Below are 1,047,939 nucleotides of genomic sequence, written 5' to 3'. Positions count from 1 at the left end.
AAGATCTTCCATGGAGGTGGAGGCATAAGACATCGGCATAAGATTCTATGTAGGGCTGGCACTAAAAAGCTTTCCCGTCGCTGGCATTGTCCTCCCAGCGCTATCGCATTGCATATGTATGAAAGAACCCAAACAAAACATATTCCATATCCCATTACAAGAAAAAGCAAGATGGAATCAATCAGCCAACAAGGATATCGTCGAAAGATGTGCCGAGCGCAACCGATAGAAGTTACGGTAAACAACTACCTGCAGTTTCTTGTTTCCCATTTCCATCACATTCCCATCAAAGACAAAGAAGGATGAATCGGGTGGTCGGGCGTGGCAGTAGAACTATGACTATGAACCTTCGTGTTTTAACAGACTCAGTTGGTACACTGGTTAAGTTATCGGACTGGGAAGTCAAAATAAGAATGTTGCGTTGGGTTCGATTCTCACTTTATTTTTCTATTGTGGGGTAAATTGTCAAATAGGATGAAAATCTCATAAAATGTGTTTCTTGTTTAGCTTGAATGTAAACGCTCCTTATTTCAAACTCATAATTAAGTTGTTTTGGTTCAAAACAGCACTTTAGTGGCAGCCCTCAACTTTGAGTTCGGCTGGACAGGCAATCTCAAAACTCAGTTCTGATAAATACGCATACTCGAAACTCCATTCCGAGGGCCAAATAAAAGGAAGATTTTTTTTTTGTAATCGGATGTTGCTGTTCCGGTACATGGCATCGCAATTACAGAGCGGTGGAAAGTTTTGAAACTCCCGGTCAAAACTAGAAAGGGAACTTCTGGATGTTACTTTCCACGGGAAGTTAATAACATCCGGTCAATCCAAGCCGCTCACCATATGATGACAATGACGGACACAATTTTACGCTGACAACGAAGGACATTCCATTATTACGTTCCTCCACAGTCTTTCGGTAATTGTTCCGGAACAAAGAGAGTTGCCAGTAGTGCTTTTTTTAAACGAACACACACATATAGGATCTCAGTGAAACTTCATGTTTCTTTGAAGAGATCTAATTTACTTAACTCTAAGGCGTACATCTTTCAAGGATATTATGGCTAACATCTTACTAATGCTAAAACCACCAGACCACAGAAAGGGTACTATGTGTGCCGTGATCGGGATTCGATCTCATGGACTCTGGCTTAGAAGACAGGAACGCTATCCTCTAGGCCACGTCCGGCGGTCAATGCTTTTTCAATCATATCATCATTGGTACAGACACTTTTCAGCGAAACGAATTTGAACTTGATGGGCACATCACCCCGACCAGTGGCTTCGTAAAATTTTTGGTCAGGAAGCCTCCCAAAATCAGATTTCGCGATTTTTGAACCAGACCACATCGGGTTTTTGACGCGGGTGTTCAAAATTAATTTTCGCCTCGCGGCTCCTATCACCTGTAACTTTTTTGAAACAAAACGAATCGTAATGAAATTTTGAGCACTGATAGAGGAAACATTTCCGATCAAAGTACTGTCAAAACATTCCAGATCCGACAACTAGGAACGCTATGGTATAATAAACAGGGCGTCCAGATTTTGGATGATCTATGCTTTAGCATACAATGAAGATGCAGAAGCCAAACTTATAGATTTTATTAAAAACAAGTGGTCTGATAAAATAAACTATAAAATGGTGAATTTATTAATATCAATAGTAGTAGAATGTAATATTTTAGTTGTAAGAATATTATTCAGTTTTAAGAAAAGACCCTTATGAACACTTAGGGTTTAAAAAGCCTCTAATAAAATTAAAAAAAAAATGTTCTTCAGGGCAACCAGAACCAGATTTCGGTGTACTTTGCACTTAAAGAGATTCGTGATCAGACTTCTACGGATAGTAAAACGATGCATTTGTTTTTTTTTTTTGGAAGTCCGGATTTTGCCAGGTTTTGAGATGAAATTTGTCGGATTTGCTCAACCCGGATACGTACTGGAAGTATTCTGGCAACCTAAATAGGAGTAACGAGAATATAGTTATAACGCCACAAACATAGCATTCTTTTTTTCATGAAAAGATACTAGCAAGTCTGACAGAGATCCCGTCCAATATTCAAAAGTATTGTTTTATAAAGAAAGTTATTTTCGTAGGTGATGGAAAGAGTTAGAGAAACATGAGGTATCAAAAAACGAAAGAACATAACACTTAAAATTCGTGAAAAAAAAACCCTTAATTTTTCCTGATTTTAGAGGTAAAAGCTCATTTTTGCAGTGTTCGGCATCGCTAATTGAAAAATTAGCGGCGCTAATTAAATCGCTAACTCATTCAAATTTAGCGATCGCTAATTAAAACCGCTAAATGAGCGGAAAAATGTATCGCTTCAAGCTTAAAGCGCTAATCGCTAACTGTTGATAAACAATAACGTAAACAGGATGGCAATAGCATGGATTATGGTTGCATCTCAATTCGTTTGCTCAAATACTTTACAAACATAGTGCAGATTGTTTTTTGTGCCCAGTCTGTTGAAAAATCTTAAACCAGGTTTCACTTTTTTTTCAAACTTTCAAAATAGTAATGCCAAATTCTCATGATAGGAGCATTGCCAAACGTGTATCTAAAAAACTAAATGAAATAAATATGCAAATTCATTCTATGGTGATACTATCTTATTTTTATTTTACCAGATTTGAAATACTTGTAAAAATACTGCTTTGTGAAATGTAAATATCTCATCCACTTAAAAAAAGTTGTAAAAAGCGGATTTTCCCAGCATTTATTATTCGAGACTTGAAGTGAGAGATAGTAATCTGAGATCTAAAAAAACTTAGAACTTTGGAAAAGCTTTTGAAAATCCATCGATTAACCTAAAAAGCACATTTCAACAAATCACCGCATGTGGACGACCATGCTAAAGTCATGTAAAATATTGATCAAGTAGGCCGATTACTGTACTTTTGAAAGCAAAAAACAGTATCTAAAAATTGACTTTCTAGCTTTGAATTATATAAATGATGTTTAAAATAGTTTAATACTGTTTAACAATATTTATTGAATTGTTTGTCTGAGAATGTTGAGAAAAGAAGTACTTAAAGAGAAAAAAAGCTAATCTGTATGAGGCACTTCTGCCCAGAGACCATTCGAAGTGACCGTTTTCACTTGGAGCGCATTTTGGTGTAAGAATGATGCCCGATGTCTCCTTTACTTGTCAAATAACAAAAAGTCTACTTCTATCAGTAATAATTTGTGAATTTGAAACAAGTAAATGGAAGTTAGCGTTCTTCATTTAGCGGAACCAAAAATAGCGGAACTTTTTAATTCGCTAGCTCAATCAAAATTTAGCGGCAAAATTAAACCGCTAACATAAAGTTATCGGACTAACTAGCGATTAGCGAATTAGCGTTTTTGTGCCGAACACTGCATTTTTGAATGCTTGTTTGTGAAAAATCTATCTAAAACTAATGTTAAATTTATATATCAATATAAAGCCAATAACTTGAACAACAAAATCCACTCAAAAAATTATCCGAACTCGTCCGAACTCTTAAGGTTATAACTTACTGAAAAAAGGCATTATTTTGGATATTTTGTAGTATATCTCCTTTCTTAGTTGAAATATGTATGTATGTAGTGTTCCACAAAATTGTGTGTTTCAACAATTTAAACAATTTTCTTATATATACCAAGTTTGTAAATCGTATGCTTAAAGAGATATTAATTAAAAACTCAAAATTACTTGTTAAAATGGTCGTTTTTTTAAAATGCTCGTAACTTTTATGATTTTCATGCGATCTTGATGGTGTCTTCAACAAAGTTGCTTAAAATAATAAGATCTATAACTTTTGTCAAGACATCAAGTCTCTAAACTAATTTTTTCAAGAAATAATTTTTTTATCTCCCTTCCAGGTGGAAAAATCACTTTTTTCTTTCAAGAATTTGATAGATCATCAAAAAATATGAAAATGTTGCGAAGACATCAAATGTCTACCGTTTACCGTTTGTCCGCAAATAATTTTGATCGCTTATATTAGGTGCATTTACCCCTGTGTGCACCGGCAGGACATAAACCTGCAATCTCCGCTTCAGTATATCTCGTATGCAGAGATGCCATTGTGCCTGATTTTTCAGACATTGCCTAAATTTTCAGGCATTGCCTGATTTTTCGAGGCTCTGCCTGACAACCTGATAAGCCATTGAATTTCCCTGATTTTTGAAAATATGCCTGATTTTTGTGAATGTCATGAAAAATGAGTAGTGAAGAATTGGAGTAGCTAGGTACCATAGCTGAAGTGAAAAAGTGAAAATGAGGCTGAATCAAAGCAATCGAAACATTCCCGTTAATTTTTATTTAAAAGAGATTTAAATGGAATGTTTCGATTGCTTGATGCAATAGAATTATTCAACCAAGTAGGCTCACAACACATATTAGAGTGAAACTGTGGTGCGATGACCAAAAAAGGTCATCACTTTGAGCGAAGTTTCCGTTACTTCAACGTAGCCTGATTTTGCCTGATTTTCATTTCGCCAGTTCCCTGATTTAAAAAAAAATGTTGGCAACCCTGCCCGCATGTGATCTTTCCTAGGGTGTGTATATATTCAGGAGGTGTTACCGAATTTCGAATTCCCGATTCAGCCATTTTGACTATGTAGGCAATGCAAGTATGCGGAACTCATGAAGTTTATTGACCAACAAACCACCGAAAAGCTGAGCAAAAAATAAACAAACTCATTGAGAGCCCCGCTCACTCCTCGCCTACTTACTGTGAAAGTCGGAGAACCTAGTGTATCAAAAGACCTTGAACTTTCCCACTATTGATCTCTCTTGTTTCTCTAACCCCACTCATCGACTCGGGATTTTAGCCGAGCGAGCACATGGTCGATTGCTTCGGGTTTGCAGCAACTTACGGTCAGATGAAGAAGCAGTCTGACCGTACACTGAATCTCGAAAATACCCAAACTTGAGAACTTTTCCCGCCAACCCGAATGAAACTCCCTCCCTACAGGTTTGGCTATTGAAGGCATAACCCAAAGTTAAGCTCTTAAAGGAGAACTTATCCCCCAAAATCTGATACCGCAATAAAATGGAAATCAAAATAAAAAAAATACTGCAGGTACGGGAATCACACCCATACCTGCAATGGCTCTGCGATTTCCATCTCAGGATGCTAACCGCTCGACCACCGGAGAGTTGTTGACAGAGACAGCTACATCATCGTATATGCGAGACTTTCTGCGAATGAAGCGGGAATAAAAGTTATCCAAAAAAAAAAAACAGTTCTTCGCTTTGAACTTACCCCTTAAACCTAATAGAGAATTCGTTTTCAAGCGGTGGTGCACCGGTGCACTACCGGTAGTGCACTTTTTATCGTTTTCATGCTCGTTTTCACGATAAGTAGTGCACTGGTAGTGCACCATAAAGTTGACGGTGGAACACTCTGAAAATATTTGGTGTTGCTTGCGCTCTCACCAATACTATCATGAATTTTGAAAACACGTGCTTCCCGATGTAAACAAATATCAGCTGGTTGGTTTATTTCTATACCGCAAAAATTGCGTTCGAGCTGTTTTTTTCTCTTTTCATCCCCAAGAACGGAAACTTGTTCCGGATTCAATACCAGTGTCGTTTCCAACAGAGGCGGAGAATTTCACCTGGATGGCACGTTCCAAAGCAAACAACGCTCCCAAGAAGAAATGTGTCCAGAAGGCTTGCTGCAATCGGTTCCAGGCGATGCCGAAAAAGAGCAGCAAATCAGAGTGCAATAAGGCCAACCCAAAAATCTAGTGGAATCGCCCAAACCGAAAAGTATTCTTGTTCGGGAGGGTCCTATAAGTTGGTCTTCACAGAAAGAAGCGTTCAGCTGCATTGAAGCTACTCTGCTACCAGCCAGCTTCGAGCTGTGCCTTAGGGTGACGATGCTCGGTTGCGCCAAGTCCCGGATTCCCACCCGTTGCCCTTCAAAAACGGTAGTTCGATACTAAACCCGCATTGGGAGCTTAAATTTCGTTAGTTTCGGTCTGTTAGCAAAATTTTCTTCCCCGACTTCCGCGATCCGAGTTCCAAGATTTTTTTTTTTGTAATCTTAAATGGAAATAGGTACTCGAACGAAGGATTTGCGAGAAATAAACGTTCAAAATACCGGAACCTTCAAGCTGGGGTAACTGCAGTCTAGCAGCAGCAAACATAGACCGCCCAGAATCAGCCGGTATTGCAGTTCATCAGAGCCAGAGGCGAATCTACTAAGCAAAATAAATCTGAAATCTTAACAATTCAACATAATACATAAATTCATGCTAAAATTTTCATATTGTTTAAAAGACAATTATCAACTAAAGTAAATTTCATTTCAATTTTCGAAGTAAAACGAAAACAAAATACCAGCTGTAATGGATTTTTGACAGCTTGATGTTTTTTGTTGACACTGCCGATTTCACGCACACCTACAAAGGTGAGTGCAAAACTCGATTCATGCTCGTTTTCAGCGTGGATGGTGCAAAACTTTCGGGTGGTGAAAACGAATACGGTATAAATCTGCCACGATGGAGGTAACAGAATCAGATGCGCTTACAACAAAAACCCCAAAAAAAAAACAGTTCTCCGCTTGAAGGAGAAGTTTGGCGTATTGGCAAGCTGTGATTTTTTCACAAACTTAAGTTGTCTATCTTGAACTTAGGTTTGGCGAGTGGCAGTTCTCAAGTTTGGGTATTTTCGATTTTCAATGTAAGTTGCGGCAAACCCGAGGGTGGGTCGATGGGTGGGGTTAGAGAAACAAGATAGATCTATAGCGGGAAAGATCACATGCGGGCATGCGTGATATACATAGTGTTTCGATAGAAGGTCCAGCAGTTGATCGGCAGAGCTCGATTGCTCGTGTTCGCCGGTTTCATCGCGTTCACCGTGGTGAAATTGGCTAACGCGCCGTTGTACTGAAACGGAGATTGCAGGTTCAAGTCCTGCCAGTGAGCCGTTGTATCTTTTTCGAAAATTTCATGATATTTAAGGCTTATGTTCTTTCATTCTTTGATACCTCATGTTTCTCTAATTCTTTCCATCACCTACGAAAATGTGATTATTTTCAGGTACAAAGATGAACCAAGCGATTTCATAACATCGGTGTTGAAAGAAAGTTATTGATATTAGACCGTTAAAATGTTCAAATGAAATGATTCTTTATCATTTCCATAAATGAATTAGAGTTTTATGAAATTCAGAGTCACCAGATGCAGTTGTTTTGCAAACATTAAACTAAAATTCGCTGGAGCTCTCCCGAAAAGAGGGAAAGCACCCCCATTTTTGTCATTTTTATCATTTTTGTCATTTTTGTCATTTTTGTCATTTTTGTCATTTTTGTCATGTTTGTCATTTTTGTCATTTTTGTCATTTTTGTCATTTTTGTCATTTTTGTCATTTTTGTCATTTTTGTCATTTTTGTCATTTTTGTCATTTTTGTCATTTTTGTCATTTTTGTCATTTTTGTCATTTTTATCATTTTTATCATTTTTGTCATTTTTGTCATTTTTGTCATTTTTGTCATTTTTGTCATTTTTGTCATTTTTGTCATTTTTGTCATTTTTGTCATTTTTGTCATTTTTGTCATTTTTGTCATTTTTGTCATTTTTGTCATTTTTGAAATTGGTATAAGGCTACATTTTACTCTCCTGTTGATGGCATTTTACCACCAAAAACGAAGTATCGAACCAATTTTCAATGTTTAGCAGAGCACCTTCTACGCTTTCTGAGATATTCACAAATGAAAATTACTTTTTTTGGAGGACAAAGCAAAATTTTTAATAATGGGGGCTTTTATTCGGAGGGGGGTGGTCCAGTTCACAAAAATCTATGGATTTTTTTTTATTTACATTAAAAAAAAAGTCATCATACTGATTTAGGGTCAAATCGGATAAGTTTGATACATTTTAATAATCACTTGGTATGGAATGACCTATTTTATTTGTGTCTTATAAATTTCTACTAAGAATAGTAGTTTGCCAATATTTTATGAACATCCAATAAAAATAATGAGTTCCTGTTTATTCCATGAAGATAAAGGTGGTATTTTCAAATGAAAAGATTTCTTTCTGGAGTTCAAAAACGGATATCTATACAGGTCAACAAAAATTTAGAAGCTTTAGAGTTTCTACATGCAACGACTTATTTCCGCAAAAAACGAAAACATTCAGAAGAATTAGCGAAACAATTCGATTGTATCACACCGGGTGGGGAGATGAGGACACACGCGAATCAGAATATATTCACGCGCAGTTTACCGCGCATGATTCACCAAATGCTTTTAGCGCCTCACTAAAACAATATGTAGCTGATACATCATTCATCTCGACGCCATCGCCGCCGAATAGTCTATTTAGTCATCAATTTGGCAACGTTTGATTGGCTTAAGCTCGAGAGGCTGGCCAACGTGTGATCAATCATCATTGTTTTATGGTGTGATTTTTTTTTCTTCGACTTGTTGTTTACTGTAGAAGCTAAAGATAAAAATGTTGTTTGCTAAACGTTTGATTGATCTGCAGCATCACCAGTCGAACATAAAATTTATTAGTTTGAGATAATTTCCAGTTGCTTCCTTCTTCAAGGGGAATAGATTTGACGAAATATTTAACGGTGCAAAAATTGAATCATGAATTTCAATAAACAAGGCGGATGTGTTTAGTAAACGCGACGCATGTAAACGAGTAAAAAAGCGTGAAAAGGGTTTGAGAAAGAGACGGAGAAGCCTTCTCCTTCTCAACTCATCACAGCAGTTCAATCAAGCTCAAATGAAGGGCGTCATCGACAAGCGTGTCACGACAATTAAAGCTCGGGCAAGGATCAAGGTGTTCTATATCCGTTTCCGTTACCCTTGGAGATGTTCACGAGTTTCATTGAACGACTAAATGCTTCTCCTAGTAAGATGGATAAGATTGATGATGTTCCAGTTGATCTTGAGGTGGCATTTATAGAACTCTACCATTAGGTAATTGACAGGAGTGTAAAAATGATTGGGATCGCTTACAGAAACTCGTCGCTTATAAAAACGGAAACATTACTCCCATGCTAACTACAAATAGGAGGAAATTCTTAATTGAAGCTGCCTTTTTGTCGATTCAAAATCGTTCTAAAATACAATTTATTTTAGTCACAAAAAAATAAGGAAACACATACATCTCATGAGGATCTAACTAGAATTGCAGATTAAGAAACCCAGAATATTTTAGGCTGAAGTGATCGAAGAAGTTTTTTTCTATAATTTAAAAAATAGAAAAAAAAATACAAAATATTCAATTCAAAAAACAAATTGCACTAAGGTGAAATATTCTAATATTGAAATTCAACTTTGTCATAGGAGAAAGAAAGGTAATGGTGAGTTGATTTTTAAAGACAGTTTCTCTAAACAAGTGTTTTTTATTTCTTATTCAGTTAAAAATCTAAAAGTCAATAAATTAAATCTTTGAGGAAAGTAAAAATGAAATATTTTTATTTTTTAAGAAGAGAAATCACCGTGAATTTGTTATATGCATTTAATTTGTGGCTTTATCGGTGAGGGTTAAAGAGTTGAAATGAAAGTTGGATAGAATATCAGAAGAAAATTCTAAGGTGGTGAAAAGAGCGAAGAGCATTTGAAATAGAAGCTTGACCACAAAGGGGGACAAAGAATTTAGTATGTGGTCAAGCTTCTATTTCAAATGCTCTTCGCTCTTTTCATCACCTTAGAATTTTCTTCTGATATTCTATCCGTCTTTCATTTCAACTCTTTAACCCTCACCGATAAAGCCGCAAATTAATTTTAGTAAAAATGAAAAATAAATTGAAATAAGAGAAGGTTTATGAATGTCCTGCAAACATGAAATCGTATAAGAAATGATAACTTAAGTCGTTTATAATCGTTTTGCGAATCGCAATTCCTACTGCGTAGTGGGAAAATCGTATAAAATGACGTCTGAAATCAGTTTAAATCAGATATGAAAGAAAGTCCGCAATATTTGTAAATTTTGAAAAGATTTTGCTCCCGCACTTGCTACAACTGAGAAAATCATCGTCATGTTCTGCAACCAGCTGTGCATCTAGATGGCTAAAAATCAGATGAGAATTATGAAATGTTGACCAATGAGAGAACTAGAAAATATTGTCGCTGGCAATGATTTGAGGCTTTGAGAGCATAATCCTGCGCTCTCTTGCATTCTTCCAATAAGTACTAATAAGGTGTCGGATATCGCGCAATAAGTGTAGTTTTCGTCGCTTAAAAAAATGAAATTTATGAATGTACATATATTGCTTCCAATTTGGTAGGTAAATGCTGCTTCTTTAATTTTCATACGATCTTTCTATAATGTATATGGAACGTATATCAAAACAGCATAAAAATATAGCTGCAAAAATGTTTGCTGGGTGCCCATATCTGGCAGGTGGAATGCATTTGTTCAAAAAATATTAAACCCATTTAAAATTTATACTTTTTATCATTGGTACACTTCATTTAAACTCATATAATAATCTAATGGTGAGAATAGATGGCATCCCTAATCAGGGCCGTAGAAAGAACTGCTTCATAGGGGGGTTTTGGTGACAAAATTAATCCTAGAACATTTTTGCTTGAAAAAATGCATAGATAAAGATTAGTAAAAAAAGGGATACTAAGAGCATCTCATTATTCGGGTTTAACTTCATTTATATTAATCATTACATTTGAAAATAAGTCCAAAAAGTGTTCAGTTTTTTAAGCCTTAAGAAATGAATGAGGGATCTTAAAAGCTTTATTTGAAAAAAAAAACTAGTTTGGGGTTTAAATAAGATTTATGTTTCATTCTTGTAAACTCGATACATTCAGATTTTAGTATATATTTTTTCTAAATATCTCCAAATATATTGGAGACCCCAATATAAATAATGTTAAACAACAAACCAAAAAAATATATCTCCTGAACCCGAAGATGAAGTTATTTTATTAACAATAAATTATCATTTGCTTTTTATTTCATTTTTGAAATCCTGTGAAAAATATAAACTTAGGTTTTTCAAGATATGTACGCGATTTTGAAAATGAGTTCAGACCTTATTTTATAACAGTGGTTTTAACCCGTTTTGCGTTTTGTTTTGAACAATTTTGAATTTAAATTGTGAATCTGGATTTTGCATTTTGAACATAAATACAAGTTTTGAATTTCTATCCTATAATATAGATTTCTGAATTGTATAAAGTCCTTAAAAAATCCCAATAATTATGAAAAGAACAGACAGAATTCTTATTCAGAAATTTCTTAAATATTTGAATTTTGAATCTTTAATTTTCTATATGAATTTTTACTTCAATTACTTATTCGCAGTTCAACTATTAAATCAGACTAAAAAAAAACCGAATGATTAAACACTGATATTTCATTTCTGGATCACTATTATGGAATTTTTTGAAGTTTCAATTCGGAATAAGATTTAAGAGTAAAAATTTCAAATAAAAATTTGAAAAAATGGTTTGTTATTTTAAATATTTTTTATTATTCCGGAATGATAAGTTTCGAACATATAAAAAGGATCTTATTTTAGTTTTAAAAGCAAAACGAAGATTCGGATCAGGATTTAGACCCAATGATGAACTAAACTGAAAACTAAGAATTATAAACTGAACACAGATTCCACAATCCGGTCAGAGGCAAAAAATTTAGATTCAGAAAAAAAAATGGAACCAGAACATCGAAAATTTATCAAACCTAATCTAACCAGATTTTTATCCTCACTAATCCGTGCAAGGAAAATCTGGACTATTTAATTTGAAAACTTTGCAAAATCCGGGCATTCGATTTCAAAGTTTACAACCCAAAATCTGGACAACATCCAGGCAAATTTAGGAATTCTCAATAAAAATCTGGAAGAAAAAAAACTCAAAAAGTAGTTTGTTTCCATCGAAACCCATCGACCAATATATTTGGATAAACTTTGTTTAAAAAAATTGTTTTGGACGCAATATTCAAAATTGCTATCATGCAATTTAGATTTAGCTTTGATTTTGCAAATAAGTAAGAACATTCGGGCTAAATCCGGGAAATCAGGAAAGCTTAGTGAGTCTTATCTTATCGAAAATTTTGATATTGGAGACTAAGGGCTGTACCCATAATTCATTTACCAACTTATTTTGTGAATAACTTTTGATAGCGTTTTTCGGAGGAGAGTTGGGCGTTTTTCGTGCTCCGTGAAAATTTTCCAAAATGATGTTTCAAATAGCCAAAAATTCGTTAAATTGTACTTAGACATTATAAATGAATTGCAATGCATATAATTAAAGTGGCATTAGCAAGTTAAGGTGTGACTTTTCAACTACAGTTGTGCAAAAATGCAAAAGTAAATTCTGATGATTCGATGAAGCCAGACCTGGAACAACGCCCTGCGAGCCTATCTTGGAAATTCCAATCCAAGACTAACGTAGACCTTCGAAATAACTGCCGATGGATTTTCAGCTAAGTGTTTTCTATAATTTCTACCCATTTGATTTGATTTCTCATGTTTTCGACAAATTTCTCTTAACAAAATTTAGCAGTAATATGACTCTAAACAAGTTACGAAAAATTTCATAAGCGATGTTTTCCCGATGAAATTGTGTGTAATTGTAAATTTTTAAATTATGTATTTAGGCATTCCCACATTAAACTGCTTGATTATGCATATCAAATAATCATAAATAATTTCAGAAACTGGATGTTAGCTAGGTAGAATTGTAACTTTTTTGCGTGAAAATATTCTTTAAGATTCATGAGGACAGAGAACCTTCATGAAAATTTTTCTCTTTTTAGCTATCAGAATTACATTTCAGGATATTATTTCTGTCATGTTCCTTTTAAATAAATAGCAATTTAGAATTTTATTTCGGAATATAAAGGATGCATTTTATCCAGATATTTTTTCAAACATGTTTTTAAAATCGAAAAATCAGCATCTTTTTTTCTTATCAAATAATTTTGACATTTTTTTCTTTTAATTTTCATGCATCTAGTTTTAATGTTCGACATCTTTTTCATTATCTTATAAATGTAAAATTCAACTAAATGTGTTTTTTACAATTTCTTTCACATTGTTGTCGTTTTTAAAAACAATGATTTTATAGAGATTTTAATAAGGGAAATAGCTAGCTTGTGAGAAATTTTGATGATTGCTTTTCTAAATATTTGAGTGTTCATAATTGTTTTTGGATTTTCAAATTGATAACACACCGTAGTCCGTAGGTATCAATAGGAAATTTCTCAGGAAACGTCTAAGAGCATAGGAGGTGTAGGTAAAACGGAGATCGCACCATATTCCAAAAATGGCTCCTGATTCAAACCTCTCCCTTACTAACACAACCCTTCCTGAGATACATGAATTCGCAGACGTATAGACGGTTTCTATAGCTGGTGATATTGACTAATCATTGTTTCAGAGTTTTTCAAAACAAGCTTTTTAAGAAAACTGGAAAAACAGATTTATGGTTGATCCTAAAAAGTATCTTACTAACAATCCTTATTTCATTCCTCTTTGACTACTAGGACGTGTCCGGCGCCGTTATTGATCATATTTTAAAGGGAGAGCATGAGTTTTGTACATTGAGAATGAATTGCTAATCCCAAGCTGCATTCTTTTGGCCATTGCACAAAATTGATGGCCTCGATCAATCACGGAGTAGCAACCATTGGCGATGTGGAACTCGTTCTACTTAGCCACGCTAGCGATCATGGAGCTCGAAATGTATGCTATATGTTTTTTGTTTTAAATAATCAAAAAATTATAATATTAGGATAACAATGTTAGAGAAGCATTTCGGGTTCAATGATTTAAGGTGGATATTATTATAGGTAGTATTATAGGTGGAAAGATCAAAGCTAGAGCGCTTTGGGTAGAAGAAATTGAATAGTTGGTGAAAATGTGAGCAGGGCTTTTGTTTTGTGAACAGCTTTTGAACTACTTGCGTGATTCTTTGCCGCGCGCCGTTTCAATGTTGATAGGAAGCGATGAAGTAGAATTGTGCACCTGAGATAAGATTTCGGGGTTTTGGTCTTAGTTCTGAGTCAAGATTGTTGCTCTTGATTAACTTTCGTCGTTCATCATAATTTTATTATGAATTTAAAATTTTAGAGTTTAGAGCTGTACATTTTGGTTGACATTTTTGGACCCTCATGGGGGAGGGGGGGTTAAACTCCCAAAACACCTCCCGTTCCTACGGCCATGTCCTTAATTATGATTTATGCAAAACATTGTGTGATACTTTAACCTGGCTTTGTATCGCAGCGTTAATGTAATTACACCACAAGAATCGGTATGAAATTGCCTTGCGAAAACCCTGCTTTAATATAATCAATGTTAGAAAATCTGAGAAATAGCAAATTGTCAAAAAGTTTGAAAACCAGCTATCTTTGAAAATTCGTCAAAAATTCTGTGTTTCTTATTTTGACAATCTAAAGATGATAAAACGTGCCAAACTACGTCAACTTTCCAATCCTATTTTCAAAATTTATCTGGTGTGAATTTTACAATTTTAACGGGTTTTTTGATAAAAAGTGCGGTTTTCGCACCACTTTTTTTACTTTTTTTGTGGTCATGATCTTAAAAAATTTCAAACAAATATATTCTTATAGCAACGTATAGTCTCTAACTTCGGCGTTTTTAGCACTAAGTGAACAATTTTTAGCATTTCACAGCTGATCCATAGCGTTTTTTTTCCGTAGCATGATATTGAGGATTTTTTTTTCTTAGACGTTTCCTTAACTTAACTTATCGGTTTTGTAGTTAAATATTGCCTGGGAAACATATGAGGCCCTTAGAGCCAAAGGGGTATAAGTGCATAAAAGCTGATTTCGAGAAAAAAGCACTTGAACTTCGTTGTGTTCCAGTAAAATCCAAAGATATTTTTTATGAAGTTTTTTCATGTGAATGACTTTCTTAAATAAAAACAAAGCATTCTACAACATTTTCCCAAAAAACAACGATTATTTGACGTTTATTGAGGCGACACATAAAGCATGGATCACTCCAAATCTGGACGCGTTAAAACGGGCCTATCTCGGAGCTACGTAAACGAAATAAAAATGTTTTGTAATCAAAATGTAGGGTTTTTAATGCACTTCAACGGAAAAATAAGAAAAAAAATATTTCGATGTTTTTTTGATGTAATTTTGAACTTTTCGTCTAGAACCACTCATCAAAGTTTGAACACCCTATACACTGACCTCAGCGGCCATTTTGTTCCACAATCTCTTCATCTCTGTTGCTTTCCGAGTCGTCCTACCATTCTTCTTCATCTTCTGCTTGACAATTGCCCAAAATTTTTCGATAGAGCGGAATTGAGGGCAGTTGGGTGGGTTGATGTCCTTTTCGACAAAATCCACCCGATGCATGGGCCGATATCACCATAATATCTCTTTGCGGTAGTGGCAGCTTGCCAAATCTGGCGAAAACTTTACTGGCTTTTTGTGAGATCTAATGTACGAAAAAAAAAACGTTTTTTAAGGCACTCCTCCTTATACATTTCGGAGTCCATGGTCTTGTTTTTCACAAAAACCGGGGGTTTTCGTCCGCAGCTGCAAATACTTTGCCAGATCAAATACTTTCATGCCAACTTATCAGCAAAAACGAATTTGAACTTGGCGGGGACATCACCCCGACCAGTGCAGTGCACCACTGCAGTGGCTTTACATAATTTTTGGTTAGAAAGCTGCCCAAAATCCATCTTCACGTACGTTTCGTCATCCATGAGGATGCATCCGTCGAAATTCGTTGGAATCTTCTTGTATAACTTGCGGGCACGTCCTTTGGCTACTAAATTCTGCTTCAATGTCCGGTTTGGTTGCTTACTGGTCCGATAGGATCGTATTCCTTCGCGTAGACGAATTCTGCTGACGGTGCACCGGTCGGCGTTGAATTTCTTGGCAATGTCATAGTCCGACCAAGGGGGGTACATAGAAGGTGATACGATCTCTCAAATTTCAGAACCAGCCATGTTGATTGCTTCGTTGCGTTTGTTTACCTTTAATCCATAGGATAGTTGAGATCTAAGCTTGCCTTCCCTTTTTAGCACACTGCTCATTTGTTAACAAAGATAACGAGCATCACTCCACTTCACCGCGCCCTCCACGCCTACTTACTGTAAAAGTCAGAGAACCTAGTAATTCAATGACCTTGAGTCCGACTACCCTGTGTTTTCCTTGATCGTTCTCAACACCTTCAAATGCAGTTTCTGATCCTTAATTCCACTATGACGCTTGGTATGAACCTGCCGATCTATAGTACGCATCTCACGGAAACGTTTGAGAACGCTACACACGGTTGATTTGACCATTTTTAACGATTTCGCGATTTTTGAACCCGACCACGTCGGGTTTTTGACGTGGTTGTTCAAAATTTATTTTCATCTCGCGGCTTCCATCACGTGTAACTTTTTCGAAACAAAACGAATCGTAATGATTTTCAGCACTGGTAGAAGAAACATTCCTCTACAAAATGCTGCCAAAAAATTCCAGATCCGACAACTAGGAGCACTATGGTAAAATAAATAGTGCGTCCAGATTCTTGGTGATCCATGCTTTACTTTTTGATTTCGGCACTTACACCCCTTTGGCTCCTAACACATGCACTTATTATACCCCTTTGCCACCAAATAAACTCACTTATACCCCTTTGCCACCAACAAATTTTCACATCCAGGTTTTTTTATCTTGTTGATATGGGTAAGAAACCATAAATATTTATTGCTACAAGAGTCAATTAGTTTTTGTATAAATATATTTTTTGTTGTTTTGATGAGAAATATACTCTGGTACAGTAGGTTAGGAGATTTCTTGGCTGAAGATCGACCAACTTCTAGTAAATCTCTCAAAACAACTTTTTTTCATCAGGATTAATTTATAATAATTTGTGAAGGTATTTTCCACTAAATTCCAATCACCACATATTTTGTACGTCTTTGCCTAATCAATTGGGAATTGGAATGGGACTTGCGGTCACTCTGAGTTGGTTTTTTACAGTAAATTAACGATAGGCGCTTCAATATTAACCCAATTATCTCGTACAAATACATTTTTTGTACTTTATAACCCTTTAATCCGTGACACACTCCAAATATCCAGAAATCAGGAATTTGTGATCCGCTCATTGGTTATTTAAATAGAAAAAAAAATTAAATATATTAATTTTATTTTCTACTAGAATTATCACTAAGTGCAATCAGATGAATCACAGTGGATGGTAAATTTTTAAACATCATCAGCTATTCAAAAGAAAAGTAAATTACATTTATTTTAAATTTTTGGTCCCGATGAAAAAAACATTGCTTTCTTGAAATCAAGTTAGGGTTGGAGGCAAAGGCGTATAAGTTAAGGTTGCCAGAATTTTTTCCATTCCCATCCGGGCCTAGTAATTCCGGGCATTTTTTCAAAATCCGGGCATGGATTTCAGTTTTTCAAATCCAAAAACCGGGCAAAAACCGGGCAATTTCAGGTGTTTTTATATATAAAAGCAAAGAAAAAAGGCAAAAAAAAAATGAAATTAATATTTTATTAATGCAACTGCAGACTTCCAAAAACTTTTTGGAACACATAAATATTTAAAGGTTTATGAAAGTAAATCAGCGAAATTATTTGAAACAACCGTTGAAAATTTTGCTGAAACTTATTCAAAAACTTTGATTTTTTTTTGTATCTTTGTGATTGAAAAAATCCGGGCAATATCTGGACTTTTTTCACGATATCCGGGCAACCGGGCCGGACCGAACTTTCTCGAAATTTTGCATCAAATATCCGGGCAATCTGGCAAGCTTAGTATAAGTACATCAGATTTATGGACTTTGGAGGTAAAGGGGTATAAGTGCAGCACTTATACTTCTTTGGCTCCAAACAAAAAGGAAATTTCAGCAGGATTTTTTCAACGAGATCTAAACATAACAAAATAGTGAAATAAAATTATGATTAAAATAGCATATGATGATTGACAGTCAAGGATTCGTTCTAGATGGTTATCTAGATTTTTTTCCATTTTGTCACTTATACCCCTTTGGCTCCAAGGGCCTCATATTTGAGTTACACTAAGAGATTTCCAGAAATATGAATCTTGTAAATATCGGTTGAGAAACAAGGAGATAATTTTTTAGGGTTAAATTTGCCAAAGGCGCATTTAGTTTGTAGGATTGGAAAGTCAACTGTTTTGACTACATTTTATTTTGGAAGAATCAAAATCAGATAAAAGTAACGAGCAGAATCTGAATAAGGGTCAAAATCAGTCTTAAGATCATGAATCAAGATCAAGAATAGAGCAAAGAAATGGATCAGAATCAGTATCGGATGTAGAATGAGCGACGCAATCATAGTTGAGATCAAGGTCAGTATCAGGATTAAGCTCAGTATCTAAATCAAACGCAGTATTCGGATCAGAATAAGAATCATTGTAAGGTTTTACAGACCCGAATTATCCAGGTGACTAAAAGGTCTCCAATGAATTACAATAATAACAATTACCAGGTTTTGGACACGTATGATCAGGATAAGAATAAGGATTGGAGTGTGCATCAGAATCAGAAAAAAAAAATCAAAATCAATATCAGATTCACAATCAGGATAAGAATAAGAATCAGGATAAGGATGATTTAAAAGCTGTGGATCAGGATTAAGGTGGAGATCAGCTTCAGAATCAGTATTATGGTCAGGATTTGGATCTGTATTTAGATCTAAATCTAGAAAAGTCAAGGATTATGATCTGAGGATCTAGTTCAGGATAAAACTGATATGATAAAGATCTAGATCTAAATCTTCAGAATCAGAATAGCAATCAGAATCAAGTTTTTTTTCTTCGTCTGGGATAGAATTAGGATATGTCTGCCAGGATCAAAATCAAGATCAGCATCAGAATCAGAATCAGATTTTTAATAAGGATTAAAACCTGGATCAGGATGAGGATCAGGATCTGGATCATGATCCGTATCAGCATTCGAATCTTTAAATGGATAATTCATGTTAATCAAAGGTTCCCCACTATTTACCAAAAGAAATGAATCCCTTCGATTTATGAAATCAAGATGAACTTTTCGGAAATAAATTCCATTCCAAACCGAACTTTTGCCGAGTAAAAATATGGGAATACAGTGTTAATTATGTTGTTAACTTGTCATATGTAATTGTCTTGGAATTTGTTGTTGAAAACTTTTGAACAGCTGCTTCAAATTTACACTAACAATATTTTTTTCTCTTTTTGGGATTTTCTACAAATCAAGAACTTTTTTTGACCACTAAAATTTTCAATATCTTTTGGCAAGTTATGATGAGTTGATGACCCAACATATTTTTTGCTGGTTAGGTCATATAAATGCAAATGTAATAAAATTTCTCATTAAATAAATAAGAATAATTCCACAAAGAGAAAATGTCTAAATCAACACAAATCCTTGTCTTGAAAAGTGTTTACTTAATCCGTTGTCATAGACACTTACATGTGCCTGACCCCTTATTATCATTGTAACTTTCTGAAAATGTGTCCATAACCATGAGAATCATCTCCAGTTAAAAGCATTTTGCTTAGAGTGCACTCGTCAATTCGTTTGACCTTGTATACTGATGCTCAAAAAACTCCTACCAATAATCAAATATTATGCTGCAAACGATCATGCAAATACAAAACTGCCAGGCGTATCAGCTTCATTTCCATTTATTCAGCATGTTTCGTTGCCGTCAACGAAGATCGATTATGCTACACGCCATAATTGAAAGTGTTGGCCCACAAAAAATAGCCGATTAACACCATATCGTTCGTTTGTGCAGTGACTTCGATTCGAAAAACCGGCAATCGATCGATCGCTTTTAAGCCGTGCGTCGTCGTATCGTTAAAATTTGACCGCATTTAGTATGGCAATCCGGCAAAATATGCTTGCTAGGCCCAACCAATGAAGACGATGCTGCTGTCTCTGAAAATGATGTTGATGATGCGGATAAAGATGGGTTTCGGATCGTTTTGAACATTTTTTTTCTATAAACCTCACTCACAAATTTTCATTCATTTGTTTGTCTGCCTACATCGAGATGATGCCGGACAAAATTGCCTATGATCGAACCTTGACCGCTGCCGAATGTTTGCTGCTGTCACCAATTTTGGAATCACGTCACGTAACCTAGGTCAAACTTGTCGTTTCGGGGGATTTGAAGTGGATTATCTATAAGGGGTTCAGCGCATGAGATCGCGTTGTGCTGGTGCTGGAAGCGAGTTTGATGATTGTTGTTTTGTTAAAAAAAATACAATTTTGTGGAAGAATGACCTTAATTTAACGGGTTAAATTCCTATTAAAGTGGAAAGAAAAACATTAGAAATAATTCTTCAAAAAATACTCAAAAAACGAATTGATGAAGTTTTATAAAAAGTTAATCTGTTTTGTTTGTTTTGTTTGTTTTGTTTGTTTTGTTTGTTTTGTTTGTTTTGTTTGTTTTGTTTGTTTTGTTTGTTTTGTTTGTTTTGTTTGTTTTGTTTGTTTTGTTTGTTTTGTTTGTTTTGTTTGTTTTGTTTGTTTTGTTTGTTTTGTTTGTTTTGTTTGTTTTGTTTGTTTTGTTTGTTTTGTTTGTTTTGTTTGTTTTGTTTGTTTTGTTTGTTTTGTTTGTTTTGTTTGTTTTGTTTGTTTTGTTTGTTTTGTTTGTTTTGTTTGTTTTGTTTGTTTTGTTTGTTTTGTTTGTTTTGTTTGTTTTGTTTGTTTTGTTTGTTTTGTTTGTTTTGTTTGTTTTGTTTGTTTTGTTTGTTTTGTTTGTTTTGTTTGTTTTGTTTGTTTTGTTTGTTTTGTTTGTTTTGTTTGTTTTGTTTGTTTTGTTTGTTTTGTTTGTTTTGTTTGTTTTGTTTGTTTTGTTTGTTTTGTTTGTTTTGTTTGTTTTGTTTGTTTTGTTTGTTTTGTTTGTTTTGTTTGTTTTGTTTGTTTTGTTTGTTTTGTTTGTTTTGTTTGTTTTGTTTGTTTTGTTTGTTTTGTTTGTTTTGTTTGTTTTGTTTGTTTTGTTTGTTTTGTTTGTTTTGTTTGTTTTGTTTGTTTTGTTTGTTTTGTTTGTTTTGTTTGTTTTGTTTGTTTTGTTTGTTTTGTTTGTTTTGTTTGTTTTGTTTGTTTTGTTTGTTTTGTTTGTTTTGTTTGTTTTGTTTGTTTTGTTTGTTTTGTTTGTTTTGTTTGTTTTGTTTGTTTTGTTTGTTTTGTTTGTTTTGTTTGTTTTGTTTGTTTTGTTTGTTTTGTTTGTTTTGTTTGTTTTGTTTGTTTTGTTTGTTTTGTTTGTTTTGTTTGTTTTGTTTGTTTTGTTTGTTTTGTTTGTTTTGTTTGTTTTGTTTGTTTTGTTTGTTTTGTTTGTTTTGTTTGTTTTGTTTGTTTTGTTTGTTTTGTTTGTTTTGTTTGTTTTGTTTGTTTTGTTTGTTTTGTTTGTTTTGTTTGTTTTGTTTGTTTTGTTTGTTTTGTTTGTTTTGTTTGTTTTGTTTGTTTTGTTTGTTTTGTTTGTTTTGTTTGTTTTGTTTGTTTTGTTTGTTTTGTTTGTTTTGTTTGTTTTGTTTGTTTTGTTTGTTTTGTTTGTTTTGTTTGTTTTGTTTGTTTTGTTTGTTTTGTTTGTTTTGTTTGTTTTGTTTGTTTTGTTTGTTTTGTTTGTTTTGTTTGTTTTGTTTGTTTTGTTTGTTTTGTTTGTTTTGTTTGTTTTGTTTGTTTTGTTTGTTTTGTTTGTTTTGTTTGTTTTGTTTGTTTTGTTTGTTTTGTTTGTTTTGTTTGTTTTGTTTGTTTTGTTTGTTTTGTTTGTTTTGTTTGTTTTGTTTGTTTTGTTTGTTTTGTTTGTTTTGTTTGTTTTGTTTGTTTTGTTTGTTTTGTTTGTTTTGTTTGTTTTGTTTGTTTTGTTTGTTTTGTTTGTTTTGTTTGTTTTGTTTGTTTTGTTTGTTTTGTTTGTTTTGTTTGTTTTGTTTGTTTTGTTTGTTTTGTTTGTTTTGTTTGTTTTGTTTGTTTTGTTTGTTTTGTTTGTTTTGTTTGTTTTGTTTGTTTTGTTTGTTTTGTTTGTTTTGTTTGTTTTGTTTGTTTTGTTTGTTTTGTTTGTTTTGTTTGTTTTGTTTGTTTTGTTTGTTTTGTTTGTTTTGTTTGTTTTGTTTGTTTTGTTTGTTTTGTTTGTTTTGTTTGTTTTGTTTGTTTTGTTTGTTTTGTTTGTTTTGTTTGTTTTGTTTGTTTTGTTTGTTTTGTTTGTTTTGTTTGTTTTGTTTGTTTTGTTTGTTTTGTTTGTTTTGTTTGTTTTGTTTGTTTTGTTTGTTTTGTTTGTTTTGTTTGTTTTGTTTGTTTTGTTTGTTTTGTTTGTTTTGTTTGTTTTGTTTGTTTTGTTTGTTTTGTTTGTTTTGTTTGTTTTGTTTGTTTTGTTTGTTTTGTTTGTTTTGTTTGTTTTGTTTGTTTTGTTTGTTTTGTTTGTTTTGTTTGTTTTGTTTGTTTTGTTTGTTTTGTTTGTTTTGTTTGTTTTGTTTGTTTTGTTTGTTTTGTTTGTTTTGTTTGTTTTGTTTGTTTTGTTTGTTTTGTTTGTTTTGTTTGTTTTGTTTGTTTTGTTTGTTTTGTTTGTTTTGTTTGTTTTGTTTGTTTTGTTTGTTTTGTTTGTTTTGTTTGTTTTGTTTGTTTTGTTTGTTTTGTTTGTTTTGTTTGTTTTGTTTGTTTTGTTTGTTTTGTTTGTTTTGTTTGTTTTGTTTGTTTTGTTTGTTTTGTTTGTTTTGTTTGTTTTGTTTGTTTTGTTTGTTTTGTTTGTTTTGTTTGTTTTGTTTGTTTTGTTTGTTTTGTTTGTTTTGTTTGTTTTGTTTGTTTTGTTTGTTTTGTTTGTTTTGTTTGTTTTGTTTGTTTTGTTTGTTTTGTTTGTTTTGTTTGTTTTGTTTGTTTTGTTTGTTTTGTTTGTTTTGTTTGTTTTGTTTGTTTTGTTTGTTTTGTTTGTTTTGTTTGTTTTGTTTGTTTTGTTTGTTTTGTTTGTTTTGTTTGTTTTGTTTGTTTTGTTTGTTTTGTTTGTTTTGTTTGTTTTGTTTGTTTTGTTTGTTTTGTTTGTTTTGTTTGTTTTGTTTGTTTTGTTTGTTTTGTTTGTTTTGTTTGTTTTGTTTGTTTTGTTTGTTTTGTTTGTTTTGTTTGTTTTGTTTGTTTTGTTTGTTTTGTTTGTTTTGTTTGTTTTGTTTGTTTTGTTTGTTTTGTTTGTTTTGTTTGTTTTGTTTGTTTTGTTTGTTTTGTTTGTTTTGTTTGTTTTGTTTGTTTTGTTTGTTTTGTTTGTTTTGTTTGTTTTGTTTGTTTTGTTTGTTTTGTTTGTTTTGTTTGTTTTGTTTGTTTTGTTTGTTTTGTTTGTTTTGTTTGTTTTGTTTGTTTTGTTTGTTTTGTTTGTTTTGTTTGTTTTGTTTGTTTTGTTTGTTTTGTTTGTTTTGTTTGTTTTGTTTGTTTTGTTTGTTTTGTTTGTTTTGTTTGTTTTGTTTGTTTTGTTTGTTTTGTTTGTTTTGTTTGTTTTGTTTGTTTTGTTTGTTTTGTTTGTTTTGTTTGTTTTGTTTGTTTTGTTTGTTTTGTTTGTTTTGTTTGTTTTGTTTGTTTTGTTTGTTTTGTTTGTTTTGTTTGTTTTGTTTGTTTTGTTTGTTTTGTTTGTTTTGTTTGTTTTGTTTGTTTTGTTTGTTTTGTTTGTTTTGTTTGTTTTGTTTGTTTTGTTTGTTTTGTTTGTTTTGTTTGTTTTGTTTGTTTTGTTTGTTTTGTTTGTTTTGTTTGTTTTGTTTGTTTTGTTTGTTTTGTTTGTTTTGTTTGTTTTGTTTGTTTTGTTTGTTTTGTTTGTTTTGTTTGTTTTGTTTGTTTTGTTTGTTTTGTTTGTTTTGTTTGTTTTGTTTGTTTTGTTTGTTTTGTTTGTTTTGTTTGTTTTGTTTGTTTTGTTTGTTTTGTTTGTTTTGTTTGTTTTGTTTGTTTTGTTTGTTTTGTTTGTTTTGTTTGTTTTGTTTGTTTTGTTTGTTTTGTTTGTTTTGTTTGTTTTGTTTGTTTTGTTTGTTTTGTTTGTTTTGTTTGTTTTGTTTGTTTTGTTTGTTTTGTTTGTTTTGTTTGTTTTGTTTGTTTTGTTTGTTTTGTTTGTTTTGTTTGTTTTGTTTGTTTTGTTTGTTTTGTTTGTTTTGTTTGTTTTGTTTGTTTTGTTTGTTTTGTTTGTTTTGTTTGTTTTGTTTGTTTTGTTTGTTTTGTTTGTTTTGTTTGTTTTGTTTGTTTTGTTTGTTTTGTTTGTTTTGTTTGTTTTGTTTGTTTTGTTTGTTTTGTTTGTTTTGTTTGTTTTGTTTGTTTTGTTTGTTTTGTTTGTTTTGTTTGTTTTGTTTGTTTTGTTTGTTTTGTTTGTTTTGTTTGTTTTGTTTGTTTTGTTTGTTTTGTTTGTTTTGTTTGTTTTGTTTGTTTTGTTTGTTTTGTTTGTTTTGTTTGTTTTGTTTCGCTTTATTTTGTATTCTGTTCTGTAAAACTGTCGTTAAATCGAAACGACTAGAATCGATTATCTGAAAGGCCAGCAATACTATTTCTTAATTACTTGTACAGACTAGAACAGTGGTTTTCAAAGTGGTCCGTACCGCCCCCTTGGGGGCGGTGAAGACCTTCAAGGGGGCGGTGAGAACGATTTTGATTTTTGGGGGGCGGTGAAAAGGCTCAGGGGGGCGGTGAGATGATATCTTAACTTTTTTTTTTTCATATGTATATATCTGTACAGATAACTCGAATTTGCAATCAAAAATGCAAATTTGTTTTTATTCAGTGTATTGTCATTGAATGAAATCAGCAACACTGCAATGATGAATGAATTTTGTTCCATAATGATGACTGTTGGAAGGAAGAAGTAAGATATACATCGAGCTTCCTTTACCTATATTTCGGCTTCTGGTTCGCTTCTTGCAGAAGTGGGAAAGCAATATACATCTCAATTTCCGTGAAGAGAGAGTGAGCATAGTTTTACTTTTTTGTCAATCATTGAGGACATACAAATACAGATCTAATATGCAATATTCATGCGTTCAGTTGCGTTGAGTTGAAATAAAAGGTGCCATTTTATGAAAGCGTGAAGTGAAGTGAACGACTTTATTTTCTCTGTGGAGGCTCTTAGCATCGTTTGATTACATATTTTATGACAGGTGAGTTATATAAGGTGTTTGAACGAATTGGAAATACAATGTATTTTATTTCATAGAGAAATAATGGCAGAATCAAAAAAGAAATGTCGTCAATACCATGTGGAATATTTAAAATTCGGATTCATTCCATCGCCTCGAAACCAGCAGCTGCCGATGTGTTTGATATGTCAACGTACATTATCAAATGAAGCAATGAAACCATCACGTTTGGAAGAGCATTTCACGAAAATGCATCCTGATAAAAAGAACAACGATTTGAAATACTTCATCAATCTTCGTGACAACTTCAACAGGAAACCAAATCTTTCAGGTATGTTATTACATTTTCTAGTTTTGTCATTTAAAGAATGTTTCTAAGTGCAGTACATATTTTTAGAAATGTTCTCAATTTCTTCTCAAAAGAATACTGATGGAATTCGAGCATCATACAATATTTCACTTATGATTGCCCAGTCAGGGAAACCTCATACAATTGGTGAAGATCTGATCTTACCAGCTGTAGGAGAAGTTTTGAAAACAGTACTTCGTCAGCCTGCTTCCGAAATTCTTAAAAAAATTCCTCTGAGTGATAACACGGTTCAAAGACGAATCGATGATATGGCCAACGATGTGGAAAGGTCGTTGTGTGATTTTCTGCGGAAAACACGTTTTTCCGTTCAGTTTGACGAATCGACGTTGCCGGGAAATGAATCTTTACTTTTAGCTTATGTCCGTTTTCCAAAAGGTGACCAGCTGCTCCAAGAGATGCTTTTTGCCAAGTGTCTCGATACCGACACCAAGGGTGAAACGATTTTTCAAGTCATTCGTGATTTTTTTGAGGATAAGGAAATTCCTTTCCAAAATATCTTATCGATTGCTACTGACGGGGCTCCAGCAATGGTCGGTCGTCATCAAGGATTAATTGCACATTTCAAAACAGTGAATCCCAATTTAATAGCTATCCACTGCGTAATTCATCGTCAACATCTGGTGGCAAAAAATTTAAGTGAAGGATTGCATCAATCGATGCAGGTGGCTATTAATGCGATCAATAAAATTAAACGTAGTGCATTAAATACCAGATTATTTGCTGAGTTCTGTAGTGATGCCGGAGAAGATTTCACGCGACTATTGATGCACACCGAAATACGCTGGTTATCAAAAGGAAATTCTTTAAAACGTCTTTATTCACTTTTTGACTCAGTTGTGGAATTTTTGCAGAACAAAGACAGTCTATTGAGCAAAAATTTAAAAGAAAGTAAAGTAGATATCGCATACTTAACCGATATTTACGAGAAATTCAACGAAAATAACCTAAAACTACAAGGAGATGATACAAATTTGATAAAAACAAAAACAGTTGTTACGGCGTTTTTGAACAAACTTGTGCTCTACAAACAAAATCTGGGCCGCAGGGAATTCACCCAGTTTGATCATTTGGCATCGTTTTCTCAAACAAAGAGAGTTGAGGATGAAAAACTCTTCTTATACTGCGAACATCTTAGAATTCTTCAAGAAGATTTGAAAAAACGGTTCAACGACATACTCAACCTAAGTATTCCTGCTTGGATTTTTGATCCGTTCAAATACGAAGGACATATGGAAGTGGCATTGCAAGAATCAATTGCCGAATTAATAGCAGATGAAGAATTGAAACCAAAATTTGATAGAGGGTATCAGAGTTTTTGGCTACAGGAATCAGTTCGGGAAAAATATCCATTGCTCTGGAAAACGGTAGAGTTGTATTTCATTGCATTTCCTTCATCCTACCTCGTAGAGCGTGGTTTCAGTATTGTAACTGATCTACTCACGAAGAAACGGAACAGACTCTTAATATCACAGAGAGGAGATCTTAGACTACGACTTACTCAACTAAAACCGGATCTATATAGGTTGATCAGTGCAGTTCAAGCTCACCCGTCTCATTAACATGTATCTATGTACCAAGAGTAAAATAAAATGTTACTTTATATGTTGTTTTAACCCCAAAAATTTCTATTGAACCGAAAATTCCTCAGGGGGGCAGTGAGGTTATAAAAGTTGAAAAAGGGGGCGGTAGGTGAAAAAAGTTTGAAAACCACTGGACTAGAATATTCCGTCTGCACTTTCGTTAAATCAAAAAAGAAAACAAATCAAAATAAGAATTTACCGAGTGCATCTTGCAATTCCAACAACGGTGCAACTTGAATCATCCGCGTAATGATTTATTCGTCAAGATGACCACCATTTGCAAATCTCCATTGAAATTTCCTCAATCAGAACTCATGTCGAAAGGCCGTCCATCCATCGTCGTCGTTTTGTTTCGTCGAGTGAGTAGGTAATCTTTCATTTTCTGCTGATGCCTCTACTCTGCTGAGAAGTGGAGTCGCCTATCATTAGACTTGATTGTTTCAGTAAGGTTTTGACCTCCAAAAATTCAGTTTCGAGCAAATATGGCAGGAGGTGGAGCAACGAATTAATATTGGCCATTTGCCGGTAACGATGGATTTGAGCCATAATTTATGACGTTTGTATGCGGTGTAGATTCGAGAGATAATTAATAAGCGAGCTATCATTGGCAACAAAGTGTGTACGGGGTACGGCCTGGATGCAAAAGTGAGCCGCCGGCCTTTCTCTGACCAAACGTCTCAGTCAGAAATTGGCATGGAGCTTGAAAAATGGCCTAATCACTTAGAACCTTCACTGTCCAGTCATGTTCGGATTTAACAAAGGTGTTAGATAGCTCATTAGGCAGACAGCCATAAGGATCTAACACCTTCTTTGAATGTTTGTCGATAATTACTCAATCGTTGTGAAAATGTGAAAAGGATTAATTGACTGTTAATTTCGTTCTCGTGCTGATGCGAGGTTATTCGTTACACGTTTAAGCAAGACTAATGTCTCACTATTAATTTGTTCATCAACTGTCTCTAGGAACGATCCTACAATCAGAAAAATGACGCGAATGAATCCTTCAGTGAACACTTACTTCAATAAGAGGATGTTGCTGTTCACAAGAGCGTCTTTTGAAAATAGGAAATGTCACGTCTAATAAAAATAATTGAAAACTTTTAATTTATTTTCTGGCTAATTTGTTTGACATAACATTGTGTACAGGGCCGCATTAAGCCATCGTGGGGCCCGGAGACCTCTATGAATATTTTTTTTCCTATGCCATCTCAGAGAACACATAATATTTTAAACACAGAGAGGCACTGTAAACAGTTCGTAATATTGCCTTCAAATAACCAATATGTCGGATTTCTTCAAACAATAGATAGTTGTTAATCTATCACGTGCAAACATTGCGAAAGAGTTAATCAACTAATCGAAAATGAAAATGCTTATTATTTTTCAATTTGATTCTTCAATATTGGAAGTTAATAGTATTAGAACATGATGTATTTTCAAACTTTCGAGTGTCGTTAGGAAAAAAACAGGAGCGTAGCACAGTGTATAGGATTTTGTTTTTCACATCATTACACTAGTCAAAAGTGTATCCTGCTCATATCCTTTTCTCCCAAACCTCCAACCTTAAATTATTTTGCTAGGATGCAGAGGTAACCTCGGTCCAAAAGCATAAAATTGATCTTTCATCCCTTTCTTCCTTTTCCAATCTATCCATTGACTACTAGGACGTGGCCGGCGCCGTTATTGATGTTCAAAGAGAGAGCATCTGTTTTGTGCATTGACGATGAGCTGCTAATCCCAAGCACCATTCTTTTGACCTTTGGACAAAACTGATGGCCTCGGTCAATCACGGAGTAGCAACCATTGGCGATGTGGAATTCGTTCTACTGAGCCACGCCTGCGACAATGGAGTTCGAAATGCTTTAGATGAAATGTCTAAGCAATAATGGAATCACTAAATGATATATAAATAAACCTTACTATTGAGGTAGAAATTTATGATAAAGTATTTCGGGTTCCATAGTTCAAGGTGGATGTGAGTAGTCAATCCAGCTAAGCTAAGCTAAGCTAATCGAAAATGAAAATGCTTATTAGAGCTGTAAAATGCTGTAAAAATTCGCAATTTTTTATCAACTCTATCACAATCCACAAAATAAATCGAATTCAAACTTCATGGAGATACAGACAGTTTTAAATTGAAATTCAAATCCTAACATCGGGTTTTATTCAGAACCACAATTCAAAATCTCAAATTGAAATCGTAATATTAAATTACAAATGAAATTCAAATACAAAATCGAGAATCAAAGTTGTAATCAGAGCAAAATTTATAGTTAAAAACAATTGTTTACTCCATTTCATATCTTTTACCCTCATCCGCATTATATTTCATAACCCTAATCAGCACTAGAAGTGTCAATTTGACACCACAAGCTCAAATCGTTATAACTTTTGGCGTGTTAAACCGATTTAAACAAAACTTACTTCAAAAGAAACCTTGTAATGTCAGTAAAATATGTTTAGAACATTATATACAGCTAAAGTTACAAGTTTTCTCGTTATTCAGCATGAAAGAAAAAAAACCGAAAAAACATGCCTCACGAAAACTGCTGTAGTTCATATGTTACACGTCCAAAAAAATATTTGCCTTATGCATATGAAAGCTGAAGTTAATGCCTACATCATGAATACAAAAAATATTTTTTAAAGTTTTTTTCAATGAAATGGTCACAAAAAGTTCAAAAAAGTAGTTTAAAAAACCTACTTTTCATTCGATTGCTAGTAAATACTGTTTGAGCAATGGTAGAGTTTTAGAAAAAAAATATGACAGCAAACTTTATTAAAATTCTAACATTTTGCTGTCTTTAAATTTTTTATGCAACAAAAATTGAAATTACTGGAATTTTTCAAAGTTCACTACTTTGCGTAATTTTTTTACAAAATGAAATTTCATCTCTTTTTGTGGTCCACCGTCAGGTTGTACCCGGATTTTCAGTGCTTTCACTTTGTTTGGAACAAATCACGCTGTGAGATTTCACAAAAATATGAAAATTATAAACGTAAAATCATTCCTGAATTTCTAGAACTACAAGCACCGCGTCCAGCAAAACGTGTTTGTTTGCTCTCCGAGTAGGTTCGGTGGGTGGTGATTTGGACAGAGAGCGAAGCCGACAGACGAAATAACGATGCGTGACGTGCATTTCTTGGTTGTAAATATTCTATTGCTAGTTAGATTTTTAATAAAGTTTGTTGTCATATTTTTTTCTAAAACTCTACCATCGCTCAAACAGTATTTACTAGCAATCGAATAAAAAGTAGGTTTTTAAGACCACTTTTTTGAACTTTTTGTGACCATTTCATTAAAAAAAAAATTAAAAAAAATATTTCTTGCCTTCATGATGTAGGAATTAACTTCAGCTTTCATATGCATAAGGTAAATATTTTTTTGGACGTGTAACATATGAACTACAGCAGTTTTCGTGAGGCATGTTTTTTCGGATTTTTTTTCTTTCATGCTGAATAACGAGAAAACTTGTAACTTTAGCTGTATATAATGTTGTAAACATATTTTACTTACATGACAAGGTTTCTATTGATATAAGTTTTATATGAAGTTCATAATAATTCAAACGACTTAAATAGATTTTACTTTTGTGGTGTCAAAATGACACTCAAAGTCGGAAAAGGGAGTTTTTTTGTCCAGGCTTCCAGGGTTCGTCCATAAAAAAAAGTAAAGATGCAATATTGAAGAACTTTTGAATTCATTTAGGGTCCTCGAGGAAATTTTTGTATTTTGAAGCTTCTGAAAAAAGTTACAAGCATTCAAACTTGCAATGGTGTCAAAATGACACCCTAATGCGGATGAGGGTTAAAACACACAAAAAAATCGTGTTCATGTAATGTGGTGAAACTTTTAAAATATTACATTATTCAATTAGATTCAATCTTAGATTAAAATTACAATAAAAATTTCATGGCGGATCTCAGTTTTGCCGATTGATCCTTTTCAATCAACAACAGTTAGTTACCTTTATTTTCAAAATTTCAAAAAAAAAGGTGTAGTGTGTATACATCAACGCAAATTTCAATAATGATCTAAAAACTAACATTAATTTTGCATTATTCTTTCTAATATTTATGCTTATAAAGTGAGCTTTCCAGATTGCCTGGTTTTAATAATTTTATTTCCAACAAAGCCCGATTAAATTTTCAATTTAAAGGAATTTTAATTAATTTTACACTTTACTCACTTTTTCATATTTCTGCAAATTTTCATTCAAAAACTGATAATTTTTTTTTTTTTCAAATTAAGACAAATTTAAGAACATTTTTAATCAAACGCTAATCATCACTCGTTAAAGCCGTTACATTTTTTTAAATAAGGAAAAAATACTTTCTTATCAGAACATAATGCTTGATTCGCTGCTTGGATTTTTCCAAATGTTATGTTGAAAAATTCGAGATCAAATGCTCAGATATTGCCAGGTATTGTGAACATTTGAGCTTGTTTGTTCAGCCACAAAATGCGAGAAAATTTTGGGAATACTTGCTCTAGCGGCCCCCTTAATTGATTTTAGAGTGTAACTATTCGGATTATTATTTCAAGGCCTCTTACATGTTCTTTTATACTTTTAATTCCGATATTAATTTTCTTTCGTGATTTTCTAGAACTTAAATCAGTATGGTTTTTACTTTCCTCCTGAGCTGGGGACCCAGAGCAATTACCTCCATTTCCCAAAAGTTACTTGCTACTACCCATTTCATATTAGTTTCTTGCTACTCGATATCCACTACTTGCTAATCGAAACTAGCTACTAGCAACTTGCCAATCGGAACTCGCTATTTGCTATTCAATTCTCTCAACTCCAAGAATCCAATAACTGTTAAGTGTTATGTTCTTGTAATTTAAAAGTTATCTTACTTTCTTCAAAATGCTTTTCGCTATTTGCGACTGCCTACTCGCTACAAAATATTCACAACTCACAACTAACTACTCGCTTCTTGCTACTTACTACTCAAACTCGCTACTTGCGAATCGCTATATTGTCGCTGAATCCCCAAACCGGAGTTTTCGTCAACATCAGCGCTGGCGACATTCATTGACGACTTTTCATTTTAACCAGTCATCTGTCAAATATCTTCCAAGTGTCGGAACCGAACAATAGGAAGGGTTGCCGAGGTGTTCGCTGAATTGATATGACAGTTTTCATCGTCGCTGGTTAGCAAGGTTGCCAATCATCAGCCTGAAAATTTCGGTTTTCAACTGCATTGATAATAAGTCTTCACTACTCACTACTCAGTACTCGCTACTTAAAACTCGCTACTCAATACTCGCCATTTGCTATTAGCTATTTGCTATACTCCCTTTTCGCTACTCGCTACTGACTACTCAATACTTGCTTATTGCTACTTGCTACTCGCTACTTGCTACTCGCTACTAGCTACTCAATACTCGCTACTCAAATTCACTACTCAAACTCGCTACTCCAACTTACTACTCGCTACTCAATCTCGTTTCTAAATCTCGCTACTTGAAACTCATTTTTCGCTGGATTTAACATACATATGTGTGGGCTCATCAAATGCTCAACCAGTGTTTACCTTCGTTTTATCAATAGTGACAGTGTATCTGGAAGCATATAGTAAAAATAATTAACGGGAGGTAATGCTACACAAGATCTAACATCTGGTCGCAGGGGCCACTCCCCAACAAAAAAAAACTATAAGCAACTCGCTACTCGATATATGCTACTAAAACTCGCTACTCAAATTCGCTACTCAAATTTGCTTCTCAAACTCGCTAACCAAACTCTTGCTACTCAAACTCATTACTCAAACTCGTTACTCAAATTCGCTACTCAAACTCGCTACTCGCACCCGCTACTCAAACTCATTACAAAAACTCTCTACTCAAACTCTCTTTGCTCAAATTCACTACTCAAACTCGCTACTCAATCTCGATACTCGAACTCGCTACTCAAACTCACAACTCAAACTCGCTACTCCAACTCTCGCTACTAAAACTCGCTACCTAAACTTTCGCTACTCAACTTGCTACTCAAACCCGCTATTCAAAATCGCTACTCAAATCAAACTGAAAATCAAACTCTTGCTACCAAAACTCGTTACTCAAAGTCTCTACTCAAACATGCTACTCAAACTCGCTACTTAAACTCTTGCTTCTTAAACTTTCGCTGCTCAAGCTCGCTACTCATACTTTCGCTACTCAAACTTGCTACTCAAACTCGCTACTTAAACTCGCTACTCAAACTTGCTTCTCAAATTCGCTACTCAAACTCGCTGCCTAAACCCGCTTCTTATGCTCGTTACTTTAACTCTCGCTACTTAAACTCACTATTCAAACTCGCTACTCAAAATCTCGTTACTCAAACTCTGGATACTGAAACTTGCTACTCAAACTCGCTACCTAAATTAGTTTCTCAAACTCGCTACTTTATATCGCAACTAAAACTCTCGCTACTAAGATTCTCGCTACTCAAACTCGTTACTCAAATTTGCTACCTAAACTTGCTTCTCAAGCTCGCCTCCAAAGCTCTCGCTACTCAAACTCACTACTCAAATTCTGTACTCAACATTTCGTTACTCATACTCTCGCTACTCAAACTTGCTGCTCAAATTCGCTACCTAAACTCGCTTCTCAAACTTTCTACTCAAACGCGCTATTCAAACTGGCTACTCACACTCTCTACTCAAACTCGCTATTAAAACTCGCTATTAAAACTCGCTATTAAAACTCGCTATTAAAACTCGCTACTCAAATTTCAATTAATGAGTAGCATGTAGCGAAGAACGAATAGCAATTAGCAAGCAATGAGTAGTGAGTAGCGAGACGCAACAAAATGATAAAAAGTTATCAGTTTTCAGAGTATTAACCCTCTAGTGCCCAACCCCGCCTTTAGACGGGGTATACTAAATCTAGCGTAAGCTTTCATTACGTCGTATGGAACAAAATGGGGACAGTGGGGATTTTCGAGCCAAAAAAGGTACCCAATTCAGGTAAGATCGTCTCGCTTTTTAAAACAACCATTCTTTATGTAAAAATTCACGAGGAATCAAATGGTCTACACCGCTTTCTGATAAAATGACTCCAAACGTCTCATTTTGCCCGATTTCTCCTATTTTTTTGGGTGTAAAGTTATAATTTTGATTGTACCAATCTACCTTCCAAAAAAGTCATATATATCATACATATTTATGTAAAACTGTCGGCTGAATCGATTGTTGTCAACTTCTCGTCAACTTCATGCTAAGCGGTGTACATCATTCGATTCAGCAATGAACTTTACACTTGTTTCAATAATTTTTGTGCATTTTCTGATGCATTGTCATTTGTCATAATGATTTTTTTAACATATCGCTCGATTTGAGGGGAAATCGGTGTGATTGCGGCTATTCTCGTAAGCTGAGCACTAAGCGGTGTACACTAGACCGCTGCAAAAAATGACTTTTTGCTCCCATATGTTTTTTCTATTCCTTTTGGGGCACCAAGCAACAGTGTAAAATTTGAGATGATTTGGTTGATTCCTGAGTTAGCGCAAGGCGTTTTAATTTTGTATGAAAATTTGTATGGAAGAAGAAATTTTTGCCCATTAAATCATCCAGAAAATTCAAATAAGCTTGAAATAAAATCAGTCTTTAATTTTTGGTTTTGACTATTCATAAGCTTCACTTTTTGCTTACATGACAAGCAGCTAAAAATTTCATGAAAAAAATTATAACCATTTCCAAATAAAAAATCTGAATCCTTTGAAAAGTATTCAAAAAATGACAGACTTAACTTGCTAGAGCTGGTAATAATTGCTTGAAATGATTTTGCAAAGGCTTTATAAATCAATAAATTCTCTGGCAATGCAAAACAGTTTTTTGAATTTTTTTATTTCCATCCTACTGTTACACAGCTTTCAAACAAGTAGTCAAAACGATATAATTAAATAAACGAATTTTGAAAACAAAAATTTTATATAACATTGAATATCTTTTCTGGGGTACAATTTAGATTGGTGCTTTGTTCACATCAAATGTAATGCAAGAATTAAGGAACATTTTTTATCCAAAGTTATAATTTTTGGGACTTTCAGAACATCCCTGGCGATTTTCGAAAGAAAAATTTTGTTTTCCCATACAAATTCCCATACAAAATTAAAACTCGTTGCGCTAATTCATGACAAAATGGATCGCTTCTAAAATTTTTATTGCTATTTCTGGCAGCAAAACCAACCAAAAAAAGTTATGGGAGGTGTAAAAATTTAAGAATTTGGAATTTTCATACAAAGCTTGCAGCGGTCTAGTGTACACCACTCGATTCAGCGACAAATTTTACACTTAATCACTTGGTTTTTGCATTTGGTATGTGAATTGGTCGATTGTTACAGTACAATTTATGCACAAATTAAAAAAAGCTAGGGGAAGTTGGAGATATTTAGCCGTTTCTATTAATTGCAGTGCAAAAAAGCGACATGATTAGCTAGAGGATGAATAAATCTACCAAAAATGATCACTCATAATGAAAATTTGTTGGATTACACTTTGTTTGACTGCATTTCTTTGACAAATTTCTTATGTTTAGGGGTAAAGAGGCAAAATGAGCCACTTGTCGTAGTTGAAACAAAAATTGGAGTACACCAATCGATTCAGCCGACATTTTTACATAAATACGTATGGTTTATATGACTTTTTTGTTGCAAAGTAGATTGCTACAAGCGGAATTATACCTTAACACTCCAAAAAATTCGGGAATTCGGGAAAAATGAGGCGTTCAGAGTATTTTAATCAGAAAGCGGTGTTGACCACTCGATTACTCGTGTTTTTTTTTTTTGCTTAAGAAATGATAGTTTTTCCGAATTTAGAACAGTTTAGACGATCGTCACAGAAATAGGTACCTTTTTTTGATCAAAAATTCCCACTGTGCGACGTCATGAAAGCTCACGCGAGAAATTGGCATAAAACTGTGGTGATATAGTGTAAAGCTGGTTAAAATAGTTGATCAAATACGGGTTAAAATAAGAATTGTCCTTTACTCCAGAATAATTGAATTCTTGTTTCTAAGCGTGTACTGTTGTACGTTTGTGTTATAAGTTTAACGTGCATTATTAATAACTCGACTTAGTGTTAGTGTACGTACAAAGATTAAATATGCTGTAAATATTCTAATTATTAATTCATAATTGTACTGGTATAGAATAAATTAAAAAAATGGTAATATGACACACATGAGTTGATTGGATGGTGTTGGTTAAAGAAGTCGGTTGATGTTGAGAGTGACATGCTTGAAGTCCTCATTCTCGAAACTATTCTTGTCGAAGAATGTCGCGTCTCGACAATTTCGTTGGTTATCCGAAATGAAAGTTCGCACTGCGAAGGAGCAGTCACCACAAAAACCAAAGCCAATCGAAATTTTTGCTTACTTTGGGAACATCCATAAATAACGACGACCAAAGACAACTGATTCTACCCGAAGGCAGCCTGGCGGAGAAATTAGAAAACGACCGAACAAAGGAGAAAAAAGTGATACCATTTTTAAAACAGTGTAAACTATTTAACGAGATTTAAATGTAAATCCAAAACAAATTTCTCGAGGGTGAAAACTGCAGGTTAATCCCTCGTTAAATAAATCGTACAAAAAAAAAAAAAATAAATAAATAAATAAATAAATAAATAAATAAATAAATAAATAAATAAATAAATAAATAAATAAATAAATAAATAAATAAATAAATAAATAAATAAATAAATAAATAACGTAGCATTTGAGGGGGAGGGGGGGAGTTTGACTTTGTGTGACGATGCGTGACGAAAGGGGGGGTAGGGGTTCAAGTAAAGCTACGTAGCTTTAATTAAATATCGAAAAAAAAATCAAAATTGAGCAAAATTATGCCTTATTCAATCCAGTCTGAACGTGTACCTTTTGACTCCTACTACCCGACTGTTTCCAAGCGTATCAAGGAGCGCATGCAAGAAATGCAATTTATATTTTGCTTCAAATGTTCTCCAATAGTAGCATAGCAAAATCTACAAGGCCCCAGCCTCGAATAGAAAGATTCGTCCAAAGCGAATTGTAGGCAAAAGAGGACACGAAGTGCTGGTCATCACTGCGGAGGACGATAGAGAGTGGGTGGAGGCTGCTGAAATCGCAGATGCAATTATTCCAGCCGAACAGACGATGGAGGAAAGCTGCCCAACAATTTCATTGGAATCCCTAATGGAGATAATTTGAACCGACGCAACTGATTGAATACTTACTAGCTATCCTGTTTGTTGAAAGATAGGCCGATGACATAGTGAGTGCGATGCGATGCGAATTGGCGGAAAATTTACGGACGCAGCCTATGCGAACTCGAGCGGCGGAACAAATTGACATCTCCTTCGCCGCGTTGAGTATGTCAGGTTTAAGCGATTCACATACATTTTCATCAAATGTGGTTCACCGCATTGAATCGCATTCACCGCATCGCATCGCATCGTATTCACTATGTCATCGGCCATAGCTTGATTTTTTTTTTGACTGATTGATATGCTTTTTTAAACTTCCATTTATAACTTCTTTCCTTTTTTTGTTATTTTTTGTATTATTCTTGCTGATTCTTGCTGATAATAAAAGTAAAAATTAAAAACCGATTTTAAAAAATGGGGGGGGGGGGTATTAAAGCTACGTTATTATTTAGGGGGGGTCTATGACTTTGTGACGAAATGCTACGAGGGGGGAGGGGGGCGTATAAAAACTCAAAAAAAAGCTACGTCATTTATGGATGTTCCCTTTTAGTGTAGAATTTTTCCAAATTGTAATCTAGCAATTCATATAATTGAAAACTGTTTGACAAGCAGTTGCAAAAACTACAGCTAAGAGAAGCTTTCAAACATGAGAAAACTGGAAATTGGCCTCTTTTTCGAAAAATCATCTATTTAGTAGCTTCAGAAACCTTGTTCCATGTATTTTTCGATCTAAAAAACAGTTGGCTTTAAGAGTTGCGCCAATCAGGATTGATTTTTTGAGAAAAAAAAATCCTTTGCTGGGAAGGAGAGATGAAACATAAGCCCTGCCTAACGGCGAATAAATAAAAAATAAAATGAAAATATGCACAATATTCACTTTTCATATAAGTTGAAATATCTCAGTTCTTTTTGTGGAACGATATTAACAAAAATATTTAAAAATATAGCTATGAATCAGTGTTAATAAGTTTTAAAACTTAGGAAAACAATTGTTGAAGTGTGAAAACTTCAACCGAAAAAGTACTGAAAGTCAAGTTTCTTAACCCCTGTAGTTATGCAATTTTTTTGAAAATTTGCCGAAAGTTGTTTGTAATCATAAAACTTTGCATCTGTGTTTGTTTCAGTGATAAACAATTTGTGATCTAGATGGTTAAATTGCATGGGCTATTTTTTCTAGCTAGTTAATTTTCAACTGCTTCCTCCTATCCAGTTTTTTTTTTTCAAACAATGTACGTTAACAAAGTTTCATCTTTCATGTAGAAGGTAAGTCTTGAGAATATTCAATTGAAGTGTTTTTATCAATTCTAGTATCAGCTTTGTTAAAGTGTTGCCCCTAGTGAATTCAGTTTGGAAAAGAATAACGCATAATTTATGTTTCCTTTGAAAATCTTCCTTTATATTTTTTAAAACGACATTTCCTGTGGCCCAATCAACTCACTGATTTGTAATTCCCCATCAGAAAGAAGTTGGCACGTGAAGCAGATAAGTCAGGTCCAATCAAACAAAAGGAGCAGGGTGAAACAAGCTAACGACTCATCTTTCTCCCAATGCTTAGTTATGAGTAAACTTATTCGCCAGAAACAGACCTGAAATTTCAACAAACTAGAAAAGACCTGCCAAATTTTTTCCGCTAAAGTGCCACCATAAAAAGTAGCACTTTATGATTCTTGTGCCACGAAACAACACGCGATTCCAGGTATTTGTGTTAGGTTTTTTTTCGTTTTGCTCCCTCGAATTTTGCTCCCATCAAAATTTGCTTAATTTTTCTCCATATAAAAAATTAGTAACCCCAAACCATATGGCTGGGCAATTCTCAGCTGGGTGAATCATTGGGCAACAACACCTTTTGGTGGGAAATTTGATCGGTTGATGAATCGAGAATGGCTGACTATCTCTACGACGACATGTTGACTGGTTCGGTGGGAAAGCTAATTCCATCATTATGAACATGTTAGACAAATAAATTTATGCCACCACGGTTCAATCTTTATTTTGACATAAAGTGTGGTTTTGCTTCGGGGGAGTGGCCGTTTTTTTCGCGGGTAAGCTAAGATTCGACGATCCACCAGATGGGTTTCACATTTCAACACTATTTAGTGCCAGGAATGGTGATAATTATGGTGATTTACCGAAAATTGACACTGGCGCCATGAAAATTGGGCATTAGGAAAAAGTTGATATGCAGAAGTACATCTGCTTAAGGAATTAAATGATCTATGATCTCACATTTCGATAGTTAGTCTCTTTAATTTTAGACTATGAGCTTCAATAGCTTAAAATGTAAATTTGAATTTGAAAAAAACATCTTGAAGCATATGAGACTAAATTATAATTTCCAGTATAGGTAGTGAGAAGCATAACACACCACTATTAAGAGCAATCGTTTGACCTTTTTTGAAGGCTCGCGTTCAAGCACATCTATTTGCATATCATACCACTCCTAACTATTACGATTGATTCCGCGCAGATTCTCAGCATTTCATGAATAACTTTAATTATGAAGTTGAACCTCCGGTTGATCTTCCAGCGCAGATCGTTCTAACATTTCATCAAATCCGATCAACTGCAATTATCCACTCTATGAGAGCATATTTATGGGTCGTACCCCAGCCGATCATCTCCGAACAAGATGCGGAAGTGGCCCATCTAATCAAGCCACCTCGCCAAACCGTCAAGGGAGATGCCCCTAGGGCTGACAGCTTCGGGTCAAGCCTTGACGATTGAGCCATTCCAAGTTCTCTAAGGTCCTACAGTTCGAATCCAGTCTCGAAAACAATGCGCATTCGATCGTCTGCTAACTATCTGCTAAAAGATCGGCCCAATAGTAGGTTCGGTTTGTTTAGATTCCGCTCACTAATGTGTGCGACCTCATCCATCAAATTAATCGCTGCTGGTGTGCAAATTATGAGCATCTTTCATCGCATCTCATCATCTCGGCGTCAATCCGCCTCTTGGAGAATCCTCTGGCCCAAACAAGCAGGCAAACGAACAAACACGATGATTAGTGCCGATGTTGTTGCGTATGTCTTCTTAAAAGTTAGCCCCGCCGGCGATCCTCTTCCGAGTTCGAGTTTCGGGTTGCTCCTTGACACTTTTGATCCGAACGTGTTAAATTGTGTTTATAATTCAATCAACGATTATAGCTTATTTATCCTTAACATTAGCGATACCCCGGTGATGCTGGCTTAAGTTTGTACTAAATTAGTAGTTTTAATATCTAATGATCCAATCTAGGAGCTGATAGAAGAAAACATGGAAATTTTAATGCGATGAATCTCTTGATTGAATGGAAATCAACCTGAAGGTGAAAAGTACAAGTCAAAGGTCAGAATACCTTCTGACCATGATCGATTTGAAACTGTATTACAGAGAATTTATGGCCACTGGCACAAAGTCTCATAAATTGTGAAATGTCCTATCAAACAAATCGAGGTAACAGTCATTCTGGATGCATGCGGATGCACTTTACTTAACAAACTTAGTTTTCAGTTGAAATCTCTTAAAACCTTCAAAATTGATAAAATTCAATTGGGCAGAACTTCCTAATACTCAATAATCGTTTAAAAATGACGCTACGCCTCGTCAAAATGAGGTTAATTTTTCTATTCGTGTAGGACCAATAAGCGTAACTGAGTTGGCCTTGTGTGACAAAACGGCGTAATTAGTTTTTTCGTGTAGGACCAAAAGAAAACATATTAAAGGGTGTCCACGATGAAATTGCCACACTATCCGCTCTTTCGAAGCTGCGCTGCTGCCATCTGGGGTAGTACGATGTAGCGTGAGCAACATTCTGGGTGAACGATAAATTATAGACAACTTTACATTGCTTCGAGTTAAGTTTTCATAAATCCAAATGATTTAAAAAAAAACACTCCTTTGAAAAATTGGAGTTTGTTTTAAAGTAAATTTAAATAAATTAGCCTGGTAGGAGAGTCAATTCTATCTGATAATTCCATTTTAAAAAAGTCAGTCGGTCAGAGAAAACTAACATGGGGCCGTTCAGATACCACCTGGACAACTTAGGGGGGAGGAGGGGGTATGAAAATGTCCACGGAGAGGGGGGTAGGGGTTTGGGTAGTGTCCACGTGGACATACTTACTTTCAAAACATTTTCTCAAGGTGAATAAATATTAAGATGTTTTAATCAAAATCTTAAAATTGCAAAGCTTTCCAGTTTAAGTTTAAGCAACTAGTAGCCACTTGAAAGCAAGCTATAAATATGATAATTTTGAAATTAATAATAATTATAATTATTACAAATTAGATTTAAAAAAAAACAATTTCAAATCTGTCCACGTGGACATACGGGGAGGGAGGCAGGGGTTTGCCAAATGTCCACGGAGGGGGAGGAGGGGGTCAAAAATCTCATTTTTTTCTGTCCATGTGGTATCTGAACGGCCCCTATGTGAATCAATCTTTTCGTCCATTTTCTTAACTTTTAATTTTTGCCAATAATCAATATGTTTTATCATATCTTCATATTAAACTTTATGCGATTCTCGTTGGTCTATATAAAAGAACGATTTTCTCGTTGTTACTTTAAACTATAACTATTGGATTTGGTTTAGTTGTTTCATTTAATAAATACGTTATATAAAAATTTAAATAGTTTCAGCCTAAGACAGTATAAAATGTTAAGTTTTAATTTAAAATTTTCTACGGATAGTGGTTGTATAAATATAATTTTCAATAAAATTTTCCAAAAAAAAATGAGATCATGAGGTCCGATAAAAATACAAAACATTTTATAACCCTTGAACGATGGCAATTGAAAAGCATTTAAGTAAACTTGAATTGTGTAGTAATCCAAGGATATAATTTTTTTCATGTCAACCACCATCAAATATAAAAATCCGCTTTCCAGCTTGAAAATTATTACGCCTGATTGTATGCAGCTGCAGAAGGAAACCTAATAGAAAATAGCAAAAATTTATGTTTTTTCGAATAAAAAATTCTACCTTACCAATTGTTGGGTCTTTCCCAAATTTTAAAGGAACGTTAATTGACTACTCTTTTAACAAACTGCAATTGAAAATGTGCATTTGGCTCGAGTTTTCATTCAAAAATATGTGAAACACTCAGAATAGTTTTTGGAGAAGTAAAAAATTGACCTTTTTTGATGTCGATTTGCGATGCTTCACGGTACATACACATTTTCTCCTATAGCTCAAAATAATCTCTGAACCTTCTACTCCAAATCTGTATCCGTCATTTTCTGAAAATCCTAACCAAATCAAAGAAAATAATGATTTATTAGAAGCTAGTATTTCCACCCGTTTGTTTACATTTTCTTGCACGCACACGAGCTGTCAAAAATTAGCTTCGAAATCGCGAATTAGAGAATTCGTTTTCGTTTGGTAGTGCACCGGTGCACTATCGGTAGTGCACTTTTGCTGTTTTCATGCTCGTTTTCACGATGAGTGGTCCACTGGTAGTGCACCATGAAGTGGACGGTGAAACACTCTGAAAATATTTGATGTTGCTGGTGCTCTCACCGATACTATCATGAATTTTGACAGGACGTGCTTCCCGATGTAAACAAATATCAGCTGGTCTTGTTTATTTCTATACCGCAAAATTGCGTTCTAGCTATTTCCACATTGTTTTTTTCTTAATTTACGGAAATTTGTTCCGGATTCTTTACTAGTGCCGTTTCCAGCAGAGGCGGAAAATTTTACCCGGAAAGCACGTTTCTAGTTCACAAAAGAAGATAGATAGGGAAATATGAAAATAAATAGAATTATAGACGAAGATCAATAGCTTTTAGGAAAAGGAAAGGAAAAAGGAAACATGTAGTCCAAGTCTATGACAGCCAACACATCTCTCACTGGTACATGGGGTGGTTTTCCTCGGGCCCGAAGGGTGTCTATCAAATTCGTTCTAGCGACAAGATGGACCTCGCACGACCAAACAATATGCTCGATGTCGTGGTAACCTTGGCCGCAACTACACAAATTGCTGCTAGCAATATTAAAACGATAGAGTACCGCGTCTAAGGAACAATGATTGGACATGAGAAGGGAAAATATACGAATAAAATCTAGACTCAGGTCCAATCTCTTAAACCATGGTTTAAGGCTTACCCTTGTGATAATCGAGTGCAGCCACCGACCCAACTCATCCTCGTCCCATAAGTCACCCGTTTTCATCTTCAAGCAAAAATGGAGCATGCGAATCGGACGCTCCCAAGAAGAAATGTGCCCAGGAGGCATTCTGCAATTGGTTGCAGGAGATGCCGAAGAAGAGCAGCAAATTCGAGTGCAAAAGGTGCAACCCAAAGATCTGGCGGAATCGTCCAAACCGAAGAGTTCTCTTGCTCGGGCGGGTCTCATAAGTTGGTCTCGCGCAGCGAGAAGTGTTAAGCTGCTTCGAAGCTACTCTGCTACAAGCCAGCTCCGAGCGTTGAAGCCCCCGAGTGCGTGAAAATCGTGAAAGAACTGTGCTTTACGGTGACGATGCTCGGTTGCGCCAAGTCCCGGATTCCAACTCTTTGCCCTTCAAATAAGGTAGTTCGAGACTGCACCCGCCTTGGGGGCTTGAATTTCGTTCGTTTTCGGTCTGGTATCAAACTTTTCCCCGATTTCCGCGATACTCGAATGAAAAAGATGAGATTTGCGAGGAATAAACGTCACTCTCAAGACAAAATATCGGAACCATCAAGCTGGGATAACTGCAGTCCAGCAGCAGCAAACATAGACCGCCCAGAATCAGCCGGTATTGCAGTTATTATCATCAGGGCCAGAGGCGAATCTACCAAGCAAGCTTCTCTAATAAAATAAATCTGATTTTTTTCAAATTTAACATAATACAAAAATTCATGCTAAAATTTTCATATTATTTACAAGACAATGATCAACTAAAGTAAATTTGATTTCAATTTTCAAAATTAAACGAAAACAAATACCAGCTGTAATGCATTTTTGACAGCTTGATATTTTCTGTTGACACTGCCGATTTCACGCACACCAACAAAGGTGAGGGAAAAACTCGATTCATGCTCGTTTTCAGCATGGATGGTGCAACACTTTCGGGTGGTGAAAACGAATACGATATATGAAATTGCTCTAACTTATTAAACGGTGGGTAGAATTAATTGAAAATTCGGGTAGATTTAGTTCATAGTGCATTGTTTACATCCTGCAAGTTTTAAAGTCCTGTGATCAAAACTAGTGAAAATTGAGTCGAAATAACAGTAAGTGCGTGATAAAATCTTGCGCATTCATCACGAGAACAAGGATCTCTCGTCTCGTCCCATCGCTAAAACGTTGGGAATCGAGAATTCCACGGTGTCGCGAGTGATAGCGTGGTTCGAGGAACGATTGGCCACCGATCGGAAGCCCAGAAGTGAAGGAAAAAGTATTCCGTAAAACACCAAAAATCACAACCGCGTAGTTGGGACCTTCAACCGAAACCCGAACCCCTCCAGAAGGCCAAAACTAAGGCTGGGCTTCGAACGTTCAAGGTACAAAAGGCTCCTATTCGCGTCGAGAAGCAGAATAATTCCGCCAAAACCCGTGCCAGGAAGTTGTATCTCAACATGCTGACGAAGTTGAATGCTGCATCATGAACGACGAAACATATGTGAAGGCCGACTTCAAACAGATTCCCGGCAAGCTGTTTTTCAGGGCCAAGGATAAGTTCAGCGTTCCGGAGCATGTCCGCACTCAGAAGATGTCTAAATTTTCGAATAAATTCCTGGTTTTAATACTGTCAGAGGGACCTCGACCAAAGAGCAATCCCCCCAGTTCTTGGTCTAGAGCCACGAGAACTGATCCAGGGTGGGCACTACATCGGTCTCTTTTTAGGCGACTTTACTGGCTCTCGACGGCAGCGGAGACCTCTGAGGGCGGTCTTGTGCAAAACAGGGACTTTCACTGGACAGCAGAAAAACAACGGTCTTCTAATTTGGTAAATATATTGTTACAAACCTGTGTCAGTGTGTGGTGTGGTGTGAAGGCCGGCTGGTACGACGGAACTAGGCCTGATTTCGTGGGATGGCTGGATCGTAGATTGGCAATCTGGCGACTACGAACAGGTGGTTTGGCCTGGTACGTTTTGTTGCTGAACTAGTGGTTGGTGATTGGAGGTATGATAGGAGAATGTGGTTTAGGCGACCAGGTGATTTGACTTGGCCGGCTTGGATGCACGATTTTGGATGGCTTGAATGCTCTGTCCACGGATGGTAGAACCTGCCGCTGGTTCAACCTGCGGTGAGCTGCACCTACGGTTGACCGGAATAACGTTCGGCTGGATGGTTCGAGACAAAGCTGGTTGCTCAGTGTGGCGGACCAACCAATCCTTGGTGCTTCCTAGTGGAAGCTGCACCTCAGACAGCCTGGCCTAACCTTACTTTGCTCTGGCTATCAGAAAAGGGAATAAAATGGGCCCTAGGACAAACAGGTCTTAGAATTACGTCTAAAGGGATAACACTCGCTTTAAGCTACCTGATTTTTGCTCAATTCACAATATAAATCTTTTTAACGCACTTTAAATTAGAAAACTGTGATGTGGTGGCGATGTGCACAGTTCTGCGTTCTACAGCGGAAAGGACGTGTATCAATCACATATCAGCCTGCTGTCCCTTATATTTTCCTTTCATACAAATCTATTTCCGTTTTTCCTTGCTCATGTCCAACCTTTACCAATAAAAAGGCCTATTAACTTGTTCCTTGTAATGTATGATGTTGCTGTGAGTCTGTTGTTGAAATGTGTTTTGCTTTTAAATTGACCGTTGGGAGTCCCTCGCTAGCTAGTGTCGCGCACGCCTCTGACGTGGCAACGCACCTTACTCACACAACTGCAACTAAGAGTTAGGCCTTCCTATAGATACAAACATTTCATCCATTGTTAAGCTAACCGCGTGTTGAAAAGTTCTGCGTTAACAATCGTCACATTCGATAAATTTCTGCAATTTATAAGTCCGTTCACAGCTAAAATAATAATCATTCTTAGTGATATACGTCACACTATTTCGGTAAGGAATCATTTAAATTACTTAATTTGTAAAGATAATCATATAAAGGAAAATTATAGGAAACTGCTGTTTATTTGGTGCCGAATAATTCGGTGATTGCCGGTGGTTGAAAAATAATTGGCTAGGAGATTGAAAGGTATCTTTGATTTATTTAAACTATTATTACTCAAATATCTAACTGCAGAATTCAAACCAACATAAACAGGCATCTCGAAAATTAACTTAAACTCCAAGTGTTGGAAAACTCCGGGATCTAAATATTAGGAGCTCATAAACGTAAGCCATTTTTTTATATAAAATCTATATCAACCACAAATTAATTATTATAAAACACTTGCAGGAAAATTTTAATTTTGCAATAAAACGAATTAAAATATCGGACATCGCTCTTTCTATGTTGCAAACGCAACAGCTAGTTTTATTTTATTATTTCAATTAATTTCTTTTCATCCAAATATCTAGTGAATTAAGCTATACTACATGACACATTTATCGAAACAGGAATACACCTAGGTTTTTTTACGCGGTTTTTTTTACACGGATTTTTTTTACACGGCTTTTTTTACACGGTTTTCGGGAATAAACATGGTTTTTTTTACACGGTTTTCGCGAATTAACACGGTTTTCACGGTAACAGTCCTTTTCAAAGGAAAACATTTAGAATCTTTTTGAAGTTGGGAAAATCTTAGCTCTGAGACTTAGAACGTGAAACAAAAGACCCCTGAGACCTGAGACCTGAGACATTAGACATGAGACATGAGACCTGAGACCTGAGACCTGAGACCTGAGACCTGAGACCTGAGACCTGAGACATGAGACATGAGACCTGAGACATGAGACATGAGACAAAGTACTGGGTGATTATGAAGCAGCACCTTTTCAAACGACCAAAGGTAGTGAAGACAGTCAAGGAACTGAAGAAAGTATGGTTTTACTTATTTTTATTCTTCTACTTCTTCCGTTCTCCACCGTTCTCCAATTTCTCGGACACCCCACGTTCCCCAGGTCACGCTCCACTTGGTCTAACCATCTCGCTCGTTGCGCCCCCGCTTGTCTTGTTCCTACCGGATTCGTAGCGAACACCTGTTTTGCAGGACAGTCGTCCGGCATTCTCGCAACATGTCCCGCCCAGCGTATCCGGCCAGCCTTCACCACCTTCTGGATACTGGTTTAGCCGTAAAGTCGCGTGAGCTCGTGGTTCATCCTTCGCCTCCACACTCCGTTCTCCTGCACGCCACCAAAGATGGTTCTTAACATTCTTCGCTCGAATACTACGAGTGTACGCAGGTCCTCCTCGAGCAATATCCATGTCTCGTGCCCGTAGAGAACAACCCGTCTAATGAGCGTCATATACAAGTTACACTTCGTGCGAGGGCTAAGTCTTCTCGACCGCAGTTGCTTGTGGAGCCCATAGTAGGCACGACTTCCGCTGATAATTCGCCTCCGGATCTCACGGCTGGTGTCATTGTCTGCGGTCACCAGTGAGCCGAGATAGACAAAGTCTTCGACTATCTCCAGCTCGTCGCCGTCGATCGTGACCATGATATTACTGGACAAGCGGGTTCGGTCGGCCTCGGATCCGCAGGCCAGCATGTAGTTCGTCTTGGACGTATTAATCATCAACCCAATCCTTCCTGCTTCGCGATTCAGTTTGCGGTAGATGTCTTCCACCGCCGCAGATGATCTGCCGACTATATCAATGTCATCGGCAAAGCAGATAAGTTGACTGGATCTGTTGAAAATCGTGCCCCGCATTTCGCCCACCGCTCGTCGAATAACACCTTCTAGCGCCACGTTGAACATCATGCAGGATAGACCATCACCTTGTCGAAGCCCCCTGCGCGATTCGAATGAACTCGACAATTCACCCGAAATCCGCGCACAGCACTGCGTTCCATCCATCGTCGCCTTGATCAGTCTGATCAGCTTCCCGAAAAAGCCGTTCCCGTCCATGATTTTCCATAGCTCGTCATGGTCGATCGTGTCGTATGCGGCTTTGAAGTCGATGAATAGATGGTGCGTAGGGACTTGGTGTTAACGGCATTTTTGGAGAATTTGCCGTAATGTGAAAATCTGGTCCGTCGCTGACCGTCCCTCCATGAAGCCAGCCTGATAACTTTCCACGAATCTGTTTGCTTGTGGCGTTAGGAGGCGGAGTAAGATTCGGGACAACACTTTGTAGGCGGCATTGAGGACAGTGATCGCTCAGTAGTTCTCACAGTCCAATTTGTCGCCCTTCTTGTAGATGGGGCATATTACCCCCTCCTTCCATTCCTCCAGCTGTTCTATGTCCCGGATCCGGACTATCAACCGGTGTTGGCAATCAATCAACTTGTCCAGGCCCATTTTGATGAGTTCCGCTGCGCTGCCATCCTTTCCAGTCAATTTGTTGCTATTCAGCTGGCGGATGGCTTCACTCATCTTTAGGAGTGGCTGTTCTACGTCGTTGGCTACGCCGGCGATGTACCTTCCTCCACCATCTTGGTCCCCTGCATGTGCGTCGTTCAGGTGTTCATCGAAGTGCTGCTTTCACTCTTTGATCTCCTCACGATTGTCCGTCAGGATGCCTCCATCTTAAAACCGGCACATTTCGGCTTGCGGCCTCTGCGGGATGCTTTGAGCTTCTAATAGAATTTTCGTGTTTCCTGGGAACGGTGCAGCTTCTCCAGCTCCTCGAGCTCCTCCTCCTCCAGGCGGCGCTTTTCTCCTGGAAATTCGGACTCGCTGCTACTTCCGCTGTCGGTGATTTTCCACGTTTCGACGAGTGCTTCTTTGTACTACCGCCGCCCTCGCGGCAGTTCGACCACCACCCTCCTACACGCCTCGGAACCAGTCGTTCCGTCGAGTTCGTTCTACATGCCCAATGACGTTTTCCGCAACGCTGTTGATAGTTGTCTTGATGGTATCCCAACAGTCCTCGAGAAGGGCTTCGTAAAGATCGCCCTCTGCCGGCCGCGCTTCTTTGAGTGATTGCGCGTAGTCTGCCACGTTCTCAGGTCGGGTTCCATCAGTCGTGCGATATTTAACCGAGGCGGGCGTCGGTTTCGTATGTTGTTCACTACGGAGAGTTTTGGGCGCATCTTCACCATCACCAGATAGTGGTCTGACTCGATGCTGGCGCTTCGACAGGATCTGATCGTGGACGTGGTCGATCTGTGTTTGCGTTTGGTTCGGTCTCGAGGTGTACTTGTGTGGGAAATGGTGCTTGAAAAAGGTGTTTTGTACGCCCATTCATTTGGATACGGCGAAATCTATGAGTCTTAGGCCGTTATCGTTGGTTAGTTGGTGCGCGCTGAACCTTCCAATTATCGGTTTGAATTCCTCCTCCTGGCTGTCTGAGCCTTAAAATCTCCGATGATGATCTTGATATCATGTTTTAGGCAGCGTTTCTATTCACGTTCCAGTTGCGGGAAGAATTCATCTTTGCCGTCACCAAAACTGCCGAGGTGAGGGCTGTTCACGTTGATAATGTTGATGTTGAAGAAGCGACCCTTGATTCTCAACCGGCACATTTATGGGATCGTCCATCACCCCATCACGCGCTTTCTCATCTTCCCCATTACTATAAAAGCTGTTCCATGCTCGTGTGTGTTGTCTCAGCCTTGGTACACGACCATCTGGCTACGTTCGTACAGCGGAGCCCCTCCAGCATACCTCCTGCAGCGCTACGATGTTGAATTTGCGCCTCTTCAATTCGTTGAAGAGCACGTGGATACTGTCCATGAAATTTAGAGATCGGTAGTTCCAATTTTCCAATCGCTAGTTCCTTTTCGTCGCGTGGGTTTTTGCCGATTGCATCCGAAATTTCTTGCTCATTACTCGTTGTTGGTTTTTTTCAGTCATGGGCTCGCAAAGTCCGCAGCTAACCCCACTATCCCACTATGTTTTGGGTCCCGAACATCCCCAGGACGTTGTTGCACTCCGCACGCCGCCCCTAACATAGATAACAGACGCGTACAGAACTCCCTATCTCAGTCTGCAGGGGTTGGATACCCGATCTCCGCTAAGGTTGCACGCCCCCGGCTAGCACCACGGGGAGGTTGGGAATCGAAGTTGTAAGACAAGAGGTGATATGACCACTACCAAAAGGTTGGGTGTTTGGGGTCTCGAGTTTTTTTATTTTTTTCCTGTATTTGATTATGATCCAAGAAGTTAATAAAAACTGTTGACGATCCTAAGACAGTGTTACAGAGTTTTTTGTATACCATTCGCCAGCCCATTCTTATTTCATTTTTGCATTAGTTGAAGATAAAGGGTATGTTCGGGACGGGCTTATGGGTTTGCGGGTTGTCGGGATGCACGAACGGGATTCCTTGATCACTTGAATTGCGGGACGGGCAGATGATCACACTTCCAGCGGGAACCAACACGAGTCGGGAGCACCAAGTATGGGAAAATGGTATCTCACGGGTAAATGTCCACTTTGACGTACGAGTGATGGTAAATCCACTATTGGATCGTCCACGGAATGCTTAAAACGCACTTGTGCCGTTTTCGGGGCTAAATACACGGGTTAAATTACTTATTTTGAAGTATTTCTCGGGAGCGAATTAAAACGCGTGATCGTCCTCTGACATCTTGCTTGTATTCTATCTTAATGATGATCGTTAGGTAGTACAAATTGATGATGGTGGCACGGAAGTAAAAAGGAAAGCACAAAAACGCAAATTCTAATTTTATAGCAAAGTAAACTACAGTCATAGCTCGATTTGATACCTAACATACCGGCCACCTTTGAAATGAAGATATTTCAAACTAATTGAATCTCCTACTTAACACACTGCTAGGCTTAGAACTCCTTCAGGTACTCGTCGCGCTGTCTGGATTTCTCGGTCAATATTGTTGCAACAGCTATTTACGCACCAAAAAGTGCGCGGGCGAAGCGGTTGCAGATCATTGATTGCTTGACATCGTATGGTACATCGGAAAGCCTCAGCCGGCCACCAACGCGAATCAGGCCTTCGGAATCGAGAAAGGGTGAAAGTAAACGAAGTTGAGATTTTGCTCGGACTGGCTGCCCCTTTCTCAATGCTTGAAGTTCTTCGGGAAAAACGTCAGCTTGAACGAGCTTTGTTAGAGAAAGCTTTGCTCGTTGGAGCTCACACACGGTGGGGACTGAATCGGGAACGGGCTGCTTTCGGGGATGGGCATTGTTGAAACAACGCAAACAGTAGGCAACTTTGCGCAGCAGCTCTTGATACGACGAAAACTTATCGAACATGTTGTGCGGCGCAACCACAGCACTCAGAATGGTCGTCGTTTTTTGTTCGATTTCTTCGGGGGAAGTACAACGGGTAGGGACTGTTTTCACCAAGTTGATACGGGATCGGAAAACCAAGTGAGAACGAATAGTTTGTTGTCCACTACCAATGTTTCTCTTTGTCAGGGGTTGATCACTCGGGGAAACGTTGACGTCGAATCGGAAAATATCGGCTTCGGGCTCCCAGCATATGCCGAGAGTTTTGATCGGCTCCTCAGGGTCGAATTTCAGCGATGATTGTGTGCCCAGTAGCTCTGATGGAACATTGGCAAGAACTTTCAGTGAGTTTGAGCACCACTTACGGAAACAAAATCCACCACGAAGCATCAATTGATCGAGCTCAGTGCGGAGAGCGACGGTGGCCTCGACGCTGCTGGCGCCCGCAATCAAATCATCCACATACACACTTTTCCGCACAGCAGCGGAGGCTTTCGGGAACTGACGGCCTTCACCTTCCACCAACTGCAACAAAGTTCTTGTAGCCAAAAACGAAGACGGGGCGAGACCGTAGGTGACGGTGCGGAGCTCGTACGATCGGACGGGTTCGTCGGGATTGAAGCGCCACAGAATGCGCTGAAAGCATCGGTCCGATGGGTGCACCACAATTTGGCGATAAATTTTGGCTATGTCCGCCACCAACGCTATCGGGTAATTTCGGAATCGGATGATGATCGTCAGCAGCTCGTCTTGCACGACTGGGCCAACAAGAAGAGAGTCGTTCAGCGAATGACCGGTGCTGGTTTTGGCTGAGCCGTCGAACATGACTCGCACTTTCGTCGTCGAACTGGACTCCTTCACGACGGGGTGGTGAGGGAGATAGCATGATTTCACGTTTTCTGATTCTGGGGGAACCAGATCCATATGGCCAAGATCGATGTATTCTCTCATGAAGTCGTGATACTGACTCTTGAGATCGGCGTCCTTCTCCAGTCTCCACTCGAGCCAGGCAAACCGACGGAGAGCAGCACCTTTGGATTCTCCCACCATCTGCTCGAATTCGGGGTGCTTCGGGACGCGCACAATGTAGCGCCCAGAAGAGTCACGATCAGTTGTATATCGGTAGTAGTTCTCGCAGTTCTGCTCATCGATAGAATAGTCTGATCCACCAACATCCTCTATCTTCCAAAACCGGGAAAGTAGTTCTTCTACGGGAACAACTGTCGCCACATGACAAGTTGCCGTAGAATTTTGATTGGCTTCTTCGGCTTTCATGTCGCACTTTCCAGTTGCCAGCCAACCGAACACTGTTTCGGCCAGCAAAGGACCATTTGCTGCAAGCTGGAGACGACCAGGCTTCAGATAAGCGTAGAAATGAGCAGCGCCAATTATCATGTCGATCTTTCGCGGTGTGCTAAAATCCGAGTCAGCGAGAGCGATGTTTTTTGGGATGTTCCATTGGGCAACCGAGAAGGGAATTGCGGGGGCGTCACTGGTTACCTTCCGAAAGACGAGGAAATCGAGCATCTCGGAGAAATCGCTCACCCGAGATCTTATTTCGGCTTGCACTCCAAACTTCGCACTCGTTGCGGTACCATCTACACCTCGCACGTCGATGTTAACCACCTTACGGGACAAACGCAGTTGCTGACACAGTCTCTCGCTGATGACGTTCGGTTGAGAACCTGTGTCCAGCAAGGCACGGGCTATATGTTGATGACCATAGGCGTCGACGACGATTAGCACTACTGTGGGTAGCAGCACACTCTCACGGGATGGTCTTATGACGGGATTCGATGACACAGTAGGTTGCGGGGTGATTGCGACGGCAAGTGAATTGACATTCTCGGGGCGGGACGGGGGATCAGCAGCAGCACGGGTGGATTCAGCTTGACCGAAGTGAATCATCGAATGGTGGCGCATGGAGCAATGCTTGCAAGAAAATTTCGACGGGCACGATCGGGCGAAATGATCACTTCGGAAGCAGTTGGCACACAGTTTCTTTTCGGTCACTATTTTCGTCCGGCCTTTCGGGTCCAAGCTGTTGAAAACGGGGCAGTTGTAGATGCTGTGCCTTTCCAGGGCACATCGGGTAGCTTTTCGGGAAACCTTCGGAAACAGCATTCGAACTCAAGCGCGATCCTGGTTTGCGCTGAGGAAAATTTTGAGCGACGGGTTTCGACTGGCTGGACGTTGGCCGATTGATCATGATCGTCTCCATGATTCGGGTTCTCTTTTGCAGAAATTCGATCATGTTGTTGTAGGTTGGATGGGGATCACCGGCAATGGATTCCTCCCAGGCGGTGAGCGATGCGTCATCCAGCTTATCCTCCAAAAACTCCATAAGAATCGAGCTAAAATAGATCACGGGTTCTCCGAGTTGCTCCAGAATCTTCGTGTGCCTCTGGAATTCGTCGACGAATCGATGAAGCGCATCCACCGAGTTGTTCGGGATTTTGGGATACTTGAGCAGGGCTCGGATGTGCTTTTTTCGCAGAAGAGTCGTATTCGAATAACGCGTTACCAATGCCTCCCACGCAACAGAGTAGTTGTTGGCGGTGATGGTAATCGACTGGATTAAATTAGCTGCCTCGCCCTTGAGGGCAGCGCGAAGGTAGTGAAATTTCTGGACGCAAGAAATTTCCGTCGACGAATGAATCATCGACACAAACGTGTCGTGGAACGTCAGCCACTGATTGAAATCGCCATCAAATTCGGGTAGCGTGATCGTCGGGAGTTTAATGTTCGCAAGATGGGCGGGGGCGGATGTTTCATTTGCAGCATAGGACGTCGATGCGGTGGGCCCAAACGATTCCGGGATCTTGGAAGCTAGACCAGCTTTGACCCGGAAATAAATAGATTCGGTTTTGCTTCGGATCTCCAAATTTTTAGTGCCCGCATCCTCCTCTTCGTCAAGCTCCTCGCAGTCCGCCTGCACTTCGTCGAACGATTCCCACAGTTTCTCGAGACGCTCCAAGCGGTATCGCACTTCGCCTTGGTGTTGGTCCTCGACGTATTGATGCAGGAACTGTTCCATACGGTTGATTCCGGCAATGGTATTCGCCCTTTTCAGCTTCCTGGACTTCAGCTTCTTGTCGTCAACCATTCTGCCGACGGTTATCCGGTTGCAGGAAAGTTGAATCGGAGCTGGTCAACTAGAAGGGTCGAAAAAAGACCAAGAAGTACCGCAAAAGAGGATGGTATTGGATTGGAGAGGTACTCACCTGGTACCTCTTCAAATGAGGCCTTTGGTTTCAATAAAATTATCCGGAACAAACGGCAAAAGTATTTCGCCAACCTCAATTGTGAGGTTATGATGATGACACGCGGTTTCGCAGCGGGACGGGTCGTGATTCTTTTCGGGACGGGTCGTGATCCTGGTCACGGCACCAATGTTCGGGACGGGCTTATGGGTTTGCGGGTTGTCGGGATGCACGAACGGGATTCCTTGATCACTTGAATTGCGGGACGGGCAGATGATCACACTTCCAGCGGGAACCAACACGAGTCGGGAGCACCAAGTATGGGAAAATGGTATCTCACGGGTAAATGTCCACTTTGACGTACGAGTGATGGTAAATCCACTATTGGATCGTCCACGGAATGCTTAAAACGCACTTGTGCCGTTTTCGGGGCTAAATACACGGGTTAAATTACTTATTTTGAAGTATTTCTCGGGAGCGAATTAAAACGCGTGATCGTCCTCTGACATCTTGCTTGTATTCTATCTTAATGATGATCGTTAGGTAGTACAAATTGATGATGGTGGCACGGAAGTAAAAAGGAAAGCACAAAAACGCAAATTCTAATTTTATAGCAAAGTAAACTACAGTCATAGCTCGATTTGATACCTAACAGGTATTCGGATCAAAAAGTGGTCAAACTAAATTGTGTTATACATATGTTTCGTCATCTAGCTGGCCCTTGGAGAAAATATTATGATTACCAAATCTAATACTACATATACACTGAACTATAAATCCTAAAACAATTTATATTTTAGAGGGCTCGCCCTAGTTTCAGATTTCCATAACTTTGAACTTTTGATTATGGTTTACTGATTTGAGCAAAACTTTGAATTTTTGGACTCAGGATGCTACTAAGTATTATAAAAATTGATACAAAAACTGTAAATGAAAGTCATTTTTTTAGAACCATTTAATAATAATAAGAATCCCTGAGCCCAAAAGTTATCTATTAATCAAAACTGACAAAAAAAAACAACAGAGATCACCGCCTAGTCGTATCTTGAAAACTTCTTAACAATCCATATTGTCTGAGTAATATCGTCATTAGAACCAAGTGCAATAGGATTGAAATACTCTTCACTCAAGTTCCACTGTTGAATAAACACTATCAATGGAAGAATGAATTATCGTCTACCACAATTGAACTTCATCAAAAGATCCGATCTATAGTGAGACATCCAGTTCGTACTAAGTTGAATATGGCGCTAAGTAGGAAAGGTGTGCCCAAGCCGCGTGCCAGAAAAGTAGACAACCGACACTACTCCGACATTCATTCATCCACTTCCAAAAGCAATCTTAATTAAGGAAGTTAAACTCGGGGCAGTCGGGCAGTAAAAGATTTAGATTCGATTAGGTGTCGGATTGTGCTGGAACCGGACGACTGACCAACAGCCGGCTTTTGTCCGATTTACGAATGGTAACCAACTTGCCGAATGCACCTAGGCATTGCAAACATACAGACTTAGCAGAATGAGCGAAGATATGCGCTGTGAAATGAAAGGTGTCAGTAATGCAACCCAGATAAGATCACTTTTGAGTTATGGGTTTAGATCATAAAAAGGTAACTCGGTAACTATAAGTTCGATTTCCTGCTGTTGTGCTGTCTTCTAAGGGTTTCGTTTTTTTGTCCTTTCCGCTCGGATCTTATGTTGTTGCATTGGTGCAGTGATGCAACAGAACAATGTGATAATCTCATTGCTTCTTCTGTTGTTTTTGACAAACTTTCTAGGTCATTTTTCGTTGAACTTCGCCATGCTTTCATCTGCCAGAAAAGTTCTTCAACCTGTTCCGAAATATTTCTAAAAATATGAAACCAGCCGATCGAACGGCGAGTTTTATTGATTTTCTATAAATTTATCTTCCGCACAGATGATGTCATGTTTTGGGGCCAAAAAGCAGCAGGTTTTTTTCCACTCCTCTCAGCAGCAATTCTTTTCTCTAAATCACCCCGTTTTCTAGACCTTGGCTGAGTGTTGACTTTTGTTGGAGTTTGTTCCTTCCTCCGAGCCGCCGTCCCCTCATCATCCTACTGAGCTGAGCAGAGTTGGATGGGACACAGGAAGGACCGGGTAATGGCTGGAACTGGCTGAAGTGTCTGGCCTGGTCAGTTCATTCGCATCCAATCCAACGAACGGGCTAGGCATCAAAAGCAATAGTATAGAAGCGGTTTGTGGATTTTTCGGGGACTTGCGGAACTTTCGTGTGAAATCTGACAACTCACACGCATGGTATGAAGCTCAATATGATGCAGTTGGTTGGCATACGTGGTGAGTCTTGAAGAAAGGTAACTTTAACTGTACGAGTGAAACTTGCGGAAATAAGATGTTACCTTCCCCTGTCGATATGGTAGATCGCTATTTCGCAGAACGAGATTACCTTAGGAGTAATTCCTAGACGCCATCAGACTGTTGAGTCTGCGTAGGAGGGCGTATTCGTTGAGAATGATCCAAATCGTAACGCTAAGTCTCGTCTCTCGTGCTTGGGCTGTTATAGGTACGAGTCCTGAAAAAGTGACACTCGATTGATCCACAACGGGCATCATGAGTACACCCATAGATCACGATCTTCTAAAATCACGGCATTTAGATATTCGTACATAATTGGCAAAGGATTCGTACACTATTGGCCTTATGAAGCTTTGCGCCTTACTGGCATAGTCATTGTGCAGCCAACGTTCATATAGCTATTGAACAATCACAGCATCAGATAGCCGAAATTAAACAAACCAATGAAAGTATCGAGGCTAATCAATACTTTCTGGCAGCTTAATTTGACAGTCTAAAAAAACGGTTCGAAAATTTCAGACAGGAATAAGCTTTGCTGAGATCCGAGTTGAGGACAGGAATTTAGTAGGTAGTGTTTTAAAAGTAAACTAAATAATAAGAATTTTTCGACAAAAAACGGGTGCATGAAAATTTGAAGGTTGAAGATATCGGTACCTGTTGTCGTGGTTCGATTAAAACTGTAAGTCTTCGGGACGAATTGACATCGTTTGGGAAAGAGCTTCTCAAAGAATCGAAGCAGGTTCAGGACGAACTGGGTTTCAAATACGTTTGTCCGGGACAAGACGGAAAAGTACTTTTCAAGAAAGATAATGGAACGAAGGTGGAGAAAATTGGGCCCAAAATGGAATTACTACTTATTTTAGTGCCTCAAATGGCACGACTTTTGAAAATGTTATGAGCTCCAGCCTAATATTCATGCATGGGATCGCTCAATGCTCAATCGCTACTTGAAGTTTGTACGGGATTTTGAGACATTTTGTTCGGGAGGAACATGAAAATCCAGTTTTTCATCAATAACTTTGAACCCCTTCCGCCGATTTTTTTTGAATACGGTTTTTCCTGAATCCTAAACTATGACAAATATTTAATCCGAAAACTGCATTTGGATTCGAGTTAAGATAAAAAAGTTATTAAGCTTCAAAAATGGTTCTAGTGAAGTAGACGGATGCATCCTCCCTCATGGATGATGAAACGTACGTGAAGATGAATTTTGCGCAGCTTCCTGGCCATAAAAATTATAAAGCCACAGCACTGGTCGGGGTGATGTCCCCGGCAAGTTCAAATTCGTGTTGCCCATAAGTTTTCAAGAAAGTGTTTGATCTGGCAAGGTATTAGCAGCTGCGGACGAAAAACCCCAGTTTTTGTGTCAAACAAGACCATGGACTTCAAGATGTACAAGGAGGAATGCCTGAAAAATCGTATTTTCCGTACATTAGATCTCACATAGAACTAGTAAAGTTTTCGCCAGATTTGGCAAGCTGTCACTACAGCAAAGAGTTACGACAGTGGTATCAGCACTGGTATCGGGGCAACGGGGTGGATTTTGTCGAAAAGGACATCAACCCACCCAACTGCCCTCAAATCCGCCCTAGGGATGAAGAGATGGTGAAATAAAATGGCCGCTGAGGTCTGCGAAAAGGGTGTCCAAACTGAAAGATGAAAAACTCGAAATTTCATCAAAACCACATCGGAGTATTTTTTTTATTATTTTTCTTTAAAGTGCAATAAAAAACCTACATTTAGAGTACAAAACTTTTTTGTTTCGTTTACAAAGCTCCGTGACAGACCCGTTTTAATGCGCCCAAATTTAAGATGAACGATGCTTTATGCTCCGAGACTCTTCAATCTAGGGTCCTAGATCTAACTATATTCTCGGATATCAGTGACCTCGTATACCTTACTAATTTCATCAGTAAGTATGCGAAAAAGCATCTGCTTCCAGGAGCTTGAAAAACTTGTACGAAATGATCTACTCAATGAGAAATATGAAGCAAATGTAAGCAGTGTGAACCACTGCCCACCCCACGAACGACTAAATAAAATTATTTAATTGTATAAGAGTTTGAAAAAAGAATGTTTATCAGTTTATGAAATTTGAGGGAAGGGTCAAGGGGTTTGTTCTTGGATCACGATCGATATTTGGAAGTGGATGAACATGAAGGACAAAATTCTTGGTAAATTCAAACGGAATCAAAATAGTTCCAGACCTTAACCCCTCAACAAAACTCAATATGTTTCCGCCCTGCGAGTACACAAAAAGTCATTTTGCTTGTTAAAGATCTCGATTCCAGTAAAAGTGTGGGTGACGAAGGAATCTCGGTCCATTTTATCAAGCGACATTTCCGTATTTTCTCGGATTTAGTGAGAGAAGAGACGTTGTTAACGAAGGCCTGTCAACCGGAAGATTTCCAGATTGCCTTGAAACTGCCAGAGTTGTACCGACTCATAAACAGGGCCTGTCTGTCAGTTTCTTGTAAACTCTCCAAAAAATGTTTCTCTTCTTCTGAACGATTTCTTCCGATAAAATAATACATGAGTTTCAATACGGATTTTGCTTTCGATCAAGCTCTACAACCGCAATCTCAGATTTATTTGCTAAAATTCATCACGTAATTGAGGAAAAAAAGAAAAATGGCCTTCTTTTTCTGGATCTCAATGAGGAATTTGACACTATTGACCACGCGATTCTTTTGAGAAAACTAGAATAAGTTAACACGTTTTTGGTTCAAAGCATGTGGTTTAAGATACTATCCTTATTAGATCACCTTTTCCTTTTTGCGCCAGGTGAGTTCTACACCTATTTTGGCGAAGAAAAATACAGGCCTCTAGAATACTGTTTGTGAAGGAAAAGACCAAGCTGGCTCGAGAATTCGCGAGCTGGGATTTATTTAGTAGATTTCGCGACTTGGTCGTATCGACTAGTTCCAGACTCCGTCAGAGGACATTAGAAGCTCCCAATTCACTAAGTGAAGTCTTTGACTAAATTGTGATTCTTGGACTAGATACCTCAATTTAAACAGACCTCTTTTTATCTAGCCGCAAGGTAGAGTGCAGTTCTCAAAAGTGCATTTTGAGGTAGGTGGTAACCTCGTTGGGTTGAGAGGGAAACTTGACCCGCCAAATTTATATTCCTGCTCATCAGCCACAGGCTCAACGCACACTTACTCTACATCCGCCAAGACGACGGACGCCGAGTCAGTTGCGGGCCAAAAAAGATTCCAACATCCCCAAGGCAATCACTAACGACACCGCTAGCCATATTTGGAACGGTGTTCTGGATTCGCAAGCGCTGTTAGTGGCCAACAACAAGCCAGTCGGTTACTAAGCAAAAATTGATCTAGCCATCTGTGGTAGCTACCTGCATAGCCCGTCAACTAGCCTCCATCAACTGGGAGATCGGTAGGTAGCTTCAAGGATGCGGCTAAACTGGCGAGGTTAAAGTTTTCACCAAAACCCCGCCAAATAGGGAATAGGGTTTGAAGAGGGATAAAAGTAGTCAGGCCAAACAGTACTATGTAAAATTCACACTACACACAGAACAAAATACAATAAAAACATGATTATAATAAGTTCGTGAGCCCATTTGTGATGATGAGAAAATTGGGGTAAACGGAAAAGGAGTCACACTTTGTTCGTTGTTTGCAATTGATTGCGATTTTTTGTTTCTTTTATTGCGGAGATTGGCCGCGAATCCAATCAGAATCCTTCTTTTCCGGTTCAAGTAGAGAGTTGGGTTTCGTCCAGCTTGCTTGCTTTGTAGCGAATAGTTAACTCACCTTCCACGAATTGTCTCAGGGCACCTTTCGACTTCAGGCGGCCCTCAGAGGTCGAATCCCCTTCTAGAGTCCCTTCCCAAAGTTCCCAAAATAGGAAAACAAAAGGAACTTGCGACCTACTCTCATCAGCCGGGTAAACTAGGAAATGGTAGTAATTTGGGTCCCTTGTTGTTCCTAATCTACGATAATGATCTGCACAACCTCTCCAACGACCAACATGGATTTATGCCTCAACGCTCAACTACAACTAACTTACTAACCTTTACCTCGTTTGTGCATGAAAGTTTTGCAAAGAAATCCCAAACTGATGCCATCTATACCGATCTGTCTGCCGCATTCGACAAGGTGAACCATGATATTGCCATCGGAAAGCTCGCGCGTTTAGAATTTTGTGGATATCTTATTGGCTGGTTCCGCAGTTACCTTACTGGACGTAAATTGACAATTCGTACGGGTAACTTTTTCCAGGCAGTTCTCAGCTTCATCAGGCGTTCCTCAGGGAAGTCATTTAGGGCCGTTAGTATTCCTAATCTATTTCAATGACGTGCTGCAACTCCTCAATGGGCCAAAATTGGCGTATGCCGACGACTTGAAACTGTACTACTCTATCATTGGCTCCGAAGATGTGAACTTCCTGCCGAACCAGTTTAATCGCCTACCTTTAAACCGTAGTAAATGTGTAGTAATATCATTTCCCGCAAACGAAGCCCGTTCTCAGCCGTTTATTTCCTTGGAAACGATGCAATCTCTCGAGCTCAACACGTGAAAGATTTTGGTGTGATCCTCGACGCGCGGCTGGATTTTAAGAATCACACCAACTATATCGTTGACAAAGCCTCTAGAAGCCTGAGTCTTCTTTTCTGCATGACGAAGGACTTTAAGGACATCTACTGCCTGAAGAGTCTTTACTGCAGTCTGGTTCGATCGATCCTCGAATATGCTTCTGCGGTTTGGTGCCCATATTATCAAAACGGTTCTAATCGCATCGAAGCCATCCAACGACGTTTTATGAGGTATGCCCTTCGAAACTTAAACTGGCAAGACACGCTGCAAGCCCGCAGGACCGCCACTCGTACGTCTTTCGTCGCTGATCTGCTTTCATCAAGAATCGACTCTCCCGCACTTTAGGAAGTTTTTCCACTTAGCGTCCGACCTCGTGGTTTGAAGAATCGGGATCTTCAGCTCTTCGTTCCTGTTAGACTGAACAATTACGGGGCAAACTCTGCAATAATTGGCGTCATCAAGACTTTTAACCGCTTCTCAGAGCATTTTGATTTTGACGTTTCGAAGGTTGTATTCCGAAGAAGAATTCTTAGTGTACAAAGTTCAGTGTAGATTTGTATTTGTAGTTAGTCTCTTAATTATTAAATATCATTTGGATCAATATATGATCTGTTGATTTAATAATAAATAATAAATAAATAAACCTAAGCCTTTATGAAAAATCACTGTTATTTGCCGATGATACCTGTCTACTTTACAATGGAGAAAATCTCAATGTAATGATTCAGCACAAAACTGAAGACATGAAACTCTTTAAGGAATACTTAAGCGAGAACATGTTGTTTCTTAATCTATCTAAATCGAAACACATGTTTTTAACGCCTTTCCGAATTGTTGATGCAGGAAAATGCAATCTAATTGTCGATCCCGAGAAGATTGAACGAGTAGCCGAATACACTCATCTTGGACTGACCATCGATTCAGTGCTAAAATGGACACACCACATACAAAAATTAAAAAGTGAAGTTACCTCGGCAAGTGGCCTGTTTTGAAAAATCAATAGCTTTATACCTGTTAAGCAATTCTCCATTACATATGTACCATGTGCTTCTCCAAACCAAGCTCAAATACCTAATATTTATCGGGGAAGCCGCTACCCGTACAAAACTCAAACCTCTACAGACAGACCTAGATTGTATCGTACTATGAATCTGTATGTCGAAGCAGACAAATCTGCTTAGTGAATCAACGCTCACAAGCAGCATCAATAATCCACAACCACCTGCCAAATCCACCTGCACATCGCAACCAAAATTACGAGCGCCTTGATCACAGGTATTCGTTGAGAAATCAAAGTATCCTGTATGTAAGCCAACCTACCACTGAATTCGGAAAAAAGCCTTCACTTACTATGGTAAGGTTTACTACAACCGACAGGTAGTCGCCCTTATCAAGAAACACACGAGAACTATTTTGAAAACGTTCATGCAGCTAATTTATCGACAAAATGGCAATAAGAGCACACGATAGGCATTTCTGGGATGTTTTTTTCACCTCCCAAACTTAGCAAAAAAAATTCATCCATCAATTCAATAAATTTAAGCAATAGGGAAACATTGTATTAAACATACGAAGATAAAAAGTCCATTTATGTATTTTTTGGTTTTAAGATAAAAATATTGTCCTCTGAAGCAGAACAAATCTTTTCTTAAAAGTCGCACAATCTCAGCTCTGCCCAAAGTAATAATAAACTATACTCCAGACCATGCGTTCCCAAACCACCGATTCGGAGATGCTGCCGTGGCTAACGATATGGGAATATAAAACCATAAAAAAGTTTATCAGCGCAATTTGCATAATTCTTTTTACCATTCGAGTTTTTTTTTGCTGCTGTCGTTTTGTTAGTTTTTTTTTCCGCTGCCGGAGAACAACTATCCTCCACAAACGGTAAGCCATATGCGATTTTTTTTCGGATTTTTGAAGAGATTTTCAACCTGGCACTCACAACACCACACCGATCGCCGCATTCATATGTGGGGACACCGATTTGTGAGAAGCGCAGAAAAAAAAACGCTCGAATAGAATGTTTGAAATGGAGATGAAAGAAACCTGCTTTTTTGGGGATGTTTTTTAAACTTTTGTGCAAAATCAGCTGAACTCGGTGCTAAAAGTTGTTCTTATTTTTGGTCGATGGTGGCGCGTGGAATCCAACTTTTCAACGTGTTTGAAAATTGTGAGCTCCTATAAAATCGAAACTCAATCAACACTAAATGAGATAATCAATGTCGTACAAAGTTTGCTGTTATTCAACAATTTTATTTTATAATCATGATTCAATCTTCAAGTTCTGGATTTTTCTCGATTGGGATTGGGAGCACCTCATCGGAGCCGGAATCTGCTAGACACTCTCCGTCGTAAGCGACCTGAATCCATGGATCTGAGCTACAGAAGATCATACACCGATTGCCGTAGGTTCTTCCGTTAGTTCCACAAACAGGCATATAGATGGCGGGACATGCTGGGCACACGTAACGAGAGTTGGCGTACCCAAAAAGGGCACACAGAACTAACGAAAGGAGGAACAAAATTCTCATTTCAACAAAGTTAAGTTGATTTCCAAATGAACTCAAAATTGGCACTGAATTGAGCAATGTCGAGCTTCATACTTTTATCAGTGATTTGCATAGACTACAGATTCGATTGTCTGTTTGCAAACAAAGATAACAGAAATCATTTACATACCTTTATTGAATTTTAGGGATTACCTAATTGAACTGATAACTCTCGAAGTCCCTATCACATGCCTGGGTGACAAAGTAACTAAATGGGCGTAATTGGTCTACCAAATCAATAAAGTCTTTATCGACAAATAACTGAAGCAACTTACCAGTAACTAAAGCAATATGATTGTTCAGAAAAATATCGTGTGAACGGAGGGACGAGCTTTTAGTGCAAATTTAAATTTTGAAAACCTCAAGAAAAAGCTCTTAACACATTACGGACCAAATACCAGATATCTCGTTTTTTCACTTGCCACAATTGTGCTAGACATGAGTATTTAATTTAAATAACATTAATTTGATAATCGAACTGTATTCTACAAAATTGAACGTATCACTTTCGGTAACTCAAACTTACTAAATTTATAGAATTTAGTTCATTGGTATCTGAAATCAAGAATGCCGAATGTTGGTGGTTCCGGGCTATGATTTATTCGCCGGCCTTAATGTGTTAACATTGTTTCAATATCAATTTTGATACTGTGTGTGCCGTATGTTGAGAATTTTGAATGAAGTCTCTCAAGGTGTGATTAGATTCTAGGCCAAAATTATTTCTTTTTTAATAATTATATCGAGCAGGGATCGAAAATCTTCATCCAGTGCAAAATACAGATATTCAAAAAGGTAACTTTTTTCACACCTTTCAAATCGAATTTAATAGAAAACTATTCCAAATCTCAGAAACTATTTTGTGTGTTTACTAGAAAGAAGATTTTAAGCATTTACAGTCTTCTGGTCTTTACCCCCTTAAATATAAATTTTATTTATTTTTTTACAACCTTTTCCCAATTAGGGTATTTCGGAAGAATACCTGCTAAGAGAAATGACTGAGTAAAATCCAAACACAATGCAACAAGTCCTTCCTACTTCAGTCTACTATTTATATTATATGTCAAAAGAAGTTATTTTTTAATGTAAAATCTATGAAAATTTCGATGTTTAACAAACGCTTCTCGATGCACCGATTTCAAACAATTGATGTTAAATGCCCCAGTGTAAGCAAATGATGCTCCGAAACATGGGATTCAAATGACTCGAAATCAATACAATGCCCACTGGGAAAACAAATTTATTCTGTTAAAAATATATTTGGAAAAAAGTGAAAAATGTGTTATTCTTCAAGTTTATCTACACATAAAAATAAATTATTTTTCCCCTTTCAATGGAAAAAATGAAAAATTGACCATTTGTTCGGTTTCACAAATTTTTCTGCTGTTATTGGGGACAAATTGAGTGAAGTGAAGTGATTTCTGTGATTCATTATTTACATTATTTAAAACAAATGATTGATGATTTAATAACGTATTCACAGGATTGATAAAAAACATTTGCTTCTTTAATTCATCCTGAATTACTCTTCTATTTGAGATCAATTTAAATTTATGTTTAAAAAATTAAAACTGAGACTAGATTCTCTCTATTCCGAACGACATTAACCATGTGGGGTGGGAGGGGTTCGAAATTCAAATTTAGCTAGAAATGATGACAATACAAAAAAATGCTCAAGAAATCCGGTTAGTCAAAAAGAAAAAATATTCATAATTATGCAGTGTTCGGCACAAAAACGCTAATCCGCTAATCGCTAGTTAGACCGATAACTTTTTGTTAGCGGTTTAATTTTGCTGGTAAATTTTGATTGAGCTAGAGAATTTAAAAAATCCGCTATTTTCTGGTTCTGCTTAATGAAGAACGCTAACTTCCATTAACTTGTTTCAAATTCACAAATTATTACTGATAGAAGTAGGCTTTTTGTCATTTGACAAGTAATGGAGACATCGGGCATCATTCTTACACCAATATGCGCTCCAAGTGAAAATGGTCACTTCGAATGGTCATCATTTATATAATTCAAAGTAAGAAGGTCAATTTCTAGATACTGTTTTTTGATTGCAAAAGTACAGTAAACGGCCTACTTGATCAATATTTTACATGACTTTAGCATGGTCGTCCACATGCGGTGATTTGTTGAAATGTGCTTTTTAGGTTAATCGATGGATTTTCAAAAGCTTTTCCAAATTTCTAAGTTTTTTTTAGATCTCACATTACTATCTCACACGGCAAGTCTCGAATAATAAATGCTGAAAAAATCCGATTTTTACAACTTGTTTTAAGTGGATGAGATATTTACTTTTCACAAAGCAGTTTTTACAAGTATTTCAAATCAGGTAAAATAAAAATAAGATAGTATCACCATGGAATGAATTTGCATTTTTATTTCATTTAGTTTTTTAGATACACGTTTGGCAATGCTCCTATCATGAAAATTTTGCATTACTATTTTGAAAGTTTAAAAAAAAAAAGTGAAACCTGGTTAAAGATTTTTCAACAGACTGGGCACAATAAACAATCTGCACTATATTTGTAAAGTATTTGAGCAAACGAATTGAGATGCAACCATAATCCATGCTGTTGCCATCCTGTTTACGTTATTGTTTATCAACAGTTAGCGATTAGCGCTTTAAGCTTGAAGCGATATCTTTTTCCGCTCATTTAGCGGTTTTAATTAGCGATCGCTAAATTTGAATGAGTTAGCGATTTAATTAGCGCCGCTAATTTTTCAATTAGCGATGCCGAACACTGTAATTATGTCATTTCACATTTTGTTGTAAATATTGGAAAAACGATGCACTTAAAAAGCATTGCAGTTTTGCTTTGAATTTGCCACTTGTAATCACTTTTGAAACTTTTCATAGGTGAACTAAAAGATTATTTGAAATAATAAAAAAAATTGAAAAGTTTATAAACTTTCATGGATGTTATGGCTAGCATCTTACAAATGCAAAAACCACCAGTACACAGAAAGAATACTATGTATGGCTTGACTGAGATTCGATCTCATGACCCCTGGCGTAGAAGACTTGAACGCTTTCCTCTAAGCCACGGTAGGCGGCATTAAAATTTCAAGCGCTGAATATTTTTTGCAGCTAATTGGACAAGAACAAAAGATAGAAACTGTATTTTTTTATTAAAATTTAAAACCTTTTTTTCAGAAAACAAAAATTCAAAATTTTGAAAACAAAGATAAATTTATTATGAAGTACCTCAAAAAATTTCAAAAGCGTACTTAGATATGTGGTCATTTTATTTGAAAATTTATAAAAAAAAATCCAAAATATTTAAGAAATTTATTTGAAAATATAGTCAAATTATGAAAATCAAAAAGATAAGTTTTTTAGAGTAATTTTTTCTCCATAAAAATTTAATTCATAGAATTCATTTGATAACTAAAGAAAACAGCATTTTTGTGCCTATGTTAACTTGGTAGATTTTTAATTTCCTGAACTCTAATTTTTACACAGATTTCATCTTTCGCCATTAGTTTTGGTGATATAGAGTTTAGAAGTTTAAAAATAAATAAGTGTTGACGATTATCAATCATTGATGATCGAAGTTAGTTCATAATAATAATAACTAACAATAATAATAACTACATGAAAGAAAAAAAAATGGTTCTGAATTTGTTTATTATAATATATTTGATTAAGATAAAATATTTTTATCATGATGATGACAAATAATTAAAAAAAAAGATAATCCTACATTTTTTTAAATTGGAAAGATATCATAACAAGTGTTGCTGACATTACTGAATAATGTTTTAAAAAAGCCTGCAAAATGATTCAATTTTTGGTTTTAAAAATATCAAAAACTCAATTTTGGTTGAATTTTGTTTAAAAATTCGCTGAAGTTTCCTTATTAAACAGAACGGGCAAAAGTAAACATATATAATAATTGTCTAACTTTACTCTAAATTGATAGTTACATCAATAGCTTAATTAATTTTTTTTATGTTTTAAAGTTTTGTATAAAAGTTCCGAAGTATCTCAAACTGTTTTTGCATATTTTATAGGTTTTAAAAAAAAACACAAAAGCTGATAGAAAAAAAAGTTATTGAATATTTGGATTTAATTAATTTCATGTAAATTAGGTCTAAAGTTCTTTTCACCTCAGGAAAATGTGAGCTTTATGGCCTCGTGTAATTTATCAAAACAGTTTTTGAATATTGAGTTGAGCATTTAGAAGAACAAGAAATAAAATTGAAGCTTAAAATTGTTTCTTGAAGGATATTTATAATTAGCAGAAAATTGATAATAACGTTTTTTAGTAATCAAAGTGACTAATTATAAAATAAGGTTGTAGTTTATTTTATCTAATTTTGTTGACTATCGTAAGTATTAAACGCCTGTCACATTGCTATCAATTTATTGACATGCCAAATAATAATTCGATGAATGAATTTTGAAAGAAAAATGATTCAAGTTCTGAATTTGGTTGGTTCCATAAAACCCATTCTAAATACAACCCTTTTTTGTGTCAAGATTGATATCTAAATACAGATGGTCTAACTGAATTACAAACTGAGATTTACAATTTAAAATAAGTATCGATTTGGAAATGTCTAATGAAATGTCTTAGGCCTTGAGCGATTTTGGACTAAATTTCGTCGGAGGCAAGCTAAATTTCCGACATGTTCACTACCTCATGTTCAAGAGCTCAACATCCCATTACAACGATAAAATTCCTTTCTTGAACTGAAAATTTTACTTGGTAAAAATCTTGGTTTAAACCCTAAACAAAACACCTCCCCCCTCCCCCTCCCAGCCTCACACGGCCTTGAGTCTTAATTTTGTTTTTTTGTTATTTTAAATGAGTCTATCAGAAAAGGTTAAATTGTCAAAAATGAAAAAAACTGCTATGTACTGGGATTTAAACTCGTGATCTCCAAAGCCCCAAGTAACAATTTTATCTTTATGCCAGCTTGTGCAACTTAGAGCTCGCTTAAAACTCAAATCCACTGTGAAAGCAAATTAATATTCAGCGCTAGATTTGTGATATTGTTCCCCCTAATTAATCACCCAAGCAAATGAATAATATACCGAATTGTTTGATAACTTATCTGGAAAATGATCGTCATCTTCATATCTGATGCATCTAATCTCCTGCCACCAGAGATTTTTGGTGAAGTGTGTATGAAACAGTATAAAAATAAGCGCCCCTCGAGGAAAATCCAATCTAACGAAATTTCAGGCATGAATTTTCAATCAACATTATTTGCGGAAAAAAGTTGATTTCAATTAACGAAAAGAAAATTATTTCCTAACTAATACTGGAAGAAGACTGTGTATAATCACGAACTTGTCATGGCAATTGTGGCATCCTAGAATATGCCTCTGCTCTCACGATGAAAGAGAGTATCGTGTAACGAAGTATGTAAACGAAGGTGAGCAATCGCTAGCACAACTGACCTCTATCATATCTAGGTAGTCATCAGGTCAATTGGGCGGCAGTCTGGATTTGGACCTCAATAGGGTCCAGAACCGGGACTCCACAAGAATCATTAAGATATTTGTGAAAACATGTTGTTTTCAGTCATTGAAGTTGGGCATCTAGCCAAATGGCGTCAAACTACTGATAGTTTTAAGCAAGTTACAAAAAATGATTCTCAGCTTTATCCTAGTTCAACCAGTACTCTCCTTTTCTCTAACAACAGGTTTTATCGAAGTTTGTTCTCAGTTTCTCCTTCTCAGTCTCTCTCTCGCTCCTTCTCTCTCTCCAATAAACTTTATTGGAGTTTTATCAAGACTAATTCACAACTTTGTTTGGTCTTTCTCTCGAAAGGAAACGAAAACACTTCATCGTTGATTGAAACCATTTTCTCTGTTTTATCGGGGCTTACAATTACATTTTGGAGTGCCGGTAACAAAACTTTGAAGAAAACAGAGAAGCATGTGTTCAATTCTTCGAAATGTGTTATTGGCGAAATTACAGACGCTACACGGCTCCTGTACAAGGTTGCCGAAATCACAGAAAAATTTCACAGACTTTTGAGCAAATTTTCATCACAGAATCTGTGTCACAAAACATAGAATTTTTAAAATTTTCACAGATTTCACAGAATTTCTAAATTTTTAATGGATTTCCGAAATTATATTTATTTTGGAAAGTATCAAATTTAGATTTCTTACTTTGAATCAGAAAACTATGATAAGATTGGTAATGGTAATTGATTTTACCAAATAAAATGTGAAAAAGACCCAATTTTTTATGAAATTTCTATGAAATTCACCTTGCTCCTGTAGGTAATTCGTTGTTCTTAAAAGTCGTAGATGGCAGGTTCAAATCCTATGCAGTGCAGTCATAACTTTTTCTACATTTTCCAAATTAATCATTTCGCTTGAACTTCTATGAAAAACAATCCTTTCCCGATAAAATAATTTCCAATGGATAGATTCTCAATTAACATTTTATAAAGAGTACAGATCTCGTTTGATTTCGGAAACATCCGATTTAGGCATATGTGCGAAATTCGAGCAGTTTTTTTTATAAATAATATTAATTAGTATTTTCCTCTTTTACAGGACCCATATGATTAAGACAAACACGACGTTCGTTAATTTTGATTAAATATAGAAAAAATCTTAAAAGAAAACGAAAAACATAAAAATTTCATAAAAACCCAAAACAAAAACAAATAAAATACTAGAAATGACAAAAAATATCTTAAAAAATGATTAAATGACGAAAATTATGAATATGATAAAAAAAAAACAAACATTCTAAACATAACAAAAAAAAGGTTCACAATGAAGCTAAAATAAGGTGAAAAAAAATACTTCAAATTGATGACAATGGTTTGTTTAAGTAAAAGATAAGTGAGAAATTTGATGAAAAAACCGTTCGAATTTGACACGTTCCGATTTTGGCAACACAAAGTTTTCGAGCAATAAACAAAAGGGGCCTGTATTTAAAAATGGAATTGGCTGTAAATTGATAAAATTTTCAGTGAAACTACCCAGCAATTTACATGTGCAAAATTTTGTGACGATCTGTCAAGCGATTTTTAAGATTGCATCCAATTAAGACGTGTATCGACTTTAATTTTTGGGGGCGGCACGGCACGTGCGCTGTCTATATTTCACACTATGAACCATTCCTTTACAAATCAGGGATTTTCTGTATGACCTTTTCTACTTCAAGGAGTTTGTCTTTCGAATTAACTCATTTTTTTCTTTTTATCGAAGTTATGAGAAGTTTAGCAGATTGTCCAACTGCAAAAAAAGAACATCGCTGAGTTATAAGCACTTCTCAACTTTTTTCTCGATGACACGATTCCAAATCCAATCAAAATAAGGATAGGTTAACTTTGTAAGACTTATGGAAGTGCCTGGGAAGAAAAACGGTTGTGTTTAAAGTCTGTTTCACATAGAATCTGGTCGGATAAAATAGATCATTTCTCCGCAAAGAAATAACGTACAACAAAAGTAAAAATGTCATTTTGTAGGGTTTTTATTGCACTTTAAGGAAAAAACTACATAAAAATCATTCCTCATCATGAATTTTCGAACTTTTTTTATGATACCACCCATCATTTTCGGCACAGTACTGCTGGTAACCTCATTCGCCATCTTGTTCCGCCACTTTTCCATTTTAATGGGTTTTTTCTTGGTTCTGCCACATTTTTTCTGTTTGCCTTTAACTATTGCCCAATATTTCTCCTTATACCACTTAACCACATTCCGGCTGTAGTGGCAGCTTTCCAGGTCCGACCAGAACTTCACCGGACCTTTGTGGGACCGAATGAATGGCAAAACTCTCTTCTGGAGACATTCTTCTTTGTAAACATTTCCATTCATTATGTCCCCAGTGATGAAAATCTTAGTCTTCTTCCCACAACTACAGATCCTTTGCCAAATCATCAACTTACGAGCAAATTTATCTGCGAAAACAAACTTGAATCTACCGGGTATTTGTCCAAAATCCATTTTGACGTAAGTTTTGTCGTCCATCAAAATGCATCCGTTATACTTGGTCAACACTTTCTCGTACAACTTCCTTGCCCTGGTTTTGGCAACCAGGTTTTGTTTCAGCATCCTGTTGGGGTGTTTGCTTGCATGATACGACCGCAAGCCTTCTCTCAAACAAATTCGTCGAGCTGTACTGTAGTTCGTCTTGAACTGTTTCGCCAAATCACGCAAGGAAATTCCAGGATTATTGTAAACTGATCGAATTACCTTTGCTCGCAGCTTCCGGTCACATGTTTCACTTTTACGCCTCGTTTGTTTTGCTCGATCCACCGTTAGGGTCTCCCGGTAACGTTGCAGTCGATTTTGAATATTTCAGGACTTAAGTAAACAAACCATCTGTATCAAAACACTGTCAATAGATTCACGATGTGACAACTAGGGGCGCTGCAGTAAATGAAAAGATGCGACCAGATTCTATGTGAAACAGACTTTAGAGGAGTTCTTCCTTGTATTTTCGGCCGTTCAATGTGTTGTGGCCATGAAAAGCCATTGGTGGACTGTGGGTGCGGCGCTTGGTAAAACGACCACTGGTGGGACTCACTCCCCCTGCGGGAGCGAGCCTCTCCTAGACACTGGCTGTCTCACCAGTGGAGTCAAGTCCTCGGACTGTACCTGGAGGCCAAGGCCGCGTCGATGTGAGCGCTTGGGAAAACAACCACTGATGGTCCGCTCCCCTTGTGGGTTTGGACCTTAAGAGACAACCACGCATGGTTGTCCCATCAGTGGAGGCAGGTCCTCTTGACGCTGCCTGGCGGCCAAGGCTCGGGGGGATCTCGATCGCCTGGTTGACCGAGATCCGAACTCTTTCAGATGAAGGGGCTCTTAAAAGAGCCGTTTGTGGACCCGGGAGCAAGGCGACGGAACGAAGCAGCGAAGAAGCACAAGACACTCTTTCTTTACATTTTTATACTATTATTTCTCTTCACTTATTTCTATTATTTACAAATTAGGTATATACACTTTTCTTCTTCCGTCCCATCTCGACGGTCTGGCGGTTTGATAGCGACTGACTTCTAGGCGCATAAAGAATGCGCCCGTAAATAGGCTGATGAGCAAGCACATAACCACGTGCTCACGCCAGATGGAACCGCCTAGAACTTTCCACGTGCTTTCAGTGAGAGCAACTGTCTTGCTCTCTCGGTGCGGTGTTCTCGCGTCTATTCTCAGTCCGCTTGTCGGACTGAACACAATGTGACAATCGTTATCTACCACTTACTGATTTGCAGCTTCCACGGATTGCCAGCCATATCAAATTTTGCAACTTTTTCCTCCGTTTTTCCCGAAAAACTGAGATAAACTCAAATTTGGCAAATAACATATCGATGAATTGTTTCCTATGCCTTGTATAGTGCAAGTTGATGGAGAGTTCCGAATGGACCTTTTTGAGTAGAGTTCATATAATTATTTACATGACCGGGTCATTTATTTTGATTGAGTTGAACTCCATGGTTTGACGTGCCAAAATCAGTCGACCAATATAAGTAATACTGAATGGATCGTGACTTTTTTCAATGTTTTCCAACGTTACAAAGTTGGCATTTTCAACACTCCACTGTTCGCGAATTTCGAGTTAAGGATTAAAACCCACAGATTAAATGCTCTCGAAATAGAGCACGAGACGAGCTACATTTTTTTCAAATAGCGAAAAGGAATGTTGAATGTTCAGCACAATCTCTAAATTAACGCCAACTTCAACTCGTGAAGCGCTATGCAAAGAAATGATTTGATTATGCAACTATTTTGCAAGCAATGGAAGGTACCTGGACTCAGTCCACGAAAGTAGATCGCTTTTCTGCAAATTTCCTTGGTCAGCCATTTGTGGAGCGTTCCGTTGATAGATTACATGATTAGCTGCTATGTTCTGGAGCATGAGTTCAAATTTAAGAAACAGCATTGTAGATCTTGTGATCCTTTTCAGTTTTTTCTCAACCTGGAAGTTGAAATAATCTGTACCGTGGTTGTAAGATTTGACAGGGACATTTTTCTTTCTTTTAAACTCGAGTGAAACTTTTCGCCATCGTGATGTTAGGCAAAAACCATAACAATCCCCGGCTAAACGATAGCAATATATTTCCTAAGTCAATTCATTCAACTTCTTCTCTGTTTTTTTTTTGTCATATGATAGGGCTTATGTGAAAACTTTAGAGTTTTCATACCATTTCTAAAATTTTATTCACAAAATTCCACCCTCTAACAATCAAAAACTAAAAATAGCTCCAGACCAACATCTGATTTTCGTTAAACAAGTTAATGTCAGGAAAACTGCAACATAAGGAACAGAACCATATTCGAACAAATCTAAATACAAAGTCACGCTTAGCCGCCAGATTAATGATTATTTATTTTATTTCCCATGTTCTGTTCTGCTAAGAGACGACCGCTCAACCTGCGCCGGCTTCTTAAGCGAGGTGCAAAACATCAGCTTGGAAAATTTCGTTCATTCTGTGCTGCTGTTGCTACTTTTTCAGTTGCTGTTGCTGGAGATCAATGAAAGCAGCAACGCGAAAAAGGGACTTGACGCTAAAAGTGACTAATTGATAATAGCAGATTTTCTAATGGAATTAACAAGAAGTGGGAAGGGGATTATCGAGCACCGCGATCTCAATTTATGCTCAGCATTAGCTTGATTCATTTAATTTCGCCACTTGGTTTTTATGCTATGGGAGTAATATAGGTGAGATTATCGCGTTTCGACTTTTAATGTTTTTAAAGATTTTTATTTATTTGCCGGCTATATTCAATATCCGAATAATTCTATTTAAAAATAAATGGTAGAAGTTTAATAAGACAGGAGTATCCGGTTTGAGACCATTTTTAATGCATGAAGTTTACTTTTGTTGATCACCTCAATGTATCAATTCAATTATTAGGCATTCTATTTGATGTAAATCTACGGAGGTCTTCAGATATATGTACGTACCGTAAAACGGGATAACTTTCATCAACAATAATTTTTTGCACATTATCATCAATAACTCAGTCTATAGTTTGAATTTTTAATAACGGTTTCTACGTTTGAACCCTATTACTGAGAATCAAATAGGCAAAATTTGGTTTGTATTTGAATTTTGTTTTCTGTTAGTAAAAAATGTTATTTCAATATTTTAAAATATCTATTTTTTCAAGGCTCACAAACAAACAGTTCTTCTGATGATACAAAAAAAAATTTAGAAGCAAACGGGTTGTTGAATGTAAAAGAACTACTTTTTTTCTTTGCATATGTATAGTAATAGTGCTATTTTTATAGTCATTTAGTGATAAAATTTTATATTTAAAAAATAAGGACATTTTTCATGAGTAAGTCCGTATTGGACAAATGAATAGGAACCCTATCAAATGGTTAACTTTAATGAAAAATGAAAATGGAAATAGTGGGAGGACCTAGAGGAATGTGTGAAGTTAAAATTTCATTTGTATTTTGCAGCTCAAACTATTTAGCAGTTATTTTAATTTTTGCCTCTAAATGTTTGCACCATAAAAGTTATTTCTTCGATTATAAATGTTTAAAAAAAAAGGATAAAAAGCAAGGTCAAATTGATAAATAAGCATTTGTAACTATTATGAAGCTGTTTTTACTTCCATCTGTACCGTTGAGACGTCAACACGTACGCCGGAACATCGTATCGTTGCTGTGTACCTGCAGGAACATTTTAAATTATTTATTTTATTCTTACCTGTTTTTCAATCAGTACTTTTCAGTGCAAAAATTATTTTCATTTTCTTTTATTCATATTTTTCTCTTTTCTTTCCAGCATGGGGAAGTCATCGGCTGGCTCAAGAGCCAGAAGAAAACGGATTGCCGAACCTAATTCAGGTCCATCGCCCAAAAAAGTTGAAATTTCCAATTCATTCGATGTCCTTCATAACATCGGTGATGAGGAAATATTCATATTTAATTCTGATAAGAGTACTAAGAAACCTTCTTCTTCTTCTTATACTCTTAAAAACGAAAAGATTCCACCAATAACGGTCACGATTCCTGACTTCAATGCCTTTCGAAAAGAAATCGTCACTTCCGTCAAGGATGTGAAGATTTCTTTTCAGATCGGTCGAAGGGGAACTGCTCGTATATTGGCGGAATCTTTCAATGATTTTCAAAAAATTTTAAATTATTTAAATAATAAAAAACATCAATTTTTAACTTACGACACTAGAAGTGATCGTCCTTTTAAAGTTGTACTTCGTGGTCTCACCGGCGATCAGACACCGGATGACATCACAACTGAATTAAATTCTTTGTTAGGTTTTTCTCCAATTCAAGTAATTCGAATGAGGAAAAGAACCAACACGAATAATATCAGTAGTGTTGGTTTTGCTTCTGAGCTTTATTTGATCCATTTAAAAAAGGATCAGGTTAATAATTTGCAAATTCTTGAAAAGGCTCGTCTTATGTTTCATTGTTGAGTCAAATTCGAACCTTTTCGAAAATCTTCAACCAACTTCCTTCAAAATATTACGCAATTTCGTCGTTGTCAAGCTTTTTGTCGCGGCACTAAAAATGGTAGAATGAATGCCAGATGCATGCTTTGCGGCTCATTCGATCATGGAAAATCTAAATGCCTTTTTGGTGGTGATAAACCACAAACAGAATTTTTTAAGTGTGCGAATTGCGCAGGTAATCATTCCTCGAATTCCATAAACTGTCCCGTTAGGGCAAAAATTATTGCTTCTAGGAAAAATACCAAAGTTTCCAGAAAAGTTTCTTCTCCTCCTTCCTCTTTTTCGTCTTCACACGTCAGACCGGCAAACAATCTGCCCGTTTGCGGTCAGCCTCGGCCTACATTGGAATCACGGCTTGGTAATGCTCGAAGTGGTTTTAATGTTACCTGTGCTGATTCTGCACCACAGACTCGTCGTTTATCGTACTCAGAGGTGGTTGAAAATGGGTTGCCCTCTCCAGGCATAACTAATAAAAATGGGAAAAAAACCAAGTCTCAACGTTCATGCGAAGGCTTGGGAAAGTCCCCGAAATTCATATACATGTTCTTCTCCTTCATTCTCTGATCCGAACAATTTTGTTGATTTGGGTGAGATTACTGAGGAAAAATTAAAATTTTTGCATCAAAATTTAATGGAAATGATGCAGCTTATGTTGAAAGCAAATTCAATGTTTGAAGCTTTCCAAACTTCTATTAATTATGCTAACAAAATTATTATGACTTTACGATCAATTCTAATTAATCCATGAGGGCATGGATCCAAATAGATGTTTATTATTATGAATTTGAACGCTAGATCTTTGCTGGCTAACCAAGATGAATTCTTTTTATTTTTGAAAACTCAAAACATACATATTGGTGCCATCACTGAAACTTTTGTAAAGCCAGACAATAACTTGAAAAGTAATGCTTTCTTTAAAATTTTACGAAATGATCGACTTGATCGACAAGGTGGGGGTTTAGCTATTGTCATCAATAGTCGTCTCAAATTTAGACTTCTTCCTTCTTTCAATACAAAATTCTTAGAAACAATTGGAATTGAATTAGAAACGTCTATGGGGGAAATTATAATTATTGCCGCATATTTTCCTTTTCATTGTAGCTGTGCACAGAAAAATTTTTTGAAGGGAGATTTACAAAAACTCACCAGAAATAAATCTAAATATTTTATTATTGGTGACTTTAATGTAAAACACCGATCTTGGAATAATATTTCATCCAATTCTAATAGGAATATTTTATTTAATGACTGCTATTCAAGTTATTATACTGTTGAATATCCTAATGGGCATAGGGGGAAGTTGTCTACTACCGGACACTTAAGGATTTTAAGCAATAACTTCAAAAATATTTTTTTGTAAATATTGGTTCCTCTACTGATTTGAAGAGTATCAATATTATGATCACTAAACAATATTAGAAAAAAATTAATTTACAACATATTCATGTGGTAAGAGAAATCATTTTATGTTAGTTTTCACTCATTTCCAAAAGTGTCGTCTATGGCCGGACACTACGAATTTCATCCCCAAAGTTGTCACCAATGGCACATAAACGTAGCAAAATGACTGAAATCACTTGCTTAGGTCTTGTGAGTACGTGTTTTCCAATATTGAACATTCTATGAAGCCATTCATAATAGTTTTTTTGACAAACCAGAATGTACATTTGTTTCGAAAAAAAAACTAGAGTGAAATTGTCTATGACCGGACAGCAAAATTTAAAGTTTATCAGAGGACCAAAATAGTTTGGTTATTGAATCCGTATCTTCAGCGAACCATTTGAGGGTGCTATAGAGATAAAATAATGAAAGTTTCAAGTTGAAATCATTTATAATTTTGAATATTTTCTTGTCCGGTCATAGACAACAATATGGTGTCCGGTCATAGAGAAATCGCCTTTTTTTTATTTTCCTAATATTTTCTTTGAGCTTCCGATTTGTTATCTTACACCTGCTGAAGTCGAAAGATAACCAACCAACGATGACGTTTATGTGCAATTCACATTTGACAAGCCGTAAAAATTGTTCACAATATAAATGTAAAGTTTGGACGATCCTCGCCGAACTACTAGGCGAAAGCTTTCAAAGCCTATAATTGGTTTACCTTTTCAGATTGGATTACCATATTTCTAACACCATATTTGGCTTCTATTTACTTTATTTTCATTTTTTTAAAACATTTTTAGGATATTGCGTTTTCGAAAAATCAATGCTGTCCGGCCATAGGAGGTGTCCGGTCATAGACGACTTCCCCCTACTTGTTTTTCTTCAATTAGAAATCCCTCCACAATTGATTTGGTTCTAACGGATTTAGGCGAGCATTGTAGTCAATTAGTTACTCATGCGGACCTCGATTCAGACCACCTTCCAGTAACTTTTTCTTTATCCCAAAGTCCCATTGAAAACCCTTTAAAATCAACTTTTAACTTTCAAAAAGCTGACTGGGAGCGATATAGGAATTTAATTGAACGTAATTTAGATGTAAACGTTCCACTGAATTTAATAAATATTGCCTCTATCGGTTCGTATTTTCCTATGTTTAACGTTTCTCCAACAAGTGCTTCGCTTACAAGAATCCCTACGCCTCCGTATCCTTTGTCTCTTAAATTGTAGAATCCATTGAAACCTTTTATCTTGTATTTTTCCTGTGATTTTTTCAACCATACTTCCTGCATTGCTACAATTGATATTTCCTTCTCCTCTAGATATTTTTGTAATTCTGCCCTTTTTTCCATCGGTCGTAAGCTATGTACATTATGTTGGAGAATTATGAGATCCTTACACTGCACTGTGAGTCTCGTCGATTCTAGCTACATTCGGAGAAATTACCCACTTATATTCTAATTCTTCTGTGATCTGTTGGAAGTCGTTGCTGATGCTTATTAAGAGGGAGTCCATATTTATGCCTGATGGATCTGTTTGGATTCCATTGGCAATTTTCTTCTGCAGTTCCTTAAGTGTAGCTAACCATTCCGATGATCTCAGCTCTGTTAGGAAGAGCTTCCTTATTTTGGATACAAATTTCTAGAATTCCGTGGCTGAGTATGGATTCATCTCTAGTATCTGAATTCTTTCGTTCCTTTGCGATTGAGTCTGTATTCTTCTTATTTCTTTCATCTGTGGTTTATTCTTGGATAAGACGCGATGAGATAAGCTGCTGGTCTTGGGGGAGTATGAGGACGAAAAAATACATTCGCTTTCTTGTATTTCTTCATCTACCGGTAAGTCCTGGAACCTGTTAGTTAATTTTGGGAACTCTTCTTCGGCTTCTGAGTAAGGGATTTGTCTCGATTTCATTTTATGTAAGATTTCTATTCTTCTTTTTCGTTCTGGACATTCCTTGTTTTCTGAGCTATGTTCTTGCTTGCAATTGACGCATTTATTCGCATTTTGGCAGGATTCGTCGTGGTGTCTTCCGCTGCATATTCTGCATCTCACCGGTGTATTGCAGTTTTTGGCAGCGTGCCCATACCTCCAGCAGTTTTTACATTGCCGTAGGGGGAAAATGTAGAGCTCGCATCGGAATGGACATCCAAATATTTTGACCATCCTGGGTATTTGATTTCCTGCCACCGTTATTTTTAAATTTTCTGTGTTTTCCAGATCTTTTTGAGTTTTCTTCTTCATTCTCTCTACTTTGGTGATAGGCGAATCTGTTATCGTATTCTTTAGTAACTCCTGCTCTCCAAAGTCAATTGGTACACCTCTAACAAAAATTAGGTTGATTTTGTCCAGCTTCTTGGTTGTCCGGTTCTACCTTGTACCTAAACTTTCCCAATTTCCTAATATTCTGGAATTCTTTGAATCCTTTAATTTGCAGCATTTTCCCAACGTCTATTACGCGTCTTGGTATTTCCAATTCCTGGTCGATAGCCTCCAAATAAACGTAATTAGTATGCAAAAATTCCATTCCTACATTACCTGACACATTCGAGGTCTTGTTGCTCTTATTGGTATTTCCGTTTTTTTGTATTATTTGCCGCCATCTTGGTGTCCATTAGTTCTTTCCTCACTTGTGATCTTGTTGTGATTTTCGTTTGATTATATTTCGCTTTTTCCAGTCCCGACGGGACCGGATTTTTGTTGGTAGTCATAGCCGGTGTTTTAATTGTTCTTTTAAACTTCTATTGCTTGATAAATTTTTGGTATTCCACGTTTAATTTAACTTTTCAAATTATCAATCCGATTCCTAACAATATGGTGTCTGCACGCTAAAACCGTTTTTTTTTTTCAGATCAATGATTGCTGATGACAGGTGATGATGATAAACGCGGTACAAATGTTTACATCATCACAAGGTTAGGCGGGTTTACTCGAATTGGGTTTGTGGTGACACAACAGAGTTGCCAGATATTCTGGGTAAGAATATCAAAGTGAGAAATGAGTACTTTCCCGGTTAGGGAATATAAGAAGTGGAAAGTGGCAATTAGCTATCGCTAATTAATATGGTTGTATTCTAATGACCTCACTGACGAAACTGAATAAAGATAACTCTATTCCACCACTGAATCCCGCGTTTTCATCAGTTATTTACCGTCTCAACTTGTTTGTTTTGATCCCTCTAAGGCCAAAACTTTTTGTAGCATCAAGCCTATCAATCTATATAATAGTTTGAAAATGCCTGACGCGGGTTTCACGAGTTGAAAATAAATTTCAATGTATGCTGATAAGGGTGGCCCAAAACTGCATTATCTTTGGGATTCTGGAGGCTCAACCTTCAAATAATAGCTGAGGGTCTTAAAACGAACTTTTTTATGACGGCGACTAAGAAAAAGATGGTTATAGGTTGCGGTGGTACGATTTTTAGAAAAAGACGATTTTTACTAATGAAATTCTCAGATCTTGAATAGGAATCAAAAGTGTGTCTTTCATATTTTTTAAAATTTCCTTTATGATATATTTGAACTTAAAATAAGTTGGTACTTTTTTGGACTCCCAATTTGTATGTATGATTTTTGAAAATACGCATTTTTATCACTTTTTGTAAAAAAAATATAAAATCCACAAACAAGTGTACAAGCTAATCCACACTTATGAGTGATAATCATGAACCTTTTCAAAATTCATGTTGGTTATAAAATGGACAATGGTTGAAAATTTGATAAATGGCTTAACAAATGCTACCCAACGAAGCTTCCTCTGTTTTGCAGTCTCATTACGAATGGTATCGTGATTACATTAGGATTAATTTTCCAATGGTTAACCCAAAATAAAACGTAAACATTCGCGTAACATCACCGCACATGTAAATTAGTGCGAGCTGGGTACGAGTCACATAATCGCGCAAGTTGGGTAGAGCTCTTGAGGTGGCTGCCTACCGTGAGCATTCAACAGTTTAGCGTCACCTTCGTAACACGCAAATCATGGTCCAGTGCCTGTGAGTAACCTATATTTTATTCATTTATGGAACTCTTCTCCTCCTTTTGCATGCATTTCTTGAAGTGGATTTTGTTTTGTTGCTGTCACTTTTTTGTACCAAACAAATCGAAATATTGTACACATGCAGGAATGACTGTAAGCAACTCCATACACAGCAAATTTTTTTTGTGCTGGAAACCAGCAAAATTTTGCTGGTTTTTGTCCCGCTGACTTTCCAGATAAATTTCCAGCACTTTCAATTGATGAAAAAAACAGCAAACGTTAATGCTGGTTTCCAGCAATTCAAATTGCTGGAAAATCAGCAATCCAAATTGCTGGGAACCAGCTATTTCTTTCAACACAACCAGCAGTATTTAGTATGAAATTTATATTTCAATTCAAAATTAAAGTTTAATATTGGCTGTGCATATAATAAGCAATAAGAACAATTATTTTCTCCCATTTTCAATAAGGGATTAGTTTATTTTCCAAAAAAACTTTTTTTTTACAACTTTCAAACACCGGCTCTGGGGTGGCCGCTTTGTGCAAAATGTTGATCATCCGTCACCTGTAAAAATAGTTTTGATTAGTATCTTCTATGGAATATCTACCTGTACAATAAAAACTTACCCTTGACTTGATGCCTGGTTGCTAGAATATAGAGGAAAATAAAATAATTATATTAATTTAACCTAAATTCGTAAAATAGAATCTCACCTTACTTCGGCGTACGAAACAAAAACAAACTCCAAATTGACAACTCGATTGCTGATTTTCCAGCAAACTAGATCAATTGCTGGAAAGTCCAGCAATTTGAAAACCGATTGCTGATTTTTCAGCAAAAATGACAAGCACATAACCGAATGCTGAAAAATCCAGCAATTCGAAAACCGATTGCTGGTTTCCAGCAAAAATTCGGATTGCTGAACGTTTCCAGCAATTTTTTTTGCGGGAAATCGAGGCAAAAATTTACAGTGTAGACTTTGGATATATGTACACAGCAATTTTTTTTTGCTGGAAACCAGCAAAATTTTGCTGGTTTTTGTCCCGCTGACTTTCCAGCAAAATTTCCAGCAATTTAAATTGCTGGAAAAAACAGCAAACGTTAATGCTGGTTTCCAGCAATTCAAATTGCTGGAAAATCAGTAATCCAGATTGCTGGAAACCAGCTATTTCTTTCAACACAACCGGCAGTATTTAGTATGAAATTTATATTCAATTCAAAATTAAAGTTTAATATTGGCTGTGCATATAATAAGCAATAAATACAATTATTTTCTCCCATTTTCAATAAGGGATTAATTTATTTTCCAAAAAAAAACTTTTTTTTCACAACTTTCACACCGGCTCTGGGGTGGCCGCTTTGTGCCAAAATGTTGATCATCCGCCACCTGTAAAAATAGTTTTGATGAGTATCTTCTATGGAATATCTACCTGTACAATAAAAACTTACCCTTGACTTGATGCCTGGTTGCTAGAATATAGAGGAAAATAAAATAATTATATTAATTTAACCTTAATTCGTAAAATAGAATCTCACCTTACTTCAGCGTACGAAACAAAAACAAACTCCAAATTGACAACTCGATTGCTGATTTTCCAGCAAACTAGGTCAATTGCTGGAAAGTCCAGCAATTTGAAAACCGATTGCTGATTTTTCAGCAAAAATGACAAGCACATAACCGAATGCTGAAAAATCCAGCAATTCGAAAACCGATTGCTGGTTTCCAGCAAAAATTTGGATTGCTGAACGTTTCCAGCATTTTTTTTTGCTGGAAATCGAGGCAAAAATTTACAGTGTATATTTAGTAAGAAATTTTAAACTTGATAATTATCTTCCGTCTTACTGTAGATTCTTACGTATTCTACTCTAAACGAATCGAAACTGTGCCGATGGTTATATTTTTAGGATCAATCCTCTCTGTAAAGTTCTGAGCAAAACAAAAATAAACGAAACGTGCATACGCTTATTTGTGCCTAATTTATAGATAGCACCAAACATGCAGGTGATATCAAAATCTATCGGGTCGGTTTGCATAAGGTTAGAATCTTAGTTATTCCAATTCACCCGACAAGAAGGAAGCCATTGAAGATGCAAATCTGAAGTTATGAATTATTAACGATCTCTGACGGTGAGTTGCTGTTACCAGAAAAACATGGCATCAAACAGTGATACGGTTTTGGTACAGATTGGGGGTTAACGATTCTATCTGTAACGAAAACAAACAAACTTGTATGGTCAATAAATATACAAAAAAATTGCCAAGAATATATATTTCACAATTGTATGTTGAAACGATGTTGATCTTTTTGCAATTTTAAACCGCATCAGTGTCGTGATTTTACGATTCTTACAAATTTTACTTCAGAAATTCACTCGGACACGTCTGTCACTCATAGTATAGATCAATGCATGATTTTGTTTTTTTTTTGCCTTGTGTTGCCAAAATTACAAACGTTTTGACATAGAAATTTGTTTTATTTTACTTATCTTCAGTGTTGCCAAATACAACTATTATATATTTTATTTTTATTAATTTTATTTATTTTCTGCATATTCTTCATCTCATCTCTACATTTCTGCAGTTTTTTTTTCTAAAACAAGGCTTTATTTACCAAATATTCTTCATCTTTATTCTACATTCCATTCTAAGCATAAGCTGTTGTTTATTTTTTCAATATCGTTCCTCTTAATTCTACTATCAATTCATTGCAGAGGTTTTTTAAATGTATAAAATTTTATTTATATTCTGCAAAACTCATCTCATCTCTACATTCCTTCTCAATAGAAACCCAGAATTATTTACCGATTTGCGATTGTCTCTACAACAATTTTTTTTTTAATATCCTTCATCTCAATTCTACATTCCATTCTTAACAAAAGCTTTTCCAATCTGTGTTTTTTCCTGTCGCTCTGTCTTCGTTTACAATGCAGATCAATCCGAAAACATTTTTAGCAACAGCCTTCCCAAACTGTGCTGTTCCCAGCAAACATAAAATCACATTAGAAGCGATAGCTCAAATCGTTAACAATGTTAATATGAATCGCAATTCCTACCAAATATGTAAACGATCGTAAAAATGGTGACTATAGGTCGGTATAAATCGGATGTGATAAAAATCCGCTATGTTTGCAAATTTGGTCTTCCGCGCGGGATTCAAATGAGAAAAAAAACCTTGCTATTCTCTCAGCGATATGCAGTGCAACCAGATTGCTAACAATCAGATAGTTCATTTGAAAAAATTGTCCAATAAGAGAAAGAGCAAATATTGCAGTGATTGAAATCCTCACCAATTTTCTCATCAGAGGCATTCAAAATACACACTTTGAGGCCTCGCATAGCTATACAGGAAACGATACATATACATTCATTCAAACCTCCCCCCATGAGGAGGATCTGCTCTGAGAGACACTATCCGTTTGCTGCCCCGAACGAACCCTCTCAACGTTCGGTTGCTACATGATGCATGAAGAAGACGAGGCACACATACTCATTTACGTTGTTGAATTTGAATAACTCGAGCCGACCGCAAAGGTTGAGGCAACAACAAAAACAACCGAACTTATTGCGTTGCACGGCCCGCAACGTATGGTGAGAGAGGGGGGAAGAAAAAGAAATGAAAAAACTAGCTGCCTGCGTGCGGTTGCTGTGCAATAATAGCAATAGCAGAAAAACCTCGGGTATTCGATCCAGGCACAAACGAAGAGACTCGGGTTTGCTCTGCCTTTTGAATTCGGTTCCCTCAAGGTTGTGACAGGAGATGAGTGAGAGCCATTCGTTTGGTTTTTTGGATTCGCTGCCTCGAATGTATATTGCTTCATGAAGGCGGCCATGTTGAGAGCGCATACATCATCGGTTTTGTCGTTTTCGCTGCCTCAAAGCAACCTTTGCTTCCGAGTAAAGCGTTGAGCGAGAGATGGTTGATCAACTCATGCTCAGCAAAATTCAATCACTGAAATATTGTCGCTGGCAACGGTTTGCATGCATTGCACCAAAAGAGCTAAAAGTGGAACTTTTTTCCTAGCGCCTCTGTCTTTCATCTAATCTCTTAAGTGTCTTCAGAACATTTGCTTCTTCAAGCATGTTTCATAACTTGAAAGTATCAAATGTTAGTCAAAATCCACTATAAAAAAATTAAAAATTCTAACTTTTTTATTTCAATAGATAGAGCTTCAAGTTATACCACAAAGTTGTAGAATATGTGAAAATAGGAAACTTTGTTGAAAACACTACAACTCTATCTCTTTTTGGAGCAGAGTTATAAAGGTTTTATTTTTAAAGTTATTTAAAAGTTAGTTTTTTAAACTTAACTATAGTTAGATGAGGATTAACATTAACAAAATGTTCTAAAAACTTGTTAGGGCATCCAAATCACACGTTTTGCACAAGATTTCAACATTCTACGACGTTTCCTAGCCAACTTATTGCTGCACGTTGAAGCTTGAACTAAGTGCAACAAATTGGTGTTGGCGCCATTTGTCTCCACGCGCTCATATTTGAACAATACAAGCATATATTTGTTGTGTTTTGCGTGTTTCCATACAAAAATTATTTTCAACTGCCTCCTACCTTCGTTCTGCGTAACATCTGCCTAGAGCTGCGTAGCAAGGAAATCAGTTTTTGTATGGAAACACGCAAAACACATCAAATATATGCATATTGTGTTCAAATATGAGTGCGTGGAGACAAATGGCGCTCTCTCGCATACTTTTAGGATATACGAATCGTCCAATTTATATAATTCTTATCACTTAAGCCAGAAGCTAAAAATATGTATGTAATTGCCTCCACTGTGGTAGGTAAATGCTGGTTTTTCGAGTTTAATGCGATGATTCTATAATGTAGGGGAAAAGTTCATATAATGCCCCATGTAGCTAATACGCGCCACTCTTGTTTTCAAGAAACTGTAACATTTTGAGACTGTGAAATACTACAAATTTGTTAAGAGCATTAAATCTGATTTGCCATGGCAAGTATGATTTTTCCATAAAATTTCCCTGAATTTCACAATTTAGTTTTTTCTTCATCTCAATGTATATTTCAAGACACTTTCAATCAGGCGTCATTAAGCGAAGAAAAATGAATAAGAAAATATTTTATGATACATCGGTAGAGAATAATCTAAATTATGATTTGATATTAAAAAATCACACTTAACTCGCTAAAATATACTTCTTATGGGTATGTTTCATTACGGCCCTTGTGCTCGTTATAATGCGCCACTCCCTTCCAAAATTGTGCTGCTGGTTTCGAACCCAAAGGCGAAGGTTTGGCTTGCTCCGAGGTTCGAATTTGAAGATTCCGGCAATTGAAGACCGGCAGATCTCCGGCGAAGGTCATGGTATCCTTCGCTGGCCTACGATGCGATGGATCTATCCCAACTCTGCAGGCGCACTATATGTCCGAACCCCAGAGCCGTAGAATAGCTCAGGCTGAGCAACCGTAGTCATCCAAAGCTCTACACCGTTGCTAACACCTGGCCACGGGGTCACACGGATGGCAGTGACCGAGTACAATCGATTCGAGAAGAACCAGCAATGTCGCCTAAGGTCGTTCCCCCCCAATAGGGTAGAAATTTCACTCATTACACTACTACAGGTACGTGCCTTTTTCAAAATTTCTCTTAATTGTTGAAAATTCGATTGGCTACCCGCATACTCAAAAACTGTATCTCAAACAGTCTAAACAATACATCTACTGCTCCAGAAAAAGTGATCGTCTCTATAAATGTTGCTATTTTATTGAACTTTACTGCGATAATGATAAGAACGTAACAAGAACGTTCATGTGAAAAAGTGATGATATCTGAAAAGGTGTACCAATGCAATGGTTTGGACGATATACCGCGGTATACTTCAATTTTATCACTAATCGTCAAAATGATCAGCAACCGTTACCCGCAGCGTTCATCCTTATGTCAAACTTCACGTCAAAAATGATCGAAAAGCAGGTCAGAGGTGCCAAATTTTAATGTAAGCAAGTATTTGACAATTTTGTATTACTAACTTTTTATTTAGTCAATTTTTATCATTTTACTGAAGAGATTTAAAACAAGAAGCAACGTGTTGTGAGTGAAATTTTGAATTTAGTGTCAGTGTAATTCCAATCCAGTAATAACCTGCAAAACTGAGCATTTGTCAGCAAAATTACTTATTAATACAGCAATACAGCACTATAAAATTCTGAAAACTTGAACTTCTTGAAGTCTTGCCACAGTTTTACTAAGTATGAATTAACGAATTACTGGGGAAGAAATCGGATGGGCTATTTGTTTATGTAATCTATAAACATTTTACTATAGTTCTATAATTCATAATCAATAATTCGTTAGAAATATAAATAATGTTATGAATTTATTTGTTATTTCCTATTGACTGTTTGTAAATAAGTAATAGTTTTTAATATCAGAAATGATTTTTTTCTAAAACTGTAATAACATTTTTATTTAACACAAAGAAATAAAAAAATCTAAATTTTGAAACATCCTAATATTTGGCACCACTGACTGTTTGATGTCGTTCGCGTGTTGTTTTTTTTTCGTTGTGTTGTTTTTGTTTTGCATCTCGCCGGGAATCCTGTGACAAAAATGGATCGGAAGACTACGAAGGTCGTCATTCCGAAAGTTAGAAAGGTTCCAGCATTTCAGCAGCTCAACACCTCAACTACGGGGCCAGGAGGCTCTCAAAAGCATCGAAACTTCCGGCAAGGGCAGCGGCGATCCCGGGAAAATTTCACCACCAAGGCTGCCGTGGGAACATCGATTGCTGTTTGTAACAGATAGGTGAATTGAGTTTTAAAAAATTTCAACAATACCTGGCCGCAGTTAGCAGAACTGAAAAGAGAAAAGTTACAGAATATTGAGAATAGAGATGTACCGAATAGTGGTATTCGGCGAACGGCCGAATACCGAATATTGACCTTCTCAACTATTCGGCCAAACGAATATTCGGTCGAATATTCTATTGAGTTTTTAATAAAAAAAAACAACTTAAGCGATTATTTCAATGCTTCCTATTTCTACCTTATTAATACCCCTCATGTTTTTTAGTCGATAATTTTCAACCAGATGATATTATCGGATGATGTATTACCAGATATTTTTTAAGTAAGGGTCTTTTAGATTTTAAAAGTGTCATCAATCACTGAAAAGATATTAGATGACTCATCGCTGCTATGGCGTTTATCACCAAAGAGATTGCGTTCCTGTGAAATCTGGGATAAAACGCTTCGAAACAGATTCCAAGCTTTTTGAAATTGCTTCTCTGATATAAATTAAATGAAGGTCGAATTTGAGCAAGATATTTTCAAAATAGTTGTTGAAAAAATAGATGATCTTTAACTTTAAGCAAACAATACTTTCAACCACACGTATCCACACGGTCAGGACGATTTTTGAAAAAAAAAAAACTAAAAAGAGCAAAATTTACGTATATTTTGAAATTAAAAAAAAATCATAATTGAACACAAAATTTTCAAATTTTAAAGAGGAATTTGAGTTTTTCATTTGATTTTTCAAATAATTTGAATAAACCCGAGCAAAACTCGGGAGGTTTTAAACAATATCTGGACATCCCGGCCAGATTTGACTTATCTGGATTATTTTCTGGATTATGGGCAAGCCGGAAAATATCCAGAAAATCTGGAATAAACTATAATCAAAGTGTAATACGATACCGTTCAGCATTCTCCTGCAAGATCTTCAGTGAAAGATACGCAGATACACCTTGGATGTTTTACTGAAACCATGTTTTTCCTTTTTTTTAGGAATTTAACCCATTAAGGTCATTTTTCCTCGTAAATAACTGCTGGAACCATAACTTTTCAATGATTGTGTAGCTTTTACATTACAGTTACTTTTGGATATTTTATAAATTATCCAAAAAAAAAAATGAAAAATTTACAAGTCTGTAGTAGATATTCGGCTCATTCGGCCTATTCGGCCGAATATTTAGCTCAACTATTCGATGAGCCGAATATTCGGCTTAACGGTTTTTCGGCGGTATTCGGCGCCGAATATTCGGCCGACCGAATATTCGGTACATCTCTAATTGAGAACTTATTTTATTTTTTGCTTTTTCCAGGTTATGTTCCTCCATGTTCCAGTTCCTCCATATAAGTGCTTTAACAGTTTTTAACAATTACATAACCTAACAACATATTCAAAATACAATCAATTCAGAATTTACGATTCAAGCTATGTTTTTAATTGTTTCTATAATCGTTTGCTTAACGTTTTTTACGCCTCATCGAATCATCGTTTGACTATTTAAGAAATCGTTTGGTTACAATTCTTATTTATGCGGGAAGCCAAATGAAAATAGATAACTAGAAGCAGAAGCCATAAAAATCTGCCCTTCCTAAGGCAATTCCGCTTTTTTTCGCCGGAAGTCCAAATCAAAACAAACAATCAGCATTAACAGCCTTAAAAATCTGCACTTCCTAAGCTAAGATTGCCAGATTGCCTGGTTTAATTCGGGATTGCCCGGATTTATGATACAAAATTTAGAAAAAGTCCTTTATAATAATAATAGCAAGTTTTATAATAATAATCATGAAGGGTTTTTCGGAAGCCTTAAATACGATTTAAAATCTGCTGTAGAGTGCTTTCAAAAAAAATTTCTCGATTTATATTGAGTAACTCCTAAACTTTGACCAAATATTTGACCCGTAAATTGCCCGGTTTGTGATTGTGCCGTTTTTCTACCAGAGACTGAAGCAGAAACACTTATTTTGGTAGCAGCCGCCCTAAAAATCTGTGTCTTTCTACCGGAGGCCGAAGTAAAATAACTTTTTTTCGTAGCAGCCTTAAAAATCTGCGCTCCATCAGCCAATCTGTCTTTCTACCGGAAGCCGAATCAGAATTCCAAATTTTTCGTAACAGCAGTCTTGAAAATCTGCGCTCTCTGTGCAATAATGATAAATTAAAAACAGTCAAACGAACTAACCTGAACAGGTACAATGAAGAATTCATTCATGAAATTTAGGGGTTAGTAAAAAATATCATTTTATTTGTTTGGACGTTTTTCTGAACACTTTAAACATTTGTTCTTCATATGAAAAAAAATCGATGTCTTTTCATTTTTAAGTTTTGAAATTCATCTCGCTTTCAAAGCCAGAGGGAAACAAGTGTTTCGAGAAAAAAAAACAAAATGCGTATTTGCTGCGCGATTTTTCATATATTTTTCGAAATGTTGTGGGTTTTCGTTCTGTGAAAACGTCGTGGAAATACATATGATCTTTTAGAACTTATCTATGTGGTAGTGTAGTGTTGGAATTTAAAGAATTTCTGAAATCTGAACTTAAAAAAAAGATTTTAGAATATATGAGTTTTAATGGTTGATCGCTCATTGTACAAATTGAAACTTATTTCCTTACCGTGTACTGCCTTAGGTAATGTTTATTAGTTTTTCGTGTAGTGTAAGTGTATTGATGATCAATAACTCGAAAATCCGTATTGGTGAATCCGTAACGATTGATCTGCTTACACGCATATAGCGAAACATAAAGAGATTTGAATTAAGCTTCATAGATGTAGGAGTTAGTCTATAAACTAGTTTCAGAGAAGACAGTTGTGTCCGAGATAAAGCCTGGGTAAACGAAGGGAACGGAACCTCCTCCAGGTACCACAATCTATTCAAATAAAAAAAATGCACAAAATTGCTACAAAATGTCTACTGCCATAGGAATCGACATATTCTCAATGAGTTTTGTATGACTACATTTTCAAAAAGAACAATAAGAATGGTTCCGTGGGCTATCAGGCTTTTCCAGAGAAATAATTTCATACATGTCGGGAATTCCCAGGAATGAAAATATGATTCCGGGCATCGGGAATTCCCAAATTTTTCAAATTCTTTGATAAACATACCACGGTGCTTTTATGGAAGATGTTTAAAAGAAAAAATACAGTAACTCTAATTTTTTCAGAAATGAAAAATTTAGCCTTTTCTGAATAATTTTCAGGCAAAATTAAAATATTTGGTCGGTGAGTCCTCATACGTTTTGTTTTTTTGAAGATTTGTAGTCCATATTTAGAAATTATTACCTGTAAATTTATTCCAATGCAATGGAATAGTAACTTTTTTCATGGAAAACTTATTTTTTAATTTTGACTGAAATATTTTGTCATTCTGAAACAGTAAGAAATTTTAACGCCTGGAAAGATAAGTGATTTGGACTTCCTGAAAAACTTATTTTTATATGAACATTTTATTTTAAATTTTATTGTTTGGAATATCCTTGTTATTATTGGTGTTATCCAAATGTAACATGAATTTATATTTATATGTGTGTATCTTGGAGAACTAATTCTGGTTAAAAAAAATGTTATGATACATGAATAAGAACAGTCCTACACCATTTGATTGGTTTCCAACAAAATACTAAAAATCTTTTTTTTTAAATTGTTCTTTGCAATATTTCCACAATATTTGCAGGCTCTGATGCATATGGGTACGCACTTTTGAAAACAAAAATTTAATTTTTGATGATGTCACTCGTTTACGGCATTTTTAAAATAAATTTAAAGATAAATATTAGATTTAAACATATCTAAGAAGACCAGTTTTCAAGAAAATTTTGTTAAAAGTTAAAGCACTTGAACGGAAATCTGCTTATCTTCCGCTACATAACATCTATTTTAAATTTCTTTTTCTCATATTGATGGTGAATAAATTTTCTATTAATCATTTGAACTTCACTTTTGCTTAAGAATTGAAGTACTGCTGATATTTTCATATTCATGATCAACAAAACGATGAAAAACGATTTTTTTCTAGAGAAATTTCTATTTTATCGACGGTTTTGGACCTGATTTATGTTTTTTTTTGTTTTTATGAATTTCTATGGTTTATTCAAATCAATGATTTCTATACTTTTTTCCATAATTGGAATACAATTGTAGAAGTTATGATTGTTTTACTGTAACATAAATGCTTCATTATGGTTCTATTTAATAGTAAAGAGACCTTCAGTGTTCAGTAGAATAATTAAAATAAGTAAGGGATGAACAAAATATGATGAATTCGACGCGCTGCAGGCTTGTTTGCTATCGATAATCTGCAATTCACTTTTGCCAACAATACTGATAATTTTTGTACATGTAAGATCGACAAAAACATTGAAATGCATTTTTTTAGAAAAATTCCAAATTTATCACAGTTTTAGACTAGATTCATCCATTAAATAAATTTATTTCCAAAAAACTGTAAAATTTTATTTAAGACAAGGAATTTAAGAGATGATTTAAATAATATAGTGGGTTGAAAATCGTGGAAGCTAAGATTATTTAATCTTAACAGTAATGCTAACTCTTTGAATAAAATGGAAGAATCACAGAGTGCAGCAGGGTTACAAAACTTGGGCTAGAAAATAATAAAAATAAAAAGGTTAAAGCAAACTCCAGGCTTATAATGATAATCGTATCAAAAGACAGAAACAAGCAAAATTTAAGCTAGATTGAACTGCTGTAGCGATATGCATTGAGTCTGAAGTGCGCTTGGAATTTTGAGACATTTAACTCAGGAGAAGTATAAAAACGGATTTCTCATCAAAGATGTCTTTTAACGTATCGTTAATTTTCCAAAATTCATTATCGTAATATTTTTTTCAAAGCTTAAATTAAGGCAAACGTTTCTACTCTTGATCGCATTACGATAAGAGTTATCATAAAAAAGTTATAGCGGTTCCTAGTATTTCCTTATTTTCTTAATCATTGAGCTTTTTTTCAATAAAATATGGATTCAAATGGATTCATATTATTTTAGATACTTCTAATAATTTCAGATAATTTGACCCTCTCAGGCTACTGACAGGATTTGCCAGCCAATTTTTAATTTTTTTTTAGGATACAAGATACTTTTTAAGCATTTTTTATGTTAAACAGCTCTGTAACTAGTTTAAAAAAATTTGAAAATTTTTCAAAGTTTTTGATGACATTGTTGAGTTTAATTTAAAGGTATTAAAAGTTAAAACTAAGAAAATTAGCTCCTCTGAAATTATAAAACACTAAAAATATATTTATTTTTTAAAGATTTCAAATAGAAAATTTTCAAAAAAATATTTTGTATGGGGGGTCACCGACAAAATATTTTAATTTTCGGTGAAAATGAATCGGAAGAAGCTCTACTTTCTACCCATGCAAAAATTAGCGTTACTGTATTTTTTTTCTTTAAGTCCTTCTACGAAACACACCGTGATACATATACGAACAAAGAAAAAGTTTATGAGACAGTTAAAAAAATGTAGGTATTTGAAGTTTTAATACATTCCGATTTAAAAAACATTTTAGTAATCATAAGCCAACTCGCCGTTGTTTATGGAAGAACCGTGTCAACATAACTTTGAGGTGGCCGTAGATTGATTCATTTTTATGACCATTTAACAACCATTCCGGTTTTTGTAGAAAATGTAAAGCATCGGGAGAGGAAGCATTTCAGCCATAAAAAGTTCCACCATAAATGGTCCGAGTTCTGTTCTAGGTTGGTTGCAAGAGCGCACGAGCCGATTGACCGGGTTATGAGATTGGATTTATGAATGCCAAACGGGCTGCATTTTTTATTGAAATATATTCAGATATTTTATTGTGTAGAAGAGTTTATCAAAATTAAAATTAACAGTCTTTAAACTGTGTTAATTGGATAGCTTCATGGCCTTTCAAAGATAAAGTAAAATTTATAGATTCGATTGAAAGAAGGATCCACTACCGAAGCTTGCTAAGTCCGCCTTCTGTTCCCCGAGCCATTTGAACAGTTTGAACAGATTTTCATTCTCGGAAACTGGTCCATGGAACTCGGTATTTCTCACCAGTGCAGCAAATTCTCCGAAATGCCTCTCGCCGGAAGCTAGAGCTGAGAAACAACAGGCCTGAATCATTTTGTCTTCCTGTTTAAGGTGCTTGCAAACATCCCGAGCTGTGTGGAACGCTTCCATGGCTTCCATGAGGCGTCCACTCTTGAAGTGAATCTCTCCGGAAAGCAGCTGTAGCTCGGCATAACATTCGCAAATTCGATTACCGGCCGTCAATTTGTCCACCTGGTGTAATAGGTAGTTGCATTCACGTGGTTCCTCCAGACTGCAAAAAGAAGGAAAATTTATATTAGAAATCGCACCGATTACGGCTTAGCTATGTTGAGATTAAGAAATATTACGTATTGAGTTCAAATTCTATGCGTTTTAAAGACAAATGATTTGAACCTGTTAAAAGTGTGGGATCAAAAAGTACCTTTGATACGCCGCCGCCATTCGAATGCTAATTTTACAAACTTTTTCTGCAGCATAAGTGGATTTGGCTCGCTTCAACGCCTGTTTGTAATGACTCAGCGCTTCATGGTACTTCTGTTGATCCAACATCAAATCACCATAGTTCAGAAACGATTCACATAGCACGGGCTCCAGATTTGCTGAAATAATGTTAAAAATATAGAAATTATAAATGTTTTGATTTGTTTTCCTTACATTTGACGGCAGCTTCGTGGCTCAGAATGGTGTACTTTTCAAACAGCTCATCATTAATTTTCTTGATCCGGTTTCGTTCCCGGGTATAGACTTCATAAAGCAATTGATAGATAACGTTGATAAGAATTTCGCTACCGAAAACACCTCGCGAACCGCTTACGACCCAAGTTTGATCGCTCGTGTATTCTACGGCAGATTCGAGCAATTCAATCGCTTCCATATTCTTGAATTCGGCAGCCAGGAACGAGGCATAGTAATACGCGGTCAGACTTTCCGCTCTAGTTCGCTGCAAACAACAATCCCGGCATCGGTCCACAGCGATGAGGAAGAATTGCCTCGATATCCAACGTCTGTGAGAATCATCCTGCAGAGATCGTGCAATAGAAAGCAAAGACTCAATTTCCTCTTCATAGCGTTCGGCGATTTTGTGCTCTTCGGCTGAGCGCAGCTGTTCCGTTAAAGCATTTAGCAAAGGTTTTGAATTCTTCAGGCGCTTCCCTTCAATAACCGGGTCCGAAGTTTCTGGCACATTGTCATGTTCATATTCGATTAGCTGCAGCAATAGGAATGCAGCATTTGTGCATCCCGATTCGTACAGTTCGCTGGCCAAAGCTTCGTAGTAAGGGATTCTAGCTCGACGAACATCCTGGAAAGTGAGCTGTGGAACTTTCTTCCTGAGACGTAACTTGATGGCCGGTAGGTGACCGATGATGGCCGTCGTGAGACCAGGACGAACTAAGCTGACAGTACTCATTTTTTTCAGGAATTTGTTTACTTCTATCCATGTGTCGCAGCTACTTTGATGAATTTGAAAATTGCAGAAAAATGTACAGAAACACTTCTTCAAAATCACAGGATGATAATTGTTGAAGTAGTTGATAACGGTTAGTTCAAATTTCGATGTACCATCCAAATATATTTCAGCAGTCTTTTTCCATGTTTACTGATGAGTTTGCAGTTTAGCCGCTAGGTGGTGTAGAGGAGAACGTTGTAAAGAGATAGAAAGATTAGGGCACGCTTTTGAAACGTGGTCAGACGTGCGTGGTTGAATTGTTGACTTCTTTAATGATTTCCTGAAAATTAGATATTCAACAATTGTAAGTAAACAATAATTAATGGAAATATAAAAAGCAACATATACTTACCCGAATCATACTTACCAAAATTGTAGCAATAACAGCGAGTTGGAAATTAGATGTTGGAAAAAGAATTAGAAAATTGAGCCACACAAATAACACACGACGTATTACAGGACACGACACTTAACGTTTTTACTAACGGAAAAAGAAATTAAATTTACCTTTATTGTCGACCAGTTTCGGGCTCGATGTTGCCCATCTACAGGACGATGTCCGACTGACTAGATGAAGGAAAAACACTAATACATGTTCATACAATCCAATAGTATTCGTCGAAGGGTGGTCGGGTTGTTGAAAATTTGGTTTGAGCAGGTTGAAAAGCGGTGATATGATTGGAGCGTCATCCTCGTTCATAAGTGGCCTTTCCGATGTGGTGATATACATGGATTCCCATGCGTTTAAATGTGACGCTTTGCGTACACATTTTTTGAACTTGACCTTTTCCCAATCTATGTGATGATTAAGTTCTGACGCGTGGGCAGCTACACTTGATTCGTTGCTCCTGCTGTTATCTACTGCGTTTTTGTGCTCTTTGATTCTGGTTCTAAATTTCCGTCTGGTTTGCCCAATATAGACGGCCGGGCAGTTTTGACATGGAATCTCATAAATTCCAGATCTCTCTTCCGGTAGCACTTTGTCTTTTAGAGAAACCAGTCGATCTTTTAAAGTGTTTGAACTTTTGTAAGCCACTTTCAGACCATGTTTAGAGAGAATCTTACGGATACTATTTGTCAGTGGTGGGTGGTACGGCAGGCTGACTCTTTGGGATTCATCTCTTTCTGGTTTGAATGTGGTTGCGTTGCTACGGAGCTTTTTTTTTCGTGTTTTCGGAGGATCTTGCTGAAGAATTCTTTATCGTATCCGTTTAATTCACCAGCCTGCAAATTTTTTTGCTTTTCTAGTTCGAATTCATGGCTTTCCATTGGTATGTTGTACAGACGGTGGGCCATCGAATGAAAGGTAGCTTGCTTTTGCGCTCCAAAATGGTTTGAATCAACCGTAATATAGCGATCTGTTGACGTGGGTTTACGATAAATTCCGAATTTCACTGTGTTATCTTCTTTTCTAGAAATTAACAGGTCAAGGAATGGAAGTTTCCCATCAACTTCTTTTTCGACGGTAAATTTAATCGAACTATGCTGGTTGTTCAAAACCTCAAGCGTTTACGGGAGATAACGTTCCTTTACGGTGGCGAAGATATCATCAACATAACGCCACCAAACACGAGGGAAAAGTTTCTCCCGTTTTTCGAGATCTGTTTCGAAGTCACTCATGAAAAGTCCCTCGTGTTTGGTGGCGTTATGTTGATGATATCTTCGCCACCGTAAAGGAACGTTATCTCCCGTAAACGCTTGAGGTTTTGAACAACCAGCATAGTTCGATTAAATTTACCGTCGAAAAAGAAGTTGATGGGAAACTTCCATTCCTTGACTCGTTAATTTCTAGAAAAGAAGATAACACAGTGAAATTCGGAATTTATCGTAAACCCACGTCAACAGATCGCTATATTACGGTTGATTCAAACCACTTTGGAGCGCAAAAGCAAGCTACCTTTCATTCGATGGCCCACCGTCTGTACAACATACCAATGGAAAGCCATGAATTCGAACTAGAAAAGCAAAAAATTTTGCAGGCTGGTGAATTAAACGGATACGATAAAGCATTCTTCAGCAAAATCCTCCGAAAACACGAAAAAAAAAAGCTCCGTAGCAACGCAACCACATTCAAACCAGAAAGAGATGAATCTCAAAGAGTCAGCCTGCCGTACCACCCACCACTGACAAATAGTATCCGTAAGATTCTCTCTAAACATGGTCTGAAAGTGGCTTACAAAAGTTCAAACACTTTAAAAGATCGACTGGTTTCTCTAAAAGACAAAGTGCTACCGGAAGAGAGATCTGGAATTTATGAGATTCCATGTCAAAACTGCCCGGCCGTCTATATTGGGCAAACCAGACGGAAATTTAGAACCAGAATCAAAGAGCACAAAAACGCAGTAGATAACAGCAGGAGCAACGAATCAAGTGTAGCTGCCCACGCGTCAGAACTTAATCATCACATAGATTGGGAAAAGGTCAAGTTCAAAAAATGTGTACGCAAAGCGTCACATTTAAACGCATGGGAATCCATGTATATCACCACATCGGAAAGGCCACTTATGAACGAGGATGACGCTCCAATCATATCACCGCTTTTCAACCTGCTCAAACCAAATTTTCAACAACCCGACCACCCTTCGACGAATACTATTGGATTGTATGAACATGTATTAGTGTTTTTCCTTCATCTAGTCAGTCGGACATCGTCCTGTAGATGGGCAACATCGAGCCCGAAACCGGTCGACAATAAAGGTAAATTTAATTTCTTTTTCCGTTAGTAAAAACGTTAAGTGTCGTGTCCTGTAATACGTCGTGTGTTATTTGTGTAGCATTAGTTTTTACGTTTAGCACAACCAGTAAAATGAGTGGAAAATTGAGGATACGGAATTTGTAAGTTAATGATCAATAATGTAACGAAATCGAAATTGTTACTAATCAAATATTATAGCATTTAGCAAAAGTTACACACAATCAACAGTGTTCTACGCTCAAAAGATTCGATCGAAATTCTTTTTCAACTGTAATGGATGAAAATAAGTTTTCAAGATTTAAATAATCCTGTAAAAAATTGGATACCGTAAAACGTAGTGAACCTGCATATAAGAGAAGCGACGTCTGATCCCTCTGAAAATAAAATATGTGGCAACACCGCTGAAAGCTTGGACAAAAAATCCTCAGCACTGTTTTCTGGCCCAATGTTCAAGCTCTAAAGTGAACGCTCAGTAAACCCAACAAAACAACATTGAATTTGATGCCCGAAGGATCGCGATCGACAGTATGAATGACTTGAATTTAGTAAACAATCAGATAGTTTTCTAACTAGTAACACGATCTACCAAAGCAGTGAAGAAAAATGCACCTAATCATAAATTCATATGACGAGCTTTAAAATTATCTGTTTGAACTACAACAACAATCGCAATACTTTTCTTGGTTGAGTTTTTAATTAGAAAGCTAAAAGGTCTACGACAAAAGCTCGGATCGATTGGAACTGGTTTTGACAGTTCTTTTGTAGCGATTGGAATTTTCTGTTTCAGACGCCCGCTTCTCTTACATGTAGGTTCACTAGTAAAACGGGGTAACTAACTTTGATTACCGGGGTAACTTTGACCATCAATAAATTTTTCCGCATTATCATCAATAACTTAGTCTATAGTTTGAATTTTTTTTCTACGTTTGAAAGCCTATTAATTGAGTATCAAACAGACGAAATTTGGTTTGTATTTGGAACTGTTTTCTGTAAGTAAAAATGTAATTTCAAAATCTAAAATATCTTTTTTTTCCAAGGCTTCCAAACAAACAGCTCTCCTGATGATACCAAAAAGTATTTAGAAGCAAACGTGTGGTTGAATGTGAAAGAACAACTTTTATTCTTTGTAGTTATAGTGCTATTTTTATAGTCTTTTAGTGATAAATTTTTGATATTTTAAAAAATAAGGACATTTTCCAAGAGTTAGCCCGTATTGGACAAATGGTTAGGAAGCCTAATTAATGATTAACTTTGAAGAAAAAATGAAAATGGAAATAGTGGGAGGACCTAGAGGAATGTGTAAAGTTAAAATTTCATTTGTATTTTGTAGCTCAAACTATTTAGCAGATATTTGAATTTTTACCCCTAAATGTATGCACCATAATAGTTCTTTTTTCGATTATAAATGTTTTAAAAGAAAAGGTTGAAAAGCAAGGTAAAATTGATAAATTAGCATTTGTAAATATTATGAAGGTGTTTTGTATCCTTTATGATCAAGAAACCTCGTTAAAATTTTTTAATCAAATTTAAAGTGCTCTAATAAATTTCTGCAACCATGTTTTATGTTCGTTGGAGTCCAGTACTGATTTTAAAAATATGAATCATGCCACATTCCCCTTCACAGAAAAAATAACCGAAAAATATTGAAAAAGTGATCAATATTACCCCGGATTACGGTACGTCAGTTTGATATCCCACTAACCTTAAGCCATTGAAGTTGAAAAGTGTTGCATGTTCTCCAATTGACGGTACATTTGAACTAGTAAGAACTGAACTAACGCCCGTATCGAATGTTTCAACATATTGGTCGACTATTTTTCCGACCGGTTTTTTAAAAACGAGAATTCAAAAGAGGTTTCAAAACTTCCACCGCGATTTTCACGATAGTTGTTAAGTAGCTCATACTACCTAATCAAACCAAACTTCAAATTTCTATTATTTGACTGAGACGACTCATCAAAACGTTTGGTTGAAAAAGAAATATTAAATTCGAAATTTAATCTCGTTTAAAAATTTAAAAAAAACATACATTTGTAAGTCTTTCAAAATTAAAATTCTTTGAAAAAAGGGCTCTAAATTTACGACCAGGCTTCAACGTATCTGTTTCAATTCAAAGATCAGTTTTTGGACAGGTGAGATTCTTCAACTAAGAAAATTTGATAGAATAAATAATGAAATTCAATACTTTGCAGATTTTTCCTCCTTGTAGATGCAAAAAAAAATTATAATTTTGGCCCTAATAATTTTTGATTCTGTGATTTTGTTAACTTAACTGAAAATTCATGTTAAATATTTAAAAAAAATGGAAAGTTTTAAAATTTGGTTCACACTATTCAGCTGACATGTTCATAATAAGGATATTTTCATGAATTTAGGTTATAAATAGAAATTTTCAAAATAATAATAAACAAAAGATTTGTGATGTTAGTTGATATGTGAAATTCAACAACACCGTCACTGGAATTTATTCAACATTTGTGTGCTTTTGGCATGATGCTATATACTTTTGTACTTCAAATATTTGGAAATACTCAAAGTCTTGCAAAATAATTTAAAAAGTGCAAACAAATTAATACTTGGAAATACTGCTTCGGTCGATAAGCTTTTATAACAACTTATAAAAATGCTGTGATTTAGTTTTTAATTCGTATTGAATTTTTTTTTTGGTTTATTCAATTCATGAAGTAATATTATTCATTTTAAATAGACCAAAGAACAACAAAAAATGATCAGCAGGTCAGCTTTTCTTAGATCTTCAGTCGATGATCGATCGATCAAATCGATTTCGTGTTGAAATGGATTTGAAATCCGCGAGAAAACCGCTAGATCCGGTTTCGGTAATTTAATTTGACTTCAGTTAGTGTTTTTAAAATAAAATAAAAAACGTGATGTTTTGGACGATTAATGAAAATTAAGACTATTATCTTGATCTTTGATGCTTCAAAAACCGCGTGAACCAAACAATATCATATAAAGCTTTAATTATTGTTTGTTGTTTATAAAAAAAAAAACGATCTGACGTAAATGTCTCAATGGTTTACTTAATCTAGGTCTATCTAAACATACATTCAAAGCTTTCTTATTTGTTAGTTCTTAATTGGTCACTTATGCTGGATTCGATCAAGCATTCAAAGGTTGCAATTGAGACATTAAAGTCAAAGAGAGCATAGTTGCGTAAGAAGCTTACCTTTGCAGAACGCAGGGGGTCATTGCTTCCATAGCGCGTGTTTCTTAATTCCATCGATAGCCAGTCACGATTTCGCACTGTTCTTTCTGGAGCATAAATATGACAGCGCGAGAGTATCCAAGAACAATCGATTTAGTTTTTGAGAATTTTCGCCACAAACAGTGATTGGCCAATAACATGGCGATTCGACAGCATGTGGAGGCCAAGCAAAGCGCAGCGTTGTGCATAAGGTGGCAGATTTCGAGGAGTATCCCACGGTAGATCACGCAGAGCATAACGTACGAATTTTCGTTCAACCCCTTCGAAACGCGCCACCCATGTAGTTTCGAACGGCTACCACACCAGATTTGCAGGTTCTAATATTGAACGAACCAGGCAGCAATATAGAGCTCGTAGACAAACAGGATCTGTAAACTCTTTACTCAGACGTATGACAAACCCCAGAATTCGGTTGGCCTTTTCAAGTGTAGCACAGTAGTGTTCCTTGAATGTCATATGACTATCCAAAACAACGCCAAGTTTCTTTATTTGATTAACACGTTGTAGAAGTTCACCCTGGACATTATAGTCGTACAAAAATGGTACAAGTCGTACAGCACTTAAAAACGCTTAAGGCCAGTAGGTTCACAGCACACCATGGTGGTACCAGTTCACTACTGTATCGAGGAATTGCTGTAGTTTCTGACAATCTGCCAAACTGTTAACGTTCAGAAAAAAATTCAAATCGTCCGCGTACATAAGTACTCCGCATCCAAAAAGCAGCATGTTAATATCATTGTAGAACAGGTTGAACAATAAAGGGCCCAAATTACTTCCTTGTGGTCCTCCTGAAGTCGGAATGAAATCTGAAGATTCGGATGTTCCGATTTTAACAGCAAGACGACGATTTGTTAAATAGCTTCTGATCCACGCACAAAATCTCTCAGATACTTTAAGCTTTAGTGTTTTAGCTTTAAAAGTAAACGCCTTTAAAAGAGTCAAACGCCACAGTGATGTCCATGTAAATTGCGTCGACTGGTTTGCCACAATCCTTATACTGCCAGATTAGACGTTACCGAACGTTTCGGAAAAAAAACCGTGTTGATTGTCCAAAATCCAGTTCCTGCAGGCTGAAAACATAACATCGTTGACAATCCTCTCTAGGACCTTCGAGCAGGCAGCTAGTGATGTGACACCACGGGCTGGGCTCATGGAAGATCTTTGCAGGTGGCAGGGAACCGATGTTGTTGTAAGGACAGATTGAAACACAGTAACAACGCAGGTTTCAGTGGTGGAACAGAGTTATCTTTATTCAGGTGTTATCGTCAAGTCACTCAAATATAACTTATTACATTATTGTCTCATTTTTGTCTCCTTATATCCCCTAACCCGGAAACTACTCAGTTATCAGTGAGATAGAATGAGATTATTACTCATTATCATCTGCCAACACTGCAGTGCAACTGCTAACCACAATATGAGTATGCATCGGGTTGCGTGTACGGTGATGACATTTGTACCGTGTGCGTCTCGCTAACTTTCAGCTACTCAATTCAGGTTTCGCGACAATTGAGTCGGGGTAACTCAGAATGCGCGAATCATTCCAAAGAGAATAACTACCGGTTTTTCTTAGTGGATTGGTAAAATTTAATATAAAAGGATAGAGAAAAGTGAGATTAGCCGATTTTACTAAAAAAATGTATAAATATTTAGCACCAAAATTTATTTTTTCAGAAATAAAATTTACGTAATAGAATCAATTTATGTAATTTTTTCCGGCACTGTTTGTCGTCTCCAGAGTCCATTCTGCCATACTGAATTGAGTTTGTGATGGGATCTAAAAATAAATTACGAATTTATAAATCCTCGAATTTTGAGAACTTTAAGTTAATTTTTTTTTAATTACCTTTTATTTTCCAATGCACCTCCGAGAATGGTTTTTCTGACAAATTCCACCTCTGCACCCTGTAATAGCATTTAAATGGTATGAATATTGCCAATTGCTCAATAAAAACGCATACCGTCAACTGGGGCCACATGCAACATTTTTTAACTTCAATGGCATCTAAAATTGTAATGCTTTCAGATAATCATACCTCTTGTACATCAAAAGTTTTAAGGTTGATGGGACACCAAACTGACGTAGTCAGAAAAATTATTGGTTTTACCAGTTATTTTTAAATTTACAAAACCATGCAAGTACAACTGTGTTCGATGTTTACTCTTGGGCTTGAACTCGCGGAGATCGGTTCAGGAGACAACAGACTTGCCAGCTGAGCTATATCACAAGCCCAACAAACTCTGTAATTAATGAAAAATCAAATGAAAACGTTTGAAAATATAAATTTTTTGATACATTTGGGATGTCATAACGCCTAAAGCACTAATTGCAGTAATTTTTGGTTTTGTTCGAATTAAATTTACATTTTTTCCGTCAAAAATATTTTTAAGAGAAAAATGTTAATCTGCTGCATACATTTAGGGGTAAAAAATACTACAAAATATTCTATTATCTTAAATTATGTGAATAAATCTTAGGATGGATGAAATTTTAATGTAAACAAATGCATTATGCAAAACAATCATATCCCAGCATATTTATGATATTAAGTTCTGATTTGCATTTTGTTACATTGTGCCCCAGTCAGCTAACTAAATTAAAAAAAAAATATTTAAAAAAATTTGTTGACTGTCCGAAAAATATTTATACACCAACAGTGTTGGTATTGGATAATGAAAGCAATATAAAGTTTGCAGGTGATGGTGATATCACTAAGCCAATCCGTCATACGAGGTAGAGTTTTTTACAACGTCGAAAAATGTAAAAAATTGTACATTTATTGCTCAATTTTTTAAACTTGTTATGAGTATCAGAAACTTTTAAAAACTCTTTCACGACGTTAAAAACCATGTCATTATCAATTTGTTATCTTTCAATAATAACTTTATTACAGTATATTGAAATTAATGAGTGTTGTGGTATACAAATGTTGCATCTAACCCTGCTTTTGCATGATGCCCCGTTTGACGGTATTTAATTTTTCAGGTTTCGACGTCGATTGGTTGACTATTGTCGCGAAAGTCTTGTTTAAACTGATCGACATTTACTCAGTTGTCGCCATCATGCAATTGAATTCGCTGAGTCCCAAATTTCACGTCTTCTCAGTAGTCGTTACTCTGATGTTCTGAGTACAATAAGATCAGCAGCCGCCTGCTTCATGCATAAGGCGACCTCTAAGTAAAATCTAAACGGGCGCTGGGTATTTCAAAAATATAACTAAGTTATAACGCTATAGCGAGATCATCACGCACTGCCTGGCCTCACTGTTTTTTAAAATTTCGCGTTTCCTGTTTTGATTCCTTATTTTCCTATTCTACACGCTGAGGAAGCAAAGCAAACATTTGGGTCCTCATTTAATTCTCATTCACACGTTTTTACCAAAGTTCTCAGCTCAATTTTGGGATAAAAAATTTAAAAAGAAAATTAGATGTTTCAACTATCAAATAATGAAAAATCAATCATTTTGTTTGTTAATCCAGCTGGAATAAATGGACTTAAACTAAAAAGTTGAAGCTCCGTTTTTAGTTTTAAGCTCCGCCTACACAGTGTTCCGGCGTGATCAAGGTCCTCACAACAGTACTAAATCCACCGGCGGGGGAGTTCTGATCACCATCCGATCCGATCTTTCGGCCACTCCAATCGACGACGAATCATGGAACGATCAGGAATTAGTGTGGATCCGTATCGATCTGGGTACTCGAAATCTCTTCGTTGGGGTTCTATACTTACCTCCTGATCGTGCCAAAAGCTCCGACAAATTAACAGCGTCGAGAATGAGAATTGCTCGATCTCTGTTTTGTTAACGACGGATCTCAATTGGCTACGGTTCAACTAGCTCCTGCGCCTCTGGTTAAGCTTGTTCCTCACCACCCGGCATTGTGACTCCTATAAAGAAGCTGGCATCCTTTTTTCTCGATTTCAAGAACGCCGATTTTGTCGCTATTTCACAAACGCTTGACGCCATCGACTGGAATTCTGAACTCGAATCTTCCGATCCAACGCCGCTGCTATGAAGTTCTCCCATATCATCAACTACATCATCGATCGTCACGCATCAAAACGCTCAGCAGCCACTGACCTACGTGCTCCCTGGGTCACGAAAGAGTTGCGACAAATGAAAGCAATCAAGAACAAAGCCCTCCGCTACTACTTGAGGCACAAGTCTCTCCACGCCAAAAACCAATATCGCAAACTTAACGCAGCTTATAAAAAAGTATGCACGCGATGTTACCAGGGCTACCTTATCCGGATTCAGCGTGGTTTTAAAACTAGACCCAAATCGTTTTGGCAGTACATTGTTTATTGTTTATTGTTTATTGTTTATTGTTTATTGTTTATTGTTTATTGTTTATTGTTTATAAAAAAAACCATCTGACGTAAATGTCTTAATGGTTTACTTAATCTAGGTCTATCTTGACATACATTCAAAGTTTTCTTATTAGTTAGTTCTTAATTGGTCACTTATGCTGGATTCGATCAAGCGTTTAAAGGTTGCAGTTGAGATATTAAAGTCAAAGAGAGCATAATTGCGTAAGAAGCTTACTTTTGCAGAACGCAGGGGGTCATTGCTACCATAGCGCGTATTTCTTGATTCCAGTGATAGCCAGTCACGATTTCGCAGGGTTCTTTCTGGAGCATAAATATGACTGCGCGAAAGTATCCAAGTACAATCGATTTCGTTTTTGAGAATTTTCGCCACAAACAGTGATTGGCTAATATCATGGCGATTCGACAGCGTGTGGAGGCCAAGCAAAGCGCAGCGTTGTGCATAAGGTGGCAGATTTCGAGGATTATCCCACGGTAGATCACGCAGAGCATAACGTACGAATTTTCGTTGAACCGCTTCATTAAGGACCATTACTACATTAAGGACCAACGGATAGAATTGGGCTTACCGTTCTACATGTTTTTGGAAGACAAGTCGGCAACCTCGGACCTTTATATCTGTAACCTCTTCGCTGACAAATTCCGTAGTACTTTTGACTCTGGTTCAATATCCACGGACCAGCTGACTATTGCGGCTAGTAACGTCCCACGTCAGAGCACTTCCTTTCATCACATCGTAATTGATGACGATACTATCTTGAAGGCGACTGCTAAGCTGAAATCCAGTGTTTCTGCAGGTCCGGATGGCATTCCAGCGACTTTCCTAAAACGATATATATATCACATATGCTGACTCCTATAAAACGAATCTTCCAAGCATCGCTCACGGAATCCATGTTCCCTTCCATTTGGAAAGAGGCTTACATGTTACCGGTCTACAAAAAAGGTGACAGGACGAACGTTAACAATTATCGCGGTATTTCTGCCCTATGTGCGATCGCCAAACTGTTTGAGCTGGTTGTATTAGATCCATTTTTCTCGTATTGCAATTTTTATTTCTCTAACGAACAACATGGATTCATGCCCAAGCGTTCTACGACAACAAACTTGTTGACGTTCACATCTTCCGTGCAAGACAGCTTTGCCAAAGGATCTCAAACCGACGTAATCTACACCGACCTGACCGCAGTTTTCGACAAGGTAAACCACAAAATAGCCACAACCAAACTAGATCGTATCGGTATTTGCGGCTCTTCACTGAAATGGTTCCTTAGCTACCTGGTAGGATGGAAACTTATTGTACGATCAGGTGAACCATTTTCCAATCAATTCCTTCCTCTTCTGGAGTACCTCAAGGGAGCCACCTAGGACCCATAATATTCCTGATTTACTTCAACGACATTCTGCTGCTTCTCGATGGACCAAAACTGGCGTATGCCGACGACTTGAAATTGTTTCAACCCATCAACAGCCCCGAAGATGTCAACGTCTTGCAGAGCCAGCTTAACATCTTCGCCGCCTGGTGTGATGTCAAGTACCTTCCCTTGAATCGCAACAAATGTACGGTAATTTCGTTTTCACGCAAGCGGCAACCGCTATCGCCTGATTATTTTCTGGGACATGAGGCAGTTGCACAAGTTGAGCATGTGAAAGACCTTGGTGTAATCCTGGACAAACGGCTGGATTTCAAGATCAACACAAACTACATCGTCGATAAAGCTTCAAGATGCCTGGGTCTTTCATTCCGAATGACAAAAGACTTTAAGGATATTTATTGTCTCAAAAGTCTTTACTGCAGCTTGGTTCGATGGTCTCTCGAATATGCCTCGGCTGTATGATGCCCCTACTATCAAAATGGCGACTACCCAGCTACGAAAGCCGCTGCCGCCTTATCGACATCGACACGCTGCAGGCCCGTCGGACCGCTACACGGGTCTCTATTGTCGCCGATCTGCTTTCGTCGAGAACCGACTGCCTCGCACTGCTAGAAGCACTTCAACTAAGCGTACGATCTCGAGGCTTGAGGAATCGTGATCTTCAGCTCTTTGCTCCTCTTCGACAGAATAACTACGGAGCTAATACAGCGCTTATTGGTGCAATAAGGACGTTTAACCGCTTCTCCGATCATTTTGATTTTGACGTTTCGAGGGAATTATTTCGAAGAAGAATCCTTAGTGCTTTAAGTATAAATAAGGCTATGATCCGGGCACTTTATTTCGGTGATAGCTACGTTAATAGAGCTTGGATATGCAAAACTTTAGCAGAGTTGTGTTGGTTATGAAAAATACTACCTTGTCTATTTTTGCCAGATTTTTAAGTTAACGTGCATTTGAGATATTTACGATGCAAAAAGACATGGTAAAAATAATTTTGCACAAATATGCGCCTTTTAAGCATTTTGTGCCACAAAAATTCTTCATTGTCGACTTGAAAACTCATAAACTGTTGATTTTTTTCTGATTCTTTTTTGGACCAAATGGTTAAGAAGCATAAGGAGCCACTCTAGGATCCACACGAAGTTCAAACCAACCATCGGAGTGCAACCCTTGATATGGTAAAAAGTCTATGGTTATTGGGGATTATTGAATGCAGACTCCTTAAATAATGCAAATAATCCATTTCCGACAGGCAAAAAGTGTTGCCTGACTAGTAGACACCAAGTAAATAACTAATAACGATCAGTTTCAAAGTTCTGGTGGATAAAAAAAATTAATGTTAAAACCGGATTTAAGAGATCAAATTCTTCGAGATGCCTACTCATGAAAAGGTTCCAACCAGATTCCAACTGCTTTTTCCAGGTGAGTTTGTGTAAAACATCATGAGTTTGCAAAGGTTTTGCTTCTGTGGTAAAAATAATAGATCAATGACTCAAAAAAGTGTGCAAAGATAAAAATGAGATTTTATGAAAAAGTAAGAATATTTCTTGAAATCATTAATAAATAACTTTTTTTTATATTTTTAGATTAAATGTCATATCAACACCTTCATTTCCTCCATAGAAAGTTTTTCGATCAAATGAATAGTTTTTAAAATACACACGTTTGTAACTGCCCGGATACTAAATGATCATAGCCTTTGTATAAAGTAAATGCAGTGTAATTGTAGTTTGTCTTTAATTTTTAACCTATCATTTGGACCAATATGTGATCTGGTGATGAAAATAAACAAATAACAATTCACATTGACCACACTAACTGGACACTTGGTTTTGTTTTTTGGCGCTGCTCGAAAATTAACGAGAATTCAATTTTCATGCTCGAATTGCTACCGCGCAATGTCGACGATAGGAGGTTTCTGTTTCTAGCCAAAAACTGAGAGGAATTTTGTTTTAAGTCTCATGTCAATGTGATTAGTGGTTAAACTATCTGACGTTATTTTTATTCCTCGAAAAAATCATATCGTAAAAATTTATAATAGTTCAGCCTTCTCTTTCGGAATATTCAACGGAAAATTTTCCTATATTGGATTCTTCTGTCCCGTGTTGTCGTACAAGTATGTGCATTTGGTTACAGCTTCCGGTCAAAATAACACAAGCAAATTCCGGACAATCGATTCGGCACATTCGAATTGTTTAGAAGATTCCACATTTGAACATTCGATGGGATTTTTTTGTTTCAAGTAAAGGCACTTTTCCAGAATATTCAATGCAAAGTGGGTTGGTCCAGAACAAATGTATTGAAGAAGGGTTTTGAAAACATGTTGAAACATTTTAATAAACAAACCTCTTTTTCGATTTTTTTAAGAATTTTCAATTTTTTGTTCATTTCTAAAGAGATAAACATGAGAAACGAAAATATGCGCTAAATTTAATTCACAAAATTGAACTTGGGTTTTTGCTATCCTTAAACTGAGTTTTGAGTTAAATTTCTTGACCGTGCAGCTACACGAAAAATTTCCCCGCACCCCATTTCTCGTTCGTGAAATTTTGTAAACAGGACGTGCGAACTGTCACCACAAAAGGTGAATCAACCCATTAAATAAATAAATTAAATAAAAATAATAAAAAATAAGGTTTTTTAAAAAAATTATGTAAAAAACGACTTACTTATTTTTATATGATTCTTTAAATTAAATTTTTTGCACCAGCTAATTTAAAAGTTGGAGATGTTTTATACTATTAAAAATCCTGTATAAAATAAATAATAATTTTTTTAACTCAAATTACGAATAAAATTTGCAATAAAATTTCCAATCTTGTCTAGGCATTGATAATTATTACAAACTTTTTTGGCTTTAAACGATTCACCAAAGTTTTTTTTATCAGATACAAATCAACTGAATACTTGAGAGTTTTTCATCGTTTCATTTATAGGCTCCTCAAAGATCAAACAAATCTTGCTCTGAAAGACCAAAAAAGCTAAATAGCATTAATTCAGAGCACCACAATCAGGCATCGATCGGAGGCTAATATTGGGGATAAAGTATTGCCCGAAGCACATTTCCACCCACAACAAACCTAGTCGCTGAAGTACACAGTCACCAAACTCCAATCTGGGGCCTCCCGGTTTCGGTAACATTTGCGCATATCATCCGGAACAACAAAGGTCTCCCGGATTCAAACTGTCTGTTTTGGCAGTATATTTTACCCTTTTATGCAAAAACTGCCACAAGATATGTTACGAGCAAAAGTTCGCCGGATCTTTTGATGGAGGAAGTCGTTTTTGGTCTGTGGGTATCCGTAACGAAAATTCATCCCGAAGCCTACCGGAGAATGTTGCTGCATATTGCACTTTCACTCTCGGAGGGGTCCGTATCTTGAGTCTACCCCTAGTAGGTACCAAGATGTCGATGCGGTTGACAACTTAACAAGCGAAGGGCCTCAAGTTGTTACCTCGAAAGAGCCTTTACATGACCGTAAAAGCTGCAATAAAATTAGTCAAATTATTGATCCATTTTAGATAGGGGCATTGCTCATTGGAAAGGCAAATAAATCACCCTGCTAAGTATGGGATTTACAGGGGTGTTTAAGATAGAGAGCTGCCTGAAAAATTCCATCAGCTCTACAATATCCGGTTTATGTTGGGAGAGCAGGTGAATGTGAGCCATTTATCAATTTAACGCTTTCAAGCATTATATTTGGGAAACAATAATAAAACATTTCAAAATAATAAATACAATTTTTTTCACTTTGGAATCATTCTAGCGTACCGTAAACTGGGGGAACTTTGATCACTTTTTTCATTCATTTTTTAATATTTTGGAAGGGGTTAGTTTTTCGTAATACCTAAAAGCTTCAAAACCCTTACTGAGGTGAGGAGTATTAAACATGATCATTGATTGCAGTAAATTCAAACGACATTGGTGGTTATAATTAAATGTTTGTTACAAAACCGGATTTTGAGTTTCGGGGTAACTTTGATAACAATGCACAGTGGTCCAGAAATGAAATTTAGCGGGAAACAATTATTTGTGCTCTTGCCTTAGGTTTAAGACATTTAGTGTCCAAGACAAAGTTGTACAACATCACAAGGCGCTACTTTTGAATGAAACATTTTTAGGGTGGTTCATAAAACTCCTTAGATACGAAAATTAGTTTTTTACTGTAAGGAGATAGTGCTGTACTATGTTCAGCAATTATGTAGAACAACATAATTGATGAAACTTTGCAGAAGACTTTGAATGTCTATCTATTAACGTTTAGGTTTTATGATGATTTTTCGTGTACAAGTTAGGGTGGTCCTACAAAAACAAGTTTTTGTGTTATAACTTTGTTGGGTATCAACTTATCAAAATCATGTGTTGGACAAGTATTTAGCAAATTATTATGCGCACCTTTTGTAGTAAACAGATTTCTAATATCTGCTTTTGATTCGCAGTTATCATGAATTTTGTGTTCAAAAATTGCCGTTTTGTATGAGCCATAACTTCAAAAGGAGCAAACCAAAAAATTCAAACTTTAATTCGTTTGAAAGAACATTTTAAAATCTAAATTATATAAAAAAAACTGGAGAGGTGTTTTTTATTTAAAGCTCTTTATTTACATTTGAGCTTGACCAAAATTGTCATTTTTCATATAACAAAATATATCACTTTTGCTCTGCGACATGGAATTCTTCTTTGCTTTTGCACCCTTAGTCAATATTTCTGAATTTTTATTCCACTACAAAAGCAGAGTTTCCTATTCATAACCTTTTATAAAATTTTTTGAAAGACTAACATAGCCAGAGGGGCACAAATGAAAAAAAAAATGAGGATTCTTGATTATTATTGTATAGAACCATAAACTGAAAACAATGAATTATTAACTACCCAACAAGAAAGTCTTGAATTGTATTTTTCTTAGAAGGAGTTATTTTTCACTTTTGGCCTTTTGACTGTGAAAGCCAGTTTTTGTTTCTCCGGTGATCATTTTGATCAAACCCAAGTAAACCACACAGTTTTCAGTTTAAGAGTTTCGATTATTCGTGATGAACGTTCAAAGGAAAGTTATAGTCGTGGCTGAATGGGTCTAGTGAAAAAGATGTGGTTGAAGTTCTGTTAAAAATGGATCCAAAGCTTTCGAAATTAACATTGAAAAAGAAATTAATTAATTAAATTATTTTGGTGGATCATACAGTGGAAAGGTTGTTAAAATATTTACAATATGATTCTACATTTCCGGAAAAAATGCTTCAACTGATTTCCAAATGGGGAGCATATGGTAGCTCAAACCACAGCAGGTATAAATTTACTTTGAACGAACCTTTATCTTTTGATCTTCAAATTATTTAAATATAGATTTAATCAATCATTCATTGACGAAATGATGAAAGAGACATGCGTGAATACAGCGATTCACACATTTTCGCGGTTTTTCTTGTTCCGTTACGTCTCGTAGATAAATCTAATGGGATTCAAAACGTTATCTGGAGTAACGATTGTCCATCCTCAGTGAGTTTGTGCAGATCTATAAGGCTAATTTTTGCTAAGGAAAGTGCAGATCTAACAAGATTCGTTGGAAATGTTCATGAAGATCGCAGAGTCAGGAAAACCAATATAGAAGTGAATGAACGACGTCAAAGTCTTCGAAACATACTAAAAGAACAACTGAACTTATGTATTGATGAGCCTAGGGTCACCGGTGGGAATTCCAATACACGAAATATTGCCAGGAAATTCTTCGAGAAAAGGATTGAAGTTGCAGATATTACGGGACTGAATGTTCAGCTTTTGGAAAAATTTTACGTGATTTTAACCATTATCAACAGTAGCTCGTTTGAAGGGTATGCTGAAGAAACTCGGGTGCTTTATAACAATTTATATAGCTGGTATCCCGTTTCTCCAACCGTACACAAATTGTTAGTGCATGGAGCAGCAGTCATAAAACATCATATTTCACCCATAGGCATGTATTCGGAAGAAGCTGGTGAAACAAGAAACAGAAGTTTACGAAGATTTCGAGGAAACCACTCCAGAAAGTTCGATCGTGTGGTTAGTCTGGAGGATGATTTTAAAAGACTCCTCCTGACATCAGATCCGCACTTCTCACTATCCAATAGAAAATGTATGAAATATTCAAAAATCAGCCTTCCTAAATGCAGCCGTCATTTGATCTGTGACCCCTAACGCGTTTTTTTTATTAGTTTCATTATTGCTAGAATATAAGTGTTTCTTTTTTGTTTTCTATGATTTTTTTATTGATTTCTCAAATAAACTTTTTTTCCGTTTTTCCGTTTCTGTTAACTTTAATGATGATATGAATGTTACGATGGTACGGTTGGTGGTACGGTTATTCCTCACGCAGCCAAAAGTAGCCAAAAATAATATAGAAAGGTTATATGAAAAATGGTAATTTTGGTCAAGTTCAAATGTAAATAAAAAGCTTTAAATAAAAAACACCTCTCCAGTTTTTTGATATAATGTAGATTTTAAAATGTTTTTCCAAACGAATTAAAGTTTGAATTTTTTGGTTTGCTCCATTTGAAGTTATGGCTCATACGAAACGGTCATTTTTGAACACAAAATTAATGATAACTGCGAATCAAAAGCAGATATTAGAAATCTGTTTACTACAAAAGGTACGCATAATGATTTGCTAAATACTTGTCCAACACATGATTTTGATAAGTTGATACCCAACAAAGTTATAACACAAAAACTTGTTTTTGTAGGACCACCCTAACTTGTACACGAAAAATCATCATAAAACCTAAATGTTAATAGATAGACATTCAAAGTCTTCTGCAAAGTTTCATCAATTATGTTGTTCTACATAATTGCTGAACATAATACAGCACTATCTTCTTACAGTAAAAAACTAATTTTCGTATCTAAGGAGTTTTATGAACCACCCTAAAAATGTTTCATTCAAAAGTAGCGCCTTGTGATGTTGTACAACTTTGTCTTGGACACTAAATGTCTTAAACCAAAGGCAAGAGCGCAAATAACTGTTTCCCGCTAAATTTCATTTCTGGACCACTGTGCAATGGTTTTTATGTATCTCAAAATTTTCAAATTTATTGTTTTGATGCCATTAAGCACAGATGGCTCAAAACATCGATAACAATAATTTTTTATTTGGACTCAAATGAATTTTTCAACGTTTTCTTTCATAAATAAACATACTCAAGGGATGGGCAATTTTGCTGCATACATTTAGGGGCAAAAATTATAAACATTTCTCAATATTTTTTGGCCTCAAAAACAAATAAAATTTTGCCTTCATGCAATTCCCTAAGTCCTCGTACTGTTCCCATGTTCTTTTTTTCTTCAAACTTAACCATATGATAGGGTTTTTAGCCATTTTTTCTATACGGGCTTTTTCATGGAAATGACTGTTTTTTTTTTTCAATATCCAAAAATTATCATCAATTGACCATAAAAATAACACTTAAACTTAACCTAAACCAAGAAAAAAGTTGAACTTTCACATTAAACAATCCATTTGCTCCTAAACGCTTATATTTGATCAGGAGAGATGTTTGTTTGTGAGCCTTCAAAAAACCAGATATTTCAAGATTTTAAAATTATATTTTACCTCATATAAAAAATCTCCTAATAAAAACCAAACTTTGCTTATTTGAAACTCAGTTTACAAGCTTTCAAACGTAGTGAACAGTTTTCAGATATTTTAACTTCAAACTTAGTTAATAATGATTATGTGGGAAAATTTCATGTTGTTCAAAGTTACCCCGCTGATCAAAGTTCCCCCAGTTTACGGTACTTCAAATGGTTTCAGTTTTCATTAAAATGTCAACTAGATTTTTAAAATCCCATCAAGTTTTAATTGCCATTTCGTTTCGAAAGTATTTCAATCACAGGGGGTAATTTCCCCTCTTATTATTAACAATTATTGCTAAACCCACACAATTTGTCAGGCTCACAGCTTAGCCAAAGTGGATTCCATTAAGAACCAATCATGTCAAGAAAACTAATCGATCTGTTCATACTCTTAGCAGAAACTGCAACATGAGTTTAATGACACATATGCGCACCGAAACAAAACAGCATAGACTCATTTCTTCCTTTGCTGGCTCGAATTTCTTCCAGCATCGAAAGGAGCCAACGAACGTTATGATTTGCCTCGAGGAATTTCCTCCCCGCCGCGTTTTTCTAAGCCAGTCAACCGCCAAACGAATTTCATCGACCGGTGACAAAACAGAAAAAGGCAGCATAGACAGAAACCCCCTTTTAGTTAATGATTAGAATCAGCGCTCGATCTATTAACTAGGGTATAATGTTGATCGATTTGCTTCGAGACAAATCATATTTTTATTTACGAAATATCTCAAGAATGGACCAGCTGCACTGCTGATCGAAAGATCGAACGATCGTTGCTGGTGGTTTACTGCCTTTTGCTTTGCTACGATTATTATGTCACGGCGCGGCGTTGATGGCGTACTACCGAGGCATTTTGATCTTAATTTGAAGAATTGAGACATCTGAATGCCATGATAGTGGATCGATAAGTTGGATCAGATTATTTTTTCAAATTTATTTTTTCGTTTTGATGTTCCGTAAATTTCCTTTGGAAGTCATCACAGAAGGCAACGTAACACAAAGGAACAAAGTTTACAATTTTCTGAGGTGCAAAGAATTTAAGAGCTTATTTTCTTTAATTTGGGGGCGCTGATTTCTAATATGTAATAAGTTTTTCCTATAAGCTCTTGTTTTCTATATAACTTTTGAAAAACAGGAAAAAATTAATTTAATAAATGTGTGAACTTCAGAACATAACAGAGATTTTGAAAAAAAAAATCGATTCAATGGTCAACTTCCTCGCAGACCGAAAGTAAACCGCTACAAAAAATGAAAAAAAAAATTGAGTTCAGCGAAAAAAATTAAAGAAGTTTTCTTTGAGTAATTTTTCCTTTATCCTGAAAAAAATGAGACTTTTGAGAAAATTTTAAACCAAATGGAATCTTTGATAAATCTTAAAGCATAAATAAAATCGTTTTGCAGTTTTCAACAAACTTTTTGAATGAGTTTAAGTCTTCGATATCAAATACTCGAAGAAATTCTTTAATGATGTCATAAATAGTTGTAATGTTATCTTTTAAATTGATGGATTTAATTTTTTTACAGCGTTGTATCGCTGAAACAAGAATATCTAGGCAAGGTCTGAATCCTTGATTGAATGACGGATAATAAATGGATTCAAAATCAGTTTTAAATTTTTATACAGGAGTTTAGCAGTTATCAAAGATTGATATTGCTCAAAATTGGTTTAATTGAAATTTTCCAGTTGCTATTTGTCAGTTGCACAAAAAGGTGTAAATAATACCCATGCATACGGATTACATATTTTTGGTAAACATTGTACTAGGTGTCTTTTTAGAATAGTTTCAAAAAAGACGGTGGGTCTAGAATTAGGTTGCCAAATTGCCCGGTTTCATTCGGGTTTGCTCGGATATTTAATTCAATATTTGACAAAAGTCCGGCCCGGCCCGGTATTCCAGATTTCATTGCAAAAGCCTGGATTTTGCCCGGATTCATTCACCTTGTTTGATAAAACAAACATAAAAAAAAAATTGTGTTGAAATTTTACTATGTAAGCGTCCAAAACGAAATTTTTGAGCAAATTTCATAGAAATAATCATGAATTGTTTTTTGAAAGCCTAAAATATAATTTAAAATGTTCTGATGAGTCCTGATGGAAAAAAAAATATTTTTTTCTTCATTTGAGTTGAGTAATTCCAGGGTTTTGAACAAATTTGCCCGGAGTTTCAGTCGATTATTTGAAATAAAATTCCCGGATTTTGCTTGATTTTTGGATGAAATATCGCAGATTAAAATATGAAATATCCTGATACACGCTAAAAAAATTCTGGCAGCCTGAGTCTAGAATAAGCTGGCCAGATTGCCGTTGAATGCAAATATATATAAAAAAAAATAAAAACTCATCTCCAGTTTTTGGTTTGGTTTAGCAAGTTATGTAAATATGGCAAAAAAGCAGGGCTTTTTTTCAAGATTTTCGGCTAACCGGCCAGGTTCCATCTTTCCTAACATTAACATAGAGTATTCGGACGTGCCCGGATAAAACCGCGAAACGGTAATCTGGCAATTTATTTATTTTATTTACATAGTATTCCGTCTTACGACATAACTTGACGAACATAATTCCTAAAATTCACTCGGTTCATAGCAACCGTTCTCCAATTTCTCGGGCACCCTACGTTCACCAGATCACGCTCCACTTGGTCTAACCACCTCGCTCGTTGCGCCCCTGCTCGTCTTGTTCCTACCGGATTCGTAGCGAACACCTGTTTTGCAGGACAGTCGTCCTGCATTCTCGCAACATGTCCTGCCCAGCGTATCCGGCCAGCCTTAACCACCTTCTGGATACTGGGTTCGCCGTAGAGTCGCGCGAGCTCGTGGTTCATCCTTCGCCTCCACACTCCGTTCTCCTGTATGCCGCCAAAGATGGTTCTTAACACTCGTCGCTCGAATACTCCGAGTGTACGCAGGTCCTCCTCGAGCAATATCCATGTCTCGTGCCCGTAGAGAACAACCGGTCTAATAAGCGTCATATACAGGTTACACTTAATCTGGCAAGCATAGTCTAGAACAGGGATGAGCAACCAGCGGCCCGCGAAACTTATCTCAAATTTATTTTTTGCTCGATTTATTTCTACGATAGATTGTTAATATCGTAAAATAGCAGTTCCTACTAAACCAAAAACTTGATATGCACGTCACTTATTTCAGATGCATTTGTACCATTATCATCCAGACTGTTGACTTTTTTTGTAGGATTGAAACTTTTTAATAGGCATAGATGCAATATTATTCGTTGGAAAAACGTAATATTAAGTCTTTATTTTTCGTTTCTAGCAAAGTTAAAATAGTATGATGGAGTGAAATATTTTTATTCTTGATAAATTACAGAGCTAAGGTATGTTTTCAAATAAAGACTAGGTTAACGATTATAGATTTCTTATCGACACACAAAGACTCAAAGAAATTCTGATTTGTATATATGTCTGTGTGGCTTGGCCTTCGAATTGCTTCTAGGGCTACCACGGCCGATGGTTCGTCGAGGGAAGGCATCCAACCTTCAGAGACCTACAATTGTTGGCAATCCACTCCGCTTGCAATAGTCTCTTCAGGTAATCCCCAGATGCATTCCCTCTGAAATATTTAGTACGTTTAGTTATTTATACAATGAAACACATCTTACCTATCGGCAACTTTGGGGATTCGAACCCAAAAGTTTTCTTGCCGATACTGGGAATCGAACCCAGTACGCCTGGGTTACCAGACTCGCGCCACTAGACCACATCAGCGCTTAAGACTCAAAGAAATTCTGATTTCTCGACAAAAACAATATCTGTAATTCTGTGATTTAATCCAAAAAGTTTGTAACGATTACACAGGGGAACTGCATTTTTGGCGCCTATGTTTCAATAATTGATTTTGTAAGATTTTGACGTCCTGAATTCAGATCATTTCGCAGATTTCGTCTATCACTTCTAGTTTTGGGGATATGGCGTGTGGAAACTTTTAAATTGATCAGTTTTAGGTAAAATCTATCTTTAACGTCTCGTTGGTCGATTGTTTAGCTTGATGACACGGTAACTGCATCTGTGATGCTATTTTCAGAAATTTCATAGTCAAATCATGTCTAACATTGATTAAATTGAGTAATTTTTCTTCAAAAGTCATAAAATTTTCATGATTCAGCCTTAGAAAAGATAGGCTGAAAGTATCTAAATAAAATTAATAAAATTTATGATCTCTGTAAAAAAAATTCTAGAATAAAAAATGTAAACTGCGTCGAATCTTGTCTTAGCAAAATGCAAACATTTTATTTAAAAGAAAGAACCAGTTGTGGCTGTATTTTTGGATTTGAAACGTGCCATTGAAACAATTTCTAGACCGTTAATATTGGAAACGTTGAAACAATTTGAAATTTGCGGTAATGTGTTCAAGTGGTTTGACTGTTACTTATGTAGAAGAACTCAAAAAATATATTTTAATAATTGTATATCAAGTCTTTTGTGTAACTCTCTTGGTGTACCTAAAGGAAGTGTGCTTGGGCCAGTGTTCCGAATATCACTCATTTTCAATGAATGTTTCTGATTGCACTTCGCACCTGAACGTACAACGGTCGGGTTTCGTTATTGATTGCTACTGGACCTACCCGATCATCGATCGTTCAATTCATCGCTAAATACAGATCACCTCGTACGATGCTTGCTGTCAAAACAGGGGAGCACCATCATCAAATTGGAATCTCACCAATGCGCAATGCATATGGCGAATCTTGTTGGTCTTCGATCAGGAGTGAATGGATCAGGCAGTGAGTGAGTGATACATGAAGCCGATCATTAGCGTATTTTGTTTGATTTGATATATAGCAAATTAATAAATTTATTTGTTGTTATAACGTTTTTTAACATCAGTATGATCAAAATCAAATTGAAGTTGTGTTTGTGAGGGAAAGATGTTCACTTTCGCCATGTTTTTAAATTTTTACAAGTTCTCTTATTAAACTGTCGTCCGTCACGTTAAAACTACTGAGAATTTATGGTGTCCCGCACAACTGTTTGATTTTTCTCGTCCTGCAAAAAATAATTTTGAATTTCATATAATTCAGGCAGATACTGAGTGAGCTACATTCAGAATGGATCAGTTTGTATCTCACTCATCTCCGATATGCGATGTTTGCTAAACCGATGATTCTGAATGATGCGACTCGGTTTGCATAGCTGATAGGAGCGCTGATCGAGATTGCATACCAGCCAGGCGAAGCAGTTGCGAGAGGCGCTATCCCATTATACAATCTGAATGTTTCCAACAGGAAACGCATCCTGAGTGTTTGTTTTGATTGATTTTCGGAAGACTGGCTTGGGCCCATTTTGTTTACAATGTACATTAACGATATAAGACGAGTTTTACGATTTTGTGATATAAATCTTTTTGCGGACGATACTGTTTTATTTGTTGCCGAACGGGATTTTCTAAGTGCTTTGTCGCATCTGAACGAAGATTTGCATTTTCTTGACAAATAACTTAAATTTAAAAAATTGAAATTGAATATAACTAAAACAAAATACATGATAATAACAACTCGATTTGACAATTTTGATGGTCATGTCAACCTGAATGGTGAGCGTTATATCGTATTTGTTTTCTCCCCCGATCAGTTTTCCACCGTACCCGACAAAAACAAACACAAATCGTCGCCAGTGTATTGCTACCTCACTCACTCGCACACTCTCTCGCAACACTGGCAAAATTATCGGTGGGCCACCGTCCGTAAGCAGAACTCCGACAGGTCAAAACCAGTGCAACACCGTCCGAATAAACAAACAGTTTGACAGCACCTAGTGGTGCACCAGTGCAACACTAGTGCAACACTCGGCATAAACAAATACGGTATTAGAGAAATAAAGTATGTTGGAGTAACAATTGATGATAAATTAATGTTCAAGAATCATATTATCATTGTTATTAAAAAAAATTTGCTAAAGAATATGGAATTCTGTGTCGATTGAAAAAGGACCTAATAATAGCAAGTAAAATCCAGTAGTACAAATCTATCATTGCACCACACATTGATTTTTGTTCATCAATACTGTTTTTAGCTTATGAAACACAAATGTCACGATTTCAGCGCTTGCAGAATAAAATAATGCGTCTGATTTTAAAATGTAGTCGATATACTTCCTCTGGATTTCTATTGGACGCTCTGCAGTGGTTATCTGTCAAACAGAGAACTAAATATTTAACAATGGAGTTCATTTATAAAATAGTTAATAATCATTTGCCATCGTATTTAAGTAACCGTATATTTAGAGGATATGATATCCTTAGATACAATACTAGAAATGCTTCGGAGATGAGAACACCCACTTTTTTTCTAAGTGCATCTCAAAATTCATTGTATTTTAAAGGTATTAGTGAATATAATTCGTTACCACGGGAAATTAAATGTGCTCAAACTTTGGCACATAAAAAGAAGAGTAGTTTAAAATAGATAATAAAGGAAGATTGTAAGTAACATTTGGCGAATTTCGTAAAAGATTATACACACTAAGATTGCATTTATCCTGCTCGGGACCATGATTCTCCATATCACAGGAAAACTACTCAATTCAAACAAAGTTCGAATGGGAACTCACCCGAAAGTCAGGACGCTTCATCTCTCCTGAAATCTGAGACAAACTTGCTACGAGAGCACAGGGACTCATAGTATCCCCGTGAATTCAGGACAGTGTTCGTTGGAAACACGGGAGGCCCAACTCTTGTCAAATTTTCTTTCTCTTTCCCGCCTGTATGAAAAAAACAACAGATTTGTTTTCTGTTGCTTTCACCAACCGTCGCTTTCAAAACCGCGAAACATTTTTTTTGCAGTTTCCGTTTGTTGGTTGACACTCGTGCAGAGTTAAAGTTTTGTTCCGCAGTAGTTTCCTATGAAAAATTGGGGAAGTAAAAATTTAAGTGAGGCCAGCGGATCAAAATCAGATCCGTGCTTTCGTGCGATCTGTATCAAGTTCCAGCTCTTTCGAAAATCTTGAATAGAAGCTTCACACGACTGGTAGGCTGATTCGGTCGGGGCCAAATTCCTTCGCCCCGGATCTTGGGCCATGGTTGATTGATTCAGCATAACTCAGTTGCTGACATGGACTTGAAACTCGAGGATTCGCCAGTGTCGCATCGGTAGGTTTATTACCATCTGGCGTTTTGGTAAATATTGTAACAATTTGTTTTGTTTATTTACAGGAGAACAATCCCACCGGTGTGTTGTGTTGTGAAAGTTGAAAGTTTAAAAGTGTCCACAATTTAAAAAAAAAAAGAATTATTAAAAAATATAAAATGGTTTAAATATTTGGAAATAAATAACAATTGTTTGGATTAACTTAGTGTTCTTTTCATTCAAACAGTGCAACGGAATTAATTTTAATAACAAAAAATTAAAGGGGGAAAGGATTCCTTAATTCACTACAAATCTCAGGAGAATGTTGTTTCGAGCTCCCAGAAATGTTTCGAAACTTCCTGAAAATTACATGAAAACATCGTTCAGAGTCTACAGGTGATTTTGACAATTGTTTTCCTGAGCTGTTTTTCTGTCCTGAAATCGTCCTGTAATTTCAGCTGTTGAAAATACAGGACGAAATCGTCCCAACCACAGGAGAAAAGATTAAGTGTGTAGTTAAAAAACAAGCAAATCATTGTTTTCGTCCGATGATGATGATGATGAGATTTGCTTTTATTTTTAAATTTGTGGCCTTCTGCCGTCAGTAGAGTAGCGTAAAAGATAAAGTCTACATGCACACTAAGATTGCATTTATCTCGCTCGGGACCATGAATCTCCGTGTCACGGGAAAGCTGTTCAATTTAAACGAAGTTCAAAAGGGAACTCACCCGAATCTCAGGACGCTTCATCTTTCCTGAAATCCGAGACAAACTTGCTACGAGAGCACAGAAACTAAACGTATCCCCGTGAATGCAGGACAGTGTTCTCCAGAATCACGAAGACCCAATTCTTGTCAAATTTTCTTTCTCTTGCTCTCCTGTATACGGGTTTTTTTTCTCTCTTTTCCACATGTGCATGATAATTAAAACCGCCAAACGTTTCAACTTGTCATTTTTCATATTGTTAAAAATTTTTTTGCGGTATTCTTTCGCCCCGGTTTGGGAGCTTTGGTCTATCCATTAAGATAGCTGAGATGGACATGGACTCGGAGCGCAAGGATTTATATTCCATGGCTCGAAAGGCGCATCGGTAAGTTTCTTTGCCATTCAGCGTTTGGGTAGTGAAAATAATGTAAATCTTTTCTTTTTCTACTTACAGAAAAAAATGTATGGTGTTACGCATGTGAAGAATGGTGAAATGTGCAAAAAAGGTGAAATGTTCAAAAGAAGAAAAAGTTGTTTGAAATTTATTGAACTTGTTTAAACAACAACGTGTTTCACTTTTTAAACATTGCATTGAAACTTATTTCAAAATAAAATAGTTGAACCAGGGGAAAGGGTAGCAGAATTCACTACAAATCACAGTAGGAAACCTTTTCGAGCTCACAGAAAAGTCAAAAGTCCCTGCAAGTCACAGGGACGTTTCAAACATACAGGCGAATTTGACAGTTGTTTTCTTGAGCTGTTTTGTTGTCCTGAAATCGTCCTGTAATTTCAGCTGTTGAAAATACAGGACGAAATCTTCCCGACCACAGGAGAAAAGATTAAGTGTGTGTATGTTTGAGCTACGCGCGGATATAAAATTAGATTGTCATCAATTTTTTGTACTAAATATGCATTGCTAGCATAATACAGAAATCAGTCCGTTTTATTTGCATACTGGTTCTGAAACAACAATATATAAATTATCTTAAAGATTATTCGATCAGCTCAAACCTGTATAGCGGAATGAGGTGGGACCATCATCATCATCCTCATCATCAGCATCATCATCATCAGCATCATCATCATCATCATCATCATCAACGGTAACATTGACAAATCTGGTTACAAATCCGCGAAATTAAGAATTTTCAATTATTTTGAAACTTTAATTAATATCTCAATGCAATAATTTCATATGAAACTTCAAATTAAAAAAGAAAGAATACCGCAAAAAAATTGAGGCTTCGCGACAAAATTGAAATAAATGGTGAAAAAACTTCTCGAAAATTGACAGAGAACAAAATCGCTCTGAATAAGCTCCATGAAACTTATAAATGGAAGTGATGACAAAAAATACCATCGCATCAGTTCGAAAGAAAAAGCGTTTTTCTCAGAAAACGGTTCAAATCTTTTTACGAACCATAGAAAATTTCGTTTTTAATAAATAAAAGGAAAGCAAAAAATGCTGGCAAAATTTTGCTGGTTTTTTTTTAATTTTATTAATGACCTTTTATTGCTGGTTTTTGTCCCGCTGACTTTCCAGCAATTTAAATTGCTGGAAAAAACAGCTAACGTTAATGCTGGTTTCCAGGAATTTAAATTACTGGAAAATCAGCAATGCTCATTGCAGGAAACTAGCTACTTTAACTATTTTATTTATATTTCAATTCAAAATAAATTTTGAATACTGGCTGTGCATACAACAAGCAATAAAAACAATTATTTTCACCCATTTTTCATTAAGGTTATATTTATTTTCAGGAACACGATATTTTTTATTTAATACTCTAACACCGGCTATGGGGTGGCAACTTTGTGCCAAAGTGTTGATCACCTGTAAAAATAGTTTTGATTAGTATTTATCTTTTTTAGATTATCTACCTGTCCAATAATAACTCACCCTTGAATTGATATCTGGTTGCTGGGAATTGAAGAAAAATAAAAATAATTATATTAATCTAACCAAAATTCGTAAAATAGAGTCTCACCTTGCTTCAGCGTACGAGAACAAACAGACTCCAATTTGACAACTCGATTGCTGATTTTCCAGAAAACTAGGATCAATTGCTGGAAAATCCAACAATTTAAAAACCGATTGCTGATTTTCCAGCAAAAATGACAACAACACAACCGAATGCAGAAAAATCCAGCAATTAGAAAACCGATTGCTGGAATTCGTTTTATTTTTCCTTCTTCAGTTTTGTTTTTGAATAACATTTGTCGTTATAAAAAATTACGTAAGCTCTGCAAACAATTTTTACCTAAATTTTGGTTTTAATGCGGTACTCCGAAAGAATTTGAAATTAAAAGTGGCCCGTTGCTTCGAAAGGTTGCTCACCCCTGGTATAGAATATTAAAAACAATAAAAATTTTGTGGGCGGTATCATTAAACCAATCCCTCATACTGGGTTTACTTTTTGACGGCATCGAAAAATTTAAAAAAATTTAAAATCAAAAACTTTAAAAAAACTATTTCAAGATGTGAAAAACTATATCATCTACAATTTGTTATTATTAAATGTTAACTTTATGACCATTTATTCAAATAAAAGTTGAATAAGTGTCGTGGTACACAAATGTTGTATCTAACCCTGCGGTTGCATGGCATTTTTAAGGCTTCTTTTTAATGAAAAAAATATAGCACCAATTTACCTTTAATTCCTGTATAAAAAGTAATAAATATATCATTTCTGTTGATATTATACAATTAAAGATTGGCAGAATGGCCAATTCATGGGTTGATATGATCTAAATGTCTACATTCGAACCGCGAGCACATGAACCAGGTCGCAATGAATGAGCTGCCTTTGAGAAATAAAAATGCCGCCTCATCGAAGGTGTCGGCCGGCTAATAACTAAGATATTTTTCAATTTCTTCTATTCAGCCGAAGAACGATCGGCTGAACGCATTCCTTGGTGCAAGCTTGCGTAAATCGCCAATCCAACTAAACCCGGCCAGCAGCTGCTGATTAATCGTGAAAGTAAAATCTCGCCCATTTTGGCTTAATAAAATTGTTTCGTGTGCTGACACTTTATCTGATCAGCTCGATCCATGGACTAACTTACGCGCGTATCCTTCTAGGCGTTCGGTCCTGTGGGTTGTTTTTTCTCTCAAGCTCAGCTTAGACGTACCTACCTTAATGAAATTTAAATCGCGCTTTGCTAGCGAAATTTATGTGAGCTCTCTCTCAGGCTCAGGCAGGTAAGACTGACTGGCTGGCTGGTTGCGTTCGTCTGAATTTGATACTCCAGCCAGCCAGCCAGCATGCATCGGTAAGTCGTCGTTTGGCAATTTGCCTACAGCCCTAGATTTTTACGATGACGGCGACCAACTTTTCGGAGCAAGGTGCTGCACAAACAGCAAAACCGACCTAAATGCGTGGGAAAGGATTGGATTGGATTGGTGCGCCTCGATCTGGTCCTATCAGGCTTACTTAGTGTGAATCTGCGAGGGAGTGGCGAGGGTGATGTAACAACATTGATACCTATCGGTCATTTGCGAAGCTCGTGAGAGAATTTCTCTGAAGTAAGCTTGGGGCAGAGTTTTCTTAACTTCGTTAAAGTGGAATTTATTTTATACAGTCTTTTTACTCTAAAGTTCTTGAAAGTTAAAGTAACAATATTTATACCAACGCATATTTATACCAATCTCGAATTCGATTCCAATCTAAATCGAAATTAATATAAACATGCGTTGGTATAAATATTGTTACATTAATTTATCAGCCTTATCGGTGAAAAGTGATGTCTTTTTTAGCAGGGACTTCTCAAGATTATGAAATTTTATAGATGGACTAGCTGACCAGGTGTGCTTTGCTACACCTTTCAAAATCAAATTATATTTTATTAAATTATTCAAATTTCTATTGTTTTACTGGCATTATTTTAAATCAAATTATAACATAATTCATAAGCAACCGCTATAAAATGAGAGCTGCAGCTGGAGTTTCGAATTGCAACACAAAGATAACTTAAACTAATATTCTGAATCTTGCTCTATAAATTTGTGTTAAAGATCTGATAATTTTAATCTGTCTGAGGGGTCTCAAATTAATCGTACGCAAACAATCTCACTTATAAAATATGGTTGTTTTCGCTTGATATGTTCTGGATTTATGCTAAAAAACTGATAAGAGAGACCTCGTCCCCTGTCCTTCCCTTCACCCCCTGTTGAATGGAGATCGTGATCTTTTATAATCATACCCGTTTTTTTTCGTTCCCAAAAAACCTCCTACTTATGTCAAATAAAGTTCCATTGGTTGATAAGTTTTTAAGCTTTACCACAAAATGTATATGGCCCCTCCTCCTTTTTTCCCCTCTCTACACTGTGAAGCGTAAGAGTCTATAACAATCTTAGAAACATATCTCGTAACCAAGTACCTTTCCATGCCATATTTATTTCCATTTGTTGGTTTCGTTTGCATAAATTGAGAACTTTTGCTAACAAAATTGTATTGGGCTCAGCTCCCTCCTCATATGTACCTACACACTGAAAGGAGGATGGTGTGTCAGACAATCATAGAATTATACCAAAATGATTTTCCATGTTAAGTTTTGTCCATTTCTCGGATTTCATAAAAAAAAATTAAATGTAAGCTTTCTCTTCCCTTCCTTTATTCCCAATCCTATCATCCTACTGCAAGAAAGGAATTGTTCCACATAGAAAAAGTATTTTTCGTACTCAAATACTTTCGATGCCAAATTTAGTTTCATTTGCTCAGTTAATTCTCGAGTTGTGCAAAAAAATTGTATGGAAGCCCCCCTTTCCCTCTTTATATCTTTCCGATTAAAAAAGTTGGGGCTCCAATTTATCATAGAAACATTTCTCGTATCCAAATACCCTCACATGCCAAATATGGTTCAATTTGCTCGATCAACTCTCCAGTTATACTGAAAACTGTAAGGGAGACCTCTCCTCCTCTTTTCCATTCACCACTTTGAAGGAGTGAGGAATACCAAATATTCATAGAAGCATTTCTCGTACCCAAATATCGTTTCATGCAAAATTTGGTTCCATTTGCTGTTGTAGTTCTTGAGTTATGCAGTTATGCAGTTATGCAGTCCCCGCTGGAAGAAAGAAGGGGTCTCAAACAATCATTAGAACATGTTACGTACCCAAATACCCGCCCATGCCAAATTTGGTTCCATTTGCTTAATTAGTTTTCGAGTTATGTAAAAAATTATAAATGATTATCTATATCTCCCTACTGGAATAAGGGAGGGGTCTCAAATAATTATTTAAATATATTTCGTATCCAAATACCTTCCCGTGCCAAATTTGTTCAAGTAACAATTTTAGTGTTATACTAATCTGCAAGCTCACTATGAAACTTCGCTATTAAAACAACGTTTAGTTATAAAAACCACAATAAAACATCAATAAAACATTTACAAGAGCAAAAAGGCCCACCTACAGGAGGTTCTGAAGTATAGATTGCAAGTACCTTAAACAACCTTGAGGGTTTCGTCAAATTTTAGTTTGAGTGAACAATTTTCTGCGTAAAAAATATTCTTATTTTATCGAAAACAAAATAACATGGTTCTATTCGGTCAAAAATCAAGACTGATATATATTTGATAAATTTATCTGACAAAATGATGATATTTTTCAGCTTATTACTGTAAGAAAATCTAGCGCTTCAAAATTTATCGATAGATTTTTTGTAAAACTGGCCCATAAACATATAACAAATTTAGACAAAAAAAAAATCTGATACTTTTGATCACCGTATTCAAATCCCCTGTGTCAGTATTTTATATAAATTTTGTAGGCACTTTTCGTCAAGTATTTCATGATAAATAACTTTTGATGTATGTAAAAATATTCGATTCAAAAATGTTCCAAGAATTTAATTTTCCATTAAAAATGGCGATTCATTCGAAATATCAATTTGTCTTACAGAAAACATTTATGAGTCCAGTTGCTCTCAATTTTGCACCTTATAAGACCAAATGAATTTCTCAGAGCATGACTTGTCTCAAATAACAGCGCAAAACAACCAAAAACAAACTAAACAAAACTAAACAAAACATAAAAAATTATTGGAGCGATTCTGCTGGGAGTTTTTGGACACAAAATACGACAGTTTTTGTCTGCCGAACCCGATTTGTTGTTCAGGTAACAGGTAGTGCTAAACTTTATATATTTAACAAACAGGAACTAAATTTTTATGTTTTAGGTGTTCCGGAATACAATTAAGCTGGTTCGCTGGTGGAAAAAGAAAAGCAGCGGATGATAAGCCAAATGCAGTGCAACCGGCTGGGAGGACAACTTCTGAGTGCCACCCAACGTGACCCAGCCGTTTCATCAGATTTTGTTAGCCAATGGTCATCAGGAACGAAAACCGAAAGGCGTCCGAAAATCTCTCAACGCCTCCGGCTAACAATTACTACGCAGTGCCAAATTTTGAAACGGGCAAAGATGAGTTACGGTGTTAAAAACAAGGTCAGGTTATTTGTGGGCAGTGCTTTGCTCAAATTAGCATGTACTAGATTGCAATGAGGTTTTTATTAAATAAAAATTATGGATAGTAAAATACGTAATGTTTATTTTTCCCTTTGATTTACTTGAACTTCAAAAATTTCTTTTAGTGAGAAATAAATCCTTTCAGTATATACTGAACGAATCATAAGAGACTGTGATTGAAATCTTTGCACCATGTCCACCTATTGCCGGAAATGACCGGATTTTCTTTTGTGTTTAAAGCTATTTTTGTCTAGGACCAGCGTTTTCCAACTGGTTTAAAACAGGAAAAGGTAGAGCACGAAGAGACGAAAACTTAACTTTTTGTTTGTTTACATCACAAACACATCCGATCAGCTGCTAGTTCACGTGCTTGACGTTTTGGGGGTTTTGACATTTTGGCATTTGACAGCGTTTTATAGCGAGGTTTTGAAACGGCTTTATAGCGTCTTTCAAAACCATTATAATACAGGGAGGATAAAATATTCCTGAATTTGACTTGGATTTAGTGCACAGATTTTATAATCGTCGTGTAGATACCCTGGAGATAGTGGTCTTGTCGAAATACGCTTCACAGCTATCAATTCTTTGTCAATTCCCTAATAAAACGTCCATATTTCCGTATAAAACCATCAGGAGTTAAAAATGTTGCTTGGGTAATATTCATAGATATATTCCTCGTTCCCAAATTCCACCCCATGCCAAATTTCATTCCATTTGCTTGAAGGGTTCTCGAGTTATGCAAAAAATTGTCTTTTGTTTGGAAGGCCCCTCCTCCCCTTCATGAGAGAGGGAGGGGTCTCAAACCATGATAGGAACCTTTCCCTACCTCCAATACCCCCACCTACCTGCCAAGTTTCACGCAAATCGGTTCAGTAATTTCCGAGTCCATAGGGAACAAACCTACAGACAGACAGAAATTCATTTTTATATACATACTATTTGATTCCGTACGAACTTCGTTTCGCTTTAAATCATTGGTACGTCAAAATGAATTTAGAAAATGAATTCGAAACATTCTTTCGACAATTTTGGGGAAAAAATTCAACAGTGTTTAAAGTCGCTACTATTACTATTACTTGAAATTCAAATTGAACGGTTTATTGGCTTTTTATTGAAATTTATGTTAGAGTGTTTTCTTCTCGATCGGTTGCAAAATCTAGACATTATGGCAGGAACATGTACACGACTCTTTTGATTGACCTTCACACTTAAATTGGTATCAATTAACTGCCTCCAACAAAATTATTGCACAAAATCAGTATTTTCAATGAAACCCTCTTTTTCTGTCCCATGGCCCGAAATTCGATAATTGAAACCAATTTTACGTTCCTCAAAACTCCCTTGTGCCATTTTTTCTTTTCAAATTAGGGGAGAGGCGGGCTATATGCGCATATTAAGGAAAGCACTCATTTTCTCCCATATTCCAATAGATAGGAGTCTGAAAACTATATACACATGAGCGGACATCTGTTTTACATACGTTAGAGCAGTTTTTCTGTTAAAATCTCTTACAGATTTTGTGAAAATAATTTTTTAATAAAAGAAGTCAAAATAGGCGATTTCCGAAACTGGCGGGTTAAATGCGCATATTTATGTTTTTAGCTATATTTCATTAACACTTGCAATATTTTGATATTATTTAATTGAAAACGGTAGAAACGGATGTTAAGCATACGTCAAGGCTGAAATTTTGGTGAAATTTTTTGCATCATTAGTTCTTTTGCATGAAATATAGTTAGGTATGCCATATGGCCATATTTCATGGTAATATTTTGTTCATATCGTATTTTTATCGGATCAGTATGAAGTTATTCTTTTTTCGCTGTAAGATCGTGATTTGAGCGTAGATTTGATGTTTCTATGATAACAAGTATAAAATTTATAAGACTAATCTATTTTTCTTGATATAGGCATTTAACCTGCCTTGTTATGGGTATTCAGAACCTGTCTCTCATTCCAATATCTTATTATTTACAACTTTGCCAAAAGCTTCAATTTGTTGAATTTCCGATTTCCAGATGAATAAGAAAGAAAAACCATTAAAACTTTTGTTCACAGGATCTGTACGCACGATAATTAAAGTTCAATATATTTTAACAAAACTGACAAAAATCTTGTTTGAATTTTTAATTTTTTTTTACTTTAAATAACAATCAAATTTTTTCATGCCATATTTTAATAGAGTATTACCCTCAAACTACACTGATTAGATACGTTGAATCTCCAGCCATATCGTCAATCGGCTGTATGCGCATATTACCCAACATGCGCATTTAGGAACACTTCCCCCTATATGTAAAATAACGTCAGGAACTTGAAAACAGTGATCAGTGAATATAGACGCCCCTTTCGCCGACCCTTGACACGGAACATGCTACCTGGAGTCAATTGCTTATAGTTTATAACCCTCATCTGGACATTTTCATCTCAATCCGATGCATGATCACGACAATATCGCGAAAACAGTGAGCAACTAACATGGACGGCCTTTTTTTGACCACGATTCAAAACTTGACACCTTAAATCAATTATCTTTTCTGTTAAACTCCCATGTGCCAATTTTCATTACAATCCTATGCTCAATCAAGAGAATATCGTAAAAACAGTGAACAGATAATAACCCCTTTTGCCGACCCCTGAGTCAAGATTTGAAACCTGAAAGCAAAAGAGCGTCCCTCAAAACTCCTATGCGGAAATTTTCATCTCAATCCAATGTAGAATAACGTCAAAATCGCAAAAACATTAAAGTTGGGTATGGATGACTCCTTCAGCCGACTTCTGATCCGCAATTCGAAACTTGAAATCGATTGCTCGTCTTTCAAAACACTCATGTGCAAATTTTCATCACAATCCGGTGTATAATAACACCAATATCGCAAAAACATTAATCAGTGAATATGGACGACCCCTTTGGCCGACCCCTGACCCTAAATTTGATAACTGTAATCGATTGCTCGTCTGTCAAAACACTCATGTGCAAATTTTCATCACAATCCGACGGAAAATAACGTCAATAACGTGAAAACAATATTTGTCTTGTATGGACGACCCCCTTCAGAAGGGGTCGTCCAAAAATCTAAAAACATTTTTCATCATTCCTGGTCCTAACGAGCATCCATGCCAAATTTCAGATCTCTAGCTTTTAAGACGGCTGAGTATATAGAGGGCAAACATACAGAGAATTGCTTTATATATATATATATATATATATATATATATATATATATATATATATATATATATATATATATATATATATATATATATATATATATATATATATATATATATATATATATATATATATATATATATATATATATATATATATATATATATATATATATATATATATATATATATATATATATATATATATATATATATATATATATATATATATATATATATATATATATATATATATATATATATATATATATATATATATATATATATATATATATATATATATATATAGATAGATATAGATAGAACGTTAGATGAAAAGAAAGATGGTGAAAATAAGCGGGTAGAATTTATTTGGCAGCATTATCATCACATACCTATCAAATTTTTGTTCCGCACGGGCCAACTACTATGAAGTGGTAGGTACATACAGATAGAGTTGCATCTACCACCACACATAGTAGGCCAAGTGTGGTTCGCCCCACAAGCGGAAAAACTTGCAGTGCGAACTAGAACTTCGTTGTTCGTTACAAAATTTTTAGAATTCGACCTATCGGAAGAATGGGAGAGAGCGCAAGATTTTACTCTCATAGCCTTCAAATCGTTGCCAGCGACAACATTTTTCCATTCTGTCATTGGTCAATATTACTCAATTCCAATCTAATTTTCAGCCATCTGGATACACTGCTTGTTCCAGAAAGAACATGAAGATGGTTATCTCACTTGAAGCCTACGTGGGAGCAAACTCATTTCAAAATTTACAAACATGGCGAACTTTCTATCATATCCGATTTAAACTGAATTGCGATTCGCAACACCATTGTAAACGACTTTCATTCATTCGATTTCATGTTTGCTGGGTAAAAAAAAATCAAATTCACGCTGATGTGGACAATTAAGAAAACAGGACGGAGAGAAGTTGAGTCACCCTAGTAAGTAAAATCCTATTAAGTAAAACAAGAATTATATTACACAACACCTTTTACTGTTATACTCACAAATTACAGTACCCTAAAGAAGGCGAAATACATTACGCCGAAACGTCGGATAAAATAGGAAAACGCTGTTTTTCTTAAATAATTTGACTGAAAGCCAATTTTTTTTTCAATATTTATAAAAAGTGATACGGTCAAAATTTGGTCAAGGGAGAACGTGTGTAAATCCGTAAAATCGTTTATTTAAAAAATCAAATTAAAATTTATTTTTCAAGTTTAATTAGTATAAAATTCAGGAAAAATATTCAGTTAGGCTTCCACTTTTCCAAATCCGAATTACCGGGCCTTACGCTTAACCCCTGCCACATTTTGTACAGCCACCTTGTCCACCAAAGCCAGTTTGCCTTGAACTGCTGCTTGTCCTTAGCAGTTTTTTTGGTCTTCTTTAGGTTCCACTTGACAATAGCCCAGTATTTCTCAATTGGGCGGAGCTCTGGCGTGTTGGGAGGGTTCTTGTCCTCGGGAACCACCTGTACGTTGTTGGCGGCGTACCACTCCATGGCCTTTTTACCGAAATGGCAAGATGCCAAATCCGACCAAAACAGTACGGAACAACCGTGTTTCTTCAGGAAAGGCAGCAGACGTTTATTCAAATACTCTTTCACGTAAATTTCTTGGTCGACAGTCCCGTAAGCTATGAAAATGCTGCTTTTCAAGCCACAGGTACAGATGACTTGCCAAACCAGATATTTCTTTGCGAACTTTGACAGTTTCATGTGCTTGAAAATATGTGCTACCTTTCCACTACCTTGTGCCGTATAAAACTCCTGTCCCGGAAGCTGCTTGTAGTCGGCTTTGACGTAGGTTTCGTCGTCCATTACCACGCAGTCAAACTTCGTCAGCATCGTCGTGTACAGCCTCCGGGATCGCGCTTTGGCCGTCGTATTTTGTTTATCATCGCGATTTGGAGTCTCTACCTTAAGTCGATAGTCCGACTCGTTTTTTGGCTCGATGCACGGTTGTAGACGATACACCCAGCTTATTTGCGGCATCTCGGAGAGAGAGGTTAGGGTTTCGCTTGAAACTACCGGCAACTCATCCCCCACACAACACGTGGGGGGGGCATCAAGCAACACTTTTCAACTTCAATGGCATTTAAAAACTTAATGTCCACAGATAATCATACCGCTAGAACATCAAAAATTTTAAGGTTGATTGGACACCAAATTTACGTAGTCAGAAAAATAATGTCTTTACCAACTATTTTTTAATTTACAAAACATGCGGTTTTCACCCTACTTAAACAAAAGGGGTAAGTTGCAATGAACTTTGTTTTAAATGAAAAATCAAATGAAACCGATTAAAAATTTATAGTTTTGTATATGTTGGTGATGTCATAACGTATAAAGCACCAATTGCAGTCATTTTTGGTTTTGTTTCATTTTTTTTTATTATTATAGTCGTTTTAACATTTTTATGTCATTCGCGACTTATATCAACGATGCAGTTGGCGGACAGTCATTGAAAAACTTATCCGGTACAACTGTGATCGATGTTTACTCTTGGGCTCGAACTGAAGATCGGCTCAGGAAGCAACTGACTTGCCAACTGAGCTATATCACAAGCCCTTGGGTTTTGTTTGAATTAAATTTAAAAAAAAATTCAGCCAAAAAATGTTTTTAAAGAAAAAGCTTACATTTAGGGGTAAAAAATACCACAAAAAATTCTACTAAGTAGCTGAAAGCATTAAGTCAAATTAATGTTTGCATTTATGAAATTTTGAAATTAACAAACGCGTGATGCAAAACAATCATATTTCAGCATATGTAAACGAGATTTCAAAGGTTAATCATTGATTTGCATTTTGATGTATTTTAGTCTAGACTGGTAAATGAATAATAAAAACATATATTTTAAAAAAAATTAGTGATTGTACGATAAATATTTTTACCCCGACAGTGTTGGTATAGGATAATAAAAACAATATAAAGTTTGTATGTGATATTATTAAGCCAATCCGTGGTACACAACACTTGTTTAAAACATTTATTTCCTTTATTGATCTTTGAACTTGTCAATCACTTGCACTCGCCCTGGTGGGCCAATTTGGCGCCCTTGGCGCTCATGAAACATTCGTTATCGTAGGTAACGCCATCGGTTCCACACACCGGTTGATAGTTAGCCGGACAGAACAGTTGAGCGCTGGAGTATCCAATTAGGGCACAGATCAGCAGCGACAGAAGGAACAGGAATTTCATTTTTGATGTTTTTGATTCAGAATAATGTTAACTCTCGGAAGACTTTTCTTTGACTAACGCTCGAGTTGTACTATTGCTGGAATAAAATAGACTAAATTCAAGTTCTAATCAGCGATTTGATGACCTGTTTGACCTAACTGTTTTGAATTTCGAAAAATCCTAGCCGAAAAACCTTATCAATATTTGGTAAGCGTTCGTTAAAGTTGATTAACGTATTCATAAACAACAAGTTAGAAACTGAATAATTAAAAAACTAAACTCTCATATTTTTCTACTAAATTCAATTTTTATTTTAAATAATTACAAACTAAAAAATATCCCATCCGAAACACTCACCACATGTGGCCACCGATGGCCAATTTTTTAATTATTCAATCAATTCATAAATTTCCAATTAGTCGCTCGTAAATCGGCTTGCGTGCTCGAGAAACAAAACCCTCCCTCCTAAGTTGCTTATTTAATACCCGCTGCGCGTAAAGCGTCATTCGATTTTTGGGTGGTCTCGCGATTCATTCTTAAATCTTAGAAGAAATTGCGAACCCGCGAGATGTTCTAAAACCGCAGATCACAGCTGAGCTTTTCGTAGTTTCGAAGCCTGAGTGAGGTCGAAGAACCAAAGCCCCAGAACGCCAGCCAGGTCTTCTGTCTGAAATCAAGCTGTGCGCGGCCACTGTGAGCACAAAAGAATCGATTACCATTCGCCCTGATGAGCTTTCAATTGGCTGGAAATATATGGATTATCACCGCTTAGTGGGTTCTATAAAACCATTCTTTATGACTCAGCGATGAAAGAAGCCCTGGGAGAAGAACTTTATCAGCGATGGCTTAGCAGCAGAAGTCTTTTGCCATCACAGGAATTGTCCACCGGTTTCCCACTGGTAAAATGGCAATGCCCTCGGGTCCGGCGGACTAAAAGGGAACAACATCACGTAGGAGGATCGAGTGAGAGGGCTTCAATTTTGGTTCGGCAAAATGATCGCGCTCCAGAATGAAAAGATAATACCAGGAAATCATTTCTCGGCCGCGCTTTGAAAGTTCCGTGACAAAGAGTCGTTAAGAAAGTTGGTACCCAAGTTCGGTCCTCCAGCCAGAAGCACACCTGACTGGAATTCAGAGAGAGAGTTCATTCTGAAGATCTTTCCGAAAGGATAAGTACCCTTACTTAATGCTCTATGTTTTCAAAATATCGAAAGGCCAATACAGCTGGTTTAATTTTTGTCTTTACTTTTTAAATTAAAATATGATCAAATATTCATAAAAGTTTAAATTCCAAGAAAGCTTACATTTGTCACATACAACATCATGAAAATGTGATTCCTGAAAAATGTTCTTATTTGGAACCGTGAGTCGCGAGATATTTTGCGTGCGAGGTCATAATTCAAGTGTCACGTCCTGCCGCGCGAAGTAGATTGGATTAATGTGTGCAGACGGTTCCATTGACCTGGCGACGACGAGGACCCAAGAAAGAACAAAACATTTGAATGGAGCTGAGAAGTTGTAATAATTTATTTTTATGTCCCGAGTGGGCAATAATGATATTTCCCAGCAGCCCACATGGTCCAGATTATGATACATTGTGAAGAGGAGAAAGGTCAGTGAATGTGTTAAGAATAAACTCATCGCTCTTTCCAGGGATCTCAGATAAGAAAACTCCAAAATTGTAAGGAAGCTTGTTATTACGTGGACAAACTTACAATCACTTGATTTTTGCTAAGAACCAGACCAGACCAGACGCGTTCCTAGAATTCGCTTTGTTTCCTGAAGTCTGACCATTAAAATACCTAACTTAAAATTTTGAATTTGGTTCATGTTATAACAAATTTAGCCGATTATCCTCCATATACCAGCACATGAGGTCACTTGTGTGGGCCATCCCGAGATGGCCGAACAGAAAATCAAAATCAAAAAAATGACCACATGTGCATCTGCCGAAACTGGAGAAGGAGCCTGTCCGCAACAAACGAAGCGCAGACATTGCATCTGACCATCACATCGTTTTTGGAGAGATACGACAGAGAGTTGCGCGTGTCCAGCGGCGAGAGGAGGAAGTCGGATGTCGTTACGACGTCCGCCGTTTGGAGAGTCCAGAGGTGAAAAGGGCATACGTTGAACAGCTAGAATCCCGAGCCTCGGAGCTGCCGACAGACGGAACAGTCGAAGAACAGTGGTGTGGAATCAAGAATGCCTTTATTACGACGAGCTATGGTACTCTCGGTAAAGTTCGTGGAAGACGAAGTGAATGGATGTCGGATGAAACCTGGAGAGGATGATCGATGATCGGAGAAAGGCGAAAGTCGGAATTGAGCAGGCATGTACCGGGTCAGCCAAAGCAGCCGCCCGCTTACGATATGCAGAGCTGGAAAAGGCAGTTAAACGAGCTTGTAGACGAGACAAGAGAGCCTGGACAAACTCCCTAGCCAAAGAGGGAGAAAGAGCCGCCGCCAATGGAGATATCCGATTACTTTATGACATTTCTCGCCGCCTTAGTGGTGCTAAGACTAATGCTAGAATGCCGCTAAAAGACCGAGCAGGTCAGTGACCGATCTTCGAATAACTCTTTCGAGTAACGAATAGCGATGGCCAACAGAACCCGCAGCTCGAAGCGCCAACAGTAAGTCGTATAAATGGCGTCAACTCGGAAGCGCTCTCATTGGCTGAAATAAAGCATGGATATTCTTAAATCTGAACGCACTGTTTATTACACCATAGCGCTCCTAGTTGTCGGATCTGGAATGTTTTGACGGTACTTTGTTTGGAAATGTTTCCTCTATCAGTGCTGAAAATTTCATTACGATTCGTTTTGTTCCAAAAAAGTTACACGTGATGGAAGCCGCGAGACGAAAATTAATTTTGAACGCCCACGTCAAAAACCCGACGTGGTCGGGTTAAAAAAACGCGAAATCTGTGAGATGCATACTATCGATCAGCAGGTTCATACCAAGCGTTATAGTGGACCTAAGGATCGAAAACTGCATTTGAAGGTGTTGACCCAGGGCAGTCGGACTATGACATCGCAAAGAAATTCAATGCCGATCGGTGCACCGTCAAAAGGATTCGTCTGCCCGAAGGAATACGATCTTATCGGGCCAGTAAGCAACCAAACCGGACATTTAAGATGAATGTAGAAGCCAAAGGACGGGCTCGGAAGTTATATATAGATTTTGGGCGGCTTCCTGGCCAAAAATTTCTCAAAGTCACTGGTCGGGGTGAAGTGCCCCCGTGATAAGTTTGCAAGAAAGTGTTTGATCTGACAAGGTATTTGCAGCTGCGGACGAAAAACCCTGGTTTTTGTGAAAAACAAGACCATGGACTTCGAAATGTACATGGAGGAGTGCCTGAAAATCGTTTTTTTTTCGTACATTAGATCTCACAAAGGACCAGTAAAGTTTTCGCCAGATTTGGAAGCTGCCACTACAGCAAAGAGGTGTTACAGTGGTGTCGAGCCAACGGGTGGATTTTGTCGAGAAGGACATCAACCCACCCAACTGCCCTCAATTCCGCCCTATCGAAGAATATTGGGCAATTGTCAAGCAGAAGATGAAGAAGAATGGTAGGACGACTCGGGATGCAACAGAGATGAAGAGATTGTGGAACGAAATGGCCGCAGAGGTCAGCGAATAGGGTGTCCAAACTACTTATGATGAGTAGTACTCGACGAAAAGTTCGAAATTTCATCAAAACAACACCGGACATTTTTTTTTATTTTTCCTTCAAAATCCAATACAAATCCTACATTTTGAGTACAAAACATTTTTATTTCGTTTACATAGCTCAAAGATAGATTTAAGATGATCCCTGCTTTATGTGATGTTCACTTAGGGGCCATTCAAATATTACGTAACGCAATTTTCGAGCATTTTCGACTCCCCCTCACCTCTACGTAAAACAATCGTCTCAGAATTTCTAAGCGAAATTCAGAAACCGTAACAAACTGCTATATCCCCTCCCCCCCATAAAAGCGTTACGTAATATTTGAATGGTCCCTTAGCCTTAAATGGCTCATTTACGAAAATCTATGTGAAAGAACAAAGGTTCCTAATAGGGCGCGTGTGAATCCAAATGCTATCAATTGTCAGAAAGAGAAGTTTTTTTTGCGATGGAGAAGCTGTATTTTCGTAAGTAGTAAAAATATCATTCTTTGGTTGTTTTTTTATATTTTGCCATTTCAACAGAATGCGGAATTGAAGCAGCTGGGACGACCGCTGTATGAAGCCAAATTAAATACATTTTTTTCGAAGACTTTGTGGAGTGAAGAAATGTAAAGTGAATTAGAATTGTGGATATTTAAGTGTAACTAAAAGAATATTCAGGTAAATAAAATCTTTTCTCGAAGTATTTTTTTTATGCGAAATACAACACAATGCGTTCATACTTTGATTAAATCTAAGTGAGAAGTATGAAGTACATCGAATTCTTAATCACATCCGTTATGTTATATACAATACTCACGACATAACTTGACGAACATAATTCCTAAAATTCACTCGGTCCATGGCAACCGTTCTCCAATTTCTCGGGCACCCCACGTTCGCCAGATCACGCTCCACTTGGTCTAACCACCTCGCTCGTTCCACACTCCGTTCTCCTGTACGCCGTCAAAGATGGTTCTTAATACTCGTCGCTCGAATACTCCGAGTGTACGCAGGTCCTCCTCGAGCAATATCCATGTCTCGTGCCCGTAGAGAACAACCGGTCTAATGAGCGTCATATACAGGTTACACTTCGTGCGAGGGCTAAGTCTTCTCGACCGCAGTTGCTTGTTGAGTCCATAGTAGGCACGACTTCCGCTGATAATTCTCCTCCGAATCTCTCGGCTGGTGTCATTGTCTGCGGTCACCAGTGGGCCGAGATAGATAAAGTCTTCGACTATCTCCAGCTCGTCGCCGTCGATCGTGATCTTGTTATTACTGGACAAGCGGGTTCGGTCGGTCTCGGATCCGCAGGCCAGCATGTACTTCGTCTTGGACGTATTAATCATCAACCCAATCCTTCCTGCTTCGCGTTTCAGTTTGCGGTAGATCTCCTCCACCGCCGCAGATGATCTGCCGTCTATATCAATGTCATCGGCAAAACAGATAAGTTGACTGGATCTGTTGAAAATCGTGCCCCGCATTTCGCCCACCGCTCGTCGAATAACACCTTCTAGCGTCACTTTGAACATCATGCAGGGTAGACCATCACCTTGTCGAAGTCCCCTGCGCGATTCGAATCAACTCGACAATTCACCCGAAATCCGCACACAGCACTGCGTTCATATCCGATCTACTTTATTTTCACGGACGCTTCACCATATCACACATATAAAAATTAGTTGAATTCTTCTTGCTGCACGAGTTCTGTTTTTTTTCCTGAAATTCATGTACATTTCACGTGATTTTCATGGTGGCAAATTCACGTTGCGTTCAAGTCAAAAGTTTTTTCGATGTGATCATTTTTGCACTTAAGGGGCGTCCTTTTATTACGTAACACTCTTAGGAGGGGGAGGGGGTGAGCCCGAGCGTTATAAATTGTCACATAGGAGAGAAGGGAACGATGTTCATTTTTTTCCTTTTAAAATTTTCATTTTCACTCAAACTACTTTTATGTTAAATACCATCATAATTTTTTTTAACAGATCCTAAATGATGAACAGAGTCATCTTAAAAGTTAGAAACTTCAACTAGATTGAAGCTGGCTTATATAAGCTTCACTTCCAAATATTTTGCGGGAGACTTCCTTAAGATCAAAACTGCATTATTGTGAAAAAACCGTTGTAAAACCGAATATAATGAGTGAAATTTTCGTGGAAAAATTAAAACTTTTACATCAAAATTTAATGCAAATTCTATTCTATTCTAAAAGGTGTCCACGAATAATTTTTTTTTCATCCGATTGCCATCAAATTTGCAATTGATAAGCTTGCAAATAAGCCAATCCGATCTGCAATAACTTGTAAGACTACTAATTTAGGGCCAAAACAAATTTGCATATTTTTTTTAACGGTCGGACTATTGGGTGAAAATCATTAGAAAAGCATGAAACTTTGGTTAAAGTTCTAAAGAAGTAAGTCTTCAAAATATTTCTAAATATCCATAAGGTGTTTTGCAGGAGCTCTGTGAAATTAAATTTTTATCCCTCGAAAATTCTCAGATATTTTGAATTGTTAAGTGTAATGTTGTTAAATTGTGAAAATTGTGAGACGAAATAGTGACGGAACATGTGTGCTAATATTAACGTAGACAATCTCTTAAAGATAAAAGCGAGAGGAGGCTGTGAACCCTGTTTCCAGGGGAACGCGTTTTTTGTTGACAGTTTTTTAAAATTCGATTTTGAGGTGTTAGAAATAGTTTTTTCAAGAAATAATTTTGTTGGGTTGTGAGTAAAGTGTATTTGAAAGTGAAAAGAATGGAGTCAAACATTGAGTCATCAACGCTTGAAGAGTAGACGGAAAGATACGAAAGCAAAATAGCTGATTTACAGAAACCCAAATGTAATATTCTTTATTCTAATTCTTATTGCGGTGAGTATAATGTTGGTAAGTTTCGTAATGTCCTAATTCCTTAACAATTCCTTAACAATATCAATATTCCATAAATACTTCCCAAATGACATAAATTCATATTTAGGTCTTTCCTTATTCAAAATATTATATGAAGCGTTTGGTAGGGATCTCCACGCTTCATTACGCCCCTGTATCCTGTATCTTTCGCGGTTTTCATCACATGGTTGGCCTGGCCGTAGTAATATCTGCAGTGCATAGCAATATGTAACAGGTAATACGCTGAAAAGAAAAATGAAAGACTCAAGTCTTCCATTTTCCAGGATGCCTACATGTTTTGGCCATGTTGATGTAAGAAGAAGAAGAAGAAGAAGAAGAAAATATTTCTAAATATCCATAAAGCAAGTTTAACTTATTAGCTTCCAAATCAGCTTACCAGATAAACAATACGTTGTTTGATAACAGAGATACGCGTAAAATAAAAATACACGTTTTAGAAGACTGATCCCAAACTTTTGGCCGTTACACTATACTGCAGAGTGATCTGCAGAGGATGACTTAAGTAGCTATTTACACAGAATTAAACAAATGTATTTTGATAAGTTTTAAAAAATGACTCGAATGCAACTCGAATTTGGAAATTTGGTCCACCCCACCCTGAGATGATGGGGTTTGAATTTTAAGTTCAGTTTTTGAAAAATGTTTCAACTTTAAGCTAAATTTAAGTCATATAAACCCAATATCATCGTTTTTTCCAATACATACGAAGAAGGGTTTGCTCAAGATCTCTTGAATGAAATCAAAAGAATTTCAATATGTAATAACATGACTTAGATATGGCCGATCAAAATTTTCATGGTTTTGAGGGGGTGATCCCAAACTTTTAGTCAGCAGTAGTGTACTTCTAAAATGTTGCTACTGATTTTGGCTCACCCCAGTAGTGCTATCAAATACGGAACTGTCTTGAACACACTGAACCCAATTTCTTTTATTTTAACTAGCCTAATTCCATAATGTTACTACGCTGATTCGCTGCTCAAATTTAATTTATCGACGAAGAATCCCTTCCATCACATAAGTTCGATTTTATCTGAATCATAACAACAAATTCTTAAAATATTCTCACGCCAAGCTTTATGACTCCTTCTACGCATCACTTATCCCTTATTTGTTTGGGATAAATTAGCAACGTTCTAATAGGAAAACATATCTGTCCGTTCGATCGTTCCTCGAAGCCATAAAATTTAGCTACAGCATCACCAGTATTTCATCTTTAAAATTTACAATTTACTACCGGTCCGCTGGTAACTGAAACGTGATTCTCCCGTTGAAGCTGTAAAAGAGGGCGAGACAGGTTTGTCCACTTTGCCCTTTTTGGTGACGGGTTTTTTTTATTAGGGGAGAGGCGGGTAATATGCGCATATTAAGGAAAACACTCATTTTCTCCCATATTCCGATAGATAGGAGCCTGAAAACTATATGCACATGAGCGGACATTTGTTTTCTATACGTAAGCGCAATTTTTCTGTTAAAATCTCTTACAGTTTTTGTGAAAATAATTTTATAATAAAAGAATTTAAAACAGCCGATTTCCGAAACCGGCGGGCTAAATGCGCATATTTATGTTTTAAGCTATATTTCATTTACACTCGCAATATTTTGAAATTATTTAATTGAAAATGGTAGAAACGGATGTTAGGCATACGTCAAGGCTGAAATTTTGGTGCAATTTTTTACATCACTCATTCTTTGCATGAAACATAGTTAAGTATGCCATATGGCCATATTTCATGGTAATATTTTGTTCATATTGTATTTTTATCGGATCAGTATGAAGTTCTTCTTTTTTCGCTGAAAGATCGTGATTTGAGCGTAGATTTAATGTTTAAATGATAGGAAGTAAAAAATTTATAAGAATAATCTATTTTTCTTGATATAGGCATTTAACCTGCCTTGATATGGGCATTCAGAACCTGTCTCGTATTCCAATATCTTATCATCTACAACTTTGCCAAAAGCTTCAATTTGTTGAATTTCCGATTTTTAGATGATTAAGAAAGAAAAACCAATAAAATTTTTGTTTACAGAATCTGTACGCACGATAATTAAAATTCAATATATCAAAACTGACAAAAATCTTGTTTGAATTTTTAATTTTTTTCGACGTCATATAACAATTTAATTTTTTCATGCCATGTGTTAAAAGCGTACTACCCTCAAACTGCACTGATTAGATATGATGAATCTCTAGCCATATCGTCAATCGGCTGTATGCGCATATTACCTAACATGCGCATTTAGGAACACTTCCCCCTATAAATATTTCTTTTTCTACTTTTTTTACGACCAATCATAGGGAAATTTCCACCAGTCCAGCAGTCAATTCGTCTCGAGTCAGTTTCGAATTGGCAACGATAGATTCTGCTGTGTCGGCAAGAATAAATCGCACATCAGAGAACTATATTATTTGTTGCTTGGTGGTTTGGCAATAAAATTATAAAACCCTTCGCGGGACGCATTCTTGATTTATGGGCCCCTCGGATCAAAAGGTAATCCTGCGGAACGGAAATACCCGAGCGTTGATGGAACCTCGCCCTACGGAAACAGTTTCAAGTTCTTATACACTCTGACATTCTTTTCTTGGAAAAATAAGAGAGTCCAATTTTGGTAAGATTTATGAAAACCAATCAAAAAGATTAATTTCGAAATGCTTATTCAAGATTCAGAATTGCAATTCAAGGTCAGATTTGGAGATCGAATTCAACATTCAAAATTATTTCCACTGATCCAAGGTTCATAGGAATTGCCACATGCCCTGGAGGCTTTCTTAGTAATCATCCATGACTTCTGTGATAGTTTTATACTTTTTCGTTGATAACCATTGTTAGCACATTGCTTCACCTGTTAAGATTTAATCGAAAAATTTGACCATGCTGGTCCAATGCTTGTTAAAGTGATTTGTTCCACTGTTCGGCTAGTTGGAGTGGTGTGAAATTTTAATTACTTGTAACAAGCTATTCTACACTTGAGTCTCGAAGTTGGGCGTCGGCGACGAACATTAGGAACTTTGGGCGGCTCGCTTCCAAGATTGATGAATGGCTCTTGCGTTCAGGCAATGAACAAAACTCCATTCGTTCTGGGGTGGCACTCGAAGGGTATGAAAAAACCGCCAAGAATCGCATCAAGAAATGATATCACACTCCACATATGTATACCCAGTGGCTTAAGATACCAATATGTTTGGCTCAATTTAGCGAGCGTGTTTACCCATGATTCAATCCGGCTCACTAAATATAATTTATTTTAGTTGCATGTTTGTTTTGCCATTTTTTTCCTACATAGAGAAGGTAGAATTGGCTACTCCAGTGACTGGTCATGTGCAATTCTAATTGCATACGGCTAGCAAATTGGTTTCATGCCTAGTGTAAAATGAGGTTTTTCGCTTGACAGTTAGTTACATTTAAAGATTGTTGTGCTATTAACAAATTATTTAAAAATGAAAAGAAATTCCTTGTTCACATTTTGGGTAAGTGTTTACGTTACTCGTTTCATATATGGTGTTTCATTGTGTCTTAAGCACGATTTCAAATTAACAGTATAAACAAACACAATTAGGAGCAAATTAAATTTTTATTTAAGTTTTAACTCTTCTGTAATATTGTGGAATATGGGATTCGTGGTAAACTGGCTGAACGGGAGACAACACTTCTTCGCTCACGGGCCTTTCGCTTACGACTGAAGTCCGATGCGGACTTTTTAAAATAAGAATTAAAGGGAATCTTTCGATGGCTTTGATTCAGCCACATTTTCACTGGTAGGACCTAATCCAGTTCCTTACTACCCGATTTGCATCAATTCGTAAAAATCAGGCAAAATCAGGCATATTTTCAAAAAACAGGCAAAATCAATGGCTTATCAGGTTGTTAGGCTGAGCCTCGATAAATCAGGCAAATCTTGAAAAATCACACATTCCCAAGCAAACAAAAGTCTCGTTAAAAAGGTCAAACACAGCTTAATCAATGTGCTGAAGTTCGTTTTATTCAGCCCAAAATTTAAGTTCTCATTGAAACTTTGAAGTTCCATTACAGATTTCAACGGCCTTCTATTCAGCCCACAAGTAAACGTTTAATCAGCAAACACAACAAAATAATTCTCCTCTCCTTTCTTACTTTGGTCACCACCAGCACATGTGGTGTTGCCGATTTCTCGGCATCCATCTTTATTCCTCCCATCACCTCCATCAGTTGATCTTACTTAATTGCTTTGTTTTTAACTTTGTTCGATACACGCCAGCACGCACGCCAGTTCTGCTACACAATTATTTGATTCGCTTACTCAAGCAATCAAACAACTTAATGGAAAAAATTAGTCCTGGTACCATATTTGAACCCGATCCTCCGAGATGATAGCCAAACACGCTGCCACGACGCCACGCCTAGATGTTGGCTTATTGGCGCAGCTAAAATTCAATGTGGTTATAAGCTTCCTAGAATACCCGCAAGGGCAGCCAGCGGCCAGCAGCAAAGACGCATGTTGATTATTACTAAGAAACATTACGAAACGGCGTATAAATCAATCATCCGTTAAAATAATATCGGTTTAAAAAAAAAGGAATACCATGTTTATAACTGTTAAGCATAAAATTATACAAATTCTTGAGTTTACCTTGATATTTAATTAATGAATTGCTTCAACTGTCTTTGAATGTGTGTAAATTCGTGGTAAGTAAATAAAGTTGGAAAAAATTTAATTAAGTCAAAACATTTACTCTTTTCAAAAACAATCATTTGCGAGTTAGCTGTAAGTTGTTCTGAGTTGAAGTTTCAATATAAATTTATACATCTCCAAAAAATGATTTATTTATTATATGCCCTTTTGTGATGTTCGTTCACATTTCATATTCATGAAATGGCGGACATGTCTCAAAAAAGGCTATTTGAGGAACTTTTTGGAACTTCGAGTCCATAGAAGGCTATTTGAGACCCAATTTATAACTTTTATTCTGAATGATGCGGTTGACATGTCATAAAAAAAGCTATTTGAGGAACTTTTTGGAGCTTGAAGTTCACAGAAGGCTATTTGGGACCTAATTTGTAACTTTTAACTGTGTGGGTGTGATTGACATGTCACAAAAAAGGCTATTTGAGGAACTTCTTGGAACTTGAAGTCTACAGAAGACTATTTGAAACCTAATTTGTAACTTTTATACTGTGTGGATGCGATTGACACGTCACAAAAAAGGCTATTTGAGGAACTTCTTGGAACTTGAAGTTCACAGAAGGCTATTTGAGACCTAATTTGTAACTTTTAACTGTGTGGGTGCGGTTGGCATGTCACAAAAAAAGCTATTCGAGGGACTTTTTGGAACTTCAAGTCCATAGAAGGCTATTTGAGGAACCTTTTGTAACTTTCATGCTCACATTCGAGAAAATTCGGTACAAATTTCCTTTGGAACCTTTGTTCAGCGAAATTCGAACTTTGAAGGCACGAGTTTAAGAAGATATGAGACTTTTGGTTGCTTGGGATTGGCATCTCTGCAGCTGAGCGCACTGAGAGAGGGAGAGCATGTATCACACGAAACGGGAACCGTTGAACGGCTCCCCGTTTTAGTTCTTCTGAGGAATTACACGATAGTAATAATCCACTACACAAGTATTGTATGTGGTTCCCCCACCGATAGCAAGAGTCTGTCTATGTAGGGTAACGGACTTATTTTGGACCGGGTACATATTTTGGACCACATTGCAGCTTTTTTCCAATCTTTCGCTCATAAATCAAGCTAATCATGAAAATTTTGAAGAAAAATAGTTAAAGCTACTTCTTATGATTCTAATCACATCTAAGTTTCCATTTAAATAGGCTGATAAGCGATAGAAAATCGAAAACAAAGTTTTGATTTTTCACAGTTGGGCTAAATCAAGCCCTTTTCAGGAGGATGTGTCATTATTGGAGTCTACTTTGAAGAAGTTTTCTGCCTAGCTGTGATGAATTTAACAACTACAAACATGTTCACAACTAAGATAAAACACTTGAAAACTAGTTAGCAAGCTCGAAGAACCAAACAAACTTGTTTTTATCGTAATTTGACCCATGTCGAAAATAGGTCCAACTTAATTCCTTAGGTACTTATTTTGGACCACCCAACATAACCTGAGTAATTAACTCGCTGTTAAATGTTCAAGAACGTAATAAAACGTTGTACACCGATATGAAAAGAATTATGCACACTATTATAATCGCTTATTATAAATAAAATTTTGTCTTTTTGGCAATATTTTATTTAATCAACTCGCTAAAGCCCAAACCCAAACCCAAGTCCAGAACATGAAAAATTCTAGATTTTTATGCTCCATGAACAATTATTGACAGTTCAGCCTTAGTAACAGCCAGTTACAACCATACAGGATCGATTTTTGAGAAAAAAAAAACTTGGGTAGGTCAAAGAGTCGAAATATATACCCCGTCTAAAGGAGGGGTTGGGAAAAAACTGTGTAACTGTGTTTAATATTTATAACAGTTGAATTATCTCCGTTGATAGTAGAATAATTTCAACAAATAATATATTCAACTCTAGCTACGAGATAGTCTTAACGTGATTCAAATCTTAAGAAAAAATGGTTGAAATATGTAAAAATTACAATCGAAAAAGTACTCAAATCTATTTTTTCAGCCCCTGTGGTTATGCAATCTATGAAAAAAAACTGTTGATGAATTTACTTCAACAATAATTTATTTTCGTTGGACCAAAGGTTTTTCAAAGATAAAACTGAACTTTTGCGAATTTTTAAACAAAAAAATCTGGTTTAAGATGGTTAAAAAGATCGCATAATTTTCGCATATTTTTATCATTTTTGAATCTATGTATTCTACAGAAATGAAGCCAAACCAAATCCACTAAGGTTTTGGAAATCAAAATGCATCAATTGATGTCGCGGAGTTGATGATGTCAGACTTTATTACCTTATCATTGGGTCACCTGAAGGAGATTTGCGTTAGTAGAAAAACAGATGGTTGAAGTATGAAATATTTTTGGGGGACCTTTCGGAGGTAGAAATTAGTCGACTGATCTTTACGGTTGTCAGTTTATTACCCTCTACTATGTACAATGGGAAGCCAGATTGGCGATCAAGAACAAAGCGTGTTCGATCAAAAGAACGATCGAGTGTCGTGTGTAAGTAGTGTGTGTGTGTGTGTGGTAACGATCGTTCGATCGGATGATGATTGGTCGCACCCAAAATAATTTTCACTTAAAAAATAAGTGACATCTGTATAGTAAATTCTCGCCATACGTTATTTCATTTGAATTATAAGTGATGGGTCAAGTGAAGTCACTTAAGTGACCGGTCAAGTGAATTACACTATGACGTTCGAGTGAAATTTATCTGAATTTCTAAGTAAGTTTCTAGTTAATTATTTCTCGCGTTTTTAAATAAAAGAACATTTATTGAACACCACTTCGATTTCAAATACTTACATTACGCTTTCGCCATAAATTTATTGATTGGAAAATTCCATCGTAATCCCAAGGCAGATCGGTTACTGCGGATAGTGCGACTTCTAAATCTTCCCTGCTGCAAACCAGAAAATCTGTGCCGTTCAACCCACAAGCTGAAAAATGATAACACATTTAAATAACTTTTTCTTACATCACGTTTAACACAAACTACCGCCAAAATCGCCTAATAAGGAATTGGGAAAATCCAAATCCAGCATAAGCTTTAAACGCTGCTCTTTAGAATTTGCCATTTTGAACTCTGAAAATAAACACAATTACAACCTGACATTCACTTGAAATTCAAGTGATGGCGAAGTGAATATTTTTCCTCACTTCAAATTCAAGTGACGATTTAAGTGAATGTGGATGAATCCACTTGAAATTTAAGTGACTGCCAAGTGAAATGTATATGTCGCACTTGAATGGAAGAAAATCACTGGATCCTTGTTTTTAAGTGAAAAATCATGTGTATTTTAAGAGTGAATTTGGGTTCAGTGGGGAAATGTATGTGAATCGCGTAAACCTGACATAGTGAAACCAATGCGAATTTGCGATCAGACGCGGCGAACCTGTTTTGTGTTTGCAATCGCTTTACACGCTAAGAAAATTTCAATCACCGTGGCCAATTCAATTCTTTCGATTTATTACACAGCAAAAAATTTCTAAAAGTATACGGAATCTAAAAAACGGGTGATCTATTTTTTCTTGAGTGTAATTGCAAAAAGATGTAATTTTAAACTCCTTTTGATGTAATATTAGACTTTTTTCGAAAATAGGATAGAAATAAACTGTTTTGATGTAATTTTACATTGCGTCATGCAAAAATCAACCGTTCAATGAAATTTATGTCACAAACAGTGTAAAGTTTGATCTGTTTGATTTAAAATTGAATGCAAATATTTAACTTCTGCCTTTTTATATTTCGTTAGTTTGCGCACAAAGTAAACAAGTCGAAAAATTATTCGGAAACGAGTCGATCAAAGGCGTAGCTACCTACAGCAGCACTTCTAGAGTCTTTTAAAGTCGTAAGTATACGTGAAATGAAGAATGCGGTTGAAACTGACTAGTTTTTTCTCCATTACAGCAAGGTCAGATTTTTTCGCAGAGGCTGATATCCGGACAGTTATTATCCGGAGAAACTTTTGTCAGATCAATTCAAGTGTCCAAGTGCTGACCGAAAGATCATGATGTTCCGGAACCATTCGAGGATACTGATGACGCTGAACTGTAAAAACATCCCCGTGCTGGGAATCATCGGATGCAACAACAATTCCAGCTTGACGCTTTCCGTGATGGTGTTTTAATTTTCAGTTTTGTAAATAAATGTAAATTAAAAATAATACATGTGGGCGTATTCATTCGAAGACAAAAGCAAAAACCTGAATATTTAGCAAAAATATAAATATTCACGATAATAAATTTAAAAAATTACATCCCTGTGTATTTTTACACGACAGCTTTTGTGATTCGATCTCGTGCATTGATTTCAATCTAAATTTACACGCCTCAAAAATTACATCCTGGATAAAAATAAACCGTGATAGAATTTTACATCGAAATCGATGTTCCGTTTTCGTGCATCGTTTTCGATCTAAATTTACACGAATTTTTCTTGCTGTGTAGGTAAGTTTGAATAACAAAAATAAAATCTGTTGAAAAGTTTTTTTTTCAATACATTTTTTATTTTAGTTGCTATCTGTTATTTAAGAAAAAGAGACTGGTTTTCCCAGGCCAATAAAACCGCCATCATCAGCAGAATTAACGAAAGGGGAACAATATGATTTCTGTACATGTTCCCTGCAGTGTTCATGGTGCTGATATTTAGCTTTTCTCGGCTTGCTTCGATAGTAGGATTTACCGAACATGAATGAGGATCTTATAGTAAAGATAAGTATTTATTCACTTTATCTTATCAAATGTAGCCTCTGAATATGCGCTAATGGGTGATTATACGTTTAAATTTTTCGGAAAAAACCTTTCGAGCTCTTAACAGACCTCGGAAGGTTTTATGTTCTTCTAATATTTTCTGTCTCTCTTTTTCATTTTCAAGAGCGAGTAAAGGCGCTTTATCCTTGGTCGATGACCTGAAATGATTGTACACAGAAATCCAAAACATCTCAACAATCAAAAATTGAACTTAGAAATTGGGGGAAACGATGGGGAAACGTTTCTCCTGTACCTGTTTCAGATAGCGGTATAGTGTCGAAGAATTTTTTGTTTCATATACTGTTTTTTGGAATAAGCAAATTATTTTATTTAGCTGCCAAATACATGAAATAATCCAAATACATCGTATGATTTAAGTTTAGCAGCTTTGAGATGACCATTGATCAAAATTTCGCTTATTGAAAAAAATGTGTTATTTAAAACAACTATTAGAAAAAAAAGGGATTATTGGCCCTATTACATAAGACGAGTCGAGTAACTCGACTCGACTCAAGTCGCTGTCGAGTCGAGCGAAATGTCGTATCACGGTAGTCGAGTGAAACAGCTGAGTCACGAACCTTCAAGCAGTCGACTCAGTCGAGCAACTCGACTGAAATTCGACTCAACTCGACTACTGTAATACCAAAATGGCTCACTCGAGTAAAATGACTCGTGACTCGTCTTATGTAATAAGGCCCTATTAGTCAGCTTTTTTGTGTTTGCCATATCGTTTCCTAGTCACAGGCAATAGTGATAAAACCTGGAAAATCTAAATCAATCAAATTAAATATACTTAAAACTACCTTATTAAGATCTTACTACACTTCTCCCCTAACTCCTCCAACCCGTAACGTAAATCATTATAAGTAAAATAATTTTTTTGCTTTCTGAGGAAAACCGTAACAAGTTTTGAGAAAATCGAAAAGATTAAGAAAAATGAGCGTACAAATCATGAAACGGATTTGCGATCAAAAGCGGTCACTATGTCATAGATCGCAATTCGCTTTGCATTTCGCTAATTCGCTTTTCCGTAACAATTCGCTTCGCTTTGCATTGCATCGCATTCACTATGTCATCGGCCTTACATATTGAATGCTTTGCAGATCCAACAACGGCCAGGCCAACCATGTGATAAACACCGCAAAAGTACGGCATCAAAGGGAACAATGAAGCGTGGAGTTCCTTGCCAAACGCTTCATATGATTTTTAATACATTTATGATTGCACAGTAGGTTGTTTAAACGGTAAAATTATAAATGTTGACAAATGTTGATTGATGACACCAGGAATCCTTTTCCAATTAAGATGTAATTTCTTGTAGACTTTAGCAATCTTCTGCCAACAAAATAACTATAGCTTCTTCAAGGTGATATTATTTAATTTGTCCAGCGAATCTTTCATAATACTCGTTTTCCAGGTTTTCTTTATTCAATTTTAATTTTTTTTAACTTTCGCTGCACAACGAACTTCATCAAAATGTTCTTATGTAACTTCAACTCGTAACTTTCGCACAAAAGGTTTCTCGAGAGTTATCTTAACACTTAATTTGGTTGTTAAAAATTCGATATTTCCCACTAAATTAATATAAAATATGCGGAGCCAAAACAAACGCGTGATGTCAATTTAGCATACGCCTACTTTTTTTTAAACAACAACACACAGCGGAAATCAGATGTTTAAACGTCATCCGGAATGAGCAGGGTTGTATAAAAATCTTACTTTGAAATCATTAAACATTGTTTACTAACACTTATTCATTTATAAGAACTGCAAAGCCGGAAAAAATCACTCTAATTTTTATACCTCGACTTTATGATTCCGACTTACTTAACACACATAATCACGCTTCCTTAAATTTGTGTATTTCGGGTAGGGTCAATGAAAATGAGAAAATATTGATTCATACCATTAGATATTATTATCCGCTCACAACTTAATTACCAATAAAATCAGTTTAGTTGTTCAAAAGGACTCCCTTTCCAAATCATTACTAATTATGATAAAATAAGGATAAAAAACACCCAGCACGCACGATCATGTAACAACAATAAGTCATTAATCAAACTTCATCGGACTCGCGACTTCGGACAATTAATATTTTCTCATTCAGAACTGTATCACCTCGGCTAGAACCAGACGTAACCTTTGACCAATTGGCCAGGTTCAGATCGTGCCGATCGACTCGATCAGATAGCAAGGTACACATACACTGCCTCATTGATTGCTAACCGATCACCGGTCATGTTTTCCCTATTAGCAAATATCCTACAATCGGGGCTCAATGCATCCGTGAAGCCTACAAAATCCACCAACCGGCTCTCATGAAGAAGACTTTGTGTCGCCATCACGGCCAGGGTCAGATGTCGCACGGGCTCTCCGAAGAATGATGAATTGTCCTCCACGCGACAACGACGTTGCTGCTGCGTCATGTCGCCTAAACGTGCGGCTTAATCACCAATGTCCTCATCAGAGCCTATGTTCAGGAACCATTCATTATATTCAATAAAATGTGGATCCTTTATAGATGCAGAGATACATGTCCGGCCATTCCATATTGATTTCTTCATTTCCCACTTTGCTCTACGATTTCATTCCTTCTCCTGTTCTTTCCTTCCTTCCGATGCCTGCAATGTCTAAGAGACCGAAACTCTCCAAAACCCGGCACTACACAATAGGTCAGTAATGTGATTGCCATGTTCGATAAATCATTCTTCGGGTCTACCCCTACACCGTTTTTGAACTTGATCTTGACTTTGACTTGCGATCGCTCTCTGATGGAGACAGACAACGACGACGACTTTGCCTACATTCTAGCCCGCGGTGTGATGAAAGATGTAAATTTATACATAAAAGAAAAGCGTTTTAGAAATAATATTTCTAAATTTCAATTAAGTGAAATATTTTTGCATTAATGGATATAAGACGAATGTGTTAACATTTTTCTGTAGCATAAAATAAAATATGAAGAAAATTTTGTTACCTTGACACTCCGTCTACTACAAACGAAATCGACTCTTGTTTACAGTGTTTTTGAAAAAAACCAAAATAAAACCGATAGACGATGCGAAATCGAACTTTTTTTTTGTATTTTAGTTTGCAATGCAGTTTGAATCCACGCCACTCCACAGTATTTGACGGAAAAGTGTACCTCTGCACAAATCTTGATATCAACCAAACACGCACTAATTTCATTGTCAAGGACCAATCGAAGACAAAATTTGGAGCAGAGGACAACCTCATTTTAAAACACTCAATCTAGGAACATTTCTATTTGGGTATATTGCTGGCTGCGCCAAAATATCACTGCGACTGTTTCGATTGCCCCGACCTGTTAGGTTAAATGTCCAAATAGTACATTGAATGTGTTGCGATTCAAGCTAACTGCGGTCAAACATTTGTTCGTTCAATGGGCAATACCTTTTTGTAGATTAGTGGCAAAACATTCATATAGGTACGAGAGCACTGCCCAACAAGCGCTCGAATAAGTGTCGTGAAGTTCAAGATCTCCATTGAATGTGCGTGCGGGCGCTCGTTAGGATGGAGAAATCCAAAAAAAAATAGTCACCAGCTGATCTGTGGTCTGTGGTGGGTCGATATTGACCAAGGTCTAGGTCTAACGTGAGCTAATTCTCACCGGCTTTATTAGCTGCTACCGACCATTAATGGGCTTTTTCAGATGAAACGATCTATGTTTTACAGCCGTTTTGAATTGGGCATTGATAAACTTACTTAAGGTCACTAATATGGTACTTGGAATATTCAAATTTCTGTACACATTGGAAAACCCAAAAAATGATTAACAACTTACTATGTACCTCTAGTTGTTAACCTTTATTTCTACACGAAAAAATGTTGTAGAAAATAACCTAAATAATAAAAAATAAAATAAAATAAAATAAAATAAAATAAATAAAGAATAAAACTCCACTCATGAGAAATGAAACTATTATTTAAGTAGAAAAGCAATAACACTTTTTCAAGATGTATTGGTGGAATAAACCAGCTCTCGATAACACCCATATCTGGAAGGTTAGAACCCTCTAGAAACTTTCGAATAAAAAAACCTTGATCTTTATTACCAATTAAGACTCAAAATCAGACCAAACACTGTGCACCAAATTCTGTTTTAAAAGTAGTTCGATACCAACTATTTTAGAACTTGTAGGGGAAAAAACCCATGCCATCTATATTCAGGAATTACGCTGATGTGTAGCTTAAAACAGTGAAAGACTAACAAGGAAAACGAAGAAAAGCATAATTTGTGGCCACAGGTCAACGTATTTTCTGAAAATTAAGGACATGGGCCATTTTACCCCGTTGGTGCGTCGAGCAGGCGGTAGACAAACATGGTCGTTTTTAAGGTTCCCAAAACTGAAAAATGTTGGTGAAACAACCAGCATAATATCACGAACACTACAAGCGGCAAATAGGACTATAGATCTTCGGTGGTGTGATGTTTCGGAATAATTATTTACACACCCTTCAAGGTAGACCCTTTGTTGTGCTTGATTCTTTTCAGAAGCATGTATCTTATCTTTTCCATGATCTTATTTTTTCATCCCTGAATTTTTCGATGCAAGATCATGCTAACGGATACTGGTTTCGTGACTATTAAAATTATGATCAACAGACCCTTTTCCAAACTCTCAATAATATGAATTGGAACTTTTTCTTCACTATAGATGATTCTGATATGCTAGTGGAAATATTTAACTCATATTTACTCTCGCTGTTTGATACTTATTTCCCCTTGAAATTTAAATAACAGCGAAAAAATGCATGCACACAAAATTTTCGAGGCCGGAATTTAGCAAAATTTTGCTCAAATTTGACCAGCTAGAAACTTAGCAATCAATTTAGCAATTTTTTCAAACTAAAATTTTAGCAAAATGGTCAAAAGTGTCCGGACTTAATTTTTACTAATTTTTCAGTAAAAAACCATTGTTTGCTAAAATCATAGCACAAATTTATTTTCTCTTGAAATTACTAGATTTTCAGTAAAATTGAGATTTCAATCTTATCGTTGGTTTTCTACAATGGAAATTGGTTTGTGATTTTTAAAGGAAAATACGGGATAGTTTAATTGGTTTTAAATTTATTTTTAACTGCGTCACCCACATCATTGCGAACATCCGAATTCGGGACTTGAGCAATAATTACTGTTTCATCCGGTATCAGGAGGGTGTTTGCGGTCGGCCAGGAAAACTGAAAATTGAATGTAAGAATCACATTTAAACTTTTTTGATACGGACTGTTTCAGATAATTCAGATTGATTCAAATGAAACTTTGCATGCAGATCTATTAGCTTAAATAATCAGGATTGCTTATAGTAACTTCATGTGTTACTGATTTTTGGAAAACATTAACGAACGCGTTAAGAAATAAACGGCAAAAACAAAATTCTTAAAACATTTTCTAAGATGAATAACATTCAATTCACATGTACCTATTATGGATTCAGATTTCTCAGCTATTTTTACATACGAAAATTCGTACTTTACAACGGAAACAGAAAAAGGAAATGACTGTTCATGTAAAACTTTTTCACAGGAAATATTATTATTTCTTAAGTGCAAGTTCAACCAACTCAGGAATATGGACTTGCCTCAAATAAGTAAAGAAGACAGAAACATTAAACATGTATAGATGATTATTTTTTAATTTCAACGTTCGTCGAAATGAATGAAAACATTCACAGAGTAAGATTGTACATTTGTTTCTATTACTTACCAATCATTTGACAGAGGTCGCTGGCGAAGCAGCCTTTGTGGGCTCGTCAACGGTGCTTGGGGCCTCTTAGCACTCCCATTGGCGGTCGCTTGAAGTCTCGCTCCACCAAAAGTTCGGTACTTCAGGCCGTATTTTGGAACGGTGACACTGATTCCACCGAGGCCGGTTACTTCCAACCATTTCGGCAGACTGTTCGAAATATTCTTCATGGTATTTACGGCTTGGCGGGCGTCCAATTCAAATTTTGTGCTGAATCTCTGAATGAAAATAAGCTGAAAGAAATGAAAAAAAAAAATCAATTTGGAATTACGTATCACAATATTTCGATACGTACATATTTCGATTTTTTCTTTTAAGGTTCTGAAATCAAAATACCTCTAAAATAATATATCGAAAACAAGCCCACTCACCAGCTTTGAATAGTCTATTCGGCCTGGAGTTCAACTGGGTGGACTCCACCAAAAGGTCATAGTCAAGGAAGAACATCTTATGAAGACTACGCCGTGATCACTACGGCATTGGAAGATGCTGCTCCAGCTCCCGCGATCAAAAACCAAATTTCACACTGGAAAATATAAGATAAAACTAATTATCGGTAAGATTTAGGTTAGGAGGATTCCAGAAACCAATAATTTTTTTGTTTACGGAACTGGTGCTGCTTGCATTCTAAAAAAACAACTTACCTCTACTTGTATATCCGGACCCGGACTCGCTATCGGAAGACATTACCAATCTAGCACTGCCTTTTTGCACGTTCCTACGGCCATAGTTCGTAGCCCCAAAAATGCAAAAGAATTTGCATCGAAGTTCTGCAGAAGAAAACAAACAGAAAAACAATTTTTAAATTACATATATCTGTTCCTTCTGGAAAAATTAATCTGAAACAGCGCGAAGAACGGTTCGCAATGCTTTGTTCGAATTCGGATCTGAAATTATCAATTGGTTGCATCCTGGATTAGCCGGTCCTGAACACACAAAAATCGTGCGCAATCTCCTTTTTGCAATTGCACTGCGTTGGACATTTCATTAGTAAGCTTTGTCATCGAATTCAAAAGGAAAGCAGTGGAAAGTTATTTTTGTTGTTTTGGATCAGCTGTTCCGGAAGGCAACCAATTAAAAATTTGTGTTCTGAACTCGAACAGAGCACTTACGAAGAGATTTTCATGTGCAGGCCACTTTAAACAATCATTCACTTACCTTTTTTCATATTTTTCTAGAACTGAACTAAAAAATGACGTGCAGCGAACTCCCGATGCAAAAACAACATCGCCATTTTGGGCAAACTGATTTGACACTGCTGAAATTGAGCAAATTACGAGCGTGGTTCGTGTCCATGCTACTGTAATGAACTAAAATAAATAGCAAAGAGTTTTTTTTACTCAAATTCAGTAAAATTTACGGAAATTTCGTAAAGTGCTAACTCATCAGTAAAAAAATATTTTTGCTAACGGAAAGTAACAGCGAAATTTTGCTAAGTGGAGCCCCGAAAGTTTGGTGTGTGGTTTAAGCGTGATATTGAAATAGCAATAAGCAACAGATTTAGCATACAGAAACAGTCTAAATAAGCTGAAGGCGTATCAAAATTCAAACGATTACTCAACAGGGTAAACACACTGACAACAAACGCAAAAATCAAGCATGATAAACTGAAATTGAATACTAATTTCCCCTGTAAAAAGTTATTGAAGAATTTGAAAAGTTTTGGCTTGAACGATTCAAAGAAATCGCCAGTTTATACAGACTTTTCTGCAACTGCAGTGAATTATTATTTTTGTTCAAATTTTTCATCCACTAATAATAACGAAGAAATTTACATTCCCCATGCTTCATCTGGTTCCCACTTCAGATCTGTTCATAAATACGAAATTATTAATGCAGTTGTATCCAACGCTACCCGATTGGATAACATTCAAACCAGATTGGTGAAAATAGATCTTTCTTGTATGCCCCCGATCTTAAGCCATCCTTTTAATTCTATTAGGTATCAGAACTTCTAAATTTCCCTTCCAGTGGAAAAAAAAGTTAAAGTCGTACCAATCCCGAAAAAATCAAACAATCTCGATATTACCAATTTTAAGCCAATTACCGTGAACGGCCCTAATTCTGCGCAGTTAAGGATTTTTCAAATGTTTTATGTTATAAAAAATTTTACTTTCAATGAATATCCTCAAAATTTTGTGTACAGTTGGGCTAACTAACAAACTTAACGGCAAAAATAATCAGAGCTCGATTTTGGAACAAAAATGTGGATTATTTACAACATTTGGGAAAAATGCCAGTGGCCCTTATTCTTCGCACTATTTTCTATTTGTTCCTAATTCTGCGCATATGTCCCATATTCTGCGCACCCAAATAAAACCAATATACCACTCCGTACTGATAAGACCAACATTTAATTTACTTAAAATGTATTAAAAAGCATGTTTAACGCTATTGCAAATTGCAAAATATGAAAAAGGGCCAATTCAAGCCTTGGATCTTTGAAGCTTATGTGACACTTTATTTCACTATTTCTTACAGATGCTTTTTTCCTGCAGCTCGCTTACCAAATATTTGTTGACCGATCATGTTGTTCGCCGGATCTGATCAAACTAACTTGTTTCGTTGGTGTGCAGTGCAGACTATTCCGACATACAGAAGCAGTTCCGGCGGGTAACGAAATCGCCCCAGCTGGGGGAACTACGCGCTGCTTCATTTGGCTTACTATCAGTCAGTATCAGTTAGTCAACGAGTGCGAGTAAGCGGGTGAATCGAGGAAGCTTCGCGTAGTTCCCCCAGCTGGGACGATTCCGCGGCCCGCCGGAACCGCTTGTGTATGTCGGAACAGTCTGTACAGTTGGAACTGAACGATAAACACGCGAACACAATAGAGAACGGATATCATGATTTTCTATTTTTTGTCAACAAAACATGTAGATTCGAAGGGATTCCTAAGAAACTCCCAACAACTTTACGGATACCCTGTCTTCATAAAACTTATTAGAAAACTGTAATTAAACGTCTCCACTCCCTGCATTCTTAAACATCAGTTCTCTCCGGTGCTTTTAATTCTGCGCATTAGGAACATAAGTAAACAAATGGTGTCAAATTCTGCGCATTGCTTTAATCATTGTTTTGATTTGAAAAACCATTTTTATCTAAAATTTTTTTGGCAGTCATGTTCAGAATGATTTTATCTTTCACGTAAAGGCATTTCCAATGAGAAAATTCTGTTTAAAACGGTTTCATTTGATCTTTTTGTTTTCCTAACGCTTAAGCTGTACTGCTAACGCCGGTCATTTTTCAACGTTTGCTTCCTACATTTATTTTGATTTATTCAATTTCTCGCGAACAATGCATCAGTTTTCAAAACAATTGGAAGCATTTTGAAGATAAACAGTAACTGAAGAGATTCAGCTTTTTTCATGAATATTTTGTTCATCACATCTTGAAATATTTCTGTTTGAATATGAAAATGCGCAGAGTTTGGGACTGCGCAGAATTAGGGCCGTTCACGGTAGTTTATTGAGCTCCGATTCGAAAATTTTCAAAAATTAATCAAGCATCAAATTTCTGATTATGTTAATCAACATAGATTATCATGTAACAATCAATCAGGTTTTAGAGCGAATCATAATGCTAAAACTATTTTGATGAAAGTTCACAATGACATCGCAATCTCTCTTGATAAAAAAAGGATTAGCTTTTGATAGGGTGTGCCATAAGAAGCTGATCGAAAAATTGATATCAAAATTTACATTTTCTGGATTTGCAGCTAAAATCATTCAATCATACCTTCAAGGGCGGGTCCAATCAGTTTTATTAGATGTTTCTCGATTTTAACTCCTATTGAGTCCGGCGTACCTCAAGGAACGATTTTGGGGACAATGCTGTTTTCTCTCTTTATCAATGATCTGCCATCTATTTTAAAAAACTGTAGCATTCAGATGTTTGCTGATGATGTACAAAGGTATTTCTATTCTAACGATTCGTTATCAATCGAAGCTGTTGGTGATAAAATAAATTACGACTTAGAACAAATCAATCAATGGTCTATTCAGAATTTTCTACCTGTTAACTTCAGTAGATCCAATAGAAATATTGATAACCCTACGCTTAATCTGGCGAATTCTGAGATAGTTTTCACCGATTATGCTGAAAATCATGGCATCATTTTTGACCGGGAATTGTTATGAAACAGGCAAGTCAATAAACAGTGTGGCAAAATTTATGGATCTTTGAAACAGTTAAATCTCACCACCAGGAACCTTGATGTTGAAACTAAATAAAAAAATTCAAAAGCTGTATCCGTTATTTATTTATGGTGATTTTATTTATTAAAATTGTTCAGTCCATGGACAGACTCCGAGTTGCACTGAACTCATGCGTTCGTTACGTTTACAACTTGTCTAGATATTTCAGGGTATTTCAGGGTAAATAGAGTATTTCATAAGTTTTGTCGTTCATCGGAAATCATCTGCCCCATAGCCTCTGTACCGGCTATACAGCTTATGAGCTCTGAATTAGCAAAAAATTGTTGTTTGAGGTTAGGTTTTAATGACTCATTACTAGGCAACACTTTCAGCTTATCACAGAAAAATTTTTATGGACATTTCAGCGATCTACCCTTAGTGTTTCGCTTATTGAAAATTAAAAATGCTGGTATGAGACTTGACTTCCCTGATGACCCTTAACCGTAGCTGCCGATCATGTGCTTCACTCCAATTGTTGATTTGAACTTTGTGGACATTTTTGACAGTGTTTGCATACTTTTCCACCACTCACACACAGTTATTCTTTGAATATTCAACAGTTTTGTTAGCTCGTTGCTTGTTAGCTTGTTTTGTTTTGTCAATTTGATAATGATGGATTTGGAAGGAAACTGTGCTACATTATTTTTTTACTTTTTCTTTTGCATCGTAAATGTCTCAAAAAAGCGTTAATTGAAAATTTTGGAAAAAAATAGGTCGGATAGTACTTTTTACTGGCAACAAAATACTGTCAAAATTTTGAATGTCTGATTATTGGCAAACGAACTATTAGCAAAATAAAAGTCCCATTTCTAAAAGAACTAAGCTTTACGATTTTTTATTCAGGAGGTTATTAATCCAATTGTTAAAAATGCATGTCTCAAATGGTTCCGTTTTAGCCGGAAGAAAATTGCGGAGCATGAACGCCGGTGCATACAACCGAATGAGCTATAGCACTTGAAGCGTTAAAAACAACAGCTTCTTCATAACTGCTCTCGTACTACAGGTTCTTCACAGCAAACATTTTTGTAGCTATATTCTTATGCTGTTTTGTTATACAGTCCATATACATACATTATAGAATGATCGTATGCAAGTTGAAAAAACAGCATTTACCTACCAAAGTTGCAATATATGTACATACATAAATTTAATTTCTTTCTAAAGCGAAGAAAACTACACCAGTTGGGCGTTATCCGACACCTTATTCGTACATACCGGAATAGGGATGAATCATCCAACAGGATGAAAATCTCAGGAGAAGAAAAGTACATACCGGAAGAATGCAAGAGAGCGCAAGATTTCAGACAATATTTTCCAGTTCTCTCATTGGTCAATATCACATAATTCCCATTAGATTTTTAACTAAATCATTTCAAAATTTTTAACCATAGCGGACTTTCTTTCATATCCGATTAAAATTGACTTCAACGACATTTTATATGAACTTTTCACTACGCAGTTGGAATTGCGATTCGCAACACCATTGTAAACGATTTTAACTACCATTTCTAATACGATTTCATGTTTGCTGGGTTATTTACACCATTTTACGTGAAGAATTGTAATAAAAAAACATACTATTTCTACTTGTTGCGTACTATTTATAAGTTGAAAATTATCGTTAAATTTTATGAAGAGATTAGTAACCGAAATTTGTGTTTGTTACTTTAATTTATCGGCCTTATCGGTGAAAAGTGATGTCCTTTTTAATAGGGACATCTTAAGATTTTTTATAGATGGATAGAACTTTAGATGATATGAAAGATGGTGAAAATGAGTAGGTAGAATTTTATTGAGAAGCATTATCATCGTATATCAAATGCAAGTGCACGGACAGCTTATCTTTTAAAAACTTATCCTCATTCCTCTTCCCTCCCCAAATCCTGACCTTGAGTCATCCCTCTCCCTCATATTTGATTTATATACCTAACTGACCCTTGACCCGTAAAACTTGTAAAAGTAAGCTGCTTAATAAAAAAAAAGTTGTCTCCGCACGGGCCAACTACCAGAAGTGGTAGATACAGATAGAGTTGCATCTACCACCACACATAAGTAGGCATTAACGTATGTAATCGTACCGTTTCGCAATCAAACTCCAGCTGATAACAAAGTGAGAAGACATCGTTAGATGCGTTTCTGACTTAAAGGGAGCTTATCTGAGCGATCACTTATTATCTTTTTGTTCGTTCGCACTGCAAGTTTTCCCGCTTGTGGGGCGAACCACGCTTGGCCTACTAATGTGTCGACTCATATCCAATCGATTAAACCAGGGCTTAAAGCTTACCCTTGGGATAATCGATTGGAGCCATCGACCCAACTCATCCTTAATATGTAATCTTAAGATGTCTCTACTAAAAAGGACATCACTTTTCACCGATGAGGCCGATAAATTAAAGTAATTATCTTTAAAATTAATATCTGAATCGAAATTGAACAATATTAAAAAATATAGAAAAAAAAATAGATTCTGAATAAAAGGCAAATACATAAAAAGGAGACATATAATACAAGTATGAATCGTTTAATTAATCGTTCCTTAAACTCGACTTTTTTGCCAAGAATCGTGAAATCTGTGAACAAAAAAAGCGTTTTAATATATGACAAATACTAACAGGGAAACCTTATTTTTATACCTTTTTAATATTTTTCATATTCATCAAGATCATCTTCAAAATGATCATTGGCTATAGCACCAGGTTAACGGCCAGCTTATTTTGCTTGAGGAAGTGGTATGGGGTTTTCCGTTATTGGTCCCGGTATAACGTAAAGATCCCCAAACGGTTTCATTCCAACTTCAACCAATCCTCTTCTACATCGTAATTATAACTGACAATCGCCGGTTCACTCAAGTTATATCCGAAACACAGGATATCTCGAAATTTTTTTTGCTCTTTCAACATATTTCTGGTCGACTTTTCAAAATGGTCATCAAGTTTATTTAGAGCGCGGAACAAGCATTGTGCCATTTCGATTACCTTGATAGGAACTTTCCGCTGAATTCCAGCTATGAAGGTGGCCCAGTCATGAAGTGTCTCAATGTTTATCGATAATTTTCTTTCCGCTCGCTCTATAGTACCATGAACACAATCAACCTCCATGTGACTGTATTTGCCAGTTCAAGTCCTTCAGCAAGCAGGATGCTATTTCCTGTGACCCACGTTTGGCTTCGGACTCGTCTCAGAGTTAGGCCACTGGGAAGTAGCACTTTTTGTTGGTCGTAAGTTACAGTCCTTATTTTGTTAGAGTGTGTTGCTAACAAAAAATGCTGTCTTTTACTCTCGTACACCCTAGCAGCTAAGCCTGATGTAGCTCAAGTTGTTGTATGGAGCCCTTGTAGCGTGGTTGAGGTTTATTTTGAACTCGTCGCGTAACAGTTTGAATTTCCGGAAGAGTTCCTATAGAAGTTGGAATTGCGGCTCTATCGTTCCTCTCAACAACATATAACTCATACATGTTCGTTATATTAAGATCACTACTCAGGTACACTTTCGTAGCTTTCTCCCTGGCGTAGTGAGAGTCATATGTCGGAAAGAAACGAATATGATCTTCGATTGAAGATATTTCTGATTCCGTCAAACTTTTCGTGTTGCCATTGTTCATCTTCTGGTCATCTTTTGCCATGCCTTCGTTGGAAATCAGTTTCTTAGCTAGATGCTGATTTTTTTCCGCCGAAATATCCAATGTGTTTTGGAACATTTTTTTACAAACTCCTGCTTTCCGTTACTATTTGGAAGTTGATAGATATAAATGTATGATCGACGTGGTTCATAAACCTGAAAAGAAAAAAAAGCAGCGTTATTAAAAAAAAATTGTGTACATGTTATCATTAAGATAAAAAGTAACTAATTTAGCAAACTAACTACAGTTTTAGTTTTATGAGAAAATTCAAAAATTGATCACCGATATTTATGTTTGTTACTTAATTTATCGGCCTTATTGGCGAAAATTGATGTCCTTTTTAGTAAGGACATCTTAAGATTATGAGATATTTATAGACAGATAGAAAGTGAGAAGAAATGAAAGATGGTGAAAATGAGCGGGTAGAATTTATTTAGGAGGATGTTCTTACTACAAAGGACATCAATTTTCATCGATAAGGCCGAGAAATTAAGTAGAAAACAAGCCACGTGATTGAATCATTACATAATTATACACTAAGAAACAATTAAAAAGGAATTTACACATAAACTTTGATTTGTTTTTGAAATATTTTCAATTACCATTATTTCTAGCAGCTTTTTTATAGTCATATGACTAGCGATGAATTGATATTGTCAAAGCCTTTTCAGCTCAAGAAAAAATTTAAGATTCGAAGCTCGAGATTCGTAGATATATTTTCCTTTGCAACGAAGGCGAGTGCAGTTGCAAGGTTCTTTTATTGCTCTTTTCCACTGTTTTGAGTGTATTCTAAACTTTTTAACTTTTATCATTTCCCAAGCAGTCGTTTTCACAGACTCACTAGACGATGTTTTGTAAGTGTTTTGCTATGTAAGTGAAATTAAAATCTGAGTCCATTATCAATTAATCAGCTGCCTTCATCACCACTAGAATCACTTGTTACTGAAGCTTCCCGAATAGAAAAACATTGTGAAAAGACCATGAATTTCATTTTCACACAATCATGAATTTTATGGTTAAAACTATGCGAATCGTGGTATATGAAACCTTGAAAACACTGTTAAATTCATAGTTTTCGACAGTGAAGTTAATGGTTTCAACCAAATTCACCATGAAAAAAGGGGGTTGTTAAGCAACTTAACAATGAAAAAATTAACTTTTTTCCATACATTTGAAAACACAAAAAAAAATGAAGTTTATGGTTATTACATCTTCCAGTTCTGTTCGAGAAAACTGTAACATTCATCGTTTTTCATAGAATTTTTATGGTTTTAACGATGATGAAGAACGACGAACTTCAATGTTTATCCATAATATGTAAAAAGCTCCCGTGACCGTGAAATTTCATGGTTGGAATAAGTTTTTTTAGATTTCTTTCCTCAAAAATTATTAAAAAAAGACATTTTTGTACTTTCTTACAATATTTTTATTTTTTTAAACTGTTTCCTAAAACACTATGCTGATACACACTCACCTAAACATTTTTTTTCTATTTTGCACGGCGTTTTTGCGGGGCTCCTTCGGCGCAACCACGGCTCCGGCACATCTCCATCTAATCCATCTTTTCCAGCTCCGGGATGGTTTCGTCCAAAACCAGTCGTGGGTTCTCGTATCACCTGGTTGCATAACTTGCTCAAAACTGGATCCCCATCGAAAAGATCTTCATTTTCATCTGCCGGAAGCGCACGTAATCGGTGCCGTTGTTGTTCTCCATGGAGCCCCGCAGTCGGATTTTCCTTTTCATTTGGATTCTTCATTCGGGTCTTTCCTTTTTCCTTTTGGTCGATCTGCCTCTGGAAACAAAAATTTCAAATGAATTTCTTATTATTTAAGTCTTATAAGCACAATAAATATACTCACTGTTACCACCGGAATTTTGACCACCTTAATTTCATAAGTCAGCTGCAAGAAACGCGAAACCATCCGACAAAATGGCGCGCGGTGATGAAAAATTTTTTCTACACGAAAATTAATGAAAGTGTGAAAAGAGCTAAAGTTTACCATCATTCGGATTTTAATTTTACCATGAAAAACACTGTAACGTTAAAGTTCACAAGAATAACACTGTAATACGGTGATTCCCTTTTATTTAGAAACGATAAAATATCATGAACTAACTTTATATTTCACGGTTACCTTAAAGACTATGGTGATTTCAAAGTATTAACTGCTCGACTTGGATTAAGAAATAAGGATGATATTAATCGTTACATTGAAAAACATTTTTCGGTTATATTAATACCATGGTCTTGGCTATTCGGGTTCATTCATGAGGGTTCTTTTTAAAGAAGGTTCAACATATTTCCTGATGCTTAATTGGTTGAGACCAAGTGAAACGTAATCTTTATCGTCATAATCATCATTCGTTTCATCAAACGAAACCGTGTCTTTAAAAAATCCCTATTAACGTTCAAGCCTCAAATTTAAGGGCTCGTTCGTTTGATGTGATAATTCCGGAGTTACACAATGGTTTGGGTTCGAAAAATTTAGTTCATCCGTTTCATCAACCGAAACCGTGTCTTGAAAATTTCCCGATGATAGTAGCCGCGTACGTTTGATGGTCAAATCTAAGGGCTCGTTCGTTCGATGAGATATCTCCGAAGGAAAACAATGGTTGGGGGTCGAATCAATACACGAAAAGATAAATCTGTGTTACTCTGTGAAATACTGGCAGTTGCTTTAAAATCCTCTGTATACACTAAGATTGCAATTATTTCGCTCGGGACCATGATCCTCTAAATTACAGGAAAACAGCTTAAAACAAAACTTGAACTGTCAAAGCAGTCTAGCAGTGGGGAAAGAAACACAAATCACTACACATTCATAAAATCACGCCTCAAAACAAGACCAAAATAAATTTGTGGCATTTTTTCCTACTTGATTGCTTTTTTCTTCTAACTTTACTGCAGCTTCTTCTTTTTTCTACTTCACTACTTCTTCTTCTGACTAGCGCTAGTACTTACTTTGTTCTTATTGTTCTACTTCACTTTTTAATGAACAGCGACCAACGACGTCATCAGATGACCGAAGCAGGCTCGGACACCACTGACAGCAGTCGATCCGAAGGATGATTCCAGCTCCAGCTAGCAGCGATTCCGCAAACAGTTTGGCCGGAACAAATTTCAAATCCTTCTTTTGTCACTCGGAGTTTGAACATCGCAAGGGGGGCAATAAAAAATAATACGAAAAACAAATAAATTGCACGAAATCTTGTATGCAACAAAGTTCTATAGAATATCATTGCACAAAACCTAAAAAATCAGTAATTTTTTATCGAAAAATTCAATAAATACAAGAATACAGAAGGTGAAATAACTTCCATCTTCCAAAATTTGTTTAATTCATCTTGTAATTTTTTGATATTTTTTTCGAAATTTATCTTAAATACTTCAAACTTTATTTATTTCCCCCTTCGGGTTTTTGGGAATTTCGAAGGGGGGTGACAAAAGAAGAAATTGATATTTGTTCCAGCCTTTCTACTCCCAATAAAAACCCTTAAAATATAACACTCAATCAGAAAAATCGTTCTTTCAACTCACCTTAACTGTTACTCAATTAGGGATCTGTGAGTACTAATTCGTTGGCCGCCTGATTGAACCTCTCGGGGTGTAATTAGACAAACAAACACCGTTCATTTATGGATGACGACTCTCCAGTCTAAGTGGCCTCAGGGTATCACGTCGAATGTTGTTGGCTCCCCTACGTTCGGGCGGAACCTGCGCTGAGTTTACAGTCGGCTTTTTCGGGATTTCTTTCTCGAGTTTTGTTTCAATTCTGACTTCCGAAATTCGATGAATCCAGTGGCGGGTTCTGGCGGGTCCAGAATCAGGAAGCAGCAGAACGCACCGAAAAGAAAACTACGATGGCGACACGAGTTAAAGTGGTTGTTAATAAAACGTGTGATGGCGACCAACAAGCAAAACTTTTCTCTCACCTTCTCTCGGTTTGTTCGGTTGTTAACCAGGGGTGTCAGGTGTCCTGATTTTTCAGGATTTGTCCTGATTTTCGAGATGCCGTCCTGATTTTTCAAAAACGCTTGAATTGTCCTGATTTTTAAAAACATACCTTTTAAATGCCCTGATTGGTCCTGATTTTTAAAAAATATCTAAACTATAACTAAATTTAATTTGTAATGGTGAAAAAATCAAACAAATCTTTAATAAAATAGTTTAACCGGTTTTACCGATGATAATCTTTGGTTCAAATTATATCTAAATAGTGTTTTTCGATATTGACTTCAGGCCAGCCAAAGTTCTTCTTGCTTTAGTTGCATAATTTGAGGCGTCTTTAGCACCTGTTCTTCGCCTTTAGTTATGCAATATAAGCAGAGCTGCATGTTATTTTCGTCAATTTATTGGTGTCCTGAAAAATCCTAATTTTTTTCTTCGCGGTGTTCTGATTTTTGTCAAAACCATCTGGCACCCCTGTTGTTAACTGACAACAGGTGGGTACACGCAGAGAATAATTTAGCAAGAAATCTTAAACATAAACTCAAATGCTTGTGTTTTTGTATTCGTATTTTCAGTTTTCGATCCCTTTGGTTTTTTTCTAACGAACTTGTACCGTGGGGAGAAATCCAGCAAAAGTAATCATAAAAACTGCCCATTTATGCAAGTGCAAGTGAGAAGTATGTGATACGTAAGTTTATAGGATTTCAACTGCATTGACAATAAATTTATAATTTTAAAAAGGTTTTTTCGTCTCTTTTTCGGTTTCCCCAGATACCGCCACAATAAGGCCGGAACAAATTTGAAATCCTTCTTTTGTCACTCGGCGTCGGAACATCGTGATAAAAATAATTCGAAAAACATATAAATTGGAATAAATTGTACGAAAGCTTGTATGCAACAAAATTGCATACTATGTCATTGCACAAAACCTACATATAATTCAAGTAATTTCAAATCGAAAAATTCAATAAACTCATGAATTCAAAAGGTGAAAGAACTCCCATATTCAAAAATTTATATTTTGGTCTTTTAATCTTTCAGATATTTGATTAAGCTGCTCAAAGTCGTTTGTGCCAACCCGAATACGAAAATATTGTAACATAACAGTTCCTGTTGTAGTTATAAAACGATTAGAAACAGCGTAAAAAAACTTTTAGAAAATGATATCTGAAACCATAAAAAACATTGCACTTATCTTGAATTCCAAAACGACGGTCTGTTGAATATGGCGTTAAGTTATGTTACTGTTTAAAACTGTTAAAACTTCTGTATGGAAACACTGTTCTGCGAACAGTTGCGATAACGTTCCAAAACCACTCATGAATAACGTATTTTTTGCATCGAACTGTTTTTGTTACAGTTTTTTTAATAGTTCTCTTGTATCTGAACATTTACAGTAATAGTTGTAAAACGATTCGATATAACGTTCTTGCGTACCCTATCCTGAATCGTATACGGCAGGCATGTCAAACTGGGGGTTCGCGGGCCGCATGCGGCCCGCCTTCTAGGTCAATGCGGCCCGCGTAGCCCCGTCTTAAATTGTCACAAAAAAACACCACTGATTTTAATGTGAAATATTACTGCAAAACAAACTAAAGCTGAATGTACCGATTTAAATGATTTTGGCTGCGGCCCTCTACGTCATACATTTTTTTTAATGCGGCCCGCACACCTAAACGAGTTTGACATGCCTGGTATACGGGAATGGAGCACGCACACATACAGACAAAAATTCTCATTTTTGTGAAAAATAAAAAAATGACGATTTTTAGATTTTATAAATTTTTATTTTATTAACTTCAATTATGTGCATGCACTATACTATCGACCTCATTTGCTTATATTTAAAAAAAACATAATTACCCATCAACTATCAACCAACACTGTGGCTGAAACAGTGGTGGATGGAAAAAAGATCCTCCTGGAGCGGCGGGTACCAATTGCCATCTTTATACCCTCTCGACTCGGACTGGGTATCTTCTTATCCTTCACCAGGACGAGGTCTCATTTCCGACACACGTTGGATCAGCTGCTGCTGCTGGATCCCGAAGTCAGGATTGCTCCTTCCCGCATGAAATTTCTCCTCTAGCTCCTCCAGCGGATATGTTTCTGAAATAAAAATAAAACCTTTTTAAAATTTGTTGATGTTAATATTTGTATGTGGAATTTACCTGTTGCAAACCTTGCTGGTGTCTTTTTTCCTGTCTGTCCTGATATCGCGGCTACCGATTGCCTCCAGTCGACAGCCAAACGGAGGAAACTTGCTGCACACGGGACTTCTTGGGAGAACGCGCGCGGAAAACGTTTGTTGTTTTTTTATGCTGTCGACAGGGATGCCAACTAGACTGACTTATCAATATTGTACTATTGTAATAATATGATATAAAAATTTGAAAATAAAAAAGAGTAATGGTGGCTTTTAGAAACAAATAAATTTCAAGAACATAGAGTTTAAATAAGTATTATTGAAAACTAATTAAACAAAACAGCAATGAGCTCTACATATTTGGTTTAATTTTTATTTTATCTTTTTATCGCCTCATGAGATGAATAACATGATGCTCGGAAAGATCAAACCTTAAAAATCTTTGTTCGTTAAAAAGGTTAAAATATATGGATGTGTGAATTTGGCATATTTGAGAAACAAAAAGTTTTGTAAGGCAAGCGATGTATTAAACTTAACTAAAAGCTCATTGTGAATGGCATAGTGTGTAAAATCTAGAACAATGGCTGATATGAATAAAGCTCTAGTAATTGCTTTTGCTATTTTTGAGCAGTTTTGTAAGTCAAATACTTCGCATGGCATGCATATTTTCAATCCAGAACTGGTTGAAAGTAAATGTTCTAATCTACTTTTTCATATCTAGTTGAGCATTCAACAATAGCAAATTTTACCATTCAAAAGTTCGAGCTAAGTAAAAGCTGTCGAAGCAATTGCTATTTTCTTATTCATACCACCTAATATCACAAGCTCCTGTTGGTATCTTTATAAGAAATTGTAGCTTTGTATCTAACATTTCACCACCGTCAATTATAATGCTGCTTAGTATCGACTCAATATTCAAAATTTTATTTATTTTTGGTCCAAAAGATTTTTTCATAAATTGGTGCTGAGTATATTTTTTTCAAATCATCTGGCATCTCTGACCCGCAATTCGGTCATTTTTTACGTGAGTTTGACAGACGTCATGAACGCTTTGCGTTATGGTTCGAGAACAGTTTTACGACTTTTGAAAAATTGAAGTAAATCGTTAAACCATTCATTCACCTTTCCAGATACCATCACTTATTCACAATGACGTTAATTTATAAGCTCTTATCGTTGTCGAAGTAAAGTTTAAAATAATAGCTACGTTTACAGAGACAATCACTTTTTCTGGAGCCGTAGATGTATCGTAGTGACTATTTGAAATATAGTTTTTTAGTATGCGGGAAAGGATTCAATTCTTATTTAAGTAAAATGGCTTCATTAGATTATTAGATAACAAAATAGTGATGACATAGTTTCTCACATCTTGAGATAGTTTTTTTTTTAATTTTTGATTCTCATAGAAAATTTAAATAATGGAGCAATAGATGTACAAATTTTTACATTTTTCAATGCCGTAAAAAACTTTACCCAGTATGACGGATTAGCTCAATGATATCACCTTCATCACTTCATATTACTTTTGTTATCCTATACCAGGCATGTCAAACTGGGGGTTTGCGGGCCGCGTAGCCCCGTCTTAAATTGTCACAAAAAACACTGATTTTTATGTAAAGTATTACTGTAAAAAACTAAAGTTGAATGTAACGTTTTCAACTGAATGCAAATGTTTCTCGATGTTCAAATTTCCTTTAAAAAAACACGCGTAACATTGTTGCTCTGAACCACAGTTTGAGGTGATTCCCGCTTCCGTGTAAGATTGTGACATATTGTGATATTTTTTTAAATTGAAGATATACGTAAGCATAATTTTTTTTTTTTTTTAATTTATTCTACTACTGGCTTAACCTCTAATACATAGCCGGCCAAGTGTTAATTACTTGAAAGATAATGTTTTTACATATCTATGTTACAATCTATGAAAAAATCCGCTATACTTTTATACAATTTGAAATCTTTGGTTTTGAGTATTAATTGAAGGTCAGGAGCTATTCGTTTTTCTAGTAGAATTTTCCAAACAGGCCATCTTCTATCTCCCTAATTTGGGCAGCTGAATAGATAATGGTCCGGATTTGCGTTATTTGCGCCACAATCGCAGCTCGCGTTTGCGATGATACGGTTACGATGTAGGTGTGCTGGCAATCGTGAGTGATTGCTGATGAGTTTCGATAATATGACTATTTGTCTCCTTGTTAATTCTGTGTTTTGGAACCATGGTTGCAAAGACACTTCTTTTAGAATACTATGACAAAAGCGGCCTTTGGTTCCAGAGTCCCATCGGCATTGCCACAGTTGTCTCGAACGTGATTGGCACGGAAATGAACTATCGTTCGAAGTTAAGGTATAGTCGTCCGCAGTCCCTTCGGTGCAAGCTTTTTTGGCTTCCTGGTCAGCTGATTCATTAAGAGGGATTCCTCTGTGCGATGGCACCCACATGAAGACAACTTCTGATCCTTTGCATGCGATTGTTATTGTCGTTTTTTTTTAATTTCATACCATGCCAACGGGTTTTTGGCAGAGGGTCTAGTGCACGCAAGACTTTTCAAGCTGCTCATGCTGTCCGAAATTATTAGGAATTTCCCGACAGGTTGCTCCTCAATAATTTGTACTGCTTTCCTTATCGCTAAGAGTTCCGCCATGTACACCGATGATGCATGCGGGAGTTTTATTTTCGCAAATGCAATGTTGCTGTTGTTCACAACAGAGAAACCTACTCCCAGAATATCCTTGGAACCGTCGGTAGCCATTATAGTCCATTCATTGTACTTTTCTTGCATAATATTTGATACTATTTCAGCAGCCGATGTTTCGTGAGGTTGTGCTATTTTCGATACCACAGAAAAGTCTATGGACAGATCACTTCTACCGACAGCTAGCGGGAACAGAAAGCACGGGATGTTCTCCAGTGTATTCTGTAACGGAATAAAATGGTTAAGTTGGTTTAAAGCGATACGAATACCAGTATTTGAAGATCCTGAATCCAAGGTTGGTTGTACGAAACGTTGATGCCACTTCTTGAGATGAGAACGTCTGTTGACAAATCGGATTGCTGCTGTTTCTCTCCTGATGCTGAGGGGACACAATCCAGCTAAGACTTCTAGTGATCCGGTATGTGTAGTTTTAGTTGACCCTAAACATACACGGATACATGCCCACTGAATTTTGTCCAACGCCATAGAGTCCATTTGGTGTAGTTGCGTCATGAAGATAGAACCATACTCCAGTAAGCATAAATTTCAACATTATTCATTGTAAAAAAGCACATCCTAAATAATCAAAAAATTTCCGTGATTAAATTTGTAGCTCTGATTAATTTTATTTCAGTGACCACTTGTCCAACGTTCATTTAATTTTGTAGTAGGTAAGTGTGTTGGTTGCAACGTAATTGAACAAAAAACATATCCCACCGCTGGACTCTTCTTATTGTCTCAAACCTATCCGAATACGTGAGTATAAACAGCAAACATTTTTAATAACACTAGTTAACAATATTTTTATTCGTAAATTGAGCGTCTTTTTTAATACCATATTAGTCACTTAATTAAAAAAAAATAAATCCGTAAAATCTGATAAGAGCAGTTTTTGAAATACTGTAAAATGAAAAAAATAATTGTGTTTTTTTTTAAATATCTTTAGCTACTGTTCATTAAATTATCTTTTTCTATAATCTGACCAATAAACTGCTGTTCGCAGATATTTTTTTGACTTCTATTCGGATTCAGAGCTCGATTTTAAATTTGAAACTTGACGTCAATAAATGAAGTTCAGTTTTTTGTAAACAATTGCTATCACATCATATGAGGCCCTCAGAGCCGAAGGGGTAGAAGTGCACAAAAGCTACTTTCGAAATAGCACGCTTCAAAGTATCATTGTAGTGCGATTTTCTATATATAGGGGAGAATGAGGATACTTGATCCCTGGGGATACTTGATTCCTTAGCTATATCTCGAAACTGGAATGTCTTACAAAGATCAAATGTTCTAGAAAAATGTGCCAAAATGAGCGAAATAACAATGCTTGTAGTTTAAAAAATTTAAACAAAATAATTGTTTGAGTAATTGAACTTTGTTTGAAAAATTTCACAAAATGTAACTTGAAGATCTTTTTTCATCACTTTAAAATGTTCCTTACATGGGAAAATTATGAAAAAAATATTTGTTCCAATGTATCAATCGTTCCAGCGTAGAATGAACTTCATAATGCCATATTTTCAAAGCAATGTAAAACTCTCAACTTTTTTCAGAAAAAGTTTTCTAAAATGTTGATTATGGGTATAATTGATCCCCTAGAGTCGGGTACAATTGATCCCCCTTCCAAACGGCATATTCTTCTTCAGAATTGATCGTTATGATTGCTGATCACGAAATTACTAATATTTATCCAAAAACTAATATTTATCAAACAATTGTCTAAAGAAAAGACCAAAAATAATTAATTTTCTCCTAATTATTAAAAATAGCGCCTTTAAGTATGCAATGTTATTAGCGTTGAGACAAAGTTATAGAATTTTCTTCTTATGTCTGCTATAAATTGTGAAATGAGAACAAACATGTCCAAAATAGTAAATTTACATTCTTTCTTGGGGTTTTGTTTGATTTTTATACAAGGATTAGGGCTTCCTGAATAAAAGATCAAGTCTCCTTCAATAGGGGATCAAGTCTCCCCTAACTTCAGAAAAATCGCAATTTTTTTACTCCCAAGAAAATGCTTCTTGTTCATCAACGGGTTCAAGTATCGTTCTAATTTTTGGAGCATAGAAACTTGAAGTTACAAGCTGTCAGAAAATGTAAAAGACGGCGAGTTGCTAAATTTTTCCAAAAAGATATGGTGAAAATAAGAAAAGGGGATCAAGTATCACCACTCTCCCCTACTGTTTGGGAAGTTGTGTTTGTCCGTTCAAAAAAGTATGAAGATAAAATTATAAAAATCTGAACTAAGCACTGAATCAAGATTTTAATACAACTAATATTGGTGCAAAACTGCTTGCGAAAATATGGGAAAGGGAGATTTGCTCATTTTCAATGTATTGTTCACCAAGAAGCATTATGCGCAAAGCAATTAAAGTTCCAAAATGTGCTTAAACCAGTTTCAGATACTATAAATTTTATCCGTTCCCATGGCTTGAATCATCGCCAATTTTCGACATTTTTGGAAGAAATTTTACATGAATTCGATTGTGTTCCCTACTACACAGTAGTACGCTGGCTTTCCTGCCACAAAATATTAAAAAGATTTTGCTACGAGAGGAAATATTATTATTTTTAGAAATGGCAGGTGAACCTGTTGGACATTCTCAAGCAGACGAATTGGTTCAGGATTTGGCATTTGCCGTTGATCTAACTGGCCACCTGCAAGATTTGAACTTAAAACTTCAAGGAAAAGAAACAAATATCATAACTGCTTGTGATGATGTAAAAAACTTTCAAGTGAAGTTACGGTTATGGATCAACCAAATTTCCAAAGAAAACCTTGTGCACTTCTCTACGTGCCAAGAACTGAAAAGATCTAATGAGGCTGCATCATTTGGTAAATACATACTTCACCTAGAATCGTAACTAGCTACAAAAACTTCTCACCGTTCGAGATTATCTTATACAAATTTATCATCAATAATGAAAGCGTCAGTGACAAATTAACTTCAACCTGATATTTATAAACTAGTATAAACATTAAAATATAAGAATGTTAAAGATTTAAAGCTTTGATAAAAGTTTAACGCAAAATTTCATTCCAAGTTAACTTTTAACTATATTCCATTGTATTGTATCTAATCTTTGCGAAACTAATATATTATGTTCTCTAACTGATTTTAGCTGCGGCCCTCTACGTCATAGAAAATGTTTAATGCGGCCCGCGCACCCAAACGAGTTAGACATGCCTGTCCTATACCAACACTGTTTGTTGAAAATATTTCATTCGGACAATAACCAATTTTTTTTTAATCAATATTTTTATAATTATGTTACAAGTCTGGGCTAAAATGCATCAACATGCAAAACAAAGATTCGCTTTTTAAATCTAGTTTCCATATGCTGGAATATAGTTGTATTGCATAACGCGTTTGTTAATTTCAAAATTTCATCCATCCATAATACACGAATTTTTATGATTTCAGTTAGTAGAACTTTTTTTTAGTCTGTTTTTACCCCTAAATGTATGCAGCGCCCTTGTGCTTTTTCTTTAAAAACATTTTTTGTCAGAAAAAAATGTAAAATTTAATTCAAATAAAACCAAAATTACTACAATTACTCATTCTTTGTTCCAAAATTTTTTCATTCATTACTTTGCTAACAGGTTCAATTTGTTGATTTTTGAGGTTTCAGCTGAATATCTCTCTCGTGAAGAACTCTGAATGCGTGAGCATGGTGTGTCCAATTCTAACTTTTTCAGCTAATTCGTCAGCTTTACTTTTTCCATCAATACCTACATATATGACCCGGGATCCAATACAGGGTTCCTTTAAGTTTGTGTAGATTTTCTTCAATTTCTTACACCCATGGATGAAGAGATTTTCCAGACCCCACTGCCGCCAATTTCAGCTAAATTAGGAAGCAAAACTATTAGCATTTTTTTAGAGATTCTGTACGTATAATTTTTAATGTTATTTTGAAAACAAATTTTGGCAGAAAATCGACTATCTGGGATTCTGGGACGATTTTGGGCACGTCCGGACGCTCTTAAATCAAGTGCGATTGATCTGAAATTTTTAATCAAGGGGGTTTTTTGCCTAATCTACGAAATGTATTGACCGGGTTTCGAAATTCGAGAATCCTTTTCGCTGCTACTTTAATGTGCATATTACCCGATATACGCATTTTAGAACACTTATCCCTGCCCTTAAATTGTTGCTCCAGTCCAGAATCTCTTACGATCAATTAAAGTTATCTTTTTTGAAATTGAAAGTCTAATCTACCATTAACATGAACTTACTGGCAGTTTATTTTTCTCATTAGACACAAAATTAACGACGTTCCCATAGATTCTTGAACGAAAATTCCACTTAAGGTATCTCGAATGCGAACCGGCCGGCTCGACCGTTGTCGCAAAAGTTGTCTCCTCCGCCTTACCCAGCAAAAATGAAAGAAATGAAACCATGCTTAAAAAACAGGGCTCCGTGTTGTTGGTAGTAATTTGTTTCAAAGGTTTCCGCGCCATCAAAACGGGGGAGATTACTTTTCTTGAGAAATATAAATAAATACTTACCTACTGGAAATTGAAGTTACGTAACGCTCCGGACTCACACGGTCCAATATTGTGGGTCGGTGTCAGGTATCGCGAGATGTAAAGCTGCCTGAGAGACATTATCCGAGACGTTCGCTTTTCCCAATAATGGATCATGGCTAGGGCAAAAGTAAAAACATGTGACCATTTGGCGTTCGGCTTGTTAGGGCACCATGCAAAAATGTTGGCTGCCTGCCAGGAATCGCCCGGAGTCTCTTTCGGGTTCAGTGAACAGGATGCAAGAAGGTAGGTATGTTGAAATGAAGTGAGTATACCCTGGTGCGGTATGCGAAAATAAACTTTATGCAGATTGAGGGTAAAGTTCCAGACTTACCTATGTACTTGCACTGACTAATTGCGAGCACGAGCTCAGATCGTATAATGTGTGGTATCTATTACATTGTGAGTGACGTATATAGGCTCTTAGGTGAATTGAAGTTTCAAGCGGACTTGAATTAAAGCCTCATCCTCGACTGTTTTCTTCCTTTATTGTTTGCCTGAAAAAAAAAACCGTTAAAATTAACAAAGAATGTCAAAGAATCAATTTAATTAAATCAGATTTTAGCTTTATTAGAGGTCTGGCGACGTATAGAACGCGCTTTAGCTTTTTATGAAATTAATGCTACAGTCCTAACGAAGTTTTGCTGACCATAATAAAGCTCAAATTGTTATTTGGGATGTCGGATCAATATGGAATGTCGCTAGTGAATTTGTCGGCGGTGCTGATATTGATGAGAACTCCGGTTTGGGTATTCAGCGACAATAGAAGGACTTTCATAATCGTGAAAAGGGGGATGGTTTGAAAATGAGGTCATTCTCAAAATTTTGAGGATTTCTATATAGATTATGGCGAGTCATCCGGAAAAATTTGGGGAACAACATTTTTTTGCTGTGAACATTTGACATGGAATGGTATACGTATTTACCAGTGTTTATGTCGTTTAATGTTGCTTCCCATAAAATTTTTAACAAGGTAAAGAAATGAACTGAGGTACTGAGTCAGCAAAAACCAACAAGAAAAAATTACCTAATCCGCTCCAGGATGTAAGCCCATAGATATCCCGCGCCAAATAGCGATTATCGCCAGCCTTAAGATAATGCTCGACCAATGTTAGTTAGTAGCCGATGGTTATATCCGCAAACAAACAAATCATTTCGAAATGGAATAAAACGCCCTAGAGTGTTCCGTTGCAATACACACACACTCTTTCTCTAGCTATTTATTTATCTGCAAGTATCTTTCTGGGGAGGCATTTGGGCACCTCAAGCGTCCAATCAGACCTGTTGCCCAGACGCCAAATGCAATGATATATCGGGGTCATAAAGAGGTGGAAATGAATTGCGGTTCGGGTGTGCAATTTTCCACAATATTGTGGTGTCATGGAGCTCCTAATTCGATGGCTTTTTCCCGGGCTGGGCTCGTGCGCGCCAGATTGAACAACTTTCTTGGATATCATAAATATTTTGAGGGCGAACGTTGGACACGTGCCGTGCCATTGACGTCGCTTGGTGTAAGCAATTGGGGAGGGCCTTTTTCCAAAGTATATTTGCGGCTTTACTTTGTGATCGCACTTATATTTTTTCAAAAAACATGCGATTTTCACTATATTTAGAAAAAGGGGTATTTTTTCCTTTTTTTAACATAAAGACATTGCATACATTCAGGAGTGAAAAAATACTACAAAAATTCTACTAGCTGAAATCATAAAAATAAATGTGTTGTTGGATGAAATTTCAATGTTGATAAATGCGTGATGCAAAACAATCATTTCCGAACATACGGAAAAGAAATTTACAAGGTGTCTCTGATTTGCATTTTGTTGAATCTTACCCCACGCAGGTAACTGAATTTAAAAAATATTAATTAAATTAAATTAAAAAATTGGTGATTGTTCGAAAAATATGTTTACACCAACTGTGTTGGAATAGGATCATTAAACCAGTAAAAAGTTTGTAATGAAATCATTAAGCTAATCCGACTGGGTAAAGTTTTTTTACGGCACTGAAAAATGTTAAAATTTGTACATTTGTTGATGGATTTTTTAAATTTTGAATGAAAAACTTTAAAATACTAACTTAAAATATGGAAAATTATGTCATCATCATTTAATATTCATTAAAAGATAACTCGATTACGTTATATAAAATTAAAAATTATATCAGAGCTGTGGTATACAAATGTTGCATCTAACCCCGCCGTTGCATGGTGCCCCGTTTGACGGTACTTTTTTTAAAGATTGTGTGTGTTCGTTTAAAAAAAATTAATTGTCTTATTTGGTGCATCTGCTTATCAAATATTCTATTCCTACGAAATACCCGGACCATGACAATTGTCAGATATTATTTCTTTTGAGAAAAATCTAAAGATCCCCTGCGCAAATTGTCTAAGCTTGCCAGAAGGTTTTTTGAAAAAGCAGGACATTTTGAGAAAAAGCGGGATATAGCCGAAAAAGCGGGACATTTTGAAATGTGTTTAAAAAAGCCATGATATGCATATTTGTATGTTTTTTGTAGATATTCTGGGGCATAAAAGTGTGGGAACTTGAAAATAAAATTAAAACAAAAATCGACATTTGAGGCATAGCTCAGTTGGTAGAACCCCTGCTTTCCGATTCAACGTTCCTGATCTTAAAACCAACAGTAAATATCGAAGAATGTTAAAGGTTTTCAATGCTTTCCCGCAAAGGCATCGTTGGATAAAAATAGAGCAAATGACTCAGAGTACAACAACGTTGATTGAAATAAAACAAAAGTTAATCATTATGACCAAATGATCCGAATTGCAAGCGATCTTATGTTTTTAAAAATCTAAAGATTTCCACAATACTTGCTTTTGAATGTCAATACAAAAAAATGTTTCGATGAAGCATTTCATTATATTTGTTAGCATAATTAGGTAGATTAATTTGTTTTACCTACTGTAAAAGTCACATAAATTTCGTTTTACGATTGAGAATATTTAAAAAAAAAACTGTAGAAATTCATATCCCAATCAAATGAATTCACTTACGTGCAAAGTTGAGTCAGAGTCAGTAGGTCATTATTTTAGATGTTTTTCACTAGGGTTTCACACGAGCTTACGATGTCTTACTAGGGGGGTAGGGGGGTTTTCCACAAATCTTACGTAAGAAATGTTATATTGATAATTCGTCACAGCCATACAAAACCATAGTACTAAAGTTTTGTTGTTTCTCACCACTTTTTTGTTTGTTATTTTTGATGTTATGTTATTCATTTTTCATGCCTTTGAATTATTAAAAAAATGTTGGTTCTATAAAACTTATAGAGATCCAATTCAAACCCACATGTCACCAAAAACAATAAATCACATTATTAAAAAAAGATCGTCGCTTTTCGCTTTAATTGAAAAATTTATAGAAAAATAAAGGAAAAAGGCGCGTTGTGACACTACGATTTGAATCCATAATATTTCGAATGACTTAATTAAGAAAAAATCTTTAAAAATCAATATGAGGGGCTGTAGATAATGAATTTCTAGACAGTTTTTTCAGTGATATGCACTACCAACTCGAAAATTTCCAAAATAGTGCTTACGTAATTAGTGAACGGCCCTTACCCAAAATAAAATCTTTTTGGAATATTTTTTAAGTTTACTGAAAAGTTACGAATTTCGCCACGCAGCAGAAATAGGAAGTTGCCATCGAGGAGCTTCTCGACAGTCGACACACAACTTTTTCTAAAGGCTAGGTTGCTATCTAAAGGGTTAATCAACGTTTATATTTATGTCATACTTATTTTAAAAAATGTTATAATTAATAAAAGAAAATGCTTTTAAGACTGATTTGCTCATTTTCACCAGGTTTGATAATATGAAAACCACATTTTTTAAGTTAAATTGCGTATCACATAATAAAATGGAGCTTGGCAAATAAAACTTGAAAAATATTACAACAATTGAAATATTTTTAAATAACATACAGTTTTGAACACAACTTTAAAAGCAAGATCTTAGTCCATAAAGTTTAATGGATTGATATCTGCCATGAGTTCGACAAATGGAACCCATTTTTATTACATTCTTAAGGAATGCAACCTTTTATATATTTCATTCCAAAGTAAAACAATCAGAATCTCCTGATGATGGTGAAGAACTTAATTACTAGGTAATTTGTTTTTTATAAAACCTTTTGGAGTGGTACGGTTTTTACAAACTTCTAGTAAAGTCTCTTCTTGAAAAATAAATAACTTTGTTTCTAGGGGAGAATGGGGATACTTGAACTCTTTTTGTTATTTTCATCATTACTTTTTGGAAATTATTTTCAGATTGTCGTCTTTGGCATTTTCTGACAGCATGTAATTTCAAGTTTATATACTGCAAAAGTTAGATAGATACATGAACCCGTAGATGAACTAGAAGCGTTTTCGTGGGACTAAAGTGATATTTTGAAAGTTTAAGGAGACTTTACCCTTTATTGAAGGAGACTTGAACCTTTAATCGGGGTGCCCCAAGCTTTGACAAAAATCATGCAAAATCTAAAGATAAAAGTTTCATTGACTGTTTTTGGCCATATTACATTTTATTTCACAAATTATAAGTGTCAGACAAAGAGAATTCTTGAAAGTTTGTCTACTACTCTATATTCCTTGCTTACTTTAAGGCGCAATTTTCAATTTTTAAGCTACAATCAGGACCAGGTCCTTTTTATCAGGAAATTATTGCATCAGTATAAGTCCTTGGATAATTATTAATAATTTCGTGCTTAGCAATGATCATCATCCATTCAGAAGTAAAATATATCTTTTTGGACTCGAGGGGTCAAGGGAACTCATAACATATATTTTGGAAAACTTTTTCTTAAAAAATTGAGAGTGTTCTATTGCTTAAAAAATATGGCATTAAGAAGTTCACATTCTTCTACATTTTTGCATCAGCTCACGTCAAATCCCAGAGCCACCAAAATTTTCACAGTTGTTAAAGGGCCCTAAAGAAACACAAAAACCTTTTAACGCTTGTTTTTGCCTAATACAAGCCAGTCTTAGGTAATTTCGAAATCTGGCATCTAAATTAGAATTTAGATTTTTACGATTTCTTTTGTCTGCAAAGATTCACAAGGCAACAAAATTTAAATTTTTCAGAAGTGCAAAGAACTTAAGAACTGATTAAGGTTTATTTTGGGGCGTTGAATATTACAAAATTTTGTAAATTGAAGGTTGTAATTCTATGATCAACTTACCTGAAGATTGCGAGTAATTTTGAGAAAAAAGTTATTCTTTTTGTAAATTTTTCCCAATTCAAAATAGATCTTAGATATTTCTTAAACCATAAGTCCAGTCGCTTTGCAGTCTGCAACAAAGTTCTTGAATGAGTTAATACCTTCAATATCAAATACTCAATGACATTCTTCAGTGGGGTGCGAAATAGTAGTAATGGTATCTTTAAAAGTTTTGCAAAATGTATTTTTTTTAAAGCGATGTATCTCTGAACAAAAATATCTAGATAAAAACTAAAACGATGGATTGAATTGAGGTAAATAAATTTTTTGATAGTTTTTTTGATTCATCAGTTATCAATGATCGATTTCACTCAAAATTGGTCAATTTCAAGTTTCCTTCACACCATATCACTAAAACAAGAGCTGATAGACAAAATCAGACAAATGATTCGAATTCAGGATGTCAAAATCTTTCAAAAACAGTTATTGAAACCAGTGTTCCGAAAATCACTCATTTTCAATAAACGTTCCTGATTGCGCTTCGCAACTGAACGTACAGCGATCCGGTTTTGTTATCGATTGCTACTGGACCCATCCGATCATCGTTCGTTCTATTCATCGCTAAAATACAGATCATCTCGCACGATGCTTGCTGTCAAAACAGTGCAGCACCATCATCAAATTGGAATCTCGCCATTGAGGGATGCATACGGCGAATCATGTTGGGCCAGGATCAGGTGGTTCAGGCAGTGAGCGAGTGATACATGTAACCGATCATTAGCAAATGCTGTTTGATTTTAAACATAGCCAATTAATCAATTCATTTGATTAGTTGTGTTGTGATGGAAAGATGGTCACTTCCGACGTCTTTTCAATTACTAATCAGCCAGGTAGATACTGAGTGAGTGACATTCAGAATGGATCAGTTGGTATCTCACTCATCTCCGATATGCGATGTTTGCAAACCCGATGATTCTGAATGATGGGACTCGGTTGGCATTGCTGAGTAGAGCGCTGATCGAGATTGCATACCAGTCGGGCGAAGCAGTTGCGAGAGGCGCTATACCATTATACAATCAGAATGTATCCAACAGGAAACGCATTCTGAGTGTTTATTTTGATTGATTTTCGGAACATTGATTGAAACATAAGCACCAAGAATGCTTAAGGCATGAAGCAAAATAAATTTGAACGAATTTTAAGTTTCGCCTTACTACAATAAAATGCCAAAAACTAATGGTTTTTCAGCAATCACAATCAGCATTGTTTTAAAAATAATTTGAAAAATTTACTTAGGCAGGCGGTAGGCTCGAAAATTTAGCAAAAGAGACTGTGAGTGAAAAAAGAGTTTGGCTAGTGAAGTAGACAATGTGCAACTCGAGACCCCATACACCCAACCCTCGGGTAGTGGTCATATCACCTCTTGTCTGCAACTCCGATTCTCTACCTCCCCGTGGTACTAGCTGGGGTGCGAGCAACCTTAGCGGAGATCGGGTACCCAACCCCGGTGGATGCTTTGGTCGCATGCAGAATGAGTTAGGGGGCTTCGTACGCGTCTGTTCTCCATGTTAGGGGCGGCGTACGGAGTGCAACAGCGTCCTGGTGGTGTTCGGGACCCAAAACAGCAACATCACGACGGTCCTCCTGCGAGATAGTGGGGTTAGCTGCGGGCCTTGCGAGCCTGTGACTACTAAAAAAACATAAGCAACGAATAACGAACAACAAATTTCGGATGGAAATCGGCAAAGACCCACGCGACGAAAAGGGACTAGCGATTGGAAACTTGGAACATGGAACTGCCGATCTCTAAATTTTGTGGGCAGTACCCACGTGCTCTCCAACGAATTGAAGAGCCGCAAATTCGACATCGTAGCGTTGCAGGAGGTATGCTGGAAGGGCTCCACGGTACGAACGTATCCAGATGGTCGTGCCATCTACCAGAGCTGCGGCAACACACACGAGCTTGGAACAGCTTTTATAGTGATGGGAAAGATGCAAAAGCGCGTGATCGGGTGGTGGCCGATCAACTCACGAATGTGCCGGTTGAGAATCAAGGGCCGGTTCTTCAACATCAGCATCATCAACGTGCACAGCCCTCACCTCGGAAGTACCGGTGACGACAAAGACGAATTTTACGCGCAGCTGGAGCGTGAATACGACCGTTGCCCAAAACATGATATCAAGATCGTCATCGGGGATTTCAATGCTCAGGTCGGCCAGGAGGAGGAATTTAAACCGACAATTGGAAGGTTCAGCGCGCACCAGCTGACCAACGAAAACGGCCTCAGACTTATTGATTTCGCCGCCTCCAAACGAATGGCCGTACGTAGTACCTTTTTTCAGCACCGCCTCCCACACAAGTACACCTGGAGATCACCGTACCAAACGCAATCACAAATCGACCACGTTTTGATCGACAGCCGGCACTTTTCGGACATCATCGACGTCAGATCCTGTCGGGGCGCCAACATCGAGTCGGACCATTATCTGGTGATGGGGAAGATGCGCCCAAAACTCTCCGTAGTGAACAACAAGCGAAACCGGCGCCCGCCTCGGTTAAACATCGCGCGACTGAAGCAACCTGAGGTCGTGGCAGACTACGCGCAATCGGTCGAAGCAGCGCTGCCGGCAGAGGGCGAGCTTGACGAAGCCCCTCTCGAGGACTGTTGGGATACCATCAAAACAGCCATCAACAGTGCGGCGGAGAACGTAATCGGTTATGTGGAGCGATCTCGACGGAACGACTGGTTCGACGAGGAGTGTAGGAGGGTGATGGACGAAGAAAATGCCGCGCGGGCGGCAGTAGTGCAAAGAGGCACCCGTCGAAATGTGGAAAATCACCGACAGCGGAAGAGGCAGCGAGTTCGACTTTTCCAGGAGAAAAAGCGCCGCCTGGAGGAGGAGGAGCTCCAGGAGCTGGAGCAGCTGCATCGTTCCCAAGAAACACGAAAGTTCTATCAGAAACTCAACGCATCCCGCAAAGGCTTTGTGCCGCAAGCCGAAATGTGCCGGGATAAGGACGGGGGTATCCTGACGGACAATCGTGAGGTGATCAAAAGGTGGAAGCAGCACTTCGATGAACACCTGAACGGCGCACATGCAGGAGATCAAGACGGTGGGGGAAGGTACATCGCCGGCGTAGCCAACGACGAAGAGGAGCCACTCCCAACGATGAGTGAAGTTAAGGAAGCCATTCGCCAGCTGAATAGAAACAAGTCGGCTGGGAAGGATGGCATCGCAGCTGAACTCATCAAAATGGGCCCGGACAGGTTGGCCGATTGCCTACATCGGTTGATAATCCGGATCTGGGACATAGAACAGCTACCGGAGGAGTGGAAGGAGGGGGTAATATGCCCCATCTACAAGAAGGGCGACAAATTGGACTGTGAGAACTACCGAGCGATCACTGTCCTCAATGCCGCCTACAAAGTGTTGTCCCGAATCCTACTCCGCCGCCTAACGCCACAAGCAAACAGATTCGTGGGAAGTCATCAGGCCGGCTTCATGGAGGGACGGTCTACGACGGACCAGATATTCACATTGCGGCAAATCTTCCAAAAATGCCGTGAACACCAAGTCCCTACGCATCATCTATTCATCGACTTCAAAGCCGCATACGACACGATCGACCGTAACGAGCTATGGAAAATCATGGACGAGAACGGCTTTTCCGGGAAGCTGATCAGACTGATCAAGGGGACGATGGATGGAACGCAGTGCTGTGTGCGGATTTCGGGTGAATTGTCGAGTTCATTCGAATCGCGCAGGGGGCTTCGACAAGGTGATGGTCTATCCTGCATGATGTTCAACGTGGCGCTAGAAGGTGCTATTCGACGAGCGGTGGGCGAAATGCGGGGCACGATTTTCAACAGATCCAGTCAACTTATCTGCTTTGCCGATGACATTGATATAGTCGGCAGATCATCTGCGGCGGTGGAGGAGATCTACCGCAAACTGAAACGCGAAGCAGGAAGGATTGGGTTGATGATTAATACGTCCAAGACGAAGTACATGCTGGCCTGCGGATCCGAGACCGACCGAACCCGCTTGTCCAGTAATAACAAGGTCACGATCGACGGCGACGAGCTGGAGATAGTCGAAGACTTTGTCTATCTCGGCTCACTGGTGATCGCAGACAATGACACCAGCCGTGAGATTCGGAGGCGGATTATCAGCGGAAGTCGTGCCTACTATGGACTCCACAAGCAACTGCGGTCGAGAAGACTTAGCCCTCGCACGAAGTGTAACCTGTATATGACGCTCATTAGACCGGTTGTTCTCTACGGGCACGAGACATGGATATTGCTCGAGGAGGACCTGTGTACACTCGGAGTATTCATGTTGGACATGTTGCGAGAATGCCGGACGACTGTCCTGCAAAACAGGTGTTCGCTACGAATCCGGTAGGAACAAGACGAGCGGGGGCGCAACGAGCGAGGTGGTTAGACCAAGTGGAGCGTGATCTGGCGAACGTGGGGTGCCCGAGAAATTGGAGAACGGTTGCTATGAACCGAGTGAATTTTAGGAATTATGTTCGTCAAGTTATGTCGTGAGACGGAATACTATGTAAATAAAAAAAAATAAAATAAGAGTGAAAAAAAAGTTTGAAAACCACTGCTCCAAATCATATTGATTTGGCACCGAAACACTTTGGGACCGAAATTAGCTACAGTGTTGCGAACGGGAGAACAGAATAATAATGAAAATCTATCTTTTCATCCTACACCAATATCAACATTGTTTGTAGTGGTAAACTAAACGAGAGAGAATATAAGCATAACTTTTAACCTGAGTGTTTTTACGCTCTCCTGAACAAAGCTTATATCTCCCGAAAGCTCTTTTATATCTCTTTCGGTGGTCTAAATTCCCATCGGCTAGTGTCAATCTCTATCCCTATACTACCACTATTGAGCGGTGAGTTTTCACTCAAACACATATTAATGTAGGAATTAAAAACGTATCAAAAGTGCAAAAGTTTAAATATTTTGGAGAAAAATTCCGAAATGGATTGAAATTTTAAAAAAATAGTGCATTGAACCATTGTAGAAAACTAGTCCAAATAGAACGTTTTACCATTTTTCCAAGAGAAATGAATAGAATATAAAAATTATGTTAATTTTTTCAGCAATTTTGATTGAAAGATTCATGTAACGTCTTCCCGCATTTGATCAGAAACATTATCCTTCTCGTCTTTGACTGTTTTTTCCTCTTCCTAACTTCCCGCTTCATTATTGCCCAATACTGCTCCACCGGGCGCAGCTCCGGACAGATTAGCGGATTCATGTGCTTTTGAACAAAATAGACAGAATTGGCCTCATACCACTCCAGGACAATTTTCGAATAGTGGCATGATGCCATATCTGGCCAAAATAGCTATTTACTGTGCCCTTTGTTATGGAAGGCTTACTCCTCAGTCCGCAAGAGCAGATGGACTGCCTGAAAAACTTCAACCCGGAATAAGTTTAAAATCGGCTTTTATATACTTTTCGTCATCCAAGACACATCAGCTATATTTTGTCAGCATCTTCTCGTAGAGAATCCGTGCCCTAGTTTTAGCCACCGATTGTTGCCGCTTATCGCGGTTTGGGAAGTTCTGTACCTTGTATGTATGTAGTCCAGCTCACTTCTTTGCGTTCTGGAAGTAGCTCTGCGACATGCCGATCTTTTAAGCCAAATCACGGCTTGAGACTTTAGGATTTTCTTTAATAATCCGCCCTGTGCGACAGGTCAAGATATTCCAGGTAGGGGGACAATAAAAAATAATGCAAAAAACCAATAAATAGGAATAAATTGCACGAAATCTTGTATGCAACAATATTGCATACTATATCATTGCACAAAAGCTGCAAATCAAGTTCTTTTGTTATCGAAATTCTTATCTTTCAAAAATTTGTTTATTGGTCTTGTTAACTTTCGGATACTTGAATTTTTTTTTCGAAATTTACATAAAATACTTCAAACTTTATTTATTTCCCTCTTCGGGTTTTTGAAAATTTCGAAGAGAGGGTGACAAAAGTAGAATTGATATTTGTTCCAGCCTTATTGAAAAAGAATAATAAAATTGTGAACAAGATTTATGAGAAAACGTACAAACATAAGTTGTGATATTTGAGTAGAATATTTGTTTGACTTAAAATCATGAAAAAAAATTAATAAAAAAGATTGCTGTAAACAATAATTTGGATGAGAAATTCAGCAAAACCACGACCAAATCTTTCGCACACCCATGCTTCAGGGTTCGCATTATTGCAAGGTAAACTCAATATAATCCGCCGACTGAAAGGTGTTACTGGACTTATGCTTTTTTTCACATTAAACAAGATAAGCCCTTTCACTGGTCAATTGTTCCGGAAAATGTATTTACTACTGAGCTAGACCTTCGCAAGATGGTTTCCATAAAAAAAAAATCCATGTGTCTTAACCTTAAAAAATATTTCGATAGTGCATAAAATTAGATATATTATATCATCAGAAATATATAGTTTTTTTTTTATCAGGTAGTTGATTTATGTGGAATATCCAACTTTTTTTCGGATTTTCAACCAACTCAACCATTCATAAATAAACGTCTAATAAACAACATCTGCGATACGCGAACAGTATGCTCCAATTCTATTATTCGCCTTGAACAACAGTACGTTTATTTGAATTCTCTAGGGTAACGACTCTTTTCACAGTCTCGTGATTACCCATAGGATGGAGGCAGTTTTAAACCACTTTAAAACCCAGATAGGCGCAAGCACCCTACTTCCTATCTCAGAAAGCCCATACGACCCAGGCGTAATAGATAGCCATATTTTAGTTTATTGAATTTTTTTATGCTCTCCTTTCAAGCTGCCATGCGGAAACAAAAGTCCAGCCAGACTATACGTTCCGAGTGGCTCGAATGGACCCCGGAATTGAAACCGGAGATCGTTTTAAAAGAATTGCAGCGCCTGAACAGCACAGACTTTCCTAATGTAACTGACAGTGCGGGATTGTGTCATAATAGTTAGCAATTAATCTTTCTTTTGAAAGTTCCGCCAGAATAAGGAAAGAAATGTACAGAAAAAGTCGAAAGTAAAATTAATTGTTAAATGAACAGTCAGATTAATTAATTTGAAAAAAAGTGAACATTCACCCTTATTCTCGTTTTCGATCGAACGACATTCGTTCGAAAGTTTCCCCAATTCGCATTCTTGTTTTCGTTCGAACGTGTTAGAACAGTTCGATCTTTCGAACATCGTTCGTTCGAACGAATTGTTGGATTCTCGTTTTCGATCGAAAGTATTTTTACTACCGCCTGACAAACGCGAGTCAAATGCTGCGAATAGCGAGCGTTTGAATGAAAAACTTTTAAATGTTGCGAACATATTTTGTGTGAAATTAACAGGAATTCGGAGGAAAAATAAAGGAAGCTCGAAACTAATCAGAGTGAAATTCCAATCCAGATTTGAGCCAATTGTCGCGAGAATGTTTTATTTTAATTTAAGGTAGAAGGTTTGAATTTTGTTTTTTTTTTCGGGATACATTTTTCGATTTTTTTTTACATCCAAATGACGAAATATTCTAGATTAAGATAAATTTTTATTTCCGCATAATCGTAACATGTCGTCAATATTGTGATTTTCCACAACCGGCTGGTATTTATCAATCGGCTTCGACTCGTTTCTCATCTTACCAATACCCAAAATATTCCCTGCTGGTTTCCCGTGCTGTTGATGGTTTTTTTTGGCGATCAGGTCCGTTGAGTTGAAAATTGTCCTTTTTCCTTCGTCACCGGGTCGTTTGCTACGACAAAATTTCACAAATCACAAAAGCATGACTTCTGTTTACTTTCAATTGGCTGGCGAGAAACGTCACCCGGGCTTCGAAATTTCTAACTCGATCGGGTAACACCAACTTCGAACGTATCGCGTTCGAACGAAAACAAGAATAACCTTTTCGAATTCGTTCGAAAGTATTCGTTCGATCAAAACTCATATACGCCGTAAACAAGAATAAGGGTGATTGACTTCTTATTTTTGTGTTTGCGTTCAACCAGAGACGTATTGCGTATGGTTCGGTTTCTTAAAACGCAACTTCCCCCATTACGATTACGTTGTTTCACGAACCTTAGAACACAATCTTGCACAACACAAGATCGTGCCAGGAGATGGCGTAACAGATTAGCGTCGTTTTATTTCTGTTGCAGTATATTGGGCTACCCATCATTTCATTGACAAACAGGTACACTTACTCTCCAACTAGATAGGGCTCCACCTCGTGCGCCACAATTATTGCCGTACACCTACTCAAACGAATTACAGTCCTACCTACAATTTTACTTCAATTTCAAAGCCGGTAGCCTGCCTGCCTGGTAGAGGAAAAAAAACCGCAACACTCAATTCACGCGATCAATGTCGCCAAGCCCGAAAAATCTGCGCAAGCGTGACGGAAAAATGAGCTCGCAGTCACAACTTTGGCTTTTATTTTTTCTCCAATTCAAATTGGCGCGGCGCCATAATTAACATTTACATGTCGCATGATAGTATATGTATGTTTGTATGATTCCCGATCATGGCTTAAGCTAGACGTTTAAAACTCCAATCGTGTCGGATCTCGCAATGGGAGCCTTTACCTATTATATTGGAGTGTTTATGTGCACTACTGACTCAATTCTTTCCCTCTTAATTGAATAACCGTTTATGAGTTATGCCATCGTTATGTTACGGATGGAATGCGATCCCGACTCAACCGATGCCCTGTTATTGATCACGGTTTTGTTAATTATGGTGTAAAGGGAATATAAAGTTGTGTTTAACTCATAAAATTCAACTTGTGACGACCTTCACATTACTGCCCGTATTGCATAACTCGTAAGCCATTTTAAGTTTATGAACTCACTCAAGGGTCAAGGGGAAGATTCAATATTTCAATTCAGTATTCAAATTACAGTCAAAATCAGATTTATAGTAAAAAAAATCGAACATTAAAAAACTCTGCCTCAAGATGATACCTAACACATTGTGGACCAAATACGACGCGATTTTTCTACATAAGGGTTGTCCACGATGAAATCGCCACACTATGAAATTGCTCTAACTTTTAACCGTTGCACAATGGGGAAAAAAGTGTACAAACCGCGAAGAAATTCAATATCTTTCGTGCTACATGACCCAAATCTATGGAAGTATACTTTCCTTTTGTGAAAATTTCCGGAGAATCGATTGGACATAGTTTCAAACGCCGCACAAGCTTACGAAAGGAGATATAGTGCCTTTTTAACCCCTAATTCCCCTATATTTTGTAAACATTCCAGAAAAACACTGATTCGAACCAGAGAATTTTGAACGAAAACAGACCTATCGTGTGTAATTTTTTCTGAGGAATCGAATGAAGGCTGTTCTGGCCTCCGCACGCTTCAGAAAATGGAGTTATGGCTGTTTTTACCCTCAACTCCCCTATATTTTTCAATTATTTCAGAAAAAAGCAAATTCGAACTTGAAAATTTTGAACCAAATGGGTTGTATTTTAAGTGATTTTTTCCGAGAAATCGAATGAATGCTGTTTGAGCCCCCGCACGCTTTGGAAAATGGAGTTATGGCTGTTTTACCCTAAATTCCCCTCAATTTTTCAAATTGTTAAGAAAAAGCATATTCGGACTTGAAAATTTTGAATCTTTTGGGACGTATCTTGTGTATTTTTTTCCGAGGAATCCAATAAAGGCTGTTTGAGCCACCGCACGCTTCGGAAAATGAAGTTATGGCTGTTTTTACCCTCAATTCCCCTACATTTTTCAATAATTTAAGAAAAAAGCATGTTCGGACTTGAAAAATTTGAACCAAATGGAACGTATCCTATGTGATTTTTTCCGAGGAATCCAACGAAGCCTATTTGGAGTTATGGCTGCGAAATCGTTGAAAAATGTAGGGAAATCGAGGGTAAAAACAGCCATAACTCACTATTTCAAAGCGTGCAGTGGCTCAAACAGGCTTCATTGGATTCCTCGGAAAAAATTGCATAAGATAAGTCTCGTTTAGTTCAAAATTTTCAAGTCCGATCATGGTTTTTCTGAACTTTTTTAAAAAATGAAAGGGAATTGAGGGTAAAACAGCCATAATTCCTGTTTCCGATGTGTGCGGTGTGTCAAACAGGCTTCGTTGCATTCCCCGAAAAAAATCACACATGATACGTTCCATTTGGTTCAAAATTTTCGAGTCCGAACATGCTTTTTCTGAGCTATTTGAAAAATGTAGGTAAATTGAGGGTAAAACAGCCATAACTTCTGTTTCCAATCCGTGCGGTGTGGCTCAAATAGGCTTCGTTGGATTCCTTGGAAAAAATTACATAAGATACAACCCATTTGGTTCAAAATTTTCAAGTCCGAACATGATTTTTTCTTAAACCATTGCAAACTGTAGGGGAATTGAGGGTAAAAACAGCCATAACTCCATTTTCCAAAGCGTGCGGTGGCTTAAACAGGCTCCATTGGATTCCTCGGAAAAATTCACACAAGATACGTCTCAAAAGATTCAAAATTTTCAAGTCCGAACATGCGTCTTCTTAACAATTTGAAAAATGTAGGGGAATTGAAAGTAAAACAGCCATAACTTCATTTTCCGAAGCGTGCGGCGGCTCAAACAGCTTTCATTCGATTCCTCCACTCCACAAAATACTTTACTTTTGGTTCATAATTATCTGGTCTCAACATGCTTTTTTTGAGCTATTTCAAAAATGTTGGGCAATTGAGGGTAAAACAGCCATAACTCCTGTTCCTTTTCCGTGCGGTGGCTCAAATAGGCTTCGTTGGATTCCTCGGAAAAAATCACATAGGATTCATTCCATTTGGTTCAAATTTTTCAAGTCCGAACATGCTTTTTTCTTAAATTATTGAAAAATGTAGGGGAATTGAGGGTAAAAACAGCCATAACTTCATTTTCCGAAGCGTGCGGTGGCTCAAACAGCCTTTATTGGATTCCTCGCAAAAAAAAATACACAAGATACGTCCCAAAAGATTCAAAATTTTAAAGTCCGAACATGCTTTTTCTTAACAATTTGAAAAATTGAGGGGAATTTAGGGTAAAACAGCCATAACTCCATTTTCCAAAGCGTGCGGGGGCTCAAACAGCATTCATTCGATTTCTCGCAAAAAATCACACAAGATACTACCCATTTGGTTCAAAATTTTCAAGTTCGAATTTGCTATTTCCTGAAATAATCAAAAAATATAGGGGAATTGAGGGTAAAAACAGCCATAACTCCATTTTCTGAAGCGTGCGGTGGCCAGAACAGCCTTCATTCGATTCCTCAGAAAAAATTACACACGATAGGTCTGTTTTCGTTCAAAATTCTCTGGTTCGAATCAGTGTTTTTCTGGAATGTTTACAAAATATAGGGGAATTAGGGGTTAAAAAGGCACTATATCTCCTTTCGTAAGCTTGTACGGAGTTTGAAACTATGTCCAATCGATTCTTCGAAAATTTTCACAAAAGGAAAGTATATTTCCATAGATTTTGGTCATGTAGCACGAAAGATATTGAATTTCTTCGCGGTTTGTACACTTTTTTCCCCATTGTGCGTTTGGTAGAATTTAATGAAAATTTGTGTGGATTTAGTTCATAGTGCATTGTTTATGTCCTACAAGCTTTGAAGTCCTGTGATCAAGACTCGCGGAAATGGAGTCGAAAAAACAGCTCGTTCGTAATAAAATGTTGCACATTCATCACGAGAACAATGAGCTCTCGTTCCATCGCAAAAACGTTGGGAATTGCGAATTCCACGGTGTCGCGAGTGATTAAGTGGTTCTAGGAAGGATTGATAACCGATCGGAAACCTAGAAGTGAAGGAAGAAGTATTACGTACAACACCAAAAATCACAACCGCGTAGTTAGGGCCTTCAACCGAAAGCCTCCGTTCGGGATGTGGCTAAGAAGCTGCACCTTAGCCGAAGTTTTGTCCAGAAGGCCAAAACTAAGGCTGGGATTCGAACGTTGAGAAGATCAAGTCCGCCAAAACCCGTGCTAGGAAGTTGTACTTCAACATGCTGACGAATTTTTAATACTGCATCATGGACGACGAAACATGTGTGAAGGCCGACTTCAAACTGTTTTTCACGACCAATGATAATTTCAGCGTTCCTTAGCATGTCCGCACTCAGAAGATGTCAAAATTCGCGAATAAATTTCTGGTTTGACAAGCCATCTGCGTATGCGGGAAGCGGAGTGACCAAGGACACGATGAACGGACAGGTGTACATGAAAGAGTGCCTCCAGAAGCGGCGGCTTCCTCTCCTGAAGGCCCACAACGTCCAAACAATCCAAGCAACCAAAAGTCGCATTTTTTCTTAAAGATGGAACTCACGGTAGCTTCAGGTAACTCTTGTCACGTAAAAGTTACTCAGGAACTTTCATCGCCCTTTGTGAAGGTTAACTTATCGATAACTTTCAAGAAGGTCCATAACGTTCGCTTTACACTTTCTATCGCACCGTTAAGGTACTTCTAGGTGTTTTAAAGAACCTAAGCGGGAATTCTAAACGACATGTCAAAAATGTCTGTCAATTTCTTGTCATGGTATTTGTTTTGTTTATATCAGCACTGATATTCACAAATGGAATTCAAGAATTTTTCAAATTTTTCTTCTCAATGTTAAGATATTCGAATAAATCTTTGATGATGAGAATTTTTGTTATCGTTTATTAAATTAATGAAAGTTCTTTAAACGAAATAAGGTACAACATATCGACCAACCCATTCAATTATCTCAAATGACATTAAGTTTACAAACTAATTATTACAGTGGCAATGAACCATTGCGTGATTGGTCGAAAGGCCGGTGAGTTTCATTGCAACCTAGAGTGCAGCAGTTCAATTCTCTAGGCGTAAGTAGCTTTTGTAATCAAAACAATATAATTAAAATTTATGAGATAGACCATGATAGACCGGCAACATAGCAATCTGTCAACTGGTTGTCAGAGCAATCTGTCAACCAGATTTTTTTTCAGTATGTACGTAGAAATTTTTTGACATTCTCTTAGAAGCTGAATAGCATTCTCTACAGCCACCTAAACAAACTTGAAAGTAGCTTTAAGAACTTAAATTTTAGGCGGACTAGCATTCTCTTTAGACAGAAACGAGAGCTGATTAAGCTATGAAACCTTTTTAAGGGAATTTTGGTTTGGCCTCATGCCACTAGTCCAAGGACGCGCTGAAGTGGTATGCGGACAATAAGGTCTGTTGTGTTGTGAGCCTACTTGGTTGAATGATTTAACTGAATCAAAGCAATCAAAAGATTTGAGTTATGAGGTTTCCAAAACTATGAATTTTGTAAAAATTGTTTAAGAAACAAGAGAGATATAGCGGTTTGTAAACTGCAAGCCAGCCAAGAAGTTGATCTGTTTTGTTGCATAAATGAAGGCGTTATTTCGCCTTCATTTATGCAATCGCGGTGTCCTTGCGGTGACCTGATTTTTTTTACGAAACCGCCTGGCTCCTCTACTCCGGCCGCCACATTTGAGAGTTATTTTTGCAAGAAAAAAAAAAGAGAGCAGCAAACAGCAGTGGGCATGATAGCCAAAAGTACAGATTTATCTTAAATTTGCCGATTTTTTCATTATTTTTTGGTACAAATTCTGTCCGCACAGAAGACAGATTTTAAGGATTTGGTTAAAATTTGGATAGATTTCATTTTTAAAATATAGACCACAAAAAAGCGTTTTGAAATATTTAGAAAATAAAAACAATGTCGATTGTACATTTCAACAAGAAAAACACAGAATTCAGATTCATATGAAAGGCGTCAATTATGAAAAATAAATAACAACACAGCTTCCGGATTCTAACACATCTTTTAGGTAATCATTCAATTTTGATTATCGAAAAGTTGAAAGAACAGAAGTGGTATAAACAGTCAAACATTTTTCTAATTAGAAAGATATTAATGTCTTCCAGTGATGATCTTTTTTGTAGTTGGTGCATATTTCGGTGCAGATTTTTTGCCTGTAGAATTTTTTCAGCGATAAGAGTAAAGATTCGAATGAGGCAACGCTGACAGCGGATTTTTTATTTTTATTTTTCGTATTTACGATGAGAATCTTAATAAATTTTTTCTCCGTTCACACTAGGGTGCTCTTCTCCAAAATTCTCTTTCTCTTCTTCAGATGGTAGAGCCGAAAGAGATGTCAATGTTCCTGATTTTTCAGGATTTGCCTGAATTTTCGAGGCTCAGCCTGACAACCTGATAAGCCATTGGATTTCCCTGATTTTTGAAAATAAGCCTGAGTTTTCACGATTTATACGAATGTAATGGAAAATGGGTAGAAAGGAACTGCATTAGATACCATTGCTGAAGTGAAAATGTGAATCGACGAGCTAAAAAAAAGGTCATCACTTAAAGCAACATTTTCGTTATTTTGAGGTATGTTGATTTTCATTCACCAGTCCTTGATTTTTGAAAAAACAAATGCAGGCAACCCTGCTTGCCGTCCGAGTCGCTTACAGCTCGTGTTAACTCTTTTTTTTTTTGTTTAGATTATAGTCGTTTTACCATCTTTATGGCATTCGCGACTTTATCAACGTTACAGTTGGCGGATCGTTATTGAAAAACTTATCCGGTACAACTGTGTTCGATGTTTACTCTTGGGCTCGAACTCGCGGACATCGGCTCAGGAGACAACAGACTTGCCAACTGAGCTATATCGAAAGCCCCAATCGTGTTAACTCGAATAACGAGGGGAGCACGATAAGCAAAAAAGGATTGCACTCGGAATCCGTGTTGTTATCTCTCGGCTCTTTGTTGTTTGGGAGGAGACGACAAACCATGAATGTTGGTATTGCGATTAAAGCTATCTAAAAGAGAACTTATATGCGAAAAATAGGCGCTCCTTCAATTGACACTCTATCCAGCCTCTTCATTTCTTCCTTCGTAAAAAATATCTCACCAATAGAGATATAGCGTGGCACATAACAACTGAAGAGATGGTAAGGTGTCGGACAGCGAACTCGGAGGACTGGAGTTCAATTCTCAGTAGGGGATTTTATTCTTCATTAACTCAAATTACTTAAAATCGGTTATATAGCTTTTTGTAGAGAAATTAAATCGTTGGAATCTTGTCATTATGGATATATCTCGCCTCCACTTTTTTAGCTATATGCTTATTTGTTCCTGCGATATACCTGTTTAAATGTTTGATGAAATTAGTGTTAGAACATTGAGGACCGCGAAAATATCTAAACCGAAAAACAACCAAATTCGGCATTCTATATCTCAAAAACCTTTGCATAAAATTCAATGATTTTTTATCTTTGAGTTACCGAAAGTGTTGTTTTAAATTTTGTAAAATATAGTTTCATTGAAAAATTAATACCATTTGAGTTATTCTTCTAAGTACATCTCACTCGACATGAGCAAAAAAAACCGAGATATCTCGTATTTGGTGTACGCAGGTCTCCCTCGAGCAATATCCATGTCTCGTACCTATAGAGAACAACCGGTCTAATCAACGTTATGTACAGGTTACACTTCGAGCAAGGTGTCTCTTTTCAACCGCAGTAACTTGTGGAGTCCGCAGTAGGCACGATTTCCGCTGATAATCCGCCTCCGGATCTCACGGCTGGTGTCATTGTCTGCGGTCACCAGTGAACCTAGATAGACAAAGTCTTCGGCTCGTTGCCATCGATCGTGATCTTATTATTACTGGACAAGCGGGTTCGGTCGGTCTCGGATCCGCAGGCCAGCATGTACTTCGTCTTGGGCGTATTAATCATCAACCCAATCCTTCCTGCTTCGCGTTTCAGTTTGCGGTAGATCTCCTCCACCGCCGCAGATGATCTGCCGACTATATCAATGTCATCGGCAAAGCAGATAAGTTGACTGAATCTGTTGAAAATTTTGCCCCGCATTTCGCCCACCGCTCGTCGAATAACACCTTCTAGCGCCACGTTGAACATCATACAGGACAGACCATGTCGAAGCCCCCTACATGATTCGACAATTCACCCGAAATCCGCACACAGCACAGCGTTCCAGCCATCGTCGCCTTTATCAGTCTGGTCAGCTTCCCGGAAAAGCCGTTCTCGTCCATGATTTTCCATAGCTCGTCACGGTTGATCGTGTCGTATGCGGCTTCAAAGTCGATGAATAGATGGTGCGTAGGGACTTGGGGTTCACGGCATTTTTGGAGGATTTGCCTTAGTGTGAAGATCTGGTCCGTCGTGGGCCGCCCCTCCATGAAGCCTGCTTAATGAATTCCCACGAATCTGTTTGCTTGTTGCGTTAGGTGGCGAAATATGATTCGGGACAACATTTTGTACACACTTAATCTTTTCTCCTGTGGTCGGGACGATTTTGTTCTGTATTTTCATTTGAAATTACAGTACGATTTCAGGACAGAAAAACAGCTCATGAAAACAACTGTCAAATTCACTTTCGTGTTTCCTGGGAATGATGCTGCTGATCCAGCTCTTCGAGCTCCTCCTCCTCAAGGCGGCGCTTTTTCTCCTCGAAAATTCGAATTCACTGCTTCTTCCGCTGTCGGTGATTTTCCACGTTTTGACGACGGGTGCTTCTTTGCACTACTGCCGCACGCGCGGCGTTCTCTTCGCCCATCACCCTCCTACTCCCTCATATCTGCTTTAATCGTAAATCAAGATTTAGTGAAGTTTTCGTTTATCAATGGCACAAAAATTCAAAATGCAATCCGGAGAAAGAAGACAGATACAGCCACCATTTGACTATTTGTTTCTCATGTGTAATTAAAAAGTGTCCTGAAAATATCTGCTAAAATAACTCCATAGTGATACTCGGGTTTTACACAAGAAGGGAGCTTGTACTAAGAAATCTGATGTAAATATTTTATGATGTCACAATAGAGAGGTCTTCTGATCTGGTCAGTAGTAAAATTGTGATCGTTTATATTGACTTACTGGCTCAAAAACCTTCCAAATCTCATGTCGAGAGCACCGTCTATAAATCAGTAAGTACCTACCTACAGTTTTACTCCTGCAGCACAATAACATTAATTGTCGAATTCAACCCACGCTGGGAAAAAGTGACAGGCTCATTTCTTTAACCTTCACCCGCACGCATGATGGATGACAATCGCGCGCTAATCGCAGTCGTCGTCCAAACATTTGCACCAAAAATGTTCCAGAAATCGGTTCAGCTCCGTGCGTCGCCAGTTGGGTGGTCTTGGAAAGAAATATCCCATCAGGCGGCAACTTTTTCAACAGTGGTAATGTGACGCAACAGTCCCGAAAGTGGGTAAATATTTCTTTTTAAAAACCTGTGGTCTCGCTGCCTGTACAGAATCTGTTATTAACAACCGCGCGAACCAAATGTGTAGGGTATAGGCCGTTCCTAATTTGATGCAAATAGGGTTGAATCTATAATTGAAAATGTGACCGAGCTCCTTCAGTTGAAGTGGCAACCTCGCCGCCCATTCGTCGAAAGGTATTGAAAATCAATTGGACACGTTGTTCGACACACACTTTCGAGACCGGAGGGACACAATTTGGTTGGTGGTTAGTAGCAGCATGTGTAAAATGGTGGCCGCAGCACGTGACTAAGTATGTCTCGGCTCTGTCTAGTAAGGCACTTGCCAATGGAAAGGATCGTTCATGTGGACACTGGTCAATGGTTGATCAGCCCACGAGACCGCGGCGGCGGTGTGTGAGAAGAAATTGACTGACTGGACCGCCAATCGGTAGGTATCGCGGTCTTATCTCCACGGGGCAATCGTGACCGGTCACTGCACAGATAGAAATGACCTACTGCCGGCTGCCTGCTAACAGTTTGCGACCTGTTTCTACTACAGCAAACTGCTGTGCTTGATCTTTTTTATGAATGGATTATCTGATTTATGTGTAGCTCCTAATGAGATAACAACACCTTTTTCCAAAACCAATCACCTGGAGAAAATTGAAAGTGTGATCGTTGAGTGCGCCATCGCTATCGGCTAAGCTTCCAATTCTGCGATTCGTAATCCTTTTTACCATTTGTGAACCAAAAAATGTTTTTCATAGCATTTTCGAGGTGAACATAACCTGACTCGGGTTATAAGTGCAGGCTTGAAGATTGCTAGGGATTCCCATTGTCTCTCTTCCGTGTCTCTAGATGTGTGGTGCCCAAATATATCATCAGTTACATATTGTACACACATTGATTCCGTTATGAATTGAGCATAGCAAACACGATGAATCGACGTGTCTCGAGAGAGTTTATCGTGTACATGTATATAGACGCCAATATTGAGCGATGCCTCACACACACTAGATGCCATCAGGTGTATGACATTCGTATCAGCGAATCTATGCTCATACGCGTACCGACATTTGGTCGGATAAGTCAGTGCCTCGTGCCTCGTGCTAAGGGTGACTTTCCTTGCAGTAAAATACGATTGCACATTTGGCGACCGAAGCAGGACGTTTTTTTCGAAAAGCAAAGGAAGTCACCCTTTCACGAGGAGCAGTGAAAAGTGGTGTTAATGTTCCGGAGTTCTGAAGATTACATATTTGTAAGTATGAGCAAAAAAAATGAATTCAGGTACGAGTTCGAAAGCGTGCTGAGAGTCCGCTATAATTTTGAAAATTCCAAGCGCGTTGAGAGTCCGCTTGCGAACAGAAAAAATGGCGTGTTGGGAGTCCGCCGAAGTTTTAGTTGAAACAAGGCGCGCTGAGAGTCCGCTTGCAAAATAGAAGTATACAAGTGTCCACTTATTAGGAAAAGCGTCCACTGGAAAATTCCAAGTGCGTTGAGAGTCTACTTGTGAATTAAAGGAAAGGGAAGATGGCGTGCTGGGAGTCCGCCGTAGTGTTGGTTGAAACTAGCAAGCGCGTTGAGAGTCCGCTAGCAAAAGTATACAAGTATGTTGAGAGTCCACTTGTTTTGAAAAAATGTTCAAGTAGTTTGCCGTTAAAATAATAGAAAATTTCCAAACGCGTTGAGAGTCCGTTTGTGAGTAAAAAAAAAAAGATTTTAAGACTGGTATGTTTGAAGTCGACTCTTCAACAATAAAAAAAAACGTACCGAGATTCAACTGAAATTAAAACTGAACTGCCAATTGCGTTGAATGGCCGCTAACGGAAGAGCAGGATGAGAGTTACGGGTTCATATGCAAAATAGAAAGCTTTGGGCGGCAGGTCGCTGAAATGAAATTTCAAAATGTCGAGCGAGTCGAAAATCCACTTGCTAGGAAAAACAAGCTTAGACTCTCCGGAAAATGGAAAGTGAATATAGGATAGGAGAATACAAGCGCATGTTGAGCGTGCGTTAGCATTATGGAAAACATTTTTGAGAGTTTGATGAATGAAGTTAGTACGTTGGAACTCTGCTTGCAAAACAAAACGAATTGAAAAAAGAGCGTGCTCAGTCGAAAATTGAATGCATGAGTTTATGCAAGACTAGAATAAACCCATAAATAAAATTATGAAAAAGATAGAAATAAGCTTGATGATTATCTGTTACAGAAAGATAATTTCTACTATTTACCTTCTAAGAATTTTTTTTTGGTTTTATTACAAAAAGGGAAGAGTTTGTTGAGAAGCGAAAAGTTAACTTGATAAGTAAATATTTTGAGAAACTTGTTTAGGCATTTTGATGCATGTTAAGACTGACAAGCAGCTTTTGTAAAAAAAAATGGTTCAGAGAGAAACAAGTCCAACATAATCTGAAAATAGAAAAATTAACAAAAAGGAAGTCAGACTATGTTGCACGTCGAAAAGACATTTTTGAAAGGTAATGTCTGGTAAAGACGTGAACATCACCCACCACTTACTGAACCGTTAAGAAATGCATATTAGAGTTCAGCAGTATCTTTGAATTGAGCAAGTTTGAATGTATACAGATCTATTATATAAACAGGTTACAAGAAACACGATTATGATTGAACACTCAAGTTTCACAGCAGTATTGTGGGTTTGGTCCCGTCTTAAAATTTGACAGTGGAATGATATAGCTATACTTGTTCTATTTTGATTGCCTTTCCAGTAACAAGTTTCAATGGCACAGAAGGCATATAAATTATTGAAGTTTTTCCACATTATCTGATAGAAGAACAAACCCAAACCTTTCATTAAACCAGTTATTCAATAAAAAAAAAAAAATAAAAAAAACAATACTGTTTCGAGAAAAAAAAATTAATAAAGGTTGCATGTTGTCTGTGAGATAGCCTGCAAATTCATAATCGAACAGTGGCTTAACTATTAGCAGCTCAAAAAACGGAATGAAAGAGATTTATGATGAAAATGAGTATTCGAGGAAATACATCCATTTTACATATTTGCTCATGTATGCGATTCAGAAGAGCAACAATAACTGCAAATCTCTCAGCACAACCAATGACCAGCACGCATACAAATCCGAGAAGTTTTCGGATCGTTTCCCTCTCCCCAAAACGAGGAAGTTCTGATGAGAAGATTAAATATTTCACACATAATGAAGCTTATAGGACTGTAGTTGTGAGGAACAGTCGATCGTTGAATAAGAATGGCAGCGTTTTAAAAATTAAAAATTAAAAAAAATACATGTGACAAATCCGATTTTCTCGAACTTTTAGTTACATTTTTATCGCCGGTTCTGTACTCAATGATTTGTTTTAAATGCAACGTGTGATGACGCAGCAACATAAAAAAAATATCTCAACAATGTTTATGAAACTTGCTTGCTGCTTAATAAAAAAGATATCTGGAAATATGTTCAAGGAAAGAAATCCGTAGATCTATGAACTAGAACATATGTTTTCCGGTCTTAGCCATGGTTACCGCAAAAACGTCGGAATTATCAAAATAACTACAGATTTATTGTTTTGTTGAATTTTTCATTTTATTTGGCCTGAGGAGAGAATCTTCACCTTGTCAGAGTATAGATTAGATAGTGGAACACTGTTCGCAATATCTCGTCAGTAGTTTGAATGATAAACGCATTTACACACACAATACTACTCAGCTGGTGTGCGCGATGCAAATTTTCTCCTTTCCTTTGCGCAGCAGCCATTGGTTGGATTGAATATAACGTCGTGTGCCGGAATGGCATTTGGTTGGCTTAATGTATGGGTGCGGATGAACAGCCTTGAAGGGTGAACCTTTCGGGGGCGCAAGAATGGTGTAGTGCCAAATTTTAATGTTACCTAGGAAAGTACATAAAAAAAACACTCTTTTAAAAGACAGATTGCAGGTCAGGTGATGCGAGCGTCCATAAGAATGAAATGCGATCTAATGAGTCATTTTTTAAATTTGTCTAAGCCTCTGATTTTTCACATCCGATATGCGTTGATAGAGGATATATTGCGACGAATTCTGAATCATGACAGCTGAGGAGGAGTTTAAATGATTAATGTTTACTCTGTTGCCCAGCGAAAGAAACGCCAACCACTCAGCTACAATTTGAAATAAATGTATATATTTCACTCAAAACATAAGAAAGGATGAAAACAGAAACCAACATTTTCAGCTATTTGAAATCCGCATTTACTAACAAATCTGATCATTAAACTATGCCTTTTAGCGCCGAGCGCAAGGAGTTCGCTTTGGATGATGCTACCACAGACAAATGCTGAAAACGAATTTCAAGTCTGGGAAGGGGAAACTATCAAAAACATAAGTTAATGTAGTGGTGTACAAATAAAACTTTAATATGATCGTTGAAACCGACACACATGTCGACAACGATAGATAAAATACAGAGGAATAATATGAGCTTTGCAACGAGCCTGAGGCATGCACAGATTTTAATAAGAAAGTCCGGATTTTGTACATACGGTGATAGATACGTAGCAACGCGCGATAGTCTAGTTGTGAATTCAAAATATTAAGCATGGTCTCATAATAGTTAAAAAAAAAACTTTTTACTAACTACGAGACATGCAAAGGGGAGGAAACACCAAGCCGAATCCGTGCATTTGCAGAGCTTTACATAATGACTATAAAAAGGAAACGAAACTAGGTTATAGAGGTATTTACATAGTTAAAAAAAATGTTGCAAAAAGATTAATGAGAGGAGAGAAAATGAAAACATAGTAATAATCTTCAGAATTTTACTCAAATTTATTGGTTATACGAAATGGTTTCTATTTCTCAAAAACATTGTTTTCAAAAGACATGTTGTAGCTAGCAAAACGAAAAGGTAGCCATAATCAAAGATACCGTCACTTCAAGATAAAGAAGTGGGCTTTGCCGCGAACATTAATTCTTCTATACGAACTTTCGATGTTCGCAACGCCACCTTAAGAGTTCGGGCAACAAGATTCATGCACCTAGCCATGGTAACCAATGTGTGCCTTGGAAAAACAAATCTGCTTTAAAAGTATATCTGTTGGAAGTGAGTACTTCAAAGCCATCTACAATGCTTTAAAAGGTAAAAATGTATTTTGGTTGACCTTTTGGACGAATTATTAACCATATATTGCCAATCGAAAAAAAAATTGATTTGAATTTGAATTAAACCGAAACTCTGCTTTTCAAATTTTACTCTGTTCGAGAAGAAAATCAGCTCAATTGGGAATCTTTTTGTTCATAAAAACAAGTATGTTGAAATTGATACCAACAGTGCGAAACAACGGTTGCTTTGATAATTTTGTATGTTATTTGACGTTGAAGTTGTTGAATACTCAAACCATTGACCCCCATGGAGGGTGTACAAGCTATTTTAGTCGCCTGTTATGATACCCCTTCTCAGAAGGGAGCAGCACTGAGCGTATAGAAAGAATTTTCGACAAGTAACATGGGTCTGCCATAATGCTTGGCGAGTATCGGTTGAATTCGCTTAACAAAAAGCTCGTTTAGCTGACTAGTGATCAGCGAAAAATGAGAATTCATAGACATTTATGGCAACTCGCAAATCCTAGTTACAATTATCTGGAAACACTCCACTTCTACAACGTCATGAAGAATGCAATAATTGTTGAGAGGAACTTTCCTGCGTGAACGGAAATTTGAAGGCATTGACGTGTGACGTGCAAAGGTTTTCGGCACTAATCAACAAAAGTTATAACAAATTATCCATTTTTACTAAGTAGCATATATCGACAATAAGCTATTCTACCATTTTGAAAAGTTATTTTGAAACCAACACCTTTTACGATAAACATCAATAGATCGACAACGATATGTCAATGTTCGACATTATGGCGAGTGTACATAGAACTAAAAAAATCGAGTAACGCTTAGTTTTGAAAGGGAGAAATAAAAATAAAGCTGATAATACAACGCAATCAACATAACACGAAAAGGAAGAAAGCAGTGCACGCCTCCTACTGATGAAGTTTTCAGTTTTCTACAGACCTTACGTGTTCCAAAAAAAATAAATATTTAGATAGGAAAAACATGAATAAAGAAGAACTTTAAACAAAATTTAAGGATTTTTTTTCTTTGTTTTTTTTAACTGTGTAGAGGGGAGATGTGTGGTGCCCAAATATATCATCAGTTACATATTGTACACACATTGATTCCGTTATGAATTGAGCATAGCAAACACGATGAATCGAGGTGTCTCGAGAGAGTTTATCGTGTACATGTATATAGACGCCAATATTGAGCGATGCCTCACACACACTAGATGCCATCAGGTGTATGACATTCGTATCAGCGAATCTATGCTCATACGCGTACCGACATTTGGTCGGATAAGTCAGTGCCTCGTGCCTCGTGCTAAGGGTGACTTTCCTTGCAGTAAAATACGATTGCACACTAGATATTTATTGTCAATTTTTCATGCGTATGCCCTGAACTTCCAACTCATTTTTCAAGAGCTCTTTGAATTGAAACCATTGTAAGACTTCAGTTATCTACAATGAAAAACATAATTGTTTAAAAAAACAATAGATTGGTTAGTTATAAAAAAAATTTTACCTATACTCTAAACCAACAAACCTGAAATCGTATCAGACTTAAGTCGTTTACAATGGTGCTGCGAATCGCAAATCCAACTGCATAGTGAAAAGATCGTATACAATGTCGTTTGAAGTCAGTTTAAACCGGATATGATAGAAAGTCTGCCATGTTTGTAAATTTTCAAATGATTCATCTCCCGCGCGAGCTTCTATAGGGAAATCATCGTTATGTTCTCTCTGCAACCAGCAGTGCATCCAAATGGCTAAAAATTAGATTGGATGAGAAACCTGGAAAATATTGTCGCTGTCAACGATTTGAAAAGCTATGAGAGCTCATCATAACTGACAACAGTGACAACCCGTGCAGGATATGAGAAGGCAATGCAAATCTTGCCGTGCTTAAAAAATGTCCAAACTTGATTCCAACTACCGTAGGATGAAATGATGGGAATAGAAATAGACCAAGAAAAATGATTATGATCACATGGGAGAACTATTCCCTTCATTCCGATAGACATCGACACTCAACCAGTATAATATTCATACGCCAGGTTGGTCTCCTGTAGTAGAATGTTAAAACATGGGCCCCGGAGAGGCGCAAGATGTGGCTTCAAGTCCTACCGGGATACAAGGCAATTTTTTTTTTTTCGCATGTTTTTCAACATCGATTTTCTCTTATCTAGTCCCTGAAATTTCATCTAAGTTGTATTCAATTCCCTACAAAAAATATGAGAGCAAAATCTTTGCTTTCTTGGTGCCGGAATTACCCAATTGGTGCAATTGGGCAAATTGGGAAAGAAAAAAAATATTTATTTATGTATGTATATAACCTCCACTTTGGTAGGTAAATGCTGTTTTTTCAACTTGTGTACGATCATTCTGTAAAGTATATTACAGAACACGACACTTAACGATCTTACTTAACGAAAAAAAGGGTTTTAAATAACCTTTTTTGTCGACCGGTTTCGGGCTCGATGTTGCCCATCTACAGGACGATGTCCGACTGATTACTTGAAGACAATTAACGTAACCATTTGCTACTCTGCTGATGTATTTTTCAAAAGGGCGTGGCATCATGCGAACTTTTGGTCGATCAGATTGAAAAGTGGGAATATAATCGGCGGGTCATCTGCGTTCATCAACGGTTTCTCGGCAGTGCTGATGAACATATACTCCCAAGCTTTAAGGTGTCTAGGTTTGCGTACGCATTTTTTAAATTTTACTTTTTCCCAGTAAATGAAAAATGGTCAAATTCTGTTGTGTGGGCGGCCACGCTCGATTCGTTGATCCTTATGTTTTCAACGGCATTCTTATGCTCTTTGAGCCGAACTTAAATTTACGGTGGGTTTGGCCGAAGTAAATCGATGGACAGCTCTTGTGATATTTTCCATTTGCTGTCCTTGTTGCCTGTCCTTTCTTGACTGAATCAGACGGTTACCAGATCCCGCAACACCAAAAAGAGTACATTGAGATCATTTACCCAAAACGTCAGGAAAACGATATAACTCCGGTTTTCTGAGCTCCCAGCCATCAGGTTAATACAAGATCTATTTAATTATCGAGCTTTGTTCCCGGATCGTGTGTAAAACAGAAGGAAACAGATGTACATATTTCGGATTATCGGAGTTAGCCCTCACTACCACAAATAAGCGTGGTTCTACTGTAATTGGAAACTGAGATATTTTTTCATTCAATCAAATTCTGTCAATTTTTTGAGGTTAAGCAAAAGTTGGATGATTCGAAGAGATAGCAGTATTTAGATGTAATGCTGACAAACAACAAAAAAAAACATTATAAAACAATTCATTTCAAAAAGAGCTTCTTTTATTGACGCGTACATTTACTTTACAATCATTATTTGAGATTAGACACGAATGTCATAACGCTGGTAAAGTGTCAAAAATAAAACCTAAAAAATTTGAGATTTGTGCGCATTTAAGCATATTACCTAAATTGTGTACATATTGATTACTGTTTGCATCCTCAAAGGCGCTTATCGCGCTGACTTATTACGACTAGAAATGCATGTTAATGAAAACAAAATGTTAAAGTAATTTGTTGTAAGTCGTATTCCTTTCGTAGTTTAAGCATAAGAAGTGAAACAACCTCATAAAATGGAAGAAGTACGTAGGTTTTTCAGATCAAATGTCTTTCAACGGAAAAAAGAGTACATTTGGTTATATTTCACAAAAAGAAGAGTACGCCTATTTTTCGACTGAAAAAGAGTACATGTACTCTTAAAAGAGTACGTATGGTAACTAGGGTGGCCTAACCGGTTTTACCGAAACCAGTAAAACCGTCCATTCTCCAATATCGGAAATACCGGCTATTGAGACGGTAAAAAAACCGGTATTTCCGGTAAATTTTTCATTATTATTTTGCATTAAAATAAGATTGACACAGCTGAATGTTTTGTTATACCAAACATGTATGAGTGCAAATACTCAAATTTTGTTCAATCAGCTTTAACATTTAAGATCAATAAAACTTACTGCAAGGTTTATGTGAGATTTGATTATTTTTAAACTTGTCAATGTAACTTTTTGGATTTAAGCTATGGTGGCGTTAAGAAGAGCATTGACAAGATGCCATCTCTCTCTTAGAAGATATTTTTTCATGAAACTTTACACATTTCAGTTCAGTTATCGAACTAACGCCCTACAACATATAAAAACTGTTCAAGTGTACAATGACTGAAGAAAGATACAGCTACAAGAAATTAAATATTGCTTCACAATAATTACTGTATTTTTCATTGAAAAACTGTAATTTGGTCAAAAAATGCCAAAATGTCTTATCTTTAAACAGGCCAAGTTTATCAAAATCGTTCTAAGCGGTGCCGGGCTTTCACAAATTTAAATTTTAAAACCAAAACATTAGAAGCTTCCTACTTCGATTAAAAACATTAAATGTTTCAACAGAGTCAGCAGTCAAACACATGTTCAAATGTTTGTAAGGAATTTATCTATCAATATTTTCTAGGTGATTGATGACATTCTGTTGTTTTTATTTTTAATGCTGTTGAAGTATTTTCTTTTTCCAGACAAAGCAGTGCCATACACGGCTGACCCACTCGTACTTATTCGAGAAAACATCCAGACCTGTGTGTGATTGCTGTGGCGTATATTTGACTGTGCAACACATCCTTATTGAATGCAAAATACATGAAAAAGTAAGACGTGAATGCGGAATTGATAGAAGTTGCCCTTTCCAACAATGAACAGGAAGAAAAAAAGTTGCTTTGTTTCATTTCCAAATCAGGATTCTCAAAAAAATTGTAAAATAGGTTAAGTTAGTTAATAAAGTTACAAGACACGAACGCCACTAACGTGGTAAAGTGTCTATAATTAGAGGAAAAAAAAAGACAAAGCAGTAACAAAGTTTTCATAAATTTGATACAGTATTAGAATAAAAAAAACTTATGGATTAGATCCGAACAACTATATTTATTGCTGAATTTTGACTGGATATTGAACATATTTTTATTCCTTTTCGTTCGTTTTAATGTTAGAAAAGCAAACTGAATGCGATCTCGACCTAGGTTGCGGGGAAAACATTCGTATTTTGGACAACAAAAATCTGAAATTCTGTGAGTCAATTTTATCACAGAGTTTTGAGTTTTGCCTAATCATATTACGTGATTTTTTTTACCGTAAAATCTTTTTGTATATCAAAATATTGATGTTTTGTATATTATTTTCATGAAAGACGTTTTAAAACTTTTACTAAATCTGTAATAAATTTCTGTTCTTAAATCTGAATACTGTATTACAGAGTACAGGACAAAAATTCGTTGAAAATTATATGAAACTTCTATAATTTCTGCAACCTCACAGCGAAATTATAATAATGAAGTGACGATGGTAATTATTATGATTATCATGAGAATGATGATAGATTTATGAAAAAAGGACGATTCAAAGACACAATACCATATTTTTCAATCAAAAATGTTGCAAAATCTTTAGCGTAATAAATTCTGAGCATTTTATGACATTACTACTGCAGTTAGACGAAGTTTTTCATGAATTCGATATGTATTGAAAAATACCGGTTTTACCGGTTTTATCGGTTTTATAAATTGCAAATACCGAAATACCGAATTTGAAAAAAACCGGTAAATCCGACCACCCTAATGGTAACCCTATGAATCATACTCTTGAGAGATCCCAATATTTATATTGCTGATCCACTCTTTTTTTCTATTTCTGCGATAGCTGATTTGGGCTCCCGTAGGGTACCACTGTAAAAAAAAATTACAGTATTCAAGAAAAAAATAAGCATTGTTCTACATAAGGATTATTTATCGACTGAAATTAAATCGGATGAACAAGCGGAAAACATTGAAAAATGTTTTATTAAAAAGTTTTCAAACAAACATGTATACCAAATATTATTATCAGATTATAAAACAAAAAATTGTGTTTGCCTTGAGATTGGTCAATCAGCGGTCAAAATCACGGAAAAACGAATAATAAAAAAACCTGTTTGCGATGGGATCAATCAGCGGACAAATTCACGAAAAAAAAAATGAAAACCTGTAGTTGTTTAAATAAGTTTAGAGTTCGACGACACGGTAGCGATCATTCATTGAATGTTGGATCTCGTGCTATGTTTAGCAGTCGGAGTTATCCGTCTAAAGTTTAACTGAAAAGCGGTTAGCGTGTAGAAAACCGTCAGATTTTATACTGATTTGACAGATCGCACAAATTTCGCAGTTATGAGTGCACAGTCCAATTGTTTGCGATGCGAATAGTATGATTTCCTATAATAGATTATTCACCGTACACAACTCCTTTTTTTAACTTCTCATATACGATTTGTTACATTTTAACGACAACATAATTGAATTCGACCAGCATATAAAGTATCAAAGACGCATTTATCGTATCAAAAATCTTCGTCATGCCAAATTCGTTTATTCTCAGGCTATGGAAAAATGTGTTTTCATTAATGTAGATTGTTTTTTGTTTTGTCTGGGATTTTAACGCTCGTAATTAATTCAATCTCAATGAATACTACGAATAATAATATTTCATTCCGATGACTTCATGTTTTGTTCTCTCTTGAAAAATAATGATTTGAAGATTGATTCAAGAATTTACTTCTTAACTTTTCAATGAAATTAGTGAGTTAGAGTGATTTTTTTTAACTGTGTTTACTGCTCCGGTTAGCCTACCGCACGGAAGGCTACCGTCGCGCGATTAGAAATTTTCCCAGTAACCGCAATACTTAATGAAATAGGCAGAGCTAAACGAAAAACGTTGTTTATTCAAAGATGGCTAACGTAAAAGTGAAGTATAATATTGAAGCCTGCTACGATTTGTGTATTATATCTAGAGAAGTTTCCGTTGGTCGGTTGCACTAGGGTTCACCTAACAATACTATCGTTTACCTTGCCTTTGCAGCTCATGGATTGCTATGATGTGGGATTATCTTCCATCAGGATACCACAGCTCTTACATGGAATTTCGTAAATTCCGGATTTCTCCCCTTTGAGTGAAACCAGCCGATCCTTCAAAATATTCCCACTTTTGTACGCAGTTTTTGATCCATGTCGTAGAAGAATCTTGTTATACCATTAGTTAGTTTCGGATAAAATGGTAGACCTTCTATGCTTTATTCGGACGTGTTTGCAAAGAATTTTTCAAACCAAATCATTGTCATATCCGTTCACAATCCCGGTTTCGTATATTTTCAGCTTTTCCTCTTCAAACTCGGGCTTCTCCTTCGGAATATGATACAACCGGTGTTCCATAGAGTGGAAGGCGGCTTGTTCTTGAGCCCCAAAATGATTCGAGTCGACTTTTAAAAGGTACATCGAAGCAAGCGCAAACGGATTTCTTTTTTTCCGGGATTTTCATCCTCATAACATGATGAACATAATTCCTTAATTCCATAATTTACTCGGTCCGTGGCAACCGTTCTCCAATTTCTCGGGCATCCCATATTCGCCAGATCATGCTCCCCTTAGTCTAACCACCTCGGTCTCGTTCCTACCGGATTCGTAGCGAACTTCTGTTTTGCAGGACAGTCGTCCGGCATTCTTGCATCATGTCCTGCCCAGCGTATCCGGCCAGCCTTCACCACCTTCTGGATATTGGGTTCCACGCAGAGTCGCGCGAGCTCATGGTTCATCCTTCGCATCCACACTCCGTTTTCCTGCACGCTGCCAAAGATGGTTCTTAACATGTGTCATGTACAGGTTACACTTCGTATGCGGGATAATTCTTCTCGACCGCAGTCGCTTGTGGGGTATATAATAGGCACAACTTCCGCAGATCATTCATTGCCGGATCTCACGGCTGGTGTCATTGTCTGAGGTCACCAGTGAGCCGAGATAGATAAAGTCACTTCGTCTTGGACGTATTAATCATTAAGCCAATCCTTCTTGCTTCGCGTTTCAGATTGCGGTAGATCTCCTCCACCGCCGCAGATTATCTGCCGAATATATCAACGTCGTTGACAAAGCAGGATCTGTTGAAAATCGTTCCCCGTATTTCGTCCACCGCCTGTCGAATAACACTTTCTAGCGCCACGTTGAACATCATGCAGAATAGACCATCGCCTTAGGTAGGTTTGCGTGATTCGAATGAACTCGACAATTCATCCGAAATCCTCACACATTTCTGCGTTTCATCCATCGTCGCCTTGATCAGTCAGGTCAGCTTCCCGTAAAAGCCGTTCTCATCCATGATTTTCCATAGCTCGTCACGGTACCGTCTTGGTCTCCTGCATGTGCGCCGTTCAAGTATTCACCTTTTGCTACCACCTTTTGATCACAGCACGATTATCCATCAGGATGCCTCCGTCCTTATCCCAACACATTTCGGCGGAAAAATTCGGACTCACTGTCTTTTCCGCTGTCGATGATTTTCCACGTTTTGACGGGTGCTTCTTTGCACTACTGCCGCCCGCGCGGCGTTCTCTTCGTCCATCCCCCTCCTAATATCCTCGTCGAACCAGTCGTTCCGTCGAATTCGTTCCACATACCCGGGTTGTTGTAGCTGTTGGTCCTTCTGTTGGGTCGGTTCGATCGGTGCAGGGAATTTTTTAGGGTGCTGTTTTACCTTCTGTTGGTTGAAGATATCATTGTGAATTTTTAATTACTTCTGCGAAGCTGGTGTTATTCGGTGTTAGGATTATTCTGCGAGCGGCATGTGTGTTGTGATGTTCTGCTCGGTTTTTATTTTCAGCAAGGCAGTTTCATATGCGTAAACAGGGCAGTTTCTATCAAGCGGAGAGTGGTTTGATTTGCAGGTTGCACAAAACTTCGAATTGGCGGTGCAAGTTTAGCTGCTGTGGATGCCAGAGCAAACTATAAACGCCTTTTCTGAAAACCTTTAGTTTTTCGGGTGCCCACATTGCAAACAATTTCTGCAGATGAGTGGATGTGGATAATAGTGAGCGCTTGGTCTAGCGGATAGGCGCGAGTCTGGTAACCCAGGCGTACGGGGTTCGATTCCCGGTATCGGCAAGAAAAAGTTGCCGACAGGTAAGATGTGTTTAATTGAATTTCAATAAATATTTCAGAGGGAATGCATCTGAGGATAACCTGAAGATACTATTCCAAGCGGAGTGGATTGCCAACCATTGTAGGTTTCTGAAGGTTGGATGCTTCGACGAACCATCGGCCGTGGAAGCCCTAGAAGCAATTCGAAGGCCAAGCCACAGTGACATAGGGTGGACCTTGCGAGCGATGGGGGACCATACATACATACATACATACATGAGTGGTTGTGGATAATAGAGTCTTGTCCTTAAACGAATAAAACCGAAATTTATATGTTCCAGCACAACAGTCGAGTTTTTAGTTAGAATGCCTTCTACCTCATTGCATCTTACCACAAATTTTCGACTGTTTAACTCTGGATGGCGACCCATTTCGATCGGTGTGCCTTCGAGAAGTGTAGCGAGGGTAAATATTTTTCGGGCTTGTTCTTCACATAGTACCTACCCACTTTCTATTTCCCCGCTTTCTCTTCGATCGATCGATCTGACGAACGGATTTATCGGTAGTTCGAAACATTTTTTCGCTTTGAAAAACATGTAATACAGCCTACCATGTACACCTTGAGGATCCATCCAATCCGGAACGGTCCTATCCGGGTGATCTCCTGGGGAAGGATTATCCCGCTGAAAACTCACTTGTTAAAGTTTCTCTCTTCGAAAAGTAGCAATAGCCTTTCACTTGTGGTACACGAGAGTGCGTTGAAGGCTGAGGACAAACTGAGTTTAATCATTTCTTAAGTTTTATTTTTTATAAAATACTTTTATTTCAGATCCTAATCAGTGTACACGAATTGCAGTTAAGAAATTTTAAATGTCCTATGTGTACGGTATATCAGATTGTTCCTTTTTGTGAATGTGAAATGTTTGTGTTTGGTTATTACATACTTAAAACATCACTTATTAAATCAGAATTCTTACATCTATATTTGAAAAAGTCGACGGAATGTATAAAAAATTGTATGCAGTTCTCAATTATTCAACATGCAGAAAACATTTGTAGGAGATCATTGAACCTATGCTTTTTTCTTATGATAGTTCTGACCTGATTATTAATCCTAATAACACCATAATACTGTAATCAAGGCACTCAAATGATAAAAGTTTTCCAATCGTGATTAAAATACCGTTATAACTTCATTATCATTCTCCATTCGGTCCGATACCGAATATCATAAATTGTGAGTCGTTTCTTCGTTGGCAGTCGAATCCGTGACCATGGTTTCCCGATTTTCATAAGCCCAGAACTTATGGAACTCGACCAGTATCGATACCACCGTTTCACCGTGCCCACTGTTGATTAAATCCTTCAACGTTATTTTGCTGGGATCGGCCGGATTAACCATATCAAAGATTTCATCCTTCACATCGGCGAAATTTACTGGTTCCGCTCGATGAGCTGAGATCTCATCCTGAATCCCCTTAAAGAAGTAGTTGAGGGTGAAAGCCGTCAGGTAACCTTTGTGTTCGACATCTAGAATGCGGAACAAGTAGTGTAAACTCTGAGGTTCCGAGCGATTTTCCAGGGCAAGTACAAAATCCAGATAAGTTTTGTAGTCCATTTCGCCGTCATAGGTTAGACATTCAGCAAAAACTCGATCTAAGAAAATGGGAGTCAATGTTCCTGAACCGTAACCAATGAGTTCTTTTTTGCTCAGCATTCCGTTGTGATCCTTGTCAAGATTGAGATAGTGGCCGTAGACGCTTAGAGCTGAAGGAGCCGAGAACCAGTTCATTTCCTGAGCGTCTTTAGGAATCTCTTCGTCGCGTAGCTCCAGTAAATCATCCAAAAAGCTGCAGGTCAGAATATCTCGGATACGAATTCGTCCAGTTCTCAAGGGATCCAGGAAAAAGAAAAACTTTCTTACTGTGGTACAAACGTAGAAACTGTGGAAAGATTTTTCCAGACCTTCCAGCTGGGGGAATGTGGGAATCAATTCCAGAATGTAAGACTCCAAATCCGACTCGCTGAGGTACCCTTGGCCGGTGTAGTCGTACAAAGATAAGCCGATACGTGTTTGTTGCAACCAGACTTTCCTCATGGCGTAATTGAACAGAGACATAACGCTAATTTTTCCCGGGTAGCTACTGAAAACTACCAGCCGAGCAAAGGTGGACGCCGTGAGGTAGCGCTTAAATTTATCTCCTGCTATCGACGCCACTTTGCAGTAATTTTCGTAGTTGATGTACTGCTCTTCGCCCATCAACGGAGGTGAGTGGTGCTTTTCCAGCAGACTCCATAGCAGTTTGAGTTCGTTGTTATCCAGCAGTTCCTTGCTACGCTTCTGCAAGAACAAGGTACGTGCTTCCTCGCGAAGTTTCTGAGCTAGCCCTTCGGAGTTTTTCGGCAGCTCGAAATGAAACTGCGGGATGAATCGGTACGAGCTAGAACGTTTGGACTTTTCGATACAAGTCTTAATCCGGGAGGCTGAGGAATTCAGCTCATCCCTGTACTTCTGAAACAGCAAATCCTCGATCTCATCATCGGTTTTTGCAGGGTGCTCCGCTCGTATTGCTGCAATACACAATTTTTGTTATTTGGTCGTTTAAAAAAAAATTCTAACTTACGATGTTCTGCTGCCTTTTCCAAATTTTTAAGTAGTTTTTCGCGGAATTTATTCATAACTTTAAGTTTTTTCGGAAGCTGGATAGGTTCGAGTTGTTTTGTACCGAGTAATTATTGGGGAAAATTGGAACTAACAAACGAAATAGTAAAATTTAAAAATTTTAATGAATATTTTTACCGTTATATTATTATGATAAGAACCGTTTTGTTATTGTTTTGAATATGTTGCGGGCACACACAGCATATGCTGTCAAATTTATGCTACATGTGCTACACTGAGAGAAATAAGCATTTGGAAATTATCAAATTTTTAAGGTAATGGACATCGAGCATATTGTTTGGTCGTGTGAGGAGTGTGAGGACCACTGTCGCCAGAGCAATTGAACTTCATAGATTCCTGGTCTTCGTCTGTAATTCTTGATGATGATCTAGACTTTAGCAAACAATTGTAAACATACCACACGAGTTTGGCTCCTTGAAGCCTCAAGGTATGAGCCGTTTCAAATAAAGAAATTACAAACAAAGGTGATGAGAGAGTGATTTTGGTGATTATAGCGGAACATGAGGATCAAAGAAAACGAAGAACATAAGCCGAAAATATCATGAATTTCTCGAAAATTTGACGACCAAGAAAAAAGGTACCTATTTTAAGCAAGTTCAATTTTGCCAAAATCAGTACATTTTTCGATTTTCGTCAAACCTATACGGATTTGAGCCAGGAGGGTGGCAATCTGGATCTTCTTGCGAACAAGAATCTTTTTTTTTTCTATCCATCGGGAGAAACGTTTATGGTGTTTTCCTCTCAAAGCAGTACAGAGTTGAAAAAGAAAATTTCAACCAATGAGGAACCAGAATGATTGTTGTGTTAGTGTGCAACCATTCATAATTCTCTACGATTTGACATCTAGTCCGGTTCCTTGACAGCAAAATGTCAGGTTTGTTATGGGCGTAATTTTGATGGCTGTCAAAATCAATGACAAAGGATAGGGATGTCACCCCCCTGATTTTAGCGGTTTGAAATCTGGCAGCGCTGATATCTTGCATGCGGTTCTTCCCTCCTTGATCTCTCTTGTGTTTTATATTTAACCAATACTGCTGTGACCGAGATACATGAACGAGAACTCGAATCAGTTTACATTCAATTTTGATAAATATTTTCGTTTTACATTTGTTTTTGATAAATATTCAAGTCTGGGAAACCCGCGAGTAACCACATTAACAATCCCTGGAGTTAAGGAATTTAGAGCTATAAATTATGCCAAAGCTATAAATTATGTAAAAAGACATACACCGTCTTAGCCGATTTAGGCTTTACAGACTGAATAAATGACGCGGACAACTTAAGATTAACATTTAACACCCAGTACCGAGATGGGAATCGAACCCATGCCATCAGTGGACCAGCGATTACCGTCTTACCACGCTAACCACTCGACCACCGAGACGTACACAACGTATACCAAGGCGGGTAAAGCTAGGTGTGTTCTTATACCAATGCACGGAATCGTCCATCTTGTGACAGGCAATCGTAATCGTAGGCATGGTAGGCGAACAATTCGCTGTCAAAAAGCGCACCGTCTCCACCCCCCACCAATGAGAAACTTTTGGTACCCCTTGCCTACTTTTCCTCAGTATGCACCCACCCTACTGGAGGCACTCTGACGTATACAACTTTGATGATGATTTAGCGGTTTTAAGCGAGGATTGTGAACTTATAGCTTTTTTGTCGGCGGACTTCAGGGAGCGTACGTATGTTTGAAAAAACCATGATGCAAAATTCCATTCTTTAGAGCAGGGGTGAGCAACCTTTTGAAACAACGGGCCACTTCTAATTTAAAATTCTTCTGGCGGGCCGCATCAAAATAAAATTTTTAGTAATGGTTTGCTGAGCTTTACGTTATTCTTTATAACGACAAATTTTATACAAACAATTAAAAAGGATAAAAGACGTATTCATATGGTTGCAACAACATTTTTATAAATTAAAGCTAATTAAACCAGCAGAAATTTAATAGGTTCATCAATAAATCTTGATAATTTTCGAATAATATGAATGTTTTGAGTGATTTGAAATGTTTAGCGAATATACTTTTTTTTTCAAACAGGAAACACCATTTGCTTTCCTTTTATTCATTAAAATCATTCATTCATTTTTGTAGGTCTTTCTATGCTTCCTTAAAAGGTTTCAACCGTTTTCTGAGAAAAACCCTTTTTTGTTCGAACCGATGCGATGGTTTTTTTTCGTGATCACTTCAATTAAAAATGTTCATGGAGCTTAACCATAACGATTTTTTTTGTGCCCATCCAAAAGTTTTTATCACAACTCATTGAAATTTTGTTCTTGAAGCCTCAATTTTTTTTAAATAAACGGTGATATTTTATTTCAAGTTTTGTGTGAAAAAATTGAAATGAGATGTTGAGCAAAGTTTCAAAATTATTTAAAAAAAAAATTTTAACCAGATTTGTCCATGTTACAGTTTACATTTTTGATTCTAGAAAATATTTACAGATTTCATAAATTTTAAATTAAATTTAAATATCTCTGGGATAGGCTTTCTAAAACTGAATCATGAAAATCTTATGACTTTGATAACGTGGATGTCTAATTTTTAAGTTGAATGACTCCTTTTAATCAATGTTTTGCATGATTTGCCTATGAAATTTCTGAAAATATCATCACACATAACACAAGTTAACAAAATTCACATTTTCCGAGGTGCAAGGAATCTCAGAACTGATTTTGACTTATTCAGGAGCGCTGAATCCAAATATGTTTTCAATTAGTTTTTTGGTCAGCTCTAGTTTTCGAGATAACTTTAAAAAATAGTTTTTCAATCCATGTCATTTATTTTTTTTGACAAAACTGTTGAATACAAATACTTATTGACCCAATTGGACCAGAACAAATATCAATTTTTTCTTTTGTCACCTCCCTTTAGAAATTTCTAAAAAAAACCCGAAGGGGGAATAAATAAAATTTGATGTATTTTATGAAAATTTTGAAAAATTTATCAAATATTCGAAAGATTATTAGAGCAGAAAACAGATTGTGGAAGATGGAAGTTTTATCACCTTTTGTTTTCTTGATTTTATTGAATTGTTCGATAAAAAATCACTTGATTTATAGGTTTTGTGCAATGATATTATTTGCAATTTAGTTGCACAAAATCTTTCGTGAAATTTATCCCAATTTATTTGTTTTTAGCATTATTTTTTATTTTCCCCTCCTCGTGATGTTCCAATTCCGAGTGGCAAAAGATGGATTTGAAATTAGTTCCGCCCCTATCAACTTAAAAAAAAAACCACGAGTAATTTTGGATTCTGAGAAAAAAAAAAGATATGTAATTTTTTTTGCTATCGAAACCTGCAAAAATCGGGAATTTAAACAAAATTTTAAAGAAAAATCAAACTAAATTAATTTTTTTGATATTTTTAAAACCGTAAGTCAAATCATTTCGCAGTCTTCAACAAATTTGCTGAAAAAAAATTAAAATCTTCAATATTCAATATTCAATATTCAATAACATTCTTTAATGAGGTCAGAAGAAGTTGTAATCTTATTTTTTTTTTAATTTCTATACCATGTAGAATCCAATTTTTTAAAGCGTTATCCGTGAAACAAGAATATCTTGACAATATCGGAGTCCTTGATTGAAAAAAAGGGTATTAAATTGATTGAAAATCAGCTTTTTTTCAGCTCAGTCATTAATCAAGAACAAAAATATTTCACTTCATCATACAATTTTAACATTGTTTGAAACGAAAAACCACGTCTTAACTACCTCCTATATAACGTTTTTCCAATAAATAGAAAAAAACCATAAAAAGCTTAAATCATACAAAAAAGTCAAAGATCTTGATGATTATGGGAAATTGTAACTGTAAACAAGTGACATGCATATCAACTTATTGATATTTCATGTTTTTGGTTTAGTAGGGACTGCTATTTTATGATCATTAACAACCTATCATAGAAAAAAATCGTGAAATAAATTTAATTTGAAATAAGCTTCGCGGGCCGCACAAACATGTCTCGAGGGCCGCATGCGGCCCGCGGGCCGCGGGTTGCTCACCCCTGCTTTAGAGGAAGATTTTTTATCATTGTGCCCTAAAAACTGAAACCACCTAAAAATAGTCTATACACGCAGCGAAAAAGTTTTTTATTTCAAAGGAAAGTGCCGCAAAAACAAAGGATTTTTTCCTTTGGTTTTGGGACAAATAAAAATTCTTTTGGTTCAAATACATTTTCCTTTGTTTCAAAGAATTTTTCTTTTGAAAAATCTTTGAATCAAAATCTTAATACTTTGAAACAAAAAACAGTTTCATTTGATACAAAGTTGTTTTCGTTTGCCACAATGTTATTTAGATTTAGATTCAAAAAGATTGGTTCATGGAACCATTTTCCATTCATTCCAATTGGTGGACATATTTCCTGTTGCTTTGAAATTCCTATTAGGAATTTCAAAAAATAAAAAGAAAGAAATTTATATGTTAAATTTATATTTATTTACAACAGATGAAACACTTGGCCACAAACTAGTTCACTAAAATTGATCCGGTCCAAATTTTTGTCGACCTGACCGCTGGATTTGGAGCGGTGTCATCGTGCCCAGCTTTCATCTCGGTTGAGGCATCCACGGAAACCATCCTTCGGCTCTGGTTCTGTAAAAACGCAATCACTTATAGAAAATCTTCAATATTCACTCTTTAATTAACATACTTACCATACTTCATCCTGAATCCTTCTAATATAGCTAACTCTGACCTACACTTTCACACGACCGGCCAAACTTGATTCGATTTTTCGGTTTTGTATTCTTCTTGCAAGGCAAATCAAAATATCTTTTGAATCAAAGGCTGAAGTTTTTATTTTAAGGAATCATTTCTTCAAGTTAAAAACATTTTCCTTTGGTTTAAAAAAAAGTTGACTTTGTTTTAAAAGAAATAAGCTCAATTAACATTTATTTAGAATCAAAGTATTTGCATAAATTCAAAATCCAAAAATATTTAGTTCAAAGAATTAATTCTTTGTTTCAAAAAATATTTTTTTGAATCAAAAACAAAAGTTTTTGGTTCAAATAAAACAGGAGTTAGATTCAAAAAAATGAATGTTTTGAAACAAAATCATTTTTGTTTTGGTTCAAAAGCCTAGTTTTCTCTGCGTGTATTTGTACATAATTGACACCGGATGAGGATTAAAAATGAAAATTAGCTCATGCCACAATAATCTACATTTATTTCTCAAAAGACTATTTTTTCCAGTGTGCAACATGATTTTTATGTTGCAGTCAAACAGCTGATTTTTCCAGCTCCGCAGTATCCATTTTTCGTAAAAATATCAACAAAAAATTTATTTCGGTAAATTTTAATGCAGAATTTTTAAAATTTTGGTTACTTTTAAAGGAATCAGTGATGTTCAACTGCCAACTTTCAATTTTATCGCGTGGCTTATGATGTAATCAAGAAGATAACTGAACAGTAAGTAAAAAGCTAGTTTTAAGTATTTGTGTTGTAATCCGTTACTAAATTTGTCACCAGTGCAATGTTTCATCAATCTTTTAAGCGTCTAATCGAAATAACCCTGACCGACTTCCTTGTCGAATAACTACCCCTGGAGTGGTACCGAAATTGGCTATTTTCATGAAACGAATCCTCCCGATCCCGCTTACCTCACCTCATCGATTTTTATCATCATTATCATTCATTGCAAACGGTCCATTACTAGCCACGGCGGCTGGATCGAACCTTGAAAGTCGTAGAAGTTGCAAACGCATGAATCGGGGGCCCCGAGGTGGCCGCCAAGACGACCCTCAGGTGCTGATTCGTCGCTACAACCGGCAACGGGACATGTCCGAATCGTGCCGCAAATGGCAACGGGTCTCTACAACGTCTGCCAACGACATCCGGGGACCGGACGATGTCCCGTTTACGCTGATGAGCTACAACATCCTGGCCCAGGATCTGCTGGAAATGCATCCGGACTTGTACAACAATCACGATCAGGCTGCCCTATCCTGGGCTCATCGATACGATCGGTTGATAGCCGAGATAAACTTGGTCAAACCGGATATTTTGTGTCTGCAGGAGCTGCAAGAAGATTGCAAGGAACAGTTCGCTGCCGGTTTGGAAAACTTCAATTTTGAAATGATTTACAAACAGCGCACGGGTGGAATGAAGACCGATGGCTGTGCTATCTTCTATCGAGCAGACATGTTTGAGCGGATCAACTATCAGGACGTGGAGTTTTATCAACCGCATGTTGAGGTTTAGTCCATTCGTAACCGTTTATGATCAAAGGTTTTTAATGATACTTTCGTTTGTTCTAGTTCCTAGACCGCGAAAACGTTGCCATCATTGTCAAGTTGGCTCTAAAATCCAACCCAAGTCAAACACTGGTAGTTGCGACGACCCATTTGCTGTACAACCCACGCCGTCAGGACGTTCGACTAGCTCAGGTTCAGGTTTTGCTGGCAGAATTGGATCGACTTTCATTCATCGGATATTACGACAACGGGAAGCCAAAATACGCTCCAACGATTGTGACTGGTGACTTTAATCTGCAACCTTACTCCGCTCCGTATATGCTTGTCACCACCGGATTTCTACAGTACGAAAATTTGAATAGAAAAACATTGGAACCCTGTGAGTCTAGGTACGAGCCACCCTTTGGAAAGACTCTTCTATCGCCAAAATTAGGGATCACGGATGATTGCCGACATGAGTGCCTTGGCAATGAGCTAGATGAAAGCTATTGTAATGCCGTAACGAGGGTAAGTGTCCTTTTAATGATAAAAGTTCTGAAAGCACAAAACTGTTCAAATTCTTCTTTATCGTTCCAGCTTCATCATTCCAGTCAACAACCGGAAACCCCTCCACCGAGCCCAACCTCCGTATCGGCTAGCAAATTCGGCAATGGCATCCTGCGACATCAGTTCCAATTTACGTCGGCCTATCGGCACAATTTGGATCAACCGGACGAGGAAGCTTCGACGTTCCAGACCCAGTGGATAACGGTGGACTATCTTTTCTATACCAGATTTCACCACCCGAGCAAGCGACGATTCATCGGAGGCGACCTGCAGCTGATGGCCATCTACACGTTGCCAACGGTGTTTCAGGCCCGCGAAATCCGTAACATTCCGAACATGTACTTTGGATCGGACCATTTCTCTTTGGCGGGAAAGTTTCTGCTCAAGGCTCCCGGGGGTGGATGCAGTTCGGGAAGCTAGGGATTGTTTTGACCGTTATTGAGTTTTGTTAATTTGTTTGTTCTTGATAAAAACATGTCGGAATTTTTAGATTATTCAACCTTTTTGTTAACTAGCTTCAGATGACATTCCTCATCATTCGAAATTGTTTTTACTCGTATCATTTCAATGTTATTCAAGAGAAAACCAGCAAATGTTTGAGTTTTTTTCACAGATTTCTTTAATTTTTATATAAATATTTTTTTAGATCATTTTATGTTTATGTCAATAATATTTCGATCAAATACTTAAATAGTAATCGAACGACTCAAAAAAGATTCATTAGAAGTTTATCCTGGATTAACCCTTAACTTTTATAAAAGTGGCACATTTGACTCTCCACAACAGGCAACATCTATGGTCGTTTCTTTCAAAAATGTTTAAATTTGTTGAATTATACTGTTTCGAAGCAATAAAAAGAAACTTTTAGTTTGAACCTTTTAATTGAACGTTTCGTTCAGGTTAACGCTACTTTGACTCGGGGTCGGATAGTAGAAATTACTGGCTAAATGCTCTTTGAAATACTCACCGCCATACTCGTCGTACATCTGCCGATTGATCAAACTGTCGCGGAATGCATCGGTCGTGGCAAACTGACTGGCCCCTTTCCATCCATCCATCGAAGGATTACTGGCCACCCGCAGATTGAACACCGATTGGAATGGAAGCAGCTGCCGCAGTTCTCTGGAAAGACGTTCCTTGAATCCACGTATGTTGGCAGAACCCCCGGTTAGCAGAATGTTTCCGATGAGTTTGACTCGATCTTCGCTATCGAACAATTTCAGCACGTAGTCGATTGTACCGGCCAAACCGGCTTCCTGAATTCCGACCATGCTTGGCTGGAAGAGAATCTCTGGCACACGAATGGCTTCAACGCCGATGTGCAGCTGATGGAACTCGGCAATGTTCCCAACGGAGGTGGAAGGTTCCACGTAACTACTGTCGTGTTGCTTCAGAATCTCTTCACACTCAAGCAGTTTCTCATTTTCCGCCTCACTATCGCTGTCGCCTTGAAGAGAAGTTAACGTAGACTTAATAATATAGATTTAAAAACACAGAAATTCAAAATTACCTTCTCGGCTGATGGATTTATAAACGTCCCAATCTTCGTCCCGCATTCCGAAGTCGTCGACTCCTTTCTCCTTTTTGGCTAGGTGCGATATGATTCGCATCCGCTCCTGGGCAGCTGCCGTTCGCCGTTTGGCCAAATCTTGGCGGCGCTGTTTACGTATTTGTTTCCGATCCAGAATTTCGTCTCGTCGCTTCCGTGTTTCGACAACCCAGTCAGCAAGTGATAAGTGTGCAGGAGGTTGCAACATTGGACACACCTTTTCCTCGATTGCTGGCCCAGCTTGCTGTTGGGCCGTCATCTTCTGGGTAGTCTTCACAATCCTTTCCCTCAATGTTATAATAGTTTTCTTGAACTCGTCAATACTTTTCACGCCGAACTCTTGAAGCGTCAACGATAATTCTTCATCGTCCTCCAGATTGTCTTCCAAGGCTATCATTCGAGTTAGCAGGATCTTATCCTCGGCCAGTTTTTCCTCCCGTTTGCGCATATTAATTTCCGCCAACCGACGGGACAGTTCCTTCCGCTTCTCAACTCGCTGTTCTGCCGTTAAAGTGGGTGCTGATACGGTTTGATTATAGTGAAGCTGAATTTTTATGACATTCTGATCGTAATACTCCAATGTTGCCCAATCCTTCAAAGATTCCATATAATCATAAGCGAAGAAACAGTAATTGTGGATCATAGCTTCAGCCCTGCTTAACGTGATGGAATTCACGTGGACCGGATATTTGAGTTGAAGCAATCGGAACATAAAATTGATCATATTGAAACCACCCAGATTAATACGTCTGACTTTGTCCTGTACCATCCTTCCGTTCAAAATCGGAATTACATGTGTAGTATGATAGCCACAAGATATAATCAGTCCATTTTCAACCGCACCATTCAAATCATAGCTGAATAAACTATCCACCCCATAGGAAATCCCGGGAATCGCATAACACTCGAACATCAGTTCCGACATCAACATTCGACTGTAATTAGGATTGGCTACACATTCTGTCAGCAAAATCGGATGAGTTACCGACCCTTCAGTATCAATACCCAACTTCGCAAACAAATAATCCAAAATTTGTTCCTGAACGTGCAAATGCGTAACGACATTACGATCGAATTGCGTCCTCAGTTGGAATCGAACCGCCTCAATATTTACAATATCATTCCCGATTTGAATCGCCGGAACCGTTGCCGCATCCCCGGCGGCATCAGCCTTTGCCTTGCTGCTGCGGTCTTTTCTCGGTTTCGCAAGGACATTTTTGAACTGCAGCGACGGCTCCTGTTTCGAAGCCCATCCCACCCGGCAGTGATAAGAACCGTTGTCGATAATGATGGCGGCATCAGACCGCGCTTCCGGATCCGGGTACAGGTGCACTATGTCCGGTTTCACTTTGATATCTTCGATGTCGAAAAGACTCATTTTTTTATAGAAATTTCCTTCTTCTTCTTCTTCTTCCTCTAGTCGTGGATTTCTTCGAACACGCTAGAAATTATTAAACCATTTACGATTCAAAAATAACCATTTTTGACCTTTTCCCGGGAAATGTCATTTTATGAGTTCTCCATGAGAAGTCATAAAATGACTTCTTGGGGAGAAGTTCGAATATGGTTATTTTTTAACCGAATGGGATTCTGGAGGAGAAGTTGAAAAATGGTTATTCTTCAACCGAAATTCAAATGAGCTGCTTTTTCAGATTCATGAGGATTTCTCAAAAAATTATCAATAACAATCAGAATTTTCCAATTAAATATTCTTATTTATTTGATTCCTAAAAAAATTAAAAAAAATCAACCGAATAGTTGAAATTGCCACCAGCTTTACACCAACAGCAGCCGAATCACCTGGTAGCAGAAGTAAAGTTCCCCCGCGAGCGCAAACCAAACCTTATAAGAAAAAGAGCTCCTGCGGGATGGCCAATACTATCATCGCTAGTCTGCTATTTTTAACGGGGTGAGGGGTGGAGAAAAAGGGCCTGGTGAATAATCTTCGATTGGCTGGTGATGTTTTTTCAAACATACCGGCCCGTTCCAGCTCCTTCCGGATGGTGTTAAAAACGATTCCTTGTGTATTTTCATTTGCTGTGGCTGGAAACGATGAACCGGTGAGCGAGGCCTCGTCCTTCTCAAGTTAGGAGTATGAAACGGAATTGAACCGGATTGATCCAATCGGTACCCTGAAATTTTTTTGTTTATGATGTTGGGATCGACAAATAATTGGAATAAATCTCTTACCTTTCTCCATCTCCTACAAATCCGAAGTTTCCACGATTCCCAGAACCGGTTTTTCGGGAAACTGGATGCTGTTCCGCGGAAGAAATCAAATTGCTTTATGGGCGTCCGGCTGCAATTTGAACCGTTTTCAAAATGGCGATATAGAGAACATCGAATTATTCAACCATTTTCTGGTTTATACTCGAAAACTACCAAAATGGTTAAAATTCTTTCAGGAAAAATTATTGAAAAATAACCATATTGGCAGATTTGAAGTAAATATCATAAAATGGTTATTTAAGAACCATAAATGGTTATAACAAATCGAGCGTGAAGATCCACTGAATGGACCGGTGACTAAGACCATATATCCAGCGTTTTCTGTGACGGCCCACCCCGTCAATATGTTGTCTTCATTTTAATTTTGATGTTCAAATTTTAGTGTTTGTTTGGTTTAGAAATTCAACTACTTCTTTAAGCAATGCTAGGTCTTTCATTTTTAGTAATTCTGATAGGTTTTGGAATTGAAGCTAAATTTAGCTCGAATAGAATTGTAACGGTTACATTGTAAAATAATGTGTTCTGCATTTTCGGGTTGGAGGCATAAATCGCAATTTGGATTGTCAGTAAGTTTCATTTTGAAGAGCCAGTATTTGCTGTTGTCGTGCCCTGACATGAGCCTGTTTATTGTACGTGTTTCTATGTTCGTTAGATCTTTTTTATAGTACCATGGTTTCTCATTAAAGTGGTCTTGAATGTGATAGAACTTTTTCCCTTTTGAGAGATGCTCAGCATAGTTTTTGTACCATTCATTAGTTTTATGATTTTTGAGATTTTTGAAATGTAAGTATGCATCTTTTAGCAGTAGAATATTAGAGAGTTTTCCAACGTCCGCTTTCTCTGCACCTTCTTTGGCCAGTTCATCAGCGATATCGTTTCCAACAAGTCCTATGTGGCTTGGGATCCATTGCACAGTAATATCTTGTTTTTCACAAGCTTCGTTAATGTTGTCAATTATTGCACTGCAGTGTTTTGTATTCAAACTGTTCTCTAGCACTTTGCATGACGAAAGTGAGTCAGTTAGAATGACTGATTTTTGCAGTCCTGAACGTGTGATTTCGTCTACTGCAATACGTATTGCTATTATTTCAGCCGTCATGATGCAGGTTTCTTTTTCGAGTTTAAGAGAGATTTTGCGTTTGTTCGTTTCTAGGTAAATACCTACTCCGCAACTGTTGCTGGTTTTGGATGCATCCGTGTAAACTCGGTGATGGTTTTGATATTTACTAACAAGAATACCCAGCACCGATTGTTTGAGGATTCTGGTGTTCGTATTAGATTTTGTGGTTCGGATTCCTATGTCGGTTGATATCGATACATTTCTTATAGGTGTCTGAATCATGGGACTTATGCTTTCGAAAATTTCTCTATGTTCAAGAAACAGTTGTTCCATGAAGCTTAACTTTCGTAGGTCTCCATTGTAATCAATAACTTTCACAAGTTGACTGTAGAGCGGATTTTTGTAGTAGATGGCCTTTGCTATTTCTTTATTGGCCACGTAGTTGCTTCGGAACTCCCATGGTTCCTGGGCTGCTATCGCTAGAAGAGTGTTTCGAGGTGTGGTTTTGCAACAACCTGTTGACTTTCGTAGGCCTGCATTTAACGTGACTTGAATTTTGTCTTTGTGTGTTTGGCTAGTGTTATTTATTATCGAGGATCCATATTCTGCGTAGCTGCGAAGAAGACCATTATACACAAGAGTCATCGTTTGTGGGTGACCCCCTCCCCGAGCTCCGCTAATAATTTTCAACATTTTGAGTCGTTCTTGTATACTTTGTTGGACTTGTCTTATATGTCCTCCAAACTTAAGAAACCGATCAATTTGGATTCCAAGGTACTTATGAGTCGTTGTTACTTCTAGTTGTTGATTGCCTACGTTAATGTTCAGCTTCTTTCGACCGCCATGAAAAAGGATTACTTTCGTTTTGGTAGGGTTAACTTGTAGATTTAGATTCATGGCCTTTGTCACAAACCTCGTGAGTTGTTGTTGGGCTTTGATTTCTACTTGCTCAATCGTCTTTGCTCTGGTAATCAACGCGAAATCGTCGGCAAACTGTAACAACGTGGTGTTTTCGTCGTCCAATATATGGAGACCTGTGGTGTATAGGTTAAACAGCGTAGGAGACAGCACATCCCCTTGGGGTAAACCATTGCTAATGATTCTAGAAACTTGTTGCTGCCCTACCTGCATGCTTAGCTGTCTGTTTCGCAAGAAGGATTCTACCCAGGTAACAATTTCAAATGGAAATTTCTGGAATATCATTATTTCTACTAGTTTGGTGGTTCTTATAGCGTTGAAAGCATTAGATAAATCTATAAAAGTAGCTGTTGTAATAAATCCTTTTCTCTTGTTTTCCTTGATGGTTGTGACGAACGTCTCGGACGTGTCAACGCACCTTAATCCAACACACACTTACACTATTTAAAACATACCGTAGCGTACCTTTATTCTAAATGTCAAAAAACAGATCGATGTAAACCACTTCCTCTTGCAAAGTCTTTATGACAAAGCGTGTCTTAAGATCGTTCGCGATTATTGTAATCGATAGAAATTTACGGATTTAGAGGATTAAGCTGTGCTGTGGTTGCAGATACTCTTTCAAGCGAACAATCATTGGTAGTAGAGCATAGGTAACTAGAGTTTAAAATATATATTACACCTTGAAAAGACATTTAGAAAATTCGTAATTTATAGGTTAGAGGTGATTCTCGACCACATTTCGTAGCATACCCTGTTATTCCGGACACTAAAGTGACCACTCTTCACAAAAGGTAACTGAAAAACAAAGAAGGAATTTGAAAAAGAAATAATAGTTTGTTTCCGAATGATAGGTGAAAAGAGTTAAAAACAACAAAATCATACCCAGCTCAAATTCGAAGAATTAAACTAAAACACAAACGTACACACAAAACTTTCGGAGCTCCATTTAGCAAAAATTCGCTGTTACTTTCCGTTAGCAAAAATATTTTTTTACTTTCGAGTTAGCAAAAAACTAAATTTACTCAATTTTAGTAATAAGAAAGTTAATCTTGCTTGATTTTAGTAAAAGTAAGGTTTTCTAGCCGCTTTGTTCATAGACAGCAGCCGCCGTCAGTTGGGAGAAGAACAACAAATCGAATTGATCAGTGCGGTTCCGATAATTCAATGATTGCGGTTCGTTTGGTGGCTAGTTCAACGTAAAAATTGTGGTCAAATAGACACCGGATGCGTACAGGTAAGGGCCGATCTTGAAGTGTACCGATTTTCCGATTGTGAAATTCCAAATTGTTTGTTTTTCCTACCAGGTTGCAACTGCCGGTAAACACGACGGTTTTCTTTTTGCAACAGTCTGGAAATAAAGAGTGGCCACAACTGGCATGTCAACGCGCTGCATCCGACACAACCCAGGTGCATTCGTTGATGAGGGTCGGCCCTTGGCATTTCGCTCGCCGGAAGGTGCGTTCAGGAACGGAACGAATTACTTTCAATTCAACGAAAAGTGGTAAATGAACTTCCGAAAAAATGTGAAAAATAAATTAAAAGTGAAATTATTCGTGCATTCTATTTAATGATCAAGCATTCCCTTCGAATTAGCAGAGAAAAAACTATAAATTTTGAAATTTCAGATCCGGAGCTCTTTTCTACCGGTTTTGCTAAAAAAGTGAGCAAAAATTGCGGCGGCTAAATTTTTCTCTCGTTTGCTAAAATTTCAGTTCGAAAATTTTGCTAAATTGATTGCTAAGTTTCTAGCTGGTCAAATTTGAGCAAATTTTTGCTAATTTCCGGCCTCGAAAATTTTGTGTGTAAGTTAAACTTTTATTATATAAATCTTATTACTAAACAAACCGGATTATATGTACCACAGGAATTTTTTAACCGATCAGCGGAATAAATCAAATCGGTTCAACAAATCGGAACATATTGTTTTTTTTTCTTGTTCTATCCAGAACAATTTAAAAAATTCGTTTTCGAGCTGGAGATTCATCTTACCGGAATGGGCAGGAAGAATAAGAAGAATCGTTCAAAAAATCACAACTGCACTGTTTGCCACAATGAGGACACCAGCAGGATGGTGCAGTGTGATAAGTGCCACAACTGGAATCATTTTGAGTGCGCAGGAGTGTCAGAGGATGTCGAGAACCGTTCTTGGTACTGCCACGCTTGTATACCGAATAATCCTGCTTCTGCGAAATCAAAAAGTAACGTTCGGATTAATAGCAAACAAACGGAATGTGCTGGAGACTACCCTAACGGAGAACCGACTAATTTGGAATCTACGGCAAATTCATCGTCGTCTGTCAACTCGTACAGCACGCCACAGCGTTGCCATAAACAACCGCCTAATATATCGGAGGAAGTCGAATTGCAGCTCCGTTTGTTGGAAGAACGAAAAGCTTTGGAAACCAAGTACTTGGAGCAACGATTCGAAATTCTCATGAGGGCTGCCAGAAGTTCTTCTATGCCAACTGAAGAACCCTCATCACTAGGTATTCCAAATCATCATTCGTCACCAGTTGAACAACCGCATTATCCGCTCGAACAACCGCATCATCCGGTCGAACAATCGCACCACCCAATGCCTGGATCAATGGCTGGTTTCGATCCCATGTTACTGAATCGCAGCCAAGTAACAGCTCGTCTAGCTGTTTCAAAGGAGTTACCCTCGTTTAGTGGTGATCCGGAAGAATGGCCGCTTTTTTTGGCTACTTTCGAAAGTTCGACAAAAATGTGCGGTTATACAGCGGAGGAAAATATTCTGCGTTTACAACGTTGCCTTGGAGGGAAGGCTAAAGACTCTGTACGAAGCCAATTACTACATCCTTCAAATGTGGACAGTGTGATTGCAACTCTGAAAATGCTCTATGGACGTCCAGAGTACATCATCAACACTCTGATTCAAAAGGTACGGTCTTTACCGGCACCGAAAGAGGATAAGCTTGAAAGTCTTGTTGACTTTTCGATTGCAGTTCGTAATTTGGTAGCTACAGTGAAGGCCTGCAAATTGGATGATCACCTTTACCATGTATCTTTGCGGCAAGAATTGGTAGAGCGTTTGCCATTTATGATAAAATTAACCTGGGGTGTTCATATACAAAATATCGAACGAGTTACACTCGATGATTTCAGTGATTGGTTGTATAGTTTGGCACAGGCAGCCAGCGCCGTAAACGTTAAACCTCACCCGACTATTTCTGAACCTAAACGAAAGGGACGCAAAGAAGACGGTTTTCTATATGCTCATCGGGAACCATTTCCAACACCAGAACCACAGGTGTTAACATCCAAGAATGACGGTTGTGTAATCTGTCAGCAAAACTGCGGAGCTGTAGAAAAATGCTCAGTATTTACACAAATGAATGTATCATCTCGTTGGGCAGCCCAGAGAAATTTGAGTTTGTGCAGGCGTTGTTTAAAGATACACGGTGCTTATTGTAGACGTAACGTGTGTTGCGGCGTGAATGGTTGTACTCGCAAACACCACCCACTGCCGCACAATGACACTTCTTCTAAACCACAACTTGTCGCTCCCAATCCCGAACCACAGCCTGTCGCTCCCAATTCCGAACCACAACCTGGAACATCAAGCAGCCATGTCGTAGAGATGAACCTCAACACACATCGCAGTACATATCAGCAAATTTTGTTCCGCTACGTTCCTGTGGTTCTATATAACAATGACATCGAAATCCATACCCATGCTTTCTTAGATGATGGATCGTCGTTAACGCTTCTCGAAGAAGACTTAGCTGAAGAACTCCAGTTGGAAGGGATCTCCAGCCCGTTATGCCTTCACTGGACAGCTGATACTTATCGATACGAAGATGCTTCTCGATTGGTTTCGGTACAAATCTCCAGTGTTTTGAATCCGGCAAATAAAATCAGGTTGTCTGAAGTCCACACAGTGAAGCAGTTGAAACTCCCACCACAATCACTCGATTTTAATGAAATGACTAAGCAGTATCACCACTTGCAAGGTCTTCCAATCAATTCCTACCATAATGCCCGTCCGAGGATCCTGATTGGTATAAACAACGTCAGAGTTACACATTCTCTCGACAGTAGAGAAGGTAAGATCGACCAACCAGTAGCAGCAAAGACACGGCTGGGTTGGGTTCTCTTCGGCAGAAATTCTGGTTCCCCACAAACAGCAAACGATATGTTCCAATCTAACTTTCACGTCGGCACCCAATCTGAAAATAATGATTGTGATCTCCATAACTTCGTTAAGTATTTTTTTACTCTCGAGAGCTTGGGAATAGCTAAATCAGAGCAACTGCCTATGTCCAAAGAAGAAGAACGAGCGTTCGAAATGATGCGTTCCCAGATAACGTTTCGTGATGGGCGATATGAAATGGGACTGCTTTGGAAATACGAAGACGTGCGTACGCCAGATACTAAGTACACAGCCATGAAACGCTTTCACTGTTTGGAAAGAAGGATGAGGCGTGACCCACTACTAGCAGAAGCTCTTAGAACGATGATTAAAGACTATGTCAAAAAAGGATATGCCCGCAAGCTGACTGAAGCTGAAGCTAATATTCCCCGAAAACGTAAATGGTACCTCCCAATGTTTCCTGTATTCAACCCAAACAAGCCCGGCAAACTCCGCATCGTGTGGGATGCCGCCGCAGCTACAAACGGTATTTCGCTTAATTCTCTCCTCTTGAAAGGACCCGATCAATTAACGGAATTACCAGCTGTGTTGTACAAATTTCGCGAGCACCTGGTGGCCATCGGAGGAGACATTCGCGAGATGTTTCACCAGGTGCTCATCAAGGAGGACGATCAACACTGCCAACGATTCTTATGGCGCGAACACGAGCACCAAGAAAACCCGGATGTATACGTTCTTTGCGTGATGTCATTTGGAGCTACATGTTCTCCCAGCTGTGCGATTTTCGTAAAAAACGAAAATGCCGATCGCTTTCGCACACACTATCCAGCAGCTGTTGACGCAATCAAAGGTCATTATGTCGATGATATGCTCTTGTCCGTAGAAACGGAAGAAGAAGCTATAAAAATAGCTAAAGAAGTCCACTTTATACATTCAAGTGGTGGCTTTGAGATGCGGAACTGGATTTCAAATTCATCCAGTGTACTCGCAGCTTTGGGAGCAAAACCCGTGTTAGAAAAAAATCTCGATATCGCTACTGAGGTAGCTAACGAAAAAGTTCTCGGAATGTGGTGGGCAACTAAATCCGATATATTTTCTTACAAGGTCTTTTCCAAAAGAAATGAAAAAATATTGCTTCAGGGAAACCGTCCAACCAAAAGAGAGTTGTTGAGTACAATAATGACAATCTACGATCCTCTTGGACTCGTTGCACATTATCTCATGTTCGTTAAAATCCTTCTACAAGATGTATGGAGGACAGGTATCAGCTGGGATGATCCTATTGGTGATAGCGAATTCGAAAAATGGAAAGCTTGGTTAAAATTTCTACCTAATCTTGAGTCGTTGGAAATTCCAAGGTGCTATCGACTCAAAACATCTATCAGCTCTAGCAACATAGTTCAGCTTCACACGTTCGTGGACGCCAGCGAGAATGGCATTGCTGCCGTTTGCTATTTTCGATTCGACGAGCACGGAGTAGTAGAAACCTCGTTAGTTACAGCAAAAAGTCGCGTAGCGCCGTTGAAATTTGTTTCCATCCCTCGTTTGGAATTGCAAGCTGCTGTTGTTGGATGTCGTTTGGCTAAATGCGTCGAGAAAGGTCACACTTACAAAATTTCGAAACGGTATTTCTGGACAGATGCCCGCGACGTACTTTTCTGGTTACGATCTGATCATCGTCGCTACTCCGCATTTGTTGCGAATCGTGTCAGTGAGTTGCTGGAAGAAACTGACCTCAACGAATGGAAATGGGTGCCAACCAAGCTGAATGTCGCTGATGAAGCTACCAAATGGAAGTGCGCACCAAGTTTCGATGGAACCAGTCGTTGGTTTCGTGGTCCTCAATTCCTTTTAGAACCAGAGAGTGACTGGCCAACAATGCCAGAATTGACTTCGACGAAAGAAGAACTTCGTCCTTCCAAATCTTGTTTCCTACACCACATCAGCTCCTACAACGATGGGTGGGAAATACTTCCCTCAAGGTATTCCGATTGGGAAAAGTGGTTACGTGTCACAGCATATGTACAGCGGTATCCTGAAAACATTAGGAAGTATAAATCTGTATAACTGGTCCAGCCACTGGTGAGGAGCTGGCAAAGGCTGCCAATTACTTATACCGGAACGCACAACGTGAGTATTACAGCGACGAGTGGAATATTTTGAAATCGAAAGGTGATATTCCTAAATCCAGTTCGTTGTATAAAATTGAACCATATTTAGATGAATTCGAAGTTATGCGAACTCGTGGACGTTTGAGCGCATTAAAAGGTTTAGATGAGGCTTTTAAACACCCAGTAATACTTCCCGGAAAACATCGATTAACGCTTCTCTTGATCCATAAAATACATTGCAAATTCCGTCATCAAATGCATCAAGCAGTAATTAATGAGGTTCGAAGTAAATACTATGTTCCTAGAATTCGCTCAGTGTATAATAATGTTAAAAAATACTGCCAATTTTGCAAAAATCGTATGTCAAAACCAACACCACCCCGAATGTCGGACCTTCCTCCAGCTCGGGTTGCCGCGTATGTTCGACCCTTCTCCTTCATGGGTGTTGACTATTTTGGTCCAATGCTGGTGGCTGTTGGTCGTCGCGTGGAAAAGCGTTGGGGTGTGTTAGCTACGTGCCTTACAACTCGCGGAGTTCACATAGAAATAGCACATTCACTTACAACTTCTTCTTGTATTATGGCAATCCGAAATGTAATAGCTAGACGAGGTGTGCCTGTGGAAATAATAAGCGATCGAGGCACGAACTTTATTGGAGCAAGTAAGGAGCTAAAGATGGCCTTGGATGGAGTAAATCAGCAGGAATTGATCGCTGAATTTTCATCGGAAGATACTAAGTGGACGTTTAACCCTCCGGCTTCACCCCACATGGGAGGGAGTTGGGAACGGCTCATCCAATCAGCAAAAAGAGTTTTATCAGTCATCTTACCAACACAACGTCTCCCGTCAGATGAAGTTTTGCGGAACGCATTGATAGAAGTTGAAAATATTCTTAATTCACGACCGCTGACCTACGTCCCTATCGACAACGAATCGGAACCAGCTCTTACTCCCAACAGTTTACTTCAAAATTCTTCTACTGGGTGCAAACCTCTAGTGCAGTTCGCCGACAGCGGTAAAGCTCTTCGTAAAACTTGGATGGTGTCTCAAGCGATAGCAAATGCTTTCTGGAAACGTTGGGTGGCAGAGTATCTTCCAGAAATAACTCGCAGAAGTAAATGGTTTTCAGAAGTAGACCCTATTAAAAAGGGTGATATTGTCGTCGTGGTAGATCCTGAGTCACCGAGAAACTGTTGGCCCAAAGGTCGGGTGATCGACACGAAGTTAGCGGTTGATGGTCAAGTACGTTCAGCAGTGGTGCAAACAATGAATGGAATTCTGGAAAGACCGGCTCTGAAACTTGCTGTTTTGGATATCGGTGCAAACGATAGTGACCCAGAAGGGTCTGGTCACCGGGGGGACTGTGACGAACGTCTCGGACGTGTCAACGCACCTTAATCCAACACACACTTACACTATTTAAAACATACCGTAGCGTACCTTTATTCTAAATGTCAAAAAACAGATCGATGTAAACCACTTCCTCTTGCAAAGTCTTTATGACAAAGCGTGTCTTAAGATCGTTCGCGATTATTGTAATCGATAGAAATTTACGGATTTAGAGGATTAAGCTGTGCTGTGGTTGCAGATACTCTTTCAAGCGAACAATCATTGGTAGTAGAGCATAGGTAACTAGAGTTTAAAATATATATTACACCTTGAAAAGACATTTAGAAAATTCGTAATTTATAGGTTAGAGGTGATTCTCGACCACATTTCGTAGCATACCCTGTTATTCCGGACACTAAAGTGACCACTCTTCACAAAAGGTAACTGAAAAACAAAGAAGGAATTTGAAAAAGAAATAATAGTTTGTTTCCGAATGATAGGTGAAAAGAGTTAAAAACAACAAAATCATACCCAGCTCAAATTCGAAGAATTAAACTAAAACACAAACGTAAGTTAAACTTTTATTATATAAATCTTATTACTAAACAAACCGGATTATATGTACCACAGGAATTTTTTAACCGATCAGCGGAATAAATCAAATCGGTTCAACAAATCGGAACATATTGTTTTTTTTTCTTGTTCTATCCAGAACAATGGTGTTTATTAAATAATTAACGCACGTTGAAGTCGAAAGTCTTTGTCTAAACCCAAACGATAACTGAGGTAGTACGGCATGTGCTTCAATATGTTCCTGAATCTTAAACAGAACTGCACTGTTAATTATTTTAGTTAAAGTTGGTACCAGTGAGATTGGTCTTTTCCCTTCAATGGTGGACTGGTCCTTGCCAGGTTTTGGAATAGCGATCACCTTAATTTCTTTAAGACGGGCAGATAGGGATCCTGATATAAACATTTTATTCAAATCGTCGATAATGACGTCTCTAACGCATGATTTTAGTTTTTTCAGCATTCCATACGTAATGAGGTCACTAGATGGGGCTGAATTTGATCGCTTTTTAGAAAGAATGTTTTCCCATGTTTCTGAGTTAATTAGACTGTAATTGCAGACAGTGCAAATCTAAAAATTGATCAGCCATTCGAAAATCTTCCTGGACTGGATTATTTACCCTTTTTTTGTTTTTGTTTCCAGCTATTCTGTTGATCTTTATCCACAGTTCTTTTGAACTGCATTGTGGATCTATACTGGCAGCAAAGTTTTCAATATTTTTCCGAGTTGCCTTTTTCTTTTTACGAAGAAATATCGCTCTTGTTCGTCTGACAATGATAGCATTTTCAAGTGTACTGTTATTATTAAATTTTTTTAGTGCCTCGTTTTTGCGTATCCACGATTCTTCAACCTGTTTATCCCACCATTGTTTCGGAATGTATTTACTTTTTTTGTGTTTCTTTTGATACTCTCTTTTATTTTATTTCTGAGCCCTTCTAAATTAAGGATTTCCTCACTCTCTAATTTAGAAATATCTTCATAAATTTTCGTGTGGTTAGTAAAATATTGTGACTCATTGTGTTTTTCGTTGGTAACATTTACTTCGATAAGTAAGTGTTCACTGCATCCTATTGTTTGCTGATGTAATTTCCACTGAACAACTTGGAGAAGGCTTGCTGAACATAACGTAATGTCAATAGCAGTCGCTCTCCTACCCGATTCTAATGGTTTGAATGTTTTTTCGCCAGTATTTAGTAACAGCATGTCCGAATAGTTAATCATACTCATAAGCAGCGAGCCTTTCAAATCAGTTTTATCGTCACCCCACGCCGTGTGATGACAATTTACATCACCTCCGAAAATAACTCTTCTATACTGGCTGAGTTGAAGGAAAATCGAATGCATACTAGTCTCAAAGTCGGTTCTATCAATGGAAGGTGCGACATATACTGCCGCCACCACAAGATCTAGTTTAATAAGTTTGATCGCTACGAGTTGAATGTTGTCACATGGGACTGACGTGGATAGCCTGAGGTAATTTAGCTTGTTACTCAGCAAAATTCCTACACCACCATAACTGTCGTGCCTCGATTCGAGTATTTTATGGAACCCAATAATGATAGAATAGCGATTGTAAAGTTATCCTCCGAAAGTATCCGGAGAATTTCATCTTTATTCTTGGTTAAACTTTGAACATTTGCTTGTAATATTTTCATGATTGTATCATTAGCATTGCTTTTTATTATCTTTAAGAATTTCTAAACTTTTTGGATTAATTTCTCCTTTACCTATCATATCATTAATGAAAGACGAAAATTTTTCTCTGTGTGTGCCGTCATCGAGACGAAGCTGTTTGCTCGATGATGGGGTGGGCTCGTTATCTTTACTGGATATGGTCTTACCTGGTTGTATTTTCCGTAGATTTGCTTTAAATCGTTCTGCTTCCGTGGTCCTGTATTTATTGAACAGTGCAAACGGTGCTTGTTGGTGTTCGGTTTTGTCCTTCCTTTTGTTTTCAAACATGGACACCTGGTCGCTGATGAGTGTCGGATTGGTTTTTTCTGCTTCTCGTTTACGATGAACAATTCTGCTTTCCTGCCTCTTTTGCTGAAATTTCCCAGCCGTCATACTAGCGTATGATTCTTGTGGGGTCGGGTCTTGAGCTGCATCCACGAGTGCCTCGTAATAATTCTGCGTCTTCGTCGGGAACTGTTCGATGACTTCGACAGAAGTCAGGTTGGTGCGAGCCAAAATCGCCTGTATGTTGTTCTGACGAGCTCGTTCAGGGCAGTTCACATCTGTGGTTGGATGGTCAGTTCGACAGTGGTAACATTTGGTTCCTTGTGAGCAGTTGTTATATTCTACGATATTTGTGTGGATTTTTGAACATTTTTGACATCTCCTTTTTCCCTTGCAATTTTCAGTGCGGTGGTTATAACGAAGGCAGTTTAAACAAATATAAGTTTTTCTAAAGAAGGGGCGTACCTTCATCGAGCAGTGAAAAACTTTAACGGAATCCGGTAACTTGTTTGTTCTAAACAGAACACTTACCCGCTGCGTTGGTTCCTTTTTCTCCTTTTCCACAACCCACCTTGTGAGTCGTTGCACTTTCATTATTTGGTATTCACATTCTATTCCCTCCAAAAAATCTTCTTCCGAGATGTCTAAGGGGACGTCCGCAATAACTCCTGCAACTGCTATCAGGTGCTGGGGAATGTAAGCTCTGTAGTTTTTTTCCTTGAGACTGTCTTCAACTGTAAGCCGGTTTGCCAATTGGTAATTGTTGAGATAAACCATAATTTTGTGTTTTCCTACGTTTTTTAGGTCGATTATGTGGGCTTTAAACAACATCATTTTACGTAATGTGTTAGCAAGCGATAATTTGTTGATTTGGTTACCATCATTTCTGTCGATTTTCTCAACCAATACCCTGAACGGCCCTTGATCTCCAGCCGTATATTGGTAATTAATTTTTTCTTTAATTTTTTCCGCCGGTAAACGTCCAACGGGATTTTGTGGGTTAGCCATATCTTGATCCTCCGGTAAAGAATATTGTTCTGGAACGTTCGCCATTTTATTTTTCTTGCACTTTCATTTTTTCGATTCTCAATATAACCTCACTTTCCCACTTCACTCTCACTGGCGTCTCTATCGCCCGATTTGGCGTTAAAATAGTTAGCTTTTTCTTATTTAACACTATTTCACAAACTGTTCTTAACTTTGAAACCGTTTCAAATAATATTTCCGACTCGAAACACCGTTTTTTGCTCGAATTTTGAATATAAATTCCGGAAATCACGTTAGATCAACTTGTCGCACGAAAATCTACACTCCGAATCGTGCCCGCACAACTCGATTCCGTCATTCGAAACGTTGACGTCGAAGCGTGCAGTCGCACTTTTACCCGCTCTTCAAAACAATAGTGCAATAAGTGTGGTTAGTTTTTCACGCGTCGCGTTTCCAGCCCGACACATCCGGACTTTTTCGCACCGTTTGGGCATTCCTGCTGACGAACCATTGGGTTCGGATTTTCGTGCTGTTGCCGTTTACCCAAAGGACCATTGGAGCTGATCCAATTAGTGGCAACCGAGGAAGGTATTGTTCCTCCCAAACCACGTGGTTGGTCAAGGCCATCGTTTGGTGACTGCTGATATAACCCAACCAAGCGAAGGGTGGCCACCAAACAAAGCCACATCATCATCACTGGATCAACTACAACAACAAATAAGAAGGTTTGTGTACCGTTTGGGTGTTTATCCGGCGGATCCGAATTTGTCTACCGTGAACGGATAGCGGGTGCATTGCCCGGCTCGCCAAAGATTCGTTGCCGTTGTCATCGTTGTCATCGCCGAAGCCAATATCGATCAACGGAGGACCACGTGGTTTTGTTTTGTTTACAACAAAGAAGAAAAAACACTGAAAATAATTTATCTTTAAGAAGTGCTTGAAAACCTGTAAGTTTATTTTACTCTATTTTAACTTTTTCTACTTGCTATCTTCTTTCCCTTTATATTTTGATCGTGTTTTGCTCCGCTCATATTTTTATCACGGAAGGCCTTCGTGTCTCTGTTTTAAAATATGAGCGAAGGCGGGGGGCCCCACCCGTTAACTGTGGATGACGAAAGTGTCACCTACGAGGATGAGGAGCATTTGGAGGATTCAGCTGTTGCTGGTCCTTCAAATGCTTCCCATGCTCCGATGGATGATAATCTTGCATCACCCACAGTTAACAGTAGACCTACCCGGCTCCGAACCTACACAGATGGTTCAACTTTTAATGGGCCTTGGGTGGTTTTCATCCGGCCCAAAACCGGTGGAAAACGACTTAACGTGGTTCAGATAACCAGAGATCTGGCGAGGTGGACCTCCGTGACCAGCATAACCAAGGTGCGACCAGACAAGTTGCGCGTTGTTGTGGCTGATCGAAAAGCTGCCAATGAAATTGTTGCCAGCAATTTCTTTCGGCTTGAGTACCATGTTTTCATTCCGTCTCGAAACGTAGAGATCGAGGGTGTGATAACGGAAATGAGTCTGGAGGAAGACTACATTAAATCCAAGGGCGTTGGTAAGTTTAAAGGCCTTGATTCGACTTCGGTCGAAATCTTGGATTGTCGTCAACTTAAAACTGCCAACGTCGTAAATGGAGTTAAAGGGTATTCGCCTTCAGCCTCATTTCGTGTTACCTTCGCGGGAACCGCCCTCCCTCACTACGTCTTGATTGACGGAATGTTGAGGCTTCCTGTGCGACTCTTTGTGCCTCGCCCAATGAGTTGCAAAAGGTGCATCAAATTGGGCCATACCGAGTCCCATTGTTGCAACAAAGCACGGTGCTCTCGTTGCGGAGAGAATCATGAGGAAGGAGCGTGCTCAGCATTAGAGCAGAAATGTATCTATTGCGGGGGCTCTCCTCATGATATCTCTGTGTGCGAGGCATTTAAGAGTCGCTGGGATAAGGAGAGGCGCTCTTTGAAAGAACGATCAAATCGTTCTTACGCCGCTATTTTGAAGAGCGCTTCTCCCCCGGCTCAGCCTCAGCCTAGTAATATTTTTTCAGTACTGCCAGTTGACAATGGAGATACTGACACGACTGATGAAGATCATCCTATTGTTTTTGTAGCCAACTCCCGAAAACGCTCTAAACCAGCTCCAAAGATCCCCAAAATTCCAAAAAAAATACCTACAGTTAACTCCTCAATCAACGGTAGACAAAAACCATCTACTTCAGGAAAAGAAAAAGCAGTCCCGCCAGGATTTTCCATGAATTTTGTACCCCTGAACAAACCAGAAGTAGCGGGGAGTTCGAAAACCCCAAAACCTACCGCAGTCTCGACTGATCCATCTATTCAATCGGGAATTTTTAAGTTGAGTGACATCTTAAATGGAATATTATCATTTTTAAACGTATCTGAATCGATAAGAGACATCGTATCAGCGATGCTCCCTATAGTAAAGACATTTTTAAAGCAGTTGATGCAAACTTGGCCCATTCTTTCAGTGTTTATCTCTCTCGATGGCTAATTTACGCCGAGAGGTCGGAGATATCACTGTTTTACAGTGGAATTGTCGTAGTATTATCCCTAAACTGGATCCGTTCAAATTTCTTCTTTATGAAACTAGTTGCGATATTTTTGCCCTTTCTGAAACATGGCTTTCTTCTCAATCAAACATCTCTTTCCACGATTTTAACATTATCCGTCTGGATCGCGACGATTCTTATGGAGGGGTGCTTTTGGGGATCAATAAGCGCCACTCCTTTTATAGAATCCACCTCCCTTTATCAGGAGGAATTGAAGCTGTTGCATGTCATACAACTATAAGAGGTAAGGACTTATGTGTTGTCAGTTTGTACTGGCCTCATAGAGTTGCAGTGGATCGAAGTCATCTAGAGGACCTTTGCTCAGTGCTTCCTGAGCCAAGGTTGATCCTGGGTGATTTCAATTCACATGGAACTGTTTGGGGAGAACAAACTGACGATAGTCGTTCTTCTCTTATTTATGACATTTGTGACAGTTTCAATTTAACAATTTTGAACACGGGTGAAAAAACACGAGTACCTAAACCTCCTGCAAGACCAAGTGCAATTGACCTCTCACTCTGCTCAAATTCATTATCATTGGATTGCCAGTGGAAGGTAATCCCTGATCTCAATGGTAGTGACCACTTGCCAATCAAAATTACAATCACCAATGGGGCCAGCTCTTCAAATTCAACAAATATGGTATATGACCTTACAAGACACATCGACTGGAAAAAGTACTCGGACGAAATAACAAAATCCATCGATTCTATGAATGTTTTACCCCCTTTAGAGGAGTATAACTTTCTTTCACGTATGATACATGAAAGTGCACTTTGCGCTCAAACAAAACCGATCCCAAATTCATCTATTCCTAGAAGGCCTCCTAATCCATGGTGGGACCAGCAATGTTCCAAGCTTTATAAGGACAAATCGAAAGCATTTAAAGATTTTCGAAAACATGGAACTCTCGTCCTTTTTGAAACCTATGTTACCTTCGAAAATCAGTTTAAAAAATTGATCAAAGGGAAAAAGAAGGCGTATTGGCGGAATTTTGTAGGCGGTTTATCACGGGAAACATCTCTGAGTACCTTGTGGAAAGTTGCACGAAGCATGCGTAATCGATCTTCTACAAATGAAAATGAGGAACATTCACATAGATGGATATTCAACTTCGCACGGAAAGTCTGTCCAGATTCCACACCTGTGCAAAAAATAATCCGGAACGTGCCTCCTGATAGGTGTGGTCTGGATTCCAGCTTTTCGATGGTCGAATTTTCACTTGCCCTTCTCTCTTGCAACAATTCAGCTCCGGGAATTGATAAAATCAAATTTAACTTGTTGAAAAACCTTCCGGACGCCGCCAAATTTCGCTTGTTAAATTTATTTAATCAATTCTTGGAGAACAACATTGTTCCCCAAGAGTGGAGACAAGTAAGAGTTATCGCTATCCAAAAGCCCGGAAAACCAGCGTCCGATGCGAATTCGTACCGTCCAATAGCGATGTTGTCTTGTATACGCAAGTTGATGGAGAAAATGATTTTGTTTCGTTTGGATAAATGGGTAGAAGCAAATGGTCTCCTTTCAGATACTCAATTTGGGTTTCGAAGGGGCAAAGGGACAAACGATTGTCTTGCTTTGCTGTCTTCAGAGATACAAATGGCGTACGCAAAACGTGAGCAAATGGCTTCAGTGTTTCTAGACATAAAGGGAGCTTTTGATGCAGTCTCAATAGAGGTGTTGTCAGACAAGTTGCACTCCCGGGGTCTGCCTCCACTATTGAACAACATCTTATACAGCTTGCTTTGTGAGAAACATCTGAACTTTGCTCACGGAGATATTGCAGTTAGAAGAACCTCTTACATGGGCCTCCCTCAGGGTTCATGTTTAAGTCCACTTTTGTACAACTTTTACGTAAGTGACATCGACAGTTGTCTCTCTGAAGGCTGCACTCTAAGACAACTTGCAGATGACGGCGTGGTGTCTGTAACAGGATCCTCCGAGTCTCATCTGCACAGACCTTTACAAGATACTTTAGACAGATTGTCTTCCTGGGCTTTGGGGCTTGGGATTGAGTTTTCCCCACAGAAAACGGAGATGGTTGTTTTCTCTAAAAAACATAGACCTGCTCAACCTAAGCTTCAACTCCTAGGCAGAACGATCACTCAATCGAGGTGTTTTAAGTATCTTGGGGTTTGGTTTGATTCCAAATGTACCTGGAGAACCCATATTGAGTATCTGAAAGGAAAATGCCAACAAAGAATCAATTTTCTCCGATCAATCACTGGCACCTGGTGGGGAGCCCATCCAGAAGATCTTTTAAAATTGTATCGAACAACCATTCTTTCAGTGATGGAATATGGTAGCTTTTGTTTCCAGTCAGCTGCCAAATCTCACCTCATCAAACTCGAGCGTATCCAATACCGCTGTCTCCGCATCGCTTTGGGCTGTATGCCCTCAACGCACAACATGAGTCTTGAAGTTTTGGCAGGAATTCTCCCTTTGAAAGATCGATACAATCTACTATCACTTCGGTTCCTCATCAGGTGTGAGGTCATGAACCCATTGGTGATCGTTAATTTTGAAAGGTTACTTGAGCAAAATTTTCGAACAAGTTTTATGTCTATATACTATGTCCTCATGTCAATGCAGGTAAACCCTTCTTCGTACTCTCCAACTCGTGTTTTCAGCCCAGACTACGATAATTCTTCTGTCCAGTTTGATTTGTCTATGCAGCAGGAAATTCGTGGAATCCCGGATCCGCATCGCCCACTTCTGATTCCAAGAATTTTCGAAGCTAAATATAGAAACGTCGATGCTGATAAAATGTACTTTACCGACGGGTCTCTAATTGAGGAATCAACGGGATTTGGAGTTTTCAACGAAACAACGAGCGCCTCTTATAATCTCCAGTCACCATGCTCTGTATATATAGCAGAGTTAGCTGCTATTCACTGGGCATTGGACAGCATCGCCTCACGGCCAGTTGGGCACTACTATATTGCAACGGATAGTCTAAGCTCTGTTGAAGCAATGCGCTCAATACGACCGGGAAAGCACTCGCCGTACTTCCTCGAGAAGATACGGAATAATTTGAGTGCTTTATCAAAACGTCGCTTTACCATTACCTTTGTTTGGGTTCCCTCTCATTGCTCGATAGTGGGCAATGAGAAGGCAGACTCTCTGGCAAAGGTGGGGGCGACGGAAGGCGACACGTATCCACGTGAAATCGTCTTCAACGAATTCTACTTCTTGGTACGAGGGAACTCTCTTGTCAACTGGCAGCGCAAATGGGACGAGGATGAGGATGGTCGGTGGCTCCACTCGATTATCCCAAAGGTAAGCCTTAAACCATGGTTCAATAGATTGAACTTGAGTCGGGATTTTATTCGTATATTTTCCCGTCTCATGTCCAATCATTGTTCCTTAGACGCGGTACTCTATCGTTTTGACATTGCTGGCAGCAATTTGTGTAATTGCGGTCAAGGTTACCATGACATCGAGCATATTGTCTGGTCGTGTGAGGTCCATCTTGTCGCCAGAACGAATTTAATAGACTCCCTTCGGGCCCGAGGAAAACCACCTAATGTTCCAGTGAGAGATGTACTAGCTGTGCTAGATTTGGACTACATGTTCGAAATCTACTTCTATCTAAAAGCTATCGATCTCCGTCTATAACCCTATTTTATTTTCATATTTCCCTTTCTATCTTCTTTTTTCTTTAAAAAAAAAAGTGCTAGACTAAGAAAATGATTGTGAAAAACAAAAAATGAGTGTGGCTCCTTAAAACTTAAACGTATGAGCCGTTTCAAATAAAGAATTATAAAAAAAAAAAAAAACTCGATTCCGTGTAGAAATTTCCGAAACGACACTGTTCGATATTTTGTGTGCCAAAACTGACCGGCAAGGATTTATAAACAAATTTATTGCATGCAAGATGCTATTTTTGCAACATAAAACGAGCATAAATTCTAATTAGAATACCTCTCATGTAAACACGCATGCTGCCAGTACACTGAAACAATTTACCCAGCATAACTAAATGAAAGAGTGTCCAGCTTGCCGAAAAGATAAACAAAATATTTTTTTAGCAATATACAATTGAATCTCCAATTCATTTCAATTTTTAGCAAAGTGATTCTTAAACTACCATAATATTTTTTAATTGCTGGCATCCCTTCAAAATATACAGAATTGACAGGAATTGACTAACTATCTGAAAGCTCAAAATGTGCTAAAGCATTTTGCCAAAGATATTATATTCTGCAATGCGTAAAGCAAATAAAGTAATTTTGGTTACCGTGTACTCTTACACAGATTTCCATGCATAAGAATGACACACTGAACCCAAAATCACACTTAAAATACACTAGAAGATTCAGTTAAAAGCAAAAATTCAGTGAATTTCTTCATTTCAAGTGGCTCATGTACATTTCACTTGCCTTTCACTTAAGTTTTAAGTGACCAAATCAATATTCACTTATTCATCACTTGAGTTTTAAGTGACCGGCACTAAATGTCTGCGATGCTCGCTTGAAATTCACTTGACCGGCCACTTAATCTAATATCCACTTGCCCATCACTTAAAATTCAAGTGATTTTTTGATTAGCGAATGTCAACAATGTCAGAATTGATTGTTTTATTGTTGTTTGGAAAAGAAACAGCAGAGCTTTGTTTGAGTCGGTAGGTGTAGAATTAGAGTATCTAATACATATGTTTTTAAACAATTATATTTTTCCAAAGGTATAGACAGAAACATCATATGAATCGGTCAATACGTCGCAGTGACCTTTTTTAAAGCAATCAGGTTTTGGATACGTTTTCTGATGATGATTTATTTTGGAAATATTCAAGTACAGTGAAGTTAAAGTATGTATCATGCAAAACAATAAATACTTGTTAAATTTATTTTTTTTTAATTTTTTTTTCAGAAAAGATCAACCAGAATGTCTCGTCAGGAAGTGAATGATTTTTTCAAACCGAAACTTCTATTTGAACCCAAATAAGGAAAAAAGTGAGGGGTCTTACGTCGTAATTTTTAAACAATACTTTGTTTTAAAGAAACAAAGTTGATTCATGTTTGATATTCCGAAATTTCACCTAAAAACCACTACAACTGGAAGATATTAATAACCTGAGCAAACATTTGAAATTGACTTTGCCACTCACTTGAAACTCACTTGATCGGTCACTTAAGTGATTTCACTTGACGGTCACTTAAAATTCACATGAATTTACGTATGGCAAATATTCACTCCAGATGTCACTTACCTTTAAAGTGAAAATTATTTTCAATGCATGAGAAATCGTATACCGGGATGGGAGATATTAACCAAACAGTAGCGCCACAGAGTGCTCCATAGAAGAGTTTAGAGAATTTGGGAAGCTTTTAGGAAAAAACATACGCAGCAAAAAATATTTCCTGTAAAATTACGCAAATGTCCTGTAACAAAAAGGAGCAGGACATTTACCGTAATTTTACAGGTCGAAAACATGATTACGTGACATTTAATTTTAAGTGTTCAACTTTTTTACAGGACAATCGCTGTAATAATAAATGAATCTTCGTTAACTTTCAAGGAAAACAATTTAAAATAATAGGTTTTGTTAATTACAGGTGATTTATTTTAAAGGTTGCAGTTTTCAGTGACACCACTGACCATACTGACTGGACACTCGATTTCGTTTTCTGGATAATTTTTCCAACAGTACGCAATGTCGATTCCAGAGTGCGCATCGATCGATTTGAAGAAATGCTATCCCAGTTAGGAAATGCCCCCAACTTTAAAAACACTCAATTTCTGCTATAAAATCGTGCTAAACAGGATCATTTTTCCTACAGGGCATTTTTTGTCAAATTTTTCAGGTTCGCCACCAGGTATTGCGAACCTGCAAAATCTGACAACAAAAATTTGACAGAAAATGGTTGAATGTTTGTTCTAAGTGTCATGTCAGTGTGGTCAGTGGTGACACCTGGGTTGCCAGGTGCCCAGATTTGTCTGTAAAACCAAGACTTTTGACCCTTCTTCCAGATATTGGTCAGACACAGATTTTGTCCAGATTTTTGCTGAGAGTGCCCAGATTTTACAGACTTTCTAAATTGAGTGATGAAATCAATACTCGTGTATCGAATTTGATCCGTAAGTGCCAGATTAGACTGAAATCTCCATTGGTATTTGACCAATTATCATTAAAAACATTTTTTTAAAAATAAGATCGGCATGGTACGTGGTAGGAAACAGTGTTTGTTGTATAGTTCTAAACTTGAAACCCATCCCCCCCCCTCCCCCCCCCCCCCGGTTACACGCATAACCAAATTTCTTGTTCAGTGTCAAATTTGGGATCTTCCAGACACTCCCAGACTTTTTTTCAAAATTGCCCAGATTTTTTATCCTCAACACCTGGCATCCCTGGGTGACACGTAATAGTCAAAAAAAATTTCTGTGTACAATAAAGTACACTGACCGAAATCTGGCTAAAAGCTTCATCAGATTTTTTAAGTGATTTTGCACTAAAGCAAAACCCAATACTTTTTACAACTGTACACAGAAATTTTTTTTGACTATTACGTGTCACTGAAAACTGCAACCTTTAAAATAACTGTAATTAACAAAACCTGTAATTTTAAATTGTTTTCCTTGCAAGTTAACGAAGATACATTTATTATTACAGCAAATGTCCTGTAAAAAAGTTGTACACTAAAAATTAAATGTCACGTAATCATGTTTTCGACCTGTAAAATTACGGTAAAAGTCCTGCTCCTTTTTGTTACAGGACATTTGCGTAATTTTACAGGGAATAATTTTTGCTGTGTATACACAAAATGAAATGCATAGATTTTTGTACCGATTATCTTTATTGGAAATTCCAATGAATGTTATAGTTTGTCGATTTGATTTCAATTACAGTTCAATGCAATGAAATAAATGTTTTCGTTTTTATTTCGGATTTCGTTTAAATGATTTATCGTGATTTAAGTTTTGATGGTTTTTTTTTATTAACGCCGATTCTCTAAGCAAGCCAAGTTGAACTTGCATGTGTTTAGTTCAAAAGTTGCTGAGCAACTAATCGATTTTTTTTGGGATTTTAAACCAATTGGTTTATTCATCCCCAAAACTAATCGAGTTCGCTCAAATTTTGATTTTATATGCCGAAAATATCTTAGCGCACGCAAAATGAAGGAAAAGTTCAAAGCATAATAACGAAAAAGGGTGGAGCACACGTGCGAGTATCGACGAACAAAAGCTTGCTTTGATCCATTTGTTTTTCATCCGGATCAATTTAAAGTACACTGCCGGCCCCTTTTTAAAACATGAAAACATACTTATCAAAACACATTTGTTTAGTTTTGAGCAAAAGATTGCATTGTGCTTCAAATTTTCAAAATAGCTACTTACACTGTTGGACATAAACATCCAACACTTTTAATGTTCTGTTGAAATTTTTGTTGTTTTAACGTAATCTTTCCTCTTATGGAAATTTTAGCTGTTTGATAAAGAACATTTCCTAGAATCTATTCACATAAAAAATATGCAAATATAACAAACCTTTTGAAGTTAATAAAAAAGCGATGAGTTAGCATGTGTCGAATACTTATGTCCATCTGCTTCATGAAAAACTTCAAGTAAAGATTGATTATTTCCCGATCATTTTTACCAAGATTAAAAAAAATCCTGGAATTTTTTTCGCCTTAAGCGCTGTCATCTTACGAGTTCTTGCGAATCTGTTGGGCTTAATATAATTTTTTTGCCAATTACATACGACGAAAAGATATGCAATGGGTCATAGATTTGGTGAGATATGGCCACCAAAAATTGTTTCCAAAATTTTGGCCGGCAGTGTATGTACACCAACTACTCTAGGGAAGCAAACAGCAGCGCACACATAATTTTTGATCGCTCCATCCGACCACCGGGGAGAATTTCTAATAACTTAATGAAACCGGGACAGCGCAATCCGTACCCTTTTATAACTTCGGATCTGGTGCAGATTGGATCGACTGTCGGGGTTTTTTCACTCGGGTGTGTTGCGCAATTTGTATTTGCGTTTTATGAGTAATGGTGTACCAACACATAGCTGACCCAAAATGATGTACGGAGAAGATGTCTGTTAAAGAGGCGTTTTTCGTGACGCGAGATCCGTTCGCGAATTTCAATTTGCCCCCCCCCCCCTATAGGAAGGAGCTAAAACTGAAACGACTTTAACATTTTCATGGAGCACTTTGAACCAATTCTTAAGTTTTGCAAATTTTAGTTGGGAAAATCCACCATTTTTCGAACTTCGATAGTCTATTTTATAGAAAAAATACTTACAAGCCCAACTCTTTTTTTTACCTATCTTGAAGAATAAGAATCCTTTTAGAATGACACACTTACAAAGTGGAAAAAAAAACAGATTTCTATAAAATTATCAGATTTTTCGTGATTGTGAGATCGCCGTCTGTACCAATCCTAGAGCAGGGCTGCCTTGGCACTACCTTCTTTGAATATTCCTTGTCTATAGATGTGAAAAATTATGATTAAAAATTTTGGCTTGATAAATTTAAAATTTTCATAACTACTTGCATCAGCTACACAATTGTGAACTGGGATAGTAGAATTAGATAGCGATGCAAATCAAATTCTTTTTCTGATGTCCACTCATTTCTTTTAGTTGTATTTTATGTGTGCCTTAGTCAGTTTTTGTTTGTAACTTTAAATTTAAAATTTAATAACTCATGACACAAATGAGAAATCTTCTGTGTTCTAAATTTCCTGAACACATTATGTGGGTGCAAAGGGCCAATACATAAGTGTGTCACAGAAAATACGTGTTGCGCAACACTCCGTGCAGTATGTACGCAACACGATATGATCCTTTGCGCTGCTACAACGTGACATGCAGGTTACCTGTTTGCAGCATCGAAATCATAGCATATTAGAGACCCACGATCGCGCTCGAGAAGGTTGCGTTGCGCGATCACCCCAACAAGCTGACATCGGTATTGGTGTGGTCTCATCTCGGCCAAAGTGTGGTATGTTGCCGGAGTGGTCCGCAGATCCAGAAGCATTCCGTCAACTACGTTCGAAGGGGTCAAACCCCGTGTGGCTCGTGAAAATCGTTGCTGGTGCGGGGAAAAGTGATCGATCGCGGTTTGAAAATATGTAAAACACCGAGTTCTTAGTTCCGTGCACGTTTTGTGACAGTTTTCAGTTGGAAATTCGCACGCGCTAACGTTCAAATCGAGAGATGAAATCCAACAAGGATTTTCCAATTTCGTTGTGAAGAATCTCTTTTCGAGGGGTTCAGTGACGATCGAGAACGCACACAGGCTTAGTTGATCCACGGCATTGCTGGCTGAGGCGTATTGAAAAGGGGCAGAACGAAACAAACACCTGGATAGGCCGTGGCCAAGTCACACGGGGTGATCGGTGGGCTTTCTGGGGTCCAAGGAACAACGTCGTTGTCCATGTGTTTGTGCTCGAATGTCTCCGGGGGCCCTCGTCACAGTTTGTTTATGTGAAATTGTTGGAATTCCTTTGGTCGAGTCATTTCTCTCCTCAACTGGCCAGAGCTGAGGGATCGCCGTATGATGATATGTTTGCCACCGTGAATGGTGCGGCTTATACTTGATGATGCTGATGATGTTGTTATTGATTGTGGCGTGTTGTTATTCAGCTGCTCAGGCCACATTGTAAACCTGAACATGCGCTAGCTATAGGAAGTGTATTGGTGGAGCAACAGCAGCCCTGTGATCGCTCCCCTAGCTAGGGAGGAAAATAATTCCAGTTCGAAAAAGGGATTGCGCGCGGCACAGAAAAAGAAAAAAAATTCACATTTCCCCGCTCAGATCCGCTCGGGGCGGCTTAAGTCTTCTGACCAGAAAGTGACCACCGCTTTTAATTAGTTATCGTGAATCCAATTAACTACCATAATTACAACGTTCGACAGTTCTGCGGATAACCGCCTGACGGATCAAAATCGAGATCAACTTGGAATAGTCGAAATTTGGGTTTGCTCCTGGATGGCAAGTGTGTGTTGTCGCTAGAGATGAAAATAAGTGCTCTTAAACTAATTGCTAGATTGTGCTATATCGAATGTTATTATCTCAACGCTGGGAATTAACCTACTCTGGTGCCAAATTAAATCTTTCAAAATAAAAGTAAGTAGGAACTGAACTGAAGTTCGATAACCAGTAGAAATAAGTGATATGAAACTTAAATCAGATATCTGAATCTGATTCTGAAATCCGAATCTCAAATCTAAAACTGAAATCTTGAAATCAGATTTCAGATTCTGATTCCCGATCCGAAATCTGAATCTAGAATTCAGAAATCTGAAAATTTTAATCCTAAATCTTATTCTGAGATCAGTAACTCAATGAGAAATCTGAAACCTGAATTTGAAAACTGAGCCTGAATCAAGGTTTTAACTATTTTTATAACTGGTTTTAATTATTTTCATAAAAATACAATCCTCTTTGGCTTTTCATTAATCTAACTTTGAATACCGAAAAGTTCATGCATTACCGAGCGCCGATGTGGTCTAGCGAAAAGGCTGGCGCGAGTCTGGGGTGGGATTATGGAACTCGAAACAATCGAGTTTCGTTCGATTCGACCAACTTTGGCGTTACCGATCTCGATTCGAATGGAACGTTTCGCGATGATCTACTACCCGATTTACTCAAAATCTAGTACTTTAAAATTTAGAACTCGAACGAGATTCGTAATACTGATTCTAGTTCGATTCGAGTTCAACTCGAAACGGGTAGGGGTGAGGAAGGCTATATGCGCATATTAAGGAAAGCACTCATTTTCTCCTATACTCCAAAAGATAGGAGTCTGAAAACTATATGCACATGAGCGGACATCTGTTTGATATACGTAAGAGCAATTTTTCTGTTTAAATCTCTTACAGTTTTTGTGAAAATAATTTTATAATAAAAGAAGTCAAAATAGCCGATTTCCGAAACTGGAGGGCTAAATGCGCATATTTATGTTTTTAGCTATATTTCATTACCACTTGCAATATTTTGATATTATTTAATTGAAAATGGTAGAAACGGATGTTAAGCATACATCAAGGCCGAAATTTTGGTGAATTTTTTTTAATCACTAGTTCTTTTGCATGAAACATTGTTAAGTATGCCATATGGCCATATTTCAGGGTAATATTTTGTTCATATTGTATTTTTATCGGATCAGTAGGAAGTTCTTCTTTTTTCGCTGTAAGATCGTGATTTGAGCGTAGATTTCATGTTTAAATGATAGAAAGTAAAAAAATTATAAGAATAATCTTTTTTTCTTGATATAGGCATTTAACCTGCCTTGATATGGGCATTCAGAACCTGTCTCTTATTCCAATATCTTATCATTTACAACTTTGCCAAAAGCTTCGATTTGTTGAATTTCCGATTTCCAGATGAATAAGAAAGAAAAACCACAAAAATTTTTGTTCACAGAATCTGTATGCACAATAATTAAAGTTCAATATATTATAACAAAACTGACAAAAATCTTGTTTGAATTTTTAAATTTTTTCGACTCTATATAATTATTTAATTTTTTTATGCCATGCGTTAAAAGCGTATTACCCTCAAACTGCACTAATTAGATATGACGAATCTCCAGCCATATCGTCAATCGGCTGTATGCGCATATTACCCAATATGCGCATATAGGAACACTTCCCCCTACTCTAATCGAATAGGATTCATAATTTCACCCCTGGTTTTGATATGCCAGGCGGTACGATTCTCGGTATCGGCAAGAAAACCGTTCGAATCTTGTTTTATGAAAGCTTTATAAAAGCTTTGGTGATTAAAATTTTACAGCATAACGATTATTTCGAAAATTAAAAAATAGGTCATGATGACCTTTTTAGAACTGGTCCAAATATCCAGAATGCGCTTTAGCTTTTGATGAAGATTGATGCTATAGTTCTAACGAAATTGTGCTGATCATAATAAAGCTTAAATTGTTTCTTGGGAAGGTTTCATTAATGAAATTGGTTGAACCGGAAGGACCAACAAGAAGAGTATTCTGAAGGTTCACTCAATTAATTTTAATTAGTTTGGGAGAACCAACAAGAAGGGAAGGTTCACTTTATGAATTTTTGTTGGGTCGGGAGGACCGACAAGAAAAGTGTTCTGAAGTTCCACTTAATGAATTTTCTTTGAATCGGGAGGACCAACATGAAGAGTGTTCTGAAGGTTTATTTAATGAATTTTCGTTAGATTGGGAGGACCAACAAGAAAAGTGTTCTGAACGTTCACTTAATGAATTCCGTTTCCGTTTTTGTTGGATCAGGAGGACCAACAAAAAAAGTGTTGTGAAGGTTCACTCAATGAATTTTCAGTAGATCGGGAGGACCAACAAGAAAAGTGCTTTGAAGGTTCACTCAATGAATTTTCAGTAGATCGGGAGGACCGACAAGAAACGTGATCTGTAGGTTCACTCAATCGTTGGATCGGGAGGACTGACAAGAAAAGTGTTCTGAAAGTTCACTTAATGAATTTTCATTGGATCGGTAGGACCAACATGAAGAGTGTTCTGAAGGTTTATTTAATGAATTTTCGTTAGATTGGGAGGACCAACAAGAAAAGTGTTCTGAAAGTTCACTTAATGAATTCCGTTTCCGTTTTTGTTGGATCAGGAGGACCAACAAAAAAAGTGCATTGAAGGTTTACTCAATGAATTTTCATTGGATCGGGAGGACCAACAAGAAGTGAACGTCCACTTTTTGAATTTATGAAAAAAAATTATGAAAAATAATATTTTTATATTATTTTCATTTCTGAGTGTAGAGCGCCGATGTGGTCTAGTGGATAGGCTGGCGCGAGTCTGGTATTGGTACGCCAGGCGTATTGGGTTCGATTCCCGGTATCGGCAAGAAAAACTTTTGGGTTCGAATCCCATAAGCGGGCCGACAGGTAAGATGTGTTTCATTATATAACTAACTATATAATTGGAATGTTCAATCAGTTGCCAGCTGGCCAGGTATATACACGGATGCCGGAATATCTGTAAGTAAACTAGCCCACCTGATTGATTCGTTCTTCCAGAATATACCTACATCTACACACGCAATACATTCACCACATAACAGTTCATACGAAGCCATGGGGTCCGGGTATGGTGGCGCGCTGCATTGGAGATTTGTCGAACCTAATAATCTAAGGAATGCATGTGAACCCATACTTTGGCAGAAATTGCGGTGAATCCGTGCACCCATGGTGGATTACCAACATACAACATACATTATTTTCATTTCTGAGTGTACAGAAAAAGTAATTCAATATGAGAAACGTTAGTTCGGAATCAACAGCTTGAATAGTTCACTACAAAAGGGTAATTTCGAAAAACTAGCGAATTGGATCTGGATTAAATTAAATTATGTCATTAGCAGGATGTTTAGTACATAAATGTGAAGAAATCTTCTAACCATTTGTATCAGGAGGACCATTAAATTCTGTTTGAAGCAGGATGTTCAGTATATAAAAGTTGGTTTGAGAAACCTTCTAGTCCATAGGTCGGCAACCTGCGGCTCTTTGGATAACAGCTGCGGCTCTTAAGCTCACTGGGCAAACGTTATACATATATATTTTTGAATAAAATATTAGAAAAAAATCGTGCTAAATCAAGAATTGAGTCTGGTGACCTGACACACGGATTTTCATAATTTAAGAAGAAAATTTTGAAATTGCATCCTCCGTAGGAACAAACGGAAAGGACAAAATGGCAAAATAAAGCATGGATCACTACAAATCTGGACGCGTTAAAACGGGTCTATCTCGGAGCTATGTAAACAAAAAAAAAATGTTTTATAATCAAAATGTAGGGTTTTTATTGCACTTCAAAGGAAAAATAAGAAAAAAAATATTTCGATGTTTTTTTGATAAAATTTCGAACTTTTCGTCTAGAACCACTCATCAAAGTTTGGACACCCTATTCACTGACCTCAGCGGCTATTTTGTTCCACAATCTCTTCATATCTGTTGCTTCCCGAGTCGTCCTACCATTCTTCTTCATCTTCTGCTTGACAATTGCCCAAAATTTTTCGATAGGGCGGAATTGAAGGCAGTTGAGTGGGTTGATGTCCTTTTCAACGAAATCCACCCGTTGGCCGAATACCACTGTAGTACCTCCTAGCTGTAGTGGCAGCATGCCAAATCTGGCGAAAACTTTACTGGTCCTTTGTGAGATCTATTGTACGAAAAAAAACATTTTTTAAGGCACTCCTCCTTGTACATTTCGGAGTCCATGGTCACCCTGACCAGTGAAGTGCACCACTGCAGTGGCTTTATAATATTTTTGGCCAGGAAGCTGCCCAAAATCCATCTTCGCGTACGTTTCGTCATCCATGAGGATGCATCCGTCGTACTTCGTTGGAATCTTGTTGTATAACTTCCGGGCACGTCCTTTGACTACTAAATTCTGCTTCAATGTCCGGTTTGGTTGTTTACTGGCCCGATAGGATCGTATTCCTTCGCGGAGACTAATCCTTCTGACGGTGTACCGGTCGACGTTGAATTTCTTGGCGATGTCGTAGTCCGACTACCCTGTGTTTGCCTTGATCGTTCTCAATACCTTCAAATGCAGTTTCTGATTCTTAGGTCTACTATAAGGCTTCGTATGAACCTGCCGATCGATAGTATGCATCTAACGGAAACGTTTGAGAACGCTGCACACGGTTGATTTGAGCATTTTTAACGATTTCGCGATTTTTTTTAACCCGACCACGTCGGTTTTTAACGTGAGTGTCCAAAATTTATTTTCGTCTCGCGGCTTCCATCACGTGTAACTTTTTTGGAACAAAACGAGTCGTAAGGAAATTTTCAGCACTGATAGAGGAAACATTTCCGAACAAAGTACTGTCAAAACATTCCAGATCCAACAACTAGGAGCGCAATGGTATAATAAACAGTGCGTCCAGATTCATGGTGATCCTTGCTTTAGGATTTTTGAAGCCCTATTTTTTCACGGTTTTTAAGCATCGGCAAAGAGATCAAACTATATTTTATCATAAAAAATAAATGCAAAAAATAACTGTTTTTCAAACAACAAAACTAAAATAAAAGTACACTGAGGTTTTTTTACGCGGTTTTTTTTTACACGGTTTTTTTTACGCGGCTTTTTTACGCGGATTTTCGAATTAACGCGGTTTTTCAGGGAAAATATTCTAAGACTTTTTCAAAGGAAAACACTTAGAATCTTTTTGTAGTTGGGAAAATCTTAGCTCTGAGACTAAGAACGTGATACATGAGATATGAGACCTGAGACCTGAGACTTGAGACCTGAGACCTGAGACATGAGTCCTGAGATTTGAGACCTGAAATATGAGACTCGAGATCTGAGACACGAGACATGAGACATGAGACCTGAGACTTGAGACATGAGACATGATACCTAAGATATGAGACATGAGACATGAGACCTGAGACATGAGACATGAGACATGAGCCATGAGACATGATACATGAGACCTGAGACATGAGACATGAGACATGAGACATAAGACCTAAGACATGAGACCTGAGACATGAGACCTGAGACCTGAGACCTGAGACATGAGACCTGAGACATGAGACCTAAGACCTGAGACATGGAACATGAGACCTGAGACATGAGACATGAGACGATCTAAATTCCACACTGTCAAATAAGCCTCACTATATTCTACTATTCTATTTATCTAATTGATTTTGTTTTTTATCTTAAAAATAAACTATCGTTGTACGAAAATTTTTAAATAATCATGGTTCTTACGCGTTTTTTTTAGTAACGTGCTTTTTTGTGCGAATTTTTTAATTAAAATGGATTATTTACGTGGATTTTCGAATTTCGGGGTTTTTTTACGTGGATTTTCGAATTAACGAGTTTTTTTTACGCGGATTTTCGAATTAACGCGGTTTTTTTACGCGGATTTTCGAATTAACGCGGTTTTTTTACGCGGATTTTCGAATTAACGCGGTTTTTTTACGCGGATTTTCGAATTAAGGCGGTTTTTTTTACGCGGTTTTTTTTTACGCGGGACGAAATACCGCGTAAAAAAACCTCAGTGTATATATTTCCGAAACGCGTGTTTATTTTTTGATTAATCGAACACAAAAGTTGAGCTGTAGCTAACAGGAAAATGAACTTCCATCATTTCCAAGAAAGTAGTTCTTGGATAGCCTCTGTTTTGTTATTAAATAACGTAAACCTCATCAAATTTCATATTCTAAGCACTCACACTCACTTGCAAAAATTTTCAGTTAAAAATTTCCAAAATCGTTTTCGAATAATTCAACCAAAAACATTCGAAACATATTTGAATCTTTGACGCGTAGCAACATGAAAATATTGAAAAAACCACCTCAATCCAATCCTATTTATTTCTTTGAATTGAAAACGATAATTAAATGTATCTGAATATAGATACCTCATAAGCGTTCTAGATGGCAAGGTTTCAATACGGCTTTCCCGGATTTTCAAAGAAAAATCGGTCCAGTTCGGTTTGTTCGGAGGAAGAAATTTCCAATTTTCAACTTTTTTTTAGTGGAATAAATTCGCATGCATTTTTTTTTTAAATTGTGAGATAAGATGCCACTGATGTTCCATGGTAAAAATAATTTTTTCGTGTCTTTATTTTTAAGCTTTTCTCTTGCATTTTTTGGAAAAAAAAAACAGATTTTGGCCTGGATTTGCCCGGATGTTACCTGGTTTTGAATTTAGAAACCCAATTCCTAGATTTACCCGGCCTGGTTACGTACAGAAAACAAATCTGGAAAGCTTACACAATAATTAACGGGCTAAAAAGTGAAAAGATACATAAAACTCAAATACAATATTTCATCCTTGAACTGGACTTGCCAGTTAAAATGTACCGTTTCTTTATTTTTTGTTACGAATTTTAAATGAAGGCTACAAAATCACATTTTTACAGATTTATACTGGTCAAACCACAGAGTTTTTTTTCCAGTAATTTAAGCTTTAGTAAGTATTGATGAATAATCTACAATGTATTGAATTTCATTCTCCATTCAATTGGTGGCACAATTCTAAAGAATAAGATGTGACATAAAATGAGATTGTTTAATTTAACAGATGCATAAAATTCTTAAGACACGTTCGATTGATGTCATGAATTTTGGAAATTTTACCAGTTACGACGCGGCCTTTTTAATTACGTATCAAAACATTGGGATAATCTCTTTCGATGCCAAAGCTGTCGTGTCCAGTGATGTCAACCATCCAGATTTTGTCTGGATCTTTTGCCAGACAATTTTTTAGGTTTCCTGGCTTTCAGACTTTTGAGTTTCGACAAGAATTTTTTGACAAAACAGTCAAAATTCAAAATTTTTGTTGCAAAATGGCAGGAAATCATTCAAATTAGTAAGTAAAGAGTGAGGAATGCCACAAAGATTGTTGTAAAACAGGAAGTTAAGCCGCTGACACCACCACAATAGTCTCGGTCATTCATAGCGTATAGAATGGATGATTATTATCAAGTAATGATTATATTATTATTCCCTAGACTGCAATATTGCGATCTGGCTACCAAAAATAAAAGGTCTTCACCTAGAAAGTTCGCTATCCATAGTTATCCAGACATTTTTTCAAAATCTTCCAGACATTTCTGAAAAACAGTTGGTCGTGTCGTGAGTTCTCGTCAGTCAATTAACGATCTTCGGCGCGAGTGGGTGCAACGGAAATAAGCTTTTCACATAAACTATTTTTAAAATACTTTGATCAGTTTTTTTGATTTTATGAGATTTAGATATTTACTTTTCACGATACAGTTTTTCCCACTCCAGATGAAATCACCACAGAATGAATTCACATTTTTAAGTTGTTGATAGTAAATTTAGGCCTTCATTTGAAGGTCAGTTTCCAAAACTATGGAAGATCTCACATATTTTGCCGATTCATAAGAATGGTTCTAAACTGCCTGCTGAAAATTACCGTGGGGTAGCAATTCTCTCTGCGATTCCCAAACTGTTCGAAAGCATAATTTACGATCAAATGTACCCATGGTTAGAAAGAAAGATGTCAGATTTTCAGCACGGCTTTTTGAAAAAGCGTTCAACAGTGACGAACTTGGCGGAATTCGTTTCTCGCACTACTCAATGGATGATGCAGGGATCACAAGTTGATACCATATATACCGACATGTCCAAGGCTTTTGACGTGATCGACATTAACGCTCTCCTGTCAGTTCTATGTAAAAATGGAATTACCGGTACCTGCCTGCAGTGGATTGGTTCATACCTAACAGAAAGAGTACAATGCGTGAAGCTTGGGAATGCGAGATCCAGCGTATTCTCGGTTAACAGTGGTGTACCACAAGGGAGTCACTTGGGACCCCTTCTTTTCATCACTGTTATGAACGAGTTCCCCGGAGTGTTGCGTGACGTGTATGTTTTGATATACGCAGATGATCTGAAAATGTTCCTTCCAGTTCGAAACCCCAAGGATTGCTTCACTCTACAAAATGCGGTATATAGGTTCTCTGAGTGCTGCAGCGCGTTTGGATTGAAAATTAACGCCTCAAAATGTAGCACGATAACCTTTTCCCGGAAGATGAATAACATCTTGCACGAATATCGTTTCGAAAACAGCACTATCATTGCTAGAAAATCGTCAGTGAAGGACCTAGGCGTTGAGATGGATGCGGAACTCAATTTTTCAAAACATATTGAACAAGTCGTTGCCGAAGCAAACTCCATGTACGGTATGGTAAGCAGGATTTGTCACGAGCTGGACAACCCTTACACCATTGTTTCGATTTATGTTGGTCTTATCCGAACTGCAATCGAATACGCCAGTATTGTGTGGCAGCCATACTACAATGTACATAAAAACAGAATAGAACGAGTCCAAAAACGATTTCTAAGATACGCCCTAAGGAACCTTGATTGGCAGGACGAAATGCCGGAATATCGAGCCTTATATATGCTGGTAGGATTGGATGCACTGGAAAATCGTAGGAAATCAATCGACGTGTTGTTTTTTAAAGATCTAAACACTGGAAAATATTTTTCACCGTATTTGTTGTCACAAATCTCACGAAGGACGAAGCAGTTTGCGCAGCATAAGGCCGTTTCAGCTAACAAACCGTATCCAGAACTACGCTCGGAATGAACCTATTTATAGAATGATGGCGCTCTACAACGCTCATGCTAATGTGATAAAGCTAGAAATGTCCAGAGAACTAATCAAAAATAGATTTAAGTTAGCGTATTCTCAATATTTAGTTAAAACTAGTAAAGATTAAAGGCTGAAGCCTAGGATCGAATAAATAAATAAATAAATATATTTTAAGTTCAAATAGAAACTGTATAAATTTCCACGTGCAAGTTTAAAAAAGGTGAAAGCTGGTTAAAGATTTAGCTGAACTGGACGCAATGAACAACAACCATAATCCATGCTAGAAGTGATTGATATTATTGTGTAACTATTAGTAATATTAGCAAAAAATATATTGATTTTCCGGAGTGAATTGTCGAAGTATTTTTCACGTACACATTTGTTAAACAGCTGTACTGTAAATCCGAACAACATGAAATCATAAAAAAAATTGGTTAACCTGTCAACAGTTAGCGATTAGTGCTTCAAGTATGAAACGATAAAATTTTCAGCACATTTAGCGTATTTAATTAACGATCGCTAACTTTGAATGAGTAAATGATTTAATTAGCGGCGCTGTTTTTTCAGTTAACGCTGCCGAACACTGCAAATATCTCAAAAGAAATTCTAAAAGTAACAAATTTAGGATAGAAAATAGTTACACAAGCGTAAGTTCATCATGTGAAGTAGCCAATTAAAGTGGAAAGTGATTTTTTGGCTCTGAAACAAGCATTCACGAATTAAAACGAATCATGGGCATACGACGGATATGGGGGCCCTTTCCCTAATATTGAGATGGTCTTAAAAATTCTCAAGAAATATAACTATACTTTTCCAAAAAAAATTAAACTGCTTTCTTTGATATAATCTATCCAAACGAAAATTAATCTCGATGTATCGATTATTTGCTGGGTATTTACAATCCAAATAACGATTTGCCTCTTGATTTTTTAGTTTCAGTACTCGATTGGTTTTCTGTGTTTTAATCATTTTTCTGATCTTATCTTTGTGATCCTTTCAAACTTTTATTTTAAATTATAATATAATATGATCACTTTACTGACTGGACACTCGATTTCGTTTGTTGGATAATTTTTTTTAACAGTACGCAATATCGATTCCAGAGTGCGCATCGATCGATTTGAAGAAATGCTATCCCAGTTAGAAAGTGCCACCCAACTTTCAAACAAGAACAGGCAATTCCTACGATAAAATCGGCCTAAAAAGAAAAATTTTTCCTACAGAGCATTTGTATCGGAAAAATGGTAGGTTCGCCACCTACCGTCGGTATTGCGAACCTGCAAAATTAGAGGAAAAAATTTAGCCAGAAAATGATCGAATTTTTGTTTTAAGTGTCCTGTCAGTGTGATCAGTGATATGATGTTGAATCCGATCCTTTTTTGAGTATGAATTCTTAATCTGATCCTTTTGGAATATGAGTTCTAAATCATAATTTTGTTATGGGTATGTATGATTTTGATGGAGAGTTTTGTTTTGATAATTTTCAAATGTCATGTTGTACAAAAAAAAAATTAAGAGCGCGAAAATTATTTGAGCAGTTCTCTTACATGCCATTTTTTACTATTCAAGATTCTACTTAAAAAATATATCAATATCCATATCGATAAACAGTGAATATGTTTGGCATTTCAGTAGATTATAACAAAGCGTTTGTTTTCAAAAGTTTTAAATAAAAATCAGCTTCCTTCAGGACTGCTAGTTATTTTCGTTTTTGTGCCACACGATTGGTTTGGGCCATGTTGATCAAAAGAATACTGCTGTTTTCTACGCTTTTTGGTTTGGGTCATTATTTTTCTAAACAATGGATTTGCCCTCCTGTCCCGTTTTTAGCATGGATTCTTCCAGGTTCTCGCTCAAAATGTCTATTTTATCATCAATAGTCACATCTTACCGTTGAATCGCATAAAGAAATTTTAGACACCTTATTACCAAAATCACCATGCACGTCCAATTGAAAAACTAAATGCAGCTTGGGATTCAGCGACCCAAAATTTTTCACCTAATTGTGTAAAACTGTGTTCAATATCAATCAATGAAGATAGATAACATTATTAAATAAATGTTATCATCTTAGAATGATTTTACTCAACAATGATCAATTTTTAGAGATTTGGAAGGCCATATCAACAAAAACAGAGATAATAGCCATAATATGACGACTGTGTTTACTTTAAAAAAATCCGAAAAGTATTAAATTAAACTTTTGCCACATTCATGTTTCATTCCTAATCAACCTCCTTTTTTTATCTCCAAATGTCTATTGCTGTTATAACACAACATCACAAGAGAATACTTGGATATGACAAAAGTATTTGAAACAACCTAAATTTTTCAACAATAAACGAAAAATAGAGCGAAGAAAAACAACCGATAGAGTTGTTTTTTTTTTTTGTATTACTTATGCATAAAAGTGGATTGTGCGTGCAATTCGGTGATTATGCCACGATCACCACAAGTGTTCCACTTCCGAAAAAAACGTCGAGCGGTCATATAACGCCTAAGTAGAGTCTCACTCACGAGCAAACAAATTTAGCTTCTCATAATTTTCACGCTCATTTTCACGCAATCAAATCACAAAAGACGGCATTTATTCGACTGAAAATTGGTTTTCTAAGATTCCCAATTTTGATAACCTCCTCGATGCAAGGAGGCTGGACGCAATAATTTCCGAAATGATTCACCGACCAACGAAAGACTTCGATGGGTGTCTCGAATCGCCAGACGACGAACCCGTTAAGACATCTTTTTTTGCTTCGCTTTATGCAACATCGCCGTTTGAGCGGGCGTTCGAAGATGTTTCACAGCTAAGGTCACAACAACAGGAAAAAAAAACATGTCATGCAAAGTCTTGGTACGCGAAAGATCGAGATAGTGGCTTGTGGTAGGTGGCAATGGAATGAGATGAGAGCATTCCTGTCTGATGCCGTGAGATATTGTGTGGGCTGGCTGGCTGGCTGGCTGGCTGGCTGAAGATCTTTCTTCGTGAAGTCCGTGTGGCGTAGCGTTTCATTGAATGCAAATTTCGAAAACAGAAAAAGAAAGCAATGTTTTCCATTGACAGCGAGAGATGGTTTAATTTTTGTCTTTCTATTTTTACAACCTTTCGAAGGTTATTATCATTGATTATTGAGCTATATGAGTTTTCAACCACATATTTGAAAAGATGAAATTCGATAATCTCACATTCATTATCGCAAAGAGGTCATCAAAATTTGTTATTTTTCCAAAACATCAAATTGTTCTTTTACTAGGTATATGATTAAACAGGGGAACAGCAAATCTGGTGTTAGATTTTGTCGTAGGTCTAAATTTTCGAAGGAGATGGAAAATTTTAGAGGAACATAAAGCTTAGTTCTTTGAAATGGGACACTTTCTTTTGCTGATAGCATTACCTAAAGGGTGATACGGTCAAAATTTGGTCAAGGGAAAACGCGTGTAAATCGATGAAATCGTTTATTTAAAAAATCAAATTAAATTTCTTTTTCAAGGTAATTGGTATAAAATTCAGGAAAAATATTCAGTTAGGCTTCAGCATTTCCAAATCTGAATTGCCGGGCCTTACGCTTAACCCCTGCCATCAAATTTTGTACAGCCTTCTTCGCCGCAGAAAGCCAGTTTGCCTTGAACTGCTGCTCGTCCTTAGCTGTTTTTTGGTATTCTTTAGGTTCCGCTTGACAATAGCCCAGTATTTCTCAATCTGGCGGAGCTCTGGCGTGTTGGGAGGGTTCTTGTCCTTGGGAACCACCTGTATGTTGTTGGCGGCGTACCACTCCATGGCCTTTTTACCGTAATGGCAAGATGCCAAATCCGGCTAAAACAGTACGGAACAACCGTGTTTCTTCAGGAAAGGCAGCAGACGTTCATTCAAACACTCTTTCTCGTAAATTTCTTGGTTGACAGTCTTGGAAGCTAGAAGCTATGAAAATGCTGCTTTTCAAGCCACAGGTACAGATGGCTTGCCAAACCAGATATTTCTTCGCGAACTTTGACAGTTTCATGTGCTACCTTTCCCCTTTCTTTTGCCGTATAAAACTCCTGTCCCGGAAGCTGCTTGTAGTCGGCTTTGACGTAGGTTTCGTCGTCCATTATCACGCAGTCAAACTTCGTCAGCATCGTCGTGTACAGCCTCCGGAATCGCGCTTTGGCCGTCGTATTTTGTTTATCATCGCGATTTGGAGTCACTACCTTCTTGTAAGTCGATAGTCCGGCTCGTTTTTTGGTTCGATGCACGGTTGTAGACGATACACCCGGCTTATTTGCGGCATCTCGGAGAGAGAGGTTAGGGCTTCGCTTGAAACTATCGGCAACTCTCTTTGTCGTCTCAGCGGCTTCCGGTTTTCGATTACCCCCCCGATCCAGACTTCCTGGCTGTCGACAAACGTTCCCCGAACACTTTAATTACATTTGTAACGGTTGATTTGGCAACTTTTAGCGATGCCAGCTTTGCGTGCGAGCAGCTGGGATTTTCGCGATGCGGGAGCAAAATGTTGATACGCTGCTCTTCTTCCTTGGACAGCATTTTGACAACTGAAGAGTGAATTCCAAAATTAAAATAGAAGCAACATTCTACACACACACACCTTCGAAATGAGGGGTGTTCAGGTTTTTTAAATGCAAAATTGAAAGAAATATTGATCAAATTTTGACCGTATCACCCTTTAATAAGCGGACATTCAAAATTTCGACAGCATTTTCTACCTATGAAAAGTACTATCCAACCTATTTTTTTTTAAACCTAAAATTAACGCATTTTAGAGATATTAACGATGCAAGAGAAAAATTTAAAAAAATATTTTGCACAGTTTCCTTCAAAATTTATCATTAACAAATTGATAGCTGTCGAAACCGTTGGTTATTCAAAAAATAACTGTGTGTGAGTGGTGAAAAAGTATGTTAACACTGTCAAAAATGTCCACAAAGTTAAAATCAAGCATTGAAATGGAGCTCATGATCGGAAACTACGCTTGAGGGTTATCAAGGAAGTCAAGTCTTATACCAGAATTTTTAACTTTAATAAGCGAAAAACTATGTGTAGACCGCTGAAAGGTCCAACATTTTTCACCGATAAGCTGAAAGTGTGGCCTAGTTATGAGTCATTCAGACCTAACCTCAAACAAAAATTTTACTTTAAGATCAATCTCATGATGTTAGATTTTTTCACCAGACATTCCATTAAAAACGCTTTAATGTGGCTTAAAAATAATCAAGTTTTGTTAATTTCGAAACAGCTGAATCTACCAAATTGGCTTCATTTTTTTTAATATTCATTTTTTCCATACAAACCTTAAAGTTCAAATTTACTCATGTAAACGTTCGCAAAAAATCAAGGATGAGTTTTGAACCAAAACGAAGCTTTTTAGACCCCAGGGTTTGATAAATTTAAAAATGACACCAAATCGGCTCAGTCTAATGTGCCAGTTTTCATTGGAATACAATGCATAATAACGTTAAAATTCCAAAAAACACGAAATAGTTAACAAGGACGACCGCTTTTGCCGACCCTTCACACGACATTCAATACTTGAAATCATTTGTTCGTTCTTTAAAACCCACGTATGCCAATTTTCATTTCAATCCAATGATTATGTAATAACGTAATGAAGCAAAAATAGAGAACATGTAATATGGACGACACCTTTTGCCGACCCCTGACATAAATGGTTGCACTTCAATTCCCCGAAAACGTTTGCACAGAATGAAAAATTCCCAGAGTTTAATCACCAGAAAACCAATTTCCCAGATTTTTTTTTCCAGAATCCATTCCCTAAAAATTTTACCCCAGAAAATTTTTCACCAGAATGAATCACTTCTCAGAAAATTTTTCACCTGAATTACCATTCACCGGAATATTGAATGTATTTATCCACACTGGAATTTCATAAATTTCCACAAAAATTGGGTTCTCACAATATTGTTCTTTTGCGGCAATCAAGGAGCATGAAAGGGTCGAGGCGGCACAAAGCCGCCGGAGCTGCCAAATCCGAGGTGGCCGCCGACCTGCCGTCGGAAGCGGTGGCCCTAAAACATTGATCTAGGTCCGCCGGAGCTTCCTGGCTTCCTAGGTGTGCGTGGAAGCTAGAAGATGATTCCTTAGCCCCGTCCGCCACGCGACAGTGGCTCAAGATAAAGTTGGCAAAAATTAATAAAAAGCTTTATTATTAAAGATTGCATGTAAAAAGTTATTTCCTGGAGGTTAAAAGGTCTCAAATAAATTTTAATAATTTTAATAATAATAATGTAAAAAGTCAGAAAAAAATTAGAAATGGACAATTTTTTCAATGTTTGCTTTTTTCCATAACTGGAAAAACGAGTTTTGACCCTTATAATGGAAAATTGAATATTTTTCAATTATATATGAATACTAGCTGACCCGGTGTGCTTTGCTACACCTTCAAAAATTTAATAAAATTTGTTAAAATAATTTAAATTTAATTTAATTTCCTAGACAGCGTTTTAAACCAAATTTCAACAAAATTAAGAAGTAAATGTTTTAAAAAGAGTGCAGTAACTGAAGTTTCTAACTTTAATAGTATTTTCTTAAAATTGATCTCTAAATTTGTTTTTCCAAGATCTGAAACTTTAACTCTGTTTTTATAAGCTTTATAGAGTTTCTAATAATTTCAATATGCATGTTTAAATGATATGCTTCTATATATACCTTACGATAACATACTCAAAATCCAGTGCAAAGCTGAATTTAGGTGTAGGAATTGTATCAAAAATCCGAATTGATGAAATGTTCGAAAAACAGCTACCTTTGAAAATTCGTCATAAATTATGTATTTCGTATTTTACAAAATCTAAAGATGTCAAAATGTGACAAATAACGTCATCTTTCCAATTAATTTTTTGAAATTTTTCTACTGTAACAGAAACAGCTTTGGCGGTTGAATGATTGAAAAGTACGGGTTTTACACAACTTTTTTACATTTTTTGTGGGCATGATCTTATAAAAAACTAGCTGATCCCGTACGAACTTCGTTTCGCTTTAAATCATTGGTACGTCAAAATGAGTTTAGAAAATGAATTCGAAACATTCTTTCGACAATTTTGGGGAAAAAATTCAACAGTGTTTAAAGTCGCTACTGTTACTATTACTTGAAATTCAAATTAAACGGTTGATTGGATTTTTATTAAAATTTATGTGAGAGTGTGTTCTTCTCGATCGGTTGCAAAATCTAGACATTATGGCAGAAACATGTACTATTTGTTTATGTGCACGACTCTTTTGCTTGACCTTCACACTTAAATTGGTATCAATTAACTGCCTCCAACAAAATTGTTACACAAAACACTGAACTTTCAATGAAACCCTCTTTTTCTGTCCCATGGCCCGAAATTCGATAATTGAAACCAATTTTTAGTTCCTCAAAACTCTCTTTTGCCATATTTTCTTTTCAATTTATCTGTAAAATAACGTCAGGAACTTGAAAACAGTGAACAGTGAATATAGACGCCCCTTTCGCCGACCCTTTATAATCCTCATCTGAACATTTTCATCTCAATCCGATGCATGATCACGACAATATCACGAAAACAGTGAGCAACTAACATGGACGGCCTTTTTTTGATCACCATTCAAAACTTGACACCTGAAATCAATTATCTTTTCTGTAAACCTCCCATGTGTCAATTTTCATTACAATTCTATGCTCAATCAAGAGAATATCGTAAAATCAGTGAACAGATAATAACCCCTTTTGCCGACCCCTGAGTCAAGATTTGAAACCTGAAGCAAAATAACGTCCCTCAAAACTCCTATGCGGAAATTTTCATCTCAATCCAATGTAGAATAACGTCAAAATCGCAAAAACATTAAAGTTGGGTATGGACGACTCCTTCAGCCAACTTCTGACCCGCAATTCAAAATTTGAAATCGATTGCTGGTCCCTCAAAACACTCATGTGCTAATTTTTATCACAATAAGATCTATAATAACGCCAATTTCGCAAAACCATTAATCAGTAGATATGGACGACCCCTTTGGCCGACCCCTGACCCTAAATTTTATAACTGTAATCGATTGCTTATCTCTCAAAACACTCATGTGCAAATTTTCATCACAATCCGATGTATAATAACGCCAATATCGCAAAAACATTAATCAGTAGATATGGACGACCCCTTTGGCCGACCCCTGACCCTAAATTTGATAACTGTAATCGATTGCTCGTCTCTCAAAACACTCCCGTGCAAATTTTCATCACAATCCAATGTAAAATAAAGCCAATATCGCAAAAACATTAATCAGTGGATATGGACGACCCCTTTTGCCGACCCCTAACCCTAAATTTGTTAACTGTAATCGATTGCTCGTCTCTCAAAACACTGATGTGCAAATTTTCATCACAATCCGATGTTTAATAACTCCAATATCGCAAAAACATTAATCAGTGGATATGGACGACCCCTTTGGCCGACCCCTGACCCTTGATTTGATAACTGTAACTGATTGTACGTCTCTCAAAACACTCATGCGCAAATTTTCATCACAATCCGGTGTATAATAACGCCAATATCGCAAAAACATTAAACACTAAATATGGACGACCCCTTTGGCCGACCCCTGACCCTAAATTTGATAACTGTAATCGATTGCTTGTCTCTCAAAACACTCATGTGCAAATTTTCATCACAATCCGGTGTATAATAACGCCAATATCGCAAAAACATTAATCAGTGGATATGGACGACCCCTTTTGCCGACCCTTAAACCTGAATTTGATAACTGTAATCGATTGCTCGTCTCTCAAAACACTCATGTGCAAATTTTCATCACAATCCGATGTATAATAACGCCAATATCGCAAAAACATTAATCGGTGAATATGGACGACCCCTTTGGCCGACCCCTGACCCTAAATTTGATAACTGTAATCGATTGCTCGTCTCTCAAAACACTCATGTGCAAATTTTCATCACAATCCGACGGAAAATAACGTCAATAACGTGAAAACAATATTTGTCTTGTATGGACGACCCCCTTCAGAAGGGGTCGTCCAAAAATCTAAAAACATTTTTCATCATTCCTGGTCCTAATGAGCATCCATGCCAAATTTCAGATCTCTAGCTCTTAAGACGGCTGAGTCTATAGAGGACAAACAAACAAACAAACAAACAAACAAACAAACAAACAAACAAACATACAGATAATTGCTTTTTATATATATAGATTTTATAAAAATTTCCGTATGTGCAGCATATAGCTTCCAACTTCAGCTTTCTCAGGCACTAAGTGATTTTTTTTCCGAGCACTAAATAACTGATTTATAGCAATTTTCCTGAAGCATGTTTTTTCATAAAAATTTTCTTGGACTTGAAATAACTTTGAAATAATTGATTGTAGCTGAAAATTGTCTGAAGAACATATTTGAGTCACATTATAGGCTTTCCAAAACTATAAATTTTAAAGAAATCGGTTGAGAAACAAGAAAGTTTTAGCGAAAACAGTGAAAACCGTCATTTGACCGCTCGCGGTATGAATAGGTATATACAAAGTGTCGGTATGTTTAGTGTTAAGCAAAAGACCTTCATTTACAAAGGCATCAATTTTGAATATCCACCTTAGGTTCAACACACGACATACCTTTATTTCGGAGAGCAAATTCTTAAAAGGTTGATGTTTCATGGCTTAAAATCGCGTTTGAACTTGTTCGACTGTGTAAAATAACAGGCGTTAATATTTTTTTTAACACTATCAGGTCATATTAAAAATTTGTAAAAAAAAAAACTCTGCTGCCACTGGAATATCAATCACACAAAAACTTTTCAACAAAAAAGCGGATCAAAAGTCTCTTCTATGTAGCCAAAATATGTAAAACAAAAACACACTTTTCATGTAAAGTACGTACTTAAATTGTGTGTAAACATACCGTACAGTGTTTCTCAGTGATTTTTTTTTTTTTTTAAATGGTTGAAACTATCTAGGCAGATTGTCAATTGGGCCCAAAAATTTATAGATGTAGATATAGTTTTATATTTTTCTTAAATCTTGTACGTTTTTACTTGCTCTAGTTTACCTTCTTATCTGAAAGTTCTTCCAGAAAATGCATATCCTTACTTTTAATAATGAAAAGTGGTTTATTTTATTGTTAACTTTTACTACTGCTGTAAATCAAAACGTTCTGTGCATTCGGTCGTATGTAAATATATAAATCAAATAAAATCTATTATAAAGGACAGGCTTTTGGTTCAGTTCATGTGTCTATTCATTTTCATCGGATTGTGTTATCGATATGAATCAAAACTAACTCTAGGCGTATTTAATTATACAATTGTATGTGTCTACATCTTCCCATTTTCCTTTTTTTTTTTTTTTCAAACGTTCGCAAAGAGTCATACCATCATTTCATATGCATCAGTACTAAATTCATATGTTTCAGACAACAATTGCTGCTTCAATTAACACGAAATCAAAATAGTTTTAATTTTAAAATCATTTCATATGGCTTTTATTTGAACGGCAAAATATCAATCTGGGTCACATTTAGGCGTCATTCATTAATAAGTGCTATACAAATGAGCTAGGAATCAAGAAAAAAAATCACATCTAGGCTTCATAGCGCCACCAAGTGCATTGAAAAAAAGCTTGGTTGAAAAATACGCGCCCAAATGTTCCCAATAATCAGTATGCTATGCCATGGTTACTATTCTCTCGCGACGTTTACTCGCGACGCCTCGACCTTGGAGAGATATTCTAAAAATAATTTCATTTGAATCGTTTGGGTCATTCCGGAGGAGTAGTACTACAAACACCGTTACAAGAGAATTTTATATAATAGATTTTTGTTCAATTAAATTATGGACTCCGAGATTCCCCTAGGTTTGTTGCATGAATATTAAAACAGATGTTTTATGGATAATTTGCATACACATCTGTTTTTTCGATACTTGATTTTTTATTTTTTAATACAACAGCGTTTCACTCAAAGCTATCGTATTCAAAATATAGCAAAAACAGCAGCTGATTTTAAGATATGTTTTTGTTGAGGCTTTCACCTATCTAACGGTATATAATTTAAGGTGGCGATCGGCAGCGTAAGCTTTATTTTGGCTTCCGAAAAATAAACAGATTTAAATGGATCGCTTCGATATAGATTTTTCTGATTCTATATTCTGATTGTTTGGTGTTAAGACAAATAAATCATATTTTTTTCGTTTGAGTTGCCGTTCGTTGAAGATGGTTAAAAGGTCCTAGAAAATATCTGAATACATGAAAATGTTCCTTAAAAAGTGAAGATTCGAATCCTACATAAAAATTGTGGCTGTCGCTGACATGAAAATTTGACTTTTTCCAGCTTTTGGGGGCTTTGAACTACTGTGCAGGTGTGAGGAGTCGGCTTCTAAAATGATTTTTAAAAGGCTAGTGTGCTTACGTAAAATCAAAGTACCTCAAACCTTCAACAAAATACAATACTGGTTGAAAAATAAATTGAGTTGGATATTTTTTAACAATTGTAAGTAACAAGTACAAAGATTAAACTAGAATGGAAAACAAAACTGCAGAAAAATCTAGATTTTGTGGCATTCTAGGAAATGTTTCATTCTGGGGAGAGAGAATTCTGAGAAATGGTCCATTCTAGGAAAAAAACATCTGGGAACAAAAATCTGATAAATGGAGCATTCTGGGAAAAAAAATTCTGGGGAATGGTTCACACTCGGGTTTGATTTCGGGTATTTGTTATTCTGAGGAAAATCATTCTGAGTAAATGTTTTCGGGCTTTTTTGATACAATCCTTCAAAACACCCATGTTCAAGTGTTCATCTCAATCCTATGTATAACATTGTCAATATCACTAAAACAGCATTTGCCTTATATGAACGACCCCTTGGAAAGGGGTCATCTCGTAAATCTAAAAACATTTTTCATCATTCCTAATCCTGATACGCACTCATGCCAAATTTCAGCTCTCTAGTTCTCAAGACGGCTGAGTTGAGTTAATCGTGGACAACGAAACAAAATCACTAACGAGCAAAAAAAACAGAAATTGCTTTTTGTGTAGGATAGATTTGCTGATAAAGAAACATGTAATCTTCCTCTTTCAAAATCGCAGGATATTCCATATTTTTTTGTATATCGTTAAAAATGGATAATATTGGAGTTTTTTTAGGCCAAATTTCAAACATAAATTTTGAATTTAGATCGAGTTTGTAAGAATCAAGAATGCAGGAATTAAGACAATTTTCTCAATAAACCTGGAATAATCCAGGTAGGTATTTCATTTCAATATTTTCTATCCAAAACTCCAGAGAACTCCTAACACATACACAGTAAACGAAAATTACCGAGTTCGGTAATTTTTTTACCGAAATCCTAACATGTGTAAATCGTTAAACTGTTCGGTAAATTTTTCGGTAAAAAATAAACGAACATCGGTAAATGAAGAATCGATTTACCGATGTTCGTTTATTTTTAACCGAAAAAATTACCGAACAGTTTAACGATTTACACATGTTAGGATTTCGGTAAAAAAATTACCGAACTCGGTAATTTTCGTTTACTGTGTATGGATAAAATCTCTCAAAATTGTGACCATAAGTACGAAAGACTTGAGCTCCATTCACTATGCCTTGGCTGCCTGAAAATTGCAATTCTCCATTAAGATTAAGAAGTAAAACTAAGATTTAAAAGTGATTGCCTGATTTAAAAAAACAAAATAAAATTCCCTCGCAAAAATTCTTGTGAAATATTAAAATAAAAAATTCAGACATGTCGGAATTTTATACTTTTACGATAAAAAAATAAAAATCAACAAGAATCAAAATTTGGAGTTCGAATTCAAGTTAATATGACATTAAACTGAGTCGGTTTGGGATAATTTTCGAATTTCTCAAACCCTGGGGTCTAAAGCTTTGTTTTGGTTCAAAACTCGCCCATGATTTTCTGTAGAATTTTTAAGTAACGTTTACAATTGAATTTTTTTTATTTAATTTAATGATTTTCGTGTCAATTTATAAATTCTCTAAAGGAAATTTCTGTTGACTTTTGCATTAAAAAAAAAACTTTTTCAGCTAGGTAACTATAGCTCAAATTTTTTTTAATGCAAAACTGATGTTATAACGAACACAAACACACACAGGGTCTCAATGAAACTAGATGTTTCCTCGAAGAGATTTTTCTTAACTTTGAGCGTACAACTTTCGAGGATGGCTAGCATCTTACAAATGCTAACACCAGCCCCAACTGAAAAAATGTTACCAAAGGAATATTATTCTGCAAAATCAGATCTGAAAGGAAAAAAATAATAATCAAGACTTGTACTCTCAAAAAGTGATTAAAGATGAAAAAATTATGAACCAAGCACCGCTGAAATCATCGTAATATTCATGCGTATAACAATGTACTTCATTTCAAAATTTATTGATTTGACTTCAGCCCTACTTCGCTTCTTTTCAATTTAATTGAAATAACGTAAACCTATTTTTTCGATAATTTCAATCATATATCTCTGTGCTTATACCAATACCGTCATCAACTTTCCAACTTTGTAACCCATCCCATTTTTTCCAGAAACCCACGCGAACACCAACATAATGGCCGAATTCCTGCCGCTCTGTGATGTCCTGTTCAATGTGATCTCGCTGGCCGGCTACTTCTGCGATGTGGTCTTCGACGTGGTTCTCGGCTATGCGCTGTACGAGCGACAGAAATATTCCTACTTCGTGGCAGTCATTGTGATCGTTAGCTTCTCGCTGATTATGTCCCAGGTTGGTTGAAAAGTTCTTAAACATTTCTTTTCAAATTTTAAATTTTTTTCTTCTTTAAGATCGTTTCCATCCGATGGTATCTAAATAAAAGGAAATTGAGGACAGTGGCAACAACAGGGCCACCCAACGAAGGCACAACGGGACACCAGGAAAACAGTTTAGAAAAGAAGAAAAAGAAAATTCCCGTTGAAGAACCGTCTAAAACCGCCACGTACAGTCGCTATGCAGTGTTGGCTCTGCACGCAGTTCAGTTTGGGGTTCTGTGGCGTTATGCCAAACTGTTCGTTCCGGTTGATCTTCGACACGTGAAGCACGAAGTGCGGGATCTTTGTATGCTGCGGCTGGTTCATGCTTTCTGTGAAGCTGCACCAATGCTGCTACTTCAACTGTATGTTCTGGTGAATCTTCAGAATGAGAATCATTTGAACGCTCTGAAGTTGAAAGCGCTGGCCAGTGGGCATCATCTCTCCAATACGGCTTTGGTTCAACAGTCCAGCCTCGCAGAGCAGCAGCAGAAAACTTTTCGGGATCTGAACGTAGTTTCTGCAGCCCTTTCGCTGTTCAGCGTGTGCTGGGCTTTGGCAAGTTTCAGTAAAAATGTACGGCTCCAGAACGTTCATCGATTGGTGCTGACCTGGCTCGGAGTTATCTTCCAGTTTTTCTGGAGATTGGGAACTGTGATATCACGCGTTATTTCCCTAACGGTTTACGCCTCCGTCTACAGTCATTGGGTGTTTCTTGTGATAGGTAAATTTGTATTTGTCGTTTTCAAGTTTGATTCGAGTATTCATCATTCGCCATTTTTCAGTTCTACATTGGTTTTCCATGTTTCTGTGGCTCATCTCGCCCAAAAATGTTTTTCATGGAGAGCGGATTTCTCGACTGAAGAAAGCGTTGCTCGGAGGATTGATAGCGTTCGTGTACATTTTTGCTTACATCAACCTGCAGGAAGTAAAACATCGACAAAAAATGGTAAATATGGAATTGCTCTTAACATTCAAGAGAGATATCTCAAAAGCAATTTTTCTATTCCAGCTCACATTTTACGTGGTGATGTTTATGGAAAATTGTTTACTGGTGTGTCTCTGGATGGTTGGCATTTGGCACAATCGTCCAGAAGGATGGTATACTATTCCGATTTCGGTGCTCTGCAGTTTCGCTATTGGTCTTTTCTTCATGATCGTCTACTATCAATATTTCCATGTTCGACGACTGGGTTACGAGGCAGGGGGACGTGCTCCTTGCGGTGATGGAGTAGCTAAATGTGGACACGAGATTTGCCGTTGCCAAGAAGCTACTGATCATTTAGAGGCGGCCAAGTCTATTGGGGGATGTAATCCTAACACGAAGTATCCACATGCCATTCCAGGTGTGTTCAATTGTCGCTTTTCGAACCCTGTAAATGCGGCTACCAAACGCAAAAAGAAAAAACCTACTACATTTGTACCGCCACCTAACTTAGCCATTCAAGCAAACAGTTCGATAGAGCAGGATTCTCCAATCGGACCGATGGCCATTCCATTTTGGCGGAGACCATTGCCAAGATCACACACCGGAGGATCAAGCGAGAACGAAAACAGTAGCGTTGGATCACGGGTCAACATCCAACAGAAGCTGCAGGAAAAGAAACAGAAACAGTTAGCAGAGCTGAAGATAATTGAAGAAGAAATCAAGCAGGGCAAATTGGTTGGACCAGGAACAGGAACTCTGAGCTCTGGAGATGATGCCAAAGCAACTCTTCCAAGACAACCTATCCCAAGGGTTAAGAAACACATAGACATCGATCCAATGGAATGGCGAGCATCGAGTCCAGATATGGCAGAGATGGTAGTTGAAAAATCATTCAACGACCTTAATCTGCTACTGGCAGCCAATTTAGACGATGTTAACAACCTGAATAAATTTAATTCCAACTACGATCCCATCTACAATAGTTTTGGACTTAACGGGATAAACATTTCGGCTCTAGTGAGCACGAGAAACGTTGAAGCACAACATGCTCCTCCAAACAACCGGAACATGTCTCCGATCTCTTCACAAATTTCGGCAACCGAAAGTAACTCGCTAACCCGACAAGTTCATCCACGTGCCAAAATGTTGCCAAACAATGTGCCAAGAAATCCATTCGCGGAGAATTATCGAGGAAACTTTGTAAGTCTATATGCCGATGCTGCAGCGAGCAACACCCACCGACCTCCATCGATAAGTCCTCGTACAACGGACGTAGCTGCATCCAATCGCGCAATTCTCTACGACAACCACAACAGACTTTACATGGATGCAAACCATCCACGCCAAGTCTCGGGAACGTACAGCAGTATGGAAAACAACGGAGCGGAAAATCTACCATTCCCATACAATGTTGTTCCACCTCCAAGAAGCAAACTAGACAGTAGGGCCACGCCCACAATAACCAATCAAAACAGCAACAGTGGGACCAATACGGGAAGCAGTAGCGGCAAGAATAACAGCAACTGTAGCACCACTAAGAAAACTTTGCCGCAGCAACCGATCCATGCGGCGCCTCCGATTCCTATCAATAACCTCAACAACACCAAACGACAGATGCAGCGAGCGAAAACGCCGGAAATCCTGCTGGCGCCCCACTATCTCGAGAACTCGAGAATCTACTACGACTGGGTGGCGCGGGAAGCCGCAAACTTGAGGTTGGTTCACGAGGGACTATCATAACGAACTAGATTTGTAACTTTCTAAATTCCATCTCTAGACTTCATGACGTGGAGCGCAACCATTCGGTTGTGAGCAGCGGTGATGAAAACCTGGACGCGGTAGATGATGGTAATGATCATCGGGCGCCTTCGGACATTGACAGTCAGGTGAGTAGAATTGTATTTTAACGTTATAATTTTGTCTGGTTGTCAGAATACCTTGAATGTAATTTTTATTTATTTATTTTCGTAGTATTCCGTCTCACGAAATAACTTGATGAACATAATTCCTCGAATTTACTCGGTTCATGGCAACCGTTCACCAATTTCTCGAAAATCCCACATTTGCCAGATCACGCTCCACCTGGTCTAACCATCTTGCTCGTTGCGCCCCTGCTCGTCTTTTTTATTAGTTGATCACCCAGGTGGTAAATCCTTTTTACGGATTGCATTCCATGGGTTCTCTGGGTCCATGGGTGCAATTGGTCGACTCATGATACTAAGTACCCCTACGCCATAAAGTCCGTCTGGAGCCTCTGGTCATAATTCCCATCCGGACCTGCATCGAAGGCTGAACCCGAGATGGGAATCCAAGTCCGCGCTTAAGCGCTCATCGGCTAACTCAGTTTCAAGTCAAAACTCCAGCATATATACCCTGCCTCTTGTAACGATTCAAGACTAAGGACCACTCCTCTGAGGACTCGAGGTCCGGCCTTTACTCGTAATTCGAGGCTCGCATGGTGTATGGTGTGAACGAATATCGTGCGCTCCACCACTGCAAGAGACCAATGACCTCTCGAGATCTTGGCTCCGCTTGGTTTGGATCGAGGCTTTCTCCTCTTTGCCCGTCCGTGTGCCAAACCGAGAGCAGCTTATCCTGGACACGTGCTTGTCACAGCACACGTCCGGGGCTTTACGAAACTTCTCGGATGATTCCCGGCGAAGACGTCATCCTACACCGACTCGAGTGCCTTACCAGCCGACGACGTGAAGTCACCCTACCCGAGAGAACTTCGCGGCGTAAATACTCTTCCCCCTACGAGTTCGACTGCGAAGAAGGTAAAGTCTTATCCCCGCAGCTTCCGTCATAGGGAGCGCGGTCTACTCAGATACTCCGCGGCGGGGGAGGTATCCTACACAACGTTCGCGAAGTACCTAACAGCTCGGCATACGAAGAAGGTAAAGTCTTATCTTTGTATGCTTTACTGCTAGTATCGAACGCACTCTACTCGAATGCCTCCCGCCGAAAGGGCATTCTACTCCGTGGTCCAGTCTTCCTCCTTCCTTCTGGCTAGCAACCCTAGGCTTTTTGCGCACCGTGTTCCGAATCGAGAGCAGCTTATCATGGACTTGCGCCTGTCACAGCACACGTACGGGTCTTTTATGCTTGCGACTTAGATGAATCCCGACGGTGATGTCATCCTACCCGATTAGATTAGTTCATCCGACGGCGATGTGAGACCACTCAACCCGAGAGTATTCCGCGACGTGAATACACTCACCCCTACGAGTTCGACTGCGGAGAAGGTCTTGTCTTATCCCCACAGCCTCCGTCGCAGAGGGCGCATTCGACTCGGATACTCTGCGACGGTACTTGGAGGTATTCTACACACAAACGCGCGACGTACCAGGCAGCTCGGCTTAGGCAGAAGGTAGAGTCTTATTTGCCAGGTCTGGACGCACACTACTCAGATGCTCCCCGACACCAACTCCTCTGCAGGGCAGTCATGATCCGGGTGAACCCATCGCTGACCACGTGCTAAGTATTAGCATCCACACACATGCTCCGCATGATGTTGTCGGCTGTCGTGTTTGGTCCACAGGCGGCAAGCGTACCCCTTCAAACCTCGGACAATTGAACACTACGTGCTCCGGTGTCTCGATTGTGTCACCGCAGGTTGGGCAGAATGGCGAGGCCACGTGTCAAAACTGGTGATGGTATGCATGAAACACCTGTGACCAGTCAAGAACTGTGTCATGCAGAAAACCACCTCTCCATGTCTCCGATCCATACAAAGTCCGACGTTAGGGATCAAGCGATGGGTCCACCGGGCGCGTTCCGAGATGTCCCACTGGTGCTGCCAGCTGGACATCGAGGCCTTTTTGGCATGTTTCTGCACATCGGGCATGTGCCTGTGCTCGTAGCAGAAAATATCTTCCTTCAGCAAGACCGATATGGGCACGACCCCCGCCACAACATCAGCAGCTACTGAGGACATCGTTCGGTATGCGCTGATTACTCGCAGGTTCATCAGCAGCTGCACACTGCAGAGCTTTTGCAGGTTACAATGCCTACTCAAGGCTGCCGCTCCGTATCACAAAATGGACGAGGTCACGCTCGCTAGGACCCTACTCTTGCTGCAGAAGATCAGTAAGTTGTTCGACATGCCCACGAAAGGGCTGCTGTAGCCATTCCCGCTCTTTGCAGGCGTAATCGACGTGGGCCGTAAAAATCAGCCGATCGTCGATCATCACCCCCACTTGATCGCACGCTTGGATTCGATTGCGCACGATCAAGCTGCAATCGTCCCTGATTGTGCTGAAATTAGGTTGGTGATCAGCACCATCTTGGTCTTGTGGTGAGCCAGACGCAAGCTCTTGGAGCGCATCCAACTGTCCACCTTCTCGATCGCTACTGTGGCGTGTAGCTGGACCTCCTCGGTTGATGGACCAGGAGTACCATGTCATCGGCGAATCCCACAAGTCTCACTCCCGTGGGGAGACACAGTCTCAGCACTTCGTCGTAAACGATGTTCCACAATACCGGGCCAAGTATCGATCCTTGTGGAACCCCTGCCGAGACACTCACTGTTTCCAGTCCCTCACTGGTCATACATACTGTAGTTGGCAATTACGGAAGTAACACTCCACCATCCTACAGATACATGCCGGAATACTCATACTAATGAGCGACGACGCAATCGCTGTACAACTGACGCTGTTGATGGCGTTCTTCACGTCAAGGGTGACCACTGCGCAAAACCGGTCTTCTCTCTTGTTTTTCAGCCTGGCTTTGTCTGCCTCTTCGATGACTAGTCGAATGGCATCCACCGTGCTGTGGCCTTTCCGAAAACCAAACTGTTTATCGAATAGGCCGTTTGCGCAATCGGTGTAGAGCTGTATCCTGCCCTGGACCACCTTCTCCCGCACCTTTCCAGCTGTATCCAGGAGACATATCGGGCGATATACTGATGGGTTATATGCTGATGGCTTTCCCGGTTTTGTCAGGAGCACCAATCGCTTTCGTTCCCATACATCTGGGAAGACTATCTCATCCACATACTGTTGCAGTGATGACCGGAACATTTCAAGGTGTTCTATGAGCGCGACCTTCACTGGTACATTAGGAATGCCATCCGTACCCGGAGATTTGTTCAACTGGAGGAACTTAGCAATGTCCCACAGTTCCTCCAGCGAAATCTGCTCCTCCTCACGCGTATCTCAGTCATATGGGACCCTCGACTTGACAATTTCGCGCAGTTTGTTTGGGCACGTTTCCTGCGGCACACCCTCGCTCCGCGTTTTGGCCATGACAATCCTGTAGGCGTCGCCCCAGAGATTGTCGTTGGCGTCTTCGCAGAGTTGCCTGAAACGTGTCTTTTGCAGAGGGCAGACCTCGCACTTGTGTAGGGCACTCTTCACTCCTCTCTCGCTGACTGGGTCCCCGCTCTCTGCATATGTCGCCTAGAACGTAGGCAGATAGTATGCAGGTCCGCGATTTCCGTCGTCCACGGGTTGCCGAGTGTCTTTCTGCTTGGCTTTCCTCGTCATTGCAGCGTCACATGCGCGTGTGAGTAACCTCGTCAGATTTTTCAAGTTCCACCCTCATTTTAACACTTCAACGAAGACGTTCTGGTAGAATTGTTTTGTCTTCCAAAGACGTGCTCCTGTTGTCTTACCTGTTCTACCTGTCTTGTGTCCACACGGTAACAACGGATCGCAAAGTGATCGCTATCGATGAACGATTCGCTCACCAGTCACTCGTCCAGTTCGGACTACAGAAAGTGACGTCAATGATGGATTTGATCTCTTCCTGTGGTGGGCCTTTGTATCGCCTACATTCCCCAGGTCTACGTTCAGCCGTGCCAGGGCCTCCAGTAAGATTTGGCCCCTGGAGTTTGTAAGGCGACTACCCCATTTACGCGTTGAAGTCACGACCGATAACAACGTGAGACCTTCAACGATTTTGTCCATCTTGACGCCGAACCTCTCCAGAGACCACCTTGAGAGGGGGACGTAGCAGCTATAGACGAACATCCCGTTGACTTTGGTTATCACGAAGTCTTTCTCTCTAGCCGACACCACCTCTTGTTCCTGTAAGCAATATCGCGGCCAAATTGGCTTTATCGGTTACCTAATTATGGCCATGGAGACCATCTTTTCCTCTTGCCGTTTCCGACAAACTCCGCTTCGCCGCCAGTCTGCACGAAGGCTCGCTCTTCTAATACTGCTTTCGTGTGCTCCGCCTATATTCCAGTACACTATTCGGAAACTTAGTAGTAACTGATGAACCTGTCAGTTGCATAGGTGTTAATCACCGGGGAGTATCCGAATAGGTTCGTTTGCTATCAGTGAAGCTTCAGAGATAAGACATTACTTTCTCCGCAGTGAATTTATTAGGAAAGGAGAATTTCACTGTCGGGGAATATCCTCGGAGTAGAGATGATGTCGACGCCAAGCGAACCATTTGGAGCGGTATGGGACGTTATTACCGGCTATCATCTAAGTCGTAGCGTAAAAGAAGCCGCAAGCGTGCCTCCAGTCATTACGAAGAGCGAAGATTGACCTCCTATTCGAAGTAATGTTTCCGGGCAGTCTCCGGGTGGGATCTACATTTCTACCAAGTTCATTTTTCAATCAAACATTCAAAATGAGCCTTTTAGTTTAGTGGTCATGTAAGCTGTCCAAAGCCAAATCGAGGACACCGTACTTGATGATTCTCGCTTTTACGTAACGATTACTACCATCACTCTTCTCATGTTTTCGCCCTAGTTTCGTAGACATTTTTCACACAAATAATGACAACCTCAATCTCTATTTCCAGGTTTCACTGCCTCGTTCGTACACTCTGCCACGGGAGTTCAAATACTACCGGCGCAACAAGGGTCGGAAGGCCATCAAGAACGAACACTTCATCGCTAGCACCAACAGCAGTGATGGGGACGTGGACAGCGGCGACGATAACGAGTCGGAACGACATTCGATAATCTCCAGCAACTCGCAACAGCGGCTTAAAAATTCCACACCCAGTGCCAATCTTGGAGCAGCCGTTGCAGCCGCCCAGCGGATGAACAATCTCAACAAACACTCGGTGGCCATGAACTACGCTCAGAGCATATCGCCAAGTTCGACGCTGCTACCGAATGGTGGTGCCCCCATGGTGGCTTCTCGACAAACTTTGAACGCCACACCACAGAATCTTCCGCACATGATGACGGGTGCTGCCAATGGCTATCGGAGCAACATGATACCCGTCGACGGAGGCGGAACCGTAAAGCAGGTGCACAGCCTGGATCTGATCAATGGGGTTGATAGTGCTGCTCTGGCTGCTGCTGGAAGTTCCGGTCATGCGGCGCACAATGGCCGGCCAATGCGACTGCGGATGTACGGAACCAAAACTAGTGGGATGGTGCGACATGAGACAAAGTTGTGAATAGGTAGAAAAACGGTAGCCCTACGTGGAATCCATATTTATTCACTAGCTAGGTCCATTTTAGTAGGTTCAGAAAACTGTTCAGAATATTCTCTATAACTTGTGATATAATCTTAAAGTTATTTTTAACCGAATTGTTATCTTTTTTTAACTGGTAGTCGAAAGTTTCAACGGAAGGTGCGAAATTTCAAAAACAATTTTAATACGATATTAACAAATGCGGCAAGATTTTATTTTCATTGAATTTGAATTTTGAGTAGACGTATTTTAAATTATAGAGATATAGGAAATAAATAATATGAAAAAATAAATCATGGTACATTGAACTCTTCGAAACATCATAAAATGTAGAATCAACACACTTTAATGAAAGAAAAAAAACAAGACGAGCGGGGGCGCAACGAGCGAGGTGGTTAGACCAAGTGGAGCGTGATCTGGCGAACGTGGGGTGCCCGAGAAATTGGAGAACGGTTGCCATGGACCGAGTGAATTTTAGGAATTATGTTCGTCAAGTTATGTCGTGAGACGGAATACTATGTAAATAAAAAAAAAAAAAAATAATGAAAGAAAAAACAAGTGCTACGCTCATGCAACAAAATTATATTACGTATTTGCAAAACTTTGACATGTACTGCCAATTGGATACACTCCTCTGCTACCTTCATAAAGGGATGGAAATCTACGGCTTGTAGCCTATCCATAAGCCGTCCTGGTAACAACCTGGCGAGTCTATTGAGAAAGCTTTATCTATTGACCTTCGCTAAAATTGACCATTCAGTGGATACAGATGTCTGATGATTCTCAGGACTAGCGCCGATTCCACGTAATGGTCCAGGCCTCCGAAAGCGCACACATGGCGGAGCTATCTGGTCAGATCTTAGAGAAATCTTGCACAAAACCACATGTTCGGATATCTCGTCCGTGTCACAGCATGCCGGGCAATGTGGCGAAGCCCTGTGATCAAACATGTAGTGGTACAAACCTGTAGCAGTACTTCGATGATGCCTGAACGTCGCACATGCAGGAGATCAAGACGGTGGGGAAAGGTACATCGCCGGCGTAGCCAATGACGAGGTGGAGCCACTCCCAACGATGAGTGGAGTTAATTCACCAGCTGGGAAGGATGGCATCACAACTGAACTCATCAAAATGGGCCCGGACAAGTTGGCCGATTGCCTACATCGGTTGATGGTCCGCATCTGGGACACAGAACAGCTACCGGAGGAAAGGAAGGAGGGGGTAATATGCCCCGTCTACATTCTACAGAAGGACGACAAATTGGACTGTGGGAACTACCGAGCGATCACTGTCCTCAATGCCGCCTACAAAGTGTTGTCCCGAATCCTACACCGCTGCCTAACATATGCGGGAGAAGTCATCAGGCCGGCTTCACGGAGAGACGGTCTACGACGGATATTCACATTACGGCAAATCCTCCAAAAATGCCGTGAACACCAAGTCCCTACGCACCATCTATTCATCGACTTCAAAGCCGCATACGACACGATCGACCGTAACAAGCTATGGAAAATCATGGACGAGAACGTCTTTTCCGGGAAGCTGATCAGACTGATCTACCGCAAACTGAAACGCGAAGCAGGAAGGATTGGGTTGATGATTAATACGTCCAATATGAAGTACATGCTGGCCTGCGGATCCGAGACAGACCGAACCCGCTTGTCCGGCAATAACAAGGTCACGATCGACGGCGACGAGCTGGAGATAGTCGAAGATTTTGTCTATCTCACCTCACTAGTGACCGCAGACAATGACACCAACCGTGAGATCCGGCGGCGAATTCTCAGCAGAAGTCGCACCTACTATAGAGTTTACAAGCAACTGCGGTCGAGGAGACTCAGCCCTCGCACGAAGTGTATGTAACCTGTACATGACGGTTACTAGAACGATTGTTTTCTACGGGCACGAGACATGGATATTGCTCGAGGGGGATCTTCGTACCCTTGGAGTACGAGCGACGAGTGTTAAGAACCATCTTTTGCGGCGTGCAGGAGTACGGAGTGTGGAGACGAAGGATGAACCACGAGCTCGCGTGACTCTACGGCGAACCCTGTATCCAGAAGGTGGTGAAGGCTGGCCGGATACGCTGGGCAGAACATGTTGCGAGAATGCCAGACGACTGTCCGCAAAACAGGTGTTCGCTACAAGTCCTGTAGTAACGAGACGAGCAGGGGCGCAACGAGCGAGATGATTAGCCCAAGTGAAGTGTGATCTGGCGAATCTGGCGGGAAATTGAAGAACGGTTGCCATGGACCGAGTGAATTTGAGGAATAATGTTCGTTAAGTTATGTCGTGAGACGGAATACTATAAAAATAAAATAAAGTGGTACACCTTGGATAGTTTCTTTACTTCCTCTCTCTATACCTTTTAAGCCTCACCACACACATAAGTCCGGATTATGCTTTTACCGCGACCTAAGATCACGTGGTGTCATACGACCTCCCAAGACCTTCCATTAACTTGTTAAATTAGATTGACTATTTCCTTCTCTGGGCTTGTGATACAGCTCAGTTGGCAAGTCCGTTGTCTCCTGAGCCGATGTCCGCGAGTTCGAGCCCAAGAGTAAACATCGAACACAGTTGTACCGGATAAGTTTTTCAATAACAATCCGCCAACTGTAACGTTGATAAAGTCGCGAATGCCATAAAGATGGTAAAACGACTATAATCGAAACAAAAAAAAAATTCCTTCTCTCTCCGTTCGTCTTCTCTCCTGATTCGTATCAGCAGATTTCAAATGGGCTGCGAGATTTCCTCGATTATAGTACGCCTCGAATGTTCAAGGTTAGAAGTTGTCTACGCCTTGACATTAACCTGGGGCAGACAAAGATTGAAGTTTTGCCGATTCCTCTGTATCTGTAGATACCTCCGTACAGTATATTCCGAGCAATAAACTGAGTTGATAAGTTTAAACCGATTAAGGTATTGGCTATAGCACTCATGACCCGAAAGAAGCTACGTCAGGCAGAAGTATAGACCTTTTCATACTTCCGATTTACCCAGTCTGAAAGTCGTCACTTGAGCCTATGCGTCCACCTTGCATTGTTCGATGCCTACACTTGCTTTTGTTACTTATATTGACGCTACTGCCGATACTCTTTGGGCCATGGCAGTTCGGCATAATCCAGGCAGGAGAAGCCTATGCACAAGGGAGACTATGAAATTTTATCGTTACCATTGCACCTGTGATCCAAGATATGTGATGATGATGATGATGATGATGGCCCTCCACTTTCCCCCGTACATGGGATCTTGGGCTGGATTATCTTGTAAGATATTATGTACAGTCTCCTCATGTTTGGTCGATTTTTTAGTTTGCTGGTTTTCTGTGAATGTATTCCCATGTACGTCCATCATTGCCTTTTTATCTGCTTTTTATTTTGGTGCTATTAATTATCAACTTTTGAACAGGGACCATCTGAGAAAAGGGATATTTCAGGATATTCAACCTTTCCCACACACACATGAGTCCATTTCAGGGTTTTACCGCGCCCCAGATCGCGTTGCTTTTGATATTTGTCATGTGCGGCTCAGAGACGTTTGTTCAGTTGACTTCATCATCATCTGGTAATAAATTACTCACATTTAACACGTACTATAAACTAAAATTAACTTTTACAAACGCCAAACACTTAATCTTAAAACGATTTAAAACGAAACGTATTTATTTCATAGTGCATTGTTTAGATTCTGCAAGTTTTAAAGTACCGTAGTAGCAGAAGTCATGGCCATCTCGGTATGGGAGTTATTAAGCAAACACTAGCGGCACCATGTCCTCCATAGAAGAGTTTCGATTAGTTAGGGAGCTTTTGGAAAGATTTTGAAAACGGCCATTCAATTGTCCTAACTAAATACAAAACGTTAAACATTTACCTGGCATCGCGGATTGCTCAAAGGAGGACGCCTATTGACTAAAGGGTGTCCACGATGAAATTACCACACACAAAATTGATTCGTAAAATTCGAGTTTCCATCCGATTGCCATCAAATTTTCAGGGATGGATAAATAACTATTAAACTTCATTTTACCATTTTACTCGTATTTTCTTTACAGTCTATATGCAAATGCCCGCACCTTGGCCTCAACCCCGGCCATAAGATTCTGCACAACCTATGAATCAACTGTTTTTTGCATGTAAACTCATACTTTCTTCAGTTCATCGACTGTCTTCACTACCTTAGGTCGTTTAAGAAGGTGCTGTTTTATGATCGCCAGTACTTCTCGATGGGGCGGACCTCCGGAGTGTTGGGAGGGTTGAACAACACATCCTTGGAGTAGTGGCATGAGGACAAATCTCACCAGAAGATTGTTGGGACGTTGTAGGCCTTCAGGAGAGGAAGCAGCCGCTTCTAGAGGCACTTTTTCATGAATACTTGTCCGTTCATCGTGTCATGGGTCACAGAAGGAGCACTCCGCCTCCCGCACGTGCAGATGGCTTGCCGAACAAAGAATTTATTCGCAAATTTGGACATCTTCTGAGTGCGGACATGCTCCGGAACGCTGAACTTATCCTTGGCCGTGAAAAACAGGGGTGAAATTATGAATCCTATACGATTCGAGATACGAGTTTTAACTCGAATCGACTTAGAACCGGTATTACGTATTTCGTTCGAGTTCTAAATTTTAACATACTAGATTTTGAGTAAACTGAGTAGTAGATCATCTCGAAAAGTTCCATTCGAATCGAGCTCGTTCAAGATCGGTAATTCCAAAGTCGGTCGAATCGAACGAAACTCGATTGTTTCGAGTTCCATAATCCCGCCCCAGGTTGCCGGGGATCTGTTTGAAATCGGCCTTCATATATGTTTCATCGTCATGATGCAGCATTCAACTTTTATCAGCATGTTGAGGTACAATTTCCTGGAACGGGTTTTGGCAGACTTGTTCTGCTTCTCGTCGCGATTAGGGGCCTTTTGTACCTTGAACGTTCGCTTAGGTGCAGCTTCTTAGCCACATCTCGAACGGAGGCGTTCGGGTTTCGGTTGAAGGCCCCTACGCGGTTGTGATTTTTGGTGTTGTTCAGAATAATTTTTCCTTCACTTCTGGGCTTCCGACCGGTGGTCAATCATTCCTCGAACCGCTCAATCACTCGCGACACCGTGGAATTCACGATTCCCAACGTTTTAGCGATGGAACGATGCGAGAGGTCCTTGTTCTCGTGATGAATGCGCAAGATTTTATCACGCACGAGCTGTTCTTTCGACTCCATTTCTGCAAGTTTTGATTACAGGACTTGCAGGATGTAAACAACGCACTATGAACTAAATCTTCCCAAATTTTCATTAAATTCTACCCAACGGTTAAAAAGTAAGAGCAATTGCATAGTGTGGCAATTTCATCGTGGACACCCTTTAGCATTATAGTAACATTTGAAGAAGTTTACACTACCGATGGAATAATATTTTAAACTCCTTTTTTGAAAGCAGTTACACTGTTTAGAACTATTTCTGTAACCAGATATAAAACAAAGATTCATCAAAAGGTAAATTTCTCAAGAATAACAACTCCATATCTTGGCGGATTTTAAACCACATTTATTATATTTTTTTCATCATTAGTTTTTTTTTTCAATCTTATATAGACTTTTTCAACTTATCCGATTAAATTATAAATACAAACAATAAATTTTTGCCCTTCACTTCGTTCATATTTAGTTCCCCAATTAATTTCTTTTTATTTTTCCTCAGTGTGAACCAACAATTGAAAGGGAACCCTAATAACGAGGGATCAGTTTTCATGCATCTTTATAGTGTATTATGTGTTTCACCTATCCACTACTTAATATATTACGATTCAAATCTGCAATGTGTAATGTTCAATCAGTGGTTGTTACGGTTGCCATGAGAAAGATGGCATTTTGATTTCATGAAAGAAAAATATGCGTATTTTTCTGTCTTATTAACAAATTCGTTACAGTTACAAGACTCCGTGCTGTTACAATGCAAAATTCAAATTCAATAAAACTTAGAAACAGCACCAACGACTAGCTGGCGTCAAGAGAATTTGGAGTTTGAATTTTTGTAACTGTGCCTAAAAAAATTACAATTTTCCCATAAAGCGGGTAGAAGATCAATTTCGAACATCTTCAGCAACTATCGGATTCCTATTAAAAATTATCCAAATTTCGGGAAAAAGTTCAGTAATAAAATTCTTAACTTGCGTTGAAATCACACGCTTAAGCTGGAGAAAATATAAATGGGAAACTAACGTAAGCCAGTAACATACCTTGGAATTATATACTGCAGCTTGCGATAACAACAATTTGCGGGGGTGCGATTAAGCCTCGCGGGATCGAGGATGAAAGCTGCTAGAAGCAATACACGACAGAACGCCAACGCCATGCGGGTCAGTAGCGAAAAAATGGGATGCGTTCCGATGATTCCGCCCGGGAATATTTAGGCGGGTGTTATACGGCTTAATATCATCGACCGGGGTAACTGGGAAGGGGATGTCGTTGTGTATTGGAGATGTGTTGTTTGACCCGGCATTTAGCACCGTCAACCGACTGTCGGATCAACGGCCGGGGTAGATGAGATGTCCAGTTTCTCGCTGCCGCCACTTGCCAGCATCGTGGGATCTACTAGCGGGAGTTTTTCTTCCTGGATGGTCATTTTCTGGAATGGTAGAATGAATAACGATAAAAATTTGCTCTTACGTAAGTATTCCAGAAAGTGTTTAAAATAATGATTAGTGGTCTCAGATTATGAATGACATCCAAATGTTAAAATACTTAGGATCGACTGAAAAACGGATTTCCGATTAAGATGCTAGATGCTAGATGCTCATTCAATATTAAAAAATCGGATACATAAAAAATGCAATCAGAAATCAAATCAAATTTTCTGATTCTGATTTCTAATTCCAGTTCCTGATTCAAACTTGAAAGCAAGACTTCAGATAAAGATTGAGATTTAAATGCATATTTTAAATTAAAACTTAAAGATTCAAATTACAAAATCTTAAGATTCAGAATTCGGATTGCGACTTTGAATCCAGATTCAGATCCTACTACAGATGAAATATTTTATCGCCTAACTCACCTTAACCGAATCTCCAATCTTATCAACGGTTGAATCTTTGTCCCCGGTATCTTGGCCACCGTCGACGCCGGACGCAGCAACGGCCGTCGGAGCAGGCGAAGGGCTTTTCCTGGTGGGCGGCTGATACGGAGGTCGTTGCACAAACATGTTATCCAAGATGTGATCGATGTTGTCCGCGCTGCTGGTGGCATTGGAGGTGGCCGTGCCACTGCTTGTGCTACCGGGGGCATTGGTGGAGCCATCGTCCACCTCGTTTGACCCACCGGAACCGTTATCGGAGCGGTTGTTTTTCGATTTCCGTTCCGGTGGGGCCAGAATCGGTATAGCACTGGTAGGTCGCCGCTGAGAAGGAAGCGGTCGTGGCGTTTGGGTTTGCGATTGTGGTGCGTAGTAGGTGATTCCACCGCTAGATTGATAGAGAGCTGCTGTAGCTGCCGAAGGTGTAGGGTTGATGGGGACGGCAGGTGGTACTTGCTGCGGAACAACGGCATTGTAGTTCTGGAAACCGGTATATGGTGCTGCGGGGTATTGTGTAGTGGCTGCTGGATTGATTGAGGGGACGTAGTTTAGGATATTCGGAGGTGGTGCTGCTGCTGCAGGTTGTGGTGTGGCCTGCGGGGTGGGTGTGGTTTGCGGGATGTAGGTTGCAGGTGGCGGCGCTTGGATGTAGGGATGACTTGCTGTGCTAGGTTGAGTGTATTGTGAATACTGTGGAGTGGGTAGTTGTTGAGGAACAACGGGAACCGTGGGTTGTTGGGGAACTTGAACTGGTTGAGGCGCTGCTGGGGCCACATAATCTTGTGCAGCTGGTGTCGTAGCAGAGTAATAGGCTGCGGCAGCGTGCTGGTACTGGACCGGAGCTTGGCTTGGGGCTTGAGTTTTACTGGGAACAGTTGGTTGGTTTGCGGACTGAACGAGGTATTCGTTTGGCATGGTCAACGGTAGTGATGGTTGAGGGTAGCTTTGTTTAGGCTTTTGTTGTTGATGTTGAAGCTCCTGCTGTAGGAGAAGTTGTTGTTGCTGCTGTTGCTGTAGCAGTTGCTGTTGCTGTTGTTCGTGCAACGGAGATTGAACTACGACCATGTTGGGATTATCCAGCGTAGATCGTTGTCTGGAGCTGGAATATCGTTTCGCTGATCGGGAGTTGTTATCTGTGGGAAGCATTTGCTGCTGGGTGACGTTTCCGGCGACGTGGACATTATGCAAATGTGCAGCCGTCGGTGGAGGTTGTTGTTGGGTTAACTGTGGCGGCGGAACCTGAGTTTGGGGGCCCTGCGCTTGTGCAGTTGGTGGTCCCGTTTGTGTTGTTAACGGGTGCAGCTGTTGGTATTGAGCTTGTTGGAGTTGTTGTTGGTACTGCTGCTGTGGCATTTGGGCCAATTGTTGACCCGATGGCATCGTTTGTAACTGACTTGCTTGAGTTGAAACTATTTGCCTAGGAGAAATCTGAGATCGACTGCTCAGCGGAACACCTCCAGTGCTTGAAGCTAACACCTGTTGACGATCTTTACTGGTCCTTTGGACGGCTGGTGGAGGATACTTCGCAATGTCAGTTTGACCAATTTCGACAGACTGTATTGTTGCATTTGCCGGAGGATTGTAAGGGAACTTAGCATCCTTGGGCATCTTTGACTCACTGTAAGAATCATAGGGATCTTCATTGACGTACGTTGATGGCTGATGATGTTGTAGTTGTTGAGTTTGCATCTGCACTTGGATCTGTGACTGGGCTTGCAGTTGAGTTTGCTGCAAAGGAATCGTTGATGGCTGTTGCTGTTGTTGCTGAATCAATTGCTGCTGCGGAGGTTGATTAGCATAGTGATGCTGCGGTGGCGCCATCATTCGTTGATCCGGGACTTGTTGCACTCGATCCATACTGTTATTCATCTTATTACTGTTACTGCTGCCAGAAAGAGCTCCCGAACTATTACTATGAACAACCTGCGGACCACCACTGGCAGCGCTTATTGGCAAACCACTTTCAGCACCCTTGTTTCGTGTCTGGTTTTTGAACTGCAGCGATGTAATAACCTTGTAGTCATTTCCACGACGCTCCTTTTCTTTGCTTATCCGGTTGCCCATTTTGTTCTCCTTGTTATGATAGTTATTACTGCTATCGACCCGATCCGAACTATACCGACTTCCATCGTTTCTTGCCTCACGATAATTGTTTGAATCGTGCTGATCGTAGTCACGCTCACGATCCCAATTACGATCACGTTCCCGGTCCATTCTATCGTCGCCCCTCATTCGATCCATTCTTTGCGATTCGTACTGATCATCTCGGTCTCGATCCATGACACGATCCCGATGATCTCGTTCTCTATCCATTCGGCCATCACTGCGACCTCCGTTATTACTGATGCGATTGCGATCCCGCTGTCGACCACCAGTATTCGTCCTATCAATAGGTCCCTCCAATCGATCTCCACGTTCTCCACGTTCACCACGATCCGCACGATCTCCGGATCGCAGCGATTGTTTGCTGGATCGACGAGCTGAAGATTTCGACAAACTACTCCGTGATTTAGAAGTAGCAGTATTATTTGCGCCCAGCTCAGGAAACTCTTCCGATCTTGGTGGAGCCTTCCTCTGACGGTTGTGTTCAACATTGTTGGACTTAGTATAAGCTTCTCCGTCTTCCCAATTCCGGGTATATCGATTAGGACCTCGACTGAAAAATAAAAAGAACAAATTAGTTGTTTGAACAGTGTTCATCAAAGGTAGCGTTTTCTTACGCATAACGCCGTCTCCTGCGGGCACGCGGTGGGCCATCTTCGTTTCGAATGTCATATCCGTAGGCCGAAACCAGTTCGGCTCTCGATTTGGGAGCCTGCTCGTGTTCATCGAAACGATCGTGAGCCCAACGTGCAGCCGAAGCCTTCCATTGTTTCATGGTCCTAACGGCTGTTGTTTTGTCTACACTCTTCCGGTCTTCCCCGGTTCCCGATGCATCGTCACTTTTGACGGTTCCATCATCGACTTCCTTCACATCATCATCTTCGGCCGTGCGGTCGTCGTGCTCGTAGAAAGTTCCCTTCTTCGGGATGTACTGCGGATTGCTGCGATCTTCATCGTCGTCCACCTTCTTTTTTGCTTCCGCTTCCTGCTCCTGGCCGTCCCCACTCTGTCGCTCGTAATCCAACACTTCGATCACGTCATCATCTGAACCATCCTCCAGCTCCTCCTCGTCTTCTTCTTCATCTTCACCTTCGCTGCCCATTTCCTCCTCTTCACCGCTTTCACCACTGTCCTCTTCTTGATCGTCGTATTCCTCGCCATCCGAGGGTGAATCCGATGCTGTATCGTACTCTGATTCTACCGTCGCCAGCCCGCTCTGTTGTGATGTGTCCTCGCGAGCTGCATCATTTGCGTTCTACAAGGTGGAAATAAAAGAAAAAAAAAATTATGAAAAATTAAGACACGTTATCGATGATACGAGGGATGAACGAATTGAATGAACGAAAGAAAGTCCGAAAAAAAACTTCAATGCGTGGCCGTCGAATAAAGCCTATTTTGGATTTCATTCACGATCGCATTGACTTTTTTCCTTTCTCTCTTGTACAGGTAAAAAGTTTGACCGGCGTTCATTTATTCGTGTGCGATTTGATTGAAAAGTTTTAATTGATAACGATCAAAGCTATATAAACATCTGTCGGTACAGAAACATTCAAATAATTTTTTTGATAAATAAGTTGGTTAAGCAATAATTAAAAAGAAAATACAAAATTAGGCGTAAGTGTATTGTCAATTTAACGAGCGTATAATTTATATGGCAATTCATCCGAAGTTTTCCAGAAAATTCAATATTTGATATGGTAAATTGTTGCCTATCACAGTACGGTTAAGGAAAGAGGGTGGATTACCAAACAATTGATTACTTAACCCTAATCTGCACTTGAGTGTCAATATGATACTATTGAAAGTTTGACGGCTTGTAGCTTCATTCAGGCGCACCCAAATAAAATTTTTTTTCTGAAGTTCTCAATTAATTCATGAAATCTTTCAATTTGCTTCATTAGTATTTTTTATGGACGCACCCTGGAAGCCCAGAAAAAATGAAACCCTCTAATCAGACCTTGAGAGTCAATTTGAACTTCTCGATTGAAATCGCTATATCTCTCAACCGAATGGTGAAGAATGTATAGTTTTAGGAACCTCGAAACGTAACTCAAATATGTTTAAAAGGCAGTAAAAAATCTGAAAAACATTCTTCTGAAAAAAAAACTGTTGATCAGCTACGAAATGCTAAAAAAAACACTTAGCGTTTCGTTTATACTGCTTAGCAAGTATAAACCATTTTGGTCCTTCGAACCGGATCCCTATCTGGGTGAGAAAGGTGAAAAATATAGGGGCGAATGGAGGCCAATCCCAATGAATGTTCTAAAACTAAATTCTTTACGAATCGGTTGAGAAATAAAAGAGATAAAGCGGTTTAGTCAAGAGTGTCAAACATACGGTTCAAATTTCTGGGACGGATGAGACTTTAAATTTCACTCTTGATAAAAATAATTTAAGCATATTCATCCTACTGAAATAGTGCAACCTTCAAACAGCCTTTCTTCAGTTTACAAACCTCGATCGAAGGTGCATTTGAATAAATCCAAAGTGCCAAAGGCGCAACCAGAGGCTTTCACACGCACGCATCAAAATCCGTAACAACGTATCGATGAAAGTGAAGCGTACGGATGAACATTTCTTGCACCTTGGAAACATCGAAACAACTGAAAAAACGCAAACCATCGGAATCAAATAAACCAATTAAAAACAAACTAGGTACACCAAACCATACGGCTAGGCAGAGGCGCAAATCATTCAGGCGCATCTAATAGATCACCTCTCTTGGGTCCGGCCTGATTCAATCCGGCCCGGCTTCGAAACACACGAAATAAAACAAGAGATCTCCGGAGGAATACCCTAAACTAAAACTTACTAAAACACTAGACACTTTTTGCGGCACAGCAAGGCTGAAAATTCATAAAAATCGACCCATAATTGATTCGATGTAACCAACCCTGGCAAACCCCCTAGCCGGTGCAATGAATTATTGGTGTAGATTTGAGTTGTTGGAGCCCCAAAGAAGAAACATCAATCAGCAGCAGCTTTTCCTTTCCATCATCATCTCTCTGCTGTTGCTAACTCCCAAAGCCAATTAACCGTGTTGACGGTATTGATTGTTGGCGGTGTTGCATTTTGGGCAAATTATTGTTTCCCCCGAAATTTGAAAGCACTGCTTGTTTTTCCTATTCGCGTTTCGTACCCAGACTTTTACAACCAAACTGAACCGAAAAGACGCGAATAACGCGTGTGGTGTGCGCGCTAATGCAATATGGGCGGCGGTGGTGCTGCACGTTGTCAAACTCAAGCAAGAGAGTTCAATGATCGCAACCTATACGATATGTCTGGTGGTTGTAAACATTGTTTGTTGTAGGTAGCTCCATTGCATTGGTTCCATTAGCTAGCGTATAAGACATTACGTCCAGTATTTACATCAGCCTTTCGATTGGAGCCTGTTCTCGGTTGAATCGATTTCAACCGATTCGGAAGTCGAACGAATGATCTTCGAAGCCCACCCCCCTCTGGGTTGCATTAGAAATGAGCGGATATTGCAAAAAGAGTTGGATTAGTAAAAGAGAGAAGTTGATTAAATAAGACACAAACACAGCAATGTTATGAAATTTTTTGTTCAAATATTCAAGTGAGATCTGGTCTCTAGATCTTCTTCAAACTCAAACTCCCACAACTTGATTATCGAACTACTCACTGTTCCGTTGATTTTGTTTTCCAAAATGTTTGGTACCTACTTCAGGAAATCTTCCCCTGATGACCTAAACGTATCAAATCTGAAGTTGATACAAGAACATATCCTACTTCAAATATTCATTATACAAATACATATGTGGTCAAGCAAAACTTACGTACCGGTAAAAACTATGTGATTACATTGATTTCAGCTTTTGTTGAGCTTATCCGCGAACTGATCTCTCGTATCAGCCCGATAATTCTCAGTCCACTGCAGCACCATCTTGTGCTAACTGCTTGGCAAGTATAAACCATTTTGGTCCTTCGAACCGGATCCCTAGTTGGGTAAGAAAGGTGAAAAATATAAGGACGAATAGAGGCCAATCCCGATGAATGTTTTGACGTTTAATGTTGGACGGAAAGATCCGAGGTGGCCACAGCCGCTCTAGTCCCGTTTTAGGTTATCCGTGTTTACATGTTTACCCAAACTAGGAAGGAAACCATGAGGAAACGACGTTTTTCAGCTTGGAATCAGTCCTTTAGAGACTTGGCCATAGTTTCTCCAACATCATCCAAAGGTTATCTGTATTCGAGTCAACCCTGAGTCGTCTGACATCTAGCCCTACCGTGTCTCCTCGTCAAATTCTCGATCTTTTGAAGTTTAGTAAGGTTAAGAGAATGGCATCGAAGAACCTGCGCAACATTCCGCTGTGACCATAGTCTCCGTAACAGCAAAAAGTCCAGTGCAGGTTGGGTGCTACTTGCTGTGAAGTCGAATCTCCCAGCGCAGCTCATCGATAATTATTCCTGGAGCGTTCTGGAACTTTTATGGATTCGCATTGATCTTGTAGACCGAAAATTGTACGTATGTGTACAGTACCTGCCACCCGATCGCTCAAGAGATGTTGCCCTCGCTGAGTCGGTTTCTCGCTGCATCTTCGAAGTTAGTTTCTTCTGCGCTCCAAAGCTCCACTTGTCATTGACGATTGCAATATGCCCGGTTTGAAGAGGTGCTCTTACCATGGCAGCTTTCTGTACCCGGATCCAGCCCGCTCTACTTTTTTGGCGCCTTCAAACATCATATTGGACTCACTGAGTGCAGCGACCAGATTAACGGCGTGGTGAACGAATACGGTCGTACGCTGGACCTCTGCTTTGCCAATGATGGATCTCGTTTACCGATCATCGAATTCGCTCCTGCACCGCTATTTAAAGTGGTCCCACATCACCCTGCTCTATTGGCATCACTTGAAGTAACTAGGCTGAACGCTACAGTAGAAAAACCAGCGACCTTCTACTTTTTTTCCTTTTTTATAGGAATTTAACCTATTAAGGTCATTCTTCCTCAGGCGACCTTCGATCTCGACTTTAAGAACGCTAACTTCGACGACATCTCTCACATTCTGGCCACTATCGACTGGGTATCTGAGCTTGATCTATCAAATCCCAACGCTGCCGCTGATACCTTCCCACACATTCTAAATTAGGTCATCGCTCGCCACGTTCCAAAACGCTCTAGCGGCGGGTATAGGCGAATCCCCTAGATCACGACTGAACTGCGACAGCTGAAGACGACAAAAAGGTGTGCTCTTCAAAACTACAAGAAGCAAAAATCATCCTACACTAAGGATATATATCGTAAACTTAACTCCGTTTATAAAAAAAAAAGCCAGTGAACGTTGTTACTATAACTACCTACGTCGCGTACAACGTAACCTCAAGTCTTGCCCAAAATCGTTTTGGAAACACGTAAATAGTCAGCGGAAAGAACCTGGTATACCTTCAAACGTGTTTCTGGACGGCATTACGGCGAACTCTGATCGTGGAATCTGCGATCTCTTCGCCCAAAAATTTTCCAGTATCTTCACTTCTGTTTCAACATCCCCAGAACATTTAGCTAGCGCTGTTAGGAACGTTTCCCCATTAGGCTTTTCATCGTGGTATTGAAATCGAGAAAGCAGTCATCTCTAAAGCAGCAGGGAAGCTCGAGAATTCCTTTTCTACGGGCCCGGACGGGATACCAGCTGGTTTTCTAAAAAGTTTCATGCCTGTTTCGCTGATCCCTATTCGGCTCATTTTTCACCTTCCCTCTACTATGGAAGGAAGCTTACATGTGTCCGGTACATAAAAAAGGAGATAGGAGAGATGTTAACAATTATCGTGGAATCTCTGCCTTATATTCGATTGCCAAACTATTTAAATTGATGTTGTTGGATCCTTTTTTCACGTCCTGCAAAAATAACATCTCCAATGATCAACACGGATTCATGCCCAAACGCTCTACGACAAGTAACTTGCTAACGTTCACTTCTTTTGTGCATGAAAGTTTTGCTGCCAAATCTCAAACCGATGCAATCTATACCGATCTGTCCGCTGCATTCGACAAGCTGAACCATGAGATTGCCATCAGAAAACTCGATCGCTTAGGATTCTGAGGTACTCTACTCGGCTGGTTTCGCAGTTACTTAATTGGTCGTAAATTGATTTTACAGGCAGTTCGCTGCCACCTCCGGTGTGCCCCAAGGTAGCCATCTAGGACCGATTATTTTCCTAATTTATTTCAACGACGTGTTGTCACTCCTCGACGTCCCCAAGCTATGCTATGCTGATGCCTAAAACTATTTTACACCATAAACGATCACGACGACATAAATTTTCTGCAATGTCAATTCAACCTCTTCGCTGATTGGTGCGACATTAGCTGCCTGCCATTAAACCGTAGCAAATGTGCAGTCATCAGCTTTTCACGTGAGCGGTAGCCTTTAATTGCGGAGTACTTCCTTGGAGAACCACGTGAACGATCTTGGCGTAATCTTAGATCAGCGCCTGTAATTCAAGGCACAAACCAACTACGTGATTGACAAAGCATCCAGAAGTCTCGGGTTCATTTTTAGAGGGGCGAAGGACTTCAAGGACGTGTATTGTTTGAAAAGCTTATACTGCAGCATTGTTCGTTCCATTCTTGAATACGCATCAGCTGTCTGGTGTCCCTACTACCAGAACGCTGTCGATCGGCTCGAGGCCATTCAGCGGCGATTCTTGCGATATGCCCTTAGACACCTAAACTGGCAAGACCCTTTTCGCTTGCCTAGCTACGAAAATCGATGCCGCCTCATAGATATCGATACCCTTCAAGTCCGCAGAGAAGCAACACGTGCCTCATTCGTCGGCGACCTCCTGACATCGCGAATTGACTGTCCCACGCTACTGGAGGCTATTCCGCTTAATGTACGACCCCGTAGACTTAGAAATAAGGATCTCCCATTGTACATTCCCATTCGAATGAACAATTACGGAGCTAACAGCGCCCTCATCGATACAATGAGATCGTTCAACCGTTTTTCTTAGCATTTTGACTTTGACGTTTCGAGGGATGTTTTCCGAAGAAAAGTGATGAGGGCCTTGAGAACCCCTTAAATAGTTAGACTTAAATGTTTTGTTTTTAACTTTCTGGGACGCTGCCGATAAAAACCGGAATTTCACTGAACAGTCAATTAATGATCAGCTTTCTTCGCTTCCCGGAATATTCGCTTGTATCAGATAGCTGTCAGCTCAGACGTCAAAGAAATGTCCCATCAGTTACAAATCATACCTGAGGATATGCATTCTCAAAGATTCTTATGGTGTACAGATCCCGTGCAAGAGCCAGATATTTACCGGATGGACGTGGCGACTGCGTCCGACCCCACGGTTTGAAGTTACAAAGATAAGACAATACCTTCTGCGTAGCGGATGCCGTGGGTGCGCCGCGTTCGTGCGTAGGATGCTCCACCTTCGGAGAGTATCCGAGTAGAGCGGTTCTCAACGACAGAAGCTGCGGGGATAAGACTTGAAAGGGTTATTCCACGTTCGGGGAATACCCACGGGTAGAGTGGCTCTCGACGCCGGGTGAGCTATTCGAGTCGGAGTAGGATGACGTCTTCGTCGGGAATCATCCGAGTCGTTGCGTTAAGTCCCGCGCGTGTGCCGTGACAGGCGCGAGTCTAGGATAAGCTGCTCTCGATCTGGCACACGACGGGCAAGGTGGCAAACTTCGAACCCTGAAGATAAGGGGTCGGGCTTCGAGTCGTTAGAGGAGAGGTCAGGCCTCAAACTTTCAGGCGGAGAGGTTTGTGTGGTCAACCCCGAGTCTTTATGATAAGAGGTCGGGTCCCGAGTCGTAAGAGGAGGGATCAGGCCCCCTTACCAACAAGAGGAGGGGTAAAAGTGGTCACCTCGAGTCATTACGAGGAAAGGTCAGATTTCAAGTCATTAGAGGAGAGATCGGGCCTTGAATCGTGCAGAGGAGAGGTAAACCTCGAGTCGATGCGAGGAGGGGTCGGATCTCAAGTCGTTAGAGGAGAGATCAGGCCTCAAGTCGCGAAGAGGAGAGGTTTGTGTGGGAAACTCGAGTCATTGCGAGGAGATGTCGGTTCTCAAGTCGTTAGAGGAGAGTTCAGGCGTCGAGTCGTAAGGATGAGAGGTTTTGCTGAAAGTGGTCTCGTTAATGAGTATTGCCTTGGAGCGCATTAGCGCGAATAGACCTCCTACTATTGAAGCATAGTGTACTAAACAGTTCGAGGTGGGAACCAGGTCTGCGGCCCCAGGTGGAGTTTATGGAGTAGGGGGTATACACGGAGTATATCATGAGTCTTCCCATTGTACCCATGGACCCAGAGTAGCAAACTGGGGGGACGCGGCGGCTCGCCGTGCCTTGGAATACAATCCGTAAACCGGGATTTACCACCTGTGGTTACCAACTAAAAAAAAAAGGCAGAGTGAAGCGCTCTGCGACGTAGTTCCACCTCCCCGTGGTGCAGAGTGGAAACGTGTCTGCAAGTCCGGTGTATTGCAGATGTACGGCCGAGAGAACTACACCAAACCCACTAGAGGCTGTCGACGGGTCTGCCAAACCCGCGTGGAAGAAGTGGTGCACCCGGGTACTTAGATACCAGTACTTGGGTGTGTACGTGATGGTCCAACATGCTTTCCGGGGGTCATGACCCTGATATGCGGACGTGACGTGAAGAGCGATCGCCAACTCGTTTTGCGCTTCGGTGGGTATAGACCCGACTCGCAAAACGAGTAGATGCGCAAAGTGGTGACCAATGGTGGGCCGATCACTTGGGACGTGTTTTACACGTCAGTGTCTGAGAGGCACGGTTTGCCGGAGGTGTCAGGGTTCGACACGCGTTTCGGGAATTGTTGCACCTCCGGGTGAGTAAAGCGCCCGACTTGAAGATCGAGTAGTTGCGCTGAGTGGTGACTTAAGTCAACACTATTTGTGAGTTCGGAGGAGTCTGAGTCCTACACGTGGCTTAGGGGGCTTACCCTCCCTACCGCGTGTTTGAACAGAGAAAGTGTCGTCGACAACTCGCTTTGTGTTTCCGGACTTCCTGGACTGGATTCACAAAGTTAGTAGTTGCGCTGCGTAGGGACCTTAGAGGAGGGGTTGCGCATCAAGTTGTGTTAGAATGAGGGATTGCTGACAGAGGATTCGGAAACGAGTATTGCCTTGGAGCGCACTAGCGCGAATTGACCTCCCACTATTGAAGCACAGTGTGTCAAACAGTTCGAGGTGGGAACAAAGGTCAGTGGCCCCAGGTGGACTTTATGGCGTAGGGGGTACAGTGCTCCTTAGCATTGTATCATGAGTCGTCCAATTGTACCCATGGACCCAGAGTAGCAAACTGGGGGGACGCGGTGGATCGCCGTGCCTTGGAATGCAATCCGTAAAATGGATTTGCCACCTGGGTTAACAACTAATAAAAAAAAGGCAGAGTGAAGCGATCTGCGACGTAGTTCCACCTCCCCGTGGTCCAGGGCGCAAACGTGTCTGCAAATCCGGCGATTGCAAATGTACTGCTAAGAGAACTGTCACGAAAGCCACTAGAGGCCGTCGACGGATCTGCTAAATCCACGCGGAGGAAGTGGTACACCCGGGTATTTAGGTTCTAGGATTGGTCAATCTTTAGAAGATCGATCTTTCCAAGTCAGATTTTCTATTTTTTGGATCGATTCTTAGCATGGAAAAAAATCGATTATATCGGTTTATTTTCGATTCGATCTTTTGGATTCTTTTTTTTTCTCGCTAAAACGACATATTTGGATTCAATCTAGGTTACCGATTTAATGTCAAACAGTGTCATCTGCTGAGCATCTAGTCTAAGCTTGCCAGATTATTGCCCAAATATTTCTTATACCAAATTTGGAAATTATTCGCTCTGGCCCGATTGCGCAGATTTCTTTGAAAAAGCTCGATTTTTCCCGGATCTATTCACCTTATGCAAAATCAAACAAAAATTCAACTTTCATTCTTGCGCCCAAGAAACGAAATTTTAAGTACGATCCAAAATATCTGCTGATGGTTTTCGATAAAAAAAATGTTTCAAATTTTTTATTAAAAAATATCTGGGATTTACACAAATTTGCCCGGATATGTCCCCGGATTTTGGGTTGTCAATTTTGCATTTACATGCCAGGATTTTGCCAGGTTTTCAGATGAAATAGCCCGGTCCGAATACGCGCGGATAAAATTCGGGCAACCCTAATCAATTCGATATTGGAGTTTGATTGGCTTTTGTGGAGTTTTTGTATACAGATTTCGATACATCGTGAGAACTTAAATTGAAACGTTAATAAAAGTAACTCTCCTTTGCGAACACTGGAGAAAAGATCGATACTCCAGCTCCAATTTTTTAGGTGGGTCGCTCCTACGACTTTTAAACTGAATCGATCTTGGAGATTGATCTTTTCCCGAAGATCGAACAATCCTAGTGTGAAGAACAAAAATGCCTATACTTAACCGTTTCTTGATGTTGCAAATTTGCAACAATTAATATTCGGAGTAAATATCCAAATATGTGAAAAAAATAATTTTTATTATTTTTCCCTTTATGTTCTCGTTATTGCACACTATTGAGATTTTTTTCGAGAAAAAAATAAAAAATCATGAAATAAAAGGTTAAATTTCTCTAAATCCGATTTTGGAATGTGGGGAAAATGTTGTTCCAGGGTTTGTAAGGTATTAACTCTTATGAAAATCTTGTATTAGAAAGCTTTTGGGAGAAACTTAATTTTAGAGAATGCGTGTCTTGTCGAAAGATTAAATGACAGCAAGATTTCACCTAGGAACTATTATAGTTAACTTTCGAATTAAAACACAAACAAGTATACTTTGTTCTGAACTTATACGAAATTTTCATTAAGGTGGTTGTCTCTATGTTGATAGTTCTACGCAAGAATGTCACACCAGAGAAAATTCTATGAAAAATGCAAATTTGATCAAAAAATTGTCTTAAGATGAGTTCAAACTGTTGAATTTAATGCCATTCACTGAAAAGAACACTAAATTTTAGTGACTAAAATAGAGGGCAGAGGAGGAGCGAGAAGCCTTGAGTGATTTATTCAGAGAAATTTTCACTAAACACTTTCCGGTAAGCACTACTTATAGGATCCATACTCAACTATACATTTTTATAAACAAAGAGGAACGTATTTCTCAAATTACGGTTTAGCATGAGTTTTTGGGAAAAAAATAAACTACGCAAGCTTTCAAAATGATAGAAAAATTGTAGCCGTGTGACAGTTTTTCGTAGAACTAGCATCGGCATGCATTCTGATTCTACGCAAAAGTGTCACACGGAGCTATTTTGGTTCTAATTTGCTGTTTTTTTTGTAGGAAATTTAATTTTTTTGGCAGAAAACATTGTAAAATGATTAACTTGAACTGTTCACTACGAAAAAACTGTCGGTGAATTTTTAATTTGAGAGAAATATTGGAAATATAGCTGATATTTCAATCGGGTTTTTCTCGTTTGCACGTTTTTCCACATGGGACAATCTTGCTTAGAACGGCAGTATAGAACATTACAAAAATTTTGATAATAAAGGTTTTAATTCAATTATACACTGTTCCGAAGACTGCAAGAAATTTTGAATTCTGAGAAAAAAGTTATGGAGGTGTTTTTGGCCTTGGAATTTTGATGAAATTTTATAAGATTTGAATGATTTGAATTCAGAACGCCAAAGTTTTGTGTTTTGCTGTCATCAAAAAAGTTACTGGAAAAGTTAAAATCTTTAATCATCAAGGTTAAAAATTATCTCCAGTGAATCAAGAAATTATTTCTAGGAGTTTATCAAATTTCTGAAAAAAAATTAAATTAAATCTCTGAAGCATAAACTATCTATAGATAACTATAGCTTATAAGCTAAACTCGAAACGATTCAAATCAGGAATAATCAACAGGTTATTTATTTATTTTTTTTTTTTTTGGTTACTAGTTATAACTCTTTATATTTTCTAAGAATTGACGTAGAGAATATCTCTACGATTTGGATTCTGAACGTTAAATTCCTTTAAGTAAGATTTTGTAATGTGGGAAAAATGTTGTTGCAGGATTTATATTAAAAGTGTGACGTAGTGCCTTAGAGATAAGAATGTTCCTGATTTACAATCAGGCACCAAATTTGAAGGTTTCCTGGATAACAGCTAGAAATTTCAAACCTAGCATCTTTATGATTTAAGTGTTAGATTTCTTCATATCTCTTCTAATTTCTAGCGTACTATAAAAATCTCATAACCAATTAAACTAAATTATTGGCCTACCTTAACCATATCAACCAAATTGTCGCTAAAAAACTCAATCAAAGTCATGTAGATATTGAACTGTTAAAAAATATATGCTAATTACACATTAAACACTGCCAATCTTGCTTTGCTGTTGTCACCAGTTTGAACTAAATTAAGCTCTTGCTCGGCTTTTGTTTAAGTACTTTCAAACTTTATTTAGTTCTACCGGAGCAACATCAGGTGAAATTATTAACAGTGGTTTTTAGGAAAAATAAATTCACACAGGTAAAATAATAGAAAAAAAAAAAGAATTTCCTTGACCTGATCATAGGTTTATGCAGAACAAACTTCGTGTGTACAAATAATTGAAAATACAATTACAAATCGATTTGAATTAGTTCATATCGAATATTACGTATGGATCAATATTTTGAGCATAAAATTCTGTAAAGTTATACATTATAGATCGTTATCTAAAATATTATCACAAACTATTGAATGACAAGAAGTTCATTAGAAAAAAAAGTACAGCTAGAGCGATTAGCGCAATCCGATTTGGTGTTGAGACACCTAATAGTTTATAATAGATTGACTAATTTTCTCAACGTTGAATATTTTATAAGCTTAATTTAATGTACGATTCTGCCTTCAATGGTCGGCGAACTCCAGATCATCCAAAGCTCCTTCGTTAAGATAGCCCGAATGCCCAAACAGCCAAAGGTCAAGCTTGTTTATGTTTGCTTTCTGTATTCTTGATCATTAATTCAAGATAAGATTTTCTTCTTGTTTTGGAGAATCATTGTGCAACCAAATTCTCTTAATTTAAGCAATAAAATTCTTGAATTGGGAATGCCTACGTTAGAAAAAAAAAAGGAAATAAACCCTTACCTCCACGGAGTTATCGGTGAAATCGTCCGACTCGGATAGCTTCTGCGTTGGTTTCTCCTGTGTGGCAATGACAGGACCAGGTTCCGCCGCAGGTTTTTCTTCCACGACTGCAGCCATACCAGCGGCAACTGTTTCCTCCAGCTCTGGGCCTTTGCGTTTGACCACTACCCAAATAAAAAACTGATACCCAATATCTTCCGGAACAGCTCTACCCTCCTGTGCGCCTCACTTTCACAAGCACCCGCACCAAAACCTACTATAATTTCACTATTCCCTAGACTTCCTCTCGGGAAAGCATCCACACGACCAGCGAGTGACAGCTCTTCCTCCACCCGTAAATAACCTCCGGAACGTCCAACTTTTTTGGAACACGAACGTCGAAACTATCACCTCCTAACTTTTGCGGCGTGGCGATTGCAGAGCACCAGAGCAAAAAAAAAAAGATTTTCACTATTAAATCAAGCTGCTACAATTTCGCGTTTCTGGGGAGCGATCGGCCAATCGAGCAGCACTCATCCGCGATGACACCCGTCCGCTGACAGAATTGCCAAGGTGGGTAATAAAAGTAACTAAATCCGAATCGATGGCAGGCTAACTCGTTCGACGGATAGGTACCACCAAATCGAAAAACTTTCGACAATCTTTTCTCCAACTTACTTGCGCTTATTACCGATGCGTTTCAAGTCGCTTTTCTTCAGAAAAATTGATGGAGAGAAACGAATTGCAATCGCCCCGAGAAAAAACTTCGCACCGAATACGATCGACACACTGGTAAGACAAAGACGGGAACTAAGAGGATGCGGGAGAAAAGCAAGAGAGAAGAGTGCGAAATGACATTCGAATTTGACATCCGCAAACAGGAATGGAATAAGCCTGTTAATTTCACTTTATCATGGCATGGCAAACGCTTGACAAACGCTTCACACTGAACAAAATCAGCACCTAAACTTGAAAAGTTGGCATCGATGCCATGCCGATGCCGATGAATAGCACCTTGGAATAAGGGTGATTTGTCCAACATTTCATGAAGGCACATCGAACGGAGCGTTCAAATTTTTAAAAATTTAATACAATATAAAACTAGAATTTCTTAGAAATTTATAAATGGATTGTTTGAATACATTTCATGAAAAAAAAATGAAATTCAATGATGATGATATTATAAGCAAACACTTACAGAGCTAAAGTTTATTCCATTTGGTTTTTTTTAAATAAATTGTAAAAAGTAACCAATAATTTAAATTTTATTTGATCATTCGATAGTTACCGTAAATAATATTTTCAACTATAAAATAGAGATTTCAAGAATACCTTTGTGAAAGTAGAACCTACTAAAACTCCCCGCCAAGGGCTAAAGAACCCAATAGCACACTTTTAATCTTGAAAATTAAAAAAAAAACTTTACAATACGGAATTCACTGAACGCTATACACCAGGTCCAAGATGCATATCAATTTCAGTTATTCTCTCTACACCATAACCTAAACAATCAACAACGCAAACTTCCACAACAACAGCACAAATAGCCTGCAAATGCCCTATTGTCTGTATCGACAATAGTCTGTACGAAACGAAAATCTGTCTGCGCTGCCTAATTTTATGTCATTTTCATCCCCAGATATTTTGAAAACATTTTCATTCACAGTGAAACCATTGTCAAATTATGTTTACCTATGCTTTACAGATTCTATTGGTTCAAGAACCAATAAAATTGGCCCACTAGTTTCATCAAAATCATGAAAAAGTTAAAACAACTTCCATTGCACACACGGTGTTAACTATTATTAACATTTTCTGAAGAATCAGACGGTTTTGATTTGATTACAGGGTGCGATAATGGAATATGCGATGTAGGACTACTCTCGGAGGTGCACTAGCAGCAGCAAGCTAAGCCACAATCCGGTTTCGTGGTCCCCAATTTGGCGTCCAATTATCAATTCAGATTATCGTTTCATATGAGAAAGCCACTATTTCGGTGTAAAAGGTAAAGAGGTTCAAGTGTGATTAAAAAAAATGTAAATTTGGTGAAAATTCAAAAAATTATAATTATGGAAATATAACCATTTAGCAAAATAATTTCACTTTTTTTATTCTGATCTACCAATCTGACAATATTCTTATTGATTTAACTGGGTTTTACTATTCCTACGTGGAAAAAGCGGCCAAAATCCGTCCCGAAATCATTCGCGCATTCTGAGTAACCCCGACTCAGAAGTCGCGAAAAGGGCTGTTAGTCAGTTCTGAGTAAAGGCCGTTTAGTCAGAACTGAGTAGGTGCGGTTTTGGCGACAACTGAGTAACCGTCACTCTGAACTGAGTAGCTGAAAGTTAGCGAGTCGTCAAAGTTAAAAGTTTAATGGAAGCGTTTCTGCATGATTAATATTCTGAAATTGAGCTCGGAATCTGGAATCAGATTTTGATTCAAATTACGAATCCTGGTTGAGCTCTGCACGTCGATTCTGATAAGAATTTCTCTTCGGGTTTCTGTTTCTGTAGATCTATGGATTTTATGTTACAAGAATTGCAATTTAAAATTTCATAAGTCTGGGAGTTAGTATTCAAAATTTTTAATTTTAAAGTAAGTTATCTCAAATTTCGAATTTGGTATTAATGTATATGTGTTAAGAAATATAACTTTCAACTTTTGGAATGCATAATTGAAAAATGAGAATCAAGAATTAAAACAATTGAAATATAATTTCACGCAGAAAAAGAATGGGGAGTGGTTCCAACAAAACGTTTTGTTATTTTATTTTGTTTTATAAAAGCAGATTTTTCGATAACTTTCACAAAGATTTGGAATATAGATAAACGAAAAATTTTGTTATTTTTACACGCTCATTTTTTATTGCATAAAATTAAAATTTGGTTTATTTGAAATCCAATATTAGGTTTATTCGATAAGCGTGTAACTCAAAAACAATAACTTAAAAAAAAAGAAAGAAAAAAGTTTTCAGCGCATCCGAAACACAACAGCGGAAAATTTACGGACACGGAAAGCAGCTTTAAAGGTAGGTTGCAAAGTTTCAAACTAGCCCGAAAACTGCTCTAAAACGGCTGGGGGAACATCATTTCATTTCATTTCATCATTTCATCAACTTTTTTATTTCTGTTCCAGATACTTCGACCCAAAACGTTCCGCCTTCCTTTTCCACCCACTGCTGCTCAACTGGTGGCGATCGAGCTACTGGGTTCGATCAAGTTAAGCTCCCGGTTGGCGTAGGCAGGGTTGCCAACATTTTTTTTCGAAAATCAGGGAGCTGACGAAATAAAAATCAGGCAAAATCAGACTACGTCAAAGCTGTTAAAGTAACGGAAATTACGCTCAAAGTGATGACCTTTTTTTTTTTTTTTGGTCATCGCTCCGCATTTTCACCATTTTCACTCTAATATGTGTTGTGAGAGTACTTGGTCGAATAATTCTACTCTATTCTATTTACTGCATCAAGCAATCGAAAGATTCCATTTAAATCCATTTTTTTTTTAAAATAAGAATGAACGGGAATCTTTCGATTCCTTTGATTCAGCCACATTTTCATTTTTCACTTTAGCTATGGTACCTACTCCAGTTCCTTACTACTCATTTTTCATGACATTCGCAAAAATCAGGCAAAATCAGGCATATTTTCAAAAATCAGGGAAATTCAATGGCTTATCAGGTTGTCAGGCATAGCCTCAAAAAATCAGGCAACGCCTGAAAAATCAGGCACATTGGCATCTCTGGGCGTAGGTGTTGGCCGTCGGGGAACGTTCGGCTCGTCCAGGACGATACCTTCGTCTCTATTCCGCGCATCTGGTTCACGATGAACATCACCACCACCAAGGCGAAGAGCAGACCGACCACGGCCATCCCGATGACAGCCGTTAGGATGTTCGTCTGCCCAAAGAAGCTCGTGGTTCAGTCGCAGTCGTGCCCGTCCGTCGGCGTAATATGCTGGTTTGGCTCAGATCCAGGCCGTCCCTAAACAACTCTACCGTCTACCGATCGAGAATAATTTAATAATTTTGAGAAATTCAATACAAACCTTTTAAACATGCTTATTTTTTTTTAATAATAGAATTCCGAATCCGAAATGCGAGTAGATATAAATAGACATACAATAATTTCATTCCAAATAAAAAAAAATAATTTCAAACATCACAATCTTGTTATTTTTTAACCTGATTTGTGTTGTAATCTTTATGCAGAATTTTATTATTTTGAAATCAATTATGGATCACTTTTAAAAAGGGTGTATTTTAATTTCCATTAAACGATAAGTTTAAACCAAATCGATATTTTTTGTCAGAGTTGCCAAAAATATATTTGTGCTTTTTCCCAACCAAAAATTTTATTATTTTTGGTCGAAATTTGATTATTTTCACAATATATTTTTCTGCGTGTTCGAATTTGTAATTGGAACTTAAAAAATTTAGAATTTTAAGTTAAAACGTTAAGTTAAGATTTTTAAGTTAAAACACACAGGAATTTACTATTACAATTTAGAATTTAGAATAAAGAATTTTTAATTCAGAATTCAGAATTCAGAATATCAAATTTAAAATCTAGAATTAAGAATTTCGAATTCACAATTTTAAATCTAAAACTCAGAATAACAGTTTAAAATTTAGAATAAGGAACGAAATATCGAGAATTCAGAATCAAAAGTTTAGAATTCAGAATTTAAAATCCAAGAATTTAGAATGAAGAATTTAGAATCCAAGAATTTTAAGTTGAATTTTTTTTCTTATTATAGAGAGCCTTGGGCTGGTTCGTCTCTTTCTAAGCGCACATCTTTCGAAGTAATGATGGCTAGCATCTCACAAATGCTAAAACCACCAGACCACAGAAAGTGTACTATGTATGCCATGACCGGGATTCGATCTCATGAACTTTGGCGTAGGTGACTTGAACTCTAACCACTACGCCGAAGCCGCTGGCTAGATAAGTTGAAAAACAAGGAACGAGGAACAAAAAGATTAAATGTGCTGAAAAGTTTTTCAAATTAAAATTACCCTTCCGCTCATTCTCAACATCATTCATCTTATTCTAATCTTCTATCCGTCTTTAGTCTTTCAATTCTTAAAGAATCCAAGAATTTCGAATACAGAATTTAAAATTTAGAATTTGGAATTAAGAATTGAGGGTTTAAAACTTAAAAGTTTATAGATTTCAGAATTTAGAATTTAGAATACAGGTATTAAAATTGAGAATTCAAAATTTGATAATAATTTTTACGGCCTTATCGGTGAATGTTATGTTCTCATAGTAAGAACATTTCAAGATTTGAAAATATACATCGATAGAAGGAGATTAGACGAAAAATACAGGTGTTGAAAATGAGCCGCTAGAAATTTTAGGAAGCACTAACTTTTGTTCAAGCATGGATCAACTATAGTGTTAGAATTCTGACAGGGTTGAGTCTAACAGAAGCCAGAATTAGAGTTTTAGATTTAAAATTATGAATTCATAATCTAGAATTTTGAATGAAGGATTTTTTTAACTAACCAATGCTTTATTCACCTAGATTACTGTAGTGTCCGCCCAACGTCATTTATTTCCCATTTTCACACCCGTAGAATCCTCCTCACTCCGACCGCGTGTGACTTTCTCTACACTCCTCCTGTGCTGTCAGCTCTTCTGTTCCTTTTCTCCCGGTCCCAAGGTATTTCATATAATAAGGTGTGTTATGATTAAACACAATGTATTCTTGGTTAAAGTAGAACCCTACAATTACCATAGTTCACAAAATATAAATCCATGTTACATGACTGTATACAGACAGATTCAGAATTAAGTATTTAGAATTTAGGATTTTTAAATCTAGAATTTATAAAGTAAAATCTCAAATTTAAAATATATTATTTAGAATTCAGAATTTGATTAACAATTTAGATTTAGGAATTGGGAATATAGAATTTTAAATTTATTACAAATTTAAATATTCGAAATGTAGAGTTTCGAATTTAAAAAAATAGAGATTTTATATTTTGCACGCTTTCAACTAAATGTATATAGACAATACTGAAAGATTAGAAGAATGTATCCTCGGGGTACGGTTTCTGGATGCTTCCGCTAATATTTTTCCTCTTCAAAAACCCTGAAATTAGGGTAATGTGTTCTAATATTTACAAATTAAAAACAATGTCATCTTTTTCAATATACATTTTTCTAATACATAATCTTCGATTTTATTTAAACTTATTAAATTAATCTGCCACCGTTGACAGTTCTACGCGAATCAATTTGTCTACTAACGATTGCTTTTGCATGTGCATTCGATGCATTTGTTATGTAAAACTTCGAAACTTGCCCTCTCAGACGTGCCTCACTTTGGCCTTGTCTTCGAGAATCCTCCGCAAGCTGTCCTCCCGCTGCTTTAGTCGGCGCTGCAGTTGATCCACCTCGAGACGGTGATGCGCTTGTAGATTCTGCAGCTGTTCCTCTCGCTGTCGAATGCGTTCCTCGAGCGCCCGAACACTTTTCCAAGAGTCCTGTAGCTGATCCCGGCGCTGTTCCACGTTTCGGCCCCAGGTGATCATGTTTTTGAGCCGGCTCTTTAGCACTTCTTTCGATTGTCTGGTTCGGCTCAGCGATTGCCGCAAGGCTGAATTCTTCTCCATGAGAGCTCTATACGGAAGAAGGTTGAATTTTAATCCAAAATGTGTATAGGAAGAAAGCTAATAAAATTTTTTACTCATTGATTTCCTTCTGCCGTTCGTAAATTTTCTCGTGTTCCGAGATTTCCGATTTCAGCTTCGATATTTCTTCATTCTTTGCGGCGATATCACTTTTGAGAGAATCCGTTTCATTCGATAAACGCGTTTTCTCGGAATCGTGTTGGATTTTCATTTCCTCGAAGAGTCTGAAAAATATGATTTAGCGTTTACAAACAGAAATTTTAAATGGTATGTTATAAAAAAAACTTACTTTTGACATTCTTTCAAACTATCCGCTACGATTTCTGGTTTTTGGTTGAGGTGTCGAAGCGAAGTGAGTTCTCCTTTGCTACGTGCGTAAGCCTCTTGCAACCGTTCTATGTCTAAACATTGGGCTTGAACTGAAATGAAAATTGAAAGAAACAGATTTCTCTTGCTTACTCAATGTGGATTAAATTCCGCCTTACTTTTTTGTTCATAACATTTCAACACCTCCACCAGCTTTTCTTTCGCCAAATCAGCTCGTTTTCCTTGAATCTCGGCTTTGGTTTTGAACACATCGACCTGTGCCTGTAAGCGAGCTTTATCGGAAAGCCAACTACTCTGCGTACTCTTGATTTCCTCCATATCCTTGTGTAGTTTTTCATTCTCTTCCAAAACCTTTTTCAGCTTCCCAGTGAAATTGATCAACTCTCGTTCGTACTGCTGCACCAGATCGTTTTTCTCCGCAATCGTCTCTTCGTACGCATTCAGCAATGGACCTAGAGTGTGCGAGTGTACTGGACCCCAGTTGAGATTATCTCTGTTACCTCCGTACGAGCTGTCGACGAAATCTATCTTCGGTATTTCGGTTCCACTTTTGCTCTCACGTATCACATCTTGGTAGCGCTCGACTTGCACATTCAATCGGTACACCAAAATCTTCATCATCTTCACGTCGTTCCTCAAGTCGCTGTTCTCTTTCGCCAGCAACTCTCTATCGTTTTCGAATTCTGCACAGCTCTCGCAGCTCTTCGCTTTCATCGATTGCAGTGCCTTCATGTTCTGCTGCAATTCCAGATAATCTTTCTGAAGTTTCTCGTTTTCCGTCGCAAATTGACTGTTGCATTCGAATAGAGTCGTAATTTTTTCAACCAACTTAGCAATCTGATGATCCTTTGCTTTGATTAGATGTTCCACGTGGCTGACACGTTTCTCTTCCCGCGGCGCTTCAACGTCGTTTCCAGCCATCAAATCATCAACGCTCTTGCTTCGACAAACGATTTGCCCCACATAAGTGGCCGCAGGTCCCGGAATACGACTTTTGTGGTGCCTCCGTCGAAAATGGAATCGATCTGACTTTTTACTCGCTTCGAGATCATCACTTTCTTCCTCCTCCTCCTCCTCGTCATCGTCTCTGTCTGGTTTCTCCTCTCTTTTGTGTGGTTTTCTCCTGTGATGTCGCGGAAAGGATGACGAGGAAGTTTTTAACGAGTTTTTGTCCAAATCCGACACGATTTGCATAACGGGTTCAATGTTTTTGCGTGTTGGCAATTTTGAAGACATGGTTAGACTTTTCGCATCTAAAAAGAATTAAATTTCCTGAAAATATAATAGAATTGATATGATTATATTGAATTTAAATAAAAAAAACCCACACAAAACAATTACTTTGAATATAAATTCAAGAAGAGTTCAAGACTGAAGATTTAACACGAATTTAAAAGACTCACAATCAGAAAAAAATGATAAAAAAAGAATTGGATTTTCAATACTAGAAGTTGTGAACTGTAAAATTATTCTTAATTGTTTATTCAACATTCATCTTTAAAATGCTCAGAAACCATCATCAAGATCAAAACCAGAATTTCAGATATCCGATTCAGATCTCACATTCAGATTTCAGATTTCAGATTTCAGATTCAGATTTCAGATTTCAGATTCAGATTTCAGATTCAGATTTCAGATTTCAGATTTCAGATTTCAGATTTCAGATTTCAGATTTCAGATTCAGATTTCAGATTCAGATTCAGATTTCAGATTCAGATTTCAGATTCAGATTTCAGATTCAGATTTCAGATTCAGATTTCAGATTCAGGTTTCAGATCCAGATTTCAGATTCAGATTTCAGATTCAGATTTCAGATTTCAGATTCAGATTCAGATTTCAGATTCAGATTTCAGATTCAGATTTCAGATTCAGATTTCAGATTCAGATTTCAGATTCAGATTTCAGATTCAGATTTCAGATTCAGATTTCAGATTCAGATTTCAGATTCAGATTTCAGATTCAGATTTCAGATTCAGATTTAAGATTCAGATTTCAGATTCAGATTTCAGATTCAGATTTCGGATTCAGATTTCAGATTCAGATTTCAGATTCAGATTTCAGATTCAGATTTCAGATTCAGATTTCAGATTCAGATTTCAGATTCAGATTTCAGATTCAGATTTCAGATTCAGATTTCAAATTCAGATTTCAGATTCAAATTTCAGATTCAGATTTCAGATTCAGATTTCGGAATTTGATTAAGATTTCAGATTCTGATTCAGATTTCAGATTTTGATTCAGAGATCCTATACTACGTCGAGTTTTTTTTCCGTGATAATTTTTTCAAAAGTTTTCTAGTTCTTCAATGAAAAACAATTGTATTTCTTCTACAAGTATGAACATTCAAAATGAGGTCATTATGAAGTTCGATTCCCAAGGTTGTTATTTCGATTCCATTACCACGAAACGGAAATCAAAACTATGTCAATGGAACATCCTTTCGGAAGACATCATAAAATAACTTCCATCAATAAATTTTTGGCGGACACGTTCAGAGTTGAGAGCTCGAAAAACAAAACTTTTTCTTACCTCGCCATCAGCTGCTGCCAACTTCTTTTTTTCACATCATTCTGAAGCGTTCTTTCCTAATTTGCATAACCAAAAAAGTTAGGACTTTCAACCTCCGAAACAGTAAATTTAAACATTGGAAATCTTTTTCCTGATCAATTTTACCTCTTCAAGGACAAACAGGGCGAATTTTTGCACACAAACGATACACTTCTTGTTAGAAAAGTGAAGAAATTTGACGATTAAAATCTACTTGCTTATGACAACCGAACAGCGCAACAACAAACAAACAAACGAATCCAACCAATTCCGCCCGCGCCCTTTCAAACGACTCATCAATCGTCAGTTACTATACTGGTCTGTACGTAAAACGGACCCCGAATCGACATCATACATGCAACATGAGTGTGGCTACAGCAACAATAACAACAACATAATGTCGTCACCCTCTTTCCCGGGGGGTTTGTTTTATGCCTTCAACCACCCCCTTATGTTGAATGGTGAAAAAGGTGGAAAACGAAAGAGAGAGAGCGTTTGAAAATTGCTGCCCTGCGGCGAGAGGAGGAGTAAAATTTGAATTTTTCCTCTCGTGCTCCTGGAAGCAATCGTGAGAAGGTTTCTCTCTCACAGCCTCTCACTGAATTCAAATATGAAACGGTGAGTTTAAGGTGGTTCATGTTGACTTATGACAAACACTTTTGCATAAGTTTTTTTTTGTTTCCAATATGTTTAAAAATACATAGTTTAAAACAATAACCATGTGATGAATATCGTTGAGGAAGAATTTTAGAGAAAAATATACGTTTTGTTCAAAATCATGTTGGTCAATCAGAAATATTTTAGAGATTTTAGAACAAACAACGCATTCGAAGTTTTGTTTTGCGGATACTTTGTTCAGGTCATGGCACTTTGAGTGGCACTGGCAGAACTTTGAGAGCAAAGTTTGTTCAAAAACTGTTTTTATAGGTATTTTAGAATGAGAGCAAAGGTTTTCGCGTGGATAACTCAAAAATGATTTATAAAAATGCACATGGGATTCATATGTGTAGAAAAGCAGATAATTCCTTAAGAGTTGAATAAGCAAATTAAAAAAAAAGAAAAACAAATACACTCCGTAGAGATTTTTTTAGATCAAGATTTAGATTAAATCTGCTTTTGAAAAATTCATAACCCAGAGACCAAAAGGGTCATCTTCCAACTTGTACGACAAGAAATTTCCATCTAAAAAAATTGTTTCAAGCTGACCGGTACATTCATCAGCATGGAACGCTCCTCATAACTCACTTCTCCCTTCAGGAATCCAATAAGAATCCAATGAGAATCGGTTTGTTTATGTTTATCTCTTCACTCCTCTCTCGCGAATCGCGACCCTCTTTCGTTACCCGGCCGGAAAATTCATGGTTTGGTTTCCTCTCACGCACACTAGTTTGCCCAAACTGAACGGTATTTCATTCTTTTGATCTTCTTTCTCCGGTATCACCATTTAAGGTGAACGGACCATTTTCTAGAATTTTCAACAAAGATATTATAAACTTTCAAAATAAAATATCAGTGTCTCGAGCGGCTTGAAATCCAACCCTCAAGTTACTCAAGTAATCAAATTGAATAGAAAATTGAAAAAAAATGCCCGACTTGGGGATCGAACCTTCGTGGTGACAATCAAACATGCTACCACGAGGCCACGCCTCGATTTGTTCTACACGGAAAGTTAAAAATAATGTTAAATTTACCGAGAAGCGAGGTGATTTTTATCCACCCATCTTTCTCGGTAAATTAATCGGTAAAACCTAGCAAAAAGGTAAAAATAACCTTTTTTTCAAATTCACCAAGCAAAAAGGTAAATTTTACCTTTTCCGCATTCACCTAGCAAAATAGTAAATAAATACCGTTTTCCCATTCACTGAATTAAAAGGTAAATATTGTCAATGCATTTGAAATCCGAAGTTTTCGCGCTGGTGATTGGCAACCTTGCCAACCAGTGACGATGAAAAATTCACCAAACACCTCGGCAGTCGGCAACCCTTTTTTTGTTTTGGTTCCGATGCGTGGAAGATGTTTGATAGATGTTTGGTCAACATGCAATGTCGTCAGTGATATCGCCGTCGCTGGTGTTGACGAAAACTCCGGTTTGGAGATTCAGCGACAATACTAGTTGTTTTGATGCCCTTCTCCGTTCGACTAATCCGGTCAGGTCCGGCTTTTCCGGAATGATACCTGGATGATGACGTAGAATACACTTCGAAGCTCTGTGGGCCGATCTTTTTTTTTTAATAAATGTTTATTAGGCCTACTTACTTAATAAAAAAGTATTTATGAGCCGAGGGTCTTTTTAGTATTTATCTTATTACTTGGGGGTTGGAAGGGGTTTGAGGACGAAAAAAGGTTTTTGAGAAGGTTGGGGTTATTTGCGGTGTCAGGTTGCCGAAGAGCGGCAGAGGATGTTTTCTCAGGCGCACTATTACCTACTCCTGCTCCAATCAGTGTTCCGAATATCACTCATTTTCAATGAATGTTTCTGATTGCACTTCGCACCTGAACGTACAACGGTCAGGTTTCGTTATTGATTGCTACTGGACCTACCCGATCATCGATCGTTCAATTCATCGCTAAAATACAGATCACCTCGTACGATGCTTGCTGTCAAAACAGTGCAGCACCATCATCAAATTGGAATCTCATTAATGCGCAATGCATATGGCGAATCTTGTTGGTCTTCGATCAGGAGTGAATGGATCAGGCAGTGAGTGAGTGATACATGAAGCCGATCATTAGCGTATTTTGTTTGATTTGATATATAGCAAATTAATAAATTTATTTGTTGTTATAACGTTTTTTAACATCAGTATGATCAAAATCAAATTGAAGTTGTGTTTGTGAGGGAAAGATGTTCACTTTCGCCATGTTTTTCAAATTTTACAAGTTCTCTTATTAAACTATCGTCCGTCACGTTAAAACTACTGAGAATTTATGGTGTCCCGCACAACTGTTTGATTTTTCTCGTCCTGCAAAAAATAATTTTGAATTTCATATAATTCAGGCAGATACTGAGTGAGCTACATTCAGAATGGATCAGTTTGTATCTCACTCATCTCCGATATGCGATGTTTGCTAAACCGATGATTCTGAATGATGCGACTCGGTTTGCATAGCTGATAGGAGCGCTGATCGAGATTGCATACCAGCCAGGCGAAGCAGTTGCGAGAGGCGCTATCCCATTATACAATCTGAATGTTTCCAACAGGAAACGCATCCTGAGTGTTTGTTTTGATTGATTTTCGGAAGACTGGCTCCAATCAAGGAGTCTGGAGGGGAACGTTGAGGAGATGTCTTTTTCCGGGGTGGTGAAGCGACGGTCAGATGGATGGCTGGTTGTCCAGGGGCTGAAAATAGGTGATTGCGTTTTTGTTGTTGTTGGTGTGATGTACTGTCTTGTGTTTTCTGCTGCTGGTTTGTGGAGTTTGGTAAATTGTTTGTTGAGCGTTTCCAGATCGGGTGACTTTAGCGTAGCTCTGCGTGTTGTTGGTGGTTTTGATTCGCTAACGGGCTTCTGTGATCGGAATATTCTGCTCAACACTGATGCGAAGAGCAGCAGATTCCTCCATCCATTTGAGACAAGTGCGTTCTGATGGCAAGTGATCGGAGGCTTTGCAAGTGTGGCAATATTTCGTACCCGGGCATTCGCTGCTGTCATGTTGGGAGCTGGTACAAATCCGGCATCTCCGTTCGTTTGGGCAACGTTTTTTCGGATGTCCATAAGTGAAACACAGGTGACATAATAAGTGCTCAGAAATATAGACTCGCGTGCGGACTCGCAAGAGTCCAAAGTTAACGTGCTCTGGGATAACGGTACTATTTATTGTTAGGATCAACGTTGGTGTGCCGCTGATGCCTGTTGCTGTTTTTTGTTATTCGTTGTACCTCTGTGATTTTTTGAGATAGCTTGGGGACATCTTACCATAAATTTGCGTTGATTCAAATTTGGGTGCCTCCCAATTTGTTTAGCTCAATCCAGGTTAAATTCACCTCGCTAAGAGGTGAGCTTTACATTATTTGGATTTACTTTTTTTCTAGGGGAATTGTTCTTTCTTATACAGTTCAATTCAGGTGAACTTCACCTCGCTACGAGGTAAGATTTTCCTTTTATGGATTCAACTTTTTTCTCGGTGAATTGTACCTTTTTTCCAGCTCGATTCAGGTAAATTTTACCTCGCTGTAGAGGTAGAAGTTACCTTTTTGGCTTTCACGAGCGTTCACCTTGATATCTCGGTAAGTTTTACCCTTTTTATTAAATATTTTCCATGTAGTTGAAACTTGAAGTGGTGATATGATTTTGTAGCATACCTGCAGGCGCATCCACCCAGCCAATCAGCCAGGAAGAAAACACCTCATCCCGTTTTGGATACTTTTGTGCCCTTTATGTGACTTAACGTAAGCATTAAAAAAAAATGTCTTTTTTTCAAATGGCGAATAAAAATAAACCCATACAAATAATTGAGTTCTGTAAATTTTAAATGAAATGTAGTAATGTAAACTTACCTGAAAAAAATATTTTTCAAATATCCGAGTGGCCTTTCGGCATTCTATCGAAAAATTAAAAATGGCGGACATAAATAATCGTGTTGACATGTTTTAAGGACTTTCTTCTTTTTCATTATCAATTCATCTTCAATTTCATTCACCTGCTGCATCTGTGACTTTTCTTGCAGCTCCAAGCAATGTGGAATGGGAATGCAGTTTCCTGGCATGTATTTCAAGGGCCGTAAGGTGTTCGTTTTTTACGCGGCGGACTGCCGATCTTTAAACGCGCATTTCATGATGGAAGTGTTGTGAAATAAAACGAAGTCAGTTGGAAAAACAGCTGCTCAACTGTTGTAAATCGATTTCGATTCGTTTCGACCAAACTTCGTTAAACTTCCGGCAATTGGTACATTCACTCTGTTTACAGTTAAAAACTCTCGGCTGTCATCTTCAATCTTCCCGTTATCGATCGTTGGCTCGCTCCCGAGTTCTCATCTCACGCGCTGATTGTGCGGTCGCTCTCTTGCTTTTTTTTTCGCGTGCATGTTTGCTTCGCGGCGACAACGGCGAAAGGGAGAGAAAGATTGAGAGTGCCCGAATACAGAGCATGCACAGTTTAATCACACATTCTCGTAATTGTAATCGAAAATTTTCACATCGTCACCGCGACGCGTCGGAAAATTGCAATTTTCACCGTACTATTCGCGTTGTTTCGGTCGTGAAAGTGCCCCATCGTCAGGTTAAAAGTGTCGCGCGTCCGTTTGGATGGTTTTCCGGCCGAAATGGGTTCGAAAATCGTGGAAAAATAGTGATTCCCCTGTTCCATTCTGGAAGCGTTTTTTTTTTCTTTTCTTTCGGTGGTGGCCCCGTCTGGGGGCAATTTATTGATCAATGGCAAAATCCCAGCCGGATGGCGTGGTAAAGTGCATTGTACGTAGTAGGCCGGCGAGTGTGCGTAAGTGAGGCAAACTTGTGTGTGAATGGGTTGATGTTTGCCGATCTCGTTCACCTGATAACAGCGAAGCGTACCTTCCTGCCTAGCTGGAGCTAGAAAGCCGCAGGCCGAGATTACGATTAGAAGATTGCTGCAACGGGAAGAGGAATAATAGCAAGAGCAGTCCTCCTATCAGCGTTTTGGTTAGCAGCACGTCAATACTGACGAGGATGTGGAAAATTTGTGACGTGGAAATAGTGTTTATCCTGGAAAAGTGACATGGGGAGGGCTCTGAATCAGGATTGAAAAAAGTCTGGAAAGGATACCGTGATTCATCAAAATACGATAGTGACTTTCATGGATACCATCTAAGGATGCCTCGTGAACTTATTAGAATAGAGGAAATTGGTGAGTATTCAAACAAACTATAGGTACATAAAAATTGGGTTGAAATTACAATTGAAACGAAATTTTTAACTGATAGGGAAGATGAGGGCATAATGAGCACTCCTTTTTTCTTCATAAGTACGTATTTTCTTAAACAAATTTTTATAAGGTCTTGTTTCGTACTACCCATAGTATTAATTTTTCACCAAAAAAGAAATATCCTTTTCATCTTTACAGAAACGCGTTTTTACTTTAATTGGTTCACTAGAGGCGAACAGAGCACTATCAGGGTGTCGACTACCTGGAAAAACCTGGAAAATCAGGGAAAATCAGGGAATTCAATTTGCATCAGGGAAAATCAGGGAATTTTTGCACCAATCAGGGAAAAAATAATGATCCTGATTTTATTTGAAGAAATTGAAACGTCATAGTTTATTATCTGCTTTAAAATATGCGAATATGACATTAAGAATGCTATGAAAAAATTTCCTAAGCACAGGGAAAAGCAAGTTCTGCAATTTCGTATCGAATACAAAGGAATGATGAATGCAATTGTACTTAAGTTAATGAAGCGATCGCCATTAACTTATCCTCTGACCAAGGCCGCCTCTTGCCTTGATCCGGCAGTTATCAGCAGCGATACCAAATTGGCCAAAAAACGATTTGAGAAGACTTTGGCTATATTGACAGATACTGGACGCGTTAGTGGATCCTCGGCAGATTTAGCAGTACGGCAGTATTCCGGAGTGATTGCCAGAGGCGATAAATTTGATAATTATGACCGTAGCAAAGAAAGGCTGAATCATTTTTGGAGTGGAGTGCTAGCAAATGCCAAGTGTCCAGAATTCTTCAACATCGTCAAAATGATCTGCTGTCTTTCACATGGCAACGCGAATGTTGAACGTGGTTTTTCAGTAAATTCCGAATGTCTCTTCGAAAATATGCGTGAAGAATCAGTGGTGGCTAAACGACAAATCAATGATGCTGTTTTTTATGCTGGAGGGATAAAATCAGTCCAAATTTCCAACAAACTTATTCAGAGAGTTCGAAATTCACATGCTCTGTATTTTTAAGACAAAGGTCGCCACAAAAAGGAAGCTCTTGAATCAGATCACACAAAGCTGATGGAGCTCCATCGAGAAGCGGAAGCAAAATCGCTTGACGTGAAACGGAGGAAAATTTTGGAAGACGCACAGAAGAAGGCTGATAGCTTGCAAGAGAAAATAGTTATGCTGAAATCATAAGAATTTCTACAAGTAGATCCGAACTGGCTGACTTATTTTAAAATGTTAGTTATCACAAATAATACTTCCATTAAAATTATCGTTATAAATTAGTATTCTCGACTCAAAGCTTTCAGTGCGTTTATTTTCGGGGGAAATATATTTTTTATAACTTCAAGTTGCTTCCTCAGGTTGTTTTTCAAACCTGGAATTTTCTGGAAAAACGACTGGAAAATCAGGGAAAATCAGGGAATTTTATTACCAGATATAAGTCGACACCCTGACTATCAATGAAGGCATAATGAGCATTTTCTGCCGGAGAATCTAGCAGCGAATTCAACTCGATGAAGTCAACTGAATAATAGAGCTACATCTTGGCCTGTTTCGTCTGTCGGTTTGGCCTATTGGTAAGGTATCGGAGAGGTGATCAGAAGACTTGAGTTCGATTCCTGTTCGAGGGTTTTTTTTTGCACATACCATTCATGATTGATTTTTTTTATTGTTACATTATACGGCTAATAGCATCAAAGCATCATCCGTCACACAAAACACCAATAACATAATGTATGAGCATGTGTTAATTCTTTGAATTCTACAAACAGACCTAGATTATTTTGTTATTGCTTTGTTTGATGAATTTACGCCTCACCGTTTAGTGCAATCATGATCATGAATGATAAATGAAAAAAAAAATCACCTTGACCAGGAATCGAACTCGAGCCTACTGATTACCTCTCCGACATCTTACCAATAGGCCAAATCGTCAGACGATACAAAGCAAGCTGTAGCTCTATTACCCAGTTGCCTTCATCGAGTCGAATTCGCTGCTAGAATCCCCGGCAGAAAACGCTCGTTATGCCCCAGCGGGTGTAGAAAAGCTATTAGTTTCTGAAGATGGTTGAAATTAAATAAGTAAATCGAAACGTAAACTATACGGTAGTTAATTCATTGAATTACCGAAAAAATCAATCCAAAAACGAGAAGAAAACATGTCTTTGGATTTATACAAAAAATTCTAAAATAACTAAATATTTTAATGAAATCTGATGATTTTAAGTTTGTAAGAAAAATCCATATTCAAGTTGACAAGGGGGTTTGATATTATGTTTCGATGTATTTTCTACATAAATATTGTTTAATTAACTATACATTATTTTCTCTGCAACTCTATAAACATTCTAGAAAAACTAGAAATTTTCACAGTGGCTTAAAACAACCCACATTATAATTTTAAGAGCAATTTAACTGGACTGGTTTTTGCTGAATTGTTAAAGCAAAACAATGAATACATACCAATTGCGTTGTACTCGTTCCAAAAATTTATGAAACCTGTCAATTTGATATGAAAAGACTACGTGTTAAAAGACGTCGAAATATTTTTCATGATTTCTTACCGGTTCACAAGTTTTGGAAAACAATTGTTAAAAATTTGAGGGGTTTACATTGAATTTGTTTTATTCACCATGGTTTTTTTTAATTAAAGAACAAATATACAAATACCGGGAAAATCATAATTTTTAACCGGGAAAAACTTTGGAACTTCAATACGAAAAATCGCTGGCGATCCTGAAAATGCCAAATTATAACAATACGTTCAAATTTCAAATATTATCCAGTGTGATCTTAACAATTTTGACGGTTCATTGATTGAAAAGTACGGGTTTTACACCACTTTTTAACATTTCTGTGGACATGATCTTAAAAAATAAAAAAAAGGTATATCCTTATTCAGTGCAACGTATAGCTTCTAATTTCAGTTTTCTTGGATACTAAGTGAAATCTTTTTGAGCATTCTGTAACTGATCTACAGTCTTTTTTCGCTTTTGTTTTTTTCCGACCTTTTTCTTAGACTTTGAATTACTGAAAACTGCGGAAAAAATGAGGAATGTCAAATTGACACTCAAGATCTGATTGGGAATAAAAGTTAAGTCACTACTAATTTCCTAAACTAGAACATCAAATTAAGTAGTGTATCGAAAATAAGCTATAAACACTTTTTTTTCTTTCATTGTATTGATTTTTTGATGATTCAAAGAAACAAACAGTTCGGAAGTGTTTTAAAAAGCTTATTCTTACAGTTTATAAAGAAATACAAGTAAAAAAGTAATTATTGGTAATATTCTCGGACTTTCGACTTCACGCGTTTCATTAGGTTTTGTACAGCTGATTGATCACACTTCTTGGCCGCAGCATTCCAATTTTTCTTGAAAACCGCCATGGTCCTGTTGGCCTTACCATCCTTCTTGAAAACTCTCTTGACGATAGCCGACGATGACGATAGCGATATGGGGCGAAGTTGAGGGCAGTTTAGGGGGTTAATATCTTTCTCAACGAAATCTACATCGTTATCCTCAAACCATCTAAGAGTGGATTTAGCATAGTGGGCTGACGCCAAATTAATTTTATTTATTTATTTATTTTGTCAATCATTAGTACATTAGTACAGACACATACATTGTTGGTTCTGCTTAAAACTATACAAAAATATAAAAATAATTATGTTTGTGAGTTCAATGCCGTACCCTAGGCTCTATTGGGTCACGGCGATGTTGTGCTTTCTTGTGTTTATGGAAGTTCACGGTTTGGAAACAAGCTCGAAAATTAACATGAACCTGACAGGGCGGTAGCACATAACCTTATTCGATATGAGATCATAAAAACATAATTTAAAGGTGGTTTAATAATTATAATGACGTTTATTTTTTCTTGGATGATCCATGTTGATAAGGTGAATGGGAGTTGAAACACTTGCCCTCCCTTCCATCGGACAAAAAGAGCGTTGCGCAGTGGTAATATCACAATTATATATAAGTTGATATTTCCACTTGTTGACCACCATGCGCAAGTTAGGTCAGAACAGATAGTATTGTGAAAGATAAACAACTGTAATCAATCTTTTAGGATAGTCTATTTAGGATACTGGATAGGTGGGTGATTTTGTAGTAGATACCATAATTAGTTGAATGAGAACGTTAACAATTAAGTACTGATATGGTAGATAGAAATAGAATAAATATATATTGGTATTCGTCTCCCCAATGCTCTAGTAAGTGTGCATTTGTGGTTTATGAATTTCGGAGGCTTATTCTTAAACCAAGCATTTTACAAGATCTAGAGGCTCATTGGATGAGAATGCTGTTTGAACAGATTTCTAAAAAAATCTTTTTCGTTGTAATAGGTACTTTTTTTCTGTAGTAGATTTGTCTGTCGTTAAATTATATTTCAAATTCAAAGAAGAAAGAAGCCGTGATAGAAATGGGTAGATCTTCTCGTGCAAGATTTTAAAGTATCGAATAGTGGAAGTATCACATCAGATCTTGCGAACACGAACGGATCACTGATGAACACCAGTGAAACGGAACCTACGTGTTGGCCCCACGGCGTTAAACAAACGTCTTACTGTACAATATGGTCCGAATAGATTATGGTCAGAATTGATTGTTTGACCTGATTTGATTTGATTTTTCATACAATTTGATTAATAAAGTTTTATATTTTAGGTCCTTTATTTTTAAAGAAGTTCACTTAAAAACATAAAAATCTAAACAGGCTTTGAGCAAAGCATATGGTAAGACACGTTCTTCGTCGCAGGTTCTTTTATTATTATTATTATTATTTTTAATCTTACTGAAAAGAATATCAACAAAAATCAACCTCACAGCGGTGCGTATGATAGTGGAAATGATGGATAAATCTATCATTTTCCAAACAATGGTAGTATTCCCTAGTGAAAACATCACAAACAACAGATGATGCATTTTATGTACCGTTAATAAGTGTTATAACAATCATATTGATTTTTTTTTAATTTATCAAAACTCTGTATAATTACTTTTTGTTTTCTGTAGAATTATTACGCCTGAGATTCAGATAGACAGATTCTGATTTTAGTTCTGTTTTTTTGTCGTTCTAGTTTTTTTTGTATAATTACCGAGTTTCCACGCATTTGTTCTTAATCTCGTAACATTGACATAGTTGGAAACATTTTTCATTAGCTAAGCTATATTAATCTCAGTAAAAACAATCAAAAATTCAAATTTATTGAAATGAGTAAGGCTAGGTGACAGGTAGGGAAAATTCAACTACGGTAAGATAGTGAACCCTTCTGACAATGATATCTAGACTTTGGCGTATGTTATCATACTGTTACTGCTCGGTTGAATTGGAGGTTGGGTTAACTCGAAGCTCAAGTAGGGCCCAATTGTCCCAGTCCGTCGAGCACTATCTTAACGCTTCCCAAACTGGTGCTTCAGAACCCTCGGGCTCTGTTGCCGCTATCCTACTCTAAGCTATTCTACTCTCATGTAAATTTTCCTCTTCTGTCCCCCGATCTGTTTTTCCTTTCCGGGTCAGCCAGGTAGCTCATAAACCCATACAAAAAAAAATATGTTTGTGAGTTCAATGACTTAAAATACTCTTTGAGTTTATGCCGAGATGTTGTAAAGTCAATGGCTTCACAGTGTTGATTATAATAGTTCATCATGCTGTTGATTGGTCTAGTTTTTGCGTATTCTGTGCGATGGTGATTAAGGGCAAATATACTTCGGTTTCTAAGTCGTCTTGTTGGCGCGTAAAAATTCAATTTGGAAAGTAGTTTTGCTGTATCAACTCTCTGCGAAACAATAACGTTTACAAAAGAAATCATTGCATACTCTCGCCGTTTTCTTAGTGTTTGGATGTCGATTAACATGCATCGAGCCTCATATGATGGAAAACGGTGTGATGCCCAACCTAGCTTACGAAGAGCATTTAACAGAAATTGTTTTTGTACTGATTCTATTCTTTCTTCATGAATACCTGGGTGAGGAGACCACACAATGCTACAATATTCCAGAACGGACCTCACATAGGCAACATATAGAGTTTTGAGATGGTATACGGGTCTTTGAAGTTATAGCAGGAACGCTTTATAAACCCTAACTTGCTATTCGCCTTATGTATAGTAGTGTTATAGTGGTCAATAAAAATAGTTTGGAATCCAGGATAATTCCTAAATCTCTCATTTTTTGACATCTTTCTACATCCTGGTTTCCTTGTGTAATTACAATATTTGGAGATGAAAGTTTTCGGTTAAATGATATTGAGTTACATTTTTTACATTTAATTCAAGTAAACTTTTCTTACACCAGGTGCAGAAAATGTCTATTTCATTCTGGAACAAATTCATATCTTCATGGTTTTTTATTTCTTAATATAGCTTCATGTCATCGGCGTATATGAGTATTTTAAGATTTTTAAGGATGAAGGTAATGTCGTTTACGTACAAGATAAAAAGAAGTGGTCCTAAATGTGAGCCTTATGGAACACCTGAAGTGACTTGATTGGGATTTGACTTCTTTTCATCAAATTTTAGAATATTTAGAAAAAAATTACAACACAATTCATCACGATGCATTTGGCAAAAAAGTAAGGCATCGGATGGATAATATGCGAAACAAAAAGTAGCAACCATCCGATGTACCTAAAAAAGTAGCACGCATCGATAGAATTGGCTTAGCAATAGAACAGCACATGTGAGCGCTGCTTGGGTGATTTTTTGCCCGGTCGGACACAATCTCATGTATTCGACCCGTCCGTGTTTCAATGTGGGTAGGAATGCGATGGGTTTCTTCATCGCTTCCTATCAACATTGAAACGGCGCGCGGCAAAGAATCACGCAAGTAGTTCAAAAGCTGTTCACAAAACAAAAGCCCTGCTCACATTTTCACCAACTATCCAAAGCGCTCTAGCTTTGATCTTTCCACCTATAATACTTTCATGTTCTTTCTAAATATTCTACCTTGAATTTTCACAACTCGCCGAAATGCCAAAAATTAAATAAGAATATATCCCAGCGGCGATCAAAATAAGATAACAGCACCATTGCATTTAATGAATAATCTACAAATTCAAGTAAATTTGTAGAAGTTGATCGACCTTTGAAAAATCCATGTTGTTTGGCTGTTATTCGGTTTTTGATCTGAAGGAAAAACTTTTCATTCACAATTGCCTCAAAAAGCTTGGGAATGCAAGAGATAATAGCAATTCCACGATAATTACGTACATCAGCTTTCCGCCCAGATTCAAAAATAGAAACCAGAAATGAGCTTTTCCATTCTTTGGGAAAAATCCTGTTCCTAGTGACATCCGGCCAGAACAATGCACAGTGGGGATTTTCGAGCCAAACAAGGTACCCATTTCAGGCAAGAACGCCTTGCATGAAAAAACAACCATTCTTTATGTAAAAAACACGAGGAATCGAATGGTCTACACCGCTTTCTGATAAAATGACTCTTAACGTCTCATTGTGCCCGATTTCCCCTATTTTTTTGGGTGTAAAGTTATAATTCCGATTGTAGCCATCTACCTTGCAAGCAAAAAGTCATACAAACCATACTTGTTTATGTAAAAATGTCAGCTAAATCGATTGGTGTACTCCACTTTTTGTTTCTACTACGACAAGTGGCTCATTTTGCCTCTTTTCCCCTAAATTTAAGAATTTTTTCAAAAAAATGCAGTCAAACAAAGTGTAATCCAACAATTTTTCATCATGAATGATCATTTTTGGTAGAGTTATTCATTATTCATATTCTAGCAAATCGCGTCACTTTTTTGTACTAGAGTGAATATAAATGGCTAAATATCCCCAACCTTCCCTAGCTTTTTTAAATTTATGCATAAATTTCACTGTAATAATCGAGCGATTCACATACCAAATGCAGAAACCAAGTGATTTAGTGTAAAATTTGTCGCTGAATCGAGTGGTGTACACCGCTTAGTGCTCAGCTTACGAGAAGGGCCGCAATTACCCCAATTCCCCCTAAAATCGAGCGATATGTGAAAAAAAAAATCATTTAACAAATGATAATGTATCATAAAATGCACAAAAATGATTGAAACAGATGTAAAACTTATTGCTGAATCGAATGATGTACACCGCTTAGCGTTCAGTTGACGAGAAGAGCCTCAATCACCCCGATTTCCCCTAAATTCATTAAATTTCTTTGAAAAATACGTTGTTACAAACGAGAATTAAATTTAACAGATACAAAAAACATTGAATCGGGTGTAAAACTTATTGCTGAATCAAATGATGTACACCGCTAAGCGTGAAGTTGACGAGAAGAGTCACAACCACCCCGATTTCCCCTAAATTTATGCAGTTTCTTGGAAAAAACATTGTAACAAACGAAAATCCAAATGAACATATGAGATAAACATTGAATCAGGTGGATAACTTATCGCTGAATCGAATGAAGAACACTTCTTAGCACTGAGTTGACAAGAAAAGTCTCATTTTCCCCAATTTATCTTAAATTCATTAATAAACTCATACAATATGAACCAAAAAATCGTAGTAACAAATGAGAAAACATCGAAAAAGATACAAGAACAATAAATCATACGTGAAACTAACTGTTGAATAAAATAATGGACACCGCTTAAATTCTGTTGATGAATAAAGTCCAATTTGACTCAATTTCCCCTAAATACTTTCAATTTAAGAAAAAAAATCTTGTAACTTTCGAGAATGCATCAGAAAGTGCACAGAAATAATTGAACCATGTGAAAAACTAATTGTTGAACAGAAAGATGTATACTGCTGAACGTTAAGATGAAGAAAAAAGCCTGGATCACCCCCTTTTCCCCTAAATTTAAAAATATTTTGTTGAATTGATAATTGATATTGGTTTAAACATGATGAGGCTCTTCTCATCGATTCGACAGTAAGACTCAAATTCACTCAAATTTTTTCTCGAAGAAATTACATGAATTTAGGGGAAATTGGGGTGGTTGTGACTCTTCTCGTCAACTTCATCATAGCGGTGTACATCATTTGATTCAGGAATAAGTTTTACACCTGATTCAATGTTTTTTGTATCTGTTAAATTAAATTCTCGTTTATAACAATGTATTTTTCAAATAAATTTAATGAATTTAGGGGAAATCGGGGTGATTGAGGCTCTTCTCGTCAACTGAACGCTGAGCGGTGTACATTATTCGATTCAGCAATAAGTTCTACACTTGTTTCAATCATTTTTGTGCATTTTATGATACATTGTCATTTGTTATAATGATTTTTACCACATATCGCTCGATTTTAGGGGAAATCGGGGTGATTGCGGCCATTCTCGTAAGCTGAGCACTAAGCGGTGTACACCACTCGATTCAGCGACAAATTTTACACTAAATCACTTGGTTTCTGCATTTGGTATGTGAATCGCTCGATTGGTACAGTGAAATTTATGCAAACATTTAAAAAAGCTAGGGAAGGTTGGGGATATTTAGCCATTTATATTCGTTCTAGTACAAAAAAGTGACGTGGTTAGCTAGAATATGAATAAATCTCCCAAAAATTATCATTCATGATGAAAAACTGTTGGATTACACTTTGTTTGACTGCATTTCTTTGAAAAAAAAATTCTTAAATTTAGGGGAAAAGAGGCAAAATGAGCCACTTGTCATAGTAAAAACAAAAAGTGGAGTACACCAATCGATTTAGCTGACATTTTTACATAAATAAGTATGGTTTGTATGACTTTTTGCTTGCAAGGTAGATGGCTACAATCGGAATTATAACTTTGCACCAAAAAAATAAGGGAAATCGGGCAAAATGAGACGTTAAGAGTCATTTTATCAGAAAGCGGTGTAGACCATTCGATTCCTCGTGTTTTTGCATAATAAATGATAGTTTTCCAAAATTTAGAACAGTTTAGACGATCGTCACAGAAATAGGTACCTTTTTTGATCAAAAATCCCCACTGTGCAATGGTGGAGTCGTATGTTTCTTATATAGTAGCAGCAACCTTTTCTGCAAACACTCCTTTTGTTAGATATCGGCATTTATTGTTCCTTTTGTAAAGAAACTTGCCGACTTCTATCCGCAGTAGCAGATTGCCTGCCACACAAGCACTTTCTGGCCAAATTTTTCCACCTCAATCGACTTCTCGTGGTCACTCACATCCTCCCCAATAGCTGCAGTGTAGAATTGTGGTCCCGGAAGAGTACTGGAATCCTCTTTTACATAAGTTTCATCGTCCATGAGTTCACGCGTTAGTAAGTAGAAGGCCCAAATATGTTTATAGTTAATTTTCGATACACTCCTTATAACTTTTTTATAACATTCATTTTACTATATTTTATGTCGTGTGATTTTTTCTTCCTACAATTTCTGCAAGAGCTCTCGAAGGAATTTGAATCGCGTTTAATTTTTACCTATCCCGTTTAGATCGAGTAACTCATTTTATAACTGCACATTTTTTGTCAAAGGTGCTATTGCTTGGAATTTACTAAACCCAATAAAAAATATTCCTAACTTAAGCACATTTAGAAAGAAATGTTCAACGTTACTAAACAAGTGGAAATGTTAATTGTAGTCAAAACAATGATTCAATAAATGATTTATAAAGTAACAAGTGCATTCAATCAATACGATTACGCCGCTGAGACAAAATGAAAAGACAATTGTCTTACGCTACTTTTGAACAAAAATAAACTAAACTAGGGATTTTTTTTCCTGGGTTTTCAGGGTTCGTCCACCAAAAAGTAATGGTGCAAAGTAAAATATTTTATTAAGGGTCCCCGACGATTTTTTTTTATGCACCCGTATAAAGTTACAAGGCGTCAAACTACAAATAGTGTCATAAGTGGCACTCAAGAGCGGATTAGGGCTAAAATAAGTTTGCCAGATTGCCCGGTTTTATCCGGGTTTGCCCGGATATTTGATGCAAAATTTCGAGAAAATCCGGTCCGGCCCGGTTGCCCGGATATCGTGAAAAAAGTCCGGATATTGCCCGGATTTTTTTACAATTTTCACGAAGAAACCAAAAAAAAACAAAGTTTTTTAATAAGGTTCAGCAAAATCGATTATCGGTATGGAAATTTTCAACGGTTGTTTCAAATAATTTCGTTGATTTACTTTTATAATCCTTTAAATATTTAAGTGTTCCAAAAAGTTGTTGGAAGTCTGCAACTACATTAAAAAAATATTAATTTCGATTTTTTTTTTGTATTTTTTCTTTACTTTTATATATAATAACACCTAAATTTTGCCCGGTTTTTGCCCGGTTTTTGGATTTGAAAAATTGAAATCCATGCCCGGATTTTGCCAGGTTTTTTCAAAAAAATGCCCGGAATTGCTAAGCCCGGATGGTAGTGAAAAAAATTCTGGCAACCTTAGGCTAAAAGCTCAAGAAAACTGTCTTTTAAAAGTGATTCGAATTTTGGTTCAAACTGTCAAAACTTCAAACACTGCCCGGGGAAGCGGCCGAAATGCTCCAATTTATCGCTACCAATCTGGGCGCCCTGTGTGCGCAGCCGGTGTTCCCCCTTTACATCGTGCCACGACGAACCAGGGCAAAAAATAAAATCTAAACCAAACACAGAGAGCTGTCAGTGAGCCAGGCCAGCCAAATCGGAGCGGCTTTGCGCTTCCACGGCTATCAACCGGCGAGCAGCGATTCAGTCGGTCCGCGAGAGTTCCCCCAGTCAGTCGAGAGTGAATTCGAAACAGTCCCAGGAGCCCCGAGTTCTAACTTACTCCAACAAACTAACTTTTCCAAGAAGTTTCGCCGGTTTTTAAGGTTGCGATTCTACTGTGACTAGTGAGTGAGTGATAGAAGAAAACAGTACGGTGTTTTTTCCTTGTTTTTTTTACTACGGCACACGAGTGTTGTGTTGTGCCTCTGTTTTGTTTTATTTAGCTTTCCCACTTTTCGGTCTCCCTCTTTATGGGAGCGAGAAGCAGTTGTTGGATTTCCCTTCTTCCGTAAACCGAATAATAATACCATCAGACAGGGTTCATCCAGCCAGCACCATTCCCTGGGTTGTTGGAGAAGAGGAGAATATAATCGGCATCGTCGAATCGAGTTTCCGAGTTTTCTTTTTTGCCCGGTGCTTCTTATTTCTATTCCACTATTATTTTGATGCCATTCTTGATTTTCACCGTGTGTTCTCCTTTAGGCCCTCGTTCCTTTAATGTGTTTCGTGCACGCGGCGAGCGAACAGAGTGCAGCGTTTTTTTTTATTAATTCACCAGTGCCCTGCTCTGGATATTTACGGGCTGAGCTGGGCTGGATGGATGATGTGGTAACGCTGAATAAGTTCCCGTAAGAAGCAGTAATTACGCAAAGATAGCTGAACAAGAAGAAGAACAAGAAGAAGCAGCAGAGAAGTAGTGCAAGAAGCAGATAAACAAAGAAGAACAAGCTCTGAAGAGCAGCCCATACATAAAACTCGGTGCTTCTCGGTGTGGCAAAGTGAGAGCATCGTGCACAGATGTATTTGCGGGAAAAGTAGTGCGAAGAACCCGTTAGATTTGTTATGGTACAGATTGGTAGTTGGTGGGCTCTCTGATGCACAAAGCTTGTCGCTGTTCTACGTTGCCGTACCCAAGGAAGGATCGACCCACGATTTTCTGACCTACACAGCGCTACGAAAGACAGCCCTGACATTTGTCTGGCATTCCGGGAAAGAATAAAGGTGGGTTGCTCGGAAAACCGGAAGTCACCAAGGGAAATGTTGTGTGGAGAATGACTGAGGAAAGATTGTTTAGGCGACCTCTAAAAATCCGTCGAATGTACTCAGACAAATATAGTAACAACCTCTAACAGTGGTGAAATTGTACCACTTTCAAGTACACCTCAGTGTTGTAGTACACGACATGATATCGTACCCCGATATAACGACAACCGAAGCGAGAGGGATGGAAAACCCAGCACCGAACTCGTGAAAAATCGATATTTCAATATGACTAATACACGAACGTGGCGGCGCCACCAAGTGGTGAATGGGACAGGCATTGACAAGACGAAGAACGATGACGAACGGTTTCTGGTGTTTGTAGATATTTTATACACTTTTTTCTAACCCCTCAATCAAAATCACTGTGTCCGATAGATACAATTGTTGTAACTGTTACAGTAGAATTGACACCTCTACCGAGTTTCTATACGAAATAAAGCTATTTGGATATCTTATAAGTTCGTCTGCGGAATGTTTCCGATTCGAATATAAGTAACTAGCTTCTCCAATTAGATGGTACCAGTGATGGTGACGATACGCGAAAAATGCGATTGCGACACAGGTGATGATAGTGATGTGATAACGAGACTGTTCCATCAGTTTACTAGCGAAGGTTGTTGGTTCGTTTTAAATAAACAAGTCGGCGCTATGAAGCTATGCTGTCATCATGGGTACACAATACAGTGATTGATTTTTTTCTTGTTCTGATTATGATGTCTTCTTGTTTTGAAAGTACACAATGTTTGGTAGATTCTGTATTATTTGGAACTTATATGTTTACATTTGGCTAACATTTTAATTTCACTGTATAATTAATATATTTTTCAAGTACAAAAAAAGTATACAACAATACAAATAATTACACAACTTGTTCAATTTCCACGTAAGAATTGGTATACGCAATAGAGTGTGTCAAAAAATCCCAAGAGTTTAATCCGTTTGGCTCAAAATTTACAAGAATATTTTTCCTGGTTCTTAGATATCATTGCCCCATTGCCCAGACTAACCAAAGTTAAAGCTCACTTAGCTCTTCTAAGAAGTATTCCGAGCAGACCATAATGCCGAAACGATAGCTGAACGATGGTGTTCGTGTTGGTATTAATATTTTTAAGGATAGCAAAATTAAACTTCACTGTGGTATCAACAGAAAAATGATAACATGATATTGTGCGAATAGCAAAACTATGCATCACAATGTTTTTCTTAATTCTATAGAATTCGATCCTGAAATATTATGGTATTGATTTTCATCGACAGTAAAATAAGGCGATACATATTTAACCCTAATCGTACCGGAGGGGGATGACATTTTTGGAATTTCGAAGAACTATAACTCCTATGATAGTTACTTTTTCGCAAATTGTTCTACATGACTATTTTTATTTTCAAAAGGCACGTATTTTTTCCTCTTAATAATTTTTATATTTTTTTTCCTGAAACTCCCTTGTTTTCTAACCGATTTTTACAAAATTTATGGATTTGGAAAGCTTGTAACGTGACTCAAATATGATTCTCAGCCAATGTTCAGCTACAATAATTTATTTTAAAGTTTTTGAAAGTATAAGAATGGTTTTTTTGAAAAAAAAAACATGCTTCGGGAAAAAGGCTGTAAGTTAGTTATTGAGAACACGAAACAAAGTTCACTTAGTGCCTGAGAAAGCTGAAGTTAGAATCTATTTGTTGTTATATGGACATATTTTTATAACATTTATTAGGATCAGTTCTAAAAGTTGCTTCATTTTAAAAATTCTTCAAAAATTCTGTGATTCGTATTTTGACAATCCGTGCAAAAATGTGCCTAATTATGTCAACTTTTCAACATTCTTTTCAAAATTTTTCTGGTGATGGTGATAATTTAAACAATTTTTACGGTTCCTTGATTGAAAAGTACGGTTTTTACACTACTTCTTTTACATTTTATGTGGACATGATACTAAGTGAAATTTTTTTGGAGCTCCGTAGCTGATCTTCTTCAGTCTTTCTTCCGAAGCATGTTTTTTCGATTTTTTTTTAAGACTTTGCATAACCGAAAACAGATGGGTTGTAGGTGAATTATTGTCTGAGGAACATATTTGAGTTACATTACAAGGTTTCCAAAACTATAAATTTTGTAAAAATCCGTTGTGAAACAAGAGAGATATAGCGGTTTTAAACGAAGATATCTAATTGATACTCAAGGTCTGATTAGGGTTTTTTTGGGTTTTCACGGTGCGTTCATGAAAAAAGTAATGATGCAAAATTAAAGATTTTAAGAACTCATTGAAGGTCCCCCATGAGTTTTTTTTTTATTTGGATGCACCCGAATAAAGTTACAAACCGTCAATCTTCCAATAGTATCATATTGACACTCAAGAGTGGATTAGGGTTCATAAACAGACCACGCATTGAAGAGAGTCAGTCATTAATTTCAGGTCCTAAAATGTTCCATACAGAAAAACTAAATTCTATTGACTAACTTTGAATGAATTTTATTAATTATAAACACTAACACTAACACTAAACATACCGACACTTTGTATATACCTATTCATACCGCGAGCAGCCAAATGACGGCAAACGCCATTTTTGCTAAAACTCTCTTGTTTCTCAACTGATTTCTAAAAAATGTATAGTTTTGAAAAGCTTATAACGTAACTCAAATATACTTCTCAGACGCTACAATCAATTATTTTAAAGTTATTTAAAGTACAAGCTAATTTTTTGTGATAAAACATGCTTCAGGAAAAAGACTGTAAATTAGTTATTGCTCGAAAAAAAAAATTCAGTTAGTGCTTAAAAAAGCTGAAGGTAGAAGCTATATGATGCATATATGCAACACTTTGTTTTCAAATTTTGTTAAGGTCATAGCCACAAAAAATGTGAAAAAGTTGTGTAAATCCCGTACTTTTCAATCAATTAACCGCCAAAACTTTTCCTGTTACAGTTGAAAAATTTCAAAAAAATAAATTGGAAGGTTGACATAATTTGTCACATTTTGGCATCTTTAGATTTTTTAAATACGAAATATAAAATTTATGGCGGCTTTTCAAAGGTAGCTGTTTTTCGAACTTTTTTTCAATTTGGATTTTCTGAGACAATTCCTACACCTAAATTCAACTTTGCACTGGATTTTGAGTACGTTAACGTAAGGTTTAGGCAATAAAACTATATGCCAAAGAAAGAAAATTTCATATCGATTTCAGTGATGTAACTTTATTGGCGGTGCGATGCTGAATTTTAAATTTGGTGTCATCTTGAAAAAAAAAAAACTTTTGCCAAAAATCGACTTAAACATCTCAAAAATCACCAAAGGAAAATCGGAAAATCGGAACTTTATTTTTTTTTTGCCAAATGACTTATTTAGAAATGCATAAAACGTCAAGATCTGGTGTTACCTCGAAAAAAATATTTTGGTGAAAGTTCGACTTTCTGGAATTTAATCAGATTTCCGAAATAAAGTCGATTTTCTGAAAAACGACGAGGTCCCAAAAAGTTGATTTTTGACCAAAATTTCAAAACTTAGAGTGCTTTGAGGCACGCCTAAATCAAGTCCGATTAAGCTGAAATTTTGTACATGTCAGTTCAGGGTGGATTTGATTTAAATCAAAGTGATTTAAATAATGATTTAAATCACGATTTATATCACTTGATTTTGATCAGTGATTTAAATCAAAGTTCCTCAGTGAATAAAATACCTGAAATTTAGTGAGTATGGAATGGTTTTTATTTCATTTTACTACGTTTTTAAGCATCGAAGCATCCCCTCGGGAATTTAGAACTGATTTTTTTCTTGCTCCTTGTGATATTTCGAAAGTAGTGATTGATGAGAATGCCGAATGCTTGTCCACGTAGAAGGCGGTTGGAGTTTGGATGATGTCCTCGTGGACATACTTCATAAATATCACTCAACTTTAATTCAATGAATATATTTTGATATGATGTTCGCATTGGCAAACAATGTCCGCTTAAGTCTGCTCAAAATAATGTTCATTTCTTTCAAGGAAACTGAAATAACTTTTTTTTTTCTTTTTCTTATAAAATCATGTGATTTTTTTTTATTTTTTTCCTTATATATCAACTCTCAAAGTTTTTAAAAGTTATGAATTAGAATTTATTCTATTTATTTGATCTTTTGATTTCTCTGAAGCAAGAAGGCTGATTGAGTGCTAAATTCTAACTCGTGTAGTCCGTCTATAAAAAGTGTTTGGTGAATTTCGATAATATTTTCATTCAGTAAAGGAATTGCTCATTTGTTAATGAAATAAACCATTTTAATTAAAAAAAAAACTTTTAAAAATTTTATTCAAACTATAAAATTAGACGAGGACAGTGGAAAACATGCATAACAAAGGAGTAAGCTTACGAAGGAATTTAACAAAAATTTTCAAGACAACCGTCAATTGTTTCGAGTCGTTAGATACAAAGTCGAATCGATGTGGATTAAGTTGGAAAAGCTTTGGTCTTTGATGAATGTTGAAAATCATGAATCATAATGTTACACTTATACAGCCTTTATAAAGCTGAGTATAACAACTCAGCTTTATCACATGATTGAAGAACCTTCGGATGCTAATATATTTCCCTCAAATCCAATTTATAAAACAAATTCTATTTAAATCAAAAAAATCTGATTTAAATCAAAAAAATCCGATTTAAATCAAAAAAATCTGATTTTTTTGATTTTTTTGAAAAAATCATTGATTTTTATCCACCCTGTGTCAGTTTTTTTACCGAACTATAAAATGTATGTACAGACCCCGATCGATTTTGGCAATATCGATTTTAGCAATATACTAAAAATACGGGTTTTTTGGTCACTTTTTTATTTTTATTTTATTTAATCAAAATTAATATAAAACGTAATATTAGTATGATTTTTTTTAATTTGGCCTAATTATATTAGTTTTAAACAGTACAAAAATAATTTTCCATGTTTTCCTGTTTAAAACGTATATAATTGAGCCAAATTTTAAAAATTTATGCTCATATGTACATCAATTTTGATTAATTTAAAATAAAATTTAAAAACAAACAAATTGACAAAAAAAAAAAACGTTCGATTTTGGCAACATAAAATTTACAAGCGTGTTGTCAAAAACGAATGGGGATCTGTATATGATCGGTTTTCGAAATTCGTCATGACTAAGGTTCCCAGAATTTTTATAGCACGTATCTGGGCCAGACATCTGACTTAGAAATTGTCTACCAAAAATCTGGCAATATCCAGGTACATTGAATAAATCCGGGCTTTTTTCAATAACCCAGGCAACCGGGCCGAACCGGACTTTTTCAAATTTTGTATTAAATATCAGCGCAAACCCGGATAAAACCAGGCAATCTGGCAACCTTATAAATTTGGCTGCCACCCTAGTAGGTATGTTATAAAAGTTAACGTGATTATCAAAATATAACTCACAAAGGGTCATTTTCCTGATGATGTTAAACCTCAAATATAGTTAAGTTTCATTCACAAAATTTGAGATGAAATTGATTTTTGTTTTCAATTTTTATTTATTTAAAGCTATTGTTCGGGTTTAGTAACCCGTAAAGGCGAGAATGGATTTTCATTTCGTTTAACTGCAAGATAGTGCTGCCATATATATCTTGAAACTAGAAAAATAGGGGGTTAGTGTTAAAAAATCAATGTTTTTGAATGGGCAGCCTGTTTTTCAGATTCAAATCCAACCAAGAACCATTATTTTATGGTTTCTCGTCTTTCAAAACTAGTAGTTTGTAAAAGTATTACAGTTCAAATGTTAAATTCGTAGTTGCTAGAAGAAAATCTCGTAAAAACACTTAAAATCCTTATAAAACCATATAAGCTGCTTAAAATGCAATTATCTATTCAAATACATCGTAGAACATTATTATTCACTCATGTGATAAATTTTAAGAAATATTCAAGATTTTGTGGAAAACACAAGTGGTACTTTTTTATTTCGTACCTCTTTTATATTTTTTGGGTCTCAGAGCCTATTGGTGTATCGAAAAAAAGTTAACTTATGCTTGCACTATCAGTGGAAAATTTTTTGACGGTAACCAACCAATGATTTTTTAACAAGCAAGAAATAGAGTGATAATATTCTTGTTTTGCTCAGTGTAGAACAAAGATGAATGACTCCAAAACGTTTGAGTACAATCTAATACATGGCATATCTCAAAACTAAATATGAAAATTATTTGAAATTATTATTTCAAATTTGATGTGAAGTAAAGTCATTATTTTAGATAAAGAATCAATCTTCATTGCCATTTTTATTTCGAACTTTAAGAAGCAGCTTTCATTTGAAGAGGTTGTTCTTGATATTGAAAATCCAATTGAAAACAATATACTAATAAACAAAAATTAAAATTACTTTTAACACAAATTCCTTCAGCTCTACAAAGTTTAGCGAAACACATCGGGTCAACTATTTTATAATTCATAACGATTCAATCGGCCTGGAATTGAAAACCTGTCCGATTCCCTAGTGTTTGATGTTACACTTGAGCTCGAACTCATGGAATCGGTTTGGGAAATAATTGTTCTATCAATTGAGCTAAACACCTAATGTTTCCATAAATTTTAAATATAAATAAATTTGATCAAGATTCATAAGAAACTGAAATTTATTATAAACTTTATTCTATGAATGAGTGGTTGTTGAGCAAGGTTGCTGAAATAACAAAAAAAACTGTAAATTCACAGAATTTTGAGCAAATTTTTGTCACAGAATCTGTGTCATAGAACATAGAATTTTGAAATATTCACAGATTTCACAGAATTTTTGAATTTCGAATGGTTTCCAAAATTATAATTTTTTTGGTCAATATAAAATTTAGATTTCTTATTTTGAATTAGAAAAGTATTATGAGATTTTCAATTTAAACTGATTTTTCCCAACTAAAATATAAAATAGAATAGAGATGTATCATGAATTTTCAATGAAATCAAAGGAATTTGCATCGCAGAAATCCATCACAGATTTTTTGGATAAATCACAAAAAATCTGAATTATTTTCTCGAAAAAAAAAACCTTGATTTAGAGCAATGTACATTTTTTTTCCAAAATCTGTAATTTAAGGCATCTTCTTTGTATTACTGACTTTGTCGTTAACTTCAAAAGTTGTTTGGGGAAATATTACTCTAAATGCACACATTCGAATAATCTATCAAATATACTAACGAATTTAATTTTTGAGGTAAAAAAAGACTAAAATTTGATTCTTTCATAAAAAGATATAGTGAATCAAAGTTAAAATTGGATATCGGTAGTGAATTTTGAATAGGGCGAATGCTTCAAATGTAAACAAATGGAGTTATCCGTAGGTGATGAAGTATGTACGTTCGGGGACCTACATTTTGAATGTTCATTGTACAACGTTAACAGAACGATATTTGGTTTTCCAGATATAAAGAAAACATAATAGAATTTTCGCTGAGAGCTTATGGAGCTGTTAAACTTTGAACGCATTTTTCTCGAAACAATGGTTTTGACACATTCGCCGTATTCAAAATTTTATGCCGATATGTTTTTGAAGTAAGAAATAAATTTGAAAGGATATCTTGAGAACAACTTTGGAAGGCTGAGTTTCTGTTATTTACGAAGAAACATTAATTTTTGGACTTTAGAATCTTCAAAGTTGAAATTTAATTGAAGTTTTCACAGTTACACAAAGATTAGGAATGAGAGCAATTAAAGATGTTTACATTACAAAATGGTTTCGCTCAAGATAATACTTTAGTTCCGCTCAAGATCTGAATTCTTTCTTCAGTAAATCAGCTCTAGAGTTATTAGGGTTTATTCTAAAATATTCTTCAAATCATCATTAAAAAGCAGAAACCAAGATCTATCCGCTGAACTAAAAAAATCGTTCGGATATAACCCTTATCCATACCGCTTGATCAACTGCTCCGAGTTGCGTTGAATTGAGCCTTTTAGTTCCTCTCAAGATCATTTACCCTTTCTGATATCTATTTGAATCAGTTTTCAGTGGTTAATGAAAAAAATGCCGGTTGGATTGACATGTCCAGAATTCCAATGCCTGAAATGGCGTCTTCGCTTTGTATCATAACTGGCAAATGGAGATGCCAGCATATGAAATAAACAGCTCGTACGGTTTATCAATTACAATAGACGCGAGATAAAAACGAATTAATTTTGCAGTATCAAATTATTGGTGAAAGATGGATTATATTCTCTTTCATCGTTGTTTTTTTTTAGCTTTTGTTATAATGTTGGTATTGAAAAGTAATGAATATTTTTACTCTAAATTGAACCTTTAAAAATTATAAGCGCATATGCTTTAGCTTGCATCTTGAAAGTGGACTGAATTATCGCAACGCATTTAAATTTTGTATAAAAATTTGTATTGGAGAAGACATTTTTGCATATAAATTCATCCAGAAAATTCAGATAAGCTTGAAATTAAGTTTGTCTTTAATAATTGGTTTTGCTTATTCTTAAGCTTTATTTTTTACTAGCTCGAAAAGAAGCTTAGAATTTTTTTGGCAAAAATCGAACATCTTTTCTAGGGTACATGTTTGTTCATAGGTACATATGAAAAGTACTCCAAAAATCAAAGAATTTAAATCATCCAAAGTTATATTTTTCTGATCTTCCAGTACATCTCTAGTGATTTTTGAATAAAAAAAATTGTTTTCCCATACACATTTCAATACAAAATTAAAACTCGTTGTGCTTACTCAGGACTCAATGAATCGCTTCCAAAACTTTTATTGCTTTTTTCAGCAGTCAAAATAACTAAAAAAAGTCATGGGAGATGCAAAAATTTATAAATAGGAATTTCCATACAAAACTTGCAGCGGTCTAGTGTACACATTTTTGCATCGAGATTGTTCCGATTGACACAAATAAATGCCCATTTCTGTAACTGTTTTAACTGTTGTTGCATCTCCTACGAAGCATTTTTTGAAAAATATTTTCAACTCACTCTGAATTTCTCTGATGATTTAAAGCTTCAAAAGCACCATGACAGCTTTTAAACGCACTCAACCCAATAAAATATGTACAGCGTGTACGATAAAAAAAAACAAACAAACAAGTTTGATGTTAATTTTTTCAAACAAGCAAACGAACAGGCCTTTTCAAATTACAACCCAATAGAATTCTCTATCGCAATCGACGGTAGTCAGTCGCCAAACGAGAAGAAGAAAACTCGGAACAAAGCCCTCAAGACGTGATACGGTCTTTGCGCGCAGCCCTTTCTCCACTAAACTTAATCCACTAGTCCAGGGAGAAGAAGCCCGATTAGTGCAAGAATGGGGAGGAGCACATGGTATGGAATTAGGGTAAGGTGTTTTAGAATTTTTTGCGCATAATATCATGGAAATGTTGTGTGTAGGGTTTGCTTTGGAACATATGGAAAATTGAATCATTTGATTAAGGTATTCTCATTTTTAGGTAGAAAATTAATGAGATGGTGTCAGAAGTAGTGAGAGTAGACATACGTGAGTGTACCCTAAGTCGGGCTTTTCAAACCATGGAAAATAATTTATGTTCAAGAGAGACTACAACAGTGAAGGGATCGAACGAAGCGTGAATACAAGACAACAAAAAACAGTACTCCGGTGATCCATATAAAATAAGGTCAACCGTGGAAGGGTTTAATGTAATTGATCAATTTGTTATCCGTTTAGATTATTTGTTGAAAAATACCTAAGCGTATTCCCACGTAAACTTGTAATCGTAGGTTTGTAATTGGTGTATTTTATATTTACATAAATAGTCTTAAACTTATATCCAAAGTTAAGTTCTGAAACTTTAATGCCTTTGAGTTGTTTATGGCTTTGTGATTGTATTAAAAAATCTTCTTTCGTGAGAAAGACATGTATGAAACTGTAAAACGCAAGTATTTCAATTTCAAAAAATTACATGAAACCCTGGTCAGGAGACAGGTATAGAAAGTTTCTCAAGAAAAATCTTAATTAGGCGGGAACAAAGTTCAGCCGGATTTGACCTTCTACGCAACCAAAACAACATTAACTCTTAATTAGAAGTCATATTAAATGCATCATGGCGACACGCCATGCCAACATCAACTCGAGGCAGCAAAAAACTGTTAAGTCTCCAGCCAGACGGTATCTGATGCCTAGCTTTTGGTCTTCCCGGTTTTCCAGGTCTGAATCTGCTGGGGGGTTCTTTATTCAAGAAACCTTAAAGACTCGGTACAGAGCTATATGTCAGTCGTCCACAATATGAGAATCTGTGCCACAACAAGTCGGGAGAAGTTGGGAAACTATGGCTCCAATCCCCATGGTTTGTGTACTTTTACGTTGGCTTTACCGGTTTGTTGGCTGTTCTTCTGGCAGAAGGAAAATGAGCGAAAAACCTAGACCCCAAAGCTCCCAGATTGTTTCTTCCCGGCAATTTCGCTCGAGGGAAAAAAGAATCTCGGAGTTCGATGAACTCTTTTTCCCGCCGCCAGGCGTCGTTGTAGGCCTCAGTTTCTGGGCTGCTGGCTACATTTCCCCCCGGTAGGAACCTATCTTTTCTCTGGCTGGCACAGTGATGAGTTGGTTGAGAGATTTGTGCTTTTCCCGCCACCCAGTTCACCGGTTAAGATTGTTATTTTCTGCGCAGCTAATGCGCTTATTGTTTATTGTTATTATTGAAGCGAAAAGAACAAACGGTTCTGTTGAGTAGTTTTTTTTTTAACAAAGGTTTTATTTTGATAACTGATAGCTTATCACCATAAACAATGGCAATGTTTTATAATACTTCTCTTTAATGGGCTTGTGATATAGCTCAGTTGGCAAGTCTGTTGTCTCCTGAGCCGATGTCCGTGAGTTCGAGCCCAAGAGTAAACATCGAACACAGTTGTATCGGATAGTTTCTCAATAACGATCCGCCAACTGTAACGTTGATAAAGTCGCGAATGCCATAAAGATGGTAAAACGACTATAATCGAAACAAAAAAAAAACTTCTCTTTAATGTTTTCAAGTGGGGCCATACATTGCAAAACTGGCATATAGTTTAATGTGTTGAGTTGTATGAGTAACACTCTTGAAACAATATTTCTTCTCGTTATGAATGAAATCATTGATTTTTCCCATACGCATTAGCGCATTCAAGTCAGAAATTGAGAATTGACATGTTTCTTTCCCCTTGACTCTATACTTAAGTAGCCAGATTGCCCGGTTTTATCCGGGTTTGTCCGGATATTTCATATAAAATTTCGGAACATTCCGATCCGGCCCGGTTGTCCGGATTTATTTACTTTATTTGGCAAATCGAATAAAAAAAAGCAAATAGTGTTGTAATTTGTTTTTTTATTCATGGCTTAAAAATGATTTTTTTTTCAATAAGTTTTTTAAAAATAATCATGAAAGTCATGGAAGCCTTAAATACGATTTAAAATCTGTTGATAGATCTTGGTGAAATTTCTTTTTCAATTTTTTTTATGTTTGTTGAGTAATTTCTGGGATTTTACAAAATTTGCCCGGATATTGCCCGGATTTTGGTCGTCAATTTTGAAATCAAATGCCCGGATTTTGCCAGGTTTGCCCGGATACGTGCTGAAAAAATATCAAGTTCGAAAATATACTGACACATAACAATAAAACGGGAACAAATGCAACACAATATTGTTATGCTGAAAACTGAATCAAACCGCCATTTATAACAGATAACTAAAATTTGTTAAATCAAGCAGCATATGTGAAACGCAAAGATTGTTTGGAAAATTTCGCATAGCATGGCCGACCATTTCAACCTTATTTTGAAGCTCATTCAACCATCGAGCATGAGATTCCGTAAATCCAGGATTATAATAGGGATTGATTTAAACCTCGATTTTCTAATCGGAATCTACAAAATCTAGGATTCAATTTGGTTTAAGAAATCTTTAAAGTTTCAATATTCATGTATTTTACAGAATTTTTTTAGAAGTCAAAATTACTCGCGGTCTTCGGGGAAGTTGATCATTGAATCATAATCTTCATTTTCGAAATCTTTTAAATGTTCTCAAGTTTTGCCAAAAAATTCTTAAACGAAATGACAGAAAAAAACTAAAAACTAGCACTTGAATTTTTTCATTGTTGATGATAAAAATGACAAAAATGACAGAAACTCACACAGAGCCGGTTTAAGCCTTCGGGGAGCGAGGTAAAAAAATGTCACTGACACTGCCTTAGAACTTAGTTTAGCTGCTAAAACCTAGTGCACATGAGGCTTCCAGGAAGTTCTTATAAGTGCAAACAAACTCTTTCTTTAAAATCGCGCATCAAATTTCCTACTCTATGGTATCACTGAGGAAAATCTTTGAGTGTTTCATATTTAATATTTTAATTTTTAAATATTCTTTGTTGAAGACTTCAAAACAATTTGACTTAAGCTTCAAAATTATCTAAGATTGATTTAAAAAATCTTTAAAGTTTCATCAAAATTCCTGTATTTTACATATTTTTTTCAGAACTCTAAATAACTGGGGGTCTTCGGGGAAGTTGATCATTGAATAAAACCTTTCTTTTCAAAATCTTTGAAATGTTCTGAAGTTATGCCAAAAAGTGCACAAATTTCAGGAACAGAATGACATAAAAACAACTAATTGCATATTTAGATTCAGCACAGGCCCGTGCGAAGGACTCGTCCATGGGGGGGGTTTTTGAAGTCCAATTTTCGTTAAAATTAATAAAAATCCCAAAATTGCATAAAAATGTGAAAATAGATTTTTACAACCATTTTCTTACTCCTGGCCATCACACAAATTCAAATCACAAAATGAATCATAATCAAAGTTTTTAATAAATGTTTCATAAATCATTCAAATTAGGTTCCTTATTCTGAACTAAGAATTCACTTGAAGTTTAAAGCAATCTAGTTTACAAATATGTATGAGTCAATATTTCCGAAACACCAGCAAACGAATGCGTTTAAAAATTTCGTATTGAGCCAGAATATAAACCTTCGGCCTTAAGAATGAGTGCATATGAAAAAACACATAAAATACAACACCAGATTGATAAAAAAAATATTCGAAACTACATCATATCAGGTCAGAAATTGACCATGATTAAACATTAAAGAGAACACAGAATTATAAAGCTTATTTTGACTAATTTTGGAGCGTTGAGTTTTTATCTATCAGCATTTGTTTTCGAGGTTTTTATGAAAATAGGCAAAATCCATTAAACAAATTAAAACACTTTTTTGGCAAAACTTTAGCACATTGGAGATATTATGAAACATAAATTTTTGACTCAATGAAAAACTTGCCCGTAGGCCGTGAGTAATGACTCCTGTGAAAAAAGTTATTGAAGTTTTTTTTTTGTGAATTTTCTCCAAATCTTCCAAAAAAACGGGATTTTTGACATAATTCAAAGAAGATTAAAATTAAATTCAATCTTGGATATTTCTTAAAGCGTGAGTGAAATTATTTTGCAGTCTTCAAAAAAGTTGTAAACTTCAATTTTCTGAACTTAACCATTTTTTTTTAAATCACATTATTGATAATTAGATTCAATGTATAAAAAAGGGAAAAAAATTAACATTAAATAAAATTATCAGGCGCAGGTTTAATAGTTTAAAATTTTAAGCTTTGGACATTTTTTCGCTGTAAGTTGAGATATTAGTTCCTGGAAAGGACTGACTTTAAATTTCGGTAAATTTATTTTTAAATCGAAACAAAATATTAATATGAAAAGATAAGTTTTTTTTTAATTTTAATAAAAATCATTTGAATCATTTGAAAACAAATTTATATTATTGTAGGAATGTAATTTACCATATCCGAGAGTGAAAACTTTACGTTAATCCCTCTATAAAGAAACGATACAAAAATGGGGACAATTTTTTAGTGCTTATTTTTTAATGATTGATTTGGTAGATTTTGGCGTCATGAACTCATATTTTCATGACGCAGATTAGATTTTATCTATCAACTCTATGTATAGAGTTTAATTTATTAACAAATTTGTTGAAACCTGCAAAACGATTTGATTTTTGCTTTAAAAAATTATCTAAAATTTTATTTAGCCTAAAACTAATAAAAATTCATTAAAATTCTCGTATGGAATGTAATCAAACCAAAAGAAAACATCATTCACTTTTGGTTTTACAAATAACATGCTGTCTTCGGAAAAGTTGATAATTAAGTTAAAAGCTTTATTTTAAAATTTGTTGTAATGTTTTGAAGTTTTGTCAAAAAGTCAGAAATTTCTTGAATGATTTTGACTTACAGTACCGTTCATAATTGTATAGAAATTGGAAGCAAGCGCACTGTCACTTCGACTTTGAACTTCCTTAACTTTTTACTCTGATGATATTTTTTGATCAAATTTTTTGCGTTAGATAGATCAACTATCACACTATTATATCACAAAATTTGAGCTTTCTGGAGTTTGTGTGGCCTGAGAAACAGTAATTTTACGAAAATCGGACTTTTTGGACTTTTCTCATTCAAACTGCAATATCTCTGGAACTACGCAACATTTTTTATTGAAATTTTGCACAGTGATTGTTGAAATATGAAGCTAGCATGTCTGAGGTTTTCGAAAAGTTCTATCGATGAGATCAAAAGTTACGTGAGGTGCAATATTTCAGGCATGAACCTTGAAATGCGATTTCTATAGAATTTTGGACGATTTATGAGAACAATATCATTTCTTCCACCAATCAGACAAAAAATGTCTGGCAAAAGCAATGAAGAAAAGAAAAAATGGAACAAATGGTCCATTTGTGTTTTGAAATCAGAATCTCGCGATATTGTTGTGATTTTTCGGTTGAAATAGATTAACTGGTTGTTAAACAGAGGATATGATTTTCCTATGAAAACATTCGTCCAAAATTCTATAGAAATCGCAATTCAAGGTTCATGCCTGAAATATTGCACCTCGCGTAACTTTTGATCTCATCGATAGAACTTTTCGAAAACTTCAGACATGCTAGCTTCATATTTCAACAATCACTGTGCAAAATTTCAATGAAAAATGTTGCGTAGTTTCAGAGATATTGCAGTTTGAATGAGAAAAGTCCAAAAAGTCCGATTTTCGTAAAATTACTGTTTCTCAGGCCACACAAACTCGAGAAAGCTCAAATTTTGTGTGATAATAGTGTGATAATTAATCTATCTAACGCAAAAAATTTGATCAAAAACTATCATCAGAGTAAAAAGTTACGGAAGTTCAAAGTCGAAGTGACAGTGCGCTTGCTTCCATTTTCTATACAATTATGAACGGTACTGTATCTTTGAAAGTTATTTTAATAAACAATAGCTTAAAGAAAAAATCATTGCATATTTGGATTCAGCGCATCCAGAGTATTCAACGCTCTTAAATTATTAGCACTTCGTCAAAATGTGGCTTTGTGTAATTTTTTAAAACCTGTTGGAATGTGAAGTTGAGCATTTAAATAAAAGAACAAGATAAAAATAAAATTGAGGTAAAAATTGGTTTCTTGAAGAATTTTTAACATCAGCATAATATTTGTTCTGTTAATTTGTTGATATAAACTTCTTAATAAAAACCCATTCTTAAGACGAGGTAGTATTTCTGTGTGTCAAGCTTTGAGTTTTAAAACAGAACTATTATCAACATATAAATCTAAATTTATAATTAAAAATTAGTAATACCAAAAGTAATCACGGATTAAATTCCGCCAGAGGCGAGCCAATTCTCTGACACGTTTGTAAATACTTATTTTGTTCTATGGTAAATTCTTAACTTCATCTGAAAATTGTACTTGGAAAAAATCTCCATGGGGGGGGGGGGGGGTTAAACCCCTAACCCCCCCCCCCCCCCCCCGTTCGCACGGCCTTGATTCAGCATATAGAATTTTTTTCGCAAATTTTTCTACATGGCTAGTTTTATTTCCAAAATGTACGTATTTTCTCATTATTATTATGTTCTTAAATGTTTGTAGATTTCGAAAAACGTATGTGGTTTATGTTTATTTATTACTTTTCCGAAATAAACTCTCTTGTTTCTCAACCGATTTTTACCAATCTTGTTGTTTTGAAAAGATTGTAATGTGACTTAAATATGATTTTTGGACAATATTCAGCAAAAATTATACAAAGTCGATTTTTTTATGAATAAACGTTCTTCGGGAGAAAGACTGTAAGTCAGTTATTAAGTGCTCGATAAAAAAATCATTTAGTGCCTTAGAAAGATTAAGTTAGACGCTACATGTTGCACATATGGATTTTATTAATTTCTTAAGATCATGGCCACAAAAAGTTTTAAAAAGTGGTGTAAAAACCATCTGTTCCAGTCACAGTAGGAAATTTATGAAAAGTGCATTGGAAAGATGACGTAATTTGTGACTTTTTGGCATGTTTAGATACATAAAACATGAAACACAGAATTTTTGACGACTATTCAGAAACATTTATTTTAATATACAAATTTTAGATCCAGAATTGATATTAGAAATTCGGATTAAAAATTCAGGTTTAGCATGATGTTCCAGTTTCAGATTCTGAATACAGGTTCAAATTAGATTCAGAACAATCAATTATTCAGAAGTCGAACTTCATATACATGGAATATTCTGGCACAAGTTCCGATTTAAGATTGAGATTTCTTGTTCGGAGGTACTCAAAATAAATATTATTGCAAAAGTTTAGTTAAGAGTGAGATTCTTGATTATCACAATCTGGTTGCAATATTATAATTCTAGACTAGAAATAAATTCAAAACTTAGAAACCAGCTATCTAAATCCAAAAACCAATTCCCAGTCCGGTTTCAGAAAAAAATATTCAAATAACATTGCCGTAAGTCGTAACAAATATTCAGATTCAGAATTAAAGTTTGTTTTGGAAATTTATGTGGGAATGGAAAAATAATAAATTCACATATCTACCAGTTTATGCAATCGAACGTAATATAGGTCTCTAAGTACAAATTAAGAATTTGAAATCATAATTCGAGCTCAAAATTCAAATTGTTTAAAAACGTTTGAATTCATTTTTAACATTTATGGATCAGAATTTCATTACAAAATTAGTGCTTCAGAATAAGGATTTCAAGTTTTCGAATCCAAGTTTGAAAATCAGTTGGAAAACAGAATAAGCTATTTTATGTATCTGGATTTGCAGATTCATTAGAATTATAACATAGATACCATTTAGAATTAAAGAAGTTTATTTAGTTTTGAATCAACAGATATTTAATTATGTTTTAAGGAAGAATAAAAGATTTGACAGAATTTAATAAAATTACGGATCTTAAATAATTTGTTACTTATTTCGTTTCCAATATGGTGAAACTTCATTTTCCATTTTTCATAATGAAAAATAAACAAAAATTTCCGTTATTTTTTAAGAAATGCAAAAATTTTGCAATCCAAATTTTTTAATGTTCATATTATGGTACATCTAAGATTTCATATGATGTTTTTTCAAATTTTGCAATGCGGCATTTTTAGGATTTCAAGTTGTCGTCCAAAAAATGCAAATTATAAAAATAAAGCAGTTTTCGTTAAAAAATGGATTTTTGTCAAAGCCTTAGAACAAGGTGACAATTTTCGTTGAACGAATGAATGATGTGGCAGGATTTGATTAAGGTAACGTATACATATTTTAATTATTTTCTATTTACTCTTTAGCATTTTAACATAATACTTTTATTTTTGAATAACTTTAATATGAATCACAAGATTGAATTTCTCAAAACTTTAACTCTTCCACACTTTCGCGTACAAGTATAATGAAATGTCTATCTGTTCGGTCCATAAATCCCGTTAAAGGTACATATTCATTGATGTATTTTTAAACCAAAGAAGTAAAATCTCAACCTGGAAAACCGGGAAAAAATGGGAATTCAAAAATGGAAACTGGCTGGCCACCTTCAGGGTGGCCACTCATTCGATAAAAGCGGGAAATGCGGGAAAAAGACGGGATTTGAAATCCAACGGGAAAATAGCGGGAAAAAGCCGGGAATTCTTTCGAAAAGTCGGGAATTTTTGGAAAGTCTGTTAAATGAAGTTGGTCGAAATAGGTCGAAACAAGTAGAAATGAATTTACAGTTGATCACCAGTCTCATTCCAATTGACTTCGATGAATTCTACCAATGCAGTATGCTCGCAATTCTCCCTCGAGGTATGTCGAGTCCTTTAAAACAAAAAATTGAGAAGAATCTGGAAGATACTATGGCAAAACGGAAACGAGAGGCAGAAAATAAGGCAAAGGAACTGGAGGCGAAAAAATTGAAGGTTTTATCTGACGCTCAGAGAGAGGCAAGCTTGATGGACGAAAAAATTTAAATACTTAAAAATATCTTAGAAACATACAGCGAAAAAACGATTATCACATAAATTTTAATTAATATAAGGTCCACTGGGGTAAGTGTAGACGGTTTTTCGTAAAGTCAACTTGAAAAACACCATTAAAAAATCAGCAGTGGTCTAATTTTGATAAAATTACGTTCAATTTGATGCAGAACATGTTGCTTACAAACGCTGAAGAGATGAGCTTGATAGACGCAATGCAAGAAAAGTTATCTCGCAAATTGTTGCTGGTGTCTTGTATTGGGTGAAGGAGAGAAAATTGATAAAAATGTGTAATCATGAAGTCTGTATAAAGCCCTCCCCACCCACACCCAAAGTAGGGTTTGGAGACAATTTTTTTTTTGCAAATAAACTTTTTTTTCTTCATTTTAAACCGCTGTTTCTTTTCCTAACTGGTTGTTTGAAATGTAAGGATTGTTTCAATTTAGAGTTTTTCGTCAAGAGCCAGCTATAGTTTACGAGAAATTTGGCATTGAAAAAGATGCAAATCAACTCGACATCGTAGTTAAAAATAGAAAATTAACAAAAAGTCACTGTAAACATCCGCTATTTTCGGAATCGTATTTCTTTTACAGTTTTTGGATAGATTACAAGTAAATTTAACATTCTGCATTCTAAGTTTGGAAAAATAGGGCACAGTATTTTTTAACATCCATAGTCCCCATTACCTCGGTGTACCTTATGCTTTTTCTTTTATGAAGAATCATATTTGTTCAACATTTTCGAACCTGCGTATCAATCTAATGATTTGTAGCTTAATTGGTAAAAATCACCGAAAAAAAATCATTGAAAGATCATTTACCACTGAAAGAAATAAATATTCAAAAAAAATATTCGGAATTTTGCTTGGTTTTCTGTTTTACAAAATCGGGAATGTTGTGAGAGCATGCGGGAAAAAGACGGGAAAAATGCGGGAAATTAAAAATCGATTTTGAGTGGCCACCCTGCGCCTTGTTTTGAGTTAGACTCTAAACTAATTTCAAATTTGACTACAAAGCAAAAATTAATTAAATTTGAAAATGGTCAATGGGAAAAAATGACACTCAATTTAAACTTTGGAAAACATATTGTTAATAACTATTTTTGGATGGAAATGGCCTGTATATTATTCAATTTATGCTAAAAATCCGTTTGAATTCTGAGCTCTTATCAGGAGGTTTAATTTTAAAAATAATATCAGGAGTTCAAGCTGAAGTTGAATGAAAAAATTAAACGATAAACAATCAAAATTGATTGAATTTTAAAATATGAGCTCAGGGAATAACTGCAATACTAATTTTTTACCCAATGTTTAACACATGAATGAACTTGTTTTTTTCGAGTATAATGTTAAGTAAAAATTAGATAGATTCCCTGAATTATGAAATCATTGAAAAAAATGTTTGAACAATATGAGAAGTCAATCAAATGTCAGTGACCTGGAAAAAACAACTACTTTACTCTCTACCACGCACTATAAATGAATAGCAAAAGCCCTCCAGGCTCTAATTCTACCCGCTTTACAATGTACTAACAGAGTAGATATTAATAAAATAATCGATTTTTTCAACTGAAATGTGTGAGGAAAACTCTAAACGTGATGATGTAAAATTTAATAATTTGGAACGTAATTTTAAATCTTGTTAGCGTTTGTAGGTTTGCGGTAATATAACTGTAACGCCTTATTTTAAGGTTATTGGGAATGTGTATCGGGATGATTTATTTCCAAGCACGGCGCCTGGACGTTACTTCCTGCATACCACTTCAAGGCATTTTTTTCGTAATGGTAGCATCAAAGAATCGGCTAAAACGTTACCGTGTCGCTTGTAGAAAGGACACATTCGTTTTTCTTGGCTTGATTTCAAATCCTAGTTGAAAAAAGATAGTTCACGCAAATTTAGTGAAAAAAATGTACAAATAAGGCGGTTGCAATTATCCGATCAGAAGAGAAAAACAAAATTATATCAAGATAAGATATTTTGATATCCATTTTTTTCCTATCTAAATGAGATATAATTTGGCACTCGTAGAATGTTGAAATATCACAAATGAAAACAAAAAGCCCATGCAATCATAACTAAATTACGTATATTACTCATCGTTAGCATTATATCAAGATTATAACTCAACAAGATAGAATTTTGACCACCCAAAAATTGCAACAACATAAGTCTTGTGTACAAGCTTGTATGCAATGTATATTTTGTACTCATTCACCTGTATGCAGTATTTAACTGCCTTCTGCCTTGTACTAAAACTTTCATGCATTGTTTCCAACTTGAACAATTCTTGAAAAGTTTGGAGCACAGGCAGGAGATTCGAACCTCGACCTTCAGAGGTTGAGAGGCGCGCACACTACCACAGAGCCATGTCTGATACATTGGAATAAGAGCTTCAAAATTCAAATAAAAACTTTCGAAGTAGGCAAATTGGAGGCCGAAAAAATCCGTTTGCATCAAAGGAGCCGTAATTTATTTTTCCTTAAAACGAGCAAAACGAAGATTTTGATATCAAAGTTATATCTGAATAAAATATCAATATCTCATTGACATAAGTTTGTGTAACAATTTTGATATGCTTTCCTGATCGGCTAAGGTTGATGTTTATTGCTAAGCATAGCATTCTTAATAACAAAAAACCTAAAGGTGAAAACGACTCAACACTTAAAACCGTTATAATTTAGAATTATTTTTTACTTCAAACCGCTAATTAAAAAACTGTATTCTCCCAAATACGATTCTTTTTTCAAAATGTGATCACTACACCCATAAAAGAGGTTGCAAAAATCATATGAAAAAAATCTCTTTGCCGAAAATGCGCTGAAAAAAGTATTGTACCAAAGATGATATGATTGGAAAAGCACTATTGGCATAAAGACTTGAGCTTCCAAGCAAAATGATACATGACCACTACATTCAAGCGAAACCATTTTATGGGATTTTCATCCTATTGGTTAATTCATAAACTGCACTACACTGCAACATTCGCATATCGGCTTGCCAGTCCGATATCTTACCCAGTGCACCATCTGAGTCGGTTAGCAAACGAATGTTTATTGTAATAGTCTTTCTGCCCCCGCCGATTACCAAAAAACGCATTGCACTGGCCGTCTGCCGTTTGGCCGGTGTGTTTTGTGATAGGATATGTAATATTTGGTTTCCTTCAGACATATGCGGTTGCGCTGGAAGAACATTGCCAGTTATTAGAAAGCTTATAAATGCCGGTCCGGCTTAGAAACTTATACCGATAATTCCATTTCCAATGAAGGTCATTATTGGAGTAAAGTCTGATTTGTGGGTGTTCTACTCACTGTTATTTAAATGTTAGAAAAAAAGCTGTCTGAGGTTGAGAGATTGTAATTTTTTTTTTATTTGTGAAAATTTTTAATACCGAATCTTAAAAATATTTGAACGTGATTGCAGTCCTGTGATTTACTCTATAAATTTGTTTTCAATTCACGATTATTAATGTTTTGCTGTATTTTGAACTAGTACACAATAAACCGCCTCGGCTTTTGCTTTCAAGCTGCAATAATTCTCACTTAATAATAAATCAACACGCCATTGAACGGTTTTTTCTCCGCTTCAAACAAAATCTGATCTCCTCAAAAGGGGACTTGAGTTGTTTGATGGATGATGATGGTAAGCCACGTTACAACGTAGCTTTAAATATTTTCCAGCTGGTTAAATTCCCTTGAGGGTCCGGTCTGCCACTTGATGAAAGTAGCCACTATTGTAGAGCAAATTCCTACGAACCGATAGATAGGTACTTACCTACTCTCGAAGAACGTTCCGCTATCTTGTGGTGTTTATTGAAAATATTCCGACTATGACTATCTTGAATACCGCGTACAGCATCAAGCATTTACATTGAACTATGTATCTAGACATTGCATTTACGCTCTCTTATTTTCTTTTCCAGGCACCCCGGCAAATCGCAACGATAACAACACCTTTTCTTTTATGCGCAAGATCGCGGGCGTTGGCGTAAGATCGTACCGGTGCGTGGATCGGTGTGCGTGAGCTTGCTACCAATCTACCATCTTTGGAAGGCAATAGGCCCCAGTAGTTTCTAAAATCTGGCGAAGAAACTACCCGGGTGTGAACAGTAGCTCATTCCAGAATACGATCATCATCCCGCCGGGCAGCAGTGATTGTGATCGAAACGCCAACAGAATCACCGAAATTGATCCAACAGCAGCTAGAGTAGCTAGGCAGCGAAATAATTGCCGTCTGCGATGGTTTCTTGATGATTCCCCTTCGATGATTGATTGAGTTTGGATAGAATTGTGTGTTGGGAGTGTTTGCTGCCGTGAAGAATCAGAAGCAACAACTTTGAATGCGAAACCGTTACAACTCCCCGAATCCAGAAAGCAAGCAGCTTGGACCGGAAAACAACTTCTTGGATCGCACACACATAACCGTTTTGGGTTTCTGCCTTTTGGGAAAGCTAGCAAGAAAACATCAAAGTCATTAATCGCGCAGCAGCGGCTTACGATTTTCGATTGCAGTCAAAGGGACCCCCGTCTGGTGGATCATGAAAAGTGACACGGAAACGCTGCCCGCGGCAACCGCAAAGACCACAACCGGCGGGCTATTTTGGCGATCGATTCTGTTGCAGTGACTGATTCCCGAAAAGCAAACCGTCTGCTTCCCGCCCCCGCAGTACCCACTTGGAAAGCGGACCACGCGCAACTCGCGACTCGCAATCCAACCGCAAGCAAACAACCCCGAAAAAATCAAGATCTGGCGAAATTGATTTGATCGGTGTAATGCAATCCCCGGGGCCGATGTGCAGTGTAGTGTGCGAAAACCGCAAATGAAATTCATGTTCCTTATATGCTGAAGGCATTCTTGTTCTGTTCTGTTCCGGCCACAACGCGCTGAAGCCTTCTACAGAGAGAAAGAGAGTGGAAGAAAAGTAGTTTTGGATCCCACACCTCGATCCATCCCAGTGTGCAATAAGTTCAAGTGAATAGTAGAAATTCTTCCTTTCCGAAGCAAAGGAAACAAAAGAAAAAGTAGTGTAATTAATTCAATCGTTATTCAAGCAAGCATAAAATTAAGTAGTTAAGTGGGTTAAGGTTACTACTACATAGCTGAAGATACACCACATCACATTGGAATAGAGGAAAATAAAATCATTCTCAAATAAGTGTTAACAACGCCGTTATAAGTTTTTACATCACAACAACCACAACATAACCAAGCTAAGCGTGAATTGGTTTAAGTTAAAGTGACACCTAAATAGCTAGTTTGTAAGGATACAAAGCTAGGCGATAAGTGATTTGAAAAATAATTGATTAACTACATTTGGAAATATCATAACAAGCAACAACAACTACACGAAACTACAACAAAATGAAGCGGATACCGAGGAAACCGAGCAGCAGCAGCCTACCGGGGTTCAGTATGGATCGGGAGAGCCTGGCCGAGTGGGCAAAGGATAAGCCCCTCAGCATACTGCAGCTGGATCCGGCAGATCGCGCCGTTCTGAGAATAGCAGGTTAGTTGGTTTTATCTTTCAATTATTAAAAAAATCTAATGTAACAAGCAGCCTCATTAAACGTTAATCGAAAAATGGATGGAAAACTTTTAAGGAATTTTAGGATTTTTTTGAACTTATATCAAACTATAAGATACTTTATGTTGGTAGAAACCAAAAATAGTCTAGATTATAAATTTATTTTTTTGATTAGTTTTCTTTTCAATGGCCATTTTCAAGAAAAGTTAAAATTTGGTACAAAAAATCTAAAAAAAATCAAGGTTTTCGATATGTGTATTTAGTATTTTTCAGGTTTATTAAGTACGATGTACTCAAAAAATTTATACAAATTGGACATGAGGCTCATTTTGGCTAAACTAAATATCGCAAACTTGTGTCGGTAAAGTTACTTTTTGTTATTGAACTGAAGGATAGCTATGCAATGTAATCAGGAAAATTAAAAATTTTAAAGATTTTTTAGAAAAGGCCCGAAATGTGTTGGTCTGCAAGCACGAACATGGTTTTAATTATATGGTTTTGATCATTCGAACGCAGTTTGAAGTTTGGCTTTTTTTTAAAACTGAATTAATAATGTTAAATAGTAGGTACACAAAACATATGGAATTTCCTGCAATTTGTTTTGCAAGAAAATTTCAAAAACTATTTTTCATTGAAAATCAATTATTTAAAATCCTGTGAATTATTTAAAAAAAAGTAAAAACCTCGTCTTTTGTAATGAAAAATGGCAAAATCAATTCTAATTCTACTTTAAATTTGTTATTTTCAGTTATACTTCAGTTATACTTCAGTTATACCGTAAAATTGGGTGAATAGGGACATGGTACTACTAATAAAGCAACTTTCAATAATTATTGTGTGTAATTTATCTTGCAATACTCGATTGTATCGAAAATATATACTCATTCCAGAACAAACAAGTACTTTTCCCAACTTTTCATGGTCCAAATGCTGAATATAGCTGAATTGTTTTGGATGAAAGAGAGAAAATTGAAAAAAATGTGCAAATATCAAGTCTGTATAAAGCCGCATGTAGGGTTTGAAGATAAAATTTTAGTTTTATTTTAAATAAACTCTTCTTTCTTCATTTTTAACCGTCGTTTCTTTTCCTAGCTGGTTGTTTCGAATAGAAGGATTGTTTCAATGTAGAAAATTTCGTCAAGATCCAGCTAGTTCATGAGAATTCTGCAATTGATAAATGCACATCAACTCCACAGCGTAGTTAAAAAATAGAAAATTAACAAAAACTCACTGTAATCATCCGCTTTTGTCGAAGTCGTATCTTTTTAGCAGTTTTTGGATAGATTACAATTACATTTAACATTCTGCATTAATAGTTTGAAAAAATAGTGTACAGTATTGTTTTAACCCTTCATTTCATGATTTTTTATTTTTTCTCGAAAAAATTCTCAATAGTGCGCAATGATGAATACATAAAGGGAAAAATAAGGAAAAAATATTATTTTCACATATTTCGGTTATTTAGCAAAAATATTAATTGTTGCAAATTTGCAACAACATGAAACGGTTACACCTTTTTTTTCTTCACACTCGACAACTGGAAATAAATGTTTATTCCTAATTTCTTTTGCACTAATCATAGATTTCACACAGGAACTTCGCAAATGTAGATTTCTGGACACCGAGAAAGTTGAGAATTTAGCTGGGAGTAGTTATGTATGTTGGTTATCCACCATGGGTGCACGGATTCACCGCAGTTTCTGCCTAAATAATTATGTGCTCACATGCATTCTTGGACCGACCCCATGGCTTCGTATGTAGGTATATTTTGGAAGAACGAGTCAATCAGGTTACTTAGAGGTATTCCGGCATCCGTGCATATACCTGGCCAGCTGGCAGCTGGTTAAACATTCATATAATCAGTTATAAGAGGAAACACATCTTACCTGTCGGCTTCTTATGGGATTCGAACCCAAAAGTTGTCTCGCCGATACCGGGAATCGAACCCAGCCTGGCACATCGGAACCAGACTCGCACCAGCTTATCCACTAGACTACAAAGACTCTCGAGAAATTAGCTAGGAGTAGTTATGCGATAATATACCACCTACTGAGGAAATTATTCCTTACGTTTGCTTGAAGGTGCTAAAAAAACGAACACACACATATAGGATCTCAGTGAAACTTCATGTTTCTTTGAAGAGATCTAATTTACTTAACTCTAAGGCGTACATCTTTCAAGGATTTTATGGCTAGCATCTTACCACCAGACCACGGAAAGAGCACTATATGTGCCGTGATCGGGATTCGATCTCATGGACTCTGGCTTAGATGGCTGGAACTCTATCCTCTAGGCCACGACCGGCGGCAAAATGGAAAGCTTCTTACCTATACAACTTTTCTGAACATAACCTTTGAACAAATCAACACAAATCAATTCCGAAAACGTATTTAAATTGGTTCTGATAAAGATTCTTAATCTTAAAACATACCATCATACCAATCAACTATATGCCAGTTTTAATAAACAAACTTGGTATTGAAGAGCAAAGTCTCAATTTAGTTTTGAAGGAATGATCCAATTACAAATTACATTAAACTATTAAATATCATTTGTTGGCAAAATTAAAAGAACAATAAAGATTTCTTCGGAATGAGCATTAGAATTTGGAACATGATTCAAAAATTTGAATTCAAACTTGAAATCAGTTTAAGAATAAAAAAGAAATAAAAATAAAACTAAATTCGAAAACAAAAAGTTTCAATTTAAAATCAACTTCCAGAGCTTCCAGGAAAAGGTTGAATAGTATAAATAAAGAGCATTTTTCGTCGATTGATAATAAGAAGCGGCTCATACTTTAGTAAAAAATAATGAGCATTGTAATTTTCAATCAAATCATTCATTCATCTCTAAGAAAAAAAAGCAAAACAATACTTCAAACCTCGGTTATCGAATGTTAGCAGATAGTACTGAATTTTCAAGTGGAAAAATAAAAAAGCGTATTCGTTGTTTGTTTTTAGATTTTTAAACTCTCTGGATAAAGCCCCGTATTTGAGTTTGAATCACGTTGAATAATATAGAACTTTTGAAAATTGGTGTATGCTTGCAAGTTATGAAGGCATCCGACATTTTTTTTTATTCAAAATATGTATTTGTTATACCAATGGGCCGCGGAGAAAAAGATCAAAATAATGTGTTTTACATACGCTGAATTACAAATCCTAAATAAGTTAATTATTCGGACCCGTCCTAGTTTAAAGTTTGATAAATTTTGAACTTTTTATAATATTTTTCTAGTTTTGATAACGGTTTAGAGAAAAACTTTTATTTTTTTCACCTCGGGGGCCCTCTTTATTCAGGGGGGGGGGCAATTTTTCTCACCCCCCCCCCTCTTAATACGGCCTGAACATGATAATAAATCATTAATAACGAAAACATTGTCATCGGGAAACAAATACACTGTTTAACGATGCAAATTTCGAAAACTTACTATGGAACCCATATAACTAGCTAAGGTACTACCGTTGCATGGTGTTGCATATTTGCAACAGTTATTGAAAACCCATTATATCAGAGAAAAAACAAAAAAAAAAAATCTCAAATTTTGTTTATTATGTAAATTACTTTAGTGGGAATACAAAAATATTTTTTTTAAGTCGAAAAAAAATTCTCAATATGAATTACACTAGGCCAAAAATTTGAAAAATTAGGCTTTTTCCACATTCCATATTTTTCAGATTCAAGTGGGTTTTTTTGGTTCCTATAAACACTAAAAATATTTTTTTTTAATTGAACGTGATCTTGAAATTATAAATATTATTCCCATCGAAAAAAAAAATTTACTTTTTAGCTAAATGTGAAGTTTAGAACAGTTTTAATTAATTGTTGCATATTTGTAACTTTATGAAACGAAGGGTTAATACCCCGCGTCCCGTCTTATCCCGGTGTACCTTAAAGCTTTATTTTATTCTACAAATTTGTAGAATAAGCAAAAATATGACACGGTATGTTAATAGAAGATGTTTTAAAAATAAAGTTTCTTGAAGATTTGTAGTAAATATTTTTAAAATTTTCATCTGTGCAGTGCCTATTCCATTGTTGTTCTTTAAAAAATAATTTTTTTAATTTTTATTCAAGGTTTTGTCATTCTGAAATATCAAAAAATTTCAAGGCGCAAAAGATTTGATTTGATTTTTCTGAAAAACTTATTTTTATATGAAAATTTTATTCAAATTTTATTATTTGGAATATCCTTGTAAGGCTGGAACAAATATCAATTTCTTCTTTTGACAGTCCAACATCCTTTGATTGGTTTCAAACGAAATATCTTCAAATTTGTTATGATACCACTCGTTAATGGCATTTTTGAATTTTGTTTATCTCAGATTAAATTCAAACAAATCTCATCAGACCAGTTTTAAATAGAATTTTAAAAATGAAATTAGGTCAAGTAAAAGTACATGCACTGAAATCCGTTTATATTCGGCTAAATACATAACATCAACTTCGAAATTCTTTTTTTTTTCATATTGAATGTGAATAGAATTTCTATTAATCATTTGAACTTTATTTTTCCGTAAATAATGATTAACAAAACGATAAATAACTATTTTTTTAGGAGAAATTTCAATTTCATCAAGGATTTGTGATCAGATTTATGCATTTCAAATTTTTTAGTTCTTATGAATTTCTTGAGTTTTTCTGAACTTTTTGAAAAATGAAAGGGAATTGAGGGTAAAAACAGCCAGAACTCCATTTTCCGAAGCGTGCGGTGGCTAAAACAGCCTTCATTCGATTCCTCGGAAATAACTCCACAATATACAACCCATTTGGTTCAAAATTTTCAAGTCCCAACATGCTTTTACTGAGCTATCTGAAAAATGTTGGGAAATTAAGCGTAAAACAGCCATAACTCCTGTTTCTGTTAGGTGGTTCGAATAGGCCTGTTGGATTCCTTGGAAAAAATTACATAGGATACAATCCATTTGGTTCCAAATTTTCAAGTCCGAACATGCTTTTTCTGAAATCATTGAAAAATGTAGAGGAATTGAGGGTAAAACAGCCATAACTCCATTTTCTAAAGCGTGCGGAGGCTCAATCAGCCTGCATTCGGTTTCTCCGAAAAAAAAAACACACAAGATACAACAAATTTTGTTCAAAATTTTCAGGTCCGAACAACCTTTTTTCTGAAATAATTGAAAAATATAGGGGAATTGAGGTAAAACAAGCCATAACTCCATTGTCTGAAGCGTGCGGGGGCTCAAACAGCCTTCATTCGATTCCTCAGAAAAAAATACACACGATAGGTCTGTTTTCGTTCAAAATTCTCTAGTTCAAATCAGTGTTTTTCTGGAATGTTTACAAAATATAGGGGAATTAGGGGTTAAAAAGGCACTATATCTCCGTTCGTAAGCTTGTGCGGCGTTTGAAACTATGTCCAATTGATTCTCCGGAATTTTTCACATAAGGAAAGTATATTTTATAGATTTGGTTCTTGTAGGACGAAAGTTATTGAATTTCTTTGCGGTTTGTACACTTTTTTCCTCATTGTGAATTGGTATAAAATTGTAGAAGTTATAACTATTTTACTGTAGCATTAGTGCTTCATTGATGCTCTATTAAATAAAAAAAAAATTCAGTTTACAGTAGAATAACAAAAATAAGTAAGGGACGATCAAAAAATGATATCATCAACAAATATCGATCATTTGCAATTCATTTTTGCCAACAATACTGTTGATTCTTGTAAATTAAAGATCGACGAAAGAAAAAATAGAAATGCATTTTTAGTATAATTTCAATTTTATCACAGTTTCAGCCTAGACTCATCCATTGAAAAAAATATATATTTTTTAAAACTTTAAATTTTATTTGAAAAATCATCATTTATGTTCAAAAACAAAGAATTTAAGAGGTTATTATAATAATATATGAGTTGAAAACTGTAGAAGTTAAGATTTTTCAACCCTAACAGTAGCTCTTTGAATAAAATTGAAGAATCACAGTGTACAGCAGGGTTACCAAAATTGAGCTAGAAAAAATAAAAATAAAACTTTTAATAAAACACTCCTGGCTTAAAATGATCATTGTGCCAAAAGAAAGTAACATGCAAAATTTTACCCCTAAAATGCATAGTGTAAAACAACATCTAATCACCAACAACAGTAATCAGAATCCAAATATCTCGGAAACGCGTGGATATTTTTGAGTGATGTATGAACTAAAAATGTTCTAAATATCAAACGAAATTAGCGTATTTTCATAACGATATTGCAATATATGTGTGAGATATCGAACAAAGTATGCGGAAAAATTTCAAAAATGAAATGTTTTTGAAAAAAATAGTTTTTGAAAAATTACTGTTATTTCTTCAGATTTGCAAATTCCATCAAATTTTTTAACCTCAATCAATAACAAACACCTTCCTGTAACCAATTAACAAGGTTTGAAAGAAATTTGCAAAATCGTATTGGATTTAATTAAGAATTTCAAAAATTATTTTACAACTTTGATTAGCCATAACTTTTATAATACTCAAAATAACGACTTCAAACCTGTTCGGTTGTGTTGTTCGAATTAAAATTGTATGATTTTACTAAATCAATAACTGCTTGTCTCACTTTAAAAAAGTCATGCATTAAAAGGATAAGCTAGATTGAACTGCTGTAGCTGCTTGTGCGATTGTGATTTTAAGCCATTTTACTGAGGAGAAGTATAAAAGCTGATTTCTCCTCAAAAATTGTTTTTAACGAAACGCTTACTTTCCTATATTGATTTTCTTAAATTTTTCAAACCTTAAATTAAGACAAACGTTTCTACTCAAGATCGCACCACTATAAGCGTTATCACAAAAAAGTTATAGCGGTTTCTAGTGTTAACAGATTTTCTTAATCATTGACCTTTTTTCTAAATAAAATTCACTCCAGTGTTTCCTCAAATAGAAAATCCAAAGATAATGGATTCAAATGTATTCATTTATGGATGCATATTATTCCAGATAATTCTAATAATTTCAGACAATTTTACCCTCTCAAACTGCTGAAAGGATTTGCCAGCCGATTTTTAAATTTTATGATTAGAAGATTAAGCAATTTTCTTTGTTTTAATAGCTCTGTAACTATTTTGAAATATCTTTGAAAATTTTTGAAGATTTGATAAGATTGTCGATATACCAGTTCAATTTAAAAAAATTTGAAGTTAAAAACTAAGAAAATTAGCACCTTTGACATTATAAATCACTTAAAATATATATTTTCAAATAGAAAGTTTTATCACCGGGGTCACCGACCAAATATTTGAATTTTTGGTGGCAATGAACCGGGAAAAGCTCTACTTTCTGCCCATGCAAAAATTGGCGTTACTTTTTTCATAAAGTCCTTCAACGAAACACACCGTAATAAAACCTTGTTGAAAACATCAAAACTCTATCTCTGTTCAGAGCAGAGTTATAGAGGTTCTATTTTGAAAGTTATTTAAAATTTTAAAAGTTGTTAACATTAGTTGGAGCTTCAAATCACACATTTTGTACAACATTTCAACATTCTATGTCGTTTTCCAGCAAACTTATCGCAATCTTTAAATTTTATTGTTCTCAACTTCACGAGCTTTTATGGCAAAAACGCGCGAGTGGATTTTTAAAACTAATAAATCTCATTGAAGCTTGAACTAAGTCAGGGCTGGTAGCGAGTCACTTTTTAGTGACTTGGTCACTTTTTTTGGGTCAGTCACTAAAAAGTTACTTTTTTCATCATTTGGTCACTAAAGTCACTATTTTCCGAAAAATGGTCACTTTTATCACCAAAAGTAACTTTTTTCACCGATAATATACCAATGAAAGAGTAATTTGAATTGCGCGTGTTAATATTGACGATAGTAACGGTAAATTACTTGATCAGTCAGTCAGAAATTTTTTTCGCCTCCGGCGGAATTTCGGCATGAATCACCCTTGACTTGAGACATTTCGATCTACGACATTATTTGACGTTCGTGAATTGAAACTAACTTTGCTTGTAGATTCTAGTTTTGAGTTCAATCAACCTTTTGTATTGGAACTCAAAACTTGATATACAATAACCCTATCTCGTCTTTAGTTAGAATGGGTTTTTATTAAGAAGTGTAACTAAGATTGAGATTGAAACGAACCATTTTTTTTTATGAAAAAAAATCTTTTATGTCATAACAAATGTTATGATGATATGAAATATTCTTTAAAAAACAATTTCAGACTCAATTTTATTTCGTGTTTTTTGTTCTTCTAAATACTTAAAAAAAAGGGTTGTAAAAATATACACAGCGCCACAAAAATTACATTTTTTTTTAGGTGCAATGAATTTGAACGGTAATTTCAACTAATTTGGGTTCCCCGAATCTAAGTATGTATGCAATATTTCTATCAGCTTTTATATTTATTATTATTTATTTCGTCTTTGGTTTAATTACCGTACAGACTGATGACTTAAAAACTAGGAAATTCTTCTTAAGCCTATTTTAAAACGACGTTTGCACATATTAATATTAAACAAATTATACACTAAATTAAAAAGTTCACAACACTTGTCAATAGGGTGGCAGTACGGTGGTGAGGAATTGAAAGAAACTGACGTTGTCGAAGTGTTCTCGTTGGTACATAAATGTTAACACGTTGTAGAATGTAAGCACAGTCAATACGGTTGGTCAATGTGTCGAATATAAAACCTTGCTGCAGTTCGACGCGCCGCTTTTCGAGTGAGGTTAGACATATCATAGCACACCTTTCCTCGTACGGTGGGTTTGTTATTGAAATGAAAATAATTTAAAATCTGTAGAGAAGTTTCTGCACTTTCTTTTTACAAAAACTCAAATCAAAAACATATTATTTAGAAATAAAAGTTTTATATGAATTAATGAGCTTTAAAAAGAATCAAGTTTTTTTTAACACTTTCTGCTGTGATGTCAAAAATACTTGTAATGACATTTTTCCATAATCAGTAATCTATCAATTTTACTAGTAATAAACTCTTTATTACCAAAACTAAATGGCCGAATTTGACAAAATTTCTAGTTGAAGACACTATTTACCAAATCAATAATTGAAAAAATAAGCACCAAAATGGTTATGATGAAACATGTTTATTGAAAAAAAATTTCCTGAAATGTTTTTAAAAACTAATTTTTTTTTATTTCCATATTGTTTTTTCAATTTTTTAAATAAGGCTATGATCATTTAGTATCCGGGCACTTTATTTCGGTGATATCTACGTTAATAGAGCTCGGTTATGCAAAACTTTAGTAGCGTTGTGTTGGTTATGAAAATGACTATCTTGCCTATTTTTGATAGATTTTTTAGCTTACGTGTGTTTGAGATATTTATGACGCAAAAACTCATGATAAAAATAATTTTGCACAAATTTGCTCCTTTTACGCATTTTGGGCCTCGAAAATTATTCATTGTTGACTTGAAAGCTCATGAACTGTTGATTTTTTTCTGATTTTTTTTTCGAATCAAATGGTTAAGAATATAAGGAGCCACACTAGGATGCTCACGAAGTTCAAACCAAGCATCTTAGTGGAACCCTTGATCTTAAATAAGGTAAAAAGTCTGTGGTTATTGGGGATAACTGAATGCAGACTCCTTAAATAATGCAAAAAATCCATTTCCGGCAGGCAAAAAGTGTTGCCTGACTAGTAGACACCAAGTAAATAACTAATAATGATCAGTTCCAAAGATTGTAATCTGTGCATCCGGTTTTTACGCAATATGACACATGTGTTCTGATGGACAAAAAAATTTATGTTAAAACCGGATTTAAAAGATCAAATTCATCGAGATGCCAACTCATGAAAAGGTTCCAACACGATTCCAATTGCTTTTTCCAGGTGAGTTTGTGTAAAATAGCAAGATTTTGCAAAGGTTTTGCTTCTGTGGTAAAAAAATAAATAAATACATGACTGAAAAAAGTGTGCAAAGATAAAAAAGAGATTTTATTTAAAAGTTAGAGTATTTCTTGAAATCATTGATAAATATATTTTTTTATATTTTTACATTAAATGTCATATTAACACCTTCATTTCCTTCATAGAAAGTTTTTCGATCAAATGAATAGTTTTTAAAATACACACGTTTGTAACTGCCCGGATACTAAATGATCATAGCCTTAAATCTACCGAATTTTATTGTACAGTTTTTTTTCAATTTTATAATCAACTTGCCGGATTTTTTTTAATCAAATTTTTTATATTTTTAAGACATATTTTTAACAATTGTTTCCTTGTTTTTAAACTCTAAATTTTCGTGTTCTTCAACCATAAGCCTTTAACTCCAAATTTTAAATAAAAAAAAAACATAATTTCAACCTTCTGTTCTTTCAGGACCCAATATTTTAATCAAAAGAGACAAAATACTCAGAGCTTGTAATTCAAAGCTTAAAAACCTGCGATTGAAACTTTAATAACTTTTTATTAATATTTTTTATATGAAATCATGATTTATAAATTAATCTAAAAAGTTTGAAAAATTGTTCTAAGTAGCAACTTTCAAAATAAATTTTAATACGCAGTGTTAATAACAAAAGTTTGGATCTCATTATTTTTAATTGTTTATCAGTTTTTATCATTCACATAATTACTCATTTTCTAACATTTCTTTGTCAGTGTAGTTGAACATGGAGGATTTTACTTTATTAAAGGTTTTATGTCTGGCTTCTATAACTGGCACTTTTAAAATAATTATAAATATATTCTTCTTTTTATAAAATTAAATTAAAAAATCAAACATTGAATAAATTCTGTTCAAAATTCATTTCTTATTCAGTAATCGGTAATATACATTTTAAATCGTGATCAAATATTTTTTGTTCAAATTAAAAAATTACAGCGGATTTTCTCACTAAACTTCCAGTTAAAAATGAGGAAAAGAATTCCAAATTTAGATGAATAAAAATTAACAATTATTATCATTTTCCTAACATCTATTCATGCTAAGTTTTGTACAAGATTTGACATTTATTTTAGAATTCAGATATTTTTTAATTTTAAATTTGCTAACAAATTCTTTTGAAACTAATTTATTTCTTACTTTCTTGACATATCGAAAATTTGAAACATTCATTGTAATATGTTTCCAAAATTTTGTTTATCAGTCATTTTTTAAGTTTTTGTGTTGAACATGAGTGACAAATGGTGTAAGAAAACCCTTTCCTTTTCAATTGTTTATTTTTGGTATTGTTATTAATTTTATCTAAATTTGAATTTTGAAAACCCCCCCGGAAGGGTCCATCGCACGGGCCTGACTGGTCACATTTTTTGTACTTCAAAGTTATTTTTTCGTTCTACATAGTCACTATTTGGTCACTTTTTTCGGTCTTCAAAGTCACTATTTGGTCACTTTTTTTCAAATTTTGGTCACTAAAGTCCCTACTATTTCATTGTCAAACCGCTACCAGCCCTGCTAAGTGCAACAAATTGGTGTTGGCGCCATTTATCTCCACGCGCTTATTTTTTTTCTCCACACGCTAATATTTGAACACAACAAGCATGTATTCGATGTGTTTAGTGTTTTTCCATACAAAAATTGATCCCTGTACTAAGCAGAAGGTAGTTGAAAATAATTTGTGTATGGAAACACGCAGAACACTCAAAAAAATATGCTTGGTATGTTCAAATATGAGCGCGTGGAGACAAATAGCGCCAACACCGATTTGTTGCTCTTAGTTCAAGCTTCAATGTGATCTATTAGTTTTCAAAATCCACTCTCACGTTTCTGCAATAAAACCTCGTGAAGTTGGGAAATAAGTAAATAATACCGATGTTATATAACATCTCGTTCAATTAAAAGTAGTTTCACGTATGTATGTGTATATAGATTGTTCCCTCATCGGTAGCAAGGTCATACCTATGTCTGTGTGGCTCAGCCTTCGAATTGCTTCGCAAGTTACTACGGCCGATGGATCGTTGAGAAAATGCTATCCAACCTTCAGAGACCTACAATTGTTGACATGCCCAGATGCATTTTCTCTGAAATATTTATTATATTTAGTGAAACAATGATAAACATCCTACCTGTCTGCAACTTATGGGGTTCGAATCCAAAAGTTTTCTTGCCGATTCCGGGAATTGAACCCAGTACGCCTGGGTTACCAGACTCGCACCAGCCTATCCGCTAGACCAAATCAGCGCTTCGTTCGATTGAAGTAATTTCATCGTTACCAAATGTTAACTTAAATGAGCAATAAGATTAACATTTAGATTTCACGATTTAATAGTTCAACAAACTTATGTCCGGGGTGTCTCATGCAATACCTTTCATAAATATTCTATCGAAGGAAATAAATTGAAATTGTTTCTAGGTCGGTAGTAAATATGCGTGTCCGTTATCGGGAACAATCTTCTGTACCAACATATACACGTCTACATGTATTACCTTCCAACACCCCGGAATCGAATTCTTAGGAAATTAGGAATTAAGACCACCCCGAAGAAACTTTTCTTTTCCCGAATTAAACGTGATTGTTTCTTCCCAATCGATAAAGTCAGTTCAGTCGGCAGGAAAACCGCAAGCAAGCAAGACTGATCGATCGACTTCATTCAAGCAATCCATCCATGCATCCATCGCTGCTCACGTCGTCGCGTCGCGTCGTATCGATTACAAGCCAATAAACCGACGAATCGAGTTTGATTGATGATGATGGAATGGTTGCTTTCTTCTTGGCAAAAGTTTTTTTTTGCAGAATTCGACCGGGCACCCCAACAGATCTAATACCGTAGGAACTTACCTGTTTCATGGGTGGCTACATACGTTCTTAGATTACGTTCAACAACTGGCCATATGGGGGCCGCCGCCGTTTGGGTTATTGAAGTTAGTCACGGCATTTAAGATGATGATTTTGAGTTTCTGTACGATGCAGAACAATCTGTTTATCCAGAGTGGTGTAAATACTTTTTTCACTTAAAATGTTACTGCCTAAAAATTTCAAATGCTTATCTGGTTCATTTTACTTCATTCTTTTTACTAAAAAATATAACTAAGTTTGGACCAACCATAGGAGTAAATTATTTTATCTTAGATGAATTTAAAATTTACAGTCCCACCACGCAGTCATAGCGATTCTTGGCTTCTCTACGCGGGCATTTTTACGTATGATATCTATCGTTTCTACAGTACAAAATTTAGTGCTCCATGCTAGTTTTAATCAATTATCAAAACAGTTTCAAACTAAAAATTTTCATTATACATTAGACTGAGTCAATTTGGGGTCATTTGTGAATTTCTCAAACCCTGGGGTTTTGAAAGCTTGGTTTTGGTTCAAAACTGATCCATAATTTTTTGCAGAATTTTTAAGTAACGTTTACATGAGTAAATTTCAACTTGTGTATTGAAATGGGATAATTAAATTTTTTTTTCTGAAAAATCAACATAATTTTTGTTTCTTCAGTAGAACCGAGCCTGATTATTTTCAATTCCACAAACTAACATAAAAGTTCAAATTTACTTATGTAAACGTTACTTATAAATATTGCAAAAGTTCATAGATGAGTTTTGAACCAAAACGAAGCTTTTAAGATATCAGGGTTTGAGAAATTCCAAAATTACCAAACAACGACTCAGTTTATTATGAAAGCATCATTAAATCCTCATGTCACAAAGCGAATGAATGCAGTTGTACTCAACGAAAGACTCCTCTGCATGTTGAACCTTATGACGACATTCATAATAAGAATTGATTTACAAATATGTTACAGTCATTTTCCTATAAATAAACGAATATTGATAAGAAAGCCTACTCAAAATACGTTTTATCTTCATACTTCGAACTGCAGTTGATAGACAACTTACCAGTAGATTATAACGACATTAGGTTTGTGACTCATTTTTATCAGGATTGCATTGAGAATTCCATAAGTGATACAGATAACAGAAACTTAAAAAAAATAAAAAAGAAGAGCAAAAGTGAAATGTTATAACTACCTTTCTATGTCATTCATAATTCAGATATTTTAAATTTCAAAAGTCATTTTTTCATTTTTGTCGTTTTGGTCATTTTTCTCATTTTTGTCATTTTTGCCATTTTTGGCAATTTTTTGATTTTTGACTTGTTTTTGTCATTTTTGTCAATTTTCAGGGTCCAATTTCATTTTCGCAAGTGTGCTACACTTAGGAGCATAACTCAAATGTTCTATCGGGTGTGAGAAATCAAGTCCATCGACTTTTACTCAATATTGACAGGGATAAATTGGAAATCTGTTCTCGAATCTTATCGGCGAGTGCAAAAGGTGCAAAAAAAATTATCAATTGTTCAAACGTTTCGAGCTATCATAATATTCCCTCCTCTTCAGTGGATACTGAAATTATTTTATTTCTTTCAAACATTCAATCTTTATTTTTATTTTAGTCACAACTTACAAAATGCTCTCCATCGACATTTCAATAAAGACGTCAATAGACAAAGCGATTTATTGAGTTGAAGACCGTTTACGACCCTGTGATTTCAAAATTGACCAGACACTGATAAAAAAATATAGTCCATATAGTCAATGTCCACAGAACAGGAGCAAATGATGTCGATAAAATTCGAAAACTAAACATTCGTGACGAAAAATCCAACTCCAACAAATCGTCAAAGCCATATTTACCATTCGGAAATCGCCAAGGCCATACTCACCATCTATTCGCTGAGAACGATCTAGCTTAACAAATATCTGTAACATAAAGATAGTAGTGAAAATTTATGGTATTTTCTATAAGAAAAAATATTTTGACCACAGGAATGCAGGGTGCGAAATGCGGGAAAAAGTCAGGATTTAAAATCCATCGGGAAAAGTGGAAAAAGTCGGGAATTTCTCAAGAAATCAGGAACTTTGGGCTTAGCTGCACAGTGAATATATCCAGTGCCTCCAATGCTCCATGATTTCTGAAAAATTGGGAAAATTCGAGCAACTCAAAAATGATAAAATTGTTGGTTTCAGTACAGTTGTTATCGAGGATTAGCTAGTAGAAATATTACACTTTTTCGATTGTATTTCTTTGTGCCCTATCAGCTTCTTTCTTGTTTAAGTAAGGTTCAAGTCTTAGGGAAAAGTCCGAACATCAACTGACTAATCATATAATTGAAATTACAAGTGACACATATTTAATTGAAATTCCAACCCCGATTACAAGTCGATATCTGCACATGAAGTACAGTCAGAGATTCTTTTTTTACCTTAGAAAGATTTTATGCAAGAACATACAAGCTTAATATTTGAAAAAAAAAAATATTAAAAGGACAACCCAGCAGCTGTTGATGATGATGGCTCACTTCTCACTCTATAAAATCGGTTCAAGTTTGAAATATAGCGTACACAGTAATTCAAAGCTAAACGAAGACGATTCATTCAAACCTGGGAATGCGTAGCATAGTTACGAATCTTGGGGCTTATTTTCTATTTTATGCTAGAATGTAACATTTTCAACCTTTAGCGAAAATTTTGAAACAACAGATTTGAATCTCATTTACATTACCCAAAAAGCGAATGTGATTGACGAAAAGAACTGATTTTTGTCCATACAATTCGTTAATATTGTCTCTTGTAGGAATGATTTGTACATTCAACTGAAGTTTCTCGGAAACAATACTGATGAGGTTAAGTTCGCTCTGGTCGAATTCTCCGTTTAGTTTAGTTTAGTATAAGTTTAGCAAATATATTCAGATGATGGAATATTAAAAAGTAAGAAATTTCAATTTCGGTATCATTGTTGAATAAAATTAACGAGAAACCATCAGTCAACAGTTAAATTATTACCTGAACTTACCCATTGAAATAAAATCAGTTTATAAAGTAAATAAACGTCTTGAAACTGAACCTTTTTTTAATAAAAAAGCATAGAGTTTTACTAAGTTTATAAAATACATTCAAACGAGGTTTTTGAAAAAAAAGCTCACAAGATTCAAAATATTACCTTCGCTTAGGCTTGAATTTACTTAATTGCGGCTGTTTTGAATCTTTTATATGAAATGTGCCATTTAATGAAAATGAGTTTTACTACAATACGTACCTTTTTATCATATTCATACTCTAAGTATAGAATTTCCGATGAAACGAAATCTTTCCACTTTGTTTTAAATATTGTTTGTTGTTTTCATCGACTTTTTTCGGCGAAAATTAAAACGAAAATACTTGCCAGTTGGTCCAAACGTTTCGAGCTACTTTTGGCGTTTCGTTCCTCCTCAGTGGACCTTAAAATTAAATTTATTAATTGTATAATTTTCCGTTTCACAAGAACTAATTATCTTACTTTATCTTTCGATCGTCGTACTGTTATTTGCTGTCTGTTGTTTGTTTGTGATGTTATGTTTACATTGATCTGTCAGTGTCTTGATCTTTGGTAAAATGGAGTTGTATGCTGATAAGGCAATGATCATTTAGTATCCGGGCAGTTACAAACGTGTGTATTTTAAAAACTATTCATTTGATCGAAAAACTTTCTATGAAGAAAATGAAGGTGTTAATATGATATTTAATGTAAAAAATTAAAAAAAAATATCGTTTATTACAAGAAATACTGTTACTTTATTATAAAATCTCTCTTTTATCTTTGCACACTTTTTTTTAGTCGTGTATTGATCTATTATTTTTAACACAGAAGCAAACCTTTGAAAAATCATGATATTTAACACAAACTCACCTGTAAAAACCAATTGAAATCTGGTTGGAACCTTTTCACGAGTGGGCATCTCGAAGAATTTGACCTCTTAAATTCGGCTTTAACATAAATTTCTTTTTCCATCAGAACACATCTGTCACATTGCGTAAAACCTAGCTGCACATATTGCAATCTTTGAAACTGCTCAATATTAGTAATTTATTTGTTTCTACTAGTCAGGGAATACTTTTGCCTGCCGAAAACGGATTTACTGCATAGTAATGCATTCCCCAATAACCATAAACTTTTTACCATAGTTGAGATTAAGGGTTCCACTCCAATGCTTGGTTTGAACTTCGTGAGCATCCTAGAGTGGCTTCTTATACTTCTCAACCATTTGGATAAAAAAAAAATTTAGAAAAAATCAACAGTTCATGAGTTTTCAAACCAACAATGAAGAATTTCCAAAGCGAGTGTGCAAAGTTATTTTTACCATGTCTTTTTACATAGTAAATATCTCAAACAAAGGTAAATTTTAAAATGTGGAAAAAATAGGAAAGATAGTTTCAAAGTACAGAATCTGTGCAGAAATGTTTCACATTAAAATTAGGGGCAACAACGACGTTGTTAACAAACAAAAAGATTCAATAAATTTCAAATCAGCATACAACTCCATTTTACCAAAGATCAAGACACTGGCAGATCAATGTAAACATAACATCACAAACAAATAACAGACAGCGAATAACAGTACGACGATCGCAAGATAAAGTAAGATAATTAGTTCTTGTAAAACGGAAAATTATACAATTAATAAATTAAATTTTAAGGTCCACTGAGGAGGAGCTAAACGCCAAAAGTAGCTCGAAACGTTTGGACCAACTGGCAAGTATTTTCGTTTTAATTTTCGCCGAAAAAAGGCGATGAAAACAACAAATAATTCATCGCGGCGATTAATCAGTTAATCAAGCTCTAGTTATTCTTCTAAAAGCAATATCTAAGCTTTAGATGGTAAATTACCTACTTATTTTCCCTGACATTATCACTACTTTACAAAAACTTTATAAATTATCCAAATTAGGTAACATTTCTGTTTAGTTCCAAACTTTGGGCATTTTCTCATTTAACTTATGCTTTTTCTAAAGGTTCTTATTAATTTTGAAATTAGTTTCTTGATTGCGAGATAGAAAAATACGTTAAAATTGTTATGATTTTTTTGTTTTGTTGAAAAAATATGATTAAATCACTTTTTAAAAGTACTTTTGAGACGGATTTTTTCCGTTATTGAGAATCACGAATTTCGTGCGACCATTCGGGAAAAAATCGGGAGAAATGCAGGAAATGAAAAATTGAAGTTGAGTGGCCACCCTGGAAGTGTACTTTTTGATTTTTAACCCTCCAAAGCCGTTCGGGTCAATATGACCCGAAGCGCACATTTCAAACATCTTTATCATCATTCCAATATACTGATGAACTGGTAGTTTTGACAGACCAAGTATGTTCTATGAAAATAATAATCAAATTAACGTCAAAAAACTAAAATTTGAGTTTTTAAAATCGGTTCATTGAGAAATGAAATACAGCTAAGCAAAGCAAAAACTGGATGTCGTTTTTTTTAAGTAAGACTTTTTTCTACCGGAAAATCTGTCATAGCGGTAAAAACTTTCATTGGACCCCAACATATTTATACATTGTCGGATAGATGGATTCTTGACAATTTCAAACATCAATGAAATAATTAAATACAGAAAAGCTGTCAGAAGTTATGAGTATTTTAAAAATAAAATTGATTTTTCGGACTTTTAACTTTCTGAACCAGTTTCTGAAATCCTGGTAATACATATCGACTTTATTTTGAAATGATGAGTAATTAGAATAAATTACCTACACAATGAATATAATATCATCAAAATCGGTTAACATTTACAGCCAGGAGAACGAAATCAAATTACAACGCATGTTTCCCCGAAACGGATATTTAGCGAACGGCTTTGGAAGGTTAATATCGGGTTCTTTAAAAAATTCATTCTTGAATTCATATTTTCGGATTGAATGTTTGTTTTTTTAACATTACTGCTCAAGATTAGTGGTATCAAGTTGAAATTTTATCTTTCGAATGCAATTTTGCCAATCGATTTATTTTTTTTCTTAACTTTTTTTTACCTTTCGAATGTGTCTTGGTTGCCTGTGACGGCTGTTGTTCTTCGGAGCAAAATTATGTGATTTTAATTCGGTTGATAATGTTGTTTCCAGTCTGTGATGTTGAAGAGTTAATCACTCTCAAGTATAGATCCAGTCCATTCAGAAAATCGAAAACACTACGAACACTTGAAATGGTTTTCGAAAGTGAGACTTACAGTTTTCGTCGTCTCCGTTTTGGAGTCAATTTTGGTGGTGCTAGTGTTAGGCGATAAATTTTCCGACCGAAAAAAAACCTAATAGGGAGAACTTGGGTTGGGGAGTGACGACGAAATTAAGTTCATTAACGCCACTTCAAGAGCCAGTCGGCACACTGTTCAGGTTCTCGAGTTTCGAAAATCGACTCCGTGTAGTTTCCTATGCCAGTCGATGCGCATTGCTTAATTTTAGACCGATTTCAGGCGTCGAAATGTGGCGCGGTTCTATACCAACTTTCGGCAGCAAAACAAGTTGTTATTTCTTCAGATGGATGGCCCAAAGTTGGCGACCGGCAGCTGAGGCGCAAACGCGAGGGAAACCTTAACAAATATAAAAATGGAATTATTCGAAACTGCGCTGGAAGGCATCGAGGCGTGAACGTCGTAGAACTCTTGGCATGTGTGTGGCCTTGACGCGGGATATGGATCGCGGTTTCGGAAATATTTGATACCTACACCCCGGTGAAGCCGGACGAACTTTAATACAGGTGCCGGTCTTTTTTTCCACACAGAAAGACTTAAGAAATTGAATCCGGGAGATTACGGAACGCCCCACCTGGTGATAAGAAAAGTCTTTAGTTGAGGGGCACAAACAGCTCCAATGCAACACATTTTAGGAGGATTGTTCCTGGTTCAGGCGATTATCTTAATCGTCTTTAGATTCCGCCTTTTAAAATTGCAAAAACAAACTGTTAGGGACGTTTGGTTCTTCTTGTCTGCTGTTTCGAATTCGGGTAACCAGGAGTTATCGAATGAATAAATTATTTTATTTGATAGGCTTGTTCAATGCCCGAAACTGATGTAGCCTTCGTTGAAATTAAAAACCAGAATCCATTACAAGTATACCGAAATGTGCTCATGGCTGTTACGACAACTTTATGTTTGAGGTTTATGGTCAAAATTAACAGTAGAAAAAGATAAATTTTATCTAACGACTGTTTCTTCAAATATTTTCCTCTACATAACGAGTTGGCTTCTGGATGGTTTATAATTTCGTGTTTTAGTTGACTTTCAACAACAACTAAACGAAGTACGATTAGTTCTTGGGCCCTCACTATGAATCACGTTTGTTTCCTCATTAAGTTTGGTTTCCTTAAACCAGCAAAGTTTAACGCTATCGCTTTCGAAGATTGTCCAAAAGAAATGTTTCGCTGTTTGCTGACCGACAAGCACGTTTCCGCATTCTAAAGTAGGTGGTACTTACATTGCTAGGAAAGTGAACCACGCTTTCCGAGCATGAATGTATGACTATTTATCTTCGTAATTCGTATTGTAGTGAAGCAGAAAGGTGCGGCTGCTGTCGCGGAGGAAAAGTTCACGCTTTTCCTAAATGGAAACGTCTTTTTAATTATAGATCCGGACCAGTGTCTAATGTTGTTCCATGACTTGGGGCTGGATGTCAGCTAGACAAAGATTAAGAGGAGGAAGTTACGACCTACGATCGCGGAAGAACTTTGGCTCGTCCGGAATGTTTCAACGTCGAAAGTAAATCTCACACCTCAGAACTTTGAATCTCACGACGACGGATGGAATCTTCAGAAAGGTCGTCCATCATTAGAAGCAGTAGGTTACCTATCGGCATTCTCAAGACATCTTTCTGGGTCTAGAGAAACACCATGTAAGACATAAGTTTTAGCGGTTTCGCTGCTTTAGGTTTTTCGCTCCGGGAAAAACGAGAGCAAAGGGCACGGAGACACGTGTTTGACGAGATGCAAGAAGCTGCTCAGCAACGCTCCACTCTCATCATACCCCCGCGCGGTGATGATGACGTTGATGGAAACAACAGTACATTTTTAATATTTTGTAAGTTTAAGACGCAGCGTGGAAAGTAGAGCAATTCACGCCTGTCAGTAGTGGCGCATAAAAGAAGTTTGTTTCTGGTTTGTTGAATGAAGTTATGTTGTGGTTTTATTTTTTAACTCGGTGATGAAGGCTGAATTCATATCATCCGTTTTAATAGGCTGGTTTGGAATGATTCTTCAAAATTCTCTTTTGTCACGTTTCGGGCAACGGTTCTTATTGATAGGCTCATCAATAACCTGTTGATTTTTGCTTTCGAACTTTTCATCTTTTATGACTTTCAATCCAATCTAGGGCTAACTCAATTATCTATCGAACGCTCGTTAGCTGTGGGCGGATTTGTCGGCAAATCTCAACCCTTTTATCGAGACATAATTTCACGGTTTTTGTAAGTTTTTAAATTATACTTTCTATGCAACAAAGTAGGTAGTACTGAACCCAAAAAACATAAAGAGTGATACGGTCAAAATTTGGTCAACATCAACTTGACGTATTTATTTCAATTTTGCATTTAAAAAACCTGAACACCCCTCATTTTGAAGGTGTGTGTGTGTAGAATGTTGCTCCTATTTTGATTTTGGAATTCACTCTTCAGTTGTCAAAATGCCGTCCAAGGAAGAAGAGCAGCGTATCAAAATTTTGCTCGCGCATCGCGAAAATTCGAGCTACTCGCACGCAAAGCTGGCAAAATCACTAAAAGTTGCCAAATAAACCGTTACAAATGTAATTAAAGTGTTTGAGGAACGTCTGTCGACAGCCAGGAAGTCTGGAAGGGTGGGAAATCGAAAACCGGAAGCCGCTGAGACGACAAAGAGAGTTGCCGGTAGTTTCAAGCGAAACCCTAACCTCTCTCTCCGAGATGCCGCGAATAAGCTGGGTGTCTCGTCTACAACCGTGCATCGAGCCAAAAAACGAGCCGGACTATCGACTTACAAGAAGGTAGTGACTCCAAATCGCGATGATAAACAAAATACGACGGCCAAAGCGCGATCCCGGAAGCTGTACACGACGATGCTGACGAAGTTTGACTGCGTGGTTATGGACGACGAAACCTACGTCAAAGCCGACTACAAGCAGCTTCCGGGACAGGAGTTTAATACGGCAAAAGGAAGGGGAAAGGTAGCAGATATTTTCAAGCACATGAAACTGTCAAAGTTCGCGAAGAAATATCTGGTTTGGCAAGCCATCTGTAGCTGTGGCTTGAAAAGCAGCATTTTCATAGCTTCCCGGACTGTCAACCAAGAAATTTACGTGAAAGAGTGTTTGAATAAACGTCTGCTGCCTTTCCTGAAGAAACACGGTTGTTCCGTACTGTTTTGGCCGGATTTGGCATCTTGCCATTACGGTAAAAAGGCCATGGAGTGGTACGCCGCCAACAACGTGCAGGGGTTTCCCAAGGACAAGAACCCTCCCAACACGCTAGAGCTCCGCCCAATTGAGAAATACTGGGCTATTGTCAAGCGGAACCTAAAGAAGACCAAAAAAACTGCTAAGGACGAGCAGCAGTTCAAGGCAAACTGGCTTTCTGCGGCGAAGAAGGTGGACAAGGTGGCTGTACAAAATCTGATGTTAGGGGTTAGCGTAAGGCCCGGCAATTCGGATTTAGAAAAGCGGAAGCCTAACTAAATATTTTTCCTGAATTTTATACTAATTAAACTTGAAAAAGGAATTTAATTTGATTTTTAACACTAGAAAGACCGCACCAGTCAAAATGACTGGTGGGACACTTTGTTTGTTGAATATCTTTTAAACACTACGCTCTAAAAATTCGCAAAAAATATGACTTTTCATGAATTTTGAATCTCTACAAAACTGTGTATTTTTTATTTTTCTAGCTCTTTTAATAAGCGAGAAATTTTTCGCCATGGACACTCGGACCGTGACCAGTCAAAATGACTGGTAAAATTCACAAACCTATAACTCAAACAAGATAAATTTTTTTCGCTTGCTTTTGGTTTTATTTGCAATCTACATTCAAGACAAAGAGCCTTAGTTGATTTATGGTGGGCAGGAGTGTGTCATTAGCTATGAAATTATTGATTTTTGATGCGAAGTCATGGAAATTTGTAGAAAAAGTTCTCGGATCGACCGCTGTGTAGCGCTTCAAGCACTTGACTCCCAATTTTTTTGGTCTGTTTTGTTGCTTAACTATAATCGAACTTTCTGTCAAAATTTGGCGAAATTTCATCAAGATTTGTAAAAGTTATGTTAGTTTTAATACATGTCCATTCGAGTAATCGAGTTATTTTAGGTGATAAATATGTTTTATACTGAACTAGTATGAGTAAAATAATTATGAATTGTGTACTTATTTATTCAAATTAGAAGACCTTATGTCTATGAAACTGAACAATTTAAATGATTTTTTTTATATTTAATTATTCTTCATACGTTGGTTATCCACCATGGGTGCACGGATTCACCGCAGTTTCTGCCCAAGTATGTATTCACATGCATTCTTAGATTATTAGGTTCGACAAATTTCCAATTCAAGTTCCCTTACAGGTATTCCGGCACCCGTGTATAAAGCTGGCAACTGATTGAACATTCTTATTATAAGAGAAAACACATCTTACCTGTCGGCAACTTACGGGGTTTGAACCCTAGAGTTTTCTTGCCGATACCGGGAATCGAACCCAGTACACTTGGCATACCTAGACTAGACTCACGCCAGTCTATCTGATAGACCACATTGGCGCTAAGATTGTTCAACATGGGTGTACGGAATGGCTGTAAATTTGCCGTTGTTAATTATATAGAAATAAATAGTTTTCAACTTGCTTCAGAACACAGAATATTTTTGAGTTAGATATGATAGGTATTTGAAATGCAACATTAGTCAATCGAAAAACTTTTAAGGAAAAACAAATCAATGTGTACATTTGACCATGTTGATTCATTATTTTTATTTCCACTGTTTTCCGTCGCACGACATAACTTGATGCATATAATTCCTAAAATTCACTCGATTGATGATAACCGTTTTCCAATTTCTTGGATGTTGATCAGATCTTATCAGATAAATATACGATGGCAAAAACTTGTTTTTTAATAATAAATAAATAAATTTATTATTTCAAGATATAATTGAAATATTTCTTTTCCAGGAATGAAAAAACGGAGCTTAAAATAAAAATCGTTATTTAAATAATTATGTCTTCACATAAAAGACATTATTTCGACATTGGTTTAGTTAAGATTTGTAATAATGCTTTTTAAAAAAAATTGCAAAAAGTCCAATATTTGATTAAAACGCGGTGAATCCGTGCACCCATAGTGAAAAACCATGTATATAACACAAATTTTCATTTGAATCTTTAAAAGTCTTTATTCTTTACCTTTAACATGCAAAAAAAAATTGATTTTAGATGAATGGCGGTGAATCCGTGCACCCATGGTAAATTGCTCTACTTATATAGAAAATATGCTTCAAAACCAACAATATCAGGTATAATTTATAGGCAACGTGTTGAAAAACTTCAGAGCGATGGATGCTAGAAAACATCTACTAAAACAAAACTGAAGTGAAACCGTGCACCCATGGTCAATAACCATAGCCATCTAACATGTTTTTATTATTAGATTGATAATGTGTTTCAATTTTTTGGTAATTATTTGACATATTCATTTTATGACATATACGCATTCGTCAACTATGCCAAACTGAGGTGATTCCGGGCACCCATGGTGAAAAAATATTTCAATTTCATAACAAAAATGTTATCGAATTAATAACAAAATAATTTCAAAAGAAAAAATTTAAAAATATTTTGATAGAAAAAATTTCCCCTTTACCAGTCATTTTGACTGGTCACGGTCCGAATAGGTATATTCAATTTGCCGGTCCTTCTAGTGTTAAATAAACGATTTTACCGATTTACACGCGTTTTCCCTTGACCAAATTTTGACCGTATCACCCTTATTTCATTTAATAGGCGAGTCGAGCATAAAAATTGCACACTTAAGTATTAGGTGGCTTTATAGTAGGCTTAGCACAAAACATAAAGGCAGATTTCGATTATGACAGTGCTGCAAAGAAGACTGTAGCCGTATTTGCAAATTAATTTCCAAATTTAGTATCATCAAAAAGAATTAACTTTTTCAGCTGTACTGCATCCTATGAGTTGCTTGGAATGATTAATTTTTTTTTTAATTTATTATAGACGTTTTACCACGATTATGGCTTTCGTATCTCTAAAACTTTATTTTTTACACCATTATTTTACATTTTTTTAAAACCTCTGGTTTGGATACTAAACAAAGTATTTTTTTAGATGTTCATTTAATGCACTTTCACCCCTTGGGCTTCAAATGCCTCAGATGTAAACATCCTTTCCTCAAGCCGCCCTCAAAACGACTGTATTATTATGGAAGCATATTAGGAAGGAGGTTGTAAGTGATGGTGGATTTTAACCTCTTGTAAACTTCATCCTAAAAAGCATTTTTGACTTTTTATAGGTAATCCTAGACCATGATGGTGGGGTTGTGGGGTTGAGGTGGTACTCGGTTAAGGGGGCTAAAAAAAATTTTATACACCGCCTTAAAATAAAATTTTTTTAGCTGCTAAAACCTATTACACATGAGGCTTTCAGTAATGGCTTATAAATGACTTTCAAGTAATTTGTCGTCCAGGATTTGAATCTGGTGTTAGTTTTTAGATATGAGCTCTAGTTTTAGTGTTATGTTGGTTCAAACATGGAAAGTACGTTTATTCGAAAAAAAATTAGCTTGTCATGACTGGTCAAAATTTAAAAAAGTTTTCCCAGTAAAAGACTTGAAAAATCGTCGAATCCAGCTAATTATAACAACGAAGATGAACAGTATTGTGAAGTGCGCTGTAGCATAGATAAGAAGTCTTTCAAAGTGAAACAGTTTGAAAAGTCGTTCAAAAATTTCAACTTGTTGTCTCATAGTGTTGCATTTTTACAACAAAATCTGAACATTTTTTATACCGAGCTTTAATAATAGGGCGAGTGATCGTTCTATGGACTGGTTCTTAAATGACTATAATTGGAAATGATTCATTTCGGTGGCATAGATTTAAGGTAATCGTCTGAAAACAATGATTCTAATCTCATTCTATATTATCGCTTTTTTCCATAAAAAGTAGGAAATTCAATAAAGAAATAACATTCTTTTAAATCTAAACAGACTGCTCAATTCTCAATTAGAGGGAGACAATTTGACTTCAGAATGACTAAAAAAATTCGTTTCTGAACTGCCCAAGCAAAAATATAAAAAAAACACTATCGCTGTGATCAATCTGATATAAACTACCTGTTTGGTTTTTTTCTTCTTTAAATAAAGGAAACACACAAAGTAAGAATTTGATATTTGTTCCGGCAGTAAGTTAATAGTTGAAACATTTTATCATCCATATTTTTGATAACCTATCAATAACAGAGAAACCAAAAATTAAAATTCTAAAATTGAAAATAAGGTCACTAACATTTTCAATAGATTTTCTGCGTAATTTTCCAAAAGAGAGAAAAAAGTCTACAAAATCAAATGCTGTGCATGTTTTTAAGAAAAACAACTTGAAAATTTTATAAAAATAGTATACCACTAAGAGCGTACTTTTACCCCATCCTACTCTGAATAGATAATCAGAAAAACACCCCTTCAATGTATGATAAAAACATTGACCTTTATATGTATTGTTAGGCTACTTTGTTGGATAATTCTACTGAAAGTTGAATAATTCTACGAAAGATTTGTTTCAATTCAACCGCGGTATACCATGGTTAACTGAAAAGGAATCTTTCGATTCCTTTGATTCAAAAACATTGATTTTTAAAAACCACCATTAAATCATGGGTGACCAAAATTTTCATTTTGGGCAGCCTTATTTTGAAGCTATCAGTTATAAGAAAATGTATTTTCTGATGAAAATTCGCATTACCAGAAAATGTGTATTTTTTTTTTAGAGAAACTTTCACATCATGGAACATTGGAAGCAAACAGTATTAGCATAAATTTGGGGGTTCTTGATAGTCAAAAAACATTTGGTCCGCGGACCACAAGGCTTTTAATTGTTTAAAACTCCAGATGGTATGTAAACATTTTTTTCTTCAATGTACACGGGCTGATCCATGATGTGAAACTTTCTTAAAATAAACAAATTTTCTGGTGTCCGCCAGCTTCAAAATAAGGCAATTTTGGTGAAAATCTTGACCATACATTGTTTAAATAATCTAAAGGGGGTCACTTTGTGAATTTTGTTTTACCATATTTAGAAGAATAAACGCACGATTTACAAAAAAAAATTCAAATCTTAGAGTTCTTGGATATTTTGCGTACGTAGAGCCCGCCATATTGAAAATTGGGAGTATTTCTAATAAAATTATTAGTCTCATCATATCAAAATCTTTCATTATGCCTACTTTTTTTTTGAAAATCTCATGAATTTTTTTTTAATTTCATTATGATTGACGTTGAATTTTTCGAAACTCACTATTTAACTCTCATCCGTCCCAGAAATTTATACCCGTCCTGAAGTGTCAATTTGTCGCTCCTGGCTAAAATCGCTATATCTCTCTTGTTTCTCAACCGATTTGTCTAAAATTCAAAGAAACTTTCAGAAATCTTGTAGTGTAATTCAGACAGTATTCAGTTACAACATTTCAGTTTTCCTTTATTCAAAGTCTAAGAAAAAAAATCCGAAAAAATCATAAATGCTCAAAAAAGTTTCACTTAGTGTCCAAGCACTAATGTTAGAAGCTATACGTCGCACATGAATGTTTAAAAAAAAAATTCAGGATCATGTCACAAAAATGTAAAAAAGTGGTGTAAAACCGTCCTTTTCAATTAATGAACCGTCAAAATTGTTTCAGTCTCAGTAGATAAATTTTGAAAAGTTGGATTGTGGAAAAGTGGATTGGAAAGTTGACGTAATTTGGCATCTTTAGAATTTCAGAATATAAATCACAGAATTTTTGACAAATTTTCAAAAGTTTCTGTTTTTTTTTTAACTTTTTGTCAATTTTAACTTCAACGTTGCAACTTTGCAACGAAAGATTTTCACAAAAAGTCAATTTCATGCCGATTATTGTGGTTTAAATACATTAGCGCTGCGGCTGAGATATTTGAGTTACATTACGAGGTTTCTAAAACTATAAATTTTGAATTGGAACAAAAACAATTGCCTGTATTTCAATAATTTATTATTAGATTTCTGATCTTTTTTCATACAAATTTAGCATTTTCTTCATACTTTAAAAAAAAAATACGGATAAAATTATTTTTCACGGTTTAGAAGGAGTTCTCGATTTTTTCCCGAAACACGGCTCATTAAGCCGCAAACACCTTCGTTCGTCGTTTTAGCTGTCCTTTTCCACCAGGTCTTCATCTGCTTGATGTCTTTGACAACCTTTCCCTTTGCCTTGATTGCCCACTATTTCTTAGTAAGGCGGAACTGGGGGCAGTTGGTAGATTGGTTAAAGTTTTTCGGAACAAATAGGACCCCTTTCTCTGCATACCATTATTGAACGTTTTTGCTGTAATGACAGCTAGCCAAAACTGGCCAAAACATCACGAGATGTCGTGGGATCGAATGAACGGTGAAATTCATTTTTGAAGACACTTTTTTTAGTATAGTTCTGACGCCATTGTGTTATTTGTAACCTGAGCTGCAAGTGCCCTGCCAAATCATAAATTTTCGTGCAAATTTGTCGGCAAAAACAAATTTTGATTTGGCTGGAACATCCCTTCAAGCCGTAGCCAAGAAGAATTTTTGACCTGGGATTTGCCCGAAGTCAGCCTCGACATAGATTTCATCGTCCATCAGAAGACACCCGTGAAACTTTGTCAGTACCTGGTCGTATAGCTTCCGAGCGCGGATTTTGGCCACACTTTTCTGTATTATGGTCCGATTTGGCTGTTTGCTAGCTCGATACGAATTGGTCGACAGTTCCACTCCGACGATTGGCTTGAGACTTCCGAATCGTCGTCAATGTATCCTTATATTATATCCTATTCGTGGGCAGTTTCAGCTGTTTAGCTAGCCTAGGTGCAGTCCATAATGGATTTTCCAAAAACTGTGCAGAATTCTTTCCCTTCTTTCGGCTTCCATGTTGATTGTTTGCAAAGTACAGTGGATTTGCGGAATGTCAAAAATACATACATGAAGCTGACAAAATTCTCGACATGTGGGTGCCAAGAACTTCCAAATCCGTCCACCAGGAGCGCCACAATAAAGCTTGTTCCAATTCTAAATGAAGCAAGCTTCAATACTTTATTGTTTTATGGTTAAACTTGATGGTGCCTAAGTTCCATGAAATTCAGTAAGAACTTTTGCGAGTTCTGCCATATTTTTGTTTTAAGTTATGTGGCTGGATTTTTTATATGTATTATGTAAAAAAATATTCAACCACGTTTAAGTTTCACAATCGATTTCCCAAAAAAAAAAATAGTTTGCAAACTTATTGATGTCAAGCTAGATTGAGTCTAATGTTTTAAAAGACTTGACTTGACAAGGAAGTTTTTAGTCAAAAAATCATTAGATTTGTAAATTATGTTAACTTTAAAAAAGGACAGCATCCTTAACCTGAAATAAGTAATGGTGTAACAGAATAAAATAAAATTGCAATATATTTACTATCACGTTGTGCTATTTTGAGCCAAAAGGAATCTAGAAAACCAATGATAGGTATATCTTTCAGTTCTGGAATGTGTACTCACAATCTTATCGTAAAAATAAACTTATCTTAAATCTGAGATAAAGCTACTATATTTGGAACGTTCAAAACATGTTCAAATCTTCTTAAGTTTTCAATTTGTCACTAGGTAGTCACTATCTAATCTGAGTACGAGTTACGCACCAATCAACCAATTTTCCTGATCAAAAAAAAAACTGGTTGACGCTTGTGCTCCCCGAGAGGAAGGGGATACAAGTATTTTCTATCAAAGTGTAATTTGTTAACGATACTTCCTCCCGCAGCTATGTAGATTAAATGTTCCAAACCAGCCCCATTAACCAGGAGGTTAAACGTCTCTCTTATGTGGTTTTTTGGGAAGGAATTAGCGATGACAGCCCCCGTCAAATTACCATGACTTGACGCGAAAATTTACGTCTATCCTGCTACGGTTTTTGGGGCGTCTCGTAGTCGTCGGTGATCATTTTCGCGTTTCCCGATGTGTCCTCCCCGCGCGCGGATTTATGCTGGACTTTAATGATTTTTTGATTACTGCCTAGTTGGCTAGCTAGCGTAGCGTTAAGGTTTTTCATTGCTTTCCCATTAATGATGCTCGTTCGCTGGTTTAAAGGTGTGGCGTCCAATGGCGAAACGCCGAAGGAAGCTAGCTTGTTTGCTGGTTTGCTATAATTAGTTTGCATTTTATTGCTCGAATCACGTATATTTTGGGTTCTTTAAACAAATGGTAGCATATGTTCCCAAAAAACCTTTTGCCTGATTCAAGAAAAAAAAATCGGAGGCATTTCTTCAACAAGATCAACTGTCGCACGCAAAAAGCAGTCACATTTTTCCTCAATTTCTTCCGCAAATAAAATCGTATATTTCCTAAGTTGTCATGAACCTAATTTGTTGATTCGTAATCCAACAACGTCATTTTGGAATCATATGGAATTCTGAAGATGCGATACAGTCTGCTTCTGGTTTTCAAACTTCACTTCTGCCAATCTAACGGTACCCGAGCATTTATGCCAATTCACGCGGCACTGATTCCCGGTTGTTTTCGTACTTTCAGCTTGGTACATGAATCGGATCAGTTACGGCTTTTGTTTTGCTCGATTCATTCAAGATTTTCACGCTGACAAACAAAAGATTTTCCCACATTCTGAGCTCCGGATTCCTGTTACAAAGTGCCAACGGAAGGTGAAAACCTAATCAGTCACTCCTACGGAAACACCTCTCAGCAAAATTCATTAACAACATTATTTGCCGGTGTTTTCTTCCACAAACATGACACCAAACCACGGGAAAAGAGCGTAAAACAATTTGAAGTCTTAAGGGGTTATTTTTAACTTTCAATAATAATAAGATAACTGCACTTCTATTAAACCAATTAATGGGACAGTCATCAACTTTGTAATGAAATGACTTTTTTTGGTCGCCTAGTCTTAGATCAAACATTTGTATCTTTTTTTCTAAATTTGTTTCAATAAACCACAATTTCATTGTACTCAGTGGTAACATTATTGGCCCGAACCAGAGTGCCGATACCAGTTAGTTCGCTGTTAGTTCATCACCGTTCGGAATTCAGGCTTTCCGAATGCTTTAAGGATGATGTCAATTGTTCAATCAAGAGCGAACGTGTTTTTTAGTGAATCAAATGAGCAGCAGCAGTAGCAGCGAGTAGCGGGCAACATCAACAACAAGTGTCGCGATAATTTATGGCATATTTATGACACTTATTAGCTGATTGTATCGGTAAGGTCATCTCGCGGTGCTTGTGAAAAAATTGTTGTTGTGTCGAACGTCTTGCGATGGCAGTTTTGTTTTTTTGGTTATAAAATAATATTATGAATAATCTTGAAGAACGTATGACGAATTATTTCAACTTGTTTAGATAGTAACTTCATTCAAACGAATTTTGGGAGATAAGGGCATTATGGCCACCTTAAGGAAGACGCTTATTTAACCATATAAAACAGCTGTAATATGTAAATTACATCATTGTTTCGTGTTCAGACACTAAAAAAGTCTATTGCCCAGCTGGATTATACTTGAAAAAGTAGATAAAAACGTTTCAAAATGCATTTTATTTTTTTTTTGCCGAAAGCTAAAAATCAGTCACTGTAAGGGCATAATTAGAACCCCCACTGGGGCAGTATAAGCAATATTAATCGGGGCACGATGAGCGTTTTCTGCCGTGGAATCTATAGCAGCGAATTTCACTCAGAGAAGGCATCTGATTAATAGAGCTACAGCTAGATTTGTTTCATCTGACAGTTTGGCCTATTGGTTAGATGTCGGAGAGGTAATCAGTAGGCTCGAGTTCAATCCCTGTTCGAGGTGATTTTTTTTTTCATTTACCATTCATTTACTACACGGGTGTTAAAATATCAGCATCAGTACGTTGAGAAGGTTCCGAAAAAAAACACGGAATAAAGAAAAAAAACCCAATGTTCACAACTCAAACAAAGCTCATCAAGACAATTGACGCAGCTCTTTTTCTTATAAGAATTTACAACCAAACGTTTGAGAAATTTTCTCAATTGATTTTAGAAGCCATTTCGTTAGACTTTAGAATAAATTTCCAAATTATTTTGCGTGTATAGATAGACGAAAAATACGCGAAGAAAAACACAGTAGCTCCATGAGTTTTTTTTGTCCACCAAGCTGCTTTCCTTTCCCCACTTGCGAATCGCATTTTGGACCGCTCCATTGCTTAAAGTCTGCTTCATTTAATATTGGAACAAATTCTTTTGCTCATTGTGGCGCTTCTAGTGGACGGATTTGGAAACTTTTTTCACCCACGTGTCGGAAAATTCATTACCTTTCACCATGTATTTATGTCATAACACCATAACGTCATAACGATAGCATTTTGTAAACAACCGCCATGGAAGCCGAACGGAGAGATCAAATTGTGCACAATTTTCTTACGAGTACGAGTACGAGAATTTCTTCGAAACAGCAATGAATAATTTTTTTAGTTTTTTTTTATGAAAGAGTAAAGAAAATGCTACATTTGTATGAAAAACAAATTACGAATTCGTTAATAAATGACTGAACTACACGCAATTGTTTGTGTTCCAATATTAAATGAAGCAGACTTTACATCCGTCGAACTTGGTCAGCACTTGGTCGTACAGCTTTCGAGCACGGATTCTGGCCACATTGTTCTGCTTCAGCGTTTTGGCTGTTTGCTGGCTCGGAATGACCTTATTCCTTCCCGGAGACGAATTCGTCGCACCGTACTGTGAGCGGCCTGGAACTTATTGGCCAAATCGCGGTCTGAAAGATTGGGATTCCTCTTGACGGCCTTGATGACTTTCCCACGCAGTTTCCGGTCGACAGTTCCACTCCGACGCTTCAAATGCGGCTTCCGAGCCGTCGTCAATGTTTTCTTGTACTGCTTGATAACACGCCATACGATATTTCTGGGCATTTTAAGCTGTTTAGCTAGCTTCGATGCCGACAACAATGGATTTTCAAGAAAACTGTGCACAATTTGATCTCTCCGTTCGGCTTCCATGGCGGTTGTTTACAAAATGCTATCGTTTGGTGTTATGACATAAATACATGGTGAAAGGTAATGAATTTCCCGACACGTGGGTGAAAAAAGTTTCCAAATCCGTCCACTAGGAGCGCCACAATGAGCAAAAGAATTTGTTCCAATATTAAATGAAGCAGACTTTACTTCTTCAATTTTTCCGGGAAAGTGGTATTGATTTTCACGAACATTAGGTACACAGAGTTTTACATTGCACTGTAAACAACAACACTCAGCAGAAATCAGCTGTTTAAACGTTATTCGAAATGAGCAGGGTTGTATAAAAATCCTGCTTAGACATAATAGGACACACTATATGAAGCAAATCCTAAGACGCTTAGATTTAAAATTGAAAGTACGCTACTATTTAACTGTTTAACGTAGCATTATAAGACTGACTTTTGCCGCCGTTTTTTTTTTTTAAATTAATAAATCAGCGTGTCGTGAAAAAAGTTTAGTCAAAAGTATTTAAAATTTGTTTCCAAATCAGCCAGTCTCACATCACGCGAATTGTGTAGTCAAAAAATATTCTGAATAAGTATCCGAAGATAAATAATTTGATTTATTTTCAGTGCTTGGCAAATGAAGAAAAAAAAAGCCATAAAGTAAGTCAAGTTCAGCCCGATTGAAATTGATATAAAATACGCGAACGTCTACTCTGATCAAAATTTTACGAACAACCAGCGAAAATCGTCTAAGTTTTGCTTAAGGCGTGGTCAGATCTACGTATCGATGCTCGAAATGTACGAATTGTAAGCTTTTTCTACGGATTAACCGGGAAAAACTTTGAGAATTTCATAGCGTAACCGGGGAACCAGGAAAAACCAGGAATCTCGACACCTCACCGGATAAAATGGCATGTTTCAAATTTTTCACGAAATTTCGAAAAAAAAAATTATAATTACACCGTAACAAATTTCACTCAAGCACTCGATAACAAGTTGCTATCGAAATACCGGTATCTGAACTTTTCATTTACCGTGGTTGAATTAAAGGGAATCTTTCGATTGCTTTGACGTTGAGGTAATTTTTGATGCAGCTAGATTGCTGGATCACATTTTGAGTGTTGTTCTTTACAGAAAAAAAAAACGGATTATATAGATAAGTTCGCATTGGCAATAGTTTTTTTTCTCGTTTTTTTTATAACCAAGATAAAATTCGAATTTTTCAATTTTAAAACCATTGATTAACAGCGTTGACAGCATGACCAAATTTAATGTTTTCCTCAGTTTCCGGCCAAGAAACTCTGCCCTCTTAAAGTAAATATAAAAATCAACAAACAAACGTAAAGGGTCATTCCAAAGTCCCGTGGGAAAGGTCACTGACCGGGCAATTTTCTGGCAGACAGAGCAACAGCGATCGAGGGATTCCAATCCAATCGAATCGACGACAGCCGAAGAAGCATTTAAATTTGGCCCCCGATTGCACTTCGAAGTGTATTTTGACCGAGTTTAAGTAAACCATCAAATCTGATACAAACACTACCTCCAATTGATTTTGTTTATTTTTATACCAGTTCTTTCGATTTACTGTGATTATATTCTGTGGCACCTCTCGGTCGTTTGGTCGCTTGACGATGATCGATTCGTTTCAGACTATAATTCGAGCAAAGGCAACCGCTTTGATTGATACAGATGAACAGCACAGCTTTTCGAAACTGACATCATCACATACAGATGTGAAGAAGGAGGCGGTACTGTCGTTGGATATGAATTTTAATGATGCACTTGTACTTTAATCTCAGTGCGCTATAAATCAAAGTAATTGTGTCACATCAAACTGTTTCGGAATGAGTTCGGAGCAGACATTTTTTATGTTGTTACTTATTATCCTTAATTCAAGGAATAAGATTATTTATCTCGGGTATTTTAAGCTTGATGGCAAGGGCGGGATACTTACGTAATAATACATTTTTATGTGATAAAAGTTGGCGATAGTTTAAAAATAATTTTAAATTTTTTGAAAAATATTGTTTTAATAGAAAAACTGAAATGACATTAAAGGCAAAATATATTCAAAACAAAATAGCTACACATTGAAGCATGATGTCATAACACATCTAACACACAGTGTGTAGGATGCTTTTGAGAAGATTAATCATTACAAAGCAAATAAACAAACGCCGAACAGCGTTTTTTTCCTACTCATGCTGGGACGTCTGATTTACATATAAACGCATCACTGAACCATGTAAACGTCAACCAGATCGAAACAAGCTGGATGGCTGCATGTCAGTCGTGGATTTTTTTTTTCAGTTTCTTTAAACAAATCCCGCTTAACTAGAGGACGGATTCAACTAGCTAGTGGAGTATAAATGAGCTTAAACACTTTAATTTTAAATCTCACCGGGAGGCTAGAAAGAATATTTTTCATTCGTTTCCAGCTATGAACAATTTCATATTGCTGTGCATTAAAGGGTGTTAAGATCACGCCTAATTTTGTAGGTGTCTGTGTGTAGAATTATTCTTCTATTTGGCTTTCGACATTTTGTCTTTAGTTTTCAAAATGGCACAACAAGAGGAGCTATGAATCAGAATTTTATACATGCGTCGTGAAAATCCAAACTACACGCACGCAGAAATAGCAAAATCGTTGAATGTGGCAAAATCAACCGTCGCTGTTCTGGAACGAGAAGATCTAGTTGAACCACCCTAAGCTTAAAAAAGGACCTAGTAAAAGCATCGCCATGCTGGTGGCTTTAACGGCAATTATGCGCGCCAAATACATCGGGTATCATCGGTACCGAAGATGATCCTACCAGGGTCGAGCCACAGTTGGTCCGTGGTTTGATCTCTTTTCCCGACCAGAAATCATCAGAGTAAGACACAGAGTAAGCGGTCCTTGGGACCATGTCAGAGGCCTAAGTGGCCATAGTTTGTGTGGTTAAGCAATTGGAAATTAGTTCTAAGTCGTAATGTCGCAAAAATACAGTCCACTAAGTTTGTTAATGTTTTGGAATGAGTGTGTTTAATTCCTACGAGAAATAACTGAGGCTATCGCTGAATCCGTCAGGGGAGATCCTGAACAGTCACCAAAGTAATAGAAGTGTTCTGGGAACGTATTTCAACAACTAGGAAGCCAGGATCTGGGGGGAATCGAAATCCGAGAGCCGCAGTGACGAACAGAAAATTGGCTAGCACTTTCAAGCGAAACTCCAATCTCTCCGTTTGAGATGTCTCCAATAAGTTGGGAATATCGTTTACAACCGTGCATGAAGCCTAAAACGATCCGAACTATCGACATATAAGAACGTGGTGACTGCTCATCGCAATCTAAAGCAAAACCCCAAGGCAAAAACAACATTTCGGAAGCTTTGTTGACAAAGTTTGATTCCATGGTAATGGACGGCGAAACCCACTCCAAGGCAGACTGCAGACAGCTTTCGGGGCAAGAGTTTTATACAGCAACCTGATGGAGAAAGGTTGTTGCGGACCACTGAACATGCGTAATGAGCGAGACGTGAGTTCCGAGCGATCTCACCACGAATTGGAAATGTCAGCGCGGCGGATCTTCGAATAGCATATACAACTGTCAACAGGAGCATAAAAAGTAGCTAACGAGTTTATGATCAGTTGTACTCAAGAGGAAGTCAGTGAATTGTAGTTCGAAGTTGTAAGAATTTATTACCATAACATGGAACCATATTATTAAGCTTTTCTATCTTAATATTAGGGCTTAGACGTGGAAGATTTGTAGTGTCAGTTAGGTGTAAATTTATAAACATCTTTCCCCAACTGGTAAGAACTCTGGATTCTGTCGTTATAGTGCTTGCAATCAACTGTTGTATTTCGATAGATACTCAACTGCTGCAGCTGAACAAGGGTTTGCTCACTAACAGTACGACAAAATATTTACAATAGCCAGAAAAACACTAAAATGTACGTATACACTGTAAATCCTCGGTCCGACCCTAAATTAATTAATAATCTAATATATTTTAGTTTTGAAGCTATTGCTGTCAGAAATACAGTGATTTTTCTTGCCCAATCCGGAACAAAGGTCAAAGACATTTTCAAGCATATTAAATTTTCAAAGTTTGCCAAGAAATATCTCGTTTGGGAAGCTATCTGTACCTGAGGCTTGTAAAGCGACATTTTCGTTGCAGTCGGGACCGTCAATCAGGAACTTCCCGTAAAAGAGTGTCTTCAAAAGCGTTAGCAGCCTTTCCTGAAGTAACATGACTTATCTGTGCTGTTTTGGCCAGATTTGGCATCCTGCCATTATGAAAAAAGGCAATAGAGTGGTTTGTGCTAACAACATTCATGATGTGCTCAAGGTTTGCAGTTCCAAGCAAACTGGCGTTCTGCGTCGATGAAAGTGGATTTTGATGGTAGGCGTCAAACGAAAGTCTCGCCAATTTATACTAGTTCGACCGGAATCTCAAATGAGTATTTTTCCGTCTTTTATACATATTGTACTTAAAAAAAAGATACTTTGTTGTATAAAAATTTGTTGGTTTATCAAGATTTTCATAGACTACGTTTATTTTGTATGGAATTAACCAGATTGTCCGGATTTTACCCGGGTTCATTAACCTTATTTGCAAATCGAACGAAAAAAACTGTTTTCAATTTCCTTTTTATTCATGCGTCCAAAACGAAATTTTTCGAGCAATTTTTATACAAATAATCATGAAAGTATTTTCGGAAGTTTAAAAAACAATTTGAAAGCTGCTGATAAGTTTTGATAAAAATAAATTTAATTTTTTTTGCTAGATTTTTGTTGAGTAGTTCCTGGATTTTTACCAATTTTGGCCGAATATTGCCCGGAAAATTTTGAAATCATATGTCCAGATTTTGCTAGATTTTATGGTTAAATTGTCCGGATTTGTTTGGATTTGTCTAGCCCGGATACGTGCTGAAAAAATTCTGGCCTCGCTTTTTTGTTAATAAAGTTTTCAACTTTTTTCTGATTTCATTTGATTTAATTGCTATATCTAAACTTCACAACACACAGGTTGCCTGCTTTTTATTTCATTACTAATTTCTATGAATATATTTTTAATAAATATTGCGACGCAAGTCACATTTAAGAATTTCGTTGGAGCGCTGAGAATATGTTTCGTCCTACATATCACGTAACCTAATGAACCTCATGAAAAAATTATGATTTGTCAAGAATTCACATCATGTTATCTTTACATATCAGGAGCTTCTACTTGATTTAATTTAGAATGAAATATAATATATATTTCATTGCATCCTTCATGATTGTATTAAAAATGGGTTTCATTTGTCGAACTCATCATCCAACTCATATCCAACAAATATTATGGGTTAAGTTTTTTTAAGTTTAATTAAATTCAATGTACATAATTCAAAAATATTTCTTTTGTTATAATATTTTGCAAGTTTTTGTTTTTTCCGTACTTCCGTACTTTCGTACTTATGTGACACGCAATTTAACTAACGTTGTTTTCCTATTTCCGAACCTTGTAGAAATCAGCGAAATAGTTTCAAAAGCATTTTCTTCTCCAAAATAACGTTTTTTTAAGTATCACATAATTACAATCGTTGATTAACGCTTTGGATAACAACTTAGTGTTTAAAAAGGGTGTGCGTCGATGAGCTCCTCGACGGCAACTTGCTATTCAGTAAACTAAAAAATATTGCCAAAAAGATTTAATTCTGGGTAGTGCTAGTGGAAGACCGCTAAATGATTCACTAGGATGGCCACTCATTCGGCAAAGCCGGGAAATGTGAGAAAAAAGGCGGGATTTAAAATTCACCGGGAAAATGCCGAAAAATAGTTGGGAACTCCTCCAAGAAATCGGGAATAACTGAAAAAATATGTAAAATTAACTCAAAAATGGTAAAATTGTAGACTTTAGTCCAGTTTTTACCGAGAAAAAGCTGGTAGAAATACGAGATTGTTCCGTTTGAATTTTTTGCGGTCATTATAATATGTCAACTCTCGTTTAGCTTGCATCTTCTTTTTGTTTAAGTAACGAAATGTTTTGCCTATATTCCGAACATCAACTTATGAATTACAAGTTACACATAGGTGTATAAACAGCTCAAAACTAAGGAGCATTTTATTATCTTATTTTATCGCTTTTAATTTTAAAGCTGATGATTTTGTGTTTGGTTGGTAATTGGGACGCATTTTCACGTAAAAAAATCTCAATACTAAACAGAATTTGCAAGCGACCTATTTGCGTGTTTACCAAACGGAAATTTAAAATAAGAAATTGATTGACCTTCAAAAAGAACACCCGTGTACGAATATATGTCTTTTTCGGATGCATATTGACGGAGTTATGTCTAAAATATTTTAAAGGTAATATGAATGACTCCTTTTCTGTTGTCTTATTCAAAATTTGACTCCAGACTCCAGAAACCACTCTAGTTAAAGCATTATAAAGTAGATTTTCGAGTATGGGTTTATATCTGGATATGAAGTGAAGTCAGAGATTCGTCTTTACTTCAGAGAATCTTCAAATAATGAAACGGTTCAGAAAAAAATAAGTACTTTAAATTGATGAATCTAGAGTTTCTCTAGAAAACTATTCTTTTTTTTTAATCAGTTTTAGTCGTGAAATTGTCGATATTTTTCTCAAAAGTGGTTACCGGATAGTATAAGAATAATCATACTGGTTGGGGAACAAAAAGATACACCAGGTCTTTTAAATCTGTTTTTGCCGGATTCATCTGTGAAAGCTTGAGTGGTTGTTTGACCGGTTGTGGAGTAGCAAATTTTTTGCTCCTGCCAAATTTGATACCGAAAAAGTGTAAAATTGGTGAAATAGTGGATAGTGAAAGTTCAAACCAAGCATCAACTGGTACAACCACATGTACAACGTCCAAACCATGCAAATTTCAACCTTCCCGGAATTCTGTCAGCTGTTCCATGAGACAGAGTGTTTCTTTTGTGTAATTGAAGAAATTCTAGAATCCTTTTCAAATGGTAAGATGTTTAAAAAGTGTAACTTTTTTTCAAATTACATTCATATTTTCATAACTGCTTAACTCTGCCATTGGGGATTCGCGGGGGAATTGAACAGGTCATCAAACGACCAGAAAATTGATATACAATGGATTGTGGGTTCAAGCCAGCCGGAGTATCTCGGCAAATTTGGAATCTTGAGTAGGTTACTTAGACACCTTTGCAGGATTCTTCATTTGTTTCGAACAGTTGAAAGGGAGTAAGATGAGTCAAACCTGTCCCAAGCCAGTGGTAACGGACCCCTTGGTTGTGCTGCAATTATTGTTTATGAGTTAAGCATGAACAATATCTGAATGCGCGATCGAGACTTCCCGTACTGTCTCGGGTCAAAAGACCGATGGGTCCTCATACATACATACATACATCAACTAGAGTTTCTCTAGAAAACTCTCGAACTGGTCAAATTTCGTCCATTTGTCTTTCGGCATGGAATCAAACTAAGGAAATATTTTCAGATTCAAAATTAAGGAGGAAAAAATAAAAAAAAAATTGTATTATTATGGTTGTATGTTCACGTCCTGAAAATCTATCAATTTTCTTAAAAAGCGTAGGGTTTTACAAAGTTTATTCAATACTTTAGAACGAAACTTCTGAAATAAATAACATGATTGTACACAAGATCCAAAAATAATTTTTTGTGACTTGAATTTACATATTTGCCGCTGTTTTGAATCATTTGTACAAGATGTGCCATTTGATTTTGGTTTGGCTTTTTTAACCTACCAAAGCTGTGCTGATCAATATGACCCGAAAAGCACAATCTAATCATCTTAAAAACCATTCCAATATACTGAAAAACTGAGATTCTTAAGAGCCCAAGTACGTTCAACGAATATAATAATCTAATTAATGAGAAAAAAATAATTAAAATTTGAATCTAAAAGTTGGTTAACTGAGAAATAAGATACAGCGGAGCAAAGTTAAAATTGGATGTCTTTTTTAAACTAGATTTTCTTCTACCGGGAAATTCGGGATTGGGATCAAAGTTTCTATTGAACCTCCAGATATCTATACATCGTCGGATAAATTTATTCTTGATAATTAAAAAAAATTAACACTCGAGTACAGCAAAGTTGTCAGAAATTATAAATAATTGAAAATTTAAATTATGTAAGTAAGTAAAATTTAAATTGTTTTCTAGAACTTTTTTCTTCACTCGGAACCAACTTACAGATAACCTGGTAAAACATATCTAATAATTTCGAAACATTAAGAAACAAGAATAAATTGTAGGTAATGCATCAAATATCATCAAAATAAGTTAACATTGAAATGCATTGGCGGCAAGGGAATCGACTTCTTACTAAAGGTAAAATTTTCACGAAACGGACATTTTGCAAACAGCTTTGGAGGGTCTAAATTGTCTTATTAATTTTTAAATTGGATTTCTTGTCAGCGAGATATGAAAATGCACAGGATAAGGGCCGGCCTTAATGAAGTATTTAAACATCGAAATCTTGTTAAATATGCTATGAATTTTGAGTTAAGTTGAAAAATTATAATAAATTCGCTTATTAAAGGCAGAAAACCGTTTAATAGAGCTTTTGTGACTATTTTTTTGTTTTTGAGAATCGAGAATTTCGTGAGACCATGCGGGAAAACGCCAAGAAAAAAAACGGGAAACCAAAAATTGAAATTGATTGGCCACCATGACTGAACCTTCTTAGCCTCGAAAGGAGTTTTATGTGACTTTAACAGTAATACAAATTATTCTGTCCATGCGTTATTAATTATAATGAAAATGAGAACTTTTTATCCAAGAATTTTTTTTTTGTATTGACATTCAAGAGCAAGTATGGTGAAAATCGCGCAAATACATATATTGAGATTTTTCAAAACAAATAATCGCTTGTAATGCAGATCATATTCATTCATGATTTACTTTTTTTGTTTCAATCAAATTTATTATTACAACTTTGATTTATTCGCACCATTTTTTTTTTTTATCCAACGATGCATTTGGCGGAAATGCATCAAAAATAGAGATGTACCGAATATTCGGTTGGCCGAATACCGCCAAAAAACCGTTAAGCCGAATATTCGGCTCACCGAATATTTGAGCCAAGGCCGAATAGGCCGAATATTTATTTTTCAAATTTTATACACTAACAGACTTGGCAAATTTTTCAACTGATGTTGGATAATTGATAAAATATCCAAAAGCAATGTTGGAAAAGCTACAAAATCATCAGAAACTTATGATTTCAGTCAAAGATCTAAGGTGTACCCGTGTATATTTCACTTTAGATAGCTTTATACTTTAATTATTGTTTATTCCAGATTTTTTCATATATCCAGGCTTGTCAATAAATCCATAGAAAAATTCGAGAAAAGTCATATTAAGGTATATTTAGATTATTTGCTAAGTTAAAGAAATACTCAAATTTCTCTTTGAAAATTTTAGGTTCTTGCGTACAAAAACGATTTGTTAGAGTAAATTTGAATATAAACATCAGTTTTTCCTTAGATACGATTTTAACACTGCTGTTGTGATTCGATGCAAACATTAAATTTTCTAGTAATTTACTTTCTTTTTCCTCTTTTATGTTTTAGAATAATGCCTAGATTCTGTAGAGATATGCTCTGTATTTTACATTTTTTTTTTTAAATTGTCCAGACCTGGCCGTGTGGATTCGTTTGGTATAAAATATAGTATTCCTAAAGTCAAATATCTTCGTTTTTTGGTTACTATTCTGAAGACATCTAGCTAGAATGCGACATTCGTCTGATTAAATTTCAAATTGCTTGGTACCTGTTTTGACATGTGTTTTATACCAGATTTCATAAGAACCCAATTTTGTTGGTAATAAACGCCCTAGAAGCTACAAGTCATCTGAGGTCCTTTCAGCTAATGGTGAAATTTTTGAAATCAAAGCGACCTCTGCTGATGAATTATACATCTGATTGGAAATAATCGACTTTAAAATATAAGGGGCATTAAGATGGAAGAAATAGAAGAAAAATGAAATTATCGCTATTGTATTTCTATGGAAAATTAATAAGAATAATCAACCGAATTCGTTTGGCCAAATAGTTGAAAATGTCAATATTCGGTATTCGGCCGTTCGCCGAATATCACTATTCGGTACATCTCTAATCAAAAACCTTTAAAGTTCTTAGATGTTTGCTCTTAGGTTTAGAAACATGGACGTTGAATCGGATTTGTAGCTGTTCTTCCATCTGAGCTAGGCATCCTTTGTCGATTTATAAAATTTTATTTTCAAGTATAAAAGCACCGCATCCAGAGTATCTATGAAAAACATACAAACATACATATCACGACTTTTTCTAACACATTTTAAAGTGTCTCGCTTTTTTCGGCTGTGTTCCGCTTTTTTTCTCAAAATGTCCCGCTTTTTAAAAAACCATCTGTCAAGCTTACTCTAGTAAGCCTCTAAAAAGATTTTGTATGATCTGCTTAAACCGCTCTAAAAAGATAAAATTATTGTTGTTGCGCATTTTCTGTGATAGCCAGTAGTGGTCTCAGGATTTGTGGCAAATTGATTGCGCTAAGGCAATTAAACTAGTAAATTTGACCTGAAACCGATAAAAACTTAATGTTTCATAAGTTTCTTCAAGACGGCTCGTTTCAAATCGCTCCTCCTCCTGCATGCATAATCATCGCAAGAAAAACCCCGAATCAAACCACTTAAAAACTCGTTCAAAATCATGTTCTATATATTTACGCATGCAACCCGTATCACACATTTTTCCTGAGCAAAATTAAAATTACACATCTCACATGTATAATGACAGATTTCGAAGGGCTTCGCACACATTTTGCCGCGGATCCGTTAATAATTGCCGCCTTATTTGCATTTCTCGATACCCGGGATCCACGGCGGCAAACGGGATCTTTCCATAAAAGAAGCTCTCTTTATGGAGCTTGTTTTTCGGAATTCCTCCGGGGCGCATCTCGAATCACGTCATCTACGGAATAAACAATGACCATTCAGCAGAGTTTTGCACCGTTTGATTGCAGCCACGCCGCTGATCGCAAAACGTCGCTAATAATGGCACCGATTGTAACACTTTGTTTGCATACCCTTTACGTTTAAAAGTGGCGGTTTAATTTTTGAGCCGAGTCGAGACGAGCTCTCCAGGTGCCATTATCATTCAAATTATGCAGAACGTGAAGTGCTTATTGAAAAAAAAAATGGTACAACGCGCCACCATTTAATTTGCGCTAAAAGTGGGCACCGTACCTACGTATTCCGGATAAACTTGAATCAAAAGCGATCGAGGGTTCAGGTATCTGATTCCGTAGAATTGGGTCAGTAGGTTGCGAAGTATGATCGTGGATGAAATTTAAAAACTACACAAGATGCTTCATTCATTTTTTGATTAAATACACTGTGAAGTGATTGTGCTTTTCATTGATTTATTTTCAATCCAAACTGAATGATGTCCCTACCTTCAAAATAATCGCCGTGTCTGGCTTGATCTCATATAAAATGTATGGAAACGTATGGGACATTAGACTGAGTCGAATTGGGGTCAGTTTTGAATTTCTCAAACCATGGGGTCTAAAAAGCTTCGTTTTGGTTCAAAACTCATCCATGATTTTTTGCAGAATTTTTAAGTACAGTTTGAATTTGAACTTTCAGGTTTGTATGGGTAAATCGAACATTTTGTACGGAAAATCATCATCATTTTTGTTTCTTCTGTGGAATCGAGCCTCATGGTTTTAATGAAAATTTTTCGCTAAACAACTATGTCGAAGACAGTAACTTCGAATCTTATTAGGCAAAAATTATAAGGTGTTTAACATGGGTATGTTTTTTGGCATTGAAGAACAATAAATTCAATTGACATCAATGCTGGTGCCTAGCTAGGTATTGCATGACTTCTTGTCATGGAATACTTCCCAAGACTCTAGCAGTGATGTCAATTGAATTTATTGTTTTTCAATGCCAAGAATCATACCCATGTTAAACGGGTAACAACTTTTTGGCTTATAAGATAGGAAGTTACGGTCTTCTTCAAAGTTGTTTAGCGGAAATTTTACTTTAGAAAACAAATAAATTGTCACAAAAACCTTGAGGCTCGATTCCACAGAAGAATCAAAAATTATGTTGATTTTTCAGTACAAAATGTCCAATTTTCCCATACAAACCTGAAAGTTCAAAATCATACGTTACTTAAAAATTCTGCAAAAAATCATCGATGAGTTTTGAGCCAGGACAAAACTTTTTAGAACCCAGGGTTTGAGAAATTCAAAAATGATCCTAAATCGGCTCAGTCATCTTTTTTCCTTCAACCTTCCCAACCTAAATCGTACAATAACCATTTCTAGTTATTAAAGGATTTAATTCATCAAAACGCATTCCCTTGCCCTTGGGATAGTAGAAATTGCTATCGACCTGCTAGCAAGTACAAGGCTAATATTCCTTCCCAGGGCGGTCAGAAAGCAGATGAACGAACAGCCCCGGCTGCTCTTCAAAAGCAAAGCAATGTACCGTTCCAAAGCTAGCTCTAGCCTCATTTTAATTAATCCTACTTCCTGGCCTAATCCCCGCTGGGCATGCAAATTTGAATCTAATAAATTGTGTATTTAGTGTTGAGGCTCTCTTCGTGCTTCTCCGCGTTTTCCTCGATTGCCAATTCCTACGGGTGGCGGAGCAAGAGTAAAGAGAGTGTTGAAATGAAGAAAGCAAAAGAAAAAAAAACATCAACACACTATAACGGGTTTACAACTCTCTTCTGGTGCTGGTGGTTGAATGAGCGAATGGTTAAAATCCATCCAGCTGGAATGGAGAAGCCGCTCCGCATCCGATCAATCTCCATATGGTTCTTCTTTGGAGCATCGGAAAGAGGTAGCCGATTCCACAGTAGTTTAGATTCGCTGGGAATAGATAGCGAATCATTGCTAACCACCACCCGGCAGTCAGACAAGACAGCTCCTTGAGATTCGAAACAGATAGGTTGGATTAGAAACAGCAGGTGGTAGCATGCTCGAATAATTTGGTTAAGTCATTATTGTTTTCTTTTATTGTTTATTTATACTCGGAAAGGGAAGTCTTTGTTGTGTATCTATGGATTTTCTAGATTCTATCAAAAATCAATCATCAAGTAAAAACTATACTTCATTGAAAATAGGAACCAAAGGTCAGGGCCGATACTACGTGGCGAGGTTGAAATTTCTTTTTTTTTAGGAATTAATCTGATTTTGGGATGGTATTTATTTTCTTTTTGTTAAGTTGAGACTTATGAATAACAAAGAAGTGCAAATTAACTTAAATATAAATAAGAAGTTTTTCATTTCAAAGCTCTTGGAAATGTTTAGAAGAGTTGCCAGATATTTAAAAAATCCATATATTTTAAAGGCTTATTATGTCCGTACGAAACGCATAGATTCGGAATCACGAAAGAATTGGCATTAAAAATGGCATGGAGAAGTTTTTGGGGCAAGAAATTGTTCCTACAGAGTTTTAAGCTCCTTTCCCTCATAGAAAGGGGGCCACTATACATATGGGATAAAATAGAATAGAAATCGCGTTATTTGTAAGAATGTTTCAAAATATTGAATATTGTCATTAGGGGGTAGCAATGAATGTGTGAGAAAATATTCATGATCGAATTTTGAAAACCGATCATAAACATTGGTCCAAAAAACTGACCTGTGCCAAATTTAAGCTCAATCGGACTTGATTTATGGGCGCCTCAAAGCGCTAATGTTTCTATTTTTTCCCCTCTAAAACCACCTGTGAACCAAAGAATCGATGTTAAAAACTTGAACACAATATTTGCTTCAATCTTGAACATTTTATAAAAGTCAAACTACAAGAAAACCAATCACAAAACAGGTAGAAATAACACAGTTGAAACAACAGTTATACAAAATTCACAAAACAATTTTATTTATAAATCCGGTAAGATTTCAATTTCAAATTCAAATTCAAATTTTAGAGCCTTTCTTAGTTTAATCGATATTTACAGTGAAACTAATGTGACAAAGACAATTTTTGTAAGAAGGGTTAGAAATAAAAAAAACATCACTCACACACAAAATTTATAATTATACGTAAAAATTTTAGAATCCCTGAAGAAGATGTCTTACGACATCGAAACGTTGATTCAGAAATAAATTTCGTGTGTTAAAGATAATTGAACTAATTTGCCGGAAATACATACACATGACAAATATACAGTCTCCTAAAATGTTTTAATGAAATAATCGACTTTAAATACCCTACCATTTGTACAAATAAATTAGAGTTATCAAAAATATTTGTAGATTCACCAGATGTCATGGTTTGGCAAAAAAAACTAAAATTAGGGAGAGCTGTGTCTTCTTACTGAAATTGCACGGAGAAAAAAGTATAGTTTCATCAAAAATATTCTGCCTCTATTCGATCATACAGTAGTAGTTTTTCGATTTTATCACTGTTCGATTTTTTCAACTCTCGCCAAATTCACGCTCGATTTTATCAGGGTTATTGTTTCGATTTTATCACGCCTTTTTTTGGAAATCATTTAGAAACCATTTGCAGGACTATTCATTCAAAAGCGTAAAGCGTCTTCGTTCTCGTTATTTTTTATGTTTTTTTTTTGTTATGGTATATAAGTGGTATATAATAATATGAAAATATCGTTGAACTGCTTTCTTTAGCTGTACAGAGTTTAAAATCGTCGTTTGGATTTTAAAAACGATTGTAATGATTGACATAAATATTTTAATGTCACGTTTGAGCTATTGTTGTTATTTGTGCTCAATTAGCCGATCTAAAATAACAAACTTTGTTGGTTATGCGAATTATGTAGAGATGAGAATTAATTTAAGCGTTTCTGAAAACGGATAGTTGTTATATGTTTTTTTTTTAATTTTTTAATTTAATTTTTATTTGAAAGGATGGCATGCGCAATTCCGGTTGGGAAGCTTGAATGGATAATTTTTGCTTAATCAAGATGAAATTCTTCTAGCTTTGCCTTTAAATATGTAGAAGGACTCACATTTCTTTTCTTTATCGACATATGAAGAAGAAAAGATTTTTAAAGCAAATCTCGAAAAACACACTTTAAAAGTTCAAGTAGGACATATTTAAAAAAAAATCTAAAAGGTTAACTTTCCTGTTTGTTAATCAAAGGTGAGAAGCTTAAAATATTGAAATATGAAATTTTCATGCAAATTTCTTTGTATTTTTTTTTAAATCGGCATTAGAGATAACGATTATTAAATTTCCATAAAAAATAAATAATTTATTTCATTTGGATGAACACTATCTAATTGATATTTTAAAAATTGCTAAAAAGAAAACCAATTTACACTTAAATCGATCCTTTGTGCTTCAATAATTATATCTAACTAGCTGACCCGGTGTGCTTTGCTACACCTTTCAAAATCAAATGATATTTTCAAAAATTATTAAAATTTTTATTGTTTTATTGGCATTATTTTAAATCAAATTATAACATAATTCATAAGCAACCTCCCCCTTTCCATCCACCTCTTTGGAGGAGTGAGGGATACCAAATATTCATAGAAGCATTTTTCGTACCCAAATATCGTTCCATGTCAAATTTGGTTCCATTTGCTGTTGTAGTTTTTGAGTTATTCTTTAAAAATTGAATGAAACTCCCCACCCTCTTTCCTTTCTCCCCGCTAGAAGAAGGAAGGAGTCTCAAAAAATCATCAGAACATGTCACGTTCCCAAATAACCGCCCATGCCAAATTTCGTTCCATTTGCTTAATTAGTTTTTGAGTTGTGAGTTGAGGCCCTCCCCCTTAATTTCTCCCAACTGGAAGAGGGATGGGTCTCAAATAATCATAGAAATATTTTTTGTATCCAAATACCCTCCCAGGCCAAATTTGGTTCCATTTGCTTTATTAGTTTTTGAGTTATTTGAGAAATTGTAAGGTAGCCCCCCTCCCCCTTCCTATTACCCCACTGAGAGGAGGGAGGGATACTTAATATTCATAGAAATATTTTTCGTACCCAAATACCACCCCATGCCAATTTTGAAACCATTTGCTTGATGGGTGCTCTAGTTATGCAAAAAATTGTCTTTTGTTTTGGAGGCCCCTCCCTCCCTTATTGAGAGAGGGAGAGGTCTCAAACCATAATAGGAACCTTCCCATGCCTCCAATACCCCCACCTGTCAAGTTTCATGCAAATCGGTTCAGTAGTTTCCGAGTCTATAGGGAACAGACAGACAGACAGACAGACAGAAATTCATTTTTATATACATACAGTACCGTTCATAATTGTATAGAAATTGTAAGCACGCGCACTGTCACTTCGACTTTGAACTTCCATAACTTTTTACTCTAATGATATTTTTTGTTCAAATTTTTTGCGTTAGATAGATCAACCATCACACTATTCTATCACAAAATTTGAGCTTTCTGGATTTTGTGTGGCCTGCGATACAGTAAATCTATGAAAATCGGACTTTTTGGGCTTTTCTCGTTCAAACTGCAATATCTCAGAAACTACACTACATTTTTTACTCAAATTTTGCAGAGTGATTGTTGAAATATGAAGCTAGCATGTCTGAAGTTTTCAAAAAGTTCTATCGATGAGATCAAAAGTTACGCGAGGTGCAATATTTCAGGCATGAACCTTGAAATGCGATTTCTATAGAATTTTGGACGATTTGTGAGAACAATATCGTTTCCTCCACCAATCAGACAACAAATGTCTGGTAAAAGCAATGAAGAAAAGAAAAAATGGAACAAATGATCCATTTGTGTTTTTAAATCAGAATCTCGCGATATTGTTGTGATTTTTTGGTTGAAATAGATTTACTGGTTGTTAAACAGAGAATGTGATTTTCCTATGAAAATAAACGTCCAAAATTCTATAGAAATCGCATTTCAAGGTTCATGCCTGAAATATTGCACCTATCGTAACTTTTGATCTCATCGATAGAACCATTCGAAAAATTCAGACATGCTAGCTTCATATCTCAACAATCACTGTGCAAATTTTCAATAAAAAATGAAGCGTAGTTTCAGAGATATTGCAGTTTGAATGAGAAAAGTCCAAAAAGTCCGATTTTCGTAGAATTGCTGTTTCTCAGGCCACACAAACTCCAAAAAGCTCAAATTTTGTGTTATAATAGTGTGATAGTTGATCTATCTAACGCAAAAAATTTGAACAAAAAATATCATCAGAGTAAAAAGTTATGGAAGTTCAAAGTCGAAGTGACAGTGCGCTTGTTTCCAATTTCTATACAATTATGAACGGTACTGTAGATTTGAATCAATAATTTGCTACACCTTCCAAAAATTGTTGAAATTTGTGGTCCCTAGTTATTTAACTTTTTCATTTATTTGCACAAAATTCTAAATTCAATTTAATATCATTAAAATGTTTTTTCAAAATAAAATTGCAACGTTTTTTATTTTGAAATCTTAATTATTTTTTTTTAAATCCCTGTATTAATTCTTTATATGACTCTGAATTTCTTTGCTTCATAAGTTAATAGCTTATGTAATTTTTTTTTATATGAAATTTTTTGAGTCCCTTCATTTATAGAGAAGCTCTCAAACTATCCTAGAAAAATTTTCTGTAACAAAATAATATCACGGGACACTCATTTAACCTATCCGTTCTAGAATTATTATACAAATAGTGAGAGTGACCCTCTCCATCATTCCTTTAACTTTAATGGAAGGAATGGGGTCTCATAATATCAGAAAAACACTTCTTATATATAAATACGATTACATATCATACATGGATTCATTCTTGATAAGCTCTCGAGCTATCCAAAAAATAGGTGACTCTCTCCCCACTTTATATCTTCCCTCTGGCAGGAGAAGGGGTTCTCAAACCATCGAAGCAACATTACCCCTACACAAATATGCTTCCATGCAAATTTGGTTCCATTTTCTTGATGTCTGAGTCACCCTCTCCCCATTATATCGTTCCATTAAATGGAGAGAGGGGTGCTAAACCACCGAAAAACATTTCTTGTACTCGAATACCCTCCCATGCCAAATTTGATTTCGTTTCCTTTATTAGTTGTCGAGTTGTGCCATAAAATTTGTATTGGAACCCCTCTTGCTGCCTATCATCCCGTACCTGCAAGGAGGAGATGAAGATCAAACATTTAGTGTATTCAAATACATTCCCATGACCAATTCTGATCCATTTGCTGGATTGTTAGATTGTTCCCATGCCATATTTGGTTCCACTTGTTAGATAAGTGCTTGGTTTATGCAAGATAATCGTATATGAGCTCCCGTCCTCTCTAACTGTATCCCCAATTGAAGAAGAAAGAAGTCTCAAATAAGCTAATAACCTTTTTACGTATCCAAATGCTATCCCATGCCAAAATTGTTTGCATTTGCTCAAGTTATGCGAAAAATTGTAAAGGAGCCCCCTCCCTCCTCCCTATCACATAACTGGAAGGAGGCAGCAGTACCAAATATTCAGAAACATTCCATGTGCTCAAATACCCTTACAAATCAAATTTCGTTTCATTTGGTGGGTAAGTTCCCAAGTGATGTAAAAATTGTATGGAAGCACCCTCCTCCCTTAAGATTCTACAACTTGAAGAACGGAGGGTTCTCAAAATATCATAGAAACATTTTTCGTTATCAAATACCTTCCCACACCAAATTTGGTTCCATTTTCTTGATTAGCTATCCAATTATGCTGAACATTGTAAAAGAGCCCCCCCCCCCCCCCCACTTTCTATCTCCTCACTGGAAGAAGGGAAGGGTAGAAAATATTCAAAAAACTATTTATCGTACCCAAATAAATTTCCAAGCCAAATTAGGTTTCATTTGATCGAATAGTTTTCAAGTTATGTAATTAAAAAGGTATGAAAACCCCCTCCTTCCTTCCTGTATCTTCACTGGGAGGAGGGAGGGGTCTGAAATAATCATAGAACCATTCCTCGTATTTCCCTACCCTCCCATGCCAAATTTGGTTCCATTAGCTTGATTAGTTCTCCAGTTATGTAAAAAATTGTAAGGTAGGCCCCCTCCCTCCTTCCTATCTCATTACTGAAAGGAGGGAGGGGAACCAAATATTCTTAGAAATATTTCTTGTACCCCAGTACACTCTCATGCCAAGTTTGGTTTGATTTGCTTGATCAGTTCTCGAGTTATGAAGACTTATTACTTTTATATGAAAGATCCCCTCCCCCCTTCCTGTTAAAGGGAGCTCAAACCATAATAGGAACCTTCCCCGGCCTCCAATACCCCCACCTGCCAAGTTTCAGGTAAATCGGTTCAGTAGTTTTCGAGTCTATAGGGAACAGACAGACAGACCATAATAGGAACCTTCCCCGGCCTCCAATACCCCCACCTGCCAAGTTTCAGGTAAATCGGTTCAGTAGTTTTCGAGTCTATAGGGAACAGACAGACAGACTGACAGACAGACAGACAGACAGACAGACAGACAGACAGACAGAAATTCATTTTTATATATATAGATGATCAAAATTAATTCAAAGCGTTGTTACTACTTGAGACATTAAAATTAATCATTTAAGTTTTAAAAAAATATATTTTCCACTTTAATTTTGAGTTTCACAATATTCACGGTTTCGCCTTATTCTTTATTCTTTATTTTTTATGATTTGTATGATTGGTTTTAAACATTCAACTATAAATATGATAGGTTCAACTATAATTGTATGATTGATTCAATCATAAATATGATATACTCAACTATAAAATAGGGGAAAATGAAGATACTTGTTTCCCTTTTCTTATTTTCATCATATACTTATTTTTGGAAAGATTTAGAAACACGCCGTCTTTTGCATTTTCTTACAGTGTGCAATTTCAAGTTTATTTGCTCCAAAAGCTAGAACGATACATGAACCCATAGATAATCTAGAAGCATTTTAATGGAACGGAAAAATATCCTTTATTCAATGAGTCCTAAAATCTCCTTTATTAAATGAGCCCTAACCCTTGGAAAAAATCAAACAAAATCCAAAAATAAAAGGTCCATGACTATTTTTGGCCATTAGTTTTCATTTTACAGAGAGAATTCTAAAAGTTTGTCCTCTACCCTGTACTCATTGCTTACTTAAAGGGGCACTTTTCTAAGTTTTAGATAAAAACATTTTTTGTGTCCTTTTTATCATGTACAGTTGCGTTCGAAAAGAAAGAAATAGCGTGAAGCTGGCATTTTCTTTCAAATTTGACAAGCTGCCATTTCTCTCTCGGTTATTTTTTTTTTTTATGAAATTTTCACACAATCTAGTTCAACTATCCAACTAACGCTCTACAAAATTTTAAGTATTACTTGACTGGAACAAATTTGAAGTATTACTTGACTTGACTGGAAACAAAGATTAAGCTATTCCCTTAAAAAAGAGAAATTTGAAATTGCTTCATTCAACTTGCTGTATCTTTCATTCAAAAATCTGAAATTTTGGTCCAAAGATGTAAAAATGTTTTTTGCATGTTAGTTATTGGACAAATATATTTTATTTTGTGTATAGGGATCGACTGAGTGTAATGTTTTTCCTATGGGAAATCCGGCTTTCAGTCTTTTTAAGGGGGGGGGGGGGGGGGGTAGGGTCTAACGGGTATAAAAAAAACACCATTTTCACGATTTTTTTCTAGAGCTATCGTTCAAACAAATGTATTCAAATTTTTTGCATTATACAAAGCATTGTTAAAAGAACATTTAGTAATTTTTCCGTAGAAAAATATTGAAAAATGAGCCGGTGACGGAGCACTTTCGAGGAAGCCCTTTTAGAAAACAGGATTTGCGGTGGACACTGTATCTCAGCACAGAATCATCTGAAGTCAAAAAATCAGAGCAAAATATTTTTCAACAGATGTTTTTCTGGACCCCAACGTTTTTGTTTAACTTAAAAAAAAAATTTAGGAAATTTTTGTGGCTGTTTGAAGTAAAAACTACGATTTTTCACGAAAAAATCCGCCATTTTTTATCTGTAAAATCTCCCCAAAGTAAAAAAAAGAAAAACGTTGGGTTCTGGTATTTTATATGTAGAAAATATGTTCCAAATTTGAAAAGAATCGGATAAGTAGTTTTCAAATGACGATGTCCACGGACTTTAAAAATGTGCTTTCGAGAAAAACGCGTTTGAAGTTTCTGCTCTTGCTTTCTTGCAGTAATAGATAGAAGGAGATAAAGGCCTATAATTTCTACCGTTTTGCTTCAACTGACTTGAAAATTTGACACAACATTCTTGAAATGTTTTACAATAAGAAAATAAAAAAATAAAAAAATCGATTTTTTGAAAGTGTTAGACCCTACCCCCCCTTAAAGCAAAAACGATTTTTGTTTTTATAAATCCAACGTTTCAATCCGTTTTGGATCTTCTTCAGGGACTAAAAAGTTTCGTTTTCTTATTGAGGTCGACAGGGCTGGTCGTTTGAAGCTGCCTTTTAATTGTGAATAGTTTTTCATGGATAAAATCCGTTTGTCTGGTGTTTTTGGGATAGTTTTTCCTCAGCATCAGAATATGCACAGTCTTAACTTTTCACTTTTTTTTCCTTTTAATTTAACTATAGTGCTATTGTTATTTAAACTATAAATATGATTGAATCAATTCTACTTCTATGATTTATTGCGCTCAACTATATGTTGACAGTTGTTTTTTTTTTTTAATTTTCATATTGTTTTTATAAATATTTTTTAAGTTATTTAGTATTTGAAGGCACAAAAAAGATAATGGTTACAAAGAATAATATGATTTTGTTAACAATCGGTGCCACCCAACAGGGATGTCCAAAGATTTCTCCAGCGGCATCGATTCATTCCTTTGGAATTGAGCTTCTGCCACATCTGTCTTGAATTGACATAAAGGAGGAAAAATTTTGTCATAAGTTCATTTAAACAAGCAGATATATGATATAATATGATGATGATATAATATATGCTATTCATTCATCACAAAATTAATTATAAAAATAAAGTTGAATTTACTGTATTTAAAGTTCAATACCTTAAATCAGGGATGAGCAACGCGAGGCCCGCGGGCTGCATGCGGCCCTCGAGACATGTTTGTGCGGCCCGCGAAGCTTTTCTCAAATTAAATTATTAAGATTTTTTTTATGATCCATTGTTAATCATTATGTGTTCTTTCCTTTTTTTTCCTACCATTTGTTAATTCAAATCCATTAAAGCGGATCGGGAGAGCTAACAAAAAATCCAAAGGCGACAGATCACAGGCGTTTCTTAGCTATGAGAGAGATACAGTTGTATGATGAATATGCTCATCAGATAATTTATTTAAAATTTTATTATTCCATCAAATTAAAAAAAACAATTTTGAACAAAGAAGAATAAAATTAAAAAACCATCAACAAGTGAAATCTTTTCGTTCTTAAACATTGACGGCAATGAGGAAATCTGAATAATAAAGACCGGATTAGAGTTTTATATTTTTTATCGATATTTCGACATGAGTCAGAATCAAAGTTTCCGAAGAAAAATTCTGAAGGACGATTATCTGTCGTGCTATTTTCAGAAAAATATTTCATTGTAAAATTATGCCAAACATTGACAGATTGGATTGTTTCTTTTTTTTTAGTAAGTAATTCACATTAAGCCTTACGATTTCCATGAATAAGCTTCTGAAAACCTATCCCAATGACATCCTCATTAAACTGAGAAAATTAATGAAATTTGTAAATCCTAGAATCAAGAATGTTAACTAGAACTTAAACGAAGTTGGCTTGAAAACATTTTAAAATTATGGATTTTCATGTGATTTTGGCAACCTTGCTCAACATGCAACAATGTAATGACATTATAAGGAACCTCAAATGAAAAACAGTTTTTCACCGTTCAACACCGTTTAACAATTCAACGTCCAACGCTGAGAAAACATTGATTTTCTCAAAATATATTTTTCCCACTATAAGTTGAGGTTGCCAGATTGCCCGGTTTAATCCAGGTTTGCTGGGATATTCAATACAAAATTTGGGAACAGTCCGGCCCGGCCCAGTTGCCCGGACCTATTAAAAAATGCCCAGATTGTGCCCGAATTTATTCACTTTTTTGGCAAATCGAAGAAAAAAACAAATTGTGTTGTAATTTTTTTATGACTCCATATTTTTTGAACAAGTAGTAATACGATTTAAAAACTGTCGATGGATTTAACGAAAATATTTTTTTCTTCATTTCGTTAATTTTTGTTGAATAATTTCTGGGTTTTGACAAAATTTGCTCAGATTTTGCCCGGATATATAGAAATTAAATGCCCGGATATTGCCAGGTTTTAACATTAAATTGCTCGGATTTATCCGGCCCGGATACGTGCTGAAAAAATATGACGAATAGTAGGTACCTACCTACCATAAGCGAATTTTTCCTGGAAAACGGTTCAAAACGGAACGGTTTTTACGAACCATGAAAACAGCTTTCAAATTTTCTCAATATTCGCAAAAAAGTTACAATCAATTAAAAATTTTGAATTATTCAAAATTGATCAAAATTTCATGATGTCTCTGCTCATTTCCGGCTGATATTTATTATTCACGTTGCATAAAAAAAACAAAACTGTAAACGGGGTAAATCGGAACCATTTTTGAACTATTTTCGTAATGTGTCTGTCAAATACAGCTCTTTATGCTCCAGGGCAGCTTGAGTTGGTATATTTCATGGTCCTGAACCTAACTGGATCAAAGTAAAAAAGTAAAGGTATTATATTATCTAATTTTAATAAGTAATTTTTGTTCACCGTCTCCCCACAATTGTGGTTTATAGGGACATTTATTTATTAATTGAGACACTCTTAAGCTCAAGAACTGTACAACATTAAAAATACTTTCATTGTAGCTTTTATTATTTAAAAGCAAATCGTTAATATTTTTTCGCCCGCAGTTATTTTTTATTTTTCCAAACTCCAATAATCACCTTTTCCATTACCCACACTTATATTAGAAGAAATTTTACTTGTGATGCCTAACTCCAGGGGCAAAATGAATTTGAGTGCGGCCCGCCGGAAAGATTTCCAAATTAATTTGGCCCGTTGCTTTAAAAGGTTGCTCACCCCTGCCTTAAATCAATTATACAATTATAGGTGAATCTACCATATTAATAATTGAATCAATTATATTATTACAGTTGAATCTCGTATTTTCATAGTTGATTGCGTAAGGTCAATCAGCAATTTGTAGTTGAATCAAATATATTTATAGTTGAATGCCTAAAATCAATCATACAATTGTAGTTGAATCCATCAGATTTACATTTACATTTACAATCATAACATTACAGTTTAATCCATTATATTCATAGTTGATAGCGTAACGTAAACCATCAGTTTGTAGTTGAATCATTTATATTTATAGTTGGATGTGAAAAAATCAACTACGCTTGGATGATTGGTATAACTAGCTGAAATAATTCGAACAACTGTCGTATTTTTTCTCCGTGCGTTCATATAACATTTTGAATTGAGTTTGCCTTAAGTCGTCTACAATGGTGTTGCAAATCGCAATTCCAACTGCATAGTTAAAAGATCGTATAAAATGTCGTCTGAAGTCAGTTCAAATCGGATATGATATTAAATCCACCATGTTTGTAAATTTTGAAATGATTTTTCCCTCGCGCGGGCTTCAAGTAAGAAAACCATCGTCATGTTCTCTCTGCAACTAGCAGTGCATCCAGATGGCTAAAAGTCAGATGGAAATTGAGTAATATTGACCAACGAGAGAACTGGAAAATATTGTCGCTCGCAACAATTTGAAGGCTATTGGAGAAAAATCTTGCGCTCTCTCGCATATTTCGATATGTACGAATAAAATGTCGGATAGCACCCAATTGGTGTGATTTCGATTTTATAAAAAAAATTAAATTTATGTATGTGTATTGCTTCCACTTTGGTAGGTAAATGCTGTTTTTTTCAACTTCCATATGATCATTCTATAATGTATATGGAACGTATTTCAAAACAGCATAAGAATGTTTGCTGGGTGATCTCTGTATTTTCAAACATTCCTGAAGCCCTTCTACTGTTTATAATCAACATCATCCCAAATTCACCCTTAAGGTTTTTATTTGTCAACCTAGAGTATCTAATCATATTAACGCATTACGCAGATTTGCGTGAGAATGTGAAAGGATTTGTTTTTTTTTAATTAATGGTGATGGGTAATTTTTTTTTGGTACACCTTATTTCATTTGCTTTAATCTACTGAAGCTATCCAGACGTTTTTTTTCTTCGCCGTCCACGAATACATTTTTAGATGGTCTTTCCTCAAGTAGATAATTCAAAACATTTTGCTTTATGAAATTCTAAATTGACATTATAAACTGAATTATCAAAGATTTACGGACGTTTCGCTATTCAAACTATGTTATTATTGTTTACGCCTTTTTGAATTTGCTTCCGCTGAATATGCTTTCCTTCTAATTAGCGAAGGTGCCCGTGCTCAGAGAATTTGTCGCACCCTCGGGTGACGAGATTAATTTGCCAAATTGTTACCTCATGCTGCTGCCAAAATGAAGGCCGAATTAAGCGACCTAGCCCAAAAAATCCTCTTCTGTTTTTTTGTTTGGTGGATTCTAATATTCTAATTTTACGCTATCAGAGAACGACGTTCAGTACGAATAAGAACATTATTTTTTGGCAAGGCATTGAAGTTCATTCCGTATACCAATTGAAGCAATAAACGGACCATAACTTTTATGGCACTTTCAGTTGGACTCTTGGATGTTCTTATTTGACTTTTCTATCCATTCTAGTATACATATTTAAGGTTACCGGTAGGTTCAAGCATCAACTGAGATCGAAATTTGCATACGTGCTGCTTGATGATTGAAGTTTTGGAAATTTTTTCACTTCCCTCAAAGCCAGCCGTCTAACCCCGTGACAGCTTGCGCTGAGCTGGAGCTGATGAATGTCAGACGGCGGGCAAATGTGCCATAAAATTCAATCTAGATTTCGCGGTTGATGGAGGTTAAGGAGCCGAAGTTAATCTTTTTTTATGGAAACTATTTTGAATGTTTAATTTTATTTTCTGCTTGAACAAACTGGACGGTTTGATTTGGGTAAGAAACTGTGAGAGAGCGTCATTAAAGATAAGTAGAGGTGATTGGGTTTGATTTCGACATCATATGAGATCTTTTTGACTTGTTGACCTTCGACGCTAGGCACACACATATTTGAATTGATTTCCGCTCTCGATTACGACAGTAAGTCTGCGTTTGCTTAATTGATTGACTTGTTGACATTTGTTTGTTTGCGCAGTTAATATATTTGTTGACATAATTTTAAAAGGTACTAAATAGAGATGTACCGAATAGTGGTATTCGGCGAACGGCCGAATACCGAATATTGACCTTTTCAACTATTCGGCCAAACGAATATTCGGCCGAATATTCGGCCGAATATTCGGTCGAATATTCTATTGAGTTTTTAATGAAAAAAACCTAAGCGATTATTTCAATGCTTTCTATTTCTTCCATATGAGTCCCCCTCATGTTTTAGTCGATTATTCTCCACCAGATGAAGTTATCGGATTATGTATTACAAGATATTTTTAAAGAAGGAGCCTTTTTTGTTGTTATACGTTTATTTAAAGAGGGTTTTAAGCCTTAAACTTTTACCCTCAGCAGGTGTCTTTCTGATTTTTAAAATGTCACCAATAACTGAAAAGACATCAGATGATTAGTCGCTTCTAGGACGTTTCATATATATCCATCAAAGAGGTTGCGTTCTTATGAAATCTGGTGTAAAACATGTCGAAACAGGTACCAAGCTATTTGAAATTGCTTCTCTGATATTGAATTAGATGGAGGTCGAATTTTAGCAAGGTATCTCCAAAATAGTTGTTGAAAAGATAGATGATCTTTAACCTTAAGCATACCATACTTCCAACCACACGTATCCACACAATCAGGCATTCGGGACGATTGTTAAAAAAAAATTTAAAAGTTCAAAATTTATGTATGTTTTTAAATTTTTGAAAAATCGTTATTGAACACAAAATCTAAATAATTTCATAGAGGAATTTCATTTGATTTAGCAAACAATCTGCTTGGGGTTTACCCAAGCAAAACTCGGGAAGATGTAAACAATATCTGGACATCCCGGCCAGATTTGACTTATCTGGATTCTTTACTGGATTTATGGGCAAGCCTGAATATATCCAGAAAATATGGAATAAACTATAATCAAAGCATAAAGCGATACCGTTCAGCATCTCCTGAACGATCTACAGTGAAAGATACGCGGATACACCATAGATGTTTTGCTGAATCCATAAGTTTTCAATAATTGTGTAGCTTTTACATTATTACTTTTGGATATTTTATAAATTATCCAAAATTATTTGAAAAAATTTACAAGTCTATAGTAGATATTCGGCCTATTCGGCCTATTCGGCCGAATACTTAGCTCAACTATTCGGTGAGCCGAATATTCGGCTTAACGGTATTTTGGCGGTATTCGGCGCCGAATATTCGGCCAACCGAATATTCGGTACATCTCTAGTACTAAATTTGAATGACGAAAAACTAATGACTGCTTTTTCTTTCTTTTCAGGTATGATTCATTCTCAAGATTTCGTAGGCACTAATCAGGTATGAGAAATAGGTGTTCATTTCTAAGAACAGTTATAGTAAGATTCGGAAATTTGGTCTTAAAACTGGTCAAATGATTTTGATTTGAAATTCGTTAATTAAGAAAGGTTCTATTCGCAATATCGATTAGGCACGCTACCTGGTTTGATTCCGTTTGCTTATGTAAATTCCAATGCAAATCTGTAGAGTTGATTATAAAAACGTGATGTGTTCTGGAGGTATAATTTTGAGCATCATCGAGCGCGAACCCCAGAGTTTAATAAAACGATTATCGCGAAGATTTTTGATTTTCCAAGATACAATTCAAGCCTTCTGATTCATGAGCATTTTTATCTTCTATTTAGGTTCAGCTTGATGGTGGTCTAAATAGTCCAATGATGAATTGGAGTACTTTAAAGGAAGGGGAGGAGGTAGTGTTGGAGTTTATGCCAACCTGGACGTTTTTCGCGAAATACCACACCATGGTATTTTTCTGTAATATCAAACTTTTTGCGACATTTTAGAATGTAATAAACTGGGGTACCCTAATTTTTCGGTAGATTTTACCCATTCAGGTCCGCATTCAGAAACAAGCTTTTTTTTATTTCCTTCAACCATCAAATTCATCAAGACCTCAAAACTCAAGAACACCCTGATAACCTAGCTGGCTTTCATCCAACCTTGGCATTGGCAAACTAAAACAGCAAAAGGTGATCAATCTTAATTACCCAGCCCGCAACCGGGAGAACTTTTCAACATGCGAAAAGTATATTCACACGATCATTAAATTTGAATACAATTACGGAGCTTGGAGTACCAGCAACGAAAAAAAACACTTACCCAAAGCAAGACATAAGTACCCGTATATCTAGTCTGAAACCGTAAAATTGAATCTGCCCCATTAGCTTACAGGTGTGTATTCGTTGCTCTTTTCATTGCTAGATGGGATTTATTTGTAGCGAAAGAATTCCCGCCTTCAGGTGTCATCGATACTGAAGGTTGTATGTATACAGAAAGTCTACGTGCTGGGAAAATTCATTCAAGCGTTGAATTGTTTCTTTTTCGGTTGATTTGATTCTGCGATTCTCATCTGGCAGGGAACCACGTGTTGGACCTCCCGGAAGTCTCATTAGCAGACTCTAACTGAGAATCCCTGAAAGCAAGTTCTTTGTACCGTAAAGAACGTCGCTCCGTCAGATTCCGTTCGTTTGAACCATTGACTGTGATTCAATTGACGGGCATACCTTAGCCTGGTTTGTTCTTCATAAATTTGTTTCACGCCTGGTGCGTTCCCGGTTAAATGGTCCAGAACGTGAGATGTCACATTTACAGGTTCTTGGTTTAGCATTTAAATGGCTCCATCATCAGCATACCGGCGAGCGAGTGGCAATCGTATGTAATGGCTCAATCGAACGAGAATCAGAGTCAACTTTTGGGCAATCAATTTCCACTCAGCGCCCTCGAAAGGCGGCTTCTTTTAAAGTTTCTCAACTTTTTACAGTCGATTTAGTTCGGCGTTTGGCGGTGTGTTTTGCCGATACCGATTGCGATGCAAATGTACCTCTACTAATGTTTGCTGTCAGAATGAAACGATACGTAACAGCACAACAACAACCGCTGGATAAACTTAACTGTTGCAATCGAGCGCAGAGATTATATGGCACAACCCATTTACAACTTTTTCACATGCAAATTCTTGATGCATTCAGCTAGCACCGGAAAAGTACAAAACGAGTTATCTACACACAGCAGCAGCAGCTTATTTCCGTTCGTGAGGAGACTAATTCTAGAGCAATTAAAACGCCATTAACGAGACGGGATCTGTTCTGATATATGGTTCTTGAATTTTGAGTTGTTGAGTTCTTTAAAGTTTTGAGTGCACGTTTTTCATAACAAAATCTTGTCAACAAATCTTTCTGTCTTCTATAGGCTCAGCTGCGTTAAGATTAAGAAAGATGAAAGGATCAGGAATGATGAAAAAAGTTTTCAGATTTTAAAATGACTTTTGAAGGAGGGTCATGCTCATGCACTTGATTGAGACGAAAATTCTGACACATAAAGTTTTGTGGACGACAAATCGATGGGTGATTTTTGAATTTAAGGTTGAAGGCCACGAAAAAGGTCGAAGCTTTTTACACGGATAATCTCTGCAACTTTCAATCTATTCTTGATTCTAAACGTTTTTATTACAGGTCAGCTTTATTTTCTTTTTTTATTAAAGGCCTGGAAAAGAGGTCGATTACACAAATGGAACTTTTTATTTCAATGCGTCGAATTAAACTTTGCTCATCGTGGTTGTGCAACGAACATTGGATCCTTGGTTTTGAATTTGAATCCATCCAAACTATTTAAATGTTTGTATGAGATTTTCGTGATATTGTATCGGGTTGAGTTGAAAAAACGAAATCGGTGATTTTGTTGGACGGCCAAGTGATTCTGGATCCTGAATTTTATGATAAAAGCCAGGAAAAGAGTTCGTTCATATAAACTGTATAACTGTATTACACATCGAATCGAGATGGAAATGGGCAAACAGAGGTTCTACAGAATGAAAAATGGATTTTAAATTGATAATTTTGCATTGAGCATCCAAAAAAGAACCCTGTTCTGATATTCATTGCTAAATTTTTGAATTGAATTTATTTATTAATGATTTTTTTTATAATGAGACGTCTATTATTCTTTTTTGAACAACAAACGGTACGGGGTTTGTTCGGGATCATCTAGTCCAGGGGTTTTCAGATCGTGCTCTGCGGAGCACTTGGTGCTCCGCGAAGCTTTTGAGAGTGCTCCGCTACGTACGCACCGAAAATCTTAAACCAACTTTGAAATACTCTGATTTTTTTTTCGTTTCATTTTAATCGAAGCATGACAAAATATTCACAGGGTATATAGTACGAATGAAAAAATTTTGTTTACTTTGCTTTTACTGGCGACTAAATCCCTGTTGCCAAATAATGGATTGTTGAAATGCACTGCTTTGATCGAACAACGTTGTGTTGCAGGACTCAGCGTGCAAAACACTCAATGAAAAGGCTGTTCTTGCGCCGCAGTTAGTGAGCTACCGATTGAAAAGCTGGAGAAGCGCATACTTTTGCTGAAAACCTAATTAAACCTTGTATTCAAGAAATCGTCCGTATCATGGTTGATGATAAAACAGTGGAATTGATAAACCGAGTCACATGTCTGACAATACGGTTTCTCGGTGAATTTGTGACATGGCTGAAGATGTTGGAATCCACAGAGGTAGTATGACTAGCAATTTGATGATATATGTTCGCTATCAAGCTTCTGAATATTTCGAAGAAGATTTGTTCCTTTGCAAACCTTTGCCAACTTCCACGACGGGGCTGAAACTTTCAAGCTGATTGATGATTATGTTACGAACAACAATATTCCATGGGGAAATTGCATCGATGCTGAAGTCGTTGCCAAGATCAAAGAAAGACCAAAACTTTCGGTAGTAGTCATTACATCCTTCATCGACATGCACTCGCTATGAATAAACTATCATCATCTTTGAAGAAAGTCTTGAACGAAAGCGTAGAAATAATCAACATTATTAGGGCTCGACCGAAAAATTCAAGGTTAATCCAGACGTTGTGCGAAGAGATGGGTAGCCAACATTCCACGCTACTACTTCATACCGAAGATTTCGTAGAAAAACGTTGTCTCGCCTGTTTGAATTAAGATCGTTTAAGAGCATTTTTGAGCTACAATAATTTGGCTTTGCAAATTCTTGGCAGGATCGCTCAAAAAGCGCAACCTGGACGGCTTTCCAAATTTATGAAGCATACCTACAATCAGAAATAACCTCGAAGTTATCATCCGAAAATTTCCAAGAATTATGACAACCACTACACTTTTCGTCGACAAATTTATATCTGTATTCCTTGGTGTCAACTTAAACTAACAGGCCGACGTGTCTTATGAAGTCATTTACAATTACAATTACAATGTTTTGCCGCAGTATTTGTTGAACAGCTTCCAGCAAAATTCGCTGAAGAATATCACAAAATTATAAAAAGATCGATGCTTTTAAATGCGTTTAACAGCCTTTTTTTATGTCAAGGAAACCAGAACCATCAACATCGCATGAATATGAATGCTTGATAGATATGACATCGGATTCAAAACTTCAGGAAAGATTCGTATCCAAAAAGTCGTTGGAGGAGTGTTGGTGTGTAAAGCAAAACTTATTCTTCTGCCGTTTTTCACAACTTATCTATGTGAGTCTGGATTTACCACATTTCTCGCAATGAAGATACAATACCGATCCCGACTAAACGCGGAACAAGACGTCAAGCTACAACTGACACAAATGTTAACAAACTTGTTACAGCTTGAAAAATCTAAGAAAGCGTATTTGTTCTATTGAAATCATAAATTTTTGATGACACATATTTTGTTAATAAAAACAAGACTATTCAAAAAATAGCCATTCATTACTGATTCCATTGAATACGATGACAAGACACATCTTATTTAAACGATAAATATTATCAAGTTTTCAAAACTCGAGTTTTTCATTCTTTAAAAAATGTAGGTTCTCCGCCAAAATTTTTGGTTTTGAAAAGTGCTCCGCCGAGCAAATCTGAAAATTCCTGATCTAGTCTACAATAAAGTTAGATCCGTTGTTTAAACATACACCAGAAAACGGTTTCTTATCTCTATGCAGGGTTGCCAGCGAACCGGGAAAACCGGGAAAAACCGGGAAAACCCGGGAATTGAAAATAGCACCGAGAAAACCGAAAAATAACCGGGAAATGGACATCAAAACCGGAAAAATACCTATTGCAGGAGAAATTACTTTTTCTATCGTACGTTTAGAAAAGGTTGAAGTTTACCAAGAGTAAACTGTTATTAAAATTTCGACATAGGCGTTAATTGAATTTCTATGATGAAAATAGTGCGAGTGAAAGTTTATGCGTGTTCCCTTCTTCAATGTTCGCTTTTCCACCGAATGTTGAAATTTCTAGCCAGAATTGTTCGGTATAATAATATTAGATTTTCAGATTTCAGAATTTTGGATCAGATTTGATATAGAGAAATTTTATTTAAAATTTAGGCTCAATATGATATTGCAAATTTAAATTCTGAATACAGATTTGATTCAGAACTCAGTTGGTCGAATGAAATTCTCTGTGTTAAGACGATAATCATGCGTTCAGAAGTTGGACTGAAAATGCAGATAAATTTTTAAAAATGTTCTGGTATAAGTTTGAGATTTCAAGTTTTGAAATCTAGCTCAAAATTGATTTTCAAAATGTAAAAATATAACTAAGCTGGAGATTCAAAATGCAGACTCATTATCTGGATTTAACTAATTGATTGTTTGATTAGAGAGACTATTATCTGGATTTAATATACTGATTTTAAAATAGAAAAAAATCCGAAACTAAGAAACAAGTAATCTAAATCCATAATTTAGTAACCGGTACACAGTACTACGATTTAAGAAATAATTATTCAAATAACATTCGAAAATCATATTCATATTCAGAATTAAAAAAAAAAAAATACAAAACAATAGTATCTAATGCTATTTACGCAATTAATATTAATATAAATTTCTAAGTTTAAATCTTAGGATAAGAGTTCAAAATTTTACTTAAAGATCTAATCGGCAATTGAATTTTGAAACTAATATCGACATTTATGGAAAAGAATTTCAATACCAAGTTGGTATTTCAGAATTTGAGTTCTATTTATCAAGTCCGAGTTTAAAAGTAAAATACATTAATTGCACAAAATATACTTGTTTATTTATCTGAATATACTGATTTATCAAAATTATTTAAAATTTTCAAATTTTGGTTCATTCTGGCAATTTTGATAAATTTTATTTTTTTAAGATTGATAAACCCCTTTTCAAATACACAATTATAATTTCCCGAGTGAAATCAAATTGAAATTTGAATTGAAATATAGTAAATTTTACATGAGAAATCTAAAAAAAAGTATCACCTGTATCATCAAATATTCGGCACAAAATATATCATTTTCCAGAACTTCTGATGTTGCAGCTTTCACATTTACATTTACTTTCACATTTCAACATTTAAATACTTTATTATCGGTACGAAATCCAACATGTCTCACCGCAATTTTTGCATTTGTGCATAATTTTCGAAATACAAAATTAATGCACTGAAAATTTTCACTTTCACTTACAAATATTATAAAATGTCTATTTGTTCGGTCAATAAACCTTGTGAAAGGCATTAAGCAGTGTATTCTATAACCGTGAAAAACATAAAATCTCACAAGGGAAAACCGGGAATTTCAAAATGGAAACCCGCTGGCCACCCTGCTCTATGGCAATCGGTTCTATTCGTATTCCAAAAATTGGCTCAATGCAACCTTAAACAGGGTTGATAGCGAACCGGGAAAACCGGGAATATCGGGAAAAACTTTGGAATTTAATCTCGTCACCGGGAAACCGGGAATTTCGGCACCTTACCGGGAAAATTGACATGTTTGAGAGTTTTTCACGGAATTTCAAAAATATTTCAAAATTATTTCAAATTTAAAAATAGTTTTTGACAGTCTTGATATAGATTTATCTCATAAACGCTTATTTTTGTTCATTAGTAAACGAACGAAGTTTGAATCGCTTTTTTTAAATGCGGGGCAATATCTAATTTTTTCGCTTTCCGAAGTTTTCTATACTTACATGCATAAATCCAATGTTATAAATTTAACAATGAAACTATTATCGAAAAAACTAACTACAGTCGAACCTGGATAAGTGAGAGTCCATAGGATTGAACATTTTTTCTCGTATATATGTATGTATTATGTGAAAATTGTATGGAAAACAAGTTCTAAGGTCTTTACCCTGATACAAAATAATATCTTACATTCAAACGATTAAAGTTCAGCCCTGTTTATACACGATTTTCTATATTTTTATGAATCTTTAGTTCAAATAACTAGGGCACTATAAACTCCCCTAAACAATAAAAAAAGAACTAGGGCACTACCTAAGTTATTCATTGTTTTGTATTGAAAAAAAAACATTTTTTTCTAAAACTTGTCCTTGGATTTGCACAAAAAATATAACTGCGTTCAGAAAAAATCTAAATATTTTCCTGCAATCTAATGATTTTAAGTTTTGTAAGACAAATCCCCATTCAAGTTGACGAGCAGATTTAATATTATGTGTCGATGCATTTTTTTTACGTATTTTTTTGCAAACTGTACAGTTTTTTTGTTGAACTCTATAAAAAATCTAGAAAATTTCACAGTGTCTGAAAAGTGCTACATTAGTTTCAAGATCAATTGACCTTGATTTTTTGCACAACTATTGAAATTGTGGAGCGGAACAACGAATAGATGCCAATTTTGTTAGATCCGTTTAAAAAATCATGAAAACCTGTCAATTTGACACGAAAAGACTACGTGTTAAAAGACGTCAAAGTAATGGAAAATCATCATTTATAACCGGGAAAAAATCGGGAAAACCGGAAAAAACTTTGAAATTTCAAAACCAAAAATCGCTAGCAACCCTGCTTGAAGAATCTGTACTTTCCCGTTTCGTTTCTTCCTCATTTATTATTTTAGTACGTGCATGCCGACTGACTTTCGCGTTGATGTACAATAGACTGAGTCGATTTGGGGTAATATTTGAATTTCTCAAACCCGTTCGTTTTGGTTCAAGACTCATCCATGATTTTTGATAGAATTTTTAAGTAACGTTTATATGAGTAAATTTGAACTTTTATGTTTATATGGGGAAATTGAATATTTTCCATACAAACATAAACGTTCAAATTTACTCATGTAAATGTTACTTAAAAATTCTGCAAAAAAAACATCGATGAGTTTTGAACCAAAACGAAGCTTTTTAGACCCCAGGGTTTGAAAAATTCAAAAATGACCTTAAATCGACTCAGTCTAATGGACAATCTTAAAGTTGTTCTCATCCAAAATAGTTTTTTTTTTAATCGTAGTAAAAAAAAGCTGATATAGGGTAATGGACCTATTTTGGACTGGGTACATATTTTGGACCACCTTATAGCTTTTTTCCAACGTTTCTCTAATAAATCATGTTAATCATGCAAATTTTGAACAAATATAGTTAAAACTACTTGTTATGATTCCGATCATACTTAACATTGCATTGAATTAAGCTAATAAAGAGAGCAAATTGAAAATAATGTTTTGATTTTTCACATTTGGGCCGAATCAAGCTATTTTCAGGAGGACGTGCCATAATAGGAGTCAACTTTCAAGAGGATTTCTGCAAAGCTGTGATGAATTTAACAAATATAAACATGTTCACAGCTATGATAAAATACTTGAAAACTAGTTTGTAAGCTCGAAGAACCGAAAAAAACTTTTTTTAATAGCAATTTTACCCATGTCTAAAATAGGTCCTACTTAATTCCTTAGGGACTTATTTTGGACCACTCAACACAGCCTGGGGATTAAATTTGATGTTAAATGTTCATGAACGAAATAAAACATCGAACGTCAATATGAAAACAATTATGTACACTATTTCAATCGCTTATTATGAATAAAATTTCGGAAAATTGGCTTTATTCTATTAAATCAACTCGCTAAAGCCCAACCCTGCCTTTAGACGGGGTTTACTTCAATCGACATAAAACCTAGCCAATCATTGTTTTACCTTACTTTTTGTTCACTATGCTTTCAACCACGTTTATCTAACAATCCACATTAATGTCAAATATTTGATGAGCAGTTGTCAAAAGCTACCGCTAAAAGAATCTCAAAACATGAAAAAACTGGCCATACACCAATTTTTTATTAAGTTAACATTTCTTTGCTTCTTGAGAAATAATTGACAATTTTTTTTTCTAAAAGTTACAACTGTTCAGAGATGAGTTTCGAGAAAAAAATATACTTGGTTAGGTAGAAGAGTTGAAATATAAAGCCCGTCTAAAGGAGGGTTTGGGAAAAAATCGACAACAAATCGGCGAATATGGAAGGAGTTAAATTTTGGTAACAGTTGAAATATTTAAATTAATAAATAGTAGACAAATTTTGACAGAAAAAAATCAACTGTAGCTATGAGATAGTCTTAATATGTATTAAAACTTTAGAAAAAATTGATGAAATGTTTAAAAATTATTAGTGAAAAAGTACTAAAAATCTAGTTTTTCAGTTCCTGTGGTTATGCAATTAAAAAAAAACCTTTTGAAAATTTTATTCCGACGATAATTTTTTTAGTAGAACAAAAGTTGTTTTAAAGATAAAACTAAAATTTTGTGAATTTCTCAGCGAAAAAATCTGGCTTTTGGATGGTTAAAAAGAACTCATAATTCTCGCACATTTTTATCTTTTTGAATCTCTGTATTCTACAGAACTGAAGCTAAACCAAATCCACTAAAGTTTTGTAAGTCAAAATGAATCAATTGGTGTCGCGGAATTGAAGATGTCAGACTTTCTCAGCTTATCGCTAGGTTGAAGATGATTTGCGTTCAAAAAAAATAATCCTAAACATAAGCCAACTGGCCAATATTAAAAACTGCAGGAAAAAAATGACGTCTAGATTGCCGTGTGCTGTAAAAAGTTCCAAAACATTTGAAACACACTATATAACGGAAGAGTTTTTTTTCCGTTTTTATTCTATTCTTATCTAAAATTGATGTTTTGAAGCATAAGAAATTATAAAAAAAGGGTGTAATAAGAAAAATTCAACAAGCAAGTGTACCGAAATAGAAGCTGGGGAAAAGTTGAAAGAAGTTAGTTCAGGAATGAATTAACGTGAACATAAAATTTGACTACAAGAATAAGAAAGGAAAAGATCAATTGAATTATTCGCATAATTGCGCATAAATTGCTGTCGTAAATTTAGCAAAGTTTAGAGAATACAAACTTATTCAGTGCAAGGGTGGTCCAAAATAGGTCCAAAAGGTGGTCCAAAATAGAAACCTGGTGGTTCAAAATACCGACCAGAGTAATGAACAAAGAAACGAGTTTTTATGCTTAAATCTTGTTACATTGCACCAAACGACGATATGTTTCGATAGGAAAAGCCTAGATCTTCGATATGTTTCGATAGGAAAAGCCTAGATCTTCGTTATGAACAGACAAAGCAATTAAAAATTGTAACATGTACTTTTTAATTTCAGAAAATAGCATAGCAACTTCCCAAAGCGATCCAAAATAGGTCCGTTACCCTATATGAATAAGTTATGTAAACAATGGAAGGTAACAATATATGCTGACTTACAAAAAAACAATACCAGTTTTCCAGAATATCCAAAATGGCGGAAATAAACATGCGTGTAAATATGCACAATGAGTATGGCATGTGTCTCTTCTACCCTTTATATATTTTTTATAGTAGCTCATATCATCATGCATTCTTCAATAAAAGTGAAATTATGTCTTGATAAGGAAAATCAAATTTTTAGAACTATCGGTGCATGTGCGTGCTTAAAAGTTACGGCCAAAATGTGGATTTTGCAATTTAGCTAGAACAAATAATCGAAGATCGTTGAGCCAAGTTCAGCAACCCCTAGAGGTTATTTAAAAGAGCTGTAATTTGGAATAAGGCTTTCTGGTTAGCGAAGGAACGATTTCAGCTCCAAGGTTTTGATTCCGGAACATACCCTTTTGTTGGATCACCCTAGGAAACATGCATTTGGTCAAATCAATTTTCTCAAATCCGATATATCCTATCCAGGATAGCAATGACTGGCAGGACACCACGTATTTTCCTTCCCGTATAAAAGACGCGTTTTCGAAGTAAAGTTCACTTCACACCAAGTTCTCCTAGAGTTTTGTAACTGTGGATGACAATCAGCAAGAAAAAAATGTCAAAATCACTCTACTTTCGCTCCGGACTGGTCTAGAACTACGAAATTTATAGCTTGAAATACCAAAAAACCAAGAAATACCGGTAAGCACAAAGCGAACGTAGGAAGCTGCATGTAAATGCAGCGTTGTCAGATCTACGGATTTTTCCGTAGATCAACGGATTTTAAACACTTCTACGGATCAACGGATGCTCGAAATCTACGAATTTTCAGCAATTCCTACGGATTTTCTAAGGATAATCGGAAAATTTATAGGAATTCTGCGGATAAACGAAAATTCTACCTGTCGACCGAAAAAAAGGTCATCAAGTTTCATTTTGTCAATATCAGTAGGTAAATTTTTCACTTTTCGTCAAACCTACGGATTTGAACGGTTTGCAATCGTGCAACGCTATGTAGAAATGATACTTTGATCGGCTAGCCCACCCAAGTAATCATAAGCACTAAAAACTAGCACCAATTCTGCTCCAACGTCAGCTTGATTCTGTGATTCATATTGGTTTTGTGAGCCAAGTTTGGCGAAATTAACTGCTGCTTTAGTGAAAAAACTGGTATATCCCTATAAAATTACTGTATTTACATTGGTTGATGCTATAGCGTTGGCGGGCTCAGAAAATGCAAATGATGGTCATTGAGGTACTACCATGCGGAGTTTTTTCGATTTCTTTTTGGCTCAATTTTCTTCCATGATACTGAATTTGTCTTTTGTTGATATTCGCTCGGGTTGAATTTTGTACGAAATCAAATAAAAAACTCAAATTCCTATTTGAAAAATCTATTTTTTATTTTTAGACACGATTTGGACGCAACTAATACGATGACAGATTTATATTTCGAGTAGTTTTCTTTCTTTTCTTTCCTTTTGTATGTTGTAGAATAATGCCTACATTTTGTTCAGATTTGTCCTATTTTTCCAAATTTTCCCGAAACTGCCCGAGCGCACAGTGGTTCAAATAAAAAATAGTTGGCAATACTATTTGAAAGCTTTTTTATTGAAGATTGTAGGCGGAAAGTTTGAAATAATAAAAATTTTCGAAAAATAAACAGAGTAAATCGAACTTTTTTTGTCGTCAAATTTAGGGTTCTCAACTAAGTGAAACTTTATTAGTTCATAATTTTGAGGATGTTTTTCATCTCAAAACTGAAACATAGATTTTAAATATAATACTTCGGTTTAGACATTTATGAATTTTAATTTGATTCGTTGAATGTTTACCTAACTGTATGTTGTGACCCTCTTTGGAAGAGCTTGGCTTAGAAGTATGTTTAACAAAAATCGAAACTAGAAGTGCACTAGCACAAGCTGCTATTACTTACCGGTAGAGAAAAAGTTGATATTTTCGGATCTCTCGAATGAAACAGTTTGATTTGATAATAGTTCTATGTATATGCTGTAGATGGGAGATTAGAATTTTTGATTTTTTTCCCAGCTGAAAAAAATACTATGGTTTCAATGTAGTTTTTGGAACCCTTTGAACAAAAATTTTGATAAAGGCCTATCGCGACTCAAATTTGCATAATGGAAAAAGCGCTGTAGAAAATGACCAATTGAATATTTTTCTAGAGAAATAGTTTAAAATGTATTATTGACAATGTATTTTTCCAATTGTCTATTTTTTTAAAGTTGGTGAAAATGGCGTCTTTTGAAGACCGACGATGTAAGTTTATTTTGTACAAAATTGGGGAAAATCATCAACTTTTTTTTTCGTGACATTGCGAAAGAACTTCCAACCGTGCAGTGAACGGCGAGTTTTTTTTTTACGTTATTTGGAACTGTGAGTATTGAAAAGAAGAATAAATTTTGTCAATATAGTTGTTCACTTAGTGATCATGAGCGCAAGCGTGTACTGACAGTTTTAAGTGAAATTTTTATTCTTTGATCAGGCCGTAATTCTATACAAAATGGAAACCAAAAATGTTTTTCGTGCACTTTCAATTTGAAATGATATTTTATTTATTTTAAGATAAAAACACGTGCAACTGGCATTTATCTCTGATCAACTCTTTTTAAATTTGCCAGTAACCAGTTTACAATCTTGGATCCAGTTGCAAAACTACTGAACCAATTTTGAAAAAAAAATAAAGTTGTTATGAAATCGCCCTAATAACTGGTATGTTTTGTACATTTTTTACAATGTTAACGACGCCGGAAAAAATCGAGATAAATTGTTCGATGAAAATCGTTGTTCTGAACAAAGCCTGAAACTAACGTAAAAAAAATCTGTTAAAGCTTTTCGTATCTGGATTTGCATTTTTTGATCAGTTAAAATGACCCACTAGCTACGGAGCAGACTTCGTCTCTATTTCGACCTATTCACGATCGTTCTGCTATTCAAATAATGCCTTGGAAATATCTGGACTCAAGCTGGTCAAGATATGAATGCTTTCAATGCTCCGGAACTAAAGACCCATCGAAAAATACTGGTTATTTTGAAGCAAACACTACGAAAACATATCAAGTAGGTAGTTCAATCCTTAGAAAGAAATTGAAAAAGTTGATTTCTGTACATAGGAAGCTGCAGCGAAATGTGTACAAAATTTGATAAACAGCGTTGATAAACAGTGTTGGACTGAAAATTGTATGGACATGTTATTTGATGTGAATGAAATAAATATGCCCAAAGCTCACTAATGAGTTCTATTTTGTTGGCTGAAAATTTGAAAAGGAACAATCAAATAGTTTATTTTCTACAGCCTTTTTTCCGCGATGCAATTTGAGTCGGGACAGGCATTGGTTTTGAGGATGGCTGATTTAAAATTTAGTGACTCTCGGTCCAGATCCCAAATTGATTCCGCGTCACTCGACCATCCAACACCAAAACACCTTCAAAATTGATTTTTGTGTTTTATAAGTAGTCGTTCGGATAGGAAGCCTTTTTTCTCTACATATTTCAATATGCTAGTATTTTTTTGAACGCAGACCGTAGCAAATACGTTCCTGATAAACTTTCAAACTCGTTTCTTAGATTTGCATCAAAAACATATTGAGGATGAAATTGGGGTACAGCTTATGATATCTCCATTGGATAAAATTATGAGCTCAGATCGTCATATGTCGAAATATTAAAATGCAACTTTTTATCCAACCAGTTTTTATAATTAGAAACACTAAATGATCTCACACTTCGAAAGTGGTTCAACTTCTTTCGGAATCGGGATAATTTGCTTGTGGACTGGTTTATTTTTTATGCTCCCAACTCCCAAGTTCAAATCTCTTCAGAAACCCGCAATCTCACACGGAAGGTTATTGGAGACAAATTTATTGGTTCGAGCTTTGGGACCCAAAAGTAGAAAAAAAAATTAACGTGTCCAAATCCCGGGAAAGTATATTACCATTTCTGGCATCCAGCATCTTTTTATAATTCAGCAATCAATAAATTCTCGTCCATCATTAGCGTTGACAAGTTGTTTCTTGTTTCGAGAAAAGGGAGAATATAAAAAAATATAATTAAAATTCGCTGCCGGCTGAATGTTTGTCACCTTACGTGATCCCAATGTTCATCGGTATTGTCCTAATTGGGGATTTCTCCCCGACGACGGCGGGCGCGAAGCTGGAATGACACACGCCGATTTGTTTTTTTCCTTTCTTATTCAGCCTATTGGCCCCCTTTTATTCATCAGTCAGCAACCCAGCAGTATAAAAACCGGTACTTGAACAATGGTTATCCATTAATATCGACACAATTAACGGAAATGGGTAAATTAATCCCCCGAGTGAGTGTTGAGTTTTGTTTTTCAGCTTGTTCAATGGTTGCGTGAAAGATAAAAAAAAGCAAACCCACGAATGGTTCATTCATCCAGACGGGCCAACGAAAAAAAACTTGTCCATTTGTAAGCGACTTGTTCTTGGAAGGTTGTTCACAAAGTGTGTGTGTGATTACCTCCAAACTAAAGAAAAAGTTTTTCGGATGAAACAAAAAGTGACTGGTTTTACGCAGATTTAGCACATTAACCAGGCTCAAACTGTTGTTGTTGTTTGATCGTCGAGAGTGATGAATTGTAAGAATGGAGCGTCGTTAGCCTCCGGAAAGACAATTTGTTAATCACAAATTCATCTCACGGATTTATGTGAGTCATAAAAGTGGCGTAACCGACCGACAATCGGTGTGGGTTACTGGGAGGTTTCTCTTTTTGTTTGGCACAAATTTATGATGGTAAAATATTTGGCATCGTGCGAATTTTCGGGTTTGGTTTTTGAGTCATTTGAAGGAAATTTCCCAAACTTATAAATTTCAACCAAACTTGCTAGCCAAGAAGTGCCTCTTTACTGTTTCGGCAGTTAAAAGCCCCATTTTAGATGTTTGTAATTTGAAAGAAAGTTTCCATTTTCTTCGTTTGAAAAATACTTAAAAGTACTTAAAATGTTGAAAAATCGACCAAATAAGAAATAAAGCTTTGTGCTATTTGAATTTAAATCTTACAGTGTTCTACCGAGATTTGGAGCCTGTCAGTGAATCTCCATTATCGATTTTATATCAGAGCAGGTACAAAGGTTTGTTGAAAACCTTATTCCATCTGGCTTAACGCCTGAATTTATGTTAAAAAAAATATGCAAAAAATGCGCATGAAGCACAAAATCTTTTAAAAAACACCGGGGCAAATTGAGACTTTCGTTCGTATAGTTCAACTTTGAAAAATCATTAAAATAATCAGTGTTGGATAAATTCTGATAAAACAAGGCTAAATTTTTTGCAGAATATGGGTTTTAACAATGCTGTAGAGAAAAGCTCAAAATATGCAAATGATACCAAATGATTTGTTATGCATTGTTCTTGGCTCCACTCAGCTCACTTCATGGGGTAAGCGAAAACAACAATTTTCTCTTCGAAATAATGTGTAAACAAGCCGTCTTCACCTACATCAGTTCAAGTCTGGAATCATAATTAAAGTTTGTTTGAGTTATATTAACTTTTTTCCTATAAAAAATTCTGTTTCTTTCCCTAAACATCCCGAAACAAAAATAAAAAAAAACGGAAAAAATGATGGTATAAACGTGTATGTCAAAATTGTTCTTTTATACAATTATAGGAAAGATTACAATTAAATTCAACGTTTTTAATAGAACTGAACAAAAATTAAAATTTTTGTAGAAAAAGCCAAAGTCTCCACTGACCCCGGTGTACCCTAACACTAGCGCCTTTATGTTATTAACGCATTGATAAAGGATGAAAAAACACAATTTGTTTCTTAATCCACATTCCAGGCGTTGTCTATACCAAACTAGGGATGAATCTTCCTCATAAATGGAAGTATTGGAAAAAATTACCAAGGCGTTTAAACTATTCAATAGACCGTTCTGCGAAATCTGCTATAATACGATTTCATCAGTGCAATTCTTGTTTTAAGCTTTTACTCGCTTATATGTAGTAGAGTTAACAATGCTACTAATAACAATGTAACTGCTATTCTGCACTCTGCAGTAATGTTTTCATAATCAAATTACCAAAAAATGGAGTTCACTGTTCTCTTACCTGGACTTCCTTTTGTGCTAACTAGAGAAATGGGTTTTGGATATCATCGTGATGCTGCTTCCGTGCGAGGTACTGTTCCAAGAGATCAGTTTATCATTCAACAGAAAACTGCTGGAGATATCAATGTGTTGGTCACTAGACTTCTTTGGCCAGAGGTTGAAAGAGGTATGCTTCCTTTTTGTCAACAACCTTGGCTTCCTCCACCGGATTCACTGGTCCGTGATACGTGTCTACGGTTATTTTTTGCTGGTACTTCTTTTTATAGAACGGGAATCTCATATTGGAGTTGATTTTAAACGCAACTTCTCCAAATTCCAACATCATTCATCCACTGCAGTCTACTGCTATCCTAAAGAGAAACAAATTATTATCCCGATGCTTGTACCGGTTAAAGTTTCGGACATCATTGTTACTTACAAGTATCCCGATTAGCCAATTTAATACCGGAACAACTATTTTTACTTCCTGTTTGCCACCGACAAAAATAGTGAAATTTTGTTTACATTCGTCTCGGTTAGTCCAGGGCGAGTACATCTACGGATGGGTTAATATACCAAAACACGGAATCGACCATCTTGTGACAGGCAATCGTAATCGTAGGCATGGAAGGCGAACAACTGGCTTTAAACAATCGCTCCGTCTCTACCCTCCTCCACTGAGAAACTTTGGGTACCCCTTGCCTACTTTTCCTCAAAATGCTTACACCCTAGCTTTAAGCACCCTGGGTTAGTCCGTGTACGATTGGTTCAATACAATTGACTATATGCCTATATGTTTTACATTATATGCGTTTATAATTTCCTTGCATAGAACTATAAAAAGTTTATTATAAATATTGATATACCTATAAATAATTAAAACCATTACACAGAATAGGGTATGCAAGGGCACTAGCATACAGTTGCGCTTTGTTCTTGTTGAAACAGATTTATTTTTCCTATATGTTTTTGGGAGAATCGAAATTTGTTTTTAGTTGATCAAATATACATTTTGAAAATTTTTAGACGAGTCACCTTACCGACACGGGACTCTTGTAACCTAATTTCTAAAGTCTGTGTAAGTGAATATAAATTATTATGATAATCCTCATTCATATGAATTTCAAAATGTATTTTAAAATCAAATCACTCGTTAATTCAGAAAATTGCAATCCATTTCCATTTGATTCACATTTCTTATTTACTCTCGGTATGTGTAGGAGATGGTTTAATTTCGATCTATTTTGGATGTTTCATAAAATAAACATCATTTACAAGTTCGTAATTTTGAGTTCGGGATTCCTGGTTTTTCTCTGCTCATTTGAATTTCAAATTTGGTGCATTTTAACTTAATTTATTTGTTACAGCTTTAAAGTTGCCAATGTTCAAGAAACTTAATAAAAATATTTAAAAAATCGTTTTCATATAAAACCATGAATTTTGTTTTTAAAATAATAGAAAAAAAAATCAAATTAAGTCACGAATTTGGATAAATTTTAAGAGACTCTTCAAAACCATTTACTAAATACTTTGATTAAGCTATATTTACAATAAAATTATTGTTAACACAACAGGGAGAAAAAAAGTGATTTTGATTATATTCATTAATGTTAGAACCAAACTTTGTTTTTCTTCAAGTGACATTCAGCTCTCTGATTAATTAAAGAAAGTCGAAGAATGTTATTTATATTTCTTTTTCAAATCTTAAATGCAATTCAGATTTTTACCATTCGTTTCAAAGAAAACGATATCACTTTGTAATTCTCAAAAAAATAAAGATGTCAAATCTCGCTTTTAGGAAAATTTTACATCAAAGAATGGTATCATTTAGGTCTCAGATTTGTACTTAAAAAAACTGAAAGTCAAAAGCAAATGTTTCTCTCATTTTACTGTTAACAGCTCATTTTGGTCTCAGCATGCTGTTAAATAGAAATATTTGATGCCTTAATAATGCCTAATTTAGCTTTCATACAAAAGTCAATAGCAAATGTTGCTCTCATTTTGCTGTTTACAGCTAATTTTGGTATCAGTTTTTTATCGTTTCGGGCATCAAAGTCTGCTCGGGAAGTATTCAAAGCGCTTAAATTTGAAATCCAATGTTGTCCAATTTCATTGAACGAATCGAATTTAAAAGATGGTAAAAGAATTTACCATCTATGATAGTAATCTGTATTTCGTTACAACGGCTTCGATCTAAATTTGTGTAGCTTACAATATTTAAGATTCTAGGAAATATTTTCAAAAGTAACTATTTAATACAAAAACTAATAATGTAAACCTCAAAATAAATAACCATAAGAACTGAAAATATTTTATAACGTGTTTTTAATTCATGCTTTGTTTGAGCAAAAATATCATAGAAAAAAATCAGTCATAAAACCCCCATGAGACAGGTCTTCCTACGGTTTTCTCTTTCTTATCCACGATTTTCTGTATTTTCGCGAATTTTTAGCTTAAATGACTACGGCACTTCAAAAGTTATTCATGTTAAGCATAAACAATAACTTTTTTCCTATAACATGTCTTTAGATTTGTACTTATAAAATAACTTAATGTTTTCCTGCAATCTGATGATTTTGAGCTTTGTGAGATAAATTCCCATTTAAGTTTACAAGCTGATTTGATATTATATTTCGATGTATTTCCTACATATTTTCGAACAAACTAGTTATATTTTTTCGACAACTCTAGAAAAACTGACATTTTTACAGTGGCTCAAACGAACCACAAAACCATTGAAATTTCAAAATCAAGTTAACCGGACTTTTATTTGCAAAATTGTTGAAAATGTAGAGCAAAACAATGAATAGATGCCAATCTCGTTGGATTCGTTTCAAAAATTTATGAAAACTTGTTAATCTGATGCGAAATGGCTAACGAAATGGAAAAAAACCGTTAAAAAACAGGAAAAACTTTGGAATTTCAAAAAGAAAAATCACTAGCAACCCTGAATTAAAAAACTTGAAGAAGAGATTAAAAAATAGACTCGTCAATTCCGATTCTCTGGACAGACACTTAAAGAGTTTTATTTTCAATGAGTTTTTCTTTATAGAAATTAGAATTTAAAAAGAAAAAAATCAAATTCTTTAAATTTAAGTTTCTTTTCAGTTGTGCAGAATTCAATAAGCGTTCCTAAAAAAAATCTATTTTAGTTTTGACTGCATCTTATTGGTGACAGTTTTTCATTTCTTTCTGATATTTCTATTAACGATAGTTCAAACTGCTGTGTTGTGAGCCTACTTGGTTGAATGATTCAACTGAATCAAAGCAATCGAAAGGTTCCTTTCTTCAGATAGTTCAAAATTTGTATGCTATGGTATATTTGAAAGTACATATCTAATATATAAAGATGAGTTGGACTATATATGTTTGTATGCACCTTATACAAATCGACACCGCTTAACCGATCAGCCTGAAATTTGGTACAGAGATGTATTTGAACCAGGGGAAGGTTTTAGTGATAGTTCTGAGCCCCTCCCACCTAAGAAAAGGGACCCTCTCATACAACTTTCGTTTTTATTCCCACAAATCAAAAGTCATGGCACCCATTTGGCAGCCGATTTTCGTTTCCTTTGGCGGGTTGTTTTCTCCATCACCATGGGCCGGGCGTAAGAAACGACTATCACGAGTTCACGTGTACTGGAAAGCAAATCAAAGCTTGCTGAGCGGAAAAGATTTGAAAGGGGAAATTTTGGCGGGTATTTTTTGTACCTTCTCCTGCTTAAAGCACGTGTTACCGGTAGATACGAGAATTTTGGATTCAATAATGAGCTAACATTTCGGATTGAAAAATACAACTAACCTGTAAAGTATGTATTGACTTGAATTGTAGTGGTTTTCAAAGTACTCCCGACCACTGCTACAGGGCTTTGGAGTCTATAAGAATATACAGTGTGTGAAGTATGGATGCAATGATTTATCTTCATTATGAATTTGGATTGAGTGCTGAAAACATATTAAGTTATTTTAACAAAATCAAGCTTTTTAGAACCAACCATTTTCGTATGTTTAGAATTCCTCAAAGAATAAGATTTAAGAATAGAATAAGATTTAAGTTTTAAGTTCAGAGCTGTGATTTCAACGCTTTGAAAGCCGTCGAGAAATCTAAATGGAGGACTCAAAAATTTAACGTGCATTATCTGGAAAAATCCAATCCAACGCAAGAAACTTTATTTGAAATTAAGTATGAGGTTTTAAGTTTTATACAATTCAATTTTATCGGTCAATCTAGGACTTTTGTATCAATTTGATCATCAATGTGTTCAATTTTACCAACCAATTATGGGAAAACATAAACCGTTTAGTACTGCAAATTCAATCAAATTATTTCCAAGAATTTTTAATTAATCACTCTTGACAATAATTAATGAGATTTTTTCCAAGAATGGAAAAATTAAAAATAAATTTTTTGTTATAACATTATTAAAATGGACGATTTGAGTTCCGAATTTTTTTCTTTTAGATCACATCAAAAAACTATTAGTGGAACTTGGAACATTTAAGAAAAACTAATCATAAAACGGTGTAGGAAAAACAACGAAAAGTACACATATATCTATTTGAAAACATGTTTCGAGTATATGATGGTTAGCATCTCACAAATGCTTAAACCACTAAACCACAAAAGTTTACTGTGTATGCCGTGACTGGGATTCGAACTCATGGCCGTTGGCTTGGAAGACTTGAAGGCCATCCTCTATGTCACCAGCTGCGGCAAGTTTCGGAAGCCTTCTTAGAATTTTCTGGGCAAATAAAACTTGAATATAGCATTTGGGAGCGTTTGGCATATAGCGTCCGAGGAGATTATCTCCAAAAGAGATTTCATTAGATGGGGGGTGGGAAAGATAAAAATATAGTTTAATCATTTTAAGATAAAAAAATAGAAGACCAAAGCTATTCAAGTTTCCTTTAAGAAAGAGTAGGTATAAATTTTTTTTCGTGATGAAATAAAAAAGCATTCATGGGAAATTATTTTTAGTTTCTACTAGCTGACCCGGTAAACTTCGTTTTACCTTCTTAAGTATAAATCGTAATAAATGTTTAATTTCATCTACACGTCCTTAACTGCATTCTTATGGAAATAGTAACAAATAAAGTTGAATTTGTATTGGGACCACCTCCCATAAAAAGTGAGATCCATGAAACTATTATACAAACCATCTCTGACCCAAAAAACCCTCGGATACCAAATTTCACTTCATTCCGACCGACCATTCATACGTGATGTTGTTACAAAGAAAATGCCTCCATTTTTATATATAAGATTGGAAGAGATAACTTTGTATGGTGACCCCCCTTTCATAAAAAGTGAGATTCTTGAAACTATTATACAAACCATCTCTGACCCAAAAAACACTCGGATACCAAATTTCACTTCATTCCGACCGACCATTCAAATGTGATGTTGTTACAAAGAAAATGCCTCCATTTTTATATATAAGATGGGAAGAGATAACTTTGTATGGGGACCCCCCTTCCATAAAAAGTAAGATTCTTGAAATTATTATACAAACCATCTCTGACCCAAAAAACCCTCGGATACCAAATTTCACTTCATTCCGACCGACCATTCATACGTGATGTTGTTACAAAGAAAATGCCTCCATTTTTATATATAAGATGAATAAGAAATTCATAACTATAAGTGTTTCAAAAAATATGTGAAGGGAAACACAGTAAATATTCTCATTCAAAAATTGAAAAACACTAACAAAACTTTCAAAGCTTACATACATGGAACAACCTGGGTAGATATAAAACATATTGAATACAAAGCTACCAAAATTTCATAAAGTCAAACGACTCATTTTGATTTACATTTTATGCAAACCCGAGCAAGGCCGGGTAAATCAGCTAGTATGTATATACAATCAAGTTTAGAAGAAAAATTCCTTGATTGACGTAGACAAATGATGAGAAACTGAAACCCATTGTGTCTAAGCACGATTTAAAATCGTAGTCCAGTCAATCGTAGGCCAGTGATCGAATTTTTAAAGCAAAACTGCTTGTAAACTTCAGCGCAGACGGATTTGGGATGATTTCGAACACTTTTTCCAGTCTTTAGCGAAGTTTTCGATACAATCTGCACGCTCTACATGTTTTCAAAAATACGATGATAAGGACCCCAAAAATGTAAATCGGTCACGCTTGATTTTGGCACCATGCCAATTTTCAGCTCATTTGGTTAACTCTGATGGGGCGATATAGAAATTTGACACAATTTGCTCTAGTGACACTGCAAAATCTGATATTTCGACTCTGACTAGTATTTACATGAACCGAACAAATTTAGTTTTCTTAATCAAGACGTAATTTCACACATTTTCTTTAAAGTCTGGCAGATGATAGAGCTACGATAAAAAGTTTTTTTTTGTTTTGATTATAGTCGTTTTAACATCTTTATGTCATTCGCGATCTTATATCAACAATGCAGTTGGCGGACAGTCATTGGAAATCTTATCCGGTTCAACTGTGATCGATGTTTACTCCTGGGGCGGAATTCACGAACATCGGCTCAGGAAGAAACTGAGCTATATCACAAGCCCTAAGACAAAAAGTTGTTAAAGGTACAATCAGGGCCGGATTAAGCCATCGGGGGGCCCGAGGCAATTTTTCTCGGGGAGCCCCTGTAATTCGATTTTTTTTTTCAAATGCTACCCAGAAAATACAAAACCTTTACAACGTGTACAAAAACAGATGAGTTCAGTATACTATCTTCAAATAGCCATGTTGTCTGCGTGGAAAATAGTTTCTGGTATCTTCAAATAAAAAATGTTAATCAATCAGGCACAAACATTGCGGAAGAGTTTAGAAATTTCTAAGAAATGAAAACTCCGATTTAAGCTGCAAAATGCAAAATTTAGTTCTCATTTTTTTAATTCCAATGTCTTTGGAACAAAAAAAATCTTTTCATGAGATGTTTTTGAATCGGATTCTCATCAGATTTTTTTTTTTAATTAAATTGTTATTCTAAATGTGACGAAAGTTTCATTCGATGCCCTTAAAGTCAAAGGGGTATTAGTGCAAAAATGATCGGTTGAAAAAAATAGAGAATAAAGATTAAATGTTTAAAACACAGAATCGGTTATCATTGAAAAAAATTAGATAAGGAATCCAAATGAGTGTAGTACCTTAAACAATGATCCTGAATTTTCAAAATTCAGAATAATTATGAAACTAAACTTCAGTAACTGAAGAAACAACACAAGACTTGAAAATCCCAATGAATTGAATCTGGAAAAAGATTAGATTAAGATCATAGAAATATTCATATTAAGAAAATCACTCAATGATACTAAATAGCAACCCAACTATCAGATCGTTTTTATGATAATTTGTGAATGATCATTTGCAAAATGATAAGCTGAATTCAAGATATTCACTTCCGTAGATGGAATTTTTTTTGTTAAATCAGTTGAAAACGTTGTGCTACTTAAGTGCAGTAAACCATAACTTGGAAACTTAACGTTACAACAAATATTATTGTTGTGCAAGACGTTTGAATGTAATGAAAATGAGGAGATGTTTTTTCTTTATTTTACCTGTTCTGTACAGAATATCGTAACTGATATGTTTCGATCAAAAATGAAAACTTGAGGTGTTTTGCCTCATATTCTTTCTAATGTTTTTCGAATTGGGGTTTGTCCAGCCAGAAGATTTTGATATTCTCAGCTAGCAAAATGTGAGAGAGCTCCTTCACTGCTTACTCTAGGGGGGGCCCCTTAACTTTTTTAGACATAACTAATCTAGTTTTTTTTTACGGGGGCCCTTTAGTTTTTATATTTCAATTTTTAATTCCGATTTTCTAGTTTTGATTTCTTTTCATGATTTGTAGTAGTATGATTAAAGTAATTTTAAAACTTTTTTTTCCCTTGGGGGCCTCCCTGAGCCGGGGGGCCCGGGGCAATTGCCCCTTTTACCCCCCTTTAATCCGGCCTTGGGTACAGTAAAGGTATGTCCTAGGGTATATGTACTAGAACGTGAAACTTCTAGATGCGACGACTGGCTTTTTTTTTTCAATAGTAAAACTGTAACATGAATGCCAGTAAAAGCTTTGATCTTAAGTCTTTCGAAATGGGTTGTTAAGAAAGATTTGAGTATATACCTACATATATCCGCGACGCTTTAGTCACTTCTCCAAAAGAAAAAATTTAACACACATTCAGTTTTTAACATCTTTATTCAGTAGAACTACCATTAAATGAAGTTTATATCTCTAAGTAACAATAAAATTTTATTTCTTGGTTGTATTCTGGAAAACCTCCTTCCAATAACCTCAAGAAGTTTCAAGGTGCACAAAAGAAGATGTAGGACTAAACTAGACATTCGAATTTAGTAGAGGAACTCGATTCGAGGTGTTTAATTTACTTTCTTGTACGTAGGCAAAGGATAAATTGCATTCCGAACATAATGTCTTCGAATGTGGTCCCGTGTTCCCAATCCTTGGATTCCCCGACCACGCTCGCTGTCATCGATGGCTAGGTGGGAAGAAATATACCTTGGACCAGAAGATAATGGATGGTCCGGGCGCGATGTCGTGGACTTTTTATTCCTTACTAGAGAATAGGGCAAACCAATGTGGAATTTCGCTTCTAAATTACCCAACCAGCGAGTGAACGGCAGACCAACGATTCATGATTCATGATAGCTGCCAATATCATAGTTTTGCATCATCGGAATAAATTTATTCTCGTGGTCCCCCTGTTACTGTCCGGATTTGGATTAGGACCTGGTAACTTGATCTGGCTATGGCACTTTGAAATAAAAAAAAAAAAAAACCCTGAAACTGGGACGCTAAGTCATGGAATCGGCGACGGAAATGCCTGTGGTTGACAAATTCTTTGAGTCACACACGACCCGAAGACAGTCTCCGTCTGGGAAAAGCGAAGGAAGATACAATTATTCGAGTCTGCAGCAACACTCCATTCACCTTCGAAGTCTGTCTGAAGTGCGCCTCCGTGAGTAGGTAGATAGGAAGGTAAAGTGCAAAGGCGTACCCGGTTCAGTTATGTTTTATTTTTGCTTTTTCATGTTTGCTACGCTGTCAATCATGATTGTTTGTTGGTTTTTCACTCTCCCGATACTACAAAGGAGGGGTTTGTTAAATGTTGTATGCCTACATGTGTATGATTCCAACTTAAAAGAAGCCAACCCGCTTTAACGCCCATGTTCGAACGATTATTATTATTAATAGTCCATACTTTTTTTTTCGGTCCAGGATGGTATGAAGTTTTGAAATGGTTGGAAACTCGACTTGAGGATTCGAGAAAGACATTCAACGACACAGTGTAGTTGCATACGGTCCTCATGATAAATATTAACCTCTGTACAAGACTACTAAACGAAATGCCACGCCAGTTAGGTTCAAAAGAAAATATTCCTCCCGGTACACTATGCAAACTAAGGTACCACCGGCTTCTGCTGCCAGGGAAGAATGACACTTCCGTTTGAAAGGGCTTGTTTGGCCTTTTGGCTGGTGTTTGTTTTCAGTGTACTATTTTTTTGGTTCATAACAAAGTGCTTTCATTTTCCGTCGTTCAACCATTCAATTCAGTCCCCGGCAAACGATGCACACAGGATTTTACCGGTTTTTATTTTAACCACATGAATCATATGGCACGTGATTTGGTTTCACTATTAGTTGTCGTTGGCGATGCATTTTGGAAGTGATCAATGTTTTGTTTTTTTTTGTTATAAAACTTATAACAAACCTTTCATAAACAATTCTAATAGGAGGACTCAAATTGAAGTATTGACACATACTGGATGGCGGCCGAATATAGTGTCTAAGCTCGATTTTGATACAACCCTGGTCATTCCGGATGAAGTTTAAGCAGCTGATTTCCGCTGTGTGTTGTTGTTTACAACTTCACACTTCAACTTATAACTCTATGTAACGTGAGCTCCAGTTTTCATTATTTTATTTATTGATCACTGTCTACGGCAATTTATTGTCATACAGACTGATTACTTAATCTTATCTTAAAACTATCCTTACTTACATTGAAATCAAAATATAAAGCATGGATCACTACAAATCTGGACGCGTTAAAACGGGTCTATTTCGGAGCTATGTAAACGAAAAAAAAATTTTTATAATGGAGGGGGGGAGGGGGGGGGGGGGGGGTTTATTGCACTTCTATGCAAAAATAAGAAAAAAAATATTTCGATGTTTTTTTGATAAAATTTCGAACTTTTCGTCTAGAACCACTCATCAAAGTTTCGACACCCTATTCACTGACCTCAGCGGCCATTTTGTTCCACAATCTCTTCATCTCTGTTGCTTCCCGAGTCGTCCTATCATTCTTCTTCATCTTCTGCTTGACAATTGCGCAAAATTTTTCGATAGGGCGGAATTGAGGGCAGTTGAGTGGGTTGATGTCCTTTTCAACAAAATCCACCCGTTGGCCGAATACCACTGTAGTACCTCCTAGCTGTAGTGGCAGCATGCCAAATCTTGCGAAAACTTTACTGGTCTTTTGTACGAAAAAAAAAAACATTTTTTAAGGCACTCCTCCTTGTACATTTCGGAGTCCATGGTCTTGTTTTTCACAAAAACCGGGGGTTTTCGTCCGCAGCTGCAAATACCTTGCCAGATCAAACACTTTCTTGCCAACTTATCGGCAAAAACGAATTTGAACTTGGCGGGGACATCACCCCGACCAGTGCAGTGCACCACTGCAGTGGCTTTATAAAATTTTTGGCCAGGAAGCTGCCTAAAATCCATCTTCGCGTACGTTTCGTCATCCATGAGGATGCATCCGTCGTACTTCGTTGGAATCTTGTTGAATAATTTCCGGGCACGTCCTTTGGCTACTAAATTCTGCTTCAATGTCCGTTTTGGTTGCTTACTGGCCCGATAGGATCGTATTCCTTCGCGCAGACTAATCCTTCTGACGGTGTACCGGTCGACGTTGAATTTCTTGGCGATGTCGTAGTCCGACTACCCTGTGTTTGCCTTGATCGTTCTCAACACCTTCAAATGCAGTTTCTGATTCTTCGGTCCACTATAACGCTTGGTATGAACCTGCCGATCGATAGTATGCATCTCACGGAAACGTTTGAGAACGCTGCACACGGTTGATTTGAGCATTTTTAACGATTTCGTGATTTTTTTAACCCGATCACGTCGGTTTTTAACCTGAGTGTCCAAAATTTATTTTCGTCTCGCGGCTTTCATCACGTGTAACTTTTTTGGAACAAAACGAATCGTAATGAAATTTTCAGCACTTATAGAGGAAACATTTCCGAACAAAGTACTGTCAAAACATTCCAGATCCAACAACTAGGAGCGCAATGGTATAATAAACAGTGCGTCCAGATTCATGGTGATCCATGCTTTACATACACTTGGTTGAACAATTTACAAGATACATATGTCAAACGGGTTATAAAATTCGTTGCTACTACAGTTGTTCAATCTCAGAGGCTCAAAACCCCGTAAGGAACGAGAGGGGACATGAAACGGTAACATTTCAACGAGGCTAGCACTATCGGATATGACGTCGAATATAAACAGACGATGAAGTAGTATAATACGTGAACCAATCGGTTCGATGTTTAAGATTCCACATCGAGCATGGAAATGTGGTAGGCGTTGATGTGCGTTCCATGGTAGGTTAGGCAGTGCGTATCTCAGGAATCGCTTTTTAACTGACTCGAGTAGCTTAAATCCTCCGATCGTGTTTGGTGCCCAGACTTGAATATTGCATTTTCGGGAAAACAAGAAGCATTTCCCCGGAAAAGCGTAAAAATATCGTGCACAAAATGGAAGAAGTAAGCATTGGAGCGGTCCAAAAGGCGATTCGAAAGTATGAAGAGGAAGGCAGCTTTGGGGACAAAAACTTGTGGGCAAAACCCAAATTTGGTGAACAAAACTTTGGACCGTGCTTACGTCAGTAAGAAGACTGCCTCAGTTCGGGATGTGGCCAAAAAGTGAGATATCCTCGCAGCACATTCAACCGTGCCAAGGTTAGATTGGGTTTAAAAACATATAAGAATCAGAAGAAGCCGAAGCCAAGTCAAAAACAAGCTCTTTCTTTTAAATAAAAACCGAAAAAAAACCGTAGAAAATCGGTGAACGTCGACGACGAAACCTATTGCAAGCTTTGATTACAAAATGCTTTCGGGTGACCAGTATTACACTGTTAGGGATGGCCAAAGTATTGGCGAAACAGAAACATCAATTTTTACAGAAAAAATCGGTAAATGCCAATGGTTTGGCAAGCCATATGTGAGTGTAGCATGCTTTCCGAGTCGTTACATTTCTAGCGTAACATTTCAAAAGGGCGAAACTGTCGAATGTAAACAAATCGAGTTAACAGTCATTTTGGATGTACGCGGCTGTACTTTATTTAATAAACGCGGATTAATCTTAAAATCACTTAAAACTTTCGAAAAATTTATAAAATTTCATTGGGCGAAACTTTCTGTTGATGCATTTTTGTTGGAACGTGAAGTTACGCCTGTTCTAAATGGGGTAAATAGGGGCAATATGAAACTTAAAAAACAGCATTTACCTACCAAAGTGGAGGCCACATACATACATAAATTTCATTCATTTCTTAAGCGACGAAAACTACACCAATTGGGCGTTCTCCGACACCTTATTCGTTCCTATCGGATGAATGCAAGAGAGCGCAAGATTTTACTCTCGTAGCCTTAAAATCGTTGCCAGCGACAATATTTTCCAGTTTTCTCATTGCTCAATATTACTCGATTTTCATCTGTTTTTCAGCCAGTTGCAGATCGAACATGACTATGTTCTTCTCATTTGAAGCCCGCGCGGGTGCAACATCGTTTCAAAATTTGCAAACATGGCGGACTTTCTATCATATCCGATTTGAACTGAATTCAGGCGACATTTTATACGATCTTTTAACTATGAATTGAACTTTGAATTGCGAGTCGCAACACCATTGTAAACAATGGGGGGGTTGGTGACTGATTTTACCTATGATTTTTTGCCCAGCATTGCACGAATACTAAAAAAGAAAATACAAATTATGTTTGTTACTATATGATTATATATTTTTAATTACTTTGACATAAAAAGTTTTTGTTTTAAATCTTAACTTTAGAAAATTGGTCTTAAACCTAATCACTAATCACTAATCGTACTTCCATAGCCAGAACTTATGTCTGAGTCCCAAAGAATAACAAATGTGTTATTATTCTTCTTGTCTTTGTTCATGTTTTTAATTATTTTAACATTAAAACATTAAAATGATCAAAAACACAAAATGGTTGGGCCTACCATGAAGCAGAGAACGCAGAGACATCCGGAACACAGGAACAGAAAGAAACGTGGACCACCAGTACCATACGTTTCAAGTGGGCAGAGTATCTATCGTTGGAAGCATGCTAAGAAAAATGCTCCTTGATGAAGAAACTCTGCGTTACCTAGAGTAATTTGGCCAATCACTTGGGTCATTCTGAGGGGCTGGAAATGATTTATTTTGTACACAGAAATCACAAAATCTAAGTATTTTGAAGAATTTGCTGTAATAAATAAAATAACTTAAGAAATCTAAGCTTAATTTGTATTTCTTGAACCGTTTTGGATTTCAGTGTAAAATCATTTCTGGTCATCGACCAAGGATAAAGCGCCTTTACTCGCTCTTGGAAAGAAAAAAGAACAAAAAAAAAACATCAAAAGAACACAAAACCTTACGAGTCATGTTTATAACTCGAAAGGTTTTTAAACGACTTTGACCTAGATTCATAAACAATTGACTTATAACATTTCCTTAAACATATATTGAATATTGTAAAGATTAATGGGTATATAATATTATGTAAAATAAGCAAAAAAGATGCAGGAATTATACTTAGCTTTCATTTCTCCTGCTCATGATGATTATCACATTTCCTCAGGTAGATTTCAGCAACCCAGTTGGTTGCACTTCCCCCAAAAAAATTGAAAAGATCGCAGCAGTTTTCAGAAAATTTAACAGTTTGATCACAAGTTGTCAGTGGCAAAAAATATTTATCTTTTTTTTCGCAAAATCTACTGAATTAGTTTCTACCTCAGATACCAAAAAATTCACATTCAAATGTTATTGCAAATATCTAATTCATTCTAGAACATTTCAGAGCTCACATGCGTAACAAAATTCTTCTGCATTCTCCTTCAATTAATACTCTTCCCCCTTGCACAAAACCTTTCTTCACTTTAATTTATAGCTCGTTACGAAACGTATGGCTGATAGATTTAAAATTTTTCTTGTTTCGCCATTAAACTTAAAACTCTTTTTTGTTCACAATAAATGTATTAACTTGCATAACTTGCATGTTTGAAATAACAATTAACAAACAAACTACGCACATGGAGCAAAACATAGGATCGACCGATTCCTTTGGTAGCTCACGAACGGCTCCTCCTGATTCACCCACGCATGTAGCTCAAAAACACTGTATTTGTACATAGTTTTTTTTTTAATATTTTAGTAAAATTTTTAACAGGACGAAAAAACACGTGCTGACGGTTCAGCATACGCCTACTCTTGTACCCCGTACTGCTGAGACATATACGCCGGAAGTCATTGGTGGATTTGGGGTTTCTTATTTTGGGTATAGGTATTAAAATTGATTGTTTCCAGCATCTGGGGATTTCATTTTCTGTCCATATTTTTTCAATAATCGATTTGAACTGCTTCACCGTACTAGGGTTACTGTATTTTATGAGTTCACCGTAAACTCCGTCAATTCCTGGAGCCTTTCCATTTTGAAGATGATAAATTATTTCATCTATAGTTTGGAAATTTGGTTCTCCAAAAATCCCAATGTTATCATCAAAAACATAGTCATCCGGAAGCGTGCATTCGGCGGAATTTTCTCCCATCCAATTTTTCATAGAGATGCACATCGTCCGATTTACCAATGGGTTTGCTTTTTTATATGCTTTCATATATTTATATGTCCTGCTAATTCGTTCTCCAAGCTTATATTTATGCAAATTAGAAAAAAAATCAAACTGTTCCTTCTCTTCTCTTTCTTTGCTCATATTCGAAAAAATGATTTTTGATTCCTTCAGTTTTTTTCTTATTTTGTCGTTGTACGGGTTCATTTTGGATCTGAATGTTCATTTTTTAATGTCTGCTAGCGTTTTCCTTCGCTGAGGTGATAGTGGTATTTTATTGTTAGCAGATATGGTTTTTTCAGCAGCTTTGATTAAATTTTCAGAAAAAATATCCCATATTTCACTAACATTTTGTGTAGATAAATTAATGTTATTCTCGCCTAACGAATCTTGGTACCTTTTTTGGAATTTTTCGTTTTTTATCAAATTTAGATCAAGTTTTATTCGTTTATGATCACGAAATCCAGCACGTGATGGTCCTACCGATTCCTCGACTGGTCTAGAGATGCAGATTACCCCATAAATTAATTTGTGATCGGTGTTAACTTCTTTAACCCATTTGGCTGTCAATTTTTTGATGAATATCTTAGAATTTATTTTCGTCAGTATGTGATCTATTTGTGAAAATCTTTTTCCCGCCATCCACGTAGTAAGCAATGACTTGTCTGCCATTGTGCTCCTCAATACCAAGTTGTGTCTGTGTAGAAAGAATTTAAGCTGTTCGCCGTTGGGATTAGTTTCTTTATGGAGTATAAATTTTCCGATATATTTTCGATCCAATTCGGTTAACCCGTTCCGACCTATTTGGACATTTGTGTCTCCTAGAAAAATCAAATTAGAGACCCTTCCAATACGTCCGATACATTGTCCCAAGTTTCCTAAAAAGGTTGTGTAGGCTGAGTTCGGAGCGTGGAAATTTATTATATGTAATTTCAGATGTTCTCCTCGTATGTTGATGATTATCTCAATGTACTGGATGTTTTCAAACTGATCATTCGCGTTGATCACAGTAACGTCCAGGTCTTTGCGGATCAGAAACGCAAGCCCCCGAATTCTATTTGATTTGTTTTTCAATATGTACCATACATAATCTCTTGAACTCAATTGTGACGCCTCGATGCTGACTTCTTGGAGACAGGCCATATGCACATGCTTGCTGAGCAACGCATCATTAATACAGTCCCTTTTATTGCTTTGGCAACAACCTCTAACATTCCAGCTTGCGATGCAGGGTAGTTCACAGTTCGTCATATGGTATTTCATATCTAAGGTAACAGATGAAAATGATTTTTGGTCGTATACCTTAACGACACTATGGAAGAAGTTGTCCACTTCACCATTACTTTTCCCACTATACCATAGCATGATTCGTCTATTCCCTGTCAGTGATCCTAATTCAGGTAAAAGCCGAACACACAAATTTGCTTTACTGTTGAAAATGTGGACTTCAAGATCGAACAAATTCGTTACTGCTATGATGATGTTGACTTCCCTTTCGGTGAATGCCTTCTCCGGAAATTTGCTAGAGATCTTACTGAATTTTTGGGAATACGAATGTTTGTTTTGGGCAATATGTTCTAGTATTGATTTCTCAAAATTTTCGAGATCATTCTTGGTTTTAGATACTCGACCTTCCAGTTGGTGGATGATAGCAAAAAAGAGAGTCAGTACGTACAGGAGAAACCCTAACTTTCATGAACGGCTGGCCGTAAATTCCGAAAATTCTTCTGAATTCTACCGTGTCCGTAAATTGCGAGTTTTGTATACCTGCCTCTATAATGTTATTTTGTTCCTTAGAGGTTTGGCTGCTTTGGCTTTCTAAGGTCTCATCAGATATTATTTCAGATCCCTTGAAATTTTCAGTTGGTTCATTGCTGGCCAAATATATCGATGCCGTTTGTTGACATTCAATAAAATTATAAACATTTTTACTAGAGGAATCTTGATATCCAGTGCTCGCGAGTTCTGACTGTCTTCCGAATGCTGGGCGATTTTCAGTTAGTTCAGCATTTGATTGTCTTAGAATCGCTGACTGTGTCATATCACTGATCACAGTATTCTGTTTGAGAAAAAAAACAGATTTCTAAACTATCGATGATTGTAATTTTTTATTGGTCAGACATTATAAGTCCGTGTACTTACCGATTCTCCAGCGCGTTTTTGGTCACCCGCTTTTCCCCTATATCCCTTTAGACTTTTGATTAGAAAATTGGTCTTAAACCTAAAAGGTTAACTAAATTCGCTTTCATCGATGGTTAAAATCTTTGAATTTCTTTAAGAGACTGGTAGATCAAACTTAGTTGATTCGGGCATAAAATAATCTTTTTTTAGGAGAGTCCTCCATTTCTTTAAAAAAAACTTTTTCTATACTCAAATCAAACAAGCCAAAATCATTTTTCAAAATTGAAGACTTTAATCTTTGATGAAAATAAATCAAATTTTCAATAAAACGTATAAGATAAAAATCATCAAATTTTCAGATCAAATTTTCTAGATGCTAACTTGAACCAAATTAATAGTTATAGTATGAAATTTGACATAAAGAAACTGCAATAATATCACATTGCGGACGAAATACGAGATATCTCGTTTTTTGCTAGCGGATAGTATGCTCCATTAAAAAGCGTAATTCGTATTATAGATATGCAGCATGCAGATCCAATAATTAAACCTCATTCTACAAAATGTAACACAAAACTTCCCGTTACACAAATATCTATATTAAATTAGCAGAATTTTGTCTATTGGTTTCTGAAACATATAATTTTGGTGTCCTTAATGTGTGAATAATGTCAAAAAATACACTTGAAAAATATAGAATATTGTGCAGATTTTTAAGGTGAAGATTTTTCTTTACCAGTAATATTTTGTAGAAAGATTGAATTCCATAATAAAAAATCCTGTGAATAATTTTAAATAACATTAGTTTTCTTTTTAAAAATCCTGTGAATAATTTTAAATAACATTAGTTTTCTTTTGCGGATAAAACAAAGACGTGATTTTCAACTAAATTGTTTTAACAACCTAATTTTGTTCAAAAAATCTGGAAATTGAATTGAAAGCAAATTTTAACATATTAAGAACCGCGAGGAAATCTATGACGAGAAACAACGAAATTCTGCATTTTATATCTCAGAAACCCCTGGACTAAATAAAGCATTTTTAAGAAACGGTAAATGTTGTGTTCAATTTTGTCGAATAAAATTTAACACCTGAATTCAGTAAATTCAAGTTATACTTCGAAGTGTAGCAAATTATTGGCAAGCGAAAAAACAATATATTTCGTATTTGGCTCGCAATGTGTTATGTTCATGATATCTTGAATTCCTCAACAATTTATGTAGATTGTAAAATGTATCTACATGCTAAGCCTTTTTCTGACTTTTGAATCTGCATTCTGAATCTCAATTCTGAACCTCAATTAAAAAATTGCCCTTTGAATTTGTATCCGAATTTCCATACGATTTCTGTACGAAAAATACGATTTCCGAATCTTATTCCAGACCAGAGTTTTATGAGCCAAGTTATAGAGCCATCGTTCATGAATCTATTTTTTAAATTCTGTAGTTCATGTTTAATCTAAATTTACTATTTAAATTATTTATTTTTTAACTGTATTGTGAATCAGAATTAAATCACTTTACAAAGATCTGGATCTTACATTTCAATTTTGGACTGCCATTTCGAAGCTTTAAATTCTTAAATTTTGTGTAAGAATTAGGTTCAAGAACTTCAAATTTGATTATAAAACAATTTTTTCTTTTTTATATTCGCAAAAATATTATCAAAATATTGAAAATGCATTAGATCTCGAAAAACAGGATTCAAATTTGGTTGTGCATTTCATATCAAATTTGAATCCTGTTTCCAGGATTTCAAAGCAGCTTTTCATTTCTAATTTCTTATGATTATTCGAACTGAAAACCAAGATTCCTTAACAGGATACAGAATCCAAAAAACGAAAATAGGAATACAATTTTGTTTATGGGAGTTATGGAATCAGAAGTGGGGGGTATGGTTGGGTTTAATTTAATTTGAAATTCAATATTCAGACCTGAGTTTCGATGACCAAATGAGAAAATTTTGAAAAAGTGAAGCAGAATTTTAGATTGGAGTTCGGAATTTTGGGTGCTTTTCCAATCATATCATCTTTGGTACAATATATTTTTCCGCGCATTTTCGATTTACTAAATATTTAGGCATTGGATTTTTCAAGCTCTTCTATGGGTGCAGTCAGACAGTTTGTCTCATTACAAATATTTCAGTTATTTTACCATCAATAGTGAACATGTTTATATGGTATTGGTATCTTAATCGAGAAAAGCAGCACCCGGAATATTTTCAGCTATTTTTTTAACTTCTAGTCTTTTTTTATTTATTTAAACTGAACGCTTCACAATTTTTTTTCAAATGTAGAGGTAATTTAAGATGGAAGGACATTCAACTAGTATGAATGTTGAGTTTTGAAGTATACTTATTTATATGCAAAACGTACGGCTTGGCCAAAATGCAATGGTGCGAATTTTACCATTGAGTCTGTTTTGTGGATTGGTCTACAATTAATACTTCATTTATAACCGTTCTTTAATGTTACATGCATGCTTTATCACCCTTCATGCTTTTTTAATTCGAATTGAATTTGTTTTTTTAACTCAATCGTTTTGTCTGTGTATAAACTGAAATGGGTTAGTAATCGATAAAGTCGGATTCAATGATAGTTAATTTCTCTCGAAACAAGCTTTGTTGCCTTGAAAAAACATCTGACACTCACCTCAATATGCTACTTAGACAATTTTATTATGCAGTAAGAAGAGAAAAAAATACCACTAGTATGCCCGCTGGAGAGGATTTTTTTTAGTCTGCCAGGGTACACGATGCACGCCACTCACCTCAATGCATAAATTTGCTATTCCCTTTAAGCAATTGTACTATACCGAGCGGGTGTTCAATGAAATGGATATCAATTCATACCTTGCAAACTCTTACTAGACACGCATCAGCGCGATAGCCAGGCTTGTTATCGGACCTCTATTTATCTGGTCGAGGGAATAGAAAAGTTTTGTGTTGGGTATCGACTTTTTTTTTATTGCAATATTAAACAAGATTGAGCAAAAAGTTGTTTCCCCCCATTTGAATGGAATCTTGGGCTACGATTTGTACGAAGAGTGCACGGCTATAAGTTTATGGAAAATATTGTGTGGTAACTTGTTCAAGTTTAATCGGATCTGCCTCGAGTTGGAGGAATGCATGGATCCAATCGGAATTATAAGGAAAGTCGAACACCGTTAAAAGCTTTTCTTTCATATCGAATTAAGTTTGATGTTTATCGTATCATAAAAATGACAATATTTTACAGACATACTGAACCTTATCCTTCCAAAACATTGAAAATGAGTTGTTATATAAATAAAGTGTTCTAAAAATTCGTCAAATTACACATATGAAATTGACTAAAACACACGAAAAAAATTATCATCTTGGGTTGAAATCCATGCATAAAATAAAAATGATAGATGAACCACAAGGCTGCCTCAGCCATAACTTCCTCAGAAAGGCATCAATCAAATCGAGAAACGACGAAGCCATGTGGTATCTCTAGATCAGTTGAATTACTGGTAAAAAATATGTTTTTAATACGATGCTTGATATTGGATGGTGCTAACAGTAAACCGCTTGTGTCCGAGTTTTGAAACATCACTTGTTTTTGTGAAAGGTGCGTAAAATTGTTTAATTACTCCAGGATAGTGACCTTTGATTTTTTTTGTTTAACAAAGTTTAAAAAAACTTTATCTAATAAGAAGGAGTTTTTGTTGTAAAATTGGAAAACAGTTGATGATAATAAAATAAAAACATGCAAAACTGTAATTCATCTTCGAACGATTGATCTAATAATTTGGAATAAGATATTATATCTCGATTTGCAAATCAAAAACTGCTTAAGGCTAAACTGAACTCACATAAAAATATCATAATCGGTTCATGATCGATCGGTTCAGATAGAAGAAGCCATCAATGAGCTTTTGTTGGGTGTTTGATTCGGAACTATAGAAGACGTATTATGGAAATTTATTGAAGTCAACAGCTGTGCGCCGCCCCATCCATTTCTTGGTTCAAACGTGTATGTGCCGCCGCTAAGTATCGTGTGTTGTTTTTATTTTTCTATCCATGACGAATGGATGAATGAATGAATGATGATGCTGCTGCCAAAGAAAGATCTAATCCAATACGCCGGCAACGGCTAGGATTGCTATTTGCAAAATAAAAAAGATGTTCCATTAATGGAATCACGTGCCAAAGCTCTCAGAGTCGACGGTAAACTTGTTGCGTTTTGTGACGCTGGACATGACCTGCCTCAATGGCGATGGAGTTGCGTTTTTTCTTTATAGATTTCTTGCTCTTATTTAGGAGTCTTTCATGTCTCATTTTTTAAATTGATTAAAAATTATCTCTTAAAATGTTATAATTTTATTTAATAATGCAAAAACTCGCCGAAAAAAGTCGATAAAATCCAAGAGCAAACATTCGCGGCGATAAATCCAAATTCAACATAATGCAAATATAGAACTCAGTTTGAGATTCCAGACTCATTTAAACTCATAATATTGAGTTTTGAATTTTACCACATATTGAGAATAGAAAAGTATAATTCAAATTAATTATTCATTATACAATTCGATAATGTCAGATTTGAATTTGAATTTCAGTTCATAATTTTGGCACAGATTCTGATAATTGAAGGTATCATATTTCGGAACCCGAATTGCGATTCGAAACTCCACGATCATGATAAGTTCATCTTCAGACTTACAAGAAAAACATATGGAGGACGAAATTTTTTTCTTAAATAATCCTCGACGTGTTTATGTTTTTTTGTATGTTTTATTAAATGTTTGTTTTGTTCTCACCCTACAAAAAAGAAGTTCTTAAAGTGTCTAGTCTTCATTACGGTGTTCATCTTTACATCCACGATTTTGAATTTAATGTGTTCTTTATCAAGTAAGTTATCAAGTTATAAAGGATGGTTAATAACAACATAACATTTATTCGAAATATTTTTTTCTTTTTTTCATTATAATAATACTCAGTTTTTACTAATCTTTTTTTTTGTTTACGTCATTTCAACAATAATAAAATTATGCTGAACTATGTTCAGATATATTTTTCGCTAATGGTCATAATGTTTAAGGTGAAGATAGATCTATGAACTATAGATGTTGAAAATGTACGAGTAGAAATTTTTAAGAGGCATTTGCATCACATACTTAACTTTTGTTAAGCACGGATAAAATATTTAGAATTTTTTTCAAATTTTGAAAATCCATCAATAATTTTTAAAATCTTGAAATGTCCTCACTAAGAGAACATAAAAATTCACCGATAAAGCCGTAAAAATTAATTATCAAAGTGTGTTGAACTTTTGAAAATTTTATCCAAATTGGAAAATTGACGTCAATTCAGATAATATAAAGAGTACATTATCACATTTTTGTACTTTGCATTTTTTCTTTTTTTTTATATTTTAGTAAGAGAAAGGGAAGGATAGAAACATAGAAAAGATAAATATTCTTGCATTTATATATTTTTTGATAGAATAAATAAGGAATAATCTTGAAATCTATGAGGAGAATATCTTGAAATCTATGACTTTTATACATTTGCTAAAATGATTTCTTAAAATATGTTAAACTTCAATTTCAAATCTATTATGCAGTTATTTTTTAAATTTTATTATCTCAATGATTAAAATCGTTTTTTTTTAATATGAAGAGCTAGTAGGTATGTTTCAAATTTTGCTCAATGAATCTAGTAAAGTACATTTCAACCATCGGGACCTGTTTTCACTGGAAGGAAAACAAAACACAATTTGAATTTTCTACGTGTTATTAGAACACGTGGAATAATTTTTGAATGCTAGCGCCATCACTTTCCGTGTATCAATCACTTACTAAGCAGTTAAGACACGAACCTAAGGTTGATGGAAATGTGGTGCAGTGTTATATCAGTTTATCAGTGGCTGAAGGTCTGGGTCGGAATCACCCATAATAGCCGTAGTTCCTGGTGAAGATCAACCTAATACACTGAAGAGGTGAAGATCAATAAATTTACGTATCGGGAACTAGTTCTATGGTATGTTGTCAAACCGTGGACACGTCCCACTTTTGTTTCAGCTTGTAACTGGTTCATCAATGGAAGGAGCCCAGATTTTTGAAAGAAATAAAATTTTTTTGAGGGTTCATTTCGAGCTCGGAGTGGCCTGAGAGTACGCCTGATTTGAACCCTCTTGACTTGGTTGTCTAGAATATATTGAAGCCCAAAGTCTGCTCTACAAACCATGATGATTTGGAAGTTTGGAAGCGCCATCTAGCTTAAGCCTGGGATAAAACACCACTGCGGGCTTTTTGAAATATCGAGCTTAACCACTCGAGCTTCTGCAGCGAGGGGTTAGGCTTAAGGACATCATAAAATATCGTATTGTACCTAAGGATTTTTAAAATGTAATTTTTCTAAAGTAAAATTGATTAAACTTGAAAGAAGTTTTTTTGTTTTGATCAAATCATCTGTTAGTTCCCGAGTAACACTTCAATTGCCGGACCCTGTATACAAAATAGAGTACCTTTTTAGGCTTTAAAAACTATTATCACCATGCCTATCCTTGACTATTCTTGTCACGAAAACTCTTCTGATCCTTGTCAAAATATGATGTTTTTCGCAAAACTACCCGTAAGTACAAACTTTGATCTGCTAAAGTTAGCTAGTCAGATTTCCCAGTTTTGTCCGGACTTGCCCCAATATTAACTTCAAAATTTTGGAAAGGTTTGGTCCAGGCCGGTTGCAAATGATTAACTAAATCAAACAAAAAACTTAAATTAAGTGTTAAGAGGAATTTTTCAAATTAGTAATGAAAATAAACATGAACTAAAATCAGCTCATGTGTTTCGATAAAATAAAAATGCAACAAGAGTTTTTCTTCTTGATTTTTTTGGAATAGTGCCTGGGTTTCTGCTAATTTTTCCCGGATTTTGGTTTGAAAATTTCAAAATTAAATGCTCGTATTTGGCCAGGTTTTAAGATAAAATAGCCTGGATACAAGCAAGAATAATTCTGGCAACTTTTTTTTAAGGCAAGGAATATTATAGGATTCGACTATTGTAATTTGTTTAAATCTAGTCTTTAAGTCTTTACACTAGTGTTGTAATTTAAAGTACTGGTTCGGAACTAAAAAAAATGGTGTCATATAGTTACTGTTTTAAGCTATCGCATTGCATTATAAATTATTGATTCCTTAAGACAATTTATGAGCACTTTTAATAGTTTTCAATTACATTTTTTTCTCTTTTAGTCTTGATCACTTACCAAAATAATTTTGATACCAAAACTAAATGACTATATAACAAATCAAATAACTTTTTTTTTCTTTTCTTTCCAGGTTTGTTTTTGTTCCGCCTATGACCTAATAATCTCATTATCGTAAGTTAAAACACATGATTACATTAGCAATCAGAACTAAAACATGAAACGATTTGCAACTATCCAACTTTACAACTGGATACCGAGTAGATCTAAGCGATTGAGGATGTAAGAATTATATTTATGGTGTTATGCACAAAAAAGGGTTTTACTTGGAAGGTACTGCAACTTCCATCAAAAGTAGTTCGGAATTACAAAATCACACAAGAAAAAAACTGTTCTATTAAGGTTGGGCAAAAAAGGGATAAAGCATGGATCACTACAAATCTGGACGCATTAAAACGGGTCTATCTCGGAGCTATGTAAACGAAATAAAAATGTTTTGTACTTGAAATGTAGGGTTTTTATTGCACTTTAAAGGAAAAATAATAAAAAAATTATTCCGATGTTGTTTTGATGAATTTTCGAACTTTTGGTTGAGTATCACTCATTATAGTTTGAACACCCTATTCGCTGACCTCAGCGGCCATTTTGTTCCACAATCTCTTCATCTCTGTTGCTTCCCGTGTCGTCCTACCATTCTTCTTTATCTTCTGCTTGACAATTGCCCAAAATTTTTCGATAGGGCGGAATTGAGGGCAGTTGGGTGGGTTGATGTCCTTTTCGACAAAATCCACCCGTTGGCCCAATACCACTGCAGAACCTCCTAGCTGTAGTGGCAGCTTGCCAAATCTGGCGAAAACTTAACTAGTCCTTTGTGAGATCTAATGTACGAAAAAAAAAAAACATTTTCAAGGCACTCCTCCTTGTACATTTCGGAATCTATGGTCTTTCGGGGTTTTTCGTCCGCAGCTGCAAATACCTTGCCAGATCAAACACTTTCTTTCCAACTTATCGGCAAAACCGAATTTGAACTTGGCGGGGACATCACCCCGACCAGTTCAGTGCACCACTGCAGTGGCTTTATAAAATTATTGGCCAGGAAGCTGCCCAAAATCCATCTTCGCGTACGTTTCGTCATCCATGAGGATGCATCCGTCGTACTTCGTTGGAATCTAGTTGTATAACTTCCGGGCACGTCCTTTGGCTACTAAATTCTGCTTCAATGTCCGGTTTGGTTGCTTACTGGCCCGATAAGATCGTATTCCTTCGCGGAGACTAATCCTTCTGACGGTGTACCGGTCGACGTTGAATTTCTTGGCGATGTCGTATTCCGGCTACCCTGTGTTTGCCTTGATCGTTCTCAACACCTTCAAATGCAGTTTCTGATTCTTAGGTCCACTATAAAGCTTGGTATGAACCTGCCGATCGATAGTATGCATCTCACGGAAACGGTTGAGAACGCTGCACACGGTTGATTTGAGCATTTTTAACGATTTCGCGATGTTTTTATCCCGACCACGTCGGTTTTTAACGTGAGTGTCCATAATTTATTTTCGTCTCGCGGCTTCCATCACGTGTAACTTTTTTGAAACAAAACGAATCGTAATGAAATTATCAGCACTGATAGAGGAAACATTTCTGAACAAAGTACTGTCAAAACATTCCAGATCCAACAACTAGGAGCGCAATGGTATAATAAACAGTGCGTCCAGATTCATGGTGATTAGAGTGCCCCAAATGACCCGACTTTTGAAAAAGTTATGCGCTGCAGGCTAAAATTGATCCTAGGCTTAGTACAAGATCTCATGCCAAATTTGGGCCAGATCGGATCACGGGAAGGGGTCGCTCAACGAGCTTGAAGTTTGTATGGGATTTTGAGACATTTTGTTCGGGAGAAACATGAAAAACCAGTTTTTCATCAATAACTTTGGATCCCGTCGGCCAAAAAGTTATTGGACTTCCAAAATGGGCTAACTTTTTTTACGGTGGTATTCATCACTGCTAATGAGGCGTCAATAAGTTCGACCGCCCCGACTCATTTACAGTGATGAATACCATCCTTAAAAAAGTTAGCCCATTTTGGAAGCCCAATAACGTTTTTGTCTTAACTCTTATCGAAATGCAGTCTTCGGATGAAATGTTTTTCATAATTTAGGCTTTAAGAAAACCCGTTTTTGAAAGAAATCGGCCGACGGGAACCAAAGTTATTGATGAAAAACTAGTTTTTCATGTTTCTCCCGAACAAAATGTCTCAAAATCCCATACAAACTTCAGGCTCGTTGAGCGACCCCTTCCCGTGATCCGATCTGGCCCAAATTTGGCATGAGATCTAGTACTAGGCCTAGGATCAATTTTAGCCTGCAGCGCATAACATTTCACAGGTTTTGAATTTCCCATACAAATTTGGGGCAGTCTAATGGTGATCCATGCTTTATACTAAGATTAGTACACTGAGATTCGTTAAATTATTGAAAAATGCAAATATTACTGTCTTAGTAAAATGACCATAACTTCTTCAATATTTAACCGATTTTGATAAATAACCACTTGAAAACTTTTTTTAAATAGACATCCGTAGTTCATTGAAAATCAGATTTTTAAAATGTTACCATCGAGTCTAAAACTGTCGATAAAACCAAATTTTCCCTTAAAAAATATGCAGTTTTTATTATTTTTTCTACAACTTCAGTAATATAAACAATACTATTGATCATACGCAAAAATGAATTTGAGATGATCAATAGCAAATTTATTCACCTTCAATATACAAAAATGAGATTTGAATTTAATGTTATGCAGTCTGAGATATTTGAATATAGGTTCAAGTACTTTTATATGAAATTATCTAAAAGTGTATCAGAGTGAAGGCTGGAATAAAGTGTCAAAGTATCCACACCGGCGAAATCTCGGTAAAATTGAAAGAGTTGCTAAACGGGGAAGATAAAATTTTACCCAATATAGGCAGGAAACGTGTTTTTTTTTCGTGATCGTCATTTTTTCCGAAAAATTTGAAGTTTTAATGCGAAAATATCAGTTTTGTACGCGGACGTCAAAATTTTTCGCCCCGTTAAAAAGTTGTACTAACTGAGGAAGAAAAAATTTCAATATGAAAGAAACAGTATCGAATCCAGTTGAAAATAATCGCAAAGGTGTACAACATTGTGAATGTGCTGTATCAGAAAAAAAAACTACAGCATATGGGAAGAAGCAAATCAGCATCAGAAACTTCGGTTGCAGTAGGTTCCGATATCAAAACAACATCAGCCTGGCTCCTGTCAACTGGCGAAGATTATCTTTTTGGTGAGATCCAGCCTTTTTTTTTACGATTTTAGACTTTTGCATTGCATGATTTTTATTTAGAGTTATTGTACATAAATCATATGAATCATAAGTATCTTTTGCAGTATTTACCATATGGTTGGCCTGGACGTAGTAATATCTGCAATGCATGTTTAAATGTAACAGAGATTACGTTGAAAAGAAAAATGAAGGACGCACGCAAGTCTTCCATTTTCCATGATGCTCACATGTTTTGGCTATGGAAGAAGAAGAAGGTTCAAGTATTTTTATATTTTTCCAAAAATTTATATTTGGATCATAACTTAAAAACTTTTCTACTAAGTTTTTTTTATTTCTTTTTTGGATTCCGCGCCCGATTTTACATTAAAAATTTGGGTTAGACGATGAAGACTTTTTTTTAGTTTTGTAAACTAGTGTTATTCATATGTAACACTAGACAGCTGCAAACCTCGTATGAAAACAAAATTTTTCATTCAAAAATCACCAAAAATGACATAATAATATTTTCAAAATATTTGTTGTAATATAGGTAAGCGTTTTTTAATTGCTTTCAAAGCTGTTAGACCGTAGGATAAAAATAAAATATCCCAAAAAAATCTGCAGTGCATAGCAATTGAGTTTGTTTACTTACATAACCTTGGCAAAACATTTCATGAATTTATTGAAAGCTCTAGCAAGCAAAGCTTGCTATTTTTAAATACTTTTTGTTGTATTATTTTTTTTATAAATATTTAAATGTTTAGATATATTTTTTTTTTCATGAAATACTTCGCTTTCATGCGTGTTAGCAAAAAAAGCGTAATAACAGGCGAAACCAATAATTGAAGACAAACTTAATTTCAAGCTTATCTAAATTTCCTAGATGATTTAATATGCAAAAATGTCTTCTTCCATACAGAATTCGAACGCGTTACGCTAACTTAGAACCACATCATTTCAAATTTTACACTGATGCTAGGTGAACCAAAAGGCATCAAAAAAATATATGAGTTATATATTTAGTCTTATTTAACACTCACCATCACACCATACTGTTGTCATATCATGTCAAATATTTATGAGTTATAAACATGTTTATCGTTTGTGATTAAAATTTTAAATTTTTCATTTAAATTTAATTTAATTTAAACTCTGGTTTGAATTAGTTTTAATTTTGTCTTGTCACCAACAAACCGGAATAAAAGATATTCCCGTGCTAAAATTTTGCAAGCGTCATCAATTCCTTCTGGCGCACAAGCGCAAATAGTTGATTTCAACAGTAATAAGTCATACTAACGATGACACACGGCTCTAGCTTGAGCTAATAAAAGTCACCAAAGAGCTCCTAGAACATATTAATGTTAGCACGATTCTTAATTCTCTTGAATCAGACACATGTGTACGTGTCTGTGTTGCATGTATCAGCACTCTCAAATACCGTATATTTAGCCTCGTACATATAGAGTTCACAGTGATATTGACCTTGTCTCCTTGGGATCATCTGCAAAAGACCGACCAGACCGGGACTTCCCTAGCCAAGATGAAAAGAAAGAAAATATGACTTCGCGCATTCTGGCTACCACGCACGAGATTCATCGCGAAGGCACGGAAGCATAAATAATAAATCGCGTGAATAAATTTTCTTCTTCTGCCTATATCTACTACTCGTTTACGGCTACCGGGGAGTAGCTCATGTGTAGAAATTATGTTGATGTTTGATGGACCGTTTTGTTGGTTTTGTTGACTGACTAGGTTAGTCCAAGAGCTACGGCTCTTTACAGCTGACTCTCTTTTAACAACTTAAGTTGGTAGCTTACCAGTGATGATGATGATGTCTGTGATGATCCGATGAAAGAGACCAGCTACTAGCATTCCTTGGCGCAAGAGCCTGGTCTATCTGGCTTCAGTCACGTATAAGTAGATGGTCGTACTGGTATATTTCAGATTCCGGTAGAGTGATGAAAGCATATTTTACTACCGCCGAAGGCGACTGAATGATAACCATCATCGAACGTCTCTCGTTGTCCGTTCATAAAAACGCATAAAAATTACTGTAAAAAGGAGGTGTTTCAGAGACTCTAATATTTGTGAAAAACAACATAACAACATGTTGCAAACACTTCAAAAGAGCATATTCCACCTTATTCTGGACAACTGACTTTTGTAAATCTGAAATCAGCAGGAAATGTTTGAATTCCATTAGCTTCAAAATTTTGAAGAAATAAAGGTACCTAAATATGTTATATCGACGATGTTTGAATATGAATGTGTAAAAAAATCCATTTATACGTAATATATCCATCGAAAATATTTTTACTGGTTCTGCATCATTCATTATTTTTATATTTTTTTACAGTAAATGATAAAATCTTGAAATTGTTACGGCTATTGTAATCAAATCCTACTAACATGAGTCAATTCTCCTAAGAACCACAAAGAGCTCTTACTCTAACTATGTTGTTTGCTATAATTATAGCAAAGCCGGATAAATTCGAGTGAATGGAAAACCCTCTACCGCTCTTTATTCAGCATTCATCCGATTTCTCACATGCATGAGCGAGCAAGAGAAAACTCTTCTAGCTCTCTGTTATTGTTTCGGTTAGTTTGCTTTGAATGCCGGCATTTTTGACAGTCGAGTCGTTCATGACAGTCATAGTGAATCTTTCTCTGTTTTATATGGCTCAATTCAATTCTGGCTTTCCACTACTAAACTGCGTTTATATTTCTGTTTTCAAAAATATAAATATCTAAAGTAAATCATTTACAGCTGCATAAGAGATATCCTAAAATGAATTCTGAAATAAAACAGATGTGCTCGCTTATCTTATATGTACATACGGCTTACTCCATAGCTTATTTGTAAATGTGACTGTGACCTTATGTTACATCACTTACGCATGTTACTTCTCTTCAAATTATGCGTATCACGTAGTTCATATAATAGTGGAAGCATCTTGATTGATGGATCTTTGCTCGAAGAACACCCTTCATGAGTTTGCCATAACATTTGCTGGGGAAATATTTTGCTGGTCAAGAGCGAGAGCGAAAGAGCTGTATTTATTTACGAACCACGTGCTCCGCTCCATGAGAGGGCCACATGACAACAAACAGTCCCGACCGGCATATTTTCTTCGTTTTTTCTTCTTTCGTTGAACAAGGTGATTGAGAGATGAACGAAATCAAACGCGAACCGGTTCGCGGTTGCGGTTTTTATAGTTTGCTTTTTCGCTTTATAGCAAAACGTTGTGTCCTGGTTAGAACAAAACTTGTTCTCTGTTCCACAAGAGGCGCTGAATTCGTTATGAAGAAATGTTTTAGAATTTTTTATTTGAATTTGGTCGTTTCTTGTTTATGATTCTTTAAAGCTTTTCTGTTGGTTATATAAAAAATGCTTTTCGGTATTCCAATCTTGTTGACTTTTGATGAAGGATGATTTCATTTTGCTTTTATTTGTTGATTTGACATAAAACTTTTCCTACCATTATCTAATAAAGGGTTAAATAAAAAATTATCCATTAAAAGACAAGCGTGGACATGCGTTAGATAGATCAACTATCACACTATTATATCACAAAATTTGAGCTTTGTGTACATAAGATTGTGTGGCCTGAGATACAGTAATTCTTCGAAAATCTGACTTTTTGGACTTTTCTCATTCAAACTGCAATATCTCAGAAACTACGCTAAATTTTTTAATGAAATTTTGCAGACTGATTGTTGAAATATAAATCTAGCTCGTCTGAAGTTTTTGAAAAGTCCTATCGATGGAATTAAAAGTTACGCGAGGTACAATATTTCAGGCATGAACCTAAAAATGCGATTTCTATACAATTTTGGACAAATTTTTCCATAGGAAAATCCGATTTTATGTTTAACAACCAGTTAATGTTTTTCAACCACAAAATCAAAACAATATCGCGAGATTCTGATTTCAAAACACAAATGGATCATTTATACCATTTTTTCTTTTCTTCACTGCTTTTGCCAGACATTTTTCGACTGATTTGTTGATGGAAACGATATTGCTCTTATGAACCGTCCAAAATTCTATAGAAATCGCATTTTTAGGTTCATGCGTGAAATATTATACCTCGCGTAACTTTTGATCCCATCGATAGAACTTTTCAAAAACTTCAAACGTGCTAGATTTAGACTTCAACAATCAGTTTGCGAAATTTCAATAAAAAAATTTAGCATAGTTTTTGGGATATTGCAGTTTGAATGAGAAAAGTCCAAAAAGTCAGATTTTCGTAGAATTACTGTATCTCAGGCCACATAATCTCCTCTTTTAACTTATAATCAACAACTCAAAAATGAGTAACTCATCCTACGCGTGTAATTGGTTGGCTTGCGAAAGAAACGTCAAAGTTTAACTATCTATGTGGCTCTCATGAAACCATTATTATCAAGCACTATCAGCACTATCAAGCATTAAATTAACTAACGCCATGTTGGCTGCAAAATCGAAGGGCACAAAATGACACCATGGTGATGGATTCACAATGTCAAGTATTTGAAAATATTATGTTTGCGATGTCATTATGTCATGTTTTACATATTTATTGTGTTGTAATATTGAAATAATGAACGCAAATTTGTATCGGAAAACTGACATCGTAATCTTTTTTTTGTCAAGTGTTGTTGAAAGGTCAGGTTACAATAGTGATTGATATTGTTATCTGTGATTAATATTGATAATTGGATTATCCATCCGCCTTATTGGCAACACTTCCTTATTGGTTTCCGTAGTGTTCAACTGGCAACAATTCCAGTGAACACTACGAATTCACTCTTCATCGATTCTTGAAACAATAGCGACAAGCGTTCTCACTTGAGACTCTCTGTTGTTGTTTATATTCGCCGCGGTATAAATAGTCGGTCGTCGTCGGTTCGTCGCGAGTGATTTTCAACATATTGAAAAATGTTTTTCGCGAAATATTTTAAATTTAATTTTTTTCATTAAAATAAATATTTCATTAAAATTTCCTTTTCCTAAAAATTTGACGAGGCGCATTTATTTTAAAATCCAACTTTATACACATTTTACCTACAGTAGAAAAGATGTTCATAATATGGTTAAAACATTGCTTTTAAATTTGGTCAATATCAACTTGACGAATTTCTTTCAATTTTGCATTTAAAAAAAACCTGAACACCCCTCATTTTGAAGGTGTGTGTGTGTGTGTAGAATGTTGCTCCTATTTTGATTTTGGAATTCACTCTTCAGTTGTCAAAATGCCGTCCAAGGAAGAAGAGCAGCGTATCAAAATTTTGCTCGCGCATCGCGAAAATCCGAGCTACTCGCACGCAAAGCTGGCAAAATCGCTAAAAGTTGCCAAATCAACCGTTACAAATGTAAGTAATGTGTTTGGGGAACGTTTGTCGACAGCCAGGAAGTCTGGATCGGGGAAAAATCGAAAACCGGAAGCCGCTGAGACGCAAAGAGAGTTGCCGGTAGTTTCAAGCGAAACTCTAACCTCTTTCTCCGAGATTCCGCAAATAAGCTGGGTGTATCGTCTACAACCGTGCATCGAGCCAAAAAACGAGCCGGACTTACAAGAACGTAGTGACTCCAAATCGCGATGATAAACAAAATACGACGGCCAAAGCGCGATCCCGGAGGCTGTACACGACGATGTTGACGAAGTCGTGGTAATGGACGACGAAACCTACGTCAAAGCCGACTACAAGCAGCTTCCGGGACAGGAGTTTTATACGGCAAAAGGAAGAGGAAAGGTAGTAGATATTTTCAAGCACATGAAACTGTCAAAGTTTGCGAAGAAATATCTGGTTTGGCAAGCCATCTGTACCTGTGGCTTGAAAAGCAGCATTTTCATAGCTTCCGGGACTGTCAACCAAGAAATTTACGTGAAAGAGTGTTTGAATAAACGTCTGCTGCCTTTCCTGAAGAAACACGGTTGTTCCGTACTGTTTTGGCCGGATTTGGCATCTTGCCATTACGGTAAAAACCCTCCCAACACGCCAGAGCTCCGCCCAATTGAGAAATACTGAGCTATTGTCAAGCGGAACCTAAAGAAGACCAAAAGGACGAGCAGCAGTTCAAGACAAACTGGCTTTCTGCGGCGAAGAAGGTGGCTGTACAAAATCTGATGGCAGTAAGGCCCGTCAATTCGGATTTGGAAAAGCGGAAGCCTAACTGAATATTTTTCTTGAATTTTACACTAATTAAACTTGAAAAGAAATTCAATTTGATTTTTTAAATAAACCGCCGATTTACACGCGTTTTCCCTTGACCAAATTTTGACCGTATCACCCTTTAATTTTACCAAGTCTAGTTATGTTATTTTCATTAGTGATTTGTATGCCTAATCCAAGAATTTTTTTGAAATTTCGATCCCATGATTAAACTTTTGGTCATAACTTCAACAATGACGTCAGAATGGTTTCTTCTTCTCAAACTGTCAATACCCGCAACAATCTTAACTTTATTCGTCATTTATAATTAGAATCGATTACGCCACTTCTGCCCAAGAAGCCTTCACAATAGTCCGCTTCATCCATCAATCACTCCGATTTATCACCCAGTAGTGGTAACACATTAATTTACGCTGGATGAAACGCAGCAATTTCCCCCCTTTCCCCGTCACCTTTGCCTGCTTGCTTGATAATTGCACTGCATTATTGAATTAAACCGCTGCACTAATTGAACATTATCATCATCGAAGTATAAGAAAGAATCGCAATAGAATAGAGCTCATCCATGGGTGCTGGTTCTGTTGCCGGCCATCAATGAACGTTGTGTTTACACTTCATCAAAGAAGAAAACAATTTAGCAGAGCTGTTGGGGCAGGTCCGACCCAGGGAGAAAAGTAATTGTAACGATGCAACGAGCGACCGAGCGAGTTGGGTTTAGGAATTCGAATCACCATAAAAGGTATTTGAGCTATTTATGACTTGGCTTCTGGCGCGCGTGAATGTTTGTTGCCGTTGTTCCATCTTCGTCAATGAGAGCTTCAATTGATGGAATAACTTGATTTAGTTTTGTGGGAAGGATGGAAAGGTTTGTTAATGTATTGAAAACAATGATAACTTTGATGGAGAACTGTGGTATGAGCGATTTATGTTTCCGCAGAATTATAAATTATCGGAATGAAATATTGTATTGCATTCGTTGTCAAATTTGGCTTAAAAAGCACTATCTCAATTCTAAATTATTAGAAGAGCATTGAACTTTTTTTTATGAATAAAAGGTGAGTTTTCAAGGGGCTCCACAGTGGTTTAAAACTCGAAAAATGTGATCATGGGCTTTTTGAAGGTAAGTTATTTTAGTGGTAAAACCTCATGCATACAAATGAAACTATATGTCCATAAAAGTTGAAAGATTGCCCTTTCTTATGTATATATTTTTGTTTTGGTATGTTTGCAACTCTCAGAGATATTGAACAATAAAAACATGCAAGTTTTAAAAGAAATTACCCAAAAAGTATCATTAAACTTAAATGAAAAGTGACCTGACACCTTCAATGAAGTTGTGTAGTCTTACAATTGTAACAACTCTCTCATGCAAAGTCAGTCTCAAAACTCGCTTCGAAAAAAGTTAAACGAATTTTTCGTTTTTTGAGGTTAGTTTTTGAAAAAATGTCCTTAAAACATGTTTTTTCAAAAGATAGAGCTTTGACGTCTTCAACAAAGTTTTTTTTAATTGTGATGATCTACAACTTTTTCGAAGACATCATAGTGATAAAATGATAATACAAAAAGTAGAAAAATTATCTCACTTATACGTGAATTGATCAGGAAAAAAATTACAATCCAATATGCGCATTTAAAAATAATGAAACATTGTAGAACATACCATAAAGCTATTTTGACATTTAAGCCTTCAAAAACGCCATGATTACATTTTTCGAGTTTTAAACCACTGTGCGCTCTGCCGAATGGCCCAAAAATGTACAATAGAAGGGAATCTTACTCACTTACTCAGCTGTTCTAAGGCTGTGGCAGTGGCATTCTATTCACCTGAAATTTTGAGTTCTCATATAGACACTTCTCAAAACTGGCTAGACAACTGAACCATCCAATGAAACTTATGATAACTAAATGATTATCTACAGAAATATATTCTATACTTTGAACTCTATAAGAGTTTTGATGATGTCTCAGAAGTCTGTCGTGCTTGAAGATTTTATTTGTAGTTTCCAAACTCCTAAATTTAGAATGGCACAAAATTGTGCACATATGAACGTAACCTTTTTTAAGTAGAAATAGTGTATAACAAACTACAACTACATAATTTTTATCCAATTTTCACGTAACTTGTACGAATAAAATAAGTAAAGTTTTGCATCATGAACATCACATACAAATTACGTTAATTTTTAGTGTGTTCGCTTCCTGAAATGTGTTTAGTATCGAAATTAAATTTGGAAGTTTTTCTCATTTTTTTTTTCGTCTTCACTTTTGGTAATTAAATGAAAATAATTTCTATTTCATCGCAAATATGATTTATTTTCACTTTTGATAGTCACACTGTCACAACACTCCACTTGTTATAAAAAAAATGAATTGTGGAACCTCTTGCAAGAGATTCGGTTTCCTGTAAAAATTGAAAAATATTTAATAATAAAAATAGAATCATCAAAACAATAAATGATTTACCTTGTTAGGATCAGTAGAAAACTTGAAAATGAAAATGCCACTGTGGCAGGCTGAGAACATCAATCTTTCACCTAGGGTCAATCTTCTTTATAGGAATCGTCCCCCGAAGGGGTGCTCCGAAGCTGAAAAAAAAAAACAAACAAATCTTTGATTCCGAACCTTAAAATCAATACAACATTACTTACCTTCACGCTCCCTTGGATCCTGTAGGACGTCCAGATCGGACTGTTACTCGTCCTCCGACTTTAAATGCTCTTGAGTTGCCGTACTTTCGCACCAAAAAAAAAAAAAAAAAAAAACAAGTAATGTGATTGACAACCCTTTTCGTATGAGAATTCTCTACCACACGCTTGAGAGAATTGCAAAAAAAACGGATTTTAATCTTTCCACTTTTATTTTACGAGAAATTCATTATATGGAAGTACAGTAGGTACTACAAAGCTCACGTAGAATCGATGTGATGCAGCAAAGGCTGAGTTTACGTGAACAATCCCGTATATTTAATTTCTAAATTATATTGCATGTACTGTCAGAAACCCAACGTATTCGTTAGAATATACTAATGGTGACTTTAAATATCCTAGCACATCAGAGGCTGTGAGCTGTGATAACTTCTGACATGGACATCTTTTTCAAAGTATGTTTCACGTCATAAGATAACTTAAATGAAAAAGGGAAAAAGTCCAGCTTACATAGTTCTTAGTTAAAGCACGTCTTGATTCTACTGAAAACTGGCATCCTTGTCGAAATGCGTCCGATGTTGAGTTCCTTAAGTTATTCATCTGTTCACTTCATAAGCTATAGCAATTCAAGTAATGACTTATAGACATCCTAGTTGAAACTCTTTAGATGCTGTGAAGTTTTTCTTGCGTGATCACTTCTGCCACGGACATCTCTGTTGAAGGACTTAAAATCGATTTTCCGAAATTCACTCATCTCACTGAGCCATGCTTTACTGTAATTAGAGGCAAAATGATCGTGCCTGTCAAATTCTCCTTCTCTAACTAAATCATGAAAAAATTCTGTGTTTTTGCGGAAAAAAATTTCTGACTATCTGTGATTTTACCCAAAAATTCTGTGATGGTTTCCTGTGATGGAAATAGCATAAAATTCTTTGAAAAGTCATGAAAAATTTAGTTATTTTTCATTATTTGAGAATGATCAATTAACATTACAAATATTATCATGTTTCTCCTAAACAAAGTTGAACATTCTAAATTTAGATTTACATGAAAATTATAATCATGGAAATACGTACGAAATACGAAAAAATCTGTGTAATCTGTGAATGTTTCCAAAATTTTGTGTTCTACGGCACAAAATCTGTGATGAAAATTTGCTCAAAATTCTGTGAAATTATAGATTTTTCTACGCATGGCAAAGACACTTTTGTAATCTTAATCGGATATCAAACGGCTCGATAGTGGTTGCAGGGTGGCCACAGAACCGAGAATACCCCGGAATTGAAAATCGCACCGAGAAAACCAAGAAAAACTGGGAATTTAGACCCAAAACCGGGAAAATTAACAGATGGAAACCGAAATTCAGTTTTGGTTTTATGGCCAGGGAACCACAATTCATAATACAGAATCATAATTTAAATTTCCGAGTTAGAATTTAACAGTTCAAAAAATATGTAACAAGAATCTCATAAGCTCTGATCTCTCTTCAATCACCTCTTAAATGGAAAAAAAACACTAATTTTAACGGAAGCGGGAGTTCAAAACTGCCTCAAAGAATGCGATGAGAAATTCATAAAGATTCTTAAAATGTGTTTAAGTATCGCAAATCATTACAATCATTAAAAAAACTATCAATCATATAGAAACAAGCTAATTAAAGTTAAATTTTGAATCCAGAACTCTTTGTTGCAAGTTTGGAAATGTAAATAAAATTCTAATATTATAATTTTCCAATTATAGTGTTTAATTCAAGAGTTAAACACAAGAAAATCTATTTACGCACGGCACGATGTTTTTTATAGCATAATAATAATAAATTTGACAACGCTGAAAATTTGCTGTTAGTAAGAAAGGAAACCATCTTCTATCAAACGCACTGTTTGAAGTAAAACTCATCACGCTGTCCGGGGCTATTTTTTTCTCCAAGTTGTGCTTTCAAAATTCACTTTTTTCGATTGCTGGTCATAATTTAGCCAGAAAATTTCAAATTACACTTTTTAAAGCTTGAATATGTTAAGATTCCTTCTAAAATTTGCGAAAATTTTTAATGAACTAATTTCTTATCTTACTAGTGATGAAAATTGAAATAAAATTTAGATATGTCCTGTTAAAATGTTTCCCTTTTTCATGAGGGTGAGTTTATGTGAATAGAATGCATTATATAAATTCTTTTAAAAATGTTAAAATGATTCAACATTGCATGGTACTCCTCTCAAAATATACAAATTTGTGTTTTGAGTGACGCATTTAATTTTTTTTTTCCTAACTCTATTTTTTGAGATTCAAGGGTTAACTTATGAAATTTTTTAGCAACATTTTAGAACATTTCTAAGAAATCTCAAATCAAATCGAAAGTTTCGAATCAATGATCAACTTTTTCGAAGACCGTGAGAAGTTGAAACTTCTGACAAAACTGAGGGGTCCCTTAAGTTTTTTTTAATCAAAGTATGGGGAAATATGGGGATTTAAGGATATTTTGAAATATCTTTTTAATAAAAATGAATAAAAAAAATTTTAAAGCACAAGTCAAAAAAAATCACAGGCTTCAGAAGAGTTGTAGATGGAATTTGAACCTTTAATATTTAAAGCTATGAATGTTCTTCAATGATGTCACAAATAGCAACATTTTTTCTATTGCCTTTTTTTTAAACTTCACGATTTTCTTTTCAAGCATTGTTTCATATTACCTAGAATAGCTAGGTTATATCTTAATCCTCTATCAAATGAAGGATAATAAATAGATTCGAAATAGATTCGAAATCCGTTTTTGTTTTTAAAGAGCGTTGCCGGTTTATTAATGATTGATTACACTCAAAACTTAGAAATTTTTAAATTTCAAAACCCATTATCATTAGACCTAGATTAAAAAAAAAAATCCACTTTTGAAACACAGGCTTTACAGATTTGAAAACATGTACAAATCATGTTTTCATTTTGATCTGCATTTTATAACTTAGCTTATAGTTTCTGAAAATGAGTCTCTTAAATTTTTAAAACCCTATTTGTCCACTTTTCAACTTGGTTTCTGCATAAATCCTTAAAGTAGATGGTTTAGAAATATTTTCTTTAAACTTTTTGTGGCTTCTACAAAAAATAACATTGTTTCTTTTTAAATTTCTTTCTAAATTTGCAATTTCAATTATATCTTTATTTTATCTTGAACTGATAATTCATGGGATTTGAATTTAGAATTTTTTTTAAATAGTATAGGTAGTTTTACTGCGCTATGAAAACCAAAAATAAATGTTTCTTATTTTTATTGATTAACGAAACTTCTGATTCTATTTTAACAAATTTAGATGTCTTTATTTTGGATTCCTTGTGCAATTTTTATTAAAATATTTTTTTCAAAACTGAAATTGCTTAGTTTAAAATAAAACAAAAATACAGTGTCGGTCAAATCTGAATGGAAAAAAAGTTTTTATTTTTTTTTCTATATCTCGAGCTTTGATAGTGTTAAATCGAGTTAAATAATCCTCAAACCTTAAATAACAATTTAAAAATTGATTTTGTTTTTTTTTATTATTGGCCTTTTCAATTTACAAAATTCTCTACTTAACTCTTAAAGAAAATCTTTTTAAAACTGACTAAAAAAGAAGACGGAAAATGGTAGGGTCAACTGAGGTTATTATGAATAAAGATCATCCTTTTTTGTTCTCATATCTGTTCATAATTGCCCAGGTGAATATGGGGAATAATGAGCACTGTTAGGATTCTTGCTAAGTGAAAATATTTAGTGCTAACAATATTTCAAGTGAAATCTCAACACTGCTTGTAGATACGATTCGTGGTCTTCCAAAATTTACCTTTTATTTGTCATGGGTAATTTTTGTATTCACAAAGGAACAAGGAATCTTGTCCTACAATCTCATATTCACAGATTTTAGAAGCTGATAAAGTTATGTAAAAACGGTTTATTTTTCAGATCTTGATGGTTATTGGTATTTAAAAAATAAAATACAGGTTTAGATAATCAAACAACGCCTAAAACCTGAAACCTAAAACCTAAAACAATAAAGTGTCTTACACAAAACAATTTAAAATTTTCAGAGACGTGAATTTTGTGAGCTGTAGTAAAACTATTTATATCTGTAATTTATAAAAAAAAAAACATGATAGAATGTCACATGACGAATTATTTATTCAAAAGTCGAGTTGGTCGAGTTCGTCTAAATGTTCAATGATTTGAGTGTTATGAATCAACTGAATCAATGAAATAAGTTGAAAATTTTCCTATATGCTGACGAAAAAGGGACAATCAAAGACTGGAAAACTTTGAATTTTTGCCCGGGAAACCGGTAATTTCAGAATGAAAAAGTTGTGGCCACCCTGTGATTGCCTTTCTTGATGATTCTCAACCTTCTAAAATCACAAATACACAACACTGATATGTATCAGTTTTGAGCGATCTATAGAGGCAACTAAATGATTTTCGCTTTGCGTAGAAGGACAAATCATTATTAGGTAACCGTAATCAACTTCCCAGCCTGTGCCAAAGATTTTTCAAACATGTGGTCCCGGTCCTGGTATTTTTCCTGATTTTCCTACTGACACATTAATAATCGTCTATCAATAACAAACATTATACACAATGATGCAAGGATAATTATCCTCACATCATGAATCAGTCAGGCCACTTTTAAAATGTACACACCGGAAATTTAGCAAAATTTTGCTCAAATTTGAACAGCTATAAATTTAGCTACCAACTTAGCATTTTTTTCTTCTAAAATTTTTGCAAACTAGATAAAAAGTAAGCCGCCGGAATGTTTCACTAAAATTTCAGCGAAAACCCTTTTTGCTAACTGAACAGTAAAAAAAATATTGTTGCTTACGGAAAGTAACAGCTAAATTTCGCAAAGTGGAGCTTCGAAAGTATTGTGTGTATCAATAAGTATGTCGATCACCCTTGATTGGCTACGTGACGAATTTCAACGGTATCCTTTAGTTAAGCTTGCAATGAATCTTGATTGCTTTTCTTGAGTAATATTTGGAACATTACTTGAAGTACGTTCCACGTCATTAGATAACTCCTAACATGGACATCTCATTTAGAATAACTCCTGAATCCAGTGACGACTCTTGACACGGACATTCTAGTCAAGATACATCCGGCGCTGAGGTCTTACGTTCTTGTGATCGTGATCATTTCTGCTCCGTCAAAGTTCGTATCTCATCCGATACTACGATCAAACACTTATCGTTCCTCATTCAAGAAGGTTTCACGTCATTTGATATATTCTTTCGTGGACATCTCAGTTAAAGCACATTTTGATACAAGTGTTGATTTCCAACACAGACATCCTGTAAAGAACTGTAAAGAAAATGGTCACTCTCCAAAAAAAACAATAACGTCCAACAGTTATGTCCAAAACAGCATTCCTGAAATATTATCCCAGTTGCAGTTTCAAGAATTGATTGATCAAGCAAGTCATTAGGAAAACAGATTACAAGTTTGATAGAACCTAAGGTCCTTAGTAATATTATTGATATGAAGCTGACAATGATTATTGTACATTGTGATGGTGGTACTAGATATATTAAATATGTTTTGTGACTGACTACAGAATAAAGACCACAAACAGAAATAAAACAATTAGTTCGACGACACAAGCCTGTTCTGAGTCAGCATTTCGCAAACCAAGAATAACATTACAAAATAACAATTGCTATCTAGTTCCGAGCATTCGTCATATGATGCAGCGCGCCTCAGACGAAATGGGGCTCAATCCCGGGCTCAATTATCGGTAACCGTAAAATAAGACAAACACAAGTGTCAGGTTTTTTTGTTTACCGTATCATAACAGCAATAAATCGCACTTGGTTTCGAGTGCAGCCGGTAAAGAAGTTGGCATTATAGGTAAGAGAGATCCAACGACAGAACAGAATACAACTGAGAAAAAAAACAACGCCAGATGTAGTGCGCGATGTGGAAAAACTTCTTGCGCCAGAACTGACTGCTGCTTTGCATGCGCTGCAGCTCCGATTTCTGTGCGGCGCGCATATGTTAAGTGTACGTACGCGCTCAGATGTGATTTAAGTTGGCTTCCACAAGTAGATACCGAGAGGCGGCACGCGTGGGTGGCAGACAAACTCCGACTGTCTGTTGATGTTATTCTTTTGCTTCAAGAGAAGTAGAAAAAGTAAGCAAAAAAAATGTGTCGCTAGTAAATAAGCCTATTGCGGGCGAGTTCTTGCGAAATACTATTCATCAATATTTATTGTAAGTGCAATAAATATAGCAGTTGGTTTGCGTTGCGCGCGTCTAGAACGAATGTGCTGCACCTAGGCTAGAAAATGCTCAAGGAAGAAAGGTCAAAGACCTTTGGGCTAAAATTTATGAGAAGCACTTCAAATGCTTTCCGAAGGGAAGCAAATGTACCCTATAAATCAATATTGAACAAACGAGTTGGGAAAATTAAATGCAAGGTTTATCAATGTGCAAAACGTTGGGTTGGTTGAGCACATCGGAATATGCACATTATTTTATCTCGGTTGTTATGGAAATCAATTATCTAGAATAAAGTTGCATAAATCACTTGTTCTTCCAGATACTATACTGTACGACAAACATACAATACTATCTATCGCGCCCTCAAATCATTGTGTTTGACTTTTAACATTATCTGAACTTGAATTTAACGCATATTGAATGTAACATTCCATCAAACTAAAATATATAAAGCAGATAACTACTATCTTAAATATTAATGTTTATTCTTTTTTTGTTTATTTCCAGGTACGGATGCCATTATTGAACCACGTAACTGATTTTTGGAAAAATTACAGTCAAACAAAATCGCTGTGGCTATCTTCGCCTGTTCTAAAAGTCATTTTATTAATTCATCAATACTAAATAGGTGATGGAAAAGTATATGTTTCGGACTGTTTCGTTGTGTGCCCTGTTTAAAAAATGGTTCAATTTTTCAAATTTTCCAAAATCATTGAATTTCGGTGACTTCGATCCGGTAAATTCAAATCTTTCGAAAATCACGTTAGGGTTGGTGGCAAAGGGGTATAACTACATCACTTAGAGGAACTTTATGGCTTTATATTAGTGGGGTTTTTTCACAGAGATAAAAAAAGAAAATATTTGAACAAAATTATTATTTAAATAACATATGACACATTCCATTGGCTAGTGAAGTAGACAATGTGCAACTCGAGACCCCATACACCCAACCTTCGGGTAGTGGTCATATCACCTCTTGTCTGCAACTCCGATTCTCTACCTCCCCGTGGTGCTAGCTGGGGTGCGAGCAACCTTAGCGGAGATCGGGTACCCAACCCCGGTGGATGCTTTGGTCGCATGCAGAATGAGTTAGGGGGCTTCGTACGCGTCTGTTCTCCATGTTAGGGGCGGCGTGCGGAGTGCAACAACGTCCTGGTGGTGTTCGGGACCCAAAACAGCAACATCACGACGGTCCTCCTGCGAGATAGTGGGGTTAGCTGCGGGCCTTGCGAGCCTGTGACTACTAAAAAACATAAGCAACGAATAACGAACAACAAATTTCGGATGGAAATCGGCAAAGACCCACGCGACGATGACACATTCCATGCGCTTGTACCGCTCAAAAGTGATTTTTATCCGTTCGCGTATCAAAAAATCTCAAAATTGTCTTTAATTTTGATAATTCAAATCACACAAAACCAACGGAAAAAAGAGAAAAAAGTTTTTTTACACATGTGTCAGATGATTTTGAAAATAAGTTTTTTTGTTTAAAATAGTGGTGTTTTTGACAACTTTTACAAAATCATTAATTTTAATATATGGATGATTTTTTTTCGGAAATATTTTTAGTATGTTCAGAAGCCAAAAAACACGGCTTCATTTTGTAGAAAAAAGAATTTGTTTATATTCAATATAGTTGGTTTGAAAAGCGAACAAAAACAGTCGCAAATGAGTGAATTCACGTCACAAAAAAAGGGAAGTTTTTTATTTTACGAGAAAACTCTGACTTTTTTTTAAATAAAAAAATGAGATTTTCTTTAAAAATGATAAGACGATTCTGAAACACTAAAATTTATAGAAATCGGTTGGAATCTAGCTGAGTTACAACAGCGCGAATGATTGAATTCACGTCACAAAATTTGATTTTTCGTTAAATTTTATATGAAAATGTGCTCTGAAAGCTGTTTTGACCCTCCAGATGGTCGGATTTTGACAAATCAAGCATAATTCAGTTGATTTTTTGATAAGTTCATTATTTTCAAATAAAAATACAAAAAGATTGAAAAAAAAAAATAAAAAAAATTTTTTTTGGTGAATCTTTAAATAAAGACAGTAGTTATTTTAACATATGATCCCTCAATATGTTGCTATTCAAGTGCAATCAAAATAAGGAAAAAGTTAGGTGCAGATACTAAAAATTTATGATTGTAAAAGTTGGAACAACAAAATATCGTTTTTGAAAGTCTACATAAAATTTGAAGACTCCAAATAATGGTTCAGTATAACCACAGTATAACTTTATATTTCGTGACGTGAATTCAGTCAACTACCCTGTTCTGTTTGAACTGAGTGAATTCACGTCACAACTTCAAATCAGCATAACTTCGTTCGTTGTTGTTCAATCGAGAAGCTCCGTATATCAAATTGTGGGTAATTGTTTTCTTTACAACTCATTTGAAGACACCGATATTCTATTTCCACAGAGAGAACAGGAATTCAAAGATGTATGTACTAAAGTCCGAAATGGTTAATTCTAGTGTGAATTCACGTCACAAAAGTAATTAGTCACAACAAAAACAACTTAAATTTTAAAATGACCAAATTATATTCATTTTGAAGGAAATTCAATTTGCGACCGTTTGCTACAATTTTTTTTATTTTCAAGTAAATTGGTTGACTTCTAGAACGATAACAGTGCAGAAAAGTCCGGAAAAGCGATTTCACGTCACGGTGGAATGTGTCATATGATGTTTGGCGGTCAATGATTCGTTCTAAATACTTATTCCACTTTTTTCAATCTTGTCACTCATACCCCTTTGGATCCAAGGATCTCATTTAAATTGTTTCTCTATATGACTTTGAATCCAAAGTATTTTTGCACTTCATCAAATCAAAATAAACATTGTCTGGCTAACTGTAACGCCAGGTCAAGACGAAAGTAAAGCGGAATCCAGTCAGTTCGAATTAATCTTACTTGATTCCGCTTTACTGACTGGCTGGCTAAGGAAGCGAATATCTCGAATCTCGAATTCTTCCGTGAAAAAAATTATCAAAAAAGACTTCAATGTATCATCAAAGGCAAAAGCAATGTGACATTTCATAACAGAACGAATTAAAGCACTGTTATTTAAGCGCTCAAACCAATTTTGCACTATCACTTCGGAAATTCTTTATTGCCGACTTAAAAACTCATTTTTTCTGAAATTTTTGGGCTAAAATGGTTAAGAAGTATAAGAAGCCACTCTAGGATGCTCACTAAGTTCAAACCAAGCAACGGAGTTAAACCCCCGATCTCAAATATAGGTAAAAAGCCTATGGTTATTGAAAATAACTGAATGCAGATTCCTAAACTATGCAGTAAATCCGTCTCCGGCAAGCCAAAAGTGTTGCATGACTAGTAGACACACAGCAAATAAGTAATAGTGAGTCCATGGATCGCAATCTGTGCAACAGGTTTTTACGCAATGTGTTTATTTTTTTTTGTTTGTTTATGTTTATTGGACAAAGAAATTCATGTTAGAACCGAATTTAAGAGGTCTAATTCTTCGAGATTCCTCCTCATAAAAAGATTCCAATCCAATTCAAGAAAAAAAAACAAGGAAAAGATCTAAGAAAACACCTAACAGATCAAAACCGGATAGCTTATCTAAATTATTTTTTTTGTAATAGAATTTTATTGGTGTCCTAATTTTGACAAAAACATTTTTTTTCTAAAAGCTACTGTTAAATCATTGATATTTGATCAGAAGGGTACAATTCCACAATTTTCATGGTTATATTTTTTTCACAATCTTAACGTCAAATAGATTAAAGCAACCCCATCAAAAGTTAAAGTGATTCTTTCTGTTCAACTTTTAAAAGTTGCACTTTTAAAGGGAATGTGTGCAACAGTAAGTTTTAATCAAGCTCTTTGCTAAAAACTTACAGGGACTTAGTGAAAAGCAATATTTCGCTTTGATCGAGTTATTATTATTTTTACAGTATTATCAGAAATAATAAAGATTTTCAAATAGATTTTTTACCATATTCCACAACTTCAATTTCAAGACGTTAGGTTCCTATAAAAGTTGTTCAATTACAGAAAAAAATGTGCAGTTTGTGAATTCTATGAGTGAATCATATTTAGTGGATGGGAGCAGTAAAATTTTGGATTTTGAAAACCTCTACATAGCTAAAGACCATTCTAGAGTTCAACTTCTTGAAAAGTCTTTCATTGTAGTGGTGTAACTAGCCCAAAAACCCAATGGTAATTTCATTTTCCAATAAAACATTATTCAGATATTGACAGTGCTCAGCATTGTATTGGCGTAAAAGATCTTCAATTATAGCTCGCGTTTTAAGCCAATACAATTTGACATTTGTCCTACATTATTTGAATACAAGAAACAACGTTTTCATACGAATTTATATCGGTCAACACTCTTCTCGAAGTTTTTGAGTTTCGTTCCCATTGATTGAGTAAGCGAAGAAATTAGGAATGCATTCTTGACGCTCAATCTAGGCACTAATGGGCAAATTCCTCTGCGCCCGCCTTAATCTATCTTCATATTGAATTGACATACCACAAAATGTTGTATGTTGTGGAAACGACGAAGATCGCCAAACAATTTCTCAAACAACTAAAAGAAAACCCCCCATCAATGACTCAACAACGGACTCGATTGATGAATGGCGAGATATTGGGTTGTTTCGACTCTACCAGTTCGAATTGTTAGTTGGCAATAGTGAGAGGCGACATCTGACTCTCTTTGCTGCCCAAGACTTATATGTAGATCGGAAGTCGTTCAAGATTTACTTGCAAATAGTTGTTGCCGGTGGAGCGTTAAAAAAAGGGCAGCGAATTCGAACACCATGTGATGCCAGCCAATAGTCTCCACTACTAGTCTCCACTATGGGGAGATGCAGCTGCCGTCCTCAATGGCCGCTGGCTGATGTTTGTCCATGCCGAAACATACAGCGGCAATCATTGTTTTGCAGCGGCCGGAACGTCGTAAAACTTGTTCGTCGTGATTATTTTCTAATGGCCGTTTCCTGCACGTTGCACCGGTGAAAGAAGGCAGCGTTTGGTTTGACAGCTTGTGATAACTGTACAGTACACTGCCAATTTGTTGCAAACGCGACGGCATAACTTGAAGCTTTTCTAAAATCTCCTTCATGACGACCGTAAAAAATTGGCCTTATCGCACCAAGGCCTATCCCGTCATTTCAAATCTCCTGAATAAGTTTTAAAATTCAAATGTTACTTAACCAACTTTTCGCATCGGACTGTTTGCAGCAAACATAAAAAGGAAAATGACTCCGGAGCGACAAGCGAAGATCGCGATCAATGAAAAATGTACGAGATTCATGCTGTGATTGCAATGTGCATTCGGCACTGTGTTGAGGCAAAAACAAAAAAAATCCCAACTACGAAAATCAACGCGAAAAATAGTTCGGCTGTGTTTGGACAAGATCGTCGATTTTCGCAAACAGCCGTCACCGCCGCCGGAAATGGTGAAAGTGTCAACGGGTCGTTGGATACCGAGTGTTTGCCGAGTTACTGGCAATTAATCTTAGTTGGTGCCTTACTTTTTTGGTTCCTGAACCAAGAGGCCGTAATGCATGTGGAAATGGTTAAATTTTCAGATTTGGGAGCGCTTTAAGGTGGAAACATTATCGTTACCCTTCGAAATACTTTTAATAGCCGGTCATAAAAATCAATATCGACCGCACTTTACTATTCATAAAATTCTTCACAGATCGAAGTTTTTTTCCTCTTAGCGTTCTGAATTGTTTTGCTCGTTGACACATAAAAATCACCGCGAGGCCAACTTCTCCTTCAACGAGTATGATCTGCACAACATTGCTGCTCCCACAGTCAGTCTCAGAGTCAATCATCGATCCGGTGCAACCCACGGCATGATTTGATCACCAAACCAAAGAATTTGCAACCTTCGTAGGGGTAGACTTTAGTGGCAGCTGGGTACGAGTATTGCAAGTAAGTTGCCTAGGAGGTTAAGTTAAAATGCAGTCAACTATGGGATTTGGAGGCGGCGCGGCGGCGACAGGACACGGAAAGCATATCGTTTCAAACTCTGCATATTGCAGAAAAAACACAAAAAGTAGATCAACTGCGACTCACTGAACACCTACGCCTTCTGGTAGTTCGATGACTGCAGAATTTTATTAGCAGTTGTAAATATGTGAAATAAAAACATATGGTATGTTGCTTGCTGACAGATTGTAGACTTTTAGTTGCAATTGGTAAGCAGATTTTTCATTGTTTCAAAATTTTCCTTGAAGTTGACTTGGATAAAACCAATACCCTAACTACATTTAAATCCATGATATAAACAAAGAAAACATCTGAGGCTGATCAATCACATTTGCATCTACGTTCAAGACTTTTCTTTTACAATCAGCTTGGAATTTTCGATGTGATGGTCGATGGCAGTTTTGCTCGAGGCTGCGTCATTTTGCCGAAAGTCATGAGACCGAAAGCCTTTCGGTCGAAGATCATTCGGCCGATGAACGATAGGCGAATGAGTTCTATGGCCGAATGGGTTAATTGGTCAAAAGCAGTGAATCAAAAATCGCCTACTAACGAATGATAATGACATTGTCCCAACTTGAACTTTTCGTGACAAAAACAAATAAATATTTGTCGTTGTCGTACGCTTGGAACGATAAAGACAAATTTCTTTGCTAATGGATCCCAATAATATTTTTTCAGAACATTCGTTTGTTGCTGTTGAAAAATACAAGGATAAACGGTTCCAAAAATACCAACTAAAAGGTATCAGATCATAACTTGCGAGATATTGGAAGAAAGCTCTTGGCCTCTTCATGAAGGGAATCGATAGGAGAAGCGATTCGGAGACACTGGGTCGTGACCATGGCCAATCTGGCCGGTTCCGGAACGAAATATGTCAAAGTTGTCAGATTGAGACTTGCGACATATTGATAGAAGGCTCTTAGCCTCTTCATGAATGGAATCGATTGGAGAAGCGATTTATGAACACTTGGTTGTGGCCATGGCCAATCTGGCCGGTTCCGGAACGAAATATTTCAAAGTTATCGGATTGAGACTTGCGGCATATTGATAGAATGCTATGGTCTCTCCATGAAGGGAATCGATAGGAGAAGCGATTGGGGTAAACTGGGCCGGGGCCATGGCCCAGTAAGGGATCAAGGGCCACATAATGTGGGACATCTTGGGCAACTTATATAAATGTGTTTTTTAACAATCATAACTTAAAATATCTTCACCTTATCTGAAAAGTTTTTAACGCCAAGTTACTCAGTATTCTTGAATCACTTCTTCTATCGATATCGTTCATGAAAAGGCCAAGAGCCTTCTATTCATATGCCGCAAGTCTCAATCCGGTAACTTTAAATATTTTGTTCCGGAACCGGCCAAAGTGGCCACGGCAAAGACCCGGTGTTCCCGAATCGCTTCTCCTATTGATTTCTTTCATGAAGAAGCCATAAGCTTTCTATCAATATGTCGCAAGTCTCAATCTGTTAGTTTTGATATATTTCGTTCCGGAGCCGACCAGAATGGCCATGGCCACGACCCAGTGTCCCCTAATCGCTTCTCCCATCGATTTCCTTCATCAAGAAGCCATAAGCTTTCTATCAATATGTCGCAAGTGCCAATCCGATAACTTCGAAAAAATTCGTTCCGGAACCGGCCAGATTGGCCATGGCCACGGTCCAGTGTCCCCGAATCGCTTCTCCTATCGATTCCCTTCATTATGAGGCCAAGAGCTTTATATAAATATGTCGCAAGTCTCTATCTGATAACTTTGATATATTTTGTTCCGGAACCGACCAAAGTGGCCATGGCCACGACCCAGTGTCCCTGCCCTGAACCACTTCTAATATATTTTCCTTTCCCAAGAGTTCTTCTCAGATAGGCTATGATCTGATCACATAATTTTTCATTTTTACGAAATCAGATAGTTTAGCCACATAATCGAAGCGGATTGTCCCACATTTTATATTTCAGGACAATTTCACATTAGAATTTGTCATTATCTTCTCAACGACGCGACAACTCTTGGTTGCCTACTCATTTTGTCATGATAAACATACGGGAGAGACAAAAGGTTGTCGCACAGAGATAGAATAAAGACAAAACTACTAGAGTGTCTGTCCCGGGATTTCCCGGTCGGGAATTCCCGGGAATTTCGAAAATTCGGGAATTCCCGATTCCCGGGAATCATAGTTTCATTCCCGGGAAATCCCGACATGTATGGAATTATAACTCTAGGAAAGCCTAATAGCCTCCGGAACTATTCTTATTGATCTTTTTGAAAATGTAGTCATACAAAACTCATTGAGAATATGCCGATTCCTGAAGCAGAAGACGCTTTGGAGCCATTTGGTGCATTTTTTATTTCTCAAATAGATAAGTTTAAAAATATAATATGTATTTCCTCGCCGTTTTCATTGAACGAAAACCCACAACACTTCGAAAAACATATGAAAAATCGCGCAGCAGGTCGGCAGATTGCGTTTTCTTGAAAGTAATATTTATGCATTTGTTTGAAAACTTAAAAATGAAGAAGACATCGCTTTCTTCATATGAAAAGCAAATTTGTAAAGTGTTCAGAAAAACGAAAAAAAGATGGAAAAATCAAACAAACAAAAGATTTTTTTTTATTAACCCCTAGTTGCATGAATGAATTCTTCATTTGACTTATTCAGGCTATTTTATTGTTCATTTGACTGTTTTCAATTTATTATTGTTGAAAACAGGTTGAGTTATTTGATTAAAAATAAGTTGAAAAACATTGTGAAGAGTACATTTTTAACAAATTATGGACTTGTATGCACTACAGGTTTGAATCGAATAGCATACATACATGTTTTTGAATATTTCCCGGGATCCCGGGAATTCCCGGGAAACAGGCCACCAGATTTCCCGATTCCCGGGAATGAGAAAACGGCCGGGAAATGGACACTCTAAAAACTACACGCCGACTTTGTCGCTTGTTTCAAGACAATATCAGGGACAATTTGATCCAGCCGGAGGCTGCTCGGCCGAAAGGACGTAGAGCAAAAAGGATGTTAGGCCGAACGGTCATCTGGCAAATCGTTAGGCGTTATGATCGTTAGGTCGAATGATCATAAGGCCGAATGGATGCTAGGTTAGGAAGAATGATCGCTAGGCCGAATGGATGCTAGGCCGATAAGACATATTTGATGCTTGTCTGCAGTATGCGTTAAAGATGGCTTATCGGCATCCAATCGACCCTTAAGACAATTCGGGCTAGCGACCATTCGGCTCGAAAACATTTGGCCAAATGCCCCTAGCGACCTTTGGCCTGGCGATCTTCAGCCGAATGTCCGGACCCCGTTTTGCTCGCTCACCTTAATTTTCCCATAATTTATGGGAGAAAATTATACTTTGTGGAATCACTTTTATTTTCTCATCGATAAGATTATTGGAGTCCTGTGGCAAAAAACAGTTATTTTCAGATGAAATCTTGCTATCTCGAAAAGGTATCTATCATGCTAAAACCCTGAAAACTGTGAACCGGGAGGCTTACCGGCTGACAACTAAGGTTCCCAAATTCACAGAAAAATCTGTAATTTCACAGAATTTTGAGCAAATTTTCATCACAGAGTCTGTGTCACAGAACACAGAATTTTAAAAAATATGCACAGATTTCACAGAATTTTAATATTTTGGACGTTTTTCAAAATTCATTTTTTAATTCCCATATGAATTTTGGATATTTTTTTTGATTGCAAAAATATGATAAAATTGGTATTGTTAATATATTTTTCTTGAGAAATTGAAGAAAAACGCAATTTCACATGGCTTTTGAATGAAATTAATGGAAAAAGCATCACAGAAAATCGTCACAGATTTTTTAGGTAAAATCACAGAATGTCAGCATTTTTTTTCGTCAAAACACAGAATTTTTTTCGGCAACCTTGCTGACAACCACCCTGGCTCGTGCGAAAGACCCGTTTATTGGGGAATTTCAAAATACAAATTATGCTAGAAATAATAAAAATTCCGAAAAATGCACAATAGATAAGAAAATCAATTTTAAAAACAATTTTCCTACTTGTGATCCTCACATCAACTATAGTAAATAATAAATTTTACTGTAACAATTCAAAATGAATTAGAATCAATTTTTCAAATCAAATCGTTATTCCGCTAAGTCACTAATAAATTGTTTATTTTTTTTAATGCAAAATACGGAACATTTATTATTTTGCATTAAAAATTCTCTTGAAAATAAATTTTAAGTAGTCAAGTTTATGAATATGAAATCAAAATTTCCAAACACCAGAAAACGAATACGAATTATAATTCGAATAAATTTAAAAAATTTAAAGCTTCGGACATCAAAATCAGTACAGAAATAGAATACATAAAACTTGAAACCAGAATTAAATGAAATTAAATCCGAATTCTGCAATACAATTCATTCTAAACATTTCACATCATGTCAGAAATTAACTATCAACTTTGAAAAACAATTTGAAATGTGAATTCTTGATCAGAAACTAAACTAAAGAGAATTTATTAAAAAAACATATACCTAGTAGTTTGATCATATTTTTATATTTAAATTCTGCCAGTTATAGAAATAAAAGGTGAAAAGTATTTGTCTTTGCAGTTCCCAAGATAAATTTCATATATTTATAATAAAACATGTTCAATTCATCATTAAAAACCTATATGTAGGGGAGAATGAGGATACTTGATCCCTGGGGATACTTGATTCCTTAGCTATATTTCGAAACTGGAATGTCTTACAAAGATCAAATGTTCTAGAAAAATGTGCCAAAATGAGCAAAATAACAATGTTTGTAGTTTAAAAAATTTTAACAAAATAATTGTTTGAGTAATTGAACTTTGTTTGAAAAATTTCACAAAATGTAACTTGAAGATCTTTTTTCATCACTTTAAAATGTTCCTTTTATGGGAAAATTATGAAAAAAATATTTGTTCCAATGTATCAATCGTTCGAGCTGAACTTCATAATGCCATACATAATGCCATATTTTCAAAGCAATGGAAAACTCTCAACTTTTTTCAGAAAAAGTTTTCTAAAATGTTGATTATGGGTACAATTGATCCCCTAGAGTTGGGTACAATTGATTTCCCTTCCAAACGGCGTATTCTTCTTCTGAATTGATCGTTGTGATGGCTGATTACGAAATTACTAGTATTTATCCAAAAACTAATATTGATCAAACAATTGTCTGAAGAAAAGAGCAAAAATAATTAATTTTCTCTTAATTATAAAAATTAGCGCCTTTAAGTATGCAATGTTATTAGCGTTGAGACAAAGTGATAGAAATTTCTTCTTATGTCTGCTATAAATTGTGAATTGAGAACAAACATTACCAAAATAGTCAATTAACATTATATCTTGGGGTTTTGATTGATTTTTATACAAGGGTTAGGGCTTCCTGAATAAAAGATCAAGTCTCCTTCAATAGGGGATCAAGTCTCCCCTAACTTCAGAAAAATCGCAATTTTTTTACTCCCACGAAAATGCTTCTAGTTCATCAACGGGTACCGATCTAATTTTTGGAGCATAGAAACTTGAAGTTACAAGCTGTCAGAAAATGTCAAAGACGACGATTTGCTAAATTTTTCCAAAAAGATATGGTGAAAATAAGAAAAGGAGATCAAGTATCCCCACTCTCCCCTACTGACACAGTCTAGGTTGGGAATTGATTTCTTATATGGTCATAAAGAAACTAATAAAAAAATTGAACTCCAAGTTTTGTTTTGAATACTGAAAACACAAAGCAAATACTTATTAACTTGGTGCAACTTCGAATTATTTTTCGGACTTTTCATAGATTATAATCAAGATCGATTCAAAAAAAGAGTTAAAATAATGAAAATAAGAGAACAATTTAAGATCTAAAACGTTGTCGCCGACAATTTCAATAAGTCCTAAGTCCTGGAAGGGACAAAAGGCACACACAATGTTTCTCTTATTAACAATTTAAATTTATAGGCTTCCCAGAAGATTGTGTTTTCAGAACACAAAAAGAACAACGTAAATGTGAAAGATTAGTATTTAAACATTTTAGAATGAATTTTTTTCAATAAAAGTATCTTACCATTTTAAAATCTTATTTATAAAAGTTAATAACATTTTTTTTGCCTATGTTCTAATGATTGATTTGGAAGCTTTTAACTTCCTGCACTCGAGTCTTATGTCAGATTTCGTCTTTCAACACTACTTTTGATGATATGTGTTTATAAGTTTAAAAATCAATAAAATTTGAATAAAATCGATCATTGATATTTGATGAACCAACAAAACTACATTAAAGATAAAAACTTATTCTGAATTCGTTTATTTTCCTCCATTCAATCAAACAACAATATTTTGCCACGATATTCAAACTTCAGATGTACAATTATTTAAGACGTTAAATTGTACTATATTTCGAAAATTCAAAAAGATAAAGATTTTAAAAATATCAAAAATTCAATTCGGTTTCTTTTTTAAAAATTCGTTTGGCAGAGACGAACCAGCCAAAGGCTGAAAGTCTCTTAAAATAAAGACGAAAAAAAATTCGTTAAATGTCCCGTATTTTACAGAATAGATTAATGTAGAAAACGAATACTTCTTTGATTTTTTTCGCAGTAGTCAAAATTTCTTGCCATCTTCGAGAAAGTTGATCAATGTTTAAAATCTTTATTTATTTTTGTTTTTGTAATATTATTTTGTATATTATTTTTTTCGAAAAAGTGCAGAAATTTCTTAAATGATTTTTACTCATTTTCCAAAGTAATTTACCAATAATCGAGAAGAAAGTACTTTAAAAAACAAAAGCTGATAGAGAAAAAAACTAATAACTGTAGTTTGGATGCAGGGCACCTAAATTAATCAAAATTCAGCTCTTAAATTCTGTGCACCTCGAAAAAAAATGTTAATTTTGTGGCCTTGTGTAAATTATCTAAACCATTTTTTTTTGAAGAATATTTCACATTAGCATCAACTTTGTAATGAAAAAAGGTTTTTTTTATAATCAAAGTGATAAGTAATGAAGCAAAGGGTGCTATTTTTGCCTAATAAATATTTCGGAAACGTGTGGATATTTTTGAGTTATGTATTCACAAAAAATATTTTCGAGATTAAATTCGCTAAAATCAAATTCATTAATTTATTTGAAAAGAGTTGTTTTTGAAAAATTGGAAAATATTTGCAAAATCGTATTGAAATGAAAAAAGAATTTTAAAAACAATTTTTCAACCATAACTTCTATAATACTCAAAACACGAATTCAAACCTGTTCAGTTCGAATAGAATTAAAATGTTATTATTTCACTAAATCAATAACTGCTGTTCTCATTTAGAAAAAGTTATGCTTTAAAGAGCTAAAATGGCTGGTTTCAAATTCTGGAATAACAATTCCAGTTATACTTCTTAAAAAAAACCCATTTGAAAGAGGAGGTAGAGTTTTTGAGTGTCAAGATTTAAGTTTAAGGGTTTGTGGAATCGCAATTCGAAATTTTCAATTAAAATTAGTTTCAATTTGTGAACGCAGATATGTATGTAGTGTCGTCAAATTAATTGTTAACAAACATGTCAGAAAATTGGTCCGCATTCGGCGGAATTTAATCCTATATCACTCTAAGCCTAACGAGTGATATAGGACTAAATTCCGCCGGATGCGAGCCAATTTTCTGACATGTTTGTTAGTAGTTACTTTTAACACCTTTTGGGATCAGGTAATTTTTGTTTGTATGGCCCCACTAGTATATATCAAATAATTATGTCGATACCGCGCCGAGAAACAGCCGTTAAACCCCGATAATCTCTAAATTGTGTAAGACGTCTCGGGATGAATTTCATTGAATGCATATTATCGGCTGTATCACCAAGAAGCTTGAAGACCGACGTTCTAAAATGTTATTTAGGCCATAACAAATATAAATTTCTTCCTTTTGTCACCTCCCCTTCGAAATTCCAAAAAAAAAACCCGAAGGGGGAATGAATAAAATTTGATGTATTTTATGGATATTTTGAAAAATTTATCGAATATTCGGAAGATTACAAGAGCAAAAAACAGATTGTGGAAGCTGGGAGTTTTATTACCTTTTGTTTTTTTGATTTTATTGTTTTTCGATAAAAATTACTTGATTTATAGGTTTTGTGCAATGATATAGTACGCAATTTAGTTGCGTACAATCGTGCAATTTATTCCAATTTATTTGTTTTTGCGTTATTTTTTTATTATCCGCCTCCTCGCCATGTTCCAACTCCGATTTCCAACGTCCGGCCTTATTGGAAATTAATTGTCAGAATCCATTAACCTTAAAATTAACTGCTTTCGTAGATTTTTTGCTGAATTCTTAAGCAACGTTTACATGAAAAAAAAATGAACTAAAAAATCAATATCATTTTTGTTTCTTCTGTGGAAGCGAGCCTGATGAAAGGTTTTGTGCAAATTTCTAAATTCAATAGAAAATTTTTCGGAACTTTGTCAAAGACCGTAAATTTGAATCTTATGAGGCAATAATTACACTGAGTAACAAAAAAAGATTTTTTGAAAATAGTCCAGGGTTTTCCAACTGAATTAGACTAATATTGACGCCCTGAGTCCGAAAATGACCATGGTTTTGTTCAATCAGGTCAAAACCCCTATTACTAGCATATTGAAGCGTATATAGCCATATGGCTGTATCTCAAAAAGTTGACCTGATACAGCAAAATCAATGTGATATTCTAGATCATTTTTTGGCTGAATCTTATGAGGCAATAATTCTACGCAGTTGAAAAGAAGTATTTCTTTTGACATTGAAAAACAATAAATTCATCTGACATCACTCCTGATGCCTTGCGTGGTATTGCATGTAAACTATTCAAGCAAAACTTCGATAGGCGCCAGCAATGATGTCAAATGAATTTATTGTTTTTCAACGCCAAAAGACATCCTCCCATTCCACAGCTTATATCTTTTTACCTAATAACATACGAATTTACGGTCTTCGATAAAATTGTTCAACGGAATTTTTAAATTGGGGAAAAACTTATTGTCAAGCTTGGTTTCACAGTAGAAGCAAAAATGATGATGATTTTTCAGAACAAAATATTCAATTTTCCCATACAAAACTAAAAGTTCCAATTTACTCTTGTAAACGTTTCTTAAAAATTCTGCAAAAAATCATGGATCAGTTTTGAACCAAAAAGAAGCTTTTTGACCCAAGTGTTTGATCAATTTCAAGAAATTTTTTTTATGTTAGCTACATACTGGCTGTCTGGTGTTGGCCGCCATCTATTTCCATCCTCCTTCATCTTGTGACGTGAAATCGTTCTTATTTTGTTTCTTTCAGTCATACGCAATGCGGTTGCGCTGAAAGGTTAATGCCGGCGGTCGCAAATCGAATCATCTCCGGTCTGTTCTTATGCCAATGATGCTATGATATTGATTACTCACGATTGGCATAGAGGCTGAATTTTGGGTGTACATGACAAATTTATATGGTGTTGTTTGTTTGTCAATTCTATACAGAACTTTCCAGAATTTTAGAATTAAAACTTAATATTTATAATGTAACTGTTAGAGTAAAAGATGGAGTTATTTACCAGCTATCATGTGTGAAAATTTGAAATTTATATTTTCAATACGAATGGAATTATAATAAAAACAGATTTTTTTTTATTTCAACCCATAGTCACCCCGCACGACGGTACCTTAAACTTCCCCTTTTTTACATCGAATTGGTCGTCAGTCAATGCTGGAAACCCCCTTGATATGTTATTATTTACTGATAAATCATTTTCCCCACTTTGGAAGACAGATTAATGCAGAACGAACTGCGAAGTGGAGCAAAATCTAGCCCGTTTGTTCATTTTTTCTGAAAAACCTTCAGAAACATTAATTGAAATCGACACTGTTGAAAAAATTATCCTAATTTTCGATGGGATTGATTCCAATCGTATTGTCTAGTGTTGGTATTACCAGAATTCAAATTTTTCTGTTACTTTTCAATTAATTTTTAATGAAGATATATGTAAAAGAGAACGCTCAACTGTAATTTCTGGAACTTTTTCGCTTTTGTTAAAACGCTTTTACGCTATATTCACCAGATGGTTTCTTGAACTAATTCTGACACACATACATAAAAGCCTAACAGCGTTACCTCTTCAAAATTTGCCCTATTTAATCAACTTACATATTCCCAATATGACATCAGTGCAACGAACTTCGCGTCATGTGATTATGGAGGTATTCAGGAGCAGCAGCAAAAAAATGAGGTGCAGTATCCACCCCTAGACGTAAACATATTACCTACATATACTTTCTCCGAACTGGACGGCTTCGTCTCGTCAAAACGGCTCTGCAGCCATTAGATTAAAAGGTTTTTCCTCCTGGTGGTCAATCTGCTCCTACGAATGGCGATGGACTGTGTGCAGTTTTTTTTTCGTTTTGCTTATTACCAGCAGCCTTCCTTTTTCTATGTGGTTCATAAGGTAAACCACAAACCACCATTTTTGCAACATAGCAATTTCTCGACACACCTCATAAATTTCGCCCAACGCCAACAAACGGTACAACGACCAACTAAGGTCTGATGCATTTGATTGGGGACCGAGTTGGTCGATCAGAGGGAGGAAAAAAGGTTAAAAAAAAGTGATCAGGTATCACATATGATCGACTATTACGGGTACTAAAAATGCAAAGTTTAAGTTAATTTTATTTTTAAAATTTTGGATTCTCATCAGTTTGACAGTTGATCGAAAAACACAGCTGATAATGACAAAGCGAAAACAAAATACGGCGACTTCTTTTTCATAAACGGTTCCCAACATCTTCCTCATGGTGTCAAAATACAATCGGTGTTGCCGGTGTCATTATCATGATCATATTCTACGGTCTGGCGGATTTTCATTCAATTCGGAAGAAGCTATTTTGTCAAACTAAAAAAAAATCCAATCATAATGTGAAATGAGAAGAAGAATGACTATAACCGGTACAACAGATAGCCGATCCAACTCAAAGATATTCAAACAAACACCGGCCCCACGAAGCAAACTGTCAACAAAAAGCTGCTCATTGCAAAAGAATGCATCAAGTGGCTGGCGTTATTTGGTTCCAATAACAAATCGAACAAAAACAAATCAGGCCATCAAGAAATTTTTCTGGGTGCGTCTTGATACTTTCTAGGGTGGTTCCAGGAAAAGTCTCCTTAACCAAAATAGAATCTAGACACGATCAATTTTTTTTAGTTGAACGATAAGATCCACCCCAGCATCGTTGCAATTTGTTTATGGTGAAGAAATTTTCCCACCATATTTCTCAACATCCCACGGAATCAAAAGCGTTTCTGCACCAACAACATCGGAACATAGAGGGATCATTGTGTCACTTTGGTTTTGGCTTCAACAACATGAACTCGCATGGTCAGAAGTTGTTTGTTGATGGCGATAAATAACTTCCAACACCAAGTGGCATCACAAGTAATGCCTGAAGGAAAGGAAGCGTTTATTTATAAATCACTAAACAGACGGCTGCCTGCATTTGCAACACTGCAGCGGAATTTTAACTGCAACTTATATTGAAGATTTTCGTTGACAATAGATTACCACCGGTGACCTGGTTGTGAAAATTTTTTGTTCTTTTAAACAGGTTTTTCTCGTTTCCTTTTTATCGAGCTTTCCATATTAAATTGCTGTACATAACTTTTTAGAGTTAAGAGCATAAATACTTGCATGATTTTTACTTTCTCACCAAGTTCAAACCATCGATTTAGATATCACAATCCCACAATTTACAAATTCCTCTGCCATTACCCAGGGTTGCATAATGAGTCATCTTACATTTCTATTGTTTATTAACGGTTCAGGTAAACAAATTTTAGATACACAGAAAGCTTCTTCGTACTGATGTAGTAAGTGAAACAAGAATCAATCATTCGACGATATCCTCAAAGCACATTTAAAATTTGATCCTGATTTTTAGGTTCTTGCATATTCCTAAGGCCAAGCTAGATTTTTCGCACTTTACTGGGAATCTGAGCTTCCCTGCATCAGTCGAGCCTTCAACTTGTTTATTTGTTTATCTACAGACCAAGTATAGGTCAAAATGATGACATAATCTATATATATATATATATAAAAAGCAATTTCTGTATGTTTGTTTGTTTGTTTGTTTGTTTGTTTGTTTGTTTGTTTGTTTGTTTGTTTGTCCTCTATAGACTCAGCCGTCTTAAGAGCTAGAGAGCTGAAATTTGGCATGGATGCTCATTAGGACCAGGAATGATGAAAAATGTTTTTAGATTTTCAGGTGACCCCTTCTGAAGGGGGTCGTCCATAGAAGACAAATATTGTTTTCGCGATATTGACGTTACTTTTCGTCGGATCGTGTTGAAAATTTGGACATGAGTGTTTTGAAAGACGAGGAATCGATTTCAGGTGTCAAATTTTGTAAGGGGTCAGCCAAAGGGGTCGTCCATATGAACTGTTCGCTGTTTTTTTGCGATATTGACGTTATTATACATCGGATTGAAATGAAAATTGGTACACGATAGTTTTGAGTGGCGTGCAATCGATTTTAGGTATCAAATTTAGTGTAAGGGGCCGGCAAAAGGGGTCGTCCATATTAAATTTTCAGTATCTTAGTGATATTGTCGTTTTTATACATCGAATTGGGATGAAAATTTGCACATAGGAGTTATTAGTGACAAACAACTGATTTCACTTATCCAAACTAAAATCAGGGGTCGGCCAAAGGGGTCGTCCATATTAACTATTCACTGTTGATGCGATATTGTCGTTATTACACATCGGATTTAGACAAAAATTGGTACACGAGAGTTTTGAGAGATGAGCAATGGATTCCAGGTATTAAATTCAGTTTAAGGGGCCGGCAAAGGGGGTCGTCCATATTAACCTTTCAATATTTTTGCATTATCGTCGTTATTATACATCGGATTGGGATGAAAATTTGCACACGGTAGATTTCAGGGACTGGCAATCGATTGCAGATGTCAAAAGTTTTACCAGGGGTCGACGAAAGGGGTCGTCCATATTAATTAATTTTTCACTGTTTTTAGCAATATTGACGTTAATTTACAATGGATTGCTTTGCACACGGAAGTTTTGAGGGAAGGGCAATCGATTTCAGACATCAAAGATTATATAAGAGCCCCCGAAAGGGGTTTAGCATTTTGGCAATAATTAAGTTGTTATGCAATGATTCAGTCGAAATTTAAACACGTGGTTTTTTGGCACGGTCAATCGATTACTGATTTCAAATTTAGTAGCAGATAACAGACAAAGTGATTATCCAATATTTTTGAAATTATTACTTAAAAATGAATTCAGAAGTGCATCTGTAAAATGCTTGGCAATTGACTTTCATACAAACTGTTCATGACATATTCCAAGTTGAAAGCGAAACGGAGTTCGTATGGGATCAGCTAGTATTAAAATAAAAATTACACGTAATTTAAATCTAACTAACGATTTCTCAATATACTTATGACTTTTCTTCGGAAAACATCCCTCGATACGCCAAAGTCGAAGAGCTCGAAATAGCATTATGAACGTTTTCATGACACCGATGAAAGCACTATTCGCTCCTTAGTTGTTCAACCGAATGGGAACATACAGTTGAAGATCTTGGTTTCTTAGTTCATAGGGTGTCACACTAAGAGGAATAGCTTCCATTAAGGTTAAGATAATCGATTCGCGATGTCAGCAGATCGGCGACGAAAGAGTCTCATGTTGCATTTCTTCTGGCTTGGAGAGTATCCATGTCTATGAGACGACATCGATGTTCGTAGCTTGGCGGGAGAAACGGTTATCGACGATGTGGCTTACGGTCGAGTATTACGCCGAGATCATTGATGTAGTCTACTCGCGCAATGGATTCACCTTGTAAGAAGTACTTCGCGCAAAAATGCTGCCATCTTCATGAGAAACTGGTGACTGCACATTTACTGCGATTCAGACAGGCAGTTGATGCCGCACCATTGCACTATGGGGCATCTCCAGCAAACTGGTGGCCAAAAATGTATCTCCGCCAATTTAAGTCCTAGAGGGTTACTGCCTTCGGCAAAGTTGCTCAGAATGTCGAATACCATATGGCCACCCCCCCTCCAAGCCCAGATCTGACCCCCCCCCCCACCAACATTTTTAAAAATATGTTATATAAGAGTATTGTTTTACCAATCAGGTATTTTGATGAAGAATTATTTGTCTACGAAACCTCTTCCCCTTGCTCCAAACAAACTTACCTGCCTACCCCCTGCCTGTGTGTGTGACCAACTTAGGCCAAAAAATACATTTTTTTCATTGATTACCCATTTTTTGCTAACTCTAACTTAAATTAACCGTGTAACCTTTAAATTAAACCCATTTTAAAGTTCAGACAATTACCTTTCCAACGGTGTATTACATTAAAAAATAGGACCATTATTCGCTGAGAAAATTGCATTTGTTTAAAATGCATTTTTTCTACAATTTTCACAATTTTGCTAGGTCTGATGTCTGTGGCGCAATGAGTTTTCATCACAGACGGCTGAAACTTTGGGAATCTAGGTTTGAATTCTCTGGCTATCAAATGGTATACAAGACACGTCATTCAAAGCAAGTAAATTTTTCGATTTTTGGCCACCACTTTCCCCATAGTGCATTGTGCTAATAAATTGAACTAGTTTTGCAGGAAATCAATGTCGTCCTGATCGGTTATGGTGTTGAACAGTTTAAGATCATCAGCATAACAAAGTTCCGGGCCATCGAGGAGTGAGAGTACATCGTTAAAATAGATTGAGAAGATAATCGGTCCTAGGTGACTACCTTGGGGCACACCGGAGGAGGCAGAGAACTGTCTGAAAAGAGAGGTTACTGTGCGAACTGTAAAAGACCGTAACTTCATATCTTATTAGACAAAAAAGAAATAAGCTGTTTAACAGGGGTATGTGTTTGGCATTGATAAACAAAAAAAAAATAGACACCACTGCTGATTGCCTAGCGAGGTATTGTATGACAACTTTTCAGCAGTGATGCCAATTGAATTTATTGTTTTTCAATGCCAAAAGACATGTCCCTGTTAAACAGATAACAACTTTTTAGTCTAACTAGCTGATTTACCCGGCCTTGCTCGGGTTCACATTAAATATAAATCAAAATAAATTTGACTTTTGGAAATTTTGAAAGCTTTTAATTCATCATTTTAACAAATTTGGCCATGTTTGTTTGGCCATGTGGTTTTGAAAGTCTATTTAAAGTTTTGATTGGATTTTTAACAAAGTTTATCGTATTCATATTATTTAAAAAACTAATAGTTATTAGGTTATTAGCTAAAATAATTTCCCTTGAATGCCTATTCATCGAATCACGAACAACATTTTAAACTAAGGTTTCTAAAATGCTCCGATTTTCTATTTTAATTTTCCATTTTAACGTTCGAAAAGGAAATTTTTTATGGCAAATTTTATCCTGACTTGTTTTGAAAGTCTAAAATACATTCGATGATGTGGTTTGGTGAAAAAAAATATTTAAAGTGTTTTCTCCTTGATTTTTACTGAATAATTCCGTGGTTTTGACCAAATTTTGTTCGGATATTGCCCGGATTTTGGGTTAAACATTTTGAAAACAACTACGCGGATTGTTCTAGAAAATTGCTCAGATTTTTTCGATCCGGATACGTCCGGAAAAATTCTTATCAACCCGTAATTTTTTGGGAAGCCTGAATAGATTTAGTCTTTTAAACAATGTATTTTTTATCTTGTCCATGCGTTTTCTAATGAAAATCCAATATCTTAGGCTTGTAAACATATTTTCACGACCTCTTTTGAAGATTATCCCACTTTTTGAAATGAATGATCTGTCGTAGAATAGTATATTCAAGTTTGATTCGTACTTATGATGAGAATGAGAAGTTGTTTCAGATGTTAAAAGTTTCATTAATAGTTTTAAAGTTATCAAAAAACACATCACCTCGGAACCGAAATCACCCATTTTATAGCATTATGAAAATCTTATTTGAGTTACATTTCAATTTTTTGTATTCTTTGAAACAACTTTTACATTAATTATCGTGAAGAGTGATCAATGTAAAAAACCTAAAAATCCTTAGAACTCATTCGTTTGAATTTGCACTTCTAAAGTCTGCTTCATTTAATATTGGAACAAATTCTTTTGCTCATTGTGGCGCTCCTAGTGGACGGATTTGGAAACTTTTTTCACCCACGTGTCGGGAAATTCATTACCTTTCACCATGTATTTATGTCATAACACCAAACGATAGCATTTTGTAAACAACCGCCATGGAAGCCAAACGGAGAGATCAAATTGTGCACAGTTTTCTTGAAAATCCATTATTGTCGGCATCGAAGCTAGCTAAACAGCTTAAAATGCCCAGAAATACCGCATGGCGTGTTATCTAGCAGTACAAGGAAACATTGACGACGGCTCGGAAGCCGCATTCGAAGCGTCGGAGTGGAACTGTCGACCGGAAACTGCGTGGGAAAGTCATCAAGGCCGTCAAGAGGAATCCCAATTTTTCAGACCGCGATTTGGCCAATAAGTTCCAGGCCGCTCACAGTACGGTGCGACGAATTCGTCTCCGGGAAGGAATAAGGTCATTCCGAGCCAGCAAACAGCCAAATCGGACGCTGAAGCAGAACAATGTGGCCAGAATCCGTGCTCGTAAGCTGTACGACTAAGTGCTGACCAAGTTCGACGGATGTAAAGTCTGCTTCATTTAATATTGGTTGGAACACAAACAATTGCGTGTAGTTCAGTCATTTATTAACGAATTCATAATTTAATTTTCATACAAATGTAGCATTTTCTTTACTCTTTCATAAAAAAAAAATTAAAAAAATTATTCATTGCTGTTTCGAAGAAATTCTCGTACTTGTACTCGTAAGAAAACTGTGCACAATTTGATCTCTCCGTTCGGCTTCCATGGCGGTTGTTTACAAAATGCTATCGTTTGGTGTTATGACATAAATACATGGTGAAAGGTAATGAATTTCCCGACACGTGGGTGAAAAAAGTTTCCAAATCCGTCTACTAGGAGCGCCACAATGAGCAAAAGAATTTGTTCCAATATTAAATGAAGCAGACTTTAAAGGCTCTAGTTTTCTCATAATTAGATGGTAGAATTGAACACATTGATGACCAACAATAACCCAAAATTTATAAATTGGCTGATGAAATTAAATTGTATGAAATAACAACTTCGGGTTTAAGTACTAAAAAGTTTAAAGCGTTGGATTTGGTTTCAACTTTTTCCAGAATAGGCACGTTTAATTGTCTAACCTGCCTGTTGAATAAATTTCTAAACAACAATCAAAGCATTGAGATTGTAGCATTCAACTCACTACCCTTAATTTAGTTTCTTTCCCTATGAGGAATTCCAAAAATATGAAAATGGTCGGTTCCTAAAAGCTGGAACCTTAGTTTTTATTCCAAAAAGTTATTCAACTGTAGAAGTCAATTAATAATGAAGGTAAATCATTGTATTCATTCATCACACACTGCATATTCTTGTTGACTCTCAACGCCTCCCAGCTACGGTTGGGACCACTTTGAAAACCACTATTCTAATCAATATGTTCCTAACAGGCGATTAGTATTTTCTTATTCCAAAAGTTGACTTATTATTGTTTCATCCAAGAACCACGTGCTTGTGCCCTGTGCTACGAACATCAGTGGACGAAAAAAGCCCACCAAAAACTTCGCTATCAAATTTTTTATCATTAGCAGGCTTTAATTTGTTGTCCAGTACACGTGAACTCTGGATTGTCGATTCTTATGCATGGCCCGTGATGGTGAAAACAAACCCGCCAAAAGAAATGAGACACTCGAAGCCCCTCAGCATTTTGAAAACCATTTCAATTCTAGTCAATAAATACTTAACAGGCTTATTGTAATTTTCAATCCAAAATGAAAGCTCATTATTGCATCAAAAAATCTCGTACCAGTACCACGTGATTTCAGCAGTAGAATGTAAAAAAATACCCGCCAAAATTTCTCCATTCAAATCTTTAAAGCTTAGCAAGCTTCGATTTGCTTTCCAGCACACGTGAACTCAGGACGATCGTTTCTAATGCCCGGCCCATGGTGATGGTGAAAACAACCCGCCAAAGGGAAAAAAGTCGGTTGACAAAATGGGTGCCATGACTTTTGGTTCGTGTGAATAAAACCGAAAGTTGTATGGGAGGGTCTCTTTTCTTAGGTGGGAGGGACTCAAAACTATTACTAAAACCTTACCATGGTCCAAGCACATAACTGTACCAAATTTCAGGCAGATCGGTTAAGCGGTGTGGATTTGTATAAGGTGCATACAAACATATATAGTCCAACTCATCTTTATATATTAGATAAGGTACGAAGTTACGGTCTTCGACAAAGTTGTTCGGCGGAAATTTAGCTTTAAAGAATTTTTAGATTTGCACAACAACTATAAGCAGGCTCGGTTGCACAGAAGAAAAAAAAATGGTGTTGATTTTATACAAAATATTCAATTTTCCCGTGCAAACCAAAAAGTTCAAATTTACTCATGTGAACGTTACTTAGAAATTTTGCTAAAAATCATGGATGAGTTTTGAACCAAAACGAAGCTTTTAAGACCCCAGGGTTTGAGAAATTCAAAAATGACCCCAAATCGACTCAGTCTACTGTACCAGAGTATATTCCCCATCAAAACAGCTAAAAATAAATTTATACAAAAATTAGTTGACTCTTGTAGAATGAATACATATTTATGTTTTCTTACCCATTTTTACAACATCAAAACATCTCAATGTGAAACTTTGTTGGGGCAAAGGGGTATAAAAGTCCATGTGTTTAGAGCCCAAGGGGTATAAGTGACAAAATAAAAAAATGTGTGTCGCCTCAAATAACGTCAAGTAAATGTTGTGTTTTGGTAAAATGTTGTGAAATGCTTTGTTTTCATTTGAGAAGATCATTCTCATGAAAAAAGTTCATAACAATATCAATGGAATTTACTGGAACACAACGAAGTTCAAGTGCTTTTTATCGAAATCAGCTTTTATGCACTTATACTATACCCCTTTGGCTCCAAGGGCCTAAAAAATATTTTAACTTGTTAAAGCTTCGTTTTCAAATTCAGTAGCTATATTTTATTTTATTCATTGTCATTTCTCCAATGAAGATCATTGTAATAACATTGTCATTTTGCCTTTCCTTTTCAGGTTAGTCGAGAGTTTTTTATCAATCGGAGGTTATGTCAATCAGCTTAGTTCGGACAGCATAAAACAAGGTTTATTATCGGTAAGTTTAATCATGGTTTTAAGGGAAAAACAATTTCTAAAGAAAATTCATTAAAGTTTATGCAACGTTAAGATTAATGTTATGAACATATCACATACATAAAGTAAGGAAAAACTTTGGATTTTGTTATTGCTTTAAAATTTTAACATTTTGTGAACGGTAAACAAAAGAAACTTTGATAACTTTTTTCATTTTAAATATTTTTGAAAAGATTTGAAATTTTCCTGGATTTGAAGCCTTGCCGGCTTTTTCTCTCATAATTAATTTTGACAATCATCAGAATCGATTGGATCAATAGAAAAAGAGTGTATCTTATGTTTGGCGTTATTATAAGTTATTGCATCTACCGCCAATCAATTTTATCACTCGACCTACCACTACCGTCTTCCGACGGTAAAAACAAACTGCCTCCTGACCAAGATGAACGGCCTGGGCATATGATGGATGATCCACATACCATCCAAAGCGACGACGGGCGTTAGTATTTGTTAGTTTACCCCCCTTCAGTGGTATATTTACTAGCGCATCCAATACTAGTCAAGTTTTGCGCTACTAGAATCAACTGTGTCGCTTGTAATTCTCCCATATTCACTTAGTGTGTAATTCGGTAGAAAAGGTTTAGACGTGTTACTAGACGGAGTATTAACGAGGTACGGAATTATCGGTAAATTTTTGCTTTTTATCAGTGAAAAGTGAGATTACTCCATTCAAAGTGTAAAAAAAGCTGTGTTGCGAAAAGTAAAAGCCAACGAAAGATGGCACATTCCGTTATCGTTCGCGAGCGAACTGACCAGATACGTCAGCGATTGGATAATTGTGTGACTCAGCCCCCTGGGTGTTGATAAGAAGTTTTTTCCTCCATGAGCTGCAAATGGGAGAAGACATAATTTAAATTCGCGAGTTGAAGACATAAAAACAGAGTTGTTTTAACTCACCTTTCTTCGTCGCCGCCTTCGCTCAGAAGGAAGGCACGTACCAGACAAAAAAAAGTCGTCTCGAAATAGTTTTTGCATTACAACGTGATCCAGAAATGGGAGAAAATATTTCCTGAATGCAAACCATTTTCATTTGGGTACCGTGCTAGGGTGGAATGTTGGACTGTTTACAATTTTGCGTAGACAGTTTCAAGTGAAGATTGTGAAGACTGTGATGATCGTCTAGTTCAAGTTCCCTATACATACCCACTTCATTAATACGTTACTGTCCAGGAAAAACTTTCCTACTTATTTGCAGTCCATCCACTATTGGCTAGTGCATTTTTTTATCTTCCCATCTTGAATCACCACCAAACTCGTGTCGAGACCTCGCGAGAGATCTTGCACGCATCTCGAGAAACGAGCCGAGACAAGTCGCCAGCCAACGAATGTCTCTCACCAGCCAGCGGATTCTCTTTTTCCGGTGACATCCGGCTTTGGTACGGAAGAAAAACAGTCAGCGTCAGCCTTTAGTTTCTTTAAATAAATTCATGTTTTCCACGAGCGGTGCTGCTGCTCTCTGTCATCGAAGCTGTTCGTTAGACTGTTGATGTGCTGTGTGCATTTTCCACTGGATCTTGACGAGAGAGCGATCGTGGATTTCCATCCACGCCGCCTCTTTGAGTTTAATCAGTTCGAATTTCTTGGTTCGGATGTTTTAGTGTAACCGGCAAGTCGCTAATATTGGTGAAGTCGTTCTGTTTTGACGGTGTAATCGACGTATGTTTTTGTTAGGAATAGACGGTGTTATCGGTATGAATGGACGATAAACATGAAGGAAAGACTTCGTTAGGATGATTCAATCTGTTCCTTGACCATTTTGACAAATATGGATTGGAGATAAGGTTGGTTTTCATTATGGGTGTCTGGTAAATTGTTCAGTCAACTACGCTTAAAATTTTGGAAGCACCGGCTTTCCAAAATCAACCTGACAAGGCTCACAATTATTTCTGATTCTCGTAGACACAAAACAACGTAAACTGTATTTAATTAGGAAGCCACAATTTACGCTAGCTCAAAATACTTTTCATTTTTGATTGAATTATACGTATACTTTACACAAATCATACCATATGCCTAGAACTATCCACGGATATATTTTTGGTTTTTTCATCTTTTAGATTATTGTTGAAGGTTTTTCGCGTTTAACTTTTACCCTTTCAGGTTTGTATCAGAAAATTGAATATTTTGTACTGAAAAACTAACATCATTTTTGTTTCTTCTGCGGAACCAAGCCAGCTGATGCTTTTTGTGCCAATTTATAAATTTTCTAAAGGAAATTTTCCACTGAAAAACTTCGTTGAAGACCGTAACTTCGAATATTATTAGAACAAAATGTTGTAAGCTGTTTAACAGGGGCATGTCTTTTGGTATTGAAAAACAATAAGCTCAATTGACATTACTGCTGATACCTCGCGAAGTATTGCATAAAAAGTTGTCATGCAATACCTCGCTAGGCACCTAGCAGTGATGTCAATTGAATTTATTGTTTTTCATTGCCAAAAGACATTCCCATATTCTACAGCTGCTAACTTTTTTGCCTAGACACGAAGTTACGGTCTTCGAAAAAGTTGTTCAGAAGAAAATTTCTTCTAGAGAATTTATAAATTGGCACAAAAACTATGAGCAGGCTCGGTTCCACAGGAAAAAAAAACAAAAATATAGTTGATTTTCCAGTACACAATATTCAATTTTTCCATACAAACCTAAAAGTTCAAATTCACTCATGTGTAAACTTTATTTAAAAATCTGCAAAAATCATGGATGAGTTTTGAACGAAAACGAAGGTTTTAAGAATCCAGGGGTTGAGAAATTCAAAAATAATCCCAAATCGACTCGGTCTAATGCAACAGTGGCTTTTGTAGCTAGTTGTCGAAACAGGTTTTTGCTAGTTTGGAATTGAAGGGACATTCAAAATGTAGATCTTCGAACGTACTATTTTACCCAGTCGATAACTCAATTTGTTTTCATTTGGAGCATTTGCCCATTTGAAATTCGATATCGATTGGTATTTTTGTCTCTGTTCAGGAGATGGAACAGTTTCAAGTCGAACACCAAGTCTATTGAGAAACAACATTATTCAAATTAATCAGGAATATTGTTGGTCTTAGATAGCTGCCTTGTGGCACTTCAAATGAGACAATAAATTAATTGGAGAAGGATTCTGCTCGAACAGTGAGCTTTCGTCTTCCGAACTAGTGAATATCTAAATATCCGAAAATTTTAGTTTTTTGTTTTTTGTTGTTGTTTTTTAATACATAAATTTGTGCCAGATATCCCAAGTAACCAAAAGTTCCATAGAATAATCTCTTAGAAGCTTACTTAGCCCTGATTGAAGGCTTCAAAGCGTTCTACTCAGCTGAAATTTTAAGTTCTTATTGATATTTTCAAGTTCCACAAACAAAGCTAAGTAGAAGTCTATTCAGCTTTAAATGAAACTCTAAAAAAATCTTGCAAAAATAAATTATTCTTTCTCAGCCGTTTCTCATTTTAAACTCTGATTTGCTTTAATCTTTATTTACATTTCTTTTTCGTTTCTGTTTTGAACAATTTTAAACTTACTTGAAAAATTTTCTGGATGGAGATTTGAACCTGAACCTGCGGGATGAAAGCTGAGCACGTTACCTTTGCACCATGGCCGTTTTTTTATTCAAGGGTATTGAAAACATCTATTGAAATAATTTACGGGTTATTCTTTTGAATGTACGCAAGATGAAAAATATAAACAACCAGCTTCAAATAGTTTAAATAGAAGCTGTGAAACGAGGGTCGCCGTACGAAAAAAAATTATCCTTGCCTTCAATTTTGCACATCATGAATCGATAATCACCGTGTGAGTAATCAATTTTTCCCGTGTCGAATCCGCAACATTTGAAATTAAACGCGAACTGAATTTTAGTTTTTTTTGACATTTGGATCTCATTGTATAACGTTTATTGCACCAGCCGCTGCAATTTCACAAGCTGCAGAAACAGATTCAATAGGAGGAAGTTATAATCTGTTTCTCGTTTTTTTTCTGTTTTCGTAATATAACATATCTGTACATTTTAGATTGGCTGAAACCAGAAAACAAAATTTAAGAAAATTATCAGAATTGCACGCTTTTTACGGCAACTAAGAAGAGTTGGAATCGAAATTACTATGTTTCTAGTTATGCTGAAAACGTAAAACTATGAAATGTAGACTGATAGTGAATACTTATATGTAATTTAAATTTATAAGCTTTGAACATCGCTGATAAATATACATTTCTCAAATAATTATGACTTTTCAAATGTTTCTTCCTCTACTCACTTTTGTTCATCTTACCATCGACGTTGGGGAAAAAGAAAGTTTTTTTTTTGTATAGAGTGAACTGTTACCAATTAAGACACAACTCGAACAGCACACAAGTTCCTCAGAAGTTCTGCACAGAACTAAAAAGTTCATTAGAAGTTTCGCATGGAACTAAAATGTTCGTTTGAAGTTTTGCATGAAACCAAAAAGTTCGTTAGAAGTTCATTAGAAAGCACTATATTTAAATATAATTTTAGAATTTTGTAAGTCGGACGTACAAAAATGTCCCATCATACTTCTAAGGACTTTTCAGGTTTCTTATTCTGAATTAGAAAATTACTTGGAAATAAATTTTAAGCAGACTACTTCACAAATTTGAAATAAATATTTCCGAAACACCAAAAAATTAATGCGAATTTAAATATAGAATAAAAACGGTATTTAAACCTTTGGACACAGGACGCACAGACATAGAATACATAAAACACAACACCAGACCAGATTTAAAAGAAAATCAAATCCGAATTCTTAAATAAATACCAGGTCATTTCAGAACTTCAACAGATTCAAAATTCATCATCTTTTCAGAAATAAACCATTTTTAAAAATAGTTCAGTAAAAAGATAGTTATTGTTGATAATTATTCATTTTAATTTAAATTTCTTTTCATCATTTTTAATGGAAGGTTGATTGAAAAATTTCTCTTAAATTTGGAAAAATATTAAATCACAATTTGAAACCTGAATCCTCGATAAGGAAAAAAACATTTTGAACTTAATTGAATTCATTCAAAACACAAAGTTGATGATCGAATGCCATTTGACAAACAGAAGAAAATATTTTAGAAAATTAAAAAGTTTATTTTGAAGTTGATTATTATTAACTCACTATTTTCATGGCATTCGAGACTTTTTTTTAAGTTAATAATAAGTTTATATATGTATTCATAATATAACATGTTCATTTCATAATGAATAGCTTATCCTGAAAATGTAAAGGTTGGGAAATGGGAGATTTCTCGAGTGATCAATAAAAAAATGATAAAAATTTAAAAAAGTCTTAGTTTGGTTTTGATATTTGAAAGCTCAAAGCAAATACTAATAAGGTTAACATTGCGCATAATAATTTAGCTTCGAAGTTGCTCCCTCGAACTCTTTCCAAATTTTTCATAGTTTAATAAAAAAAAATCATGATCGATTCGATAAAATAGATTCAAAATACTTAAAATTTGTGAAACGTTTATACATTTTCAAGGGCAGTTTTTTTTGTTTAAAACTTCAAGCTCAGAATATTTTGTCAGCATGAATTGAAATATTGGGTTCTGGAAAAAATGAAAAGGTAAAATAATGATCATAATATTTATTTATGACCTTTTAACGTAGATGTCATTCAGGTCAGAGTAAACTTATTAAACATATTTCAAAAAAAATGTAATTTTAAATTTTGATCATTTTTGATATTTTTTTTTTTCATTTTTGAATAATTTTGAAAATTCCGACAATTTGAACAATTTTAACAACTTTGATTATATTGATAATTATCTCAATTCTGGTAGTTTGGGAATTATATTATATTCAAAACGTAGGCAAGGTTGCAGAAATCACAGAAAAATCTGTAATTTTACAGAATTTTGAGCAAATTTTCATCACATAATCTGTGTCAAAGAACACAGAATTTTTTTAAATTCACAGATTTCACGGAAATTTTGACTTTAAATGGACTTTCAAAATTATTACTTTTTTGGCAAGTATAAAATTAAGACAATAAAACTAGTACCAGTATAAAATTAACATTTTTTACTTTGAATTTAAAAAGGATGATAAAATTGATAATTTTTATTGATTTTACCCAAGTTAAATGTAAAAACGACCCAAATCATCATGAATTTTCAATGAATTAAAGAAAATAGCATCACAGAAAACCATCACAGAATTTTTGTGTAAAATCACAGAAAGTCAGATTTTTTTTTTCAAAAACACAGATTTTTTTCCGGCTGTCTTGAGCATAGGTTATTTTTGACAATTTTGACAATCTCGACTATTTTGACAATTTCTACCATTTTTCAATTTTGAAATCCTAGACAATTTCGATAATTTTTACAATTTATTCAATTTCAACAATTTACTTTCGAAAATACTGATGGTATTTAAAAATTTAACGATTTAGAAATCCATGCTTATTTTAATAAACTTTTACAATCTTTACAGTATGGATAGAGTAATAAAAAAAATATTCAATCATGTGTTCACAATTGCAATATTTATTAAAGCTTGTTGAACTTCCCAAATAATAAAAATTTTCATGATTTCAAATTTGCATCAATTTTTGAAATTGGTAGTGTTTTTTCATAAATAAATAGTCATAATACTAATTTTTCAAAATTTTCAAAACTGCCAAAAAATGTACCATAAATTGGTATATTTTCAAGGTTCAAGAAATTTTCTAAAATTGTATGAACTGAAAAAAATGGTCAAATTGTTAAAATATACATATTTGTTTTCAAATATCAGAAAGCTATTTTTTCTCATGATTTGCGATCTTGGGGAAAACTTAAAAACTAGAATAAAATCTTATTTTATAATTTTTTGCAATATTTCAAAGTTTTGTCATAAAAGTGCAGTAATTTCTTCGATGATTTTTAACTATTTTCCAAAGATATTCAAGACAAAAGCTGATAGAAAAAAAGTTTTTTTCTATAATTTTAAAGGTTTTTTTTTCAAAGCATTTAGTAATAAAGTAATGGATACTAGGTTTTGGATTTTTTGTCTAATTCTGTAAATTACGTGAGTTGTAAAACCCCTGTCACATGGCTACCAACGGGCTAATGTGTAAAATGTGTATTCAATAAATGAATTTGGAAGCTAAAATGGTTGGTTTTAAAATCTGAACTTGTTTAGTTGCACTTCTTAGTAAAAAAAACTCATTGTAAAGTAGAGATAGGGTGTTTTCTTGTGTTAAGCTTTGGATTTCAAAACAAAAGATTTATTAAATTGTGAATCAAAATCTACAATTTAAAATTAACTTCAATTCGTAAACGTCTATTTATTTGTCGTTTTATGGAATGTCTTAGGCCTAGGAGTAACTTAGGATCGAATTTCGTCGAAGGAAAGCCAATTTTCTGACATGTTTTTTAAACACCTTTTTGAATCAAGTAATTTCCCCTTACTACGGTAAGTTCATTTCTTGAACTGAAAACCTTACATTCAAAAAAAAATCTTCATGAGGGGGGAGGAGGATTAAAGCCCCCGTTCGCACGGTCTTGATCTATTTCCAGATTTATCTTGTTCAATCCTGTGAAAACTCGACTTGATTTTCAGGCTGGATTAGAAATCAAAGTTGAAACGCTGTGCTACAAAAATATACAATGATGCCATATTCGGCACAGAATTTGTTTTTCAATTCGACATTTATTATTGGGTTCGTAAAACTACTAATACTCCAAGTTTTTTTTTAAGATCTGAGACTTGCGACCTGAGCCCAGATACCTAGGATACGAGACCTAAGACATAGCCTAAGACATGAGATCTAAGATCTGAGACCAGAGAGGCCTGTCTTATTAGAAGTTATGTATAAAACATGACACCTGAGACATTAGACCAGGTAAATGGAACTTGAGTGCTGAGTGAGACCTGAAAAATGACACATGAGGTATGAGACAGAGGCGTGAGACCAGAGAAGTGAGTCGTGAGAAATGTGACAAAAGACGTGAGAAATGAGACTTGAAGAAGGAGTGAAAAAAAAGCGGAAACTTAAAAGTGAGACAAAAAATGTGAGAAATGAGTAATGAGACGTAGAAAGTGAAACGTGTGAAGCGAGAAGTCAAAAATGAGATATAAACAGATCTTAGATCTGAGACCTGAGGTCTGTCACATTAGAAATTAGAAGTTAGATATAAGACATGACACCTGAAACATAAGACAAGGCACATAAGACTGAGTGAAACCTGAGAAATGACATGTGAGACAGAGGCGTGAGACGTGAGGAGAGAGACGTGAGGAGTGAGATGTGAGAAATGGAACATAAGACTTGAGACATGAGACGAAAAGACTTATTCTTACATGAAAAATGAAAAGTGAGAAGAAAGACTTGAGTAATGAGCAATGAGATGTAAGTAGTGAGAAATGAGTTGTGAGTAAAGAGAAATGAGACGAAAGTGGTGAGAAATGAAAAAGATGTGTGCAGAGAAAAGTCAGCCTTATGTAGTAAGAAATGAGAAGTGAGACTTCAGAATGAAGGTAGGCTTAAAACTTTGTTTGGAAAACGTTCCGCTATTAAGCCTGCCAGCATTTTTCATATCTCATGTCTCAGGGGTCATTTCTCATGTTTCAGGCTTCATTCTTTCACTTATTTCATGTCTCAGGTGTTAAGTCAGGGAAGCAAATCAAAGAGAACTGATAATTATAACTGGTTTACCACTTGTTTAACACTTAACGATAAATATGAGACGCGAAGACTTCTCATCCGTTTCCAATGGCGATCAAGATATCTCCCTCGAAATTATTTTCTTTCAGTCAGTTCTAGTTCTGAGAATATTCTCCGACAAAGCTTGAATCGAGCAAGAAAACAAACGCAGAAACAGTGCTTTCAAGCTATTTGCGACGATTTTTACTATTCACCCCATTAGTTTCATGCAAAATAGTGAACATTTCTCTCTTGTTCGCGTGCGAAAATTTATTCTTAAAGTTAAAAGAGAAGATAAGTTTGAATCGGTATGCACAACTTATCAAAAGCAAAATTGAAATTGATAAGTGCTAGTATAGAGTGCTTGCGGATGGAAACTCACGAGTATTTTGATCGTCTAATTCTATCGGAGGATAACGATTTTTGAATTCCCTGATTAAGTCACAGGTCTCCGGTCTCAAGTCTCGATCCCTCAAGTCACTGGTCAGGTCTCAAGTCGCAGGTCTCAGATCTCACCTTTCAAGCTTCAGAGCTAAGCTGGTCCCAGATAAAAAAATTAAAAAAAAAAAAATGACTTGATATATTTTCTTTCAGATATCGTGTTAGTTGCGAAAAAAAACTTGTTTTATTTTTGTTCTGCAGCCTTCCAACGAACAGAGTAATGCAATGAGTTCAAGTTTTCCGTACCTTTCAATGCCCTGTCACTTCGAGTGCATTCATGCAGTTTGTCTATGTTTTTGTTTACCCATAGATCGATCACAAACCCAAAAAATATATAAATTTATTTTATACTTCAAGTCGGTTGCATCTGAATGACGCTCCCTTATCGGATGAACCTGCCAGCATATTTCATGGTTGCTCAGCTGAAGCCCCCGGGGGAAGGGAGTATTTTTATATTTGTTTTTTAATTCTCCTTTGCCGTTTTCCAGTTCATGGTTTATGATTCAGTTGACGTCTCTTGTCCTATCACTTCTGGGAAGGCTGGGACTGGGAGTCGATTTCCATTTTTGCTTTTGTTTACTTTTCTACCGCGGCCGATAGATATCATACCGATGCGATGTGTCGTCGATGTAATCAAAACAAGTTTGTTCGATCTATTCGAACCTGGCGCGAATGCCCACGCAACCCAGACGGCGAGCTCTTTTGATTGAAGGTGTTACGCATCGAACACCTACTGCTTCTTAGATGTTGTGGCGTTTGCTTGGCGATAGTCCCCATTTTTGGTAACCTTTAGGGGCTCTCGAATAAAAGCAAAAAGGGGGAAATGTCTCTCTGGGTTGTTTTGTGTGTGTTTATAAACGACAGTTGCCCTTCTCCGGCAATTAGGCGGTTTCTATATTTGGGCGGTATCTTATCGTTGCGGAATTAGAGAAAACGAATACCGACGATGGCGATTTCACACTGCCGACCGAAAGTGACGTTGAACTTCAGAGGTTTTACTGCTGATAACGTTAATTGACCGTGTTTTATGTGTGGGGGTTCGCGGCCTTCAAGGTTTCTTGGAAATATGTTAATTTCATGCGTATGATCTTTGACTTGCTCGAACTATTACATCAACTCCGATGGTTGTTATAAAATTGTTCACAGTTTCATTGGGGTGATTTAACAACCTTTCAATATTATTTACCGCAAGGTTTTTGTGGTTGAACAGGGAATGAGAATCAGTAACTTTTTAATCATTCTCAAAACACACAAGGCCATGCAAAAATGCACTTTTTAAACCGCCTACAATTTTTTGCCCAACCGCGTTGGCATAAAACGAGAACAAAATCGACGATCGTTAAAAAATTTAACGAACCTATTTTAGCTTGTCCATTTTAGTCCCGGTTACCTTAGCAAACTCAACAGCTTCTCGAGCCCGAAACGGCTGATTAGCATGCAGCTATTTCCGAGTGCGCTGTAAGAAATCTTCAATTCCCGTGTCGTCGTTTGTCGTCGTCTATCGTGGTTTGTTTTGACTTAAAGTTGACAAAACACCGTCACCGACCCGTCTCTTTTTTCATTCATAGAGGCTATAAACGTTGAATGATTATACCGTGGTGATAATGTCTTACTGCTGAAGCTAATGATGATGATGATGATGATGGTGGCAGAAAATCCGCAGAAGAATAGATAATGATCGATGAGATCGCGCCCGTGTGCCAAAATCAAACAATGACATCAGCTCAGCTGCACGATTGGAAGCCACTAGCGAGTCAAGATCAGGGTTTTCTCTCAATAAGTTTCTGGGATTGCCCCTCTGAGAAAATGTGACACCAAAAGCCATTCGAACGGTTCTTGAATCTTAACGCACCAGCAGTATTTGTTTTGGCATAGTTTTTTCGTCAGACAAAAAAGGTGACAGAATGAGCTGTCGACGAATCACACTTTAAATGTGGCTCGAAAATAGATCTCCATCTTCTCGAGATTGCCGTCTGTGAGTTAATTAGCACTTTAACGGACTACACTGCGTCGAATTTCCGGGAATTTCGAAGTGAACCACAAAGTCTCCAAATCGGTGTGAATTGCATTCGTTAAACGTTCAATAGACTGTAGATAGAGAAGCATCTTTGCAATAGCTACCTCAAGCAGGGTGATCGGATTGACGAAGAGTTGTGCACTTTTCTGTTGACAGCTTGACAACTGGGCAGTTAGGTGAACAAATAGCTTGGTGTGTGCGGCGCAGTGATAAATATTTGCCGAAACTCGTTCAGCAACTAACCGCAGAAAGCTTTTAGAGAGCGGTGGCGATGCAGGAGATGCAATTTTAATACGAAACTGTTCAGAGTCACACAAGCCGGTTGATCTGATGCAGGGGACATTGATGTTTTGCCGCCGGATTTCATCAGAGTTTTTGAGTTTTACTGTTTTTTTTGTTCTCTATCAGCATTATAAGCACGAAACGACCTTCAATTCAGCAGAGCGTAGTGTCACTCTGTTAGATACGCTTATGCAATCCAAAAATCATCAAATCTCCAAACCTCAATCTGCTTGAATCAACCAAAACTTGAATCAACCCAAAAGTGCCTTTAGGAATTTTCTGGTTTTCAATGATTTTCATTCGGTCTACGTTTTGCAAATCGAATAAACTTTTAAGACTTGGGAATCCAACTTGCAGTCGTTATTTCTTGGAATATCCAGGGTGAGCATCCAACAGCAGCATACATTTATCTTTTACGAACAATTCACTATTTACTATCAAATAAGTAAACTCAATGCTTCAAAAATTCCTGGTTCAGATTGAATTCTAACGCAATATGTTAATGATTTTAATTTTCAATCAATGTTTCGGAATAAAGAATTTTTGAAATTTCTCAAAAATAATACGGATTATTTATTAGCAACTACGAACACAAACACATATAGGATCTCAATGACAAGTTAATGAGATTCCATTAACTTAACATTAAGCCGTTTATCTGATGGCTAGCATTAGGTTGCCATCCGTTCCGCAAAAGCGGCACATGTCCCGCTTTTTCCTGAGAAAACTTTTGTGGTAGACTCAACCCACTCCGATTCTTCCACTTCAAAAAAGTTGCTCCGTGCTTGATGAAAACGCTCCTTATAAAATCTCTCCTCGATCATTTTCAACTTCTGTTATTTTTTATTAATCTTCTTTTATCCATTTATTATTATGAAAACTTGAAATTTTCTTACTTAAAGAAGATGGAATTCACCGATATGGTTCGAAAAATTAAATAGGCTACACTTATAAGAAGTTTAATTGGCAGAACTGGAAATACCTAAATTTGGACTCAATTTGAATTCATTAATTCAACACAGCAAATCATGCACATGAGATGTTCTTTTGTGTTTTTTTTTCTCAAAATTAGCGGCATTTTTCAAAATTTTTATAAGAAAAGCTTATATAACTCGGTTAGTTCTTAACAATCAAGGTTGCCAGAATGTTTACCAGACATATTCGGTCCGGGCGAATCCGGGTAATTTTATCTAAAAACCTGGCAAAATCTAGGCCTCTCATTTCAAAATTTTCAACCCAAAATCCAGGCAATATCCGGGCAAATTTGGTCAAAACCACGGAATTATTCAATTTAAAAATCAAATAGAATACATTTGAAAATATATTTTCACAAAATAACACAGGTTTCAAATCGTATTTTGAGCTTCCTAAAACCTGTTGATGATTATTTATATTAAGCTTGCTGAAAAAATTCGTTGCTGGATGCAAAAATAAAAAAGTTATGACAACTCAATTACAACTTTTTTGTTCAGTTTTGGGAATAAAATAAATAAATCTGTGCAAAATCCAGGCTTTTTTTCTACGAAAATCGGGCAACTGAGCCGGACCGAACTTTTCCTAAATTTTATGTCAAATATCCGGGCAAGTCCGGGTAAAATCGGACAATCTGGCATCACAATCTTAGCATCACCATAACAATCTGGTTCAGTTAAGCGTTCTTTGAGCACATTCTAGCGATGTAAATAATTTTTTAGAATTAGATGCATAAGATTTTCTACAAGTAAGGATACATCTATCCAAGATTTCAAGAGTTCAATTGCATTTCAGCGCGCTCAATAAAAAGGATATCAGATGACTTGTCCCTTCCAAGGCGTTAATCAAAAAGAGAATTAATTCCAGTGAAATCTGGGACAAAACGTGTCAAAGCAGGTGCCACGCAATTTGAAATTCCTTTTTCTATCGAATTAGATGAGGGTCGAATTTTTTCAACATATCTTCAAATCTTCAAAATTGTTGTTAGAAAGAACAATGATATTTTACCTTAAGCATTGCATTCTTTCTACCACACGTATCCGTACGGCCACGAGAATTCTAGGCGATTTTTTTTTTAAAGTTTTGAAAAAAGAGGACAATTCTTAAAAATAAATTTATGTTTATTTCAAAATTAACTCTAAAAAATTTGGACACACATTTTTTTTATTTGGTGTAGCAAACAAAGTGAGTAAACCCGGGAAAAATCCGGAATGTTTTTAACAATATCTAGGCATCCTGGTCAGATTTGACTTATCTTGAATTCTTGGGAAATTTATATGGGCAATTCCGGATATATCCGAGAAATTCTGGAAGAAAGGATAATCAAAGTATCAAGCGATACTTGTCAGCATTCTCCAGCGCGAGTTACATAAAAAGATATGTACATGGATACACTTAAGATGTTTTACTGGAACATTGAGTTTTTGATGATTGTGTAGCTTTTCTTGTAGCTTACTTACTCAATTACCCAATAACTTACTTACTTGCTTTTTTACTTATTACTTACTTACTTACTTATGTACTTACTTACTCAATTACCTAATTACTTACTTAGATATTACTTACTTACTAACTTACTCACTTACTTACTGACTGACTTACTTATAACTTACTTACTTACTTACTTACTTACTTACTTACTTACTTACTTACTCACTTACTTACTTACTTACTTACTAACTTATTTACTTACTTACTTACTTACTTACTTACTTACTTACTTACTAACTTACTTACATATTCCCTTACATACATACTTACTTTCTTACTGACTTTCTTTCTTACTTACTTACATACTCCCTTACATACTTGCTTACTTTCTTACTGACTTTCTTAATTACTTATTTACTTTCATACCTACTTACTAACTTACTTACTTACTTACTTCCTTACTTACTTACTTACATATTTCAGAATGGGGGTAGGCTTAATAGCGGCACGTTATCCAAACGTACAAGAGAATTGTGCCTACTGGAGCCAGCATCTTGACTTGATACCAGTCAACATGCTAGTATTGATTTCTGGGGCTAGACTATGCCTTCGTAAGCTAACGAGCCTACCTCATCTTCGATGTCCGCCTGGTTTCCAATCAAGGTCAAGCCTCTGCAAATCTCGCTCTCATATCTGCTTAGCGTGAGAGTATATTTTCAATCAGCGAGAATAATTTTTTATAACCTCTACATACCTTTTTCTTATGATTTTCAAGGACGCATAAATTCCTCCATCCTTAAATAGGAACTTTTACTTTATAATTATTGTTGGAATGTATCACCGTGCTCAGAAAAAATTTTGATCAGGTTAACTTTCTTCCCCCAGGGTCGTGACAATCCGGCTCGGTGATCTTCGTTTCGCTTCCTCACGGTCACCATCTCCGCATGCTTCCGAGCCATCATGGCCGCTTAATCCTTCTGCATTGGTTAACACATTCATGCCCCTCTCCGTTCAAATAAGTAATCCAGTCAGGTCCGGCTTTTCCGGATTAATATCTGAGGGATGTTTCGGAATGAGGTGCAAAACACTGCGAAGCTCTATGGGCCAATCTGTAATATAAGCAAAGTTTTATGATGAGAACCAGCACAACTAAATAAATCTAAGAAAATATTTACCGTTCTGTTCCAATTTTCCTGAATGAAAACAGCTTTTTAACCTCAAAAACGGGTTTGGCAAATAGTTACTTTTTTTTGGGATAAATTGTACCGTTTTGTTTAGCTCAATCCAGGTCACTTTCACCTTGCTACGAGGTAAGATTTACCTTTTAGGATTAACCTTTTTTCTAGGCGATTTGTACCTTTTATTAAGGTGAACTTTACCTCGCTTCGAGGTAAAATTTACCTTTTTTGGATTTCAGGAGCATTACCTCGCACACCTCAAAAAGGTAGAAGTTAGCTTTTCGGCTTCCACGAGCGTTTACCTTGCTATCTTGGCAAATTTTACCTTTTTATTATTTTCCGTGTGTAGTTTTCGCGTCATCATTGCATATGTGCACTAAGTTCTGCACCCGTACAACAATACGGATTTGACTTTTGAGTTGAAGTTTAGAGTTGTAGAGAGATCTGGCATGGCGCGCCGGTTGTTTAGGAGACTCGCCACTCCTTAGAGATAACCAAATAAGCCGAAATTTTACATGGGGACTTCTGAAAAAGCTATTCCCAAGGTTTTTATACTGCAACACATTGCTTTTTTCGCGTTCCCCATAGCCCCCAAATTTCGCATCGAACCTTGATCCCATCCGGTGAGTGCTCCATGCTTATGCTTATGCTTATGCTTATGATACATACACAGCCAGATCTTGTCAGCATCCCGGTGAGTAGTAAAAGTACATTTACTACTCATCTTTACTCGGCCGGGCCCACTGTGCAGTAATGGACGCAGAGACAACTGGAACACAGGGAGGAAGAAACGTGGACAACAGTACCATACGTTCCCAGTATTATTAAGTGTTTAAGTTAATCTCGTTGGGAGCACATTTGCTAAAATTGATTGTGCTCCTTGATGATTATGATCGTTGAGATTTCTTCCTTCTGCGGATGGAAATGAGGTTTTTCTGCCCAGAAATCCAAAACTTCGCTACATAGTTAACTAATTTTTGAAAAGATAGTAAATAGTGCTGCATTTAGTCAAAGCTCTTGTTAAAAATTTGCATGACATCTGTATTCATAGGATTGCATGTTTTGGATTTCCGTGCACCATCATCTCTGGTCCTCTAATGACCTTGGATATAGCGCCTTTGCTCGCTCTTGAAAAGAAACTTTGAAGGACAGAGAGATAAAATTAGTACAGCCACGATCTTTTCTGAAATTCACTAATTCAAAATATTTCGTTGAATCGTTTTCGTTGAAATTTTGAATGCTAAAATTATCAAAAAGTCATTAAACACAGTAACCCATAATGTCATTAAAGTATCGTCTAATTGTCGTAAACTTATAAAATTAAATTTAGTTTTAAAACAAGATTCAAATGTATTATTCTTAACAAATTTTCAAGGATACTTATCTTTCGTGGCTCACATACTCAAACCTTCAGTTGTTCTCCTAAGAGACAGTTGATAAATTGACAGGGATAGTCACAGCAGTAAAAACCAACATCACTTCACTAACTGGTACCTACATAATTACTTTTACTGGCACATGAATCGGCAGAAAGTATGATCTTTAAATTTTCTATACACTGATTTCGTGTGACTACCAGTTCACTTTGAAATGTTATGACATTTTTCTCCCCAAATCAAGGCTGAATCCCCCGGGAAATTTTCAAAACACTTTTTTTAACAGCCCAATAATCTTTTTAAAAAAAAATTTTTTCTCACTGGAACTGGTGTTAGCTCCATCTTTTCAATTATTAGCACCCAATATTTTCACTATTTTTCAGTTGTGGAGACTGCATCAACAGGTTTCTTCCACACTCGCGCACAATTTAAATTTTCTAAATCTGGTAGAAAGGATGCGCTTTCACCTAGTTATCCGCATATCAAACTAGTCAAGTGAAAAAAATTCCTTCACAGATCACCAAAAATATAGTATCTGAATGCCATCACTTCCCCCTTCTTGGTTTTAGCATTCTGAAATACAGCATACAACACTCAGGCAACTTCCGCCGGTCACTTATAAACTATTTTCTACTATTTTGCTCTTTAATTCCTAGTTAACTTTATTTTCGATAGAAAAATTTGCTAGAGAAAAATAAAAAACGCGTGCGTCGCCCAAAAGTCATGGCTTGCCGAACTGATCCCATCCGGTGAGTGCTCCAAAGCATTAAGTCAGATGGCCATGCTCCAAGGCTATGTTCATCAACTGATGAGGTCTTCTCTCATCCGCGTCGATCGAGTTGAAGGTATCCTCGAGAAGCTTTACACAGGGGGTCATGCCTTCAGAAAAGGGGTAGGCTTAATAGCGGCAGGTTATTCAAACCAACGGGAAAATTGTGCCTGTCATGCCTGGTAATGCTTTAACTTCTTAATTGCAAATGTGGGTTCGGACGCCCTTTGCCATAAAGTCCCCAAAGGAGAGATAAATCTACTTCGGTTCGCGAAGGCTATGTTTAGATACCATTTGTCCATTTTAAAGTGTTAATGTTCTGGTACCCGGCTTCAACGCTTCGCGGAGACCCCCGGCAGCGTAAACGACGAGTTTACGGACCGCAGTAGTTGCGTCAGTGCTTTCTACTTAGAAGACATTATGATACTCGGTATGTGACTTCGCCCGTGCACTTCGGTGGTTTCGTGTAGCTGGTCGATGATCGCGCACCTGCATTTTTCCGTTAGACCTGTCTAATCCTTTGGACATTCCCCCCTACCTCATCGGTATTACTCAGTTCGCTTCCATTTAGACTTCAGTTGATGAATTAACTCGGGATGACAAAACCGGATAGCATTTGAGCTATCATCGGGTGCCGAGCCTTTGGCCTTCGACGTCTACTAGCCCAGCGAGGAGTATTGGCGCACACTCCTTTTTTCCTTGTAGGGGAAAGCCCACTGCGACCTGTAGTAGATCTGTTGTGATTATTACCCCGCGTTACTATATGCTTTTAGGTTCACCTGCCCTATTGATTGAAGTGACTGTTGAATGTTCATTAAGCATTGTGTCCCATTTGGGTATGATATCGAAGATGTAAGATATAACCTTCTTAGGACTGATGTTCAATCATCAATCGCTTAGTTTAATGAATTTTTTTGCCTAAGTTGCTCCCTCCGCTGTTTTCCAGTTGGAAGCAATAGTAGTGATTTCCCAGTTCTTGATCTCTATAGTCAAGGCACTCCTCGGTACTCCGTAAAAAGGTTCAGGTCCAATCAACAGTCCCTGAGATCCTTCTCTAACGAGCTGGTCTGCTTCTTCGTTCCCTGTGATACTGCAGTGGCCTGGTACCCAGAGCAAAGATACTCTGTTCCTTATGGACAGGTTTCTCAACATTCGCGTACTAGTTTGGAGTAACATGTGAACGTACTTAGTCCTCAAAGAGCGGCCTGGTTCTCAGAGAACAAGCAGATACTTGTGTACTTGTATCCTTTTTTTCAAACAGGCTAAAGTGCATTCTAGAATTGCTTGAATTTCAGCTTGAAATACTGTTGGCCAGTTTCCCATAGGACTGTTGATCCTGAGTCTAGGTCCGAACACTCCTGACCCATCAGTGAAGAATAGGATCGATCTGGGAGGAACCGCAGGCCCACCTGACTTCCACACGTCCCTATCATTGATAGTTACAGTGTATGGTATGTCTAGGTTGAAAGTGGGTTCTATCCAGAATCTAGTCATCGTTTTTTTTTTTACAAAAAGTGAGTAATTTTTTCAGGATTTTGAGGTGTCCTGTAAGATCTTCCTCAAAGAGAGTTTTGTATTTGGGGAGTCTTAAGGTACTACGTTATGCCTCTAATTTAATTAAATTTATGTAGAGGCAAAATATTTAATACTGCATTTAGAGCTTCAACGGTGAACAACGGTGATAGAACCCCGCCTTGGGGACATCCCTTCGTTGCTTGTAAATCCTCCTAAGCTTGCATAAATGGTCCTGTTTGTTAGCATGGCACTATTCCAGTCAACAATTGCCGATTGGCATTCCTCTATTACTCCCTTCTTTCCACTTGAGAGGCGATGATCTTATCAGACTATCTTCTAGTTTAATTTGTCTTGACAATGTGTTCTGGTGTCAGTTCAAGAGAAAGAGTCCGCCTTCCACAGATACGTTAGCTTTTATTGATCTTCAAGCCAGCGCTACCGAGCTTTGGTTTGGATCTAACCTCTGGCTCTGACTCGGATGTCAAAACGCATTGGTCCAGCGCCAGCCACTGTCAATGAATCTTTGCCAAAAAAACTGGACCGTTTGTTCCAGGGATGACAGACAGCAGCTTCCTTAACCACTATCCGTTTAAGCTGTATTTCGCCCCCTTAGTAAGGCTTCTGAGGTAGTGGTAGAAGGAATGCAGTACTCTGTTCATATCTGGATCTCAAGGTGATGTATTTATCCCCCAGAGCTTGCCCTATCAATATAGATATTAGACCGAATAGACATTAGGAAAAATTTAGCTCGTTCAGTAATGCAACGCGTTTGAATCTTTTCTTCACGCTGAAGATGATGATTAGTAGATAACCCATAGTTTTGCGTAAACTTCGAACCACGGGCGGACTTCCAAAACAGCTATATTCATAGAACGATGAATTCCTTATTATCCAACCATTCACAAAATTCTATTGAAATATACTATCTTTACAAAAACATCAAAGCTTTGAATTTCACCTTTTTTTTGTTTTTTTTTGCTAAGAACTATAAAAAAAAACTTTCAATTTGGTTGCATAAAACATCAGGTTAAAGAACACCCCCCAGAGTGAAAGCTTGTAAATTTCTTGATCAGCTATAAATTTGCCAATTCAACACAAGATAACAACCATATTTTTTCTTCAGCGTGCAAAGTGTTTAATCGATTTGCCAAATGTAGAGCTGACGAATCGCCACCGATCGTCCCTGCCATTACCATCAGTAGGAGTCAATCCGCTGTCGAACCAAACCAATATGGAACTATATCGCGCCAAGTCACCGATTTATTCAAATGTGTGTAATACTTGCGTTTTTCGTGGGCGTTTCTGCCTCTAGAGAAGTGGTTCAACCTATATAAAATTCAAGGGGCCTAGCCCCGCGATCGGTGACACCCGCCTCATACTGAGATTGGCTCAAAAATGGCGTCATCGCCGGAAACAGCTTCCAGCTTTCGAAGTTGGTTTCTCAAGTAATGACAGGAAGAAAAAATCAAACACTTTATAGTGGTGCACCTGTTCAGGAATGCGATGCCAGAGCTGATGTCAGCACTTTTTATGGACCATAAGCGATCCACCGGGACTTGTCCGCGGCAGGGTTCATAAAATACTTTGCATACCTGAATCGGTGCAGAAAAATTCGTGAACAATTATCTTATCGAAAGTTTCTGCACTTATCCTTTGTGAATGGGGGTCTTAAGCAGGTTTCTGAAGTGCTCATTGAGATAAGTTTTGGAATGGGTAAGTTGATCTGAAATGCTGATTTATTTTGAACGGTTTTTTTTTGTCTTGTCATCATTATACCAAATTTAATAGTAGTTACATACATACGTTCTGAACAAAGCTTTGGGTTGTGAGCAATCAATAAGTAATTGTTGACACGTGCTTCGGATGTCCACTTAAGATAGGCGCCCCTCTTGAGATCGTTAAGTTAGTCACTGTGACGGACATCAGTTGATTGATAAAATCGAAAAAGGTACTTATAAATTGTTATCTTGATAATAAAATTTCCTTTTGTGATCCGTTATCATTGATTCGGATCCATAAGTTTAAAAGTTTGAAACAATTTTTAATAAAATATGAATTCATCCATTTGTGAATTTGTGGTTTGAATTTAAAACAATTACTTTAATTCAGGCTTCAAAATGGATGCAAATTTTCAGAATATTAAAAAAAGCATTTCAGTTGTTTATTTACAAACGCGCGGGTTGAGCGCTTCTTGCCGGGTAAAATCTTTTGCATTTTGTTTTTTTCCTTCTCTTCCCAAACGACGACAAGATCCCATCTACCCGAAAAAGGTTAACACTGTCGTAAAAATTAGCATCGATCTCTCGCGTTCGATCGTCGTCGTCGTCAGCTGCTACATAGCTAGTACGCGTGCATGATGTCATACCTTTGCGCAGATTGCTGGGGCGTAGATATCACTCCTATTCCGAGAGATGATGATGTCCACTGCGATAGAGATTGAAGGCAAAAAGTAAGCCTACAGCGTCGTCGTCGTCGTCGTCGTCGGTGGAACGCAAACAATTTCATCAGATTATCACTTGTACGCGAGCTTCAGAGAAGAGGGAAGCTTTTGGGGGGAGGTTCTGATGAACTTGTTGCGATCTGTTAGGATTCACGCTGGTACCGCCGCCGCACACTTTTCTCTGATCATTATCTGATGCAGGAAAGGGGTGTGATGGAGGCTAAAATTTTACGATTATTGCTCTTTTTCGATCGATCCCGATCGCGATACCTGAGCCATATGGCGAATTTGAACCGGGGATTAGTAGGTTGTGTACAGGAAAATCTGATGCGCATTCCGGGATCATAAAATTGTCTAATAAATTACTAAAACTGGGGTTTGAACAAAACAGATATGGCACAATATGGTAGAAAGCGTTTAACTTAAAGATTTGTAGCACAATTTTTGCATGTGTTCGAAAAACGTGTCGATGTTCAATTATATTAAATTTTCGTTAATATGACCTCCAGAAAAAGGTTAGCCTTAATAAAGAGTGTATTAAAAAAAATGCAACACTTTCATTTATGGATAACTTTCGAATGCATGAATGGTATTTTGCTGAAATTTCCAGGGAATCTGCCTAGTAATGAAATGTTTTTAATGTGCAAATTTTTGTGACGTTCAGTCAAGTGGTATTTTAAATTGCGTTCAATAAAAAAGTTCATCGACTTTGATTTTTGGGCGCCATGTGCGCCGTCTATAGCATACTATGAACTTCCTTTTTTTTATCAAATCAAGGCTACAAGTAATTATTTTTTCTGTTTCCTGAAGCTTGGCTTTTAAAACTACTCAAAAATTTTAAGTTGTTCGAAGTTATGAAAAATTTAGCAGATTGTTATCCTTCTTCGGCAAAAAAAAAACAAAATATTTGAGTGTTTGACTTGTTATCACTCCATCTCTGTCTTCGAGTTATTGTACCTTTCCAGATCCAACTAAAACAGAGTATCAACTTTCTAGGACCTACTGAAGTTATGCTTCCACAAAGCTCAGCGTTGCCAAAATTTGAAAGCCAAATTTCCATATATGCATTTAAAAGTGGTAGACTTCAAATTTATAATTTTTTCTCCTTGTTTATCTCCGGAACATCCAAGCGAGACTTGTCAACGGAAAATTTTTGGCTGAAAATCTACCAGGTGCCCGCTAAAGAGTTCGTTTTACTGTACATTACTTAATTTTTCAAAATATCTTCTCGCTAGCGGTTCAAATATTTTGCGCACGATTTGACCACCGTATTTTGTTTATTTTAACGACGGGCAGCTTTTAAATCTTGCAGAAATGAATTCAGGCCTGTTTGTGAGTCAGCTAGACGAGCCAGTCAAAAAACATTTTTTATCACTTCCTCTATCGAAATATTTGTTTTGCGCTTGATAAAACGTAAAACCTCAAACATCCCGTACCTTCATGGAATCATTCATCTTCACTTCATGAATAGTGAAAATTTAGAATGAATTAGCTCACCATTAAATAGATTCTCTAGGACTTCATCAACGATTTGCCAAATAAAATTGGGTCGAATAGTTGATTTCCAGCTGTTTTTGGGTCTCCCACTGGGAGTTTTCAAACTTTTCGTGATCCTGCAAAAACAATTTAGTCATGACACTCTGTATTGGACGATATTTCAAAAACCGCTTGACAAAACTTCACAAAAATTTGCACATGTGAACATTACACTAGTAGCTTCACTAAAAATTTCATTAATTTCCATTCATGCATGCAGAAGTTATTCACAAAACTAAGCAACGTTGTAAATACTCCTTAGCGTCACGTCATCCAAACAAACGGAAAATTATGCCTACATTCGGCCTAACCGGGAAATGCGGGAAACGGGATTGAAATCCAACGGGAAAATGCGGGAAAAAGCCGGGAATTGCTTTGAAAAGTCGGGAATTTTTGACTCAGCGAAAGTCAGTTCAATGAAGTTTGGTCGAAATAGGTCGAAACAAGTAAAAATGGATTGATAGTTGATCACCAGTCTCTTTCCAGTTGACTTCGTCCGATTTCTACCAGGTCGAAACGGATCTTCCTGCCGAGTTGGATCAGTTTCAACTAGTTTCAACTTGGTTTATTGAACAACGTTAAAAACCGTAACGAAACCCCTAATACGGTATGCTCGCAATTCTTATTCGAGGTATGTCGAGTCTTCAAAAAAAAAAAAATGGAGAAGAATCTGTAATAAAAAATGATTGCAAAACCAGAAGCGAGAATCAAAGGGATTGGAGTCCAAAAAATTGAAGGTGCTATCCAAAGCTCAGAGAGAGGCAAGTTTGACGGACGGAAAAATTAAAATACTTTTCTCAAATTATTTTTCATGAGGAACAGTCTTGTAGTTCCTTAAGTAATAATTTTTCAGCCAAAAAGATATCTGCTTATCATATTTACAGAAATATTAAAAAAATCTACTATGTTCTCAAGTGACGAAAAAATTATAATTTTTGAGCACCGGAAAATAAGCTCTTATGATCGTCAAATCATCTTGATCTATAAGATACGTACTGTAACATGATGTGCACATTGTTTCTCAATTTGCACCATCGTTAAATTTTTTATATTTCACTAAAAATCAATTTTAAATCGCGTTTTTACTTTAACTTGTTGACTCGGGCGTATAAAGCATCATTAATCGGGCACGAGCACTTTCTGCAGTAGAATCTAGCAGTCTGAACAAGAAACAATGAAGTAACTCGCAAATTATATCTAGCTGTTTTCTATGGCTAAAATAGTCCTTCTTAAGGTGGCCATTGTGCCCTTATATCCCCTACCCTTTTTCTTTTATGAACAATCTTATTCGTTTAACATTTTCGACTCGAGTGACAGTTTTAAAATAAAAAAAACCCCTGCGTATCATTTGAATGATTCGTCGTATAATTGGTAAAAAAATCGAAAAAACCACTGAAAGATCATTTACCACTAAAAGAAAGCTTTATCGATTTTCGTTTTTATGGTTTCAAAAATAAATTTTCGCAACTTTGTTTGGTTTTATGTTTTACAAAATTCGGGAATTTCGTGAGATCATGCGGGAAAAAGTCGGGAAAAATGCGGGAAATCAAAAATTGATTTTGAGTGGCGACCCTGATTCTGCGTTGTGATCATTAGACATAACCACTCTTCGGTCTCGCTTCTATTTGGCCTTTGTGCCTTACCGACATTTCATTCAGCGTTGCTTAGTGCTTTGTGTCATATTCAAAATTATTTCTAGAAAAAAACTGCGGTTAAAAATGAAGAAAAAAGAGATTATTTACAAAATACTAAAAAAAATTTCTCAATACCTTACCTGAGATAAGTGGGACGGCTTATGTTTAGACATTTTTTGTCAATTTTCTTTCCGCCATCCAATATAAAAAAAGAAAAAGTGTTTGTTGTTCTGGAATAAGTACCTATATTTTATCGATAAAATCGGTTTTTGTGTATTGCAACATAAATTACCCACAATAATCATCGAAGATATCTTACTAATAGTACCATGCACTTCTTTTTTTTTTACAAAATTTAGCAATAAAGTAACGCATTAAACCAAGAAAATAAAAGGTTTTTTGTTAATTTTCTAAGAAATCAAAGGGAAAATCTACCGTCCCCACTTACCCCATAAAGTGAAGACAGCAGCAGTCCTTATCTATTTTTTACTTGATAACTTTTCTTGCTTTGCATCTATCAAGCTCATCTCTTTATTTTTTTTATTTTTAAAGTTGAACTATACGAAAAACTGTCCCCACTTACCCCGGTGTACCTTATACAGAATGGCCAGCGAGTTTCCATTTTCGAATTCCTCGTTTTTCCCGGTTTTCTCGATTGAGATTTTAAGATTATCCAGGTTTTAAAATACATAAATAAATACATTTATCAACACCATGAAAGTAGACGTTTTAATGAAAGTTTAACGCGAAAGCACTGACCACACTGACATGATACTTATAACAAAAACTCGATCGTTTTCTGCCAAATTTGACAAAAAATGCCCTGGAGGAAAAATTTTCCTGTTTACCCTGATTATTGTATCTATCGTCGAAATTTTCTGTTTGAATTTGCCTTGAAATTTGGGTGGCACTGGGATAGCATTTCATAAAAAGCGATCGATGAAATCTGGGTAAATTATCCAATAAACGAGATCGAGTTCCAGTTAGTATAGTCAAGGGTGAAAGTGTGAGCAGACATAAAATTTCAGTAATTCATCCTGGAAATTCATAGTTTATTCAGATTACGTTGATACATATTTGTTGGAATTTCTGTAGAAAATGAATAAATAGCAGGTTGAAATGCAAAGGGATAAGAAAATTATTCTAGTTTTCCTGTAGAAACGAATGGGTGAGCCTACTCAAAATGTCTATAATAAAAAAATCCTGACTTTAACTTTATCCTGCAAACTCTCGTTGAGAATTGTCACCTTTTTTCAGTATTTGACAGCAATTTCGTTTTTTTAAATAAGGGATCTCGTTTATTTCTATGTCTCGGAAGTGATTAAAATTGGTTTTGATGTGATGTTATGTGGTGATAAGTTCAAAATTTTAAATTGAAGTTCTAAATAAAAATTAGTTTTTTTGACTGATCACATACTGAATTTTTAGTCTGATTTCTAATTTCTGATTTCTGAAGACTAAAATTTGAAATATAATCATGAACGATGAATTTCCTATTGAACTGCCAATTTAGATGCATATTTTGAATTTCAGTTTTAATTCCTGATGCTTAGTTCAAGTTTGTTAATTCAGAATTCAAACTGGACTGAAACAAATTTCCTGTTTTATAAAAAATTTAAATTATTTTTTTTCAAAAATGCATTTTAAGAGGTTGAATACTGGGTGCTGGATTCTGAATGCGGCATATTCATCTAAATTATGAGTCAGAATTTCCCGTCCACTCCCAGAAATGTAGAAACTAATTTGAACTGTTAACTTGAAATCTTAATCCAAATTTTAAAAACTATTCTTAAGCTGAAATTTGATGTTTAATTTCTGTTTTTTTGTTCCACTTTTTTATACATTCATCAACATTTGACCACTCAATTTCAATTATTTGTTTTTCCCCACATAGTCTTATGAATTCCCGATTCTTAAAGGTAAAAAATCGAGCTAAATTGTAGAAAAAAAAAACTCGATCCCAGATAAGATAAGTTTCTCGATGATTTGCGCTTGTGAGTAATTTTATTTTAAGTTTTTGACAAATTTCATTGTTTATAGTAGATGTTACGAAATGTGAAATTTTTCGCAATTTTAATTTTTATAAAATACTAGCTGACCCGGTGTGCTTTGCTACGCTTTCCAAAAATTATAGAAATTTGTGATACCTAGTTGTTTAACTTTTCATTTACTTGCACAAAATTTTAATTTCAATTTCAAAATATTTTTTTGAATAAAATTTCAATTTTTTTATTTTTATTTTTTTTTTTATCCGTATTTTAATCTATTTTATGACTCTGGATTTCTTTGCTTCAGTTTGTAACTTATTCCAAAATATTTCATTATATGGAACCTTCGCTGTCCTTTTATTAATTTGGAGAGGGTCTCAAACTATCATAGAAACATTTTTTTGTAACAAAATAACGTCACAAGAGATTTTTTTCGTTCACGAATTATTATACAAATTGTGAGAGTGACCATCTCCCCATTCCTATATTCCTAATGGAAGAAGGGGGGGTCTCATAACATTAGAAAAACACTTTTTGTCTCCTCTCTGGCAAGAGAAGGTGGGTCTCAAACCATCGAAAAAACGTTGCCCTTACACAAATATGCTTCCATGCAAATTTGATTCCATATTCTCGATTAGTTATCGAAATATTGAAAAAATTGTATGAGTGACCCTCTTCCCACTTATTAGGAAGGGGTGCTAAACCACCAAAAAACATTTCTTGTGCCCGAATACTCTCTCATACCAAATTTGGTTTCGTTTGCTTTATGAGATGTCAAGTTATGCTATAAAATTGGTATCGGAGACCCTCTTGGTAGCAAGAGTCCCTACCTGGAAAGAGGGGATCAAGATCAAACATTCCGTGTATTCAAATACACTCCCATTTCAAATTCTGTTCCATTTGCTCGATTTTATGATTGTTCCCATGTCATATTTAGTTCCATTGCAAAACAATCGTATGTGAGCTCTCGTCTTCCCTAACTGTATCCCCAATTGAAGGAGAAAGAAGTCTGAAATAAGCAAATAACCATTTTACGTATCCAAATGCTTTCCCAAATTGTTTCCATTTGCTCTATTAGTTCTCGAGTTATGCGAAAAATTGTAAATAAATCCCCTCTCTCCGTCCTATCACTTCACCGTGCAGGTTTAAAACTCAAAAATGTGATCGTGGGCTTTTTGAAGGCTTAAATGTCAAAATAACTTTACAGTATGTTCCACAATGTTTCATCACTTTAAAATGCGCATATTTTACTGTAACTTTTTTCCTGATCAATTCACCTTTAAGTGAGATAATGTTTCTATTTTTTTTGTGTTTATCATTTTATCACGATGATATGTTCAGAAAAGCTGTAAATCATCACATTTTAAAATTTTTTGTTGAATACCGCAGAGCTCTATCCTTTGAAACAACATGTTTTTAAGACTTTTTTTTTCAAAAACTAACCTTAAAAACGAAAAATTACTTGAACTTTTTTTCGAAGTTCGAAGTTTTGGTACCAACTTTGTTTGAGAGAGTTGTGACAATTGTAAAACTACAAAACTTCATTGAAGGTGTCAAGTCACTTTTTTTAAGTTCAAAGTACTTTTTGGGTTATTTCTTTTTAAAATTGCACGCTTTCATTGTTCAATATCTCTAAAAGTTGCAAACATACCAAAACAAAAATCATGGACATATAGTTTCATTTGTATGCATGAGTTTTTACCTAAATGAAAGATGGTAGATTGGCAAATTTCAGTATTTTTTCACACAGAGATAACTAATTTAATATCGCTTCATCACGAATGTGGCATAGTTGGCTGATCGAGGAATTGTTGAATCACCTATACAAAACTTTAAAACTGGCATATTTTTATTTTAGTAGTGAAACCTCTAAATTCAATGGAAGATGACTTAGCTGACTACTTACGAAATTATAACCTAAGATTATCGGAAATGACCCCGCTGATTTCTGTTGATACAATTAATAAACGCGATCTGAAACTTTTCATGCGTTTTGTAGGGTATGAAAAACTTTTATTGAAAAATTTTAAGACTTAAATGTCAAACTACGAAATTGCTACGAAATTCATTATCAGGACTCAGGTACAGTAAACATTGAAAAACAGAGACCCAAAACTCAATCAAGGAACAGTATAATTGAACTTTTTTTTAAAGTCAGTTTATGCTTTAAAACTAGGAGTGTTTTTATTTACTGATAGATCCCCAACTAACCTAATCACTAATCTTATTTTCAATTACTGTCATATTTCTGCATGGGAATATCCCAATCGATGACGGCAGCCCGCACGCTAGACCACTGACATGGGTTTCGTTATGCCAAATCGATAAAAAAGCAATCTATGTAATGGGTCCTCGCGAATGGGGTCAGTATTTTATTTAAACTAAAAAATGAAAGGCTACTGCCGGTAGCTCCTCACTTTTGATTCTTTTGCGTTTTCGCAAAAATGATTGGACTTTCTTCGTTAGGGTAAGCTTACTCTAACTGATGGCATATTAAGGAAGCTTCTACTTTACATATCATAAATTCGACCCGTCAGCAATCTACTTTCGACTTTAGGCGGCAAGCACCTACTCACTATTTCACACTCTTTGGTAATCGACAACAGATGGTCGAAAAGAGGGAAATTAAATGCAAATTAGACAGCATTATGTAGGTGTTTTCTGCGGCATAACGTTTAGCCGCGTTTCAAACTGATCATAAGAACTATTGGCGTTAAAAATGTTATAAAATAAAAATTATATACAATCGCTACTTCTATTGATGATTGATATTTGTTTCAATACTCTCTTGCTGACTATGATAAAATTATATTATAATAGGCAAGGTAAAATATCTGCAATCGACTCTGTTCAATGAATAATCCACACAAAGTTTCTCGAAATTATGCATTCGCTTCAAAGTGCACCGTGATTGGTTTGGACAGCTTGCAACAATACCGTCTGCAGCCGTATGATTAATAGATGCAAATTGAGTCGCTATCCAATAAAGGTTTAAAATTGACGGAAGGCGCCTTGTAAAAATAACTCCTCAAATCCCTCAGCTCTTGCTAGTTTGCTCTCTTGTTAATGCAACACTCATTGCAATCAGTCTGGCGCAAACGGCTGCCAAGCTCTTTTGAAAATGGAATTCGCTTACACCTACATACATGGGGAGCTATTTCCAGATAGTGAAACAAAGTTGTTTCTGGCCCGGGAGAAAACTTCATCGGATCGATGATGGGTGGGTGGGTGTTTGCAAATAAGGGTGAAACTGAATTTGACTCCCAAGAGCCGCCGAAAATCGAACCGTTCCAATTATGGCTGTGGAGCGAATAAGTGTCGATTCGTTCTGTGAAGGATGATGGCTAATCCGCTTAAACAAGGCTAGCCAAAAATCAAATGTATGCTTTCAGCTTAGTCCCAAACAGGGTACCGTACCGAGGTACATATACTTAAATAAGATATCTAACAGCACATTCCTCTATATGGGTTTTTCTTCTCTTTCTCTTGAGTGGCGATGAGACTTGCAAGAATTACAGGTTTCACTGCGGCAGCTGATGGGAGAGGGTCTTTAGTTATTAATGAGACATACCTATTTACTCCCCGCCGACGGGGAGGCGAAAACTCTACGGAGGCAGCTTCCAATTAGCTAACTTACAACAAGCAAAGCTTCTATCTTGGCCTGGCTTGGCTCGGCTTGCATCAGGGCGCATAAATCAGATGCATTTATGAATTGAAAATGCGTGTTTCACTGAGCACATGGGCGGGTGTGGAAGGCACGAGAGCAGCAAAAAATACCAACTTGTGGTGCGTTAATTTGACACAGATTCGATTTCATTCAAAGTCAGCCCCCTTTCTGATGCAAAACAAGTTTTCTATTCAGAAGTGGTTAGACGAGTGCCAAGAAGCCTAATAATCGTTGCTTTTTCTTGTAAATTCTTAACTTTTGCAGCAGAACGATTCCACATTGGTGGAGACATTCTCGCTTAGTGTCATATTCGGCACGAAGAAGTACTCCCGATTGGAATAAATGTCAACTGGTGGAATTGGCTGTGTATGAATTTTTCTAAAAACTCATTCTAAAAACAACTTATTTGTACTCGCTCACGAGCATTGATTGAACAAGATTGATACAAATTTTACACATCTTACTATAAGAAAATAGAGGAAAAGACAATCCAGTTAAGGAGTCTAGAGCAGAGGTGCCAGGTGATTTTTTTTTGAAAACATCAGGACACCGCGAAGAAAAAAAATCAGGATTTTTAAATAATATGCAGCTCTGCATAGATTGTATTGATAAAGGCGAAATACAAGAGTTGTAAAAGTGAGCTGCTTCTTGGCCGGCCTGCAGTTTATATAGAAAAACACCATTTAAAATCGTCTGAATCGAAGATTATCATTGGTTAGACGAGTTTAACTATCTACTGATGATTTGTTCGAAGTTCCTAATATTTCACTGTGCTAATAGGTAGTTCAATTACACATTCGATTATAATTAAAATGATTTTGCCTTTCTTACAGGAAAGTATGGCTATCAGTCGATTTGGGAGATCATTAATTAGACATACCTTCATAGGTATTGATCAGCTTGACGAGTTCTGACGATGTCTGTGGGTTTGTGTATAATGATTGACAAATGACATTGCATAATGATTGAAATGATAAAATTGTGAAAAGATATCAAATTTACAAAACAGTGAGAATGAGCAAAGTCGACTGAATTAAAAAAAATCTCAATAATGACTAAATCGACCAAACTGACAAATTCGACGAAATTCACTAAATTGAAAAAAGAAAAAAATGGAAAAAATTGACCAACTTGTCAAAAATGACAAAATTGACATAATAAACAAACTGACAAAATTGATAAAATTTATCAATTTGACAAAATTGACAATTTTGACCAAATTGACAAGACTGACAAATATGACAAAATTAGCTTTTGTCATTTATGTCTATTTTGTTTTTTTGTCAATTTTATCAATTTTTTCAATTTTATTGGTTTTGCAAAATTGGTTAATTTTTTTAATGTGGTCAATTTCGTCAGTTTTGTAGCTTTTGTTATTTTTCTTTTGAAAATTTGTCAATTTTTTCAGTTTGGTAATTTTAATCAATTTTTGCATTTTGTCAGTTTTGTCCCTTTTTCATTTTGGTCAATTTTATCAATTTTATCAATTTTTCAAATTTGGTCAATTCTGTCAATGTCGTCATTTTTATCAATTTCGTCAGTTTTATCATTGATGTTAATTTTGTAAATTTGGTTAATTCTATCATTTATGTTAATTTTGTAATTTTTCAAACCCTGAGGTCTCAAAAAACGGAGACAAATTGACCAACCCGTCTAAAATGACATAATTGACATAATGGACAAATTTACAAAGTTGATAAAATTTACCCATCTGATAAAATTGAAAACATTGACCAAATTGCCAAGATTGACAAAAATTTCAAATATGGAAAAATGACCAAAATAACAAAATTCACTTTTGTCATTAATGTCAATTTTATTTTTTGTCAGTTTTATCAATTTTGTCAATTTTATTGGTTTGTCGTTTTAGTCTTTTCTTTTTTAAATTTTGTCAATTTTTTCAGTTTGGTAATTTTAATCAATTTTTTATATTTTGTCCCTTTTTGATTTTGGCCAATTTTATCAATTTTTCAAATTTGGTCAATTCTGTCAATGCCATCTTTGTTGTCAATTTCGTCAGTTTTATCATTGTTGTTAATTTTGTCAATTTGGTCAATTTTATCATTTATGTAAATTCTGTAATTTAGGTCTAGAAACTCGGAGTGAAAAGTTAAGTTTTTCCAACCATATTCCACCTTTATTCAACTATTTTTCTGATTGCCTGAAGTTTTCAACTATTTATGTATATGATAGATAATTATCTTGATACTTGACGTTCAACAATACAAATGATAGATTCAACTATAGTGGTAATAAAAGATTGCCCGGTTTTATCCAGGTTTGCCCGGATGTTGAATACAAAATTTGACAATAGTACGGTTGTCCGGATTTCATGGAAAAAAAGTCCACATTTTGCCCGGATTTCTTCACTCTGTTTGCCAATACAAACAAAAAATAACAAATTATTATTAAGAGGAGAAATCACCGTGAATTTGTTTTATGAAATGAATTTGCGGCTTTATCGGTGAGGGTTAAAGAGTTGAAATGAAAGACGGATAGAAGATCAGAAGAAAATTCTAAGGTGGTGAAAAGAGCGAAGAGCATTTGAAATAGAAGCTTGACCACATACTAAATTCTTTGTCCCACACCAATTAACTGTATTGAAGAAGTAGTACCCAATAGAGAAGGCACTACATTTTTCGATACAGTTAATTATGGATGGTTCGACCGCCATGTGAGTGTGCACATGTGCACATGTGTCCGTTCGGCACATGTGCACACTCACATGGCGGTCGAACCATCCATAATTAACTGTATCGAAAAATGTAGTGCCTTCTCTATTGGGTACTACTTCTTCAATACAGTTAATTGGTGTGGGACAAAGAATTTAGTATGTGGTCAAGCTTCTATTTCAAATGCTCTTCGCTCTTTTCACCACCTTAGAATTTTCTTCTGATCTTCTATCCGTCTTTCATTTCAACTCTTTAACCCTCACCGATAAAGCCGCAAATTCATTTCATATAACAAATTATGTTGTAAGTTTTTTTTACTTATGCGTCCATAACGAAATTCTATTACCAATCATAATCATGATAACTCTTCTGAAAACCCAAAATACGATTAAGAAACTGCTGATGAAAAAAAAAGTTTTTTTTCTTGATTTGTGTTGAGACATTCCTGGGTTTTGACCAAATTTGCAGGTATATTGCCCGAATTTTTGGTCGACAATTTGGAATCAAATTCCCGGATTTGGCCAGGTTTTTAGATAATATAGCCTGGATTTGTGGACGTGCTGAAAACATTCTGGCCGATTTTAAGCATTCACTTTTAAGTGTAATAGTTTTAACTATAATCGTATGATTGATTCTGTTCATACAACAATAAATATAGTAAATTCAACTATACAGGTGTAGTTGATTTAACTGTAAATATAATAGATTCAACTATATTCCTATCATTGATTTTGATCGTTCAACTATATGTATATAGTAGTTTTCACTTATGTTTACTTCAGAAGTTATCAACTCTTAATATGTTTTTTCGGAATAATTTTATCGGCACTTTTATTTTATTTTTTTTAATATTTCATTCATGAATTTGCATGAATTACTTTGCAGCATCCCTGCTTACCTCTGAAACTGGCTTTTGCTGCCACCGGTGTGTCCGTTTTTCGGGGGGAAAGACCGTTTTTCAATAGCAGAACACCCGGCTTCGATCCGATTGACCGGGTATGCTGCAGACAAAATCATGTTATATATAAAAAAAAACGATAAAAAAGGAACAAAAGCTACGGTGGGTGCCTTCAACGGGAAGAATGGTTTTGAGCACCGATTGCCGGTTCCGTTTTTTTCTTATCAGGGTGTCACGGCAAAGAAACTTCTTCCCGGGCCCCGGATTGTGTTGCGCAGTTTCGTTGCGGTAGCAGCCGGGGCCGACCGGTTATAGAAAACATGCACTAATTACACCTATGCACATGTTGTGTTTAGATGTGTATGTATTTATTTATACACTCAATCATACAATCAATCAATCATAAGAATAAAGTTCAATGTCTTAAATCAACCATACATTAGTATTTGAATCAATATTTTTTATAGTTGAATTAATTTTACCATTACAGTGGTATAATTAATCTATCGTATCTATAGTTAAATGTGAGAGGCCAACCAGGAATGTATAGTTAAATCTATCATAATTATAGTTGAATGCCTAGAATCAATCATACAATTGTAGTTCAATCTGATATATTTACAGCTGAATCAATTATACCATTACAGTTGATTCCATTATATTTATAGTTGATTGCGTTAAGTCAATCAGCAGGTTGTAGTTGAATTTATTTTATTTATAGTTCAATTGGAAATCATACAATTGTAGTTGAATCGTTCATATGTTTAAAGTTGAATCAATCATTATATTACAGTTGATTCCATTATATTTACAGTTGATTGAGTAAGGTCAATCTACAGTTTTGAGTTGAGTCTATTATATTTATAGTTGGATGCGAAAAAATCAACTACAGTAACTAGCTGAAATAATTGGAACAACTGTCGTCGTTTCTTCTCCGTGAAGCTTGGTTTTGGTTCAAAATTCATCAATGATTTTATGCAAAACTTTTAAGTAACGTTTACATTATTAAATTTGAACTTTGAAAAATCATCATGATTTCAGATTCTATGGAACCGAGTTTGCTAATGGTTTTTTTGCCATTATATAAAGGAATTTTCAGTAGCTTCGTATCTTATTAGGTAAAAAAATTATTAGCTGTTTAAAAGGTTTTGTTTTTTGGAATTGAAAAACAATAAATTCAATTGACATCACTGGTGCCTCACGATGTATTACATGAAAGCAGTAATGTCAATTGAATTTATTGTTGTGACTTTGTTGTCTAATGAGATACGAAGTGACGGTCTTGGACGGTCTTGTTCAGAGGAAATTTTCTTAAGAGAATTTATGAATTGGAAAAAAAACATTAGCAGGATCAGTTCCACAGAAAAATAAAAAATTATTTTGACTTTTCAGTACAAAATGTTCAATTTTTCCATATTAATCTCGAAGTTCAAATTTACTCATTGTAAACATTATAAAAATTCTGCAAAATATCATTTTTACAGATTTTTACAGTTTTAAACCAGAACGAAATTTTTTAGAACCCAGGGTTTGAGACATTAAGAAATGACGCCGAATCGACTCAGTCTGTTGCAGTGTGTATTACAAAAAGTGCTTTAAAATATTATATTTTTAAAACTCAATAAATGCGTAGCTTTGAAATCGTGTTTTTTTTTCAATTTAATGTGAAACTAGCCTTTTTAGGAAGAAACAATGATAATTCGACCTTAATTCCACCGCAGCGATCGGTTGCAAATTCGTTCGGTTTCGGTTTGTGATCCGTCTGTTTTCGTTTCGACATCCGTTTTTTGTTTGAACGTTTTGAACTGCTTGACTGTCTAGTGTGAAAAATCTGCGCCTGTTTTCTTATCGATTTCGGACCGATCGAGCAGATAAACGGACGAAAATCGAAACGGTTTTCTGCCGCTTTTCCGGTCTAGGTCTCTACTGCATACGAGCTCATATATGGTCTCGATTTTTTTTACATTTTTAGGCTAAAAATATAGATATACATAGCTTGATTCAGTACTAAAAAACATTTCAAATTATATAGATGCATCAAAAATACAACTGGCAATAATAAAACCTAAAACAAAAAATTAAAAAAGCCCTCTTTTTTGCACTGTTTAAACAATTAAAATTATTAAAAACAAACAATTTTTTTTAAAAACATATTCTTGTTAGAAGTAGAGAAAGTTATTCATATGAACAAAAATAATTTTCTCAACGAATTCATAGTTCATATAGAAGAGGGTTAATATTTTTTCCAAAACCACTTACTATTAGCAAAATGAGGAACAATATTCGCACTCCCACGATGAACTTTTCGCTTAGCAGCGCAAAAAATTTGTCACCCCGGCGATATTAATCGATACCGGAACGCACATAAAATTTGGCATAATCCGGCCGAATCCAGATGCACTTGACTGCCGGAGCGGCGTAAATTTCAACTCTGTGTCCCAGGTGCTTATTGAAATATTTATTTTTTTTTTTGCCATTTTAACCGGCGATATACCCCAAGGAACTCCGTGGGTCGCAAACAGCTCGATCTCGTTGAATGGTGGTCGAACTAGTGCGTGGGAACAATCGAAGGCTGATCCCCTCGACGACGGAACGTTCTCGCAATCTTCTCTTCCTTAGTTGTTTCCTAGGACGGGAATTGAGGTGACATAATTGGGTGACACCTACGACTACGACGACGAGAATCTGGTAGTCGATTTACTTCCTTTCCGAATTGTGGCTCCGTTTTCACCTTCTGTTTGCTAGGAAAGGAAATCTATCCACGCATTTTTTCGGACTAATCCATCAAATCGGGTGCTGAGAGCAAGAAAAAAAAAGATTTTTCAAGTTACTTAACGCCACATTTGTTTTGCTGCCCAAAGCTCATACTCTGGGGAAGGATTTATGGCCGTTGTTAAACCGAAGCTGACCATCATCCAGAGAGACCCCTTGTATTGCCTTGCCTTGACCGAACTTGTCATTCCAAAAATGAAACCTACGTAAGGTTGCAGTAACATCTCGGGTCTCAATGTACTCAGACTTCAAAAAATCCTGTGGTGCCGGTAATGAAGCGATTTCGCACATTTCGTTTTCGAGGTTTCACTTTTTTTCTTTCTCAAAACAGAAAACGATTCACTTTTCGTGACAGAAAGCAACCACGACGACGAATCAGTTCGTCGACGGAGAGCGAATTAACCGTTTCAATTTTCTGACTCTTTGATTCCATCGGCACAAGAGAGCCCCGAAGAAGGATAGTAAAGTTTGCCGAATCTGCAGGAAGTACCCCGAAACCACGAGAGAAACAAGACATCACTTTTTATTCACACAATTACTGTTTGCACTCGTAATCGGCCAATTACGACCTGGGGTTTTGCTTCAGCTAGCACCCCACACACTAAATTGTTGAGGCAACTGGATGAGGATCTCCTTTTTTGGGTGTCTCCCGTTTGCAGCAGAGTGCTTCCAAAAAGTTAATACAATTTCTCAATGTGATGTCATCAGTGAAAGAGCGTTGTGATTTTGTCGTTTTTTTTTTAAATTGACGGTAAAATTTCATTTTTTTACAGAAGATTCAAATGTGTAAGATATATCGTAACAATGAAGGAATAAGGAGACTTGACCCCTTAGGTGACTTTATTCCTCAGCCATATCTCGTAATCGGAATGTCTTTCAAAGATCTTAAGTTATAGAAAAACGCCGAATGCATTGAAACCACTATACTGCTAACATACATTCCAATACCAATATCATTCGTTGAAAAATATGAACTTCATATCGCGATATTTTCAGAGCTCTAAATTACTTTGAGAACAAGTTCTCCAATATGTTACCCATTGCCTAATAGGGAAGTAAGTGTATAAACCGCGAAAATATTTAATATCTTCCCTCCTACACGGACCAAATCTATGAAAATATACTGAATTAGTGAAAATATCCGGAAAATCGATTGTATATAGTTTCAGATGCCTTTTTAAACACTAATTCCCCTACATTTTGTAAGCAATAAAAAAAACTGTTTTAGACTAGAAAATTTTGAACAACATTAGATTAATCTTATGTGATTTTTCCGAAAAATTGAATGGAGGTTTTTTTTATTCACCGCACGCATTGAAAAAGGGAGTAATGGCTATTTTATCCTCAATTCCACTACATTATCATAAAGTTCAAAAAAAGCATGTACAGTTTTGAAAATTCTTTACCAAATGTGACCTATCTTATGTGATGTTTTCCGAGGAACAGAATAAAGGCTATTTGAGCTACCGCACGCTTCGAAAATGAAGTTATGGCTGTTTTTACCCTCAATTCCCATACATTTTTTAAATAATTAAAAAAAGCATATTCTTACTTGAAAGTTTTGAACCAGACGGTACTTATCGTGTGTTTTTTTTTTTTCGAGGAATCGAATGAAGATTAGTAGAGCCACCGCACGCATTGGAAACTCGAATAATGGCCGTTTTACCCACAATTCTCCAACATTTTTAATACAGTTCCGAAAAAGCTTCTATAGATTGGAATATTTTGGAGCAAATGCGACATAGAGTATGTTTTTCCGATAAATCGAGTCACCGCACGCATCGGAAAATTGAGTTATGGCTGTTTTAACCTCGATTCCCCTGCATTTTGTTTGATATTTTAGAAAATGCTTGTACGGATTTGAACATTTTAAACCAAATGGACTTATCTTGTCTGATTTTTTTGAGAGATCAAGTGAAGGCTGTTTGAGCCACCGCACGCTCCGTGAAATTAAGTTATGGCTTATCTTACCATCGATTCCCTTATATTTTTCGAATATATATGAAAAATCATGTTCGGACTTGAAAATTTTAATCCAAATGTGACCTATTTAATGTGTTTTTTTTCGAGGATTAGAATGAAGGCTATTTGAGCTACTGCTTACATCGTAAAATTGAGTTATGGCTGTTTTTACCCTCAATTCTCCTACACTTTTCAATTAATTCAGGAAAAAATCATGTTCGAACTTGAAAATTTAAAATCAAATATTTTCCGTTCCCAAATATCCTCCCATGACAAATTTGTTACTTTTCACTTGATCAGTTATTGGAACATGCAACACAAATTGTACGGGGGTTCCCTCCCTCTTTTAACATCCTTTCATTTTGGGATGGTTCTAAAACAATCATAGGAACTTTTTCCGTAACCAAATACTCTCCCATGCCAAATTTGATTCCTTTTGATCGATCAGTTCTCAATGATGATGATATTTATTTAAGACCTTTTGATCAGTTCTCAAGTTGTGTGAAAAATTGTATTGAAGACCCCCTCTCCATTCCTATCTGCCCACTCAAAGGAGGTCTTAGACCATAATTGAAATATTTTTCCTAGTCAAAAATCCTCGCATGCCAAATTTGGTTTCATTTTTTTATTTTCAAAACCTGATCTTAAATTTATTTTTCAATCGTTGTTTTATACTTCTCGAGCTATGCACAAGTCCCTTTTGCCTGATAAATTTTCGTATTGTTACAAAAACCTAAATGCCAAAAATTAAATAAGAGTAAGAAAAACCTCGTATGGGTGCCTTTTACCTGTCCATCTCCTAGAAGAAAAGAGGGGTCACCATGACAAATTTGCTTTCATTTGATAAAATTTCGAGCTATACATAAAAAATTGTATGACTAGTTTTTGAGCCACAATTCAAATATTTTTATGGAATCTCCCCATTGCACAGTGGTCCAGAAATGAAATTTAGCGGGAATCAATTATCAGCGTCTTCCCCTTGAATTTGATGCATTTAATGTCTTGGTCAAACTTTAACAACAACTAAAGGCGGTCATTTTGACTGGAAAAATTTTAGGGTGATTCATAAAATTTCTGAGATCCGAAAATTATTTCCTAACTGTGATCAGATAGAGGCCTATAATATACTTCAATATTGTAGAACATAATAATTTATGAAACTTTGTCACCAAACATCTATCTCTTGAACTGAAAGTTTTATGACAACTTGTTTTCATGGTCCTGTAAAAATCAGTTTTTTCTTGATATCTTTTCATGGTAACATTTTATCAAAATAATTTATTTAGCAACATTTTAGATAATTATAATGCGCATCTATTGTTGGAAACGGATTACTAAAATTTTGTTTTTGTTTGAAGTTACGAGGCAATATGTGTTGAAAAATGACTCTTTTAGAGCTTCAATAACTCCAAATGGAGCAAATCGAAAATTTTTTCGTTGATCGTATTTGAACAATCTTCACAATATCAAAAAACTGGAGATATGTTTTTTTGTTTAATGCGTTTAATCGTTGAATGAAATTTACTAAAAACCTTTAAAATCTTCATGAAAATAGAGAGAATTTGTACATTTGATCTTCAAGAACGCAAAAACTACTGAACCGATTGATGTGAAATTTGGCATGGAATAATATTTTGAGTAGAGAACCTGTGAAGTTTTGAGTCCGTCGCACTCAGGGGAGGGATGGCTCCCATACAAAATAATCGTAAAATGCGATAAAAAGCGGTTAAATTCAATCTATTGGCTAGTGAATCTCATGAAATGTTGTGAAAATGTTAACATTTACATGTTTAGATAACTTTAGTACACAAAGGTCCCTCCCGTCAAAGAAAAGAAAAGGATGGGGACCCCATCCAGTATAAAGGACACACGAGACAATTCTACAAATTTTCAAATTTTGGTAATCCGTTTTCAACAAAAGATGCGCATTATAATTACCTAAAATATAGCTGAATAAATGATTTTGATAAAATAACACCATGAAAAGATATCAAGAAAAACTGATTTTTATAGGACCACCCTTACTTCATGAAAACGAGTTGTCATAAAACTTTCAGTTCAAGAGATAGATGTTAGGTGGCTTCGACAAAGTTTCTTGAATTATTATGTTCTACAATATTGAAGAATATTATAGGCTTCTATCTGATCACAGTTAGGAAATAATTTTCGGATCTCAGAAATCTTATGAACCACTCTAAAAAATTTTCCAGTATGGGAGTCCTCTTCAATCTGTTACTTCTTCCCACTGGAAAGAAGAAGCAGAGTCTTTAGTAATCATAAAAACACTCCAACCCCTAATACATTACCATGCCAAATTTGTATCCCTTTGCTTAATTCGTTCTCAACTTACGCAAAAATTGTACAGTAGTCGCTCTCTCTCCTTTGTATGTTCATAATAAAAGGAGGTGGAGAGGGGGTGTCAAATAATCATAAGAACACTGTTGGTACTCAAATACCCTTCTGTACCTAATTTGGTTTCATTTGATGAGTGTTCAAGTCACGCAAATCAAAATATATGGAAGTCCGTTCCCGCTTCTTATCCTCCCACTGAAAAATGGGAGGGCTCTCAAATCGAAATATTTCTCAAATACTTTCACATGCCAAATTTCGTTCAATTTGTTAGATAAGTTCTCGAGTTATCCTCCTCTCTTTCTATTCCTTCACTGGAATGTAGAGAGGGTACCAAATAATCATAATAACATTTTTGGTACCCGGTAATATCCTTACCTACCAAATTCGGTTTCATTTTCTTGATAAGTTCTGAAGTTTTGCAAAAAATTTATGGGAGCCCCCCTTGGCACTTAGTATTTCCCCATTAGATGAAGAAAAGGGTGCTTAATCGTCTTAGAAAAATTTTACGTACCCAAATTTTTTTTTCATGTCAAATTTGTTTCCATTTACTTGATAAGTGTTCGAGTTACACAATTTTTTTTTATAAAAGTTCCCCTCTCCCTCACCAATCCTTCCAATGTAAGGCGGGAAGGTTCTCAAATAGACTTAAAAACATTTCTCGTATTCAAATACTCTCCCATACCAAATTTTGTCCATTTGCTTGATTGGTTTTCGACCATAATTTCGATTGGAGACCCTCCCCCAAATAATCATTAAAACATTTCACATACCCAAATATCTCTCCATGCTAAATTTGGTTCCATTTACTCGATTTATACGTCTCGGTGGCCGAGCGGTGAGACGATAATCGCTGGTCCACTGATGACATGGGTTCGATTCCCATCACGGTACTGGGTGTTAAATATAAATTTCAAGTTGTCCACGTTTACTCAATCTGTAAAGCCTAAATCGGCCAAGACGCTAATGTCTTTAAAAAGTGTTCGAGTTAAGCCAAAGAACTATAGGAACCCCCTCTCTACTTTCTTATTTTTCCACTGGAATCAGGAAGGGGTACCAACAATCATAAACTTTCCTCGTATCAAAATACCCTCCCATGCCAAATTTGGCTCCATATGCTCGATTAGTTTTTGAGTTTTGGAAGAAAGTTATATGTATGTTCCCTTCCCCTTTCTACCTCCCCACTGAAAAAAAAATGAGAACCAAACCTTAATTGAAACATTCCTCGTACCCAGATACACTGCCATGCATAATTTTGTTCGATTGGCATGATTGTGTGGGAGACCAAAAAAAAAGTCCATGTTTATGTGTGTGATTTTACCCTAAAATTCTGTGATGGTTTTCGTGATGGAAATTGCATAAATTTCTTTGAAAAGTCATGAAAAATTGAGTCTGTTTTACATTTTATTCAATAAACATTGTCAAACTTATCATGTTTATTCAAAACAAAGTTGAAAATCCAAAATTTATATTGACGTAAAATCATAGTTTTAGAAATACGTACAAAATTAAAAAAATCTCTTAAATCTGTTAAAAAAAAATTCCGAAATTCTGTGATCTGTGACACAGAATCTGTGATGAAAATTTGCTCTAAATTCTGTGAAATTATAGATATTTCTGTAATTTCGGCAACCTTGGAGAGGTCTCGAAACGTAATAGGAACCTTCCAAGGTCATTAATAGACAGAAAAACTGACATAAATTCTTTTTTATATATTCTTATCAAGATCAGAAACTGTAAAAAATATGAGTTGATACAAATTTTTCCAAAGATATAAAATGAAAACAAATTTTCCAAAGATATATGATGAATTTCCAAACATATATGATTTCCAAAGATAAATGATGAAAACAAGAAAATGAGAGGTCTACCCAATCCCCCCAAGCCGACTGAAAAATTTCCATAACATTTGAATTAAAAATCTACGTTCTAAAAATAAAAACTATCAACTTTGATAACATGTAAGATGATTCTAAATTCCGATTATCACTTCTAAAACAGAATTGTGATTTCCAAAATTAATCCACAAATCCACAGAACAGTTATATGTCAAAAACTGCATTTGAACCTTTGTTCTAGTTTTCGTAATAAATGTTGACAAAACACGAAACTTTTGCTAAATGAGATCAAATTTATGAGCTCGAAGCTTATCCAGTTTAAAGTATCCATCTGAAGCTTGAATAATGTCAACTTTTTTCAGGAACATTCAATATTTTCTCAATAGCTACTTTGGTAAAAGAGGAGCTTTATTGGAAAAAAAATAAAGGTAGACCTCTCGACTAGAGACACCTCCAATAAACTTGTTAGCAAATATACTCTCCCTAGCTCTTTAACCTCTTCTGCTTTTTTTCATCGATTGCGCATTTTTTCTTTCAAGGCTCGCAAGAGGGTTGCAAAAGCTTTCAAATCATACCACAACAGCATTCAACAAGTGCTTGGATCTATCGTGAATCCAACTTCATCCCAACCCGGGATGGTGTCGATGACGTTGAGATCTATTTTTAAACGACCTTTTGCGTGCTTTTTGCCCGACCAGCAAAGGAGCCTGGAATGCTAATGGAATCGATTTCTGTCACCAACCCCAAGCGTCCGTTTTCGGATGATTGTTGGCGTTTGGATCATCCACCTCGATTAACAATTCGAAATTATCAGATGACGATGAACGAACGCATTAATATGGGAAGGAAACACGCCCAGTTTATTAGCTCCATTAATGTGAACCTGTTGCGGATTTCTTAGCCATTCTAGGAGACTTATTATTAGACTTAAAATTGGTTGGCTTTATTACAAGTGGGTTTCAGATATGTCTTTATATTTGCATTATAAATAGTTGTTATTGAAGAAGCTCCTGTAGAATGGTTCCAAAATATTAATCAAACGAAAATTAGCTGTATGTTTATCCCTTGTGGTGCGAATATTGTCCCTAGATTAAAAATTCGGAAGCATCATCAACAAATCTGAAAGACTACCTACGTCATCAAAAACCTTCAACAAATTTAACCATGATAACAACATAAAATTCACCAGCAATAAAGATTTGTTTTGAAGATTTCGGTGGTTTAAGATTTTATAGATTTATCGCTCCATCAAATTGTCTGCCTATACAAATGGTTACATCATCAGTTTACTTGTCAACAAATTGTCCAACTATTTTTTCTGATTAGCGTGGCGTCAGTCATTCATTAACCTCGGTTCCCCGGTTCATTCGCCTCAATTCCGGAGACTCGCGAGTGTAACCCTGACTCGGTGCCTCAGAGTAAGAAACCGGCAGAGCCAGATTTCCTATCCAGATAAATTGGTGACCATGGCCAAATCCTCAACATCTAACCAACCCCCTTCCTCGGCTCCTAGCTTTTCATAGATAACCAGTAGAGTAGTTCACAGTCTGTGCACGTTCTACATCGGGCAACAGTACCAGAAATTGATCGTTAACTCCGGTTTTATGACCTCTCCGCTTCCCCAGAACTGGTCGCGATTCACTAGTTGGTTTGCCAAATAGACCTGCCAGCTACTGCTACTAGAGAATAAAACATGCGTGTCGCCATTTTCGGTAATTTCAACTACTAGTAGTACATCTGCTAAGACAAGTTTTGCAAGCAAAACATCGTCATCAACTGACTGACTCATACCGAAAAGGTTTCTCGGGTGGCAGTCATCGACACTGCATAAATCAACGCCCTCTCGACCTGGGCCGCCGGCCGGAGAGATCGTACTTAGCCTTCGATAATGGAGCGGTCGCGAATTGATACGTCCCGCAGGATTCGTACCAATCGACTTTCTCAACCCCACGCGCACACCAGTCTCTGCGCGTAAAGCTCGGCCAATTTCGCGCTCCAACCTGGGCGGTTGGGTCATAAATATCAATTGAAAAATCACAAGTGAAAGGCTCAAGGGAATTTGTCCGCGGTGATCGTAACCTTCGATCCGGGGACCGGAGTTTATTTATCTTCTCCCGATGCAGAAAACGGTGCGTTTCGTCTTATAAATCATCTTCCGGCGAAGAAGAACATCTCAGAGGCCGGTTGCCAAGTTTGGTCCGGCAGCTCGCGGTAGCGCATCATTTCCTCTTCATTCGCCCCTCTAGGGATTGCGCGATCGCCTCGATCGAATGTGATTTTTGTTTGTATTGGACTTGCCAGAATTGGAATTGATCTGGTTGTTTTATGCGTGGCAATCGCCCCCGTACTATTCGCCGATCCAGATTATGGTGCGTGTACGAAAGCGCGCGAACTTCCCTTTTTGGGATCGGTGATCATATAAGACGCCAAACAACCACCTAAAAACTGTGTAGAAGCCCCCCAGCTCTCAACTTTCAACAGCAACGAGGCGTTCGGTGTCTAATCACCGAGAAACGAGCGATTTCGCAGCTTAGAAACAAACCGAAAAAAACACTCCAATGTAACAACCGGTTGAAGCACATTTGTAAGAGATTAACCCTTTTGAGCCGTCTAGACTCGGTAGAGGGACTCCAAGTTGTCAGCTGGTGACAGATCGCGACCTTGAGGTAACCTGAAACCGATGCGTGACTCTCTCTCTCATTCACTTACTCGGGCTGTTAGTCAGTGCTCCATGTGCGGGGGTGTATCGTTGAGTCCTCGTCTCGAGTTGAATTGCATCAATCATGTTACGTCTCGTGGAACGAACGAATAAGTTGTGTGTTGTGCTGCAGCGAATCTCGGTCAAAAGGGCGCGATGGAGAGCCCTAGATTATCATCGCCAGTGGCATTGGTTCCGTGTCATTTAGTTTCGAGTTGTCTGCAGTTTTAGAGCAGTTTTTTTCTGCTATCCCTGGCGTACAATTATTGTGGATCCTTCCAAGAATGATCTTCGTCGGCTTGAAGATCATTCGCGCATCGGTGATGCAGCTAACCTTGAAATGAAATCTCGGAGAGTACCCGAAATTCTTGGAACATGAACAATCAAATGCTTGCGTCATGTTGACTTCTGAAATAAATCATAAAGGCGTTTTGTTTTGCGAGGGCGTTACCGGTGACGGTATATAAGAAATATCACTTAGGTTACCTTTACTTTATTTTTTAATTTTTTTTACATTAATCTTGTATCGGTTGAACTTTGTTTGTTTAATCCTGGTATTGTCGATGTTTTGACATTGAAAAAGTCGGTAACATTAGTTTTAAATTATAATTCAGAAACTCAATCTCACACGAAATAAAGTCGAGATCAAAAATCCAAAATCAAACAACTATATTAGTATCCCAAGTAACACAGACTAAGCCAACTAGCATATGAAAGTTTTACTATGGTTTTATTATGGCATTTTATATGCAGCTAGTTTTAAAACTGTTTTATTATGGGCCTGAAAAATGCTTATATTCTTGATTCAAACATTTGTTTCAGGTAGCTCTGAAAACGCTTATAAAGCTTTTACTAAATATAGGGGAGAGTGGGGTATCGTGGGCCATGGGGAAACGTCGGCCACTTTTAATATCTCAGATGTGTGTTGAGATAAAAATCTCAAACCAACTTTCATCGTCGTCGCTTTGCGTGAGCATATATTCCTATATGTTGATGACTGAAATACGCATAATATGCTTCTTTTATTTATAAAGCTAAAAAAAGTTTGAAAAATTTACTTACATCATTAAAAAAACACCCGCTAATTTCATCGATGGGGAATGTGCATAACAAAAATATGCTCATACGCTTATGATCTTAGTTTTGTCATGATATTTCACGTGGAAAAGGAATTTTTGATGGAACATCAATAAGTCACACAAACGCAACCAATTTGCAAATCATAGCTTGTGGGGAGTCGTGGGCCACACATCTTGAATCCCCTATATTTTTATGTTTGTATACACATTCAGATCTTAAAATACGTTTTAGCTATCTGCAAAGTTTTCTTATGCCAAATGAAGAGTTATTGAAAATATTTTGTCCATCCTATATAAGAAATTTTGCCAAAACGTTCGCGAGCCAGGTTTTGAAATCTATGCGATCATACACAGCTCACAATTTTATTTCATCATCTGAAATTGCTTTTAAATAACGAAATGAATTAGGAAATCACAGTTTTGGGTCAACTCATAAACTTTGCATGTTATTTGGTCAATTTGGATTTGGTGGCCAACGATTCCCCACCATTTTCAAAATCCAAAAAATATTGCTTTTTTTCAAACAGTTAGAATTCGGGGAAAATAACTTATTAAAAATTTTATAAAAATACCATATGATACCTTGAAAATGTAGAAAACCATACCATTTTTTATTTTCATTTTATCTTTTATAATAAAGAAGTTATGGAACAACGAAAAAAAGTGGCCCATGATTCCCCACTCTCCCATACTGTATATAGGTAGTATAATGCTGTCGATAAAAACAAAGCTCTTGCTCACATTTTCAAACATCTATTCGTTTCTTCTACCCAAAGCGCTCTAGCTTTAATTTGTCCACCTAGTAGTTTCATCATCTTTAAAATATAATTCTACTTAGTTTCTATAAATTTGCCGAAATGCCAACTCAGATGAAAATTCATAAAATTTCAACGGCTATCAAAGTTAGATAACAAATATACTGTTTAAGTTGCTAAGAAAGCGTTCTAAATGCTCTGTTAAAACACCAACAAAACATAAACTAAGTAGTTTGTTCCAAGCTTTATTTTGCTTGTTTTATGAAGGCACGCAGTTCTTGATTTTCAAACCGTAATAAAATTAGGTGACAGTTCTCGATCATGATGTCAAAATAGGACACGCTCAGGCTAGATTGCACATATGAATTGGAAATCCCATTTTTATTGGAAATCCCATTTTTGTGATGTGTGTTGTTTTTTAGATGAATAAATGAAAAAATCTTTTGAATTTTTCAAATCATTGGAAGTGGTATGAATATCTCTACAATATAAGTATTGAGTGAAATGGTCTAACTAAGGCTAAGATAATTTAGAATCCGGGCACTTACAAACGTGTATTTTTGTTTGTTTGTTTGTTTGTTTGTTTATTATTCCGGTAGAGTAAGAATTCAATATTCTTTTAAATTACTCTTTTTTTAACCTTTGCGCACTTTTTAAGTCATTTATTGATCTGTTTTTTTACCACAGAAACAAATCCTTTGCAAAATCATGATATTTGACACAAATTCACCTGGAAAAGCCAATTGGAATCTCGTTGGAACCTTTTCATGTGTAGGCATCTTGAAAAAATTGACCTCTTAAATTCGGTTTTAACATTCTGGTCCATCAAAACACAACTGACTTATTGCGTAAAAACCGGTTGCACAGATTGAAATCAATGAAACTGCTCACTTTTAGTTTTACTTAGTGTCTACTAGTCAGGAAAATCTTTTAACATGCCGGAAACGGATTTACTGCATAGTTAAGAGGTCTGTATTCAGTAATCCCCAATAACCATAGACTTTTTTATCAAAGTTGATATCAAGGGTTCACTCCGATGCTTGATTTGAATTTCGTGAGCATCCTAGAGTGGCTCCTTATACTGTCTAACTATTTGTGCCAAAAAACCAGAAAAAATCAACAGTTCATGAGTTTTCAAGTCGAAAATGAAGAATTTCTGAGTGCAAAATTATTTTTTCCATGTCTTTTTGCCTCGTAAATATATCAAACACACGTTATCTTTAAAATCTCAAAAAAAATATGCAAGATAACCATACTTTTCATAACCAACACAACGCTGATAAAGTTTTGCAGTAACGTAGCTACCACCGAAATGAAGTGCCTGGATACTAAATGATCATAACTTTAGTAGGAGGAAAAAAATTGATGCTTGACGCCATCATCATTTCAAGATGACTTCTTCTCACAGCTGACTTCTTCTCATTCCTTGAAACATCCACAATATGGGTATTGGGTGAAAGCCCGAGTAGATTTCGAATTCGTTGTCCGACGACATCTTGAAATCCAAGATGGTTTCATGCGCTCAACTTGAAAATGCTTTAAATCACTGACAATCGCACAAAACCCCCGGATTATGGGTATTAGTTGAAAAGGCTTAGCGAGTACAAGTCGAATTTCACTATCTGATATTGCTGATAATAGCTTGAAATCCACATTATATGGGTATTTTAGGTTCAGCAGAAGCTGTCATCTTGGATTTTAAGATAGTAAAATTCGAACTGTTCTAGTTTAGCCCTTTCAACTTATACCCATATTATGGGGGTTTCGAGCGATTATCAATCATATACAGGTTTGAAAAGAAAAGCCGAAACCGCCATCTTAGATTTCAAGATAGCGTCAGAACACCAAATTTGCCTTCTTCTAGTTAAGCTATTTCACCCATATCACGGGGCTTTCATGCGATTTTCAGTGATTCACACCATTTTAAAGTTTGGCGGAAGCCGGCATATTGGATTTCAAAATGGCGTCAGATAGCGAAATTTGACTTCTTCTAGTTTAGCTCTTTCACAAATTACTCATACTGAAGGGGTTTCATGCTATTGTAAGTCCTTAAGAACATTTTTAAGTTAAGTGGAAGCCGCCATCTTGGATTTCAAGATGGTGTCAGAAAACAAAATTCGACTTCAACTCATGGTATCATTCTACCGGACATACATACAGTCAATCCCTTTATTTATTTAAAAACTCTGTCCTCATTTTTTGTACTAATGATTAGCAACTCAGAAATGAGGAACTCATCCTTAGCGTGTAATTGGTTGGCTTGCGAGAGAAATGTCGATTTAAGCTGTTTATATCTAAATTTTAGCTATTCATAAAACCGCTATAAAACTAATTAGCCATTTATCTGATCATAATAAAGCTATTAAGCATTGAATTCACAAACGCCATGTTTGCTGCAAAATCGAAAAGGCTCAAAATGACGCCATGTTGATGGATTCACAAGGTCAAGTATTTGAACATTTTGTGTCAGGCCTATTTTCAATCAATTCCATTATGTTTGCGATGTCATTATGTCAAGTTTAACAATCAATTATATTTATTGAAAAATATTTTTTGCGAAATATTTTTAACTTTTTTTCTCATTAAATTAAATGTTTCATTAAAATTTCTGCTATTTTAGAGATTTGATGAGGCGCATTTATTTCAAGATACTATTTCGTACACATTTACCCAAAATCTTGAAGATGCTCATGATATGGTTAAACTAGGCTTGCCAGATACATTCAGAAAAAGCGAGACATTTCACGACAAAAAAGCGGGACACAGCCAAAAAAGCGGAACATTTTAAAAACTGTTTTAAAAAGCTTAACTGTGTTGTAACACCAATATGCATACCATCAGCCAAAGTTATTCATAAAAAGTACACAAAGGTTTTTTTCAAACGCAGTTTATTTTTGCTCAGTTTTTTTTTATTTGCCTTCTATTTACACGTTTTTTTTTTTGCCATGAACACGGTAATTTTCCACGGCTCTCGCAAATTAACACGTTATTTAAGAGAAGTATTGTAAACGGCGAATTAAATGTCGCGTAAAAAACCTTTGGGTAGTTACAAATATATTTTTAACTAGCTGATCCCATACGAACTCCGTTTCGCTTTGAACTTGGAATATGTTATGAACAGTTTGTATGAAAGTCAATTGCCGAACATTTTCCAGATGCTCTTCTTAATTCAATGTTAAGTAATAATTGCAAAAATATTGGACGATTACTTTTTCTGTCGTCTGCTACTAAATTTGAAATTAGGAATCGATTGACCGTGCCAAAAACCCCCGTGTATAAATTTTAACTCGATCGTTGCATAGCAACGCAATTATTGCCAAAAAGTTAAACCCCTTTCGGTTGCCTCTTATACAATCTTTGATATCTGAAATTGATTGCCCTTCCTTTAAAACTCCCGTGTGCAAATTTTCAAAGCAATCCATTGCATAATAACGTCAATTAGGCTTAAAAACAGTAAAAAATTAATTATTATGGACGACCCATTTCGTCGACCCCTGTCAAAACATTTGACATCTGAAATCGATTGCCCGTCCCTGAAAACTACCGTGTGCAAATTTTCATCCCAATTCGATATCAAATAACGACGATATTGCAAATATATTGTAAGGTTAATATGGACGACCCCTTTTGCCGGCCCCTTACACTGAATTTAATACCTGAAATCCATTGCTCGCCCCTCAAACCCCTCATGTACCAATTTTCATCTGAATCCAATGTATAATAACTACAATATCGCATTAACAGTGAATAGTTAATATGGACGACCCCTTTGGTCGACCCCTGTTTTTAATTTGGATTAGTGAAATCAATTTTTATGACCCTCAAAACTCCTATGTACAAATTTTCATCCCAATCCGATGTATAAAAACGTCAATATCACTAAGATATTAAAAATTAGATATGGACGACCCCTTTTGCCGGCCCCTTAGACTGAATTTGATACTTCGAATCGATGACACGTCACTCAAAACTATCGTGTTACAATTTTCAGCTGAATACGATGTATAATAACGTCAATATAGCAAAAATAGCAAACATTTAATATGGACGACCCCTTTGACTGACCCCTTACATACACCTTGACACCTGAAATCGATTGCTCATCTTTCAAAACACTCATGTGCAAATTTTCAACACGATCCGACGAAAAGTTACGTCAATATCGCGAAAACAATATTTGTCTTGTATGGACGGCCCCCTTCAGAAGGGTTCGTTCGAAAATCTGAAATCATTTTTCATCATTCCTGGTCCCAATGAGCCTCCATGCCAAATTTCAGAACTCTACCTCTTAAGACGGCTGAGTCTATAGAGGACAAACAAACAAACAAACAAACATACAGAAATTGCTTTTTATATATACAGTGAGCGAAATAAGAATAGCACCACTATGTGTTTTGCTTGTTAAAATATGAATGATTGAAAATTACGAAAACTTTCTTCCACAGTTTTTTCTGAATTGCTTAACGGACAAATCAAGCATAAGTTTACTTTTTTTGCACGTAGCAATTGGCGTTGAGGACCAAAAATGTGAAAAAGGGGTGCGAAATAAGAATAGCACCACTTGAGTTTTTCAACAAAAACAAGATTATTTAAAAAAAATTACTGTGTAAAAGTAAATAATAATGCTTCTACGAATTATTTGAATAGATAACTGAATTTTAAAGAGTTTTCCAGAATTTCCAAAGGTTTTCAAAGGTTTAAAAGGGGTTTTAAGAGATGCTCCTCTAGCGTTAAGGAATCTGATATTTAAGCTGTAATTCTTTACCAAACTGCTTACATTTTTCATTAAAATGCAGTGAAATGATGAAACAAAAAATTGGGGATTAATTTTGAATCAGAAAAAATAGGTTGGAAATCAAAAACTTTGATTTTGTTCAGTAAACCACACTTTTTCAAGTTTCATGTCGTAGATGGCAGCACTATCTTGCAGTTAAAACCAAATTTAGCCTCAATATTTATTTTCCAGGTTGATTTAGGCCCATATTCATCATTTTTAGGTATTTTCCCTTCACAGTTTTGTGGAAGTTCACGCTGTAGAAAGCTTTTCCGGATTTGCAAAAGAATCACCAGCTCAAAAATGTACAACCGCCAAAATTACTGCTCATCTCAACTTCCGATTTAATTGCAAATCATACCAATGATACTGCTAGCCGTCTGGTCCATCAAGCTCCATCGCAAAGTATAACTTTATTCTGATAATCGGTCCAAAAAATTCACTTTTAGTGACCTTGATGCAATTCAAATTTTTTTGGATTTAGTGATCTTAGAATTTCCAAAGCGTTCACACGGTACACGTATTCATTTCTTGACCAAAATCATCCAGCACTCCCTAATTAATCCCGGATATTCAAAAAATGGGCATGAATTTGGTTAAATGGCAAGATAGTGCTGCCATCTTTGACTTAAAACTAGAGAAATCGGGTTTGACTGTTAAAAAACATTAGTATTTTTTAATTCCAACCTGCATTTTGGATTCAAACTCAATCTCAAATCTATGTTTCATCATTTTGCATCATACTTATGAATGTTAATGAAGAAATGAAGCAGTTTGATAAAGTTTTATAGCTCAAATATCAAATTCCTTAACGCTAGAGAAGCATCTCTTAAAACCCCCTTTTGATACCTTTGAAAACTTTTGGAAATTCTGGAAAACTCCTTAGAATAATTCGTAGAAGCGTTATTATTCACTTTCACACAGTAAATTTTTAAAAATAATCTTGTTTTTGTTGAAAAAACTCAAGTGGTGCTATTCTTATTTCGCACCCTTTTTCACATTTTTGGTCATCAACGCAAATTGCTACGTCCAAAAAAAGTAAACTTATGCTTGATTTGTCCGTTAAGCAATTCAGAAAAAACTGTGGAAGAAAGTTTTCGTAATTTTCAATTATTCATATTTTAACAAGCGAAACACATAGTGGTGCTATTCTTATTTCGCTCACTGTATAGATTTGTTGAAAAAAAAAATGAAAACTCAAGAAAACATCCATCATCCACCATCCAACATCCATACAACATTTTCTTTATAACAAAGTTATTTACATTGCATTGGATGAACGTGTTCCAAAATCGCTTAACTGAATCAGAATCTTACTATAACTTTAGGGTTATTCAGTATTGTCTTAAGTAAACTCTGAAAAATTGATGCTTATTGTGATAAAGAAAAAGATGTATTTGAATTTGTTTTTGTCTTGTGTTGCTTATTTTGGAAAAAGGACGTATACGAAAGATTTATTGTGTTGAACCAATAAATTGAAATTGAAATCTAAAGTTTCATTTTTTCCAACGTAAGTGAACTTTGTAAAAGTTTTCCATTAAAAAAAAGCGGGACATTTTGAGAAAAAAGCGGGACGGCGGGACATTCAACAAAAAGAGGGACATGTCCCGCTTTTGCGGCATGGATGGCAACCCTAGGTTAAACCCCTTTCTTTTTTTTATAAATTTTACCAGATCATTTATCAATAATGCAATCATCATTCAACAACAATCATGGGTACTGGAGAAAAAACTCGGAGAACTCACGGAATTGAAAACTACCAAACCAGCATAATGATTTTGTTGAAATTATCCATGACGTTTCTATAACAGGGTCAAAAAGACAGATTTTAGATTATTAGAGTTCTGGTGAGACATAGAATGCGCTTTAGCTTTTTATGAAGATTAATGCTATTGCTCTAATGAAGTTGTGCTGGCTGACTATAATAAAGCTTAAATTGTTACTTGGGATATAAACTAAGGTCAAGGGGGGGTATGGAAGAATAAACTAAAATATTTGAATTCAAGGTGACCAACATTGAACAGATTGAACAGTTTGCTAGCGTAGGAAATAATTTCATGAAAGGGATTATAATCTCGAAGACGCGTTGTAAGGTTTGTTGTTTGTTTATATAAATTTTGAGTGCCAAATCCAAAGAATTTTAACCCTTTGTTACTACATTTTATGGATTTTCATTCCATATAAAAAAAATTTTCTCACAAAATCGCATACAAAACCAAACAACTCGTTGCTGTTATTCAGGAGTGAATCGCTTCCCAAGATTTATTTATGTTACTTGAGGTGTAAAAAATGTTTAAAATAAAAACTTTTGAGAAAAATTGATGATTTTCAGATTTTCCATACAAAGCTTGCAGTGCAGGTTGCGCTTGCACATCTCGTCGAAATATGAGCGTAAGTCTTCTACGCCAAAGGTAATGAGATCGTATCTCAGTCATGACATACATAGGTTGGCGGTTGGAGGTTGGCGGTTTTAGCATTTAAAGCTTGCACTTCTGGAAGTTTGTACGCTTCAGTACATATATATGGATGGATCAAGAGAACATAACGTTGCACTTAGGATTTCTTGTGTGAACTAAGGTAACTTAAGGTTTCATTTAGGATTTTACGTAATGAGTGTATTCGAAAAAAATGCATGGATAAGCTACAATTTTTCTCAAAGGAACACGAAACCGTCTTTAGTCTTTGATTATAATTGAAAGATAGGACACACATTCATTATAAAGCTCTCGGAAATACTTTACTGTCTCCTAAAAACTAGTTATTTCAATCAAATAAACACGGGTTATTTTGAAACTTCCGTCAAAGTTTGCATATTTTTGCCAAAAGTCAAGATAAAAATTTTCGTCAAATTTTAAAATAATCATAAGGCATTAAAGCTAGAACAGTGTAATTCGTAGTTTCCTGAATAAATTTGACCGTTAACCCTTTAATGCATGTAATTTTTTTTGAATGAGTATAGCAATTATTGATTCAGTGAAATAATATCATAATACAACTTAACTAAACAGGTTTGAAGCTGATATTTTGAATTTAAATAAAATTAGGGTCCATCAAAGTTTAAAAATATTATTAGAAATTGTTGGTTTTTTTTTATAGGATTTGGCAGACTTCTTCCAAACAAAGTTAATTAGATGCAGGAAGATGTTTGTGCAGGAAGATGAAGATGTCATATTGAAAATTTTGTTAGAATGTGGTAGTTTGAAGAAAAAACAGCGGTTTTCCTAAAACTGTTAAAATATTCCACATATGTTTATTGATATCTCTCAGAACATTAAAATATCGTAATAGTATTTTTAATCTCTAGAAAATTTTTCTTGAAAATTTAATTCAAAGATATCCACGGGTTTCCGAGATAATTTGATTTTTGTCGAAAACAACACTATGCATTATGCGTTATAAGTGACTTTATTAAAAAAATTCTTTCAAAATCCTCGGATAAATTCAAAAGTTGACATTATCCATATAAGAACTTAAAAGTATACATATGGTTTAAAATAATAGGAAACTCCATGTCCCAAGCTAATTAAGGTCCGGGTTTATTATTATTTTTCATGAGAAATTCACTCCATTCTGGTGACTAAGGCACCGATGACGTTTTTAAAACCTAAATCTCATTTACAGATGAGCTGCCTTAGTTCATTAGAATCCAAGCCGCAAACAATTTTATCAGCTCTGACTGGCCACTTATGGCTATGCGAAATTCCTTTGCGATTTGTCCACAACAGTTTACTTACCCCACTCGAAACAACCCTAAAGAATGCATCACACATTCTCCATTCCGACGTTTCGAGTCGCGTCGACGAGCTCATTTATGCAGTCATTGAAATCTCTCATCAGCGCTGCTAACGTTCTAACTGGGTGAAGACCTTACAACCTACCGGAACCAGCTAAGCAAAGCTAATAATCCGCAGAAGTTGACTGAAATTCACTTCCCTTCAAGGAGTGCCACCATCCATTCGTCAGCTTGAATCGGAGGATGTGCGTAGGTGGCGCCTCCATCGTTCTAACTATTCTGCGTTCAGTCAGTTACGTCATTCTCTAGCTAGGAGGTTTCTAGGTCTCGCAGATCTCTAGAACAACTATCCAGCCCATTGAGAAACGGTTGAGGGAGGGCGCTGCTGCAAGCTCGTTGAACAGGTATTTGTCGCCGTCTTTCACCTACGCACGCGATACACCGTTCGACTTAAGTCGCGGTTCACTTTCCGGGTTGTTCCTTCTGACGAGAGTCGTTCGACTCGACTTTCGAATGTGTGTATTGGTGAGGTCCGGAGTCCGGTTTATGATCGAATGACGGCTAACTGGAAGCGGAGGTGGCTTGTTTTGTTTTTTTATTTTCTTGCTTTACTCGTCATTCGAGTTGGGTCCGCTGCTGGTAAACATTCGGTTGAGTTGAGTGAGGAGGTTGGCTGCACCGTCATCTGCGGGCGGTGTAGTCGGTCGAAGACACCAATACAAATAACAGTGGGCTCAGTTGACTGCCGTGTGGGTGCCTCCGTCCGTCTGAAAGAACACCCGGATCTGGTTCGATTGAAGTGCAGCTAAGCTCTGCTCTGCTACACCGTCAAGTCAGTACTGGTTTGAGTTTCGTGACGAACGGTTCATTTCGACTTAAGTTCTCTCTTCAAGATGATTTGACGTGTACACAGAGTCTGGTTTGGGAAAGCTAAAAAAACGGCCAAGTGGAAAAGATAAAGATAAAAAGTGTGCTAAGATATACGCGTGTACATATCGCGCAGCTCTGCGGAGCAAGTGAGTGAGAGCCACAAACGAATGGGAATGGTGGCGTTTATTTCCCGCATATACCTAGTTGGACATGTTTTTTTTTTCCTCCATCAACGAAGTGAACCCTCCGTGTATTGTTGTTGAGTTAGATATAATCGAATTATGAGTGACATCTCTGACTGGAGGAGCTAGGCAGTGTACACAAACATTGTTTTTATGTGAGGTCCCACTGACTGACTGGGTGATGATGAAAGCCGCCATATCTCCCATCTGAGATCTACATAGGCAGTCGTCAACGCTTAATTCGAAAGTCACTTCAACAATACACGAGTAGCAAGCAGCTAGCTACTCGAAACAACCTCTTCCTAGGAACCAAGAGGAACAACCCAGAGCCCATACGCGCACACAACCCATCTTTTGAGAAGACCAACCAACCTCAATGATTGCGGACTACTCTTCCAAATAGCTTTCATACCAAAAAAGGGAAAGTGCGAGTGGTGCAATTGAAAAATTAATTTTTGATTCCCATTAATTGAGCGGATCCAGCTACTCTCCGTGGTCGACGTCTTCAACGTCGCGGGGTAGGAAGCTCCTATAATGGTTGGACCCTTTTAACAATCTTATCCGTACAAAGTGAGTGAACAGTAAAAGACGTGCCGAGACACGATGTCGAAAGTAAACTCTAGTCAAGATCTGCACACATTGCAAGAGACCCAGCCGTTAAAAGGGAATAAATCATTGTTACACAATTTTATGGATCCCCTGCTACCCCTTTTCCCAAGTTTTGTTGTGTTTGCGGTGTCTGTCTGTTTTGTTGTTTACGCGCGGTAGTGCAATTTTAATTCAACCCACCGCCAATTTCGGTAGTGTCCTCGTTGATTACTCCAGCGTACCGCCTGGCTGGCGAAGTCGTGTGACGTCATCCGTCTGCCTTCAAATGAATTATGGATTTAGTCACACCCCGACCAAACTGTGCGTGGCAGCACCTGACCTGACCGAGGAGTCGACGAAGATTCACCTTTGCGTTGAACTAGTTAACCACGGATTTGGTTCGTTGGAGTCGGTGTGATGTAAAGAGTTTTGATGGTTCCAACTTACTTCTGCAGACATTGGGTCCAAAAGGTCGTTAACCGCGGGCCGATGTCGTGATTGGCGAACGGGTTTGATTGACTTGTGAAGTGTTTTGTTTTCTTTTTCGGGAGTCAGTCCATTCAAAGGGTTGGTTCGATTTATTGTTCGCAACAAGTCTGGGCACCATTGAAATTGGGGTTCGTGAGGTTGAGAAAGGGTTTCGAGTTGACAGGTCGTGAGGTTTGCGGAAAAAATTGTCTACTGTTTGTGAGAGTGAAGTTGAGAGTGATTGCCTCCAAAGTTTTTAGTGCAAAATCAATCAATTCTTATATCTGAAATTTTATTCTTTTTTGCTCGATCGGAAACAATTAATTTTCGAGAAAAAATTCTAAATGGGGTTTACTCGAAAGTAGCTTTTATTCACTGAAAACCTTTTGACTTTAAGGGCCAGAAATATATAAATTACACAAGGCAACAAAATTCACATTTTCCCGAAGTGCCAAGCATTGAGGATATGGTTTTGATGAATTTTGGGGCGCTTAATCTAGATTCAAACTCAGTTTTTTTTTCTATCAGCTGCTGTTTTTTAAATTCGATAGTTTACCTTAGAAAATAGACTGAAATTCATTTCAAAAATTGGTGCACATTTTTGGCTAAACTGTAGAACATTACAAACACAGTGAAAATAAAAGTTTATGTTGAATAATGAACTTTTTCGAAAACCTCAAGTGATTTTAATTTTTGAGAAAAAAAATTTCAGAAGATTTGCTTATTTTTTTTTCGATTTATAAAAAAACAGGAATTATGATGGAATTTTAAAGATTTTTTTTTATCTAAAGGAGTTTTAGATATCTTTCGAAGTATAAGTCAAAATGTTTAGCAATGTTAACATTGAGAAATCTGAAATTTTAAATATTTTTTTCAATCTTAAATATTTTTAGATATCTTTTAAAGCATAAGCCAACACGTTTTGCAGGTTTAACATTGAAAAATCCGAAATTTTAAAGATTTTTTCAATCTGAATGTCTTGCAGTCTTAACATCAAGAAAAAAATTTGTAGAACAGGGCAATGTGCATGTGCATTAAAGTTGAAACCAAAAAAAAAAAAATTGCAGTTGCCGGTTGCCCGGATTTCATTAAAAAATGCCTGGATTTTGACCGGATTTATTCACTTTATTTGACAAATCGAACTCTTTTTTTATTTGTGCTTCAAAACGAAATTTTTTGACAAAATAAAACAATCATGAAAAGTTTTTTGGAAGCCTTCCGATTTTAAATCTATCGATTAATTTTGCCAAATTTTTTTTTTATTTTTGTTGAGTAAAATCTGGGTTTAGCCAAAATTTGCCCGAATATTGCCCAGATTTTGGTCGTCAATTTTTAAATCAAATGCTCAGATTTTGCCAGGTTTTTATATCAAATTGCCCGGATTTATCAGGCCCGGATACGTGCTGAAAAAATTATGGAAATCTTACCTAAGAGTTAAACAAATGAGCTAAAGTTTGACATGACGCCATATGATAGGCCAGCCTATTCTACAAAATATTATAAGAATTTGAAAAGTTATGCTGTTATGCAACTATCCTCTGCTTAACAGGAGTATCAATTTGCGAAAATCACAGGTGAAATATATCGCTAATCTCTAGTTTTCGTGAGACTTTTATAAAGCTAGTACACTCATTAATTGAAATCAATTAGAAAATTAGAGAAAAGTTCATTGACAACAACGCAGCTGAAATTAGGTTACCCGCAATATTCCTCAAAAATTTGCAAAAATGTCAATGGTTTAAAGTTAGACCTTTTTATCGTAAACACAACCACTTTAGACTTGAACTCTTTAAAATTCTTGACTGTTTATAATAGATGTAGTTCGGGAAATTCAAAACTCTACCTTAGCTTTTTCCCTGGAGTAGGAACTGTCTTCTCAAAATACATTTCAATAGAAAGAAGACTTCACTCATCTGTAAAATTCATGTTAAAATCAAGAAATAACCGGTATAAGATTTTGAAAGCAGCACAAAAACGTCTAAAACGAACATTCCAGAATTTTGACATACCTATCGAGTTTTAAACTTAGCATCCCACAACAACATGTTTAAGAACGTAATATTTTTCTAATCTTGTTCTTCGCATTTTAATTTTTGCTTAGACTATCCGTAAATTTGCCCGATTTTCGAATTGAACAATTGAGGATATAAGTCCAGATTTTACTAGGTTTTTAAGGACAAAAAAAAAGTTTAAAAAAAACGAGTAGATAGAGTTCATCTGAAGTTAGAATTTTAAACTTGGGAAACTAACTCGAAGCTTGCGAATTTTTTGTTAATTAATCACTTGGGATTTGTCAACAAGTATTATCAAAGGTATAAAGAAAAGTTTTTTTTTTAAATTTGGAAATTGAATTTTTTTTAATCCGGTAAAATCTTTGTAGAAACCATTATAATTTCATTGAAAATGTTTCATGTATTGGCATTTCAAAGGCCAACAAATCTTTAAAATGTTGTTGTAGGTTTAAAACTAACCTTCACCCAAGAGCGTGGGCTAGTGAGGTATTCTACTCTACTCTCTTCTAAAACAAATTTTCAGTTCAGAATTCTGCTACAGTTATTTTCTCACTTGTTGAAAGAATTTCGTTTCTGAATACCTCATAAATTTTAAGCGAGATAGAAATCATTTCCGAGATTCATATTATTAATGTCCAAATTGAATTATGTTTTCATATTATAGATTTTTAATCCAGTAAAGGATTCTTGATTTTCGGTTCGAATCATCATCAGAAAATAGATATAAAAAGCTCTTTTAAAATCGTCGTTCAAACTTGGTTTTGCATTTCATTCAATATTTGATTCATGTATTTCGATACTAATATGCATTTTTTAAAATAATTTTCTAAATATGAAAAATAAAAAACTATCCTGAGTTTCTTTTTTTAAATCCCGATTCGAAGTTCTTGAACTTAATTCTTATTCAGAGTTCAAACATAACAAAGCTTCTAAATTGGGATCCAAATCAGGTTCTTCATTTGAAAGTCATTCTGAAAGTTCAGAAAGTCGGATAAGAAATAAAATGGCTCATATTTGAACTTTGATCTGTAATTTAAATTCAAAAATCGTTTTTTTGTACCTTTTAGAAATCGTATTGATATGCAGAAACAGATTCAAAATTCAAATTTTGAATTCAGTTTCAGAATTCGGATCCAATTTATTTTCAGATTTAGCCACGTAGATGAGTTTCACGATCAATATAATATTATCAAGATGACTATTTCGTCGAGGAACTCGAATTGCAAGAGATAGCAGATTTATAATTTTTATTGTTAATTTAAATTTTTAATTTAAATTTTTTAACCAAAGCCAGTTTGTATACAAAATTCAGCTGAAAATTTCAAATGTGATGTTTAGATATAAGAGCCCAAATGGTAGTTTCGAGAGAACGTGTTCCAAAGTTGTCAATTTGCTCGATTTGTCATATGTATATTTATGTTTTGTTAAGTAGAAGAAGAATTTGAGATAATTTTACGAGTTTCATTTTTATTTACACATTCGCTGATAAAGAATCGTGTTATCTTTCCGTAAACATTATAGGGAATCACTTTTTTTTTGTAATATTTTTAACATGAGAAAAGTTTCAAACTAAAATCTGAAATTATGATCGAGTTTGCAAAAATTTATTTGATTTATTTTCGGTGACATTCAAAATCTTAAATTTTCTTAAGATTTTGCTTATTACATTTGAATATAGAATAAGTTTTTTTTAGAAATTGAATCTTTAAAAAGACTAATTTTATTTTCATATCAAATAAACTTAGTTCACTATATTTTTAGCGAATTATAAAATGTCAACCATCGATTCAAGTAAATTTCCTATTTGGTTACTAAAGGAGGTCTTGTACAAATCCAGCATAAAATTTAAAAAAAATTACAAACGTTTCTATTTTAAACGAAAAGTTATTATTGTGAAAGAACTTAAAAATGAATTAACAAATACCTAGCCTTAAAAAAATAATTCTGTTTTTTTATTCATGCACTGTTTGAGCAAAAAAAGGTCACCAGATCTATTATATTTTCTTGAAGCATTAGTTGAGTTTTGAAACAACATAACAACAGGTCAAAAATAATCCGAAGCCTAGCACAAGGTCCCATGGAAAATTTGGACCGTAAAGAGACTGAAATTATTTTGGAAATTTTTTTTGAAGGAATATGACCAGTAGACCGCTTCAAATATTGTATGGAAATTAAAAATTCTTAAATATTTTCACATCCCTCGTAACTTTTTTTGGTTGTTTTTGCTGCCCGAAATCGCAATAAAATTTTTGGAAGCGATCCATCCAGTCCTGAATTAGCGCAACGAGTTTTAATTTTGTATGGGATAACAAATTTTGTTATTCAAAAATCGCCAGAGTGAACTGAATGTTCCAAAAAATATAACTTTGGATGAAAAATAATCCTTGATTCTTTCAGTACAATTTATGTGAACAAAGCACAAACCTAACTTGTACTCCAGAAAAGTTATTCGATGTTACACCATTTTTTTTAAAATTTTAACTTTAATGACTACTTATTTGAAAGCTGTGCAACCGTAGGATGAGAATAAAAAATCTCAAAAAAATACACGCATAGCCAGGAAATTTATTAATTTATATAACCTTTCCAAAAACATTTCATGAAATTATTAAAAGCTCTAGAAAGCAAAGTCTGCCATTTTTAAATACTTTTCAATGGATTCTAATTTTTTTTATTTTGAAATGGTTATATCTTTTTTCATGAAATTCTTAGCTACTGGTCATGTTAGCAAAAAATGAAGCTTGAGAATAGTCAAAACCAAAAATGAAAAACCAACTTTGTTTCAAGCTTATTTGAATTTTCTGGATGATTGAATTTGCAAAAATTTCTTCTTCCATACCAATTTCCATACAAAATTGGAACGCGCTAACTCAGGAATCAATCAAATCATCTCAAATTTTACTCTGGTGCCTGGTGGCCTAAAAAGCATCAAAAAACATGGGAGCGAAAAGCAAATTTTTTGCAGCGGTCTAACGACCAGGCTTGTGGGAAATATGAATGGATGAAAATCTGATTGGCTTGTTGCCTTTCCTGTAATCCGATCGGGTCCAAACTTTGCATAAGACCTTGTGCTAAGCAGTTTTGGCCACTCTAATGCACATTATTTATGCAAAGATATATTGAACACCATCAGGAAAAATGTACCCGTTTAAAATTTCGAAATGAGTACTACCTGTATGGAAAAATGGAAAACTTCTTATAGCTACCGTTTATTTTATTAACTATAGGGTGTCCCATTATGTCTAAGCACGATTTAAAATGAGCAGTATAAATTCAAGAGCATTTTTTTTCCCTTTTTTACTTTAATGTTATCTACCCAAGTAACAGCGATTGTTTTATAAGACTCCTCAAGACTCTTATTAAACCAAAACTTGGTATACTAGCCAGCTATAAAACTTTATTTGTTACTTGAGTATAGTCTTCTTTTACAGAGCATCAATAAAAAAGCCAATCGTAGGCCAGTGATCGAATTTTTGACCGAAGATTGCTTATAAGCTTCAGCAAGGACTGATTTGCGATGATTTCGACCACTTTTTGCAAAATTTTCGATAGAATCTGATGGTTTCACATGTTTTCTCAAACACGATTTGACATGTGCCTGAAAAGTTTCAATCGGTCTCGCTAGAAGACAATTTGGCGGATTCATCTCATTCGGTACGATCTGTACTTTGTTGAATTTGAACCAAGCCATCGTGTCATTTGAGTAGTGAACTGATGCCAAATTTGGTCGAAACAGTACCTATATTTCTTAAGGCCCAATCTTACCTTGGCACGATGGCCGGTGCTGAGAGGGGATCCCACTTAATGGTCACATCCTGTACTGAGTGTTTCTTCCTACAGGCGTAAGCACGCAACACTTTCCGATCCAAAGTTTCGTCCACCGGGCCCGGTTTCCTTAAAGATTTTTTTTTGTCCACAAAGTCACTTTCCTCTCCATACTTACGAATCGAATTTTGGAATTTCGTTTTCGAAAACTGACTCAGCAAAATGTTAGGAAAAGTACACCATTTGTGCACGACATTTTTTGCGCTCTTCCAGGAAAATGCTTCTCATTTTCACGAAAATTATGAAAACTGGAGCTCTCACGATACACAGAGTTTTAATTTGAACTGTAAACAACATCACTCCGAAGTAATCAGCTGCTTAAACGTCATCCGGAATGAGCGGGGTTGTATCAAAATCATGCTTAGACTTAATGAAACACCCTATATCTTAAATATAGAAAGGCACGAACCATTAAAAAATTTATATACGTTGACAATCTGCCAAAGCATGTCAAATCACACATATTTGCTCATCCGACTGAAAGCTACAAATTTTCCAAAGTGTTCCTCATTTTTCAGTTTATACTCACATTTGTAGAGAATATTGTGATAAAAACTTTATTTTTCATGCAAAAAGAAAACTATCGTTTTTTTGGCACTTTAAAACAGATACTTATCAAAACCAGAATGAAAATTGCTTATTGATATGCGTAATACTGACATCATTTGCCATAGTATCACGCGGGGGAAAAATCCCGTTATAATCACGCAAAACTGTGGACAAAAATCCTGTTCGCCTCTCTTTGCATATAGCGCCTATAATTTCCTCCGGACCGCGGAGTTTCTCGCGAAAAACTTCGCCATACCATACCTTTTGCTTCGATTGGCATGGGGTGGTCGGCTTTGTTCCTTGCAATAAATTTTTCGCTGCCACATTCCACGGTTTGTGGAGCCTCCTCTAGTATCGATTGGGACCGCGATCGCACCACCATCATTGCAAATGTGGCACGATCGGTGCTCCCGGCTCCGGACTGCATGACTCGATCCATAACAACAACAACTTTGGCCAGCTCGCTCAAGGTTTTTTATGAGCCGCATTTTGATTCCAAGAAAAAAATCGCCTTCTTTCACACGACCAACAAGACGTTTTGCAGATCGGCACCAAACCAAACACCCGTCTCAGTAGATACCTACTCTTATCCCATCCCATCGTCTTCTCTCTGGATGGTGGAGCCTCATTCTGCCTTCAACTCGAAGCCTGACGACGTACGTATGGGATTCGGATGGATACCTAACCTGGGTACCTGGTATGTGTCGCCTGTGGGACCTCCTCAAGTCTCATGGAGTTTCCCGAACCGGACCGAAATAACATATTCTCGTCGCTTTTATTTTGGTTTATCGTTTCGCCTTCCACACTGAGACTGAGATTGGCTTTACATATCACCACCACCACCACCATCAACTTGGCAGCCCGACAGAACACCGACCTTTCATTAAGCTGTTGGCTGTTTGGTTGATTTCTCCGGCTCTCGGTTTGATGATGATGGTCTTGTTCTTACGCTGCGCTGCTTTCTTGGTTTCTTGGTTTCGAGTGAGTCTCCGCAGAGCCCAGAGGTATTCCCTGTTTTCCTAACGTGAAGCCGGTTCGGTAGTCATTGGTAGTCTCTTCACTGATTGTGTGAGGAAACTGGTCTTCCCCGATCGTCGTCGTCTTCCGGATTTGATCACCACCCTTTCCTCTCGGTTGTCGTTCCAAGCTTCGTCGTGTGGTTGTTGTGTCATGAATGGTACCAGCCCCAGTCAACTTGGCTTTTCGGAGGCTCTCGAAGGAGAAAGAGTTACCAACCTTGAGGGCTTGAGGTTGAGGGCTTTTTGGTTTAGAAAATAGTACTTAGGGATTTTCTTTTAGAAATTTAGATTTCGGTTAGTTTGAAAATATACTCCATGTATGTATGTGCCTTAGGGTGGTAATGGATGTATGGGATGAATTTTATGATCGAATTTTGAAAACTGACCGTATACAGTTTGTAGCTTGCCTGAAATACTGACCTGTGCAAAATTTCAGCTCAATCGGACATGATTTAGGGGTGCCTTAAGCGCTCAAAGTTTCGGTTTTCCGACCCTCAAAAATCACCTAGGGGAAGACCAAAGGAAAACGGAAAAGTCAAAATTTTAATTTTTATGGCAAATGTTTTAGAAATGCATGAAACGTCGAAATATGATTTCTTTCGTAAAAAAATGACTTTCTGGAACTTTTTTTTTCGAGATAACACGAGATTTCGACGTTTAATGCCAAGGAAGCCTTAATTTAATGGGTAAAATTCCTTTGACAAAAGGAGGAAAAAAGCATCAAAGTCTCCGACAAAAAATCTGAATTCTCGAAAAAAAAATATTTGTAATGGAGATTCGAACCTAAAATTAAATGACGATTATTTGTGATGCTATTTTCAGAAATTTCATGGAAAACATGGAACATTGATTTATTGAGTTTTTTTTCCTAAAAATAGGCAATCAACGTTACCAGCCTATCCCAGTGGCATTTAAATATTCATGAAAATCCATAAAATCTGTTAAAAAATTCTAGAATCAAGAATGTAGTAACTTAGACGAAGTTTGTTTAAAAATCTGTGAAGTTGTGATTTTTTTCTATGAATTTAATAACATCGCCTAAAATACAGCAATGCATAAATCTTAAAAATCTGGTGTTTTCTCGAAAAAAAAATAACTTTCTGAGACTTATTTTTTTCAAATAACACGAGATTTTGACGTTTTATGCCGAGGAAGAATGACCTTAATTTAATGGGTAAAATTCCTATGAAAAGGAAAAAAAACGTCAAACCAGTGCTGAAATTTAGAAAAATTGCTTATTTTGTTAGCACTCAAATATCGGAAAAATAAAAATAAAACCATATACAAGAGATTTATTTGTTGAATTTTTGAATAATAAAGACTGGTAATGATTTTAAATTTTCTTATCAACATGACTAAGCATCAAAGTGTCCGACAAAAAATCTCAATGCTCGACAAAAAAATGTTTGTATTTCTGAGATTCGACCCTAAAATTAGGTGACGATTATCTGTGATGCTATTTTCAGAAATTTCATGGAATAATGAGGCCGAACATTGATAAATTGAGTCTTTTTTTCTAAAAATAGGCAATCATCATTTACATAGTCATAAGATTTTCATGATTTAGCTGTAAAAAGCCTATCCCAGTAGCATTCATGAATATTTAATGAAAATTCAAAAAATCTGTAAAAAAAATAATTCTATAATAAAGAATGTAGTAACTTAGACGAAGTTTGTTCAAAAATTTGTGAAATTCTGATTTTTCACTGTGATTTATCGTTCTGTGGTTCGAAAAGTTGAAATTTTCGTTTCTTTAAAATGTTTTTGTTTGTAAGAGCTATCAGTGAAAAAGTTAAAATCGATTAAAAAATAATATAATGAAAAAAAATTATCAAAATTCAGTTATACAGGCACCTATTTGTTCAATTTTGGCTGATATAATGCACCATGTATTTAAAAAACGGTGTTAAATTTCTGTTCTTTAACATGAATTTTCGTTTATTGTGGTTGTACGTTTATTTTAAGAGGATTTTTAGCCTTAAACTTTTATTCTCACGTGATAACTAATATTATTTTATATTACATTTTTAATAAGCAATATTTTTTTAGAAACTTCTCTAGATTGATATGAACAATATCATTAATTGTATCACTAAGATTTTCACTAAACATGAATTCATTTTATTTTCCCTTCTTATCGTCGAAAATTTGTCGTTATAAGAAATGACGTAAAGCTCTGCTAACTACTAATAAATATTATTTGAGTGCGGCTTGAAACCCTTAATAACATTTTTACTATAATTCCAGCGATTCGATCTCGGGGTGAAATGTTTGTCATAAATTTTAGCTTCATAAAAAAATCGGTCGGTTAAAAAACGAAGCTTTTGATGGAAAACTACGTTTTCATGTTCTTCCCCGGGCTTGTGATATAGCTCAGTTGGTAAGTCTGTTGTCTTCTGAGCAGATGTCCGTGAGTTCGAGCCCAAGAGTAAACATCGAACGCAGTTGTACCGGATAAGTTTTTCAATAACGATCCGCCAACTGCAACGTTGATAAAGTCGCGAATGCCATAAAGAGATGGTAAAACGACTATAATCGAAACAAAAAAAAAATGTTCTTCCCGAAATTTTTTTTTCAAAATTCCATAAAATTTCAGGCTTTTTGCATGTCCCCTTCCTAGGGTTGGATCCGGCCAAAATTTATGCCTAACCTAGGATCAATTTAAGCTTGCAGCGCTTAAGATTTCGCCAATTTTATTTTTCCCATACTTATTTGAAGCACTCTACATGTTATGCTGACTGACTCCAAATTGTCATTGAAATAGAATCTAAAGGGATTAAATTAAAATGTCTTTTTCAATATGGACCATATACTTTAAAAGATTTCCTTGGGGTAAAATCAGTTTTAAGAATATTTTTCGTTGTTGTTCATACTAACTATCCAATATTTGAATCAAACTTTTGAATTTTTAAGGTTTTAAGTGAAAATAAAAAGGTAAATTCAACAAGGTTTAAAACTACTGAAAAAAAAAACGGAAAATACGATCTATACTTCTTTGTTGTTGATCTATTTTCACATCAAAATCATCGGCAGGTTAAGTATAGTTTGTATTTTAAGGTTTATGTTATCAACCGTTTTTGATGTTTATTCCTTTATTTTTGGATATTTTTCGGTCTTGGATTTAAAGCAAACAACTTTCTTTTTTAAATGCCGGACGTTTCGACCATTTTTGTTACAGTGCGCCATCGCAAAACGGATGAAAAATCGTTTTTAATCCCAATTTCAAAAAGAGCAGCGAAAACTGGACAGCTGAACGTTGGAAAAAAACCAAATTTGACAATAACAACCATCAGACAATACCCTTGAGGAAGACCGCCAAAAATGGTCGAAACGTCGCGCATTTTAAAAAAAGTTGTTTTCTTGAAATCCAATACCGAAAAATAGCCAAAGGTAAAAGAATAGTTTGTAATGCTTTAAAATTATCGTGATATGATACCTTTTACAGTATTCTAAAAACAGCAGAAGTTTTCATCCACCAGTTGTAACCTTCATGTACAATAGAACAAAATCATCGGAACCTGTAAATTAGAATCAACATTGTATCTTTTACTCTTGGTAACTTCTCATTTGTTGGAATAAAAACTATGAATCTGGGATACAACCGGGTACATTTTGTCAAAAACCAGCAGTTATTCAACAAAAAAAACTCACTTAAAATGCATTAGCAAAGTTTAAGTCATATTTTGGCCTTCCAAAAAAAACGTTCATAGTAATTTTGATAAAATTTGCTGAAAAAAAATTTTAGGCGCAGATATCAAGAATTCTAATACCTCAATTTGAGTTTTAACTTTAACTTTGCAAATTAAATGAATAACTGGAAAAATCTGGGCAACATGATATTTCCCAAATTTTGTATCAAATATTCGGGCAAGTCCTGGTAAACCGAGGCAATCTGGCAGACCACAAATTACTGAAAATATGAGTTAATTCAGCTATGAGTTTAACTCGTTTACTCTTACCTGTAAACTCAGTACAACAAGGCAAAATATGATGGGTTCACGGAAAACATTTCGAGCGAATTTTTTCACAGTATATCTGTGTGTACATCACAAATTATTTAACAGTTTCACGAATATTGCTAAGTTTGTTAATTTTTAAGCTATATATTTCAAAATTATTAGACATGGCAACAAAATTCACATTTTCCGAGGTACAAATAATATAACGGCTAATGTTGAATAATTTTGGGATGCTGATTAAAAATATTCATTTAGTTTTTTTCTATCAGCTCTTGCTTTTGAGATAGCTTCTGAAATTAGGCAAAAATTCATCAAATAAATTTCTGTTTTTATTTTTGCAAAACTGTAGAGCATCACAATTATTTTGAAAATAAAGGTTTCAAATCAAAAGTCAACTTCTTTGAAAGCCGCGAGGGATTTTGACTTCTAAAAAAATGGTTATTGATGTTTTCTTCTCGGTAATTTTTCCAAAATATGCAAAAACGGAAATTTATACATTAATTTCATTAATTTTGGAAATCAAAAGTGACATAATTTTGGCAACACAAAATTTACTGGCGTGTTACCAAAAACGAAAGGAGACTGTCTGTACTTTCAAAACTAGAATTCAAATCGTGTCGCAGTCTTCAACAAAATTTTTAAATTCGTTAAATTATTCAATATCAATACTGAAAACCTTTCTTTGAATAATGCCAGGAAAAAGTTGTGGTCTTATTTATTCAAATTTTTCAAAATTGAAGATTTTTTTTTAATACGTTGTATCTTTGAAACAAGAATATCTGGGAAAGATTTCAATTTTTTTTTTATTCAAGACGACGATTTCTTTGAATAAATAATCAATTATTTAAACATAGTCACCACAATGCTTTTCCCCTGTGTTTTTTTGCCAAAATTACAAAGTTTTTGACAGCTTTATAGCACAGTCAACTACTTCAACCTTATCTTAAGGCTGATTCAGCCATAGATCCATGAACAGAATAAAATACACTAGCCATGGATAATTCAAGTAAAGAATATGCTAAAGAAACTATCTTTAAATAAAAGAAACTTGTCATTCTTAATCTATTTATCTGTTGATCAATGAAGAGGTATGGATTGCTTTTGGAAAGGACATAATTCGTGTACGAATCATTTTTTTTAATTTGCTTCTTTTCTGGGATCAGACACTTTAACAAATTTATCCGGTATAAATTAACATGAGGATGATTCCGATTCTGATTGATACGTTTTGGTGTTTAAATAATAAACGAAAAAACTGGTTGAAAGCGCTCAGCAGTTGACAAATCCTGTTTAATGAACCAACTTTAAATTGTTTTTCGTTCGTTTAAGATATTTTGACGTTGAGTGAACGAATAATGGGGTCAAATCTCATATAAGATATTTGAATGAGTCAATTAAACGACTTTTCATAAAATCAACCTTCGTAAAAAATACATAATAACCTGCCTTGGTTTATTTTGGTACCCGACAGTTAGGAAGCCTTGCACTGTTAAACCAACCTGACATTATTGCTGATTTACCTTAAGCTAAAGATGCCGAACGTGAGATTCAAAAAAGTGTGGATGTTTTATAAATAACTTGAGGATTTATATATCGTTATTTGTATTGTTCAATCCTATGGTTTGAACAAAGTATGAATATATGAAACTATGAAACTCAAATACGCTAGAAATTTTACAAAAACTTAGAAATTCATCTTTTGCGGGGTACTTTATTAACTTAAAGCTAATAGCGGGAAGCGAAAAGTCTGAAACAAACTTTTTTAAGTAGTGAGTATTTGATATCGAGTAGGGAATAATGAGAAGCGTATTACGAATTGCGTTACAAGTAGCAAAGAATGAAAAAAAGGGAATAAAAAGTAGTGAATTGTGATTAGAGAATAGCGAACAGTAGAAACCGAGTAGCTAATGATGAACAACAAACTAAGAATAGAGATAAGCCAGTATCGGATACCGAGGAGCGTTTAACGATTAGCAAAAAGCGTGTACCGAGAAACTAGTATCGAATAACGATTAGCAAATAGCGAGCAGCGAGAAACTAGTATCGAATAACAATTAGCAAATAGCGAGCAGCGAGAAACTAGTATCGAATAACAATTAGCAAATAGCGAGTAGCGGGAAACAAATAGAAGCAACCGTGATAAATAGCTATGAATAGTAAAAATATTAATATAAAGTAACAAATAGCGAACAGTCCTCAATTTATTGTTTGAATCAAAGAGAATATCGTATCTATTAGTAGTTTTCAATAAAAAAAAGTAGTTAATAATCAATTCAAATCAATCAGGTGTTTTTGAGTTGGTAAAACTCAAACTTTTCGTTTTTTATCTCACACAAAAGTCTCTCATATCTCTTAAACATCAGTCAGACAGGACACTCTCAATGAGATTTATAAATTATTTGTCTCTCACATTGTTAGAAATAGTTTTTTACTTCTCATGCAATGACTTTTTCCACGGTCGAAGTCTTCTGGTTCGTTCTAATTAGTTCAATTTTTCCGGGTTCCAATCCACTACCCTAGTCACCCTAGCGATGGTATTCCACTTATTCCAGGTTTTCCGATCCTCTTCATCATATTCCTCCCTACGGTGTACGGCACTGGCAGCAGGGAAGGCTGGGTCTTTTCGGTGCGGTTGTGTGCGTGTATAAGTTGTGGTGGCTGGCACCTGATGGGAGCGTACAATCATCGGGGATCTCTTTCCTCGTACACCAGACGACGAGACAAACCGAAGAAACTCTCCTCAGGTGTTCGGTGTCTCAGTTCCGTTCGGTATCTTTTTCGGGTAGCACCGGCATTTGCATGCTAACCGGATTGAGTTGGATTAATTTGTGTTCATTTGTTTTTAGCAACCATCTACAAAAGAAAACAAAAAAAAAAACGAACTGCAACGATCATCGAACAGCAACGATCAACAACGAAAAACAACAACACGTTAAGTTAAACAAAATAAAATCCAATCGAATCAAAGAGAGAGAACCTGAGACTTTCTTTCATATATTTTTTGTGTCAAGTGATCAAAAAATAAACTTGAAAAGAGTTTTAGTAAATCATCTACGGAGCTGCGCTACATAGTTTGAAGTGAAACAGAACGAGAGAGAGAGAGTGAGAAGAAAAAAAAATCCAATCAAATTGGATAATTGAGAGTGCGTGAAGATTGGTCTGGTCACTGGACAAAGTCCGGTAGGAATTGACCCGAGCTATCCCGAAACGAAGGAATAACACAGAGCGAGAGAGCTCGGCGCGGTTCATAGGAGTGTATGAGTGTGTGTGATCCGGTGATGCGATAGTGTGAATGAAAATATGCAAAACTTTGCAAGTTATTAGAGCTGTGCTACGAGAAGGTTAATTTCGTCAACGAATAATAATAAGTAGTGCGACTACCCCAGTGTGTTACCGAAATAGAACGAGTGCATATTATTAGTAGTTTGTGCTGTGATTCTGTTGTGGGACTCGAGCTACGAAAATACCGAGTGCCATTATCTATACAACGAAAAGTTTTATGACAAGTCCGTTTGAATGTCAAGAGTGCGATTCGGTTTATCCGATCTTTGAAATTAGCTCCGAGGAGTAGAGGAAGTTTTAAGAAGAAAGTGAACTGTGTGTGGTACATTGGAGAGTGGAGAATAGTGAATCATGTCCACACAGTCCTACTACAAGGATCGACTGGGCTTCGATCCACGGGAGGCCTTGTACGAAGGTAACAATGGGGACGTGTCGCCGCCTCTCAAATCGCCCCAACATCGACACAGTGTAACGGGGAGTGGGGGTGGCGGAGGCGTTTCAGCCAATAAACATTTCTACAACAATGGTGGCGGATCGCCGAGCCCCTCCGGGGGGCAAAATGGGTCCTCGGCTGAGTACTACCGGACCCCGCCCAAGCGGCACAAGCACTCCTTCAGTGCCTCTCCAGTCACCGGATCGCCACTCAACGTGACCAGCCAGGGTGGATACGAGGACGCGTTGACCCAGTTCAAAGGTACAACAGAGTTGATGACTATTTGGGAACGTTTTGTATGGGAAACTTTAGGTACGGCGGCGCCAACCCTCTCTTGTCAGGAGAGATCCGGTTTGTTTGTTCCTGTTTGGACGTTTCTTGATTTTGTTTGTTTTTTTGTTGTTGCCAGTTTTCGCACAACTAACAACTCTTCCCAATTCGCGTCTGTTTTGAAACATAGATTTTGGGTAACTTTAGCTCACTATCTATATTTTCAATTGATCGCTTTGGCATGACTGTTTTTATTTATCCATAACTCCTTACTCGGCAGACTTTGATACCGAATAGCAAACTAGACCAAAATAAGGTGTAAAATGCAAAATAATGTGAATTTTTTACCGGAAGCTAAACTAGACATCATGAAGATATCATCACTTCCTGCTAACCCCTTAATGCATAGTGTTGTTTCGCAAAATCGTAAAGGAATAAATGAACAATCTCTTTATATAATTTGAAGAGTAATAACTCATGTAAGACTCATAAAAACTGCTTCAAATCTGTTCAGTTTTATTTTTCGGATTAAAATGATTTTTTTTTTAAATTTATGCACCCATATTAAAAATGTCAGAGTTAACACTGTGTGAAAAGGAACAAACACTTACCAAATCTGTTAATTCAACTAAGGTCGAACTCGAAAAATTATAACCATTTCACCTTCTTTTTTGAATAACAGTGAATTTCGTGATTGAAATTTAACGAGGTTTCCATCCAAAACAGTTATTAAGGTATCGTTTACCTACATAAACAAAATTGGTGACAATCAGTTATGAGGATTTGAGATAGCACTCAAAAAAAAGTTCATTTAATTCGATCCATGTAATCGAAAGTTATTCTTAAAGGAAAATTGTGCATTTTTTTCTGCTAGGTAACAGGTTTTTTCACAATATGGTAAATATTTCTTCTTCTTTTTGAAGCTGGTAATCCAACATTATCAATTCCATAATTTGCTGGTAGAAATAAAAGACTATCCGCTAGAAATTTACAAATTACCAAATACACAGTATTAAAAATACCAAATCTTTTTTTAAGGAAATAAATCTATAATTTTGGAAATTTGTTTGCTTTTAGTTTATGCTTATTTCTATTAAACAATACTAAATTAATGTTTATTTTTATAAACACTATGGTGTCAAATCTCAATAGAATTAAATTATTTTTGAATCGAAATAGCTAAACTGATAAATAAATTTGATTCTCTTATGATTCAACGCCTCACATTTTAAAAATAGTCTCAAATTTTTTTTTTAGAGAAAATAAAAGTACAAACTTATGAGCTTTGTTACATGATTTTTCAGTCTTATCGGTGAAAAGTGGTGTCCTTTTTAGTAAAAACATTTCGAGAATTTAAAATTTTGGTGAAGATGTGAAAATGAATGGGTAGAATTTTATTTGTAAACAAATATCATCACATACGAAAAACCTGTTGAGCACGGATATTACCTTTTTTAATTCTAAATCAATTCCAATATTCTACTGCACAATGTTTTGTTTTCCCAATAATTCCCTTCTCAATTTATTCAACTGACAACAAAAAAGTAACAATGCAGAAATGTTCGTAGATAGCATAAGTGAAATTGCAAAATTTTGTTGAGAAGTATCAATTTTTGTAATTGTTATAAGCAAATGAAAATTTATTTGTTTTATTTGGTCGGCCATCAGCACAACTAAAGGCTATTTAGGCCGTTGTTTTTACAATGTTGCTCATAAATACATATAAAATACAAAATTATAAATTAGATTTTACAGTAGAATCTTAAATGTTAATGTGTTATAAATGTTCACAAAAAAAAGTGTGTATAACTAATCTAACTGTTTTTTTTATTTTTCTATTGTTTCTGATAACAAAGAAACTCAAATGGAACCATACAAAATTGATTTTTTCAGGAATTCTAAAACATTTTTAAGGTTTGTTAAATCATCTTTTAAATCATTAATATCTGAAATATCATTTTCTTCTCTGAGTGATACATTTTTTTTCACAATCATTAAAAATATGTATATTTATTTCCGGCAAATCAGTCCAATTATGTTTAACAAACGAAATTTATTTTTAAACCGACGTTTCGATGTCGTATGACATCATCTTCAAAGGTTAAAAATTGTCGAGGTTATTGCTTTTGGAAAAAGCGTACTGTTTGAATCTGTCCGTCACTAGTTTCACGGTTATTTATATAAAAAAAGTTGGGTGAAATTAGGCGGTGGAAATCTTTGTTGGTTGAAGATCTCGTTGTGTTACTTTACTACCTCTGCATAGCTGGTGGTACTCGGCGTTTCGATTGTTCTGCGAGCGGCGTCTAGAGTGATGTTCTGCTCGGTTTTTACTTTCAGTACAGCAGTTTCGTATGCATATACAGGACAATTTCTATCGAGCGGTGAGTGGTTCCCTTTACAGTTAGCACAAAACTTGGATTTAGCAGTGCAAGTTTCACTACTGTGGGTGCCAGAGCAAACTATGCACGCCTTTTCCGCCAAACACTTACTTTTCGGGTGTCCATACATCAGTGTCGGCATATTAAGGGCTGGGGATAATAAAGCCAACGCGGCTTAAACGAATAAAGCCAAAATTGGTGATTTCCGGCACTACAGTTGAATTAATGGTGAGCACTAATGTCGGTGTTTCAACGAGTCCTGTCGATGTTTTTTTCATGATCCGTCTAACAGCTATGATTTTTTGTGATGATAGCTCTTTCAGGAGTTCTTCTTCGGACATACCTTCGACTTCGTTACATCGTACCACAAATTTTCTGCTGTTCAACTCGGGATGGCGGCCAACTTCGATTGGTGTGCCATCGAGTAATTTTGTGAGGGTAAAAATTTTGCGAGCTTGATCTTTGCTGCTAATTCTCAACACATACCAACTTTTATTCCTCACAAGTAGCCAGTTTCTATCTGTCCCGCGTACTGCTCGATCGATCTTCCTATGACAAACGGATTTTTCGGAAGTTGGAATCCATTTCTAGCTTTCAAAAACAGGAAATACAATCTTCCATGTACACCTTCAGGATCCATCCATACTGGCATGGTCCTATCCGGATGATCTCCGGGAGAAGGACTCATCCCGCCGGCAACACACTAGTAAACGTTTTTATCATCAAAAAGGAAACAATAGCCTATCAATTGTGGACGAGCGCGTTGTAGTTCGTCTGATTCCACTGAAGGCTGAGGATAAACTGTCGTTGCAGTAGAGTATCACCATAAAAAATGTTGCTTAAATGATCATATTAATCATAAGTTCAGATGAAAAATATTCTGTTGTGGAATAATTGAACTACAATTGCCAAATAACTGCAATCATGGGTAGGTTTGGGCATTTTAAAACCACGGTTGTTCCTCAAATAATGCTTTGCCACTCCGTGCATTGCTACTCTGAACCACACCACAAGTCGGTTGGTAAAATTTCGCGCAATTCTTTATTGAACTTTATATCATTTGGCAGCTAGGTTGATGAACAAAATTTTGTGTTTTTGCGAAAAAAATCTATTATTTCTTGTGATTTCACCGGATAAATCTGTAATGGTTTTCTGTGATGCTATTTCATTTAAAAGTCATGGCTAAGGTTGCTAGGTTGCCCGATTTTATCCGGGTTATCCGGGTTTGGTATTTAAGAACTTGGGAAAAATCTGGTCGCTCGGATAAAAGCCCGGATTTTGCGCGACTTTATTCATTGTTATGCCAAATAAAAAAACATTAGGTTCTATTTTTTTTTGAATTTATGCGTCCAAAACAAAACTTTTCCACAATTTTTATAAAAATAATCATGAAAGGTTTTTTGGAAGCCTAAAATACGATGTAAAATCTGCTGTTGAGCTTTAATGATTTTTTTTCCAAGTTTGTGTTCTTAAATCTTGTCGCCCGGATTTTTGATGAAAATTTTGAAATCAAATGCCCGGATTTTCCCAAGTTTTTTTTATGAAATGCCCCGGATTTGTCCGGCCCGGATACGTATTGGAATAATCCGGGCAACCTTAGTCATGACCAAATGTGACTTTTTTTACATTTTACATTGAAAAAATTAATTAAAATTGCCAATCTCATCATATTTTTACAATCCAAAGTAAGAAATCCAAAATGTATATTAACATAAAAAAAATATTTTCAAAAAGTACAAATTTCAAAAAATTTGTGAAATTTTTAAACATATCCAGAATTCTGTGTTTTGTGGCACTGAAATGCAAATTTGCTAAGTATTTTGTAAAATTCTAAATTTTTCTGTGATTTCGACAACTTTGTCGATGGCAGTCGATCATTTGGGGCATTATCATTATGCGTCTAATACTCGAAATGTGAGTTTGAAATGAATAAACCTTGATTGTCAATCAGCCCGAAATGGCAAATCCTCAGTAGACATACAATATATCAGCTGTTCATCAGAAGACATATAATTGCTTGATGATTTTAAAAATTCATTTTTGACTATGGTAAATTCCCAATACAAATATTTTTGGCGTCCTGAGTTCGAACCATTAGCCAGATTTTGTCTATCAGCTCTTGTTTTAGTGATATGGTGTGTGGAAATTTTGAAATTTATCGATTTTGAGTAAAAATCGATCATTGATTACTGATGACTAGCAAACCTACATGAAAAACGAAAGCTGATTTTGAATCTATTTTTTACCCTCGATTCAATCAAGAATTCAGATTTTGCCTAGATATTATACATTCAGAGACAAATACCTTAGAATATCTACATCTTTTAGAAATTTTAGTACCTACATATTTAATATTGCACATATTTCTGACCCCGGTGAAGACAAAACAACTTCAAAACGATTGGACTTATGGTGTGAGAAACGTCTAAAATTCAATTTTGTTTGAAAGTCCTTGAAAATTTGTCAAAACTGCCGTATTTTGCGAAATTTAAAAAAATAAGCAATAAGAAAACTTCTATAATTTTTTTTCAGAAGTCAAAATTGCTCGCTTTCTTCGGAAAAGTTGATAATTGAATTAAAACCTTTCAATTTCCAAATCTTTGATATCCTCTACAGTTTTGCACAAAAAAATGCACAAATTGATTAGATGAAATTTTAAACATTTTAGAAAGTTATATCGAAAGCAAGAGCTGCTAGAAAAAAAATTGCATTTTGAAATTCAGCGGCTCTAAATCAGTCTAAATCAGTTTTAAAGTTCTTGTCACCTCGAAAAAATGTAAATTTTGTTTCCTGGTGTAATTTATCATATTTTTCACCGATTCTTAAAAACAAACACAGTTTCTTGTTGAGCGAATCATTATGCATGTATCTGTATGTGAATGTATTGTTGATATTAGTTCCTGCATGACAAAGTAACATGGTGTCATTTGTTTGTCAATTCCATACAGAACTTCCAAGAATTTTAGAATTTAAACTTCATATTTCTGAAAAGTAACGGTAAAAGTTAAAGGTGGAGTTGTTTGCCAGCTTTCATGTGAAATCGATATTTTCAATATTGATGGAGTTATAACAAAAACAAAAATTTTTTCATTTTAACCCACAGTCAACCCAAAAGTATTTCAAAAGTGTTATCTTTTAATTCTGATGCGTTAAAACTCTCATAAGACTCAAATAACGTCTTCAAAGCGAGTCAGTTGTGTTAGGTAATTGAGTTAAAATGATATTAAGTTAAACAATTAAACAATAATTGTTATTTCTATTCGGAAAAATATATATAAATTTCATTTCATAAAGGCATAAACGGTTTAAAAAGAATGAACTAGGGGTCTCATTTTTCACTGTAATGTTCGGATTGACAGAAATTAAAAAGTTTGAGATACTTTACGCATGTATGCCTAAGCTCGTAAATAAGCATTTCAAGTGCAACACCAAACCATTCTTTACCCACCGCAAATCTAAAACAAACCTGCTCGAATTGAAAGCTTTTTGAGAACTCAAAACGTAAATTTGGATTAATCGCCACGATGTGTTGTAGTTAAAACTAAAAAAAATGCAATCGTTGTTATACAGACGGGATGTTTTAATTTTTTTTGGTTACAAGTTAAGCTGAGAGATTGATTTTATTTTTCTAAATTTCTCATTTTAACCCTTTAATGCATGACTTTTATTTTAAATGAGAATTGCAGTTATTGATTTAGTGAACATTTTAATTCAAATAAAATAACTGAACAGGTTGCAGGTCGTTATTTTGAGTATTATAAAAGTTATGACCCATAAAATTTGATTTTTTTTTTAATTCTAAATTCATTTCAGCAAGATTTTGCAAATTTCTTCCAAACCTTTTTAATTGAGAGCAGGTGACGAAGGTGTTTGTGATTGTTTGAGGTTAAAAAAATTGTTAGAATTTGCAAATTTGAAGAAGTAATAAAGATTTCCCAAAGCTATTAAAAAAAAAAATGATTTTTGCAATGTTTCTGCATACTTTGTTCGATATCTCACATATACATTTAAATATCGTAAAATACCATGGGCTTATTTCTATTGATCTCAGAATATTTTTTGTCAATACATCACTTAAAAATATCCAAGTGTTTCCGTGATATTTGGATTTTGATTAGTGTTGTTTTAAAGCAACATTATGCATTAAAGGGTTAAAATTATACTTCTCTGTACAAAATCTACGACATAAACTGAATATTTTTATTGAAAGTTTTACTTTAATATTTTATTTCAAAACCTCATACAGAATATTTAGCTTAATGGGAATTTTAAACTCAATTGTAATGTTCTCACATGTTTTGATTTAAAGTTTCAGCGATATGGGAATAAATAAAAATGAAGAACATTCAATTTTACACTGTAAGAGTAAGGGATTTATTGATTATATCGAAGCTGTAATAAGTGCCTTAAAAAAATTTAAAAAAATGGAAAACTATCTGAAAGGATGCTTTTTGTGACATTTCAGTTTTTCACTACAATTTTTAAGTACTTAAAAATTGGCAGTTTCAGTGTTCAAAACTTCTTTAAAGATTTCTGTGTTCTATGACTTGTACTTGTTAAGGATTAGAATAAAATAGAACAAGGAGTTCAAATTTTCAAGCCATATTGAATTTTAATTTGAAAACTTTTATACCTTATATTCCAATCTGATTTATTATTGTTATCAAATATTAGGATTTATTTAACAGTTTAAATGCAAGAGAAACCAGTACCTACTTGTTTAAAGGGTTGATGTTTTTAAAATTTAAATTCATAGACATGAGTCAATTGTTCATATAAAATTTAGCCCTGCTTGTCAGTTATAATTAAATTTTAACTTTGAGAACGAAAAATTATGGAAATTGACTCCTATACGTTTTTGTTTAGAACGTGGCGAAAGATTTTAGAACCAATTTCAAATGAAAAAATTAGTTACTATCAATATTCATTTCTGAGTAGGGTGCCTGACCGAGATTGCGCATGGCACCCTTCCAAATTAAGGAAATTCAAATCAAATCATTTCTCAGATTGAATGTTAAGTTTTTGGAATTGCTCGAATGAATTGGTTCAGAATGATTCAGTATGATTCTGTTGGTTTTATTTAAGGAATTACAGATAAATAAAAACAGTCTTTTGTAGGCAATTGTTAGGAATATAGAAATCTATTCTAAAACGAATCGGACAAAAACTTAAAAATCATATCGATTTTTGAAAAATTCTAGCTAAATTCACGATTTGAGACAAAATGACAATTTTACGGTTTTGTCCTTCGAACAATTATTTCTGACAATTTCATCCGAGTTGTGATTCTTGAGACTTTTTACACATCTCATTCCCTGAAACTTAAGATTTTCTTTGAAAATGTTTACCAACTTACTGAAGTTTTCAACGGATACGAACCAAAAATGCGTAAACTGTCGGCTTTCGTCATCTGCAGTCTATTGATCGGTAACCCAAAACTTCCAATAACCAGCAAACATTCACCTCCTTCAACATTAACAGGAAAATAAACACCACAAGCACCAAAATGAAGAGAGTCACTTCATTTCCTGTTTGATTTAGAAGTTTTTTTTCCGTTTCGTAAAAATCCCTTAACCCATTCTCCTTTTATTTGCATGCTCGTTGTCGTTGTCTGTCTGTTTTGCGCAATAATTCGTAACTATGCTAAGCTCATTCACCGATCATCATATCAAGTCAGTGTTCAAATTTCTTAAGAATCGAAGAAAAACGGCTCAAATGACACATCCGTCCGAGGGACCAGCAACCGTCATTGGATCGGACCTTAAGTGTTTTTTTTTTTTTCAATTTGGTGGCCGGCCACGTTAGGATCGCGTGAGTCAGGTTTGTTTCCCCCTTCCTGGCTGTTGCTGCTAGTTCGCGGTTTGTCTCGTGTCTTGCTGTTGGTGGGTTATTTTGTCATCAGCACTTCTTCTGATCTCGCCCTCGCTTCAGTCAGTCGGCATCAAATCCGATTTAGAAGTGTTCCACTGAACGAGAGAGAGAGAAAGAAGTTAATGAACAGAATCAGAAGATAAAGAAGGAGCTAGCAGCCAGCAGCTGATTAATGCAAGCGGATTTGCTTGGGTGACAGTACGAGACCGTATGGGAGGTCGGGTTTTAAAGGTTTTATTTTTTCAGTGAATTGTGTCTCCTCTGCCAATTCTCAACCAGATGACGATGGTGACGATGAAGTCACCTTTCGGAAGATTGTTTCTTTCGTGTCGAGCCGGTACAAAGAGGAACTTCTCAGGAATTTTGAGCATCGTAAAAATGAGAATTTTCGGACGGAATTGATCGCCACATGCCATCAGCAATTGAGTAATTTTGGGTGCCGGTGCATTCATTGCATGGTATGATTGCATAATTGTTCTCGATGCAGTCGCGGTAGCAGGTGACGCAATTTGGGTGCTATTGAGAATTTGTTTTGAAGTTTGCAACAGAAGATTGATTGAGTTTTTGCTCTACAGAAGTTTGTTTGAAAAAGAAAACATATATGTATAACACATTTTAAAAACATATTTAGTAATCAACAAATATCAAAAAGAAGGCATCGAAAAATATGGAAAAAAAAATTGTAACTGTCTAATGTACAGATTTGAAAGTATAGATTACTAGCTGATCCCTTACGAACTCCGTTTCCCTTTTAACCTTCAATATGTGATGAAGAGTTTATGTTTCAATGGTAATTGGAACCCTTTTGCTTTATGTTTCATTGGTAATTGAACAACCCTTTTGCTTGTCCATAAAATTGAAATTTAACATAAGGAATTGATTGACTGTCGAAAAGGACACCCTTGTACGAATTTTCGCCTTGTTCGGATGCATAAAAACGAAATTATCAAAAAAAAAAAAAAAACATTCAAAAGTTAACGACTATTTTTCATGTCGTCTGATACTAAATTTTAATCCAGGAAGCGATTGTCTGGTTTTAATAACTCCCGTATATGATTTTTTTGGCTTGACACTTATAGAATACGATCAACTGTCAGTTTTTTTTTATTTTATTTAGTGTATTTTGTAGCCTAGTAGTTTCGTTTAGTTTTTTTTTGTAATTCAGTGAATCTAGAAATATATCAATTTAGTGTACCTCATTAATAATAAGTTTTGAATCTCTTCAAAGGAAATCCTTTTCCATTGAGATTCTTATCGTAATCTTATTCAATTAAATCATACATTTCCTCGCCCTACGTTATAAATTTTTGTGTTCTCAGCATGATTAAAGTTTGTTCGCGTTTAAGTTTCATTTGTTTCGCTGCCAGACGTGCTGAGAACAGTAGCGTCCATTACCAGGAGGCTCAAATGAGTTTTATAGTGTGGGGGAGTGTGGTGGGCCGCTACAAAAAAATAAAACATTTACTATGGACGACCCTTTTTTCTGTCGTTAAATATAAAGTTTCTATTTAGGGATCGATTTCTCGTACTTCAATTTTCGTCCCGATCCAAAGCATGATAATGTCGTTATAGCAAAACAAATTGAACAGTTAATTTGGAAGACATTTGTGCCGATGCCTTACACAAAATTTTATTTTTCAAATGAATTGCTCGTCCCTAAACATTCCTGTGTGCCAATTTACATTCCAATACAATGCATCATAACGTCAATATAGCAAAAACAGCGAACCGTTAATATAGACCATGCTGATCCCTGACTCACAATTTGATACCTGGAATTGCTCATTCCTGAAACATCATAAATAGATTACACAAGACAGAGGGTGAATGACCACGAAGGTTTAAATCCTCTTTAAATAAATAAAAATAGAATAGAATAGATTACACAAGGCAACACAATTCACATTTTTTCCAAAGAATTTAAGAGCTAATTTTTACTTATTTTTTGGCGCTGTTTCCAAATATATTGATTAAATTTTTTCCTATCACCTCTTGTTTCGTGATAACTTTTGAAAGTAGGTAAACATCGGAGAAAAAGGTTTTTTGTAGAAGTTTTCTTTTGGTTATTTTTTTTTCATAAATCTGCACAGAGCCGTTTGAAAAACTCCTTCTTCGGAGGAGGGTCACTTTGAACCTGAATAAAAATTCTAAATTCCTTATTTGTTATCTTATTTTGATCGCCGCTGGGATATATTCTTATCTAAGTTTGTGGCATATCGGCAAATTGAAAATCTAATTAGAACCGGGCCCGGTCGGACGCAACCTCATGTGTTCGACCCATCTGGGCTGGTTGTGGGTAGCAATGTGGCTTCTTCGTCACTTACTACAAACAGCCAGCAGATGCCGGGTAAAGAATCACACACGCAGTTTCATGCTGTCGATAAGAAACAATGCCCTAAGCTCACAGTTTCACCATCTATTCGTTTCTTCTACCCAAAGCGCTCTAGCTTTGACCTTTCCACCTATCAATTTTCATATCTATCATAATTGCTCTCTAATTAGATTTTCAATTTGCCGATATGCCACAAACTTAGATAAGAAATTCCTTATTTCAAATCGATTTCTGAATCTAAATTGCTTACAATCATTCCCAATAATTATTAACCAGGAAGGGCATTTAATAAAAGAATCCTTAACCAGAAGTCTGTTATTTGAATTATTTATCTTTGATTTTATATATGAATTTAACTTCAATTATTTATTTATAATTCAACTAGTGAATCTGTACTGAAATTCCAATTGTTGAATCTCTGAAATTTTAACTCTGGATCACCATTATGGAACTTTTTTAAGATTCAACTTTGCTTAAAAATTAAGAGTTAAAATTTCAAATTGAAATTTAAAAACGATTTGTTATTCCAAAACAAATCCTTTTGATATTCCGGAATTTATATGAGTTTCGAACATGGAAAATAAATCTAATTTTTGTTTCAAATGCAAAACCAAGATTCGAATCAGGATTTTGTGCCAATGATGAACCGAAATGAATATTAAAAATAATAAACTGGATACAGATTTCAAAATCCGGTCACAGGCAACAAATTATGATTTTATAAAAAAAAATGAAACCAGAACATCGGAAATTATTCGAACCCAAGCTTAATAAATGTTTTTCGCACTAATCCGGGAAGGGTAAATCCGGGCTATTTTATCTAAAAACTTTGCCAAATCCGTGCATTCGATTCCAAAGTTTACAACCCAAATCTGGGCAATCTCTAGGCAAATTTCGGAATTCTTCAATTAAAATCAAGAAGGAAAAAACTGGAAAAATTGCTTTTTTTCATCGAGACATATCAACCTAAACTGGTTATGGATGGATAGACTTTCCTCAAAAAATTGTTTTTGACGCAGAATTCATAGCTGTGATCACGAAATTTAATTTTTTTTTCTATTTTGCTAATAAAGTAAAAACATTTGGGAAAAATCTGGGAAATTTGGTTACCTTAGTTAGTCTAAACTAATTGAAAATTCGATATTCGGGACTAAAAACTGTACCCAACATTCAAGTACCAACTTCTTTTGCCAATAACTTTTGATAGCGTTTTTCGAGTACAGTCTTTAAATATATATCAACAAGTGAGAATTTTTTTAAAGAACTGAAGTAGAATTGAGGACCTGGGATAAGATTTCGAGGTTTTGGTTTTAGTTCTAGGCAAGGTTGCCGAAATCACTGAAAAAATTAATTTCACAAAATTTTGAGCAAACTTTCATCACAGAATCTGTGTCACAGAACACAGAATTTTGGAATTATTCAAAGATTTTACAGATTTTTAGAATTTTGTAAGGATTTCCACAATAATAAACATGATAAGATCGGTATTGTTATTCGATTTTTCTCAAGTAAAATGTAAAAAAAGATGCATTTCTTCATGACTTTTCAAAGAAATTTATGCTATTTTCATCACAGAAAACCATAACAGAATTTTTGGGTAAAATCACAGAAATTCAGAATTTTTCAACCCAAAACAAAGAAGGTTTTTTGGCAACCTTGGTTCTGAGATGAGATAGTTAATCTTGATTTACTTTAGTCGTCTATCAATATTTGATCAAGAATTTAAAATTTTAAGTTTAGAGAAGAATATTTTGCTTGACATTTTTGTACACTCAAGGGGGGGGGGGGGGTGGATCTTTTTTGTAATTTCTAGGGGGGGTGGATCTTTGATATTTTTAAAAAGTTTTTAAATGAGTTAAAATGTTCAATGTAAAATATTCATTGATTTTCTTGAACGGTTTCAGAAATTATTTTTATTTTATTTATTGGAATTTTAAAACGTTGTTGGTTTTTTTAAAACGTTGTATCTTTTAAACTAGAATATCTACACAAGATATTCATAGTTGCTTGAAAGAAAAATAATAAATAAATCAAAATCAGCTTTTTGTTTTTATGTATACGTTCGTGTATAGATACGTAAATTGTTCTATCGGTTATAAAAATTTCTTTTACAAAAAACTGACTAATCTTGAATTTTTAACACGCCATGCCACCAAAACTAGACGTGATAGACAAAATCTGACAAATGTTTTGAATTGAGGATGCTAAAATCTTCCAAAATCAGTTTTTGAATGAAACATAGGCCAAAAACCAAAATGCTGTTACTTGTGTAATTTGTGCTTATTAGACCGGTTTAGATTTGAAATTGAAAACCTGTTTTCGAACAATTAATCATTTGATTGAATTGAATATTGAATTAGCAAACACTAACGATTTAACAAAAATAAAAATAAAAACAAATCGGTGACTTTTTCAGCCATATTCCTCTACGAGCTTAGAATTTCTTGCTACGTTTGATGATTTTTGATTCGAGCCGACCATGTTGCTTTTCTCAATCTTATCTTTACAGGGTGTTCAATAAGTTCAGGTACAAATTAAAATCAATATAATTTAAATCCAATTGTTCAGAATAAAAAATTTTCACTCAAATTCAAAGACAATTAAAAAATTGTTAATCACACCTTTTGTATTGATTTTTTTTACCTCAATAATAGAGGAGCCTGTCGCGTACGGTGGACTTGAGAAATTTTTGAAGCTAATAATAGCTTCAAAAATTTCTCAAGTCCACCGTACGCTGCAGGCTCCTCTATTATTGACATCTCGTTCCACATAGGAATGGTAACGATTTAAAATAGAGTCAAAATAGGTATCCGGTAATTGCTTTTTCTCGATAACATGACGTATGATAAACTAACCAACCCGATAGAGTTAGTTTGGGAGGGCAAGTTACCTTTAATTTTGAGCCAAAATTTCCAAAAACCCGTATTTTTTGTGTAAATTGACCTATACAAATAAACAATCCATGAAAAAGAAGCCCATGGAACCATATGACCAATGACTAAAAATAAAGTTACACAAGCACATATTTGATATTTTTTCGTCTATTTATGATGTGAAATAGTTCTATCCTCCACCACTTTGATAAGCTTTTTGATGAAAACCAGCAGGCATGCAGCTACTTTTGGGATATTTAACACCAAATATGAAAAAAATATGATTTTATATGCGACAAGTTTCGGTATTCTGTTCTTTCTCGACAAGATCAATGGTCATGAGAGTTGAGCCAAAGGAGGCATATAAGGTAAGGTTGCCAGAATTTTAATAGCACGTACCCGGGCCGGAAAATCAGGGCTTTTTTCATCTAAAAACCTGGCTAAATCCGGGCATTTGATTCTGAAATGTCAACCAAAAATCCAGGCAATATCCGGGCCAATTTGATCCAAATCCAGGAATTACTCAACACAAATCAAGGACAAAACGCGAAAATAATTTTTTTTTTCATCAGTAGTTTTTAAATCGTATTTAACGCTTTCAAAAAACTTCTCATGGTTATTTTCATAAAACTTGTTCAAAAAATTTCGTTTGAGACGCATAAATAAAAAAAAATCTACAACACAATGTGTTTGTTTTGGCAAATAAAGTGAATAAATCCGGGCAAAATCCGGACACTTTTAACTGAAATCCGAGCAACCGGGCCAGGCCGGACTTTCGTTAAATTTTGTGTTGAATATCCGGGTAAACCCGGATAAAACCGGGCAATCTGGAAACCTTAATATAAGGTGAACTAGAACCATTCATTTTGGTAAAAAAAATCGGGGTTTCGCCTTAACAGTACTTGTGGTGTAAGAAGGCATGAAAACTTAATTAAATTTAACTAACAAAACCAGGAATAGTTTTTCTGATGATAGCACAAAATTATCATTAAATAATTTTAGTGTACATTTGCTACAGCTCTACCACAACATTTGTTTAAAAAGTGTAAATATCCGAACATAATGAACACCCTGTAGTTTTTTCCGCAAAGCATACATCAAGACTGCCGAAATCAAAGATAAATATAGAATTTCACAGAATCTTGAGCAACTTTTTGTCACAGAATTTGTGTCACTGATAACAGAATTTTTAAATTTTTCACAGATTCCAAAGATTTTTAGAATTTTGTACACATTTTCAGAGCTCTAAATTTTTAATGATCACTTTTGACTTAAAATTCTGTCAACTTACTCATAAAAGTTTTAGTGATTGATAGTGGGAAATGAATTTTTTGAAGAAAATTGTAAAAATGGCAAAATTAGTAGATGTTTGAGATATGTTTTCTATATAATTTTTAAAAACATCATCAAAGAAAATAGTCAGAAATTTTCGGGGTGAAATCACCGAATTTCAAAATATTTTTTGTCAAAAACACTGATTTTTTTTGGGCAACGTTAGCATACATATCTATCTCGTGATATTGATATTAACTCTCATAACCATTTTTAATCTGTCAAAGACTTCATTCTTGGTCACTCTATATGTTTCTAAAGGAAGCATTTTTAACAAAAAAATATCTGTTAAATCAACTCAAAAATCACTCTTGAATATACATATGTACGGAAATTCAGTGAAACTACCTAGTAGATAATGTTAACATGTGCCAATTGTTATGATCTGTTTTTGAGATAGGTAGCGTCTAATGAAGAAGCTTTTTCATCAAACTTAAGGGGGGGGGTAGGGTCTAACACTTTCAAAAAATCGATTTTTTTATTTTTTTATTTTCTTATTGTAAAACATTTCAAGAATGTTGTGTCAAATTTTCAAGTCAATTGAAGCAAAACTGTTGAAGTTATAGGCCTTTATCTCCTCCTATCTAATACTGCAAGAAAGCAAGAGCAGAAACTTCAAACGCCTTTTTCTCGAAAGCACATTTTTAAAGTCCGTGGACATCGTCATTTGAAAACTACTTATCCGATTCTTTTCAAATTTGGAACATATTTTCTACATATAAAATACCAGACCCCAACGTTTTTCTTTTTTGATTTTTTTACTTTGGGGAGATTTTAGAGGTGAAAAATGGCGGATTTTTAAGTGAAAAATCGTAGTTTTTACTTCAAACAGCCTTAAAAATTTCATAAAAATATTTTTAAGTTAAATAAAAACGTTGGGGTCCAGAAAAACATCCATTAAAAATATTTTGCTCTGATTTTTTGACTTCAGATGATTCTGTGCTGAGATACAGTGTCCACCGCAAATTCTGTTTTCTGAAAGGCATCCTCGAAAATGCTCCGTCACCGGCTCATTTTTCAATATTTTTCTACGAAAAAATTACTAAATGTTCTTTTAACAATGCTTTGTATAATGCAAAAAATTTGAACACATTTGTTTGAACGATAGCTCTAGAAAAAAATCGTGAAAATGGTGTTTTTTTATACCCGTTAGACCCTACCCCCCCCCTTAATGGGCCGGATCTTGAAAAATTCAGGAAAATTCCAATGGCTGACTCGAAAAAGCTGGAAATTAACTTTTCGATCGAAGTTCATATGGTAAATTGTTCAAAGAGATCTAAAGAATCTACAGTTAGCTAAAATTTGAATAAAAGTAAAATTGATTGTTTAATCAAGTGCGCACCGAAAATTTAGATTGGGAAAATAGAAAAGAAGGTGCTTCGTCCAGCGGAATAATAAACATGTCTGACTTCATTTCTAAAAGATGAAAAAGCACGCCGGTGAATTTAAAAAATTCGGTGGTCAAACCGTGCGCAAATTTTTGAATTGCTAGCGTTGAGATGTTTTGAAACATTTCGTCATGAAGTGGAAAATGAACTTTTTGGCGCGCACTTGGCAGATTTCTGGCCAGAAATTTTTCGTTGACAAGTCCCACCTGGATAGTGCGGGGATAAACTTCGATCAAATAAAAACTTTCGAGTTTTTAAAGAATAACTTCAGGAAACAGAGAACATCATCAAAAATACAGCGGCTGGTTCGTAGTTTGGATTATAGATGCACACAAACCATATTTTGCTTTTTTTTATACACTCCTTAGTACAATTACACTAAGATTGCCAGAATTTTTTCAGCACGTATCCGGCAATTTTATATGAAAACTTGGAAAGATCGGGCATTTAAATTCACCTTTGATGATTATTTTTGCAAAATTGGGCTTATTTCAATGAAATCTAGGCAACTGGGCCGGGCCGGGTTATTCCCAAATTATGTATTAAATATCCGGACAAACCCGGTTTAAAGCTGGCAATCTGTTAATCTTTTTTTTTGTCTTTCTTATAGAGATTTTCAACTTTTGTTGGTTCGTCTCTTTTGGCAATCTTAAACTAGACTGATATTTGGGTTTCTGATGGTTCAGATCATATAAGGTCACAAGGTAAAACAAATAATATTCGGAAAAAAAAATTGTATACGATACACGCGAAAGAATATCGGATGATGCTCCGTTTGAAAATGTTTAAATGGTTTTACTAGCCAAATTACGGCTAATCGATCACCTGAATAATCGAAAAACGCAAGGTCGACACAACAAACAATTATTAAAAAACCAAAAAAAAAAAAAAAAAAATTAACACAATCCACCTTATCGGCGATGTTTCATCCAATTTACTGGGACAATCACCCAGACTGTAATGTAATCGTTCGTCATAGTATCTTTCAGTGGAACGCGCGATGAACCACATCCATATCTTGGTCGCCGTCATCGTCGTCATCGTTATCCAGTTGACTAAACACGGTCAATAGAGGCTTCTTCCTTTCAGCTAAGTAAGTGGTGTCAATTGACAAATCGGTTCACGTTTCAGCCAGTCAGTCAGTCAGTCAGCCAAGGCATGACAAATGGCTGGACGAAACTCCGCGCTGCGCACGTTGACCACTTTTGACATGTGAACATATCGAAATTCCCCGGTTTGAAAAATCCAACCAAAGTTGTGATTGATTACTCACTAGTCGGGTTGCGGGTTCAACTGACACAAGTAGGTATATCGACACCCATTGCTTGGGGAAGGGATTTTGAAGTAACCGGACGAAAGAAGTAAAAAAACTATATCGGTCATGGAGTCAGTCTCCCGAGCAAGACTCGTTTCGCCGGATATCTTCGATTTCCGATGCTTGACACGAGTCATGACTCAATGGGCGTTTTGCTACCGCGATTTCTGACGAAGCTTTTGAACTTGGCGATAAAGTTTTGTCACGCGATATTCCATTTGTCGAAAATATGTGTGGATTGTCCCGACAATGACCGGTGGAGGTCTTCGAAGACGGATGATATGACATTTGAAGGCGCCTTCCTTCAAATTGGTTGGGATACGCGACCCACATACGAAATGGATGGATGGATGGATCGTTGGAACCTTTCTCGCTCACGAAAAGGGGAGATAGTCCTGGTTCCATAGAAAGTGACCGCAGAAGTCGTTTATTTGCAACCACCGGGGATGGCTTCGTGTGAGAGTTTTCTGTTACCATCGGACTGAAGCAAATTACCGGCTAATTTGGCTAACAATGTAGCCTAAGGTCAACATGATCTTGAGATGAGAAGCGCTAAAGAAAGATAGGCAGGTCACTAGTCGTCGGTAGAAGAATATAACGACCTGAAACCATGTGAGAGGGACGTGTATTAGATGCAAAATTAACTTCTTTTCTGGTTGCAATATGAGCAATGTGTTAGAAACTAAAGAAAAACAAGTCTCCTAGCTTCGACAAATTATATTCAAGTAGATTTTTTTTGAAACGAAAATTCGAATGTTGTTATTCCAAGCATAATTTCTATCGAATAAATTTGAATAAATATCTTCTTTGATAATTTATCTCCAATTTGCATATTTTCTGACGACATCGGGCATCATACATTCCTACCGAATGCTATTTTGTTAATTAAGAACCGATCAGCAAATGTTCGAGAAAATGATCCCGCAGCTTCTCGATTTGTTTCCAGTCAACCGCAGACGCCGACAAAACGAGTCAAGAAACGACTTTCGGATGTTGAAGAAAAAAAAATATCCCGGCTTGAATCCCACAAAATGAGACAACATGAAATTTGAATAACAACTAAGATCACTGCCTGCTGGTCAAAAGAAGACTTCTTTCAAGAACGAGGTTCTTTTTTTTTTGAATCTGTTCTCTATAAAAAAAAAAACATTTTCACCGATGAATATTTTTGAATAAAACAATTTCTCAAATTAAGATCTTATTATTTTGTTTGTTTTTTAGTTCTCTTATTCACAAAAGTATAATAAAACACATGATGATTTAAATACGAGCACGATTTGTCGAGTCTGTCGCCGTCTGGGCTTGTGGGATACCGCAAAACTTAGCACCCGGCATCAGATTTTTCCCGCAAGAATCTTCTAGACACAGAACCTGTGCCAAAGGTGTGTGTGAGTGTGTTTTCATTGACTCAAAATGTTTGCAACTAAGAAAGGTGTATCAAATCTCTGCCTGTAAAGCAAACTTTGTCGCCTGGAATAGTTTCTACGTATCGTAGCTATTTATTGGGAACTTTTTTTTTTGATTGGCCAAAAAAAAAGTTTCCAAACTACAGTGAGAACCAGTTGCGTCTTTCAGCCAATCTTTTTATCAATTAAGTGGTATGAGTAAACAAATTGTGTAATTCTCTGAGAACTTCACAAAAATGCAAAAGACTGCTTCCGATGATAAGATTTGAACATCTCGAACAAAAATCGCGATGCAATATTTCGTCTTCCATGGCGACCGTCAAAAAGTACGTTTTCCTAACTTTTGACGGTCGCCATAGAAGATATTGCATTGTTTTTTTTAAACGTACAACAACAATATTTCATTTTCTATGGCGACCGTCAAAAAATTTGTAAAACCTACTTCTCCTTGGTTGTATGTCACGACTAAAACTGCCAGATAGATGAAAAAGTTAGGGATTAGGTTGTTGTGAATTGTTAAATGTTGAAAACTCCAATTTTTTTTTACAGTTTCCAATCATCATGCTATTGCTCACATCTTTAGATAGCATAGATCTCTTTGAATCATATAATTGTCAAGTATAGAACGCGGCCTGTGTTTTATCTTAGGAAAAAAATAATTACGGCTAAGATTCACACCAAGGTTTACTCTCAAAATCTTTTATTTTTACTATAACTTAAAATTTTTAGTAGAAGAAAATTCTGTAGAGTAAAAAAAAACAACACAATAACAGATTTGACGCTCAAACAGAAGACACTCTTAAGTGGCGAATTTATCTCTGTGCCTCAGGTGGAAGCGCACACACAAACACATTAAGAAGCGGGAAACGTTTCGCGATTTGTATAGAAGTGTAAAAATTCGCGTGAATCGCGATAACTGCGGCCATTGCTAGCTGTTATCAAAAGGGGTAGTAAGTAGGTACTCTCGATGCGGAGAGATTGTGTGGAAAAGCTTTTGCAAGTTCACGAGCGTGTAAACATTATCGCTCGCTAGACACACCACGGGTGAGGTGAAAGATACTCTGGCTAGATAGAGGAGAACAGGGGAAAAGGCAGCGTTTCAAGAACGCATCTCCGACTGATTAAAGAGTAAATAAAATGAAACAGTGTTAGTAGGTATCTGCAGTCAATCAATTTGATTCGCGTGTACTGCAGGTGTTGCAAAACGGTAGCTGTTGCACATTCTTGGCTGCAATTTTAATAAGCAGTCGGTGTTCTTCTAACTCGTTGTATGATTATGAATTGAGTTCTCGATTTTCTCAATTCAACCGCTTGGTTCAAATCTGTGAGATGCTAAGGCTATCCCCTCGACTAGTTTTTTTCCACTTTTAAGTTGTCCTCTCAACTTGGAATTTCTAACAATAAAACCAAGCAACTTCCATCACTGTTCACTCTTATCTAAAAGTTTGCTCGCAACACGCTTGGTCATTAATTTAAAAAGCAACTTAAGCTGTTCTCTCATTCTTATCAAAAAGTTCAGGCTGTCCCCTGAATTCGCCTGTTAATTCTAAGTCGTCCTCCAAACTCGCATTATTTCTCATCAACAACTCAGGCTGTCATCTCAATTTATTTGAGATTTTATCAAAACATTGAGGCTGTTCTCCCAACTAGCCTATCGATTTCAAGCTGTCTTCTCATCTCGCTTGATTTCTTATCACTAACTCAGGCTGTCCTCTCAACTCGCCTTTCGATTTCAAACTGTTCTCTAAACTCGCTTGAGTTCTTATGATCAACTCAGGCTGTCCTCTCAACTAGCCTTTCGATTCCTAGCTGTCCTTTCAACTCGCTTGATTTCTTATCACTAACTCAGGCTGTCCTCTCAACTCACCTTTCGATTTCAAGCTGTTCTCTTAACTCGCTTGATTTCTTATCAACAACTCAGAATGTCCTCTTAATTCGCCTTTCGATTCTCTCAACTTCATTGATTGCTCATGAACAACTTAGGCTGTCCTCTCAACTCGCCTTTCGATTTCGAGCTGACCTCTCAACTCGCCTTTCGATTTCATGCTGTCCTCTAAACTCGCTTGATTGCTTATAAACAACTCAGGATGTCCTCTCAACTCGCCTTTCGATTTCTAGCTGCCCTCTCAACTCGCTTGGTTTCCCATCAACAACAAAGGCTGTCCTCTCAATTCGCTTTTAAGTTTTAAGCTGTCTTCACAACTCACCTTTCGATTTCAAGCTGTCCTCTCAACTCGCTTGAATTCCCATGAACAACTCAGGCTGTCCTCTCAATTCGCCTTTCGATTCCAAGCTGTCCTCTAAACTCGCTTGATTGCTTATCAACAACTCAGGATGTTCTCTTAATTCTTCTATCAATTCTGTTCTTTCAACTCTCTTTATTTCTCTTCAATAACTTAGGCTCTAACAACTCTTTTTTTATTTCGAGCAGTCCTCTCAACTCATTTGAGATTTTATCAAAACGTTAACGCTGTTCTCTCAATCCACCTTTCAATTTCAATCTGTCATCTCAACTCACTTGTTTTCTCAACAATAACTCAGGCTGTCCTCTCAACTCGCCTTTCGATTTCAAGCTTTCCTCTAAGCTCGCTTGATTTTTCATGAACAACTCAGGCTAAGATCGCTTGATTTCTCGTGAACAACTCAGGCTGTCCTCTCAACTCGCCTTTTGATTCCAAGCTGTCCTCTAAACTCGCTTGATTTCTTATCACTAACTCAGGCTGTCCTCTCAACTCGCCTTTCGATTTCAAGCTGTCCTCTAAGCTCGCTTGATTTTTCATCAACAACATAAGATGTCCTCTCAATTTGCTTTAAATTACAAGCTGTCCTCTAAACTCACCTTTCGATTTCAAGCTGTTCTCTCAACTCGCTTGATTTCTTATCAACAACTCAGGATGTCCTCTCAATTCGCCTTTCGATTTCAAGCTGTCCTCTAAACTTGTTTGTATTGTCATCAACATAGGATGAACTCTCAATTTGCTTTTAAATTTCAAGCTGTCCTCTCAACTCACCTTTCGATTTCAAGCTGTTCTCTCAACTCGCTTGAAATCTCATGAACAACTTAGGCTGTCCTCTCAACTCGCCTTTCGATTGCGAGCTGTTCTCTCAACTCGCCTTATTTCTTATCACTCACTCAGGCTGTCCTTTTTACTCGCCTTTCGATTCCAAGCTGTCCTCACTGTTCACTTGATTTCTTATCAATGATATTTTCTTAACTCGCCTTTCGATTTCAAGCTGTCCTCTCAACTTGCTTGGTTTCTCATCAACAACATAAGATGTCCTCTCAATTTCCTTTCAAATTTTAAGCTGCCCTCTAAACTCGCTTGATTTCTCATCAACAACTCAGGATGTCCTCTCAACTCACCTTTCGATTTCAAGCTGTTCTCTCAACTCGCTTGAATTCTCATGAACAACTCAGGCTGTCCTCTCAACTCACCTTCCGATTTCAAGCTGTTCTCTCAACTCGCTTGATTTCTTATCAAAAACCTTTCGATTTCAAGCTGTCCTCTAAACTTGTTTGGTTTGTCATCAACAACATCGGATGTCCTCTCAATTTGCTTTTGTTTTTAAGCTGTTCTCTTATCTCACCTTTCGATTTCAAGCTGTTCTCTCAATTCGCTTGGAATCTCATGAACAACTTAGGCTGTCCTCTCAACTCGCCTTTCGATTGCGAGCTGTTCTCTCAACTCCCTTGATTTCTTATCACTCACTCAGGCTGTCACTCACTACTCACTTGATTTCTCATCAACAACTCAGGATGTTTTCTCAACTCGACTTTCGATTTTAAGCTGTCCTCTTAACTCGCTTGGTTTCTCATCAACAACATAGGATATTCTCTCAATTCGCTTTGAAAGTTCAAGCTGTCCTCTCATCTCACCTATCGATTTCAAGCTGTTCTCTCAACTCGCTTGAATTCTCATGAACATCGTAGGCTGTCCTCTCAACTCTCCTTTCGATTCCGAGCTGTCCTCTTAACTCGCTTGATTTATTATCTCTAACTCAGGCTGTCCTCTCAACTCGCCTTTCGATTTCAGGCTGTCCTCTAAACTCGTTTGATTTCTTATCAACAACTCAGGATGTCCTCTCAATTCGACTTTCGATTTCAAGTTGTCCTCTCAACTCGCTTGGTTTCTCATCAACAACTCAGGATGTCCTCTCATTTCCCTTTTAAATTTCAAGCTGTCCTCTCAACTCACCTTTCGATTTCAAGCTGTTCTCTCAACTCGCTTGAATTCTCATGAACAATTCAGGCTGCCTTCTCAACTCGCCTCCCAATTTGAAGCTGTCCTATCAAATGCCTCACTAAACCTTCATATGTCCCTGAAATTTTTACCCGTCATAGTCTCTGGAGTGTCAATTTGACACTCCTGACTTAAACCAATATATCTCTCTTGTTTCTCAACCAATTTTTGCAAAATTATTTGTTTTGAAAACCTCGTTATGTAACCCAAATATGTTTCTAAGATCAGCTTGACTTCAAACTTCAGTTTTCTGTTATTCAAAGTCTAAAAAAATCTAAAAAACATGCTTCGGAAAAAAAAATTGTAAATAAGCTACCTTTGAAAATTCGCCAAAAATCCGTGTTTCGTATTGTGAAAATCATAATTTTGATAGAAATAACTTGAATATTTGAGTTGCACAGTGTTTTAATATTGGTTTTGAATGGGAACCCCTCGAATTCCATCTTTTTCTTCAGTTTTCTAACTTAAACGTCTTAGAATGTTCAAACGAAACATTCAAATTACTGCTACACAAGCCAGCTTGCGTGTTTTTTTTAATGAAAACACTCACAAACATTTCCTCATCTTTCAAGATCGTTTCAAGTACTCAAGTGCCTTGCCGCCTAGTTATCTACCTATAGTTATCTTGTGAAATTATTACCCACCCATACCAGTTAGATTCCGTTGATGGGGATAGACGCAGCAACGCGTCGCGATAATGAAAATAAAGGTCACTTCATCGCTTTGTTGTTGTTGTTGTTGATGTTTGACGTTTGATGCAAAGGTGCGGCCGACCTGCATCATCCTCAAATTCAAGCAGCCTTCCCATTGTATTCTATTTGTTCGGTGAATTAAAACAACAACAACCGAAACAAGGTGTTGACCATCACTGATTGACCACTGACCAGCATCGTTGATGATGACGCGACCATCCGTCTGTCTTTCTCCGTCTATCAGTTGGAACTGAGGAGAAAAAACCAGCTCTATCAAATTCATTCGAATAATTCATTGCACACAAAGCAGACGATTGTTTACAAATGAACCCCCTCATTTCTGGTTTCCTCAATCCTGAAGATTGTCGTCTACGGATCCACGTCCTAACCCTCTTATCGTCATCAAATATCATCATCCGACTACGTAGGTATTTCGAGTTTGGGTCACGCGAAGATGTCGTTGACTTTGAAGTCGGTCCGGCAGACGAGCTTCTTCCTCTCAAAAGCTTCATGGATGCGAATTTTTCAATACAATAGCAACAGTAATGTAGAGTTTACTCTGCTTGTTTGAACCTTTTTGGTTGAGTTGCAAGGACGCCGTTGTCGTCGTTACGTTGTCGCGTTTGCGAGGAATTTGGGTCACGGGAAATGTATTTCCCCGTGTTAGATGGCTGTCATGCAGATTTACAAATATTTAAATATCGTTAACGGATCAAAATTGTCGAAAAAGTTACCTACTGTTCCTTGAAATATTTTTTTTTCAAATTATCTTTACATGCTTTGCCATTTCTCGTAATATGTATGCCAAAAGCGCAATACATTGTCCCAAAAACTGCATAAGTTAATCTCTATACTTATTCAAAACATTCACATCTATTTCAATTTATAATTTCGTTACACAAAACACGAACAATCAGTTAAAGCCCCTGTGATCATTGAAAGCATCATCAGCATTGAAATCACTTTTGACAGCAGCTAAAGGTGATTCTTAGTTTTCTACACCAGGGTACAATGTGTGATTACAAATCAGAAAAATGTCTAACTTAATTGGGATGGAGGAATTGAAGGAATGTCGACCTGTACAGTTCCCAGCATAAGTCGCTCTTCTTTTGTGGATATTACTTAAAAAATAGCAAATTCAACTACAAGTTGACTCCATTATACTGTTCGACAAAGGTTTAAGGCAACCAAAGATCAGCAACTCCATAATTGATATTTTTCACACATACACCCATTTTGGGATTTCCCCAAAATTATCCAATTTCACACCAATTGAAGGGCTGAAACACTACACAAATCTACATCCGCCTCAGCATTCCACCTTTAGATGTTGTCCACCGAATGTTGTTACCGTTGTTGTTGCTGCTTTTAACATCCCTGCCGCTCACAATCTGGTTCACCACTTAAAGGTGGGGCGGAAGATGAAAACCTACCGAAAGACCTACCAAACACAAATATCCGCGCGCTGATTGGCATGCCGATTGAAATTGATTAACCACACTATATTTCACACAATTATCAAATTGCTAATAACGTTTTTTTTCTCTCTCCCTTTTTCAAACATTTTCTCCCCCTTTTTCCGCCATCCGTGTGTTTGCTGTCGCCATCAACAATTTTGACAACCGCCCGAAATTCCGACAACCAGACGAACGCGATGCCATACAGAAGAAAACATTCACAAAATGGGTCAACAAACATCTGAAAAAGGTAAGACACGATTTGAGTTTACTTCTTTCCTAGTTAGTTCGTTTTTCGTCTAGCAAGAAATTGCAGCAGCACAGATTCACTTAATAGGATTCAGTTGGGTCACCCACCGTCGTCACGGTGTGAGATGTTTGAGAAAAAATGAATAAATCGTCTATCGAAACTATGCTGTTTATGTGGCGGCGCTCTCTTTCATCGAAGAAATCCGACGCCGGAGGTCTTTTGGCTACCTTATCTAAGATACTCAGACTTGGGTTATTGAAAGTGAATTTTACAGTGCCGTTGCAATGTTTTGTTTTAGTTCTGGTACGAGACAAAAACTTTACCATAAAAAACTACATATTTAGACTATGTCTTCAATATTTTTGAAGTATTTTTCATTTTAAATGGACAAAAACAATATTTTTTTCTAAAGTTAGTTTCATAAATAAAAAACGTCTCGACTTAGCTATTGAGCTATGGACTTCAAAGTCTTGACAATTTCAAACTCTCCCGTTGGCAAATCTAACAACCTCAAGATGAAGAAAAAAACACTGCAAACCAATTTTCGTGATCGAGAGCACCCAGAAGGTCTTTATCTAACCATTCCATCGCTCTAAAAATACAAGATATCGAGACGTCTTGTGAGGGCCTCAGAGCACTACTTTCGTATGTCTCATTTGGCTAACTTTGTTCCGATCAGAGGCACCAGAAGCAGCAGCAATGTCCAGTAATTTTCGGGATCATTAAATTAGGTAAAACATCTCGATTTCTCCCTACACGATTCCTTCTCTGTTTTTTGCTCAAAACATCCTGAAGGTTATTTCCACATTTCTTTGTCTGAATCTCAATTCAGCTTGATTTGTTCGGGATTCCCCTGATTGCGTTTTGGCTTTTGTTGTCTGATGGAACTTTCATCCAGATAATGCATCTGGCTTCCAATTATTCTTATCTTGTTGCAATTTCCAAGCTTTTGACAGCTTTTGTGTTCAATTGCGATCAATTTTTGACTGTATATCTGCAAAATATCTTTATGAGTAGTTAGTAGTAGTTAGAGAGAAAATTCCAAAACAGAACTGATTAGATTTAGAAAGAGGCTCAGTGTGACAACCTGATAAGCCATTGGATTTCCTTGTTTTTCTAAAACAAGCCTGATTTTGCCTGTTTTTTTTGCAAATGCGATTAAAAATAGGTAGTAGGTAGTAAGGAACTGCATTTGATACCATTGCTGAAGTGAAAATTTGGAAAAACAACCAAAAAATAAAAAGGTCATCACTTTGAGCGAATGTTCCGTAACTTCGACGTATCCGGATTTTTAATTTACCAGTCCCTGATTTAAAAAAAATGTCTCTAGAGCAACCAATGTTGTTGATTGTGATGCTTTTGGTCAATCCGCATAGAAATATACATGTACTGTTTATCATGAGTTCTATTCAAAAACAATTTGTTAGGGTGCCATATTTATTGAAAAAAAAAAACAATATTGTTTTTTTGGCAACAATTTATTAGTTGGCAGTCAATAAAGCTATTTCCATCGACAACAACTCATCGAATCTAAAAAGAGACTCGCGAGTTCTTGAGAGAGATTTACAAAAAAGACTCGCAAGTTCTTGTGAGAGATCCACAAAGAAACTCGCGAGCTCCGGAGAGAAAATCAATGTTGTTGATTGTGATGCTTTATGTCAACCATCATAAAAAATGAACGTGTAGTTCTATTTAAAAACGATAAGTTAAGGCGCTATAAGTATTGAAAAAACAACAACAACAGATCAATAAAGCTTTTTTTATCGACAAAAAAATCTTAACGAATTAATGGTGCAGGCAGTATTGTTCTACAAACGGCATGAACTATTAATTCGTTGAGATTCCATTAATTAAAACAGAAGTTAAAAACAGTCCTCATCAAATCTTCAAAGGGACTCACAAGTTCTTGAAAGAGATTAACAAGTAGACTCGCGGGATTATGAGAGACTACAAAGAAACTTATGAGCTCCTGAGAGAAAACCATTGCACAGTCGCAGTGCGGTGACCAGTGGACAAAAGTCAGAAATTTTAGTTTATCAAACATTAAATTCAACTTAACCAATCGATTGGAAAGAGGTCGGAGTTTCATGAACGAACATGCTTTTGACATAATTTTGCTTCCTACACGCGCAGCATTGGTTCAAAGTCAATGCATTAAGAAGGCAAGAAAAAATTTTTTTTTTCGAAAACATACTTTTTTTTGAAACTTTTGTTTACCGTTGAAAAGTTTCGCAGCAAATTATAACTCTTCGTTCTACAAGTTGAAGATTTAAACTCAAGGCATGTCGTATTGTGTTTTTTAAGTGAGAAAAATTCGTTTTTGGTCTTTACAGCTACCTCTGAATCTACCATTATTATTGTAAATTTCATCAGCAAAAATTGCTCAACTTCAGTTAGACAGAACAAATTCGCGTCACAAGACGTCACTACCATTTTACACTCAAATGCTAGGGAATTTCATCTTGAACACCCACTATGCTTGCTGAATTGCGTTTTTTTGCGCTAACAGAGATATGAGCAATTTACGGAGGGTCATTTTTACGCCACAAGAATGAAATTTTTTCGAAAAAGAACCGCTGTGGTAAAACAAAAACCGAAATCAAGTGAATTTTTCTTCTTGAACTTATCAGTATTATATTTTAAAAAATACTTTGAATAAAAATGGATTTTTGATATGCGGTTGTGGCTTTAAATCTTATTGAAAAGTTATAAGAAGCTTTATGGTTTGAATTTTGAAATATTTTGACCAAAGATAAAGCATACATCGGCCAAGTTCCCGTGAATTCCATAATCGCTTGAAAAGGAAATTGTTGTATTCAGTTATTTTCTATGTTTAACATTATCAGTACCAAACTTAATCGTTCATGAAAGCAAATATTTGACAGATCCAAAGGATCTTTTATAAGAAAGATTGAAAATCTTCAAAATATGGTTTTTTTGAGACATGGATTTTAAGACTTAAAAAATCAAAATTGAGACAAAACCTTCAAAACACAGTTTTTCTAATGTATTTTCAAAAATTGAACATTTAAACAAATATTTTATCGAATTAAAACTTTTTACGACTTTTGTCCATCGGCTCTATGGGATCACCGCACTGTGAGTCGGTGGTGCAGAACATCAATCTAGCTGTACGAAATTAACAGCCCCGGGGATGAAGAGAGAGTCATTTGATGTCTTCAGCAAAATTGTTCTACATGGAGCATATTTTGGTACATATCAAAAATTTTGCCAAGGGGTCCACCGATAGCTAGATAAAAATTATTATTTTTTTGTTCTTCAAATTAGGACTTCGATGTCTTCGACAAAGTTGTTCATCTGATAAAAGTACATAAATATGTCGAATATGTCAAAGTCCTTTCACATCACTCTCAGCAGTTACAGTCAAAGTAAACAAATACCTTGAAAAAAAACAGTTTTTTTTAATCTACACGTTGTAAATTGGATAAAATGGTTAGCTCACTTCGAAACAAAGTTATAAAAAGTCAAGATCTACAATTGTTTCAAATATTATGATGGTTTTAGAAGTTACAGAAGCTCTATTGAAAGCATTTAGTATATTTTATTGGCAATTTTGGAAGCCTCGTCTATCAAAAAGTGCGCATTTTCGCCACACCACCTTTTTTGTTGCTATTTTTGATGATAAGTGTAACCATTTCCATTTAAAATAAGCTGAGAAATCAGTTGAACTCACAGAGTTTTGAATGTTTAAATATACTATTTTTCCTATAAAAATTACCCATTTGACTTAAAGAAAAAACGTTGAAAATAATTAATTTAGTGATTAAGTGTTGCATTTTTTTTTAATATTTTGAATTATTAAACTAAATTTAAATCAATTTTTCAAATAATTTTAACTCCAAAAAAATTAATGAAACTAATAAGCCAATTTTGATAGAGCACTAAATTAGTATTTGGTATCAGATCATCTATCAAATTGGACACATTAATTCCCTTAATGGTATTATTTATTACTTTGGTGACGGTTGATTTGGCCACATTCAACGATTTTGCTATTTCTGCGTGCGTGTAGTTTGGATTTTCACGAAGCATGTATAAAATTTTGATTCGTAGCTCCTCTTGTTTGAATGTCTTTTTGATAACTAAAGATCTACACTCAAGAAATTTTTAAACCATTTATGATTTAAACCTAACCATTTTTAACCTTTTCCCGGGAATTGACATTTTATGAGCATGATGATTTTATGGCATAAAATGAAGTTCGAATATGGTTATTTTTCAACCGGATGGGATTCTAGCGGAGAAGTTGAAAAAAGGTTTTTCTTCAGCCGTTTTTTAAGAGTTGCTTTGTAATTTGCAGATTTGGAAGAGTTTTTAGTAAAATTTTTAATGAAATCTTCGGGTTCTAATGTTCTTATTTATTTAAACCAATACACTATATTAAAACATAACGAGCAATTATCGCTGTTAGTCACAAAATCCACATGACCTCAGCATGATACAATTGTTTTTCTTTAATTATGTTCTGTTTCCCAAATAAATTTAATTCATACCGAGATGATATTTGATAACAAGATTTTAGGAAGTGGTGATATGCCTTGGTCTCAGTCGGAAGAGTATCTTGCATTTTCGCACCAAAACCTAAAACAAAAATACTTTATACGGTAACCAACCTTTCCATTCTTGGAAGGCTATATTCAAAAGTATTATAAGGAATATAAAAACTTACCGGAAGAGTAATCCGGGTTCTCCTTTTCGTGATACTTCAATTTACCTGGCTTGTATTTGATGTACTTCAATATATATTGAAGCAAGGTATGTGTCAATATACAAGCCATAAAATGGTTATTTTTGAACCAAAAATGGTTGAATAAAAACGAGCGTGTAAATAATATCAAAATTGAAATTGATGCATCAATTTGAACACACTTGCCCAAAAATGAAGGGTGTTCAGGTTTTTTTTAATATTATAGATAAGAAAAAATACGTATTTTAGTTGACCACTTTTTGATCCAAACACCTTTTTTATATATTGTAGATAGGTATGAACAGGGTTGCCATCATTATTTTTCAAAATTAAGGGACATGAGAAATAAAAATCAAGAAACGGGGAACGGGAATTTCGCTCGAAGTGAGGATCCTTTTTTGTCAATCCACATTTTGACCTCCACCAATGTCTTAAATGCAGTTCCGTACTACCCATTTCTATCATATTCACAAAAATCAGGGAAAATCTGGATTAATTCCAAAAATCAAGAAATAATGGAGGCTTATCAGGTTACCAGGTTGGGCATCCAAAAATCAGGCAAATCTTGAAAGATCAGGCTCATTGGCAACCAGAGGTGCCAGGTCGATTTGTCAAAAATCAGGGCAATGCGAAGAAAAAAATCAGGATTTTTCAGGACACCACCAAATTGGTGAAATTTAAAGGCAGTTCTTCTTAGATTGCATAACTAAAGGCGAAATATAGGTGCTGAAGACGCCTCGAATTATGCAACTGAAGCGAGAATAACCTTAGCTGGCCTGCAGTTAAAATCGAAAAACATCATATAAACGTCATTCGAATCAAATATTATCATTTGTTTAACTGGTTTAACTATTTTGTTTAAGATTTGTTTGATGTTCTCATCAAATTTAGTTATAATTGGGTTATTTTTTGAAAAATCAGGACAAATCAGGACATTTTAAGGGTCATTTTTCAAAAATCAGGACAATTCAAGCGTTTTTGAAAAATCAGGACGGCCTCTCGAAAATCAGGACAAATTCTGAAAAATCAGGACACCTGACACCCCTGTTGGCAACCCTGGGTATGAATATGTTTCATCCGCCTCTCATAAGTTCATAGGAGATAGAGGTGCAAGGTGTCCTGATTTTTCAGGATTTATCCTGATTTTAGAGAGAACGTTCTGATTTTTCAAAAACGCTTGAATTGTCCTGAACTTCGAAAAATGGTGTGTGAAATGACCTGATTTTCAACAAAATATCTAAATGATAACTGAACTTATAGTTTAAGATGAGAACATCAAACAAATTTGTAGAAAAATAGTTTTACCGATGATAATCTTTGGTTCAGATGATATTTTAATGGTGTTGTTCGATATAAACTGCATGCTAGCCAAAGTTCTGCTTGCTTCAGTTGTATAATTTAAGGTGTCTTCCGAACCTGTATTTCGCCTTTATTTATGCAATCTAAGCAGAGCTCTATGTTATTTCCATCAGTTTAGTGATGTCCTGAAAAATCCTTTTTTTTATCTCCGCGTTGTCCTGATTTTTGACAAAACCACCTGGCACCTCTGATGAGAGAAAAGCTCTAGAACCAGGGGTGTCAGATGATGAAGATAAAAAAGCAGGGCAATTTGGGAAAAAGTCTGTGTATGTCTGTACACATGCGAACACCGCGAATTTGGTGCAAAAGAAGAGTTTAGGTGATGCATGTGAGCAGGTGGGAAGGGGTTGACTTTTTGTATGGTTTTTTTTTATTCTGGTTGTTTTCGAGCAAAGGTGCCAGGTGTCCTGATTTTTCAGGATTTGTCCTGATTTTTTTAGATTTGTCCTGATTTTTTAAGATTTGTCCTTATTTTCGAGAGACCGTCCTGATTTTTTAAAGTGTCTTGATTTGTCCTGTTTTTTTTTTTAAACAGTCTTTATAATGCACTGAATCTTACTGATTTAAAAAAAAGTCTAAATTATACCTGATTAAAATATCAAGATATCGAACAAATCTGAATAAAACAGTTGAATACCATTGAATCAATGATAATCTTTTGTTCAAATAATACTTCAATGGTGTTTTTCCTTATAAAGTGCAGATTCTGCATGTCTCAGTTGCATAAATTAAGGCGTCTGCAGTACCTGTATTTCGCCTTTATGTATGCAATTTAAGCAGAATATGTGGTTCACTGAAAAATCCTGTTCTGATTTTGGACAAAACCAACTGGTATCCCTGTTTTCGAGATAACGAGTTAGGAACTATATAACAAACACAGTTTTCTTCCTCGTACCCTGCTGATCTTACTAAAAAATAAAGTTTTAAGGAATTATTGGTGAAATACGAATACATACACGAATACATACTGATTTCTTTGGTAATTTATAACGACTGATATTTTTTTGTTCTTTATTTTCTAGTTGGCATTTCAGTCTTTAGGATGCAAATTCCAGAGTTTTACAATTTGCCCGACGTTTCGGCTTTTGATTTTGGCTTTCTTCAAGGGATAATTTGCATTATACTGTATATGTTCCTGAGTGTATACTGTGTGGAGAGAATTGCTGGCGGATTTTAACCTATTTTAATGAATTTTTCAATAGCAAAGGTCGAAATTGAATAAAAACTGTTGGAATGTATCTGGACACATTTCTTGTAGCTTACTTGTAAATATATTGATATTAGTGATATTTAAAAGTAAGCTACAAGAAATGTGTCCAGATAAAATCCAACAGTTTTTATTCAATTTCGACCTCTGCGATTAAAAATTTTATTAAAATAGGTTAAAATCCGAAAGGAATTCTCTTCACATAGTATACATTCAGGAACATATAGAGTAAAATGCAAATTATCTCTTGAAGAATGCTAAGATGAAAGGCTGAAACATCGGACAAATTGTGCTTCCTAAAGAATGAAATGCCAATTAGAAAATAACAAATGAATACTGATTTCAACATTTAATTCTGTAAGTCTGTAAAATCTGTGCACTATGAGCAAAAATCAGGACAAAATCTGTATCTGACCAATATCTGGACGAAGGGTATAAAAGTCTGTTTTATACAGAAAAATCAGGGTGTCTGGCAACCCAGTCTAGAACTCATTGGATTTTGAAAAATTGTCATCTTAAAAATTTCAGAGAGCTTCTCCAAAAGAGCAAGTGCTTTTAGAGTATTTGTGGTTAAAATAAAATTGATAAATTTTTATTCAGGAACTTACTATATTTGTAAAAAAAATCTTGTGAACAGTCTTCACGAAAACATGCCCCAAGTTCAACTTGGGTACAAAATTCTAGGCGCAAGTTCAACATGAGCTTGCATGCATTTCTATACATAGATTTATTTAAAAAAGCAACCCGAGCGTAAATGTTGTACTTGGGTGCATCGATGTTTTGCACTCTGGTACGAACATGGATATTTGTACACAGAATAGTCGTCAGTGTTCGAGCTGAGTTGGATTCTGTAACTTGGATACCATTTGAGTAACAGAAAAAAATGTAACCTGTGATGGGGAATGCTAAACAAACTGAAAATCATCGTATTTGATCAAGAATCTTGAGTTTTAGGCACAATTGCCTTATGAAAGAAAGAAGTCTTCGATGTTCATAAACAAGAACACGCTCCGATTTCTATCTCGTATATGAATTACACGAGATTCAAATTCAGTTGTTCCAGAGTTTCCTTACGATACTCAGCTAAGTCTGATTTAAGGCCGACCAATTACAGTATCTATATCTATATCTCCTCAATTTCAAAAGAGGAGAAAGAGGTTTTAAAGTTTTATCAAATCAATGTGAAACATGAAATATCTCGAAGAATGTTCATGTTTTTTCATGAAATTTGGCACGTATGCAAATTTTTTCGAAACAAGATAATTCATTGAGTAAGAAGCGCCTATTAATGAAAACTCATTCTCTTCTTTTCATCTTTCAATCGTTCGGGTAATTCAAAGCTGTTTAGCTAGTGATATTTTTCAAAAAAAAAAATTATCAGCTTATAACATAGTATGAAAGAATTTGAGTGTTCGTTAATGTAATAAGCACAATAATAAAGGGGAACAAAATGTGCCATCTGATTATATCAATTCGGGGGGGGTGTGGAACCGGGAAGTAATGTTCAACGTATTTTTTTTTATTATTTTTTCTTACTATACTGATTAACTTGAAATATTTCAATTTTAGGATCTTCCGACTTCAAAGGTTGCCGAGTAGTGGCCTAGACTAAACTTTCCAGATCCAAATTTTCGTCTGTCGTTTTTGAGGGGGCGCCTTAATAGCATCTTCGAATCAAGGGGGAAAATGAAGTAATATCACCCAACACTGAATCAGCCAGATTCTATCGAAAATGATTTCATACAATCCGTTTCTTATCACAGCTTATCTAAAAAATGTTTAAATGAATAATTAAAAAAGCTCTCATAAGGCATTAAAATTTACGATACAGCTCGATGATCGCCTTATATCCTTCCTTGAGTCCTCCCCGACCGCCTCCGTAACAATCTTCTCAGCACGATCATAATCTGTGATCCTCATTAGATATGGAGACCCGGTCAATCTACTTGATACCATCACTCACAAAAACTTCGAACGTCGCAGTGCATTAGAAGTTCATTGTAAATAGTCAAATTCAAAACAAATACTGTGGACAGGATAATTTATACCAATGCTTGATTGCTGTGATTGCATTCTAAACATGCGAGTGCGTACTCATTTTGAACATGAACTCGATCTTGCACACTACACTTGAGTTCAAATATGTTTACAAATGAGAAAGTTCAACACGTACTATGATGGTAGAGTTCAAGTGTGTTTATGAACTTATCTACACATCGCACATGGGTTGCTCTTTGAAGACTGCTTGTGAATGATAAGATAGAGTTCATAACTTCCTATGAGAGCTGATGAATATGAATAACAAGCTCAAATTAATTTGAGAACAAATCCTCGTCTTTCGTGTAGAGTATGGATGTCATTGAAAAAGGCTCTCTCTTTATAAAGACTGTACTCGAAAAAAAATGGAACACTGTTTTTGTGATCAGGTTATCAATACATGAATGGAAGTTGATGAAATTTTCTTTGAAATGACTTAGCAATATAATGTTTGCATGTGAAAAATCTGGTACCGATCTAAAAAATTGTTTCCGATATATCTGGCAATGAGGAATGAGTCCGTTTTCCTAATCAACTTTGTTTAGTTGGAAACTCAGTTGTCTCAAAATTGCTAAACCTTCAAAATCGTATATCAAAGTCATCGTATCTTCATACTCACTCTTAAACTCAGTCAAATCCGTACGCGTTAAATTCGATTGAAGCTCGTAAATCATGACCTGCACATTCCAGTTCACACATGAGAAACTCGCCCCATTGCGAAGTTTGATTGAGGAAGCATCATTTTTTCGCCTCATGGAATCACCTAGAACTGAAACCTCTCGGAAGCAATGAAATATTTCTAGAGATACAAGACTTCGTTACTGCCGAAGAAGATTCGGACCTACCACGACGTCGATTGACCAGCAACATAAGAAGGTTAATAAAATCAATTTGTTCTCATCATCACACAAACACAAAAACTTCTTCGACAATGAATTCGAATCTAGACGCACTGTTTCTTTTGGGGGAGACTGGGGTGCAAAAATCATCCGCCAGGGTCATTCCGGTTTCGGTTTTATTCTAGGAGAGGAATCTTAGGCGAAAAACGTAAAGGGAGTGAGGAAAAGTAGATTCCACGCCTAATTAAGAGCATTCAATCAATTCGCACTTAGCCCCTATCTAAAGTGCCGCCTTCGTCTCTCTGATTTAATGGGCCATAAAGTCGACGTTAATTTCGGCAATTGTTCGGGCGAGATAGGGTTTACAGTTTTTTTTTCACACTAAATTACTCTGTACGGGGGTGTTTCGTTTGATGATCCGGATTGACCTTTACCGGACCAAAGTTTAACTTGCTACAACAAACCGATTGAGTCATTCCTAAGCTTCTTCGGGTTTCTTTCGTTCATTTTCAACTGGTATTTTAAAATGCATCTTCCTAAGTTCTAGGATCATCTGGGCAGGTATTATAAAGTTTCTGTTTGTTTAGATAAACAATCATCAAAACAATAAGCACGAAGCATATTTTTTTTCAAGGAAGCCAACTGAAATAGAAATCCATGTTTTTGTCGGGTGCATCAGTAGTCAGTCATTTCAGACGAATATGGGAAGCTAATAACTGGAGGAGGAACATGAACGAAGCACAGCAGCTAGCTCACTGTCTATGATGAATGAATTCTCGGAAAATAAACAATGTGGTCGCCGGATGTCGACGTTTGGCCGATTGCATCTCTCGTGCTGCAGGTTTAAGCTACTTACTTACTTACTTAGTTGTGCAGCTGCTGCTACTGGGAGGATAAATTATATGGGATTGAGGTTTTGGGGTTTTGTATTCAATTTTTTTGCGGCTGCATCCGGATCTTGCAGTGCAAGATTGTTTAGAGATCCTCGATCATTCAGCTCTGGTAAGTTGAATAAAGATAAACTCGGTCAATAATTTAGTACCTTTGTGTTTTTTTTTACTTATCTACATTATCAGGCTTTTATAAGGGTGCTACTAATTTTCTTAAAATTAAATTATTATTTATCATTTGCATTAACGTTTGTGCTCAAGAGCCCACATCATTCGAGGGTTCATTGCCCTCTACCAAACGGAAAACCTTAACGTGGCTCATGTCGGTGGAGAGCAATCTTTAGCTAATGCAAAACCATCGCCCAGAAATGGACAACTTGAATGAAGTTTACAACATCGACCAAAAAAAAAACAAGAAACACGAAACACAAATCGAGTCGTAAAAGTTTGCAAATGCCCACGATTGTGTAGTCGGTGATCATTAAAGACACCGAGTTAGTTTCGCCTATTTCTGTGCTAACGGAACATGCAAATTAAGTGTTTTAACCTTGGTTAGGATCTTGGAACGTTCATCGGACTTGCGCCCACGAATTTGTCGGTACTCTTTTAACCCACTTTTTTGGGAATCATTTTTGTACTTCCGAGTTCAATGAACAAATTGTCATGTTAGCAAAAGGATGTGGGGTATGATTTATCCAGCCTTTTGATTTGTTGGTTTATATTAAACTCACCTCCTATGAATTTCAATTTTCACTAAAGACAATCAATTTGACAACAAAAATTATTTAGTCTACAGCGAAAGTCGATTAAATGGCCTATTAGATCTACTCGCTCTCATATAAATTTGAAGTGGTCTTCATTTTGCTCATGCCAAAAAACCGGTACAAAATACTCGCAAATGTTTAAATTTCTATAGCAACTTTAAATTTTCCTAGTACCTATGTATATAGATGCGTTTTTAAATTTACAGAATTTAAGAAAAAGTATTGAATTTACGAAACAGATTGAAAATTCCCATTTTTAATCCAAATTTAAAATTCAGATTCAGATTCAGCTCGTAAATGAGTTCCACAATCAAAATAAAATTATCAAGATGAATATTTCGGTAAGCATTTAAATTGCAAATGATTGCAAGATTCGACCTAGAATTACTGATGAATTTCTTTCTTTCAAATCACATGGAAATGAATTTAAAAAAAACCAACTTCATGACATTCAGTCTCCGAGGAAATTCACAAACTCTGCAGATTTCGCTACGCGGATCTCCAGTGGAACGAGTCAATTCAGTTAAGTACCTAGGTTTGTTAATAGACGAAAACATGAAATGGAACATACATACTAGACACGTCTGCACCAAAATAACCCCGTATGTATTTGCTTTGAGGAAAATACGTTCAATAATCACTGAACCAACAGCTTGGAAAATTTATTTCGCCTATATACACTCCCATATTACCTATATGAACTCTATATGGGGCAGTTGTGCTAATATATATCTGCAACCAATACGAATCTTACAAAACAAAGCTATCAAGATGATAAGAAATCTTCCCTTACTACATCCAACTGCACTGCTTTATAATTCAAGAGTGCTATCTCTGGATATGCTAAATATCTTTGAACTATGCCAGTACATATACAAAGTTTTAAACAATCTTATCAAACATCAACTAGATTTTTCCCTTACATCTGAATCTCATAGTCATAATACTAGAAGTTCGGCACACATAAATCTGTTAACAAGAAGACTACGAACCACTTTTGCCCAAAAAAGTGTTGTGAATAGAGGAGTTAGCATGTTCAACTCACTTCCAAGTGAACTAAAATGTTTACACAGTTTTTTGAGTTTTAAAAAAGAAGTGAAATTATTCTTAAACCTTAATCAAAACAATTACCCGTTTAACGAAAATCAGCACAGTAGAGTCCTCCCGCTCTTACGAAACCACACTGTACATAGATAGTATGGCTAGTGGAGGGGTGTGATTTTACTATGCTTCTACAACCAAATACCAAAATCTATACTGCACGGACCTCCCAAGAAACAGTTTGCCACAAAAGTAACGCGTGACAAGCGCGGTAAACCTTGTCATAACCATGGGCTCTTGGGAGGAGAGGACAGGAAATGGTCTTCACAACCGTGTGCAACCTGGCGTGGGAAATTAAAGTATCACCCCAAATCCATCCTTTACCCTTCCTTTTCCAAACATTTATCCTAATCCCCATTCCCTATTCCTTCCTTCTCTTTCCCCTAGAGGCAGTTAAGAGAGTTTTAAACTTAAGTAGTATTTAAGGAAAAGCAAACACACACTGCACTAAAAATAGTATCACCGTTTTAAAGACCGTCAACAGTTTCTCAAACTTCTTCGGTCGTAATAAAGTCGAATAAAGTAAAAAAAAAAAAAAAAATTCTGATTGTTACTTCGATTTTGGAATTTAATCAATGTCAGTTCGTTTGCACAATTCAGCTGGTAAAGTTATGTAGAATTATAGTTCATTTAAAATATCCATATGCAGAAATTTACTTCTAATGAAAATTAATTGATGAAAAAGAAACATGTATCTTCTCATCAAAAAATTCCAGGGAATGCAAAATTTTAATCATTCCCTTTACCTTTGAAAATTGGATTTATTTTTCGAATTTTCTTTCGAAATTTAAGGCTTTCTTAGAAAAAAACTTACTGTAAGTTCAAATTAAATAAGCAAAATTAAGCTGGCCAGTTAAGTTCACCAGATTTTGATGCAGACTTCAGATTTCAACCATCGAAAAACATTAACACCAAAAACTAGTTTCTATTTAACTTGAAAAACGAATTTAAAATGAATAATCAAATAGTATTCAAAAATAATCAAAAAAATCATTTATTTAATTCATATGCATTATTTGAGCAAAAATGTCATAGAAAAAAAAGGTCACCGAAATTGACCCCCATGAGCTCTTCTTACGGCCCTGTCGTTTACAATGGTGTTTCGAAACGCAATTTCAACTGCATACTGAAAAGATCGTATAAAATGTCGTCTGAAGTTAGTTTAAATCGGATATAATAGAAAATCCGCCATGTTTGTAAGTTTTGAAATGATTTGCTCCCGCGTGTGCTTCAAGTGATAAAATCATCGTCATGCTCTCTCTGCAATCAGCATTGCATCCAGATGGCTAATAATCAGATGAGAATTGAGTAATATCTATTTGACCAAAATATTGTCTCTGGCAACGATTGGAAGGCTATGAGAGAAAAATGTTTTGCTCTTGTGCATTCTTGGGATAGGTTCGATTAAAGTGTCGGATAACGCCTAATTGATGTTGTTTTCGTCGCTTTTGGAAGAAATGAAATTTATGTGTGTATAAGGCCTCCACTTTGGTAGCTAAATGCTGTTAATTTCAACTTTCATACGATCATTTTAAAATGTATGTGATGGAACGTATATTATAACAGCACAGAAATTTAGCTACAAAAATGTTTGCTGGGTAAAGCCTTACTCATTCCAAAATTAGATGCAGTGCTATTTTCACTTGCGTTTTCAAGGATTCCATGATAAGATTGCAAAATAAGAATTGTGGTTCTGAATCACAGTAAAGATTCTCTTGCACGAATTTATCTCCCCCCAAACTTTCCATCTTTCAAATATAAATTATGAAACTTTTAATTGAACCTGGAATGAAATTTTCAGAAATAAAAATCTAAATTTAATTCCGATTTATTTTAATTCTGTTTGAGACATAAAACAGTCATATTATGGATAACCGTGAAAAAAAAATGCAAGTAGTGCCAAACAGAAATCGAATATAAAATATTAAGAGTTCAAATTTTAAAAATCTTCTCAAGATTTTTTGAATTCAAGTTAATACGTTGAAACACAAGAGATTTCGATTATAATAAATCACAAAAAGATTGTGTGTTTGTAACTTTTGCGTTTCCTATGAGTCTTTTAGAGCCAAAAAGAAATAAAATTCTTATTATAAAAGCTGTTTTAATATAAAGGAATCGGTGTTTTGCGTTAGAGATTTAAATTCATATCTACAAACTACTCTACTCAAAATTTTCATCCATAATTATAAGGGTATATACGGACGATAGTATTGGCGAAAAATTGGCCTCAGCCATAACCTCAAACTTTGATTTGCTGGCGGCCTCACCAGTGATGCTAGGTGCGTTACTAAAATCAATATTTGTTTGATTTCAACTAATTATAATATTTCTGAATTGATTAATTTTTTTAAATGTCAACAGCTAAACGTTTGAATTCATTATGAGGCGTCCCAAAATGGATGAAGATGAAATATGTTTTCATATACTGCTTGATCATTAACTGTTACAAAAAAAGTAATTTAAAGAAAGCCCGTCTATGTTGACTTTGAAAATAATCTCCTGCATGCTCTGATTATTATAAACAAATCCACATAATTCGCCACATCGTTGAAGTGTGCGATACAGGCAGTTGTTATTCCGTTCAGATAAATGTTGCAATCAATTTCTACGCATTTAATTGCATTTCATTTTTTTCTAGAAATCTACGGGAATATTACAAATTCTCAGTACTTATGAAAAGGTTTTTCAATAACGATGCAATTAAAAAATATAATTATTTTCCAAATATCAATGCACTTGGCAACCCTGAACGCCCAAAAAAATCAAAACACGAACACCGTGTATCGTTTTTCCACAGGGCGAATTTGTCGATATGAGTACCGGAAAAACGCGTTTATCGTGCGCCCTTCTCAAAAATCGATTCTGTTCTCCCATGGTTTGAGGTTATGGCTGAGGCCTCCTGCTAAGGTGGTGTTCGTGTAAAACTGTCAATATATCCTAATAACACAAGAAAACAAAATTCACATTTTTTGAGGTGTGAAGAATTTGAGAACTGATTTGGACTCATTTTGAGACACTGAATGCAAATTTGTATTTTTTTCTACCAGCTCTTCTTTCCGGTTTTGTTTTTGAAAATGAAAGGTATGATTAAATAACAGCAAATCAGTCCAATTTTATTGAATCCAAATACTTTTATTCGTAATCCAACGTTTCGGTGTTGGTTAATACCTTCATCAGGGATCCTGTGAGTAACGTGTAGTTAATTTTTAACAATTGGTGAAGTGTATGGTGTGTGTTGATTCTTAGTTTATAGCGTTACTTACAAAATAGTTTATTCTGAATTGCTTTAGTAAAAGCGTAGGGTCACATTGTGGTGGTGAATTGGTAAAATTATGTTTTTTTGGCTGCCTTATATGATAATAAGTTCAACTTTCATTCAAATTTGTATTTTTAAATTTTCTAACACTAAACACAAATTAGGATATTCACGTGGAATTGTTTAGAGTAATTCTCTTGCGTTGTTATCTGAATATCGATATTTTTTAGACAAGTTTTTATCGGTCTTTTTGAAATTGTGTTTATCTAATCTAAAACGGATGCAAAGATGGGGTTGAGATTTTGGACATCAGTTCTCTGGTTGACTGTTTTTGTAGTACTGAAAATATGGCACATCTCGAGGAAATTGAGAGTTTGTTTGTTGTAAATTGAGTCTATTACATTTGTTTTCTCTATGTTAAAAGTGTGTCCTGTCTTACTAAGAAATAAACACATGCCATACACTTCACTGATTGTTAAAATTAACTACACATTACTCATGGGATCCCTGATGAAGGTGTTGGATTAAACGTTGGATTAAAATTAAAAGTTTTTGGATTCAATAAAATTGAACTGATTTGCCGTTAACAGTACCAAAACATACAGTCGAAAAATAAGAAATCAACATACATGGTAAAATTCATTGAAATTTGTGCACTTTTTAGTAAAAGTGTAAATATCAAAAATGGCAATTCAACTGGCCAGATTCCTTGATAAAGGCAAAATAAACATACCGTAACGTTGGATGTCGTAAATTAACGTCGTTTTATGATATTTTGAGACTGAAATCGCCGAGAAATATTTTCAACATTTCTGGATCGAAATAATATCAAAAATATTTAGAAAAAAAGGTTTTAATTAAATGATCAATTTTTCTGAAGCCTGAAAGTAATTTACTGTAATTTCTTGGCGAAAAAACTATAAAATTAAGTAAGTTTCCCCGATTTATACAATACGGGAATTATGAAAAAAAAAAAAATTAAACCATAATCGATCTTGGATATTTTTTGATGCGTGAGTGAATGTGCTTTTCAGCTTTCAACAAAGTTGTGAAATAGATCAAAATTTTCAGAATCAAATACTAAAATGAACAAATCTTCCTTTCGAGGTGCTTCGTTTCAGTAGAATGAAAATTGTAAATTTTGTAGCTGATATTCAGTAGCTCAGAAAAAAAAAATTCAAACAACTTTTCATCTCTCAATAACGTGTGTATTATTTTCATTTGTAAAATGACATTTATAACGAGAAATTCTTCAAAAAGCATTTAAATTAACAATTTTGAACTACCAGATATACAATTTAAGACAATTTTATTTTTATTAACATTTTTCCGCAGAGAATATTATAGATTCGCTGGTTGTTGTATAAAAGGATGTATACGTTTTGTAAAAGGATATTGAAATGAGTATAGGGGAGAATGAGGATACTTGATCTCAGAGGATACTTGATTCCTAAGTTATATCTCGAAACTGGAATGTCATACATAGATCAAATGTTCTAGAAAAAATTTCCAAAAACAACAAAAAAATTAACACGTTATCTCAAAATATTAAAACATTGAGTTATTGCACTTTGTGTAGAAAAAACCTAACAAAATGTGATTTTTAGATCTTTTTTATCATTTTAAAATGTTTCCTTCGCGAAAAATTTAAAATAAAAATATTTATTCCAACATGTCAATCGTTAAAGTTTAATATAAATTTATTATGCCATATCATCTCAATTTTTTTAAGAAAAAGTTTCCCAAAATGTATGTTATGAGTTCACCTCGAGTCCAAAAAGATATATTTTTCTTCTGAATATATGTTGATCATTGCTTAGCACGAAATTTTTTATATTTATCCAATGATTTAGATTTATCCAATAATTTGCTGATAAAAACGGACCCAAAAAGTACTTTCATCTGAAAAATAGAAAATTGCGCCTTTAAGAATGCAATGAATATAGTATAGTAGAAAACCTTTTAAATTTTTTTTGGTCTGCCACTTATAAAAAAGTCAAAGCTTTTGTCTTAAGATTTTGCATGATTTTTGCCAAAGCTTAGCTCACCCTGATTAAAGGATCAAGTATCCTTTAAAAAAGGATGAAGTCTCCTTTAACTTTCAAAATATAACAATTTTTGAGGTCTCGCGTAAACGTTTCTAGTTCATCTACGGATTCATTTATCGAATTAACTTCTGTAGCTTGAGATTATACATTGTCAGAAAATGCAAAAGACGGCGATCGGCAAAACTTTCCCAAAGAGATGAAGATAAGAAAAAGGGATCAAGTATCCCCATTCTCCTCTACATATGGAGAAAATTTGTTTAAAGTTTTCTATGTTCATCTCTTATTTCATATATTTCGAAATACATTTTACTTTGTTCAGTAAAATTCAATGGGAGAAAGAGGAGCAGTGTGCAGCTTATTTTCAGACTTATTTAAAACTGAGCCGCCCTCCTCCCCATCCGCCACCCCTCTTCCTCCCTTCGCTCTTTCAAAATGATCGTTTTTCGCCAGATACTAACATTCCTTTATATTTGAAGTTTTTGAAAAATTTGGAACATCCCTCTCCCCAAGAGCCAGCTTTAAAACCGCGCCTAAGCTGGGTCAAACTTTTTTAAATTTCCGTATGAAATTTATGCCAAAATAGAGGACAGTCACAGTTTTTTTTAGCACAACTGGGTTAGGAGTTACTAGAGCAGTGGTCTAGCTCAAGCTCTACCCACCAAACAGCTCTGGGCGGGGAAAATGGTTGCACCCCTTTTTCGGAAGAGACACAACAATGATCGAAAGTCAAATACACTTCAGGTGCCTGCGCGCCCAAGACCTTGACTCATAAGTGGTATTCTCTGTAAGTTGTTTTTGTCCATATCGTAATGTACCATATTGGTAGTGCGTTGTTCCACCTTTTTATTTTTGGCCGGGGCAAGATGCGCTCCCAGACAGACCGGGCGTACTCGTGACCTTCGAGTGGGTGTGCCAAAATAATTGAATAATATTTATTCACCTACGAAGGTGTCTGAGAAGGAAGAGTCAAATTTGGACCATTTATGAATGAAGGAAATGTTTTGTTTAGGTTTTAAGACTTAAAGACTTGATATTGATCAATTGAATCTAGAAGTTTGAATCTTTCTGTCAAATCGAAGATTTCGACAAACGTGCTTTCTGCTATTATTTATCCGTACTTATTAAGGCTACCCCTGAGATGAGTATGAATCTTCATCACGGAAGTTGTGATCATACCAAGTAACAATGCCCTTGGGGACGATGAATCACTTCTACTCATCGTGCCTTCTAAGGCAAAATCTGGGTTTAACTCACTCCCTGATGAAAGCTTTCGCTCGTTTCCAGTTTCGCTCCTGCTTGAGCTTTACTGAAGGCTCCATTATTCTTCCTTCTGAGCAGCGACATTTTTCTTCGTCGTTACGCTACTGACTCTGACTCACTGGGGACAACTCGGATAGTAGCTTGAGGAGCAGTGATTAATCATCAGAATCGCAAGCAAGCCAGAAGCGTACTTACTGCTTCGGAATGCATCGAAATCGGCAATGGCAAGGTCAGGGCGGTCCATTATTTGTGCAAACAAGAACTAGTGCAAACCGCCAGACGAGAAGGCAACTCGATCGCGCTATCTCAGATTTCATTGCGCTAAAATTGTCGAAATCGATCCGGTGCGTTTAAACTTTCAATCCATAGGCTAGGCGACATCAACAAACCGATCGATGATGTTGGTGCGCGAAACTTGGCTTGCGGGCTTATCGGAGATCGACTGACTACTCGCATCAATATTTTGCGGGGTAGCTCGTCCTAAACCAAAACCAAGTTGCCGCGCGCGAGACGCCAACCCGACAGAAATATCTGCGGTCGATCAGTGAGCAACTCGCTTGAAGTTGCTGCTTTTGCTGCTTTTTCGATCGGGCGGTTGGTTTTACCTTTAAGGCATCAGGATTGCCTTCCATGTTTGATGCTCCTGTATAAGGACTATGCGTGAAAAGTTTTTCCATATTCAAAGATTCTTTAAAAAAAAAATAATAGGAATCCAGAAAAAATCTTCTGTATGATACTAAAAGATTCTTATTTTTTTATCATTTGAACTTCACAAACTGGTTAACCCTCATCCGTCCCAGAAATTTTTACCCGTTACAGTTTCGGTAGAGTAAATTTGACAGTCCTGACTAAAACCAATATATCTTTTTTGTTTCTCAACCGATTTGTAGAAATTTTATAGTTTTAAAAATCTTAGAAAAAAAATCGAGGAAACAAGCTCCGGAAAAATCTGTAGATCAGCTACGAAATGCTCGAATAAAAATTTACTTAGTGTCCAAGAAAGCTAAGGTTAGAAGATATACGTTGCGCTTAAGAATATATTTTTTGATTTTTTTAAGATCATGACCGCAAAAAATGTAAAAAAGTAGTGTGAAAACTGTACTTTTCAATCAATGAACTGTCAAATTTGTATTAATCAAAGTGAATAAATTTTTAAAAGTGGATTGGAAAGTTGACATAGTTTGACACATTTTGGCATCTTTATATTCTCAAAATACGAAACACAGATTTTTTAAAGAATTTTTAACTTTTTGTCAATTTTTGATTACCCGGATTCTTACACTCAAAGTCAACTTTGCACTGAATTTTGAGTGTATTCACGCAAGGTTATCGCTATATATTTATATTCTCAAGAAAGGCTCTTTGATATTGGTTCTAGTGTTTGTCACAGTTTGTCGAGTCGAGTGGATAAAGTTTTGCTTCGGACGTCATTCGGAATACGGATTAGGCGCCGCCGCCCAGGCCAGATTATAGTATTGGGCAACCAGAAACCGACGATTGATGAACGCTTTAGGAGCGCATCTGTTTCGGACTATAGCACGAATGTTTGATTCCTTGAAGAAGAATAAATATTGATTCGAAACGTTGGATGAAAAACACCTAAAAAGTGTTGTAAACCTTGACCGAAAGACCGAAAGCTGAACATAACCTATAGAATATCTGAGAAATTGCTAATTGACAAAAAGTACGAAAAACAGCTACTTTTAAAAATTCGTCAAAATTTTATGATTCATATTTTGAGGATCGATGCCAAAATTTGTAAAATTACGTAAACTTTCCAATCCACTTTTTAAAATTTATCTACTCGGATTAAAACAAATTTAACGATTCATTGATCGAAAAATACAGTTTTCACACTACTTTTTTACATTTTTTTTTCCGTTATGATCTTAAAAAAAATCAATCCTTGTGCACAACGTCTTTCTTCAACTTCAGGTTTCTTGGATACCAAGCAAATTTTTTTTGAGCATTTCGTAGCTGAACTAGAGATTTTCCGAAACATGGTTTTTCGGATTTTTTTTCTTATACTTTGAATAACACAAAAATAAAGTGTTGTAGCTGAATATTGTCTGAGCTTCATATTTGAGTTACATTACGAGATGTCTTAAACTATAGAATTTTTGCAAATCTGTTGACAAGCGAAAGAGATATGGCGGTTTGAAGCGAGGAGTGTTAAATTGACACTCAAGGTCTAATTAGGGAGTTTTTTTTGGGCTTTCAGGGTGCGTCCATGATAAAAGTAATGATGCAAAATTAAATATTTCAAGAATTCATTTAGGATCCCAGAAGATTTTTTTTCTATTTGGATGCACCCGAATAAAGTTACAAGCCGCCAAACTTCCAATTGTGTTATATTGACACGGAAGAGCGTATTAAGGTTGATAGGGTGTGTCGTTTTGCAGCTTTGTTTGAATTTCAAAAACCCTGTGTAGACTAAAGAGTTTCCTCTTTGGTCAAAACTAATGACAGATTTTTTTGCAGATTTTTAAAATAAGATTTACGTACCCGGGTATTTATTTGAAATTTTGTATGGAAAAACTCAAAAATTTGTTCGACGAATGTCATTTTTTGGTTTTTGCTTGAATATTTTGTTCTCACAAAATGCAAATCAAATCCAAAAAAGTCATAAAAACAATGAAATCGCCTGTTTAGACGATAATGAACCACATTTTCAAACCGGTCCCATTTTTGATCGCGTCAATCGATTTTGATGAATCTCAGCCAGGTACTAGATCAAGCATGTTTACATCTTTTGGCCAAATTTCAAGTATTTTCAATGAAAATTGTTAAAATACAGCGAATTTTGTGAAGCAATATCAACTTTCCCTTTTTCACGAGAATAGCTGATACTGTATGAACCGTAGCTGTATCTTTTTTCCGGTCATAGTACAGTCTTCAAATTCTGTAGAGTGTTTGTTAGATAGTTGAATAGATTTTGTGAAAATTTCATGAAAAAATATCAACCCGGACTGAAATGCAAGCTGGTCAAAGTTGTTGCTTGAAGTGTTTATATTTTTTTAACGCAACAGTGTTGGTTCATAAAGCAATATAAACTTTGTAGGTGATATCAGCCAATCCGTCAGTTTTTTTTTAAAGTTTTTAAAGTTGTTTTTACGCATCGAAAAATGTAAAAATTTGTACATCCATCGCTTAGTTTTTTAACTTTTCTATGAGAATCAAAAATTTTTAAAAATTGTCTCTCGATGGGAGAAACTATGTCATCATCATTTTGTAATCATTAAATGATAACACGATTTTATTATATTAAAATAAAAATTTAAAAGTAAAGTAGTATTCAAATGTTGCATGTAGCCCTACTGTTGCAATATGCCCCGTTTGACGGTATTGCTTAAGGAAAGGCTTGTAGCATTTTGCATTCTGGATTTCCCTTACCACTCAGGAAGAATTTTGACAAATGTTTTTGATAGTCTCAACTAGGACTGGTCGATCTTACTTGGATCGATCTTTGCGAGATCGATCTTTTCAACTCAAATCTCCGATTTTTGGATCGATTTTTTAGCCTTGGAAAAATCAATCACGGGTCTATTTCAACAATCATTTTTTTTTTTGGCAACTCTAGAAAATATTTTTAAGACATTGACATAAATTCAAGATTTAAAATCTATAATCAACTTTCTCGGAAATCGTGAGTAATTTTGACTTTTGGGAAAAAGTATGGAAATTTCACGGAATTTCAAACCGAAACTTTTTATTCAGCATCAGTTTGAACGTTTTGCCGTCCTAAATAAAGTTGATTTCATTTTTGAAACAGCTTTGATGGTTTTATCATCCAATGGCTGATTATGCTCAGAATTGATTATTTTCGAATTTTTAACGGCATACCATCAAGACCAGATGTGATATGCATCTTCTTAAAGAAGAATTGTTGATCACCGTTTTTTTTTATTTAATCAATTATTTTATCAATTATTGGTTCGTCTTTCATCGCAAAATTCTCCTGAAGCTTTATGATTTTACCATGTTTGGAAGAATTTTAGCCAGAATCCTTTTTCAAAATTACTACCCTGTGCAATAATATATGACGAAAAAATCTCTTTGGGATTATAATAAAGATTACATGCTGGCCTAAGATTGAGAATAGGCCATACAAGACGGACCCATGCGCACTTGTTCGATAAAAGTTCTCCGCCCATATGTCAACTCTGCGGCGATCAAACTACGCAACATATTCTGACCGACTGTCATGGATACAAAGAAGCTCGTGAGAAAAACAACATGAGGGGAAGTGTTTTTGAAATCTTAAAAAATGATGACCCACATGAAAAATCGCTACTCAAATCTCTGAAAGAATGTGATCTTTATAAAGCTCTATAAACTGCATTTCAAATGACACGATTGCCACAAAGATGGTAAAGTGTAACTTTTTTTTATATACATGCTGACCTATCTAAAAATTTTTTTAATATGTTCTGTACTGAAATTTGAAATCAACTGAACTTTTGGTTCGAATCAAAAATTGAAGTTGTTCCTCAAATTTTCTTGTTGAAATACATGTCCTTCCTACAAGGTTTCATTATCCACACCTCTATGCCTTTTGCTCATGTTTTTGGACGAGATAGACAAGCTTCTTCTACAGACGAAAAATAGCATTTTCATACAAAGTTTATGAGATTTCAAGACACGGCTCGGTACAAAATTTCTAGAAGTTCTTTACTACACAAAAGCTTCAAGATCTGTAGAAATTCACGCTGTAGCTAAAATAAAAATTTGAAAAAAAAAAACAATTTAAATTTATTCGTGATCATATAGGGGCCACCTTAAAAAGGACGCTAATTTAACCAAAGAAAACAGCTATAATATGTGAATTACTTCTTTGTTTAGCCCCCAGACACTAAAAAAGCCTATTTCCTAACGGGCTATAACTTGAAAAAGTAGACAAAAACGTTTAACAGTGCATTTTATTTTTTTTTGCCAAAAGTTGATAAACAGTTTTTGAAGCTAGATCATGAATAGTAAAGGAAAAAAATGTCCTCGACAAAGAATCGAACTCTAGTCTTCTGATTACCTCTCCGACATCTAACCAATAGGCTAAATCGTCAGATGTGAACTAGTAAGTCGTGGCTCTATTAACTCAGTTGACTTCATCGTGTTCAATTTGCTGCTAGATTATACGGCAGAAAATGTTCATCGTGCCCCGATCAATGGCGCTCTAAACCTAAACGCCCCGAGTCAACGAGGTAAAGTAAAAATGCGTTTTAAATTTGATTAAGCGAAAAATCTTAAACTTAATGCTAATGAAAATTGGGAAACAATGTATACATCATGATGCAGTGCGTACTTTAAAGATAAAGATGATTTACCGATCATTATAGCTTAATTTCCGCTGATCAAAAATTATAATATGTTCGTCACTTGACAACCTCGTTGGTTTTTTTTTTAATATTTCTGTGAAGATGATAGTTACTACTAAACTGTTCCTCATGAAAATTTATTTGAGAAAATTCGTACTTTCGTTGAAAAGAGGAGTGCTTACTATGCCTCGGGTTCTCGTTGTGCCCGTATCTCCCCTACTAGCAGAATATTCACTGACCTGTACCAAATTTAACCTTCTGATATAGAAATAAATAAATGATTGTTTTCCTTCGTATATTCTTCAAAATGGGATTGGATTTTGATAGCTGTGATTTGAAGTTTCCTGTATCACAGGGTTCTTGTCTCCTCAGCTGACCCTGCTACGGAAAAGTAAACACCATATAGATCGCTGAAAGCTGACCTCACCTAGAGGATATCTCGCTCGGGTCCAGCCCACAATCGTCAATTGTATGGAAATTTTCCGGCAACAACGACGTCGTCGATGGCAATTCCCTAGAAGTTGAAAACGACGACTGGCTATCATGCACTAATTCGCCGTCCGCCGTCTCGTCTAGGATCGGATCGAAAATATGGAGCCTGCGATTTTCCCATAAATCAACATAAATTTGTTCGCCTCTGGTCATCCAACACTCGCTGGATCGCGGAAATATCGCGTGCGATTCGGAGCCCGGGCATGGACGTGATTTGCCACGGCGCCTGAATCCCCGGCAATTGGACACATTCACGTCTCTTTGTCCCTTCGCCTTTCATGAGAACGAGATACTGGCACTGGATCGGAATGGATGCTAATGGACCAAACATATAGATACCTTCTATGAATTGTGAATCCAACAACTTCGAGAAGCGTCGGAACACACCTAGAAATTCCACGTTACTTCGACACGCCAAGACGATGCCGCCCATGGCGAATCGAATTCGCGACAAACTTTCCGGTTTTGCCAGAGTTGAAGATGAGTAAATATTTGCCCACACGAAACGGTCGGTTGGCAAAACAACACAGCACAGTAGCAGCGTGTCTCTCACTTGGGAACAATCTTCTCAATTCATCAATAATGATCAACGTAGCACATATGTATGTCTGAGGCCGGTGTCGTGCAATGACCAGCACAATTATTGTCAAACGACCCCGTTGATGTAAGCAATGCCTGTATTGATCGGGATTCAGAAACGTTTGCTGCAGCCGCTTAACGACAAACGGTGACTATTATAATGAGAATCGATGTTCTGAACGAGCCGTTAATACCGATCGGTGTAAACAAGCACAATTGAGCATTATGGAGTCCCATTCTTCATCGTCATCGGCTTGCAGTCAAATGGCTTCCTTTGGGTGCTGCTGCAGCGATCAAGTTTGCAAAATGCTGCAGCAATCCATCAATTATGGCGACGACGGGGCCGCCATCCGCCTTCCAGCGTCGATCGCAAGTTTTGTTGGAAGCGATTCGAAGTTGCATCTCATTGTGGATGTAGAGGGCTAGAGAGGAGTTAAATTTCTGGGAAGATGTTCTTGCCGAAAGTCCTTTTTTCTGAAAAGCGTCAAATGAGCGTCCGAAAGTTTTCAACTTTAGCACAACTTGATTAAAAATCGCTCAAACGCGAATTCATTTGAAAAAGTTGTCTACCCGGCACCATGGTTGCATGGACTCACCGCTATTTCCTTGTGTGAAATTTTTGAAAGGCAAGCTGAGGGACGCGATTCGCTAAATTTCATCTCAAAGTTGTAGATTTTAGTTATCGTTTGAGGTGAGAAAAACATTAGATAGATCCATTGAGAGTATCCTAAAGTCCCACAGACGTGCTTCCTCCGACTGGTATCATGGAAAATATGACGTGAGGGAATCTATTAACTCGTACTAAATTGTGTCTATATTTTTTGGGAGAGCATCTAATATTGGACAAGATTGTCAAACCAATATCTCAGATTCGTTAAAGTCATCTTAGTTAGCTTTAACAGCCAGGATCACCATGAGTGTGTCAAATTCACGCTGTTTTAGAATTTTAAAAACGTCTGAACTTAAGTTATACCTTTCAAGCCATTTGTTTTTTTTAATTATTGTTGTTTTATGGCGGTTTTTCCAACATATTACAGTGTTATCATTGCTTTTGAAGAAATTGTAGGAAATTCTTGAAATATTTCATTTATCGTGTTTTTTTAAAATGCTCAAAATATTATTTTGGTACCTGACAGATATCGTACCAATTCGACACAGTATCTGACATGACCCTCTCAGAATTTAATGAAACTTTGTGTGTCACGCAGTTAAGGCACTTGGCATACTTAGTATTCCCAAAAAAGATCTAGACTAACATTTGAAAAGGGCCAAACTTTTCAGGCCAATTTTCAATGAAAATTCTTAGCTTCAAAATTACAATTCCTACACAAATTTGGTATACGAAAGAGATTTCTAAAATTTATTGAATTTTTAGAAATAAATATTGTCAAAAAATATTTTAATATCCTACACTGAGAAAAAAAATGCATTTCAAAAACTAAAAGTCAATTTCCCAAAAACGTCATCTCAGAATTTGCTGAATTTTTCTTTCAAAGATGAATAATAATAAAGCCTAAAAGTGGTCCATACATAGCAACTTGTGCGTATTTATGGGAATAAAAAGTTTTTCTAACAAAAACTTTTTCATGATTTTTTTGGAAATCATGTAATTTATTTTTTCAGTGTAGATTTCCAACCTTTAATTCACTGATGACGAAGAAATCAGAGTTTCGATTTTTTTACCCTTCGTTTCATAAAGTAACAAATTTGCAACAATTAATGTATGAAAAAAGTGAAAAATCGTAATTCATTTTAATTTTTTTTCTTGAAGTATTCATCATTACCAACTGTAAAAAATTATTTTTAAGGAAAAATAAAAAAAAATCATGAAATGAAGGGTTAATAATTGATGGTAAAAGTAAGTGGAAATGCTACACTGAAAAAAAAAATGCAAACTGAAATCTTAAAGTTGATTAAAAAAAATGGCCTTCTCAGAAATCGAAGATTTTTTTTTAGTGGTGAGAAATAATGTAGTCTTCAAATCTTCTGGACATCGCAAAGTGAACACTCTTAAAGAATAAAAAGTTTTTCTAACAAAAACTTTCTTATATTTTTTTAACCTTCCAAAGCCGTTCGCAAAATTTCCGTACAAATCTATTTTTGAGAAATTTGGCCTGCAGTTTACGTACGTTCTCCTGGCCGCAAATATTGACTGATTTCGATGAATTTTAATTCATTGTATAGATAATTTATTCTTGTTTCTCAATATTGAAAAATAAAGTCAAAATATTTTACGAAATCACCAGTAGCTGATTCCGAATGAAAAAAGTCCCAAAAAAGAGCTCTTTTTAGAATGCCTATAACTTGAGACAGGTTCCAAATATTGCGCTGATTTTATAATATTTGAAATTGTCAAGAATAAATCTATCCATGGATGTATAAATTTTTGGTGGTCCAAAGGATGTTTTGGCCGCTATCCCGGAACTTCCGGTAGAAAAAATTCTTACTTCAAAAAAGTCACCCAATTTTGGCTTTGCATTGCTGTATCTCGGTTACCAATGGATCGATTCTCTAAATTCAAATTTTAGTTTTTTTTCGTTAACTTTATTGTTATTTTCGTAGAACATAGTTGGTTCCTCAAAAATCTCAGTTGATCAGTATATGGTAATGAAACTCACATCTTTTTTGTCATTTTTCAAACTCCCCCTCGTGTCGGTGGGTTTACGCGATTTTGTTAGCGTGATTTCTCTAAAATTTGAACTCAAATAGGTCACTTTTTATATACCTAGAGATACATTAGAATCTCCTCTTTCGATGGACATACTTTTTGTGTGGTGTTTTGAAAATTTGTAGCAACGTTTTTCGAATTTACTGAATGCTGCCAGATTTCAGCCAGTTTGGCCCACGTTTTCAGCAGGTTGATGTACAAATCTCGCACCCCTCACGTAGCCGCGGGAGAAACAAATCCTTTAGCTCTCTTTTTGTCGCTCACCAAATCTACCACCCAACCCAGCAGCAGGAGGAACTGCCGTCTCGCCGCATGGTTTGTTGATTGATTGTGCTGATGCTAATGCCTCTTTGCGTAGTAAATGTTTTGATTATAGAGAAAGATTATTTTTCCAAATTGAAATAAGCTTCTTGAATCTTTTTAGATATTTTATCATTAGAATTCTTCAGTGATACATTTGTTTTGAATGTTATCATGATTCTTTTCTGAATTTTCTGAATTTTAGAATTCTTCAGTGATACATTTGTTTTGAATGTTATCATAATTCTTTTCTTTTATTTCAAGCAGTGTCTACTGCAGTAGACACAAAATCTATGATTCAAGTAACAAATATTCTGAAATTTTAATCAGAAACTTTAATCAGAAATCGGAATTTGAATCGGAATCTGAAATTAGAGTCTGAAATTTGAAATCTGAATCTGAATCTGAAATCTGAATCTGAAATCTGAATCTGAAATCTGAATCTGAAATCTGAATCTGAAATCTGAATCTGAAATCTGAATCTGAAATCTGAATCTGAAATCTGAATCTGAAATCTGAATCTGAAATCTGAATCTGAAATCTGAATCTGAAATCTGAATCTGAAATCTGAATCTGAAATCTGAATCTGAAATCTGAATCTGAAATCTGAATCTGAAATCTGAATCTGAAATCTGAATCTGAAATCTGAATCTGAAATCTGAATCTGAAATCTGAATCTGAAATCTGAATCTGAAATCTGAATCTGAAATTTGAATCTGAAATCTGAATCTGAAATCTGAATCTGAAATCTGAATCTGAAATCTGAATCTGAAATCTGAATCTGAAATCGAATCTTGAATTTTAAATCTGATATCTGAATCTGAAATCTGAAATCTGCAATCTGAAATCTGTAATCTGAATCTGAAATCATGGACGTGAACTTTAGAAATGTTGCCCATCCATTAAAATAATAAATCAAAAAAGATTCAAGCAATTCCTACAACAATAAAGCATTCATTTCGTTATCAGCATCAGCACAATCAATCAACAAACCACGCGGCGAAACGGCAGTTCCTCCTGCTGCTGGGTTGGGTGGTAGATTTGGTGAGCGACAAAAAGAGAGCTAAAGGATTTGTTTCTCCCGCGGCTACGTGAGGGGTGCGAGATTTGTACATCAACCTGCTGAAAACGTGGGCCAAACTGGCTGAAATCTGGCAGCATTCAGTAAATTCGAAAAACGTTGCTACAAATTTTCAAAACACCACACAAAAAGTATGTCCATCGAAAGAGGAGATTCTAATGTATCTCTAGGTATATAAAAAGTGACCTATTTGAGTTCAAATTTTAGAGAAATCACGCTAACAAAATCGCGTAAACCCACCGACACGAGGGGGAGTTTGAAAAATGACAAAAAAGATGTGAGTTTCATTACCATATACTGATCAACTGAGATTTTTGAGGAACCAACTATGTTCTACGAAAATAACAATAAAGTTAACGAAAAAAAACTAAAATTTGAATTTAGAGAATCGATCCATTGGTAACCGAGATACAGCAATGCAAAGCCAAAATTGGGTGACTTTTTTGAAGTAAGAATTTTTTCTACCGGAAGTTCCGGGATAGCGGCCAAAACATCCTTTGGACCACCAAAAATTTATACATCCATGGCTAGATTTATTCTTGACAATTTCAAATATTATAAAATCAGCGCAATATTTGGAACCTGTCTCAAGTTATAGGCATTCTAAAAAGAGCTCTTTTTCGGGACTTTTTTCATTCGGAATCAGCTACTGGTGATTTCGTAAAAGATTTTGACTATATTTTTCAATATTGAGAAACTAGAATAAATTTTCTGTACAATGAATTAAAATTCATCGAAATCGGTCAATATTTGCGGCCAGGGGAACTTACGCAAACTCTCGGGTCATATAGACCCGAACAGCCTAATTACGGATTTTTTTGAGCGAGCACTTCCGGTGGTCACAGGAAGTTGCCTGATACTACAGATTGTGTATTTCGTGATTCCCTAGGGAGGTTTTTAAAATCAAATTTTTGCGATTTTTTCTCGAAGAGTTATGATGATTTGAATGTGCGCTTCGGGTCATATTGACCCGAACGACTTTGGAAGGTTAAAATGAAAATTAAAAAAATAAATTTTTCTTGAGTGTATAATGATAGAATGTATTTAAGCAGATCATTATAGTAATCCATTGACTATGGGCCTATTTCAAAATAAGAACTAACATAAAACATATTATCGCAATGATTCTAGAGGCTCCGATTGATCGATCATTATACCCAGTCATTTAGTTCTATTGAAGTTGTAATAGTATTTCCATTTTTTTTAAATCGACTTTCAGTTTTTAGTTTGCATTTTTTTCAGTGTATGATTTCCCTTTCTTCGATTGTAATAATTGATGGTAAAATTATTACAATCGAAGCTCTTATTTCTTTGAAATCAGTACAATCAGTTCAAAGAAGCTGTTTTTGAATTAAAGGTTGGAAATGTACACTGAAAAAATAAATTCTATAATTTTCAAAAAAATCAAGAAAAAGAATTTAATAGAAAAACTTTATTTTTGTAGGCCATATTATTACCCGGCTTGGATAAAAATTGCAACAAATTCTGAGGTGGCATTTTTTGGGAAATTGAGTTTTAGTTCTTGAAATGCATTTTTCTCAGTACAGAATTTCAAAAAAAAAAAACATTTTTTTTTCTAAAAAATGAATCATTTTTCCAAAACCCTCTCATAAACAACATTTGAGTAGAAATTGTAATTTTCCAGCTAAAAATGTTTATAAAATGTTTGCCTGAAAAGTTTGGCCCTTTTCATATGTTAGTGTAGATAATTTTAGGGAAAACTAAGTATGCCTAGTTGTTTTAGTAAGTAAGATATTTAGGTACACAAAGATTCTTTGAATTCTGAGAGAGTCATGCCAACTTCGTGTCGATTTGGCGTGAAATCCGTCAGCTTTAATACAAGGTAGATAATTGATAGTAAGATCTTAAAGCTACAACCATTCTGTATAGATTTTTTGAGAAAAAATCTTATTCTATGTTAGGTGAAAGAGATGAAATACAAACCTCGTCTAAAGACGGAGTAGGTAAGAAGCGACAACAAATCGACAAATATGTACCTACACCCACAAATTAGATTCTACTCCAATAATGAACTTCCTCGAAGGTGGAATTATCGGTATCAGATTCTATGCCGGACTGGCATTAACAAGCTTTCTCATAACTGGGATTGTCCTCCCAACGCAATCGCATTGCACATGTCTGTAAAAAACAAACAAAACATATCCCATATCCTAACACAAGACAAAGCATGGTGGAAATAATCAGCCAGCAAGGATATTGTCAAATGTCATTCTTTGTTTCCAACCGATGGCAAAAAACCACCAGCCAAGATGAGCTGTGCGTGTGTATGTAAACCTGTCGGCAATAGAAAACACTTTCTAGTTTCTCAAAGAGTAAAGAGTAAAGAGTAAAGAGTAAAGATTGAAGAGTAAAGAGTAAAGAGTAAAGAGTAAAGAGTAAAGAGTAACGAGTCAAGAGTCAAGAATCAAAAGTCAAGAGTCAAGAGTCAAGAGTCAAGAGTCAAGAGTCAAGAGTCAAGAGTCAAGAGTCAAGAGTCAAGAGTCAAGAGTCAAGAGTCAAGAGTCAAGAGTCAAGAGTCAAGAGTCAAGAGTCAAGAGTCAAGAGCCAAGAGTCAAGAGTAAAGAGTAAAGAGAGTAAAGGGAGTAAGGAGAGAATAGAGAGTGAAGAGAGTAAAGTGAGTAAAGAGAGTAAAGAGGGTAAAGAGAGAGTTAAGAGTTAAGAGTTAAGAGTAAAGAATAAAAAGTATAGAGTAAAGAGTAAAGAGTTGAAAATAAAGAGCACAGAGTAACGAGTAAAGAGTTAATAGTAAAGAGTTAAGAGTAAAGAGTAAAAAGAGTAAAGGGAGTAAAGAGAGTAAAGAGAGTTAAGAAAGTTAAGAAAGTTAAGAGAGTAAAGAGAGTAAAGAGAGTAAAGAGAGTAAAGAGATTAAAGAGAGTAATTAGAGTAAAGAGTGTAAAGAGAGTAAGGGGAGTAAAGAGAGTGAAGAGAGTAAAGAGGGTAAATAGAGTAAAGCAGGGTGGCCAGCGAACCGGGAAAACCGGGAAAACCGGGAAAAAACCGGGAATTTAAAATGAGACCGGGAAAACCGGGAAAAACCGGGAATTTCAAATCAAAACCGGGAAAAATTTGTATGATTTATTAAATCCTAAAATACATCCATATCATCATGACTGAACTTTCTCTTAGAAAGTTTACAATCTATAGTCGTTTATTCCAAGATTGTTAACCATTTGGAAGGAGCATGAAAATGTCGGGATTTTATATTAATTAGTAAAATGCCGAGAAAAGTCGAGAATATTTGAAAAATCGAGATGTCTCGACCACAAACTTAGCTTATTTCTTTGCTCAAGCATATTGTGCACTGCAGTGAATATAAAAATGTTTTTAAATTAAATAAACGTTTTACAACTGTGATGTTTTAATACGTTAAGTCTTGGTAGTTAGTTTTACCAAGTTAGTTTCTTTGCGAATATTTGGAAAAAATATAACTCAAAAAGCTGAATGAAGAAATAAGTGAACGGAAATTAAAAAATTTGAATTGTGTTGTGAATTCATATGTTGAAATCGGACAGTCTTCTATTGAATCCACATCTCAAAAACTAAGATTCAAGCTTATCATCTATCTTATAACTGGAATTATACACTAGTCCAGAATTGACGAAGCTCGAATCGGCATCAGGAGCTAATTTTTTTTTTCCATAAATACCCGTTATATTGAAACGAAACTGTGAAAAATTAGCTGAAATCTATCTAACTCATTTACACTGGGGGAGTTATTTTGAAGAGTCCGACTAAAATATCGGATAATTTGATGAAAAAAAAAATTAATTTTAATAGAACGTTAAACGAGAGATATGAATTCAGTTATTTAGCCATGAAGTCTTACCTCGATTGACAAATTTACTGAAAAGCTATTATTACAAAAAACTAATGGTCAATGGTAGTTTTTAAATAGATTGAACAATGAGAATTTTTTTGACGTGGCTTTACTTATTTTCAGCTGATTTCAATTTTGTTTACAGTACCTCAAAAATTAGAAATAATCATCCATACTTCTAATTTTCATTTCATTAAGAAAACATTTTAAAAAATTCTAAAAAAATATCAAATATTATGTTTGCGTATTATGTACTAAAACACGAAAAGCTGTCAAAAACGTAAGTTCAAAAATCAAAATTAAATTTCTGAAAAACGACATGACCTCGAAGAACTTATTTAATTTGGTTGCGAGAATATTTTCTTTTAATATTTTGCTCAATTTTAACTTTTGAAAACTGGGAATTGTCCCATGCGGGAAAAATGCTAGGAAAAAAAGATGCCACCCTTTATTAGGTTAATTGATAAACGCACAGAAGACAGAATATGTAACTAGAGAACAAGTTTTTGTGTGATTACATAGAAAATCGAATAAAAACATGCATTTTTGAGATAGGACATATAATCTAGAACTAAGCGCATTCTAATAAAAATGTTAAAGGTATCCAATTGATTCAGTATTCAACATGAGAACCGAAATAAAATATTAGATTGTTTATCATGAATAAGGTTCATCTGAATCTGTTTTAAGAGCTTTAGAAGAAAAAATATCAGAACGTTAGTCTATAGATTTCAATAGAAAAATTTAGAATTTCAACTTAAAATTTTAAAAGTATTATATGGCATCATATCAAAACTATGATTTATCAATGCGAATAGTAAAAATATAGCAATTCCTCTTTTGAAAAACCTAGATGGTATGAAAGACTGAAAAAAAAGTAACAATTTTCGGTTGAGGTTTGGACAACTGGATTTATTTTCTTACCGTATTACGATCACCATAATTCAAATAACTTTTGAGTTTCAAGATTGAACTAAAAAGAAGTAAGTCCTCTCACACTTTTACATTCAACTTGCATAAACACATCTTCAGTTTTTGTCAAATGAACATTTTGAAACGAGGGAAACCATAAAATTTCATTCGGGAAAACCGGGAAAAAACCGGGAATTTGAAAATGGAAACTCGCTGGCCACCCTGGTAAAGAGTAAAGAGTATAGAGTTAAGAGTTAAGAGGTAAGAGGTAAGAGGTAAGAGTTAATAGTTAAGAGTTAAGAGTAAAGAAAGTAAAAAGTAAAGAGAGTAAAGAGAGTTAAGAAAGTTAAGAAAGTTAAGAAAGTTAAGAGAGTAAAGAGAGTAAAGAGAGTAAAGAGGGTAAAGAGAGTAAAGAGTAAAGAGTAGAGAGGAAAGAGTTAAGAGTAAAATGTTAAGAGTAAAAAGTAAACAGTACAGAGTAAAGACATTTGCTTATGCCAATTCGATCAACAAAAAGTATGGCAAGCGTTGAATTCGATCAGTGGTTTTCCTGTTTTTTTTGTAATATTTTCATCGAGAAGAAGCTTCTGTTATTTTTCTCCTTTTTTGTAATATTTTTTAATGGTGCCGAAAATTTGAATAACTTTTATACAAATCTAAATTTAATTTTTTATTTAAATTCTGAATCTTAGTTCTGTTTTCGGAAAAATATCTTTCGGTAAAATTACCCTGTAAACCGAAAAAACTGAAAAAAGATGACAAGGTTCATCCATCGGAATGCCATCGTATGGTAATTACCGATCCCCATCCGTCGTTGTTAAGGGTTGGAAAAATTTGCACGCCGTTAATATCTGGCAGAAGGCGCGCGCGCTACAAGTAGGTGAAAAGTTTTGATTGTGAGTACAAACCGATTCATTTTTTTTTTGCTTTTTTCTGGTTGCCTCACAGATGAAGAATCTGTGTCACTGACATCGCTGATGAGGAGCGATGACGGGGGGACGCTCCCGGCCAAATTAGCTGGTGTCTGTCTGCTGGCGTTTGCATGTTGAGAGGTTTCCATTTTTTTCTCCTTCTCGCGATCTCAGACGTCAAAGGGCTCGTGATTTGCAACTGCAATTGTATTTTTTTTTTTTGCACAAATATGCAGCGCCGCTTCCAATGGGATTCCTCGGAATGACAAGCGCGAGTTGATCGATGAGACGCTTTGATTTTCTCGGTTAATGAAGATGAATGCATCGAGGTTAAGTTTTGTTTTTTTTTTGTTAAGGGACGATGTTGACGTATTCGTACGGCTTTCTGATCCTTTTGAGTAAAACATTTAAGTGCTATTTATCACAGTCTTGTCTGCCAACGACTCGAATATAAAATCTAATGTTTAGAATTTAAATCTATCTAAAATCGTTATCTAATTTTAAGCTAACATTTCCAATCCCTAATTTCTGTCAAAACAATTGTTGCCAAAAAATGAAGGAAACACAAGTTAAAAGCTACCTAATCTGATGGACAGCTTCACTTTTGATCCATTCATGCCTCAAAGTCTTCGAGCTTCAACAATGAAAGCCCTGAATGGCTCCGCGGGTCCGAATTGGTCAAAATTTCACGCGCAATTGTTGCTAGCGCTGGCTCCGGAATTAGCGGTGGAATTTCCTGGGACCCCAACCGAATGACGAGACTTACGACCCTCGCGTAAGCAATGCGTTGAACCTTTCCATTCGGTCGGGGTTTTTGCGTGGTGGTCAAAGTGTACCCTGTCTCTAAAAGGGGGTTGCATCATACGAAAAGTATGCGAAAAATTGTAACTTGGCCTCTCCGCTTCTTCGTTGCTGTTGTTGTTGTTGTTAGGATAGAGAGAAGGAGCCAGAAAAAAAAAGAACTTTCACTTTCGGTTGTGAAGTACCAACCTTAATATATCGGTACCCGGGTACGGTTCGATGGAGCAGTTACAGCAGCAGCAATGGCGATCAGTAACCGAGCTAATCGATGAAATAGCTGCGAAAATGCTTCATAGTTTCGACCCTGCAAAGCTGTGATGTAAATCTTTTTTTGTTTCCTAAGGTTACACACACATCAATCGGAAATGGCGAAACTTTTTGGTTTTGTAAGTAGGTATTAAAAAGTTTTAAAATACATACTGATTTATGGAATGCGCGACAAACTTAGCTTCGATAAAAAACGATGTAAAGTATCTACTGTTAAAACTCAACTAAGAACTAACTGATTTTCATGTTTTTTTCAAACAACTTCCTTATTTATTTCCCTTTCATGGCGACCGTCGAAAAGTCGATTAAAGAGTTTAACAGTTAAAAGGTTACAAACAATCGTGTAACCTTCAAACTTTTCAACTCTACAATCCACGTTTAAATTCCTTGAAATCGATTTTTGACGGTCGCCATGTACGGGGAATGAACGGGAGTAAACATTGAAGGCTTTTATGTTTGGTAGTAGAGTTTTAACAATAAATACTCAACACCTTTTTTTTATATCGAACGTAAAACTGGGGCAGTTTAAATTGAACCAAATCAATTGGCCGTTAAACTGTTGAAATTTCCTCTCCGGCATCAATGAAAGTAAAAGTTCGATCGAAATCACCGGCAAGCGTTAAACCGTTGCTAGTTAGTAAAAATCGCTCAGTTGGGGTATCTGACCACAAAAAAAATCGGTACCGTGCTATCATCGAAGCACGAAATTTCTTTACCTTCACGGTTAGATAGCTTTATGGAGCTTCAATTAAGAGCACCGAATAATGGTTGAATTTTTGTTTCAAGTTTTTTAGGAGGTTAAGCTCGGCAAGGGTGATAAAAACTTTAATCCAGTCATCGTAAGTTCACCTTTGATACTTGCACTCGATGATGCAATTTTAGCAAGTTTTTGTTTTGACGAAATGGACTTACTAAAGTGGGGTCAATCTAGTTGATATTGAAGTCTAATCGACCAAGAAATTTCATCAGATTGATGCGTTTGGATTGTCAATTTCATGTCATGAGCTACGCTAGAAGTTTTTAATAATTTTTACAACTACTACTTTCTATTTTTAAATTTTCAAATCAAATTCCGGTTTGTCTTTGATAAAATCGAAAGGCAAAAACGTCCAGCTGCGTCCAACTACAAATAAGTAGACAAATTACCCATCCAATCAAGCCAAACCAAAACAGGGCCGCCCCCGCTTATATTCATTTGTTGCTGGGCAGTTGATTCACTGTAAATGAACCCACTTGACAACGCCACTGCCCGGGGCGCAAATAACTGAAAGATGCGTAATTAATATCTATCAAGAAACCGATTGTGAATAATGATGATGATGATCGTGCCCTTTTCCGTTGTGCGGTTGGTTATCCGCGCTCGGTAACTTTGCAGTTCAGCTTTCTATCCGGGCATTCCCTTGGACTTCAGCGTCGTGACGTCAAGTGATGAGGCTAATGGACCTCTCCCACCTCTAGTTTCTTTGAAAGCACTCACATCACGTCACGTGGTGGCGACCACTATGATGATAAAGTGGACGACGTCTTTAAACCAAATCGGTCACGCGATTCATTGATCCCCCGGCTGATGATTGAACGATTGAAAGAAAACACTTAAGTAGTTTCTGCGCGGCTCCATGTCACGGACTTTAATCGCTGTGAAATTAGTAGTCGTTGACAGATGAGCGCTTTTCACCTTTTCTTGAAATAAAAAGTTGTTATCAGTGGGTTTTTCTTTAGTGAAGAAGCTCAGATGGAACGATAAATCTAGAACTCTTGTTGAATGGAAAATTTTATTCATTCGTTTGGATGTGAGTTGAACAGGAAGCTAAAACTATTTAGCTAGTTTTTTTGAAAACATCGTGGAAAATAAAATGTGACTTAGAATTATTATAAAAATACATTTTCTGTCCTTGAAGAAGATCCAAAACGGATTGAAACGTTGGATTTATAAAAAAAAAAACAAAAATCGTTTTTGCTTTGAAAAAGACTGCACGACGGAATTCCCCTGAGAAAAAAAAGAAATCAAAAATGTCACTCAGGTTTCAAAATTTAATGAGAAGCTGTTTTGCAACTAGAGATACAACTCCATTAGATTCTTCCCCTCAAAACATTTCCAAAACCAATTTCGGAAGCAGGGAATCTGTCCCGTAGTGCTATGTCAACGTGCCCAAAGGTGCACCGAAAAATGTCTTAATTTCTCACTCAATTGGATTTCCGGGGAACCGTACCAAAATGTGTCCGTCCAAGACGAAGACGAGTAACACTTCAGGATATTTGATGTATTTATAGCTAGGGAACCAGCCGCCAAAATAAAATTACATAAATCATGCACCAACCGATGCTAGATGCTAGTTGAATTCCATCCAGACATTCACGTTTGAACCAGCAGAGTACCACATGTGTCTTCTAGCGGCGTCTATCGTCCAAGTCACGAGACTTCAGCTTGATTTGCTCTATCTAACTAGCTAACTTGAAACCGAAAGTGCGTTGCCCTCTCACGAGACTTGCCGTTTACGTTCAAGTAGTTCACTTTGCGTATCCGTTTGTTTGGCGTACTGCTGCTGTTGCTGCTGCACTTAATTTCAGGCCGGCTCGCGCCTTTGGTGCAAAAATAGATCTTCCTTCTATTTATTTCTACTCACATTCTATGCGGATGCGGACCGTCCGTATCACAACAAACCAGACTTGCGGCGCAACATTTCTGCGCTTTCTAGGTATTTTTATGCGACTTTATGCGATTCTCTATTTGCCAGGCACTTTGAGAATGTTACTGAAATCGATTCAGAGAAATACCAAACGAAATATAATTTCTTTTTCATCTTTGTTTAGTGTGAAAACATAAGTTATCAAACTTGCAGTAGGTATCGTCGTCGTGTGTTATACACATCGATTTTCCACACAGCAGTTGATCATATAATTTACATGTTTAGAAAGGAAGCAACTATATTTAGACATAGATCGAGGAGGCTTGGGATTGATTGATCCATAAGAAAAATGCAAAGCATTGTTTGTAAGAAACATACTAGTTCCTCCTTCAAATGAAGATTATTTGCTGAAATTTAACCATCTAGGAAGACTGACGAGAAATGGTAAAGAATGGATTTTGAAAGCGCAGCATCTCAAAAACAGCCCTGAAATTGAAACTACTAAACGATTATATAGATCCCTTGTCTTTGGTGATACGATCAAGCCCAAAATTGAAGAAATTTTGCCCCTCGTAACATGGAACTCATTTTGGAAAATCATTGGTTATTCTTTCTTAATGTCCACTGATCGATCAAGTTTATATTTATTGTTCAATAATCTAATACCCAACAAAAAGAAACTTACTGAATACAATATTGGAAATCTGGATAGTGAATTGTGCGATATTTGTTGTCAAATTGATACGAATGAACATCGATTGAGGTTGTGTTTGGCAAACGAAGATGTAAGATTATGGGTAGAAAGAATACTACGAACGAGGTACAGAATTGTTTTTGTCAATATAGAAGATATATTAAATATAGATTGCGAAGAACCTCTACAAAAAACGGCATTGTGGTTAGTAGTACGTTATATAGCTTATTGCGTGGAAAATTTTCCAAATTTGAATTAGTATTTGTTTCAAAAAAGGATCCGCGAATTTAGATGGAACAATAGAAAAACTGTAAAAAATTTTTTGATTGTAACTTAAATATTTGTTAAAATAATGAAAAGAAGTGTAATGATTTTGTAAATGTAGGTTAAGTTTTTTGTTCAATAAAAAAAAGCGGAAAAAAATGGAAGCAGTCTTTTTTTCACTCGGCTTCGGCTTCTTCTGCTTCTTATATGTCTTTAGACCCAATCTTACCTTGGTACGATGGACGGTGCGGAGAGAGGATCCCACTTTTTTGGCCACATCCTGAACTGAGACAGTCTTTCTACTGGCGTTAGAACGCATGACTTTCCGGTCCAAAGTTTTGTCCACCGGACCCGGTTTCTGCCCAGATATTTTTTGACTAAGAAACGATTTCCTCTACATACTTCAGAATCGCATTTCGGATCGCACGGATGCGTACTCCTTCTGTTTTTGTCAACTGATTTAGCAAAAGTTTGGGAAAGTACACCATTTGTGCACGATAGTTTTGCGCTTCTTCGGAAAAAGCCCTTCTCATTTTCACGAAACTTATGAAAAGTTAGGCTACACAAAAATTTCCTTCATCAGTTATCCTTTCAAAATGAGCAATTGGATTTCCGCCTTCATTTTTTTTTTTGTACCAAGTCAATCGACCAAGAGTCGTTAAAAAGTCAATAGGCCTAAGGTTGATCGACTAAAGACCAATGCAATGCTTTTACTGAATATTTGTCATGAAATAAATATCTATGGTTTGACGATCAAAGGTCTCGAGACCAATGGTCAGAATAATGGCCTGTTCGCCAGTTGCCAGAAGCCCAATGTTCTGAAGACAGATGGTTTGAAGAGCAATACCCTGAGTGTTCAATGGCATGTGAATCAATGATCTGACAGTCCAATGCCTGAAGACTTATCTGCTCAAGACTAATAGCCATGAGACCAAATGGCCTGAAGACCATTGAGCTGAAGAATATTAACCTGAAGACCAGTGATCTGAAGATCGTTGACCATGAGGAACAATGGTCTGAAGATAAAGGGTTTGATGACCAATGGCCTAACGATCAAATTCCTGAAGAATTATCTACCAAAGATTTGGAGATTTATGATCTCAAGACCAGTGACCTAAAGATCAATGTCCTCAAGACTGGTGGTCAAAAGACGGATGATCTCTTTACCCACGTCTTCAAGACTTTCGGACTTATAGACGATGTTTTGGGTTGAAGATCGACGGTCAAAAATGTCACGACCCCAGTTTGACCCAACTGCACGATCCTATGCCCAAGGATACTACCAGTTAGGGAATTTCTTCCATAAGAGCACTGACTGAGTACAACTGTTTAGTTTCAAGTTCAAGTCCATACTGATTTCTTGTTACCCTCAAAAAGACTGTTGGTGAGCAAGCATCTTAATGAAGCTTGTTCTCAACTTACAAAAAGATTGACAATCTTAACACCAAATCTTACTGAAGACTATTCGCCTGAAACGGACGTGCTGTAGATTTTGGGGCTCAAGTTTGGGATCTGAACGGCATGATCTTGACGGCCTCGAAATTGACGACGGGATTGAAACTAGATGGCTTAAGGCCAACGACTTAGGTCTGAAAGGACTAAAGATAGTTCCTATAGGACATCCTAAAGAAGGTCTAATGATCACCTGATTAAGCTCCTGAAAACGCGGTCAATGAAAAATGAAAATTCAAAAACTTGTAGATTTGAAAACTGTGTCATCGAAACTAATGGGCTTATGAAAGTACTTCCATAGCTTATTTAGCTCAACTTAGTTGACTATTTTTTTCCACAACAAATTGTATAACCCGAAACGCAGAATTCAAATATATAAATTTATATCATTTTCAGTAATCTCATGTTATAGCGCTGGAGTGGCCAAGTAGAACAAGTTCAACCTCGTCAACTTTGCGCAGAGGCGAATAGAAGGGAGCTAGGGATTATCTACGCAATCTGAGTTCCAAAACTGATACTCTCTTAAAAAAAAAAAAAAAGAAACAATAACGGCGCCGGCCACGTCCTAAAAGTCGATAGGTGATGAATGAAAGATTTTTAGTAAAATAGGATCAACATTCAACCTTCCAGTTCCGTATTTTTGAAAAACTCTGAAGCAGTGGTAAGTCAGTATCTCCAGCTAAATATAGAAACCGAGTGGGCTTATGGAAGTACTTCCTTTTTATGAAGTGGAAATTTGAACACATAATGTCCTTTGTTTTCACCTTAAGATACTACAGCAAGAAGAGGCTTTGTTCTAGGACAGTGGTTTTCAAACTTTTTTCACTCACCGCCCCCTTTTGCAAAATTTTCGAGCTCAACGCCCCCCAGGGCAAATTTTTAGAAAATCTTAAAATGGTGATGATCTGGATCCTTGAAAAACTATTAGCTTTTGTTCTTTATGTTGTTACAAGAATTAACTCAAAATGCATTCAAATTTATATGAGGCCCAAAGGCCCATATTTCAAACTATATTTCGTGTTCAGAATTTTTTAATTCTATGTGCATACTATTTCGTCCGAATTGAATACAAACTAATTACGGTGAAATAACGTAAAAAATAGTATCATTTCATGATATCTGATTTTGTATCCTATTCAAAGTTATGCAGCATTCATGGGTCTTAAAGTTTAAATTAGATTCTAATAACTGAATCCTGGCAATGTTAGTGATAACCGAGTAGATTAAAAGTTCATCGATTGCAAATGGCACAGTTGATTTTTTGAACCGATTGAAATAAACAAGTAAGAACTTAAAATAAAAATTCTCTGACCTAGAAATTTTTTTTTTAAATTCTCTTTCCAAAAAGTCATCACTGAATCACAAATGAAACCTTATAAACAATTTTTTTCAAGGTTTTTTTTCTGTTTATCAGATTTTTTGAGACAGTATATTTTAAAAATTATCAAGCCTTGCCGTCTAAAATTAATCTTTTTAGTATAACCCAAAACAATCTTGCAAAACGTGTAGAGCGTATACAAAACCTGTGACCATATATAAAAATCTTTTATATACATTTAAAAAAACGAGCTACTGGAACAAAAATTTTCATGCAGCTTTGTAAAATTTTCGGTATTTTAGTTTTGAACCTGATGTTTAGTTCTGTAACGTAATTTCATTGTTTTGCATCGAATTTAATCGTTATTTAAAATCTACGATGTACCGTGATTTTTGAAAATGTGAATAACGACCTCGCCGCCCCCCTAATCCCTTCCAACGCCCCCCAAATTACAAAATTGAGTTCACCGCCCCCCTGGAAGTTCTCAACGCCCCCAAGGGGGCGGTACGGACCACTTTGAAAACCACTGTTCTAGGATATATTCATGGCATCCTTATGAAGTTGCCATCTGTCAACTTCCGACTGGTAAGGAAGAACCCGAGTGTGCCAGTTCTGAAACGTTTTCAAAGTAGCTTGCGTACTTTTCACTTATAAGAATGATAAACAAGGAACAGGTTGAATGTATTGATCTTTTTACGGTCTTATAACTCACAGACGGACGACCAATGATTTTGATGCCTCGATGATCTGAAGACTTATGAGTTTCTGTAGATAAGCAAGAAGAAACCGGGCAGTCTGAAGTCTTTTGAGGACGGCTGGAAAATCAACCATTCCGATAGACTGAAGACCAATTATTTTAGATTTTCTATTGAGGACTTAAGGCATGAAATAATGAAATGAGGATTTTAAAATTTATGGGTGAAGCAGGTATAACTACTTAACCCTTTTAATGCCGCACCGAATCGCCGCATTTGCAGAGATTTTATAAAAATCGATATTTATAATTTTGAATTGTATTGAAAGGATTTTTTTTGATTGCTTGAAATGATATGATCTGATTTTGTAGTCGGAAACCTTACGCCCTGAGCTTTCATGACTAAAGACGAAGGGCCTGGGTTGAAGATTAGTAGCCTGACAAACAGTGACTGGAAGATCGATGGTTTGAAGACTGACCTTCCTCAAAAATAATGAACCGAGGAATCACGGGCTAGAATCTGTTGAAGTTTCATGGACGACAGGAAGCATGCAAGGATGTTAATTTCTTGAATCCATGTTATTTATGCTCAGTCTTAAGTTAAGAAAATTCACGATTAGAAACCTTAAGGTCTGAAACTTCAAAAAGACGAACGACCTGACCTCAAAATTTGTTGCTGGCAAATGGCAACTTCAAAACTCGCGTCCTCTTTTAAGTTTCTACCAAAAGCCTAAACATCGAGAAGACTTAAGATCGACTGACCGACCTGGATATCGACGGCCTTAAGACAGGAAGCTAGAAAATTGAAAGCCTCACTTTCTGAAGAACATCATTCTGAAGATCAGCCTGTCGAAAATTTATAGCCAAGAGATCGTTGGACAGATTACGGAGAAAAAAGTGTAGTATCTTCAACAATGACCTTCTTATATTCAATCATATTTTCGATTAGTTCTCGACCAACTATAAATATTAAACGTTTGACTATATATATATTCAGATTTTGAAGACGATTTCGTTCCTTTACTTTCTCCCGCGTGGGTCTAGTGAGAGAACAGCTTTGTTGTTCTCTCAGCGATCAGCAGTGCAACCAGATTACTAAAAATCAGAAGGTGTATTTGCAAAAATTGCCCAATAACAGAGGCAGTAAATATTGTCGCTGGCAGCGGTTCGAATGCATTGATAGCAAAAAAAATGTGCCCTCTTGCATTCTTTCAGTATGTATGAATATGGTGTCGAATATCTCCCAAATCGTAAACATTTATCGTTTTAGCCAGAAGTTGAAAATATGTACGTATATTGCCTCCACTTTGGTGGGTAAATGCTGTTTTTTCGAGTTTCATACGATTATTCTATAATGTATATGAGACGTATAACAAAGTTGTTGAGAGATATACCTACAAAAATGTTTGCTGGGTATAATAGATTCAACTGTAATAATGCAATTGATTCAATTGTAAATATGATAGATTCAACTTGAACAGTATGATTGATTTAACAACAATTGAAAATGATAGATTCGATTTTATTTCTATGATTGAATTAATGAGCTAATAATAGATATGTTAGATTCTCCTCATGTGTTTAATTTTACTCTACTATTTTCACAATAACCTTTTTCCGTTTTGTTTCATTCCAATTCAATACTTTTGATATTTTGAGTTGATATTTTATTTTCGTCCAACAGCTTAACATACGTCTAAATTTGAAAGGTCAAAACATCAATCTGAAGATATATTTTTTATTCAAAATTATCTCGGATTATAACCATATTCTTCTCTGTTCTCTAGTCGAAATTTGGAGCCGAAACGATATTGTTTATTGTTTATTGTTTATAAAAATTAAATCATCTGACATAGTTGTCTTAATGATTATCTTAATACTAAGTTTACAGAAATCGTACATTTAGTTAATATTGATTGTTTCTCATTTGATCACAAAGGTTACATTCAATCAGACGTTTAAAGGTTGCAGTTGAGACATTAAAATCAAACAGAGCGTAGTAGCGTAAGAAACTTATTTTTGCGGAACGTAAGGGGTCGTTGTGTCCATAGCGCGTACTTCTTGTTTCCAGTGAAAGCCAGTCACGATGTCGGAGAGCTCTTTCTGGTGCATATATATTGCAACGAGATAATATCCAGGAACAGTCGATTTCATTGCGAAGAATCTTTGCCACGAACAGTGATTGACCGATGGTATGACGATTTGACAGCGTCTGAAGCTCAAGCAGAGCACAACGTTGTGCATACGGCGGCAGGTTTAGAGAGTTCTCCCAAGGCAGCTCACGAAGAGCATAACGGACGAATTTACGTTGAATCGCTTCAAAACGCGCTACCCATACAGCTTCATAAGGCCACCACACCAGGTTTGCAGATTCTAAAATTGAACGCACCAGACAGCAATACAGAGCTCGTAAGCAGATAGGATCTGTAAATTCTTTACTCAAACGTATGATAAATCCCAGCATTCGGTTGGCCTTTTCAAGTGTGACACAGTAATGACGCTTAAAAGTCAGGTGACTATCCAAAACAATGCCCAGGTCCTTTATTTGATTTACACGTTCTAAAACTTCGCCTTGTATGTTATAGTCGTACATGAAAGGATTTTTCTTCCGTCCGAATGTTATGATACAGCACTTAGAAATGCTCAAAACTAGTAGGTTTCCAGCGCACCAATTTACTACGGTATCGATAAATTGCTGTAATATATGACAATCGGATAAACTGTTTATGACCAGAAAAATTTTCAAATCGTCTGCGTACAGGAGTACTCCGCATCCAACAAGCAGCAAATTTATGTCGTTGCAGAATAGTGTGAACAATAGCGGGCCCAAGTTACTACCTTGTGGTACCCCTGAAGTTGGGATGAAATCTACAGATTCTGATGATCCAATTTTAACGGCTAGACGACGATTAGTAAGGTAGCTTCTGATCCATGCACATAGTCTTTCGGAGAATCCCAAACGTTGCAACTTTTGAAGCAGAATTACGTGATTAACTGAATCGAATGCAGCAGTAATGTCCGTGTAGATAGCGTCAACTTGCTTGCCACCATCCATGTTGGATATACAAAATGATGTGAACACTGCTAAGTTTGATGTTACCGAGCGTTTCGGAAAAAATCCGTGCTGATTGTCTGAGATCCAATTACGACAAGCTGAAAACATGACATCGTTGACAATTCTCTCTAAGACCTTCGAGCAGGCAGCTAGCGATGTGACACCTCGGTAATTGCGCACCTCTTGCTTATCACCTTTTTTGAAGATTGGGCTCATAAAAGATTTTTTCCACATGGCAGGAAATTGCTGCAATCCAATGGACTGATTGAAAATATAGGTTAGAGGCTTCAACAGTCGAGGGAGGCACTTTTTTAACACGCAAGCAGGTATTCCATCCTGTCCAGCTGAAGTAGAGTACTTAAGATTCCTAATAGACTCTGAAACCATTTCCTCGCTTATAACAAACACGTCAAGGTTTAGCACATCCATGGGCAATCGTCTGATTGCTGCGTTAATTTGATCTGCGGTTGGCGATTGTTTTGAGAATACACTGGAGAAGTGCTCCGCAAATAGATTACATTTTTCAGCAGGTGATACGGCAGTTCTATCATCTAAATGCAGCTGCGCAGGCAAACCAGATTCCTTCCGTTTGGTATTAACGAATTTCCAAAACTTCTTTGGATTGCGGCGAAGCTCACTCTGAGTACGATCCACATAGCGACGGTAGCATAGTCGATTGTAGACCCGGTATTGCCTGGTAGCGTTGTTGAGTTGCAGTTTAGTTAAAGGACACCTGGAGTTAGTAAATTTTCGCAGCAATTTTGAACGAAGCTGTTTTAGCCGTTTCAGACGAGCATTAGTCCAAGGAGGTCGAAGAGGAGGACGAGCCATAGGCACAGATTTATCAAAAACGTCATCCATAATTGCGCTGAATGTGTTTACAATTACATCTACACTGGAGCATCTTTGAAGAATCGTCCAGTCAATTTCAGCTAAAACTTGATTCATCACATCAAAATCAGCACGATGGAAGTCGCGAGCAGATGTGTCGAAAGCTTCCACAAAAGCAACCGGTCTTGGGAATGAAATCTCAAACTCAAGCGGAGGATGGTAAACATCTATTGGTACAACGGTGTCACTGGCTTCGAAAATGGTGCTGATCAAGATTGAGTCGTCCGTAAATACCAAATCCAGCGTTCTATTTTGAAGGTTTCTTATGCCATTTCGTTGATGCATTCCATTCAAAACAGTCCCATCCAAAAATGAGGCGCTAGCCATACTCAGTACTGTGGCAGAATCAACAACCAGATTGTTGCTATGAGTACGAACCCACATTAATTGCGGTTGGTTAAAATCACCAAGAAAAATGATACCACTTGAAGGATGTTGCAACCTAGCTTCCGATAACGCCTCAACATGCATACCTATCACTGAGCTATCCTGACTTTTTTCCGGTGGAATGTATGCTAATCCTATCAAAAGTGAACTTTGTGCATAGGACACTTTTACCCACAAGTTTTCGATGCCATCATTATTATCATTCGTTACGATGGATGAGTTTAACTTACATGATACAGCTATTAGTACTCCCCCACCCCGACCCCCGACCCCCGATATATCCAGTTGATGTTTTGGCTTTTCAAAGTTGGACATTTTTTGCGAGGGTAACGCTTGGCGAGGAAGATGGCCTCGGTTTCGGTTCAGCCTGTGTGATCTTCAGAAGCCGCCACGATTCTGAAATTCGGAAATCATAAATATTGATGAATCCCTGTGCTGTCGTCAAATTTTGCTCACCTTTACTGTCAAATTCAAGCTATTCTTAATACTCTACCTAACAAATCCGTTTCGGGAGCTCCGCTGGTCCCAGCAGCTGAACTCAAAAAGCTGGTAACTGGTCCCAGAAGATGGTCCATTTCAAACGTTGACAAGATGCTGCATCCGCCAAGCATTGACCTGAGAGTGGAGGTCAGAAAATGAAATTGATAGCCTATAAAATCTAATCAAACGGAAAATACAAATTTATAATCTTAATTGGAAGTTAAATCTTTTGAAACATGTTAGAGATCAACCATAAATGTATAGTTGAATCTATTATATTTATAGTTGAGTGCATAAAATCAATTATACAATTATAGTTGAATTTATCATATTAACAGTTGAATCAGTCATACCATTACAATTGAATCCATCATATTTATAGTTAAATGTGAGATGTCAACCAGGAATGTGTAGTTGAATCAAATATATGTGTAGTTGAATGCACAAAATCAATCATACATTGTAGTTGAATTTTTAATTTTTACAGTTGAATCAATCATACCATTACGAATGAATCGATTACATTCATTGTTGACTGAGTAAGGTCAATCAGCAGTTTGTAGTTGAATCAAATATATTTATAGATGAATTCTTAAAATCAGTCATACAATTGTAGTTGATTCTATCATATTCACAGTTAAATCCATTATACAATTACAGTTGATTCCATTATATTCATAGTTGATTGCGTAAGGTCAACCGTCAGTTTGTAGTTGAGTTTATTATCCGTGCAAGGTTGCCCAAAAAAAGTGTGTCTTGGGAAAAAAATCTGACTTTCTGTGTTTTCACTCTGAAATTTTGTGACGGTTTTATGTGATGAAAATAGCATTGATTTCATTCAAAGTTCATGAGAAATTGTGTCTCTATTACATTTTCTTATAATGACATTCAATCTTATAATGACTTTCCAAAACAAAGTTAGAAATCCAATATTAATATTGACATAAAAAATTAGAATTTAAGAAATACGTACAAAAAACTAAAATTTTCGAAATATGTGAATATTTTCAAAATTCTGTTATCTGTGACACAGATTTAGTCTTTTTGCTCAAAATTCTGTGAAATTATAGTTTTTTCTGTGATCTCGGCAACCTTGCCCTGCAGCCTGAGAAACTGGTTTTGGAAAGCCTTCGGTCCTCAATTCTTGGATATTTCGAAATTCAAGCGTGGCGATCTTGAACCGAAAATCTGGATGTCTTGGCCCTGCAGTTAAAATGTCAACAAGCTTCCATGAACTGTTTTAAGGCTGAAAGTTGTTCAAATAGTACAGGGAAGATCAAAGAACTTAAAGCAAGATTCTATTCTATTTTTTTTTTAAGGATTTAACCAACTTAGTCATTCGTCCTCTTATAAAGGCAAGATAAATTAGGTAGAATCCGAAGCAGAGCGTGTCAGTTTCAGAGCGAAACTAAACTGAAAAAGTAAAATTGAGAAAGTATAAGAAACAATAAACAGCATAAAATTTAAATTTAGTACAATCATTGTAAAATTCATAAAAAAAAAAACAATTCATTTTTACTATTCATTCATTTTTACACGCTTTCCCCCGTTGTGCAGCATTGGAAGTATCTCAAGGTATGCTTAAACAGAGTTGCTATAATTAATGTGCATATAAACATTTTTATTATCATATTCATTTCCAAGAGTAAACTAGAGGCTTGCATCGCTTCATCAATTCCGTCACGGAGAATCTATTTTCCAATCAGAAAAGTATACAGTTGTATTTCTTCTGTTTCGATTTTTTTGTTTACCTAATATGGATATTTATTACACATGAAAAAAAAAATTATTTTTTTCTTTACAATGTTGAACTATGGCAAATCTACTGTTATTGCTGATTGGCTTAAACTTCATTCTTTCTTCTATAAAAAATTATATTAAAGCTTAAACTATATGCAAGCGAGTCTTAAGTTCTTTGTTTTCCATTTTTATTTTTTAAATGAAATCATTCATGAACAACAGAAGTAGCAATTAAAAAACCTGTTGAAAAACGGTACCTCATTATTTTTCCACATTTTCCACCATCTATACATTTACAGACCTACACCCATTTACATGTATGTGTTATCATCAATGGAATACCCTGTTGTCCGCCAGCTGTAAGTTTTTCGATTCTTGATGTCGTTGTTTTATGTCTTTGTTGTTTTCCGTAGCAAGCAGTTAGCTGTACTGTTTCTTTTTTAGGTTCCGTAACTAGATTTTTTATTTGTTAAATTTCTACTTTCCTTTGAAACTTTGCTGTTGCTGTTGTGATTTTTTATTTTGGTTTCTAGCTGTTGTTGTTGTTATAATTAGTGCGACGCGCCGCCGCTTCCTCAATATGTTAATTTGCCATTAGTATCCGCCACCTTTTATTATTGGTTTTGTACCGCGCTTTTTTTACCAGTCACTCCAGCTGAACGGCTTTGCCGCTGCTACTGATAATTGGCGTGTGATTTGAATAAATGACCGGATTTCGCATGCAGACAAGCGACGCGTCGGCTGATTTGCAGAAAAAAAAACTGGGATTCAGAAAAAAAAACCGAAACCGAAAGAAAATAAACACCTGAGCCAGCGGCCATTATTGTTGGTGCCGTGTAGTATTTTCCGGTTTTCTCTGAGGCATCGATCTGGAGCATATGATAAGAACTATTCCTTCCAACAGCTGAATGTTCGTTTGACGTTAAGTTTCTCTGCATTATTTTTATTTTTATTTTTTCGTTTTCTAATGACGCAAATCGAAATCGATTTTCACTTTTTCCCTACATGTTTATTTTATTGCAACAATGTTTCCTGTAGCACAACCTAGTTTGAAATACTATCGTGAAACTAATTCCGGATTTTTCCTCTTTCTCGAACATTTCATTCACAATTCACAGGCCTCTCGAAGGGTAGACGACTTATTCGAAGATCTGCGCGATGGACACAACCTTCTTTCGCTCTTGGAAGTACTTTCTGGCGAACATCTTGTAAGTATCTTAAAGTTGTTAATTGGCTTAGCTGCATAGAAAATAATTTACGATTCTAGAAAATTCGATAAATTTCGGAGTTTGGATTCAAATTCAGATTTCAGATTCAGATTTCAGATTCAGATTTCAGATTCAGATTTCAGATTCAGATTTCAGATTCAGATTTCAGATTCAGATTTCAGATTAAGATTTCAGATTCAGATTTCAGATTCAGAGTTCAGATTCAGATTTCAGATTCAGACTTCAGATTCAGATTTCAGATTCAGATTTCAGATTCAGATTTCAGATTCAGATTTCAGATTCAGATTTCAGATTCAGATTTCAGATTCAGATTTCAGATTCAGATTTCAGATTCAGATTTCAGATTCAGATTTCAGATTCAGATTTCAGATTCAGATTTCAGATTCAGATTTCAGATTCAGATTTCAGATTCAGATTTCAGATTCAGATTTTAGATTCAGATTTCAGATTCAGATTTCAGATTTAGATTCCTGATTTCAGATTTCAGATTTCAGATTTCAGATTTCAGATTTCAGATTTCAGATTCAGATTCCAGATTTCAGATTCAGATTTTAGATTCAGATTTTAGATTCAGATTCAGATTTCAGATTTAGATTCCTTTTTTTCTCAACCTTTGTTCAATTTGCTCAAAGTAAACATTAACATTGTCTGATTTTTTTTTTCTTTTATTCTAGCCAAGGGAGAAGGGAAAAATGCGCTTCCACATGCTGCAGAACGCCCAGATGGCGCTCGACTTCCTGCGCTTCAAAAAAATCAAACTGGTCAACATCCGGGCCGAGGACATCGTCGATGGGAATCCAAAGCTCACCCTCGGCTTAATTTGGACCATAATCCTGCACTTCCAGGTAAGTCGTCCCTTTTTGGCAAATATTTGTTTATTACTTTTCGTTGTTTTTTCGGTTCACTCTCACACGAAATTTTCTTACTCGATCTGTAGGACTTTTCCTTCGAGTTTTGTTTTCGTTCTTCCAGTAGAGGTAGATCGTGTGAGAAAAGTTTGTTCAGTTGGATTCACCAAAATTTGGCGACGAGGAACGAAAAAATAAAAAAGGCAATTGTTGTTCATTGGCTAACGCATTGGCTGGTTTTTGAATGTCACATTTGTTTAAACAGCCGTTTTTTGCATGGTGACGTTTCGTTTGGTTCGAGGACCAATTCTTAATTGAAAATTTTAAAGGAAACAATCAAATTTGTTGTATTTTTGAACTAGTTTCTCACAGACTTCAATTTCTTTCCGGACACAGAACACAAATGTGACATTCGTTGAAATTCAAAATTGAAACCCATTTTAGATCTTCGAAATTTGTTTCATTTCATAGTAAAATTATGTTATTTTCACTGCCTGTCGGTATGTTTACACACTAAATCTTTGACAATAATATGATCGATTTCCTCTGTTTTTTTTGGATCGCATACTCAACTTTCGATAAAACTTGTTCATCTGACACAAAACAACCATCAACAAATTTCTCTAAAATTAATCTCACCTCAACTTAAAATGCAATCGACACCTGAAATCCAATTCCAATCCACAAACTCCAAGTTGTATCGAACGCCAAATTCTGACGTGGCTCTGAGCCTGAGACAGGTAAGTTGTCAGAATTGATCCCTGTTCCCAAATTTTGAACCTTCAATGCCTTCCCCATGTTTGTTGATTCATTTTTACCATTCATGAGATGTAGAATGAATGTGAATGTTTCTTTTTTTTAAGATCGTCCATCATTTTCGTGTTTCACGCTTTGAGATTTATGTTTATTTTTCCTCATCCTAAGATGACAACGGCTGTTGGATTTGAACATTCCTTAGAAAAAATATGTATATCACTGCAGTTTTTTTTAAATTAAGCTGAAAGTTCATATCCACCCACGTTTGATGTTGCAGATAAATCCGATTAAGCGTGGCTCGATGTTCACTTTTGGAAAGTTTGGAAAAGGTGTTGAAATCGATTTGCCTCTTTCATGATTAGGTGTCAAGCATTCAATATGTCACTTGAAGATGAACATTTAGTACTCTATTCTATGAATCAAATTGAAACTGAGTTTCAGAATTGAACTGATTCTTAACTTGAACGCGGAATTGTATTTCTGAGGTTGATTTTTTGTTTGAGTGCAGACACCTGGAAGTCTCCATACCGTTTGAATTCAGAAATAAACAAACAAACATAAATAACCAAGTGTAAAAACAAGCTCCACGAGTAGGTGGAACAAGATCTTTCTGAGTGATTGCAACCTTAATCTGATCCATTCATTCTATGGCGGGCGGCACTTAATTCCGAGGCACCGAAACCGAGATATGCTTTCGAAATCCGGACGGAATGACACCCGTGATTCGATACCGGTTCACCTACTACTTCAGCTCATGGTTTATGCGGAACATGTCCTACGAAATTGCCTTGAAGCAGCAAACAAACATACAAGTAATCACATGGTTCCACTCTGAGTCTCTTCCTAGACTAGCGAAAGGCCCACAGCTGATGGCCATTACGCGGGACCGTAAATTCATTCATGGATCTAGAATGGCGCGCATGTAGCCTCCAGCTTTTATTGGATATTAATTACCCATATTCCGAGCTAGTCAGCCACCCACATTTGTGTTTTTTTGCCAATAAACGTTGTCATTGGATGCCTGTGACAGTCTCTCACTGGGGCTATTTGGATGTAAATTTCTGACAACAGCCAATCTCGGCTTTGCGGAGGTGTACCACCGCCATCTCTGAAGGTGGCTTAGATTGTCCAAGATCAATAACATTTAGTCCATGGGTGCCGCCGTCGCCGCCAAAAATTCATTCACAAGCTCCAGTTGTCGCTTCTTACTCCAGTCTAAGTAGGAAGGTACGACCAAACGACGACGAGGCGTTAAAAGTTGAATTCATTCATCCTACCTGACTAACCTCTAAGCTAAGCCAAGCAATCTAGCTGTGCGAGACTCATTCATAAACTACATTTTGTGACCGACTGCCTTCAAGTCGTCCGACGTCGGTCGTCGTCGGTCGTAGGTTGTAAGGTATTGCCTGCTGCTGCCTGGGTTTTTCGTTCCCCTCGCGATTCTTGCCAAGGTAGACAATCAGTAGATGAATTTTTAAGAAATAACTTGTCGCACAACGCTTCATTTATGGCGGTGAGCTCATTCATTCATTGTGGCTTACTCGACTTTTACATTATGCAAATTGCGCCTACACACGCACCTGGCTCTTGCTTGACAGTTGGCTCTGATGGACAAACAGATGGAGGTTGCTTATCTTGTTTTTAAACTACGTTAACATAAATAAAGATTTAGAAGGTGTATGCAGGATTTGGATAAGTGATCGACGCTAGTAAATCCATGATATTTGAAAACAAAATTCTCACCAATGACTATCAATCTTTGGCACACATTCACCCAATATACTTATGAGCTAAAATCGACTAAAATTAATCAGTAAATGTGTGTCCGATAGTTCAAAGCTTTATAGATATGAGTTTTTCTGGTTTGAGGGAATCAATATTGTTAACAGATCACACACTCAGGGATAATTAAAATTAAAAATTATAATCCTTATCAACCAATAAACCTACACAGGAACTAAAAAACTGATTTTTAATCTTTTCACTATCTGTTGTTCTATGAAGAATACAAATTTTTCTAATATCAGAGAAAGAGAAACTTTGGAAAATAAATGTAATCCAAATTTTTTTTTGGAAAATTTAATAGAATAGGTATAACTTAGGCTTACCAGATACTTTCAGAAAAAAGCGGGACATTTCACGAAAAAAAAGCGGGACACAGCCGAAAAAAGCGGGACATTTGAGAAACTCTTTAAAAAAACTTATTTCTCCTTAATAATAATTAAAAATAGCTTAATTGTATAACCTAACATCATCCAAAGTTGCTCATAGAAGGTAATCTAAGGTTTTTTTTTCAAGCGGATTGATTATATTCAGTTTTTCCTTACACGACTTCCATTTTCCCTGGTTTTAATCATAAGCAGGTTTAATTTCCACGGTTCTCGTGAATTAACACGTTATTTGAGAGAAAACATTCCAAGTTCCACATATAAACGGCGGATTTGATATTACTTATACAACCAATATGTAATAAAAAACATATTTCAAATTTGTTTTAAAAATTTGAAAACTCTAGAAAATTTCCATCATTGAATACATTGGAAAACTGAGTCTAAAATGGTGATGTACAATATAAAGCGGTATAATTTAGATTCTGGCAAAAATTAAGATCTTTAATCATCTGGAAGCAAATTTAACAATATTTTCTTCATAAAAAAGTTATTTACATTGCATTGAAGAAAACAGAAACAGAACATTAGAGTTATTCAGTAGGGGAGAATGAGGATACTTGATCCCTGGGGATACTTGATTCCTTAGCTATATCTCGAAACTGGAATGTCTTACAAAGATCAAATGTTCTAGACAAATGTGCCAAAATGAGCAAAATAACAATGCTTGTAGTTTAAAAAATTTTAACAAAATAATTGTTTGAGTAATTGAACTTTGTTTGAAAAATTTCACAAAATGTAACTTGAAGATCTTTTTTCATTACTTTAAAATGTTCCTTACATGGGAAAATTATGAAAAAAATATTTGTTCCAATGTATCAATCGTTCGAGCGTAAAATGAACTTAATATGCCATATCTTCAAAGCAATGGAAAACTCTCAACTTTTTTCAGAAAAAGTTTTCTAAAATGTTGATTATGGGTACAATTGATCCCCTAGAGTTGGGTACAATTGATCCCCCTTCCAAACGGCATTTTTTTCTTCTGAATTGATCGTTATGATTGCTGATTATGAAGTTACTAATATTTATCCAAAAACTAATATTTATCAAACAATTGTCTGAAGAAAAGAGCAAAAATAATTAATTTTCTCTTAATTATAAAAAATAGCGCCTTTAAGTATGCAATGATATTAGCGTTGTGACAAAGTTATAGAATTTTCTTCTTATGTCTGCTATAAATTGTGAAATGAGAACAAACATGACTAAAATAGTCAATTAACATTCTATCTAGGGGTTTTGTTTGATTTTATACAAGGATTAGGGCTTCCTGAATAAAAGATCAAGTCTCCTTCAATAGGGGATCAAGTCTCCCCTAACTTCAGAAAAATCGCAATTTTTTTTACTCCCACGAAAATGCTTCTAGTTCATCTACGGGTTCAATAATCGTTCTAATTTTTGGAGCATAGAAACTTGAAGTTACAAGCTGTCAGAAAATGTCAAAGACGGCAAGTTGCTAAATTTTTCCAAAAAGATATGGTGAAAATAAGAAAAGGGGATCAAGTATCCCCACTCTCCCCTATTGTCTTATATAAAATATGTAAAATGCTGCCTATTTTAGAAAAAAAAAGTTATTGAAACGATGCATTCAAATTGGAGCTAAAATTTGATTGTTTTTAGAGTAAGTTAGTGAACATTGTAAAAGTTTTCCAAGAAAAGAAAAGCGAGACATTTTAAGGAAAAAGAGGGACAGCGGGACATCCAATATAAAAGCGGGACATGTCCCGCTTTTGCGGGACGGATGGCAACCCTAATAACTATTTCTGACATCACAAAGGGGCGTTAAACGCCCGGCGTTTGTGATATAAAAGATATAAATTATTTAACACCTTTGTTGAAGACTGCAGAACTTCATTTTGGTTTCAAATTTCTTTCAAATTTTATTAAATTTAATTTTTTGAAATTGTATTATATTACTAGATTTGCGTATGACTGGAAAAACCTTAAATGAAAATTTATATAATTTTTTCTCAAAATTCATAATTTGCCTAAATGATTTTCTTCATTTTCAATATCTTTGTGACATTTTATAGTTTTATCAAAAAAGTGCTCCAACAAAGGGTCTTTAAATAAATAAAAAAAAAAAAAGTTCTCCAAGTGCACTAATTTCGCCTCATTCGACACCTTATTCGTACCTATCAGAAGAATGCAAGAGAGCTTAAGATTTTGCTCTCATAGCCTTCAAATCGTTGCCAATATGTTCCAGATCTCTCATTGGTCAATATTACTCAATTTCTGTCTGATTTTTAGTCATCTGGATGCACTGCTGATTGCAAAGAGAACATTACGAAGAATTCTCACTTGAAGCCCGAGCGAGTGCAAAATCATTTCAAAGTTTACAAATATGGTGGACTTTCTATCATATCCGATTTAAACTGACTTCAGACGACATTTTATACGAACTTTTCACTTTAAAGTTGGGAATACGATTCGGAACACCATTGTAAACGACTTAAGTTATCATTTCTGATACAGTTTAATGTTTGCTGGGTTGTTTTTGAGATAAATTTAGAAAAAGGTTTTTTAATCCATCAAAGGAATTTGACCACTTTACTAAAAAAAACAGCAAAAAATAACAAGTGTTCTGAAGATAATTTTCATGACTCAATAATTAACTTTTCTGAAGACCGTGAGTGAAATTGTAGATTTTTTTTATCGCAATGCTATGCACAATGGGGAAAAAGTGTATACACCGCGAAGAAATTCAATATCTTCCCTCCCAAACAAACGAAATCTATGAAAATATACTCTCCTTTAGTGAAAGTGTCTAGAGAATCGATTGGACATTGTTTTAGACACCGCACGAGTTTATGAATGGATTTAGTCACTTTTTAACTCTAAATTTTATAAACGATACAGATGAACACTGATTTGGATTAAATAAATTTGACGAAAAATACACCTATCTTGTGTGTTTTTTTCCGAGGACTCAAGTGAAGGCTATTTGAACAACTGCATGCATCAGAAACTGAAATAATGACCGTTTTACCGTCAATTTCCCAAAATTTTCAATATAGTTCAGAAAAAGCGTAGGGACTGGGAAAAATTGGAGCAAATGAAACCTCTCTAGTGTGTGTTGTTTTTTTTTTTTCGAGGAATCGAATAAAGGCTATTTGGAGTTCCGGCTGTTAGCGGTAGCTCAAATAGCCTTCATTAGATTCCTCAGAAAAAAATCACAGGGTTTCAAATGTTTAACTTCGGGCTTTTCTGCAATATTTAAAAAAAATGTAGATATTAGAATTGGGGTTAAAACAGTCATAATTTCAGTTTTCGATGCTCAAGTTGGCTCAAATAGCCATCATTCGATTCCTCAGAAAAAAATCACACTAGATAGGTCTCATTTGCTAAAAAATTTTCCAGTCCGAACAAGCTTTTTCTGAACCATATGAAAAATGTTGGAAAATTGAGGGTAAAACGGCCACTATTCCAGTTTCCGATGCGTGCGGTGGTTCAAACAGCCGTCATTCGATTTATAGGAAAAAATCTTGTCAGATAGGTCTCATTTTTTCAAATTTTTCAAGTCCGAACTTACTTTTTTCATAATAAATTCAAAAATATAGGGGATTTGAGGGTAGAATCAGCCTTAACTTTTCCGAAACGTGTGGTATCTCAAATAGCCTCAACTTGATTTGTAGAAAAAACACACAAGATAAGTCTCATTTGATTTAAAATTTTCAAGTCCGACAATGCTTATTTTTTTGAATTAATTCTAGGCTAATTGAAGGTAAAAACAGCCATAACTACATTTTACGATGCGTGCGGTGGCTCAGAAAGCTGTCATTCGATTTCTAGAAAAAAAATCACATAAGATACGGTTCAAAATTTTCAAGTCAGAAAAAGCTTTTCAGAACTATTTGGGAAATGTAGGATAAATTAGAGTTAAACATTCACCACAACTCCAATTTACGATGCGTGCGGTAGCTCAAACAGCCGTCATTCGATTTCTAGGAAAAAAAATGCAATATAAGTCTTATTCGGTTTAAAATTTTCATGTCCAATCGTACTTTTTTCATAATTAATTTAAAAATATAGAAGATTTCAGGGAAAATTAGCCATAGCTTAATTTTTTACTTAAAACTAAACACTATCTTAAAATTAATCTAAACATAAAGAGAACGAATCTCTGCGATGGAAGACTGCATCGATTTGCCTCTGAAGTTGGAGATGATGTTGTTGGCCATCTCTTCGATAGATTCAATGCCTGCAATCCGATGAAGATCTTCGGTGCTGTGCCAAGGTGGAAGCCGCAAAATCATTTTCAGAACCTTGTTCTGAATCCTCTGGATGGCTTTCTTCCTCGTCGCGCAGCAGCTAGACCAAATCGGAACTGCATACATGATCGCTGGTCGGAAAACTTGTTTGTAGATGAGCATCTTATTTCGCAGACACAACCGGGATTTCCTGTTGATGAGAGAATAAAGAGATTTAGTGTATTTATTACATTTAGATTGAATATCTTCAATGTGATTTTTAAAAGTAAGATTCCGATCAAGTGTGAGTCCCAAGTACTTCACGTGATCAGACCATTCTAATGAAACCCCATTAAAAGTTATGGAATGATTTTCATTAGGTTTTAAAAAATTTGCTCTTGGCTTATGGGGAAATAAAATAAGTTGAGTTTTGGAAGCGTTAGGAGAAATTTTCCACATTTTCAAGTAATTCAAAAAGGAATTTAAATTTTGTTGCAATCTACTGCGTACCACCCGTAAATTTCGACCTTTGGCTGAAAGCAAAGTATCGTCAGCAAATAATCTTCTACCTTTTCCTTCTGGGACATCAGGAAGATCAGAAGTAAAAATATTGTATAAAATTGGCCCAAGTATACTGCCTTGAGGGACACCAGCTCTAATGGGTGTCCTTTCAGAGCATGAATTTTGATAGCTTACTTGTAAGGTTCGGCTAGTCAAATAATTTTGAATAATTTTGGTGAGATATACAGGAAAATCAAATCGAGCTAATTTAGCTACTAAACCTTTGTGCCAAACACTGTCAAAAGCTTTTTCAATATCAAGAAGAGCCACACCAGTTGAATAACCTTCAGATTTGCTAGCGTTAATCATATTAGTTACACTCAAAAGTTGATGTGTAGTAGAATGTCCATGACGAAAACCAAATTGTTCATCAGGGAAAATAGAATTCTGATTAATGTGAATCATCATTCTATTCAAAATTACTCTCTCAAATAGTTTACTTAAAGATGGAAGCAAACTAATTGGTCGATAACTTGAAGGCTCTGAAGCACTTTTTCCAGGTTTCAAAATTGGAGTTACTTTGGCATTTTTCCATTTATTGGGAAAATAGGCCAAGTGAAAACATTTGTTGAAAATTTTAACTAAAAAATTTAAAGTGCTTTCAGGCAACTTTTTAAGAAGAATATAGAAAATCCCATCTTCCCCTGGAGCTTTCATATTTTTAAATTTTTTGAAAATCAATTTAAGTTCATCAATATTTGTCTCACAAGAACTTTCAAACACATTTTGCTTAGAAAGAATATCATCAAATTCTAGGGAAATTTGAGCATCAATTGGACTTACAACGTTTAAATTAAAATCATGAGCAGACTCAAATTGTTGGGCTAATTTTTGAGCCTTTTCTGAATTAGTTAAAAGAAGTTTATACCCATCTTTCAAAGTAGGAATTGGCTTCTGGGGCTTTTTCAAAATTTTAGTTAATTTCCAAAATGGCTTTGAGTAGGGTTTTATATCCTCTACTGCTTTAGCAAAATTTTCATTACGAATGAAATTTAAACGACGTTTGATCTCTTTTTGAAGGTCGCAATAAATAAATTTCAAATAAGGATCTCTAGTACGTTGATATTGGCGTCGACGAATGTTTTTCAGTCGTATCAAAAACTGAAGATCATCATCGATCAAAGGTTGATTGAATTTATGTTTAACTTTAGGTATTGAAGCGACTTTAGCATTGACTATTGCAGTTGTCAAATTTTCTACAGCCAAATCAATATCTTCTATTGAATTCAGTGGAACGTTTACATCTAAATTACGTTCAATAAAATTCATATATCGCTCCCAGTTAGCCTTTTGAAAGTTAAAAGTTGATTTTAAAGGGTTTTCAATGGGACTTTGGGATAAAGAAAATGTTACTGGAAGGTGGTCTGAATCGAGGTCCGCATGAGTAACTAATTGGCTACAATGCTCGCCTAAATCCGTTAGAACCAAATCGATTGTGGAGGGATTTCTAATTGAAGAAAAACAAGTATGCCCATTAGGATATTCAACAGTATAATAACCTGCAGAGCAGTCATTAAACAAAATATTCCCATTTGAATTTGATGAAATATTATTCCAAGATCGGTGTTTTGCATTAAAGTCACCAATAATAAAAAATTTAGATTTATTTCTGGTGAGTTTTTGCAAATCTCCCTTCAAAAAATTTTTCTGTTCGCCGCTGCATTGAAAAGGCAAATATGCGGCAACAATTATAATTTTCCCCATAGAAGTTTCTAATTCAATTCCAATTGTTTCTAAGACTTTTGTATTGAAAGAAGGAAGAAGTCTAAATTTGAGACGACTATTGATGACAATAGCTACACCCCCACCTTGTCGATCAAGTCGATCATTTCGTAAAATTTTAAAGAAAACATTGCTTTTCAAGTTATTGTCTGGCTTTAAAAAAGTTTCAGTGATGGCAGCAATATGTATGTTTTGAGTTTTCAAAAATAAAAAGAATTCATCTTGGTTAGCCAGCAAAGATCTAGCGTTCCAATTCATAATATTTAAACATCTATTTGGATCCATGAGGGAATCGCAAAGTCATAATAATTTTGTTAGCATAATTAAAAGAAGTTTGGAAAGCTTCAAACATTGAATTTGCTTTCAACATAAGTTGCATCATTTCCATTAAATTTTGATGCAAAAATTTTAATTTTTCCTCAGTAATCTCACCCAAATCAACAAAATTGTTAGGATCAGAGAATGAAGGAGAAGAAAAAGTATTTGAATTTCGGGGATTTTCCCAAGCCTTCGCGTGAACGTTGAGACTTGGTTTTTTCCCATTTTTATTAGTTAAACCTGAAGAGGGCAACCCATTTTCAACCACCTCTGAGAACGATAAACAACGAGTTTGTGGCGCAGAATCAGCCCAGGTAACATTAAATTCACTTCGGGTATTACCCAGCCGTGATTCCAATGTAGGCCGAGGCTGACTGCGAACAGGCAGGTTGTTTGCCGGTCTGACGTGTGAAGACGAAAAAGAGGAAGGAGGAGAAGAAACTTTTCTGGAAACTTTGGGATTTTTCCTAGAAGCAACAATTTTTGCCCTAACGGGACATTCTAGAGAATTCGAGGAATGATTACCTGCGCAATTCGCACACTTAAAAAATTCTGTTTTTGGCTTATCACCACCAAAAAGGCATTTAGATTTTTCATGATCGAATGAGCCGCAAAACATGCATCTGGCATTCATTCTACAATTTTTAGTGCCATGACAAAAAGCTTGACAACGACGGCATTGCGTAATATTTTGTAAAAAATTGGTAGTAGATTTACGAAAAGGTTCAAATTTTACTCGACAATGAAACATAAGACGAGCCTTTTCCAAAATTTGCAAATTATTGACCTGATCCTTTTTAAAATGGATCAAATAAAGCTCAGGAGCAAAACCAACACTACTGGTATTATTCGTGTTGGTTCTTTTCCTCATTTGAATTACTTGAATTGGAGAAAAACCTAACAAAGAATTTAATTCAGCTGTGATCTCATCCGGTGTCTGATCGCCAGTGAGACCACGAAGTACAACTTTAAATGGACGATCACTTCTAGTGTCGTACGTAAAAAATTGGTGTTTTTTATTATTCAAATAATTTAAAACCTTTTGAAAATCATTAAAAGATTCCGCCAATATACGAGCAGTTCCCCTTCGACCGATCTGAAAAGAAATCTTCACATCCTTGACGGAAGTGACGATTTCTTTTCGAAAGGCATTGAAGTCAGGAATCGTGACCGTTATTGGTGGAATCTTTTCGTTTTTAAGAGTATAAGAAGAAGAAGGTTTCTTAGTACTCTTATCAGAATTAAATATGAATATTTCCTCATCACCGATGTTATGAAGGACATCGAATGAATTGGAAATTTCAACTTTTTTGGGCGATGGACCTGAATTAGTTTCGCAATTCGCTTTCTACCAGCCCTTGACCCAGCCGATGACTTCCCCATGCTGGAAAGAAAAGAGAAAATATGAATAAAAGAAAATGAAAATAATTTTAGCACTGAAAAGTGCTGATTGAAAAACAGGTAAGGAAAAAAAATAAATAATGTAAAATGTTCCTGCAGGTACACAGCAACGATACGATGCTCCGGCGTACGTGTTGACGGCTCAACGGTACAGATGGAAGTGATTAGCCATAGCTTCATTTTTCGAAACGTGCGGTATCTCAAATAGCCTTCATTTCATTCCTCGGAAAAAATCACACAAGATAGGCCTGTTTTTGTTTAAAAATGTTTTGTCCAAATCAGTGTTTTTCTAGATTGCTAACAAAATATAGGAGAATTAAGGGTCAAAGAGGCTTTATATCTTCGTTCGTAGCTTCTGTGGCGTCTGAAACTATTTCCAATCGATTCTTCGGATATTTTCAATAAAGAAAAGAAATTTTTTAATAAATTTGATTCGTTTAGGAGGTAAGATATTGAATTTATTCCGGGTTTATACACTTTTTTCCCCATTGTGCGTTTTATCCCAGAACAAAAATTTTCTCGACAATCCTGAATCCTTCATAGAATAAAGGATTGTAAATTGATTTGAAATCAGCTTTCAGTTTTCATTTAGGTTTTTTAGCTTTAGAGTTATCATTTTACCCAAAACTGACCAATTTAAAAGTTTCTTCACGCCTTATCTCCAACCTAGAGGGTAATAAACAAAATATTAAGTTTTTTTTTTATGTTTAGGCACCATAAATGCTGTTCCCCTTTGTTATTACCTCAAAACAAGGTTTCCGAAAAAAAAAATCTGTGCTTTGACGACAAACAATTCTGACTTTCTGTGTTCATACCCAAGTATTCTTTGATGGTTTTCTGAGATGCTTTTTCCATCAAGTTCAATCAAAAGTCATGTCAAATTGCATCTTTTTTATATTTTACTTAAGAAAAATTAAATAACATTACCAATTATATCATATTTTTGTAATTCAAAGATAAAAATCCAAATTTATATTGACATCAAAAATTTAATTTCGGAAATTGTAAAAAATTTCGAATTTCTGTGAAATTTGTGAATATTTCTAATATTGTGTGTTCTGTGACAAGGATTCTTTGATTTGCTTTGAATTTACTTAAAATTCTGTAAAATTATAGATTTTTCTGTGTTTTCGACAACCTTGCCTATAAATCGTTTAAAAATAAAAAAAATCACTTTATTCATACATTTTTTGTTGAAAATTCAAAACGAAGGGTTAAAATTTCATTTAATTCATTTCAAATTAAAAGAAAAGCTATGAATCTAGAATGAGAACTTAAAATTCAAAAAAAAAAAAAACATTGAATTTGAGTTTCAAAGCTCCAGAGTTCTGAATCATATATCATTATTTTATTTAAGAATTGAATTTAGATTTAGAAATAAAATTCTTCAACCACAATTTATAATGAGAAGTGATTGCAGAATTGATGAAAACAACGCTATATTTCTGAATGTACCAAAACAATAAAATAAAAATTAAGAGTTTAAAGTTTTTTTAAATATTAAAAATATAAATGTATTCGATATTTTTAAAATGATAATAAGCTGATATTTACACACTAGAATATTTCTCAGAAATGATTAACACGCACCATTTTGAAAACATATCATGTTATATGCCAAGAATATCCACCCACTGAAAGAAGGAAAGGGTATCCAATAATCATAGGACCAGGCCGGATTAAGAAGGGAGCAATTCAACACGCCCTGCCTCTCCGGCTCGAGGTGTAGTTAAGAGGGTCCCCGTGAACGAAAGTCTCGGAAATTTAGTTGGTTTAGTGACAAAATTTTACCTATAACATTTTTGCTTGAAAAATGCATACTTAAAGAATAGTGATACTAAGAGTAACTCATTATTCGGGTCTAAGTTATTAATTTAAAATCATTATTTTCGATAATAAGTCCTTAAAGCGTTTAGTTTTTCTTTAAGCTTTCAAAACTAAGAGATTTTAAAGGCTTCATTTGTAAAAAAAACTTATTTGGGGTTCAAATCAGATTTATTTTCAATTCTTGTAAACTCAATACACTTAGATAGATTTTAGTTTAAATCTACAATATGAATAATGTTAAACAACAAACCAACAAAATATATTTCCAGCTGCATTTTCCTTAACTTGAAGATTAAGCACAAATTATTTCATCAACAATCCTGCAAAAAAAAAAAACAAAAAAAAAATAGATTTTTCAAAGATCGCAATTTTGAAAGAAAGTTCAGATCAAACAGAACAAACAGAATCCTTAAAACAGAAATCTATTTATTACTTGAATTTCGAATCTTTGATTTCCTATACGAAATTTTTTTTTTCAATTATTTATTCGCAATTCAAATTGTGAAGCTGAATGAAAATTTCGAATGATGAAACTCTGATATTTCAACTCTATGGACCACTATGGATTTTTTTAAAGTTTCAATTCTGCACGAGAATAAGAGTAAAAATTTCAAATCAAATTGGTTTGTTATATTGAATATTTCCTTTTAATATTCCAGAACTATAACTTTCGAACATGGAAAATGAATCTTACTTAAGTTTTGAATGAAAACTCAAGATTCTAATCAGAATTTTGTCCCAATGATGAACCGAACTGAAAATCAAGCATAATAAACTGGATACAGATTCCACAATCCGATCCCAGGCAAAAAATTAAGATAAAAAAAAACTAAAAACAGAGCATCGAAAATGATTCAAACCTAATCTCACCAGATATTTTTCCGCACTTATATCCCGTCAGACAAATCCGGGCTATTTTATCTATAACCCTTGAGAATTTCGGGCATTCGATTTCAATGTTAACAACTCAAAATCAGGGCTATATCCAGAAAAATTGAGGAATTCTTCAATTTAAATCAATTAGAAAAAAACTCGAAGGTTTTTTTTTGTCATCGAAACACATCAGCCAGTTTATTTAGATAAAAATTGTTGAAAAACATGTTTTAGACGTTAAATACAATTTAAATTTTTATTTGATTTTGCAAATAAAGTAAAAACATTCGGGCAAAATCCAGGAAATTAGGCAACCTTAGTAAGTCTAATCTTATTGAAAACAAGGACTGTACCCAAAATTCATGCACCATTTTCTTTTGTAAATAAATTTTGTAAGCGTTTTCAGAGTACAGTCTTTAAATATCTATCAACAAGTGAGCAAATCTGTAGCAGGATTGTGGACCTTGGATAATATTTCGAGGTTTGGCCTTAGTTCTGAGTCAATATTGTATCTCTTGATTCACGGTAGTCGTTCATCAAAATTTGATTAGGAATTTTAAATTTTGAGTTTAAAGAAGAACATTTTGCTTGACATTTTTTAGACCCTTATGGGTGGGGGGGGGGGGGGGGGGGTTTAACCCCTAAAACACCCCCCGTTAATACGGCCATGCTTGGGATAGATAATTAAAATAACAATTTCGGAGGGCCTCCCCGAGAAAAATTGTCCTGGTCCCCCCGAATCCGGCCTTATTCGGCCCGGCATAGAAACATTTCGTTCCATTCGCTTAATTATCTCTTTCTTTTGCTCTTTTTTAATTTGCTAGTTAAGTTTTTTAGTTGTTCAAAAATGTAAACTGGGAGAAGGGAAGGGTCCCAAATAGTCATAGAAATATGTCTCGTAACTAAGTAAGTGCCAAAAAAGTGAAACCCTTCGTGAGCACGCGGAGTTTTAAACTTCGCAAGGAGAGATTTATTTTGTCGACCTACAAACGCGCATTCATTACCATGCAACGTAGCGTAAAAATGCGAAAAAATACTTAAAACAAAAGTCAAGGTGCCATGAGGGCTCATAAAATTTGATTGATTGATAGCATCCGTAGTATCAATCGATGATCGGATGCATCTCACCTTCACAAGGGAAATTTATGAAGAATATTGCCTGACTATCTGAGAAAAAAATCAGTGACCACAACCAATAAATTCTCACTATTGGTGACACAGACAGGTATGCAAATCACTACGCGGTATATTTGCTCACACTTTGGCAACCCCTTAGCAGGGGTCGCGGATCTTAGCTGCTATCAGTAGGTAATGGGCTTGCGCGAGTTAACCAGTAAGTCGATTGCCTTGACTTAATCTTGACAGGTTCACCGCAACTGTCGAAAAGGTTGTACCCTATAGGATATTTATTTTTCAATACACGCTTTTTCAGAACTTCCTTTCGAACGTCGTCGTTGCAACTTTGCAGCTTGTCTAATTACTATCATGTCAATCACAGCGGAGGTGACAATGTTATCTATAATGATGACGACCTGTTAATAGTTTTCCGTCTTTATCAGTAGTGCTTTAAAATTTTCAATGTCACCTCTCGAAAAACACAAAGAACATTAACACAACTTTTATTCGAAAACACACAAGCCTGTTCGATTTTGCTTTAATTCAAGGCAAAACAAACATCGCATTTTGTCTGTCCGAGCCCGGGCAAGCAAACGGGCAGAGGTTCGAACACAAAATAATCACAGCTCCATGCAAATTGCCCGACAAATTACACGTGCTCCAAGATCAATTGCCGGTCGTCAATAATCGCCCTACAAATTCCGCTGCTAATGCCACTTGTTGTTACTCGAAGATCGTTAGAGCTATAGAAGCACCCAGCAGTTAAGTGGGATTAATTCACTCCCACCTTCCCGGAGCATCGATTGGCATATGTAGATATCGAACAAGACAACTTCTCGATACGATATTGTAAGACAATCGATCGCTTCAGGTTAACTGAAATGTATCTCGGTGCATAAATGGGAATAATTGTTACCAGAAAAGGGTTTTAACCGATTGGTCAACAAACAACCGGGCCAGGTTAGGTTATGAGGGGGCATTGTAATTGTAGCTCGTTTTAGTCAGAGTTGTTATTATTCCTCTGCATTCCGGAGGCTGCCTGCCGTTCATTTAGGGAACCGTAACAGATAGTTTAACAATCGACAACGGTTAGTGACACAAATGCCACCTTCGTCTGTGCCATGTCAACTAGGTGGCAATTGAACTATGCAATCCCGTGTAAGGGCTTCAAAGTTGTAACCCTAAGTTGATTAATAGAAATTAAATGCTATAGAAAATGTTTTTTTTTATACTTGGCAAATAATTTGTACTTGCGGTAATTTTTAAGCTAAAATAGCCAAAATGCCAATAGAAAGTTGTAAAAAAGTAAATGTTGTACTGGGTACTATACTTTGTATAACTTACCGTACACTATACTGTACTGTATATTGTACAATACACTGTACTGTATGCTGTATTGTACTGTAAACTGTACTGTATACTGTACTGTAAACTGTATACTATACTGTACTGTAAACTGTATACTATACTGTACTGTATACTGTACTGTACTGTATACTGTACTGTGCTGTACTGTATACTGTACTGTATACTGTACTGTATTGTATACTGTACTGTACTGTATACTGTACTGTACTGTATACTGTACTGTACTGTACTGTATACTGTACTGTACTGTACTGTATACTGTACTGTACTGTATACTGTACTGTACTGTATACTGTACTGTACTGTATACTGTACTGTACTGTACTGTACTGTACTGTATACTGTACTGTACTGTATACTGCATTACTGCACTGTATAATGGGCGATGGAAGCGAAAAGTTTTTCTTTCTCTCCTCAAGAAAAACCCATAAGATCTGTCAAAAGTTGGGTGAAATTTTAGTTGCATCCCACTTGCACTAATGAAAAACCATCACCCAAATTCGGCAGCGCTTCCTTCGCCTATGAACTGTATAGTTCTTTCAACTATATCTCGCGTGAACTTTCATTGCGTCGTATGAAATATCTTAAGAATTCACAGAAAACTGCTGCAAAAGTTATCAAAACAACTTAAAAATTGGTATTTTACATATAGAATATGTTTTCCAGGCTACAAATATTCTAAATGGAAAGAAATTTCGACTAGTTTATGTCAATTGTTGTATTTTTTCGTAATAAAACTCTTTGTTTATATATTGTTTCATACGACGGGATATCATGACTTGTACTCCATGCATACTATACAGTAAAGTACAGTAGTACCGTAAACTGTATAAATGTTTACTGTTGTTTCTATTGTACTGCTTGGTACTCTATTGGAATGTAATATTACCGTTCTTCGATAACATCTTCAAGTCTTTCACTCCTCTATTGTGAAAATATTTATCATTATTCTTATCTTAGGGCGGGATGTTTATTTGCAATACAGTACAAGGCTTAATACAGTTATAAGTAGAATATAGTATGCAATACGGTTCAGTATATAGTGCAACAATACAGTATACAGTACAGTTTACAGTGTAGTATGCAGTACAAGACAATATACAGTAATTTAACTCTTTGTAGTACAGTATGCAGAGCAGTAATAATACAGTACAGTATACAGTATAGTGCAGTGTTTCTCAGATATGAATAAAATATGAATGACGGGTTGTTTTTTTATTTATCATGAAGAATCGTTTTAAGGTACATTCTTCATGATAAATAAAAAAAACAACCCGTCATTCATAATTCAGTTATATCTGAGATACACTGCACTATACTGTATACTGTACTGTATTACTACACTGTATACTGTACTACAAAGAGTTAAATTACTGCACATTGTCTTGCACTGTATACTACACTGTAAACTGTACTGTAAACTGTACTGTAAACTGTACTGTAAACTGTACTGTAAACTGTACTGTAAACTGTATTGTAAACTGTACTCTAAACTGTACTGTATACTGTATCATTGCACTATATACTGAACTGTATTGCAAACATACATTCCGCTCTAAGATAAGAATAATGATAAAAATTCTCACAATAGAGGAATAAAAGACCTGAAGATGTTCAAAATTCAGATTGTTCTAGAACAGTATCCATCGAACTTCAAAAAAAATTTAAAATGCAATCCTACCTCACTTACATTCGCAGGGATTGATCACTCGAGATGATCCTTCTCGTACAGCCGCCAAGGGCGAATTTCGCAATCGAGACAGCAGCGGCTTGTCCGTTAAGACAATTAATTTATTGCCACTGCGATTCAATGTAAATCCCATCACCATTGGGGGAGTACTCATTCTTGATAATCGCGCGGTGGCGGTGTCTCTCAATGGAAGAAATAAAATTCAATTGAAGCATCATAAAAGGGGCAAGCCAGCTTATGAATTTAATGAAACGCCGCGCATAAGTTAGTAACACGCCAACCCCTTCAGTCGATGATTTTTGCCATTCGCAGTCAGTTGCCCACCGACTTCCAAGTGTCAAAAGGCGAGGTTTCCGATTTCAGTGATTGGCATCGCTCGCTGTCAATGATATGCTCCAATGTCTGAAATGGGAAAGATTTGTTACCCTCTATTGACAACAACATTGCTTGCATATGGTTTGATATAGGGTCCCGTTCCGTATCGGGAAATCAATCGATCCCATTCCCACACACTAACGTGAAAGGAGTAATATAAATTTCCAACGTCAGTTTATGTGGATACTATTTTCAGTTTATGTTTTCGAATGCCAAGAATCAAATCACTTCAATATGTGTGCTTAAATGAAATCTATGGTGAAGGTAATAAAAAATGTGCAGTAACATACCGTTATCACTCGAATACTGGACCTTAATTTGGTAAATTTCTGGTTAAAATTCCAACCTTTGATCATGCCCAATTTCTTTTTTCAGTGTAACGAGCCTTCATGATCACTCAACACACCTATTTACTGAATAAAAAACAAAAAAAAATCTTACTGTATCCGATTATTGAACACTGCCTGTACCTGATCCCGCAAAAGGCGACACACGCACGATTAAGATGCATAAATTTCATAAATCTGCGGTGCGCCGCCGCTGTCAGCAAAGATAAAATCGGCTACCGCGAGTGTCCCGAGCAAGAACGTACTATGTACGAAGGAACACTTTTACCATTGAACTGACGAAACTGTCATAAATCTCCGAGCCAAGTCGAGTCAAGTCTGACGCGACCTACGCGCGTTTTTTCTTCTGATTTAGCACACTTTATGCCCCAGCATGTACGTATCGTTCTTTTTTCTCCGTTGCTCGAAGTTTAAACCGTAAAGCTCTACTAAGCGACGCGAGCGCCACTCTAGCAGAATTTAGCCGAACTATAGTCGGCATGGTGTCTCCGCTAAATCGCTCGAACGAATCCGAATGTAAACAAACTGAAGAAGAGTGTTTTCGTTTTTTTTTGGTTTACACCTTCGATGGACAACCGACTGACTCATGCTTCGAGTATTGTCGGAGCATTAAGTATGGACTTACGGCGACGTCAGCTTTATACGATTCAGATTAATCGATTATCGTCGTTTTGACAATTTGCGCGTACAGTGGTGGTATATTCGGCGATTAAATACCTTTTGCTCGAAATAATGCTTACCACGTCGTAGCCGTCATCATTTGACTGTTTATTATGTACCCTGTTTGGATGGAATTTATAATCGCACTTACGCTTTTTATGCGATATTTATTCTACCCATTTTTGGGAGCGCTTTGGCAAGATACTTTGAGTTTAATGCTCTCAGCGTACATCACTGGCTAGAGATATGTAAAAAACTATTGAAAATTCACGATTGTGCTTAAGTATTTATAAATCAATTTTACAAGTAGAATCTTACATTCATATTTTAAACTTATGATCAATTCACTATTAAAATCTGATTTTTAAACTTAGAAATTTAAATATAACGGTAGATATGTTTTAATTGTAAATAGAATATGATACTTTCTATTGGGATATTATGGAAAAAAGTCTACAACTCGTTGTTATCTACTTAAACCCGCGAGACCCTTTTGTGTGGCCGCGAAGCTTTTTTCAAATTTTTATGCCTTAACTTTTTTTTACAATGGATTTTTTTTTAAATTTATACGATTTGATCAAAATGCACTTGCCTGCATTTGCCCCACAATCATTCAGATTGTTAACTTTTTTTCTGGCATTTTAAGCATTTATTATGTTCTGTTCAAGGCATAAATACAATATTGTTTATTGGAATAACGTAATATTGGAGTTTGTTTGAGGGCAGACCATTTCGGATGGTAAAAAAAGACATCTTGTCGACGTTCAAAATAGAAAGAAGCATTTTTTTTTGTTTCATGCTAAACATTACATTTTTGGCGCCCTGATTCTCCATATTATTCTTCATATTATTTCAAAAATTATGATAAAATGGCAAATCTATACAATCCAATTATGTTAAAATATCGAGGGATTTTGAAGAACTTTCAAAATTATTTGATTTTCAGGTGATCAATATATACGAGATTAGTCAGAGATTTTTTTTATTCAAGCTTCATTTTTCTTAATTTTTTAACTCCTACCGCTTTAAAAAGCAAAATCCATTCAAGTGTGTCGTAAGAGCAGCCAAAAATCATGATTAAAGGAATTTCGATGTCTGTTAGTGAAGTCATTATTTTAGTTTCAAGCAAAAATAAAGTTGTAGGATAAAAAATATGCTCAGCAGATATTTTTATCAAATTAGTCTATCCAATTCGGCAAAAGGCTTGTTCTGTGAGCATTCAAATATTGGCAAAAAATTAAAAACAAACCTTGTAAAAATTTGTTTATTTCTGAATATTGATCAAAATTACGAAGGTTCAATAATAAAGCCTGAGTGAACGATTTTAGACTTTTTATCAACATGAATCAGCCGGCATCAAAGTTACCGTCAAAAACTATTAGTTTTTGATAAAAACAATAAATATTTGAAATTCTGTGATTCGTCCGGCCATAGAGGTCTTTGATGATTATCTGAGATGCTTTTTTCAGAAATTTGATAGAGCATTTATAACAAACATCGATAAATGGAGTTATTTCACTTATAATTTGCATTTTATATTACCAAAGTCATAATATAGCTTTTGAAATCCTATCCCAATTATATCTAAAAAATATTAAAAATATAAAAATCTGGATAAAAATTCTAGAATCAAGAATGTATTTTTGATGATAGTTGCCTGGATCAGATAATTTAAATCTGTTACTTTAAGCTTCGCCCTAAAAAAAGGAGGGTTCCAAATAAATCGTACGCAAACAATCCAACTGATAAAATCTGGTTGGTTTTGCTTAATATGTTCTGGATTTATGCTTAAAACTGATAAGAGAGACCACCCCCCTCCTGTCCTTCCCGTCCCCCTGATGAATGGAGATTAAGAATTAAGAATTTTATTTCATTTGCTCTATTAATTCTCAAGTTATGCAAAAAAAATGTATGGTAGCCCCCCTTCCCCTTTTATATCTTTCCGCTGAAAAAAGGGTGGGGCTTCAAATATAATAGAAACATTTCTCGTATCCAAATACCCTAACATGCCAAATATGGTTCAAATTTGCTCGATCAGATCTCCAGTTATACTGAAAATTGTAAGGGAAATCTCTTCTCCCCCTTTTCATCCACCTTTTTGAAGGATTGAGGGATAACAAATATTCAAAGAAGCATTTCTCGTGCCAAATATCGTTCCATGCCAAATTTGGTTCCATTTGCTGTTGTAGTTCTTGAGTTATGCAATAAAAATTGTATGGAACTTCCCTCCCTCTTTCCTTTCATCCCGCTGGAAGAAGAAAGGGGTCTCAAACAATCATTAGAACATATTACGTTCCCAAATATCCACCATGCCAAATTTAGTTCCATTTGCTTGATTAGTATTTGAGTTATGTAAAAATTAAAAAGAGGGCCCCTCCCCCCTTTATATCACCCTACTGTAAAGAGGGAGGGATCTCAAATAATCATAGATCCCATGCCAAATTTGTTTCCATTTGCGGTTTTAACAAGAATGTTGTAAGAACGATTTACAGAATATAAACATGATAAAGATTAGTGATGTACCTTTTCAATATCGAGTATTTAAAAAGTCGAGTTGAATTCATGTTTTCAAGCAAGTGAATTCGTTTTAACTCTCATTTTACAAATTTGTTTTGCCAAAAATTGTAGTTATAATAAATGACGAGAATCTCTACTAATGATTGAAAAAAAAATTATTTTGAGTGCGACAAGATTTCAAATTTAAATTGGCCCGTTGCACACAGGGGAAAACGATGTAAAAAGGTGATCAAAATTGTTTACGCCAAAATGGAGCGTGGGTCTAACCCATAGTGTCTTTGGGAGATTTTACCTATATTCAAAGCGCTTTGAAATGAGCTTTTGATTTAAATGTCTCAATCAGCTTGAATCAACTTGGATCCTTCAATCAACTTGAAATTTGTCCTCTAAATTCCTTGAAAATAGGTAATTTTAATCATTTAGAAAGCTACAAAATGGAAGAGAAAATAATTTCGGACGAGTTATCTTGATCGTAGTTAGAAATGGATGAGAAGTCATCGCGTTCTCATATTTATCGCGAAGTGTTAAACAAATGATAAACCAGTGATCATTTTCAGATCTGCTCGATTTGCTTCCCTGGTTGTGATTCTGAATTCTACCATTTTAAATTTTAATTTTAATAATTCACAACCATTATGAAGGAAATATTAATTCTATTTTATTTGAAGTACAAACCAAGCGTAAAAAAAGTTAAGACTATTTAAAGTTTCATTTTTGAGTTTTTTTCAAAACTGATATTTTAGAGATGGTTTCAAATATGACAACAAATATTAGACAGAAAAAAAAAAAACAAAATGTGTCTGAAACTTGATAAAAAATAATAAAAATTGACTAAAAATTGTTAAAAATTAACAAAACACCAGAAAATTTAAAAAACAAACCCTTTCATTTTGAGCAATCTGTTCGGGTGGTTACAAAAATCACACTGCATTTCTTTCATTGAAGATATAACGGTTATATGAAGACAATAAACTTTCGTTTGCTTAAAATATAAGGTTTTTTTTTTAGGAAAGAAGCATTTTGAGGGCCCCGCGAGAAAAATTGCCCCAAGTCCCCCGAAGGCTTCATACGGCCATGATGATTAGGAATACATCATCATTTATTTTGATGAGAGCCATTAATTTGTGTACATTATTTATGTTTTTATGGAAGGATCAGACTCTGGTACTGTTACAGTCGGTCAAGAGGTTTCCTTTTTTTTGAAGGTCGATCTTATCTTGTCAGCTTTAAGTTAATCCCTTCAAACAACGATTTTTCTTCGGGATGATAAAAAAAAAATTTATTCATAACTTTTCAAAGAAACCAAAAAAAGTGGAATACAGTTGTGATTAATATGGCTTATAATGTTTCTATATGCTTATCTCTAGATGTTCTAGATGATTATCTCAGTTTTTTTTTCAATTTAAAGCACTAGTATGTGAATAATGCTACAATATCACTATTTGGTCAAAAACTTATCCTTATCCTTATCATTATTTTTATTTATTTCTTCCATAGCAGTATATTGTCTAAAATTTTTACGTTAATAACATTTAAAGGATTATCAATCAATGAACTTTATCCAAATCGGTTAAGGACTCTAGAAGAGATTTGTAAGTTTTTTCTTTGTCTGGTCTTCCAGGCTGTTCTGATGCAATATAAAAGATTTTCTTAAAAAAAATCAATAAAATTTATACACTTTTTTCGGGGCTCAAAAAAAACACCAAAACGATCGAGAGATAATTGATGCATTGAAATTCCAAAAAATAATCATCCAAAAGAATGAAACCCCAAAAAAAGTTTCAAAAACACGGTATATGAGGTTCATATCCTGTCAACGTACCCTTATCAGCGGCCCTAACTAGCAAACGACAAACAAGCTAAGCTGAAATCGACCATTAAATATTCCGTACCAAAATATGTCAGTCTCGAACCGATAATTCTGATACCTGGTAAGTAGCGCGGCATAAACTTGGCTTGAATTTGACTATTTAAAAAAAATCTTTTCATGTTTTTTTTTTAATTGAGCTAAAGAAGAAGGACACATTTGAAAATCAATCCAAAATCAATAGTCGCTTCAAAAAAATGTATCGGAATTTAATTAATAATATTTATTGGTTGAAGATAAGTTCATCTTCAAGCCACCTCAACGCAGGATTTCCATGCCATCGGAACCAGCTGATATTGAATCAAACAGACCCAACTTCCTCCTTTAGTATCGTACAATCCGTTCATATTGGAATCAGTTCTAAAAGTAAAGCTGAACTTTAACATTCAACGAATGAATGACAGGAGAAAGAAGAAAACAAAACAATTAAACTTCGATGCGTTTCACGGCAATACACCATTTGAAGAAAAAAAACTAGTTAAACACAGTGTTATAGTGAAGATATAAATAGTCGCACACAAATTAGACGGCAGGCAGCAGCACAACTTTTATGCAGTTCAACGTCAATTAGTTTGAAACGAGCCGAAACTCGAAGCTTCGGGAACCCGAAACAAAAACAATGGACCACTTCGTGCCCCATTACCACCTTTTGTGTGATTGTGATTGTCGGTTTCGTTGTTGTTCTTCTTTTATTATTGCGTTGATTTTGGAAAATAAATTAAAAACCTTAACCGAAAGTGATCTAAATGTGTTGCTTTGCTTTGGTAAATGGCAAAACTTTGGGTTTGACGTTTGATGCCATCGTTTTCACTTTTATTCCGTTCGTCTTCCATGCATCAAGCCAGATCGCCAAGCCGGCTGCGTCTGCCGTGGGATTTGTTTTGCTGGACCCGAACAAAAGATTTCAACGTGCGACTGGGCTGGGAACTTGGGCGTGATTTAAGGGTTCGGCTCTAGGTTTGTGATAATTTTATGATAATTTTACATTTCAGACGTGATTACAGGTTTGATGTTTTGCTTTTGTCAAAATAGAGTTTTAGTTGGCTAGTGATGATTTTGGTGACGAAATTGGTGATTAGGCAGATGATTTAGTTAGGTTACCTTAGAACTTTGGTTATAACCATTGAAGAACATCAAAATTTTACACATAACTATAAGAAAAACCATCACTCAAAGGTCGAATTTGTAGAATCATAAGTTCGTCAAATCCTCAACCATCCCGGGACAATTACTTCCGAAGCAATGAACGTGTCCCAAGCCAAATCACACCGAGGTGTTCAAATAAAAACGAACAACTTCAATTTGTTTCCCCTCGCGACATCGGTAGCCTACAAATGGGCACTAATGTAATAGAAATAGTCACTTAGCATTCTAATCGATCACAACAACGACAACAGCAGTCGGATCGGTTCCTCGCATTCGCGCTTCCATCGATCGATCGCGTTCGATCGACATGCAGACAGGACAGCAGAGACCCCCCGTCAGAAAAGTGCGTGTTGATTATGTAAAGTACCATTTTAAGCCGACATCAAAGAACGGGTGCCGCCATTAGCGAGCTTTTAGGGCTGCTAGTATCGTGCAGTAGTCAGTGACTTAGTGAGCAAGTGACTTACTGATCGATTTACCAGTTACTAAAAGGTGGAGGAAGGATCAAAACAAAACCGACGACGCATTCCGTGCAACATTTTTTCTTCGGCTTCATTGGAACATTTAAGGGTAGTCACGGAATCGGCCAAATCGGAGGAGCTCCGAGAAGGGCCCGGTTCCAATTTAGTTTGTTTTTATTCCGGTTGGTGGCACCATCATATCGGCAACAGACGATGCGAAAGGCACGTTTTGCATGTTTTTTTCTCTCTCTTCAAAACCCTTACTTGAAGCTTGGGTCCGGAATTGAACACTGGATCGATAATACTGAACTCCATCCTGCCTTACAGCCTCTATCAACAACAGAGCGGCACGGGTTTATGAGCAATTTATTGTATGTAGAAGAAATACCTGCGGGGCTCTTTGCAGTTGCAAACTCCTTTGCCGTGAGATAGTATTTAAGTGTTGTGCTTTTTTCTCAGTGTTTTCAAGAAATGCCGCCCCGCAGGCTAATGTTTGCATGTGAGCTGCGAAATCACAAATTGTGTGCAACAGCACTTATTCTCGATTATTGATTTAATTGGATGGTTTCGCGATCGGTTAAATTGATTTGTGACAATAATAGGTATCATACACCGATATGATGGTATGCTAATTGGTAGGGACCTGGTTGAGAAGGCGTTTCCGATTTGCGTGCGCTAATGACGTAGTCGATGAGATATTAAACAAAGTATTGCTGCTACTCACTTGGATTTATGAATAAAGTGTTAACTTGGAGGTAATTTTTTATGTTCAGTTGTACGTGAGTCATAAAAAACATAAACGTCAATCAATAACTTCAGACTTTTTCTGATGCTATTCAAGTGATAGATAGATAATAGTTTTATAGCATCTTTATACAGCTGAATAAATTAATTATTTCTACAAATCAAGCTCCACATCAACGTATCAGTGGCCAAAACATCAAGGTTTTTCGAATGCTATACAGTTGATCTGTGATCACGTTCCTACACCCACCAGTCAGACTGGACTTTAATAATGAACTTCACAATTTGAATTTGACAAAGTGGTAAATTGCCACTCAATACAATGTTGGTAATATTGTAAGATAAAGTGAGTTACCTGTAAAATTTGGTTATTGTTTGTGAGAATCTGGCTTTACCATAATTTTCTTTTAATTGAAGAATATTAAAATCAAACTCCAATCGGTCCATTTAAAACAGCCAAAATCGTTAATTTGTACCACAATATTTTAAGTGACCAACTAGAAAACGTTATTTAACTTGAAATAAAAAAAAATGCAATTTAAATAAATTGAAGTAAAGAAATGTTCGAAAAAAGGTAAAAAAATTTATTTTATTTTTTCTTTTGCTATTTTTTTACTATTTGATAAAATCTTGATATTTTTTCAAATTTAATAGTAAACTTTCGACACGAAGCTATGTCCTTCTGAAAAAAAATCTTGAATTTTAAATTCGCAGAAACATTTTACAGTGCACCCGAAATTCAGCCAATCAGGGAAAAAATAATGATCCTGATTTTATTTGAAGAAATTTTATTTTCTGCTAGTTTATTATCTGCTTAAAAATTTACTTCACTGTACGTTGCTCATGTATCGTTAGCCCTTTGATTTTTTGCGAACTGTATCCGGCAGTATGATGAAACACCTTACACAAAAACCGCAGAACCAGGAACTGGAGCCCGGTGCTTCTAATAGCGTTGGAAATAATACGTAAATTCCTCACATTGCTGAGAAATCGCCATCTGCCGTTCATCCTTATTCGCTTCCTTCTACCAGCAATGTTTCTTCTTCCTCGAGGACTATCGATAAATTTATGCTGAAAACCGATACTACAAAAGCTGAGATTTTTTGGTGCCTGGAGACAGTCGTAAGTCATAAATCGCTGTGCGCCGCAGAAAAAGACACTGCCGTATTCAAGATGATGTTCACTGATAGCCAAATTGCAGACAAGATTCAACTTGGTCGGGACAAAATCAGCTATACGCTGCTTTTTGGAATTGCTCCTTATTTTAGAACGGAACTCGACGATACCCTGCAGAACATAAACAATATCGTCGTTGGCTTTGATGAATCTCTAAACAAGACTACGAAAAATCTTTTGTTGTGGAAGTTGCGGATTACATATTTTACATGGCGCATTCAAAGATGGTATTCGCGCTACTGGCTGAGATATTCTCAAATATCTGAGAGGAAGCTACAACCTGATGAAGGATGTACCTACACGCCGCGCACTATATACACAGTATTCTAAAAGTACCGTGTTTCCGTTAAAGTTTTGCGCTCACCGTTGGTTTGAGAACGTGAGCATTAGTAATCACTCTACACATGAAAAAGTTTGTTAAAGGTGTTCAAAAGGACAAGATAGATCCGACATCCGATTCATATCGAGACGTTGTTGCATGCCTCAAGGATCCGTTTCTTCTGGTCAAATTGGCTTTCTTCGTATCCGTTGGGGGCGAAGTGGAACCTTTCTTTCAAGAATTTCAGTCGGACGGCCCGATAGTACCTTTTCTGTACAATTCGTTGAGTCAAATGGTCCGAGGGATAATGGAAAGATGAAGGTTGAGCAGCTGAAGAATATTAACCAGGTTCGTTTAACATATATTTTTATTTTTTCTGTAATACCGTAATCCGAGGTGAGATTGTTTTTTTTTCCTTCCAAAACATCTGATTTTCAACATGTTTGACATTAAAACAGGTTTGGCCTTACCTAAACATTCAAAACGATTTTAGGGAACTTGTCATAATATTTGCCTATAAGATTTAAGGGGGGGGGGGGGGGTGTAGGGTCTAACGGGTATAAAAAAACACCATTTTAACGATATTTTTCTAGAGCTATCGTTCAAACAAATGTATTCAAATTTTTTGCATTATACAAAGCATTGTTAAAAGAACATTTAGTATTTTTTTCGTAGAAAAGTATTGAAAAATGAGCCGGTGACGGAGCACTTTCGAGGATGCCTTTTAGAAAACAGGATTTGCGGTGGACACTGTATCTCAGCACAGAATCATCTGAAGTCAAAAAATCAGAGCAAAATATTTTTAATAGATGTTTTTCTGGACCCCAACGTTTTTATTTCACTTAAAAAATTTTTTATGAAATTTTTGTGGCTGTTTGAAGTAAAAACTACGATTTTTCACGAAAAAATCCGCCATTTTTCACCTGTAAAATCTCCCCAAAGTAAAAAAAAACTGAAAAGAAAAACGTTGGGGTCTGGTATTTTATATGTAGAAAATATGTTCCAAATTTGAAAAGAATCGGATAAGTAGTTTTCAAATGACGATGTCAACGGACTTTAAAAATGTGCTTTCGAGAAAAACGCGTTTGAAGTTTCTGCTCTTGATTTCTTGCAGTATTAGATAGGAGGAGATAAAGGCCTATAATTTCTACAGTTTTGCTTCAATTGACTTGAAAATTTGACACAACATTCTTGAAATGTTTTACAATAAGAAAATAAAAAAATTAAAAAATCGATTTTTTGAAAGTGTCAGACCCTACCCCCCCTTAACCTTGAATTTGTTTAATTTAGGTTCCAGTGTATGCAGTGAATGAAATAAAAAAATCATCTACCATCGAAAGACATTGTTCTCGGATATGACGCTAAGAATGCTAGTAAAAAATATCTTAAGCTCAGCGAAAAGTAAGTTCTGAAATTTCGTATCCAATGCAAAGAAATGCTGATGGCAATTGTACTTAAGTTAATGAAGCGATCGCCATTAATTTATCCTCTGACCAAGGCCGCCTCTTGCCTTGATCCGGCAGTTATCAGCAGCGATACCAAATTGGCCAAAAAACGATTTGAGAAGACTTTGACTATATTGACAGATACTGGACGCGTTAGTGGATCCTCGGCAGATTTAGCAGTACGGCGGTATTCCGTAGTGATTGCCAGAAGCGATAAATTTGATAATTATGACCGTAGCAAAGAAAGGCTGGATCATTTTTGGAGTCGAGTGCTAGCAAATGCCAAGTGTCCAGAATTCAGAACACAGAAGAAGGCTGATACCTTGCAAGAAAAAATTGTTATGCTGAAATAATAAGAATTTCTACAAATGGATCCAAACTCGCTGACTTATCTTAAAATGTTTAGTATCACAAATAATACTTCCATTAATATTATCGTAATAAATTAGTATTTTCGACTCAAAGCTTTCTGTGCGTTTATTTTCGGGGGAAATATATTTTTTATAACTTTAAGTTGCTTCCTCAGGTTGTTTTTAAAACCTGGAATTTTCTGGAAAAACGACTGGAAAATCAGGGAAAATCAGGGAATTTTATTACCAGATATGAATCGACACCCTGCTTTACTACAATCATGAGCAATCAATATTAAAGCGTCAGCACTAAATTTTACTTTGGAAGTCCGGACTTCCGACTTCCGAAAGACTTCCGACAAAGAAAAGTGAAGAACTAGAAATCTGTGGTTTTTGCCACTTCACCAGCAACGCACACAGGGGTAAATGCATCTGATAAGTGATCAAAATTATTTGCGGACAAACGGTAATCGATAGACATTTGATGTCTTCGCAACATTTTTTTTTTATTTATTGATGATCTATCGAATTCTTGAAAGAAAAAAGTGATTTTTCTACCTGGAAGGGAGATAATAAAATATTTCTTGAAATAATTAGTTTAGAGACTTGATGTCTTCACAAAAGTTGTAGATCTTATTATTTTAAGTAATTTTGTTGAAGCCACCATCAAGATCGCATGAAAATCATAAAAGTTACGAGCATTTTAACAAGTAATTTTGAGTTTTTATTTAATATCTTTTTTAGTATACGATTTACAAACTTGAAATATTTGAGAAAGTTGTTCAAATGGTTGAAACACACAATTTTGTGGAACATTTCAAATACATATTTCAACTAAGAATGGATATATGCTACAAAATATCCAAAATAATGCCTTATTTCAGTAAGTTATAACCTTAAGAGTTTGGACGAGTTCGTATAATTTTTTGAGTGGGTTTTGTTGGTCAAGTTATTGGCTTTCCATTGATGTATAAATTTAACATTAGTTTTGATAAGATTTTTTACAAACTAGCAATCCAAATGAGCTTTTTCCTCTTAAAACAAGAAAAATTGAGGGTTTTTTCTTTCGAATTTTAAGTGTTTCTAGAGGAAAAAGCGCATTATTGATTGCTAGTTTGCAGAAAATCTATCCAAAACGAAAGTTAAATTTATATATCAATGGAAAGCTAATAACTTGACCAACAAAACCCACTCAAAAAATTATACGAACTTATAACTTACTGAAACAAGGCATTATTTTGGATATTTTGTAGTATATCTCAATTCTTAGTTGAAATATGTATTTGAAATGTTCCACAAAATTGTGTGTTTTAACCATTTGAACAACTTTCTCAAATATTTCAAGTTTGTAAAAGGTATACTTAAAAAGATATTGAATAAAAATTCAAAATTACTTGTTAAAATGCTCGTAACTTTTATGATTTTCATGCGATCTTGGTGGTGTCTTCAACAAAGTTGCTTAAAATAATAAGATCTAAAACTTTTGTAAAGACATCAAGTCTCTAAACTAACTATTTCAAGAAATATTTTTTTTATCTCCCTTCCAGGTAGAAAAATCACTTTTTTCTTTCAAGAATTTGATAGATCATCAAAAAATATAAAAATGTTACGAAAACATCAAATGTCTACCGTTTAACGTCTGTCCGCAAATAATTTTGATCGCATATTAGGTGGATTTACCCCTGTGTGCGACGTTTCTAAAAAAAAAAATTAACACTAGAAAGACCGCACCAGTTAAAATGACTGGTTTGACATTTTGTTTGATGAATATCTTTCAAATACTTCGTTTAAAAATTCGTAAAAATACGACTATTCATGAACTTAGAATCTCTATAAACCTGTGTATTTTTTATTCCACTAGCTATTTTAATAAGCAAAATAAATTTCACCATGGACACTCGGACCGTGTCAAAACGACTGGTAAAATTCACAACCCTATAACTCAAAAAAGATAAATAATTTTCGCTTGTTTCTGATTTGATTTGCAATCTACATTCAAAACAATGATGCCTAGTTCATTTATGGTGGGTCGAAGTGTGTCATTCGTTTCAAAATTATTCATTTTCGAAGTCGAAGTCATAAAGATTTGTGAAAAAAGTTCTAAGATTTACCGCTTTGTGGCGTTGGCTGCAAATTTGCTATAGTAAATTATATAGAGTGAAATAGTTCTCAACTTGCTTCAGAGTACAAAATACTTTTGAGTCAGACGTTGAGAAACGAGAATATTTAAATCAGCTCAAATGTCATTTGGTCTACACGGAAATTAACAGAACCAAAAAACAATACTTAAAAAATGTTTTTAAAAAGCCGAAGGAAAGTTTTGTTTGAATACTTTGTGGTCAATGATTGTGACCAGAGCTTCTCTTTCAGTCCTAAATCTGTTTGCTTATAAATCAGATACATATGATAAGTATTTGAAATGCAATATAGGCAAATGGGAAACTTTTTAGGAACAGAAATCAACATGAAATTTAACAATGTTGATTCGTCATTGTTATTTTCACAGTTTTCCGTCGCACGACATAACTTGATGCACATAATTCCTAAAATTCACCTGGTCCATGGCAACTGTTCTCCAATTTTTTGGATGTTGATTCAATTACCATCTTATCAAATAATTATACGATAGCAAATACCTTTTTTTTGAAAAAGTAAATAAATAACTTCAAGATATGGTTGAAACATTTTTTCCAGTAATGAAAAAACGGAACTATAAATAAAATTGGTTAAATAAAATTCATGTTGAGACATGGTTTCAAGTTTGGTATACTTTAGATTGAACAAAATGCTTTTTCAAAGATATGCAAAAAAACTAATATTTGATAAAAATGCGGTGAATCCGTACACTCATAGTGAAAATCCATGTATATAAAACATATTTTCTTTTGAATCAATAAAAGCCGTTATTTTTTACCTTAAGCATGCAAAAATAGTTGATTTTGGATGAATAGCGGTGAATCCGTGCACTCATGGTTAATTTCTATACTTCTAGAAAAATTATGCTTTAAAACCTACAATATCAGGTATAATCTATAAGCAATATGTTAAAAATCTTTAGAGCGATGGGTGCTAAAAAATATCAACTACGACAAAATGAAGTGAAGTCGTGCACCCATGGTGAAAAATTATTTCCATTTTATAACAAAAATACTAAAGAACAAGTTACAAAATAACATCAAGAGAAAAAAGTTCAAAATATGTAATTTGTTATGAAAAATTTCCCCTTTACCAGTCATTTTGACTGGTCAAGATTCAAATAGATATATTCAATTTGCCGGTCGTTCTAGTGTTAAAAACCACAATATCATACCGTAATTGGCATAAAAAAAGAGCGCGAGCGGGAATGATTCGACTTGCGACCACCGGCATTAACCTCCCAGCGCAACCGCTGTGAGCTACATATGACATACAAACATATAACTGAAAGCAACAGATGAAGCATATGACTGAAAGAAACAGATGAAACAAGTCAAGCTGTAGCTCTATAATTCAGCGGACTCCATCGAGTTGAATTTGCTGCTAGATTCTACTGCAGAAAAGGCTCATCGTGCTCCGATAAATGGTGCTTATACTGCCCCTGCAGTGACTGATTTTCTGCTTTCGGCAAAACATTTTATTATGCATTTTTAACGTTTTTCTCTACTTTTCCAAGTTTCAGCCAGTTAGAAAAAAGACTTTCTTAGTGTATGAACACGAAACAATGATTTATCTCACATATTATAGCTGTTTTTTATGGTTAAATAAGCGTCCTGCTTAAGGCGGCCATTATGCCCTTATCTCCCCTACTAGTCGGATTGCTAGAAACTTCGCGTTGACTGATACTTCAATTAATTGTAAATCTGTAAAGAAAGCTTTACATTTGACTAGTTCAATTAACAATAATATTATTGATGTAGGTATTACCCGATCTATTTATATTTTTCATTTCTTCGATATAAAAAATGATCAAAAAGTTTAACAAAAAACATCACAAGTTTTACGCTTCCACTGGATCACCTACCCTATCCGAAATTAATACCTCTATATTAAACCAGCAGCTACCCAGTTATTTTACGGCAATGTCCGTTCCCATGCATTCTTTCTGATGATCAGTTGATGCTGTACCAAAAAGAGAGAGTTGGTTAGCACATTGTCATGCTCTGAAGTTCGGCCGAAATGGTGGCAGCTGATTTTTTTTTTGACGTTGCTACCGGAAAGCGCCATCAGCCAAAACATTGTCAATTAATCGAACTTTATGAATAAGGTGATGTTTCCACATGTTGTTGTTATTATGCTGCAGCTTCCCTTTCGTTGAAGCGGGAAAACAATTCCGCTGGAGTAAAGTTATTTGGTTCATTTGTCAAAAAAAAATTGTTTAAAATTCAGGGACATCGCTCGGCCACCCCCACACAGCTGCAGAACAACTGTTTCAGGTTGTTCCGTACTAAAAATGTTGGAAACCATACAGTCCAAATTTTTCCACCGGACAACAACTGTCACTGGGTTGTACCGCAATAAATTGCCGCGCTGCCGCTATGAGAAAGAATAGTCTGTTACGCAGCGAACCGTGAAAAACTGCAGCCGTTACGGCTCGAGTTGTGAATGGCTCAACCGAGCACTGACTGGATGGTGGACAATGAAACGATATGGTTCTGCTTGACGATTTTGTTGTGCGGTCGTTCTCAGCTGAGTTTTTTTAGTACAACTCCGGGCAACAATGAAACGAGAGTTTGCTTTCGCCTCCGAGCCCGAAACCCTTCAAGGAATTTTGCAGATCCAATCTAGGCCAGTGCCAGTATGTCATTGCCATCGACGCCTGACTTTGGAGGTTGCAATGGGACTCCCACTCAAGTCGAGTGGCGCCCTTATATTAGTTACACCAAGAAGATCAACCTCCGCACTCTTGGGACTCGAAAACTTGAGGTTTCGCTCTAATTTATATCGCTTAAAAGGAACGAGTTTGGCTAGTTGTGAGATCACTCGTCGTCGGCAGCAGAATTTTTAACTCCTCCGCAAACAGTTTTGCTGTTTGGGCTAGAGTGGATTGAATGAATTTAGTGAATTCCCTCTCGAGGGAAGGTGGTAGCAGAACAACAATGACGTAAGGTTAGCCTATAGATCGTTCAGGGTATCACGACACAGCTCCGGGTGCCTTTTTATGGAAACTTGCTCGAAGCAGCCAGCAGCAGCTGCTGCTGTTCTCTTCGAGGAAGATCTTCAAGATATCTTCTCCCATTCAAAGGTCTGGTGGCTGCTGGCAGCAAGCAGAACCAAGTTTCAATATTAAGTAAATATAGTCTTATTTTCATCAGGCCCCCCTAATTTGACCTCGTCCGTTTCGCGGCTGCTGTAACCTCCTGTGACCAAAATTGGTGCGGTGCTGTAGGCGCGATGCGATGAGTGGGGTTGCGAGTAGTTGTAAGAGTACTAAAACTGAATGAGCGAGCGTTGAGAATCGAGGAAACGGCTGAGCCGAAGTCAGCTGCTCGAGTCGCATAGTGGGCTATTTAGACAAATTGTATGTCAAAACATCGCAATTGTTCAACTGATTCTTCAAGAAACTAAAATCATTTAGTCTAAGAAGTTCCATCAGCTTTTTTTAACCCTCCGAAGCTGTTCGGGTCAATATGACCCGAGGCGCACATTTCAAACATCTTTATTATCATTCCAATATACTGAAGAACTAGGAATTTTGACAGACCAAGTATGTTCTATGCAAATAAAGATCATATTAACGACAAAAAATCAAAATATGAATTTTTGAAAAACGGTTCATTGGGAAATGAAATACAGCTTAGCAACGCTAAAGTTGGATGTCGTTTTTTAAAGTAAGATTTTTTTCTACCGAAAGATCTGAGATAGCGGTAAAAACTTTAATTGGACATATATATACATTGTCGGATAGATGGATTCTTGACAATTTCGAACCTCGGTGAAACACTTGAATACAGAAAAGCTGTCAGAAGTTACGAGTATTTTAAAAATAAAATTAATTTTTCGGACTTTTTACTTTCTAAACCAGTTTCTGATAACCTGGTAATACATATCGACTTTTTTTTTAAATGTTGAGTAATTAGAATAAATTACCTACACAATGAATATAATATCATAAAAATCGTTTAACATTTACAGCCAGGAGAACGAAATCAAACCACAACTCAAATTTCGCCGAAACGAATATTTAGCGAACGGCTTTGGAAGGTTAAATGATGCTGCTTTATGTAGCATGAAAACTTTTTTTTAATAGAAAAATGCCTCCTTATGGTTAAAAGGCCAATGTTGACTACTTTAACTTTGTAGGAATAATTACGTTTTCATCCATGAAAGTAGTAGAAGCCATGAGCTATAATGATTTGTGATGATTATTGAAATGCTACCTTACTTAATGCCTTAATACAAAATGATTAAGAAAATAACATTTTCCAACAAAAATCGTGCCAATCCCTATTCGAATAATAATAAATATAAAAGAGAAAATCGGGGCATGATGACCATACGAGGCAAGTTTTAGCGAAACTGTGTGTTTTTGAGTCTTTCTTCATAGCAGAAAATAATATTGAGTTTCTATGTGGTGAAAAAACAAAAATTATTTTGAAGCAACTCCAAAAAAGCTCTAGCAAGAATATGAAAGAATAGCATCTTTTTGTTTTTCAACCACTACCACTTTTTTTTGAATCGCTAATCGCTCATACCTAATACCAGAAGCTTTGAAAGCTGTAATGGCAAATCTTGCTCAAAAGAATCGTCAATCAAATGAAAAACACCAGCTTGGGGACCACCTTAGCTCGTACGTCTGGAAACTTTCGATTTGTTGGTGGAAATCATATGCCGTAAATGGAGTTATAAGAAAAATAGTCAAAAATCATTGAAGTTTTCAAAGAATTACAGTGAATCCCCGATTTTGTCACGCACCGATTATGTCTGCCCCCGGTTTTGTTTACCTCCTATTTTGTCACCTTTTTTGACCCGATTTTGTCACTATATTTAATTTAACGTAAAAATACTCAGATTTGAACTTCCTCCTTTTGGAATGATTATTGATTATATCGCGTCAATCGACAGCATTGTTACTCACCATCATTGATCATTGAAAAGAGTTATTCATGACTAACATTCTTAACCCAGAGACAGTGCCAATACCTCGAAAACTAATCCCCGGTTCACAATTTTTTTTTCAAAATTTGATTTAATTATAGTCATTTCAGAAGTTCGAATTATTATAAAAATTGGAATCAAAAGCGGTTTTGTAATCGATCAAATTTGGTTTTGCATTTCATTCAAAATTGGATACGTGATTTTCGAAACTCATATGCGTTTGAAATATTTCCAAATTTTTAAAACAAATAAAATTTGAAATTATCTTGCGTTCTGTTTGATTTTTAATCGAAGTTCGTAAATTCAATTCTTTAAAATCCCATTTAAAAAAAGTTAAAAATTATTTCTTTTCCAAAATCTCAAAATTATAAAGCTTCAAATTGGCGATCCAGAATTGAAAACTTGAATCAGATTTATCATTTTTTTTATTCTATTCACATTTTATTTTAAAATTTGCAAGTCGTATGAAGGCTATGATAAAAATAATAAATAAATTCTGATTTAAACCCAAAACATCTGAAATAAAATTTAAGGTTCATAGTTGAGAGTCTTAAACAAATTTCAATTCTCGGCTTTTAATGGAAATGCTGATTTGAAATTGCATTGAAATTCGAAAACAAATCTAAAATCCAAATTCTGAGTTCATGTGCAGAATAAAAATTTAGAATTAATATTCGAAATGTAGATTCAGATTCATCTCGTGAATCAGTTTCACAATCAAAACAAAATTATCAAGTTGACTTTTTTGTTGGGGAATTTACCTTGTAAGAGATTGAATACTTATAACTTGATTGTTAGCTTAATTTAAAAATTTCAAATCATTCAACAAGTCATTTTAAAAACATTTTTCAGCTAAAAACTACAAATTTTACATTAATCGTTAGTTTTGTAATTTTTTCAGGAAAAATTAGATTTTATATTTCTGAAAATCATCCCAGAGGATTTCAATTATGGAATTGATTTTTGATAAAAATTATTGTCTGTTATCTTCTGTAAAACAAATTACAGAGAATTCCACATTTTTGTGTATTGTTTAACATATGTAGTTGCAATTTTTTCAAAGGCGAAATTTCAAATTAAAATCTAAAACTTGGAAGGAATTTACAAGAATCAGATTTGAACCACAAAATTTTAATCTTTTACTTTTTGTTTTGAAAATTTTATTTATTTTCAAAGATTCCTTAACAAAACCCTTTTTTATGTTAAAATCAAATGAGAAGCTAGGTTCACCAGTGTTTTTTTTTAACTAATTTAAAGATTTCTTTTTTATACTAAAGGGTTCCTTAAATAAATACCTTAGTTTACCATTTTAAAGATTCAAGGATGTATTTTCAAAAGTTTCTATTTTATACGAAAATCTGTCTATGTGAAAGAATTGAATAATCAAGAATGTAGTATAAAACATTCTTTTTTTATTTGTATTATTCATGCATTGATTAAGCAAAAATTTCATAGTCAAAAATGGGTCACCGAACCCCCCCCCCCCCCCCCCCCCCCCCATGAGTCGGTTCTTCCTACGGCCCTGTTCACCATGATAAAACATCGATAGTGATAGTCAAGATGGCTGATGAATTACACCAAGAAATGATGTCCGACTTTATACAAGTGTTTTTATTCACATCTGAACAACAATAAATTTGGAAATTACAATCAAAATAATAAACATATCGATATAACTAATCATTGATATGATCAACAAGCTTGTTTTTGGACCCTTGGAGCCAAAGGGTTATATATAAGTACGTAAAAACTTATTTCGAAAAAAAAAAACACGCTATCAAGTGATTGTGCTATTCGAATTTACATATATTATTCGAAAATGTGTATTTTTCTTCCGAACGCAAAAGTATGTAATTAAATTTTTAAAAATCTGGAAAAAACACCCTTATATACTTGGCATCATAAACTTAAAATCGACCATTTTTCCTCTTATACCTTTTGGCCCTGAGGCCTCAATTGAGCTTTTTCAAAGCAATTTCCCTAAACCGCCGCAAAAGGATGACGTCAGTTAAAGAGAGATCTAAAGCATCAGCCCAATCAACAATGTTATCCAACATCCTTACAGCTTCATTGGAAATAAGCAGAAGTAATGTTCCCTCAGATGTCAGTTTTGATTTTTTTTTATTAGAAGTTGGTTGGAGCAATACATGTTTCAATTTAATATTAATACCTTGTGTTTTTATAAGGTCATTCGGATTTTAACCACTAGTGATCATTCATTCTTCTTGATAATACCGGTCGAAACAGACTGCTTGAATAACGAATGCAAAAAATTTATGATATTTCGGTGAAAAAGAGACTTAACTCATTAATTACACAGTTTACAGCATTTTTGAACTTAGTTAATTGAAGGTCATTTTTAATGTGAAATCGAGCGCTGAATTCGAAAATGAAATTCAAAAAAATCTCAGTAGAATCGTTTTTGAGTTATGCTCCAAATATGAAATTTCGGAAAAATAAAAAAGTTCTTGTACTTAGATTAAAATATCTCGGACGGCAAAACAGTAATTTGAAATCCCTCTTTTGCATATTGCAGGAGAATAAATTTTCTATCGAGTCTAAAAATTTTGCTGAAACAATTTTTTTTTAAATGCGTTTTTTATATTTTTTTTCTATCATAAAGTCACTAATATCAACAATACTGTTTATCATACGCAAAAACAGTGTTCAGATGATCGATAAAAAATTTATTCAACTTCAATATGCAAAAGAGGGATTTCAAATTACTGTTATGCCGTCCGAGATATTTTAATCTAAGTACAAGAACTTTTTTTATTTTTCCAAAATTTCATATTTGGAGCATAACTCAAAAACGGTTCTACTGAGATTTTTTTGAATTTCATTTCCGTATTCAGCGCCCGATTTCACATTAAAAATATTGGTCAGTCAATCAAGTTCACGATTTTTTTTTAAGTTTTGTAAACTAGTGTTATCAACTAATAGCACACAAAAAAAAAAACACCCTACACTGCTTTAAATGACGCAGTAATTATGTTTTATGATTAATTTAAACACAATTATTGAAAAGAGTGCTTCTGGAAAAGTACCAAATTTTGTCACTGTCCTCAATTTGTCACCCTGAAATGCATGATGGGGGTGAAAAATCGGGGATTCACTGTATCAGCTAAAAATATGTTTATTTATTTTATTTATTTATTTATTTATTTCGTCAATCAGTTGTAGACTACGTTTACAATTTACTCATACAAAAATTTTCTTAACCACTATTTTGTAAATGTCTTCTGTTTAACACTTTTCTTATTGCAGCTCTGGACATGGTTATGTCAATATGTACACAATATTGATTATAAGTTTTCATCATTTGGTTTACAGGTTTGTTGCTGGCGTACATGGTTCGTTGAGACTCAGCTTGAAATAAGTTTCTGGTTCTTAGTATGTTCTTTAAATGTGTCGCTTTTACATTGATTTTCTACAGTACGCGACATCCTCGGTTTTTAAGAGGGACCATTTCCTGATAAATCTTTAATTCGTGTCCATCTCGCTTGTGTACCAAATTTGAAGAAAAACTATTGAAAATTGTTCAAGTCGTTTTCTATTTTACATTCATTTGAAATGAAATCTCATAGTTTAAAAAAAGAGAAGGGTCTTCACGCGAATAACTTATTCACCTTTTTTTATCATATCACTTGAAATTTGTGAATGTTATGTCGTATTTTACATTGATTTTTCATTGGACCCTAAACTGTCGACATCCGATCGTTTCGAAATAAATCATCTTTTTATGTCTTTGGACTTGTGATATAGCTGAGTTGGCAAGTCAGACAATATTCAGCTAAACCTATTCATTTTTACGTTATTCAAAGTCTAAGAAAAAATCCAAATTATGTAATTACTTTACTAGAACTGGTATAAAATTTTCTTTCTGGTAAATATAAATTTATTGCGGAAATTTTGCTTTAAAATCATGAAAACTAGTGTATCAAACATATTCAAAACTATTGATCGAGTTATGTATTTTTAAACGTAGCTTTTGTAAGAGACCTCATTTTTTATAAAAGTGAGAGGGGCCATATATGTATGTAAAAACTTGTATGTGTATCCAATTACAATGAACTATATTCAAATTCTATGAGTTCGGTCGTTTTATCTACACCCATAGAAGAGGTTGCAAAAATTCAATGCCTATTCAGCAAATCTCAGTGCCGAAAGGGCACTGAAAAGTTGTACCTGATGATATTATTGGAAAAGCTCTACTGGTGTAAAGATTTGAGCTTCCAAGCAAAATGTATGTTGCATTACCATTACATTAAAACTAAACAAGAAAAAATTTTATATTATTTTCATGAAAAAAAAATAGTGAGAATCGAACTCACAACAACATTTCATCTTAGACAGTCCAGTATCTTACCCAGTGCACCATCTGAGTCGGTTATCAAACGAAAGTTTGTTGTCATAGTCCTTCTGCCACTGCCGATTACCAAAAACGCGCTGCATTGGTCGTCTGCCGTTTGGCCGGTGTTTTCCACCTTCAAGAAAGTTCATTATAGGTGTAGAGTCTGATTTGTGGGTGTATGAATTTTGTATGGGTGCCTCTTGTTTCAAATGCGATACGGGTCATCATTCTTCTTCAATCGAGCATCTGAACACATTTTAATGAAAATCACCTGCTCTTCTTGGACGATTTCAAAACGATATGATTTATGAAAATCGGTTGAGCAATTTTTTTTATTTTAAATATAACCAGAATAGAAATTCGGTTCTATACCCTATCTGGTCCCTATCGATAGGTATTGTGTCTAGTTTCTTTAAAATGTACTGTCCTTCTAATTTTCGAATTATGAAAAAGGCCCATTGTGCTGAATTTGTTGAGGGCCGGTTCGATGTTGTTTTGTAGGTATTTTGCTGCGAGAGAACACGCGACACGCGCGAGTTGTCATCGTCCGGCTTCAAGCGTAAGAAGCACAGAACGACCGGCGTTGGTTGAATGAATCGCACCTTATGGGACGCAGCGCGGCTATTTGTTCGAGAGCTACCTACAAGTTCTCTCCGGAACTCGGAAACACGTCGAGAGAATTCCAACAACCTGTGGGTTGCCTGCTTGTTTGCAGCAGCTGGTAGTAGGTTGATTGCTGGTTTGCTTCGGTCTTGGTTCAATTCGATGTTGTTGTTGTTGCTGTAGGTTGATGCGGGCACCTCGCTCGACTTGACTCGACTCCGGTGAAATTGTATCCAGCTCGTCACTTTCAGTTTACCTCAAACAAACGTGACGAACGGTTGACAGACAGAGACTATTGCGGGCGCGTTGCGTCGTTGATTGTTGGTTCTAGTATTTAGCACTTTTCTACGGTTTCACGGCTTTACCGCGCCACTTCTGGGTGCTCTCTCTCTTGGAGTTTTGGCGGAAAATTTTAGTACAGAGCACTCGGAAATGGTTCAGTTTATATTAATCGGGATGATCTATGGGAGTGTTGATTTATGGGGTGCCCTTTACGCTCCTTTGTTGTGCCTTTGTAGGGAATTGCAGTGCCGCTCCTTGACACAGATTTTTCTGTGTTGACAAACATGGGGTTTTGTGTTTTAGGAGGAAAACAGTGAAATAATGATGGATTACCCGAGACAGTTGCCTGAAGAGCTATTACGTGCCGGCCTTGAACAGAAATGTTCCAGGTCTTGTTCTTATTATAGAAGCAACAATTTTTATCGAGCTTCTTTGCGAGCAGCTGTTGTTTATCTAGTCATCGATATCTATCCGTGTTTGGCCTTACCGGGGACACAGGGCGGCTTCGATTGATCTTCATCAAAAGTGCGATAAGAAAGGCGACAAAACAATGTTTTGCGATTTGTTTCCTTAAAGATTCCCAAATTCCTAAATCCTCGTAAGTCTGCGACAAAGGAATGTGACCCTACGGACCTAATCAATTGACAGCTGTTACATGTAGAGGACTTCAATCGGGGATCATATGTTTAAAGTTCAACAACACCTACTCGTCTCGTTACCTACTTCTTAGTGTTCAAAATCAGTGGGTTGTTTTGCCAAGATCGTCCGTCTACGCCTACACATTCCCTACTCTACAAATCCGCCGATGGTCGATGGACATTCGAGCTATAATTCAATTACAGCACCAGGCATCATAGCCTTTTCAGACAGGAATTTGCTGCAACAGTGATGATGATAGCAACGCCAAAAATTTTGTTCAACTTTTTTTCTGAATACTGTTAAAAATATCAACCGGATCACACCCGGATTTGAATAATGATATGGAATGTCTCGCCGAAGACAGCCTAGAATCAGTCAGTGTGTGTAGGTGTCAATCGACACTGGTCCAATTTGGTCTCATCAAGCGACGACTAATAGCAGCGTTACCTTAGTAAATATTCAAAGCTACTGCTGCTACCGCCTACATTTGAACTTGGAAATTTTACGCCACACCATTCCAAGTGAAGTAAGGCGTTCGACGCCCTCAACTTCAAGCAATTGGATCATCACGATTTTTTCTAGCAAATATGATTCTACCCAATTTCGGAAATGGGCTAATTAATGCCTAATAATATCTCTAGACTTCAGCTAACCTGGCGGAATGTGTTGACGATTGCACGTGTCCCGTCGTTCTAATACACGGTGGGTATATCGAATTTTGTTGGTTCACACATGTTGGTATACATTTCATTCTTTAACCGCCCTTATCGCGAGTGGGCGACAATAAGGGAGAGAATGAGTGCATGGTCGTCCACAATTTATCGATTATTTTTGTTGATGGTTTGTTTTGTTATTGTTGTCGATTGAAATCTTTGGTGTTTTTTTTTTCCTTTATCAACCATTTGGGCAATGCTTACAGTATCAGCAGAGATACTTTTTAAAGTGATGGTGATATCAGATTGAGGCGTTTGTAAGTGGGACGAAACCGTGAAATCTACTTCGATTAATGAGTCAGATTGAGAACTGTAATTCTACTTCCAAAAAAGAAAAATCTGAAAAAATGAACTATTTACTAGTGTGGGAATTTCAAGTTTATAACCAACAATTTTTCATGTGTAGAAATGAATAATCAAAGTATTGTTTGACTGTTAAAAACATCCATGAAGTTAACCGATAAAGGAAAGTCACAGCTGCAGAAAACTTTTAAGTTTGTATGGATAGGTCTATGAAATCTGAAAAATTGACTCGAAAAAAAAAATCGTTTGTATGAGAGCAAATGCATAGCTCAACGCAATATACAACGTTCAGTGGGTCGTTTCAATGCCTAGCTGCTAGACTCGGCGTTTTAGTTTTGTTGAAATCCATAGTACATCTACGGATGGATGCCCGAAATCTACGGATTAGTACAGAATATATGACCAAATTTATAGGATTTCAGTGCAACTGACCCATGTTTTCACCAACAGATCCACACGAATTTATTCACTTTCTTTGGGAAATCAAGCAAAAAAAAACAAATTTTGTTGTAAGTTTTTTTTATTTATGCCTTCAAAACAAAAATTTTTAAGCAAATTTTGCAAAAATAATCATCAAAGGTTTTTTAGAAGCCTGAAATAAAATTTGAAATCTGTCCAAGAGTTTTAATAAATTTTTTCCTGATTTTTTGATTTTTTGATTTTTTTTAAATTTTGTTTCTTGATTTCTGTTGAGTAATTTCAGGGTTTCGACAAAATTTGGCCGGATTTTGCCCGGATATTGCCCGGATTTTTGGTCGTTAAATTTGAAATCAAATGCCCAGATTTTGATAGATTTTTATTTACAATGTCCGGCTACGTGCAGAAAAAAAATCTGGCAACCTTACTTATAAAACTGACATGTGCAAAACTTCAGCTCATTCGAAATAAATTTAGGGGTGCCTTAAAGCGCTCAAAGTTTTGGTTTTTGACCCTCGAAAATCACCAAAGAGGGGACTAATAGAAATTGGAAAATTTGGAATTCGAATTTTGATGCCGAATGACGTAAAAATGAAACGTCGAAATATTTCAAAAATCACCAGAGAGGGGCGTCAATTTTTTTAAAGTCAATTTTAAATTTACAGTTTTTTTTTAGTAAACAACTTAGGTTTTTTTATGGAAAAGAGCACAAGTAACGTAAACTTTCCGGAGGTCCAGATTTTTTTCACCGTTTGCTAAACTATCTTCGAAAATTATTCCAGACATTTCAAAATTGACATGATATTTTGAACATTAAACATTTGATTGGTTTTCTTTAATGATTGAGCACGATACTTCGTTTATGTTCATTGGCAATGGATGTATGGAAAAAATGTTCATGGTCGAATTTTGAAAACTGACCATTTACAAACTGACCTGTTCAGAATTTCAGCTCAATCGGACTTCATTTAGGAGTGCCCCAAAGCGCTCAAAGTTTCGTTTTTTACTCTAAAAATCACCAAAGGGTATCGGAAAATCGAAATTTTATTTTTGATGCCAAATGAATTGAAATACATAAAACGCCGAAAACTGACGAGTCTCGAAAAAAAATTATCAGTATTTGATTTTAAAATCGGGGAAATCCGGAAATTCTAAATTTGATGCTAAATGACTTCAAAATACATAGAACGTAGAAAACTGTTGATATCTCAAAAAAAATTGTTTTGTCAATATTTGTCAGATAACATTTCAAAAATTACCAAAGGGGGACCAAAGAAAATTCGGAAGTCAAAATTTTAATGTTGATGCCAAATGACTTAGAAATGCATGACAAAAATGTTATCTTGAAAAAAAAAAATTGGCAGAAAATTGACTTTCTGTACTAAAAACGGCCGTTTTTCCGAAATACCTCCCAGAAAGTCTATTTTTGGCAAATTTTTTTTTCGAGATAACGCAGATCTTGATATTTCATGCATTTCATTTGGCCTCAAAATTAAAATTTAGAGTTTTAGAATTTTCTTTGGTTTTCCCTTTGGTAATTTTTGAAATGTTGAAGTGTATTATTGACAAAATTTTGAGATATCAACAGATTTCTACGTTTTATGTATTTTGAAGTCATTTGGCAGGAAATTTTGAATTTTCGGATTTCCCCGATTTTAAAGTCGAATATTGACCAATTTTTTTCGAAATTCATCAGTTTTCAAGTCATTTGGCATCAAAAATGAAATTTCAATTTTCCGATTCCATTTGGTGATTTCGAGAGCAAAAAACGAAAATTTGAGCGCTTTGAGGCACTACTAAATGAAATCCGATTGAGCTGCAATTTTGAACAGGTCAGTAAATGGTCTGTTTTCAAAATTCGATCATGATTTTGTATGGAAAATCCATTTCCAATGAACATAAACGAAGCATCGTGCTCAATCATTAAAGAAAACCAATCAAATGTTTAGTCTTTAAAATAACATGCCAATTTTAAAATGTCTGGCATAATTTTCGAAAAAAGTTTAGGAAACGGTAAAAAAATTTGGACCGCTGGAAAGTTGCCGTTACTTGTGCTCGAAGTTTCCAAAAAAATCTAAGTTTTTTTTTACTGAAAACTGTAAATTTAGAATTGACTTTAAAAAAATTGACGGTGAGAGCTTTAAATAGTTCTCTTTAACTCTCTCAGCAAGGTTGCCGAAATAATAGAAAAATCTATAATTTCACGGAATTTAATCACGGAATCTGTGTCACAGAACACAGAATTTTTAAAATATTTACAGATTTTGAGATAGAAGTCAAATGTAAAAGAAATACAAATTATTGTGACTTTTTAGTGAAAGCAATGCTTTTTTTCATCACAGAAACCGTCACAGAATTTCTGGGTAAAATCACAGCACACACAAAAACAAAGAATTTTTTTTTGGCAACCTTGTCTCTCGGTCTCCACAGATATTCTCATTGAATGGCTTTGAAAAACTACACGCAATCTCTTTACTGGCGTGGCGAACCTAAATTCTGGAGAGTTTGAGCAAAGTTATTTAACAAAAATATGAATAAAATGGATAGTGGAGAATCGAGGTTGGTTGCCTGGGGAAAATCTGGAGTTTGAAACTCAATGATTATTGCATTGCTGTTGATGTGATATAGTTGTTGTGTGGTTTATCTTGGTTAATGCTAACAGACATTAAAAATTTTGTTTGGTTTGTCTCTCTTTTTTGTCTCTTTACCTCCCTTTTTTGTGATTTTCCTTCTATTTTGCACAAAATTTGTGAATAATGTGTGGCGATTGTCAAATCTTTCAAATGCCTTGCAAATGCAATACAATCATTGCCGGAAAACCTTACATGCTGTTTTCCTTGAAGCGTATTCATCTTCTCTCTTTTTTTGTGAAAAAAAAATTAGAGTTAAGCTGCCGTTCTTCGTTAAATAAAAATCAATCTAAGAAGAGAGAAAAAAAAGATCAATAAGAGATATACACTTTTAATAATGCTCAGAATAAGCTCAAGTTCGAGTACAGACTCTTTTCAGCAACGATTAAATGAAGGTATCAGCGTTGCCAACCTCTCAAATCCGCAGGTTTTGCGAAAATCGAAAAATTTACTGATTTAGAACTGGATGACTTTTTTTTTTGTCGTCAGGTAAAAATTTCGATTATCCGAAGAATTCCCTGATAATTTTCGTTAATCAGTAGGGAATGCTGAAAATCCGTAGATTCCAAACATCGATCCGTTGAAGTGCTCAAAATCCGTAGATCTGGCATCGCTGAGTTTTAGCTAAAATATTCCTTTCTATCCTTGTCATGGTTGCCACATGTACAGATTTATCTAGAAACGTAATGATTGGATGACTCCAGCATTTTTGGTACAGATTCTGTACGTGCAAATGACGGATTTTTTGAATTTTCTACGGATTTGTATACATTTTTGTCTTCTTGTGTAATTCATAGCACTGTGGCTTTGAATATATCATATACATGATTCTGACTTAATGAAATATATTTACAGTTAATCAGAGAGATTGGTTTAACAGACTATAAACGGTTAACAAATTTGAGTTGGTTTTAATTTCACACACTTGAGTTGCAAAAATGAAGAAGTTTTTGTGATAATGGCACTGAGTTTTCAGATTTTGGTACATATTTTTGTAAAAAAAAAGTACAGATGTAATTTTTTTGTTCGAGAAGACAGATTTTGATGTGGCAACGTTACTTCGAACGGACTAAAAGTTTCATGATTGGACTTTTAGAGGGTTTTGCTGACCAGCGTTTCCAGATTGCAATCCGCTCAAATTCGTAGGTTTGACGAGAAACGAAAAATGTACTGATATTGGCAAAAGGAAACTTGATGACCTTTTTTTTTGGTCGTCATGTAGAATTTTCCTTTATCCGCAGAATTCCTTAATTTTTTTCGATAATTTGTAGAAAATGATGAAAATTCGTAGATTTCGAGCATCGATCCGTTGATCCGTAGAAATGCTTAAAATCTGTAGATCTGACAACGCTGTTGCTGACTCTTGAGGTTCTTTAGTTCTCAATCTGCAATTTAAAGAAGGAGAGTACTTCGACGAGTTCGCACAAACATGTTGAGCAGAGTATGGCTTCGTTTTGACTTAAAACTTACTCTGGCAAACTCTTGTTTGAGAAAAGATTCTTTTTAATGGATTTAAACTAAGGTTGCCAGATTTTTTTTTTGCTATACGTATCCAGGCCGGACAAATTCGGGCCATTTTATTCAATAACATTGCAAAATCCTGGCATTTGATTATAAAATTGACGACCAAAATCTGGGCAATGTTCGGGAAAATTTTCTCAAAACCCAAAAATAACTCAACATAAATCAAGATAAAAAAAATGAAATTTTTTTATTTCAATTTCACCAAATCTATCTTCAGATTTTATATCCTATTTTAGGCTTCCAATACAAATTTCATAATTATTTTTATAAAACTTGCTTAAAAAATATCGTTTTGGAGGCATACTTAAGAAAATTCTACAACAAAATTAGTTTTTTTATTTTGATTTGTCAAATAAAGTAAATAAATCAGGGCAAAATCCGGCATTTTTCAATGAAATCTGTTCAACCGGCCCGGACCGGACTGCTTACAAATTTTGTATTAAATATCCGGCAAACCCGGATCAAATCGGGAAATCTGGCAACCTAATTTTAAAAGCTTCTTATGTGCGAGATGTATATAGCCCTATACAAGATATTGTTGCAAAAATTTCATCCCATTCAAACGAACTTGGCGGCAGTTGGTATAAAATTGCAAGTTCTCTATTGCAATCGTCGTGAGATTGATTCTTTATGGGAACGAAAAGAATTTCGTAGTTCGACTTCTGAGTTTGAGTGTTGCTACTTTAGGGGAAAAAAGGAGAGAAAATCACGTTTGCTTGTGTTCACAACGAAGAGCAGAACGTTCCGCCGAAAGTTTGAAACTGAAATGAATTCTGACTTTCTGACGGCTAGTTCAATAAAATTTGAGAGGTATGTTTACAAGACTCAAAATGTTTGTTGGTCTGAAGAAAGCTCCATGCCAATTTTGGGTTTAATATGTCAACAATAAAGGATCGCTCAACGACGCGAAACTTTTTTTGGATATTTGACTTGATTTTTTCTAGCGAATATGCAAAAATCATTTTTACAATCTATAATTTTGTTTAAATATTCTTTGAATGATACTACACAAAAGTTTTGAAGAGAACATGTTGCTTTAAGATACACAAAATGAAGAATCGTTAGGTACATCGGTTCGAAACATTTTTTGTAGCTCAAACGATTTGTGTTTCTCAAAGCATTCGAGTAAAAATTCTACTGTAGGATCATTTAATCGAATTTTATATCAAATTTGTAGATCAATACTTCTCTATTTGTTTAAGTTTGAGCCTAAGTTAGTGATTCGTGAGCGCTCAGTAGCCGATCATTTGAACCGGTTCTTCAAATCAACGAACGAGCCGTGGATCTTAAAAAAAACGCAGTTCGGAAATGAGCCCTGGAACGCCACTCAACACAACACTAGTTAAAAAATTTTACCGCTGCCCAAAGTAGAATGCAAAATGCGAGAGCGGAGAGCGGAGAGCCGTCCGTTCTTTCGAATCAAAAAAACCGAGGTTCGAGAGAGCCACCTTTTGTTCGATCTTTCCAAAAGAGCTAGTTCAAATTAGCAGCTCTTGGTTGTTCTCTCATCGTTGAACAAGCAAAGCAACATATATCGAAGAGCGGAGAACAGTCGTTCGTTCGTTCTCTCGAACAAAAAATCCGTGGTGGTTAAAAAAAGAGCAACGGAACGGCTCTAAACAGAACCACGGTTCGAAAAAGAACTTAGCAGAGAATTGCGGGCGAGCCATTCATTCGATCGAATCGAACGGCTTTCCATACTCCGTTCTTGCCGTTCAGTTTATTAACCAGTGTTGAGCGAGGAGTCGCGGTCTTTTCGAACTGTGGTTCTTTTTCGAACCGTGGTTCTTTTTCGAGCTGTGCCGTAGCTCTTTTTTGAGCCACCCATCACTGCTCATTTGGTTTGAGAGAACGAACGAACGGCTTTCTGGTGTTCTTCGCTCTTCAGTTTATGTTGAGCTGCAAGGCAAGGTTCAATTTTGAGCCGCTCAAATGAACCGGCTCGTTGATTTGAGCGAACGGCTCTGAGCCGCTCATTGAAATGAGCCGTTCTCTCCATCCCTAGGCCTCAGTAAGAAGTGATTTTTGTTAATTGTTTAAGCGAGTATAAGAAAACAGTGATTCATGAGAAAGACACATTCCCATAAGAAACTGTTTTTTTACCCAAGTTTTCTCAATCATTAATTTTTACACTGAAATATAAATTTTGATGGAATTCAATAATATATATGGCATTATATGACAGAAGTTCATATTTGACATTGTTGGAACCCACGATTGGGCAATTTGCCTATTAACGCTGAAGAAACTAACAATCGCTAGTGTAGAGTGTAGCTATGTAATGACCTTACAGAATTAACTCTATTCCACCACTGAAATCTGTGTTGAACCATTCATTTCAACAGGCATCAATACTATTTTGAGGATTTGTGATTTCCTATTGATTTGTAATTGTAATGTTTGTAAAGGCAGTCTAAGAGATAAAACAACATTTTCTATTTTTTACGAGCCCATACAATTAAACCATCTAAATTGTCAGCAATCCGGCAAAGTAGTTTTTCCGCCGCAACCGTTCGAAACGAAACAACCTGTGGATGATTCACCGTGAAATGCGTGTCTCCATTCAGTCCAATTTTCCAACTGAATTCTTCCAAACAATATAAACCTAAACACAACCCCGCATTCTTAGGTTGCGACTGTTTTTTTTTTTTTTTTTTCTATCACGTAGGTTATTATCGATACCCTCATGCGAAATGGTTCTATAGTCGTCCGTCGTCTAGAGGCACATGGGACAGAGATATATTTGGATTTGGTGGCTCACCACCCAACTCAACTCATCGGAAACCTTGAAACGCTGTGACCCATGAAATAATTCGCAATTGTTAGTGCCGCCGCCTCGTTTTGGTTTTAGCTTAGAGGATTATGGCAACAAGTGCTGCCGCGAGTCACGATTCCATGGAGCCCGTCAAGTGCATTTCCTTGTTTTCCGATGCAATAAGATTGAGAGATGCTGCTCTCAAGATATACCTACCTAGTAAAATCGTGGGGACCGGAACAAGACTGTTTTCGGAAGTTTCTCTCCAGCTGGGAGGGGTCTTTAACCCCCTGTCCTATCGCGGTTGACTTTCTTCCAGCAACTTCTGGTTGGAGTTTTTGCGACCCGGGTGATTTAATGGCGGTTGGCAGACGGACAATGGAATTGATTATTATTAGCTTCTTCCAGTACCGGTGTCTTGTTTTTTTTTACTTCGTTTCACCTTGCGCGCGAAGAGATTCGAAAATGGCTAGCAGTTTGTACCTTGCATATTTGTATTGTCTCGTTTTTTTGAGTACCATTCGTTTTAGTACAACTCCGGGCCTAGACGCTTTGACTGTTTACTACTAATTAAATCGACGGACGTTCGGGTACGGCACATCGGCTCGCCGGGTTCAGCCCAAAGTGGTCAGTCTGAACGGTACCGTTAGACTTCCGTCCGCTGCTCCATGACTTAGACTGACTTTTTTCTGACCGAGTAGCTCGGCTGTCAAGCGAAACATACCAAGTTCGAGCTGAGATTTTTGGTTAATTTTGGCACCAGTTTTCAAAAGGTCTTCAGTGCATCAACCATACAAATTCTCCAATTACTATTCTTAAATTGACTAAAACTGGTGCAACACCCTTTTTAAAAAATCTAAAATTGTTTGTTTTATCACTCAACCGCTTCGGAAAAGCTAAACTTTAAACTTTATGCGAATCGGAATACGCGAACCGTTGCAGTAATTCATATTTGGAAGTCTGTCGGTTGACGATTCTTCCGCTTTTCGCTCACCGGGTGAAGCAGGTGAAGCCTTACAGGTGGCTACTTGGCCCGGCTTGGCTCTGCTGATGGTAGTCAATTTACTTTGCCTCCGATGGCGAAGGGTGTGTAACATGATTACTACTTCGGGCAACTGACTCGGAAGGGAGTGAACCGGTTTTGCAAAAACGCACAGTGCTTTTACCGTTTATTGATTACCCCTAGTGAGATTTTCGATTTTGGAACAGTGAACCTGTCTTGTAGAGATCTATCAAAAGTGAGAAAATCGGTCGCGAAAAACATCAACGCAAAGAGGTTAACCCAATACCGAAGGACTGTGTTTATGTGCAACTGGCCCAGTGATTTGAACAGGAAGTGCGTGCGCCGAGATGTACAAAATAGACGATGAATTTCGTCCCCGGGGACGGGTGTTTATGAAGGCTCAGCGGGAGCATGATCATGACTATCAAGGGTCCGGAACTTCAACTGCCTTGGTCAGTCGGTCCAGCTCCCGGAGCAGCTCGGCAGGCCATCGCCGAGGTCCGCCCATTACAACCAACCTGGACGACAGTAATCTCCGGTTCCGACACGAGATTATGAAGGAAAAGGTTATCGAGGCCACCGTTTCGGAACTTCCTGGGGTTATCGAGACCATGAATCGGGACCACTGGAAGGCCCTGCCTTCCTCGTTAAGCTACGGCAATGAACTGGTAGTTTCCGGTGGCGGGCCCTCCAACGTAGTGGCCGAAGTTACTCGGAACAAGCGTCTTACGACCGAAGTTCTCGGTAATACCATGGAGACGACGAGCACTTCTCAGCGGGCAACTGACGGTCATCGCCGCATGACTACTCATATTGTTCGGAAGATTACGACACTGACCCGGGCCGAGGAGCAAGCCCAGGCCGAGAACATGATCCGGCAGAATCGGGACGTGAAGACCACCGAGATCGGATACCTCCGGATGGGGGCCCACGATTCCAAACGGGCCAAGGTAAGAACCCAGATGTTCCAGAAGATAGAAGAGTGCTGTGGATTTGAATTTCTGCTCAGTCTTAATAGAAAGTTTAAATATTTTAAATACTTTTCACCAAGATGTCTTTATTGTATGTTCAAATATGAATCATAACCTAAAACGGGGATGGTTTAAGTAAAACATCGTAATTACCTAACGTTCGGCAATCTTGTATCGTATGTTCGGTTAACTAGTAATTTTGTTTGATTGTTGGTTCATTTGTCTCGTGGCGTAAGGGTTCATCTTTTTTATTTGCCACTGTAATCTGGTGAGCTTTACATCTTTTACATCTCAACTATCAAAGCTTTTCCGCATTCAAATTCAATTGATTGCGGTTCTCCAATAATTTTTCACCGAACAATTGGTTATTTTTACCGAACAAATTTTAAAAGTTTCGTGCGTATTAAATCGTATAAATAACTAACCCAACTTGTAGTTTCTCGGTTAGTGCGTATTACATTTATTTTTTTCGGAATGAAAAACTGTAAAAATAAAAAGATTTTTTACAGCATCTGACGTTTCGGCACTTTACTACAGCATTTTCAAGGAATCCTGACTTACTGATTTTTTTTATATATTTGAGTTGTCAGCTGCATGTTTCCTTCAAACAAACTGTTTATGCACTTATGCACTCTTCTTCACCCTCGTACTGGCGCGGACTGTAAGACCAATTTCAATCGAGGGGATTTGCAGCACCTTTGCTGGTGGTGGATTTTTCTTCTTATTTTATTCGCCGGTCCTATTTTTAGCACGACTCGGAACTGCTTTATTGACTAACTCCTATAATGATCCAGATCCAGCGACAATATGACCAACGTTTCCGTTTATACTTCGTAGAGTTTACAAACATTGTACAAAATTTCTTTAACCTAGTTGGAGGCGACGGGATTCGATCTCCGATCGTCTGATTACAAACCAAACACGCTAGTCATTAGACTAAACGACCGCCCCCTGGCTGGTGGTTGGATTAGAACTTATATTTATTGCCGTTTGTTTACTTTTAACCAGTTCGGCTCTCTGGTTTTCTCACAACAAACTCTACGGCGGTGTAGCAGTGAGATGTGACCAGCAGTGTCACATATACAGATTTTTTTGTTTTATACAGATTTTTCAACGCCAATACAGATAAGATGCAGATACAGATTTTTATACAGGTTTTTCAAATAAACATTCGAAACTGGATAAATTAGAACTGGATAAGCGAGAAACCTCTATAAGAGAGAGGAATCAGCAAGTCCCATGCTATTTACAGCACAAAACTTCATCATGTGAGTGTATAAAACTTCTATAAACGAAAATCCTTTTCCTGGCTAGATTAAGCAAATTAGAAAAAAACATTTTTGCACTGAAGTTTTGGTACCAAGATGACTTTATGTAACCAAAAAGAAATAAATAAATAGTCATTCAGAGTAATTTCATATTCAAAAAATATTCATTTTTCCATAATGAAAATAACTCAAAAAAACTTCGAATTACTGCATCTTTCTAACAAATCGGTGGATTTGGATCAAATACACACGCTTTTCTGTAATAAATTAATGCATTTATTTGTTCGTGACCTTTCCTAACGAGAACCTAGATAAATGAGAAACCTATTTAGGCGACAAAAAAAATTTAGTCCCTTGGACTCTCGCTTAGCCAGGTTTGACAGTAATATTAAAAAAAATCACCTTCTAATGCACTGCCTTTCGGCCAATTTATTAAAATCTTTGAAAAACGCAATTCAACAATAAAAATAATTTGAAAAGGGGTTGGGCCTAAAATTTTAAAGAGTTCACATTATAATACGTCACAAAATAAGATCATTCTAATCAAGAAATAACAACCCTTTGGAAATATAGCAAAATACCGCATTAATTTAGATAAGCCAATTAATATGAAAACTCTTTTCTTTCAACTTTTCATCTAGGCCAGGATGTTCTTTAAGATTGTCACTGATAGGAATTTTAAGGTGTAAACAGCTTGAGAATCTGATCAAAAACTCAAATTTTAACTTTGAAACATACATACATTTTTAAATATAAATTAAATTTCCGTCGTAAAATTATCAACAAAAAACTTTATATTTTTATTTATCAAACAAGATTATAAATGAAAGTAGATTTCAGATTGTCTTACTATGATGAAACAAAGATGAAAGTTTTAAAATTTTGAGGTGAGTTCACTAAGTTCATCAAGTTTATGAAACAAGTTTATACTCATAAATACATGTAAAAATTCATGAAAAATTGAACCTTAAACTCATTTAGTTAAAAAAAAGTTTTTTCTTCACAGTTTAGGAAAGTTCTGATTCTGATTTGAAATTAGTTCACTAAGAAAATTTCATCGTTATAACCTGATATTCGACATTTTATAGCCTGGCAATAACTGAACCAACTTTTAAAAATTATTATTTTTGATTTATAAATGTGTCATGGTTGATATTGCAGAATATTCATTAATTGTTAAAGATTACAAATTTATATGTTTTATTCGAATTTGAATTTCATGTTAGTCTTGATTCTCGATTATCAATTTATCAGATCATTGTTTATCCAAAATGACAATTTTCGATAAGTGAATCAGATTCCAACTTTGAAATCATGATTTTGTTATAAGATAAGATTTGTTTTTTTATTCATAATTTTAACTCTAATCTCGAATTTTAAATCAAATTTGGAATTCTAAATCAGATGCTAAATTAATTTAAAAAAAACTCCCAATATTAATCGTTAAGGACAAAATACGAGATATTTTATATATTTCTCTTTCCAATTCAGATACCTAACTAGAAAAAAATATTTAAAGTTGTAAGTTTTAAAATGTCTTAACGTTCTAGAAAATGCCAATGCCATAAATGCTAAACTTGTGAAGTTTGATTTAAGGTTGTCGAAATATAAACGTTCAATTTAAGATTTCCTTCGATTAAATTCTGAAGATGTCTGACTGAAAATTTCGAAACACATTGGATATGTAAATACAAGAATGATTTGCTGATTATAGTTTTATTCAATAGTTATCAAGGAAAAGATTTTATATTTCGCATTTAGATTAAGACTTTTGATTGAGGTGGTTCCTGATTTTGAACTCCTTGAATTAAGTTTCTACGTCAAGATAGCATTTATCTTATAATCTTGATCGAAATATTTATTAATGGTCAAATTTGTTAGCAAGGATTAAGTTTGTGCGCCGTGTCTTGATTGATACCAAACAAATGAAAATTTAAAAAAACTAAAGTTGTTTTAAATAAACAGAATCTTCGAATTCTGCCTCGAAAATCAAATTTCCATTGATATCCTAAAATAAGAAAAAAACTTTTAAAACTCAAATTTTTCAAAGATTTTTTTTTTCTTTTACATGAGATTGCAAAATACAAGCTTTACAATTACCATTATTTTTCGAAAACTTGATAGATTTTCAGATTACAAAAATCTCTTGAAAAATAGACTGAAAAATGTATCAATCTAGATTCGATCTATTCTTGGCAAAATTGCCACCGAATAATGATACAATAATAAATCCACCCATTACTGACAGTTCTTGTAATAATATTTTCTTAAAACGTCGTAAACACAATTTCAACTTGCATATTTGGCAAAATATTTACAAACACGTAAAATAAAAGCTTAATTTTCAATACAGAAAAATGCAGATTTTTATTGAGCTAATACAGACTTTTTAAAAACCCATGTGGCAACCCTGGACGTGACAAATCGACAAATCAAGACCGTTAGCACGTTTCACTGCGGAGCAACCATTCACAACGGATTGGAATATCAATTCAAAACACAAACAGTAGGTACTGATTTTATTAGATCGTGTCGGTGCCAGCTAATATACTGAATTTAACTGAATGGCTTTAGGGAGTTTAAATATAATTTAAAAACAATTAAAAAAAATGCCTAACCGTTTGATTCGAATAATTCAACGTTTGTTCTGTGTAACCTAAAACTGTCAAAAATACGGAATTTGGAATATAAACAATATTGACAGAATATTGAAAAAAAAATTAAAAGAACATAATTTACGAGCTATGCAAAATGAACAAAAATGACAATCCTGATAAATAATGTTAGGCAAATTGACAAAGTTTACAAATATGGTAAAAATGACAAAACTGTCAGAAATGAAAAAATTGACAAAATTTCAAAAAAATTGATGAAAATTACCAAATTCACAAAATTGATGATATTGAAAAAAATGACGAAATTTTGTCTCTTGTCAATTTCATTAGTTTTGTCATTTATGTCGATATAATATTGTTAATTTTGTTGATTTTGTAATTTTTTAAATATTGTCAATATTTTCAATTTGGTTAGCAATTCTCCATTATAAATTCTGTAAAATTGACCATTTTTCTCAATTCTATCCGAAGGGTGCTTAATCGGAATAGCGTACGGCACCCTTTCAAATAAACGAATATCAAATCAAAAATCAATTCTATCCGTTCAGCCGATTTTTCAATTTAGTAAATTTTTAACATTTGCTATTTTTTTTAATTTTGTGATATTTTTTCCATTTTTTCAATTTTCTTTATTTTGTATTTTATTTTTAATTTTTGACAATTTTGATATTTTTTAATTCTTGCCAATTTCGTCATTTTTGTCATTTTTTTTAAATTTTGTCATTTTAGTCATTATTCGAACCTGCGAGCATAAAGCTCTAGACGAATGAGTACCATTTGTCTGGTTTGTTTCAATGCGCTTCTTCAAACCAGAGGTGCCAGGTGTCCTGATTTTTCTGGATTTGTTCTGATTTTTCTGGATTTGTCCTGATTTTTGAGAAAACGTCCTGATTTTTAAAAATGCTTGAATTGTCCGGATTATAGAAAATTATTCTTCAAATTATCTTGATTTGTTCTGATCATCTATCAAATATCTAAACTATCATTGAATCCCTATACATTTTTCAATAATCCGTAGAATATCCGTAGAAAATGCTGAAAAAAGTGCTTGAAACCCGTACATCCACGGAGAAATCCGTACATCTGGCCTCGCTGAAAACATTCGGCTTCGAATTCCTTCGCGAGCACGAACGGCATGAGAAAAGTCGAGATGATGTGAATCACCCGACCCGAGTGGCTTATGTCGTTCTTCCCCTTCCCTGAGCAATCTGTGCTTGCGAATATTGCGTTGAGAAAAGTATGGAAATCGAACTAACAATCGCTTTCGGAGTATACGATTCGAGAATGGAGTCCCTATGTTTGACTTGTCAACTTCGGGGTAGTACCCCTTGATGAAATCCAAATAATGTATATCATAAAACGGAGTAGTAATTTTTGGTAACAGGTTTTGTCGAAAACTGAACTGGTAACTATAAAACTTCTCAAAATATTAACGGTGTTGATCTACTCGAATCTGCAGTTATGAGTGAAAACTGCCGATTTGACTAGATGGATACGATTTATGACAATTTTGTTGAATTTGTCAATTTTGTCGATTTTGTCGTCAATTTTAATTCTTTGGTCGATGATCTCCCAAATCGACCGATAACTAGACCTTTCTGTAAGAAAGGCAAAACATAATGGAAAAATCTACGTTCGAAGAAGAATGACCTTAATGGGTTAAATTCCTTTAAAAAAGGAAAAAAATGGAAAAATCTAAGGAGCCATGATTGAAAACTTCCGTCAATTCAACCATAAGTAAAGTTATTTTGACCTTAAATGTTTGTTGAACCAGAACGGTATCTGAGATGGGATATAGTTAATTATTGTATTATAATTTCGAATAAGAGTGTAGCTGAGGACGCATTCATTATGTATGGTTGATTCAGCTATACTTTCCATTTTTACCTCAGACTGAATTATGGCAGTATCAATTTGCAATACGCATTCAATTTAACCAGGGATTTTTCAGATCCAAAGCAAATGTTCAGGGTTAATTTAGATTTCAGATTCAGATATAAAAGAAAACATTTACATAAAATGATTTTAAATCGTATAGCAATTTTAAACTGAATTTCTTTGGGATGAACTAATTGCAAATTATTAATTAAGATAGTTTAAAAAGCCAGTGAAACGGTTCGAAACCATTGAATATAATTGAGGTTAAGAGCAGGTCCATTAGCAACCTTAAGGAATTGGTTTACTCTGTCCAAGGACGTTCTCCAAAGCTGAATAAGTCACATTGGATTATATTTCACAAATAACTTAAAAACCATATGGAAATCTGTATTCAGATCGAATATGGTAAACTCATTTATCACTCCCGTATAAAACGGCGCTAATTAAGTCATTTATTTTCCACGCCATTTAGTGACCAGATGGTTTAGCCGGGATCTTTAATGGGTCAAATACCTTCCACAAACAAAACTGGAAGCGAATCGATACACTAGAGCCAGAACAACTTAGTAGTGGCCTAAAAGGCGCTTAAAATTATTAACAAAAAACTATTCCTTCAAATATGGATGACGGCAGCTCAGAACTCAGAACGAAATATTGCAAGTCCTTTTTCGGGGTAAGGTTCAATAAATCGCTTGACCAGCGTTCGGTTGTTCGGTGGAGCGGGTATTGGAATTATGGCCGTTTTTTTCACGCGCCCTCACGTATCAGCATTCTAATAGAAGTCACAACAAACCGCAAATCCGAAGATGGAATGACACCACAACACACGAACGACGAATGACGAACGCCAAGTTTGAATGCTGGTGGCTACCTTCTCATGTCTAATGGTTTTTTTTTTTCAAGTTTTTCTAACTTCTAACTTTTGTTGAGTCTAATCGAAGGGAAAAAGCCTACCTGCATGATTCGGAATTTAATAAGGTACCGATATTTTCAGCCGGACAGCTCAACTAGACATAAACGTGACAGGTTATTTGTTTTTGCCTTTAGCTACTTAATGATGGAGGCAACTCAAACGAAATGAATGTTTTTGTTTGGGTTTGTTTAATTTTTTGTGAAAAGTCATCAGCGAGCATACTAATGATACCCAACCGTTTGAATCTAATTGAATAAAAGTTAGGGGTTATAAAAAACGTCTGTGTTGATCAATCTTTTGAATCTAAAATAACTCATGAAACATGATTAAACTTTCATTCTGAAAAACTGTTCAAGACTTGATGTTTTGCGAGAGGTGTGCGGCTTGCAAATAATTATACCGAACATTCCGCAATGTAATTGGATTATATTACATCCGGCTATAAGCCCAAGTTGTAGAAAGAATTGAAGACACCCCACTTCCAACTCTAATCGCTCTATTCTGATGTTACCCTCGAGGGCGCCAGATGGTTTTATTTGTCTAGAACGGTAGCTCGACTCATAAAGTCGTGATACATCAAGTCATGACCGACCTATTATCCCATACGGGTGGAATTAACATTCGACTACTAGCATACATGTTCGAAAAGTTCTAAAGTTACTGATCCGAGAATCTGTTGAAATGTTTCTCTTTCTTCCGATCAAGATGAGTACTCACCGACTTAATAAAAAAAAACAACAACAAAACTGTCAGCCAGTCACTCTGAAAAATCTGAGCTCAGAGACTGATTGACAGAAAAGCGTACGAATTAATTGGTTATTCATTGGGATTAATCCGACTGGACGTAATCGTTGACAACTGATCGGGCATCATCGAGGAGAGGTTCCGCGCTGTGACCCGTTCCGGAGATTTGCAATTAATGACCAACATCATCGTCGACGTCGTTGTCGTTGATTGTTGCTTGAGAATTTTTGCGGTTGGCTCCCCAACTCAATGAATCGCAGAACGAACAGCGTTTGGCTGAGCTCAAGCTCGGTTGAGTTCATTGAGGTGATCCGACAAATGAGGACCACCCTTTTGCTACCTTCAACGTAGCCGCGCCGCTAGATTGATTGATGATCTTTCCCGGCTAGGTGGACGTTTTCGGGAGCACTTTGCTGGAGCTACTAATTTTTTGACGGTTCAATCACTAATCGTTGTAAAGCTGCCGGGAAAATTCAACGTTACAAACCGTCAAAAACATGTTGTTCTAACAGCTGTTGGTGCTTTACGGAATTTCTCACTCAGCTAATGATCCGTGATACCTACAAGTTACAAGAAATAAGAGGAGGAGGAGCACACGATCAGTCAAGTCAAGCGTGCTGTTTCAGCCACTTTGGGGAGTCATCGATGATATGTTTGGCATGATACCCAAGGGTTTGTTTGAATGTTGTTATTTTTGTTTTCGTCGTCTCGTCGTGTCGTTCTCTTCCTTAAGGCACGTGAGATTTGTGCCCTCGTATTTCACAATCGCTCTATTATTATGGCACTTTAACCGAAAGAGATAGAGGGATAGGTCGTGTTCAGGTGAACTTGTAAACTTGAACGGTACACGCGTAAATATCAACCGTCAGTTGTCGATTGTTCTCTTTTCTACCTTCCACCTTTCGGACTTTGTTTGATGTCTTGCACACCATATGGTGTGGATCAATGGAGTTCGTTCATTTATTCTTGGCGCCCTTTTCGTAGGGCTGCTTCAATGACCTTATGAATTAATAAAGCAAAATGTGTCAAAAATGGGGCTAAGTTCAAGGACATGTTTAAATTTTTAAGTGAATTTTGATGTTAGTTATTTTTTATTTCCTAAGGCTCTAATAAAAGAAAAACGACTTTAGAAATGTTCTTTTTCAAAATGTTCTAAATCAGGTTATAAATATTAGTCCATACTAAAACCAAAAAAATGGTATATCAGTAATTTGACTAAATAAGCATTTGACCCACAGTCATTCAGATGATTAATTTTTTTCTGGCATTTTAATCATATATACAATATTATTTATTTTAAAAACACAATATTGGATTTTTTTTGATTCAGTTTACAATTTTTCCTGTTATTCAAATATCACTTTAAAACTAGAAAATTAACATGAAAGCTGACCGGAAGAACAAACTAAAAATCGGAAAGCTACAGATAATCACATGCATTTCTAAGCTCGTTACATAAATACTGACAAAAAATAAAACTGTGATGAGAGCACTATTTTTGTTCTTAAAAATTGAGGGTTTTTATCGACATGATCGATTTAGGCAAAAATGGGCTTCGAGAACGAAAGAAAATTGTAGAAAAAAATTTCGGGGGCACGCACAGAAATGGTATTAAAGTAAATAAATTCCAATAACCATTCAACGTCCAATGCTGAGGAGTCAGTGATTTATCCAAAAAACAAGAAATACTTTTCACGCTTCTGGTCATCGCAGTAGTTTAGCTTCAGACTATCGAAAATGGAACAAGAATCATCTGTTTGAACAAAAAAGTTAAAATTGTTGAAACTCTTACAAGAGCCATTGAAACGCTTCAACAATTTTCATTTTCAATAAAATTAAAAGGGAGGCAAATAGTGGCTATCACGAGAGGGAAAATTTGAAAAAGTTTTTGGTACAATGGAAACCCCGGGATTCAAGAAATCATTATTGAGAACTGGAACTTGGAAGAAGTTAGCTTAAAAATCTGTTGATTTGTGGGTAATTTCGAAAACTTTACTCAATGCCTTAGTTTGTACGGAATTTAGAATTAATAAAATAGGGTTTTCTCCGTTTGAAGCGGAAAACCGAAATTGTGGAAAAACTTTTCAAAAATATATACGAACAAAAAAAAAGGAATTTTAATCAATAATTAAGATAAAATACATCGTCCAACGCTTTTTTTCAAAAATGTTTTAAATTCTAGAAGAAGACCTTAAAATTAACCCTTCGTTTCATAAAGTTACAAATTTGTAACAATTAATGTATGGAAAAAGTGAAAAATCGTATTTAATTTTATTATTTTTTCTTGATCTATCCATAATTTCCAACAGTTATAAATGATTTTTAAGGAAAAATAAAAAATCATGAAATGAAGGGTTAACTTGCTTTTTAAAAGATCTCTGAAGGAAAAAGCCATAGTACAATAAAATTCCATTTCATCGAAAATTTTCACCTTTTCGTTTACATTATTTGGAACCATACGTCAAAGATTCTTCTGGCAACTGGCGAATAGATCAGTGTTTGATAATGCTTATGCCCAAGCATAATTCACTCAATTGTAAAATGCTCAATTATTTCTCAGTCAAAAAATTCAATGATTTTTTTATTAAAATTGACAGATTTTGCAAAATTAACCAAAACGACAAAATTGACAAAAATGGCAGTTGTCGAAACATACTAAATTTTCAAAATTGTGAAAATGGACAAAATCGATTAAATTAACAAAAATATTCAAAAAATTCAAAAATTACAAAATCGATCAAAATTTGATAAATTTGACGAAATATTGTCCACACCGCTGAAAATGACAAAAATGACATAATGGACAAATTGACAAAAATGACAAAAATGATATAATTCACAAATTTGGCAACATAGACAATATTGACGAATTGAACAAAAATTAATAAAATTACATAAAAGGTCAATTAGACAAAAACTTTAAAATTGACTGACAAAAATAGCAAAAATGACAATTACGACAAAATTATCTTTTGTCATTTACTCACTGTAAGATCCTCTAGGAAAGCGGTCGGGGAACCGGGGTAAATTACCCCAAATGGGGTAAAAGTGAAATTCTTGGGGTAACAGTGAATATTTTGTGAGTGAAAAGTGTATATTTCGTTTTGCAATTTTATGAATTGGTTGGTGCATAATATGAAGATGCTGAAAAAATTTCGATTTCTTTTTTTTGCTCTTCGTCATGGGGTAATATCAACTTTAATAAAAATGTTTTGGGGTAATGATTCAAAAAGTTCCCCGAACCCTGCTCTAGGACTTCTAAAACAATTTTCCACATGAATTATGGTCGCATAGTTGAATTCCATTAGTTTCGAGGTCTCTCAATAGGACTTCCCTAGGTTTTTATCGATCCTGTCCAAAATTTTTGGTCACTGAAAATTTCATCAATTTTCATCAATCCGTTCAAAAGCTATTTACAAATGAAAGTGTTTAATTTTTTCGAATACAGTCCTTTAGTTTATTTTGTCAGTTTAATCAATTTTGTCAATTTTGTTAATTTGGTTGGTTTTGTCACTTTTGTCATTTTTTTAAAATTTTGTAAATTTTGTCAATTTGGTAATTTTTTTAACTTTTTTTTTGCATTTTGTCAATTTTTTTCCTTTTTCATTTTTGTTAATTTTGCCAATTTTATCATTTTTTCAAATTTGATCGATTCTGGCAATGTCATCATTTTTGTCAATTTCGTCAGTTTTGTAGTTGATGTTCATTTTGTTTTTTTTATCATTTTAGTTAATTTTGTAAATTTTTCGATTTTTTGTCAGTTTTGCTAATCTTGTCAATCTTAAATTTCAATTAAAAATCCGCGCTTCTTAACCCAATTCCGTCTTTTCCACCGGTAGGTCAAATGAATGCAATCAATCAGCATCAGCAGCCTTAAAAATCTGCGCTTCCTAAGTCAACTCCGCCTTTTCCACCGGAAGGCCAAATCAAAACGAACATTCAGCAGAAGTAGCCTTGAAATCTGCGCTTCTTAAGCGAATCCGTCTTTTTTCACCGGAAGGCCAAATCAAAACAAACAATCAGCTGCAGCAGCCTTAAAAATCTGCACTTGCAAAGCCAATTTCACCTTTTCCACTGAATGGATAAACAATCAGCAGCAACAACCTCAAAAATTTGCGCTTCCTAAGTCAATTCCGTCTTTTCCACCGGAAACCCAAATCATAACAATAATCAGCAGCAGCAGCCTTCAAAATCTGCGCTTCCTCAGCCAATCCATCATTTCCACCGAAAGGCCAAATAGAAACGAACAATCAACAGCAGCAGCCTTAAAAATCTGCGCTTTACAAGCTAATTCCGTCCTTTACCACCGAAAAAAAAAATCAAAACAAACAATCAGCAACAGCAGCCTTAAAAATGTGTACTTCCTAAGCCAATCTGTTCTTTTTCACCGAAAGGCCAAATCATAACAAACAATCAGCAACAGCAGCCTTAAAAATCTGCGCTTCCTAAGTCAATTCCGACTTTTCCACTGGAAGGCCAAATCAAAGCAAACAGTCAGCAGAAGTAGCCTTAAAAATTTGCGCTTCCTAAGACAATCAGTCTTTTTCCACCGAAAGGCCAAATCAGAAAAAACAATCAGCAGCAGCAGCCTTAACAATTTGCGCTTCCTAAGTCAATTCCGTCTTTTCTACTGGAAAGCCAAATCATAACTGCAATCAGCAGCAGAAACCTTAAAAATATGTGCTTTATATACCAATTCCGTTTTTTCCACCGGAAAGTCAAATTCAAACAAACAATCAGCAGCAACAGTCTTAAAAATCTGCACTTCTTACTGAATTCCGTCTTTCCACTGAAAGGCCGAATCAGAAATAATTTTGTTTTCGTGGGGACAGCCTTAAAAGTCTGTGCTCCCTCATCCAATCCGTCTTTCTACCGGAGGCTGAATCAAAAACATTTTTTTCGTCGCGACAACCTTAAAAATCTGGGCTCCCTGTGCCAATCCATCTTTCTACAGGAAGCCGAATCAGAAGCAATTTTTCGTATCAGCAGCTTTGACAATCTGCGTTCTCTGTGCTTATTCTACCAACTACGCCATTGTCGTGATTTTACGATTCTTACGAATCTCAATTGAGAGATTCACTCAGACACGTCTGTCGCTTACAAGAATAGATCAATTACTGACTAGGTTTTGTTTGTTTTGCCTAGTGTTACCAGAATAACAAACGTTGACATAGAAATTTACTGCATTTTATTTATGTTCAGTGTTGCCGAATACAACTATTCTTTTATTTTTATTAAATTTGATTTAATTTTTTTCCATATCCTTTATCTCATCTCTACATTCCTTCTCACCCCTTCCACCCAATCTAGACTAGACTAGATTGGATTCTAAACTAAACTGGACTAGACTGTAGAATAGACTGGACTAGAGTAGAATACTCTAGAATAGTGTAGAGTAGAGTAGAAAGAGTAGAGAAAGGAAAAGTAGACCAGACTAAACTAAATAATAAAATAAAATAGAATTTTTAAACTGCGACCCAGGGATGGGTCTTGACTCAAACATTCAGTCAGGGAAAATTTTTTTTTTGTAGAGAAATGAATCCAACTTAGATGAAATTTCAGGGAATAGATAAGAGAAAATCGATGTTGAAAAACATGCGAAAAAAATTCGCCTTGTCTCCCGGTAGGACTTGAACCCAGATCTTGCGCCTCTCCGGGGCCCATGTTTTAACATTCTACTACAGGAGACCAACCTGGCGTATGAATATTATACTGGTTGAGTGTCGATGTCTATCGGAATGAAGGGAATAGTTCTCCCATGTGATCATAATCATTCTTCTTGGTCTATTTCTATTCTCATCATTTCATCTTACGGTAGTTGGAATCAAGTTTGGACATTTTTAAGCACGGCAAGATTTGCATTGCCTTCTCATATCCTGCACGGGTTGCAAATCTTGCCGTGCTTAAAAATGTCCAAACTTGATTCCAACTACCGTAAGATGAAATGATGGGAATAGAAATAGACCAAGAAAAATGATTATGATCACATGGGAGAACTATTCCCTTCATTCCGATAGACATCGACACTCAACCAGTATAATATTCATACGCCAGGTTGGTCTCCTGTAGTAGAATGTTAATACATGGGCCCCGGAGAAGCGCAAGATGGGGGTTCGAGTCCTACCGGGAGACAAGGCGATTTTTTTTTTTCGCATGTTTTTCAACATCGATTTTCTCTTATCTATTCCCTGAAATTTCATCTAAGTTGGATTCATTTCTCTACAAATAAAATAGAATAATATAGAAAAGAAGATAACAGGATAGTTTAGACTAGATTTTACTGTACTAACTATGTGTTGAGTAGATTAAAACGTGATTGAGTAGAGTAGAACAGAATGAAAGGGAGTAAAAATCTAAGTTCGATTGAGCTCAGTTATTAGGTGTTGCAAGTTTTTTTATTTGATTGCTTGCGGATGAAATTAGAGTATCACGCTCGTTTTTTTAACATCTTCTATAATAAAATGTATTCTGAAGCGAGTTTTAAGCATAGAGAACAGACGTACAAGCTAGCCTAGTGAGATTTTCTTGGATGGAATCCGCTTCGAGATATCTAGAATCAGTTCTGATCGGTGAGACTGATCGTTAAGAATTTTCCAAATTGACTGGATATAGCCGATCCGTCCTCTGATCGTTCAAGAAGTGCAGTAGAGCAAAAAAAAAGGAAATAAAATTCTGTCCAGTCAAAAGCAATTCTTATTGCACTTAACTAGCAATAAATTTATTTTAGAGCGGCATTAGTTTAAATATTATTGAGTTCATATACGATTACGCCTTTTCGAAAACTGAGCTCTTGTAAATTTGATCTGTAACTTTTGAACGGCGCAACAGATGGCACTGTTTCAAGTCAATTTTCAATGTATTTTTTAAGCGTAGTATTTGAAATTTTACACACTTTTTTGAAGATTTTTTGTTCGAGCTTGTACGTCTGTTCTCTGTGTTTTAAGTCTCTTTAAGAAAATTATGCAATAATATTGAACAAAACTAAGATAATTTGAATAGAAATCATATATTTTTTTGGGGTTCTTTGATGGTTTATTGGGGCCCATGTATTAACAGATCGCAGATTACAAAAAATTATCCCATGTTCAAAAGCACACATTCAATCGCTTGATAACCAAACGAAATCTTATCATCGTTTCATATCTAACTTTTGTTCAATCTTCCAAGATTGTTGAATGATGGTGTCATCGAGCGGCCGATTTTTATCGATTTCGAATGGTTTAATTACCTTTGTGTGGTCCGGGGTGACACATACCTTAAGGGCACTCAAAATCGATAGCATTCCTTCTTCCATTATCACAATTAGGTATTTGACTTATTTATATGGATCTAAAAATGTTTATTGAGCTTAACGCTCAAGTCAAGGTTCGATTTCTGCTTTCAAAGGGTATATTCTGATTGCGCCACCGAAATGTCATGATCCGAGCACCAAATTTGTTATGAATCAATGGGTTTTTGTAGCCATTTTCGCTCACGACAACGCTAATGGTTATGAGCAATGAGCTCGTGAAAATTCTAACCTAAAAGCGAGACCTCCATTCTTGGTCTCCGATGTCGGATGTTGATGATGGGTTTCATCTGGTGAAGCTTGAAGTCATTATGAATGAACGATGGCACAAGTTAGGAAGGGCTCTGTAAAAACCAACCACAAAACCTACCACTCGGAGTATGGAGTATCAGACCGAGACGTTTAAAAGGAGATAATTTAATTGGCGTTACGCGAGTTTGGCGTACTAATACGGTAGCGATCCGTCCGATTTGACTGATCCACCGCAGAATGTTCGCTCGCTGAGCCATTCATTGGTCGGTCAACTAATATTGAATTGAATGGCAAAAACCAATGTTGTCGCTGTTCGATTTCGATTGATGGATATTTATTACCGGTCGTCGTCGTGGTTTCCGTTCTTCGTCCCCCGCATGTATGGCATCATCATCATGTCCAGATCAAGTTACGCCAGTCGTTCGCGTATGCTGTCATATCCCAATATGGCGAGGCGCATTGCTGGGTGATCTATGATCGGTCAAGTCCGGCTCGGTTTCTCGCAGATAAAAAGCACACCTACTCTACTCCTCTTTTGATTAACAAAATGGTCCATCACAGCGCGATTATCGCATGCTATCCATCGACCATCAACTAGTAACTTGTGGAGGCCGCAAAAATCACCCCGGCCGACGGATCTTTCCATTGGAGGTGGATGTCCGTCCACGCTTAATCTAGATCCCACGCAGCTGAATTTATTTCTATTTTTTTTTTAATGTTAACCTCAGTTCCACATGTCTCATTGTTATGCAGCCTCCCAAGCCCTTTCATCTGCCTTATTTATCAGACCAGTGACACCATGAACACAATTGCCTCTCGCATGTTATGAATGCTACCTTGCTGCATGCATTAAATCGTATCCACCGATTCTGTTGAATGCAGTTCCATTGAGGTTCATTCATACCGCTTGTCGTTTCTTATTTAAGAAAAATACTTTTTTTTGTATTTTTTTAAAGCCCACCCACACATAATAAAAGAACCTAAATCTAACAACACAATTTTCCTTTTCCCCATCTCATTGCAGATTTCCGACATCGTCGTCGGCCAGGAGGACAACCTGACGGCCCGGGAGGCCCTTCTGAGGTGGGCCCGCCGATCCACCGCCAAATATCCGGGCGTCCGGGTCAACGATTTTACCAGCAGCTGGCGGGACGGTCTCGCCTTCTCCGCACTAGTCCACAGAAACCGGCCGGACCTGATCGACTGGCGAGATTCCAGGTCCCGGCGGCCGCGGGAGCGCCTGGAGCAGGCCTTCCACGTGGTGGAGCGGGAGTACGGCGTCACCCGGTTGCTCGATCCGGAGGGTAAGTTGAAAATTGATTTATTTTGGGGGAGATTAAATTAAAAAAAGAAATTAACAAAATGCAAAAATCAGAAATGAACTGAAAATTGTTGGGACACATTATGCAAATTATGGTGAATTAAGATGCAAAAAAAGAAATGGACTGAAAAGTTTTGAGACAAATAATTAATCTTGCACTTTAAATTTTAAATTTAGTATTACATATCAATATGACAAAATAAATTAATGAACCCGAGGAGAAGTCCCAGTGCTACCATATGTGACTAATAATGCTCGGTTCACGTTTTGACATTTGTGTCATCAGCAACGTAACAAATGCTTATCTTACACATCACTATACCTTTCCGTGCTTTCTTTCGAAATTGAGTTCTTTTCAAAATCGTTATTTGCATTAAGCTCCTCTAGATCAACACACACTGTCGACGGGCCATTCATTTTATCTTCCACCATTCATTTTCTATTCTACTCCGTTGAAGATGTGTACTAGACCAGGGTGGCCACCCATCCGGGAAAAACGGGAAAAGCGGGAAAAAGACGGGATTTGAAATCCAACGGGAAAAAAGCGGGAAAAAGCCGGGAATTTTTTCAAAAAGTCAGGAATTTTTGACTCAGTGAAAATCTGTTCAATGAAGTTCAGTCGAAATAGGTCGAAACAAGTGGAAATGGATTGACAGTTTATCACCAGTCTCTTTCCAATTGACTTCGGTCGATTTCTACCAGGTCGAAACGAATCCTCCTGCCGAGCTAAATCGGTTTCGATTAGTTTGAACTTGCTTCATTGAACAATAAAAGAATGTTACCGAACAGCCAGATTGCTAATCGAATAGAAATGGGAAGAACTAAAATAAGCTATTTGATTCCACACGGTATTGCTCTCTATTTTTTGAATGAAGTTTTCCATTTAATACAGAATTGTTGCGAGTTCGTATTAGGATTTGACGAAACGTTAAATAAGATTATGCAGAAGCAACAAATGGATATTGCTGTTCGCTTCTGGAATCAAAACACAAACCTAATTGAAGCAAGGTGTATTAGTTCTATATTCTTATCGTCGACGCGCTCGAATGACCTTCTGAATGGCGTGAAACAATGTTTTTCGAAAAATCCTGATCTACTGAAACGAGTGATCCAGTATTCCATGGATGGTCCAGCAGTAAATTTGAAAATGCTCAAGGAACTACATAACTAGCGAGGTTCAAGAGCTTGTTTCGAATCCGTCGTACGAGATTCTCACCATTGGAAACTGTGGACTTCACAATGTACATAAAGCGTTCAAGGAGGGACTGAGGAAAAGTGAATGGAATTCGGATAAATTTTTGAGGACGTTGTATAGCCTGTTCAAGAACATTCCACTTAGAAGGGCAGATTATACTGCAGTAACGGGTTCAGCTATATTTCCGTTAAAATTTTGTTACCCTCGCTGGGTGGAAAATGAACGCGTTGCAGAACGTGCTGCCAAAATGCTACCGTATCTCGAACGGTTTGTCGGCGAGGTTAAAAAAACAAGAAGGAAAACCATCCAATTTTTAAGCGGACTTTTCCATCGATTTCCCGGTCGAAGGAATGCGACATTGTTGCTAAAGCTGTAGATGATAATTTTCTGGGACCAAAAATGAGTTTTTTTTGTTACGGCCGCTTCGACTGTTGAGTCCTTTTTACGCGAGTATCAGACAGAAGCACCGATGGTTCCGTTTCTCTTCGATGATTTAACCGGGCAGAGCATTGATAAAGCTTGAACGACTAAACGTAAAATCAAAAACACTTATTGGAATTGAACTCTCAGAAATAAATCTTCTATCTCCTGGAAGCGTAGAAATTGGATTCTCAACTAAATCGGTAATTAAGAATGCAAAAGAGTCTGGTCACGACAAGGATCCTTGTATTCAGAAATAGCTGTCGTTCGTTTTACTGTGGATTTTCGAATAAAATGGCTATACCATCTCCCTTGTCTTATCCAATCACTCAATATTTATTGAGCGTTAATCCCGATGTAATTGCACACTAGAGTGCCCCAAATGACCCGACATTTAAAAAAGTTATGCGCTGCAGGCTTAAATTGATCCTAGGCCTAGAACACGGTCTCATGTCAAATTTGGGTCAATTCGGATCACCGAAAGGGGTCGCTCAACGAGCCTAAAGTTTGTATGGGATTTTGAGACATTTTGTTCGGGAGGAACACAAAAATCCAGTTTTTCATGAATTACTTTGGTCCCCTTCAGCCGATTTCTTTTGAAAACAGTTTTTCTTAAATCCAAAACTATGAAAAATATTTCAACCGAAGACTGCATTTCGATTCGAGTTAAAATAAAAAAGTTCCCGTGATCCGATTTGGCTCAAATTTGGCATGAGACCTTCTACTAGGCCTAGGATCAATTTAAGCCTACAGCGCATAACATTGCACAAGCTTGAAATTTCCCATTCACATTTGGGGCAGCCTTTTGCACACTATCTAGATATTGTCAAAAAACGTTTAGACCTGTGTCTAGAAGTACTTGTTGATAAGCAACACTTAAGTAGAGCTTGTGGCGATAAAATTAAAGACGAATTCGGAACATTATGTGCAATACCTTCAATAAAAACATCATTTCGGGATATCGAAGAAAACACAACCATTGGACATTTTTTGAAAGGAACTTATTGGCAAACCGTAAAAGGAGTTCTTCAATTTGACGACCTTATTGAAGAAAATTCTAATTTTGTCTCATGGCAACGCGACGATGGAAAGAGGCTTTTCCGTTAACGCGAAATGCCTAGTTGAAAACCAAACCGAGAGTCTGACCGCCCAATGTATCGTACACGACAGAATCAACATGTCAGGGGGAATTACAGCAATAACGGTAACGAAATCGTTAATTTAGTATGCCCGATTATTCGGAATTTTGTTTGATTTCCTGTTGTATAAAACCGGGAATTTCGTGAGACCATGCGGGAAAAAAACGGGAAAAATGCGGGAAATCAAAAATTGATTTTGAGTGGCCACCCTGTACTAGACAGCTGCAAAGATTGACTTTTCGCTCCCATATGTTTTTTCGGTACCTTTGCAGGGCTAGAAGTTGCTCACTTTTTAGTAACTTTGTCACTTTTTTTAAGCTGGTTATTCACAAGTTACTTTTTTGAAATTTGGTTGGTAAAGTCACTATTTTGAATTACTTCCTTACAAACTAACTACATTTTACCTAAAAAACCTTGTATTCTTTTAAGGGTTTGATTTTACAAGATAGAAATAAATTTTCCGTGACTCGATTATTCGTATTTTAAAGAATCAATTATTCATGCATATATACCTTGTTTTTATCAATGTTATGTCTTTTTTTGGTAAAGTTTTATTTCTTTTTTTTATAAATTTATCTTTAAGAGAAGTATAGCCATTTGAACATATTTTTTTTCAATAATAAGCTTTTTCCTGGATTTGAAATAAAGGCTTAAGACATTCAAATATGGAGTTCATTATTTGAGAATATAAATGTATCCCATTTGTCTCAAAATTGCAAAACTTTTTTCAATGTAAATTTTTTAAATTTTTTTTCCAAAAGTCTTACTGGTTTTTTTTTTCATAAAGTTATACAGGACAAGAAATTTTACATTACAACATTTTATATGCCTTTTTAAAAGCTTGAATTTTTGTTATTTTTATTATCCTCAATTCAATAAGGCCAATCATGGTTTTAAAAATGCTTCGAAAATATATTTGAGTTTTCATAAATATTTTTCAATTCTTATTTTCTTGAAAACTTGCATGTCATGTTAGACTGTGTGGATTTTGAGTTTTATTTTTAATGAACTCGTCGAAAAACATTTGTTTTGGTTCAAAATGTAGCAGAAACTTTGATTTAAAGAATTCAGGTTCTGTCCCAAAGTATTTAAAATATACCTTTCTCAGAACAAAATTTTGAATTTTCTTATAAAAATTATAAAAATCTTATAAAAATCTTAAACATTTAAAGCCTTTTCACTTTTCTCGGTTCCAAGTGTATTTTTCTGGTCTTTGAGTATTTCAGTCTCATAACCTTATTCTTCAATTTGATTTTTTTCAAATTGATCATCTTATTAATATTTAAAAAAGAAGAATCTGAAGCTCAGAAATTTAAGCGGATTCAAAACTTATTACCATTTACCCGTGATGAATTTGACATACGAGGGCAAAGAAGTAAAAATTTGAAAAAAAAAAGTAGCTACTACATTTCATAACTTAGCTCGAAACTCTGAAGATATTGTAGATATATGGTAAAGAAATTTGACTTCAACACTTTTAATGACTCAACAAAAGTTATTTGGTGAAATTCGTCCCAGGAACCTAAAAATAAATGCTGTTTGAGTTTGAAAGCCCGACTCTTATTTGACCTTCGGTTTTTAATTGTTTAAAATTAAATTTCCATACAAAGCTTGTAGCGGTTTAATGTGTACACTTATTTATATTTGTAATTGCCAATTTCTCAAAACTGTGTTTGACTAAATTTGACGCCATTTGTAGTACCAAACTGAGATGCTCCATTTGGCAATACAAAAAATTATTCTGTGAGTGTTGTTCATGAGAATTTATAGAAATTAGAAAGGCCACTTTACTTTGAACTTCCTAACTTTATACTTTGATGGTATTCTTGTTGAGGCTTCAATCAATTATTTTATATTTCGTAGAAAGTATTGGCTGAAAAAAACATGAAAGATCTTGGATATCAAACCAAATTGGTTTTGTAGAAATTTTAAATTTGGCTGTTGCTGAGAGTTTCGTTTCAGCTCAAATCACATTCCCGTTTTTCATAAGTTGCATTATTATGTTTACACGAGTAAATCACACGAGTATTTAGCCAATTGTTGAGGGAAAAAATTTCTGCAAAGTGTTTTTTAAATGCTGTTTGAAATAGGGCATGAGTTGAGTTTAGAACTAAAACATTTTTTTTTAACTTGAGCTCTCGATTTACAATCAAGTAGCCATTCACCGCCCAGTCACCATTTACCGCCCAAAATCACCCTTTTACGTGTATTTCGAAAAAAGAGGGATGTTTTTCCCAAAAATAAGACTTCTATTCTGTGTTGGCATCATTTTTCGACCATTTCACTGAAAAAAACATAACTTAATTATGTTAACGCTAGCCAGAACTAAAATATTTGGTTTTTCGTTTCCGGTCAAATTATTAAATTCGACGCCTGTTAGCGAACTGAGCATACATGTGCTCCTGACGCAAAAAGGGTTTTTGTTTCCTAAAAAGTACATATCTGATCTAAAATCGACTTGAAACGATAGTTTTATTTTCGTAGAATAAATTTGCATTGGAAAATTTTCGATTTTTTCAAAAGTTGTTGTTTTTTGAAGCGTTTAGTGTTGGCCGGTAATTGGTATGTAAACAAAAGTGTTTGTTCCTAATGAACGGTCACTCATAATTTCTTTGTTTTTAACGCATATATTGTGTCAAATGTGTAAATTTTAATTAGCATTTAGTTTGATTATGTTAGAAAATGATGTTTTATCGATGAAAGTAAACGGTTACTTGAGGCTGTTTGCCGGGAATCATCATTTTGTCAGTCAATGCACTTTGTTAAATTTGTACAAAGTTTACGGGAAAAATTTCACAAAATGTGTTCTCTCAAGATCCAAAATATGGTTTTGATAGCTCCTTACATGAAAAATACTAAAAAGAACCTGTTCCGTGTTGTTACGATAGTTTTTCCTTAAGAAAACAGTATCGGTAACGGAAAAAGTCGAGTGGGTGGTAATAGGGCCAGTTGAACTCCCCCAAGTTTAGTTAATTATTTTGAATAGCGTTCATTTTTCGCTTTCCACTAAATTTTGTATTGATAGTAGAGCAGTTTTGAGATGTATTGGAAAAGACAGCGAATAAAAATCTGCCATAGTTTTTTTATTACACATGTTTACAGTTCAAAAACCGCTTAACTGGGCGATAGATGGTGACTTGATGGTATTTTCAAAAATTGATCTACTTTTCCTCTTAGGGGAGATAAGGGCATAATGGCCACCTTAAATTGGACGCTTATTTAACCGAAGGAAGCAGCTATACTATGTGTAACTTACACATTGTTGCGTGTTCAGGCACTAAAAAAGTCTATTTTCTAACTGGCAGGGCTTGAAAAAGTAGATAAGAACGTCTAAAAATGCATTTTAATTTTTTTTGTCAGAAGCTGAAAATAAGTCACTATAGGGGCATAATGAGGTAACCCTCCTGAGACAGTAGATATAAGCACCATTAATCGAGGTACGATGAGCGTTTTCTGCCGTATATTTTAGCAGCGAATTCAATTCGATAAAGTTAACTGAATTATAGAGCTACAGCTTGACTAGTTTCATCTGACGATTTGGCCGATTGGTAAGGTGCCGGAGAGGTTATCAGATGACTCGAGTTCGATTCCTGGTTGAGGTATTAACCATCGATGCATTTTTAACTAAACTTTTTTTAAGGTTTTATCAATGACACTTTACCATCCTTGTGGCATTCGTGTCTTTTTTTTTACTTAACGGTAAGTCGAAGATCCATCAGACAAAGCAATAACAAAATAATGTATGTTTATTTGTGGAATACAACAATTCACACACTTTCATACGTTATGTTTCTGATGCTTTGTTTGGCGGATGATGCTACTAGCCGTATAATGCCACAATGAAAATGATTGATCATGAATGATAAATAAAAAAAAATCGCCTCGACCAGGAATCGATCTCGAATCTTCGAAACCTCTTCGACACATTACCAATAGGCTAAATCGTCAGATGTTAAATAGTCTAGTTGTAGCTCTATAATTCAGGTGACTCCATCGATTGGAATTAGCAGAGAATGCTCATCGTGCCCCGATCAATGGTGCTCAGTTCGCCCCGAATCAACAAGTTAGAGTAAAAACGCGTTTTAAAATTACCGTACCTGAAAGAAAGAGTCCAATTTGTGAAGAAAGGGAATGCGAGATCCAGGATATTCTCGGTCAACAAGGGCGTACCACAAGGGAGTCACTTGGGACCCCTTCTTTTGGTCACTGTTATGAACGAGTTTCCCGAAGTGCTGCATGACGTGTTTGTGTTGATATACGCAGATGATCTAAAACTGTTCCTCCTTGTGCGACACCCAAAGGATTGTTTGACACTACAAAATGCGCTTCATAGGTTTTCAGAGTGTTGCAGCAGTTTCGGATTGAAAATCAATGCCTCAAAGTGTAATGTGATAACCTTCTCGCGGAAAGTGAGTAATATTGTGCACGAATATTGTTTCGAGAACAGCTGTACCATAGCTAGAAAATCCTCCGTGAAAGATCTGGGAGTCGAGTTGGATGAAGAACTCAGACAATCCTTACACTATTGTCTCTATTTATGTTGGGCTTATCCGAATCACTATTGAATACGTGACTGCTGTATTATAACGTTCATAAATACAGGATTAAAAGGGTAGTAAAAAGATTTTTGAAATACGCCTTAAGGAACCTTGGGTGGCAAGAAGAAATGCCGGAATACCGATCCTTGTGTATGTTTGTAGGACTGGAGTGGTGATGGTGAAAATTGACAATGTTTACATCAGGTTGCATTGCGTTCATCATAGATCAAGATGATTTAACGATCATAAGTGCATATTTTCCGGTACTCAAAAATTATAAATTTTATATCACTTGAGAACCTACATAGTTGTTTTTCTAAAATGTTTCTGTAAAGATGATAAGGAGATTTTTTTTTGATAAAATATTAATACTATAAGAACTAAAAAAAACTTTTCCTCGTGAAAATTCATTTGAGGAAATACGTATTTCCTTAGAAAAAAGGGGTGCCAAGGTTCGCCCCGGGTGCTCGTTATGCCCTTATCTCCCCTATCTACCTACCTATTTCAACCTTTTCCGAGATATTTTTTACAAAATGTTTTTACAAATTTTTGACATCGACTGCCTTTGGTTGGAAAGAATTAATACATCGTTAATAAACAGTTAAGCCAAGTATGTAAGATTTGTGTTAGTGTTTAGTGTTTAGTGATAGATTGCTTCAAGAAATCTGGAAGTTTCGCTGAGACTATATATATCTAGGTAAACGTGTGCGTACATTTTTTTTAAATGTGAAGTTTGAAATGGAAACATCACAACAACACAATTTAAAAAAAAATCATTTATAAGAGTAACACTACGTTAGAAAGTTAAAAAAAAGCCACCTCTATTGATTGACCTATGAAGAACCATGCTATAAACTGGAAGTGAAATTAAAAAAGTCTAAGTACAATAGTTTTGAGTTATGATTCTCAAAAGTAAAAGTATTTGTACACAAATCCTTCAAAATCTTCGGTCGATCATCGCTTTCCATTTTCCTGATGTTTACATGATTTGAAAAGCTGCCATTTTCTTGATGTTTACATTATTTAAAAACCTGTTTATGCATTCAGGCATATAGATAAACATATTAAGAAACAATCCCTTGATGTATTCACTTTCGTCCTCAACTTCTGTCTCTAGGCAAGGTCTGAATCCGGAGCATTCCTTTGCAATGTAAGCCTCTGACATTGAAGCCCACGCCTCAGAGATGGAAGCCTTCACTTGAACATAAGCCCATATCAAATAGTCGAAGGGGTTCAAATCCGAACTGCTCGGAGGCCAAAGATCCTTCCGCCAAAACTTTATACTTTCCTCCAGCCAGGTTTGGGCCCGTTTCGAGACATGGTATGAGCTCTATCTTGTTGGAAAACAACATTTTCGGATTCACCAGAGTTTCTTCCAAATTTCTATTTAGACTGAGTAGACGTCAGTATTAACTTTTACACCATGACTCTAACCTTATTAATCAAAACAAGTTTCTTGACTGAAAATACGACGATCAGCTTCTTCTTCTTTAATTTGAACAGAAATCGCACCTAGCGCTCGAGTCGTAGTGCTTTCATTCGTTCTGTTATCAAATAGCGCTTTGCTCTTGTGTTTGAGGATGCATTTTAGTCATCTTTGATCAATCGTTGCATGGTAAAAATCGAGATACTCGCTTCACTATTTATTTTTCAATTTCATAATTTTCATAGACAATGTTGTTGCACAAATACCAGGGACCATAAATTGACTAATTCCGTTTGGAATATACTGTCAGTGGCTTGCCAATCGAGCTGAATACTTATCAAACTGAACTTTTTGTAGTAACAAAAGTAAAGGTACTGATATCATTTTACTTGAGATATTAGAACCGTAATTCTTTTGAGTTTCACGACAATTCGTAGGTTATATATGATCTTTTTCGTTTGAGCCAGAACAAAAATCATGCGAATGCATTATTTTAAAAGGGATCAGATGGCGAACTTGGGTTGCAATCGATTAAATAAAAATTACTTTATAAATTAATCTATTTTTGGAAAACACAATCCATGGACAAGTTTCGCTTTCTAAACCTCTAAACATCATATCATCGAAAGATGTTCTCTTAGGATTAAGTAAAAAGAATGTCTTTGAGGAAACATCACGTTTCATTGAGATCATGTATGTGTTTGTGTAAACTTCAAGTTCTATGTAAATTGTTGAAAATCGCTAATCGTTGTCATGGCTGGAATGTTTTGAATTTGATAATGTCTAGTAATAAAGGCTAAATCTTTGATAATTTTTTGGTGCAATAAAAAATAAAAGCTCACTGGATTTGAATGGATTGTCACATTGATTTTGGGAACATCTTTTTTTTTTTGAAAACTAAGTATATTTTTGAATTTACACAAATGTCTCAAGACATAACCGACAAAAATTATCTAGAAACCTTTCTGGACAACCCAAGTCTACAAAACAGGCTTCTATAATATGGATTGGATTGAAATTTATTTCGCACAGGGTCAAACCTCTAGTGCAATGTAAATAATGCAACAGTTTCAAATACAGATCTCTTATTGTCCGGAGTGCGCAACCACGGAAACCGATGGGTAAATGTGTCACGTTGAAGATCATGAGAACATTTTTACGGTCGCCATTCACCGAGAAAAGTTGACATGCAAAACATCAATACCAATAATGATTTCTTATTTCATTCACTTATAACGACAGCAACATAAGTTCCTCGAAAGTATTGAAACGGTTAAGTTTGATTTTCCTTTTCTATTCGAGAAAAGAACGCAGGCGCCAACTACTACTTAGAAATTATAAAAAAAATAATCGTAATTGAATAGTTGGTGATACGCTTCCCGATTAAGAAAGATAACTCGCCCACCGAAATCATGTAGCTTTTTAACGCGTAACTTTTCTCTTTTTAATGGCGACCGTTAAAAATTGGCTCATTGTGACCGAGAGGTACATATTTGGTAAGCCCAGAACTATTTAGGATAACAAATATAAGACAAAAATACTAAAACAGACATATAAGAAAGCTATGCGTATATGAGCATAACAACTCCAAAAAAATCCCCAAAAGAAATGCAACATTTGAGTATACTCAAGTTTTCATGCGCAACGAGCTCAACTTTTTCCAATTTGTTGGCGGCGCCGTTAAACAAATTGAATCGAAGCGTGTTTAGTATCGATAATCAAATCATCACCAACGCACAATGGAAGATTCAATTTTCGCGAACATAAACTGATCGAACATAAACTGACGGTGTGCTTTGACGCGTAACCTTTATTGGGGTGCAGTAATTCCGCTCAAGTCGCACCCACAATTTGATCAATAAACTCCCAAGAAAAGATTTATTGATTCGAAGTTTACATGTGCGACGACATCGATCTGCCTAACACCCACCCACCCACACAAGCGAATACCTAATAACCCGTGAAGTCGCCTCCCATGTCCCATGTAGGAAATAATTCAATATTCTAGATATTTTTTCAATTGTTTTTATTTTTCTATCAGCGTCTTAGAATCGATTCGTTCCCTTCGTCTCAGTGGCTTTATGGTTTTGAATTCAGAAAAATCGTTGTTTAGGTTGGACAGATTCGCACTTTGCCACAGCACTACACTACAATCGATTTTATGTTTTGTTTAGCTGAATTAAGTGGGATGTGGGATTTAATGGGTAATCAATAAAGCGTGGAATCCAGTGTTGGGGGCACAAAATTGTACATAGGACGTTGTAAAATTCAATTTGCGAAACTTATTGATATTTTTTAATGAAGTTTCGTAATCCAAATATATTGAAATTTCAGATAAATGTTTCTAAAAATCTCATTTTTAGATGTGTGTATTGCAAAACACTTTGATAGGCCACAGTTGATCTTAAATAAACAAAACAATCGTTGTTGCCTTGTACTGTTTAATTCGACTCGAAACAAATTAACTTTCCAGTGTAACGAACCGTAACCACTCTAAATGCTGGAAGCATCTCGTGCTTCCAGAGGTGATGATTATTGGGACGTCCCACCTCCTGAAACGTTAAAATGATTCATGCAACGTGTTTGTTTCGGAATCAAATCAAACAAACGGTCGTCTTGATTTTTCATTCTCTCAGTTTCATTCCTGCAAACCGGTGTTTTGAAAACTTTAACTTCAAATCGTTACGCCCGTTGACGAAAATTTCAAACCGTGACCGCAAAATCACTTCATTGTGTGAACAAAGAACGCTTGTTTGATTCTTATCTTTGCTTTCTCATTACAGACGTTGACACCAACGAGCCGGACGAGAAATCGATGATCACATACTTGAGCTCCCTGTACGATGTGTTCCCGGAACCCCCGCAAATGCACCCGCTCTTCGACATGGACTCACAGCGAAGGGTACAGGAGTACCGGGAGCTAGCCCAACAGCTGCTCTACTGGTGCCGCGAGAAGACCTCCCTCTTGCAGGAACGAGCATTCCCAACGACCCTGATCGAACTCAAACGGTTACTGTCCGATCTGAATCGATTCCGAAGCGAAGAAGTGCCACCGCGTCAACGCGACAAACAACGACTTTTTACCATCTACAAGGAGCTGGAAAAGTACTTCGACTCCATCGGCGAGGTGGACGTCGAAACCGAACTGCGACCCGAGTCGCTGGAAAAAGCCTGGCATCGGCTCATGTCCGCACTGGCGGATCGGGACATGATCCTGCAGCAGGAAGTTCAGCGGCTAGAACGATTACAGAAACTGGCCGACAAGGTACAACGAGAGTACAAACACACCGAAACAATCATCACCAAAATCGAAACACGAATCTCAGAGGAAACCCACCGCATCGAGCGGCTACACCCGGTCGAAGCGAAGAACATCGTCGAGGGGCTGGAGGGTGACATCCGGCACCTGGAGCAGCCCTTCCAGGAGATGAACGACGACTGCCTCAGCCTGAAGGACGGCCGATACCCGCAGGCTGGGGATCTACACAAAAAGTAAGTTTATTCCTTGTATTACAGAATATTTCTCAACGAACTTGTCTAACAGAGTTGTGTTGGCTCCTTCGTTATCAGTAATAATCAGTGTCATCGTTAAACATTTCGAAAATAACGTCCTCGAACGCTGAGAAGAAGAAGTAAGCTTCGTCTTTACGTAAACCTGTGGCAATTTTACCGTTTATACGTATTACGGACAGCTTGGCTAGCTGATAAGCTTGAACCGATGCAGAAAATGTTAAAACTAGTCGAGGCCCGAGAGGAGCTGCTTCAGGTAGAAATTTATCTCTCCATACTTCCGATCAGCCTATGCGTCCATCTTGCGTAGATCGATGCGCCCTATTGAACTTGTTTATGCTTCACGAACTTTTCGAACTGCTTTTGCTTTGTAACACACCTTTCTGCCACTAGAATGATGCCAATAGGAATAAGGCCCGCTATGAACAAAGCCTAGTTTGCCCCTGCATCGCTTTATCTCCAGGGCGAAGTCTAGATCACCCCTAGGTGTCGAAATTTCGACAGAGCTACACTCGCCTGGATACGTCTCTTATTACTCTTTGAGTTTCGTAGTCGTTGGGCATAATCCGGGTCAAAGAGTCGATAACTTCCGAGGATGTTTATTTCTGCTTCCGTTTTGAAGGTGTCTAATGTTCTCCAACAGTAATGTTATGGGGAAGTCTATCCTTTCCTTTCTCTTTATGCCAGTTCTTGTACCTCATCCTTCACATCCTTCACAAGTTGGTTAGTTCAGCGTTAATAACTCGTTTTGCATCAACATTGCATAGATCTGAGATCTCAAGTTCATATTAGCGATACCCACAAACCCTCGTTGACAACTGGTTTCACGTCCCGAGCGTCCATTTTTACGGCGGGAGTACCCCTGCGTTGAATCATGAAGCGGAATTCTTCCGAATTGTTTCCCAAGGCACGGCGAGCCACCGCGTTCAGTTTGCAACCCTGAGTCCATATGTACAATTAGAAGACTCGTGATATACCTATTTTGTTTATTTCACACACCGTCTTGGATTCAAATATCCTACAGACTGATCTTAATATCTAAGGTTCTTACTCTTATGTTTAAACATCGTTTTGGACACAGTAAACTCAAACAAATTGTTCACAACATTAAAACACTGAAAACAGCTGGATAGAACATTATTCTGTTCGTAAGTAGTGCGGTGCATGCCTAGTGCTAAAAGTTGTCTTCCTCGCAGATGTCTGGATGGTGCAAGAGAGCGTAGTTCATTAAGTAGAACTGCATAATCCACGTTGCCGGTAACCAGATCAAACACGTATAGCCGTTTTAGTTTTACACGTCTGGAAGAGAGGGTTTCTAAATTCATCAACATGCACCGACTCTCATAATCCGGAAGATTGATGGGGTCGTTCCACGGAAGTGACCTGAGAGAGTAACGAATGAAAGATCATTGCACTTTTTCGATTCGAAAACTCCAAGATGTATGGTAAGGAGCCCACAAACAAGCAGCGTACTCCAATACACTTCTCACCAAGGAACAGTACACAGCTTTAAGAGTGTATACATCCTGGAAAGATTGTGAATTGTGCCTCACGAATCCAAGAACAGATAAAGCCTTCGCTGTAATGGCACTGATATGGTCGCTGAACGTTAGTTTTTTATCAACGATGACGCCCATATCGTTCATGGAGCTGACTTGATCGATACTGGTACCGTTGATACTATACTCGAAGCAGACATTGGACTGACGGCGACTAAAAGTTATGGACTTGCATTTTTTTATGTTCAACTGCATCGCATTTTCGAAGCACCACAGGAGAAGCTCGTCGATGTCAGATTTCAATCTGACGTGGCAATCTAGAACCGATGAGATTATTTTGTAGATCATCAGAATATAGCAGCTTACAGGATTTCAGACGGAAAGCCAGGTCGTTAACAAAAAGAACAAATATCAAAGGGCCTAGGATACTGCCTTGCGGGACACCTGAGGCCAAATCAAAAATAAGCGAACGTGATGTGAACCAGCTTTTCAATGGCAAGTCGATGAGGAACTTTGTCGAAAGCCTTACTGAAGTCAAAGTAGACTGCATCCTCTTGTCGACGCTTCTCGATTTCGATTGATAGGAAGTTGGTGTAACACATCAGGTTTGACACTGTGGATCGCTTCTTAACGAATCCGTGTTGATAGTCAGAGATCAAGTGACGAGTGGCGTTATAGAGCACCGAGTGAACCATGCTCTCAAAGACTTTGGCTATGCAACACAGGATTGAAATTCGTCGGTAATTTTCCACGGAATTACGACAACCGGATTTATGTGTCGGAGTTATCGAGGCGGTCTTCCATACCGCAGGAAACTTCCGTTCGTGAAGAGAACGATTGAAAAGCAGACAGATAGGCAGCTGCAATACTCTAGATGAGGCCACTTTCAGCAATACCTCTTAGTAGTATTAAGACTCGAAGTCTGAACTATCCTCTAACGGCTTGAGAATTGACATTTCCTCGCTATGACTCGAGATTCCTACATAAACCTCTCCTCTTTGCGGTTCGAGGCCTGACCTCTCTTCTTACGACTCGAGAGTCGTACTCCTCACATCTGCTCGAGGTTGACGTACACATACCTCTCCTCTGCACAATTCAAGGCCCGATCTCTCCTCTAGCGACTCGAGATCTGACCTCTCCTCGTAATGACTCCAGGTCAAAACTTATACCCCTCCTCTTGTTGATTAAAGGTCTGTCTCTCCTCTTGCGACTCGAGATCCGACTCCTTATCGTAAAGACTCGGCGTTGACCACACAAACCTCTCCTCTTGAAGACTCGAGGCCTGACCTCTCCTCTAACGACTCGAAGTCCGACCTTTTATCCCCAGGATTCAAGATTCGCCACCCGTTATGCCCGTCGTGTGCCGATCGAGAGCAGCTTGTCCTAGACTCGCGCCTGTCACAGTACACACGCGGGACTTAACGCAACTACTCGGATGATTCCCGACGAAGACGTCATCCTACACCGACTCGAATGACTCTCCCGGCATCGAGAGCTACTCTACTCGTTGACATTCCCCGATCGTTGAATAACCCTTTCCCAACGATTTCCACTGCGAAGAAAGTAAAGTTTAATCCCCGCATCGCCGCATCGATTGCGTCGGACGCCCACTACTCGACAGCCCCTCGTTGAAGGGATCAGTCTACTCCGACCTTTGTCCGGTCTTCTTGTGGTTTGGCTGGCAACCCTATGATTTTTTGGCCGTTGGCTTTTTCTGTCCGTCATGTGCCAGATCGAGAACAGTTTGTCCTGAACTCACGCCTGTCACGACACACATTCGGGACTTTGAACACTACGGCTCGGATGTTTCCCAACAGTGACGACATCCCACACCGACTCGAGAAGCTCACCCGGCATCGAGGACCTATCTACCCGTGGTTATCCTTCGACAGTGGTTTACCCTCTTCCTTCGAGATCTGTTACGTGGAAGGTATTGTCTTATCCCCGCAATATCCCCCGTAGTCTACGGTAGTTCTACGGTAGAAAGCGGCACTACTCGGATACTCCCCGGCGATGAGGTATCCTACATTTTTGACCTCCACTAGGCAGAAGATGATGCCTTATCTTTGTACTTTCGATCAAGGATCCGGACGCACACTACTCAGATGCTCCCCGACAATGGAGTCATCCGAACGGTGTACATGAACTGCCGTTGACTTCAGCTCCTCTGCAGGGCAGTCATGATCCAGGTGAACCCATTGTTGACCACATGCCAAGTGTTGGAATCCGTACACCAACACCACGTGTTTCTTCTTCACCACCACAGCACAAGCTCTGCAATATGGCGAAGCCTCATGTCCAAAGTGGTAGTGGTACTTTATGAAGCAATCATGACCAATCGGGAATTGCGTCATATGGAAGTCCACTTCACCGTGTCTTTATCCGATCTAGCTCCCGAAGTGCGAAATCAGACGATGGGTCCAACTTCCTCTCGCTGCCTCCAGCTGCTGCCAGTAGGACATCGAGTCCTTATTGGCGAGATCTCATACGTTGGGCGTGTCTTTATTGTCGTAACAATAGACATCCTTCTATAAAAAAAATCGAGATGGGCATGACGCCCGCCAGCACTGCGTTCCATCCATCGTTGCCTCTGGTCAGCCTTCCGGGGAAGCCGTTCCCGTCCATGATTTTCCATAGCTCATCACAGTCGATCGAGTCGTATGCGGCTTTGTAGTCGATGGTGCGTAGGGAGTTGGTGTTCACGGCATTTTTGGAGAATTTGTCGTAGTGTGAAGATCTGGTCCGTCGTAGACCGTCGGTCCATGAAACCGGCCTTATGATTTCCCACGAATATGTTAGCTCCTGTCTGGCTTCCTTAACTTCACTCATCGTTGGGAATGGCTCCAACTCGTCGATTGGCCGTCAGGTTGCTTCCATCCTTATCTCTGGAAACGATGCAGTTTATGTAGCTCCTCGAGCTCCTTCTCTTCCAAGCGGCGCTTTATTTCATGGAAAATTCGGATTCACTGCCTCTTCCGCTGTCGGTGATATTCCACGTTACGAACCACTGTCTCCCGCGCGGCATTCTTTGCTTTCATCACCCTCCTACACTCCTCGTCAAACCAGTCGTTCCGTCGATTTAGTTCCACATGCTCAATGACGTTCTCCGCAACGCTGATGATGGCTGTGTTAAGGGGCTTCGTCTAGCTCGCCCTCTGCCGGCAGCGCCACTTCAGCGATTGGGCGTAGTCTGCTGCAATCTCAGGTGGCCTCCATCGTACGATATTCAACCGAGGCGCGTCGTATATTGTTCACTACGCAGAGTTATGGGCGCATCTTCACCATCACCAAATAATGGTCTGTCTATCACAACGTGGTCGATCTGTGATCGCGTTTGGTAGATGATCTCCAGGTGTACTTATGTGAGAGGCAGTGCTGGAAAAAGGTACTTCGTACGGCCGTTCGTTTCAAGGCGGCAAAATCTATAAGTCTGAGGCCGTTTTCGTTGGTCAGCTGATGCGCACTGAACCTTCCAATTGTCGGTTTGAATTCCTGCTCCTGGCCGACCTGGACGTTAAAATCCCCGATCAGTGTATTCCACTTATTCGATATACCTCTGGAACATTTCACTCATATCTAATTTTCCAACCTCTCTTTCCAGAGTAATTAAACTGCACCAGCGATGGTCCCAGCTACGAACAACATTCCACACTAGCCTAGTACAAAAGCTGAGCGGTCTGAGCTACCCGGTGCAGGAAACCACCATCACCAAGCAAACCCGAGTGGTAACGGAAACGCGCCAAATCGGCACCAATCCGTACTTCCGGGACGTGCAGGAGTACACCGAGTGGTGCCAAACAAAATTGGTAATTTAATTTCTATGATTTGTCACACGAGAAACATATTCTGATGATACTTATCTTTTATAGAAACAATTGCTTACCTCCGATTACGGTTCGGACCTTCCGGCGGCCAAGGTGGAACTGGAGCGGCACCAGCACGAGCACAAAGTCATCGACCAGTTCCACTCGAAGATCATCCAGTGTGAACGGCACCAGTCCAACTTCACCGGGGACGAGCTGCATCTGTACCAGCAGAAGCTTAGCCAGCTGCAGAAAACGTACGCCGAGCTGCTGAGCACTTCGACCAAGCGGCTGTCCGATCTGGACGCCCTTGCAGATTTCCTCTCGGCGGCCACTTCGGAACTCAGCTGGCTGAACGATCGGGAACAGATCGAAGTGAGCCGAGACTGGGCGGACAAGAACCTGGATCTGTCCGCCGTACATCGCTACTATGAGGTATGTTTTCAGAGATGTTAACTAAACTTCAACTAGCTGAATGAAGCTTATTACATTTTTGGTTTCAAAAATATCCTTCTTTTTAATTTTCGTTCCGTGTACCAACTACCTACCCTTCTCCGTGACTAATTGTGAAATTGCACACACACAAACACCCTTTGCTAACCTTTAGTCTTCTTACAAGCGCTCGTACGGAAATGGCGATGAAGTAAGTACTTACACGAGGTTGAATTGTTTGTCAGTTGTGGTCCTGTGTTCTCTATCGTTTTTTTATCCATGAGTCTTCATCCGAATTGAATCGTTATTTCAATCTTCATTTCGAGTCTATTTCTGGGCTCTCATGTCCTCGTGTGTGTATTTCTGTTATCTTCGTAGCTACTATAGAATCACTGCATGCAACCCTATGTTTATGTCCTTAGCAACCCAAAAAAATCTAATGACCCGTTTCCCCTCCGCAGAATCTGATGTCCGAGCTGGAGAAGCGGGAGATGCATTTCGCCACCATCCTGGATCGCGGCGAGGCCCTTCTAGTCCAACAACATCCGGCCTCCAAGTGTATCGAGGGTCATCTGCAGGCGCTGCAATCCCAGTGGTCCTGGCTGTTACAGCTGACGCTGTGCCTTGAGGTGCACCTGAAGCACGCCACCGATTATCATTCGTTCTTCGACGAGATCCGGGAGGCAGAAAATTGGCTGGTCAAACGGGACGATATCCTGAACTCGAAATACAGCCAGTCTGAGTTCACGTTGGACCAGGGCGAAGGGCTGCTCCGCGGAATGCAGGACATTCGGGAGGAGCTGAACGCCTTCGGCGAAACGGTTGCTCACTTGCAGCACCAAGCTACGACAATTGTGCCTTTGAAGCAGCGTAAACAGCCGGTCAACCGGCAGTGTACCGTGCAGACAATCTGCTCCTACAAACAGGGCAACATTTCGCTCGAGAAGAACGAATCGTGTACCCTGTTGGATACTTCCGGTCGGGTGAAGTGGCGAGTGAAGACTGCCAAAGGAGTCGAAGGATCCGTCCATGGAGTGTGTCTGCTGCTTCCTCCTCCGGACCAGGAAGCTATCGAAGCTGCAGATCGATTGAAGCGTCTTTTCGATCGTTCCGTTGCCCTCTGGCAGAAGAAACAGCTGCGATTGAGGCAGAACATGATCTTCGCCACTATCAAGGTGGTCAAAGGATGGGACTTCGAGCAGTTCCTGGCGATGGGTGCTGAACAGAGAACGGCCATCCGGCGCGCTCTCAACGACGATGCCGACAAACTGTTGGCCGAGGGCGATCCGGCCGATCCACAGCTGCGCCGGCTAAGACGGGAGATGGACGAAGTCAACCGACTGTTTGATGAATTCGAGAAACGTGCCAGAGCCGAAGGTAGGTTTTTACGACTTATGAATGAATTCTGGTGAAATAAAATTGTCCCATTTGGAGCAGCTTGATTAGTTGGAGGAGACCGTAAAGTTGTCAATTAAATTCGGACAGCATAAAACCCGATGCTCGTGTGTGCAGATCAAATTCAATTAGATAATTGAGCTGTTACCATATCGGGATTTGATTTGTTCTCCGATGATTACCCCGATTGGAAGGTCAAGAATAGTATGTGGCCATTTGGCGTTTTGGGAACGCAGGTCTTCGCGTTGACCAAGTGGACAAATTAGACGCGTGGGCGTTGAAGGTTTTGTGGACGATTTTACTCCCGAGCTCGTTCAGTCCAGCGTTGATCTTCGGCAAGAAAGCATCTAGCATCGCAGGCAAATAGTTTTCTTTTAACTGAGTTTTGTACTTAAAAGTGAATTTATTTGTGTGAAAACAAAATGAAGGGTGTATTTCGATTTAAATCGTTTCGAGGTTTGTACGCAAATTTATTTAGTTTGGTTAATGTTGGAGATGGGGATGACCTGTTTAAAACTGTGAAATCATTATTTTACTGTGTTCGACATTAAAACCGAAGAGCTTTTCTGAAAATTTTATTAATAAAAATCAGATGACTAAGACCCTAATAGTCAACTTCAATTAAAAAAAAATGAATTCACTTAAAAACGTACGGCTAATTTATTCCCCAATATTCGTTCTGTAACTACATAAAACTTCTTCTCAAGCGTTATACATGCCTTGATATAAGTCTCGTCCAGCGTCAAGAAGCAACCTTTGAATATCCCCTCTAATACCATTGAACATTTTTTTCCCACCTCACAGAGGAGAGCAAACAAGCGAGCCGAATCTTCACCGAGCAATGCATCTCCCTGAAAACCCGACTGGAGGAGATGGCACGCGAACTGGATCACATCATCCTGTCACCGATGCCCCGCGATTTGGACTCACTCGAACATTCGGTCCAAATCCTCAATGACTACAAGCGTCGCCTTGGTCTATTAGAACCAGACCTAAGACATCTGCAGGAAACATTCCGTACTATTACCCTGAAGACTCCGGCCCTGAAGAAGAGCCTGGACAACCTGCTGGAACTGTGGAAGGAATTGAACACCCAGGCCAGCCTGCACGGTGATCGATTGAAGCTGCTCGAGGGTGCCCTAGCTGGTCTGGAGGACAACGAGCAGGTCATTTCGGATCTGGAGGGCAAGCTGTCCCGACAACTGGAACTCCCCTCCAGCCAGGAGGGACTGTACGAGGTGTTTAAGAAGCTTACCACAATCCAGGAAACCATTTCGGCCCAGCAACCGGAAATGGATAAGATGAACGATTCCGCTGATCAGCTGGGTCGAATGGGTGTACCCACTAAGGTCCTCGGAGATCTTAAGCGGCTACACGCCAACGTTGAGCGGTTGAACTCACGCTGGAACAACATTTGCGCACAATTGGCTGAACGGTAAGGATTATCTTCGTTCAAAATCTTAGAAGTATTAATTAATTGTTTTGACGTATTCCACCAGGCTACGAAGCGTTGAAACTGCCATCGGGTTGATGAAGAACCTCCAAACGAGCATCGTCGTAGAAGAGACCTGGGTCGAGAAACAGACCGAAAAGCTGCAAGCGTTGCCAACTGCCACGTCTGCCCGGGAACTGGATGTAAGTAGAACCAGTTTCTTAATCCCGTTTTTCTTTTCGAATATCAGCGTTTTCAGCTCTTTTGATAAGTTTTTTATGCGTGTGAAGACAGAGATAACCAGGTTTCCATATTCCGGAATTTTCTTTTTGAAAATGATAAAACTAATGATGATGACGATGATGATAAAGTATACATATAGGTCTCTTCAACCAAAGAATAGCATTCGATTGTAAGAAATTTGACCACAACTACACAAAAACACAGACACAGTTGCAAACAAGATCAAACACCCCAGGTTTAGGTTCCGCAAAAGAAAATAATAAAACCTAACTGAAACAGACATTTTAGAGTAGACATCCTTTCCCATCCAAAGAACACAATGGTTTACGGATGAAATTGTTAAAATAACAAAAAACCGAAAGTAGAAACATGACTAACAGCATTGTTCTAGAACACACAAAGTTTATTTGGTTCACACGACCACAGATCTTTGGTAGATGGAATACATTAAAAATAAATAAATAAATCTAGACAAAGACTGATTACATATTTAACAATTACAGTGTGACGTTTAATTTTCGTCTTACATATTCAAAAAAAAAAAGGTTTTTCAATCCAATATCCCAGAAAAAAAATTAAATTTTTTAACAGTGGAGCTCCATTAAGTTCTTGGTTTTCGGCAAAGTTCACGTCAAAGTTTCCTCCAACAGTCCTGGCTCAACAGGCTTTAGAAAATATCTATTCCCCTGTCATCTTTCCTGAGGGATGTTTGTGGCCCGCTGATTTGGTCATTTCATACTGTCCCAGTACAAAAACCACACAGACTTCACCCAAACCTCATGTAGCCATAATAACCCATGAGCACTAAAATAGGTGTGAATTTCGCCAAAAATAGCTCACCCAGATTTAGAGCAGAGTAGCTCTAAAGCTGTTTATTGATAGCATTTCGACAAGCTACTTGTGCAGAATCATCATCAACTCGCTTCTTTGACTCCAGTACTCATCAGTCGTCTGGTAACTAGAAGTGCATATCTCTAGAATTTTGGCAACAGAACTTCTTCAATTGGTATTGAAGCGGCCCAATTAAAGAGGCTTCAATTGATATTGTTAGGTTTCAGTCAATTGAAAACGCAGGTTTCAGTGGTGGAATATCTTTATTCATGTTTCTTCAGTCTAGTGATTACATCACTACACAATTTATTAGCGATTGCCATTGTCGCACTCTTCACTCAACAAATTTCCTATCCGTGAAAGTACTCATTTTTGAATGAGAAATCCGATAAATCTACTCATTCTTATCTGCCAACACTTCAGTGTTACTGTTAACCACAGTTTGAGTAGGTTTGGTCTACAGTGTGATGATGTGAACATTTGTACCGTGTACATCATCATCAACTGTCATCAGCAATCATCAATGATCAATCATTATTGTTCTCAATAGACGAATTGACTAAAACAAACAGAGAACCAAAACAATGTGTTGTAGTTCGTCGACGGTGCAGCAAAATCCTCTGCTGCCGGGATACGTTTTCCTTTGGAGGATCCGGAAACCGTAAGTTCAACAGGTATCGATCCCAGGACTTCCACACCCCAGTCAAACGACTAGGGTTTTCCTCAATTTGTTCTGACTAGACACGCACAAAAGTGATTTCCTAGAACCTACAGGTCTCGATGCATCTGGTAGCGTTCATTCCCTCCCTTATCACTCATGGGTACGGAGGGTCGATTCATGCAATGCTCCCGAATATCTCCTGCGCAAAAGAATCCAGTTTGAAGTCGAGGTCACACGGTCAGACTGATGGTTCATCAGTGGTATAAGTTGACAGGCTTTTATGTCAGTATTTCATCGTACCTTAGATCCTGGGCAGAGTGTCGGCCATTTTGGAGCACTAAACAACTTCCATTGTCTTTGTTCCCTTGATAGTCTTAAACCTTTCCACCAAAAATATGCCGGGATTCCTCATAAGTTCAACTGACACTGTTAAAGGTATCTCTACTTCCAGGGGGGACAAACACGCATAAATGTCCTCTCTCCTTCTGTTCAACCTGACGCCTGACAGCCTCTATCCTTATGACAGAGCCTTTTGGTTTCCTGATGGCTTTCTCGGCTTTATAAGGAAGATCACTTGCAACGTCGACCGTAGCATTTCAGGGGATTCTACGATTGTGGGCTTCATTGCTACGTTCGGACCGCTGTATAGGCTTTTTCCAGTGACTTGTTTATGCCGCATAACTCTCTCGCACTTTTATGAAACTAGTGATCAGCTTGTAACATTGGTTATCTGCGTAGACATGTTTGGATACAGTTTTGTTTTGATCAGGAATATCGTATAGGCATCGCCCCACGGGCAGTCGTTGGAATCCTAACAAAGTTTTCTAAAGCGTGCCTTCTCATTTATTTTTATTTCACTGCGGAGGCTTCTTACCACATACTTGCGTACTCGAACCCCATGAAAAAGTCTAAAACCTTGAGTAAGGGATGTTACGTCTATAAGGGATTCACAGCCTTCTCTGAGGACGGTTCTGGTAGTGCCTATACTCGCTGAGTCTACTTCAACCCTTACTATAGTTTCTAAAGTAAACTTTATCCTCCGGGATTTATGAGCCCAGCTACCTCACTAGTTATCAACCATACATAACTACCGAAGAAGATCCCGTTAACCTTGACTATCACAAAACCTTCTGCATCCGTCGACACTATTGCCTTCATTGGAACCTATGAAACGATCAATTTAGCACTCTCGGGTTTCCAGTTGTTGCTCTTTAAAGTCCTACGATAGGGCTTCAGTTGAACAAGTTCAATGACCCCGCTTAAACACTTAACCCTCAGAGTACAAAGGTGACCTATGTAAATCTTGAAGAGTTGTCATAGATTTAGTACATCTTTTTGGGTGAAGTAGCAAAGGAGAGATTGCAAGCCCTAGATGTCCTCAATCATAGGGAGATCGCAAGCCCTAACTGTCCCAAATGTAAAGAATGTAGGTACCATTTTATGTTGCCATAGTCGTCAATACGTTAAAGAGTGATGCAAAGCTGATAAATGTTGGCAATCGAATATGAAGAGAGGTATTGCTGAAGTATTGACGATTTTTGGTTTAGCATCGGAGCGGTTATCAAGATAACTTTTTCCGTATGTTTGGATAACGTGCCGCTATTAAGCCTATCCCCATTCTGAAGATAACCTGATGTTCATACTGCAAATGCCGGTCTGGGAGGTCCCATAGCTAATTTCATGGGACATATCAAACGAATAATTTCGGCAATAGACAAATACTAATGACAAGCCTATCAAGAGGTTGTCAATGAGGCATCCAAGCCTCCGTAATGGTTGTCATAACGCAATCACTCTCTTCCTCAAAAAGTAATCTGCCGTTGAACTTCTTCTTTGTTTTTTGACTGGATCGACTTAAGTAAATAATGAGTCTTTCCATCAGAGCGTAAACGTTTGTATCAAACTAGCGTGCTACATCAACCTTCAGCGACTTTTAGAACAATGTAGAGAGCCAATAAACCTTTACCAAATGTTTGCAAACAATATAAAAATGAGTGAACCGAGAATGCTACCCTGCGGAACCTTTCCGTTCAGTAAGCAGATCAAGTCTGCTGACCTTCGCGGGCCTGTTAAATGTCCTGCAAATGTATTGCATTTTAAAGCTAGGACGGAACGTTACTAAAGAATTTTAGACTAAAAGTACTGACAACGCATGAACATTCAAGCTAGACAAACTCCTTAGATTAAGTATTTGCAACCACTTCAGACACTACAGTTTCTAACTTCGGTTCAGGATAATTTTCGTTAGAAGACACTCCGTAGTTTAGTAGTTTAACCGTATTAAATCATTCCAAAGCGTAGTTCTAGTACAATTTACTAATCAATTCAATTTGTTCTCTTCCTCCTTTATTGCATTGCAAACAAAACCTATCATCCTGCAACCAACCACAACCACCACCAACCACCAAAAACTACATTTCTACACAACCAAAACTATATGAATAAATAAAAATCAAAAACACAATCCTACAACCACCCAACACAAACAAACTACCACAACGGATCCACATCAACATCAACGAACAACATATCTACCACTACAACTCTACACCACTCGGGATGGGATTTCGCCAATCGAAACACCAAAATATTCTTTTTTTCTGTCAAATGAATACCCTTTTTATAAAACCGTTTGAAATGATAGACCATGCTGGGCGAAACCCTGGAACGGGCGCCAAAGGTCGAGCAGGTCAATCTCACCGGTGGCCGGCTGATCCGTGAAGCTAAGGTACGTAGATGTGTTTCGAGGGTCTCAAAACCAAAACACCACAAACTTTATCGGTTTGGGTGTTTGAGAACTTCAGCAGAGAAAAAATGGGCGCTCATAAATACGCGAAATGATGATTTTTCGATTGCAATTCTGGGGTCGCTCTCTTGTGCCATTTTCTCCAAGGACGCGCTATTGGTTAAAAAATAAATTTAGGTCCTATTGTGTCCTGTGTCTGTTTGCTTGTGTGTGTACGAGCGAGTCGGTCGATTTCCTATGTGTGTGTGCGTCAAATTGCTTGCGGATCTTTTCTTCTTCTGTATAAGTGTTTTTTGCGATTTTTTTATGTGTGTGCGTGTGTGCTTCCGGTTGATTCTGAATGAGTTCACAAAATTTTAAGATATCCACGAATGTTTGAGGTTATGGTTTCCCCTGAATTGAAAAAAAAACAATCAATCGAACATTTGCCGCTTTCATAAACGCTTCCAATAATGACCAGTTTTGGATTGTTCTCCTCACCTTGAGTCGATATGTGTGGGTGTGCAGAGACGATCAATTCGCGCTGTTGTAGTGGGTGTTGGTGTCTTAATTTTGGTCTTCCCTTGGGGCGCGCAAAATTGGCTTGAGCTAAATTTGTTTTTCAATCAATACGACTGAACCGGTTCCAAAGATGGGAGATTTTAGCTTTTACCATTAATTTGTTGAGCGCTTATTCCTAATCAAAATTTGAGTAGAAGTTAATTGTGATTAAAACTATGGCGTCAAAAAAGGGGCCTGAGTAGTCATTCGGTGTCAGCTTAAAATTAAGAACGTTGATTTAGTCATTTGGATCTCAACATCGAATGATTTCAAGGCCAGTTGCACTCATAAAAGTCAAATTGAACTAAGCACATTTCAAATTGTCTTTAATCTAACGGAGTAATATTATAAACATGCTGGATTTTGTGTTCAAACGGACGTTTAAAGAGGATTCCATAAACAATAATAATCCTAACAACGTCCTTTTGAATACCTACCCTGGCGTATCGTGAGGACATGAAGTGATGAGTAGAGTTCATAATTAACATTCGATCTCACATTTTGATTAGAATTTTAAGAAATCGTCGCTAAGTTTAGAAGAACTTTTACTAATTGATATAATAACTCATATGTTCACACTCACACCCAAAAAACCCTACACAAAACAAACACTTGCACCTACAAACAAATCCAACAACTCCAAATCAACCTCCGATCCTCCGATCAAATGTGCTATCTAACACACCTGCCAACCACATCCAATAAAATTGGAACAAACCACCGCTGAAACTAACCACAACTGGAATACGCTTCAAAAAACCAACCTCAACCGAAACCGAAAAAAAAAACCGAAAAAATCCTCCACCGACATTCGAAAAAAACACCCCGGCCATCGATCAGATCTACGATGGCAAGTGCCTGCACTACATCGACTGGCTGGTCGAGATAAGGCCTAGCTTTTCGCCGCCGCGGCAAGATTTGCGGCCACCGGACGTGGACCCAGGCGCCACGGAAGTGTACTCGAGGCGGCTCGACGGGCTGAACGGCCGCTACGAATCGCTGATCGAGCAGCTGACCCAGCGGCTCAAGACGGCGATCGAGGTGAATGGCGCGGACGGATTGGTGAGTAGAACGTTTTACGATTTGAATTCTTTCTTTGGATTTAGGAATATCTCGTAAATAATCTTGATTTATTGTGGTTTATTTCGAAATGGAACATTACTCTCTGGAGCCATCATCACAGTTTTTGTTGTATGAAAAAGAAAAAGTTGAACAACTTTTTCGCGACTTCCTGATAAGTTTTAAGCATTAAAAACAAAACTTCATTAATTGATTTTAAGCGAGATTTCGTTATGCATTTTAAAGAAAATTACTGTCGGGTTTTAGAAATACTACATACATAAGTACTTGAAAAGTGTTCAAAAGCTCTATAAAGCATTCATCAAATCTGCTGTTCGATAACTTTAGAGTGTTGTTTTTATTCGCTTTTACAAGTTTAGAGGAATATTGATTCCACTTGTTTACGTCCTTAGAAAGAATCTTTAAGCTTTTATAATATAAGAGCTCATACTCTAATGCTTTAGGGAATTTTATGGGGGTTTCTGTACCCCAATAAGTAAAAAAAACATTTAAAGAAATATTTAAGTGTTATAAAGGTATATATTAATGGTATTCATAATGTACTCAGTAGAGCTTTATAGGAATTAAGAAGGGATTTTCGTTTTCAGAACCTCATAAGAGCTACCATTAGCTACTATAAGGCTTTCATACAATCCTTTAAAGGCACTTTTTAGAATGCTTTGAAGGAACCTTCAAATGAAGGGTACAACCAATGCCGAATTTGGCAAACTTAAATGTTGCATATTTAATTAGTTCAAGATAAATATATCTAGCAAGGTGGCCAGCAAGTTTTCATTTTCAATTTCCCGTTTTTCCGGTTTTTCCGTAATATTGATTTCATGATTTCACCGATTTTAAATAACATGTATAAATTTGTACATCGTTTTTTTAACCAATGAATTAGACATGTTTGTGTATGAATGTTTATTGAGATATTTTTCAGAAAATAAAATATTAACAAATTGGAATGCAAAGCTTCAAGAAAATAATTTTAGTAGAAAATAATTCTAGCATCCTGCGGAATCTCGTTGAATATTGCCACCTTCTTCTTAGTCTTGGACAACAACTTTGCTTTTTATAAAATTCATTTTCTTGGTTTGGATTTGATAAAATATTACTTGGATAAAACGTTATGTGATCTGAAAACTTCAAGTTGAAGTTCCAATGAAAAATTTGTATATTTTTTTCTGCTTCTTTATTGAATTTCAAATTTCAATTCTAGCTTCTGATTTAGCTCAAGATTATTGTCAGGTGGAATTCTGTTAACTCAAAAAAAAAATCTGAGCTCTGGGTGATGGATCCTGGTTTTGCAATATTTATTAAAAATCTAAGAACTTTCAGTCCGACCCAGAAAATGTATTGAAATATTTAACTTTCAGTTTGAAATTTTAATCTAAATTTTCAAAACGGTGCTTAGGGTGAAATTTTCAAATTTTGGATGTTTTTTGATGAATTTTAAATAAATATGATTTCACATTTCTTTTCTAATGAAGAATGTGGTTATCAGTAAAAGCGCAAAATTTATAAATAACACAAATCAAAGAATTTTAATTTGAATGAAATTTTTATTGTAAATATATTATTAATGAAATGAAAACTTGAAGTATGGTTAATATAAAAACGTGGACGTGTAACACCTTTACTTCAACTGGCCTAGTCTGACCGAAAAATCGAATAAATATGTTGAACAAATTGGGATTATGAAATCCCAATTTAAAATAGCCGAAAATTAGTCAATTTAATTTCATCCTCATTTGTGCAACATATTCATTCGATTTTACGGTCAAACTAGGCCAGTTGTAAGAAAGGTATTAGATATCAATCTCAAATTTTAGCAGGACAAAACAACTATCAAGATATGAATGCCATGTTATCAAAACTTTGTTTTTTTTTTAAATTTTTTTTCTTCATCCTGGCTTTCAGGTTTAAACGTAGATTCGTAAAGATTCGTAAAAAAGTGTTTACCAAGGTATGAAATGCCTACATTAAACAACGCTAATAAAGCTGATTTAAAAAAAAATCTAAGCTTCACATTCATTTAAGGTTTTTTCACTTAAAACACATTTTTTACTATTCGCACACAATATCCGTGAGCTAAGAAATAGTTTGTTTACGAAAAAAAAAATCTGGTTTCGATTTTTTTTAAATACGCAGGAAATATTTTGGAACTGAAACTGGAACACTGAAAATGTAAGTGCTGCTGGGAAAAGAAATTCCGATTTATTAAAAAAAATCTCGATTTTCCTCCATATTTTCTTTACGGAATGTAAAGTGTACTCTGAAATGTAAAGTTCTAGGAGAAAAAATATTCGTGTTGAAATAAATTAACCTTATAATTCAAAAGATTTATATATGAGGAAAATAATTCATACAGAATTTTCCTGATTTTGATTCGAGATTCCAGGTTTTTTCTCAAGTTTCCCGGTTAAATTTTCAATTCCCGTTTTTTTCCCGGTTCGCAGGCCACTCTGATTTAGACTAGGTTCTAGTTAGGACACGGTGACTGATAACTACATGTTGAAACTGAAAACCTTCTTCAAGTCGAAATCATTTATTCATAAAGTATTAGTTTCGAACAAGTGAAAATTTGCTCTATGAAGCCACCTTAAAGGATTTCATCAAAGAGAACATAACAGTAGTTTGCGCTAGAAGTCGAAAAAATATCAGAAATGTATTTTTTGCAAAACGGCTAGGCTAGGACTTTTAAAAAGGCCGAAACAGAAGCTGAAAACAAGAGGAAAGCTTTTGAGTTTTTCCACATATCTTTGCAGATTAACTTTCAGAAAAACTTTCAGTTTTTAGGAACTATCATGAGCACATTTGAAAATTAGTTTTTGAGAGACTTTAGAGGGATTTCATGAAAGTTTTTGTACAGTAAATTCGATTATAATTTTGAGGATCTTTTGGTAGCCTCTGTCGAAATCTTCACTGGACCTATCATGATTTTTAAATATCGTTAAATTGGCTATGTGACATTGGAATAAGGATTCCTAGTAAATTTTTGAAAAGACAGGACCATTAAAATGATTTTTTTTTCAGAATTTAAATAACCTCTTAACACTTTAAGAGGAGAGGTTCTTCAAAAAACTCTTAATTAAGAACTTAAAAGTGTATTTTATGTGGGTTTATATACAGGCTACAAAAGACATTGATTTTTGCAGGAGACGATAGAATAGTTTTGAGAATAAGAAGCTTTAAAGAAGTTTTTATAATAGCCCATAAGCCTAAGGAGTGTATTTAAAAAAAAAATTGCAACACGCTGATTAGTTGATAACTTTTGAATGCATAAATGAAAATTGATAAAATTGAAACTCTCTGACATAATTTTTTGGCAGGATCGAGAAAAAACTCAGGAAAGTCCCAGTGGGAGACCCAAAAACAGCTGGGGACTCAATTATTGGACCAAAAACCATATGGTGAATCGTTCAAAAAGTCCTAGAGGATCTAACCTTGAACTAAAATTCGAATAAAAGTTAATGTTTTTTATTTCATGAAGTAGGAAGGAATGCGAAAGGTTTTATCAAGCACAATCAGAAAATATCATTAGGGCATGTGGTAAAAATTGAAACATAAATTTCTCTGACTGGTTCATCTAGCTTAAGGTTGCCAGATTCTTTTCAGCACGTATCCGGGCAATTTTGCATTAAAACCTGGTAAAATCCGGGCATTTGATTTCAAAATTAACGACCAAAAATCCGGTTAATATCCGGGCAAATTTGGTCAAAACCAAGACCCAGGCTCATGATTATTTTAAAAAAACTTGCTTTCGTATTGGAGGCATAAATAAACAAAACCAACCTTTATCTAGCTGACTTGAAAAGATGTCTTACTTCATTTAGAAATGGTAAAAAACCTTCCCACTGGTAAAATTTACAAAATCCGGTGGTCAAATCGTGGGCGACATTTTTAAAAATTTCGTAATCGACAGCAAAACGTATTTTTTAGGGGTTACCTGGCAGATTTCCAACCAGAAAATTTTCGTTGAAATGTTCCGCCTGGATGTTCCAGAGATAAACAAAAAAGTGGAGTCCCTTATCTAGTACTTGAGGAAGCTGGCGATTTATAGAAGCTGCAAATCAGTCAGGGTTTCATAACGATTGACACGATTAATGGCTAAATAAACAAAAAAGACTGACTCAAAAATTCTTGAAATGTTGAGATCTTGTGATATCTCGAAATAACATTTTTGTCAAAAATCTACTTTTTGGGACTTTGATTTATTGAAAAACGAAAGTCTTAAAAAGTCAATTTTTGACCAAAAATTTTTTTCAAGATAACACAACATTTTGACGTTTTATACACTACTAAGTCAATTGACATCAAAATAAAAATTTAATTTTTTTCGAATTCCTTTGGTGTCCCTTCTTGGTGATTTATGAGAGTAAAAAAAAAGAAACTTTCAGCGTTTTGAGGCACCCCCAAATCAAGTCTGCTTGAGCTGTAATTTTGCACAAGTTAGTCTTTTGGGCAAATTTTTAGAATGTATATGATCGGTTTTCAAAATTTGATTATGAAATTTTCCCATACATCCATTGCCTTCTCAACATACATATCTTCATGAAACGAAGGTTAAAAATTTCTAGAGAATTTATTTCTTGAAGTTTCAAACCAAAAAGTTCCTCCACAGATCTGACAAAGCATTCAAAGCAATCTTCAAAGAGCAGGAATTTTTCTCTCTCCTGTCCGCCGTCTGATTGTCTGAGGTCACATTCAAAGCGCACAACAAATGAGATCATCACAGCCCACCTTCTTAATACAGCTATAGAGAAAAACAAAACACAAGTCAAAATGACCTAATGTGGAGCAAACAGCCCGCAGTCAAAACATAAACACAAAGTCAAATTGAATGAAAGCGAAACCGATTACCGGTATCGGCGATAGAGAATTGATACGGATTCCTAAGAACTGCATTGAGTGTTCTTTATTCTCTTGCCTCCAGCTATAAACATAAGTCCAATTAGGCTTTCGGGAGATTACAACAATCAATGAATCGGCAGAGAGCCGATTTACCTTTATCGGGCTACGGACTCAGGTGCAAAATAAATCAAGCAAAAGTGGGCTGTAGAAGACATTGATGGATGTTCGATGATGTCATTCAAGTTTTACAGGCGACAACAAAGTAATTGACATTGGCCTGAGGTGAGTTATTGCTGTTTTATGCCTCCCAGCTTTGATAATTAATATTGCAAAAAAAAACCATTCTCATCATTAGAATTCCAGAGCACCTCTACTGTAAACAATTTGTTCAACGCATTAGTACCCCTTCTTCACTCAAAAGCAGACACAAGTGACGAAATCGGTATTCGCAAAGGTCATCACTATTTTCAAACAAGATGACAGAAAGATCAAACAATTTAAAGCAACAACAGCAAAAAATGTGAATGAAATCTTTGATGAAATATTTTTTCCAAGACGAAGGAATGAAAAAAAAATCCAGTTTCGATTGGTTTTTTGCTAGAATGCACCACAATGTTCTTGGATGTCTTGTGAGACCTCAACAGCCAATCCCATACGAATAGTAAAATCCACAGCCAGCGCACCTAATCCAAGCGCGATTTCATGCTAATTTGCCTACAGAAGAAGGTAATAAAATATTTGTCAGCTCCTCTGGCCGAGAGATCCAAGTTTCCAGTTCCAGATAAAACATTGACATCATCGCTCGAATTCTCAACAGAAAACAACTTCTTTCAGGCATGAAAGCTTGCTGGCTGATCACGCGTAGGACCCACAATACGGTGAGGCGTTGAGAATTTATAGTTCCACTTTTGGCGCTAAAATATTGCGGTTTTTTGCGGCCAAATCTCCTATATGATCCACATGACAAATTTCGAAACCCGTCATGCGTACCGAAACGAATCGATGACATCACTTAGACGCGAGGCGCTACAAGTAAAGTTCCAGATCTCCTACAACAGACTCGACTCGAGAGAGCTTTTGCGAGCCAACTTCAACGTACCTAGAAAACGTGAAGCCTAGCTGCGATTGTCTGTTGAATATCATTCGTTCATTCATAAGATCCAACAGTTCCGAGTCAAGCGAAAAGATGACCGGGAAACGTGATCGACCAGCAAATGAAAACGAATCTTCCTCGAAGCAGTGCGTCGTGGTCGTGAGTACTTGAACCGGTAATAAAGAGTTTGTTTACCCTTCTGACACGCTGACAGGTCGGTGTGAATTATTGTCGATTCACTGACCGATTGGCATCTATCTAGCGATGTACTTGGGTACCTTCCCACTTCTCTTCATGTTCCGAAACACTTTACATGCTGCGTGTGCTAATTGTAGAAGAATCTCCTAGAGAAGAATCCGGTTTGAGAGTAGCCCATTGAACTAGTCATCTCCAGGCATTTACATGGTCAAGTGCTTGTAATAAATAATAATTCTTTACCGCGGATTGGGTGTTAATGGCGAGGGCGCTACAACAACGATGGCGTCATTATTGATATCAAAAGAGAGCACGTTTTCCTTCCGTAAGGAAGGTGGCAATCATAAAACTTTTGAAAGGGACCGATCAGATGTTTATGGTAAAATTAAAGCTAATTTTGCTATCATGCATTGAAAGTAAATTTTTTTATCATTTTGCCCGAAATATGGTGGTACAAAGCCAAAATTTGAGCATCACTTTTCATATACCGATACCTCAATCAGGTCAAGTGTAGGTTTCACTAAAACCTTAATGATGCCACATGTAGCCAAAGTCTCAAAACGAATTCTGAAACTGAAGGCATAATGATGCAATTTTTGGCTGCAACGTACTGCCAAAATTTGGCATCGTTGTGCTTTCAAAAATTTTAAGCACCGAAAATATGAACCTATTTAAAAAATTTCACATTTTAATTCTATGAAGGTAGACGTTAACACTAGAAAGACCGGCAAGTTGAATATACCTATTCGGACGTTGACCAGTCAAAACAACTGGTATAGTTTTGTGACTTAATATAGATTGTTTTTGTAATGAAATAGTTAAAGTTTTTCGCCATGGGTGCACAGATTCACCTTATTTTCTGCAAGTTGGCGTTTGAGTGTATGTCATATACCTAAAATCTTGAAAAATAATCAAAATATCATATGAAATTACCATAACTTTATTCAAAATCATAAAAAAATTATGTTGTAATTTTCTATGGGTGCACGGAGTCACCGCTTTTTTCCTGACGTTGATTTTTTGTGCATGCTTAAGATGAAATATTTCAAAATTTTCCCATGAATGATACTTGATATTGTAGCATTATTCGTATATTGAAGTACTGAATCATGGGCTTTACCATGAGTGCACGGATTTGCCGAAATTTTTCAGAATATTTTACTTTTCTAATATTTTAAAACGGTTAACTCGATACAATGACTTCAGAGAAAGATTTCAAATTAAATTTGGTAGTTTACCATGGGTGCCCGGATTCACCGAAAACTTGCATAAATTCGATCAACTACGGGTGAGGTACGTTAGAATAGTCAACAATTTCCCAATGAATCTTAACCGACAGTGTAAGAAAATCGATATAATGAGATTGATTATTCATTCTATGGCACGGATTCATCGAAATTGCACCAAAGTTTATGCACTTCAAAATCATTCTAGATTATGTGTATTAAAGTATATTTCATCTGTGGATACGGAGATTCGGATGCAATATTTTTAGGTTAACCACGGTTGTTCCGAAACTTCCGCAGAGTCTCTAAGTGGCCATTCCGGCCCTTATTTCTATCGGAAAGCAACGTCCGAATCAATTTATCACCCAAGAGTGGTTTTGGAAAAAAAACGAGAAAGTCTAGAATCTGTTTTTGACATGTTCGAAAGTTGTCTCATTGCGAGAAAATCGTTTAAAATAAACCCGTGTAAAATAAAATCGTTTAAAAAAAGAATCAAGTGTACATTGTTTTTCAAAATGGACAAATTCAAAAACAAAAATTCAAATATTTTCTAACAAAAAATTTAATTCGTAAAAAAAACATTTCGAATATGTCTGGATGGGCTTGTGATATAGCTCAGTTGGCAAGTCTGTTGTCTCCTGAGCCGATGTCCGTGAGTTCGAGCCCAAGAGTAAACATCGAACACAGTTGTACCGGATAAGTTTTTCAATAACGATCCGCCAACTGCAACGTTGATAAAGTCGCGAATGCCATATAAAGATGGTAAAACGACTATAATCGAAACAAAAAAAAAAAGAATATGTCTGGGGAGCGGGGTAGGGGTTTGCCAAATATTCACTAGACTGCCGAAAAGACTATCCGAAAACTGCTTTGCGATATGAGTTAAGTTGAAAAAGTTATAAGGCTTCAAAAATGGGCTAACTTTTTTAAGGGTTCATCACTATTAATTAGGCACTGCGTCGAACATTTTGAAGCAGCATTAACAGTGAAGGATATCACCCTTGAAAAAGTTATCCCATTCTAGAAGCCCTAATAACTATTTCATCCTAACTCGAATCGCAATGCAGTCATCGGATGAAATATTTGTCATAATTTAGGCTTTAAGAAAAATCATATTCAAAAGAAAACGGCCAAAAGGGACAAAAGTTATTGATGAAAAACTAGATTTTTATGTTTCTCCCGAACAAACTGAAATTGAATCAAATAAAATTGAATACCAAACCATGCTATCATTTTGATATCACATTTCTGCTCTGTCCTATTATGTTAAATGAAACCTTAATGTTGCCTCCTTTTGTTATCTTAGACAAATCAAAACCAAGCAGTGCTTTCATTTTGGTCTAAATGCCTTATTTAGGTAATGGTGAGGCATCATCTTTCGACATATTGATGCTTCAATGAAACCAAATTTTGCCATCATTATGCTCACATTCATTTTGGCATTGATAGCTCTTTTTGGTTACTGTTTTCTGTCGATTCAGGCATCAAAGTCTGCTTATGTTTTCATAACTTCCCTTGTTATTTGCATTTTTTCGTCACTTTTCTACTTCGAAGAGAGAATCATGCAGATTTTGTAACAAAAGTTACCAAATTTGTTTGTTTAATACGGTTTTTTTATAATTTATTTTTCTAATCTGGCATAATAAAAAATGGGTTTCACATCATTAAACTAAGTTTATCTTAGGCAGCCTTAGACAGTCTCTTTGCTCGCTTGAAAATCCTTCTACTGGCTTCTATAAAGTCCATTCAAAGCTCCAATGAAGGTCTTAACAATGTCTGAAGATCATGTTCCCCTAGTGCAACCTATATTGAAGTTCTTCATATTAAGATTTGCAACTCCGTGTATTATCCTTATAAAAATCTCTATCTATAGGATTCTAGAGGTTAAATCCAGAATCCCGAATCCAGAGGTCAAATTGCCTCTGTAGGTCCTATATAAAGGGGAAAACTCACTGTGAATTTGAAATCTCAAAGGCGAACCGTTCTGTTAAAGTTCGTATAAAAGACCGCAATAATCCGATATCAGTCTTCTAGAGTTGCCCTTTGAAATTCCTGAAGATCCTGATAAATTACAAAGGGCTTTATGAAAATTTTTATAAAAAAACCATTTTTTGATATACACGAAACATGTTGCCCTAGCGATTACATATATCAGTGCTACCAGCGGAAATCAACCAGCGAAAAACCCCACGTTTTGTAACATTTCGGAAATTTACTTCTAAATCGAAGCTTCTTTGATTTTTTTAAATCTTTAACTTTGAAATAAAAAAAAAACCAACATACAAGCAATGTTGCCAAATCGCTGAAAAATCTATAATTTCACAGATTTTTTGAGCGAATTTCAACTTTTTTGCAGATTTCACAGATTTTTAAATTTTTTACGTATTTCAAAAATTATTAATTTTTTGTCAACATAAATTTTGAATTTCTAACTTTGTTTTGGAAAATCATGCTAAGATTGGTGATGTTAATTGATTTTTCTTAAGTGGAGAAAGAAATTTATGCTGTTTCCTTAACAGAATTTCTGGGTAAAATCACAGAAAGACAGATTTTTTTTTGCAAAAACACAGATTTTTTTTGGCAGCCTGGCCTTCAATGGCAATTTCTAACACATTTTGACATTCATTCTGTAAGCATTTATAGACCCGAATGGATAGAAGGTCTCAAATAAGTTATAATAATTCTAATAATAATAACTCTGTAAGAAATTTCATACTCATTCCTAAGTCCTTTTTAACTTCTCTAATAAGCGACACTGAATTTTGTATTTGTGCTACGGAATAGTCTAAGTTATCTGCCTTATTTTGTTTGAAGATTTATTTATAAAACGCTAAAACTCAATCTCTTAGTTAAGTATTCAATTGGTATCTAAGTATGAACTTTGGAGTTTAATAATTCCTACCCTACCTAATATGTTGCGTTTTTTATTTGCATTTGTAGATCATAATTACTGATTTCTGGTTTCTAAAATTTGGATTATATTCCTGATTGCTGTTCTTGATTTTGGTTTTTTTTTAAGATTATAGAATATCCGATATTGGTTTTTTAGAATTCTAATTTTTGATTTATGACTTTGAATATTTCTGATTTTGGATTTAAGGTATTGCGGAGATTGCGGGCTCAAGTCCTGCCGGTGAGCCGTTCCAAATCCAAAGTCGTATTTCTGATACCTTATCTTTTTATCTTTTGCATTCTAATAACTGATTTTTTTCTTCTGATTTATAATGTGTGAATATCATTTTCGATTTCTGATTTCAAAACTTTTATTTTTGTTTTCAATTTATAATTTCTGATTCCCGATTTCTGACTTACGAACCTGAACCCTGAATCTTGATTTTTCTCATTTCTGATTTTTGATTTCATTTTTTTTTAAATTTCTGATTGCTGATACCCAATTGTTAAGTTCTGATTCCTTAGGATTGATTTCTGATTCCTGATTAAGTTTTCCTTATTTTTTTTAACTCTGATTTCTTATATTTTATTTCTTATAGCTTCTATCCGAGTTCTGGCTTCTGATTCATTATTTGAACTTTTTAATTTTATTTCACATTCCTGATTTTGGTTTCTGATTTCTCGTCATTTTGATTTTTTTAGGAAATGGAAACATGATTATCGATTCACAGTTTCATGATCCTGAATCACAAATTCTGATTAATTCTGAAACACAGATTTTCTTTCCGACAGCATCTCAATTTTTTGTAATATTTGTCAGATTAATTTAATTTAATCATCCTTATTTTAATTACAAATTTCGAATTGATAATTTTCCATTCATTAACCAGAGTTCCTAAACCATGAAATACGATCTTTAACAACTTTACAAGCTTTTAGGGTGTCCCATTATGTCTGAGCACGCTTTTGATACAACCCTGCTCATTACGGTAAACATTTATAAAGCTGATTCCCGCTGGATGATATTGTTTACAGTTTAACTTACAACTCTTTGTATCGTGAGCTCCAATTTTCATAATTTTCGTGAAAATAAGAATCATTTCCCGCAGAAAATCGCAAAAATGTCGTGCACAAAAGTCGTTCTATCCCCAACATTTCGCTGAGTCAGTTGGCGAAAATGGAAAAATTAAGCATTGGAGCGGTCTGAAATTCAATTCGTAAGTATGAAACGCAGAAGAATGCAACTGTCGGTCCGGTGAACAAAACTTTGGACTGGAAAGTCTCGAGCAAAAATCTTTCTGGGCCCATACCATGTTGTATTTGAGAAAACATGTGAGGCCAGCAGATTCTATCAAAAATTTTGCAACAGACTGGATAAAAGTGGCCAAAATCATCGCAAATTAGTATGGAGATTTGGACTCAATTTAGTATGGAAATCCGGGTACAAAAACAATTTTAGAACATAAAAACGTGTATTTTTTCTTCGAAGTCAAAATCATGCGAAATAATCTTAGACTACGTTTTCCACATAAATATATAATTCCGAAAATATTTTTGTTTCATATCAAATTTTGTGAAATTATTTAATGCCCTTTCTTTAATTTAGCAAAATTATCTACCCAATTTTGAATCTAAATCTTGTTTAGAATCATTACTTTTCTGAGCTGCTTTTTCCATATTGAACAAAACTGAGCACCGTTTCCTCCGGTTTACTAGCACGGTAACTCACTCTCATCCAACCCTCATCCTAAAAACCACTTTCATTTTGCCGGTCTGTCCAAGTGACAACAACACAAATGCAAAACCACCTCATATTCACTAGATTCTCTCTTCCCCCGGCTGAGTGAGGGATGAGTCCACTGAGCTGAGCTACGTATTTGCTTGCCCGGTGTCGACAGAAAATGAAATTTGCACTTGCCATTCGGGGTTCGGTCCGGTCAGTATTAAACTTCAACTCGGAGAGAACGCACGCGATTCAGAAATATACTACGGCTCCGTAGTCGAGAATATACTAAATACTAAATACATTAACAGAACCACCCGGTGCGGTAATTTTTTTCGGTTATTTTCAATCAAACGACGTTAAATTTTGACGACGGTTATCGCGCGAATGGTGGCGGCGTCGTCGTCGTCGTCGTGAAGGCTATCCGGTATTAATTTTTCGGTCAACGCCGAGATACGCACAAAAATATACGTTTGAATCGGTCCCAAGAAGTGCTTTTTTCGTGAACAACGCTAAGCGGGATTCGTTACCCCCTGCTACAATTTTCCATCGATATCGGATTACTGCAACTGCAAAAGGATTATCCGGGCGGAAATCCGAAAGGACGTCGAAAATCACGTGCTCCACAAACCATTGTTGTTGTTGTTGTTGCTGTTGAACCAAACTCTTGGCTCTATGCTCTATAAATATAGCGAGGAGTAATTTTTCCCCTGGCCGGTATGAAGAAAACACTTCATGCAGCTGCAATTTTAGCCCGAATTGGCTGTTATGAAACATGGAAATCAATAATCTGCACCGAATCGAACCGAACCTAAACACAAAATTTCAACTGAAAATGTTTTGGAGGACTTTGAAACGAATTCCGTGCCAAAAACGTGCCAATCAAAACCTACAGAAGAAACAGCACCAAGCGTCTCCACCCGGGCCGGGGTGAAAACACACCCCGCACATGGTGACCGTGCCACAAAATATGTATCGAATTGAGCAGATGTCGTCACCTTAAATCAACCTCCTCCAAGTCTCGCCATATTGCGTTGCCGATTCCCGGAACACCGTTCCGTTATGGGATCGTTTTGTTTAGGCGAGATAATTGAGGGAAAAACATTTATTTCAATCGACTAACAAACGAAGTGTTTTACGACCATGTGGCGGTGTGGCGTTTACTGGCCCTCAATAAAGTTAGTCAATGCAATGGGAGTAGTATTTATTGGGAGAAAAAATGAAAACAATTCTCCGACAACTGTTTCAGTTGAGTGAAAATACAATTCTTACATAGGTATCAGCAGGGGCACACATTTGCGTTTTCAAGTACGACTGTTGCGAGTAGTCATAAATGTCGATCGCAAATCGTGATAACCAATGTAAACAAAGCGGTAACAAAGTTTCTTGCCCAGTTTTCAAACAGGGCTTACCTATGATGATTACTTATTGGGACTTTTAACACTAGAAAGACCGCACCAGTCAAAATGACTGGTTGAGCACTTTGTTTGTTGATTATCTTTCGCATACTTCGCTTTAAAAATTCGCAAAAAATACGACTTTTCATGAATTTTGAATCTCTACAAAACTGTGTATTTTTTATTTCACTAGATCTTTTAGTAAGCGAGAAAAATTTCGCCATGGACACTCGGACCATGACCAGTCAAAATGACTGGTAAAATTCACAACCCTATAACTCAAACAAGATAAATTTTTTTCGCTTGCTTTTGGTTTCATTTGCAAGCTACATTCAAGACAATGAGTCCTAGTTGATTTATGGTGGGCAGAAGTGTGTCATTCGTTATGAAATTATTGATTTTCGATGCGAAGTCGTGAAGATTTTAAGAAAAAGTTCTCGGATTGGCCACTGTGTGGCGCTCCAAGCACTTGACTCCCAATTTTTTTGGTCTGTTTTGTTGCTCAACTATAATCGAACTTTCTGTCAAAATTTGGCGAAATTTCATCAAGATTTGTAAAAGTTATGTTAGATTTAACACATGTCCATTCGAGTATTCGAGTAGTTTTAGGTGATAAATATGTTTTTTTCTAAACTAGAATGAGTAAAATTATTGTAAATTGAGTGCTTATTTATTCAAATTTGAAGACATTAGCTATGAAACTGAATAATTTAAATGATATTTCAACATGGGTGCACGATATATTCTTATATGTTGGTTATCCACCATGGGTGAACGGATTCACCGCAGTTTCTGCCCAAGTATGTATTCACATGCAGTCTTAGATTATTAGGCTCGACAAATTTCCAATGGAAGTTCACTTACAAGTATTCCGGCACCCGTCTATATACCTGGCCAGCTGGCAACTGATTGAACATTCTTATTATAAGAGGAAACACATCTTACCTGTCGGCAACTTATGGGGTTTGAACTCAAGAATTTTTTTGCCGATATAAGGAATCGATCCCAGTACGCCTGGCATACCTAGACCAGACTCGCGCCAGCCTATCTGATAGACCACATCGGATGCGGATATTTCAACATGGGTGCACGGAATGGCTGCAAATTCGCCGTTGAATATTATATAGAGTGAAATAGTTTTCAACTTGCTTCAGAACACAACATATTTTTGAGTTAGATATGATAGGTATTTGAAATGCAATATTTGTCAATCGAAAAAACTTTCAAGGAAAAACAAATCGACGTGTACATTTGAAAATGTTGATTCATTATTTTTATTTTCATTGTTTTCCGTCGCACGACATAACTTGATGCATATAATCCCTAAAACTCACTCGGTCCATGGTAACCGTTTTCCAATTTCTTGGATGTTGATCAGATCTTATCAGATAAATGTACGATTGCAAAAACCTGTTTTGTAATAATAAATAAAAAAAATTATTATTTCAAGATAAAATTGAAATATTTCTTTTCCAGGATTGAAAAAACGGAACTTTAAATAAAAATCGTTATTTAAATCATTATGTCTGAACATGAAAGACATGGTTTCGACTTTGGTTTAGTTTGTAAAAATGATTTTTAAAAATTTGCAAAAGTCCAATATTTGATTAAAACGCGGTGAATCCGTACACTCATAGTGGAAAACCATGTATATAACACACATTTTTATTTGAATCTATAAAAGTCTTTATTCTTTACCTTTAGCATGTTAAAAAATTGAATTTGGATTAATAGCGGTGAATCCGTGCACCCATGGTAAATTGCTCTACTTATAGAAAAAAATATGCTTCAAAACCTACAATACCAGGTATTATTTATAGGCAACGTGTTAAAAAAAATCAGAGCGATGGATGCTAGAAAATATCTACTAAAACAAAACTGAAGTGAAACCGTGCACCCATAGTCAATACCCATAGCCATCTAACATGATTTTACAATTAGATTGATAATGTATTTTAATTTTTTGATAATTATTTGAAATAATCATTTTATGACATACACGCATTCGTCAACTATGCCAAAATGAGGTGATTCCGTGCACCCATGGTGAAAAAATATTTTCATTTTATAACAAAAATGATATCGAATAAATAACAAAACAATTTCAAAATAAAAAAGTTAAAAATATTATGATATAAAAAATTTCCCCTTTACCAGTCATTTTGACTGGTCACGGTCGGAATAGGTATATTCAATTTGCCGGTCCTTCTAGTGTTAACTAACGCGATTAGTCTAATGAAAACATCATCAGAAACTCATTTGTTCCTTGATTGGTGAGTTGATATTAGTCGAGATGTCTACTAAAAAAACAAATTTGACGCTCACAAGATCCTCGATTCTTTTCTAGGATTTTTGTATGCCTTGATTGTAGGCAAATGATGCAACTGTCAAGGGTGATTTGTAATCTCTCTCTGCCACATGCATGAGTTGCATTATAGAGATTCCAACACGTGTGAACTTTTTCAGAGATTTCACACGCTCTTTTTTCTGCCTATATGTTCAGTTTTAACGATTCTTGAACAATTTGCTTTGTGTTTCTCAAACTTTTTCTCACACTTCAATCGATTTGGAATCTTATTTTTCTGATTTTTTTTTTGCAAAATTTAAATAATTGGTTTTTATTTTACCAACATTTTATACCGCAAATATCTTGAGTTTATGATGGTTTTTTTTTGACAAATGTAACAAAAGTATCAAGTTTGTTCTAAGTTTGCCCATAATTGCCCATAATGAAATTCATAAGGGAATTTATTTGACTCATTTAATTTTATCTACATCTTTCTTTTTAAATAATTTTTTTTTATTTGGATTTTTAATGCTAAATTTCAAACTAAGACCGAATACTTAACTGAATGCGAACGTTTCAGCATGAAAATCTTAAAATTGATTTTTTTGCCTCTCTGTGAGGACGTGCGAAAGAGGGTTTTCCAAGAAAAATGGTTAGTTCACGAAATTTATTTTCCTTATTAATTTAAAAAAAACTTGTGTTAAAAAATCAGAATTTATAAACATGTGAGAAAATTTACCCCTAAATCACTCTAAGTCTAAGACATTTTATTCTACGACACTACATGGCATTCTAGAATTGAAACTTATTTTTAATTGGCAATTTCGATTAGCAATGTTTTGAAAACTTTGTGTATTGAAACTCAAATCTTTTAAAACAAAAACCCTCTCATGACTTCAAAATTTGTTTATATTATGAAGTGTATCTTAACAAGTTCATTTTTAACTTTATTTCTAATCACTTTTATAATTTAAAAAAAAAACGATTATATCATTACAAATTTTATGCAGATACGAAATATTCTTCAAGAAACCATTTGAAGCCTCAATTTTATTTTTTTGTTTAATATTCTTCATCTTCACATTCGAAAGGGGTTTGATATACTACACAAGACTACAATTCAGTTTTTTCAGATGTTCAAAGAATTTAAGAACTTATTTTGATCAATTTTGAAGCCCTCAAACTTTTGAAAAAAGATAAAATTATTTACGACAATTTTGCACTTTTCTGACAAAACTTTAAAATTAAGATAAAGGTTTTTTTTACTTTCTCCAAAACCTCAAGTAATTCGGTATCTGCGAAAAAAGTGTTTTCTATTTATTTACTTTTCCCAATTCTGTGAAATAATAGACTTTTAACAAATTTATACAGAAATATTACCTAACTGATTTGAATCTGAGATATTTTTAAAAGCAAAGATCAAATCGTCTTGCAGACTTCAACAAATTTGTTTTGTGAAATATAAATTTCCTTTTTTTTAACTTTCTTCAGTAATGTCAGAAATACGTGTCATCCCAAACTTTTAAAACGTGTACAAGTTTATTTTTTTAGATCACACATCATTAAAATATTATTCCTAACATAGACACTAAACTTTTTTTTCATCTTCATATTCTATTTCAATTTATTATGAAATTAATCACGGTTAGTTATGTTGGTGAATTTATTTCATTAATTATCGATTATCGGTGAAAATTATATTTTTTTTAGAAAGAAAATTTCAAGATGAACATTACAGGCGAATAGAAAATTAGGAGCACAAAACAGATATTAAAAACGAATTTTCTTTTTTTAATAGTCTTGAAATATTCTTACTAAAACAACATAACTTTTTTTGATAAGGCCGATACATTGAATTTACATTTTATTTTAATTTTCAAATAAATTTATTTAATTTTATAGTTAAACTTATGACATTTTTTAAAAATTTTGTATAAGTTTGCCTTCGTTTTTCATCCCTTATTTTTTATGTTCTGCAAACATCTTTTGAGAAGCCTAAAAAACTAGATTTTTAATAAGGAAAACTTTGTAGTTAGCATTCTCCCTTTCCAGGTCCGAAACTCAATATTTCAACTGACGGCGACAACTAAGAAATTGATATTTTTAAACAATGTTTGCGCTTGAAGTAATCGTTTTACTTACTTTTATTATTTTAACTCATTTTATGGAATCGATTTTGCCTTAATTTAAAAAAAGTCAAACTTTTGTAACCTTTTATTTTGATGACTGGAAGAATTTGTTTATAACAAATTTTTATCTCTGAATTTTATCATTGGCACCGTTGAAATAAAATTTAATAATTTCTATTTTATCAAATACAATTCAATCATCACCAATGTGTTTTTAATAAATAAATGCTCTTAGGTTCAAAATTGTTATATTTTTCCTTATAGAAAATTCACATTTCAAGTCGTCATTGAATATTATTTAAAATTTAGACAAAACAGAGGAATTTTTCAATCAACCCTTCAATTGAAAATAAGGAAAATAAATGTTAATTTATATGATTAATAATGAATATATTTTTAACCTAAAATTCAACATTTGATGAATCACTCAGAACTTTGACAGTGAACAACAGTTCTTTTTCCAGAAAGTTTTTATTCGATTATTTTTAATTTTTAATCTCTGATTTTTCTTTTATGGCATCCGAATATCAACCCTTGCAATCTTTCTAGGGACGAATGCCTCCTGTGGAGTTAAAATCCCTTTAAAATAAACAAACAAACCCTTGCAATCTTAATGTTGAATTTGAAATCTTTGGTTTCGATTCAGAAACTTACTTCTTTATAACAAATTAATTTTTTTCTATTTGTAGCTTCAACGACATAAAATCAAAGCTCTTCACAAAGAAAGATGAACTAAATTAATATCTAATCTCTGCAATGCAACTCTAGGTGTGATATTTCAACAACTAGTTCAGGAAATCCATACCTAAAATCCAAATTTAAGAGAAAATCGAGAAATTCATTTCATTTTGTGTCTTGGAGCTTTCAGTTTTGAATTTAGAAATAAATCTGAATTGGATGTTTGGAGCTGTGAATTTATAATGTTAAATTTTGGATTCTAAATATAAAAAAAATAAACTTTTACATTTCATCGCTCACCTCTGTGGTTTTTTAATTTTATATTCCAAACTTGGAATTTTTAATATACAAGCATGGATTTTAGAATTCTTCAAATTTTATTTCTGTGTTCTTAGCTTGAAATCATAATTTCCAAAATATGAGTTTTGAAGAAAATATATTTTGAACTCATTTTGAGTTTTTAAATTCGATTTCAGAATTTACAAATTTTATATATTTGTTTTGGTTTATTTTATCTTGATTTGAAATGGTTTAAATTTTTAAAGTATCGTAGCGCTTATGTAATTACACCACTAGAATCGGTATCAAATGGCCTTTCTGGTGAATATAATTTTTTTTTGCGGAAATCTTGTGTTAATATACTCAAAATCCAGTGCAAAGTTGAATTTAAGTTCAAGCAAATCTTAGAAATTGCAAATTGACAAAAAGCTAAAAAAAACTGCTACCTTTGAAAACTCGTCAAAAATTCGTTGTTTCGTATTTTGAAAATCTAATAAGGCGAAAATGTGCCAAACTACGTAAACTTTCCAATTCTCTTTTTAAAATTTATTTGGTGTGACTAAAACAATTTTGAGGTTCATTAATTGAAAATTACGGTTTTTACACCACTTTTTTACATTTTTTGTGGTTAGGATCTTAAAAAATATTTAAAAAGTATATCCTTATGTGCAACTTATAGATTTTTGCTTCGGCTTTCTTGAAAACTGAGTTAATTTTTTTTTGAGCATCACGTAGATGATATACAGTCTGCTTTCCGAAACATGTTTTTTCGGTTGTTTTTCTCTTGGACTGAAACATATTTGAGTTACATCACGAGGTTTCCAAAACTATATATTTAGCAAAAATCGGTTTGGGAACAATAGAGACATATTTGTTTTTAGTCGGGAGTGTCAAATTTTGACGCTCTAGGGACTATAACAGGTATCAAATCAGGTATCAAATTATATAATTCAAGCTTTTTTTAATTTACTTCTCCTTAATCTCCCATTTTTACTCAGAATTATTGATACTAGAATAAGAAAACTTTGATTTTATTTTTTATGTTTTCCGAGCTCGTTCAATGAACTGTAAATTTTCATTTCAAAATTCTCAGTATTGAATCTCAAATTATTTTGTGTGTTCTAAAATCGTAGTTTTGGTGCTGATATCTAAACTTTGAGCTCTTGAATTTTAGATTATTTTTTTGAGATTTTTCATATTTATGCCTGATTTTAATATTTTGATTTTAAATATTCAGCTGAAATCCTGAGATAAAAACTAAAAATCCAGATTAAAATTTTTTAGTATTCGAATTTAAATTCAATTCACGAAAATTCAACTATGAACCTTCATAATTATTTCACTACCAAGAGACAGAAAGCGAATAATTTTAAACTTACCTGTTAATTCTGTTATCAATTATTCAAATTAAATTATTTTTAATATTCGCATCAATCTTTTCAACTTTTTACTGCTCATCGGAAGTAAAAATGGACTTGGACCTTCCGAACAGGATTTTTCTTCTAGATCCTTGAAAATTAAAAAAAATGTCGGATGTTGTAGGTATCATTATTTTTTTTATAAACGCACTCCGGAAAACCAAGTTAAAAAAAACTACAATATACTTTTCTAAAGTGTCCATTTGACCCTCTTGGCTAATAATAGACCTTTCTCTACGAGCTTTCAGCCACTTTGGAAACAATTTCTGGACATTTCAAGTCTTATAATGCTCCTTGACTCTTATTTAAAAAAATTTCTGCTGTATCAATTTATTTTGAGTAACCTTAAACATTTAAAAAAATAATTTCAAATGAATTTGACTTAAAGTCCAAAAGTTTGAACTGAGGCAATTCACATGGCGACCGTGACAAAACAGTTTATCAAAATATTTCTCTTGTAAAGTAGATAGTTTTTACAGTTATTTGAAGGTGAAATACTAAAAATATTCCCTTTTGTGTACAAAAGATTTCCTTCAAATTAAATTCAGATTTAAGTACCGTTTGTATCTCTTCAAGATTTGATTAAAAAAAATCATTGATTTCAATAGTCCACACAATCTTAACCTTTCACAGTCATCTCCATGCTCCTAACCACGGTTAAATTTGAAGCAGGTTGTGTGTGGCATTTTAAAGTCCTGCAATCATAAGAGTCATCTGTTGACCTCAAGTAATATCAACAAGCAAACTGTGATAGATTTTAAGAAAGTGAACAGAATACCGGTGATTGTTGGCATCTTGGCACCAAAATAAACGGATTTCGGTTCGATATTTTTTAGGGAGTGACCGACGATGACAACGGCGCCCAAATTGCCGCAGCCGTTCAATCCACTTGAAATTATTATATTATTCATCCCTTTTTAGTTATAAATGCATCTTGACTTGGAAAACTCGTTTTGAGTACTTTGGCCCGTAAAATGCAGCATACACAGATTGTGCTATAAAATTTTTATTTAAGAATTTTAAACTTTTTTTTTTGTAGCTTTTGACAACTGCTTGTCAAATAGTTGCCATTATTATGGGTTTTAAGATTAACATATTGGCCCTTATTCTGCGCCTCGAGTGACGTGACGATAGTAGAGTCACCCAAGTCACTCTATTCCAGCAGTCGGTTTAGGTGAGGAACGTCACTTCGGATGAACTTTGTGAGTTCTTACCCTATTCTCGTAGTCACCGTGGGTGAGAATCGTCGCATTCGGGTGACGATTTTAGGTGACAATTGTCGGTACCTTTTCAGGTGGTGACGAGATAGAAATTCAATGAAAAATTTATGAAAAAGGGAATAATTTTGCTCTAAAAGTTAAACAACCTTAAAATATGACCATTTTAATAACAATTTTCACGAAAAAATCTAGATTCGCTGAACTAATTCGGCAATCGATGAGGATTGTTGGTACCTTTTCAGGTGGGGACAAAAAAGAAATTTAACAGAAAATTTATGTACATGGGAATGAAAGGCTCTAAATAGTTAATTAAACGATTTATTCTAAAATATCAAACCAATTTACTTGTGAACAGCGCATTTGAGCGACGATTTTCGATGACGATTGTCGATACGTGTTCGGATATATAAGCACATAAATTAAAGGATAAGCTGCAAATATAAATTAAATCAACTAAAATACTTTAAACAGTGAACAGAAAAGCTAGTTTATTTTGTTTTTTTTTTCTTATTTAAAACAACTTTAAGAAAAAAATGTGAAAAACACAAGATCAATTTATAAATGAATTTGTGATTCCTCAAAATATCCGGATTATCTGAAACTTTTCTGTGCCGAAACTTAGTAGAGGTAGAAAGATCTATTGAAGTGCTCTGCGGCAGGGTCTGTTCCTACTTCCGAAATGGAACTTCAGGTATCCGCTGCTGACTGACTGTTTTACCTTCAGCCGCCGCTGCTACATTTTAGGTCACGATACTTTTATGCTCCGCAAATAGATTTTCACCTTTCTCCACCCGGGGGTGCCTGCACGGCTGGCGTTGCTGGAAAAGTGATATCGCCACTGGTGCTGGTCCTATTTGCGAGTGTTGGCGTTCGAACAACCGTCGGCTACCTTTGTGTCCTCCTCTGAAGGATGGGACATTTGTTCGTTTTCCACATCCGCTACGATCCTCGGCTCCATTTCTAGCTTAACCTACTCGCTTAAGCCGTACAGTTCTACGGTGACCGTTTCCGAACCGAATTTATCAATATTTTATTCAAAATTTAATTTTAAAATTTCGACGCGCAAGCAAAATAAAAACAAACCGAGCTGATTTGACACATGGGTTCATCCAGTCACTCACCTAGGAATGAGTGTCTGTCACTTTGCCCACATCGACTCCGGGAATAAGGTGACAAAACTCACGGTGACTCCGAGGTGAGGTGACAATCGTCACGTCACGCGCGGCGCAGAATAAGGGCCATTATGTTAAAAATTATTAAAAATTAAACAGTGAGTTAAAAAAGGATTGGTTTTGGTTTTATGCCGATTTAAAAAAAACCGTATTTAAAGGCGGGATGGGTCTTCGAGGGTTAAATTTCGAATTTTTGTAATTTCAGATTTTTTTATCGTTTTTCCTGGAATTAAATTTTTGAATGTGATTAAATAAAATGATTAGTAATAGTCATTGTGTGAAGTGAAAGAATCCGATTACTTATTATGCCATCTAAACACTGAATTCGAACTCAAAATTTTATGATGGTGTAAAATGTTGAAACAAATGTTCCATTTAACAGTATTTCATAGAATTTAGAGATCCAAAAGTGTCTAAAAAGATTCTTGGGCACATCGAGTCACTAGCTGATTCCAACAAAAATCAAACATCAAGTTAACATGTCCAACAACTTCCCAGGAAACAAATCTGCATCCCATTTCTTATGGTATGGGAAATTGTTCCACATAAGTGCCGTAAAAGGCGAAGGCAATAAAAACAAAATAAGAAATCGTAACAGCACAGGTACTTTGACACGGTACAGTGCACCGAAATTTGACACCATGTGCGCCACTTTCTGAGTCTAGTGTTCCCAAATGATGTTCAACTTCACTCACAACAGTAGTTTGAGTAGTTTGACAGTAGTAAACATTGTTGTTACTGGTTTTTTTTTTTTGAAGCTGTTTTCCCGGTTAGTCAATAACCACTCGCTAAAAGATAAAACCAAAAAAAAAACAGCTGCTAATCTAATTTGTTAATCCAACCAAACTGTGTTTACTGCTCGGCCTGAACGGAGACACTCTGGCTGACCTCGAAGTTGGGTTCGGGGTAAAATGTGTGTAACAACAACTTCGCCGTTTAACGATTCTCACGGCTTTGGGGGTTCAATGTCTCAAAGTTACAACCCCGGGAAAAATTATTGTTCCGGTTTTGGACTTAGTGTCTTGTGTTTACTTTTTTTTTCAAGAAACAATAAAACATTGACAGTGACTCACAATTAAAAACGTCTGCCTCAAATGGCTTCCTCCCATTCATCAATCGATCAATTGTTGATGGATAAAAATAGAAAACGGCGATCGCGCGTCCCCGTGATGATGGGACTTCGAACCTTGATCGGAGATCGTCGCCAAACCAAGAATGTTGTTACCCGCTTCAAGTGGATTGAATGGCGGCGGCGGCGCTTTGGACGTTGTCGTCATCGTCGGTCACTCCCCGAAAATAAGATCGAACCGAAGTCCGTTTATTTTGATGCCAAGATGCCAACAATCACCGGCATTGTGTTTACTTTCTTGAAATCTATCGCGGTTTGCCTGAGCCGATATTACTTGAGGTCAACAGATGGCTCTTGTGATTGCAAGATTTTGAAATGCCACGCACAACCTGCCTTAAGTTAAACAGTGGTGTGGACTGTTGGAATCACATCCAGAAAACATACATACGGTACTTAAATCTGAATTCAATTTGATGAAAATCTTTTGTACTCAAAAGGGATAACTCCAATATTTTAACGTTAAATAACTACGATATATTCATACTTTCCAAGTGGTATTTTTGAATAAACTGTTTTGTCACGGTCGCCATGTGAATTGCATCAGTTCAAATTTTTGGAATTTAAGTCAAATTTATTTGAGATTATATATTTAAATTTTAGAAGTTACTCGGAATAAATTGATACTGCAGAACTTTATTTTAACAAAAGTTAAGGAGCATTATAAGACCCTAGATTTCCAGAAATTGTTTATAAATTGGCTGAGAGTTACGAGAGAAAGAGCTATTATTAGTCGAGAACGTCAAATTGACACTCTAGAAGAGGAAATCATGTTATTTTATGCTTGGATTTTCAGAGTGCGTTCATAAAAAATAATGATACAACATTCGACATTTTTTTCAATTTTGAAAAGAGTCTCAGAAGAAATAACCGTTCTTGAAAGGTCCTGAAAAAAAAATTAACAATTGAGAACTTTCAATAGTGTAAAGTTTACATTTTACTTCCGATGAGCATTAATAAGTGAAAAGGCTGATGTTAATAAAAAAAATAATGTGATACCTTTCGTAAAATTTAATAGTTTAAGGTTAGGTTGCCAGAATGATTTCAACATATATTCCGGACTGTTTTATCGAAAAACCTGGCAAAATCCGGGCATTTGATTCCAAAATTAAAAACAAAAATCGGTGCAATATCAGGGCAAATTTGATAAAAACTTAGGAATTACTCAACAAAAATCAAGAAAAATAACTTGTTAAAAATTTTTCATCAAAACTCATTAGCAGATTTTAAATTGTATTTTAGGCTTCCAAAAAAAAAAAATTTATAATTATTTTTATAAAATTTGCTTGAAAAATTTCGTTTAGGACACATAATTAAAAAATAAAAATACTACACAATTTGTTTTTTTCAATGTTTTTTGTTTTATGTGGCAATTAAAGTGAATAAATCCGGGCAAGATCTCGGCTTTTTTTTAATGAAATCCCTGCAACCGGGCCGGACCGAATTTATCCCAAATTTTATACTGAATATCTGAGCAAACGTGGATAAATCCGGGCAATCTAGCACGCTTTGTTTAAGGGGCTTCAGCCGACCTAGAACTAAGAAAGATTGTCAGAATTTACTTTAAGTATTTCAACGATGTAAACACGCTACTCCAACTTGAAGTATCTCTAGGATTTTTTTATGATATTCGGACTTCCTAATAATCCGAATATTTTTTAAATATTTCACTAAATTCAATGATAACTTTCGATGAAATGTCTTGGCTCCTTTCGATTGAAACTCGTCAGAAAGAAATAAAAAACTCAGTTTCTCAAAAAAGAAACTACTTAATGAGCACGCAACCAAAGTTTTGGTATAAAGTTCGTGAAACAGTGGACCTATCTCACTGCCCTATGGTGCACCAAAAATTTCACTGTAATTTTGCAATAAAATGTGCAAACAGCGTCCTTTCAGGTGAATAACTTTATATAGTGCTATTACATTTGGCTGGAAATCAAAATTTGCTGATCAATAATTTTGAAAACTTTCTAAACATTATACGTAAAACGATTATCACCTAAAATTTTGTCATTTTTCAGTTTTCTTTATAAGATACTGAGCAGTTTTGAAAAAGTGCGAATTATTGTACCTGATGGATAAATTAAAATCTACGCCCTGAGCAAGGCTGCCGAAAAAAAAATTCTGTCTGTGATTTTAGTCAAAAATTCTGTGATGGTTTTCTGTACTGTTTTTTATTTTCTCTAAATTCTGTGAAATCACAGAATTTTCTGTGATTTCGGAAACTTTGTGTGTGAGTGTCAAAATAATCAATTTTGAAAGGATAATTCCAGTCGATTAATCTTTTCTCAATGTACTTCTGGTGAAAAACGAAGATTTTTATAGGTTGAACATTTTTTGAATTAACAAAAACTGCCCAAAATTGAAAAGTTTATGAAAAAGCGAGAATATTATAATTTTGAAACACGTCGTTTTCTCGAAACACTATCATTTGGGCACTTACACCTCGAGATCCTATGAGTCTCAATTGCGGATTCTCGTTTTGAGTTAGTGAATTATTCCTAATATGGCTAAGTTGGCAAGTCAATTGCCTCCGCGGATAAGTTTTTTAATAAATGTCCGCCAAGTGCAACGTTGAGTCTCGAACGCCATAAAGATGGTAAAACGACTATTATCGAAAGAAACAAACAAATTCCTGGTGTCAAAAATACTTTTTGTTTCTCTCTCGTTCTCTTTGTTGTCCAAAATTTGGCACCTATCAATCGTGGAGTAAAATTTTTTAATCATTGCTATCGCGAAAACCAACTGGACTTAATGTTCATCAATGTCTGGAGCAGACATTATCTTCTATCGGATTCGATAACATCTGCAACTGATTGTGATTCTGGCATTCTGGCATTTACGCAAAAGATAAAGCAAAATGTCATCAAACTTTGCCCCCAGTTGTTGTGCACTTTATCTATAGAAAAATGTGTGAGAAGAATTTCAAATTTAAGATTTACACTTTTTTGTTTTTTAAACAATATTTTTTTCTCGCTAGTGTTAAGTTAAAAATCATAAACGTTTGCACAGTTGTGTTGTATATGATTTTTCAAGAATATATAAATAAATTTTAAATTGGTCTTTTTTTCTATTTTAAAGTATTACTTCAGGATTGATTTTTTTTTCGGAAAAACGTTTCCAATATTAAGACATCAATGATAGAAGTCCAAAGCGAAACGAGATGAACTCCGAAAAAAAATATGACGAAACCCCGTCTACAAAAACCTCAACAAGTGAACTTGAAAGATAACCGGAGTTTGTTTTTGTTTTTGTTGAGAGCCCCTTCCAAAAGCACAATCTGGTCTTTCATAACCTTGACCCGGTGACTTCCGCCCGTGACTTACTTGAAGTCCGCGGGATGATGGCGGTCATCTGCCATCGGAAGTTACGTACACACTTGGACCGAGATTAAGTCAGTTTTATTATGGGAGATGAAGACTGACTGGCTCGTAAGAGATGACACAACACTTGTATGATTCATCTGAACAGAGTGCATTCATTTTGTTTCGTTATCAGTCAGTACACATTAACTCAATTAGTGTAGTTTGGTTAATTTTATTTTTAAAATAATTTTCGGTTTTTGTTTTTAATATCTGTGCAACGTTCTGTGTCTTCGGAATTAAATTAAAAATCATCGGTTATTTATTTAAAAAAAAAAACATAATAGTTTTGTACCACTGTTCGGTCTATTTCAATATTGGACTTGTTAGAGACTTCACGGAACACTTTAACTTATCAGCTGAATGCTAGCACGAGCTCTACTTATCGGCACTTGAAGTTCAACAATGATTCAGATGCAAATTCATTAATACATGCAAGAAAACTAAGGTATGTTCTCAAATAACTATTTGTATCATACAAACCTTAGCTTTCAACAACATGTTATTTTTATTGTGTCTACTCTCGATAATCTTTTAGATTTTTTTTTTTTCATTCTTTTTCTTTCATTTTGTCTCAAAAGACGACCTTCACATGAACCGTGGTGATCCACGGATTTGTGTGTGTTTTTTTTTCTATTTGTTTCGTTTTTTTTGCGGCCATATTCATCTAATGGAAAGTGGGCTTGACAGAAGTAATTTATTACTTTGCTTTTCATGTTTGTGCACCAATAAATACGTGAAGATGACTTCTTGGCTAGGTTTAGGAAATGATTATTTTAAAATACCAGACATTCAAACGATTCAACCATTATTTCGTGGTTGAATTAACTAGGTTATCACTATTAGAAGCAAAATTTAATATTACACAGAAAAAAACTCATACGTCCTTTTGGAAAAATTGCCCTGTCTTCCGCGCCTAAGCGTGGGAAAGTGGTCGCTTTAAAAATAGTTTGGCAGATTTTTCTTCCCAGCTGATCAACCTACTAAACCGTTACCCTTTCTGGTCCCGTCGTAAGTTGTGGGAAGATCAGAAGCGTTTTTCTCAGCTGAGTATGATTGGTGTCGATGTGTTCCGTTTTTTTTTTTGCTTATTTTTGTGAAACCGTGACACGATTGATTTAGGAAAATTGGCGTGTTCCTTAAGTCTACGAGGGACAGAACACGTGTTTGGAGTATCTATCCGGAATAGGTTAATTTGTGATCCGGTGAAGGATTTTCGGTACACATTAGAGTAGGATCATTGCCAAATGATACAGCTCATTTATAATTCAAAATTTGACCGTTCTCCATAGTAAAAATAAAATCAACTTGATCAGAAGTTATTTATACGAAAGGAAATTATTTTTCAACAATCAATTAACTTTTGTCAACCAATCTCATTAAAATCATCTTTAGCTGAGAGACCCAAATCTCACGCGTAAATCACAGAGAAAGTCATTCATAGCACGTTCAAAATTAGCTTCAAAGCGTTAGTTCTCACATTTAAACGATTCTAACAATAGCGGCCGGCGTTTTGTCGAACGTTACAATTAGCAAACGTCACCTTTGAGTGAAAGAGAGAAAAATGCTAAGTGTGTGTTTGCCTAGAAATCGTGTTGGTAGAAAAGTTTACCCGCGGTCGAGTTCAGAAATTCAACGTAGTTTTCGTTTTCACTCATTGATTCAATCTACCTTCTCGGAGACGCCGTTTTCTAGGTCATGTCTGCTTATTTTGTTTACAATCGTTGACTATGTTTTTGTTTTTTTTTAGTTTGATGAAAAAATCTATTCTTGAAGTCAAAACCAGAAAGTTCAAAACTGATCAATACCTGAATTTCTAGAACGTCTATTTAATAAAATTCTCGTTGAACAGGGTTAAATTTGCTACGACATCAAAATTGAAGCCTGACATTTGCCTTCACTTTGATAGTTGCTGAAATTTATCGCTTTTTTATGAGCTGCGTCTGTCGGATGACCTTAGAATTCTCGACACTTTGAATTCATAGAGGGAAAAAAAGGAACGATAAGGTACTGTTGACTGACTGGCTAGCTGAGATACATTGTAGACGAAAGTACACAGAATGGTGCATAGCATAGAGATGAGTGAGTTTAGTATATGTATACCTACTACTAAACATGGGTGAGCGTGAGTTCATCCCACCCCACCTTTTATGGATGATGTTCTCTGCTGGTGCTCTCAGCAAATCGTTACGTGTTTCCTCCGAATCACTCTCTGGAGCCACAACAGCTGTGTGTTTGAATCTTGAAAGTCATCCTTTCGAAGCCAGTGAACTGATTCAAATAAGCACTGTTGTCTAGTTAAAATAACCAATCATCTTAAATCCAGTGAGATAGGAGAAAAAAATTACATACTTACCTCACGATATTGTGTTATCAAGTGTTTTTCTATTCTATTCTATTTTGTTTATTTATAGAGGATTTTAACCAACTTGGTCATTCATCCTCTTAGAAGTGTCTTTCAAAATCTTAATAAAACAGCAAAAAACGACCTTTTGTGTCCATATTTGATCTGAAATGCTCTGCCACCTTCTGAGTTTTATTGCCTGTTTTGCTAGTTCACCGTAGAGAAAAACAGACAACAACACAGTAACAGTAATAAAAGCTGTCCATATTGTTTATTAACGTTACTCTGCAAGTGTGGATTGATGCTGAACCCGAAACGTCAACCGGTGTACGTTTTGGGTGGAGAAAATGTGTCATACCACATCAGCTGATTTTTATCGTAACAGTAAAATGTAGACGTGGAGCTGTGAAGTTGTGAGAAAACTTGATAAAAGCGAGATGGTCCTGATTTTTTAAATCAACAAAAAAAATTTAAAAAAAAACACACAGTCCTTCCTAAAGTAAAAAGAAGTGAGTTTCCATAAGGTTGTGAACCAATGTGATACACATAATTCGTTCAGTGTTTATGAATAAAAACGGAATACCCTGGGAAATTTTGTTGATTTATTTATATCAATCAATTTATATCAAAACCATGCCAAAAAGTAAGAAAATGTGCTTTCTGTGATACAAGTTATCAATCCAACAAAGAGAGGCAGATCAGAATACTTTTATTTGCAAAATGTTATCAATTTTACTACACATACATAGATACACACATTCAGTTGGCATGATCCAGGGCTGGAAAACAGAAAAAAATGAAAAAAACCCTCAAATGTCAAATTGAAGGAAATAAATTTTGAATTTTTATCTTAAACGATTACAACTCTTTTTAAAAACTGCTAAATTTTATGTCGAAAAGTAAAAAATTATGCAGCGAATTTCTCTTTGCCTCACCCAGGGCATGATGTTTTGTTACGTGAATAAATATCTTGCGACAACACTACAGGGATGCAAATTGACAGTCGCGAACGTTGGGAAACTTGTTCACTGTAAAAGATATCTTTTAGAATATCTTTTCGAAACCAAGAAGAAATCGTTGCTATCAGAAACAAGCTTGCATTGGCTCAGATCCAGAATCATTGCAGCAGAGGCACGAACAGTGTTTCTTCTAAAACCATCCAGGTTCAGGGTCACGACCAAGGTCAGAATTCTAATCAGCTTAAAAATGGACCTGAATAAAGATCAGGATCATGATTGGGACCAGGAGCAAGATCATGGTGAGAATCTGAATCGAGATAAGGATTAGGCTCAGGATCTGCATCAGAATCAGTATCAGAGTCAGGATCAAAATCAATATCAGCATCAGAATCAGAACTATGACCTAGATCAGGATCAGTCCATGTTTAAAATCAAGATTCGGATCAGGAACAAGATAAAAATCATGATAAGGATTTGAATCTGGATCAGGAACAGGGTCTGAAACAGAGTAGCTCCAGACAGGCTTGCTTCAAAGAATCGTCCTTTGGGGGGTAGAGGAGTTTTCGAAATCCAAATTTAGCTAGAAATAAAAGAATACTAAAAATGCACAGTAAATAATGAAATTTGATTTTTAAAACTATTTTTCTACCGATGACCATACACAAACTCGAAACAAAGGTAAATTTAACTGATAAACGAACACGAACACATTTTTACTGATTTTACTGCTACTATTCTAATAAAATCAGAATTTCAAATTCAAAATTATGTTCTCTATTCTGAACCAGAAATTTGCTAGAAAATAAATTTTAAGCAGCCTAGTTTAATTTTAAAGCAACATTCCCGAAACACCAGAAAACGAATACGGATAAAAGATTCGAATAAATCCAGAAGGGTTGATAGAAAATTTCCAAGGCTTTATCTTGAATTTGAAAAAAAAAATATTATCACAATTTGAAATGTGAATTTTTGATTGGAAAAAAATATAAACAATAAACTGATAAAAATAAAGACTTCATTTTTTTTGTATGTTAATATTACATGTACAAAGCAAACACAAATTAAGTTTAAATTGCGAGTTGAAATTTAGCTTTAAAAGTTTTAAGTTCATTCTTCGAATCAGTTTTCGAGCTTTTTATATTTTAATTAAAAAATCGTGATCGTTGGAAAAAGATGATTCAAAAACAGTAAACATACATAGATCACACGTTCAAAATTTCCAAGCCTATGTTTCATAGTTTGAAATTTCAAGCGCTGAATATTTTGTTGCCGTCAATTAACATACTAAAAGTACAAAATTTTTCATTAAAAAAATTCATCTATTGGCTTCCAAGAAAATTATCCCGAGCAGACTTGGATGCCTAAAGCGATAGCAAACAGTCACCAAAACAAGCATGATTTAGTGTCGTATTTTTCCCGATGGCAAAATTAGGTTTCATTGAAACATCAATTTGTCGAAAGATGATGTCTAACCAATACCAAAATAAGGCATTGAGTGCAAAATGAAAGCATTTTTCGGTTTTGTTTTTCCCAAGATAACAAAACAAGGCATCACCAAGGTTTCATTATTTTTATCGAGTAGAATAGTGAGATGAGAATGAGACCATGATTTGGTATAACATTTTCTGCGATAAAAAATATGTTTATGAGCCAAAAATTTGATCGAACAGAAAACAAACTTACAGTTTAGTAGTTGAAAATATATATTTTCAAAACAAAGAAATCAGTATTTAAAAACAAAGACAAACTCATACAAAATTTTTCAAAAATTTTAATTTCGGTAAACTTTTTTGGTAATTTAATGAAAATTTAACTCTAAAAATCGATTAAATTATTTTAAAAAAAAAACAAAATGTAAAGACGCAAAAAACAGTTTTTTTTAAAAACATTTTCAATGCTATTTCTTTCAATAAAAACAGGTTAACATTTTAGAAACTTATTTATAGAATTTAATTGATAATTTAAGCGAGCTACATTTTTCGTGCCTGTGTTTCAACGATTGATTTGGAAAAATTTGAATTCGAATTTTTTGTTAGGTTTTGTCTATCCCTTCTAGTTTTTACAGTTTTTACGCATTTTACAGAAAGTAGGAAAAGTAAACAAAAAAAAAAAAACTTCTATAACTTTTTTCACAGGAGTCAAAATTTCTTGCAGTCTTGGGGAAAGTAAATAATTGGTTAATAAACTTTATTGAAAAATATTCTTTGCTGCAGTATTCAAAATCAGAATGAATTTTTAGGATCGGGATCAGAATAATGATCAGGATGAGAATCAAGATTACTAAGAGTCATGATCAAACTCGAGATCTAGATCAGCATTAGTATTGGGAACTAGATTAGATGATGATCAGGATGATAATCTGAATCAGTATCAGGATTTGGATTACAATCTGAATTTGGATCGTGAACATGATCAGAACCAAAAACAGGATTAGGCACAGAATTAGAAACATAATCAGGATCATTGAAAAAAAAAAAACAAGTCATTATAATTTTATAGTATAAACTTTGAAGTATTTTCAAACTGTTTTATTTTCTTAATCTACTGATTAAGTTTGTTGATGTTTATGAATGGTTAAAACTTTTGAGTACTAAATTAAGATTCAACACCGGGATTTTTGTTTTGTAAGTTATGAATATTTGTTTTTGTAGAAAAAACATTTCAAGATTTGAAAAATCATAGATGGAAAGAAGAAGATCAGAAAAAAATGGTGTTTAAAATTAGTTAGAAGAGATTTTAATAAGAAAAACAGCAGAAAGTTCATGATGAAAGTGCTGTTGTTTTCAAATCATCTTCTATTCTTTTATGATTTTTCAAGTTTGGATATATTATTACTACAAGAACATAATGAGGAGTGTATTCGAAAAAAAATGCAACACTTTGTTTTGTAAATAACTATTGAATGCATGGATGGAAATTGATGAAGTTTTCAACGAAGTTACCTGGTAATGTTCACGTATGCAAGTTTTTGAGATAGCGTTCAATGAAGAAATTTTTCGACTTTAATTTTTGGGCAACACATGCGCCATCTATAATGCGTTCTATGAATCACCTATATTTCAAATCAAGGCTACTTTTGATTACGTTTGCAGTTTCCTGAAGCTTGACCTTCAAAAGAACTCAAAATTTTGAATTTGGTTGAAGTTATAACCAATTTAGACAATAGTCTTCTTTCGGCACAAAAACATCAAAAATCCAACTTGAAAAGAGTATAAAGTTTGTGGGACCTATTGAAGAGCTTTGCAAAACGGTTGCATTTGGAAACCGTCTTTTTTGTATTTTTAGCCATTCTTCATGTCAATCGTTATGACAGACTGAGTAATTTGCAGTTTCCACCTATCGTTAGCCTCCCCAAGTACTAGACATTAAATTTTTCATTTTTTTCTTCTTATTCATCTCCAAGAAGTACAGGCGAGACTTTTCAACAAAAAGTTTCTGGTTGGAAACAGGTGACTGCTAAATAGTTCGTTTTGCTGTCCATTACAATTTTTTTTTTCAAAATATCTCCCCACAAGCAGTCCAAATATTTTGCGCACGATTTGACCACCGTATTTAGTTTTTTTTACCGATGGGAAGCTTTCCTACCTTGTAGAAATAAAGTCTGGCCTATTTATAAGTCAGCTAGACGAACCAGTCAGAAAAATTTGACCTTTTTATCACTTTCTCTATTCATATTTTCGAATTGACCTTGAAAAAACCTCTCACATTCCTCTCACTTCATGGAATCAATAATCTTAACTTTTATTCAAATTTTAGCACACTATTAGGTCCTCTAGGAATTTTTAATAGATTTACCATGTGAATTGTTGATTCCCGATGTTTCTGGGTTTCCTACTAAGACTTTTCTGAAGTTTGTTCGATCTTGCCCAAAAAGTTTTGTCAATTGACTTCAGTATTGGACGCTATCCTAAAAAACACTTGACAGATTGTGCACGTAAACATTACATTACTAAGTAGCTTCACTGAAAATTTCATCAACTGCCATTGATGCATTCAAAAGTTATTTACAAAACCAAGTGTTGCATTTTTTCGAATACACCCCTCATTCTCTGTGAATCATACATAGTGCAATAGTGGGGCTTATTCTGCGACGCGAGTGACGTGATTCACGAAATTTCATATCGTTTTGCTGGCTTAAATAGCCTCTCTAGCCTCGAAATTTTCGTTCGGATGAGCTGTTATTAGTCTTCAGAGCTCATCGATACACACATTTCTTCTCTGAAGCATTTTCTGGAGTCTGGACGAAGAAGTGAAATTTCGTGAGTCACGTCACTCGAGTCGCGGAATAAGCCCCAGTAATTAAGCTACAAAAATAAAGAAACAAAAAGTGCTGTACCCAAGTCATCGTGGGTCATTTAAAGATAAAGCTTTAAACATGCGCAAGTCAGTTACCAGATCATCTAATGTCTCTAAAAGGGGCATCCTGAAGTATTCGAAACACCTATTAAACTTAAAATAAATTATTTACTAGCCCGCTTTTTCTGAAGAATGTCATTTAAGGCACAATTTTTCTTTGTTAAATCGATTTTGTCGCTAATTTAATAGAACCAACTGAACTTTTCAAGGTTTATCTTTGTATTTTATACAATTGGAATATTTAATTTTCAATTTACATTTGAGCTGTTGTAATTTTAAGTCGTGAATGTTCTAAAGTGTTTGAAAGTGTTAATAAAACTGTAAAAAAAAATGCCTGGCGGCTTAAACGCTCAAATCTAGTACACTAAACCGTCCCATGCGAAACTCAAGAGCAAGTTTAATTAAAATATCTTAAAACAATTGAAAAAAATAAATGTTTTTCAGATTATAAGTGAGATAGTAAATAAAAGCGACAGTATTCCCGCCTTACAGTTTCGAAAATAAGTCAGTGTCATTCAAAGTGCGGTTTGAACTCATCTCGTCCAGAAATAAACAACAATGTAATGATGCTGCAAATTTCTCCACCCTGACGCAATATACGCCAGAGAAAAATGATCGATTATCTCATACTTTTTCAATGCATATTTTTTGTATTTGTCTTTTTTCAAACGGGCCAGTTACTACATTCGCCGGACGCCACATTTCATTTTTGTGAATTTTATTTACGACGCCGCTTCAAGTTCAAATCCTTCCCCTTTCTCTAAAGAAATAAACAATTTTCACCCACATACGATGGAGACGCTTGGTGGATATGAAACATAATCGAAAAAAAACGCACCTCACCAAATTGAAAGTTCAGAACACTGATAGAATGATTGAATTAATGGATCTCAATTGCATCTTATAACACCCACAAGACATGCAATCGAGCCCAAACAGGTGCACAGTCGAGACCCCGGAGGCACGTGTCTCATGGGTAATTCCCAGGCACCTGGGCGATTGCAATCTCTGTTGCGGTGTAATTTTTTTTTCAAACCTCGACCAGACACACAACCTCCTCCGAAAGCGGGGGCTCTTCCGATTCAGCAAAGTCGCGTTCAGCTTATCGAAGGCGTTTCCCTTGAAAACAGCGAAGAGGGGGTGTGTGTACTGGTTGCCATCAATCAACCTCGAAGCTAAACTTTTCAAGGTCGTTAAAAGGAAAATTCATACGTCTGCCAGCGTTTATTCTAACAAACTGAAACGGCTGCCGCGAAACGAATGTAGCAGAAAAACTTTCAATTTCATCGGTAAATGAAACTGAAACGGCGTGCTTTGGATAGTTCACGCGAATCTAATCGTCCCAGCACTGCGGCGGCGACGGCGGAAATTGAGTGATTCTGACCCAATCTTTCCAGTCCTTGGAGGAACACCACCGCGGCAAAGATGGCCCAGAAAAGACGTCTCTGGCAGCGCGAGGAGCATGTTTATGAATATGATTTCTCCTACGAGTTCAGGGTAATTTATCCATAAATCAAGATTATTTACGAGAGTTTCCATCGCTCGCGCCAGTCAGCTAATTTGGCGTTAGTTGGGAAACTTTAGGTCCTAAATCACAGCTCCCTGTGGGATGGTCTTTTTCTATCTTTTGCGCATCTAACGTTTTCCATCTGTTCTATTTTCCCACATCCGAAAAAAAAATCATCACACTAACAGCGCTTTGCCGAAAGTCTACAAAGGCCGCTTCGAACGTACCGAACAGAGTTCAATCTGGGCCGTCCGGTGAGCAGCATCGATGCCGAAGGTGCCGACGTCGATGGCAATGCCTTCCAGGAAGTAACGGAAGACATCTACACCAGCACCTACACGGCGACGCAGTAAGTAGCCTTACCCCTAATTTTCTTCTTTCCCTAGTGAATGTCTCATTTCATCCCCATTTTCCTTGATGTAAATTTTCAGAATAACAAAGATTTCCAACAACAAGCTGATCTACGATTCGTTGGATAGCAGCAGCAGCACTAGTGCCGGTCCAGGTCGGGAGGGATCCCCGAAGAAAGTGAGCAAAATCGAGATGCAGTCGGATGTGCATCATTCCAGCAATGGTGACGGCGCCTCGTCGGTGCAATTTACGGAAATCCGTAGCCTGAAGCGTATATCGCGGGCGAATGAAGCCGTCGGTACCAATAATGGTAGCGAAGATGGCGAGTCCATCCTAAATATGCCAGGCATTGTGGACCCGGTCAGTGGGAGGATTTTAACGGTTGGGGAAGCGATTCGGTTAAGAATATTGGATGTGCGGAGTGGTCAGCTGAATGTAGATGGCGAACGTTTGAGTCTGGAGGAAGCCGTTAGGAGGAAATTGATCGATGCCGATCTGGTGGATAATCTGTTGAGGCCAGGAGCTGCGCAGGATCGCGACGGGCGGCCAATGAGTTTACTGGAGGTGATCCAGAAGGAAATCTTGGAAGCGGAAAATGGCTACGACAGCACGGAAAAGCGGATCAAGGTAACAACCAGCAGCAGCGATTCATCTCCTGTAAAGCGCACCTCCACTGTAAAGTATAACGAGAAAGAAGCAAAAAGTATTGTCGATGCGATTAAACAAGGTTTGGTCGATGCCAGTAGTGGCCTCTATCGCACGGATGCCGGCGACTTGATCCCGCTGGCCGACGCCTACGAATTCGGCTATCTGGTTCGCAATGAAACCATCAAAATTGCGCCCCACACGCTCTCGCTGACCGATTCGATCGGCCAGGGCCTGGTGGATAATGGTGGTTGGGTAATTGATCGTAACACTGGCGACACGTTCCGACTAGACTCAGCCATCGCGAAGAAGCTCGTGAATCCCGACTTGAGGGAAATAGTGGACACCAAGAATGACATCAAAATCACTGTGGCTCAAGCTATAGAACAGGGTATCTTGAACGCGAAAACAGGTCGTTTTATGAATCCGTTAACGAAGGAAAAGCTTACCTTTGCGGAAGCTCGCAATCGGCAGCTTATCTGTAAACCGATGACTTTGAAAGATGTGTGCGATTTGAATTTGTTTGACAAGGCGGAAAAAATTGCCTCTCCCACGAGACGGGAGCGGGTCAATATTCCAGGTGCTATTAGTTTAGGTGTATTAGATAGCGATAGCATTAAGTGTGTGTACAAAACCAAGGGTGAGCTGCTAACATTGGCCGAAGCCCTCGAACAGGAAATTATTCTCCCATTCGAGAATCGTTACCGCCATTCGGAAACCGGCGAAATGATGTCCATTCCCGAGGCAGTGGATCGGGGTTTGATTTCATCTGTCTCTATTAAATCCATTTTCAATATTTTCGGTTTCAAAGATCCACATTCCAAGGAGTTTATTTCCCTCAACACGGCCGTCTCGAAAAATGTTCTGCGCAAAAAAGATGGTCGCTTCCAGTTAGATGTAGGTAAGGCTGTGCTAGTAGATCTTGAGGAAGGCGTAGCTCAGGGACTTGTCCGTCCGGAAGTATACGAAATGCTCAACCGCAAGATAGGTGTCTTCGATAGCAATGGCCAAGAGTTGTCCCTTTTGGACTTGGTCTACCACGATCTTATTGATACGAAAACTGGTTTCCTACTAGAGGTCGGTAACAGCAAAGTGCTGCCTCTGGAACCAGCCATAGAACGTAAGTTTATTACACCAGAAGGAGCCTTACTTTTGATTAGTCTTTTAAACATTACCCTTACCACTGAAACGGTCGTGAAAACCATCAAACGTTACGTCACCATTACTCATACCGGTGAACAGGTTGAAACCCAACCGGAAGTGCTACTCTCTTTCACGGAAGCCGTTCGGAAGGGTCTCATTGATGAAAATACTCGAACCTATCGAGACCCATCCACCGGTAACATTTACTCCATACAGCAAGCTCTTAACCATGGTTTCATCAAACCCGACACCGAAGCCATTCCACAGCAGGAAAGTGAGATCACTGCTGCAAAACCATCTTCCATTCCTATACAATTCGAAACTTGTTTAACGAAAACCAGCAACTCTAAATCCATCAACATCGTAACCAAATTTTTAGATCACGAGCGAAAGGAAGCTCAAACTTTTGAACTCCCCGCCGGAGGATGGTCTCTGGCTGAGGCCATCTCCAAACAACTCTTAGATCCAGTTTGTGGGCTTCTTACCATCCCGGGGTCCGATCGTTTAATTACCTTCGGCGAATGTGTCAAGCAAAAAATTATCAACAGTCAATCCGCTTTTGTCGTAGATTCCAAGAACCCTCAAAGAAGGGTTACTCTGGATCGTGCTCTCGAAAACCGAACCCTCGATGCCACCGGCCATTATTCAGTAGTCAAGGGTAACAAACCCACTATGAAACAGGCAATAGATCGGGAGCTCATAATTTTCGAAGCTCCATCCGATAAACCCACAGATGGTTCTTCGAATCGTACCATTCGGGTTACGAATATTGTCGGACAACCAGATGTGGTTGAAATTATCGCTCCCGGAACGAACGAAGCCACTCCCGTAAATTGCGTCAAAACACCAGAAATTCTTAGTCCGGAACCACTTCAACTGGCTCCCGGAATCATTTACGATCCCTCGACTGCGCTTGTCATTTTCACTGACAGTGGCCGATCGGATAGTATTGTAAAGGCCGTCACAAACGGGAAAGTCGATCCCAATTTGGTTAAAATTTCTGATCCGCAAAGCGGGGAAAGTATTACGATTCCGGAAGCGATTGAGCGTGGTATTTTAAATCCTCAATCCGGAGAAATTCGGAGTGCCAACGGTCGGTCGATAAGTTTAATTGAGGCAGCTCAAGCTGGGCTTGTGGCGGTCGTTGGCGCACCTTTGGTGGCCGCGGCCGGGGCTCTGGACCTCTTGAAGACCATGGTTGATCCTTCGACCGGTGAAGAGATTCCAATCGAACTAGCTTACGAACGTGGGCTGATCACCAGAAGTCAGCTACCTAGTCCCGAGCGTGCGGCTCTTCGCAAAAAGCTTAGCCTTGACGATAGCCGAAGATCTTCCGAAGGACTTATCGTGACAGTCAGTGATTTTTCAGACAAAATCCCTAAAGAACCAATTGTTTTACAACGGTTGCGGAAGTGTGTATTGCAGCCGAGAGACGCAGCCGACAAGGGCATTTTAGACGAAGAAACGTCTTTATTACTAGACAATCCAAAAACCTTCGAGAAGTCGCAATCATTAAATCAAGCTATTGCGTTGGGCTTAGTGGATGGTGATCGAGGAAAGATTATCGATCCTCAACGAGGTCATACGCTTACCATTATTGAAGCTATCCAACGTGGAATTCTGGATGGTCAGGGCAAAGGTAGTGTATTCGTGCCTTTGGCGAAATCTCTTTCCATTCCTGAACTACGTACACAAGGACTTTTAAATGTTGCTGATTCGAGGATCTACCATCCCGAATCCGGTCAGCTACTTAACTTGAAAGAAGCTTTGATTTGTGAAATTATCGATCCTTTGACGGAAGTTCAAATTTCTGGAGATCGTCTGTCCCTCGAAAGAGCCATTAAACAGGGTGTAGTAAACGATGAAGAAAACACTGTCAACAATATGAAACTTGTTACAGCTATAGATAAGAATGTATTCGTTGTGCCAAATTATCTACCAAAAATACCTCCAGCAGGAATGACGATTCCTGTTATTGTAAAACGCAACCTATTAGACGTGGATCGGAAACAAATTGTTCACCCAATCAGTAACGCTCGCATGACAGTCGATGAGGCAATTAAGAACGATTTTGTCATGGCGATACCCTACATTCCTAATGTTGACGGAGTCGGTATCGACGAAGCTCTCAACAGAAAGCTCATTAACCCATCGAACCAATCATTTAAACATCCGAAAACTTCCGAAGAAATTCCCCTCCAAGAGTCGATCGAGTGTGGCCTGTTAGAGGTCAAACCTTTGCCAGCACTTGTTCAAGGCTTGCAAGCCAACGAACGGGTAACATCGGTTATGCAATCGGTAACATCTGTCCATACCATCACTACAAAAACTGTGGAAATCCAATCAGGATTTGTACTGATTTCGGCTAATGAAGTGCAGGACACCTTGACGGGTGAGATCATGACTGTCGAACAAGCTCGTCAAAAAGGTATCATCAGCGATGAACGAGAAACAGAGAAACTCGTCGTAGATGAAGAAGTAAACATCAACTTTACCGATGCTCTACATCGTGGACTGTTGGATGTTACCAAGGGTACATTCAGACATCCCCAAACAGGCGATGTAATGTCCATTTCTACAGCGGTTGATCGAGGATTTATCGCCAGCAGCGATGAAACTCCAAACCGATCGCCGGAAATGAGCCACAAAGTTATTGCAAACATACAAATTCCTTCTGAAATTCAATCAAGTACCATCGAACGTCGGGAGATCACGACGAGTGTAATGGGAGGTTCGAACCAACAAACCGCGTTCGTTTCTTCGTCCTCCAACGAAAGCCGCCTGGGTGAAAACATCAAGGACGCTGCAAAGTTAGGTCTTATGGCCGTGGTTGGAGCTCCTGTCTTGGGCGGCATGGCTATCGCTGGTGCGGTGAAGAAAGCTTTCGAAAAGAAAGATTCGGAACCTAAACCAGCGAGTGTAGTTAGTGGTAAGCAAGACGAAAATATGGGTAGTTCTGTTTTAGCAAAGAAACAACCGGAACACTCAACCCAGGTTACTATTAAAACTTCCAAACCTGAAATTCAACAAAAGGTTAATCAGACGTCTGAGGATAAGAAACAAGCCGATGTTCGAACAGATATTCCTTCAGTCGGACCTAGTAGAGAGGAGTCTCCGTCAGTACTCGGACATCGGAATAAACAGATTGATACGAAGGAGGAGAGAACTCCAGTTGTGTCTAGTGAAGAGAAGCCACAAACAATTCTAGAAAAACAGGAACAAGTGGCTGATACAAAGAACGAAACTTCTTCTGCTGTTCCTATCAAAGAGAAGACGCCAACGCTCGAAAAGCACAATATCGAAGTACCAATTTCAGAAAGCTCTCCGGAAGCTCCTTTAGTTTCTGATGAGAATATAAAATCTATTGAGAGTGTTTTCATTACAACTGAAGAAACAACCGCAATCGTTCCAGTTGCAACCGAATTGGGAGAACTTGTGTCGGATCTTTCGGCCAGTAATATTGAAGTGGAACGGCTCGAACCCAAGGTTTCGATCACTTCAGATAATACCTCATCGAATCAAATTGAACTAGAGAAACAAGTAACACCAGTTGTTGACTTGAACAAACCACTTAATTCTTCAGAACCACTTCAGAGCAATGAAGAGCATTCTGTCGATAAAGATCTGACGGTTAGTAGTTCCTCGAAACAAGTCGAAGAACAATTGATTCCTAATGACGAGCAAAAGAATACAGAAGAAATTGCTAAGCCAGTCGAATCTTCCAAAATTGATCCATCAGCTGGAAGTTTTGTGAAAGATACAGAACTATCATCACCAGTTAAAACAGAAGTGAAGGAAGAAGTTTCCTCTTCAGATCATACAGTAAACGACGATAAAACGAACCAATCTACAACCCCTCATCAACAACCAGAGAACGTTTCCACACAAATAACTGTGAAAGAGGAACTCGTTCAACCAGTTGAAAAAGCGATTCCAGAAAGTCTACTTAGCTCAGAAACAGAAACAGTGCCAATTGAAAGTAGTGTGCCAAAAACGAACGAAGATCAATCTTTGTCAAAACATGTTGAACTGAAGACAGAGCCTTCTGAACAACCTATTTCAAAACCTTTGGAACTAATTTCAGTAGAAATTCCTGCGCAATCGAAAGAATCGCGTCCAGATCCTTCCGTTACAGTTCAGTCGAAATACCTTGAACCGACGAATACTGCCGAATCTAACGCTATGAGTGAGACCGGTAAAAAAGTTCTGGATGCTGCTAAATTCGGCCTGATGGCAATGGTAGGGGCTCCAATCCTAGCTGGAAAAGCTGTGGTGGATGCACTCAAGAAAGATGGTTCAGAAAAAGACAAGTTAGCTAACGTTTCGAATGCTACCGCAGCTTTCTTGCAGCAGGAACGAACGCCTAACACCGGCACTGAACAGCGTCAACTTTCTGAGCTTCAACAAGCTCAAAAAGATGATGACGTATTCGAGGAAGACAGCACAAAAACACCGGAAAAGCATGTTACGTTTGAGGTTGCTGCAAGTGCAACCGATAGTTCCAAGCAACAAGCTGAAGAACCCTACGAGAGGTTATCTTTAGGGGAAGCTATTTCGCAAGGTAAAATCATTCCTAAAATCTGCTACATTATGGTGGACGACAAAAAGATGCCGTACACGGTCGAGGAGGGCTTGAACAATCAAAACGTGCGAATTTACGATATCATAGACGTCATCTCCAAGGAACTGATTTCGTTCGTTGAAGGCGAATCGGACAGCCTGGTGATCGACAAAAGCCTAACCAAACAGAAGTTGATCGAGTTGGGAGTACTTGATCCGGAAACCGGAAGCTTCATTTTACCTTCTACCGGGGAGAGAATTTCGTTCAAAGACCTCATCTACAACTCCGGTCTCATCGATCCGAATACAGTATTCGTTAAGGATCTGAGCGGAGACAAATACGAACGGCTAGATTTGGCACTGCAGAAGCATTTGATCGATAAAAACTCCGGTCACATGTTGGACAACAAAACGGGAAAAAAGGTTAAGTTTGTCGAGTGTTGCAAGCGAGCTTGGATAATTCAAAGGGAATCATCCGATGAGAGCTTCGACATTTCACCGACACTTTCAGAGGTGCTAGACGCAGGACAATTCAATCCGCAAACCGGAGAGTTTGTGCAGAACAACCAAATAGTACCGTTAACCGAAGCCCTTAGGGCTGGACTGATCGACAATGATTCGGTTTCGGTTCGGGATCCTACCGATGGTGAGATTGTTCCGTTGCAGGTCGCCATCGAGAGAGGTATCATTGATTTGAAATTAGGGGTTATTTTCAACCGGGAGACTCAGGAAGAAATCGACTTAAACGAAGCATACAATCGGGGTTACATGTTGGAAGGTAAACGTAGACCGATTTCTTTGGAAGCAGTCGTTCGAAAGGGTCTTTACAATCCTCAATCGGGGTTGATTCTCGATACGATTACGGAAGAAATGGTAGACGTTCAGCAATCCGTTAACAAAGGTATAGTTGATCCGAAGATTTCAAACGTTAAAGATACGAAAGAGAACGTTCTGGTTCCGCTGCAAACAGCTTTGGACAAAAAGTTGATTGACGCGGAGTCAGGAAAACTGAAAGACACCGAAACGGACGAATTGGTTCCTCTGGATGTCGCTTTAGAGAAAAATCTGGTCGACACCAAAAAGGTTACTCACAGTTTGATCGATGTTTTGAACAAGGAGTTCTACAATCCGAAATCGGGAAAAATCTTGAACCCCGGAAACGGGGAAGAGAATGTTCTGAAGGACGCAATCGATAGTCAGCTGGTTGAAATCGACAGCGTTCTCATTCGAGATGAACAGAAGGACAAAGTGGTTAAATGTGGGGAAGCAATCGAAAGTGGTTTGGTCGATGATGTCCGAGGTTTGTTGACACGACCGGAGCTTACGTTGGATCGCGCTTACCAGAAGGGTTACATTTTGAGCAATAAGAAGCCGATTTCGTTGACTGATGCTCTGCTGCGTGGGTTCTACGATCAGAATAGCGGTCTTTTGCGTATTGATGGTGCTCCGGGAGTGACCTTGGAGAAGACAATCGATGACGGGGAAATATCTACGGGTGATTTGATTGTCCGAGATCCCAAGAGTCGAGGGGTAGTAAGTTTGTCGGAAGCTATTCGAGGAGGATTGGTTGATCCGGTTTCCGGGATGGTGATAGATTCAGGTTCTGGATTGAGCATGGGTATGACGGATGCTTTAGAACGTGGTATAATTGTAGTAGCTAAAAGGCGCTGCAGTTTGCCGGATGCAGTTTTCCGTGGGTTGTATGATCCAAAGTCGGGTCAGTTTAGCAGTACCACAACTCCGGAGAAAATGTCTACCGAACGTGCTATTCGCCGGGGCATGTTAGATCCGGAGTCTACGATTGTCAATGTTGCCGGAAGGATTCAACCGTTTGAACTAGCTGTTGAAAATGGAACAGTTGATGTTAAAAGGGGAACAATCGTTGACGATGCGGGAAATAAAATTGACTTTAGGGAAGCTTTCGATCGGGGACTGTTGGTTGAGGTTAGAAAGCCGATCAGTTTGAGCGAGGCAGTTGTCAAGGGTATTTACAAAGAAAAAACTGGTATGTTCATGGATCCGAAGACTGGTCGAAGGCTAACGCTCTCCCAAGCTATAGCTGAGAAAATTATCGATCCAAACTCGGTACAAATGAAGGATTCGGCTACTGGCTTCTACAAAGATCTTGATTTGGTGGATGCCATTGAAAGTGACGTGATAAATGGTCAGAACTCGAATGTCAAGCATGGTAAGGAAAAGATTACGCTGAAGCACGCCTTCGACATTGGACTGTTGTACGACAGTAAGGCTCCAATTAGTTTGCAGCGAGCTATCCACCAAGGTATTTATGACGAAAAGACGGGTAAAATTATTGATCCCGTTTCGAATCGTAAAATTACGCTACACGAAGCTACTCGTAAGTTTGTTATCAATCCCCAATTGCCGTGTTATTTCAACGAGAGGGATGAAATTATGTTGAACCTGTTCGAGACCTGCCGTGCCAAGTTGATCGATCGTAGAGAGGGAGTCTTCAAAGAACCCGGTAGTGAGGCGTTTATTCCGCTGAATGAAGCCTTGGGCTTAGGGTTGATAGTCGATATTGAAAGTGCTGGCTTCGGCTTGTACGAAACGTTAGCTATGCATTTCTACGATAGGAAGAGTGGGAAAATGTTGCACCCTATTACGAATCGTAAAATAACGCTCAATGAAGCTTGTAGAGAGGATATAGTTAATCCGATGTCGTCAATTGTGAAAAATACGGTTACAGGGAAATACATTCGTCTTGATGAAGCTATTGAGGCCAAAATCATTGATGATCAAGAAGGAGTTTATGTCCTACCAAAGGGAAACAAAATCGATTTGCAGGAAGCTAGGCGGAAGGGCTTGATTGTAACGAATCAAAAGTTGCTATCGATGGAAAAGGCTATCAAACAGCAACTGTATCGACCGGAGGCTGGTACCTTTGTTGAACCCACTTCCGGTGATCAGATCAATCTGTTGGAAGCGTTAGATAGCGGGTTATTGGATTTTGAAACCACTGTTTATAAAGATGCTGTAACTGGACAGGACAAGCCCCTTAGAGCAGCGATTAATGATCAGGACATTGATGTAGAGAAGGGTAAGGTAGTGGATAGGAAGGCAGATCGTACCTTCAACTATGATGTAGCTTTCGATAAGGGTTTGTTGGTAACGGTTCAGAAGCCGATTACTGGAAAGATTTTAGAGCGTAAGGAGAGCATTGACAATCTTTTGCAGGAATCGCCAATAGGGAAAGGACCGAAAGAAATGAGTTTGAAAGATGCGCTTAGACATGATATTCTATCGGCGGACTTGTCAGTATTAAAGCATCCCAAGAGCCGGATGTTTATTCCGTTGAAGATAGCCTTACAAGATGATTTGATTTCTGCAGAAAGTAGAGCCACAGTGGATCCAAAACAGTCATTCTTTGTGTTCGGCGAAAATCAGATCGTATACGTGAAGGAACCTTTGACCTTTGACCATGCGGTTGAGTCTAGTCAGCTGGATCTGTCGACCGGTAAGTTCTTGTATAAAACTCCAACGATTGGTGGTGGTTGTGCGCCCGATGGCAACACTGTTGAGTTGTTGAGCCTAAAGGACGCCATCGGTCAGGGTTTGATTGATCCCGAATCGGTGCTGTTGAAGGATGGAGCTAAGAAAAAAATGCTCCCACTGCCGGAAGCGTTCCGGAAAGGTCTTATCGACGCCGACAAGTCCAACGTGTTAGATACCAATACATCTAAGCTCACTAGCCTTCAGACGGCCGTGGATAGTGGCCTGTTGATAACGCCTAAAAGGGCTCTCGGTCTCCTGGAGGCTCTAGATTTTAACTTGTACAACGCCGAACGGGGCACATTCGATGATCCGTTCCATCCCGATCAACCGAAAACTCTCAATGATTCTATACAATCCGGTTCGATTGACCCAACAACAACAATGGTGCGTGATATCGGTAACAATAGTGTTATAGTGCCGTTGCTAACCGCCGTCGGTAGCGGGCTAATCGATCCGATCAGCGGACAGTTCAATCTCGATAGTGAACAATCTAAGATCGATCTCGCGAAAGCGCGCGATCGTGGATATCTCGTGCTAGCCGAGCAAAGGGTAAGTCTTTGTTACTCTGTGTCCATCAGCAGAAATCTTCATCACCAAAACGACTGCAACCCCCTTCAGAAATATGTTGTGTTCCTTCACATTCTTAACAGTGATTTTTTTTTCAATTAATTTTTTGAATTTTATTAAATTTTGGTTTCCGTTAACATTCTGTTTAACCGATAAGTTCATGCTCGTGCTCTCTTATCATCGCGCTCGGCGAATGTGAAGGCCAGTATTTCATCCCTCGATTAACACAATCAACAGGCAACATCTCCCTCCTGTACCCTACCACTCCGGATGAAAAAGGAACATCTTACACGGGACTGTCAATCACAGCCAGAGCAATTGTACTCAATCGAAATTTCCTATGTTCAGAAATCGAAAAAAAAACTATCAAAACTTTCGTCCGATCCACTGAAATTTGCGTAAAAATGCTCCAACTGTGAATCTTTTTCATTAGATCATCCCCCCTTTCTTCCTTGTTCATTATTTCAAACGGTGAATCATCTTCAGGCTGCTCCCTCTATTAGTGACTGAATACCCCAATCGTTTCTAATTACTTTTTTTTTTCGGAAAAAAATGTAATCGTTCTACCAGTTAATCTAGTAAATTATGTGTGATTTTGGATTGTCGGTATCGATGCTCGAAAATATCAATTCAAGTGATTTGTGATTGTACAATTTCTTTTCATTCAAATTCTAATGAACAAAAGTTAATGCAAAAGTGCACCTTTGTCCAAAGCACATTTTCTCAATCTAAATTGCTATTGTTTGAATCTGTTTTATTATTGGATTGAATGTTTTAGAAGCACGATTGTATATTTATTTAATAGAATCTGATAACAAAATAAAAAAATCTAAAAATCGAACTTGAATAAATTAAACTTTTGACAATTCAAAATACTATTTATTTGAAACTTCTTTCAACTTAAACCACCTTAAACTTAGAAAATGACAGCACTTTTATTCAGCACAATACCTTCAACTTCAAAATCACACGTTCTTTGCAAAGTGTTAACATAGTTTCCGTTTTCCCTTTTCTTTTTTTATCGACTCTTTTAATTATGCATTTTATTAGATGCTTTGTTAAACGCTTCGTTCTCCTATACTGCCTTCTACACACGCCAACGTATCTTAATATCGTGAGAAATTGACTGTTGAAATGGTTCATAATTTCATGTTGTTCCTAGCTGTGTGATCATAACGTATCGGAATTCTTGAACGATCTGTTTAATCTTAATCCTGTTTAAAAATGAAAAAAAAAATGTTTAAATGTAGTTATTTTATTTTGGAAAAATACGCCTTTAAAAATTAAGAATCAAACCAGTAATCGGAGTTTGGATCAATAGTATAGGTGCAGTTTAAAGATATAATATTCTCACTGTTCTACGGAAAAACTGTTCAAACATTCTTCACAAACTTTTTGACTTTTTTTTTCTCAACTCTTTCGATTAAGTTTCCGGTTATTCAAATAATTATTTTTTTACAACTCATTTTCAACTTTTGATAAATTTGATTCACTCCACTACATCTAGGTTTAGAAGTTCATACGAGCCCGAAAAATGCCAATTTTGTATAGGGGAGAATGAGGATACTTGATCCCAAGGGATACTTGATTCCTTCGCTATATCTCGAAACAGGAATGTCTCACAAATATTAAATGTTCTAGAAAAATGTGCCAAACAGAACAAAACAACAATGCTGTTATCTCAACAAATTTAAAAAAATATTTTTGAGTTATTGAACTTTGTTTGAAAAATTTAACAAAATGTGATTTGAAGATCTTTGTTATCACTTTGATTGTTTCTCACATAAAAAAATTATAATAAAAATATTTATTCCAATAGGTCAATCGTTAGAGTATAATATGAACTTTATAATGCCATATTTTCAAAGCAAAAGTAAACTTTCAATTTTTTTAAGAAGAAGTTTTCCAAAATGTGTGTAATGGGTATAATTGATTCCTAGAGTACAAAAAGATATATTTTTCTTCTGAATGGATCGTGATCATTGGTTATCATCAAATTACTAATATCTGTCCAATAACTTATGTTTATCCAGTAATTATCTGTTAAAAAAAACTAAAAATACTGTATTTATCACTAGGAAATTGCGCCTTAAAGTATGTAATGGCTCTAGGGTAGTAGACAAAATTTTAGAATTCTCTCAATCTGATACTTACAATCTGTGAAATGAGAACTAATAAGGCAAAAAATAGTCAACGGACCTTTTATCTTCGGATTTTACTAGATTTTTGTTTAGGGCAAGGGCACCCTGAATTAAGGATCAAGTATTCTCCTCGTAAAAAAATTAAAGTTTAAACCATTTATCTTGCCGAATCTAAATGACCATAGCTGTAACTTCCCAGCAAACATAAAACCGATTTAGATTAGATATGATAGCCCAAATCGTCAACAATAACAAAGCGAATCGCAATTCCTACCAAATAAGTAAAGAATCGTAAAAATGGTTAATTAAAGTCGGTGTAAATCGGATATGATAAAAGTTAGCCATGTCTGCAAAATTGTTCTCTCGCGCGGGATTTAGTGAGAAAACAACCTTGTTGTTCTCTCTGCCATAAGCAGTGCAACCAGATTGCTTAAAATCAGAGGGTTCCTCTGGAAAAATTGTCCAATGAAAGAAGCAGCAAATATTGCCGTTGGCAACGGTTTGCATGCATTGCGAGCAAAAATTGCGCCCTCTCGCATACTTTTAGGATGTACGAATAAGGTGTTGAATATTGTCCAATTTGTATAATTGTTATCGCTTGAGCAAGAGGTTTAAAAAGTATTTACCTCCACTTTGGTAGGTAAATGCTGTTTTTTAGAATTTTATGCGATAATTCTATAATGTATATGAAACGTACATCAAAGTTTGTTGAGAAATATACCTATAAAAATGTTTGCTGGGTTTCTTTCTTAAAGGCGGAGCTATTACATTCCTTTATACAAATTTGTTAAATCAGTCTGAAAACAACAGAATTCCAATATTTTATGATCACAAGCATGATTCGATTGCCAAATAAGATGCATGCGTTAAATGGCAAACTCAATGAATGGTGGAATATCATTAAAAAAAAACACCCGGAAACTTATTCTATTGCTTCATTCCTCTGAACACTTGATTCTCAAACAGTCACAAAAAACCCTCTCCTGTCTGTAGGAATCCTATCAGTTCTAAATAGCAACAAAAAAAGCACACATACACACAAACACACCCACAACACAAAAATCACTTGAATGTGTTCCGAGGGTTCAAATCATTGAGATTTCCCAGCCGAAATCAACCACAGGGTATTCGAAACACTTCCACAAAAAGCCACCAGACAACCACCATCGTCATGAAGAAAATATTCAAGAATCCTGGAAAAAAAACACTTGTCAATTCAGTGTTTAGCGTTGGGTCATTCGCGCATGTATGGGTGACAACTCAATCAGTGGACCATGTGTAACACACTGTTTATGTATGCCCGTTAGACCATAATAGTGTTCTATAAATATGATCGACAATTACTTTTTACTTCATTTCGAATAGCGACACTTACTTAGAGTTAAGACAAAAACTGCTGTAAATGTGATTTGCATGTGTCTCTATCCTCCAAACAAATGAGGTAGTATAACTTTTTTGTAATTTTTTGTAACAATGTCACCCTTCTTCCGTAAATGTGTTTATATATTTTCTAGTCTACTTCTGTTTTCAGGACTGTAAATATGTCGTTTATTTACAAATTAATGTCTAGCAATAAAGTTCTTGCATTCCACGTTAACTAATAGAACACTCCAAAATTATTGTACTCAATCGTTAACCAATAACATAGAACATATCGCATGTCACTAACACTAACCAACCAAAGACACAATACACAAATGATTAGACTTGTTTAGAACACGGCCACACTAATCCTAACGTTAAGTTTCCCTTTTGGAAACAACTACTACCTTAAATGTGCGACCATATTTAAACATTGCTCTCTGTGTCGTCGTATCTGTGCTGCTTCGTGTTGAGTTGAGTTGCACCTGTTTGCACAATGTTTATCACTTTTGTAATTGGGAATAGTATCGCGAATCACGTAAGAGAACCGTGTGTATGTGTATGCGTAAAGGAATGATCTCAAGTGTAAAAATACTTCCAAGAGATCAATGCCGTGATACTGTTCAAGGTCACCCACCCTGTGTATGATTATATACCTATTGTTTTCAATGTGTGCGTGTGCGTTTTATACTTTATATAATTTCTTTTACCATTCTTCTTTTTGTCTGCCGGTGCTGCCACCTCCCTTTCTGTTATCATGCTGGCGTGTTTTGTACATGTTTTGTTATATATTCTTGCATTTTCACTCTAAATTGTGTGTAAACTTGTGGTTTGTTTTTCTGCTGTCTTGCGTTGGTTTTTCTTCCTAAACTTTATTCTTTATATATATTTTTCAGCATTGCAGCTTCCTGTTTTCCAGTGTTTATCTGTTTTCTGCGTTTATTTATGGTGTTTCGTTTTCTTCTTTTTATTATGTGTCATCATCATTGAAACATGTACCATTTTACAAACAACCAATGGAGAGACCTTTTGTAAAATATTTTTCTTTCTTCAATTTTACCATAGTGTCCAAACTTTATCGGCAACCGAACGTTATTAACTCGATTTGCTTCCTCTTTTCGTCATTTTTTCCACCTCCAATAGCAAGCGGTCGTCGAAAAGTTTGCATTATGCGAAGATCATCTGAGCAAACTACTCGAATGGATCACACGAGTCGAACAGGACATTGCCTCCGTCGGTGGACCCAAAGAACGTGTAGATGACCTGAGGAACCAAATCAACTCCTTGAAGGTATCTACCTATAACGCAACACGTCCTTAAACGATAATACTCACATATTTCCCTTCTAAACCTATCCAGCAAATCAAGGATGACATCGATACGCAATCGCGTCCGGTGGCCTCCTGTTTGGAGCAGGTGCGTCAGTTGGTTCTGACCGGTGGAGATGTCCTGAGTGCTCCAGAGGTAGCTGCATTGGAAAGCTCGGGCCGCGAGTTGCGGTCCCGCGTGGACAAAGCACAAGATCGCACCGGAAAACTTCTACGGCGGCTTGGATCTGCCCGTGATGAGCTGAGCAAGCTGCGTTCCGAACTCGATACCTTCACCAGTTGGTTGCAGAGTTCGCGTCGTACTTTGGAGGAGAAGGAAAACACTCTCTCGGATCTGAACCGGCTCTCCAGTCAGTCGGAATCCGTGAAAGAATTCCACGGAGATGTTGTGGCGCACCAGGCCGATCTGCGGTTCATCACTATGTCAGCGCAAAAGTTTGTCGACGAATGCAAAGATTACCTCGTTGTCCTGAACGATTTCCGAACTACACTTCCGGAACGATTGCCGCACATCGAACAAATTTCCAGCTCCGACAGTCCCATTCGCCAAGAAGTCTCACTAGTCACTGCACAATACCGTGATCTGCTAAACCGTGCCAATGCATTGCTCGATCGCTTGGCCGGGTTAGGAGGACGTCAACGAGACTATCAGGAGGCCTTGGAAAAGGCACGCTCATGGCTGCGAGATGTACAACCTCGCGTAACTTCTGTATTATCTGATCCGATCGCCGCTGATCCACAATCCGTCCAGGAGCAAATGAACCTAACTAAAGCGCTACAGAGTGAATTCCTATCTCAGGGTAGACTCATCGATAACGTTCAACATAGCTTAGATGCCTTGTTGACGTCGCTTGCCGGTAGACTCAGCCCTGCTGAAGTATCTGCCCTGGAAATTCCCGTTGAAGACGTCAAAGACAAATACAGACAACTCTTGGAAGCTCTCGGCGACCGTTCCAAACTGCTTGATACCGCCCTTGTACAGTCTCAGGGCGTACAAGATGCCCTCGATGGCCTTTCAGGATGGATCAATCAATCGGAAGACAAATTCAAGCTTCAAAACCGACCAGCTTCGCTCATTAAAGATCGTCTCGTCGAACAAGTTCGTGAACACCGTGGTCTGCTGAACGATTTAGAATCTCATCGTACCAGTCTTGAAAGTGTCACTCTGTCTGCCAAGGAACTCATGGCTACAGCTTCCAATGCTCGCCTTGCCAAACGTATTGAAACCAATCTCGGCGACGTTACCGGACGCTTCGAGAAGCTTCTGGATAAGGCACTTAGACGGGGAGAATTCCTGGAAGACACTCTAGCACAGCTCAACAAATTTAATGGTGATGCGGCGCATCTTGAACAAGAACTATCCAATCTCCAGGAAGCTCTCGAGGGAAGAGAACTAACAACCCTTCCCGCTGAAACTATGATGCAACGAATGATGGAACTCAATCGTAACAAAGAGCTGCTACGCCCTCTCTACGAAAGCTGCGTTAAACTTGGCAAGGATCTCATTGCCAAACGCGATGTAACGGATACAGGAATCGTAAGAGACCGCGTCAAGGCCCTAGAGAACGGTTGGAAGAACCTAGACATGGCTCTCGAAGAAAAATTGAAACTATCCAAACAGAAGGCCGAACAGCTCAATGCCTACGAAGAACTTAAAGATCAAGTACTCGTGTGGCTGTCGAGTATCGAAACCAGAACCAACAACTTGGCACCTGTGGCTGTTGATGTAGATACCATCAAATATCAAATAGAAGAGGTCAAGCCGCTAGTCAAAGAACATCGCGATTATGCTGTAACCGTTGATAAAGTGAATGATCTGGGTGCTCAATACGACGCATTGATTAGACCGGAAAGTCCATCCCGTAAACGATCCGTTTACAGTCCAATCAAACGTTCCACAGTCAGCCCAATGCGACGTCTTTCCGGGGACGCTCGTTCTCCAAGCCCGACCAAAGCGTTGGGCGTAGGTCAAAGCCCAACTGTATCGCCACTTTCTCCTGGTGGATCGAGTGGATTCGGTAGTCGGCGCTCATCACAAGATGGATTCCAACTAACCGATCTGACGCCGATCCAGCAACAACTTACTGAGATTAACAACCGATACAGTTTGGTTGGTGCTCGTTTGAACGATCGACAAAACGAACTAGATTCAGTGCGAGATGAGGTACGAAAACATCAGGAGAGTTTGAAAACTCTGGCAGCGTTCTTGGACAAAATCCAGCGTCTTGTTCCGAAGGAGGTAATCAGCAACAAAGAGGAAGCCGAACGTTGCAACAAACAAGCTCGAAAGGTATTGGAAGAAATGTATGAAAAGCAGAGTCTTCTTGATTCTACCAAAGCACAGTTGAAAGATTTGCTTAAACGCAAGCCTGACGCTCAAGGCGCTGATCGGCTTCGATTGGAATTGGACGCAGTCACTGATCGTTGGAAGAATTTGCATGACCTTTGCAAGGATCGCATCAACTTCTCTGAACAACTGCGAGACTTCCTCGATACTCATGATAACCTGAACAGTTGGTTGACAGCTAAAGAACGTATGCTAACGGTTCTTGGACCGATATCTTCTGATCCACGAATGGTACAAAGTCAGGTACAACAAGTCCAGGTCCTCAGAGAAGAATTCCGTGGACAACAACCTCAGCTTAACCATCTTCAAGAGGTTGGTAACGCAGTCCTTGAATATCTGCGTGAGTCATCTCCTGAAGGTCAATCTGTGTCAACTAAATTGAAAACCGTCAAACGTAAATGGGATGATTTGGTCAGCCGATTGGACGAACGAGCCCAAAGTTTGGGAGCAGCTGCCGATAGTTCTAAGGAATTCGATGCAGGTTTGAACCGACTTAGGGAAGCTCTACAAAACATTAGCGATAATTTGGATGCTCTTCCAACTGACCGCGATCATCAAGAAATACTGCGCAAAATTGAGAATCTTGAAAGGCAACTCGAAGGACAAAGACCACTTCTTGCTGATTCTGAAGCTGCCGGTGAAGCTTTGTGTCGTGTGCTTAGTGATCCTGCATCTAGAGCCGACGTCAATGCCCGATTGGCTGCTGTAGGCAAACAATATCAGAACTTGCAGAAGAAACTTGACCTTAGAAAAGCAGAAACAGATGCTGCCCTCCGAGATGGACGACAGTTCGCAGAAACATGTGCTCGTACTCTGGGTTGGTTGTCAGGTGAACTTGGTAATCTTACCGATCGTCTATTGGTATCTGCTCACAGACCGACTCTACAGCACCAAATCGATACACACGAGCCAATCTATCGGGAGGTTATGAGTCGAGAACACGAAGTTATCATGCTGTTGAATAAAGGAAAGGAATTACAGGATAAACCAGGACAAGCTGATCGATCTGTACAGCGAGATTTGGAGAAAATTTCACAGCAATGGGAACGACTGAGGAATGCTGCCGTTGATCGACATTCGCGTCTACAAACCTGTATGGAACACTGCAAGAAGCATTCTGCTGCATCCGAAGCTTTCTTGGGCTGGTTGCGAAACGCTGAAGACAAACTTTCCTCTTTCAAGCCAGGTATTTTGAAGAAGTCGCAGCTCGATCAACAGCTAAAAGAACTTCAAGTATTCCGCTCAGATGTCTGGAAAAAGTCTGGTGAATATGAAAGCACCCGTGGACTCGGCGAATCGTTTATAACGGCTTGTGATGTTGATAAGGAACCTATCAAGGCCGAATTGCAAGATATGAAAGATCGGTGGGAACGTCTGAACAATGAACTTTTAATGCGTGCCCAAACTTTGGAGCTGTGTGCTAAGCGACTTGGAGAATTCAACGATGAGCTTCGTGATTTGGATCACGCCGTTTGTCGCTGTGAAGATCGTTTGGCTGCCCATGATGCGCTGGGCGGAGCTGCTAAAGATCCAAAACTGTTGGATAGAGTGAAAACCATAAAGGAAGATGCAACTGCACTTAAGAAACCACTACAAGCAGCTCGAAAACTGGCGGGTGATATTGCTGTGGAAGCTCGTTCAGCAGGCGGAGATGCCGAACATCTGAAAAGCGAAGTTGATGGAATTTCTGATCGTATTGAAGATTTGCATGCACGGCTAGATGATCGCTGTGGTGAACTACAATCTGCCGCAACTGCTGTATCCCAATTCAATGATGCAGTGAAAGCTCTTGGTGTCGATTTGAGTGAACTTGAAAATCAACTTGATTCGTTGTCGCCACCTGCTAGAGAAATAAAGACGGTGCTCAACCAACTAGATGAGGTAGCGTCTATTATGAGTAAAATTGATCGCGTAGCCGGTAACGTTGCAAGCGTAGAAAGAACAGGTGAACAGCTGGTTGATTCTGGCTTTGCCCCGGATACAGTCGGAACACGGGAACAGATCGGCGGTCTACGCAAACAGCTGGCTAAACTGGAAAACAAAGCTCGAGATCACGACGATTCCCTGCAGAAGGCTTTGAAAGCACTTCAGAAATTCTATGATCTGCACCAAGGTACACTGGACGATCTAAACGATGCTACTGATCAAGTTAAGAAATTGAAACCAGTTAGCTCTGAATTGGAACAGATTCGTCTCCAACAGGATGATTTCCGTCGTTTCAAGACACGTCACATAGAACCGTTGGTTGTTAAAATTGATGAAGTCAACCGTGGTGGACAAGATTTGATCCGTTCAGCTCAGGGAGGAGTTCCTACGAATGTTTTGGAGAAAGACCTGGAGAAGATCAACGATAAGTGGAACGATTTGAAGGATAAGATGAATGAACGAGACCGTCGTCTGGATGTTGGTCTGTTACAATCTGGTAAGTTCCAGGAAGCTTTGGATGGTTTGGCCAAATGGCTCAAAGATACAGAAGAAATGGTTGCCAATCAGAAACCGCCAAGTGCCGATTACAAGGTAGTTAAGGCTCAACTGCAAGAACAAAAGTTCCTCACAAAAATGTTGATGGATCGTCAAAATTCCATGTCATCTTTATTCCAACTGGGACAAGAAGTTGCGGCCGGGTGTGATGCTTCTGAGAAGGCGGCTATTGAACGCCAGTTGAAGGAACTAATGGGACGCTTCGATGCGTTGACAGATGCTGCTCAAACTCGTACTTTGGATTTGGAACAGGCTATGCACGTAGCCAAACAATTCCAAGATCAACTTATTCCTTTGACCAAATGGTTGGATGGTGCTGAACGTGCTGTCAAAGCTATGGAACTTGTACCGACTGACGAGGAGAAAATTCAACAACGCATCCACGAACATGAGCGTCTACATGATGAAATTCTATCCAAACAACCCGATTTCAGAGAGTTGGCTGATATTGCTGGTCAGCTTATGAAACTAGTTGGTGATGATGAAGGTGTGGTGTTGAGTGAGAAGGTCAAACTTAATACGGATCGGTACACAGATTTGGTGCAAGCTAGTGAAAATATTGGTCACATTCTGAACGAATCTCGCCAAGACCTGCGACATCTAGTGTTGACTTATCAGGATTTGGTATCCTGGATGGAAAGTATGGAAAGCCGTTTGCAGAGATTCCGAGTAATCCCAGTTCATACCGAGAAGCTTCTTGAACAGATGGATTTACTGGTCAAGTTGAATGAAGATATTGCCAGTCGATCGCCGAATGTAGAATCAACAGTTGAAGCTGGTTCAGAACTGATGAAGCATATTTCCTCGGACGAGGCTTTGCAGCTTAAGGACAAACTGGATTCATTGCAGAGACGCTACGGTGAACTCACCACCAAGGGAGGTGACTTGTTAAAACACTCTCAAGATGCTCTACCATTGGTACAGCAATTCCATCAATCACATGTTCGTCTGGTTGATTGGATGCAGGCTGCTGAAGCCACGCTTTCCACCGGCGACTCTAACGAGATCGACATCGTGCGACTTGAAGCTGACTTGACGGAAATGAGACCTGTGTTGGAAACTGTTAACTCAGTTGGACCTCAGTTGTGCCAAATTTCCCCTGGTGAAGGTGCATCAACAATTGAAGGAATTGTAACCCGAGATAATCGACGGTTTGAAGCTATTGTTGAACAGATCCAAAGAAAGGCTGAACGCCTACACCTGAGCAAGCAACGATCCAACGAAGTGACTGCCGATATAGATGAGCTGCTAGAATGGTTCCGAGATATGGATGCTTCCTTGCGAGATGCTGATCCACCAGCAATGGCTCCGAAATTAGTTCGTGCACAACTGCAGGAACATCGTTCCATCAATGATGACATTTCCAGTCAGAAGGGACGCGTTCGAGATGTTACATCTTCTGCTAAGAAGGTTCTTAGGGAGTCTCAACCCAATGAAAATACCATTGCTCTGCGTGAAAAACTAGAAGATTTGAAGGAAGTAGTGGAAACGGTCGCCGGACTTTGTTCCAACCGTTTGGCCATACTTGAACAGGCTTTACCACTATCAGAACACTTTGCCGATTCGCACAGTGGTTTGGTGGCTTGGTTGAATGATATGGAACACCAAATTGCAATGCTTGCCATGCCTGCTTTACGTCCTGACCAAATTGCCGTTCAGCAAGACAAAAATGAACGCCTTACGCAGTCGATTGCGGAGCATAAGCCACTTCTGGACAAATTGAACAAGACCGGTGAAGCGCTCATGGCTCTCGTGGCTGATGACGATTCTGCAAAGATAAGCGAAATTCTGGAATCAGACAATGCGCGCTACGCAGCTTTGCGTACAGAACTTCGAGAACGGCAAAATGCTCTAGAAAGGGCGTTGCAAGAGTCCAGTCAATTTTCTGATAAATTGGAAGGTATGCTACGTGCTCTGCAAAACACCGCTGAGCAGGCCAACCAAGCTGATCCAATTTCTGCTCATCCACCGAAGATCCGCGATCAAATTGAAGAAAATGCCGCACTGGTTGAAGACATTGATAAGCGAGGTGAGGCATTTGCAGCAGTTAAACGCGCCGCCACGGATATCATTTCAAAGGCTAATAATCAATCGGATCCGGCGGTTCGTGACATCAAGAAAAAGCTGGATAAACTGAACAATCTTTGGAATGATCTACAGAAGACTACTTCAAAGCGTGGTTCTGCTTTGGATGATACCCTAGGGGTTGCCGAAAAGTTCTGGAAAGAAATGAAGGCAGTAATGGAGACGCTCAAAGAACTACAAGAAGCTCTTCAAACACAAGAACCTCCAGCAGCGCAACCGCAAGCTATCCAAAAACAACAGGTTGCACTGCAAGAAATCCGCCAAGAAATAGATCAAACAAAACCGGAAGTTGAACAAGTTCGACGCACTGGTAGTAATTTGATGTCACTGTGTGGCGAACCGGACAAACCGGAAGTGAAGAAGCACATTGAAGACTTGGACCACGCTTGGGACAATATCACTGCCTTGTACGCCAAACGGGAAGAGAACCTAATCGACGCCATGGAAAAGGCTATGGAATTCCACGAAACATTGCAGAATCTGTTGAACTTCCTTACCAAGGCCGAGGACCGATTCCAAAAATTGGGTCCCCTGGGATCCGACATCGAAGCCGTCAAGAAGCAGATTGCGCAGTTGAAGCAATTCAAGGATGATGTTGATCCCCACATGGTAGAGGTTGAGGCGCTTAACAGGTGAGATAATTCGTTTCAATTTTTTTTTATTGATTATTGTTTAAGAAGGTGCAGGTTTGAAATTGATAAAATAATTGTATTCTATTATATTCCCTTTCATGCTATACATTTTATTATGACAAATGCGGAACAGAGCATTGAACAGGCAAGACATAAATATCGATGTTGTTGCATTGTGATTGGTTTTCTTCATCCTCGTGGAGAACCACTCAATAGAGTTTGCAAAAATGAGATCAAAAATGCTATTGAGTGGTTTTACTTTCCGAAATTATGCTTCATTTTCCTACAATTGACGATTGACTTCTTACTTATTTCTATTTTGACTACAATTAATTTTTCGTTACAAAAAAAAATTCATATTGTCCTAATCTTAATTTGACTCATCCTTTAAAAAGCTGCATTCTAATCTGAGCTTCATTTCCTTAGGCAAGCTGTTGAGCTGACAGAGCGGACGTCTGCTGAGCAGGCTAGCGCTATTCGTGAACCACTAAATGCAGTGAATCGCCGTTGGGAAAACTTGCTGCGAGGAATGGTTGAGCGTCAGAAGCAATTGGAACACGCTCTGCTCCATCTGGGTCAGTTCCAGCATGCCCTGAACGAGCTGCTGGTTTGGATCAACAAAACCGATGCCAATTTAGATGAGTTGAAACCGATTCCGGGGGATCCACAACTTTTGGAAGTGGAGTTGGCCAAACTGAAGGTGCTTGCCAATGACATCCATGCCCACCAGAGTTCGGTCGATACGTTGAACGATGCCGGAAGGAAGTTGATTGAGAATGATCGTGGATCATTGGAGGCTTCAACTACCCAAGATAAGCTCCAGCAGTTGAACAAACAGTGGCGTGATTTGTTACAGAAGGCCGCTGATCGTCAACATGAGCTGGAGGAATCACTGCGTGAGGCACAAGGCTTTACCGCAGAAATTCAGGATCTTTTGGGATGGTTGGGAGATGTTGACGCAGTTATTGGAGCAAGCAAACCAGTTGGTGGTTTGCCAGAGACAGCTTCAGAACAATTGGAACGCTTCATGGAAGTTTACAACGAGTTAGAAGAGAACAGACCGAAGGTTGAGACTTTGATCGCACAAGGGCAGGAATACGTCAGAAGACAGACTCAGATGCAGGTATCGGCTAGTAATTTACAGCACACGCTACGAACGTTGAAGCAGCGTTGGGATGCTGTGGTTTCTCGAGCATCCGATAAGAAGATCAAGTTGGAGATTGCTTTGAAGGAGGCAACCGAATTCCACGATGCCTTGCAAGCCTTTGTTGAATGGCTGACGCAAGCTGAGAAACAGCTTTCATCTGCTTCGGCAGTATCGCGTGTGTTAGAAACAATTCAGCTGCAGATGGAAGAGCACAAAGTCTTGCAAAAGGACGTCTCTATTCATCGAGAATCGATGTTGTTGCTGGACAAGAAGGGTACTCATCTGAAATACTTCAGCCAGAAGCAGGATGTTATTTTGATTAAGAACTTGCTGGTTTCGGTGCAACACCGCTGGGAACGAGTGGTAGCCAAGGCTGCTGAGAGGACACGTGCTTTGGACCATGGTTACAAAGAGGCACGAGAGTTCCACGATGCTTGGCTACAGCTCACGTCTTGGTTGAAGGAAACCGAAACAACTTTGGATACGCTATCTGAGGAAACCACCAACGATGCTGTCAAGATTAAGAAACACCTTGAGAAATTACGCGAGATTCAGAGACATCTGCAATCGAAGGAAAGCTTCTACGATAGTACCATGCGCAACGGAAAGGGTCTTATGGATCGTGCGCCAAAATCAGACGAAGCGGTGCTATTGAGAATGATGAACGAACTGAAGGACTCGTGGAAACGGGTTTGCAATAAGAGTGTTGAGCGTCAGCGCAAGTTTGAGGAGGCTTTACTGCTCTCTGGACAATTTGCCGATGCTCTGCAAGCCCTCTTGGAGTGGTTGCGAAAGGCTAAAGCTCGTCTGGCCGAAGATGGACCAGTTCATGGTGATTTGGACACCGTAACAACGCTGGTTGAACATCACAAACAGCTAGAATCCGATCTGGACAAACGATCCGCACAAATGCAAAGTGTAATGAAGACAGGCAAGGACCTGGAAAAGTCCGACGAAACTAGGGAAACTTCTAAGAACTTGAAGGAATTACAAAAGTTGTGGGATGATGTTCAAAACTTGAGCTCTAAACGCAAGCAGCGGTTGGATGTGGCGTTGAAGGAAGCCGAACGACTTCACAAATCGGTGCACATGCTGCTCGAATGGTTGTCAGAAGCCGAACAAAAGCTACGATTCGCGGCCGCCGCTCCGGACGATGAACAGCAGGCCAACGATCTGCTTATTGAACACAGTCGGTTCATGAAAGAACTTCGTGAAAAGGAATACGACAAAGAGGACACTCTTGGCCTAGCCAATGCTATCCTGGGCAAAGCTCATCCGGATGCAATTCCAATCATTAAGAACTGGATCTCAATCATTCAGTCTAGGTGGGACGAAATTTCGCAGTGGGCTCTCAGCCGTCAGACGAAGCTCGAGGCTCATCTGAAATCCCTCAAAGATTTGGACAATTCAATCGAGGAATTGCTGGCATGGCTGTCCGGTTTGGAATCGACGCTCATGAGTAAGTTTCGTGTTTTGTTTAATCGGTTGGGTTGCATATTTTAAATTTTTATTTTAACAGATCTAGAACAGGAACCGCTGCCGGAGGAGATTCCACCTTTGGAGGTGTTGATTGCCGATCACAAAGAATTCATGGAGAACACGGCCCGCCGGCAGGGTGAAGTAGATCGTGCTTGTAAGCCTCGTCAACCACCGCCAGGTTTGAAGGAAGCCCGCAAACCGTCCCGCGGTGTTATGAAGACGCCTATGTAAGTAGCTTAGAACTGAACGTGATCGAAGACAGAAACCCGTTAATTTTGAGCACGTTTGTTTGCCGCATGACTAATAACAACCGATTGTTTCATTTGATTTTGTTGACGTGTTTTGTGTGTTTCGTTTTTTTCTTATTTTTTCGGTTTTATTCACACCAATAACTCACAAAATACCAATACTTGCGTGTGTGTGTTTATTCATATCCGTGTGACCATCGGTTTTACTCCCACAGTAAGGGATCACAACATGATTTGCGCGAACACTCGCCAGACTACGGCACCCTAGGAAGAAAGCAAAGGTTTGTTCTAATATATTTGTTATTTGTCCCATACTCTTTTTATTATATTTTTGAATATCGAGAACTAACAACAATTCAAATTTTCGTTATTAATCCCATTTTTATTCTTTTTGAAATTTTTTTTCGAAATTTCATACATGTGTTCTTAATTTCATTTATCTGTTTCATTTCCTTTTCGTTCTATTCGACGACCCATTTTTTGCGCGTGTGTGTCTGCTTTCATATCATTATAGTTTCAAGGGATCGCGTGATCAAGGACTTAACTCACGTCGTACAAGGTGTGTATCGCTTCGGCATCTACCGAGACACGGGCTCATCATTGTATATGTTCCATTCCGAGGTGCTAATGGTTGAAGGAAAAAAACTAATGTTCCGATCAATAGCACAAAGAATAGTTTCTGTAGAGCAATATTGTATCTCTTTTATATTCATAGCATGTCTTTTTTGTTGTTTCTTTTTCTATCTTTTCTTTTATCATTTGTTGTATGTTGGCGGTTTATGGTTTGGTTTTATTTTTTAAATATCTTTTCCGTACGATTTGTTTCAATTCGTATTTTATTGGTTTATGTATATGTGGTTGCCGTTTTGTTACGTGTGTGTGTGTGTTTGTGCCCACGCAATTCTTCATTCGTGATCGAAATCACTGAACACCACCAAATCTTGGACCCAACAGTCGTGTGAGTCCTGGACGGGAAACCCAGACACCGGAACGTGATCGTTTGCCGCATTATGGTCCACGATTCTCACCAAGGTATTTTCATTAAAATCGTTTTACATTCAAACTAATGTGGGGGTTCTTTCGTACATTTTCAGTGCACGTTGGCTCTCGGCCAACAATACTTCGTGTTTATCATTGTCGATTTCGTCTGTCCCAAAATTTGTATGGGGTGCTTTGAGCAGTTCTTCAACAGAAGGACGCTCTCTGTCTCATGAACTAACACATATTCTCATTCATTCTCGTTATTGCTATCTGTACATTTGGTAGAAACGCATTAAGCGTTAAGAATATTTCACTATTCCTATTCGTATCAATTCGTAGATTTTTCCTCTCGGGATTTTCATCCCGAAGGATGGTTAATCCTTGGTTGTGATTATAGTCAAGATGACCTAAATTCGGCCACAAATTTTAAAGCTTATAAACCGAAATCTTGGTATTCAAATATTTATTAATTAGCTTGAACTCTTGTTTTATCTTTGAATTCTGTACTTATTGAAAGGAAAATTTTGTAAATATTCAAAACCTCGCTTCAATCCAGGAAAGCTATTATATACTCACGGTTTGTATATTTTTGTGTTGTTTTGTCGTAGTTTTGATGTACTTCAGTAGTGTGTGTTGTTTAGTTTTTCGGCCTTATATACCCTGTAGAATGAGATGTACACACTTTTCACATCGATATCACCATCACGCATCACACATCTTTCCATTTCCGCAACGTGGGTTACCGATATTCCTACAATCGAATCACTCTAACCACAATCTGATTCCCCATTTGCAGCAATCAACCGGAGACGGAGTTGCGCTCACCGCGCGCCAAGCTCCTGTGGGACAAGTGGCGCTACGTGTGGATGCTGGCATGGGAACGCCAACGGCGTCTACACGACCATCTACTCTACCTGCAGGATCTGGAACGAGTGCGGCAGTTCAGCTGGGAGGAGTGGCGCAAGCGCTTCCTGAAGTTCATGAACCACAAGAAGTCTCGGCTAACGGACCTGTTCCGCAAGATGGACAAGGACAACAACGGCTTGATCCCGCGGGAGGTCTTCATCGACGGAATCATCGGAACGAGTAAGTTTCTCAAGATATCTTACTTTAGTGCAACATAGCGATTAAAAAAACTGGTAATGACGAAATTGTAACTCGAACATGAGCATCTGGGCAATAGAAGGAATAAGAATTGTAAAATGCTGAACCCGAGTATAAGCTCATGGTCAGGTAAAGAAACACGCATTACAACGTCAAGAACTCGGGTATAGGCCCATGGTCAGCTGAAAACATCGAAAGTTCCTGGGTAACAAAAATGACAAAATTCTGAACCCGAGTATAAGATAAAGGTCAGATGAAGAAACTCAAAATGATCTGATCATAAGTTCGTGGTCAGGTTAAAAATGACTAAATATTGAACCAGAGTATAAGCTCATGGTCAGTGTGGAACCCCGAATCTGGAACATGTTCAGGTCCAATTTCAGACTTCAGTCTGTCCCAAAGGGCGGTCAAATACCACTTTGCCCTAATAGACGGTCGAATACCTCTTTGACTTGAAGAGTTGCAGAATGGGGGGTTAACAATAGAGAGAGAAGTTTTTGTATTTGGAATGATAATGATACAATATTCCACGATTACTGCATTTCTCTCATTTTAACTCAAATTTACTCATTTTCCCGCAAAATTGGGCACAATTTCAATCATTGGCAAGTTCTTCTCTACCCAAAAGATATTCCTGGGTGAGCCTGGTGTGGCCGATTCGTAGTCGCGTTAGGGCAGTTCTTACTCTGGGTTTGTTTCGAGCAACCCATATGCGGGGGAAGTTTTTCAGTTCCCTGAGTTTGGCAGTTTGATTTGTTGACCAGTCTCTCTCCCAGAAGAGGCAGATTTTGTTAGAGGTGTCACGGTAAGCGTCTTGTTGCGAGATAGGTATAGATGGTGGAGTTATGTTTGCACCTAAAGAAGCCAAGCGGTCGGCAGATTCGTTGTCGGGTATGCCGGCGTAACAGGGAATCCAAACCAGGGTGATCCTTTTCGTTAAGGCCTCATGTGATATGGAAGAGATCCAGGGGTGTTTTATGTTGCCCGTGGAGACGGCTTTTAGCACAGGAGTCGAAAAAGATGGGTGTAGAGGTTGGTTGATTTGGAATATTTTGAAGGGCATCCAATAAGGCGTAGACGGAGCACTGAGATGGTAGAGCAAGGCTACGCTTGTTGAGAGGATCATCAATGTCATAGCCAAATTTGTCGTTAATGGTTTTGGAGCCGTCGGTATAGGTATATGTGAGTCGTTGTCCTGTATTTCCTGTCGACAAGTTCGTAAAAGAGAGATAGGATTGTGCAGGGGTGTTGATCGGCTTTGACAAACAGATGGAAGGGATCAAATTATGAGATCTAGGAGCATAGTATTGGAGCGGGTAACTTGGGGAGCGTCTCTGCTGCCTCCAATGGCAAGCCAAAGGAGTGATTAAGAGGTGAGGTGTTTGGCAACCAGATAGTTGAAAGAAAGTTGGCCGCTTTCGACCATGATCGATTCGATAGGGCTTGTGACAAACGCGGAATCAACTGTTTTTTTTAGGTACGGCGAGCCACCGCGTCCCGCCAGTTTGCTACTCTGGGTCCATGGGTGCAATTGCTGACTCATGATACTATGTACCCCTACACCATAAAGTTCACCTGGGGTCTCTGGCCATAATTCGGCTATACCCGTGATGGGAGACCATACTCGCGCAAAGCGCTCCACGGCAATACTCGTTTATTCGTACTACACCAGCAATCCACTCTACTGTCACGATTCACGACTCACGGGTTGGTAGTCCTTTCACCGCTACTCGTGACTCGAGTCCCACATTCGACCTCTTGTCACAACTTGAGGCGCAAGGACCTACGCCTCTCCTCATGACTCGAGACTCTCTCACGCTAATCCTCTTGACACAGTTCGAGACGCCATGACACGCCTCTCCTCGTGTCTTGAGGGGCCTCTATCAATCCGTTTCTTGATTCAATTCGAGACGAGAACAACTCGCCTCTTCTCGGGTCTGGAGATATCCACACACGTAACCTGTTCTCCGTTTCGACTCTTTGAGACTCATCCTGAGGCCCATCTATTGGGCGCCACATGTTACGGCACAAGGCCCTCTGCCCGTCGTGAGTCGATCATTTCCGCCAATCGGGGCCAGGAAGATCGATCAAAACCCGCTCGAACATTTGGCCGTCCCGCATATCGGGGTCGCGACTACCCGATACTCGTTACGACCCCTCCCTCTTGTAATTGAGCACTGGCACCAAGGTACCCAATCGCACCACGTTTGTGTCACGCTCGGCACGCAGCTCGTCGGCGGGCTGGCTGCACCAAGTGTAACGTGTAGTTCTCTTGGCCGTACGCCTACAGGTGACACGTCTGTAGACACGTTTCCACTCTGTACCACGGGGAGGTGGAACTACTTCGCAGAGCGGAACCAACTGTTCGGATGCATCCGTTGTATAGAGGTTCAAGTTTGTGGCAGATCCGAGGGCCGGACCTACTGATGAATCCCAGACCGTATAGTGTTGATGGGAGTAACCATCCATGAACGAATTTGATAAGGGACTGAGGAACCTGACTTGGGATTTTACCTAGGATACGGTGTAGATTTAATTTATTCATAGTGCTCTTTCTAACTTGGTTCGAATGAGTTGAGCATTTCAGTCGGTCGTCAATCCAAACACCCAATAAATGGAAAGAATGGACGAAGGGGATGAACTGGTTAAATAATTTCAGGAGAGGTTTCTTCCTGTTAGGACCAAGGTGAAGGAGTTTAGATTTGTCAGGGAGAACCGGAAAACTATTTTTGGTGACCAGCTGGCAATTTTGTCTAGGGCTGTTTGTAGCCTGTTTCGTGTTAGGCGGGCGAAGGCAGATATCGAGATGAGCAGGATATCGTCCGCGTAGACTAAGAGCTTAGTGTTTTCAGGAATGATTTTGAAAATAGAGTTTATAGCAATCAAAAAGAGGGTAAGAGAGACTACTGTTCCTTGCGGGACCCCTGTAGGCATTAGTCTTGGGCTGGAAAGAGAGTTGTTGACTAGAACCTGGATATATTGATATAATCTACCGGAAATTTCGCAGTCTCGCAGGGAGGTGAGTATGGTGTTATATTCGACGCAATCAAACGCTTTAGATAGGTCCAATGATAAAAGATCAATGTGTTGACTTCGACTCAAGGTATCATCCAGAATGCACTAAAGGAGACAAAGATATTCATCGATTGATCGGCCGGGACAGAAAGCGTATTGACGGACGTCTAAGAGTAGTTTTTGGTCTATAATGGTGTTAAGGCGGTGGTTGACTAGTCTTTCCATGATTTTGCCAGAGCAGTCATTCAAAGTAATAGGGCGATAACAATCGATGTTACTCGGATCTTTTAGGGGCTTTAATGTTGTTTTGGTTGGATAAGGTCAGATTTTTGAGAAGAGGGTACCCGATGTCATTGGGCCCAGAAAATAGACCCTTGACTATATGGAGGGCAGTGTTGAGTTCATCTAGGGTAAAGTTGGAGTTATAGGAACAGTTAAAAGGTGATACGGTGAAAATTAGGTCAAGGGAAAACGCGTGTAAATCGGTGAAATCGTTTATTTAAAAAATGAAATTAAATTTCTTTTTCAAGTTAAATTAGTATAAAATTCAGGAAAAATATTCAGTTAGGCTTCCGCTTTTCGCCCGGCAATTCGGCCTTACGCTTAACCCCTGCCATCAGATTTTGTACAGCCACCTTGTCCACCTTCTTCGCCGCAGAAAGCCAATTTGCCTTGAACTGCTGCTAAAGAAGACCAAGAAAACTGCTAAGGACAGTTTTTTTGGTCTTCTTCAGGTTCCGCTTGAAAATAGCCCAGTATTTCTCAATTGGGCGGAGCTCTGGCGTGTTGGGAGGGTTCTTGTCCTTGGGAACCACCTGCACGTTGTTGGCGGCGTACCACTCCATGGTCTTTTTACAGTAATGGCAAGATGCCAAATCCGGCCAAAACGTACGGAACAACCGTGTTTCTTCAGGAAAGGCAGCAGACGTTTATTCAAACACTTTTTCACGTAAATTTCTTGGTGGACAGTCCCGGAAGCTATGAAAATGCTGCTTTTCAAGCCACAGGTACAGATGGCTTGCCAAACCAGATATTTCTTCGCGAACTTTGACAGCTTCATGTGCTTGAAAATATCTGCTACCTTTCCCCTTCCTTTTGCCGTATAAAACTCCTGTCCCGGAAGCTGCTTGTAGTCGGCTTTTTCGTAGGTTTCGTCGTCCATTACCACGCAGTCAAACTTCGTCAGCATCGTCGTGTACAGCCTCCGAGATCGCGCTTTGGCCGTCGTATTTTGTTTAGCATCGCGATTTGGAGTCACTACCTTCTTGAAAGTCGATAGTCCGGCTCGTTTTTTGGCTCGATGCACGGTTGCAGACGATACACCCAGCTTATTTGCGGCATCTCGGAGAGAGAGGTTAGGGTTTCGCTTGAAACTACAGTAATACCTCGATATAAAGCAACGAAATTTTTTTTTTCGTTGCTTTATATCGAAGTTACGTTATATCGAAACACTACTTTAAATGGTCCTTTGGAGCATCGATAGTGATCGTAAATGTGAAAAAGTTGATTCTTAATTCTGTTTGTACAGATTTAATACTTTTTACCATTAAAAATCTTGGTTTCAATGCTCTAATCGCTCCTGCTGTGCACAAAAACGCCATCTACAGACAGTTTTGTTTTTTATCTATTAATTCAATGCATTCCTTGACGTTTAATAATTGTGATAAATGTCACCAAATAATGACATTCTGATATGATAGGCGATTAAAACCAAACAAAAATCCCAACGAGGATGTACATATATTCAAAACGGCTCAGAAACATCAGAAATGTTTCTTTGTTATTTTCATAGCAAGTGATAAAATCCGTGCATTCGCGATGGTACAGAAGTCTGTACAGTAGACTGCTGCAAAAATGACTTTTTGCTCCCATATGTTTTTTTCGCTGCCTTTGGGGTTAAAGCATCAGTGTAAAATTTGAGATGATTTGGTTGATACCTAAGTTTTTTATGGAAGAAGAAATTTTTGCACATTAAATCATCCAGAAAAATCAAATAAGCTTGAAATGAAGTCGGTCTTAAATTTTTAGTTTTGACTATTCTTAAGCTTCAATTTTTGCTTACATGACAAGCAGCTAAGTATTTCATGAAAAAAGTTATAACCAATTCAAAATAAAAAATCTGAATCCATTGAAAAGTATTCAAAAATGGCAGACTTTGCTTGCTAGAGCTGTTAATAATTTCATGAAATGTTTTTGCAAGAGCTTTGTTAGTCAAGAAATTCTCTCGCAATGCAAAGCAGTTTTTTGAGATTTTTTATTTCCATCCAACTGTTACACAGCTTTCAAACAAGCAGTCAAAAATGATATAATTAAAAAAATGAATTTTGAAAAGAAAAATATTATAAAACATTGAATAACTTTTCTGAGAAACAAGATAGGTTTGTGCTCTGTTCACATGAAATGTTCACAAGCATCAAGGAACATTTTTCATCCAATATTTTTTGGAACTTTCAGAACATCTCTGGCGATTTTTGAATGAAAAATTTTATTTTCCCATACAAATTTTCATACAAACTTAAAACTCTTTGCGCTAATTCAGGACAGGATGGATCGCTTCGAGAATTTTTATTGCTATTTCTGGCAGCAAAAACAACCAAAAAAAGTTATGGGAGGTGTAAAAATTTAAGAATTTGAAATTTCCATACAAAGCTTGCAGCGGTCTACTGTCAGCAATCATAAAAACTTATTTGAATAAAAGACTACATGCCCTAACCTTACTTCAGCTTAAGCAACTTATCTGTAGGTGCAAATACAGTAATTAAGTTTTGAAATGGAGATACATGCTCTAGACTGGATTTTCAAAAGCACAAAAGCGACTATCACAATACTGAAAGTACTGGGGTTACATTTTCAACGCTTGCGCTCATTCGCTCTTTATGCCTCTGAGAATATACCGCATGGCTCAGAAACAACATTATTATATTTTTATGACAAAAAAGTATTGAAATTTAACATTATTTTTATTTACAAAGTATTCCGTCTCACGACATAACTTGACGAACATTATTCCTAAAATTCACTCGGTTCATAGCAACCGTTCTCCAATTTCTCGGGCACCCCACGTTCGCCAGATCACGCTCCACTTGGTCTAACCACCTCGCTCGTTGCGCCCCCGCTCGTCTTGTTCCTACCGGATTCGTAGCGAACACCTGTTTTGCAGGACAGTCGTCCGACATTCTCGCAACATGTCCCGCCCAGCGTATCCGGCCAGCCTTCACCACCTTCTGGATACTGGGTTCGCCGTAGAGGCGCGCGAGCTCGTGGTTCATCCTTCGCCTCCACACTCCGTTCTCCTGTACGCCGCCAAAGATGGTTCTTAACACTCGTCGCTCGAATACTCCGAGTGTACGCAGGTCCTCCTCGAGCAATATCCATGTCTCGTGCCCGTAGAGAACAACCGGTCTAATGAGCGTCATATACAGGTTACACTTCGTGCGAGGGCTAAGTCTTCTCGACCGCAGTTGCTTGTGGAGTCCATAGTAGGCACGACTTCCGCTGATAATTCGCCTCCGGATCTCACGGCTGGTGTCATTGTCTGCGGTCACCAGTGAGCCGAGATGGACAAAGTCTTCGACTATCTCCAGCTCGTCGCCGTCGATCGTGGCCTTGTTATTACTGGACAAGCGGGTTCGGTCGGCCTCGGATCCGCACGCCAGCATGTACTTCGTCTTGGACGTATTAATCATCAACCCAATCCTTCCTGCTTCGCATTTCAGTTTGCGGTAGATCTCCTCCACCGCCGCAGATGATCTGCCGACTATATCAATCGGCAAAGCAGATAAGTTGACTGGATCTGTTGAAAATCGTGCCCCGCATTTCGCCCACCGCTCGTCGAATAACACCTTCTAGCGCCACGTTGAACATCATGCAGGATAGACCATCACCTTGTCGAAGCCCCCTGCGCGATTCGAATGAACTCGACAATTCACCCGAAATCCGCACACAGCACTGCGTTCCATCCATCGTCGCCTTGATCAGTCTGATCAGCTTCCCGGAAAAGCCGTTAATTTAACATATTTATTCAAATAAGATACATTTTTAAAAGTTACGTAATATAGAGGCAAAAGTTGCTTTATATTGGGTTACGTTATATCGAGGTTGCTTTAAAAAGAGGTTGCTTTATATCGAGGTATTACTGTATCGGCAACTCTCCCCAAACACTTTAATTACATTTGTGACGGTTGATTTGGCAACTTTTAGCAATTTTGCCAGCTTTGCGTGCGAGTAGCTCTGATTTTCGCGATGCGCGAGCAAAATTTTGATACGCTGCTCTTCTTCCTTGGACGGCATTTTGACAACTGAAGAGTGAATTCCAAAATCAAAATAGGAGCAACATTCTACACACACACCTTCAAAAAGAGGGGTGTTCAGGTTTTTTAAATGCAAATTTTAAAGAAATACGTCAAGTTGATATTGACCAAATTTTGACCGTATCACACTTGAGAAAGATGTAGAAAAGATGGAGGAGAATCTTCTCGGGAGGAGTTGGATTATAATTGACTGTGTTGGTTGAGGAGAAATGTTTTCAGAAGGCTTCAGCAAGAAGGAGTAGATAGTAAATAGTTTTGGTTAAGTAGCAGATGGAACTGATTTTGGCAGGGTTCTCCGTTGAGGATTTTTATTTTGGTCCTAAGGACTTTAGGAGGAGTGTTGGGGTGAATTTCTTCTGTAAACTTTACAATATTTTTTTTGTGATCCGGACTGCGGACCTAGCTTCAGCCCTGGCATTTTTGAAAGATGTTAAATCACTCTGTTTATTGGGATGGTCATTGAGAATACGGTTTAAGAGTCGAAGGGCCTTCCTTCGTTTTTTTCAGGGCTTCTCGGACTTCAGGCCCCACCATGGGACCGAGATTTTACCTGGTGTTCTGCTTGACCGGGGAATAGATTTGGAGTCCGCTTCCAATAGGATGTTGTTGAATTGTTCGAGGGAAATAGATTCGTTAACAAGGAAGAAATTTTCAATGTGAGTTTGGTAGTCATCCCATCGTATCGCCAGAGAAGCCTTGTGGCAGTTACAGGGGAGGGGTGTTGCAAATTGATAAAGAGGGGAAAGTGGTCATTCCCACCGTTGCCTTCTAGGGCTTTCCAATCCAAAAGGCCCGAGACTCCAGGATACTATACTTAAGTTAATAGCTGACGTGTTGCCCGTACGGGAGCATAAACGTGTAGGGGTGCCATTATTCAGCCGATGGCGATGTGTAAAGGGAAACTACAGAGATTTTTATGAGGGCTTCGAGACGAACACAGATAGCGTTGAGGGGAGAATTTATATTGACTAAATTACTACTAGTATGTACTGTTGAATGTGGGGCGAGGGTTTCTTGAACGGCGAGAATTATTGGGGAGTATTTGGGAATAAGTAGTTGAATTTTAGGTAATCGGGTTCTGAGACCAAAGATGTTCCACTGTAGAGCGAAGTTGATTGTATTTTTTTTTGTGTTGGGCCATTGCGATTATTGTGGGTCATGATGAATATTTAGGAATTAAGTGATAGCCAGAAGTATTTGAAATAGTGGAAAAAATCTGTAGCTATAGTAGGAAGCTAGATCTATGGTTGGTTCGACTTACCGGCCTTGATGAAGAAAGATGGGTCGAATGACTGTTTTGTCGATAAGGGACAACAGTCGGGTCTTTCTTTTGTAGATTGGTATGGTTCGGTCTCCGTTGATGTTCCAGAATTTTGTTGCCATCTTGTGGGTTGGTTTCGGTCCTGGGGATGAGAATCGTCTGATGAGGGTTTCCAGAAACGCTTGGTGATTGAGATCTTACTGATGGTATAGTTGTTGCTTTCCATGCTGGTGTCACTTTAGAAACTGCACTGAGATTCGTTGGTTCGTTCTTGCAATACATACATATACATTTGAGGGTTGGATGTAAGGAGATATTAATCGGGGTGGAATCGATTAGCTCGTTGACAGCGAGTAGCTTCTCCACTTGTTTTTGTGATCTAACTTTCAGCAGATAGGATTTTTCTTTGTGGCAAGGGTGTCCACCAACGATTTTACTGGCAGCGAGTTCAATGGTTTTTGAGATGATGAAAGGATGCGCAGTTAGTTTGACGGTGGAAGTGGTTTTCAGTAGGAGAAACTGTATTTCTCCATGTTCGCCTTTCGGATCCATCCATGAGGAGTAGTCCATGACTTTCGCGAACCGCACGTGTTTTTTTCCGTCCGCGAAAATTTTATCAAAATTGAGGTTTTTTAGATTTTAATTAAAGTGAAACTAAATGAGAGTTGCGCGAAAGACCTCGGGCGGAACAGTTCGTTAATCTTCGAATGCTTCTTAATTCCAAATTCAACTCGGTGCTTGAAATTTAAGTGAAAATGAACATGCGAAAAATTCATCAAATTAATGGCGTCTGGTAGTATAGTCTGCATCATAACAACGGTGGCCTCACTGGTTATTTCGTGCTTACGTGCTATGGAAATTAGTGATTCAAAGTATCTTATGCGGTTTCCCAAAAAAAATTAGTTAGTAATATTAAAAAACTGTAGAATGGATGACATTATCAGTCGTCGCGGGTGTGTTTTTTTTCAACCATTTTGTCCAAGCTTGAGTGTGCATCATTTTGTCTCGCTGCATCAAATGGTGGAATATCGAAAAAGCAGCTGTCTTCGCGAGCTTTTACTCATCACACCAGTAAATATTGACAGCGTTCGTCTTGCTCACTCCCTTGAAGGAAAGGGAGAAAGTATCCGAAAATGCTGTTTGAAGTTACGGTTTTGGTATTCGGAATGCTGCACGAATGGAACAGAAGCCGAATGAAATCTCAATACCGGATGAAAGCTAAGTTTATTTCCCTTTTCTTTAGTTTACTTCTAAACAAGTACATGATAGAATCATTCAAAAGTAGTGTTCGACAAAAAGATCTAGCCGAGCTTGAACATTTTAATCTAAAATTATTTTAATTTTTGTTTTAATTGTTGTTCGGCCTTTACATACGAACTGCCTTAGTTTCTCAATCACAAAGCCAATGGAAATACATAATTAATTGCTTTGTGTTTCAACCGTTTACTAAAATTTTTCTGATCATTAACCCTTCATACTATTCACAGAGTAGACGGAAAGATACGAAAGCAAAATAGTTACAGAAACCCAAATGTAGTATTCTATATTCTAATTAATAGTATCGTAATTTACTAATTCCTTAACAGCATTTAATGTATCAATATTCCCAAATGACATAAATTCAAATTTAGGTCCTTCCATATTCAAAATATTATATGAGCGTTTGGTAGGGATCTCCACGCTTCATTCCGCCCCTGTATCCAGTATCTTTCGCGGTTTTCATCACATGGTTGGCCTGGCCGTAGTAATATCTGCAATGCATAGTAATATGTAACAGGTAATACGCTGAAAAGAAAAATGATAGACGCAAGTCTCTCATTTTCCAGGATGCCTACATGTTTTGGCCATGTTGATGTAGAAGAAGAAGAAGAAGAAGAAAGTTCGCCTTTCGGATCCATCCACTCCGGTATTGTTCTTCGATTCGAGTTGCTAGGAAGTGGGTCTGAGCACCGTAGAGGGAGGTTGTCCCCATGATTCGGAAACACTGATCACTAGAAGACAGTTCCTTCTCACAAAAAAAATCCTTAATATAGGATGTCTGTGATAGAGACGATTAGAAAAAATGCGACAGTAAGGTTTTCAACGTCGAAATTTAACACATTTAATTTTTTTTTGCATATTAGAGGAATCAGTTGAGTCAGCGATTGCTACAGCATATGTCGGGAGTTTGTCTTTCCTGCTGTTTAATGGCTTGCTTAACACGTTCGAGACCGATTGCACACCGTGTGTGCAATGGAATTTTTGTGCCTTTGTCAGAACAATCTTTCATTGTGAGTTTACTATTGCTCGGAAAAATAATATTCTCATACCAATGGAATCCGCAAATGTTAGGCAAAATGTATTAGGAAATGGTTTTGATGAACATCAAACGACACAAAATTTATCTAAGAGTAAAGCACTATGAGTACGAATGTCGTGAAAAAGCCTCCGTCTCGAATGGGTTAAAAAGGCCTTAGGATGCCACAATCAGGAGATGTTTCGAAGCTTCAAAAATTAAAAAGGTTCAAAATTCGAGCCGATCTTATAGTGCATATTTTCCTTTCCTCCTATCCAGAATTCGACACCTCGAAGCTGGAGATGAACGCTGTGGCGGATCTGTTCGATCGCAACGGCGAGGGGCTGATCGACTGGCAGGAGTTCATTGCCGCGCTGCGGCCCGACTGGCAAGATCGCAAGCCAAAAACCGATGCCGACAAGATCCACGACGAAGTCAAGCGGCTGGTGATGCTGTGTACCTGCCGGCAGAAGTTCCGGGTGTTCCAGGTCGGCGAAGGCAAATATCGGGTGAGTTGTTTGATTAAGGTTTGTTTGCTTCCGATGAAGATGATTAACGTTTTTGCTTGGATTCGAATGATACAGTTTGGAGACTCCCAGAAGCTGCGTCTAGTGCGAATTCTCAGAAGTACTGTCATGGTTCGTGTCGGAGGAGGATGGGTTGCACTGGATGAATTCCTGGTCAAAAATGATCCCTGCCGAGGTACGTACATAGTTTATTGCACACTTGTTACATTGAAAACTTTTACATTTAGAACACTCGTAGGGTAATTTAAAAAAAATCAATGAAGTATACTTCTAGCGTCGTAATTGTTTTAAAAACAGTAAAGTTTAAAAAATTACCTTAGAAGCGATGCCAATATCTATAATATATCGTAATAATACAGATTAATATTCACACTAAGCAATGCCAGAACAGGAAGAGGATATGGTTACTTAACATTGGATCAAGTCCAATCCAAGATTCGGTTTCGAGTTAAAATTCAAAATTTGCTGAAACTCTGTTTATTAACAATCAACAAAACAAAATCATTCATTGAATGACACATTGGCCGCTAAATGGTTATGCTGCTTTCATCATACCTCTAACAACAACAACAACAAAAAGAACGGCTAATTTATTCGAAACCACAAGCTAAACATGCACACTTAAGCTGATCGCGAATGTTTAACCAACTACAAGCTACATGCCAAACGAGAAACAACTGCCTTGAAAATAATCCTTTATTAATAATCTGTCTGGGACATGTTTTTCGCCTTTGGCTGTTGTAGGAACCAATCGCGTTGTTGGAATATTGTTGTGTGATTAATCGCTCGAGAGTTCGATCTTTTTTTTTCTTATTAACTGCCGTAATGCGACTTCTGTGTCGCCCAGGCCTGCCCCCACATCTCACCCCCCACCATTGTTTGCAAATTGCTTTCGTGCGAATGATTTGTAATACTAATATAATATAATCTTTTTCTTTCTTTTCTTCTACACACAAACTTAACCCCTCGAAAAATGGTTGAATCGGTATTTTGCAACACGAACACATGTGCGGTTCGAACGTAACATTGATGAAAAACTCGTTAATCAAAAAATTGTCTCTGTTCAAATGTTCTACTTTTGCATTCGGTTGGCTTCGTTACTTTTCTGTTGTTAAATTAAATTTGATTTGTAAAACCTTTTCCGTTCCGATTTCGTTTCTTCCGATTGGGTTTTTAAATTATTGCCTTTTTTTTAATTCCTCCCAACCCACTTCCGGTTTCTTATCGCTACCTACTTTATCGACTCTTCCAACGCTATGCAACTGCATGAAACGCTCACCTTCCTTTTCACTTGAAAAATCCCGCAAACATAATTTACAAAAAAAAAACAGTTGCGCTAGTGCTTCCACTTCCGAATCCGAATGATCCCCGCCAGCACGAGGCCTGCTGTCCACTTTGTAAGAAACCCGAGCCAAGCTTCCGGCAACTGTTGCGCTGGCAGCGGAAGAAATTTCAATTACAGAAACAGCAACAGCGCCAAGTCTGTTATGATCTCGGAGGCCCTCCCGGCTACATAATTTTGCACGAGAGATCTAAATAGTTTCGTTCGATTTTCCGAATAGGAAATGGGGCACACTTTCCAGGCTGGCTGCCTTTATAGTTTAGCCTAAGCGCAAAAATCTTCTCTCCAATTTGAGCAGTGTTTGATTGAAGTTTGTTTTTTTTACTGTGTGCCGTTTTGTTTCTTCCTAGAAGAGTTTTGTTTCACGTTAGAGTTTCCAATTTGTACTTGAGTAGGAGAGTTCCTCGTTAGTGACCTGAATGCAGTCTGCCGTTTTTTTTTCCTAGTCCACGGTGAAGAAAGCCGTTAGTCAATCCTACATGCCAAAAATACTCGCATTTAAACCAAAGATTGTTGTTCTGTGATGAAGAGAAATTATTTTGCCTCAAATAAAGAGAAATATTTTATCGAGATTTGAGGAATTTTTTCGTGTGATATTTCTTCTTCTGTTTTTAACATTTAGTTTTCGTCTTTCAAAAGTCGCTAGAATAGAAATACTCACCTCATCATTCACAGATAACACTAATACTAACATAGCATAAGATTTAGACTAATTTTAACTAGTATTAACAAGTATTTCGCTGCCTTCTTTGATCAACACTGAACAAAAAACCACATATCTTTTTCTAGTGAAAAACCCCGATAGTTTATATTGAATATCTGAAATGAATATAAACGTTAAAACTATTTACAATTGATCAAATCTGGCAGTAAATCGATGAATTGTCGACTGCATAAGAACAAAAATCAATCACCGATAGTAGTCGAAACATGGTTTGGGTGCTGCTACTCCACCTCACCTCGGTTCTAACACCCAATAACAACACTAGATAGTTTCTAGCTTGGCATCACTTTTTGTTTTTATAGAAAAATTCTAGTAGTTACTTTGTGTAGTCTTTTTTCCGTTAGTTTTAGTAGTGTTAAGTGCAACATTTTTTTTTTTTGAGTGTATGAAGCTAGTTTTTTTTTATTTTGCTTTCAAACATCAAATTGGAAGAAGATGATTCGTTGAAATTCGAACGAATTTAAACAAAAAATTAAAAATTATCCGTAGATTTCCCCCGAGATTATATAAATGTATGCTTAATTGAAATTTCTACAGCCAGCTTAAAAACGCTCAAAACCGTTTGCAAACTGTAGTCATTGCCAGAAGATGAGATAATCAACAAACAATACATTCCACATCTACCCATACAACATTATACCTGTTAGATATGTTATGCACTTAGTTTAGTTATATCTTGATTAATTCTGTTTTCTTTTCCCATTCGAGTTTTTAGTGAATAGCTCTGTTTTTTTATTGAATAAGATTTTTACTGTATAGGTTGCTAATCAGATTATTGTGATAGAGATCTCCTTCCAAAAACAACTGTTGATTCACACTAGGCTGTAGGTCTCTATCGGTTAAAATTGTTCTGTATTGGTTTTACTTTCTTAGTTTGTAAGTTATGTTTATTGTTTTCTGTTTGGAGTTTGATTTGTTTTATTTATTGTTTTATTTTTTTCTTTATATCTAACTGTTTCTCCCCACACATGTAAAATCGGACTCATCCCACCTGGACTTTTTCGACACACCAAATGAAAATTTTTTGTATTCATAAACAAACCCTACGGTGACGGTTTTCTCTCTATTGTTCAACTTATTCCTTCCTAAAACACCGACAACCTGACGTTAAAAAATCCTTTAAAATTTAATTCTTTCTCTTTTCCCTATCCACGCACCCTCTTCTCTTTGCCCATTTCCAAAAACTTTGACCAAACCTCTAACTAAAACAACTGACGACCGAAATCCTCCGCCAACAAAAAAAATCCCAACATACTCCATCAACCTCTTCCTTCGTGATGTTCCCCCGATGGCCGTCGCTCTGTGACGTTGACGTTTTATTAATAATAAACAAATTACCGCTACGCTACCACCCCCTCTCTCTACTAAAAACGCATCGCGATGAATCGCAAATTCATTCTGAAAACATAACAAACCTGCGATATGATGATGATGGTAAACGTCATTACACAGCCAAGGGACGCACCAACATCGAGTTGCGCGAGCAGTTCATTCTAGCCGACGGCGTATCGCAATCGATGGCCGCCTTTAAGCCGCGCATGTCCGGTTCCGCTGGATCGGGCTCGAATACGGCCAGCTCGCCCATCCCGACCCAAGGTCCGATTGTGAAGGTAACTATAGACACACCGGAAAACCTCCCCTCGACAGGCTCCCGATATCCTTCCACTTTTCCTTCGTATGTATTTGTGTGCATCTGTAACTGTGTGTGTATGACTATTGATGCGAGAATAACCGTTAAACGATATCTCTAGGCTACCCAAGTATTTTATTCGATGTTATTCTGTGGGCATATAGCCTACGTCACTGATCCATCCATTTAAAGCTAAAATTTCACAATAATGATCAAACTATTTCGACAATAACTGTAATAATCGGAATTTAGAATTTTATTTTTCAAATTTAAATTTTTTTATCATTTTTCGTTTAAGCAATTTTAATTTTTTCTTGTTAAATTTTAAATTTGTTCTTATTTACTATTTATATTAATTTTTCTTTTTTTTTATTTCGAAGTCGAAGTCGAATCAGTATATCAAAAAATTCCTTGAAACCCAAAATTGAAACCTTATTCAAATTAAATGCAGAAGAATAATTTAGATGAAATACTTGTTGGTAGAGCATATCGAATTTTAATTCTTTTTTTTTAAATTAAGCTGTATGACTGCCAGAATGTATGACCGATGCGTTTCCCCTAAAGTTACACATTCATTTTTTGTTTGTAGATCCTTGTTGAAGAATCTAAATCAATCTGAATGTGTAATGTACATTAACGTTCCCCCCAAAAAAAAAAACCTGTAACTTGCCCCCAAAAGAAAATACCGACGCTACGCGTAGTTGAGACCAACGTTGTCGATGTTGTTGTTGAAATAGCACCAAAACTATCTTTCCACCCTCTAATGTTTCTACGAACGAATCCGGAGAATCAACGGAAAAAAACTCACTCGCAACGATGATAATCTTTCCACTCTATTTTTCTTCACAATATCTACGTGAGAATTGTAAAAATTGTAGATTTTTTTTTTCCTTTCTTCTGTCTGTAAAGTTTCACCCTTTTTCTGTCCTTACATTATTTTTCTCTTTTTCTCTCAAAAAGCCTTCACTTAACTGAGAGATGAAAAAACAAAAATAAAAAAAGGTTTAATGGTGAACTGGAAAAGTTTGTAGAAAAGTGCACAATGTTGTTAAAGTCTTCGATAAGCTGGTTAAATGTAAATAATTGGCTCACATTTTTTCTATCTTTTCCTTCTTCGATTCTTGCAAATTGAAAAATGTGTAATTTCGATTCAAACGATGTTGTAAATTGTAGTCATTCTTGTAAATGGTTGATGGATTTTTACCTGATTTTTTTTCTCATTTTTATAATCTGAACCTGAACCTACATCGGAAATCTGGAATTTGAATCTCAATTCTGAACATGAATCTGAAATCTGAATCTGAAATCTGAATCTGAAATCTGAATGTGAAATCTGAATCTGAAATCTGAATCTGAAATTTGAATCTGAAATTTGAATCTGAAATCTGAATCTGAATCTGAATCTGAAATCTGAAATCTGAAATCTGAAATCTGAATCTGAAATCTGAATCTGAAATTTGAATCTGAATCTGAATCTGAAATCTGAAATCTGAATCTGAAATCTGAATCTGAAATCTGAATCTGAAATCTGAATCTGAAATCTGAATCTGAAATCTGAATCTGAAATCTGAATCTGAAATCTGAATCTGAAATCTGAATCTGAAATCTGAATCTGAAATCTGAATCTGAAATCTGAATCTGAAATCTGAATCTGAAATCTGAATATGAAATCTGAATCTGAAATCTGAATCTGAAATCTGAATCTGAAATCTGAATCTGAAATCTGAATCTGAAATCTGAATCTGAAATCTGAATCTGAAATCTGAATCTGAAATCTGAATCTGAAATCTGAATCTGAAATCTGAAATCTGAATCTGAAATCTGAATCTGAAATCTGAATCTGAAATCTGAATCTGAAATCTGAATCTGAAATCTGAATCTGAAATCTGAATCTGAAATCTGAATCTGAAATCTGAATCTGAAATCTGAATCTGAAATCTGAATCTGAAATCTGAATCTGAAATCTGAATCTGAAATCTGAATCTGAAATCTGAATCTGAAATCTGAATCTGAAATCTGAATCTGAAATCTGAATCTGAAATCTGAATCTGAAATCTGAATCTGAAATCTGAATCTGAAATCTGAATCTGAAATCTGAATCTGAAATCTGAATCTGAAATCTGAATCTGAAATCTGAATCTGAAATCTGAATCTGAAATCTGAATCTGAAATCTGAATCTGAAATCTGAATCTGAAATCTGAATCTGAAATCTGAATCTGAAATCTGAATCTGAAATCTGAATCTGAAATCTGAATCTGAAATCTGAATCTGAAATCTGAATCTGAAATCTGAATCTGAAATCTGAATCTGAAATCTGAATCTGAAATCTGAATCTGAAATCTGAATCTGAAATCTGAATCTGAAATCTGAATCTGAAATCTGAATCTGAAATCTGAATCTGAAATCTGAATCTGAAATCTGAATCTGAAATCTGAATCTGAAATCTGAATCTGAAATCTGAATCTGAAATCTGAATCTGAAATCTGAATCTGAAATCTGAATCTGAAATCTGAATCTGAAATCTGAATCTGAAATCTGAATCTGAAATCTGAATCTGAAATCTAAATGTGAAATCTGAATTTGAAATCTGAATCTGAAATCTAAATGTGAAATCTGAATCTGAAATCTGAATCTAAAATCTGAATCTAAAATCTGAATCAGAAATCTGAATCTGAAATCTGAATCTGAAATCTGAATCTGAAATCTGAATCTGAAATCTGAATCTGAAATCTGAATCTGAAATCTGAATCTGAAATCTGAATCTGAAATCTGAATCTGAAATCTGAATCTGAAATCTGAATCTGAAATCTGAATCTGAAATCTGAATCTGAAATCTGAATCTGAAATCTGAATCTGAAATCTGAATCTGAAATCTGAATCTGAAATCTGAATCTGAAATCTGAATCTGAAATCTGAATCTGAAATCTGAATCTGAAATCTGAATCTGAAATCTGAATCTGAAATCTGAATCTGAAATCTGAATCTGAAATCTGAATCTGAAATCTGAATCTGAAATCTGAATCTGAAATCTGAATCTGAAATCTGAATCTGAAATCTGAATCTGAAATCTGAATCTGAAATCTGAATCTGAAATCTGAATCTGAAATCTGAATCTGAAATCTGAATCTGAAATCTGAATCTGAAATCTGAATCTGAAATCTGAATCTGAAATCTGAATCTGAAATCTGAATCTGAAATCTGAATCTGAAATCTGAATCTGAAATCTGAATCTGAAATCTGAATCTGAAATCTGAATCTGAAATCTGAATCTGAAATCTGAATCTGAAATCTGAATCTGAAATCTGAATCTGAAATCTGAATCTGAAATCTGAATCTGAAATCTGAATCTGAAATCTGAATCTGAAATCTGAATCTGAAATCTGAATCTGAAATCTGAATCTGAAATCTGAATCTGAAATCTGAATCTTAAATCTGAATCTGAAATCTGAATCTGAAATCTGAATCTGAAATCTGAATCTGAAATCTGAATCTGAAATCTGAATCTGAAATCTGAATCTGAAATCTGAATCTGAAATCTGAATCTGAAATCTGAATCTGAAATCTGAATCTGAAATCTGAATCTGAAATCTGAATCTGAAATCTGAATCTGAAATCTGAATCTGAAATCTGAATCTGAAATCTGAATCTGAAATCTGAATCTGAAATCTGAATCTGAAATCTGAATCTGAAATCTGAATCTGAAATCTGAATCTGAAATCTGAATCTGAAATCTGAATCTGAAATCTGAATCTGAAATCTGAATCTGAAATCTGAATCTGAAATCTGAATCTGAAATCTGAATTTGAAATCTGAATCTGAAATCTAAATGTGAAATTTGAATCTGAAATCTGAATCTAAAATCTGAATCTGAAATCTGAATCTGAAATCTGAATCTGAAATCTGAATCTGAAATCTGAATCTGAAATCTGAATCTGAAATCTGAAATCTGAATCTGAAATCTGAATCTGAAATCTGAATCTGAAATCTGAATCTGAAATCTGAATCTGAAATCTGAATCTGAAATCTGAATCTGAAATCTGAATCTGAAATTTGAATCTGAAATCTGAATCTGAAATCTGAATCTGAAATCTGAATCTGAAATCTGAATCTGAAATCTGAATCTGAAATCTGAATCTGAAATCTGAATCTGAAATCTGAATCTGAAATCTGAATCTGAAATCTGAATCTGAAATCTGAATCTGAAATCTGAATCTGAAATCTTAATCTGAAATCTGAATCTGAAATCTGAATCTGAAATCTGAATCTGAAATCTGAATCTGAAATCTGAATCTGAAATCTGAATCTGAAATCTGAATCTGAAATCTGAATCTGAAATCTGAATCTGAAATCTGAATCTGAAATCTGAATCTGAAATCTGAATCTGAAATCTGAATCTGAAATCTGAATCTGAAATCTGAATCTGAAATCTGAATCTGAAATCTGAATCTGAAATCTGAATCTGAAATCTGAATCTGAAATCTGAATCTGAAATCTGAATCTGAAATCTGAATCTGAAATCTGAATCTGAAATCTGAATCTGAAATCTGAATCTGAAATCTGAAATCTGAATCTGAAATCTGAATCTGAAATCTGAATCTGAAATCTGAATCTGAAATCTGAATCTGAAATCTGAATCTGAAATCTGAATATGAAATCTAAATCTGAAATCTGAATCTGAAATCTGAATCTGAAATCTGAATCTGAAATCTGAATCTGAAATCTGAATCTGAAATCTGAATCTGAAATCTGAATCTGAAATCTGAATCTGAAATCTGAATCTGAAATCTGAATCTGAAATCTGAATCTGAAATCTGAATCTGAAATCTGAATCTGAAATCTGAATCTGAAATCTGAATCTGAAATCTGAATCTGAAATCTGAATCTGAAATCTGAATCTGAAATCTGAATCTGAAATCTGAATCTGAAATCTGAATTTGAAATCTGAATCTGAAATCTAAATGTGAAATTTGAATCTGAAATCTGAATCTAAAATCTGAATCTGAAATCTGAATCTGAAATCTGAATCTGAAATCTGAATCTGAAATCTGAATCTGAAATCTGAATCTGAAATCTGAAATCTGAATCTGAAATCTGAAATCTGAATCTGAAATCTGAATCTGAAATCTGAATCTGAAATCTGAATCTGAAATCTGAATCTGAAATCTGAATCTGAAATCTGAATCTGAAATCTGAATCTGAAATCTGAATCTGAAATCTGAATCTGAAATTTGAATCTGAAATCTGAATCTGAAATCTGAATCTGAAATCTGAATCTGAAATCTGAATCTGAAATCTGAATCTGAAATCTGAATCTGAAATCTGAATCTGAAATCTGAATCTGAAATCTGAATCTGAAATCTGAATCTGAAATCTGAATCTGAAATCTGAATCTGAAATCTGAATCTGAAATCTGAATCTGAAATCTGAATCTGAAATCTGAATCTGAAATCTGAATCTGAAATCTGAATCTGAAATCTGAATCTGAAATCTGAATCTGAAATCTGAATCTGAAATCTGAATCTGAAATCTGAATCTGAAATCTGAATCTGAAATCTGAATCTGAAATCTGAATCTGAAATCTGAATCTGAAATCTGAATCTGAAATCTGAATCTGAAATCTGAATCTGAAATCTGAATCTGAAATCTGAATCTGAAATCTGAATCTGAAATCTGAATCTGAAATCTGAATCTGAAATCTGAATCTGAAATCTGAATCTGAAATCTGAATCTGAAATCTGAATCTGAAATCTGAATCTGAATCTGAAATCTGAATCTGAAATCTGAATCTGAAATCTGAATCTGAAATCTGAATCTGAAATCTGAATCTGAAATCTGAATCTGAAATTTGAAATCTGAATCTGAAATCTGAATCTGAAATCTGAATCTGAAATCTGAATCTGAAATCTGAATCTGAAATCTGAATCTGAAATCTGAATCTGAAATCTGAATCTGAAATCTGAATCTGAAATCTGAATCTGAAATCTGAATCTGAAATCTGAATCTGAAATCTGAATCTGAAATCTGAATCTGAAATCTGAATCTGAAATCTGAATCTGAAATCTGAATCTGAAATCTGAATCTGAAATCTGAATCTGAAATCTGAATCTGAAATCTGAATCTGAAATCTGAATCTGAAATCTGAATCTGAAATCTGAATCTGAAATCTGAATCTGAAATCTGAATCTGAAATCTGAATCTGAAATCTGAATCTGAAATCTGAATCTGAAATCTGAATCTGAAATCTGAATCTCAGAATCGCAGATTTCAGATTCAGATTTCAGATTCAGGTTTCAGATTCAGATTTCAGATTCAGATTTCAGATTCAGATTTCAGATTCAGATTTCAGATTTAGATTTCAGATTCAGATTTCAGATTCAAGTTTCAGATTCAGACTTCAAAATAAGATTTCAGATTTAGATTCTTTCAGATTTCAGATTTCAAATTTAGATTCATCCAGATTCCAGATTCATATTTCAGATTCAGATTTAGATTTCAGATTTCAGATTCGGATATCAGATTCGGATTTCAGGTTTCGGATTCAGATTTCCGATTGAGATTTCAGATTCTGATTCCAGATTTCAGATTCAGATTTCAGATTCAGATTCAATTTTCAGATTCAGATTCCGATTTCAGATTTTAGATTCAGACTTCAGATTCAGATTTCGGATTTTGATTTCAGATTCAGATTTCAGTTTAAGGTTTCAGATTCAGATTTAGATATCAGATTGAGATTTTAGATTTCAGGTTTAATATTTCAAATTTCAGATTTCAGATTCTGATTCAGATTTCCGGTTGAGATTTCAGATTAATATTCCAGATTCAGATTTCAGAATCAGGTTTCAGATTCAGATTTCAGATTCAGATTTCAGATTCAGATTTCAGATTCAGATTTCCAATTGTGATTTCAGATTCAGATTTCCAATTGAGATTTCAGATTCAGATTCCAGATGCAGATTTCAGATTCAGATTTCAGATTCAAATTTTAGATTCAGATTTATAATTTAGATTGCAGATTCAGTTTTAGATTTTTTTTTATTTTTTTTATTTGATTCGGATTTCAAGTACAGATTTCAAATTCAGATTTAAAATACAGATTTTAGATTCAGATTTCAAATTCAGATTACAGATTACAGATTCAGATTTCAGATTCAGATTTCAAGTACAAATTTCAAGTTCAGATTTCAAATTCAGACTTCAGATTATTTGTCAGATTTCAGATTCAAATACCGAATTAGGCTTTAGATTCAGATTTCAAATTCAAATTTTATTTTTCAAATTTAGATATAAAATCGTTGTCCAATCGTTGTTGTGAAACATCATTTAGTGAACCTGGTTACCAATTATATTGTTTTTCACTCAATTACTTCGCTTTTCCGTTAAAGCTTTCCGTGGAAATAGTTTTCACTAGCGATAAATGTTATTTGTCCCTCAAATCCCTGTATCAGTTATCCAAATTGATTGTATTCCCCTTAAAAATTCCAAAATTTCCGTACGAAGTGAAGCAGTTGATAAAAAGGTACGTATGTTCCCCATCTTTCTGGGATTGCAACCATTATTTGGAACCATTCCGGGTAACCCATTTTTGATTTTTTTTTATGTTTTCAACTGTGAGTCCCATCTTAGTTGTACGTATTTGTCTTGCATTGTTTTGTCCTTTCATTTGTTTTTCTTATTTTTTAAGATTGTGATTATAGTTTGGCGAATGTTTCGTCGCATTTTGTCCCGAAAAGCTGGATTTTTTTCTCTGTTTGCTTATCATAAATCGTTCAAGTGCATGTTTGTCCCGCCAGCTCTTCTTCTTCGATATCGGCGTGTTTTTGTTTTGTTGCATCCAAAAAACCTTTGCGTGTTGCCGTATGTGTGTTTCGATTTTGTGCCCGTTGTACCGAAATTGAAGCTAACCCGAAATTTTAACTCGGAACAAGCATATAGCCAGCCAAATACGACATGTTAATAAACAGACTTGCATCAGAACAAGAAGAAGGATTCTGTATGATATGACACTCTTAGAGGTAGAATCCGACTCTCTCTCTAAATTAGGTCCATGTTTTCTATATTTATATTCGAGCAGCAAAAGCCGTTTTGTTACCATTCTCCGCTTCTAGAGGTTCCGGCATTCTTGTGAGAATGAATGCTTTCACTGTGTTCCACACATCTCTCTTGCTGTTCTTGAAAGTTCAAATCAGCCAGTCAAGTCCTATCATCACAACCACATATTCTCTGATAATCGTTTTTCTAGCCGATGAACATTTGGCCGAACTGATGCCAATCTTCGAGCAGTTGCGTGCTCAAGGTAATTTACCCTGTACATATCCGCTGCATGTGACTTCCAGTGGGACAGCGTTCATACGCGGGGGATCCCGCTCGACGCCACTCAGTCCACATGCGCCTCACTGCCATCCCTCGACGCATTGGGTAAGTTTTTTTAAAAAGAAAAAGTTGTTCGAATTTTTCGTTATTTAAAAATCAACGTGGGCCACTTGAGCCATATCCCAACATTTTGCATCCTCGTGCTATCAACAACGCTTTTCCCAACCCACAGTCGTGGGGTGCGATGTTTTTCCGTTACTCCCTCAATATTTGTTGCGATGTTTGTTTTTCGCTCTCTTTAAATATTACTGATTTTGTTGTTGGAACAAAATCGCCCGAATGAAATCTTGTATGCAACTTCGGTTTGAGTCTTGGTGCTATAAACAACACGTCTCAACCGTCTAGACGCGACTCTTTTCAGCGTGCTATAAAACATTGACCCTTATAGCACGCTGCTTTTCTTTAAAAAATCTGAATCTAATCTATTTTTTCTTTATTTGGGGAAAATTCCAACAGGTGCGGGAACGATCGTCCAAGTCGATCTCGATGTCCCGGCCATCCCGTTCGTCACTGTCGGCCTCGACGCCCGACTCGCTCAGCGACAACGAAAGTAGCATAGGAACGCCGGGCCGATTCCAGACGCCCAGCCGCAAAACTTCAGTAGTGCCAATCAGGTGAGTTTCCTGCCACATGATACCAGTGTTTCAAGTAGAATGAAAATGTCTGTTAGGTTCTTCGGAATTTAAAAATAGTCGAAAATAGTCCTTATGAATATTAAACGATTTCCTGAAGCCTAAATGTTTGAACAATTCAACGTTATATTTGAATTTTGTATGCCTCGGAATCACGGAAGGAACCATTCCTTAGGGATGAATCATCCCAGAGGATGAAAATCCCGTACAAAAAAAAAGGAAGGAACCATTCCAGATTTCCAGGAATTATATAAAAAAAATCCAAACTTAAATCCAAAAACTCAAATTTACAGATAACTTTATTTATGATTTTGGTATCCTAAAAAACAATTTTATTGAGCTTGTTTCATCGAAATAAACTTGTAAACATTTTTTATGTTTTGTAAATTAAATTAAAATGCCGCCGATGTGCTTCTATGAAAAATATTTTTTATGTGTTTATCTTTCACCCTTTCACTTGAATTTTTATGAGAAATTTTGACCGGATTAGCCCGGGTACTGCCCGGTTTTTTAAGTCGAAAAATAATTCAGTGTCCGGATTTTGCCAAGTTTTTGGGTAAAAAAGTAAAAATGCCCGATCGGATACGTTCAGAAATATTCTCGAAAGCTTGAAGCACAGTTAATGCCAAATTTTTTGTTAAAAATATTCTAGTTAAACATAAACTCTAGTATTCTAGAAAACTATTAAAATGTATCTTTTGCAAATTTACTATTTTTTCCAAGTTTTTCAGGAAAAAGTTTGTTTTTCTGGAATTTAAATAATTTCAAATTTTATTCATATTTTTATTTTGACTTCTGATGAATTGAAAATCTGCCATGAGTGTTGATGATTTAGATAAGTCATGGAATAAAAATAATATTATGTGAAAAAAATTACAGAAATGAAAGAACAATTTAGAACTCGGATCCAAGAAAAAAACCAAAAATTTCATTCAAGAAGATTACCTGATACCTGCTACCTAAAACCTAACATTAATTTCCGAATCTAAATCTGACATTATCATTTCAAAATCCGATATCATCCGAAAAAATATCTCTGAATAAACGAAAAAAAAGAACAGCTAGGAGATTGGCAACACTTGTTCATGAGAGAGCACGCTCCGATTCGTGTACTCGGAAATTTTGATTTTCGGAAGCGTTAGTTTCAATAAGAGAGCCTGTGGAGAGTTTTCTTCGTAGAAGAGAAGTTGACAGATCATGAGTGTAGAATGTAGAAAACTTGTTGGCAGAGATGCCTGATTTTTCAGGATTTGCCTGATTTTTTAGGCTCAGCCTGACAACCTGATAAGCCATTGATTCTGCCAGATTTTTGAAAATATGCCTGATTTTTACGAATGTGATGAAAAATGGGTTGTAAGGAACTGGATTGAGTACCATTGCTGAAATGAAAAAATATGCGTTACTTTGACGTAGCCTGATTGTTATTTCACTAGTTTCCTGAATTTTGAAAAAAAAAAATGTTGGCAACCCTGTGTAGAGTTTTCGTAGAAGAGAACATGAGTGTGGAAAGCTTGAATGTTCAGTTTACATACTCATTTCAAGAACAGAGTTTCGCTACGCGATCTTTGTAGAAACGAATTTTAAAGAAAACATTCGGTCGGTTTCGATATCTGTAATCCAAATTCGAAGCTTGAACCTGAATCTGAGGTCCGAATCTAATTTTAAATTTGCATTTAAAATCTTAAATTTGAAACTTAAATCCTGAAACTTGAGAATAGAAATTTGAGACTTGAATCTAAATCTAAAAACTGAAATCTAAATCTTATTCTAAAAATATAAAATCTTACATCTGAGATTTGGAATTTTACATCGAAAATTCTCAACCTAAATTGAAAAATCTAAAATCGGAACATTTTGAATCTAAATTCTTAATATGTAATCTAAAAACAGAAATCTAAATATGAACTTTCTATCGAAAATATAACTCTGACATCGGAATTTGGAATCTGAATTTGAATATAAAGTCTTTATTCGGAATCTTAAATATAAAATCTCAAATCTAAATTTTGATATTAAAAATTTCGAGATTGCAAATATCAAATCCAAATCTAGAACTTCAATCTAAATCCGGATATTGAATCTGGAATCCGAAATTTGAATAGGAAATTGGAAACCTCAAATCCGAATTTAAAATAACAATTTCAGAACATTGATTTAATTTGGAAATTGGAAATCTGAAGCTCAAATATTGAATCTGAAGTTTTAAGACCGAATTTAAAATAAAAAATCAGAATTTGGAATTCTAAAATTTATGATCTAGAATCGGTATTTGTAAAATTGAACCAAAAATCTGAATCTGAAATCTGAAATCTGAATCTGAAATCTGAATCTGAAATCTGAATCTGAAATCTGAATCTGAATCTGAAATCTGAAATCTGAATCTGAAATCTGAATCTGAAATCTGAATCTGAATCTGAATCTGAAATCTGAAATCTGAAATCTGAAATCTGAATCTGAAATTCGAATCTTAAATCTGAATTCTGAATCTGAAATCTCAATCTGAAATCTGAATCTGAAATTTGAATCTGAAAATTGATAAATCTGTATCTGAAATCTGAATCTGTATCTGAATCTGAAATCTGAATCTGAAATCTGAATCTGAAATCTAAATCTGAAATCTGAATCTGAAATCTGAATCTGAAATCTGAATCTGAAATCTGAATCTGAAATCTGAGATCTGAATCTGAAACCTGAATCTGAATCTGAAATCTGAATCTTAAATCTGCTTCTGAAATCTGAAATCTGAATCTGAAATCTTAATCTGAAATCTGAAATCCGAATCTTAAATCTGAAATCTGAATCTGAAATCTCAACTTGAAATCTGAATCTGAAAATTGAATCTAAAATCTGTATCTGAAATCTGAATCTGAAATCTGAATCTAAAATTTGAATATTAAATCTGAATCTGAAATCTGAATCCAAAATCTGAATCTAAAATCTGAATCTGAAATCTGAATCTGAAAACTAAATCTGAAATCCAAATCTGAAATCTGAATCTGAAATCCGAATCTGAAATCTGAAATTGAAGTCTGAATCTGAAAGCTGTATCTGAAATCTGAATCTGAAATTTGAATCTGAAATCTGATTTCTTAAATCCAGATTTGAAATCTGAATATGAATCTGAAATCAGTATTCAAACTAATATCTGCAATTTTCTATCTGATTCCCAAATTTTATTCTGAAATCTGGATCGTGAAATGGAATCTGAAATCCTAATTAATAGTCATAAATTCAGATACGTAAATCTAAAACTTCTGATCTGAATTTGAAATACGAAATTGAATCCGGCAATTTTTCAATCCGAGCCTCAAGCTAAAATCAGATAATGAATTTTCAAATTCGAATTTGAATTGTGAAGCAGGAAAGATTTGTAATTCGAACCTAAAATCTGAATCTTAAATCAAAATTTTAATTGTGGATGAGAAAATTCGAAACCTGAATCTGAAAACTGTTATCTTAAGCTTTATCAAGCCCAATTTCATATTCAGCCTCCGATTTCTGACTGGGATGACAGGTTTTGATTACTGTTTTAAAATTTAGATTTTGGATCGATTTTCAGTACTGATTTTAGATAAAAATTTGAGAACCCAGTTCCGGTTATAAAATTTAAGACTACAATTCCAGATTTTTACTTCCACATTCAAAGATTTAGATATATTTCAGGATCAGTTTCAGAACTCCTTATTAGGGGTGAAACAGATTCATATTTTGCATTTAGACTAGATTTAGATTTCAGATGCTAATTCGGATTCATATTTTATTATTTGTATTAAAATAAAAAAGGGAGAAAAAAAAAAGAAAAAAAAATCAACGGATCATCGATACGAATTCAGATTTTCTGTCAGAAATTTCTTCAAAAAAAAATATATAACTTGAAATGGTTTAGTGTCAAAATTCGTTTGTTATTTTTATTTTATTTGGAAAATTTCAGATCGATAATCTAGACCCTAGTTTCTGATTTTAAAATTTTTAATAAGGAGTGTATCGAAAATAAGTTATAAACACATTTTTTTCATTGCATTGATTTTAATGATGATTCAAACAAAGAAACAGTTCGGAAGTGTTTAAAAAACTTATTTTTACAGTTTATAAAGAAATACAAGTAAAAAAGTAATTATTGGTAATATTCTTGGACTTTCGACTTGACGCGTTTCATTAGGTTTTGTACAGCTGATTGGATCACACTTTTTGGGCGCAGCATTCCAGTTTTTCTTGGAAAACCGCCATGGTCCTGTTAGCCTTACCATCCTTCTTGAAAACGCTCTTGGCGATAGCCAATATCGTTCTATGGGGCGAAGCTGAAGGCAGTTTAGTGGGTTAATATCTTTCTCAACGAAATCTACATCGTTATCTTCAAACCATCTAAGAGTGGATTTAGCGTAGTGGGCTGACGCCAAATCCGGCCAGAATAATGGTGGAGTCGTATGTTTTCTCAGCAATCTTTTCTGCAAACACTACATTTGGTAGATATCTGCATTTATTGTTCCTTTTGTAAAGAAACTCGCCGACTTCAATCCGCAGGAGCAGATTGCCTGCCACACAGGCACTTTCTGGCCAAATTTTTCAACCTTTATCGACTTCTCGTGGTTACTCACATCCTCCCCAATAGCTGCAGTGTAGAATTGTGGTCCCGGAAGAGTACTGGAATCCTCTTTTACATAAGTTTCATCGTCCATGAGAATGCGCATCTGGCTTCTGCAAAATGCCCTTCTCTCGCATCCAAATGCCCAACACACGAATTTTAACTTCTTTTTTAATTCGCGACATTTTGGGAGAAACGAATGTTGTTATAATAAACATAGCGCTGGTTCACTCTTGACTGATCAAGATGCTACATACAGGTGAGCACAGTTGTGCGCGTTCACGCGTTATAAGTAGAAGGCCCAAATATGTTTATAGTTAATTTTCGGTACACTCCTTACAACATAAATTCTAAAATTTGAATCATGTCCAAGAACTAGAATACGAATACGAATTCACAATTCGGAAACCATGTATCTATGTTTAATCAAATCATATTGAGATTGCATTATCATGACCAGAGAGGGATCTAATATATTGTCTTGTACTTAAAACTGGAGATATTCAGAATTAAGATTAAAATTCCTATGTTTATTGAATTGATTTATATTTTCGAATACCGTGAGTGATTTACGAAATGCATTGCACTTCTACTAATAATTTGAAAATCAACAAAACCATAATTTAATAAGCAACTGATTTTTACTTACGATTTAACTAAATCTTCTAAATTACTGACGTAACCATTAAAACAATCACAAGAGAAACCTGGATGTTTTAAAATTTGTTTGGATAATGGAACATTGGAGTCCAGACATCCAAACTCAAATCGATTTGAACGAGTCCATAAATCGTAGTAGAAATTGATCATTTTGATCATCTTTCCTTTAGCTGGTTAGCTATCAAATTGAAAAAAAAAAAACTGTCGGAAGATTTCAAGCCCATCCAATTCTCGAACATCCAACCCAGCACTACTAACTCCAACAACTTACAGATCTCAAATGACACCCGGTGGCTCCCGGGCCAATTCTCGGCCCACGTCCCGGCCGGCTAGTCGAGCCGGATCGAAGCCACCGTCCCGTCACGGATCAACTCTGTCGTTGGACAGCACCGACGATGCCACACCCTCGCGCATTCCAACCCGCCGGATAACGACGACAACGACGGCTCGGCCATCGCGGCTCTCGGTCGGCGGTGCCGGAACAACCACCACAACCAATGGCGTCTCGTCGAGGACGGCGTCAGGAGCAGCATCGCCCGCACCAACCAGGTAGGTCCCCACTTATCATATCTACTTACAACCTAATGCCATTGACATCGAAATCGAATTTTGCATCTGCATCACTTAACATTTTCAACAAGAACATACCTAAAAGATTTTGCATTCATTCAGCGCATCTTAATCCTTAATCGAACACTAATCGAAATCGCATTGTGTAACACACTTTTTCTAGAAACGGTGGCATGAGTCGATCATCAAGCATACCAACACTAGTAGGACTACCAAATAGCAGGTAAATATCATCGGTCACTCTCTGGAGCCACCATCGCTCATAAACCTTGAAAAGTCGAAACATTGGTCAAGTAACATACTGGCCTCAAATCTGCCAATGCAAAACAAAGACAAATGTTACTTGCCGTTTGTTCTGACTCTATCACTGCTTTTCACAAATGTCTCGATTTCGATTCTTGCCATGGTGGAGCGAACTAAAATTTCTATCTATAATAAGTAATCTCACTCTAACGGTAAATATTTTTTCTGCTATTTTCTACACTACTACCGTAACAACTGCTATCTATCTACTACTACCTCTGCCAACAAATACTACCATACTACTTCCACTAGTCATCGCTCTCGGATTCCCGTGAGACAGACATCGAATGTGTCGAACTCTTCGACGAATTCAGCAACGGGGTAATTTTTTCTATGGACCCACTCTGAAAGATTGTCTTAATGCCTATATTTACTAGATGTGTGTCGATATGCAAACAATAATTTTTTTGTTTTTTTTTTTGAAGTCGTTTTTAACCTAAGCATGTTTTTTTGTCCGCAATTAGTAGCTTTCTTTGCCTTTAAATCACCCTCAAATGTTTTCTTTCTTATATTGTAGTCTGTATTCGTTAAAAACACTAATGCCAGTAAACTTTAACGGAACCGATAAAGTTTTTAATGTTAGACTTCCCTGTCATTTTTAATGTTTTAATTTCAGCATCTTCGAGAAAATGATTGAAAATTTTTAATTGAATCTACAGTGAGCGAAATAAGAATAGCACCACTATGTGTTTTGCTTGTTGATATATTAATGATAGAAAATAACGAAAATTTTCTTCCACAGTTTGTTCTGAATCGTTTAACGGATATATCAAGCATAAGTTTACTTTTTTTGGACGTAGCAATTGGCGTTGAGGACCAAAAATGTGAAAAAAGGGTGCGAAATAAGAATAGCACCACTTGAGTTTTTCAACAAAAACAAGATTAATTTTAAAAGTTTAATGTGTAAAAGTGAATAATAATGCTTCTACGAATTATTTGAATAGATAACGGCATTTTAAGGAGTTTTCCAGAATTCCAAAGGTATTAAAAGGGGGTTTTAAGAGATGCTCCTCTTGCGTTATGAAATTTGATATTTGAGCTATAAAAGTATCAAACTGCTTGATTTCTTCATTTATGAATGTTAAATATGATGCAAAATGATGAAACATAGATTTGAGGCTGAGTTTTAACCAAAAAACCCGATTTAATACACTTAACAGTGGATTGGAGCCTTTCTAACAGAGTTTAAATTATATTTGGAAATATATAAAATAATATAGAATATACATGATAGATTCCTTCCCTCTGAATCATATAAGTATGATTTCAGATATTCAAACACGAAAAATTCCAATCTCAATATAAAAAAAATGATGCCTGATACGTTTTTTTGGGGAAAAGCGAACTGGTATGTAAGGAGCTCATTTTATGTATGGAAAGAATGGTATTTAAACAGTAGAATTTCCAAGATTTATAACACGCTGAAATGGTGCCGTGGTAGCAACCAGAACTTTCACGTTGCTGGTCACGGTTCGAATCTTACTGTTTTTTTATGCTTTTTTTTTACTGAATAAGTAAAACCAACTACAATATTGATGGATAGCCGTGACGCGTGCCCTAGCATGATACCTTTTTTAGAGCTCAACCATGCATAGAGGAAAAATTCCCACAAAAGGAGGGGAAAGTAATATGACTATTAAATGATTAATCTCATTCTGTAAACTAAATCTGAAATCTTATTCTGATTCTAAAGTTTGAATTTTGAGTTACAACACTTAGTCTAATATTTGAATATAAGTTCCAATTTCAAATTCCAGGTTGATCTTTAATCCAAATTCTTAATCAGAATTCTAAATCTGAATTCTCAATCTGAATTCTGAATCTGAACTCTGAATTTGAATTCTAAATCTGTATTCTGAATCTGAATTCTGAATCTGAATTCTGAATCTGAATTCTGAATCTGAATTCTGAATCTGAATTCTGAATCTGAGTTCTGAATCTGAATTCTGAATCTGAATTCTGAATCTGAATTCTGAATTCTGAATCTGAATTCTGAATCTTAATTCTGAATCTGAATTCTGAATCTGAATTCTGAATCTGAATTCTGAATCTGAATTCTGAATCTGAATTCTGAATCTGAATTCTGAATCTAAATTCTGAATCTGAATTCTGAATCTGAATTCTGAATCTGAATTCTGAATCTGAATTCTGAATCTGAATTCTGAATCTGAATTCTGAATCTGAATTCTGAATCTGAATTCTGAATCTGAATTCTGAATCTGAATTCTGAATCGGAATTCTGAATCTGAATTCTGAATCTGAATTCTGAATATGAATTCTGAATCTGAATTCTGGATCTGAATTCTGAATCTGAATTCTGAATCTGAATTCTGAATCTGAATTCTGAATCTGAATTCTGAATCTGAATTCTGAATCTGAATTCTGAATCTGAATTCTGAATCTGAATTCTGAATCTGAATTCTGAATCTGAATTCTGAATCTGAATTCTGAATCTGAATTCTGAATCTGAATTCTGAATCTGAATTCTGAATCTGAATTCTTAATCTTGTAAATCTCATTTTGATTGTTTTGCATCACACGGTTTTCAACATTGAAATTTCTTTCATCCAAATTTTTTTTTATGATTTCGGATTTTACAACTAGTATGGTTTTACCCCTAAAAGTATGCAGCAAACTTAATTTCAGAAAAATTGTGAAAAAAAGTTTTCACAAAACAAAATCGTGTTTTCATGCGTAATGATCTTTAAGTCATCGCAAATTTATCAAAAACTGTGCAAATTGGTATTCTTGGAGAAACAATTCCAGAATTGAAAATTGATAAAGTGAGGAGAAATTTTACGGATGATGAAAAGAGCGAAAGAACATTTTTGCAAGGAAAATTTATTAACGTACACCATACTTTACCTCGCAACATCCAGCTTCATCAATTTTTAATTCTGATATTCTTTCTCCATGAATCTAAATTTTTCACCGATATGCCGAAAATAAATTTACAAAAATTCTGAATCTGAATTCTGAATCTGAATTCTGATTCTGAATTCTGAATCTGAATTCTGAATCTGAATTCTGAATCTGAATTCTGATTCTGAATTCTGAATCTGAATTCTGAATCTGAATTCTGAATCTGAATTCTGAATCTGAATTCTGAATCTGAATTCTGAATCTGAATTCTGAATCTGAATTCTGAATCTGAATTCTGAATCTGAATTCTGAATCTGAATTCTGAATCTGAATTCTGAATCTGAATCTGAATTCTGAATCTGAATTCTGAATCTGAATTCTGAATCTGAATTCTGAATCTGAATTCTGAATCTGAATTCTGAATCTGAATTCTGAATCTGAATTCTGAATCTGAATTCTGAATCTGAATTCTGAATCTGAATTCTGAATCTGAATTCTGAATCTGAATTCTGAATCTGAATTCTGAATCTGAATTCTGAATCTGAATTCTGAATCTGAATTCTGAATCTGAATTCTGAATCTGAATTCTGAATCTGAATTCTGAATCTGAATTCTGAATCTGAATTCTGAATCTGAATTCTGAATCTGAATTCTGAATCTGAATTCTGAATCTGAATTCTTAATCTGAATTCTGAATCTGAATTCTGAATCTAAATTCTGAATCTGAATATGAGTTCTGAATCTGAATTTTGAATTCTGAATTTTGAATCCTGAATTCTGATTCCTAAACCTGTATCCTGAATTTGAAAACTGAATCTGAATTCTGCATCTGAAATTGAATCTAAATTATGTATGAGTATGTAGAAATGAAAAAAAAAACATAAATTCATTCTTCAACACGAGTAAAAAAAACGAGGGTCATAAGATCTTCATATAAATTCCCCCCCAACGCAGTTTCCTGTACGGCTCTGCATTTTGTTGACACCCGGCATGGCTTTAGACACTATAATTTCATAAATGAAATTATAATGTCTATAGGCATGGCGGACTCTGAAGGAAACGCCCATCCGCCATTTGCTGCATTGAAAAGCAAGAAGTGTAAGATATAAACACTGTTGCCGTATTTGCCCCAGCAGACTGAGAAACTGCCCAGACCACGGTGCGTCTTAGTAATGCCTTTTACCTATTTGAGTTTGAGCCGCTTTCAATCAAGCGTGCCGATGGTTTATTGGATAGCGCTTGCAACTTGGGATCTGAAGGGTTTTGGTTCAATTCTCGAGTTAATAAAAATATTATTTTTTTATTTTGATTATCTTCAATTTATAAATGATTGCTGGTGCTGCTGCTTCGAGGCGCCACTAGCAACTTTTTTTTATGCCATAATAAGTATGATATGTATTTGGTAAAGAAAACGGTTTCAACTATTTTGTTTTTTTCCCGTTTTTGAAAGGGTTGTGTAGAAAAAAAAATGCATTCTTTTGAGACTAAAATCATTTTAATTGTGCAGCCCAGTTTCGCAAAAACGTTCTAGACATTTTTAAAATGGCACATACAAATCCACGGACATCAACAGAACTCGTCGAGCTGAGTCGATAGGTACCTATAAAGGTATGTCTAAGACCCATAATTAATGATCTCTCAAATCGACCGATAACCAAACCTTTCTGTTAGAAAGGCAAAACAGGCTTCAAGTTCAAAAATACTAATGTTTTTTAATAGTCAAACAGTTTTTCTCTAATTTAAATTCATAGATGGCAGCACTATCTTGCCATTTAACCAAATTAATGCCCATTTTCGAGTTTAGAGAAAAAATTTCAATATGTGCGAGTCAAAAGCGGTATCATTTTTTTAAATTTTAAAGAAGTTCCAAATTGGCGTCATATCCTACCAATTTCAATTACTAAATCGAATCATTTCCTACCATTTTGAAACAAAAATTTGAATTTTAAATGTTTTGTCAAAAAATTCATGTCGAAACTCAAAAGTCCGGAAGAAATGTAAAAAAGTCAGGAAGTCTGGGAACCTAAAAAAATGTCTGACAAAAGTCCAAAAAGTCTGGAAGATCCAGAAAAAATCTGGAAGGTTGACATCACTGGCTCCACTCGTTATCCGAGTTTACATAGGCTGCCTGCAAGCGACTCGGACGACAAGTGTGAGAGATTTCGCATCTGAGTGGGAGGAAGAGAAATCTAGCTAGAGCGCCCTAGTGTTTCAGTCATACACAGGGTTGCCAAGATTTTTTTTTTCAAAATCAGGAGCTGTTGAAATAAAAATCAGGCTTTGTTAAAGTAACGGAAATTTCGCTCAAAGTGATGACCTTTTTTTATTGGTCATCGCATCACTCTAATGTGTGTTGTGAACCTACTTTGTTGAAAAACTCTACTGAAACAGCAATCGAAAGATTCCCTTTTTTAAATATGAATCAAAGGGAATTTTTCGATTGCTTTGGTTAGGCCACATTTTCACTTTTTCACTTCAGCAAAGGTACCTAATCCAGTTCCTTACTTCCCATTTTTCACCACATTCGCAAAAATCAGGCAAAATTAGGCATATTTTCAAAAATCAGGGAAATTCAATGGTTTGTCAGGTTGTCAGGCTGAGCCTCGAAAAATCAGTTAAATCCTGAAAAATCAGGCACATTGGCATCTCTGATGATACACCTCAGTGTAAATGAAAAAAAAAATGTATTTAGACTCCCACCCGGAGGTGCCAGGTGTCCTGCTTTATCAGGATTTGTCCTGATTCTCGGGAGACCGTCATAACTTTTCAGAAACGCTTGAATTGTCCTGATTTTTGAAAAAAAGGTCTGTAAATTGTCCTGATTTGTTTTGATTTTCAAAAAATATCTAAATTATAACTAAACTTATAGTAAAATTATGAAAACCTAATACAAATCTTTAATAAAATAGTGTAACCGATGATAATCTTTGGTTCAGATGATGTTTAAATGATGTTTTCCGATATAAACTGCAGGCCAAAATTGCCGAAAAATACTCTGTGTTTTTGCGCAAAAAAATCTGAATTTCTGTGATTTAACTAAGAAATTTTGTGATGGTTTTCTGTGATTGGAAAAGCAATAATTTGAATGAAAAGTCATGACAATTGGGTATTTTTTACATTTCTCTTGATAAAAATCAATTATAATTAACAATCTATTATCATGATTTCCCAAAAACAGAAAAAAAAATCCACAGTTTATATTACAAAAATTACAGTTTATGGAATACAGTAAGGTTTTTTTTACACTGATATACGTACCGCGTAAAAAAACCGTGTAATAAAACAGTGCTAATTCCCGAAAACCGTATAAAAAACCTTGTTAATTCCCGAAAACAGTGTAAAAAAACCGTGCTAATTGCGGAAAACCGTGTAAAAAAAGACCATTCAAAACTGCAGCTCTGAAACTTGAGACAATAAGACATGTATTTTGCACTTAAAACCTGAGACCTGATACCTGAGATCGGAGACTTGAGGCTTGAGACTTGAGACTAGGGTCTTGAGACCTGAGACTTGACACTAGAGACATGAGATCTGAGACTGCGAACTGGTACCTGACACTTGGGACCTGACAATTAAGACAACTGATATCTAGACCTGAGGCATGGGACTTGAAACCTGAGACCTGAGACTTTCGACATGACACCTGAGACCTGAAACCTGCGATCTGAGACCTGAGAGTTGAGACTTCAGACACGACACCTGAGTCCTGAGACATGAGACCTAAGACATGGGACATTAGACCTGAGTGTTGCGAGTTCGCTGGTATGAGCTACTAGTGTTAGTACCGCGAAAAATTAGTTTAGCTCCGATTTCAACTTGCGGCACTTTTTTTCGTCACCTACAAGTCAAACCCTTTCATTAGAGAGGTCGCTAGTTGAAATCAGAGCTAAACTAATTTCTCGCGGTACTAATACTAGCAGCTTGTACTAGCGAACTCGCGACACTTTTGTTCGTCTTCTACAAGTCAAACCCTTTCACTAGAGGGATCGCAAGTCGAAATCGGAGCTAAACTAACTTCTCGCGGTACTAACACAAGTAGCTTGTCAGGTTTCAGGTCTAAAGTCCCATGTCTCAGGTCTATCGTTTTATGTCTCAAGTCTCTACTCTCAGGTCTCAGGTCTCAGGTCTCAGGTGTCATGTCTAAAGTCTCAACTCTCAGGTCTCATATCGCAGGTCTCAGGTCTCAGATGTCATGTCGAAAGTCTCAGGCCTCAGGTCTCATGCCCCATGTCTTATTTGTCACATCTCAAGTCTCATATCTCTTGTCTAAGGTCTCAGATATTATCTTTCAGGTCTCAAGTCTCATGTCTCAGGTCTAATGTCTAATGTCTCAGGTCTAATGTCTCAGGTATCAGGTCCTTGGTCTAATGTATTACGTTCTTAGTCTCAGAGCTAAGATTTTCTTAGCTTCTTGGTGTACGTACAAAATTAATATTATCTGTGAAATCTGTGAACATTTCTTTATTTTTGTAATCTAAACAGAGCTGTATGTTATTCTATCAATTTAGTGGTGTCCTGAAAAATCCAAGTTTTTTTTTCATCGCGTTGTCCTGATTTTTGACACAACCACTTGGCATCTCTGATTTAAATGGTGTTTTTCGAAATAAATCACAAGCCAGCTAACTTATTACCTCTTCTGTTGCATAGATTAAGGCTTCTACAGCACCGTTATTTCGTTTGTGGGATAATTTTTTCAACAGCACGCAATGTCGATTCCAGAGTGCGCATCGATCGATTTGAAGAAATGCTATCCCAGTTAGAAAGTGCCACCCAACTTAAAAAACAGGGAATTCCTACGATAAAATCGGCCTAAACAGGTACATTTTTCCTACAGGGCATTTGTATCGGAAAAATGGTAGGTTCGCCACCTACCGTCGCGACGGTATTGAAAACCTGCAAAATTAGAAAAAAAATTAGACAGAAAATGGTCGAATTTTTACCCTAAGAGTCCAGTCAGTGTGCTCACTCTTATGTGTTGACTATCTCACTCTTGATTGCAATGTAATTTATCTCTCCCCGCACAGCTTGGGAGGGAGCAGACGAAAAAAGTTGCACTCTCTTTCACTGGACAAGCCGATCTGAGGAGTTTTGCCATCCATGGTGACATCTGTTGGCACATGAAGTTTGCTGTTTTTACTTAAAATAGTTTATCCCAAATTTCTCCAAATCAACTTAAGCTTTAATGGTTTTTTTTATTTGTGAGTTGTGCAGTTATCTTGTTAGATTTGTTTTTCTACGCGACTCCTTGTTCTAAGCAACTCCTTCTAGCTAAAAAACACAATGTTGCCCAGATATTGTGCTGCATGTTTCGCCTTTGTTGATGATTCTTGCTTTCTTTCTAGTGCCTAGTATCTAGTAGTTCCTATTTGCCTATAGTTGTTTGAGAGTGAAATCCAAGTTACCAATACTAAAGTTTCGATTCTTATCGCCCCAAAATAGGAAAACGAGCGGCACCTCGACCCCATCGGGCATGATGACGCCCCGGCGAACCTCCGTAGAACCTCAAACGCCCGGAACAGCCGGAAGCACCCGACCGGATCGAAGTTCGCGAGGAACGACACCGAGCGAAAAGCGTGCCCCATTTAGGCTGTAATCCCCTCCATCGTACTCTCTACCTACTAGTAGATTTGAACCGGGAAAAAACAAAAAAAAACTCCAAATGAGACGACCGAAAAAAAAATTCCCAACGGAAACGAACGAACCAACAAAAATGGAACAACTCGAAATACCTAACACCACGCCCACTTTTGTGCTAACAAGAAACCGTTCTCAGTTCGATGCCGAAGGTCGGGGAGGAGGGGGAAAGACCTATGATAACATATAGTTTCAAGAAAAGCTTCCCCAAACGGCCGGTCGTCTCTGTACTAATCAGTTCAAAGTATTTTTTCTGTTTATTTTCTTCTTATTTATAATAACTAGCTTTTCTTCGTTGAGAAGAATTAAAAAATGCAATACTAATCGATGATAATGATTAGAGATTCCAGAGTGTAGCAGCGAGTTAGCGTGTATGAAGAATGTCAGAAAAATGATAAGCGAGAGAGATAGAAAAAGAGCGTTACAACAAGCGATTGTAAAACATTTTTTTCACAGTGTACATATTCCGGTCTTCTTAGCAAGAATTTTCCAGTGAAACAGATAGTCCCCTAGAAAGAATGAGAAAAAAGAGAGATAGCGCTAAAGGTAGCAAGTTTCAGAGCTGTAGAGCAACTGAGGTAGATCAATTGCAAAAGATTAGAAAATATGTGGTTTTTTCTTTACAGTGTACATACTCTAGGATAGAAACCGAAGTAAAGTTGTAAAAATTCATTTGAAGCCAGGAGACGAAATCGGTAAAGACAGCTGTTTTTTTTAAAGAAAATAACCATCATTTTATGTGAAAAGAATTATTTGGATTTGTTTTGGAAGTAGATACAGTTGTTAGGGGACTTAAAATATATTTGCGAATAAAGTTTCAAAGTAACCATTAGAAGACAGGATTGTGTAAAATCGCCAGTTCCTCAATTTTGGTCTTCAATGGATTCTTAATTTGAGTCAAACCATTGTTAAAAAAGTTTCTACATCTGTTCAGAAACCATATGAATGAGAGCGCGCGCGTGTGTGGTGAAAGAATCGCCGGAGCGTTGTTTTTTGTTTGTCATAAAAAATATTTTTATTTATTATTTATGAAAGATTTAGGATTTAAAAGTTAATTTCTTTGTTTAACCGTTGCTGTCATTCGCTTGACGAGCGAAAAATCGCCAGTTTTCGTTGGTCGATCGAATGGACATTATTATGTTCACCAGAAGATGCTCTTTCGAAAAGGGATTTCCAAAACCGTGCCGATTGATGCCTGTGATGAGAAAAATCGCCAGTTTTCTCACTCAAGCAACACACTCACACACGTAGGCGAATCCTGTTGACGCGACAGTATCTTCGGTTTTTCATTAATTTACTTTTTTGTTCGGCTCCATACGGCTTGCCTTCGGTTCGAGCTTGCTAAATAAAATGAATACTATAGGAAAAATATGCCGAAACATAATTGTAGGTTAAAATGTTTACGCAGTTATTAATTCATTAACTACAAAAGTCATTTAGGTGTCTAAGGTCAAACGGAATATTCTAAGATAAGTACGGCGTTTATTTGCAAAAAAAAAACACTAAAACAATGCTAAGCTGTTTTTGTAATTAAAGTTGAAAATAGAATTTTTATATAAAAAATAAAAAGAAAAAAAATGAAAAAAATCACATTAATTAATTCTAGGCGTGATCATAAGGCAAAAACAAGCAGAACAGAACTACTACTAGCTTAAACAAATTAACTTCACACCTTTTTTCAGCTATGGCAGTTGACATTGTACTACATGTGATTCAAAACTTAACGCGAAATAAATCAACAAAAAAAATCTCATGAAAATAATAAACGAAACCCGAATAATCCAACTCAGTACGTGATACCTTCTTTCTTCGAAAATTGCCTGCCTAACCACTTAATCAGACCCAGAAAACGAGAAGTAACTTTCAGTTCGAGTAAGTGCTTGTTCCGAAATTCGTTTGAGATTTTTAAGTTGGGATTTGAAAAACGAGACGTGAAGAGTGAGACGTAAGACGTGAGAAATGATAAGTGCGATGAAAGAAATGAAACGTTAGAATCAAGAACTGAAACGTGAGTGATGGGACATGGAACGTAAGAAGTGAGACATGGAAAGTAAGACGTGAGCACCTTTTTAAGTTTATGTCTCTTGATTCATGTCTCAGGTCACCTCCATTTATATATCCAATAAATCAGTGATCGTGAGACTAGGGAAATTAGAAGTGAGACGTGAGAAGGGTGCTATTAGACGTAACACGTTAATAGTGAGACATGAAACAAAAAAATGTGACGAGAGACGTGAGAAGTAAGATGAGAGAAGTTAAATATGAGAACTGAGACGTGAAAAACAATAAATGAGACATGCGAAAAGAGAAATGAGACGTTAGAAGCGAGACCTGATAAGTGAACGTGAGAGGTGAGGGGTGAGACCTAAACCGAAGTCTCAGGGCTCAGGTTTGAAGTTCAAATTTACATGTCTTATGTCTGATAGCTTAACAATCATAAACATGAACATGAAGTTGACATGAAGTTCACAACAAAAAATATGCTCATATGACGATGGACTCAGTTTTGACAGACCCTTTCCCATGGAAATGATTTTTTTCATGAATTATCAAAAAGGGGGGGGGGGGGGGGGTAATCATGAGCCACATGATGTGGGGTTTCTTGGGCCCCTGTATTTTAACGTTTTTATACACATACATAACTTAAAATATTTTTTTTCTGATTTGTAAAATTTTTTTATGCCAAATGAAGAGTTCTGAATAAGATTCTGTTAATTTTATTAAATGCTATAGAGACGAACACAAATCCTGTATAGACAATTTTTCAAAAAAAGTTATAACGTTTACAGAAAACTTCACTATTTATTTCAACAACTGTGTATCGCGATGACTATTTGAGATATGATTTTTTCGTAAACGGGTAGCGAATCAGGTTTTAGAAACTATTTGATCATACACAACTCTCTTACTAATTCCCTCACCCAAAATTGTTTGAAAACAACTAGATGAATTATAAAATTACAGCTTTGGATCGACTCATAAACTTTGCATGTTATTTGGTAAATTTGGATTTGGTGGCCCACATGATAGTATTCTTTTTTTCTTTATTATTCAATAACAATTCTTTAAACAATATTCGTTTTAATGGGTTGGATTCTATTTAAGCGTAAAATCTTCCCTTGGTTAAACTTGTGTTTTGGAATTGTGAATTCCAAGAGTCCCAAGCCTCCAATTTAGCCAGGAGAATTACGTCCCCTGCTGTGAGCGAAGTGAAATCTGATTGAACCTGTTTCGTTTTTCTAACAGCTTTCTGATCGTCTAGTTCGTTGCCTAACATCCCGCAGTGGCTGGGGATCCATTGGATTTGGACCTTCTTCATTTCTTTCTTAGGTAGAAGTTTAAAGATGTTCCATGCGATGAAGTTTCTGTGTAGTTCCTTAGTGTTGCGTAAGATTTCACTACTGCTTCAGTGTTTTCTTTTTGAAGGATCCAATTCAATGCCATCAGTATGTTCATTATCTCTGCATTTGTGATGGAAAAATTGTTGATTATTTTTTGTGATTTTAAGTGTGATTTTAAGATTTTTTTTGTGCCAAATTCCGTTTTACTTGCGTCCGTAAAAATAATATTACAATTGCGATAGGTTGTAATTTTCATTTCAACGAAACTTGTCTGCCATTGCAGAGCCATTGTGGTTCGTACCGACCAATCTATGTCCACTGTTGAAGTTCTTTGAAGCCTACTTTCCAGCGCGATGTCAGGGTCTTTAGGATGCATTTGACTTACCATGTCTAAATTTTGGTCAATTATTTTGGTAAAATATGAGCCGTTTAGCTTCCCAGCTGCCACTATTTTCTCGACAAATTCGACAAGCTGATTATGTTGAAGACACTTCCTATTTACTCCCTTTTGGTTAGGGGTTCTATTCTTGTTTTCATGGGTAGTTGTCCTGTTTCAGACAGCATTACGTGAATTGGGGTCGATTTCAAATATTTTAAAGCTATTCTCAAAAAAGCGTTTTGTGCGGTTTGAATTTTTTGTAAATAGGTTTCTGCAGCCCGTCCGTAAGATCCGCCCTCCAAATTCTAATTTGCCTCTAATCATGGCATTTCCAATTTTGACCAGGGATTTTGGACTAGCATGGGAGAAACGTCCAGCGAGAACTTTCATGAGAGACGCTTTCAATGTGTTTTCGGTGACACAATTCTCGATCGAGTGTACATCCAAAATATTGTGTGTTATTAATTGTTATTTGATTTCCATTTATTTTTACTTTCAAGTGGTCCATTTTTTATATGAAAAAGGGGGGTACTAGGGTTGACTTCTAGGTTTAATTTTTTTCATTGTTTCGTCTGGGCTTTTAAGATATTTGTTTAGTTGTGATTCAGTTCCATTCAAAGAATCATCAATTGCTAAAACAGCAATAGGGCATTTGTACAGTGCATTAGTATAAGTAAGCCGTTGGGCAAACAAAATTGACAGCTGCATATAAAATGAATACGACTCGACGGAAGAAGGTTTTTTTTTCAAGTAATTTACGAAAACTATTGAAAGTTTTCTGTTTTACAGCACATTATAAAGAAGCCAGTATATTTGTATACTTTTTTGTAAGTTTTGTTTGGGATTGCGAGTGAGGTTTGCTGAAAAAATTAAGATTTTGTGATGGGTTCGATCAATTTCAGTGGAGGTAGACCAAATATTGCTAAAGTTTTTTGATAAATTTTACGACGGAAGCCCTTAACTTCATCCTACTGGTTGAAAACTCTTTAAGATTGACCAGAGTCTGCCTACAAAGAATCTGAGTCAACCATTGCTAGTGCCTTACATAGATGGTTGAGGTTTTTAAAATTTTGCTGTGCTTGTTTCCGGACTATTCTTCTATTAAATATCCACAAAAGCATTATACCAATTAAATGCTTCTTTTTTATAGAAAATGCGCACACACTCACGGAAAATACGAAGTTTTAGTTGAATTTTGCCTTTGCTTCATATAAAAACCGTTGATGTGTGCCCAACAGACCTCTTGTATGTGTGGGTAACAAAAGCCCTATATCGTCAGCAAATGGGATGAAAGTGCAGTTTTCTTTTTGTAATTGGTGTAATCCTGCAGTATACAGATTAAAAATAACCGGGGACAACGGGCACCCCTGCGGTAAACCTTCCGATACTGTTTTTCTAATTACTCCATTATCCGTTTTAAGTGCTAATCTTCTACAACTTAGGTAGGAATGCAACCAAGATATAAATTTTTGTGGAATACCTTGCAAGGCGAAAGTTTCTAATAGTATTCTGATTTAACTTCGTTAAAAGCTCTCGAGATATCTAAGAAGGCCACTATACATTCCTGTTTCTTTGCTTTTGCTTCTTAAATGGAGTTTACTAGGAAGTTGACATAAGTCTGCGCCGAACAAAATTTCCGAAACCCAAAAGAATTTTTTGGGAATTAGGTTCAAGATTTCGGCAACCTCTGCAATTCTATTTTTCACTTCAGAGTTTATTAATTTTAAGTTCACATTCATTAGGCCTACGGGTCTTTTTAAAGCGGGGCCCTTTTGCCCTTTTAACTTTTGAATATGACTCTTTTTCTTTTAAATTTCTCCTCTTATTTAATTTTTGGCATTTCGGCGAGTTATGAAAATTCAAGGTAGAATATTTAGAAAGAACATGAAAGTATTATAGGTGGAAAGATCAAAGCTAGAGCGCTTTGGGTAGAAGAAATTGAATAGTTGGTGAAAATGTGAGCAGGACTTTTGTTTTGTGAACAGCTTTTGAACTACTTGCGTGATTCTTTGCCGCTCGCCGTTTCAATGTTGATAGGAAGCGATGAAGAAACCCATCGCATTCCTACCCACATTGAAACACGGACGGGTCGAACACATGAGATTGTGTCCGACCGGGCAAAAAATCACCCAAGCTCACATGTGCTGTTCTATTGCTAAGCCAATTCTATCGATGCGTGCTACTTTTTTAGGTACATCGGATGGTTGCTACTTTTGTTTTCGCATATTATCGCATAAAATCTTCCAACAATTTACTTTTATTATACATTTTTAATGCTTCTCTTTTATGCTGGTATGTTTGGTCTATTCTTTGGGTCTACCATTTTTTCAAAAAGTTGCTTTTTTTTGTTTTTAATAACATATGAACCATGTTGTATAGCTTCATAAAATATTCCTTGCATTTCGTTTGCATCATACAAGAATTGTGGCCTAATTTTATTAAGGTTTTCTACTACCTTATTTTAATGAACTTTTGTTATTTTTATTTTTGCAATTTCGATAGAACTGGAGAGTTCAATTTCTGTTATCAGGTGGTTGCATCTAAAATCCTCTTCTATAACCTTCCAGCTGGCTTTTCTTATTAATCTTGGAGTTACCAATGTGATGTCAATTGCTAAATCACGGTTTCCTGGTAAACTGATAGTTGTTGGACTACCATCATTTAATAGAATAAATCTTGAATTTTCAATCATCCCAAAAGTTTACCTCTATAACACGTAGGAAAATCTTTTCGCCATGCTTCATGATGAGCATTAAAGTCAGCTCCCAACAAGATCGTTCCGGATTGCTTTTCTAACCAATCAAATAATATTTTAATCTCGTTCGTGGCTAACGCTTTTTGCTGGTTAACAGTTAACTGGCTGTCTGTCCCATCTGGTGGAAGATAAACAGAAATCAGGATTACAGGGTCGAAGCTTCTTATTATCTGCACTGCAACTCATCCTTCTAGGAATTTAAAGTCTGGTAACCCCATCTCCTCTGCAGTCAGATCGTTTGATATGAGCACTCCTACTACTCCATATCCGGTCTGCCTGCGTTTTGATACTTGAAATTCTCCTATTTGGTAACCATATCTCTCGCAATAACGCTATCTGAAATTCATTACTTTCCATAAATCTGGATAATACCTCTTTTTTGTCGCGTGGTCGAATTGATTGTATATTCAATTGGAGTACTTTTAAATTTTTACTGGCCATTTTGAGTTGCCCAAGTAACCATAAGCACTAAAATCTAGCATCAACTCTGCTCTAGCGTCAGCTATAGTGCTTGATTTTGTGCATCATTTTAGCTCTGTGAGCCAGGTTTGGCGAAATTAACTGCTGCATTTGTGCAGAAACTGGTATAACCCTATAAAAGCACTGTTATAGCATTGGTTGATGCTACAGCGTTGGCGGGCAAAATGCTGGGAAAATGCAAATGGCGTTCGAATGAGGTTCGACCATGCGAAAAAAAAAATAATTTTGGATTTTTGTTGGTTCATTTTTCGGTCATGATACTAAATTTGTAATTATTTTTATATTCGCTTATGCATATTGAGGAGATCTCTCGGATTGAATTTTCTACATGATATTTTTTTTATTTTTCAGCTGAAAATGACCTGGAATCGAACTCATGACATATGTGGCTCTGACATTTGACATTGACTCTGCCTGTGAACCTATCAGGTCCGCGTTAAATCTTTGAAAAAAAAAAGACCTATTTGAATCAAATTTCTAGCAACCGGTGCCCTGAATTTGCATTGATTCAGCATCAATCAATGCTAATGTGCTTTGGCCTAATGCCACTGTAGTGCTTACAAAGTGCTTAAAAGCATTAAAGCAAGCTTGTGTGATGCCAATTCAATGCTTAGAAAATATAGCATTTGTTATTCTGATTTAGAGCAATGTTGCATTTCAAAAGCATTGAGCAAAGCTGATAGAATGCAAGTTGCATTTTAAAAGAGTGGTATAATTCTAACATGATGCAGCATAGCACTCGAAGGGCTGTTGTAATGTAAAATTGCACTTGATGTGCTGATATAGTGTAATTTAGCCTTTGAATGCTGGTGTAAAGCTATAAAAATGCAAAGCTTTAGTGCTTATGGTTACTTGGGTGGTCTTCCTGTCCTGTTCTGTTTCTGCATTGTGCTATTAAACTCTCGTTCTGTAATTTCGTTTAACCTTCCGTAGAGGAACATGGCTAATTCATCAGATTGTATTCCGTCTTTACAACTTTTCAATTTTTCGGTCGTCTGATCTCTCAGTTCAATATGCGGCGAAGATCTCAACAGTTCCCTTCTCACTCCAGCTACTACCGCTTCCACGAAGTTTGCATTGCATGGCTCGTTTTCAGTTGAAATTCTTTTGTCCCCTCTTCCAGAATCAAATGCCTCGCGTTGGCTGTAAGTTTTTCATAGCCTCAACCTTTGCGTGCCCCAGTTTACTTGTTCGGTTGGCAAACCTTGGTCATTTTCGTCCACAGTAATGATGCTGGGAAAATCGTCTTTCTTCTGAAGAATATCAAACCTGTTGGATAATTTCGGGAAAATTCTTTCCGCCTCTTTAAAGGAAACTCCTTTTCTTTGTCGTGTCAGTAATCGATACCCTACGGTACACGAACAGATAAATAGTAACAAGGAGAGGATCATTAGAAATAAAGGAGATGATCAGTTCAGATCAGACTGTCAAGCGAATAAGATCGGTGTTTTATTATAAGTGAACTTACAAAGAAATATCAGGCTATAATAGTGGCGACGAGGGCAAGGACACCGCCTATTTTGTGTGTAACACAAAGCTTGAATGCGGATTGTGTGGATTTAAGTATAGAGCCGTAAATCATTATTGTGGGTTTCTGATTGTCTAGTGTTGGAAAATAAAAAAAAACAGTATAGCCAGATATTCAACAAATAACGTGTGCTTAAATAGTGGTTTGAAGGAAGTATTAAGAAGGTGGACTGTGCTGTGGAACCGGATTTTGTTCAAAATCGCGTTTTATCCGATCATATAGGGCATCTTGGGATTGAAAGCGTTCTTTCGCCACCATTGCATTTTTCGGCGGTAATTTTGGTCAAGCTGTAAAGCGAGAAATTTCTCGTGAGCGCAATAAGAGAGGTGAGTTACCTTCGGTTATTATTTAGTTCATCCATTCTTTGCAACACTTGAGATTGTTTGCAGTAAATCGATATTTTGTCGCGTTCAACAGTGCAACAAAAAAAAAACTGACCAATCTGTTCCATAGTGTCGCGCGACATAAACAGTTTGGATTTGTTGATTGAGTTTTCTCTGAGGATTTTTTTTTTCTCGACAGCAAAAGTTAAGAAACAATGAATACTTTCATTGGATCTGTAGAACCATATGTACCAGGTACATCTTTTGCTGATTATGCGGAACGCCTGGAATATGTCTTCAATTATAACAGCGTACCGGAATCCAGTCGAAAATCACTTTTTATCACGGTGGGAGGCGCAACCGTATTTAGCGAAATAAAAAAACTTTTTCCTGGAGTCGATTTAAACTCGCTACAATATATTGATGTAATTAATCGATTGAAAACCCGTTACGACAAAACTGATGGAAAAATGAAACGAAAGGAGAAATTTTATGGAAGAACGCAAGGCAAGGAAGAGATGGTCGAAGATTTTATTTTAGATGTCAAATTGTTGGCTGAAAGCTGCGGGTTTGGTTCTGAGGAAAAAAATAATCAAATCCGAGATCGCATTGCCCTCGGTGCCTCAGATTTGAAAGCTCGAGAGCGCATTTATGAGCTGGAGAACCCTAATTTGGAAGAAATTGAAAGAATATTAATCGCTCGAGAACAGATGGCAAAACATTCTTTTAGAATCGAGACAACTGAAAGAGTAAGCGCCATTGAACGGATTGGTCGACGTTGGAATGATGATCGCGACAACTGGAGAAGGTACAGAGATGGTGGCAGACGAGAGGTTCATTCTTCTCGCGATCGTCAGAATCGATTCAGCTACAAGCAGAGGGATCGTTCGTACTCCCGTGATCGATCAAGAGGCGGAGTGGTTTGCAGTTTCTGTAATGTCAAGGGACATATAAGAAGAAATTGTTTTGAAAGAAAAAGGTCTCAACAATCAATTCGGTTCTTGGACGATTCTACCGAAAACACAACCCCAAGCTTCGACTTCAAACGCACCAAAAAGCCTGACCCCGGTGATTCGGATGATGAGCTACACTGTATGTCTATTAAGGTAAATGACCCTGTATTTGTATATGTATGTATTAATGGGGTAAGTTTTCGGATGGAAGTCGACAGTGGATCAGCTGTTTCAGTGATCAGTGAGCAAATGTTTTTTGAGAAACTTTCTCAACATGCTCTGGAAACATGTAACAGAAAATTGTCGGTAGTAGACGGTGCAAAATTGACAATTTTGGGTTGCCTAAAAGTAAATGTTTCGGTGAATAATTTAACATATCACGTAACATTGATTGTGTTGAAAGGATCTAGTAATTTTGTTCCTCTTATTGGACGTGATTGGCTTGATATTTTTTACAGAAACTGGAGAGCGAATTTCACAAATTATTTGAGTATTAATAATGTTAATTTTTTAAACGAACATGAACGAACTATTGAAAATTTGAAACATAGATTCAAAACAATTTTCAATAAGGATTTTTCTACGCCAATTAAAGGTTACAAAGGTGACTTAGTTTTTAAAAAAGATCGTCCAATATTTAAAAAAGCCTATACAGTGCCATTGAGGCTAAAAGAAAAAGTTATTGAGCATTTCAATTCCCTTGAAAAAAGTGGTATAATAACACCGGTGAAAGCTAGTGAGTGGGCATCACCTGTGATAGCTATTGTCAAAAAAGACAATGATTTGAGGCTTGTTATAGATTGCAAAGTTTCGGTAAATAAGATTATTGTGCCGAACTCATATCCTCTTCCGCTTGCTCAGGATATTTTTTCAACTTTATCAGGAGCAAGAGTGTTTTGCTCACTTGATTTAGCAGGTGCTTACACACAGTTGGAATTAACTGAATATTCAAAAAAATTTATGATTATTAACACAATCAAAGGTCTTTACAAATATCATCGGTTACCACAAGGAGTGTCCTCATCCGCAAGCGTTTTCCAATCGGTGATGGATCAAATTTTGCATGGCTTAGAAGGAGTTTCATGCTATTTAGATGATTTGATTGTTTCGGGAAGAAACAAGGATGAATGCCAAATTAGATTGTATCAGGTATTGGAAAAGTTAGAAGCAGCTAACATCAAAGTTAAATTCAACAAGTGTAAGTTTTTCGTAGAAGAACTGACGTTCTTAGGACACATCATTAGTAAAGATGGACTTAAACCTTGTCCTGAAAAAATATCAACGATTGCAAATGCTAAACCACCAAGTAATCCTAATGAACTTAAGTCATTCTTAGGATTAATAAATTTTTACGGTAAATTTATACCAAACCTGTCTTCTCGATTGAACTGCTTTTATAAACTTTTAAAAAAAGATTCCAAATACAATTGGGACGAAAATTGTAACGAACAATTTGAAAAGTGTAAAACATACCTTCTTAAATCTAAGGTTCTGGAGTATTTTGATAAAAAGCCTCTGGTTGTGGTGACAGATGCTTGTAATCATGGTCTGGGGGGTGTTTTAGCCCATTATGTAGGTGATCAAGAAAAACCTATTATGTTTACTTCTTTCAGCCTTAACGATTCACAAAAAAAGTACCCAATTCTACACTTGGAAGCATTGGCTGTGGTGACTTGTGTAAAGAAATTCCACCGTTATTTATACGGTCAAAAGTTTGTTTTATACACTGACCATAAACCTTTACTTGGAGTATTTGGCAAAGAAGGAAAACAATCTATATTTGTAACCCGTTTACAGAGATATATCATGGAACTTTCGATATATGACTTTGAGATTAGATACAGACCTTCAAATAAAATGGACAACGCGGACTTTTGCTCGCGGTTTCCTCTTCCTTGCTCAGTACCACGAAGTTTAGACCAAGAGTTTGTCAAGAGTCTTAACTTTTCAGAAAATTTGCCAATAGATTTCAAACTTATTTCCGCGGAAACAAAAACAGATCCTTTTATTTCTAAAATCGTTGATTTCATAAATCAAGGATGGCCAAAAAGAGTTGACCGCGCTTTTAAGAATGTTAAAGCTCAAGCTCATGACTTGGAAATACATTCGGGCTGCCTGTTATTCCAAAAAAGAGTGGTTATTCCGAAAACCTTACAACCTAACATTTTGAAAATGTTGCATTCAAATCATGCTGGGATGGTCAAAATAAAGCAGTTAGCTAGAAGGGTAGTTTTTTGGTTTGGTATTAATACAGATATCGAAAATTACGTAAAAAACTGTGAGATTTGTAATCGAACACAAGTTGTTACTAAGAACAAAGTATTTTCACCTTGGATACCCACTACTCGCCCTTTTAGTCGCGTTCACGCGGATTTTTTCCATTTAGGAGAAAAGGTATTTTTGTTGATTGTGGATAGTTTCTCAAAATGGATTGAGTTGGAATACATGAGATTTGGGACAGATTGCAAAAAAAGTATTGAAAAAGTTTATAAATGTATTCGCTCGTTTTGGTTTGCCCGATGTTCTTGTAACCGATGGAGGACCACCTTTCAATTCGGCTGAATTTGTTAAATTTATGCAAAAGCAAGGTATTGTGGTTCTTAAAAGTCCTCCGTATCACCCCGAAAGTAATGGGCAGGCAGAAAGGACTGTACGAACTGCAAAGGAAGTTTTGAAGAAATTCTTCCTTGATCCTCAAATGAAGAGTTTGGATATAGAAGAGAAAATTAACCTTTTTCTGATAAATTATTGCTTAACAAAGAGTGGGAACTTTCCTTCCGAACATGTTTTATCATTCAAACCAAAAACTATATTGGATTTGATAAATCCTAAGAACAGTTACAAACAAAGGTTATCTTCAAATCAACCAATTATAAACAGCAAAACAGATACAAGAGATCAACATGTTAAAAAGTCGGATAAGTTTAATAACTTGAAGATGGGGGATAAAATATGGTATCGAAACCATAGAAAGGATTTTGTCCGTTGGTTAGAGGCAATTTTTGTTAAAAGATTGTCAATCAATGTTTTCCAAATATCAATCAATGGTCACATTGCATCTGCGCACAGAAATCAATTGAAACTGAGAGCTGAAGGATCACGGGCGAACAATGTCCTAGCACATGTTGTGAATAACAAAAGATTCCGGGAAGATGATGAAGAACCTGATTTCGCTGGATTTCCTGACGGAGATTACCCTAAAAGTTCTGGAAAAGAAAATGTTTTAAATGATTCTAATCATGTAATTACAGGTGTCAGAAGATCAATGCGAATAAAAAGGAGACGCGAAGAAGACGCTCAAGGTTCTCTAAGGAATTTCCCGAAATGAAGTAAAATTGAATTGCGCATGTTTTAATCAGTTATATTAATAAGTTTGAATTGTTAAAAGCTAAGTGGGCGTTGGCCAATTGAATGGAATATTTATTTTAAAATGTATATTTTTATAATCGAATCTTAAAGGGTGAAGGACTGTCGTGTCAGTAATCGATACCCTACGGTACACGAACAGATAAATAGCAACAAGGAGAGGATCATTAGAAATAAAGGAGATGATCAGTTCAGATCAGACTGTCAAGCGAATAAGATCGGTGTTTTATTATAAGTGAACTTACAAAGAAATATCAGGCTATAATATTCTTCTCATCTCATCCGTTATTTGTAGCTTTCTTTGCCTCTCGGGGCATTCCTTATCTCCTTCCTTTGTAACAAAGGCAATGGGGCACATTGTGACAATCTTCTCCTTTTCCAGGATTCACCATGGCGCAGACTTGGCACCGTTGCCTGGATACACAAAACTTTTCCAGGTGTCCAAACTTCCAGCATTTGAAGCACTGTTTTGCTGGGTAAACGTATACATATCAGTTTTGAATGGACAACCATAGATGGTTACTTTTTCCGGGACTTTTCCACTCTGCACCGTTATCTTCATATTTTCTGTGAGTACTAAGTTCTCCTTCGCGTGGTATTGATCGCGTTAGTTTGAATAACCTCGATTGATTGATCTCATAATATCATTCATAAAGGAATTTTATCTCATCGACATAGCCAAAACCCAACATACAAAACTGATGAATGATGAATAAGCTCGCCTGCTTTAGGGTCAATCCATCCTGGGAGTCGGCTCACTGGATTGTCACCTAGGACTCGTTGATCCCTCAAAGGATCTGGCGCTTTAAGCGCAGGCTCGGCACTCGTGCCTGCCATTGGGCATCACCAGCCCTCTCTTTTTCTTTTATGGTACTACAATATTGGGTTTGTTTATATTTGAACAAGAGAAAGGGTATCACTAGGGTTGAGAACCCCTCAACGGAGCACTCAATAAAGGATGGTCACTCAGTCTTCGTGAAGAGCAAGTGTATAAAATTGGAACAATGGCTTCTTTAGAAATTATCCAATTGGTTAAAATCGTCAACTAGGAATCAATTTCTTCTTCTGTGGCGAAACTTCACTAAACAGGCCAATCTAATGCCTTCGCGAATTGCGACAACGAGAATCGAGAACACTAGTTGTAGATAACTCGAAGAAAAACGTAATTCAAATATCCGCTTGTAGAAAAACCACGCGACGCCTCGCGACTTTACACTCGGAATGAAAACTGATGAAGATAAATTGACTTAATCATAAACCATGTAGAGAGATAGCAATATAGTGCTTTGTTCCCAGATTTATTAATACCCAAAATTCAACAACAACCCTTTCCTTTTGTAAGGGCGCAAACCGATCGTGAATCAGGACTAGTCACAGCAGCCCGTTATTAATTAATCATTCAAGGTTTCTTTACCGCAAGTACCGAGGTCATGAAAAGATACAATATTTTCCACCTTATTTCCGTTCGTAAACGCAATCCTTCTATTTCTCTTCTAGCTTTTCCTTAACCTTCCAAAGCCGTTCGCTAAATATCCGTTTCGAGGAAATTTGAGTTGTGGTTTGATTTCGTTCTCCTGGCTATAAATATTAACCGATTTTGATGATACTATATTCATTGTGTAGGTAATTTATTCTAATTACTCAACATTTAAAAACAAAGTCGATATGTTTTTCCAGATTATCATAAACTGGTTCAAAAAGAAAAAAGTTCGAAAAATCAATTTTATTTTTAAAATACTCATAACTTTTGACAGCTTTAATGTATTTAAGTGTTTCATTGATGTTTGAAATCGACAAGAATCCATCTATCCGACAATGTATAGATATGTTGGGGTCCAATGAAAGTTTTGACCGCTATCTAAGATCTTCTGGTAGAAAAAAATCTTACTTTAAAAAAATGACTTTCAGTTTTGACTTTGCATAGCTGTATTTCATTTCTCAATGAACCGATTTTCAAAACAATAATTTTAGTTTTTTGTCGTTAATTTGATCATCATTTTCATAGAACATACTTGGTCTGTTAAAATTTACAGTTCTTCAGTATATTGGAATGATGTAAAGATGTTTGAAATGAGCGCTTCGGGTCATATTGACCCGAACAGCTTTGGAGGGTTAACCTCGAATCCGTCTCCTTTGTCCTCGCTTGACTTCGTGCTCTTGATCGACCTCTTGACCTCGTTTTAAGGAAGAATGCCACAAAGTGGTAAATACCTGGCAAAAAAAACTTGACCTCGTGGCTTCGCTTTTTCTCGTTTCACTTTTGTGTCCTCACATAATCTCAAATTCCGAAATCCTCCGCCCTCCTTGTTCGGATTCGAAACTGCCGCAGTGGTGCACGTCATCACACGATGTTTTCCAATATGATGGCCACTATCTTTCTTCAAAATAGTCCCTTCAGGATTAAATGCGCTTTCCAGTATCTTCCACGTTCCCACTATCATACAACTTAAAAAAAAAGACTATTCACTCCACGGTAAACGTACACTTCAAAGGTCAACAACGGAATGTTATAGATTTTCATGTGATTTCGACATTTTGACAACCTTGGTGCATATACAAAAACAAGGCGCGGGCGCGAGATCAAAATAAATCTCTACACGAAAATTTGTAAATACATAAGGAAGTTTGACAATGTTCATTTTGGCTTTTTTTTATTTTACCATGAAGTACACAGAAACAATAATAGTCACAAGATAATTATTGCGATACGCTTTTCATATTTTCGAAAAGTATGAAATGTTTTGAAATAAAGACATACTTCACGGTGACTTTTAAAATAATGGTGGTTTCGAAATAAAAATTGTTGAAAAATATTTGGATATTACGATGAAGTTAATTATTCAATCGAAATTAATTGCTCAGTTATATTATTACCATGATCTTTGCAATTCGGAATGAATTTAGGAAAATATAAAGGGCAGGGGTAAAATAGAATACACGTACCTTTTTGCACAAGCAACATGCATCTTGATCAGCAACTTTTGCGCCACCCTCGGTTTATTCCGAATCGGATGCAGGCAGCTTCCGCCAATAATTCTTCATTCCCAGTTCTCATTTTTGTAGTCACCTCACCATGCCTTTTTTGCAAAATAACTTTCCCCCCTTTCATCGATCACCGAACTACTTTACTTCCTTTTACTTCTCCGTTGATTCACACTATTCTTTTGTACCCTGATTTCTTTTTGAGATTTATCAATACAAAAAGCTGCTCGTGCTGCAAATTGAACACATACACCTTTTTTTCTGCTAGATTCGAATGAACAAACACTGAACACACACTGAAACCATTCCAACTTGAAACCGGGATCAATGACTTGAAAGTAGTTAACGAACCGATTTTTGTGGTTATCGCCACTAAAATATGTGGAATTTCGTTTTTGAATTTGAATTTGGCGTCTTTTTTTTTTTTTTTTCCTTTTTTATAGGAATTTAACCCATTAAGGTCATTCTTCCTCGATTCGTACGGTGTTTAACCCATTTGGGTCATTCTTCTCATTCATATTTTGTGATATAGATCTGTTTTGCGGAGGAAGTCCAATATGTTGGTCTCTTCCTGTGGACAGTTCGAAAGCATCTCCCGCATACTAGGCGGAAGGTGGCAAATCTGTCGTATGTGTTGATATTGTGGGCACGTTGTCAGAATATGTTTGATCGTTGTCACCGTGTTGCAGCATGGACAAATGGGGGGGTCGGTTTTAGCAATAAGATGTTCATGGGTGAGGCGAGTGTGACCGATGCGGAGACGAGTGAGGGCCCTTCTTTCGGTCGGATTGGATCTGTCGGTCCATTTGTTTGTGGAGTTTTTTATTTCCCGAAGTTTTGCTTGGTGGTTCGAGTCCCATTTTATGTCCCATGCCTCTTGGAGGGCGTTTTTGATGTAGAGTGAGGCGTCTTGTTGAGGGATGGCTATCGGTGGGGGATCCAATAAGGTAGCTGCTGCGGCGAGTTTGTCCGCTGCTTCATTGCCGGGGATACCAGCGTGTCCCGGTACCCAGCAGAGTGTAATGTGTTTCTCTATAGCTATCTTCGATATTGAGGGAAGCCAGGGGTGTTTGATACTGCCATGTGTCAGTGCTGTGAGCACGCTGGCTGAGTCGCTATATATGACTGTGTTCGGTTCATGTGTCTCGACGGCTTTCAAGATCGCGAAAGCTTCGGAGCTGAACACTGAGCATTGTGTTGGGAGGGGGAGAGTGAGTTGGTTGGTTCGGTGGTATATACCGCTGCCTACCCGACCGGAGTTTGTTTTTGATCCATCTGTGTAGACTTGAGGGAGGTGTTTAAATTTATGTTCAACGAGTTGTTGAAATTGAGATTGGATGAGGTTTGGGGGATCGTTGGTTTTGGTCCGTCGGAGCAAAGTCAGGTTCACCTTTGGAGTCTTGTCGTTCCAGTATCGGATTTTGGGTTCTGGTCGCGGGCAGATTGGTGGTATTTCGTTTCCTGTTATTTCGGAGAGAAGCTGGTTCGTTCTGGTAACCATAAGTGACTCTCTGGAACCACCATTGGCTAGCCATCTAAGTGCTTTGGAGGATAGCTGCTTAGCGATTATGTATCTGAACGGCATTTGGCCACTTTCGGCCATCAGGGAGGGGATAGGGCTGGTGCAGAAGGCTGAGCTTATTATTCGGACACAGCGGTTATACAGAGGTTCCAATTTGTTGATGACTACCTCCATATCGGCTCGACTTAGTAGGCCTATGCCATGTAGAATCGATGGTAGGAACCAGCCGTGGAGGAAACGGAAGAGGGAGTCTCTGTGAGCGTAGCTGGTTTTGTTAGCTAAAATTTGCAGAATAGGTATTTTGCCTATGGCATTTTTTCTTGTTTGGTCCAAGTGATACTTGAAGTTGAGACGGTCATCCAACCATATTCCCAGCAGGCGGGTATGGCGGTTCATTGAGATTGTTTGATTGTTGAGAATAAGTTTGGGGAGCTTGCCAAGTCTTCTTCGGTTTGGGCCGATGTGAATGAGATGGGATTTGCTTGGGGAAAACTGGAAGCCGACCGTAGGGGCCCAGTTTGCTATCTTATCTAGTGCTGTCTGGAGTCTCTTTCTGGTAGTTTTAGAGTAGGCTGAGGATGATATCAGGAGGATGTCATCAGCGTAGACCAGCGTTTGGATGTTGTTCGGGACCTTGTCGAAGATGGAATTGACTGCTACAAGAAATAGGGTTGGCGCTATTACTGAGCCTTGGGGTACACCACCATGGATGGGTCTTGAGTGGGATCGTGTTCCGTTTACAAGCACTTGGATTCTTCTATCTTGGAGAAAATCAGCTATGTAGTTTAGCATTCGGCCACCGATACCCCAGTTATTCAGCTGATTGATGATTGCCATCCTATCTACACGATCGAAAGCCTTAGATAAGTCTAGTGAAAGGCATTCAGTGTGATGATGTTTAAGGGTCGGTGGGTCGAGGGACGATTCTGGCTCCTCGAAATAGTCGTCTGTAGAGCATCCGGCTCGAAAGGCGAATTGTCGGTTGTCGAGCAGCTGCTCTTTTTCGAGGATGGCGTGCAGTCGGCGATTGACCATTCGTTCAAGAATTTTTCCGACACAGTCAAGTAAGGTTATTGGTCTGTAGTTGTCGATGAGGTGGGGATTTTGTTTAGGTTTTGCGATGGGGATGACCAGTCCCAGTTTCCAACTTTGAGGAAGTTTGCCGTTAGACCATATTTGGTTGTAGATCTGCAGTAGGGTTCCCTTCCCGGCCGCAGACAGGTTTTTGAGTAGAGGATAACCAATTTCGTCGGGACCGGCGGACAGGCCTTTGACCTTTCTGAGTGCACACTCCAGCTCGTCGAGTGCGAAATTTCTGTTGTAGTCTCTCTGGTTATGGGATGAGTTGGTTGGGAAGGGGAGCAATGGAGTATTGGAGGGAGGGGACAAAGATGTAAAGTTATTACAGAAGGCATCGGCTAGGGCAAAGGGATCATTTGTATAGTGTTGGTTTAGTAGAAGGTGAAAGGAGTTTTTGCGATTTTCTCCATTCAGGACTTTTATTTTGTTCCAAAGCACTTTGGCGGAGGTGGTGGGGTGGATTTCTTCGGTAAACTTTTGCCAACAGTTTGATTTGGCTATGCGGACTGCTGCTCTGGCACGAGATCGTGCAGTTTTAAATTCAGTGAGGGCTTGGGCCTTTCTTGGGTCATCGTTGGGGATTCTTCTAAGAGATCTCAGGGCTTTGCGTCTTAGTTTTACGGCTGTACGGACTTCGGGTCCCCACCAGGGGACTGCGGATTTACCTGGGACACCGCTTGTACGCGGAATGTTTTTTGTTCCGGCTTGCATGACGATTTTGGTAAATGATGGGATGCATGTAGGTGGGTAGAGTGCGAGATGTTTATCTACCTCCATTTGGTAGCCGAGCCAGTCGGCTTCATCGTATTTCCAGCGGGGTCTGGTCGCTGATTTCGGTGTAGGGTGTTCGAGCTTGATCATGATGGGGAAGTGGTCGCTGCCGAAGGAGTCTTCGATAACCTGCCAGCTGAATTTCGGACCGAGTTCCCAGGAGGTCATAGTGATGTCGAGGGCGGATGTGTTACCAGTTGCAGGATCGATTCTGGTTGGTTGGCAGTTGTTTAGTATAGTCAGGTTTTTGGTGATTGTCAAATCTTCCAGGTAGGTACCTTTGTTAGTGGTGTGGGTACTGCCCCAGCTGGTTGAGTGGGCATTGAAATCGGCCATGATAATGTAGGGATGGGGAAGTTGGAATAGTAGGTCGTCAATTTTGCTGGTGAATTGGTGGTAGGGTAATTGAGGGGGGATGTAGAGAGATACAACGGTGAGGTCAATCGGGGTGTGCACTCTGGCGCAGACAGCGTTCAAAGTTGTATTTATATTGAGTATTTTGTATGGGGTATTGGCTTTTATGGCCAACCCAGCGCCTTGTCGGGATGATAGGTCGGATGTCGTATGCAAATTATAGCCTTTCAGTATATTTTGTGGGATATTTGAGTTTGTTAAAATGTCTTGAATGGCGAAGATAGTTGGGGAGATGTTCGAGAGCAGGATCTGAATATCTGGCAATCTTTTGACGAGTCCTCTGGTGTTCCATTGGACGGCGTAATTTTGATATTTTTTATGTGTTGGTTTGTTGGACTCGGTAGTATTGTTTGTTTGATTGGTGGTGATGTTTTGTGAACTTGTTTGGATGTCCATTTTTATTTTAGGTATGATGTGGATGCGTAATAGTTGCTTGGTAGTTTGGTTGACTTACCGGTCTGCTGGGGAGGGGTTGATGTTGCGGTTTTACCTTGTTGAGTGGATTCCAGTGGGAGGTCTATGGTTGGAGGAGTTGGATTTTCTGGTTTGCGTTGGCGTTTCTTTTTTTGTCTCTTTTCTGCAGGTTTTCCATTTTTGGGGTCGCTTCCTGTAGGGGAATCTTCGGAGGATGTCTTCCAGAAGCGCTTGGGGGTGTTTTGGATGCTGACTGTGGATATGTCGCTGGTCATGCTGGCGTCACTGTCGGATGTTTCGGGAGATTTTTCTTTTTGCAGTTCCAGTTTTTTTACTTGGTTGGTGAGGGTGGTGATTTGGGCAGTAAGGAAGTCGACCAGCTTGCGGAGGCCGAATATTTCCTTGTCTTTTTCTGCAATTGTTGGATTGGTGGTGGCTTGAATTAGGCGTTGTTGGAGCGATGTTGATTGTTTTTGGCGTTTTCTGTATTCCTTGACGGCTTCGTTGTGAGGGATTCCCAAGTCGGTTCGGATTCTTATTATGTCCTGTTCTTCTTTATAGGCAGGGCAGGAGCGGCTGTTGCTAGGGTGGGCGTCTTGACAGTTGACACAGTTTGGAGGTAGTTCACAGTTGGGGTGGGTTTGTTCTTCGCCACAGTTGAGGCAGGCAGTTTCATTTTTGCAGTGCTTTTTGGTGTGCCCAAGTTTTCCGCACTGCAGGCAAATCATTGGTCGGGAGTAGTAGGGGCGGGTTTGAGCTTGTATAAATCCGAAACGTATGTGGGTGGGTACTGTGGTTCCTCGTAACGTGAGGACAAGAGTGTTGGTGGGTTGGGTTTTTCCATCTACTTTCCTGGTGAATCGATGGACGCCGATTACACCTTGGTTGGCGAGATCTTGTGTTAGTACCTCGTCAGTGGCTCCTGCGGCTTCGCGGCAGGTGACCACGCACTTGCAGGTGTTGAGCGAAGGGTGAAAATTTATTGTCACGGGAGTTGAGTCGATCAAATTTTTGACTGCTAGCAATTTGTCAACCTGTTTTTGGGATCTAACTTTTAGCAGGTAAGCCTGGCCCTGATCGCATGGATGTCCTCCTATGATTTCTCCGGCGGCGAGTTCGACAGATTTAGAGATGATGAACGGGTATGTTGGAAGTTTGGCAGGAGAATTGGGTTTGAGTAATAGAAATTGGATCGGCCCATGTTCGCCGTTTGGATCCATCCATTCTGGTATCCGTCTTCTGTTAGAGCTGGAGGGTTGAGGGGTTTGCCCCCATGGGGGGGGATTTTCCCCCATAGTAGCTAACTAGCTCTTTATGAGCGAGCTTAACTTTTCGATTTGAGGAGGTGTTAATTCTTGGAATTTTCTAAGTGGGTGTCACAACAGACTGATGTCCGTGATTGAGAAGCACTATTCGTCAGAACTAGTTCAGAGACCACGGTAGAAACACGTCTGATCGCGACGGCGATTCGGTTTGAACTGTGGAATTTGGCGTCCGGAAGCGGTAGCCTTCTGTCTTTTTATTTTGCTTTCGTAAAGTTTTTTATTTTTGTTAAGTTGGTAGCGCTTCACGATCGTTCAAACGGGGGGCTTTGCAAACTTTCTACACTCAAATTCTGGGTAGAGTCGTTCCCAATGAATAATTCCTAGTCTCAGTTTTTTCGGCGCTGTTTTATGAGAGCAATGTTTCTCAAGTATGCCAGAATCGATATGAGACTCCTAAGATTCCAGAACCAATCACTGTGTAATTATATTCACTTAAATAAGGCAATAGTCATCGTAAACAAGTACTCATGGACAAATTCAAATAAATCAACTTTTTTAATCGTAATCGTTCGTAAAACGAAAGTACGCATCCTTAAACGAAACTCGGCTTTGGGGAAACCACCGCCGCACCCGATCTATAGTAAGGCTCTGTTTTTCGGACGAGCTATCTTCGTCTTCTGAATCACTATCATCCGTTGACCCAGTATTGTCTCCATGTAAATCTTCAACATTGAACGTTTCGTCGCTTTTGGAAGATTCATCAAAGCAAGGACTACTACTAACGAGAGCCTCAGCTCTGTCCTCATCTTCGTCTCCGACCTTTTCCTGATCACAGTTTTTAATATAACACCTATCTACAAATAGTTCCTGCAGCGATGGGAACAATTCAGCTACCGGTTGCAGCGTATCGAGCTTGAAGGAGCAATTGATTAATACTAGCCGTTGGACGGAAGCCACTATCGGACAGTGAGTCCACAGACGGGCGTTTAGTTCGACGTCATCTAATTTGAGACTTTTTAGCTTAGTTAACCGGTGCAGATGCCGCAGCGATGTGTTGACCAGCTTTATATAAAATTTGGGAAAAATGAATTACTGTTTCAAAATGAAACCCGAATTGAAATCGTTACCTTAGAGTTGACGCGCACCTCCAGGTGCTCCAGGTTTGATAGATTATTGCAAATTTTATACAGCACTTTGTGATTGTTGCGCATCCATAGGGATATTTTCAGATGGGTGATGTTGGCAAGGCCTTTGTCGAACACGATACTGGACTCGTTGTACAATAGTGTAAGCTTGTGCAGTCGCGGAAGCTGCAGGGCGGGAAGCATGGACGATGTTTGGAGAACTTCGCACCGGAATAGGGTTAGAGTCTGAGAGATAGAAAAAGTTGTATATGGCAACAGAACAGTAGAGAATAAAAATCACCAACCTTAAGCTGTGGTAACGTTTCTACAGTTTTCAGTTGTGCGTAATCGATTTGTTGTTCTTCCAAGGTGAGTTCCTGCAGCAATCGTAAATATCTGCCCATAAAAGCACTCATCCGGTAGAACATCAAATTGCTGTACAGCTGCAATTTTTTCAGCTGAGGCATCCCCCGCACGAACTGTTCATCCTTCTCCAGATGGGTCAAGCGATGGTTCATCCGAGCGTACCGCACCTGGATATCTTTGTCGTCGAACATCTGAACATGCAACTCTGTTAACTTTGGGAAGGCCATACTTATGATTTGATCCATGGATTCTGCATCATCGAATCGCAGTTTGAGGCACTGTAACTGATTGCTGTACATTTCCACCAGCTCGATATTCCATCGGCAATTTGTGGTCACATCCAGACATGTCAGATGAGGTGTTATCAACCGATAGGGTTTTACATTATGAGAAATGTCCAATTTGAAGGATTTGATACGATCGTGCTGGATTGTCCAAACTGAAGTATCAGCAGCTTTGTTGGGTTTTTGATTCTGATCAAAGTTTAGAGAAAGATTTTGGAGATTTTCTAGCTGTGGCAATCGGGAATCGATAATATGTCGACAACTGTCGTAAGTACTGAACAATTCTAGGCTTTCAAGATCGAGCTTGGGATTAAATAACAAATCTGCCAGATTTTGTTCCGGAGAAGGTTTGTAAAGATACTTAAGCTCTATAATATCTTCCTCGTCTTCTTCGTCCTCACTGTCCTCATCCCAATGTGTGATCGATAGATTCCGGCAGTTAAGAAGCACTTGTTTTTCCATGTCCGAAAGGCCTTCCTCGAAAGTCCTGTCCAACAGAAACCTACATTGTCGCTGATATCTCACGCAATGCAGGATACGGCACCATAAAGTGCAAACGGATGCGGCGATTTTTCTTTCGCTGACTGTTAGAAAGTCAAACACTTGAATCAAAATCTGCAAAAAGAAAGATTAATTGCTGTAAAAACTTTAGGTGCTAATATGTGTAGGCCGGAAGATGATTTGCATCACCCTTGAATTTCAAATCAGTATTCAACACCGGGCAAGGATACGATACTAACCTCAGCTGGAAGATCGTTCACATTCTCCATGACCAATGAAACTTTTCACTGGTGGTTCCTGAAAAACATAATGAAAATAGTCAATTTAATTCCATCCATGTCCAGTAAAACACTTCAGTATTCCGAGAATAACATTGCACAATAAAAACCAACCATGATTCATCGCACTTTGAGTGCATTGGCAACATTTCATGATTCCAGTAACATATACAGAACCAGAATTCAAACATTATACGTGGGATACTTACCTAAAAAATCCTTGCCAGGGAACACTCAAAATTTGCGTTTCACTCGAAAAATCAAAAATATTAATCCGGTTTTCCTCTGCAATGTTGATGACAAACGTGATTCACAAGACCAAAAGCTGAGCGTTCAGATACAGCCGCACTTAATTAAATGTGAACGCGCAGAGAGCAATCAGTCAACAATTTCCATGTATTTGAAGACACGAGTCAAGCAATTTATAATCGCAAAGAATGACCAGAGCAAAATAAAATCGACTGAGTTTAGAATTAAAAGTTTCAAGGACGGATCTTCGCTTCGGCTTAGTCCGCATGATGACTGCACGCTCATTTTCATTTAAACATTTTCGGTTGAAAAATAACCATTTTATGGCTTTGGCCCAAAAACTGCCAATATGGTTATTTTTTAAGAATTTTTCCTTCTCAAATTTTAACCATTTTTGTAGTTCTTGAGCATTAACCACAAAATGTTTGAATAATTTGGTTTTCCTATCGTAGCCATCTTGAAAATTGCCAATTTACAGGCGAACGCGTTTTTCGAAACTCCATCATTCCGCGAAACTAGATCGAGTTCGAGATTAAATCGGTCCTTGTCGGAACACATCGAATCTATTGGTGGTTATCAAAGGTAAATATTTTAATTTAAATATTCATCTAAATTCATCTTTTAACATAAACAAGTCAAATTGCTACCTCACAATAAATAAATAAAATTAAATTTCAGGATACCGATGAGATATGAACCCGCATGAAGTTTTAATAGAAACACCTTAATTATAATCAACCGCAGCCGCTTGCTAAACTGGTCCTCGCACTGTCAGTCAGGTATATTGAAATATCCTAAAAGGAGAACCCGGATCACACTTCCGGTAAGTTTAAACATTCCTTAGAATACTTTTGAATCCTTCCAAGGATGGAAAGGTTGGTTACCTAATAAAGTATTTTTGTTTTAGGTATTGGTGCGAAAATGCAAGATACTCTTCCGACTGCCATTTCACCATCCGGAAGAAGCTGGAACGGGCTAAACTGCTTTAAAAATACCCGCCAGTCAAAAATAAAAACCTCAGCCCACCCCCCCCCCCCACCCCCGTGAACGAACAGCACTGAAGACATTGATATTTTGACCACTTTCATCAACAAAATGTCATCAAGGCGTATCGCCCCACTTCCGGCGTTATGTTATATATTTTTTGATTTTTATTCGGTAGTAGTGGGAGGAGAGGGGCTTTTGATGCTATAGTGTATTTGTTTAAATAAATAGGAATACTGAATAGAAACCGGAGATTTTAATGAAAATTGTACTAGAAACTCTTCCAAATCTGCAAATTACACAGCAGCTCTTAAAAAAAACGGTTAAAGAATAACCTTTTTTCAACTTCTCCGCTAGAAACTCATTCGGTTGAAAAATAACCATATTCGAACTTCTGCCCTAGAAGTCATTTTATGACTTCTCATGGAGAACTCATAAAATGACATTTCCCGGGAAAAGGTCAAAAATGGTTATTTTTGAAACATAAATGGTTCAATCATTTCTAGCGTGTGTGGTGCGGCTGTAGACATTCACTGACCATGGTTTCTCACACTAAAGCACACTCTAGTTGAAGGATGCACGGCATATTACTTGATAAAAGAAGTAATGGGTCGACTCAAGATGACGTCATTCCCTTTTGTGGTGACAGTTCGCAAGTTTGAAAATTTTACGAACGGAACAGAAATGCGATGCACGCTCATTTTTATTTAACCATTTTTGGTTCAAAAATAACCATTTTAAGGCTTTGGCCCAAAAACTGGCAATATGGTTATTTTTTAAGAATTTTTCCTTAATGAATTTTAACCATTTTTGTAGTTCTCGCGCGTTAACCAGAAAATGTTTGAATAATTTGGCGTTTTTATCGTAGCCATTTTGAATACAATCGATGTGCAGACGAACGCGTTTAAGAAAATTCCATTATACCCAAGGGGCTGAAGAAAGCAAACATTTCCGGACCAAGTTTTCAGTCAAGAAACTCGCAGGAAGAAGAAAATCAAAATGAGTGAAACACGTATATGGGCAACATGGCCGTCTTCATTGCAACAATTTCAACCAGAGGCAATTTTTTAATAATCCTTAAAATGATATCTGCGGCTCGGGAATGTCAATCAAAGGGATCTTTGGTAATATTAATAAATTAAGGTTGGGCACAAAATGCAGAATTTTCAGCATAATCCTTGTTAAAATTGATTCTAAATTTGCAGTATGACAACAACAGATGCGTTTGGCAACCAAAATGTTACCCTATTTCGAGTCTGTTATGGGGTGAAGTGTTTCATTTCGGGAACCACACTGACGTTCTGGTACCAAAAATTTGGTACGGTGCGTTTGTATGCGATTTGACAGCTGGTTCAGTCCTCTGATTATACCGCGTAATTGAATCGAGTTCACAATTAAATTGGTCCATGGATGTAATCCGGAAAACATCAAATCTGATGGTATATGATAAAGGGTAAATAGTTTAATGGTTTAATAGTTTCTAGCGTGTGCAGCGAAATTTGTCGTGTAGCTGCACGGTCAAGATATTTAACTCAAAACTCAATTTGAGGATTGCAAAAAACCGAGTCTCCTTTTGTGAACTAAATTTGGCGCATTTTCTTGATTTATTAATGGTTATCCCTCCGGAAATGAACAGAAAGTTGAAAATTCTTAAAAAATTCGAACAGGAGGTTTATTTATCAAAATGTTTCAACATGTTTAAGACCCTTTTTTCAACATATTTTTCATTTGGACCAACCCAATTTGCATTAAATATTCTGGGGCAGCACTTCAACTTGAAACAAAAAATTCCATGGAATGTCGAAATGTGGAAACTTCTAAAGAATTCGAATGTACCGAATCGATTGTACGGAAATTTCTTGTATTATTTTGAGCGGAAACTGTAAACAAATGCACATTCTTGTACGACAACACTATTCAGGGACAGAAGAATCCAATATAAGAAAAATCTCCGGTAAACATTCCGAAAGGAAAGGCTGAACTATTTCAAGAGCGGCGCGAACAAACGAAACAACGTGGCGGACGAAAAGTTTCCGAGGGCTTTCAGACAGCGAGAAATAAAACGACACGTTTACTCTGTGACGGTCGAACTACAAGTGAGGCTTTATTCAAGACAAAGAATTTAAGCGGGAAACAGAGTTTGAGTGTTGCCAGATGAACACACAACGAGGGGTGGTTGGATGGATAATAATATACATGGTTTTACACTGTTAACACCCCCCTTCAAGCCAACATCCCTAACAAGTTTCTAAACTTCTCAAATTTCTCTTTAGCTAGACCTTTGGTCATAATATCTGCTACCTGATCTTCTGACGGAATATACTTAAGTTTCACTTTACCTCTGTGGACCTCATCCTGCACAAAGCGATACCTGACGTCGATATGTTTCAACCTTTTTGTCATTTTGTCATCTTCGGCAATCGAGATACAGGCCTGATTGTCCTCTCTAATTATAACCGGTCCAGGACACTCCTTCCTGAAGTCCTTGAGAAGCATCCTCAACCAGATCGCTTCTTTTACTGCGACGCTCAACGAGATATATTCGGCCTCAGCTGATGACAAAGCAACCGTCTGCTGCTTCTGTGTCGCCCAGGATACAGTAGACTGGTACACTTGATACACATATCCTGACAACGACTTCCGGTCACGTATATCGCCGGCCCAATCCGCGTCAGCGAATCCTTCAAGCGGCGCTGAGCTACTGCTTCGTTTGTAGACCAACTTCAAGTCGAGGGTTCCTTTAATGTAACGCAAAATTCGTTTTGCGTGATTCCAATGCTCTTCATTTGCGCAGTTTTGGAAGGCACTGAAGTAGTTAACAGCTGCACAAATATCAGGTCGAGATGTGACTGTGACATAAGTTAGGCATCCGATGAGTTCACGATACGGCTTCTTCGTGTACTGATGTGGATCGTCACATTTCTCCAATTTCAAATTTGTAGCCAATGGGGTCTGTGTCGGTTTGCGATCAGTCATGCCAAACCGATCAAGTAGCTTCTCGAGATAGCGCTTTTGACTAATTTTCATGACGCCTCCTTCCATCTGACGTTCGATGGTTAACCCAAGAAAAGTTCTGACTTCGTTCATATCGGTCATGCTGAATTCGTTCTTCAATTTTTCTTTTATTCTTGTGATGACATCCTGAGAGTGACAGGCGATGAGAATATCATCAACGTAGATAATTAAGAACACCAACTTTCCAGCAAAAATAGCGGTATACAAACGACTGTCAACTTCGCTGCGCATGAAGTCAAGTTTCGTCATGAATTCATTAAATCTCGAGTTCCAAGCCCTAGGGGCTTGTTTCAATCCGTATATGGACTTCTCCAACTTCGCTACTAAGTCACCTGCTCCGAACTCCTTTGGTAGCCTCATGTACGTTTCTTGATCAAGCATTCCGTTAAGGAAAGCGGTTTTGACATCAAGCTGGTGAAGATGCATACCTTCTTGATTGGCAATTGCCAGAAAAACACGTAAGGTAGTTAGACTGGCTACAGGAGCGTACGTACTGTCGTAATCGAATCCTTTGCGCTGAGAGAAGCCTCTTGCGACAAGTCGCGCTTTGTATCTCTCAGTTCCTCCAACATCTTGTGGTTTGATCTTAAAGATCCATTTACTGTCAATAAGATTCTTACCTGGTGGTAGCGAAGTGAGGACCCACGTCTTGTTACTGGTGAGCGACTCCATCTCATCGGTAATGGCAGTCTTCCATTTTGGCCAGTCATTCCGCTTTCGAAGCTCATCCACAGTATTCGGAATCTCCTCGACGAAGTTTTCAGCACTCATTGCAGTTTCACACATTTCATAGCAATCGAACCAGACCGGCTGACGCCTAGTCCGACCGCTGCGACGAACATCTGCATCTTGCTGCTCCTCTTCCTCTTCGGTTTCCGGATCTTCTGTTTCCGGCAAGCTTTCCACTTCTTCCGGATCCACTGGTTCACTATCACTCACTGATTGTCTGTCCATTTCTAGTTCAATCACTTTTGGTGCACTAACACTATTGTCACTTTCTTGTTCACGGTACATTGTTTCTTCGTCAAACACTACGTCTCTTCCGATGACCAATTTCTTCTTTTCATGGTCCCAGAGACGATAACCGTTCACAGTGTATCCGACAAGATACATCTTCTTGCACTTTGGATCCAGCTTGGATCGTAACTCCTTCGGAATATGCAGATACGCAGCACATCCGAAAATCCTGAGCTTGGCGACATCCGGTTTCCGGTTGTACCAGATTTCGTAGGGGGTACTATTTTTCGGTACTGCTGATGTGGGGCAACGGTTCATCAGGTACGTAGCGGTAAGTGTAGCCTCACCCCACATTTCTTTTCCGAATCCGCTCTCAGCCAATAAAGCTCGGGCACGCTCCATCACTGTACGATTAAAGCGCTCAGAAACGCCGTTTTGCTGTGGCGTGTACGGCACTGTAAAGTCCATCACTATTCCCTTTTTGCGACAGAACATACGCATTTCGTCGTTCGCATATTCACCGCCATTATCAGAACGAAGCCTTGCGATTTTTGTTCCGAAATGTGCCGAAACGAGGGCCTCGTATTCTCGAAACCGACCGACCACTTCATCTTTGCTCGCCAGCAAATAAATCACCGCAAAATGCGAATAATCGTCTATGAACGAGACGAAGGATCGCTTTCCGTTCCACGTACACGGCGTTATTGGTCCACACACGTCACTGTGGATCAACTCTAGCGGTCGCGACGAACGTTTGTTTATTACCGGCGCGTACGGTAGCTTCGCTACTTTTCCCGACAAGCAAGGTTCACACACTACCATTTCCGAATCGAAGTCTGTTAATGGTATTCCTCTCACCATTTCGCGTTTCACTAGTTCACGCAGACTGTCACACCCAACGTGACCAAATCTCTGATGCCACAACACGGCATTCCGCGAAACTTTTCCGGAAACTAAGGCTGATCCCATTTCACTTCGTTTACAGTAGATGTCCATCTTGTACAATTTGTCCTTCACACAGCCAACCGCGATAACTGAACCGTTTTTCAAAATGTTCACTTTATCTCCAGCAAAACACACTTGGAGTCCAGATCTTGTTATTCGTTTCACAGAAAGCAAATTGCAATTTAGTCCGGGAATATAGAGAACATTTTTCGTTAAATAGTTCTTCACCGTATCACCGACAATCGAGTAAACCGAAACGTCACCACAATAATGCGCTGTAAGTTTCTGTCCGTTTGCCACAACGATATGAACCGGCGGGTCTAACTTTTTCATCGACGAAAAATAACTCGAATCGTTCACCATATGATCGGTAGCTCCCGAATCAAGCAACCAACCAACACAAACTAAATCTTCTGGTACCGCTGTCAAGAACGCAATTTCCGAATGTTTTGCTTCTTCTTCGGCACCGACGTTTGCCTTCTGACTTTTCATTTCACTGTCAGATCTATTCTGGTACTGGAATTTCACTTTAGGCTTCAGGTTTTCGCGACAGTCAACCTTCTTGTGGCCTACTTTCCCACACTGGTAGCACTTCACTTTTCTTTTCTGATGCTTGCTCGCCATAGCCACACCATCTCCACTTGCCCCTTCTGTTACATCCGAATTTCTTCGCTTCATGTCAACGTCCAAAAGCCTCTTCTTAACGAAGTCCATTGTGACGCCATCCGGAAGAGTTTCGATCGCCGTCACTACCGAATCGAACGATGCTGGAAGTGTCAATAAAAGATGGCACACCGCGTCCGACTCCTCGACAGTCGCACCACTACTCTTCAGCTCGCGAATTAGCTTATCGAACCGCAACAAATGGTCCGGCATTGTGCCCTCTACATATTTTAATTGTAGAAGCTGCTTTCGGAGAAACACTTGGCCTGCTACACCACGACGTTCAAAAACGTTTCTCAATGTGTCCCATATCTGTTTCGGGGACCCGCAATCCTTAATCAGCTCTAACTGATTGTCATCGATTGCCTGCACAATCAGCGACTTGCACTTTTTCTCGCGTTTAATTCGATCTTCGGTTAGCCTTTTCTTGTGGACGAGCACTTCCCGGGAATCGCCATCTTGTTCCCGACACTCCTCGATTTCAACGAGTTCGCGATTTACACAATCGAGTAAATCGTGCATGTCCAACACAGTTTCAACGCGAAACTTCCAGTTGTGGAAGCCACTACCGTCGAACAACTTAATTTTCGATTTGTCGTCCATGTCTGGGCCCATAACCTCAAGAGCGGCGCGAACAAACGAAACAACGTGGCGGACGAAAAGTTTCCGAGGGCTTTCAGACAGCGAGAAATAAAACGACACGTTTACTCTGTGACGGTCGAACTACAAGTGAGGCTTTATTCAAGACAAAGAATTTAAGCGGGAAACAGAGTTTGAGTGTTGCCAGATGAACACACAACGAGGGGTGGTTGGATGGATAATAATATACATGGTTTTACACTGTTAACACTATTATAAATTTTCACAATATGGTATTTTCGAGAAATAATATAACGTCGGGTATTTACTCTTATGTTTATACAACAGGATGAAAATCCCTGAAAAAAAAAAAAAAATCTTATGTTTATATCCATTTATTCCAATACTTCTGTTTTCAGCTGGATTGTTAATCCAAAATTATTGATTCGATATTTTCTAAATACCTCTAATTTCTTAATAAAATAATTTCTAAAAATGTGTGTGAAAATTAATGAAGACCCAAATGTTAGCTTTGTTTCTTCAGCGTGTAGAATCGGAAAATAAGAATCAAAACGAACTGCACAAAGTGTCAAAAACAGTGAGGTCAGCAAAGGCGTGAATCGAAGAAGAACGAGGAGAACATCCAAAACATTTGGCATCACTGATTGGGATTGGGCCTGCTAAAAAGAATAAAGCCTGCTCTTTACTCTTACACAGATTTCCATAAGAATGACAGCTAATCGGAGTGAAATTGGAGTGAAGGCTATTTCTCTCTCTGTTTAACACACGAGAAATCGTATACCGGGACTGCGAGCGCGCCCATCGCCCATACACAGCAAAAGCAAAGCTAAAAATAATTCGCCGTTCTGGGCCTTCTTTATAACAAAATATTAAGAAAAATTCCACTAGGAAACTCCGACAAAATAACAAAATCATTTAAAATAATATTGGAAATGACGGGGTCAATCGAGTGTCTACCTTTTGAGGTAGTTTGTATATGAAGAAAATCAAAAAGAATTCTTCCAGTAAACCGATATTCTTTTCCAGCTTCTAGAGAAAATATTCACATATCTGCCTCTGCGAGATGTCCGGGAAGCCGGGCAAGTTTGCCATTTGTGGAACTCAGTACTGCATGCACCTCGGTTCGAACGGCAGCTTCGGATAACACTACAACAGGACTTTCGGGAGCCAATGTCGGACGCTGACAGGAACTTTGTGGCCAAGTGTCGAAATTTGACTATTTTTCAACAGTTTCATGACAATTCGAGCACATCGGATAACGAAGACGAAGAGACTGTTGAAGCTGCTTCTAATGAAGCCGAGAAAAATATTGCAAATATTATATTCTCTGCAAATGATCTGGAATGTCTCCAGTTGACGAGCAGGTTTTCTAATTTGCGATGTATTATTAACAGTAGATTGATGGAACTGCAAAAGCTCAAAGAACTGAGAATATCGTTTTGTGATCAACCCCGTTCTGGCGTTGAAAACACTGAAGATGCCGTGTGGTTGTTGCAGAATGATAGCCTAGAATCATTCAAAATAGGGCTAGCATATTCAATAAGTCCCTTCGATCTGGTGGCTCCAAATTTAATAGAACTTCACCTGACAATAAACTGCGATATCTTACTGAAACTAGTCGAAAAGTTTAGCCATCAATTGAAACATCTCAAAACGAAACTCACTACCATAGAAGATCTAGATCAAATAATGAGCTTCAACTACCCAAGACTGAAACATCTCGAGCTTGCAATGTATGACGATAAAGATATGCATTATGAATATGCTCGATCAGCAAACAGAACCGAGGACGATACACGTGCCAAAAAGTTCCTTAAACAAGTCCCGGGTTTGCAATCGTTAAGCTTACTGAGCCACGTGGCCTTGTACAAAATCTGCCCTAGTCTATGTTCTGTCGAGACCACCAAACTTGAAGAGCTTGAGTTTCACAATATGGAAGTAGATGCCAATATTTTGCTTAACGTCCTGTTGGTTCAACCTGTTAAAGTAAATTGTAATTAATTTATTAAATTGATATGGTTTAGAGAAAAGTTCTATTGTTATATTTCAGAATCTCGTCCTACAACATTGCGAAATAATCAATGATCTACCGGGCCTGCACATTCGCATGGTAGGGTTGCAGCGGCTTAAATTGATCAACATTATCAACAATGTGCTGCTGGAACACAACTTTTGCAGCCTGAAGGAGTTGGAGCTGGCTCACGGTTTTAAATACGGAAACGATATATTGCTGAGGATTTTCCAGAACTTTTCCTCGGTGGAACATTTGACGTTACAGTATAGAGCCCAGGTATGTATTCTTAATTCTAGGAAATGTTCTACTATATCGAAATATGGAAGCAAAAGAACACGACCTCTGAAAACATTTCGTCTGTTAGCGATAGTCGATAGTTCAATGTTATGTAGGTTAACGCAAAACCAACTACTGAGCACTTTTTCTCGTTAATACAGCTAGACGAGTGTGCTTTTCAACGGCTTCATCAGCTGCGGTACCTTAAATCTCTTACAATCCGTGCAACTGAAATTACGTACGAACTTTGGCAATGCTGTAATCCATTGGTATCGGTGGAACAACTTACGATTATCGGGTGCTTCATGCTACCGTTTTCAATGTTCCGGGGCTTGGGTCGAATTTTTCCGTCCTTGAAGCGGCTCAATGTCGATAACTGCCACATTGTGGAAGACACCAGCGGAACGGATGGATCAGTTGATGGAGCATGTGAGCGGAAACTGAGAGCGATGTATCCGGACATTGTCATCTCTTGGCACCAATCGGAACAGATTACACCGATGTTGCTGAAACATATGCTTTTGTGACCTTGGTAGGTGATTTTTTTGGAATACTTCTCTTAAAGTGTATGTTAGTGTGTGATTGAATGTTTCTTTCGTGTGAGAGCTGTTTTGCTATTTTATAACAAAAGTATTTTTAGTGAATTTTATGTTCGTGTTTTTAAAACATAGTGAAACAAACACAACAAAGTTTATCTCTGCACATTGTTATTCCTTAGTGATGACAATCATACGGTTCGGGTTACTTGACTTCAGGTCCACATACATTGATTTATTTTAAAATCATATTTTAGCACCTACCATCGTACAATTGTATTCGTGTAATCGCCTGAGTCTTCTGCGTAAATTGCGTAGTATTCCATGGGTCTTCCCCTCTTAGTTGAGTGTAATTCTATGGCATGCTTCACAGTCATCGGATCTTTTCAACAGGGGCTTCACTTCACGCATATCTCGGTTTATTTCGTAATGATTTAAATGGTAAAATAGAGACGTCTATTGTACAAAACCAGGCTTCTTCCTTCCCCCGCACATATCATACTCTTCTAAGTGGCAATCATTGTAGGAAAAACAACAACGTGGAAACTGCTTCCGCAGTCCATTTTGGTCAGCATCGTCTTCTCTGGCATATATATCAAACACCGCTGTAGGCTGTTTCAGGTAGCATCCTTCAAAATGCAGTCTTTGAAGCCTGCTGAATGCTTGGCCCATTCCCAGGACATCGTTTCCAGTGATGGCGGAATAAATCAGATTTACGGTTAAAATGTTTTCAAGGCACAGCGAATTCCAGTCCACATTTTCCAAAATAAGACGTTCGAACTTGATTCTTCTTAGAGATTTAAGGGATGCTAGATAGGAGATTGAATCCGAGGGCAGCTGATGGAATTTAACGTAAAGAATAAGTCTCAAGGTAGATATAAAAGAATATAAGTAGTAGATTAAATCGCACGTACCTTCCCTATCAATCCTGGACCCAGTCCAATCTGGAAAGTTTCTAAGTCCTTGAATGTATGCGCGATATTGGCTATGAGTTGTGAAGTCAAGTCTGCCCGCGTACTTATTTTAAGGTAGGTGAGTTTGACAAATTTTGGCAGTATTAAAACATCATTTGAAACGATCCACGTGAATCTTGCAATACTTGTTGAATGCAATTGGTCAAATAAGGCTATCCGTCCACTGAATTCACACATGAACAGGCAAAGTTCCTTAAGACTAGCAAGCTCTTTAAGCAAAGTTTGGAATGCTTGGGTATCAATGTGAACATGCTTCAGTTCCAATTTCAAAAGCGATTTCAGATGACCAAACTCTGGATTTAGAATGAATCCATCGAAACTGACAGCATCAATGTAGAGCTCTTCTAAACAGGGTGTGTATTTCAAACAAAGATTTATTAACGGTAACTTTTCTCCTAATGGTTCGGTAACTTGTAAAATCTTTAACTTGGACGCATTTAATCCGCTAGAGATATGCTCAGCTATAGAAAATTTCGGTATTGTGATGGGTTTGATAATCAATGTATGTATTTGAGAAATTACTGAGCTTAATGTAACTTTATCGGAATCAGTTAGATTTAAAACCGTTAGCTGAGGACATTCAACCTCGGCATTTATAGGAGTTTCTAAATTCAAATATTTGATATTCGAGTGGTGAATTTTTATCGGAAGTGAATTTTCAGCGCCATGAGCAACAATCGTTAAATATTTTAACGAATCCATATAGACCAAATATGAACTAACGAATTGATCCACAACTTTTTGTTCACCACATACGATAAGGGATTGAACTTTCGTATTGCGAAGGGTTTCCACAAATTTCTCATGCACATCTGGCTCTATTTGGCTTTCATTGAAGGAAAATGTAAAACTTTTAACTAATTTCAACAGACTCAAATTTTCGCACTCGGCCAAATGATCGGGCATATTCAATCTAATATGCATTTCATTTGTAAATTTCGAACTAAAGCATGACTCATACCAGCGCTTGCATACTTGAGCCGTTTCGAGTCGTTCTTTGTGATTCAGGAAGGACAGTATCAACTGCAATATCTGAAAATCCGAAAAAAATTTATCATGTGAAATTAAAAAAAATGAAAACTTATTACTTCGGGAGGCAAATCGTTCACATTCATCCTTTTTCCTCAGTGAAAATGGGGTATACGTACAGATTCCGACACAGTTAGCAGAAGAGATAAAATCAAAACATAAAACTGGTTGTTGCTGTTGGTGTGATCAACACTGTCATATAGTTGAACTTAGATTAACGTGTTTTACACATATACGGAAAATAAAAAGGTAAAATTTACCATGAAGCGAGGTAATTTTTTTTCATCCATCTTTCTCGGTAAATTTTACCTTTTTTCATTCACCTAGCAAATAGTAAATAATACCGTTTTCTCATTCACTGATTTTAAAGGTAAATGCTAGTTGGTTTGATTGGTTTCTTCAATTAAAAAAAAACAAAATTCATTCAAAAATTGATACTTATTTGAGATAAATAGGGACATTTACGTTATATTTATTTTTGGAACTTATCACAATGTTTAAAAAAACATTGTTGAGGCGCGTTGAGGCAAGTCATTTCTTCGCCAGGCTCGTGGCAATTCGGCTTCGCGTTCTTCCGAGTCACCATGGCCGCTGCGCCTAAATACTATAGATTCAGGTATCGGCTTGATAGCGGCACGTTATCCAAACAAACGGGAAAATTGTGCCTAGCCTTTTTTTTACAGATTTCATCATATACCTGAGAAACCTGTAAACCATAAAGGGATTAGAAAATAAATAAATATTTAGGGCATAAAGCCGATCCACGTAGGAATTTTTGAAGCATTGAAGCTTATAACCACATTGGGTGAAAAATGACAGATTGTTATTTTAGTTTAAATTCTTAGAATGAGACACACTTATATCAGGATAGGCGAGAGTACATAAAAGCTTCTAGCAATCGAAAAACAGGCATATATGAGCTAAAAGAATCATACATTATTGATTCACAACTACAAAATTCAGGAGATTTGAGTTTACAAGGATTAGAAAATGTTCTAATCAGGATGCTACAATGAGGGCAAATAAACGATTTTATAATGGCAAAATTGGCATTTAGCCTATCCACATAGGGATTTTTAAGCAGCTTTTTTTCAATCAAAATATTGGAAATAAGGACTTTTTTTTTAACTTCCTTTGTTAAATTCTGACACACATTAAAAAAAATGAAGTCGGGCAAAAGAGGGACATGTACACACTAAGTGGAAGGTAAATATAGGTACAATAGTACCTCTGAATCATAACTTAACCATACAGGAGATTCAGAGCACAAAGTCTTGATTTTATATATTTTTATTTAACTGACCAGTTAGCGCTCTGGTTAGACGACTACAATGAGTTTCTGTGACGCCAAATTTGAAACAAGCGATACTAACACTGCACGAAGCTGTAGCAGTGGATTCCAGAACCAGGATTGGCGTATGATACGAAATATCAGAGTACGATATTAAAGGAGCTTTGACTCTTCTTAACACTATAACCATTCTAAAGCTAAGGGAACATGTGTCAATACAAGAGAAGTGACATATATTAGGTAAAACAGATATGACTGTCGACATGAGATACAAGTTTTGATCAAAAACTTGATTTAATAGGGAATATTGAAGCCTTTTGGCAACCCTAAAAATATATATATATTTTTTTTTGATTTTTTTTTTCCACGGAAACGATATTTGTACGGCTTCAATGATTGAATAACCATGATGCAATTTTTACAATTAAATATCTTTATATGAACGGACATTAACCTCCATACTGGTGTAATTTAGATCATATTCTTCTATGATTTCAAATCGGTTAATATTAATGTAAGTTTAGGTAGTTTTCTCTATGATGACTAAAAACACTTCTTATAGGTTTGAGTTCTGAATCCAAAGAGACAGAATCTTTATTCTTAAGATTTCAGGAAACCTTTTCTGGTTTTACTAGACTGGTTGTTTACTTAGAGCCATAACAGCTGATGATCTTCACGCTCAGTTTTCAACCATCGAATTTGTCTTAATACTAACAATTCTCCCTCTTTTAGAATAAACATTATAATTTTCAATTCATTTCACCTTACTCTTAACATAATCATAAATAATATAAAACTGCATTTAGAAGTAAACAAAATCATTAGCTTTCAGCAATTTTCTTCTTCTTTCAGACCTCCTGATGACCTTAGGCTCCGAAGATGACACGTTAGGGCCTAGAGAAACGTCGCTCCCGTTCGATTGAACCATTGCTCTTGATGTAGAAGGTTGCTGCTGAGAAGGAGAAAACCCATAGAAGACTTCCTCATCTGAATCCTCTCGACGTCTTTTCTGTGTATTGTTTCCGTTGTTACTTTCCGTCGATGAAGGATTCGGAAGTTGAAGCGCCGCATTGCGCCTATGTTCATTTTGCGCCTTTTTGATCTGCCCCCTGTGAGCCGAGATCACATGCGCCCCCAGAGCGATCTGGAAAACATTGTAAGAAAGTCTCTTAATAAAAATTGCATTTAACCATTTTTCAATTTCTCTAGCATTCGGATTTCTGTAAAAAACCTTGTCTCCTCTTTTCAAATTAGAAAAAGGATCAAACTTTTCTTTCTCGTAATTAGTGTAGCCAAAATCATCTTCAGCTCTTTGTGGCCGTTCCACTATTTTACTTCTGTTATCAGAAATCGGAACAAGTTGTTTTTTTAAATCATTCTTAGGATTTGTCAAATCCAACAACGTTTTCGGTTTGAACTTAAAAATTCGTTCTGATGGGAAATCTTCCCCTTCTGACAAGCAACTGTTTCTGTAATTAAAAAGGAAATAATCAAGTCTATCTTGTATATCCATATTCCTCATATCCGAATCCAACCAAAACTTTTTAAGTACTTCCTTAGCTACTCTCACTAGCCTTTCAGCCTGTCCATTACTCTGTGGATGATAAGGAGGGCTTTTATATACTTTAATTCCTTGTCTTTCCATGAAAGAAATGAACTGCTGCGAATTATAAGGTGGGCCATTATCAGAAACAATTACGTCCGGTAACCCAAATCTCGCAAAAAAATCCGTAAACTTTTTTAAAACTTTATTTGCGTCTGTTCCGAAATTCATTAAGTAAACTTCAAGCCACTTAGAAAAGCTATCAATAATAAGAAGAAAATATTGTCTTTCAAAATAAAAAAAATCTGTGTGAATTCTACTAAACGGTCTAGCAGTTGGTATCCAACTATACGTTTCATTTTTTCCGGGAACTACTGCCATTTTCGCACAAACTTCACAACTTTCCGCAAATCTTTCCAAGTCCTTATTTATTCCAATCCAGTAAACATTTTTTCTAGCCAATTGCTTCATTTTAACAACACCAACATGGTTAGAATGTAAAAGTTTGATAATTTTCTGTTTAAGAACGTCAGGTATGAAAACCCTTTCCTGAAAAAGCAAAACGCCATCTACTTCTTCTAAATCGTGATGCTGAGAATATAAATCCTTCAGTTCTTTATCAATTCTATCGGGCCAGCCATTTTTTAAATACAGTTTAATGTTTTGTAAAGCTCTATCTTTATTTGTCTCAGCAGCCACCATTGAAAAGTCGATTGGAAATTCATTTGAAAAATTTAGACTTTTGATAAACTGATTGTCAATCTTTTTAGAAACTCCATTTTCCAAAGGAAATCTCGAGCAGAAATCTGCATTTCCCATTCTTTCTGAAGGTCTGTATAAAATATCAAACTCATAAATTGATAACTCCATAATGAACCGTTGAAGCCTCGTAACAAATATTGTATGTCTACCATTTTTTCCTAATATTCCCAACAAAGGTTTGTGGTCTGTATAAATTGTAAACTTCTTACCAAACAAAAATTTATGAAATTTTTTTACAGTTGAAACTATTGCCATTGTCTTTTACTACAAGGCCCAAAAAGAAATAATAAAAAAAATACACAAAGAAATCAATCAATAAGGCGAAAGCAAATTGTAGTCAATAACTGACTTCTGTGATACAGTGCAAAAAATACAAGAAAAACTAAATGTGCACTCACCAACGAATCGATACCCGATTCTATGTCCTCAAAATCCAACGTCGAATAAACCGAAAAACAACACCAGGAACTTCCGGCACCACAATACTAGAATACAACAACACCAGCGTCCCTATATTGTGGACGGCGTCGCAAATGGCGAAGGGCGGCGTCAGAAATGGCGATGGGTGGCGTCGACAAAGCTTCGAAACACAAAAGCCTCGGGTAGCGTCTAAATTGACCGGCTACTCTGCCGAAACAATAATCAATTGAAGAAAACAATAATTAGGGCACTTTCCGTATTAAAGAACACAATTAAAGAATTTATACACTCCTCAGAATCCGTATAATTGATCAATAAATTTAACTAATCTGTTGGCACAAACTGCCCATAACAGTAAACACTGAATGTATGTAAAAAAATATCCAAAACACTTTGGCGTCTTGTTGGTCCTTAGTGAACAATCAGCGATAATAGTTTAACACCACTTTGCCAAATTAAACTTTCTTCCGCTATTTCCGAACTTACCAAATTCTCCTCGTTCGCCACTGTAAGTTTAGGTAGTTTTCTCTATGATGACTAAAAACACTTCTTATAGGTTTGAGTTCTGAATCCAAAGAGACAGAATCTTTATTCTTAAGATTTCAGGAAACCTTTTCTGGTTTTACTAGACTGGTTGTTTACTTAGAGCCATAACAGCTGATGATCTTCACGCTCAGTTTTCAACCATCGAATTTGTCTTAATACTAACAATTAACAGATAGCCAGAAGCAATGGGACCGTAAGCGATGCGTTTGCGATTCACATTTGAACACTTGTGAAGAGATTTTATTGTGGCTCCACTCGATTATCCCAAAGGTAAGCCTTAAACCCTGGTTTGATAGATTGAATCTGAGTCGGGATTTTATTCGTTTATTTTCCCGTCTCATGTCCAATCATTATTCCTTGAATGCGGTACTCTATCGTATAAATATTGCTGGCAGCAATTTATGCGATTGCGGCCTAGGATACCAAGACATCGAGCATATTGTTTGGTCGTGTGAGGACCACCTTGTCGCCAGAGCGAATTTCATAGATTCCCTTCGGGCCCGAGGAAAACTACCTGACGTTCCAGTGAGGGATGTGTTAGCTGTGATGGATTTGGACTACATGTTCGAAATATATCTTTTCCTCAAAGCTATTGATCTTCAGCTGTAATTCTTTTTATTTTCATATTTCCCTTTCTATCCTTCTTTCTCTTCTAAACAAGTGTTAAGCTAAGCATACCAATTGTAAAAATGCAAAACGAGTTTGGCTCCTTAAAGCCTAGAGGTATGAGCCGTTTCAAATAAAGAATTTACAAAAAAAAAAAAAAAGAGATTTTATTGAACGGAGTTACTAGGAGAGCAAAGAGATTTGTTAAATGAAAAATCATATTCCAAATTGGTAAAACGAGAAAATATGGAAGAATACAGCTTGTGCAAATGCATGTACTACATATGCACTATTGGCATACCCTTCTCGAGAGAAAATACGTAAAAAGGTTAAAAAATACTAGCAAGAATTTAAAACTGATTCAGATTCAAAACATTTCCTTCCAATGTTTTGAACTTGAAAAACTTCTGAACTCTGCATGCAATAATTGACCTGGACCTATTTTCTCCCCCGCCCAGATACAGCCTCATTGATTTCCAATAGACAGAAATATGAGATAAACGTATCTGGGAAGTACTGGATAGGTCGCCTCGTACGACATGGACCAGTATCCCAGTGGCAGTATTCTTTAGGCCGCTGCCACACAGCCGAATCCGAGCTTTGTGCTGTGCCTATGCAAGTCAAGTGGACTGCGCCTGATTGCGAGCTTTTTGTTCTGTGCCAAATGCGAGCCAAATGTGTTGCGCCTGAATACCATCTGTGTGCTGCGCAAAATGCGAATCGAATGGGCTACGCCTGAATGCGAATTCTGTGCTGCGCTTGAATGCGAAACATGTGCTGTGCCTATAGTTTATGCGAGTGGTATGTGCTTTGAGCTCATATATTCATATATGCGAGTTAAGTGTATTACGGTATTATACAGTGAGCGAAATAATAATAGCATCACTATTAGTTTTGCTTGTTGAAATATGAATAAGGTACACCGGGGTAAGTGGGGACGGTTTTTCGTATAGTTCAACTTTAAAAAATCATTAAAAAATCAATTGTCCGCAAGTGCTGAAGAGATGAGCTTGATAGACGCAAAGCGAAAAAAGTTATCACGTAAATTGTAATGGACTGCTGGTGTCTTCACTTACCCCGCTTTATGGGGTAAGTGTGGACGGTAGATTTTCCCTTTGATTTCTCAGGAAATTTTCTACAAATTTGTGTTTTTTTGGTTGAATACGTTACTTTATTGCTCGAATCGTCCGAAATTTTAAAAAAGTTCATGGTACTATTAATAAGGCATCTTTCAATGATTATTGTGTGTAACCCGATATTATCGAAAATATATACTTATTTTAGAAAAAACAAGTACTTTTCCCAACTTTTCTAGATCTGAATGCTTAATAAAGCCAGTGTTCCGAAAATCACTCATTTTCAATGAATGTTCCTGATTGCACTTCGCAACTGAACGTACAGCGATCGGGTTTTGTTATTGATTGCTACTGGACCTATCCGATCATCGTTCGTTCTATTCATCGCTAAAATACAGATCATCTCGCACGATGCTTGCTGCCAAAACAGTGCAGCACCATCATCAAATTGGAATCTCACCATTGAGCGATGCATACGGCGAATCATGTTGGGCTAGGATCAGGAGTGAATGGTTCAGGCAGTGAGCAGACTTGTAAACCATCGACATTTTCTCTGACAGTCGCACAGCCTGCTTTTATCAGTATCATTGTTCGTGGCATCAAACGAATGCGACCGAAAACTTGCCGAACAGTCAACTACCATCGAACGAAACGACATTCATTCTTCTTTGTGTGATTGTCGAACGAAATTTCGTGTCTTGGTACACGAGAGGGATAATTTGATGGTCAAACGACCATAATTCCCGACAGTTTACGACATCGCCTATCTCTTTCACGCAGCAGAACTTACAGACTCACGAGCTTGGAACAGCTTTTATAGTGATGGGAAAGATGCAAAAGCGCGTGATCGGGTGGTGGCCGATCAACTCACGAATGTGCCGGTTGAGAATCAAGGGCCGGTTCTTCAACATCAGCATCATCAACGTGCACAGCCCTCACCTCGGAAGTACCAGTGACGACAAAGACGAATTTTACGCGCAGCTGGAGCGTGAATACGACCGTTGCCCAAAACATGATATCAAGATCGTCATCGGGGATTTCAATGCTCAGGTCGGCCAGGAGGAGGAATTCAAACCGACAATTGGAAGGTTCAGTGCGCACCAGCTGACCAACGAAAACGGCCTCAGACTTATCGATTTCGCCGCCTCCAAACGAATGGCCGTACGTAGTACCTTTTTTCAGCACCGCCTCCCACACAAGTACACCTGGAGATCACCGTACCAAACTCAATCACAGATCGACCACGTTTTGATCGACAGCCGGCACTTCTCGGACATCATCGACGTCAGATCTTGTCGGGGTGCCAACATCGAGTCGGACCATTATCTGGTGATGGTGAAGATGCGCCCAAAACTCTCCGTAGTGAACAACACGCGAAACCGGCGCCCGCCTCGGTTAAATATCGCGCGACTGAAGCAACCTGAGGTCGCGGCAGACTACGCGCAATCGGTCGAAGCAGCGCTGCCGGCAGAGGGCGAGCTTGACGAAGCCCCTCTCGAGGACTGTTGGGATACCATCAAAACAGCCATCAACAGTGCTGCGGAGAACGTCATCGGTTATGTGGAGCGATCTCGACGGAACGACTGGTTCGACGAGGAGCGTAGGAGGGTGATGGACGAAGAGAATGCCGCGCGGGCGGCAGTAGTGCAGAGAGGCACCCGTCGAAATGTGGAAAATCACCGACAGCGGAAGAGGCAGCGAGTCCGACTTTTCCAGGAGAAAAAGCGCCGCCTGGAGGAGGAGGAGCTCGAGGAGCTGGAGCAGCTGCATCGTTCCCAAGAAACACGAAAGTTCTATCAGAAACTCAACGCATCCCGCAAAGGCTTCGTGCCGCAAGCCGAAATGTGCCGGGATAAGGACGGGGGTATCCTGACGGATAATCGTGAGGTGATCAAAAGGTGGAAGCAGCACTTCGATGAACACCTGAACGGCGCACATGCAGGAGATCAAGACGGTGGGGGAAGGTACATCGCCGGCGTAGCCAACGACGAAGACGAGCCACTCCCAACGATGAGTGAAGTTAAGGAAGCCATTCGCCAGCTGAATAGAAACAAGTCGGCTGGAAAGGATGGCATCGCAGCGGAACTCATCAAAATGGGCCCGGACAGGTTGGCCGATTGCCTACACCGGTTGATAATCCGGATCTGAAACATTGAACAGCTACCGGAGGAGTGGAAGGAGGGGGTAATATGCCCCATCTACAAGAAGGGCGACAAATTGGACTGTGAGAACTACCGAGCGATCACTGTCCTCAATGCCGCCTACAAAGTGTTGTCCCGAATCCTACTCCGCCGCCTAACGCCACAAGCAAACAGATTCGTGGGAAGTCATCAGGCCGGCTTCATGGAGGGACGGTCTACGACGGACCAGATATTCACATTACGGCAAATCCTCCAAAAATGCCGTGAACACCAAGTCCCTACGCATCATCTATTCATCGACTTCAAAGCCGCATACGACACGATCGACCGTAACGAGCTATGGAAAATCATGGACGAGAACGGCTTTTCCGGGAAGCTGATCAGACTGATCAAGGCGACGATGGATGGAACGCAGTGCTGTGTGCGGATTTCGGGTGAATTGTCGAGTTCATTCGAATCGCGCAGGGGGCTTCGACAAGGTGATGGTCTATCCTGCATGATGTTCAACGTGGCGCTAGAAGGTGTTATTCGACGAGCGGTGGGCGAAATGCGGGGCACGATTTTCAACAGATCCAGTCAACTTATCTGCTTTGCCGATGACATTGATATAGTCGGCAGATCATCTGTGGCGGTGGAGGAGATCTACCGCAAACTGAAACGCGAAGCAGGAAGGATTGGGTTGATGATTAATACGTCCAAGACGAAGTACATGCTGGCCTGCGGATCCGAGACCGACCGAACCCGCTTGTCCAGTAATAACAAGGTCACGATCGACGGCGACGAGCTGGAGATAGTCGAAGACTTTGTCTATCTCGGCTCACTGGTGACCGCAGACAATGACACCAGCCGTGAGATCCGGAGGCGAATTATCAGCGGAAGTCGTGCCTACTATGGACTCCACAAGCAACTGCGGTCGAGAAGACTTAGCCCTCGCACAAAGTGTAACCTGTATATGACGCTTATTAGACCGGTTGTTCTCTACGGGCACGAGACATGGATATTGCTCGAGGAGGACCTGCGTACACTCGGAGTATTCGAGCGACGAGTGTTAAGAACCATCTTTGGCGGCGTACAGGAGAACGGAGTGTGGAGGCGAAGGATGAACCACGAGCTCGCGCGACTCTACGGCGAACCCAGTATCCAGAAGGTGGTTAAGGCTGGCCGGATACGCTGGGCAGGACATGTTGCGAGAATGCCGGACGACTGTCCTGCAAAACAGGTGTTCGCTACGAATCCGGTAGGAACAAGACGAGCGGGGGCGCAACGAGCGAGGTGGTTAGACCAAGTGGAGCGTGATCTGGCGAACGTGGGGTGCCCGAGAAATTGGAGAACGGTTGCCATGGACCGAGTGAATTTTAGGAATTATGTTCGTCAAGTTATGTCGTAAGACGGAATACTATGTAAATAAAATAAATAAAACTTACAGACTCAATAAGCAAATGCAATCTTTTCTATTCACTCCCTCCTGTTGAAAAAAAAAATGCCTCTCTGCAGCGCCGGGTGATGTTTGGATGTGTTGGTCGAACAATGTGGAATGATTATCTCGATTATCTACGCAAGAGGGATGAACGTCAAACGACTAACCACACCAAAGATCAAAATTTCATTTGACATTTTTTTGCTCTCCGATCAAACGATTGCGCCCTCCACGATTGTCACGAACGATGTGTGATGGTTGTCTCCGGAAAAATTCAAACGATGGTGACCACTTACAAGCCTGGCAGTGAGTGAGTGATACATTCAACCGATCATTAGCAAATGTTGTTTGATTTTAAACATAGCCAATTAATAAATTTATTTGATTTTACAGCGTTTTTTTACACCAGTAAGAATAAAATCAAATTGTAGTTGTGTTTGTGAGGGAAAGATGTTTACTTTCGCCGTGTTTTCAATTTCAAATAAACCAGGCGGATACTTAGTGAGTGACATCCAGAATGGATCAGTTTGTATCTCACTCACCTCCGATATGCGATAGTTGCGAAACCAATGATTCGGAATGATGCTACTCGGTTGGCTTTGCTGAGTGGAGCGCTGATCGAGATTGCATACCAATCAGGCGAAGCAGTTGCGAGAGGCGCTATCCCATTATACAGTCAGATTGTTTCCAACTAGAAACGCATCCTGAGTGTTTATTTTGATTGATTTTCGGAACACTGAATAAAGCTAAATTGTATTGAATGAAGGAGAGAAAATTGAAAAAATGTGTAAACATCAAGTATGTATAAAGCCATCCCCACTTACCACAGGTATGGTTTGAAGACACAATTTTAGATTTTTGCAAATAAACCCTTTTTTCGCAATTTTTAACCGTCGTTTCTTTTCCTAACTGGGTGTTCCGAATGTAAGGATTGTTTCAATGTAGAGTTTTTCGTCAAGAGCCAGCTAATTTACGAGAAATTTGGGATTGAAAAAGATGCACATCAACTCCACATCGTAGTTAAAAATAGAAAATTTACAAAAAGTCACCGTACACATCCGCAATTGTCGGAACCGTATCTCTTTTACAGTTATTGGATAGATTACAAGTAAATTTAACATTCTGCATTAAAAGTTTGAAAAAATAGTTCACAGTATTGTCCCGTCACGTCCCGTCACCGTCCCCACTTACCCCGGTGTACCTTAATTAAAATTTTTCTTCCACAATTGTTCTAAATTGCTTTACGGATAAATCAAGCATAAGTTTACTTTTTTTGGACGTAGCAATTGGCGATGAGGACCAAAAATGTGAAAAAAGGGGTGCGAAATAAGAATAGCACCACTTGAGTTTGTCAACAAAAAACAAGATTATTTTTTAAAATTTACTGTGTAAAAGTGAATAATAATGCTTCTACGAATCAATTGAACAGATAACTGCATTTTAGGAGTTTTCCAGAATTCCAAAGGTTTTCAAAGGTATTAAAAGGGGGTTTAAAGAGATGCTCCTCTAGCGTTAAGGAATTTGATATTTAAGCTATAAAACTTTATCTTAAACTGCTTGATTTCTTCATTAACATTCATAAGTATGATGAAAAATGATGAAACATAGATTTGCGGCTGAGTTTGAATTCAAAAAGCAGGTTGGAATTCAAAAATACTAATGTTTTTAATAGTCAAACACTATTTCTCTAGTTTTTAGTCATAGATGGCAGCACAATCTTGCCATTTAACCAAATTCATGCCCATTTTCGAATATCCGGGATTAATTAGGGAATGCTGAATGATTTTGGTCAAGAAATAAATACAAATACCGTGTGAACGCTTTGGAAATTCTTAGATCACTTAATCAAAAAAAAAAAAAAAAAATTGGAATTGCATTCAGGTCACTAAAAGTGAATTTTTTGGACCAATTATCAGAATAAAGTTTTTTTTTGTGATAGAACTGGATGGAGCTTGATGGACCAGACGGCTAGCAGTATTATTGGTATGATTTGCAATTGAATCGGAAGTTGATATGAGCAGGAATTTTGTGGTTTAAAATCCCAAAAAAAGCAGGAATTTTGGCGGTTGTACATTTTTGTGCTTGTTATTCTTTTTCCAATCCGGAAAAGCTTTCTGCAGCGTGAACTTCCACAGAACTGTGATGGGAAAATATGTACCTCAAAATGATAAATATGGGCCTAAATAAACCTGGAAAATCAATATTGAGACAAAATTTGGTTTTAACTGCAAGATAGTGCTGCCATCTACGACTTGAATCTGGAAAAAGTGTGGTTTACTGATCAAAATCTAAGTTTTTTATTTTCAACCTATTTTTTCTGATTCAAAATTAATCCCGAATGTTTGTTTCATCATTTCACGTAATTTTAATGAAGAAAGTAAGTAGTTTGGTAAAGATTTACAGCTCAAATATCAAATTCCTTAACGGTAGAGGAGCATCTCTTAAAACTCCCTTTTAAAATCTTTGAAAACCTTTGGAATTCTGGAAACTCCTTAAAATGCAGCTATCTATTCAATTAATTCGTAGAAGCATTATTATTCACTTTTTTCGCCAATTGCTACGTTCAAAAAAAGTAAACTTATGCTTGATTAATCCGTTAAGCAATTCAGAACAAACTGTGGAAGACAATTTTCGTAATTTTAAATCATTCATATTTTATCAAGCAAAACACATAGTGGTGCTGTTCTTATTTCGCTCACTGTATAAGAGCTGATGCTACGGGCATCAGTGGGGTAGACCTGACCAATCGATGGTCAAAACCCATAACTTTTTTTAATGAAATCCCACCGGTTTGAAGTCTTCTGAAAAGTTGTTCATCTGATCAAAATCTTTAATTTGATGTAACTTTTTTTCATCTAGATGTTGTGAAATTTGATCTAGATAACTTTGTTTAGCAGATTTTCCTTATCAACTTGAAGGCTACTCAGTCGATCGGCGTGAAAATGATCATGTAAGGGTTTTTAGGACCGTTAATAAGTTAAATGATGTTTTAAGATCCCTCCCCTCATAACAATAGGGGGGGGGGGGTCCTTATACAAATGTTACCTGAATATCTACAAAACTCTTGAATAAATAATGCAAACCAAGCAACCACTAAAGATCTAACAACTGGTAGGAACCTGACAAGGAACAAATCAAGCAAATTGAACCAAATTAAACCGAATTTGACCTCTGAGGATTTCGGGGTACGACAAATCGTTTATAATTATGGCTTAAAACTCATTCCATCTATGAAACGAATGCTTCCATACAAATTAAATATGAAAATATGAATGGAATTTTGTTCTAAGTGTCATGTCAGTGTGATCAGTGGTAACAGATAATAAAGTCATAAACTCATATTGGTATCTTATGTAAGTAGCTAATGGATCAAGTAGGCTGCTACTCAAGATGACAGCAAAAAACATGGTTGCCTTGTTTGTTTTTTAAATATCCAAACATTCAGTGTGGAAATAGTTTCTATTTTATTTTTGAGTAAAACTTTAAGATCTCTTCATTTTATAGAAAAAAATGTTGAATAAAAAATTAAGTTAGTTAACAGATAGGTACTAAACATCTAACCGAAAAGGATTTGAGAAAATTAAGAGGAAAATAAATTTTGAAAAAAAAAAATTAAAAATTTCAAATTCGATTGTGTTTAAGTTTTTCTAGCAAAAACCATTATCAAAAGCAATTCCACAGTCCACAAGTACGAAAATTGTCCAAAAACATGTTTCACCAAAACGTGAATAACTTTTGAATAGGCAAAAAGTTACAAATAGTTTTTGTTTTGTTGAATACCTGAGACTTCCATTTAAATGTTCGAGTAGAAATGAGAGCGGGGTAACGTGGGGTAACATGTTTTCCAGATGTCCCAATATGATGGAAATTCGTATTTTTTTATCGTTAAATTACGATTTTTTTCAATTCTTCAACCTCAAATAAATAAATTTCATATTATTCTGAACACATCCATGTTATTTTTTTTTTTATTTCTTCAAGAAATAACATTTTAGTGGAGTATTGAAAATATTTTTTTGTTTTTGCGATAAAATGCAACAGCATCAAACCCCAACTTCACCTACGAAGATAAATGTATGAAACAACGAATTTTAAGTTTTGTTTGACAGATTTGTGATCGGTGTAAAGTCCAGTTTCTGCAAAGCTTAAATTTATGATGAATTTTTGAAATTTACAAAAACGGGTTTTGGCCAAGCTTTCATAGGTCCTGTCATACTGTGGGGCATAAGCACGAGCTTGTCTATCGCTAGCGCAATGGATCACACTCGTACCTATATACGTCTTTGGCATTATGTGGTTTCCACACACCCTAATGCAAAATTAAGTTTTAGATGCCTTCTAATGATTAATAGAAAGTTTGAAGCAAGTTGAGGTTAAATATATTTAAACCTCATTCTGAAACATTCCAGATTTTTTTTCTAAAAATCAGCCATGTTCAGAAAGCTTATTTTTGCTCAATTGTTTTCTTAATTACACCAAATCTCGATGTTTTATGCAATTTAAGTAATTTGGCATCAAAATCGTTTTTTTTTATTTTCCCGATTTCACTTCATACCTCCCAAATAATTTTCAGGGTAAAAGTCTATACTTCGAGCCAGGCCCGTGCGAAGGACTCGTTCATGGGGGGATTTTCGAAATTGAAATTTTGCTAGAAATACCAACATTTCCAAAAAAAGGCACGGTGTGTTTAGTAGAAGGACTTAAAACAAAAAATAAACAGTAACGCTAATTTTTGCATCGGCTGAAAGTAAAGTTTTTCCCAGTTCATTTCCACCAAATGTTAAAATATATTTTTCTGAAATTTTTCTTTTTAATAATTTTTTTTAAAAATATTTTAAGCGTTTTAAAATTATATTGGTACTAATTCTTTAGTTTTAACTTTCAATAACATTAATTGAACTGGTTAACTACACATTCGCATCAAATTTCATAAAAAAAAATTCAAAACTATTATAAACTGGTTACAGAAATTACGCAATTAAAACAAAAAAATGGCTTTTAAAAATATCTCCTATTCTTAAAATTTTAAATCGGCTGGCAAATCCTGTCAGCAGTCTTGGAGGGTTGAATTTTCTGAAATCATGAAAAATATCTGTAATTATCTGAATACCTATATCCATTTGGATCCATTCTCTTTTGATTTTCTGACTGTGAAAACATTGGTGAAATTTTTAATAAACGAGATTAAAGATTAAAAAATCACTTTTACTTTTTTTGTAATAACGCTTATGGGGATTTTTTTTTTATTATCTGACGGGTTTGCGCCGGGGGTCTTCAGGTTTTCCCCAAAATTGAAAATTTGGTTCATTTTTGCGACTTTAAAACACATGTATTTTTTCAGGTTTCTAACATTTTTATTTTTTGAGTTAGCTTCGGTTAGATTTTTTTGTCAATAAAAAATAACCATTTTTCAAAGCTACATAACTCTGTTATTTTTCAACGGAAATTATAAAATAGCACATCAAAATGCATTGAAATTTTATCAGCTTTCCAAATAAAATAGTTGAAAAAAATAAATAATGACCTTCAACATGAAAAGTTGTAAATAAACTTTAAATGGCGTCTAAAAGTACCGTCTGCACCACCGAATATTTTGCAAAAAATACCATTGAATAGCTTAATTTATGATGCAACTTTCATCTGAAGACACCAAAGTGGGCCATCAACTCCTTGAAGAGTTATGAAAGAAATAGTGACAACAAATCTCTTTTTTTGCATCGGAAACAAACAATGGTCGAACAACTGCACTCACATATGGAGATAGCGCGCACTTCTAACAACATGGAAACAAAAGAACTTATCAAAGTAGGTAAAAAACACTATTTTTTGTGCTTTGTAGACTGCCCCTACTTGCATAACAGTCCCATATGAATTTTCGTCATTTTAGGTCAACATGGGGATTCAAAATAAAACACTAAAAAAGATGTTTTGTTCTACAAATTTCGAAAAAAAAACAATTTGTGGCTGTACTATATGAAATATACCCGAATAACAGTTCCATATGTGAAATACCGCGGATTTGGTTACTTTTCAATGCTTCTTTCGGCGAAATAGTATTTGATTTATTGCTTTGAATCATTTAAAAAAAAATAACTCACTAGATGTCGAATGATGCACACGAGTTTTCGAAGGCAGGTTTGACTTCCTTAGGAATGATTTCCTGAGCGAAAAACAATCGGATGCAATCAAAAATCGTAAAAAGATTCAACTTACAATGTAGAATTTACGATATTTTGTATGTTTCTTTTTCTGAAAATTGCATTTAGAAGTTCAAAAATGATCAAATTTAAGTCTTAGAAAGTAGCTTGGTGAGAATAAAATATTCTGTATGGGACTGTTATGTGAGTAGCTTTGAAAAGGTTTCAAATATGGTCGATTAACAGTTCCATAATGAATAAAAATGGTGCTCTCGACCTTACCAATAACCCAATTTCGAAAATATCAGGTCTTACGATTTATTATGACAACCTAGAAACAATTTTCGTTTATGCCGAAAGTGGTGATCACAATTTAAGAATAAATATATTCCAAAACAGGAAAAGCTGATTTTCTCGCTTGCTTGTTTTTGCATATGGGACTGTTATGAAAGTAGGGGCGGTAGATTGTTGCAGCTTAACTGACTTCATGTTATATCCAAAAATCTAATAACGTATTCGTTTATACCCAGTTTTGCACCAGGTCACAACAAGTTTTGCAAATTTTGCTGTCATTTTTAGAAGTTTATGCGCTTAGTTTTGCATCCGTAATTCTCCAGATTTGATTTAAAATGGACGGTGGAACACTGAAGATTCGTTTGTGAGCGATCAAGGTAGCAGAACACTGACGACGAATTATGTTCGTTCTAGTATGGTAAACCTCAAAACTGCGCGAATGGAGAAAACGAATTCGGTAAAAGTATCATATTTTCAATGTCATATTACCTACAATGGGAATGATGCTTTTTACAGCCTTGGCTGGCCATACTGAGCTCTTCGATTATTTCTATATTTGTGCCACGCTCTTTGTTTTTGATCAATGGAAAAGGATTTTGGTGTCCAGTGCTTAGCTCCCGATATGAAAACTACGTAAAGCACGTCTACATTTCATTTTTTAATCACATTTTTGTGATCCCAAACACAGGGACTGAACCTTCTACTATTGGCATTGATTATGCTTCACAATGATCTTTGATCAAAAAGTTAATAAGTTATATAGCATACAACCAGGTTGTAAAAGCAACATTTCCATTATTTGTTATATCACATTAACAATACGATACTAAGAATTTGGGTTAAAATTTATAGTCAGTTATGCTGCAAACACTCTACAAAGCACGAAAAAGTAGTGTTTTTTACCTGCTTTGGTAAGTTCTTTTGTTTCCATGTTGTTAGAAGTGCGCGCTACCTCCATATGTGAGTGCAGTTGTTCGACCATTGTTTGTTTTCGTCACAAAAAAAAAGAGATTTATCGTCATTATTTCTTTCATAACTCTTCAAGGAATTGATGGCCCACTTTGGTGTCTTCAGATGGAAGTTGCATCATAAATTAAGCTATTCAATGGTATTTTTTGCAAAATATTCGGTGGTGCAGACGGTACTTTTAGACGCCATTTAAAGTTTATTTACAACTTTTCATGTTGAAGGTCATTATTTATTTTTTTTCAACTATTTTATTTGGAAAGCTGATAAAATTTTAATGCATTTTGATGTGCTATTTTATAATTTCCGTTGAAAAATAACAGAGTTATGTAGCTTTGAAAAATGGTTATTTTTTATTGAAAAAAAATCTAACCGAAGCTAACTCAAAAAATAAAAATGTTAGAAACCTGAAAAAATACATGTGTTTTTAAGTCGCAAAAATGAACCAAATTTTCAATTTTGGGGAAAATCTGAAGACCCCCGGCGCAAATTGTCAGATAATAAAAAAAAATCCCCTTATACGACCTAGAATTGGTAAAAGTTCAAGACTAAAAACCCTCTTTAAATAAATGTACAACAACAACAACAATAACCTAGAATTGGAACGTTTGTCAAAATTTAAGCTTTAGGAAAACTAATAAAATCAAATAGTAATTGAGTTATTGCGCATTTAAATTAAGCTTTGATAGACAAAAGCTAAAGCAAAATATATTCTTATTGAACATTTGGATTTTTGAGCTTCCAAGAAGATTATGTTTTTAAAACACAAAAATTTAAACTTGTAAACAAAGACAAATTTATTGAAAATTGTTCAAATTTTCTTAAAAAATTGACTATAAAATTCGGTATTTTTATTTTGAAAAAATACAGTATAACTTGTTTTTTTTTTTGTAAATTATAATAAAATGCTACCTCAATTTATCGGCCTTGTCGGTAAAAGTCATGTTATTTTAGTAAGAAAATTTCAATATTATGAATATGAAAATTTATTCCATTAAGAACAAATTGATGTCTTGTGATGAAAAAAAATTCTTATCAAATTCTACTCGCAAATTTTTAATATTTATTTATTCCATTTCTTTCAATCTGCCTAATTTTTTTATAGAATTCAATAGATGATTCAAATAAACGAATTTCTCGAAATCTGCAAGACGATTTGGTTTTAGTTAATACATGAAATTTAGTAAATACATCTTTAAAAGTTCGTTTAAGTTTAAGATCTATTATTTTACAAAATTGGGGTAAGCGAACAAATAAGAAACTTTAATAAGTTTTCTTTCGCAGAAGTCAAAATGACTAACGGTCTTGGGAAAAAACCTTTATTTAAAATTTGTTTGAAATGTTTTAAAGTTTTATCAGAAAAGTGCAGAATTTTCTTATATAATTTATAGATATTTTCAAAAGTTGCAAGACACCAAAATTAATCAAAATTACCTCTTTTCATTCTTTGCACCTGATTTAAATGTGAATTTGGTGGCCTTGTGTAATTTATCCAAATTCTTTAAATGTTGAGTTAAGTATTAAAAAAAAACACAAATTAAAGTTGATGTTGAAATTGGAGAATATTTCATATCAGCATTAAATTTATTATGATATAAAAGTGTTTTTTAATTACAAAAATGATTAGTAATAACGTAACGGATGAACTTGTTTTGATACATTTCATATTAAAAACTAATTTCAAAGACTAGATAGATTTTTATTTTAAAATATAAATCGAAATTGAAAGTTAAAAACTAGTTTCAATTCGTGAATGTTATGTACTGTTGCAGAATGAAATGTCTTAGGCCTAGAGTTATATAGGACTAAAAACCGCCGGAGGCGAGAAAATTTTACGACATGTTTGTTAACACTTATTTATAAACACCTTTTGGGATGGAGTAATTTCTCGTTACTATGGTAAATTCATTTCTTGAATCAAAAAATTTTACCTCGAAAAAATGTCCATGGGGGGGTGGGGGGTTTAACCTCTAAACCCCCCCCCCCCCTTTCGCACGGCCTTGCTTCGAGCTCTTTGAGGCACCCCTTAATCACCTCCGATTGAGCTGAAAGTTTGCTCAGGTATGTTTTTTGGACCAATCTACAAAGGGAGGATGTAGGATGGTTGGTTTTTGAAATTCGATGATGAATTCTGTCCCGTACATCCAAATATAATAAATCTAAACAAAATTGTTCCAAAATATTAAAAATATTATTTTTTTTATAAAATCCATAGATCGAACGTTACGCAATATGTCATAAGTGGCTGCGATATCTCCTAACAAGATTTTAATGTTTTCGAGGGGTGATCCCAATCTTTTTGCTGGTTGTGTACCTATTTCAGAATATGAACTATAAATTTTTATCAATGGTTTTGAGAATATCCTTAACTCAACCACGCGACATAGATATTAGTTGGTGTTAATTGAACAGACGTTGACTGATAGTATGCCAATGTAACATGATTCTTTATTACGTGACTGCGATTGAAGCTAACGCACAAGGAAGTCCATCTGCGTATGATCGATCCTCGTAAACACTCATCCATCCCATCACAACACGACAGATCTCAACATATCATTGGCCAAGCCAGGATCAGGACGGATGGAAACGGACTGACTGAGTGAGTGGACAAAGATCGTTCGATCGTCGTCGTCGCTTCGCTTGGCCGACGAAAAGAGCGATAGAGAAAAAGACATCAACCGAGCGATAGAGAGACAAAGAGTGCCTCTGTGAAGTGAAGTGATGTAGAGTAGAGTGCGAGATGGAAATGTGCGTCTTGTCTCGGGCTCGTCCGTCGCGTCTTGTGTGGTCCCGATCAGAGGGGCTTGATGGGTGGTCGTTTCCTATGGGTGCTCTCTTCTCGATGTGTGTGGTCCTACGTTTTGCTCGCAGTTAGTGATCGACGTCGTCCAATCCAATCCTACAACCAGCCGAGTCCCGGTTGGTTTCGGAATCGTCTCTCACTTATTTTTTTCTCTCTGCTAGTTGCTAGTGCCCGCCAACCAGATCAGAACCACGCCACGTCCACGTACCTACATATACGAACCACGGCCACCAACCAAAATCAACCACCCCATGGGCTCACACTTTTGGTCTGGAGACAGGGTTTGCAAGATGCAATTGATAAATTGAAAGCATTTACTCCGTAATCTCCGGCGTCGGGTAGAAACTTATGATTTGTCGTTGATTGAATCATTATGAACTATTTGAAATTTAACTAAGCACTTAAAACTTTAAAAATCAGCAGTCTAAATTTTTTTTTAAATTTTGAATACATTGCACAATGGTCCAGATCAAGCATTTAGCGAGACAAAAATAATAACGCAAAATCGGTGCGTTTTAGACAAATCATTTGTTATACAAAGTGCCATCATATAACAAGCGCTTCCGTTTTAAAAGGCAAATTATTAGGACGTGTCAATACCGTGGAAATTCGTGATACTTATTTTTTTGTTGAATAGATAGAGTATAGAAATTTTCTAGAAAGCTATAGATTGTATCTTTTTAAGAAACTTTGTTGAACATATAAAAGTCATGCGACGAAACGGTATCGCTCTAATTTTTTTAAGATTAAAAAAGTAGGGCGTGTCTAAAAACGGTTTTTTGCTTACAACTTTATTTAAAGCAGCTCTACAAGTTTGACGTGTTCTAAACAATTTATCAACACAACTAAACGCGTACTTTTCTCAAAGACCGTGGAAAAGATGCGAAATGGTTGAAAGATTATTTTTGAACTGATTTCGTTGTTCAAAACCCTTTAAAATTGGTTTTATTTCAATTCCCCCGATTTCTCTGAACAAGAGTTGTGAATACAGACCCCGTTCGTTTTTGGCAACATTAGATTTTGGCAACATTTGATTTTGGCAACATCCGATTTTGGCATATGTGCCAAAATCGAACGATTTTTAGAATCAACATTACCGTTTAATTCTCGTTATAACAGGACCAATTTAATTTAGACAAACGCCATAAATACGTTTTTATGTTCTGAAATGATGATAAAATGCTAACTTTAATAACTAAAAAATGATGAAGAACGACAAAACAGCAAATATGACAAATGCAAACAAACATTATAAACAAAACAAGAAAAGTGGAAAATGCTTGAAGCAAACATGATGAAAAAAATTAAATAATGACTACAAAATGGTCGAAGATTGATAAAAAATAACGTGTTTGAAAATAATAACAGTTATTTTGTAAAAATAACTGAAAAAAGTTGAGAAAAAAACTCTTCGATTTTGGCAACATTCGATTTTGGCAACACAAAATGTACGAGCGTGTTGCTAAAATCGAACGGGGTCTGTAATAACCAAGGATCAGTTTTTCAGTTGGTACTTCAAAAGCGTATATGATTCCACTGGTCATCTTATTTTCTTTTCTTTCTTTTCAACATTATAATAACCGTTATTATAATGTTGAAAAGAAAGAAAAGAAAATAAGATTACCAGTGGAATCATACGCTTTTGAAGTGCCAACTGAAAAAATGATCCTTACAATCGAAAATTTGACTGCATTTTTAATATTTAACCATAAAGGCAAATTAACACTTGAATGCTTAATATCTTTTTTGCTTTTCTAAAGTACCAGTATTTTCATTCATTAAAAATAAAACATATTCGGTATATGGCATCATTAGATTCTTAAAACACAAAACCCAGATTTTTCGACTAGTCTTTAAATGTTCCGGTTTTGTGAACCCTATCAAAATATCAACCGGGAGGACCTTGCCAGCCTTGTCGGTCGGTTGATATGAGATTGCCGGTCTGTTTGGCTGCTGTTTCTTCTAAAGCGAGGACGTGTGGCCATCATGTGGCGAGATCTGGAGTACACACACCCCACTGCAGCAGCTCTAGCACGGATCTTAAACTTTGCTGCCGGGTTTTTTGGTTTATTTTTTCATCTTTTTCGTTTCGTTGACTGATCTGATCCACTATCATTACGCTGCTACTTCCTTGCGATTTGTGCGATTGCTGTTCTCTTTCTTCGGTGGTCGTCCAGCAAGCAAAGCCTTGGCTAGAGAGCCGATTTTTTCCAGTCCGAGTCCACGCATCGGTGGCGATTTATGCCCTCTTGCATTTCGGGGCGTATCGCGTAATTGTGTGTTTTTCGGATTTCTGACCAATTTCAGCATTTGAATTTTCCACACGAACCATTGGTTATTATGGGTAATTTAGCAGAATTATAATTGTTAATGAATCACGCTCCATGCGCAAAAAAAAACAAACTCCATGGAAAAACTCAACTTATTTGAATATAAAGTCGAGAACTCTCCTTCAGATTTTCGCCTTTAACTCAGCTTACCTTTTCCTCTTAAACAATTATTTTAAACGAACATTGTTTGGTCTGAAAATATTAACAACGAGCATTCACGACGCTCCAAAATTTGTTCAGGTGCTTACCTAAATTAGAAACCGCTAATTTGAAAAGAGCTCATTTGAAGTGCAAAAAAAAACAAATAATATTTTACCAGCCTCTACTCTTGAAAACAGAACTGAAATTTGCAACAAGTCTCGTTGGATAAATTTACGACTCGTGCTGAAAAAATCCGCTTTTTGCAATTTGCAAAATATTTGGCATCTATATCATTTTTTATTTTTATTTTATAGAAAGGCGGCTTAAAATATTTTAAACTTCCCTACTTTGATTTCTAATTTCAACTATAATTTTTTTATTTTTTTTTTTATACTGGATTTATAACTCTTTTTTTTGTCATTCAATCAACCTTCATTAAAGAATAAAATATGGAACACTAGACCGCTGCAAAAAATTACTTTTTGCTCCCATATGTTTTTTAGATGCCTTTTGGGTCACATGTGGACATCAGTGTAAAATTTGAGATGATTTGGTTGATTCCTGAGTTAGCGCAACGCGTTTCAATTTTGTATGGAAATTTGTATGGAAGAAGAAATTTTTGCACATTAAATCATCCAGAAAATTCAAATAAGCTTGAAATGAAATCGGTCTTTAAATTTTGGTTTTGACTATTCTTAAGCTTCATTTTTTGCTAACATAACAAGCAGCTAAGCATTTCATGAGAAAAGTTATAACCATTTTAAAATAAAAAATCTAAATCCATTGAAAAGTATCAAAAAATGGCAGACTTTGCTTGCTAGAGCTATTAAAAATTGTATGAAATGTTTTTGCAAAGGTTATATAAATCAAAAAAATCTTTGGCAATGCAAAGCAGGTTTTTTTTTTTATTTCCATCCTACGGTTACACAGCTTTCAAATAAGCAGACCAAAAAGCAAAATTTCAAAAAAATAATTTTATAATTGTTTTTTGTATAACATCGAATAACTTTTCTGGGGTAAAAGTTAGGTTTGTGCTTTGTTGACATGAATTGTACTGCAAGATTCAAGGAATATTTTTCTTCCCAAGTTCAATTTTTTGGAACTCTCAGTACATCTCTGGCGATTTTTGAATGAAAATTTTTGTTTTTCCATACAAATTTGTATACAAAATTAAAAATCGTTGCGCTAATTTAGGACTGAATGGATCGCTTCCAAAATTTTTATTGCTATTTCTGGCTGCAGAAACATTCAAAAAAAGTTATGAGAGGTGTAAAAATTTAAGAATTTGAAATTTCCATACAAAGCTTGAAGCGGTCTATTTAATGGAACACGTGGTTATAAATTCAAAAACTTATATTTTAGTAGGTGAGTGTGGGGTATCATGAGCCACTTTGTTTCTTTGCTTCATAACTTATTTATCATAAAAGATAAAAAGAAGAAAACTAATTATGGAAAGGTTCTCTACATTTTAAGGTATAGGCAATTTTTTAGTTTTTTAAATAAATTAATTTCCCCGAGTTTTCTCTGTTAAAAAAAGTATTTTTTTTTTGGATTTTGAAAAATTGTAAGAGATCGTGGACCACCAAATCCAAATTGACAAGATAATTTTCAAAGTTAATGAGTTGACCCAAAACTGAAATTTCATAATTCATTTAGTTATTTTAAAACAATTTCAGATGAGGAAATAAAAAAAGAGAATTGTGTATGATCGAATAGTTCCTAAAAATTGGCTCGCGAACGTTTCGGCAAAATTCCTTCTATAGGACGGACTAAATATTTTTAATAACTCTTCATTTGGCATAAGAAAACTTTACAGATAGGAAAAAAGTATTTTAAGTTCTGAATATGTTTAATTAATTTTCAAAATCTTAATTTTCTATTCTATTCTATATTTTTTTTATTTATAGAGGATTTTAACCAATCTGGTCATTCGTCCTCTTATCTTAATTTTAATTTTAATATTGATTAAGATTAATCATCGTGAGTTTTGTTGAATTTAATTTTTAAGACCTTATCGGTGAATGTTATGTTCTCATAGTGAGAACATTTCAAGATTTGAAAATTGAAGATGAATAGAAGAAGATTTGAAGAAAATTACAGGTGTTGAAAAAATGAGCAGGTAGAAATTTTTTAAGAAGCATTTTCACCACATACTTAGCTTTTGTTCAAGCACGGATCAGCTATTTCAAAATGTTAGAACCGGGCAGGGTTGAGTCTAACACAACACAATAGTTGGCCTTGCGTGTTGTGTTGTGTTAGACTCAACCCTGTCCGATTCTAACATTTCAAAATAGTTGATCCGTGCATGAAAAACAGTTAAGTAAGTAGTGAAAATGCTGCTTGAAAAATTTCTACCCTCTCATTTTTCATCACCTGTAATTTTCTTCTAATCTTCTTCTATCCATCTTTAATTTTCAAATCTTGAAAATTATGTTCTCACTATGAGAACATAACAATCACCGATTAGGCCGTAAAAATTTAATTTTAATTTTTTTTACAGGATTTGAAAAATGAAATAAATTATTATGATAATTTTATGTTGATGAAGTAACTTGTGCTCCAGGTTCAGAATAAATCAGCTTGAAATATATTTTATTCGTTGTTTAACATAATTTTTTTGAATACAATAGCTAATAGCTACAATATTACAAAAACTAAGGTTCAAACCAAAATCTGAATGTGTCGAGTTTACAAGAGTTGAAAATAAACCTGATTTGAAACCTAAACATCATCTTCTAATTTTATTGGTTAATATTTGATATCTTTTCACCAAAGTTTTTCTTTCAAATGAAGCCTTCAAGATCCCTCATTTGTTTTGTAAAGCTTTAAAAAAAAGGAAAATTTCAGGACTTATGTTCTAAAGTAATGACTTTATGAAGAACTATTAATATAAAAGAACTTAAACCTTAAATAATGAGATATCCCTTTTATTTTTTGTTTCTTTAAGTATGCATTTTTCAAGCAAAAATGTTATAGGAAAAAAATTGTCATTAAACAGCAAAGTTGAAAAATTCAACCTCTACGGGCCCGGACGGTATACTAGCAACTTTTTTAAAGCGTTTTATGCCAGTTTTGCAGACTCCCATCTAATATATTTTTCAATCATCGCTGGACAACGACTTCATTTGATCCATTTTAAGAAGGATCAAGTTAATAATTTGCAAATTCTTGAAAAGGCTCGTCTTATGTTTCATTGTCGAGTCAAATTCGAACCTTTTCGAAAATCTTCAACTAATTTCCTTCAAAATATTACGCAATGTCATCGTTGTCAAGCTTTTTGTCACGGCACTAAAAATTGTAGAATGAATGCCAGATGCATGCTTTGCGGCTCATTCGATCATGAAAAATCTAAATGCCTTTTTGGTGGTGATAAGCCACAAACAGAATTTTTCAAGTGTCCAAATTGCGCAGATTATCATTCCTCGAATTCGCTAGACTGTCCCATCAGGGCAAAAATTATTGCTTCTAGGAAAAATCGCAAAGTTTCCAGGAAAGTTTCTTCTCCTCCTTCCTCTTTTTCGTCTTCACACGTCGGGCCGGCAAACAACCTGCCTGTTTGCGGTCAGCCTCGGCCTACATTGGAATCACGGCTGGGTAATACCCGAAGTGATTTTAATGTTACCTGTGCTGATTCTGCGCCCCAGACTCGTTGTTTATCGTTCTCAGAGGTGATTGAAAGTGGATTGCCCTCTTCAGGTTTAACTAATAAAAATGGGAAAAAAACCAAGTCTCAATGTTCATGCAAAGGCTTGGGAAAATCCCCGAAATTCAAATACTTGTTCTTCTCCTTCATTTTCTGATCCTAACGATTTTGTTGATTTGGGTGAGATTACTGAGGAAAAATTAATTTTTTTGCATCAAAATTTAATGGAAATGATGCAACTTATGTTGAAAGCAAATTCAATGTTTGAAGCTTTCCAAACTTCTTTTAATTATGCTAACAAAATTATTATGACTTTACGATTCCCTCATGGATCCAAATAAATGTTTAAATATTATGAATTGGAACGATAGATCTTTGCTGGCTAACCAAGATGAGTTCTTTTTATTTTTGAAAACCCAAAACATACATATTGCTGCCATCACTGAAACTTTTTTAAAGCCGGACAATAACTTGAAAAGCAATGCTTTCTTTAAAATTTTGTGAAATGATCGACTTGATCGACAAGGTGGGGGTGTAGCTATTGTCATCAATAGTCGTCTCAAATTTAGACTTCTTCCTTCTTTCAATACAAAAGTCTTAGAAATAATTGGAATTGAATTAGAAACTTCTATGGCGAAAATTATAATTATTGCCGCATATTTGCCTTTTCAATGTAGCGGTGAACAGAAAAATTTTTTGAAGGGAGATTTACAAAAACTCACCAGAAACAAATTTTTTTGTTATTGGTGACTTTAATGCAAAACACCGATCTTGGAATAATATTTCATCAAATTCAAATGGGAATATTTTATTTAATAACTGCTCTGCAGGTTATTATACTGTTGAATATCCTAATGGGCATACTTGTTTCTCTTCGATTAGCAATCCTTCCACAATTGATTTGGTTCTAACGGATTTAGGCGAGCATTGTAGTCAATTAGTTACTCATGCGGACCTCGATTCAGACCACCTTCCAGTAACTTTTTCTTTATCCCAAAGTCCCATTGAAAACCCTTTAAAATCAACTTTTAACTTTCAAAAAGCTGACTGGGAGCGATATAGGAATTTTATTGAACGTAATTTAGATGTAAACGTTCCACTGAATTCAATTGAAGATATTGATTTGGCTCTAGAAAATTTTACAACTTCAATAGTCAATGCTAAAGCCACTTCAATACCTAAAGTTAAACATAAATTTAATCAACCTTTGATCGATGATGATCTTCAGTTTTTGATACGACTGAAAAACATTCGTCGACGCCAATATCAACAAACTAGGGATCCTCATTTGAAATTTATTTATTGCGACCTTCAAAAAGAAATCAAACGTCGTTTAAACTTTATTCGTAAAGAAAATTTTGCAAAAGCAGTAGAGGACATAAAACCCTACTCAAAGCCATTTTGGAAATTAACTAAAATTCTGAAAAAGCCCCAGAAGCCAATTCCTACTTTGAAAGACGGGGATAAACTTCTTTTAACGAATGCAGAAATAGCTCAAAAATTGGCCCAACAATTTGAGTCTGCTCATGATTTTAATTTAAACGTTGTGAGTCCAATTGATGCTCAAATTTCCCTTGAATTTGATGATATTCTTTCTAAACAAAATGTATTTGAAAGTTCCTGTGAGACAAATATTGATGAACTTAAATTGATTTTCAAAAAATTAAAAAATATGAAAGCTCCGGGGGAAGATGGGATTTTCTATATTCTTATTAAAAAGTTTTTTAGTTAAAATCTTCAACAAATGTTTTCACTTGGCTTATTTTCCCAATAAATGGAAAAAGTAACTTCAATTTTGAAACCTGGAAAAAGTGCTTCAGAGCCTTCAAGTTATCGACCAATTAGTTTGCTTCCTTCTTTAAGTAAACTTTTGAGAGAGTTATTTTGAATAGAATGATGATTCACATTAATCAGAATTCTATTTTCCCTGATGAACAATTTGGTTTTCGTCATGGACATTCTACTACACATCAACTTTTGAGTGTAACTAATATGATTAACGCTAGCAAATCTGAAGGTTATTCAACTGGTGTTGCTCTTCTAGATATTGAAAAAGCATTTGACAGTGTTTGGCACAAAGGTTTAGTAGCTAAATTAGCTCGATTTGATTTTCCTGTATATCTCACTAAAATTATTCAAAATTATTTGACTAGCCGAACCTTACAAGTAAGCTATCAAAATTCATGCTCTGAAAGGACTCCCATTAGAGCTGGGGTCCCTCAGGGCAGTATACTTGGGCCGATTTTATACAATATTTTTACTTCTGATCTTCCTGGTGGAAAAGGTAGAAGATTATTTGCTGATGATACTTTGCTTTCAGCCAAAGGTCGAAATTTACGGGTGGTACGCAGTAGATTGCAACAAAATTTAAATTCCTTTTTAAATTACTTGAAAATGTGGAAAATTTCTCCTAACGCTTCCAAAACTCAACTTATTTTATTTCCCCATAAGCCAAGAGCTAAATTTTTAAAACCTAATGAAAATCATTCCATAACTTTTAATGGGGTTTTATTAGAATGGTCTGATCACGTGAAGTACTTGGGACTGATCGGAATCTTACTTTTAAAAATCACATTGAAGATATTCAATCAAAATTTAATAAATACACTAAATCTCTTTATTCTCTCATCAACAGGAAATCCAGGTTGTGTCTGCGAAATAAGATGCTAATCTACAAACAGGTGTTTCGACCAGCGATAATGTATGCAGTTCCGATTTGGTCTAGCTGCTGCGCGACGAGGAAAAAAGCCATCCAGAGGATTCAGAACAAGGTTCTGAAAATGATTTTGCGGCTTCCACCTTGGCACAGCACCGAAGATCTTCATCGGATTGCGGGCATTGAATCGATCGAAGAGATGGCCAACAAAATCATCACCCGAGTAGACTTTTATGGCAAAATTATAGCAAGTTTTGCTATCACGCCTCGAGAGCCAAATTTGCTCTCATTATGCTTGACATAAGGTGGTACACAGCAAAAATGAGAGCAAAAATTTTCATACTTGGTTAGCAAAGTGATACCAAATTTTGCTAAAACTGAGAGCCTAATTACACCTCATTTTCCAAGAGCTTGGAGAGCACAACGATGCCAACATAAGGTATCACGTATTTTCAAATGATAGCAAAATTAAACATCGTTATGCTCTCAAATCTTTCGAAAATTGTGTAGCTATGGTCTCAGTTCTAGCAAATCTGGTATCATGTTGCTAACCAAGCCAACCAAGTTATGTCAAGCAAAATAAGAACAAATTTTACTCTGAAGGCGTGATAGCAAAGTTTGCTATAATTTTTCTCAAAAGTCCGCTCAGGGTATAGCGCACAACAAGATAAATACATATTATGTATAGCAGTGACTGAGTCAAAACATAAAATAAACCATGGTTCACCTACTCACCTGAATTTCCATCTGAATATTGAAATTCCTCATTTAATCTCTATCTATACATATCCGCGGCACCTTTCCTTTCTCAATAGTTGTCATTTCCGAATATCAAACCAGAAAATAACAGTCGCTGGGGATCGAAGACTCTTGTTCTTACAAAGAATTAAAGTTCAGCATATCTAAAAAAAAAACAAATAAAAAGGGGGTTAATGATTTGTAAAAATAGTTCAAATTGCTTTAAGTTATAAAAAAGTATCCCGTTAAACAGCAGTTTCATTGTCTTATTCGAAATTAATTTGGAAATTTGAATGGAAGTTAATTATTCTGATAACACATTTTAAACTTCTATGTGTAGAAGACCCACAGAGTTTGAATGAGGAATACATTCTGTGTTTTATTTTGTTTAATTCGCGTTAATTTCGAGTATACATTTAGGCGTTTTAAACATGTTCGTTAAAATCAATTTAAAATTCGTATTAAGTAGGGTGATAACAATATTCAAAATTTTCTGATTGGCTGACAACTTTCACGTTGCCGGAGAATTTGGAATATTGTGAACATTTTCCTCAAACTTGAGGAATAATATAAAATTCGTTCTAAGTAAGTGATTACAATATTCAAAATTATCTGACTAGGTGACAACTTTCTCTCAGTTGGAAAATATTGAATATTGTAATAATCTTCCTTAAATTTAAGAAGGTGATTAAAATATTCAAAACTATACGATTAGGTGAAAGTTGACACTAATTCAGAGAATTTTGAATATTGTAATCAACTACTTAAAACTAAATTTGAATATTTTTAAAACGGACTTTATATAAACGCCTGAATGTATACTTTATCGAACTCCTAGATTCAACAGAATCATTGTTGATGGGAGAAAATTTCCACATCTGATAACTAAAGCGTTATAATGCGGCAGGCTGAATTTTTAAATAAATTACTTAATGAAAGGGTAAATTTTGCCAGTTACTGATTTAGACGCGCCATTCACTTATCACAACAAAAGAAGGTCTCGTTACATAAAAAACACGAAAAAATTAGGTATGCTGACAAAATATGAAGCACTTCGTCTTTAAGTTGCGACTCAACTGAAGGAACTAAATTAACTGATTAAGTTTTAAAATGCTTAGACCTAGAAGAACTAGTGTACAAAAACAAGTTGTTCCGTTCCGCAAATATCAATCACTACTTAAACAGTTCGTCTACTAGAATTCGGTAAAGAGAAAGCCAACCTCCTTACTTGTTTTTAGAGTTACTCGCTGTTTTCAGTTAGTATTCGACACTAGGGCTTGGGTTCGTGGTGCACCATGACGTGACGTCGGAATTTTTTGATATTTGGCTTGGACTGGCCAGTGTGTGTCAAGGCTGCCGAAATCACAGAAAAATCTGTAATTTCACAGAATTTTCAGCAAATTTTCATCACAGAATCTGTGTCACAGAACACAGAATTTTGAAATTTTCAAAGATTTCACAGAATTTTTTAATTTCGAATGAATTTCCAAAATTTTATTTTTTTTGGACAGTATCAAATTAAGATTTCTTACCTTGAATTAGAAAAGTATTATAAGATTAGTAATGGTAATTGATTTTGCCCGACTAAAAAGTGAAAAAGACCCAATTTACCATGAATTTTCTATGAAATTCAAAGATATAGCATCACAGAAATCCATCACAGAATTTTTGGGTAAAATCACAGAAAGTCAGAATTATTTTTCTTAAAAACACAGATTTTTTTTCGGCAACCTTGGTGTGTGTACTACAGTGAAAACTTGACATATGCTTGATTTCTGGAAGCTTGAGCTGTATTCTTGTTACTTCATCGTTATACGCAAACGGGTTTGGCTTAATTCCCAGCAGAGTTCTATTTGAGGTTAAAAATCGCTTTACTCTTGACGCGAGCTTCACAAGAGTTCATAACATGAAAGTTCCGATATGATGGATGAGCATGCAGGTGCGAGATTGAAATTGCCTTTAAAATACTTTCGTAGGCCTTACAAGTTTGTTTTGTTTTCATAACTCCATAGACATAGCTAAAAAGAAAGCAATTATAACTAATCAGTATGACCTGGCAGCTGTGACAAAAGTACAGTATGATCACTTACCAAGCATATGTCCATTTCCGGAACATTCAGGTCGTTCATTCATTGTCTCAATTAGGCAGGAAGGTGCTATCTATAGCAGCGTCGTTTCCCGAATGAACGGTACAAGTAGTTTCCCTACGACACATTTTCAGTCCCAAACACGAATCTATTGGAACCTCGTCGTTGGGGGGTTCGGTTTAAGGGCTCCTTAAGCTTCATATTTTCAGTTTCGGTGATATAATCCACAACCGGAATTGTTTCTTGCAAATCTACTGCACGATCCGGAACTGACATGAAACCCACATGTTTACAGCTCTGCGGATGTCGAAGGAGTGGGCTGCTACTAAAAGTCATCATCGGTCTGACTTCAGTACATCTTGTGGCAAGGCCGCGAATCGTTGATGGTACGAGGATCTCACCACAATGAAAATGCAACAATTTTCTGTTTAGTTGCAGCCAGCTGGGCGCTTCGATAAGCCACATCGTATGAGCTAATGATCGGCACTGTTTTTCTGGCACTAGAATGAAGGACTAAACTTCTTAAAATTCAAATAAAGAGAACTAGATCATTTAAAACAGATTAATTAATTCTTCTTCTTCTTCTTCTCCTCATGGCGAGCTTGTTCAGCTAAACTGCCAAAGATTGTCAAGTCGTAGGGGTGGGTTTTGGGCTTCAATTTGCCTCTTTAGCTCGCGAGTTGACGTTTTTGATGTTGATGTTTCACATTCAGTGGCACCATCCAGGAGGTGGTGATTGTTTTGATTAAAGTTGGTAAAGAGAATCTCGTGTTTCTAGTCTAACTTCTAAACTGATATGCTATTTATTTTTATGAATTCAGCTATTTCTTTGTTATAATTTATATTTGCCAGTTTAAGTAAGTCGTCTATGTTATTGTATGTTTTGAAGCAAGTGAAATTATTTCTATTTTGGTATTTTGGGCATTGGAACAAAATATGGTTTGGTAGTTTGCAGTATATGATATTAGGGCTCGTGCTTCCTAGTTTTGATAGTTTATCTGCCTTTTCGTTTCCCAAGAGTCCTTTATGGGCTGGTACCCACTGGAAAGTAATATTTTTCTGTGTTTTTCCTAGATTCCTCAGTATTTCCGAAATAATGTAGTTATTTTCGTATTTTTTATTTTTCAGGCTATCGAGGCTTGCTTTGGAGTCTGTACATATTACATAGTTATCTTCTCCTTTACAGTTTATTACTTCAATCGCTATTTTTAAAGCCATCAATTCTACGTTCATAATTGATAGTTCGTTATGAAGCTTGTATGAAATTTCCTCGTTTTCAGATTGGAACCATATTCCGATTCCAGTTCCTGTTTCAGATTTTGATCCATCTGTGTAGACTTTGTTGTGGTTCTTGTATTTTTCTGCTATATGGTTTATTGTTAGAATTTTGGCTGTATTTTCGTTCATTGAGTTCTTATAACCTGTTATTTGTGTGTAGATTTTTGGGTTTTCTAGTCTGTTCATTTGGTTCTTTATATCTGGGGTGATGGATGACTGATCTGTTTGTACTAGGAGGTAATTGTTCTCGAAAATTATTTTTTCTAGGAATGTATGTTGTTTTGGAAGTTGTTCAAGTTCGATAAATTTTGTGACTATACTTGTGATAGGTTTATTGTAGAAAAAGCTTTTCAACATTTCTTTTTTTGCCAAAAATTCTGCTCTGAATTTTAAGGGTATTTCACCAGCTTCAGAGTATAGAACATTAGTCGGGGTTGATTTTAGTAATCTTAGACTGGTTCTTAAAGATGTGTTAAATATTGTATTGAGTTTTGTTAAGTTAGATTTGGCTACGCCACCATATAGTGTGATGCCGTAGTCCAATTGAGAACGTATTATTGCCTTAGTTATTTTTAGTGCTGTTTTCGGATGTGCACCTTTCTTTCTTCTACAAATAATCTTCATAATATTATTTCTTTTTTTGGCTTTTATAGATAAATGGTTTATGTGGGGCTTGTGCGAGAGTTTGTTGTCCATCACATACCCTAGGTATCTATGGTTGTATTTTTGTTCTATTTTTTTTTTTTTAATTTTTTTTTTTAATTCAACAACTAGTTTTATTAGGCATTTTACTTTAACAAAGTTTCAATGTGCCGAGTGTATCTATAACTAAGCATTTTACGAGGTTAGTAGGAGTGGGGGCCGTAATAGTCGCGGCGACTCAACGGTTAAAAATTTTCTCTAAGGAAGAGGAAGAGGATTACAAAAGGTTCACAAATAAAAACAGATTCCATTGGGGTCCGGTGGTGGCCATATTTGTTGGATCTACGATAGTAACGTGGATTGGTGGAGATTTCCATTTCGCTGGCCAGTCATACTTCCGATATGATACAACCCGTTGGATGATAGGTATCTCTAACAAATAGACGAGAAAAACATTAAATGGGGTAAACATAAAAGGGGAACATTAACAGGAGGACTAAACGACCAGATCAGAGAGCTTTAGATATTTATAAATAGGGAACAAATATCCAAAATCCAAGTTTGCCAAAATGTCTCGTATTGGTACTCCAGGTGATCTACCTCGGGCCCTAAGGGTATCCACAAGCCAGGTCCTCGATCGATCATGCCGCTCACACGTCCAAATAACATGATCGATGTCGTGGTAACCTTCCCCACAAACACAAACATTGGTAGCTGCGAGACCTACACGAAATGAATGCGCGTCAAGCCGGTAGTGATTTGACATGAGCCGAGAAATCACGCGAATGAAATCGCGACTCAGGTTGAAATGCTTAAACCATGCCTTCATCGGAACCTTAGGGATAATCGTATGGAGCCAACGTCCCAGTGTGCCATTATCCCAGCTAGACTGCCAAGCTGTAATCGCCAAATTGCGAGGTATCGTGAAAAATTCATTGTAAGTTATGATCCTCTCAAAGATTTCACCTTGTAACGCGCCCACCTTAGCCAATGAGTCCGCCTTCTCATTGCCATGTATAAGACAATGAGACGGGATCCAAGCTAAGGTAATCCTATACGAATTTTCGATCAAAGCGCCCAATACCCCTGAAATTTCCAGCAAGAAATGGGAAGAGCGCTTCATCAGTTTCATCGATCGAATTGCCTCAACGGAGCTGAGACTATCCGAATAGATGAAATAGTGGTCTACGGGCAGTGTGCGAATGTGTTCCAAGGTGCAGTAAATCGCGGCTAGCTCAGCAGTGTAAACGGAGCATGGCTCTCGAAGCTTGAACGAAGCTTCAAAGCCCTCATTGTACACTGCGAAGCCAGTCGCGTTGTCGATTCTAGAACCATCAGTAAAGAACATTTTTATAGGATCAATTTCACGTACTTTTGAAGCAAAGATTGAAGGAATGATGTTTGGTCGGACGTGATCTGGTATTCCACGGATGTCAGCGGTCATGGACAGATCGAATCTTATCAAGGAACTGCTAATCGGGTAAAAGTGACTCGTGTCCGAATTTAATAAAGAAGGATTTAATTCTAATTGACTAAAAGTATGATAATTGTTTACATATTTTACTTGCGGATTAATATTCATAAGCCTTTCCAAATTTTCTATCACCAAAGGATTCATAGTTTCACTTCGAATTAGGAAACGTAGCGATAAATCGAAGAACCGATTTTTCAACGGCATTACTCCCGCCAGTACTTCGAGACTCATCGTATGTGTCGATTGCATACAACCCATGGCAATACGCAAACAACGATACTGTATTCGTTCTAGTTTAATCAAGTGGGTTTTCGCGGCGGACCCAGAGCAAAAGCTTCCGTATTCTATAACCGACAGTATCGTTGTTTGGTATAACCTGATGAGGTCCTGTGGATGAGCACCCCACCAGGTTCCAGTAATCGTTCGAAGAAAATTGATTCTCTTTTGGCATTTTTGTGTCAAGTACCTAATATGTTTTCCCCAGAGACATTTAGAGTCGAACCAGACACCCAAATATTTAAAACTAAGAGATTGAGTTAGAGTTCTACCCATCATAAGGAGCTCTATTTGAGGAGGGGAATGCTTCCTTGAAAAAACTACTAACTCGGTTTTACTAGGCGAAAACTCGATGCCTAGATTCCTGGCCCAATGTGATAAATTATTTAGAGTTTCTTGTAGCGGAGGTTTTATTTCAGTGCCTGTTTTGCCTGTGAAATGAACAACACAGTCTTAGCGTGCAATTTTGTGCCATACAAGCATCGATTTCTCGGACATAAAAGTTGTATAGCAGGGGGCTTAAACATGAGCCTTGGGGTAGACCCATGTAACTAATTCGTTCAACGTTAGTTTCTCCATGGCTAAAATGCATGATTTTTTCAGACAACAGGTTATAAAGAAAATTATTCAGTATTGGTGAAAGCCCGCAAGAGTTAAGATTACTAGATAGCACTTCTATGGACACCGAATCGAATGCCCCTTTGATGTCCAGAAATACTGCCCCCATCTGCTCTTTCTGGGCAAACGCCAATTGAATGTCTGATGAAAGTAATGCTAGACAGTCGTTCGTACCCTTGCCTCTGCGGAATCCAAATTGTGTACTTGACAACAGGTTGTTTGATTCAACCCATTTATCCAGCCGAAAGAGAATCATTTTCTCAAGCAATTTCCGGAGACACGAGAGCATTGCAATCGGCCTATACGAATTGTATTCAGAAGCTGGTTTTCCCGGTTTTTGGACAGCGATGACTTTCACTTGTCTCCAGTCTTGCGGAACAATATTCAACTCCAAACACTTATTGAATAAATTCAACAAGCGTTTTTTAGCGGAATCTGGCAGATTCTTCAACAAGTTGAATTTGATTCTGTCCAGTCCGGGAGCTGAATTGTTGCAAGACCAGAGCGCAAGTGAAAGTTCGACCATCGAGAATTGATCCTCCGTTTCGGAACTATTCTCTGTATCCCGATAGTGTTTCTGAGTTGGTGCTGCGTCCGGGCAGACCTTTTTTGCGAACTGTATCAACCATCGACTTGAACTTTCCTCACTTTCGTTCGAAGGAGTGTGATTTCGCATGTTTCGTGCCGTTCTCCAAAGCGTGTGCAGAGACGTTTCTCGAGATAACCCATCCACGAATCGCCGCCAGTACCCCCGTTTCTTGCCCCTGATCAAGTTCTTGAACTTGCGTTCCAAGGCCAAGTAACGTTGGAACTTCTCTGGCAACCCGGTTCTGCGAAACTCAACAAACGCCTTGCACTTTTCAGCACGCGCGCGCGAGCAATCTCCATCCCACCACGGAGTGGGAGGCCGTTTCTGTATCGTCGAGCTTTCATTCCGTCTGACCTGTGCCCCGATTGCACATTCCACAATTGTCCCGGAAATGAAACTGTACTCTGCCTCCGGATGCAGTTCGTCTGTTGAGTCGATGGCTTCAATGACACCCGATGCATACTTTTTCCAATCTATATTCCTTGTGAGGTCATAAGGAATATTGATTTCTTCGGGTGGACTACGACCACTGATGATAGAAATATTGATAGGCAAATGATCGCTTCCCTGAGGGTCTTGGATTACCTTCCACGTACAATCCAAACTCAGAGAGGAAGAAGCTAAAGAAAGGTCTAAAATACTATGCTGTGATTGGGATCCATTAATTCGAGTCACTTCCCCATTGTTTAAGACAGTCATGTTGAAGTCGTCGCACAGCTCATAAATAATGTTAGCACGTTCATCATCACGTGAGCTACCCCAGCCCACGCCATGGGAGTTAAAATCTCCCAGAACTAGCCGGGGTTCTGGGAGAAGTGAAATAATATTCGCCAATTGGTTCCGGCTAACGCTTGAAGATGGCGGAATATAAACCGAGGCTAGACAAAGATCTTGACCTTTTATTCTAGCTTGGCAACTAACGACTTCAATACCTGAAGATGGTTGTAGTGGAATACGATAGAAAGAGTGGCATTTCTTGATCCCCAAAAGAACGCCACCCCCTCTTTGACCATCACGATCCAGGCGAATTATGTTGTGGCTGTGGAAGTTGAAATCTACGTTTGGGGAAAGCCAAGTTTCGCATAAGGCGAACACATCACAATTTAAATTGTGTACCAAAGCTTTGAAAGGGTCTAATTTTGGCAGAATACTTCTGCAGTTCCATTGTAATACAGAAACAGTTTCTCTTCCCTCATTGAATGAATTAGCCATCAAGAGAAATTGTTTCTGAAATGAGGGTCATGGTGAGAGCTTTCTTTTTTAAAATTTCTCTCAAAAGGGGTACAAAAATATTGATCATAGTCCTCCATCCTGCAGGTACGCTGAAAAAGTCCAAGATAAATGCGACAATTTCCGAGAATTTCATCTTACCATCAGCCGAAAAGCTGGGAAAACCGTTCGACGATGGATTAGGTGCAGCTTCTTTGGAAATTGATGCATTACTGAAATCCACTGATGGCTCTGAATTTTGACCGGAAGTCTGGGGTTTTGACTTTCCAGAAAGTGGAGGGAAATCCTTCAGGGAAGGGTTGAAACCTGGAGGACTTTGCATAGAAGTAACGGAAGATCTATTTCCACTCAGAGGATTTTTAAATGTTTTGTTGGCAGTCATTCTGGGTTGTTTGCTGGTAGAATGTTTTCTTTTTGGGGCCTGTGCAGCTTTTCGATTTGATAATGGCCCAGTTGATGAACCTTCACATGGGTCCTCCCCTTCGGACTCATCTTCGTTTAGAAGGTCATACTGGTTTTCTGTAACTATTGGCAAAGACTTTAAAACCATGTCTCTGTACGACATTTCAGTACGATGTTTCAAAGAAGTCTTGATTTTTTCCCGGCGCGATATGTACTTCGGACACGCCGAGAGAGCATGGATAGAAGCCCCGTCACAATAAAGACATTTACTCTCTGTGTTTACCTCACAGGAGGCTTCCGGATGCCTCTCATTGCATTTGGAGCAACGCGCCTGATTGCAACAGTAGGCGGCCGTATGATCCAACTGTTTACAATTCTGACAATACATGACCGAAGGTACATAAAGTCTCACAGGTAGACGAACCTTCCCGATCGTGAGGTAGTCAGGGAGAGCAGTACCAGCAAAGGTGATTCGAAAAGAGTTTGACAGGGAAAAGGTGCGTTTTTCCCCCTCGTCTTTGGCAGTCTTCAGCTGATATGCCTCCAACACCTTGACCGTTGGTAGTCCGGGGTCCTTGAAACGACCGACTCCGGAAGCTACCAGGTCAGCGACGTTCAATCCTTCTTCGGTTACCACCCCGCTTATCTCCACCTCACGAGCGGGAACGTATACGCGGTATTCAATAGTGAATTTCTCGCAGGTAGCAATGGCGTTTGCTTCCTTCAGGTTGCCCACGACAACGCGCATCTTATTTCGCCTCATAGATTCATATCTAATCACGGAGGGAAATGATCGGTCGAGGTCCCGGGAGATGTTAACGATATTGAGGGGTTTCCCGTTAGGTTTGGGCCGGAAGTAGACCACCCAAGGTCCCTTTGATCCATTTTGGTAAACCCGGCGACGGGGAGTAACCTCAGGTGATGCCTTTTCACTAGGGATTGTCTTTTGGGTAGCTGAGGATGGGAATTGGGAAGGGGGTGTAAGGGAGCTGCCAAACTGGAAAGGCTTTAATTTTGGTTCATTTTCAGTTTGGGATATCAATCCTGTTCCTATGGGAGAATTCGAGGAGCTATCATTTTCAAAATCAGCTGGAGTCATTTCATGATTATAGGGGCAAGAAGGGGGAATGTTACGGGTATCGGAAATCACCTCTTCAGAAATGATTTCCTCATGTACGAGGGGAACATTTACACTCCCGTCGCCGTCATCCATTACTTGGTGGCAACCCGGAGTAATGGGCCAGAGTGAAGAAAAAACCCAAGATAGCTTTTATTACTATGATTAATTAACTAGTAAAAATAATGATAACGATAATTCAGGAGAAATGTTGTGAGATTATAAAAAAAAAGAAAAGAAGAAAGAAACAACCAATTTTTGGAGAAGGAACAAAATTAAATAAATAAATAAAAGCGGCGATACTTATCTGGTACGCACTGTACCAACGTGGTTTTTTGCTGTCTGACGATGATAAAACACAGCAGCAAAGCCTTTTGTCTTCGACCGGTAGAAAGATGATGGCGATGGTGGAGACAATAGCGATGATTTGGCCGTTTTCGTTATTAATCCGGCAGCGATAAATCAGGAACCACACTCAGGATTATCGGGTATCCTAGCGCCCACACGGTGTCCACATCCGGATTCTAAGGGCAGTAAAAACTTCCCACACACTTCACTTTTTCACTTGCAGCGAGAGGAGAAGAGAAAAAAAAAAAAAAAAAAACGCGTCCGCATGTGACGAGTGATGCGAGACGAATGTCCATTTTGTTCTATTTGTATACCATTAATTTGTATGTTGATTTTGTCTTCTATTCTTCCTTTAAACAATATGTACGCTGATTTTTCTGGGTTTAGTTCTATTTTTAGTTTATTTAATTCGTTTTTGAACTTTGCTAAGATTATATTGGATGTTTGTTCGACTTCTTCTAAACTTCTCCCTGTTACTGTTATCGCAAAATCGTCCGCGAATTGTAGTAAAGTGACATTATACGACGTGATATTGTGAAGGTAACTAGTGTAGAGATTGAATAGTGTTGGGGAGAGGGGGCAACCTTGTGGTAGACCTTTGTTTGTTTTTTTGATTATGTTTCTGTTTGCTGTTTCTAGAATGATTTTCCGTTCTGTTAAGTAGAAGTAAAGCCATCTTAGGATTTTTGTAGGGATTTTCATTGTATCTAGTATGTTCATCAGTATTTTTGTGTCAACCGAATCAAATGCCTTGGTTAAATCTACAAATATTGTGGCCACTGTCAGTTTTGATCTGTTAGCTTCAGTTATTATTGAGTTAAGGTGGTTGACACAATCAATAGCTGAAGACTTTTCTTTGAAGCCATATGATAACTCAGGCAATAGTTTATTTTCAGCAATGAAGTTGTTGATTCGACATTTGATTTCTACGTTTATTAATTTTAAGTTAACGTTGATTAGTGATATCGGTCGATAGGATTTCTCTGATTGTTTGTCTTTGTTAGGTTTGAGGATGGGAATTACTTTGATGTTTAACCATTGTTCCGGTATTCTATCTGACATCCAGACGTCGTTTGTTAGTTCTAATATTTTTGTAATCAGGTCTAAATTTAAATTTTTTAACATGTAGTACGATAGTCTGTTATCGCCTGCTGCTGATCTGTCCTTTCTTTTTCTTAGTGTTTTCATCATTTTCTCTATGTTCATTGGCATTATATATTTTTCTTGTTCTACGTTGTAGTTCGATATTTCTAGTTGTTCAATTTCTTCATTGATAAAGTTAGCTTCTATAAATTTGTTTGCTAAGTTATCATTTGTAAAGATTTCGGTGTTTTGTTTTAATTGGTAGTTTCCTCCTATTATTTTTATAATGTTCCACATTTGATTTATGTTTGTATCTTCGTTGATTTCATTTATCATATCATTTCTATAGTTATAGACTGCTTCTTTCAGTGCTTTGATAAAGTTTCTTTCTGCTTTTTTGAACTCTAATTTATTTTGCATATTCAAATTTCTACGAAACTCTATATGCTTTTTATTTTTTTCAGCATATAATTTTTTAATGTTGTCTGTCCAGTATGGTTTAATCTTTTTTCTGCTATCTGGGTAAATTGTGTATGTTGCCTGTTCTATTGCTTGGTCTATTTTTAGATTAAGGTCTGTTATTGTCGTTAGTGCTTCAGGATTTATATTATTTAGATATTCAATTGCTTTGGATTTACTGACAATTTTTTTAGGGAATTTGTTGGTGAATTTGTTGTAATTATTGATTTGTATTTCTAGCAATTTGTGGTCGGATCCCAGGTCTTCTTCCGATATTGACCAAGTTGTGTGTTGGGCTATTGTAGGAGTTGTTAAAGTGATGTCTATAGCTGAGGCGTTTTGATGGATATCAGGCCATCTGGTTGATTCACCGTTATTTAGTAATATGATGTTAGTTTCGTTTATCAAATCGCTTATAAGTTCGCCTCTAGAATCTTCTCTTGAGGCTTTTAGGTCCCAGAATGGGCTGTGGGCGTTCAAGTCACCTGCTAGTACTATTTCGTTGGTATTGTTATCTATGTACTTGAAAAGGTTTTCTAATGAGGTTTTAATGTCTTCTAGGATTGTGTCTGGTGGTATATAAAGGGAGATAAAAATTATGGGTTGTTTGGTATTCTTTATTTTTACTGCTGAAATCTCTAAGTCTACGTTGGGTATATCTATTTTGTCAAAGATTAAGTTGGGGTGAATCAGTATTCCTGTGCCCCCATAGCCATCTGTTCTGCAGTTTTTTATAAAGTTATAGTTAAGGAATTTAAATTGCTCATGAGGTTTGAGCCATATTTCTTGTAAAAGGAAAATGTGTGTGTTGTTTTTTTTAATAAAGGTTTTAAGAGTCTCTCTTTTGTGAAGAGGTCTCAGGCTTCGGATGTTGAGTTGTGCTATATTGATGTTTTCTTGATACGATTCCATTTTTCTATTTATTCGTTATTGCGGTTTCTATTGGTGAGTTAAGTATTTTATTTATAGCAGTGCCTATCTCAATCAACAGAAGGTCCGAATCTAAGCGGTCTGTGTTTTTATTTGATATTTTTTCGAAGATTTCTTTGAGTTGTGTTTTGAGGGATTCATTTTTTTTGTGTAAAAATCTTTCAAATTCTGTAACTTTGTGTGGATTATCTGTAATTGTTTTTACTTTTTCTATTTCTGGTTGATTTCTTGGAAAGTTATTTTGGGTAGTTTCTTTTGTTATCGGTTTGTTTTGAGATTTGTTGGTGGTCAAAATTTTACTGTAGTTTATTGGTTTTCCTGGTACTATGGGAGGAAAGTTGACGTGTCTAAAACTGGTGTTTGGTCTATTGGGTTCGGATAGTTCCGGAAAGTCGTTTGTTGATTCTAGTATGGCGTAATGGTTTTGCGTTTTTGGGTAGAGTTTTTCTGCTTCCTGATATGTCATCTTATTGACTGTCATGGCTACATTAATATGTTCCTTACGGATCCTTTCTGTACATGTTCTTTCTGTGGGCAGGTGGGTTCCTCCGCAGTTTTTACACTTGGGAGTGGTTCCTTCCTTGCAGCCTTGGTGGTTTTCGTCTATGTTTTTACCGCAAATTTTACAAGATTGTTTCCCTTTACATGCTGCTGCTTTATGTCCCAAGCGCCAGCATTTAGCGCAGACCCTCACTGGATAAATGTAGATTTCTGGCTTCGAGTGAACTCCATAAATCTGTATTGATCTGGGTAACTCTGGGCCGTCAACTGTGATCTTTACTGCCCTCGTTGGTATCAGTCGGTCATCCTTATCGTTTTTTCGTTCGCGATTGTGTTTTTGGATTCTTTCGACTTTAATTATAGTTTTATTGGAAATAGCGTTGAGAAATATTTCTTCGTCTGTCAGAGATAGTGGGATATTTTTAATTATTCCCGTTGTTTCTCGTAGCATTTTTGGTATGAAGGCTTTTATATTGTTATTTTTAAGAAGGGATGTTGCATTTAGTAATTTTTCTGCGTCTTTTGGTCTATTGTAGGTTATTTTGTATCGGTATTGTCCTGCTTTTTTAAGTTCGGTAAATTGATCAAGTTGCGTTTCGTGTAGAAATTTGCCTATTTCCATGGGTTCTAGGATTTTCTGATTTTCTTTCATTTGAATTGGTTCTAAGAAAACCACATTGTAGTGGTTGTTCTGAATCCAGACTTGTTTGTCGGATTTATTCTCATTTACCTTCTCTTTTCTGGGTATTCGTGTGGATTTTGTCTCTGTTTGTTTGGTATGTGTGTGTTTTGGTGAATCCGATGTCGTGTTAGATTTTGTCGTTGTGTCGGAGTCCATGTCTGAGTCTGATTGTGTGTGTTTGTCTGTATTGGTGGTATCCTGGTTCGCATTTCCGTTGGTCTTTTTCCTTTTACCTAATGGCGACGTTTCGTCATAACCTAGGAAAGCGTCTGAATCCTGGGATTCTTCAGAATTAGGTTTTTCCTTACCTTTGTCAGGTGGGTTCCGGTTTCTTTTTCTGCTCTTTTTGCCCATATTGAGCGTCACTTAAACTACACTTACCTAATTTTTCTCTACTTACTTAAACTAGCGTATTAAAAATAGTAATAAAAATTGAAATTAAGATAAAAGTTAAATAAATATTTACATAAGACACTTGATTCTCTTTATAACTCTATGCATTGGATTATTTTACACTGGACGTTGCACTTCTTGTGATTCACCAAAATCAAATATGGTTTCCCCTTTCGGGACGCGGCGCGAATTTTTCCCTTAACTTGACTCACTTTGGCCGTTGGTCAACTGCTCTTAGCGAAGGTTAGAGGAGGAATGCAGATTAATTAATTAAAATTTGAAAGAACCGACTACGAATGAAGGCAACCGATTGTTTTGATTATGTAGTTTGTTTTTTTTTTTCAATGCAGAGGTGCCAGCTGTCCTGATTTTTCGGATATTGTCCAGATCAATATGTTTTGAACAAGGCAGGGGGATGGCAACCTGGTTCTTCTTTCGAGCAAGAATTTTTTTCCTATCCATCGGGAGAACGGTTAATCTTGTTTTCCTCTCAAAGTAGTACAAAAAAGTTAAAATTTCAACCAATAAAGAATCAAAATGATAGTTGTGTTAGTGTGCAATCAATCATATTTCTCTAGGATTTGACCTTCAGTCCAGTTTTTTGACAGCCAAATGTCAGGTTTGTATGCGTTTGTTATTCAATGACAAAGAATAAAGATGCCATCGCCCTGGGGCAAGGTTATCTGAACTGTCAAATAGCATATTCAGGCATATTGAAAAAAAAAATAGTTTTGACAGCTTGCCGAAACATTGTACAAAATTTGGAACAGGTAGTGTATAAATTGGTGAAAAGAAAACGTCGGGATCAGTAACGTTCATACCATGACTTAAACAATGCAGCAATTCAACTACGTCTATTAAACTTGTTTTGGCCAGCCAGCTGTTGAAAAATCGGTTTCCTTTCCACCACATCCAACCCTCGTCTACTCAGATCACCTATTTTAATGTTTCTTGGTCCTGATTTTTGAGAGACCGTAATTGTTTTGCAAAAAAAATTGAGTTATCCTGATTTTTTTTTAAAACGAAGATCATACAAATTTGATAAAACAGTTGGACCATTGAATGGTTGATGATCTTCGGTTTAGATGGAATTTAAACAGTCAATTTCGTTGTAATAAGCCAGCTATGATTTAGCTCGCTAAAGTTGAAAAAGTTAAATCGTTTACAGTATCTTTGTTGCACCTTTATTTATGCAGCAGAGTTGCATAACTATTATGTCCATCAATCTTGTGGTGGGCTGAAAAATATTGTTTTTTTTCTTCGCAGTATAATTATTTTTGACAAAATCACCTGGCATCTCTGGTTCACGTCATGTTTGACAAACGTATTTTAAGACTTTAAGACCACACGCTCATTTTTACTTAACCATTTATGGATCAAAAATAACCATTTTTAAGCTTTTGCTTGAAAACTGCCAATATGGTTATTTTTCAATAATTTATCTTGTTGCAAATTTAACCATATTAGTAGTTCTCGAGCAATAACCAGAAAATGGTTGAAAAACTTGGTGTTTAATCGCCATTTTGAAAGTAATTGATGGTGCAGCCGAACGCGTTCTTCAATTATTTTCTTTAATTGCTATAGTTCACCTTTCCTTGAAAATCGAATTATCATGAAGGAGTTTCTAAAAGGTAATCCTTAATTTATTTCAAACCTGACGACTAACAAAAATAAAACTAATTTCAGTGCGCCAAGTGAGAGCTCCGCTTCCAGTTCCAATAATTACGGGAAAAGCTGTGCCGGTTCATCGTCGAAGTCACACCTAACAAAAATAAAAGCATCGTAATCGGTCCCCAAACTACCCGGAAGGTGTACAATATTGCAATGAAGAAGCCTAGAATAACGCTCCTGCACCCATACACAGCAAAAAATTTCTAAAAGTACACGGAATCTAAAACACGAGTGATCTATTTTTTCTTGAGTGTAATTACAAAAAGATGTAATTTTAAACTTCTTTCGATGTAATATTAGTCTGTTTTCCAAAATTGAATAGAAATAAACTGTTTTGATTTAATTTTACACTGCATCATGCAAAAATCAACCGGTCAACGAAATTTATATCACAAACAGTGTAAAATTATATCTGTTTGATTTAAAATTGAATGCAAATATTTAAATTGTGCCTTTTTATATTTCAAGTTAGTTTGCGCGTCGGAAACAAAGTAAACAAGTCGGAAAATTATTCGGAAACGAGTCATTCAAAGGCGTAGCTACAGGAGCACTTTAAGAGTCTTTAAAGTAGTAAGTTTATGAGACGTGAAATAAAGAATATAGTTGAAACTTATAAGTTTTCTCTCCATTACAGCAAGGTCAGATTTTTCGCAGCGGCTGATATCCGGCCAGTGATTATCCGGAAAAACTTTCGAGTGTGCAGGATGCTGAACGAAAAATTATGATTTCCGGAACCATTCGAGGATGCTGATCATGCTGATTCGAAAAACATCTCCGTGCTGGGAATCATCGGATGCAACAACAATAGCTGATATGAATAAAGCTCTAGTAATTGCTTTTGCTATTTTCGAGCAGTTTTGTGAGTCAAATACTTCGAATGGCATGCATATTTTTTATTCGGAGCTGGTTGAAAGTAAATGTTTTACTCTGCTTTTTCATATCTAGTTGAGTAGACACTTTCAAAATTCGCCATTCAAAAGTTCGAGCAAAGTAAAAGCTATCGAAGTAATTGCTATTTTTTTATTCATACCACCTAATATCAGCCTGACGCTATCCAAATGGTTTTTATGTTCAGTTTTGTAAATAAATGTGAATTAAAAATGATACATGCGGCGTATTTATTCAAGACAAAAGCAAAAAACTTAATATTTAGAAAAAATATCAATAATTACGATAATAAATTTCAAAATTTACATCCCTGTGTATTTTTACACGACGGCTTTTGTGATCCAATCTCGTGCATTGATTTCGATCTAAATTTACACGCCTCAAAAATTACATCCTCGAAAAAAATACACCGTGATAGAATTTTACATCAAAATCGATGTTCCGTTTTCGTGCATCGTTTTCGATCTAAATTTACACGAATTTTTCTTGCTGTGTAGAAGAGGTTGCAAAAATCCAATGCCTATTTAGCACATCTCTGTGCCGATAATGCGCTGAAATGTGCACTGTGCCGAAGATGATATGTTTGAAAAACCGTAACTGGCATAAGGACTCGCCTCCCAACTAAAATGATGCATGACCACTACATTCAAGCAAAACAAGAAAAACATTTTATGGGATTTCGTTCCTATTGGATAATTCATCCCAGAAACAAGAAAATAAAATTATAAACCACAGCGCCCGTAGGGAGAATCGAACTCTAATCACTAACCAAATGGTCTTGCCAGACTGACATCTTAACCAGTGTACTATTTGAGCTTCATGCAGGAAGAGGGATATTTGTCATAGGCATTCTGCCACCGATCAATCACAAAAGAAACGCACGACAGTGGCTTCCCGGCGTTTGGCCTCCTTTCAAGGTATTCATTTGTCTTGCGATGGAAACGGGAAAGGGAACGGGAGTGGAGGAAACGGGAAACCCATTGAATGAGAACTGTGCTTTGCTTACTGCCTGCTATTACATACACACGCTACATATACACAGCTGCTAAAGCCGGGCAGCTTTGCCGGTAAATTGAAGGAATGTTTTTGTTGTTGCTTTTGCTACATACAAACGCACAGCTTAGCCGTGGTTGTTTGCCGGTTGATTGAATTGAAGGAATGTTTTTTTTGTTGTTGCTTTTACTGCATACACACGCACAGCTCGGCCGTGGTTGTTTGCCGGTAGATGGACGATGGGCGCGCTCGCGACCCCAGTATACGATTTCTCATGCGTTAAACAGAGAAAGCGATAGCCTTCACTCCAATTTCACTCCGATTAGCTGTCATTCTTATGGAAATCTGTCTAAGAGTGAAGAGCAAGCTTTATTCTTTTTAGCAGGCCCAATCCCAATTGAAGGGATTGAATTAGAAGGATGTTTTTGTTGTTGCTTTTGCTACATTCACACGCACAGCGCTCGGTTCGTCGGCTGCCTGGTGTTGGCCGGTATTTATTTCCATCCTTCTTCGTCTTGTGATGCGATAGGGAGGGACGTGAAAGCGTTTTTATTTTGTTTCTTTCAGACATACGCAATTCGGTTAACTTGGGAGATTAATGCCGGTGGGAGCAAATCGAATCAGCACCAATCGCGTTATCTTCTTGTACCAATGATGCTATGTAATTGACTACACGCCATTGGCACAGAGGCTGAATTTTGGGTGTGGTAGTACCTGGCAAAAGAGTATCGCGGATTCATCTGGATGTGGTATCTTTTCATTCGTACAAAATGAAACCCCGAATGATGGTGGAGAAGGCCCGAATGAAGCTACATCCAAACATGGTCGAGAAGAAGATCTGGTTTATCATTGGCGAAAACAATCGACTTCCTAGGATCGAAGGTTGGTAAATAAATGTAAATTCTGAGTCTTGAATCTGTGCTTTAATTTTAAAATTTTTTTAATTCACTTTTAGCATATCCAAACCTGCCTCCACATTTGATCGGAAGATTTCCTCTGACGCGTTAAACTTCGGGTTGGCAACAAGAGTGTCCGATATTACGGCTAGTTTTCTCTAATCAGAGCAGTCGAAAATTTGCCTCGGGCAGATCCGGAAACCTGTGAGATGCGAGTTTTCATCGAGGATGCTGCTAGTGGGAAACGGTGAGGCGTCAGATAAGACAGCAATTGAGCTAAACAGGGAGCTAGAAGAGCTAGTGAATGGTCCAGGCCAAGTCAAGTGGACAGTCTCAGATGGTGTAAGAAGCTGCCAGTCAGATTGGATTTAAGACGTTCCCGAGAAAATGGTCGAAAACCATCAACGCGAAACTTTGAACGTTCCTGTAAGCGTGGTGGCATGAAGGAAAATCACATTAAAATCACCAAGCATTTCGAGCTATGTGCAATTTTCCCATCAGCCCAACGCCCAAAACCCCTGACCCATCCCACCCCAAAAAGTTGCGTCTTCAGCAATACTAGAGCAACATTTATTGATCAGTTAGGTTACGCAGAAAGTAAATCATTGGAAACCTTTATTGAAATGTTTTTAGTTTTTTGAGGATTCGTTAACGTTCAAAACTTCTAGTGTTAGGTGCTTAAAAGCAAGTCAAATTGTAAAACAGATTCTAGGACAAAGTAAGTTTTGAAAAAAATGATTCAGCCCAAAGACAAAAAGCAAATCAATTATCCAGTTTCGACAACAACCAATTCAGTTATTTTAGTTTCAAGCTTTAATTCGTCACTACAAAAGGAAAGGAAGCAAATATTAGGAAATTAAATTATTGTGGCCCCATCTATATTATTGTTAGATCAATTGATATGTAGAAACTATCCGCAACAATCGGTTAAAGCACATTTTAGGACCTAAAAAGAACTAATATTTGATATCGGATCTGATCCAACCAAGAAATTTTTTTGTTTAGAAAAAGCGACGCAAATGTGATTGTAATGTTTGCATTTAATTAAAAGAAAAAGTAATTTCTTTAAAACTTCTAAAATCTCTTTTCTTTTAATTTGAAAATCCCATTAATCACAAGAAAAAATAACCATATGGCGCTTTGTTTCCACATAGCGCTGAGGTTGAAAAATAACCATTTTTCAACTTCTCTTCCAGAATCCCATTCGGTTGAAAAATAACCATTTTCGAACTTCTCCCCTAGAAGTCATTTTATGGCTTCTCATGGAGAACTCATAAAATGACATTTCCCGGGAAAAGGTCAAAAATGGTTATTTTTGAAACGTAAATGGTTTAATAGTTTCTAGCGTGTAGGTGATGCAGATCTAAAAGTATCGAATCAACAGCAGGGTCAGTATTCCTCATAACTCAGTTTCTTAGTAAAACGAATGGCAGATTTATGCTGTAATATGGTTGGTCTGGAGTTTGCATTTAAAAAAAACGACACTTCCATTATGCCTAGTTTTGCTATAAAATCAATTCTATACCAAATTTTGCTTCCATTTTGCTGTTGGTACCTAAATATGGTCTCACTTTGCTGTCAAATAAAAATATATGATACCTTACTTATGCCTAAATTTGCTCTCACACGAAAATAAGCAGCAAAATATGCTATCAGTATGCTGTTGACACCTTATAATGGTCTTAGTTTGCTATCAATTTGGGCATCAAAGTCTGCTCGGGCTCCAATTTCAGAGGCAAATCGATGCAGTCTTCCATCGCAGAGATTCGTTCTCTTTATAATTAGTTTTATTTTAGGATAGTGTTTAGTTTTAAGTTTAAAATATTTCTGCCATTACAGGATGTTCTCCTACATTTAATACTTGATTGCGCTCAGCAAGTTTAAATCTTATAAATAAATTTTTATTATCTAGTTAACTATAGGGCTCTGAACAGTTCATTACTGAGCTGAACATCTAATTTAATGTAATAATGTAATATAAATGTAATGATGAATTGATAGAAATAAAGACATATTTAAAAAAAAAATCGCTGGACAACGCAATTTTTCCCTCACTGTGGAAGGAAGCTCATATGTTTCCTGTCCACAAAAAAGGGGACAAGCGAGATGTTAGCAACTACCGTGGGATATCAGCTCTATGCGCGATATCCAAACTCTTTGAACTGATTGTTATGGATCCTGTTTTCTCGTTTTGCAAGCCTCACATTTCCAACGACCAGCATGGATTAATGCCTAAACCATCCACAACTACCAACTTACTGAGCTTCACATCTTTCGTTCAAGACTGCTTTGCCAGGAAGACCCAAACTGACACCATTTACACTGATCTCTCTGCTGCATTCGACAAGGTGAACCATGATATTGCTATTGCAAAGCTCGTACGCTTTGGATTCTGTGGATCTCAACTGGATTAGTTCCGGAGTTATTTAACGGAACGGAAATTATCCGTTCGAACTGGTGAATCCTTTTCTAGGCAATTCCCTGCCCCCTCACGTGCGCCCCAAGGAAGCCATAGAGGACCGATAATTTTCGTAATCTACTTCAATGACGCACTCTCGCTTCTTGACGGCACGAAACTCGCTTATGCTGATGACCTGAAACTTTTTCACGCCATAAACAACCAAGACGACATCGACTTTTTACAGCATCAATTTTCCGTATTTGTTCACTGGTGCGACATTAACTGCCTGCCGTTGAACCGCAGCAAATGCTCGGTTATATCATTTTCCCGTAAACGGCACACTCTTCATGCTGAGTGCATCCTTGGAAGCGAAACCATCAATCGAGTAGAACACATCAACGATCTAGGAGTTATCCTCGATCAACGGCTGGAGTTCAAGACTCACACGAACTATGTTGTTGACAAAGCTTGACAAAGCACTTGAATTGGCACGATCCGTTTCGTCTGCCAAGCTACGAAAATCGTTGCCGCCTCATAGACTTTGACACACTTCAAGTTCGTAGGAACGCTACCCGAGCTCTGGTTGTGGCTGACCTGCTGACATCGAGAATAGACTCTCCCGCTCCTGGAGGCTGCCCCTCTTAGTGTACGACCCCGAGGATTAAGAAACCAGCATTTGCAGCTTTACGTTCCCATTCGTCTGGACAAGTATGGGACCAACAGAGCTTTTGTCGGAATTTTAAAAACTTTTAATCGTTTTTCTGAGCATTTTGACTTTGACGTTTCGAGAAATGTGTTCCGAAGGAAAATATTAGACGTGTTTTAATTTTAGAAAGTTATTTAGGATTAAGTTATCATTTGGATCAACATGTGATCCGTTGATTTTTTTATACAAATAAACAAATAAACAAATAACTAACGATGAGTAAATTCTTCATAAAATTAAAAAAAAATGAAGATTGTACATAAGTTATAATTAGCTGAATGATGAAAACACAAAAGTAATAAACCAGAACTAGAAGGTAGGTATATTTTAAGTATGATTTCAATAATTCCACAAAAATACAAAACGCTTGGTTTGAAAGTATTGTTAACAAATAGTTAAAAGTGAGACATTTGAAATTGTTTTTGAACCAGTATTGAATAATACGTTTTGAACATGTTTGATAATCTTTGAATTAAAGAAAGATAGGTAATTTTAAACTAACAAATAAAAAGCGGTAATGAGCGTAGTCAAGAAGAATGTGACAGTTAAAAATTAATTGAAAATTTGAATATAATTTAGAAAATCTTATAACAAAATTAAAAATCCCTCCATGTTTAAGTAAAAAGTGAGGAAAGGGTAGTAAACATGCACGCAGAACATACGTTTGCGATTACAAAATTGGAATTAAAAATGGAAGCAGTGTGGAGCATTTTTTTCTATATCCTTCTGGTTTAGCTCCGGATAATTGTCTAACAAAAAGAAATGGTAAGTAGTTATCATTTTAAATCTGAAATTCACATCCATGTAGGTCTAGCTATTCACCGCGAGAAACTTTAGTTAAATCACCTTGTGATCGATGAAAGATGATGCAAAATATCATAAATCACCAAAGGGGCAAGTTGTGTGTGCTTCGGTGTGTGACCAGATAAGATAAATCTGGCCCGAACATTATCGCCGTTCTCTAAACTCGTCCCATATTCGAATATAAATGTTACCTTCGCCGTCGTGGCGTGGTAACGTCGTCGTCTTGCGTCTTGCGAGGGCGAAACTTCCAACGCCCTCCTTCTGCCTTCAAACCCACCGCCGCCGCGCCGCGCCATGAGGAGCAACAGTTGTGTATACGCATGAACGACTGTATAATTGGGTGCTGCCTGCCCAGGCTACAAGCAATCAGACGAATTATGAGGCCACTCGGCCATAAAGAAAATAAGTATGGCTGGCTCTCTACAGTCTACAGCATCCCACTTGGCTGCTAGAGCTGTCTTCATCAGAGCAGAGCGAAGGCAGAGATTAGAACGAACTTCGGAGGACCACCACCAGCCAGCTTTTTTGGGCAAAACGACGACGACGACCACGATTGGCCGGCCACCAACATTCATATGTGTACATAAATCCTGCCGTAATCTATTGGTTACAACGCTACAACTGTCTGCTTTGCTGAGTTATGACTCCGGTGCGTAGACGGTGCTAGAGTTGTGTGATTTTGAAGGTGCCAGAGCTGCAAGATCTACGTTTTCAGCCTAGCTTTAGTTGATCACCTAAAATTCGAAGCCAGACATTTGACAAAAGGTCGTCAGGATGAAACAACTTTATTCCTATAAGCGACGTCAGGCCGAAATGCCTAATGGCTGTTTACGCTGATGAACGTTAGATTGAGGAGCATTAGGCCGGAAACTCAAATGGACTATAAACCGAATGACAATATGCAGAATAGGACAAGGGAAGAATCAATTGTAAAACAGTTTTACTACTAAACAGATATAGTCAATCTATCATTCATTTTATTCTGATCGACGATTTCAAAACCTTTTTTTTATTTCAAATTTTTCATTTGATATTTGAACCCGGAAATACGAACTTTTCTAATTTGTCCAATGTTTCCAGGTAGATCTGCCTGCACTGGCGCCTTTCTATCTCGCTTCAGATGTACTGCCTCAAATATTTAGAGGAGACTCCGAAATCCAGCCCAAATGTTCGGACCGGCCGGCGGATACAATTTCGTGGGCCGTAACTAACCATTTCCTAAAATGCCTCATTTCGAGCTAAAACAACTAAATTATCTTCAGCCTTAGATGGGTCGATGGTCCGGTGAATTCGAATGAGGGAAAAAAACATCACTGAGGATAAAATCGAAACCCAACCAAAAAAAAAGGCAGGATTAGCTACGCTGCTCAGTCAGTGAGCTTCAACCGAAGCTTTCCAAATTGAGTCGCGCGGATTTGGGTTCAATCTATGTATAAGGAAACAAACCTGAAGGCCGGTCGCATCCCAACATGACGGCATTCGGGCGAATCTCCCTGGGTGCGATAAAGGTTGAGCATAATGAGAAAAATAACTCTAAAGAAGATATAAACGTTAAATGTCAAAAATGAAGAAATATAATCGAAGGGACACTGCATGCCTCTCGCAGCTAGCTAGGGCGAGGAGCTGGTCCTCTCATCTGGACTGCGATCGCTTACATTCGACGACGTCGACGAACGTTATAGGCGGATAGGTCACTGTCTCGGGATGGGAAGGGGCTAGTCAGGTAAAAAGGAGGAAATGAGATAGATCCGATCACGGTGTCGGCCGGCTAAGGAGAGACATCTCCCGGACAGATTTTCGTAAGCAGATAAACGATCGAGCGGATCTCCTCACTGCTCACACGCCGTCGTGTGTGGCATAATCGAGATGCCATGGAAAAATTAGGTTTATGTCTGATTGGTGGGATACCGCAGCCAATCTCGTTTGATTGGAAACAAAGTGTTCGAAATTAAATCAAATGAACTAGAGGCATGGAAGAAATTGATCGAAATTCAAATGAGATAAAAAAGAAAATAGATTGAGGACAGAAGATAAAATATGAAAGATGAAAGGTGAAAGATAAAAGATGAAAGATGGAAGATGAAAGATGAATGATGAAAGATGAAAGATGAAAGATGAAATATGAAAGATGAAAGATGAAAGATAAAAGATGAAAGATGAAAGATGAAAGATGAAAGATGAAAGATGAAAGATGAAAGATGAAAGATGAAAGATGAAAGATGAAAGATGAAAGATGAAAGATGAAAGATGAAAGATGAAAGATGAAAGATGAAAGATGAAAGATGAAAGATGAAAGATGAAAGATGAAAGATGAAAGATGAAAGATGAAAGATGAAAGATGAAAGATGAAAGATGAAAGATGAAAGATGAAAGATGAAAGATGAAAGATGAAAGATGAAAGATGAAAGAAGAAAGATGAAAGATGAAAGATGAAAGATGAAAGATGAAAGATGAAAGATGAAAGATAAAAGATGAAAGATGAAAGATGAAAGATGAAAGATAAAGATGAAAGATGAAATATGAAAGGTGAAAGATAAAAGAATAAGATGAAAGATGAAGGATGAAAGATGAAAGATAAAAGATGAAAGGTGAACGATGAAAGATGAAGGTTGAAAGATGAAATCTGAATCTGAATCTGAAATCTGAATCTGAAATCTGAATCTGAAATCTGAATCTCAAATCTGAATCTGAAATCTGAATCTCAAATCTGAATCTGAAATCTGAAATCTGAATCTGAAATCTGAATCTGAAATCTGAATCTGAAATCTGAATCTGAAATCTGAATCTGAAATCTGAATCTGAAATCTGAATCTGAAATCTGAATCTGAAATCTGAATCTGAAATCTGAATCTGAAATCTGAATCTGAAATCTGAATCTGAAATCTGAATCTGAAATCTGAATCTGAAATCTGAATCTGAAATCTGAATCTGAAATCTGAATCTGAAATCTGAATCTGAAATCTGAATCTGAAATCTGAATCTGAAATCTGAATCTGAAATCTGAATCTGAAATCTGAATCTGAAATCTGAAATCTGAATCTGAAATCTGAATCTGAAATCTGAAATCTGAATCTGAAATATTAATCTGAAATCTGAATCTGAAATCTGAATCTGAAATCTGAATCTGAAATCTGAATCTGAAATCTGAATCTGAAATCTGACTCTGAAATCTGAATCTGAAATCTGAATCTGAAATCTGAATCTGAAATCTGAATCTGAAATCTGAATCTGAAATCTGAATCTGAAATCTGAATCTGAAATCTGAATCTGAAATCTGAATCTGAAATCTGAATCTGAAATCTGAATCTGAAATCTGAATCTGAAATCTGAATCTGAAATCTGAATCTGAAATCTGAATCTGAAATCTGAATCTGAAATCTGAATCTGAAATCTGAATCTGAAATCTGAATCTGAAATCTGAATCTGAAATCTGAATCTGAAATCTGAATCTGAAATCTGAATCTGAAATCTGAATCTGAAATCTGAATCTCAAATCTGAATCTGAAATCTGAATCTGAAATCTGAATCTGAAATCTGAATCTGAAATCTGAATCTGAAATCTGAATCTGAAATCTGAATCTGAAATCTGAATCTGAAATCTGAATCTGAAATCTGAATCTGAAATCTGAATCTGAAATCTGAATCTGAAATCTGAATCTGAAATCTGAATCTGAAATCTGAATCTGAAATCTGAATCTGAAATCTGAATCTGAAATCTGAATCTGAAATCTGAATCTGAAATCTGAATCTGAAATCTGAATCTGAAATCTGAATCTGAAATCTGAATCTGAAATCTGAATCTGAAATCTGAATCTGAAATCTGAATCTGAAATCTGAATCTGAAATCTGAATCTGAAATCTGAATCTGAAATCTGAATCTGAAATCTGAATCTGAAATCTGAATCTGAAATCTGAATCTGAAATCTGAATCTGAAATCTGAATCTGAAATCTGAATCTGAAATCTGAATCTGAAATCTGAATCTAAAATCTGAATCTGAAATCTGAATCTGAAATCTGAATCTGAAATCTGAATCTGAATCTGAAATCTGAATCTGAAATCTGAATCTGAAATCTGAATCTGAAATCTGAATCTGAAATCTGAATCTGAAATCTGAATCTGAAATCTGAATCTGAAATCTGAATCTGAAATCTGAATCTGAAATCTGAATCTGAAATCTGAATCTGAAATCTGAATCTGAAATCTGAATCTGAAATCTGAATCTGAAATCTGAATCTGAAATCTGAATCTGAAATCTGAATCTGAAATCTGAATCTGAAATCTGAATCTGAAATCTGAATCTGAAATCTGAATCTGAAATCTGAATCTGAAATCTGAATCTGAAATCTGAATCTGAAATCTGAATCTGAAATCTGAATCTGAAATCTGAATCTATAATCTAAATCTGAAATCTGAATCTGAAATCTGAATCTGAAATCTGAATCTGAAATCTGAATCTGAAATCTGAATCTGAAATCTGAATCTGAAATCTGAATCTGAAATCTGAAATCTGAATCTGAAATCTGAAATCTGGAATCTGAATCTCAATCTGAATCTGAAATCTGAATCTGAAATCTGAATCTGAAATCTGAATCTGAAATCTGAATCTGAAATCTGAATCTGAAATCTGAATCTGAAATCTGAATCTAAAATCTGATATCTGAATCTGAAATCTGAATCTGAAATCTGAATCTGAAATCCGAATCTGAAATCTGAATCTGAAATCTGAAATCTGAATCTGAAATCTGAATCTGAAATCAAAATCTTAAATCTGAAATATGAATCTGAAATCTGAATCTGAAATCTGAATCTGAAATCTGAATCTGAAATCTGAATCTGAATCTGAAATCTGAAATCTGAATCTGAAATCTGAAATCTGAATCTGAAATCTGAATCTGAAATCTGAATCTGAAATCTGAATCTGAAATCTGAATCTGAAATCTGAATCTGAAATCTGAATCTGAAATCTGAATCTGAAATCTGAATCTGAAATCTGAATCTGAAATCTGAATCTAAAATCTGATATCTGAATCTGAAATCTGAATCTTTAAATGTGAATTCTGAATCTGGAATCTGAATCTGAAATCGGAATTTGAAATTTGAATCTGAAATCTGAATCTTTATCTGAACTGTAAATTTTAATAATAAATCGAAATTTAATCTTTAATTTGGATCCAAAATAGATATCTGTTGTTCTGAATCTGGATATCATCTCTGTGAAAACAAGAAAAAATTACTTGTTTTTTGTTATTTTTTTCAAACGAATATAATAAATGGGTTCTCTACTTGGTGCATATCTTCCATTTCTTGCCGTTGTCTTTCTGAAGCTTATTTTTGTATGTCAGAAAAAAAGTCGTAAAAGCCTCTAAGCAGAGACCACCAACGAAGGTTTGCCATAATTCGAAATTAAATTTGTCATGTTCGGAAAGATTAGATATTAAATAATAATATCGCTCAGACAGGTCGCATTTCGCCGGTAGCCACCAGTTGACGTCGATGATGATGTTGCTGACGATGATGATGATGATGACGGTAATGATACAAGGGTAAAATCAGGAAATGGGGTTTATAGTAGCAGCAAGAACGACCTCCACGAAGGAAATGATGAATGGAAACAGAGACAAATCGAAGAAACGAAATCAGACATGGTCTCTCCATAGACCTTGATGGTGATTGGTTCGTTCGGGCATCGAAAATGGGTAAATGAGAAAAAAGGGGGGTCGATTCGATCAGAGGAAAGTCGCTGTGGAGGGTCTCGGTACGGAGATAAGATACAAATGACAACCACAACAAAAAACATGGAAACGAAGCAATAACATAGCTATTTGTGCTATTATGCTTCTGGGGAACTAGAGAGAGACGGTTCTTTCCTAAACCGGTTGATTTTAAAAGAATGTAGCTCATTTTCTTAATGATTCATGGTTGGACATGTTTATCTTACCGTATCGGTTAACAAAAATTGCTTTATCTTATTGTGTTGATACTTAAGCAATCTGCTTAAGTGTGGTTGTTAGAACTATACTAAATAAGTTATTTACAACAATTATGTACAAACCAGGGCCTAACTACCGAATTTCACATCTGAGCCAAACTGAACCAACAAGTTCCAGGAAAGAAATTTAGCTGTTTCTCCCGAACATCCAAATCACTTGAGGTGCTCCAAGATTGAATTCTACCTTCCGTAGCACGACATGCATAAGCGAAGGTAGTCTGTAATTTTTCCTTCAAGTAGACTTAATAATCGTTATTTGTTATCATTCTAGAGGTGGTGTGTGCGTGTCTGTGTCTAACCGAACCTGTGTCAATGGCTCAATTTCAATTTTTTCGCACAACATTGTATCATTTTTTATCCTACTAATTTTAAAACCCTTCAGGGGCTATGTTTCTCTTTGTAATTTTCTCGAACGACTTAGGTCAAGATTGATCCACCATTCATCTCACCTGGTACGAAACTTGACCTATAATCGCTCGGGACGCTCCAGTCGCTCGGAACTATAACGTCGCCAGCCTTCATGGCCACTACTACTGGTAGGTAGTGACTTCTGCTGAAATAAATAATGATCCTCTAGAGAACTGAATGCCGACTTGGCAGGATTTGAATTTTCGAGTCGGTTATTCCTCTGGCTGGCATGGCTTGGCTTGCCAGACACAATGTGATTAAGAAGAACAAAAGGCTAATCATTTCACAGCACGCGACGCGGAATGTAGTATGTACCAACATGATGTATACCTCCCTATAGCCGGCATGCAGAAGACAGATCAGGGATCAAAAGATGCTGCAAGAGGACAAGGGGTGTCACTGACGTTAAACATTTATTTTTGATAACTTATTAAATATTTTTCAATACTTACTACTATGAACATTACTACCTATGAAGGTACAAACATTATTCTAATTCTAATGTTATAGAGCGTCCGTCCCGGGATTTCCCGGTCGGGAATTCTCGGAAATTTGAAAAATTCGGGAATTCCCGATTCTCGGGAATTTGAAAACTTCGGGAATTCCCGATTCCCGGGAATCAGATGAAAGCCAGATTAGTTTCAAAACTTAAAAATAAAGAAGAGATCGTTTTGTTTTTCATATGAAGAGCAATAATATGTTAAGTTTCAGAAAAACGATAGAAGGTTGGATTCATCAAACAAATACATTATTAACCCCTAATTACATGAATCAATTCTTCATTTGACATATTGAGGTTCGTTTGACTGTTTTTAGTTTATCATTATTGAAAACAGTTAGATTTCTTTGATGGACAATAAGTTAAAAAAGATTATGATGAGTACATTTTTAAAAAAATATGCACGAATGGTTCGATAAGCTATATTTGAATCGAAGTGCATATATTTTACATATTTTGAATATTTCCCGGGATCCCGGGAATTCCCGGGAAACAGGCCATCAGATTTGCCGATTCCCGGGAACGGAAAAATGGCCGGGAAAGACACTTTATTTATATAGAGACTGTAAAATACTAATAACGTGAATTGGGAGTAAAAAACGCATATTAGTTCAAACTGCTTCAGATTTTGAGGCGTTTAAAAAACTTTGCTTAACTTTCTGGCTATTGCCCTAATAGGGCACATTCGAAACAGTAATCAGTGCAGGACAATCGAAGTAAAAAGCGCTGTGCCAGAGTTTAAACAACAACTTATTGTGCCAAGCACAAGTTTCCGGTGGCAGTGCGATGTCGTGCCAGAAGCTTCGAAGGATGAGGAAACTTAGGCTGATGGACAGACAGTTCTGTTTTCAGAAAAAGAGATCTACAGTGATGCCAGTGGTTAACGTCATATGAATGGTCACAGAAACCGCGAAACATCGAAATATCAAAGTACATTGGCCTCGATCAAAGGACTAAATCAACTGTCAAATCTCATACGAACGGACCGTAATGACTTTTTGGAACCATAACGTCAGTGTGGTATTGAAATGTCAGTACAGAAATTTTCTTCTTTTTCAGCCCCTTGACGACGATATGCTTTAAATGATAGCAAACGACGTGTCCCCGCGAGTTTAGCTTAGTATTGTCCAATCTTCAAAAAATTTATGTTTTTGAAGGATTCAAGAAAAAAATTAAGTAAAAGTTATTTGTCTGCTATTCTGATGAATTCGCGAACTTTGCGTCGAATACCTCCCATCAATTTCTTCACGATTGCTTTTATCAAACATATCGGCCATTTTTCGTTTCTCGGTACGACTGATGAAGCCCCCGCAGTAAATAAAAAGAAATGGAAAATACTAATTGGAACAAGCCTTACCTCCCACTGGACTTGCAAAAACTCACCAGCACATTTTTTTTAAATTTCTTTCACTATCGGGATTTCAACGTCTCCCGATCAGGAGGGGAAAACAAAATTATATCAAGATGAGATATTTTGATACTTATTTATTTTCTATCTGAATGAGTTATAATTCAGTACTCGTAGGATGTTAAAATATCTCAAATTATATCAGAAAATCTATACGATCGTGGCTAAATTATATCAGTTTTTGATATGCTCCGATCTAGAATATACATCTCGTTTAGATAGCATAGTTTGATATTAGGCAGAACAAAACCTATCAGAATTATAACTCTAGATATGCATGCTTCGAGAAAACTTTCTAGTGGAATGTCAATAACCCACATTATTTGCTGAAACCATGTTCCGTTTATAGTTTCCTAAAATTTGGATTCTATTTCAAGAATCTGTTGAACGAAACTCATTAATGCACGGTTTGGGCCGTTGACTTCGATGTCCGTGTTTCAGAAATAGTTGTTCGTATATCAAAATAAGATATAATCATTTAATTTAAGGACAATCCGAAAAAAAATCTTAATCATTGAAAATGAACTCAACCTCATTCAAGTCTGTCAATCAGAATAAGCTATAATTCATATTGGAAGAACTTAAAATCAAAAAATTTGAGTACGTAATTATAACTGAATCAGATGTAAATATCTTGGTGAAATACGTTTGAGTTATTATTTTGATATGCTCTCCTGATCGGGCTATGGGGTCATTCATCCCTCCCACCAGCACAAGAATATTCCACCACCGAAGTTTCTGCTCATCTCAACTCCTGGATCGATTACAACGCCAATAGCACACAAACGAAGTTCGTTCGCAATGCAAGTTTCCGCTTGTGCGGCGAACGACGCTTGGCCTACTATTGTGTGGTGGTAGATGCAATTCTATCTGTTTCTAAAGCTCAGTTCTTTTAGAAATGGGACACTTTCTTTTGCGATAGCTCATTTACTAGGTGTCGGAAATTCAAAATTTTGATAGCATTTTGTTGCCAGTAAAAATTACAAACCGACATATTTAAAAAAAATTAAATTCACGCGTTTTTGAGTTATTCACGATGCAAGGGAAAAGAAAAAAAATCTGCACAGTTTCCTTCAAAAACCATCATTATTAAATTGATAACTGACAAAACCGTTGGTTATTCAAAGAATTACCATGTGTGAGTGGTTAAAAAGAGTATGCAAACAATTTCAAAAATGTTCACGAAGTTCAAATCAAGCATTGTAGTGGAGCACATGATCGGCGACTACGGTTAAGGATCATCAGGGAGGTCAAGTCTCATACCAGAATTTTCAATTTTGAATAAGCGAAAAACTAAGTATAGATCGCTGGAATATCCCGCAATTTTTTTCACCGTTAAGCTGAAAGTGTTGCCTCGTTATGAGTAATGCAAACCCAAACTCAAACAACAAACTTTTGCTAGTCCCAGAGCTCTTAAGCTGTATACCCAGTTCCGAGGATATGAGACAGATGATTCAAATTCCAGCGATTGAATCCTATAATATGTCTGCTTGTGGTAAGGTCCCTAGCATTTTAAAGTGCGTATTTTCTGGTTCTTTTGTATAAAATATAATGATTTGCCAATATTCTGCTCCTGAGGAAAAAAACAACAATTTTCAAACCGGTTTTGCTGTTTTTAAAAGCTTAAAAGGAGTAAAGGGTGATACGGTCAAAATTTGGTCAATATAAACTTGACGTATTTCTTTCAATTTTGCATTTTAAAAAACCTGAACACCCCTCATTTTGAAGGTGTGTGTGTTTGTGTGTGTAGAATGTTGCTCCTATTTTGATTTTGGAATTTACTCTTCAGTTGTCAAAATGCCGTCCAAGGAAGAAGAGCAGCGTACCAAAATTTTGCTCGCGCATCGCGAAAATCCGAGCTACTCGCACGCAAAGCTGGCAAAATCGCTAAAAGTTGCCAAATCAACCGTTACAAATGTAATTAAAGTGTTTGGGGAACGTTTGTCGACAGCTAGGAAGTCGGGATTGGGGGGATATCGAAAACCGGAAGCCGCTGAGATGACAAAGAGAGTTGCCGGTAGTTTCAAGCGAAACCCTAACCTCTCTCTCCGAGATGCCGCAAATAAGCTGGGTGTATCGTCTACAACCGTGCATCGAGCCAAAAAACGAGCTGGACTCTCGACTTACTAGAAGGTAGTGACTCCAAATCGCGATGATAAACAAAATACGACGGCCAAAGCGCGATCCCGGAGGCTGTACACGACTATGCTGACGAAGTTTGACTGCGTGGTAATGGACGACGAAACCTACGTCAAAGCCGACTACAAGTAGCTTCCGGGACAGGAGTTTTATACGTCAAAAGGAAGGGGAAAGGTAGCAGATATTTTCAAGCACATGAAACTGTCAAAGTTCGCGAAGAAATATCTGGTTTGGCAAGCCATCTGTACCTGTGGCTTGAAAAGCAGCATTTTCATAGCTTCCGGGACTGTCAACCAAGAAATTTCGTGAAAGAGTGTTTGAATAAACGTCTGCTGATTTTCCTGAAGAAACACGGTTGTTCCGTACTGTTTTGGCCGGATTTGGCATCTTGCCATTACGGTAAAAAGGCCATGGAGTGGTACGCCGCCAACAACGTGCAGGTGGTTCCAAAGGACAAGAACCCTCCCAACCCGCCAGAGCTCCGCCCAATTGAGAAATACTGGGCTATTGTCAAGCGGAACCTAAAGAAGACCAAAAAACTGCTAAGGACGAGCAGCAGTTCAAGGCAAACTGGCTTCTGCGGCGAAGAAGGTGGACAAGGTGGCTATACAAAATCTGATGGCAGGGGTTAAGCGTAAGGCCCGGGCCGCCCGGCAATTCGAATTTGAAAAAAGCGGAAGCCTAACTGAATATTTTTTCTGAATTTTATACTAATTAAACTTGAAAAAGAAATTAAATTTGAATTTTTAAATAAACGATTTCACCGATTTACACGCGTTTTCCCTTGACCAAATTTTGGCCGTATCACCCTTTAATAAGGACTGTATTTAAAAAAAATGTAATACTTTAGTTTGTGGATAACTTATGAGTGAATGAATAAAATTGGATGAAATTTTCAATGATACTTCCTACCAATGTAATGTTTTCATGTGCAAAAATTTGTGGCGATCTGTCAAGCAGTTCTGAGATAGCGTCTAAAGAATAAATTCATTGACCAAATTTTGTGTACCGGAAGTGAAAAATCTTGGAAAGTTCCATTGAGAGATCCCAAAACACCTGAAAATCAACTATGCGACCAAAATTCATGTGGTAAATCGTTCTAGAAGTCCTAACGGATCTAACAGTGAGCAAAAATTTGAATAATAGTAAGAATGATTAATTCCATGAAGGTGCGGGTAGTGAGGGGTTTAACAAAGCGCCATCCGAATCTTTCAATTGGAAAAGTGGTAAAGCAAGTCAATTTTTCTTTCTGATTCGCCCAACAAACAAAAAAACAGACCAAACATCTTATCTCAGTAATAAAAAAAATGTCCACCGATAAAATAAACAGAATACGGTGGCTAAATCGTGCGCAAAATGGTAGACCCGTTAGCGGGGTGAAATTTTGAAAAATTCCATGAAGAAAATCGATACGAACTTTGTAGCGGGCATCTGAGGGATCTCCTGTCAAAAATTTTGATTGAAAAGCCCAGCCTGAATGTTCCGGAAATGAACGAGATGAAAAATTTAAAATTTACATTTCGAACTAAATTTGGCAGACAACCTGTGGAAGATGCAAATCGATAAGTGGTACATAACGATTGGAACAATTAACGGCCAAATATATCAAAAATATCCACAAAAGCAATCGTTTTCCTTCCATGCACTTTTGAAACTTTCTCAAAGTTGAAACTCTGTTTAAGTTTGATCTGGGATCGTGCTATTAAGCGAGAACTGTGATGGAGTGATTTAATTATGATGTTTTCTAGTTGAAATAGACAACGATAAACTTGTCATAACTTGGATAAATATAATAGAAAACTTTGAAGGTCAAGCTCCACACTCTAATTCTCATTGACTCAGATTTGAAGGAAAACAATTCAAAATGCGCCAAAACTAGGAAAATTCAAATTTTGATTACAGCGGCAAAACTCAAAACTGAATTATAGGGGTTTTCGCGAATTCTGAGTTGTTTTCAATCAGGCACTTTAAAAAAGCGTTTGAACGGTCTGAGCCAAAATAACTCGGAATTTTATAAATTTTTGACACGGTTTCGAAATGGATAATTTTTTTTTGAAACAAAAAAAGTGAAATTTTGGAGTAATGATAACAAATTTAAAAACATAAAAAAACGTTTATTTCTCGTCGCTTTTGTTTTTCGCTGGAGTCGGCGAAAGGCAACCACCATTTTTTGTGTTGGCATATCGTTCCTCTCCTGCAAACAAAGGAATTTACCGATGGAAAAGGATTGGGAACAGCAGAAATTGGCCAACGTTTATCTCGGCATGGCTGTTGCTGAAATGAAAAAAAAACTGATTCAAACTACGTACCTATTGGAAAAAATATTTTTGGTAACTTATTTTTACTTACTTGAATAAGGAGGATGGTTTAGCTGGAGCCGCTGGTGCTTCAGCCATCGGTGCAAGAGATGGTTTTGGCAGCTGCGACTTCGTCGCCGTTGGTTCCGATTTTCGCTCGTTTTATCACAAAACTTTTCCTACTTCTCATCGCCCCGGTTTCGACGGTTGTTGTTCCTCGGTGGGAATAGACTTCATGATTAGCCGGTACTTCCGCCTATTCCAGTTGCGAAAAGCTGTTCCGCATCTAGTGGAAACCAACCTAGAGGAGATTAAAATATTTATATAAAAACTAGCAGACCCGGTAAACTTCGTCTTACCATGTCCAACTTGGCGTCTATTTTCCATTTTTTCTTTGTTGTTTGACTTTATGGGGGGGGGGGGGGGGGGGGGGTAGGGTCTAACGGGTATAAAAAAACACCATTTTCACGATTTTTTTTCTAGAGCTATCGTTCAAACAAATGTATTCAAATTTTTTGCATTATACAAAGCATTGTTAAAAGAACATTTAATAATTTTTTCGTAGAAAAATATTGAAAAATGAGCCGGTGACGGAGCATTTTCGAGGATGCCTTTTAGAAAACAGGATTTGCGGTGGACACTGTATCTCAGCACAGAATCATATGAAGTCAAAAAATCAGAGCAAAATATTTTTAATAGATGTTTTTCTGGTTCTGAAGTAAAAACTACGATTTTTTACTTAAAAATCCGCCATTTTTCACCTCTAAAATCTCCCCAAAGTAAAAAAATCAAAAAAGAAAAACGTTGGGGTCTGGTATTTTATATGTAGAAAATATGTTCCAAATTTGAAAAGAATCGGATAAATAGTTTTCAAATGACGATGTCCACGGACTTTAAAAATGTGCTTTCGAGAAAAACGCGTTTGAAGTTTCTGCTCTTGCTTTCTTGCAGTATTGGATAGGAGGAGATAAAGGCCTATAACTTCTACAGTTTTGCTTCAATTGACTTGAAAATTTGACACAACATTCTTGAAATGTTTTACAATAAGAAAATAAAAAAATAGATTTTTTGAAAGTGATAACCCCCCCCCCCTTAAAAAAGCATCAAATCTTGAGTTGTTAATCGTCTCGCTTTCGTGAACATGTCCTAGTTTTTTTTACATATCCATATTTTCCGTTTGCTCGACTTGTTCCGCCTAATTATCTCGGAATCAAATCTAAGAACTTCAACTCAATTCTACGGGTCTTTTCATAAATTATCAAAAAATTTGCTCCAATCAATCTTACATGCATTTTACATGAATACTTTTCATTTGCATTTCTTTGATTCGGATGCTTTGAATATTGCCGAATGGTATTAGGTATCAGCCTCCCGTTGCAAATTCGATTTTTTCAGCACTCAACGTAACCATCAAACTTGGCAAGCCTCATGCTAAAAAAAATCCACTCTTTGAAACTTGTTCCATAAATAAACATATGTTGATTATATCTATGTTTCAATTATTGTATACCATTTAGTTGATTTACTCCGCTTCGCTCGAGTTCACTTTAAGGTTGAAATCGAAATCAAAAGTTTCTCATTTATTGGAATTTATTGCATATGGAACTTTATGGAAGAAGAATTTTGAATATCGCACAACTTTTGGAGTATTTTCCCAACATTCTGCCTAGCGCAGCACTTTTAGCTCCCGAATATTTAGCTTTGGATGGTATATTTTTAAGAACTGAAGAAATAATAAACATTTGAGAAATTTTTTTAAAACCCATTTTCAAGCAGATTTTTGTTCACTATCCTCACCCTTGGAAGCAGTGATTATTAATATCCATATTTTCATCAAAATCATGCCCAAAAATAAAAGTTCGCCCTTTTTTAATTTGTTCGAGCAAAGAATTCAAATTAAATTCCTTTGAACATTTACCCAATAAATCAATTAAACGATTGGTTTTGAAATGAGAAAAAAATATGTTTAATTTTTTTGTTATTCAATCGAATTACAGCATTTATATTTTCTTTTTTTATCCTAAAAGACACACCTGCCAATTTAAACCATTGTTGTCTGATCTAAAATTTTCCTGAACAGTGTTGAAGATGATCTGCGATTTCATTTAAGAATATGTGATATTTTCAAGATTCAATAACATTCAATTGGAAATTAAAATTAAATACATCAAAAAGAACTTATCTGTTAAGGCTACGATGATATTATTCATTCTATTTTCTGAAAATTTTCATGTAAATTTACTTCGAAACCTTAAAAAACATTTAAGTGGATTTTTTATTTAATAAATTGTTATTTTCATTAAAGGAACATCGGGGCAAGTGCAAATGGATATCATCACAGTTCATCTATCATATGCTTTCAAAATGAAAAGACTTTAAAATGAATTTAATACTTGTTCCTGTTTGTCTTTTTTATCACCGTTCATTGATATATCTGCAGTTTTTCTCCAGAATAAAATAATGGTTGGTACTTCAGTTTCACTGAATACTGTTTTACCATAAGACCTTCATTTACAAAGACATTTTGAATATTTTAGAGAAAAATTAATATTTGTTTCATGGTAAAAGGCGCGTTGCCACTTGTTTCACCGTGTGAAATGACAGGAGTTAATATTATTTTCAACACTTTCAGGTCGTAATAAAAACTTATAAAAAAAATTCTGCTTCTGCTACCAAAACAATTATGGTTTTGAAATATTAATAACAAAAAAAAAAAATAATTCAACAAAAAAGCGGATCTAAAGTCTCTTCTATGTAGCCAAAATATGTTATACAAAAACACACGTTAAAGTTAAGTCCGTACTTGAATCGTGTGTAAACAAACAGGGAACCTGTAAACAGATTTTCAGTGAACGATTTAAAAAATGATAAGTTTATTTAGTCAGGTTGTTTATTTGGGCCCTACCTTTTATAAATTAAGAAATAATGTATACATTTTTGTCAATGTTGAACATTTGAACTTCTTTTCATAAACATCAATCCTGTATAATCCATATTAAAGGACAGGCTCTTGTACAGTTCATGTGTTTGTTAATTTTGGATTTTGTGGTTGTTCTGTAAATTTAAAGGCGCTTGATACACCTTCAGTAAAGCACATTTATGCATGTTTGAAACATGTTTCTTTGCGTATTATAAACCAAATCTTTCCACTTTACTTTTTTTCAAATGTCCGTAAATAACTATTTTTATTATCATTTACGTTATTTTAAGGCGATTTCCGACAATTTTTAGAATTTTTATAGTTTTTTTTTCTCATGTTTTTGAAGCACTTCTTTGTTTTTTTTTTGTCATTTTTGCTGTTTTTGTCGTACTTCATCATTTTTCAGTTGACTTTGTCATTTTTAGTCTTTTTATTGTATTTGATTTTGTTTTTTTTATTTTTTGTAATTTTTTGTAATTTTTGAATACTTTATAACTTTCTAAAAAAAAACTTTTGTTTTTGTTGTTGTATTCTATCACAATTTCTGAACGTAAAAACGTATGTTTGGTGTTTGTCTAAACTATATTGGTCCTGTTATAGAGAAAACTAAAAGGTAATGTCGCTTCTAAAAACCGTTCGGATATTGCCAAAATCGAATGGTGCCAAAAACGAACGGGGTCTGTATTTCACATGCATTAGTACTAAATTCATATTTTTCACACAACATTTGCTTCTTTAAATAACACGAATTAAAGTTTAATTTTTTCAAATAGTTTCAATGGTTTTGATTTGATCGCCAAAATATCAATCTGGGTCGCATCTAGGTGTCATTCATTACTCTTTGCTGTACAAATGATCTAGAAATCAAGAAGAAAAAAACACATCTAGGCTTCATATGGCCACCACATGCATTGAAATTATGCTTGGTTGAAAAATGCGCGCCCAAATATTTCCAATCACAATCAGTATGCTATGCCATGGTTACTATCCTCTTGCGACGTTGGCTCGCGACGTCTCGACCATGGAGACGAAAAACAAACCGCCCGGCGTCCAAAAGAAAGAAAATGTCGAAAAAATTGAAGGCCATGACTTTAATTTGATTCAATTTATTACAAATTTAATTATTACGGACAATTGATGCGACTTTTTGTGGTTTTTATTCGATATAAACCGATTCGCATGCCTACAGAATATTCTAAAAATAATTTCATTTGAATCGGTTGGGTCATTCCGGAGGAGTAGTACTACAAACACCGTTACAAGAGAATTTTATATAATAGATAAATAAAAAAACAGTTTTAAAATTTTACCCGTCGCCGTCCGACTAACAACTTTTGTTTTCAAACGCTCTGAGTTGTTTTCATCTATTTTACTCGAGAAAGTGTGCGTCTTTGCTAAGTACCAGGATTTGAAACTCGCTAGATGAAAACAACTCAAAATTTTGAAGGTTTCTCTTCTTCTTCTCTTTCTTCTTCTTGGCTGGCTGATTAAGCTAGACTGCCAAAGGTTGTCAAGTTGTAGGGATGTGTATGGGCCTCATGCGGCCTCTTTTGGTTCGTTTGACGCTTCTTATTTTAGCGTTTCACGCTCTGATGCACCATCCAGGGGGTGGTGATTGTTTTTATTGATAGTTTTAAGAGAATCTTGTGTTGTTTATAGGACTATACTGTTGGTTTTTATGAATTCTGCTATTTCCTTATAATGGTTTATATTAGCTAGTTCAAGAATTTCATCTATGTTGTTATGGTTGGATAGGGAGGGGTAGTTGTTTCTATTTGGATATTTCGGACATTCGAACAGTATGTGGTTTAAGTTTTCGGGTGTGTCGCAAATGTCGCATTTATCATCAGGGGTAAGTTTCCATTGGAAGAGTTTGGTCTTGGTCAATGTATGGTAAGTTCTCATCCGTTCAATTGTAACTATTTCGTGTTTTTCTAATTTTAGGTTCTTGAACCAAGGCTTTTTGTATGGTACTTTATGGAGTGCGAAGTATTTTTTCCCTTTTTGTTGGGATTCTTCTGTGTAATGCTTCGACCAGTCTTCGAATGTTTCCTTACACGCTAGTAAGATTCCATCACTCAGCGGAATTTTCCCGTATATTGTATTTGAACTTGTGCAGCCGTTTTTCGAAAGTTTATCTGCTTTCTCGTTCCCTAATAGCCCTTTATGGGCCGGCACCCATTGTAGGTGAATATTCTTTCCTGTTGTTTTTAATTTAGTTATTATGTCTAGAACTATATAGTTGTTTTTGATTTTCTTATTTAGTATGCTTTCGAGACTGGCTTTCGAATCTGTGCAAATAACAAAATCTTTGTCCGGTTTGCTGTTAATTAGTTCTACTGCGGTTTTTATTGCCATTAGCTCTACGTTCATTATTGAAAGATTGTTGTTGACTTTACAAGAAATTTCTTCATTGTCCTTTTGCATCCAAATTCCAATTCCTGTATCGGTTTCGGTTTTGGAGCCATCTGTATAGACTCTATAGTATTTGCTATATTTTTCTTCTAGGTAATTAATTGTTATTGTTTTTGCTGTGTTATCATTCATTGAATTTTTATACCCGGCTATTTTTGTTGAAATTTTTAGGTTCTTAATATTGTTAAGATTGTCGCTGTTATTAGTGTGGGGGGTTGTTTGTGATGTTTGTGCTAGAAGGTTTATGTTTTCAAAAATTGTTTTTTCTAGGAACTTATAGTATTTTGGAAGTTGCTCTAGTTCGGTTATTCCTGTTATAGGTTTGTTGTAAGCAAATAATTTTATTATTTCCTTTTTTGTTAAATACTGCGCTCTAAATTTTAACGGCATTTCGCCTGCCTCTGAGTATAAGATATTGGTAGGTGTGGATTTCAGTAATCTTAAAGATATTCTTAAGGAAGAGTTGTAGATTGTGTTTAGTTTTGCTATGTTAGACTTCGCTATCCCTCCATACAACGTTATTCCATAGTCTAATTGAGAACGTATGATAGCCTTATTGACTTTTAGTGCCGTTTCCGGATGTGCACCCTGATTTTTCCTGCAGATTATTTTCATTATATTTATTCTTTTCTTTGTTTTCGTGGATAGATAGCTTACGTGAGGCTTGTGTGATAATTTGCTGTCTATGATATATCCTAAATATTTGTGGTTTTGTTTCTGCTCTATAGGTTCTCTATAGGTTTCTCACTCAGTTGTTTTCTTCTTCATATATGGTGCGACTCCTGAACAAAAACAAATCAGTCTCTGAATAATTTGAAATAACCGTGCAGAAAATGAAGAACGTCAACAAAAATAGCATTCACGCTCATATTTTTTTAACCATTAATGACTTTTCTTGAACCATTTTATGGGATTTCCGATAGAACTGCGATTATTATTGTTTTTCAAACATAGTATACGGTTATACAAAAAATAGTTGCCATCTTTGGACGCGCATAGAAAACTTGTTTGATTTTAACTGCTGTGCCACTATGAGGCATCTCCATGCAAACTGGTGCCAAAATATATCTCGGGCAATTAAAGTCCTAGAGGGTTACTGTCTTCGGCCAAGTTGCTCAGAATGTCGAATACTATCTGAGCCCCCCCCCCCCCACCCCCAAGCCCAGATCTGACCTTCCCCACCACCATTTTTAAAAAATATGTTATTTAAGAGTATTGTTTTACCAATCAGGTATTTTGATGAAGAATTATTTGTCTACGAAACCTCTCCCCCTTACCCCCGCCAAATTTACCTGACCCCCTCCCCCCGGCACTATGGAGCATCTCTATGCAAACTGGTGCACTTTAAGAAAATTGTACATATTGGTTATGTAAAAAGTACATACTTTGAAATTCGACAACTTTTACGTAGAAGTGAGTTCCAGAAATTACATACTTTGTCAGTTCTTTCTGTTCTACAAAACCCTTTCTGTAGAAAAAACTGCAATTTCAGTAAATTTGTGGTTGATGGCGTTTTTCTTCTCACTCGCACCACCAGGAAGTCAGTCTGTTATTTACATCCTACTCGCGCGCAAGCAACAACTTTAGCAGAACTGCCTGTAAGTCTGTGAAAACTTCGAAATTTTTCCGCTTCTCTCGGTAAGTTTGATAACATTCATTTCTGGTGTATGTGTTATTCAATTCATCTCCAAATTTTTAGGATAGTTGTTGGTTTCCTCTGGGTCCAGAAGCGTCATAATACGCTATCATCAAACGATTCCACAATCTGATTCTACCATAGTTGCGGCCGCAATCAAGCAAGGGTAATATCAAGGGTAATATTTCTTTATTTTTTAAAAGAATTTCGCTAACCATTTTTTGTTTTATTAGGATTTCCAACTTCAACACCCAGTCGCCTGTTGAATCACACCCTGTCCCAGAAGTTGAATCACACCTGCTCAAGTGTCGATTTTCTGGTGTGGCCAATCCCATCCGGGTGGTTTCCATCATGATATGGCCAATTCAATCCTTAACGAAAAAACTGAATTCTTGGATGAACCGGAGAAAGTTTTTAAAAATAACTGGCCGGAAATGATGAAATCAATTTACTACAAAATCTTTAGTTTTTGAAGTGATGGACAATAAATTTTCAAACTAAAACCATATTTCAATTAATTTGAAAGAAAATATCCCTGCTTCTTAATTCCGAACAAGAATTTTGGTTTTTTCCTACTTTATGTGATTTTAACATTCTTTTCAGTTCACAGAGCTCTACGTTCTTTTGCGTACTTTCTACATACTGGTATGTACCAGCCTATGTTACATAATTTTTCGTACCACCATTTTTACATACTGATGACTTCCTGCACTTACGGGTTGTTTTGGCTTCTTTTCACTTACTTTTGTGTAGGATTTTCTAAGGGTGTGGGCATAAATATATCTCCACCAATTGAAGTCCTCGAGGGTTACTGTCTTCGGCAAAGTTGCTCGGGATGTCGAATACTATCTGACCAGCTGACCAATGATAAGAGCAATTTTCATATACTTCGTCTGTTTATAGATTCATTGATTCATTGTACACTTGTACAGTCTTTAAATGTTGTGGAGCGTTGATTCGATAGCTGAACTGAAATGTGTAATATCATCTGTGTAAATATCATTTAAGAGAGAGATGGCAGCTTGTCAATCCTCTTTTGAACGCCACTATAGCTTCAATCCAAAAAGCTACATCCACAAGTTTAAGCAATTATTAAATCTCACATAAACATTGCAGTTAGGTTTATTGAGCTTAGATTTTGAAGCTGATTGAACAAAATTTGAGTATTCGTCCTCATACAGATTTGGTAAAAAAACATTTGGCTGTGTCAATTTTATTTCAATGCCAAAATATAATGAAAAATTAACCGGAAATACCGGTTTCTTACCGTCTGGTTAGTCGGTATTTCCGGTATTGGAAAATTGACGGTTTTACCGGTTTCGGTAAAACCGGTTAGACCACCCTAGAAAATTTTTTCCTTTCGCTCAGTGAGTCTATCTGGTTCGAAAAGCTGCAAGTGAAGTATCTGTGGTAGATATGTCCTGAGAAAAAGAATTATATTAGAAACACAAATTAAAATATCGAATTCACGAAGTGGAATTAACCTTACTTCACTACTCAATACAATTATTTCAAATTTAGTCATTTATTTAAATGCTCGGATGCGTAAAAATGTTCGGAAAAACATGGAATATAAAACGAAACGTATTACCGACAGAGAGTTACCACAGTATCCAGCACTAAACGATGGGAGTAGCAGCCCCCCGGATCGGGTGCTTCCTAATCACCGGAAAGCAGCAAGGCTTCATCCGTTCATGGCGGCAACAGAAGTAGACGAGGCAACCAGAACAAATTCTACAAGGATTTTTGGATAGATAGTCATAATTGTATCATATCGATAAACATGTAAAAACTGAAATAAAACTTTCATTGATTAAATTTAGATTGGTTCTACGACCATTCAGATAATTTTTCCCTGTATTTCTGCTCATTTTCACTTCTTTATTACGCCTGAAAAATAACCATAATCCAAGTTCTCCTCGAAATTTCATTCTATGAGTTTTCCCTGAAAACTCATAAAACGACTTAACCCACAAAACTTCGATTATGGTTATTTTTCAAGCATTAATGGTTCAGTATGGCCGAGCGTGTTGATTAAGATTAACGGTAGTTCATAGTGTGCAATATAGATGGCGCATATGTTGCCCAAACATTTATGCCAATAAACTTTTTCATTAGCATTCAAAAACTACTTAACTGATCGCTACAAAATTTTACACATGTAAATATTACATTACTAGGTAGTAGGTATCACTGAAAATCTAAATTTCGTCCATTTGCTCAAAATTTATCCAATGAAAGTGCTGCTTTCTTCGAATACAGCTTCTTTTGAAATTATAGATCAAAAAGTGTAACATCATCTTAAAAAAGATGGTGATGCAGTTTAAAAAACTGTAATTTTATAAAACGGAGAGTTGCTGAGTAGCGCCAGCCGAAGTTTTAGAGGTCTGTTTATGCAAATACGAACCCTGAAAAACGGGGCATTTGATTTCAAAGTTACCAATTCGAAAAACGAGCATTAACAATAAAACCCCAAATAATCTGTTACGGTTAAGTTAGCTGATTGCATTACTATGATATTCGGTTCGAATATCTAGTTTGAAAGTTTGAAAAATATGTATATGTATGAGATGATACTCGCCAATACACTGTACAGCCAAATTTCGCGCGAACACAAACGATTCCCGGCGAAAACATTAACAGCAACAACAAAAAACCACCTGCGCCTGAGTAAATGGCCTGAAGTTTGTACAAACAGCCCCATACACCATGCCACAGAGGGTTGTTTGTACAAAATATTTCGATCCCGACAGATTTTAATCAAACCGTTTGCGCGATCATTCAAACAGTGGTATACATGAGGTTGCCAGATTGCCCTGTTTTTTTCGGGTTTGCCCGGATATTTGATACAAAATTTGGGAACAGTCCGGCCCGGTCGCCCGGATTATTGGAAAATGCCCGGATTTTGGCCGGATTTTTCCACTTTATTTGGCAAATCAAACAAGAAAAAAATTGTGATGTAAATTTTTTTATATAGTCACCGAAACAAAAATTATGAGCAGATTTTGCAAAAACAAACATGAAGGATTTTTCGAAGCTTAAAATACGATTTAAAATCTGTTTTTTAATTTTGATGAAAAAATTTTGCCAGGTTCTCATAGAAAATTGCCAGGATTGTCCAGCCCGGATACGTGCTGAAAAAATTCTGGCACCCTCAGGTATACACGATGCAAATCGTATTCATAGCGCGAGAAATTCATCGCATTTGTGCAAATGTTGTGTAGTCTATGACCCGCTTTATATGCAAGATCGGTCTTCGCCCAGAAGAACAATCCGATTGGTTTCCAATAAGCTCTTCAAGAAATTATCAAAGGTAAAATTGATATTTTGATAATGAAACAATTCCAAATTCCAACTACACCTCTGCGCCAGTAGACTTGAAACCCGGGCAGACGGATCAACGGTTGGCTACCCGGTTGGCTAAATTATGGCGTCGTCGTCGTCGGTTGGCTGGCTCGGCAAATGCTCCTACCTAAGGTTTTAATTTTAAAACTCAAAACGCGCTGGGTGGTCCCATTCGTGGATGCTGAAATATTAATAGAGCAATTCGGAATATCGATCGGAGGCAAATTTTCCTTAAAAGTCGCTGAATGTCTGGTCGCTCCTAATGCCGATCGTCTTGCTTGCTGGTGGGCCGTTTTTGTGGCCGTTGATTTGTCTTCCTCTGGTTTATCTCCGACAGCAACAGCCTTTGGAAGAAATGAAATCTGTTGTGTTTTTTTTTTCAACAATGTTGATTCGTTTGTTAAACCGAAGGAAACGAACCATAGATGTCAAAACAGGGCGAGGTCGTTGCTGTTGGGCTGGGGGGCCGGAAAGCTGCTAAGACAAGCATAAATGGGCCGAATGGTTTCTTTTTTTTCGGTCGTCCGGCTTTGAGCATTAACTGATAACGGCCGACTTTTTAGTTTTTTGAATGGAGGATGTCAATACTCTGCGTTCCAAGTTGAAAGGAAGAAAACGAGGAAAAAAACACATCTATCTCTCAATTTGTGGCTTTATCGCAGCCAACGTACAAGTCCCTCTACCTGGAAACTCATTAGACGCCATTATGAGTTGGCGTGGCCCAGAAACAAAACACGGTGCTCAAAAGTTTATGCGCTCACGGCGGCGGCCTGGTCGGTTCCGACTCGCGGACAACCAGTAGCCACTGATGGCCATGTCATTCCATTTTTCCGCCCAAATTGCTTTTCACTCCGTGCTGTCGCAGTTGTTGCTGTTGTTGTTGTTCTTCTGAATGGCCACGCGATGTTTGTTCTCAGAAGTGCTTCCGTCACATCATCTTTTAAGTTATTCATTGGAGTATTTAGCATGAAGACATCAAGATGAAACTGTTTTCCAGAGGAGAAAACTTTTTTCACCCGAGCCTTTCAGGATTCTAGAACATTTTAAATTTTTACTCTGAATATCACAGTCAAAACTTGATACCCACTCCAGATGGAAATTGCAAATATCAAGATTTCTTCTTGTTGGTATTTTTTCTAAATTAAAAAGCCACGAGTTTTTAATTATAAACAAACCGGTTTAAAACAGTTAGCAGTGTAGTGGAGCCCTTTTTTTTATAAAAAATGCAAAGATTATCGGTTTGTTCTTCGCTTTTTTTAAATATCGGGGAAATAAGGGCATAATGGCCACCTTAAGGAGGACGCTTATTTAACCATTGAAAACAGCTATCGGGTAGTAAACACTCCTCTTTTCCACGAAAGTAAGAATTTTCTCAAATAAATTTTCATGAGGAACAGTTTTGTAGTTCCTATAGTATTACTTTTTCAGCAAAAATGAGATCTCCTTATCATCGTTACAGAAATATTTAAAAAAAACAACTAGGTTCTCAAGTGACGAAAATATTATTTTTAAGCACCGGAAAATAAGCGTTTTGCCTTTATCTTTCCTACTGCTGATTTTTAACTTCTAAGTTGTAAGTAAAATTTCTGTGCAAATTTTTAGTTTTAATTTTTTTTTATATTTTCGGTTTGTTTTGAATGAGAATCTCACATCACTTGTTAAAGCATTATTAAAATTAAAAGGTTATCCCCGAAGGCTAAATCCGACACTGACTTTGAGCTATAGTAATCTTTTTTCTCCATAGAGATCTTCAAACTGAAATCGTTCTTCAATCTTTTCAAATACAAAAGATTCATTTACTTGTTTTCTTACAAGTACTCGTCATTTTATCTCACCCAACGTCTTCTCATCGAATGTGTAGACACATATTAATCGTTTTGATTTCTTTGAATGGTGTCCTAAATTGTGAAAGAGGGGAACGCTGAGGTCAAAACCCAAAAAAACGATAGACGTTGACCAACAACATGGGCAAGATGAGCAAAGGAGACAAAACGCGGACGCTTAAAAGGAAAGCGTATAATTTAAAAGTGTGTGTCAATAAAAATGTTACTTATTTAGCAATAAAAAAGGACTGATTCAACTTGTTGTCCAGCGGAGGACCACCCAGCACGATTTTTCCGTCCATCCGAAACCACGACGGCAACAAGAGAACTAAACGACGACACGAGAGGAACCACAACTTACCAACTTATATAGGTAGGGTAGGTCCTACGTTCTGGTGATCAGATGCTCTCGGCATTGGGCCTTTGCTTGCCTCGACGTCGACAACGACATCTGGCCGAAGAACTGAACTGATGGACTGATTTCGGGACCGACTTTTTGTTGAACAAACGAAAGCTAATTGTTGTAAATGAATGCTGCTGCGGCAGGGGAGATTGATTTTTACACTCAGCTTCGATTGGTCCATCCCGAATCGAAACTTCCTTGAATTAATGACGTGACATTCCTGCCATCGATCTTTTTCCTGAAAAAGTGAAGCAAATGTCGAACAATTATGGGCATTTGGAAATCAAGGCAAGGCAACGGTACGTTTCAGTTTTTTTTTGTCAACGGTCTATGGCCTATCAAGGAACTCATTCAATTCCGTCAACTGCGATATCATGCAACACTTTTCCACTTCAATGGCTTCTTAAAAAATTATGTCCATAAGGCAACGAAATTTACATTTTTCTGAGATGCATAGAACTTAACAGCTAATTTTGACTAATTTTAGAGGAGCTGATATGCTTTTAACAGTTTTTATTTTTGAGATAACTTTGGAAAATAGGTAACAATTCGTTTAATCAACTTGTGAACTTTTTTTGGCAAAGCTGTGGAACATTACATTGATTTGAAAAAAAAAAAAAGTTAAACTCAATGACCAAGACCTCGAGTAATTTTAACTTCTGAGAAAAAAGTTATAGAATGTTTTTTTATTCTATTTGTCCAATTCTGCCAAATACAGGATTTTAATTAAATGTTTAAGATGTTCTAAACCAAACTAAGTCTTAAATATTTCGTAAAGCATGACTCAAATCATTTTGCAGTCTTCAATATAGTTCTAGAATGAAATCTTTTATATCAGGGGTGAGCAACCTTTTGAAGCAACGGGCCACTTTTAATTCGAAATTCTTTCGGCGGGCCGCATTAAAATAAAATTTAGGTAATATTAGTTTAAAGAGCTTTACGTATTTTTTTAAAACGGCGTATATTTGACAAAAACAAAACTGGAAAAGGATAATTAAAACGAATTCAAGTACTTGCATAAACATTTTTTTTAAATTTTAGAGTGAATAATCCAGCCGAAAATGAATATGTTCATCACTCAATCTTTCTCATTATTCAATAATATAATTGTTTTTGATTGATGAATGTGAAATATAACGAGAACATTATTTTAAAAAAAAAATCAATTTCTTCCCTTTTATTAACTAATAACGAAATATTCTGAAAGTCTTTCTATAATTCGTAAAAAGATTGACATTATTTTCTGAGAAAATCCCTTCTATGTTCGAACTGCTGCAATGGTATTTCTGTCATCACTTCCATTTAAAAGTTTCGTGGAGGTAAACCATTTCAATTTTTTTTTTCTGTGCCTATTTTTGAAAAGTATTTTCACAATTTATTATATTTTTTCATAAAGCCTCAATGTTTTTCTATAAACGGTGATTTTTTTTTTAAGTTCTGTATGAAATCATTGCTTTGAGATGTTGAGCAAGGTTTCAAAATCATGAAAAATTCATAATATCACAGTTTTTTAAACAAATTTGTCAAAGTTACAGTTTACTATTTTTAAACTGTGACCCAAAGATGGGTCTTGACTCAAACATTCAGTCAGCGAAACTTTTTTTGTAGAGAAATGAATCCAACTTAGATGAAATTTCAGGGACTAGATAAGGGAAAATTGATGTTGAAAAACATGCGAAAAAAATTCGCCTTGTCTCCCGGTGAGACTTGAACCCACATCTTGCGCCTCTCCGGGGCCCATGTATTAACATTCTACTACAGGAGACCAACCTGGCGTATGAATATTATACTGGTTGAGTGTCGATGTCTATCGGAATGAAGGGAATAGTTCTCCCATGTGATCATAATCATTTTTCTTGGTCTATTTCTATTCCCATCTTTTCATCTTACGGTAGTTGGACTCAAATTTGGATATTTTAGGCACGGCAAGATTTGCATTGCCTTCTCATATACTGCACGGGTTGTCAGTTATGATGAGAAATGATGCGTTTGCCGTATTTGGATATCCAACCAAATTCGGTGTTTGGCACCGCCTTATTTTCTATTTTTAAACTGTAACCCAAAGATGGGTCTTGACTCAAACATTCAGTCAGCGAAACTTTTTTTGTAGAGAAATGGCAAACGCATCATTTCTCATCATAACTGACAACCCGTGCAGTATATGAGAAGGCAATGCAAATCTTGCCGTGCCTAAAATATCCAAATTTGAGTCCAACTACCGTAAGATGAAAAGATGGGAATAGAAATAGACCAAGAAAAATGATTATGATCACATGGGAGAACTATTCCCTTCATTCCGATAGACATCGACACTCAACCAGTATAATATTCATACGCCAGGTTGGTCTCCTGTAGTAGAATGTTAATACATGGGCCCCGGAGAGGCGCAAGATGTGGGTTCAAGTCTCACCGGGAGACAAGGCGAATTTTTTTCGCATGTTTTTCAACATCAATTTTCCCTTATCTAGTCCCTGAAATTTCATCTAAGTTGGATTCATTTCTCTACAAAAAAAGTTACAGTTTACATTTTTAATTCTGGAAAATTCTTACAGATTTCATTAATTTTATCAATTTTATTTAGACTTCTCTTTAATAAGCTTTCTATGGTTAAATCATGAAAATTCTATGACTTTGATAATGTGGATTGTAGTTTTTAAGTATAATCACTCAATTTAATCAATATTTGGCATGGTTTTCTATGAAATTTCTGTAAATAGCATCATAAATAACACAAGACAACAAAATTCACATTTTTCAAGGTGCAAGGAATCTCAGAACTGATTTTGACATATTCAGAGGCGCTGAATCCCAATATTCAATTAGTTTTTTTGTAAGCTCAAGTTTTCGAGGTATCTTTTAAAAATAGGTAAAATATTAGTTATTAAATCTGTGTGCTTTTTGGACAACAATGTAAAATTCAAATTCTGATTGATTCAATGATCATTTATCCCGAAAACTGCAAGTCATTTTAAATGGAAGTATTCCTTTTGCTATTTTTTCAAACCTGTAAAAAACGGCTATTTCGACGAAATTTAAAAGGACAATTTTTATTTCTTTATTTTAAGAGACTTTCAGCCTTTGGCTGGTTCGTCTCTGGCAAAGGACAATTAAACTAAATTGAATCTTTGATATTTTTAAACCCAAAAGTTAATTCATTTCGCAGTCTTCAACAAAGTTGTTAAGTGAGTTAAAATCTTCAATATTCAATATTCAATAACTTTCTTTAATGATGTCAGAAGAAATTGTAATGTAATTTTTGAAAGCTTTGTATCTCTGGTACAAGAATATCTTGGCAATATCTGAGTCCTTTATTGAATGATTGGTTGAAAATCAGCTTTCGGTTTTTATGTAGGTTTATTAGTGTGTCAGTTATGAAAGATCGATTGTACTCAAAATTGATCAATTTAATAATTTCCACCCGCCATACTACCGAAACTAGATGTGATAGACTTTTTTTCTCGGGATTTGTTTGATAGACGAAATCTGTGAAATGTTTTGAATTCAGAACGCCAAAATCTTACAAAATCGGTTACTGAAACATAGGCACCAAAAATGTTGTTCCCCTGTATAATCGATAAAAACTTTTTGGGTTGAATCATAGAATTATAGATGTTGTTTTTGTCAAAAAATAAAAATTTCGCTGAGTCATGTCGATAAGAAATCTATAATCGTTTACACAATCTTTATTATAAAACTTTCTTTATTTCCAGCATTAATCAAGAACAAAAATATTTTACATCATCATACAATTTTAATTTATCTTAAAATGAAAAAAAATGACTTAGTTAGTTTTACTGAATGTTACTTTTTTCAATAAGTTATATTGCATCTGTGCCTGTGCCAGCTTAAATCCTACAAAAAAAGTCAACAATGTGGATGATTCTGGGACAAATGGAAATGCAAATAAGTTACGTGCATATCAAGTTATTGGTATATCATTTTTTTTGTTTTTATAGGGACTGCTATTTTATGATAATTATCAATCTATCGTATAAAAAAATCGTGAAATTAATTTAATTAAAAATAAGCTTCGTGGGTCGCACAAACACGTCTCGAGGGCCGCATGCGACCCGCGGGCCGCGTGTTGCTCATCCCTGTTTTATATCAATTAATCAAAAACATTCTGCAGTGATGTCAGAAAAAGTTGTAGTGTTATCTTAAATTTTTTAAAATGGTCTTGATTTTCTTAAAATGGTGGAAATTTTAATTTTTCCTAGCGTTGTATCTTTGAAATTAGGGTAAGGGAAATTAGGACATAATGGGCACCTTAAGGAAAACGCTTATTTAACCAAATAAAGCACTTATAATAAGTGAGTTACATCATTAGATCGTGTTCAGACGGTCAAGAAGTTAATTGCATGTTGGGTTAGAAAGTATTAAAAATTAGTTACGTTGAGCTTCCTTTGAAATATATGCTGGTAAGAAGCACTTCAACTATACTATATTCATGGCCGTAGAAACGGGGGAGGGGGGGGGGGGGGCATGAGGGCATGAGGGCATGAGAGTCCAAAGCAAGCGAGGTATTCTACAATCAAAATTTTAAATTCATAATCAAATTATGATAATTGAGCAAAGATATTCAAGAGTAACTATCTGGACTACAAACTAATGCAAAAACCTCAAAAACTCATATCAAGTTCAAAATTCTGCTACAGTTTTTCGAAATTTTCTCGCTTGTTCATAGAATAAGGTTGTCAGATTTTTTTTCAGCACGTATCCGGGCCAGACAAATCCGGGCTGTTTTATATAAAAACCTAGCAAAATTAAGGTATTTCATTTCAAAACTGTCGACCAAAATCCAGGCAATACCGGGCAATTTTGGTCAAAACCTTTTTGAATTTGAGTTAATTTTCTTAGTTTTGATTTATGCAAAATATCCCAAGTTATATTTTTAAAAAATCATCCACAGGATTTTTACTATGGAACTGATTCTTTATGAAAACTATTTCCTGTTTAAGAAACATGTACCTAATCTTCACCTAAAAATTCTGCACAAAATTCTTTATTTTCCCGGTGTATTTTACATTATTAATATTTCAGTTTTTTTAAGCCAAACTTCAAACTAAAACCATAAATTTATGTAGTTCAAGTTTGTCTCTTACTGTGTTTTTTTTTTGAGAAATTTATTTATTTACATCAAAGGTTAGAATCTCGGAATTTGCTAAAGAGTTTAGAAGATTGGGCTTGTTTGATTTGGGTATAGATTATAGAATAAGTTTTTATTAGAAATTGAAGGCTACACTGAAAAGAACTTATTTAATGCTCAAATCATATAACTTTGATATACCAGACTTTCAAACAAATTCAAAAATGTTTGCCATCGATGAAAGCAAATTTCATATTTTGTTTTTAAAGGTTTCATTATAAAAATTTAGCTCATGCTTTAAGCTAAGGACCATTGTTCTAAAGTAACTTTTTTTTTTAAGTTTTATTAATGACACTTTACTATCCTTGTGCTTCGATTACAGTAGGTATACTGCTATTCGCCGAATTGTGGCCAAGAGCGCGTTGACAACTCGGTATTCCTATTGTTTCATGTACCATTATTGAAATAACACTAGTTTACAGCATTTTTGAACTCACTAAACTGAAGATCACTTGATGTGAAATCGCGTGCTGAATACGAAAGTGAAATTCAAAAAAAAATTTCAGTATAATAGTTTTTGAGTTATGCTTTGAATATGAAATTTTGTAAAACCTAAAAAGTACTTATAACTAGACTGTAATATCTCGTACTGCATAACAATAATTCAAAATACCTTTTTGCATATTTAAGGTGAATAAATTTGTTATCGATCATCTGGTTATTTGTCAAAATTGGTTGAAAACTGAAGAAGTTATGGTTTCTTTAACATAACCGAAATTTTTGGTTTTTTTTATAATTGACCTAGAACTGACTAAAGGGAGGTTTCTTGAGTCTCGAGCGTGAATGCGATTTTTAAGGTATTCTTCTCGGGAGGAACAAAATGTAGGTACTGGTTTTTCATTAATAATGTTTTTCTTCACAGGTCGATTGCTTTTTCTGAGTAAATTTCATAAAGCCTAAGTTAAGACAGCTATTGCACCCGAAGACTGCAACACGATTGGACTTAACACAAAAAAGTTATAGCGATTCAAAGATTGTATTGTAACCGAAAATTGTCATATAAAACTCACGTACACCCGAGAGTTCTAAATTTCGTCCGAAAGTGATCCGGTCTCAAAACACCGACAAAAAAATCTATTGAAATGATTCACTTTCAATTGAGGCCCTTAGAATCAGAAGTGGTGTGCCCAAAGTAAAGTTTCGAGAAAACGCGTTTCAAAGTTGTCAAGTTGCACAATTTTCATGTATTTTTTTTTTTTGAGAAGTTATAATTCAATCGAAAAAGTGTTAATTTTTTTTTATTCTGAACTTGCACCAGATGGTGATCAAGATAAGAAGAATCGTACACCCAAAATAATAAAGAAATTAAATATACGGGATTTTTCACGTAAACTGAGCTTTTGATGCATCCCATCGATTCTACGTGTGCTTTGTGGTAGCTACTGTTTTTCTGTATAACTGACACATGAATTTCACGTAAAGTCTAAGTAGATGAATTGATAGCAGTTTTCTGCAGTTTTCTCATGGGTGTTGTAGAAATTCTGATTGGAAAATCGAATTGTTAGTCAGCAAACTTGATTTTTTTAGTGAAAAAGCGGCAGTGGATAATCGATAAAGTTGGAGGTCGAGTAGTATCGATATTCCGATGGGGACTTTTCGTAGCTGGCTGGCGAATGCCAATTCCGGTAAATTTAATTAGTTTTTGGATCGATAGCTAAATTTATATATCGTCATATGCTTCTTATTTTTTTTAGGCGAGAAATATAAGAAAAAGAAGGAGCATCTTGGAAACCTTAGCACCGTAAAGAAAAATGGAAAGATGATTCCTGGAAGATTACGGAGATGTCGGTGATGAAGGCAGTCAAAAGGCTTCGGAAGAAATTTCGTCTTGCCCGGTTCCCCCAGCCAAGAAATTACCGGAACCAATATGGGTCATGTCCATCATGGCAACAGAAAACAATTACATCATCCTTACAAGGTAAACTATTTATTATTTGAAAAATGTATTTTTATTATTAAATATGTTTCAATTTCCAGAGTATTTTACAAAACTCGATAGCAAAGAGATCCCAGAATTGTTTTACTAAAAATAAATAAAGTTAAGTGACAGTGAAAATGTGTGTAAAAATGTGACAACAGTGACCGAGAGTTAAAATAAATTTTATTTACGACTAACTGATCCCATACGATCTTTGATATCTGGAATCGATTATCCTTCCCTCGAAACTCCCGTGTGCAAATTTTCAAAGCAATCCATTGTATAATAACGTCAATATTGCTACAAACAGTGAAAAATTAATTTATATGGACGTCCCCATTCGTTGACCTCTGGCAACATTTGAAATCTGAAATCGATTTCCCGTCCCTAAAAACTACCGTGTGCAAATTTTCATCCCAATCCGATGTATAATGATGACGATATTGCAAAAATATTGAAAGGTTAATATGGACGACCCCCTTTGCTGGCCCCTTACACTGAACTTAATACGTGAAATTCATTGCTCGTCTCTCAAAACTCTTGTGTACCAATTTCCGTCTGAATCCTATGTATAGTAACGACAATATCGCATTAACAGTGAATAGTTAATATGGCGACCCCTTTGGCCGATCCCTGATTTTAGTTTAGATGAGTAAAATCAGTTGTTTGTCCCTCATAACTCCTATATCCAAATTTTCATCCCAATCCGATGTATAAAAACGTCAATATTACTAAGATACTAAAAATTTAATATGGACGACCCCTTTTGCCGGCCCCTTACACTGAATTTGATACTTCAAATCGAATGCACGTCACTCAAAACTATCATGTACCAATTTTCATCTCAATTCGATGTATAATAACGTCAATATTGCAAAAACAGCGGACAGTTAATATGGACAACCCCTTTGGCCGACCCCTTACACAAAATTTGACACCTGAAATCGATTGTTCGTCTTTCAAAACACTCATGTGAAAATTTTCAACACAATCCGACGAAAAGTAACGTTAATATCGCGAAAACAATATTTGTCTTGTATGGACGACCCCCTTCAGAAGGGTTAATCCAAAAATCTGAAAATATTTTTCATCTTTCCTGTTCCAAATGAGCATCCATGCCAAATTTCAGATCTCTAGCTATTAAGACGGCTGAGTCTATATAGGACAAACAAACAAACAAACAAACATACAGAAAATGCTTTTTATAGATATAGATATAGATATAGATATAGATATAGATAAAATTTAAATTGTTTTTATTTTTATTTACCGTAATAAAAAAAACGAAAAAAAATAATACGAAAGATCAAAACATCATTCCTAGGGCTTGTGATATAGCTCAGTTGGCAAGTCAGTTGCTTTCTGAGCCGATGTCCGTGAGTTCGAGCCCAAGAGTAAACATCGATAACAGTTGTACCGGATAAGTTTTTCAATGACTTGCCCGCCAACTTCATCGTTGATATAAGTCGCGAATGATGTTAAAACGACTATAATCGAAACAAAAAAAAAAAAATAACATCATTCCTATACTAAACACATTTCACGCAGCTTTCATCATCACATCGCGTTGAACTCACTAAAAATTCACGTAAGTTGTACGTGATGTTCACCAAGCAAAATTCCTATTAGGGGAGCGTTCATTTATTTTATTCGTACAAGTTATGTGAAAATCAATTGGATAAAAAATATGTAGTTTTTCACGTAGCAGCTACGTGCAGATTATTTTGGGTGTAGAGAAAACAACGGCACTGAAAGGGTTATTCAGTATTGTTCAGCTTGCTGAAATAATCTCAGAATGCTACATTCCAAGTCTTACAAGTTAAATCACCGAAACAGCAGCGTGATTGTTCTTCCGTTTGAACACTTTATTTGAACAAACTTTGCCTTGTGCTTTCATGGTATCACTATTTTCCGCGCAAGTACGTTGTACCGCAATCAACGTTTAGGGCCAATCCCAAGTAACAATTTTAGCTTTATTATGGTCAGCAAAATATCGCTTGGACTATCGCATTAATCTTCATAAAAAGCTAAAGCGCATTCTATAACATCACCTGGACTCTAATAAAGCCAAAATCAGGCTATTTGGCCCTGACCTAGAAACGTCATCAAGACATATAATTGTTGGTCATCAATGTTGGTCACCAAAGCTTTTAAAAAGCTATTATTAAACATGTTAGAAATTTTTGTTTTTTTCGGTTCTGTCAGTTCTCGGAGTTTTTTTTTTTTATTTTTTCCAGCAACCATAATGGTTGATGAATGATGATTGCATTATTCAGATATGATCTGGTAAAATTAATAGCTAAAAAACCAATGTTTTAACCATATATTGAGCTTCTTTTCTACTGCCAGTCAAGATTTTAGGTAAAATGTATATGAAATAGTATCTTAAAATAAATGCGCCTCGTCAAATCTGATGGCCAATCATGATGGAATTGATGGAAAAAGGCCTGAAAAAATATTTTCCAATGCTTGCATTGTGAATCCATCAACATGGCGTCATTTTGTGCCCTTCGATTTTGCAACCAACATGGCGTGAGTCAATTCATAGTTTTATTATGGTTTAATGATGACCCCAAAAAAAGCTACGATTTGACGTTTCTCTCGCAAGCCAACCAATTACACGCTAAGGTTGAGTTCCTCATTTCTGAGTTGTTGATCATTAGTACAGTAAATGAGGACAGACTTTTTGAATGAAAAGGGATTGGTTTTGAATGATCCGTGGAATAAATCATGAGTTGAAGTCAAATTTCGTTGTCTGACGCCATCTTGAAATCCAAGATGGCGGCATCCGCTCAACTTTTAATGCTTAATGCTGACAAAAAGTCGCATTAAACCAACACTATACGGGTATTGGGTGAAAGGGCTAAACTAGAAGTCGATTTTTTTCTTTCCGACTCCATCTTGAAATCCAAGATGGCAGCTTCCACTGAATTTAAAATACTGTTAATCAATCAAAATCGCTTGTACACAACTTTTTTTCACCTAATACTACATTAAAACTACTATTTTAAGACAATTTAGATCATTTTAAATCACTTTTATTATTTTTTCATTATGTTTCTAATGCATTTAGCACTTTTCTTGTTTTGATTATAGTTTTTTTTTTTTTGCCATTCCTTTCATGCTATTATTATGTTTAAATTGTATTGGTCTTATTCTAGCGAAAACTATAAGGTTATGTTGTTTCTGTTAACCGTCTGATTTAGGCACATGTGCCAAATTCGATGTTGCCAAAATCGAATGTTGCCAAAAACGAACGGGGTCTGTATTGTGGTGGTTTTTGTGGGATTTTCAGTCACTTACAGATTTTCAGAGAAACGCGAAAACAGATATTTGACTTCTATCATTTAGCCTTAGCACCCAATACAATATATTTGGGAGTTTCATGCTATTTTCATTTATTTACAGTATTTTTAAGTTCAGCTGAAGCCACCATCTTGGATTTTGAGATAGCGTCAGAATGCAAAAATAAACTTTTTATACCTTATCCCAATTGACAAACACCCATATTTTGGAGGTTTCATGCGATATTCAATGATTTAGAGCATTTTTAAAGTTTATCGAAAGCTGCCATCTTGGATTTCAAGATGGCGTAAGATAGCAATATTCGACTTCTACTCGTTAAGCCCTTCCACCCACTACCACCTGGGTTTCATGTCATTTTAAGTCATTTACTACATTTCAAAGTTTAGCGGATGCCGCCATCTTGGATTTCAAGATGGCGTCAGATAGCGAGATTCAACTTCTACCGGTTGATTTCTTTCAACTTATACCCCTATTATATACCCAAGCAACCAAAAGTCACATATTTAATTGAATGAAGGCTTTGAAAGTTACATATTGGCTGACAAAGAGAATCAACTGCCCAATTCCCTTAAGTGAGCTTTATGTACTCATCAATTAACTTGAAAGCTGCAAAAGTGATCAATATGTACGTTGTATGTGACTTATTTTGCTCAAAAGTGCTCAAAACGGGATTTACTAAGTCACATAAAGGGCACAAAAGTGCTCAAAATGGGATTTACTAAGTCACAAAAAGTGCATTGAGGTGCTTTCAAAATCAAAACACCACATCGAGTTTTAGTTTTAGTTTGAACAACATATAGGCGTGGTCTAGTGGTAGCGTGTTCGATTCTCACCACGAAGGTCGGGGTTCGATTCCCAAGCCGGCAAGTTTTTTTTCAATAAGTAATTTGGTAATTGAGTGACCATTCTGATGCGAAACATTTAGGAAATGTACGAAAGAAGCAATTGAGTAATTAGTCGAGTTTGCGTTCGGTGCGTGGCATCATGGCGGCACCATGTACAGAACATAGTAAATAATCAAGAGAAGGTTATATGAACCGAAGCCATGGGTTCAGTTGAGATAGAGAGAAATTTTTTGCTCATTTTAGGATTTTTTGGAAGCTGAATAAAAAGGCCGCTGGAAGCTGAATAGAAGATCATTAGGACTAGTTTTGGAACTTGAAAGTATCCATAAGAACTTAAATTTTGAGCTGCATAGAACGGATTTCATATCAATGATGGGGCTGAATAAGCGTTTTTGTACCTGTTTTATGGGACTTTTGGTTGCTTGGGTAGGTTTTATGCGATTTTCAATCATTTACAGTATTTTCAAATTTAGTGGTAGCCGCCATCTTGGATTTAAGATGGCGACGGGCAACGAAATTTGACTTCTACTCGTTTATTACTTTCACCTAATGACCATATTGTGAAGGTTTCACGATATTTTCAGTAATTTACAGCTTTGAACATAAAAGCGGAAGCCGCCATCTTGAATTAATGATGGCGTCAAGCAACAATTTTTTTCCTACTATTTGGGCCCTTTTACTCAATACTCATATTGTAAAGATATTCATACCACTTTCGGTGATTTCAAGTTTTCAAAGATGTATTTTTTTAATTTTAACTCAAAACCAACACGCATAACTTACCAAAAATGTGTAAAAATGGGAGTTCCAATTCAAATATGTGCTATCTAATCTGAGCGTGTCCTGTTTTGACATCTTGATCGAGAACTGTCACTAAGTTTTATTGCGGTTGAATAATCATGCACTGAGTGCTATTATAGAACATGCAAAAGAAAGCCTGGAGCAAACTTCTAGGTTTGTGTTTTATTATAGTTTAAAAAAAGCATTCACAACTCTTTCAAAATAACTAAAACAGCATGTTTAATAAAAGTTTTATTAGCGTTTTCAAAACCATCTGAAAACATATGGTCGAAAAAAAATTATAAGCATTCTGCATGACCATAATAAAACCGCCATAAAACGAGCTGCACAAAAAAATGCCATAATTAAACCATAATAAAACTTCCTAATGCTAGTTGGCATAATCTGTGTTACTTGGGATACGTTCTTCGATCTTTTTCAGGGTCTTGGCGAACGAGCTCAGGAATCATCAGATGCTGCCAAATTGTTGCCGCTGCTACTGCTGTGGTTTTATTTTTCAGCAGACATAAAATTATTGGAAATTGGTTGTTAATTGCGTACAGACTTACTTCGGCTTACTTTTAAAGTTGGTTTGATTTTGTAAGCGTTTTTAAATGTTCCGAGGATCATGAATTCCAGACTATTAAATGTAATTAAGTGTTATTACGATTATTTTGGTTTTTTTTTAAATTCAGTTTCAGTTGTATGCATGTACTTGATAATTCGTTCAACATTTCACAAAGGCATCTTGGGCGCTATAGAAGGTAATAGGCATAAGACATAATACAAAAAACTTTTCAGTGATAAACGTTATTTGTGTGTTATGATTTATGATTAAGAACTTGAAAAACCTTAAACAACATATCAGTAAATAAACGTTATTTATGTGTTATGATTTATTATTAAGAACTTTAAAACCCACCCAAAGCCACACGGGTCGAATCTAGGAATGATTTTTGTACGAAAATTCCCAGGAAATTGTTAGCCGCTAGAGATGTCGTTCGGTGCCCACATGACGCCAAACATTGGCCATCAAGGCTCAGCAAGACACACACAGTCTTCGCATAGTGTGTCCTAACTTTTGGCCTTTCACACTTTTTTCCTATCCGTGTTTACAAACATGTGTTTGCCGAAGCTGCTGGCAGACAGTGTTGAGGAACACGTTATGATCCTTGTCTCTGTTGACTGTTTTTCCTCATAATTCTGCTTTGATTTCTGCCCAAGGTCCTTCGGCCGAAGTCACTGCCTGGAATGGGCACGTTCTTCAAATCGAGTAAAGAAGAAATCCAGATTTAGACGGGTTTGTGACGGACCATGATTGATGGTTTCTTAGCGTTTTTCTAGGATGGATGACACATTTCGAAGGTTTATTGTTAGTTTTAAAAACCTAACAAAACACGCAGGAAGACACTAGAAAAAAGACGCAAATATAAGTCTCCGAAAGGGATAATTCCTGAAAAATACTGACTACATCATCGTTGTATCTGACTTTTGGTCCCTTTTCGTTCAATATTTGGCGAGCCAATATTTACACAAGAGCTGCCATCGGCGCGGTACGACTTTGTTTGCTGTCAAGTCTGTCCCGATAGGATCCTCTACTCGATTTGGTGAAGGACCAACTTTTTCGTTTTTTTGCCTCCAGTTGTATTGTTCGGTTTTGAATACATAAGTTTTTGCGTTTCGGAACTCCCAGAAGAAAAAAGTTTGGAGATGCCAAACGGAATAAAGAAGCCATTTTTATGAGTTATTACGAAATTGATGCTTAGCATGAATTTTCATGCTGTGCTTTAGGATGATTCGTTGAATACTTCTCGGAAAACGATAGAAATTATTGGCTACAATTCAAGGATAAGGTAATAAATTGAGTTATTTTAATCAGCAGGGAATTGTGTGTGCAGACAAACTTGTTAAAATAATTCAAGATTGATGATAAAATCATCTCCCTAATTAAATTCGATCAAATCAACACGACATAAAAACACATGCTTTTTATATAGCAGTTTTTTTTAAATAAATTTTTCGATATATTTGAGGCTGGATTTTTTGTGTATGTTTAAAATTGAATCATATTTCAAATGATTTGGTTATGTGGGCCATTTTTCTACTAAAGAATGGTCTTGGACAGTTGAGCGAAAGCGAAGAGCTGTTTGTAGAATTTTGTGACATCAACAACATGGTGATCGGTGGGTCGCTTTTCCCCTCAAGAAGGCCGAACGGAAAATCAACTTAAAAATTGAACTCAATAGAAATTGTATAACAATACACGATTGAGCTGATCAAACCTGATAGAGGAATGTTATCCGAATGTTTGGTAGCTTTGGCGTTGATTTGAAAAAAGCATTCGACCGACTAGTCGCGACTGGCCCATGAAAACATCTGGGCGGCTCTAAGACGTCGAGGAGTCCCAGAGAAACTAGTCCATCTTATCAAAGCGCAATACGAAACATTTTTGTGCAAGGTTCTGCACGACGTAGTGATCACTGGATCGATTGATTGTAGAGCAAACCGAGGATTGCCGTGGAATCCTTCAATAACGGAGCAACTGAACGACCTTGACTTGGCTGATGATATAATTTTGCTCGCCCAAGGACATCAAGACATGCAGACCTCGACCACCTCACTGAAGACTCTAAGGCAGCAGGTCTCAAAGTCAATGTCGGGATGACAAAGTCGATGGAAATGAATATAGAAAACCCTTAAAATTTCGTGGTAGCTGGGCAACAGGTTGAGAAAGTGCAGTGCTTCCGGTATCTTGGTAGCCTGATAACGCTTGATAAAAGACAACAAAACCCGGATTAGACAGGCGAAAATCCGAATCTTCAACTCGAATGTCAAATCCGTATTGTTGTATGGGCGCGAATCCTGGTGCCCATATGCGGTAACGGCGAGAAAACTTCAAGTTTTTGTGAATCGGTGCCTGCGGAATATCATCCGGCTGGGTAATCAGAAGCCTAAACGAGCTTTGCGATTGCAATATCGTGGTTCACCTTATCGAACGCAGCAGAGAGATCTGTGTAAATGGCGTCTGTTTGAGTTTTCTTGGCAAAGCTGTCCTGCACGAACGAGGTAAAACTCAGTAGGTTTGTAGTCGTGGATCGATTAGGCATGAACCCGTGCTGATCGTTGGAAAAGTGATGCTTGCAAAATGAGAAAATTGGATCCAAAACAACCAGTTCAAACAGTTTAGCGATCGCGCATAGAGCGGAGATTCCGGAGGAAACATGTGAGCTTCTTTCCACAATGAGGGAAAGATTCCGCAGTCCAGCAATGATTGAAAGATGTGCCTTATAGGTGTCAGCAGAGATGGCATAAAACGCTTAAAAAAAGTAGCTGATATACCGTCCGGGCCCGTAGAAGATGATTTTTTTAGCTTAGCTGTCGCTTTTAAGATGGCTGTATCGTCGACCAGAATATCATTCAAAGATGACCCCAGGGGTGGTATATTTCCGACAGCCCTGGCCAGTTGCTCCAAAGAAATTTCCCCAGTTATGAAAATACTAGAAAATTTTCTCGGCGAAAAGTTCACAAATCAGAATTCGCTGTGTCGCTGTCAACGAACATGTAAGACGGAAGCTCTGGTTCTTTCCGTTCTTACTGATTTTTTAAAAACAGAGTTTATTTTGCGGTATTTTCCCTTAGTGTAAGGGGATTTGTGCTTATTGTAGTTTCGGATTGCAAGTTTCTTGACCGTCTTCAGTCGCCGCAGTTCTTTAGTGACCCAGGGAGCCCGTAGATTTGTAGCCCCCCTACGTTTCGGAATATGGCGATCAATGATGTAGTTGAGAATGTTCGAAAATGTCTCAGCAGCTGCGTTTGGATCAGAAGGATCGAGCTCAACTTCCCATTCGATGGACTCAAGAACGAGAGATATAGCTTCAAAATCCACGTTCTTGAAATCTTGATAGAAGGATGCCGTTTTCTTCACGGGAGCAAATATCCTTGCGGCATCGAGAGAGACCACTAAGGCTGGGTGATGTGGAACAGCTTTGACAAGGGGAGCTGGTGCTAAGTCAATCGTCGGAATCCAGAAACCTTCGTTAACGAAACAGAGGTCGAGCATACGTCCGTTTTCATTCTCGATATTATTTATCTGACGTTAAGTCGCTGTACTAGGGCGTCTAAGTATACGCTAGAAGATGCCGAGAACGAAGCCCAGACAGCCAGAAGTCGTATTTTATTTTATAGATTATATCGTATAGAATTTTATTTAAACTCATTTTCTTATATCCGCACCTACAATGTGCGGCCCATGCATATTCTTTATCGTATTTTGATGCATTGCATGATTTTATTACGACAAGAAGAGAGACTCGTATTTATGTACATATGAACTCGACCTTTGTGTACGACAATTCGCAAAAAATCTGTGAAACGACCGATATACCCCAGACAACCAGGAGACGTATTTTATTTTACAGATTATATCGTATACAATGTTATTTAAACTCATTTTCGTAGATCTGCACCTACAATGTGCGGCCCATGCATATTTTTTATCGTATTTGAATACATTGCATGATTTTACATTGCATAATTTTATGCATGGTTTTGCTGCAGTATATGCGATATGTTTACACGTATATTTGTGTTGCAAATTCGAAATACCCACCAAAAGGTTGTCTGGGACGATGATCAGCCATGATTGATAGATTTTGTCGTGCAATGCATAAAATTATTCGAAATTAAGACTTTTTCAACATGTACATGAACAAGAACCAGGTGTTAGATCTTAGCAGAAAGAAAATAAGCTCGCAACTTTGCTTGCCACTTGGAGATATATGCTATAAAATCGTTTATAACTGCATTGATTCGTAATAATGTGCATGCAATCGTTATGCAAACTAATTCGCATGTCTGATTTTCGTAAAACGTATTTGCTGGCAATCGTAAAAGAATACAAATAAGTTCAATAAAACCGTTTTTGATAATACGACATCGATGATTAGACTCGTATTTAAGGAGGGTTCAAAATGCTGATCTATTTTTAGATCATCGATGACGTGTTCTACGATTTAAAGGAATTTAGATATAGAAATATACGTTTCTTTTGGTTTAATGCCTTTGAAGCAAATCCTCTTGAATCAATATATTCCAGATAGCGTCGAGGAACCATCATGAGCTGCAGATCGTATCGTCAGGGGATCAAGTCCAGGTATTAACAATAACTTCATGAACGTTGAAAAAAATCAGCAATCAGGCAAATAATAAATTTGTACGATATAAACTTGAATTTGTCAGCAAAAAACGATTTTATTTGAAATAATCTTATTTTTATTATTTTTGGGGATGAATAAACCAATTGGTTTAAAATACAAAAAAAAAATAATCTTATTTTTATTCAACTGACGAAAAATGAGAGCCCTGCACTCAAGTCGCAAAAGACGACCAAATAAGTCGCCAAACTTTCCATATTGTTACAAAAAATGTCGTATATTACAACCTCAATCATCTATATGATGATGTAAATTGTCATAGTATATTCCAAAAAGAATCAGAGTAGTCGTAAATGATGCGCATGACAAGTCGTGCAAATCGTAATTTAATACAATCCAAATCAAGAATATGTTTGCTAATGTACCTATATGGCCTCAGACCTATGCTGGAGGCTTAGTAGAGTACGCCGGATTTCCGAGGTCAGGAGTGTTTGGCTGGGTGCATCCGTCGGACTGCGGAAACTGACTACGCGAAGAAGATGTTCTTGTCGTAACAGGGTACTTGCCTGTAGGTGTGATCTGGAGAACCCCATCGCCTCCAACGCACTCAGGGCCAGGTCGACTGAAGACGCAGGCAGGAAGCAGCGCAACTAAGTCGAAAGGCTCAGGGGTCTCCCAAAGACTCAAAACGGTGCGTCCTGATGTCGGAACCCGAGAAACAATTGAGGCACTTGTAAACGAGATGCGTTGGTAGACTTCGAAGGATCTGCGGCTACGTGAAAATTCATCACACAACGAGAAGGTTAGGGGGAAAAAGAATACTTGCCTGAATGAGTAGGATGGGGGACCTCATCGCCGCATTCGAACTCAGGGCTGGGACAGCTGAAGACGCCGCGCTGGCTGGAAACAGCGCGACTGAGTCGAGGGGCTTTGAGGCCTCCCAAGTGCCAAGTTCATTGCGTCCCAGTGGAGAAACCCCAGAAGCGTTGGCTGATCCTCCCACAGCAGGAAAACGGTCAAGAGATAAACAGCAGAGAGCTAGGCTCTCGTCGTCGTTGTCAGTTGGAATGAAAACCATGTGATTCCCATCAACCTTCAAACCTCTAAGAGGGTCTACCTTAAGGACACCGGTACGGTTGTGGACCGACCCGTGCCAAAAACTATCGGTGTGGTAGCTTCGACAGTTGACTGGAAGAGTTGCACCGATGCACAATGGGGAAAAAAGTGTACAAACCGCGAAGAAATTCAATATCTTTCGTGCTACTCGACCAAAATCTACGGAAATATACTTTCCTTTTGTGAAAATTTCCGGAGAATCGATTCGACATAGCTTCAAACTCCGTACAAGCTTACGAACGGAGATATAGTGCCTTTTTAACCCCTAATTCCCCTATATTTTGTAAACATTCCAGAAAAACACTGATTCGAACCAGAGAATTTTGAACGAAAACAGACCTATCGTGTGTAATTTTTTCTGAGGAATCGAATGAAGGCTGTTCTGGTCACCGCACGCTTCAGAAAATGGAGTTATGACTGTTTTTACCCTCAATTCCCCTATATCTTTCGATTATTTCAGAAAAAAGCAAATTCGAACTTGAAAATTTTGAACCAAATGGGTTGAATTTTGTGTGATTTTTTGCGAGAAATCGAATGAATGCTGTTTCAGCCCCCGCACGCTTTGGAAAATGGAGTTATGGCTGTTTTACCCTAAATTCCCCTCAATTTTTCAAATTGTTAAGAAAATGCATGTTCGGACTTGAAAATTTTGAATCTTTTGGGACGTATCTTGTGTAATTTTTTTCAAGGAATCCAATAAAGGCTGTTTGAGCCACCGCACGCTTTGGAAAATGAAGTTATGGCTGTTTTTACCCTGAATTCCCCTTCATTTTTCAATAATTTAAGAAAAAAGCATGTTCGGAATTGAAAAATTTGAACCAAATGGAATGAATCCTATGTGATTTTTTCCAAGGAATCCAACGAAGCCTATTTGAGCCACCGCACGGATAATGATTTCAGAAAAATGTAGGGGAATTGAGGGTAAAAACAGCCATAACTCACTATTTCAAAGCGTGCGGTGGCTCAAACAGGCTCCATTGGATTCCTCGGAAAAAATTGCATAAGATAAGTCTCATTTAGCTCAAAATTTTCAAGTCCGATCATGATTTTTCTGAACTTTTTGAAAAAATGAAAGGGAATTGAGGGTAAAACAGCCATAACTCCTGTTTCCGATGTGTGCGGTGTGTCAAATAGGCTTCGTTGCATTCCCCGAAAAAAATCACACATGATACGTTCCATTTGGTTCAAAATTTTCAAGTCCGAACGTGCTTTTTCTGAGCTATTTGAAAAATGTAGGGAAATTGAGGGTAAAACAGCCATAACTTCTGTTTCCAATCCGTGCGGTTGCTCAAATAGGCTTCGTTGGATTCCTTAGAAAAAATTACATAAGATACAACCCATTTGGTTCAAAATTTTCAAGTCCGAACATGATTTTTTCATAAACCATTGAAAACTGTTGGGGAATTGAGGGTAAAAACAGCCATAACTCCATTTTCCAAAGCGTGCGGTGACTCAAACAGACTCCATTGGATTCCTCGGAAAAATCACACAAGATACGTCCCAAAAGATTCAAAATTTTCAAGTCCGAACATGCGTTTTCTTAACAATTTGAAAAATGTAGGGGAATTGAAGGTAAAACAGCCATAACTTCATTTTCCGAAGCGTGCGGCGGCTCAAACAGCCTTCATTCGATTCATCGGAAAAAACTCCACAAAATACTTTACTTTTGGTTCATAATTATCTGGTCTCAACATGCTTTTTTTTAGCTATTTCAAAAATGTTGGGCAATTGAGGGTAAAACAGCCATAACTCCTGTTCCTTATCCGCGCGGTGGCTCAAATAGGCTTCGTTGGATTCCTTGGAAAAAATCACATAGGATTCATTCCATTTGGTTCAAATTTTTCAAGTCCGAACATGCTTTTTTCTTAAATTATTGAAAAATGAAGGGGAATTGAGGGTAAAAACAGCCATAACTTCATTTTCCGAAGCGTGCGGTGGCTCAAACAGCCTTTATTGGATTCCTCGGAAAAAATTACACAAGATACGTCCCAAAAGATTCAAAATTTTCAAGTCCGAACATGCTTTTTCTTAACAATTTGAAAAATTGAAGGGAATTTAGGGTAAAACAGCCATAACTCCATTTTCCAAAGCGTGCGGGGGCTCAAACAGCATTCATTCGATTTCTCGGAAAAAATCACACAAAATACAACCCATTTGGTTCAAAATTTTCAAGTTCGAATTTGCTTTTTTCTGAAATAATTGAAAAAATATAGGGGAATTGAGGGTAAAAACAGCCATAACTCCATTTTCTGAAGCGTGCGGTGGCCAGAACAGCCTTCATTCGATTCCTCAGAAAAAATTACACACGGTAGGTCTGTTTTCGTTCAAAATTCTCTGGTTCGAATCAGTGTTTTTCTGGAATGTTTACAAAATATAGGGGAATTAGGGGTTAAAAAGGCACTATATCTCCGTTCGTAAGCTTGTACGGAGTTTGAAACTATGTCCAATCGATTCTCCGGAAATTTTCACAAAAAGAAAGTATATTTTCATAGATTTGAGTCATGTAGCACGAAAAATATTGAATTTCTTCGCGGTTTGTACACTTTTTTCCCCATTGTGCGATGGGGCAGGAGTCTGAGGCCGACGTTTGAAGTTTTTTGGCTGATTCACAAATTCACGGAACTGCATCCCCGTGGGCCAGGTCGTTGTGTTCAGCGCGTTGATGTCCCGAAGTGCATATCCAGCTGTCGACCGCACTTCTTCATCGCTAACCACCTCGCTTGTCCATAACTCAAGATCTGACCTCTCCTTTAACGACTCAAGGTCCGACCTCTCCTCGTGTCGATTTGAGATCTGCACTTTTTGCCCGTCGTGTGCAGCGTTGCCACATTTAAATCTGTATTTTGGAGCCAAAAAATCTTTTTTATCTGTATAAAATCTCAAAAATCTGTATTGAAATCTGTATCACAAATTTTCATTCCGGGTACTTACGCTGAACTACGGTGGCAATTTTTATATTATAATGCGTAGCGCACTCATTTGGACTACGCTGCTCATGATATTTTGTATACGCGTACCATTTTTGGTTTAACTTTGTCCGATTAATTGTGACGGTCAAAATACATGTCTGCTACGTACGATATGAAAAATAAGGTTACGCAAAGTTTTAGGTCGATATATTCCTTTAAATATAACGAACTATGTCCTTCTGGGGCTTAACAATCAGTCGGGATTTGAACATTGTTTCAATAGTTTTTACCATTAAAAGTTACATTTCCTAAAGTCTGCTTCATTTAATATTGGAACAAATTCTTTTGCTCATTGTGGCGCTCCTAGTGGACGGATTTGGAAACTTTTTTCACCCACGTGTCGGGAAATTCATTACCTTTCACCATGTATTTATGTCATAACACCAAACGATAGCATTTTGTAAACAACCGCCATGGAAGCCGAACGGAGAGATCAAATTGTGCACAGTTTTCTTGAAAATCCATTGTTGTCGGCATCAAAGCTAGCTAAACAGCTTAAAATGCCCAGAAATACCGTATGGCGTGTTATCAAGTATCGTCAAGGAAACATTGACGACGGCTCGGAAGCCGCATTCGAAGCGTCGGAGTGGAACTGCCGACCGGAAACTGCGTGGGAAAGTCATCAAGGCCGTCAAGAGGAATCCCAATCCCAAGGAAAGGCCAATAAGTTCCAGGCCGCTCACAGTACGGTGCGACGAATTCGTCTCCGGGAAGGAATAAGGTCATTCCGAGCCAGCAAACAGCCAAATCGGACGCTGAAGCAGAACAATGTGGCCAGAATCCGTGCTCGAAAGCTGTACGATCAAGTGCTGACCAAGTTCCACGGATGTAAAGTCTGCTTCATTTAATATTGGAACACAAACGATTGCGTGTAGTTCAGTCATTTATTAACGAATTCATAATTTGTTTTTCATACAAATGTAGCATTTTCTTTACTCTTTCATAAAAAAAAATTAAAAAAATTATTCATTGCTGTTTCGAAGAAATTCTCGTACTCGTACTCGTAAGAAAACTGTGCACAATTTGATCTCTCCGTTCGGCTTCCATGGCGGTTGTTTACAAAATGCTATCGTTTGGTGTTATGACATAAATACATGGTGAAAGGTAATGAATTTCCCGACACGTGGGTGAAAAAAGTTTCCAAATCCGTATACTAGGAGCGCCACAATGAGCAAAAGAATTTGTTCCAATATTAAATGAAGCAGACTTTATAATGTAATGATCAATTTTGGTATATGATTCTTCAACACAGGTTTTAAAACTTCCTTCAACCCTTTGCTTGTTGTATTGCATTGTAACGGTTCCGAGCTCTGATCTGGAAGTTTTTCCTTATTTGTAAGCGTGATAATTGATGGCGTGGTAATCATCAAAGTAGATGATTATTGATTGACTTGAAGTATAATCAAAATATCTTGGAAAATCTTTGATTTTCTGAAAATCTGTATAAAATCTGTATAAATTTCCAATTATCTGCAATCTGTATATACAGATTCTGTGTTTGAAAATTGCCAAAAAATCTGTATACCTACAGAAAAATCTGTATATGTGGTAACGCTGGTCGTGTGCCGAATCGAGAGCAGCTTACTCTGGACATGCACCTGTCTCAGCACACGCTCGGGACTTAACGCAACTACTCGGATGATTCCCTCCGAAGACGTCATCCTACTCCGCCTCAAATGACTGGTCCGAGTCATCGAGAGTCTTTCTACACCTAGGGAATCCCGGTCGTGAAATAACCTGGCACACATATTTAGTATGATGAAGGTTGGCAGTTTTAATATTAGTGAAAATTAGCCGGGTTTACCTTGGAATTGTACGCCTCAATGATGCAGCACATGCAAGTTGATGGATCTTTTCAAGGGAACTTAGATTACACTTGGAGATACCACCTAGATATGCGCGTGGTGCGTAGTGCTACCGGTAAACAACTGCAACTTTAACCAATAGTCCAGGGGTGTCAAGTAGCATGGCAAAAAAAAATAGTAACGCGGGGAACTACACCCATAAGTCAACTAAATGATCGCAGTGGACTCTCTCCTTATCAAGAAAAAATAAAGTTTCTTGTTTCCACATAGGATTCCAAATATTCAAAATCTGTCTTGAGTTCTCAGCATTCCCGAAGCAAATATACAAAATAAGGAAGATCAAAAGCAGCCGTTCATTAAAGCCGATTTGCTACCACAAATTAGTTCACATATTATCTCGGACAATATGTGTGTAAATTTGTAATTTCCTCATCTCAATCTGAGTGACCTCCAGTGGCTAATCGCTCCTGCTGCTGCTACCGCTTAAAATTATACCACCAACATTGATTGAGTCGAACCGAACCGAACCAATCCGATTCGAAGGCGAGGGAGCCCGTCTGCTAGTCGCCAAGATCGTGGAGCCTGGCCCGAATCGTTCGGTTGTTTACTGTTTTTTTTTCGTTGTTGTTCCTCCATTTCGATTCCTTCAAGATGCGAATTCATACAGAAAACCATCATCAGCATCATTGGCACAGTCAGCCAGCAGGGGAAGTGAGTGAGTGAGTGAGTAAGAATTTCGTCTTATTTGTTGTCGGCCGTTACCGGATCGGTCGCCCAGTCGCCAGTCGCCAGCCACCGATCCGGTAGCCTCGAGCCAACCGCGAAGAGAGTAGTCGCAGCAGCAGCAGCATACAATTCCCGATTCCGATCCAATCCAGTGCCGGCAAACTTCAAAGCGTTATGATTACAAAATGGCGTAGCATGACTAAATATTATGTTTTTACTCATTTTCTGCCCCGGCGACGAGGGTGTTTGATTTACTCGATCCAATCGATGTGCCGTACATCAAAGTCAATATTTAGCTAACATTTGGCTGAATAATAGAACATTAGCATTTTATGCGTTCGAACATTGAAACGATAAAAATAAACTTATACCTCAGAACTTAAATTGATGAAAATATATACAGATACAGAAACATCTGAAAACTTAAAAAGGTGCATTTTCAAGTTAGTTTCGGTGTCATTCGAAAAAGTGCAAAGCATTTAGAGTTTTTATTAAACAATGTTCAATTGCAGAGAATTAGCCGAATAATATGTGGTTTTTACCTGCATATCAATTCCTTTTTGTAGATTAGAGATGAACAAACGAATTTTCTGATTTCCATTTCTGGAACAAGTAATTTGTTCGAATCGGCTAAAGAATGCCAAGTATCAAATCCTGAGGATGTTCCTCAGTTTCCGAGAAAAAAAACAGTTGAAGTTCTTTTCCTTGCCAGGCAGCCAGAAGCTGCACGGAAGCTACAAGAGGTAATTAATAAATCGCTTCATGGGGCAGCGATGAGATCGGGAAATCAAAAGCGCAACTAATTCCCGACTTTTCGTGCTGTGCACGGCTGCTGTCTGACTAAGCTCAATTGTGAAGAACATTTTTCTTGATACTCGTTCATGAAGTGATTCTTCAGTTAGTACACACGTTGGTGCAATAAAAAATCGTTAATTTAAGATTTTTTCTGTGAGTCCCCGTCTGGGCAAAAACATTTCCGAAATTAAGATGTTTGGCGCTGCATAGGCGTACGACAGGTGCGAGAATTAGTAAATCCACCTTGATTTATCCCATTTTTGAGCATGGTAATTCCTCAGTTCGTTCCCTTTGAACGTTTGTTAGTGTAATCTCTTCTGCAAATAAACTTATGAGTTATTAAAATAAAGGTTTTTTTTTTTAAAGTTTATTATGGAGTTAAAATTGTTAACTTAAAAAAAAAGAATCAATGTTGTTAAAGAGTAGATTTTTGATTTTTTTCCGAAAACTCAAATGATATTTTGTTGTAAATCTCATCGATTCAAAGTGAATCGTCTTTCGATCGTAAAGGTTGGACTCGATTATTCTTGCCTACATCTCAAAATTATTTTGTAATATCCGATTTGAATCAACGGGTAATCGAATCGACAAATTTAATACTCTAAAACCTACTGTTTTTATTTAGTTGATGTGAATTGGATGTTAAATTATTTTTGGGAAGTGACTCATTCAGTCCTGAATAAATGTAAAGTGTATAAATTAAGTATTGGAATTTATATTAGAGACAAGGCCAGATCATGGCCTCCTGGCCCAGGTTCCATCGAAGAAAAAAATATAGTATTATTAAAATCACACTGCTAACCAGAAAAGACACCAAAATAAAAAAAAATCTGAACGTAAAATATGAAAGTTAAAGTGAAAGTGAAATTTGACTCTAATATAAGTTTAGGTGAACCCTTTATGTAAGCATTCCCGGATTGGCGAGCACACATTCGTGTCGGGCAAATCCGATTTTTTGTAAAAAGTCTAGAATTTTTGTTTAATTTTTCCCATGAATAATTAAGCAAATCTGAGACAAACCCAGGTGAAACACACCAGCAGCGTTTGAATCATATAACAAACTTCAACTTTGAAACCAGAGAAGGATTAAATTAAAACGATTCAATTAGAGTTTTTTTTTATTTAAGAAAAAACATTAGGAATAAGTCCAGAGTAAGAGTTTCCAAAAGGACGTGCGATCCTGAAATAATTATGTTTATGTCCACTTGACCTCAACAAGCTTCCCGCCAGACTTATAGAAGCAATTAAAGGTGATTTATTTTCAGTACCGTATAAAATAAATCAATCACACGGCTTCAATTAATACGGGCAATTATTTTTTTATGTATACTACATCACAACGTTCGGCCCGAAAGTTGTTAAAATTTTCGGTTACTTGTAAATTGATGTCACGAGCAATTTATATTCATCCGTGTGGTCGCGGTCGCTGGTAATAAGGCTGGGTTTATGCGCGCGGAAAAAGGAAACAATAACCATCAAGCTCACTGTAAGGCACGCTGCACGCATCACACAGCGCGGAGACCAAAGAAAGATATCACAAGAGAGTGAAATCCATTGTAAAACTGCGGCGGTGTCCATTCAGAGCTTGCCGATTCTTTTCTCATGTCCTCATTCCGGGCGACCCCTCTCGAATTCACAAGTAACGCTCAGCTGGGATCAAATCAGCTGAAGGCACCTGAAACACCTTTCTTGATTTTTTCTAAAGTAATAAGCACATAACATTCTGTAATTAATAATAGAAAACATGTTTCCAATACAGCACACATTCATAAAAAAAAAACTGCAATGAAATCGATTGCTGTCTATTTAGCAATTCGTAAATTCGGCCTTTCATCCATTTAGCCTTACGAAGCGGCCATTAAAGCATGGAGTTTTTAACTCATCGATGCTCCAAATGATTGTTTGACCATCATATAGAATGACCTGTAGCTTATCGTGAATCTACTACCAGCTACATGATCATGGCAAGGTGGCCAAAAAAACTTATCTGTGTTTTTGACAAAAAAAAATCTCGAATTCTGTGATTTCAACCTAAAATTCTGTGACGGTTTTCTGTGATGCTATTTCTATGAAGTTCATTGGAAAAATCATTTGGATCATCATCAAATAGGAACTTGCTTACAGTTTTAATAGAAAAAAATCATATTTTATATTATACTTTCATATTATCATGAAACAGAGGCAGTTATAAAAAATAGAAAGTGACATAAAAATTTATAATTTTAGAAATCTGGACAAAATTTAGAATATCTGTGAATTCTGTGAAAATTTAAAAAAAATTTGTGATCTGTGACACAAAGTTCTGCGATAATACCGATTTTTCTGTGATTTCGGCAAACTTGGATCATGGTTGTCCATTTCTCTTGAGTGACTTCTTCTTCTTCTTTTTGGTTTTAGTTTTTTGTCGGATGACTTGAAAATGGAAAAAAATCGTTCTGAAACATTGGAACCATGATAAATCTAAAGTCTGCTTCATTTAATATTGGAACAAATTCTTTTGCTCATTGTGGCGCTCCTAGTGGACGGATTTGGAAACTTTTTTCACCCACGTGTCGGGAAATTCATTACCTTTCACCATGTATTTATGTCATAACACCAAACGATAGCATTTTGTAAACAACCGCCATGGAAGCCGAACGGAGAGATCAAATTGTGCACAGTTTTCTTGAAAATCCATTGTTGTTGGCATTGAAGCTATCTAAACAGCTTAAAATGCCCAGAAATACCGTATGGCGTGTTATCAAGCAGTACAAGGAAACATTGATGACGGCTCGGAAGCCGCATTCGAAGCGTCGGAGTGGAACTGTCGACCGGAAACTGCGTGGGAAAGTCATCAAGGCCGTCAAGAGGAATCCCAATCTTTCAGACCGCGATTTGGCCAATAAGTTCCAGGCCGCTCACAGTACGGTGCGACGAATTCGTCTCCGGGAAGGAATAAGGTCATTCCGAGCCAGCAAACAGCCAAATCGGACGCTGAAGCAGAACAATGTGGCCAGAATCCGTGCTCGAAAGCTGTACGACCAAGTGCTGACCAAGTTCGACGGATGTATTCTGATGGACGATGAGACCTACGTGAAGGCGGACTTTGGGCAAATCCCAGGTCAAAAATTTTATTTGGCGACGGCTCGGGGGGATGTACCTGCAAAATTTAAGTTCGTGTTTGCGGATAAATTCGCCCGCAAGTACATGATTTGGCAGGGGATATGCAGTTGTGGACAGAAAACCAAAGTCTTTCTCACTGACAAGACAATGACATCAGAGGTCTACAAAAAAGAGTGCCTACAGAAACGGATTCTGCCGTTTATTCGTGCCCACGACCGTCCAGTAATGTTTTGGCCGGACCTCGCAAGCTGCCATTACAGCAAAACGGTTATGGAATGGTACGCAACGAACGGGGTCAGCGTAATACCGAAGGACCTCAACCCCCCAAACTGCCCCTAGTTCCGGCCGATAGAGAAATACTGGGCAATCACGAAGCAGAGGCTTAAGGCAAAGGGAAAACTTGTTAGGAACATGACTCAAATGAAGAACTGGTGGAATCAAATCGCCAAAACGGTGGACGAAAAGGGTGTGCGCCGCCTAATGTGCCGTATTACGGGAAAAGTACGAGAATTTCTTCGAAACAGTAATGAATAATTTTTTTAATTTTTTTTTATGAAAGAGTAAAGAAAATGCTACATTTGTATGAAAAACAAATTATGAATTCGTTAATACATGACTGAACTACACGCAATTGTTTGTGTTCCAATATGAAATGAAGCAGACTTTAGTATACTTACTTACTACTTAATGATCCCGCGCCGATCCTCCGGTGCATAGGGCCGTGGTAAAAGACCTCCACTGTTGACGATCCGGAGCCAGCGTCTTCACCTGGTCCCAGTCAAGATTCTCGTCGACTGTTTGGATTTCAGCGGCTAGGCTTCGCCGCCACGAATTTCTGGGTCTGCCTCTTCTTCGATGACCTTCTGGATTCCAATCTAGCGCCTCTCTGCAAATCTCGTCTTCATCTCTTCGCAGCGTATGCCCAATCCATCTCCACTTACGTTCCCGAATCTCGATTTCTAGCGCCTTTTGATGACACCGGCGATGTAGTTCCTCATTCGAGATCCAGTTGCCAGGCCACCAAGCGCGGATGATATTCCGCAGGCACCGGTTTACAAATACTTGCAGTTTTCGCGTCGTTACCGCATATGTGCACCAAGTTTCGCACCCGTACAGCAATACGGATTTGACGTTTGAGTTGAAGATGTTTCGGAGACTCGCAAACGCAAATCGGGCCTTTCTGATCCGGGTTTCGATGTCTTTTCTGGTACCACCATCAGGCGTTATCTGGCTACCAAGATACTGGAAGCACTCCACTTTCTCAACTTGTTGCCCAGCTACCATGAAACTGGAGGGATTTCCTGTGTTGATCTCCATCGACTTGGTCTTTCCGACATTGACTTTGAGACCTGCTGCTTTGGAACTTTCGGTGAGGTCGTCGAGTTTGCTCTGCATATCTGGTTGTGTTTGGGCGAGCAAAACAATATCGTCAGCCAGGTCAAGGTCGTTCAGTTGATTCATTGTTGAAGGATTCCACGGTAATCCTCGGTTCGGTGCACAGTCAATCGATCCAATCAAAATCTCATCCATAACTATTAGAAAAAGTAGCGGTGATAGAATACATCCTTGTCTCACTCCAGCAGTTACCGGGATTGGTTCGGACAAGACACCGTCGTGCAAGACCTTGCACGAAAATGCCTCGTACTGTGCTTCGATGAGATGGACTAGTTTCTCTGGGACCCCTCGTCGCCTTAGAGCCGCCCAGATGTTTTCATGGTTAAGTCGGTCGAATGCTTTTTCGAAATCAACGAAGCAGAAGAGAGTCCTGGAATTCGTTGATTTGTTCCAGTATGATTCGTAGCGTAGTGATGTGGTCCACACATGATCGTCCGGATCGGAATCCAGCTTGTTGCCGTCGGAGTGTAGCGTCTATTTTCTCCTGGATCCTGTTCAGAATCACTTTGCAGAGTACTTTGAGGGTTGTACAGATCAACGTTATGCCTCGCCAGTTACCGCACTCTGTCAGGTCTCCTTTCTTCGGGACCTTTACGAGGATACCCTGCATCCAGTCGGCCGGGAATGTTGCAGTATCCCAGATGTCAGCGAAAAGACGGTGCAACATTTGTGCTGATAGGGCAGGGTCGGCTTTCAGCATTTCAGCAGGGATGCAATCGATCCCAGGTGCTTTGTTGGATTTCATGTTTTTGATTGCCGCTTCTATTTCAGCCAGCGAAGGCGCTTCCGAGTTGACGCCATTTATGCGACTTACTGTTGGCGCTTCGAGCTGCAGATTCTGTTGGCCATCGCTATTCGTGACTCGAAAGAGTTGTTCGAAGTGCTCAGTCCATCGTTTGAGCTGATCTGTTCGATCGGTCAATAACTGACCTGCTCGGTCTTTTAGCGGCATTCTTGCATTAGTCCTTGCACCACTGAGGTGGCGAGAAATGTCATAAAGTAATCGGATATCTCCATTGGCGGCGGCTCTTTCTCCCTCTTCGGCTAGGGAGTTTGTCCAGGCTCTCTTGTCTCGTCTACAAGCTCGTTTAACTGCCTTTTCCAGCTCCGCATATCGTAAGCGGGCGGCTGCTTTGGCTGACCCGGTACATGCCTGCTCAATTCCGACTTTCGCCTTTCTCCGATCATCGACCATCCTCCAAGTTTCATCCGACATCCATTCACTACTTCTTCCACAAACTTTACCGAAAGTACCATGGCTCGTCGTGATAAAGGCATTCTTGATTCCACACCACTGTTCTTCGACTGTTCCGTCTGTCGGCAGCTCCGAGGCTCGGGATTCTAGCTGTTCAACGTATGCCCTTTTCACCTCTGGATTCTCCAACCGGCGGACGTCGTATCGACACCCGACTTTCTCCTCGCGCCGTTGGACACGCGCAACTCTCAGTCGTATCTCGCCAAGGACGAGGTGATGGTCAGATGCAATGTCTGCGCTTCGTTTGTTGCGGACATCAAGAAGGCTCTTTCTCCATTTTCGGCTGATGCAGATGTGGTCAATTTGATTTTCTGTTCGGCCATCTCGGGATACCCAAGTGACCTTATGTGCTGGTCGATGGGGGAAGAGCGATCCGCCGATCACCATGTTGTTGTTGCCACAAAATTCTACAAACAGCTCTCCGTTTTCGCTCATCTGTCCTAGGCCATGGCGCCCCATGGTGCGCTCAAGGACCTGATTGTCGGAGCCAATCTTTGCGTTGAAGTCGCCCAAATGGATTTGAATATCACCCTTCGGAATTCTCTCTACCACGCTGTTCAGTTGACTGTAAAACTGCTCTTTCTCCTGCAAGTCGGCAACGTCAGTTGGCGCATAACACTGGACCATTGTAAGGTTTCTAACCCGTGTTCTGAATCTGGCTACGATTATTCTTTCGTTTATCGGTTCCCATCTAATGAGGGCCGCGTAGGCCTGCGGGCTTAACAGGAAACCAACTCCTCGTTCCCGAGTAGCATGTTCTCCTCGTATGCCAGAGTAAAGCAGGACTTGCCCGGATTGTGTCTTGTGTTCTCCAGTTTTCAATTTCAAGCTTGAGGCGGCTAGCCTCTCTAGCAAGTTGTTCCAGTTTGCTTTGTTGGGCAAGGGTTAAAACATTCCAAGTTCCAATTCGTGTCCGTGTTTTCATGCTAAAAGTCGTCGCCAAAGTTCCAGGTCGGTCATTTCTTTCGGATTCCGTAACAATTTCAAATCGGGAGCAGTAGGTTGTTAGCCTAAAGTCCCTATCCCGCGATGGGGCTGCCATCTTGGACTTAGCTGGCGGGAGCCGCATTTCATAAATTCAGCCGCTTGCTGCAAGACAGACGCTGTTTGAGCCGCCCCTGACCTGGAGAACAGACGCTCGGTTGTTGTTGCACGCCGCCCCTGACCTGGGGAACAGACGCGTGCGGCCACCTTCTCAGTCTGCATGCGACCAAAGCATCCACCGGGGTTGGGTACCCGATCTCCGCTTAGGTTACTCGCACCCCAGCCGGCACCGCGGGGAGGTAGAGATAGGAGTTGTGAATAAGAGGTGATATGACCACTATGGGGTCTCGTGTTGCACATTATCCACCGTTTACCAGCCAGTGGTTTACTTTAGTATGGTGGTCTCAATTTGACAAAAAGTAGACGAGGGTTGGATGCGGTGGTAGGGGCGAAACGCAGCCGAAATTTGACAGCTGGCTGCTGGCTGGCTGGGATGCCAGGTGATTTTTGTAAAACACGGAGTTTTGCCAATCATCAAGTTATTGCTAAGACAAAGATTTCACCTTGATTTTTGCAAATATAATTCATAGAATCGAAAAAAAAATCTTGCGGCAGAGTTCCGTTTTGGTAAGCAAAGCTGGAAGACGTTGGACCAATAGACGACGGACCAGCTTTGTCGGTAGCGGTGAGTAACATTAATTATTTATTACTTATGACAAATTTATGATTATTTAACACTATTTTCTTCCAAGAGCTGTCTGGAAGCAGCAAAAAGTCATCGAATCGGATGGTAACATGGCGAGGCATGACATTTCATCGTCCGAGAAGCGGCTGGCTTTCCTGCAGTAACATCCGATCTTCATCGAGATGAAACAGCTGCTTCAGGGGAACCCCCGTCTGTTGCCATCGCTGCTCTAGAAGATCCAATCGAGTAATCTGGATCTGATGGGTATCATTTGGCCCAGATGCAGTTTTTGGCCCTTTTGAACGAGGGAACCGATGAGCTAAAGGGTGTTGGAGGGGGCGACGTCAGCGGGGCCGTGACGTAGCGCTTGATGTAGCCTCGACTGCCGCTTCGATGGTGAACACCCTGAGTCCGACCTTGATGCCAACGATCGGACAAGCAACATCCGGTTTAGGATTTTGGTTGTTTGATCCACCCTTAAAAGATCCTTTCTATTATCACGGTTAATCACAGCTATTTCGGAGCATCCGAAAAGTGCGTAATGGTTGTAATTTAAGATACAAAAAAGTGTTTCGAATAAAATGAATTCATTGAATACTCTAATCATTTCTTTGTTTCCGGAAGTCTAATTCCCAATTCCTCTAATTTTTTATCTCAATCACCTGGCATCCCTGGACCCCCTTTTTCGTAAACACTTCAGCCAGCTATCAAAACTTTTTTTCAATATGGCTGAACGTGCGATTTGGCATGTGAGACCACCATACTAGATTCATTGACTGGAACAGTAGACTGAGTCGATTTTGGGTCATTTTTGAATTTCTCAAACCCTGGGGTCTAAAAAGCTTCGTCTTGGTCCAAAACTCATCCATGATTTTTTGTAGAATTTTTAAGTAACGTTTACATGAGTAATAGAGTGCCCCAAATGACCCGACTTTTGAAAAAGTTATGCGCTGCAGGCTAAAATTGATCCTAGACCTAGTACAAGATCTCATGCCAAATTTGGGCCAGATCGGATCACGGGAAGGGGTCGCTCAACGAGCCTGAAGTTTGTATGGGATTTTGAGACATTTTGTTCGGGAGAAACATGAAAAACCAGTTTTTCATCAATAACTTTGGTTCCCGTCGGCCGATTTCTTTCAAAAACGGGTTTTCTTAAAGCCTGATTTATGAAAAACATTTCATCCGAAGACTGCATATCGATAAGAGTTAAGACAAAAAAGTTATTGGACTTCCAAAATGGGCTTACTTTTTTTACGGTGGTATTCATCACTGCTAATGAGGCGTCAATAAGTTCGACCGCCCCGACTCATTTACAGTGATGAATACCATCCTTAAAAAAGTTAGCCCATTTTGGAAGCCTAATAACTTTTTTGTCTTAACTCTTATCGATATGCAGTCTTCGGATGAAATGTTTTTCATAATTCAGGCTTTAAGAAAACCCGTTTTTGAAAGAAATCGGCCGACGGGAAACAAAGTTATTGATGGAAAACTGGTTTTTCATGTTTCTCCCGAACAAAATGTCTCAAAATCCCATACAAACTTCAGGCTCGTTGAGCGACCCCTTCCCGTGATCCGATCTGGCCCAAATTTGGCATGAGATCTTGTACAAGGTCTAGGATCAATTTTAGCCTGCAGCGCATAACATTTCACAGGTTTTGAATTTCCCATACAAATTTGGGGCAGTCTAATGAGTAAATTTGAACTTTTAGGTTTGTATGGGAAAATTGAATATTTTGTACTGAAAAATCAACATCGTTTTTGTTTCTTCTATGGAACCGAGCCAGCTGACAGTTTTTGTGCCAATTTATAAAATTCCTAAGTGAAATTTTCCGCTGAACAACTTTGTCGAAGACCGTAACTTCGTATCTTATTAGGCAAAATAGTTATTAGCTGTTTAACAAAGGTATGTCTTTACGCACTAATTAACAACAAATTCAATTGACATCACTGCTGGAGCCTCGCGAAGTATTGCAAGAATAATAGTCATGCAATACCTCGCAAGACGCTCTGCAGGGATGTCAAAAGAATTTATTGTTTATCAATGCGAAAAGACATATCCCCATTCAACACCTAATAACTTTTTTTCCTAATAAGATACGAAGTTACGGTCTTCGACAAAGTTGTTTAGCGGAAAATTTCACTTAGGAATTTTATAAATTGGCACAAAAACTGTCAGCTGGCTCGGTTCCATAGAAGAAACAAAAACGATTTTGATTTTTCAGTACAAAATATTTAATTTTCCCATACAAACCTAAAAGTTCAAATTTACTCATGTAAACGTTACTTAAAAATTCTACAAAAAATCATGGATGAGTTTTGAACTAAGACGAAGCTTTTTAGACCCCAGGGTTTGAGAAATTCAAAAATGATCCCAAATCGACTCAGTCTACTGGAACAGCTCTGCTGAGATGTCGGGCGCACACCCAATCAAAGAGAAGAGAAGACTTCGCCAGTGTGAGAGCAAGAGAAAATAAAACAGCAGAGAAAGTGTAGAGGAGCTGCTCTACAGCAACCCAGTTGGTTTGGTTCTTTCCCAACAAGAAAAAGGAGAGAAAAAGCAACATCGTTTCGTGTTGTTTGTTTGCTTAATTGAACTTCAGTACCTAGTGTGTTTTGGGATTTCTCCTTCTCTTACAGAAGTGCTGCCAGGGGACTGAGATAAACGGAGAATCATCGTCAATGATCAAACAAATTTTGCAGCCAATGATTGAGTTTGTTACAATTTGTTGCAATTTGTTAGAGAGTATTAGAAGGTTCCAGTTAAAATGAGAAAACCGGTGCTCAGAGAGAGTGAAAATGTGCTAATTGTTGCAAATGTTGCAAATTGTAACAATTTGTTAAGCAGTTGTGGAATTTTGATCATTACCATTCCAAATGCAAAGAATTCTCTCTCCACTGCAATCCCTTGAGTGCTGCTATTGGCTTGGGCTATTGGTAAGAATGACAGCTAGCATGAGTGAAATTTCAGTGAAGGCCCTTGCTTCATCTGTTTAACACATGGAAAATTGTATGCCGGGACTGCAAGCGCGCCCATCGCTAATTGATGCGCCTGTTTGCTTCGGCTGTACTCGGATAAGCATTTCAGAAGGAAGTGTAGCGCTCTTCAAATCAGAAGATATCGTGCATTTAAGTAAAAAAAAATAGAAATGTCGCTGGTGAACTGACAGCTGAACACAGACTTCAGACAATCGAGTACTTCATTTTCCTTTGTTGGAAGTCCGGACTTCCGAAGTAAAATTTAGTACTGGCGCGATAATAACAGTGCGATTTTTTCAACGCGAATGAGAACGGGAACATTAACCTCCAAAAATGGCAGTGAAAAAATCGTTTGTTTTGAAGGCTGTCCCAAAATTAAAAAGTGTTAGTGGAACGCCCTGGATTATGACATTAATTGTAAATTCATAACGAGTTAAGACATGGAGGTATCTTAATGATTTTAATTTAAAAAAAAAATTTAAAAGAAAGCATTTAACAGTGCTTATCAGCAAAGATCCAAATGGCGACCAGTTGGTGTTTACATTTTTCAAAACAAAAACAAAAAAAATACCCTACCAGAATCTGTCTCCTCAGGAAATACTCTATTGGTCCTTCTGTTAGTTCGGCTCGGTCGATGCGGTGTGTTTTTGGCTGCTATCTTTTTCCTTTGTTGGTTGAAGATCTCGTTATGAAATTTGGGGCCCGAACATCCAGCCGGAAGCCGTCAGGCAAGAAAGATGTTTTGCCGAATTGTATAGTATTGTATTGTATAGTAAAGGTATTGGTCAAGTTGTTGGATTGGCAAGACGATATAAATAAGATGTTGTGAGTTCGATTCTCACTTTTCGATGGAATTTTTATATTCTTTATTCTCTTGTTTCTGGGTAGAATAATCCAATAGGATTAAAATCCCATAAAATGTGTTTTATTGTTTCGCTTGAATATAGTGGTCAAGCATAATTTTGCCCGAGAGCTTGAGTCAGTTCATTATGCCAGTAGTGCTTTTCCAGTCATATCATCTTTGGCGTACCGTCAAACGAGGCATCATGCAACAGCGGGATTCGATGCAACATTTAGATAACACTACATTGAATCAATTTTTAATTGAATGTATTGTAATGAAGTTATCTTTTAATGATAACAAAATGATGATGACATAATTTCTCGCATCTTAAACTAGTTTTCTTAAGTTTTTTATTTGTATGTAAAATTTGAAAAATCGAGCAATAAATGTACAAATTTTAACATTTTTTGATGCCGAAAAAAACTTTACCCAGTATGACGGATCGGCGTTATAAAATTACCTACAAAATTTTTACTGGTTTCCTCATGTTATACCAAATTGTTGGTGTAAAAATATTTTTCGAACAATCACCCAATTTTTTAAAATGAATATTTTTAAAATTCAGTTAGATGTCTGGGGTTAAATGCAACAAAATGCAAATCAAAGAAATACCTTTTAAATCTCGTTTCCATGTGAATATAAATGTTTTGCATCACGCGTTTGTAAACATTGGAATTTCATTCATCCAAACATTTATTTTTATGATTTCAGCTTTTAGAATTTTTCGTAGTACTATTTAACCCCTAAATGTATGCAGCATCCTTATTTTCAGAAAAAAATGTGAAATTTAGTTTTTACAGACCCAAAAACTAATGCAATTGGTGTTGTCATGCGTAATGGTCTTTAAGGTATCGCAAAAATATTAAAAACTATAAATTTTCGTACGTGTTCATAAGATTTTTCATTAAAAACAAAGTTTGTTGCAAGTTACCCCATTTTCTAAGGAGGGTGAAAATCACATGTTTTTAGAAAATTAAAAATAAGTGAAGAAACCTATAATTTTTCTAACTACGCCAATTTGATATCACAGCATCCTTAAAACTTTTGATGCATAAGGGGTAGGATTAATTGTGAACATAAGTTTATTAGAAGCCATTGCAGTTGAAAATTGTTGCATGTTGCCCCAGTCGACGGTAATGCGCGTTTCAGCGCATTTTCGGCTCATAGTTAGCTTCGATCGGCATTAAAATTTTGCAATTTGTTTTATGAGTATAGACTCATACTGTACAAATTAAGTTTGATTGATCAAATTGATAAATTATTAACTTAACTGTGTGTCTTTATCAATTTATATTTAACAGTAATATAAAACCCCTCAACCAACGCCTCCCCAACCCCGACCAACCCCACGCCATGGATAACCGAGGACATTTCCAAAATCCCTTTCCGCCCTAAGTTGTCCTTTTGGTTTGTGAACGACCCCAAATTTCATAAATATGAGTTTGATTGTTTGGATTTTCATTTCTACGTAAGTGGAAATCTCGCCCTTTCTCCATTCGAAAGGAAGGTAAAATCGCGCTTAACCACCAGGAAGGGTGGGACAAGGGCAAGCCAGGCCAGATAAATTGGGGAGCGTCTGGCAAGAGAGCTGCAGGGACAAGCACACTGCTAGTAAGAGCGCTGGCCCTGGCTGGAGTGACTGTGGCAGAGGGTCAGTAGGGAAGGTGGTCGTATAGCGTAGGTATTGCGATTCCGATGGCCAACGGAATGATTGGCGACTTTTTGCCGTCATCATTCACAACGACTAGCACTTCATCACTTCCGATCGTGCAAACTGCCGATCGCTGCGGTAGGTAAAACGGATCGCTATAAACGACCCATAATCATTCCACGGCGTAGTCGGTATTTAGTTTAGTTTTGCATTCGAACCTTTTTTTGTATCCAGCTGCTGTTTTTGCTTTTCTCGGTCTCTCTCTCTCGTTCGCTTGAATGGATGAATGGATAGATGGATGGATGGATGGACGACAGCAAGACAGGTCGGAGTGAGGAGAAATAAAATGTAATGATATAGTTATTAGTCTTAAGGTTGACGAATCTCGGAATGATTCTTTTGGTTGAAGGCAAAGATATAGTCGATTTAAACAGAAGGTGGTTGGGAGCGTGTTTTTATGACTCAAGGCCACAGGTCATTTGGTCGAACGAGACATTAGATTCCAAGTTGCTTGTAAACTCTCCACAAATGAATAAAATTGCTTGAAAAATTGAACTAAAGTTTTATTCTGGGCATTTCTAAAGGACATTTATTTCTAAACGGTCTAAAATAAACATCAGCCAAATGAATTTTTGGAAGAAGAATGCCATTTTCTATAAAATAAAAAAAACACATTCCAGGAAGAGCAGAATACGAAATTTAACTTAAGCGCCGGTAGCCGTATTTTTTCTAGCTTAATCACTAGTTTTTCTATATCGAAACTAAGGATGGCTGCTCACGCACTATCCAGATGATTTAGTGCTAATTTATTTGTGGCACTTAATTGCTTCCCAGATAATGAAGAATTTTAGCGATCACTGAGTTGGGAATATGCATAATTTATATAATCGATTGGTGCTGATCGTTTAGTTTTTACTGGAAAGGTATTTTGCCTTTGATGTTGTTCAATCGAATTAGTTTGCTGTTGAAGAAGTTTTGTAATTCGATACTGAAATTTGAATATCGAATAGAATGTGAATCGGAATTTTTTTCAACCAAATTGGATATTAAGATTGATTTCAACGAAAAACGAAAAAGTAACAGGTTCAACAGTCTTACAAAATGTTAAAAAAAATGAAACCAGCACTAAATATTACACAGTAGTGTTGGTTGCTAATAGTGCTTACTTTACAAGGGTTTCATGCCGAACACAGGTTGCACAACAATCATCACAGCACTTTTCAGCGGCTTAACATCATTTCCCTCAATGATTTCGTGGTCTACCAGCAGCCGCACACACGGCGTCATCTTCCAGTCGGAATTGCTAATTGATGAACCAAATCTGTAAAATAAGAAAACTTCGCCAGCTTTGTTGCATTTTTCATAGCGAAACGATCTACTTACGGAATGATTCTTTGAAATAGAGATTCTCATTTATCTACACCTAATTTCAGCACATTCTTTTAGACTCACCTAAATTTAATCCCACGGAAATAAATTAATCTCACAGATCTGTTCTTGATTTTCCAGCAATATGAATCGATTGCTGGAAATTTTCAGCAAACCAGAGCAATTGCTGGAAAAGTCAGCAAAACTAATCATGTTTGTTGGTTTCCAGCAAACATTCGGATAGCTGAACGTTTCCAGCAAATTTTTTTGCTTGAAATCGAATGAAAATCTTATTGTGTACGTAAATAGTTTGAACATCAATAAATTATTTGTAATCAGCTTTAAATTATTTGGCATCGAAAAAAAGTATCATTTTGTAGTTAGTGTAATATTAAGCCATTGAGGAATATTTTTCTACTAAACCTTTTTTATATTTTTTAACGTATAGGGTTTGTAATCTAATTTTTATTTAACATTGTTCCCATACAAAAGTTTACTCTTCAAACTCGAATGTATCGTTTGAAGGTGGAGCTCCCAGGTTCTCGGACATCACGATATTTTGGAACACCCTACTGCACACTCTAGAACCAAGGTGTTTTTTTTTAATAAAAAAAATCTAGAGTGATCCTTCGATGATCACCATAGCAAACAACTCCAAACGGTGGGTTCTAAAATTCTACAGCCCACGCTAACTGAAAAATTTCATGCTTCCCTCTGTAGTATGTTTATTCAGGTTATTTGAACAGGGCCAGTCGAGTGTTAATAGCATTTCAGTTCCTCTCAATTCAGGTAGCCCAAAACCAAAACGATTGCCGGGAGCTACTGGGCTTACGAAAGGGAAGGATCCTTGAAGATCGAAGGCAAAGGCGTAAGACAAATGTAACAACTTGCAGCTGCCGGTTGTTTGCTTAGCGTGATCGTACAAATAATTTGATTGGCACTCCAGTTAAAGGATGTTCTCGAGAAACTATTTACTCGGGATGGGTCGTAATGTCAATTGAAACGATCATCAGTATCTGGTATTATAACATTTTGTATGATTTTCAATTATAGTTAGATTCAATTTTTTTTTCGTTAACTTTCTAAAGATTGAACAAATGAACAAATTTTCACCGCAATATGAACTTCTTCAAAAATAAACATTTCGAAGATAATGTATCAATCTTATGTTTATCTGTGTTTCAAAATTCAGAAAGATTCGAAAAAATAAATTCAACGACCGCAATTGATGATTTATACAACTTAAGCTACCATAAGAAACTCCATGATCCCTGATTTTCCTCGGTTGATGAAAGATCCAAATTATTCACAGCGCTAATCCATTTCCATCGCCGGCTTGAGCCAGAAACCCGAAAGTGGCTACCGTAGTTTTGCAAAACGGAACGAACGATCCAATAAAAGCTGTCTTTATTGTTCCTTTCAACGGCTACCAGTGTTTTTATTTGCGTTTATAAATGCAGTCGGCTACCGGTTGCGCACCAACAAATAAATAAATATGTGCGCCCATCATCGCAAAACGCAAGCTCAGGCAAATCCAAACCGGCAATTGGAGAAGCTGCCCACGTTGCACAAATTGTGCATATTAATTAACGTAAACTAATTAATTGTGTATCATGGGCGATAAATAAAGGGATTATTATGTCTCCGGTGAAGACATTTAGCGGCTTTCCTCCCCCACTTCGGGGTACTGGCACTGTTGGTTGATTATGAGGATTTCATTCCTATAGGTCGCGAAAAATTCTTTGCAAATAGCTAAGTTTGTTTCAGCTCAAATAGTAATATTTTTTTAAACTTACATACTGTAATGGATAAAAAAAGTACTCAATCGCTATCAAAATTATCAATTCCTTTTTCACATAATTAATATCTATTTAAAATATTCAGATGAATTGTAGTATTTTTGATGCACTAACGATTGATGACAATTTTGATGAAAAGTTGAAAATGATCTTCACACTTAAGCGTAGTTGTAGTAAAAGTCAGTTTTCGCTTGGACCAAATAAAGTACGTGCTCTTAATAATCTTAAGAGATCACTATTTCTTCGCTTAGAAAAATGTTCCGTTTTCTTCTAAGCCAAAAAGGATTTATCCATGTAAGGGCACGATTAATTCCGAGAAGATGGTGAAAAACCATGTTTCCATAGATATTATTTAACATGAGGCTGAAAGACGTCAGACAGGTTCTTTTCAAAGCAAAATAGCTTGAAAAAACGTTTAAAATTAACTATGAGCACGAATGATAAGCAGATGGCTGAAAACCGTAGCTATAATTTAATGCAGAGGATCCAAGCAAAATCAAATCATAACTGCAAATTGGCATGTTTTTTTTTTAGACGGTCAGACTATTTGGTGAAAATTATCAGAAAATGATCAAACTTTAGCTAAAGGTTTAATAAAGTAAGTCTTCAAAAATATTTCAACTAAAAACCCATAAAGCAAGTTCAACTCATTAGCTTCAAAATCAGCTTACCAGATAGACAATACGTTGTTACACCATACTGCGGGATGATCCCAAACTTTTGGACGATAACTTAAGTAGCTATTTTATTTATTTTAGGTTAGTACATTGCAATTTTTTTGCCCAAAATTATACAAATGTGTTTTTATAAGCATGAAAAAAGGATTAAAATGAAACTCGAATTTTTGAAATTTCATCCACCTCACCCTGAGATGATCAATGGGTTAGAATTTTAAGTGCAGTTTTTGAAAAATGTCCTAACTTTAAACTAAGTTTAAGTCATATAAACTTAACACATACATTTTTTCAAAAACAAACAAAATAAGGTTTTGCTCAAGATCTTTCGAATGAGATCTAAATAATTGCAATATGTCATAAAATGGCTGAGATATGGCCGATCAAAATTTTCATGTTTTTGAAGAGGTTATCCCAAACTTTTGGATGGCAGCTCGGTACTGGATGTTAAATGTTAATCTTAAGTTGCCCACGTTTGATCAGTCTGCAAAGCCTAGATCGGCGAATATGGTGTAAAGCTATGATCATTTTGTGTTGAAAACGCAGGTTTCTTTATTCATGTTTCGTCTGTGAGGTCATTGGAATACAACTATATTAATTAGCGATAGCTAATTGTCACTTTCCACTTCTTATATTTCCTAACCGGGAAAGTACTTATTTCTCAATAAGTAAAATCAAGAGTTATTTTTGATTACGTCGTATGAACCAATATAAACAAAATTGAGTTAATGGCTACAAACGATTCACAAACATGTATTCTATGTTGGGTGAAAAGTTGGTTCCATTCCATGAATAAATAAATTTTACAGATTGATTTGAATTTTGGACGTATGACGACTTTCTCATTTTCGAGTGCATTTTGGTATTTTCGACTCTTTGCACTGCACTGGATTGGCGTCCAAACCAAAGTTCGCAAAATAACTGTTCGGCGGGTTGGTTGTTGCGACATAATGCATTTTCGCCAAAAATGCTTCGGGAGTGTTGTTAAGTTTAAAATTTTTAACAGAAACTGTTGATAAGAGTGAAACTACTGCAATTTGCTGCGAGGTAAGTATAATAGAATATATTTTATGAATGGACTGATTCTCAGTTTCATAATTTTTCCTCCACAGTGACCTCTACCAAAACTAAAAGCGTTTTAAAGAAACCGGAGATTCAGTGGAGCGCATATCACCCTTAAGAACCCAGACAAAGCAGCTTGGATTCAAACGTAAGTCCGCTTTTATTATGCTCTATTTTGAGGTTCTTGGTCCAAAAAAAAATCCTATAAAACACATGCTAAAAACTGCACCATTCATTAGACGTTCGCTCAATGTAAGATTAACAAAGTACTTGATGCTATTAGTAAGAGTTAGCGAAGTTTGAGACAGTATAAATCGAGTTTAGAGATAAAATTTCCCAGTATGCAAAACGACGTTTGAGCCAATCACACAATGTCAAAGTTCGTAAGTACATGTTTACTCGAAAAACTAAATTTATGCCTGATTCGAGTGCACTAGCTTAATTCTCATCTAATTTCGCTTCGCATACCGCTTTTTAAAGACAACTCTGAGTGATATTCAAAATTGTAGAATAAAAAACGGATTACAAAACTTCAACAGCAATTTTCTCGAAACATGTCAGGTGGCTCATACGACCTAATAAAAACAAACTCTAGAAATGACACTTCTATCCAAAATATCGGGCAACACTATTGTGTAACAACGAACCCAATTTGAGTAGTTGTACCGCGTTTATCATCATCACTTGTCATCAGCAAACATTGATCTACATATTGTTCTCGATTGCGATTTGGACACAAAGAATATGGAGAACCAAAACAAACAATGTTTTGTTCTGCTCGTGGCAGCAGAAGTCGTCTGCTGCTGTTCCGGATGCCGGAGAAAACCGCAAATTTCAGCATTTAGTATCCGGGCACTTCATTTCGGTGATAGCTACATTCCTAGAGTTTGGATATGCAAAATTTCGGTAGCGTTGGACAATGAAAAGGACAATCGTTCCTATTTTTTCAGATTTTTAAGATAATGTGTATCTCAAACACACGATGCACATCAACGATGCAAAAAGACATGTTAACAATAATTTTTCACAATCACCTCGGAATTTCTTCATTGTCGACTTGAAAAACTCATGAATGTTTAATTTTGTCTAAAATTGTTTTGCCCCAAATGGTTAAAAAGTATAAGGAACCACTATATGATGCTCACGAAGTTCAAACCAAGCATCGGAGTGGGTCCCTTGATCTCAAATATGGGAAAAAAGACTATGGTTATTGGGACTATCTGGATGCAGACCTCTAAACTATGCAGTAAATCCGTGTCCGGCAGGTAAAAAGTGTTGCTTGTCTAGAAAAAACCCAGCAAATAACTTATAATGAGCAGTTCGCAGTCTGTAACAAAGAATAAAGAACAAAGAAATTAATATTAAAACTGAATTAAAGAGGTCAATTTCCTCGAGATGCTTGCTTAGCTTAGCTTGATTAACTACTCACATCCACTTTAAACCGTAAAACCCGAAGTGCATGGTTGTAGAAAATGTATGCATTGCTTGTTCCAAAAACATATTATGATAACAATCACTCCGAGGTCCACGATCGCTGGCGTGGCTCAGTAGAACAAGTTCCACATTGCCAATGGTTGCTAATCCGTGATTGACCGAGGCCATCAATTTTAATCAGAGGTCAAATGAATGGTGCTTGGGATTAGCAGCACATTCACTTACTTACTTACTTAATGATCCCGCGCCGATCCTCCGGTGCATAGGGCCGTGGTAAAAGACCTCCACTGTTGACGATCCGGAGCCAGCGTCTTCACCTGGTCCCAGTCAAGATTCTCGTCGACAGTTCGGATTTCAGCGGCTAGGCTTCGCCGCCACGAATTTCTGGGTCTGCCTCTTCTTCGATGACCTTCTGGATTCCAATCTAGCGCCTCTCTGCAAATCTCGTTTTCATCTCTTCGCAGCGTGTGCCCAATCCATCTCCACTTACGTTCCCGAATCTCGATTTCCAGCGCCTTTTGATGACACCGGCGATGTAGTTCCTCATTCGAGATCCAGTTGCCAGGCCACCAAGCGCGGATGATATTCCGCAGGCAGCGATTTACAAATACTTGCAGTTTTCGCGTCGTTACCGCATATGTGCACCAAGTTTCGCACCCGTACAGCAATACGGATTTGACGTTTGAGTTGAAGATTCGGATTTTTGTTCGTAGAGAGATCTGGCGTGACCGCCAGATGTTTCGGAGACTCGCAAACGCAAATCGGGCCTTTCTGATCCGTGTTTCGATGTCTTTTCTGGTACCACCATCAGGCGTAATCTGGCTACCAAGATACTGGAAGCACTCCACTTTCTCAACTTGTTGCCCAGCTACCATGAAACTGGAGGGATTTCCTGTGTTGATCTCCATCGACTTGGTCTTTCCGACATTGACTTTGAGACCTGCTGCCTTGGAACTTTCGGTGAGGTCGTCGAGTTTGCTCTGCATATCTGGTTGTGTTTGGGCGAGCAAAACAATATCGTCAGCCAGGTCAAGGTCGTTCAGTTGCTCCATTGTTGAAGGATTCCACGGCAATCCTCGGTTCGGTGCACAGTCAATCGATCCAATCAGAATCTCATCCATTACGATAAGAAAAAGTAGCGGTGATAGAATACATCCTTGTCTCACTCCAGCAGTTACCGGGATTGGTTCGGACAAGACACCGTCGTGCAAGACCTTGCACGAAAATGCCTCATACTGTGCTTCGATGAGATGGACTAGTTTCTCTGGGACCCCTCGTCGCCTTAGAGCCGCCCAGATGTTTTCATGGTTAAGTCGGTCGAATGCTTTTTCGAAATCAACGAACACCAGCAGAAGAGAGTCCTGAAATTCGTTGATTTGTTCCAGTATGATTCGTAGCGTTGTGATGTGGTCCACACATGATCGTCCGGATCGGAATCCAGCTTGTTGCCGTCGGAGTGTAGCGTCTATTTTCTCCTGGATCCTGTTCAGAATCACTTTGCAGAGTACTTTGAGGGTTGTACAGATCAACGTTATGCCTCGCCAGTTACCGCACTCTGTCAGGTCTCCTTTCTTCGGGACCTTTACGAGGATACCCTGCATCCAGTCGGCCGGGAATGTTGCAGTATCCCAGATGTCAGCGAAAAGACGGTGCAACATTTGTGCTGATAGGGCAGGGTCGGCTTTCAGCATTTCAGCAGGGATGCAATCGATCCCAGGTGCTTTGTTGGATTTCATGTTTTTGATTGCCGCTTCTATTTCAGCCAGCGAAGGCGCTTCCGAGTTGACGCCATTTATGCGACTTACTGTTGGCGCTTCGAGCTGCAGATTCTGTTGGCCATCGCTATTCGTGACTCGGAAGAGTTGTTCGAAGTGCTCAGTCCATCGTTTGAGCTGATCTGTTCGATCGGTCAATAACTGACCTGCTCGGTCTTTTAGCGGCATTCTTGCATTAGTCCTTGCACCAGTGAGGCGGCGAGAAATGTCATAAAGTAATCGGATATCTCCATTGGCGGCGGCTCTTTCTCCCTCTTCGGCTAGGGAGTTTGTCCAGGCTCTCTTGTCTCGTCTACAAGCTCGTTTAACTGCCTTTTCCAGCTCCGCATATCGTAAGCGGGCTGCTGCTTTGGCTGACCCGGTACATGCCTGCTCAATTCCGACTTTCGCCTTTCTCCGATCATCGACCATCCTCCAAGTTTCATCCGTCATCCATTCACTCCTTCTTCCACAAACTTTACCGAGAGTACCATGGCTCGTCGTGATAAAGGCATTCTTGATTCCACACCACTGTTCTTCGACTGTTCCGTCTGTCGGCAGCTCCGAGGCTCGGGATTCTAGCTGTTCAACGTATGCCCTTTTCACCTCTGGATTCTCCAACCGGCGGACGTCGTATCGACACCCGACTTTCTCCTCGCGCCGTTGGACACGTGCAACTCTCAGTCGTATCTCGCCAAGGACGAGGTGATGGTCAGATGCAATGTCTGCGCTTCGCTTGTTGCGGACATCAAGAAGGCTCCTTCTCCATTTTCGGCTGATGCAGATGTGGTCAATTTGATTTTCTGTTCGGCCATCTCGGGATACCCAAGTGACCTTATGTGCTGGTCGATGGGGGAAGAGCGATCCACCGATCACCATGTTGTTGTTGCCACAAAATTCTACAAACAGCTCTCCGTTTTCGCTCATCTGTCCTAGGCCATGGCGCCCCATGATGCGCTCAAGGTCCTGATTGTCGGAGCCAATTTTTGCGTTGAAGTCGCCCAAATGGATTTGAATGTCACCCTTCGGAATTCTCTCAACCACACTGTTCAGTTGACTGTAAAACTGCTCTTTCTCCTGCAAGTCGGCAACGTCAGTTGGCGCATAACACTGGACCATTGTAAGGTTTCTAACCCGTGTTCTAAATCTGGCTACGATTATTCTTTCGTTTATCGGTTCCCATCTAATGAGGGCCGCGTAGGCTTGCGGGCTTAACAGGAAACCAACTCCTCGTTCCCGAGTAGCATGTTCTCCTCGTATGCCAGAGTAAAGCAGGACTTGCCCGGATTGTGTCTTGTGTTCTCCAGTATTAGGCCAACGGACTTTGTGCTTCAGGACCGAGGTTACCTCTGCATCCTGACAAATAATCTGGTTTGGGAGGGGGGTAAAAGATCGTGTTTTCTGTTATGTTTCTAATTTTAACCAAAACCTGCTATTTAACAAGATCCATACATTTTATATTATTCTCTATTATAAAATGCTTCTGTGATAAAAACTTACTATATATATATATATATTTTTTTTTTTGTTTCGATTATAGTCGTTTTACCATCTTTGTGGCATTCGCGACTTTATCAACGTTACAGTTGGCGGAAAGCTATTGAAAAACTTATCCGGTACAACTGTGTTCGATGTTTACTCTTGGGCTCGAACTCACGGACATCTGCTCAGGAAGCAACTGACTTGCCAACTGAGCTATATCTCAAGCCCTAAAACTTACTATAGTTTCTGTAATGAATTTTCTCACTTTTTCAGCAGAGAATTTCAGTATCATACATATGTAAAAAATAATGTAGAAAAACCTGAACAAAGAAATTCAATATGATCCAATTTCAATAACTGACAATTTTTTCAATAAATCGTTTTAAAACCAAATGATTGGTGTTATAAAAAAAACTGTTTAGCAAAATAGTTGTTCTCTGTCAAGCTTTATTGTTTCTGATAAAAAAAAACACATTTTTTATTTCAATTAATCAAATCAATGAACAAATCATTTCACGAATCATTTTTCATTATTGAATATCATTGACATTATTCCAGTTAACACTAGAAAGACCGCACCAGTCAAAATGACTGGTTGGACACTTTGTTTGTTAAATATCTTTTAAATACTTCGCTTTAAAAATTCGCAAAAAATACGACTTTTCATGAATTTTGAATTTCTACAAAACTGTGTAGTTTTTATTCCACTAGCTCTTTTAATAAGCGAGAAAAATTTCGCCATGGACACTCGGACCGTGACCAGTCAAAATGACTGGTAAAATTCATAACCGTATAACTCAAACAAGGTAATTTTTTTTCGCTTGCTTTTGGTTTCATTTGCAATCTACATTCAAGACAATGAACCCTAGTTGATTTATGGTGGGCAGAAGTGTGTCATTCGTCATGAAATTATTGATTTTCGATGCGGAGTCATGAAAATTTGTAGAAAAAGTTCTCGGATTGGCCGCTGTGTGGCGCCTCAAGCACTTGACTCCCAATTTTTTTGGTCTGTTTTGTTGCTCAACTATAATTGAACTTTCCGTCAAAATTTGGCGAAATTTCATCAAGATTTGTAAAAGTTATGTTAGTTTTAATACATCTCCATTCGAGTAATCGAGTAATTTTAGGTGATAAATATGTTTATACTAAACTGGTATGAGTAAAATAATTATGAATTGTGTACTTATTTATTCAAATTTGAAGACATAAACTATGAAACTGAACAATTTAAATGTTTTTTTTTATATATGACTAGCTGACCCGTTGTGCTTTGCTACACCTTCCGAAAATAAGTGTAATTTGTAAAAGATTATTCAAATTTAGATTTTAGAGAGAATTTGGGGTATTTTTTGGAGTTGAAAAACTAAGCTATAGAAATTTGAAAAAAAAAACGATGGAAAGGATTTGTAATAACCATTTTCAAACAGTTTTTTTCACCATCCTCGCCTACGAAGCAGTTTGAATATCTATCCTTTTCGCGCCAAAATTAAGTTAAAAAAAATGTTTTGCCATATTCCAAACTCGTGGACATGAGACATTATAGCTTGAAGTTTTCCAAATCAGCACTTATCATGGTAATGAAAAATATTTTAAATTAGTTATGTATTAAATACAGTGCAAATTTTTTTAAAATAAATTTAATACGGCAAAAAATATAAATATTCAAAAAAATATCAGTTGCAGAAAGTCAAATATTCAAAAATGCTGGCAAAAACAAACTTTTAAGTTTACATTTGTCCCGTATATTTGGGCAAGTGTCAATGCAAAGCTTATTTACAGATGCGTCAGAGTAATGGCTTTAAAATGGATTTAAAACGTATTCCTGTTTTTTGGTCTATCAAGTTTCACTGATATATCTACAGTACCGTAAACTGGGGGAACTTTGATCAGCGGGGTAACTTTGATCAACATGAAATTTTTGCAGATAATCATCATTAACTTAGTTTAAAGTTAAAATTTCTGAAAACTGTTTACTACGTTTGAAAGCCTATAAATTAAGTTACAAATAAGCTAAATTTGGTTTTTTTTAGAAGATTTTTTATATTACTTCAAATGTTATTTTAAAATCTTAAAATATCTTGGTTTTTGAAGGCTCACAAACAAACATCTCTCCTGATCAAATTTAAGCATTTAGGAGCAAATGGGTTGTTTAATGTGAAAGTTCCACTTTTTTCTTGGTTTGGGTTTAGTTTAAGTGTTATTTTTATGGTCATTTGATGATAATTTTTGGATATGGAAAATAATCGGTCATTTTCCATGAAAAAGCTCGTATAGAAAATATGGTTAAAAACCCTATCAAATTATTAAGTTTGAAGAAAAAAAGAACATGGGAATAGTGCGAGGACTCAGGGAATTGCCTGAAGATAAAATTTCATTTGTTTTTGAGGCCAAAAAATATAAAGAAATGTTTATAATTTTTGCCCCTAAATGTATGCAGCAACATTGTCCATCTTTTGAGTATATTTGTTTTAGAAAGAAAACGTTGAAAAATTCAATCTAGTCCAAACAAAAAATACTGTTATCGATATGTTGAGCCTTCTGTGCTAAATGGCATCAAAACAATAAATTTGAAGATGTTGAGATACGTTTAAACCAATGTGATCAAAGATACCCCGAAACTCGAAATCTGGTTTTGTAACAAACATTTAATTATGACCACAAATGTCGTATGAATTTACTGCAATCAATGAGCATGTTTGATACTCCTCACCTCAGTAAGGGTTTTAAAGCTTTTAGGTATTACGAAAAAGCAACCCCTTCCAAAATATTCAAAAATGAATGAAAAAAGTGATCAAAGTTCCCCAGTTTACGGTATTTCTTCAGTATAAATGTATGTTTTTACTCCACTTGTAACGAATGCCGTTCAAAGGGAATGACAAAGGTCATTTACAAAGACATTTAAGAATACTCCTTCTGGTCTTCCCAACATATTGAATCATTTTGAAGATGAATTTCTTAAAAGTTCGACGTTTGTCCTTGCCCCACCATGTAAGTTGACAGGAGGGAATATTGTTTTTAACACTTTAAGGGTATACTGAAAATTTCTCATAAAAATTTTGCGTCCATTTGAATATCAGTTCTAAAGTCTCGCTTTTCAAAAACGAAGCGGATCAAAAGTCTCTTTTATGCAGCCATGTAACACAAACACACTTTTCATGTTAAGTACCTACTTGAATTGGTATGTAATAAAAAAGTAGGATGGTTTGATCAGATATATTTAAAAAGCTCCCAGTTTCATTTCTAAATTCGTTTCAGTTGTGTTTTTGGGCCGAAGTAACAATTTCTAGAAGAAAACATAATTTTTATTTTTTTTTTAACAGAAAAAGTTGAACGTTTAAACATGTTCTAATGTTCCTTGAATGAAAAGTCGAATGCTACCTACATTAACACGAACTAAATATGGAAGTATTTTTGCGAATCTTTCAATTGGTTATGATTCGATTGATAAAATACCAATCCGTGTCACATCTAGGCGTCATTTATTACCCCGTGCAATTAAGCAAGAAAAAAACACATCTAGGTTGCATATCGCCCCCACGTGCATAAGAAACATAGGTACTTGGTTGAGAAACAGCCGCCTGATAGTTAAATTTTTCCAGCGATCAATGAACAGTATGCTTTAGTTACTATCCACTTGTGACGACGTTTGCTTGACCATAGAGACGAAAAACAAACCCCTCAAATTAAAGAAAATCTCTAAAAATGGATGCCATGACTTTTCAATTTCAGATTTTGGCAAAAAAATGTATATGTTTTATTCGATCGACAAAATGTCAATCTGGGTCTCATCTAGGCGTCATTTATAACCATGTGCTGTACAAATGAGCTAGGAATCAAGTAGAAAAAAAATCACATCAAGGTTTCATATCGTCCCCCCTTGCATTCTTGGTTGAGAAATACGCGCCAAAATATTCCCACTGATCAGTATGCTATGCCATGGTTACTATCCTTTTGCGACGCTGGCTCAACGCCTCGACCTTGGAGACGAAAAACAAACCGCCCAAAGGAAGAAAAAATTTCGAGAAAATGGATGTCATGACTTTAATTTGTTCCGAAAAACTACAAATTTTGTATGGAAGCCCCCCCTCCCATAAGTCGGATGGAGTTTTGACTATTACAGAAACCATCCCCGGCCCCAAAAACCCTCAGATGCCAATTTTGACGATGATCGGTTCAGTAGTTTCCGAGTCTATAGGGAACAGACAGACAGACAAACATTCATTTATATATATACTAGCTGACCCGGTGTGCTTTGCTACACCTTTCAAAAACAAATAGTATTTTCAGAAATTATTCAAATTTTTATTGTTTCGTTGGCATTATTTTAAATTAAATTATAACATAATTCTAAAGCAACCGTTATAAAATGAGAGCTGCAGCTGGAGTTTTGAATTGCAGTACAAAGATGACTGAAACTAATTTTTTGAATCTTGAGCTATAAATTTGTGTTAAAGATCTGATAATTTTAATCTGTTTCTTTAAACTTCACCCTGAGCTGGAAAGGGCCCAAATTAATCGTACGCAAACAATCTAACTTATAAAATATGGTTGTTTTTGCTTGATATGTTCTAGATTTATGCTAAAAACTGATAAGAGAGCCCCCTCCCCTGTTCTTTCTTTCACCTCCTGCTGAATGGAGGTCGTGATCTTTAATAATCATACCCATTTTTTTCGTTCCCGAAAATCCTCTTATATCAAATATAGTTCCATTGATTGGTTGATAAGTTTTTAAGCTTTACAACGAAATGTATATGGAGCCTTCTCCTTTCTTCCCCTCTCTACACTGTAAAGCGTAAGGGTCTAAAACAATCGTAGAAACATATGTCGTAACCAAGTACTTTTCCATGTCATATTTGTGTCCATTTGTTGGCTTCGTTAGAACTTATTCGTTGAGAACTTATGCTAATAAAATTGTATTGGGCTCACCTCCCTCCTCCTTTGTACCTACTCACTGAAAGTGTGTCATATAATCATAGAATCATACCAAAATGATTTTATGTTAAGTTTTGTCCATTTCTCGGATTTTGTAAAAATAAAAAGTTAAATGTAAGCCTCCTCTTCCCCTTCTATATTCCTAATTCTATCATCCTATTGCAAGATAGGAATTGTTTCGCATAGAAAAAGTATTTTTCGTACTCAAATGCTTTTTGATGCCAAATTTGGTTTCATTTGCTCGATTAATTCTCGAGTTATGCAAAAACATTGTATAGAAGCCCCCTTTCCTCCTTTATATCTTTCCGATGGGGCCTCAATTTAAAATAGAAACATTTCTCGTATCCAAATATCCTCACATGCCCAATATGGTTCAATTTGATCGATCAACTCTCCAATTATACTGAAAAATGTAAGGGAGACCTCTACTCCCCCTTTTCATTCACCTCTTTGAAGGAGTGAGGGATACCAAATACTCATAGAAGAATTTCTCGTACCCAAATATCGTTCCATGCCAAATTTGGCTCCATTTGCTGTTGTAGTTCTTGAGAAATGCAGTAATAACTGTATGAAACTTCCCTCCCTCTTTACTTTCTCCCGCTGGAAAAAGGAAGGGGTCTTAAATAATCATAAGAATATGTCACGTTCCCAAATACCCGCCCATGAAAAATTTCGTTCCATTTGCTTAATTAGTTATTGAGTTATGTAAAAATTATAAAAGAGGCCCCCTCCCCCCTTTATATTTCCCTACTGGAAAGAGGGAGGGGTCCCAGATTATCATAGTAATATTTGTCGTATCCAAATACCCTCCCATGCCAAATTTGGTTCCATTTGCTTTATTAGTTTTTGAGTTATGTATAAAAATATGAAAGAGGGCCCCTCCCCCTTTCTTTTGGAAAGAGGTAGGGGTCTCAAATAATCATTGAAATATTTTTCGTATCAAAATACCTATCCATGCCAAATTTGGTTCCAATATCTTGATTAGTTTTCGAGTTATATGAAAAATTCTAAGGTAGCCTCCCTCCCCCCTTCCTATCACCCCACTGAGAGGAGGGAGGGGTACCTTATATTCATAGAAATATTCCCCGTCCCCAAATACCACCCCATGCCAAATTTGATACCATTTGCTTGATTGGTTCTCGAGTTATGCAAAAAATTGACAATTATTTGGGAGGCCCTTCCCCCCCTTCCTGTTAGAGGGAGGGGACTCAAACCATAATAGGAACCTTCCCCTGCCTCCAATACCCCCACCTGCCAAGTTTCACGCAAATCGGTTCAGTAGTTTCTGAGTCTATAGGGAACAGACAGACAGACAGACAGACAGACAGACAGAAAGACAGACAGACAGACAGAAATTCGTTTTTATATATATAGATAGATTTGTCCATTTCTCGGATTTTGTAAAAAAAAAAGTTAAATACATTCCTCTTCTCTTCCTATATTCCCAATTCTATCCTCCTACTGCAAGAAAGGAATCGTTTCACATACGAAAATTTCTAGTATTAAAATACCATCCCATGCCAAATTCGGTTTTAATTGCGTTGTAATTTATTGGGTTATGCATAAACTTGAAAAGGAAGTAACATCTCCCCTTCCGTTCTTTCCATTGAATGGAAGAGTGAAAACTTAATATTCCTGAAAATATTTTTCGTATTCAAATACTTTATGATGCCAAATTTGGTATCATTTGCACGATTTATTCTCAAGTTATGCAAAAAAATTGTATGGAAGCCCCTTTTTCCCCCTTTATATCTTTCCGCTGAGAAAAGGTGAGGCTTCAATTTATTATAAAAACATTTCTCGTCTCCAAATACCCATGCCAAATATGGTTCAATTTTCTCGATCAGCTCTCCAATTATACTGAAAAATGAAAGGAAGACCTCTCCCCTCCTTTTCATCCACTTCTTTGAAGGAGTGAGGGATACCAAATATTCATAGAAGCATATCCCGTTCCCAGATATCGTTCCACGCCAAATTTGGATCCATTTGCGGTTGTAGTTCTCGAGTTATGCAGTAAAAATTGTATGAAACTCCCCTTCCTCTTTCCTTACTCCCCGCTGGGAGAAGGAAGGGGTCTCAAACAATCATTAGAACATGTCACGTTCCCAAATACCCGCCCATGCCAAATTTGGTTTCATTAGCTTAATTAGTTTTTGAGTTATGTAAAAAAATATAAAAGAGGCCCCTCCCCCCTTAATATCTCCCTACTGGAAAGAGGGAGGGGTCTCAAATAATCATAGAAATATTTTTCGTATCCTAATACCCTTCCATGCTAAATTTGGTTCCATTTGCTTTATTAGTTTTTGAGTTATGTAAAAAATTATGAAAGAGCCCCCCCCCCCTTTCTACTGGAAAGAGGGAGGGGTCTCGAATAACCATTGAGTTATTTTTCGTATCAAAATACCTTCCCATGCCAAATTTGGTTCCAATATCTTGATTAGTTTTCGAGTTGTATGATAAATTGTAAGGTAGCCCCCCTCCCCCTTCCTATCACCCCATTGAGAGGAGGGAGGGGTACCTAATATTCATAGAAATATTCCTTGTTCCCAAATACCACCCCATGCCAAATTTGATATTATTTACTTGATGCGCTTCCGATTTATGCGAAAAATTTACTTTTGCTTGGGAGGCCCCTCCCCCCCCTTCAAGATACAGGGAGGGGTCTCAAACCATAATAGGAACCTTCCCCTGCCTCCAATACCCCCACCTACCAAGTTTCACGCAAATCGGTTCAGTAGTTTCCGAGTCCATAGGGAACAGACAGACAGACAGACAGACAGAAATTCATTTTTATATATATAGATTATAATTATTTTTCATATGTTGGTTATCCACCATGGGTGCACGGATTCACCGCAGTTTCTGTCCAAGAATGTATTCACATGCATTCTTGGATTATTAGGTTCGACAAATTTCCAATGCAATTTCACTTATAGGTATTCCGGCACTCGTTTGTATACGTGCGTGGCCAGCTTGCAACTGATTGAACATTCTTAATGAACATTCTTATTATAAGAGGAAACACATCTTACCTGTCGGCAACTTATGGGGTTTGAACCCTAGAGTTTTCTTGCCGATACGGGGAATCGAACCCAGTACACCTGCAAACCTAGACTCACGCCAGTCTATATGATAGACCACATCGGCACTAAGATATTTCAACATGGGTGCACGGAATGGCTGTAATTTTGCCATTGTTAATTATATAGAAATAATAGTTTTCAACATGCTTCAGAACACAAAATATTTTTGAGTATGATATGATAGGCATTTGAAATGCAATATTAGTCAATCGAAAAACTTTAAAGGAAAAACAAATCAATGTGTACATTTGACAATGTTGATTCATTATTTTTATTTCCATTGTTTTCCGTCGCACGACATAACTTGATGCATATAATTCCTAAAATTCACTCGATCCATCCGTTTTCCAATTTCTTGGATATTGATCAGATCTTATCAGATAAATATACGATTGGAAAAACCTGTTTTTTAATAATAAATAAATAAATTTAAAATTTAAAGATATAATTGAAATATTTCTTTTCCAGGAATGAAAAAACGGAACTTGAAATAAAAATCGTTATTTAAATCATTATGTCTCAACATGACAGACATGATTTCGGCTTTGGTTTAGTTAAGATTTGTAATAATGCTTTTTAAAAAATTGCAAAAAGTCCAATATTTGATTAAATCGCGGTGAATCCGTGCACTCATAGTGAAAACCATGTACATAACAGAAATTTTCATTTGAATCTTTAAAAGTCTTCATTCTTTACCTTTAACATGCAAAAAAAATTGATTTTGGATGAATGGCGGTGAATCCGTGCACCCATGGTAAATTGCTCTACTTATATAAAAAATATGCTTCAAAACCTACAATATCAGGTATAATTTATAGGCATTGGGTTGAAAAATTTCAGAGCGATGGATGCTAGAAAATATCTACTAAAACAAAACTGAAGTGAAACCGTGCACCCATGATCAATACCCATAGCCATCTAACATGTTTTTATAATTAGATTGATAATGCGTTTTAATTTTTTGATAATTATTTGACATATTCATTTTATGACATACACGCATTCGTCAACTATGCCAAAATGAGGTGATTCCGGGCACCCATGCACAGTGGTCCAAAATGCGAAAAACGTGATCGTTGTTTAAAACTTTTTAAGGTCACATTTTAGCATATCGGTGTCTTCGGAGAAGTTTGTCAGTAAAATCAGCTCTATAATAAAAAACTATTATTTTTCTGATTAATCCCCCTACAAGTGAGATAAATTTTCTAACTTCTGTGTTATAGGTTTTAGCTCTTTAATGTCTTCGACAAACTTGTTAAACATCAAATTTTCTACAACTTTGTCTCAGATGCTAAGTTTCTAAAATAATTATTATCCGAGATATCGGCCAAATAAGAAACTTAACCTCTCAAAATCAGTTTTTCAATAATAACTTTTTTCAGTAAATTTTAAGTTTAATAAAATGTTCCACAAAGTTGTTTGTCTTACTAAAATACACCACTTTGTTGAACATTTTAAGTTTGTAAAATGTGATACTGCAGAGCTATAATAAAAAGATTACCGAAAATAGGGCTTTTTCACGCCTTATTTTACAGACACCGGGCAACATCGGGCAGCCCGCTTTAGATGCAAATTAAAGTCAAAGATTTCGTCTACAAGATGCAGGTACAATCGTCAGTATCCACTTGTATCCTAGCGAGATACATCCATTTTACTTTTCCATGTTTGCATTAAAACAACGATTTCTTTGAAAGCACATACAGCGCATTCTACTAGGTACCTACGTGTGTTTTCTTCTAGATTTTCCCTGCGCGCTGTCAGAAACAAAGGTTTGGAAGCGCATTTGTATTATTAGCATCTCCAGCTTGTAGAGGAAATCTATTTTAATTGAACATATAATAACCTGTACTAATAATACAATGCGCTTCCAAACCTTTGCTTCTGACAGCGCGCAGGGAAAATCTAGAAGAAAACACACGTAGGTACCTAGTAGAATGCGCTGTATGTGCTTTCAAAGAAATCGTTGTTTTTAATGCAAACATGGAAAAGTAAAATGGATGTATCTCGCTAGGATACAAGTGGATACTGACGATTGTACCTGCATCTTGTAGACGAAATCTTCGACTTTAATTTGCATCTAAAGCGGGCTGCCCGATGTTGCCCGGTGTCTGTAAAATAAGGCGTGAAAAAGTCCTATTTTCGGTAATCTTTTTAACATAGCTCTGCAGTATCACATTTTACAAACTTAAAATGTTCAACAAAGTGGTGTATTTTAGTAAGACAAACAACTTTGTGGAACATTTTATTAAACTTAAAATTTACTGAAAAAAGTTATTATTGAAAAACTGATTTTTAGAGGTTAAGTTTCTTATTTGGCCGATATCTCGGATTATAATTATTTTAGAAACTTAGCATCTGAGACAAAGTTGTAGAAAATTTGATGTTTAACAAGTTTGTCGAAGACATTAAAGAGCTAAAACCTATTACAGAGAAGTTAGAAATTTTATCTCACTTGTTGGGGGATTAATCATAAAAATAATAGTTTTTTATTATAGAGCTGATTTTACTGACAAACTTCTCCGAAGACACCGATATGGTAAAATGTGACCTTAAAAAGTTATAAGCAACGATCACGTTTTTCGCATTTTGGACCACTGTGCCATGGTGAAAAAATATATCCATTTTATAACAAAAATGTTATCGAATAAATAACAAAATAATTTCAAAAGAAAAAAGTTAAAAATATTTTGATAGAAAAAAATTCCCCTTTACCAGTCATTTTGACTGGTCACGGTCTGAATAGGTATATTCAATTAGCCGGTCCTTCTAGTGTTAATTGAAGGAGTTTGTTTCAGGAGTTTGATAATTTTTCCCAGAAATATCTTCAAAAGTTGAAATACAGTTTTTTCAAACACCATATATAAAATTAATAAATAAAATCAGATAAACATGATGTCGAAGGAACTTTTCGGGTTATTCATAATATAAGAATAATGTTGCATCATTTTTCAGAAAATCACAAAAAATACTTAGCACTTAGATTTTGTTTGGATTTCCTAGAACTTTGTGACGACCTTCTGAATCTTCATCCTACCGTTCTCCATTCTAGAACTTCATAAATCACGCACGCGTTGTGTATTTCCCTCGTTAGTTGATACCGTAATACTTGAGATTCCTTTCATCGGCATTTTTCTCTGATAGCTTCCCAATTCCACGTCTTGTGCAAAACGCAGCTAAAAGGAAGCATCCTTTCTTCCGGGAATTGACCAAGTTGAATTAAAAACACTTTTTACAATAAAATCTTTTTTTCACTAAACAGTTCTTAAAATTTTTCATCCTCCTCAACTTCCTCGAGATGCTTGCTCATGGAAAAGTTTCAACCAGATTCCAATAGGGTTTTTCAGGTGAATTTGTGTAAAACATGATTTCGCGAAGGATTTGCTTCTGTGGTAAAAATAATAGATCAATACTGACTGAAAAAAGTGTGCAAAGATATAAAAGAGATTTCATTAAATATCATAATCATACCTTCATTTCCTTCATAGAAAGTTTTTCAATCAAATGAATAGTTTTTAAAATTCACACGTTTGTAACTGCCCGGATTCTAAATGATCATAGCCTTATGTCTTTAAAAAAAAACTTTTTTTGTGAGTTATGTTACGAGGTTTTTCAAAACAGTAAATTTTGTACAAATCGATTTTTATTTTATCAAATACTAAACCATCAAAACTTTTTCCTCCTCTCAGGGGCTTAATTCAACTAAAATGTAAGAAAAACTAACTAGAAGACTAGTTACAATGGGGTTTAAAATATGTATGTATCTATCCGGTTTAAAAAGTCGGTTACCTTAGTTAACTAGAATGGGGATTTTTATCCCTTTTTCTTATTTTAAAATTCTATAACCTCAATTAATCACGGATTTACACCATGGATATTTTTCTACGCCGGGAGGAATAGAATAAATAAAAACGGTTTCAAAGATTTTTGTCGTCAAGATCAATTCGAATATTAAACTATTCCACACCTAATTCAACATTTCATTTCATTATAAATGTTAAAAAAAAAAAGTTGTCATTCTTTTGAAGTGAACAAATCGTACAGAAAAATACCACAGAGTGGTAAATTTCTGAAAAAAGTAGTGTAGAAATCATCATGAGCGACACTGTGATTTCTGCGTCAATTCTGATCCCCTAACTTCGAGCAAGCTGGATTCACTAATTTTCCCATCAAGATCCCCCCAGGATCCCCCCCATCAAGATCACCCGAACCTAATCGAATCGGAATCCATTAGTACCACTTTACGGTCCACTGGAAAGAGAGATAAATCATTCATCCTGCGTGTGCAACTCAGTTTCACCCCCGAAGTGTCACCCCCAAGCCATGCGCGTCGCGTTGTTGCGTGTTGTGTCATTGATAGTCGTTGATGCGGGCAGATAGCTAGCCTAGCCGAACTCATCATCAGAAGGACCACCCAAGTGTTGTAGCTGATTCGAGAGGGTCTCCTCATCTATTCATTCTCCCACGACTATGGACGACTCAATACCATTATTGAGGGCTATTCTGCACCTGGACAAAAGAGATCCCACACGAATATTTCTGTGTTATTTTTTCATCCACTTTTTCCTTTTATTCCACAAGTCGATCTATTTATCTGTGCTCACGAAGCATGTGGTGTCATCGTTTGCTCCTTCTAGTGATGCTTTAATAATCGATTCGGAGCTCACTTCCATCTGTACCGTTGAGCCGTCAACACGTACGCCGGAGCATCGTATCGTTGCTGTGTACCTGCAGGAACATTTTTCATTATTTATTTTTTCCTTACCTGTTTTTCAAACAGCACTTTTCAGTGCTAAAATTAAATTATTTTCATTTTCTTTTATTCATATTTTCTCTTTTCTTTCCAGCATGGGGAAGTCATCGGCTGGCTCAAGGGCCGGGAGAAAACGGATTGCCGAACCTAATTCAGGTCCATCGCCCAAAAAAGTTGAAATTTCCAATTCATTCGATGTCCTTCATAACATCGGTGATGAGGAAATATTCATATTTAATTCTGATAAGAGTACTAAGAAACCTTCTTCTTCTTATACTCTTAAAAACGAAAAGATTCCACCAATAACGGTCACGATTCCTGACTTCAATGCCTTTCGAAAAGAAATCGTCACTTCCGTCAAGGATGTGAAGATTTCTTTTCAGATCGGTCGAAGGGGAACTGCTCGTATATTGGCGGAATCTTTTAATGATTTTCAAAAGGTTTTAAATTATTTGAATAATAAAAAACATCAATTTTTTACGTACGACACTAGAAGTGATCGTCCATTTAAAGTTGTACTTCGTGGTCTCACTGGCGATCAGACACCGGATGAGATCACAGCTGAATTAAATTCTTTGTTAGGTTTTTCTCCAATTCAAGTAATTCAAATGAGGAAAAGAACCAACACGAATAATATCAGTAGTGTTGGTTTTGCTCCTGAACTTTATTTGATCCATTTTAAAAAGGATCAGGTTAATAATTTGCAAATTCTTGAAAAGGCTCGTCTTATGTTTCATTGTCGAGTCAAATTCGAACCTTTTCGTAAATCTTCTACCAATTTTCTTCAAAATATTACGCAATGTCGTCGTTGTCAAGCTTTTTGTCATGGCACTAAAAATTGTAGAATGAATGCCAGATGCATGTTTTGCGGCTCATTCGATCATGAAAAATCTAAATGCCTTTTCGGTGGTGATAAGCCAAAAACAGAATTTTTTAAGTGTGCGAATTGCGCAGGTAATCATTCCTCGAATTCTCTAGACTGTCCCGTTAGGGCAAAAATTGTTGCTTCTAGGAAAAATCCCAAAGTTTCCAGAAAAATATCTTCTCCTCCTTCCTCTTTTTCGTCTTCACACGTCAGACCGGCAAACAACCTGCCTGTTCGCGGTCAGCCTCGGCCTACATTGGAATCACGGCTGGGTAATACCCGAAGTGATTTTAATGTTACCTGGGCTGATTCTGCGCCACAGCCTCGTTGTTTATCGTTCTCAGAGGTGGTTGAAAATGGGTTGCCTTCTTCAGGTTTAACTAATAAAAATGGGAAAAAACCAAGTCTCAACGTTCATGCGAAGGCTTGGGAAAATCCCCGAAATTCAAATACTTTCTCTTCTCCTTCCTTTTCTGATCCTAACAATTTTGTTGATTTGGGTGAGATTACTGAGGAAAAATTAAAATTTATGCATCAAAATTTAATGGAAATGATGCAACTTATGTTGAAAGCAAATTCAATGTTTGAAGCTTTCCAAACTTCTTTTAATTATGCTAACAAAATTATTATGACTTTGCGATTCCCTCATGGATCCAAATAGATGTTTAAATATTATGAATTGGAACGCTAGATCTTTGCTGGCTAACCAAGATGAATTCTTTTTATTTTTGAAAACTCAAAACATACATATTGCTGCCATCACTGAAACTTTTTTAAAGCCAGACAATAACTTGAAAAGCAATGCTTTCTTTAAAATTTTACGAAATGATCGACTTGATCGACAAGGTGGGGGTGTAGCTATTGTCATCAATAGTCGTCTCAAATTTAGACTTCTTCCTTCTTTCAATACAAAAGTCTTAGAAACAATTGGAATTGAATTAGAAACTTCTATGGGGAAAATTATAATTGTTGCCGCATATTTGCCTTTCCAATGCAGCGGTGAACAGAAAAATTTTTTGAAGGGAGATTTACAAAAACTCACCAGAAATAAATCTAAATTTTTTATTATTGGTGACTTTAATGCAAAACACCGATCTTGGAATAATATTTCATCAAACTCAAATGGGAATATTTTATTTAACGACTGCTCTGCAGGTTATTATACTGTTGAATATCCTAATGGGCATACTTGTTTTTCTTCAATTAGAAATCCCTCCACAATTGATTTGGTTCTAACGGATTTAGGCGAGCATTGTAGTCAATTAGTTACTCATGCGGACCTCGATTCAGACCACCTTCCAGTAACATTTTCTTTATCCCAAAGTCCCATTGAAAACCCTTTAAAATCAGCTTTTAACTTTCAAAAGGCTAACTGGGAGCGATATATGAATTTTATTGAACGTAATTTAGATGTAAACGTTCCACTGAATTCAATAGAAGATATTGATTTGGCTGTAGAAAATTTGACAACTTCAATAATCAATGCTAAAGCCGCTTCAATACCTAAAGTTAAACATAAATTTAATCAACCTTTGATCGATGATGATCTTCAGTTTTTGATACGACTGAAAAACATTCGTCGACGCCAATATCAACGTACTAGGGATCCTTATTTGAAATTAATTTATTGCGACCTTCAAAAAGAGATCAAACGTCGTTTAAATTTCATTCGTAATGAAAATTTTGCTAAAGCAGTAGAGGACATAAAACCCTACTCAAAGCCATTTTGGAAATTAACTAAAATTCTGAAAAAGCCCCAGAAGCCAATTCCTACTTTGAAAGACGGGGATAAACTTCTTCTAACGAATGCAGAAAAAGCTCAAAAATTAGCCCAACAATTTGAGTCTGCTCATGATTTTAATTTAAACGTTGTAAGTCCAATTGATGCTCAAATTTCCCTTGAATTTGATGATATTCTATCTAAACAAAATGTATTTGAAAGTTCTTATGAGACAAATATTGATGAACTTAAATTGATTTGCAAAAAATTTAAAAATATGAAAGCCCCAGGGGAAGATGGGATTTTCTATATTCTTATTAAAAAGTTGCCTGAAAGCACTTTAAATTTTTTAGTTAAAATCTTCAATAAATGTTTTCACTTGGCTTATTTTCCAAATAAATGGAAAAATGCCAAAGTAACTCCAATTTTAAAACCTGGAAAAAGTGCTTCAGAGCCTTCAAGTTATCGACCAATTAGTTTGCTCCCTTCTTTAAGTAAACTATTTGAGAGAGTTATTTTGAATAGAATGATGATTCACATTAATCAGAATTCTATTTTCCCTGATGAACAATTTGGTTTTCGTCATGGACATTCTACTACACATCAACTTTTGAGTGTAACTAATATGATTAACGCTAGCAAATCTGAAGGATATTCAACTGGTGTTGCTCTTCTTGATATTGAAAAAGCTTTTGACAGTGTTTGGCACAAAGGTTTAGTAGCTAAATTAGCTCGATTTGATTTTCCTGTATATCTCACCAAAATTATTCAAAATTATTTGACTAGCCGAACCTTACAAGTAAGCTATCAAAATTCATGCTCTGAAAGGACACCCATTAGAGCTGGTGTCCCTCAGGGCAGTATACTTGGCCCAATCTTATACAATATTTTTACTTCTGATCTTCCTGATGTACCAGAAGGAAAAGGTAGAAGATTATTTGCTGATGATACTTTGCTTTCAGCCAAAGGTCGAAATTTACGGGTGGTACGCAGTAGATTGCAACAAAATTTAAATTCCTTTTTGAATTACTTGAAAATGTGGAAAATTTCTCCTAACGCTTCCAAAACTCAACTTATTTTATTTCCCCATAAGCCAAGAGCTCAATTTTTAAAACCTAGTGAAAATCATTCCATAAATTTTAATGGGGTTTCATTAGAATGGTCTGATCACGTGAAGTACCTGGGACTTACACTTGATCGGAATCTTACTTTTAAAAATCACATTGAAGATATTCAATCTAAATGTAATAAATACACTAAATCTCTTTATTCTCTCATCAACAGGAAATCCAGGTTGTGTCTGCGAAATAAGATGTTAATCTACAAACAGGTCTTTCGACCAGCGATAATGTATGCAGTTCCGATTTGGTCTAGCTGCTGCGCGACGAGGAAGAAAGCCATCCAGAGGATTCAGAACAAGGTTCTGAAAATGATTTTGCGGCTTCCACCTTGGCACAGCACCGAAGATCTTCATCGGATTGCAGGCATTGAATCGATCGAAGAGATGGCCAACAAAATCATCTCCAACTTCAGAGGCAAATCGATGCAGTCTTCCATCGCAGAGATTCGTTCTCTCTATAATTAGTTTTAATTTAGGATAGTTTTAGTTTTTAGTAGTAAGTTTAAAATATTTTTTGACATTACAGGATGTTCTCCTATATAAAAATACTTGATTGCACTCAGCAAAATTAATTCAAATAAATAAATTATAGTGATTAATAAACTATAGGGCTCTGGACAGTTCATCATTGAACTGAACACCTAATTTAATGTAATAATGTAATATAAATGTAATGATGAATTGGTACAAATAAAGACATATTTAAAAAAAAAAAAAAAATCGATTCGGAGCTGAATCTAATGTGGGAAAGGTTTTTTTCCCTTTTCGATGGTAAAAATTCTGCCAGGACACCTGTCCCAGGTTTTCGTCTTGGATCACGAAAGGGGACCGAGGAAATTTAGAACGATAAGCAGATTGTGTCGCACTATTCGAGTCAGGAGCATGGGAAGTATCGATAACTTTCTAAAAAAAAATGTTTACAGTAAAATAGTATAAGTAAATTTCAGTTTTAGTACACTCTGGGAAAACTAAATTTATGTCCTACACCCAGCCAACTCTTTTGACTTTCTCGAATGAGTTTCTCTATATCAATAAAAAAAAACTTCTAGGATATCTTTGGGAAGTTTCGGAGAGCTTGGGAGCCGGGAATCTAGTTGAGCTTAGGGAAGCGATTGAATAAATTTTATAGCCTATCGAGCCATGGATCTGTATGGTAATTTAAGCTCCAATGCATCGGGATTATACGCCTTCGCTTTTAGGGGCACCTCGAAGAAGATAATTTAATTACTTTATTGCCGTCTACATCCGGTAGCTCCTGTATTTTCCGTTGAATCAGCATTCGATTAAATTTATATTGATTTTTGTGTGCTTTTCTCCGTATCGTCCGCAGTTTCCTCTAATGGATATTCGAACTAGTAGAAAACTCACACGAAGAAGTGAGACGGCCGCCATGATCGCTCGCCGCGGGGAGAAATTTAATAGAATTTAGGAAAAAATGAAGATGTTCCCTGCTTATGTATGGGCCGATGCCGCTGATCTCCTTCATTGGCGGCGCGGGTCCATCAGCCGGGGCCGGGGTCCATCCAGTTTTGTGTGTCGTTCAGCGGGGGTTCCGAGAATTGGACCTCCACGCAGCAGCCGCGCCGCCCTGGGACGCACAGGAGATCATCAAAATCCGAGCCCTCCTATTTCGGGCCAGTAGTCGTTAATGTGCGTGCTTAATGATGGTTATACGGATTTCAGAATTTTTTCTCTATTGATTAGTTTTCGAAAGCCTCTAGGGGCCGCCCGCCCGTTGGTGGAATCGACGTAAATCTCCAAATTGCTACAAACCTGTGCAGGTGAGGGAAGGGGTTGTACTCTTAATGGACTCCGGCCATCGTAGATAAATTTGGAATTGGTGATCGTATTTCGCTTTTTCAACTTTTCGTAACGAACATGGGCATCAGATTCTAAGACTTTTGAGAGCTTAAGACTTCCAGGTACTGAATTGATATTCCTTAATAAAGCTTGCTTCAGAAAGAATTGGAACCAGGCCCGTGCGAAGGACCCGTCCATGGGGAGGTTTTCAACATTCAAATTTAGCTATAAACAATAACAATGCCAAAAATGCACAATAAATAAGAAAATTGGTTTCTAACACTATTTCCTACTTATTACTATGACACAGTTAATAATAAATTTTACTGTAACGATTCAAAATGAATCAGAATCAAATATTCAAATCAATACTTTTTCTCCGGAAATCATCAATAAATTTTTCAAATAGATGTTCCTAATCTGAATTAGAAATTTTCTTGACAATACTTTTTAAGCAGTCTAGTTTACAAATTTGAAATCAAAATTTGAGAAACACTAAAAAACAAATACGAATTAAAATTACAATAAAACAAGAATTTTATTCTTCGGACTAGTAGCTAATTTAATTTAATTCGATAAAACGATGAATATATAAAATTTAGTTTCAAGAGTGCCAGTGCTTAAGTTTCTGACCTTTTGATATTTTTGATATTTTTTATATTTGATTCTTCCAATTATCAACATAAAAGGTAGTGTCTCTACATTTCACAATATTGACTTTATAATTTTTAAATGAAACATGTTCAATTAATCATTGAAAACTTATATGTCTGTTAAATAAAAAAAAAAACTAATTTAGTTAATATTGTGCATTAATACTTAGCTTTAGTGGTGCAATTTCGGAATATTTTTCGTACTTTTCATAGATTAGTTTAAAATCAAGATCAAATCAAATTGAAATAATAAAAACGAAAAAAGAATTTAAGATCTTAATATGTTGTCGCCATCAATTTTAAAAATGAGTCAAGGACAAATGATACAAATAATGTTTTCTTTTTTTAATTTAGTTTGAATGGTTTCTAGGAAAATAACATTTTCAGAACACAAAAATTCAAAGTTAGGAAACAAAGACCAACTTATCTAAAACCAAATCGAATATTTTAACAGTGGGATTCTTCAATTGGGAAAATTTGTTATGTTTGAATTTCTTAAGTTTTTTTATATTTAACACATTTGTTGAAGACGGAACATCGATTTCACTTCTGTTTTAGTAATATCCAAAATTCAATGTGGTTTTAAGTTACTGTAAAACGGAAAAACATTGATTACCGGGGTAGCTTTGATTAACATGAAATTTTTCCACATAATCATCAATAACTAAGTCTAAAGTTGAAATATCTGATAACTTTTTTCTACGTTTAAAATTTTAAAATTTAAATTCAAAATTTTTAAACATCTATTTTTTCGAAGGCTCGCAAACAGACATCCTTCCTGATCAAATCAAAGCGTTTAAAAGCAACAGGTTGATTTGTGTGAGAGTTAAACTTTTTTCCTTAGTAAATGTATAGTTTTAGTGTAGTTTTTGTTGAATTTTGAGGTTTTTTATATTTAAAAAATAGGGACGTTTACCAACAGTAAGCCATTCTAGGAAAAAAGGATAGAAACCCTATCAAATGGTAACGTTTGAAGGAAAAAAAATTAAAGGAGAATAATGCGAGGACCTAGGGAATTAAATGAAAGCAAAATTTCTTTTTTTTTTTTGAAGATAAAATTTTATTATTAATGATAAAAAATTTAGCCCCTTGATTTATGCAGCATCATTGTCCATCTTTCGAATAAGGACCGCGATGTTGTTTTTTTGGACCGCGAAGAAATCTTATGAAGGTGTTTTGTATCCTTTATGATCAAGAAACCTCGTTAAACGGTCAAAATTGAAACTGATCAATGTTACCCCAAAGCACACAGAAAATTTTTTGATTATTACGTGTCACTGAAACTGCAACCTTTAAAATAAGTCAACCTGTAATTAACATAACCTGTAATTTTAAATTGTGTTCCTTAAAAGTTAACGAAGATTCATTTATTATTACAGCAAATGTCCTGTAAAAAAGTTGTACACTGAAAATTAAATGTCACGTAATTTGTTTTTCGACCTGTAAAATAACGGTAAATGTCCTGCTCCTTTTTGTTACAGGACATTTGCGTAATTTTACAGGAAATAATTTTTGCTGTGCTTCAAATTCTTAACAAAGATGAAATCGATTTTTAATAAATTTCTAATAAATTTCTGCAACCATGTTTTACGTTCATAGGAGTCAAGTAGGGGAGATAAGGGGATAATGGGCACCCGGGGCATAATAAGCACTCCTCCTTTCTACAAAGGTACGTATTTTCTTAAATAAATTTTCATGAAGATTTGTTTCGTACTTCCTATAGTATTAATTTTTCACAAAAAAAAGGAATCTCCTTACACAGCAAAACTTATTTCCTGTAAAATTACGCAAATGTCCTGTAACAAAAAGGAGCAGGACATTTACCGTTATTTTACAGGTCGAAAACATGATAACGTTACATTTAATTTTCAGTGTACAACTTTTTTACAGGACATTTGCTGATAATAAATGAACTTCGGTAACTTTCAAAGAAAACAATTTAAAATTACAGGTGATTTATTTTAAAGGTCGCAGTTTTCAGTGACACGTAATAGTCAAATTTTTTTTCTGTGTATCATCTTTACAGCGATATTTAAAAAAAAACCTGCTAAGTTCTCAAGTAACGATAATATTATAATTTTTGAGCATCACGAAATAAGCTCTTAAAGCTTAGTTCTTTTAGAAATGGGACAGTTACGAATGCGTGTATCTCAAAAACCTTCCGTTTGATCTAAAAACTTTCTATGAAGGAAATTAAGGTAATCTTATGATAATTCATGAAAAAATTTGAAAAAAATTATATATCGTTTTTTTGTTAGAATAAATTTTACTTTATTCTTGGTACCTCCCATCAGCTAGCGCACACTTTTTTAAGTCATGATATTGATTAGTTTTTCAAACTAATACTTCGTCTAATCTGTATTTTAGGTGGCTACATCCTCTTCCTTCAATTTCCGCTATATTTCGGACCAATCTTTCTCTTTTAAAAGAAACTGAGGGCAATTTAGTGGATACAGATGTTTCGAAATTAACAAATTTGATTATTTTTGAGTCACTTTTTAAGCGTTTTTAATATAATTTCTGCTGGCAAAATCTGGCAATACGAAGTAAAACCATCATGAGATTAAACTTAAAGTATAATCGGTTAGTATATATCGTAGGTTGCGAAGGGTACATAAAAGATTACTCTTTTTAGGCTTTTAAAACAGCAAAAACCATAGTTTTCGTTTTGAATATTGTAATTTCTTTCCACAGGAGCAGAATTTTGGCAAATCATAATATTTTATACAAAATAACCAGCAAATACATACTTTAATATACTCGGGACCTTGCCATGGACAGACAAGGTATAGGATTCAAACGCTAGAATTTGTTTAAAATAGGGTATTTCATAAGTTTTTTCGATCATCAGAAATCATCTATCCCATAGCCGCGGTACCGGCTATACAGCTTACGAGCCCTGGAACTAGCAAAAATTTATTGTTTGAGGTGGGTTTTGAATGACTCATTACCAGGCAACACTTTCAACTTATCGGAGAAGTTTTTTTTTTTGAAAATTTCAGCGATCTACCCTTAGATTTTCGCTTTTTGAAAACTAAAAATGCTGGTATGAGACTTGATTCCCTGATGACCCTTAGCCGAAGTTGCCGACCATATGCTTCACTCCAATGCTTGATTTGAACTTTGTGGACATTTTTGACAGTATTTGCATACTTTTCCACCACTTAAATACAGTAATTCTTCGAATAATCAACGGTTTTGTCAGCTATCAATTTGATTAAGATGAATTTTGAATGAAACTGTGCAAAATAATTTTTTCCTTTTTCTCTTGCATCGTAAATATCTCAAAAACGCGTAATTTTTAAATTTTGAAAAAATAGGTCGGATAGTACTTTTTACAGGCAACAAAATGCTGCCAAAATTTTGAATGTCCGATCACTATTTAACGAGCTATTAGCAAAAGAAAGTGTCCCATTTCTAAAAGAATTAAGCTTTATTATCTTAAAATCACCTTGATCTATAATGTACGCACTGCAACATGATGTACACTTTGTTTCTCAATTTTTTACCATCATAAAATTTTTGATTTTTCACTTTTATCAATTTTAAAACACGTTTTTACTTAAATTTGTTGACTAGGGGCATATAGAGCACCATATTATCGAGGCACAATGAGCATTTTCTGCCGTAGAATCTAGCAGCGAATTAAAATTGATTTATAGAGCCACAACTTGACTAGTTTACATCCGACGATTTAGCCTATTGGTAAGGTGTCGGATAGGTAATCGAAAGACTAGAGTTCGATTTCTGTTCGAGGTTATTTTTTTCCATTTAGAATTTATGATCGATTTTTTTTTTTATTGTTACATTATACGGCTAGTAGCATCATCCGCCAAACAAAGCACCAGAAACATAATGTATGAGCGTGTGTGAATTGTTTGTATTCTACAAACAGACCTAGATTATTTTGTTATTTCTTTGTTTGATGAATCTACGACTCACCTGACTTCATCGAGTTGAATTCGCTGCTAGATTCCCCGGCAGAAAACGCACATCTTGCCCTGATCAATGGTGCTCACACTGCCTCAGGGGGGGTTTTCATTATGCCCCTACAGTGGCTGGTTTTCAGCTTTTGGCAAAATGTTTTAAAATGCATTTTTTAACGTTTTCATCTAGTTTTTCACGTTTCAGCCCGTTAGGAAATAGGCTTTTTAAGTATCTGTACACGAAACAATAATGTAACCTCCATATCATAGCTATTTTCTATGGTTAAATAAGCGTTTTCCTTAAGGTGGCCATTATGCCCTTATCTCCCCTACTTGTTTTTTTTTTAAATATAAAACATGCCACAATCCCCTTAATAGAAAAAATAATCGAGATAAATTGAAAACAAAGTGATCAATTTTATCCAATTTCGTTAATCTTCTCGTATTTTACCGAGTAGGTAAAATAAAACAAAAAGAATACTTATTTTCTTTTTTCGAAAAAGTCAAAATTTCTAGCGGGCTGCTAGAAAGTATGTCATTGTTGAAAATCTTTATTTTATAATTTTTGTAGCGTTATCCAGTTTTGTCAGAAGAGTGCAGAAATTTATTTAATGATGTGTATTTATTTTCCAAAATTATTTCAAAAACGAAAGCTAATAGAAAAAAAAAAAACTAATTATTGTGATTTGGATTCAGGGCACCCAAATTCATCATAAATTAGCTCTTAAATTCTGTGCACCTCGGAAAAATGTTAATTTTGTGGCCTTGTTTATTCAAACCTCTTTCGAATGTGGAATTAACATTTTGAAGTGCCCTTCAAAACAAAATTGAGACTAACATTTTTTTAAGAATATTTGACACCAGCATTAAATTTGTTAAGAAATAAAAGATTTTTTTTATAATCAAAGAGATAACTATGAGTAATAAACTAATGGATTGACTACTGACAAGGTTTGACTATTTTTTGCTAATTCAGTTGACTATCGTGAGTGGTAAGCATCTGTCACTTGACTACAAGCTTGTTGATGTGTTAAATTAGTATTTGATGATGGTTGGTTTAAAATTTTGAAATTGTTAAGTTGTTACAGTTCTTTAGGAAACCCATTTCAAAGAGGAGAAATTCGAATTGGAAATTTACAATTAAAAATCAGTCTCAATTTGAAAACGCATATAGTGTCAACTGTCGTTAAATGAAATATCTTAATCTAAGAGTGATAAAGGTTGTGATGTAGTACTTAATTCCAATTTTTTGACATGTTTGTTTAAAATTATTTTTAAATACCTTTTGGGATTATGTAATTTCCACGATAAACTAAAAAAAAAAATTAATCGTTACCACGATAAACTAAAAAAAAAATACTTAAAAAAAATCTTCATGGAGAGAGGGGGGGGGGAAGTGTTTAACTCCCAAAACCTCCCCGTTTGGAACAAAAACAATTGCCTGTATTTCAGTTATTTATTTTTTTAATCCAAGATACTTTTTATACAAATGTAGCGGTTTCTTCCTACTTTAAAGAAAAAATACGGATGAATTTATTTGTTACGGCTTCGAAGAAATTCTCGATGTTTTTCCAGTAACACGGCTCATTAGGCGGCGCACACCTTCTTCGTCCATCGTTTTAGCTATCTTATTCCACCAGGTCTTCATCTGATTGATTTCTTTGACAACCTTTCCCTTTGCCTAGAGTCTAGAGCCTTCTCTTCATGATTGCCCAGTATTTCTCAATAGGGCGAAACTGGGGCCAGTTGGGTGGGTTAAGGTTTTTCGGAACAAACTGGACCCCTTTCTCTGCATACCATTCTTAAACGACTTTGCTGTAATGACAGCTTGTTAAATCTGGCCAAAACATTACGGCATGGTCGTGGGATCGAATAAACGCCAAAATTCGTCTTTTGGAAACACTCTTTTTGGTATAGTTCCGACGTCTTATTTGTAACGAAAACTTAGGTTTGTTTTTCACAGCTGCAAAAGCCCTGCCAAATCATAAATTTTCGTGCAAATTCAACGGCAAAAACAAAAATAAATTTTCCTGGAACATCCCCCGGGCAGTTTCCAATTAAAATTGTTGACCTTGGATTTGCCCGAAGTCAGCCTTGGCATGTCGAACGTGGTCAGCACAGGTCGCCAAATTATTCTGTTTTATTGTCCGATTTGACTGTTTGCTAGCTCGATACGACTTGATTCCTTCCCGGAATTCTCCTCACGGTACTATGGGCAGACGGAATTTTCTGGCCAATCTTAATCTTAATCTTACCACGCAGTTTCCGGTCGACAGTTCCACTACGACGATTGGCTTGAGGCTTCCGAATAGTCGTCAATGTTACCTTTTACCGTTTGATAACGCGCCATACGATATTAAATGTGATGTCAATTTAATTCAATGTTTATCAATGCCAAAAGACATACCCTTGTAAAACAGCTAATAACTTTTTTGCTTGATAAGATACATACGAAGTTAAGGTCTTCGACAAAAAGTTATTCAGCGGAAAATTTCCTATGGAGAATATAAAACCATATGCGGGTTCCACAGAAGAAACAAAAATGATGTTGATTTTTCAGTACAAAATATTCAATTTTGCCAGTCAAACCTAAAAGTTCAAATTTACTCATGTAAACCTTACTTGAAAATTCTGCAAAAAATCATGGATGATTTTTTAAGCAAACCGAAGCTTTTGACCCCAAATCGACTCAGTCTATTGTGCACATCATGTAGCTTCTAATTAAGCTTTCTTAGGCACTGAGTGAAAAAATTTTGAGTCCTTTTTACGAAGCATGTTTTTTCTGTTTTTTCTTAGACTTTTATCAACGTAAAAACAAAATGTCGTAGGTAAATATCAACCGAGTAATATATTTAACTTATATTTCGAGGTTCACGAGGTATATTTTGTACAAACCGGTTGAGAATAACGAGAGATATAGCGATTTTGAAATAAATCTGAAATGAAAAATGCTAAGAATTAGAGATGTACCGAATATTCGGTCGGCCGAATATTCGGCGCCGAATACCGCCGAAAAACCGTTAAGCCGAATATTCGGCTCACCGAATAGTTGAGCTAAGTATTCGGCCGAATATCTACTACAGACTTGTACATTTTTCAATCAATTTGAGATAATTTATAAATATCCAAACGTAATGTTGTAAAAGCTACACAATCATCAAAAACTTGTGGTTTCAGCAAAACATCTTAGGTGTATCCGCGTATCTTTCACTGAAGATCGTACAGGAGGATGCTGAACGGTATCGCCTTTAACTTTGATTAAAGCTTATTCCATTTTTTAGTTTTTATGTTCAATAACAATTTTTCAAGAATTACCGTGGGCGTGATTGAGTGCTCATTTATATCACTTTGATATAAATGGGTATACCTTGACGTATAACAACATTAAATATAGAATAGTGAGAGTATCACAATTCAGCGTTGTTATAGGCATCAACGGATCACTTCCGACCATAAGTGAAACGGAACCCCTAGATGCCGGTCCCACGGCTTTTAACTAAAGCTCAATCACATGGTCAATTTGGTCCGATCAGAAATGATTGTTTGACCTTTTATTGTTAATTTAATGTTCTTTTCTATTTTTCAGATCATTCGGAGGTGAAGTTTTTTTTCTCTTCAGAAATATTCAAATAGTTGGAAAGTTAGAAAGGAGTAGGTTAACATATTCAAATACCATATTCCTCCCCAATGCTCCAGTGGATGTGTATTTGCGCTTTATGAATTACGATGGCTTATTCTTAAATCTGCTTTTTTCAATCACTGGGGGCTAATTGGATGGGAATGATATTTTGTGGTTTAAGGTTTGTGAAACGGATCTGTCTCCTGAGTTGTTTTGATAGTATTATAGTTCAAAGCAAACAGTCTTGACAATTTTTAAATCTCATTCAAAAGTAGGCATTCAACTATGTGAGGCAGGTAGGGTAGGGCAATGCTCAAACGGTAAGATAGGCTCTTATATCCATATTTTGGTAAATTCGCATGACTTTGTAATAGGAATAAGGTAGCTTACTTCTACTATTAATTTGAGCTAGAATTTTTATTAGTTTGAAATAGGCTATTAGGCTATAGTTCTATGATATGACAGGAATAATGTAGCTTACTTCTACTATTAATTTGGGCTCGGTTTATTATAAGTTTAAGCTACTTCTTAGATATTTATAGATGATATGAACTAAAATTCTTTTTTTTCTGTTTTCTTTTTTTTCTGTTTTCTTTTCATGTATCGTGGCACAAATCATTTGGTCCAATGATGACGTTGAGCGAACCTTCAAGCCATCCCCTAACATCATGGGACCCAAACGTTGGCTTTCGCATGACATGGTTGTCAGCCCAAGGATCTAACCAAAAATCAACTGCTGAAGATGGTGTCCTGTAACTTGGTGAGATCCTTCCTTTTTATTTTTAATATTTTCAATGCGCCCATAAACCGTAGTATGTAGATGCTTGGGGAGTAAGTAGAGGCCAGTCTCGAACCCACCCTCGTCCTTCCTCCAACTGGTATCGGGAGGAGTTGGTTTATTATCTTGAACTGTATTCTGTTCATATCCAGCCGGAATGGATATAATGAAGTGCATGATGGTCTAACCAACGTCTCATGATCGCTTACTATTCTACGCTGCCTACTCTAAACTTTAAAATCTTCTTCTCCAAAAACTATCTCTAATTTTCGTTTCCAGCGTCAGCTCCCCGAGCTATTTAAACGCCACAAAAAAAAACAATTTATCAAAAATATCAAAATATACATAAATTTTTCCCTTTTTTATTTTATTCTTTTCAAAAATCGTCCTGAATGTCTGACCGTGATGATACGTGTGATTGAAACTTTCAACTTGAAAGTATGGTATGCTTAAGGTGGTATGCTCATCTATCTTTTCTACAACTATTTTGAAGATATCTGGCTCAAATTCGACCTTCATCTAATTCAATATCAGAGAAGTAATTTCAAATAGCTTGGCACCTGTTTCGACATGTTTTATCCCAGATTTCTCAGGAACGCGATCTTTTTGGTAATAAACGCTTTCGAAGCGACTAGTCATCTGATTTCTTTTCAGTTATTTTATTGGTGACATTTAAACAATCAGAAAGACCCCTACTTAAAAAATATCTTCTAATATCATCTAATCATCAGCTGATGATATCATCTGGTTGAAAATAATCAACTAAAAACATGAGGGGCCTTTATGAGGAAGAAATAGAAAGCATTGAAATAATCGCTTAAGTTTTTTTTATTTAAAACTCATTAAAATATTCGACCGAATATTCGGCCGAACATTCGGACGAATATTCGTTTCTCCGAATAGTTGAAAAGGTCAATATTCGGTATTCGGTCGTTCGCCGAATACCACTATTCGGTACATCTATACTAAGAATCACATTCTTGACGTGGTCAAAATTGATCTCAAAAATTTTTTTCTTTCAAATTAAATAATATAAAAAGGTCAAACCTACCCTCGTTTTACGCGCCAACAAATCACCATGTCAGCCTCATGGGAACCAAAAAAAGCCGACTTTTAATTGTTCTGAATCGACTTTTACTGCAACAAACATGGTTGAGCGATCTTGCCAAAATTAGGGTCAACGTATTAGGAGATTTCTATGTTCTCGGGGCCAACAAAAGAATTTCACGGTTATTACCTTTTCGGCAAGATCGTAAACTCCGCAGCAAATCAAGACATCTCACAGGTTGAGGAGAGAAAAAAAAACTAGGAGGTGGTAGGTTTAATTTGTGCTGCTTTTCGATTTTCTTTAGCCCGAAATCTTAGACACATCGGATCACATTCGGAATAGAAAATGAGAGAGGTTCCAAGCAGGGCGATGCGGCGGCACCATCAAATTGAGTGGGACTCTGGCTGCCTCAAATTTCTGACCCAGGCGACACTGAACAATGCGAATTTCGAAATCGACTCTTCCGGAGGCTGCTGAGTTTGTTCCCTCAGCCCGTGTGAAGAGATCAGTGGAAAAATGCCGCCTGTAATTATTACGTGAAGTTAAAGCTTCCATCTAATATTGATGACCGGTGGATAAAAAACGAGACTGGACTGAACAATGAAATTGTCGGTTGGAGTGATGCTTGCAGGATTGCCAACTTAAATAAATCTTCAAAATAACGGTAGGAAAAATCTCCAGAGCCAGATTCAAAAACATTCTGTAAGTGATAGTTAGCAACGATTTTCGATGAAGATGAGGCTTTAAAAACCAGCTCTTAAATTTTCCATTTTTTAATGCGTAAGATTTGAACTTAACACTTTTTATCCGTTACGATTTTTAAGTATTCCTTCAGGACAAAGGTTTGATATTGACCTCTGGAATTTAATAAAATTGGGCTCACTGTCATTTATTTTTTTGAAGATGACTGGCGGGTGCGATCAGACCGACCGACTGAACCTCGAAGAAGAAAGGTGACCCCATGTTTTGATAGGTTTGCTTTTACCTGTGGTGTCATTTTTTCTGCAAATGGTCGCACCACACGGGTTCGAGATGTTTTAATTCCGCTGCCTTTGAAGTCGTTCCGACCGCCCTCTCCCCGACCGAGCATAGATAAAGAAATTAATTTCCTCCGAAATGGAGGGAGGAAAAAAACGATCTTCATTTCGGTGCGTAGTGTGCGGCTGTAATCTACAGTTCCGGGAACATGATGCCGCCGTAGACTTGGGAAGCTGCTGAAAGGGATCGTAGCCTTCTTCGTAGATTTATACATGTGCGTTCCAGCTAAGAACCAAAAAAAAAAACTCTTTGTGGAGGAGAGAAGTCCACAAATCACAGTAAAATATATCGACTTACCACACTGGGAACATAAAGATGGTGATGAATGATCTCTTTGATTGTGGCCCGTATGATCCCGGTCGGTCAGTTCAGTAAGCTAGGCCGCCTTATTTGGAGGCTCTATTAACATTTGTTCAGTTTTTAAAATGAAACTTGAAGATTCTTGAAGCAAACCTAGTTTATCGTTATGATGAAGCATAATCAAATCATAATGTTTTGTGAAATATTATTCCTAAGCTAATGAATTTGAATAGTTATAGACTATGATCTAAATTACGTTTGAACTACACGAATTAACTGCAGTTTCGGAGATTTCAATTTTAAGAAAGAAACTATGTACAGTAAGGTTTTTGTTCCGCGGTTTTTTTACACGGCTTTTTTACGCGGTTTTTAGGAATTAACGCGGAATTTTACGCGGTTTTCGAAATTTACGCGGTATTTGAGTCCTTTTCAAAGAAAAACACTTAGAATCATTTTTAGATATGAAACATGAGACATGAGACCTGAGATCCGAGACCTCACACCTGACATCTGAGACATGACACATCATATATGAGACTTGAGACTTGAGACACAAGAAATGAGCCATAAGACATGAGACATGAGACCTGAGACCTAAGACCTAAGACCTGAGACCTGAGACCTGAGACATGAGACTTGACCTGAGACTAAAGACATAAGACTTGACCTGAGACAAAAGACATAAGATTTGAGATCTGAGACCTCAGACCTACGACCTGAGACCTGAGATATGAGATATGAGACATGATAAATGAGATATGAGACATGAGACCTGAGACCTGAGACCTGAGACATGAGACATGAGACTTAATACATGACACATGAGACATGCGACACGAGACACGCCTTCAGGCTGGGTTTACTAAAATTGTCGTAAAACCGCGATCAATAGTTTTTTGTACATTTTTTTCTAATTCTAAGATTCCGTAATGATGACAGCGAAGAAAATGTATTTATATATGTATGTATGTATGAGAACCCACCAGTAGATGATAGGTCTTTTGATCCGTGTCGGTACGGAAAGTCTCGATCACACATTTAAATATTGTTCATGCTCAACTCAACAACAATACAGACCCCGTTCGATTTTGGCAACATGCCCGTACATTTTGTATTGCCAAAATCGAATGTTGCCAAAATCGAACGGTTTTTTTTCATCTTGTTTTTCTGTTATTTTTATAAAATAACTATGATTATTGTCAAAAACGTTATTTTCAGTAAGTTTTCGACCATTTGTAGTCATTTTTTTAATTTTTTCATCATATTTTTAATGCATTTTGCACTTTTCTCGTTTTGTTTATAATATTTGTTTTCTTCTGTCATATTTGCTGTTTTGTCATTCTTTATCGTTTTCAGTTGTTTTTTTGTCATATTCTGTCTTTTGTTTGAATTTGTTTTTTAACTTTTTGAATTTTTCATTTTTTTGTCATTTTTGAGTACTTTATAAATTTTTTTAAAACCTTTGGTTTTTATTGTTGCATTTTATCACCATTTCAGAGCATTAAAAAGTATTTTTGATGTTTGTTTAAGTTAAATTGGTCCTGTTATAACGAAAACAAAAAGGTAATGTTGTTTCTAAAAAACCGTTCCGATGTTGCCGAAATCGAATGTTGCCAAAATCGAATGTTGCCAAAAACGAACGGGGTCTGTAATTGCAATACTTTTTACCAAAAGGTTCGCTAACCACTGGCTTGGGACAGGTTTGGCTCAACTTACTCCCTTTAAGCTGCTTGAAGCAATTAAAGAATCCTGAAAAGGTATCTAAGTAACCTTCTCATGATTCCAAATTTGCCGGCTCCGGCTACTCACTGAGCATTTTTTTCGAACAATTCTGTACCAACACGTGAAAAGGATCTATCTCCAAAAGCACACAAAAACCATTTTCAGTACCTCATGATAGGCCAACGTTTGCACTACTTAACGGTAAAACCCTTTTAAGAATATAATATTCCATAACATTACCAACTCAATTTTGTGTAAAGGATCTATAAACATAATCGTATCATGCAACATAATCGACCGTGTGACATAATCCGACCATGCAACATAATCGGACCATGTGAAAAAATCCAACCATGCAACATAATCGGACCATGTGACAGAATCCGACCATGCAACATAATTGGACCATATGATATAATCCGACCATGCAACATAATCGGACCATATGATCTAATCCGAACATGTGACATAATCCGAACATGTGACATAATCCGACCATGCAACATAATCCGACCATGCAACATTAACAGACCATGTGACATAGTCGACCATGTGGCATAATCCGACTATGCAACATAATCAGATTATGCATCATAATCGACCATATGACATAATCTGACCATGTGACATAATCCGACCATGCAACATAATCGACCATGTGACATAATTCGATCATGCAACATAATCGGACCATGTGACATAATCCGACCATGTAACATATTCCGATCATGCAACATAATCCAACCATTCAACATAATCCAACCATGCAACATAATCGGACTATGTGACATAATCCGACCATACGACATAATCGAACCATGTGACATCATCGGATCATGCAACATAATCGACCATGTGACATAATTCAAAAATGTAACATGATCGGACTATGTGACAAAATCCGACCATGCAACATAATCCGACCATGTGACATAATCCGACCATGCAACATAATCCGACCATGCAACATAATCGACCATGTGACATAATCCGACCATGTGACATAATCCGACCATGCAACATAAACGGACCATGTGACATCATCCGACCATGCAACATAATAGATCATGTGACATAATCCAAACAAGCAACATAATCGGACCATTTGACATAATCTGATCATGCAACCAAATCGGACCATGTGACATAATCCGACCATGCAACATAATCGGACCATGTGGCATAATCCGACCATGCAACATTATCCGACCATGCAACATAATCGATCATGTGACATAATCCGAATAAGCAACATAATCGGACCATGTGACATAATCTGATCATGCAACAAAATCGGACCATGTGACATAATCCGACCATGCAACATAATCCGATCATGTAGCATAATTCGAGCGGTCCTTTGTTTTATACCTTTCGTAGGTAGGGAAAAACAAATGACGGATGACGTCATAATCCTTTAGATGTGATGTCCGTTAATGAGGCGTTTTTCGTGACAAGAGATTCGTTCGCAAATTTCAATTTGTCCCCCTATAGTGTTGCCGTAAGATGTAATTCTACGTCAAAAGAGAGTTGTGTATGATCGAATAGTTTCCAATACCTGGCTCGCGAACGTTTTGGTAAAATTCCTTATAGAGGATTTTTATTCGTCTATCGCATTGGAAAAAATGGACAACATATTTTTCATAACTCTTCATTTGGCATAAGAAAACTTTGCAGATAGGAAAAACATATTTAAAGTTTTGAATGTGTATAAAAACATCAAAATATAGGTGGCCAAAGATACTCCACAAAGTGTGGCCCACGATTCTCCACAAGCTAAGATTTGCAAATAGTTTGCGTTTGTGTGAATTATTGATTTTTCATGAAAAATTCATTTTCCACGTGAAAGAACATGACAAAACTAAGATCATAAGTGTTTGAGCATATTTTTGTTATGTACTTAAGGTCTCCCAATAAAAGAAGCATATGATGCGTACATAAGTCAACAACATATAGAAAAACATGCTTCCGCAAAGCGCGACGACGATGACAATTGAATTGAGATTTTCATCCATTCTCAAATGGCCCACGTTGCCCCACTCTTCCCTACATAAATTAAGTTGGTTAAACATGATGAAAAGGAAAACTTGCCTCAAACTATTTTGTTTGATACTTATAAAATTTTCATCAATATGGTTTTTATATAGAACAAAATTTGTTTGGAATCACAAAATACAATTTGTGTGATTTTTCAGCGAAAAAAAAAATTGGGTTCTAGAGGGTTAATTTCAACATCGCAACAATTCTCAAGATTGTAGATTTTTATGTTGTCATCTTATCTGGAAAAAAACCGAGCTTGGGAACCCCCATCTCACACTCTCATGATCTGATCATTGTACATACATAATCATCATCGGCAGCGAAGCAATCTTTAGCGGAAGCATGCGGGTGGTCCCATACCGTAGATGTGTGCCTGTGTGTTGTTTTACTTTTTCTTTCGCTTACCTCTGTATTATGATCCTGTCCGGGGTGCTCTGCTCTGCGTAGTCGTATAGCTGCAGCAATTTTCATCATTCTTCTTCTACCATGACACGATCTGGCTCTTTCTCTCTCTTCTTTTCTCGAGCTGACGTTTTTCTCAATAAAGTGAGCGCCGTTATGTTTCAGCCAGGCTCGTCTCTTTTGCTAGTTAGTAGTAACCAACCCAGGGCAAGATTGGCCCACAGATGTGTGCATTCGCAAAAGAACTTGCCAGAAATAAACACCAAATCTCCCTCCAGGCTCTAAAGACTGGCGACGCGACGTTGGCTGTCACATGAGCTCCTGAAGGACTACGTGAAAACAACGAGCCAAAAGTAGTTTTGTATAAGAAACATGCTTATGCAAATCCCAATGGACGGGTACAGAGAATGCACTGGAACTGGGACGGTCATTGCGAAGAAAGGAGTGCTTACCATGGGGAAAATTGAAACCAAAAAGGCATAACAGAGAGCAATTTGCCAACTTAAAACCTGCCACCGACACCGCATTACCGAGTGGTCCGCGCAAAGACATTGCGGATGCTGGGATAGTTGATGACCATGGGGAACGTCAACGTCAGCCGACATGTTTCTGAGAGGTCGTTACGAACGTGTTACTCCAACTGCTTTCCATGAATGGATGCCTGGAAAAAAGGAAGAAACTGCAATGAGGATCCAGTGGTGTCATAATCATAAATTTAAAACGGGAAAATGATCCCATAAAAATGATGACAAACTTGATCCCATAAAAATATTGATCTATATTTAAAATTATGGTTCAAGTTTGAAAAATAATGAATCTGCCAAGGTTATGAG

General features: G+C 36.5%; 16 protein-coding genes and 4 long non-coding RNA genes across 65 annotated transcripts; 8 read left to right on the top strand and 12 right to left on the bottom strand.

The window, feature by feature from the left end:
• Positions 1-53,251: 53,251 nt before the first annotated feature.
• On the bottom strand, positions 53,252-54,385 carry LOC129742780 (uncharacterized). The gene has a single exon (XM_055734722.1). It carries the CDS (start codon positions 54,383-54,385, stop codon positions 53,252-53,254), a length of 1,134 nt encoding a protein of 377 aa, XP_055590697.1.
• Positions 54,386-94,285: 39,900 nt separating this feature from the next.
• LOC129749589 (uncharacterized) lies at positions 94,286-95,905 on the bottom strand. Its single transcript, XM_055744611.1, has 3 exons — positions 95,152-95,905; positions 94,919-95,096; positions 94,286-94,768 (listed from the first exon to the last, which is right to left on the bottom strand). Exons 1-3 carry the CDS (start codon positions 95,903-95,905, stop codon positions 94,369-94,371), a joined length of 1,332 nt encoding a protein of 443 aa, XP_055600586.1. The 3' UTR covers positions 94,286-94,368.
• Positions 95,906-166,734: 70,829 nt separating this feature from the next.
• Positions 166,735-167,275, bottom strand: LOC129743656 (uncharacterized). The gene is made up of 2 exons (XM_055735743.1): positions 167,145-167,275; positions 166,735-167,077 (listed from the first exon to the last, which is right to left on the bottom strand). The coding sequence occupies exons 1-2, from the start codon at positions 167,205-167,207 to the stop codon at positions 166,739-166,741; spliced, it is 402 nt and encodes a 133-aa protein (XP_055591718.1). The 5' UTR covers positions 167,208-167,275; the 3' UTR covers positions 166,735-166,738.
• A 48,550-nt stretch (positions 167,276-215,825) lies between these two features.
• On the bottom strand, positions 215,826-217,830 carry LOC129745826 (serine/threonine-protein phosphatase 2A regulatory subunit B'' subunit gamma-like). Its single transcript, XM_055739181.1, has 2 exons — positions 217,636-217,830; positions 215,826-217,582 (listed from the first exon to the last, which is right to left on the bottom strand). Exons 1-2 carry the CDS (start codon positions 217,688-217,690, stop codon positions 216,240-216,242), a joined length of 1,398 nt encoding a protein of 465 aa, XP_055595156.1. The 5' UTR covers positions 217,691-217,830; the 3' UTR covers positions 215,826-216,239.
• A 5,076-nt stretch (positions 217,831-222,906) lies between these two features.
• LOC129745650 (protein angel homolog 2) lies at positions 222,907-224,941 on the top strand. Of its 3 annotated transcripts, none has more exons than XM_055738873.1 (4): positions 222,907-223,111; positions 223,359-223,897; positions 223,960-224,403; positions 224,473-224,941. In XM_055738873.1, the coding sequence occupies exons 2-4, from the start codon at positions 223,406-223,408 to the stop codon at positions 224,860-224,862; spliced, it is 1,326 nt and encodes a 441-aa protein (XP_055594848.1). In that variant the 5' UTR covers positions 222,907-223,111; positions 223,359-223,405; the 3' UTR covers positions 224,863-224,941. The 3 variants fall into 3 exon arrangements, with proteins under 3 accessions (XP_055594848.1, XP_055594847.1, XP_055594845.1); XM_055738872.1 differs by having other exon boundaries at positions 223,197-223,897; XM_055738870.1 differs by having other exon boundaries at positions 223,172-223,897.
• A 250-nt stretch (positions 224,942-225,191) lies between these two features.
• On the bottom strand, positions 225,192-227,404 carry LOC129746006 (actin-related protein 5). The gene is made up of 2 exons (XM_055739424.1): positions 225,953-227,404; positions 225,192-225,889 (listed from the first exon to the last, which is right to left on the bottom strand). Exons 1-2 carry the CDS (start codon positions 227,367-227,369, stop codon positions 225,321-225,323), a joined length of 1,986 nt encoding a protein of 661 aa, XP_055595399.1. The 5' UTR covers positions 227,370-227,404; the 3' UTR covers positions 225,192-225,320.
• A 281-nt stretch (positions 227,405-227,685) lies between these two features.
• LOC129750042 (uncharacterized) lies at positions 227,686-228,435 on the bottom strand. The gene is made up of 2 exons (XR_008738264.1): positions 228,182-228,435; positions 227,686-228,123 (listed from the first exon to the last, which is right to left on the bottom strand). It is a non-coding gene; the product is annotated as an uncharacterized LOC129750042 (long non-coding RNA).
• A 348-nt stretch (positions 228,436-228,783) lies between these two features.
• On the bottom strand, positions 228,784-230,411 carry LOC129742779 (uncharacterized). The gene is made up of 2 exons (XM_055734721.1): positions 229,050-230,411; positions 228,784-228,840 (listed from the first exon to the last, which is right to left on the bottom strand). The coding sequence occupies exons 1-2, from the start codon at positions 230,409-230,411 to the stop codon at positions 228,784-228,786; spliced, it is 1,419 nt and encodes a 472-aa protein (XP_055590696.1).
• Positions 230,412-231,336: 925 nt separating this feature from the next.
• Positions 231,337-231,748, top strand: LOC129743825 (uncharacterized). The gene is made up of 2 exons (XR_008736691.1): positions 231,337-231,435; positions 231,506-231,748. It is a non-coding gene; the product is annotated as an uncharacterized LOC129743825 (long non-coding RNA).
• Positions 231,749-232,269: 521 nt separating this feature from the next.
• Positions 232,270-236,401, top strand: LOC129742778 (uncharacterized). The gene is made up of 3 exons (XM_055734719.1): positions 232,270-235,385; positions 235,674-236,140; positions 236,262-236,401. Exons 1-3 carry the CDS (start codon positions 232,270-232,272, stop codon positions 236,399-236,401), a joined length of 3,723 nt encoding a protein of 1,240 aa, XP_055590694.1.
• A 16,438-nt stretch (positions 236,402-252,839) lies between these two features.
• On the top strand, positions 252,840-285,197 carry LOC129745874 (uncharacterized). The gene is made up of 7 exons (XM_055739244.1): positions 252,840-253,923; positions 276,402-276,598; positions 276,658-277,345; positions 277,407-277,570; positions 277,634-279,264; positions 279,327-279,435; positions 284,312-285,197. The coding sequence occupies exons 2-7, from the start codon at positions 276,425-276,427 to the stop codon at positions 284,918-284,920; spliced, it is 3,375 nt and encodes a 1,124-aa protein (XP_055595219.1). The 5' UTR covers positions 252,840-253,923; positions 276,402-276,424; the 3' UTR covers positions 284,921-285,197.
• Positions 285,198-290,465: 5,268 nt separating this feature from the next.
• On the bottom strand, positions 290,466-307,924 carry LOC129747068 (uncharacterized). The gene is made up of 4 exons (XM_055741085.1): positions 307,161-307,924; positions 294,718-295,355; positions 291,980-294,653; positions 290,466-291,553 (listed from the first exon to the last, which is right to left on the bottom strand). The coding sequence occupies exons 1-4, from the start codon at positions 307,275-307,277 to the stop codon at positions 291,437-291,439; spliced, it is 3,546 nt and encodes a 1,181-aa protein (XP_055597060.1). The 5' UTR covers positions 307,278-307,924; the 3' UTR covers positions 290,466-291,436.
• A 5,409-nt stretch (positions 307,925-313,333) lies between these two features.
• Positions 313,334-316,955, bottom strand: LOC129747032 (protein Cep89 homolog). Of its 2 annotated transcripts, none has more exons than XM_055741045.1 (5): positions 316,637-316,955; positions 314,266-315,379; positions 314,070-314,199; positions 313,837-314,004; positions 313,334-313,769 (listed from the first exon to the last, which is right to left on the bottom strand). In XM_055741045.1, the coding sequence occupies exons 2-5, from the start codon at positions 315,341-315,343 to the stop codon at positions 313,457-313,459; spliced, it is 1,689 nt and encodes a 562-aa protein (XP_055597020.1). In that variant the 5' UTR covers positions 315,344-315,379; positions 316,637-316,955; the 3' UTR covers positions 313,334-313,456. The 2 variants fall into 2 exon arrangements, with proteins under 2 accessions (XP_055597020.1, XP_055597021.1); XM_055741046.1 differs by having other exon boundaries at positions 314,266-315,360.
• A 4,869-nt stretch (positions 316,956-321,824) lies between these two features.
• Positions 321,825-854,438, top strand: LOC129743398 (dystonin). 40 transcript variants are annotated; one of them, XM_055735401.1, is made up of 37 exons: positions 321,825-322,475; positions 357,288-358,871; positions 601,441-601,502; positions 651,552-651,569; positions 652,034-652,093; positions 652,853-652,942; positions 653,638-653,808; positions 722,456-722,735; positions 734,254-734,962; positions 740,081-740,285; positions 740,349-740,717; positions 740,902-740,925; positions 741,176-742,091; positions 742,914-743,544; positions 743,609-743,744; positions 747,921-748,004; positions 749,403-749,624; positions 786,030-786,190; positions 786,273-796,602; positions 801,267-801,413; positions 801,483-808,996; positions 809,130-809,141; positions 809,423-811,602; positions 811,663-811,849; positions 812,086-812,151; positions 812,385-812,429; positions 812,825-812,902; positions 813,648-813,937; positions 825,096-825,325; positions 825,401-825,518; positions 826,675-826,740; positions 828,862-829,019; positions 837,867-838,024; positions 843,558-843,833; positions 844,018-844,077; positions 844,410-844,478; positions 852,459-854,438. In XM_055735401.1, exons 2-37 carry the CDS (start codon positions 358,727-358,729, stop codon positions 852,610-852,612), a joined length of 26,421 nt encoding a protein of 8,806 aa, XP_055591376.1. In that variant the 5' UTR covers positions 321,825-322,475; positions 357,288-358,726; the 3' UTR covers positions 852,613-854,438. The 40 variants fall into 40 exon arrangements, with proteins under 40 accessions (XP_055591376.1, XP_055591375.1, XP_055591377.1 ...); XM_055735400.1 differs by lacking the exon at positions 321,825-322,475 and adding an exon at positions 334,225-335,137; XM_055735396.1 differs by lacking the exons at positions 321,825-322,475; positions 357,288-358,871 and adding exons at positions 559,359-559,526; positions 574,829-575,958.
• An 18,507-nt stretch (positions 854,439-872,945) lies between these two features.
• Positions 872,946-874,181, bottom strand: LOC129742777 (uncharacterized). Its single transcript, XM_055734718.1, has one exon. It carries the CDS (start codon positions 874,179-874,181, stop codon positions 872,946-872,948), a length of 1,236 nt encoding a protein of 411 aa, XP_055590693.1.
• Positions 874,182-874,762: 581 nt separating this feature from the next.
• On the bottom strand, positions 874,763-877,274 carry LOC129746385 (uncharacterized). The gene is made up of 5 exons (XM_055740021.1): positions 876,989-877,274; positions 876,741-876,798; positions 875,656-876,615; positions 875,354-875,596; positions 874,763-875,288 (listed from the first exon to the last, which is right to left on the bottom strand). The coding sequence occupies exons 2-5, from the start codon at positions 876,768-876,770 to the stop codon at positions 874,782-874,784; spliced, it is 1,740 nt and encodes a 579-aa protein (XP_055595996.1). The 5' UTR covers positions 876,771-876,798; positions 876,989-877,274; the 3' UTR covers positions 874,763-874,781.
• Positions 877,275-877,369: 95 nt separating this feature from the next.
• Positions 877,370-878,149, top strand: LOC129744713 (uncharacterized). The gene is made up of 3 exons (XR_008736976.1): positions 877,370-877,610; positions 877,707-877,851; positions 877,936-878,149. It is a non-coding gene; the product is annotated as an uncharacterized LOC129744713 (long non-coding RNA).
• A 6,226-nt stretch (positions 878,150-884,375) lies between these two features.
• LOC129741524 (uncharacterized) lies at positions 884,376-889,205 on the bottom strand. 3 transcript variants are annotated; one of them, XR_008736451.1, is made up of 5 exons: positions 889,081-889,205; positions 887,933-889,024; positions 887,283-887,855; positions 886,772-886,988; positions 886,165-886,710 (listed from the first exon to the last, which is right to left on the bottom strand). XR_008736451.1 is itself a non-coding variant. In XM_055733265.1 (3 exons), exons 1-3 carry the CDS (start codon positions 889,105-889,107, stop codon positions 887,475-887,477), a joined length of 1,500 nt encoding a protein of 499 aa, XP_055589240.1. In that variant the 5' UTR covers positions 889,108-889,205; the 3' UTR covers positions 887,224-887,474. The 3 variants fall into 3 exon arrangements, 1 of the variants encoding a protein (XP_055589240.1); XR_008736452.1 differs by lacking the exons at positions 886,165-886,710; positions 886,772-886,988 and adding an exon at positions 884,376-884,530; XM_055733265.1 differs by lacking the exons at positions 886,165-886,710; positions 886,772-886,988 and having other exon boundaries at positions 887,224-887,855.
• On the top strand, positions 884,836-891,642 carry LOC129741523 (uncharacterized). 2 transcript variants are annotated; one of them, XM_055733264.1, is made up of 5 exons: positions 884,836-885,157; positions 885,219-886,178; positions 886,243-886,482; positions 886,644-887,014; positions 891,165-891,642. In XM_055733264.1, exons 1-4 carry the CDS (start codon positions 885,125-885,127, stop codon positions 887,007-887,009), a joined length of 1,599 nt encoding a protein of 532 aa, XP_055589239.1. In that variant the 5' UTR covers positions 884,836-885,124; the 3' UTR covers positions 887,010-887,014; positions 891,165-891,642. The 2 variants fall into 2 exon arrangements, with proteins under 2 accessions (XP_055589239.1, XP_055589237.1); XM_055733262.1 differs by lacking the exon at positions 891,165-891,642 and having other exon boundaries at positions 886,644-887,182.
• A 66,627-nt stretch (positions 891,643-958,269) lies between these two features.
• LOC129741525 (uncharacterized) lies at positions 958,270-961,162 on the top strand. The gene is made up of 5 exons (XR_008736453.1): positions 958,270-958,516; positions 958,609-958,851; positions 960,617-960,717; positions 960,779-960,893; positions 960,949-961,162. It is a non-coding gene; the product is annotated as an uncharacterized LOC129741525 (long non-coding RNA).
• Positions 961,163-1,047,939: the final 86,777 nt, after the last annotated feature.

The sequence above is a fragment of the Uranotaenia lowii genome, chromosome 2 (assembly GCF_029784155.1).
Source record: "Uranotaenia lowii strain MFRU-FL chromosome 2, ASM2978415v1, whole genome shotgun sequence".
NCBI lineage: Eukaryota > Metazoa > Arthropoda > Insecta > Diptera > Culicidae > Uranotaenia > Uranotaenia lowii.
The sequence above is the reverse complement of the archived record's forward strand: the minus strand, read 5'-3'. Positions and strand labels throughout refer to the sequence as shown.

Coding starts and splice junctions, on each gene's coding strand:
- LOC129747032 (XM_055741045.1), bottom strand. CDS start 315,343: ATGTCTTCAAAATTGCCAACACGCAAAAACATTGAACCCGTTATGCAA. Junction 314,200..314,265: donor GAAATGTTATGAACAAAAAA/GTAAGGCGGAAT, acceptor TTTTCATTTCAG/TTCAAGCCCAATGTTTAGAC. Junction 313,770..313,836: donor CGGCAGAAGGAAATCAATGA/GTAAAAAATTTT, acceptor TCTTCCGTATAG/AGCTCTCATGGAGAAGAATT.
- LOC129742777 (XM_055734718.1), bottom strand. CDS start 874,181: ATGGATCCAAACGGCGAACATGGGCCGATCCAATTTCTATTACTCAAA.
- LOC129749589 (XM_055744611.1), bottom strand. CDS start 95,905: ATGAGTACTGTCAGCTTAGTTCGTCCTGGTCTCACGACGGCCATCATC. Junction 95,097..95,151: donor CCACGAAGCTGCCGTCAAAT/GTAAGGAAAACA, acceptor ACATTATTTCAG/CAAATCTGGAGCCCGTGCTA. Junction 94,769..94,918: donor ATGGCGGCGGCGTATCAAAG/GTACTTTTTGAT, acceptor TTCTTTTTGCAG/TCTGGAGGAACCACGTGAAT.
- LOC129745650 (XM_055738872.1), top strand. CDS start 223,274: ATGAAACGAATCCTCCCGATCCCGCTTACCTCACCTCATCGATTTTTA. Junction 223,898..223,959: donor TTTATCAACCGCATGTTGAG/GTTTAGTCCATT, acceptor CGTTTGTTCTAG/TTCCTAGACCGCGAAAACGT. Junction 224,404..224,472: donor ATTGTAATGCCGTAACGAGG/GTAAGTGTCCTT, acceptor TTATCGTTCCAG/CTTCATCATTCCAGTCAACA.
- LOC129743398 (XM_055735395.1), top strand. CDS start 575,616: ATGTCCACACAGTCCTACTACAAGGATCGACTGGGCTTCGATCCACGG. Junction 653,809..722,455: donor CCATAATCCTGCACTTCCAG/GTAAGTCGTCCC, acceptor ATCTCATTGCAG/ATTTCCGACATCGTCGTCGG. Junction 829,020..837,866: donor CCCAAGGTCCGATTGTGAAG/GTAACTATAGAC, acceptor AAATTCCAACAG/GTGCGGGAACGATCGTCCAA.
- LOC129741523 (XM_055733264.1), top strand. CDS start 885,125: ATGACGGGGTCAATCGAGTGTCTACCTTTTGAG. Junction 885,158..885,218: donor TCGAGTGTCTACCTTTTGAG/GTAGTTTGTATA, acceptor ATTCTTTTCCAG/CTTCTAGAGAAAATATTCAC. Junction 886,483..886,643: donor CGTTACAGTATAGAGCCCAG/GTATGTATTCTT, acceptor TCGTTAATACAG/CTAGACGAGTGTGCTTTTCA.
- LOC129742780 (XM_055734722.1), bottom strand. CDS start 54,385: ATGGTTGACGACAAGAAGCTGAAGTCCAGGAAGCTGAAAAGGGCGAAT.
- LOC129746385 (XM_055740021.1), bottom strand. CDS start 876,770: ATGGAGAATGTGAACGATCTTCCAGCTGAG. Junction 876,616..876,740: donor TGAACGATCTTCCAGCTGAG/GTTAGTATCGTA, acceptor TTCTTTTTGCAG/ATTTTGATTCAAGTGTTTGA. Junction 875,289..875,353: donor AGGTGCGCGTCAACTCTAAG/GTAACGATTTCA, acceptor TTTTATATAAAG/CTGGTCAACACATCGCTGCG.
- LOC129743656 (XM_055735743.1), bottom strand. CDS start 167,207: ATGGTTTCGCGTTTCTTGCAGCTGACTTATGAAATTAAGGTGGTCAAA. Junction 167,078..167,144: donor TCAAAATTCCGGTGGTAACA/GTGAGTATATTT, acceptor TTTTGTTTCCAG/AGGCAGATCGACCAAAAGGA.
- LOC129742778 (XM_055734719.1), top strand. CDS start 232,270: ATGGTGCAGTGTGATAAGTGCCACAACTGGAATCATTTTGAGTGCGCA. Junction 235,386..235,673: donor GAAAAAGTTCTCGGAATGTG/GTGGGCAACTAA, acceptor GGAAATTCCAAG/GTGCTATCGACTCAAAACAT. Junction 236,141..236,261: donor AAGTTTCGATGGAACCAGTC/GTTGGTTTCGTG, acceptor ACACCACATCAG/CTCCTACAACGATGGGTGGG.
- LOC129745826 (XM_055739181.1), bottom strand. CDS start 217,690: ATGAATAAATTCCGCGAAAAACTACTTAAAAATTTGGAAAAGGCAGCA. Junction 217,583..217,635: donor GGAAAAGGCAGCAGAACATC/GTAAGTTAGAAT, acceptor TGTGTATTGCAG/CAATACGAGCGGAGCACCCT.
- LOC129742779 (XM_055734721.1), bottom strand. CDS start 230,411: ATGCAGGTAGGGCAGCAACAAGTTTCTAGAATCATTAGCAATGGTTTA. Junction 228,841..229,049: donor AAGGTGCAGAGAAAGCGGAC/GTTGGAAAACTC, acceptor TACAATAAACAG/GCTCATGTCAGGGCACGACA.
- LOC129741524 (XM_055733265.1), bottom strand. CDS start 889,107: ATGAATGTGAACGATTTGCCTCCCGAA. Junction 889,025..889,080: donor TGAACGATTTGCCTCCCGAA/GTAATAAGTTTT, acceptor TCGGATTTTCAG/ATATTGCAGTTGATACTGTC. Junction 887,856..887,932: donor GTCCAGGATTGATAGGGAAG/GTACGTGCGATT, acceptor AAATTCCATCAG/CTGCCCTCGGATTCAATCTC.
- LOC129747068 (XM_055741085.1), bottom strand. CDS start 307,277: ATGGCTGCAGTCGTGGAAGAAAAACCTGCGGCGGAACCTGGTCCTGTC. Junction 295,356..307,160: donor TCACCGATAACTCCGTGGAG/GTAAGGGTTTAT, acceptor TCCACCTTGTAG/AACGCAAATGATGCAGCTCG. Junction 294,654..294,717: donor CGCAGGAGACGGCGTTATGC/GTAAGAAAACGC, acceptor TTTATTTTTCAG/TCGAGGTCCTAATCGATATA.
- LOC129745874 (XM_055739244.1), top strand. CDS start 276,425: ATGGCCGAATTCCTGCCGCTCTGTGATGTCCTGTTCAATGTGATCTCG. Junction 277,571..277,633: donor TAAAACATCGACAAAAAATG/GTAAATATGGAA, acceptor TTTCTATTCCAG/CTCACATTTTACGTGGTGAT. Junction 279,265..279,326: donor CGGGAAGCCGCAAACTTGAG/GTTGGTTCACGA, acceptor TTCCATCTCTAG/ACTTCATGACGTGGAGCGCA.
- LOC129746006 (XM_055739424.1), bottom strand. CDS start 227,369: ATGAGTCTTTTCGACATCGAAGATATCAAAGTGAAACCGGACATAGTG. Junction 225,890..225,952: donor TAAATCCATCAGCCGAGAAG/GTAATTTTGAAT, acceptor CTTCTCTTCAAG/GCGACAGCGATAGTGAGGCG.